At 34.8% G+C, this 983253-nt stretch overlaps 23 protein-coding genes, 3 long non-coding RNA genes and 5 other non-coding genes across 94 annotated transcripts in view; 13 read left to right on the forward strand and 18 right to left on the reverse strand.

Annotated features, from left to right (window-relative positions):
* The window catches only part of LOC126979642 (E3 ubiquitin-protein ligase RNF25), a 19219-nt gene extending 16668 nt beyond the window's left edge, over window positions 1-2551 (reverse strand). The window contains exons 1-2 of the mRNA XM_050829091.1: window positions 2361-2551; window positions 1954-2260 (exon numbers count right to left, since the gene is read on the reverse strand). Coding sequence (XP_050685048.1) covers window positions 1954-2260; window positions 2361-2386 — 333 coding nt within the window. The 5' untranslated portion in view covers window positions 2387-2551. The remainder of the gene's footprint in view (window positions 1-1953; window positions 2261-2360) is intronic.
* A 6627-nt stretch (window positions 2552-9178) lies between these two features.
* Window positions 9179-9952, reverse strand: LOC126979332 (uncharacterized). Its single transcript, XM_050828575.1, has one exon. The coding sequence runs from the start codon at window positions 9950-9952 to the stop codon at window positions 9179-9181; it is 774 nt and encodes a 257-aa protein (XP_050684532.1).
* A 14052-nt stretch (window positions 9953-24004) lies between these two features.
* On the forward strand, window positions 24005-35845 carry LOC126979630 (G-protein coupled receptor Mth2-like). The gene is made up of 8 exons (XM_050829068.1): window positions 24005-24477; window positions 26391-26571; window positions 28561-28740; window positions 29789-29867; window positions 30505-30692; window positions 31971-32121; window positions 32937-33122; window positions 35296-35845. The coding sequence occupies exons 1-8, from the start codon at window positions 24079-24081 to the stop codon at window positions 35429-35431; spliced, it is 1500 nt and encodes a 499-aa protein (XP_050685025.1). The 5' UTR covers window positions 24005-24078; the 3' UTR covers window positions 35432-35845.
* A 9074-nt stretch (window positions 35846-44919) lies between these two features.
* LOC126979626 (G-protein coupled receptor Mth2-like) lies at window positions 44920-112975 on the reverse strand. 3 transcript variants are annotated; one of them, XM_050829060.1, is made up of 9 exons: window positions 112508-112974; window positions 74363-74546; window positions 73043-73234; window positions 57814-57892; window positions 55485-55663; window positions 52800-52968; window positions 51175-51357; window positions 50633-50860; window positions 44920-48908 (listed from the first exon to the last, which is right to left on the reverse strand). In XM_050829060.1, the coding sequence occupies exons 1-8, from the start codon at window positions 112934-112936 to the stop codon at window positions 50698-50700; spliced, it is 1578 nt and encodes a 525-aa protein (XP_050685017.1). In that variant the 5' UTR covers window positions 112937-112974; the 3' UTR covers window positions 44920-48908; window positions 50633-50697. The 3 variants fall into 3 exon arrangements, with proteins under 3 accessions (XP_050685017.1, XP_050685018.1, XP_050685019.1); XM_050829061.1 differs by lacking the exon at window positions 112508-112974 and adding an exon at window positions 82888-83712; XM_050829062.1 differs by lacking the exon at window positions 50633-50860 and having other exon boundaries at window positions 112508-112975.
* Window positions 112976-120327: 7352 nt separating this feature from the next.
* LOC126979616 (irregular chiasm C-roughest protein) lies at window positions 120328-283943 on the reverse strand. 3 transcript variants are annotated; one of them, XM_050829045.1, is made up of 15 exons: window positions 283568-283943; window positions 222799-222920; window positions 140403-140552; window positions 139224-139407; window positions 134062-134256; window positions 133269-133463; window positions 132179-132250; window positions 131284-131404; window positions 130100-130240; window positions 129172-129356; window positions 127821-127976; window positions 127122-127238; window positions 126517-126550; window positions 123984-124192; window positions 120328-121428 (listed from the first exon to the last, which is right to left on the reverse strand). In XM_050829045.1, exons 1-14 carry the CDS (start codon window positions 283632-283634, stop codon window positions 124030-124032), a joined length of 1902 nt encoding a protein of 633 aa, XP_050685002.1. In that variant the 5' UTR covers window positions 283635-283943; the 3' UTR covers window positions 120328-121428; window positions 123984-124029. The 3 variants fall into 3 exon arrangements, with proteins under 3 accessions (XP_050685002.1, XP_050685003.1, XP_050685001.1); XM_050829046.1 differs by having other exon boundaries at window positions 124022-124192; window positions 127122-127220; window positions 283568-283942; XM_050829044.1 differs by having other exon boundaries at window positions 124022-124192; window positions 283568-283942.
* An 11877-nt stretch (window positions 283944-295820) lies between these two features.
* On the reverse strand, window positions 295821-314461 carry LOC126979614 (ankyrin repeat and zinc finger domain-containing protein 1-like). 5 transcript variants are annotated; one of them, XR_007732852.1, is made up of 13 exons: window positions 314150-314439; window positions 313939-314079; window positions 313530-313739; window positions 312341-312501; window positions 309662-309940; window positions 308917-309139; window positions 307909-308047; window positions 307130-307430; window positions 305043-305200; window positions 302172-302313; window positions 300209-300361; window positions 296319-299009; window positions 295821-296015 (listed from the first exon to the last, which is right to left on the reverse strand). XR_007732852.1 is itself a non-coding variant. In XM_050829041.1 (13 exons), exons 3-13 carry the CDS (start codon window positions 314060-314062, stop codon window positions 298851-298853), a joined length of 2049 nt encoding a protein of 682 aa, XP_050684998.1. In that variant the 5' UTR covers window positions 314063-314079; window positions 314150-314265; window positions 314344-314461; the 3' UTR covers window positions 295821-298850. The 5 variants fall into 5 exon arrangements, 4 of the variants coding, with proteins under 4 accessions (XP_050684998.1, XP_050684997.1, XP_050684999.1 ...); XM_050829041.1 differs by having other exon boundaries at window positions 295821-299009; window positions 314150-314265; window positions 314344-314461; XM_050829040.1 differs by having other exon boundaries at window positions 295821-299009.
* LOC126979656 (uncharacterized) lies at window positions 295821-491385 on the reverse strand. The gene is made up of 2 exons (XR_007732855.1): window positions 491312-491385; window positions 295821-296662 (listed from the first exon to the last, which is right to left on the reverse strand). It is a non-coding gene; the product is annotated as an uncharacterized LOC126979656 (long non-coding RNA).
* On the reverse strand, window positions 295988-296061 carry Trnas-gga (transfer RNA serine (anticodon GGA)). Its single transcript has one exon. It is a non-coding gene; the product is annotated as a tRNA-Ser (tRNA).
* LOC126979660 (uncharacterized) lies at window positions 412061-557627 on the forward strand. The gene is made up of 3 exons (XR_007732860.1): window positions 412061-412105; window positions 412509-412614; window positions 557487-557627. It is a non-coding gene; the product is annotated as an uncharacterized LOC126979660 (long non-coding RNA).
* On the reverse strand, window positions 501533-521794 carry LOC126979638 (uncharacterized). The gene is made up of 4 exons (XM_050829086.1): window positions 521574-521794; window positions 515928-516562; window positions 514424-514571; window positions 501533-501761 (listed from the first exon to the last, which is right to left on the reverse strand). Exons 1-4 carry the CDS (start codon window positions 521782-521784, stop codon window positions 501568-501570), a joined length of 1188 nt encoding a protein of 395 aa, XP_050685043.1. The 5' UTR covers window positions 521785-521794; the 3' UTR covers window positions 501533-501567.
* On the forward strand, window positions 530827-530900 carry Trnas-aga (transfer RNA serine (anticodon AGA)). The gene has a single exon. It is a non-coding gene; the product is annotated as a tRNA-Ser (tRNA).
* Trnap-ggg (transfer RNA proline (anticodon GGG)) lies at window positions 531129-531201 on the forward strand. The gene has a single exon. It is a non-coding gene; the product is annotated as a tRNA-Pro (tRNA).
* On the reverse strand, window positions 548717-559809 carry LOC126979658 (uncharacterized). Its single transcript, XR_007732857.1, has 4 exons — window positions 559255-559809; window positions 557407-557534; window positions 555509-555656; window positions 548717-549626 (listed from the first exon to the last, which is right to left on the reverse strand). It is a non-coding gene; the product is annotated as an uncharacterized LOC126979658 (long non-coding RNA).
* Window positions 559810-597258: 37449 nt separating this feature from the next.
* On the reverse strand, window positions 597259-606066 carry LOC126979648 (glutathione S-transferase theta-1-like). Of its 2 annotated transcripts, none has more exons than XM_050829105.1 (6): window positions 605792-606066; window positions 605507-605643; window positions 605333-605420; window positions 603542-603692; window positions 600738-600918; window positions 597259-599612 (listed from the first exon to the last, which is right to left on the reverse strand). In XM_050829105.1, exons 2-6 carry the CDS (start codon window positions 605616-605618, stop codon window positions 599467-599469), a joined length of 678 nt encoding a protein of 225 aa, XP_050685062.1. In that variant the 5' UTR covers window positions 605619-605643; window positions 605792-606066; the 3' UTR covers window positions 597259-599466. The 2 variants fall into 2 exon arrangements, with proteins under 2 accessions (XP_050685062.1, XP_050685061.1); XM_050829104.1 differs by having other exon boundaries at window positions 605507-605683; window positions 605792-606063.
* An 11574-nt stretch (window positions 606067-617640) lies between these two features.
* Window positions 617641-633534, forward strand: LOC126979628 (G-protein coupled receptor Mth2-like). The gene is made up of 8 exons (XM_050829065.1): window positions 617641-618131; window positions 622453-622633; window positions 623791-623970; window positions 625801-625879; window positions 626668-626855; window positions 630058-630229; window positions 631238-631423; window positions 633279-633534. Exons 1-8 carry the CDS (start codon window positions 617772-617774, stop codon window positions 633445-633447), a joined length of 1515 nt encoding a protein of 504 aa, XP_050685022.1. The 5' UTR covers window positions 617641-617771; the 3' UTR covers window positions 633448-633534.
* A 6766-nt stretch (window positions 633535-640300) lies between these two features.
* On the forward strand, window positions 640301-672357 carry LOC126979613 (ubiquitin carboxyl-terminal hydrolase 5). Of its 2 annotated transcripts, XM_050829038.1 has the most exons (17): window positions 640302-640541; window positions 643946-644071; window positions 644590-644775; window positions 645563-645669; window positions 647339-647504; window positions 648769-648936; window positions 652748-652909; window positions 653848-653951; window positions 654333-654516; window positions 656600-656811; window positions 658594-658716; window positions 661992-662106; window positions 663586-663699; window positions 664972-665122; window positions 665351-665557; window positions 670361-670470; window positions 671398-672357. In XM_050829038.1, exons 1-17 carry the CDS (start codon window positions 640437-640439, stop codon window positions 671458-671460), a joined length of 2403 nt encoding a protein of 800 aa, XP_050684995.1. In that variant the 5' UTR covers window positions 640302-640436; the 3' UTR covers window positions 671461-672357. The 2 variants fall into 2 exon arrangements, with proteins under 2 accessions (XP_050684996.1, XP_050684995.1); XM_050829039.1 differs by lacking the exons at window positions 658594-658716; window positions 661992-662106; window positions 663586-663699; ... (2 more) ...; window positions 670361-670470; window positions 671398-672357 and having other exon boundaries at window positions 640301-640541; window positions 656600-656815.
* Window positions 672358-672992: 635 nt separating this feature from the next.
* On the reverse strand, window positions 672993-674118 carry LOC126979650 (28S ribosomal protein S18a, mitochondrial). The gene is made up of 3 exons (XM_050829107.1): window positions 673947-674118; window positions 673586-673882; window positions 672993-673194 (listed from the first exon to the last, which is right to left on the reverse strand). Exons 1-3 carry the CDS (start codon window positions 674047-674049, stop codon window positions 673052-673054), a joined length of 543 nt encoding a protein of 180 aa, XP_050685064.1. The 5' UTR covers window positions 674050-674118; the 3' UTR covers window positions 672993-673051.
* A 4779-nt stretch (window positions 674119-678897) lies between these two features.
* LOC126979603 (perilipin-4) lies at window positions 678898-739212 on the reverse strand. 50 transcript variants are annotated; one of them, XM_050828977.1, is made up of 45 exons: window positions 738913-739209; window positions 706995-707174; window positions 699455-699589; window positions 697716-697781; window positions 697370-697456; window positions 696208-696306; window positions 696030-696116; window positions 695837-695935; window positions 695659-695745; window positions 695466-695564; window positions 695287-695373; window positions 695094-695192; window positions 694916-695002; window positions 694723-694821; window positions 694544-694630; window positions 694276-694374; window positions 694101-694199; window positions 693729-693827; window positions 693566-693652; window positions 693297-693395; window positions 693122-693220; window positions 692972-693049; window positions 692743-692841; window positions 692562-692648; window positions 692369-692455; window positions 692121-692219; window positions 691950-692036; window positions 691509-691607; window positions 691337-691435; window positions 689515-689601; window positions 689015-689113; window positions 688839-688937; window positions 688661-688747; window positions 688363-688460; window positions 688186-688285; window positions 688014-688100; window positions 687765-687863; window positions 687593-687691; window positions 687417-687503; window positions 687255-687341; window positions 687036-687134; window positions 686555-686620; window positions 684963-685103; window positions 683175-683368; window positions 678898-681218 (listed from the first exon to the last, which is right to left on the reverse strand). In XM_050828977.1, exons 1-45 carry the CDS (start codon window positions 738929-738931, stop codon window positions 681132-681134), a joined length of 4350 nt encoding a protein of 1449 aa, XP_050684934.1. In that variant the 5' UTR covers window positions 738932-739209; the 3' UTR covers window positions 678898-681131. The 50 variants fall into 50 exon arrangements, with proteins under 50 accessions (XP_050684934.1, XP_050684933.1, XP_050684941.1 ...); XM_050828976.1 differs by having other exon boundaries at window positions 686549-686620; window positions 738913-739207; XM_050828984.1 differs by lacking the exon at window positions 688014-688100 and having other exon boundaries at window positions 686549-686620; window positions 738913-739210.
* Window positions 739213-739273: 61 nt separating this feature from the next.
* LOC126979607 (centrosomal protein of 131 kDa) lies at window positions 739274-769682 on the forward strand. Its single transcript, XM_050829027.1, has 16 exons — window positions 739274-739726; window positions 740723-740831; window positions 744444-746487; window positions 746631-746720; window positions 747790-747919; window positions 749506-749613; window positions 751615-751773; window positions 756170-756214; window positions 756408-756613; window positions 758421-758557; window positions 759668-759756; window positions 761715-761926; window positions 763078-763190; window positions 765706-765764; window positions 766926-767068; window positions 767948-769682. The coding sequence occupies exons 1-16, from the start codon at window positions 739595-739597 to the stop codon at window positions 768081-768083; spliced, it is 3912 nt and encodes a 1303-aa protein (XP_050684984.1). The 5' UTR covers window positions 739274-739594; the 3' UTR covers window positions 768084-769682.
* A 5516-nt stretch (window positions 769683-775198) lies between these two features.
* LOC126979637 (hairy/enhancer-of-split related with YRPW motif protein 1-like) lies at window positions 775199-779965 on the reverse strand. The gene is made up of 3 exons (XM_050829085.1): window positions 779829-779965; window positions 777453-777548; window positions 775199-776719 (listed from the first exon to the last, which is right to left on the reverse strand). The coding sequence occupies exons 1-3, from the start codon at window positions 779907-779909 to the stop codon at window positions 775688-775690; spliced, it is 1209 nt and encodes a 402-aa protein (XP_050685042.1). The 5' UTR covers window positions 779910-779965; the 3' UTR covers window positions 775199-775687.
* A 25904-nt stretch (window positions 779966-805869) lies between these two features.
* LOC126979647 (uncharacterized) lies at window positions 805870-808220 on the forward strand. Its single transcript, XM_050829102.1, has 2 exons — window positions 805870-806101; window positions 807569-808220. Exons 1-2 carry the CDS (start codon window positions 805915-805917, stop codon window positions 808180-808182), a joined length of 801 nt encoding a protein of 266 aa, XP_050685059.1. The 5' UTR covers window positions 805870-805914; the 3' UTR covers window positions 808183-808220.
* LOC126979639 (uncharacterized) lies at window positions 806038-808867 on the reverse strand. Its single transcript, XM_050829087.1, has 2 exons — window positions 808380-808867; window positions 806038-807248 (listed from the first exon to the last, which is right to left on the reverse strand). Exons 1-2 carry the CDS (start codon window positions 808676-808678, stop codon window positions 806369-806371), a joined length of 1179 nt encoding a protein of 392 aa, XP_050685044.1. The 5' UTR covers window positions 808679-808867; the 3' UTR covers window positions 806038-806368.
* Window positions 808868-812172: 3305 nt separating this feature from the next.
* Window positions 812173-827993, reverse strand: LOC126979612 (uncharacterized). 2 transcript variants are annotated; one of them, XM_050829036.1, is made up of 11 exons: window positions 827768-827993; window positions 827566-827677; window positions 826934-827065; window positions 825507-825565; window positions 824685-824841; window positions 823760-823928; window positions 822623-822805; window positions 821666-821813; window positions 819786-821012; window positions 818250-818340; window positions 812173-815064 (listed from the first exon to the last, which is right to left on the reverse strand). In XM_050829036.1, exons 1-11 carry the CDS (start codon window positions 827796-827798, stop codon window positions 814872-814874), a joined length of 2502 nt encoding a protein of 833 aa, XP_050684993.1. In that variant the 5' UTR covers window positions 827799-827993; the 3' UTR covers window positions 812173-814871. The 2 variants fall into 2 exon arrangements, with proteins under 2 accessions (XP_050684993.1, XP_050684994.1); XM_050829037.1 differs by lacking the exon at window positions 819786-821012 and having other exon boundaries at window positions 827768-827982.
* Window positions 827994-832182: 4189 nt separating this feature from the next.
* On the reverse strand, window positions 832183-850552 carry LOC126979618 (uncharacterized). Of its 2 annotated transcripts, XM_050829049.1 has the most exons (13): window positions 850409-850552; window positions 849326-849487; window positions 848224-848339; window positions 846450-846594; window positions 843859-844068; window positions 839660-839792; window positions 837874-837986; window positions 836498-836695; window positions 835958-836144; window positions 835119-835234; window positions 834529-834705; window positions 834312-834416; window positions 832183-832742 (listed from the first exon to the last, which is right to left on the reverse strand). In XM_050829049.1, the coding sequence occupies exons 1-13, from the start codon at window positions 850499-850501 to the stop codon at window positions 832644-832646; spliced, it is 1854 nt and encodes a 617-aa protein (XP_050685006.1). In that variant the 5' UTR covers window positions 850502-850552; the 3' UTR covers window positions 832183-832643. The 2 variants fall into 2 exon arrangements, with proteins under 2 accessions (XP_050685006.1, XP_050685007.1); XM_050829050.1 differs by lacking the exons at window positions 843859-844068; window positions 846450-846594; window positions 848224-848339; window positions 849326-849487; window positions 850409-850552 and adding an exon at window positions 840739-841128.
* A 1509-nt stretch (window positions 850553-852061) lies between these two features.
* On the reverse strand, window positions 852062-859915 carry LOC126979602 (arginine-glutamic acid dipeptide repeats protein). Its single transcript, XM_050828975.1, has one exon. It carries the CDS (start codon window positions 859546-859548, stop codon window positions 854065-854067), a length of 5484 nt encoding a protein of 1827 aa, XP_050684932.1. The 5' UTR covers window positions 859549-859915; the 3' UTR covers window positions 852062-854064.
* A 4025-nt stretch (window positions 859916-863940) lies between these two features.
* On the forward strand, window positions 863941-973286 carry LOC126979610 (zinc finger protein 33A-like). Of its 2 annotated transcripts, XR_007732851.1 has the most exons (11): window positions 863941-864425; window positions 864609-865884; window positions 867496-867711; window positions 869160-869332; window positions 870362-870521; window positions 872136-872329; window positions 875407-875507; window positions 877329-877439; window positions 880178-880332; window positions 883160-883812; window positions 973216-973286. XR_007732851.1 is itself a non-coding variant. In XM_050829033.1 (10 exons), the coding sequence occupies exons 1-10, from the start codon at window positions 864076-864078 to the stop codon at window positions 883577-883579; spliced, it is 3156 nt and encodes a 1051-aa protein (XP_050684990.1). In that variant the 5' UTR covers window positions 863941-864075; the 3' UTR covers window positions 883580-885737. The 2 variants fall into 2 exon arrangements, 1 of the variants encoding a protein (XP_050684990.1); XM_050829033.1 differs by lacking the exon at window positions 973216-973286 and having other exon boundaries at window positions 883160-885737.
* LOC126979629 (von Willebrand factor A domain-containing protein 8-like) lies at window positions 891508-930554 on the forward strand. Its single transcript, XM_050829066.1, has 9 exons — window positions 891508-891873; window positions 894006-894129; window positions 895313-895448; window positions 897955-898122; window positions 899168-899332; window positions 916915-917073; window positions 925192-925531; window positions 929000-929224; window positions 930423-930554. The coding sequence occupies exons 1-9, from the start codon at window positions 891687-891689 to the stop codon at window positions 930425-930427; spliced, it is 1509 nt and encodes a 502-aa protein (XP_050685023.1). The 5' UTR covers window positions 891508-891686; the 3' UTR covers window positions 930428-930554.
* Window positions 901685-905829, reverse strand: LOC126979643 (uncharacterized). 2 transcript variants are annotated; one of them, XM_050829092.1, is made up of 2 exons: window positions 905680-905829; window positions 901685-903255 (listed from the first exon to the last, which is right to left on the reverse strand). In XM_050829092.1, exon 2 carries the CDS (start codon window positions 903160-903162, stop codon window positions 902251-902253), a length of 912 nt encoding a protein of 303 aa, XP_050685049.1. In that variant the 5' UTR covers window positions 903163-903255; window positions 905680-905829; the 3' UTR covers window positions 901685-902250. The 2 variants fall into 2 exon arrangements, with proteins under 2 accessions (XP_050685049.1, XP_050685050.1); XM_050829093.1 differs by lacking the exon at window positions 905680-905829 and adding an exon at window positions 905530-905634.
* On the forward strand, window positions 926997-927189 carry LOC126979664 (U2 spliceosomal RNA). Its single transcript, XR_007732862.1, has one exon. It is a non-coding gene; the product is annotated as a U2 spliceosomal RNA (small nuclear RNA).
* LOC126979644 (von Willebrand factor A domain-containing protein 8-like) lies at window positions 937990-947607 on the forward strand. The gene is made up of 8 exons (XM_050829094.1): window positions 937990-938441; window positions 939388-939543; window positions 940615-940723; window positions 941421-941541; window positions 943407-943587; window positions 944580-944725; window positions 945742-945843; window positions 947342-947607. The coding sequence occupies exons 2-8, from the start codon at window positions 939445-939447 to the stop codon at window positions 947448-947450; spliced, it is 867 nt and encodes a 288-aa protein (XP_050685051.1). The 5' UTR covers window positions 937990-938441; window positions 939388-939444; the 3' UTR covers window positions 947451-947607.
* Window positions 973287-980692: 7406 nt separating the features above from the next.
* Window positions 980693-980764, forward strand: Trnal-caa (transfer RNA leucine (anticodon CAA)). The gene has a single exon. It is a non-coding gene; the product is annotated as a tRNA-Leu (tRNA).
* The last annotated feature ends 2489 nt before the right edge of the window (window positions 980765-983253 follow it).

A 983253-nucleotide genomic window follows, 5' to 3' on the forward strand; every position in this document is an offset into this window, starting at 1 on the left:
CGTGTTTCGGCTTCGCAATTACAATGATTCAACCACTGGTCAAATGATCGTAAGATCATTAAGTTGACGAACTATAATTAGTTAAAATTATAAATGTTTCATCCATAATTTCAACGACTGTCTTACGAATTTTCGATCAGATCATGTGTCCTGACGCGAGTTTAACATTATACCCGTCCCAAGAAAAGTGCTCAACGCCGCTTAATAAGTTTTCACTTCAAAAACACAACAAACTGAATTCTTTGTAATAGGACAGCACTTGTCATTAATGCTGAGGTATTATAGATGACCTCCCGACTTGAACTATAAGGAACACTAATTCAAGCAATACTTTCAATAATTACCCAAATAAACAGGATTTTATGATTATTTTTAAAATCACAACAAAGGAATGTTTAATGAATGAGACGTTATTATGGAAATGATGGAGAGGGGCGTGCATCTGTATGAGACTGACAAAACTTAGCGGAATAATTTCTGAAGATTTATCATCATCATTTCAGCCGGAAGACGTCCACTGCTGAACAAAGGCCTTCCAAAGATCGGTATCCACCCAAAAATAAAGTTTAAATTGGCATTTGAATCAAACCAATCTCTCATCAATCGTATCTTCAATACTGTAATAAGATACACTTAATACTGTAATAAGCCTTTGACATAAGTCTGTGTTTAATAAAAGATTTAAATTTATTTATTGATAATTCAGATACACTTTTTGGTAATTTATTGTAAAATTTAATACTGTTGCATGCAAAAGAATTGTTTATTTTACAGAGCCTAAACTAGCTAAACGACTAGCCTAAACATTGTCAGCAACTCTAAAATAGAAATAACATTAACAAAATAGGATTAAAGATTACTTAAACTACAACACATTAGAAATAGTATGTCTCACAATTGAGACAGGTCCAAGAAACTCAGTGGGCTTCCTTTTTTGTTAATTTAGTTACAATATAGTATGTAGTATGGTACAATAAATTTCAGCCTATGGGTGTTTGTTCCATTCCCAGTGTGGTATCATTAAGAAAATCATTTATGTTATAGTAACCTTTATCACACAAATTATTTTGTATGATTTCTAGGATCATGTTGTAAAAGCATATATAGCAATTCACCCAATAAAAGACTTAATAACTTGGCTATTCAAGGAGTTATAATAAAGTAGGCATAAGAAGTTTATGTTTACTCCTCATTTTAAAATAATCAGCAGTTTCTAGAAAATTTTATAATGTTAACATCAAGAATACATTGAGATGCAACATTCAAAATGATTATTTCTTTTGAATTTTCTCTTTATGATTTTAATTGATAACATTTACTCCTTATCTTCTTAACATCACTTTGTAACATATAGAAAATAATGTACACAATTTTGTTTCTTTTTAAATTTTAATTTTTGTGGTTTTTGTATTCACATGGGGTACAATATTACGAACATTTTTCATTCTTACATCCTACTCTTAACTGTAAAAAATCAGATCTAATGATGAACCTTTTTAAGTAGGTAATTGTTAGACATTATTTTTTTTTAACAATTCACAAACATATGTACAGAAAGTATCATGGCAAAGAGGAAGTGATGAATGCCTTTAATGGCCTCTATGGAGACAACAAGATGGTGAAAGACTGTAAACAACCAAATCAAGAGATCTGATGACATACCATATCACTGATCAGATGATCAAGTGATGTAGTGTGACAAAGACATTGGAACTCATTATCCATGTATTCTAGCTGCATTTGGCCTAGTTGGAATTGCTTTAGACACCACTCGTACTATATTGATTAATCTATTGGTACTTAAGTATTTATATATTTTGTCTAAACACTATATATAGGTTTATTCTAAGTTGTGTTCTTTACAACATTCAACCCATTGTTACAAGCAAGTAGTTAAAGAAATTAAACACAAAAATAACAAATAATTTAAATAATATTAAATTTCGGACTCACCTCTATAAGTTCATAAACAATCAAATGCCCAATATTGGCATTTAGTTTTCCTTTTATATCGCGGTGGATACGTGAAATTATTCTGTCATCCAGCCCTCGAGGATTTTTCATGGTGACTTGAGGACTCTTCTCAGGATAATCCGGACACAATTTGATCTCGAGGGTGAGACGGACGTACTGTTCATCAATGTTATCGCCAGTATATGGGACAATATTCATTTTAATGGTCTTCGGGATGCCATCCTCACGATTGATCGTCAAATCTGGTGCGAATATGGCCTCAAGAGCTTGAAGCTCCTCGTACACCCTGTTTTTCGAAATTAATTAGTATATTTAAATAAATAAATTAAGCAAGACACCAAAAAATCTTGTGAAAATAAGAGATAAAAAATATTCGAATTACACACCGTTCGTCCAATGTAGCGACTGACATGGTAGGAGTGCCTTGCTAACTAGACTAGGGCGTAATATTCCGGGACCTCAGATATTATTAATTGCAATAAGTTCAAGCAGGCGCAATGCAGTCGCTGCAGCAACCAGCTGGTCTTTACAATTCGCACTTCGCTTCGCGAATCGCGACGAATCAAGCTAAAAATCAATCATGCTAACTCAGACCACAGAATACAATGCAAACATTCAGCAGATAACAAATACTGCTAAGTTAGGACAGGCAAAGAGTTCAAGCCCATACAGCCATTTCGTCGTCGTTTTTAATGCTTTTTTTTCTTTTAGTTTCTTCACAATATTATGTCAAGTCCGATCATATTTTTTAAAGGCCGTAGCCAAGTCTCTTGTTTTGAAGTTCAGAAGTATATCAGTTTCTTCGCAATATTATGTCAAGTCCGATCATATTTTTTTAAAGGCTGTAGCCAAGTCTCTTGTACTGAAATTCAGAAGTATATCAGTTTATCAGGCCGAAGCCAAGTCTCTAGTTATATTTTCCCGTCCAGGGTCTCAAATAATATAATGTCATTTCAGTGTTAATACATAACTCAAGCGAGTTTCTCTTCTGTTTCTGACTTTCACTGTCATGTTTCAAGTCAATGTCATGTCGAATGTCGATATAAAATATACGAGATATGAATATAACAAATAACAATTTATTATTTACTAAATTGCTACGATACTATTATATGCTACTAATAACTATTTAGCTATACTACTTAGTACCTAAAAATAAACTATTGTCTACTTCTTTAACTATATTTAAAAGTAATTACAATAATACTAAAATTATTTACATACGTAATGCAGGTAACACATTTACCTATAAATAATATATAATAGAGTTGAGACGTACTAGGCAAAATGCAATACTAGGTATGACGGTGACTGTGACTCAAAAGTAACAGCGACAAATACCTGTTACAAAATACTAGCTGTTATTTTAATACTATCTGTGATAATATACTAGCTACTGTAGTGAGGCGTATGTTTTTCGTTGTTTGGTGTTACTTGTTAGCGCCATCTATACGTATTACATAGTACTTTCTCTTGTGGTAACTTCGAATTTCAAAAGTTCTGTTTAGGTAAAGCTGTACAGACCTATTAATTATTTTTATAGTTTTGATATAATAAAAATAATCATTATACTTTCGTATTCATTATGTTTCAATACTACCTATGCTTAAACAGTGATCCTTACCAAGTACACAATTAAAATGTGCCCTTATCATACGAATAATTCAACAATAAAGTAGAAATAAACATCATAAAAATATATTATTCAGTAGGTACTATCAAATTACCAATATAGGTTTTATCTTTCGAAGAGGTGAGCCGTATTTTCCTGCTCGTAGGCACAATATAACTGTGAATAAATACGATTACGAAAAATGATATCAGAGACAGGGTCTTCCATTTGAAATTTACTTCAATATTTTAATTAGGTACCTACCTATCTTATCTTAACAATAGTATGTTAAATAAATGTATGAAAGTGATGTATCTATTATTTACAAATGTGTCTAAAAGAATAATATTCAGTAAACAATAAAAGTAAACAGGGTTTTTCTTATTCCACATATTTTAAAAGAATAGTTGAACCATAACTATTTTATTACCTATTGAATTAAAAATAATATAACAGACCATAATAATATAACAGAAAATAATATACAAATCCCACAATTATAGCTGTATCAAAATACTGTTAAAAAAATACCTACTAATTACTCCTAATTATTTGTTCAATAACAGGTATTACTCAAATACTAGCTGTTATTAAAAACTTGTTCAGTAACAGTTGTTACTAAAATACTAGTTGTTATCAAATACTTGTTCAATAACAGGTGTTACTCAAATAACAGTCGTTACTAAAATACTAGGTGTTATAAAATACTAGTTGTTACAAAATACTAGTTGTTACAAAATACTCCTAATACTTGTCACTGTTATTTTTGATTATATTTGATTATATTTCCTCAATATTAACATCGTTTTAGCATGGATTCCAGGTCATTCAGGCATTCTTGGTAACGAAAATGCAGATGCCTGTGCGAAGACAGCTATTGCAACAGGTTCCCTCCAATACTCAAAAATTTTCTCCCATGACTTGCGCACCATCCTGAAACCCAAGTTGCATGAGAGTTGGTCCAGCATTTGGCAAGTTTCCAAAAACTCTAAAGGCAAATTTTATGGAGATCTACAACCCGTAATTCCTCAGAAACCTTGGTTCTCGAAATTTAAAATTCCCAACAAGTCAGTGATTTCAACTATTTGTCGTTTACGTTTTAATCATGCATGTACCCCAGTATTTATGGCTAAAACAAGAATTAGGGACAATTCCTTGTGTGAATGTGGTCTTGATGAGGGAAACGTGGATCATTTATTCTTCAATTGCCCTTTAACGCAACCTTCTTTATACAATTTTATACCTCCTGAAATTCCCCGCCCAACTTCCTTTAAATGTCTCCTCTCCCTAGTTTTCACTCCATTTGTTTATATTTTGTGTAAATATATTAAAATAAATAAGATTAAGTTGTAAATAGCACTAAGTACTTATATCAAATAATTTAAGTAAATATATTTGTGTTTGTCCCTTATAGTCCTAACAGCATGTATATTTGTTTCAGGTATAAGAAAATAAAACTTGTTTCAATCTTAAGCACCGATCACTACCGTTAAAATTAGTAAAAGAATACTCTAAGCTTGGTGGTCTACCTTAACGTGACATTGGCAAACTTGTGGTATACCTTCCACAGGAGCCATAGTAGGAATAATAGAATAGAATAGAATACCTGTGACGATAAATACGTCTCACCCCTGATATATAATTATTAAAATTTACCTAAGTAGAAGTGCTAAAATATATACAAATAAAATTACAATATCAAGTATCAATAGTGAATAGACTGAACCATGTCCATAACTAGTAAATATTATACTCTAGAGTCTAGAGGCAGAAGCCTCGGACAATTCAATACATATGTTACACTTTTTACAAATCTTTCACAGGGGAAAGAATAAATTCGTAGATTGCCAGGAAGCAATCTCTATTTGATAAAAGTTGCGGAAGAGAGCGCGGGATATTATCTGATGATTTATAAATGCTAAGTAGATGATCAATTTGTACAATCCTATCAAGTATAAAACTACGGCATTCGAAGAAAATGTGGTGAAGACTTTGGGGTTCGTTGGAATTACAGAAGTTGCAATTGGGAGATGGGATAAGGTTTATCTATATATGATGAAGATGAACATTAAATAGACAATGGCCCAGACGCAAGCGACACAAAACCGTATAAAATTTTCTGTTTTGGTGTTGGTTACCTCTGCAAAACCAAGGAATACCAATTGAATTATTAATTTCAGCATACCATTTACCCTTTGTTTCAATAGTTTGATACCAATGTTGTTTAAAGTTTTCTGTAATTTCCTTCTTAATACAGATTAGAAGATCAGATTGTGGAGGCGAAATCTGTTTATTAGAAAAAGGTATAGTCGAACAGTTGTTTGTGATCGATTTGGCAAGGTAATCAGCTTTTTCGTTTCCTATAACACCAATATGTGAAGGTGTCCTAAAAGTACTATATTTTTTGAAAAGGATAATTGACAGTATTTTTAAGCCTACTACTCGGTTGGGTCGAGTTAGTAAGTCTTTTGTTGGGCGATGTATATGCTTCTACAATATGATCCCAGAAAATGTACAAAACAAATATGTTACGAAATTTTAAAGAATTGTTACAAAAGTTTATGTAGGAAAGGTTATTATAGCATAAACGATTTTCTTAATGACACCACGGACTGGGAATAAAGCGAACACCCTCAGGCTCTTTAATTATAAATGTTTATTGTACGATATTACATTGTAATCCATATTTTATATAAAAAAAAAAGCCCGCTGAGTTTCTTTCGCCCATTCTTCTCAGGTCTGAGGCAGTCTCTTTTGAATAGATGGTAGATTTTGACGTTCAATAAGTGATTTTAAATCCTATTTTGAATAAAAATATTTGAATTTGAATTTATTTCCGCTCGGTCGGTAACGTGGTGTTCGATCACTGGCCATGAGGGGTCTAATTGGGGAGATCTTTTCTGAGAGTTGGCGGTAGAGGCGGTGCATGCCGGACCAGTCGTCGCCGGCTCGCTCGATGGCGGAATGCCAGGATTCGTCTTCGTGGTCGGGCACCGCAGGTTTTGCCATTGCATTCGCAGCTTCCTCTTCTCCTCGATTATCGCTCGTATGTAGGCAGCTGGGATGTCTACGAGAAGATGCAGCGTCGAGTCTGGACTCTCGAAGCGCATTGGACATTGTTGCGTTGAGGTCCGTGGCGACTCGGGCGACGTCTGCAGGGCTCTCTACTTTAAAGGACGGCGAATGTTAGCCATGTGTTTGGAGAAGATTTGCCAGTCCTGGTGATGCTTCGAAGAAGGCAGCGATGTCGTCATCGGGGTCATCTTCAGCGTCAAGAGGACTGCTTGGTGGTCAGAGATGAGGTGGACATCCAGGACGTCTAACGACGGTTCAGCAGCTATGCCGCGCGTGACGGCTATGTCGAGGATGTCTGGCATGTGGGCTGCACAGTACGTGTAGTGCGTCGGGACCTCTGGTCCTAGCATCGTAGCTGTGGCGATCTGCGTCGTCCAGGTGGCGTCTGCCATCTGGGCTCACAATATTGGAGTTCCACGTCGTGCGATAGCGTTGAAGTTGCCCGCGACGATCGTGTGACCCGTGAAAGCAAACACACGGGTGGGCTGACGCTCGATGCAGATCTCCACGCCTAGGGCGTACGACGTCTGTAGTTAAGGTACTGGCAGCAATTGGTGGATGACGTTCCGACGGACCAAGACTGCTAATTCCCTGTAAGCAGTCCCGATCGGCAAGGTGTGGTCCTCCCGGTAGACCTAGTATCCGGCAACCTTCAACCTGTCTACTGGTCTGAGGTGAGTCTCGCTGATCAGGCCGATGTCCACTCGACGCTGAGAGTGCAAAGTCTTGAAGAGACGGGCTTTTTGTGATGAAAGCCCGTCGGCATTCCAGAACGCGATGCGGAGCTCAGCCATAAATGGTGCAGAGCTCCGTGATGCAACCCAGGATCAGCGGAATGGGGTCACGCTGCTCCTGGATGGCACACTGAATCAGGTGCTGATGACCTTGGTGAATCATGGATCCAGCGTCACTCGCTTCGCCTTCGTGCCCCCTGCGGGGGCGGCGACCACGGTACGCTTGGACTCTTTGATGCGCTGGGTAGGCTCCGATTCGGTCGGCGGTGCGCGTAGCGCAGTAGGTGGCGCAGCGCGTGATGCAATTTCGTGGCGCAGTGGGCGGTGCGGCATGTTACGCTTGGGCGCGTTTACCGCACTTGCTCCGGCGTTTCCCCGGTCGCTGTGTTTGGTTGGCTGCCGCCAATGAGCGTGCCGGGCGCATCGGCCTCCGATGCGTGGGCTGTGCTAGTGTGCGCACGCGCAGTTGATGCGGTGCGTGTGATGGTGCCAGCCCGGCGGTTTCGCGTCTCGTTGCGGAACACCGGGCAGTTGGCGTTATTTGCCGTGTGCGCACCGCTACAATTGGCGCACGTCATCAGGTCCTCCCTGGGGCGCTGGCACTCCCTGGCGGGATGATTTTCCCCACACCGCACACAGGCAATGGGCCGGTGGCAGTTGTGGGAGGAATGCCGAAACTGTTGGCAACGGTGGCACTGTGCTGCTCCCCTCCTGCCGCGCCACGCCTCGATAGTGATCCCGGGCATACAGAGGAGCTCGCGTACCTCATTTATACCCGGCATAAGACCAGATGTTCGCTGGAGTTGCGCGAACATCAGGCATCCTGGGTCTGCCCAGGCAAGCGGGGATCGCGTGCACGTGCTTCGGGACGTACCCGAGCTCGCGCAACTCTCCCTCCACTAGTGTTAGCTCTGTGTTTGCCGGCAGGTCGCGAATCGCTTCTTTAGCGCTTCTCTTAAAACTTATTGTGATTTGATCAATAGGCTCAATTTTTAAATAAATAAAATAGCTCATGCTTATTTAGAATAATTTGTAAATCATATTTGTTATTAATTATAATAATTGAATCAAGTCGAAATTCCAAATTCTGTCTCGACAATAACCTAGAAAAATTTCGAAAGCTTTCTATGAGTTCAATTTTTTTTTAAATCAACACAGAAATATTTTAATTGCTCGGAATTTTGGGGTTTTTTAAAAATCCTGAGTGGCACTGCATAGTAATGGGTAGGGCGTATCAATAACCATCAGCTGAACGTCCTGCTCGTCTCGTCCCTTATATTCATAAAGAAAAAAAAGACGTGTAATCGTAATGTAGTGTGCAAGTTCAAGTTCAAGTTCAAGTTTTTATTCGTAAATACTATTACACGTCATACATACTTAACATAATAATTCAATTATTAATTTATAAATTCATTATATGAGTAAAACGAGCGCTCAATGAGCCACCTTTTGAGTTTATATTTAAAAGTGTTACAATTTGACACGCTTGTGATATAGTCCGGGAGTTTATTATAAACCTGAGGGCTCATAGCATGTATTGTGCGGGAAGCTTTTTCCAGGCTATGTGGGACTGTATTTAGGCGATTCGCGTGTCGCAGCTGGTACTGGCTGGTGTCGCCTCTTTTTTATACTGGTGTAACTGAGCTCGGGCGTATAAGCCTACCTGTAGTATCAGGAGGCTTGGTATTGTTAATATTTTTAGAGAAACGAAGAAAGGTCTTACGCATTGGTCCGACGGTATACCAGCTAGTATGCGAACGGCTCGCCTTTGCAGGCGACAAACTCATTCAGAGTCCGCGGCGCGTCCCCAAAATTCAACTCCATATTGTACCTGTGACTGAAAGGTTGCAAAGTAACAGGTACGTAGCGCTTTCTTTGACAATGTCGAGGAAAGTCTACTTATTGCGAAACAGCTACGGGCTAATCTACCAGATAGATTTTCGATGTGGTGATCCCACGACAAAGTTTGATCTAATTGAAAACCGAGGAAGGACGCTGCTTTAACCTGTTGTAAACGAACATCATTGATATTTACAACCAGCTGCCGCCGAGTCCGACCAGAGAGATCGAAACATATAAATTGGGTCTTTGTTAGATTTAACACCAGACCGTTTCCGCGGAACCATTCAGCCAATTGATTTATTACCGAGCTGAGCTTTTGTTCGAGAGCATCTAGTCCCGGCGCAGTTATCACAGTAGCCACATCATCAGCGTACATGTATACTTCGGCGTTCTCTACGATTCTCGGTAAGTCGTTCAGCAGAATAGAGAAGGCGAGATAAGACAATGAGGAACCCTGAGGTACTCCTACAGTCGTATAAAGACCGTCTGACTTTAATTCACACCCGCTACCCGTAACGTATTGAACTCTATTGCTCATGAAATCTAACATAAGTTTTAACGTTTGGTGATCAATACCGTAGAGCTGAAACTTAGTAGCTAGTACGCAATGATCGGCTACGTCAAATGCCTTAGACAGGTCACAGAAAAGCAGTGCGACCTCTAGCCCTTTCTCGCGGGCATTTAAAATGCATTCGACTACTTTACGAGTCAACATGGTGGTTGAATGACCCGCGCGATACGCATATTGCCGATCTGAGATAGCTGCCACGCTGCTAAGATAATTTGTTATTCGAGAGGTGAGACCATTTTCGAATATTTTTGCAACAGCTGGTATTATTGAAATAGGTCTATAGCAGTTGGAATCCGTCTTTTTGCCTTTACCCTTTTAAAGAGGAACGACTCTTACTTTTTTGAAGTATTCCGGATATATTCCGTCTCTTATGCACCTATTAAACAATATAGCTAACGGAGTGCATAGTGGGTCAGCAATTGATCGCAGCAACTCTACCGATATTTCGTAAATGTCTTTTGTGGGTTTATTAGCGACTTTTTTCATAATAATATTGTACACCTCGTTAGGTGTGAACCAGGGTAATTTTATTGAACGGTCAGCAGATGGTGTAGTATGCTTAAGATAAAGAGTATACAATTGTGAGTTTGCAATCGGAGCGCCGCATTGATCCGCCGCCGTCACGAATTGTTTGTTTAAGCAATTAACCAATTCTTTTTTTGATGCAAAACAAGTACCATCAGGTTTTTGTGCTATTGCAATGTTAAATTATTCATGTTGCGTTAGTGTACCTATCATTTATAAACACCGAATTTTGTCTAGGTAACCTATCTATACTTTTAAATATCATTGGTTTTAAAAAATATAAGTAATAGAGAAATTAAATTAGTGTGCCGGTTATGATACAGGTTTCAATAATAAATAAAATAAAAATAGTTTCTTTTAAAAGACCAGTTATACTTTTACGAGTAATATTCATTTTTGAGATATTTGTGTTGGTGAAAAATTACCGTTCGACCGGCCCAAAACTAATGTTATTGTGGCAAAAGAAGTTGAAAGTGAATTTATATATATATATTCATACTTCATATTATAATTTTAATACTATCCTTTAGCTTTTCTAGAAGTACAAAAAAATTATATAATTTGAGCCTTTATACAAAAATCCTCTGTGATTTGTGTTTTAAGTTTATTTAGAAGCCATAAACATTTAAAAAAAATATTACTTTATTTAGAGTTTTCAATAATAATTAAAGGTTTAAATATCCTAAATGCATGAAAACAGGTTTGACAGTAAATGATTGCAGTATGGGTGTTTGCCGCTAGATGGCGGTAAAAATGAAAATATGTGAAATCTTAGTTTAGAATTTTAATAACAAATATTTTTTGTTTAATAAACACATGCTTAGGCTATTGAGATAAAATAAGAAAGCAGTTTAAGGTATACTTGTTCCTCGAATGACACAAACTAAAATATTAGGTTGACCATATTATTATGGTACGGAAACTACATGCGAAACACAACAACTCCAGTATGTAGATTTCAAAACCTAGTACTCTCAGACTATAGCACGCTTCTACGGCTCGTTAGATCTACAGTGCTTACTTTACTAGAAAACCAATGCACGCCACTGATCATAAGAATAACAAGATTATACTTCATCAGTACTTATAGTTTCTGTTTTTACTAATCATTCGTTTTGTATTGAAGCAGTACGGTTTATAAAATCTTGTCTTATTGGCCCCTCGGTTTATATAGAATAACGATGAATGCTTATAAAAAAAACTACTATGTTTTATGCGTGTATTGCTTCCCAGGTAAATATAAAATTGATATTATAGCTTTCCAAGACTATTCGTGTACCTACGCTGTCTTATTTCGTATTCGTACTCCATCCTTCCGTTAAATAAAACTATACCTAAGAAAAGCTATTGGCCTATTATTATTTTAGGTTGCAACGTACTTTATCGGTAATATACTGTATAAACCCTGATTACATCATTTCTAGTTTCACTAACTTATCTATATTTTTATTAATTTTAGTATAACACTAGGTATTTTGACAGAAGTCACATATATAGTTACAGAGTTCCTATTACTTCAGGTTTTCGTATTTTCCTATTTCCTATTACTTCAACTTCTGAAATTGCCATAGGTAATCACTTTAAGAAAATGAGATTAGCGTAATTGTATTAAGTTAAATTGATGTAAATAAATTTGTAGTTACGTCGTTTCGTAATTGTGAATTTAAGCCTATCATAAAGCCGGAATTAAGTGTAGATAAATGTGTGAGTTTGGCAACATCGGTTTCCATAGTAAAATGACATGATGCCACTTCTACTAGTTTTTTTCTGTTCTGTGGCCTGTGGGTGTGACTAATATATTCGTAATAGGTTGACGTCACAGGTACACGGATCGCAATTCGCACCACATATTAGGTAAGTACTATGAATATTACGGTATTATGTTATCCAAAAAAAAAGAATAATAGTAAGCGTGCTTCTGCATGTGAAACTTGCGTGTTAGTTGTTATCCATCGCTCGCGCCTCGCACTCAGCGCTACGCGAGAACGTGTGCGATAGAACATGCATTGCAACCACTTCGCACTTACTATGGAACTTTCATGACTAAGCAGAGTGACAGCAAGTAATCGACTTCGATTAAATAATAATTGTAAAAAATTTAAATTTACTAATTTATATCATATTATGGTGATCCAAATATATATTATTATGATATCCGGTAATCGTCAAATAATAGGCTATTAAAGTAACATGCTGTAATTGACTGATATGAATATTAGTATAATATCTGGTAATAGTCAAGTAATAGGCTAATAAAGTGACATGTCCTGATTATGAAAATCTTTAGATTGAAACTACTCAGTAAGTTAGCAGTACTGACATAACAAATCATATCAAATCAAAATCAGTTCATTCACGTAGGTCACGAAAATGACACTTATGAATGTCAAAAAAATTAAATATTTTTCTTATTGAATGTACCAAGCAAGAAACTCATTGCCACTCTTTTATATCAAGATGTACAGATCATTTCAATTACAATATAATATGTGAAATGATGCAACAAACACACTCAAACGTCAAATAGTCAATGTCTTACACGAGTAAGTCAAAAAAGTAAGTGTAAATTAATACAAATAATAGCTGCATCATCCACATACACCATAAATCAATATATGTATTCTGTGAGCACTTTATAAGCGATTATAAATAAATAAACATGTATATATCCATACATATATATATATATATATATATATATATAATAACTTATAAGAATCTGAAACCGAGTCCCCGGCAACAGGATCATCCCGCCACCACAAGCAGCGCCCGTTCACGAGCATGACGCATGAGCCAGCCATCGCCTCCCTCAACTATATATTTTTAGGGAAGGGGACGACCCGTCCCATGTCGCCGCCAACAAACAAATACACATGTGACCAGCACGTATTTTACGATTTTTTATTATTATTATTATTATTCATGATCAACGTATATAAACTTTGTCTTTTATGACTTGTCTATTTAAAATTGTTTTTTTTTACTTAATTATAATAACGACGGAGTTCTAAAAGTCCATGACATTATTTATAAAAATTGTTTTCCAACATCAGTTCTGTAGGTTCCACTTTATACCATCTCAATATCTTATTTTATATTGTTACAGAGAAAATGATGGACATAAAGATGCATTCATAACTGAAATGGATAACAAGGAAAGCAATTTCCAACCCATATCAGGACGGCGAATAATTGATATAAATTATTTTTTACAAGAATTTCAAGAAAAAGCACGCCACAATGATTGATGATGCGAGGGGGTCAAAATGGGGTTAAGTGAGGTTACGGGTAATCTGGTTTGGCCTGTTCACAATCAATAAACATAAAACGCCAAGTGGCTGAAGTACCTGATACTGGTCAGCCCTTCCCTTTCAAGCACTTCACTTGGCACTACGATGACGCGAAAGAAGTAGTATAAAAAACCACGTGCGACAATGATGCACGAATGCGTATCGCGGCGCGTGCGTGGTAAGCGGTGTCCACTCGAACATGACCAATCGGTAAGTATCCCGTTGTAAGCGGCCAGAGAGACGTTCAGCGCCCGATGTGAAGACCAGGGTAATGCCAATGCTCGGATTGTACATCAGCTCCCCAGGTTATATTCTATTAAATGCGAACAATAACGGCGCAAACAAAAATCTATTTGATTGTAAATCAAGCAACTTCTGCATAGTTGATTATTATTATTATTGTTATCATTGAGCCTTGTGGTTTATTTCTAGATAAAGAATACCCTTTTATTGGGGCAACGCGAGATGATTTAATTGGAGAAGATATTATAGTCGAAGTCAAGTGTACAATTACGGCACACAAAAAAGGACTTTCTAATTTTATACAATAAACCAAAATACAAATTTTCAAATACAATATAAACCCTAACGGCGTTACAAATAAACTTGGTATAAAGTTATTACTGATGATAAACAAAGAAAATGCAAAATGTTTACAATATCGTTGACAACACTGTCAATATAATGATAATTCTGAAGTTTTCCGAATGACAAGCAGCCTTGCAAACAAACGCGGGAAACGTTATACGTCCGAATACACCAATGATCGTAAGCAAAATGTCTATTTGTAAACATTTTGCATTTTCTTAGTTTATGATTAGTTATAACTTTATGCCAAGTTTATTTGTAAGGCCGTTTAACTACAACGGTGAATAAAACTCAAACTGGTACTATCAGATACAAGGCCAGCTATATGTGTCAGAACGACACAAAATTCGTAGAAAAAGATGATTTATTTTGGGAAACTAAATTGAAACCGAAATTGATAAAATTTTAAATGAAATGCTTGCTACCCGAAATCATAGACAACAGAAATGTACGTGGTATGCCCATTAGAAACTTATCCATGCGAGATAATAACGAAAACATGATGATTCACAACCGAGACAAAGCACACGCCAATTAAATGTGGACGATTTTTAAAGAATTAATGGCAATGGTATTATTGAATATAGCTTTATACATATAAAGTAAATAGCTATATTGTATTATTTTTAACGATCCCTATTATTTGGCCTGATACTCTTTAGCTTAGACTGTGACACGCGAATATTCAGGCTTTACGTAAGTGTGGATTCACGTCCGACTCGATCTTCGAGCCGGGAAGTTCGCGACAATTTTTGGGGAGTTCTTGTAGGTACGTTGAAATTATGAAAAAAATACAATGTTAGCTAGTTAATGGTTATTTGGCTTCTGTGCAGCATATTACTTTTGCTAAGATTTTTTTTTAATATAATATTTTTTTTTGGTACTATAAAATATTTCTTTTAAATTACTGAATTTACCACATTATGTTCGGAAAAAATTGAGCTCGTGAGAACATCAACGGCCAGTCTTTTTAACCGACTTCAAAAAAGGATAAGGTTTTCAATACGTCGCTATGTTTTTAAAGAGTTACTTCTTTAGAAATTTTATAGAAATTCGTCACGATTTTCGGTTACGCGCCATTTTTTTTAAACCATGATGGCCGCTCGCCAATTTATGATTTCAACAATATGGATATCGTATCCAAGGTTCTCGAGGGTGCAGAGAACGAATTTGGGATCATTTTTGAAATCCAAGATGGCCGCTGTGCGAATTTATGATTTCAACAATATTGATATCGAATCTAAGGTTCTCGAGGGTGCAGAGAACGAATTTGGCATCATATTTGAAATCCATGATGAAACCAGATTATTATTTCAACGATTTTATTTTCATGTGGCACAACAATTTCCGAAAGATGCCTATAAGTTGTTTGGCATTAAGGTTATCATTATAACCACCACGCATATGTATAGCCTCAAAAGAATTTTTCACCGCAGCCATCTTCGATTTAAAAAATGATGCTATTTTCGTTATCTGCACCCTCAAGAACCTCGATTGCGATATCCATATTGTTGAAATCATAATTTTGCGTGGCAGCCATCTTGTATTACAAAAATTATCCCAAAATCGTTCTTTGCACCCTTTACACCTTTGCACGTTCTTCTTTCTTATTACATATAATCTAGTATTTTTCACAATTTACCGATTTGGGGAAATGTCTATTCATTTGCAACATTATTTGGCTGTGTGTGTGCGTGTTAGCGAATGTAAGTACGTGACGCTTACGCACACATTAATCATAATGTTACTTCTTTAACGACAGGAACTATAAATGAAACTATCGTTCTGAGCGTTATTATTCTATGTGTAAGAGGTATAAGCATAATCTTTATCTTAATCTTAATATAAATAAATTACGCGACACGTTGTTTGTCCGCGATAGCCTGCTAAACTAATAAACGGATTTTAATGGGGATTACTTCATGGAGTGCCGTTTGGTCCAACTTGAGAGATAGGATTGTTTTTATTTCGATTTGGGACCCATAATTATTTTTATTTCTAATATTTGTTTTATATGGACATATTTTCTATGAGAGAATTTAGTGACGCACGGCTTGACAGTTCCACTGTGAAACAATTTCATTATAAGAACATCGAGCATTTTTTACGAAATAACTCTTGATGTTTTGAAATATTATTGGTAAATTCCTATAAAACACTATTTTTTTATTATCTACAGAACAACGTCTTTCGAAGCAGCTAGTATTATATAAAAATTTCGTGTTACGTTATTTGTCCGCGATGAACTCTTAAACTACTGACCGGATTTTAATCAAATTTCGTACACGGCGTGCAATTTGATCCAAATTGATAGATAGGATAGATTTTATTTCGATTCTTGTCCCTTAATATTTTTGAAGAGAAGTTCCTTATCGCGCGTTACGAAAGGGGGCTAGACGGAAAAAATTAAGACCAAAAGTTGTAACGACACTTTTTATATATTAATAATTGACAAGTAACAATTATTGACATTTGACATATTTCTGACAAATTACATTGATTGTTTATTTTATTTATTTAGAGCATTGGTAACAAGGTCAAATCAAACCAAAATACAATAAACGAATATTTAAATCATATTTAAATAGGTTTATAATTGCAAAATTACACTGACATAAAAGCAAAACATAATGACGTTTACATGGTAAAAGGTAAAGGTTTTGATGTTATTGAAGATAAACTTCTTTGACTATTATACGTTACATTCGCACAGCGACATCTAAACAATAGTTTTCAGAAATTTTCTGACGTTAAACATTAATTAAATCAACATTAATTAAATCTTTTGGTTTCTTCGTCCATTATTAGGACAGGCAAAGGGCTCAAGCCAATACAGCCGTATTCCTTAATATTCAATTATTTATTTCACGATTTTTACAATATACCTAGTTCTTTCTACAAACATAGAATAGCAAGACGAATAAATAATTTAAAGGATTTGTTTCGTTACGCCAAAGAAGTACCTATAACTTCTTGCGTGCATACATAAGTATACACACACTTTTTTTTTATTTTAGACATTGGAAGTAAGTGGAAACGCCATATATTTTTTAGAAAATCAGCACAATTAATATTTTTATAATAAGGAACTTCGTTCCTATCCGGTGTCCCACGACGCCACACGGTTTTTTAATTTAAAATTTATATCTGTATGAATAATTCGATGAGATAAAATTTTGACAATAACAGGGAAAAACTAAATTACTACTTACTGAAATGATTGAAATTATACGAAATTCTATTAATAAAAAATATTTATTAATTAAATTTTGGGTATACAATTTTGTCATTGGTTTAGTTGAAGCAAAGTATCTTAATACTACGTATTAAGAGACGGGACAGCTTAAGTAAAAATTGTAGCTTAGTTTAGTATGAAACGTGCGGTGATTTAAAATAAATTTGAAATAGTTATTACAATATTAAAGCGACGAAGTATAATCCGGCTAAGTTTGAAAGCGACCAGAAGGCCTATCATCAACTTTTAATAAGCGATGCGATTCCGATGCAGTTCGATTTAGGTACCTAAACTGAATCGCTAAAATTCGTACCATGAAGTGCCTTTTACTGAATCGCGTTTGGATCCCTTAAGAAGAATGAACGAAATAAATTTGTCTGTGGTGAGAAAGAGATGACGCTCTACAGTCGTTGCATAAGTTTGTCTCTCTTACGCGTTAAACCTAAAATGATATGATTTTAGCGGTTTTTTTGCGTAGACTGTCAATCTATCAATTACTGCAAGTTTTATACAATCGCGTTTTTCTTAGAGGGTTTCGCTTGGCTGCGAAGCGGACCGGTCACCATCTAGTAAAGTAGTAGTATGTATAAGAATAGAAGTGTAGGTATAGATAATATTATATGGAAATACCGGTTATAATAAATATATAGGTATATAATAAAACCTATGCTCACTGAGTCATAATAACTATACCTACACATTAACACAACATAAGCTTTAAGGAAAATTGTTGCAATCAAAATGCCGCATTAAGGTAAATTCTAATCCAATATAAGGATCCTCGACATTGTAAATAAGGGGACAGGACTCAAAATTGATATCCATGATTAGGTTTTTGGCTCCATATCACCATAGCAATTGAGGAAGTTGAAACTGATATTTTTTTCCTTCTTTTTATATATATATATATCTTCTCCCACATTCTTCCGGTGCGCTTGCGATTCAGTTGAGTATTAATATCTTTATATATATATTTCTTGTGTGCGTGTGTATGTCATTGAACTCCTCCTAGACGGCTGGACCGATTTGGATGAAATTTTTTGTGTGAGTTCAAGCGAATTCGAGTATGGTTTAGATTCACAATTGAACTACCTCCTAAACGGCTGGACCGATTTTGATCATATTTTTGTGTGTTCCAGTGAATTTGAGATTGGTGTGTGTCTTCAGGTGGATTCGAGAATGGTTTAGATTCACAATTAAACTACCTCCTAAACGGCTGGACCGATTTTGATGATTTTTTTGTTTGTTTCAGTGAATTTGAGATTGGTTTAGATTCTCAATTCCGTCCATATAATATAATTCTCTCCGTTCATATAAATAAGAACTCCTCTTAACGGCTGGACAGATTTTGCAAATTTAAGACGTGTGTACAGGACAACGTCTGTTGGGTCCACTAGTAATTATATATAATAATAATATTAATATAATATAATATATAATAATATTAATATAATAATAATAATAATAATATTAATTTATATAATGAAAATAAGGAACGAGGCGAGCAGGAAGTTCAGCTGATGGTAATTGATACGCTTTACCCATTACAATGCAGTGCCGCTCAGGATTCTTGAAAAACCCAAATATTCTGAGCGGCACTACAATTATTGCACTCGTCACCTTGAGACATAAGATGTTAAGTCTCATTTGCCAATAATTTCACTAGCTACGGTGCCCTTCAGACCGAAACACAATAATGTTTACACATTACTGCTTCACGGCAGAAATAGGCGTCGTTGTGGTGCCCATAATCTAGCCGGCTTCCTGTGCAAAGGAGCCTCCCACTGGTAAAAATATAAATCATCAATCAAAATAATATAAATCATGTGAATTTATAATATAAGTTTTCTATCAGGTGTCAGGTCAGCCACGTGCCAGGTGATCTAGCCGTTCACAGAGCACTGGATCCCCGACAATTCGAGCAGCTTTGCGTTGCACGCGGTCAAATAGCTCGAGCTAATACTGGGATGCGACAAACCAGAGATGAATGATCCTGTGCTTTGTAAACCGCTATAATGTTGGTCAGCTTGAAATTAAGTTTAAGTTTACTTCAATCTCTTTTAGAACCACGTATAATAATATAAATGACGATCACTTCCAAATTCTATCAATTTCAACAAATTACACATTGCGAATTCACTTCAAGGCGATGACGATTTTTGAATCTTAACGCAAATCAATAAATAACAAACAACGTCAAACATAAAAGAAGCCTTCAATATTTTAAATAACCTACGTGAAATAATCAACGGGATCATTTCAATGACGTCAAAGTGAACACGCCCGAACGAGTTGAAGTGAGTCACAGATGCAAAAAGTATAGATTGTAATATTGTATTTTAAGTGAAGAAATCAAGAAGAAATACAATCTTAAAATAATTTTCTATAAAAATCTCGGCAGTATGTAAAAGGCATAAAAGGCATTTATTTTCTCAAAATTGATTCCTTTAGAATTCATTTTGATGTCATTTCTAATAACTACTAGATACTACTACCGCTTCGGAAACAAATGGCGCTCTGAGAGAGAACAAGTGGCGCAAGAAACAAGAAAGCATTCTTTTTTTTGCGCTCTTTTCAATAAAAATATACAATATATTACAGTCATTTCTATCGCTATAAAATAATCACAATCTAATCCCAGGCCGTCCGATCATTTAGATATTCAGCAGTGGAGTAATAGGATTTACGACTGAGCCATTTTTTTTTATAAAACATTTAAATTTATTTATAGATAATGCCTGAACAGTGGCTGGGACTTTATTATAGAAGTGTATACATTTACCCTTAAAGCTATTATGTATCTTATGAAGCCTACCAGAATTAGTTACAAGCAATCCCTTATTTCTAGTGTTATAATAATGAAAATCACTATTAAGAGCAAAAAAGTGACGATTTTTGTGAACGTATATAAAATTTTCATAAATGTAGCTTTCATAAATAAGCTTATCCTACCCCTTAACCCTTTTGTGGTATTTAGTTATCTAACTTTTGTCAGATTATAGATGTGTTATATGCTAAAACTAAGTTCAGAACTATCAAAATATGTTCATGTTCAGAGCTGGGTTTCTATGAAAACCATTAACTAAATAGCTAATATTCACTATCTACCTAATGAGTAATTATCTGTGGGCAATTAACGCACTCGTTATTTTTTCTATAACGTATTTAATTAAAAGAAAAATGGGTCCTACGGGAAATTTAGTCACAAATAAAGTATTGGCCTGTCCATATTTCATAATACACACATTGTCTATGTCAGTACTGCCACCTCGTACTAATTTTTTCGAAATAATCATATTAAAAAATGCTCCATTTCCATTTTAATAAGCAAAGAGTCGTTTCACAGTCGATACTGGTATGGAATTGTTAAAGAATGTATATGAAGCCTTGGAAACTGGACCTTTGGGTCCTTTGAACTTATCCAAAGCATTTGACTATATTCAATATAAAAATATTGTAGGGAAATTATACCATTACGGTACATTATAAGCCTCTAGATCATTTAAAACCATGTTTGAATTATTATAGGATATAGAGCGTTGATGTCAATGGTGTGACATCAGCATGTTCGGTATTCGCTTAATGAGCACGCCACAGGGTCTTATTCTGAGTCCCTTTCTCTTTATTATTTAAATTTTAATGATCTCTTCTATCATATTGACAATCATGAAAATATATTGTATGTTTATAACACGTCTTCACTTTTTAACGTTAATCGCAGACGATTTCTTATTTTGCGAAAAACAGATAAATTGTACCTTTGACTTGCAACCCCCGTGGTGCGGCGACGCACTCAGGGCGCAAGGCGCTTGATATAAAAGTAAATAAACCTACTTTCCCCAATGTATAACAGTAATAATTTAAGTGAAAAACAAAATATCAAAATGCGGGTGCCACTGAAGATTACAATCAAAAACTAAGGTTCCTCGGAATACCGTCGATTCTACTATCTTCAAGTTTTTCTGTATTATTATTATTATTAATATGTAGTTTCGTTTCGAGTTTTCGTGTCACATTCCTAAAAAATATTGTTTCGTCTATCGTTATTTTGTAACACGTGGAGAAAATTTATAAACCGCCCCCAGATCGCGGCGGCCAACACTCCCGTGCAACGATGGCACAGCCAGGAGTTGTACTGTAAATAGAAAATTGTATAATTGTCAAATATGGTCTCTTTACTTTCCATTAGGTAAGCACGTGCTGGGTGATCTAGCCGTTCACAGAGAACTGTATCCCCGACAACTCGAGCAGTTTTGCGTTGCACGTGGTGAAATGGCTCGAGCTAATACGATGATGCGAGATGACAGCAACAGTCCATAATATTATGTGGACATCCCTGCACTTTTTAGAGCGCTAGAATGTAAGTTTGTTTGTTACGCTTTCACGCCTAAACCACCGTACCGGTATTGAAAAAATTTAGTATAGAGATAGACTAGAGCCATTAAAAAGAACACAGAATACCTTTTATTGCAAAAAAAGTAAATGGGGGGGGGGTGAAATAGGGGATGGAAGTGTGCATGGTGTGCAAATTCGTCATTATCGAAGATAAAACCATGAATCTTTGTATTTAGGCACTTGATATGATATAATTTATAAAAATTTGTTCGAGCATTTTTGAAAGTGACCTACTTGACCTACATGGGGATGAAATAAGAGATTAAAGTTCACAGGGAAATACTATTAAAGAGACTGTCCACAATGACAAGGGATATACGCTGTATCATAGAAGAGCGCTGCCAGCAGCGGATAGAGCACTTTATATGTGTATTATTTGAAAAGTATCCTAAAAAATAAACAAATTGCCCAAACAAATTCAACCTGGACGAAGTCGCGGGTAAAAGCTAATAATAACATAAGTGACGGTGTTTTCCAAATTCTCTTAATTTCAACACATTGCACCTTGCGATTACAGTTTAAAGTGATGACGATATCTGAATCATAACGCAAATCAATAAATAATAAACAACGTCATACATACAACTTCGAGTCAAAAGTAATTCAAGAAGTTTGCAAGATCTTGGGAATCCATAAGACCAGAACTACGCCATAACATCCACAGTCGCACGGGATGGTGTGGAGAGGTATAGTCAAAGGTTGGAGCGGCATCTGAGAAAGGTAGCGGACAGTCATCAGGATAACTGGGATGAGTACTTTCCATTGTTTCTCATATCGTTTAGAGCCGCGATACACGAGACGACTACGGTGACTCCTGCATACCCCAATTTGAAAATTTGAAAGCAATTTGGAAGGGAATTAAGATTGCCAGCTGATTTATTTTCAGATTGTCCATTAGATTCTCCGAAGAGTATAACAGAGTATGCGAATGAGTTTCGGAATAAGATGGTTGATTCTACGAGGAAATTAGAGGAACTGGGCATAAGGCAAGTGAACGGATAAAGACCCGCTGCGATCGAAGAGCTTATATTCCTATACAAATTATTTAAGTTTTTAAATAATTTGTATAGGAATATAAGAGACTCAGTCTCAATCAGTTTCGTGCCAGATTTTGGCGAGACAACACGTCCTGAGGATGCCTCGTGTAGAGGCGAAACACGTGTCGAATTGTTTTAAAAACAAATATTGGCGGAATTAACACTAAAGAAAACTTAAATAATTTGTATAATTATGGATTTCCGCAAGGTGACGCCTAATTCAATAAATTTTCTTATATTCCTAGTTATGAAGAAGGAACTCTGGTTTGGTTACACAATCCCGTAAGGCGAAAAGGGAAATCTCCGAAGCTTCCACCATGTTGGGAAGGGCCATGTAAAGTAATCACAAGGATGTGATGTGACTCTCAGGATCCAGCGTACCCCTCGAAGTCTCTCGAAAATCAACGGAAGGAACGATGATCGGGACGAACATGTCTTGGAAAGGGGGCAGTGTCGCGTACGTGACGAGAGTTGTCAAACTTCAAGGCATTGATAATTTCGATGATAAGTTCTAGTTCAGAATTGAAAGTGAAAAGGAAAAGAAGGAAGAGAAGAAGAAGCAGTGAAAAGTGTTTCAGTGAGGAGAAGACAGAAGAAACCGAGCGTTCGGTGCCGTGTGATCTGCTGAAGGCACCGCCATCTGAAGAAGAACAGCGGCTGACGGGCGAAATGCAAGTTCCACGGACGCAATGAAGGCTCGTTCCTTTAAGCTGTGTATTACCTTCCAATCTCTGACCCACTCTCGTAACAAAAGGATTTAAATCACTTAATGAACGTCAAAAAATATCAATCAACGTAATTAACTTTACGAGCCGTTTTCAAAACAGGCTTCCACTTTTAGTTAATTAGTCTGGCACATGATTTATAAATTAACTCTAAAATGATGATATTATAGAAGACAATATAATTTGTGATACGATAATATACTGTTACCGGCAGTGACAGAAACGGTCAATAAAATTAAACCAAGTTTATTTTATTTAAGAATAAGTCAGCTATGTACCCGGTTCAAAGTTATAAGTTTGTTATAAGAAGTATGTATAAATTACTTACATTTTCCTCATCGGCTATCATACTATATAATAATATACTGCGACCAGTTCTTATACGAACTGTTGAAGTGAATTCGGCTCAGTCTGCCATTGGTCTGCGACAAGACAAGGATAATGTGTTACACCTAACAAAACAAATTCTTTAAAAATGTACACGAAACTATTATTTATATTTTTTCTTATAAAAAATATCAATTCTGCCATCGTGAATAAAAATAATACATTGAATAAAAACAAATATGAATTTGAGACAAAAGCTGAGCTTCAGAATGATGTTGATTTTGAGTTGTGTGGTGATAAAAGGTGTATTTATAAGTGCTGCCCCAACAACGAAGTTCTTGATGATCAAAATATGTGCGTGGCTTATGAAGTGAATAAGGATTTTTCGAATATACCCGTATATGACTATTACATCACGAAAATACGAAAAAGGTTTTACGACGTGTTTAACACTGTACCCAATAAAATTGGAACTGATGAGAAGTTTGCAAGCGAATTATACTCAGCTGATTTTATTAATAATAATAATTCTATTTACTTGGAAGAAGTGAGTATTCAATGTATATTTTAATTTAAAAAATCAATTTTGATTAATAAAATAGGTTTTTATTATGAAAAGGATGACAAACGAGCGTATGGATCACCCGGTGTTAAGTGATCATCGCCCATATACTCTAGCAACACCAGAGGAGTCACAGGAGCGTTTACGGCCTTTAAGGAAGGTGTACCCGCTTTTTGAAGTGAAACTTCTTTGCGTGTATGTAAGTTTTTTACGTATAAAACGTAATAAAGTGACACGAAAATGTGGGACGATTTTGAAATTTGAATTTACAACTTTAGATGGCATTTCTGCCGCTTTACGACTTGTACTAGACTGAACGCAGAACTTTTTTATTGATTAACATTATCATTAGTATGTAAAGATAAACATTTGTTGATATATTTGTAAATCATCCAATTACTAAGCATTTTACATAAAACATAGATTAAGAGTTGAGGAATATTAGCAAGAATAAAATTTTGTATACATATTTGACATATTATGTTTTGAATTATTATCGTAGCTTCAGATTAATAAAATATATATTATATACAATAAAATTAAGACAATATCCAAAATATAACTGTCAAATATAATTTCTACATGTAAAACGTTTTCCTTCATTGAGAAAAGGTATCTTTTGCTCGTTTCTCGTGTCCTAAACACAATATTAACTGTTGCGTATCTATACTTTTGTAATTGTGTAGAAAACTTAGGCAAATATTAAATTTACAATATTTCATGCATCAATAAACCGTTGGGGTTTATGTGTTATTTTTTTATTTTGTATTTATATTATATATTAATGATTTGAAAAAAAACTAACATATATCCGCTTAGCGTTTTGAACAGTCGGTCTGCAATCACCTTGTATTCTCCTGTAATATATACATAGTTGTTTTAACTAATATTATAATGAGGAAAGATTTGAGTGTTTCTTTGTTTGTTTCCATTGGATAGGCTATGAAACTTCTGAACCGATTTGAGTAATTGTTTCACTGTTTATTTCTATACTCTCTCAGAGCGCCGTTTGTTTCCGAAGCGGTAGTAGTATCTAGTAGTATAAGAAATGACATCAAAAAGGATTCTAAAGGAATCAATTTTGAGAAAATAAATGCCTTTTATGCCTTTATTTATTTATTTAAAACATTCGGAAGCTGTACAATCCCCGGGTGACATAGGCATTATTGATAACGTTTTTAATGATAGAATAAAATATTGTACTACGACCAGTGATACAAAACATATGCGTTCACTGTCTACGATATTGCAGAACACACCATTATTTCCTACAATATGTCTTACCTTTTCTTTTTATTTTTAAATTTAATTGAATAGAATGTGGCTACTACGTGCTTAGTCCTGTGTGTACGAGGACGACGTACCAGGGTATCAGGGTACCAGGGTACCAGGGTATCAGGGTACCAGGGTATCAGCTAGTTGATAATTTACAAAAGCGGCCAAGTACCTTTATCACACAAACGTTTTGTAACAATTCTGTTGAATATCGTAATTGATACATTTGTTTTGAAGATTTTCTGGGTTCATGTTGTAAAAGACTTTATAATTCAATTTAGCCGAGTAGTAAGCATTATAAGTTTATTTCCTGGTGTTAACATTATGCTCATGACAGTTTCTAGCAAATTCACTTATGTGCCTATGTACATACATGACATGACACATTTAAATTTTGCTCTCAATGATTCTTTAGGACCTAGGATATAAAAGGCGTGAATAGCCCTCTTCTGCAGCACAAATATTGTATTAATATCGGCAGCGTTGCCCCATAGCAATATACCATAGGATATATACTATGGAAATAACTAAAGTATACTAGTCGCGCCGTATCTATTTCAGTATACAGTATATATACATATATAGTGACAATATTTTACTAACGAATTGTTATTCTATTTCAGAATGGAGTTCTTTACATTGAAAATCCAAATGAATGGATAAGATGGATAACAATATCGAGCGAACATTTTTGCATGGATTATTCATTGATCAATAATACACTGAGTGATGAACCGCAGTTCTGGATAGACTACAGCGCTGAAGAGCCATCTCGTGAAATACACGGAGACTTTCTTATTGTTTGTATGTTCAAATTTTCTATTTTATAGTTTACCAGTGGGAGGCTCCTTTACACAAGATACCGACTAGATTATTAATCTAAGATTCTGATACTATTATTCATATACATATATTCAAAAAAAGCGCGTACACCTTCCTTAAACGCCGGCAACGCTCTTGTGATTCCTCTAGTGTTGCATTCGCTCGTTTGTCCTCCTATTCCATTAAAAAAAATCTAATACTATATAGATAAAAATGACCATCGAAGGATGGCATGATGTTCTTGATATGCAATTCATTCATTATATAATTTAAAATTGAAACAATCAAATGATAAAATTAATAGTGAAATATATATATTGCAAGATTTTTCCAGAAAGTACTCCATAAAATATTTTTTCATATTCTGTGTTATGAAATATGAACAATTACAAATCACAATATTTACATGAATATACTCGTAATACTAGTTGCAACAGGAAAAATATAAGCAATTCCAATAATATTATGTTGTAATGCGGAATAAATCAAACTAACTATAATTCTAACCGACTTAACAGGTGACCCAAGATCTGGTACGTACCTCTGTCAAAGGATAAGTTTGGCTATACAAAGAGGTAACGTTGCCAGCTTCATGGGCACCATACCTACCGATAGCGATCTTAATGATATTTGTAATTAATTAATTTATATAAATAGCGTTATTAATTATCAAGTCATATGTAAATAATTTGAAATATGAGTAATGGTACTAATAATTAAAAAATTAAATAAAAAAAAATAAACACGAAATAAACTATAATTCTTATTACAAATATTTCAGATAAGTTAGCATTCACTACCAAGTTACGGGATTCCAATCCCTTAGAGCTTAGAATTAGATCTACAGAGCGTTCTTAGACTTTGCACAGAGTTTACTTAATTAAAACTTAGCTGAGTGTGATAAAGCGCGAACTTGACTTTTGTATTGGGCTATCTTGGCATAAGCACAGCATAATTTCAGCCGTCAAATGACTATAAAAACGATCAATCAAAGATTATGCTAAGCTTACACTCAGGTGAGTTTTACGTAAGTAAAGTCTAAGTACGATCTATAGATCTCAGAGTTTGAGTTAAAAGGATTGTCCGGGTGAAGGGTTCAGACCTTCCAGGTCAAAGAACATCAAAATGTGCGTCTGCAGCCCTGTAAAAACAAGCTTTTAAATCAACCCCTTAGATCACATCTAGTTACGTCTAGATAGACTATGGCAGCTGTGAAAACGTCGAAAAAAATTTAGTTTTGAACAATGCACGCACATTAACCCAAAGTGTCATACAAATCGCGAGCGTAAGACGTAGCTTGTCACGCACACTAGACTAAATATTCCTGGTTTGTTTTTATCGGTTGTCTAACAGCAAGAGACTTTATCTAGACGTATAAATTATCTAAGATAAACCCAATCATTAGATACGCGTCTTTTATTTTAATAAATTAAAGTAAATTTAGACTCAGACCAGAGTAATGAGTTTTAGCCAGTAAAAGATCTAAAAGTAAATAAGGAAAAACTCTTTGTTGTGATTCTACCAGTTCTTAAGGTAGGAAATGCAAGGCCTTGTATAATCATCATCATCAGCGGGAAGACTTCCACTGTTCAACTAAGGCCTCCCCTAAAAATCTCCACGACGATCGGTTCTGCGCTGCCCTCATCCAAAGTATTCCGGCGATTTTGATCAGATCGTCGGTCAATCTTGTGTGGGGTTTACCAACACTGCGTCTTCCGATACGTGGTTGCCGTTCGAGGACTTTCTTGCCCCACCGGCCATCTATTCATCGAACGATGTCCCCTACCCACTGCCACTTCAGTTTCGCAATCATTTGGGTTATGTCGATAACTTAAGCAGGCAGGCAGTCAGGCCTTGTTTGGCTTTCAATAATCACGATGTCAATCTTGTACTGGATCTTTTTTCTATATTTCTCATTGTACGCACTGAAGATTTTGCCAGGTTTGATTTATACATAAAATTTACTTTCAGCTCTGTATGTATCAGCCGTATTTCTTTTCCTGGTGTTACTTATATACGCTGCACTACCACAGCTTCAGAACTTAGTTGGGAAGATATTGATGTCCTACGTTACAAGCTACATTTGCTATTTCATTTTTATTGCCATAGTACTTGGAAATGATCACTCCGAAGAAACGTGTATCGCGTTGTGTAAGTTTCGTTACAATTTTATTTAGATATAATTTTTATTATCTACGGCTTATTAGAGATTCCTTAGATCAATAAAACTTTCAATACAACATATTGTATACAATAGATTAACCTTTAAATTATAAAATCTTTCGTAAGACATTGTTCAGTTATTTATTATACGGCTTTACTTACGATTTATCAGCGTGTGGTGAGGTACTTCATAAGGGTGAGTGCAGTGGGTTCGCGATAACGTCCCGTCTCTTACTGCGGACTTGTGCTCGTAGTGCGCGGCTGGACAGTGCAGGGGCGCCGGTTGTGATCACGAGTATGGAATCTTTGAAATTATGTCACTATTGTTGTCCACGGGTGCACAAAATACACTTACAATGCCCACTATGGGATCATCGGCACTATGGGTTTAACAACACGAGTTTCCGGTTGGTGGTCTCTATGAAAATTAGGTCGACGGTCGATTTCAATGGCTTTATCAAGCTCGCGAGTTTGTCTGCCAAGTTTTTAGCGCGAGCCAATACTTTCACCCTATCGAACCTAATATAATGTGACGTTTCGGAGTTTAGGGCATGCTCTGCCACTGCCGAGGTGTTGCTGTCCAATTTCCCTACACTGTGGATGTGCTCGGCGAGTCTTTTTTTATGTTGCGTCCCGTTTCACCAATGTAGCTTTAGCCACTATGTTCCGAAACTAGTCGGTACCCACACCGATAAATCGTAAGTAGGGCCATATAATAAATAACTTCACTCTTCGTCTCATGAAACTATTTATAATTTAAAGGTTAATATATTATATACAATATATTGAATTGAAAGATTTATTGCTCTAGGGATCAAAAACCGGATGCAATTCTCCCGAAACGATATAATTTTGGACCTACAAGCGTACAGCATTCTCCAGGAACTCGTTTAGGACCGCTAGTGTTGCGAATGTCCAAACTTATATAATTTCTGAAATATTATATCCTGAAATCTGAATCATCACCCAAGTGAATTCAATAATCTTTTTTGTTGGTGCTAAAATATAATGTTCTGATAGTATTGTTGCATTTTAGCTTTCTGCACATATTTCTCGATAATGGCGGTATGTTGTTGGATGAACGTGATGTCACTGGATATTTGGTGGACTTTTAGGTACGTTGCTTTTAATTACATACACATAATATCGTATTGTGATTGTTAGTGCTTTTGGAGTAATATATACCAAGAGATACGAATACCTTATATCTATTATTACCTTATTACTTTCTTGCTGACCCGGCAGACGCTGTTCTTTCAATAGAAAAAAATATGATGTAATTCGGGGATAATGTAGTCTAAAGCCATCGGAAATGTGTAAACAAAGTAAATAAATGAAATAAAAAAAACTACGTTTAAAAAAACCGACTTCAAAAACTGAAAAGTAGAAAGGAAAAATTACGTAAATCGGATCATAAATCTCAGAGTAATCGGTGTACATACAAAAGAAACCGCTCGAATTGATAACCCCCTGCTTTTTAAAGTCGGTAAAAAGTATGGAAAAATTTAACAAAGTATACGCTAAAACCTTCCTTGAGTTCCACTCTGTCCATTGGTGAAAATCAGTGCAGTAGTTTTTGAGTTTATTGTGAACAGACAGGCAGAGACGCGGGGGAGGACTTTGTTTTATAATAATTATGTAGTAATTATTTTGTTTATAGTGAGCCACCTTTTCTATTTTAATCCGCACTTGTCTTTGGTATTTATATTACATTAGAGTTTTTGTTACAGTTATGTTTTCTTTTTGTTACAGAGGTTATGCAAAAAATCGTCAGATTCATCGACGTGGAGAAACTAAGAAATTTATTCGGTATTGTTACTATGGATGGGGCCTACCTCTCTTTATGGCTTCATTTCTTATGATCATTAATGCAATGGATATGAGAGATGTACCCTGGTTTATAACACCACACATACCAAGTTCAGGGTGCTTCTTAAGAGGTTAAAATCTTGAGAATGTATTATCATAAATAAATAGTTAAATTGTAAATAGATAAGCCTGGTCATATTTGCTGTTTTTATATGCTTCTACACGTGTCAGCTTTGGGTCTTCTGCACTAAAAGTGCACGAAGCAGTATCAGAGTGCAGTATAATAATGCATACCGCTGTCTTATGAGACTGCAGTATATTGCAGTGCTTCGGGCATGTTTGCCGACGCCAGAGCCCCCGATTATTTCGCAATGATAAGTTCACGAGTTACGGCTTTTTGGTCTCGCGTTCACGAATCCGAAAACGAAATTCTCGGTGCTCTGAGCACCCGGAGAATCCTATACTCCATTACTGGCTTTCGGTGCATCATGACAATAACCGGAAATTGTTTTATCAGTACATTATTCTTCGTACGAACTCCCTTTGGGGCAATTTTAGTTTTAAATTATTTTATTAAGTACTGTATAATAATTTTATTTTTACGTCTTATTCTATATTATTCAATTTATTGTAATGTGTTTAAAATGCCTGAAATAAATGACATAATATTATTATATTTAAATTTTTATGTAATAGCTGTGACTTATTCAAGCCTGCCAAGTAACTGCCATAAATACTTTCAACCTCCAATTCATCAACTTACGGTTAATTTTTTAACACTAAAATCACTAGTATACCTGTATATCTAGTTTTAATCAGAAACATCCATGAAATTCTACATACTTTCCGTAGAACTGCTTATAATTTATTCCATCTTGCCTCAGGAAAATCGTTGAAACTGAACCAGTTCTTGGCATTAGGAACATTACTTGATCAATTACTGACAGTAAGGCTTTAGCATACCTTACACATAGATAAGCGGGGCTATTAAAGCAAGGGAAAAAGCGTGGCAATTAATTTGGATACAGTGAACATTTTAGATTCTCAAAATTTCTATCAAATAGCTTCCCTTATAATTTTGCCAGCGGATCACTAGCTTCCTTACGAGACGTAGCATAAAGTTCCTACTCGACGGACAGACTCGTGTGAACGCTGGTGTTGGCCAAGGCTATCTCCTACAACTCCTTTTTTTTGTCAGCCATACAGGTCACCCTTAGAATTTACCAGCTACGGAAGAAACTTAAATCTTCTATTGATACTTCTCTTAAGAAGATCGAAGAATGGGTTAGCCTTTATTTAATAGAACCTCCTAGAAGACTCAAAGTATCGCTTAATCCACTAAAACACTGTAACTTGACTAGTATATGAATACTAGCTAGATATCTATTATATGGATTCAAATTTTTCAGATATACAACAACTATTTTACATGTATATTCCGATGACGTTTTTCATTTTTATAAATTGCGTCTTCTTTGTGATGACCGCTTTGAAAATTGTGGAAGCTATGAAAGGGAGCGAAATATTGGGTAGCTCGGCAGCCCGATCACAAAAGGAAAGGTATGCTATATATATATAGAAACATTAGTACAGTTCTAGTGCTTTTACTGCTTCGCGTTTAGAAATTTTTACTAAATTTACTTCCGCGCTCATTTCATTGTCTTCTTCTTCATTTTCCAATGAAGAAGACGAGAAGGCATGAACAATGTCGTTTTCATTAAGTTCTCCTGAAACTATTAAACCGTCATCGACGTTTATAAAATCTTCGAATGTTGGTTGTTGATTATTGTCGTTGCTGATGGCTAAGTTCCAATCTTCAGGATCAGTTTCTAAATTTTCGTAATGATAACGATTGTAGCTTTCGTTTTGACATTTTTCAAATAAACATCTGTATGATAGTAAAGCGAAACTAAAACTGAAGGTAATTGAAGCTCAAAATTTGTACTTACGTACTTGGAATTACGTGTGGAATTTGTGGGTAGAATAAGAATGAGTATACAAACAATGTTATCTATGATGATAAATCGAAGGAACAAATCCCAGATATAGAGGTTTACCTCTAACAGAGGTAATTCAGTGCCAAAGTGTTGGGACCTCAGCATGAGTTCCAGTTATGGAGGTTTCTCACTTATCCAGGTCCCACTTAACCAAGTTTCACTGTATTTATAAATAATAATAATTCGTTTCATTTAAGGGGCGCCTCCAGGAACGATTACATCCCGAGGAGTCCACGCTTTTATTGTCGGGTAATCTCCACGATTATTCCATCAGCTTATCGACGCACGTTGTGCGGATGCGGATATCCTCATGGAGTGCGGTTTAGTCCCATATCATATATCACATATCTACAATATTTAATCTAAGATTTTTTTCAGATTTTTGATCTGCCTCAAACTGATTGTGATTATGGGAATTGGTTGGATTTGGGAAGTGATCAGCTTTCTAGCGCCGGCTATGGATAAGTTCGCTTTATATCTGGATATTTACAACGGACTGATTGGCATATTTATATTCTTTATATTTGTTTGCAAAAGGAGCATGTACAAGAAACTCAAAGAAAGGTATGTTTTTGTTTTTATATCGTTTTGTTTTCTTAGTTTCCTACATATTATTATGTTCTTTATGGAAGAGGAAGATAACAGAGGGAACGGGTCGCCTTATGTTAAGTGATCACTGCCACGCATATTCTCCTGTAACAGGAAACGAAAGAAATCATAGGAGCGTTGCCGGCTTTAGAAAATGTACGCCCTTTTTATTATACGCTTTATATTAGCTTCACCTGTATGTTTGTATGTTTGTTACCGACTTCCTTGGGCGCGATTTTGACCCACTTTAAACGGCTAGATTTCGTTAAACCTTTGTAGATTTATCGAGGACCGATGACATTACACTAATTTGACTAAATAATGAAAAATAAATAATAGTTAAAAGAAACTAAAAAGCACGCTTTATATCAAATTCAACTCAAAAATAGAAAATAAATTTAAATTGAAAAAAGTGTAAAAAAAAAATATTGTATTGTAAAAAAAGCGTGGGGTGCTTTTTAAGATAATATTATTAAAATAATAATTCTTCTACACCCCACACTTTTTTTTACAATAAAATATATTTTTTTACACTATTTTCAATTTAAATTTATTATTTAGTTGAATTTTACATAAAGCGTGCTTTTTATTTTTTTTAACTATTATTTTTTTGAAGGTATTACCCGTGTATTGGAAACACAGCTCAAGGAAGCTTATTCCACAGCATGGTTTTACGTGGAAGAAAGTTCCTTGACAATTACGCTGTAGAAGAACGTTGAATATCCAGATAGTTGGGATTATATTCTAATATGTAGTGTCATTAGAAAGTGGTTTTTGGCGGCGGGAATCAGGTCAAAGACCTCCGGGATGAACGCGGTAAAAACACAATAAAGACATCGTAGAGATGCAACACACGATTAAGATATAAAACATCTTATTATCGTTCATCTACTAAGGATTTCTTCAGGAGTGTTTTACTATTAAACTTGATTTAACTATTTAAAGCTGTTATACTCGCGGTTCATTTGTGTAGGTACCGACTAGTATTGGACCATTCGGAGGTCTTTCATTAGATGTCCTGTCCTGTCTTAGACTAATAATAAGTTATCGCGAACCCACTACACTCACCCTGATGAAGGACCTCCGAATGGTCCGAAACTAGACCGTACCAATAGCGATGAGCCGTGAGAAAAGCCGATTTAAAAAGATAAAGTGAATAATGTCTCACGAAAGTCTTAATAATTTAAATATTATACTTGATCTTATTTTTTCAAATCAAATTCCAATATTTTTATTCAAAATAGGATGTGATATCACTTATTGAAAGTCAAAAACTACCTCCCATTCCAAAACGAATGCCTCAGACCTGAGAAGAATGGGCGCAGCAAACTCAGCGGGCTCTTTTTTTAATCAAAAAAAAATATGTTTACAAAGTAATATTGTACAATTAAACTTATCATTTAATAGCCTGAGGGCGGTCACTCCATTCCCAATCTGTGCTATCTTTAAGTCATTTATGTTATAGTAACCTTTACCACACAAACGATTTTTAAGAATTCTTTTGAATAACGTAATACTTAAGTTTTGAACATTTTCTAGGATCTTGTTGTAAAAGCATATACTAGCCGATATATATATCGACTTAGCCGAGTAGTAGGCATTATACGTTTATGTCTGTTCCTGGTGGTAACAGTTATGGCAGATTCTAGCAAATTCAATACTTTGGTCAGGACTTCTATTTTAAGTAGAAACAATGTGGGTATCGTCAAATAGAACTCACATAATAGGTACCTTTAATTCTCATTCCTTAAATAATACCTCTTCTATTGTACTGATGTTAGTTACACTTCGAAAAGTAAAAGTAGTTTTAACAACAGCAGAATACTAGCAAACAAGTGTTCTGCTGTTTTGTTTTTCACCTTCACATAAACTATCTTACCCCAATCAAGGCATAGCCTGAACTATGGGTACAAGACAACGATATATTATATTATAATAAAACATACATAAATATATATAAACACCCATGACTTGGAAACAAACATCCATAATATTCATCATATGAATGTTTGCACCTCGGAATTCGATCCCGGGACCTCTAGCTCAGTCGGCAGGGTTACTAACTAACCACTGGGCTATTTCCGTGCTTAAATGTATGTTTACTGAGATAAATTTAAACATTTTAAATAAATTGTAATTTTTTTTTCAGATATGAAAGCATTCGTTACGGCAGATCTACTCCACAGAATAGCCAAAGCGCTGCTGCTCATAGTACAAGTCCAGCTATACCGTTGCATAGATTAGAAAAAACTTCGCAACTCAATAGATCACAGTATAATTTTTAGGTTAAATGATTAATGCCAAAGTTGTATTTTAAAACATATAGTTAATATTTTGCTTTGTTGTTGTTTTAAGTTAACTTTTAATTGAGATTTTAACATTTATCTGTAATTTACTTAAGTGCGTGCGTGCCATTATAATTTTAAAGTTCTAGTCTTCATCATAAGTATTTTAATCGTGATTGTAAACCAGAAATCGAAAACCTTAAAAAGACTTGCTGGAAGAAACCTAATTGGAATTCTAGGAGTTCTAGATAGCGAAGGCTTAGGTCATCGTTTTAGGTTTGAGTTATTTAAGAAAATGTGTTTGAATGCCATTTTTGTATGTTTACTGTTTAATTATAATATTATTTATAGATAGATATGTGGACTCAGTAATAAAATGCAGATTAAATATAATAATAATCGTTTTTCATTGAACTACTTGTTTTATTTGCTATCATTTTTGAAATGAAAACTTCTTTAACATCGTTGTGATTTGAAAGGCGATGAAACGGAAAAGCGAGACGGTAAAAAGAGACACATAAATTCATAAGATTTAACGTGGGAGAAAATGAGATAGGAAGCATTATACAGTGTTATGGTACCAGGCGATCATAGTTGAAGAAGAGATTGTCATATGTATGACGCGAGTATATCTTAATATATCCAGACGTTATGTACACGACGAAGACATAGACACTAGGAGAACATAAATATGGTAGCGGTGATAGTAATGTCTTTCATAGCGGTTGAAATCATGACGTGTCATACTAGCAAATGTACCAGGACTTCATATGCAGTTTAGAGGTTCATGCACAATGCAGGTTTCACTTTTGACATGTACTTTGTACGCAAGCAATTTTTAATGCTGTTACTAATAACAGAATATTTATCACAATTCGAGGATTTTTTACATATACCTAGAGATCACGTAGAGTTGAGCAGTTCCGAAGATATAGTATTTATCTAAACATCCCTTTATTACTTTTTTAGATAACGCGCTAAGAAGGTGAATGTAAAAAGGCATAAAAGGCATTTATTTTCCCTAAATTCCTTTTAGAATTCTTTTTGATGTCATTTCTAATATACTAGATACTACTACCGCATCGCAAACAAATGGCGCTCTGAGAGAGAAGAAGCGGCGCAAGAAACTCTCCCCAGATTCTTTTTTTGCGCTTTAATAAAAATATAAAATATTGTACTGTCATTGCTATTGCTATAAAATAATCCTAATCTAGTCCCAGGCTGTCCGATCACTTAGATATTCAGCTGTGGAGTAATAGGATTTACGACGGATCCATTCCTTAAAAAAACATTTAAATTTATTTACAGATTATGCCTGAACAGTGGCTGGGACTTTATTATAAAAGTGTATACATTTATGTATATATATTTATTTATTAGTTACAAGCAATCCCTTATTTCTAGTGTTATAATAATGAAAATCACTATTAAGAGCAAAAAGGTGACGATTTTTGTGAACGTATATTAAGTTTTCATAAATGTACTGACAATGAACAGTCATATCTAGGATTTGAGATAGAGCTGTGGCCATGTGACCTAAATGATGACTATAATCATGAGTGTGTCGTTAAATTTAATCAATGCTTTAAGTTTTACAAAAAACCATTTTACAAATACAAAAATAAATCTCCGACACCACCGATGGTAAATTTTTGCAGTTCGACCAGATCGGCACTGAGCAGAGTATGCGAAATATGAATCAATGGATATTATTAAAACTGAATGAACCACATTAATGTAGATGTGGCGATCTAGATGCTCTTGGGCGTCACAGATTATCCTGCCTAAAGCCGGCCGTATCAGTCGTCATGCCAGGATTAATGAAGACCTTCGCAGGGCATTTGCCGCTCTTAATATACCTACCAGCTGTTTTAGAGCCAAATGGCAAGCGTCCTCACGGAATGACTCTGATGGCCTGGGCACGGGGAAGGGTGCTGGTCTGGAACGCGACTTGCGTCGACACTCTGGCTCCTTCCCATGTCCAAGTTACGTCAGTTGGTGCCGGGGCTGCTGCTTCGAATGCCGAAGACAGCAAGTATCGCAAATATGTTGGTCACAGTAAGTCAGAGATCTTTGTGCCGTTTGGTATCGAGATACTTGGCCCGTGGGGCCCAGAGGCGCGGAGAATGTCCAAAGTACTATCTTCAGGCCTCAATACGGCTACCCAAGCGCTGGCAGCTATTTCGTTCAACGGATCGGACTAGCTATCCATCGTGGAAATGCTGCCAGTATACTTGGACCGCTACCCCGTAGTGATAGTTTTAAATTTAATGGCCAACACCATAGTATACGACTTAAATGTCAAAATTACCAAAATTATAATCATTTGTTAAACCCTTAGATTAAGGATTGGTCTCCGCTGCGCTCCTACTAGATACCGCAGGCGTAGTTGCATAGTGCAGCAACTCATACTACGCGCGAGTGGGCGTACTCGAGCCACTCTCGAACAATGTGTGACGTTGACGTGCCACATGTTCTGTTAAACTTTGCTAATACTTGAAACTAAAATGCCGGGTTGCGTAGTAAAACCTTGTAAAAATAATACTACAAGAAATAAGAAAGACACTGGGATCACAAAGATATCATCAGTATTTTATATTTTATCAATTTCAATGTAAAATAACATGAAGCGTATGTTACAAAATTTAAAAGATGCCATTGAGTGTCAAGATGCAAACACACACAAACATCTAATAGTTGCCGTAATAAAAAAGCTATTGTACTTAGGTAGTGCGGTGTCCAGTTGCAGTGCAGCGGAGACCAATCCTTAATCAGGTGATAACATTGAATGTATTGAAGACATTTTTAATTTGTATTTAAATATTTAATTTTACTTTATTCCTCGAGGACCTATCACTAAAGAAATCCGCAACAACGACACAAAAACTTTTCATATGATATTCAAGAATCAGGTTCCTTCAATACCAGTTTTTATTCGACCTCTAAGTTGCGTCAAGTTGTAAATTTTACGGCCAACGTCATCTCATTTAAGACGTAATGGATAGAACTTAATATATGCAACCTGCGTGGAGAGCCTGAGAGAATACCAGGAAATGATGTCACTTTATAAGTTATAATGGGCAGGTAAAATCTTGGATTTTTGTTTTTAAACAAAATCCAGATGTAACGTAGCTTTTTTATTTGCTGGTTTTCGAGTGGGATTATAAAATAACACAAAGCGTATGTTACAAAATTTAAAAGATGCTTCATAAGATGTTTGAATCATTAGCCTTAAATGCTTAATTCTTAAATTTGTTTAACGGCCGTTTTCAATAACCCATCTAACCTTAGTTTAACTTACGGATACATTGCTGTCACCGTTTAATGACAAGATCTTATCTATCCAAGTTATGTCCAATACAGTTACGGCCGTTCCCAATATACTATCTACAGATGGAGACAAATTACTACTATCTACTGTCAGTAATTAGCTGTCAATAATCTGAAGCTGTCCCAATATACCCGATAAGTTATCCTTATCGCATTATATAAGGACGCGTGAATTGCAATTTCCATACAAAAATCTATCGCTGGTAAGCTATACGTCGTCCCATTGACAGACAAGTCAACGATGGTTACGATTTTTATCTCGAGTAAGAGATAGACTGAATACGGCCGTAATACGGCCATTTTCAATAACCTATATATTACTTATATATTATTACTTTTACTTACTAGACGTAGACAAATCTATCCTTTTACGCTTACTTAAATTTCAATAACCTAATAACAGATAGCATTGGACTATAACTGTATTGGACATAACTATGGATAGATAAGATCTTGTCATTAAACGGTGACAGCAATGTATCTGTGAGTTAAACTAAGGGTAGATAGGTTATTGAAAACGGCCGTAAGTCCAATGCTATTTGTCAATGGGTTATTGAAATGTAAGTAAGCGTAAAAGGATAGATTTTTCTACGTGCATTACGTTTAACTAAGGATAGATAGTTAATTGAAAACGGCCGTAAGTTGGTCAATAGCATTAGTTACACTTATGAATGTCAAATAATTAAATTTTCTTGTGAGTAGTTGAGCTTCAAGAAGATGCAAGTTGTACGAATCTATTTGCCACCTTTTTATATTAAAAAGATTATTTTTTTATTTTTATATTTTATATGGTACCAATAAAATCTAGTTTTTTTATTGTTTTTCTTGCTATTTGATAACAGATACTTATATAATAATAATAATATTGGCACACTTTTTACACAAATTATCTTGCCCCAAGTTAAGCATATATAGCCTGTGTTATGGGTTACAAGACAACTATATATTTAATACAATATACTTACTTAAACATACATATTATACATATAAACATCCACGACTGGGAATCAAACATCTATATTCATCATATAAATGCTTGCACCTACCGGGATTTGAACCCGAGACCTAATATCTAATAATAATTATAATAACATATAATATATTTTAATACTTTTACTTATTTACAGTATATTCGATTTGTAATATCAACTGCACGCGTTAATCTTTTGAGTTTATTTTTTTGGTTAGTCACTTCATTTCTTTTTTTCAACTTTCACGAGTACAAAAAATAATGTTAAATGCTGTGTAACTGTTAATAAAGTTTTATTTATTTCATAAAATCTACAGCAAATAACATCTCTTATTAGCTAGCTTAAAAAAGTACAGATCATTGGCCAACAGTGATTTTATATTATACTAGCAAACGTTGTATTGCCGATATTAAAATCGCGATGCAAAAGTAACTGTTGATCGTAGATGGGTGAAAATTTGTATGTATTTTTTAATGCTACATTATAAAAAAATAAAAACAAAAAATTTCATCCAAAAATTAAAAAAAAAAAATTGTAAGGGTGAACAACCCTTATTACTTACGGCTATGAGAAATAGATGTTGGCCGATTCTCAGACCTATTCAATGTGCTCACAAAATTTCATGAGAATCGCTCAAGCCGTTTCGGAGGAGTACGGGAACGAACATTGTGACACGAGAATTTAATATATAAGATAGGCAAATACTAAGAAATTATCATGAATTTATAGATAATCTACTCGAGATAAAACAAATATAGCAAAATGAGCAAGGAAAAAAAAATGTACGGATAATATGATGTTTTCTGTGTGTGTGTGTAGTGTGTTGTTATTATGAGTGTTTTTTTTTAATAATGTAGGTGGTTTGACTGATGTAATCTTTGTTTAACAATATATTTTTAACATTCAAAATAAATTTATTCAAAAGATTCAAAAAGAGTGGCAATAAGAAAGAATAAAAGTCAAATGAACTTTATTCAATTATGCTTATAATAATCGCTTTGACTTATTACTATAAATATTTATTTTAAGGTCACTATTCCAAGAAATCGCAAAAATAGATTTTTTTTTAATAAACAAATATATTTAATAGTTGTTAAATAATATAATTAATAGTTAATTTAAAGCGCTTATTTGTACAAATAAAATAATTAAATGTCTACAGAATATGAGAAAAAAATCATTTTTTCTTTACATTTCTATTTTGAATAGACATTGAACTTCCCGTTACGATAGTTTTAATTTAATGTTATATCATAGTATTGTATAGTTATAAGATTTGTTTTATTTGAATAAATGATTAACTTTATTATTTTACTGTGCAACGTATACTACCAATGGTGTGGTAAAACTTCTAATATATAATATTCTCGTGTCACGGTGTGCGGGACCGAACTCCTTCGAAACGGCTTGACTTCATTCTCATTAAATTTTAAGGGAGGTCCACGTCGAAAATTCTTTTTTAATTATTTTTCTTTTTTTTTTTTTTAATTTTTGTTTTAGTTTGATTATGAATCAGCATTAAAAAATACATACAACTTCAAATTTTCACCCATCTACGATCTACAGTTACTTTTGTATCACGATTTTATTATCGGCAATACAACGTTTGCTGGGTCAGCTAGTCTCTCTATAAAATTTTGTTAAAATAGTTATTAATTTGTGCGAAAAAATTGACAATCAAGTAACGAAACGCCAACGATATAAATAAACATAACCTTGAAATAAGCGGATTTTCCTGCAAACATCTTTTTAAATGATATCACTACTGTGTAATAAAATATGTACGAAGTAAAGATTAATAACTTAAGTTATCATTCGTGACTTTGCCCGTTGAAATGGATTTTATTCATATTTATTTTAATTTAATTTTGCGGCAATTATAAATATTAAATTATTTTTATACATAACGCATGAACAGCGTCTGGGACTTTATTATAAAAGCATAAAAATACTTTTACCTACTTGATGCGAACTATGGTAAAAAATTTAAAAGAACCTTAAATCACGGACTAGTAAAAAATAAGGACTCCGTGTCACCTTACATAACAGTGTAGCAACGTAACAAGCCGATTAACGTGTAAATACATAGCCCCACGCACACACTTACACTAATACAAGCCGACAGGCGGCCATTATGAGAATTGTCATCGTCTGTGACAGATCAGTTTACGTCTCAAGAAATTATTTCAAAAATGGCGTCCCGCATTGTGAATACGTGTAAAAACAATACTACGGAACATAAAAAGTGTCAAGGAATTACATTTCACAGATAGAACAGTAGTAATCACACTTTTTTTGTTCTTTTCATAATACAAATTAATTCGATGTTTGGAACACAAAACCTCAACAACGCGTGAAAGTAACATCCAGTGTGACCGGAAATTAAACAGGGACATTACCCGAAAAATTTGGTAATCCATATTTTAATGATGTTCTTAGTAAATAATTCTTTTTTTTTTAAATAAGGGTCAAGACGAGCAGGACGTTCAGCTGATGATAATTGATACGCCCTGCCCATTAAAATGCAGCGCCGCTCAGGATTATTTAAATACCCAAAAATTCTGAGCGGCACCACAATTGCACTCGTCACCTTAATAAAAGAAATAAGATGTCAAGTCTCATTTGCCCAGTAATTTATTTTAGTCTTTATCAACAATTTTTTTAAAGTAGTGTGGAAACACTACTTCAAATCGGCCCATATTTGTGTGCTTTATAAGGTGCAATTCCGGCCACATAACGAGTATTGTTACCATCTTTGAGCAGAGCTGCTCGAATTGTCAGGGATCCAGTACTCTGTGGAAATTTCCATTACTTGCCGTTGTGGAGAGATGTGGCGTCTTAGAAGACACAAAATGACTTACTGATGGCAGACCGAATTTGTCACGGACTTAAAAGTATGAATTGTAATTTTGTCTTTCTAGGAAGATAACGCTGTACCGAGAACTGAACTTAAGACCCTTTACCCTTTATACAAGTGTTACTATATGATATGTAATTACTTAGCAACTAAATCACTATCACTATAAAGATCATGGGTAGTTGTTTGTTCCCTAAAAATCTACTTATTTGATACCACGTCAGTGGCAAAAAAAAAGGAATTTAAGAATGAATTTTGTGTAGGTATTCTTAAAAATAAGAAATGTTAGTACGTCATTTTTATAACAGTTAAAACAAAGAAACTGCAAACAAGACACTAACTAAGTGTAACTGTTTATGTTATTTATTTATTTACTTATAATATGACGAAATTTATTTTTATTTAAGAAAACAATCTGACTATCAGATCTTAAAAAATCGGAGTGACAAGTAACATGGCTATATAATACTATGACTAATAACGGGAAAAAACTTGTGTTATCTGGTATCCCCCGTAACTGCACACACACTAGCGTAATGTTGCTACACTTCGTAATATCATGGCGCGGAGTTCTTCTTTTTTTATTCGTCTGTGCCTTAAATATCGCTTATGGAGGGTAGAGGAAAGGAGAATCATCTGTGTAGATGACAAAGAGTTAATTAAATTAGGGTGGCGTTATCGACGGTAACTCACCTTATCCGTACCCGCTGTCTGTCAATGTAATTAGCTGTCTATAATCTGAAGCTCTCCAAATATACTCGATAAGTCATTCTTATCGCCTTGGGACGCGTGAATTGCAATTTCCATACAAACTTCTATCTCTGGTAAGCTATACGTCGTCCCATTGACAGACAGCGTGTACGGATAAGGTGAGTTAACGTCGATAAGTTTGTTGGGACAGAAAAGTCAACGATAGTTAAGATTTTTTATCACAAGTAGGCCACAACCGGAGATAGACTGAATGTTGGGAATGGCCGTTAAGAGCTTATGTCAAGCGTGGCGGATTGTTTACGAGTTGTCTAACAAAATCGGTACAGTAACAATATATTTGATTTCCTTTTTCATCTTGCTGTATCACCGTTAGAGGTGATCTACTCTCCCGCACGATTAATTTGTCAATGCGCTAGTATGTTCTAAGACTATATTTATAATCACCGTGGGTTGGAATGTAGACGAAACCTTTCAAACAGTGTTCATTAATGATTTTTAAATGTGTCAGCAGCTAGATAGGCGTAGTCGTAATGTGCGGCAACTAATACTACGCCCAAGTGGGCGTACTCGAGCCTGTCTCGAACCATGTGACGTTGACGTGCCACATGTTCTGTTAAACTTTGCAAATAATTGAAACTAAAATGCCGGGTTGCGTGGTAAAACTCTGAAAAATAATACTACAAGAAATAAGAAAGACACTGGGATCACATATCATCAGTAAGTATTTTGTATTTTATTACAAATCAATGTTAAATAACACGAAGTTTATATTACAAATTGAAAGTTGGCATTGAGTGTTAAGATGCCACGCACACAAGCATGTAATAGTTGCCGTAATAAAAAAGCTATTGATCTTAGGTAGAGCGGTATCTAGTTTGTTCACAGCGGAGACATTTGACTTTAGTATGTAGTAAGTACCATACTAAGGCTGAGATCAATAGAGCGTACCCTGACTTTACTTACATAAAACTAAGCTGAGTTTAAGCAATAATCTTTGATTTCGTTTTTTATTGTCATTTGACATCTGAAATATTACTGAGCTTAAGCCACTGACCTCTACTATTTACCACTGGACTGGCGGCTGTCAAAGTGCTTTTGTGCCTGTTTGATATTCGCCATTTTGGCGCTGATGACTATATAGCGAGAGTCTGTGATACTAAAACTAGTGATGACAACCTCAGCTAAACAAACATCGATAGGAAAACTATTTCCAAAAAATATTGTGTACTTTATTACGTTGATTCCTGAAGTATAAATAACACGGAAAACGAATGACATTAAATCCAAGTACAATAATACTTCAGAGCACTATACGCGTCTCTCGCAGCCATTTGTATTATACGTCAAAATTAGTTCTCTGGACGCTCGCGAGTGGCGCTTCAAATAGGCACAAAAAATTTGCTGTCAAACATTTGGAACAGCCTGTCCAGTGATATTTATACAGGTCAGTGGTTAAGGCTAAGACAACCCCATGTAAAAGTCAAGTTTGCATTTTATCACACTCAGCTAAGTTTTACTTAAGTAAAGTCTAAGTACGCTCTATAGATCTCCTATGGCGTCTTATGCCCATCTTGTCAAATGGGGATTATAGTATGTAAACTGTAGAGGAAAATAAGAAAGAAAAAACGATTATTTTTTTATTTTTTTGTACATCAAAAACTATTCAATAAGATAAAAACATAGTAAATATAAATAGACAATTTGTCTGAAATAGCGTACATAAACAAACATGCTTAAAAAGATTCATTCTTTAGACTAGATACATTTTACATTTATTTTTTCACATTAACAGTAATATATTATATGCTGTTTGTCATGACAGGCAGCTGCTCTGATATTATCAGTGAAATTATTTTATTTATTTCAACCGTAAAACTTTTAATGTCTGAAGTGAATATATTTTAATGATGCCATTTATAAGCTGTGCGACGATCCGACAATCACTAATCGCGCTTTCTGAGGGTGCTTGTACACTGAAGTGGAGAATGGTGGGGAAGAATAACACTGCTCAAATTTTACAAATAGCATTGCATAAAATCTAAAATTCACCTTAAATGGACGTGGATTTACTGAATAACAATAAAATTCATACACAGCACAGTGCAAGGAATAATAGTGGAGAAACGCTATCCATCTACTAACCCTGTAATTCTCTCTCATTTATTAAAAATAGATTTATTAATATACATTTATATTAAAAATAAATTAACGTTAATTTTCAAGTAAGATTAGCTCCGCTTTAATAGACTGTATTTCTTTTAACTCCACTTGCACGCTTCGCGTCAATGGACAGGTAGCTTTACACCATTCTTACATCGGTAGTGGGTCCATAAAGACAAAACAGTGAGTGCAAGCGAGCGCACAATATCGACAGAACTCGTCTGTCATGTTGAAGCGTACGTGCGAGGAGCACAGGCAATAACAATAGGCTTGAAAGCAGTAAATTAGATATAATTCTATGTAACACTAGTACACGAAACCCTAATTATTATTTAAAAAGTTGCTAATATTATTTATAAAGGTTTTTAACAGAGTTATTATTTAAAAAAATATATAATTTTCATTATATTATAAGACCACGAATACAATTATTTCTGTAATAATTCAATTAAAATAAAAAAAAATACATAGTTGATTGAAACAAAAATATTATGGCACTTAAAATAATTACATTTTAGGAATCAATTATAAACAGACATTGAGAAGACTGTTTTTATTAAAAAAATATACCTAATTGAAAGAATTACAAGGCTTTATTTAATATTATTATCTTCTATAACTAATAGTCGAGAATAATAGCACATCACTACATATAAACATAGATTATTTTAGTTCTATCTCACATTACCAACACACAGGTATTACGAAAAAGTTACCTTGAGTCTTCTTAAAGGCTGCCTTCCAAATTTTCACTTTTTTCACGCAGTATCTATGTTGGTTAATATGGACGTTCAATTTAACATTAATTGCGTTCAAATCGGGGCACTTGTAGCCCTCTGATGTAATAATATATAAATAAAATTTTATGAACGATGCGGGACTCAAACCCAAGACCTCCGGCGTTCCGTGCCGGTGCTCTAACCAACTGAGCTAAGCGTTCGAGTGACGTATCGTTATAAAATCTTGCATGCTTTGTTCAACTCTCAGGTTGTGGCGTCATGCTTCAGTCCCGCATCGTTCATAATTTTTTTTTTTCAAATTTTATTTGTGTATTAACCCTAGAAGCGAAGGTTATCACTTTGAAAACATAACAAATTGTTTAGTAATAGTATATTTTTATAACATCATCATAAAATGTGTATATTTTTTTATGAAAATAAGGGACGAGACGAGCAGGACGTTCAGCTAATGGTAATTGATAAGTGATGCAATAAAAATACTCAACCCCTTACTTCTCGTCCCTTATTTCCATATAAATAATTAATGGACGAGTTTTAATATAAAAGACATACATTTATATAGTATGTTATTATATAAAGGATATTTTTTATGAGATAAATATCAATAATATTCTAAACTACGTCGCACACTAGTGGCTTACAACAAACGTACGAATGCGTTAAAATTACGTTGAGGTAGACTTGTTCTTTCTTAATTAGAAATACAAATAAAATCAATTTAATAGACGCTCCTTATAAATATATAAAAAGATGACTTAATGAAATAGTAATTTCATCCCCATGTTTAGCCCCAGTAGCCACAGCGAACGTATAGTATAGTTATAGTCACGGACTAGTAAAAAAAGAAGGGCTCCGCGCCTTGATATTAGCAAATGAAGCACCTTTATGCTAGTGTGTGTGCGGTTACGGGGTATACCAGTTATACAATTTTTTCTCCCTTAGATAATCATATATCCACAAATACTTTTACATTATTGTTTTTACAATTTTTCACAACGCACAACGGCATTTTTAAAATATTTTGTCTGTGATCTGTCATAGACGATGGCAAATCTCGTAATGGCGGCCGATCGGCTTGTATTAGTGTAAGTGTATGCGTGGGGCTATGTATTTACACGTTTACCGGCTTGTTTTGGTGCTACACTGTTTTGTGAGGTGACACGGAGTCTTTACTTTTTTATTCGTCCGTGAGTTATAGTAGTATATAATAAATAAATACTTTATCAATGATGTTAGAACTCTACACCATTTTTTTTATACACACAATAAATCAGAATGGTCTTGTAACATACCACAAAATAAGCTTGTACTGCTATATCTATACATTGCCGCATTTACTCCATTTGCTTAAAGTGTTCTTGGACAATAAGCAGCAATGTAAAATATTCATTAGTTTTGAGTCGTACAGTCGTGACAGTTGACAGTCATGACTTAGGCTGAGATCTATAATAGCATGTACTTAGACTTTACTTACGTAAAACATAACCGAGTGTTTTGTTTTTTATTTTATGAAAATAAGGGACGAGACGAGCAGGACGTTAAGTTGATGGTAATTGATGCACCCTGTCCATTACATTACATGCAGTGCCGCTCAGGATTCTTGAAAAATCCATAAAATCTGTGCGGCACTACAACAGCTGCACTCGTCACCTTGAGACATAAGATGTTAAGTCTCATTTGCCCAGTAATTTCACTAGCTACGGCGCCCTTCAGACCGAAACACAGTAATGCTTACACATTACTGCTTCACGGCAGAAATAGGCGCCGTAGCTAGTGAAATTACTGGGCAAATGAGACTTAACATCTTATGTCTCAAGGTGACGAGTGCAGCTGTTGTAGTGCCGCACAGATTTTATGGATTTTTCACCCATAATCTAGCCGGCATCCTGTCTCCCACTGGTAAAAGAAACAAGTAAGTACTAGTAAAAAAGAGTGTGATAAAACGCGAACTTGACTTTTGTATTGGGCTGTCTTAGCTTATGCTAATTTCAATTGTCGAATGACTATAAAAACCAAATTAACGATTATTTAAAGCTAACACTCAGCTGAGTTTTATGTTAGTAAAGTCTCTCAGCAGAATCTCAGTCTAAGTGTGCTTACATTGTCTTTAAGCACACTTTTGCCGTTCCGCTACCTTATGTGTGGATAGTACCTCATTTTGTGTGTAATAAAAGCGTCACAAAATATACTACAACATCTGAATGCTGCGTACAAAATCAAAACATAGTTTAATACAGTTAATCGAAATAAAATCCATTTCGCAAAAGTCTGTTGTAAATTTCGCTATATCTCGTCACTCGGGTTGGATAATGTCAGTAATACGGCCGTTCCCAATATTAAGTCTATCTCTTACTTGAGATAGAAATCGTAACTATCGTTGACTTTTCTGTCCTTAAACTTATCGACGGTAGCTCACCTTATCCGTACACGCTGTCTGTCAATGGGACGACGTAGCTTACCAGCGATAGAAGTATTTATGGAAACTTCAATTCACTCGTCCCAAATTTAAGGTGATAAGAATGACTTATTTAACAGCTAATTACTGTCAGTAGAAAGTAGTAATTTATCTCTATCTGTAGATAGTATATTGGGAACGGCCGTTAGTTATTTAGTTTTTGACTGTCGTAAGAGCGATCTCATCTCTGGTTGAAATACGTGAGCTTGTTGTATGACTTCTTGACATCGCCTGGCCCCGGTTTTGTCTGTATCTGTTGAAATTTCACACATTGAAATTAGTATGACATACCTTGAAATAGACACAAAAATATAGCTGAAAAAGGCTTAGGTGGCAGTTGCAAACAGTAACCCCCTTATTCATAATGGTCCGCTAACTTTAAAAAGCCGCTTAGGAGTGTTTTTTCTCATTCTGACTTAGGTCAATAGAAGAAGACAGAGTGAGAATTAGCAATGCTTTAAGTTAGCAGACTATTATGAATATTGGGGTGAGTGGCAACGTTACGTTCTTAACATTTGTTTTAGTTGATCAATGAAATTGTTAGATTGGGATATAGATTGGTAAGATATTTTGTTGTTATTCGTACCATAAAAATTTTTAAATTTTAAAATATCACAATTATAAGCCATTTTAACTGTTGCGTTCAATTTGGTCATGCTTAAATATTAATAGAGAATTAATAGTAATATGATAAAATTAAGAGAATTAAATATATATTGAAAATTATACATTATATCATTTGAACTATTATTTAGTTCACTATATTATATATATTTCAGCGAAGGAATGTTAAGCGGAAAACCAAACCTTAGCTAAAAACTTAAATTTAAATAATTTTATCCATAAAATATTTAAGTGGTTAAATCATTTATTCAATAGATTAGACATGATATGGACAGCAGATATCGAAGAATATCTCATTGCTGTTAAGGGTATAACTCAAATAAAAAAAAAACACAAGCGTGGCCTTAACTTTGAGGTAGTCCCTTTCAGTTTAAAACAAGGTGAAATAAACTTTTTGATAATATTGAGTGAAAATGTTTCCTTCCATATTATAGTAAAATACATGACAAGTTAATTTATTGAAGTAGGCATTACTTTGCGGAAATCCATAATTACTATTTATTTATCGAGACTCGTGGCAGATTTTGGCGAGTCAACATGTCCTGAGGATGTCTCGTGTGGAAGCGAAACACGTGTCAAATTGTTTCAAAGACAAATATTGGTGGAATTAACACTAAAGAAAACACAAAATATTTGGAAAAAGTTTGCCAAAATTAACTTCATTTATTGCGTTGTTTGGTAGACAAACGGAAAAGATTGACACGTAAAAGTCTATTTTGGAGTAACTTTTTATCGTATTTTTTTTTAAAAAAGCGTAAAACTAAGCAGTTTAATTGCAAATCTCAGACTGAAGCTCTAATATTGAAAATTCATTAAAAGGGTTAGGGATACAGGTTGAACCGTCTATGACCCTAAAACTAGCCACACTTTTGTTTCACTTACATTTGACTTTCATACAAATTAAATTTGTAACCAAAATTTATAAATGATGTGGGACTCGAACTCGCGACCTCTCGGATTTCGTCCGAGCGCTCTTTCCAACGATTCTTGAAAAATCGTAAATTTTTTGTTCAACTCTCCCAGAACTGAGGAATATCACTTTAAACTAACAAATTGTTCACTTCAGTTACAGTTCAATTTATATTTTCTTTATAAATTTATTATGAATTCAATATCACCCTGTACGGTAGATGGGCTAACACCAGCAATAAGTACTACAGCTAAGAATTTCCATTTCTTTGAAAAAGCAGTAACGTGCTTTGGCGAAAGTTGTGCATAATCAAATAAATTACCACCCGAACAGTCCCAAATTAAAACCAGTCCCATTTAAGCCACCATTCTAAGCATAAAAGCTTATCTGTTAGTTATTTTAATAATCCAGTTAGTCTAAAACCGTTTTATTGAAAGTTGTACCTTGATCTTCAAACTCGAGTTAAATCGGTGGGTTTAATTTTTAACTACTAGTTAGTGTACTTGGACTATAAACCTGCTGTGACAACTTTATTTGGATCATTATCCACAGCTGTTCTTATAGTATCAACACTGGATCTCTGTTTATAGTCTCTGAAATTCCTTCTCATTCCTTCTCGCATATTTATATCTCCGAATTCAGCGTTAGCACGATGGAATCTCTCTTTAATCCTAGTTGAAATTGTACAAACAATTAAAACATTTTCTCACAATAAATTACTATTTTCATTAATATTATTTTACTTGGTCTTCATACTGAATTTGTGATGGGTGAAATTAATTTTTTTCTGACTCCAATATGTTTTCATCCTTTAATTATTAAATCTTCAGATAACGAAAGTCTCGTGTGAATGGCTGGTTGAACCGGCCCAGTTAAACAGCAAACGAATTGTCGCGTAGGAAGCGTACTTTAATGTATCACCTACATAAACAAATTCCAATCCGGCAAATTATAGTCAAAAATTAAAAAAAGCAACCTTACTAACCTCTTTTTCAGCATGCGAAGGATTTTTTTCTTGCAAACGAAGATGATAAATATGATTAAGCCAATGAGGACATTATAGGCATCAACAAACTTCAAGATTTCAAGATCCGGGTACAAGTAACTGACTATTTCCAGTATCCAGTTTATTCCCATCACGATGAATAATTTAACGTATAGGAAGAGCCTGTGAAAATAAGAAATACTATTGATTTTATTGACTGTCGCTCCTGCGTTAGTCATGGAGGAAAAAAAATAAGGTGTAAGTGTTACATTATCTTTAAGCGATGTAATAAATAATGGCCGCCATACAAATAAACAAATGTGCAACAAAATTGATTTAGATAGATGATCCATCCCTACTCTTTGATATTGTATACAACAAGTTTTGTGCTAAGCGCCATCTTGTGTCAATTACATTACATAACTACAGCACATTCGAAAAGCAACTTTAACTAATGGAAAGGCCACTGAGTTTTCCATATCTATAAGAGAATTTCACTTATATATTAACACATCACGATATCTCTGGAACCAAAAGGCGTAGAGACTTGAAATTTGGTAGGAATAGTCATTTCGCCGAGTAGAGTTCAGCTATTTATTGAATTCCATTTGCAAGAGTTTTTTTTTATAACAGAACAACGTCTGTCTGGTCCGCTAGTTTTATTAATACATCTAAGGCGGCAGGTCTGTAGGCTGCGGAAAACCTAAAGCAGTGAAAACTACGTCACTCGGTGATGGATATCACTCAATAGAAAACTCTCAGTTTTTATCGTTATGTTATGTGCAGTAGGTACTAAGTAATTATATAATAGATATTAATAATCTAGGTTAATTGAGTAGAAATTCGATTATCTGTGTAAACATGACTAATGACAAAACAAATATTAATAAATACATTAAACTTTAACGAGCTGTGATAATGATAACATAGAATAGAGAATAAGTTAACAAACGATTTTAAAGTAATTTACTTTAAGCGAACACTACCCCATTTGCTGTATCACCGCTCTTCGACAACACTTCCCTTAAAGCCTCGTCTAGTATCGGAATACTGGGTCTCGAAATCTCGAGTGATTGCCAATTCCGTAGCCATCTGGAGAGCAAAGCCAAATTGGCTTCGAAGAAGCTGGGCGTCATCAATAGAGCACGGCAATACTTCAAGCCGGCCCATATTCTAGCGCTCTACAAAGCGCAGGTCCGGCCACACATGGAGTATTGCTGTCATCTCTGGTCTGGCGCACCCCAGTATCAGTTCGACCCATTTGACCGCGTGCAACGTAGAACAGCTCGAATTGTCGGGGACCCAGTGCTCTGTGAACGGCTGGATCTCGAACTATGTGCCCTGCTCACTGCCACCTCAGTTTCCTTTGAGTTATTTCGGTGTCTTTGGTTCTCCTACGGATCTCCTCATTTCTAATTCGATCTTGCAGGGAAACTCCCGAGCCACTATGAGCTTTCTCATCAGGCCCATAGTGAGCAATCACGTCTGCGTACCGTAAATCATCACTGGCAACACACAATGGTTGAAAGAAATTGAATTATCATATGTCATACTTTTTTAACTTTGAAATTAGCTGCTCCTCATGCGTTGTTGGCAGTAAATATCAGCAAATATATCATAGTTACCTTCGTCTATCGCTACTCTGGCTGTCATGTGTGGCACTCTCCCTGGACTTGAGTACAGACGTCTCCTTCTTTATTTGCGCTATCTTCATAGCCGTGAGACAGAAGAATACGATGTTACCCACACATAATACAAGGATTGGACCGTAAAAGTACAACATCTTGCTTTTGCCTGAAAGATGAATAGGTAATTTGAAACAGAAATAAGATTACTCTCAACTATGACCGAAAACTCTTATCTTATTATTATAATCACAATAAAACATCTTAATAAACATATACAAATCATAATAACATATCTATCACTATCACACCGTATTACACCCACGAATACACACACACACACACACAAACATACACACACACATTCTTAGAAGTTATACTTTTATTTTATTTAAATTTTAATCTCAATTTTCTATTTAGACAGTATTTTTATTTTATTTTATCTGATTTTGATAATTTGATTTGACAATGTAGGTAATTGTCTGTTACCGAGAAGTCACTGACAGCTGAAACACAGTTCATACTAGTTTAGCTGTCTTTGCTCACTGTATTGTAGGTAAATAAATAATAATTTAAATTAGAAACATTTTTAACATGTAATACTATTATTAATTATTGTAATGTTTCGGAAATAAAGTTATTATTATTATTATCTTGATATTCATTCTTTTCAATTTTGGTGCGTGTGGACTTTCATACATTACCATGAAATGTATTTGTATATAATTTGGAAGGAAACAAGACTGTTGATTAATTTTATTAATAAATACCTTCATGTATAAGCACCCTATATCCCAGTGGTTAGGGACCCGGCCTATTGAGCTAGAGATACCCGGTTCGAAGACCGGTAGGTACAATCATTTATATGATGAATATGAATGTTTTTGTCTGAGTCATGCATGTTTATTTGTATTTATGTATGTTTAAGTAAGTACATTGTATTAAATATATCGTCGTCTTGCACCATAGTACAGCCAATGCCTAGTTTGGGGCAAGATAATATGTGTAAGAATGTCAATATTATTATTATTATATGCAACATTGGAAGTAGAAAAGTTATATAAATTATTTATTTCTGTTTTACGTTATAACAGACAAAGAGGTATTTGTGAAAAATATCAAATATTATTATTCTTTCCCTGTATGCACAATGCACATGGTAGGCGTAAGTAGTATTAAAAAAAAGTTGAGTTAGTAAGTCTTGCATTTGTTTTTACAACAGGTTGCCACCAAATATATTTTATTTTATTTATTAGGAAAACCTAAGCTTTAAAAACTTAAATGATACTTAAGATAATTACAGAGAGCCAAGTATAGGTTTCCATAATTAATGCTAAAATAGAAAAACGTGAGCATAAGCATTTCGAAAATTACAATTTATATTAGCATTAAATTAAAGTTAACGTAACAACTCAAGAAGATTAAATGTGTTTTATAACTTAAAAAGATATTATAAAACAGATGTGCTGAGAAATCGAAAAGAATTGTTAGCAACGTTGGTGCGCTTAATGTTTTTATCTACACCGATGCTTTAAATCCTCTATTAAATATTCTGAAACAGTTAGCTTATTGTCAACATTAAAACACCCAATGTCTTAATAACCATTACATCATCCAAAAGAGTGTTGTAATGTTGTACTGAATTTCATCCAGGCCATAAAATCCAAAAAAAAAAATACTGAATTTCATACTCGTAACAACACTCCTATTATTTTTTTCATTCCCTTCATGCTCAAAGAGTTTTAACAGACAGCCACATTCTTATTGCTCGATGCGTGGCATCTGTATGAATTTCAAAAAAAAGAACATTTTTGTTTACGCGCGTTCCACACCACCAGAACGTCGCGCTCCGTAAAAAAAAATTGGTTATACGAATCCCCGCCATTTTTCTTTCTTCGATATTTTTATTGCTTTGTTTACAAAAAATGAGCGATTAATTTCCAAAAGAACATAATATTCAAGTGAATTTTAAGTATGCACTACACAAAATGTAAATTAATACTCAGTTTATTTGTATATAATCAGTAATGGATGATATTAGGTTACTACTAGGACTGGCTGTTTTAATGTTAGCAGTAAGCTAACTGTTTCAGAATCTTTAGAAGATTCATATTTTGGGTGTACGTAAAGTCTTGTATGCAACTGTTGATAATTAGGTATTAAAACACTCATGTGATACTATTATCACACTCGGCTTCACCTCGTGTGATAAATCCACATTCGTGTTTTAATACCCCTTATTACACAACAGTTGCATAAATAACTAATAATTAGTATTAAAGTATTTTGTTATTGATAACATGCTGTGGGAATGGAGAGGTCACTAGAATAAATCTAATTATAATCCTATTTTTATTTAATTTGCCAAGAAGGCCTAAAGAGTTTCTTGCGCCCATACTTCTCGCCTTTTACAGTTATGATATTTTGAAGTTAAGAATATGTGATTTAAAAATAGTATTTGTATCAGAATACTTGAATTTGAAGACATAACTTTAGCTATATTAGAATTCGCACATGTACATGCACACAAAATTTTGGAATTTGTATCAGAACTTTCCGCGTCTTTTTAAAATATATGAAACTCACTATGACACATAATATATGGTATATTAGCGTTCAAGAAAGAAGAAGTAAATAAATGAATAGCTCACTACAAATGAATAGCTGTTAATTATATCCACATACCGTACAAGAAGCACCCCTGTTCTTTTATCAAAGGCAGGAGTGGGTGTGGTGGAAGATTAGAGAATTCCAGTGCAGCCAATAGTACGGTGAGAGCGGTCGGTACACCGAACGCGTATAGAGCATACGCGCAGAACCGGGCTCTCAAAGACATCCTCTCTATAGATATACCACGCTTTCCACTGAAAACAAAACATTAGCAAATTTTTAAATTAATGGCATTTTAAAGAGTTTAACTATAATAGAACAAGGTTCTCTTATAGTTTAATCTTAGATAATTTGTACACTCAGAAAGAGTCTCTCGCTGTTTGACGACCGATAAAAACAGGCCAGAAATATTAGTTTAGTGTGCGTGACAAGCTACGTCTTACACTCGCGATTTGTATGACACTTTGTGTTAGTGTGCGTGAATTGCTTAAAATAGAGGTTAGTTCCAAAGTCGTTTCTACAGCTGTCATAGTCTATCTAGACGTATAAATGATCTAAGAGTTTAACCATGTCCGTCCGTGTGTGTTTGCAACTTCAAGCTAGACTTCCGACCAGCGGTGCTAATCTCGTAATTTCAAAAACGTTGATATTAATTTAATTCTACCATCATTTTCCTAGAACATTAAATGAATTGGAGCGCGTCAACGACATTTGAACGGCTCTAATTTATTTCTACTACTATTTAAGGGTATCTATGCATAGTGCATAGATAATTTAATTTGTCAACTCAACCAAACGTCAAAATATTGCAGACTTCGCCTCTCCGAATAATCGACTAGAACATAGTGATTATATTCTCTTTGCAATCGGCGTCCGAAATTATTACGAGAATACGTATCATACGATTTCCCTAAATCGGAACGTAACTTCATCACAATCGGTACTGACCCATCAATTATTTGTGTTAAAAGTATACGCATCTTGACCTTGCTATTTTGTACTTTTATTGCTATTGCTATAAAATAATCAAATCCCAGGCTGTCGGATCACTTAGATATTAAGCTGTGGAGTAATAGGATTTACGACACAGCCATTTTTTAATAAAAAATTTAAACTTATTTATAGATAATGCCTGAACAGTGGCTGGAACTTTATTATAAAAGTGTATACATTTACCCTTAATGCTTTTATGTATCTTATGAAGCTTACTAATATTAGTTACAAGCAATCTCTTATTTCTAGTAATATAATAATGAAAATTAAAAAGAGCAAAAATATATTATGAGGAGACAATTTCAGCCCAGACTTTGTTCGTCCGTTTTTGTAGCTTGTCTCACTTAAATCATATAAAATTGAATGTCACATTGTCACATTGAGTTTATAAGTGTCTCAGTGTCTTATTCATCAGTAAATAAGTTAATAAGGTACCCGGCCGGTGAGAACTGTACCTACTCCATGTGAGGCAGAATTCTGAGTCTTATTGTAGTATCAAACGACTGTATAACCGAGTGGTTAGCGATCCTACATACTAAGCTAAAAGTCCCGGGATCGAATAGGTAGGTGCAAGCATTTATATGATGAATATGGATGTTTGTTTTCGATTCATGGATGTTTATATGTATTTATGTATGTTTATATGTACAAATGATTTAAGTTTTCTTTAGTGTTAACTCCACCAATATTTGTTTTTAAAACAATTCGACACGTGTTTCGCCTCTACACGAGGCATCCTCAGGACATGTGTCTCGCCAAAATCTGGCTCGAGACTGTATAAAATGAGCCGGATCTGACTTGAAAACTTAAATCATTTGTATAATTATGGATTTCCGCAAAGTAACGTCTAATTCAATAAATTTTCTATGTTTATATGTATTTATGTATGTTTAAGTAAGTATATTGTATTAAATATATCGTTGTCTAGCAACCGATAACACAGGCTATATTGTATGCCTAATTTGGGGCAAGATAATTTGTGTAAAAAGTGTGTCAATATTATTATTATATTATTATTAAAATAATAGCTGAATATTAACCTGGTAGTCACATAAACCAGAAAACATATTATTAATTTTTCTCTGTTTAAATAAGAAACAAAGAAAAACATTTATGTCTCAAAACACTCACTGGTTATACTTAATATAAAAAGATAAAAGTACAAAACAAACCAAAAAGGAACGTAATTAAATAGTAATTGATTTAAAATTAGAGAGTTCCTGTGCAGTGCAGTAAATGGGTCACCGACTCAGGATTATCTGTGACACGGCCGTGGCTATGAAACAGCACTGATTTTCAGCGGTGCCCGTTGAACTTTAGAGATACAGTTTCAATATAAAAAAGATAAATCCTCTATATAATAAATTGTAAGCAGCAAATGTAAGAGAGAAGTTATAATAAGTGTATTTACCTGAAGGTCCACCAAATATCGAAGCACATTACATTGAGCCAGAAGAATGCAGATAACAGGAAGAAGTATGAGAAGAATGCTGAAATAGAATATTTAAAATATATTACTGTGGGGACACGTTAGTGATATTTGTGCTGCAGAAAAGAGCTGTTCGAGCAATCTACAATCTGTCCAGTAGACATTCGTTGAGAGATAAATTTAAGGAGATCAACATATTAACAGTACCATGTCAATACATATTTGTAAACCTAATATTTGTGCATAAAAATATAGATCGTTTTAAAAAAACAGTGACATTCATAACTGCAACACTAGAAATAAACATAATCTTGCTCTGATTCACACAAGGCTAACGAAAATAGACAAAACATTCAGGGGACAATGTGTCCGTTTTTATAATAAAATCCCTGAAGGAAATTGCAAGTTACAATTAAAAAAGTTTAAAATATTTGTTAAACAGAAACTTTTTAAAAAAGCTTATTATACAATTAAAGATTATATAACAGATAAAAGTGCATGGGATTAAAGCAATGTAAATAATTTTAAGGTCTGCATAGTATTTTAATTTATAAGCAGTAGGACTGTATTATTCTATTATTTGTATATTTTCCTGACTTCAAAAAGTGATGCGGTTATCCTATTTTGAGAAATAAACTATTTGAATTTGAATTTGAAAAAAAGATTAAACCATTTTCGTTAGAACTTGTTTTCACAAATTAAAACCCAGTAAGAAAAGGTTCTGCTAAATGAAAAGACCTTAAGCAGGTAAACTTAAGTAGGATTTTTACGGCCATGAGAGACAAGACGAGCAGGACGCTCAGCTGATGGTAATTCCTGCCCATTACAATGCAGTGCCGCTCAGGATTTTTGAAAAATCCAAAAATTCTTTTCGCCTAGTATGTAAGTGCCTATATCACAATGTTTTGTGCTAAGCAAAGTCTTATACCAATAACATGACATTTTTTAATGAAAAAACGGGACGAGACGAGCAGGATTCTCAGCTGATGGTAATTGAGACGCCCTGCCCATTACAATGCTTACACATTACACATTACTGCTTCACGGCAGAAATAGGCGCCGTTGTGGTACCCATAATCTAGCCGGCTTCCTATGCAAAGGAGCCACTGGTAGGTACGTGTGTACACTATTACACCCACCCTTTTTTGTTATTATTATTATTAACAATTTTCTCTTATCTTAAAAGATAACCGCATGCCAGAGGAAATATTTCAATTTCAAACAGAAAGTAAACATATTTTATGAAACGTCAAAACATGATGGATGCTCGTATCTGCTAGTCTGTGGGATGTTATATTACCCACTTCTCTTTAGTATACAAGAAAGCAATTTAGTAATTTGTTATTTCCTATGATAGCTAAACACTTAACATTGCATTAGCTAATGAGATAGTATAACGAAGATAAGAGCCAAATCTTCCCGGAATGGGAAAGTGATAAGAATAGAGTAGTTACAAAGTAACTAACAGTGAAAGTAAAAAGAAAATGTTTTTCGACAAAATTGTTAAAAATAATGATCTACAACAAATTTGATGCAAAGTTTATGTCAAATTTTCATCAATTAGAAAAGATTTACTGATGAACAGATATCTCTTGAGAAACTCGTATTTAGTATAAGATCTTAAACAATTTATACTTCTATAAGATACGATAGAGCCTCTTACTGCAAGGCAACCTATAAAAACAGGCCAGGTTTATTACTTAAGTGTGCGTGACAAGCTACGTCTTACAATCGCAATTTGTATGTCAATTTTTGTTAGTTGTTAACAGTCAACGTCAAACGTTTTCACAGCTGTCATAGACGTATTAATGATCTAAGTATAAAATAATAGACAATCTAACTCGTAACTGTCTAGTTTTTTTTTTTCACCAGAACTTAAACCAAATGATGGTTTATAACCGACGAATTGAGAACCTCCTCCTTTTTTGAAGTCGGTTAAAAATAGTTTTGTAGAAATGGGTTTCTTGATCACTAGTTAGCAAACCAATTGTTAATAAAGTAACGGTTAAACCATATTTTAAACACAACTCAGAGGTTGGATTAGCCGATGGTTAACAATATAACGACATGGTTGTTGATCATGATGATGAAAGGTGATGTTTTATGTGACTTTCTGTGCAAATATTGTGATGCTAACAACAGTGCTTTATTCCGATATGATGGAAAGTTCATGTGATGATAAAATATTTCAACTAAATATTCTGATGAGAGGACCGAAGATTGTTAATAGTTAATTCGATTTCGTCATGTGTATGTAGTTAATATAAATAGTATACTTATTTGTATGTGATTCAAGCCATAACCTAACCTTTTATTAGTTTTAATAAGAATATTTGAAATATTTTTTATCGCCGCCCACATTCTCTTGCAACATCAGAGAAATCACAGGAGGGCTGCCGGCTTTTAAGGAAGGTGTACGCGCCTTTTTTTGAAGGTATCGGTCCCGGAAACACGGCGCAAGGAAGCTCATTCCACAGCTTTGTCGTACGTGGAAGAATGCCCTTGAAAACCGCAGTGTGGTAGACCGCCACACATCCAGATGGTGGGTATGATATCCTAAATGTCGTGCGAAGTTGGAATTAATATATATATTTCTTTAATTTTTTGTTTTTTCTAACGATTTTACTTGCCAACTCTATCGATATCGATTGCGGACGTTCACTGGTTTATCAGCTGGTCAATACACGCATACCTACTATTCAAATATTAATCAGAGTCAGGTTACAGATGTCATCGAAGCAGAATAAGTAGAGGTACCATAGATTGCCTTTTCTAAGCGTCTGTTAAAAACATATCTATTTTAGCCCATTCCTCTTGACGTGGTCTGCTTGCAAATTTAATGATGGTCATTTGATGTAAGTAGTCTTTGAATATATATTTCAAAGTATTACAAGCCACGGCAAGGAGAAGTTTTTTATACTGCTAAGAAACACAAAAGTGTTATATATATATATATATATAACTCATAATGTGTTCGTTTGAGAGATGTTAAAGTTCAAGGCTAGTTTGTAATTATAATAATCTTTTCAATAGTTGTATTATTCATCTGTCTCTCAGGCACTATTTATATAACATACAAAAACTAAATACGCTTTGAACGGTCCGATAATTTTAACGATTCGTAAAAACCCTTTACAAAGCGCGATGATACTCGAGACTCCACGGAATTCGTCTATTCATTGACGTCATATAAAAAGCGAACAAGTACGAGGATGTATGGAAGTAAGTTAAAAAAAATATGTGTGCATTTCACACGTAGTAGAAGTGAAACCTTCAAAAATGATGAAGAATTTTATCATAATAACCCTGTTAGATTACTGCGACAGCATGATTTACTAAGACTTCAACACACTAACTTAAACTATAAAATAAATACTTGGCGAGCAAGCAATCGCTTCAACAATCTGTCAAGTAGTGATAATAATCTAGATCTATTCTGTTCAAGCGCAGACTGTGTAAGACGTGCCTTAGCCAACAAATTCTTTACTAATAACCCTACATCTTCTTAAGTTGTTACATTAACTTTAACTTTAATGATAATGTAAATTGTAATTTTCGAATTGTATATGCTGACGTTGTCAGTTCATTTTTTCTACTCTAGCACTAATTGTGGAAACCTATAATTGGCTCTCTGTAATTATCTTAAGCATCGTTTAGTTTTTAAAGCTGTTGGTTTTCCAAATAAATAAAATAAAATAAGAATGATGAAAAATCTCAACAAACATATAATACGTACGTATACAAAACATCACGGTTGTTGTGATGCCTTTTCTCAAGATTTGTTATTTTTATAAAAAAAATGTGCATCCATGAAAAATCAAGAAGTTTGTCTCGGAGGATTTCTTAATATATTTGCATGCATGTTACATTTTACAATTGCCACCGGATAATCACGTTTCGTCCATGAGTAATGGATTTTTGCTTAGATTATTTATACCTCTATATAGACTGTGACAGCTGTGAAAACGTCAAAAAAGATGAGGTTAATCGTTAACCTCTGTTTTGAGCAGTGCAGGCACACTAACACAAAGTGACTCAAATCGCGAGTGTAAGACGTAGCTTGTCACGCACACTAAATTAATAAGCCTAGTCATAATGACAAAGTTTGTAACAAAATTAATCGTTTTGTCTACGTACTTAATAGATTAAGAAGAGTAGGTTAATATGGTTCATATATTTGGGCAGTTTTTGTTGGCCAAAAAAATAATTACGTGCAATAGCATGTGTGGGGCCGTGGCACTCTTGCAAAACTCTATTTAAAAAAAAAATCTACTAAATCAACTATATATGTACATTTTCGAGGCTTGCTTTGTACCACCGATAACTTTTCACGTCAGCTGTTGAGGTGAATGTACCTAGTAGTAACGTATACTGGTTTTGAAACATTGTCTTAAAACAATACTTTTTCTTAAAAATAGCTATAACATGTGTATAAAATTATATGACAAATTGCTATTGGTCTTGAAAATACTGTTAAATGTAATGTTTTTTTTTTATGGAATAGGAGGACAAACGAGCGTACGGGTCACCTGATGTTAAGTGATCACCGCCGCCCACATTCTATTGCAACACCAGAGGTATCACAAGAGCGTTGCCGGCCTTTAAGGAAGGTGTACGCGCTTTTTTTGAAGGTACCCATGTCGTATCGTCCCGGAAACACCGCACAAGGAAGCTCATTCCACAGCTTCGTAGTACGAGGAGAAAGCTCCTTTGGACCGCCACACATCCAGATGGTGGGGATGATATCCTAACTTGTGGCGTGTCGTGCGAAGGTGGAATCAGGTTAAACAGCTCTTCGGAACACTCCCGGTGATAAATGCTGTAGAAGAAACACAATGAAGCGACATCTCTACGCAACGCCAAGTGATCCAGCCGTTCGCAGAGCACTGGGTCCCCGACAATTCGAACTGCTCTGCGTTGCACGCGGTCAAATGGATCGAGCTGATACTGGGGTGCGCCAGACCAGAGGTTTATACCAAGACTCTTTAAATGGCTGCTTGAATATAATTTTTATATAGCATTAATGAATATTTAAATAAGTGTTAAGTTTTGCATGTTTTTAATTTAAGCTGGATAGAGGACACATTGTAATATTTTAGATGTGTATGTGTGTCTGGACACACCCTATTGCAAAGCAAAATAAATAATTTCAAACATGGCCTGTTTTCATCGGTTGTCTAGCAGCAAGAGTCTCTATCTAGACATATTTAAATTATCTAACCCTTACAATTTTTGACATTTGTGTATTTTTGTTGCGTCACTTTGCATATATTGTAATTGAAATGATTTGTAAAACAATTAAAATGTAAATCTTGACTTAAAAGAGTATCAATGAGTTTCCTGCTACTTCTTCTCATTAGCTCAACCCTTTACGAAGTAGCGGTAAATTCAATAAGAAACTATATTTTTTTTTGACATTCATAAGTGTCATTTCCGTGACCAACGTGAATAAAGTGTTTTTGAATTTGAATTTGAATAAGGATTTTTGTGTACTGTAATATTTTTAAATTTTTTTATTTTATTTAATGAACCATTGCCAGACCACCGTACATTTATTATGGGAATGGATATAAATAGCTTCCGAATGGTCTCTCCGCGACATGGCGTCTCCTAGGGTAGGTGAATGAAAAACAGATAATAAACCGCCTGATATTTGTTCCGAGAATAGACTATTATTAACCATACTGATGTTACAAAAACTATGTCCGTGTCAAGATTCGTTCCTAACTAAGCTGTGTGATTCTTATTTCACGCCCATTACTCGTCAAGATAAATTTATTATTTAAACAACATTCCTACTACATGAAAACGATTATCTGGGATATATTATACAAAATATATTCCAAAAGTTACATCTAATATATAAAATTCTCGTGTCATGGTGTTAAACTTTGAACTCCTCCGAAACGGCTTGACCGATTTTGAGTGCATATTGGGTAGGTTCAGACCTTTTGTTCAGATTTTAGAGTTAGAGTTTTTCATCACCCTAAATGTTAAGGGTGGTCCACACGAAATTTTTTGACATTTTTTTTTAAATTTGTTTGATTATGAGTCAGCATTAAAAATACATACAACTTCAAATTTTCACCGATCTACGATTAACAGTTACTTTTTTATCGCGATTTTAATATCGGCAATACAACGTTTGCTGGGTCAGCTAGTATTATATATAATATTATGTCATTCTTAGTCAAATATATCAATATTAATAAATATAATTAAATTATGCTATGGATTTATTTTAAGTTAGTCAAATCGTTTTAGTGATAGGTGTCGTAAACGTCAAAGAATTTTCACTTCAACCTATAGAGGTATTTATACTGCAGTCAGTAAGATAATATATATTATAAAGCTTAGATATAAAGTAATTTGCTAAAAAAAAGCGGGCGGTTTTTATTTTTTCTGACCCGTTATAAACTCTAATACACTACGACTAAAGGAACCAATTGACTCCATTTAGCGCTCTAGTAGACATATCTACCTCTTTTAATACTATAATATCATTGACTATATAAGTATTTGTGGCCATATTTGATTATTTAAGGGAGAAAAAAATGCGTAACTAGTATCCCCGTAACCGCACACACACTACATAACACATATAAAGCATAGATATAAAGTAATTTGCTTTTATTTTATCTAACCCTTTTTAAACTACAATACGAAAAGAGGTTTTAATCATTCGAGAATATTACAGGCACATTTATGAAGTGTAGTGGTGCATAAAAATGTTTATTCCAATTTCAAATTTAAGACATAGTCGGACTTTAACAAAAATTGCATTAAATTGCATATCGTAGTGGGAATCGTTGATAGTTCGTATTAACTCGAAATCATTTTTACATAATTATTGTCGGATTGTCCAATTTCCTTGATATTTTTAAGTCATGATACCATTATTTAAAATCTCTAATGGTTGATAGAACGAAAACAGCGAGCAAATTTATAGTGCTACTTGATGAGTCAATGTTGTATCCCAGAGGGTATATGTGAGTCGTTCGACTGCTCAGAAGACTTCGCAACGATATCAAGAGATTGGTTCCGTCAGTAGAAGGCCTGAGTCTGTAAGAAAACCATGCATAGAAGCTCGAGATGACCACTTCCTGGTGCACCAGGCATATAGATATCGCATATCTTCTTATGTCGACCTCAAAAAGACTCTAGAAGAAGTGAGAGGTGTACAAATCAGCAGTACAGACCTGACAGTAATGTCTCTCTCTAAACTACGTCAGCTATTTTCATAGTCTGATGACATACGGTATTATACTTTGGGGACATGCTGCCGATGTTAACACCATTTTCACACTGCAGAAGCGAGCTATTCGTGCCATCTACAAAATTAGGACCAAGAGTGTCACTAAGGGAAAAAATTAAGGAAATAAAAGTTTTGACTTTGACATCGCAATACATTTATGTAAAAAAAAAATTAATTCGTTTAAAAAAATTAGTGACACTCATAATGTCAACACTAGAAATAGGGATAGGCTTGCTGTTCATGTAAGTCGACTTCAAAGAGTCACAAATTCATTCAGAGGTCTGTGTATACGTTTTTATAATAAGGTCCCTATTGACATTCAGAACTTACCTTTTAAATGAATATAAATCAGTGCTCAAGAAAAAGTTGTATACAAAAGGTTACTATAAAATATCTGAATATCTGCATCTAAAGAACCCCTGGGACTGAGCTGCTGGGCTGTTACATGTCTGTCTTAGTTTGATAAATGTCATTATTGTTTTCTTATATCTTTAAATGAGCAATTCTTGTATATATATAATTGGAATCTCGTAATCGGCTCCAACGATTTTCATAAAATTTATTATATAGGGGGTTTCGGGGGCGATAAATCGATCTAGCAAGGTTTCAATTTAAAGAAAAATGTTTTATCCGTGTTTTAATGAGAAACTGCTACAATAATATTAGAATACAATGGTAAATTTCGCCACTATATACCAGACTATAATAGCTGGGCGAACCGGAAAGTAGAAGACCCCGGTTCGAGAATCAAGATATTCTATTAGTTTGTTTTTTGTTAAAATTTTGTACTTTCTTAAAAAGCCGAGCGAAGCTCAGTAGTCCAGGTACTATAACTTAAATATTAATATTGTTTCTGTTTTTAATCAATTTTAACAAGAATAATAATAATTATCATGAGATGTAATTTGAAACAAATTTGTAAGTAGAGGCATTTAGTAAGTATTGCATAATATGTAGATGAACTTGAATTGTTTTGTTATTCGGTAGATTTCTCGTGACAGGTATAGTCATGCTCGCTTAAATGCCTCTGCTTGTGGCGGCGACGTGGGGCGGGTCGTTCCCTTCCCTAAAATATGGTCGAGGGAGGCGATGGCTGGTCCATGCGTCATGCTCGTGAACGGGTGCTACTCGTGGGGGCTGGATGATCTTGTTACTGGGAGGTCTGCTTGATTTGTTTTTTTTTTTATTATTATTTCCTTTAAAGTTAAAGTTATTATATATTTTATTTTATGAAATGCTCACATAATGCCTCTATTTATTTACGGTATGTGTGGATTGATGCATCTACTATACTCAATAACTCTTGTGTTTATAAGTATTAATTTACTTTTTTTTCTTTTATTGACTTACTCATGTAAGCCTTTCAGTTTTTGACTTTTGAGTATTTTTGTTGCGTCACTTTGCATATATTGTAATTGAAATGATTTGTAAAACAACTAAAATGTAAATCTTGACTTAAAAGAGTGGCAATAAGTTTCTTGCTACTTCTTCTCATTAGCTCAACCCCTTACGAAGTAGCGGTAAATTCAATAAGAAACAATATTTTTATATTTTTTTTGACATTCATAAGTGTCATTTCTGTGACCTACATGAATAAAGTGTTTTTGAATTTGATTTTGAATTTGAATATAAGACTGTCTGGAGGTGGCTTCTCGCTGCCAATATATTTGGATGCAGTTGGCGTCCAGCCTGTGGCCCTAAATTACTCCGCGAGCACAGAGTTGCTAGACTTAATTTCGCTCGAAATTTTGCGACGTGGGCTCAAGAGGACTGGGGTAGAGTTATTTTGTTATTCTCGAATGAAGTCAGAATATCACTATATAGTGAGGACTGACGTCGGCGAGTACTGCGAAGGTAAGGGGAACGTATGGCAGAAGTTTGTTTTGAAGAAATAACCCCTTATAGTGAAGGCTCAATTATGTTTTGGGCAGCGATTAATGTATTGGACCATACAGAGTTAGTCTTCATACAAAACGGCATTTTGAATGTACACCGGTACATATAAGAAGTCCCTATTCGTGGTGCCGCTCAGGATTCTTGATAAACACCAAAAATTCTGAGCGGCACTGCATTGTAATGGGAAAGGAGTATCAATTACCATCAGCTGATCGTCCTGCTCGTCTCCAACCAGGTGCCGCAACCAGAGCCTTATTTAGTACTTTTTTTCTAATAAAAGGACGGCAATACTTCTGTGGTTTGTTCTGAACATTCAAATAATACGTTGCTATCCGAATGAACCGTACGCTGTTTTGTTTTAATCCCATTCAAAATTATGTAGACTATACAATTCATTTATCAGTAGAGATAAATGCATCGCGGTCTATTCAGCACAATATAACAAAATTTAAAGATAAATTAATGAAAACATTCGATTCTGCAGCGGTAGATATCAAGATTGTGGTTATGTTTTTTTGATTTTTATTCTTGTATTTTTATTCCTTATATACATACCTTTCTTTAGATAAATTTAAAATCTACATAACTTTATTAAACCTTTACTTATTATATGAATTTTAACTTTTTGTACGACTTGTATTTATGTACATGCTGTAACTGCCTATAAATGTAATAATATGTAACCTTAGCAGCTAAGATATGTTTATTGTTAATGTATCACAAGTAATTCTGTTGGTTGTTCATATATAAATGAATAAAATGTTATTATTATATATCACAAGATGGACCGTTAACCAACACGTTGGATGAGGGCAGCGCAGGACCGATCGTCGTGGAAATCTTTGGGGGAGGCCTTTGTCCAGCAGTTTACATCTCCCGGCTGATGATGTACCACAAATACCGAAGCAAACTTGTACAATACTTTGTTTGTAAGTAAATCTCGGCACGCCTGTTGCCTTAGCTAATAGCATATAATTAAATGATATTTGATGACTCATGCAAAGAACAATGGCACCTAAATAATATGTTAACGAGTTTGTTTTACATTACCGGTTAAATTCCTCTGTACAACGTAGTAATAAATTCTTATGTTCACTCTCAATTAGTAATATTTATTGAAATAGATATAAATATTCACCAAGTAACATAATATAATGGAATGCAAAGCACGTATGTACTAGTTGGCAGCACTTTCATTCAAATCAAAAATATTTTATTTCATAGGTAAATCATATTAAAATATGTAATTTTTTTCATGCAGCTCATTCGGAAGGCCTTAGAGAAGCACGAGCAAGAAACTCTACAATTGCTCTTTTCAAAACAGATTTGGTTTTACAAGTTCTTATTTTTATCCAATTTACAAATCATTTCATTACAATATATGCAAAGTGATTAACCTGATTCCTGCCGACGAATTCCACCTTCGCACGACACGCCACAAGTTAGGATATCATCCCCACCATCTGGATGTGTGGCGGTCCTCCACAGTGCGGTTAACAAGGAGCTTTCTTCCACGTACTACAAAGCTGTGGAAATGAACTTCCTTGTGTGGTGTTTCCGGGACAATACGACATGGGTACCTTCAAAATAAGCGCGTACTCCTTCCTTTAAGGCCGGCAACGCTCCTGTGATTCCTCTGGTGTTGCAAGAGATTGTGGGCGGCGGTGATCACTTAACAACAGGTGACCCGTACGCTCGTTTGTCCTCCTATTCCATAAAAAAAAAGTGACGCAACACAACAGCAGTATGTAAAAAAAGGAAATTAATAATTTAAAAACACAAGAGTTATTGAGTACAGTAGATAAATACTGTCACATACCGTTTAGATTGCCAGCCTTAGCTTTCGAAAATTTCTTTTTGCGTCGCTGGGTCGGAGTATATTATTGACTACAAAGGTGCAGTAAACATTAACCCCCTTATTCATAATAGTCTGCTAACTTAAAACAGACAATAAGGAGTGTTTTTTCTCATTCTGACTTAGGTCAATAGAAGAAGACAGAGTGAGAATTAGCAATGCTTTAAGTTAGCAGACTATTATGAATAAGGGCGTTACAATCTACTGTTCCTCCCAACGTTAATTTTAGCACGGAATACCAATAAAAGTGCAATTTTTTATTGACGGATAAATATTCAAAATGATAGATTTTCCAAAAAATATGAATTTTTAAGTTGATTTTATAATATTTATATCAATAAATTTATAAGACGGTTTTGCAGTGAGATCAAGAAGTACTTGTTGAAGTTGAAACAATATCTTTGGGGAAGTGATTCCACGACAAATTAAGATGTCAATACTAATAACTTCAACATAAATAAAATAAATGAAAAATTTATGTGGGTGGCTGTCAATTCTTGGTAAGACGGTTACAGAGAGCTATAGTATTTAATAGATGGAAAAGCGTTTTTACAGCATATGACTAGTTTAAGGCTAGATAATTTGTGTGAAAGTTTGCGAAGAAAAAAAACATAAAATTAGCACGAAATATTTTTTTAGTTTGTATTTTGGATATAATTAACCTATACCTAAAGGACATACTCCTGTATGTCACAAGATTTTTTATGACAATAAGGGACGAGACGAGCAGGACGTTTAGCTGATGGTAATTGAAACATGCATCACAATGTGGTGTAGCTCAGGATTCTTGAAAATCACAAAAATTCTGATGGGCACTACAATTGTGCGCTTGTCTCCTTGAGGCGTAAGATGTTAAGTCTCGTTCGCCCAGTAATTTCATTAGCTCGGCGGCCTTCAGAAGGAAACACAATAATTCTTACACATTACTGCTTCACGGCAAAAATAGGCATCCTGTGCAAAGGAGCCTCCCACACGTAACGTACAGGGTGAAGATCTAACTATTCATACATGTGACATGTCAGAACTACAGGGATCGGAAAATATCAGGATAATTCCGTAAATTATTGGTCACAGCGAGCTGTAATAATAAACTCCTTACTAGGTAAGTACCAATAACACATATTATGATTTATGACCGCCCCGAAAGTGCACTTTAACCCTCAGTTACTGAATGAGTCAACAAACTAAGGGTGCTTCTATTTGTTCAAGTAAAAATAAGCCTCGAACAGTTTAGTTAGTAGCAAAAATGAAACACGTTTTTGTAAAAAACTCTGTTTACAACAACAAGGTATGTCTAAGTCAAAGTCCAATTGCACCGGTAAGTACCCATTGGTTTCTTTAAGTCTCGCGAACTGTTTACCAGTAGGAGGCTTCTTTGCACAGGAAGCCGCCTAGACTATGGGTACCACAACGGCGCCTATTCTGCCGTGAAGCAGTAATGTGTAAACATTACTGTGTTTCGGTCTGAAGGGCGCCGTAGCTAGTGAAATTACTGGGCAAATGAGACTTTATATCTTATATCACAAGCTGACGAGCGCAATTGTAGTGCCGCTCAGGATTATTGGGTTTTTCAAGAATCTTGAGCGGCACTACATTGTAATGGGTAGGGCGTCTCAATTACCATCAGCTGAACGTCCTGCTCGTCTCGTCCCTTCTTTTCATAAAAAAAAGAACGTTCGTGGTGACTTTCGTAACAAAACATATCTAATGTAATATTATGAAGAGGAAACATTTGTATCTTTGTAATGGTTTCACACAAAAACTACTGGACCAATTTTAAAAATTCTCATTAGAAAGCTTCATCATTTGAGTGACATACATAGGCAATATAACATTTTCTAGGTTTAGTATTTTCTAATTAGGTCCCATTTTATATGGGACCTAATTCAATAATATAACTTAAGATGTGTGAAATATTGTCATAAAAATCTGTCATCGCGTGCGCTACGGAAACTATTAATGATAGAATAATAGATAATAGAAGGTATAATGATAATAGAAGGTTCTACATTATTATAGAACGTATCAATATCTACAACGTATAAAAAAGTTCATGATACCATAATAATATTTCCAAGTACTGTACTTATTTTACATTTTGAAAGTTGAAAATTATCAAACCATATTTCATACCTCTGTATTAATCATTACCCTTTTAAATATATTATATATTAGATATTTAATTAAATAACGCTTCAATACCTGAAAAATACTTTTTAAATTATTAAAATCGGACATTCCATTCAAAAGATATAGCGAATTGAAAAATGTCAACCCAAGGAAAATCATGCAATAATTAAATAATAACGAAGTAAAATAAAAATTATTTTATGTTAACAAAAATAAATCTATAGTCCGACTTAGCCACGAGATCTGTATCTAATCGGGTGAAACCGAGGGGCATTGCTAGTAACATATACAGAAGACAAGTAGATGACCTGTTATTATGTTATTTTAAAAGTTCAATGATGAAATCATTAATAATCCCTCATTATATGGGATTTGGGACATTGCCAGACAACTCATGGATAATAACGAGGTTAGTAGAAAGAATACTTTGAATATTAGGAATTAATTTTATAAAAATACGATTATAGCACACTTACAAATAAGATAATGTACAAAGTTCTGACTGCCGTAGAGCTCATCAACGTTTTGCCACCACATTGGTGAAGCTTATCATGTTTTTAATCATATTGTGATTTGTGAACGTCAGTTGGAATGTTTAAAAATCAAATAGTACAACATTGAAATCATAACTAACACCTTTTATATTGTTTAATATGTATAGGGTAGGGCGGGGCTAGTTGAGCATAGGGGCAAGTTGGGCAATCGAAATATCTCGGAAACTATACACCGCACGCAGAAACATCAAATATCGAAAGAAAGCGCCGACAGAGAAAAACTTATCGCACGACCGCCAGTGGCGATACGTCGATTGAGTAAAGTACATGACCGCATTATTTATTTTGACAACAAAGAGTGAAATAGTTGTAATCAGTAATATTTCGTCTGTAATAGTCAAATTTCATTTGTTTTCAATCATTTAAGTGTTATACTATGTTATAATTCTAACAGTTTATTCATAATCTCACCTTTGTCTTAAAATTTCGGTGTGGGGCTAGTTGAGCTATAGTTGCTCAACAAACATGGATTCAGTGTATCAGATACATGAACATGAGTTCATTATTCAAAGAATTTAGTTTTGTCGTTTTGCCCATAAAAATTATAAAAAAAAGATGATTGTCAAAAACAAATTTAATTTTGTGTTTAGTTAACATTGAATCCATCTGAGTGCTCAATTTGCCCCATATCTTTGCTCAACTTACCTCACCCATGGGGTATGTTGAGCAATCATGACTTTCTGTATTTAAACAGCTGTAGCTCTTAAACTCAACTAGCTAGAAATAATTACTATTGACAACTTTGATAAGGGATATATTAGGAATTGACCAGTATGTAGAACAAGACATTAAGTGTTATCATTGAGGAGCTATAGCCGCCCAAGTGAAAAATTGCTCAACTAGCCCCGCCCTACCCTAGTTTGTTGCACTTTTTTCACTTTCTTTTTTGTGTCTATTATTTTGTAATTTTAACCTTTCTCAATTAATGAAAGTAGAACGCAAGATTTTATGTGCGTAAAACGTTAATCGTTATTTCTAACTTTAATATAGTTTTGGCTGTTGGATGTTGAACACCTTAAGAAGTGTTGACCTGATTTATTAGTACAGATTAAAATTAATTTACATTTTCGCCATTCTCAAGACTGTCAGACTCTGTCTGTTACGATCAAAACAAGCGAACATATAAAACAGACGATTTAACCATGGTAGTACTTCAGTTTAATTTGTTTACGAAAAACAAAATGATTTAATAATAATGGCTTGTTGAGTAGGCTGGAATATTTAGCAGACGCGTAGCGTGACTTGGCTGGCCCATATACAAATTTGCTTGGGGCTCCCAAAAGATAATATTTCTCACAAAAGAAAATAAATTTTTGCATAAAATTAATTTTTTTTAAACAATTCAAATTAAATATACATTCTCCTAGCCTTGTTTTCGGCTGCTTGCCGCAAAAGTTTTTATTCATTTTTGCTTACGCACGTCGGAGCAGTATAATTGATACTGCAGGTACAGTGGTAGCTACGCCCTTGACATTCAGGGAATAATAAATGAATAAGTATAACATAATAAATCCTACTTACTGAGTACAAGGCATCCATTCTGCGTAATGTTATCCATATTGAGGAGAATCTGCATTGAAGACATGAAGACGAAGCCAACGAGAAGGCAGAGCAAGTACGCTATCAGAACTCTGCCGTGAAGATTGCGGAGTTCTGGCAGCCAACAGTAGACCGCCACTGTGGCAATGATGAAGACGCATGATATCAACATACCTGGAACAATAATTTTAGCTATTGACTAGACTGATGATATTATTGATAAATTCGATGTAAATATGTAATTATAATATAATTTTGCAACTTCAAAATTAATGAACATTTTCATTTATTATATGTGACATAATAGCACAATAACAAATAAAAAAGGCTGTCAGTCAAAGGGATTTAGTCAGGTATAAGGAAATAGAATCCATTATGCGAAAGACCCTCGAGGATTGAGATAGAGGGTTCCCGGAATTCTTTCGTATTTTAGCCACATAATGCGAAGATGTACTGTCTCAATCTGAAATCTCAAGCCGAAAATTAGCCAACTATATGACTATTTTTTTTAATCCGCAACACCAGGGGTCAAGAGATGCGTTGCCGGCCTTTAAATTATCCTTGAAAGCTACAGATAGATATCGTTTTAAAGCTTTTAAAAAAAATCACTAATTTTAATACCATCATGCTGCATGCAACATAAACTGTTGCTAGATCCAGCATCCTTGCTATAGATTTAGTCTCATCCATCCAGCTCAATAACTCTAAGAGTTATTGAGCTGGGATGAGACTAAATTCCAAAAATGTAAAAATGAGAATGTCCGAATACAGAAGAACATCGAGTCAGTGAGAACCATTAAACAGCGTAAGATCTCGTACCTTGGTCATGTACTGCTCAATGATAGGTACCGCCTGCTGCAATAATAATGCTATATTGATGGGGAAAACTGCTGGTAAAGAGGTGTTGGAAGAAAAAAGAAGTCTTGGCTCAGAAATGAAAGGGAGTGGACTAGCATAAAGATCGTCCAAGAACTATTCCGCTTTACCATGGACAAGGAAAAGTTTAAAATCGCTGACTGCTTACCTCCAGTAATGGAGAGACACGTGAAGAAGAAGAAGAAAATGAGAAACAAACAGGAGATATGGGCTTGAGTTTTGGAAAATAATTAAATCGTTTATTTCCTTTTTTGTTTTGGTTAGAAGGTTAGAAGGGATTAGAACTTCTTGTACTATTACTAGATATTATTACCCTTACCTTCTGCGTTTTTTTTAATAAGTTTAAAATGGCCCATTTTATCAATTTTACAATTTCCAAAATTAAAGGTGCATATTTATCTAGTAATATTTTTCTAATGAACTCACAAGTGCTGCTTAACATGTATCGGTCATTATCTGGTTCGTCTGCAAAACACACCAACGCATCAAGACTGGTCTTGACATTGCCTTTGTCATCTTCCACGACAAAAGTGTCGATGCAATACTTATCTGGACCACGGACAACCCACGGCGGAATTGAAGTTGGTAATTCAATATACAGCTTCCCATCCTGTAAACAATGGACAGAGTTACTATACATACATAGTTTTTTAAATCTACTAGAGCACAAGCAAGGGAACGTAATGTTGACGGAAGTCCAGCAGTGAACGGAAGACGTTCACTGCTGGACAAAGGCCTCTCCCAAAGATCTCCACGACGATCGGTCCTGCGCTGCTCTTATTCATCATATTCCAGCGATCTTGACCAGATCATTGGTGCATCTTGTGGGGGGTATACCAATTCTGAATCTTCCAGTGTGTGGTCGCCTTTACTGCTTCAAAGGCCATCTGTGCGTCGAGCAATATGCCCTGCCCACTGCCACTTCAGTTATGAAATCATATGGTATGTCGGTGAATTTGGTTCTCCTGGGGATCTCCTCATTTCAGATTCGAGAGATTCGAAGCTCTGAGCATAGCACAAACACAAACTGAAACAACAAGTCGTGTGAATAGCCCACATTCGTATTTTAATACCCCTTATTACACACCAGTTGCATAAATAACTATAACCGTGATTTAAAACACGGGCAATGAGTTAACACGCCTTTCGTCACAGCTTGCCACTTCAGAACTAAATGATGAAGTGTATAATAAGTTAGTGGTTTTTGTTTCGTCTGCAGTTTCCTATTACCATCGCTAATGATCTATTGTCGTACTAAATGAATACCTAGTACAAAGCACGGACTAGTAAAAAAATAAGGACTCCCTGTCACCTTACATAACAGTGTAGTACCAAAACACGCCGATTAACGTGTGAATACATAGCCCCACGCACACACTTACCTTAGTAAAATACCGTACGTCATGATGCTGTGAATATAACTGAAGTACACTAATCTAGCGGTCGCAACATTCGTGTACTCTGTAATCTTTCTAACTGCGTATGCCGCAGAGCTGGGTATATCTGCTAGATGGGCAATATGTGGACCCCACTGAAGCTTTTTATCCAACGTAATACCCAAGAAGACCGTAGTGTCCACAAGTTCCAATCTCTGGTCATTTATAAGTACGTTGGTTTGTACCTCCGCTGTGTCTGGTGTAATGAACCGTAAACACTTTGTTTTTTTACTGTTTAAGTGCAGATTATTCGTCTCAAACCAACGCACTATCTATGAGAGTACATTGTTTAAAATAAGTTTAAAAATAAGTGAAGTATTATCAGCAAACTATACAATCTCATGTCTATCATCTACCACAAACGGTGGATCGTTAATATATATAAGAAACAAGAAAGGTCCGAGAATAGAATCCTGTGGAACACCTATTCCCACAGGTTTTCCCCGAAGACCGTTTGCCATTTACATCGACTATCTGAACTCTTTCGCTTAAATATGATTTTAACAGATTTAGGGCTCTATTTTTCACTCCATAATTCTTTTGTTTTAGGAATAGTTTCATGGTGGACGCAGTCAAATGCTTTGGAAAAATCACAAAAAATGCCCAATGCATCCTGTGACTAATCCCAGGCGTCAAAGATGTGCTCAATGAGTCTAGTTGTAATTGTCATCGTCTGTGACAGATCAGTTTGCATCACAATAAAATATTTTAAAAATGCCGTTTTATGTATAAAAAAAGTGTTTGTTACCAAGCTCCTCCGAAACGACTGAACTGATTTGTATTAAATTTTGTGTGCATATCGGATAGGTCTGAGAATCGGCCAACATTTTATCTTATGCGACAAAAATGTTTTGTATCCAATTTTCTTAAATGATTTATGTGGCAATACATCGTTTGCGGGGTCAGCTAGTGTAATATATTATAAAACTCTCGAATAAAGGTGTTTTTTACCAAACTCCTCTGATACGGCTTAAACTCCTTTGAAACGGCTTGACCGATTCTCATGAAATTTTGAGTGCATATTGGGTAGGTCTGAGAATCGGACAACATCTATTTTTCATCCCCCTTAATGTTAAGGGCCCAAGGGGCCAAAATTTTTTATTTGAATTTTTTTGACATTTTTTTTAATTTGTTTGATTATGAGTCAACATTAATACAAACAACTACATACAACTTCAAATTTTCACCCATCTACGATCAATAGTTACTTTTGTATCGTGATTTTAATATCGGCAATACAATGTTTGCTGGGTCAGCTAGTTATAATATATAACAAGAGAAATAATTATTAGATGAAATATCTCTATAACAGCACCGTGAAACGCACCGGATAGTATTTAAATTGTTTTAAGCCACAGAGATAAAGTATTTTGGAGCTTTCAAGCCTCTAGATACTAGAAAGCTGTTAGTATTTCCCAGAGATTACTACCTAATTTGGTGCCATAAAAACCCCTAATTAAAGCAATTTATTGATTACTTTAACTTGAACCATCATGTCTACTTATTTCTTATAAAGGATAATGACCAGCATTGTATGGAGCTTGGGCAACGTATATTTTTGTGTCTCGATAAATTTGTCAATGATATGATCACATCAAGAATTATTTCGAAAGATATGCTCCCTGTTATTATAATAAAATTGCTTATCAGCAAAACTTTCAAAACGTGCGTCAATAAATTATCTCATAGAAAATATGTCCATACAAAACAAATATTGAATAGAAATAATTATGGGTCCCAAAATCGAAATAAAAACTATCCTAATCTCTCAATTTGGACTAAACTGCACTCCATGAAGTAATCCCCATTAAAATCCGTTCATCAGTTTAGGAGTTCCCTGGAAACAAACATCAGGACACTGGATTTATATTATTAAACTATTACACATTTCCGATGAAATTTAAAGGTTGTCTGTGAAGTTGAACGACTCTTATTTGGCTAGCGTGGTCCATTTAATAACAAGGGAGTGTTCCGACGAGCTGTTTGACCAGATTCCTGCCGCCGAATTCGCTCTTCGCACGACACGTCACAAATTAGGATATTATCCACACCATCTGGATGTGTGGCGGTCATCTACAGTGCGGTTTTCAAGGAACATTCTTCCATGTACAACGAAGCTGTGAATTGAGCTTCCTTGTGCGGTGTTTCCGGGACGTTACGACATGGGTACCTTCAAAAAAAGCGCGTACCTTCCTTAAAGGCCGGCAACGCTCCTGTGATTACTCTGGCGTTGCAAGAGAATGTGGGCAGCGGTGATCACAACACAGGTGACCCGTACGCTCGTTTGTCCTCCTTTTTCATAAAAAAAACATACTTTTTTCCCCAAAAATTCTTTTTAACGTCGATAACACCAAACACCGGCCTAATGGCGGTAAGGGACTACTTTCTAAAAGGCTGGTAACGTTTTTGTAATTCCTCTGGTGTTGGAAAACGATATGAGCGGCGGAGATCATTTCTCTTCCAAAAAAACCGGCCTAAGGCCGCTTTCACATAAAATGCCAAAACCTATATTTCTTGCTGTACAAAGGAAACAAAAATGTAGCTTTTTAGTGAAATTGATAACAAAGCTGTACTTCTAATATTATCTTATCAATACCCTTGTTACAGTTTTCGGCAGCAAAAAGCCTTCCTAATGGCTTCAGTTATCTTATCTTTTTTGTATATTATAAAGATATAATGTAATGCTTTTTAATTAGTTAATAGATAGATATTACTAAATTCATAATAAGATAATAATCATGAAATGTTTTTTTTGACACACCTAAAATGAAATGAAAAAACACATCTAAACTTGGTGAGAAAATAATACGCCTTCTCGGAAAGTGGATTCGTTTTCGTGTTGATGAAACAACAGGGCTGAAATTGTAATATATTATTTTGTTGTTTGTTAAAAAGTTGCAGTCAGAAAAATTGTATAACATTCCATTTCTAACGTATTCTTCTCACGTTTTTTTGTTTGGCTGTTTTATAGACTGACAGAAAACAATAGTACTATCCACTTAAATGTGACTTACTAAAAGAATAAATAATACAAGAAAATTAAAAAAACTTCAAATAGTTGTCTGAGCTCAATTAGTAAAATCTTTGTAGCAATAGCAATGACATTATGATATTGTATATTTTTATTAAAAGAATGCTGGGAGAGTTTCTTGCGCCGCTTCTTCTCTCTCAGAGTGCCATTTGCTTCCGAAGCGGTAGTAGTATCTATTAAATTAGAAATGACATCAAAAAGAGAGTTCTGTTGGAATCAATTTTGAGAAAATAAATGCCTTTTATGCCTTTGTAATTTATTTGCTAAGATTTTATCAAGTAATTTATATTATCTATATAAAATACAGTATTATTATTAATTATTTGTGGATGGATAACAATCTAATATGGATCTTACATGTGCTTTTCAAAAAGACGCACACACGTGGCAATTAATTTAATTAATTATTTTAATCAATATTTAAAATTTATATTCCAGAACTGTTATTGCAAATTATCAATATCTTTCCTACAAAATCAACAAAACCACAAAGTTTTGCTTCTGCTTTTCAAATTATCAATCATATCTTCCTTTTAATTAGATACTACCTAAAAGGGTATTCATTCATTTCATTCATTTCATCAAGAAGACGTCCATATCGCCATGATGATCGGTCCTGCGCTGCTCATCCAACCTATTCTGGCGGTCTTGACCAGATCGTCGGTCCATCTTGTGGGGCCTACCAACACTACGTCTTCCGGTACGTTGTCGCCATTTGAGTGCCCTGCCCACTGCCACTTCAGTTCCGCTACCATCTGGGCTGTGTCGGTTACTTTGGTTCTCCTGCGGAACTCCTCATTTCTAATTCGATCTTGCAGGGACGCGCCGCGCTTAAGGCGAAGAGTAAGTAGATAACATACAAACGAGGTGTTTTTAGACAAGTTTTTTGGTGAAAATATAGCATTTCGAGCTATGAACAACACTTAATCCTGCTACACAAATACTTAAGTCTTATTTGTAGGTTTCTAATGTTATAGTTTTCACTCCAGAGCCTTTTTGAACTACCACTTTTCCTTGCAGTTAAACAAGTTTTTTGGCATGGCATGACGCATTTTTTTAGTACAACTCTCAGAAAAGTTATTCATATAGCTTTACTTTTTTGTGTAGGTATATTTATTCAGATTAGTAATGAATAACGAGGATTGTAAGCATATAAACTGTTTTCCACACAAGAATTTTGAAAATATTGGCTTTGTTACATAGATGGCGAGCCGGAAGCCGTGAACTCATATCGCTCAAGGTCGCTGGCATTTAGTGTCGCCTTAAAAGGGTATTATAATTCATTAATATTACTTTTCATTCCATGTACATATACTTAAAAATATAATATTCTTATAAATTTTTGTATTATAAGCCCATTACAGTACTATAAGAAGGTATACATGTAAGATAAATATAATATGCTTCTATAAGAATTGACTAGCCGTAATTATTCTGGTCTGGTTTAACTGGTATTGCGTACTATTAAAACAGGTATATTTATCGCCTACGATTTCTATTCGAACGACAATCCCTACTAATATTATAAATATGAAAGTAAGTTTGTTTGTTACGCTTTTACGCCTAAACCAATGAACCGATTCTGATGAAATTTGGTACAGTGATAGACTAAAGCTTGGAAAGAGACATAAGCTTCCATTTTTCCTTAATTTTTTAAGAAAAGGCGCATGAACGGTTTGAAATAAGGGATAAAAGTTTGTATGGGAATTCTGCATTTTCGGAGATAAAACCATGTATCTTTGTATTTAGGGAATTGATAAGAAGTAATTTATTAACATTTAATTGATTTGATTGGGTTAAATGGAAGATTAAAATGCTCAGGGAAATACTATTGAAATTGTCAAGATTGACAGAGTAGAGTGGTGGCGCTCTCAGCGCAAAAAGACCTGTTTGTATGTGTATTCGTTGAAAAACATCAAAAAAAATAAAATAATGCTGCCCAAATTAAAGATTGGACGCGGACGAAGTTGCGGGTAAAAGATATTTATTTACTGTTGATGAAGATGATATAAAAACTTACTGTTGAAGAGATGATTTTCAAGTTTTTTGTAAGATTATTAAAATGATTATTTTACTAGTATTTTCTTTGGTTAACGCGAGTGTTACACATTTAAATAAAACACTTTTAAAGGATTAAAACACGTATTAATTGTAACTGTTTTTACATTAGATTTTTGCGCAAAAGTTACATTTTTATTTTAGTTAGCTCGACACTTAAAGACCTTTACATATCTCTCAGATCAGTACCCCTGAAAACGAGATTTTACTTACTAAAAGACCCTATCTATCCATACATTGGATGAATAAATTATTACACCTGGTAATAGCTTGTATGAGTATTTAAAGTGAAACTATTTTTACAAGTGACTTGAATAGATTGTTTAAGATAAATAAGTTGGAGAATAGATTCTTTTATGTCTTTTTTTAAAACAATAAATCTTAACAACTGTTTAAATCCAGCTACAAATACACATCTGTAACTGTTAAACCGGCTTAAGTAAAAGTATTTTTAAATAGATCAATCGGTTAAAACATGTTCATAAAACATCTTTGTTTATATTATAAAGTGTGTGTGTTATTAGCTTCGCTTGTATGTTTGTTTGTAATCGACTCATTTGGGCGCGGTTTTGACCCAATTTGAATGATCAGATTCCTTTCAAACTTTGTAGATATATCAAGGTTGGATGACTATATACTAATTTGATAAGACTATTCCATTCTTCAATTTACAAAATAAGGTATCTTAATTTATCCATTATCTATATTCCTTTGGGCGCGATTTTGACCCACTTTAAACGGTCAGATATCATTCAGACATTGTAGATTTATCGAGAACCGATGACAATACTATAATTTAATTAGATTATTCCATTATTCAATTTGCAAAATTTTTGAGGACAAACGAGCGTACGGGTCACCTGGTGTTAAGTGATCACCGCCGCCCACATTCTCTTGCAACACCAGAGGAATCACAAGAGCGTTGCCGGCCACCTTCCGGTGTACGCGCTTTTTTTGAAGGTACCCATGTCGTATCGTCCCGGAAACACCGCACAAGGAAGCTCATTCCACAGCTTTGTAGAACGTGGAAGAAAGCTCCTTGAAAACCGCACTGTGGAGGACCTTGATAAAAAAGCTTGATAAAATCAGGACTTATACGAACAGCCACTAACAAGAATAAAAAAAAGATTAACAGATTACTTACTTGCTAACTTATCTATGTACTTAATTTATTTTTTATTTTATGTATATTGTCACAGAAGATATTCGCGTTATAGTTACTATCAAATTAAAAAATATATATATTGATTAAATGCAGTGTTAGGTATATCTTGTGCAATGGTACAGAACCTGGCTGAAGTTAAACACATTGGCGAAAAGACTTAGTTCTGCAGCATACACGGTTTAAAATATTAGACAATTAACTGACATAGATACGGCGCGATTAGTATACTTTAGTTATTTTCATAGTATTATGTCCTATAGTATATTGATATGGGGCAACACAGCAGATATTAATCCAAAATTTGTGCTGCAGAAGAGGGCTTTTCGCGCTATTTATAACCTAAGTGCTAAAGAATAATTAGGAGCAAAATTTAAAGAAATAAACATCTTGACTGTTGCTTCTCAATATATTCTTGATAATTTTAAGTATGTAGGTACATAGGCACATAAGTGAATTTGCTAGACTGTCACAACCATAATGTTAACACCAGGAACAGACATAAATTTATAATGCCTACTACTCGGCTTAGTCGAGTTAGTAAGTCTTTTGTGGGTCGTTGTATATGCTTTGATAACTAGATCCCAGAAAATATTCAAAACAAATGTATTACGCAATTTAAAAGTATTGTTAAAAAACGTTTGTGTGGTTACTAAAACATAAATGACTTTCTTAATGATACCACAAAATGGGAATGGAGCGACCGCCCACAGGCAATTAAATAATAAATTTTATTCTTCGATTTTACATTATAATCATCTATTTAAAAAAAAAAGAAGCCTGCTGAGTTTGTTACGCCCGTTCTTTTCAGGTCTGAGGTCATCATACCTTTTGGAATGGATGGCAGTTTTTGACTTTTAATAAGTGATATTATAACCTATTTTGAATAAAAATATTTGAATTTGAATTGGTTGGAGTTGGCGGTCGAAGATTGAACCAGAGGCGTCGTGGGAGTACGCGCCCTTCTACCTATGGTACCATCGACGTTTTTCTTGTATCCCTTAAGATAATGCATATTATCTAAAACGGTGATAATGGCACTATTTTATTACTATTTCTATTTGTTTTACACGACCGTTCTGAATAACTTAGTTTTTATAATAAGCTAATAATATAAAAAAATATTCAAAATGTTTATCAAAACTTGTTTTCTTCAACGGAATAAACGGATACGTATTTAATTATAATTTAATGTATTTTATAGACATTAAAGCCTGTCTGTTCTAGTACATATCTGATTTCCATAACAAAGTACACCACTTACCAATCTCAAATTATGAACAGCAGTAAGTTCTCCGATCCTGATACTAACTTCATCGTTCTCGCACTTTGCTCTCCCAAAATTAAAATGGAATATATCTTTCGCTTTCTCATTTAGGATACGTTTATACGCATCAAATACTATGGGATTAAATTCATCTGTGTCAGTAACACATTGTCTCTGAATACTGTCATATTTCATACCAAATGGACAGCATTTAAATATGCATGCTGTCTTCAAGCAGATACATCCCCTTTCTGTATTCGTTTCATTATCAAAGTAATGCTCATTCTCCTCGTAATGTCTGTCTTCGAAGAATATCCCTCCATCAGTGTCCCTTACTCCTTCGCTAATATCAATACTGGTATTACACTTCTTGCACAGAACACACGAAAGTAAAGTTAAGATAATGCACAACTGTAACATGTCTCTAAAGCTAAATTTCGCAAATACGAATGGAAATAAACTAAATTTAAATTATCATGCTTGAAGTTTTATTGTGAGGGATTTCCTCTCGTTCCAAGCCGGTTTCTACGAGTCAGTATGTCCTTCGATTATTCTTAATTGTAATCAAAAATCGTAAACAGCTTGTTGATTTTTACTTATACTTGGTAAATACACCCAGTTAGTTGGGTTTTACCTGCTTATATTAAATTATACAATCTTGTCATGTAAATAGGCAAACAACTTGTTAATTTAATCAACTAAGTAGATATTATATCTATAATAGTTGTAAAAACACTTCAAACTTCACTCCGGTTTATCACTTAAAAGTTTCGTCGCATCTTGGATGTCGAATTTGTGATGCGTGTTGGTATCTCGCGATCTTCAAACAGACTGCTCGAATGTCTGAGGTGAATGCTTCAACAGACATTGCTGTTTGGCCGGTCTCTGATGGATCACTAAAGGCCGGACCGCATTACAGCGCCGCTGGGCAGCACTGCTCAGCGCGGCACAATGCATCGAAATATTATTTCAATCATTTTGTATGGTGCATGTCGCACTAGAGCGGTGATGCACTGCGCGTTGTGGCATAGTAGCCTCCGAGCACTGACCCGTATAAATACAGGACAGGCTGGTCCAAATTTTTTGTACCTATTTGAAGTGCCACTCGCGAGCGTCCAGAGAACTAATAGCTGCGAGAGAAACGTACAATACTCTGAAGTATTTTTGCATTTTGAATTAATTTCGGTCGTTTTCTTTGTTATTTATACTTCAGGAATAAACGTAATAAAGTACACATTTTTTTTGTAAATAGTTTTCCTACTGATGTTTGTTTAGCTGCAGTTGTCGTCATTAGTTTTAGATCCGCAGACTCTCGCTACATGGCCAACAGCGCCAAAATGGCGAGTATCAAACAGGCACATAAGCTTAATTGTTAAGTTTATAGAATTTTGTCTTCGACATTCTGAAGAAAGTGTCAAATCGTGCAGTTAGAAGGCGAGGAAACAAATAATGATATTGGCCTTCTTGATAGCGTGATCTTGGTATGTCAGCAATACATTTCTTCTTATTTTTTCTTCTATAATTCGTTGTTCTTCTGCAAAAAATAAAAAAAAATCCCAAATCCTCGTAACAATCGCTCACCTTGTAATATTGCTCGCACGCAAATGGTATAGATGTGACGCGAGCTGCCGCTTACTACAGTTGTAATGCGATAGTTATCATCAAGCAAACGTAAAGAGACGCGCCGCGCAGAGCCGTTCAAATGCGGTCCGACCTTAAGTGCTTCCAGTATTTGTTTAGCAACTAGATTAGCTGATGCCGTTCTGATAATACGTGTTTTGAATGATAATGAGGTACGTTGATAAGGGTAATTAATATTACTTAGGTTATTGATTTTAATTGTGCAATTTAATAATGAATATAAAAATACCTACTTTTTAAAAAGTTATTGTAAAAAAATTCGATTAAATTTATTTATGTTTGTATTTGTCATATTTTATTAGATGTTGTCTGCCGGCAGACAGCTTAAACTTTAATAGGTTTCGCCTGGTTAACCTTCAGGTACCAAGCCGTAAATAGGAACCATTATAGAGCCATAAATAATAATTAAGCCGTTAATAAGCCTTTGTTGTCTGTTTGTCAACACTTACATATTAGCCACTTAGTCGTGACCAATAAAAATCGGTCAAGTGCAAGTTGACGCACACGAAGGGTCCCGTACCATCGTACAAGATATACAGGGTGTAAGTGGCATTAAAAAGGCATAAAAGGCATTTATGTTCTCAAAATTGATTCCTTTAGAATTCTTTTTGATGTCATTTCTAATAACTACTAGATACTACTACCGCTTCGGAAACAAATGGCGCTCTGAGAGAGGAGAAGCGGCGCAAGAAACTCTCCCAGCATTCTTTTTTTGCGCTCTTTTCAATAATAATATACAATATTGTACAGTCATTTCTATCGCTATAAAATAATCATAATCTAGTCCCAGGCTGTCCGATCATTTAGATATTCAGCAGTGGAGTAATACGATTTACGACAGAGCCATTTTTTTTATAAACCATTTAAATTTATTTATAGATAATGCCTGAACAGTGGCTGGGACTTTATTATAGAAGTGCAAATACATTTACCCTTAAAGCTATTATGTATCTTATGAAGCCTACTAGAATTAGTTACAAGCAAAACCAGTAACCCGACAACTTCCAAAGAAGCAAGGGTTCCGTAGAACTCCCTATAACGGAATCGAAGCTTTATTATTTCAATTTAAATTACTTATTGAACGTAAAAAAACTACCATCCATTCGAAATATTATGCCTCAGACCTGAGAAGAACGGGCGCATGAAATTCATCGACTTTTTTTCTTAATTTAGATACTACATAGGTAATATATGCAACATCATACAATAAAACTTATTATTAAAAAGCGCGGGACGCTTTTTAATAATAAGTTTTTTTTTTGTATATTTATTTTTGTATTCGTTTGCTGCATACCCAGTCGTTGGTATCATTAAAAAATCGTTTATGTTATAGTTATAATAATAATCTTTACCACACAAACGTCTTTTAACAATTCTTTTGAACTTGGTAACACATTTGTCTTGTAGATTTTCTGGGGTCATGTTGTAAAAGCATATATACATAGCCCAATAAATTTATACTCTTAATAATGTCGCGCCGTATATACTTATTATGTCAATTAACTGTCTTTTTTATATTTTTATTTATTTATCACTACAACAGAACAGGTAAAAGGCAATTTATTGAAGTAGGCGTTACTTTGCGGAAATCCATAATTGTACAAATGATTTGAGTTTTCATTAGTGTTAATTCCGCCAATATTTGTCTTTAAACAATTCGACACGTGTTTCGCCTCTACACGAGGCATCCTCATGATGTGTTCTCTCGCCACAATCTGGCACGAGACTGACATCACTTGTTTAAAGAAAAATATTGGCGGAATTAACACTAAAGAAAACTCAAATCATTTATATAGATAAAAGGCATACAGAGTAATTGTTCTGTGATCACTACAGAGTATAAAACCAAGTCGCTTCTCGCTGTCCCTAAGTATGCTTAGATCTTTAAAACTACGCAATGGATTTTGGTGCAGTTTTTTTAAATAGATGGAGTGATTCAAAAGGAAGGTTTTTATGTATAAAACATGATAATATAGTAGAGAAACACTGATTATTTTAGAGGTGTTTAATGTGATGTCGTCCTTATTACAATTACAAATGCTGGCTGAATCCTAGGTTATATATCAGAACTAGCTGACCCGGCAAACGTTGTTTTGCCATATAAAGTATAATTCACGCGATAGTTTTATAAGTAATAAAGATTTGCCTATATTATAGTCTGTACATCATTTTGTTCTATTGTCAATAGTTTTTGCAGCGCACGCAAAAATAGGTTTTCGATTTTACACCTTGTGTTACAAAATAGCAATTTTATTACGGATCTCTAATTTTGAAAAAACATAGCCTATAGCCTTCCTCGATAAATGGACTACCCAACACTGAAAGAATCATTCAAATCGGACCAGTAGTACCAGAGATTAGCGCGTTCAAACAAACAAACAAACACTGCAGCTTTATATATTAGTATAGATAATGTACTAAAGTATTGTACCCCTTAAAAAGGTCTACAAAAATGCTGTGATAGTATATGTCTATCTCTTAAGGATAACTCACAATAACAATTTTATGTTGTACTGTTTATGAGAAATAATGGATTATTTACGTAGCTTTTTTAAGCAATATTGCAGCATTAATTCAAATTCAAATATTTTTATTCAAAATAGGATGTGACATCACTTATTGACAGTCAAATACGACCCATTCCAAAATGAAAGCCTCAGAACTGAGAAGAACGGGCGCAAAAAACTCAGCGGGCTTTTATTTCATCGAAAAAATATGTTTTCAAAGTAATATTGTACAATTAAACTTATTATTTATTAGCCTGAGGGCGGTCACTCCATTCCCAATCTGTGGTATCATTAAGAAAGTCATTTATGTTATAGTAACCTTTACAACACAAACGTTTTTTAACAATACTTTTAAATAACGTAAACTAAACTAACTAAAACTTTTGCTTTGAACATTTTCTGGGATCTTGTTGTAAAAAAAATATACATCGCCCCACAAAAGACTTACTAACTCGACTTAGCCGAGTAGTAGGCATTATAAGTTTATGTCTATTCCTGGTGTTAACATTATGGTTATGACAGTTTCTAGCAAATTCACTTATGTGCTTATGAAGAAACATTATTACATCAAGAATATATTGAGAAGCAACAGTCAAGATGTAAATTTTTTTGAATTTTGCTGTAAATGATTCTTTAGGACCTAGGTTATAAATAGCGCGAATAGCCCTCTTCTGCAGCACAAATATTGTATTAATATCGGCAGCGTTGCCCCATAGCAATATACCATAGGACATAATACTATGTAAATAATTAAAGTATGCTAGTCGCGCCGTATCTATATCAGTTAATTGTCTAATCTTTTTAACCGCGTATGCTGCAGAACTAAGTCTGTTCGCCAATCGTTCAATATGGGGGCCCCATTGTAATTTGGAATCTAGAGTTATGACAAGAAATATAGCAGATTCCACCGGTTCTATCACCTCTCCGTTATAAGATGTTAAGCCTCATTTACCCAGTAATTTCACTAGCTACGGCGCCCTTCAGATCGAAACACAGTAATGCTTACACATTACTGCTTCACGGCAGAAATAGGCGCCGTTGTGGTACCCATAATCTAGCCGGCTTCCTGTGCAAGGGATCCTCCCACTGGTAGAAAGGAGCCTCCCACTGGTTTCAATCAGGTGCCTTAAAGCTTAGCCTTAAGGTATTAATATTAGTGTCGGTAGCAGCAGTCGTCGGACGACTCACGAAAATTGTTACAGATATGATTACGCTCACGTCTGTATTCACTGAACCAAGAATACACAAAGCTACATGATGCATCCCCATCACCAACTGCTTATAATTGAAGTCGCTGGCTACTTTTTTCTTGACATAAGCATGCACGCAAGAAGAAGATATGACAGCAATACTCCATGTGTGGCCGGACCTGCGCTTTGTAGAGCGCTAGAATGAGGGCGGAGGGGGGAGCTTTTGGGCGTGGCGTTATACACGTCCATTAACCCGGCCCCTGGGAGAGTAGAGCCACCTTCTCTACTCTTCACTTGGGCAAGTCCTGTCTGGCGCGTCCATGTCGCGGGGGTGGGCATCTTACACTTCAGCAAGCCGGAGTGTGTAGATGGCGGAGTTCAGCAGGGACCCAGTACTGCGGGGTATAACGCAGAACCCGTGCCCAGGGTTACGGGTGAAGACCTCAACGGTGGTGAATGCGGAGACAACAGTTGTCGGTACGGACTAACCAGCGGAGGAGGCAAGCTACAGGGGCGTAGAACCTGGATCCTGATGGAGGGCAGCGGTAACCATCAGTACCGAAGTGAAGCGAAAGAACCATATGTTCTGAACCGGTTCACTCTTGGATTAGTAAAGCCACTGAGGCTATAGTACCGCGATGTAGAAAGTAACGGGAACCTACTACATTATTTATCCCATGAGAGTTGCAATGATGAGTATGTTTAAAGACAGAGTAAGACCGCCTGGCAACCCGCGTAGCGACCGGCGCCCTGAGTTTTCCGGGGCTGAGGGTGTGAAATGGGTTACCGGCCATCAGGATGCAGGCAACCAGGCATCCTATGGAAAAAATGCTACTGGAAGAAGAAGAAAGAATATTAATTTAAGAAACGATCTTCGCATAGGTACATGGAACGTTCGAGGGCTTCTTGAAGATGGAAAGCTTCATATTCTGGAACAAGAACTTGAGCGATGCAAACTCACTATCACGGGAATCAGTGAGACACATTGGAAAGGTAGCGGCCACTTTGACTCAGAGAAACATACCATCTATTTCTCCGGCAACGATAAAAGTAGCTTTTCGGGTGTGGCTATTGCGATCCCTAAATTATGTAAAAACTCGGTGCTTGGATATCACCCAATTAATGATAGAATTATTTCCATTAAACTTAGCGCATCACCGACCCCACTCAACATAATTCAAGTCTATGCTCCTACAAGTTCTGCCAAAGATGAAGAAGTAGAAGACTTCTATTGTCAACTTGAGTCTTCAATAGCTAAGATCCCCAAAAGAGAGCTATTAATCATCATTGGGGACTTTAACGCCAAGGTGGGAAACACCACAATGAATACGGGCATACGACATATTGTTGGGAACTATGGCCATGGTGTTCGTAACCCAAGGGGTGAACGACTCATAGAGTTTGCAGCCGATAACAACATGGCCATAGCAAACACGATGTTCAAACACCATCCTAGACGCCTATATACCTGGACCTCCCCTGATGGCAACCACCGCAATCAGATAGATTACATATTAGTGAGAACCAGATGGAAAAGTTCAATTGCCAATACACATACCCTTCCCGGTGCTGATTGTCATTCCGACCATCAACTGCTCATTGGGAACCTGCGATTGAAATTGCAAAGAGCAAGACAAATTAAAATGGCTAGAAGAATGGAGGTGAAAGATCGAAAGTCACTAACCACCTCGATACAGAACAGACATGCCGCATGGAGAGCAGGTATCGGAAACAATGACTCTAACTACTTGTGGATCTCGGCAAAAACATATATTGTGGAGGCGATTGCTGAGTCACAACCGAAAACAGTCTTACCAAAACGACAACATTGGATGACGGAAGAAACCTGGCATTTGGTTGAAGAGCGCCGAAAACTTAAAGCCAGTGGTGCTAGCATTACGAAGCTAAATGCCAAGTCAGCTATCATACAAGCTGCTTGCCGACGTGACCGCAATAACCATCTGAGTAAGATATGTCATGAACTGGAACAGCACTCCGACAAATATCAAACCAAAGATCTGCATGATAAGGTGCGATACATAACACGCCAATTTAAACCTAAGACGTGGGCTGTTGAGGACTCCGCTGGGAATACGGTTACGGAGATAAAGGATATCGTGAATGTGTGGAAGGAATATTGTCAATCATTATTTTCCAATAACTTGGTACTAAGCTTCACATGTTCTCCCCACAACATACTTGACCGTGAACCCGACATCATGCGGGATGAAGTACGAGCAGCAATTACAGACCTCAAATGCAATAAAGCCATAGGTTGTGATGAGATCCCAATAGAAGTCTTCAAAGCGATGGGAGAACCTGGAGTTGATATTTTATATACCATCTGCTGTAAAATATGGGAGACTGGAATATGGCCTGACGATTGGTCAAAATCCATTTTCATTCCACTGCACAAAAAAGGGTCCACCAAGAAATGCATCAACTACCGACTCATATCCTTGATATCTCATGCAAGTAAGGTGATGCTCCACATAATTAATACAAGGCTGTTGGCCTACCTCTCAAGGCAGATTGCACCCGAGCAAGCCGGATTTGTTAAGGGAAGAGGCACTCGGGAACAAATACTTATACTGCGTCAGATTATTGAGAAGGCCAGAGAATTCAATACAACCCTTTACATCTGCTTTGTGGACTTTCGCAAAGCATTTGACACGGTCATATGGACACACCTTTGGAAGATACTTGCGGAAATGGGTGTACCATCCCATTTAACAGTTCTATTGAGGAGGTTGTATGAGCACGGTACTGCAGCGGTACGAGTGGATGATACCCTTTCAAGCGAATTCAAGACTGAGGCCGGTGTACGACAAGGATGCATCTTATCGCCATTACTCTTTAACATCTACACAGAGTATATTATGCGCATTGTCTTGGAAGATTGGAACAAAGGAATATCTGTTGGGGGACGCGTGATAAATAACCTCAGATACGCTGATGATACTACCCTTCTCGCACAGACTAGAGAAGATATGGAAAATTTTCTAAACCGTCTAGAAAGTACCAGTCTCCAATTCGGACTTATTATTAACCGAGACAAGACGAAGGTGATGATAGTAGACCGGGCCGAACAAATTGGAACCAACGTACCCTATGTAGCCAACTGTGAAGTGGTTCAGACCTATATTTATCTTGGTTCTACTATATCAAGTACTGGAGGATGTGGCGACGAGATCAGACGACGGTGCGCCATCACCAGGTCTGCAGTGGAACAACTGGGAAAGATTTGGAGGGACAGGAGGATTACCAAGAAGACTAAAGTCAGATTGATGAAATGCCTTGTGTTTCCAATCTTTCTCTATGGAGCCGAAACTTGGTCTCTGAGACTGCAGGACCGCTGTAAAATCGATGCATTAGAGATGTGGTGCTGGAGACGCCTCCTAAAGATCCCGTGGACGGCATTTCGCACCAATGTATCCATCCTCAAAGAGCTTCGTATTAAAGACAGACTATCGTCAATTGTGCAACTAAGAATACTGAAGTTCTTTGGTCACGTCTCTAGAAATGAGAACTCGATGGAGAGACTGGTAGTTCAGGGCCAGGTGGAAGGCAAGAGAGCACGCGGTCGATCGCCAACCCGCTGGATAGACGCCATCACAAAGGCTACTGAGTCCACCATAGTCCAGTGTACTCGCAACGCCTCTAACCGTCAGAAATGGAAGCACATCGCCAGGAGATCTACCCTCAGAAAGGATGTTGACCCACCGAACACTCCACCATGTACCTCGTCAGCGCAACCACGACCACTCTGACAAGAGTGTCCGACTAAGAAGAAGAAGAATGAGGGCCGGCTTGAAGTATTGCCGTGCTCTATTAATGACGCCCAGTTTCTTCGAAGCCAATTTGGCTTTGCCCTCCAGATGGCCACGAAATTTGCAATCACTCGATATTTCGAGACCCAGTATTCCGATACTAGGCGAGGCTTTAAGGGAAGTGTTGTCGAAGAGCGGTGATACGACAAATCGGGCTTTTTTGTGGTAAACGCGCAAACTTGAGTCTTCTGGGAGTTAAATTGGACAAGTTTCAATTTATCCCATTCCGCGACCTTCTCAAGAGAGGACTCAATGGAAGACACAAGTTTCTCCCGGCACTGGTCGACGATTTCCCGAGAGAGACCTGCATGGCCCGTGTATACAACATAACCAGTGCTGTCGTCTGCATAGCAATGTATGTTGGAGTTGTCCAACATATCATTGATATGCAGAAGAAACAGCGTGGGAGATAGCACATAGCCTTGAGGCACTCCAGCATTAACGGGCTTCGGGTTCGAGCAATATCCGTCGACAACGACCTGTATGCTGCGCCCAGTGAGGAAGCTGGAGGTCCACTTGCACAAGCTCTCGGGAAGCCCAAATGATGGAAGTTTTGAGAGGAGCGCTTTGTGCCATACACGATCAACGGCCTCCCCCTTGCTTTCAATAGCCGCCACCCATCTATGTGTTAGGTATACCAGAAGATCACCTGCCGACCGACCATGGCGAAAGTCGTACTGTCGGTCATTGATCAACTAGTGACCCTCTAGATATACCAAGAGCTGGCGGTTGATTATGCTCTCCATGATTTTGGAGAACAGGGGGGTAATAGCAATAGGCCTATAGTTTGCCGGATCCGAACTGTCTCCATTTTTTGGATCGGATGAACAAGGGCTGACTACTATTAGTCAGGGACTACGCCTTTTGAATAAGAGTGCCCGAATAAACGCTGTTAAGTTATCGCATGTCATATGATTATAACTGAAAAATGAAATGATTATAACTGAAATCGTACTAATTTCGCTCATCCTGTCGGGAATTGCTAAAATGTTATTTTTATTATTAGTGTTTCCGTGTTAATTGGTTTAATAATAATACTCTTGTATGGGTCGGGTTCCACAATTGTAATGAAATGATAAGTTCAACCTTGTTTTTAATTTAAAATAGTCACTCGTCCGGACTTCGTTAATGCTGTATCTTCTGATAGTTCCCTAACAATTCAAAATAATGGGTATGTATATAGTAACAATACTGTTGCTTCTCAATATATTATTGATAATGTAATGTATGTTCATAGGCTACTATGCTAGAGGTCCCGAGTTCGAATCCCGGTAGGTGCAAGCATTTATATGATGAATATGGATGTTTGTTTCCGAGTCATGGATGTTTAAAGGTATTTATGTATGTTTATATGAATTTATGTATGTTTAAGTAAGTATATTGTATTAAATATATCATTGTCTTGTAACCCATAACACAGGCTATATATGCTTAACTTGGGGCAAGATAATTTGTGTAATAAGTGTGTCAATATTATTATTATTATTATATTATAGGCACATAAGTGAATTTGCCAGCCAACCATAATGTTAACACCAGGAACAGACATAAACTGATGATGCCTACTGCTCGGCTTAGTCGAGTTAGTAAGTCTTTTGTGGGGCGATGTATATACTTTTACAACAAGATCCCAGAAAGTGTTCAAAAAAAAGGTGTTACGTTATTCAAAAGAATTGTTAAAAAACGTTTGTGTGATAAAGGTTACTATAACATAAATGACTTTCTTAATGATACCACAGATTGGGAATGGAGCGACCGCACTCAGGCTATTAAATAATAAGTTTAATTGTACAATATTACTTTGTAAATGTTACTTTAATTGTAAAACATATTTTTGATGAAAAAAAAAGCCCGCTGAGTTTGTTGCGCCCATTCTTCTCAGGTCTGAGGCATTCACTTTGGAATGGGTGGTAGTTTTTTTTTTGACTTTCAATAAGTGATTTCACATCCTATTTTGAATAAAAATATTTGAATTTGAAAAAAAAAAAACAATAAAAGTTCTTCATTCCTTGACCGCATGCTGTGACGTACTAATAATAATTAATAACAAGTGAAGCAACTGAAATAAGTATTTTATAGAATGGTACGTTTTTTTCTGTTGGAGATTAAATAGTTTCTTTTTAAATCTCGTCAATTTAAGTTCTGTGATAGTATCTTGTTAAATATTCTCGGCGCCATTTTAAGAACACTAATAAACACATACTCTATTCGGTGTTAATTGATTCCGGCGCTTCAGTAACTGTCTACTATCCGGAGAAACTTGTTTGATATTTATATTCATTATAATATTGAGATTCAGCTTATGTTATCATTAAGACTCTAGAGGGTTTTGCATTTAATAACCAGTTTTAAAAGGTCTCGAAAAACGTCAATTTCCGGAGAATATATTATTTACAATACGTACATATACCACCTAGCAGGGTTTAGCAATGACGTAAATTCAATCTGGTTTTTCGAAACTAAAGGTTCCTGGAATGGTGTAGAATGATTATTGGAGTTTTTTGTTAAGTCCTATTGGATAGAAATCGCCTAATAATATCATCGCATCGTTAAAATATGGATATTATATCCTTGTTTTCAAGTTTGCAGAAAACGAAACTAAAATCCAAGATGGCCGCCGCGCAAAAATGTAATTCCATTATATGGATATAATTTCCAATGTTATCGGAAGTGCAGAGATCGAGTTAGAGATCAGTTTTGAAATCCAAAATGGCTGCCACACAAGACTATTAATTATTAACGTAATTGATATCGATTCCAGGTGTCAGGTCCTATTATAGCTCTCTTTTGTAGTGCAAATACTATATTAATGTCAGCAGCATGACCCCACAGCAAAATACGGTACGTCATGATACTGTGAAAATAACTGAAGTAGGTACCTGCACTAATCTGGCAGCAACATTCGTGTACTCTCTAATGTCAAGATTAGAGTCAAATTTTTCTAACGGCGCCGTACGCAGCAGAGCTGAGTCTATCTGCTAGTTGGGCAATAAGTATGTGGATCCCTAGAAGCTCGTAGTGTCCACAAGTTCCAAGATTATGTTTGAAATCCGAGATATCCGCTGCACAGAATTATCAAATTAGGATTGTAATCCACGATGGCTGCTACGCAAACTTATCATTACCACAGTGTGTTTCCAAGATTATTAAGGTCGCGGCAAGTACGGCTTTAAAATTATTAAATTATATCTTATGCATATCATATAATATCATCTCCTATCTATCTATACATATAATATAGATAGATAGAAGATAAAATGAATTGCTTTTCGATAGTCTTGCTAAAACTCGAGAACGGCTAGACCGATAGGGCTAATTTTGGTCTTGAATTATTTATGGAAGTCCAGAGAAGGTTTAAAAGATGAATAAATATAAAAATGCTCGGAATTAAATAAAAACAATAATTTTGTTTTTCCTTTGATGTGTCTCCCGTCGTTGAGAAATCAAATTTAAAAAATAGTTTAAAATCATAATAAAATGAATCTAATTGGGATTTTCATATTTTTCTAACTTTCTCAGGAGGTAAAAAATAAACATTATTTTAGATAACTATAGTTGGTAGATTAACTACAGTTGTTAACTATCTATCAGATTATTTTTATGTACATTGATAAATCTTAAGTTTAGTTATAAATTAAATTTCTGAACGTGACCCTAATATTTGACATTTATCATTTGTTTTTTTGTTTTCTTTTTAAACTTTTATTTATTTTGTTGATCTTTGGTGATAGTGAGACTCTACTACTGCTAAGTGTAGTAAAATGATGACCAGAGAGAGATAGAAGCAGAAATTAGTCGTATTGATATTATGTCAGAATTGCGTTCTTTAATGAGTAACAATGAAGTACACAGGCTTAGAATACAACGAGTTCGTGCACATCAAACAGCCATAATATTGTCATTCGAGCTGAAAAAACACCTTCCGGTGAACACACAAGCAGGTTTAATTCACCCACAATTGATGAAGTGGCTGTTGTCATTATCGGAGGAAGTTTACAATCTAAAGCAATAATTCTTATTTCCAATATTTGTTTTGTATGGACATATTTACTGTGAGAGAATTTATTGACGCACGGTTTGACAGTTCTGCTGTGAAACAATTTCATTATAACAACAGGGAGCATATTTTACGAAATAATTCTTGATGTTATGAAATATTATTGACAAATTCATAAAAAACATTATTAATAATATACAGAACCACGTCTGTCGGCTCAACTAGTATTATATATAAGTACTAGCTGACCCGACAGACGTTGTTCTGTACATAATAAGTAAATTACTATTTATTTATTAATTTGTCAATAATATTTCATAACATCAAGAATTATTTCGTAAAATATGCTCCGGCCTGTTGTTATAATGAAATTGTTTCACAGCAGAACTGTCAAACCGTGCGTCAATAAATTCTCTCAAAGAAAATATGTCCATACAAAACAAATATTGAAAATAAAAATAATTATGAGTCCCAAATCGAAATAAAAACTATCCTATCTCTCAAGTTGGAGCAAACTGCACTCCATGAAGTAATTCCCATTTAAATCCGTTCATTAGTTTAGGAGTCCATTGAGGACAAACATTGTGACACGAGATTTATATATATTAAGACTAGCTGACCCAGCAAACGTATTGCCGATATTAAAATCGCGATACAAAAGTAACTGTTAATCGCAGATGGGTGAAAATTTGAAGTTGTATGTATTTTTTAATGCTGACGCATAATCAAACAAATATAAAAAAATATGTCAAAAAAAATAAAAACAAAAAAATCGTATGGACCAACCCTTATTTTACATCCCCCTTAACATTTAGGGGGATGTAAAATAAATGTTGTCCGATTTTCAGACCTACCCAATATGCACTCAAGATTTCATGAGAATCGGTCAAGCCGTTTTGGAGGAGTTCAATGTACATCAATTTCTATCATTCCGTACGTCCTTGTGAAAAAAAACGGAATCATTATAGGAACACTCATGTTTCTTCCTATTTGTCCGGCTCTTAATAAGATAATTATACCGTTGTTTTCAATAAAAAAGTTCGAACAATAACTAACTAGTTATTGAGATATTTCACAACTTTCACACTACGTGATATCTTTTTTTAAGAGTCCCCAAGACAGGCCGCTACGCTACGATTTATTATAATATCTTACGCATCAATATAGATATTTTGAAAATAATAACGGTGCAACAGTTTGAAAGTATCACTGACAAAAATTTCGTGGGCTAAACATAAATAAGATTAAATTAATGTATGAACACAATTTAAGAAAATTATTGTTTATTTATTTAATATACCTACGTATTGTTTTTTTTTTTTTTGTCTGGCATTAATCTGTCAGTAAGCTTCATCTATACACATAAATAAAATTGGAGAGTCTGTTTGTAATATTGATATAACCGTTTTTTACTACATGTATATGAATATTGAATATATATTATACAGTACATACTCGAAAATAACATTTTTTATCATTTTTGTCTATCTGTATGTCTGTTTGTTCCGGCTAATCTCTGAAATAACTGGATCTATTTTGATGGGACTTTTATTAGCACGTAGCTGTTGTATTGAGGAATAACTTAGGCTACGTTTATTTTAGAAAAATAAAGTAATGTTGCAATGTCCAAGAAATGGTTTATATCTAAAAATAATTTATATGGCAAAACAACGTTTGCCCGGTCAGATAGTTGATAGTATAAACAGTGGTTGTCTGTTATATATGTAATAATAGGTTTGTAACTAGCTATACAAAATGGGTTTGCACGGTACCTATATCTAACAATATGATGATGCATATTATATACATATATAGGTACATAATATATAGGTACATTATTTCATACCTAAAAACGCGCCCAAATTGTTTTGTTCTTATCTTCCTTGAAGCAAATAAACGGCTGCGTTCTTTGCATTGCACAGAATATCCACGCAAAATATAAAATTAATAATATTTGATATATTATTATCAAAATGTTTTAGGCACCCAAATTTATTTATTGGTACCAAAATTATTACATTATGTAATTAGTTGGAACTATCTTTTAGGTGAACAAACCTGTGTCAGAAGATCTCATCTATATCTAAAATTATTAAGTAGGTACCTACTTAACACTAATAAGGTATGGGTGTGTGTGTTTGTGTGAGTAAGTGTGTATGTGAATGTGCATTGTGTTTGCTAATATATTTTGTAAAAAGCTTTATAAATACATTAAAAATAAAAGCATTCTTTACATTGTCTTATTACTGGTTCACACTAATTATCTTTTTTTTCGAGAGGAGGAAAATACATTTACGTATTTCGGTGCCGAAACGGGGCCCATATATCGGACTCGAGTGTCTTCTATTCTGTTAGCCCTGAAGGCTTTTACAGCGACATAGGACGTGGGCCGTGGAGGCCGCAAAGACTACGCAAAAACAGTCGCGGGGCGTCTCCTAAGGAGACTCGAACCTCGGACCGGCTGTGTGCTTGTGAGAAGGAGAGAGAATGAAAATGAAGATGAAATGAAACACAAATTACCTTTAACATATTAAACAATAACAAATTAATGAGTTATCATAATTATAAAGCCTGACCATTTTAGTCGCGCAAAGATTTCATTCGATACCTACGCACCCATCGATACTTAAGTATATATAAATCTATAGTACCTACCATATATTATTTGTTTATTACCACAAAATATAAACAACCCTTCAAAAAAACAAGAATAATATTGTGTTAATTTAATAGCATGCAATTTATTCTAAATTAATAAATTCTACATTAAAAGAGCATATTATACATAATAATTAACGCCTGAAGGTTTTAGTTGCGCAATCTAGATTTTATAAATGATAACGAACGTTTAATTTTTTATATAAATACCAAATACCAAGTTGGAGAGCTGCTTGTCAGTTAAGATTTAGCATGAAAATAACGTAACAATTAATCTTTCAATATAACAATATTTAACGTTAACATTTTAATTGCATATTATATATATATATAATAAAAATAACTGCTTATTATATTAGGTTATTTTCAAAATATTTACAAAATATTCAACGTTGTATCTAAACAAAAAATACTCGTAGAATAATGAGAGCCAGGTTTCAAGATGCTTTATTTTCTGATTCGAATGATGTAAAAAACGCATTTTCGCATTTTTCGAGATACGACAAGATCGCTTTCCGGTGTCGATAAATATATATATATATATATATATATATATATATAATAACTGGGTATTATAGGTTATTCTAGATATGTAATCCATCTTTATTATTTCAAGTTAGTTAATTAAAATCCGATCCTTATGAGCGCCGCATCTACGAATTCCACAAACAATTTAGCAATGCGTAGACGAATAAATAAAGAATTTGGGTGAAGGGCATTTAAAAGGAGAGAGATGCCAATTGCCATCGTTTTATTTCATTGACTCATAATTCGATTCTGATGATGAAGACGTCATAAAATTAGCAGGAATTAAGGAATCAATTGTATGATTTTGTTTGTTGGAATGTTGTGTTATATTGAAGGTTTCTATCTCATAAAACAGTGTGCGCTTTAGGGATGGACTTACAATAATACTTAAATAATATTGTTACAATTAAAAATAAACAAAATATTACGTTTGAATTTGGAATCTGTAAATTTGGGGTGATAAAGAGAACCGAATCGTTGTGATTGCGTTACACAAAGTAGGTATGCAGTGAAATTCAATTTTTAAAACTCTCCATACGCTTGATATTAGTAAAATGTTAGGGTATCGGGCTATTAATAGGTACAATAAGACCTCCTCTGTTTGTGTCAGAAAAAGATCTGGCCGTCCACGTACTGTTCGTACGAAAAAGGTGATCAAAGCAGTAAGGGAAAGAATTCGAAGAAGTCCTGTCCGAAAGCGAAAGATTTTATCTCGGGAGATGAAGATACCTAGAACTATGTCGCGTATTTTAAAAGACGTTCTGGTAAAATCTTAACTGATAATTTAAAAAAGAATAGGGTGGTAAAATCGAAACAACTACTAAAGCGGTACGCAAAGGGAGGTCACAGAAAAAAATTGTATACGGATGAGATTTTTTTTACAATTAAGCAACATTTTAACAAACAAACTAACCGTATTTATGCTCAAAGCTTTAAGGAATCTTCCCAATCATTCGACAGAGTGCAACGTGGGCACTATCTTACTTCAGTGATGGTTTGGTGGGGTATTAGCTATGAAGGAGTGACTGAGCCATACTTTTGTGAAAAATGTATTAAAACAGCTTCAGTGGGGTCCACATATTACCCAACTAGCAGATAGACTCAGCTCTGTGGCATATGCTGTTAGAAAGATTAGAGAGTACACAAATGTGGCGACCGCTAGATTAGTGTAGGTACTTCAGTTATTTTCACACCATCATGACGTTCGGTATTTTACTGTGGGGTCATGCTGCTGACATTGATATAGTGTTTGCTCTGCAAAAGAGAGCTGTTCGTACTGTATATCAGCTTGGTTATAGACAGTCTCTCAAAGAAAAATTTAAAGAAATAAATATTATGACTGTTCATTGTCAGTACGTTTACGAAAATTTAATATACGTTCACAAAAATCGTCACCTTTTTGCTCTTAATAGTGATTTTCATTATTATAACACTAGAAATAAGGGATTGCTTGTAACTAATTCTAGTAAGCTTCATAAGATACATAATAGCTTTAAGGGTAACACTCTTATAATTAAGTCCCAGCCACTGTTCAGGCATTATCTATAAATAAATTTAAATGTTTTATAAAATAATGGCTCTGTCGTAAATCCTATTACACCACAGCTGAGTGATCTAAGTGATCGGAAAGCCTGGGACTAGATTATGATTATTTTATAGCAATAGCAATGACAATACAATATTGTATATTTGATTAAAAAGAGCGCAAAAAAAAAAAGGCGGTGAGAGTTTCTTGCGCCGGTTCTTCTCTCTCAGAGCGCCATTTGTTTCCGAAGCAGTAGGTAGAGTCTAGTATATTAGAAATGACACCAAAAAGGCTTCATTAAGAAATACTAATCGCAGCCTGTCATAGCTTTGTTGTTGAGTAAGCCCAAAACGAAAGTCATAATAAATCATTGACCGAAAATTTTTTCGCGTTAGGTTCATTTTCACGTGTAACAAGAGTTTTAGTTTAGTGTTTTAAAAGTGGTTTAATTTGTAGTTGACGGAAGTAACGTTAGTACTTCCGGCAGAAAAAAGTCAATTGAAACAATTTTTTACCATTATAATATAACGGTTTAAAATATTGTTTCAGATTTTGTCAGTTAATGAGTTCTTGCAGTAAAGCGGCGATATGCCTTATTATATTATTATTACTATAGATTATTGTTTTTATTAAGTAATTAATCGCAGTTAATTAATTTTAATGAAGTTTCCATCTGAAGTGATTTTTGTATATCTTTTTATAAAAAAATCACGAAATAACATAAACGAGTATTGTAAAAAAGTAATTGTTCATTATTTCACTACTTTGACTTTTGCTTAAGTTCACAATGTGATTAAATGATTTTAATGGAAGCCCTTTGTAGTTGATAGTGATTTTCAACTTTATGCATATGTAATAGCTTCCAAAGTAGAACAGCTAGAAATACTTGAGTTTTTGCATTTTATAGAGCTCGTCAAGACGATGTTCGCGCAGTTATTAACTGCTAAATGATTTTTTGCCTTCTAAACATCATCCTCGTTAACAAAAATTTTCATAAAATATGTTCATAAATGGAAACTACTGGGCCGAACTATGAAAATTTCTTATGGAACCAAATGGCATCTATCCCGCATCGAATTACGTAAATCGGATCATAAATCTCAGCGCAGTTGGTGTAAACTGTACATACATAAAAAAATACCGATCGAATTGAGAACCTCGTCCTTTTTGAAGTCGGTTAAAAACACGTACTTGCAAAATCGATTGGTGAGATCCTGTACTGATAGTAATATTAATTTATTATGAAGCACAATTTAATATATTAAGATACCTGTTTCTTAAGCAACGTGACGAGACGGTGTATTTCTAAGTATTTCACTTAACATTTATAAGGTCGTGATCGTTCTATGTAAATTAATTTACTTAAATACATACAAGTTGATGTTTATTTTAAATCAATACACTTTATACGCTCCTTTGCATACCAGTGGGAGGATCCTTTGCATAGGAAGCCGGCTAGATTATGGGTACCACAACGGCGCCTATTTCTGCCGTGAAGCAGTAATGTGCAAAATTATTAGGCTTCGGTGTGAAGGGCGCCACAGCTAGTGAAATTACTGGGAAAATGAGACTTAACATCTTATGTCTCTTATGCTGTGAATTACAGCGACGTTAATCTTTTTGCAGACGACCTCAAGTTGGTCAAGACAGTGAGAAACAGCTCTTACGTGAAATGCCTTCTGAATGACATTGACAAACTCATGATTCACAAAGAACAAAATGTTTCTAAAGACCTTAAAATGTCAACATATAAAGTATGTTAGAAAGCGATGCACTTTGCAATCCGAATACTTCATTGACTGACAAAAACTACATGAAGTACCAAGTATTCGAGACCTCAGTATCCAAGTAGACAGCAAGAAGAAAAACGTATTTTCGGATCATATTGATAAAATCTCGGCTGAAGCAAATCGATCTCTGGGCTTTATTTTAAGAAGTACAAAGGGCTTCAAAAAACCAGTTAATGTAATTAAATTATATAACTGTTACGTGAGGAGCAAGCTTGAATATTGTAGTACAGCTTGGAACTCGACTTATAAGGTACATATAGATAGACTGGAAAGGTCATACGGAATCAGGTCATCTCCAGACACCTGCGCATGGAGAGCCTGGACGACTTCGTTCGTCGCCTGAGCACCTCTATGTTCGCGCGCGCCGATGGTGCGCGAACCCAGCATTTGCATGGACATAAGAGGACTACCACGTGACCTAGTCTCCTAGGACACGACTGCTTCCTCGCCGTTGGCTGATGGGCGCTCACCGGTACACTACCGGCGGGCTCGACCTCGCTGAGCGGCGGGCGCAAGCGAACCACCCTGCCGCAGTCCGCAGATTGCTCGAGACACTACGCGGGCTCGATCGGACACCACCGGACATTACACCATGAACCAACCGGTCCCACCCAGTGCCCCGCCTGTAATTGCAGGCGGCGACTATATCACTAAAAGGGGCCATCGCCCCGGACAGTTACCCCGAAGCCCGTGAGGGCCTACGCGGAAGACCCAGGTCGACTGGAAAGGGTACAAAAAAAATTAATTAGTAACTGCTGCTACTAATAGTACGATAAACTTATCGTGCCGATTCAGAACTCCAAATACAGTCAGGACATAAGCTGACAAAATGGGGCACTTTCAATTACAGCAGCTATCCTCGCGACGATCTCATCTAGACATGTTATTTCTCCATAGGTTAAGAAACGGCGGCATTTATTGTCCGGCTCTGTTAATTTAATAAATTTCCTGCCAGAATACCACGACATCTATGTGATTTGTTTGAGCCAAGTTTCGGTAAAACCAATCTAGGACGTGATTCACCTGTGGTACTCATTTCTCGTCGCTGTAATGACTATACAAAGAAAAGTCCAAATATCGCCATTAATTTTGATAGTCTTAACAACTTTAAATTAAAGCTCATAAAGTGTGACCTATCTACAGCCTCAGAATGTAATACTTAGTTAGTCTTTTATAATAAATTGGTATTAATATTGCATTCACAGATTTGTAATTAATATAAATAGCTTGTAATTTACTAATTTTATCAATATTTTTCTAGATTTCTCCTGACTAATAATTTTTGTAACACAAAGCATGCTGTGATTATTGATTTAATTGAAGGAAAAGTTAAATTTTATAATTTAATGCAATGTAACTATAGGTAGCTAAAATTAAGTTTGTTTTTTACCTCCTGAGAACGTTAGACAGATGCAATGATTCTAATTAGTTATTAATTTTAAACTATTAATTCAATTTCATTTCTGAACGACGGGGGACACATCAAAGGAAAAACAAAATAGTTGTTTTTTTTTTTAATTCCGAAAGTTTTCATATTTATTCACCTTTTAAACTTTCTCTGAACTTCCGCTAATAATTCAAGACCAAAATTAGTTCTCGAGTTTTAGCGAGACTAACGAACAGCAATTAATTTTTATATATGTAGATAATATATCTGTGGCCGATTAGTGCAACATTTCGTTGCCTGTCAGATTATTAGCTGCTGTTCGTTAGTCTCGCTAAAACTCGAGAACGGCTTGACCGATTTGGCTATTTTTGGTCTTGAATTATTTGTGGAAGTCCAGAGAAGGTTTAAAAGGTGAAAATATAGGATAATGCTGCTAAATTAAATAAAAACCACAAATTTGTTTTTCCTTTGGCGTGTCCATACATAATTTCTATGAAAGAATTTATTGACGCACGGTTTGACAGTTCTGCTGAGAAACAATTTCATTACGACAGCAGGGTGCATATTTTACGAAGTAATTGTTGATGTTATGATATCTTATTGACAAATTCATATAAAAACATTATTTTATTTATTATATCCAGAACAACGTCTGTCGGTTCAGCTAGTTAGAAATAATATTATTCAATCACTAACAGAGTTTGGCTGTTTGTAGCGTAGAGATGCCAACAAACCATCCAGTTTTCCTTAACAACACACTTAGTATAGAATTAATGTAACCATATAGGTATTCCTGGTTATGACCTAAGTCAATGTCGTCAACGTAATTAAATTTATACTGAATTTGTTATTTATACTTTGTTTTTTAACAGTTAAGAAATAACTATTTCTCTGTCTTTTTACTTGTATAATATATACTTCATCATCGGCCGGAAAACGTCCACTGCTGGACAAAGGCCTCCCCTAAAAATTTCCACCACGATCAGTCCTGCGCTGCCCTCATCCAACGTATTCCAGCGATCTTGACCAGATCTTCGGTCCATCTTGTGTGGGGCCTGCCAACAGTGCGTCTTACGTACTGGTCGTGGCTTCGTTACTGTACGTGGACGCCATTCGAGGACTTTACTGCCCCAACAGCCATCTGTCCGTCGAACTATGTGCCCTGCCCACTGCCACTTCAGTTTCGCAATCGTTTGGACTATGTCGGTTACTTTGGTTCTCCTGCGGATGTCCTCATTTCTGATTTGATCTCGCAGGGAAACTCCGAGCATAGCCCTCTCCATTGCAATCTGAGCCACCATGAGCTTTCTCATAAGGCCCATAGTTAGCGACCACGTCTGTGTACCGTAAGTCGTCACTGGCAACATACACTGGTTGAAAACCTTCGTCTTTGCAAACACTGCGGTATTTGGGACGAGAAGATTTTACGGAGCTTCCCGAACGCTGCCCATCCGAGTTGGATTTGACGAGTGACCTCCTTCTCGAAATTGGACATGCCTAACAGGATTGTTTGTTCGAGGTAGACGTACTCGTCAACAATTTCGAGAGTACAGTTCCCAATTGTTATGGGAGTAGGTGCGACATGGACATTTGACATGATCTTCGTCTTGTCCATGTTCATTTTGAGCTCTACTCCTTTGGAAGCTGTACTGAGGCCTATATATATATTATGTTAAATATGATTTTTTTACATTTTCTTGAAACGTGCGTTCGAGCGTGATATGTTTGTAATTTATTTAATAATTAAAAGAAGTGACGAAACATGCCAGGACTTGTAAGTATTAAGTCAAAACGTCCCGTACGTTACATGTACGTTAGAAACTCAGAGCGTAACTTAAGTAAAGTAACTTAAGTAAAAATTAGCTGAGGTTAAGCTAAGTGTAATCTGTGATGACGTTATTATAGTCAATTGACATCTGAAATTATGCTAAGATTAAGCTAAGGAAGCCAAATGCAAAAGCCAAGTTCGCATTTTATCATACTCAGCTAAGTTTTATATGAGTTAAGTCTGAGCGAAGTCTAAGATCACTGTATAGCTCACAGCTTTAATGTATTCTTTATGACAAAAAACGACGAGATGAGCAGGATGTTCAGCAGCCCTTCCCATCACAATGCTGTGCCGCTCTGAATTCTTGAAAATCCCAAAAATTCTGATCGGCACCACGATTGCGCTCGTCCCCATAAGACATAAGATGTTAAGTCTCATTTGCCCCGTAATTTCACTGGCTACGGCGCCCTTCAGACCGAAACACAGTAATGCTTACACATTACTGCTTCACAGCAGAAATGGGCGCCGTTGTGGTACCCATAATCTGGCCGACATCCTGTGCAAAGCAGCCGCCCATTGGTAAATCTTGTCGCTGGAGTGCCAAGTGACAAAGAATATGTACAAGTAGTAGTGATTATATTTTTCAACTACTATTTCAATCACAATAATTTCTTAATGACATGGATTTTCTAAGAATCAAAAGTAGAGTTTGCTTTCAAAAGCTTGGCGGCAGAGAAATACTGTACTGTGGACTGCAGCAACTATCTAGTCAGCACCTTGTTCCATCGAAGAAGAAGTTCCAGTTCACCTTCCATTGGTGAACTATTCCGCCTCTCGAAACAATTACACACATAATTTAATTTGTAAGGCGAAGAGTAAGCAGAAAACACTCAATATAGGTTTCTAATGCTTGCTGTTGGTTATAGTTAACACTGCTAAGCCTATTTGAACTATCACTTTTCTTTGAAGTTAAACAAGTTTTTTGGCATGGCGTGACGCATTTTTTTGGTACTTCTGTCAGAAAAGTTATTCTTATAGCTTGTACTTTTTGTGTAGGTTAATTTAATTAGATTAGTAGTGAATAACGAGGATTGTAAGCATATAAACTGTTTCCACCCAAGAATTTTGAAAATATTGGCTTTGTTACATAGATGGCGGGCCGGCAGCCGTGAACTCATATCGCTCAAGGTCGCTGGCATTTAGTGTCGCCTTAAATCCTTGATACACCAATCAACATAATATACTATTATAATATTATCTGAACAAATAGCATGCGCTCCATAATTGTATTGAGTGAACCCAAGAGAGTTCAACCGGTTTTTAGTATGATTTAAATCATGGATGAAAAACATTTGCGTTTTTAAGTCTATTCATAAATTTATCCTCGCAGTGTCTGCAGCCATTCAGAATCCTGTGAGGCATTAAAATAATGATTGTGAATTAATAATTCACTCCTTGACTTTGACTACCACTATATAAAACCATACATAAATTATACCATGGTGATATATTCTTGATAATGTTACTTATGTACATAGGCACATAATGTTAACACCATACTCGGCTAAACTGCATTAGTAAGTCTTTTGTGAGGCGATGTATATGATTTTACAACAAGATCCCAGAAAGTGTTCAAAACAAATGTATATACGTAATTAAAAAGAATTGTTAAATAACTTTTGTGTGGTAAAGGTTTCTATAACATAAATCACTTTTTAATGATACCATAGATTAGAAATGGAGCGACCGCCCTCAGGCTATTAAATAATAAGTTTTATTGTACGATATTACATTGTTACTATATTTTTATGAGAAAAAAAAAAGATGCCCGCTCGTTTTCTTGCGCCCGTTCTTCTCAGGTCTGAGGCATACTCTTACGAACGGGTGGTAGTTTTTGACTTTCAATAAGTGATATCATATACTATTTTGATTAAAAATATTTGAATTTGAACTACAAGATTTGATTCAAATACACGTTGTCTGATAGGTTGATTTTTACAGGTTTAAAACTTGAACTGGGTATTTCCAACATACATTTTTTTTGTTTAAGCTTCATACAGGCTTGATGCCGACAAAGGTCAATGCTAAACTTTTATCACAGGGTTAAGTTTCTTTCCTTCTTTTCTTTTTCTTTTATAAAAATAAGGGACGAGACGAGCAGGACGTTAAGCTGATGGTAATTGATACGCCCTGCAAATGACAATGTAGTGCCGATCAAGATTATTGAAAAACCCAAAAATTCTGAGCGGCACTACAACTGCGCTCGTCACCTTGAGACATTATATGTCGAGTCTCATTTGCCCAGTAGTTTCACTAGCTACGGCGCCCCACAGACCGAAACATAGTAATGCTTACACATTACTGCTTTATGGCAAAATAGGCGCGGTTGTTGTATCCATAATCTAGCCGGCATCCTGTGCAAAGGAGCTTCCCACTGGCATCCACGGCTATCTTTCAGAAGTATACAATTATAAATTAATTTTCACTTTCTCTAACAAGTGACAGAGCTATTTTCGTTCATCGTGTTTTAACGTTTGTAAAAAAAACTGAAGGTAATGTAATTAATCTACGAGTAATTCCATTGCAATTATAATTCATAAAACGTATTTGAATTGAGCCAATGTCAATGGCGCCCACCCACTGCTTCCGTATCCTGTGAGTTGAACTTTATTTGATAACATTAACGTTTGTTCATGGTGAATGACGTTTAAATTATCTGTCAATGTCAATTTAAATCAAATAATAATAATCGAGTAATACCTATTTCGTTTAGACCAGAAGTATCAATATATTTTTTTGAATTTTATATTAAACCAATCACCGAAAAATGGTACAAAACTTATTGCCTTAACTGTTCTTAATCAACATTTCCAGCTTCAGCAAAAAATACTCAAACGCAGGGAATAAGTAAGTTAAGAAAAGTAAATTAAAAATAATTCAACAAGCTTCTTCCATTTGACTATACAATGAAGAGTGGCTCGAATCTTCTCCGATTGACTTGACTCTTTGGCGTTGCGTAGAGATGTGAGTTCTCTCTGCATCTTCTACCGCATTTATCAAGGGGAGTGCTCAGGAGAGATGTTCTTTTTTTTATAGAAAATAAGGCATGAGACGAGCAGGTAGTTCAGCTGATGGTAATTGATACGCCCTGCCCATTACAATGCAGTGCCGCTCGGGATTCTTGAAAAACCCTCAAAAATTCTGAACGATTGTGCTCGTCACCTTGAGACATAAGTTGTTAAGTCTCATTTGCCCAGTAATTTCACTAGCTACAGCGACCTTCAAACCGACGCACAATAATTCTCACACTGCTTCACGGCAGAAATAGGCGCCGTTGTGGTACCCATAATCTAGCCGGAATCCTGTCGAAAGGAGCCTCTCACTGGTTCGAGTTAATTACACCAGCAGCTGAATTCCACCATCAGACATTAAGTCCAAATGCAAAGTTCCGCATGCATGATGTTGACGTCTGGTATTCTACAACCACGCGATTCGGAAGAAATTTCTTGCTCGCACAGCCACTTTACAGAATCAATTACCGCCTGCAGTTTTTCCGAAACGATACTACTTAGGGACATTCACGATTAGAGTATATTCCCAACTTATAGGCCGGCAAAGCATCTCTTGATCTCTGGGGTTGCGATGTCCATGGGTGGTTGTCCGTCTCATATAAAAAATAAAATAAATAGAAACTGATTGATGAAGTTTGAAATTGAGCCAGTATTCACAGTTCGGTTTCATTTACGGCGTTTGATATGCTTAATCACTTAGGAATTCTGTTCTATAGTTTATTAAGTACAGTAAATTGATGTACTTGAGCTACCCAATACATTTGTGTGTACCCAATATATTTCCTAATTAATATTCCACCAAATTTAACAACTTGAGCCCTAGTGATTAATTCCCTAGATGAATGAATTAGTTGATTGGGTCGTTCCGTGACTTATTTAACTATATACCGTTAACTAATTGAGGAAATAGTATTTTAATGAAAAAACAAAAGTAATTGATGAATGTTATTTTCGTTTGATGAATGAGGTTATGGTTAATTCAGATTAATATTATTTTTATGGAAGTGATTAATGGTTTGCCTGAAGATGGGACTCTCTTGATAAAATGACTTGATGATAGAGGATCACATTATTTCAATATATCGACCAGTCGTCTAGCTTACTCAATGTTTTATGATAAAATACAGAATCACATTTTGAAAAACTGGAATGAGACGACGATCCTATTGTGTCTATACGCCCTGCCAATAACAAGGCAGTGCCACTCATGATTCTTGATTTACTTCCTGTCTGCTCACGTTGCCATATGGCATCGGCATGAGACCACCGTTTAGTGCGATGTTATAAAGTTAGCACACATGACATAAAATATAAAATTCGGCTTCAAAATTGCACACTTCATTTTGCGACACGATAATGTTATGCCTTCCAGATAGATGAGCGCGGTATTGGCAATTGCTAGAGATTTCGAGAGCCAGTATATCGATAAGTTGAAACGGAAGATGTGAGATATGGAAAAGAGAGGACTGCGGGAAGCTATGTGAATGGAGCGCTGCATGCCTTTACGAACGACCAGACTGTACCAAAAGAGGCGCGAATTGCGGTTCATTACGGAGTGCTTGTCGTTTGGTTTGGCAGAAGAAGCTAAAGGCGAAGAGTAAACAGAAAACACCCAAATATGGTGTTTTTAGACAAGTTTTGTGGAGAAAGTATAGCATTTCGAGCTATGAACACTACTTAATCCTGTTACACATATCCTTAAGTCTTATTTATAGGTTGTTAATGCTTGTTGTTGGTTATAGTTAGCACTGCCGAGACTTTTTGAACTACCACTTTTCTTTGAAGTTAAACAAGTTTTTTGGCATGGCGTGAAGCATTTTTATGGTACTTCTCTCAGAAAAGTTATTCTTATAGCTTGTACTTTTATGTGTAGGTTATTTAATTCAGATTAGTAGTATATAACGAGGATTGTAAGCATATAAACTGTTTTCCACGCAAGAATTTTGAAAATATTGGCTTTGTTACATAGATTGCGGGCTGGCAGCCGTGAACTCATATCGCTCAAGGTCCCTGGCATTTAGTGTCGCCTTAAAAGCAGAATTAACGCAGTTGAGATGCAATCACTGCGTAGTATATGATTGATAGAATTACTGATACGGTGATACGAGCGCGCAGTGGTCTGAAAGAAAATATCGATAGAAAAATTGGGAAAGGAATGATGAAATGGTTTTTAAACGTGGACCGGATGTGTGAAGATAATATGAACAATCAAATATATAAGACAAGTGTGTGTGGGCAAGTAAGTACGACAAATTGGGGACGTTTTGAAAAAAAGGAAAGGTCCGAAGCACCTGGAACCGGCGAGCATGTATGAAAAGAGTAATGAATGCTGAGGAAGCGCGTGAGTGTGTGTGTATTTCAATACCATGCGAGGCATCAATGAAATTGTTTTCGAATAATAAATGAGGTCCATTTTACCCCATTCCGCGACCTTCTCAAGAGGGGACTCCGTAGAAGACACAAGTTTCTAACGGCACTGGTCGATGATTTCCCGAGCGAAACCTAAATGGCCCATGTGTGCTGCATCTCTAGTTTCGTCATCCGAGATCCGAGATTCCACCTTCACACGACTCGCCACAAATATGAATATCAACACCAGCATCTGATGTGTGGCGTTCCTCCACAGTGCGGTTTTCAAGAACCTTTCTTCCACGTACAAAAAAGCTGTGGAATGAGCTACCTTGTTCGGCATTTTCGGGATGATACGATATGGATACCTTCTAAAAAAGTGCGTTCACCTTCCTTAAAGGCCGGAAACGCTCCTGTGATTCCTCTGGTGTTGTAAGAAAATGTGGGCAGCGGTGATCACTTAACATTAGGTGACCCGTATGCTCGTTTGTTGCTTTTCCATATTTTTTTTTATATATATTTTCCTTACGTAATACCTGAAATGATACCGTTTAAATATTCCTCTCGAAGGTTTCAATATTATGTAGTTTTTAACTGCTTTTATTAAAGATATTTAAAAGTTACAAGGTGGCCATTGTGGATATAACCAATCAATATCAGTAATGCAGTTGCAGCTTATAAGATTTAGGCCAGTGGGAGGCTCCTTTGCACAGGAAGCCTGCTAGATTATGGGTACCACAACGGCGCCTATTTCTGCCGTGAAGTAGTTATGTGTAAACATTACTGTGTTTCGGTCTAAAGTGCGCCGTAGCTAGTGAAATTACTGGGCAAATGACTTATAATATCTATCTTATGACTCAAGGTGACGAACGCAATTGTAGTGCCGCTCAGAATTTTTGGGTTTTTCAAGAATCCTGAGCGGCACTGCATTTTAAGGGTAGGGCGTTACAATTACCATCACCTGAACGTCCTGCTCGTCTCGCCCTTATTTTCATAAAAAAAAGATACACGGTGATACATGAACGGATATTCAAGCCTTAAGTTGGTGTTATCTTAGGTTCACTACCCATCGAGTACGGAATATTGAAAAACAAAAAAAAATAATTTTATTTCGTCTAATTATTCTCAGGTAGGTAATAGATACTTGTCCTATCATAACGAGTGCAAATCGTTTTATGTTCCGTTGAAAATGTACCAATATTACAAATATAAATATGTATATTGGTTTTAAAATAGGCACATTTAAGCCTTTCTTGTATCACTTATTCAAGGTCAGAATATATTTCGCATTCTAAAATATATGCCTCAGACTTGAGAAGAATAGGCGCAGATACATCAGACTTACATTATCTTTTAAACTTATATTTATTACTCACTTCTTGTATAAACCATTCTCCGTCGTCTTCGATGTACATTTCTTCAGACGGCCTGCCAGTCAATACCGCGAACTCTTCATTATTTTCCAGATTCACCGTCCTTTTAAACGTATTCATAAAATAGAGATTGACTCCTTCTTTCTGAATTTTATCCTCGAAGGTTTTAATACAAGTTCTTTTGCTCACCACAAAACCTAGCGGGCAACACTTTCGAATGCAATTCATAAACTTACAAGGGCAACCGAAGACTTTTACCACTCCTGAAGTATTAGAATTAAAAATATATTCGGGCGGAAATCGAATTCCGTTTTTCACAATTGAACCGTCGAGAAATTTTGCAGAATCACTCAAATCAACGCTTGTGATGTTATCGCACAGCTGTCCGTATACATTTAAAAACAGCATGCTTATAAATAAAAGCACAATCATTTTTATGACAACTATTTTTAGTTCCCGCCAATTTTAATATCGAATTGTTAAAATGGCGCGCGCTCTAAGTTGATACACACACTGGACTGTAACCGGTTCGTATCTGTCATTTTATGAGACCATGTGTACGTATGTATTTATCTTTATTTCAATGAATAGCTTTAGTCACGAGTCGCAATAATTTGAGTGCTTTTTGTGTGAACTTTTCGCAGAAGCCGCAATATTGCGCGTAATTAAATGCCAGGGAATGTTAAAACTGAGATGTCTTTAACTAAGCGTTTCTTTCAATTATTCCAAAAATTACAACAATAGTTAATGAAACGAGAAAACAGTTTCAAAATGAGCTTTAATAAAACTTATTTTGTATGTACTTGTATCTTCTGAGTCTGAAATTTTATGGATATTACAAGTATATTAATAAGTTGAACATATTTATTATTTAATTCAGAAAGATCTCCATATATATTAGTAAATGTATTAGTAACAATATTTCTTATGAACTATGTTAGTATTATAAGTCAAATATATTTATAAACCTAGAGCTTACTGTATCCAGTGTTTCTGGAAGGAAGAAAAAGGAAGAAATTTCAGCTCTGGTAGCAATCATCTTTAGGATGCTGTTACTGCTTAGACGTAGACGCTGCAACATGGAGACCGCTTTTTTTGCGCATTATGGCATGGAAACCGTCCACAGCTGCATCATTAAACATTCAAGAAGCACTACAGCGCCATGGTAGCTCCAACAGCCTCCTAAACGCATTATTATATGTGACACGTAGAACGCTGTAAGCCCCGCGCTTTATATAACACTAGTAGACCCGACAGACGTTGTCCTGTACACACGTCTTAAATTTGAAAAATCAGTCCAGCCGTTAGGAGGAGTTCACTAACATACACATGTGCAGGAGAATTATATTATATGGACGGATTCACAATAGAATCTAAATCAATCTCAAATTCACTGGAACACACAAAAAATCATCAAAATCGGTCCAGCCGTTTAGGAGGTAGTTCAATTGCGAATCTAAACCATTCTCGAATCCAGATGAAGACTCACACCAATCTCAAATTCACTGGAACACACAAAAAATCATCAAAATCGGTCCAGCTGTTTAGGAGATAGTTCAATTGTGAATCTAAACCATCCTCGAATCCACCTGAAGAAACACAGAAAGTTTCATCAGAATCGGTCCAGCCGTCTAGGAGGAGTTCAGTGACATACACACGCACACAAGAAATATATATATATATATAAAGATAGATAAAATTCTCGTGTCACGGTGTGCGGGACCGAACTCCTCCAAAACGGCTCTACGGATTCTCATGAAATTTTGAGTGTATAGTGTAGGTCTGAGAATCGGACAACATCTATTTTTCTTCCCCCTAAATGTTAAGGGTTTAAGGTCCACACGAATTGTTTTTTTAATTTTTTTGACTTTTTTTTTTAAATTTGTTTGATTATGAGTCAGCATTAAAAAATACATACAACTTCAAATTTTCACCCATCTAAGACCAACAGTTACTTTTGTATCGCGATTTTAATATCTTCAATTGTATTGAAACGTTAGCTGGGTCAGCTAGTATAACATAGAATTTTAATGAGAAGATATCGTATATCATAGATAGAAGTGTTAACGTATACTTATGTTTGTAGATATAAAAATAAAATTAGTTTACGATACCCAACACAAATAAAATATTCTGAGTATAAATTGTTTGCTCTCGCTAAAACTTTCATTACTATCGTTTCAAATATATTTTAAGCTCGCTTGCAATAAAGTTTTATTCATCTTAGAACATTATTGATACATATCTATTCAGTGGATAAACTCGTTAACTTTTATGGGAACCGAAAAAATATTTGAAGAAGTGCCAGTAAATGGCTTGGTTAAAAAGATGATTTCAAATGTTAAATTATCTGTTTGTTGTTTTTAGGGCTCCGCAACCTAAGACAGAAAACTACGGCAGCAACCCTGTAACTATAATTCCAATGTCCATCTGTCCAATAGCAGGTTGTTTTTTTTATGAAAATAAGGGACGAGACGAGCAGGACGTTCAGCTGATGGTAATTGATACACCCTGCCCATTACAATGCAGTGCCGCTCAAGATTATTGAAAAAACCCAAACATTCTGAGCGGCAATACAACTGCGCTCGTCACCTTGAGACATAAGATGTCAAGTCTCATTTGCGCATTAATTTCACTAGCTACGGCTACCTTTAGATCGAAAGACAGTAATGCTTATACATTACTACTTCACGGCAGAAATAGGCGCCGTTGTGGTACCCATAATCTAGCCGGCATACTGTGCAAAGGAGCCTCCCACTGGTAAATTATAAAGGTTGTATCTTATAAGGCACAATACACAGTTGAAGTATTGTCATGATGTCTATTAGCATTGTCACTATAACAACAAGATGACCATTTCCAAAAATGGACGCAGTGCAAAAACAATATTTACTTTGACTAACGCGACTGTTACAAATTTAAATAAAACACTTTTACAGGATTAAAACGCGTGTTATTATAACTGTGTTTTCATTAGATTTTTAAACTACTCTGAAAATGTCATCGGGTTAACTCAAATAATAATAAAAATGTAACGCAAAAATCTAATGTTAAAGAAAAATTTAACTTACACGCGTTTTAATCCTTTAAAAATATTTAATTGAAAAAAAAAATATTGTACTAATAAAGTTCTGCCGAAGACTATCTCTCCCCTTCCCCCGCGCCGCCCCGCTCTCGCCTGGTCACGGTCAGTACCGTCAGAATCTTGTATCTGTATTGGATTTCGCGGCGTACTGTAGTAAAGATACCGGTTGGCATAATATTTCCGATTAAAAATTAATTTGGAACCATTATTTAGTAGAATAAATTAGATTGCGATAAAATTTTCTTCGCATTTTACATGAAAATTGAAAAATCAAGACATTCTCAAAGTTTAATTTACATTAAATTACAGTTTAAGTGTGTCTTTTTATTCGTTCTTTTAGTAACTTGATTCCGTTGCTCTGGAAACTTTGGGAGTTCAAAAAATGCGATAAGCAGTTTTGGTGGTCCTCTGAAGAGACTAAAACTGGTGGAAATCTGAAACTGCAGGGTTAGCGCTATATTGGAGATGTATTAACACCTTACAGCCAAACATTTAATTCTGCTGAGTGGTCAAATTTGTGAAAGACCACACCCTCTTTTTTGATCAATTTCGGCCGCTTTATCTCAACGTACTTTATTCTTATCAGTTATCAGCAGTAGAGATTCTAATCTTCTGCCGGTTCTTCAAAATGCACACCTTATTGCGAGCTATTCCAGGTTTTGCCACAGTCTGTGAAGTCTGACCTAGTGGCACCCAAAAATCTAGGCTTTTTCAAATGAATGTGCCAGTCAGATGTCAGAGATGTCAGAGATTCAAAGTCACATTGTGTACAAAATTCGGTAGTTAAATTTTAACCCTATTACTATGACTGTGTCGTACATCCGTCTGTGATCCCTATCTCATAAGCTGCAATTTCTAGACGGTGGAAATTTTGACAGAGGTTGTATTGCTGCTCTAATAACAAAATGTAATTAAATACAAGCAGCTGATTTATGACTGAAACTGGAATTCATACAATAGTATAAAAGCGATCAAATCGTTTCAAAGATAAACAAGAAAAAGGAAGGCAATTTCACTATTTGTACCTTTAATAACACCTAAACTACTTGAGAACTAAAAATATACCTGATCTAATGGTGCCATATTGATATATATGAAGCCAAAAAATATTACTAAGCAATAGTAAAGTCTATATCATAAAGCTTAAAAATAATCAAAATGACAGTATCTTATGAGAAGATGCGAAAGAGCTTATTAAGTGAAGAAGGAATCTACAAATTAGACAAATTTAACAACGATGAAGACGGATATATATAACATAGAAATGGTTAAAATACTCTATAAAAGTACAAACATACAAATTAGAATGATTCGATACCTAAAAAACTAATATTATACAAAACAATTGGAAAATCTACATCGGCCAAAAATGCCTACAAACAACTGACATCAAATAGTGCCGGAAGTGAGAAAAAGTTGGTTGGAGACTTAGATATTATAAACAGAGGTGAGTGGATTTCATTTGGAGAACACATTTAGCCAACAGTGGTCCATATAAAAACAAAACTAGACTTTTCACTATATGCCTTCGTAGGGTGCTGGAATTATTCGGACGTATAGCTCGTAAAGAGGGGCACAATCTTGAACAGATGGTGACAGGCAAGATAGGCGGTAGGTAAGGTGGCAAACGTCCCAGAGGACGCAGTCCCACGAGATGTTCGGGCCAAATACGATCTTCAACATCGCAGCAGATGAAGGGAAATCGTACGGGAGAAACTGATGCAGCGGCGGAGTCACGACCCTCAGTAATGAGGAAAACGACGCAAGGAGGAGGAGGAGGTCCATATTAACCGTAAATTTGAAGTGAGATAAATTTATTGTAAGTAATTTAAATGGAATTAAATAAAGCTGAATTATTATTATTTTTATAAAGGAAGTAATGTTATATTCGAACAAGATAATTGTTCGATAGTACGGAATGATTCGTATCTGATTCATACTTGAATACTTTATAATAATATAGCAGCGGAATATTCTGTGTTGCGAAACATTATTGACGCTCGTTACTTTTTAGTACGGCCCACTGACCAGCCCACTCTACGGTTTCATGAATCGATATATTCCGCACTTTATTTTAGTTCCTCTTTGATCTATACTAAAATTACAAAGAGGTTTGTTGTTTGGATATAGACGATAATCTTCATTACCTACTTCCACAGATTTTTTGCCAATATTATCCAATATTTTGGTTAGTAGATTTTCTTTATAGAGCCACGTCATTTTTTCATCATACATTTTCTCCGTAGCCTTAGTGTAGCTGATACTTATATCAATATCGATTGCAAAAGTTACATAATGTCGGAGCTAGGTATTGAATTTCCTTGCTCAGTGTTTCCAGGTTTCTTATATATTGCGTTAAGGCCAGCTAGGTTTCTGTCATTCTTCTGAAGTTGCAACAGATTGTAGGGGTGGCAATCACTTAAAGCAGGTGTATTGTGCGCTGATTAGTCCTCTTATTTTAATTAAAAAAAAAACAAATCATGGGGGATATTAAGTAAAGAAGAAAAGAGAGTAAACACTAAAAAGTGAACATAGCTAAAGCTGATAAGAAAAACTTTGCTAAACATACACCGCTAGGCGTACCATTTCTTTTACTTTTTGCTTGCTTCAAAGCTTCAATGCTTGCTTCTAATCTCATATGAAAAACAACTTTGGTCAAAAAAGGCTAATAAAAGAAATTAATAATTCAATCCATCAAGATGCGCTCCACCCCTTACCACTTGTTCTGAGAAAGGGTAAAATACAAAGGAAAGGAACAGAGAGGGGCGAGTTATTATGGGTTGAACTATCTATATAATGCCAAAAATAGTTATTCCAAACTTAATCCCCATTAGTATGAATCGATAACCAAAGATTTCACAGCTAACACGCCGATAGTATTTCGGTGTTCAAGGAATCCAGTGTTTAAGCGCTGGATCTCTGTTCATATGGACAAGAACAAAAAAATTACTGCACAAATATGTTCAATATGTGTGTGTGTGTTAGTTATTCTAATTTGACTTCTAACTTGGCACCCCTTTACATTGTCTAAATTTTTTGTAACTATGGGTTTTACTATGCCTGAAATAAATGCCTTTCATTTTTATTTCGGTTAGTTATAATAAAACATGAAAGCAAGAGCGACAGCGGAGCACAACAGATCTCTTTGCTTATCTGTCATCTTATTAGTGATTGAAATTTTGCGTTAAATAAGTAGGTATCGTACTCGGTAAGTCTTACTTGAATTTACATCTACCAATTCACCAAATTCATTATCCGTGCTTAAATATTAATGTTCAAATAGGCAAAATTCAAATTAACAAAGGGATCAGTTAACCGATATAGAAGCAGCAACAGAGTGGATAAGATAATTTTTTATCAATGTATGTGTGCTAGAGCGTCTTTTTTCATGAAAATAAGGGACGAGGCGATCTGGACGATCTGCCCATAGCAATGCAGTGCCACTCAGGATTCTTGAAAAACAGAGAAATTCTGAGCGGCACCACAATTGCGCTCGTCATCTTGAAACAAATTAAAAAAGATAAGACAAAATAGAAAAAATGAGATGTTAAGTCTCATTTGCACAGTAATTTCACTAGCTACGGCGCCCTTCAGACCGAAACACAGTAATTTTACACATTACTTCTTCACGGCAGAAATAGACATGGCCATCATCAAAGCGGCGACAGCTACATTGACATGGAAGCTAAGGAAAGGACTGCTCCATCTGGATCCTTTTAGATAACAAATAAATACTACAAGCTCTACAAAGCAACATAATCACCTGAAAGTTTTACTGTACATAATTCCTGTGTGAGAAAGACAACCCCGTAACTCTACAATGAATCAAAGCTCACAGTTACTTAAAAAAGAAAGTGTTACTTAAATGTTGCTGACTGAAAAGCCAGGAGAGACTCGGAGGTGACAGCAAATGGACCTTAACGAATAGTCCTCCTCTGAAAGGCTAGTATAAGTCATAAGGCAATACACCAAGGAACTACTTGATTAGATGCGGAGGTGATTACAACCTTATTTCATAAATAAAAAAAAATCATTTTTATTCATGAAGCTGACTGATAAAATGCAATATTAAATTTGAATAACCCTAGCTTAGATACCTATTTATACAACTTAAGAAATGTCTAAAACGAAAGAATTGGCATTGCAATTCTGAAAGTACGTATAAATTATTTGTCAATAAATAATATGAAATAGACTTGGTTGGATAAACAATATCTGCGGGATTAGCTTAAAATACATTTTCCACTTACCTCTTGCAAATACATTTTGTTTTTCTCCTTATATTTCTTTTTACACGTAAGTCCATATAATAATTTGAAAGAGTTTGCCACATTTACTTCTCTGACTCGGTGGTCATAGTAATAAACCATATTTGTTTTATTAACTAGCATATCTGTGTGTTGGTGCAAGTCTACACAAACAATACTTTTTAATACTCGTTTAGGACCCATGCCAAGTGGACAACATTTGCTAAGACATTTGAAATTGCCACAAATATTTTCACTGCGTAGTTCTATTTTCTTCATTGCAATATTGTTGCACGAAATAGGGCTAACAAATATTATTAATAATAAAAAAAAACATATTATCAACCAACGACCTTTTTAAACGCTTAAAGTTTAAACACTAAGCGTACCAATTTCAAGTATGAATATAATTTCTAAATGCAAACATAAAAGTTATAACAATATCTAGTAATTTGCATGTTCAAAACTCACAGGGGAAATTAGAAACACAATTCAATTAAAAAATTTAATACTGTTAAAATTCAACAATACGAAACGTATAAGATAAATTATATACATAGCAGCTAAACTTTGCTGGGAAATTTAGGAAATGATACATTTCAAAGTACATTAAGTATACATAAATAAGTATATTTTAAAAGCGTCGCGTTTTGTATAGGTTATGTTAAATGATTTGTCATGGTTTACTCGATAAATGCATTATCCTACACAATAATTATTTCCTAAATTTTAATTACTTGACAGAGTGGCACTTAAGAATAATCAAGTACCTAAGATAATAACAATATATTTATGCACACATACATTCATAATTTACACTGAGATCCTAAGTAGGTACATATTTTAGATCCCACACATACACTAATCTAAATTTCTACCGCATCAGGAAACACATGGTCCAAGTATTTTTGATCACAAAAACTCTGCAGAGGCTTAGGTCTATTCTTTTTCATATTCTCATCGCAGTTTTTATTACAATCACTATTTTTATCAAATCTAGATGCTATTTCTTTCACTTTTCCTGGACGAGGCAAAAATTCCTTTTCAACATTCTTGTATATATTGGAGTTGTCTTTTACGTCTTCCCAAGACCTTTCCTTTTCAGTGCTGTCCTTTATTTTTGCGCCTCTTATACGACTGTTTTCCTCATTCTTTCCAATAAAATCTCGAGTATCATATTTCTGGGTGTTAAATCTTCCTGAATTGCGTTCATATATACCATACCTTTTACTAGTTCTTATATCATTGCCTATATTTGATTGTGCGTTATCATTCAGCCTCGTCTTACCAAATAATGGATCTCTTGCATATTTAATATCTACATTACTATCACAAACAATACTACTTTTGCTTCTACCAGATTGCCTGGCTTTTGAAGGATTCTTGAAAGAAGTAAACTGTTTATTGTTATTAATTTCGTTAAAACCTTGCAGATCAAAAGCGTGCGTTCTTTGGTGAGTAAGAGGCTTGGATAGTGATAAATACGTGGGCGGTTCGCCATATTTATTTATCGATACTTCATATTGTATGTGCGGGTCTAATACCGCATATACATTTTCTTTGGCTTCTCTCTCCAATGACGTCAATGCTGCCTGCAGAATTAAAAAGAAATAACATATGTTTTATTTACATAACTGGAATGCATAATATGGAAACCGATCATTGTACATTTTGTATTGCTAAGAAGGGTGAGCGGTTGAGATTACCTACCATAGCAATAAAAAACAACATAGAAGACCAAAACCCTTGACTACTAGTAATTACTTTGTAATAAAAAAAAACCACTTAAAAGATCGAAATCCAAAACCGGCCCCATTTTTTTCATAATATTTAGCGTGTCATAAGACTAAGTGATTTACTAACGTGCACTCTAAGTAATGACTTGTCACACGAAAAGGCGACAAGTGAAAACAAATAACTCTTTGAATAATTAAAAACCGCAATTTACTAAAATGCTTTTGTATGTTAATGATGAAATTATATGAAACGTTATTTGAATATCGTAATGTTTTGAACTCGAATTAAAAATATTTCAAAACTCTCGATAATCTCCCAAAAATTATAAAATTTATTATTACTTGAATTTTTACTTCAAGAAGTCCATCCATAATTGGATGCCAAGGTCAAAACTCATTCATTGTGGAGTATGTCTCATTATTATTAAAGGTTTTTATTTATTTTATTCCACGTTCTATTTCTGGACCTACATATTCTTCAAGTCTTCAGTTCAAAGTGTTATAAATATAACTACCTATAAAATTAAGTTTATATAGGTAACCAATTTTAATTTAAGAGTACCATTGTAATTAATAGTGTTCTATTTTCGCTATAGTTTATTTATCACTCTTATACCAACTCGAAAAGTATACCAAATCTATTAGTGATTTACATTGTTCCCATAAACGGTGGCGAGACGTTATTTTGATGATTTTACAAACCCAAAATGAAAAGGAAACAAATTTCACTTAGGGTTTATATTTTGAATAATGTGTTCTACTTATAATTTGTCCTGCCACTGCTACGTTGGTAGTAATGAAAATATTTCACTTTCTTTATAGGTTTCTTTATTCCACCATTTTAGAATAAATAGACTAAATGCTAAATCTATGCTCGTCATGCTCACTAAATGGCATTGCTAAAACACAATTCCCCTAAAATTTCGTGTGGCACCTCGTCTCTTTTCCTCAAATAGTCCCCAGTGCGAAGGGCTGGTACATGCGTCAACTCGTGAACGGGTGCTGCTTTTGGTGCCAGGTCGACCTGTTTAGTTACTAAATCATTGTATTTGTTGGATGCGATTACTAATTAAGAAGGAAATCATGACCATCATGTTCACGAAGCATCCTTACACAAACATTGAATTCAAGCTCTTAATGTTAATGCATCCAATATTGGATAATTTATATATACAGTTTAGTCTTTATTACGTTTTATGAATTAATAATTGATAATTTATACGCTTTTAACTTGAAACTCGATTCATATATTGGATGCAGCACCTTACAAACTAATTTGTTATATTATAGCCATTGTAAGTTACCCTATTTGATTGAAAAGAGTGGCCGTTGAGTTTCTAATATGTTCTTCTCACGAGCTCTATATTTTTTTCAAACATTTGGTAGATTCAGTAATTTAAAAGAAATATTTAACTATGACTAAATACTACTGTAAGAGCAACTATTATCAACTATTATTAACATAAGTATACGTTTGTATTTCACTTTCGAGTTCAATTTCCTGTCGTGTTATTAGGAATTTATTTAATTATTGAATTTATAAAATGGATTTATATTCTTTCTATCTATATCTAGTGACTGTATCGTGTTCTTCCACCATTTTAGTGCCTTATACTCAACTCCAACACCATAACTACACTAAATTTTATAATTAATCTGGAGTGATTTGTTTTTTGAAAATCTTACAAACATAACTGCAATGGTGTGAGCTTTCAATCAGTCGAAGTAATGAAGAAACGAATCTAAAATGACGACTGCCCAATGATGTCTGGTAGAGTTTACAAAAAAAAAAAAAAATTTAGGTATTATTGTTTTTTATTGTTTGTTCTAGTCAATTAAAAAACACGGTAGGGACTACCACCGAAATGCTGCAATGGCTGTTTTGGCATTAGCTAAGCTAGATTATATCAACTTCAATCAAATTTGATTTTTTTTTTTGCTAACGGTACGTATATGTAATGAAGAGAGCAGCAGTATAATAACTATGATCGCATTTAGATTCGTTTCTTACTTAGATCAGATAAACGTCTAGATAGACTATGACAGCTGTAAAAACGGTGGGAGGTTTCTAAGCACAGGATGCCGGCTAGATTATGGGTACCACAACGGCATCTATTTTTGCCGTGATGCAGTAATGTGTAAGCATTACTGTGTTTCGGTCTAAAGGGCGTAGTAGCTAGTGAAATTACTGTGCAAATGAGACTTAACAGCTTATGTCTCAAGGTGACGAGCGCAGTTGTAATGCCGCTCAGAATTTATGGGTTTTTCAAGAATCCTGAGCGGCACTGCATTGTAATAATGTATCAAATACCATCAGCTGAACGTCCTGCTCGTCTCATCCTTTATTTTCATCAAAAAAAACAGCAAGAGACTCTGTCTAGACGTATAAATGATGTAAGTTTTTTACTAACACGGCTTCTATTTTAACAACTGTGAGGTGCGGTCACACCTGTGCAATCACACGGTAGTGGGTGGCTGCAAGACGACGGCGGCTCGGCGAACCTGCAGAGCGCCTGGCGAGTAGCGTGAGGTTGCCACGCCTGTGACGTCATCCATGACGCTCCCGGAGCGGGGAGGACGCGGCCCATACACCGCGTCAGATGGCAGCACTGTCTTCTCACTGTTACCAACATAGAACAAGTCTCTATAGTAACTAGACATCATTTTGGCGTGGCCAACATGAGACAGATAATATCTTATATATATAGGTACATGATATAACACAAGTGTTCTTTCACTATCACTTTTACATCGAAAAACTCAACATATTTCCTTCTATTAAAAAATTGTCACTTATATTGAATAAATAGCGGATATTTACACGTTTCACAACAATTATAGCTATTTTTATAGACGCAAATGAAAGTAAACCAAATATCTGTGCAGCGCTGTCAAGTTTGTTTAGCACACCGGGTGTGCTGACCTTGAAAAACCGGCACGCATGGCGAAACAAAAAATCTAATCACTCTATCTCATTTCTTACGTAAGAATCGCATAAGTTTTCCTTCGTGTGAGTAAGACGGATGCTATCAATTAGTCTAGTTACTATACTTGGTCTATGGATACCAACATTCAGAGTGACATTGAAATAACCTTAGGCTTCGGATTAGGATACATAATAGCTTTAAGGGTAAATGTATACACTTTTATAATAAAGCCCAAGCCAATGTTCAGGCATTATCTAGAAATAAGTTTAAATGTTTTATTAAAAAATGGATCTGTCGTAAACCCTATTTCTCGACAGCTGAACATCTAAATGATCCGGGACTAGATTATGATTATTTTATAGCAATAGCAATGACAGTACATAATATTATATATTTCATTAAAAAGAGTGTAAAAAGAATGCTGGAGAGTTTTTTTGCGCCTTTTCTTCTCTCTCAGAGCGCCATTTGTTTCCGACTTCAAAAAGAATTCTAAAGGAATCAATTTTGAGAAAATAAATGCCTTTTTTGCCTTTGCCTTTATGCCTTACCAAACAAAGTATATCGTCAAAACAGGTTCGGATGACTTTATAGAATTACTCAACTGAATGATGGATACAAAAGTTATTTTCTGTGATTAACGTTAGTATCTCACATAAGTTCAATTAAATAATTTTTAAATCGTAATAAATTATTTTTTTAAGTTATACACTTCTTTAGGCGCGTTAGGGAATAATTATAACAGTAAATTTTTACGATACGCGCGCACACCGTCACGCAAATTCGACACCGTGACGTTAGCTGGTCAACTAGACTATTTGTTTAATACTTCATCTACCAAGCCTCTTGTAGCCCATATGTCTACTAAACCACAACCAATGGACGAGGATTAAATAAATTTGAAAATATATATAAGTTGAAAAAATTCTCTCCAATTGTATAAAAATAATTTAATGATATTTATTTAAATTAATTATACTTTATTTAACTAAATTATGCGGTATAATAATATTTGCATTGAAGTTATTTACATTATTAATAACAATATTGTTTTTTCCACAAACGTAAATTAGCACGAGGAATATTTTTTAAGGATATTTCTTTTACTACCCCCAAAGAAGTAAAACCTCTAAATGATAACCCACCCCTAAAATATAATTTTTTTTTACAACTTTTTTATTATTTTTATTTTATTATGAATCAGGATTGAAATATATATACAACTTCAAATTTTCTCCCTTCTACGATTTACAACTATTTTCGTATCGAGATTTATATTGTTCCGTTCCATCCACAAATCCGCTATAGGGTTGGAAGATGGCAATCGAATACAATAATTGTAGGACGATATATTTGTTCACATACATGTTAATTTACACTACATGGTTTTGTTTCCTCCCTCCTAGTTTTTACATCACTCTCTTTAACGATAAGTTGATAAAAGTTTTAAAAGAGTCTGATACTAAATAACTTTTATCTACTTGTGTTTGTCTACGGACTTAGACCAAATACGAAGATCAACGGCCAAGGGAGTGTCTATCTTCTCTTTCACTCACCTCGCCACACCATAAATAGATAGTATCATGAATGGTAATAATAATCACAGTATTTTCTTTAATTAACACGAAAGTGACACATTTAAATAAAACGCTTTTAAAGGATTAAAACGCGTGTACTTGTAACTGTGTTTTAACATTAGATTTTTGCGTAAAAGTTACATTTTTATTATTATTATAGTGAATCCGACGTTTGAACTGGAAAGATATTGAAACGTCGGGTTAATAACTCAAACAGAAAAGAACTAAATGCTATTTTTTTTTTTCATCTTTATTTTTAAATTACAATTATGTTTTTTACGAGCTAAGACATACTTTCGATACAATTTTCTGGATGTCATTTCGATGCGAATATGCCATCGCTCAAATTTTTAATTATCAAGAACTAACACGCTTTTGAACTTGTCAATTAATCTATATCTGACTGGTCTTAATAATGTTTCACAAGTAAAAAAGTAACTCACCTATCTAATTCATCAGTCTTGTACTCGACGCTTTCTGTAACAAAATAACGTAATAATAACATTAGAAACATAAAACTCATGTAATTAATTAAGTTCCATATCGAGTTAAACTTTAAGGCGACACTAAATGCCGGCGACCTTGAGCGATATGAGTTCACGGCTCCTATGTAACAAAGCTAATATTTTAAAAATTCTTGCGTCGAACATTTAACATTTTAACAGGCGCAAACAGTTTAATTGCTTACAATCCTCATTATTAATTACTAATCTTAATAAATGTAGCAACACAAAAAAGTAAAAGCTATAAGAACAACTTTTATGAGAGCAGTATACTAAACAAATGCATCATGCCGAGAAAAAACTTGTTTAACTGCAAATGCTGGTTGCTGTTAAACAAATGCTGATTCATAATAGTTCTGGAGTGTTATGTTTAACTAACAGCAAGCATTAGCAACCTACAAGTAAGACTTAAGGGTATGTGTAACAGGATAAAGTAGTGTTCATAGCTCCAAATGCTATATTTTCACCACAAAACGTGTCTTAAAACACCTTGTTTGCGTGTTTTCTGCTTACTGTTCGCCTTAATTTTAACAAATTATTATTACCTCTTCTTCTTTTGCAGCGTAGAATGAGGCAGAGAACAATGACGAGCAACGCGGCAATCAGCAATGCAGCAACTATGAGCGGCGCCACGTGTGCAGTCTCTGTTAGCGAAAAATTATCTGTGTGAAGAAAGTTACGTTGTTTTATATTATTTGTTACGTATGCGTGCCTGTTAATGCATTGTAACATGCCTTCAGTTAATACATTAATGCTTTATCTTCGTGATAGTAACGATATAACTTGTTGATTTTGTTATTTTATCTGTGAACACAGCTCAATACGTAAGAATCCATCCCCACTCTGTGGTAATACCTGAAGAACATTTAAAAATATTTTGACTGTTTTTTTATGACAATAAGGGACGAGACGAATGGGACGTTCAGCTGATGTTAATTGATACGCCCTGCCCATTACAATGTATTGCCACTCAGGATTATTGAAAAACCTAAGAATACTGAGCGGCACTACAATTGCGGTCGTCTCCTTGAGACATAAGATGTTAAGTCTCATTTGCCCAGTTATTTCACTAGCTACGGCGCCCTTCAGACCGAACCACAAGAATGCTTACAAATTACTGCTTCACGGCAGAAATAGGCGCCGTTGTGGTACACATAAGCTATAATGTGTTAGTTTTAAGGACAATCTCCATTGACCAACTATGCAGAAAAGTACCAGGAGAATATAGCATGCAAGCAGTTTACCGTGTACAGTGAGCGAGACAGCATGCGATGAGAACCCTCTCTCATTCTCGACGTGTAGTACGTAAACTCTGGCGTCGGAAACGCTCACGCTGCTTATCACAAGCGTGTACCGATAGCACCCGTTGATGCTTGAAGCATCGATAGCCCGGTATCGGCCTGAAACAGTCAATTTGGTTGGTTAGTTGCAACTTTTAAAATACTGTCTACAAACGTAGAATAGCACGAGGAATAAATATTTTTTAGGATTTATTGTTTATGTTTATTAATATTTGTTACGCCATAGAAGTATACATAAGTACACACACGTTTTTTTATTATATCACGATTATCATGGCTACCGAAAACCAAACAAATGATTTTAGTTTTCTTTAGTGTTGATTCCGCCAATATTTGTTTTTAACCAATTCGACACGTGTTTCGTGTCTCGCGATACAACACGTCCTGAGGATGCCTCGTGTAGAGGCGAAACACGTGTCGAATTGTTTAAAAACAAATATTGGCGGAATTAACACTAAAGAAAACTTATATCATTTGTATAATTATGGATTTCCGCAAAGTAACGCCTACTTCAATATTTTTTTTTACCGAAAACCAAACAAAATACCGAAGGTCGTCAATGTCAGCAAATTTTTTGACCCAACCTCAACCTTCCACTGTTACTTTTGGTGTTACAGTGATGCGCGCGCATCTTAATAATTTCACTCTCATCATTTTATCATATCGCGCCTAAAGATGTATAACTTCAAAAGTATGATATACAATTATTCATAATATTATGTACTACACTTTGACATCAAATCAAATTTTTAAGTCGAAGATGGGAAGCTTGAGGGAAAAATGTTCTAGTTTTGTCAATTTTTTTAATGAAATTTGTTAATTAATACTTTTTATTTAATTAAACACATGTCTTGACTCTAGTAAACATTAAAAGTCACTCAAATAAATTAAAAACGGTCTGAGTGAGAATAAAGCATATTATATTATATAATTTTTTTTATGGAAAAGAAGGACAAACGAGCGTATGGGTCACTTGGTGTTAAGTGATAACTGCCTACATTCTATTGTAACACCACCTAGCCAGAGGAATCACTGGAGCTTGTAAAATTAATTATCGATAGTAAAAGTTAAATATATAAGGTTAACCTTATTTTATTTAGTTAACTAAATTGGAGTCAGAATTTGGCATAGCGGTAGCGATTCGGTTTATTTGGACCAGTTCAGTCCGCTTTCTGTTAGGAAGATGAAGGTCATCCTAATATAATATGATGTTGTCTCTCCACGCTGACTTGGAATTTGTTGAATGCTGTTTCCCATGAATAAGTTCACCAATGAAATGTGATGGCATTCTTACCAATAGCCGAAGGAACATCCAACCGCAAACTTCCCCACAACCACGCGGCTCTCCTAGGGGGAGGGTCAGCACAGACTGTGGCCTGGACCCTGGCCTCACCCCCACTCCACGCGTGAGCTGTTCCTGTCTCTGCACCCACTGGTGGGCCTAGCACATTGAGGACTATAGCCTCGGATTGGTGGGTCCTGGAAAAATATAAAATTTATTATTGTCATTTAAATAACAAACTTTTTTTTATGAAAATAAGGGACAAGACGAGCAGGACGATCAGCTATTGGTAATTGATACGCCCTGCCCATTACAATGCAGTGCCGATCAGCATTCTTGAAATACCCAAAAATTCTGAGCGGCACTATAACTGAGACATAAGATGTCTCATTTGCCCAGTAATTTCACTCACTACGGCGCCCTTCCGACCGAAACACAGTAATGTTTACACATTACTGCTTCACGGCAGAAATAGGCGCCTTTGTGGTACGTACAGCAGGCATATATTTTGCTATTGTACAATTATACCAACGTCTTCTCATTTCGCGGGTTTCCACGCCAGCTTACTTTCGTAATGATGTTGCTACTAACGGACTTTTCATACCATTTGATTTTTCTATGGATGAGGCGGATGCATATGGGTAACCCATAACCCACTGATGGTATGTGACCGCTGCCTATACTCTCTTGCAGCACCAGAGAAATCATATTATGAGTCGACCTTTCATGTGGGTGTACGCGGCTTATTGGAAGGCCTTATCGACGTGGAAATGCTGCACTCGAAGTTCACCTCATGATTTGGTGTGCGCGAAAGAAGTTTCCTTGAAAGCAGTGCTGTGGAGAAACTGTGAAAAGGAGGCTTCTAGTGCGATGGTGAAATTTGGCTGGGCGATTTTTTTATTTTATCAAACGAGTCTAAATATAATATTCATTGACTTACCTTTCTTCTAGGCCTATCTGATTGATAGCAACACATGTGTACCGGCCATGTTGGGTGTATGACACGTTGTGAAGCTGTAGTTGAGGTGTTGAGGATATTGGGTAGCCTTCATCTAGGTGGCCATTTAGAGACGGAGTTGGGCTGCAGAAAAAAGTAAAATTTAATGGGCATCTTCCACAAAATTAAATGAAGACAAGTTGGAAATTGACGCAGTTGGTACCGAAAACTTTATGTCAAGAAGAATCAGTAAATAAGCAGCAATTTAGCAAATAAATTTAAAATACTGTGTTTTAATTTTTCAGTATACCGAGATTGAATAGGTACTGTCTGTACTAACTTGACATGGGTTGAATTAAAAAATATGTATTTTTGGAAATCACACACGGTTGAAGTGAAAATTCTGAAAAGTTCCTGATTAAAAATGTCATAAATAACAAATTTGATCAATATTTTCTCAGGTTTAATAATTGCTATTTTTTCTCATTTAAATAAACATAGCTTAGAAATAAGGCAACAAGTTGCATTGTATTTTCCTGTCACTTTTGTAAATTATTTTATTTTGCAATAAGAAGTGTTGTGGGTAATGGTCTGTTAGTGTGCTAAACTTTATTAGATGGCGTTGAACCATAAACATTTAAGTTCAATTTAAAAATAAATAGTAACATATTATATATACGTCATCTAGTGCCACTTTCATTAAACTATTTCGTATTTACAAATCGAACACTGAATCTATAGAGTATAATACGACAACATATCGGTTTTCGATAGATGGCGCTGATCATGGAACACACTACAAAAATTGACCTGACAAAAATTTATAACAGAAATCACTATTAACTATGAAGTAATTTAAAGTAGTAATTTAAAAATTTTCCTACAATGCTTAATAGATAATGGGAACGCTACATCGCAACAAAGAGGAGACCGAGGACGTGTAATATATTCAATCTCATTCTCACGCCGGCTGAATCCTATACATTTACCTCTTTGTGTCTCTATCGTCTCGCTTTTTCGTTTCGTCGTAGTTCAAATCAAAACGATTCTAAAGAAATTTCACTTCAAAAATATAGAACGAATATTGACGCAAACATTATAAATATCAAACTTTTTTGAATGCTAAATGTGAGTTCTGAACATAAATTTAATTGAGCTAAGCTTAAACTTCTGTTTTGAAAACTTACTTGTGGTACCATTGGTAGCTTGGAGTAGGATTGCCTTCTGCTTTGCACTCAAGTGTCACTTGTGAGAAGAGGTTTGCCTCCACTACTGTATCCGGGCCTACCCATATAACTCGCGGTGGATCTGCGAAAGTAAAACACATTGGCGACGGTACTTTTATTGAAGAGAATAAAATATTTTATGGGAGTTACTGAAATGAGAAGGACAGGTAATTTAAGATAACAGATCTATAACATAATCAAAAAGGGTGAAGAGTAAAACAGAGATGAAAAATCTTGTAATGAAATGATTTCGCAGAGATAAAAACTTAGCCGAGGAAAACAATGGACTGGATAGAGGAACTGTTTGTGATCAACAAGAAGAAAAAGAAGATGGATGCGTAAATTGTATGAGATTTTATATGAGAAGCTGTTTAAGAATAAACTATCATTCTCTATTAAAATTTATATTTTTACGTAAATTTTTGAAGTAATACTTCTTTACGCACGGGACTTGGGGAGTAAGTTGGTGAATCCGTGTCGAAACTTTACTCGCTTTTTTATATTTCGTTCTTAAGAAATTTGGAAGAAAATAAATTAATACTTTATTTTACTTCAGTTGTTTGATTTGAAGCACACTGGTTTTTTTCTAGTTAAAGGTTTTATGTTTTAATAGAGGCTATATAAGCTTAAAAGCCTGCTGCAAATTAAAAGAAGTGGTTTAAATGTTTTGGATAAAGTTTGACGCACACAATTACTTTATGTTTAAACTCAGTAGAGCTGATATTAGGACCAGAGATGATAATATTATAAATACTTTATATGCGGCCGGGCCTGAAAAAACGCTCAATACCTGTACTTTTACGTTCAAGTTGTTAAATTAAAGTTAATAATTATAAAGATAAAAGAGAATACATACACTTCACATCGATTTCAATTTTGACAGCGTCTGATGTGCCTAATGAGTTTCTTGCTTGACATCCGTATATGCCTGAAAATTAATACAAAAGTAATTAAAAGGAGTAGTAATTTTTTAGTAGTATAAATAATTAAAAAATACCACAGGAGGAAGATATGGCTGTTCATGTGGAGGGGATTGGACAGTTGATGCACAAACTAAATATTACTAGTAAATTCCCTTGAAGGAATGAAAGCACCGATAGCAAAAAAGAAATTAAGGCTGAGTACCGAGCCAACGGCCTTGAGGAATCGAGCGCAGATTACTTTTAATCATCATCAATCCAACTGTAAAAGTTAGGGGTAGTTAGGCGATATTTTGTCGCAGTGTCTATTAAAGATAGAAATATAAAGAAAAAATGAATTTTCTTCTCATTTTCTGTAGACATATAACTATTTTTTGTAAAAATAAAAGCTTTATATAAACCGTCAAAAAATGGTTTCAATTATGCACTTTTTTGGCGATTTCTTGAGATTAAAACGAACTGTAGATGCCCTAATTATTGAATACTTAAAGTAACTATTTCGCGCGGCTTGCGCCTTTTACGAAAGAAGAGCGAAATCTTGGTAGAAATAAAATAATTGAACTAAATTTTTCCAAATTTTAATTAATTAGATTAACATTCGAACACACTTGATTGATATAGAAAGTCATTGTTTATAGGTCTAAGCATCTTCGAGGAAGCGGCAAGCCTATACTTAATATTTAAATCATTTTAAATGTGCTGCAAGCCTGCAGAGGAACCTTGCGTGCGATAATATCTGGATTTAAATAAACCTTCACGAGTAGTTGCTAACTTGCTTTAAACTATACCTCAGTTATGTTGTAATATTGTTTTGGTGAAGTCGGTCGAGCAATTTGCTACATTTGCATTGCAAAAGTCCAACATTTTACAAAAATATTGAGTCTTCGTACAAATAGAGTCTACATGCCTATTTCTCATACCGAAGCCAGAATAGGTTTTTATTTTAACCGCGCCTACAGATAGTGAGTATATTTCCCGAAATGAAATATTTCTCCTCTTTTTGAAATCAAAAAAAGTTATGCTTACCAGACTGATTTCGTGACACCGGAGCTCTGATCAACTTTGCTCCGCTAGAAGATATGACTTGGCCATCCTTAGTCCACCAAACGTATGGACTTGGATTTCCATCAGCTCTGCACTCTAAAGTGAGAGCACTGGAACCTTCTTCGAGACTGGCCAAACTGCTGGCATCAGAACCTACTATGGTAACTACAGGAACAACTGTAACAAATAAAAAATTTAAAAGAAAAATAAAATGGACGAAATATTGGACAAGATATTTCAAGAATTAACTATATTGTTAAATGCAGTTATTTACTGCTTTCACAGTCTCATGTAGTATAAATTATCTATTAATAACATCATTTCAAAGTGTCATACGGCCGTTCCCAATATACTATCTACAGATAGAGATTATAAAATATATTATTACCTTCTACTGTCAGTAATTAGATGTCAATAATCTGAAGCTGTCCCAATATAGCCGATAAGTCATTCTTATTGCATTATATTGGGATGCGTGAATTGTAATTTCCATACAGAATTCTATCGCTGGTAAGCTATACGTCATCTCATTGACCGACAGCGTGTACGGATAAGGCTAGTTACCGTGGACAAGTTTATTGGGACAGAAAAGTCAACAGCTATAGTTACTATTTTTATCTCAAGTAGGAGATAGACTGAATATTGGGAACGGCCTATAGTAAAATGTCATTGGAGATTATAGGATAGGATGTTTTAATTTAGCAACGGACCCTAGGAATTGAAGATCACTTTCATGTATATGACCTTCTGTCAACCTTTAAGTTTTCATACTTACAAGTTATATCAAGCATAGTATACGAGTCCTTGTAATACGGGGAGGGGAAGGACGGATGATGAGCTCTGCAAGCCAGCTGCCTTCCATGAGCTGAACGCGTTGCACCAAGTTCCAGCACTGATCTTGCAGCCCACACCCGGGGCCGTTCTACTTCCGAGGCGTTTGTTTGACTCCAAGCTGTCAACCGCTCTTTCTCTGTAATCAGATATTTTAAAATGAAACTTTTATTACATCATTTCAAACTTTTTCGTCTGTGTGTTGCATGTCGCGTGACGGTCGGGCGGCGCCTATAGTTCGCAGCAGCTGACCGTGTAGTGTATAGACTATTACTCATTTGTGCCAGTGCTCCACGCTATTTTTTTTTGTTTTTAATCCTTTTCAATAAATTTTTTTAACCAGGGCTTCTTAGCCCTGAGTTGCACAGAATTCAATAAAAATATATGTTGAAGACTTAGCCTACTTTTATTATTTTCCATTATCATTCCAATTTTCCAAGTATAAAATTAAGTTTGATAAAGCGATTTTTATACCCTTAATGCAATATTATTCCAAAAATTTTTAGTTAAATATCTATACTGTGAAAAAAGTTTCACTTTTACCGTGGTTTCATAAAACCACACAATCCTTTTATATTTATTAGTAAAAGAATTACTCCTTGAATTTTTGTGATTATCTTAGTATTCGTTCATATAGACTGGCTATTATAAACGCAAACTCATTTTTGAAGCACGGACGAGTAAAAAAATAAGGACTCCGTGTCACCTTACATAACAGTGAGGCACCAAAACAAGCAGGTAGACATGTAAATACATAGCCCCACGCATACACTTACACTAATACATGCCGATCGGCCGCCATTATGAGATTTGACATCGTCTGAGATAGATCAGTTTGCGTCGCAATAAAATATTTTAAAAATGCCGTCGTGCGTTGTGAAAAAGTGTAAAAACAATAATATAAAAGTATTTGTGGATACATGATTATTTAAGGGAGAAAAAAAATTATGTAACTGGTATACCCCGTAACTGCACACACACTAGCATAAAGGTGCTTCACTTGTTAATATCACCCGAGATAGAGATACCCGTGTTGGGCACTTTTAGTTAGGGAAGAATCTTATGGGTGCGCGTCACCGATATGCTCATAACCACCGCACGCGAATAATAAATAATTAAAAAAATAAATATATACCGACACCGGTATAGTTACACACTTATGGATTGGTCAAATCTCGTGAGTTCGCGTCACCGAAATGCTTATAGCAGTATATCTGTAGCTATACAGCTGACGTCTTATGCAACATAAGTGCTGTGTTTATCTTATAAGGGAAATTGAATTGATTTAATGAAATGTTCAATGTGTATATACCCTGCATTGTTGAATTTGGTTATTTTTAATTTTAATTTAGTCAGTGTTTTTATTTGATTAATATATTATTATTAACATTGCAAACAGCCAAACAAAAAATACTTATTATTTAACCAGCTGGAATCACACCCTATCATTCCAATATTTTGCGATCCTACCTACTAAGCTAGAGGTCCCGGGTTCGAATCCCGGTAGGTGCAAGCATTTATATAATGAATATGGATGTTTGTTTCCGAGTCATGGATGTTAAAATGTATTTATGTATGTTTAATGTATGTTTATATGAATTTATGTATGTTTAAGTAAGTATATTGTATTAAATATATCATTGTCTTGTAACCCATAACATAGGCTATATTATATGCTTAACTTGGGCCAAGATAATTTGTCTAAAAAGTGTGTCAATATTATATTATATATAATCCAATAATATTGGTAACCAGACACGTCTGAGCAACAAAATAAGATAAGTTAAACAAAAACCTTGTATATTACATCAGCAATAACATCGCCGTACCTTAGCCAATGAATCTATTAGTTTCGCTCCAAAAACGTTTGTAATAAAATTGTTGCAAAATTTACATGATGCTGCATTTGGTACATAATGGAGCTCAAGCCAAAATTCGAGTGCTAAGAAATATAAATTATCCGAATTTTCATATACGCGATATTCGTTGCAATTTTTGAAATGGACACAATAAATGACGTCACGTGGCTATTGCACATTTTTCCAACCAAAAGTTTTGGTAAAAGAGAATATATTTCTCCCAACACTGGTACGTGAAGCCATCGAAATTAAAAAACACCCAAATTTCAATAGAGAAGATGGTCTAAAATTATCTAACACCTGGGATCCAATAATCTCAAAATTAAAACCCATAACTACACATACCAAAAAGAAGATGACACTGTCAGTAAATTTTGCCATAACCATCTGTGTACGGCAAATACCATGTCCGAGGAAATAAATGGCGATAAACTGACTCACTTCATCTGCAGTCCCCCTGAAAACGAGATCTGGAAAGGTCTTGAAACGTCAGGTTAACTAAAATAAAATTGTAACTTTTACGCAAACATCTAATTTGTAATACTTGCTGACCAAAGGGTGCTAAACATTCATGAATGTTGTAAGAAATTGTTTAAAAAGATGTAATGATCTTTACACTCGAACTACAGTCGCGAGCAAAAGTTTGGAATCACTGACGTCGTTAGTCCTTCACTTAATCCGGGATAGCTTCTAAAATACTGGCTTGATTTTAATGAATTCAGCATCAGTTTAAAGTTAAGAGTTGAACCTTTAAAATGATGTAATTTTTATGAGAATTAAAAATTTATTAAGTAGGTTAGTAAGATCGCGCGGAATCAATTTCAAGTAAGTGATTCCAAACTTTTGCTCGCTACTGTAGCACTGCGATTGAACAACTGTTATCTTGATAGTTCATCATTCTTTAGTTAACAATGATTTGTATTATCCGCCAGAATTTCTATTCATCTCCACAAACCGGAACACACACCATGAAATAAGGAAATAACGTATATTGACTTTATGTTATGTGATTTATAAACGACCACGAAACCAAATTTTTGTGCTCTGTGTCCATATTTTATGAACGAAGAGTCATTGACACATTAAACTATATTCGCGCACATAGATCAATATCTAACGGCCGTTCCGTTCCCAATATTCAGTCTATCTCTTACTTGAGATAAAATTCATAAATATCGTTGACTTTACTGTCCCAATAAACTTATCGAAGGTAACTCACCTCATCAGTACACGCTTTCTGTCAATGAGATTGACGTACTATACTAGGTACAGCTTATCAGCGTTATAAAGTTTGTATGGAAATTATAATTTCCGCGTAGTCAACTGACAGTACAAGGTAGTAATTTATCTCTATCTGTAGATAGTAAATTGAGAACGGCCGTAAGTGACAATTTAATTATTGTATTTGACCGTAATCATTTTGCATCAATTTCACAGGTCATTAACAGGTATTATAAGTAGGCTGGCTCAATACTGATCATTGGCGACGTAATCTGTCACCAAGTTGTTTATTGCTGTGCATGAAAGAGACAAAACACTTTCGATCATGTACTACATATTGAGACGTCATCTAGAAAACGGGCCAAGTTACTCTCCTTTGGTATATTGCTTTTTTTTATGAAAATAAGAGACGAGACGAGCAGGACGTTCAGCTGATGGTAATTGATACGCCCTACCCATAACAATGCAGTGCAGCTCAGGATTCTTGATAAAAAAAATTGCGCTCGTGACCTTGAGACATAACATGTTAAGTCTCATTTGCCCAGAAATTTCACTAGCTACGGCGCCCTACACACCGAAACACATTAATGTAAGAACGCCGTTGTGTTACCCATATTCTAGCCGGCATCCTGTGCAAAGAAGGCTGGCACACATCGCTATTTGCCAATGAAAGTTCGATTGAGACAGGATAGTCTATTACGAAGATTAATCGGAACAGACAGCCTTAAATAATTCATCATTTTCTATCATGTCCTAACAGTGCATTATGCACTTAGTAAGCAGCGGTTTATTTATAAATGTTCAGATTTCATTTATAGAATAGTTCAAAAGTTTCACGATCTATTTTAATTTTTATTAAGATTGTATTCGTAGATATGTAATATACTAGCTGACCCGACAGACAAAAATACTGTTTTATACAAATTTGCTAATAATATTTAAAAAAATCGAGAATTATTTCGTAAAAAATGGCCCCTGTTGTTATAATTTAATTGTTTCACAGCATAACTGTCGAATCGTGCGTCAATAAATTCTCTCACAGAAAATATGTCCATACAAAACAAATATCGGACATAAAAATAATTATGGGTCCCAAATCGAAATAAAAACTATACTATCCCTCTAGTTGGACTAAACTGCACTCCATGAAGTAATCCCCATTTAAATCCGTTCATTAATTTAAGAGTCAATCGCGGACAAACAACGTGTCACATAATTTATATATACATATTAAGATTATAGTTCTTATTTTATGTTTTGGCTTAATTTAAATGAATAGCATGTCATTTTCGCCTATAATTGAGGCATCACTTACCATATGAATGTTACTGTTTTTATATTATACTGTGTTTATATTACTGTATACCTTGTTGGTGGAATTTAATAAATAAATAAATTTGTATTTCCGTAAAGTCAATGCATTTTAAACTACCATACTTCACTTAGGTACGTGGCCTATTTTATCCTTCACGAACCATAACGATCATAAAATAAATATGATAGAATGAAAATTGTTGTTTACATAAAGAGTCAAAGAAATTAAACATAAAGATTTTTTTATGAAAATACGGGACGAGCCGAGCAGGACGTTCAGCTGATGGTAATTAATAAGCCCTGCCCATTACAATGCAGTGCCGCTCAGGATTCTTGAAAAGCCCAAAAATTCTGAGCGTCACTACAATTGCGCTCGTCACCTACATAAGATGTTAAGTCTCATTTGCCATGTAATTTCACTAGCTACCGAAACACAGTAATGTTTACACATCATGTGAACCAGAATCCCGGCAGAAATAGGCGCCGTTGTGGTACCCATAATCTAGCCGGCATCCTGTGCAAAGGAGCCTCCCACTGGTAAAACTAAAACTTAACCGAATGCCTTGCCAATTTAAAAACTAAGCCGTCCGTCTTAAGTTCATGCACAATATCTCATCATAATGCGTACTTTATAAAAACATCATTCGTCTCATAGATTATTAATAGTATTGTGTCTTTAATAAAGTATTTGGTAACTTTATTACATACATACCTAAGTACCACTCGATATAAGCCGGTGGGTTTCCATATCTTGCTTCGCAGACGACAGTCGCTCGTGAACCCGCGGGAACTGTGATGTTCTGACCAGGAAGTACGTGAGACCCGTTGAACAAAATACGCGGAGTTTGAGGAGGAACCCGAACAGCCAGAGCTCCCGGGGGACTAGATAGAGCATCCTGGAAATTACGGAAACAACACCATTTCATAAAAAAAATTAAATCACCGGCCAATATGTTGGTCTCAGTGAGTCATACATCTTTGTGCCGTTTGGTGTCGAGACACTTGGCCCGTGGGGCCCAGAGGCGCGGGGAATGTTCAAAATACTATCTTCGCGCCTCAATAAGGCTACTGGACCCCAAGCGCTGGCAGCTATTTCGGTCAACGGATCAGCCTTGCTATCCAACGCGGTAATGCTGCCAGTATTCTTGGTACGCTTCCACGTAATGATAGTTTTATTTTTATGTAGTCGTAGTATTGTAAATATAGTTATAAGATTTGTTATCAATATAAGTTGAATTTAATCACCGGCTAACAAATTTTGCACAAATTGAAAGTATAAATATGTAAAGAGATAATTATTAAATCATGTTACAAAGTGAAGAATGTTTTAATTAGCATTTTATTTAATTTGGAAAAAAATAAAGTTCGGAATCAAAATCATAGTTCGTTCATTTTAAGTTTTCGTATTTAGCTTAGCCCTAATATTAAATAAATGGAGATATTTTAAGAATGAGAATATACAATATTAGTTTTTACACGTGTATGTTTATACATGTCCATTTTAAGTGGCTTGAAGGTAACTGAAGCGCTTTTGCGCTTTTTTGTTAAAGAATATTAAATATAGAATCTAATTATTTAAAGTTTTTTTTATGAAAATAAGGGACGAGACGAGTAGGACGTTTTGCTGATGGTTATTGATACGCCCTACCCATTACAATGCAGTTACTGCTTCACGGCAGAAATAGGCGCCGTTGCGGTACCCATAATCTAGCCAGCAAGTGTGCAGCAGCTCCTGTGCAAAGAAGCCTCCCACTGTAAAAGGTAAAAGTCAGTTCATGATGTTAAATATTAATTGTTAATATTAGATGAAGCTCTTTACCAAGTTAATCTGCTGGTTCTAAAACTTATGTCCCCATGAAGAAAAAGAAAGTTAAGTTAAAAAGTAATATACCTGCACATCATAATTGCTCGCTGTCACTTGACATTGCCATTGTCCGTCGTCTAGTTGTAAAGTAGCAGCTCGCACCCAAAGAGAACAGTCTCCACCGATAGCACTGTGTTCGTTTGCCCACTCGTACTTCCCGCGGTAAATACCGACAGGCTGGAAAGAAAATAAAATATAAGATGAGAAAAAATATATAATCAATAGTAAAATCAATGAAACAGTAATTAAAAATTAATATTGAAAATAGCAAGTTTTATGCTTAGCTGTAAGGTTTTGGTCTTTCGTAAGAATTTAATTACTGGTTGAATTGGAAATGGTTGAAATGAAATTTAATTGCAAATGGCCAAAATGAGAGTTCCATTTCAGAAGCCATAAACTGATACTGAAACAAGTTGCAGTTCACGGCTTTTGCATAAATAATTGACTCTGAAATTATAGCAACATAGCTACTGATAGTAGATTACTAATGACATAAAACTCAAAATAACAACGATAAATGAAAAATAGGACACTAGTAGCAACGAACGACAACACACGAGGCTTTTAAGAAGTTCCACGTGTTATTTGTGGGCATGTACAATGTACATGTCAATAGAAGAGATTCTAAGAGAAATGAATACTTGGCAGCTATCAATAAAATACAAACGGACAGCTGATAACATTCGGCCAAGTAATTTGTCAAAAAATATAAAAATAAATGGCAACTGGGCGGGTCGGGGCACATTGTAAGACCACAATAGCTGAAGAAGAATTCTTCAATAGAGAAATAGAGTGAACACTAGAGCCTACATTAGACCACCACAGTACTGAGTAGACGACATTTTATGAACAAGTCAACAAGTCAGAGGTTCGCCTGCAGTGGAAGAAAAGAAAAACAGTTACATTTAGACGTCGCTTTGGAGATTTTGGTTATTTAATGGCCTAAGTAATTATGAAGATGATAGTAAAGATGATCAACTAAACAAATTAACCTTCCCAAATCGGCAGTGCCCCGGGGCACAAAATTTTTCAGATACACCAAAACAGAGAGTGCCGTACGGCACACCATTTCCTCACAAATTTCTGACCCTTATTTTGTTTTAAAGATCGTTTATTTTCACATGGTTTTATAGTTTGTTTCAATAGCCTTCAGATACATTCACTCATCATCATCTTAATTATAAGCAATCTATTGCTACACATAAAATAATACGCATTGACAGAACGCTGCGTGAAACAGAGAGCGCTGATTCGCTTGCATTAGATCAAAGCAGACTATAATTAATTTACCAACAAAATCTTAGCCATGTCTTTCCGCATACAGATGTTACGACCTGTTAAAGTTCTACAATTAACCGATAGTAATGAAGTCGAACAAAAAAGTGCTAAAACAATTCGCTCAATAACAAAGGAACAAAACTTCGTGAATACATTAAACAGGAATGGCAGTACATTAGAAACAGCAGGTAAATCCTTGTACAAAGTCGGAACTTTTAATTGCTTCGATTGCGCTAGTACTTATTCCTGTTTATTTAAGACTTGCTCAAAGCTGAGCCAAGTTAAATATTCATTCATAGAGAATTTTAATTGTGTTTCGATACATCTTTAGTGGCGGCTTCTATACTATTTGACATCTGAGAATTATACTCTTGAAGATTGTGTACGGTAGGTTGTCACTTTTATAGGCAGAATTATCTGCGAACAAAGTCAAGTAATTGTTATACAAAAAGATTAATATTAGTGTTTTAATTTTACATACATTTATATTTCCCTTATTTATTAATTGTCATTCATCTAAATATTAAGCAATTTTATTCAAAATTGAAACAATATACATAAGCAATTACAGAATTCCTACAATAACTCAAATAGCAACAAGATAATAAGACGAAATTAAAATGATTATGAACTGAAATCTATAAACATCTCAAGGTTTGAAGAAATTTTAAAAGCAAATTTGCTTGCTTCATTTCATTTCAAAAAGCGCGATTTATTTGTGAGATATTTCCAAACCCTCTTTTCCGTAAGCTGTTTATAACTGTTGCAATTTTTGCAAGCGGAACTTGATCTGAAATCATGTAGATGCTATTTTATCTGTTATCTGATTCATATTTTTCGAGACTGCTGAAAAAATTTCATCAAAAATTTTTATTTGGACAAATAAAGTAAATTTATTAACAATATTAATGAACCAAACAAAAAATTACAATAAAATAAATCATCCAATTTGACAGAAATATATTTTTATCACCAGCGCATCCAATTAATCCAATAATATTAAAAAATAAAAGCGATTCCACTCCGCTACGATATCTCGATAGTTAATTACTACACGCTTCACGCTATTCCACTTTACACATGAATATCTTTTCATGTCCTAGAAATAAAAATATTGGTAGTTTATGTAATTAGTGCAATTTATCGTTGACGAGGGTAACCGGTAAAAGAGCGCTCAGGTTTTCTGATTATAACAGATCTACAAGAGTAGCTATATTAGATTTTTTGTTATTTTTATGGAAAAGGAGGACATATGTATATGTGTATGAAGGTATATGTACCCATGTCGTATCGTCCCGGAAACACCGCACAAGGAAGTTCATTCCACAGCTTCGTACTACGTGAAGAAAGCTCCTTGAAAACCGCACTGTGGAAGACCGCTACACATCCAGATGGTGGGGATGATATCCCCATAGATAGATAGATAGGTGATAACTTGCGGCGTGTCGTGCGAAGGTGGAATTCGACGACAGGAATCATGTGAAACAGCCCTTCGGAACACTCCCCGTGATAAATGCGGTATAGGACACACAATAAAGCGATGTCTCTACGCAACGCCAAGTGATCCAGCCGTTCACAGAGCACTGGGTCTTAGACAATTCGAGCTGCTCTGCATTGCACGCGGTCAAATGGATCGAGCTGATACTGAGGTGCGCCAGACAAGAGATGACAGCAATACTCCATGTGTGACCGGGCCTGCGCTTTGTACAACGCTAGAATGTGGGCCGGTATGAAGTATTGCCGTCCTCTATTCATGACGCCCAGTTTCTTCGAAGCCAATTTGGCTTTGCTCTCCAGATAGCCGCGGAATTGGCAATCGCTCGAGATTTCGAGACCCAGAATTCCGATTCTAGGCGAGGCTGAATGGGAAGTGTTGTTGACGAGCGGTGATACGACAAATGGGGATTTTTCAGTGGTAAGCGCGCAAACTTGAGTCTTCTGGGGGTTAAATTGGACAAGGTTCAATTTACCCAATTCCGCGACCTTCTCCAGAGAGGACTCGATAGAAGTCACAAGTTTCTACCGGCACTCGTCAACGATTTCCCGAGAGAGACCTGCATGGCCCGTGTTTACGGCATCGGCCGTGCTGTCGTCTGCATAGCAATGTATGTTGGACACCTCCAATCATTGATATGCAGAAGAAACAGTGCGGGAGATAGCAAATAGCCTTGGGGCACTCCAGCGTTCGCGAGCTTGGAATTCGAGCAATAAGCGTCGATAACGAACTGTATGCTGTGGCCAGTGAGGAAGCTGGAGGTCCACTTGCATAAGCTCTCGGTAAGCCCAAATGATGGAAGCACCTTGTGCCATACACTACATACATACATTTTGTTAATAGAAAGGCAATGAAGAGAATAATATTTTAACTGTTTCTTCTCCATATATTCTTGATAATGTTAAGTATGTACATAGGCTCATATTTAGCGAATTTAATATAATAGAATAGAAACTATGATAATCATAATGTTGACACCAGGAACAAATGTAAAAATGATAATATATGATTTTGTTAATTAATTATTAATAATATAATAATTACTACTTATATTGTTTATTAAATACACTATTCCTTCTACGCAGCTAAGTCGATGTAGTAGGTCTTTTGTGGGGCAATGTGCTATTACAACATTAAGGTACGATATTCAAAAGAATTGTAAAAATACGTTTATTTGGTAAAGATTACTATAACATTAATTACTTTCGTAATGATACCACAGATTAAGAATGGAGCGACCGCCGTCAGGTAATTGAAATTATAAATTTGAATGTAACGAAATTTTATAAAAAATAAAGATGCTCGCTGAGCTTCTGCGCCCGTTATTATCAGGAATGAGGCATAGATTTTCGAATAGGTGGTAGTTTTTGACACTCAATAAGTGATTATAAATCCTATTTTTAATAAAAAATAATTGAATTTGACTTTGAATTGACATTGACAATATACATTGACATCATGTCCAATAAAAGACTTACTAACCTGTAGGGTTATAACCGAGTAGTAGGCATAACAAAGATGGTACGGAACCGTTCATGTGCGTGTCGGACTAATACTTGACCGGTTTTTCCTACACCGTGACAGGTTAATGAACTTCAAAGATCAAATAAAATACGGGATAGTCCTTTACTGAACTTTTTACTATGGCGTATGAGGTAGAATATCATCTTAGATTAAGGATTGGTCTCTGCTGCGCTCCAACTAGTTACCGCACTACCTAAGAATAATAGTTATTATATTACGCCAATTATTAGATGCTTGTGGGCTTGTTGAAACTCAACGGCATCTTTCAAATTTTGTAACTTCTATTCTCTTCGATATTTATCATTGAAATTAATAAAATACAAAATACTTACTGATGATGTGTGATCCCAGTGTCTATGTTATTTTTACAAGTTTAACTACGCAACCAGGCATTTCGCGATCCGTGCGAGTGCTCTTTCCAACCGTGCCAAGCGTTCGAGTGACATATCGTCGATAAATCTTGTATGCTTTGTTCAACTCTCAGGTTGTGGCTTCATCGACAGGATATATTTAACAGTTGATCACTTTAAAACATAACGAATTGTTTAAAGTTTAACAGACCATGTGGTACGTCAACGTCACACATTATTCGAGACTGGCTCGAGTACACCCAATTGGGCGTAGTATTAGTTTGCGACTACGCCTGCGATATCTAGTTGGAGCGCAGCGGAGACCAATCCTTAATCTGAGAATGTCGTTCTAGTCAAGAGTACATTCCGATTGCTTATAGACCTGACGTATTCCGCACAGATCACTCTTGATTAAGAATATATTCCAATACATATTCTATAAATAAGTAACCAATAAGAAACCTTTTAAAAATATTTCCTTCTTTTACCTGCTCTTACCAGTGGGATGCTTCTTTGCACAGGATGCCGGCTAGATTATGGGTACCACAACGGCGCCTACTGCTGCCGTGAAGCAGTAATTTGTAAGCGTTACTGTATTTCGGCCTGAAGGAAACCGTGCTAGTGAAATTACTGGGCAAATGAGACTTAACATCTTATGTCTCAAGGTGACGAGCGCAGTTGTAGTGCCATTCAGAATTTTTGGGCTTTTTCAAGAATCCTGAGCGGCACTGCACTGTAATGGGCAGAGCGTATCAATTACCATCAGCTGAACGTCCTGATCGTCTTGTCCCTTACTTTCATAAAAAGAATCCAAGTAGAAACATTTTAAATATATTTCCTACTTTACCTGCTCTCTTTCATTGAAATAGTCCGCGATGTGATCAAATAACAGACAAATATAAACGCATCATCGCAATTATCTTTTTTCGACATAAAGGCTATTAAACGGAAAGTTTAATACAAAACTCATTAATCAGTCGGTTTTCCATGAGCGAAATGAATAAGCATTCGAAAATTTTCAATTTAATTGCAGTAAACTCATTGTTTGGCCGTTGTCAATTTTTCTGTATGAAAGCACTTTAATTGCAATGCCCGAATAATTTGTCCGTCGAATGTATTTATCGTAATGAAAAATGATGCTGTTTTAATATTTATTTGAGAGATCTAATTATTAATTTATACGAAATTATTCATTTTCATTCAGTCATGATGATTTTAATGAATTCTATTCGCAGAATAGTCTGAATTCGATAGACTAATCTACACATTATACAATTTTATAGATTTCATTCATTTTTGTAATTGTTATAAAAGATGCTGTGTTTTGATGGTGGTTTTTAAGAATGTATTTTAAAGGCGAGGTTGACGGGGATCAAGTGTATTTTCCAACTGGAATAAAAATAAAAAGTTTTTCTATAAATTGTCAACATATACATGAACTGTCAACAACTAGTATGTTAATATATATAAATTACGTGACACGTTGTTTGTCCGCGATGGACTCCAAAACTAATGAACGGATTTTAATGGGGATTGCTTCATGGAGTACAGTTTGGTCCAACTTGAGAGATAGGATACTTTTTATTTCGATTTGGGACCCATAATTATTTTTATTTCCAATATTTGTTTTGTATGGACATATTTTCTGTGAGTGAAATTATTGACGCACGGTTTGACAGTTCTGCTGTGAAACAATTTCATTATAACAACAAGGTTACGAAATAATTCTTCATGTTATGAAAAATTATTGACAAATACATAAAAAAAAACAGTATTTTATTTATTATGTACAGTACAACGTCTGTCGGGGTAGCTAGTTTATATATAATTTGAGATATTATTTCATCCTAATCTCAGTGGAACAGATGCATATTTAATACTCCACACAACGAAGCTTTGGCAGTGCTTAAGGTCTTTGGATTATACACTATTTTGAAGGTTCTGGAAATAGCGCGCATAGAAGCTCATTCCGAAGATTAGTTTAGCAATCACATAAGCGTTTCCAGCCCTTAAGGTTAGGTATCCATGTTGTAAACACCTGGAAATAGTGCGCAAAGAATTTCATACCGTAGTTCGGTTTAAAGATTTATTCTCATAAGATTTAACATAAATTCACTTACATGAGAATTTTACATAAATATACAATATAATATTACCTTAGGTTTCTATGACTAAGTTTTATGAAGTAATCAGAAAGCTATGACTGCTTTTAAGGGTGTATGTACTTTTTCAAGGTACCCATGTAATATACACCAGGAAATAGCGCGCAAACATGGTGTTTTTAGACAAGTTTTGTAGTGAAAGTATAGCATTTCGAGCTATGAACACTACTTAATCCTGTTACACAAATCCTTAGGTCTTATTTGTAGGTTGCTAATGCTTGCTGTTGGTTATAGTTAACACTGCCGAGCCTTTTTGAACTACAACTTTTCTATGAAGTTAAACAAGTTTTTTGGCATGGCGTGCCGCATTTTTTTGGTACTTCTCTCAGAAAAGTTATTCTTATAGCTTGTACTTTTTTGTGTAGGTACATTTATTCAGATTAGTAGTGAATAACGAGGATTGTAAGCATATAACCTGTTTTCCACGCCAGATTTTTGAAAATATTAGCTTTGTTACATAGAGGCGGGCCGGCAGCCGTGAACTGATATCGCTCAAGGTCGCTGGCATTTAGTGTCGCCTTAAGGTTGAAAGCGCCTTTATGCATGTGTCCTAATGTATACACCTTAATATAACGCGTAAAGATGCTTATTCTGTAGTTAGTTAGTTGTGTTGAAGTAATCACAAAGATTTGCCGGTCTTTAAGGTATCCATATCGTATATACCTGGAGATAGATAAAGAAGCTGAGCTCAATAGTGGGAGGCTGCTTTGCACCGGATGCCGGCTAGATTATGGGTACCACAACGGCGCCTATTTCTGCCATGAAGCATAATGTGTAAGCATTATTGTGTTTCGGTTTGAAGGGCGCCGTAGCTAGTGAAATTACTGGGCAAATGAGACTTAACATCTTATGTCTCAAGGTGACGTGAGCAGTTGTAGTGCCGCTCAGAATTTTGAGTTTTTCAATAATCTTGAGCGGCACTGCATTGTAATGGACGGGGCGTATCAATCACCGTCAGCTGAACGTCCTACTTCCCTCGTTTTTTAATTTTCAGTTTGGTTGTACGTAAAGATAATAAATTCAAATTCAAATTCAAATATTTTTATTCAAAATAGGATTTAAAATCACTAACTGACCGTCAAAAACTACCACCCATTCAAAAGAGACTGCCTCAGACCTGAGAAGAATGGGCGCAAGAAACTCAGCGGGCTTTTTTTTTATATAAAATATGGATTACAATGTGATATCGTACAATAAACATCTATAATTAAAGAGCCTGAGGGTGTTCGCTTTATTCCCAGTCCGTGGTGTCATTAAGAAAATCGTTTATGCTATAATAACCTTTCCCACACAAACGTTTTTTAACAATTCTTTTAAATTTCGTAACACATTTGTTTTTTACATTTTCTGGGATCATATAGTAGAAGCATATATATCGCCCAACAAAAGACTTACTAACTCGACCCAACCGAGTAGTAGGCATAACAAGTTTATGTTTGTTCCTCGTGTAATAAATAAATAAATAAGATAATAAAACAATAAATACGAAAAGAAAGGAATGCCAAAAATCCAGCTGGATAATTCACATTAACATCAAGTGGACCATCTGTTCGTTTTTTGTCATTAAATCCCATAAAATTTCCAAAGCCACTTCTCGTATTTCAAATCACTAAAGCAGCAATAATTAAACTACTTAATACAACTTAACAGCGGGTATAATAGCATAGGCCATAGTTGAATAAGTTCTCAATGAATAGCGAATAGAAAATATTATAATAATAAAAGACGGGAAGTCGACACTCGGCAGTCATAAGGAAGGGTCAGGGGTGATTTACAAACAAATCCTCGACAATACGGCACATAATGAGGTTCTAACACCAGGGCACAATGAGTATAAGGAGTCATTGTTAGGTTATAATACCTGCATTGGTATTTATGGGTCGTGACACGAAGTTGTTTTATGTTTTGCTGTTTAATTTCACGGAAAGAGTTAAATATTTGAACAATGTATTTATATTGTACAAATGATTTGAGTTTTCTTTAGTGTTAATTCTGCCAATATTTGTCTTTAAACAATTCGACACGTGTTTCGCCCCTACAAGAGGCATCCTCAGGACGTGTTGTGTCTCCAAAATTTGGCACGAGACTTTAAAGACTCTTCTTTCTATTTTTATTTATATTGTAGCTAGCTGTAATATACTGTGCCGTACGGTTTCACGCGTATATAACAATTTTTTCTAATCAAACGCCTATTAGTAAGAGGTATAATATTAGGGATTAAAGTATAAAATTGCCGATTTGTACTGAAAATTGAAATTTGTTTTTTTTTATTTGATAAAAACATATTTTTTTAATAAAAATAATTATAATCAATACATTGCTTCCATCTAATAGGAAGGTCATTTATGCCTTTGCGATAGAACTGTGGTGATCCAGATTCGACAAACTGTGTGAAAGCATTTTGTACTGACTCCTGAGAAGAAAACTTTTATCACGTAAAAAATTGTGATGCTTTGGAGCAACGTCTGACGAATACGGAGGGTGACGAATAGTTTCTAATTGCAGTTCCTGTTGAGTTAAAACGGTTTCTCGTGCTGTATAAGGTCTCGCGTTATCATGGAGCAAATATAGCAAATTCCGTTACAATGGTGAGGATCGATTCATGAGTCGGAGCTGTATTAGAAGACTTGTAAGTCAATTCAATTCAGGTGCAGTTTTTTTTCAAAATTACTTTATAAATTTCAATAGTGACGGTTGATTAACCCTTCGTGATCCGATTTCTCTAAACTTCAAGTCCATTGATTACAGAGCTATTTTGGCGCGCGAATTTTACGCGCGCGAAAGTCTATCTATGCGTATTATTTTACGTGTAGCAAAATAATGATTATAGTTGGGATAATTTCAGTAAGTATGTGAAAGCTATCAAAACAAGATATAAGACCACGCATAAATAATTCATGTTGTTTTTTATTTGTAACCGACATCAAAAAGGAGGAGGTTCTCAATCCGATCGGTATTTTTTATGTATGTACACCGATTACTCTGAGATTTATGATTAATTATGATGATTCTCTAGTTCGATGCGGAATAGACGCCATTTGGTTTTATTTTTTTTATGAAAATAAGGGACAAGACGAGCAGGACGTTCAGCTGATGGTAATTGATACGCCCTGCCCATAACAATGCAGTGCCGCTCAGGATTCTTGAAACCCCCAAAAATTCTGAGCGGCACTACAACTGCGCTCGTCACTTTGAGACAAGATGTTAAGTCTCATTTGCCCAGTAATTTCACTAGCTACGGCGCCTTTCAAACCGAAACACAGTAATACTTACACATTACTGCTTCACGGCAGAAATAGGCGCCGTTGTGGTACCCATAATCTAGCCGGCATCCTGTGCAAAGGAGCCTCCCACTGGTCCCATAAAAATTTTGCATACTTAATTTGGCCCGGTAGTTTTCATTTTATAACATTTTTTATGAAAATTTTTGTCTATGTAGATGATATAATTGTTTTTTTTTTGTGTACGGCTTTTTTAGGAGTTTTTATTCAGGATAATTATATATAATTATTAGCAACTAGCACCCAAAAGTAAAAAATAAAAAATAACTACGTTTAAGAAAACCGACTTCAAAAACTGAAAAGTATCAAATAACTTAACCAGGAAACCGATGAGTTGGGACCATCTTGTGTCGTACAGTATTTCTATTCTTCATCTTTATTTTGTTTGCTCTTTCTTCTTTTTTTTTCTTTGCATTACAAACTAACATTTTTCTTTTTTCAAATCTTTTCAAATGGGTCGTAGAATTTGACGTTTAATAAATGATTTTAGAATGAAATGATGAATGTTGTAACGTTGTATATACATTACATACGTTATTTTACATAAAATTCCTTTAAACCGTAACCGTCGCATTGTATATGAGTTTTACTTATGCATATGCCTTGATATATGCACAAATTGGTAATTAAGATAGATATTGCATTGAAGCTGGTTTGATTCAATTGATTTTGGTAATTACATTGCTATTTGGCCCGGATTAAATTAATTTGCATTCTATTATCACTGTAACAAACTACGAACTGATTCATCTAAATATCATGTTTTCTAGCAAATAATAATCATATACATACAAAGTACAACCGCCAGCAACTTTCCTCGTGTAAATTTATTTTGCGTAGACTTTAAACGGATTTTTCACAATTTTATGGGCATTTAAGGTTTGTGAGCGGAAACCTCGTTATTAACTTAAATAAAGTAGTATTAAGTAGTCTGCTATATCTTGATAAAATTAACGTACCAGTGAACGTCCCGAATAATTCGGAAAATCTTTTTTGTCTAATAAGTAACACATATACATGATGAATATGGGTGTTTATTTCCGAATCATGGATGTTTAAATGTATTTATGTATGTTTATATGTATTCATGTATGTTTTAGTAAGTATATTGTATTAAATATATCGTTGTCTTGCAACCTACAACACAGGCTATATATGCTTAATTTGGGGCAAGATAATTTCTGTAAAAAGTGTGTCAATATTATTATTATTATATTATCTATAGTAAAAAGCCGCTTGCAAAATACATCTATTGTCGTTATATTTTTATAATTATTATACGTATGTGTAGATAATTTTCTGTAGGTACTACAAAGGGTTGTATAATTGTACTACGAAGTGCTTGAAATGGATAAATCATATATTTGTGACGTCACCAGCAAAACCCTATCAATCAAAAGTACTTGCATGATGATTACTGAAAGGTTCCGTCACGTTTCGGTCTGAAGGGCGCCGTAGCTAGTGATATTACTGGGCAAATGAGACTTAACATCTTATGTCTCAAGGAGACGAGCGCAATTGTAGTGTCGCTCAAAGTTTTTGGGTTTTCCAAGAACCCTGAGCGGTACTTACTGCATTGTTATGGGCAGGGTGTATCAATTACCATCAGTTCGACATCCTGCTTGTCCCGTACACTGGCATATAAAAACGCAGGCATCAATTAAGACAAGGATCCACATCCCTGTAACAACTCGAGTGTTATATACCAGCTATTGAAATACAAATGCTCAGTAGATCCCAGTATAGATCTATCGTCTTACGTTGAAAGTTTCCAGGAATGGGCGTCTTGATATTGGATGATATTAGTAGCGATACGATATCGTAGGACTAAGAGTTTCAAGCGAAATTCCGACCCCATAATTTACATCTGGCATTCTACAAACACATGTTTTGCCAGGAACTTCTTACATCGCATACCCACTTACATAAATAAATCATAAATACTTTATTTTGCCAGAAAACATGTAAAAAAATTAAAATAATAAAAATAATAAATAAAATAATTTAAAAAAATAATTTAAAATAATTTTAAGGTATCAACGTGATCGGCCATTACTGGCAAGCAATATTATTATTAAGTTTTAATGCATTTTTCATTTCATAAAAAAAATCTGATTTAACATTAATAAACTCTATATCTTAAGCACAATTTAAATTATATGTATTATTCACGGACTAGTAAAAAAATATGAACTCAACACCAAAACAAGCCGATTAACGTGTAAATACATAGCCCCACGCACACACTTACACAACTACAGGCTGATAGAAGAATTGTCACCGTCTTTGACAGATCAGTTTGCGTCTCAATAAAATGTTTTAAAAATGCCATCGCGCGTTTTGTAAAAGTGTAAAAACGATACTATATAAGTATTTGTGGCCATACGTGATTATTTAAGGGAGAAAAAATTGTGTAACTAGTATCCCCCGTAACCACACACACACTAGCATAAAGGTGCTTCACTTGCTAATATCACGGCGCGGAGTCCTTTTTTTTACTCGTCCATGGTATTATTATAAGATGTCATTATTTATAGAATTAATATATTATAAATGTCAATTTAATCTAATGTGTCAACATTTCATTCATTGAATCTTTGTGGCAATCAATTACCTGCTGCAGGTATCCCGAACTGATACGACTCGGGGAACTTTAAAAAAAGAGCAACTCCGGCAACGCTTCTCTTAATCTCTGGTTATGCGGATGTGTATGGAGGTTGTATCATCACTTCCCATGGCGTGAGTCTCTTTCCTGTTTGTTTGTGTGTATATAAAAAAAAACCTTAGGAACGGTTGAACACTGCATTTCGAAAGCGACACCTAGCCGTTTCAATCTCGGCGAATGTCAAATGCAGTGTTCATTCGCACATCTTTGAATCATAAAACAATAATATCGCGGCAATTTATCTAATACCTAATTAAATATGCAAAAAAATTTGCGTTTGTACTTCACTACTTCTATACTGTCCTTGGAAATTACGAGACAATGTAATGATATCATCACGCGATATATTGTCGTGTCGTTACCGTCGTCGTTCAATGTAAATAAATCATGCTTTAAAGTGACATAAAGCTAATTAAACTGTTTACAAAGAAATGGAGCCCGTTAAAACCACTTAAAAGCAAATCAGTAGAGTTGCCGGATACTAATTTTCAAACACTCGAAGAATTATGATTGTGACAAAAAAATATGGGGTAATCTTAAGTAGGGTATCTTGCATATTATCTTAGTCTTATTAAATTACTATGTATTTATTTAATACTTAAGTATTAAATAAAAAACAACCACATTACACATATTATCCATACAAACTATTTATTAAAGGGTATACTTACAACAATTACGGTGTGCATAGCTTAGCTAAAATACTATGAAATAGGAATTATGTAAAAGTAAATGATTTTTTATTTTTAAACAACTAATAACAATAACATAAACTAAAATATGAAATGCTCCCAAATGTTTTTCTTTATACAACAATCTTTTAAAATATATCTGAAATATATATTATTTGAAATCTTATGACATACAAAATATACCTACTCCAAATTTCTACTTTTACACATTTAGACTGCTTATTCTTCATGACACTCTTGGCAGAGCAGTCGTGGTCATGTGATTTACCTCACGAGCATTTGCCATATTTCCCTGCTGGCTGACAGCCTGGTACGAGTGTACCAGGCTTCGAGTGTTCAATGGACCATCCACAGTAGACTTAATTTGGTCAGCCCATCGCACGGGCGATTTCCTCGTCATTTAGACACCAAAAGCGAAAAGGCTTCCTCATAGGCTTTTCGGACCGTAGTAGGGTAGCCCTCACATATTTACCAAAACTCTCCCAGATAAGCCAGTCATTAAGAATACGAAAGCTGTGAATAGCAAATGCTATATTTTGGATGACATTGTTAATATCTTTGGCCTCGGGATACAGATCAGCATTGGATCAAAGATAAGATTCCGTTGTTACAAAAGTGTGAAAGAAAAATTCCTTTGATATCTGTTATAAGTTACAATTGATTTGACGGAAATTAAGCCACATACATTTATAAGTTATTAAACAACTGCATTAATCACCTGTATTTGCACTAATCAATGTGGAAATTAGTCTTTACGAGTGCAACTAGATTTCCAAAGTAAAATCTGAAATTGAAAATAGTCTGACAAGTGTAAATTCTACGTAATGCTTTCTGTTATTTTACTTCCAACAATAGCATTCCCGGTTTAACTTTAAGTCTAATGAACTCGCTATATTTGAAGTATTCTAGTATTTATGTTTTTACGAGTATGTTTACGTTCGTCAAAGCGTACGGATTCAAACCCATATTTGTAATCCCGCGTTAGTTATATGTTTTCTTTGGCATTTTTATTGAGAATAAAAGTTGATGTATTATAAATACGGATAAAATAAACGTTTCTTTACGTTTTAAAAATAAATAAACGATTCGGTTAGAAATTTTTATGCTTGCTGTACCTAAATAGGAAGAAATGGGTATGGTGCACATAATCAAAATTTCTATTATTTTGGAAAAATATAAAAAAATTACATCGGGTATGAACCTGAACAGTGTTAAGATTTTATTAATTTCGATTTTATTTGCAATAGGTTATTTTTGCCTTAAAAAATTGGGAAGTGCCCCCGCGCCGCGGAATGCCTCAGATCGGCGTTTGTTTGGCGCTTGCGCACCGTTCTGACAATACGTATTATTTTGTGTATATTAATAGATTGCTTATAATTAGGATGATTTGAGTGAATGTATCTTAAAGCTATTGAAACAAGATATAAGGCAATGGAAAATAAACCATCTTATAAACAAAATAAGGGTTAGAACTTAGTGAGGGAATAGTGTGCCGTACGGCACTTTCGATTTTCGTGTATCTGAAAAATCTAGTGCCCTGGGGCACTTGCTGATTTCGGAAGGCTTATATAGAGGCATATTGCGCCGGTTTTGTAATCAACCCCACCCGTTCAATTAGTACTTATAATACGACGCTTTCGAGGCTTTTCACTGGGCGTAATTGGCCAAATTAACTGGCCGATCAAGTATAAGTATATAAAGAAATATATTTATTTACCATAGGAATTGACAATTACATAACATATAAGATGCATCAGTTCGTAAAGAGGCTTTGACTTGGGGAGAAGAACTGATGAGAAAATCCAAGCCCAACTTTTAAATCATTTAGCAACTTATTCTACTATTATACAATTTTAGGTGGCTTGCGCAGAACCACACAATATCCATGCATCATTATACTCTTTTTTTCCAAAGAAGCTTTAGTAATAATATTGATAATAATAATATTGACACACTTTTAACACAAATTATCTTGCCCCAGGTTAAGCTTATTATATAGCCTATGTTATGGATTACAAGACAATGATATATTTAATACAATATACTTACTTAAACATACATAAATTCATATAAGATGGAAGAGATGTAATTGATATGTTACTCCTTTATGATATATTACATAATAAATTTGACTATCCAGATATCTTAAATAAAATATCATTCCAGGTACCAACATTGCGTACTAGGTACATACTATTTTATTACATACTAATTTATTTAACATTCCCTTTGCTTCTACTAAGTATCTTAAATATTCACCTCTATTTCGAATTCCTGACATATATAATAAGAAATTTTCTTCCGTCGACATTTTCAACTAATCACGTCTGAGGTTCAAAAAACTGATATTAAACTGTTTAAATTGCAGGAGTTAATCATCAGTATATTCAGGATAAATTATTAGTTTCACATCGTAACTTAAACATTATACTCGAACACTAACATTCAGTCACACCACTCACATTCACTCACACTACTCACACCACACAACCTACTCACCGTTTCAATTACTCAATATGGATACAATTACCACCATTACCATTCTTCTTTTCTTTCTTTTTAATTTTTTCTTGTAAGTTTTTCTACTATTTTTCGTTTTTGTCTTAAACTACTTTGTCACATACTTATTGTACTGTTAATAGTATTCCTTTTAATTGGCGTATCTATTCTGTATAATTTTAATATACTCTTTTCATTTTGTTAGCTGTAAGGAATCATAAATAAAAAAATTAATATAAACATACATAAATACATTTAAACATCCATGACTCGGAAACAAACATCCATATTCATCATATAAATGCTTGCACGTACCGGGATTCGGACCCGGGACCTCTGGCTTAGTAGGTAGCGATCCTACTCGGCTATTCAGGTCCTCTCAATATAATATTTTTAATATATTTCTATAATTTGTGATCAGTGAGTCATAGTATACTGTCTGGTATTATATTGTAAAATTGAATACCAAGACTTATGAAGGAGCCCTTAACTCTTGTTATCTTATTAAATGACACGTTCAGTCTTTCTTCTTAAATTGATTGAATTCAAATCACAATTTTCTTGAATTTACTAATAGTTCTTCTAACATACATTATATTTATATATAATATGGACATACATATGGATATTACCTATGATTCTGATTTATAATATCTATATCTAAATAAAATGCCAGTGGGAGGATCCTTTGCACAGGATGCCGGCTAGATTATAGGTACCACAACGGCGCCGAATTCTGCAATAAAGCAGTAATGTGTAACCATTACTGTTTTTCGGTCTGAAGGGCGCCGTAGCTAGTGACATTAATGGGCAAATGAGACTTAACATCTTATGTCTCAAGGTGACGAGCGCAAATCTAGTGCCGCTCAGAATTTTTGGGTTTTTCAAGAATCGTGAGCGGCACTGCATTGTAAGATGTTATGGGCACGGCGTATCAATTACCATCAGCTGAACGTCCTGCTCATCTCGTCCCTTATTGTCATAAAGAAAAAACAAATAAACTTAAAACTAAATAATATGTAATACGAAAAGCATTCGTAACATTTTCTATTTTCTCAATAGATCGATTCGCACACTTTACTTTCCGACGTTTTCAAGCATGACCCTTGCTGATTTACTTATGGAAATCAATTCAACAAAAGGTATCATTTATAACCGCGCCTCTATGCGGATAGTCTCAATAAAGGCCTAAATACGTTTGTTTTGGGAAGTGTTCGAGAACAATGGTACGTCGTAATATCCGGGGAGTGTTGTGCGATATATATAGTTCTGATTTATGAACCATATGATTTCGATTTCACTTTTATACATGGCTGAGTATAAGGCTAGAATACATTTGGTACACGAAGTTTATAAGAAACTAGTTGTGTCTCGCGGTTTCAACTGCGTGTAGCTAATAAGTTTATATATAAATTCGCTCATCGTCAAGTAGTTCCTACGATGGTGAAGCCGTAGGCCTGAACATTGAAATCACACTTTCACTATACACACTTACAAGGAAATTAAAAACAAATGATTGTAATTATAGGAAATATTTTTTATTAAATTAGATTATAATATCTAATTTTATTTATATTTTCCTCGGGGGATTGTATAGTTATACATTTTATAAATTACTTTTTTTAAAGTAGAAATGTATTTAAGTCATTTAATATCATAATTTTTGTTCAACTCTTCATTTCTTTAATTTTAATTGTTCAACTTTGTTATTCTTTTCGCACTATTGTAAATGTTTTTTACACCTGTAAAGACATGTCATATTGTACTATCCCTTGTGTACTTGCTAAAATTTTAATTTTATAATAATGTGTTGTTGGTGTAACTATCTAAATAAATAAATAAATAAAAATAAAGGTGAGAATCAGGCCTAATCACTTGTATTGAGGACCAGAACGCTTCATGCCTGCAAATTACACACTCGCAGGAGTCTCTTACTTTCTCCCCTAGGTCACAGTGTAATGATTTTTGAAATGCTTAAGATACGGTAATTCTAGTATTAAATGCCCTTACTTTTTCGAACTCTATCGCATTCGAGGTCACGGGGGACTAAATCAGAAAGCGGAACAATAAAACCAACTTATTTTCACATTGAAAGTCATTTTCTAAGTTAAATGTAGTTTTTTGCAATGCAGCCAACCTGGCTTAAGTATAAGTACCAAGAATATCTCCAAGAAGTTGATTCTTGTTTGGAGTTGTGTTGCATTGCTACATGTCAGAGAGTCGGTTTCGTCGGAGTCGCATGTTGGATTCTTGCAATTTGGTTGGTACAGCAAATTCGACGCTTCGGCCTTGTATTATGAATTTGTTAAAATCATAGAATAGAATAGAGATATTTATTTATCACAGGGAGTGACAATAATGTAACATATTGCGATAACTTATTTAGAAACTCCCAGCCCATATTTTAAATAAATAGGCCATTTAAGGCGAAGAGTAAGCAGAAAACACACAAACATGGTGTTTTTAGACAAGTTTTGTGGTGAAACTATAGCATTTGAAGCTATGAACACTACTTAATCCTGTTACACATATCCTTAAGTCTTATTTGTAGGTTGCTAATGCTTGCTGTTTGTTATAGTAAACACTGCCGAGCCTTTTTGAACTACCACTTTTCTTTGCAGTTAAACAAGTTTTTTGGCATGACATGACGCATTTTTTTAGTACTACTCTCAGAAAAGTTATTCTTATAGCTTGTACTTTTTTGTGTAGGTTCATTTATTTAGATTAGTAGTGAATAACGAAGATTGTAAGCATATAAACTGTTTTCAACCCAAGAATTTTGAAAATATTGGCTTTTTTACATAGATGACGGGCCGGCAGCCGTGAACTCATATCGCTCAAGGTCGCTGGCATTTAGTGTCGCCTTAATATATTGTATTAAATAAGTTTAGGTGGCCTGCGCAGTAGTAGACAAGCACCATGCATAATTACATTATTATGCTTACTATTTAATCTACGATTATATAAGCCTACGATTATGTAAGCCTTCTTTGTCAAAAAAGCTTTAATATATTTCTTGAATTTGTGCTCAGTTTGTCCTCATAATATATAGTGATTTACGGCCGTTTTCAATAACCTATCTATCCTTAGTTTAACTTACTAGAGGTAAGACAAATCTATTCTTATACGCTTACTTACATTTCAATAACCTATCGATATGAAGCATTGGACTATAACTATAATGGACATAACTATGGATAGATAAGATCTTCTAATTAAACGGCGACAGCAATATATCCGTAACTAGAGATACTGAAATAACTAGAGATACTGAAATAACTAGAGATATTGAAAACGGCCGTTAGTGATCGCTCATTACTAACACGACTTCTCTGCTATCCATGACGCCTGGTTAAATTTTTTGAGATTTTTTTATGGCAGTAAGGGGCGAGAAGAGCAGGACGTTCATCTGATGGTAATTGATACGCCCTGCCCCTAACAATGCAGTGTCGCTCAGGATTCTTGTAAAAACCCAACAATTCTGAAGGGCACTACAATTGCGCACGTCACCCTGAGACATAAGATGTTAAGTCTCATTTGCCCAGTAATTTCACTAGCTACAAACTAGAAACACAATAATGCTTACACATTACTGCTTCACGGCAGAAATAGGCGCCGTTGTAGTACTCATAACGGCACTCTGTCCACTGGTAATAGTACTATAGTTTGTAATTCTACCGAACAAGTACACAAAAACAAAATAAAACACAACCTAAATAAGGTTCTTATTATCATTAATAACAGGCAATAAACAGAATATTCGCGACAAAACCCAACATAGACTATGTACAAAACAAAGAGGATTCATCGGGAGTAAGTTCCTGTGTGAAGTAGGTAACATATTTTAATAGAAATGTCCGCGCCTACGCTCCCGACTATAATAATTCAAATGATAGTGTCCAGGTGTGTGATACATTGCTCCATAACTAGATACACGGTTAATTTCAATCGGTAATGCAAGCGCAAGTGAAATTAACATTTATCACGTTATAAATTATCATGATATTCCCAGTATTTCAAACGTCATGGTCACGGGGAAATTTATATAAGTAGTATAAAATTATGTCTCGGACTTGAGAAGAAGAGATGTATACAAACAATCTTGTTTAATTTACCTATTTATTAACTTTTTTTAACTGTGTTTTATTTTATCTGAGCTTTATATACCACAAGTATTGCATATTTTTAAAGTGGAAACTTCTTTAAGCTTTCTGAGCACATTCCTTTTGGTTAAGAGAAATTTTTATAGAGAAATCATGGTAGGTATATATCCCTCTTATAATGTATAAAACCTTAACAGTTTTAAAATTAATATTCTTTTTTGTTGTCTGATCAGGATAACTTTATATTTTACGATACGATTTTTTTATTTCTTAAGATAGATAAATCCCATCGCGGACTTTTCTGGAGACGTATATAAGAAACACAGACCCCTTTTTCCCTCACAAACCTTATGTATTAGTTTTTAAGCATAATAAAGTTTTATCCCTCAACACGTACAAAGGGTTGTAGAAATAAGTTTTCTGAGACCTACATATATAAGGTTTAATTGTAAATTGCTTCAATAAGTAGATTATAAGTAATTATGTACATATCTTATTAACAAATATAGAAATTTGATTTTTGTTGTATCTCTAAGGGCTTACGCAGCGTTTTCGTTGAAAGCCCCCACACCTCCAACCAAATATGAAAGAAAGAAAGAAAAACATTTATTTCACAAAACACTCACAGGTTATACTTAATATAAAAAGATAAAAGTACAAAACAAACCAAAAAAGAACGTAAACTTAAATAGTAATTGATTTAAAATTAGAGAGTTACTGTGCAGTGCAGTAAATGGGTCACCGACTCAGGATTATCTGTGACACAGCCGTGGCTGATAAAACAGCACTGATTTTCAGCGGTGCCCGTTGAAATTTAAATCAATAAAAAACATAAATCTCAATATAAAAAATACACACACACACACATACTCACGCCTTGTTCCCGTCGGGGTAGGCAGAGACAATAGAATGCCATTTGCTTCTATCCTTACAAACCTCACGCGCTTCCTCTACATTCATTACTCTTTTCATACATGCTCGCCGGTTGCGGGTGCTTCGGACCTCTCCTTTTCTCAAAACGTCCCCAATTTGATCGACGAATGTTCTACGAGGTCTCCCGCGACCGGCTTGCCCACACACACTTGCCTTATATATTTGATGCGTCATTCTTTCTTCACTCATTCGCTTCACGTGTCCAAACCATTTAAGCATTCCTTTTTCAGTCCTTGTCACAACATCCTCTTTCAAACCACAGCGCGCTCGTATTACCGCATTCGGAATTCTATCAGTCAGTCTTACCCCACACATACTACGCAGTGATCGCATCTCAACTGCGTTAATTCTGCTTTTATGCTTCTTCTGCCATACCCAACTCTCACTTCCATACATTAACGTGGCGACAAGCACTCCATTATGTACAGCCATTCGCGCTTCTATTGGCACAGTCTTACCGTTTATAAAGGCATGCAGCGCTCCATTCACACAATTTCCCGCAGTCACTCTCCTTTCAATATCACCTTCATATCTTCCGTCTCTTGTAAACTATATATAAATATAAAAAATATAAATATAAATATAAAAAAGTTGATAATAATATAATTAGATGTTTTAAAATAAAAAGTATCATAAAAAGATGCGTATATCTATAATATTGGACTACACATAAATTTTCACCACCAATGCAACTAAAGCTGATCTTATTTTTGTAGTTCTAAGAATCGTGACTTACATTTCCGACGAAGTTATATCGTTAATTTATACAAATATTTAGACAAAATTATATATTACGATATTCCTCGAGAACCACGCTATCCATTGGTGAAAACAGCATGAAAATCGGTGAAAAGTACAATCAATATAATTCACGATTGAATTACCCTTCTCCTCAAATTTCCATATAAATATCTACCATTAAACCACCATTAACTTTTCATCGCTCTCTTGGTATTCAAACCAGATAGAAATGTTAACATTCGACTTACAAACGCATCAATTAATAATAATAATCTAAATATTAATGACGTATGAATCGTTAAATGCGTATATAATTGATAAGTCGTTAGGCTCACCATAATTGTTTGTAAGTGCGGATAAATCCCTTTTGTTTGGCTATAAACAATGACTCATTAAAAGCCCGCAAACCTTTGTCGGTTTAATGTGAAAATGTTGTTATGAGATTACGTTCATTATTTACAGCCTAACGATAGGGGTAAAGAAAGAATAATATGTTTTTTTTTTAATTTTTATGTGACGTAAAATATTCTGTTAATGTTCTGAGATTCCTGAAAATAATGTACACAGAATGTCTTTTGATGCTTTTTATATAATTTTAATATAATCTGGCCATAAATAATGTTACAATTAAAAATAAACAAAATATTACATTTGAATTTGGAATGTGTCTTTTATTATATGATTGTTCATTGAGTTTTCTCATTTTGGCGCCAATACATTGGATATGGAGCCAAATGCAATTTTTAAAACTGAGTTGACTTTTGTGCAAACGGCATCAAAACATCGGCACAAGTGTGTCAAGATACCATTCTAGAGAAGGTAGTGAAGCCTATTAACAACGAACTGTAGACTGGCCGTCGTCTAGCCCCAATCTTAATCCGCTGGATTATGATTTATGGTCAGTTTTAGAGAGTACGGCTTGCTCTAAGCGCCTTGATAATTTGCAGTCCTTAAAAGAGGACAGTGAAGTATTTTCCTATGGAAAGAGTGCGTGCTTCTATTGATCACTGGCCTCCACGCTTAAGGGAGACTGTATTGCAGCCAACGGATCTCACTACAAATAAGCTTTTAATATTTTTTTTATATTTATGTATTAAATACCTATTGTAGAAGTAACATACCTAATGTAGAAATGAAAAGCATGCATGGAACATACAGTGAGATAAAGCCTGGTTAAAAAAGTTAAAAAAAAATAAAATTTTGTTAAATTATATAAATATTACCTTTAATTCTTTTCCATCAAAAATCATATATTTTGAAAATAGTAACAAGAGGCTGTACTGCTCCGCTAGGCACGCAGGCCTGTGTGTTTGTATGCCAATGTTTCATTCTTAACATTCATAATATCAGAAGATAATAGTATAAACTTTTCTGTGTTTGAATAGTCAAGGTCCAACAGCCATTGTTTTAAAAACCTCATGCCTTTCGTTAGCTTAAATGATAAACGGCCGTTCCCAATATACTATCTACAGATAGATATAAATACTACCTTCTAATGTTTGTAATTAGCTGTCAATAATCTGAAGCTGTCCAAATATAACCGATAAGTCATTCTTTTTGCCAGTTCACTGTTACAATTTCCATTTAAACTTCTATCCCTGGTAAGCAATACGTCTTCCCATTGACAGACAGCGTGTATGGATTAGATAAGTTACCGTCGATTAGTTTATTGGGACAGAAAAGTCAACGATAGTTACGATTTTTATATCAAGTAGGCCACAACCGGAGATAGAGTGAATATTAGGAATGACTATTAATAGGCAGACATTACATCATATACACATTTTTTTTATTTAAATTTACAATAGAGAAAAGGCAATACAATCTAAAAATGATAATCTCAGATTTTACATTATTCTGTCAACCAAATGTCAGAGCTCGACAGAATAAAGTTGTATTTTTATTTAACACTTTATGCTTCATATATGCGTACTTTCGTTTTTCAACTAACAATACTTCTAAAAAAATCTTATCTTTTTATTAAAATTAATAGTCTTTGAATATTTTGTATTAAAATAAGTTGAAAACGACTAAAAAATTAAACAGTCACTCACTTTCATTTTAAATTCTTTTTTTTTTTTCATTTTAAATTTATTCGAAAATTTATTTAATAACGGCACAATTTCATTTTTTTTATGGAATAGGAGGACAAACGAGCGTACGGGTCACCTGGTGTTAAGTGATCACCGCCGCCCACATTCTCTTGCGTTGCCGGCCTTTAAGGAAGGTGTACGCGCTTTTTTTGAAGGTACCCATGTGGTATCATGTTTTGTACTAGTTTTATTAATATCGGATTTATAATGGTGGAACGTGTTAGCACAAAAGTATAAGCGCCTACAGAGGGGTGTATTGAAGTGTGTAAATACTCATCAAGGAGAGATTCTCGCTTCTCTAAAGCAGAATTAACTTTGGCTTGTAATATTCCGCAGATATCATCTAGTCTCGGTGAAAATTAATGTATTTTGTTGATTTCTTTGCAATTGAGAGTTTCAAAGATATCTTTTAGTAAAAGCAAATACAGCTTCGTTTTTTTTATTTTTGTTTTTTAAAATTGCAGAAAATAAGCATTGAATCATTTGCAGTTCGAAATATCATAATATGTTAACAAATATTTAATGTCAGCAATAAAATATTGAGCAAATTCGTACTGCATTGTGTATTTAACTAAGTAAGAAAATCAGATTTTTTTAAATATTTGAATAAATCCAGTTTATGTAATATATTGGCCGCTTTCTAATCGTTATAGATTGTCAACTTGAGATTTATTATTTTAACCAAATTACTGATTTTAGTATTTAATTAACTCCACGGCATTCAAAAGGAACTGTAAAATGCATTGCGGAAATAGAAACCTTATTCCATGCCTTACTATTTTTTGGTTTTCGAGGAACTTTTTTCCACTTCTAACCAAACTATATAATGCCTACGGTGCGAAGGAATTGCTTCCAGGACGACACAGGCCTTTTTTTTAAAGTGCATACAATATATTAAAGTGCAACAATCCTCTAGTTTGACTTGCAACATACGAGCGGTGATGATAACTTTGTACTATGGGGTGACCTGTACTCTCATTTGTTTTCTTCTGTTCAATAAAAAGACGAACAAAAATTACTACCACTGCTAATATTACACCTTATAATCACGGACTAGTAAAAAAAGAAGGACTCCGCGCCGTGACATTAGCAAGTGAAGCACCGTTATGCTAGTGTGTGTGTGGTTACGGGGGATCCTAGTTACATAACTTTTTCTCCCTTAAATAATCATATATGGCCACAAATACTTATATAGTATCGTTTTTATACTTTTTGACAACGTACGACGTCATTTTAAAAATATTTTATTGAGACGCAAACTGATCTGTCACAGACGATGACAATTCTCATAATGGCCGCCTATCGGCCTGTAGTAGTGTAAGTGTGTGCATTGGCTATGTATTTACATGTTAATCGACTTGTTTTGGTGCTGCACTGTTATGTAAGGTGAAGGTAACTAGTCCGTGCTTATAATAAGCAGTTACAATTCCTGTAAAAATGACCATTTTTCTTAAGAAATTAATTTGATTCAAAAGAAGCAGATATACAATGGCCTATAAATGTTGACGCACGAGAATGACGTTAATTGTAGAGTCAGTTTCTATGGTTTTATTAACCGATTTCAAAAAAAGGAGGAGGTTCTCAATTCTCCAGTATGTTCTTTTTTTATGTTTGTTACCAAAAAATAACAATAATAGTAACTAGAATTACTACGCTACTCACTAGAATACGCAATTATTTTTCTACTTTTTAGTGCATATTATATCTATTGTTTTGTAATAGTGTTTTTGAAGTCGGTTGGTTTTTAGTTTAAAATTTTTTTAGTTACTAGCCGCACTCCCTCGGTTCCTCTCAAAAATATCGGGATAAAATGTATTCTTTTCTGGACCCCTGACATCGTTACATGTATCCCTAATTTCATTGAGTACCATACACTTTCAAATTTTTAATATAAGGAACTTAGATTAAGGATTGGTCTCCGCTGCGCTACACCTAGATACCACACTACCTAAGAACAAAGATTTTTTATTGCGGCAACTATTAGATGCTTGTGTGCGTGGTATCTTGACACACAATGACATTTATTTTTGTAACATACGCTTCGTGTTATTTTACATTGAAATAAATGAAACGTTTGACAGATCGTGACATTGTGACAGGTCAACATCACAGATTGTTCACCACGAGACAACAGGACCAGGCGACTGGCTCGAGTACGCCTATGGGCGTAGTATTAGTTGCCGCACTTAACGACTATGCCTGACAGCGGAGACCAATCGTTAATCTAAGATAAGGAACGATGTTCCTCATTAAATAATTAATTCAGAACAATTTGTTATGTTTTTAAAGTGATAACCCCCCTCCCTCCATTCTGGGATTAATACACAAATAAAATTTTAAAACGCTTAGCTGAGTTGGTTAGAGCACTGGCACGGAACGCCAGAGGTCGTGGGTTCGAATATTACATAAAATTATGTTTTTAAAATTTTATTGGTTTAATTCAGTGTCAAAAATAATATAATGTTCGTTAACTAGAGTCTATAACTCCGTGAAGAGTCTGTGACAATATTATAATAAACTCACCCTGATGAAGGACCTCCGAATGTTCCGCAACTATTCCGTACCCACACCGATAAATCGTGAGTACAGGCGTATTAATAAATAAGTTTATTAAAAAACTTTAATCATGTTAAATAGTTTTAAATAATTTAAGAAAATAATCATCTCTTAAAGTGACGAGCCGCACAGAACATCTTGCCCATATCGACACTTTCCTATAAAAAGAAATACTGGACCAATATGTCCGTGATAACTCAAAATTGTGGTTAGCCTATTCGCAGCACAATAGTAAGGATCGGTCGTACGTGATAATACATAGTGAATTCACAATCGCTCCATTCATTGCCTTACGATATATTCGAAGGACGCGGGTTCTGTGTTCAGGAATGTTTGCATATTCAATTATTAGGTTAGTGTTCGCTTACAGCTTGATTTCGGCTTTTATTCATAGGGCTATAATCTCACCGAAATATTCCACGCGTTTGAGATAAGTTGGAGCGGTTTCACATGATGTTAATAACTAGCTGTGACAGTCTGGTTTACTCGGCTTTAATATTTTTTAACCGACTTCAAAAAAGGAGGAGGTTCTCAATTCGTCGGTATTTTTTTTTATGTTTGTTATGTTAGTTTTTTTATGTTCTTTAGATTTCGATGATTTTTTTATTATTGAAAAGCATATACTTCAAAGATAGTTTGTTGAGAGTTTGGTTAGGTTCTGATTACGGAATCCATGGCAAAGTAACGGAAGTCTTCAATTAAAAAGAATAGGGGAGTCCCAGGCCCATGGGTGTCGTAAGAGGCGACTAAGGGCTTTTTAGAAGTGGGAGAACCCCCCCTCCCCCCAACAAAATATGAGAGCGGTCCATAAAGAGATATTACCCCAGGAGGGTACCGGCTCTACCAGAGCCGGAGAATCCCTCCCCGAGCACTCTCGCTCGGGCTGCCCTTCGTATTCTGGGGTGGGCACAGAACCGCGCATGACCGAGGACAAACGAGGCAGAAACACCACGGCATCCCGCTCCACGCTCAACGTGGACTTTTGCAATATCAGGGGAATTCACTCCAATTTAAACGCCGTCCACCACCACCTTGAGACGGCGCAGCCGGCCTTGTGTTTCCTTACGGAGACGCAGATATCTCGACCTAGCGATACGTCATATTTAACGTACCCCGGGTACAAAATTGAGCACAATTTTTTGCCTCATGCCGGGGTATGTGTGTACGTTAGGGAGGATATCTGCTGTCGCCGTCTCGGCAATTTTGAGGGTAGGGACCTGTCTACTCTCTGGCTCCGCGTAGATTTAGAGGACCGCGTCCGTATCTATGCGTATGTCTACAGGTCCCATAGTGGTAACGCAGAAACCGATCATCTCATGGGCTGCGTTCAAGCGGCAATTGACGACGTGCTTGCACAGATCCCCTCCGCTGAAATCGTAGTCTTGGGTGATTTCAACGGGCACAATGCCGAATGGCTTGGATCACGTACCACAGACTACGCAGGGCGATCTGTGCATAATTTTGCATTGGCGTATGGTCTGTCCCAATTGGTTGAGTCGCCAACGCGGCTCCCGGATGTGGATAGCCACATACCGTCCTTATTAGATCTTCTGCTGACTACACATCCCGATGGTTACCAGGTCTTTGTCGACGCCCCTCTCGGAACGTCCGACCATTGCCTGGTCAGGAGTGTAGTGCCTATCCGACGCCAACGACGCAGAACACCAGCGACCCGCCGCGTTTGGCACTACAAGTCAGCAGATTGGGATAGGATGCGTTCCTTTTTTGCATCCTACCCTTGGGGTAAGGTTTGTTTCCCTTCGGATGATCCTAGTGCCTGCGCCGTTGCAGTAGCCGATGTGATACTGCAGGGCATGGATATTTTTATACCAAGCTCTGTAGTACCGATCGGTGGCAGATCACTGCCCTGGTTCGATGCGTCAGTTAAAGCAGCATCTGACTGCAAAAAACAGGCGTATCGAACTTGGGTTGCGGCGCTGGGCACAAAGGATCCGAACTGCAAAGTTCTTAAGAGGAAATATAACCGTGCCTCCAGATTTTTTAAGCGGCAAATCGCCCGTGCGAAGTCTAAGCACGTCGTCAAAATCGGCGAGCAGCTTTCCAGTTACCCGACCGGAACACGCAAGTTCTGATCGTTGTCGAAAGCTCTTGGTAACTTCAACCAGCCGTCCATGCCGCCGTTGCACATGAGGAATGACACCCTGGCCCATACGGCAAAAGAAAAAGCCGAGCTCCTGTGCGCTCTTTTCGCCTCCAACTCGACTCTTGACGACAACGGAAATACACCGCCGACCATCCCGCGGTGTCAGAGCTCTATGCCTGAAGTACAGTTCAGACAGAAAACTGTTAGGCGAGCTCTGTTTTCGTTGGACGTCAGGAAGTCGAGCGGGCCGGATGGCATTTCTCCAATCGTGCTTAGAACGTGTGCCCCTGAGTTGACGCCGGTGCTAACGCGTTTATTCCGGCACTCTTATTCCAAAGGCGTAGTCATCCGATCCAAAAAAAAGGAGACAGTTCGGATCCGGCGACTGCCTACACTACAGGCCTATTGCTATCACCTCCCTGCTCTCTAAAATCATGAAGAGCATAATAAGCCGCCAGCTTTTAGTATACCAAGAGGGTCACCAGTTGATCAACGACCTTTGCTTTCGCCATGGACGGTCGGCAGGTAATCATCTGGTATACCTAACACATAGATGGGCGGCGGCTACTGAAAGCAAGGGGGAAGGCCTGGCAGTTAGCCTGGCTATAGCGAAGTCCTTTGATCGTGTATGGCACAAGGCGCTCCTCTCAAAACTTCCATCATTTGGGCTTCCCGAGAGCTTGTGCAAGTGGACCTCCAGCTTCCTCACTGGGCGTAGCATACAGGTCGTTGTCGACTGATATAGCTCGAACCCGAAGCCCGTGAATGCTGGAATGCCCCAAGGCTGTGTGCTATCGCCTACGCTGTTTCTTCTGCATATAAATGATATGTTGGACACCTCCAACATACATTGCTATGCGGACGACAGCACTGGTGATGCTGTATACACGGGCCATGCAGGTCTCGCTCGGAAAATCGTCGACCAGTGCCGGGAGAAACTTGTGTCTTCTATCAAGTCCTCTCTCGAGAAGGTCGCGGAATCCAATTTAACCCCAGAAGACTCAAGTTTGCGCGTTTACCACTAAAAAAAACCCCATTTGTCGTATCACTGCTGTTCGAGAACACTTCTCTTAAAGCCGCGCCTAGTATCGGAATACTGGGTCTCGAAATCTCGAGTGATTGCCAATTCCGTGGCCATCTGGAGGGCAAAGCTGGGCGTCATCAATAGAGCACGGCAATACTTCAAGCCGGCCCACATTCTAGCGCTCTACAAAGCGCAGGTCCGTGCAACGTAGAGCAGCTCGAATTGTCGGGGACTCAGTGCTCTGTGAACAGCTGGATCTCTTGGCGTTGCGTAGAGACGTCGCTTCATTGTGTGTCTACTACCGCATTTATCACGGGGAGTGTTCCGAAGAGCTGTTTAACCTGATTCCTGCCGCCGAATTCCACCTTCGCACGACACGCCACAAGTTAGGATATCATCCCCACCATCTGGATGTGTGGCGGTCCTCCACAGTGCGGTTTTCAAGGAGCTTTCTCCCTCGTACTACAAAGCTATGGAATGAGCTTCCTTGTGCGGTGTTTCCGGGATAATACGACATGGGTAACTTCAAAAAAAGCGCGTACACCTTCCTTAAAGGCCGGCAACGCTCTTGTGATTCCTCTGGTGTTGCAAGAGAATGTGGGCGGCGGTGATCACTTAACACCAGGTGACCCGTACGCTCGATTGTCCTCCTATTCCAAAATAATAAAAAAAAAAAAATGAAGCGGTCACGTTCATTGCTGCATTAAAATTTTTTGTATATCTGCACATATTTAGACAAGTTGTTTGTTAGTGTACTTCAAATTCACTAAAAATCAAAAAATAAAAAATTTTTAACTAAAAAACAACCGACTTCAGAAACACTATTCCAAAACAATATATAAATATCTATTGTTTTGGTAAACTAACACTAATACTTGGTGCACTAAAAAGCATAAGAATAATTGCGTATTTTTATACAATCTAATTCTAGTTACGATTATTGTAATTTTTGGAGTCGGTGTCATCCAAGATAGGCTTGTAACTACATACATAGTTATAGTTGAGATGTGCTTGAATCGTGAGGAGGTGAGAGGCGAGAGTGGCTTGCGGCGGAAGGACACCGATCCCAAAAATTACAATAATCGTAGCTAGAAATAGATAGTATAAAAATACGCAATTATTTTTATACTTTTTAGTGCATATTATATCTATTGTTTTGGAATAGTGTTTTTGAAGTCGGTTGTTTTTTGTTGCTTATGCATATGTTTCTACATGATTCTATAAATTTAACTTGTACTACATAACCAAAATAAGTTATGCCACGCATACAACTTCAAGCTTCTGTTAGCCTTAAAAAAGCAATAGATGAAATTGTGAAGGTTTGATCAATACTGTCTCCGGCAACTTGTGAAATAAAAAGATACCTATCATCATGTTTGCTACCTTGTTCTGTATATACATGTTAGATTTTCGTGAACCAAATACGATGATAAATTTAAAGAAATACTTAATAAATACTAAATAATAAATACTAAATACTCTTGACTGTTGCCTCTCAATATATTCTAGATAATGTTATCTATGTACAACATAGACGCATAGTGAATTTGCTATAAACTGTCATAACCGTAATGTTAACACCAGGAACAGATATAAAATGATAATGCCTACCACTCGGCTAAGTCGAGATGGTAAGTATTTTGTGGGGCGTTTTTTAATTGATACGCCCTCCCTATTACAATGCAGTGCCGCTCAGGATTCTTGAAAAACCCCAAAAATTCTGAGTGGCACCACAAGTGCGCTCGTCACCTTGAGACATAAAATGTTAAGTCTGATTTGCCCAGTAATTTCACTAGATACAGCGCCCTACAGACCGAAACACAGTAATGCTTACACATTACTGCTTCACGGCAGCAATAGGCGCCGTTATGGTATCCATAATCTACCCGGCATCCTGTGCAAAGGAGCCTCCCACTTTTAGGTCGCCTGACCTCCCATTCAATAAAGAAAGATTGATTTTAATATTATAATAATAATATTCAGGATATCAAGACTAAAAATGTTGAATTTAACAGGTTGAAAGCATCCACCGTCCTACTATTTTCAATATATTTTGTAAAACGATTGCCAAATAAATTGTGCCCGTGCCTTTGGACGATAAACCTCGAACGGTGACGGACAGGGGATAGACAGCGCTTCCTATTTTTGTTTCCTAAAACTACGAAATTAAAACGTATCAAACGACACGCGTCTATAAAGGTACAGTATCTAGTGAAATTACTATGAAGAAAATTGTCTTCAATTTTGTCGTTCAGAAATTTTGACTTTTTCAAGAATCTTCCAGGGATTTGCTCACCATCAAATTAGTATGTACGTATTGCTCAACTCGTCAGTTTGTACCATAAAAAAACAAGTTAATCTGAAGAAAACCCAGCAAACGTTGTATTGCCAAATAAGGCAATTAAAAATATAATATATATAAAAATTTTTCGGCATAAAAATAGATGACGACCGATTCTCAGACCTACCAAATATATCGTACATAAAATTTATCGTACTACAATAATTATTATATTTGCCATCTTGCAACCCTATTGCTGATCTGTGGATGGAACAGAATAATATAAAAATCGCGATACAAAAATAGGTGTTGATCGTAGACGGGTGAAAATTTGAAGTTGTATGTATTTGCTATTGTATAATGCTGAATCATAAAAAAATTAAAATAAAAATTTTTATCAAAAAAATAAAAATAAATGTTTAGGGTGAACAACCCTTATCATTTTAAGAGGTTTGTAAATAGATAGTAGCCGATTCTCAGACCTACTGAATATGCATATAAAATTTGGTAAAAATCAGTAAAGCCGTTTCGGAGGAGTAAGTTAACTTACATTGTAATACGAGAATTTTATATATCAGATTTCAAAAAGTACACGATATTTTTTATACGTTAGCAATAATAGGTATTTTATACCTAAATTATAAATATATCACAATTGACGCACTTTTTTACTCAATCAAAATCAAAACGTTTATTGAACTCATAACATAGATTTACAATGGCTTAAGTTCAGTCATACACTAAATTTCATAATAATAAATAAATAATATCAAACAGGTAAAATTAAAATCAAATAAATCAAAAAGGTAATATAAATAACATCAAACAATTAAAATCACACTTAAGTAGAGCAATTCAATTCCAGGCTGCTTTATCATTTAAATAATTTTGGATTTTGTAATAGCCTTTGCTGCTTAATTTACTTTTTGTGAAGGCTTTGAATTTGTTTATAGACATATTTGCTATATGTTCGGGGAGTTTATTATAGAAGCGAACACACTGACACCTAAAGGAATTACTGACTTTATGGAGTCTTGTGGCAGGCATGACAAGTCTACCCCTATTTCTAGTATTAATACTATGTAAGTCACTTAGTTTTGGGAACTTATTTTTATTCTTTTGTTCTTTTAACACAAATTATCTTGCCCCAAGTTAAGCATATATAATATGTTAAGCCTGTGTTGTGCGTTACAAGACAATGATATATTTCATACAATACACTTACTTAAACATACATAAATTCATATAAACATACATTAAACATACATAAATACATTTAAACATCCATGACTCGGAAACAAACATCCATATTCATCATATAAATGCTATATCCTACCAGGATTCGAACCCAGGACCTCTAGCTTAGTACGTAGGATCGCTAATAATCGGCTATACAGGTCGTCAAGACAAAACAACAATACACTTGAGTACACAATTTATTCTACTTCGCTTCCGAATGTCCGTCATCTTAATTCACCCTTTTTCCATTCGGAAGCATATTTTAAACCAGTGTTAGACCACAGCGAACTGGGATAACTATTGAATAATTTATACCTTTGACGCACGCCTGAGTTCACATAATTTGTTTCCACGTGTTTCATCTCTCACAGACAACGGTTTAATCCGTTGAAAGAAGCCCATTCACTCGATGCACTGAATCGATTAAGATGTGTATTAAAGTCGATATAAAGGGCTTTTTATTCAGAGTGCTTTGTGAATCGAGCGTGGGGAGATGAATACAGGGGACTGTTTGATATTAACGAAACGATTATGTAATCGATCTTGCTTTGATGATTTCCGTAGGTATTCTTGTTAAGCCGGAGTTCAGTACCCTCGGCTTTAAAGAACTGAATTTTTAGTTTATTTTTCTTAATTTAGTGTAACTAAATATAAATTTATTCAAATAAAACAAATTTTATAACTATATCCTACTAATCCTACTAATATTATAAATGTGAAAGTTTGTATGTCTGGCTGGATGTATGATTGAACTTCTTTAACGCAAAATCTACTGAATAGATTTTGATGAAACTTTACAATAATATAGCTTACACACCAGAATAACAAATAGGCTGTAATTTATAAAACTATAGTGTGAATTATACAAAATAAAAAAGAAGTGTGATTGTTACTAATGAATACAACTAGCGCCATCTCTTATCAACTAGCAAGCACAAGATCAATACAATTTATATGGCAAAACAACGTTTGCCGGGTCAGCTAGTTTACAGCTGATCTGTTGAGCGAAATAGCTGCCAGCGGTTTCTAGTAGCCCTATTGAGATATGGGACCCACTATGGGACCCACGGGCCAAGTGTCTCAACACCAAACGGCATAAAGATGTAAAACTTACTGAGTGTTACATTTGCCACGTTTTTCTCTTTATTCATTTAAGTCGGCTTTACTCACGATTTATCGGTGTTGGTACCGACTAAAGACTGGACAGCCCTGGCGTCTACGAAATTCCCTATGTTAAAGTATTGGCCCACGATCAGAACTTTGTGTATCACAAGGTTTTAAAATCGACCGGCAGTCTAATTTTAATAGAGACAAGGGATGCTCATCTGATGGTAATTAATACGCTCTGCCCATTACAATACAGCGATGCCGCTCAGGATTCTTGAAAAACCCAAAAATTTAATAGCACTGCAACTGCGCTCATCACCTTGAGACATAAGATGTTAAGTCTCATTTGCCCAGTAATTTCACTATATGGCACTCTTCAGAGCAGAACGCAATAATTTTTACAGCTTTACGGCAGTAATAAGCGCCGTTGTGGTACCCATAATCGAGCCGGCTTCCTGTGCAAAGGAGCCTCCCACGGGTAATCGCATCTCAGAATAAGATCGATAGTGTCAATGATTACGTAGTGGACATTGTGAGTATATTTTGTGGACCTGTGATCGTCGATAGTGACACAATAGTTTCAATGCTTCCGTGCGCAGCTTGCGGCCCCCCCGCCCCGTCAAGGCGCGCACTACGAGCGCAAATCCGTAGTGTGAGACGGACACAAACTCACTACACTCCTCCGAACTCTCAAAAAACTAATCGGTACCAACACCGACGAACCATGAGGAAAGCATGATGTATCATGAAAGTTTTAATAATTTTTCTTTGTGGAAGGATTGCATAGGATTAGGGAGGTGGTAGTGTTTGAACTGACATCAAAAATAATTCTAAAGGAATTAATACTGAGATAAAAATAGCCTTTTTGTATAATACTGCCCGTATAAAAGATAAAACAATAAAAAAGATTATAATTTGAGACTCTTAATTAAATATAGGCCTGAGCGCTGTTGAAGTGTTACGTTATGAAAAGGACAATAAGCAGGTGGCGATTCACACACGCTTACTCAATTCTGTCACATGTAAAATTCATTCAGCGGCCTTTCCATTAATTTAGCAGCTGCTTTATGTCACATGTTTTAATTTTGGGGTTGAATAATCACTTGTAGTTCTAGATTGGTTAAATTGTTTCACGTGTGAAAATAAGTTGGTATTTCTTCTTTTATTATATTGAAATGAGTTAGATCAGGATTATGTCAGTAACATTATTATTCTGATATTATATTTGTATATATTTTTATAATTTATTTCAACTATGTTATGTATTGATGTATAAATTATGGATAGAATGGTAACTGGTTTCAGTTTTACATCTTAAATTCTTAAAATATCTGCTCTCTATGAGATCCTGAAACCAACTGTTTGCAAATTGTGTCTTAACTCTCAAGCGTATGTCGCACGTACCAATGTAATATCAAATTGTCATATGTAACTTTTAAAATTATGCTAAGAGTAAGGCAAGCACCTGCCGAAACATACGAAACGAAGTAAACACTATTCCATTCTGTCTGACATTTGTATTGCCATATGTGTCTCTATCGTCTCGCTTTTTCGTTTCATCGAGTATCAAATCACAACGATTCTACGAAACGAAGTAAACACTGTTCCATTCTGTCCGACATTTGTATTGCCATATACCCATTTGTGTCTCTATCGCCTCGCTTTTTCGTTTCATCGAGATTCAAATCACAACGATCCTACGACACGAAGTAAACACTGTTCCATTCTGTCTGCAATTTGTATTACCATATACCTGTATGTGTCTCTATCGTCTCGCTTATTCGTTTCATCGAGTATCAAATCACAACGATTCTACGAAACGAAGTAAACACTGTTCCATTCTGTCCGACATTTGTATTGCCATATACCTGTATGTGTCTCTATGGTCTCGCTTTTTCGTTTCATCGAGTATCAAATCACAACGATTCTACGAAACGAAGTAAACACTGTTCCATTCTGTCTGCAATTTGTATTACCATATACCCGTTTGTGTCTCTATCGTCTCGCTTTTTCGTTTCATCGAGATTCAAATCACAATGATTCTACGACACGAAGTAAACACTGTTCCATTCTGTCTGACATTTGTGTTGCCATATACCTGTATATGTCTCTATCGTCTCGCTTTTTCGTTTCATCGAGTTTCAAATCAAAACTATTCTCAAGAAGTTTCACTTCAAAAATTATATGAATTATAATAAAAATTCTCTCAATCTAAATCATAATATTCGTCAGAATGCACAGCTCAGTAATTGATATCTAGAATGTATCAATCATTCATGAAGATAGTTCCACAAGCAATATTAATACTTTAATCAAATCACACGGTTATAACTATAACTGAATTGAAAGGATCAAACCAGCGTGTAAGCATCTGATGGTAATGTTCAAACGACCATTGAATACATAGCGGTATTGATACAACATTGCTTGTAAATATGTACTTGCCGCAGTATTAATACGTGTTGCTATGCGACCCCGTTGATGTGTCGATATTCGAACTGTTTAGCGATTTTATATTTGAAATAGCTTTTGCGATTAGAATCCGTTGGTATAATCTGTTTTTATATTACCTTTTAGATTGAGCGTACGGATAATATTCAATGTAAATGCTTGGAAATGCGACCATGACTTGAGGTTTCAATAAACGTACGTATGAATTCGAAAACGTTGAACATATTGGTATGTGGCAATGGAGTCTAACAAGAAGATTGAATACCCATAGATTTAGAATATAATATTTATTTATTTGTTTATTTATTAAATTCCACCAACAAGGTATACAGTAATATAAACACAGTATAATATAAAAACAGTAACATTCATATGGTAAGTGATGCCTCAATTATAGGCGAAAATGACATACTATTCAATAAAATAAAATAAGAACATAATATATTATATATAAACGAATACAATCTTAATATAAATTTACACAAAATATTATCGAAAAATAACGATTGAGGTTTTGAGAGACTTTTAATACACGTATGATGTTCTGACAGCCCAATATTACGTAACCAATTTTAATTTGTCAATTTGTGCCTTAGCTAGTGATGTACGGTTTTTTTTTATATAAGAGGAGGCAAAGGCACGGGATGGGAGTAGTGAGGCAACTGCCCATGGTCATCCGCAACAACAGGTGTTAAGAGATGCGTTGCCAGCCTTTAAGGTGGGAGTATGCTCGTTTCGTAAAGGTCCCTAAGTCGTACCGGTTCGGGATAACAGCAGTCGGTAATTGATTCCACAAAGTGGTTGTGTGGGGCAAGAATTTTCTTGCAAAACGCGTGATTGTGGAATACCGGGCTGTATACTTTTTAGGACTATCGATGTTTGCAGCTTGCCGTTGAAAAAAAACTTTTACTTCCACATAGAATGTATTTATCCGTAAATTGTATTATTGCACATAAGATTTAAATATAAAGTGTAGATAAGCATGTGACATCACAACCTGGTGGGTGGATTCATGATGGTGCAACAGAATATGGGCAGCGGTGATCACTTCCTATCAGTTGACCTGCACGCTGGCTTTCCCTAGTCTTCAATAAAAAAAAGTCAGGAAAGTGCTTGAACCCTAGAAAACAGGCTCTGGCTTATTTTAGGCCGAAGTCTCACACAATTGCCTGTGTATTTCATAAGAGTGATCATATTGTACTGTACCATTGTTAAATTATGTTGAGAAAATTAAGTCTTTATTATTATTGACTAACGGGCGTTTTCAATAGTCTATCTATCTTTAGTTTAACTTCCTAGAGGTAGACAAATCTATCCTTTTACGCTTACTTACATTTCAATAACCTATCGACAGATAGCATTGGACTATAACTAATAACAAACTATATTGGACATAACTATGGATTGATAAGATCTTGTCATTAAACGGTGATAGCAATTTATCCGTAACTAGAGATACGTTGTTGAAAACAGCCGTAAACTAACACAGAAACCTAACGAGGTAGAAATCGTCAACCTTTTTTGAAAAGCTGACGCAAAAACTCCACATCAATAGAGACATTTAAATAATCGTCTTTACAACAAGGATACAAGTAAGTTTTAAAATAATTCCTTCAAAACTGGAACGATTCAAGAACATATTTTCAAAATTCTATTTGGAAAGCGAACATTGATCGCCAGAAGGCACAGATATGTGAGCAATTTCAAAAAATATTTCCTATTTCTGTTGCACAAATCCGAATTGGAAACTGTTTATTTTGCACCGAGATTGGAGCGAAAATTTACAGCAAAGATAATCATATTAACTAGAGTAGTCTCTGTCATGTTTCCATTTCGAGTCATAATCTTTTCAGTTCTGTTCTGAAAATAGTTTAAGATTAATTTTAAACTCGCCAACTTAACTAGATCTTAGTTGGCGTATTGGAACAACCAGTTAAGCTTTTCAGCATACATTTAAGTGATTAAATATGACGAGGAAAGAACCTCGGTATTGTTTTTTTTTTTAAAATGTGTCTCGAGTATTTGATCACCTTCGTATATTCCACGGGCAGCGTTACAACGTCCCAGAGAGGTCCGTACCGACAGCCCGAGCACGAATGCCTGGAGTGTCGCCAGTATGGCTGTATTTATAGGGCTCGGCGCACGTGTGTTTTCGATTTATGTTTTTTAACAATATTTTCACATAATAGTGTAATCAAATGGTGATTTGTGAACTAATTTTAACTAAAATTGTGAAACTTTTATAACTATAAGTCTCCTGTGATTTATTATTATTATTATTTTGTAGGAGAATGTGAGCGGTGGTGATCACTTAACATACGCGTACACTGTAAGGTACGACGTCCGTGTATTTAAAAAAAAAACAATTTTCAGATACAAAATTAATTTTATTTTCACAATTATTTATTAAACTCAACTATAAATAATAATTGTACATTTATTTAAACAAACTCTTATATAACTATATATTTTAATACTATGATTACATTTACATATCGTTGCGGGGAAGTATACCAAGAATATTGGCAGCATTTCCACGTTGGAAAGATAGGCTGATCCGTTGACCGAAATAGCTGCCAGCGCTTGGGTTTCCAGTAGCCTATTGAGGCGAGAAAGTAGTACTTCGTACATTCTCGACGCCTTTGAGCCCCACGGGCCAAGTGTCTCGACACCAAACGGCACAAAGTGACGCCCAAGAGCATCTACCTGAACACCAAATGAACCTTTCCGTAGATTAGGCGGTATGGCGACCATTAAGAGAGAAGCCCAGAACTAAAGAAAACAAGCCATTATTAACCATCATATTGCTCACTCCGAAGTCGGTGGAGTTTATTACCCAAATCAGGAATATTGGATTGCGTAACAGTTTGTTTGCAAAATGACCTCTCTCCTTTAAAAATAAAAGTAATTTTACATGTCGTTAATTTGTGACTGTGTAATTTGTTTTTGAAGAGATAAATAGATAATTATTAGTTTTTCTTTGTGCTTATTCTGTATGGTGATGTATTGAAAAGATATATTCGCTCTTTTCTAAAGCTTTATTTAGCCGTTGTTCGCTATATGTGGACTGGGTATTATACGTAAAAAGTAGAACAATTTGCAGTCCAAGGTATTCAGCTCTAACTAACAAACAGTAGCTTTGGAATATGCTTCAGTAGTTCGCGATTAGTGATTAGAGGAAAGGTCTACGGTAGGTAAATGTTTAAAACGTGAACTGCTTGCTCGTATAGAACAGAGCTTGCAGATAAAGGCGACTACTGAAGATCCCTTGGACGGCATTCCGTACCAACAATTGCATCTTGAAAGAACTGAAGATAACAGAAAGACTATCGAGTGTGCAACTACGAATTCTGAAGTTCTTTGGTCACATCTCCAGACATGAATGATCGATTGAGCGGTTGACAATGCAGGGATAGATGGAGGGAAAAGAGCGCGAGCACGCTCACCCACGCGATGGACGGATCTGATCAAAGTGACCCAAACAACTGTGGTGAAGTGCTCCCGCCAAAAGTGGAGAAGATTCGCGTTGGAGACAGTGCGTCCTAAAACTAAGGAGACCAACGTCGACTAATGTCGAATCATCTTAGCGGCCACGACCACTCTGACATGAGTGAACGATTGAAAAGAACATAAAGTCTTTGTATATTATCTAGTTTGTTAACCCCTTGTAAACGAATTTTAAAAATAACTAGAAAACACGATGCACCTAAAAAGGGAGCATTAAATAATGGGAAATAAATTGAGTGAATGTCAGTTTTAAACCTCCTAATCACATAGCTGTTATCATAAGTATTACTTAAGTTAAAAAGTAATAAGTTATGAGTCAACGTTTTCCCGCCTCTCTTATCTGTCAGTTAAATGATTGTTATTATAAGTAAGGCTATTGTGTGATAAAATGGTAAAAGTTCTTCGTTGAATAGTTAATAGGCGGAGACTTTTATCTGTGAATAATTTTTTATTTCTCTATGTGTGTGTATTGGTTCAGGATACAATTTAAAATTGAATACTTTAAAGGTGACAAAAATGACAAAAAAACGTAAATCCTTACAGGATCACTGCATTGTCTGTTTGTCCATCTGTCATTATAAATTTTGTGTGGCGCATTAAAATAAATGTGAAATAGTTATGTCTGTTAATTTGAGTCTTATATTTAAAAAAATCGCAGTTACAAATATTGTATTAAAATTAAATCCTAAGGTAAAGTCATTTGGTTCTTAAATAAAAAAGTTTGTGTTGAAGGCTTACGAGTTTTGAAAAGGGGTTGTTTTGAATTTTGCCACCTCGTATCGTTGTCATTTACTCCGCCATATTGAAAAATGGCGTCTAAAAACAGTTTTTTAGCAATATTTCCCTCTGCCTTCTTATGTCACGATGTTAACATTAAGGTATAAAATTAAATTGTAGAATATTTCTTACAACTTATGTAACTACATACTTTTTTGTAAAAAAAACTTTTCAGATAAAAATAAATACTTCTTGACATTGAATTCATAACCGTTGGCCATTTTTTTTTTTTGGAAGAGAGGATAAGCGTACGGGTCATCTGATATTAACTGTGCAGGGTCTCTTAACATAAATAATCAAAGTAATAGTAAAAAAAGTCTGTGTGGCAAAGATGTGTCATATGATGAGGCTGTTTCGTGAAAAAAAAAAATTATCCTGTCTTTTGAGTTGCCTAGCGCCCGTTCTTCTCAGCCCTGACGGATATCTTTTCGGTTCTAATAACTTTCAATAAGAGATACTAATATACAACATTGCATGAAAGTAATTGAATTTGCATTTATTTTATACTTTTCCCAATAAACCATTCCTCTTTCGAGAAAATCTTGTTTGGATAGAATTAATCATATTTTTATAATAATATCATGTTTGATAATTTCTTGTAAAAAATTTAACGTCACTAATGATCTCCTACGTTTTGCTAGGATGAATGATATACCTGGATGTGACAGTCAAAATATAATAATACTGTTGATGAACGAGATCACAGCATATGATGTCATCACAGATGTCAGAAAATCTTATTATATTAGTAAGTTTTTTAGATAATTTGCTTTGTCAATAGGTAGACAGGGTGACGCCACTCCACAACATCAAATACCAAGAAAGAAAGAAAATAAATGTTAATTACCATCACCATTATTATTATAATTGTTGGGAAAATGGTGTACTGCTTTTTAATTTTTCTGGTTTGGGTGTACGCACGTGGCAAATTCAGTTGATACTTCATCCTAGATCGGTTGTGTTCGATTAGTCAACAGATTAAAAGCTAATTTGATAAAGTTTAACTTGTTAACTGTAAACTGATGGTATATAAAGATAAAGATAGCCTTTATTTCTAGATATTAGTTATGTAGTTACATGTTAATTTTTTTATTTCCTCTATTTTTCACTATATATCTAGCTTGTCCACTGACATAGGCCTCTCTAGGACCTTCCAGTGCTCTCTCTCCCGCGTTTCTCTACTCCAAACTGGTCCAGCAACCTTCTTTATGCCATCTTCCCACCTTAGTATCTGTCTGCCTCTCTTTCATGATGGTATATACCTATTATTAAATAATTGATATTTTATTGCTAAACTTATCAAATTAATGTAACATATATTGAAGTTGCTAGTTCAAATTCTCATACTTCCCTACTACATTTTTAATTATTTCACAAAGTAACATCGTGACTGGATGCTCGAGGCAGACATTGCTCAATCGCTACGTGAGTGCGATTTTGTGTCTATTTGTCCTGACATTTGCGCATGTGCATGCGTGCTGTGCATTGCATACGGTGTGTGTTAATTAATTAGTAATCAGATACATTTGAAATACAGTAGTAGAGCTAAAGTTGTATCATTGTTTAAAGCTAAAGTTTGCCCTGTACTTTCCCCGGGGCATAAAAAGAATAGGGGAGTCCCAGGCCCATGGGTGTCGTAAGAGGCGACTGAGGGCTTTTTAGAAGTGGGAGAGACACGCTGCCCGCTGCCGTCTTTTGACGTCAGCACAATCGGGCCAGACTCATCCGGGTTAATTACCACACTCGCACAGAATACCGGCGTCAAGTAGTGGCCAAGTGCCGCTATTTTTCGTATAGGTTAGTGTCGAGGACCGACGGCCATTTAAAACCCCATTTGTCGTATCACCGCTCTTCGACAACACTTCCCTAAAAGCCTCGCCTAGTATCGGAATACTGAGTCTCGAAATTTCGAGCGATTGCCAATTCCGTGGCCATCTGGAGGGCAAAGCCAAATTGGCTTCAAAGAAACTGGGCGTCATTAATAGAGCACGGCAATACTTCAAGCCGGCCCACAGTCTAGCGCTGTACAAAGCGTAGGTCCGGCCACACATGGAGTATTGCTGTCATCTCTGGTCTGGCGCACCCCAGTATCAGCTCGATCCATTTGACGCAGAGCAGCTCGAATTGTCGGGGACCCAGTACTCTGTGAACGGCTGGGTCACTTGGCGTTGCGTAGAGACGTCGCTTCATTGTTTGTCTTCTACCGCATTTATCACGAGGAGTGTTCCGAAGAGCTGTTTAACCTAATTCCTGCCGCCGAATTCCACCTTCGCACGACACGCCACAAGTTAGGATATCATCCTCACCATCTGGATGTGTGGCGGTCCTCCACAGTGCGGTTTACAAGGAGCTTTCTTCCACGTTCTACAAAGCTGTGGAATGAACTTCTTTGTGCGGTGTTTCCGGGACGATACAACATGGGTACACCTTCCTTAAAGGACGGCAACACTCCTGTGATTCCTCTGGTGTTGCAAGAGAGTGTGGGCGGCGGTGATCACTTAACAACAGGTGACCCGTACGCTCGTTTGTCCCCCTATTCCATAAAAAAAAAACATTTATTTCATAAGTCAGTTTGGCCGCGTGGTGTAAATCAATTTTCCATCAAATCATTTTGGAACAACCCGTAAGAAATCTAGTAACCGCGTGCTAGCGTTGGCACTGACAACTACTTAGTGCCGTATTATGCGACCATGTAAGGGTGATTAGAATTTTGTTTCCCGAATGTATAATTTGCATGTTTAAAAATTTCAATAATTTGCTTAAAATTTTAGAATTATTTTTTTACGATTAAGTTTAGGTATCTCTACGCGTGTGTTTATTTAATGTCGTAAGTATAGCGCTGTCGTAAGTAAGCTGTATATACCGAAATACATATCTTTCCTCATTATACTAAGGATCACAGAACAGTTTCAAGATATTTTGTGTTCTGTGATTAGGATAGACGAAATATTGGCTATTCTCGTGTTAAACTACGAGAGAATGTTTAATATCCATTATGCAGAAATAGCCTCTCAAAAGTATAAGGCTTATAGCGACAGGCGATCCAAGACTAAACTTAGTTATGTGTAATTTGAGTTAAATCTGACATAATTCGTTGTAATTTCCGTTTAAAATAATTGTCAGAGTATTAAAATTTTTAAAAATAAGTCAACTTCTATACAATACTGAATATACACACCCAAAACAAAATACAATTCAAAATTAATTGTCACAAACAATTTAAATAGTTTATCACTCCTTCCGAAAACTAAACTATCCCTTTAAAAATATATTAATAAGTTCATATTAAATTGTTTTGATTTGATACAAATAAATTATTTTCTCTATTTGAAATGTATGAAAGCAAGTAATTCAACATAATATTTACTTATGTATAAAATTTTGTACAATTTCTTTCTCAGGGCATTTGCCGCTCTTAATATACCAGCTGTTTTAGAGCCAAATTGTATTACCCGCCGCCACGGCAAGCGTCCTGATGGAATGACGCTGGTGGCTTGGGCACGGGGAAGGGCGCTGGTGTGGGTCGCGACTTGCGTCGACACTCTGGCTCCTTCTCATGTCCAAGTTACGTCAGTTGGTGCTGGGGCTGCTGCTTCGACTACGCAAGACAGCAAGCTTCGCAAATATCCGACATATTTGCCACAGTGGGTCTCAGTGAGTTATCTTTGTGCCGTTTGGTGTCGAAACACTTGGCCCGAGGGGCCCAGATGCGCGGAGAATGTACAAAGTACTATCTTCGCGCCGCAATAAAGCTACTGGAAAACGGAACTGGGAACGGAATCAGCCTAGCTATCCAACGTGGCAATGCTGCCAGTATTCTTAGTACACTTCCACGTAATGGTAGTTTTAACTTTATGTAGCCATAGTATTGTAAAAATAGTTATAAGATTTATACAAAAATCGTGATAAACATTGCAGAGATAATGTTTCGGTTTAAATGAATTTTTTATAATCAAATTCAAATATACCAGAACAAACGGTGGTCTTCATATCAAATATTATTTATTTTTTCTTAATTAGCATTCTGAAGAATATTTACGTTCCAATAACGAAACATTTACATTTTCTTTGCAAAAAGGAAACGGTCGTTAAAATGAAATTTAAATACCTTGCCCATGCACTTTCAACCTTATACCATCAAGACACGGTTGATTTTGTTTATTTTATAACGTAGATTGACTTGATTTTGCTTCAGTTTTTATAAGAAGCCCTCTATCAAAAAGCTTTGCGTCATTTGGGGGTCTATTAAAGCAGGTAATTACCTAAACTTTAGGGAAGAATATTATTTATGAGGTTAGGTAATAACAATTATTGGGGAGTCTGAGAAGGTATTGCAAAATTTGCACTAGGGCTTAGCAGCCCCCGAAGGTATTACGTAGTAAAATACCATTACAATTCAGTAGGCGATTTGCAGATAATATGGGGAGCAGGGGGGAAATTTTCTAAGAGACAAATCGATTTATTTGTGAACGGAAGCGTGAGGCCTAAATTAAACTAAAGTTCATTTTAATTAAGTGGTAACATAAGCTTTTCTCGGTTTCTTTCAAGTTTACTTAAAACTTGTTAGTAACTTATACCTACTTTAAGAAAATATATGGATTTACGCTGAAAATATTTGGTGGCTGAGATGGTTTGGACGTGTACAAGAGTACCCTAAACCGGAGAGCATGTATGAAAGGAATAATGAAAGTGGACGAAGCTAAACAAGTATGTAAGGATCGTAGCAAGTGGAAAGAAGTGGTCTCTGCCTACCCCTACGGGAAAGAGGCGTGATTTTATGTATGTATATATCTTTCTTATTTAAATTAATCATCTCCACTACTAAGACAATCGATGTCGTCAACCTTTTAAATATGCATATCACTTAACAAGGCTGTGTTATACCAACTTACTTTAGAAATGCAAAAAATCTGTTGCAGCATTTGAAAATATTTTGATGACGTCATAACTTTAACTGTTATCCGTAACCGTTCAATCTTCGATGGTTAAAGCTATTGTTAATGCTAAATAGCTTAATAGCGACCTGTCAAAAGTTTTAAATAAATATTCGATATTAACTTGTTATTCAAATTTTTAACTATTACTATACGAAACGATTTGGTGTCTATTTGATGTATGTTTGCAAATTTGCATGTGTGCTGTGCATTGCATATGGTGTGTGTTAATTAATTACTAATCAGATATATCCTTTGAAATGGTTTGATTTTTTTCAGTTAGAATAACTCAAAAATTTTAAAGTCATTCCTTATTTTCTTAAACGACGTCACGTAAGAGACACTTTATAACTTTAACTATGCCAAGGCATACGATCGTGCAACACATACCGCAGTCTTACTCTTACTAAAGTCAGTGTTACTGTTAAAGTTAAACTTGATTTAAACCATAACTATAGCTACTTATATGTTGCAACCCCGCCTAAGTTACGTAGTTCGAATTCTGCAAAGAGCAGCGAAAATATTTTGCAATCAATCATTTATAAGTAACTCCAATAAGCATCTCTATCTCTCTTGTCTCTTACACATCAAATGTCGTTACTTTTCATATTTATAAACAAAAGATTCTCATAGTACCTATAATTCGGATAAATCACTTTGTATTCCATCAGTTGCTCTAAGTTTTAATTTAACAGTCCTTCTCAGACCTTCCAAAAATAATATTGTCCTGAGCAAAATTCAAAGAGGATGTCAACTACGTAATAAGAGGCGGGAAGTAAAAATTGAAATTTAGTTTAATATGAAACGTGCCGTGATTTGACATAAGTTTGAAATAGTACTAATTACAGTATGGTGATTGGCGACGAGGCATAATCCGGCTAAGTATGAAAGCGGCTGTTTGCTTAAAACGTGGTGGATTTCGGCTAACTCCATTTTTTACAAGATTATAGCCGTCATCTGTCAATCTATCAATGACTGCACGTTTCATACAATCGAGAATCGCTTTTTTCTTAGAGAGTTACGCAAGGCTGACAAAATTTTGTCGGTAAATGTTCTTCTTTCACATCTTCCATATATTTTTATATTCTTATTTCCATTACTTTGACCTTCTGTCTTTTGAAGAAAAAAAAAAGAAACTTAACTAAAAAAAATATTTGAATTTACTTAGATCATTTAAACGTCTAGATTGACTATGACAGCTGTGAAAACGTCAAAATTAATTCAGAACTAACCTCCATTTTGAGCAATTCACGCACACTAACACAAGGTGTCATACAAATCGCGAGTGTGAGACGTAGCTTGTCACGCACACTAAACTAATATTCGTGGCCTATTTTTATGGGCTGTCTAACAGCAATAGACTCTATCTAGACGTAAAAATTATCTAAGTGAACTTGTTCCCAATTTTTGACAAGTAGAAGTGTATATAAATACCCAAGTGCTGAATTAATATCATTATTTCAAACATTGAAAATCGCTTCTCTAACAATGGATTTTAAGAGGTAAATTTTCATGCAAATTCAAAGAACAATTATTTCGAACATCGAGCAAGTTCTCATGAATCCATTCAGCTATCTCAAAATGCCCTTTAGGCGCTGGTACCTCTCAAACGACCAAGTCACGATATTCAGAAACATCTCAATGTCGTTCTTATCGATTGTTGAGTCATCTCACATTATCTGTGGCATCTTTATGCAAAATGTTAAAAGCTTTTACGATTTTATCTTCTCTTAGTATTCGTCATTGAATGCCGACCTCTTTGGTCGAGTGGTTTGACTATGGTCCCGATTATCACTTCAAACATTGTATGTTTCTCTATGTCTTATTGTTTCTAGAATTAAACTATGATAACGTCGAAAAAAATGAGGTTGACTGTTAACGTCTATTTTGAGCAATGCACGTACATTTACAAGGTGACATACAAATCGCGAATGTAAGACGTAGCTTGTCACGCACACTAAAGTAATAAATCCTGGCCTGTTTTCATCGGTTTTCTAGCAGCAAAAGGCTCCATTTAGACGTATAAATTATCTAAGACTCAAGGTTAGTTACTACTATATTATATTTAAATATAATGTATATAAATAAAAGCTCTGCAGCATACGCGGTTAAGAAGATAAGAGAACTGACTGACATAGATACGGCCAGAATAGAATATTTTAGTTACTTCCACAGCATTATGAGCTATAGTATCCTTGTATGGGGTAATGCTGCTGAGATCAATACGATATTTGTGCTGCAGAAGAGAGCCGTTAGAGCCATTTATAGCATGGGATCTATAATTTCGTTAAAGAATAAATTTAAAGAAATAGGTATTATGACAGTGTCCTCACAATACATTTACGAGAATTTGATGTTTGTACAAAAGAATAAAAATAAGTTCACAAAACTAAGTGACTTACATAGTATTAATACTAGAAATAAGGGTAGACTTGCCATGGCTGCCACAAGACTCCATAAAGTCAGTAATTCTTTTAGGTGTCAGTGTGTTCGCTTCTATAATAAACTCCCCGAACATATAGTAAATATGTCTATAAACAAATTCAAAGCCTTCACAAAAAGTAAATTAAGCAGCAAAGGCTATTACAAAATCCAAAATTATTTAAATGATAAAGCAGCCTGGAATTGAATTGATCTACTTAAGTGTGATTTTAATTGTTTGATGTTATTTATATTACTTATTTGATTTATTTGATTTTAATTTTACCTGTTTGATATTATTTATTTATTATTATGAAATTTAGTGTATGACTGAACTTAAGCCATTGTAAATCTATGTTATGAGTTCAATAAACGTTTTGATTTTGAATAAATGGAAAGCCGTTATTTTCCTTCGAATATACTGCGAAATATACTGAACCTATCGGAATAATATTTAAGCCATAAGATGTAGTGTGTTTTTAATACTTATATATTTTTATATATATTATTATACGATGATTACTTCTGCTGAACATATATTTTTTGACTTAGAAATAACTCAGCAAATGACGTTTCATTACGTATGAAAATTCATACAATGAGCGAGCGCGGGGTACTTTATATGGCAAAACAACGTTTGGTGTGTCAGAAATTGTGTCTAATAAATATATTCAGGTATCGTTGAACAATGGTTTATAAAATACACAATTGAAGTGCGGATTTTGTGTTTTAGCCTTAGTTTTAAGTGAATCGTATTCTGTTCAGTCATTTTGTTGATGATTAGTATGAAAAAATAACTCTGTGATTTTTATATGTTTTTAACGATAACAATACAAACATTAACTATCAACAACATGGATGATGGATACGCGTTTTGACATAAATTGATGAAGTCTTAGATTCTAGTCAAAAATTTTAGTTAAGTGGGAGAGTCACGCTGCCGGCTTATGACGTCAGCACAATCGTCCGGGTTAGTTACTACACTCGCACAGAATACAGGCGTGAAGTAGCGGCCTAGTGCCGTTTAGATTAGTGTCGAGGACGGAGTGTACGGTTACCTGGTGTTAAGTGATCACCGACGCCCACATTCTCTTGCAACACCAGAGGACTCACAGGAGCGTTGTCAGCCTTTAAGGAAGATGTACGCGCTTTTTTTGAAGGTACCCATGTCATATCGTCCCGGAAACACCGCACAAGAAATCTCATACCACAGATTTGTAGTACGTGGAAGAAAACCTCCTTAAAAACCGCACTGTTGAGGACAGCAACGCATCCAAATGGTGGGGATGATATCCTCATTTGATGCGATGGTGATATTCGACGGCAGAAATCAGGTGAAACAGCTCTTCGGAACACTCCCCGTGATAAATGCGGTAGAAGCTGTAGTAGTATATAAAAAAACCATAATATGTAAGAGTGGTTAGGTTAACTAGCATATAGAATATATAAATAAAAAAAGAAGTCTGAAAGAAGAATCTGTATGCAATGTCAAAAAAAATCTGTCATTCTGATTGTTCCGTGACTTACGGGTGTTTTCAATAACCAATTTATCCTTAGTTTAACCTACTAGAGGTATACACATGATTTGTGTTTTCTTTAGTGTTAATTCCACCAATATTTGTCTTTATGTCTTGTACTAGATTTTGGCGAGACAACACGTCCTGAGGATGCCTCGTGTAGAGGCGAAACACGTGTCGAATTGTTTAAAGACAAATATTGGCGGAATTAACACTAAAGAAAACTCAAATCATATGTATAATTATGCATTTCCGACAAAGTAACGTCTACTTCAATAAATTTTCTTACTAGAGGTAGACAAATCTATCCTTTTACGCTTACTTACATTTCAATAACCTATATACCGCATTAGACTATAACTATGTTGGAGATAACTATGGATAGATAACATCTTGTCATTAAACAGTGACAGCAATGTATCCGTAAGTTGAACTTAGCATAGATAGGTTATTGAAAACGCCTGTTAGACAAAACCGACAGTGTGAAAGAGCTAATTTTAAAACGAGAAACTTATGACTAATTTTAGAAAATAAGGCTTAACATTTTGTAAACATTTAAAACATTTCATTTTCATCAAAATTCATATCGTCAGATGGTAACATAAACTCAATCTAGCAGGCGGAGGTGTGGAAGGCTGTAGTATATTATGTTATAAGAATTCCTGTAATCTAGAAAATACCTAAGTGTTAAATTTATAATGATAACAGATTAGGTTGCCTTTTCCTAGTAATTAATTGTTTAATATTATTTGGTTTAATTATTATGAAATAATTAACAATGGCTCTGTTGATATATTCCTCTCAACAACCACAATGAATACAAGCAAAATGTTATTGTTTTGGAATGGCTAATATAACAGTATTCCCTTTAAGGATCAGCTGTATAATTGAGTTTCTTAATGCTTTCAGTGAACTACCATTCGAATAGTACAGAAAATGAAAATATAGTGGAGCTAGCAAGAGATCTTTTTTTTATTTATTAAGCTATTGCCTAGCTTCTATCGCGGGCCTTGAGCGTGGGGAAAGAATCCAGAAATTCCGTAACGAAAATAACCTAACACTTACTTACTAGATGTATATAGATATTTCACCATGGTCATTTCAGTTGCCGTGGAACAGCGGTTATCACGTATGCTTTTTGTGCAGAAGGTCCCAGGTTCGAGCCTGGGCTACGTCTTGATTTTTATTTAATTTCTTTATTTTTTTTTCACGTTTTTATATTTTTATTATTATGACATGCATTTTTATTTAGTTTTACCTGTCCCGTTGTCTGTGTGTAATCAAATCTTGGAAGTTAAATTTTACTCACTTCCCGTTTGCTTTTTTTTTAAATTAATTTTATTAAAAAACATACTGCATAAATAAAATAAATAAATAATTATAATTGCATAAGTTGATAAAAAATGCTATGCAATAGCTTTACCGCGGCAGTCCCCGAGTGCCACACGTCTTTTTTTTTATTATTATAATATACTAGAAGATCATTAATTTGATGTGTGCATATCAAGCCTAATTACCTTTCAAGGCTTTTAAAAGAAGACTGCATCAATGGTTAATTAATAAGTACTTCTATAGTTTAAAAGATTTTTTCAATACAAAATGAATTTAATTCTTTTATTATAATATCTTTACATCTTAATTTTATAAATATTAATGATAGCATTGTGAAATCCGACATGTTTTAGTATAACAATAGTGTGTTGGTATTTAGATTCTTCTTGGGTATCACGTTAGATAAAAAGCTTCAGTGGGGTCCACATATTACCCATCTAGCAGATAGACTCAGCTCTGCGGCATATGCAGTTAGACAGATTAGAGAGTACACGAATGTTGCGACCGCTAGATTAGTGTACTTTAGTTATTTTCACAGCATCATGACGTACGGTATATTACTATGGGGTCATGCTGCTGACATTGATATACTGTTTGCACTGCAAAAGAGAGCTGTTCGTGCTATAGCACGAATATATATATATCAGCTTGGTTATAGACAGTCTCTTAAAGAAAAATTTAAAGAAATAAATATTATGGCTGTTTATTGTCAGTACATTTATGAAAATTTAATATATGTTCACAAAAATCGTCACCTTTTTGCTCTTAATAGTGATTTTCATTATTATAACACTAGAAATAAGGGATTGCTTGTAACTAATTCTAGTAGGCTTCATAAGATACATAATAGCTTTAAGGGAAAGTGTATACACTTTCAACAATAAAGTCCCAGCCACTGTTCAGGCATTATCTATAAATAAATTTAAATGTTTTATAAAAAAATGGCTCTGTCGTAAATCCTATTACTCCACTGCTGAATATCTAAATGATCGGACAGCCTGGGACTAGATTGTGATTATTTTATAGCGACTGTACAATATTGTATATTTTTATTGAAAAGAGCGCAAAAAAAAGAATGCTGGGAGAGTTTCTTGCGCCACTTCTTCTCCCTCAGAGCGCCATTTGTTTCCGAAGCGGTAGTAGTATAAGAAATGACATCAAAAAGAATTCTAAAGGAATCAATTTTGAGAAAATAAATGCCTTTTATGCCTTTTTATGCCTTAGAGAACTCTATAACAAATTTTGCATATCGATTGACGAAACATATTGGATTATCAATAATATTATGTTAACATCTTAAGTACAATGTTTCTTGCAAATAAAATTTCATTTCAATTCAAATTTCATTTCATTTCACTGCACTTTTGTTTACAATTTTGTTTTTTTTTATATGATCATCAAGTGTATTTTTAAAGCTATTTACTGGTTCTGGTAAGCTGTATCCCATGGTCACCACCCGATTTGGTAGGATGTTTTTTCTAGAGATGCTAGCAAACTGAGATGTGGTTAGCTTTGAATAATGTTGGTAAATAATGTTAATTAAAGATATTACTATGAAAACTAACAAAATTTACTATGTACCAGTTTATGATTATAGTGCGAAGTGTAAGTTATAAATGTTATGAAAAAAATCTATCGAGCTTTTTAATATATTATTTTAAATATCTTAAGCTGTTGACAATAGTAATAATGTCACAAATTGGAGACTTCCTTTTACGAACTCTATAAATGACAATTCTATACAGAAAGGTTTCCAACTAATGGTATCCATTCAGAATGATAAAACTCTAACTTAACAAACGTACAAACCTGAGCGGTATTCTTCGCGCTTTGATATAACGCCTCGTCGCTTGCCCCGTTCCGTGGCCCGAGCCCCAGATGTCGGGGCAAATTATTACCGTCGTAATGCCTTCTTTCTTATAGGACACGCGATTTAGAGCGTGCCATTATTTGGGGACATTTCCACTTGTTTATTATAACGGTGATAAGTGACAACTGAGGCGCTATTACCCCAAATTTTGACGGTCTGGTGAGTACTGGTTTGGTCTAGTTTTAAAAGACATAATAGTTCTGTTGATTGAACTTTGACATCAGTTGTTTTACGGTAGCCTTCACGAAAAGGTCCCTTGTTGCTGATGGTAGCCTATACTAGATATTGAATGAGTTTTTGGGATTCCAAAAAAACTTAATCGTATTTTAATATCCGAGTTACAAAAATGTTTTGATATGACAGACTTCGCAATGATTAATTTGTAAATTCGAACAGTGCAATGAAACCTCAATCAAAAATATAAGGGCTGTGTAGTTTGGATTGAACGTATGAGCTAAAGTTTTTAAATCTCCTCGCCTCCAGTTCTCTAAAATTAAATAAAAAAACAAACGGGTCGCACTCCGGGAGTGCCGGCAGAAGTGGAAACTTGAACATTAACGTTGTGTATTTTTTAATATTCTGGAATGGTTAGGGAATAATTTCGATTGAATTGCTATATTTATCAGGATAAAAGTATAACCATTTATGTGGTTAAATACAATATTCGTTATTGCGCTATCGTACACAAAAATGACAATTTATATTACATAACAATTTAGCACTTCAGAACTATGACAATTATTTTACATAAAAATTTTCATCTCTTAGAAAAATCAACTTTTATCCACAATTTCAACGACTGTCTTATGAGTTTTCAATCAGGGTCACGCATCCTGACGCGAGTTTAACATTTTATACCCATAGATAATTACAAAGAAGAAAGAAGTTTTCATTTAAAAAAAACCAATCGCATTATCAAAAATAGAGTAAGGCCCATTCTCGTTAATGACTCACATAAAAAATCTAAAGGCAAGGATTTAAAAAAAAATACAGAAACTAAAAATACTGCATTGTCTATTCCCTATGTAATCCCCAGATAACAAATGCAAGATAAGGCCCTCAGTTCATAAAGTATTATGCAGCTATTAAAATCGCACTAGTCGAGTTCTCACATTTCCACAGTGCATTAAAACGAGGGCACATGAAAAATAAAAGGTATAACATCGTTGTGCAGTGGGAGGTACGTGCTAGGCCCGAAATGTCAGCTCTATCGCACGTGTGGTGCAAGCTATGACAGATAAGCGGGTTGTACAATATTACTTTTTAATGATCATCTAAATGCAAATGGATGTTTAGTATTCCCTTACCTTTTATTATTTTATCATTCAAATTTGCGATCTTGTTGAACAATATATATAGCAAAATTTGTTAATATATAGTTATATTATGGATCTCAGAAATGCCTCTTATTATTTTGATAACATTTACTACACTGATTGATGATGACTAGCTGATTCCAGGTATACCTCGCTCTTACTTCGCATGAATTTTTATCTTGGTGCAAGATTAAAATAACAATAAATCAGCCCTTTAATTAGCAAAAAATGTTTCGTGGTCAAATTCTCAGAAACATAATATAAGTTAAATAAAATGAAAAAAAAAAGTTATGACAACAATCCACACAACATCCAACACAGTGAAATAACAAAAAAACAAATACTAATTAAATATTAAGCACTAGGTGGTAATGATTGTCACGAATTGGAGCTTACTCAGTGTTTGCTGTACATGTCGTAGAAAATTGTATTTTGTCTGGCAATTGAACTTCCAAACTCTTGTCCGAAAAAAAAACTGTAAGGAAAACTTTGATAATTATTAAATCGCTTATATCTTATGACTTGATTGGAAGTAAGGAGCGGAACAATGCTGGCTCAGCGTGACCACAAGGCGTGACTCCCTACGTCAGATACGAGCATGTTGTTAGTGCAATATGACGGTACATTCACTACACGAAGCTCCTCTCTCATTTTTATACATATTTAGATATAAAGAGTATGCGTTGACTTCTTAGAATCCATTTTATACTTAGGCTGAGATCTATAAAGCGTACTTAGACTTTGCTCAGACTTAACTTACGTAAAGTTTGGATGAGTGTAGGGCTAACCATAATCTTTGTTTTCGTTTTTAGAGTCATATAACAGCTGAAATTAAACTGAGCTTAAGCTACCCAATTCAAAAGTCAACTTCGCGTTTTCTCACACTTAGCTAAGTTTTACGTAATAAAGTCTGAGAAAAGTCTAAGTATAGTCCTGCAATTAAAAGATCTTAAAACAAATTAATTTAAAGATTAAAATATAAGATTCAAAATTGCGATACTACTCAATTAAATTATTTAAACAGTAGAGAGTAGAGAGTCCATAATTTTAAATTATATAACTAAATTAATTCCTATCTTATTTTAAGTAATATTACTTTTAAATGCTAAATCATAAACAATATCCAATATATCTTCCTTCCCGTTTCTGTGTCTAATTATACTACCATTTTGTTTCTTTTATGTGAATTTTCAACGCTCAAAAAATTAAAAAAATTACTTAATCACATATTTGTTACTAGAACATATTAAGACATAATCGTGTCCGTGGTAACCTAGCTTATCGCTCCTGCATCAATCAAATGATTATCAACTCAATTTATTTAATTCCACTTCAACCTGCTTTCGTCATAATGTTATTGTCTCCCTGCTTAAGGCCGCTAATTTGTAGAAATTACTGTAATTTTTGTTACACACTTAATATAATCTGTGTGTCTCTAATTCTTTTGTACATGCCAGTTATTGATATTTTTGCTGTGTGCATTTTAGTTTTAAGTCTCTTTGTTGATACTTTTACATTTGTGCATGAATATTGTTGGTTTGTCAAATCAAGTAAATGAATATATCTCTTCTGTATTTTTTTAATTTTTGCTTTAACCTGCTTGTACAAAATACTTTAACTACAAAGCTGTGGAATGAACTTTCTTGTGCGGTGTTTGCGGGACGATACGACATGGGTGCCTTCAAAAAAAAAAGCGCGTACACCTTCCTTAAAGGCCGGCAACGCTCCTGTGATTCCTCTGGTGTTGCAAGAGATTGTGGGCGGCTGTAATCACTTAACAACAGGTAACCCGTACGCTCGTTTGTGCTCCTATTCCATAAAAATAAAAATAAAAATTTTAATTTTTATTTCCTGTCCTATTCCAGTTCTGGTTCCCGTTTTCGCTCCCGTTCCCAACATATTATATGAATCTCATTTCGAGGAAGATTGCTATAGCAAGTTAAAACTATTTCGACGTGAATTTTAGTTTTACACAAATCCCGCGGGAACCATGGGTTTTCCCGGGACAAATGTAGCCTATGTCCTTTCCCAAGCTGCAGTCTATCGCTGTACCAAATTTCATCACAATCGGTTCAGTAGCTCCGGTGGTAAAATGTAACAAACAAACTTACATTACCAGTAATAATATTAGTAGGGATTATCTAACAGAAAAGATGTCACTTCTGAATGCCAAGTTAAGGTTATATAGGTACTGAAGGAAAAACAATGAATAGTAGTATTTTTAAATAAGACAAGATTGAAATAGTGTGTTTATTGAGAATATTATATTCTGCACAGCTCGAAAGCTAAACAACAATATTACTTTAATAGCATCAAATGCATTACGTACATGATGACATACTCTTAAGCACTTTAAAAAACTACGTTTCACATGAATATTGTGATTTTAGCTTTCCCTACTGCACGCTGAGAGCATAACGTATCTCTATGACCCAACTGACCCAAAAACAGTAGATTTAATTTACAAGAGTGCGAACATTTTTAGAAAATTCTACAGCTGTTGCATTTTTTAAGTACATCGCTGTGATGTCACGTAGTGTAAAAATACAAAAATAAAGTTACATTGCACCTTGATTTTCGTTTTTTATTACTTTATTACATTTTAGGTTTGGATTTTGATCTTGATTACCGAATATATACCTTCGTTTAGCATAATGACTTAAACAAGATTTTAGTATACACTGGACAGCAAATAAACTAGGACATCAACTACTTCGGTTCTTTGACTCGATTTTCTCAAAAAGTATAAGACTTACAACTGTCTTAATTATATTTACAGAAAGTACGTCTCATGATGATAAAAATGACTATAAATTTATGATAAAGTACTGACAACTCATATTGCAATCGAGCAACTAACGCGATGGTAACGATCTTCTCTGTCAAAGTCAAAACTAAAGATCACGATTAGCGTTCGTCTTACTACAATGAGGGTAGTCGGATATTTCTTATAATTTCCCTATTTAGACGTAAGAGAAGTGGGGTAATGTTCTCGTCACTAATGAGACCAGGGTGAGTCTACGTGGAAGTGACGGACGACAGTGAGTATATCGTCGACCTGGATAACGTTATTCTCAGTGTTGCATAGAGGAAACTGTTGTTTATGGAGTAGCATCTGTAATGGCCTGGGGCAGCATCTCATTAACCGCTTATACAGCGTTAGTTTTCATCGAACCGACGGCCCGTGGCCATGCACGTGGTTTTAACTTCCCATCGCTACATTACTGAAATCCTCGCAGACGTTGTGGTACCTTACGCAGGATATATCGGACAGAATATGCTGTTGATGCATGATAATGCACGGCCACATGTTGCTCACGTGGTGACCCAGTATCTACACGATGTCGGCATTCAAACAATGGATTGGCTAGCCCGAAGCCCGGACTTGAATCCGATAGAACACTTATGGGAAAAGATGAAACGTCGGCTTAGAGCTTAGGAACCTGCCCCAACAAGTCTTCCAGAGCAGCGAATAGAAATTGAAGAGGAGTGGAATACATTTCCTCAAGATTACATCGTCAGACTCGTCAGGTCGATGAATACAAGGATGCTGACAGTTATCCGCGCAAGGGGAGAGAATACTGAATACTGAAAAAATAACTCTTTTTATGTTTTTGTTTTGCTTCAGGCTTTAATTTTTCATTTTGTTTTATGATTACTAGTGATTAATACTATTGAAAAACGACCCTTTTTTGAAAAAAACCCTTAATTAACACTTAAAAAATTATTGATTAATCCCAATGAATTTTCTTTCACTATACTCATAATGAAACGCACTTTCAGTAGGTATAACTTTGATACTTGTGTGTTTTATACTTTTCGAGAAAATCAAATCAGCGTTCCAAAGTTTATTATAGTAGAGAAAACTATAATAAATTTTGTCGAAAAAATTGACTTATACTTTTTTTTTAAAGAAAATAAGAAACGAGACGAGCAGGACCTTCAGCTGATGGTAATTGATACGCCCTGCCCATTACAATGCAGTACCACTCAGGATTCTTGAAAACCCCAAAAATTCTGAGCGGCACCACAAAAGCGCTCGTTACCCTTCGGCACCCTTCAGACCGAAACACAATAATGTTTACAGATTTCTGTTTCACGGCAGAAATAGGCGCCGTTGTGGTACCTATAATCTAGCCGGCATGTGCAAAGTAGCCTCCCACTGGTATGACTTAACATTAAACAAATAAATGTGGTAAAGTCATCTCTATATTATATTACCTCGGATATTATTAACTTAAACGAATAAGACAAATCAAACGATTCCAATAGGTACCCAAACATTTGAAATGCTTAACAATAATTATTATAAGTGAAAAAGCCCGGCTATTACTGCACACCTGTATTGATAGCTTTACCCTGAGTGTGCCTTAAATAAAACTTCACTTGCTGTCACAATAGCTTGCTATATTTTTGTATGAAATCGTCAGTATTCATTCAATATTCAATTCAAAATAAACAGTCACTTTAAATATTCGAGCTTTAATCCGAGATTATTTTGAATCCAGATTCTATGTCATCTGTCATTCGATACTGGGTCTTCATTTCAATATGTCAATCTTAATTTCCAAATTTATAAAGTATATATAGAATACGCTTATACTTGTAACGCTCCTTTGCACAGGATGCCGGCTAGATTATGGGTACCACAACGGCGCCTATTTCTGCCTTGAATTATAAGTCTATAAGCATTATTTTGTTTCGGTCTGAAGGGCGCCGTAGCTAGTGAAATTACTGGGCTAATGAGACTTAACATCTTTTGTCTCAAGGTGACGAGCGCAGTTGTAATGCCGTACAAAATTTTTGGGTCTTCTGGGGTGTACGCGCGTTTTTTGAGAGTGCCCATGTCGTATCGTCCCGGAAACACCACACAAGGAAGCTCATTCCACAGCATTGTAGTACGTGGAAGAAAGCTCTTTGAAAACCGCACTGTGGAGGACACATCCAGGTGGTGGTGATGCTTGAATTCGGCGGCCGGAATCAGGTGAAACAGCTCTTCGGAACACTCCCCATGATAAATGCGGTAGAAGACACACAATGAAGCGACGTCTCTACGAAATGCCAAGTGAGACGTTCACAGAGCACTGGGTCCTCGACAATTGGAGCAGCTCTGCGTTGCACGAGCTGATACTGGGGTTCACCAGACCGAACGGTGTGGTCGGACCTGCGCTTTGTAGAGCGCTAGAATGTGGGCCGGCTTGAAGTACTACCGTGCTCTTTCCGTGCTTTGTTTTTTAATTAGTGGTTTATGAAAGCATACAAGTGGGCTGGGTTTAAAATAACGAACTCTGAACTAACTGATATACGAACTAGCGCGTCATTAGACCACCTGATTGACAAGTATATATTCTCATTGAGCCGTATGGGAAAATAATGTGTGTTCCGGCTTGCGGTTCTATTCCTCGACACAGCGACGGATGGACAATGCTAATGACACATAGCAATTACTAATGCATTTCCGATTCCGTTACACGTAACAATGATTAAGATTGATGCTTTTGTGCCTTTATAAAGAAATAAATAAAACAAATTCTTATATATTAAAGTGATAACCCTCACTTCTAGGATTAATTACACAAATTAAATTTGTATACAACATTTATGAACGATGCGTGACACGAACCCGAGTTGAACAAAACATAATATACAAGACTTATCAACGATTCGTCACTCGAACGGTTGGCTCAGTGGAATAGCGCACGCGCGGAACGCGAGAGTTCAGTTCCAGGTTCGAGTCCCCGCATCGTTCATAAATTTTGTTTTCTAATTTAATTTGTGTAATTATTATATATAATTCATCTGTCTCTTTGTTATTTCCAAATATTGTAGAAAAACCAAAGGTAAAATTGTAAATTGTACAGAGTAAAAGAAAAACCTAAAATACTGAAAACCGTGTAAATTAGAAATTAGGTAATAAAATAAGAACTTCGCAATAATATTACCAAATAATTAATACCTCCTACTACAACATCTATAGTACCTACCTACCTACAAGTCCGAGACACACTTAGTACATTATAAATTCAATTTCATATATTTTTATTCAAATAGTACATGATATCAGTTACTGAGAGTCAAAACCTACCACCCATTCTTAAAACCATGCCTCGGACCCTAGAAGTATAAAATAACTTAAAAGAGATTTAATTTAATACACCTCTTATGCAAGTCCTTATATATTAACCTTTGATTTTAATAAAATACAAATCTATATGTTATATTTTGGAGAGATAACCCTCACTTCTAGGATTAATACACAAATAATTTGAAAAACAAAATTAATCACTTTAAAAACATAACAAATTGTTTAGATTTACAAGAGCGACACCTCAAGTCAATTTCCTAATATGCAAATATTGGGGTTGAACAGGTTATCAATTGTAAAGTAGATCCTGTAGATGAAGCCACAACCTGAGAGTTAAACAAAGCATACAATATTTTATAACGATACTAGTGGACCCAACAGACGTTGTCCTGTACACATGTTTTAAATTTGAAAAATCGGTCCAGCCGTTAGGAGCAGTTCACTAACATACACATGAGCAGGAGAATTATATTATATTCGCGGAATTGAGAATCTAAACCAATCTCTAATTCACTGAAACAAACAAAAAAGTCATCAAAATCAGTCCAGCCGTTTAGGAGGTAGTTTAATTGTGAATCTAAACCATTTTCGAATCCACCTGAAGACACACACCAATCTCAAATTCACTGGAACACATAAAAATATCATCAAAATCGGTCCAGACGTTTAGGAGGTAGTTCAATTGTGAATCTAAACCATTCTCGAATCCACCTGAATACACACAGAAAGTTTCATTAGAATCGGTCCAGCCGTCTAGGAGGAGTTCAGTGACATACACACGCACACAAGAATTATATATATAAAGATGTCACTCGAACGGTTAGCTCAGTTGGTTAGAGCACCGACACTGAATTCCGGAGGTCGTGGGTTCGAGTCCCGCATCGTTAATAAAATTTTGTTTTGCAAATTTATGTATTAATAAAATACTATTATTTGTATGTGCTACCTATTGATAGGGTTAAAGTTGGTGCCTAAACTGAAGAAGAATGAGTAAAATTGGATTTTAAATCGCAGCGTTATCGGTGTACATACATAAAAAAATACCAATCGAAATTAAAGAAACAAAATAGTACAGAGTATCAGTACCGACAACAATTTTAATAGGTTATCTAGAAAATCCATCAACTAATTGTGATGAGCTAATAATCCAACTTATTTTGATCTAATTCTCCATCATAACAGAGCCTCCTCTATGGCCAGGAAATAAAATATTGAATATAATAACATACTAACATAAATACTAACTAAATAAAGATCCATCCAATTGCAAACAAACGCTGATATAATTCATTGATAAATATTTGCAGAGAGTTTCGGAATAAGAAAACTGTTATTTAGTGTTCACAAAATATCGATGTCAATATTGTTTATAAATTTAAATATCACGCACCCTGCATGTCTTTATTTAAGAATAGCTTTTACCCGCGTGGAATACTTTGGGCAGCATTTTTTTTTAGGATACATTTAAAATAATACACAAAAATAATTCTAAATGAATCAATTTTGAGAAAATAAATGCCTTTTTACAATGTTCTTTTTTCGCTGCTGGCGGTGCTCTTCCTTGTCACTATGGACAGTCTCTTTAATAGCATTTCCCTGCAATTTAATCCCCTATTTCATCCCCATGCAGGTCAAAGTTTCATAAATCGAACACTTGTTTATAAATTACTTCTTATCAAGTGCCTAAATATAAAGATTCATGGTTTTATCTCCAAAAATGCAGAATTCCCATGCAGACTTTCATACCTTATTTAATACGAATACGAAATAATGGTAGCCTTTTCCAAGCTTTAGTCTATCTCTGTACTAAATAGAAGAAGAAGAAGCGTCATCAGAAGCAGATGAAGTTCAGTGGTTTATAATATTAAGTATGTATGTATACAATGAGAGTATTAAAAAATCGAGATAATAATATATCAACTTGCAATAATTACTTGGTACGTAATGAAACAGCAGTAAACAAACCTCATAAAATCTTTTCACTTATAACGTAAGACAGATTTTATACAAAATTTCTTGTTGCTTTCAAACAATGCAAAATTGATCGTGTTAACCTATTATTTGGTTGACATATTCTCACTTCATGTTCGTAAGCCATGCGATCTAATTCATGTACTTTTTACAGACATTTTCTCTGAACATTTCGAAATATTTCCTTTACGTTGTTAACAAAAACTTAGTGAGCGTAATAAATGTACGTTGTTGACACGTTCTTTGTATCAAATATGTTTTCCGTAAATAATAAATGGACTTGACTTTAAATTAAAACTATTTCTAGAAATGTACTGTCTCGTAAAATCTTTTGAGGTCACAAAAGTGCAAAATATTTCTATACGATGTTTGGATACTTGTAATACAAATGCTTTTTGTTAAATGGTTAATATTTTTTTATAACACTAAAGGACGAGACGAGCAGTACGCTCAGCTTATGGAACTTGATACGCCCTGCCTATTACAATGCAGTGCTGCCCAGTACTATTGAAAAACCCAAAAATTCTGAGCGGCACTACAACTGCACGGCACATTGAGACATAAGATGTTGTGTCATTTGCCCAGTAATTTCACTAGCTACGGTGCCCTTCAGACCGAAACACAGTAAAGTTTACTCAATTACTTCTTCACGGCAGAAATGGGCGCCGTTGTGGTACCCATAATCTAGCCGGCATCCTGTGCAAACGAGCCTCACACTGGTTAAAGACTCATGAAGAGTGAGACCACTTTTCACTCTTATATGTATACCAACACGCTATTTTTGTAATTAATAAATATCAAATAATTTACAGTGCCTGTTTTAATAACCTAGGAAAATAAAAAACACTTCTGATTATTGGAATACACGAAAACTCTTGGGACGTTGCAATTACAGCTCTCATCGGGGAGTGGTCATTTCGTAAATGCAACGATCTCAAACAATGAATGTGACTGTTCATTACCATAATTACCAAGTCGTTTACCTCCTTGTCTAGTTCGAGTATAAAAGATAATCTCCGCGTCACTACCGTTAGAGACCTGTCCATTTTAAGTAATTAGATGGACCTGCATGTTTCAACATTACTTTTCACAACTTCACTTTTTCATTTTATTTTATCTCAACAACAGTAATGGTGGAATATTTAATTTACTACACTATACGACTTTAAAACATTGTTAATAAATGCTTTATTATGTATACGAAACATTTTTATGACTGTAAAAAAGTTGTAACAAGATGGATAATGACCAAAAACTATGAGAAGACGGAGGCCTTTTATGTATTTTAAAGTTAACAAAAAAATTTGGTCCATATCTGACTGCTCTATAATATGTATTAATTTAACACTTCATTAAATCATCCAACTCGGTAATGCTGCCAGTATTCTTGGTACGCTTCCACGTAATGATAGTTTTAATTTTATGTAGTCGTAGTATTGTAAATATTGTTATAAGATTTGTTTTGTTTGAATAATAAATATCATTAAATCTTTATTTCTTAAACCAAAAAAATAATTGACATAATCAATTCTTAATTACTTTATTCTTTATTTATTTATAAAACTTATTACACAATATACTAGCGAACACAATACACATTCACATACACACTTACTCACACAAACGCACACATACACACAAATTCAAAATCAAATTCAAATTCAAATATTTTTATTCAAAATAGGATGTGAAATCACTTATTGAAAGTCAAAATACTACCCTACCACCCATTCCAAAATGAATGCCTCAGGCCTGAGAAGAATGGGCGCAACAAACTCAACGGGCTTTTTTTTAAATCAAAAATATGTTTTACAATTAAAGTAACATTTACAAAGTAATATTGTACAATTAAACTTATTATTTAATAGCCGGGCGGTCGCTCCATTCTAAATCTGTGGTATCATTAAGAAAGTCATTTATGTTATAGTTACCTTTACCACACAAACGTTTTTTAACAATTCTTTTGAATAACGTAATACTTTTGCTTTGAACATTTTCTGGGATCCTGTTGTAAAAGCATATACATCGCCCCACAAAAGATTTGCTAACTCGACTAAGTCGAGTAGTAGGCATAAACCCACACCCACACCTTATTAGTGTTAAGTCGGTACCTACTTAATGATTATAGATATAGATATGATCTTCTGACGCAGCTTTTGTCACCTAAACGAAGGTCCCAACCAATTATATCATGAATTGAATTTGAATTTAATTTGCATTACCAAATAATGCACGAACGGTTCCGTACTATCATACAAGATTTAACATTACGTAATTGATAACATGTTCATCGCCACCACAAGTACCAGTGGGAGGCTCCTTTGTACAGGATGCCGGCTATTTTATGGGTACCACAATAGCGCCTATTTCTACCGTGAAGTAGAAATGTGTAAACATTACTGTGTATTGGTCTGAAGGGCGCCGTAGCGAGTGAAATTACTGGGCAAAGGAGACTTAAAAACAGTCTCAAGGTGACAAGCGCATTTGTAGTGCCGCTCAGAATTTTTGGGTTCTTCAAGAATCCTGTGTGGCACTGCATTGTAATGGGCAAGGCGTATCAATTTCCGTCAGCTGAACATCCTGCTCGTCTCGTCCCTTAGTTTTCACGAGCATAACGCATGCACCAGCCACGGGTGCACCCAACCATGTTTTTGGGAGTGAAACGACCCGCCCAACGACACCACCACAAGCAATGATATTAAAATGAGCATGACGAAGCTGGCCACAACTTATTTTATTGAATTAAATCATACGCGGAGGTGATCACTAACGATCAGATGATACTTATTTTCATAAAAAAAGTCTCATTTGACTTCGTGTTTTCCAGCACCTATTTAAAGTTATCAACTTTTGGCAAATTTGGACTCGAGCGAGGCGTTTAATTACGAGTTGAACCAACAAAAACTTTGTAAGCAAAACAAGTTTCTGATATAACTTCTAACAAAAGACATACATCGAAATAATTCCTTTTAAGTTAGCCACAACATAACACAAGTACATTCAAATTATTGCACTAAAGTCGTGACTAAGGCTAGTTAAGATTCATAGAGCGATGCGATTGTTCATACTAAGTACGTGCTTTGAAGATATACATAACTCCTGGTTGACGCCTTTGTCTAATGTACTCGGCCTCAACAATAAAAGCATTTATTCACATAATATGTTAGAAATATTTTATGTTTCAAAAATAGGTTTAAAAATTATAAAGAACGAAAAAATGTTTATTGACGTCATTATACATTCTGATAATAGTGCTTAAAGTTATACTAATCTAATTATGATCTAATGACGCCAATGGGCCCCCATGAAACCCCAACTCAGCATAGTTGTGGTTTCGAAAGAATCCACAACGCTGGTCTTCCGTGGAAACCCAGAGAGCGCTACTAACGCACAGTCCTGTCACACGATGGTGTACAAACTATTAATTCTCTAAGAGCACAAAGCACAAAAAATAGTGAAACTCAAAGATCTAAAATTAAAACTAACAACAAACAAAAACAATTAAACTTATCACCATACAGTTCCTAATTGTTTGTTTTACCTTTTTTTTTGAAGAGACAAAAGGAGGAACAAAGGAGCGTACGATGTTAAGTGATCACCGCCGTCCACATTCTCTTGCAACATCAGAGGAATCACAAGAGCGTTGCCGGCAAATTAAATTATTATTTATTTATATTACGTTATTTTTTTTACTTTTTATGATAAAAAACTGGTAAATTGGAGCCTAGTTTCTTCATGCTTTATATTTAATAAAAATATTAAATTGCTTTAATCGATCTCATAATCATTAAAAAAAAAATTATGAGGACATCTATAACAGTTATGTGTATCAACATTTATTTATGTAACACGATGTACCACCCAATAAATATAAAAAAAGGTTCTACTATTTGCCTATATATTCCAATAAATTTAACTTCATTCAGAAGCAAATTCATGTATATTAATAAATCCATCATATTGAAGTGAAACTTCTTTAGAATCGTTGTGATTTCAAACCAGATGCAACGGAAAAAACGACAGGTAAGAGACACAAATACAAAAATGTGTAGGATGAAGCCGGCAAAGAATGAGACAGAAATATGCAAAATATTGAAGTGAAAACTTCTTTATCATCGTGTGATTTGAAAGTCGATGAAACGAAAAAGCGACAGTAAAAAGAGCAGTCACTGATCAATTCATAATATTAACATGGGAGATAATGAGATAGGAAGCATAATACAATCTTTTGGTACCAGGCGATCATAGTTAAAAAAGAGATTGTCTTAAGTATGGCGCGACTATACCATAATATATTCTGACTCGAAGCGCACGACGTATTACAACATAGACACCAGGAGAACATATTATTATATATATTATTGGTGGTAGGAATGTCTTTCATAGCGGTTGAAATCATGTGTCATCCTACCAACACGTACCAGGAATTCATTTGCAGTTTAAAGGTTCATGCACCATGCAGGTTTCACTTCTGACATGTGTACTTTGTACGCACAAAATGTTTGTTTTTGTTTTTAACTATTCTTTTGAATTTCGTAACATATATGTTGTTTTATACATTTTGCTATCGGAGTATTTAATATCAAAATTTTGGATACTTCTCGTTTCGCTTTTATAAAGTTAATGATGTCATTTTAATGATTAGGTAACGTACTTTTGATATTAGTTTACAAGGTTTTTTGTATCTGTAATAGTTACGGAATAATTGCCTGGTCCACACTTAACAATTACATCCTGTAAATATATAGAAGAAAGAGGACGGACAAGTAACTTGAAAAAAAAAAATTGCGTGCGCACAACATGTCAGAACTGAACCTGCGTTATCCGTGAACCTCTAAACTGCTTATGAAGTCCTAGTAAATGTTCCTAGAATGACACATGATTTCAACCGCTGTGAAAGACATTACTATCACCGCTAACATATTTATATTCTCCTGGTGTATAATATATTAAGGTCACACATAAGACAATCTGTCCTTCAACTATGATCGCCTAGTACCAAAACACTGTATACTGCTTCCTATCTCATTTTCTCCCACGCTTAATCTTATGAAATTATTGTGTCTTTTTTACTGTCTCGCTTTTCGTTTCATCGACTTTCAAATCACAACGATGCTAATGAAGTTTTCACTTCAAAATAAAAAAGTCTACATATAATATAATATTAGCTATAAAGAATAATCTTCTGCACCCGTTACATAATTCGAAGTTGCAATCCACGCAGCAATTGTAAGCCACAATAGGCTTTTATGCACTTTAAAAACAAAGGAAAATGAGTGAAATGCTTGACATCTTCACCTCAACAGTGAACACTGTATATTGCATATTTAATTACTATTTAAGAGAATGGTTTTTGCTTCAGGGAGAAACTTTATAGTGGAAATATGATTAACAAAATTTAAAATAATGTTTGATTGAACATCGAACTTACCTAGTCAATGCAGGATTTTTTAAGGTATAAAGGGGTTTTCTTTTCCTCAAAATTGATTCGCTTAGAATTCTTTTTGATAACACTACCACCGCTTCGGAAACAATGGGCGCTCTGAGAGAGAAGAAGCGGCGCAAGAAACTCTCCCAGCATTCTTTATTGAGCTCTTTTTTATCTATTTGTAGGAAATAAGAGTACTAGCCTGAACTTTCTAGTTTCTGGCATGTACAATCTAATTGTACGATAATTTGACGATACGTATAAAAAACCGTACCTTTATTAAAAGAGCGCCTACCTCCCTAACAAGTTAGCAACGCTCCTGAGATTCCTCTGGTATTGCAAGAGAGTGTTAGCGGTGGAAATCATCCAACATGCTGCCCATACGCTCGTTTGTCCAACTCTTCCATAAAAATAAACCTTAACGCGGTAATTGATAATAATACAATGCTTTTGAAATTATCACCCGCAGACGTACCTATAAAAGCGTTTTATTCTGACCAAAGTCAACAGGGTAGTGAAAATTAACTGTGAAAATCGAATATTTCAATGATAAGTACCTAAGGAGCTTCAGTGCGGCCTATACTCTCTTGTATATACACTTACTATTTTTTTTTATGAAAAAAGAGACGAGACGAGCATGACGTTCAGCTGATGGAAATTGATACGCCCTGCCCATTACAATGTAGTGCCACTCAGGATTCTTGAAAAACCCAAAAATTCTGAGCGGCACAACAATTGCGCTCGTCACCTTGAGACATAAGATGTTAAGTCTCATTTGCCCAGTAATTTCACTATCTACGGCGCCCTTCAGACCGAAACACAGTAATGTTTACACATTACTGATTCACGGCAGAAATAGGTGCCGTTGTGGTACCCATAACCTAGCCGGCATCCTGTGCAAAGGAGCCTCCCACTGGTATACTATCATACTTACTGCAATGTTAAGTTATTCCAAGCTTAAAATTACTTATCCCTGTAATGTAATTAATTCTATAGTGACAAAGTTAAGATAAAGACAAAAAGTTTTAAATTAAGAATAACATTACTTCGCGTTTATTAATAAGAAAGAAGATGATTAACAAGAGAGTGTTCCAGGGGGAGGCTCCTTTACACAGGATGCCGTCTAGATTATGGGTACCACAACGGCGCCTAATAGACCGTGAAGCAGTAATGTGTAACCATTACTGTGTTTCGGTCTGCAGGGCACGTTAGCTAGTGAAATTGTTGGGCAAAAGAGACTTAACATCTTATGTCTCAAGGTGAAGAGCGCAATTGTAGTGCCGCTCAGAATTTTTGGGTTTTTCATTGATACTGAGCGGCACTGGATTGTAATGGGCAGGGCGCATCGATCACCATCAGCTGAACGTCCTGCTCGTCTCGTCCCTTATTTTCATAAAAAAATATTCTATTTGGGGATGGTAATTTAAGTGCTCTTAAAATTGAAATATCTGTGTTTTACAGTTTCCACTAATAAAAATAACTGATTCAATATAATTCGGGCACTTAGAATTCAAACTAAATAATGTCTACTCGAACTTACCACTCTGGCTTATATAAGGCACGACTGTCTACAGCGGTGATGCAACCTACTGTTAGTTGGCACTGCTGTAGTGCCAACTAACTTACTTGAATCAAGTTTACTAAAGATCTGAATATTATATATATGCTATTATATAATTTCTAATTATAGTGGTAATTATATAAAAAATGTTATTTTATACTAACACAGTAAGTAGTTAAATAGATGTAATTATTATGTAATTGGGATAGCGCTTGTTAACACAGCTTGGATTTGTTCTACGTAATGCATCTCATTTGACGAACCAAGCACTTCGTATCCTTTATATGGCGCTGGTCCGTAGTATTCTTGAGTGCAACTCAGTTGTTTGGAACCCACATGAGAGCAAATGTACTTAAATGATCGAACAAGTCCAAAAACAGTTCCTTAGATATTTGTATAAGAGGCAATATGGATACTATCCATTTATGTACCAAACACTCTTTTTACAAGGACACCTGGGATTTTATTCACTACAGTTACGTAGGTACGTAGCTCTTACTAAGTTTGTTCTCAAAATAATTCGTGGCAGAGTGGACTGCACATACTTATTACAACGTTAGCTGCGTTTTTTTGTACCGACCGTACTGTTAGCGCAGCCACCTGCACGCACTCAAGCGCAGAAGCACACGCCTGTAATTCGAGCCATCTGTCTTCTAAACTCTGTACTTGAGGTAGCACCACAGTGTGATCTATTTACCAGCTGGATGGCATGTTTGGTCAAAGAATGTAAGAAAAGATTTGAGAGTATGATGCCTGTAAGCTCTATAAAATAAGATAACTAATTTATAATTTTGATTGTTTTCTTTCTTTTGTATAATATCTTTGTAACGCTTTAGATCTAATCTGTAATGTTACATTGTATTTTTAATAAATTAATACACCACATGAAAACACATACATATTTATTAAAGTAAATCAAAGTCACGAACACATCAGGCGTCTCATTAAAAAGTTTCCTTCATATAAAATCGTAGTAGATTAGGTCTTATAAATATTTGAAATTTGACGAATAACACGGCAGACTGAATTATGAAAACGAAATTCCTTTAAGTTACAGCATCTCAAAGTACTTGGCGAATTTCGTGGAAGTTCGCCGACAATTTTCCTCGGAAGAATTTCGTTTATGTGAAATTGCGTGCAAAATTCGTAGACGTCGTGATTATAGATAAATATTTACTTATTTACCGACATTTACATCGATTTTTAGGTTAACGTACCGAAATAAATGAATACACTTTTTTCTTCTTTACTCAATGTTACAATGTGAATTTGGATATTAAGTTGTATTTTAGTGGGTTGTTCAATTAGTGAGTCACATCTTTAAAAGTTTTTGAAAGGCATAAAAAGGCATAACAATCATTTATCTTCTCAAAATTGATTCGTTTAGAATTATTTTTTAAGTCATTTCTAATATACTAGCTACTGCTACCGCTTCGGAAACAAATGGCGCTTTGAGAGAGATGAAGCGGCGCAAGAAACTCTGCCAGCATTATTTTGTTGCACTCTCTTTAATAAAATATACAATATTGTACTGTTATTGCTCTTGAAGTATTGCCGTGCTCTATTGATGACGCCCAGCTTCTTCGAAGCCAATTTGGCTTTGCCCTCCAGATGGCCACGAAATTGGCAATCGCTCGAGATTTCGAGACCCAGTATTCCGATACTAGGCGAGGCTTTAAGGGAAGTGTTGTCGAAGAGCGGTGATACGACAAATGGGGTTTTTTTAGTGGTAAACGCGCAAACGTGAGTCTTCTGGGGATTAAATTGGACAAGGTTCAATTTATCCCATTCCGCGACCTTCTCGAGAGACGACTCGATAGAAGACACAAGTTTCTCCCGGCACTGGTCGACGATTTCCCGAGAGAGACCTGCATGGCCCGTGTATACGGCATCACCAGTGCTGTCGTCTGCATAGCAATGTATGTTGGAGGTGTCCAACATATCATTGATATGCAGAAGAAACAGCGTGGGAGATAGCACACAGCCTTGGGGGACTCCAGCATTCACGGGCTTCTAGTTCGAGCGATATCCGTCGACAACGACCTGTATGTTTCGGTTCGAAGGACGACGTACCTAAGCTATTGGACTACCGGTTTTATGTCATAATATTATGACACCTATATACAACTTATTATTACTTTAAATGAAAACTTCTCTAGCGGCGTTGAGCACTTTTCTTGGGTTGGGTATAAAATGTTAAACTCGCGTCAGGACACGTGAACCTGATCGAAAATTCGTAAGACAGTCGTTGAAATAATGGTAAAAAGTTGATTTTTCTGAGATATAAAATATTATAAGTAAAATAATTGTATTAGTACTGAAGTTTTATATTTTTAATGTAAGTAATATAAATTGTCATTTTTGTGTACGATAGCGCAATAAATGAATATTGTATTTAACCACATACCTAAATGATATCAATATTTATTGATAAATAAAGCAGTTCGTGCGAAATTATTTCCTAACCATTTCAAAATATTCAAAGAGCCACAACGTTAATGTTCAAGCTTTCCCTTCTGCCGGCACTCCCGGAGTGCAACGTAATTTTTTATACTTATCCGCTGCAACCATAGCTATCGGACTTCAAACTGTTGAAATTTTTAAAAAATGACCGATGTTTATTTTGTTAATTTTAAATTCTATGATTACATAAAATTAAAACTATCTTTACGAGGAAGTGTACCAAGAACACTGACAGCATTTCCACGTTGGATAGCTAGGCTGGTCTGTAGACGGAAATAGCTGCCAGTGCTTGGGTTTCCAGTAGCCCTATTGAGGGCGCGAAGATATTACGTTGTACATTCTCCGAGCTTCTGTGCCCCACGGGCCAAGTGTCTCGACACCAAACGACACAAAGATGTAAAACTAACTGAGACCGAAATATTTACGAAGTTTACTGTCTTTAGCAGTCGAAGCAACAGCCACAGAACCAACTAAAGTATCCTACGCAATTTTCACATGAGAAGGAGCCAGAGTATCGACGCAAGTTGCGTCCCACAGCAGCGCCGTTCCCCGTGCCAAAGCCATCAATCACAATTGATTTAAATCACAACTTAAAATGATTTTAATAAGACTACTAATTATAACTTGCAGTAAGCGCGTTACAATAAACAAAGAAAGTCTTAAGGCGACACTAAATGCCGGCGACCTTGAGCGATATGAGTTCACGGCTCCTATGTAACAAAGCCAATATTTTCAAAATTCTTGCGTCGAACATTTAACATTTTAACAGCGCAAACAGTTTAATTGCTTACAATCCTCATTATTGATTACTAATCTTAATAAATGTACCAACACAAAAAAGTAAAAGCTATAAGAACAACTTTTATGAGAGCAGTATACTAAACAAATGCATCATGCCGGGAAAAAACTTGTTTAACTGGAAACAAAACTGGTAAATCATAATAGCTCTGGAGTGTTAAGTTTAACTAACAGAAAGCATTAGCAACCTACAAGTAAGACTTAAGGGTATGTGTAACAGGATAAAGTTGTGTTCATATCTCCAAATGCTATATATTCACCATAAAACTTGTCTAAAAACACCTTGTTTGCGTGTTTTCTGCTTACTCTTCGCCTTAAGTATCATAATTTTAGTATAAATAGGTAGTTGTTTCTCAACAAGCGGATACAGTGTGCTATTTTGATACAGTATCGCTGTTGTGTATAAGGTTACATTCTCAGAATCAGTTTGTTGTGGACTTAAAGGAGTCCATTGAAATGTCATGTTATTATCTTACATTTCTCATCAGCAATATACTCATCAGCAATAGCACTGGGAACTTGTCTCCTTTTGCAGATATTAATTAGCTTGTCATATTTTTTTTTTTTTATAAAAATAAGGGACGAGACGAGCAGGACATTCGGCTAATTGTAATTTATATACCCTACCCATAACAATGCAGTGCCGCTTAGGATTCTGGAAAAACTCAAAAATTCTGAGCGGCTCTACAATTGCGCTCGTCACCTTGAGACATATGATGTTAAGTCTCATTTGCCCAGTAATTTCATTAGATACGGCGCCCGTCAGACCGAAACACAGTAATATATACTCATTACTACTTCACGGCAGAAATAGGCGCCGTTGTGGTACCCATAATCTAGCCGGCTTCATGTGCAAGGGAGCCTCCCGCTGGTAGATACGCGCTGTGGTCTGAAAGAAGATGTTGTGACAAGGATTGAGAAAGGAATGCTGAAATAGTTTGGAAACGAGGGGTGAATGAGTGGAGAAAGAATGACAAATTAAATATTAAAGGCAAATGTGTGTGGGCAAATGTGTTTGGGCAACTCAGTCGCGGCAGTCCTCGTAGGGCATTCGTCGACCATATTGGCGACGTTTTGAAAAAGGAAAGGTACGAAGCACCTGGAACCAGCGAACATGTATGAAAAGAATAATGAATGTAGAAGAAGCGCGTGAGGTTTGTAAGAACAGAAGCAAGTGGTGTTCTATTGTCTCTGCCTACCCCGACGGGAAAAATAAGTGAGTGTGTGTGTTTTATATTTTTATTTAACAGTAGACACTCCTGATTTCATCCAGTCTGAATTTCATAGTATTCATATGAAGCTAAAAATTCAATGTCTTGGCTTGCTAAAAAAAGCAGTAAAGTGTCACCATTTAAGATTGGCTACGAAGTTTGTATTTTTTTTATGTAATTGTAATAGTATAATAGCAACTGTTCAAAAATTCGATTCACTATTCGAAACTACCGAGGGCGTAAATAAATAATCAATTTTATTCACAGCAAATATATATATAGTGTATATAAACACAAAAACAATAAAACCAGAAACGTACCAAACATTTATTTGGCCTACATCCCCATATTTGACATTGATATTGCGTGCCGTCTGTTCATGATTGCTAAATCGGAACTCACATAAAAACAGCAACGTTTAATCAAAAAGGATACTTACTGTATATAGTTCAATATCACATACCACGTACATAAAAAACGATTGCATTCGACATTATTTACAACGATTTGTAAATGTATGAATTTGAGATTTCTGTCGTTTTTGGACTTTTAAAACTCTTACAAAGAAAGTGCTTAGTTAAGACATTGCTTATTAAAAAATCACTGAAAAAATTATGATAGAATCTTCTAGAAACCTATATTCGATATTAGATAATATAGGTGTTTACCTGATATATTAACAAAAAAACTACGTTTAATAAAACAGACTTCATAAACTGAAAAGTATAAAATAACTTAATAAAGATTTCATTTCCTACACCTCTTATACCTTTAATATTAATAAAATACTATTAATTGTATGTGCTATCTATTGATAGGGTTTAAGTCGCTGCCTGCCCGCTTGTGTTGTTTGGTTCTACGCAAAGCTATCCCGCTTAAAGTCATGCGTGGCGGGTGTAGGTACCTGCTATCATTACATTTGGTTTGGCAAGAATCATAAATCTCAACGTAATCGGTGTTCCTACAGAATAAAAGTACTAAATGAATTGAGGCCTCCTCTTTTTCGAAGTCGGTTAACAAATTTTAACAAACAACACTTATACAATTCTTCTGAGTCTTATATGCATAAATGTATACACTTTTATAACAAAGTCCCAGCCACATCAACAACAACAGTCAACTAGACTAGATTATAATTATTTTATAGCAATAGCGATGACAATACAAAATTGTATATTTGATTAAAAAGAGCGCCGCTTCTTCTATCTCAGTGCGCCATTTGTTTCCGAAGCGGTACCTAGTAGTATCTACTATATTAGAAATGACATCAAAAAGAATTCTAAAGGATTCAATTTTGAGAAAATAAATGCCTCTTGCCTTGCCATACTTAAGCATTTAGCATCATCTAATCTAATATATATATAAAAATGAATTGCTGTTCGTTAGTCTCGCTAAAACTCGAGAACGGCTGGACCGATTTGGCTAATTTTGGTCTTGAATTATCCGAAGTGTGAAGTCCAGAGAAGGTTCAAAAGGTGAATAAATAGGAAAATGCTGCTAAATTAAATAGAAACAACAAATTTGTTTTTCCTTTGATGGGTCCATACATAAGTTCTATAAGAGAATTTATTTACGCACGGTTTGACAGTTCTGCTGTGAAACAATTTCATTACGACAGCAGGGTGCATATTTTACGAAGTAATTCTTGATGTTATGATATTAATGACAAATTCATATAAAAACATTATTTTATTTATACAGAACAACGTCTGTCGGGTCAGCTAGTAGTAGATAAATAATGAAAAATACACATCACACAACAAGCGTAGAAGACAAAAAAACGTAGTTTAAAAGCGATAAAGACCTCGTCATATTTAACTTCTGTTTAAAACCGATATAAGTGTTCTGTAAATACTCAAATCAAGGCAAGACCCGCTCAAAGGGGGTTCATTAACACCGCACGATCCTTTGACAGAAACAGATTTATTTCGTTTTTACTCGACTGAAATTCTAGCGAACTCTGAATCTGTGAAGGGTAAAGTTTTCATTTGGATGAGCGTGTAGATAGCGAAGTACACAACTTTACATTTGAAATAGGGTTTCGTAAATTTTTTTATTCGAGGAGACCGGATGAAAATTTCTGACTGCCGAATAAAACCGAATCGAATGAGCATTTCCTCATTTAAAAAATATTAATAATAATTTATTTCTCTTAAAAACATAAGTTTCAGGAACTAGTGGCTGGAATCATATTTTAGTTATATTTAATTTAAAACAGGTATTATTGTTTTAAAAGCGGATATGTGAACAGTGCTATATTAATTGACGGAACTTTATAAACTCAAAATTCCTACCCCTCTCTCACTCATTCTCACACTCTTCTGGTCGGGATTAAATCCTTTGTATCAATACGATGGATAGGGAGAAATGTTTTTTATACAGGTATAAATACGGGTTTCAAATTCTGCGGTGCTAAATGGAAAATTCTGTGTTATACCACATAGTTTCTAGATTATTACATGAAAGAGTTGTATGGCTCAGGCATAGTAAAAGACTATAAATATTTCTCATGTTTTTAAAGTGATAACCTCACCTAACCTTCTAGGATTAATACACAAACAAAATTTTATGAACGATGCGGGACTCGAACCCACGACCTCCGGCGTCCCGTGCCGGGGCTCTTGCTCTGTTCAACTCTCAAGTTGTGGCTGAGAGTTGCTGGCTGTCAGATTTTATAACGATACGTTACTCGACCGGTTGGCTCAGTTGGTTAGAGCACCGGCACCGAACGCCGGGTTCGAGTCCCGCATCGTAATCGTAAAACATTTTGTTTTTCAAATTTTGTTTGTCTCTAAAATACTTACAAAAAAATTTAATTTGAGTTAATTAACAAACGGAAATTAATTTACCTACGGAACTCGCGGTGTATGAGTTGAAATTGCGGGAAGCAGTTTTTGTTGTAGTCGTAAAAAGAGACTTGTACGGTGTGAAGTCTTTGTGTAGTAGTAAGCTAGTATCTAGAATGGTTCGTGTTGTCGCTTCACGCTTCCATCGTTAACCACATCCCTATTATGTATATCCACGAGAAAAAATGAGTATGTTTCACATTTCTAATATAGACACTGTTGTCCAAAATTAGAAGAGTCAAATGGAGATGGGCTGGGCACATGGTAAGACGACATGACAAATGGAGTAAGAAAGTGACAAAATGTTATCCCAGGGAAGGGAAAGGGAAAAGAGGTAGACCCTAGAAAAGATTTGAGGACGATATCAGGGAAGTGGCAGGAGTAACTCGGAACAGAGCGGCTCAAAAAAGACACGAATGGAAACGGTTGGAGGAGGCCTTTGCATGGCAAACAGATCCACAAAAAAAAATACAAATACTAGAATAAGTTATCTTGTTTCTAATATTTTATGTTTGCTTAAGAGTATTGTTAGTTATCTATGTTAGTTAAGATCTGAATAAAGGCTATATTATTATTATTATTATAATAATATAGACACTGTACAAATCAAATCAAATCAAAATCACTTTATTCATGTACGTGACGGAAATGACACTTATTATGAATGTCAAAAGATTACATTTCTTGTTAAATTTACCGCCACTTCGTAAAGGCTAATGAGAGGAAGTGGCAAGAAAGTCATTGTCACTCTTTTAAATCAACATTTTCAAGGTCATCGTTTTATAAATCATTTCAATTACAATATAATATGTAAAGTGAATCAACAAACATACTGCTGGGAGAGTTTCTTGCGCCGCTTCTTCTCTCTCGGAGCGCCATTTGTTTCCGAAGCGGTAGCAGTATCTAGTAGTATAAGAAATGACATCAAAAAGAATTCTAAAGGAATCAATTTTGAGAAAATAAATGCCTTTTATGCCTTTTTACTCCAACGTCAAATAGTCAATATCTAACACGTGTAAGTCAAAAAAAAATGTAAAAATAAAATCATACAAAACAGAAGTTATTGAGTACAGTAGTTGCGTTATCCACACACACCGTAAATAAATAAATGTATTTTGTGAGTGTTTTATTTGCACGAAATAATGTTACTACTAATGACCCGCTCGTCTTCTGCCATTTTTGGCACTTTCTAGTGAATAAATCTCTTTTTCAATGTACGTTTACCAGTGGGAGGCTTCTTTGCACAGAAAGCCGGCTAGATTATGGGTACCACAATGGCGCCTATTTCTGCCGTGAAGCAGTAATGTGTAAGCATTACTTTGTATCGGTCTGAAGGGCGCCGTAGTGATATTGTGCAAATGAGACTTAACATCTTATGTAACAATAATAATAATATTGACACACTTTTACACAAATTATCTTACCCCAAACTAGGCATAGCCTTGTACGATATATTTAAAACAATATACTTACTTAAACATATATAAATACATACAAACATCCATGACATGGAAACAAACATCCATATTCTGTATATAAATGATTACACCTACCGGGATTCGATCCCGGGACCTCTAGCTTAGTAGTCAGAGTCACTAACCATTCGGCTATATGGAGACGAGCGCAATTGAAGTGCCGCTCAGAATTTTTGAGGTTTTTCAAGAATCCTGAGCGACACTACATTAAAATGGGCAAGGCGTATCAATTATAATCAGTTGAACGTCCTGCCCGTCCCTTATTTTCATAAAAAAAAACATATTTTACAACACTCCTACACAATTACTATAATTATTGTATTTTGAAGAAACATAACAGTTTAAATAATTCACATTCTAATTAACACAAAATACTGTTAAGTTCTAATTTCTATTGAATAGATGAAATTATAGTATCCAATTTACCATCTTGTCAGATATTAGAAATTAGAAACTAATTTTCGTATATGTGATTGAAAGTAAATTACTTAATAACATAGCAGTACGGGTGATGTCGCGAAAATTGTTCGTAAGTGGCGTATTAGGGTGTGTTCTTATCGAGATTAAAATATTTGAACTCAGAGAGTAATTTCATATAGTTTCTAGCCCCGTTTTCTAGACAGTCAAGTTGTTGGTTAGTCAGTGAAATTAAAGTTTACGCCCCGCAGTTATTTTGTGTCATAAAAAAAAATTAAAAGAACCCTCGTTCATAATAAGCAAAACTGAACTGCTGCAAATCAGCAGTATTCATTGCTATTCAGACTAGAGCCCAGGGTATGCTTCCTACACCGGCCGTGCCAACAATCCCGGTATAGTGTCGACAAGAACCGGAACCAACTTGTGTCTGAAATTGAGACTATGCTTTGCAATGTCTCGGAATGGGGCCGATAACATTTAGTCTAATTCAACCCCAAGATGACACAAGTTTTTACGTTCACTGAAAAAAGTCTCTCTTTGTCGTATCAAAATCACCTCGATTCGATAACAATCTAACTGCCACAGCTTGGATCGATATACCGTGCGACGTTCAGCTGTGTGGTCACTTGGAAGAGAAGGCCAAACTGGCCTCTAAAAAGCTTGGTGTACTCAGTAAGGCGAGACAGTACTTTACTATAAGCCACCGCCTGCATCTATAAAAGGCGTAAATTCGCCCTCAAATGGAGTACTGTTGTCACCTCTGGGCGGGCGCTCGCCAGTGCCAGCTTTCTTCCATTTGACCGCATACAGCGAAGAGCGGCTTGAATAGCTGTGCGTTTTTAATGAAATAAAACACATAGATACAGATATATTTTATGGGTCTTGATAGGTTTGTATTGCTTTATATGGAATACTATCGGAGCAACGGTTTCGAGATTTTTTTTATTTTTATGTCGACCTAACTGATCCTGCTTAAGTGTGTTATATAAGACTCTACGCCTAGTTGAGAATTTGAAAACTTGAAAGGAACCTGAAATGGAAATTTGAGAGACGCTGAGGTATTACATCCGAATTGTGAGAACCTGCGGTCCAAATATCTGGCTTAGTTCAGGCTCACATTCATAGTATACTTCAAATGGTGTTTCAAAATAAGTTTCACGTCAAATGTGTACAAATTATAATTCATATGTCATCATTAGAAAATGTTAATAATATGAATATAAAATGTAGCAACGTTATTCATTTCAAATTAAATTAAAATTTATACAATATTGGTACAAACTGTACACTCATTAATTAAACATATATATTAAAAACTAATCAAGAGCGCTTACGAGCTATATATTATATTTTTAGGACCAATTCTTGTCATTAAGATAATCAACTACCTTATAATAACTTGCACTGTAATATACTATTATGTAATTATGTTCAGAAAATAAAATCATATTATTATTAGCAACGTCTCAATTTGTGAATTAATTAGAACATGTTTTGTAACTCTCTCTCTCTAATCTATCTCTATAAAATTTCTCCAAGCAAAACATCCATGTTTAATATTTATATTTCAATGTTCAAACAGGTAATTCGTCTCTTAATGTTATAAACAGCTCAGCGTTTCCAATTGGCAAATAGAACATGTATGTTTTAATCAGAGTGGAAACAAATTGCATAAGTTGAACTACGCAAAATATTAAAACATTAATATAACTCCAGAGCCGTACAATATGTTACTGAGAATTAGTGCAAAAATTTACGTGAAATTCTCGGGAAGAAAATGGGCATGCATTACGGTAAAACTGCGAACGTATGAATTCGAAGTTAATCCGACGGCTACATAAATTTAAGGACTCGCCGTATCTTCTGTTATTTTTTGCAAGTATTTAAATTGTAATAGAATGGAATACTGTGGCTAGCTACAATTATGTCTGGGTAGCATATAGCACCACAGCTCTTTAAACTTTAAAGGCCGGCAACTATTGTTAATTTTGTGATGGTGGCTTCGATAAACGATTGGTTCCCTGCGTTCCAACTAGAAACCGCACTACCTAAGAACAATAGCTTTTTTATTACGGCAACTATTAGATGCTTGTGTGCGTGGCATCTGACACCCAATGGCACCTTTCAAATTTTGTAACAAATGTATCGTGTTATTTTAGACTAGCTGACCCGGCAAACGTTATTTTGCCATGTCTTATATCTTTAAACGAGCAATTCTTGTATATATATAATCTGAATCTCGGAAACGGCTCCAACGATTTTCATAAAATTAAGTATGCAGGGGATTTCGGGGGTGATAAATCGATCTAGCTAGGTTTCAATTAAAAAAATAGTTTTATCCATGTTGAATGAGAAACAGCTACAATAACATTAGAATACAAAGGTAAATTTCGCCACTATATACAAGACTATTATAGCTCAGATGGGACATTGGATCCGGAAAGCAGAAGACCCCGGTTTAAATCCAGATGTCCTATTAGTTTTTTTTTTGTTCAAGTTTTGTACATTCTTAATAATCCGAGCAAGGCTCGGTCGTCCGGATATTAAAGTATAATTCACGCGATAGTTTTATAAATAATAATTAATAGCCTATGTGTTATTTTGGTGTCCAAGCTATATTATTGTAAAGTTTCATCAATATCCAATCAGTAGTTTTTGCGTTAAAGAAGTTCAAACATACATCCAGACATACAAACTTTCACATTTATAATATTAATAGGATTAATAGGATTGAAATTAAAAAAATACACAATACATACTAATCCCAGTGTCTTTCTTATTTCTTGTAGTATTATTTTTTACTAACTATAACTACGCAACCCGGCATTTTAGCTTCAACTATTAGCAAAGTTTAACAGAACTTGTGGCACGTCAACATCGTAGTACGCCCACATGTGCGTAGTATAACTTGTCGCACTTTGCGACTACGCCTGCGGTATCTAGTTGGAGCGTAGCGTATACCAAACCTTAATCAAACCTTCCCCCACCATTATCGGTGATGGGAATTATTACCTTAAATAAGTTTATTTGTTCTCTTTGCGCTGCTAACCCACTCAATTGTAATTATAATATAATAAATTTATTTATTTCAGGCAGCATTGCCCATATATTGTTAGTATTAACTTATTCTAGGATTACTAATATTACAAGGATTTACTTTTAGATTTAAGAATAATATTCCATTTTCTATTAATAAAATTATTTAATTTAAGACTCTTAATAAACTATTTTCATTTTTATTAATTCTAAACCTAATTGAAAAAATCTTTTTCCTCGGAATAGCATAAAAATCATCTATTCTGATGAAAGTCTTCTTATCAAAGTAGTTTATATCACAATGGTTTCTGTGTGATTTTTTATCGTTACTTGCCACTAGACCGTATTAGACCGTTCAACCGATCTTAAGTAAGACTTTCAAGTAATATAATATCTAAAATTATATAACAATGTAATCGAAGAAAATATTTTTGCTGTATGCATTTTAGTAGACTTTCCACAAGATGGCACTGCTACGCATAAACTTATAAATCTATAGATAGATATTTCCACCTATTATATATTGACTCATCGCTGGAATCTCTGGAACCATAAGCCGTAGAGGCTTGAAATTTGGTAGGAATATTCTCCGAGTAGACACACCCAAAAACGGATTGTAAGAAATTTCAAGTATTTATTAATCTATATATTTTAATACATACCTTATACTTTTTAGAGTATGAATATTCTAGATTACTTATATACTATATTTACATGATATAACACAAAACGAAAATAAAACTCCGTCATCCACCCTAAATATTATAAAATTTTAAGCGAATAAGTCAGGGAATTCAACAAATACTCAAAATATTCAAAGATTATAAACCGCTCTATTACACTTGAAGACTTTCGCTAGCCCTTATAATATGAGACTTACCTTATTGTCTTTTTGCCATGAGCAAACGCCCCTCTTGTCCGATATCCGACATTTCAGCAAAGCATCTTCTCCTGGATTCACCTCTGTGTATGTTGGAAGCTCTATGAAGCGCTGGACAGCATCTTTAACAAAAAAAAAACTTTATTAATAGTTTATTTTTAAGGTTCAGGAACGTCATTTGAAAGAATTATCAACATCACACCACTGATTCTTATTTAATATCTTTAGTAATATTAAGATATTAACGACATCCTAAATTATACCACTTCTCGGGAATAGAGCCACCGCCCTCAGGCTATTTAATGAAAAAAAAAATTATGTAATTTTAGTAAAAACAACAGGCCAATCTCTTCTAAGAGGTAAGAAAATTTGTGATATTTTGATCAAAAGTTTCTATTAGAGATTAAATCAATATAGACAAGAAATTAAAACAAAAAGTAAATAATTATTTATCAGAACATGATATTTTACTCAGATCATTAATACGTCTAGATAGATTGTGACGGTTGTAGAAATGTCGAAAAAAATTGAGGTCAACTGTTAATCTCTATTTTGAGTAATGCACGCACACTAACACAAAGTGATATTCAAATCGCGAGTGTAAGACGTAGCTTGTCACGCACACTACCGTAATAATCCTGGCCTGTTTTCGTCGGTTGTTTAGCAGCAAGAGGCTCTATCTAGGCGTATAATATCTAAGATATCTTCTATCTACTACATATATATATAATGAAAATTGTCTTTGTTTGAGGCTCTTTCACGCCTAAACCACTGATTGTATCGACATGAAACTACCACCATTCGATGCGAAATTTATCCTAGATCTTGGCTTATGGCTACTAATTTTTCGAATTCCAACGTTCCTTCCTTTTAAAATCCGCACAGCGAAGCGAGTGGGAACAGTTAGTTTTATTATATCTGTAAGTAGATACATCAAGTTTCAACAAAGTTAAGGCAGCAGATGTCACAAAATTGCCCCATTCTAAGCACGTAACATCGGTCGGGTTACAACTTGAGACATCACACATAAAATCCTTCAACAGCTTAATACTAAGTGAGAAATAAGTAGAAAGTATAAACTGCTCCACAATCCCGGATCTAAGTCGGATAGGAACTCCAATTTGCAGTAAGTTTCTGTTACTTTAAATTTATATTCAGGGCGCATAGTCAGGCCGTAAAACAATGCTAGTGACTAAATAACAAATGACTAATCCTTTATAGTATGTGATGACGACGAATTTTTTTTTTTATGGAATAGGAGGACAAACGAGCGTACGGGTCACCTGTTGTTAAGTGATCACCGCCGCCCACATTCTCTTGGAATCATAGGAGCGTTGCCGGCCTTTAAGGCAGGTGTACGTGTTTTTTTAAAGGTACCCATGTCGTATCGTCCCGGAAACACCGCACAAGGAAGTTCATTCCACAGCTTTGTAGTACGTGGAAGAAAGCTCCTTGAAAACCGCACTGTGGAGGACCGCCACACATCCAGATGGTGGGGATGATATCCTAACTTGTGGCGTGTCGTGCGAAGGTGGAATGGAAGTGAACTGTTCTGGTATTGTGGGGATTTACCTTTGCACTACTAGTGTGCATGAAATGTATTATCATTCATAAATATAATGATAAATATGTTTTTTTTTAATGAAAATAAGGTACGAGACGAGTAGGACGTTCAGCTGATGGTAATTGATACGCCTTACCCATTACAATGCATTGCCGCTCAGGATTCATGAAAAACCCAAAAATTCTGAGCGGCACTACAATTTCGCTCGTCACCTTGAGACATAAGGTGTTAAGTCTCATTTGCCCAGTAATTTCACTAGCTTTTTTGAAATTATACTTCTTTAGGCGCGTTATGAAAAAATTATGAGAGTGAAATTTAAAGATGCGCGCGCATCACTGTAACACAAAAGTGACAGGGTGAAGTTAGTTCCTAAAATTTTCTGACGTTTGCATCATTCGTTATTTTTTTGGTTTCTTCGTCCATTATTAGGACAGGCAAAGGTGTAAACCCATACAGCCGTATTCATTATTTAATAATTAATCGTCAAACCCATCTTTGCAAGATTTTTACAATATTGTTCTTTATAAAAACGTAGAATAGCAGGAGGAATTAATTATTTTAATGATTTTTGCTTTGTTAGGCCAAAGAAGTATAACTTCTTGCGTGCGTACATAAGTACACAAACACTTTTTTTTTAATTAAGTTATTTTTTGTATTTCCTACCTTAGAGTGTCAAAATAAATATACTAAGACTCCGCTGTTTGTCTCTCTCTCATTAGATTATATTTCATAAAAGTTTTATACTTGATATTATCACAGAGTGTGTATGTTTTTGCTATTATAAAAACAAAAAAAAAGAATGAAACAAATATCTTAATACTGATTTGGTATCCATTCTTCTGCGAGAACTATTGGAACTTAGGCGAATTTCTAATGTGATATAAGTTATATTTTTATGTACCTGCAAGTGGGGATGGGAAAGCTCATGGTCGCTCAGAGAGTCGGAATCAGGAATGAGGAGATCCGTTATAGGAAAACCAAAATCACCGACATAGCCCAATGTTTGCCAAACTATAGTGTCAGTGGGCAGGGCACATAGCTTGACAGATGGCCGCTGGGGCAGCAAAGTCCTCAAATGAGTCGATGCAGTGTTGTTAAGCCCCCCACAATATGGACCAATGATCTAGTCTGGTTGGATGAAGGCTCGAGCCACCGTCGTTGAGATCTTTGGGGAGTGGGCATCTTCTGACTGATATAATGGTGATGATCATGAAGTGGTGGTTGCTCATGTCGGCCTAATTGTATCCCAGTGATCGAATTGAAACTTAAATGGTATAATACTATTGATGCAAAAAAAAATATCAGCTACGAATAAAAGTATAGTGATAGCTGATATAAAACAAATTTAATTATCTAAAATCGTATAAATATAACTTTAGACAAAAAACATTAAGGCTTACACCTTTTTCCCAGGCTATAACTCAAATACACGTACACCGTTACAAATCGAGTGGGAACGAGAAAACGGGAGTGAGTTAGTATATTTTTTGTGTCCATTCTGTAATGTAAATATTTGAATTGGTCCACAGCGTAAAATGGATTAAACTCTTTCACCTCTCAGCTGGAATTAAATATTACATTGTACTCTTGTGTGGTTTTTGCGGCTCAAGAAACATTTAATTTTCATCGTCGGATGACTTTGTTGTGTAGAAACAAGTTACTGTGCATTTAATTAAATTTTTGTACATTCAAGAGCTTACGAATTTTTTCTGTACCTAATTAGTAGATGATAGGTAAATAAATACCTAGCTCCTACGGGTTGGAATACCGATGGAACCTTGTCGTATTAGCGTTTCCATGAGTCAGCATGCATTTTCCAGTTTGTAAACGATATTTTTCATTTGTGATTTATGAATTGGTGTCTGCCCGAGTTTTCATTGCACGAAAATATTCTCCTGTTAAATTCATGATGACATTTTCAATTTGCCGCGAAATCGTTAGAGAAAATCAATGACATTCTACAATAAGGACACATCATTGGTAGTCTGATAGCGGAACGGCAAAAGTGTGCTTAAAACAATGTAAGCACACTTTTTTCTTTTGTCGTGTGTCAACTGTCACTGTCCGTATCAAAGGTGACGGATACCCTTTCATACATAACTGGGCTTAGATGTAAAAGGATGAAATTAGTGTTAATTAATAGCCGAGGTCTGATAAAAGTATTATATTTTCCTTGGATGTAATAAGTAACTTAATTATGTTAAGTAATTAAACACTTATTTATGTATTGTCTGATAAAAACTCGATATACAAAAAATATTTATTGGTAATATGAATTGATCTACAAACAGCATACATAATATGTTTCAATTTCGTCCAAAATTCATAAAAATATAACCTAAACTCTTGAACATTTTTAACCTACTATCTATGAGGTGCATTGTTAACATTATATTCTACTAATAAGTTTAGTTTCATGAAGGCACATCATGATACAATGTGAAACCAAATCCCAAACATCGGTGGTCTATCACCTTTGAAGTGTAAAAAATGTTTTAAGAATCCTGGATTGATAACGAAAAGTTCGATGCAATAAACATCTTTCGCAATAAACATATACCTAGTATTAAATCTGGCAACTATTTGCACAAAATCTAAAAGAATGTGAAATACAGATTCATTTAAAAATACTTCAAATAATTCATTTAATATAAGTTAAGGTGACTAAACTTTGAACAGTCACTCAAATTAGCTTCGTTGCAGCAAAAAGTAATAACCCGTACATTATGTTTCTGTTTTAAATTAGGTTATATTATACAGAACACTAGCGATAAACCGTGCGGCTTGAACACGAATGCCGTTTGAGACTTTAATTGTTGAATAACATTACAAACGAACTGACTAATCACTGCCTAATAACACACGCTATTCGGACTAAAGGAAATAATTCTTGAAAATATACTTTTTTAATTCAAATATGTGTGGCATGTGGGAGGCACCTTTGCACAGGATGCCGGCTAGATGGGTACCATACCGGCGCCTATTTTTGCCGTGAAGCAGTAATGTATAAGCATTACTGTGTTTCGGTTTGAACGGCGCCGTAGCTAGTGAAATTACTGGACAAATGAGACTTATAATCTTATTTCTCATGGCGACGAGCGCAGTCGTAGTGCTGCTCAGAATTTTTGGATTTTTCAATAATCTAGATCGGCACTGCATTGTAATGGGCAGGGCGTACCAATTTCTATCAGCTGAACGTCTCGTCCATAATAATATTTTATATATTTATATTTTACAGCGTATCGCTTGTAAAATATAAATATGCCATCTAGATAGATAATTGAATATCAAACCTTTATTTAAGCAATTCTACTAATATTTCACAAACTAACTAATGTTTCAGTGCCAATTTACAAATATTAGTGATTGTTTAAATAAAAAGCATTGCTTCACATAAAACCTTCATCGAAGCTTACAAACTATCTCTTATTATATTACAATACCCTTAGAAAATTTTATCATTCTTAATTTGAAATCTTTCTTCCTTATATTTCTTTGAAACGTTTTCTTGTCGCAAACAGCCAAGAAGTAACAAGGCACAAGTAACGCCTGGCAGAATATAAAAACTATTTGCGTGCAGTCTTTGTGGTGTGATTGATGGACTCTTATTGTGGAGTTTACTTTGAAAAATGAACGCTAGGATTGCGCGCACTTGATTGCACTGTCATTTGGGTCAGACGTTTTCAACCTTTGGTGATTTTAACAGGCAATGGACAAATAGTATTTGTTTATGATTAAATGACATAAATTAATAATTACTGCAGCATTGGAACTTTTGTACTTGTGTGAAGATACTACATTGTCTTAAGGCGACACTAAATGCCAGCAACCTTGAGCGATTTGAGTTCACGGCTGCCAGCCCGCTATCTAAAATCAATATTTTCAAAATTCTTGCGTGGAAAACAGTTTATATGCTTACAATCCTCGTTATTCACTACTAATCTAAATAAATGAACCTACACAAAAAAGTACAAGCTATAAGAATAACTTTTCTGAGAGAAATACCAAAAAAATGCATCACGCCATTCCAAAAAACTTGTTTAACTTCAAAGAAAAGTGGTAGTTTAAAAAGGCTCGGCAGTGCTAACTATAACCAACAGCAAGCATTAGCAACCTACAAATAAGACTTAAGGATATGTGCAACAGGATTAAGTAGTGTTCATAGCTCGAAATGCTATACTTTCGCCACAAAACTTGTCTAAAACACCATTTTTGCGTGTTTTCTGCTTACTCTTCGCCTTAACAAAAATTTATTAAAGATGCGAGAGTCGAACCCGCGATGTTTTGGTTCATATCGGCGTTGGTTAAAAATTAGTAAGCAGAATTTCGGTTACAGATTTAATTTGTATAAGTGATGAAGTGAGGGATATGACTTTAAAATGATAAATTATTTAGATTGTAATATTGGTCAACTATTTCTGAAAAAAGCTACTCTTGAGAGCAAAAATACTTAATCTTCAAACTTTGTCAAATATATATTATTTACAAGTATCGGAATCTGGGTCTTGAAATCTTGATTACCAATGGTTATCTAGAGGCAAAGGCAAATCAATGGCAATCCAAAGGCAAAGATTGATTTTGAAGAAACAAGTCATAAATAGACCACGACATTGCTTTTCGCCGACCACTTTTTAACAAGGCAAGTTTAGTGCTCATTAAGGCTGAGGGTCGGTTGCATATGGAGTATTTTTCTCATCGCTACTCTGGTCGACCTCAGCATCAGGTCGAACCATTTGAGCGAGTTAAACACAGAGCTGCTGCTTTACGTAAATCTATTATTTACCACTGTTTTCAAATGAAGCTTTAAAAAGAACTATATATACAATTTCTTATGTTTTAAAGTGATAACCTTCACTTCTTTAAATACACAAATAAAAGCATATTAACATACAGAAACATATTCAAATTCAGATCAGGTGGATTAACCTCACGATCTGAATTGTAAGTAAGTATAAGTCTGATCAACTTTTTTTCACGTACAAGTTACAACGAAACTAAAACTGGGGGAGACTTCCTTGTGTAGTGTTACCAGGTCGATACGACATGACTACCTTTAAAGAAAACCACATACACCCACCTTAAAGACCAACCAAGCCAAGAATAATTCCTCTGGTTTTGCGAGAGAGTTTAAGCGGCGGTTATGACTTATCATCAAGTCGTGTCGTCAAGTTCCATAAAAATAAAATACGATAAGATTTTTATTAACACAAACAGGTAATCTTCTATTTATTATAGACAACACCGGTGTAAATTTCTTTTTATGACAGTAAGGAACAAGTAACGGTAATTGATACGCCCTGCCCACTACAATGCAGGTTTTTCAAGACTCAGGAGTCTTGAAAAACCCAAAAATTTCTGAGCGAAACTACAACTACTCGTCACCTTGAGACCTAAGATGTTAAGTTTCATTTGCCCAGTAATAAACACAAAAGTAAGAAACACAAAAATGCATACACATTACTGCTTCACGGTAGAAATAGGTGCCGTTGTGGTACCCATATTCTAGCCAGGATCTTATGCGAAGGAGCCTCCCACTGGTAGAATCTCCCACTAATAAAATACTAGTATACAAATTAAATGAATGAGAGCAGCGTTCTAAACATATTCCACAACCTGAATTCATAATATTCTAGATACTGTCATATTATATATTCCGTTTGCAATACCTCCACATGCCGCCCCGTGCATTTTACATGCAAATTTCATTTCTACTGATTTTCCGTTGTTTGGGCCCGATTTGTTATGCTCTTCTTCGACTAGGCCGGGAAAGTTATTTGTGTTTGTTTTCACAATTTCAGATTGTTTCGGGTAAAGTTTACAGAGGAAGAGAATTGGTATTTTTTCTTTATATTATAATTAAGTGTATGCAAAAGATTTGCGTTGATTTTATGCAGTTTTACGGTTCGAGTAACTTTTAAGTTAAGCGAAATATGTTTTGTGGTAATTAAATACAGACCAGTTTATGTTTTTGTATAATTAAAGGTTATTTCTTTGAATTAGTTTTATTTTATAAAACATTAAGTTATTATATTGACATACTTTTAGATGAATGATCTTACCCCAAACTAGGCATAGCCTACCAGTGGGCCCCTTTGCACAGGATGCCGGCTAGATTATGGGTACCACAACGGCGCCTATTTCTGCCGTGAAGGAGTAATGTATTAGCATTACTGTCTTTCGATCAGAAGGGCGCCGCAGCTAGTGAAATTACTGGGCAAATGAGACTTAACATCCTATGTCTCAAGGTGATGAGCGCAGTTGTAGTGCCGCTCAGAATTTTTGGGTATATCAAGAATCTGGAGTGGCACTGCATTGTAATGGGCAGGACATATCAATTACCATCAGCTGAATGTCCTGCTCGTCTCACCCCTTATTCACATAAAAAAAGTCTGAACAACATTATATTTAATACGATATATTATAAACTAAAACATACATAAACATCCATGGTTTGGAAAGAAACAGCCAATTTCATCAAATAAAATATTTGCTCATACCGGAATTCGAACCGGACAGCTCAGTGGACAGAGGACTAACAACTGAACCAGGTGGGCGTACGTATGTCTTATGTACTTATAATTTTATATAATAAATTCAAAACACTCACATTATTAAGAAGAGGTTAAGTTTACGAAATACCAAATGTTCCGAAGAGCTGTTTCACCTGATTCCTGCCACCGAATTTCACCATCGCACGACACGCCACAAATTAGGATATCATTCCCACCATCTGGATGTGTAGCGGTCCTCCACAGTGCGGTTTTCAAGGAGCTTTTTCCACGTACTATAAAGCTGTGGAATGAGCTTCCTTGTACAGTGTTTCCGGGACGATACGACATGGGTACCTTCAAAAATAAGCGCGTACATCTTCCTTATAGGCTGGCAACGCGCAAGAGAATGTGGGCGGCGGTGATCACTTAACACCAGGTGACACGTACTCGTTTATCCTCCTTTTTCATAAAAAAAACTATGTTCCCAAACGACTGTATCTAAGTACGCCAGAGCCTACCTTACCCGAACGAATGTAAAATAACCAAGTGTGACGGCTAGAGAAATTTTCAATTTAAATAAAATATTATGTGCGAAAATAGCCTACCGACGACGATAGTAGTAGATTTCTAGTTGTGGTTAAATGAATGTACTTGTGGACCTAAAGGTGTAATACTATCTCGTAGATTCTTCAATTTAACGGGAGCACATATTTTATTCGGAACAGCCATTCTGTGAATTGAAGTAACTAAGAGCAGATAAGCAGACATCGTAGGTTAGGTACCTCGTTACACAAATGCATCATTCGCATGCATTTTGAAATTCGATCATGTAGGGATTTCAAATGTGTGTTGTTGAGATAAAGATAACAGAAATGTGCACTACGCTCTCTCTACTGTATCATCATCATCATCATCACCAGCCGGATGACATTTACAGCTGGACAAAAGCCTCTCCCAAAGATTTCCACGACGATCGGTCCTGTGCTGCCCTCATCCAACATACTCCGGTGTAAACCGACGATCTTGTCCAGATCGTCAGTCCATCTCGTGGGGGCCCTACCAACACTACGTCTTCCGGTACGTAGTCGCAATTCGAGGAATTTACTGCCTCAACGGCCATCTGTCCGTCGAGCTATGTACCCTGCCCAATACCACTTCAGTTTCGCAAACATTTGGGCTTTATCGGTAACTTTGGTTTTCCTACGGATCTCCTCAATTCTGATTCGATCTCGCAGGGAAACTTCGAGCATAGCAATCTCCATTGCCCTCTGAGCGACCATGAGCTTTCTCATCATGCCCATCATCTCTCTAATGTATATCTATACATTATTCATGGGAGATTTTATACAATAACTTATGATCCGAGTACCCGAGAGTATTTGAATTAAATTTAAGTTAAATTCTTATTAAATCTACAAATACCCGTAATTATTCAGATACTGAGTACCATTTTTCTAAAACATCCTTTATCGATAGTAATTATAATCATAACCCAAACTTTATTATTATCCTTACTTTACCACATATTAATAATCTATACAAAAACAAGATTCCTATTTTTTTTAATCTTTATCTTAAATCTTAGCTCCTACGATTACAGTTTTAATCCTTTACAGATTGCACTCTCTATTCACAGGGTTTCTTTAAAGCGATTTTAACTAAACGTTCAAACTCTTTGAAGTTTACTTTAACTGGAGTGCAGGAGGAGTATAAATTATAAGGAAATCCTTTCAATTTGCAGCGGTTTTTAATGGAATATTTTTATAGTTAGTTTTAAAATAAGTTATTTTACTATAATATCTATCTCAAATACTCACGAGCTTTACTACTTTCGAACATATGGTGTTTAATTATGACGATTCAAAAGCGCTTAATTTAATTTGAATCAATATTTTTTTGACTTATGATGTACCTATGACTTGAATTTGTGTATTAATGATTTGTTTATAATTACATAATTTATTTATTTCAGTTGGAAGACGTCCACTGCTGCAAAGGCCTCCCCCAAAGATCTCCATGACAATCGGGCCTGCGCTGCCCTCATGCAACGTATTCCGGCGATCTTGACCAGATCGTCGGTCCATCTTGTGGAGGGCCTACCAACACTACGTCTTCCGGTACGTGGTCGCCACGGTAATTTATAACGGTGCTTCGATAGCTTTGCAGTATTATTTTAGGCAACTAGAGATGTTAGGTGGTTTGAGACCATGACAAGTGCTGAAATATCTATTACACATTGGCAATATTGACCAGTGGGAGGCTTTTAACAGTGTGCCACTTTTTCTGCCATGAAGACTTAATATGGAAGCATTATTGTTTTAGTTAGTAGGCACACATACATAACATTATCAAGCATATATTGTAGGCCACAGTTAAGATGTTTATTTAATTAAAATTTACACATAATGATTCTTTTTATTAGCACCTAGTGGCGACATTTAAATTACATTTTTAAAATAAAAGAACACTAGTACCAAAATATGCCGTAACAGCACTTATTGTAGATATTGATGTTCAAATTCAAATTCAAATATTTTTATTCAAAATAGGATTTATAATCACTTATTGAACGTCAAAATCTACCACCCATTCAAAAGAGACTGCCTCAGACCTGAGAAGAAGTTAGTGTGTGTGCAGTTACGGGGGATACCAGCTAACACAAATTATGTACCGTTATTAGTCATAGTAGCTATAGCGACATTACATTTAACTCCGATTTTTTAATTTGTGCTAGTCAGATTGTTTCGTAAATTAAAAATATTGTAGGCATAGTATGAGTATATAAATAAATTACATAAAATAAACAGGTACACCTTGAGAGTAAGGATTGCGGGTTTTATTTCTGTGTCCATGTCTTGTTTGCAGTATCTTTGTTCTAACTGATATCAAATTGACAACTAACATTTCTTATTTTTAAGAATACCTACACAATATTCATTCTTAAATTCGTTTGTTTGCCACTGACGTGGTATCAAATAACTACATTTTTAGAGAACAAATAACTATGTGCTTTATAGTGGTTTGGTTGCTAGGTAAATACACAAGCGATGTAAATTGTAAATTTTGACAGAGGACTGGATCCCCGACAGTTCGATTAGCTCTGCGTTGCACGCGATTTACCTCCTTATTCATAATAGTCTGCTAAGTTAAAGCATTGCTAATTCTCACTCTGTCTTCTTCTATTGACCTAAGTCAGAACTCAAGAAACTTAGAAATAACACTCTTTAGCAGCTGTTTTAAGTTTATTACCATTATGAATAATAATGATAATGTTTAGAACTGATACGATCTGATAAGTGTGTGCGTGGGGCTATGTATTTACACGTTAACTGGCTTGTTTTGATGCTTCACTATTGTGTAGGTGACACGGAGTCCTTATTATTTTACTCGTGCGTGATTTTAGGTAATTTTTTACACCTTGGGTTATATTATTAGAATTATATGGATCCCTATATTTTTGAAATAATAAAACAGCCTATGCCACCCGGGGATAGTGTAGCAACATAACAGTCAAAGAATTTTTCAAATCGGTTCAGTAGTTTCGAAGCCTATTCGATACAAACAAACAAACAATCAAATTTTTCATCTTTACGTACCGACCAGTCATTATCAATATAGAATAAACAGCTACATACCACGCGTCACCAAACTGTTCAATATGTATAATTGTGATAGACGATTTGATCTTTTCAGTGGTAATAAAAAAAAAATTAACAAAAAAACAACCGCCTTCAAAAACACTGTTTTAAAACAAAAGATATAATGTGCACTAAAAAGTATAAAAATAATTGCGTATTCTAATACAATCTAATTAATTAATCTAATTCTAGTTACGATTATTGTTATTTTTGGAATCTGTGTCCTTCCGCCGCAAGCCGCTCTCGCCTCCTCACGACTCAAGCACATCTCACCTATAACTATGTATGTAGTAACAAACCTATCTTGGATAACATCAACTCCAAAAATTGCGGTGAAAAGTGCATTTGCAAAGCATTATACGAAGCCTTTAGGCTAGTTTAGTGTAACTATATTTAAATCTGTGTATGTATAAGTGTTTGTATTCTAATCTATTGTTAAACTGAGCAAATTTCTTTCTATATGTGGAAACTGGTAATTGGTATTTAGAATTATGTTTACTTGACTGATTTGTAAATGTTTCTGGAAGCTCCCCACATAAAATAAAATAATATTAGTGTAGATAACAATGCTTGCGTTTTTTTGGAAGCCGGCTAGATTATGGGTACCACAACGGCGCCTATTTCTGCCGTGAAGCAGTAATGTGTAAACATTACTGTGATTCGGTCTGAAGGGTGCTGTAGCTAGTGAAATTACTGCGCAAATGAGACTTAACATCTTATGTCTCAAGGTAACGAGCGCTATTGTGGTGCCGCTCAGAATTTTGGGGTTTTTCAAAAATCCTGAGCAGCACTGCATTGTAATGGGTAAGGCGTATCAATTACCATCGTCTGAACCATATTTTCATAAAAATAAAAAAAACGTAACCTCAACGAAAATACTCCAGTGTTTGCAGTGTAATGCTTAGAGACAAAACACTTATAACGTAGTCACTGTTATGTAGTAAAGTTTAAAAGTAAGTTTATTATTATAATAACGCCGTCAGTTCACATAATGAACGCCGGCCGTGTGAAATGTGCCATATGCGATGTATTGTAATACAAAAGTTATTAGTCATTCGTGGTTTCGCTCGGCCGTGATTGATTTATGTGCTTAAGAATACTTCGTGCTAAACGTAATTAGCGATTATTAATAGTAAGAAAGAATGGTCAAACAAATATGTGGGAAGCAACCTAGTTATAAATCGGGCTTGTTTTTCCTGATTTTCAAGGAGTTTTGATAAGAGAAAATAATAAAGATCGAATATATAAAATTCTCGTGTCCCGGTGTTTGTTATAAATAAATTTAAAAAAAATAATGTTTTATTAAGAAATGGCTCTGGCGTAAATCCTATTACTCCACAGCTGAATATCTTAGTGATGGGACAGCCTGGACTAGATTATGATTATTTTATAGCGATAGAAATGACTGTACAATATTGTATATTTTTATTGATAAGAGCGCAAAAAAAATAATGCTCGGAGAGTTTCTTGCGCCGCTTCTTCTCCGTTTCCGAAGCGGTAGTAGTATCTAGTATATTAGAAGCCTTTTGCTACCAAACTCCTCCGAAACGGATGAACCATTATTGTTAGGTCACTATCTAACCATGGTCTAACCCATGTTTAAATATTTTTTTGTAATAACACCGTTTTATTTCATAGGTTTTTTTATAAAAAAAAATAAGGGACAAGACGAGCAGGACGTTCAGCTGATGGTAATTGATGCGCCCTGCCCATAACAATGCAGTGCCGATCAGGATTCTTGAAAAACCCCAAAACTTCTGAATGGCACTACAACTTCACTCGTCACCTTGAGACATAAAATGTTAAGTCTCATTTGCCCAGTAATTACACTAGCTACAGCGCCCTTCAGACCGAAACACAGTAAGGCTTACACATGACTGCTTCACGGAAGAAATAGGTGCCGTTGTGGTACCCATAATCTAGCCGGCATCCTGTGCAAAGGAGCATGTAGGATATTATATGTTAGATGCGTATAGTTATGTTAAACACGAGCTAGGGGCTACAAACTATAGAAAGACACACACATTACTAATGAATAATAAATAAGTAAGTATTACAGGTTACAAAGGGCAGCACATTATTTCCCCAGTGTGAGTTTAACCAGTAATCATACAAATATGAATACGATACACGTCGATAAAAATTGCGGGAAATGCACGAGGGATTTCATTCGCAATATTATTAAAATATCTCATAGCTGAAGCAATAATTGACAATAGGGATGGGCTACCAAGGGCTATTGTTTATAACCATACACATGAATAATACATTTTATTACAATGTTTGCGTCCAGTTGTGAATATTTTTTTCGTGTTTATCCCTAGATGTATGTAAATAGCGTATATGAACCAAACTAGGGTGGATAAATTAGTTTATTTGATTTCTATGATGATGTTATGGATTTTGTGATAATTTGTAATTTTTTTATGGAGGACAAACGAGTGTACGGTCACCTGGTGTTATGTGATCACTGCCGCCCACATTCACTTGCAACACCAGAGGAATCACATGAGCGTTGCCGGCCTTTAATGAAGGTGTACGCGCTTTTTTTTAAAGTAACCATGTCGTATCGTCGCAGAAACACCGCACAAGGAAGTTCATTCCACAGCTTTGTAATTCGTGGTAGAAAGCTCCTTGAAAACCGCACTGTAGAGGACAGCCACACCTCCAGATGGTGGGGATGATATCCTTATTTGTGGCGTGTCGTGCGAAATCGCAATGTAGTACCTATGACACCAACTCCAAAAATTACAATAATCGTAACTAGAATTAGATTAATTAATTAGATTGTATTAAAATACGCAATTATTTTTATACATTTAGGTGCATTTTATATCTATTGTTTTGGAATAGTGATTTTGAAGTCAGTTGTTTTTTTGTATTTTTTTTTTTGATTTTTAGTCAATTTGAAGTACACTAACTAACAATTTATCTAAATATGTGTAGATATACTGATTTTTTCAATGCAGCAATGAAAGTAAGCGCTTTGCAATTTGATTACAGACAATTAGAAATTCTGCCACAGATCGTACGTACCCTTACTGTAAGTCGTTAAGGAAATCATCATTACGTAGATGACTTAAATATCCGGATAGCATAAAAAGCATTCTTCCGTATATCGTTAATTTGCTCCAAAGAATTCAAGAGTTCCGTTACTTTGTAAAGGATTCCGTAATCAGAACCTAACCAAACTATCTTTGAAGTATATCCTTTCCAATTAAAAAAAAATCATCGAAATCGGTTGGCGCGATATTGAGTTATTCGTAAATTTATCATTCACATTGCTATACATATGTATAGCAAATTTAAGACTTTTATGATTTTCTCATGGACGCCATTTTTAGATCTGGACCAAATTACAATGAAACCACACGGGAAGCACCAGCTTTCAAATAAAAAAGAATTATCAAAATCGGTTCACCCAGTCAAAAGTTTTGAGGTGACAAACATAAAAAAAAACTACGAATTGAAAACCAACTCCTTTTTTGAAGTCGGTTAATAAATAACTTTTATGCCTTTTTATCAATGACTACACAATTCATACAATCCAGTGAATCGCATTTTTCTTAGAGAGCAATATTTGAGAAATGTCACTCAAAAACTTAATGTACACAATAATTTTTTTTTTTACAAAAAACTTCGAAAACACTATTCCAAAACCATACATATAATATGCACTAAAATGGATGAAAATAGTCCTCCTTTTTTGAAATCGGTTAAAAACATGTAAACAATCCGAAAAACTCCTTTGAAATTCGCCACAAGTTTATCGATAAACAAAAGTTGAGATCAAAACCACCTCCATCATAAAACAGTGCAGCGGTTCCTATCGTAATGTATTTTTAATGGCGCCCAGCGGGCAATCAATTTCGACTAGGAAACTATACATTCAGCGTGTACCTTCCTCGTTTCCTTTCGCTCCCATCTCTTTTGTATTTTTAAAAATGCATCAGAATTATGTAGCGTTCGTTATTTCTGTATTCCTTTTACTTTACGTCGATCTATTGTCTCTGGATTTCATAGTATTTCGGAAATTATGGATTGTCCTCGCGATTCTATTGTTTTCGTATTTCAGCTTAGCAATGTGTTCTAGTTTTATGAAAATAAGGGACGAGACGAGCAGGACGTACCGCTGATAGAAATTGATACACCCTGCCCAAAAATTCTGAGCAGCACTGCAATTGCGCTTGTGACCATGAGACATAAGATGTTAGGTCTCATTTGCCCGGTAATTTCACTAGCTACGGCGCCCTTCAGACCGAAACACAGTAATGTTTACACATTACTGATTCACTATAGAAATATGCGCCTTCTTATTCTAAATGTTTCTAAGTGGAAAGAATGCATGAAAAGCATTTGCTATGTTAAAATGCTGTCCAATTATTTGCAGCTGACTTTGCAAATAGACCTGATAAATATTTTTCAATTACTTACTACTCAACGGTGTATATATGAAACTGTGAATCATCATTATATAGGTGACTCCTATAGCCCAATGACGCTGCCTACTGAGCTAGAGGTCCTGGGTTCGAGTCCCGGTAGTTGCAATCATTTATATTATGAATATGAATGTTTTTTTTCCAAGTCATGGGTGTTTTTATCTATGTATAAGTAAGTATATTGTATTAAAAATATCGTTGTCTTTCAACCCATAGCACAGGCTATGCCTAGTCTGGGGCAAGATAATTTGTGTAAGAGTGTGTCAATATTATTATTATTATCATAGAAGAGAAGACTCGTCCTAAGGACTTGTTGATTGTCTTTAGACCTATATTGGGCGCACACTTTTTACCATTGAACTTCAAAAAAAAACTATGTAATGCATATTTGTATTTCTACAAAATAAAGTACCTACTTATGAACATTCACTATTGCACTTTTACCGTTAACAAACTTCACACCTAACCTAACCTAGGTTTGGTTAGGTTAGGTTGAGAACCTCTCAAAAAGGGGAACTCTCTGATTTCGAGGAGGTTTTAGTGGGTATTACCAAACTTGGCCAACTTCTATCTACGTAGAAGATGGTCTAAGTGGTTGAGTCCCACACTCCCTGTGCCACATAGTGCACAGGGGTAGTACGTAAATGTATTTCGTCCTCGTTAAAAAAAAAATGTTAAGGTTAGGTAATTCATACCAAGCAAAATATATTAAATAAGTTTGCCCGTTATAACAAGACCTTACTTTTGTAATTGTAGATCATAAGGTTTTGCCTTAATTAACATTATCTTACGCTACAGATCTCTTTCTTTTGTTTTAAGTTCTTACATGCCGTATCTATAATCGGGAATCAAGATGCCCCGGGAAGGTTAGTATGAAATTTGGTATCTAGATTAAATATGCTTGTTGAGGGTTATATTACCTATTTGAAACTAGTAACCCGCCCTGACTTGGCTTCGGTAAATTAAATAAAAAATAGCCAAATTTGAGTTTCCGCAACGCACGCCCAATAATGACGAGCTAGGCAATTTTTTTAATATTGTGAAACTCTATATGTCCAATAGACCATAAGCAAAATCTCTATTTGTAAACATTTATCATATTCTTGGTTTATTATCAGGAATAACTTAATACTAAGTTTATTTGTACGGCGTTTATGAATGACACAGTTACGGTGTTCTATAAAGAAAATAATTTAAACTAGGCTTAGACGCATGTTTTGCCAAACAGGGACTTAACTACACCAACGTCAGTGACCTAGCAATAACGACGTCTAAAATTGAGTTTATCTTATTCTTTTACAAAAGTAGTGTTTAAATTGTGTTTATTTAAAACGTCGCTAAGCACAACATAAATTAATTGTACAGGAACAGTTGTAGGAACGGAAAGCAATTTTTGTCATCTGTCAGCTGTCATCTGTCTGTCATTCATGTAATCTAAATCTTCAAACCTTAGACTTATTAAAAGATTGTTGAACGCTGAACAACAGAAAGACACAGATTTGTAATAGACCTTTTTTAAATCAAGTGTTCAACACATGTTTAACTTTTTTATATTAACACAGAGTTTTGCATAGTCATTTATAGACAAAAAAATACGTGCATGCAAAGTACACATGTCAGAAGTAAAACCTGCATTGTGCATGAACCTCTACACTGCATATGAAGTCCTGGTACATGTTGGTAGGATGACACATGATGTCAACCGCTATGAAAGACATTCACCGCTACCATATTTATGTACTCCTGCTATGTATAGTAAGGTATACTCGCGTCGCACATATGACGATCTCTTCTACAACTATGATCGCCTGGTACCAAAACTCTGTATAATGTTTCCTATTTCATTTTCACGATAAATCTCATGAATTTTTGTGTCCTGTCTCTTTTTACTGTCGCATTATTTCATATATATATATATAGAAGTTTTCACTTCAATAAATAACAGAATAATAATATTCACATTTCATTTATAAATTCATATTGAACTACCACTTCTGTAGATTGATTACTTCTATGCCAACTTAGCTCTCGTTCTTCAAATAGCCCGAGAAGTTTAAACATAGCAATCTCGACAGGTTTAATTAAAATGAACTGAAATATATCACATTTTACTCTTATAAAAACTTACTCTCTTTAATCTTTTGTAAGCCTAAATGAATAAATCAAGTTTAAAACCCATGTAGATACTATTTAGTAGAGAAACGTGATGTTCAAAAAGCATCATTTAGGCATTATTCTTGGCCGATTTAAAAAAAATAAGAAAATTATATTATTAAGTATTTACCTATAATTTGAGTGTTTGTGGAACGATTTGGATTGGGTATCGAAACGGTGCGTTTTTCTGCCGCGAAGCAGTAATGTGTTAAGCGTTATTGTGTTTCGGTATAAAGGGTGCCGTAGCTAGTGAAATTACTGGGCAAATGCGACTTAACATCTAATATCTCAAGGTGACGAGTGTGTAATGCAACTCAGAATTTTTCGGTTTTGTAAAAATCCTATGCGGCACTGCATTGTTATGGGCAGGATTACCATCAGCTCCACATCCTGCTCGTCTCGTCACTTTTGTCATTAAAAAAAAGGTTATGGGCCACGGGCAGTCACGTAAACTCACGTTCGCTACCGCGACCAGATAGGCCGAAAGCAATGAGTTTAACATAGTTATCTCGATATTGCTTAGAATGTAATAGTTTTTTGGTTCAAAACGTAATATTTGGAAGAAATTGTGTAGTACATGATTTGAATAGCAATCAGAGTACATATAGATGGAGATTTTTTTTTCGAATATACCAGAATGAGTATCGAAACCTTCGATTGTAATATTCTTGTTAATATTCAACCAGAACAAAATAAAAGTTTCACAGTTCATTTTATTCGCGGCGAAAACAACTAAAGTGGTTTAGTTTCTGTACCTACTATTCGCCGCGTCTGCCGCTCGACTTGCGCCGTACTTATTCATGCATTTAAGTCGCTACTCGCCATTTGCCGAAGTGCGTGGCTTGATCTTACATTTTAATACGTAGAATCCAGTCTCTAGAGTCTAGGCCATAGTTTCTCAACCTTATTTTGCTCACCGCCCACTTTGAGAATATGTTTTTTACTAGAATATTTTCGTGTATTTTTTTGCCTTTTTTGACTATATTTTTGAATATACCCACGCCCCATCTGCGCCATCTCAATGCCCCCTAATTTTCTCTGGGTCTTCTACTGCCCCCCGAAAGTCTCAAACGCCCACAAGAGGGCGTTATCGCCCACGTTGAGAACCTATGGTCTAGAGACTCAAGACCCTTCGCCGTTTCTACCGCGCGCATATTCGCTATGGCAACTGTCCCGTGGTCAGGCTGTAAGAGTTTAACGCGGACGAAGTTACTGGCAGAAACTATTTAATAATAAGACGATTAATATAGTGATTTATAATAATGATATTAGTAGAGTAGTAGTATTAATTAGGTCTTCAAATACCACAATAAGAACACAGATATATTTATAATATTATTGCTCTGACGTTTGTAACTTGACTCCGATCTCTCTTATCATATGACGTGATTCACGGAACTGACATAGAATCTGTGGTTTGAGATGGCTGACATAAAACTATACACTTACGGCCTTACAAATAAACTTGATATAATGTTATATCTGATGATAAGCAAAGAAAATGCAAAATGTTTACAATATCGTTGACAACACTGTCAATACAATGATAATTCTGAATGTTTTCCGAATGACAAGCTGCCTTGTAAATTAACGCGGGAAACGTTATAAATCCGAATAAACCATTCGTCAGCAAAATGTCTAATTGTAAATATTTTAAATTGTCTTTGTGTATGCTTGGTTATAACTTTATGTCAATTTTATTTGTAAGGCCGTTAGTGCTTAGAGATAAAATTAAAATGTATTATAAGCTACAAGTTCAAAAAAATCTTCTATATAAATAATGCACAGAATTTTTGAAACGATCTCTAAAAATTGCTATTTTGTACAAACGAACATTAAATCTTAATGTATATAAATTATGTGACACGTTGTTTGTCCGCGATGGACTCCTAAACTAATGAACGGATTTTAATGGGGATCACTTCATGGAGTGCAGTTTGGTCCAACTTGAGAGATAGGATAGTTTTTATTTCGATTTGAGACCCATAATTATTTTTAATTCCAATATTTGTTTTGTATGGACATATTTTCTATGTGATAATTTATTGACGCACGGTTTGACAGTTCTGCTGTGAAACAATTTCATTATAACAACAGGAAGCACATTTTACGAAATAATTCTTGATGTTTTGAAATATTATTGGCAAATTCCTATAAAACAGTATTTTTTGTATTATCTACAGAACAGAGTCTGTCGGTTAAGCTAGTCGCATATAAATTATTAAAAAATGAAATTAAAGATTGTGAAAAATTTATAACGACCTATTGTCAAGCCTTCCAAATATACATATATATACTGTCTTAATAATAAACGCAATGTAAAGTTAGATGATAGCTAGCCTTCCTTAAGGGCCGGCAGCGCTCCTGTAATTCCTCTGGTGTTGCGGGAGAGTGTGGGCGGCGGTGATCACCTTGCACCAGGTGACACGTACGCTCGTTTGTTCTCCTTTTCAGGCACCATGATATTTGTCATTCTACAGTAAATGGATCCTTGAATGAAATTTGGTTTTCATGCTTATATTGGTTACATTTTGGAAGAATTAAGTCCGCATCAATTAAGAAATTTAGAGTGCATATTGGGTAGGTCTGAGAATCGGACAACATCTATTTTTCATCCCCCTAAATGTTAAGGGTGGTCCACACGAAGTTATTTTTTATTTTTTTGACATTTTTTTTAAATTTGTTTAATTATGAGTCAGCATTAAAAATACATACAACTTCAAATTTTCACCCATCTACGATCAACAGTTACTTTTGTATCGCGATTTTAATATCGGCAATACAACGTTTGCTGGGTCAGCTAGTTAAATATAATATTCCATAGATGGAATTCTTCAATATCTATAAATCGCATTGCATTCCGTATTTCACAGGTATGTGTTGGCAAATATATCTAGATACATACGTATAGCTGTGGGAACGTAATAATGTCAATTGTTGCGATTGTGTGCAACGTATTGACACGTGAGAACAATTATTGGAAATGTTTTAATTATCTTTTATGTTGTCTGTTGGGGCGTTATGAATAATTATCAAATTACGTCACATGGGGCACACAAAAAAATTGCACCTCTAGCTAATCGGAACTATTTGAATTTCGAATGTTATAGTTATTGAAACGCTGCAACCTTCTGAGTAATAAAAAAAAGCAATTGGCGGGAAATCATTTGTCAATTGTTTTTTATCACACATCAAAGTTCTACGTACGCAACGAAAATGGAATGAAGTCGAAAAGATCTTAGAGTGATGTTTTTTTATGATTTTAAAAGTTCTCTGTCTCCGCCAGACTGTGCCGCTCGTCTTCAAAATGCTTTTGGGAGAGAAGCACTTTGCTTGAGCACCGTGAGGCGATGGTTTGCTGAATTTGAGAGAGGTCGGGTTTCTTTAAATGAAGAATTTCGTGAAGGGCGGCCATCAACTGCCGTCAACGAAAATAATGTGGCCACTGTTAAGCGGCTAATTGAAGAAAACCCGCGGATTACCTATGAGACAATTCGAGGACTATTGGGGATTGGTATGAGCCAAATTCAGAAAATTTTACACGGAGAATTGAAAGTTTGGGAACTTTGTTGTCGTTGGTTCCCTCATGAAGAGACAGTGGAGCAGAAGTGAGCTCGCGTGCAATGGTGCTCACAGATGCTAATAAGTACGACCATTCTAATGCTGTTTATGACATTGTCACAGGAGACGAAACGTGGATTTATTTTTTTGAACCCGAAAAATACCAGCAATCTTGTGAATGGGTCTTTGAAAATCAGAACAGGCCAACAAAAGGAGGCAGGCGAGGAACTTTGGTAAAAAAATATCGCATTTTTTTTCTCAGCTACGAGCCCCATCTGCACAATTTCACTTGAAGATCAAAAGAGTGTTAATGCCGAGTGGTATTCTACCATTTGTTTACATAGAGTGTACAAAGTTCGCGAAAGATGACCAAAAAGCTGCGTTCTCCTACATCATGACAACGCTTCTTCACACACGGCCAACAAAACTAAGTAATTTTTAGCTTCCGAAAAAGTACAAACCGTCACCCTACCTGCACATAGCGCCGCCCTAGCACCCTGTAATTTCTGTATTTTCCCCAAAAGCAAAAATTTTATTAGAGGTTTCACTTTTGCCAATTCCGAAGAGGCAGTGATAGCGTTCAGTCAGCACGTTGAAAACATGCCTTCAGATCCGTGGTCCTCCTGTTTTAGAAAATGGTTCGATCGCATGAAAAAATGTTTAAAATGAAAAGGAGAATATTTTGAAAATCAATAAACATAATATTTTAGTTATCACATGTCGTTTTTTTCAAGTTACGCAAAACTTTTAGTGTGACCTACGTACAATTCATATAATGCTTTACATAAGCATCAGCTAAAGACATTCATATTCCAGTCAAAGGTTTCCACGACCTTTAGATTCTGCTGTTGAGTTACAAGATTAATTAAGTGATAACCTCTGATCGTAGACATGAGCTTTATCGTACAAGTGTACGTACATTTGACCTTAAAATAATTGTGTATTTTATAGAGTTAATATTATGTAATTCTTTGTTTCTGTGCAGCTGTGAATGCGCAGTCGATTTATTTGTAAATATTTTTTTAAGGAAAAGGAGGACAAATGAGTGTACGGGTTATCTGACAGTAAGTTATCATCGCCGCCTACACTCTTTTCCAAGGAATCACAGTAGCGTGACCGGCCTTTTAGGAAGGTGTACGCGTTTTTTAATGTACACATGTCGTATTGTGCTGGAAGCACCGCACAAGCTTTGTCGTAAGTGGAAGAAAGTTCCTTAAAAACCGTAATTTGGAGCATCGCCACACGTAAAGCCTGTGGGGGTAATATCCTAATTTGTGACGTGTTGTGCGAAGGCAGGCAGGAATCATGTGAAACAGCTCTTCGGAATACCCCTCGTGATACATGCGATAGAAGACACACAATGAAGTCTACGTAACGCCAAGTGATACAGCCGTTCACAGAAATTTATATTAAAAAATAAAAACTTTATTTCCAGATAAGTGTTACCCAATAGAAACATGCGCAGGCTTGACGACTTCCAGCCTCCTGAACAAGCCGGATTCCGAAAAGGCTTTAGTACCGTAGACCACATACAATACGATGTGGCAGGTTATACAGAAGATAGAGATCTCGAAGCCTATCCGACTGCAGCGGGGAGTCAGACAAGGCGATGTCATATCGCCCAAGCTGTTCACCGCTGCGTTGGAAGATGTCTTTAAGCTTAAGGACTGAAACGGACTGGGCATCAATATCAACGGTGAATATATCCTTACCTTCGATTCGCAGACGATATCGTAATCATGGCACAGACCATGGAAGACTTAAGCCATATGCTCGATGGCCTCAATACAGCTGCCCAAGGAGTAGGTCTCAAAATGAACATGGACAAGACGAAGATGATGTCCATGTCGCACCTACTCCCATAAAAATTGGGAACTGTATTCTCAAAATTGTCGACGAGTACGTCTACCTCGGACAAACAATCCAGTTAGGCAGGTCTAATTTCGGGAAAGAGGTCACTCGTCGAATCCAACTCGGATGCGAGCTTCCCGAACGGGCAGCGTTCGGGAAGATCCGTATAATCTTCTCGTCGTAAATACCACAGTGTCGCGACTGTGACATCTTGAACATGTCGTGAGCAATCCGTTCGCGCATGAAATACTTTTTTTCTCAAAGGCATACTTACGTTGGACGAACCATAAATCGGCGATGAACCGATGCATGTTATGAAAGTTCAGAACCGAGAGTCCCTTCTAGACCAGTGCCGAAGCCGTTGAAAATGATAACAAGTGAAACAAAATAATAGTAGGATGAAACCCATTGGAAAAGGACGAGAATATAACAAAAACAGGTGTGAATTCTTTATTAAATGCCTTTTGTTGGACTTAAATTTTCCGAACATTTACAATTGTTAATTATATTTTTTTTTTACAACATCAGAAAGTAGATATTTCAGCGAATAAAAAGCCCCAAACTTTTTGAAAAAAGCTGATATTTTGACGTCAGAATTTTCGATTGAAAATTAGGGTGCTTTTTTGATATTAAGTTAAAATAAGGCGAAAAAATAAATATTTTAAAACTTTTCACCAAAGTTTTCACCAAATTTCGTAGAAAAAAATTTTTTTTGATAAAGTTTCACCTAAATTTTGAGGTTATGTGAAAAAAGTGTAATTACAAAAGTTGTACATCTCTTTATTACCTACAATTTAGTCAGTTGACTTTTTGCCATAGGACTTGTAGTTTTGCCGGAAATCGAGATAAACCGATTTTTACCCTAAAACACCCCCCCTTTTCCACTTCCCGACCTCAGATCTTTCCTCCTTTTTCCCTTAATTTTTGTTATATTCTCGTCCTTTACCAATGGGTAACATCCTACTGTATTTTTTTTTGGTTTCAAAAATTATCGATCCTGGTCTATTCGGGTAATAATTAAATTGATGACACGAAGCGGTATCAACGTATTAATATCGGTACACGTCGTGTTCACGAATAAACAAATTCTTTGAATGATACATTGGGATAACATTTAATCATACTATGAATACATCTCAGTTGATAAAAAAAACTCATTTCTATAAGTCTATTAGTTATACTTATTGATAGATATAGTAATAACCCCAATTTGCATGGCTTCTCAAGTAATACGACGCTAAACCGCAAGACAATGTTATCCATTGAATATATCGGTAAATGAGCTCACATAGCAGTATGTAGTTCCTTTATATTCGATAGATAGATTAAAAATGTTCACTTTGTCTGTGCTTGTGTTGAAATTTTTACTATCCTGTTGATTCTTGTTACGCTATAAATCCAACGTGATTATGAATTTCAAATATTTTTATTCAAAATAGGATGTGACATCACTTATTGAAAGTCAAAAATTACCACCTTTTCCAAAATGAATGCCTCAGACCTGAGAAGAACGGGCGCAACAAACTCAGCGAAAAAATATTATGTTAACAAAGTAATATTGTACAATTAAACTTATTATTTAATAGCCTGTGGGCGGTCACTCCATTCCCAATATGTGGTATCATTATATATTATTTTATTATATTTATTAATTTATTTATCTGGTGCGGCTTGTAAAGCGGCTGAAAAAGCTGAAATAAGCAAATACAGTAGACCTCTGTATTTGAAATTGATTTTGTCCCAGTGTCGAGACCCTTGGCCCGTGGGCTCCTAGCGTTTAAGTTTTTTTAAGGATATAGCAAAAAGGATAGTCGACATCACAGGAGACCAAAGAGCTGGCAGCTACCTCGGACAAAGAATTAGTGTAGCTATTCAAAGGGGGAACGTTGACAGTATCTTCGAAACCTTGCCTAAAAGAACTCCTTTTAATAATATATTTTAGTTATTTAATTATACTTTTTAATGTTTTTTTTAGGTTCATCATCAATCATCAAATTTATAAAATAAACTAAAAATTATACACTAATATAAGCACAGTACATATATCTTAGATAATTTATACGTCTAGATAGTCTCTTGTGGTTAGACAACCGATACAAACAGGCCAGGAATATTAGTTTAGTGTGCGTGAATTGCTCAAAATAGAAGTTAGTTCTAAAGTCTATTTTTTTCGACGTTTTCACAGCTGTTATAGTCTATATAGACGTATAAATGATGTAAGATATATAAAAATAAAGTTCAAATTAAAAAAAAAATAAAATTAAATAAAACTTAAAAAAGATTTTAGTTTTCTTTAGTGTTCATTCCGCCAATATTTGTTTCCAAAACAATTCAACTCGCCAAAATTGTTAAGTGATGCCTCTGTTATAGGCGAAAATTTCATGCTATTTAATTAAGCCACAAAAAATAAACATTTATATTATATATCTATCTATGAGGTCATCTCTTGAAAGAATACAAATATTTTTTGATTTGATTTAATTAATGAAATAAAACAAATCTTATAACTATATTTACGATACTATGATTACATCAAATTAAAACTATCACTACGGGGAAGCGTGCCAAGAACTATTTTTTTAAATTTAATTAATATAAATAAAATTATGTATTATATTTCTGACAAGCTCTCCATTGATTTTTTGATATCGCGACGTTTAGTTTTATGTAAGACCATACAGATACGAAGAATCAGATTATTTAGTAATTGAAACAAACATACTGTCGAGCAGTGTTCTACGGGAATTCCCCCTTGTTAAAATCGAAGTCTTAGTTATGTTCAAATTTTCAAGTAAATCGGACTTAAGACTAAGACTTAAGAGTTGAAAATATCAAGTTGAAAGTTTCTTCGTATAGATACATACATACAGGTCAAAATAAAATTTAAACTTATATTAAATCCCATTGAGAAACGTACCCAACAGGCTAATTAGGGACACATACATTATGCCACAGGGAAACGACCCGTCAAATATGTTCATAATTATTAACTTAGAACACGATATTATAGCTTTATAATAACAGTGTAACTTTAAGTTACGCCCACTTATAATTTTTTGTTTTAACGAATTGTTATTATATAATCATTGCTTTAGGCAAGCATTTATAATTATGAAGGTCGTGAAAAATAAAGCGTTAAAAAAGTGCATAAAAAGCGGTTCGGAGACCATTTCGGCCATCTTGGATTCCTTGATATGTTGACTTAGAATAAATTAGTTTAGAAACAGTCCGATGGTGTGTGACCATTTTTGCTTTGTCAATGTGTGCGCTAGCTGGTGGATTAGTAAAAAAGCTCAGTAACAGTAAAATAGATTCTCATTAGGACTATATTTCACCAGGACACCAGACACGCCAGAGTGGTGTCCGTAAGCTACCAAACTAGACACCATACAGACACCAGCAATATGACGCGTCTGAGCGGAATGGACACCAGGTGAGTAACTCACTATAGAACTGTATATAATTTGTTGGTAGCGGCGACTGGTAGCGCTACCATGGTGTCCGTAAGTTAACACACTAAATACCATATAGACACCAGAGCCATGACGCGTCCGAGCGGAACGGACACCAGGTGAGTAAGTCCCTATAGAGCTGTATATATTTTGTTAGTAGCGGCGCCTGGCTGCGCCACCGTGGTGTCCGTAAACTACCAATTTAGACACCATTCAGACACCATTCAGACACCAAAGTCATAATGCGTTCGAGCGTTACGGACACCAGGTGAGTAGCTCCCTATAGAGCTGTATATATTTTGTTGGTAGCGGCGCCTGGCTGCGCCACCGTGGTGTCCGTAAACTACCAATTTAGACACCATACAGACACCAAAGTCATGATGCGTTCGAGCGGAACGGACACCAGGTGAGTAACTCCCTATAGAGCTGTATATATTTTGTTGGTAGCGGCGAATGGTAGCGCCACCATGGTGTCCCGGTGAAATATAGCCATAACTTTTTCTATCTTGCTGTATCTCGGTTAGAGAAGTTCTTCTCTCTCGCACTCTTTCTTTCTGTGTACACTAGTGTATTGCGTAATTTATGTTTTGTAGTATAATTCTATGTTTTTTTAATGGAAAAGAACAGCGCTGCGGAAGCAAGGACGATCGTCATGGAAATCTTTGGGGGAGGCCTGTCGTCTGTTGTCCAGCTGTGGACATCTTCCGGGCGATGATGATATCTCATTTCGCAGGAAATTTGGCCGTTGAATTTTTTCTCACATTTTTTTCGGATCATAGATATACTAATAACACTGTAACCAACCTTCAATAATTCAAACATTGTTTACGCTGTTTTAAAAAATGTCTTACACGAATAAAGTTATCTCAAAAATGGTACATGACAAAATTCAGCTCTAAACGATCAGTTTTAGTTATTTTTCTCATTTCTTTAATATATTTTCAATTTTATGAATTATGCTTGATAAACGACCTATGACGTAGGAGGGAGACTTCAAGTTCTTCGGTATTTTCTAAAAAAAACATTTGTTAATTTGTTCTAAGAATTGTTGTAGGTTATTTATCATGTCACAAAAAAAACAGAACAAATATTTCAAGTTGTTTAACTACAGTACTCGAAATTCCCGCATTGTTATTGTCACGTCGTAGTTCCAAGTGCAGGCGATACAATACAAAAACTGACAACAAAAAGTACTCAATGACAGCCTCGTGCATACAACTTTCTCACGCTGCGAACAATTAATAATACTTATACTACGTAACTACAACTATATTTTGTATTAACTCCATTGCTTGCTTAGTTGCGAAAGAGATGATACGATTTAAAGAAAACCAGCAGTGATTAGGTTACAATTAAAAGTTGACAATAATTCGATACACGAAATTACATCCTAGAATCGATAGCTGACAAGACTTTTTGTTTCTGGTGAAATGTGAAGATGATTTAATATTTATGTACTACCATTGTTTTGATCAACTTATGTATGCGTAAAATACATAGAAATACTTATTTACACTGAAGGTTATATAAAAGGAAACATAATATTTAAACTATAATTATAATAATACAGAAATATTTTAAGATACCTATCCTATGCTCAAGTAAATACATGATAATCTAATTTAATTTCTAACTTAAATATCAATTTCACCATACTAACATTTAAATTCAAATAAAGTACCTATGTAATTGTAGTACCAAGAAAATTCGTAATAATTTTACTAGAAAATATTGTACAAATAATTAATAATATTTGAGTCGGTTTCACACGCATTTTAAGCGTTGGTTACATAAAGTTTTTAAACTGATTATTCTCTGAGGAGTGTTAACTCAAGACGCTTCGCTAGTTTTAAATACAAATATTATGATGGTCAATCAGCTGAAGGTAATTGATACGCTCAGCCCATTACAATGCAGTGCCGCTCAGGATTCTTGAAAAACCCAAAAATTCTGAGCGGCACTACAATTGCGCTCGTCACCTTGAGACATAAGATGTTAGGTCTCATTTGCCCAGTAATTTTACTAACTATGGCGCCCTTCTGACCGAAACATAGTAATGCTTACACATTACTGCTTCACGCAGAAATAGGCACCGTTGTGGTACTAACTACCAGGTACCCATAAACTAGCCGGCATCCTGTGCAAAGGACTGCCACTGGTTGCATTTTTTATCTGTTTCTTTGTTGTTTTTTGTCTTACATTTCAATAACCTATCGACAGATAGCGTTGGACTATAACTTATAATATACTATGGATAGATAAGATAGCAATATATCCGTAACTAGATTATGAATGTTTAAAGTTATAAAGAAACTCAATACAATGTATATATTTATCGTAAAACACATGACACAGCCGTATTTGCCGCCGTACTGGATATTTTGAAGATAGGTTTCAAATTGACGTTGCCATGATAAAGCATAATATCTATATTATACTAAAGTTAATAAATATATTTTATAAAGAAAAGATATTTATAACTAAAACTATCGAAATAATAACAAAATAGAAATTTACCATTGCACAAGTGGATACATTTTTATGATTTGGAAAATACTTATTTTATATGGAACTAGCTGAACCGACAGACGCTGTACTATCAATAGAAAAAAATGTACGAATTTGGCAATATAATATAATGAGTTAAAAATTATTTCTGAATGATTTTACCATAGTAGTAACAAAATGATAAGGATTAATATCGTATTTGGGTAAACAGCTTTTACATTACCGCTTAATAATTGCCATTTTTTTTAAATTATTGGCATATATATATAGTATGTTATCCTTATGAGATAGACACATGCCCTTTCGGAATTTTCTGTAGATCTATATAAAATACACAATTCCACCATACATTATTTTGTTATATCTCTAAGGATTTAGACAGCGTTTTAGTTGAAAGCTCCGAGACGGCTTATATTTTTTTTATAACATCTTCTTCAAATATCGTTATATTTTAGCAAATCTTTGCAAAAATGAATAAATTATACACCTAAAGCTTGCTCGAGAAATACTACACTGGTGGTAATGGTGACATCAGCATGAAAATCAGTGCAGTAGTTTATAAGTTTATCGCGAACGGACAGACAGACGTGGCGGAGGAATTTGTAGCGATTAGGAAGTAAAAGAGTTTTAGCTGTTAACTCTCTGTAAGCTCAAAAATATTATTTCTCTTTCTAGATAAACTACTCACTCGCAGTAAAAGGGGTCATCCAACCGCTAAATTTAATATAAGTTACTCTTGCATTTAGCACAAACTTAAGGTGAGCACAAAGCCAAGCTGTGAACTTCCACAGGTCTTTATGTACTTAACAATTTAAGCTGTGATCGTGAGAACAGTCTCGAGGGCGTATGATAATTGCCTACCCACACCCTTCAACATACCCTTCGGCGAATGCCTTGCATAATTATAGGACTCCGGCCGAGACCTTCGAGCCTTTGATAAACTATTCTATGTATAAAGGGAATTTGAGATGAGTTTTCTATCAGTGGAAATATTTTTATACATTCTTATGGAAACAAAGATATCTTTGTTCTGTCGCAATCATAACATTACATTTAAATTTAGGTACCTTACGATGAACAAATAAATAAATAAAATATCATAATTATTACATATATGCAGCATAATATTTGGCGATCATCAAAATAAATATTAAGTATCCATTTATTAAACTCAAAGTTAAGTCATTTAGGGCTCACTCTATTTTTTTATTTAAGAGGAGGCAAACGGGCAAGAGGCTCACGGGATGGGGAGAGGTGAGGCAACCGCCCATGGACATTCGCAACAACAGGTGTCAAGGGATGCGTTGAAGTTGAAGGTCCCTAAGTCATATCATAACAACAGCCGGTAATTGATTCCAGAAAGTGGCGGTGCGGCGAGGTAAGAGTATCTTGCTGGAATCAACCCGAACAGGTCCTCTGAGCACTCCCCGTAATAAATGCGGTAGAAGATGCAGAGAAAACCCACATCTCTCCGCTACGCCAAAAACTCAAGCCGACCGGAGATAACATGACCGTCAATGATTCGAACTCTGCTTAGTAAGATAATGAACTGTATCAACAATTGTATATCAATCACGTTGAAATAAATATATGTTTAAATTCAGGATATGATCTAGCGAATATTTTATATTTCCATATAGGTACATGATGTCCATAGACTTAAAAGAAATGCTTTGAATGTAACTTTGAAACTTTGCATAGTAGTTAAATAAAATAAATCGTAGACAAGTCTTATAAAAACGCCTTATTTTATCATAATAAAGCAAATATTGTTACAAAATCGCTTGTTTACTATGAACTCGCCTGACCTCAGCGCGCAACGTTTGGCGCGAAAATAATTCGAAGCTCGAAAATCGATGTAATGCGTGCAGATGTGTGAGGGGCATGAAGTGCAAGGACACGCGCGGGTGTATTTCTTAGTTTCGCAACGCATGGCATCAGGCGGACACACAGATTACAATTCGCGGGCGCGGAAATAAGGAGCGGGAAGGCGGACACCCGGACCTGTCGGCGCTTGCGCTTAACTCACGAAAATTTGCAGTAATACACTCTTTATTTATTTAATGGTTCAAAAATTACCTCATTTTTGTACAACGTTAAGTATCCCTTAATTTTCCTTAATCCATGTCCTATTGATAAGCTTATTATACAACCGTAATAGAGAAATACTCTCCTCATTACGGCGAGACTAAATTTAAAATGTTCATGACGTATGATAGTTTGACATATGTGTGAGTTACTGAAGTGTGTAGTATTTTGGATTTGGTCAATCCCTATGAAAAAATATATTGACAAACGGCGTCATATTCACGTGTACTTATAATGTGTGTTAATATAATCTTTAGAAAACAGTGTTTACTGCGTATATAAAATTTAATATTTAGTATTTTAATGCATATGTTCAACAAAAAGAAAACATCACGAAAGAAGTATTTAAGAAACAATTTTTACCTGTGAAATGATTCTTTCGTTGGATTGTTGCTATTTGTATCAACACAATCTAATACAGAACATGAAACCATTATATATTTAATTAATATACATTAAAACACAGAACAATAACTACAACAACACTAAAATTAAAACCCGGTCCAATTTGACAGGAGACTAATGGACACTAAATTGTTTCAAAACGGTTTCATGGTCTTCATCTATTCCGTCTCTTTCTCACACCTAGGTTTTAATATAAGGATAGTTATCTTCTACCTCTTTCACACAGGGTTCGTCTATTATGGCAGTATACTAAGTTTATGGTGTCATTAGTTGATAATAATAAAGAGTTAAGTGTATGGATAAATTCTATTGCTATACGCGTAACACTTAATGACAGTGCCGGATTAGCCATATAGGAAGACGTGTAGCAATTCCTACGGGCCCCGCGCAAAAGGGGTCCCGCATGTCCCACTCATCTTTGTCTGAGCATAATTTTTTGAGAGAAACTTATTAAGATATTGAATATCTTGATGTGGCAAAAACGTGAAACGTTACAACTTTTCATACTGCGACAACCCACGTCAGACACTCGATAACTGACTATTTCCAGTATATATACCAAGGGCTCATCGAAAGTATTTGCTACGGGCCCCGCGTAAGCTTAATCCGTTACTGTCTTACGGCTGTTTCCAATATTCTGTCTATCTCTTACTTGAGATAAAAATAGGAACTATCGTTGACTTTTTTGTCCTAATAAACTAATCGACGGTAATTCACCTTATCCGTATACGCCGTCTGTCAATGAGGACGTATAGCTTGCCAGCGATAGAATATTGTATGGAAATTGCAATTCACGCGTCCCAATACAAGGCGATAAGAATGACTTATCGGGTATATTGGGACAGCTTCAGATTATTGACAGCTAATTACTGACAGTAGAAGGTAGTAATTTATCTCTATCTGTGGATAGTATATTGGGAACGGCCGTAAATCTATTTATTTGATGCAACGACAGTATATAGAAGCAGATATCAAGCGAAGTAACTCTTGATAAATACTTTACATCGTCAACAACAACTTTACGCAAGCAATGTTCATCGTTGAGGAATTCTTCGACGTATAACCGCGACAAACAATTATCAAACTGCTGCATATTCTTCCAACTTGTGTTTTGTTCGCCGCAAAGTTTTCGCATTGCAAGTACGACCTGATAACGAATAATATATTTCTTTTTTATTTGAAACTAGAATAAGTTATAGCTTTATGTTAAAGAATATTAAAATAATATATTCTAGAACGGAGTTTTATTACAATAACGCTTTTGTTAACCATTCTCCATGGAATGTAAGGGAAATGCTAAAACTGAATGTAACAAGTTTCTTTACTTATGATAAGTGGATAAATACTTTTATTCTTAGATTAAGGATTGGTCTCCGCTGCGTTCCAACTAGATACCGCAGGCGTACGCGCAAAGTGCGGCATCTTTTACTACGCCAATGTATGACGTTCAAATGCCACATGTTCTGTTAAACTGTGCTAATATGTAATTGAATTTTAAATGCCGCCTGCGTAGTAAGATTTTGTAAAAATAATAAAATTTGAAAGATGCCATTGAGTGTCCAAGATGTCACGCACACAAGCATCTAATGTGTTAGTGCGGTATCTAGTTGGAGCGCAGCGGAGACCAATCCTTAATCTAAGACTTTTATTCTTTAAAATAATTATATAGACATAAATGTCAATTCTATTTATTCAAATTAATTTATTTAACAGGACTAGTTCAAATTATGTATTATTAATGTAATTTTTACATTAAAATTCTTTAATGCAATAAATTTCTTAAAATTTTTAAATATGCATTGATTTTAATAGATTAATAAATTTTTATACAAACTTGATAATCACGAATCATCATTACTAATACATATTATAAATGTAAATGTAAGTTTGTTTGTTACCCTTTCACGCCTAAACCACTGAACGGATTTTGATAAATTTATTACAGAGATAGACAAGAGCTTGGGAATGGACATAGGCTACCTTTTATCGCGATTTAAAAGCTTGGCGAGGTTGAAATAGGGGGTGGAAGTTTGTATGAAAGTTCGTCATTATCGAAGATAACACAATGAAACTTTTAAATATTTTTTAAATATTCTAGCGTTTATAAAATTTAGACCTGTGTGGGATGCAAAGAGAGGATGAAATTTTTATAGTTGGTAGCTTTTAACAATGTATCAACCACAGCAGTTTGTAGTGTAGTGTTTTCAAAGTGAGTGTAAATGTAAATCTTGACTTAAAAGAGTGGCAATGAGTTTCTTGCTACTTCTTCTCATTAGCTCAACAACCCTTTACGAAGTAGCGGTACATTCAATAAGAAACAATTATTTTATTGACATTCATAAGCGTCATTTCCGTGACCTACATGAATAAAGTGTTTTTGAATTTGAATTTGAATTTTAGTATATAAAATAATAAAAATAAAAAGTCGCGGGTTAAAGCTAGTATAATATAAATAAATATCCTTTCATTTCATTTCCTACTGGAGAGCTGTACAACGAAAGCCTTAAGTGAATGATAAAGCAGGTTTGTTCCCTCGCTACAATGTATATTTATTTAACATGCTGACCTTACCTTCCTCTCTGGGAATAAGGTGTGAAGATGTGTTTATTATGCATCTTGAGAAATATACTGGAGTAGCAGTGACAGAGTTCAAATAAGATGGTAAAATAAATAATATACGTTGCATAAGGCTGAGCCTTATAAGATATATATGTATAAACTAGTGGACCCAACAGACGTTGTCCTGTACACACGTGTTAAATTTGAAAAATCGGTCCTGCCGTAAGTAGGAGTTCACTAACGTACACATGAACAGCATAATTATATTATATAGACGGAATTGAGAATCTAAATCAATCTCAAATTCACTGGAACACACAAAAAAATCATCAAAATCCGTCCAGCCGTTTAGGAAGTAGTTCAATTGTGAACCTAAACCATTCTCAAATCTACCTAAAGACACACACCAATCTCAAATTCACCGGAACACACAAAAAAATCATCTAAATCGGTCCAGCCGTTTAGGAGGTAGTTCAATTGTGAATCTAAACCATTCTCGAAATCACCTGAAGACGCACAGAAAGTTTCATAAAAATCGGTCCAGCCGTTTAGGAGGAGTTCAGTGACATACACACGCACACAAGAAATATATATATAAAGAGGGACATATTAATATTTATTTATTCTTTCAGGTTATAAAGTAACATTTTTAAACAACAAATATTTTATTTTATGGCAAAGGAGGACAAACGAGCGTACAGTCACCTGGTGTTAAGTGATCACGGAATCACAGGAGCTTTGCCGGTCTTTAATGAAGGTGTACGCGTTTTATTTTAAGGTACTCATGTCGTATCGTCCTGGAAATACTGCACAAGGAAGTGTTTGTAGTACGTGGAAGAAAGCTCCTTGAAAGTCGCACTGTGGAGGACCGTTGATCGAGGCGTGTCGTGTGAAGTTGGAATTCGGCGGTAGGAATCTGAATATTGAATTTAATGCGAAAAATTGTTGTTAAATTTAGAGCTAAAACTATTCATTATCAGCCAAATATTTTGAGTTTTCTTGAGTTAATTCCGTCAATATTTGAAAACTCTGGCACGAGATGACTCTGAGGATGGTTTGGGAAGAGGCGAAACACGTGTCGAATTGTTTGAAGTCAAATGTTCAAGAAAACTCATACCATTTGGAAAATTATGGATTCCTCAAAAAAACTCCTAGTTTAATAAATTTTCTATTCTATTCATTATATATTCTATTCATTATTTTTAACAGAATATGTAACGGAAATTTTGCACATAACTTACCACGTAACAGAATCTTTCAATGTAATTTTCGACTCCTTCAAAACTTCGAATTATCGTACTACGACATTATCATCGTATTAAGGCAAAAAAAGAAAAAAATAATTAACAGTAAAAAACTAAGATAAACACTTTTAAAGAAAATCAAACTAAAAATAGACTTTTTTTAATTGCCACAAAATATTAATATGTAAAAAAAAAATTAATCGTTGAAGAGCGTGGGGTGTAATTTAATATATTATCTTCAAAATGACTGTAGATTTACCAATGTTAGTGACTAAATTTTAATAGCAAAGTGACATCAAAAAACCCTCGCTAAATGCTATGAAAAACACTTTTACATAGGTATTAATGTATAGTAACATTGATACCTATGTACGGAACGCGTAAAAAAAATATGAAATCACTCTAAAAATCTATCTGTCCGTTCATCTGTCAAGGTACATGTTATTCGAAGCTAAGTATGACAGCAAACTATTGATATATTCCCTAGCTTTGGCTTATAATAATAAAAAAAAATTGACAAAAAAACAACCGGCTTCACAAACACTATTCCAAAACATTAGTTATAATAATATACTAAAAAGGAAAATAATTGCGTATTTTAATACAATCTAAATAATTAATCTAATTCTAGTTATGATTATTGTGATTGTTGGAATCGGTGTCCTCTCGCCTCTTAACGTCGCGCGTGCGACTCAAGCACATCTCACCTATAACGATGTATGTAGTTAAATACCTATCTTGGCTGACACCGACTTCAGAAATAACGAAGTTACGGCAGGTGACTCAAATATCCGGATGGCATACGAAGGTTCGGCAGAGTATCGTTAATTTTCTCCTAAAAATTGAAGAGTAAGTAATGGAACACTGTCATGGATCCCATAATCAGAACCTAACCAAAGTCTCACCAAACTACCTTTGAAGTATAATATGTCGCACACATACTCATAGCAAAAAGACTTTTATATGTATATGTATTCTCGTGGATGCCAGTGTCAGATCTGGAACAAATTCCAATGCACCAGCTTTCAAATAAAAAAGAATTATCAAAATCGGTTCACACAGTCGAAAGTTCCGAGGTAACAGACATAAGAAAAACATGGCGACGAATTGAGATCCTCTTTTTTTGAAGTCGGTTAAAAATTTCAATATTCATTGAGATGTTTCACATCTTTCATAGGTACACAAAGTTACTTATTTTTCAAGAGACTATTCGATTTTCAAATTGTATTTTAATTTCTATCGTATATTTTGTTGGAATATTCGACCGAAGGATCGGATTACGTCCCAAATGATAAGCGGCATCATCTGATCCAATATCATAGAATCAATTTACTTTTCAATGAGTGTGTATCGATATTCCCTAATCTATGAGTAAACAATTCGACTTTCATCGTTTACCCTACTTATCGTTATCTAGTACATTTTTTGTGACAATTTGGAGGGTAGTCAACAAAAAGTAATTAGGTGTTGACCAACTGAGAATAGTTTGGTTTCCTGCGCTGGCGCATGTCCATAGTGTCGGTAAGCGATGAAGCGCGACTATGTTGTAGGTAAGTGTTTGATTGTTGACAATTATTATTCCATCCAAAGTTTCCAAATTATTCAATTATAATTTAAATATACAAATGTTTACATAGTGTTAAGTAGATACCGATATAATATTGACACACTTTAACTCAAACTATCTACCCCCAAATTATTCATAGCGTAATGGTGTGAGAGAACGGTATATTTAATATGATATATAAATACATAAACGTAAATAAGTACATAGAAATATCCATTACTCGGAAATAAATATTTATAATTATCATATTATTAATATTTTCGGCAGGAATTTGTACCAACTGTACCTTTCATGGTCATGGTCACTGCGTTGTGTGGCACGTCATTTATTTTTATTAATTCGTTCCTATATTTTTTTTCATTCTAATAAATTATTATTTTTAGTTTTTACAATATTTTAAATATTGCTCCACATATGTCCGTCGCCTAAGTGTAATCATAGCAAGCTAATTCACCAGTGGGAGGCTCCTTCGCACAGGATGCCGGCTAGATTATGGGTACCACAACGGCGCCTATTTCTGCCGTGAATCAGTAATATGTTAGCATTACTGTGTTTCGGTCTGAAAGGCGCCGTAGCTAGTGAAATTACTGGGCAAATGAGACTGCTATTTTACGTCTCATAGAGAAAAGCGCAATTGTAGTGCCACTCAGAATTTTTAAGAATGTTATGGGAAGGGCGTATCAATTATCATCAGCTGAACGTCCTGCTCGTCTCGTCCCTTACTTTCATAAATAAAATCAAGTTAAAATCACTTTCCGATGTTTTAAGTGACAAGGGGAGAAAGACGTTAACCTTATGGTAAGTGATACGCCCTGTCATGACAACGCAGTTTAGCTGAAGATTTTTGATTGAACCCAAATTCTGAGCGGCATCGCAATTGCGCTCGTAACTTTGAAACAAAATGTTTAGTCTTATTAGCTTAGTAATTTTTCTAAGTATGAATCACTTCAAACCATAACACTAAAATGTTTGTACATAGTAACATGCTTCACGGCAAAGGCATTACTGTGCTGACCTGTGCAGAAAAGATTTCCATTGGTGTTTGATTATTAAAATTAAATATAACAATAAAAATTACTTCTAGAAGAATCCTCCTAAGAAGAAGAAAATGTACTCCTAATCAGTGTATGCCTAAATAAATAAGAATTTTTTCCAACCCGTATATCCACCCGCATAATATGGGCGTTTTGTAAATAGACGCCATTAAGCTGTTTGCCTGCAACACTCTAGTCCCCTTGTGCCCGTTTAAATATTTGTTTAGTCAGTAGCGCCAAAAAAGGTTCAACTCATAAAAAAGTATTTATATCGACAAAAAAGTGTCTCGAAGATTTATTGTTGAAATCGAGAGTAAGTTTGCTTTTTGTTCAAGAGGAAGTGAGGTCGTTTGATAGTAGGGTCAGTAAATCAAAATGTGTCCAGTCGGGCATAATTCCGAGAGGAAGTAATTATTAGGCATTAAACTGAATATTTAGTTGGTAGGCACTTATTTTACGTACGGTGCATCACAATGTTCTTTTTTATATTCAAATTCAAATATTTTTATTCAAAATAGGATGTTATATCACTTATTGAAAGTCAAGAACCACCACCCATTCAAAATGAATGCCTCAGACTGAGAAGAACGGGCGCAACAAACTCAGCGGGCTTTTACTAACTCGACTTAGCCGAGTAGTAGGCATTATAAGTTTATGTCTGTTCTTATGAACATACATTACATTATGAAGAATATATTGAGAAGCAACAGTCAAGATGTTAATTTCTTTGAACTTTGCTCTCAATGATTCTTTATGACCTAGGTTATAAATAGCGCGAATAGCCCTGTAATAATTGAATGAAAATGAAAACCTGTGGTCAAGCTGGCAGGTGTTTCCATTAATTGGTTGTGCGAGACCACCAGAGAATACCAGAGTCCTGCGTAATGCGGGAATTTTCGCATTTCGACATGATATCCGATGGAATGTTGGAATAAACTGAACAACTCCTACGAATGCTGCCCAGCTTATGCTGTAGAAGAAGCATAGAGTCGCAACATCTCTAAGCCATGCCAAGCTATGAAAAATGTCTTTGAACAGGTCAGCAACTGTTGGATACTACAAAATTAAGAACCATCTCCATCACCTTCTCAATATAAAAATAGCGCATAACGCTCTATATCTTAGCGCGTACACACGTATCGTCCATGAAACACTAAAAATCTACAAGAATCACATGAAGTACATAATTTTTAATACATTTCTAAAAGAAAAATTTTTTTTAACTTGTTTGGCTGTTTAGATCCGCCATCTTGATTTTTAAAATTTGTTGGTATAGCGAGAGTTATAAAACTTTCTAAGTATTTACCATGCTCTAAGATAGTACACACTCTGTCTATGCATAAGATGTCTAACTTTTACTACGGTTTATAAGATATAACCCGCTGACCGATATATGGACAGTGAACAGACAGACATCAGAGTCTTAGTAACAGGGTTAGTAACTCCCGTTGGTAACGCTAAAATAAACCGTTTAAATCGCTTCACAATGGCGGAGAAATGAAGTGACACATATACAAAAAAGCGAACTTAGACTTTGCTTAGGCTTTACTTACGTAAAACTTAGCTCAGTGTAATAAAAAGCGAACTTGAATTTTCAATTGGGCTATCTTAGCTTAAGGCGAAGAGTAAGCAGAAAACACGCAAACAAGGTGTTTTTAGACAAGTTTTGTGGTTAAAATAAAGCATTTGGAGCTATGAACAGTACTTTATCCTGTTATACATACCCTTAAGTCTTACTTGTAGGTTGCTAATGCTTGCTGTTGGTTAAAGTTAACACTCCAGAGCTATTATGAACTACCAGTTTTGTTTGCAGTGAAACAAGTTTTTTCTCGGCATGATGCATTTATTTAGTATACTGCTCTCATAAAAGTTGTTCTTATAGCTTTTACTTTTTTGTGTTGGTACATTTATTAAGATTAATAATCAATAATGAGGATTGTAAGCAAGTAAACTGTTTGCGCCTGTTAAAATGTTAAATTTCCGACGCCAGAATTTTGAAAATATTGGCTTTGTTACATAGGAGCCGTGAACTCATATCGCTCAAGGTCGCCGGCATTTAGTGTCGCCTTAAGCACATGATAATTTCAGGTGTCAAATGACTATAAAAGAAATCGTATAAGCTTACACTAAACTAGGTTTTAAGTCAGTAAGTTCTGATCAAACTTTAAGTATGCTCTAAAGATCTCAGCCTTAGTTACACCAAGGAATATCGGGCCTTACGCTTATCAATAAGTTACTCATTTTGTCGGAGATAAAAATAAATTCTTGTAATTTCGTTCCAAAACGTCTATCTAATGCAAACGGACCGACTAGGACATCGTGTCTGTTAGTAAATACATATTTGGCTTTCATATTTGGTTCTCTTTTATTTGTATATGATAATGTATATTCATTCAACAATATGCCAATACTCGTAGAAAGAGTTGCAGTAAAGTAATTGACAAAGGGAAGGGAAGATAAAGTGGGGAATTGGAGGAAAAGACTTACAGATTGGTACCCAAGAAATGGCAAAAGAAAGCGAAGAACACAGAGGGCAGAGCACACAAGGTGGGAAGATGAAATAAAATTGAAAGCAGGACCTAACTGGAGAACAGTTGCCTAAAACAGAAAAGAGTGGACATCGTTGGAGGAGGCCTTTGCCAGTCAGTAATTTTATAGTTTATAGCTTAAGATTATTGGTTTTTCAAATTGATCGATCCGAGTTTCACTATTTTTTGTGCTTTGTGCTCATAGAGAATTAATAGTTTGTACAACTTCGTATGACAGGACTGTGCATTAAAAGCGCTCTCTGGGTTTCCACGGAACACCAGCGTTGTGGATTCTTTCGAAACCACAAGTATGCTGAGTTGGGGGCCCATTGGCGTCATTAGATCATAATTAGATTAGTATAACTTTAAGAACTATTATCAGAATGTATAATAACGTCAATAATGATTTTTTCTTTCTTTTCTTTCTTCTTTCTATCAAATGTCAATTATTTTTTAGTTCGGAATAAAATGGCTTAATTATTATTATTACAATTGACAATTAAAAATATAGCTAGAATAGTGTAACGAGAAAAACAGTTTAATTTCTGAGACACTTCCAATTGGTAAGTGTTTTGTTCAACCTGTTACAATTAAAAACTATAAAATAATAATTATTTATGTATTTTAATATAAATATCCGGACGACCGAGCCTTGCTCGGATTTTTAAGAATGTACAAAACTTGAACAAAAAAAAACTAATAGGACTTCTGGATTCGAACCGGGGTCTTCTACTTTCCTTATCACCCAATTTCCCATCTGAGCTATTAGTCTTGTGTATATTGTGTATATTGGCGAAATTTACCTTTGTATTCTAATGTTATTGCAGCTGTTTCTCATTAAAACACAGATAAAAGCACATTTTTTTAAGTTGAAACCTAGCTAGATCGATTTATCGCCCCCGAAATCCCCTGTACACAAAATTTTATAAAAATCGTTGGAGCCGTTTCGGAGATTCAGATTATATATATATATATATATACATATATTGCACGTTTTAATACACAAGATTAAATCTTATTCAATTTAATGACAACTAACCCACCACACTCACCCTGTTGAAGTCCGAAACTAGTCATTACCGACACCAACAAACGTGAGTAGAGGCGTTTTAATAGATAATTTGATGAGTGTTATGAATTTTATTTGCGCCTATAATTGAAGTAGCACTCAGCTTTTGTATGTATTAGTGTATAATTTGTTAGTGAAAAAAATAAATAGACGCTTAATATAATTATCTCTAAGGCCGGTATTGTAAGGATTCTGTTTTCAAACGAAAGCATTTACGAGTCCTCAGGTCACCTTATCTGAAAAGAATGGGCAAGCAATAGAGACTAACAATAAAAGTAAAACTATGAAATAAAAAGGTTTTATTGGATATTAAAAGTAGGTACCAGTGGAAGGCTCCTCTGCACAGGAAGCCGGCTAGATTATGGGTACCGCAACGGCGCCTATTTATGCCGTGAAGCAGTAATGTGTAAACGTTACTGTGTTTCGGTCTGAAGGGCGCCGAAGCTAGTGATATTACTGGGCAAATGAGACTTAACATCTTATGTCTCAAGGTGAAGAGCGTAATTGTAGTGCCACTCAGAATTTTTGGGTTTTTCAAGAATCCTTAGCGGCACTGCATTGTACTGGGTGGGGCGTATCAAGGGCGTACACCTTCCTTAAGCACAGGCAACGCTCCTGTTATTCCTTTGGTGTTGCAAGAGAATGTGGGTGGCGGTGATCACTTTATACCAGGTGACCCGTACGCTCGTTTATCCTACTATTCCATTAAAAAAAAATCTATAGAAAAAACATAAAATTTCCGTTAGCTTTTCGTTTGTAAAAAAGCCATCAACAAGCTTAACGATAGATTTTTCATTTTAAACAGTACAAGCTTGTCCCAGGACATATAGCAGTTGTATCAAGTAATCTAATACTCCTCATGATCAAATCTTCGTAAATAGCTTTTGATTACGTTTAAGACAATAACTTCAATATTGTCGAAAACATAACATCAATTGTTGTCAGTGTGTTAATTTAGTTTGGAATCCAGATTGAGTATGGGGAAGATAAAATTTAGATTGCATTCTGACTTCAGAAGGGGAATGAAGCTTTCCTAATACAATTCATGTCATCGCTGGATTGTCCCTTTACAAGCGAAGATTTATTGTTATAAGGGCATTGTAGAGATTATGTAACAAAAATATTTTGACAAGTCTCTGTGATATTATTCTAATTGAACTGATATCCAGGATTATTTCAAATAGGGGATTTAAAGTTTTACCTCTCCATTCACTCATCCTAAAGCAATTAACGAACTTCCCAACTTTTCGATTTATAAGAGAATTTGTTCGTAAAATTCTTTGCAATTTCGATCACCTTGGTATGTTCGAATAACGGATATAACTTGAATATTCTGCGATAGTGCTTTGAAAGATAGAAATCCTTAGGTACAAATGGACAATGTACTACAAACCTAAACTATGTTATACATATTATGTATTGCAATAAATCGGTATCCCTCATATTTTGTTCCGTAGCTGACAAATGAAAATTAAAAAACTTGTCAAAAATGTTTTTCATCTAATTGAATCTACTGCTACTTCGTAAAGGATTGAGAAAGAGAGGAGAGAGAAAGCTAATGAGATAAAGTTGCAAGAAACTCATTACCACTCTTTTAAAACATGATTTACATTTCCATCATTTTACAAATCATTTCAATTACAATATAATATAATATGTAAAGTGATACAATAAACATAATTCAAGATTCAATCCCAAACTCTCCCTCTTTGGGACAAAATTTAAAAACGATACCTATAAATGTATATTTAATTCTATATTAGTTATATTATATGAAAAAATAGGATTTCTTGTTTGATAATTATGGATATGCATATAATTGTTAGAAAGATAACTTCACTTAACTTCATTCAAGGAACCTTTTTACAAAATTCATGTTAGTACCTCGATCTGCTTATGATCTGCGTTGATGAAAAAGTTAATTAGTAATTAGGAGGAATTATTATATACCTTCCAGTTAAACACTTGAAGTCATGTATTCTAATGCCTTTCATTTTCAATAGCAGTAGAACTAACTGTATCTGTACGTCACGGGCAGTATTGCCATCACACGTATTTCTGCCACAAAACAACGGTGCAGTTGTTTTAGCCAACCATTGTGTCACTTAAATCTAAAACCATAGAGAAAACACGTACAAAAGATATAGACACCGATATTCCCTAACATTACTTAAGGGAGCACAAATAAAATATTTTCCGAAATATATAGAATTCTGAGTTTTCAAATTAAATTAAGCTGATGTGCTATGCCTTCCCTGAGCGCGGCTGTGTCGTTTGGTACAAGATATTCTTTAACGTATTTTCACTACGTACGAAGATTTATACGTTTTTTTTCTACTACATAATTATTATCTCAATGGTCTTGAAAATGGGATAGATGGTAATTGGACGATCATAAGCTCCCATACTTTTTCTCAACTATTGGGAAGGAATCCCAATAGTTTTGACTTCTGCAATTGTATCTTGGTCTGTGATCATAGTCCCTTGGAAGTAAGTGTGTGGCCAATCCAGCATATTTTCGGTGATTGGTCTGCTGTTTGATCGCTATCATATTCTTAAATGTACTCCTCAGGAGGAAAACAGCAGATGCAATTTCAATTTGAATAGATTTGAATAACCTTAAATATGAAATATAAATTTTTAAATCAATTTCCTTAGTTTTTACCTGACTATTCCTTAAAAAAAATCCAATTAAACATTTTAAAGTGTATAATATTGTGACAGGTAGTGAACCCATATACAGAAGCTGATCATTAAGTCTGTATAATATCGACAAATACATCAAACAGACGCCTATTATTCAAACTTATCGCACGAGTTACTTTTCCGCCGTAGCCGAGTGAACAATCACCTTTATTTATAATTCCACGTGTATTTCCTTTGTATTTTAAACAGAGCTCCCAAGACTTGAGAACTTGTGTTTACCTCGTCCAAAGCGCTTAAGGGTACTTCGTGTTTGTCTTCTACAGACTGGCTTCAAGAAATATTTGCTCTGATCGGAGTTAACAACAATTTCTACCTGATAATATATAAGTGTATAAAATATAGGTTAGGTATACAAACGATTCTATTGCCGGTCGATACAATCAATGTTGACTATTTGTTCTCTGTGTGTCTATGTATAGATGTATGTATAAATATTTGTCTCAATAACAATGATTGATGTGTTTTCTAAACAAAATAATAAGTGATACCGTCGTGTAGATAATTTCGTAGTGTAGATACGAGTACACGTCGATATTTTTAACATTATACTTATGTAACTTGATTGTAATATGTAATTTAGGACGACTCCTGTAGCCCAGTGGTTAGTGACCCTGCCTACTGAGATATAGGTCCGGGGTTGGAATCCCGTCAGGTGCAAACATTCATATGATGAACATGGATGTTGGTTTTCGAGCCATTGATGCTTATGTGTGTTTATGTACGTTTAAGTCAAGACAACGATATATTGTATTAAATATATCGTTGTCTTGTATCCATAGTATAAGCTATACCTAGTTTTGGACAAGATTTTTTTTTATGGAATAGGAGGACAAACGAGCGTACGGGTCACCTGTTGTTAAGTGATCACCGCCGCCCATACTCTCTTGCAACACCAGAGGAATCACAAGAGCGTTGCCGGCCTTTAAGGAAGGTGTACGCGCTTTTTTTGAAGGTACCCATGTCGTATCGTCCCGGAAACAAAGATAATCTGTGTAAAAGTGTGTCATTATTATTATTAATTTTGTAAAAAGAAAGGATGAGAAAAGCAAGACTTTCAGTTAAATGTTCCGAAGAGCTGATTCTTGCAGCGGAGTTTCGAGGCTCCTTTGCACAGGATGCCGGCTAGATTATAGGTTTACAACGACGTTTATTTCTGCCGTGAAGCAGTAATGTGTAAGGATTATTGTGTTTCAGTCTGACGGGCGCCGTAGCGCAATTGTATTGCCACAATTTTTTTGTGTTTTTTAATAATCCTAAGCGCTACTGTATTGTAATGGGCTGGACGCATCAATGACAATCAATCTAATGGTCGTCTAGTCAAAAAAATCCTCACCCGATATGTGGCGTTCCTTCGACTGTGGTCCAACCAAACTGTGGAATAAGCTTCCTTACACTATATTACCAGAATAATACGATATGAGTACTAGAAGAAAAGCTCGTACACCGTTTTAAAAGGCCGGAAACGCTCATATAACTACTTTGGTATTACAAGAGTGTTGACGGTGGTGATGACTCCTCAATAAAAAATTTATAAAAAAACCAACCGACTTCAAAAACACTAGTCCAAAACAATAGATATAATATGCACTAAAAAGTGTAAAAATAATTGCGTATTATACAATATAATTAATTAATCTAATTCTAGTTACGATTATTGTTATTTTTGGAATCGGTGTCCTTCCGCCGCGACCCGCTCTCGCCTTCTCACCACTCAAGCACATCTCACCTATAGCTATGTATGTACTTACGTATGATATGTATCTTTGATTTTTAGTGAATTTGAAGTACACTTAACAACAATTTGTCTAAATATGTGTAGATATACTAAATTTTTCAATGCAGCAATGAAAAATCTAAAAATAAATGCAAATTTATAATCCACTTATGTATAGCAAATTTGAGACATTTATGGTTTTCTCATAGATGCCACAGTCAGATCTGGACCAAATTACAATGGGACCACACGGGAAGCACCAGCTTTCAAATTAAAAAAAGAATTTACAAAATCGGTTGACTCAGTCAAAAGTTTTGAGGTAATAAACATAAAAATACCAACGAATTGAGAACTCCTCCTTTTTTGACGTCGGTTAAAAAAATTTTTCCTGTGATATTATAATACCAGAGGAGTATTGTAAGGTGGCCGTAATCATTAATCATGAAGTACCCTTAAAATATACGAATATAAAACCCAGCAGCATCAGGGTTGAAATTCTCATTAGAATTTTCAATGCGTATCCATTTATTTATGGTTCAATTGCGCCCCATCAAATGCCCCAACGGTCAATTGTCTATAAAAAAGGGTTTTTGGATCAAGTGACACTCAATGAAACATCCTACTAATATTATAAATGTGAAAGTTTGTATGTCTGGATGTATGTTTGAACCTCTTTAACGCAAAATCTACTCAATAGATTTTGATGAAACCTTACAATAAAATAGCTTACACACCAGAATAACACATAGGCTATAATTTATAAAACTATCATGTGAATTATACAAAATATAAAAGAAGTGTGATTGTTACTAATGATTACAACTAGCGCCATCTCTTATCAACTAGCAAACACAAGATCAATACAATTTATATGGCAAAACAACGTTTGCCGGGTCAGCTAGTATAAAATATTTCACAGTATCACTCGCTTTAACATTTCGTTCCATGAACTTGAGCTTAAATCAATACGGGTGCATTTGATCTGATGTACAAATATGACAACATGCTTGGTTTTTTCAACGGCAGTTCAACAACGAATGCACCGACATATAGCCAATTTGCTGGCTTCTAGTGCCCTGTACAGATATTGTGTTTTTAGCATTTGATTGGATATATTCTGACTGTACTATTGTTTGTTCCCTTGTTGAGTTATCTTCGGATGTTAATTTTTGTAATGGCCTCGCTTTTCTAGCATTAGTATGATGAAACATACGAACATAGAGGATGTATATACTACGTAATAAGAGGCGGGATTGCCTAAGTAAAAATTGAAATATAGTTTACTATTTGAGATAAGTTTGAAATAGTAATTACATTATGTCGACGAAGTATATTCCGGCTAAGTTTGAATGCGAACAGTTACTCAAAAAGTAGTGGATTGCGGCTATCACGTTTATCGCGTTTTTACAAGATTATAGCAGTCACCTGTCATTTATCAATGACTGCACGTTTCAATTTTTTTTTAATGATAATAAGGGACGAGATGAGCAGGACGTTCAGCTGATGGTAATTGATACGCCATGCCCATTACAATGCAGTGCCGCTCAGGATTCTCAAAAAACCCAAAAATTCGGAGCGGCACTACAATTGCGCTCGTCACCTTGAGACATAAGATGTTAAGCCTCATTTGGCCAGTAATTTCACTAGCTAACGCGCTCATGCAGTCAAGGACATTAAAACGTCTTAAATAAAACTAGTGTGAGATCGCGAGAAGCCATGTTATACTTACTTCCTATATTTTTGTGAACAACAGCTGACTTCCTTAGCGGCTGTCTGCAGCCGGTTATTTAGCTCATTGAATTTATCCTAACGATAATTTTTCAAACAAAAACTTAATACGTCTAGATAGACTATGACAGCTGTGAAAACGTCGAAAAAAATTTACTTTAGAACTATGCTCTATTTTGAGCAATTCACGCACACTAACACAAAGTGTCATACAAATCGCGAATGTAAGACGTAGCTTGTCACGTACACTAAACTAGTATTCCTGGCTTGTTTTTATCGGTTGTCTAATTCTAACAACAAGAGACTATCTAGACGTATAAATTATCTATGCAAAAACTTTTTTTAGCTACCCTATCAATAGTGCATATATTACATTACATAGGCTTTTTAAGAGGACGGCAAACAGATATACATATGGATCAACTGATGGTATTTGATCACCGGCTCATACTCAAGAGAGTAAGGAAATAATCTCAGGAAAATAATCTAAGTCAAATAAACGACAACATGAATTCAAAAACAGAAAATTCATTCGACGTCACGGGCAAGGATCGAACTGGGAGAAAGCCCAGTCAGTCCCAGTTAGAGTAAACGGTCACGAAACGTCAAGCGAAATTTCAATAATTTATCATACACGCATTTAAATACTTTAAAAAGTATTTAATGAAAATACCCACAACAAGTTGAACTTGGAAATCAAAGATAATAAATTCTCTGTTAATTACATTATTGATTTCCACCCTCGAGAGTTCTTGAGATTATAATTTAATGGGGAAATATTTTTTTAAAGTGAAACTTTTATTGCATCGTCTCAAACTTTTTCGTCTGTGTGTTGCATGTCGCGTGTCGGTCGGGCGGCGCCTATAGTTCGCAGCAGCTGACCGTGTAGTGTATAGACTATTACTCCACGCTATTTTGTTTGTTTTTTGTCATTGTTCAATTTAAATGTTGTTATTTACTAAACTGAAACTTTTATTTGCTTTCATATTTCTGCAAGTCTTAGTTAGTTTCACTTTTACCGTGGTTTCGTAAAACCACATAATCCTTTTTTAATGTGCCAATTAATTATAGTCATTTGTAACAATTTTTTTTAATATTTAACAATTAAGAAAATATAAATAGTGTTATAAGCGTTATTTAAATAGGTGAAGGTTCAACATTAATTTTACTTACAAACTCTCAAAACACTACCCTTACTAAACAAACGAAGCTCTGGTAATAATTAATGCGTCCACTAACAAGCCTCTTAAATATTACAACACCTTAACGCTGCGATGTTTCAACAGCTCAATTACTTGTTACCTTTAAATTATAATTGTTGGCCCTGACTTTATCATCAGAACCTTGATCTGTTGAACTCTCCCATCGTTAAAGATGGTTAAACATTTAGAAAGATAATCGTAAGTTAATTTAATAGGTCGACAAGTAAATGCGGTTTGGTTCAGGTACGATGTACTTTTGACATTTGACGTCAAGTAATCCATAAATCACTGACATTATCGGAATCTTGATGAGTTGAGCTCGGCCATTGTTGAATATGGTTAAACATAATATAGAAAGATCATAGTAACACTTAAGTTTAGCAATGGACAGCCAAATAAATGCGGTTTCAAAAATGTAGGTTATTTGACAAGTGACGTCGCGTAATCCATAATTCACGGACTTTATCGGAGTCTTGATGTGATGCGCTCGGCCATTGTTGAAAATGGTTAAACATAATATAGAAAGATCATAGTAACACTTAAGTTTTGCAATGGACAGCCAAATAAATGCGGTTTCAAAAATGTAGGTTATTTGACAAGTGACGTCGCGTAATCCATAATTCACGGACTTTATCGGAATCTTGGTGTGATACGCTTGGCCATTGTTGAAAATGGTTAAACATAATATAGAAAGATCATAGTAACACTTAAGTTTAGCAATGGACAGCCAAATAAATGCGGTTTCAAAAATGTAGGTTATTTGACAAGTGACGTCGCGTAATCCATAATTCACGGACTTTATCGGAGTCTTGATGTGATGCGCTCGGCCATTGTTGAAAATGGTTAAACATAATATAGAAAGATCATAGTAACACTTAAGTTTAGCAATAGATAGCCAAATATATGCGGTTTCAAAAATGAAGGTTATTTGACAAGTGACGTCGAGTAATCCATAATTCACTGACATTATCGGAATCTTGATGAGTTGAGCTCGGCCATTGTTGAAAATTGTTAAACATAATATTATAAAAAGATCATAGTAACACTTATGTTTAGCAGTAGATATCCAAATATATGCGGTTTCCAAAATGTAGGTTATTTGACAAGTGATGTCGGGTAATCCATAATTCACTGATATTATCGGAATCTTGGTGTGATGCGCTTGGCCATTGTTGAAAATGGTTAAACATATCGAAAGATCCTGTATAAACCAAAGTTCCAAAAGGGTTGACGAGCCCATTTCTAAATCATGCGCGCAATTCAGAAAAGGTCTATAGGCTATAAATACCATGCCTTTTCAAATGAAAAGTAAAATGAAAATAAAACGTGACATGAGAATCTCCTTTTTCCGCAGTCGGTTGTAAATATGAATTAAACTAAGTCCGAACTAGACAAATTGCTGTTGGTACACACAGAACTTTATACAATCTTCTTTTCATTTATTTGTTACAAGGTCCGTAAGTCTAAACGAGTTTGCGAAATTCCGCCGGGACCGATGAAACAAGAAAAGTTTCCGCGGAAATTTAGGGATAATTAGAATGACATTCTTACGTACAGAGGAGGCGAACTATTAGTGAACATTAAACTCTTAAGAATTTATAATGAAGAATTAAGTGAAATTCTTCGGAGTGCGCTTAGTTACACTCGCTCATGTTAAGATTCATTAGATATATTTCATTTCATTCCAAATTCAGCCTAAAGTGATTGCATTAGAAGTCACGCGGCTACTACATAGATTTCTCACAGGTTGTTCCGAAATAATCTAATATATAAAATTCTCGTATCACGGTGTACGTAATTGAACTCCTCCGAAACGGCTCGACCGATTTTCGTGAATCTTAGCGTGCATATCGGCTAGGCTGGAGAATTGGACGATATCTATTTTTCATTCCCCTATATGTTATTATATGTCCACCACTAAATTTTTATTATTTTGGACGTAATATTTTGTTTTTTTTTTATGATTAAGCATTAAAAAATATATACAACTTAAAATTTTCGCCCTTCTACGATCTACAACTATTGTATCGTGATTTTTATATTATTCTGTTCCATCCACAAATCCGCTATAAGGTTGCAAGATGGCAATCGAATGCAATAATTGTAGAACGATAAATTTGTTAGGTCTGAGAATCGGTTGCATCAATTTTTATACCCCAATTTTTTTTAATTACTTGATATGGCAATACAACGTTTGCTGGGTCAGCTAGTATTACGTAAAAATTATACTTATGTATTTTATTTTTGAATATTTTTTTTATGATAACGGTTAAGTAGTTCTTCCCTTGTGTTTATTTTTATGTTATTAAAAGATCAAGAAATATATCATTCATTCATTTTAGAAAGTAATAAATAGTGTTTAAGACGTATGAAATAACCGCTGCTGTGAATTTTACCTTTTTCCAGTCTAGTAAATTTAGAAACATAACTTTACCTGTGAAAGGAGTTCTAAATATGTACCATCTCCTTTGATAACTAAAATATATTTAAGCATGCTTACAATTTTCATTTCAAAATAAGATTATGTATGAAAAAAAATATGTATATGTTAATATATATAAATCCAGTGTCCTGATGTTTGTTCCCAGTCAATTTCTAAACTGATGAACGGATTTTAATGAGGATTACTTCATGGAGTGCAGTTTAATTCAATTTGGAACTCATAATTATTTTTATTTGTAATATTTATTTTGTATGGACATATTTTGAAGAATTTATTGACCCACGGTTTGACAGTTCTGCTGTGAAACAATTTCATTATAACAACAGGGACAATTTTTTACGAAATAATTCTTGATGTTATGAAATATTATTGACAAATTCATAGAAACTGTATTTTATTTATTACTAGCTGACCCGGTAAACGGTTGTTTTGCCATATAATATATTTTTAGAGTACTACGGTTTTTTCTCCGAGGTATATTACAAATACAAAAAATGAAAAATTATTTTCATTTTTTGGGTTAATATATAACATATGTGTGACACTCACAAAAATTTGGCTTTCTATTGGTAACAGAATTTTCAAAATCGGTTCAGTAGAACCAGAGATAAAGGCCGGCAATGCTCTTGTTGAAAGAGAATGGCCTCTGATGTTGAAAGAGAATGTGGGCGGCATCACTTACAGACCACCAGGTGGCCCGTATCCTCTTTAGTCCTTCTTTTCCATAAAAAAAGATTACCCTTTAGAAAATTGTGATAATGATTTTAAATGAAAGAAAGAATTATCTTTTTTCATAAATTTTTCAATGATTTTATATTATTCGGGACGGACGCAAATCCAACAAATTAAAAATCATAAAAATCGTTGCAGCCGTTCTCCAGATGTAAGTGTTCGAACAAGTATACTTTGTAAGCATAGATAGGTACGGATGTATGTATATGATGCAAAAGGTATAGATAGATATATACTGCAATATATGTCCTATGTCCTCCTAAATTATGATAAACGATGTTTTTCAGTCAGATTTTGCGATTTAGAAACGCGTGAGCATATCATGTAGAGTTGGCCGTAAGAAAAACATGGCATGCCCAAATGTATGCCTGCTTCTTTTAGGGTTTGACCCTACGATTTGTTGATATTCATTGAAAATGCTAATTAATTGGAACTGCAGGCGTTTAAAATTCATAACTCCACCCACAGTCCTCCGATCACCCGCATGCCCGTCCCACCGCTTGCCACTGGACCGCACTACAATATCGCGCACTCGGTTGTTTATCGTCATCGTTATAACTATTCAAATATTTGTTCAAATAATGTAGTATAGACAAAATTTATCTCCTACTAGCTGACCCAACAGACGTTGTTCTGTATATAAAATTAAGTTAATTTTTTACCTCCGGCGAAAGTTAGAAAGATATAAATTCAAATTAGATATTCATTGTAAACTATTTTTTCAATTTGATTTCTGAACAACAAGGACACTTCAAAGGAAAAACAAATTTGTTGTTTTTATTTAATTTTGCAGTATTTTCCTATTTATTCACCTTTTAAACCTTCTCTGGACTTCCACAAATAATTCAAGACCAAAAGTAGCCGTACTCGACTTTTAGCGAGACTAACGAACAGCAATTCATTTTTATATATATAGAAGATAGATAAATATCTGTTATGTAAGTTTTATTCTGATATATAAGCTATATTATTGTAAAGTTTCAATAAAATCCATTAAGTAGATTTCGCGTGAAAGGGCAACAAACATACATCCAGACGTGCATACATTCTTACAAACTTTCGTATTTATAATATTAGAAGATACTCGACTATTTGACGTTTGAGTATTTTAGTTGCATTTCTTTACATATTATAATATATTGTACATAATTGAAATTATTTGTATTTTGATGAAAATGTAAATGTTTATTTAAAAGAGTGGCAATAGGTTTCTTGTCACTTCTTCTCACTAACTCCTTGACGAAGTGGCGGTAAGTTCAATAGTGAAATTTTTTTTTTAATTTTCTACGACCTACATGAATAAAGTGATTTTGACTTGATTTGATTTGATCTGTTTCGTGCGCGCCTTCGGTTATAGATATAGGGAATAAATGTAGACTACATCCATAATGTCTTCATCAATGTATAATGGTTCCGTACCCCAAGGATAAGCAACGGGAACCCAATTATTAGGGCTCGACTATTGGCCTGTCCGTCCGTCTTTTACAAAAGTATGTAAAAAGTACATAAGTACTTAATATTATTTGAAAACTCATATAGCCTAGTGGTTAGCGACCCGTACATAATAAACTAGGGGTCCAGAGTTCGAATTCCGCTACGTACATTCGTGTGATAAATAATATGAAAGTTTAATTCCACGTCAAATGTGTTTAAGAATGTTTATTGAATTAAATATATTACAATTAGCTGTCAACCAAGGTAAATAAATTCTTGTATCATGGTACAGTACCTTCTAACTTACTGTACCTTCATAATACACTCCTGTAGACTAAATTAACAATAGACTATACGGAATTAGTAATTTCAAAAAAGTGCGCATTCCTAAAAGGCCGGCAACGCTCCTGTGATACCTTTGGTGTTGCAGGAGATAATTGGCGGTGGTGATCACTTTACATCAGGTGACCTGTACACTCGTTTGTCCTCCTATTCGATAAAAAAAGATCTTAAGTTTTTTTCAATGCTAAAAAACCATTGTTACTAAAATTGTAATTAATATAAATAAAAATAATAGTTAAAAAAAATAAAAAGCACGCTTTATATAAAATTCAACTAAAAAATAGAAAATAAATTTAAATTGAAAATAGTGTAAAAAAATATATTTTATTGTAAAAAAGCGTGGGGTGTCGAAGAATTATTATTTTAATAATATCTTAAAAAGCACCCCACGCTTTTTTTACAGTGAAATTTATTTTTTTACACTATTTTCTATTTTAATTTATTTTCAATTTTTTAGTCAAATTAGTGTAATGTCATCGGTCCTCGATAAATCTACAAAGTTTGAACGAAATCTAGCCGTTTAAAGTGGGTCAAAATCGCACCCAAAGAAGTCGGTTACAAACATACAAACATACAGGTGAAGATAATTTAAAGCGTATAAAAAGTACTGATTTGTTGTTAACCTTATACCTATTTCTATTTTTCTCGAATCAACTCCCGGGTTGGTGAATTCGGGCATAGTGAAACCTACTCCCATATTTATGGTTCGACTGTTGAGACTAATAGAGCAAGCCGCATGTTGCAAATAGCACTCGTGGGTCAGATGGGATGCTACATACAGCTTGCATTATTAAACTTTTGATATTGCACCGAGAATAGGTTACCAGGATAAGATTTTCCTTTTTTTTTGGAGAAATTACACCCGCGGCACGATAAGTGAGTCTTTAAAAACTTTATGCGAAATTCTAAACAATTTTGGCCAACATATTATTTCCCAAAATATAATACTCTATATTAAATACAAAAGTTAGGATTTCATCCCCACCATCTGGATGTGTGGCGGTCCTCTACAGTGCGGTTTTCAAGGAGCTTTCTCCCTCGTACTACAAAGCTATGGAATGAGCTTCCTTGTGCGGTGTTTCCGGGACAATACGACATGGGTACCTTCAAAAAAAGCGCGTACACCTTCCTTAAAGGCCGGCAACGCTCTTGTGATACCTCTGGTGTTGCAAGAGAATGTGGGCGGCGGTGATCACTTAACACCAGGTGACCCGTACGCTCGTTTGTCCTCCTATTCCATAAAAAAAAAAGGGATTTTTTATAATAAATTGGAAAGATTATTATTGGGTAGTTTGTTATGTTTTTAAAGTAAAAAACTGGGAGTTAAACAAAGCATACAAGATTTTATGACGATACGCCACTCGAACGGTTACCTCAGTTTGCAGAGCACTCGCACGGAACGCGAGAGGTAGTGGGTTCGAGTCCCGCACCGTTCATAATATTTTGTTTTCAAATTTTTTTATTATTGGGTTCTAAGTTAGTTGACGCGGTTAGATTGATAAATAATTTCCTTACAACTTTGACTAAAAAATGTGTATATTGGTATATTGCTGCATCTTTATGGGGATTGTGTGTTTAATAGTTTATATCAGCCTCATAAGCCTGGATAGTTATGAAAAAGAAAGAATTTGTCGATTTGACTCCTTAAGGTCCTTAGTTCGAATAGGTTTTTAAAGAAAATTTTGTCTGGAGTTTAAAGGTCTTGTAGCATTTGATTTGATTGCGATTTTACTCTCGTGGACATGTTTAATTCAAAATAGCTGTAGCAAATAATTCGTGGCTATCAAATCGCTCCAAGCCACTAACGGCCGTTCCCAACATACTATCTACAGATAGAGATAAATAACTACCTTCTACTGTCAATAATTAGCTGTCAATAATATGAAGCTGTCCCAATATACCCGATAAGTCATTCTTATCGCCTTATATTGGGACGCGTGAATTGCAATTTCCATACAAACTTCTATCGCTGGTAAGCTATACGGCTTCCCATTGACAGACAGCGTGTATGGATAAGGTGAGTTACCGTTGTTAAGTTTATTGGGACAGAAAAGCAAACGATAGTTTTTAGATTTTTATCTCAAGTAGGCCACAACCGGAGATAGACTGAATATTGGGAACGGCCGTTAACCGTACACAGAAACACAATGGATGCTTCTAGATAGCTCAAATACTTCTCCATCGCGTCATATTCATCATTGAGCATATTATGTGAACCAAATTGAAACGTTATGGGCTTAAAAGCATCCATGGCGCAATAGGTGGAAGCGTTGATTCTCACCACTGAGCCTCCGGTTCTATCTTCGACCACACAAACCAATGTATTTTAAATATTCGATTTTTTTATATAAGAGGGGGTAAACGGACAAGTATCACGGTGAGGCAACCACATATGGACATCCGCACCAATAGGTGTCAAGAAATGAGTTGCCGGCCTTTAAGGTGGAAGTATTCTCTTTTCTAGAAGGTCCCTGAGCCGTATCGGCTTGGGAAAATAGGCAGCTGGTAATTGTTTCCACAAAATGGCTGTGGGAGGCAATAAATATCAGGCAAAACGCGCGGTTGTGGAATGCCAGATGTCAACGTAATGCGGGTGGTATTTAGCATTTTGATGTAATGTCCGGTGGTGGAACACAGCCGCTGGAATCAACCCGAACAGCTCCTCTGAGAACTCTCCGTGATAAATGCGGTAGAAGATGCAGAGAGAACCCATATCTCAACGCCAAAGAATCAAACCGACCGGAGATAGCTTGATTCATTTACAGCCGTTCCCAATATTCAGTCTATCTCTTACTTGAGATAAAAATCGTAACTATCGTTGACTTTTGTGTCCCAATAAAGTTATCGACGATAACTCACCTCATCCGTACACGCTGTCTGTCAATGGGAGGACGTATAGCTTACCAGCGATAGAAGTTTGTATGGAAATTACAACTCACGCGTCCCAATATAAGGCGATAAGAATGACTTATCGGGTATATTGGGACAGCTTCAGATTATTGACAGCTAATTTCTGACAGTAGAAGGTAGTAATTTATCTCTGCCTGTAGATAGTATATTGGGAATGGTCCTATTTCCTCGCCGTCTGATGTCATGTCAAGCTTTATAAATTATTGTACTTATTCTGAGCTACTAGCAGGTGGAGAAACGAAGGGTGATGGTACGTATAAACTTTTTTTTTAAATATTTAGAGCATTGGCAACGAGGCGCAAAACAGAACATATTAAAAAACATATAAATACAGTGCCTTAAACTAATCTCAAATAACATCGTTCAATGTGCGTTGTAATTACAAGCCTTCAATATTAAAAACTAAACAAAGTACTAACATAACAAGAGACAAAAACAAAATGTTCGCCGTTGCCATAGATAACAAAAAGTATCAGGTGTTTAAAAAATATTTAAAAAAAAATAAAGTTCGCATGAGAATTGATTATAAAAACACATTATGATAATAATTAATATCCTTATAGTTTCAACATGAATGCACACAATCACATTTACATATAAGTCCGGCCTTTATTTACTATTGTTGATCCACATGGATAGAATCTCGATAAATTTGTGGTCGAAACCGCTATTAATGCGCTTGCGAAACCGTTTTCGGGCATCGTTAAAGTTACATTATTTTACCATTACAATATTTCATATTATCATCCAAGTTGCACAGAGATTTATCAGTAGATGTGTCCATAGCATAAGATAGGTTACGTAACCTATCTATATATGTATTTCTTCTGTACGTGTGTTGATATTTTGTGTGTTTCAGTGAATTTGAGATTGGTTTAGATTCTCAATTCAGTCCATATATAATTCTCCTGCCCATGTGTATGTTAGTAAACACATACTAACGACTGGAACATTTTTTTTTATGGAATTTTACAAACGAGCGTACGGGTCACCTGTTGTTAAGTCCGCCGCCCACAATCTCTTGCAACACCAGAGGAATCACAGGAGCGTTGCCGGCCTTTAAAGAAGGTGTACGCGCTTTTTTTGAAGGTACCCATGTCGTATCGTCCCGGAAACATCGCATAAGGAAGCTCATTCCACAGCTTTGTAGTACGTGGAAGAAAGCTCCTTGAAAACCGCACTGTGGAGGACCGCCACACATCCAGATGGTGATGATAATATCCTAACTTGTGGCGTGTCGTGCGAAGGTGGAAGCGACGTCTCTACGCAACGACAAGTGATCCAGCCTTTCGCAGAGCACTGGGTCCCCGACAATTCGAGCTGCTCTGCATTGCACGCGGTCAAATGGATCGAGCTGATACTGGGGTACGCCAGACCAGAGATGACAGCAATACTCCATGTGTGGCCGGACCTGCGCTTTGTAGAGCGCTAGTATGTTGGCCGGCTTGAAGTATTGCCGTGCTCTATTAATGACGCCAAGTTTCTTTGAAGCCAATTTGGCTTTGCCTTCCAGATGACCACGAAATTGGCAATCGCTCGAGATTTCGAGACCCAGTATTTTTTAAATTTAAAACGTGTGTACAGGACAACGTCTGTCGGGTCCGCTGGTATATCTATATGTTCTGTGGATTATTGGAATGTATTAAATTACATTATAAATAAGCAGAGAAAAAACAGAGAATACTCAAATTTTGTCCATACATCAACATAACAAGAGGGTTTCTGATTTAAGTCATTTTTTATGAAAAAAATAACGGCTTGCACTCCGGGAGTGCCCGCAGAAGTGAAGAACGTTGTGCATTTTTGAATATTTTGTAATGGCGAGGGAATCGTTCGTTAATACCCCGTGGTTCCCAAAAAAATATTTTGTCCAATCTAACTGATCGAACTGCTTCTGAGCTCAGTTCTTGGTTCAATTCTCACTAGGAGAAGTAGAATTAGGCCAGGTCTATAAATTATTGGCTTTGCCTTGTAATGTGTATACATTCTATTAGGTGTGTGTGCTTCCCTGATTGCGTGTTTACATGAAAATTATGCGAATTACATTCATGATTTATAATGCAGGTATTGTTTTAGACGATCGTCGGTTTGTTTAAGGTTTCAGAAACTTTATTTATCTCAAATAGAATTACAAAATTCACTTACTGTGATACTACTATTCTAGTAACAGATTAAAAAAAACATTTAAGCTAAATAAATTCATTACAAAAATAACATCTTCTAAGTAATTGAAAATACTGTGGCAAAATAACGTTTAGCAAACCTTAATACGAGACTGTGTCAACAGTTTGTATGTAACGCAAATTAAATTTGAAAACAAAATTTATGAACGATGCGGGACTCGAACCCGCGCGTATCGGGTTCAACCGTACCTACCAGTGATGCATGGATCGTAAATCTTGGTTATCTCCTCTTCAACTCTCAGGTTGTGGCTCCATCTACAGGCTCTACAATACAGTTGATAACAATTGGTTATTTTTGGTTACAAATTTAATTTGTATAACTAATCCCATATTTTTTATCTTAGTTTGAACTTTTACGTAGAGTAAGACACTAAAACATCACCGCTTTATTTTACATCCGACAAAGATATTTCCTATGTAAAATATGAAATGAGTAATTCTTTCTTTCCTTCAGTAGTTAATTTTTTTATTATATTTATAGGGAAACAAACGAGCGTACACATCACCTGATGGTCACAGTTAAGTGATCACCTCACTTGCAATGACACTGGTATCACACGCGCTTTTTTCCACCCATGCTAAGTAAGTGGATAAGGTAGTATACTAGTAATTAGTACTTATATAGTATTTTTAGTACCAAATTTACCTAGTCTAGCTACACTATATTATATATTTATATAGTTAGTGATTTTATTATTTTTTTTATATTATTGAGTAATACATACCTACATATAAAACATATTATTGAATTATTAAAAGTGAATTATTTTAAATTTCATTATTCAACTCTATTAATTTTTAAACTCTATTGCCATTACCATATTTAATTTAATTTATAGTTCACTTCAATATCAGCTCCTAAAATTTATGTTTCAATATATTTTAAATTACAGTTTTTTCAATCACAATTATTTGCAATAAAAAAATCTCAATGTAATACGGAACGAAAAATATCATTATAAAAGTACCAGTAATTTTTTTTTATAAATATATTTTTACTTATATATTATTTCATCAATATTAAATTATATAATTAATTATAATGTACTAAGTATCAGTAAAATTAATTCACATAATATTATACTTTTAATAATTAACTTAATAATAACTAATTTATTATTATTATTATTATACTAATTTAAAGGCCTTTTAGTATACAACTACAGACAGACAACTTAAAATAAGTAAATTTAAAATATTATTATAAATAAATTATGACTTACCAACTGATACAACAGCAACAAACAAAAAATAAAATCTCACACAATATTCACTGTTTATTTCAACCATTTTCGTAAACGGTGTAACTATGTTAGAAAAAACTTCACAACATTTCACAAAAAGTTATAATTATTTCTCAATGCGTGCACTGTTCATTTAATTACCCCAAAATATTGGCGTATTGGTGCTAATTCAACTTTCTTCATTGCCTACCGAAAAAAAAAAGAATAAAACAGTCTATGCGCGTAGAATTTAAAACTATTTGGCGCGTAACGATACACGCGATAACTTTTTAAAAGTGGCATAAAGGCATGAACACAACGCTCTAGTGATCGACCCTACCGGAACCACAGTCGACAGACTTGCGACTGACGACTCTATGTGCACCGTACCGAAACGTACCTCACACAAGCTACGCTTACCTCCCGTAAGGATCGCAACGGCTTTATAGTGGCGCAATAAGAATCAAAATCGCATAGCAGCCCTTAAATTTATGCTAATTTTAGAATTCGCAGTTTTGTGGAGCGTACGCGCATAGAAAACCACGTTACCTATTGTTGGTATTGTGGTGATCTGAAAAACAATGAGTTTAAAAGATAAAGACATTACGTAGTTCTTAGGAATTTAAATGTTTTGATAATAAAGTAGAGCTGTTTAAAACAATGAGTTTCGTGCTCTATGGAGCATTGAAGGATGGTTAAATTTTGTAACTGTGACGCAGATGTTTGGGTATAAGGACTACCTTTAAAACATTTTTTTATAAATGTTATTTCTCTCAAATATTACAAATAATAAATTTTAAAGATTTACCCGTTTAAGTGTTTTATTAAGTTATACTTCACGTTCACTTAATCATCTTGCCGCCAACCGTGAAATATTTATAAATGAAAAGTCCTTCTAATTAATTATACATCAGTAAATGAGATTAACCACCTTTTTTGAGGTCGTCTAAAGAGACGAATAGTACGTAATGTATAATAATAATAGGTATAAAATGTCTGATAATGTCACATAATATTATTATATCTATTCAAGCTTATATAACATTTTTTTTTTACAATTATTTTGATTTCGGGGTCAGATCAGGTACATGTGCCTTTTTCTTTGTCATATTTTTATAAGTAACTAGCTGACCCGACAGACGTTGCTCTGTAATAATAAATAAAATACTGTTTCTTTTTTATGAATTTGTCAATAATTTTTCATAACATCAATAATTATTTCGTAAAATATTCTCCCTGTTGTTATAATGAAATTGTTTCACAGCAGAACTGTCGAACCGTGCGCCAATAAATTCGCTCATAGAAAATATTATGTCCATACAAATCAAATATTGGAAATAAAAATAATTATGGGTCCCAAATCGAAATATAAACTATCCTATCTCTCAGGTTGGACTAAACTGCACTCCATGAAGTAATCCCCATTAATATCCGATCATTAATTTAGGGGTTTACTGGAAACAAATATCAGGACACTGGATTTATATATTATATTAAGATAATAATTTGTAAAGGTATTAAGGCATATATAGATGGATTTTTAATTTTATGCCTATGACTGTTATTTATTATTTTATAAATAAATGGATTTGGGTGCACAATGTAAATACCCAGTGTAATAGTTTCAGATATTCGTATGTATAGCATAAACACGATTGATTATACTTTGATCTGCTTTTAACACAGCCGCTGGGGTAAATAGGTCAATTGAAGCTTTTACAGATCATAATAATAAGGTTAACTTATAGCTCTAGCAATGCTCAATTCTGTAAACATTAATTACTAGCTGTTGCCTGTGACATCATCATCATCTTACCCAGAATACGTCCAATGCTGCTCCTCCAAAGATCTCCATGACACTCGATCCAGCGCTGCGCTCATCCAACGTATTCCGGCGATCTTGACTAAATCGTCAGCCCATCTTTAGGGGGGGATGATGGGATGGGATGCGATATATGAAATCCAACCTGATCCATCTCTTTTTAGAAATCATTAAATCTATTCAGCAGTGTTTGCATTCTTCTCAGATACATACAATCAAACACATACAAAAATTCTATTAAGTACCTACATTTTTGGATTAGGTATTATTTGTAGAACTCAGCAAGAAATATTTTGTTGCGATTTTTTATACGTAAAGATTAAATGCCCCAAAATAATCATCATTCCATTTCAGCCGGAAGACGTCCACTGTTGGACAAAGGCCCCCAAACATCACCACGACGATCGGTCCTGCGCTGCCCTAATCCATTCATATTCCGGCTATCTTGACCAGATCGTCGGTCCATCTTGTGGGGGGCCTACCAACACCGAGTCTTCCGGTACGTGGTCGCCATCCGAGGATTTTACTGCCCCAATGGCCATCTGTCCGTCGAGCTATGTGCCCTGCACACTGCCACTTCAGTTCGCAACCATCTGGTGGGCTATGTCGGTAACTTTGGTTCTCCTACGGATCTCCTCGTTTCTCATTTGATCTCGCAGGGAAACTCCGAGCATAGCCCTCTTTATTACCCTCTGAGCGATATTGAGCTTCCTCATAAGGAATATATGCCTCAAAATACTGAAACATTAAGCTTTTTGATGTAAAATTACTTTAGGTGCGCTTGAGAAATAGGAATTAAAAATCACGCTCTATAGTTTGATAAATAAAAGTAAGTTTTATTACAAGCTTCTATGCTGGGAGAGTTTTTTGCGACGTTTCTTCTCTCTCAGAGAACCATTTGTTTCCGAAGCGGTGTTAGTGTTTAAACTGACTTCAAAAAGAATTCTCAAGGATCAATTTTATAAATAGCCTCTTCTGCAGCACAAAGATGGTATTAATATCGGCTGAACTGCCCCAAAACAATATACCATAGAACATAATACTATGAAACCCTCACTTCTAGGATTAATACACAAATAAAATTTAAAAAATTTTGGGGTTGAGCAGGTACAGTTGATAAACTATAAAGTAGATCCTGTAGATGAAGCCACTACCTGAGAATTGAACAAAGCAAACAGAATTTTATAACGAGGCGGTACTCGAACGGTTAGCTCAGTTGGTTAGAGCACCGGCACGGAACGCCGGAGGTCGTGGGTTCGAATCCCGCATCGTTCATAAAATTTTGTTTTTCAAATTTAATTTGTGTACTATGAAAATAACTAAATTATACTAATCGCGCCGGATCTATGTCTGAAAGTTACTTAACTGTGTAATTTTTTTTAACCGCATATGCTTCAGAATTATGCGGATTGGCAAATATCCTTCAATATCTCCATTGAAATTTAGAATCAAGAGTAATGCCAAGAAATTTAGCAGATTCCACCGGTTTTACTACCTCTCCGTTTCATAAAATAATCGCATCCACATTTTAATTCTACGCGGCAAATATTTAGTTTTATGACTATTTAACAATAAGTTATTGGCGCTATGTCAGATAGAGCATTGTTTACTTCGTCATATAAAACTTCTTTTCACTTTGAATATGAGTGAAGTATCATCCGCAACCAACTTGTGTTTTTTTCTATTTAATTACATATTGCAACACCATAGGTATGTTATGTTTTGTTAATCCGTATGGTTAATAAATATATTTCTATTGTATTCTACCGACGGCTTTTTAGGAAGTTGGTCTTTTGAAAGTAGGTAAATGCGATAAATGCTATATGAACTCTATATAAGGTTTCACATTCTCTTCAACACCAGAGGAATCACAGGAGCATTGGCGACATTTAAGGAAGGTGTACGCGCTTTTTTGAAGGTACCCATGTCGTATCGTCCCGGAAACACCGCACAAGGAAGCTCATTCCACAGCTTTTTTGTACGTGGAAAAAAGCTCCTTGAAAACCGCAGGATGATATTCTAACTTGTGTGATACAGTCCACATCCTAAAATGATACAGTCCTCATACCGTTATATGCTAAAGATATTCACAGAATTGTCAAGCGAGTAAATTGCAGCGAAAAAGCTGGTCTTATGATGAACATCTCAAAGACGAAACACATGGTCATATATAAGAATAGCATTAACAACTTAGACATTATATTAGCAGGCAAAAACTAGAAAGAGTGCCCACATGCAAATATTTAGATACTTGGTGAAATACTGGAATAGCAACCAGGAAATTAAGACCTGAAGTGAACTTTAGACCGTCTTCTCTATTGAAATTTGGGTGTTTTTTAATTTCAATGGCTTCACATACCAGTCTTGGGAGAAATCTATTCTCTTTTACTAATAAAAGACATTTATTTTCTCAAAATTGATTCCTATATAATTCTTATTGATGTCATATCTAATATACTAGATACTACTACCGCTTCAGATCAAGAAATAAACTTTTATGCCTATTTATGCCTCTTAATACTTTTGGTTGGTCAAAGCGGATATAGTGGTTTGGAAAAATAACATTCCAAATTGATTCCAACTATCAAGTCAGGCTTTCGGTTTAACATATTATTATAAAGTACAATTATTTCTTACGTACAAAGTGCACGTTTAACAACAGCTGCACACTGGAGTGGAATTCGATATCCGTCGGGAACAAGGATCACTTTACATCTTGTTTTGTGTTGATCTTGTGAACGTATTCTATTTTTGTGTTAAATACATGGCCAATCATGCGTTTCGGCTGTCTGATATTTGACGAGCGGTTATATCGTTCGATAGATACTCGAACAATAGCGTTTTGGGCCTTTATAGGATGAATGAAGTGGACTTGTTGCAAATTTAAACTTATTGCATATATAAAACTAATCCCTCGCTTAATAGCGTAAGACGTAAGCAATCTAATACCTCTCTTTGCTACGATATTTACCTAAATCCCTACTAATATTATAAATGTGAATGTAGTTTGTTTGTTACGCTTTCACGCCTAAACCACTGAACCGATTATGATGAAATTTATTACAGAGATAGACAAGAGCTTGGGAGAGGACATAGGCTATTTTTTATCTTCTATCTTCTATATTTATAAAAATGAATTGCTGTTCGTTAGTCTCGCTAAAACTCGAGAACGGCTGGACCGATGTGGCTAATTTTGGTCTTGAATTATTTGTGGAAGTCCAGAGAAGGTTGAAAATAAATAAGATAATGTTTTTTTATGAATTTGTCAATAATATATCACAACATCAAGAATTACTTCGTAAAATATGCACCCTGCTGTCGTAATGAAATTGTTTCACAGCAGAACTGTCAAACCGTGCGTCAATAAATTATCTCATAGAAATTATGTATGGACACATCAAAGGAAAAACAAATTTGTTGTTTTTATTTAATTCCCAAAAACTTTCATATTTATTCACCTTATAAACCTTCCCTGGACTTCCACAAATAATTCAAGACCAAAATTAGCCAAACCCATCCAGCCGTTCTCGAGTTTTAGCGAGACTAACGAACAGCAATTCATTTTTATATATATAGATATTATACAGAACAACGTCTGTCGGGTCAGCTAGTCGCGAATAAAAGGCCTGGCGGGGTTGGAATAGGGGTTGGAAATTTGTAGGAAAGTTCGTGATTATTGAAGATTTTAAGAAACTTTTAAATATTTGTTCTTGCGTTTTTAAAATGTAGACCTGTGTGGGCTGTGAAAAGGGGGATAACAGTTCTAGAGTTATATCTGAGCTTATCAAAATGTATATTAGCCACAGCAGTTTTATAGTGTATTATTTGCAAAGTGAGTATATTAAAAAATAAAAAATGCTGCCCAAACTAACTGTTGCACGCGCACGAAGTCGGGGCTAAAAGCTAGTATTTTTATTGTTTATATTATAATATGCAGGATGGTTTTTTGAGAAGGGTGGTGATGGCCAAGTCGGAAACTACGAGACTTAGAGAAAAGTCGTGAAAGGAGTCATGTTCTCGATTTATAAGAAACCCACAACTGCATAATTAGTTTTTAAAAATTTCTTGAACTTATGACGGATATCGAACCGAATGATTTTTCAAAAAAAAAATACAGCCTGTATTATTGAACCAATAGACTCTGTTGTTGATAAGGATCAATATTTGCAAAGATATTATGTTATACTAAAAATGAAAGGAAATAGAAAAAAGATACAATTTTTTTTCATATCTCACTTTTACCTAAGTAATAAGTTGCTCAAAATGGTTTCCTTTGATTCCAATGCATAAGTTTATATACGTCTCTCTAATGACCTTTTGAATAGGAGGTGAGTTTTCTTAGGCGCATAAATAATAGATCAAAAAAAATGGTATTTCCTTTCATTTATATTAATACATTTCATTGCAAAGATTTATTCTTATCAGCAACAGAGTCCATTGGTGCAATACTACAGAATGTAATTTTTTGAACAAATCATTCGGGTCGATTTCCGTCACAAGTTCAAGAAATTTAAAAAAACTATATATGCAGTTACTGTTTTCCTATAAATCGAGGGCATGACTCCTTTCACGACTCTTCTCTAAGTCTTGTAATTTCCGACTTGGCCATTACCGCCCTTCTCATAAAACCAACCTGTATATTGTCACAGTGTTGATCCCCATTTTTTTTTTAATAAAATTACGCCTATGTTACTGAGTTCTAATAACATTAAATGAAACATCAGTTGGTGAAAATTTTTCTGAGATCCATCCGTATGTTTAGGAATTTATTCATCTATATCAGTAGGTACCTAAATTATTGATATTAACAAAAAACTAATAATGGTTAAACGATACTCTCAGTTAGAGCTTCAGAAGCAAAAACAACAATTTTTGTCTGTCTGTCTGTCTGTTGTTTGTACTCGTTTATGTTACATAAAAGCTACTGCATGGAAATGAATGCAGTTTTCACCGATGCAGATGTATTGATAGATGTATCACTTTATATAAAGGCACCGCAGCAAAATATACTACCGTTATTTTACTTATAATTCGCAATTGGCTCTAGAAAAATAAATAACATGATTCTAAATTTCATGCGTACAAACTAATAAAAAACATATAATAACCACAAATCTTTAAACTTTATTATAAGAGTGTACACTATAGATATAAATATAGTTGAGTAATAGTATATTGTAGTACAAAAGCAACGATTTATGTATTTTTTTTGACTCCATATTTGTTTTTAAACTTTTGTTACTTAAATTATAATTTTATTAAACTGTCAGACGCGTCAACCTCAATATAGTTTTGATATTACGAAATTTGCGTGTGCCAAGATTATTTTTTATGATAATAAGGGACGAGACGAGCAGGACGTTCAGCTGATGGTTATTAATACGCCATGCCCATTACAATGCAGTGCCGCTCAGGATTCTCAAAAAACCCAAAAATTCTGAGCGGAACTACAATTGCGCTCGTCACCTTGAGACATAAGATGTTAAGCCTCATTTGCCCAGTAATTTCACTAGCTACGGCGCCCTTCAGACCGAAACACAGTAATGCTTACACATTACTGCTTCACGGCAGAAATAGGCGCCGTTGTGGTACCCATAATCTAGCCGGCTTCCTGTGCAAAGGAGACTCCCACTGGTAATTTGCGTCCGACAAGTAAACTTTTCGCACTCAAACGACATTTCCGTGCGACAAGTAAACCTTTCGCACGCACGCACGTAATTTAAAAATAGGCAAACGGCAACCGCAACAGCGAGCGCCAAGATACCTACTACTTTTCCCGCATGAGTGATACATTTTTTGTTTTATCACTTCTATCTCGTAATAATTTGAATAACCTACCGAATTTTAGTAACTTACTTATCTTTTGTATATAATATTTATATTATGTATAATAAGAATGTAGTCGATCACATATTAAGAAAGAAAAGTATTAAAATCACGATTAATAAATATAATCTAATAACAGAGCTAGGTTATTCGATTCGCGTAGTTTTAGACGTGTTCACATCTTCTACGATCTCGCTAGGGACTTAAGGAATTCATGACGGTGCTTGCGAAATATATAAAATTATTATCTTTAAAATAAATATGTTTAGATATCATGTCTGTTAATTAATAAGTACAACGTGTTTAAAATATTTAAAAGATGTTTGCGGCTTACTAACAATTTTATTAAAATGGAAGTAGGTACCTGAGTAAATTACATATTATATTATATTTTCCAGCTCTGATGCATTACCTACTTAGTATTGTTATGGTTAATTGACATTACAATTAGTACCAACAATCGACGAAACGAGCAGGACGTTCAGCTCATGATAATTGATACGCCATGCCCATTACTATGCAGCGCTGCTCACGATTTTTGAAAAACCCAATTTTTTGAGTGGCACTACAATTGCGCTCGTCACCTTGAGATATAATATGATGTTAACAGTTTTCACTCGCTGCGGCGCCCTTCAGACCGAAACGCAATAATGCGTACACATAGTAATGTGAAGCAGTAGCTTCACGGCAGAAATAGGCGCCGTTGTGGTACCCATTATCTAGCAGGCATCCTGTGCAAAGGAGCCTCTCACTGGTACTGGTACTTTGTAGATATTAAAAAATAATTTAAATATTCAGTTATCAGTGGCCGAATGAGTCAAGTAGACTCAGGGGGGTGCAACTTCCCTACATTGGCACATGAAAAAATTTGCATTGAAAGTGCTGAAAAAAAAATCAATATGCTATCAATACGGTCTACAATAATAGTAAAATGTCGGTAGGCTACGGGCGTAATAAAAATAGCACAGTGCCATCTCTTGGCCTGGGTACACTGATTTTTACATATGAAAAATATCAGTGGCATATCTATCTCTGGTATATAGTGTATCATCTATGGGACTGATGGTATGTTCAATTGTTCACAACTACAGCTGTTATCAATGATATTATATACAATAAAGAGGTAGATATCGCACTAGCGCGCGCAAATTGTTGCAGACAAATTCAGACAATTGTCGTAGTTTCATTTAGTCGGCTAATAGCAGCGAGCTAAGCCGAACGTTTTCGTGGCAAGGTAATAATAATGCCAACCTGTGTGTTAAGAAGATGTAAAAACTATGTTTCCAATATATATAAGAGTGAAGGTATTTCATACCATACGAAAGTATCCTTAAGAACGTCGTATTTGTATTTTATCACGATTTTATTGCTTATTTACAAATAAATCTCGAATTATTAACGTGGTAGTTCGAGCGAGATAGAGAATATGATGTCAACTACAGCGCGACAAGGACAAATAGAATTTGTCATAGATTAATCAACCAGAAATGAAATCGTAGGCAAAATACATAGCGTTAGTAATCGCTTGATTGCGAAACTTGAGTTTTCTTGTTAGTTAGTGAGCGTCTTTCTAAAATAATATTATGATGATTATAATAAGCTTTCAAAGCCTTTAGTCTTTATAATAAAGGTGATATAGAATGAGATTAGTAATAGCAGGCTATTTGATATTTTATTAGTAATCAATCTTGGAATGTATGTAACGTACCAGGAGGTATACTCGCAAAATCGACAACGACACATTCGGAACGATAATACGATAATACTCCGAATATATCGCAACTACCCTGTCTGCTGCGGGATGATCGAGGTAGTATAATTTTAGGACAATTTAGGAAATGATGTAAAAAAGGCCTTGTTGCAGTGAATGTAATACGAGATATTTTAAATAAACACGTGCGTATATAGGTAGCTGAACTATCAAACTACAAAAACAAGTTTTAGGGTAGGTAGCGGACGTAGACAGTAAGTGCTATTTGCTTACGTAGGAGTTTTTTCAGAAACACTGCTTTTTCGCTATATCCCTTGCTAACTGCAGAAGAATCAATGAATCATTTTCTTTTCCTCCCATTATCTTATTGTAATAAGCCCTGAACAAAAAGACATTCATAAATAATATAATAATCCAGAAATAATAATTGTAAACATAAAACTTTTTGGGCCGCCGTTTAGCCGTCTTTAGTAAAATTTTAAAAATGGAACCCTTATTGTTAATACATTTCGGGTTTGTTTTGATATGTCTGTATGTTTTTTATTATTTTATGTACAAATAATTTACATCATCAATATATATATATCAGAATATATATTATAATCAATATTAAATTATTTTTTTTATAAAATTAATAACACTTTATTAACCTAATATCAATGTAGTTTTACTACTTTGTAACTTTTACTACATGAGCTCATGAACCTTTCCGCATCGGCCGTGCCCGCGGGCACTGGTAATTCAAAAAACAATGAGAGCGGCTGTGCCGCGGGGCACTCTTTTACCTCATCCAGTTTTCACCCTTATTAGGTGTACAAGATGGTTTATTTGCCTACGCAGTTATGAACGAGTGAATTCCCAAACACATTTCGATCCGTTACGATTCAAGGCCACCAATATTCGACGTCATAGCTTTACGGACAAAGCACTTATGTGTCCACTTGTTCCCGGCCAGCGCAGCGAGCGGTCGTTATCAAGACTTTACACAAAGATCGTTCTTTGTGGAGATTTAAGCTTAATTTTATAATTAACATATACTATTCATTACAAAAACATAAAAGGAAATAAATAAAACAAGTAATTAACAATAATAACAATATTTATTTTAAAATATACCTATTTTTACACTTTTTTTCGAATGAAAAGTCTTTGTGAAATAAAAAAGAAAGACAATATGAATAATTTATACATGGTCTTATAGCTTGTTTCAATAGCTTTCAGTGACAGTCACTCAAATCACCCTAGTTATAAGCATTTTATAACTACACGTAAAATAATGCACACGGGGAAAATGCCGCGAAAATGCCGGAAGCTTGCCGATCTACAGTGTACAGCGAGATCCGGAGCGCGCCGATGCGGAAAGGTGAATGAATCGTATTTTAGGCATAAATCACGGTGTACGGTAAAGAATGATATCTGTTGTTTTTTCTGTGTTTTTGTTACTCAAATACGAAGCAATTAGCAAATTAGACTTATCTCTTTTTCTCTTGCCATAATTGTATTTACTATCCTTCTTTGACGTGTAATCGTAATGTAGTGTGCTATTGCAATGTTAAATTATTCGTGTGTGCGTTTGTGTATCATTTTCAAAGACCGAATTTTGTCTAGGTAACCTATATATACTTTTAAATATCATTGGCTGTTATGATAATATTGACATCATAATAAATTTTACTTTTAAGCGACATCTCTTGTAATTTGTGTGCCCCGTTAGCATGAAGTGGTTCAATAGGTTTGTTCTGCATGTCAAGGTTGAGAACGGTGCACTGACCGCTCATGTCACCTACTAGTTCTATCATTTCGCCATAGATGTCTCTGTTTAAGGATTTAGCATCTCTCTGCTTTTCAGATCCTATAATATGGAAATATTAAGTTTCCAACAATTAGGTTCATTGTTAATTTTGGGTTTTCACTAATATTGGAATAATATGAATACAGGAAATGAAATAAAAATAAACAATGTGTGCGTAAGATAACACCATAGACGTGAAAACTTTTATGAGGCGAGGGTCGACGAAAGAAAACTATTTTAATATTCTATATTAATATATAAAATTACATATTATGAGAGGTAGGTACAATTATTGTGGATCGCTCTCCCTTTTAATCGACCATTTTCCCGAACTAAAGCGTTACGCAGTCGAGCGTCACACATGACAACTCAAGTCTTATTCAATACCCACAAAATAAAACGTGGCTTAGAAGTTAAGACGTTAAGTTTTTTGAAGGAACCGGTTAAGAACTGTTTTTTCAATCTATCTTCATTGCCCGAATCATTTGACATAGCAAGGTTATATTTTCGTGATATTTCTAACACTTGACGGTACGGGTATTATAGGTAGGGTTTAACATTTTTAGGTACTTACTTTCATCTCGTTTGGACTCTCGTGGAATCTAATAATGTTTAAACTGCACACGAATTAATAGATACAAATCCGTTTGAATCCCCGCTCAGAGGTGAGCAAAGTAGATACGTCATACTGGCTGTTGCAGCGAATGTAGTCTCAAATTGACGATACGGTTTGTAGGAAAATAATGTTATTGTGATCGTTTACTTCTTTGTTTCGACTTAGCTGTATTATTTTAATGAAAATAAGGGACGAGACGAGCAGGACGTTCAGCTGATGGTAATTAATACGCCCATTACAATGCAGTGCCGCTCAAGATTATTGAAAAATCCAAAAATTCTGAGCGGCAAACAAAATGAAACATTGCCATTCTGTCCGTGAGACCCATAAGTTCGAGTAAGACCTCGATATCGGCAATACTGCTTACCCCTTACTGGTGAAAGTAATTACTATGGGTAGGTACGGCCAGAATGGTTTTGACATCAGATAGTGATAAAAATATGTAGCTAAACTTTCTTCAAAAAGGGTTCAATGAAAATGCCTCAGAATTTGTAAAAGTATTGTAATATATTGGTTAGGGAAAATTATATCACATATTCCAGCAATGCTTGGCATTTATTGTAATAATGGCAACATCCAACACACATCCGCATCAACGCATAAAATAAACATAATATATTATACAGAAACAAAATTTGAAAAACAAAACTTTATGAACGATGCGGGACTCGAACCCACGACCTCCGGCTTTCCGTGCCGGTGCTCTAACCAACTGAGCTAACCGTTCGAGTGACGTATCGTCATAAAATCTTGTATGCTTTGTTCAACTCTCAGGTTGTTGCTTCATCTACAGGATCTACTTTACAGTTGATAACCTGCTCAACCCCAATATTTGCATATTAGGAAATTGACTTGAGATATCGCACTTGTAAATCTAAACAATTTGTTATATTTTTAAAGTGTAACCCTCACTTCTAGGATTAATACACAAATAAAATTTGAAAAACAAAATTTTATGAACGATGCGGGACTCGAACCCACGACCTCCGGCTTTCCGTGCCGGTGCTCTAACCAACTGAGCTAAGGGTTCAAGTGACATATCGTCATAAAATCTTATATGCTTTGTTCAACTCTCATATAATATATTATCTCATTTCCTCCGCAAGGTTTAAAAAGTATGTGTAAGTTTGTCCATTGAACTCTCACACTATTCTTTCAAATATATTTGGGGGTTTCTTGTGTAATGTTCGAAACGCTCAGTCTATTGTAAATTTGGAATTTCGGGAATCTTATGGCACTTAGATACTTTCAACTTTAAAGAATTAAAATATTTTGCTAGCCAAAGTTTTTTTTTATGGAATAGGAGGACAAACGAGCGTACGGGTCACCTGGTGTTAAGTGATCACCGCCGCCCACATTCTCTTGCAACACCAGAGGAATCACAGGAGCGTTGCCGGCCTTTAATTTGTGGAAAATATTATATATTATATATAAAGCTTTAAATAAAGCTGGCTGGCACTACATAAATCAAATTATTTTTGTCTGTATATCTGTACCTTAAAATTGCTTGACCGACCCTGATCAACATTTAAACAAAGTAAGTAATGCGAAATATCGGTGCATCAAATGGTAAATTTTTATGTGAATTTTTTAATACTAATATGTATTAAGCACAAATCTAAAGGCCGTTCCCAATATACTATCTACAGGTAGAGATAAATAACTACCTTCTACTGTCAGTAATTAGCTGTCAATAATCTGAAGCTGTCCCAAAATACCCGATAAGTAATAATTCTTATCGCCTTATATTGGGACGCGTGAATTGCAATTTCCATACAAACTTTATATCGATGGTAAGCTATACGTCGACTCATTGACAGACAGCGTGCACGGATAAGGTGAGATGACGTCGATAAGTTTATTGGGACAGAATTATCAGCGATAGTTAAGATTTATATCTGAAGTAAGAGATAGACTGAATATTGGGAACGGCCGCGGCCGTTAATGGTCTAGGTTCATGTTAGACTGGACGTATAGCTATTGAGCCACAAATATAATTCATAAATGACGTATCCTTACAGTTCGCGTTACAAAACGATCTCCGAGCAATATCTGTGAGGATATTTGCGGGTACTTAAAAACAGTCACGAACAAAATAATAAATAAGGCATAAGATAAAGTTATACATTAAAAAAAAACACTTAAGGATTAAAACGCATGTTATTGTAACTGTGTTTGTTACCAAAAAACAAGACCACACTGTCAGTAAATTTGGCTAAAAACCACCTGTCTATAGCAAATACCATTTTCGAGGCAATATATGGCGCTAAACATCATAATGACAAAATTTTTAAACCTATGAGCGGGTTCGAATTCGTTCATAAATTTTGTTTTCAAATTTTATTTGTGTATTAATCAATCTATTTAAACCCACTGTTAGGAAACATGTGATTAAGATCATACTATACCCAGATTCTAAACTCTATTAACAAAACTGGATTACCTTTAAACACTATGGCCGCGCTTTGAAAACGATACGAGCGATATATGCTTATAACTATGTATACTCCGATTTTCTAACATTTTCGAAAGAATAGTTATATAAATACCATTAAAAAGATCAATAAAATTATTTATGCATATGTTTAAGATAACTTTATATATCTGATATTTGTCTATGCTCTTTACAAATTCCTTATGAATCATTGTCTATACAATATGTTCTCTATGATTCTCTCTATACATATAGCAACTTTAAATGATAGATACTTGTCAACTTTGATTGGATTGGAAATTGACCTTGCCTCTTGGGCTCGGTAATTTTGGAAAATAAGCCCTGACATAAAATTGCAATTTGAATATCAATTGTAATAATTCATAGACCAAGTATAGTAACTAGACTAATTGATAGCTTCCGTCTCACTCACACGAGAAAAAGAAAAACTTATGCGTGTCTTATGTAAAGAAATGAGATAGAGTGATTAGATTTTTTTGTTTCGCCATGCGTGCCGGTTTTTTCAAGGTCAGCACACCTGGTGTGCTAAACAAACTTGACAGCGCTGCACAGATATTTTGTTTAGTTTTACTTGCGTCTATAAAAATAAGCTATTATCGTTGTTAAACGTGTGAAATATCCACTATTTAATCAACATCAGTGACTGTAAGTAAAATCGAAGGAAATATGATGCGATGTTTTGTTTTGCGGTGTAAAAGTGATAGTGAAAGAACACTTGTTTTATTATGTACCTATATATATGTAGGATATTATCTGTCTCATGTTGGCATGCCAAATAGATGTCTAGTTACTATACTTGGTCTATGTTGTAATTAATGTAAATTTGAAACTTCGACATTGATAAAATCAAACAAGAATTGGACATGGGACATCTGCAATATGGAGGCAGATAAGTAAAAAATAAATAAATCTAAAAGCTAGGTGCTCACCGAAGCGATTTAAATTAGATTTTACAAATCGTGGCAGGTTGGTCCGTCAGAAACTTTGGTGAGTGGATATTAATTAACCAAACCGTAAAATAGCAGTGGTAAAGCTTTAGTGGGCAAAATTTATTTACATTACTATGCGTATACCGACCAGGTAGCGCTCTTGTGTAAGGGTCTCAAGCTTCTATGGTTTTGGAGGCACTTAATAGTACAGAATTTGAACGATTCGTATTCAAATGGTTTCTTAGGTAGAAATGTACCACACAGGAAGCATCTAGGCTGATCAGCTTTCACCTGTAAGAAAAGGGTTATTTTTTTATCATAATATCAAACATGTCTACATCAATAAATTATATTTTTTGAAAGAAATAAATTTGAAAAAGCAAAAAATGCCACAAATTAGGATATCATCCCCACCATCTAGATGTATAGCGGTCCTCCACAGTGCGGTTTTCAAGGGGCTTTCTTCCACGTACTACAAAGCTGTGGAATGAGCTTCTTTATGCGGTGTTTCCGGCCGATACGACATGGGTACCTTCAAAAAAAAGAGCGTTCACCTTCCTTAAAGGCCGGCAATGCTCCTGTGATTCCTCTGGTGTTGCAAGAGAATGTGGGCTCCGGCAATCACCTAACACCAGCTGACACGTACGCTCGTTTGTCCTCCTTTTCCATAAAAAAAAGTTATCGACAGCGAATATAGTGGGGATCGTTACTAAAAATTTATATTAGAAGCGACGCACACCCCACGCCACCAGGTACGTGGGTACCTATTCTGTATCCGGCACCAGATTTGTACGCAGAGTTGTGAGACCAGAGGTGCACGTCACAGACCGATATGAATTCTGTTGAAGATAACTTGATCCTTCGTTAATATTGGCACAATTAACTAACCGCTTCTCTGCAGACTAACACACACCGCATTCGGTTGAAGCCGTGTACCGCTGGCGTTTTGAGTAAAATTCACGAGATTCACCAGTGGGAGGCTCCTTTGCACAGGAAGCCGACTAGATTATGGGTACCACAACGGCGCCTATTTCGCCGTGAAGCAGTAATGTGTAAGCATTACTGTGTTTCGGTCTGAAGGGCGCCGTAGCTAGTGAAATTACTGGGCAAATGAGGCTTAATATGTTGTGTCTCAAGGTGACGAGCGCAATTGTAGTTCCGCTCAGAATTTTTGGGTTTTTTGAGAATCCTGAGCGGCACTGCATTGTAATGGGCATGGCGTATCAATTACCATCAGCTAAACGTCCTGCTCGTCCCTTATTATCATAAAAAAATAAAAAATAAAGATTAAAATATCAATGGTGAAAGATAATGGAAGTAACTCCATCAGTTTTAATAAAGGCACAATTTTAATGTAAGACGATTTAGGAGAGATTTACTATCAAATCAGCCTAATGCTTTAAGCTTCCTCATAACTACACCATTATTATACTAAATACTTAAGAAAAATGTATTATAAATAGGTATTTAAGTATTCTGCTGGCTCTCACCTTCTCAGCATCAGGAAGTAAGAGAAACTCGTTAGTTTTATTCTTTTCCATCTGCTTCTCTTTTCCACGCTGTCGCTTCGCGCGTTTCTGTGCCGCTTTCTTCTCTTTCTCTTGTTCCAGCAGCTCGGGCGTTAGGGGCCCCGGTATTTGAGACTGAAATGAAAAATAAATAAATAATAGGATTAACAGCACAATACTCTTGTAACTAAAATATGAACTTAATACAGTCCATTCTAACTCAAATCTGACAGAATATGCTGACAGCGAAATTGGGATGGCAGATAGGTGATGTTCCACGTGCGAGTGAGAGCGAATCATGAGTGGCTGCCATTTTAAATTTATTTCTTTATTGGCACGGGTCTTATCAACAAAACACTATTGCACCTACTCTGGCCATTCATTAAAAAAATATTTATATACATGAAAACTTTAAAATAATCAAACATTTAACAGTTACAAAAACTTTTGCGTATCACATAATTCTGAGCGCGCGCTATACTTTAGAATTCTTATAGTTATGATGTCCGTCAAAACAATAGTAACACTACGGAAACAAAAGACAGCTATTTTATCCCCATATTTTGGATTAAAGGGGAATGCCCAATTGCTGCCTCGGTTTTTCTCATGCGTCAATTTCAATGCGTTAATTTCATTAATATAGTTATAATAACTAATATAATTGCTTAATTTTTGGCATCATCTGGCCATCGGAATGCATGGCAAATGGCAGTGACGGAAATAAAGCCATCAATTTCGTTGAGTGTTGCGGTTTAACAAATGATTATAATTTGGGTACTATTGACATAAATTATTGATTCGAATCGATGTTTTTGTATTTGAATCGATTCTGGCAAGATCATATACTCTGAAACCTGTATCGTAAAAGTCCTAATTTAGGTAATCGAAACTAAATAAATATCTGAATTTTATCCTTACAAGCCTGTATCCCATATCATGTGGAGCTGGCATCCCGAATGTAACTCAAATTAAAATATTATAATATAGAATTTTCATTTATGATTTTTTATTCATGACAGTAAGGGATGAGTCGAGCATGACGTTCAGCTGATGGTAATTGATACACCATGCCCATTACTACAATGCAGTGTCGCTCAGAATTCTTGTAAAACCCAAAAATTCTGAGCGGCTTTACAATTGCGCTCGTCACTTTGAGACATAAGATGTTAAGTCGCAATTGCCCAGTAATTTCACTAGCTACGGTGCCCTTCAGACCGAAACACAATAATACTAACACATTACTGCTTCATGGCAGAAAAAGGCGCCGTTGTGGTACTCATAATCTAGCCGGCATCGTGCACAAAAGACCCACGACCACTTGTAAATGACCCTAGTTATAAGGTCAATAATAATAATAATAATTCCTTTATTTCAGGCTACATGGCACATAAAATAAATACCGTATAGTCTAACATACATATGATATATAACTTAAATCTACGTCACATTTTCGCGGCGGTGTGAGGCGCGGGTTCGGTAGCTTCCGGCGGTCGGCGACGTCCGCGATACTTGCGGAACACGACCCCCTTCGGCCGCAGCTGCACGTCCAGGAAGGTTGATATATGTTCTGTCGGGACGCGAACAACAAAAGAGTTGAAGTCTAATGCGTGATGCGTTACCAACTTTTCGACCCCCAACCGGAACCTTGTCTTCTCCACCAAGTACTGAACAATGTCGGAGGCCTTGGTGGTGTGGTGAAAGCGAGAGACGTAGATATACGTCGCTGGGATTACGGGACGCAGGAGCTGGTTCTGTCCTATCGGTGCTGTGCCACATTGGTTATGACTAGGAGGTCTCCTCTTCTTCCGCTCCACCTTAACGAAGCCATCCTTGTCGGTCAGACCCTTCGACACAGCTCTACAAGTGGGTTCGTTGCGGGCGTGCCCGCTTCCACTTTCTTGCTTGCCAAAAAGTTTATTTTAATGTAGAGTTAAATGGTAAAAACCTTGTTGTAGTTATATTTTTCGGGGAACTGCGCTTGGAACATGCGGAAGGCAATACGCGTGTCGTGATGCGGTGTCGACGCGTACGGCGTCTGCAGGTGACGGTTGCGGATGCAGGGATCACCACCCGCTGACAGTATCTCACTGAAATATTAATTCATTATTGGCTTAGGCATAAAAGGCGTTTATTTTCTCAAAATTGATTCCTTTAGAATTCTTTTTGATGTCATTTCTAATATACTAGATACTACTACCGCTTCGGAGACAAATGGCGCTCTGAGAGAGAAAAAGCGGCGCAAAAAACTCTGCCAGCATTCTTTTTTTTTGCGCTCTTTTTAATAAAAATATATAATATTGTAGTCATTTCTAATCATAATCTAGTCCCAGGCTGTCCGATCATTTAGATATTCAGGTGTGGTGTAATAGGATTTACGACAGAAGATTAAATTTATTTATAGATAATGCCTGAACAGTGGCTGGGACTTTATTATAAAAGTGTATACATTTACCCTTAAAGCTATTATGCATCTTATGAACCCTACAAGAATTAGTTACATGCAATCCCTTATTTCTAGTGTAAAATGGTATTTGTCTCACCGCCGGCGATGATCGAGAGACGAGTATAGTTCCGATAGATAATTGTAACGCTGTTGTCAGTTAGTATTCTGGCAGTCAATAGTCATTTGTTCAACAAGTGAGCAAAGTTATTTTTTGCTGCGAATGCTGACTTTAAATCACGAAATGGCGAGTGATTCTAATATACTGAGGTAGTGAGTGATTTAAAGGCACGAGACAAAAAGATTTTGCTCTCGTGTGAAACATACAACTTTTCACCTCGACTAGCGAGAAAAGTGTTATAGTTTATAGTAAGAGAAACAATTAAGATAATATTTAACAATGTTTATTATAAATATCATTACTAGTATTTATTTTAATAATTAAGTCTTTAAAAAGGCAATAGTAAAATTTATAAATCTAAATGTCGATAAGTAACATATTTTTTGTTACAGTAAGATAATACGCTAGGCTAAAATGAGTTTCGGAACGCACCGGATCGCATAGTTTATTTTTTAACGCGGAGTAATTCCCGGATGTATGGTCACGTGGGGTTCGAAATTTAAATTACTATGCCTCACGCTCGTTTTCACGTAGCAATAGCGCCCTTTTCGTACTAGAGAGGCGAAAAATTATATATTACGCACTTAGGGAGAAAATTTGTAGTATTTTCACCCGCGCAATATAGACAATCGCGGGTAGCGATGTCCTACTTATCAAACGTGGTGCGTATACGATTTTTTCCCACCTGGACGAAAAGCTCGCTTTAAGTCCAGGTGGGTTAGTTTACCTACTTACATAATATGTATTTATTTATGTTTGAGTAAGCATACTGTATAAAATATATCGTTGTCTAATACCCATAGTAGAGGCTATACCTAGTTCGGGGCAAGATAATTTGTGTAAGAGTGTGTCAATCCTATTAATATTATAAATGTGAAAGTTTATGTGTCTGGATGTATGTTTGAACTTCTTTAACGCAAAAACTACTGATTGGATTTTGATGAAACTCTACAATAATATAGCTTACACACCAGAATAACACATAGGCTATTATTTATAGAACTATCGCGTGAATTATACTTTATGTGGCAAAACAACGTTTGCCGGGTCAGCTAGTATTATTATATAAGTTTCTTACATTTTGTTATTTATTTCAATTTAGTTTACAAGCTGAAATAAGTTTTTATTTTATATAAATCTATATCGAGACGTTACTAAAAGGCCCAACGGAAAACTATGGACGGTTTTTAAACCAGTAGAAATGCTGAGTTTAGACCACTTTGACATAAAATAAAAATATAGAAACAATATGTCCGGTTTTTTTAGTGTTTATTATTGCCCATCACTTCCATATAGAAAGAAAGAAAGAAAGAAAAAGTTTATTAATGACGATGGTACAATAAAACATAAAACAAAGTTGAGAAATATTATTTTCTATACGTCACAAAGTGGTCCCAACTCAGCATATTTGCTGGTTTGAAAATCAGCGCTGGTCTTCCGTTGGGCCATTTGGTGACGTCGCCTTAAAGATAATTATTACATAGTAATTATTGCGTAGACTGAGTAAACAAGTTGAGTTGTCCATTTCTGAAGTTTCTAAGTTGACAACTCTATTAAATGTCAACCTGAGTTCGAAACATTAAAATAATAACATGTGATCACAGATCAGTTTACAATTTACATTATTTATTTATTAAAGTTTGTTTTTGAGTGAAACAAAAGGAATATACATAAAAATATTAACTAATTAAAAGTAACCAACTATATATAACTAAAAACTACTAAACTACGGTACCTACTCATATAATAATTAAGTATTTCGTATTTACGTGCACTACGTTTCAAGGCAATCGTGAAAATATACTAGCGGAAGTTTCTGCAAGTTTGGTAGCGGATCAACATTGTTTTTTTTTGAAGTGTAACTTCTTTAGATTCGTTGTGATTTCAAACCGAATGCAACGGAAAAAACGACAGGTAAGAGACACAAATACAAAAATGTGTAGGATGAAGCCGGCAAAGAATGAGACAGAAATATGCATACTATTTGCCTATACTTTAATATATTCTTATGTCATACGCACGACTTATAACTGCATAGACACCAGGAGAACATAAATATGATAGCGGTGTTAGTAATGTCTTTCATAGCGGTTGAAATCATGTGTCATCCTAGCAACATGTACCAGGACTTCATATGCAGTTTAGAGGTTCATGCACAATGCAGGTTTCACTTCTGACATGTGTACTTTGTACACACGCATTTTTTTATTTCTGAAAATGTTGCTAGTTCAATAACAAAAGAAGTTTATACTCACAGCACCATATCCGGCTTAGCAGCAATGGCCGCCTTATGCAACGCGGTGTTGCCATCTACAGGGTCCTGAGTGTTGCAAGCTACTTCAATGTCCCCCTCCCACGACTCAAGAATCGTCTCCAACGAGCTCAGCTCATTGCCTGATATTGCCATCCACATCTAGAAAACATAATATTACGCTTGTCAGCTAATTTCTCCTAAGTAACTAACCTATTTATTACCTTTGTTTCGGTTTACTTTGGACCTTCCTGCCGCCGAATTCCACCTTCGCACGACACGCCACAAGTTAGGATATCATCCCCACTATCTTGATGTGTGGCGGTCCTCCACAGTGCGGTTTTCAAGGAGCTTTCTTCCACGTACTGCCAAAGCTGTGGAATGAGCTTCCTTGTGCGGTGTTTCCGGGACGATACGACATGGGTACCTTCAAAAAAAGCGCGTACACCTTCCTTAAAGGCCGGCAACGCTCTTGTGATTCCTCTGGTGTTGCAAGAGAATGTGGGCGGCGGTGATCACTTAGCACCAGGTGAACCGTATGCTCGTTTGTCCTCCTATTCCATAAAAAAAAGACCTGATAGGTAAGGCTGTGAAAAGATGCTTGGCGAATTATTCGCATTATGATTTGGCAATTTTTTTCTTACATCTATTCTAAAATTTCATAATATTATATATAACATTTACATTAGTATATTTTTCGAGATAGAGACTAATTTATAATGTTAACACAATACCATAGACTATCTTTAGGTACTTGTGATTTTTGATGTACTGATTTTTTTTTAAATTCAAATATTTTTATTCAAAATAGGATGTGAAATCATTTATTGAAAGTCAAAAAAACTACCACCCATTCCAAAATGAATGCCTCAGGCCTGAGAAGAACGGGCGCCACAAACTCAGCGGGATTTTTTTTCATCAAAAAATATGTTTACAAAGTAACATTGTACAATTAAACTTATTATTTAATAGCCTGAGGGCGGTCGCTCCATTCCCAATTTGTGGCCCGTGGTCATCCATAAGCTACTTTGGACTTGGGATGGCAAGATTAACACACTCCACCACGCAAAATAGGAGCGCTGTATTCCTCTAGTAGCGAAAAGTACCTCGTGACTTTTTACTTATTACCAGTGGGAGGCTCCTTTGCCCAAGATGCCGGCTAGATTATGGATACCACAACGGCGCCTATTTCTGTCGTGAAGCAGTAATGTGTAAGTCCTACTACTCCACAGCTGAATATCTAAAATTTAAATGATCGGACAGCCTGGGACTAGATAATGATTATTTTATAGTAATAGCAATGACAGTACAATATTGTATATTTTATTAAATAGAGCGCAAACAAATAATAATGCTGGAAGAGTTTTATGCGCCACTTATTCTCTCCCAGAGCGCCATTTGTTTCCAAAGCAGTATGCTTTTTGGAACTACGAAAATAGCTACCGAATGTGTTTTTACAAAATAATCGCCTTCCTATTAGTACTTACATGTCAGTTCCTGTCTAATGTTACTTAAAAATCATTATTTGAACAATTGAAAACAAATATATTGTCCAGTGGCCAATAATATTTTCGAGTTTTTGTCTATCTGTGTAGGTATGTCCATTAATCTCAAAAACGAATAAACCGATTTCAATATGGTTTTCAATGATGTAGTGGAGCGAAGATTCCCATGTTATTGTTTGTTTCATCTTAATCAATTCACAAACAAAAAAGTTAAGTGCTCTGTGAATGGCTGGATCCCTTGGCGTTGCGTAGAGTATATTGCATAAATTAGGATATCATCCCCAACATCTGCATGTGTGTCAGTCCTCCACTGTGCGCTTTTCAAGGAGCTTTCTTCCACGAACTACAAAGCTGTGGAATGAGCTTCCATGTGCGGTGTTTCCAGCACGATACGACGTGGGTACCTTCAAAAAAAGCGCGTACACCTTCCTTAAAGGCCGGCAGCGCTGTGTTGCAAGAGAATGTGAGCGGCGGTGATCACTTAACACCAAGTGACCCGTACGCTCGTTTGTCCTCCTTTTCCATAAAAGATACGCCCAAATCTACGACGGAATTTAACAGACTAGTACAATAATATAATACCAACCCTCTTAACATTAGTAGGAATTTTCGATATAGGATGCTTCAATGGTTTGATTTCCTCAGCCTTTTTTTTCTTTTTCTTTTTTGTCTTCTTATCAATAACATTGTCCTGTTCACTACACGAAGTATTTCCACTGGCTGAGTTGTCATTAAGGAGATCTTTTCTAGAGTTTAACACAATTCCCTTACTCTTCTGTTCTGATAGTACTTTGATCCAATCCACTGGTGTTTCAGAGTCAATGTAGCATGGGCCCTCGTCTTCGCTTGATATCATTTGCATCGGCAATTCTCTTGGTGTGCGTTCTCTGTAAAATTAATAGATTAGGAAAATAAAGCTGATATTCTTTTGTAATAGTAAAATAAAAGAATTTTATTTTCTTTATAACCTGCCACTTATTCACTTAAACCTGCCACTTATAAAATTATCCAAATTAAATTCATAGAAAATTTCCATTCGTAATGTGTCTCTTCAATTCCACTCGACATTGGCGAAATAATTTGTGCCCGACTGGTGCAGCCACACGCCATATCACAAAAATTTAATTGAATTGAAGACTAGATGCCAATACACTGCAGTAGGATCCTCAGAGGGTTCAGGCCAGGAACGTCCTCTGCTTTGAGTGAGGGTGTTTTAAGATACCCTAGCCTGATTCTGGCTTTAATCCTTTAAAAAGTGTTTTATTTAAATGTGTAACACTCGCGTTAATTAAAGAAAATACTAAATAACATACAGCTTTTTTGCGATGGAATTCATTTCTTAATTAGTATTCATTTGGTTTTTACCTCGACTTAGCCCTATCTATAGGCTTTCCAGGGCTCTTCTGTGTTTTCTTACTCCGTTCAGCATTTATGTCAGAGCCAGTTTTCGTTGTTGGCTTGGCTGATGCTGCGATCAAAGCCTTTTGGAATAGCTCCAAATTCTCTATAATTATAAAACAGTATGAGTATAGTAATTTTTCGGAGTTTCAAATGGGTGGTAGTTTTTGATGTTCAATATGCGATTTTAAATCCTATTTGAATTTGAAAAATATGAATTTGTTCGCCCTGTCATAATGGACCCGACACCAGCAGGATGACAATGGAATTGAGTTCGTCTCTGTGGAGGTGATTAGCCATATCCACTGTGTGCTTTTTCTTATTTTATCAAAGGCATGCGTCATGCGTGAGGCAAGCCTTTAACGCATGCACGATGATGGTTGAAAACAAAGCGCGCTGTGATACCGTTTTTATCGTGTCGGGGGATTTCTACTCCTCTAAGCATTCCCCTTTGGATGAAGCATTTGAGTACACCCAGGGGAATGGTTAACTCAACATTGTGGACAAGGCAGAGGTTAAGTTTGAGTTGGAAGAAAATACTACTGATTTTATTATGTATATTTTCTCCACACCTATGAATATTTGAAACTCAATCTGTGTGTACAGAGCAGTTCAATACCAATTCCATCAATGTACACCTACCCACCATGGTGGTGGGTAGGTGTACTGTATAGTGTACATATTCATTCATTCTCCTACACCATAGAAAATATAAAAATAGAATCACCAATTAAAATACAATATCTTATATTAAATTAATTAATTATATTAAAAAAGAGTGACAGTTTATCTGTTAACTGTTTTTGTTTGTCTTAATCCTTCACCACTTGTAAAATGATTTTTATTGGTACATAAACCACTGAGTAGCCTACATTATATCATTTTACTTGTGTGTGGTGTAACAGGTTCTTAATGTAATTGTACATGTCTAAAACAAAAATATTTAAGTTAATATGATCAAATCATATTAATTACCATATACTTCGATACTTGCAACTGTTTCATGAACTCGCTTGACCTCTTTATAAGTGGGTTTCCTTGTAGGGAATGGCAGAACCCTGACCCTCAAGTCATCTCGGTTCAATGGCGAGTTCTTCCCAAACAGTGCACCCTGGTTGAGAGCACCAACTGCCCTGTACAGAACTAGAGAACAACCATTTAGATCTGTTGCCCATCCAGAAATTATATCCTGTACATGCTGAAATATAATATATGTGGGTTTATATGTTTGTCATTCTGAGACACAGTGATAATATATACTAATTAGCCTCACAGAAGTTTTCAAACCAGTGGGAGACTCCTTTGCATATGATGCCGGCTAGATTATGGGTACCACAACACATCTATTCCTGCCGTGAAGCAGTAATGTGTAAACATTACTGTGTTTCGGTCTGAAGGGCACCATGGCAAAGTGTGAAATTACTATGCAAATAGGACTTAACATCTTATGTCTCAAGGTGACGAGTACAATTTTAACGTCACTGAGAATTTTTGGGTTTTTCGAGAATCCTAAGCAGCATTGCATTGTAATGGGTAGGGCGTATCAATTGCCAGCAGCTTAACGTCTTGCTCGTCTCGTCCTTTATTATCATAAATGAAAAAAAAAACTTTGCTCACATTGATTTATTACAGCTTCTATCAGTCTTCTTAGACCAAACATATAGTAATCTACTAAGGTGAGTTTATCTACAATAATGGAACCCTAAAATATACTACAAACCTTTAAAAATTGCTCTTGATTATATCTCCTCAGACTTGCACCGGCAGATCGTGGCATATGTCCATGCTGGTCTCTATTAGCCTGAGCCTGACCCTGCCCCCGTCTCGTTACATATGAATGGTGAGTTTTATGCACCACAGGAATGGCTCCAGAGAAGATAGCACCAGCAAAGTGACCCCCAGACACCATGAGAACTGCCCACCTCAGATAACCGGGGATAGTGAGATGTTGGCATCTCTCTACCCATGCATAGCCCTCACCATCTGTTGATAACTCTTCCTGTGAAATGAAATGATTTATTTGTATGAATTGTGGTAACATAGTTGTTAACAATTAGTTGGTGTACAGCACAATTCCCCAATATATTGGCATACAAATAAATATTTGACTGTCAATATTGGAATTTTTATAGTTATACGTCATTAATACACATTGCATAGCTTTATTTCAATAATATAATATAAAATAAACATTAGTTTGTAGGTACCTCTCAAAAAATTACATTTAAATGCTATTATTTTTGGCTAAAGTCTTTTAAACTATAAAAGCATTTATCTATTAGCCACAATTTTAATTTATTAATGTTTTAGGCATCTCTCTAATATTCTTATGAAGGTGGTTAAAGACCCTAATACACATAACATTTGCGTTCTATTCTATTCCTCCTACTGTGGCTTCTGTGGAAGATATACCACAGATTTGACAGAATCACGTTAGATTAGACTACCAAGCTTTGAGTATGTGTCTTCTAAGTTTAACGGTAATAATCGGTGTTCAGATTCCATAAAGTTTAATTTTCTAATAATATCTGAAACTAATAATATACATGCTTGTAAGAATATAAATGACATACACAAATAACAAGAAATACTTAAATAATTAATTAATATAAGTACTAAATAATATTTACAACTTAATCTTATTTATTTTAATATATTTACACAAAATATTTACAAAAGGAGTGTAAACTAGGGAGAGGAGACATTTAACGGAGGTTGGACGGGGGACTTCAGCGGGTATATAATTGTGCAGAGAAGATTGCATTAAGGGACAACTAAAGAATAAATGATCCATGTTTCCCTCATCAAGGCCACAATCACATAGAGAATGATCCCTAATTCTAAGTTTTGCTAGAAAGACTGGAGTGCAGGCATGGTTTAAACGTAAGCGGCATATAGTTGAGATTATTGTTTTATTATGAATCCTAAATTTTGAGAACCAAGGTTTTTGAGGAATTTCTGGTTGGAGTTCTCCATAAAATTTGCCTTTTAAAGTTTTGGAAACTTGCCAAATGTTTGACCAACTCTCATACATCTTGGGTTTTAGGGTAGAGCACAATTCATGAGTGAATATTTCTGAATACTGAAAGGAACCTGAATGAGCAGCTGATCTAGCACAGGCATCTGCATTTTCATTACCAGAGATGCCCATGTGACCTGGAATTCATTAGAGGCAACTTTTAGAGTCTGAAAGGATAATAGAATTGTTCATGTTGTGAGACTTAACAAATAGAATAGCTTCAAGAATGGCGATTGATTCCCCTGTAAACACAGAAGTGGTAGGTGGGCAGCTATAACTCAGTATAATTCTTGTTGAGGGAATCCATACTGCAGCCCCAACCGGACTCATGTCTGTTTTTGAAGCATTCATGTAGATTTTATACCAATGTCGAAAATCTGAGTCCATTATATGAGAAAAAGTTTTATTTGTTTCTATAGAAAACTTATCAACACCTAAGTCTAAAATGACTGAGGGTTGAAAAGTAAGAGCATTGAAAGGCATAGAAAATAAAGGCAATTTAGAATATTGAAAGAGAGGGTTAGAGAGCTGAGAAAATAAAAGGTAACTATTTATAACGCAAGGTCTTTTGTCTTCAGGTACAATATTATTATCATTGTATAAAACAGCTAATTGTTCTGATTTTTGGAGTAAGGGATGAGCTCGGCAGCCAGCTAGTTTAAAGAAAAATTTAATGGCAAGGAATTGTCTACGTAGTGAGAGGGGAGGATCCACACATTCTACTTGCATTGCATTAATAGGGCTGGATTTCATAGCTCCCAATACTATACATAAACATTTAGCCTGAATTCTGTCCAACTTATTTAGACCTGCTTTGTTTGCTGGGATTAAGAAAATAGTGCCATAATCTAAATGAGTGCGAATTATAGCATTGTATAGTAATTTTTGAGTGACGGGGTGGGCTCCCCACCAGACACCAGACAATGAGCGAAGAATATTAATATTTTTCTCACATTTCTGCGAGACATAATCAAAATGCTTGACGCCAGATAATTTGTGATCCAACCAAATACCCAAAAACTTAACATTATTAACAATTGGTAGATCAACATCATAAATTTTAATTTTAATAGGTGGAAGAATTCTTTTATTTGTAAATAAAACTACCTTACTTTTAGATGTTGATAGAGACAGTCCATGTTGTGTTAAATATTCAGAAAGATAATCAAGAGCATTATTTAAATGATTAGATGAATCTTGTATAGACTTGTCAGAAGAATACAGGACAATGTCATCTGCATATTGCAGTATCTGACAGAAAGGTGTAACGGTACTGTTGAGGTCATGGGTATACAGATTATAAAGAAGGGGACTAAAATATAAAATTATTGTTAAACCAAAAGTACTCAAAAATATTGAAAGTAGGGGATGGCATCGAACCTTTTTATGATGCAGTATACATCTGTATATACAGAAGACCTGCCCAGAGCTGTTTGTGAAGAATGCCTTGCAATGCCTTGTGGCAGCTGCAAATAAATCAGTTGGAAGTGAGTTCGGCCCCTCTGTTTCTGAATCACTGCCTGATACACTTGAATTGTCATCTGTAATCAAAAGTGATAAGTCAAAATAATTCATAATTGTCAAAAATGTTTATTTTAAAACAATGATAATCATTTAAGTAAAGCATGATTTTTTTTGGTGTTGGTGACATTTGGTAAGATGTTATCACTTGGGGAAACACATGAGTTTTGCCGGACTTTTTGAAAGGTGTACGTACACATTTTTTAATTTCAATTAAAAATGGACAGAAGGAACAGTTAAAATAGGGTCATATTAGTAGTAAGTTAAATTTATTAAAATTAAATCTACCAGCTTTGCAATATTTTTCTATTTTAAGGAAAATAATTGATGTTTAATGCAGGCTATAATCACTTTAAATAATTTTAAACTACGTTGTGTATTATTACAAAGGTGTCTATAATTAAATTAAGCCTGAAATATTTAGTTAATAAAACAGATTATCTGCTATAGCAAATTTGTATTTTTATTTTATTACAGAGTTTAAATTTCATGCTCATAAGATTCAATTGCAAGTTTATTTATTTACTACACATAGCAACTATCATTACAGGTATTACCTAACGTGACAGTTACAAACAAACAAGAATAGCAAACAAATAAATCTAAAACTAATCATACAATCAAACATTACATTACAAATAATATATCACACCAGAAAGTACAAAAAACTTGAACATACAACTATTTACCATAACATACTACATATAACAATACCGTTGCGACACTCACGACCTCCATGTACACTCAAAATTTCCACTTTGTTGTGGGGTTCATTTATATGGCGAAGGGCTCTAGTTAAAGGCAACACAGATCCATATTTATTTCCCTAAATTATCATATTTTAAAAAAAATCTACTAAAAAGTAAAAATTATACATCAAATAAAACACTTGCATAATTATTTAGTGTTGAAACATCTATCGCATGATTTATGCTACACAGTTTTGTTATTTAAATAGTCAGGGCTATTAGTGTATATGTTAACACACATACAATTTATGCTTACTATAAATTATTATCAAAATAATATAAAAATATAGCAAAATCACCTTGTCTATTACTAAATTGTCCTAAAGATAGGGGTGACTTCCCAAATAATTTTCTTTTTAAGTTATGTGTATGCCAATGATGTTTATAATGAGAAGTTTGTTGAGCTCTAGTTTCAAATGGTCCCACACCACAACAAGAGCAACAGTTGCCATCACTTGCGCCATTAATTGTTAAAGCATTGAGTCGCTTAAGAACACTCTGCTCATCAACTGAAATAAAAGCAAAATTTTTATTGTTCATACTAAACATAGGATAATGCATACAAAAACAATACAGCGCAATTTATAATATATAAATAATCACGTAATCACATATGTATTTTGAAATTAAACCTTCATACACAGAGATTAATTAATTTGTTCATCACAGTATATATTCTAATTATTTCATTTTCATACAGAAACTCACCAATTTGATGGGACTCTGTTATCATACAAGCTGCAACTTTTATACCGTTGATAAGTTTTTCATAATCATTTAAATCAAATAATTTCACTGTTTTAGGTTTTGTGATATCTATTTTTGAAGACATTTTGTGTGTTAGTGATACTGTAACATAGGTTTATCATTTATTAAAACTGCAAGAATTGGATTGAAAATTCATGAAGTAAGTACTAACCTATTCCTATGTGAAGTGTGAACAGCTAAGCAGAATACAATTTTGCTGTACAAACTACAAAATATTTTGTAATCACTAACCCGCGATGTACCTGTTTCAACTTTCAAATGAACCTGCTGATAATTTAATGAACTAATTAATTTGTAAACTAAAACGCTAATATGAAGCAGCTGTTTACTAAATTGTTTAACCACCTCGATAAAGTAAATACCAAATTAAATTAAATAATATATTCTCTGATGGTACTATAGAATTAGAAAAGAAACTACTCTACAGTCTACACTATACAGACTAGCGAAACTATAAGAAAAAAAGTGATTCACTCGATTGTATGAGAGAGAGTATGAGACTGCAGTCCCGCCTCTTATTACGCAGTATTTAGATCCTCTTTGATAGTGTTCTGGGCGCAGAAGTATGGCTAAGTTTGAAAATGAACAGAATCTCCGTTTTTTTGCAAGATTATAGCTGTCATCTGTCAATCTATCAATGACTGCATGTTACATACAATCGAGTGAATCGCTTTATTCTTAGAGAGTTTCACTAGGCTGAACTGGGCTGAACCCAAGCCAGCGTTAGCAACTTGAAGTGGACTGACTATCGTACCAGAGGAGTAAAAATTATCGTACATGGATCGAAATTATCGTATTTTTTAGGATAATGTCTATTATAAATAAATCATATAAATTGTAATATTGATATGCATGCAAGTACTTCTTTCTTCACTTAATTTGAATAATTCCGTTTGTCAGAGCGAATACAGACATATAATCATAATAATATAACGAAATAACTGCCAACTTTTCTACACGAACATATACGATACATATGAAGTGCGAACATAATCGAAATATCGAACTTATATTCTCTTGTTCGCATTGGTAGATGCTATACTAACCAATAAGAAAGCGTGTACAGCAGGCGCTGGATAAAGTTACAGTATCGGCAGTGGTGAAACTTAGTAGAGCGGATCGTAAGGACCAATAGGAATAGAGAACTTGTATTTCCCGGTATTTTCCCAAGATTTTATTGGACAAAATAAAATCATTACTGCGATTTAGACTATCAACGCATGAGTGAAATAATATAAATTCTCAAATTTTGCATCATGATAGAAATTATCGTACAATCTGCGTACGATAATAATATGCTATCGTACATCGTACATAGGCACAAAATGTGTACGATAATTATCGTACGGTTCCGAACGCTGACCCAAGCTGAACCTATTCCCACACTATGAACCAGTGGTGGGACCATAGATAATACACTATATTCCCTATATATTATTATACTCTTTGCTAGGAACGTAGTGTTTAAATTCTCTTTGCACACTATTACTCTCGAGTCCTAACCACAGTGTATATTTTAGATACACCTACTCAAAAGAGTAAAAAATTTATTGTTTGCTCAAATCTAACCTACACCGATTTTTTTTTTATATTTTACTCATGCTATAACCGTCCATCAAGGTCGTCCCCACAGAACAATAGAAATTGAAACAACTATCGAGAAGAATTTCAGTATTATATTATAATGTACTCTGTGGAGAAGAATGCCAGCTCCATCCAAAAAAATGTGGTCCAAAATCAGTCGAGACCAAGAACAAATAAAAAACCCGTTATTATAGAAGTGGCGTTTCTATAACAAACATCAACAATCCCGCAAAAAATGTTATTTATGTACATACTAAACATATTTTAAGCTGATTCAAATCAGTTACATTATATTGTAATACGATACTGATAGAATATGACGGCGCCCGCCGAACTACCATTCTAATTGAATCATTTAGTATGAAATACAAAACACAGATGGCGTAACTTGTTGATTTTAGCGAGTATGAATTTCATGCGTTGATAAAAGTGACTAGGATCTCGTTGAAACTAAAGTTTGAAAAAATTAAAACTACTAAAAGTGCATTAAATGCATCGAAACCTATTGTAAAGTATTATTTTAAATTTGTTACTGCATATTTTTCCTTTTTCATGTGTAAAACGTAACATAAAAATAATGTTTGTAATATTTCTGTTAGTGAAATATTTGACATATTGAACAAATATGGTAGCGAAGACGGATCAGAAGACCATAATGACAGCATTATTGCTAAAGATTTTCACCCTCTTTTTTAATTGTGAAGAAAATACTGGACAAAAACCTGAGAAATCCTTTTAAATAACTGATACGGATATCCAGCAGTTCATTGATATTATATATAATTACCAAGGGTAACCAGTCACTAGAACGCATCTATTGGTACCTACACCTATGATTCAAGAAATAATGTCAAAGCAAAAGATTAAAAAAAATAAACAGCATTCAAGACAATTATAATATATTCACGATTAAAGCGCTTAGTTTATGTCTAAATGAATAACGTTTTTTTGAGTTTGACTTTGACGTAGAGATGTCTTGCGTTTCTGTGCAAATAAGTTATGACCTAAGGCTGAGATCTATTAATAGCGGACTTAGAATTTGCTGAGTGTTAGCCATTAATAGATCTTAAAATATGGCTCTTATAAATCTTACAACTCAACATCCGAATATCTAAGTGATCCGACAGCCTGGGAGTAGATTATGATTATAGTTACTTATACCAGTGCAATTATTCCAGTACAATATTGTATAAATTGTATTTTTTCAAAAGAGCGCATAAAAGAATACATACTGGGAGTGTTTCTTCCACCGTTTCTTTTCTTTCATCCAGGCATTTGTATCGAAGCGGTGGTAGGAATTTAATTGCATGAAAGAGCATTCGAAAGGAATCAATTGTGAGACAAAGGCCTTTTGTTGGGTACTAACTGATAACAATAAAAACTAGATATTTTCGTTATAATTTAGAGCTATGGTTCTATATGTATGGTAATTATATATATTATTATCATTATTATATTCAATATATATACTCATAATATAATAATCATATATAGCGTGAACTATTAAAATGAGAATTAATTTAATTTCCTTTATTTATAGAACAAAGATCGGCAAACACAAAATGACCGATTCCCGGGTTGATAGCTCAGCTCTATCGATTTTCTGCAGTAAAACAACATTGCAGCTGGGATTTATTTCCAGGAAACTGTTGGTGTGGGGTGGGTGAGCTTAACACCCCACTGACGTCAGCGAAGGGGGCGTGGCATCAGCGGCATTAAGGCTACGCCTTCGTGACATATCGATTTATCATATTCCTTTGTTAAGTTGAATTTAAGCTGCATAATAATAATAATAATATGTCATTTATTTCAGGCATTTTAAACCCATTACAGTAAATTGAATAAGATGTACTTAAAAATAAAATTGTATACATCACAGTACTTAATAATTAAATAACTTAAAACTAAGATTGCCCCAAAGGGGGGTTCGTACAAAAAGTAATGTACTGATAATACTATTTCCGGTTAATGTCACGATGCACCGAAAGCCAGTAATGGAGTATAGGATTCTCTGGGTGCTCAGAGCATACACTGAGAATTTCGTTTTCGGATTCGCGAATGCGAGACCAAAAAGCAGCAACTCGTGATCTTATCACTGCGAAAATATAATCTTTGTATAGTTTTTGCTAAGGTTTTTGTATAGCATATCATGGACGTGGTAGTTTGGTAGCTGATCATATACCCATGATATCAATAATGCAATGCCAATATTCAAAATAAAAAATATACTTACATGAAAGTAATAGATATCCCTCCACTTAAATCATAGTTACCTGTAGGTAGCACTGTAAAAATAAATTGTATATTAATAACACAAATAAGAATTCTATTAAAATGTATTTTTGTATTCCCATTACTTTGCAATATTGTACCAAAAAAGTAAGAATTGTTTCACCACAACTGTCCATGTGTTGTAAAACAATATTTATTTATTTATTATATACAGACACTTTATCACATAATATTACATCATATTTGGTCCCTACACTAGGCGTAGCCTGTCCTGTAGGAAACCAATTTACATTCTATGGTTAACAATATGAACCGAAAGGTCAAAAAGTGCACTCTGTATGTGTGTATGTGTGTGTGTGTGTGTGTGTTTTGTGAGTGAGTGTGCGTATCTGATTAATCATGTTACAAAGTATTAACATTATATGAACGCTAAGCTATCATTTTAAGAATAGCTTCCATGTCTGCATAAGTGAGTTTGTGTAACCATCTCTGTATTTTAAATTTGACCTGATGGACCGAGCAATTTTTAATAGAACATTTTAAATTTACCTTGTTGTATATATATGTATGTAAGAATGGGCTAAATCTACTTGCGAATGTTGTATTTATTATTTATTTTGTCATCAAGCCGCTGTGTCTAGATTGTTCAACAGCCATGCTGCCTTGAATGACGTCATCAGTCGGATCTTATTAGAGACTCCGTAGCATCTATCCTAGAGTCCGAATTGACGCGACACGATGGCAAGAGACCTAATGGTACCTATTAAGTTGATTCCCTGTAGCCTGCTGGTATGGGTCGAGATTTCTGTGGACCCCTTAGCTTCTTCTAACTTTGTAAATCACGTCTCAGGGTTGAGCGGCGGTGGAAACCTTCAGAAGAATCGGGTTGGTGTTGGATCCATACTTCTACTTCTTACACTACACTCATATAACAGCTTGCAAGCTTCGAGACTTTGCACCTTAAGCGTCAAAACGTTAATATGTTACTTGTTTTTAATTCTGAAAATATTCTAACTATTTTCTTCCACAATCGCTTTGTTTTGTAGACATAGATTATGTATTTAATGAGCTAATATCATGACGGGGAAATATTTAAAAGTGGGTTGTATAGAAATATTCTAAGCTATTGGGAAAGGGTATCTAAATATTAAACAAGTATTTATATAATTTATAAAGTAATAGTTTTTAATAACTTTAATATTTCGGATTTCCCTGACCCACCAATATTACTAAAATTATTAATGTGGCATCTGAACTTAATTATTGATAGTAACAAAAAAATTTGGTATGTGAGTCATAGCTGATAGCTGTGACTCATGTTTTAAGTCATGTTTACTTGAAAACAAGAGACTTGATTAACATGAGTAGGTGTTGTCATGTATCCCAGTCTGGGATAACAAAGCGTTGCTCTATAGGAATTAACTGAAAAAGGTATAAACTGCAATTTACTAAATAAATAAAATCTTTTTTTTTTTATTGTCCGTTATTGATATTACGTTTTTGGGCATAATAACTCCTTCCATCTGAGTACCTCTACTTTATGACCCAATGCAAATTGTTAGCATAACAAATAAATTTATATGTTCGTAAAGTTTAATGCAATAAGTATTGTCACAAACAAATTGAGTGTCACTCAACTAATAATATTACTGCATAAAGATGAAAGTGAATATAGTTATAGTTTTTACTGTTTTTTATAAATATTTTAGTTTTAGTTACCTACAGAGCAAAAGGTATTATTATATTTATTTTAAGAAATAAAGCAATTCAAGTAATGCTAAACATAAAATTTAAAACTCCTGCGTAGACGTATTGAATGAAATATTTGCAGTAATATCATTATTAAATGTTACGTAGAATCAAGCTACCCCCTTTTGCCCTCCCGTTCCCCATCTCTCGTCTATAATGCATCCTCCTCTTTATCCACCCTCCACTCCGAGCCCCGGGTCACCTTCCTAGACCCTATAAATAGGAGGCGGAATACGGTGGACGCGGTATTAAGCTCACAGTTCGCCTGAGAAGACTGTATTTGTCGAGTCAGTGTTACTGGTTCAAACAGGTGAGTATTTCTTTGTAAGCCTCTTTGAGTAAGAATAATATTCATTTCTTTATAAATTTAAATCAAGAAATCATCTTCGTTTGAAGTTAATTTTTTTTAATCACTCTGAAAACGAGATCTGGAAAGATCTTGAAAGTTGAAACGTCGGGTTAACTAAAATAAAAATGTAACTTTTACGTAAAAACACTGTTTTAATCCCTTAAAAGTGTTTTAGTTAAAGGTATTTTTGTTTGTAATTTATGATGTACAACCTTTTTTTTGCGAGTTTGCCCGCGTTCAGCTGTAATAGTGGTCCCTTGTGAAAATTAAAATTGAGTATTTTTTTAATATTTTTTTTTTTTACATTTCTGTACACCTGACAACGCCTGAACAAAATTTTATGAGATTCGGTCGAGTAGTAATGGCGTGAAAGCACAATAAATTCCTACACCTTTTTATAACATTAGTAAGGATATTATAGGACTTGGCTTTTATTTAAAAAACATATTTCGATAATATAAAGGATTAATCTTAAATGAATTTTATTGGTGTGCCTTTGTCGTAGCGTAAAGACTGTGTCGCGATTAAAGCATATTATATTTATTTTCAAGGTAAGCTAACGGAAAATCTATTCTTAATTTAAAAATTAAATTTTAACAAGGCAAAAACTGTGCATTGAATATTTGTTGAAATAATACTTGCTGTGTGTTCTACAATTTTTTTTCTGTCTATTTTTTGAATGTTTGTCTGGAAAATCACATTAAAATTTTGTTACTCCTCAATATATTATCACGATATTTGGTGGCATAGTATATGTCTCTTAATAGCCTTCACGTAGAAGTAATTTCTGGTGGCAGCCAGTACATTTCCATAAAATTTCAAAGTCAAAATTTTCTTGAGATTTGAAAGTACTTCAAACGTTTTGTTGACTGTTATTTTTGTAATAAAATAATTGCTAAGATTTCAATAAAAATAAAAAATAGTTAAAAAAAAACTAAAAAGTGTTTTTTAAGAATTGTAATTCTTCTAAACCCCACGTTTTTTTTACAATAAAATATATTTGTTTACACTATTTTCAATTTAAATTTATTAAAATTCATTTTCTTTTTTTTTATTGAATTTTATATAAAGCGTGCTTTTTAGTTTTCTTAAACTATTATTTATTTTTAATTTTTTAGTTAAATTTCTTTAACATCAATTCCTGCCTTATCGACTATAGATAAAAAAGATATAAATTGACAAAACTCTTAGTATGCAAATTAAATAATGGAATAATCTTATCAAATTAGTGTAGTGTCATCGGTCCTCAATAAATCTACAAAGTTTGAATGAAATCTGGCCGTTTAAAGTGGGTCATAATCGCGTATAAAGGAGTCAGTTACAAATATTCAAGTGAAGCTAATATAAAGCGTATAAAACATAAGAAATTCGTTCAAATTTACCGACGTATTCAACTAAAAAGATTCAAAAAGAAAAATGATAAAATATTATGTTTGACGAACCCGTTGGAAGAACGGTATGGGTCGGGTTACAAAGTAAAAGATCAGCATTTAATTCCACGTCAAGTATTTTCGCGTATATTTCTGGTGGTCATCATATCACCTGGAAGACGTCCATTGCTGGACAAAGGCTTCCCGCCGCAAAGATCGCCATGGCAATCTGCGCTCCAACCTATTGCGGCGATCTTGACCAGATCGTGGGTCCATCTTGTGTGCCTTTTATATTTTAAACATACTTACTCGTATATATTTTATTCTTTGTAAATACCCTGGTTTGTTGGATCGTCAGAACTTTTTTTTACGCGCGTCTTCACCAATTCGATTAGTTTATCGGATCGTCGATACGTTTGATTTAACCGCATCAGATTACAATACACTTGGTTTTAGCAGCTGTCGATCCTTATTTTCAATTGATTTTGACTCCAAGTCCCTCAGTTTGTTAGATGGTCAATCCTTTCTTTCAACTGTTTCGTCGGTACTTTCGGTTCAACCGCATCAGACGACTATTAACTTACTTTTTGCGGCTGTCAATCCTTATTTTCAATTAATTTTGACCCAAGTCCCTCACTTTGTCGGATGGTCAAGCCTTTGCTACAACCGCTTCGGTCAACAATTCAATTAGTTTATCGGATTGTCCGTGCTTTTGATTGAATCCCATCAGATGACAATTGACTTAGTTTTTGCGGCTGTCGATCCTTATTTTCAATTGATTTTGATTCCAAGTCCCTTAGTTTGTTGGATAGTCAATCCTTTATTACAACCGCTTCAGCCAATAATTCAATTAGTTTATCGGATCGTCGATACGTTTGATTTAACCGCATCAGATTACAATACACTTGGTTTTTAGCCACAGTAGATCCTAATTTCCAATTGATTTTGACGCCAAGTTCCTCAGTTTGTCAGATGGTCAATACTTTCTTTCAACTGTTTCGGTCAATAACTCAAATAGCTTATCGGATCGTCGGTACTTTCGGTTCAACCGCATCAGACGACTATAAACTTTCTTTTTGCGGCTGTCGATCCTTATTTTCAATTAATTTTGACCCAAGTCCCTCACTTTGTAGGATGGTCAAGCCTTTGCTACAAGCGCTTCGGTCAACAATTCAATTAGTTTATCGGATTGTCCGTGCTTTTGATTCAATCGCATCAGATGACAATTGACTTAGTTTTTGCGGCTGTCGATCCTTATTTTCAATTGATTTTGAACCCAAGTACCTTAGTTTGTTGGATAGTCAATCCTTTATTACAACCGCTTCAGCCAATAATTCAATTAGTTTATCGGATCGTCGATACGTTTGAATTCACCGCATCAGATTACAATACACTTGGTTTTAGCAGCTGTCGATCCTTATTTTCAATTGATTTTGACTACAAGTCCCTCAGTTTGTTAGATGGTCAATCCTTTCTTTCAACTGTTTCGTCGGTACTTTCGGTTCAACCGCATCAGACGACTATTAACTTACTTTTTGCGGCTGTCAATCCTTATTTTCAATTAATTTTGACCCAAGTCCCTCACTTTGTCGGATGGTCAAGCCTTTGCTACAACCGCTTCGGTCAACAATTCAATTAGTTTATCGGATTGTCCGTGCTTTTGATTCAATCCCATCAGATGACAATTGACTTAGTTTTTGCGGCTGTCGATCATTATTTTCAATTGATTTTGATTCCAAGTCCCTTAGTTTGTTGGATAGTCAATCCTTTATTACAACCGCTTCAGCCAATAATTCAATTAGTTTATCGGATCGTTGATACGTTTGATTTAACCGCATCAGATTACAATACACTTGGTTTTTAGCCACAGTAGATCCTAATTTCCAATTGATTTTGACGCCAAGTTCCTCAGTTTGTCAGATGGTCAATACTTTCTTTCAACTGTTTCGGTCAATAACTCTAATAGCTTATCGGATCGTCGGTACTTTCGGTTCAACCGCATCAGACGACTATTAACTTTCTTTTTGCGGCTGTCGATCCTTATTTTCAATTAATTTTGGCCCAAGTCCCTCACTTTGTCGGATGGTCAAGCCTTTGCTACAAGCGCTTCGGTCAACAATTCAATTAGTTTATCGGATTGTCCGTGCTTTTGATTCAATCGCATCACATGACAATTGACTTAGTTTTTGCGGCTGTTGATCCTTATTTTCAATTGATTTTGACCCCAAGTCCCTTAGTTTGTTGGATAGTCAATCCTTTATTACAACCGCTTCAGCCAATAATTCAATTAGTTTATCGGATCGTCGATACGTTTGATTTAACCGCATCAGATTACAATACATTTGGTTTTAGCAGCTGTCGATCCCTATTTTCAATTTATTTTGACTCCAAGTCCCTCACTTTGTCAGATGGTCAATCCTTTCTTTCACCAGTTTCGGTCAATAACTCAAATAGCTTATCGGATCGTCTGTACTTTCGGTTCAACCACATCAGACGACTATTAACGTACTTTTTGCGGCTGTCGATCCCTATTTTCAATTAATTTTGACCCAAGTCCCTCACTTTGTCGGATGGTCAAGCATTTGCTACAACCGCTTCGGTCAACAATTCAATTAGTTTATTGGATTGTCCGTGCTTTTGATTCAATCGCATCAGATGACAATTGACTTAGTTTTTGCGGCTGTCGATCCTTATTTTCAATTGATTTTGAACCCAAGTACCTTAGTTTGTTGGATAGTCAATCCTTTATTACAACCGCTTCAGCCAATAATTCAATTAGTTTATCGGATCGTCGATACGTCTGATTTAACCGCATCAGATTACAATACACTTGGTTTTAGCAGCTGTCGATCCTTATTTTCAATTGATTTTGACTACAAGTCCCTTAGTTTGTTAGATGGTCAATCCTTTCTTTCAACAGTTTCGTCGGTACTTTCGGTTCAACCGCATCAGACGACTATTAACGTACTTTTTGCGGCTGTCGATCCCTATTTTCAATTAATTTTGACCCAAGTCCCTCACTTTGTCGGATGGTCAAGCCTTTGCTACAACCGCTTCGGTCAACAATTCAATTAGTTTATCGGATTGTCCGTGCTTTTGATTCAATCCCATCAGATGACAATTGACTTAGTTTTTGCGGCTGTCGATCCTTATTTTCAATTGATTTTGATTCCAAGTCCCTTAGTTTGTTGGATAGTCAATCCTTTATTACAACCGCTTCAGCCAATAATTCAATTAGTTTATCGGATTGTCGATACGTTTGATTTAACCGCATCAGATTACAATACACTTGGTTTTTAGCCACAGTAGATCCTAATTTCCAATTGATTTTGACGCCAAGTTCCTCAGTTTGTCAGATGGTCAATACTTTCTTTCAACTGTTTCGGTCAATAACTCAAATAGCTTATCGGATCGTCGGTACTTTCGGTTCAACCGCATCAGACGACTATAAACTTTCTTTTTGCGGCTGTCGATCCTTATTTTCAATTAATTTTGACCCAAGTCCCTCACTTTGTAGGATGGTCAAGCCTTTGCTACAAGCGCTTCGGTCAACAATTCAATTAGTTTATCGGATTGTCCGTGCTTTTGATTCAATCGCATCACATGACAATTGACTTAGTTTTTGTGGCTGTTAATCCTTATCTTCAATTGATTTTGACCCCAAGTCCCTTAGTTTGTTGGATAGTCAATCCTTTATTACAACCGCTTCGGTCAACAATTCAATTAGTTTATCGGATTGTCCGTGCTTTTGATTCAATCCCATCAGATGACAATTGACTTAGTTTTTGCGGCTGTCGATCCTTATTTTCAATTGATTTTGAACCCAAGTACCTTAGTTTGTTGGATAGTCAATCCTTTATTACAACCGCTTCAGCCAATAATTCAATTAGTTTATCGGATCGTCGATACGTTTGATTTAACCGCATCAGATTACAATACACTTGGTTTTAGCACCTGTCGATCCTTATTTTCAATTTATATTATTTCATTTTATTATAATATTTCAATTGATTTTGACTCCAAGTCCCTCACTTTGTTAGATAGTCAATCCTTTCTATCAACTGTTTCGGTCAATAACTCAAATAGCAAACGACGATTAACTTACTTTTTGCGGCTGTCGATCCGTATTTTCAATTAATTTTTACCCAAGTCCCTCACTTTGTCGGATGGTCAAGCCTTTTCTGCAACCGCTTCGGTCAACATTTCAATTAGTTTATCGGATTGTCCGTGCATTTAATTCAATGGCATCAGATGACAATTGACTTATTTTATGCGGCTGACGGTTCTGTGTTTCAATTTATTTTGACCACAAATCCTTATAAGCCTTTTATATAAAGATATAAACATCAAAAACACCACTAGAACTACAAACACTCTAGGAACGACTTCCTGGACTTCTGTTCACATGCTTAATTGACAAAAAACATATAGTTAACAGCATCAGATGAAAATTCCCTTAATTCTTGCGGTATCTTGTCGGTTCTCGGTTCTTATATTATGTAAAAATATTTTATTGTAATAATAGATGTTTTAGTTTGAAAATTGCAACAGAATATGCTTCAGCTGTATTCTTTCAATGCAAATCCTTTTCGTTGTCATATAACTATTGTCTTTTAAAAATTGAAATTCCGCGAACTACGCGACTGCAGGAAAAAAAGAAAACGAAATGTACCAATGACTTCATATACCCGATGTCCCAACAAATTCACAAAAGTTATAATGATCATTGTTTTCAGGATATCAGTGACTTTGTTGAAGACATCCTGCTCTGAATAGGACGATCCGACGGTATCTGTGTCTCGTTTTTCGCCTTAGAAGACTCACTGTGCCTGGTTCCTATGATGACCATACACGTAAGAGTGAATGGTCATACACTCTTACGTGTATGGTCATCATAGGATACGGGCAGCTATACCGAGCTGTCCTCGTTATGAGAACAATACTTCAGAGATTGCAATTGACAGAAGGTAAGATGTACAATTTTTATAGTTTTTTTTTGTTTTAGAACAGGACAGAGCAGTTGTGTCGCTAAAACATAAATGGTAACAAGGACCATTTACGGAAGTCTTAAGATACCATTATTAATTTTTTTTATGGAATAGGAGGACAAACGAGCGTACGGGTCACCTGGTGCAAAGTGATCACCGCCGCCCACATTCTCTTGCAACACCAGAGGAATCACAAGAGCGTTGCCGGCCTTTAAGGAAGATGTAAAAAAAGCGCGTACATCTTCGGCCATCTGGAGGGCAATTTGGCTTTGCCTTCCTGATGGTCACGGAATTGGCAATCGCTCGAAATTTTGAGACCCAGTATTCCGATACTAGGCGAGGCTTTAAGTGAAGTGTTGTCAAAGAGCGGTGATACGGCAAATGGGTTTTGATATTTAACTGATTTGGAAGAATCAATTCTTGATTAGGTTCTTGTGGAATCACAGATCGCACATCATATAAGGAGGGGTAGCGTGAAACGTACGGGTCAGAACTTTATCATTATCATCATCAACCGGAAGACGTCCACTGCTGGACAAAGGCCTCCCCCAAAGATCTCCACGACGATCGGTCCTGCGCTGCCCTCATCCAACGTATTTAATGACATTGTCAAAATAATTGATTGAATAAAATATTGTATTTAAGGACGTTTTGCTAAATTCATGCAATTGAGTAAATAATGTAGGCCACTCTTCAATTACTTTAAAACGATAAAATAGAAATCTCATTTCTGAAACATGGCTATTCAAATAAAATAATATTGTTATTGCGCCTTAAATATGATAGACAAATATTTATTACACATAAATTTGACAAATCATTTGGTGCGACTTTTTACTGTTTTTTTGTTATGCCCACTACTCGATTAGTTGAACTCTACGTAAGCCTTTTACTGTGCGATGTATAGGCATTTACAATATGACCCCAGAATATGTACAAAACAAAAACAAGCCCCTCACTTTGTCGGATGGTCAAGCCTTTGCTGCAACCGCTTCGGTCAACATTTCAATTAGTTTATCGGATTGTCCGTGCATTTAATTCAATCACATCAGATGACTATTGACTTAGTTTTTGCGGCTGTCGGTTCTGTGTTTCAATTTATTTTGACCACAAATCCTTTATAAGCCTTTATATAAACATCACTAACACCACTAGAATTACAAACACTCTAGGAACGACTTCCTGGACTTCTGTTCACATGCTTAATTGACAAAAAAAAATATAGTTAACCGCATCAGATGAAATTTCCCTTAATTCTTGCGGTATCTTGTTGGTTCTCGGTTCTTATATTATGTAAAAAATATTTTATTGTAATAATAAATGTTTTAGTTTGAAAATTGCAACAGAATATGCTTCAGCTGTATTCTTTCAATGCAAATCCTTTTCGTTGTCATATAACTATTGTCTTTTAAAAAGTGAAATTCCGCGAACTACGCGACTGCAGGAAATAAAGAAAACGAAATGCACCAATGACTTCATCATATACCCGATGTCCCAACAAATTCACAAAAGTTATAATGATCATTGTTTTCAGGATATCAGTAACTGTGTTGAAGACATCCTGCTCTGAATATGACGATCCGACGGTATCTGTGTCTCGTTTTTCGCCTTAGAAGACTCACTGTGCCTGGTTCCTATGATGACCATACACGTAAGAGTGAATGGTCATACACTCTTACGTGTATGGTCATCATAGGATACGGGCAGCTATACCGAGCTGTCCTCGTTATGAGAACAATACTTCAGAGATTGCAATTGACAGAAGGTAAGATGTACAATTTTTATAGTTTTTTTTTGTTTTAGAACAGGACAGAGCAGTTGTGTCGCTAAAACATAAATGGTAACAAGGACCATTTACGGAAGTCTTAAGATACCATTATTATTTTTTTTTATGGAATAGGAGGACAAACGAGTGTACGGGTCACCTGGTGTAAAGTGATCACCGCCGCCCACATTCTCTTGCAACACCAGAGGAATCACAAGAGCGTTGCCGGCCTTTAAGGAAGATGTAAAAAAAGCGCGTACATCTTCGGCCATCTGGAGGGCAATTTGGCTTTGCCTTCCAGGTGGTCACGGAATTGGCAATCGCTCGAAATTTTGAGACCCAGTATTCCGATACTAGGCGAGGCTTTAAGGGAAGTGTTGTCAAAGAGCGGTGATACGGCAAATGGGTTTTGATATTTAACTGATTTGGAAGAATCAATTCTTGATTAGGTTCTTGTGGAATCACAGATCGCACATCATATATGGAGGGGTAGCGTGAAACGTACGGGTCAGAACTTTATCATTATCATCATCAACCGGAAGACGTCCACTGCTGGACAAAGGCCTCCCCCAAAGATCTCCACGACGATCGGTCCTGCGCTGTTCTCATCCAACGTATTCCAGCGGTCTTGACCACATTGTTGGTCCATCTTGTGGGGGGCCTACTAGCACTGCGTCCTCCGGCAGGAATTCACTCTCTTGTAAAATGCTTTCGCTCACGTCAAAGATTTATTTTACTTATCTTTATATGGTGTAGTTAGATGAATTTTGTGAATTGATTTAGTATATTATTTATATTGTTGTCGTTAAGAATTATCATTACTACAGCATTATCTTTATTTTACAGGTCTTATCACAGCACATTTTATTTAAGGTCAGTTATTCTAAGTCTCCTTTAATAATAAGACTTTCATTTGATCAACTTTAAGGAAGATTGTAACATCTATTTAGTGAAGTTATGCTTTTGTGTTACTTAGTGATCCATCACTATTCTCTCATTATTTTAGGGGTTTCGTTTTGTTATACTTTAGTATATTTTGTGAACTTATAGTTTCAAAGGTAATAATATGCTCAATTCACGCGTCTAGTTCTGGCGAGAGATAATTTCATTCGGTTCAGTTATGGTTTTAAACTTAGCCATCCCACGATTATGCTTGTTTGGACATGTACACTGAGTATTAATAATAAAAATATCTTTTATTTGACACACACATGAAACAGGAAAAATAATTAGGCAAATGAGTCATAACATCTTGTCTCAAGGTGGCGAGCGCAATTGTAGTGCCGCTCAGAATTTTTGGGTTTTTCGAGAATTCTAAGCTGCACTGAATTGTAATGGGCAGGGCGTATCAATTACCATAAGCTGAACGTTCTGCTCGTCTCGTCCCTTATTATCATAAAAAAAATTACATTACTACAAAATTAAGAATAATAAAGAAAAATTATACTAAGCTAAAACTAACCTAGAACATATTTTACAAAGAATAAATAAATAACTTTCCCATGATATTATATAGCAGCTGTGTGGCAGTGCGTGTCAAAAGGTATGCTATTCAGGTTACCTGTGAGTTTTTATTACTAGTATTAATAATATCTTATAAATCAACCACTTAAATTTTAAAATTTGGACATACAATATGTTATATCATCTTGAAGACAGCGTTGATAAACATTATATATCTAGAGCAAGACACATATAACAAAATATTGTATTTTTTGTAACAATGTTATAAGTTCTTCACACATACACCCAGAGACACACACACACACACATACAGAGTGCACTTTTTGACCTTTCGGTTCATATTGTTAACCATAGAATGTAAATTGGTTGCCTACATGACAGGCTACGCCTAGTGTAGGGACCAAATATTATGTGATAAAGTTTCTGTATATAATAATAAATCCAGAGTCCTGGTATTTGTTTCCAGTGAACTCCTAAACTAATTTGGGGATTTTATATAAAAAAAAATGTAAAATGAAATTATTAATTGTGAAAAGTCTACTATCTTGACACTTTTAAGTTGAAAATGTTAGTAGTACGTTTCATGATATGCAATAAGCCTTAATATACATGACACAATGTTTCAGCATTCCAAAGACTACCTTTGAACTTCATCACCAGATAAATTTCTATGTAGTAGGTATTTTTACTAGAATAACCCCCCAAGGTTATTAGAATACCCCTTTATTTTGTTAATCATAGTTACTTAATTATCTTCTTAAATACTCATAGGGAAGCCATTTATCGATTTCTTTATCATATACCTATCTATTTAAATGCTTGACATGTTGTTGAAAGTAAAAAAAATATATAATTAAATATTGAAGAACTGAACCACCTACTACTCTTTGAAGTTGATTGAAAAGTACTATAAATTTGAGTGTGATTATTTAATAATTCATGTCAATTCCAAGAAGTAAATGCGTGGCGAATTTTGCTACGGCTTAGCGAACGTAGCACGAAATACTGTTAACAATTCGAATCATGTGTATCTTAAAGTGATATTTTTTTCTGTTTCTTTTTATGTTGCTTATATAATTAATTAATGACATATGTCAAAATAATTGATTGAATAAAATATTGTATTTAAGGACGTTTTGCTAAATTCATGCAATTGAGTAAATAATGTAGGCCACTCTTCAATTACTTTAAAACGATAAAATAGAAATCTCATTTCTGAAACATTGCTATTCAAATAAAATAATATTGTTATTGCGCCTTAAATATGATAGACAAATATTTATTACACATAAATTTGACAAATCATTTGGTGCGACTTTTTACTGTTTTTTTGTTATGCCCACTACTCGATTAGTTGAACTCGACGTAAGCCTTTTACTGTGCGATGTATAGGCATTTACAATATGACCCCAGAATATGTACAAAACAAAAACAAGCCCCTCACTTTGTCGGATAGTCAAGCCTTTGCTGCAACCGCTTCGGTCAACATTTCAATTAGTTTATCGGATTGTCCGTGCATTTAATTCAATCGCATCAGATGACAATTGACTTAGTTTTTGCGGCTGTCGGTTCTGTGTTTCAATTTATTTTGACCACAAATCCTTTATAAGCCTTTATATAAACATCACTAACACCACTAGAATTACAAACACTCTAGGAACGACTTCCTGGACTTCTGTTCACATGCTTAATTGACAAAAAAAAATATAGTTAACCGCATCAGATGAAAATTCCCTTAATTCTTGCGATATCTTGTTGGTTCTCGGTTCTTATATTATGTAAAAAATATTTTATTGTAATAATAAATGTTTTAGTTTGAAAATTGCAACAGAATATGCTTCAGCTGTATTCATTCAATGCAAATCCTTTTCGTTGTCATATAACTATTGTCTTTTAAAAAGTGGAATTCCGCGAACTTCGCGACTGCAGGAAATAAAGAAAACGAATTGCACCAATGACTTCATATACCCGATGTCCCAACAAATTTACAAAAGTTATAATGATCATTGTTTTCAGGATATCAGTGACTGTGTTGAAGACATCCTGCTCTGAATATGACGATCCGACGGTATCTGTGTCTCGTTTTTCGCCTTAGAAGACTCACTGTGCCCGGTTCCTATGATAACCATACACGTAAGAGTGTATGGTCATATATGGTCTATACCGAGCTGTCCTACTTCGCTTAGCTGTCCTCGTTATGAGAACAATACTTCAGAGATTGCAATTGACAGAAGGTAAGATGTACAATTTTATAGTTTTTTTAGAACAGGACAGAGCAGTTGTGTCGCTAAAACATAAAGGGTAACAAGGGCCATTTACGGAAGTCTTAAGATACCATTATTATTTTTTTTTTTATGGAATAGGAGGACAAACGAGCGTACGGGTCACCTGGTGTAAAGTGATCACGCCGCACACACTCTCTTGCAACACCAGAGGAATCACAAGAGCGTTGCCAGCCTTTAAGGGAGATGTATCGGCCATCTGGAGGGCAATTTGGCTTTGCCTTCCAGATGGTCACGGAATTGGCAATCGCTCAAAATTTTGAGACCCAGTATTCCGATACTAGGCGAGGCTTTAAGGGAAGTGTTGTCAAAGAGCGGTGATACGGCAAATGGGTTTTGATATTTAACTGATTTGGAAGAATCAATTCTTGATTAGGTTCTTGTGGAATCACAGATCGCACATCATATAAGGAGGGGTAGCGTGAAACGTACGGGTCAGAACTTTATCATTATCATCATCAACCGGAAGACGTCCACTGCTGGACAAAGGCCTCCCCCAAAGATCTCCACGACGATCGGTCCTGCGCTGCCCTCATCCAACGTATTGACCAGATTGTTGGTCCATCTAGTGGGGGGCCTACTAGCACTGCGTCCTCCGGTCAGAAATTCACTCTCTTGTAAAATGCTTTCGCTCACGTCAAAGATTTATTTTACTTATCTTTATATGGTGTAATGAGATGAATTTTGTGAATTGATAGTATATTATTTATATTGTTGTCGTTAAGAATTATCATTACTACAGCATTATCTTTATTTTACAGGTCTTATCACAGCACATTTTATTTAAGGTCAGTTATTCTAAGTCTCCTTTAATAATAAGACTTTCATTTGATCAACTTTAAGGAAGATTGTAACATCTATTTAGTGAAGTTATGCTTTTGTGTTACTTAGTTATCCATCACTATTCTCTCATTATTTTAGGGGTTTCGTTTTGTTATACTTTAGTATATTTTGTGAACTTATAGTTTCAAAGGTAATAATAGGCTCAATTCACGCGTCTAGTTCTGGCGAGAGACAATTTCATTCGGTTCAGTTATGGTTTTAAACTTAGCCATCCCACGATTATGCTTGTTTGGACATGTACACTGAGTATTAATAATAAAAATATCTTTTATTTGACACACACATGAAACAGGAAAAATAATTGGGCAAATGAGTCTTAACATCTTGTCTCAAGGTGACGAGAGCAATTGTAATGCCGCTCAGAATTTTTGGGTTTTTCGAGAATTCTAAGCGGCACTGAATTGTAATGGGCAGGGCGTATCAATTACCATAAGCTGAACCCAGAATATGTACAAAACAAATGTGTTACGAAATTAAGATGAATTGTTAAAAATATTTGTGTGGGAAGGGTTATTATAACATAAACGATTTTCTTAATAATACAATGATGAAAGAAATGAAGCGGACACGCTCATGCTCTTTAATTATAAATGTTTATTGTACTATATTACATTGTAATCCATATTTTTATTAAAAAAAAACCACTGAGTTTCTTGCGCCCGCTCTTCTCAGGTCTGAGGCAGTCTATTTGGAATGGGTGGTAGTTTTTCAATAAGTGATTTTGATTAAACATTTCAATTTCAATTTGCATGTCTTAGCCGACATCTATCAATGAAAAGTTGTTCACCAGTCCAAAAATACTCATAAACATTAAGACCAGTCAAGGTTGATTAACGAAATACTTACACAGAACCTACTTTGACTAAAATCATCATTATTATTAGCATTTGTTTTTGTTTGTTTCATTCCTAACTCATTTAAACATTGATTTCACATTTCCGATGGCTTTAGACTACATTATTGCAGAATGACTACATCATTATTTTTCTTTTGACAGAACAGCGTCTGTCGGGTCCGCTAGTGTATAATATATTGTGCAACGGTCCTAAATCTGACACTCTCGTGTAACGCTAAAATCTGACGCCTAGCTTGGTTAGGGAGGCCGCGAAACGCGCTTTCCGAATGTCCGTATTAAAAGTTTCGCTTTCTAAATAAAACAACAACTGAACATACAGCCTTATACTAATAAAAAGAACAAGACGCAGTTATAATATCTAGTGTGATACACCCAACACAATCAGCTCATACCATTTCATAGATATTATAGACCAGTGCTCTGTGTACGGCTACATACTTAGCGTCTCAAAGAGATGTCGCTATAATATTAGTATTTTTCAAGGGGAAAGTTTTAAATATCAGATTGAGCTGATTCATGCTGCCTACTTGGTTATCTTACCACTTGAACGAATGGAGTTCCTTTGCAGTGCGATTCAAAAAAGTTTCAAGGAGCGTTTTCCTACGTATGACTTACTTGTGCAGTGTTCCCAGGACATTATGGGTACCTTAAAAAAGCGAATATACGTGATACCCCTGTTGTAAATAAACGGAACTACACTGACTGTAATTATTTAAAATAAAATGTGGATTCAAAATTCAATCAAAGCATAGTTTAATTACTTTATTAGGTTTATTAAGAGTTTCCTTAAATATCAGTACTAAGCTAAAATAATCGCGTAGAATAAGAAAACTAAAACCTTTCTACTAATCTCATACTAAATGTATGCGAGTTTTTAGTATCAATATTTTTCACACTTGTCGTATCATTTAAAAAAAAATAATTGATGACATTTTACGAATTAGAAGGTAACGTATTTTGAATATCAGTTTCAAGTTTTTAGGGTTTCGTAGCCAAATGGCAATAAATGGAACCCTTATAGATTCGTCATATCTGTCTGTCTATCAGTCCGTATGTCACAGCCACTTTTTTTCGAAACTAAAAGAACCGCACTAAGCATTTTGCATAAAAATAAAAAACAAACAATAAATTTTGGGGTTCCCCATACTTAGAACTGAAACTCAAAAGTTTTTTTCATCAAACCCACACGTGTTGGGTATCTACGGATAGATCATCAAAAATGATATTGAGGTTTCTGACATCATTTTTTCTAAGTTGAATAGTTTGCGCGAAAGACACTTCCAACTTGGCGTCCCCCCTGTCACTTCTAAAATAAGAGAATGATGAAACTAAAAAAAATATATGATGTACATCACCATGCAAAATTGGTTTGAACGAGATCTAGTAAATAGTTTCTTTTTAATTTCAAAAAAATACACTTTTATTAAAATATCGAGCAAAGTTACATCGAACTACAAGAATTTTTATATTATGTTACTTGCTGCTACGGAACCCTTCATAGGCGAGTCCGCCTTGCACTTTTTGATACCTGCAATAGTTACGTAATCATCGCCTGGTCCCACTTAAAGATTACATCCTATATAATAATAATATTGACACACTTTTTACACAAATTATCTTGCCCCAAGTTAAGCATATATAGCCTGTGTTATGGGTTACAAGACAATGATATATTTAATACAATACACTTACTTAAACATACATAAATTCATTTAAACATCCATGACTCGGAAACAAACATCCATATTCATCATATAAATGCTTGCACCTACTGGGATTCGAACCCGGGACCTCTAGCTTTGTAGGTAGGATCGATAAGCACTCGGCTATACAGGCTATATAGTTAACGATCACTGAGCCTAAACTCTCTGCAATACTGAAGTATTAAAAAACCTTGCATGACTCTATAAGTAGTAATACTGGTACTTATTTTTACTTAGATCTTGACTAGTCAGTGTCTGTTTAGTTTGTTACGGACAAATATATCTAATACATAAATTTCTCGTTTCCCCCGGTGTTTGTTACCAAACTTCTCCGAAACAGCTGAACCGATTTGTATGAAGTTTTGTGGGCATATCGGGTAGGTCTGAGAATCGGCTGACCTTTTTTTCATACCCGTAAATAATTAGGGTGACCCCTAAATATATTTTTTTAATTTTTGACATAATTTTTTACTTTTATTCTATTATGATTCAGCACAAAAAATACATACAACTTCAAATTTTCACCCGTCCACGATCAACACCTATTTTTGTATCGTGATTTTTATATTATTCTGTTCCATCCACAGAGACGCAATAGGGTTGCAAGATGGCAATAGAATACAATAATTATTGTAGTAAGATAAATTTTATCTACGATATATTTGGGAGGTCTGAGAATCGGTCGTCATCTACTTTTTACACCCCAAATTTTTTTTTTATTATCTTCATTGGCAATACAACGATTGCTGGGTCAGCTAGTATTAATTCCGATTAAGATACATAAAAAACTAATAGTCAGAAATCATATGGATTGACACATACTGGGGAACACAAAGTCTATTCAGTTTTGTCAATAACATTTGTACGTAATCCTTCTAAACAATAGGTCAGTTTCATGTATCAAAATTAAATTATGTATATTAAGTATGTTATTTAAAGTGTTTTTACAATATGAAATACGAAACAATACTAATTTGATATAAAAACTTGAGACTAATTTATATTTTCTAAATTAAAATCATAGTTTTATTATCTGTATGTCACGTGACAGAAAACGCCGACCACCATTTTGTGACGTCACTGTAGCAGAAACAATAATTAAGTTTTAGTTACACACCAACGATCATGAAAGGTCATTTTTAATGTTAGTTTAGAAATAATAGTTCTTTGTTTATGTTATTATGACGTCACGATCATGTCGGCTCTCTTTTTGGCGCGACTATTTATCATTTAAATTCAAAACAATTAATCTTAGCAAAAAATGGAACTATTTTGAGTAAAATAAGAATACTAATTGGCAATCGATTCGATAATTTTATAATATATTTTAAAAATTGAAGAATAACCTATTCTCAATATAGAGGGGACTCATTTATATGGTTGGAGTTCATCGTATGGAGCGTGGTTGGAGCTCCTACCATATGATTTATTTTGTAGCATCAATAGCAAGGTCCGAATCTTCATATATACAAATACCTACCAAGCAAAGGCTGTGATGAAATTCAATATAATACAATGTATTATACTGATAAAATTTCACAACAATACTATTTAATATTGCATAATAACAATAATAGTTCATGGCGAAACCACCCGTTCCGTTACATTTTTAAAATATAATATGTAATACAATTAAACGTCTATACAAAATTCAACTTATGACTAGAAAAAATAGATTGAAATATGTTGAATTATTCTAATAATGCCGTTGGAATTTTAAGCAATACATGCAAGCAATTTTAATGTTTAATGTATTAATTACATTTAGCAAATAAAATACACAATTGAGTGCACAACCCGTTATTTGATTAAATTTGTTTTAACACTAAATAATTATATCCCTTCAAAATATTCCAAATAACAATTTTGCAACTCAAATATAATTAAATTAATTTTTTATGTTAAAAATATAATAAATAATAGTAATAATATATTAATAGTGTGAAAATATTCAAAAGAAAATTTATAAATAGCCTTAGTAAAACGTTTAATTTGTACACGAGTTTTAAGAGTTCAAGATTAATTGCCTGAATGTAACTTCTGTGTTTTTTCTATTTGGCCTCCTTTGAATAAGTGTTTCTAACTTGGGTTTCTTAGCAAACTATTATTGTTTGAAACATCTTTTAGACCTTACTCGAAGTACCTATTGTAGGAAAAAATATTTAGTATTATTATTTACAGTAATTGTAAATTAAAGAAAAGGAACTCATAACTGTGATATTATATCTTTTATATACATAATTCTTCTGCACGTGTGTTGCCAGTGAACTAATCTTAAACGGCTGGACTGATTTGAATGAATTTTTCTGTGTGTGTTCAAGTGGATTCGAGGATGGTTTAGATTCACAATTGAACTAACTCCTAAAGGGCTGGACCGATTTTTCAAATTTAACACGTGTGTACAGTACAACGTCTGTCAGGTGCGCTAGTAAATATATATATACGTGTAGCGTTTTCTTGCCATATTGTTGACAATAAGTTTTGTTTGATTATTTATCTTGCTGTTTACAATAATTCTTTTAAGTAGCAAAACAAAACTGTCCATCTGTGACTAACATCATATTAAGATAATTAAGCATAGCAAAATTTAAAAAAATATCTTGATTTTTTCACTTGAATGAAGGCTAATATATCTAGCCTTTTGTAAATAATAATTGTAAGCTGCAGATAACGTGATTATGACCAATCAATATATAAATGAATATTCATTAGACGGTATTAGGTACGTTGAAGTTTGATATTTAATATTAAAGTTTACTATTATTTGTATAATATTAAAGTTTAAGTGTTTTTTTAACACACAAACTTATCGTGAATTGTATTACACTGTAGCGCGTGTATGCTACGATACTACGCTAGTTTTTCCGTAGTATTTATTATTTATTTATTTATTTTTATGAAAATAAGGGACGAGACAAGCAGGACATTCAGCTGATGGTAACTAATTTGGTAACGTCTTGCCCATTACAATATGCAGCACTACAACTGCGCTCGTCACCTTAAGACAAGATGTCAAGTCTCATTTTTATTAATTTCTTAGTAGCACTTGTAGTACAACTGCATAGTACACATGTTTTGATAGAGATCGACGAATTATAAACATTATAATAACCTGTTATTTCTGGTTGTCTTGTTCTTCTAATAGTCCTGGTATCAATTCAATGGTAATAGATATAGGGCTGATTCTACAATACTCAGAAATTGGTTTACTTTTATTATTATAATTGGTTTATTTTTAGTTAGTTATCTGTTTTATTTTTATAGAGGATAATTTTTCACTTACTCAAAAAAATTATACTCGCAAGAGATAATATATAGTAAAGTTGAATGTAGAAGCTTTTAAAAAAAATATATTTAAAATCAGTTTCTTAGTCAGATCAAGACAGAACCTACAGTTGGAGCTACTGTGCGATACTCGCTTCCATCTCTTGGCTTGTATCGTCTACTCAATTAAAATAAATTTGTAACCAAGTTAGAAGTAAGGGTACAAATGGCTGTACTCACTATCGATCAGCCAACGAGGTTTTGGCCTTGCATATTTTCTTCCATTCGGGCAACTTGTCCAACCCAACGCAACAAGTATGGTCTTCGTGGCATTGGGTTTGCTATATGTAGTCGTATAGATAAAAATTTTATACTAATAAGGTTATTCTAAGTTGGCGTCAAACGTCATGTAAATATACAACTGGATAGTTCAGCGGGCGAAAAAATGTAGTGTGTATATAAACGTAGTTAAATAATGGCAATATGTTTGTGTGGACCTGTGTATATAGGAGTTCTCATTTTTTTTTAATTGTGTTTATAATATTGGCAACAAAAACCCGAAAAGCTATTAACAAGTAGATTTTGATATTGTTACGATAAGCCATTTAATTATGCCAAAAATATTTTTTATAGATCGGCGAGTGTAGTATATATTCGTTTGTAAATAATAGATTCAAAAGGAAACCGCGTCATATAAGTATAATAATGATACTATGTTTTTCAATTTTAGACCAACACTTAGACCTTAATACCTAATTGGTAGTCTAAACTTCTGGTTAACGTTTTAATCATTGAAGAAAGATATGGAAAACCAACAGTTACTTGGCAACAGTTATTTGTAACGAGATTCTTGAACGGTTTGGCTATTTTAATAGGAAGGACGATAGAAAATAAACTTAAGTCATGGAATTTTGAATAACAGTATTGAAAGAATATTGTGTACAAAATAATATCAACCATTATTATTAACTATAGAACGACTCAAGAGCTTTTATATAACAGAATAGCCAATCTGGGTAAATATTTATCTTACGTAAGGCTTAACATTTTAATTCAATCCAAGAAATACAGCAATGTGAACTAATGTACACATACTTGAATCTCCAGTTTACTGATTATGCAGCCATTAAATACCTCAATAGTTAAGACTTGGCAAAATAAATCAAATATTTTGTCTTATCATTTACTCATACTTTCAGACTTACGAAGCTGATGTAAACAAAATATATTTTACTTTCCTATTGCATTTGCATGGTTATCCATGTTTTCCGTTTGATAAAGATATGGCTATCCTTACGATTAAAATTTAAAAAGTACGAGAAGTAAACTTTTTTATTCATTACGAATAATTTCAATTGTTTAAAAATTAAGCAATTCAATTTATTAAATATTTTTCTAAAGAAATGTTGATGATTATCCTAAAAATGAAAAATACGAAAGTCTGAATACTTTTAAAATATATTCTATAGGCACTTAGATTAGGAACGAGTAACGTAGGTGGACAAAACAACGGCAACAACATTAGATTTAATATTGTAGTAGTAGGGTAAGTTTTAAATATGTTTTAAACATACGTAAAATTTATTGCCAAAAAATCTAATAAAAAAAACAACAAAATAAAAAATAATAAAAAAACATTAGCACTAGAACACGTTATTAGCACAGTATGAGTGACATTCATGTATTATTAAGTATTAAGTAGTATTATTAGAATTCATGCAAACAAACAGGATATAAACAATTGTTATAAAAAAGAAATATTTTATTCGCAGATATTGGCACTGCACATAATTTTTTGCCAATCAAAATATTCGTAAATCAAACTTATTGAAAATTGTTTTTACTATAACAATATTTTTATGTCTATTACATATCAAAATATAAATTGTAGAAAGGTTGTGTGAGCTAAGATATAAATAAGTGTGAATATAAATATCAAAAATGATTAGTATTGGACCATTACGTAGTCCCTTAGCCGGCTGTATGTCAGGCTGGTGGTCTGTCACTCTGTCAGTGTGTCAGTTTCCTATTAGATTGTGAGCGTGTGTGATTGTGACCATAATCAATATAATAGATGTTAAATATGCACAATGAAATAAGATTTTTATGAGTCTATTTCTTGCAATTCATCTAGCCTGGTTTTTAAGCACTGCTCCAAATTTCAATAAGATATCATGTAAGTCATAATTAAACTAATATTTTATATCAACATTGGAATAAAAATAAACAAACAACTTGCTAAAACTTGTTCTACTCATAAGAATAATTAGGCTCGTCTCGTGCTGCATTTAGATACAAGTTTGCGTGAGGAAGATTGATGGAATATACGTATGGTAGGTATAAAGTAATTTTATGTTAATTAGGTTAGTTCGCGTGTATATTTTAGAAGTAGGTGTTAAATTTGTAAAATGAAATAAGATTTTTATGAGTATATTTTTTGCAATTCAGCTAGCCTGGTTGTTAAGCACTGCCCCAAATATCAATAAGATATCATGTAAGTCGTGATTTAACTAATGTTTAATTTCAACATTGGAACTTGCCCATCAGAGAAGTAATCTTCTTAAAAAACTTCTTTAAATTAACTAAACATTACATGAAGTTGCCCTTAAGAAACTATGTTAGTGCCTCGTTGAGCCCCAAGGAGAACGTCTGAATTAAGCAGAGATCTCGTCGACACCTAAATACATATATGACAACTGTCTCATGATCAAGATCCCCGTGGATTTTTGTGGGCGTTTAACTCGACAATAAGTCACACAATCTTACAAGCACACGGTATAGTAATCAGCACCAAACGTGGTGTTTCCGGTATCCACGTTCTCGACTCGACGTTCTTGACTATGACATATACTACTTATATTATTTTGAGTGATAATAATAAATCCTTGAAAGCTATTTCCAACAAATTTTTATTTAAATTGTATAAACCGTCCACCAAGTCTTGGCCTGGTCGAGACATAACCATCAGTTGGTACAACTCTGCCATTATCTCTTCCATCCCGTGGTTCCAGGTGATTTGACGGTCTACTCAATACCGTTCAGCCAATGAGGTTTGGCCCTGCACTTTTTTCTTGCATCCGGCCCACTTGTCTCACCCAACGCTGGATGCGTTGTCTCAAGTATGGTCACATGAAATCGGGTTTGCTATATGTAGTCGTACACTATGGATATATTCGTAGGCTAATTAGGTTTACTAAGTTGGCGTCACACTTTAAATTGCTACTAATTAATTAGCAGGCAAAAGAATGTAGTCTGTAAATATACATATTTAAATATGATAATGTTAAGTAGTGATAAATGTAAAAATAATTGCACAATATTCGTGTACGCGTGTGTATATGCGGATTCTTCAGTTGTTTGTAATTCAAATTGGAAAACCGAAGGAAAAATTATAAAACAGGCACACTTTTGATGGTGTTACGATAATCGAATTGCTAATAGATCATGTCAATAATATATTATATAGACCAGAAAGAGTGTGTGGTAGATATTTGTATCTTATTTTATATCAATTGAAAAGTATCCAAAATGATTATATATAAAACACTCCCATACATTTTAACGTAAAATATAGTAACATTATATTCCGATCACATTTATTAATTACCATCACTATTAGGACTGTTGAGTTTAAGTTGCAATCGTAATAAAGGTAGAAATTAATGTCGCGAGAGTACGTTAATTGTTTTTAGAAGAAGACCAGTCTAACACTAAATACATATCCATTTTAATGATAAATAATTTATTCAAATTCAAATAGTTTTAATCGCGTTATTATTTCTTTAGACTATGCATTTATATTGAAAAAAAATGTCATGTATGCATTATAACTATAATGTTGTAATATAATAACTTTTTGATTAAGAACTGCATGTAGTATTTGGATGTTATGTTCAAAGAGAAAAAGAAAATAATCGTTTTTCATTATTTAATCACTTTTTTAACTTTTGTTGTAGTTTTACTTTTCTTCTTTATTATATAATATTAAGGCTATGACCATTTAAATAAAGGAAACATTCGTGATTACTGCCGATATCTACATGTAGAAAAAACACAAATTATGTTTTTCGTAACGTACAAGGCCCCAACTCCGCCCAAATTTTTATTGAATAATATTCAGCCCCCCCTTGATTTTATGTTCGTGTTAAAGTAACCAACATCTAAAAGCCTATGTACAACTTATCACTTTTAAAATAATTCTATTTTTTTATCGATATATTCTCTACATAAGATCTTATTCTACTGTTATTAATATAAGGCTATGACCATTAAAATAAAGGAAGCATTCATGATTACTTATGATATCTACATGTACAAAAAACACAAATTATGTTTTTCGTAACGTACAAGGCTCCAACCCCGCCCGTACGGTGAGCTCCATCCAAATTAATATTGAATAATATTGAGCTTTTATTTGGTTTGTTAGTAACAGAATAATGAAAAAAAGATATTCCGTGGAAGAAAGTGCCTTGACAACTCTCCCCGTGAAAAAATGGTAAGAGACACACAATGAAGGGACTTCTCCTACAACGCTGTTCACTACTGGATCTTCCTAGATCGCTGGCAATCACAGCAGATCTGCGTTGCATGCAAGAAAATTGTTCGAACTGATAGTGGGGTAATAGCATTGACGTACAATAAACAAATAGACTCACAATCACGTTTATAAAATTGTCTGAAGCATAACTCTGCCTACGCGCCTATCAGGGTTTTCGTTCAGTTGTGCTTAGACCGCGCTTTATATACAACAACACGCAATGGCAAAGTGTTCAGTATCCAGATTATAGCATATCCAAGCTTAAAAAGGATGGAGGATAACTTAACGTATTCAATCATTTAGCTAAATTATTATTATATCGGTTAATCGCGTCCGTCTCGCGCGTGACTTAATGTTATTAAGATCTAATGAGCGTATACAATAGACTTTGAACATTACTACCACGAAATACGGTAATCATTTGAATGAATGTTATCTGATTAAATTAATGTATACGAATATGATAATAAGTTTGGTATAGGAACAGACTCTAGTATTCGTTTCCAAGATGTAACTAGTTTTGAGGTTCATAAGATAGTTAAAAAATCAAATATTAATGTAGCTACTGGATTCGATAATATTAAAGTTTCAGATATTAAAATTGTAGGGAACGACGTATCTGTAGCAATAGCTCATTTAATTAATCACAACGTAAAAAAAGGACTGTATCCCGACGAATTAAAAGTTGGATGTGTCAGACCGGTTTATAAAAAGGAATCACGAAGTAACTTTTGCAATTATCGTCCAATTACACTTCTTTCTTGTATTGATAAGAATGTAGAAAAATGTATGAGAGACAAAATATAGTTTCTATAGAAAACATAACGTGATGTGCCCAAATCAGTTTGGATTTCAGGCTGGTAAAGGCACATCTGATCTTCCGTCATAATTTGCAAATGAAGTCAATGATCATCTGAATAAGAAAAAACATGTGCTGGTTTTATTTATTGATTTTTCGCGTGCTTTTGTAATTTTGAAACATAAACACCTGGAAGAGAAGCTTGCTAGTTGTGGTGTTCGTGGACCTTTATAAAAATGGTGCGAAAATTACCTCAATAATAGAACTTTTACAGTTAAGATTGATACTGCATATAGTAGGCATGTAGCATCTACAGAAGTTACAGCTCTTCATTTTCTCTCATATGTTAATGATATGCATAAATGCTTAAAGTATTCCATGTGTTATCAATTTGCAGACGATACATGCCTTCTGATCGCTGATAAAGATCAAAAATACTCGTGAGCACCTGCACTCTGATTTTAAATCGTTGAATAAGTGGTGTATCGATGCTGGTTTGGTTATTAACCCAGGTAAAACTAAACTAATAATCATAAGATCACCAAACCTTGCAAAACGTCCAATGGATGACATTCTTGCCCACGACGAAGTAGTCGACTCTCTTACATATTTAGGCCTACATATAGATAGTAAATTTAATTGGAGTAACCACATTGAATACGTCTGCAATAAGCTTAGGCAAATTTTTGCTAATCTAACGACTTTAAGAAATCGTATACCTTTTAAAGTAAAATTAATGTTATACAATTCTCTAGCTCAATTTTATATACGATATGATCTGAGTAATTACGGACGTACATATAACTCCTATTTGAATAAAATATTTAAGCTGCAAAAAAGAATATTAAAACTTTTGCCTAACAAAAAATATAGTGACTATTCCGAAACTGAACTTTTTAAACATTGCAAAATTTTACCGGTGCATTTTACTGATGAAATATTAATTTTAAAAGAAAACTTTTTCAATACTAAATACTGGGAAAAAGTACAATTTTTTTTATTTTATTTTTATTTATTTATTTACATTAAAGTTTACAAAAGAAAATACTCAAAGCTAGCATCAGCAACCCACACGGGCTTGTAATATATGCTAACAAAGAGTTAAATCTAGGTACGTTAACCACATAACATCAAATAAATTGTGTATATATATTTATTTTAAGTGACTTTAAAAGTATTATTTCAGTTTTTTGTTAATATTACGAGGATTTATACAGTTCCGTACATCAGTGGATAATTCATTAATTAGGCGAGGAACTAGGTAAGCATTCGTTCGTTCGTTCGTCTATTGAGCGTGCTTGGAGCGCATAAACGGCTCTGAGTGACAGCCCACGTGCATACAGGTCTTTATCAGCGATCAGGAGGCATGTATCATCTGCAAATTGATAACACATGGAGTACTTTTAGCATTTATGCATATCATTAACATATGAGTGAAAATGAAGAGGGCCCAGCACTGAGCCCTGCGCTGTATCTTCTGTAGATGCTACATGCCTACTTCTACTACTATACGTAAATGTTATTACCCCACAATCAGCTCGAACAATTTTCTTGCATGCAATGCAGATCTGCTGTGATTGTCAGCGAACTAGGACATTGTGAACAGCGTTGTAAGAGATGTCCTTTCATATTAACTCTCTTACCATTTTATCAGGGGGTGGGGGGGGCTAACTAATAGTTGGTAGGGGCCCACCTTGTAGAGCGGGGCTGGAGCTCTACAATTACTTACAAATTAAAAAAATACATAATGGTAAGTGATACTACATTTGTATATATAGTTAAGTTTATATTGTATGTGGAACTTATGTATAGACTATAATGTAGGTAATGGTATCCATTATTTAAATGGTCATAGCCTTCATATTATATCATTAAGAAGAAAAATAAAACCAGAAAAAAATAAAAAAAATAATTAAACAATGAAAAAAAAAATATAAAAAATTGAAAAACAAAAAAACAGTAGAATTATATCTTAAACATAATTTGTGTTTTTTTTTACTTGTAAATATCATAAGTAAACCATAAATGTTTCCTTTGTTTAAATGGTCATAGCCTTAATATTATATCATTAAGAAGAAAAGTAAAACTACAAAAAAATTTAAAATATAATTAAACAATGAAAAGAAATATAAAATTTTAAAAACAAAAAACAGTAGAATTAGATCTTCTGTAGGGAAAAATAGTATTATTTTAATAGTAATAAGTTGAACATAGGCTGTAAGGTATCGGTTGCTTTACGTTGAACATAAAATCAAGGGGGGGCTCAATATTATTCAATAAAAATTTGGATGGAGCTCACCGTACGGGCGGGGTTGGATCCTTGTACGTTACGAAAAACATAATTTGTGTTTTTTTTTACTTGTAAATATTATAAGTAAACCATAAATGTTTCCTTTGTTTAAATGATCATAGCCTTAATATTATATCATTAAGAAGAAAAGTAAAAATACCAAAAAATTAAAAAAATAATTGAACAATGAAAAAAAATATCAAATTTAAAAAACAAAAAACAGTAGAATTAGAACTTCTGAAGGGAAAAATAGTATTATTTTAATAGTAATAAGTTGTACAAAGGCTGTAAGATATCGGTTGCTTCACGATGAACATAAAATCAAGGGGGGGCTCAATATTATTCAATAAAAATTTGGATGGAGCTCACCATACGGGCGGGGTTGGAACCTTGTACATTACGAAAAACATAATTTGTGTTTTTTTACGTGTAAATATCATAAGTAAACCATAAATGTTTCCTTTATTTAAATGGTCCTAACCTTAATATTGTATCATTAAGAAGAAAAGTAAAACTACAAAAAAATTTCAAAAATAATTAAACAATGAAAAAAAAATATCAAATTTAATAAACAAAAAACAGTAGAATTAGATTTTCTGTAGGGAAAATAGAATTATTTTAATAGTAATAAGTTGTACAGAGGCTGTAAGATATCGGTTGCTTGACGATGAACATAAAATCAAGGGGGGGCTCAATATTATTCAATAAAAATTTGGATGGAGCTCACCGTACGGGCGGGGTTGGATCCTTGTACGTTACGAAAAACATAATTTGTGTTTTTTTTTTACTTGTAAATATCATAAGTAAACCATAAATGTTTCCTTTGTTTAAATGGTCATAGCCTTAATATTATATCATTAAGAAGAAAAGTAAAACTACAAAAAAATTTAAAATATAATTAAACAATGAAAAGAAATATAAAATTTTAAAAACAAAAAACAGTAGAATTAGATCTTCTGTAGGGAAAAATAGTATTATTTTAATAGTAATAAGTTGAACATAGGCTGTAAGGTATCGGTTGCTTTACGATGAAAATAAAATCAAGGGGGGGCTCAATATTATTCAATAAAAATTTGGATGGAGCTCACCGTACGGGCGGGGTTGGAGCCTTGTACGTTACGAAAAACATAATTTGTGTTTTTTTTTACTTGTAAATATCATAAGTAAACCATAATGTTTCCTTTGTTTAAATGGTCACAGCCTTAATATTATATAATTAAGAAGAAAAGTAAAACTACAAAAAAATTAAAAAAAATATTGAACAATGAAAAAAAATATAAAATTTAAAAAACTAAAAACAGTAGAATTAGATCTTCTGTAGGGAAAAATAGTATTATTTTAATAGTAATAAGTTGTACAAAGGCTGTAAGATATCGGTTGCTTTACGATGAACATAAAATCAAGGGGGGGCTCAATATAATTCAATAAAAATTTGGATGGAGCTCACCGTACGGGCGGGGTTGGTACCTTGTACGTTACGAAAAACATAATTTGTGTTTTTTTTTTACTTGTAAATATCATAAGTAAATCATAAATGTTTCCTTTATTTAAATGGTCCTATCCTTAATATTATATCATTAAGAAGAAAAGTAAAACTACAAAAAAAATTAAAATATAATTAAACAATGAAAAAAAAATATCAAATTAAAAAACAAAAAACAGTAGAATTAGATTTTCTGTAGGGAAAATAGAATTATTTTAATAGTAATAAGTTGTACAGAGGCTGTAAGATATCGGTTGCTTGACGATGAACATAAAATCAAGGGGGGGCTCAATATTATTCATTAAAAATTTGGATGGAGCTCACCGTACGGGCGGGGTTGGATCCTTGTACGTTACGAAAAACATAATTTGTGTTTTTTTTTTCTTGTAAATATCATAAGTAAACCATAAATGTTTCCTTTGCTTAAATGGTCATAGCCTTAATATTATATCATTAAGAAGAAAAGTAAAACTACAAAAAATTATAAAAATAATTGAACAATGAAAAAAAATATAAAATTTAAAAAACTAAAAACAGTAGAATTAGATCTTCTGTAGGGAAAAATAGTATTATTTTAATAGTAATAAGTTGTACAGAGGCTGTAAGATATCGGTTGCTTGACGATGAACATAAAATCAAGGGGGGGCTCAATATTATTCATTAAAAATTTGGATGGAGCTCACCGTACGGGCGGGGTTGGATCCTTGTACGTTACGAAAAACATAATTTGTGTTTTTTTTTTCTTGTAAATATCATAAGTAAACCATAAATGTTTCCTTTGTTTAAATGGTCATAGCCTTAATATCATATCATTAAGAAGAAAAGTAAAACTACAAAAAAATTTAAAAAATAATTAAACAATGAAAAAAAATATCAAATTTAAAAAACAAAAAACAGTCGAATTAGATTTTCTGTAGGGAAAATAGAATTTTTTTAAAAGTAATAAGTTGAACAGAGGCTGTAAGATATCGGTTGCTTTACGATGAACATTAAATCAATGGGGGGCTCAATATTATTCAATAAAAATTTGGATGGAGCTCACCGTACGGGCGGGGTTGGAGCCTTGTACGTTACGAAAAACATAATTTGTGTTTTTTTTTACTTGTAAATATCATAAGTAAACCATAAATGTTTCCTTTGTTTAAATGGTCATAGCCTTAATATTAAATCATTAAGAAGAAAAGTAAAACTACAAAAAAATTTAAAATATAATTAAACAATGAAAAAAAAAATATCAAATTTAAAAAACAAAAAACAGTAGAATTAGATTTTCTGTAGGGAAAATAGAATTATTTTAATAGTAATAAGTTGTACAGAGGCTGTAAGATATCGGTTGCTTTACGATGAACATAAAATCAAGGGGGGGCTCAATATTATTCAATAAAAATTTGGACGGAGCTCACCGTACGGGCGGGGTTGGATCCTTGTACGTTACGAAAAACATAATTTGTGTTTTTTTTTTACTTGTAAATATCATAAGTAAACCATAAATGTTTCCTTTGTTTAAATGGTCATAGCCTTAATATTATATCATTTAGAAGAAAAGTAAAACTACAAAAAAATTATAAAAATAATTGAACAATGAAAAATAATATAAAATTTAAAAAACTAAAAACAGTAGAATTAGATCTTCTGTAGGGAAAAATAGTATTATTTTAATAGTAATAAGTTGTACAAAGGCTGTAAGATATCGGTTGCTTTACGATGAACATAAAATCAAGGGGGGGCTCAATATTATTCAATAAAAATTTGGATGGAGCTCACCGTACGGGCGGGGTTGGATCCTTGTACGTTACGAAAAACATAATTTGTGTTTTTCTTTACTTGTAAATATCATAAGTAAACCATAAATGTTTCCTTTGTTTAAATGGCCATAGCCTTAATATTATATCATTAAGAAGAAAAGTAAAACTACAAAAAAATAAAAAAAATAATTGAACAATGAAAAAAAATATAAAATTTAAAAAACAAAAAACAGTAGAATTAGATCTTCTGTCGGGAAAAATAGTATTATTTTAATAGTAATAAGTTGTACAGAGGCTGTAAGATATCGGTTGCTTTACGATGAACTTAAAATCAAGGGGGAGCTCAATATTATTCAATAAAAATTTGGATGGAGCTCACCGTACGGGCGGGGTTGGAGCCTTGTACGTTACGAAAAACATAATTTGTGTTTTTTTTTTACTTGTAAATATCATAAGTAAACCATAAATGTTTCCTTTGTTTAAATGGTCATAGCCTTAATATTATATCATTAAGAAGAAAAGTAAAACTACAAAAAAATTTAAAATATAATTAAACAATGAAAAAAAATATCAAATTTAAAAAACAAAAAACAGTAGAATTAGATTTTCTGTAGGGAAAATAGAATTATTTTAATAGTAATAAGTTATACAGAGGCTGTAATATATCGGTTGCTTTACGATGAACATAAAATCAAGGGGGGGCTCAATATTATTCAATAAAAATTTGGATGGAGCTCACCGTAAGGGCGGGGCTGGAACCTTGTACGTTACGAAAAACATAATTTGTGTTTTTTTTTTACTTTTCAATATCATAAGTAAACCATAAATGTTTCCTTTATTTAAATGGTCCTAGCCTTAATATTATATCATTAAGAAGAAAAGTAAAAATACCAAAAAATTAAAAAAATAATTGAACAATGAACAAAAATATAAAATTTAAAAAACAAAAAACAGTAGAATTAGATCTTCTGTAGGGAGAAATAGTATTATTTTAATAGTAATAAGTTGTACAAAGGCTGTAAGATATCGGTTGCTTTACGATGAACATAAAATCAAGGGGGGGCTCAATATTATTCAATAAAAATTTGGATGGAGCTCACCGTACGGGAGGGGTTGGAACCTTGTACGTTACGAAAAACATAATTTGTGTGTTTTTTTTTGCTTTTAAATATCATGAGTAAACCATTAATGTTTCCTTTATTTAAATGGTCCTAGCCTTAATATTATATCATTAAGAGAAAAGTAAAACTACAAAAAAAATTAAAATATAATTAAACAATGAAAAAAAAAATCAAATTTAAAAAACAAAAAACAGTAGAATTAGATTTTCTGTAGGGAAAATAGTATTATTTTAATAGTAATAAGTTGTACAGAGGCTGTAAGATATCGGTTGCTTTACGATGAACATAAAATCAAGGGGGGGCTCAATATTATTCAATAAAAATTTGGATGGAGCTCACCGTACGGGCGGGGTTGGAGCCTTGTACGTTACGAAAAACATAATTTGTGTTTTTGTTTTACTTGTAAATATCATAAGTAAACCATAAATGTTTCCTTTGCTTAAATGGTCATAGCCTTAATATTATATCATTAAGAAGAAAAGTAAAACTACAAAAAATTATAAAACTAATTGAACAATGAAAAAAAATATAAAATTTAAAAACAAAAACAGTAGAATTAGATCTTCTGTAGGGAAAAATAGTATTATTTTAATAGTAATAAGTTGTACAGAGGCTGTAAGATATCGGTTGCTTTACGATGAACATAAAATCAAGGGGGGGCTCAATATTATTCAATAAAAATTTGGATGGAGCTCACCGTACGGGCGGGGTTGGCGCCTTGTACGTTACGAAAAACATAATTTGTGTTTTTTTTTACCTGTTAATATCATAAGTAAACCATAAATGTTTCCTTTGTTTAAATGGTCATAGCCTTAATATTATATCATTAAGAAGAAAAGTAAAACTACAAAAAAATTATAAAAATAATTGAACAATGAAAAAAAATATAAAATTTAAAAAACTAAAAACAGTAGAATTAGATCTTCTGTAGGGAAAAATAGTATTATTTTAATAGTAATAAGTTGTACAAAGGCTGTAAGATATCGGTTGCTTTACGATGAACATAAAATCAAGGGGGGGCTCAATATTATTCAATAAAAATTTGGATGGAGCTCACCGTACGGGAGGGGTTGGAACCTTGTACGTTACGAAAAACATAATTTGTGTGTTTTTTTTTTTACTTTTAAATATCATGAGTAAACCATTAATGTTTCCTTTATTTAAATGGTCCTAGCCTTAATATTATATCATTAAGAAGAAAAGTAAAACTACAAAAAAAATTAAAATATAATTAAACAATGAAAAAAAAAAATCAAATTTAAAAAACAAAAAACAGTAGAATTAGATTTTCTGTAGGGAAAATAGTATTATTTTAATAGTAATAAGTTGTACAGAGGCTGTAAGATATCGGTTGCTTTACGATGAACATAAAATCAAGGGGGGGCTCAATATTATTCAATAAAAATTTGGATGGAGCTCACCGTACGGGCGGGGTTGGATCCTTGTACGTTACGAAAATCATAATTTGTGTTTTTTTTTACTTGTAAATATCATAAGTAAACCATAAATGTTTCCTTTGCTTAAATGGTCATAGCCTTAATATTATATCATTAAGAAGAAAAGTAAAACTACAAAAAATTATAAAAATAATTGAACAATGAAAAAAAATATAAAATTTAAAAAACTAAAAACAGTAGAATTAGATCTTCTGTAGGGAAAAATAGTATTATTTTAATAGTAATAAGTTGTACAAAGGCTGTAAGATATCGGTTGCTTTACGATGAACTTAAAATCAAGGGGGGGCTCAATATTATTCAATAAAAATTTGGATGGAGCTCACCGTACGGGCGGGGTTGGATCCTTGTACGTTACGAAAAACATAATTTGTGTTTTTTTTTACTTGTAAATATCATAAGTAAACCATAAATGTTTCCTTTGTTTAAATGGTCATAGCCTTAATATTATATCATTAAGAAGAAAAGTAAAATTACAAAAAAATTATAAAAATAATTGAACAATGAAAAAAAATATAAAATTTAAAAAACTAAAAACAGTAGAATTAGATCTTCTGTAGGGAAAAATAGTATTATTTTAATAGTAATAAGTTGTACAAAGTCTGTAAGATATCGGTTGCTTTACGATGAACTTAAAATCAAGGGGGGGGCTCAATATTATTCAATAAAAATTTGGATGGAGCTCACCGTACCGGCGGGGTTGGAGCCTTGTACGTTACGAAAAACATAATTTGTGTTTTTTTTTACTCGTAAATATCATAAGTAAACCATAAATGTTTCCTTTGTTTAAATGGTCATAGCCTTAATATTATATCATTAAGAAGAAAAGTAAAACTACAAAAAAAAATTTAAAAATAATTAAACAAAGAAAAAAAAAATATCAAATTTAAAAAGCAAAAAACAGTAGAATTAGATTTTCTGTAGGGAAAATAGAATTATTTTAATAGTAATAAGTTGTACAGAGGCTGTAAGATATCGGTTGTTTTACGATGAACATAAAATCAAGGGGGGCTCAATATCATTCAATAAAAATTTGGATGGAGCTCACCGTACGGGCGGGGTTGGAGCCTTGTACGTTACGAAAAACATAATTTGTGTTTTTGTTTTACTTGTAAATATCATAAGTAAACCATAAATGTTTCCTTTGTTTAAATGGTCATAGCCTTAATATTATATAATTAAGAAGAAAAGTAAAACTACAAAAAAAAAAATAAAAAAAATTAAACAATGAAAAAAAAAATATTTTAAATTTAAAACCATAAAACAGTAGAATTGGATTTTCTCTAGAGAATATATTAAAAATTACAAAAATATTATTATTAAAAAAATATAATTATTTTAATAGTAGTATGTTGTACATAGGCTTTTAGATATCGGTTGCTTTACGATGAACATAAAATCAAGGGGGAGGTCAATATTATTCAATAAAAATTTGGATGGAGCCTTGTACGTTCCGAAAAAGATAATTTATTGACATTTATAGATAGATACGATATGCTTCCAAATAAAACACACAGTAAAATTGAATTTATATATGAATATAATATGGACGCGCGTGTTGAGTCCAACGATTGTGACATATACCCTTCCATCACACTCATGCGCATTTGGCAATTCGGACGCATCCAACTCGTCTGGACTGAGTTCAAACTCTCAACTCGATTCTCGCCTTATAACCATAAAGAACTCTAAAAAGCTGGAAATGCCCGGGTAATTCATCTGGGTATTCCAAAAATGTTTCGATGATCACTTATAAACATGTTACTTTGTTAAAATTTATTCAACTGTCAATAAATCATTTTTTTTTTATGAAAATAAGGGACGAGACGAGCTGGACGTATAGCTGATGGCAATGGATACGTAAACCCCAAAAATTCTGAGCAGCACTACTACTGCGCTCGCCACCTTGAGACATAAGATGTTAGGTCTCATTCGCCCAGTAATTTCACTAGCTACGGCGCCCTTCACACCCAAACACAGTAATGCTAACACATTACTACTTCACGGCAGAAATTGCCGTCGTTGTGGTATCCCTAATCTAGCCGGCATCCTGTGCAAAGGAGCCGGTAGTGCAACTGGTAAAATCATTTATTTAATATTCAAGTTTTCCGGTGATTCTCACTGTGCAGTTATTTCGTAATCCAAACATCATTTATCTATATGTATCGTCTGAAAAATTCAATCAAATATTCTAAAAAGCTAATTAGAAACACAGTGGAGTTTGTTTTTGGAGTTACCATTGAATCAGAATGTACATAAATCGTAGCAAGGAACTTAACAATTGCTCTTTTAAATGCTTAGTTATACCATGTAAATATATATAATAAAGTATATTAGTTAGTACAACGCTAGACAAATGCATATTGATAGAATTGCTAATGAATATCTGCTAACTTGATAGACAACCACATTACAGAAATAAAGTATATTAGTGACACTTTTTTTGGAATATTGTACTAAACGATTCAAATGCAAAAAGCACTGTTAAAGACTAAAGCAATGGAAGGTGATCGTATTTAGCGTTGTAACATACAATTTATTAATATATAAGATAAGTTGTCCTTATATGGGGCATCCAAATTATTCATATATTTGTACATATACTTAGGAACACATTAAGTTAAGTTGTCCTCAGATATGGTTTCCGAATGTTTCATTCATTTGTATATATAGTTAAGTTAACAATAACTTCAGTTATCCTGAGCGTAATATATTCATTCATATCGAAAATTACATAATATTAGTAAGGTTTAACTGTTTATAGCTTGAACTTGTATATAGGTATAGAACAGATATAAAACGCAAAAAAATATAAAAAATTATAAAACACAAAAACAGTAGAAGTAGATTCTTGTTAGTACCAAAAAACCACAAAAAATTTGAAAAAGATTTTAACTACTATACAGGCTAAATATGATTGCGATAACAATAGCTTGTTTGCGATATGTGAAGGGGGCTCAATTTATAACAAACATGGTTTGAGCCTTGTATATATAAAAAATGTACTATTTCCACGATACGATAAGCTTTCAATATAACACAGAGTAACACGCGTTTGATTTAAGCGATTGTGAGATATTATAGGCTTCTATCACAACTCGACAGACATAGTTCAATCGCTAGACTCTACTCGCGTGTTCGTGTCATGAACATAATAAGCGTTTAAAAGGTATAAAAAAGCATTTATTTTCTCAAAATTTATACCCTTAGAATTCTATTTGATGTCATTTCTAATATACTAGATACTACTACCGCTTCGGAAACAAATAGCGCTCTGAGAGAGAAGAAGCGGCGCAAGAAACTCTCCCAGCATTCTTGTTTTGCGCTCTTTTCAATAAAAATATTGTGCAGTCATTTCTATCGCTATAAGATAATCATAATCTAGTTCCAGGCTGTCCGATCACTTAGATATTCAGCTATGGAATAATAGGATTTACGACAGAGCCATTTTTTTATAAAACAAACAACAAAAAAAGATAATGCCTGAACAGTGGCTGGGACTTTATTATAAAAGTGTATACATTTACCCTTAATGCTATTATGTCTCTTATGACGCCTACTAGAATTAGTTACAAGCAATCCCTTATTTCTAGTGTTATAATAATGAAAATCACTATTAAGAGCAAAAAGGTGACGATTTTTGTGAATGTATATTAAATTTTCATAAATGTACCGACAATGAACAATCATAATATTAGTTTCATTAAATTTTTCTAAGAAACTATTTATAACCAAGCTGATTCAAAGCACGAACAGCTCTCTTTTGCAGAGCAAACACTATAATATCAATGACAGCAGCATGACCCCACAGTTTAAGGCCGCTATCCCAAGAAAACGCCAATGTAGCGGCATAATTGAAACCACTTGACTGTTTATAAGGCTTATATTTTTACGATAACTAATAATGTATCTACAGAGTATGATAACAAAATTCATTTTTTCTTTACATTTCTATTTTTTGTAATGGACAGTGCACAAAAAAATCATCAAACTAACCCTAATTTTTATAGTTGGATTTACATGCTAATTATTCAATCTAGATAAAAATTGATTTTAATTGTACCCTAATACTATTCAACATGATATAGTTTAGTTAGATTTGTAAACAAAATTGTATTTTGTTTGTTATAAATTAAAAATGCTTCTAAATCTGAATTAAATCTATGACGATCTTGTGCGAGAGAGGTTACCTAGCTCCGCTCGATTCCTCAAGGCCATTTGCTCGGTCCCCAGCCTTAAGCGCTGGCAGAGTTCCTTACAACAAGGGTGAAGCACACTTTATTACTGATCCGAGGAGGTAGTCAAGAAGTCGACTAGTTAATCGCAGCACTATGGTTTCAATTTAAATTCAAATCGATATTTAAAAGACTATTTTTTCAATTGTTGTTTTCACTTCAATAGAAAGTTTATATGCATTTCAACGATTTATTTATGGTAGGCGGATGGAAGGGTAGGGGGGGGGGGGCGTTAATTGTTGGCTGGGCCTCACCATGTAGAGCGTGGTCGGAGCTCTACAATTCAGTTTCACAACTATTAAATTGGCAAGAAATGCAACAATTTCTCTTTTAAAAATCATAGTCATAATATATATTTAAAGAACTTCTATTTTAAATAACGCTAGTATTAAATGAAGCTTTCAAAATAATTAACAATTCTTGAATTAGGTATTACTTTGATGAAATTCATAATTATACAAATGTAACGAGTTTTCTTAACTGTTAATTCCGCTAAGATTTGACTTGGAGCTCTTCGACACAATGTTTCACCTCTATGTTGACTCACCAAACTGTGGAACGAAAGTATTATCTATGTGAGGGTTAGGTTAGGTGGTTAGAGCCTTGTACGTAAAAATAATTGTACTATTTCCAAGGCCATACGATTTGCTTAATTTGATTTTATGTTCATCGTAAAGCAACCGATATCTTACAGCCTATGTACAACTAATTACTATTAAATAATACTATTTTTCCCTACAGAAGATCTGATTCTACTGTTTTTTGTTTATTAAATTTTATATTTTTTTTCATTGTTCAATTATTTTTTAAATATTTTTGTAGTTTCACTTTTCTTCTTAATGATATAATATTAAGGCTATGAACATTTAAATAAAGGAAACATTTATGGTTTACTTATGATATTTACAAGTAAAAAAAAAACACAAATTATGTTTTTCGTAACGTGCAAGGCTCCAACCCCGCCCGTACGGTGAGCTCAATCCAAATTTTTATTGAATAATATTGAGCCCCCCCTTGATTTTATGTTCATCGTAAAGCAACCGATATCTTACAGCCTCTGTACAACTTATTACTATTAAAATAATTCTATTTTCCCTACAGAAAATCTAATTCTACTGTTTTTTGTTTTTTAAATTTTATATTTTTTTTTCATTGTTTAATTATTTTTTAAATTTTTTTGTAGTATTACTTTTCTTCTTAATGATATAATATTAAGGCTATGACCATTTAAATAAAGGAAACATTTATGGTTTACTTATGATATTTACAAGTGAAAAAAAAACACAAATTATGTTTTTCGTAACGTATAAGGCTCCAACCCCGCCCGTACGGTGAGCTCCATCCAAATTTTTAATGAATAATATTGAGCCCCCCCTTGATTTTATGTTCATCGTAAAGCAACCGATATCTTACAGCCTCTGTACAACTTATTACTATTAAAATGATTCTATTTTCCCCACAGAAAATCTAATTCTACTGTTTTTTGTTTTTTAAATTTTATATTTTTTTTTCATTGTTTAATTATTTTTTAAATTTTTTTGTAGTTTTACTTTTCTTCTTAATGATATAATATTAAGGCTATGACCATTTAAATAAAGGAAACATTTATGGTTTACTTATGATATTTACAAGTAAAAAAAAAACACAAATTATGTTTTTCGTAACGTACAAGGCTCCAACCCCGCCCGTACGGTGAGCTCCACCCAAATTTTTATTGAACAATATTGAGCCCCCCCTTTATTTTATGTTCATCGTAAAGCAACCGATATCTTACAGCCTATGTACAACTTATTACTATTAAAATAATACTATTTTTCCCTACAGAAGATCTAATTCTACTGTTTTTTGTTTTTTAAATTTTTTATTTTTTTTCATTGTTCAATTATTTTTTTAATTTTTTGGTATTTTTACTTTTCTTCTTAATTATATAATATTAAGGCTAGGACCATATAAACAAAGGAAACATTTATGGTTTACTTATGATATTTACAAGTAAAAAAAACACAAATTATGTTTTTCGTAACGTACAAGGCTCAAACTCCGCCCGTACGGTGAGCTCCATCCAATTTTTTAATGAATAATATTGAGCCCCCCCTTGATTTTATGTTCATCGTAAAGCAACCGATATCTTACAGCCTATGTACAACTTATTACTATTAAAATAATACTATTTTTCCCTACAGAAGATCTAATTCTACTGTTTTTTGTTTTTTAAATTTTTTATTTTTTTTCATTGTTCAATTATTTTTTTAATTTTTTGGTATTTTTACTTTTCTTCTTAATGATATAATATTAAGGCTATGACCATTTAAATAAAGGAAACATTTATGGTTTACTTATGATATTTACAAGTAAAAAAAAAAACACAAATTATGTTTTTCGTAACGTATAAGGCTCCAACCCCGCCCGTACGGTGAGCTCCATCCAAATTTTTAATGAATAATATTGAGCCCCCCCTTGATTTTATGTTCATCGTAAAGCAACCGATATCTTACAGCCTCTGTACAACTTATTACTATTAAAATGATTCTATTTTCCCTACAGAAAATCTAATTCTACTGTTTTTTGTTTTTTAAATTTTATATTTTTTTTTCATTGTTTAATTATTTTTTAAAATTTTTTGTAGTTTTACTTTTCTTCTTAATGATATAATATTAAGGCTATGACCATATAAACAAAGGAAACATTTATGGTTTACTTATGATATTTACAAGTAAAAAAAAAACACAAATTATGTTTTTCGTAACGTACAAGGCTCCAACCCCGCCCGTACGGTGAGCTCCATCCAAATTTTTATTGAATAATATTGAGCCCCCCCTTGATTTTATGTTCATCGTAAAGCAACCGATATCTTACAGCCTCTGTACAACTTATTACTATTAAAATAATACTATTTTGCCCTACAGAAGATCTGATTCTACTGTTTTTTGTTTTTTAAATTTTATATTTTTTTTTATTGTTCAATTATTTTTGAAATTTTTTTGTAGTTTTACTTTTCTTCTTAATGATATAATATTAAGGCTATGACCATTTAAGCAAAGGAAACATTTATGGTTTACTTATGATATTTACAAATATAAAAAAAACACAAATTATGTTTTTCGTAACGTACAAGGCTCCAACCCCGCCCGTACGGTGAGCTCCATCCAAATTTTTATTGAATAATATTGAGCCCCCCCTTTATTTTATGTTCATCGTAAAGCAACCGATATCTTACAGCCTCTGTACAACTTATTACTATTAAAATAATACTATTTTTCCCTACAGAAGATCTAATTCTACTGTTTTTTGTTTTTAAATTTTATATTTTTTTTCATTGTTCAATTATGTTTTAAATTTTTTTGTAGTTTTACTTTTCTTCTTAATGATATAATATTAAGGCTATGGCCATTTAAACAAAGGAAACATTTATGGTTTACTTATGATATTTACGAGTAAAAAAAAACACAAATTATGTTTTTCGTAACGTACAAGGCTCCAACCCCGCCGGTACGGTGAGCTCCATCCAAATTTTTATTGAATAATATTGAGCCCCCCCATGATTTTATGTTCATCAAAAAGCAACCGATATCTTACAGCCTTTGTACAACTTATTACTATTAAAATAATACTATTTTTCCCTACAGAAGATCTAATTCTACTGTTTTTTGTTTTTTAAATTTTTTATTTTTTTTCATTGTTCAATTATTTTTTTAATTTTTTGGTATTTTTACTTTTCCTCTCAATGATATAATATTAAGGCTAGGACCATTTAAATAAAGGAAACATTTATGGTTTACTTATGATATTGACAAGTAAAAAAAAACACAAATTATGTTTTTCGTAACGTACAAGGCTCCAACCCCGCCCGTACGGTGAGCTCCATCCAAATTTTTAATGAATAATATTGAGCCCCCCCTTGATTTTATGTTCATCGTAAAGCAACCGATATCTTACAGCCTATGTACAACTAATTACTATTAAATAATACTATTTTTCCCTACAGAAGATGTGATTCTACTGTTTTTTGTTTTTTAAATTTTATATTTTTTTTCGTTGTTCAATTATTTTTTAAATTTTTTTGTAGTTTTACTTTTCTTCTTAATGATATAATATTAAGGCTATGACCATATAAACAAAGGAAACATTTATGGTTTACTTATGATATTTACAAGTAAAAAAAAAACACAAATTATGTTTTTCGTAACGTACAAGGCTTCAACCCCGCCCGTACGGTGAGCTCCATCCAAATTTTTAATGAATAATATTGAGCCCCCCCTTGATTTTATGTTCATCGTAAAGCAACCGATATCTTACAGACTCTGTCCAACTTATTACCATTAAATAATACTATTTTTCCCTACAGAAGATCTGATTCTACTGTTTTTTGTTTTTTAAATTTTATATTTTTTTTCATTCTTCAATTATTTTTTAAATTTTTTTGTAGTTTCACTTTTCTTCTTAATGATATAATATTAAGGCTATGACCATTTAAGCAAAGGAAACATTTATGGTTTACTTATGATATTTACAAATAAAAAAAAAACACAAATTATGTTTTTCGTAACGTACAAGGCTCCAACCCCGCCCGTACGGTGAGCTCCATCCAAATTTTTATTGAATAATATTGAGCCCCCCCTTTATTTTATGTTCATCGTAAAGCAACCGATATCTTACAGCCTCTGTACAACTTATTACTATTAAAATAATACTATTTTTCCCTACAGAAGATCTAATTCTACTGTTTTTTGTTTTTAAATTTTATATTTTTTTTCATTGTTCAATTATGTTTTAAATTTTTTTGTAGTTTTACTTTTCTTCTTAATGATATAATATTAAGGCTATGGCCATTTAAACAAAGGAAACATTTATGGTTTACTTATGATATTTACGAGTAAAAAAAAACACAAATTATGTTTTTCGTAACGTACAAGGATCCAACCCCGCCCGTACGGTGAGCTCCATCCAAATTTTTATTGAATAATATTGAGCCCCCCCTTGATTTTATGTTCATCGTCAAGCAACCGATATCTTACAGCCTCTGTACAACTTATTACTATTAAAATAATTCTATTTTCCCTACAGAAAATCTAATTCTACTGTTTTTTGTTTATTAAATTTGATATTTTTTTTTCATTGTTTAATTATTTTTGAAATTTTTTTGTAGTTTTACTTTTCTTCTTAATGATACAATATTAAGGTTAGGACCATTTAAATAAAGGAAACATTTATGGTTTACTTATGATATTTACACGTAAAAAAACACAAATTATGTTTTTCGTAATGTACAAGGTTCCAACCCCGCCCGTATGGTGAGCTCCATCCAAATTTTTATTGAATAATATTGAGCCCCCCCTTGATTTTATGTTCATCGTGAAGCAACCGATATCTTACAGCCTTTGTACAACTTATTACTATTAAAATAATACTATTTTTCCCTTCAGAAGTTCTAATTCTACTGTTTTTTGTTTTTTAAATTTGATATTTTTTTTCATTGTTCAATTATTTTTTTAATTTTTTGGTATTTTTACTTTTCTTCTTAATGATATAATATTAAGGCTATGACCATTTAAACAAAGGAAACATTTATGGTTTACTTATGATATTTACAAGTAAAAAAAACACAAATTATGTTTTTCGTAACGTACAAGGCGCCAACCACGCTCGTACGGTGAGCTCCATCCAAATTTTTATTGAATAATATTGAGCCCCCCCTTGATTTTATGTTCATCGTAAAGCAACCGATATCTTACAGCCTCTGTACAACTTATTACTATTAAAATAATACTATTTTTCCCTACAGAAGATCTAATTCTACTGTTTTTTGTTTTTTAAATTTTATATTTTTGTTCATTGTTCAATTATTTTTTAAATTTTTTTGTAGTATTACTTTTCTTCTTAATGATATAATATTAAGGCTATGACCATTTAAATAAAGGAAACATTTATGGTTTACTTATGATATTTACAAGTGAAAAAAAACACAAATTATGTTTTTCGTAACGTATAAGGCTCCAACCCCGCCCGTACGGTGAGCTCCATCCAAATTTTTAATGAATAATATTGAACCCCCCCCATGATTTTATGTTCATCGTAAAGCAACCGATATCTTACAGCCTCTGTACAACTTATTACTATTAAAATGATTCTATTTTCCCCACAGAAAATCTAATTCTACTGTTTTTTGTTTTTTAAATTTTATATTTTTTTTTCATTGTTTAATTATTTTTTAAATTTTTTTGTAGTTTTACTTTTCTTCTTAATGATATAATATTAAGGCTATGACCATTTAAATAAAGGAAACATTTATGGTTTACTTATGATATTTACAAGTAAAAAAAAAAACACAAATTATGTTTTTCGTAACGTACAAGGCTCCAACCCCGCCCGTACGGTGAGCTCCATCCAAATTTTTATTGAATAATATTGAGCCCCCCCTTTATTTTATGTTCATCGTAAAGCAACCGATATCTTACAGCCTATGTACAACTTATTACTATTAAAATAAAACTATTTTTCCCTACAGAAGATCTAATTCTACTGTTTTTTGTTTTTTAAATTTTTTATTTTTTTTCATTGTTCAATTATTTTTTTAATTTTTTGGTATTTTTACTTTTCTTCTTAAGGATATAATATTAAGGCTAGGACCATATAAACAAAGGAAACATTTATGGTTTACTTATGATATTTACAAGTAAAAAAAACACAAATTATGTTTTTCGTAACGTACAAGGCTCCAACTCCGCCCGTACGGTGATCTCCATCCAATTTTTTGATGAATAATATTGAGCCCCCCCTTGATTTTATGTTCATCGTAAAGCAACCGATATCTTACAGTCTATGTACAACTTATTACTATTAAAATAATACTATTGTTCCCTACAGAAGATATAATTCTACTGTTTTTTGTTTTTTAAATTTTATATTTTTGTTCATTGTTCAATTATTTTTTAAATTTTTTGTAGTTTTACTTTTCTTCTTAATGATATAATATTAAGGCTATGACCATTTAAACAAAGGAAACATTTATGGTTTACTTATGATATTTACAAGTAAAAAAAAACACAAATTATGTTTTTCGTAACGTACAAGGCTTCAACCCCGCCCGTACGGTGAGCTCCATCCAAATTTTTAATGAATAATATTGAGCCCCCCCTTGATTTTATGTTCATCGTAAAGCAACCGATATCTTACAGACTCTGTCCAACTTATTACCATTAAATAATACTATTTTTCCCTACAGAAGATCTGATTCTACTGTTTTTTGTTTTTTAAATTTTATATTTTTTTTCATTCTTCAATTATTTTTTAAATTTTTTTGTAGTTTCACTTTTCTTCTTAATGATATAATATTAAGGCTATGACCATTTAAACAAAGGAAACATTTATGGTTTACTTATGATATTTACAAGTAAAAAAAACACAAATTATGTTTTTCGTAACGTACAAGGCGCCAACCCCGCCCGTACGGTGAGCTCCATCCAAATTTTTATTGAATAATATTGAGCCCCCCCCTTGATTTTATGTTCATCGTAAAGCAACCGATATCTTACAGCCTCTGTACAACTTATTACTATTAAAATAATACTATTTTTCCCTACAGAAGATCTAATTCTACTGTTTTTTGTTTTTTAAATTTTATATTTTTGTTCATTGTTCAATTATTTTTTAAATTTTTTTGTAGTATTACTTTTCTTCTTAATGATATAATATTAAGGCTATGACCATTTAAATAAAGGAAACATTTATGGTTTACTTATGATATTTACAAGTGAAAAAAAAACACAAATTATGTTTTTCGTAACGTATAAGGCTCCAACCCCGCCCGTACGGTGAGCTCCATCCAAATTTTTAATGAATAATATTGAGCCCCCCCTTGATTTTATGTTCATCGTAAAGCAACCGATATCTTACAGCCTCTGTACAACTTATTACTATTAAAATGATTCTATTTTCCCCACAGAAAATCTAATTCTACTGTTTTTTGTTTTTTAAATTTTATATTTTATTTCATTGTTCAATTATTTTTTAAATTTTTTTGTAGTTTTACTTTTCTTCTTAATGATATAATATTAAGGCTATGACCATTTAAATAAAGGAAACATTTATGGTTTACTTATGATATTTACAAGTAAAAAAAAAAACACAGATTATGTTTTTCGTAACGTACAAGGCTCCAACCCGGCCCGTACGGTGAGCTCCATCCAAATTTTTATTGAATAATATTGAGCCCCCCCTTTATTTTATGTTCATCGTAAAGCAACCGATATCTTACAGCCTATGTACAACTTATTACTATTAAAATAATACTATTTTTCCCTACAGAAGATCTTATTCTACTGTTTTTTGTTTTTTAAATTTTTTATTTTTTTTCATTGTTCAATTATTTTTTTAATTTTTTGGTATTTTTACTTTTCTTCTTAATGATATAATATTAAGGCTAGGACCATATAAACAAAGGAAACATTTATGGTTTACTTATGATATTTACAAGTAAAAAAAACACAAATTATGTTTTTCGTAACGTACAAGGCTCCAACTCCGCCCGTACGGTGAGCTCCATCCAATTTTTTAATGAATAATATTGAGCCCGCCCCCTTGATTTTATGTTCATCGTAAAGCAACCGATATCTTACAGCCTATGTACAACTTATTACTATTAAAATAATACTATTTTTCACTACAGAAGATCTAATTCTACTGTTTTTTGTTTTTTAAATTTTTTATTTTTTTTCATTGTTCAATTATTTTTTTTAATTTTTTGGTATTTTTACTTTTCTTCTTAATGATATAATATTAAGGCTATGACCATTTAAATAAAGGAAACATTTATGGTTTACTTATGATATTTACAAGTAAAAAAAAAACACAAATTATGTTTTTCGTAACGTATAAGGCTCCAACCCCGCCCGTACGGTGAGCTCCATCCAAATTTTTAATGAATAATATTGAGCCCCCCCTTGATTTTATGTTCATCGTAAAGCAACCGATATCTTACAGCCTCTGTACAACTTATTACTATTAAAATGATTCTTTTTTCCCTACAGCAAATCTAATTCTACTGTTTTTTGTTTTTTAAATTTTATATTTTATATTTTATATATTTTTTTCATTGTTTAATTATTTTTTAAATTTTTTTGTAGTTTTACTTTTCTTCTTAATGATATAATATTAAGGCTATGACCATTTAAATAAAGGAAACATTTATGGTTTACTTATGATATTTACAAGTAAAAAAAAAAACACAAATTATGTTTTTCGTAACGTACAAGGCGCCAACCCCGCCCGTACGGTGAGCTCCATCCAAATTTTTATTGAATAATATTGAGCCCCCCCTTGATTTTATGTTCATCGTAAAGCAACCGATATCTTACAGCCTATGTACAACTTATTACTATTAAAATAATACTATTTTTCCCTACAGAAGATCTAATTCTACTGTTTTTTGTTTTTTAAATTTTTTATTTTTTTTCATTGTTCAATTATTTTTTTAATTTTTTGGTATTTTTACTTTTCTTCTTAATGATATAATATTAAGGCTAAGACCATATAAACAAAGGAAACATTTATGGTTTACTTATGATATTTACAAGTAAAAAAAACACAAATTATGTTTTTCGTAACGTACAAGGCTCCAACTCCGCCCGTACGGTGAGCTCCATCCAAATTTTTATTGAATAATATTGAGCCCCCACTTGATTTTATGTTCATCGTAAAGCAACCGATATCTTACAGCCTCTGTACAACTTATTACTATTAAATAATACTATTTTTCCCTACAGAAGATCTGATTCTACTGTTTTTTGTTTTTTACATGTTATATTTTTTTTCATTCTTCAATTATTTTTTAAATTTTTTTGTAGTTTCACTTTTCTTCTTAATGATATAATATTAAGGCTATGACCATTTAAATAAAGGAAACATTTATGGTTTACTTATGATATTTACAAGTAAAAAAAAACACAAATTATGTTTTTCGTAACGTACAAGGCTCCAACCCCTCCCGTACGGTGAGCTCCATCCAAATTTTTATTGAATAATATTGAGCCCCTCCTTTATTTTATGTTCATCGTAAAGCAACCGATATCTAACAGCCTATGTACAACTTATTACTATTAAAATAATACTATTTTTCCCTACAGAAGATCTAATTCTACTGTTTTTTGTTTTTTAAATTTTATATTTTTGTTCATTGTTCAATTATTTTTTAAATTTTTTTGTAGTTTTACTTTTCTTCTTAATGATATAATATTAAGGCTATGACCATATAAACAAAGGAAACATTTATGGTTTACTTATGATATTTACAAGTAAAAAAAAAACACAAATTATGTTTTTCGTAACGTATAAGGCTCCAACCCCGCCCGTACGGTGAGCTCCATCCAAATTTTTAATGAATAATATTGAGCCCCCCCTTGATTTTATGTTCATCGTAAAGCAACCGATATCTTACAGCCTCTGTACAACTTATTACTATTAAAATGATTCTATTTTCCCCACAGAAAATCTAATTCTACTGTTTTTTGTTTTTTAAATTTTATATTTTTTTTTCATTGTTTAATTATTTTTTAAATTTTTTTGTAGTTTTACTTTTCTTCTTAATGATATAATATTAAGGCTATGACCATTTAAATAAAGGAAACATTTATGGTTTACTTATGATATTTACAAGTAAAAAAAAAAACACAAATTATGTTTTTCGTAACGTACAAGGCTCCAACCCCGCCCGTACGGTGAGCTCCATCCAAATTTTTATTGAATAATATTGAGCCCCCCCTTTATTTTATGTTCATCGTAAAGCAACCGATATCATACAGCCTATGTACAACTTATTACTATTAAAATAATACTATTTTTCCCTACAGAAGATCTAATTCTACTGTTTTTTGTTTTTTAAATTTTTTATTTTTTTCATTGTTCAATTATTTTTTTAATTTTTTGGTATTTTTACTTTTCTTCTTAATGATATAATATTAAGGCTAGGACCATATAAACAAAGGAAACATTTATGGTTTACTTATGTTATTTACAAGTAAAAAAAACACAAATTATGTTTTTCGTAACGTACAAGGCTCCAACTCCGCCCGTACGGTGAGCTCCATCCAATTTTTTAATGAATAATATTGAGCCCCCCCCTTGATTTTATGTTCATCGTAAAGCAACCGATATCTTACAGCCTATGTACAACTTATTACTATTAAAATAATACTATTTTTCCCTACAGAAGATCTAATTCTACTGTTTTTTGTTTTTTAAATTTTTTATTTTTTTTCATTGTTCAATTATTTTTTTTAATTTTTTGGTATTTTTACTTTTCTTCTTAATGATATAATATTAAGGCTATGACCATTTAAATAAAGGAAACATTTATGGTTTACTTATGATATTTACAAGTAAAAAAAAAACACAAATTATGTTTTTCGTAACGTATAAGGCTCCAACCCCGCCCGTACGGTGAGCTCCATCCAAATTTTTAATGAATAATATTGAGCCCCCCCTTGATTTTATGTTCATCGTAAAGCAACCGATATCTTACAGCCTCTGTACAACTTATTACTATTAAAATGATTCTATTTTCCCTACAGAAAATCTAATTCTACTGTTTTTTGTTTTTTAAATTTTATATTTTTTTTTCATTGTTTAATTATTTTTTAAATTTTTTTGTAGTTTTACTTTTCTTCTTAATGATATAATATTAAGGCTATGACCATTTAAATAAAGGAAACATTTATGGTTTACTTATGATATTTACAAGTAAAAAAAAAAACACAAATTATGTTTTTCGTAACGTACAAGGCGCCAACCCCGCCCGTACGGTGAGCTCCATCCAAATTTTTATTGAATAATATTGAGCCCCCCCTTGATTTTATGTTCATCGTAAAGCAACCGATATCTTACAGCCTATGTACAACTTATTACTATTAAAATAATACTATTTTTCCCTACAGAAGATCTAATTCTACTGTTTTTTGTTTTTTAAATTTTTTATTTTTTTTCATTGTTCAATTATTTTTTAAATTTTTTTGTAGTTTTACTTTTCTTCTTAATGATATAATATTAAGGCTAAGACCATATAAACAAAGGAAACATTTATGGTTTACTTATGATATTTACAAGTAAAAAAAACACAAATTATGTTTTTCGTAGCGTACAAGGCTCCAACTCCGCCCGTACGGTGAGCTCCATCCAAATTTTTATTGAATAATATTGAGCCCCCCCTTGATTTTATGTTCATCGTAAAGCAACCGATATCTTACAGCCTCTGTACAACTTATTACTATTAAATAATACTATTTTTCCCTACAGAAGATCTGATTCTACTGTTTTTTGTTTTTTAAATGTTATATTTTTTTTCATTCTTCAATTATTTTTTAAATTTTTTTGTAGTTTCACTTTTCTTCTTAATGATATAATATTAAGGCTATGACCATTTAAATAAAGGAAACATTTATGGTTTACTTATGATATTTACAATTAAAAAAAAACACAAATTATGTTTTTCGTAACGTACAAGGCTTCAACCCCGCCCGTACGGTGAGCTCCATCCAAATTTTTAATGAATAATATTGAGCCCCCCCTTGATTTTATGTTCATCGTAAAGCAACCGATATCTTACAGACTCTGTCCAACTTATTACCATTAAATAATACTATTTTTCCCTACAGAAGATCTGATTCTACTGTTTTTTGTTTTTTAAATTTTATATTTTTTTTCATTCTTCAATTATTTTTTAAATTTTTTTGTAGTTTTACTTTTCTTCTTAATGATATAATATTAAGGCTATGACCATTTAAACAAAGGAAACATTTATGGTTTACTTATGATATTTACAAGTAAAAAAAAACACAAATTATGTTTTTCGTAACGTACAAGGCGCCAACCCCGCCCGTACGGTGAGCTCCATCCAAATTTTTATTGAATAATATTGAGCCCCCCCTTGATTTTATGTTCATCGTAAAGCAACCGATATCTTACAGCCTCTGTACAACTTATTACTATTAAAATAATACTATTTTTCCCTACAGAAGATCTAATTCTACTGTTTTTTGTTTTTTAAATTTTATATTTTTGTTCATTGTTCAATTATTTTTTAAATGTTTTTGTAGTTTTTCTTTTCTTCTTAATTATATAATATTAAGGCTATGACCATATATACAAAGGAAACATTTATGGTTTACTTATGATATTTACAAGTAAAAAAAAACATAAATTATGTTTTTCGTTACGTACAAGGCTCCAACCCCGCCCGTACGGTGAGCTCCATCCAAATTTTTATTGAATAATATTGAGCTCCCCCTTGATTTTAAGTTCATCGTAAAGCAACCGATATCTTACAGCCTCTGTACAACTTATTACTATTAAAATAATACTATTTTTCCCGACAGAAGATCTAATTCTACTGTTTTTTGTTTTTTAAATTTTATATTTTTTTTCATTGTTCAATTATTTTTTTTATTTTTTTCTAGTTTCACTTTTCTTCTTAATGATATAATATTAAGGCTATGACCATTTAAATAAAGGAAACATTTATGGTTTACTAATGATATTTACAAGTAAAAAAAAAACACAAATTATGTTTTCGTAACGTACAAGGCTCCAAGCCCGCCCGTACGGTGAGCTCAATCCAAATTTTTATTGAATAATATTGAGCCCCCCCTTGATTTTATCTTCATCGTAAAGCAACCGATATCTTACAGCCTATGTACAACTTATTACTATTAAAATAATACTACTTTTCCCTACAGAAGATCTGATTCTACTGTTTTTTGTTTTTTAAATTTTATATTTTTTTTCATTGTTCAATTATTTTTGAAATTTTTTTGTAGTTTTACTTTTCTTCTTAATGATATAATATTAAGGCTATGACCATTTAAGCAAAGGAAACATTTATGGTTTACTTATGATATTTACAAATAAAAAAAAAACACAAATTATGTTTTTCGTAACGTACAAGGCTCCAACCCCGCCCGTACGGTGAGCTCCATCCAAATTTTTATTGAATAATATTGAGCCCCCCCTTTATTTTATGTTCATCGTAAAGCAACCGATATCTTACAGCCTCTGTACAACTTATTACTATTAAAATAATACTATTTTTCCCTACAGAAGATCTAATTCTACTGTTTTTTGTTTTTAAATTTTATATTTTTGTTCATTGTTCAATTATGTTTTAAATTTTTTTGTAGTTTTACTTTTCTTCTTAATGATATAATATTAAGGCTATGACCATTTAAACAAAGGAAACATTTATGGTTTACTTATGATATTTACGAGTAAAAAAAAACACAAATTATGTTTTTCGTAACGTACAAGGCTCCAACCCCGCCGGTACGGTGAGCTCCATCCAAATTTTTATTGAATAATATTGAGCCCCCCCATGATTTTATGTTCATCGTAAAGCAACCGATATCTTACAGCCTTTGTACAACTTATTACTATTAAAATAATACTATTTTTCCCTACAGAAGATCTAATTCTACTGTTTTTTGTTTTTTAAATTTTTTATTTTTTTTCATTGTTCAATTATTTTTTTAATTTTTTGGTATTTTTACTTTTCCTCTCAATGATATAATATTAAGGCTAGGACCATTTAAATAAAGGAAACATTTATGGTTTACTTATGATATTGACAAGTAAAAAAAAACACAAATTATGTTTTTCGTAACGTACAAGGCTCCAACCCCGCCCGTACGGTGAGCTCCATCCAAATTTTTAATGAATAATATTGAGCCCCCCCCTTGATTTTATGTTCATCGTAAAGCAACCGATATCTTACAGACTCTGTCCAACTTATTACCATTAAATAATACTATTTTTCCCTACAGAAGATCTGATTCTACTGTTTTTTGTTTTTTAAATTTTATATTTTTTTTCATTCTTCAATTATTTTTTAAATTTTTTTGTAGTTTCACTTTTCTTCTTAATGATATAATATTAAGGCTATGACCATTTAAATAAAGGAAACATTTATGGTTTACTTATGATATTTACAAGTAAAAAAAAACATAAATTATGTTTTTCGTAACGTACAAGGCTCCAACCCCTCCCGTACGGTGAGCTCCATCCAAATTTTTATTGAATAATATTGAGCCCCTCCTTTATTTTATGTTCATCGTAAAGCAACCGATATCTAACAGCCTATGTACAATTTATTACTATTAAAATAATACTAGTTTTCCCTACAGAAGATCTAATTCTACTGTTTTTTGTTTTTTAAATTTTATATTTTTGTTCATTGTTCAATTATTTTTTAAATTTTTTTGTAGTTTTACTTTTCTTCTTAATGATATAATATTAAGGCTATGACCATTTAAACAAAGGAAACATTTATGGTTTACTTATGATATTTACAAGTAAAAAAAACACAAATTATGTTTTTCGTAACGTACAAGGCGCCAACCCCGCCCGTACGGTGAGCTCCATCCAAATTTTTATTGAATAATATTGAGCCCCCCCTTGATTTTATGTTCATCGTAAAGCAACCGATATCTTACAGCCTCTGTACAACTTATTACTATTAAAATAATACTATTTTTCCCTACAGAAGATCTAATTCTACTGTTTTCTGTTTTTTAAATTTTATATTTTTGTTCATTGTTCAATTATTTTTTAAATTTTTTTGTAGTTTTACTTTTCTTCTTAATGATATAATATTAAGGCTATGACCATTTAAACAAAGGAAACATTTATGTTTTACTTATGATATTAACAAGTAAAAAAAAAACACAAATTATGTTTTTCGTAACGTACAAGGCGCCAACCCCGCCCGTACGGTGAGCTCCATCCAAATTTTTATTGAATAATATTGAGCCCCCCCTTAATTTTATGTTCATCGTAAAGCAACCGATATCTTACAGCCTATGTACAACTAATTACTATTAAATAATACTATTTTTCCCTACAGAAGATCTGATTCTTCTGTTTTTTGTTTTTAAAATTTTATATTTTTTTTTCATTGTTCAATTATTTTTTAAATTTTTTTGTAGTTTTACTTTTCTTCTTAATGATATAATATTAAGGCTATGACCATTTAAACAAAGGAAACATTTATGTTTTACTTATGATATTAACAAGTAAAAAAAAAACACAAATTATGTTTTTCGTAACGTACAAGGCTCCAACCCCGCCCGTACGGTGAGCTCCATCCAAATTTTTAATGAATAATATTGAGCCCCCCCTTGATTTTATGTTCATCGTAAAGCAACCGATATCTTACAGCCTATGTACAACTAATTACTATTAAATAACACTATTTTTCCCTACAGAAGATGTGATTCTACTGTTTTTTGTTTTTTAAATTTTATATTTTTTTTTCGTTGTTCAATTATTTTTTAAATTTTTTTGTAGTTTTACTTTTCTTCTTAATGATATAATATTAAGGCTATGACCATATAAACAAAGGAAACATTTATGGTTTACTTATGATATTTACAAGTAAAAAAAAAACACAAATTATGTTTTTCGTAACGTACAAGGCTTCAACCCCGCCCGTACGGTGAGCTCCATCCAAATTTTTAATGAATAATATTGAGCCCCCCCTTGATTTTATGTTCATCGTAAAGCAACCGATATCTTACAGACTCTGTCCAACTTATTACCATTAAATAATACTATTTTTCCCTACAGAAGATCTGATTCTACTGTTTTTTGTTTTTTAAATTTTATATTTTTTTTCATTCTTCAATTATTTTTTAAATTTTTTTGTAGTTTCACTTTTCTTCTTAATGATATAATATTATGGCTATGACCATTTAAATAAAGGAAACATTTATGGTTTACTTATGATATTTACAAGTAAAAAAAAACACAAATTATGTTTTTCGTAACGTACAAGGCTCCAACCCCTCCCGTACGGTGAGCTCCATCCAAATTTTTATTGAATAATATTGAGCCCCTCCTTTATTTTATGTTCATCGTAAAGCAACCGATATCTAACAGCCTATGTACAATTTATTACTATTAAAATAATACTAGTTTTCCCTACAGAAGATCTAATTCTACTGTTTTTTGTTTTTTAAATTTTATATTTTTGTTCATTGTTCAATTATTTTTTAAATTTTTTTGTAGTTTTACTTTTCTTCTTAATGATATAATATTAAGGCTATGACCATTTAAACAAAGGAAACATTTATGGTTTACTTATGATATTTACAAGTAAAAAAAACACAAATTATGTTTTTCGTAACGTACAAGGCGCCAACCCCGCCCGTACGGTGAGCTCCATCCAAATTTTTATTGAATAATATTGAGCCCCCCCTTGATTTTATGTTCATCGTAAAGCAACCGATATCTTACAGCCTCTGTACAACTTATTACTATTAAAATAATACTATTTTTCCCTACAGAAGATCTAATTCTACTGTTTTTTGTTTTTTAAATTTTATATTTTTGTTCATTGTTCAATTATTTTTTAAATTTTTTTGTAGTTTTACTTTTCTTCTTAATGATATAATATTAAGGCTATGACCATTTAAACAAAGGAAACATTTATGTTTTACTTATGATATTAACAAGTAAAAAAAAAACACAAATTATGTTTTTCGTAACGTACAAGGCGCCAACCCCGCCCGTACGGTGAGCTCCATCTAAATTTTTATTGAATAATATTGAGCCCCCCCTTAATTTTATGTTCATCGTAAAGCAACCGATATCTTACAGCCTATGTACAACTAATTACTATTAAATAATACTATTTTTCCCTACAGAAGATCTGATTCTTCTGTTTTTTGTTTTTAAAATTTTATATTTTTTTTCATTGTTCAATTATTTTTTAAATTTTTGTAGTTTCACTTTTCTTCTTAATGATATAATATTAAGGCTATGACCATTTAAATAAAGGAAACATTTATGGTTTACTTATGATATTTACAAGTAAAAAAAACACAAATTATGTTTTTCGTAACGTACAAGGCTCCAACCCCTCCCGTACGGTGAGCTCCATCCAAATTTTTATTGAATAATATTGAGCCCCTCCTTTATTTTATGTTCATCGTAAAGCAACCGATATCTTACAGCCTATGTACAACTTATTACTATTAAAATAATACTATTTTTCCCTACAGAAGATCTAATTCTACTGTTTTTTGTTTTTTAAATTTTATATTTTTGTTCATTGTTCAATTATTTTTTAAATTTTTTTGTAGTTTTACTTTTCTTCTTAATGATATAATATTAAGGCTATGACCATTTAAACAAAGGAAACATTTATGTTTTACTTATGATATTAACAAGTAAAAAAAAAACACAAATTATGTTTTTCGTAACGTACAAGGCGCCAACCCCGCCCGTACGGTGAGCTCCATCCAAATTTTTATTGAATAATATTGAGCCCCCCCTTGATTTTATGTTCATCGTAAAGCAACCGATATCTTACAGCCTCTGTACAACTTATAACTATTAAAATAATTCTATTTTCCCTACAGAAAATCTAATTCTACTGTTTTTTTGTTTTTTAAATTTGATATTTCTTTTTCATTGTTTAATTATTTTTTAAAATTTTTGTAGTTTTACTTTTCTTCTTAATGATATAATATTAAGGCTAGGACCATATAAACAAAGGAAACATTTATGGTTTACTTATGATATTTACAAGTAAAAAAAAAACACAAATTATGTTTTTCGTAACGTACAAGGCTCCAACCCCGCCCGTACGGTGAGCTCCATCCAAATTTTTAATGAATAATATTGAGCCCCCCCTTGATTTTATGTTCATCGTAAAGCAACCGATATCTTACAGCCTATGTACAACTAATTACTATTAAATAATACTATTTTTCCCTACAGAAGATCTGATTCTACTGTTTTTTGTTTTTTAAATTTTATATTTTTTTTCATTGTTCAATTATTTTTTAAATTTTTTTGTAGTTTTACTTTTCTTCTTAATGATATGATATTAAGACTATGACCATTTAAACAAAGGAAACATTTATGGTTTACTTATGATATTTACAAGAAAAAAAAAACACAAATTATGTTTTTCGTAACGTACAAGGATCCAACCCCGCCCGTACGGTGAGCTCCATCCAAATTTTTAATGAATAATATTGAGCCCCCCCTTGATTTTATGTTCATCGTCAAGCAACCGATATCTTACAGCCTCTGTACAACTTATTACTATTAAAATAATACTATTTTTCCCTACAGAAGATCTAATTCTACTGTTTTTAGTTTTTTAAATTTTATATTTTTTTTCATTGTTCAATTATTTTTATAATTTTTTGTAGTTTTACTTTTCTTCTTAATGATATAATATTAAGGCTATGCCCATTTAAACAAAGGAAACATTTATGGTTTACTTATGATATTTACAAGTAAAAAAAAAACACAAATTATGTTTTTCGTAACGTATAAGGCTCCAACCCCGCCCGTACGGTGAGCTCCATCCAAATTTTTAATGAATAATATTGAGCCCCCCCTTGATTTTATGTTCATCGTAAAGCAACCGATATCTTACAGCCTCTGTACAACTTATTACTATTAAAATGATTCTATTTTCCCTACAGAAAATCTAATTCTACTGTTTTTTGTTTTTTAAATTTTATATTTTTTTTTCATTGTTTAATTATTTTTTAAATTTTTTTGTAGTTTTACTTTTCTTCTTAATGATATAATATTAAGGCTATGACCATTTAAATAAAGGAAACATTTATGGTTTACTTATGATATTTACAAGTAAAAAAAAAACACAAATTATGTTTTTCGTAACGTACAAGGCTCCAACCCCGCCCGTACGGTGAGCTCAATCCAAATTTTTATTGAATAATATTGAGCCCCCCCTTGATTTTATGTTCATCGTAAAGCAACCGATATCTTACAGCCTCTGTACAACTTATTACTATTAAAATAATACTATTTTTCCCTACAGAAGATCTGATTCTACTGTTTTTTGTTTTTTAAATTTTATATTTTTTTTCATTGTTCAATTATTTTTTTAATTTTTTTGTATTTTTACTTTTCTTCTTAATGATATAATATTAAGGCTAAGACCATATAAACAAAGGAAACATTTATGGTTTACTTATGATATTTACAAGTAAAAAAAACACAAATTATGTTTTTCGTAACGTACAAGGCTCCAACTCCGCCCGTACGGTGAGCTCCATCCAAATTTTTATTGAATAATATTGAGCCCCCCCTTGATTTTATGTTCATCGTAAAGCAACCGATATCTTACAGCCTCTGTACAACTTATTTCTATTAAATAATACTATTTTTCCCTACAGAAGATCTGATTCTACTGTTTTTTGTTTTTTAAATTTTATATTTTTTTTCATTCTTCAATTATTTTTTAAATTTTTTTGTAGTTTCACATTTCTTCTTAATGATATAATATTAAGGCTATGACCATTTAAATAAAGGAAACATTTATGGTTTACTTATGATATTTACAAGTAAAAAAAAACACAAATTATGTTTTTCGTAACGTACAAGGCTCCAACCCCTCCCGTACGGTGAGCTCCATCCAAATTTTTATTGCATAATATTGAGCCCCTCCTTTATTTTATGTTCATCGTAAAGCAACCGATATCTAACAGCCTATGTACAACTTATTACTATTAAAATAATACTATTTTTCCCTACAGAAGATCTAATTCTACTGTTTTTTGTTTTTTAAATTTTATATTTTTGTTCATTGTTCAATTATTTTTTAAATTTTTTGTAGTTTTACTTTTCTTCTTAATGATATAATATTAAGGCTATGACCATTTAAACAAAGGAAACATTTATGGTTTACTTATGATATTTACAAGTAAAAAAAAACACAAATTATGTTTTTCGTAACGTACAAGGCGCCAACCCCGCCCGTACGGTGAGCTCCATCCAAATTTTTATTGAATAATATTGAGCCCCCCCTTGATTTTATGTTCATCGTAAAGCAACCGATATCTTACAGCCTCTGTACAACTTATTACTATTAAATAATACTATTTTTCCCAACAGAAGATCTGATTCTTCTGTTTTTTGTTTTTTAAATTTTATATTTTTTTTCATTGTTCAATTATTTTTTAAATTTTTTTGTAGTTTTACTTTTCTTCTTAATGATATAATATTAAGGCTATGACCATATATACAAAGGAAACATTTATGGTTTACTTATGATATTTACAAGTAAAAAAAAACATAAATTATGTTTTTCGTAACGTACAAGGCTCCAACCCCGCCCGTACGGTGAGCTCCATCCAAATTTTTAATGAATAATATTGAGCCCCCCCTTGATTTTATGTTCATCGTAAAGCAACCGATATCTTACAGCCTATGTACAACTAATTACTATTAAATAATACTATTTTTCCCTACAGAAGATCTGATTCTTCTGTTTTTTGTTTTTTAAATTTTATATTTTTTTTCATTGTTCAATTATTTTTTAAATTTTTTTGTAGTTTTACTTTTCTTCTTAATGATATAATATTAAGGCTATGACCATATAAACAAAGGAAACATTTATGGTTTACTTATGATATTTACAAGTAAAAAAAAACACAAATTATGTTTTTCTTAACGTACAAGGCTTCAACCCCGCCCGTACGGTGAGCTCCATCCAAATTTTTAATGAATAATATTGAGCCCCCCCTTTATTTTATGTTCATCGTAAAGCAACCGATATCTTACAGCCTCTGTACAACTTTTTACTATTAAAATAATACTATTTTTCCCTACAGAAGATCTAATTCTACTGTTTTTTGTTTTTAAATTTTATATTTTTTTTCATTGTTCAATTATGTTTTAAATTTTTTTGTAGTTTTACTTTTCTTCTTAATGATATATTATTAAGGCTATGACCATTTAAACAAAGGAAACATTTATGGTTTACTTATGATATTTACGAGTAAAAAAAAACACAAATTATGTTTTTCGTAACGTACAAGGCTCCAACCCCGCCGGTACGGTGAGCTCCATCCAAATTTTTATTGAATAATATTGAGCCCCCCCATGATTTTATGTTCATCGTAAAGCAACCGATATCTTACAGCCTTTGTACAACTTATTACTATTAAAATAATACTATTTTTCCCTACAGAAGATCTAATTCTACTGTTTTTTGTTTTTTAAATTTTTTATTTTTTTTCATTGTTCAATTATTTTTTTAATTTTTTGGTATTTTTACTTTTCCTCTCAATGATATAATATTAAGGCTAGGACCATTTAAATAAAGGAAACATTTATGGTTTACTTATGACATTGACAAGTAAAAACAACACAAATTATGTTTTTCGTAACGTACAAGGCTCCAACCCCGCCCGTACGGTGAGCTCCATCCAAATTTTTAATGAATAATATTGAGCCCCCCCTTGATTTTATGTTCATCGTAAAGCAACCGATATCTTACAGACTCTGTCCAACTTATTACCATTAAATAATACTATTTTTCCCTACAGAAGATCTGATTCTACTGTTTTTTGTTTTTTAAATTTTATATTTTTTTTCGTTGTTCAATTATTTTTTAAATTTTTTTGTAGTTTTACTTTTCTTCTTAATGATATAATATTAAGGCTATGACCATATAAACAAAGGAAACATTTATGGTTTACTTATGATATTTACAAGTAAAAAAAAAACACAAATTATGTTTTTCGTAACGTACAAGGCTTCAACCCCGCCCGTACGGTGAGCTCCATCCAAATTTTTAATGAATAATATTGAGCCCCCCCTTGATTTTATGTTCATCGTAAAGCAACCGATATCTTACAGACTCTGTCCAACTTATTACCATTAAATAATACTATTTTTCCCTACAGAAGATCTGATTCTACTGTTTTTTGTTTTTTAAATTTTATATTTTTTTTCATTCTTCAATTATTTTTTAAATTTTTTTGTAGTTTCACTTTTCTTCTTAATGATATAATATTAAGGCTATGACCATTTAAATAAAGGAAACATTTATGGTTTACTTATGATATTTACAAGTAAAAAAAAACACAAATTATGTTTTTCGTAACGTACAAGGCTCCAACCCCTCCCGTACGGTGAGCTCCATCCAAATTTTTATTGAATAATATTGAGCCCCTCCTTTATTTTATGTTCATCGTAAAGCAACCGATATCTAACAGCCTATGTACAATTTATTACTATTAAAATAATACTAGTTTTCCCTACAGAAGATCTAATTCTACTGTTTTTTGTTTTTTAAATTTTATATTTTTGTTCATTGTTCAATTATTTTTTAAATTTTTTTGTAGTTTTACTTTTCTTCTTAATGATATAATATTAAGGCTATGACCATTTAAACAAAGGAAACATTTATGAGTTACTTATGATATTTACAAGTAAAAAAAACACAAATTATGTTTTTCGTAACGTACAAGGCGCCAACCCCGCCCGTACGGTGAGCTCCATCCAAATTTTTATTGAATAATATTGAGCCCCTCCTTTATTTTATGTTCATCGTAAAGCAACCGATATCTTACAGTCTATGTACAACTTATTACTATTAAAATAATACTATTGTTCCCTACAGAAGATCTAATTCTACTGTTTTTTGTTTTTTAAATTTTATATTTTTGTTCATTGTTCAATTATTTTTTAAATTTTTTTGTAGTTTTACTTTTCTTCTTAATGATATAATATTAAGGCTATGACCATTTAAACAAAGGAAACATTTATGTTTTACTTATGATATTAACAAGTAAAAAAAAAACACAAATTATGTTTTTCGTAACGTACAAGGCGCCAATCCCGCCCGTACGGTGAGCTCCATCCAAATTTTTATTGAATAATATTGAGCCCCCCCTTAATTTTATGTTCATCGTAAAGCAACCGATATCTTACAGCCTATGTACAACTAATTACTATTAAATAATACTATTTTTCCCTACAGAAGATCTGATTCTTCTGTTTTTTGTTTTTTAAATTTTATATTTTTTTTCATTGTTCAATTATTTTTTAAATTTTTGTAGTTTCACTTTTCTTCTTAATGATATAATATTAAGGCTATGACCATTTAAATAAAGGAAACATTTATGATTTACTTATGATATTTACAAGTAAAAAAAAACACAAATTATGTTTTTCGTAACGTACAAGGCTCCAACCCCTCCCGTACGGTGAGCTCCATCCAAATTTTTATTGAATAATATTGAGCCCCTCCTTTATTTTATGTTCATCGTAAAGCAACCGATATCTTACAGCCTATGTACAACTTATTACTATTAAAATAATACTATTTTTCCCTACAGAAGATCTAATTCTACTGTTTTTTGTTTTTTAAATTTTATATTTTTGTTCATTGTTCAATTATTTTTTAAATTTTTTTGTAGTTTTACTTTTCTTCTTAATGATATAATATTAAGGCTATGACCATTTAAACAAAGGAAACATTTATGTTTTACTTATGATATTAACAAGTAAAAAAAAAAACACAAATTATGTTTTTCGTAACGTACAAGGCGCCAACCCCGCCCGTACGGTGAGCTCCATCCAAATTTTTATTGAATAATATTGAGCCCCCCCTTGATTTTATGTTCATCGTAAAGCAACCGATATCTTACAGCCTCTGTACAACTTATTACTATTAAAATAATTCTATTTTCCCTACAGAAAATCTAATTCTACTGTTTTTTTGTTTTTTAAATTTGATATTTCTTTTTCATTGTTTAATTATTTTTTAAATTTTTTGTAGTTTTACTTTTCTTCTTAATGATATAATATTAAGGCTAGGACCATATAAACAAAGGAAACATTTATGGTTTACTTATGATATTTACAAGTAAAAAAAAAACACAAATTATGTTTTTCGTAACGTACAAGGCTCCAACCCCGCCCGTACGGTGAGCTCCATCCAAATTTTTAATGAATTATATTGAGCCCCCCCTTGATTTTATGTTCATCGTAAAGCAACCGATATCTTACAGCCTATGTACAACTAATTACTATTAAATAATACTATTTTTCCCTACAGAAGATCTGATTCTACTGTTTTTTGTTTTTTAAATTTTATATTTTTTTTCATTGTTCAATTATTTTTTAAATTTTTTTGTAGTTTCACTTTTCTTCTTAATGATATAATATTAAGGCTATGACCATTTAAATAAAGGAAACATTTATGGTTTACTTATGATATTTACAAGTAAAAAAAAACACAAATTATGTTTTTCGTAACGTACAAGGCTCCAACCCCGCCCGTACGGTGGGCCCAATCCAAATTTTTATTGAATAATATTGAGCCCCCCCCTTGATTTTATGTTCATCGTAAAGCAACCGATATCTTACAGCCTCTGTACAACTTATTACTATTAAAATGATTCTATTTTCCCTACAGAAAATCTAATTCTACTGTTTTTTGTTTTTTAAATTTTATATTTTTTTTTCATTGTTTAATTATTTTTTAAATTTTTTTGTAGTTTTACTTTTCTTCTTAATGATATAATATTAAGGCTATGACCATTTAAATAATGGAAACATTTATGGTTTACTTATGATATTTACAAGTAAAAAAAAAAACACAAATTATGTTTTTCGTAACGTACAAGGCGCCAACCCCGCCCGTACGGTGAGCTCCATCCAAATTTTTATTGAATAATATTGAGCCCCCCCTTGATTTTATGTTCATCGTAAAGCAACCGATATCTTACAGCCTATGTACAACTAATTACTATTAAAATAATACTATTTTTCCCTACAGAAGATCTGATTCTACTGTTTTTTGTTTTTTAAATTTTATATTTTTTTTCATTGTTCAATTATTTTTTTAATTTTTTTGTATTTTTACTTTTCTTCTTAATGATATAATATTAAGGCTAAGACCATATAAACAAAGGAAACATTTATGGTTTACTTATGATATTTACAAGTAAAAAAAACACAAATTATGTTTTTCGTAACGTACAAGGCTCCAACTCCGCCCGTACGGTGAGCTCCATCCAAATTTTTATTGAATAATATTGAGCCCCCCCTTGATTTTATGTTCATCGTAAAGCAACCGATATCTTACAGCCTCTGTACAACTTATTACTATTAAATAATACTATTTTTCCCTACAGAAGATCTGATTCTACTGTTTTTTGTTTTTTAAATTTTATATTTTTTTTCATTCTTCAATTATTTTTTAAATTTTTTTGTAGTTTCACTTTTCTTCTTAATGATATAATATTAAGGCTATGACCATTTAAATAAAGGAAACATTTATGGTTTACTTATGATATTTACAAGTAAAAAAAAACACAAATTATGTTTTTCGTAACGTACAAGGCTCCAACCCCTCCCGTACGGTGAGCTCCATCCAAATTTTTATTGAATAATATTGAGCCCCTCCTTTATTTTATGTTCATCGTAAAGCAACCGATATCTAACAGCCTATGTACAACTTATTACTATTAAAATAATACTATTTTTCCCTACAGAAGATCTAATTCTACTGTTTTTTGTTTTTTAAATTTTATATTTTTGTTCATTGTTCAATTATTTTTTAAATTTTTTGTAGTTTTACTTTTCTTCTTAATGATATAATATTAAGGCTTTGACCATTTAAACAAAGGAAACATTTATGGTTTACTTATGATATTTACAAGTAAAAAAAAACACAAATTATGTTTTTCGTAACGTACAAGGCGCCAACCCCGCCCGTACGGTGAGCTCCATCCAAATTTTTATTGAATAATATTGAGCCCCCCCTTGATTTTATGTTCATCGTAAAGCAACCGATATCTTACAGCCTCTGTACAATTTATTATTATTAAAATAATACTATTTTTCCCTACAGAAGATCTAATTCTACTGTTTTTTGTTTTTTAAATTTTATATTTTTGTTCATTGTTCAATTATTTTTTAAATGTTTTTGTAGTTTTTCTTTTCTTCTTAATGATATAATATTAAGGCTATGACCATATATACAAAGGAAACATTTATGGTTTACTTATGATATTTACAAGTAAAAAAAAAAACATAAATTATGTTTTTCGTAACGTACAAGGCTCCAACCCCGCCCGTACGGTGAGCTCCATCCAAATTTTTAATGAATAATATTGAGCCCCCCCTTGATTTTATGTTCATCGTAAAGCAACCGATATCTTACAGCCTATGTACAACTAATTACTATATAATAATACTATTTTTCCCTACAGAAGATCTGATTCTTCTGTTTTTTGTTTTTTAAATTTTATATTTTTTTTCATTGTTCAATTATTTTTTAAATTTTTTTGTAGTTTTACTTTTCTTCTTAATGATATAATATTAAGGCTTTGACCATATAAACAAAGGAAACATTTATGGTTTACTTATGATATTTACAAGTAAAAAAAAACACAAATTATGTTTTTCGTAACGTACAAGGCGCCAACCCCGCCCGTACGGTGAGCTCCATCCAAATTTTTATTGAATAATATTGAGCCCCCCCTTGATTTTATGTTCATCGTAAAGCAACCGATATCTTACAGCCTCTGTACAACTTATTACTATTAAAATAATACTATTTTTCCCTACAGAAGATCTAATTCTACTATTTTTTGTTTTTTAAATTTTATATTTTTGTTCATTGTTCAATTATTTTTTAAATGTTTTTGTAGTTTTTCTTTTCTTCTTAATGATAAAATATTAAGGCTATGACCATATATACAAAGGAAACATTTATGGTTTACTTATGATATTTACAAGTAAAAAAAAAACACAAATTATGTTTTTCGTAACGTACAAGGCTCCAACCCCGCCCGTACGGTGAGCTCCATCCAAATTTTTAATGAATAATATTGAGCCCCCCCTTAATTTTATGTTCTTCGTAAAGCAACCGATATCTTACAGCCTATGTACAACTAATTACTATTAAATAATACTATTTTTCCCTACAGAAGATCTGATTCTTCTGTTTTTTGTTTTTTAAATTTTATATTTTTTTTCATTGTTCAATTATTTTTTAAATTTTTTTGTAGTTTCACTTTTCTTCTTAATGATATAATATTAAGGCTATGACCATTTAAATAAAGGAAACATTTATGGTTTACTTATGATATTTACAAGTAAAAAAAAACACAAATTATGTTTTTCGTAACGTACAAGGCTCCAACCCCTCCCGTACGGTGAGCTCCATCCAAATTTTTATTGAATAATATTGAGCCCCTCCTTTATTTTATGTTCATCGTAAAGCAACCGATATCTTACAGTCTATGTACAACTTATTACTATTAAAATAATACTATTGTTCCCTACAGAAGATCTAATTCTACTGTTTTTTGTTTTTTAAATTTTATATTTTTGTTCATTGTTCAATTATTTTTTAAATTTTTTTGTAGTTTCACTTTTCTTCTTAATGATATAATATTAAGGCTATGACCATTTAAATAAAGGAAACATTTATGGTTTACTTATGATATTTACAAGTAAAAAAAAACACAAATTATGTTTTTCGTAACGTACAAGGCTCCAACCCCGCCCGTACGGTGGGCCCAATCCAAATTTTTATTGAATAATATTGAGCCCCCCCCTTGATTTTATGTTCATCGTAAAGCAACCGATATCTTACAGCCTCTGTACAACTTATTACTATTAAAATGATTCTATTTTCCCTACAGAAAATCTAATTCTACTGTTTTTTGTTTTTTAAATTTTATATTTTTTTTTCATTGTTTAATTATTTTTTAAATTTTTTTGTAGTTTTACTTTTCTTCTTAATGATATAATATTAAGGCTATGACCATTTAAATAATGGAAACATTTATGGTTTACTTATGATATTTACAAGTAAAAAAAAAAACACAAATTATGTTTTTCGTAACGTACAAGGCGCCAACCCCGCCCGTACGGTGAGCTCCATCCAAATTTTTATTGAATAATATTGAGCCCCCCCTTGATTTTATGTTCATCGTAAAGCAACCGATATCTTACAGCCTATGTACAACTAATTACTATTAAAATAATACTATTTTTCCCTACAGAAGATCTGATTCTACTGTTTTTTGTTTTTTAAATTTTATATTTTTTTTCATTGTTCAATTATTTTTTTAATTTTTTTGTATTTTTACTTTTCTTCTTAATGATATAATATTAAGGCTAAGACCATATAAACAAAGGAAACATTTATGGTTTACTTATGATATTTACAAGTAAAAAAAACACAAATTATGTTTTTCGTAACGTACAAGGCTCCAACTCCGCCCGTACGGTGAGCTCCATCCAAATTTTTATTGAATAATATTGAGCCCCCCCTTGATTTTATGTTCATCGTAAAGCAGCCGATATCTTACAGCCTCTGTACAACTTATTACTATTAAATAATACTATTTTTCCCTACAGAAGATCTGATTCTACTGTTTTTTGTTTTTTAAATTTTATATTTTTTTTCATTCTTCAATTATTTTTTAAATTTTTTTGTAGTTTCACTTTTCTTCTTAATGATATAATATTAAGGCTATGACCATTTAAATAAAGGAAACATTTATGGTTTACTTATGATATTTACAAGTAAAAAAAAACACAAATTATGTTTTTCGTAACGTACAAGGCTCCAACCCCTCCCGTACGGTGAGCTCCATCCAAATTTTTATTGAATAATATTGAGCCCCTCCTTTATTTTATGTTCATCGTAAAGCAACCGATATCTAACAGCCTATGTACAACTTATTACTATTAAAATAATACTATTTTTCCCTACAGAAGATCTAATTCTACTGTTTTTTGTTTTTTAAATTTTATATTTTTGTTCATTGTTCAATTATTTTTTAAATTTTTTGTAGTTTTACTTTTCTTCTTAATGATATAATATTAAGGCTTTGACCATTTAAACAAAGGAAACATTTATGGTTTACTTATGATATTTACAAGTAAAAAAAAACACAAATTATGTTTTTCGTAACGTACAAGGCGCCAACCCCGCCCGTACGGTGAGCTCCATCCAAATTTTTATTGAATAATATTGAGCCCCCCCTTGATTTTATGTTCATCGTAAAGCAACCGATATCTTACAGCCTCTGTACAATTTATTATTATTAAAATAATACTATTTTTCCCTACAGAAGATCTAATTCTACTGTTTTTTGTTTTTTAAATTTTATATTTTTGTTCATTGTTCAATTATTTTTTAAATGTTTTTGTAGTTTTTCTTTTCTTCTTAATGATATAATATTAAGGCTATGACCATATATACAAAGGAAACATTTATGGTTTACTTATGATATTTACAAGTAAAAAAAAAAACATAAATTATGTTTTTCGTAACGTACAAGGCTCCAACCCCGCCCGTACGGTGAGCTCCATCCAAATTTTTAATGAATAATATTGAGCCCCCCCTTGATTTTATGTTCATCGTAAAGCAACCGATATCTTACAGCCTATGTACAACTAATTACTATATAATAATACTATTTTTCCCTACAGAAGATCTGATTCTTCTGTTTTTTGTTTTTTAAATTTTATATTTTTTTTCATTGTTCAATTATTTTTTAAATTTTTTTGTAGTTTTACTTTTCTTCTTAATGATATAATATTAAGGCTATGACCATATAAACAAAGGAAACATTTATGGTTTACTTATGATATTTACAAGTAAAAAAAAACACAAATTATGTTTTTCGTAACGTACAAGGCGCCAACCCCGCCCGTACGGTGAGCTCCATCCAAATTTTTATTGAATAATATTGAGCCCCCCCTTGATTTTATGTTCATCGTAAAGCAACCGATATCTTACAGCCTCTGTACAACTTATTACTATTAAAATAATACTATTTTTCCCTACAGAAGATCTAATTCTACTATTTTTTGTTTTTTAAATTTTATATTTTTGTTCATTCTTCAATTATTTTTTAAATGTTTTTGTAGTTTTTCTTTTCTTCTTAATGATAAAATATTAAGGCTATGACCATATATACAAAGGAAACATTTATGGTTTACTTATGATATTTACAAGTAAAAAAAAAACACAAATTATGTTTTTCGTAACGTACAAGGCTCCAACCCCGCCCGTACGGTGAGCTCCATCCAAATTTTTAATGAATAATATTGAGCCCCCCCTTAATTTTATGTTCATCGTAAAGCAACCGATATCTTACAGCCTATGTACAACTAATTACTATTAAATAATACTATTTTTCCCTACAGAAGATCTGATTCTTCTGTTTTTTGTTTTTTAAATTTTATATTTTTTTTCATTGTTCAATTATTTTTTAAATTTTTTTGTAGTTTCACTTTTCTTCTTAATGATATAATATTAAGGCTATGACCATTTAAATAAAGGAAACATTTATGGTTTACTTATGATATTTACAAGTAAAAAAAAACACAAATTATGTTTTTCGTAACGTACAAGGCTCCAACCCCTCCCGTACGGTGAGCTCCATCCAAATTTTTATTGAATAATATTGAGCCCCTCCTTTATTTTATGTTCATCGTAAAGCAACCGATATCTTACAGTCTATGTACAACTTATTACTATTAAAATAATACTATTGTTCCCTACAGAAGATCTAATTCTACTGTTTTTTGTTTTTTAAATTTTATATTTTTGTTCATTGTTCAATTATTTTTTAAATTTTTTTGTAGTTTTACTTTTCTTCTTAATGATATAATATTAAGGCTATGACCATTTAAACAAAGGAAACATTTATGTTTTACTTATGATATTAACAAGTAAAAAAAAAACTCAAATTATGTTTTTCGTAACGTACAAGGCGCCAACCCCGCCCGTACGGTGAGCTCCATCCAAATTTTTATTGAATAATATTGAGCCCCCCCTTGATTTTATGTTCATCGTAAAGCAACCGATATCTTACAGCCTCTGTACAACTTATTACTATTAAAATAATTCTATTTTCCCTACAGAAAATCTAATTCTACTGTTTTTTGTTTTTTAAATTTGATATTTCTTTTTCATTGTTTAATTATTTTTTAAATTTTTTGTAGTTTTACTTTTCTTCTTAATGATATAATATTAAGGCTAGGACCATATAAACAAAGGAAACATGTATGGTTTACTTATGATATTTACAAGTAAAAAAAAAACACAAATTATATTTTTCGTAACGTACAAGGCTCCAACCCCGCCCGTACGGTGAGCTCCATCCAAATTTTTAATGAATAATATTGAGCCCCCCCTTGATTTTATGTTCATCGTAAAGCAACCGATATCTTACAGCCTATGTACAACTAATTACTATTAAATAATACTATTTTTCCCTACTGAAGATCTAATTCTACTGTTTTTTGTTTTTTAAATTTTATATTTTTTTTCATTGGTCAATTATTTTTTAAATTTTTTTGTAGTTTCACTTTTCTTCTTAATGATATAATATTAAGGCTATGACCATTTAAATAAAGGAAGCATTTATGGTTTACTTATGATATTTACAAATAAAAAAAAAAAAACAAATTATGTTTTTCGTAACGTACAAGGCTCCAACCCCGCCCGTACGGTGAGCTCAATCCAAATTTTTATTGAATAATATTGAGCCCCTCCTTTATTTTATGTTCATCGTAAAGCAACCGATATCTTACAGTCTATGTACAACTTATTACTATTAAAATAATACTATTGTTCCCTACAGAAGATCTAATTCTACTGTTTTTTGTTTTTTAAATTTTATATTTTTGTTCATTGTTCAATTATTTTTTAAATTTTTTTGTAGTTTTACTTTTCTTCTTAATGATATAATATTAAGGCTATGACCATTTAAACAAAGGAAACATTTATGGTTTACTTATGATATTTACAAGTAAAAAAAAATACAAATTATGTTTTTCGTAATGTACAAGGCTCCAACCCTGCCCGTACGGTGAGCTCCATCCAAATTTATAATGAATAATATTGAGCCCCCCCTTGATTTTATGTTCATCGTAAAGCAACCGATATCTTACAGCCTACGTACAACTAATTACTATTAAAATAATACTATTTTTCCCTACAGAAGATCTGATTCTACTGTTTTTTGTTTTTTAAATTTTATATTTTTTTTCATTGTTCAATTATTTTTGAAATTTTTTTGTAGTTTTACTTTTCTTCTTAATGATATAATATTAAGGCTAGGACCATTTAAACAAAGGAAACATTTATGTTTTACTTATGATATTTACAAGTAAAAAAAAACACAAATTATGTTTTTCGTAACGTACAAGGCTCCAACCCCGCCCGTACGGTGAGCTCCATCCAAATTTTTAATGAATAATATTGAGCCCCCCCCTTGATTTTATGTTCATCGTAAAGCAACTGATATCTTACAGCCTATGTACAACTAATTACTATTAAATAATACTATTTTTCCCTACAGAAGATCTGATTCTACTGTTTTTTGTTTTTTAAATTTTATATTTTTGTTCATTGTTCAATTATTTTTTAAATTTTTTGTAGTTTCACTTTTCTTCTTAATGATATAATATTAAGGCTATGACCATTTAAATAAAGGAAACATTTATGGTTTACTTATGATATTTACAAGTAAAAAAAAAAAAAACAAATTATGTTTTTCGTAACGTACAAGGCTCCAACCCCGCCCGTACGGTGAGCTCAATCCAAATTTTTATTGAATAATATTGAGCCCCTCCTTTATTTTATGTTCATCGTAAAGCAACCGATATCTTACAGTCTATGTACAACTTATTACTATTAAAATAATACTATTGTTCCCTACAGAAGATCTAATTCTACTGTTTTTTGTTTTTTAAATTTTATATTTTTGTTCATTGTTCAATTATTTTTTAAATTTTTTTGTAGTTTTACTTTTCTTCTTAATGATATAATATTAAGGCTATGACCATTTAAACAAAGGAAACATTTATGGTTTACTTATGATATTTACAAGTAAAAAAAAACACAAATTATGTTTTTCGTAACGTACAAGGCTCCAACCCTGCCCGTACGGTGAGCTCCATCCAAATTTATAATGAATAATATTGAGCCCCCCCTTGATTTTATGTTCATCGTAAAGCAACCGATATCTTACAGCCTATGTACAACTTATTACTATTAAAATAATTTTTTTTTTATTTTTTTATTTATTTGTTTTCAACACTTACATCTAGCTTTACAGGATTATTCCTAATGCGCTAGTGTAACATTCATATTATAAAATTAAATTAACATTTAAAATGAGCATAAACTAAAAATAACATACGACACCTTATCTAAATATATACACTTAATCTTATATTATAAAATTAATACTAAAGAACCTTATCTAATAATTATTATGCATAACTATCATAACATATAGCCCACATTGCATTCCTTGTGAATTCACTGAGAGTACAACAAAACAGGTCAATCCGCTCGGACACAATGTTGAGAGTTCCAAGTGCGCGCGCCAGCGGCGCCTTCTCGACCAGGTTGGTGCGCCCGCGTGGCAACGCCAGCAGTGACGGCCTGCGCCTGCGCCACACGTACCGGTCCGGCACTCGAAGATAAACCTGCCCTAATACGTCCGCATTAAATAACTTGCCTCTTATAATTTTAAAAATATATAGAACAAGCGCTAATTCCCTTCTAGACCTTATCTCATTGTATCCGACCATACCCAAAACAAATAGTGTAGGGTACATTAATGGGTAAAATGGGTAAACCCCATAAAGCCTCATGTACAGGAATCTAACAAATTTGTTTTGCACCCGCTCCAACATAAGACTGTATTTAGCCTCATGTGGAGCCCAAATGACTGCGTTACTTTCTAGTTGACTCCTTACCAACGCGTTGTATAATGCTGTAATAGCACTTATGTTAGTGAAACCACTAACGGTACGAAGCAAGAAACCCAAATTTCTGTAAGCTTTCTTACAACAATGTATAATATGATCACGAAACGAAAGCTCAGTGTTAACCCTGACTCCTAAGTCTCTGACTTCTAAAACTCTCGACATTGGTATCCCCTCCATATTATAATTATAATAAATAGGGGCCCGTAATTTAGAGAAAGTGATGACTGAACATTTTGAGCTATTAAACTGTAATAGGTTGTCCTGGCTCCATGTCACTACTCTATCTATATCCTCTTGCAGCTTCACGCAGTCATTTTCGGCATTCACAGTCAAAGAGAGCTTAAGGTCGTCCGCAAATAACAAGCATTTAGCATCCTGGACCACCTGCGGTAGATCGTTTATCATTAAAATAAACTGCAAGGGCCCTAGGTTGCTGCCCTGACTGACACCTGACCTTGTGAAATATGGTTCGGACTTTCGGCCTTTATATTCCACATATTGCTGCCTATCTCTCATATAACTCGCAAAAAAGTTAAGTAAATGTGGAGTGAACCCGACTGATGCTAACTTTTTGAGCAATACATCGTTATCGACTAAATCAAAGGCTTTTCGAAAATCAAAGTATGCTACATCAGCCTGTCCCCCACCGTCCACTGCTGGAACTATATGAGACATATATCCGAGAAGATTGCTGGTAGTGCTTCTCGAAGGCCTAAAGCCATGCTGAGACTCTGATAGTTGCGCACTAACTTGAGTATAAATACTACTATGAATGGCGGATTCTAATACTTTCGCTGCAGTTGACAACACTGCAACTGGCCTGTACCCCTCAACCTGTGTTCCACCCCCACCTTTCGGCACTGGGACGACTCGGGTCACTTTCCACTTCTCGGGAAACACAGCTGCCTTCAGGCACAGATTGTATATATGAAGTAACGGCTCGGCCAGGACAGACCCGCAGTCTTTAAATACATAAGGTGGTATACCATCCGGCCCCGCAGACTTCTTCGGCTTAAGTTTTTTAAGTGCCTGTCTTACCTCGTCTAAGGTCAAGTGGTCTATGTGCACCCGCGCCGCTCCGTTCACTCCACCCGCTGCCGCTACTGCTGCGCTAACATTCAGTTCAGCTCGTTGTGAACTGTAGACTGAATGGAAATACTTGCCTAATAATACTATTTTTCCCTACAGAAGATCTAATTCTACTGTTTTTTGTTTTTTAAATTTTATATTTTTGTTCATTGTTCAATTATTTTTTAAATTTTTTTGTAGTTTTACTTTTCTTCTTAATGATATAATATTAAGGCTATGACCATATAAACAAAGGAAACATTTATGGTTTACTTATGATATTTACAAGTAAAAAAAAACACAAATTATGTTTTTCGTAACGTACAAGGCTCCAACCCCGCCCGTACGGTGAGCTCCATCCAAATTTTTATTGAATAATATTGAGCCCCCCCTTGATTTTATGTTCATCGTAACGCAACCGATATCTTACAGCCTCTGTACAACTTATTACTATTAAAATAATACTATTTTTCCCTACAGAAGATCTGATTCTACTGTTTTTTGTTTTTTAAATTTTATATTTTTTTCATTGTTCAATTACTTTTTAATTTTTTTTTAGTTTTACTTTTCTTCTTAATGATATAATATTAAGGCATGACCATTTAAACAAAGGAAACATTTATGATTTACTTATGATATTTACAAGTAAAAAAAAACACAAATTATGTTTTTCGTAACGTACAAGGCTCCAACCCTGCCCGTACGGTGAGCTCCATCCAAATTTATAATGAATAATATTGAGCCCCCCCTTGATTTTATGTTCATCGTAAAGCAACCGATATCTTACAGCCTATGTACAACTAATTACTATTAAAATAATACTATTTTTCCCTACAGAAGATCTGATTCTACTGTTTTTTGTTTTTTAAATTTTATATTTTTTTTCATTGTTCAATTATTTTTTAAATTTTTTTTGTAGTTTCACTTTTCTTCTTAATGATATAATATTAAGGCTAGGACCATTTAAATAAAGGAAACATTGATGGTTTACTTGGAGCTGTATGTCCCCCGTTATTGCTTCTTCCTTATTTACCTCTGTTGCTGCCTCTGACACCTTAGCATTCCTGAGCTCTTCTTCGCTCTCTTTAACCAGTCGGTATAGTCTCTTCACGGCAGCTGTGACGCCGACCTTGATATCCGACTTTATATTTCTCGATTCGCCCAGGTGTGCCATCGCTTTTGAGAGACAGTTTTTAGCCTCTTTTTCTCTTGGCTCCTTGTTTCCTGCTGGTGTAGAAGTTGAAGGTGAAGCCTTCGCTTTTGCGGTGTCTTGGCTTGTAGCCTGTTCCCAATCATTTATGCTGCGTCTGACACCCGCTATCGTTTTTGAGTCGTCAGTTTTGGAGGCCTTAACTGGCGTCCTGATGCCAAACATTATTATAAATAAAATAAATATCAATTTTTCAGTACAGTCAGGTAGGTCGAGTGTCGTCAAGTCGGTCTTATCGTCTACCGGTCTAGGGTGATAGTCGCGTCAAACAATAATTGAATACTTAAATGAAATGTGGCCAATAAGCCTTAACCTATTGTTATGACTAAGTGCTCAACACCCAATAAGATGTGAGCTGTGGGTTACAGATTGAAGTATTTAAAATGAGGTCTATCAGCGATAGGGCGATAGCCACGTCAAGAAGCTATAATTAAAACAAGTACTCAATAATCCTTACAATATTTTTATAACTAAGTGCTCAGCACCCAATAAGGTGTGAGCTGTCGATATCAAGTAAAATATTTAAAATGAGGTCTATCCCCAATAGGGCGATAGCCACGTCAAGAACTATAAGGCAGGTACTCAATAAGTCTTACAATATTTTTAGAAATTAGTGATCAATCTTTGCAAAGATATGTTATAATAAAAATGAACGGAAATAAAAAAAAATAAAATTTTTTTCATACCTCACTTTTACCTAACTAATAAGTTGCTCAAAATGGTTTCCTTTGACTCCAATCCTTAGTTTGAATAAGAGGTGAGTTTTCTTCCGTGTAAAAATAATATAAAACAAAAATTTTTGGTACTTCTTTTCATTTTTAGTAATGCATTTCATTGTAGGGATTGATCCTTTCAGCAACAGAGTCCATTGATCCAATAATACAGAATGTAATTTTTTTTGGAAAATCATTCGGGTCGATTTTCGTCAAAAGTTCAAGAAATTTTGAAAAACTAAATATGCAGTTATTGGTTTTTTATAGATCGAGGGCATGATGCGTTTCATGACTTTTCTCTAAGTCCCATAATTTCCAACTTGGCCATCACCGCCCTTCTCATAAAACCAACCTGTATAATAAACGCTTTGAATGATTTTAACAGTGTCTTGTATATTTGGGATTTCAAGTCAAATTATATAAAAGATCTCAATTATATTACCCAATCAATATTGAACTGATGTTTTTTTAGTTCTATCTGCTTACATTACACTTAATTATGCATAAATTATTCAGTGATTTAAATTTCTAATAGTTGTCTCTCGCCATGACAAGGCGTCGTGCAGACGGTGGGCAATGAATCGACAATAATAAACGCAATATATTGAAGCATATTCAATACATTCTAGAAATTTATAGATACGTTGCGAACAAGGTTATTTTCCTTATGAGCAGGTTAATACTTCGCATAAACCCTTTATTATTATTTATTACAGCAAGTCGCTGATTATATTACTCTTGGGATCGTATTGTATCGTAAAACTATGTATTGTAAAAATATCCGAACCGAAGAACTCTCGCTAAGCGCGGTGTGCTTATTACATTCCAGTCTCAGAATTTGTTCAATTATTGTGATCATCTCAGTCATCTCATTTAATATCAGTCATCAATAGATGAGCATGGTGCTCAATGAATAGTAGGTGATCACCGAAATCCATTGGATTCATTGAGTTTTTATATAAGCCACTAGTTTTTAAATAAAAATGTCAATTTTTTCTGTACTAGATCAGATGTAACAGATCAGACCACTGACCTCCGCTATATACCACTGGACTAGCGACTGTCAAAATGCTTTTGTGCCTGTTTGATATTCGCCATTTTAGGGCTGTTGGCCATGTAGCGAGAGTCTGCGGTAGTAAAACTAATAATGACAGCCTCAGCAAACATCAATAGATGGTGGGGAACTATTTACAAAAAAGATGTGTACTTTGTTACGTTGATTCTTGAAGTATAAGGAACACGGAAAACGAACAAAATTAAATAAAAAAAATAATTAATTTTTAAAAATACTTCAGAGTATGTACGTTCCTTCGCAGCCATTTGTATTATGCGACTAAATTAGTTCTCTGGACGCTCGCGAGTGGCGCTTCAAATAGCCACAAAAAATTTGCTGTCAAACATATGGAACAGCCTATCCAGTGGCTTACATGGCTACATGGCTTAGACTTAACCTTAGATAATTTATACGTCTAGATAGAGCTATCTTGCGGCTAGATAACCGATGAATTCAGGCCAAGTTTAATAGTTTAGTGTGCGTGACAAGCTACGTCTTACACTCGCGATTTGTGTGGCTGTTTGTGTTAGTGTGCGTGCTTTGCTTCAGCTGTTTACCTTTATTTTGAAATAGAGGTTAACAGCTGTCGTAACTGTTTTTTCGACATAATCACAGCTGTCACAGTTTATCTAGATGAGTATAAATGATCTAAGATTATTACATACACTTTTAAGTGTATTAATGTTGGAAACCCACTCATGCCAATTATTTTATATAAATTATTTATGTGTTATTGTAAATTGAACAAAATTATCATTGGATGATTTTTTAACATTGAATTTTGTTAGAATTAAAAATTATATTTTTATAAGAGCTCGGTATTTTGTAGTGCAATATAAATAGTGCCAAAATAAATATTTTAATAACATTTCTTGTAAAACGAACCCCTGTTTATTCTATTTCTATTGTTCGCGATGACATTACTGTTTTTGTGTGCAACAAAAATAATATTTTAATAATGCACTATTAATAAAACTGTATGCAAATAGTTTCATGATTGTTAAAATCACGGACTAGTAAATAAAGAAGGACTCCGCGCCGTGATATTAGCAAGTGAAGCACCTTTATGCTAGTGTTTGTGCGGTTAGGGGGTATACCAGATACACAATCTTTTCATTTATTGATTTTACACTTTTTCACAACGCACGACGGCATTTTTAAAATATTTTATTGCGACGCAAACTGATCTGTCACAGACGATGGCAAATCTCATTTATGGCTCTCTCATGGTTATAATGTAATATATTTATATCTATATATAATATATCTAAGGACTTCCTTGTATTCTTAAGATTCCATAATATTAGCGAATATTATTAAGTGTAGTCAAATAAAAGGGATTTAGATATGAATTTGTCGTAAAAAATACTGAACAGTTTAAAAGACGATACATTCTCTTTTGGGAGGGCGTTGAAATACTTCGCAAATTATGTTCTTATTTATTTAAATACTAAGACTGAATGCATATTATATTTTATCGTTTTTTATTCAAAACAAGCAGATTTAAAAGCATTTTAAGATCATACATTAAAAGACATTTTACGAATCTAGTCATTCAGGTTTTGTCTTTCAAAAGCTGAAAATAAATTTTGATTTGATTTGATTTTGATTTGAGTTAACAAATCACTCATATTGAATTACTTTGTATTAAAATTTATTTCAGTATGACATCTTCATACTTAAATCTCTTCTTATTTATACGGCGACAAAGAATTAGTCCCTTGGTCAATTATAGTTCGGAAAATTGTTTAAATAGACAATACAATGAATGTAAGTACACTAGTATTATTATAAATTGTAGTGGAAAATTAAATATAAAAAATTATATGTTGATTAAGAATGACATCATTAAATATATATACATATTTTTAATATTATTAGATTGATATTATATAATATATATAAACACTGTTGAAATTTCTTTTTGTTATTGAAGTCTGTATATTTTTGAGGCGAAAGCAAATTAAAAGATCTTGCGTTAATTAAATTTTTATGTAATTAATATTTGGTAATATTAGTACGAGACTTTTGAAGTTAATTCAGGATCAAATTATCATCATTTATGGCTATTATTCATATCTAGATGACCCGTGCAAATACTAAGCATGCAATAAACGGCCACATCGCAAGATCAAAAGCTGTAGTGTAGTATTGCGCGTCCTAAACTCGTTTTTGCGAGTTAATATTATAATTAACAATACCATAAATTAGTTCATAAAGCTGTCTTGTTGACAGCTTGCAATTGCACTTAATTTTTTTTTGTAATTTCTATACAATACTGCAGCAAATTTAAGTCTTCATGTGGGGTATGTTCCGATATGCACTGCGAGCACTGCACGGTGCTATCTATCACTGTATAAAAATTCGTTCCGTTATGGACTGCCAGTATACTGCCGCAGTACCCTAGGGAAATATGTGACGTCATAAATCGCCGCCATATTCTACTGTGAGCACTGGCGTTTTCGAGGTATGGTAAAGGTAGGTACTCGCAGTCCTTTGATCACGTGAACAGTCAAAACCACTCGAGTGCCTAACGTTTTATAAACAATAGCTACAGTCTTATCCCAAATATTTTTAATTTGACAGTACTCCAACAACAGTTATTTTTTAGTAAACTAGAAAACTTTAATACACTCATTTGAATGCTGCGTCAAAAAATGCGGCTGACAGTACCTTTACGGGATTGCGTTCCGTTTTAAATAGTAGCCAATATAACTGGCTATAAAGAAACGGCTTAAACAGTATACTAAGTTGACGTCACACTGTACAGTGGTCTCAGTGCATATACATACCCATGGTATTTGAATATTTTTAAAGTTTTGTGACAGCGTTCCCATAAACATCATTGTGAAATTATAAATATAACATCCAGCTTGAGAGTTTTAATATACTGTACAGAAAGTGGGTCAGTTTATTACTATTAAAATTTTTTGAGTAATCCTTTCAAAATGAAAACAAAATAAAATTCAACTTCATTAAAATTTTTGTTGATTGAAATACAAACCAAAAATGAGAAATTAGTAGACAATAACTCAAATTTTAACAACTTAGAAACATTTGGTTTTGTATTGCATTTCTTGTGCATAAATACATTGCTCCATTTACCATATTCAAATAAAAATATGCCTCTAAACGCTGAAGATTGTACCAGAATACCAACACTACTGGAAGATGTTCATAGTCAGCAGTATACAGCGAGAACTGCAAATGTGTCGCTCGCAATAGTTCAAACAGTGCACTGGCGATTTGAAGAAACTTGGTCGAATATTCATAGACCAGGAACAAGTTCCACGACGACGCGGGAGGATCGATATATCATGACAATTTTGACAAATCGATTTCAAGGGGCTGTTGAAGTCAAAAACCACATTCAAACGTGCTGGAGGGAGTAACCCGTGTACAGTGTGATGGCGCCTGCATTAAACAAATTTGAAAAAAAATGCATTTAGACCAGCATATGATCCAAAACTGAAAAAGAAAGGCACCAAAATTCAAGGCTGAGTTACTCTCGAACACATGAATGATAATATACACGCACAATCGGAGGCAGAGTGTCTGTAGAAGACAGAAGAAGACCAGGAGAGTGCTATAACCAAGTCTGCATTGAAGCGAAAGTGCCCTATGGTTGATGCTCTAAACACATGTGTGCTGGAATTTCTTCCAAAAGTCGCACCGAACATTTACGTAAATGAGTACCTAAGAAAATTCTTAGTCAATATGGGCGAGAATGCCATCGATAACGAAGCTAAGCAAGAAAATTCTCGTCCACACTCAACTCGGAGAGTGTTTGTTGTTGAATACCTTAAAGATATCGCTATCAGAAAAAAGGAGTGATCATCACGCAGCCCAAACATGAACTTGATCGAGCATGTCTGTAATGAACTAGGACGTCGTGTACTGCAGCAAAATTTCCCCAAAATCAAACTATGTCAACTGAAAGACTATGCACCAATAAAAGGATGGGAGAATATTCTTCTGCGTCGGCTCAGAAAACTGGTGGGAAGTATGCCAGTCCCTATAACAGCTCTATTAACAGTTCGTCGTGGCACTACACGAGCATATTTTGCAAAATCTAGTGAAAATTTTTCATTCTTACATATTTTACCTTTGTTCAGAATAAACTTCACAACCTTGAAATTTTATAAGACTAGCATCAATATTTAAGAAGTTATTGAGGTTTTTGGTACAGACCCGCTTTCTTTTCGGCCTATTGTACATAAAATAAAAGTATCTAAAATATCCTAGTTTTAACGATCTTCAGCATAAAGTTAAATGAAACAAATAGAAAAAAGTAATTTAGTGGATATTTACTTAATTGTTGTTAATTGATGTTGTTAGTAGAATTATCATCTTTATCTATGTAAAATACATAATATATAATATGTTGTAGAGCAAATATATGTGTTATAGAGTAAAATCTGTTTTATTTACAATCATATCACCAGTGTTGCTATAGAAGAATATTTGAAAAAATAGGCTGCAATCAACACATTGGGAAGACCCTCTCAAAAACCTCAAGATAGTAAATGATACAAAAACTGCAGACTAAGTAAACACCTCTCAATCCTAGGACTCAGAGATTGCAGAGCTGCTTGTAGATTGTATTGACGACCCAACCAACCCAGTGGTTAGTGACCCTGCCTACTGAGCTTGAGGTCCCGGGTTCGAATCCCGGTAGGTGCAAACATTTATATTATGATGAATATGGATGTTTGATTCGGAGTCATTAATGTTTATATGACTTTATGTATGTTTAATTTTTTAAAATATATCGTATTAAATATATCATTGTCTTGTACTCACGGTACAGGCTTTGCCTAGTTTTGGGCAAGATAATTTGTGTAAAAGAGTGTCAATATTATATATTTGAGAGAAAAAAATATTAATTGGGAAATCTTATGGCGCTCCATGACGTTCATCAAGCTCACATTGCTGACATAAGTATTATATTGTAATACTGCAGATGAAATCACGTTTTACGGTCATTTTAGAACAATTCTTCAACCACTTGAGATAAATCAACTAACTGCAAAAAATATGTTGTAGTCAAAAATGTCGAGCCACGAGCGATAGCATTTCCGAAGTCGTCTGGGCTCGAGACCATGTGAATTGCCTTACTACGTTAGATATAATAAGATTCATAAAAAGAATCAATCTTAACAGTACCACAATAGATCACATTGATCGCAGTGAAACGGGGTTGCCCTGAACTGTATTAAAGCCGCTTAAAAAGTCAAAAGGGGGGGGGGGGTGCCCAGGGGGGACTCATTAGATGGTTGGAGTCCACCGTAGGGAGCGGGGATGGAGCTCCCTACAGAAAAAAAACAGCTAAAAAATTGTGGCCACCAAACAAAGGTGAAGTTAAGTGTCTATAAAATAATACCTACATAATTATCTAGTCTTGCCATAAATACAATACAAAAACAATTTTCTATTGCAAATAACATTAATTATAACATTCACAATGAGTGTTATTTCAGCCTTGAGCATAAACACGGTCATATTGTTAGTTAAAATTCTCATCCGTAAACATAATTTTTCCGTGGCCTCGCTTTGCGTAATGCTTCAGTAGATGTTTCGAATTTACTAACGTTTTTTTTAACCTTTCAATTAAGAAATTACCAGTACGTCTCTTATAGGCTGCAAGTCCTAGGTCATCTCTTAAGATACGAGATGAAATCTTTTGCTTCCGGCAGGATTTCTTCGAATTCTTTCCCTTACTGCTTTGACCACCTTTTTCTTACGAACACTGCGTGGACGGCCAGATATTTTCTGTCACACACAGAGGAGGTCTCATTGTATCTATTAATGGCCCAGTACACAAACATTTTACTAATACCAAGCGTATGGAGAGCTTTATATCTACTTTGTGTAATGCAATCAAAGTGATTCGGTTCTCTGTATCACCGCACTCCATTTTAATATCGCAAAATATTGTTGCGTAGCAACGCTTCGAAGTATATAACGAGAGTTGTCAAACTTCAAGACATTGTTAATTTCAACAGCTCCGTCAGCAATATTCGTAGCTCAGCGGAAAAGTGTTTACTTTGGACGCTGTAGACCCGGGTTCGATACACCTACCAGTGTATGGAATTTTTTTTGGTTTTGTAAGGTTAATGGAAATTTATAGTAAGTTCAGGATCAAATCGAACAGAAAAAAAGGGATGGAAATTGTGTAAGCAAGATACAAATAGTTAAAAGAATTTTCTAGTACAATTTAAATTTAAAGATGGAATGGGGGAATCATTTTGAAAATGGAACAGATCCGGGGGTATATAAGCCGTACTAAGCGTGGCCTACGGCAGTTCTAGTTCTGAATCGAAAGTGTAAAGAAGAAGAAGAAGAAGAAAAGAAGAAGTAGTGAAAAGTGGAAGTGTTCCAAGAAGAAGAAGATAGAAGGAGACCTAGTCTTCGGTGCAGTGTGACGCGTTGAAGGTACTGCCGCCCACAAGAGGAACAGCGGCAGACCGGCAAGTGCAAGTTCAGAAAAAGTGAACGCAAATAAAGACTCGTTCCTATAAGCGGAGTATTATTTCCAGCACCGCAGACACCTGCCGTAGACATCAGCGCGCTCATGCAGCAGATGACCGCCATGATGCAAGAGCAAGCGCGCCGACAGGAGGAGCAAGCGCGCCGACAGGAGGAGCAAACACGCCGACAGGAGGAGCAGCTGCGGGGCTTGCAAGATGAACAAGCGCGCCTACAAGAGGAGCAAGTGCGCCGACAGGAGGAGCAAGTGCGCTGACAGGAAGAGCAAGCACGTCGACAAGAGGAGCAGCTGCGAGGTCTGCATGAAGGCCTCTCCAAGGAAATTTTATCCGTGGTGCAGAAAAACTCCGCCCGGATTGACGCTGTGGAAAAGGTGATCGCCCGTATTGACACTGTAGAAAAGGAGATCGTCCGGATTGACACTGTGGAATGGAAGATGGGGGAGATGGAAGCAACCATTCATCAGCTCAATAGGAATGTCGTGTGTGGGGGTCCTTCAGCCTGCGGAATTACGTCGACCAGAAGTTTGAAAGTACCCCCTTACGACGGCAAGTCTTCCTGGGCCGCCTTCAAGCTACAATTAGAGACGGTCAGAAGGGCAAGTGGTTGGAGTGACCAAGAAGCACACTCTGCCCTCACACTAGCACTCCGTGAAGAAGCACTTTCCGTATTGGAAGCACTCGGCGCTGGGAAGGAGGAAGTAACCTACACGGACCTTCTTGACGCGTTGGAGGCACGTTATGGCGATAAACACCTTGAGCATCTGTATCGGGCGCAGCTTAAGGACCGCAGTCAAAGGGCCAACGAAACTCTGCAGCAGTGGTCCGTGGAAGCTGAGAAGCTAGTGCGTAAAGCATATCAGTCGTCGCCAGCTGCAATAGAAGAAATGTTGCTCCAAGTGTTCATCCATGGAATACGGGACGCCGAAGTAAGAGCAGCCGTACGACTGAGTCATCATACTAGCTTGAAGGAAGCGGTGGCACATGCGTTGGAAGTGGAAGTGGTTCGCTACGATTCTCGGGCGTTGAGACTCCGCAAAATTGTACCAGCAGATTCCAGCCGAAGGCAAGCATATAGCCCAGTATGCTATGGGTGTGGGGAGCGAGGACACATTAGGAGCACTTGCCCCAGGCGTGAGAGCATAAGGTAGGAAGGATGCGGCGGTCTCAACATCACCGCTGGAGCAGCAGGGAAAACTAGAAAAGGCCAGGGCAGTGGGGTGGGCGCTGGCTGGTAGAAGCAAAGCCCCAAGGACCTTCGTTAAGCAGACATGTGACGGAAACACTTTAGTTATAGAGGGAATTATAAATGGAAAATCTTGCCATTTCACTTTGGATACGGGAGCCTCACGTACAGTCGTTAGCCAAAGAAGACTAGAGAGCATCGGAAGACGATATATGCGAGAAAATGCAAACTTAACACTCACAACAGCTACCGGCCAGCGCATACCAGTCCAGGGAAAGAAGATCGGTAATACGTTGTACTGGCAAAAAGTGGTAATCGCGGATATCACAGATGACTGCATCATTTGGTTGGATTTTCTTCGAAATCATCAGTGTACGATTAACATGAAACATGGTGTATTGAAGCATGGAGGTGAAGAAATTCCAATAAAAGGCGGAACTTTTGGGAAAGTGTTGTGCTTACGAGACACTACTTTAAATCCGAGATCGCAGACCCTTGTCCCGGTAGTCCTGCCAAGGGATGACAGAGGAAGACAAAGTAACACACACAATAATAGAAAGAGAGACATCGGAGACGACATGGATCCCAGCCAGGACTGTTGTGGGAAACTCCCAAATTGCGATGGTTCCCGTGTTTAATCCTCATAAGGACGAGCAAATCATTAGGAAAGGAACAGTGATAGGAGCTTGTGAGGAGATAGCTTGGTTAAGAAAGTGTGAAGAAGGGAGGAAAACCGTAGCTGCAAGCCAGGATGTGAACATACAGAAACTTCTGGATGGCTGTAAGGATAATCTTACCAAGCTACAGTTAATCAAAGCGAGAAATTTCCTACTACGCTACGCCGGGATGTTCTCGAAGAACGACGGGGACATCGGAAGAACTGGTTTAGTGAAACACAAGATCGACACAGGAGACACTGTTCCGATACGGCAAAGACCAAGACGTATTCCGTTTGCACGTGAGCAAGAAGTGGAAGACATGATTCGGGATATGAAAGAAAATGGTGTGATAGAACCGTCATCGAGTCGATGGTGTTCTCCAGTGGTTCTGGTGAAGAAGAAGGATGGATCAACTAGATTTTGTGTGGACTATCGGCGTTTGAACGATGCAACTAAGAAAGACAGTTATCCGTTGCCAAGAATCGATGACACATTAGATTCACTTTGTGGCATGATGTGGTTCTCTACTCTTGATTTGAAAAGTGGCTACTGGCAAGTCAATCTGGACCCTAAAGACAAGGAGAAGACGGCTTTTTCAACCGGAAAAGGGTTATGGCAGTTCAAAACAATGCCCTTCGGATTATGCAACGCCCCAGCTACTTTCGAAAGGTTGATGGAGCATGTGCTGGCAAACTCCGCCTCCATATCCTTCCCTATATCAAAGGGTTGGTATGGTGCCGGTCCCAAGCCCGGATAAAGGAGGAGGGAATCCAAGCCAAGTTGTGAGACGTACCGTGACGAGGGCTGCGTGTCTGGGGGAGAGCTCAGACTTTAACGGTGTACCTCCGATACCTGGGCACCTCGGAGTGTTATTTTATGCCCTTCGGCCAGTAAGCAGGGCTCTGCTGGTTCGTGACCTTTATTTCCCTAGCTTCTCGTGGGAACAAAGTGGAGGAAAATAATATATTAAATTCTATTTTGTCTACCATAGGTGCAAACCTATATATCTCGGAACCCGAGGGTGAGCGGCTAGACGCCCCCAAGGGAACCGAAAACTTACCTCAGGCCGAGAGCCTAATCCCAGGCGAGCTGGCAACCGTTAAGGAAACCACAACGCCTACGGAAACAGACTCGAAACTGAGAAAAATAAAGACGAAGCCAAAGAAGCTGTCCGGTGCAGCCCGGAAAAGATTCAGAAAGCTTCTCCAAACGGATATGCCTGTAGAGGAAGCCAAGGCGTTAGCCAAAATGCCTTGGAATGACCTACAGAAAGCAGGTCACAACCCTCCACCACCTGAAGCGAAAGCTGAAAAACGTGGCAGGTCAGAGGAGATTTCTCCGAAAACCCAGCCGAAGAAGGTACCCAGGCTAGATGACACTCAGTCAACCTCGGGAAGACCTAGCTTCAAGGAGGTAACCGGGTCCTCACGTGTGGGCATTCGACATACCCATACTATGAGCGAGGACGAAATGCGGAAAGTGCGCCGCGCAATTCTTGCTTTGATCACCGGGGCTGAACAAGGTACCGGGCCGACATTTTTGGGCTTTGCCCACAAGCCTGGTTGGATTCTGGTGACTTGCGAAAATGATTTCAGCCGAGAGTGGCTTGTGGACAAAGTCAAGGATCTGAAGCCGTGGCCGGAGGCAGAGCTCTCATGCATGTCGGAGGAACAACTGCCCAAACCCTCCATAGCCACGACTTTTCTGCCGAACACTGAGGTTGACACAGTCGAAGAGGCACTGAAGCTGATCCGAGCGCAAAATGCGGGACTGAACACCGAACACTGGAAGGTGCTCCACGCGAGGGAGGACAAGGGAGGCCAAGTGGTCACTTTTTCCTTGGACGATCCCTCCGCGGAGACTCTGAAAGAGTCCGAGTGCAGAGCTGCCCTTGGTTTTAGAAAGATCAATTTTAAGATCAAGGGCGTCTCTGAGGGTTCCGCAGCAGCGAGTGGACAGCAACCCACCCAGACCAGCGGGCCTGTGCGACCGGGAACATCCGGGATCTCAAGGACTCCGCAACGGCCGGCTGCCCCCACAACTACGTTCCGGGGCAAAGGACCGATGTCGAGGAACGTCTCAGGTCCCCTCAGGGGAGGGAAGGATCAGAGTCGGGCTAATTCTGGCCGCGGGCGGAAACACCCATACCAGAAGACAGACCGACCTAAGCCTTCCACCTCCGGTGGGATCCAATGACGCACCGCAGAAATAGGGCGAGGATACTCCAGGCAAACCTCCACCACGCCAAAGCTGCTACTGCAGTAATGGAGAAATGCCTTGCGAGTAGTGAAATCCTCTTTGCCCTACTACAAGAGCCGTGGGTTAACACCGGCAAAATACTGGGACTGAACACCGCTGGTAAGTTAATCTACAATATCAGCGGATCAAAACCCAGAGCTTGCATAGTCTTCAACAAAAACACTAATTTCTTACCTGTTACAGAGGTCTGCACCGACGACCTTGTTGCGGCGTATATCTGTTTCGAAGGTTGGGAAGGCACCAAGGTGATCGTTTGCTCGGCGTACCTCCCATATGAAGAAAGAGACCCGACAACAGAATTGGCGAGAGTGGTCGAGTATGCACGACGCAACAACGCCGAACTGATTGTCGGGGCCGACGTCAATGCGCACCACACAACTTGGGGAAGCAGCGACGTCAACCACAGAGGTGAGCAACTTCTTAATTTCTTAGACACTAACGGCCTACAGGTACTAAACAGAGGTAATAAGCCAACCTTCGTTACCTCAAACAGGCAGGAAGTTCTAGATATTACTTTCGCTACCGACAACATTGCCAGGCGAATATCAAACTGGCGAGTCAGTGATGAAATTTCGCTATCGGATCACCGACACATAGCATTTGACATCTTGACTTGCCTCGAAAAACAAACATATTCGTTTAGGGATCCAAAGAAAACAAACTGGACTGTCTATAAAGAGAAACTCAGGAGTAATTTGGAGAATATCCCTAAGCGCATCAGAACCCTGGATGAGCTGGAGTTGGCAGTGAAAGTAACCACGGATGGCATCACTGACGCCTACGAGGCTAGCTGCCCTCTCTCTTTACAACACTCAAACAGGAAAGTGTCTTGGTGGAATTCAAACTTGAACAAACTAAGGAAGAAATCCAGAAGGCTGTTTAACAGGGCTAAAAAGACCCAAGAATGGGAACCCTACAAAGAAGCCCTAACAGATTACAACAGAGAAGGCCAAACGAGCATCTTGGAAGAGGTTCTGCGAGTATTTATCTAAAACTCCCCAAGGATCCCGAGTACACAAACTGCTCGCCAAGGACAAACCTAGCCAAATCGGCCTGCTGAAGAGACCAGATGGATCTTTTACAGCCGATGAGGTAGAAAACGTAAGAGTACTGATGGCCCACCACTTTCCGGGGGCTACCCATCTAAGCTTTGCCTGGGGCTATCTTCCAGAACAATGGACTAGGGCTAAAGTACTATTTATACCTAAGGCAGGCAGAAAGGACAACTCCCTGCCAAGCTCCTTCAGACCCATAAGCCTTACCTCCTTTCTCCTGAAGGTTATTGAGAAAGTCTTGGACAGACACATAAGAGAGCATGCTCTAAGCCTAAAGCCCATTCATAGTTCTCAACACGCCTACTGTAGAGGCAGGTCTACAGAAACGGCCCTTCTACAACTTGTGGATAGAGTCGAGAAGGCGTTACAAGACAAACAGATTGCACTCTGTGCGTTTCTAGACATTGAGGGCGCCTTTGACAATACCCCGACAGACACGCTAGTGAAGGGACTAATTAAAAAAATGTAGACTCCACCACTGTCAAATGGGTAAGGTCAATGCTCTCAAATCGCAAAGCTCTAATCTCCCTCCATGGGACATCACTGGAGCTATACACTACGCGAGGTTGCCCACAAGGTGGCGTTCTTTCGCTACTTCTATGGACACTAGCAGTAGACGAACTACTTAGTAAGCTGGCAGAACTCAGAATTGATGCACTAGGGTACGCAGACGACCTAGTTATTATCGTCAGAGGTTTCTGCCAAAGCTTACTAAGCTCTATATTGCAAAAGGCGCTAAACACCATCTCACAGTGGTGTACAGCCAACAAACTGTCAGTCAACGCAGGAAAGACTGTTATTGTGCCATTCACGAGGAAACGGACACTTAACAAACTGAAGTCTCCCACCTTGAACGGCTCTACTTTGGAATTCTCAGCTGAGGTTAAGTATCTGGGAGTCACATTCGACGAGAAACTCACATGGAATTCTCACATCGACAAAGCCGTGAAAAAGGCTAAAACAACCTTGGGTGTATGTCGACGTCTGGTAGGGAGACATTGGGGAATGCGCCCCAAGATCCTCCTATGGCTATTCAAAGCAATTGTGAGACCAACAATCACATACGCCTCCATTGTGTGGTGGAACAAAGCCAACCAGAAAACAACTGCAGACAGACTAAATAGCCAGCAGAGACTTGCCTGTATGTTGGTAACCGGAGCCATGACGTCTACTCCTGGTGCCGCCATTTAAGCAATGCTAAACCTACCGCCTCTTCCACTGTTCATACAGCAAGAGGCGAATGCAAGCATGCTGAGGGCAATCGCCCAGGGGGGTTCATGTAACTGGATGTCGCAAACGCTTAGGACCTTAGAGGACTCAGTTCTGCGAGACCACATATTAGGCATGTTACCTGATCAGATGATTCCACAATTAATCTCTGTTAAACACTATATCGTGGAACTACCTTCCAGGGACGACTGGATGAACAACAAAGTCACGTGGAAGGACGGGAGCCTCATGTGGTTCACCGATGGGTCCAAAATGAAAAATGAAGTCGGCTGTGGGGTCTGTGGAGAACGCCCCAGGTTTAAATCCAGCACAAACCTGGGAAGCTTAACCTCCATATTTCAAGCAGAGGTGTACGCCATCCTGGAATGCGCGGAAACCAATATCCAAAAAGGCTACTTCAATCATAACATATACATTCACTTTGATAGTCAGGCAGCATTGTTGGCTTTAGACGCTGACTTGACGTCGTCTAAGTTAGTCAATAATTGCGTTGAATGCCTGAATTCATTAGGCATGAAAAACAGAGTGATTCTCAGATGGGTCCCAGGGCATGCCGGAATCATAGGCAATGAAATGGCCGATGAGCTCGCAAGAGCTGGGGCTAAAGCAGTCCGATATGGTCCGGAACCCATTTGTGGACTGCCCAAGAGCGCCATCCGACACACCCTGAGTAACCAATGTAAACAAGAAGCACTTAAACGCTGGAACAACTCTTCAGGTTTAAACCACTCTGCTCTGATAAGGGCATTCAACAGTAGCTATGCGAATGAAGCCCTATCATTGAACAGGAAAAATCTATGCATACTCACTAGGATGCTAACCGGGCACTGTCGCCTAAACAAGCACCTCAGTGTGGTCGGCATCAGAAGCGACAAAGCTTGCAGGTTCTGCCTTGAGGATGATGAAACACCTATTCATCTACTCTGCGACTGCGGCCCACTAATGCATAAGCGTAACACAATCTTTGGTAACTACTTCGTACCACCAGATAGTGTTTGCAACACTCGCGTCAAGGAACTACTGCGGTTCGTAAAGGCGGCAGGGCTTGATGATGATTGAGTGGCGAACACAATAGTCCAATTCTGGACGCGGTGTTATTAGGAACCTTTTAGGACCAGGAAATAGCCACCCTCTTCAAATAATAATAATGTGCTGGCAGGTATGTTGGGAGAAACCTGCCTTGTCTACTTGGATGACATAATCATTATGGGACGAAGTTTTGAAGATCATCTTAAGAAGCTCGAAAACGTCTTCGCAAAACTGCAGGGTGCCAACTTGAAGTTGAGTCCAAAGAAATGTTCCTTCTTTCAACGTCAGGTTGTTTCTTGGGGCACGTTATCTCGGAGCAAGGCGTTGCGACGGATCCTGCCAAGATAAGTGCTGTCAAGGACTGGCCGACGTCGACAGAAAAGACACATGTGAGAGCATTTCTAGGACTACTTACAACTTCAAGAGTATGACTTTGAAATCGAGCATCGAGGAGGAAAAAGTCATGGAAATGCAGATGCGTTATCTAGAAGACCTTGTCCGATGGAATGCAAACATTGCATTCGTCAGGAGGAGAAAGAGAATTTTATAATCCGGCTGATCAGAACAGATTCGATCGACGAGAACTGGAGAAACGATGCAATGAGGAGAGCTCAGGAAAATGATAAGGATCTTCAACCACTTTTACATTGGCTTGCAAGTGGATCACTTAAACCAAAATGGTCTGAAGTGGCTAGACACAGTACGGCTACTAAGAGTCTCTGGGCACAATGGAACAGTTTGGTGATGCATGACGGGCTGCTCTGCTGGAAATGGGAAACCCCGCAAGGAAAGGATTGCCATCTGCAATTGGTCGTTCCCAGGGAGAAGGTGAACGAGATCCTGAGAGCTTATCACGATGGTTCTTCAGGTGGACATTTGGGAATAAGAAGAACTCTCATAAAAATTAAAGAACGATTTTACTGGTTGCATTGCCGTGATGATGTGGAAGACTGGTGCCGTAAATGCAAGAGTTGTGCAGCTGTCAAAGGACCTCAGAAATTGTATAATGTTGGGGCTCCGTGGGAGAGAGTAGCTCTGGATATAGCCGGACCGTTTCCAGTCACCAAAGCTGGAAACCGTTACATAATGGTGGATTAATCACGAAGTGGCCGGAAGCATTTGCTCTACCGAATCAAGAAGCAGTTACCGTTGCGACGAAGCTGGTGAATGAAGTTTTCTGCAGATTCGGTGTGCCTTTGGAGATGCACAGTGACCAAGGGCGGAACTTCGAGTCACAAGTATTTCAAGAAGTTTGCAAGATCTTGGGAATCCATAAGACCAGAATTACGCCATATCATCCACAATCGGACGGGATGGTGGAGAGGTTTAACCAAACATTGGAGCGACATCTGGCAAAAGTAGTGGACAGTCATCAGGATAACTGGGATGAGTACATTCCACTGTTTCTTATGTCGTATAGAAGCGCAATAAACGAGACGACAACGGTGACTCCTGCCTACGCCAATTTTGGAAGGGAATTGAAATTGCTAGCTGATTTACTCTCAGGCTGTCCACCGGATACTCCGAAAAGTATAACAGAATATGTGGATGAGCATCTACGAGGAAATTAGAACAACTGGGCTTAAGGCAAGTGAACGGATGAAGACCCGCTACGATCGAAGAGCTAATATTCCTAGTTTTGAAGAGGGAACCCTGATTTGGTTACACAGTCCTGTAAAGTCTCCGAAGCTCCAACCAAGTTGGGAGGGACCATACAAAATAATCACAAGGATAAATGATGTGACTCTCAGGATCCAGCGTACCCCTCGAAGTCCCCCGAAAATCGTACATGTCGATCGGGTGGCTAAGTACTATGGAAGCAACGATGATCGGGACGATCATGTCTTGGGAGAGGGCAGTGTTGCGTAGCAACGCTTCAAAGTATATGACGAGAGTTGTCAAACTTCAAGACATTGTTAATTTCAACAGCTCCGTCAGCAATATTCGTAGCTCAGCGGAAAAGTGTTTACTTTAGACGCTGTAGACCCGGGTTCGAAACACCTACCAGTGTTTGGAATTTTTTGGGTTTTGTAAAGTTAATGGAAATTTCTAGTAAGTTCAGGATCAAATCGAACAGAAAAAAAGGGATGGAAAATGTGTAAGTTCAGAAAAAGTGAACGCAAATAAAGACTCGTTCCTATAAGCGGAGTATTATTTCCAATCCCTGACCCACTCCCGTGTCAATATCATACAATGTATTGGCGCCAAAATGAGAAAACTCATATATATAAAAACGATAGAATCTAAATTCAAATGTAATATTTTGTTTATTTTTAACTGTAACAGTAGGTATTTATGGCCAAACTAGTACAGTCTATTATCATCCTTAAAAAATAAGTTATATATTTAAAAGTCCTCCTTTAATTAAGCTGAATTAAAGAAGGTAATTTGTTGCAGCAATCATACATACACCTTATGGCAAGAAAGTGGTAAATATATACAGTGAGACTATTTTTTGAAATACGAATATGTATGGAATAGGATTTACATCTAACTAGAAATACCAAGCCCAATATTTCTGGGCAATTATTTTTGCTAGCAGGGAATCGGTGTAATTAAAAGTAAAAGTGATTTCTTAATTCATATAATAAAAAGCAATTCCAATATTTATACTTAAATGCTACGCCCATAAATTGAAGATATGTAATGTACCCCCATCTCTTGGCGCCTCACAAACAAGTATATAGTGTCCTTCGTGAATACCTGTAAATATACCAAAGTAGTGTTGTTGACTAACATAAATTATTGTGAATAACAACCCTAGTTTGTTGCGATTTCTTGACTTTTTTCAGATATCTTGTGTTATTTTTAAGTTTTAGCACTAAGAGGTGACCGAAAGGTAAGAAGGTGCATTCTTCATGACTTGAAGAAATATAGCTCGCCAGTACATCATTGACCTACCTCACTACACTCACTAACACACGGACTGACTGACGGACTGACATACACCACTTACACAACCACAAACACACTCCACAAACAGACACAAACACAAACATACATGCACACTAACATTTACACTACTTACACACATACAAACATACATACATACAATCATAAACACATACACACACACTTACATACATTACACTAAACATCACCACACTCGCCGGCGAGTGTGTTCTTCTCATCTTTTCATCTTCATTTTCATTTTCATTCTCTCTCCTTCCCACAAGCACACAGCCGGTCTGAGGTTCGAGTCTCCTTAGGAGACGCCCCGCGACTGTTGTTGCGTAGTCTTTGCGGCCTCCACGGCCCACGTCCTACTTCGCTGTGAAAGCCAGGGCTGCTAACAGCACAGAGGAGGTTTTAGTCGGTATGGGGCGTCCGCTTACGCGGACACTCGAGTCCGACATATTAAGCCCCGTTCCGGGGCGTAAATACGTAACAGTATTTCCTCCTCTCAAAAAAAAAAAAAAAATCATTGACCTAGGACAAATATAGGTTCAACTTCTGACAGCGATGGTAAGCAATCTTAATCCAATCATTAAGTAAGTTAATACTTGTTTTCTTAATTAATTAAATAGTTATAATAGGTTGCTAATGCTTGCTGTTGGTTATACTTAACACTCCAGAACTATTTTATACTACCACTTTTCTTTGCAGGTAAACTTTTTTCTCGGCATTTGTTTAGTACGACTCTCAGAAAAGTTAGCTCTTATAGATTGTACTTTTTTATGTAGTTACATTTATTCAGATTAGTAATAAATAATGACTATTGTAAGCCTATATTCGTAAACTGCTTTCATGTAATTTTGAAAATATTGGCTTTATTACATAGATGGCGGGCCGACAGACTCATATCGCTCAAGGTCGCGGGTTTAGTGTCGCCTTAAGGTCATGTTTACAAATGTTCAAATTCTTTCAGGTCTAAAACATCATAAGAATGGACTACACGCTATGGATGTTTTATAGACTGTGAAATTTAGCTCCATCTGGCTCAGAAGTATCTTGCACCTGGCAAACAATGTGGGGTAAGTTAAATGATATCTAACGCATCGCGAATCTTCTAGACTTAATTTCTTCATAAGTAAAATGTTGCACATGCATTATGTTGAATTATGTTTTTTATATAAGATGGGCAAACGGGCAAAAGGCTCATGTTATGGCACTCGGTGACACCCCTTGGTGCTGCACCCTTGTCGAGAGATGCAAAACCGGCCTTTAAGTCTGGAGTACACTCTAGGCTATAAGGTTTCTTAGTCATCTCGGTTTAAATAACAATTTTGTACTTCAATGGGGTGTTCAGTCATCGCTTAAAGAATATTTAAACCCAATCCAATCCCAACCCAAATTACTGTGTTTCGGTCTGTAGGGCGCCGTAGCTAGTGAAATTATTGGGCAAATGAGACTTAACATCTTATGTCCCAAGGTGACGAGCACATTGGTAGTGCCACTCAGAATTCCACTCCAAATCACAAGCGGCACTGCATTGTAATAGGTAGGCCGTATCAATTAGCAACGCTCAACGTCCTGCTTGTGCCATTATTTTTATTAAAAAAAAAACAATTGCAGATACATCGATAGACGTGGTCGTCTCTTCATTATTTGTATAAAAGAGCTAAGTAACTTTACATTTTGCCTGCGAATTCAACAAAGCAAGCGGGGCGATTTCCTTTTTTTTCTGTTTCATTATTAAATTATCAATTTCATAATTATTATTTATGTCTGAGAATAAGAATATAAAAATATGGCCTGTATGATTATATTCTATTCTTTGTATCGTGGCTGAACTGATGGCGAACCTCATCTGTCGAAGACAGTTTGCAGCTGTCACTGTCATATTATGTGTTAGTGACACTGACCTGTATAAATACCACTGGACAGGCTATTCCATATGTTCGACAGAAAATTTTTTGTGCCTATTTGAAGCGCTACTCGCGAGCGTCCAGAGAACAAATTTTGACATATAATACAAATGGCTGCAAAGGAACGTACAATACTCTAAAGTATTTTTGCATTTTAGATTAATTTCGTTCGTTTTCCGTGTTAGTTATACTTCAAGAATCAACGTAATAAAGTATACATTTTTTTGTAAATAGTTTTCCACCATCAATCGATGTTTGCTAAGGTTGTCATCACTAGTTTTAGTACCGCTGACTCTCGCTACATGGCCAACAGCGCCAAAATGGCGAAAATCAAACAGGCACAAAAGTACTTTAACAGCCGCCAGCCCATTGTTATATAGTAGAGGTAAGTGGTTAGTGATGCTCGTGCGGACGTCAATGTCTGTAACATGATTGAAGTTAATTATTATTGTCCATCAGTAGAGCGCTTATTTTGAAGCCGCATTACAAGAGTATGTAAATACTACGCAATAAGCGGTGGAACTTCCAAAGTAAAAATTTAATTTAGTTTGGTATGAAACGTGCAGTCATTCGACATAAATTTGAAATAATAGCAATTACAATATGGCGATTGGTCACGAACTATAATCCGACTAAGTTTGAAAGCGAACAGTTGCTTAGAACTTTTATTGCTTTAGTCTTTTACAAGATTATAGCCATCATCTGTCAATCTATCAATGACTGCATGTTTGATACAATCGAGCGAATCACTTTTTTCTTAGAGTTTCGCTAGGCTGGCATTCGTCTTCAAGCTAGCGCCTGCGCAGGTCGTACGCACTGATCGACTTATAACAACATGGCGGATACCATCAACGTGACGCCCGACCTTAATCCAAATGAATTTGCGACATTTATATTCATAAATAAACACTTTTCTTAAACATTCACTCTCACATATATTTTTTATCTTTTTACGCAATACAGTAATATTTTTAACATTGTTTTAATTAAGATTAACTAATTATTTTAAAAATCAATTTTAGTTAAGATTAACCTTGTTATTCCAACCAATTATCAAACTCGCCACGGCCCCACCATCTGGATATCTGACGTTCCAGATACAGTTCCAACTTACAACCAATCTATGGAATGAGCTATCTTGTGCAGTTTTTCCAGGATGACATGGGTACTCAAGTTTATAAAAGAGGGATTATAGGAGGAAGGAAGAAATAGTCGCTGTGATTTTAAAAGAGTGGGAATGAGTTTCTTTAGCAATTTCATCGCTTTTCTTTGCATCAAAAATAAATTTGAATAATGAAAGTATACATTAGTTAGTACAGTTTTAAAATTGTGGCAAATACTTTCTTGATACTATATCTTATTGCGCCGTTTCTTCTCTCTCAGAGTGCCAATTGTTTCTGAAGCGGTGGAAGTGTTTGAACTGACAAAAGAATTCATAAGGAATCAAATTTGACAAATAAACGCCTTTTATGCCTTTTATTTAAACTCTATATTTTTCTATACGTTGTGATAAACTGTAAAATGTATATATTTTTTTTATGGAAAGGAAGGACAAACGAGCGTATGGGTTACCTGGTGTTAAATGATCATCGCTGCCCACACTCTCTTGCAACACCAGAGGTATTACAGGAACATTGCTGGCCTTTGAAGAAGGTGTACAGGTTTTTTTAAGGTACCCATGTCGTATCGGCCGTAAACACCGCGAATCATCATCATCGTCGTAATTTTCAGCCGGAAGACGTCCACAGCTAGACAAAGGCCTCCCAAAAGATCGCCACGATGATCAGTCCAGCGCTGCCCTCATCAACCTATTCTGGCGATCTTGACCAGATCGTCGGTCCATCTTGTGGGTGGCCTACCAACACTACGTCTTCCGGTACGTGTTCGCCATTCGAAGAATTTACTGCCCAAACGGCCATGTGTGTGCCCTGCCTACTGCCACTTCAGTTACGCAACCACCTGGGCTATTTCGGTGACTTTGGTTCTCCTACGGATCCCTCATTTCTGATTCTATTTCGCAGGGAAACTCCGAGCATAGACCTCTCCGTTGCCCGCTGACTGACAGTAAGCTTCCTCATCAGGCCCATAGTTAGCGACCACGTTCCGTAAGTCATCACTGGCAACACACATTGGTTAAATAATTTCGTCTTCAGACACTGTGGTAGTTTGGACGAGAAGATTTTACGGTGCTTCCCGAACGCTGCCCATCCGAGTTGGATTCGACGAGTGACCCCTTTCCCGAATTTGGACCTGCCCAACTGGATTATTTGTCCAAGGTAGACGTACTCGACAACGATTTCGAAAGTACAGTTCCTAACTGTTACGGGAGTAGGTGCGACATGGGCATTAGACATGATCTAAGTACTTTCCAGGTTCATTTTGAGACAAACTCCTTGAGATGCTGTATCCATATTGATACCCAGCCCCGTACCAGTCCAGAAGCTTAAAGACATCTTCCAATGCAGCGGTGAACAGCTTCAGTGACATGGGCATTAGACATGATCTAAGTACTTTCCAGGTTCATTTTGAGACAAACTTGACGATGATATTGATTGACGGGCTGGGTAGCCCGTACCAGTCCAGAAGCTTAAAGACATCTTGCAATACAGCGGTGAGTCAGACAAGGCGATGTCATATCGCCGAAGCTGTTGTCGGATAGGCTTCGAGAACTGATCCTGGAGACGGACTGACATGGTGGCGTTATCATACAAACACTTCAACGCTTCGATATATAGATAATCAATGTGGCACCTCTGAATAGACTGAAGCACCGCCCAGATCTCGATCAAATCAAAGGCTTTCTCATAGTCCAAGAACGCCAAGTAAAGTGGCTGGTTATACTCCTCCGTCTTCTGTATAACCTGCCGCAGCGTATGTATGTGGTCTATGGTACTAAAGCCTTTTCGGAATCCGGCTTGTTGGGGAGGCTGGAAGTCGTTGAACCTACGCTCAAGACGAATCGTTAACCCTAGAAAAGATGAAGTTATATGGGCCTATAGTTCTTCAAGAGCGCGTCAATCGCCTGTTTGAAGAATAATGCCACTGTACCTCTGTGCCATGCTTGCAGTGATTTGCCCTCGAGGATGACGGAATCGAATGGCTTCTGGAGGATCTTAAGCACAGGACCAGTCATACCAGCTCTCAGAAGCTCGGCTGTAATTCCATCATCACACGGCACCTTGTTTTTTTTAAGCTGACCTAGGGCCATCCTAACCTCGTGCAGCCTGACGTCTGGGATATCTTCGGTATAGTATCGTAGTAGTTCGGTATAGGGTAAGTTTGGCTGTTGGGTTGGAAACACCGGACAAGGAAGCTCATTCCACAGCTTTGTACTACGTGAAATAAAGTTCCTTGAAAAACGTGCTGTGGAGGACCGCAATGCATACAGACGGTGGGGATGATATTATTTTGACATTCATTAGTACAATTATTTGGCCTAGATAAATTAATTAGTTTTTTTTAGGATAAGAAGACTATTATAAAACGATATGGACATACTTTTCACATTACTAATTGTGCCAGGCGTGTGGTGTTACTTTTAGATAGAGAATATACTATTTCTTTTTTGAAGTAATACCAAAGTACCTGCACAAATTATTTCTGCAGTTGGATGAATTTTTATAAATTGTGAATCTGTAAAGCAACTCTCGCCGCCGGGGACTGGAACTGCAACCTCCCTGCCGGGAGTCCCTGAATGGCCAACACCGCGGGAATAACACTTTTTAACGATTCGATACAACACGGATACGAGGTCCACGGCCCGGAGGTTCCCACCCACTTGATGCCCCCTCACCACTGATACTACTGTCATTACAAGGTGATAGACCGTTCCTGAGAAAAATTGTAGTATGAACTTACGCTAAACTATGACAATTTTATGCGTTGGGAAGGTAACCCCTCCTTCCTAACTTGTAAATGGGGAGGAAATAAAGGGAAAGGAGGGAAACTCCTACGATTCGGTTTTGGTACTCGCCGGCCGCTGCCGCGGCACGCTGCGTTCGGCTCGTGCGTTGTGGTAACTGTTCTTAGATAACCTAATCTAACCAATTTTTATACTTATCCAATTGCCGTCTTCTTTTTATTTACGTTTCATTTCACTGTTTTTCATTACATTTGACAGCTTTGATCATGTAGCGTTTTATCCGTTTGAGGTTAGGTTATTTTCTTGAAAACTGTGGATTATCTTGTTATAAGAATAGTAGCACTATAATCGTGGACCAAAACTCTAACAACTTTAACTATTTTTTACCTCCAAATTCGTGCTAAGATATATCAGGTCCAACCCGATATTCTAATAAGCTTGTTACATTTAAATTATATAAAGAGCTAATATGATTATTGTTGTTATTTGTATATATATATATATATATATAAACATAACGTAATCGAGTTAAGACCTATGTCATAAGTCTTCAGAGATATGTAATCCTTGAAGCTTTATCCTGAGAAGATATTTTGAAGATAATTGAATGTTTCGAGGCGATAGAAGTGTCGCTATAGGACACTTAACTGGAATTGTTATATTTTTAAAACATCAAACACAGATTTCGTCCTATGGAGTACATAATTACGAGAAGAGATAATACTTATATATCATTGTGTGTAGAATGAATATAAGTATTATTCTTTTTTTGTATATATATGTGTTCATCGCATGGATGCATCGTAATAAAATATCTATCGAGGAGGAAAGGAATAACTGTGTTTCAAAATATTTTGTCTATAACTTAAATTCTTCACAATGTCCCACTGCTGCTATCCAAATTTTTGTCGTAGTAATTTAAATAAATAATCTTTTATTTCTCCACAGATTTCTTCACAGAAATATGAAGATAAGATAGAATCAGATATCAGAATTAAATCCCAAAGGTCTCCCAACTACTTAATATTGGTGTGTTTCCAAGTAATATAACTTGAAAACACACCAATATTAATTAGTTACAAAGTAATTATGATAAGAAATCTAATCAAAGTTTTTTTTAGAATGTTTTAGTAATTTATAAAATTGTACATTAATCTTTTATTTCTCCACTGATTTCATCAAAGAAATATGAAGTTCAGATAAAATCAGACATTAGAATTAAAACACAATGGACTCCGAACTAATACTGGTGTGTTTTTAAGGTATATTGAAAGTATAATAATGTCCAAGTAATTTATAAAATTTTACATCAATCTTTTATTTCTCCGCAGATTTCACCAAAGAAATATGAAGTAAAGAAAGAAAGAGACATCATAATGAAAACCCGATGGACTCTTCCATATCGAAAGTACAATGTGATAATAAACGCACTGTCGAAGACTCGTTAACAGTTAATTTATGGTTACACAGAGCATGCTATACCTATTATACAGCTGAAAATAAAGTATGGACAACTTTGATCCATACGATTAACTGCCGTTCCCAATATTCAGTCTATCTCCGGTTGTGGCCTACTTGAGATAAAAATCGTAACTATTGTTGACTTTTCGTATCGCTGTCTGTCAATAGGACGACGTATAGCTTACCAGCGATAGAAGTTTGCATGGAAATTGCAATTCATGCGTTCCAATATAAGGTGACAAGAATGACCTATCGTGTATATTGGTAATTTTACGGTAGAAGGTAGTAATTTATCTGTAGACAGTATATTGAGAGCAGCCGTTGGTCGCGGTTATAGCGTCTGCTTGGAGATATTTTGACACGTGCGGAAGGCACGAATTACAAAAGAATTATCGGCCCGCACGCAAACATTTCGTTTTCTTTTGTTCTTTTAACGTTTTCATTACACTTATAAAATAAATATTTTACTTACTATGCTCAATAGTTTAACGAATAAAAGAGAACGATTGCTATCGGGCGCACAAAATTTTGTTAAATTTTAATGAACTTTGACATTGTTTTATATCGAAAAAATATTTATGAACCATGTTTTAGGCCTTGACAAAGGGTAAAATATATACTGATAATTCTTAACGACATAGATTTTAATGATAAAAATGTGATTTTTATTAAATAAGAAACTTTTAAAGTGATGGCTAATTGTCAGATTGTACGCTCATGTCACCTTAAAATTTTTAAGATACTTTTACCCTAATTCTCACTAGAATCATGTTTAAAGGTTTCATTCAAATTTGTATCAAGATACGTTTAAAATAAGAGTTGTATTTCAGTACACATCACAATTTGCTTGTACGGAAGATCTTATTTAAGGTTTGGTCCTTTAGAATGTCTACAAGAGTCTGTGATGACATATATTTAAAAGTTTATTTCCCGTTTTATTAACTTATATTATGTGTGGCTATAATATTATATTAATACATATTATTGTAAGCATTTAATTGATCTTTGTAATTAAAATATTATGTTTAATTATTATTTGGTTAACATTTTTAAAATAAAGTATTACAATTGAGAAAACTTCAACATGCGGTAGGACACAATTAAAAGATGTTATCACTTCATTGTAGTTTTATTAATTCGATCTCTTACGACTGTTTTCAATTACGTATCTCTAGTTACGGATTTATTGCTATCACCGTTTAATACAAGATCTTATGTATCCATAGTTATGTCCAATATAGTAACAGTCCAATGCTATCGGTAGGTTATTGAAATGTGGGTAAGCGTCAAATGATAGATTTGTCTACCTCTAGTAAGTTAAACTAAGTATAGATAGGTTACTGAAAACGGCCGTTGATCAAGACAATATAATAGCGTATAGACTATATACAAATAAAGGTTGCGAGAAAGAAGAACATGTCAAATGCAGATACTGCAAAAGAATGGAAGCAAATATATTGTGACAGCAACTGATTTCGATTGACAAGTCATAAACAGTCAGCCACGCCTAGCATTATCTCAATATTCTATTTGTTTTTTTTTATGATATTATGGGACGGGACGAGCAGGACGTTCAGCTGATGATAATTGATACGCCCAGCCCATTGCAATGCAGTGCCACACAGGATTCTTGCAAAACCTATAATTTCTGGGCGGCACTATAATTGCGCTAGTCACCTTGAGACATAAGATGTTAAGTCTCATTTGCCCAGTAATTTCACTAGCTATGGCGCCCTTCAGACCGAAACACAATAATGCTTACACATTACTGCTTCATAGCAGAAAAAGGCACCGTTGTGGTACCCATAATCTAACCGGCATCCTGTGCTAAGGAGCCTCCCACTGGTGGTTGTGTACATTAGTAGCAAGGTTTTAGTTTCCTTATTTTAAAAGGTTATTTTAGCTTAGTACTGATACTAAACGAAATTGTTGATTAACTTAACAAATTAATAAAACTATCTTTTAATTGATGAATATTTATTTCTTAGTTAGTAAAAAATGCTAACTATGGGCCTTATGAGAAAGCTCATGGTCGCTCAGGGGGCAATGGAGAGGGCTATGCTCGGAGTTTCCCTGCGATATCGAATCAGCAGTAATGTATAAGCATTGATGTGTTTCGGTCTGAAGGGCGCGGTAGCTAGTGAAATTACTGGGCAAATGAGACTTAATATCTTATGTGTCAAGGTGACGAGCGCAAGAGTAGTGCCACTCAGAATTTTTGGGTTTTTCAAGAATCCTCAGCGGCACTGCTTTGTAATAGGCAGGGCGTATCAATTACCATCAGCTGAATATCCTGTTCGTTTTGTCTCTTACTTTCGTAAAATGTTGGAACACTAACTCTGTCTGGATAGAGCGTACCTACCTTAACCCATGTTGGCTTTCGCAGATTTCGCCTTCAAGATGACTCGTGATTATTGGACAGACAAGAGACTCAAGCAGCTTAGAAATACGTGACAGTATAGATATAGGGCGGTAGTTTTTTACGTCATTGTTATCACCTTTTTTGTACACTGGCACGATTTTTACCCATTTACTCAGTTCAGGGCCAATTCCAGCAACGAACAACTTGTTAAAAATTATTGATAATGGTCGCGCAAAGACAGGACCACAACGTTTTATTATATAAATCGGAGGGATTTCATCTGGCCCACAGCCCTTGAAGAGTTCTTTTTTTATGCCAATGGAGCCGTGCGTAATGCCGTGGCGAGCAGGACGTTCAGCTGATGGTAATTGATACGCCCTGTCCATTACAATGTAGCGCCGCTCAAGACTATTGAAAAACCCAAAAATTTTTTTGAGCGGCACTACAACTGCGCTCGTCACCTTGAGACAATCACTCTGATAAAGGATTTCCGAATGGTCCGAAACTAGTCAGTACCGACACCGACAAAAACGTGAGTAAAGCCGTATTAATAAATAATTTAATAATGATTCACGAAAGTTTTAATAATTTTAAAAAGAGATAATTACAATAACCTTCTAATAAATAATATTTGATTGACACATTAGTACCCTTATCCTTTTTAAGCGACTTCCTAAAGTGACAAATTACTAGTAAGTGTAGTTCAGATTCACAAAAAACCTAAAAATAAAAAATAAATTAACAATAAGACTTCAAAAACACTATTCCAAAAGAATAGATTTAATATGCGCTAAAAAGTATAAAAATAATTGCGAATTATTAAACAATCTAATTCTAGTAACGATTATTGTTATTTTCGGAGCCAGTGTCAGCCAAGTTAGGTTTTTAACTGAATACATAGTTAGAAGCGAGATGTGCTTGAGTCGCACGCGCGACGTGAGCAGGCGAGAGGCGAGAGTGGGGCAGCGGCGGTATTTTTTGCTATATTAGCTAAGCTTCTATCAATAATGGATACACAAATTCCTCTGCATTTAAATTTGATAGAGAAATTATTCATATTATCTTTGTCCATTAGTCAAATTACACTTTCATCGCTGTATCGCGTCCCATATTCCCAAGGTTATTTCACGCATAAGTGACAATTCTGAACTGTATATATCTTTGTATAGTGTGTCTCACCCCGCATATATAAATGTGATATTAGAATAAACCTTGTATAACCAATTTATTATTTTCTAAATGTTATCCCTCACATCTTGGATTAAATAATTAATTAGGAAGTTCATAATATCAGTGTTAGGAAAATACGTCCTAACGTTTGCTGAGAACTTTCCTTTTTGCGAATCGCGCTGCTTTTTTTTTTATGGAATAGGAGGACAAACGAGCGTACGGGTCACCTGGTGTTAAGTGATCACCGCCGCCCACACTCTCCTGCAACACCAGAGGAATCACAAGAGCGTTGCCGGCCTTTAAGGAAGGTGTACGCGCTTTTCTTGAAGGTACCCATGTCGTATCGTCCCGGAAACACCGCACAAGCAAGCTCATTCCTGCTGCTGCCTCGTTTTCTAGTTATTATATAATCCTTACATGTTTTAAAGCATTAATATCTTTGTCTTTATTGTTTCTTAACATTTGTATTGTTATTTTTTCTTTTCTTTATATAATGTTAATTGTTCATATCTATTTTAATTGTAAAACATTTGGTGGCAGTTTTTCGCAAATAAAAAAATATTATTATTAAATATTATACAAGTTTAATTTGTACCAAAACTTTATGAATGATGTGGGACTCGAACCAGCACCGCTCGGGTAAACTCCGAGGGCTTTTAACAACTGAACCAACCTTCCTAGTGTTGTTGTCCGAGTTGGAAATAGAGCACGGAAAGGCGCGGCTTCCTGTCCCGCATCGTTCAAAAATATTTGGTACAAAATTCAATTAATATATAAAACTCGTATATTTAAAATGTTCTAAATGATGATTTAACTGTTAACCCCGATTAGTTTCATTAAAACAACGAGAGTCACTCTCGTCCCAGGGTTTGGCGAGTCAACGGCTCCTGAAGATTCCTCGTGTAGAGGCGGAGCACGTGATTTTTTGTATCTTAGCGGAAGTAACACTTAAGAACACCATTTTTATACTATCAAAACCCATTTACATTAGAATCATAAATTGGTAGTATTTGGCTAAGCTTCTTTTATTTCATTTAAAGTATTAAAATCTTAGATTAATGAGCGGTCTCCACTGCACTTCACCTAGATACTTCAGGCGTAGTCGCAAAGTGCGGCAACTAGTACGCCCAAGTGGGCGTACTCGAGCCAGTCTCGAAATATGTGTGATGTTGACTTGCCACAAGTTCTGTTAAATTTTACTAATAATTGAAACTAAAATGCCGGGTTGCGTAGTAAAAATAATACTACAAGAAATAAGAAAGACACTGGGATCACATATCATATACGACGACCTGTATAGCCGAGTGGTTAACGATCCTACCTACTAAGCTAGAGGTCCCGGGTTCGAATCCCGGTAGGTGCAAGCATTTATATGATGAATGTGGATGTTTGTTTCCGAGTCATGGATGTTTAAATGTATTTATGTATGTTTAAGTAAGTATATTGTATTAAATATATCTTTATCTTGTAACCCATAACACAGGCTATATATGCTTAACTTGGGACAAGATAATTTGTGTGAAAAGTGTGTCAATATTATCATCAGTATTTTTATATTTTATTAATTTCAATGTTAAATAACACGAAGCTTGTGTGACAATATTTGAAATATGCCATTGAGTGTCAAGATGCCACGCACACAAGCATCTAATAGTCGCCGTTATGAAAAACTATTGTTCTTAGGTAGTAAGGTTGCAGCGCAGCGGAGACCAATCCTGAATCTAAGTATTAAAGGTATTTATTTATTTATTTATTGGTTCCCATACAACATATATGTATTAATAATTACAAAATAACGCTAGTTTAAGTAAACCATGATTATCATATACGTCAATTAAATGGAAACACTTATGATGGCGTGTTGTTTAACTTAAATAAATGTAGAGTTATACAATAAAATAAATAATTTTATGTTACTATCACAACTTAGGCAAATACATATAAACTTTTAACTTTTAACACTAATAAAAAAAAGCATAAATTTAAAACACCCAACCTAAAATTATATCCCTAAATATTATGAGTATAACATACAATAAGGCAAAACTGATACAAATTTCAAAAAACATAATATAAATGACGCATCGTTTTGAGACTTGATACACCTAAATCTGAATCATTAATATTAATACCTAGTACATAACACAAATACAAACATATAGCAACGTGAACATTAATTAATGAAACTTTCGTATTTGAAATCAATACCTCAAAACTAAATTGTCATTACACACTCAATCCTATTAAATGCGCTTTGAATTTGATACACAAAGGAAGTTACAGTTTCAATTATTAATATCACTGACGCGACTGCGGGCTGCGATCGATAACTCATACAAATTTATATTTTGCTGGGGTGCAGGTATGTAGAAATATGACAACAATCTACTAGTACTTCTTTGTGCGGTGTTTCCGGGACGATACGACATGAGTACCTTCAAAAAAAGCGCGTACACCTTCCTTAAAGGCCGGCAACGCTTCTGTGATTCCTCTGGTGTTGCTAGAGATTGTGGGCGGCGGCGATCACTTAACCACAGGTGACCCGTACGCTCGTTTGTCCTCCTAACTCCTAAGATTCCCTGTGTCTAGGATATTAGTACTCCCCGTGTATCGGTCGGTTATTCCATAGTTCAAGAATGTGTATGTCTGACTATTATAATGCACAATATAATAATAATATTGACACATTCTTACACAAATTATCTTGCCCAGAACTAGGCATAGCCTGTACTATGGGTATGACAAGTATGTATGGGCAAGACAACGATATATTTAATACAATATACATATTTAAACATACATAAATACATATTATAATATAAGTAGTAGTTTAGTTAAAACATTAACTTTAAAGATGCTTTCTGCAACTAGCGGTTAGCGTGTCTGTTACAAATCTTTTATAAATATATAATAGGCTTTTCGCATTTTTTGAAGTAAAACTTCGTTAGGCGTGACTTGGGGGTAACTCAGAATATTTTTCTAACGAAAGAAACGTTAGTAATTCCGGCAGAAAATAGTCAATTGAAACAATTTTTATGAAAATAAGGGACGAGACGAGCAGGACGTTCAGCTGATTGATACGCCATGCACATTACAATGCAGCTCTGCTCAAGATTATTGAAAAACCCAAAATATTTTGATCGGCACTACGACTGCGATCGTTACCTTGAGACATAAGATGTTAAGTCTCATTTGCCCAGTAATTTCACTAGCTACGGCGCCCTTCAGACCGAAACACAGAACATATTACTGCTTTACGGCAGAAATAGGCGCCGTTCTGGTACCCATAATCTAGCCGGCATCCGGTGAAAAGGAGCCTCCCACTGGTAATGTAAAAGTAAGGTAAAGTGTGTGTGTAACAAGTCTTTTATAATTTTGCTTTTAGCATTAATGTATATTTCGTTACGTTAATTATTGTATAATGAAACCATCCTTTGGACAGCGTAATCCAGCGTTAAATATGTCTGACTCATTGTAATTGAAAATAATTTCAGCGGACGAGACTGCCTCGTTTGTGGCCTGTTTAGTACTTTAAGGCGAAGGTAAACAGAAAACATGCAAACAATGTGTTTTTAGACAAGTTTTGTGGTGAAAATATAGGATTTGGAGCTATGAACACTACTTTATTCTGTTACACATACCCTTAAGTCTTATTTGTAGGTTGCTAATGCTTATTGTTGGTAGTTAGCACTCCAGAGCAATTATGAACTACCAGTTTTCGTTGCAGTTAAACAAGTTTTTTCTCGGCATCATGCATTTGTTTAGTATATTACTATCATTAAAGTTGTTCTAATAGATTTTACTTTTTTATGTAGGTACATTTATTTAGATTAGTAATCAATAATGAGGATTGTAAGCAATTTAGCAGTGCGCCAGTTAAAACGTTACATTTTCAACCCAAGAGTTTTGAAAATATTGGCTTTGTTACATAGGAGCCGTGAACTCATATCGCTCAAGGGCGCCGGCATTTAGTGTCGCCTTAAAACACAATTTATATTTACAAGATCTATGCTGCAATCATATTTATTGTGTCTTAAATAATTAAATTCAAAACATATAAAACATCACTTATAAAACAAACAAGCAGCTAGAACTGCATGCGACTGGATTTTAAGTCAAGAAGCTTATATTCAATAATCAGATTTTGTAACCCTTGCTTACAATATTTATAATGTAATTAATTTAAGATATTTATCTACAGTCTTCACCCATGCTTTAAATCCTCTATTAAAGAGTCTAAAACAGTTAGCGTATTGCCAACATTAAAACACCCTATGTCCCAATAATCGAATGAATAAAAGATCTACACTGGCCTTCAAAAGAAAGTATCACACTTTTAAAATTGGGATAACGTTTTAAGTTCACAAGATATAGTTTCGAAATAAAAAGGACTCCAAAGAGAATTTAATTTTGTACATAAAAACTTTATAGTCGATAACCTTCTTTTTAGAATTGGCTGAAAATAAACTTCAAAAACAAAACCATTCCTTTTTCAAAGTGGACGTTTCCGAATTACAATTTTACCATTCACATTATCAAAAAAATTTTCACAAACCGGCTCCAAGCTGTAATCAGAGCTCGAGGAGGCAATACCAGTTATTAAAAATTAAATAACATGTAATACATTTTAGTTGAATTTTTTTAAACTTATCTTTTTTAAGTTAAAAATGTTACTAATGTATAATTTTAGTTTCTAAGAATTAAAGCCTATAAAATTTGCAACAAAACGTTTTTAATCTTAAATCTCTACCTTCTATAGTTAAGAAAAAAAATTAATTTGAAAAGTGTGATACTTACTTTTGCAGGCCAGTGTAGTACAAATGGCCACTGATTTCTACAAACACCTATACAGACAAAAACAAGAAACAAACGAAAGAATAATTATTACAGGATATAAAAAACGTCAAAACTGATAACGAGAAATTACAATATTTTACTGGAAAAGAAATACAGTTATCTATTAGAGATCTAAAAAATAACAAAAGCCCCGGACCCGACTTTATTGCAAACGAAGCGTTAAAATTAGGATAAGAACAAATATTAGGACAAATAAATAGATTATTTAATAAAATACTAAGAGAGGAGACGGTTCCAGCTCAATGGAGTGAATCGAAAATAATTCTACTCTACAAGAAAAGAGAACCTTCTTGTGTATCAAACTATAGACCAATAAGCTCAATGTCGAATCTCTACAAACTATTTTCGTAATGTCTCCTGAAATAGATCGGTCCCAAATTGACGTCAAACAACCAATAGAGCAGGCTGGCTTCAGACCAGCATTCTCCACCATTGATCACATCCATGTGCTATGCCAGGTAGTAGAGAAATACAAAGAATTCAATATGCCTCTATACCTGGCCTTCATTGATTATAAAAAAGCTTTCGACTCGATCTCCCACAGCGCTATAGTTAAGGCACTTAAGTATCATGAAATCGACGACACATACATCAATATAATAATGAATATTTATAGTAAGTGCAGAAGTAGAATAAGATTAGACAGAAAGGGCCCACTGTTCGCAATTCAAAGAGGAACCAGACAAGGAGACCCACTGTCGCCAAAAATATTCATTGCAGTACTTGAGTTTATAATACACGATATAAACTGGAAAAGGGGAGGCATCAATATCAGAAATAAAAGGCTAACCCATATAAGATTCGCAGACGACCTGGTTCTTCTAAGTTATACCGCTAGAGACCTACAAGACATGCTGACAGCAGTAGATCAACACAGCGAGAAGGTCGGACTCGAAATAAATTCTGACAAGACCAAAATCATTACAAACCATACTAAACCTACTCTCAGCATCGAAGGCGAATTAATAAAGTATGTTGAAGAGTACATATATTTAGGCAAACTGGTTTCGCTCAGAGAGATTGACTCGGAGGAAATAGATAGACGAATGGCGCTGGCATGGTAACGATAGTGGTCCCTGAAAAATCTTCTTAAATCTAAGCTGCCTATTGTTCACAAACGGAGACTCATGGACTCTATTATTCTACCTACACTAACCTATGGCAGCCAGACCTGGTCTTTAACAGAAGCTAACGCAAATAGACTGTCGGTATGCCAAAGAGCGATGGAGAGAAATCTCCTAAGGATAAAACTTAAAGACTCAGAGATCAGAAGACTAAAATGGAAGTGGGCCGGTCATGTAGCGAGACTTGAGGATGGGCTTTGGACGAAAGTGGTCACAGAGTGGAAAGGACCAGGAAGTGGAAAGCGCAAATAAGGTCGTCCGTTCAAACGCTGGTCAGATGACATACGCGAGACCGCAGGCAAACAATGGCTCGGATTGGCACAAGATAGGGATAAATGGCACAACCTGGAGGAGGCCTTCACCCGCACAGGGGTTCCTATGGAAGAAATCAAATAAATATTTAACTAATAATACTAACAAAAATTACTTTATTTTATTATAATTACTAATCCACTAAGCAAAATGTTCCTCAGTTCATAGGAGCAAATAAAAAGGCTTTTATTTTATTTTATGTCTCATAAACATTATATTATCCAAACGAGTGTTTAATGATTCATTAATCATTACATTATATGAAATATTCATTACAACATTAGATCATCCGTTTTCATTACAACACTCCTTTGGATGATATTATGGTTACTAGGACTGGCTTTTTTAATGTTAGCAGTAAGCAAACTGTTTCAGAATCTTTTAAAGAGGATTCATATTATGGGTGTAGTAGATAAAGTCTTTTTTTTATGGAATAGCAGGACAAACGACCTGGTCACCTGGTGTTAGGTGATCACCACCGCCCACATTCTTTTGCAACACCAGAGGAATCACAAGAGCGTAGCCGGCCTTTAAGGAAGGTGTACGCGCTTTTTTTGAAGGTACCCATGTCGTATCGTCCCGGAAACACCACACATTCCACAGCTTTGTAGTACGAGGAAGAAAGCTCCTTGAACACCGCACTGTGGAGGACCGCCACACATCCAGATGGTGGGGATGATATCCTAACTTGTGGCGTGTCGTGCGAAGGTGGAAGTCTTGTATGTATCTGTTGATAATTAGGTATTAAAACACTCATGTGACACTATTATCACACTCGACTAGGCTTCATGTGATAAACTGTTCTGTTGAACTAATTCCAATTTAATATCTATAATATGACCATCTCTATTCTTACGTCTTAAGTAATAAAGTTTGAAAATACAAAGATCACGTCATGTATTATTATTGTACTTTAAAATTGTATTTAGTTGTAAACAGTTATTTAGGAACTGGAAATTAGTCAAACTGAAGCAGGATTGTTAGTGTTAGTTAGTGGCTTAGTGTAAGCTTCACTTTGTGCCATCAAATATTCAGTAAGTTTGTTAACTGAGTAATTCAGTTTGTTATTATGTAGCACTGTCTTCATAACTTGTTCTAATCAAATAAATTGGTTTATTATTTAAATCATTAAAATTTATTTCTTTTTAAAACTGTCTTTCACAACTGCAACATTATTTTTTCAGCCAATTTACCAGTTATAGGTATCATGCCATACTCAGCCTCCTGACAATCTATACACGTCTCATTTATTGAATGTATTTCGTCGGGCATTCGTTCGCCAGTATTTGAAAGAAGTTTGGGTGTTGTTATTAATACATCTGTCATTGAAGTTAATTTATCTGTCATTGATGTTGTTTGCTCTGTTTTCGTACTGCTGTCTGTGCTAAGTTTTGTCTGTTCTTGTTGAATAAAGATTGGATACGGGTACGGCATGATAATAACACTAACAACTGGCCGACAGTTCGTACAAGTGTTTGGACAACAAGACTGGATCTTATCACAATTTTCGCAGGAACAGTAGCATTCCGTTGTTTCGTCATAATCATTTTGTTTATATTCCGGATCAGGATCTGGCCAGTTATACAATTGATGGTATGAGTTTTGATATTGAGACGTTGCTGATCTTACAAGAATGCTTATTGCATAATACATCTGCAAAAAATAAAAATAATTATGGTGCAGAAATGAGGTGACAAATATGTATGTTTAATAAAATTTAAAATATACAGCCAAATCGAATACTCCTTCATTTTGAAGTTGGTTTGGTCGCTATTTTTTATTTTCTTACCTATACACACTCTGTCTTCGTAAATTGTTTAAGTGAATATTTTTGTTTATTCTTTAGATCATGAAAATTTATTTCTGTTTAATACTGTCGTACGCAACTTTAACATTAATTTTTCAGCCAAATTACCAGTAAGTCGGCAGAATCACTCGTTTTATATCTCAAAATTTAGTGCTGATAACAGATATTTGGTGTTGTGATAGGGGGACTAAAAATGAGAACACTGCTAACTTTTCATTAAGCTAGCAGTGTACCATCGTGACTATAAAGGTCAAGTCGGTAGAATCTCTCGTTTTATATCTTAAAATTTAGTGCTCATTTAGTGCTGATTTAGTGCTGATAACAGATATTTGGTGCTGTGATAGGGGTCTAAAAATGAGAACACTGCTAACTTTTCATTAAGCTAGCAGTGTACCATTCGTGACCAGAAAGGTCAAGTCGGCAGAATCACTCGTTTTATATCTCAAAATTTAGTGCTCATTTAGTGCTGATAACAGATATTTGGTGCTGTGATTAGGGGGACTAAAAATGAGAACACTGCTATTTTTTCATTAAGCTAGCAGTGTACCATTCGTGACCGCGTTATGATACAGTTGGAGCGAGAGGCACATCAGCTAATAATTTAGTGTTCAATTAGTGCTGCCTGTACAAGCAAACAGATTTTTCAAAAAAAAAATTAATCAGTTTTTAGGTATAGATAACTGCTGACATAACGATACGAGCAATCATAGAGCTGAAAGATGACTTTAAAATCGGTATTGGTGAAATTTACAAGAGTTACAAATTAGTGCTCAATTAATGCTACCGAAAAATCATTTTTCAACTGCCCGCTAAAAAAATCGAAGGTTTTCAACAATCGAAAAGTTATGGGTATTATTCTGTATTGCAAATATCGAGTTTTCATCCAAATTCCAAATTCCAAATTCAAATTCAAATATTTTTATTCAAAATAGGATGTGACATCACTTATTGAAAGTCAAAAACTACCACCCATTCTAAAATAAATGCCTCAGACCTGAGAAGAATGGGCGCAACAAACTCAGCGGGCTTTTTTTTTCATCGAATAAATATGTTTACAAAGTAATATTGTACAATTAAACTTATTATTTAATAGCCTGAGGGCGGTCACTCCATTCCCAATCTGTGGTATCATTAAGAAAGTCATTTATATTATAGTAACCTTTACCACACAAACGTTTTTTAACAATTCTTTTGAATAATGTAATACTTTTGTTTTGAACATTTTCTGGGATCTTGTTGTGAAAGCATATACATCGCCCCACAAAAGACTTACTAACTCGACTTAGCCGAGTAGTAGGCATCATAAGTTTATGTCTGTTCCTGGTGTTAACATTATGGTTATGACAGTTTCTGGCAAATTCACTTATGTGCCTATGAACATAGATTACATTATCAAGAATATATTGAGAAGCAACAGTCAAGATGTAATCATCATCAGATCTCAACGTTATAAGGTCACAGAAAACTACCCTGACTCCCCTCGCGATGTAGCCGCTATAGATGTATGTGTGTGTGTTAAAAAAAAATTTTTTTCAAAGCAACTACTGCTAATATATCGACGCCAGCAGTCATAAGAGTTAGAAGAAAACTATAGAACGGAAACTAATGGAATTAAAAGACGTCACCATTTAGTGCTCAATTAGTGCTACAAGTTTAGCAAAGGATTTCTGAAAATATATATTTTTTTTCAAATCAACTACTGCTAGTATAACGACGCTAGCAGCCTTGAGAGCTAGAGAGAGACTTTAAAACGGAAACTAATGGAAATGAAAGACGTCACTTTTTAATGCTGAATTAGTGCTGTCGTTGTAGTAAAGTAGTTTTTAACAATTTTTTTTTATTTTTTTTTTCAAAGCAATTACTGCTAGTATAAAGACTCCAGCAGTCTCAAGAGCAAGAAAAAGACTCGAAAACGGAAACTTATGGAATTAAATGACGTCACCATTTAGTGCTCAATTAGTGCTGCCAGTAGAGCAAAATATTTTTAAAAAATATATTTTTTTTTGTTTTATTTCAAATCAAGTACTGCTAATATTACGACGCCAGCAGTCTTGAGAGCTAGAAGAAGACTCGAAAACGGAAACTAATGGAATTGTAGTTTTAGCGATTCCGTTTAGGTACCTAAACTGAACTCCATTGGAATCGCATCGCTTATTAAAAGTTGATGGTAGGTATCAAAACTCTCTAGAAAAAAGCGATTCACTCGATTGTATGAAACGTGCAGTCATTGATAGAAAGACAGAAGACGGCTATAATCTTGTAAAAAAACTGAGATAGCCGAAATGTACTACGTTTAAAGCGACAATTCGCTTTCTAAAATAGCCGGGTTATACTTCTTCGTCAATCGCCATACTGTAAATTACTACTGTTTCAAACTTATGTCAAATTACTGCACGTTTACTAAATTAACTAAATTTAAATTTTTAATTAGGCAGTCCCGCCTCTGATTACGTAGTATTTAGATCCTCTTTGATGGTCAAAGTCTCTGAAAGTACGCCTTGCAAGATTGGGTATTGTTGACAATAAAATTTGCCCACATTGCAATTCAAATGAAGGAACTACGGACCACCTTATTTTCGACTGCCAAACGTTTCTGATTGACAGACTTGTGCTGGCTAGTGAAATCAGTGACTCCAAAATTTTATGTGATTCTTCATCCTGCCCGCCTCCACTTGATCAGTTATTAAGAGACAAAAGAAGTTATAAACCATTATATAAATATATCAAGAATACAATTCTAGCAATATAAAATAAATTGAAGTGATAAGTGAACTGTGAAATGAAAAGTATACATATTTAGATAATAAAAAAAGACTTAACTTAAAGGTCTTAGTTACCAGGTCATAAAATCCCAAAAAAAAAAAATTAAAGTACGCCATGTTTAACAACCATATGACATACGCAATAATGATATTTGTGTGAGACATATTTATTTATTAGATATTCTTTAACTCTAGCACTAGCCAACACACAATAACGAAAATAATCAACATTTGCGATTTGTAATTCAAATTATAGTGGTACAGTAAGCGTAAAAAGTAATACTAATTTCGCCTGTTCCGCCGTTCAATTAATCCCAATATTTTGCATCAGTAATTTAGTACGTCCTCCGCTCTCCTTCATACTCCGTCGGAGCTCTGTCTAGTATCCCAGTTGAGTGACTATTTATTTTTCTAACATGTAAAAATACGGCAATAGAGTGTAAGTTGCAAATTGGTAATGATAAGCGTCCTATATTTAAATTCAAATTCAAATATTTTTATTCAAAATAGGATTTAAAATCACTTATTGAACGTCAAAAACTACCACCCACTCAAAAGAGACTGCCTCAGACCTGAGAAGAATGGGCGCAAGAAACTCAGCGGGGTCATTGACTCTAATATCTTAGCTTCTAATATCTTTTAAGTTCAAATAAACACATCTTTATTTTCATTTTATATATATCTTTAAGTGACAAATACAATGACAATATTTAAATACTAGACTAAGGTCCAGAACTTACGTTGGATTTGAAATTATTTTATCATTATTAAGAATTGATATCCATTGTAAACTTGTCTATATATATATTTATATATAATGAAAATGGTATTTGAGGCTCTTTCATACCTAAACCACTGGTCGTATCGACATGAAACTACCACCATTCGATGCGAAATTTATCTATTATATTATTTTTCGAATTCCAACGATCCTTCATTAATTTATTACCTTTTAAAATTCGCCCAAAGCAGCGTGCGGGAGCGGCCCGTTTTAAATATAAGAATAAAGATTGGGAAGACAATGATTATTAATAGTTATAATCGGTGTACCTGTATTTAGTTATTGTACTCACAAGTCTGTCCATAGTTCAATTTTTATTCTGGCTTAGTTCTATAATTCTCTAAACAGCGTACGTTCATTAACACTTGCAGACAAATGATTTATAAAGAATGGGTTGTTTTCGAAGCTATTGTTTTGCTAAGCTAACCGACGTATTCAATTGATAAGAAAATTTTTACGCGAATTCTCTCTCCTTTGAATCTTGTTGTTTTATTTATATGTTTGGTGTTTCATAATTATACCTTACGGTGAAAATAACTTTGAAAATTAGTCCAAGTTATAGTTTATCAAACCAGTGGGAGGCTCCTTTGCACAGGATTCCGGATAGATTATGGATACCACAACGGCGCCTATTTCTGCCGTGAAGCATGTGTAAACATTATTGTGTTTCGGTTTTTGAAGTCGGTTTTTTTAAAGGTAGTTTATTTTTTATTTTTTACGTTTTAGTATCAGTTAATAATAATATATAATCAACCTGAATGAAAACACCAAAAAAAATCCGTACGTAGAAAACAATTATGTCATCCAGATAGACGAAAATTTTCATATAAATGTTCATAAAATGAAAACTATTTGGCCAATATATGTAAAATTTTTATGGGACCAAATGGCATGTATTTCGCATCAAACAAAAGAAGAATTACGTAAATCAGATCATAAATCTCAGAGTAATCAGTGTACATACATAAACAAAATACCGATCGAATTGATAACGTCCTCCTCAAGTCGGTTAAAAAATAAAGTATCTTTCTATACGTCGTGTCTCCTAACCACAAAAAACCCTTTGAACTAGTACAATACATACCATACATAAATTCGCATTAAGGACACAACCTTTAACGCTGTCTGCCCGGCGCCCGCTTTCGACAATATTTACATGCTCTTGCATCATGCGTTCGGGTCGCGCACTCAGTTATGAGCGACCCCTTCCCTCACCCCGCCTGCAGTCGTCCGACCGCCCTCGCGCCCGTGCCATTAGAACACAGCCCCAGAACACTACATATCTAATATCAGCAAAACTATTCAAATATTTGTCAAAATAATGAATTGTAAAAGACAAAAATCATCTACTTGAAATACCAGATGCGATAAAAGCACTTACTATCAAATTTGCGGTAGAAATAAATTAATAATTTTTATTCTATTTATTGTTCACTTTTTTGTAGGATTATTTAAGATAAACATTTTCATTAAACATTATAATGTATATTTGTAAATCCTGCGATTTTTGCGGATCCAGCATGAATAGCTTGCAGATTGCAGATTACTTTCTACTTACTTCACACTTCTTTTATATTTTGGATGAAACACACAATATTTTTATAAATTATAGCCTATATGTTATTCTGGTGTGTAAGCTATATTATTGTAAAAATCCATTCAGTAGTTTTTGCGTTAAAGAAGTACAAACATACACCCAGACATACAAACCGATTTGGATTTACCGTACCAAATGTCAAAAATGTTGATGCAAGTGTTTTGTTAAGCGGAGAGGTGATAAAACCGGTGGAATCTACTATATTTCTTGGCATAACTCTGGATTCCAAATTACAATGGGGCCCCCATATTGAAAGATTGGCGAACAAACTTAGTTCTGCAGCATGCGCAGTTAACGGCCATTCCCAATATACTATCTACAGATACAGATAAATTACTACCTTCTGTCAGTAATTAGCTGTCAATAATAGCCCTTATCGTGTTAGAGTGGGTGACACGTTCAGCGAGGAGGCCAAGGTGGGATGTGGAGTACCACAAGGGTCTGGATGTGGGCCCATCTGCTACCTAATGCAAGTTAATAGCTTATGTGAAGTAATTCGGCACTGTTCAGCTTACATGTTTGCCGATGATTTATGTACATTGCTAGCCGGCACCAACCTCGCTGAAACGTGTAGCTTAGTACAGTTAGACATAGATAACGTAGTTAAATGGTCTCACGATAATGGTACAGTTCTGAATTTGAAAAAAATTAAACTAGTTATTATTCACTCGCCATATTTACACCTCACAGATTCACCCCCGAATATGTATATACATAGTCTACTGTGCCTTCATAATAATTTTACAAACTGTAAGTGTAAGCCAATTGAAAGAGTTAATTGTATAACTTATTTTGGTGTTAAAATAGATTCAAACTTTTCATAGATTTTATTTATAATAAGTTAAGGATACTTTTAGATAAATTCTAATTTATAACTTATATTTATTTTATGTAACTATTTCACACAATATAATTTAGCATGCGGTATTCACCTTAAAAGGTAATGCATTTAGTAATAAGACCCTTGTAAATTAGCATAATAATAATAATTATAAATGTATTATTGTAATTACCACTGGTGAATCTAAATAAATAAATAAATAAATAAAAAATCACTTTAGTTTTAAAGTTCCCTTAGCTACATTAAAATGTTTGTATTATATATTAGTAGTTTCAATTATGAGATATGCTCTTGATAGTTTTGGTCTTACATTTAAAACATATTATATTGATAAAATCGAAGCATTGCAAAAAAGGTTTTTAAAATTACTTGTTAACAAAAAAACAAAACCTAAATGTAAAGACAATTGCTCAAAGTTATTATAATTTGTAATATACTCCCAATAAGTAAAAGCACAAATACCTATTAGCATTAAATAACCATGACTCTCAAGATCATAGCCCATCCTTAATTAGTCATAATCATGGCACCCGTTCGATGACATCAGGTAAACTTGAAGTACGTAGAGTAAACAATTACTTTGGCGATAGAACTTTAAAGAAAAGAATACCATATCTGCTTAATAGTTGTTGTTGCAGTAACATTTGTAAAATAGACTTTAAGATTTATTTTATGAGACTCGCTCGATCCTGTAGACAAAATGTGTAAACGGTTTTACAGGACTTTGCATTATTTTAAGAAGAAACTGTATATTTATAAATAAATAAATAAAATAAAATAAAAAAGAATCTGAAGCTATTCCAATATACCCGATAAGTCATTCTTATCGTCTTATATTGGGACGCGTAAATTGCAATTTCCATACAAACTTCTATCGCCTGGTAAGCTATACGTCCTCCCATTGACAGACAGCGTGCACGGATAAGGTGAGTTAACGTCGATAAGTTTATTGGGACAGAAAAGTCAAAGATAGTTACGATTTTTATCTCAAGTAAGAGATTGACTGAATATTGGGAACGGCCGTAAAAAGATTAGACAATTAACTGATATAGATACGGCGCCACTAGTATACTTTAGTTATTTCCATAGTATTATGTCCTATGGTATATTGATATGGGGCAACGCTGCCGTTATTAATACAAAATTTGTGCTACAGAAGAGAGCTTTTCGCGCTATTTATAACCTAGGTCCTAAAGAATCATTGAGAGCAAAGTTTAAAGCAATAAAAATCTTGACTGTTGCTTCTCAATATATTCTTGATAATGTAATGTATGTTCATAGGCACATAAGTGAATTTGCTAGAAACTGTCACAACCATAAAGTTATCACCAGGAACAGACATAAGCTTATAATGCTTACTACTCGGCTAAGTCGAGTTAGTAAGTCTTTTGTGAGGCGATGTATATGCTTATACAACAAGATCTCAGAAAATGTTCAAAACAAAAGTATTACGTTATTCAAAAGAATTGTTAATAAACGTTTGTGTGGAAAAGGTTACTATAACATAAATGACTTTCTTAATGATAGCACAGATTGGGAATGGAGCGACCGCCCACAAGCTATTAAATAATAAGTTTAATTGTACAATATTACTTTGTAAACATATTTTTTGATGAAAAAAAGCCCGCCGAGTTTGTTGCGCCCGTTCTTCTCAGGCCTGAGGAATTCATTTTGGAATGAGTGGTAGTTTTTTTTTTTGATTTCAATAAGTGATGTCACATCCTATTTTGAATAAAAATATTTGAATTTGAATTAATATGTTTTACAATATGCACGACATATTTTTTTATTAATGTTTGTTTATTTTTCTATTCTAAACTCATTAATTCGTTCTGGTTTGCTTTGATTTAAATCCTTAAAACATTTAATATTACAACAGTCCTACTTATAAGATAATTGAACCCCTGTACCTACTTGCAGGCTAGACGGGATGGTACCTCATCTTAACCGCTCATTTGTTATTCTCTTTGGATGTAGATTAAATTGAAAATTATTGTTTTAGTTCCGTTTAATTGTTTTTTTTATAGATTTGCTTCAAAATTATAAAAGAAAAGAGGATTTGTGGTTTTATGAAACCACGGTAAAAGTGAAACTTCTTTTCACATTATAGACATAATATACAAAATAGCGTGGAGCACTGGCACGCGACATGCAACACACAGACGAAAAAGTTTGAGACGACGTAATAAAAGTTTCACTGTAAAAACTATAAATGAAATTAGCCATTCAAGAAGTTTTGGATTGTAAAAATGGTAATAAATCGGCCAGCAAGGCTCAATGTCCCTAAATCCCTGTGTCATGTGTGTGTGTTCCATACACGAGCGTAAAGCTAACTAAGCGAGAAGAAGAGAGAATAGTGTGTCAAGGTTCCCGTGGGTCTAATTACAACAGTGTTTTCCGAAGAATATGAACAAATATTTGTTACTTTTACTTTACCAGTAGGAGGCTCCTTTGCACAGGATGCCGGCTACTTTATGGGTACCACAACAGCGCCTATTTCTACCGTGAAGCAGTAATGTGTAAACATTACTGTTTCGTTCTGAAGGGCGCCGTGAAATTACTGGGCAAATGAGACTTAACATCGTTTGTCTCAAGAAGACGAGCGCAATTGTAGTGCTGCTCAGAATGTTCGGGGTTTTCAAGTCAGCTGAACGTTCTTCTCGTCTCGTCCCTTATATTCATAAAAAAATTGTAATAAATATAATAATAATTATTATTGGCATCTGTAAAATACAGATATTTAAATTTTAAGTGCGTTTAAATGACCAACCCCTTCTGCACTACTCACATACTACAGCCAGCATACTTTCGTTTTATGCCGCCTGTATATTCTATAATCAAGCTCTAACAGCATTGTTAAGATCTAATCCTGGGAAAATAAATTAACAATTTCAAGTGTCTGAACTCTTCGGGCAGCAACAATGTCGACTGCAATTAATTCATTTAAAGCATATGGGATCTCGTCTTATAATGAGCAGATTACGACTTACATTTATAATTACTAATATAAACACAGTATTATATAGACGGCCCATATAGCCGAATGGTTAGTGACCCTGACTACTAAGCTAGAGGTCCCGGGTTCGAATCCCGGTAGGTGCAATCATTTATATGATGAATATGAATGTGTGTTTCTGAGTCATGGATGTTTATATGTATTTATGTATGTTTAAGTAAGTTTATTGTATTAAATATGTCGTTGTGTATACCCATAGCACAGGCTATGCCTAGTTTGGGCCAAGATAATTTGTATAAAAGTGTGTCAATATTAAAAAAAATATAAAGATTTCTAATTATAATAAATTAATTTATAAGTTCCAAAATATTGTGGTACTCTTAGCACACTTTAAGGGTTCCTTTACCTACGGTTTGTGATCACCAACACTGATGACCCCTAATCTAGCCAGGATGCCGGCTAGATTAGGGGTCAACGGCGCCTATTTCTGCCGTGAAGCAGTAATGTGTTAACTTTACTGTGTTTCGGTCTGAAGGGCGCCGTAGCTAGTGAAATTACTGGGCAAATGCGACATCTTATATCTCAAGGTGACGAGCGTAATTGTAGTGCCGCTCAAAATTTTTGGGCTTTTCAAGAATCCTGAACGGCACTGCATTGTAATGGGCACGGCGTATCAATTACCATCAGCTGAACGTCCTGCTCGTCTCGTCCAGCATTTTCATAAAAAAAATTTGTTAATGTGTGCGTTAACTAGTGGTTTAATTTTCTTACCTTTCTTTATCCGCGCAGATTTCGACGTTTTATTGTTCCATTTTTGTATTTTTATTGTTCTTGATACAATTAAAATAAACAAGAAATGTTAAGCAAATACAGTCAAAACTGCATTAAAATTGGTTTAGCTCTCTCTAAGACATCCGCGCTCAATCAGAATGACATAAAATTGATTTTTTTGACCACAAGTACGTGAGTATAACATATATAAATTGTTTTTTGAACTAAAATTCAATGTACAGTTATGATGTGTATGTAATCATAGTTAAGTAACCATAACAATATAAACTGTTTATAAGAGAAAGAATGTGGATGCAATAAACTTCCACAAACAAACACTGACAACTCCACCAATCAATAGTTAATTAATTAGATAACCTTTTGTAAGTCGCTCCCAGAATGGTAAAAAAAAGTAAGCTTACTTAGCGTAAAGGTGTCTCCAGCTAAATGACCTTAAGAACAATTTGGTGAAAACGGGCATAGCTAATATCCATGGGCGCCTCTCTCACATACCAACCTGATGAGACTCTTAAGAGATAAGTAACTTGATTTAATGGGAATAGTAGTAGGTACAGATATTTTAAATGCATGTGCAGGGTAAAAAAAATTAACCCATTAGGAGGAAATTATCAGAAAATATATTAATTATTAAGTCAGTTTCAATAATAGTTCTCTATAGGAGCCTCAACATTATTAACGTAACATAAGCAACTCGGAACGGAATTTCGGAATATTTATTCCTTAATAAGTCATAGTAAATTAATTAGTCTCCCGGTACAGATTCATAATTATTTAGATTTAAGTATAAATCATAAGCGGACCAAAACTTAAATATTAACTCTTTTAAAAAATAAAATTAAGGAATTTTTAATGACGACGAAATATTATTCATTTAAAGAGTATTTAACAGACATGAATCTATAGTTATTACAATAAGTTATTAACAATATGTTATTTTTCACATTTTAGTAATATTAAGATGGATAGTAAACCAACACTTTTATGGATAAAATTGTTTTTATGTTGTATGATTTCAATGTTAACTTAGAGTAAGAATTATTGTAAAATTTTATTTTTGTATGCCTACCCGGCAGATTGTTAGCACCTATGATTATAATGTAACACCAATGTACCCACTCAATCTATGCAAATAAATGCTTGATTTGATTTGATTTGAAAAAAAAATAGTCAAAGGCCAAAATAACAGTGTAATGTTTGTACATTCAAATTCGTTAATTCAAATCTGAACCCTAGGAATGGTGCTTTCATCGTTTGAGGCTACAAACTTAGCTTCAAACAAAAATACAGTATCCCTATACATACTATCATACCATATTTTACCCACAGGTTAATATTAAGGAAACCCTGGACATTGGTGTTATTTATTGTTGTTAATCAATAGCCATAAATATTAATGAAACGAAGATGGACAGGTCACACATCAAGGGGCCGAGAAATGGAGTGAAAGGTCGGAGCGTAGACTTCATCAGTCGAGACCGCTCCGGTTTTGGATTGATATTCAATGTGCCTTTTACTATGCGGTGATCACTCCCAGTTTTCACTGAGTTGATTACGGAGACTCACAGGATATATTATGTCTTTTGGTCGACATAATGAGGTCAATCTCATTTTTGTTGGCACCATCGGGTTTGATGAAAGTCCATTTGCGTTATTCTGGCTTCATGAAGAGCTTATTATATAGATATCTTCTTCCTTCTCCATGAAGTCAGCCAGCCATCCAGTCCATCTGGCCTCGAGCGATCCGATTTACATAACCAAATTGCCACACTCTCGACTCATCGCCGCTACGTTTGCCCAGTTTTACGTTGAAGTCTCCAATGACAACGTCAAAGTGGGTCTTAGGACTGCAAATGGCTGTTAATTCGTCACCTCGTCTGAGTGTGACGAAGTCGGAGCGTTCGAATCCGTTCAGTTATTCTGTGTTAGGTACGCTACCCTAGTCAACACACTGTTACGTTACTGACAAGTGACTTGTGAACAATGAACCCGACACCACCTTGGGACAGGTGGTCGCCCTACCGGAAGTAGAGCAGGTGTCAGATATTTATGATTATTGAGTCCTTGCCTTGTCGTTGGACCTCAAATAATCTCACGACATCCCATTGTAGTCTGCTCAAAGCTTCCTCCAGTTCCTCCAACTTTTAGTCGCAGTGTCATGATATTATAATATGTTGCTATTTTATAATGGAAACTTTCTTGGAGACACCGTGGTGAGATGGGGTGGTGCTATTCTGGTGCGACACCACACTCACCTTCTAAAGTTATCCCGAAGAAATAAAATGTAAAATAATTGAGTTTTATTGAAAGTGTAGATCGGGTAGAGAGCCCGCGAAGCGAGCTGCCCAAACGTCCATATAAAAGCTTCGGTTCAAAAATTGTAATTGTAGAATCAAGACATAAATAATTACGAGAGTAGCAAGGTAAAGAATATACTAGAAAAAGCTGGAAGATGCTTTAGTCTGTTCAGGACAAACTAGCATTTAGATATAAAGTTATAATGTAATTTAAATAAGACCTTGGTAAATCTGTTATCATACTGAATAAAGGCAATTTTATTATTATAAGAACTATTATACTATAACAGTTCAAACGTGTTTTCAATTTTTTTTACTACTAGCATTTAAGTTGGCTAAGGAGTATTGGTGTCTCGAAATAAAGGTGTCTTCAAAAAGGACAATTTCTTATTTAGTTGTTACAAACAAAATTAATATACATATTTTATACAAAAATGAGTTTTACAATTCGAGGGTTCTTTGAAAGATATTTCATTAGTTTTATATCTGACATACATATTTTATTTCATGGAGATATTTTTTTTTAATTTCTCTAATTAAATGGTGCAGAAATGAGGTTACAAATATGTATGTTAAATAAAATTTAAAATATACGGCAAAATACTTCCTTTATTTCGAAATCGGTTTGGTCGCTATTTTTAATTTTCTTATCTATACACACTCTCTTCAAATTCTTCAAATTGTTGTAAGCGAATATTTTGGTTTAATCTTTAGATCATGAAAATTTATTTCTCTTTAATACTGTCTTACGCAACTTTAACATTAATTTTTCAGCAAAATTACCAGTAATAGGTATCTTGCAAAACGAGTACATGGGCGCAATACAATCACTATCCGATTTTCCCTCGTCATCAACAGTTGGAATGTTTACTTCTTCGTAACTCTCAGAATAGTTTATAGGCGTTGTTATTGGTTGATCTGTCGTTGAAGTTGAATGCTCTGTGGTTGAAGTTGGTTTCTCTGTCGTTGAAGTTGGTTTCTCTGTCGTTGAAGTTGGTTTATCAGTCTTTGAAGTTGGTATATCTGTCATTGAAGTTAGTATATCTGTTTCTGAAGTTGGTTGACCTTTCGTAATAGTGTTCTCTGTTGTTGGTTGATCTGTTGTAGAACTGCTGTCTGTGCTTGGTTTTTTCTGTTCTTGTTGAATAAAGATTGGGTACGGGTACGGCATGATAATAACACTAGCAGCTGGCTGACAGTTCGTACAAGTGTTTTGACAACAAGACTTGATATTATCACAATTCTCGCAGGAACAGTAGCATTCCGTTGTTTCGTCGTTATCATTTTGTTTATATTCCGGATCAGGATCTGGCCAGTTATACAATTGATGGTATGAGTTTTGATATTGAGACGTTGCCGATCTTACAAGAATACTTATCGCATAATATATCTGCAAAAAATAAAAATAATTATGGTGCAGAAATGAGGGGACAAATATGTATGTTTAATAAAATTTAAAATATTCAGCCAAATCGAATACTCCTTCATTTTGAAGTCGGTTTGGTCGCTATTTTTTATTTTCTTTCCTATACACACTCTGTCTTCGTAAATTGTTTAAGTGAATATTTTTGTTTATTCTTTAGATCATGAAAGTTTTTTCTGTTTAATACTGTCGTACGCAACTTTAACATTAATTTTTCAGCCAAATTACCAGTAATAGGTATCTTGCAAAACGAGTACATGGGCTTAATACAATCACTACCCGATTTTCCCTCGTGATCAACAGATGGAATGTATATTACTAATTATTTGTTCCACCACAAAATGTGTAAAAATTAGCAAAATCTATTCGCTAAGAATATGCAAGTGTTATCGTTAAAAAACCTCACTATGTTGTCGCTCAATTATAAACAGCGCACGAAGTAAGCATATTTAAACTAAAAAAGAACTAATTTGATAAAATAAAACTCTATGAGTAGTCAAATGGTTTACTGCCATGAGAACTCTTAACACGTGGAACCAAATTTTTTGCATTTAATGAAGTAGGCGTTTGCGGAAATTTATAATTATCCAAATGTTTTGAGTTTTCTTGAGTGATAATTCCGCCAATACTGGCTCGCCGCCTTAAACAATTCGACACGAGACCACGTCTCAGAAAAATTTAATTTATTTTCATTTTTTTTGTTACAAATACAATGATAATATTTAAATACTAAACTTAGGACCAGAACTTACGTTGGATTTAAAATTATACAATCATTCTTTAGGATTGATATTCACTTTAAATAATAAATAATTATGAATAAATATTGGGAAGACAATGGTTATTAATAGTTATAAACTGTGTACCTGTATTTAGTTATTGTACTCACAAGTCTGTCCATAGTTCAATTTTAATTCTGGCTTAGTTCTATAATTCTCTAAACAGCGTAGGCACCTTCATTAACACTTGTAGACAAATGATTGATAAAGAATGGTTTGTTTTCGAAGCTATTGTTTTGCTAAGCTAACCGACGTATTCAATTGATAAGAAAATTTCTATGCGAATCATTTCTCCTTGGAATTTTCTTGTTTTATATGTTTGGTGTTTCATGGTTACACCTGTTACGGCGAAAGAATAACTCTATTTGGGATAAATTAATTCAGTGTATAATATTATCTCCAACAATGATTGACTACAGTGTAATATGTGAGTCTTCTACCACATTTCCATGGGACACTAATTTTTTTTGTACTTTATTCGAAAATTGGAGACTAAACCCTGTAGCGGCGTGGTAAATTATTTCAGCACTTGGTGGCATTGTCCTTGAAACTTACCTGAAAGCCGCAGTGTGATGCTTGGGAGGACAGGGGAGCACAGAACCGAGCCTGTGCAATGTTCTTTGTAATAAAATTCAACACCCTGCCCTCATATGCCCATAACAGTTCCAATTGGCTTCTCTTAAATATATATAAAATGGTTTCTGTATGTAATACTCCAATAAAACCGGGCACAGGGGTTTTGCACTCGATGTAGCTATACGGGAAACTCTTAATTAACCTACTTTTTTGCAGCGCTAACTTTTGGTGCAGGCTCGTAGTCTAGGACCATGCGTAGTGTCATTATAATTAAATTTAGAGAGTACCAAAGCATCACACAACCTAACACGAAGACTTATATTCAAATAGTTCCTAATAAATATAAAAAATAAAAAAAATGTTCCTAATGCGATAGAGTACCTTTAAACGATAAAAACAGTTCGCAACAGTAGAGATTATACTATGTTTTTGGAATCTAAGAGTCTCTTCAAATATTATATTATGACATTACGTTAGGTATATCCTACTCATGTGTTTTAAGCAGAAAAAAAAGAAAAGAAGCTGTGACGTGATATATCCATGGTACGGAACATCCAACGGTCATAAATGCGGAGGACGACAACGGTCTACCAAGCCAATTGGTCTAGCTATGTACAGATCAAATTATAGTTCAGACTGAATTTAATAAATAATACTTCAGATTCATAGAAAGTTAATACATAATTCATTTGCCAACATACTAGATTCTTTAATTATGTGCAAGCAAAGATTTCTCAATTAAAATGAACGGAAATTACCGAGACGCTATCAAGTTTTCTTAAAGGTACTTCATCAAAGCGTGCAACTGTCGTGAACTACGTTTAGATGGCCTCAAAGCCCTTTGTAAAACATTGGATAGCATGAAGTTTGTTAACAAGGAGTTTTTAATACATCTTGCTTGTTGTATGTTTTTCGTTGTTGTAATTTCCTTTTTACAAATTAATTAATAATTGATCTATTTATAAGTACAGACAAAGTGTGAGATATATAATACTTAAAACTTGAAGCTATGAGTTTTCTATTTCTTCCCGTTCAATAAAATATCAGCCAATAACAGAGATGATAGAAAACACGGTCGCTTTGTGTTTGTGGTTTCAAGTTTAAATATTTTACTTTGTCTATATATCTAACATATAAAATTCTCGTGTCATGGTGTTAAACTTTGAACTCCTCCGAAACGGCTTCACCGATTCTCATGAAATTTTCAGTGCATATTGGGTCTGAGAATCGGACAACATCTATTTTTCATCCCCCTAAATGTTAAGGGTGGTCCACACAAAATATATTTTTTTTAATTTTTTCATATTTTTGTTTAAATTTGTTTGATTATGAGTCAGCATTAAAAATACATACAACATCAAATTTTAACCCATATACGATAAACAGTTACTTTTGTATCGTGATTTTAATATCGGCAATACAACGTTTGCTGGGTTAGCTAGTTTTAACTATATAGATCTCGATAATAGCGTAGCTGTGTTTTCTGGAAAGTTAACAACCAATCATAATTTAGAATTCTCATTAAAAATGGAAACAGTATTGCAATGATTTATTTGAATTTAAGTTGCAAATGAATAAATATATAATATATAAAACAATTTATATTTATTTCACATCCTATTCATTATGGCTCACCATAGCAATTACTGATTAATAACAATATCCGGACGACCGAGCCTTGCTCGGATTTTTAAGAATGTACAAAACTTGACCAAAAAAAATCTAATTGGACATCTGGATTCGAACCGGGGTCTTCCGCTTTCGGGATCACCCAATGTCCCATCTGAGCTATTATTTTGTACATTGAGAGCTAGCTAGATCGATTTATCGCCCCCAAAATCCCTTGTATACTAAACTTTATGAAAATCGTTGGAGCCGCCTCCGAGATTCAGAATATATCTTAATATATATAAATTACGTGACACGTTGTTTGTCTGCGATGGACTCCTAAACTAATGAACGGATTTTAATGGGGATTACTTCATAGAGTGCAGTTTGGTCCAACTTGAGAGATAGGATAGTTTTTATATCGATTTGAGACCCATAATTATTTTTAATTCAAATATTTGTTTTGTATGGACATATTTTCTGTGAGAGAATTTATTGACGCACGGTTTGACAATTCTGCTGTGAAACAACTTCATTATAACAACAAGGAGCATACGTTATGAAATTATTCCTTATGTTATGAAAAATTATTGACAAATACATAAAAAACAGTATTTTATTTATTACTAGCTGACCCGACAGACGTTGTTCTGTATATAATAAATAAAATAATGTTTTTTTATTAATTTGCCAATAATATATCATAACATCAAGAATTATTTCGTAAAATATTCTCCCTGTTGTTGTAATGAAGTTGTTTCACAGCAGAACTGTCAAACCGTGCGTCAATAAATTCTCTCATAGAGAACATGTCCATACATAACAAATATCGGACGACGGGGGACACATCAAAGGAAAAGTTTTTAATTAATTCCGAACACTTTCATATTTATTCACCTTTTAAACCTTCCATGGACTTCCACAAATAACTCAAGACCAAAATTAGCCAAATCAGTCCAGCCGTTCTCGAGTTTTAGCGAGACTAACGAACAGCAATTCATTTTTATATATATAGACTAGTGGACCCAACAGACGTTGTCCTGTACACATGCCTTAAATTTGTAAAATCGGTCCAGCCGTTAGGAGCAGTTCACTAAGATACACATGAGCAGGAGAATTATATTATATGGGCGGAATTGAGAATCTAAACCAATCACAAATTCACTGAAACAAACAAAAAAATCATCAAAATCGGTCCAGCCGTTTAGGAGGTAGTTTAATTGTGAATCTAAACCATTCTCGAATCCACCTGAAGACACACACCAATCTCAAATTCACTGGAACACACAAAAATATCATCAAAATCGGTCCAGCCGTTTAGGAGGTAGTTCAATTGTAAATCTAAACCATCCTCGATTCCCCTTAAACTCACAAAAAAATTTCATCAAAATCGGTTCAGACGTCTAGGAGGAGTTAAGTGACATACACACGCACACAAGAATTATATATATAAAGATGTACAGTACAACGTCTGTCGGGTCAACTAATATATATAAATAATTGCTCGCTTAAAGATATGAGATAAGCAACTCGAGGTATTGCCATTTTTCTCTATGCTTACTTCCTTCAATTATTATAAATGATATTTCTTAGTCTTTTATAATAATATTTTAATACTAAATCATTTAACCATTATTACTTGTTAGCATATAAGTTTTTTTTTCTCTTAAACTAATATTTACTTTGGGATAATTATATATTTAGTCTGTATTTTTATTTTTATAACGTGTCAATGTAAGAAAATGTGGGTATTTCTAAATAAATAAATAATATTTGCTAATATTTTGTTTCTATAGTATCTACTTAATGGAAATTTCATTCGAGGATTTGAAAACGTGTCCGCGTTCTGTAATTTTCCGTTCGGCTCCAAATTTGTAAAAAAGACTTTTACTGTACATTGAAATTTGCAATCACAAAGGATTTTCGGAACACTAGAGCCAGTTCGGCTGACATAATAAGGGAATGTAGGGGGCTGTACGAGCTAGCCCTAACGCAACTTTATTGGTCCTTGATTTGAATCGAAATTAAAACACGAGAAGGGTTACATTTTATTAAAGACTATCTGACCCGGCAAACGTTGTTTTGCTATATAAATTATGTTTAGATTTAGACCGTTTCTTGAACATTGCGGTCCAAGAAACGGTCTAACTCTTTATTTTTCTAAAATAAAATAGTTTTCCCAAAATAAACGTAGCCTAAGTTACTCCTTATTACATCAGCTACCTGCAAATAAAAGTCCCTTCAAACCGGTCCAGCCATTTCAGAGATTAGCCGGAACAAACAGACAGACAGACAGACAAAAATTGTAAAAAAAAAATGTTATTTTCGTGTATGTACCGTATATATATTCATATACATTATACATGTAGTAAAAAACGGTTATTTCAATATTACAAACAGACACTCCAATTTTATTTATATGTTTAGATAAAATTCGCATAGCTGAGTAATTAAGTGTGGTCAATGTGTTATGAATTTTATTATCTAACTAGCTTTTACCCGCGAATTTGTCCACGTGAAATAGTTACTAATGTATATATATATATATATATATATATATATATGTAATAATAAGGGCAGAATTTTATTATTTTTTAGGATACTTTTCAAATAATACACATATAAACCTGCTCTTACCGCTGCTGACAGCGCACTTCTACTACACAGCGAATATCGTGCATTATAATATACAATTGTCATTGTGGACAGTCTCTTTAATAGTATCTCCTTGTGAACTTTAATCTCCTATTTCATCCCCATGTAGGTCATAGTTTCAAAAACGATCGAACAAATTCTTATAAATTATTTCTTATCAAATGCCTAAATATAAAGTTGTATGATGTCAATTTCGATAATAACGAACTTCCATACAAATTTCCATTCTTTATCTAAGCCCCTCCATTTATTTTTTCGCAATAAAAAGTCATTCTAAATTCTGTACTAAATTTCATCAAAATCCGCTCAGTGGTTTAGGCGTGAAAGCGTAACAAAAAAACTCACATTCACATTTATTATATTAGTAGGGATTACATTGACTGGTATGGGCGTTACGAATAATAGAATATGTGTAATATATTTATATGAAAAGGTTACTTTTTTGTTCGCAAACCGGTTGGAATAAATTAAACGTTAAATGTTAATTCAAAATCAAATATTTTTTTTCAAAATAGCATGTAATATAGCTTATTGAAAGTCAAAAAACTACCACCCATTCCAAAATGAATGCCTCAGACCTGAGAAGAACGGGCGCAACAAAATTTGAGGCATTTTTTTTTTCATCAAAAAATATGTTTACAAAGTAACATTGTACAATTAAACTTATTATTTAATAGCCAGAGCGCGGTCGCTCCATTCCCAATTTGTGGTATCATTAAGAAAGTCATTCAAACAACGTAATACTTTTGTTTTGAATATTTTCTGGGATCTTATTGTAAAGGCATATATATCACAAAATATATTATTGAAAATCGTATACAAATCGGCTTATCTTCTTTGAGATTAGCATGTACAAAGAAACATGCAGAAAATATATATAATTTTTTTTGACATAATATTTAATTTTTGAGCATGCTTATAGGTACCAGTGGGAGGCTCCTTTGCAAAGTATGCCGGCTAGATTATGGGTACCACAACGGTGCCTATTTCTGCCGTGAATCAGTAGTGTGTAAGCATTACTGTGTTTCGGTCTGAAGGGCCCCGTAGCTAGTGAAATTACTGGGCAAATGAGACTTAACATCTTATGTCACAAGGTGACGAGCGCAGTTGTAGTGCCATTCAGAGTATAGCCCTTATTTTCATTAAAAAAAAAGGTATTATATATATGATATATTTAAGGACATGTGTAACACAAAATTCAGTTGAATAGACTGATTGTAACAATAACGCAATCTACTCTGCGATGTCCTATTGTTTCGATCTCCGCTGGAACAAGCTTTGCATATTTGTTCCACGTCGAGTATGAGATGTTTATTAAATAGTGGCTGACCCGACAGACGCGGGCTCTGTCAATAGAAAAATATTAAAATGCATATAGTATATATATATGAATATGGATGTTTGTTTCCGAGTCATGGATGTTTAAATGTATTTATGTATGTTTAAGTAAGTATATTGTATTAAATATATCATTGTCTTGTAACCCATAACACAGGCTATATATGCTTAATTTGGGGCAAGATAATTTGTGTAAAAGGTGTGTCAATATTATTATATTATTATATTTTATAGTATGTTATCCTTTATAGATAGATCATAGACCATAGCTAACTTTTCTGTAGAACAATATCAGATACACAATTCCACTATACATTATTTTGTTATATCTCAAAGGCAGTTATTCGTGTAGACAGTGTTTTCGTTGAACCTCCCAGGCGGAAATATTTTTTCCGACACCTCCAACATATACCGTTCATATATACAAAATCTAAACAAATCATATACTAAAAATTTTCCTCGAAATCCACGCTTTTCAAAGTTTTTCAGTTTATCGCGAACAGACAAAAAGACAGACGCGGCGGCGGACTTTGTTTTATAATATATAGTGATATTCGTGCTTTTAGACCTTCTTAGGATAGATCAGTCATTATAAGTCATATTATGGAAACGGTACTTTTGTTTGGTAATTTTTCAAGTATCTGTCTAAGGAGATAGTCGCGCTTTAATATCAAGCAGTAAAGATAGTGTCATTAGGCGAACAATTATTAGTGATAAGTTATTGCAACGAAAGTTTAACGAGTACGATTGGACGCTACTGTATGTATTAGAATGTCCACTAATATTATTTCAATTATTGTGTAGTATTTTTAATAATTTTTATAAGGCCTGTGAAGTTACTGTAACTGAACAGAATAAAAGATTAAGACAACCATGGATGGATCACAACTTGTATTCGATGTTAATGCGTAGAAACTACTTATTTAGAATTTGGAAAGCGGAACCAAAAAACATGAATAAGCCTTTAGAATACACACGGTAAAGAAATAAAGTTTTATTAATTTTTGAGGCAAAGAATATATCGACAATGGGAAATATTAAAATGTAATGGGGATTTTAGAAAAATATGGAAAAATTTAAATGAATAGTTGGGTCGGCATAAAACTAGTTTAGATAGTGTTATTATGAAACATTTAGGGAAAGTACAAAACATTGAAAATATTTGTAATAATTTTACACAGACATTTACAAAAGAAATAAATGATATTAAACATATATGTAAAACAAAATTTTTAGATAGACAGGAGTACGTATGTCAAAGTAGTGTAAGTTTCAGGTTTATGAAGGTATTGCCGTCAGATGAAGAAAAAATTATAATTTCATTATCAAGTAGAAAATCACCAGGCTTAGATGGAATAAGAGTACAAGATATTAAATATTTGAGAAAACAAATAATTCCCATATTAGCTAATTTTATTAATATGTGTTTAATGAAAGGCGTATATCCTGACCAGCTTAAAAGTGCTATTATTCGCCCTATATACAAGTCCGGAAGCCACGCAGAATACGCCAACTATAGGCCTATAGCAATATTATCAGTAATTGATAAAATCGTGGAAAAAATAATAGTGAGACAAGTAAGTAAATTCTTGAAAACACATAATATACTCTCTGACTCGCAACACGGGTTCAGTAAACGAAGGAGCACTGCCACTGCCTTTACCAGCTTTGCCGAGTATGTAAATGAAGCATTAGACTCAGGTGAACAGCTGATAGCGCTCTCTATTGATTACAAAAAGGCTTTCGACACTCTGGACCATAATATACTACTACAGGCCATGCATGAATGCAGGATACGTGGTCCCACTAATAGTTGGTTTAGAAGCTATTTGGCTCATAGGAAAATACGTACTATGATAAATGGAGTCGCTGCAGCTGGGGAGGACGCAGTAGTGAGTTTAGGTGTCCCGATCGGATCAGTATTTGCGCCAGTAGGGTATGTAATGCATTTCAATAGTGTGGCAAACGTAAAACCTGTCAAGTATTTATGTATGCGGATGATATGTGTGTAATATACCGGTCAAAAGATATCTCTATTGTACAAAAAAACGTGCAGATCTACTTTGAAAATATCACAAAGTGGGCTCATGACAACGGTATTATTCTTAATTTCAATAAAACAAAATGCATGCATATACATTCACCACATAATATAAACGCAAAACATATTAACCGAGAGCATCTTACCATAATAGGACACACATATGATTGTTTACATAGGAATAAACACAATTGTAATTGTAGGATGCTGAAATATGTAACAAATTTCAAATATTTCGGTCTCAACATTGAAAAACACTTTAACTGGGCAATGCATGTATCCAATGTTTGTAATAAATTGAGATCTGTACTAGGAAAATTTTATCACTTAAGAAAAATATTAAATTTAGGCACATTAAAAGTCGTATACTACGCGCTTGCAGACTCATTGATAAATTATGGTTTGGTAGTGTATGGGCGAACATTTATATCTTACATTAGAGACATTAAGAATCTACAAATTCGGTTGAGTAAATATTTAGTAAGTAATAAAGTAAAAATAGCGTGCAAAAAAGAGTACAATAAGTTATTTTATATATGTGAAATACTACCAATTGAACAGAGAGTCGAATATTTAATAGGCGTGGAATACTACTATAGTGATAGGTATAAAGATACATCTGCATAATAAAATAGCAAATTATTACGGTAAACGTACAGATAGATATATGGTACCCTATGTATTTAATAATATAGATATATTAAGACAGACCCCAAGAAAAAAATTGGATTACTTAAGAAAAAGCTTAAGAATGTATTATTAGACAATATTAGGTAATAAGTATAGAAACATAATATATTATAATAATAAAGTTAGTCTCAGCTTGCATAGTTATACTTTAATTTTAGAACCATTTTATGTTATATTTTTATATGATTAGATTATTAGTAGGTTATGTATAAAATTAATGAGCGAATCTCGCCGATAAACATAACGTTTGGCGAGTAAATAAATGTAATTTAAATGTAAGTTGATATGTTATAAATAAATAAAAAATGTGAATTATATTATGCGGTGTTTCCGGGACGATACGACATGGGTACCTTCAAGAAAAGCGCGTACACCTTCCTTAAAGGCCGGCAACGCTCTTGTGATTCCTCTGGTGTTGCAGGAGAGTGTGGGCGGCGGTGATCACTTAACACCAGGTGACCCGTACGCTCGTTTGTCCTCCTATTACATAAAAAAAAAAAGAAAGAATTGCCTTACTGTGATGTACGCGTCAAATTCTATATCAATGGGAAGTATGTGTTTTGATTGTAATATTTAGTGTTTTAAAATATTAGACTTGAGAAAATTTATTGAAGTAGGCGTTACTTTACGGAAATCCATAATTATACTAATGATTTAAGTTTTCTTATCTAATATAATAATAATAATAATATTAATCTGGCACGAGATTCAACGTGAGTTTTTACTATTTTGGCGAGACAACACGTCCTGAGGATGCCTCGTCTAGAGGCGAAACACGTGTCGAATTGTTTAAAAACAAATATTGGCGGAATTAAGACTAAAGAAAAACTTAAATCATTAGTATATTAGACTTGAATTATTTATTATCTATTTTATTTAAACTGAAAACAAAATTTTATGAACGATTCGGGACTCCAACCCGAGACCTCTCGCGTTCCATGCGAGAGCTCTTTCCGACTTACCAATCGTTCGAGTGATGTATCGTTTATAAAATCTTGTATACTTTGTTCAACGCTCAGGTTGTGGCTTCATCTACAGGATCTACTTTACAGTTGATAACCTGGTAAACCTCAATATTTGTATTTCATTAGTAAATTGACTTGAGATGTCGCTCTTGCAAATCTAAACAATTTGTTATGTTTTTTTAAAGTGATAACCCACACTTCTGGGATTAATTACAGGAATAAAACTGAAAACAACATTTTATGAACGGTGCGAGTTCTGGAAGTTTCTACATCAAAATAATAAAAAACAATATAATTTAATTATTTCAATAATAATGTCTGAATTTGTTTACCAATTATTCTCATTGAAAAATATTCCTATTCACTACAAATGCATAAACACGAATACAAATTAATCTACCCTTGAAGGGAGATCGTCATAACATTTATCTCTGTATAACTATCGGGTAAAAAATAACCTTATGCTTTCGGCATAAAGTTGTGAATAGCATTTCATTCTCAGCTCGTAATCATGCCGGAGGCGGGAATTCTGTGTTCGTAGAACCTTGAAACGTAAATAAAGCCAAAATCAATATAGCATTCACTCCAGCCCGGGCATATTGAGCTAAGTTCCAACTTTGGACTTGCAAATAATATTTAGTGCGCACTACATAAGAACAATGGCTTTCTTATTACCCCAACTATTAGCTGCTTGTGTGCGTGACATCTTGACACTCAATGGCATCTTTTAAATTTTATAACATACGCGTCGTGTTATTTTACATTGAAATTAATAAAATACAAAATACTTACTGATGATATGTGATCCCAGTGTCTTTCTTATTTCTTGTAGTATTATTTTTACGAAGTTTTACGACGAATCCCGGCATTTTTTTAGCAAAGTTTAACAGAACAAGGGCACGTCAGCGTCATACATTGTTCGAGACTGGCTCGAGTACGCCCATTTGGGCGTAGTAAGTTGCCGCACTTTATCACTTCGCCTGCGGTATCCAGTCGGAGCGCAGCGGAGACCAATCCCTATATGACTATAGACCATGGTTGTAAGCGTGCTATTTATAATTTGAATTGATTGGATTTGGTTAAATTATGATGTATTGACACGAAAGATTTAATGGCTTATTAAGTCAGAAAATAAAGTCTCTTCGTATTTTTGTTAATATGTCACTATAAGAGATATGTCCCTCTTTAAATAACTGCCATCAAAAATATAACTTAAAGAAAAAAAAACAAGTCACGCAACTCTTTTTTTTCTGATCCATGTAATACCAAGTCGGTTAATTTATTTAGTCAGTACTTTAATCCTTCTGTCTTAAATTATTACGTTATTAGCTAAGCCAACAACATCTTACAGTGACCATAAAATATTTTAAATGTTTCATGTTTAAAATAAATCGATTAACTTGGCCATTGCATGAAAACACAGGGTAGGATCTTTTTTGAAACAAAGTGTATCTCATAACTAATACATATTATGTTAAATTAGATTGTTTAAGGCGACACTAAACGCCAGCGACCTTGAGCGATATGAGTTTACGGCTTCCGGCCCGCCATCTATGCAACAAAGTCAATATTTTCAAAATTCTTGTGTGGAAAACAGTTTTTATGCTTACAATCCTCGTTATTCATTACTAATCTGAATAAATATACCTACACAAAAAAGTAAAGCTATAAGAATAACTTTTCTGAGAGTTGTACTAAAAAAGTGCGTCATGCCATGCCAAAAAACTTGTTTAACTGCAAGGAAAAGTGGTAGTTCAAAAAGGCTCTGGAGTGAAAACTATAACCAACAGCAAGCATTAGAAACCTACAAATAAGACTTAAGTATATGTGTAACAGGATTAAGTAGTGTTCATAGCTCGAAATGCTATATTTTCACCAAAAAACTTGTCTAAAACCACCTTGTTTGCATGTTTTCTGCTTACTCTTCGCCTTAATGCGATGGACAGATTCTAGATCTGATGATGGAATTTATGAGCAAAGAGGGCCTCATAGCCCAATGGTAAGCACATTGCTTTGTAAGCTAAGAGTCTCGAGTTCCACTTAAGGTGTGAATATTAATTCATCATACAAGTTTGTAGCTTAAACATACATTTATATATTTATGTTTGTAATTTGTCCAATATTTGTCAATAAATTGTATGTATACTCAAGAGTAGAAAGTGTACATTTAAATTCATTTTTTTATTCAGTTTACATCTTCCGGTATTTGAACCCGGTATCCTCGACCTAAAGTTGGGACCATTACCAAAATTACTCTTAATGATCGTTAATAATACTGTTACAAATAAATAATTTATTACATATATCTGATAAGATAAGCTTTACCTAAATGCAAATCTCCAATTGAGTGGAGTTATCCCTGTTATCTGTGTACTACAGTTTTCGGTTGGAGGCACACAGAGCACAATAATCGATTATTCCATTTTTTTATTTCTATTGTAATTTAAGTGTCTCGGAATCTCTATCATTTGTCGGCCTTAGCTTTCGCTAGAAACACACCACTGCTTATAATACACCTAGTATTTGCAATACCTATTATTCATCTTTAAGTAATCAAGTTACAATTAAAATGAATGATAATTAAATGTTTAAGAATTAAATGTAAAAATTATGATTTTTTTACTTAACATGAAAGATCATGTTAAGTCTTCTCGAGTCAACTGAATGACCTGGATGAGTCAGAGCCAAGTTTACCAGAGTATTTATTGATATTTTTAAATTTTTTTATTATTAAACTTGCATTTATACATTTTTCACTTCTATGCCGTAGTCTTTAACACCCACCGTTTTTTTTATTATAACATGATGTGGGCTCTTGACGAGTCTGGTTTTTTGATATATTATTCATTACTTATATTGAAAGTATTACTTAAGTCGAAACGTGATCAAAATATATCTTCTTGGGAGAATAAAAGCGCGATATTACAGTTGAAATTAAACTTAACTAACTTAATAAATCGCTTCTAAAAACAAACACTTTGTGTTTCTTCTTTTTAAACATTTTGTGTACCATCTTTTTATTCAGTTTCTTTGTCTGCACCCGGTCTGTCCTCAACTTTGGAGTTGTAGCTTTGAACTGGATATTGATAACGCAACAGGTATGTTAGCTCTTGGCTCTTTGTTCTCCCTTGTTTGTTAATCCTTCGACAAATTATCATCAGATTTACTATTTATAATTATAATAATAAGTATTCTTTGTATTTTTATGTACTTATTTTTCTTATTATGAACTATTTAACACATGAATAATAATTACTCTTAATGTTTGTGGTGGCTTCGTGGGCCAGGTCCTCTCCTTCCTTAAATATAGCAAATATATGTAGTATGGATTCTGTGGGATAGGTTACCAATATTTATTATCATGTTATACTTAAGGAATCACGTGTTTATTTAAGTAAAATTACAGAGTTAAAGGACTGAGTTCTGTCGTACATCGAAGGTAGTTAGAGACTGCCTGCTCGAGTACCATACAATAAGCTCGTGCATACTACCTGGGTTTCTCACCCCCGCATCTGTCTTAACTAATCATCTGTTATTTTAGGAATCTTACTTAATCACTTTATTAACAACCTTTTCGAAAAAATACTAACTGCTAAGTACAACGTTGTAAAAAATTGAAACCTAAAAATGACTATTCCACATATATACAAAGCGAACGATGGCTAGTCCATGCGTCAACTGGTGGATGGGTTTATGCTTACGGTTCCAGGTCGTACTTTTCTACGAGTAGTTAACAAATCATTGTCAAAGTGAAAGTCAAATAAACTTTATTCAATTAGGCCTAAACAAAGCGCTTTTAAATCGCCACAATAAATATCTCTTTTAAATATCTGAATTTACAATATGTTCGGAAAAAGTAGAGCTCGTAAGACGAATATACAAGAAACTCAACGGCCACTCTTTTCAATCAATATTAATAATTATGTACTTGTTTAATGCGATTTGTAATAAAATTATGACATTAATCACGACCGACATGTTCACGAAGCGTACTCAAACATTGAATTCAAGCTATAAAGGTTGTTGTAGTATACGATAATTTATAATTAATTATACAGTTTATAACTTTCTATGAAATATTTGAAATTTAAAACGCTTTTAACGTTGATATTTAAATAACTAATTTAGTACTAGCTGATACCTGCGACTTTGTCCGCGTGCACACATGATTAAATGAAGATATCACCATATTTTATCAATTTATATAAAAATAATCTTATAATATATATAGTTAACAGCTGTCGTTAACCTACCTATTCAGTTACCTAAAATTAAGTTTATTATTTACCTCCTGAGAAAGTTAGAAAGATTTAAAAATTCTAATTAGTTATTCATTTTAAACTATTATTTTAATTTGATTTCTGAACGATGCGGACGGGGGCCACATCAAAGAAAAATCAAAATCGTTGTTTTTATTTAACTCCGAGCATTTTCATATTTATTCATCTTTTAAACCTACTCTGGACTTTCACAAATAATTCAAGACCAAAATTAGCCAAATCGATCCAGCCGTTCTCGAGTTTTAGCAAGACTAACATTTCATTCATTCGATTCATTTATATATATATATATAGATGTACAGAACAACGTCTGTCGTTTCAGCTAGTACTTTACTAAATAATAATAATTAATAGTCTCATCGACACAATGGCTAGTGCTGTTGCCTGTAATCCGGGAAGCACTTGTTGAATCTCAGTTTTCATTTATATATTATATAAATATAGATATTCTAATAATTAAAATATTCTATTCGATTCAAAAGCGCTTAATTTAAGCCTAATTGAATAAAGTTTATTTGACTTTGACTTTGAATGTATCAATTCACCGATTCTTTTTTTTTTGTTATGGTATAGGAGGACATACGAGCGTACGGGTCACCTGGTGTTAAGTGATCACCGCCGCCCACATTCTCTTGCAACACCAGGGGAATCAAGAGCGTTGCCGGCCTTTAAGGAAGGTGTATGCGCTTTTTTTGAAGGTACCCATGTCATATCGTCCCGGAAACACCGCACAAGGAAGCTCATTCCACAGCTTAGTAGTACGAGGAAGAAAGCTCCTTGAAAACCGCACTGTGTGACTGCCGTACATCCAGATGGTGGGGATGATATCTTAACTTGTGGCGTGTCGTGCCAAAGTGGAATTCGGCGGCAGAAATCAGGTTAATCAGCTCTTCGGAACACTCCCCGTGATAAATGCGGTAGAAGACACCAAATTCCTTATTCTTTCTGTTTAATTTTATGTCACCCATAAACTGACAAATACCAAATTCGGGCACATTTCAATACCAAATCCAGTGAGTTTAGTGATTCCAGTGAACAAACAAAAAATAACCATCCAATTGAATAATATTAGTGGACTGTATCCAATATACTTGGCACGATGAATAATCTATATAAACATTTTCATACAAAATTAATTTACACCGTAATCAAGTAATATTCCCGTACAATTCAATTTAATCAAAACGCTACAACACACATAAACGTAAACACACACAAATAAACCGAAGACACTGTACAATATTGCAATACAATTTCCAGGCGAGAAATGTGTGACGAATAACATGACTTATTGCGATCGTCGTAGAGTTGACTTTACGATGAATGTGTTAATGCTATTGAATTTTATACCTCCATATCTAGGGTTCCTGGGATTGAGCTTTGAGGAGTTGCTATGGCAACGACTAGGATGAGTGGCTCCCCCATTGCAGCAACCCTTACCTACTCTCACCTGTCTGTGATGTTATACAACATAGCTAACAGATAATTGATATTACATTTTGTGTTGAGTCTTTGTGCTCTGCACTCAGAGACTTATATTTTTTTTGTGACCGGTCTGGTTATACCGGCCTATCGTTGCTCAATGTGCCTGATTATCAAACAACGATTTTTGGGTTCGATTTCCGCTGGGAATTTTGCATGTTTTAATTATTAGGTATTCCGAGGGTTAGGAATTCATAAAAAATATGTCCGTGAATTTTGGACGTAGTGACGCTATTTCGCCACTATTGTTCCATATACCACTATTTCGTTCTTATTTTGTAAATTTCACTTTAGTTTGTAAGGATACAATTATTAAATCGATTGGCAGCATATAGTTAGAATGTAGGTGAACAAAATCATCAACCTTAGCTCGGTCTCTGATGACTAACAGAAAAAAGGCAAGATAAGCTTTAATCTATATATATAAAAATGAATTGCTGTTCGTTAGTCTTGCCAAAACTCCAGCACGGACCAATTTGGCTAATTTTGGTCTTGAATTATTTGTGGAAGTCCAAAGAAGGTTTAAAAGGTGAATAAATATGAAAATTCTCGGAATTAAATAAAAATAACAATTTTGTTTTTCCAGTTCAGAAACCAAATTGAAAGAATAGTTTAAAATGAATAACTAATTAGAATACATATAATCATATACTTGGTAGATTAACTACAGTTGTTAACTATGATGGCAATACAACGTTTGCTGGGTTAGCTAGTTTAAGAATATAAAGAAAAAAATTTCTTATTATTTTTTTAAAGTGAAACTTTTATTTCATCGTCTCAAACTTTTTCGTCTCTGTGTTGCATGTCGCGTGACGGTGGGGCGGCGCCTATAGTTCGGAGCAGCTGGCCATGTAGTGTATATGTGGCCACTATTACTCATTTGTGCCAGTGCTCCACGCTATTTTGTTTGTTTTTGTCAGTGTTTAGTGTAAATGTTGTTTGTCAGTGTTTAATGTTATCCTTTTAAATCAATATTTTTAACCAGGGCTAAGACACACAGTTCAATAAAAATATTAGTTGGAGACTTAGCCTACTTTTATTATTTCCCATTATCATTCCAATTTTCCAAGCATAAAATTAAGATTGATAAAGCGATTTTTATACCCTTAATGGAATATTATTCCAAAAATTATTAGTTAAATGTCTATAATGTGAAAAAAAGTTTCACTTTTACCGTGGTTTCATAAAACCACACAATCTTTTTTTTTATTCAATCTTTACTTACTTCTAAACGTCTTTTTATAATCAAAAATAGATATGTTAATGAACAAGCTTCTTGTAAACTATACAGTAATTGTAAAGTTTCATGACCGTATTTGAAAAATAGTGAAGCAGAAGCGGTCAGTTGTCAGTCTAGTTTTTAATAAACATCTCGTGCTGTAATCGAAAAATAACGTGATCGCCTAATAGGCGAGTGTCGTTAATTAAAAAAAAAATATATATTTCAATTCAAATAAATTACAGTGTATTTAGGACGTAAAAAGCTAAGTTTTCACCAATTTATCGTGAAAAGATTTTTTTTTGAAAACCAAAAAATAATCGGTTTTTTTTTAATTTTGCACATAAATTTTGAGGTTATGTGAAAACAAAGGTTGTTCTAGATCTTTATACTACCTTAAACTTTGCCATTTAACTTATTTTTCATAGGACTAGTTGTAGTTTTGCCGGAAATTGAGATAAACCGTTTTTTACCGTAAAACATCCCTTTTATACTTCCCGACCTCAGAGCGCCCGTTACATATTTTTCCTTTCATTTTTGTTATATTCTCCTCCTTTTCCAAAGGTTTCATCCTATTATGATATTTTCACTTTTTATTATTATTACTATATTTAAAATATATATTAATAAAAATTAAATAAATTAAAAGCACTGGTCTAAAAATAATTTATATGATTATTAGAGTCTCTTTCTGTTAGGCAAAGCATGACAGCTACATACGCAATACGCTGGTCGCTGTAAGTGTGCGTGTGTTGCTGAAAAAAGAGGCTAACAGTTCACCGCTATTTTTTTGACATGTTCACAGCTGTCACCTTCTATCTAGACGTATAAATTTACTCAACATACACGTAGACGTGAAATTTGAAACTGTTGAAAAGTACCCTCATGATGCGACAATCTATCATCATCTAATTATTTCTAGTGTGATTTCATTAAAAATAATATGAAATAGGTATAGGTGGTTGAAAAATTTTTTTCAAAATGGACAACTTACTAACGTAGGAATATTGACGGCTAACTAAAAACTTGTATAAAGGAGAATGACCAATACAGTATCTCGATAAATCTTAGCTTAAAATAAAGCTTGAATATTCTATAAAATATACAAAAAAAAATTCTGGTTGGAATACCAGATTCAGAGAAAAACAATTCTAAAGACTGTTAGGTATTGTTGGTAAGAAGTTAGCTCTCCTTTGCATGAACATAACTGCCTATGGTAGTTATATACCATACATACCTTATCGTTATTTTGAACCATAATGTCCAATAACAACAAAATGTCATGTGCAACATCATGACGATATCATAATCTAACACAATAAGTACAATATAGTGAAAAATATATTATGCTCTAACAAAACCTTGTGTACAGCGAGTACATTATGTAAAGATTTACTCTCGTGTCTGATCTTAATAAATGAAAAATAGCAACTCTGTAATTTAATACTGCAGAGCTTTCACGGTGTACTACGACATAATAGAGGTCCTATAAGTGCTTTTCTTATCTGAGCTATGAAGGTAATACAAACTCAACGATATTAAATTCCATTTGCTATATCAAAACGTGCATGAAAGAAAAATACGGCAGCATCCGTCACAGAAAGGTTAAATAAAATTAAAGGAGATATAAAATATGAATGTATGAATAAATAATCTCTAGCATAGGACGTGTTGATAATTGAATTAATCTATACATATAAATAAAATTGAAGTGTCTCGTTGTAATATAGAAATAACCGTTTTTTACTACATGTAAATGAATATACGGTATATATACCAGGTCTGTTTGTTCCGGCTAATCTCTGAAATGGCTGGACTTTGACAGGACTTTTATTGGCAGGTAGGTGATGTAATAAAGAGTAACTTAGGCTACATTCATTTTGGAAAAATTCGATAATTTTAGCAAAATTAAGTAATGTTGCAATGTCCAAGAAACGGTTTAACTCTAAAACTAATTTATATGGCAAAACAACGTTTGCCGGGTCAGCTAGTTTTAAATAAAGAGTTCCTGTTTTGGCTAGATCTTAGATAGTGGACCTGTATTCCTTCAGACTGGGGTTCAATTGCGATAATAGAGCTTTTTATAGGTTTTCTAGAGCAGATTAGCATCTTTATTTATTTATCAAACGGGATATTTTCAAAGTTTTGCTAGTTTGAATAATGAGTAATATCAACCCCTTTTTTGCTGTAAATATGGTACATCTCAACCGATTTAATTGTAACAGTAAGAATTTATATAAGTGAATTTGCTAGAAACTGTCATAACCATAATGTTAGCACCACGAACAGACATAGACTTATAATGCCTACTACTCGGCTAAGTCAAGTTAGTAAGTCTTTTGTGGGGACAAAAAAAAAGTAATACGATATTCAATAGAATTGTTCAAAAACGTTTGTGTGGTAAAGGTTACTATAACATAAATGACTTTCTTAATGATACCACAGTTCGGGAATGGAGTGACCGCCCTCAGGCTATTAAATAATAAATTTAATTGTACATTATTACTTTGTAAACATATTTTTTCGATGAAAAAAAACCCCCTGAGTTTGTTGCGCCCGTTCTTCTCAAGTCTGAGGCATACGTTTTGGAATGGGTGGTAGTTATTGACTTTCAATAAGTGATGTCACATCCTATTTTGAACAAAAATATTGAAAATTTAATAAAAATATTATTGTTCAAATAAAAGATGTAATTTTTATCTACAGAGACCTTAAGAATCACTTGACTTTATCGGCCTTTTTGTTAAGTTGCTTAAAAATTAAAACTAACTACATATTTTTCAACAATATTATAACACAACATAATACTTAACTAAAACATACATACAATTACATTGGACTATTCAATCCATCAAATTAATAACGAGATGCAATATAATATAGGATCAAATCCGGCCGACCGCGCGTGTCCGCTACGTCACATCCTATCAAAGTGCTATTAATTAAACCTGCAGACTGCAACGCCCTTTGTATATTGAATTCAAAGGGCACTAAATAGGATAGGGCTACGCTTTAGCTTATTGTTCAGTGTTCATTAGTATCTCTGAACCAGAAGGCATTTTGTTTCAATGAAATCTTACAATCATATCTGGACGTAGTTCCAGAAAAACGTTCCAAACCGCAATCACGTAGAAGTTAGGAACAAAAAACTGGTCACGTGATTCATATTAACAGACTGACAAAAAATGGCAGCCCTACTGTCACTCTTTAAATCACATCATGACTTAGTACCTCATGTATGGCATACACTAATATTTATTAAACTTTAGACACGAATTTCTTAAGATGTGATGTTTGTGGCTTGGAACGTTTTACAGGAACAGCGACCGTTTTATGCATTAAAATTTTGAAATAAAAAATGAAAATGTTTATTGACAAAAATTGGATACATGAAAATACAAAATTTGCAGCGCTTTCGGCACTAGGCATGCCTGTATCACGGAAAACATGTGAACATACAAATACAATTAAGTTACAAAATAGGTTCATGTGTGAGCTTCAAATTAAAATTTTAATGAGTTCTGAAAATATTTGATGGAAGTAAAGTAAAGTAAGGAGTGTTAGTAGTAGAAGTATAGTATTCTTTATTTTATACTTTGAGCTCAATCCGTGAAAATGTCGAAGCTGTCATTTTCGTGTGTGACTTTTGGACTGTAAAATTGCACATATTATCCTTAATCTTAACATTCCAGTAATCATTACATTAGATAACTTTTTACCAGTGGGAGGCTCCTTTGCACAGGATGCCAGCTAGATTATGGGTACCACAACGGCGTCTATTTCTTCCGTGAATCAGTATTGTGTTTTACATTACTATGTTTCGGTCTAAAGGGCGCCGTATCTTATGTCTCAAGGTGACGAGGGCAATTGTAGTGCCGCTCAGAATTTTTGGGTTTTTGAAGAATCCTGAGCAGCACTGCATTGTGATGGGCAAGGCATATCAATTACCATCAGCTGAACGTCCAGCTCCTCTCATCCCTTACTATCATTAAAAAATGAAGATAAGACTTATGAACAGCGCCGTCGCATTGCCACCCGTATTTTACTATAAAGTATTTATTTGGCATGATTTGATTTCTTTGGCAATCATTTTACAAATGTTATTGGTCGTAAGAGTTCTTGCTTTAGAAAGAAAGACAGAGTTAATGGGGCCTTTGAAATTGTTGGTAGTTGCCAAAGAAGTTTGATAATGGACGAACATACCTCTCCTGGAGATCATTACATACACGAATCTATGTAGAAATGCAACTCTATCTTTAAACACGATTTTCAATTTACTTGAAAATTTGCACTCGCTTATATATATCGCTCAAAGCAAAAAAATACAATTATATTTTTAGTTTTTGGTCATTAATCCTTACTATATAATAGAATGTGTGTATATATGTTATGGAATGATAAATAATACTTAAAATTTATACAATAAAATATAAGGTAGGGCAACCCTACCGGCAACTCTTATGTCAGGCAAAGTTTTATGTGGGTATGTACATTAATATTGTAATTAGTGTAGTAATTTCATATCAAAACATCTCATAAATTGAATTCGCATAATTACAACGAAATATTGGATCAAAATCGGCCGTCACTCAACTACATCATATCCGATAAAATTGCTCATTGATCTTACAACTAACTTAGTACACTAAATTCAGATCGCATTAAATATAGCTACATTGATTTTAGAATTACAAATCATCGCGTTGCCTTTAATTATTAGCAATATGTTTGTGTGGAAACCTACCTTCATTGTAGATTTCAATATCAAGACATAGTTTCGTCTCAATAGACACGTAGGCTGCCCGGTACAAGAATATTGATAGTGTTCTTGTAGATAAAAAAAAACCAACATAAATTTACACTATTAGAAATATAATATTGTGTACACTCGTAGTAAATAGTATAAATTGCGGCAGTTGTGACATGTTGCGAAACAGATTGTATGTTGTAAGCAAACGCGCAGCCTTTCGGCTTGGGAGCATCTGGCGAACTGCTGAGTCAGAGAGCGCATGAGTTGAGAGGGGAGCGTGTAGACACTAGACGCCTTCCCACAATAAGACACTGTACCACTGTGTTTCCCAGTGGGAGGCTCCTTTGCACAGGAAGCCGGCTAGATTATGGGTACCACAACGGCGCCTATTTCTCCCGTGAAGCAGTAATGTGTAAACATTACTGTGTTTTGGTCTGAAGGGCAATTGAGACTTAACATAATATGTCTCAAGAAACGAGCGCAATTTTTGGGTTTTTCAAGAATGTTGAACGGCACTGCATTGTAATGGGCAAGGCGTATTAATTACAATCAGCTGAACGTCCTGCTCGTCTCGTTCCTAAATTCATAAAAAAAAAACTGGTATAAATAAAAAGTATATAATACCATACATTAAGCTTCCATCAGGAGACGGGGGAAAAAGCTACCGGATAATTAACACCACCCAAACAAGGAGAGTTGCGTGCCTTTTAGGTAGGGTTACTATATTATATTTAATTGAAAAGTCCTTACAAAACGCCTGACGTTTCTATATAATTCCAGACAATTTAGTTGATGTCATTCAGATATCGTGTGGATAAAGAACTTACATAATATTAATATATAAATAATGTAGTTTTATTGCTAAATATTCCATCTAAGTAAAAATACAATCCGGTCACGTTTTTCATTTTATCAGGAAAATCAAAGAACCACAACTTATAGAGTAGGTAAATTTCATATAAGAATCATAAAATTGTAGTCAGATATGCTACCCACATCTTACTATGTAAAACTTAGAACTATAGAATGCTAGATACATAGAAAAAGTGTTTATGCAATACTAATTGAAATTAAAGAGAAATAAATAATGTTCTAAATTATGGCTACACGGAGTAGATTAAATTTACAACAATTAATAAAACGAAAAAAAGAAAACAAAAAAAATAATTATCGACACAAATGTACACTAAATTATGACTATATTTAAAATTATATTAACCTTAAGTACTTAAGGTGTTTAGTAGCGTTAGGAATCCAGATTCCGGACATGTCTAGATTAATCCGGTCGGATGGTATTTCCTTTATGTAAGTATACGCGTTTTTTTTAAACCTTTTTTACCGTCCTGGAAACACGGCGCAAAGAGATTAAGGAGATATTTTTAGATGATATTAAGGTTTGATTCGTGTGGTGCGATATTGAAATTCGGAGGCAGGAAACAAACTGTTAGGCTCCTTTGCCGGCTAGATAATGGGTACTACCACAACGGTGCCTTGAATGAGTTCCGCCGTGAAGTAGTAAGTAGCATTACTGTGTTTCAGTCTGAAGGGCGCCGTAGCTAGTGAAATTACTGGGAAAATGAGACTTATCATCTTATGTAACGAGCACACTTGTAGTGCCGCTCAGAATTTTTGGGTTTGGCAGATAAGCGTCCTGGCCGTCTCGTTCCTTATTGTCATAAAAATAATAATATTATATCATAAAGCGTCGTTAGAAAGAATAATGAATCGTTATTTTAAAATATTCATTAACTTATTCGAATTGTAATGTTTAAATAAAATTAAAAATAAAATAGTTTCCTATCATTTGCCAAAACTAAAAAATATTCATAACAATGTCCATTACATTATTATCAATCAGGAATTTGTTAGTCCAGACGCTTCAAACGAGTTTGAGCTACATGATAATGTAACAACGGATGATTGATAAAGTTTTCGTGTAGCGTCCAATATACCTCGTATCCAGTGTTATTGATCGACGCATATTTTGTGCTGTAACCTTGCACTTCATTATCTCTAGGCACGTGTTTGTTAAACTAAAGAGGTTTCTTTCTCTGACAACGAGGGTCCCATTGTCTTTATATTTATATATAACTAGCTGTCGAGTCAGCACTCGACAGATGCTTTTCTGTTAATAGAAAAAAAAAAGATGTACCAAAGTATTCGGGAATAATATAGTCTAAAGCTATCGGAAATTAATGATTTTATAATATGTATTTATAAACTGATAAGGATTAATATCGTTTATTTTGTGTGGCTTTTACATTACCGCTTTATAATTGCCAATTTTCAAGTATTAAAATGGATATAGTGTCTTATTCTTATGAGATAGATATATTATATCGCGGACTTTTCTTTAGGACTATATAAGATACACAATTCCACCATACATTAATTTGTTATATGTAAATTGGCATAGGCAGCGTTTTCGTTGAAAGCTTTTTTCCGACACCAACAAATATCGTTAATATATATATTATTTAGTTATACTAGCTGACCCAGCAAACGTTGTATTGCCATATAAAATAATTTAAAAAAATTTGGGGTGTAAAAAGTAAATGCAACCGATTCTCAGGCCTACCAAATTTGTACATACTACCTACTGCCTACAATTCTTGTAAGTATTGATCCATTGCCATCTTGCAACCCTATAGCGGATTTGAGCTTGGAACAGAATAATATAAAAATCGCGATACAATTAGGGGATTTAGGGGGATGAAAAATAGATATCGTCTGATTCTCCACCCTAGCCGATATGCACGCTAAGATTCACGAAAATTGGTCGAGCCGTTACGGAGGAGTACAATTACGTACACCGTAACACAAGAATTTTATATATTAGATAATAAATTATATACTAATACCTTCCTCAAGAAGCAAGCTATCCATTGGTGAAAACAGCATAACAATCAATACAGTAGTTTTTAGTTTATCGCATACAGACAGACAGACGTGGCTTTCACGTGACGTCCTCCACAGTGCGGTTTTCAAGGAGCTTTCTTCCACGTACTACAAAGCTGTGGAATGAGCTTCCTTGAGCGGTGTTTCCGGGACGATACGACATGGGTACCTTCAAAAAAAGCGCGTACACCTTCCTTAAAGGCCGGCAACGCTCTTGTGATTCCTCTGGTGTTGCAAGAGAATGTGGGCGGCGGTGATCACTTAACACCAGGTGACCCGTACGCCCGTTTGTCCTCCTATTCTATAAAAAAAATGTTTACTGGTTGTTTGCTTTAGGTGTAATTTAGGTATAACTTTAAATAAGTGATGGCTGTAAGAGGGCTGTAGTAGTCAAAATGGCTGTTGAAAATTAATCTATAATCAATATAAATTTACAATTTACATTTTGTCGATCAGTAATATTAGTGAAATTTAATAACTATTTAAAAAAAATACAATAGGTAAGTTAATAACGCATAGATAATATACAGAAATAATATTTTGTATGTAGTGTTAGATTCTTGCTATAACGTACCGAATAAATAGAATAATAATAATATAATAATATTGACACACTTTTTACACAAATTATCCCCAAATTAAGGATATATAGCCTGTGTTGTAGGTTGCAAGACAACGATATATTTAATACAATATACTTACTTAAACATACATAAATACATTTAAACATCCATGACTCGGAAACAAACATCCATATTCATATATATATACTATATGCATTTTAATATATTGACAGAGCCCGCGTCTGTCGGGTCAGCCACTGTTTAATAAACATCTCATACTCGACGTGGAACAAATATCCAAAGCTTGTTCCAGCGGAGATCTAAACAATAGGACATCGCAGAGTAGATTGCGTTATTGTTACAATCAGCTTAGTAGGTGGGATCGCTAAACACTCGGCTATACAGGTCGTCAAATATATGAAAAATATGAAAATAAATATCTTTTACATCCTATTGAAATAGTCTTTATGAATGACATAATCCGTATATTATATTTTGAGTCTGAGTAAGCTCCGCTTAAGCCGTCTCATCGTATTAAAACTTTTATAACGTATTTATTTATATTATAATATTTTATACATAGGTAGGTACATCAAAGTCGCGGCTTACAAATAATTTTTCTATTGGGTATTATATTCTGTTGCTTGAAATCGTATCAAGAAATTGGGTCTACTTTATTTTTATTTTTTTTTACTCCATAATATCTTATATATAAAATTCTCGTGTCACAATGTTCGTTCCCGTACTCCTCCGAAACGTGACCGATTCTCATGAAATTTTGTGAGCATATTGAGTAGGTCAGAGAATCGGCTAACATCTATTTTTCATACCCCTAAATGTTAAGGGTGGTCCACACGATTTTTTCTTTTTAAATATTTTTGACATTTTTTTTAAATTTGTATGATTATGAGTCAGCATTAAAAAATACATACAACTTCAAATTTTCACCCATCTACGATCAACAGTTACTTTTGTATCGCGATTTTAATATCGGCAATACAACTTTTGCTGGGTCAGCTAGTCTAATATATAAAATTCTCATGTCGCGGTGTTTGTAGTAAAACTCCTTCGAAACGGCTTGACCGATTCTCATGCAATTTCGAGTGCATATTGGGTAGGTCTGAGAATCGGACAACGTCTATTTTTCATCTCCCTAAGTGTTAAGGGTGGTCCACGCCAAATTTTTTATTTATTTATTTTGACATTTTTTTTTAATTTATTTGATTATGAGTCAGCACTAAAAATTACACACAACTTCAAATTTTCTCGCATTAGATTTATTAGATCAACAGTTACTTTTGTATCGCGATTTTGATATCGGCAATACAACGTTTGCTGGGTCAGCTAGTATCTAATATATATTTCTTTTGTGCGTCTATTGGAACTGAACTCCTCCTAAACGGCTGGACTGATTGTGTGGACCCTGACTACCAAGCTAGAGGTCCCGGGTTCGAATCCCAGTATGTGCAATCATTTATATGATGAATATGGATGTTTGTTTACGAGTCATGTATGTTTATATGTATTTATGTATGTTTAAGTAAGTATATTGTATTAAATATATCGTTTTCTTGAACCCATAGCACAGGCTATGCCCAGTTTGGGCCAAGATAATTTGTGTAAAAAAAATATTCAAAAATAATCAACCTCAAACGTATAAAATGTGCTTAAAAGTGTATTTTATTTAAATCTTAATTAATTAATTTTATACATTTTAATTTTTTTAAGTCGGTTATATTAAACGTAGTTTTTTTTTATTATTTTTACTTTTCAGTGTCATTATTCAGGAAAACTATAACATTTCGTTGCTTTTTATTGTCATATATTAAATAGTATTTTTTTTAAGTAGCTATGGTCTACGAAAGGTTCCGCGTGCCTTAAACAATATAGATCCCCTATTTCATGTTCTTGTGAGAGACTGAAATATCGTGAAGAATATTTGTTAGCTATGAATGACAGGGAGCCTAAGACCCACTTATCGATAAACGGGTAAAAAATAAAGTCAAAGTGAAAAATATTTTATTGACATAAAGTCAAAAGATTGCTCGTCAACGTCAAACACTAAAAATACAATTCAGACACATGTTAATTACACAAAAGTTTAAACATATACATTTTTTACCAGTGGGAGGCTCCTTTGCACAGGATGCCGGCTAGATTATACGTACCACAACTGCGCCTATTTCTGCCGCGAAGCAGTAATATGTAATCATTACTGTGCTTCGGTCTGAAGGGCGCCGTAGCTAGTCAAATAACTGGGCAAATGAGACTTAATATCTTATGTCTCAAGGTGGCGAGCGCAGTTGTAGTGCCGCTCAGAATTATTGAGGTTTTTCAAGAATCCTGAGCGGCCCTGCATTGTAATGGGCAGGGCGTATTAATTACCATCAGCTGAACGCCCTGCTCGTCTCGTCACTTATTTTCATTAAAAAAAAAACATATTTTTATAATAATGCAATCCTGTAAAACAATACAAGGCTGAACCATAAAATCCATAAAAAACATCAACTATAATACTATTCAATTCCATATGGTAATATCGTTTACATAATCTTCAGTACTGTAATAAGCCTTCGACATAAGTCTGCGTTCAATAAAAAAAAAAATTTATTGATATCAGATATTGATTGAAAAAAGAATTGTTTATTTTACACAGCCTAGTAGGAGGCACTATAATCTTGTAGTTATTTCTAGTGTTAAAATAACGATTGTCGCTTAGTTTGCGAGTTAAATTAAAAATATCCAGACGACCGAGCCTTGCTCGGATTTTTAAGAATGTACAAAACTTGAACAAAAAAAAACTAATAGGACATCTGGATTCGAACCGGGGTCTTCTGCTTTCCGGATCACCCAATGTCCCATCTGAGCTATAATAGTCTTGTATATAGTGGCGAAATTTACCTTTGTATTCTCATGTTATTGTAGCTGATTCTCATTCAAACATGGATAAAACCATTTTTTTAAATTGAAACCTAGCTAGATCGATTTATCACCCCGAAATCCCCTGCATACTTAATTTTATGAAAATCGTTGGAGCCGTTTCGGAGATTCAGATTATATAGATATATATATATATATATATATATACAAGAATTGCTCGTTTAAAGATAATGTTTAACGGCAAGCGTCGCAAATATGTTGGTCTCAGTGAGTCATACATCTTTGTGCCGTTTGGTGTCGAGACACTTGGCCCGTGGGGCCCAGAGGGGCGGAGAATGTTCAAAATACTATCTTCGCGCCTCAATAAGGCTACTGGAAACCCAAGCGCTGGCAGCTATTTCGGTCAACGGATCAGCCTTGCTATCCAACGCGGTAATGCTGCCAGTATTCTTGGTACGCTTCCACGTAATGATAGTTTTAATTTTATGTAGTCGTAGTATTGTAAATATTGTTATAAGATTTGTTTTGATTAAATATATATTTTCCAAGTTAGCTCCAAAAAAAAAAAAAGGTTTATGCACGTGCCGGAGATTGCTATAAAAAAATTGGCCGTACATGCTTGTAATATGAATATCTTTGAATTTTTCCCTTAGAGAATCTCGTGGGCATTTGGTACAGCTATTTTTTGAAGTATGAAGATATTATTTACTTCCGCTGCACTACCCCATTATATAAAACCATACGACATAAAGCTATGAAAATAGCTAAAATAGACAATTCTTGTTATATAATAACTAATAAAACTTTTATAATAACTAGCTGCCCCGACAGACGTTATTCTGCAGATAGTAAAAAAAAAACTGTTCTATAGGAATTTGCCAATAATATTTCAAAACATCAAGACTTATTACGTAAAAAATGCTCCCTGTTGTTATAATGAAATTGTTTCACAGCAGAACTGTCAAACCGTGCGTCACTAAATTCTCGCATAGAAAATGTGTCCATACAAAACAAATATGGAACATTAAAATAATTATGGGTCCCAAATCGAAATATAAACTATCCTATCTTTCAAGTTGGACCAAACTGCACTGCATGAAGTAATCCCCATTAAAATCCGTTCATTAGGAGTCCATCGCGGACAAACAACGTGTCATGTATATATTAAGATAATATATAATCAATCTAAATGAAAAGTCCTAAAGAAACAGTACACAAACTATAATAACATCATTCACGTAAACAAATATATTCATAAAAAATGTTCATAAAATGAAAACTACTGGGCCAAACTATATCAAATTTATATGGGACTATTATATTATCAAACTATCCACATCATACTTAAGAAGAAACACGAAAACCGGATCATAAATCTTAGCGTAATCGGTGTTCATACCATATCAGGAATATAAATATAAAATAGAGTACCGTCGGTGAAGGTTCGCGACAATTGCGCCGGTTGTTAGGGCGACAGACTGAGGTTACTGAGGTCCCCCAACAGCTGCTTTCTGTATGTGACCCTTAATCCGGTTATTTAACGAGAACCGCTAGAGATAATAGTCGAGGGCTTTTGCTATAATAATATTATATAATATTGATACACTCTTACACAAATTATCTTGCTCGAAACTGTGCATAGCCGGTTCTATGGGTACAAGACAACGATATATTTAATACAATATACTTAATTACATATCAATATCCATGACTCGAAAACAAACATCCATATTCGTCATATAAATTATTGCACCTACCGGGGTTCGAACCCAGGACCTAGATCAGTAGTCACTAACCGCTGGGATAGGGGTCGTCTATGTTATTATATAAATATATAAAACGAGTGCTTCATTTATTTACTTTTAAATTTAGAACATCACTATAATATTTTTTTTAAAGTTCTTTATTTAAGTAAAAGCCGTTTTCAATAACCTATCTATCCTTAGTTTAACTAACTAAAGGTAGACAAATATATCCTTTTACGCTTACTTACATTTCAATAACCTATTGACAGATAACGTTGGATATTGGATAGATAAGAACTTGTCATTAAACGGTGACAGCAATGTATCCGTATGTAACTAGAGATACGTTATTGAAAACGGCCGATAGAAAGTACATTACTTGACACAGTCAAAGATAGAGAATCTTAAATTTAATTCATTTCAACGACGACATTGGTTTATAGAAAAAATGTGATCAATGATTATGTATTAGCATCGGAGATTTATAAAACTTAATAACAGATGGTGATTAATATGTACCTTTGGGGGGTAAGTACCACTTGTTGAGTAAAGTATTCAAAACAGTGGCGGATTTACAGATTTGCCGCCCGCAGGCTATTCAATTTTTGCCGCCTCAAAATTTTGATATCTTAGTCCCCAAAATCATATCAATAAATTCCCAACTTTATGATTTGTGCTCCATCATCCTCGATACATTAACATTTCCCGTATGGTTAGTATCATTGAAAACTAATGGTACCGTGTTAGATCATTAATTTTTAGAATAACGCAATAGCGATTCGATATTATTTCAGGGCTAACACATTTTTCGTTGTCACAGATACACTCATATCGGATTTAACAAGAAATTGTAATTTTATTAATTTTTATTTATTTTTTATTTATTCAATGAACAAAATTATCTTAATATATCTATACTAATATTATAAAGCTGCAGTGTTTGTTTGTTTGTTTGTTTGAACGCGCTAATCTCTGGTACTACTGGTCCGATTTGAATGATTCTTTCAGTGTTGGGTAGTCCATTTATCGAGGAAGGCTATAGGCTTATGTTTTTTTTTTTCAAAATTAGGGATCCGTAATAAAATTGCTATTTTGTAACACAAGGTGTAAAATCGAAAACTTGCGTGCACTGCAAAAACTATTAACAATAGAACAAAATGATGTACAGGCTATAATATAGGCAATATTTTATTACTTATAAAACTATCGCGTGAATTATACTTTATATGGCAAAACAACGTTTGCCGGGTCAGCTAGTATAATAATAAAGACATACTCGCAAAACCTCTAAGGTTTATGTGCGAGCGGTAAGTTCGCATTACAATAATTGTTTTAATTACTTAAGACTTAATATAACATATAGTAGTATTATTAAAAATTTACATCATAGGTATTCCAGGTTATTAGCTTCTAGATAGTATTTTTTTTGCTTTACTTTGAAATTTTTCTATTGCAGATATATATCTATTAGATCATTAGGTAATATATTTAATATCCTAGGTAATACATAGTTACAGGTTCTTTTAGCATATACATTGTTATATTTAGGTAGATAAAACTTATAAACTTACTTATATACTTATAACTTATATACTTATAAAGCGTTTAGCAATTGTTTATGTAGAGATATTTATTATTTAGCATTGTTTATTCCTATAAGTTAATTCCTATAATATGTTAGCAGTAAGCTAACTGTTTCAGATTTTTGGGAAATATTTTTACAATTTGTAAATCGAAATAAAAAAATTATGAACTAAATTTGCCGCTCCTTAAAATTTGCCGCCCTATGCTCCAGCCTATTCAGCCTGCTGGTAAATCCGCCACTGATTCAAAATGCTTAGCTTGCTTTAAGCATAATAATATTATATATCTGATGGCAAAAGTAATATAAGTTAACCCTAATAATAATTATTGAAGGTAGGTTGAAAATAAACTATAATATTATGAATCTAGATTTTGCTTCTCTTATTTTTTGTGGTATTTCTTTTATATAGCGTTTTATTATTTTTCTCTAAGCTCAGTAACTCTTTTTAACCGACTTCAAAAAAGTTGGAGGTTCTTAAGTCGTCGGTTTTTTTTTATGTTTGTTACGTCGAAACTTTCGACTGGATGAACCGATTTTGATAATTCCGACTCCAAAAATTACAATAATCGTAACTAGAATTAGATTAATTAATAAGATTGTATAAAAATACGCAATTATTTTTATACGTTTCAGCCCATATTATATCTATTGTTTTGAAGTAGTGTTTTTGAAGTCGTATGTTTTTTTGTAAATTTTTTTTACTTGTATAATTCTGTGCGGTTTGTTTCTGTTATTAAAATTGTAGCAAGAAAACTAAGAGCGCTGATAATATAGAAAAAATGGTCATCCTCCCTTCTCGTATAAATAGAAGCAAAAAACTGTTTTAATGGGAAGAGGTTATTATAATTTTACAGAATATATTGAGAATAAAGAAGTTTGGTGGTCGGTACTTTGCATATCGCGAGTCTCTGTAACCCTGTAGCATCCATTAACATATTTTTAATTACTTATGTTATATACTTTATCTACACCCATGCTTTAAATCCTCTATTAAAGATTCTGAAACAGTTAGCTTATTGCCAACATTAAAACACCCAATGTCCTAATAACCATTAAATCATCCAAATGAGTGTTGTAATGTTGTACTGAATTTCATAACAACACTCCTATGTTTTTTTTATCCCTTCATGCGCAAAGAGTTTCAACAGACAGCCACATTCTTATTGCTCGATGCGTGGTATCTGTATGAATTTCAAAAAAAGTACATTTTCGTTTACGCGCGTTCCACACTACGAGAACGTCGCGCGCCGTAAAAAAAAATAGGTTCGAGTCCCCGCCATTTTACTTCGATATTTGATTTAAATTTTGAGAGCCAGGTATTTTTAACGCTGCAAAAGAACATAATATTCAAGTGAATTTTAATAATTGCACTATACAAAATGTAAATTAGTAATAAAATAAATAATTCTTTCATTAATAGATACTTAGTTTATTTGTATATAATTAGTAATGGATGATATTAGGTTACTACTAGGACTGGCTGTTTTAATGTTAGCAGTAAGCTAACTGTTTCAGAATCTTTTAGAGGATTCAAATTCTGGGTGTACATAAAGTCTTGTATGCAACTGTTGATAATTAGGTATTAAAACACTCATGTGATACTATTATCACACCCACATTCGTATTTTAATACCCCTTATTACACAACAGTTGCATAAATAACAATTTTGACGCAGTTGCGCACTTATGAACATTTTATGACAAATGCTTTTATAAGTTTTTTCATTTCATTTCATAATTTTCATTAGATTTAATTGGACCGATTACATCCGATATGGTCTAGTGGCTAGGATACCTCTCTCACCCAGGAGGCTCGGGTTCGATTCCCGGTATCGGATTTTTTTTTTTCTTACTTTAATATTTTTTAAACTAAAAAAAAAAATAAAACCCACCTTTTAGCATTTCATATAATTATTGAGAACATAAATTAGTTATAACTCATGGTATTCAAACCCACACGTTGGATAATTTGCATATAATGCTCTTTAGGGTGCTACCGGAAGCCAACCAATCAATGGGAATTCATTATTCAGAATAAATGTGTATATGAGATCCCAGTAATGGGGAAAATCACTTAAAAATATCAAATTATTTGAATAATCATAAAAAAAAACTATCATTGTATTAATAAAATTAAATATCTTAGGCGAAATGCAATTCGTAACTAAAATATTACAACATATTAAGTTCCTCACAGCATTTGCAAAATAATGAAGTACAATATAATATAATAATAATAATAATGACACACTTTTTACACAAATTATAATTTGGGGCAAGATAATTATCTTGCCCCAAGTTAAGTATATAGCCTGTGTTATGGGTTACAAGACAATGATATATTTAATACAATATACTTACTTAAACATACATAAATTCATATAAACATACATAAATGCATTTAAACATCCATGACTCGGAAACAAACATCCATATTCATCATATAAATGCTTGCATCTACCGGGATTCGAACCCGGGACCTCTAGCTAAGTAGGTAGGATCGCTAACCACTCGGCTATACAGGTCGTCAATATAGATGTAAACAAAAAAATATACAATAAAATTACTCCTATGTTATTCCTACAACACAAAAACACTTTTGTAAGCAAAAGTTGACTTGAAAACCTGAATGCTAGAAACAACGTCAGTAAATTTATTAAACAAAGAAAAACAAATAAAACGTTACAAATAAAATACACAAATGCTGTGCACATAAATAGAATTTATTACGTTCCACTGACCCACAGGAATCTTAGTATCAATGCAGCTTATTTTCTTCACAGAGAATCGCACAAAGAATTTCCAATTTCATAAAATATTTTCTGCACGGAAAATTACAGAAAGAATTTTTCATTTTTAATTGCAGCTACATGAATGGTTCGTATTAATATAAGGGGTTTCAGATTTGGATTTAAAATGAATTTAAAAATAGCCAAGCGTGTTACGAAATTACATTTCTCGGGCTTTATACAGTATGTATTTTACATTTATGAATTAAATGTAACCACATACTTGTTATAGCATTTGCTTACGATATACAAATCATGAACGAAATCGGTGCACTAAATAGGTCAAAATGTAGACTTTTAATTTTGTGCGAATATTAACATGCTGTACATTGTACAATCGGGTCACGGGGTTACTGGGTCAACACTCAATGATTCAATGAACTTTAATCTTTGCACATCAAAATGCCATGTTGCCATTCCGTGCTCTTCAAGTTCAAAGACACTAGTCGTTTGTCGGATAGAACACAAGCGATGTTGCCTGTTCGCTCCTCGCGGTGACTTCAAACGCGTCGGAGCGTCCTACAGCAAAAGAACGCGAACGGGCTTAGGGTAGGGCACAATTTATCGACAATCTTCTTTTAAAGGAAATAATACCCGATTCAAAAAGCTATTAAAATTTAAATACTTAGCGCACAGTGTTTCTAGAAATATCATAAAAAACCTTAAAACACTACGCTTACTAAAATACTTAGTGTATTTAATGAAATGAAATTTTTATTAAATAATTTTTCAAATTCTTTTTTACAATATTGGTCTTTCTACAAACGTAGAATATCACGAGAAATAAAAAGACGTGTGGCACCCGGGGACTGTTGCGGTAAAGCTATTGCATAGCATTTTTTATCAACTTATGCAATTATAAATTATTATTTATTTATTTTATTTATGCAGTATTTTTTTTTTTTGATAAAATTAATTTAAAAAAAGCAAACGGGAAGTGAGTAAAATTTTACTTGCAAGATTTGATTACAGACAGACAACGGGACAGGTGAAATTAAATAAAAATGTTTGTCATAATAATAAAAATTAAAAAAACGTGATAAAAAAATAAAAAAATCATTATGTACCCCAGGCTCGAACCTGGGACCTTCTGCACAAAAAGCATACGTGATAACCGCTGTTCCACGGCAACTGTAATGACCGTGCCGAAATATCTTTATACATCTAGTAAGTGTTAGGTTATTTTCGTTACGGAACTTCTGGATTCGGTCTCCACGCTCAAGGCCCGCGATAGAAGCTATGCAATAGCTTAAAATATTTGACGATTTTTATTTTGTTACACCAAGCAATTAGTATAACTTCGTACGTGCGTACACACACTCACTTTTTTTAGTATTAATTCGTAGAATCTAATGAAAGCGCACGAAATGAATGGCGTATGTTGTCTCAGTTTGTCTCATTCTGCAGAACGAAGTGTGGTACTTTTTATTATATAGCTTTGTCAAATGAACCATGGATTGAGGCCTCGGTAAATTTGCATTAAAAGATCTGCAATAAATCGCTACGGACAGATTTCAATTTATATTTATAACGTTGTTTAATTACCATGCTTTGGCAAGTACTCTGATTAGAAAAAAGTAATAAAAAAAATTTGCTGAAAATGTATGTCCTTGTTCTTTTACCATATTTTAAATACCTTTACAAATAAATATGTGAGAAGCTGGTGTATAATTATGTTATTAGATATATGAATTGCATTTACAATTTGTTATAATAACTAATTAGTTCATTTTCAAGTTATATTTGACAGAATCCTTATTGCTATCGATGGCCATGTTGCCAAATGCAAACTAAATCGGGTAAGTCATTAAGAGTGTTATAGTGTGTCCTAATAAAATGTGAAAATCGGTGAAATATTGAATTAGTGTCAGCCGAGCTCGCGTCATGGCCGAGCGCCGAATAATTACATTAACTGGGAACGGATCACACTTAACTGGATTAACAGCGACACACGCAAATACACGACTACCGTCATTTAATGCACGTCATGTATCAAAATTGAAACATTCAGTGAAGTCAGTCAATTTCTGATGTATAACGTTCTAACTGTACATCGTATTTTGGACTGATCCATCAAGTTTCATTAAAAACGGCATGTTCATGAGACCACGCACAGACATGCGTGCTCAAGATATGCATGTGTGTGCCAACTAGAGCACTGGATGTCCGCAATGTAATCTTCAAGCATTGCACGTACTCCAAGCAAGAACTCTTTTGTACCATTTCAATAGTAAATTTAATTCCACCACCCTTTAGTTTTTCAGAACTACGAGATTCATATCTCAACCCAATTTGGTGAAACCCGTTCAGCCACAATGAAAAGTAAATGAAGCTCATTTTATGCAATTAGTAATGTCTAAACATACACGCACTGTAAATATTTAAAATAATGTTATTTATATTTCTGTACCGAATCCTCTATAAAAGACATAAAAGGCGTTTATTTTCTCAAAATTAATGACTTTAGATTTAATTCTATTTGATGTCATTTCTAATATACTAGATAGTACTACCGCTTCAGAATCAAACGCTCTTTTTAAATAAATGTTATACAATATTGTACTGTCATTGCTATTGGTATAGAATAATCATAATCTAGTCCCAGGCTGTCCGATCACTGAGATATTCAGCTGTGAAGTAGTAGGATTTACGACAGAGCCATTTTTTAATAAATAATTTAAATTTATTTATGGATAATGCCTGAACAGTGGCTGGGACTTTATTGTAAAAGTGTATACATTTACCCTTTAAGCTATTATGTATTTTATGAAGCCTACTAGAATTAGTTACAAGCAATCCCTTATTTCTAGCGTCATAATAATGAAAATAAGTTTTAAGACGATTTTTGTGAACGTATATTAAATTTAAATGAATGAACGGTCATAATTTTTATTTCTATTAATTTTACTTTGATAGACTGTCTATAGCCAAGCTGTTATGTATGTAACACGGTCATTTGGCATTGCAAAGAAATGTGGAGTTCTTCATAGAAACACTTTGTGGAAAATCTGCAGTATTCCCGGACGACATGGCTTCGGCACCATCATGCGTTGAGCCTTGTATTGCATAGTCCATGGCAGTTAGTTGTGAGTACCTATCAAGTTAGACAGCGTAGCTCTCACAATATATTCTAATCATAGGAAAATCACATAAACTCAATAGCAAATAGAAAACGCAATTAGAGAATATACAGGTTTCAGCTTGTTCACTATATAGGTAATTTTAAATTACACGAAACCAATATGAATCGTATCAAAGCATCCTTTGATGCTGTAAAATAAACACGGCGCATTGAAAATACTGCAAGAACATTTAATTGAATACGCGCTATGTGAAGTCTGTGTGCGCCATCAAAGCTTACGGTTCCATAGATTAGTAATCCGGACTGATATTTCATTTCGAAAAACTTTATTGGTTAAAGTTTTATTTTCTTATTTTTTGTGTCTGAAACTGAGTCATATTATATGTATTTTGATATGTTTTCTATGAACACGCAGTGTCGGTAGCACAAGATCGCTGGAATAGGTTTGATGAGGGCAGTGCAGGACCCATCGTGGTGGAGATCTTTGGAGGAGGCCTTTATTCAGCAGTTGTAGTCTTCTGGCTTAATTAATAATGATGGTCGTGATGATGAAGACATAGTAAATAGACATTTCCTGACTGCGCTACGAAATTCGAAATTGTATATACAAGACTATAATAGCTCAGATGGGACATTGGGTGATCCGGAAAGAAGCATGTCGCATGGCATACCGCCCGGCTACCAGAGCCATTATAGTTATTACTCTCACCTCAAACTTTATAATTGTAAGTATTACAGTATTTTAAAGAGTGATCACGTACCATGGTTTGTGGTAAACTACTTACAGTTTAACGTATTTACTTACGAAAGGACTTATTTGCATACTTTAGGAATAGGATAAGACTTTTTAATTTTATTTAGTTTGTGTGGTTTTGTAACACTGACTGTATATATATATATATATTATATGATATGATATGTAGATTAGTATATGATAATATAGAATGCTCAGCGTTAAGAACGTTCGCACGGAACGCGAGAGGTCGCGGGTTCAAGTTCCGCATCATCCATAAAAAATTTTTCAGATTTAATTTGTGTTATTAATCCCAGAAGTCTTAGGCGCCAAATTGACTCAACATATAACAGGTTTTGGCGCGCGGGACGTGAGCAAACAGGAGGTTAATCCCAGAAGTGAGGTTAGTCACTTTAAAAAAATAATAAATTGTAAGTCGATTGTTAGTCTGGTGTTACCACGGCAACTATTTCTACCACAAACGACGACTTGCATGTTGCGGGTCGATTTGAAGGCTGTGAACTCCGCTGTAGTTATAGGGACATGAGATATTCCATTATATATAATAGTTAGAACGTATTGACAAAGAGCCCACTCTTTGTCAAGTCAGGTCAGGGATTGAAATAATAACTCCATTTAAAGTAACGAGTCTTTATTTGCGTTCACTTTTAAAACTTGCACTGCGCCGGTCTGCCGCTGTTCCTCTTGTCGATAGCGGTGCCTTTAGCAGATCACACCTCACCGAACACTAGTACACTTTTATCTTCTGCTTCTTCTTTCTTCGTAATCACTTTCCACTTTTTACTACTTCTTCTTCTCTTCCTTCTTTTCCCATTTCACTTTTGAGTCTGAATTAGAACCAAAGAGAATTTAACCACTACGTTCAAGAGACGGGAGTGCCATAGAAAATATTGAGTAATGTCGCTTGTATTGTATTGTACTAAATCTTGATACCAACATAATCAACTAATGACGTTGTAACAAGAATGCCAATATGATAAATATATAGGGTTGGACTCAATCCATAATTTTTATCGATAATCAACTATACTATACAAATATGTATATTCTTATATCGACATTTACATTAACATAAATGTCATTTAATTTTAAGGTTTCCTTTGTTAATTTTAAGATAGACCTAAGCCAAGTCTAACTAGTTTAAACAAGGAATACGTTTTAGTTATCTCAAAAAAAAAAACAGTTTACAAAATCAATATTTTTTTAGTAACAAAAAAAAAACAAAATTTTGCCTTGTGTAGTAGTTTTGGTTTAGACAGTCTTTGGTATTCGTTTTTCAGATGCTGGAATAAATGGATTTGAAGTCGTAGGCGTGGGTCCTGAATATGAAATTATAACAGAATAGATATTAACAGAAATTAGTTAACCCTAATTATTAGGCTTCAAATATTTTTTGCACATCATGTACAATATAATATAATAAAAAGTATTTTAAAGGTTAATAAACTTATAAACTATTTAAAGATCAATAAACTTATTAAACAAAAATATAGTTACAATAAAAATTTATTAAATGAAAATAAATTTAATAAAACCATCGATATATAAGTGACAAACACTACAGATAGATTATAACATTATAATTTTTACTCTAGATGAATTAAATCAATACTCTATCACTTTTAATCACTGTAAGCATTCTTTATTAGCTTATTATTTTAAACCACATATTTTATAACCTTTTTTATTACATTGTATAGCATAGAAATGTACTTACGCTTTATTCTTTATATTATTAAGCTAATTACCCTGAATAATACACGAATAAAGTAGTATCTTCTGAATGACAATATGTCACATGACACTCAAACCAAAAGAAAGAGTCGAATATATGTTAGAGCGAGCCGCGTTTGCCGCCATTATTTTAGTACAATTTCATACATTTTCAAGTTTATTAGAGAGTTGCGCCAGGCTGATTAGCGGCCGGTTTCAATAACGTGTCTCTAGTTACACCTATATTGCTATCACCATTTAATGATAAGATGTTATCTATCTATAGTTATGTCCAATAAAGATGTATTATTAGTTATAGTCCAATGCTATCTGTCGATAGTCTATTGAAATGTATGTAAGCGTAAAAGGATAGATTTCTACCTCTAGTAAGTTAAATTAAGGATAGGTTATTGAAAACGGCCGTAGAACTGCCGTAGGCCACGGTTAGTACGGCTTATATTTTCGGATCTGTTCTATTTTCAAAATGAGTCTCTCATTCCATCTTTGTATTTAAATTGTACTAGAAAATTATTTTAACTATTTTTATCCTGCTTACACAATTTCCATCCTTTTTTCTCTGTTCGATTTGATACTGAACTTACTAGAAATTTCCATTAACTTTCCAAAACCCAAAAAAAATCCATACAGGTAGGTGAATCGAACCCGGGTCTACATCGTCTAAAGTAAACACTCTTCCACTGAGCTACGAGTATTGCTGACGGAGCTGTCGAAATTATCAATGTTTTGAAGTTTGACAACTCTCGTCATGGACGTCCAAGCGTTGCTACGCAACAGTAATGTAATTTCGATTTTCGACTATATTATAATCACGGACTAGTAAAAAAATAAGGACTCCGTGTCACCTTACATAACAGTGTAGCATCAAAGCAAGCCGATTAACGTGTAACATAGCCCCAAGCACACACTTACACTAGTACAGGCCGATAGGCGGCCATTATGGGAATTGTCATCGTCTGTGACAGATCAGATTGCGTCTCAATACAATATTTTAAAAATGCCGTCGTGCGTTGTAAAAAAGTGTAAAAACGATACTATATAAGTATTTGTTGCCATATATGATTATTTAATGGAAAAAAATGTGTAATCTAGTGTCCTCCATAACCACACACACACTAGCATAACGGTGCTTCACTTGCTAATATCACAGCGAGGAGTCCTTCTTTTTTAGTCGTCCATGATTATAATATTAAGTTTACTCAACACTTAATGAGGTCGGCAATGCTCTTTTGTTATTCTTCTTTCGGTGTTACAAGGGACTATTGGCCGCGGTGATCACTTAAATCAGGTGACCCTTTTGTCCTCTTCCATTAAAAATAAAGAGTGTTCTTATACTGACTAGAATACAATAATCACTTACTAAAACATATAACAAAAGTAATGCCGTATCGACAACATATATACAGGGTGTCCCAAAACTCAACGATAACCTGATACCGGGCGAGAGGCCAAGGTATACCAGTTATGAAAAAAATAAGAAAAAAAATATATGTCACTTAGTCAAGCGATGATAGACACTTTTCGAAAATGTTAAAAATTTGACACCTTTGTCGCATTTTTAGGTACTGTGATCGCAATTTTCACAATTTTACAGAGGTTTTTTTAAAAATGTTATCTCAAATAACAGTGCTATTAATGGTAACCACAAATGAAAGTGTGAACAACATGCCGCATTTGTACACACCGCAAGAATATGCAAATATGCATCTTATCTACGGTGAGTGCCATTGTAATGCCTCTGCGGCAGCTCGACTGTATCGGGAGAGGTACCCGAATGTGGAGCGGCACCCAGATTATCGTGTCTTCCAAAATGTGCACGCATCATACTCGGAAGGACGATTACCCAGTGCTCGTACATCTGGTGGGAGACCTCAAGGAAACTACGACGCTGAAGTTTTGAATGAAGTTGAAAATGACCCCAGTACCTCAGTACGTGCGATTGAAATTGCAACGGGTGTGGCGAAGAGTACCGCACATCGAATTTTAAAACGATACGATTTTCATCCTTTCCATGTACAACGTGTGCAGAGCTTGTTACCACGTGATCACGCACCCAGAGTTGATTTCTGCAGAACCATGTTAGCGAAAATTCGTGAAGATCCGGATTTTCTAAATAAAGTTTTGTGGACTGACGAATCGACATTTAAAAGAGATGGTTATTTAAACTTACATAACCTTCATAGTTGGCATACGGAAAACCCGCATTTGATGCGTGAGGATCGATCCCAATACCAATTTAAAGTCAACATGTGGACAGGAATATTAAATGGTCAAATAATTGGACCATTTGAATTCACTGAAAATTTAGATGGCGCCACCTACTTGCATTTTCTTCAAAATGATTTGCCGACATTGCTAGAAGATGAACCACTCAACATCTACAGAGAAATGTGGTATCAACTAGATGGCTGCCCAGCACATTATGCCCGGCCTGTAAGAGAATATTTAAACGAATTATATCCCGGTAAATGGATCGGACGCCTTGGACCAATTTCATGGCCCCCTCGGTCCCCAGACCTGAATCCAGTAGATTTTTTTTACTGGGGATGCATAAAAGAAAAGGTCTACTCAAAACCAATTCAAAATGTAACAGAATTGCGCCAAAAAATTGATGCAGCATCAGAAGAAATCAATGCGAGGAGATTTGCAATACTGGTGAACAGGTCATTTCTGAGGCGATGCAGAGCTTGTATTCGTGCTGGAGGGAAACAATTTGAGCATCTGCTTTAATTTTAGGAGGATAATAAAGTTTTACGATAATTTACCGTTTTATTTTGATTAAATTTTCCATGAGTTCCTTTCGCAAAAAATACGAAATAGCAATTTTATTGGCAAGAAAAGTGGCAAGTATTGAACTATTTTGAAATCTAGACTAAATGGGCCATCTTTTAAAAAAAACTTGCCATAGGTAGTGTAGTACATTTTTTTTCCAACGTAGAGTGTCAAAGTTGACTGACATAAATTTTATAAACAATAACTCGTCAAAATTTAATTTATTTTACTTAGTTAACAATGATTATTACTTTCATTTGTGGTTACCATTAATAGCACTGTTATTTGAGATAACATTATTAAAAAAATCACTGTAAAATTGTGAAAATTGCGATCACAGTACCTAAAAATGCGACAAAGGGTGTCAAATTTTTAACATTTTCGAAAAATGTCTGTCATCGCTTGACTAAGTGACATAGATTTTTTTCTTATTTTTTTCATAACTGGTATACCTTGGCCTCTCGCCCGGTACCAGGTTATCGTTGAGTTTTGGGACACCCTGTATATTTTAATTATAAACATAGCTGAAGTGGAATATTTTAAAGTAGTTTTTGAGTTGCAGTTTTAATCGACAGTAATAGAGCATGAGAATCCATCACTTAAGCCCCAATATGTCGGCACAAAAATAGAAAATGTGTCGAGCACGCTAAAAGCTTTTCCATCATTTTAATGGAAAAATGAAGGTTTTTAATTGGTATACGAAAAATAGATATATATAGACTTTCAACATACACATTACAATAGTAATGATTCACCAGTGGGAGGCTCCTTAGCACAGGAATCCAGCTAGATTATGTGTACCACAACGGCACCTATTTCTGACACGAAACAGAAATGTGTAAGCATTACTGTCTTTCGGTCTGAAGAGCTAGCTAGTGAAATTACTGGGCAAATGAGACTTAACATCTTACGTCTCAAAGTGACGACCGGAGTTATAGTGCCGCTCAGAATTTTTGGGGTTTTTCAAGAATCCTGAGCGGCATTGCATTGTAATGGGCAGGGCGTATCAATTACCATCAGCTGAGCATCCTGCTCGTCTCATCCCTTATTTTCATAAAAAAATACATATTACAATGGTAATGATTTTATAATTATACTTTAAGATATATTCTTTTTCTAGGGAATACAAACGCGAGTCCGGTGACCTGATTTTAGTTGATCACCCTCACCCACTTTCTTCTGTAACACTAGAGGACTCTCAGGAGCGTTGCCGGCCTTTTAGAAATATCATCCTGAATCGTCACGTTGAAAATTGCAGTATAGAGGAATACTAGACATCTTAATATCTATAAAAATTAATTGTTGCGTTAGTCTCGCTAAAACTCAAGAACGCCTCGACCAATTTGGCTAATTTTGGTCTTGAATTATTTGTGGAAGTCCAGAGAAGGTTTAAAAGGTTGAATAAATAAAGTATTCAGAATTAAATAAAAACAACAAAATTGATTTTCCATTGATATGTCCCCCGTGGTCCAGTATAATATAATACAGTTAATCAGAAGGTTTTTAATTGTTTAACAGTATGTATCATAACTGTGTGTGTCTGTCAATATCAAATGAAACCTTATAAATAGCCAGTAATTCAGGAAAACTCTGTTTTGTAAGTGAGCAACATAATGTGTAATTAATCGAAAATCATAATGAAATTTCATTAATACCAAGCATTTCTTTGCATTTGTTTAAAAAAAAAGATTTCTTTTGTTTGTTTTAAGTTTATTTTATACACTTTTAGGTCTTTTATTGAGGCAGTACGAAGTCTGCCGGGTCAGCTAGTATTATATAAATCCAGTGTCCTGATGTTTGTTTCAAGTGAACTCCTAAACTAATGAAAGGATTTAAATGGAGATTATTACTTCATGGAGTGCATGCAGTTTAGTCCAACTTGAGAGATAGGATAGTTATTATTTCGATAATTATTTTTATTTCCAATATTTGTTTTGGCTGGACATATATTCTATGAGAGAATTTACTGACGTATGGTTTGACAACAGGCATATTTTACGAAATAATTCTCGATATTATGAAATATTATAGACAAATTCATAAAAAAACAGTAGAACTATTAAATGCGTGCTCGTCATCAACGGCGCACCCCGCGCCCCCCGTACCCCCTGCCCTGTCCAGTCGCGCACTACGAGCCCAAGTCCGCAGTAAGAGGTGGGACGTTATCGCGAACCCACCACACTCAACCTGATGAAGGACTTCCGAATGGTCCAAAACTAGTCGGTACCGACACCGACAATAACGTGAGTAAAGCCGTATTATAAATAATAAAAAAAAAACAGTATTCTATTTATTATGTACATACAGAACGTCTGTCGGTTCGGCTAGTACTTTACTAAATAATAATAATTAACAGTCTCATCGACACAATGGCTAGTGCTGTTGCCTGTAATCCGGGAAGCACTTGTTGGATCTCAGTTTTCGGGACGATACGACATGGCTACCTTCAAAAAAGTACACCTTCCTTAAAGGTCTGCAACGCTCATATGATTCCTCTGGCGTTGCACGACAATGTGGGCGGCGGTGATAACTTAACACCAGGTGACCCGTTCGCTCGTTTCTCCACCTTTTCCATAAGAAAAAAGATCATGTGGCACGTCAACGTCACACATTATTCGAGACTGGCTCGGGTACGCCCACTTGGGCGTAGACTTAGTTGCTCCACTTGCGACTACGCCTGCGGTAGCTAGAGATAAATTACTACCTTCTACGGTCAGTAAGTAGCTGTCAATAATCTGAAGCTGTCCCAATATACCCGATAAGTCATTCTTATCGCCTCACTGGGACGCGTTAATTGCAATTTCCATACAAACTTCTATCGCTGATAAGCTATACGTCGTCCCATTGACAGACAGCTACGGATAAGGCAAGCTACGGTTGCGGTCGATAAGTTTATTGGGACAGAAAAGTCAACGATAGTTACGATTTTTATCTCAAGGAAGAGATAGACTGCATATTCGGAACGGCCGTTAGAGACCAATCCTTAATCTTAGATCAATAGTTAACTGTCGCTAAACCAGTATTCGATGTCAGATAAAACATTGTTTACTTCGTCATATAAACTTGGTTTCTTTTCACATTGAATACGAGTGAAATGTCATCCGTAAAAGATACTTACCTTGTGCTTATCTCTACGGTGTTACGTAGATTTTGTTTCTGTTGTAATTAGATTCTCTTGCTGTGAGACAACCGATAAAAACAGGCCAAGAATATTAGTCCGGTCAATTTAGACCAAAAAATGAGAGTGAAGTTACATAAAGTCCCAACAAGCTGAAAATCAGTGAAATTGTTCAAAACATAATTATAAACAATGTTTAAAAGTTCCCCATCATTCCCGTGTATGGAGAAAAATTTATTCAAATTCAAAGGTCAAAAAAATGAGTTTTTCGCGATTTTCAGCAAAACGGTAAGTTTTATCATAGGTATATCAGAGTTATACCTCGGACAAAAATTGTAGGTCATAAAATTATCTATAAAAATGTATCAATACTTTTTTCTTACTTTTTATAACTTCGGTTGTTTTGCTTACGTTAAAGTTTAGATAATTTATATGTCTAGATAGAGTCTCTTGCTGTTAGAGAACCGATAAAAACATGCCAGGAATGTTAGTTTTGTGTGCGTGATAAGCTATGTTTTACACTCACGTTTTGAATGGCACTTTGTGTTAGTGTTTGCATTCATAAAAATAGAGCTTAACTGTTAACCTAAATTATTTTTCGACCTTTTCACATAGCTGTGAAATATGATCGTCAATAGACGTGTTACGTAGATTTTGTTTATTTTTGTTTTGAAATATCTAAACACACGTACATTAATGAACGTTGCAAAAATATAGGTAAATGGGTCATGGGTAAGTACGATAGCCTTGAACGGATTCGAGGGGTAATCGTGAACTTCGGCGCTTGTTGTGTTTTTAGACGTGTTTACATTTTGGGATATCTGTTGTACTTAAATTCAGTTATGTTTAGAATAGAATAGACTTGAAACACTTTATTAACAGTAAAAACACACATCTTCAATTTATAGTATAAATCTTAAAGTAATAAATTAAATGTATCAAAAAATATTAAAATATAAACAAAAAAAAATATTAAATAACTCTGCGATTTACGTTAAAGTTTAGATAATTTATACGTCTAGATAGTCTCTTGCTGTGAGACAACCGATAAAAACAGACCAGGAATATTAGTTTAGTGTGCGAGACAAGCTACGTTTTACACTCGCGTTTTGAATGACACTTTTTTTTATGGGATAGGAGGACAAACGAGCGTACGGGTCACATGGTGTTAAGTGATCAGCGCCGCTCACATTCTCTTGCAACACCAGAGGAATCACAAGAGCGTTGCCGGCCTTTGTGTTAGTGTGCGTGAATTGCTCGAAATAGAGGTTAAATTAAATTTTTCGACGTTTTGACAGCTGTCATAGTCTATCTAGACGATAAAGGTTCATGTTATATAGATATATAAATATCAAGCTATAAACAAAGCCTTACATTTTTTTTTTATGAAAATAAGGGACGAGACGAGGAGGACGTTCAGCTGATGGTAATTGATACTCCCTACCCATTACAATGCAGTGCCGCTCAGGATTCTTGATAAACCCAAAAAATTCTAAACGGCACTACCTTTGCGCTCGTCACCTTGAGACTAAAGGTGTTAAGTCTCATTTACCCAGTAATTTCACTAGCTATGGCACCCTTCAGACCGAAACAGTAATGTTTACACATTACTGCTTCACGGTAGAAATAGGCGCCGTTGTGATATCCATAATCTAGCCGGCTTCCTGTGCAAACGAGCCTCCCACTTAGATCATATTTTATACGTCTATCGACGATCATATTTCACAGCTATGTGTAAAAGTCGAAAAATTGAGGTTATCTGTTAACCTATATTTTTATGAATGCAAACACTAACACAAAGTGACATACAAATCGCGAGTGTATGACTCTACCTAGACGTATAAAATAATCTAAGTGCAAAGTTTTTTAAAATTATATTTAATAAATTTCTTATTAATAAATAGAATTATATATAAATAAAAATCTTTAATATATATGAATCTATACTAATATTATAAAGCTGCAGTGTTTGTTTGTTTGTTTGTTTGAACGCGCTAATCTCTGGTACTACTGGTCCGATTTGAATGATTCTTTTAGTGTTGGGTAGTCCATTTATCGAGGAAGGCTATAGGCTATGTATTTTTTTTTCAAGATTAGGGATCCGTAATAAAATTGCTATTTTGTAACACAAGGTGTAAAATCGAAAACCTATTTTTGCGTGCGCTGCAAAAACTATTGACAATAGAACAAAATGATGTACAGGCTATAATATAGGCAATATTTTATTACTTATAAAACTATCGCGTGAATTATACTTTATATGGCAAAACAACGTTTGCCGGGTCAGCTAGTCATACTATAATTCTTAATTAAATTGGATTTATTTTTTTATAGTTTATAAAAAAAGAATCATATTTATAGACATATTGTCAAAAAATAATATACATATTTGAAATTATATTTATAAGACATAATATTGTAATCATTTTAAATGGTTTATGTATAGCTTAATATTTTTCGTTTTTATGTTTATGTTATATTCAGATACTAAAATTATGTTACCTTTGTAAAAAGCATGCTGTGCACGCTATTAGTGAACCACAATACAGACATGTAAATACATATATATATTTTGTATACAATATTATTTAATACAAAATTTATTGTAGTTTGTTTGTGTGCCTAAATAAATAAATAAATAAATGACATAATGATAAGTCAACCAATGAAAGTAATTAATTAGCATCCGTTCCATAGAACGGGGCTTATTTTTAACAAGAATGTTATGACTGCGCAGTTTCAATAAAGTATCAATCGAAATCATATTTGCGGAACGAACTCAAATTAATTTTCGTTTCAAAGGTCGGCTCGCTTTATTAACAACGATTTCAAAGGGAAAATTCCCGGTAATTCATGCCAGTGAAATATTCGACTAATATGGTCGAATGATTTTAAAGCATCATTAAAACTGAGGTATCTTTTAATTAGTTTGTTGCGTATTCAATATACGTTTATATTATGTTTTCATATTTGGAAAACTATATCAATTTATTGGTAAGCTTTGGTGTTGCGGATTTTTGTGGACTGTATGCGCTGGTTCAAATTAAGAAGGTAGGAAATAAGTATATACTTAAATTAGGATTATATTGTAATGTGGCGGAAGTAAGGCAACGTATCCACCTTGTTTGATGAGCTCGTTCTGTCTCCAGCTGATCTCCGAGTAGTTAACACTATGACTAAAACTTGACGCATACACAGGTATTTAATTATTTTATAAAGTTAGTGCGGTGATTGCGCGAATCTCAATATAATGCGTGCGGCGGCGAGGCGGTGTCACTCAGCGGCACTTCGTAGGCAATAATGATCGTCCTTCGATTCACCTCGCGTAATTAGCGTATTCGAAGGCTTTTGCGAACGACTAGCGCCCTCTCTGTGGCCTTGTACGCTGCCATTAGGAAATGGAATATAAGAGCGGTACAGCGGATACTGAAGGAGGAGTAGGAAAATAGGAAATAAATATATATAATATAAAAACATATATTGTATACGGGCTTGAAGCCTTGCCTTCAAAAAACTATTATGCGAAAAAAAAGTAATCGAAATCTTAACCTAATCCTAATTCCTAATTGAAATAATGTCAGATTTTAATCACGTCATAGACATTACATTACGTCATTAGACTAGAGTCACTTATTTATACTGAGAGTGCGTACTCGTACTATCTATATACTTACGGGAATTCTGTATATTGAGGAATTTTCTAGAAACTATGACATTTATAATGTTAACACGAGAAACAAAGATAAACTTGCTATGCCTAGTACTCGGTTGGGTCGAGTTAGTAAGTCTTTTGTTGGGCGATGTATATGCTTCTACAATATGATCCCAGAAAATTTACAAAACAAATGTGTTACGAAATTTAAAAGGATTGTTAAAAAACGTGTGTGTGGGAAAGGTTACTATAACACCACAGACTGGAAAAAAAGCTTGCTGAGTGTCTTGCGTCCGTTCTGAGGCAGACAGGTCTGAGGCATTCTATTTTGAATGAGTGGTAGTTTTTGACGTTCAATAAGTGATTTTGAATCCTATGTTGAATAAAAATATTTGAATTTGAATTTGAGTATGAAATAAGGTAGGATAGTACAAAAGCAAAAACAAATGCAATTAATAATTAAAAATATTATTGGACAATATGCAGCAATGTAAACATTTTATTCAATTTAAGCTGTGTATGTTGAATTTAGAACCCAATTTGGACAGTGACGTTAGTGGAGTAGCAGATAGGTATTTTTTTTTAAAAAGAAGGTTGTTATAAGTTTTACGTTTGTCAGTCTGTCCGTATTTTCTGTTCAAGATCTGTTTAGTCGAGGGTTTTTTACGTTTTGAATAAAAAATCACACTCATAATGTAAAGGCGAAACTTTGTATGTTTATTTATGGGTTTGTTTGTATATTTGTTACTCCTTAACGCTCTCAATGGATTTGGATCTAATAAGTTAAGGTATATACTTAGTCTGGCACGAAATACTGTTACGATTAAAAATAAACAAAATATAACATTAAAATTTTATTAACGTTATTAATTGAATAGCCTTACGGCGGTCGCCCCATTCCCGAGGCGTGGTATCACTGAGAAAGTTTATTAATGTTATACTAACCTTTATCACAAAAACGTTTATAACTATTCTATTAAATTTCGTAACACATTTTTTTGTACATTTTCTGGGGCATCATGTTGTAAAAGCATAAAAACAGCCCAGCAACTGTAAAAATGTTAATTTTTTATATATTATATTATAATAATTTTTCAATATGTGCTACAGCTGAATTGGAAGAAACGTGCGGAAAAGTCAGTCACACCCTGCGCTGGATTAAATGGTTCACACCAAAAATATTACCTCTTCTATATCACACGAAAAGAGTACCGCTTTGTTACGTATGAGAAATGCATCATAAAGGCTTTTTACTACAATAGATCCAGAGACAATGGGCAATAAACATGAGTTCTCTCATTCCAAAATTGTTTATGGTTAAAGTCACAGGAAACAAGCTAGTCAAATAATCCCTTTGACGCGAAGTTGGGTTGGAATGTTTTACACCGTGCTTCCTAGTTCAACTTGGGGTATTGTACTCTGCAAAGCATTCGAATCAGCGGATTTAAAACTCGCATATTGTCAAACGAATGAACTTTCCTATTATGTTTGTAAGGCTCATGTTTAGTGCTTGTTCTAACGCAGTTTAAATACAAATATATTTATTTTATTTTATATTAACTCAATTAATTATTACTTCTACAAATATTCGAAGTCGTACGCAAAACGAATGAGTTTACCATAATATCATGTGTCACTAATGTAAACATATATTTCAGAATTATAATTAAAAAACAATTCAGTGTTTGTTGTATAAATTAATATTTTTACTTTACAAATAAATATAAATTTTAATTTTTCACAACGATGGTCCCAAATTTTGAACACCCATAGACACAAATTTTGTCATATTAAGATTAAGAAGTCGACGAGAACAAAACAGAACAGTTATAGTTATTATTTACAGTTGCTATTTTAAACAGTTATTTATTTTTAACAATTATTCATTTTTAATAGTTATTTTGTATAACAACCTAAAATCCTTTTGGCCGCTTTCTGTATCAATGCAGATGCAAACATTAAAAAAATTAATTTGAAATTTCTTACCAAAAACTTGATTGATGGTTCTACTATACTCAATAACTTCTGTGGCTTTATTAAATCAATTTACATAATTTTTGAAGTGAAACTTTAGATTCGTTGTGAAATGAAACGCAATGAAACGAAAAAGCGAGACGATTGAGGTGCCGTTGTCAGCTATTATTTATAAAACTATTATTTTGACCGCCACGCTAAATTATCATTTCAACAAAATAGATATCGTATCCGAGGTTCTCAAGGGTGCAGAGAACGAATTTGGGATAATTTTTTTTAAATTCAAGATGTAACTAAAATCGTTGAAATTGGGAAACTGTGTGCTAACGAACACGAGCACAAAACACTAGAAAACGTAAGTACTTTGATGTGTTCTTCTTCACTGCACAATATTAATACAACTACTCCATCTTCACGGACTGATGATGAAAATGAGAATGAAAGTTACGCTTATATTATAGATAAATTGGAAGAAAATGAAGGCATACTGTCTCGTTAACTAGATCATAACCAAGATTGTAAATATATATAGCAAATAGCTGGATATATAGCTTGTTTTGTGGTGAGATCTCTGTCACCATTTAAAGTTCATGGGTTGCATTGACTTGTTAACTGTGAATAGTAAGTTTGAGTACCACAAATAAGTAAGCTCACGAGATGGACTTGGAATAATATATGCCGCAAGCGACGTATGTAAGGTTTGTAAAGCTGCAAAATTATTAGTATATGGAATTTACATTTAAATATTAAATAATTTTAAGCTTGGTGAAAAATAGTAAACCTTGCATTTATCCCGATACTCTATATCCATCTCAAGCTTTCGTAGCCTTCCCCTGATCAAACATAGATAGTAATTAACATAATTAGTGGCACGAGGTACTTGCTACTTCTTCTCATAAAAGTTGTGAAGTGGTTTCACACCATATCAACATAATTAAAACATCGTGTAACAAAAACCCTGTTTTTCCTTTTTTAATTTTTTTATTTTATGGAATAGGAGGACAAACGAGCGTACGGATCACCTGTTGTTAAGTGATCACCGCCGCCCACACTCTCTTGCAACACCAGAGGAATCACAGGAGCGTTGCCGGCCTTTAAGGAAGGTGTACGCGCTTTTTTTGAAGGTACCCATGTCGTATCGTCCCGGAAACACCGCATACCTTATAGGTACGTATTAACGATTTCGGCTTACCATTAATGAAAAACTGATTTAAAGAATATCAGTAAAACTAGTACTGGTTAGATATTATTGTTTATACTTAAAATAGCTAATTTAATGGACAAATTAAATAAAAATTAGGAAAACGATTGATCCTAAAGGCCATCCCTGCAACTTACCGCTAATTCCATACCTAAACGCTTCAAATTGTACATTTGACGATTTTGAGCTATTCGAGCTCAAAAATATAATTTCTGTTATTTTGAACTCTTCGAGCTCAAAGAGTTATTAGTTATTTGTTCTATGTTTTCTCTTAACTCTTAACTCGTTAGCTCTTTATAAAAGAACTCAAAACATGCATTTGATCAGATATTAAATATCGTAGTATTTTGAAAATGTAATGAAAATCATGTCTGACAAAAGTTTAATAAAACACTATTTTTTGAATTTTCAAACGGCAATAACTTTTGAATGAATGAACCGATTTTTAATTATAAAACAGTCAGCTGGTTTAACCTTGATTTTACTCTGGGGCCACGTGGGCTGGCGGGGGTAAGGACCGACGCTCTCGTTTCATTACAATATATTAAGTGTTATTATCAACTCATACATAATTCCACTGTGATTATTCATGTATCTATCGAGTTTATTTAGTTTAATCAATTCAGATAGAGGTTAGTCTAACTTGACATTTATAGTTTAATAAACCAGTAAAATAATTATAAAACATGATGACAGGCGAGTGAAGACTCTATTCATATATAAATCAGGACTATTTTCGGAAAGATGTGGAATTTATAGACTACACATAAAATAATAATAATAATGACACACTTTTTACACAAATTATTTTGCCCCAAGTTAAGCATATAGCCTGTGTTATGGGTTACACAAGACAATGATATATTTAATACAATATACTTACTTAAACATGCATAAATTCATTTAAACATACATAGTGCTTTTGAAAATTTATCGATAATCGATATAAATTTACAATCCACACGGCTTAGTAATACACAACAGTAATTTGTCGATCAGTAATATTAGTGAAATTTAATAACTGTTTAAGAAAAATACAATAGGTAAGTTAATAACGCATAGATAATATACAGGAATAATATTTTGTATGTAGTGTTAGATTCTTGCTATAACGTACCGAATAAATATAATAATAATAATATAATAATATTGACACACTTTTTACACAAATTATCTTGCCCCAAATTAAGCATATATAGCCTGTGTTAAGGGTTGCAAGACAACGATATATTTAGTACAATATACTTACTTAAACATATATAAATACATATAAACATACACACTAACATACATAAATACATATAAACATCTATGACTCGGAAACAAACATCCATATTCATCATATAAATGCTTGCACCTTGCACCGGGATTCGGGACCTCTTGCTTAGTAGGTAGGATCGCTAACCACTCGGCTATACAGGTTGTCATATATGTACTACCTTATGGCGTGAAGCATCCTAAAGCTACTAAAGCAAGTTTCGTACGGTCACCGACACTCCCCTACGGCTGCATTATTTGTATAATAATTATTATCCATGTTGTTTTAATTTAACCTTTAAGTTACTCGTTGTTAACGCTTAAAACTACGGTGTGTTGGGCCCTAAACCACACCGGATTTTGATACCAATTTCAAAAAAGTTGTGTTTATTATTTAAATTGATTTACAACGAATTACTGTACAATATTTTTTAGTACGTCTTACTCAAAATATGTCAAAGTATTTAATAAGCTGTTTAAATGTTTTCGTATGTCAGCTAACTCTCAATCATCTAACAAAAAATAAAATGCCTTCTAAAAATCTAAGCCTTCAAAAGTCAAATATTTACTTACGAAAAATTTTCACGAAACTCTTATTTTTACGTTACATCTGTATTTTGAGGTCACAAAAAAAAGTATTTGAGCTACTAAATTAGAGTGGCTAGACGTAGAAAAAATATTCTAAGCGCTGAACCAAGAGTTATATTCGTTAACTCGATATATTTTCCGTGAAAAGTGCCTGGAGTCAATCCACGAGTTGATCAACTTAACATCCAACCTTTGAGTTTTTCCGCAGGTTTGTTTTCCTCTGTGTGTCTTCACCGTAAAAGTGTAGAAAATGAAAATATCAATTTAAAGATCAAAAAGCATTGATAGCTTTTTTGCCACCGATACTCTAAAAATGACACCTATTTCTGCCGCGAAGCAGTAATGTGTAAGCATTGTTGTGTTTCGGTCTAAAAAGAGAGAAATCACTGGGCAAATGAGAGAACATCTTAGGTCTCAAGGTGACGAGCGCAGTTGTAGTTCCGCTCAGAATTTTTGGGCTTTTCAGAAATCCTGAGCGGCACGTCCTGCTGGTTGCGTCCCTTATTTTTTTTCTCCCTTTTATAAGACAATAATCATAAAAAAACCAGTTGGTTTATTTGGATACAGTTAAGAATAGGGCTAAATAACGCGACTTTGTCGCAAACTTTTACGCAAATACTGCGGCTTCCACGTTTTCTGAGCACGTGTAAGCCCTCGCAATGGATCACAATAATAGAAATTTTCCACTTAGAACCAATTAGCCCGGTAATAAGGATAAATATCGTTACAAGAGTCGTAGTGCCCGTGGGTGTGCCTTCGGTATTTGAAAATATATCTAATTGGCAGTCCCAAGGTAAGTCAGCTTATTTATTTCCCTGAGTCGAGGATGCCAGGGATTAAACTAATGAGCAATTATTTTTGTTTTTCTTCTTGAGAAAGCACTTATATAATTAAGAGGATAATAAACAAGATTGAGAAATTGAAAGATAATTCGCTAACTAGATTTTACAAATAATAGAATTATATATTTTTTTTTGGCAATACATTGCCATTTTAGATTTTATAAATGATTTTAGTGTTAATTCTACGAAGTGTCACAAAATCACTTCAATACGGATATAAATTATTAAAATCTAAGGCATGGGAATCGAAAAATATTTGAAACCGCTAATAAATGCCTAAATACAAGTTGGTTCTACGTTTGCCAATATCTTACGGTTTTAGTAATTTAAGTTACGTGATACAGGGTTGGTTCCATTATACAGTTTAGAACGGTTTTTTTTAGACGGAACCGATTTAATTGATTAGTAAGGCTTAAATAGGTCTCGTAATGTTTACACTTCAAACGATTATTATATTATTTATAACAATATATGATTTTAGCCATTAGATTTTAAGCCGGTTCAAGCTCTATTTGATCCATATGAAGAGCTTTTGATTTTGCTGCTGAATGTAAGCTGCTATAAAATTTGATGCAGTATTTAAGGGCTTTTGAGTTTGATGCTGAATTGAAACTGCTATAAAGTTTGATGCAGTATTCAAGAGCTTTTCGGTTTCAAGCTGAATGTAAGCTGCTATAAAATTTGATGCAGTATTTAAGGGCTTTTGAGTTTGATGCTGAATGTAAACTGCTATAAAGTTTGATACAGTATTCAAGAGCTTTTCGGTTTCAAGCTGAATGTAAGCTGCTATAAAATTTAATGCAGTATTTAAGGGCTTTTGAGTTTGATGCTGAATGTAAACTGCTATAAAGTTTGATACAGTATTCAAGAGCTTTTCGGTTTCAAGCTGAATGTAAGCTGCTATAAAATTTGATGCAGTATTTAAGGGCTTTTGAGTTTGATGCTGAATGTAAACTGCTATAAAGTTTGATACAGTATTCAAGAGCTTTTCGGTTTCAAGCTGAATGTAAGCTGCTATAAAATTTGATGCAGTATTTAAGGGCTTTTGAGTTTGATGCTGAATGTAAACTGCTATAAAGTTTGATACAGTATTCAAGAGCTTTTCGGTTTCAAGCTGAATGTAAGCTGCTATAAAATTTGATGCAGTATTTAAGGGCTTTTGAGTTTGATGCTGAATGTAAACTGCTATAAAGTTTGATACAGTATTCAAGAGCTTTTCGGTTTCAAGCTGAATGTAAGCTGCTATAAAATTTGATGCAGTATTTAAGGGCTTTTGAGTTTGATGCTGAATGTAAACTGCTATAAAGTTTGATACAGTATTCAAGAGCTTTTCGGTTTCAAGCTGAATGTAAGCTGCTATAAAATTTGATGCAGTATTTAAGGGCTTATGAATTTGATGCTGAATGTAAACTGCTATAAAGTTGGATACGGTATTTAAGAGCTTTTCAGTTTCAAGCTTAATGTAAGCTGCTATTAAGTTTCATGCGGTATTTAAGACCTTTTTAGTTAGCTACTAAAGTTAATGCTGGATATAACGGCTATTGAGATTGATACTGATTATTATAAAGGGCTTTTGCGTTGATGCTTTAAATAAATGGCTCATGATCAGATTTTTTGTGTAAAACAATGAAAATGATGAAGGTTCAATCAAACCTTTGTTTCTCTGTCTCTTTTACTAAATATGATTGAAAAGAGATACCTTGAAGAATATATAAAATATATAGTGTATAAGAAATATCACATTACTGGTAATAAAGCATTTTATGAAAAGCTTCTTTGATGCATTGAATATATTTTCAACAATTTCTCGTTCTATACCATAAGATATGTAAAGATGAATCATTAACAAAAATTAAGTAAAAGAAAAACTTATAAGAACATATTTTAATCAGACAATAATTCAATCAGCCCATAAACTTGGGTCGTCCTGCACCAAAGCCATGGTTACTAAAGAATCGGAAGTTGTTTATCTTCGCATGAAACACACCCTTCTTCTTCAGCCGACCCATTCTCTGCAGCGTCCGTATGGCTGGTAGAAACCGGAACATGGCATTCATAGCGTCTCCCAAGCAGAAGAGAAAGGATGACTCTATGTACGCTGAAATATTTTGAATAGATAACATGTAAATTAATTGTAAAGTATAAGAACTAAATTGTTTATAGATTATAAAATACTAAGAAAACACGCTGCTACCAGTGGGAGGCTCTTTTGCACAGGATGCCGGCTAGATTATGGGTACCACAACGGCGCCTATTTGTGCCGTGAAGTAGTAATGTGTAAACATTACTGTGTTTTAGTCTGAAGGGTGCCGAGCTAGTGAAATTACTGGACAAATGAGACTTAACATCTTATGTCTGAATGAGACGAGCGCAATTGAAGTGCCGCTCAGAATTTTCGGGTATTTAGTATTAATTCCGCTAAGATACACAAAAATAACTTCGAAACGCGTTTCGTCTCAACACGAGGCATTATAATAATAATAATAAATCATTTATTTCAGGCATTTTACCCATTAATCTACAAACAATCTTAACTTAAATTGTTATTGTGCTTAGTTACAATTAAAATAGAAAAGACAAAAAAAAACATCATAATAAATATTATTGTTTATAACATAGGTATCGGTTAGAAGCTTTCATTTACTATATCTATTTAAATTAAATTATACTCTAACATAAAGTTGAATAACTAATTTAAACTTTTCAATCTTACTAAGTGGTTATCTTTTAATCATACTACTTATTTATTTTTAAAACATCAATAACTTCTACTCCAAAAGAGTAAGCACGATTACTGAAAATATCTATGTGTGTAAAGTACTCATTATAATTTTTAAGGAGTCTAAATAACGGTGCATGGAAACCAGAGTTTGTGGAGCATCTATTATTTGCAAATAAGTATTTCTTTCTTATAGCACGCACATGTGTGCGAACCGGCACTAAATAGCGTATTTTATTAATAAGATCTGATCTGATTTTCCTGGTAAAGACAATATGATGACATTTGTTTATACTGAGTTCAAGTTTATTCAATTCACAAAAGATAGAGAGACGATCAAGATCTTCTTGTAAACGTAGGTGATCTTCAAAACTGTCAATAATTTGGTATATTTTGAGGTCGTCCGCGTACAAAAGAAATTTAGTGAACTTAAAACACGTGTGAATGTCATTAATAAACAGGATAAACAGAAGTGGGCCTAGAATTGAGCCCTGGGGTACACCAGATGTAACATTAATAGAATTAGACTCGAAGCCATGTAAAACTACCTTATGTGTTCTGTTAGTAATGTAAGACTTGAACCAAAGATTACCGCGGATTCCATTAAATGCAAGTTTTTCTAACAGTTTTTTATGGTCCACTCTGTCAAATGCTTTTCTAAAGTCCGTGTATATACTATGTGTTTCTTTGTTAGCATCCATATTTTCAAAAAGATCAGTCACATATAAAATTAAATTACTTACTGTAGAGCGTCTTTTGACAAAACCATGCTGTTGGGGTATGATGATTGGGTGCAAAAATGGGTAAATTGAGTAATATACTAGTCTCTCAAAAAGCTTAGACAAAGTGGAAAGAATTGAAATAGGACGATAATTTTCAACGTCTTTTTTAGAGCCCCCTTTGTGTACAGGAACTATGCGTGCATTTTTCCAGATATTGGGGAAAACAGATATTATATATACACTCAAACATTTATTTTAAACAAGTGCTTGATGTTGATACTTGTTCAAATTTGAAAGTAATCCAATTTTAGGGTTCCGTAACCAAATGGCGAAAAATGGAACCCATAAGGATTCATCATGTCTATCTGTCTGTCCGTATGTCCGTCCGTACTCCGTATGTCACAGCCACTTTTATCCGAAATTATAAGAACGATACTGTTGAAATTTGGTAAGTATAACAATAAATTTGGGGGTTCCCCATAGTACGAACTGAATTTTTTTTTATCAAAGAGCCATACGTGTATATATGGATAGGTCTTCAAAGATAATATTGAGGTTTTGAATAGTTTGCGCGAGATATACTTCCAAAGTGGTAAAATGTGTCCCCCCCTGTAACATAAGAGAATGATAGAACTAAAAAAAATATATGATGTACATTACTATGCAAACTTCCACCGAAAACCTACCTAGTTTGAACGAGAACTAGTAAGTAGTTTTATTTTTAATACGTCATAAATCGTAAATCGCAATTTACCTTTCATTCAATGTTACTTCTTGCTACGGAACCCTTCATGGGTGAGTACGACTCGCACTTGTCCGCTTTTTTCCTTCATGACCGAAATCTACCAGTGGGAGACTCCTTTGCACAGGATGCCGGCTAGACTATGGGTACCACAACGGCGCCTATTTCTGCCGTGAAGCAGTAATGTGTAAACATTACTGTGCTTCGGCCGTAGCTAGTGAAATTACTGGGCAAATGAGACTTAACATCTTATGTTTCAAGGTGACGAGCGCAATTGTAGTACCGCTCAGAATTTTTGGGCTTTTCAAGAATCCTGAACGGCACTGCATTGTAATGGGTAGGGCGTATCAATTATCATCAGCTGAATGTCCTGCTCATCTCGTCCCTTATTTTCATAAAAAAAAACCCTATTGACTAATAACCACTTTTTTTAATCTAACATATAATTTTATATAAACTACGCGAGAAATGTTCAACGCAATTCTGTTTGAAGTTACACAAAGACAATAAACATGGCGAATGTATTTCATTGACTCTTAGTTCTCATAAAGCCAACAATAATTGCTTTTAGTTACTATACGGCTACATCAAAGTGTACAAACAGGGCTATTCGGTGTTTGACAGCACATCAAATTGCACCCTACCGCCGCAGGGCTATTTGTGTACGCCGCTCAATCAGGTTGGTAACGCATCCGGTAGTGACGTACTCAAAGTGACCAGTGTAAACCAGATATTGTTGCGAAATTAAATCCTGTCCGATAATGATGTGGTCCTAGTAAATGACATGTATTGTCACTGGAGACCGCCTGGAGACAGACATAATTACTGTGTGGTAGATTAAAACAGACTTTATAATCAAATATTTGTCGTTTACGCTACCAAACAGTTATAATTATTGTATTGTATATAGAACTAGCAGTCTACTACGATTTGACGCTTGTGCGGATTTTTTAATGCCTGTTTATTTGATGGTAATGTATGGTATATACTTACTCTTGCCATAAATACTGTTACAATTAAAAATAAACAAAATCTTACATTTGAATTTGGAATGTGTCATTTTTATATGATTGTTCATTGAGTTCTCTCATTTTAGAGCCAATACATTGTATAATATTTTGCGATATTAACATTGAGTGGGGTGATATAGAAAAAAGAGAGCCAAATGGTACTATTATAGATTGTCTTCTAACTGTTAAACCTAACTATAACTCTTTATAACTAGTGTATAAAGATAAATATTAAAAACTCAACAAATGCTATGTTTTTGTATCCTGTATATTATTATTATCGTAACCAGTACGATTTCATTTATTTTTTTATAATAATTATTTTGGTACAGCAACTTAAAATTTGGCCCGGTATACCAACAATCCTGTATACCTACTAGCTACCTATAACAACATATTAAAAACCAATTATATCATGCGTTTTATAGAGATAATTAGTACACAATCAAAATTAAACACAAAAAAATTGCTTTGCAGCCTGCTCACTGAAAGATGAGTTGACAAACAGACGGATAGCACAATCTATGCTAATCCTAAACTTCGTCAACCTTGGCGGTCCTATAAATGTTGATCTGGAAAGACAACGAAACGTTGGATTGATTAAATAATGTTTATTTTAACCAAAATATCAGTGTTATATAAGTTTTTAAGTATTTATTTTAATGTTTTTAGGCTAATCATGGTTAGGGCTGCAATTATAAATATATCTATTATTATAGATATTCTACGGTAATAACGTACAATACTAACTAGAAACTTTTGTCAAACTTGAGTTTTAATTTAACGTAAATATAATAGTTTGTTCACATAAATTGCACTATATAAAAATATGTACTAAATATTAGGGGTTACAGTATGAAATTGCCGATTTGTACTGAAAAATTAAAATTGTTTTTTTTTTAATTTGATCAAAATAATGACAATTATTATCTATACATTGCTGCCATCTAACAGGAAGGTAATTTATGCCATTGCGATAGAACTGTGGTGATCTAGATTCGACAAACTGTGTGACAGTATTTTGTACTGCCTCCTGAGAGGAATACTTTTTATATATGTAGAAAATTGTCCAAATCACGAAAAAAACATTTTCAAATCTATCTATCGGTTTTTCGTGCTGTATGAGTATTTGTATGACGCGTTTCATGGAGCAATAATGGTGAATATCGATTCATGAGTCGGGGCTGTTTCACTGCTAGGTTTGCTATCATTGTTCGGAGTCGGCACAGTAGACATCTGCCGTTATTGCTTGACCAGATCGGAGAAAGCTATAGTGAATAACACCATGCCGAGATCACCAAACAGTTACCATTACCTTTTTATTGGTAAGCTTTGCCTTAGGACACTGTTGTGGCGTTTGCCCTGGGGTCAGCCATTGCATTTTTCGCTTACGGTTATCATAAAAACTCCAATTTTCATCGCATGTCACAGTTCGATCGAATATTATTATCTATATAACTATCACTACATCGATACAATAAGCAAAACAAGTTTCAACACGCGTTTCTTTCTGCAGGTCAGTCAAATCATGAGGCACCCATTTTTCATTTTTTTTATTTTATTAATTTGACTCAAATGAGTCTATGTTGTTGGTAAGGTAACTTTAAGCGATGCCGTTAATTTCTGGGTAGTTTGGCTCGGATCTGCTTCCACTATCTCCTTCAATTTATTGTTATTCATCTGTGTAGGCGGTCTTCTACGTGGTTCGTTTTTTAAATCAAAGCTTCCATTACGAAAGTGTTTAAGCCAAAATCGCACGGTGCGTTCATTAGCAGTCCCCTCGCAACATTGATTTTGCGAGCTGTTTCTGCCGCGTTAGTTCCGCGTCGCAACTCGCATTAAAAAATCACTCGAATTTTCGAAGTATCCATCTTTCTTCTCTAAGCTGAATAAAAAAAACAACCGACAGTCGTTACTCGAATGTTGCACATTTTTTTTAAATAAAAACTACATAGGTACCATGTGAAAAATGTTTCCCTCAAAAATGATTGAATGTTCTATGTAAATTCGAATACTACACTACGACTACAATAAAATGGCATTTTCATACTATAACCCCTATTATATAAAATTCTCGTGATACTCCTCGAAATGGCTGGATTGATTTTAATGAAATTCTATATTTTACAATGAAAAAAAAGACTCCCAAAGTCTAATCATCGGTCATAATCTATTTTTATACCCAATATTTTTCTTGCATTTTTTTCTATTAATTTTCATGGCTATACGTCATTTGCTGGATCAACTAGTATTAAATGTTAAAAATAAAAGTTTATTGAATTAGGCGTTACTTTGCGGAAATCCATACTATATCCAGACTATAGTCTAGAGTCTCGCGACAGATTTTGGCGAGGCAACACGTCCTGAGGATGCCTCGTGTAGAGGCGAAACACGTTTCGATTTGTTTTAAAAACAAATATTGGCGGAATTAACACTAAAGAAGACTTAAATCATTTGTATAAAAATAAAAGTGTTTATTAAAATATGATTCCCTACATATTTTATTTTAATTCAAGTCGGAAAGTGATTCACAGATCTTTTCTAGAATATGAATTGCTTAGATTCTCGCAGTCAAAGGAAATGTAATCGGAATTCGAAGCGAGCGCTGTTGCAAGAGTCAAATGAAAGGATTTGAAAGGTTAGGTGCGCTTCATGCAGAAATGAGTAGTGTCACAGAACCTTTCCCCGAATTCTTCATAAAATAAGTAATATCACAAAAGTGAAGAAGAAAATTGCGAACCTTAGTAACATCGTTTTTAGGGTTCCGTAGCCAAATGGCAAAAAACGGAAACCTTATAGATTTGTCATGTCGATTTTATTCCGAAACTATAAGTCCTATGCTGTTGCAACTTGGTTATTAGATGTATTTTGTAAACCGGATTAAGATTTTTACACAAAAATATAAAAAAAAAAAACGATAAATTTTGCGTGTTCTCCATACTTAGAACAGAAACAAATTTTTTTTTTCATCAAACTCATACGTGTGGGGTATTTATGGATCGGTCCTTAAAAATGATATTGAGGTTTTTAATTTCATTTTTTTCCTTACCCGAATAGTTTGCGCGAGAGACACTTCCAAAGTGGTATAATGTGTGTGCCCTGTAACTTCTAAAATAAGAGAATGATAAAGTTAAATATATTATATGATGTACATTACCATACAAACTTCCACCTAAAATTGATTTGATCGAGATCTACTAAGTAGTTTTTTTAATACGTACTAAATTTTATTATTTATTACACAGTTCATACTAGTTTAGCTGTCTTTGCTCCCTGTATTGTATGTGAATAATTAAAAATATAGTTTAGAAACATATTTTTAACTTGTAATACATACATATAATTATATTAATGTTTGGGAAATAAAGTTATTATTATTGTTATTTAAAAAAAATCACTACTATGAAAACATCGATCAAAGTTACAACGATCTACAGGAATATGTTACTTGCTGCTACGGAACCCTTCATGGGGGAGTCCGACTCGTATTTGGCCACTTTTTTCTAATTAATATAACCCTGATTTGTTTTATGACACTACAAACCCTCTAATATACTCATACACTACATTACAAATATCGATACATATCAATATTTGTAATATTGTAGAGAAAGTTAATAAATTACCACATAATTTGGTTCCTTCTAGAATCTTTATATAACCAGAACGGTGCCTATTTCTGCCGTGAAGCAGTAATGTGTAAGCATTATCGTGTTTCGGTCTGAAGAGCTCCGTCGCTAGTGAAATTACTGGGCAAATGAGACTTAACATCTTATGTCTCAAAGTGAGGAACGCAATTAGAGTGCCGAATTTTTGTGTTTTTCAAGAATCCTGAGTGGATTTTGTAATGGGCATGCCTATTAATTACCATCAGCTCGTCTCATCCCTTATTATCATACAAAAAATATTAAGTTTGCCTTTTTATCCACGCCTAAGCTGTATCAAATTCGAAGGGATTTTACGTAAGTAAATTTTGTCATAGCAACTAATCCCAAGCCGGAGGGCGAATTGCACGTTTCACCCTGAGTTTGTAGCCAGTCCTTGTATTTAGATAAATATACAGTTCGCGGTGTATTATTAATAATGTAATAAACGAGGATTTTCATTTAGTATTTTCCTTCATTAACGCGAGTGTTACACATTTAAATAAAACACTTTTGATGGATTAAAACGCGTGTAATTGTAACTGTTAACTGCAACATCTGCAGTCCTCCTGAAAACGAGATCTGGAAATATCTTGAAAAGTCGGGTTAGCTAAAATAAAAATGTTACTTTCACGCAAAAATCTAATGTAGAAACAGTTAAAGTTACACGGGTTTTAATCATTTAGATTTGTTTTATTTATCGGCGTATATTTAGGACCTTAAACGACAAAAGTGATAACTTTAACTAGGTGAGCCTAATATTTTTTTGTATGACAATAAGGGATGAGACGGGTTCATGGTAATTAATATGGCATGCCAATTAAAAAATGCAGTGCCGCCGAGGATTCTTGAAAAACGCAAAAATTCTGTGTGGCACTACAATAGCGCTCCTCACCTTGAGACATAAGATGTTAAGTCTCATTTGCCCAGTAATTTCACTAGCTACGGTGCTCTTCAGACCGAAACACGATAATTCTTACACATTACTGCTTCACAGCAGCAATAGGCGCCGTAGTGGTTCTGGTGGTGGCTCATTTGCCCAGTAATTTCACTAGCTACGGCGCCCTTCAGACCGAAACACGATAATGCTTACGTGCAAAGGAGCCTCCCACTGGTAGAATAACACTTTTCATACTAATATAATTATAGTCATCTAATTTATAATAAGTTTTTGTACCATGCGCCATCTTGTATCAATAACATGACATAACTACGTTATATTAGACACGACTGTAGGAACTAAGTGAAAAATATTTGTTTTACTTCCTAGTGCTCACCCCTGTTGCTCCTCTTGTGTGACTTACGGTTTCATTGGTAAAATATAAGAGATTTCCACATATATAGTCACTCATCACGATATCTTGGGAACCATTAGGCGTAGAGACTTCAAATTTGGTAGGAATATTCCTTTCGCCGAGTAGAAGTCAGCTAAGAACGGATTTTACGAAATTTCATCCGCAATAGCTTTTTTTAATATGAACAGAACAACGTCTGTCGGGGCAGCTAGTTCGTAATATAAAAACTGTATCTGTCGCAGGGATATGATAAAAACAGAGATTTGGTCAATTCCCTAAGTGATTTGATCAAATCACGGAAAATGTTAAATAACAACAGGATGTTATCATTTCTCGAAACAAATGTAGTGATAAATCACTAAATATAGTGACAAATACCAGAATTGGTTCCGTGAAATGACTCTGTGTGTCTCCGTGAAATCCCTGCGACATATCTATGTTTATACGTACCTATCTATCCATACTCTTTGATAATACGAAATCCACCATTTTGTGCAATATATAAATTTATTATTGATATAGAGTCTTAACAAGATGCCGATAAAGTAAAGTGCTCAAGTTAAGTAAGTTTGATTACAGACAGTTAGAAATTATGCCAAAGATCGCAAAGCCTTACTGTATGGTTATGGTTTGTAAAATGGCTTTGATCCAGTTCATTTCAGCCCTGTTACACTGCGACCAATGTGATCTATTGTGATAGCCACTGTTAAACTATAGCTCACTGCAAACATTGATTCTTTTCATGAATCTTATCATGTCTTTTGCAGTGAGCTGACGTATCTCAAATGGTTGAAGAATTGGACCCAAAGAGATGCTACGTTTACGCATTAAAGGACCACATTCAGAGAGAATGTGTAGCGGGGTTTCATCTGAACTATTACAGAATCTACTCGCTCTGCAATCTCTGAGACCTAAGATTGAGAGGTGTTTGTTTAATCTGCAGTGCCCCGTTAATGTCCTGGTTAATATGCGTAAGTTTTCTCTACTTAGCCCTAGTGCCTCATTCGCAGCCTTTTTGTTGCAGGTTTGGATTAGGGTTTTGGACTGGGTTAAGCCCGGAGTGTTGCTCCAGAGTTTAATGCACTCTTGTGAACATGATGGATCAAGAGTTGATTTAACAAGACTCCTTGGGACACCACAGAAGGGTTCAGGGCCAAATTGATTGCTTTTAGCGCCAATTCTTGCAAGTTCGTCGGCGTATTTATTGCCTTCGATCCCTACATGTCCTGCAACCCATCGAAGTGTAACTCTGTTCATTCCTTCCAGAGTATTCAGTATAGTCCGGCAGTTGTCTACAAGCTTTGAGACTGATCTGTTGGAGTCTATAGCGGACAGAGCCGCCTGACTATCTGTGTGGATATAAATACACTTGCCGACGTAGCCTTTATTTAGGATGGTGTCCGCACATTCTATTATGGCGTATACCTCTGACTGGAAAACGGAGGCAAGATTTCCCAAGTTGACAGATTTGCCAAATTTGGGGCACTCTCCGAAGATTCCACAGCCAACGTCAGAACCCGACTTGGATCCATCGGTATACCATTTAAGGCTCCCTTTTTTCCAAGTAATTCGATTGTTTAACCAGTCCTCTCTTGTGGGTAATTCAATACTAAAGTTGCTGATGAAGTCAAATTTCGGCAGCATGGCGTCACTCACCATGTCTACATACAGGACTTCTCAGTAAGGATTGCTCAAATAGCCGCAGCGAGTTTGAGAGCCAGTTAGTCCGCATATGGGTCATTACTCTATGCATGCTGGCCCTCGCCTCCTTTTGTAGATATAGGTTTAGGGGCGGCAGATTTAGAAGTGCATTTAGGGCTGCTCCCGTCGTGGACGTCATGGCTCCTGTTGTTTTCGCGCATGTAGTTCTTTGAAGGTTTCCTAATTTGGCAATAACGGTCTTTTGGGCAATTTTTCTGCACCAGACCACAGAGCCATATGATATAAGTGGTCTTACAATGGCTGTGTACAGCCAAAGTGCCATGTTGGGCTTTAGACCCCATTTTTGGCCGTCAAGACGACTACAACTACTTAAGGCAAATTTTGCCTTTTGCACAATACCGTCCACTTGACTATTCCAGGTAAGTTTCTGGTCTAAAGTAAGTCCCAGATATTTTACCTTGTCGGAAAACGGTATAGATCTATTATTCAGTCGCGGAGATATGAGGCCTTCCAACTTCCGCTTCCTTGTGAAAGGAACCAGGACAGTTTTGTCAGCATTAACCGCCAGTTCATTTTCTTGGCACCATTTGTATATTATGTTAAGCGCTTTCTGTATAAGGTACGAGATGGTACTTTGGCCGTCACCACGAATCGTTATCACTAGGTCATCAGCATAACCTTGAGTGTCAATTCGAAGTTCATCCTTCTTATAGAGAAGCCCATCAATGACAAGGGTCCATAGTAGAGGCGAAATGACGCCTTCTTGTGGACATCCTTTTTTGGTCATTACATCAAGAGAGACACCATGTAGCCTCAATCTAACAATCCTACTTGAGAGCATCGACTCAACCCATTTGACCGTGGTAGAGTCGGCCATTTTATCGGCTAAAGCCTTAACTGAGACCTTTATGGGTGTTTTATCAAAAGCTCCTTCAATGTCTAGGAAGGCGCAAAGCGCAATTTGTTTGTCCTCAAGTGCCCTTTCTACCCTGTCTATCACCTTCTCCATACCTTTCAATAAGGATGAGGTAAGGCTGATTGGTCGGAAGGATTTTGGAATTGAGTAGTCCTTTCTGCCAGGAAACTTTGGAATAAACAGTACCTTGACCTTAGTCCACTGTTCTGGGATGTGTCCACATGCAAAACTCGCTCTGTAGATCCTGAGTAAATGTGGAAGGAGAATGTCAATTCCTTTCTGCAGCAAGATAGGAAGGATGCCATCCTCCCAACTTGCTTTATAGGGTTGGAACGATTTAATTGCCCATTTCACCTGTGCCGGTCTTATTACTTTAGCGGACATACACCAGTCCTCCCTACGAGAACTCCTACGAAGAATCCTCGCCGGTTGACCCTTGGGTGCCATTTTTAGGTTTTGTCTTTTGCAGGTCAAATCATCCTTTTGTGCGGTTTTTCACCGTGAGGACATCCGGCCTGCGATTTGCCCTTAGTTGGACCTTAAGTTATAGGTCCAGCTTGGACAGAGGAAACCGAGGCTCCAATTCCAGCTGTACTTGGAGCCTCTGTCAGTGCTGGAATAGATATAGTTGTGGTACCAACTCTGGAGGTGCCCGGAGCGTTCTGTACCTGGGCCAGAGCCGACCCTTGTGGGACTGTTGGGTCCGTAGAGGTTGCAAGAGTGTTGGTAGTTCCACTCTTGAATTTGAAGCTGACCCTCTTGAATCCAATGATCGCCTTGGACTCCACAGCTTTCAGGGCTTCAGAAGACGGGTCGTCAACGTTGAAGGTCGTAACTCGGGGAACTTCTCCCACTAGCCAGTCTTGACTTTTTTGAGTAGCGCACGTGATCAAAATCCAGCCTGGCCTGTGTGAGAAGCCCAGAAACTTAGGTCCCATGCCCTTTGTGGTCATTTTAGAAATGGCCAGGATTAGGGCTCGGTGGACAAGTTTCATCTGTTCCTCACTCATAGCGTCCGAATTACGGATCCTTAATCGTGTGGAACCTACTGTGTCCTTATAGCTGGGTTTAATGACACCAGCTTGCTCCGTCTGAGGAATCAACCTACTCGTTTTGCGAGGTTGCAACTTGGGAGAGTCTTCTTCAGAGCGAGCGCGCTTTAGCGCTTTCAGCTCAGGGGTAGGCCTCTCCTTTAGGATTTGGTCCCAAGGCTTCCTGCATAGGGCGAGGGTCTCTTCGGCTCCTACCCCAGCGATCAGCTTCTTGTACCTCTTCCTAGCGGCACCTCCCAAGCGGTGTTGAACCCTCTTAGGAGCCTCATCAGTCTGGGCCGTCGGTTGGGGCAATTCGGAAGCGCTTGATGCACTTTCTTCTACCACCTGTCTCGGCTCCTCGACATTCGATTGTGACGCGGGTGGAGAGGACAGCGACGCCCTCTCCAAAGCGTCCACTATTCCATCCTGGGAATATTCTTCCCAGGAGGAGACTAATGGATTTAAGTTTTTTTGTTTGTTTTGGTCCATATAAGTCCCACGAGTAGCTAGGGAAAGGAAAGTCACGGACAGCAGAGCCCCGCATGCCGCCCGAAGGGGTGGGTACTACTCCGATTCGCCCCGGTTTCGGAGAGACACCGTTTAAGACTGAGCAACCCCTCAGCCATGCATCCATCGGCACGGTATGTATGACACCTTGGATTGGGTATTTGAGAGATTCTTAGCCATCAGCCAGCGACAGACCATATTTCTACAGAAAGTCACTAACAGATACCCAAGATGCACCGGCCAGTAGTCTTCATTCCGGGGGAATAGAACATTCCACCTCGGACTGAAGGCCCTTTAGCACACGTGGAGGTAATCTCTCGTAGCACCCCAAAAGCCTTACTGTAAGTCGTTAAGGAGTTTGAGACCGTATGGTTTTCAGATCCAGTCGAAAGTTCTGAGGTAGCAACATAAAAAAACACACCGACCAATGACAACATTCCTCCTTTTTTGAAGTCGGTTAAAAATATCAATAATGCTTAAGATATTTTCTATTAGTAAAATATACTCACATGAACTGTGTGAAGTGCTGCTCTTATCCTCCCAGAACATCTTACATTGCGCGACATCCATGAAGCAATGGTTTTGAAACATAAGTGATGGCTCTCTGGCCACAATTCCGGGCACGCCACAAACAGGAGCATATGTATCAGGGCATTTCTGATGAAGAATAACATGCATAATTATAGCTAACTCCTATCAAATTCAAATACAAATATTTTTATTCAAAATAGGATGTGAAATCACTTATTAAAATTCAAAAACATAATTCCAAAAAGAATATCTCAGACCTGAGAAGAATGGGCGCAACAAACTCTGCGGGCTTTTTTTTCATAAATAAATATATAAGCTTACAAAGTTTAATAGCCTGAAGACGGTCAATCCGTGGTATCTTAAATTCCATTCTCTTCATTCGTGCTCCTCAACAGTGGTTTGTAACAATAAATAACACCCGAATTGATTTCCTAGGGTCTTTATTAATTATTGGCCAGTAACATTAGACAGGACATCTTTATGGCTCAGCACGAGAGAGGGAAAAGGAAATAAAGTGTGAGCGAGACATACAATATGTTGACTGCGTTCTGGTATACATAAATGTTAGCTGAATTTTTTTTTTTAACACTAAAACATATATTAGTCATAATATTATTGGTACAGCACCACAGAAAAGTATTGTTCTGACTATTTCAATATAATTTATAAAAAATCTTATTTTCACCTCTCCAGCACGAAAAGGGCGCTATTGCTATGTGAAAACTCGCAGCAAAAACGCTCTTTGATGCGAGCGTGAGGCAAAGTGATTTAAATATCGAACCCCACGTGACCATACATCCGGGAATTACTCCGCGTTAAAAAATAAACAATGCGATCCGGTGCGTCCCGAAACTCATTATAGCCTAGCTATCATTGTCAAAAAAATTTAGGTATATGTTACTTATCGAAATTAAGATTTATAAATTTTACTATTGCCAAAGACTTAATATTTAAAATAAATACTAGTAATGATATTTATAATAAACATTGTTAAATATTATCTTAATTGTTTCTCTTACCTATAACACTTTTATCGGTAGTCGAGGTGAAAAGTTGTATGTTTCACACGAGAGCAATTTTTATTCTCTTGTACCTTTAAATTACTCACTACCTCAGTAGTCTATATTATGCAATTATATTATTATGCAAAATAATTCCGCGTCGAAATATTAACTAACACAGGAAAGAAAAGAGAAGGTACCTATTTGTTGGTACCTCGGAAACTGAATACTACAATTGCTCTCGTCATGTTAAGACATAAGATGTTAAGTCTCATTTGCCCAGTAATTTCACTAGCTACAGCGCCCTTCAGACCGAAACATAGTAATGCTTACACATTACTGCTTCACGGCAGAAATAGGCGCCGTTGTGGTACCAATAATATAGCCGGCATCCTGTGCAAAGGAACCTCCCAATGGTGTATTCTATTTTTATATTTCTAGACAATTCAAATTAAGTTAAAATCTTAATAATTCAACTTACAAACGGACATTTGTGGTAGCAAGTAGATAGTGTAGGTCGATGAATTGTATCATTATATTTCTTTTTCGGTATTTCAATCCAAGGCTTAAACACGTGGATCGGCCCGGCATGTTTTATGAGCATGCGTCTTTCTGGAGCATTCACCTCTTCAACGGGCAAATCGAAAACGTGTGTAGCAGCAAAAAAGTTATCAATTGTATCATTTACATTGTTATTGCCATTTAAAAAACCACTTTTCACGACGACTAAATTCTTAAATTTTGCAAGCTGTTGTACTAAATCGTCATCATAGCCATCTATTATTTCGTTATATTTCTTGGTGCTATCATTTAAATTATTTGTATGATTAGTTGGGCTACATATAAAATGGTCTGTTTGTGTAAAAAAATTAATATTATTGCAATTATATTTATCCAGTTCGCATTTGTTGTAGAATAATCGAACTCTATAACCTTCTCCATCTTCTGTTATACCACAAACTTCATTATTTTCATTATTATTACAATTTTCTTCACAATTGTTGTATACATTATAGACATTACTGCGAATATTAAGTTTATTTATGTTGAATTCGTCACCGTCTGTAATATTATCTGCATTTTGTAAACAATGCTTCATACTGATCAGTCCAAATGCTGTAAGTGGTTATAAAGTTGTACCATTACTATATCATAATAAAATTATTATGATTCTAACCTAGAGTACAGGTAAGCTAAAGCACAACCTATAAGTAAGTCGCTGAGAACTTATAAACAATTACTTATGCCATTTGAACAGTGCTCATCTGTGGATAGCTAAACTACGCAAGGACATAACTAAAGTATCTACCTTAGATTAAGGATTGGTCTCCGCTTTGCTCCAACTAGATACCACAGGCGTAGTCGCAAAGTGCGGCAACTAATACAACGCCCAAGCTGGCGTACTCGAGCCAGTCTCGAACAATGTGTGACGTTGACGTGCCGCATGTTCTGTTAAACTTTGCTAATAATACAAAAATATCGGTTTGCGTAGTAAGACTTTGTTAAAATAATACTACTACTAGAAATAATAAAGACACTGGGGTCACATATTATCAGTAAGTATTTTGTATTTTATTAATTTCAATATAAAATAATACGAAGCGTATATAAGTTACAAAATATGAAAGATGCCTAATAATGCCTAGTAATAAGAAAGCCATTCTTATGTAGTGCGCACTAAATATTATTTGCAAGTCAAAGTTGGAACTTAGCTCAATATGCCCGGGCTGGAGTGAATGCAATATTGATTTTGGCTTTATTTACGCTTCTACGTTCCGGGAATACAGAAACAACAAGCACCTTTACAAATAGTCAATATATACTACAATATAATGTTACCGTAATATAAAAGCTTTTGTTCTTTAGTACTACGGTATCTAGTTGAAGCGCAGCGGAGAGCAATCTTTCATCTAAGTTTGGTACATTGCACGAGGGTTACAGTTTTATATCACAAGTACACATTAATTTACATGATCAAAATCTAACTTTTTCAGCAAAACAACGCTTTTATGATTGAAATAAATATTCTTATGTAATAAAAAGAACTTTTACGCCCAATTATATCAGTTTTAACTGCATATTTAATATTAAATTTATTAAAGTAAAACTTTTATTACATCGTCTCAAACTTTTTCGTCTGTGTGTTGCATGTCGCGTGACGATCGGGCGGCGCCTATAGTTCGCAGCAGCTGATGTGTAGTGTATAGACTATTACTCATTTGTGCCACTATTTTGTTTGTTTTTGTCAGTGTTTAATGTAAATGTTGTTATTTATTAAAGTGAAACTTTTATTCAATATTTTTAACCAGGGCTAAGACACAGAGTTCAATAAAAATATTAGTTGGAGACTTAGTCTACTTTTATTATTTTCTATTATCATTCCAATTTTCCAAGTATAAAATTAAGACTGGTAAAACGATTTTTATACACTTAATGGAATATTATTTCAAAAAATTTTAGTCAAATGTCTATAATGTGAAAAAAAGTTTCAATTTTATCGTGGTTTCATAAAACCACACAATCCTTTTTTTAGTTGAGAAAAGTTTAGGTTATTACTTAAATTTTATGTATATTAATATGATAATGAAAGGAAAGGTGATTTATTAATAAAATCGTTATTGATTATAAAATATATTTTATTCTTATTCGAAATTCTTAAATATTTACACTAGAATTTTTTGTATGTACATTATTAGTATCATTATTAAATCCTATAACAGTTGGCTTGTGGTAGCTATATTAAGCAACGACGTTTTTGCATTGTACGTCATTGAATATTAACGAATGGGGCTGTATGGGAAGGAACCCTTTGCCTGTCCAAATAATGGACGTATAAACGAAAAAGATTTAACAAATGTCGCAAACGTCAGAAAATTTCTGATAACTTTTATATAGGTATTTTTACAAGTAGTAATTAATAAACAAAATATACTTGGAGAGTTTCAATAAAATGTTACTAAGCAATTTGAAACATTTTTAAAACCATTTAAAAGTCATTAAAACAGTTAAAAATTGTTTCATTTGTTATATGACGGAAGTAATGTCGCAAACATGAGAAAATTTCTGAAAATTTATATTTATTATTTTTAAATTTCTAAAACCATTAAATAATAACGGTAAAAAAAAAGGTTCAACTGATTTTTTTCTAACGAAAGTACTGAGTTACGTAAGGAAGCGGTTCACCCTCCCATAAGAAGTTATTACTTCAATAATACGTCGAAATAAAAATTATAAATTTAAGTATTACATCACGGACTAGTAAAAAAATAAGGACTCCGTGTCACCTTTCATAACAGTATAGCACCAAAACAAGCCGATTAACGTGTAAATACATAGCCCCACGCACACACGTACACTACTACAGGCCGATAGGCGGCCATTATGAGAATTGTCATCGTGTGTGACAGATCAGTTTGCGTCTTAAAAATGCCGTCGTGCGTTGTGAAAAAGTGTAAAAACGATACTGTATAAGTATTTGTGGCCATATATGATTATTTAAGGGAGAAAAAATTGTGTAACTAGTATCCCCCGTAACCGCACACACACTAGCATAATGGTGCTTCACTTGCTAATATCACGGCGCGGAGTCCTTCTTTTTTTACCCGTCCGTGTAGTCCATATCAAAAGTTGTCCTAACAAACAAACGTGTCCAATAGCTGATTGGGGCTCTCGTTCCATCTGTTATTTTTATTCAAATCCGAGAATTTTTCGTGTTCTTGCATATTCATTTAGTGCATATGCAATTTAAATTGCACTAAAAGGTGCATCTGATTTACTAACGATTAATCAATGGCGGGTCACAAGTTCCCAAGCTTTGTTATGTTAAGGATTTGATTTGATTAATTCTGGTGAACCACCGAGGTCATATAGAAAATAAATGTTAATTCTTTCCCTCCCTTAAGCTAACCTAATAATAATTAGAATTTCTTGTTGAACAAAAACAAATGACAAATGAATGTAATATACTACATAAGTTACCAAAGAGTTCTAAAATTGAAATTCAAAAAAAGTTTTCATTAGCAATGTTTCTAACCGGCCAGTTCTAAACATTTTCAGTGTTACCCACGTATATCAACATTTCACTAATAAGAGTCCTTAGTAATGTTAAATAATATTGTGTAAAAAAATTCCACATCCACGTTTATATAAAACTCCATAACTTTACATCTATTTAAGTTACTAAATGTTATAATTAAGATTGCGCTGATCCCACAAACAAACCATCAAGATGTAATAAATAAATAAATAAATAAAAATAACTTACTAAAAGCCTATATTTTGAAAAGGTACGTTTAGTAGTTTTTTTTTTATTTATTGGCCTTTTTATAAAATTTTGTGCGCACTGGCTTCTCACTATTCTTTCTAGCATGTATCACTTTCGCACATGATGTTGGATGAGATCAACAACTAGTTAGATTCGTCGTCTAGTGTACCCTTAAGATAAACTCCTTTTGACGTATTCTCATTTTCCACTAAACGCTACCCAGTCAAGACTGAAGGATACTCCAATTAGCAATAGTACTGCAAAGTGTACCCTTCTTCCCTGTACTAAGAACTTTCGATAAAATGAAAGGCAACTTGTTGCGCCGGTAAGCCTCTTGAGACATCGTAAGCGGATAAAGACCACTCCAAACTGCTACAAATACATTCGCTGTTCCTCTGTAAATTGCTAAATCCGAATTAATTCCAGCTTTTCTCTATTTCACTGTTCGATATTACTCATATGAGTTGGTTGTTGTAATAATAAGGATTTTCTTATTAATACAAATTAGAATTGATATATTCATAATAGGATTTGAAGTCTTATTAAAAGTCAAAAACTTTTTTTTTATAAAAATAAGGGTTGAGACGAGTAGGACGTTCATCTGATGGTAATTGATACGCCCTACCCATTCTAATAAAGGCATAAAAGGCATTTATTTTCTCAAAATTTATTCCTTTAGATTTCTTTTTGATGTAATTTCTAATATACTAGATACTACTGCCGCTTCGGAAACAAATGGCGCTCTGAGAGAGAAGAAGCGGCGCAAGAAACTCTCCCAGCATTCTTTTTCTGCGCTCTTTTTAATAATAATATTGTACTGTCATTGCTATTGCTATAAAAATTATTTTAACAAAAAAAAACCGACTTCAAAAATACTATTTCAAAACAATAGATATAATATGCACTAAAAAGTATAAAAATAATTGCGTATTTTTATACAATGTTATTAATAAATCTAATTCTAATTACGATTATTGTCATTTTTGGAATCGGTGTCCTTCCGCCGCGACCCGCTCTCGCCTCTCGCCTCCCACAACTCAAGCACATCTCACCTATAACTATCTATGTAGTTACAAACCTATCTTGGATAACACCGACTCCAAAAATTACAATAATCGTAAACGATGCGGGATTCGAACCCACGACCTCCGGCGTTCCGTGCCGGTGCTCTAACTAACTGAGCTAACCGTTCGAGTACCACCTGGTTATAAAATTCTGTTTGCTTTCTTCAGCTCCTCTACAGCTAATGTTACAATTAATTATTAGTATTATTAATATAGATTAAACATTCATATCTTCTTTTCAATTTTTCTTAATTTTAAAAAACAAATTTATATTGTTCTCAAAAATTTGGAGATTTTAGATTTTTAAAATTTCACATGTATTTCGTATAGTAATGTTGTGCCTACCTTTAATTTAAGTACCTACATTAAAACTATTTTATTATATTTGTTCAATTCTCAGTGCAAAAGTTAATAAATTGTATTTAGTTGGTAATCCTTTTTGAATAAATAAATAAAATAAATATAGAAAAACATGGCTACGTTAAGTTGGTAAATAAATGTATCCAGTCAGTACATTCTCGGTTTGTTGGTGCCCCTCAAGGCTTGAAGCCTTAAACAGCTTACAAACAAACTCACATTTGTGTTTGTAATATAAGAATGTCGCCATTTTCTTTTAAGTACTAATTTTATTGAAGTTAAGTAAATCAATTTATAAATGATGCCGGACTCGAAGCCGCGACCTCTCGCGTTCCGTGCGAGCTATCTTCCGCTGAGCCAACCGTTCGAGTGACGTAACGTTCATAAATCTTGATTTATTAAAGTTTTTTAGATGTAACTTGTAAATAAAACAGAGCATTACCATCGCTTTCATCAACGCTGCATCCATACTTCAACAATTCGCATTCATTCTTGAATATCTTTAACCGAACACCTCTTTCGTCCTCTCTTACCCCGCAAACTTTTCCAGAACCATATTCAGTGCACGACAGATCGGCACAGTATTTTATTTTCTCCAAATCATCAGATATTACACGGGTCACGATTGGAAATAAGATTAAATACAATTTCATGCTATGAAGACAATTTACTGCTTGACTAAGCGTAATTTTAAAGCATCTACTCGTGTTAGCAACTCAATGGTAACTTGAAAAATATGAAATGTAATATTTTGTTTTGATATCAAATAGCCGTTTAGTTGTGATAAAGATTTCATATATCTACAGCTTACGAATCAAATCAAATCAAAATAACTTTATACAAATGATTTAAGTTTTCAATATTTGTTTTTAAGCAATTCGACACATGTTTAGCCTCTACACTATTATGGATTTCCGCAAAGTAACGCCTACTTCAATTAATTTTCCAAAATAACTTTATTCATGTAGGTTAAGGAAATGACACCTATGAATACCAAAAAAATTTTTTTTCTTATTGAATTTACCGCTACTTCGTAAAGGTTTGAGCTAATGAGAAGAAGTAGCAAGAAACTCATTGCCACTCTTTTATATCAAGATTTACATTTCCACCGATTTACAAATCATTTCAATTACAATATAATATATAAAATGATGCAACAAACATACTTAAATTGGATTATCGGTCATACCATGAATACGATTTATTTTTACCATGGTTACCATAAGATATAAGGTTTAACATTGAAAATCAAGAGTTTATTCAAAATGTGTACAAAATTTATTTATTATATTTATAGCTGACCCGACAGACGTTGTTATATACATAAAAAATAAAATACTGTTTTATTATGAATGTGCCAGTAATACTTCAAAACATAAAGAATTATTTCTTACTAGCTAACCCGGCAGACTTCATACTGCCTCAATCGATAAATAAAATACCTAAACTTTAGTATAAAATAAACTTACCTTAATCCTTTTTTATAAAAAGAAATAAAAACAATGCTCGGTACGAATGAAACTTTATTATTATTTTCGATTTACACACGATATTACTTACTTACAAAACAGAGTTTTCCTAAAATACTTGCCATTTATAAGGTTTCTATTTGATATTGTAGAAACACACAGTTAGGATACAGTCAGTGTTAATCAATTCAGAGCTTTCTGATAAACTTTTTGTTTTGTTTTGTTGGTGCGGTTAGGTTCAGAAATACCAGGACAAAACTTAAGATTATGAATCTTCATAAAAATTATCTGATATATTGTTAACAACCTTATTTAATCTACCTACTACAGTTACCTAAAATTAAGTTTATTTTTTTTTCTCCTGAGAAATGTAGAAAGATTTAAAAATTCTAATTAGTTATTCATTTTAAACTATTATTTTAATTTGATTTCTGAACGACGGGGGACACATCAAAGAAAAATTAAAATCGTTTGTTTTATATAATACCGAGAATTTTCATATTAAACCTTCTCTGGACTTCCACAAATAATTCAAGACCAAAATTAGCCAAATCGGTCCAGCCGTTCTCGAGTTTTAGCGAGACGAACGAACAGCAATTCATGTTTATATATATAGAAAGATAGATATTATTTATGAAAATGTTTCACAGCTAAGCTGTCAAAACCGTGCGTCAATTAATTCTCTCATAGAATATTTTCTATGACCATACAAAACTATGTCCACAAAAAACCATACAAAACAAATATTGGAAACAAAAATAATTATGGTCGTCAGTCAAAACGAAATCAAAACTATCCTGTCTCTCAATTGGACTAAACTGCGCTCCGTGAAGTAATCCCCATTAAAATCCGTTCATTAGTTTACGAGTTTACTAGAAATACACACGTGTTAAATTCGAGAAATTGGTCCAGACTTACATACATAGGAGAATTATATGTCGACTGTACTGAGAATCTAAAAAAATCTCAAATTCACTGGAACACTAAAAAAAATCATCAAAATCGGTCCAACCATTAAGGAGGTCGTTCAATTATTGTGAATCTAAACCATCCTCGAATCCACTTGAACACACACAGAAAATTTCATTTAAATCGGTTCAGCCGTTTAGAATAAGATCACTAATATATGTAAGAGAATTATATGTGGACTGTATTGAGAATCTAAACCAATCTCAAATTCACTGGAACACTCGAAAAAAATCTTCGAAATTGGTCCAGCCATTTAGGAGGTAGTTCAATTGTAAATCTAAGCCATCCTCGAATCCACTTGAACACACACAGAAACTTTCATTCAAATCGGTCCAGCTGTTTAGGATGAGATCACTAATATACGTAAGAGAATCATATGTCGACTGTATTGAGAATCTAAACCAATCTCAAATTCACTGGAACACTCTAAAAAAATCATCAAAATTAGTCCAGCCATTTAGGAGGTAGTTCAATTGTGAATCTAAACCATCCGCGAATCCACACAGAAATTTTCATTCAAATCGGTCCAGCTGTTTAGGAGGAGTTGACTGTCAACACACGTACGAAAGAATTATATATATATAAAGATAGTAAATCCTAATAATTTCAAGCTTCAAGTAAAAAAATTAAAAGGATTTTTTAATTAACCTATGTACCTAAATTTATTGAAGTAGGCGTTACTTTGCGGAAATCCATAATTATATAAATCTGGAAGATAAACATTTTGGCGAGACAACACGTCCTGAGGATGTCTCGTGTTGAGGCGAAACACGTGTCGAATTGTTTAAAGACAAATATTGGCAGAATTAACACTAAAGAAAACTCAAATCATTTATATATCTATGTACCTATTATTTAATTCCAATTAGTATGTTTTGTAAATATTGTCATTATTATAAGAAATGGTCTGTTTACCTTATCTTTCAAAACATTTGTAAACATTGAAGCCCGAACGCTATATAACCCATTAGAGTAATGGGTCCTAATAGACGACGTAGGCTTTAGCTTTAAGATAATAGCGACGCTTTTTTATTTACAAAACAACTCATTTAAACAACAATATTTACGGATAATGTTATTACCATAGAATAATAACGCTTAGAACGTGAGTAGGCCCAAGCGAAATGCTGCAAGATGGAAATATAATATAATAGATAATTTTGCACGGCGGCCATCTTGGATTTCAAAAATGATCTCATATTCGTTCTCTGCACCTTCGCGAATTTCGAATAAAGCTGGGAAAGGCGCCTCTATCGTCTCGTTTTTTCGTTTCATCGAGTTTAAAAAACAACGATTCTAACGAACTCCTTTACTTGCACTTCAAAAATTGTTCCAACAATAATTAAATACGTGCTGTTTTTATTAAATTCTAAATTTATATTTAATTCTTCTTTCTTATTATATATAACCTAGTATTTCTTACAATTTACTGATTTAGGGAAATGTCTATTCACTAGCAACATTATTTGGCTGTGTGTGTGCGTGTTGGCGAATGTAAGCACGTGACGCTCACGCACACATTAATAATTATAATTGAACCTCTATATTGACAGAAACAATCAATGAAACTATCGTTCTAAGCGTTAATATTCTATAGTTATTACTATAATATTAGTGGTGGCTTATCCGGCTGAGTGGATACGGGCGGAGAGAGGTTTCTGCCGTGAAGTAGTGATGTCTTTTTTTTTATGACAATAAGGTACGAGGCGATTAGGACGTTCAGCTGATGGTAATTGATACGTCCTGCCCATTAAAATGCAGTGCCACTCAGGATTCTTGAAAAACCCCAAACATTCTGAGCGGTACTACAATTGCGCTCGTCGCCTTTATACATAAGATGTTAAGTCTCATTTTCCCAGTAATTTCACTAGCTACGGCACCCTTCAGACAGAAACAAATAAATGCTTACACATTACTACTTCACGGCAGAAATAGGCGCCGTTGTGGTGCTCGTGATCTAGCCGGCATCCTGTGCAAAGGAGCCTCCCACTGGTGAACACGCTGATGGGCAAACACTATTGTTTTTTCGTTTTAGTTGCACCGTAGCTATTAAAGATTAGGAGTTAATGAGACTCAACTTACGTCTCAAAGTGACGTGCTCAGAGTACTGAGTTCAATTAAGAATCCATCTGAGCGCACTGCATTGTAATGGGCAGGGCGTATCCGTTGGCATGAGGTGAATGTCAATGTCCTGCTTCTCTCGTCACATTTTCTCAAGACATAGTTATGTAGTTGATGTCCTCTACTGGAACCTTGTCAAAATATAATCGTCTGCATGATAATAGCATTTATACGATACTTTTGGTTTTGGTTTTGTCTACGTGGACATGACGTCATTAACAATAATATTATATAAATATATAATATTGACAAACTGTTACACAAATTATCTTTTTTTTTAAAGGAATAGGAGGACAAATGAGCGTACGGGTCACCTGGTGTTAAGTGATCACCGCCGCCTACATTCTCTTGCAACACCAGAGGAATTACAAGAGCGTTGCCGACCTTTAAGGAAGGTGTACGCGCTTTTTTTGAAGGTACCCATGTCGTATTGTCCCGGAAACACCGCACAAGGAAGCTCATTCCATAGCTTTGTAGTACGAGGGAGAAAGCTCCTTGAAAACCGCACTGTGGAGGACCGCCACACATCCAGATGGTGGGGATGATATCCTAACTTGTAGCTTGTCGTGCGAAGGTGGAATTCGGCGGCAGGAATCAGGTTAAACAGCTCTTCGGAACACTCCCCGTGATAAATGCGGTAGAAGACACACAATGAAGCGACGTCTCTACGCAACGCCAAGAGATCCAGCCGTTCACAAAGCACTGAGTCCCCGACAATTCGAGCTGCTCTACGTTGCACGCGGTCAAATGGATTGAGCAGATACTGGGGTGCGCCAGACCAGAGATGACAGCAATACTCCATGTGTGGCCGGACCTGCGCTTTGTAGAGCGCTAGAATGTGGGCGGGCTTGAAGTATTGCCGTGCTCTATTGATGACGCCCAGCTTCTTCGAAGCCAATTTGGCTTTGCCCTCCAGATGGCCACGGAATTGGCAATCGCTCGAGATTTCGAGACCCAGTATTCCGATACTAGGCGCGGCTTTAAGAGAAGTGTTCTCGAAGAGCGGTGATACGACAAATGGGGTTTTTTTAGTGGTAAACGCGAAAACTTGAGTCTTCTGGGGGTTAAATTGGACAAGGTTCAATTTACCCCATTCCGCGACCTTCTCGAGAGAGGACTCGATAGAAGACACAAGTTTCTCCCGGCACTGGTCGACGATTTCCCGAGAGAGACCTGCATGGCCCGTGTATACGGCATCACCAGTGCTGTCGTCCGCATAGCAATGTATGTTGGAGGTGTCCAACATATCATTGATATGCAGAAGAAACAGCGTAGGAGATAGCACACAGCCTTGGGGCACTCCAGCATTCATGGGCTTCGGGTTCCAGCAATATCCGTCGACAACGACCTGTATGCTTTGCCCAGTGAAGAAGCTGGAGGTCCCCTTGCACAAGCTCTCGGGAAGCCCAAATGATGGAAGTTTTGAGAGGAGCGCCTTGTGCCATACACGATCAGGCTAACTGCCAGGCCTTCCCCCTTGCTTTCAATAGCCGCCGCCCATCTATGTGTTAGGTATACCAGAAGGTCACCTGCCGACCGTCCATGGCGAAAGCCGTACTGTCGGTCGTTTATCAACTGGTGACCCTCTAGGTATACTAAAAGCTGGCGGCTAATTATGCTCTCCATGATTTTATAGAGCACGGAGGTGATAACAATAGGCCTGTAGTTCGCCGGATCCGAACTGTCTCCTTTTTTTGGATCGGATGGACAAGGGCTGACTTCTATGAGTCAGGGACTATGCCTTTGGAATAAGAGTGCCAAAATAAACGCGTTAGCACCGGCGTCAACTCAGGGGCACACGTTCTTAGCACGATTAGAGAAATGCCATCCGGCCCGCTCGAATTCCTGACGTCCAACGAAAACAGAACTCGCCTAACAGTTTTCTGTCTGAACTGTACTTCAGGCATAGAGCTCTGACACCGCGGGATGGTCGGCGGTGTTTTTCCGTTGTCGTCAAGAGTCGAGTTGGAGGCGAAAAGAGCGCACAGGAGCTCGGCTTTCTCTTTTGCCGTATGGGCCAGGGTGTCATTCCTCATGTACAACGGCGGCATGGACGGCTGGTTGAAGTTACCAAGAGCAGCTTTCGACAACAACCAGAACTTGCGTGTTCCGGTTGGGTAACTGGAAAGCTGCTCGCCGATTTTGACGACGTGCTCAGACTTCGCACGGGTGATTCGCCGCATAAAAAATCTGGAGGCACGGTTATATTTCCTCTTAAGAAATTTCCAGTTCGGATCCCAAGTTCAATACGCCTGTTTTTTGCAGTCAGATGCTGCTTTAACTGACGCATCGAACCAGGGCTTTGATCTGCCACCGATCGGTACTACAGAGCTTGGTATAAAAATATCCATGCCCTGCAGTATCACATCGGCTACTGCAACGGCGCAGGCACTAGGATCATTCGAAGGGAAACAAACCTTGCCCCAAGGGTAGGATGCAAAAAAGGAACGCATCCTATCCCAATCTGCTGACTTGTAGTGCCAAACGCGGCGGGTCGCTGGTGGTCTGCGACGTTGGCGTCGGATAGGCACTACACTCCTGACCAGGCAATGGTCAGACGTTCCGAGAGGGGCGTCGACAAAGACCTGGTAACCATCGGGATGTGTAGTCAGCAGAAGATCTAATAAGGACGGCATGTGGCTATCCACATCCGGGAGCTGCGTTGGCGACTCAACCAATTGGGACAGACCATACGCCAATGCAAAATTATGCACAGATCGCCCTGCGTAGTCTGTGGTACGTGATCCAAGCCATTCGGCATTGTGCCCGTTGAAATCACCCAAGACTACGATTTCAGCGGAGGGGATCTGTGCAAGCTCGTCGTCAACTGCCGCTTGAACGCAGCCCATGAGATGATCGGTTTCTGCGTTACCACTATGGGACCTGTAGACACACGCATAGATACGGACGCGGTCCTCTAAATCTACGCGGAGCCAGAGAGTAGACAGATCCCTACCCTAAAAATTGCCGAGATGGCGACAGCTGTCTTAAGGGATGGCCTCCGGTCCTCGACACTAACCTATGCGAAACATAGCGGCACTAGGCCGCTACTTTACGCCGGTATTCTGTGCGAGTGTGGTAATTAACCCGGACAGTCTGGCCCGATTGTGCTGACGTCATAAGACGGCAGCGTGACTCTCCCACTTCTAAAAAGCCCTTAGTCGCCTCTTACGACACCCATGGGCCTGGCAATGGCTATCTTGCCCCAAACAAGGCAAAGCCTGTACTATGGGTACATCATGATAACGATGTATTACAATATACTTAGTTATACATACATAAATACATTTAAACATCCATGACTCGGAAACAAACATCCATATTCATCATATAAATAATTGCACCTACCGGGATTCGAACCCGGGACCTCTAGCTTAGTAGTCAGGGTCGCTAACCATTCGGCTAAATGTTCGTCATACTAGTTAATAATAGTAACAGATTAATTAATAATAATATTAATATTGCTACAATAACAATAACAATATTGAATATGTATCAAAATTTATGGATGACTTGAACAGTTTGTTATTTGTGATATTCTCACATAAACAAATAAAATTTGTATATTGTGTACTATCTTAAACATTTATAAATACCTATAAACATCCATGGCTCAGAAATACGTCCTATTCATCTAATGAATGTTTACACCTACCTGGATTCGAACCTGGGAGCTCTGCTTGAGTAGGCAGGTTCACCAACCACTGGGCTACATGTCAGCTAAGATGTACCCATTATCAACGCGCTGATTGATAAATAAACTTATCACAGAATTATGTAAGATACTAGCTGACCCGGCAAACCTTGTTTTGCCACATAAATTATTTTTGAAGTTAGACCGTTTCTTGGACATTGCAATATTACTTTATTTTTCTTAAATAAACGTAGTTTAAGTTATTCCTTATTATATCAGCTACCTGCCAATAAAAGTCCCGTCAGAATCGGTCCAGCCATTTCAGAAATAAGCCGGAACAAACAGACGGACAAAAATAATTGTAACAAAATATATTATTTTGATATATGTACCGTATATATTATATTCATATACATGTAGTAAAAAAACGGTTATTTCAACATTACAAACAGACACTTTAATTTTATTTATATGTATAGTCTATAAGGGTATTGTAATACTGGAGGGAGAGACTCAATTACTTTGCGTTTGAGTAGTCACTGAGTGTTTTGTCTACTGCAGTCTAGTCATAACAAGATTTAATAAATGATAATCGCTCGCTTGTTTGTCTGAGGTATTCAAATAAGCAAAGTAATATTTTAGCTGCGAGGGACGTTGCTCCATATCACATTTATATAACTAATAATTATTGTCACTAAAACTAAATACCTACTTAAATTATAGTGAGAATTGAGACACTTGATAAGTTGTACCAGTGGGAGGCTTCTTTGCACAGCCGGCTAGATTATGGGTACCACAACGGCGCCTATTTCTTCCGTCAAGCAGTTATCTGTAAAAATTACTGTGTTTCGGTCTGAATTGCGCTGTAGCTAGTGAAATTGCTGGGCAAATGAGACTTAACATCTTATGACTCAAGGTGACGAGCGTAATTGTAGTGCCACTCAGAATTTTTGGGTTTTTCAAGAATCCTGAGCGGTACCGCAATGTTATTGGTAAAGTGTATCAATTACCATCAGCTGAACTGCTCATCTCGTCCCTTATTTTCATTAAATAAAATATTGCAAATATTTGTTCATGATATAACTTTATCTCATACAATTCATAAACAAAATTCAAATAATATTCTTCAACATTAAATGAAGGAAAACTATTGAGATATTCTCAAGTTATTTTAATTAGAATTCCAATATCCCATAGTGTTTATTACGTTTGTGTGTCCAAGAAGCCCTTTGGAGCTATCTGATTCGTTGAAGTTTTTTAATAAAGAGACTTTTAGACGTTAGTAAATAGAATTTTACAAAGTTAAGTTCAAGTAAACAAATAAAAGTTGAAAACAAGATTACAAGATCTTAGATTATAACAAGAGCAACATCTCATGTCAATTTCCTAATATGCAAATATTGATGTTGAGCAGATTATCAATTGTAAAGTGGATTCTGTAGATGAAGCCACAACCTGAGAGTCGAACAAAGCATTCAAGATTTTATGACGATACGTCACTCGAACGGTTAGCTCAGTTAGTTAGAGCACTGGCACAGAACGCCAGAGGTCGTGGGTTCGAGTCCCACATCGTTCATAAAATTTTGTTTTTAAATTTTATTTGTGTATTAATCCTAGAAGTGAGGGTTATCACTCTAAAACATAACAAATTGTTTAGATTTACAAAAGCGATATCTCATGTCAATTTCCTAATATGCAAATATTGAGGTTGAGCAGATTATCAACTGTAAAGTCGATTCTGTAGATGAAGCCACAACCTGAGAGTTGAACAAAGCATACAAGATTTTATGATGATACGTCACTGGAACGGTTGGCTCAGTTGGCAGAGCACTGGCACGGGACGCCAGAGGTCGCGGGTTCGAGTCCCGCATCGTTCATAAAATTTTGTTTTCAAATTTTATTTATGTATTAATCCTAGACTTTAAAAACATATCAAATTGTTTTAAGGTAGACATACCTACATTTAATGCAAATAATCTGATGATAATTTGTCGAAGGATTAACAAACAAGGGAGAACAAAGAGCCAAGAGCTAACATACCTGTTGCGTTATTAATTCCCAGTTCAACTCAAAGCTACAACTCATAGGCTGAGGACGGACCGAGTGCAAACATTAAAAATGAATGAATTAATGAATTAAAAAGTATAATGCATAAAATTCAAAATACAAAAAGCACTGTGCCATTTTGTTATTAAAATTTTTTTCGTCTGAAAGTGCACATGTTAATAATTTGTCTTTTTAATAAGAGCTATCTAAGCCCATTTATATTTTGTGTAAAGTTAGTCGAGAGTATAAAAGTGTTTTAAATAGCTTTCAACACGTACATCCTAAAAGATTCATTCTTTCGAAATGTAAAAGCTACTAATGGCGTAAAGCATGTTTGAGCTTCAGTCATTAATATACTTAATATTATAAAAGAATTACATTATAAGTTAAAAAAAATGTAAGAATTCATAACTTATAACAAAAATAAAAACTTGATTCAAAAATCACTATATCGATGTACAGAACAAAAAGAGTTTTTAACTATATTACAAGCTTAAAGATAATATCCATTTTGTACAACTATACAAAATTAACAACTTAAGTATTCAAATTTAATTTTTATGCGAATATACTTGATAAGTTCTGGAGAAGGATGTTGGGCGTACCTTGGACAGCACAACGAACTAATGTGTCGATCCTGAAACGGCTGGGCATTGTGCTCTCTACCATCTGCTTGCGTAGGGTCCTAGAATACTTCGGCCACATCGCCAGAAGGGAGGAAGACAACTTGGAGAAACTGATGGTTACAGGGAAGGTGGAGGGAAGAAGACCAAGAGGAAGGAGCCCCATGCGATGGACCGATCAGATTCGCACTGCCCTTGCAACCACTGTCCAAGACGCTCTACACTCTGCTACCGATAGGGGCAGATGGTGCCAAATAATACGCAACAAAGTACTCTGTTGAGATGATCACGACCCTCAGCACTGAGGAAACCAACGCGAGGAGGAGAATAAATAAATATATTGTAACTGCAAGTAGTGGTATTTTGAGCGTCAATCAAACAAAACAAGTATACCGAATCTGGTTTTCTAATTCTATGTTGATTTTATTGGTTTTCACAATTAATAAAACAGATTGCATTACGCTTATTAATTTAAAATTGGCATAAACAATAAAATTATTGTTCCCCGGTGTGCTCCCAACCGAAAGCTGTAGTACACGGATAATAGGGATACACGTTATTGGAGATTTGCATTTAGAGTTTATCCGATCTCATATTAATATGTACGTATTTGAATCATGTTACGAACTTTTGTGTTTGTGGATTTATTTTTATTAAAGCTAATATATAACATAATGAAATGTGATAGAATTAGTAACAAAAATATCAGAAAGCAAATGAAAGTAGAAGAACACAGGCAAGAAAACTAATACAAATAGGAAGGACAGGCGGTTCAATAAGAGGCATTGCAAAGTCCATCTAAAATGGTATAATATCATAATATTAAGTAGTATAAGCAACATTGTTATTTCTATAACAGATGTACAATTAAAAAGTTTTCTCTTTGTTAAAACATCGGCTACAAAACCACACTAACACATATGTAACATACCGTCATTCCCTTAATAGAGATTATTGAGTTCTCGCGACAAAACATACCAGCGAAAACATTCAGTTCAAATTATTACTAATACTATGCTCAAAACTCACATTACCATAATGATATGCGGACGTTTAATTACTCACTAAATAACATGAATATTTGCGAATAATAAGTTTGAAGCGATGGAAGTTAGCTCCATATTCCCGGGCAATGTATCTGCATTATTGATTTTGGCTTTATTTACGTTTCGAGGGAGCGAGTCTGGATATTTCCCGGGAATTCTAGAGCTCAACTAATGGGACCTGAGAATTAAATGCTATTTACAACTCTATAACATTATACTGATATGAGAACGATTATATTTTATATAATAAACTTGTTTGTTGTATCGTTCAGTGGCTTAAGATAAAATCCGCAGAATTCTAGATAGGTGTAAGTTAAGATAGCTCAATCGTTAATTATATATTTTAGTAGGTGAGTCGGCCATCCCATGCTCTATGGTTATGAGAAAATTATAAGAAATACAATATCAATGCCTTTGGATGGAAATGCCTTTCAAGGAAACCTTTAAGTAACTGATATTTAACAAGTTGCATAAAATAATTACGTAATCTTTAACTAATATTGTTATATAAAATGGATAAGTATTAATATTTATATGTGTATGATTATATGTATATTTATAAAAATATATTATAATAATAATAATAATAATAATAATAATAATAATAATAATAATAATAATAATAATAATAATAATAATAATAATAATAATAATAATAATAATAATAATAATAATAATAATAATAATAATAATAATAATAATAATAATAATAATAATAATAATAATAATAATAATAATAATAATAATAATAATAATAATAAACGTAGTTGATTATACATTTATTTATGTTATAAGATTTGTAATTATTAAGTAAGATGTCATGTTTAAAAATGTAAAATAAAAATAAAAGAAGCCCTTTGTTAAACATTAGATAGCGGGAAATTAGTTTTACATCTTGCTTGCAGAATTTCCTATGATTTCCTATTTCATCATTGTGGAGTGGTCACCAGTGGGACGCTCCTTTGCACAGGATGCCAGCTAGATTATGGGTACCACAACGGCGCCTATTTCTGCCGTGAAGCAGTAATGAGTAAGCATTACTGTGTTTCAGTCTGAAGGGCGCCGTAGCTGGTGTAATTATTGGGCAAATGAGACTAAACAGCTTATGTCTCAATTTGACGAGCGCAATTGCAGTGCCGCTCCGAGTTTTTGGGTTTTTCAAGAATCCTGAAAGGCACTGCAATATAATGGGCAGGGCGTATCAATTACCATCAGTTGAACGTCCTGCTAGTCTCATCCCGTATTAACATAAAAAAATTGTAATAAATCTCTTCTCTCATTATAAATAATATGATCTTGGAGCTATTAGTTGTACCTTTTCTTTAGAATCAATCTATTAACGTATTTTCAATGTCTTGTATGCTACAGAACTTGTCTAGTCTAATCCCTTTCTCTGTTTTAATGATTAATTTCGTAGAAAACATTTTGAAACACAATAAGTGCCTTCTCGATGAAGATTATTTTTGGAGCATTTGAAATTGTTTCGCCGTTTTACATTTCAGCTTGCGTCTAAATTTGTCAGAAGTACTTTTATGTTTTACTCAACATTCAATGGAAACTGAGCATTACAAAGGCTTTTCGGAACATTAAGGGTAGCTCAGCGGACATCATGAATGAATTTAGGGGTGAAACAAGGTAGCCCCAACTCTACTTTATTAGTTCATGATTAAAAATGAAATGGACCGGTCGATGAAGTAATATCTTTTTATTACAGATTAATTTTGTTTCAGGTGAGTAATTAAACATTAATATGAATGTTAATAACTTTTATTGTTGACCCTTATGAGTACGGCTGTCATAATGTTTTTTTTACTACTGGAGGCTCTTTTGCATAAGATGCCGGTTAGATTATGGGTCCCACAACGGTGCCTATTCCTGACGTGAAGCAGTAATGTTAAACATTTGTATGTTGAACATTTTTGTTTTTTGGTCTGAAGGGCGCCATAGCTAGTGAAATTAGTGGGTAAATGAGGCTTAACGTCTTATATCTCAAGATGACGAGCCCAATTATTGTAGTACTGCTCAGAATTTTTGGGTTTTTCAAGAATCCTGAGTGACATGGGCAGGGCGTATCAATTTCCATCAGCTGAACGTGCTACACGTGAATTTTTTTAAATTACAATAAGGGCTCGTCCCTTCCAGTTCATGCTTTTTTTATTTTCTTGTGATCAAAGTTTATATAATATTCTAAGCTTAAAACTTTTTTTTTGGATATTTTTGTTCGTAAAACTTTTAATAGCTTATGATGAGGTATTGCTAGTACTTAATTGATACTGGCTTTTGTAAATATTATATAACTTTGATTATAAAGATAATCACAATTAAAAAGAATGTTGCGCTAAATGAAGAACTGTTTTTGCCAATATTCAAACTAATTATCAGATTCACGGTTGCCAGAGTGAACGAGCTATTCACATAACATAAAAGTCTATGAAATGAACTATTCTATACAGTCTATCATCCAAAACGCGGTAAACATATTATAAAAGATAATGGATACTTTTCTGGAACGAGATAAAATGTTTCGCTATCCAGTTCAAAATTCAGATTGCCAGGTATTCCACCGCACATTATGATGTGAAATAAAAACTTTTTAATGATACGTGGATGTAAGAATGAATGCGCAATGTGAATGTGCAATGCCTTGACCAAGACCTTGCAACTGTTGAAATATCCTGATTTGATAATGTCCTGATTCCTCGAATTAGTAAGGACGTACCCTCCGATACAATTACATGTAGAATTAATTCTCCTGAAGAACTTAGAGGCGAAAAGAAATAGAAAACAGAGACACAATTTCAAATGGTCGAAGAAAATCTTCTGTCTGCACCAAGGAAAAAATCAGTCGGAACGAATTGATAATTATTTTGTTTGAAAAATTTGTCGATGTAGTTAATCCCGAGAACAGATGAAGCGCGTGTTCAAATCTATCTCTCTCTGGTAGTTCTGTAACATCCATAGACAAAAAGAATATGTTATACAATTTTATGTTCGGTACTTGGATGATGGTACTTTGGGTGGTGAAGTGGACCCTGTTTTAGATTTTTTTATGAAAATAAGGGACGAGACGAGCAGGGCGTTTAGCTGATGGCAATTGATACGCCCTGCCTATTGCAATGCAGTGCCGCTCAAGATTATTGAAAAATCCAAAAATTCAGAGCGGCACTACAAGGGCGCTCGTCACCTTGAGACAAGATGTCAAGTCTCATTTGCCCAGTAATTTTACTAGTTACGGCCCTCTTCAGACCGACACAGTAATGCTAACACATTACTGCTTCACGGCAGAAATAGGCGCCGTTGTGCTAACCATAATCTAGCCGGCATCCGGTGCAAAGTAACCTCCCACTGGTAATAAAGATGAAAGAAAAATGATTTGAAAGTTTTAAAATTAAGTTTCCAATTTTCAGACCGGGTTGATATTACCATAAAATTTAATATTCTGGCCCTATAATTATATTGGATTATTGATAATATTATGTTAACATCTTAAATACAATGTTTTTTGCAAAAAAAATAATTTCATTTCATGTCATTTCCTTTTTTTATTGAATAGGAGCACAAACGGGCGTACGGGTCACCTGTTTTTAAGTGATCACCGCCGCCCACAATCTCTTGCATCACCAGAGGAATCACAGGAGCGTTGCCGGCCTTTAAGGAAGGTGTACGCGCTTTTTTTGAAGGTACCCAAGTCGTATCGTCCCGGAAACACCGCACAAGGAAGATATTCCACAGCTTTGTGGTACGCGGAAAAAAAACTCCTTTAAAACCGCACTGTGGAGGACCGCCACACATCCAGTTGGTGGGGATGATATCCTAACTTGTGGCGTGTCGTGCGAAGGTGGAATTCAGCGGCAGGAATCAGGTTAAACAGCTCTTCGGAACACTCCCCGTGATAAATGAGGTAGAAGACACACAATGAAGCGACATCTCTACGCAACGCCAAGTGATCCAGCCGTTCACAGAGCACTGGGTCCCCGACAATTCGAGCTGCGCAACGTTGCACGCGGTCAAATGGATCGAGCTGATACTGGGGTGCGCCAGACCAGAGATGACAGTTATACTCCATGTGTGGCCGGACCTGCGCTTTGTAGAGCGCTAGAATGTGGGCCGGCTTGAAATATTGCTGTGCTCTATTAATTACGCCCAGTTTCTTCGAAGACATTGGATATGTTTCATTACTAACAGTCTAAGACAATCATTTAAAAAAAACGTTACGAATAGATTATTTAAGGTTAATTCTCATAAAGCCTTAACTATTATTCGGTCTTGTTTATTTATTACTAAAATGAACGCACCTCTTAAGATCTAGCCCATTATGGAACGAATCAGCCTAGCTATCCAACGCGGAAATGCTGCCAGTATTCTTGGTACGCTTTCCCGTTATGGTAGTTTTATTTTAATCTGATCATTGTATTGTAAATATCCTATCTATCTATATATATAAAAGAGATGAGAAGATGTTTGCATGTTCCCTAATAACTCCTAAAGTACTCGACCGATCTCAATGAAATCTTTTGTAATAGATTCGTTGAAGCTCAAGGAGGATTTACATATATAGTTTGTCGTGTCATGATCCCACCTACGCATTTACCATATCTCTGGAACCGTTGAATGACAGAACAACGTCTGTCAGGTCAGCTAGTTTTGAATAAAATTAGATGTTATACAATTGCTTTGGAAGAAAATGAAACAACTCTTAAACATTTTGTTGCTAGCATATAAATTAAACAACAATGGTCTGAATAAGAAACCACGGGAAATTCTACAAGCAAGATGTAAAACTTTTGCTTCACAAAGTTCTCGCTATCTAATTTTTAACAAAAGGCTTCTTAGAGTTCATTTCCAATCATTGACAAGGTATTTCAATTGGGAAAACTTAAGAATATCTCCTTACTTTCTGTACGGAAACTTTACTTGCAATATTTGAACTAGTAAAAAAAACTATTAAAAAGAAACTGTTTAATCTCCTACTGATAAAATCGTACTATTCCATAAAATACTTCTTTTCAGATACAACACTCAATTAACATTTTTTTTAATTTTACTTAATATAATTACTTTTTACCTATTTCAATTATTATATGTTATTTCAATATATTCAATTATTGATATGTACATCAATTAACTGTCATTGTATATATATATATATATATATTTGTTTGACTTGTTAGTAATTACTATTTGTACGCCACAGCATGCGGGCAAGGAATGGAGATCTTTTAATGTGATTTGTAACATCTATGTATACCCATCACTACAAATAAAGATCTTATCTTATCTTAGTAATATTATGTAAAAATATTAATATTTTGCATTACCTGAATCGTAATACTATGTTATCATCCTTGATTTTATTATTATTTATTGATTTATTTTGGTTTTCTCATGGTCATTTGAATGTCAATTAAAAATTGGAGGACTTGAAGTAAGTTTCAGACAAGCACTTAATGTTCTGTTGGATGGTGGGAAGCTCTAAGTCCCGGTTAAAGTCTGCGTTCCTGACGCACCAGTGAGCGTTAAAAGCCTTACGTTATATATATCCAAACGGTCCAAAACATATTCGTATATATATATATATACGAATATGATTTGGACCGTTTGGAGTTTCTCAATAATGTTTAGTTACGCATGAGCAAAGACTGGAGCGGCGTAGGTCATTTACCGGTCGAATGCGAACATTGAAGTGAGTTCGCTTGTTTCTAAAAGACATTTAACTGCGCCTACCTAACTTACTGCTAAGGTGGCTCAGGAAGAAGCGGAAGGCGATACCGGTCACCCTCTTGACCTGAGGCCTGAAGGTAAATTAATCCTTTTTAACAATAATTACACATCACAATGTAATCAAATGATGATTTATGAACTAATTGGAGTTTTTTATTAATTAATTAAACTTAATTATTCTTGTTCTTATCATGAGTCTGTTGTAGTATTTACGCGAATATTATATATTTCGTTGTCTGGCACTCATAGTACAGACTATGCCTAGTTAGGGGCTAAGTTTTTCATCTTGCTTGTAGAAACCTGTGATTTCTTATTCAAATTTTTGCTGTTTAATTTCATCACCATCATCATCAGCTGAAAGACGTCCACTGCTGGACAAAGGCATCCCTCAAAGATTTCCACGTCGATCGGTCCTGCGCTGCCCTCATCCAACGTATTCCGGCGATCTTGACCAATTAATCTGTTCAATTTAAATACCTGCAAATAATGTCTGTATGCGACATAACTAGTAAAGAGAGATAGATTTGACCACACTGTCGTATTGTCTGTTCTTGGATTTTCATGGACAAAGTTTTGAAATAAAATGAGAATCAATACGTTCCTGTCTCTGCTCGATAAAAACAAAAGATTTTTTCGAGCATTTAATATTGTGTCGCCTTTTTTTGTCTGTTCGCCTCTAAATTCGTCAAAAGGACTTTTACCTTTGCTCTACATGAAATTGAAATTGAGAGTTACAAAGGCTTTTACTGTTTCAGAACACTAGGGGAGCTACAAGCTAGCCCTAACGCGACTTTATTGGTCCTTGATTTAGAATGAAGTGAAACGATCGAGTAATATCTTTTTAGATCTGATTCAATTTGTTCGGCTGAGTAATTAGACTTTACTTTTATGTATAATATATCTTTTTACATTCATCCAATCTTTTATTCATTTATGTATTTATTATACATGATATAGGCGATATGAATTATGTAAGAGGCGACTAAGGACAAATTGAGCGTTATTGCACACCGTTTCAGTATGTTGCCTGAAGTTTATGTTGCTGTTGAACTTGACTCGTAGATATATATTGTTTCACTCACGGCACCGCTAATACTTAGTTGTTCACTACCTAGTGAATATACCTACCGCACTGCGAGTGAATACGTCGCGATAATTCGACATTACAGTGTGTGCCATGCTCCAACAGTACATACTCATACAGTCCACAACAATACCACTTGCAAGAAGAGAACAAAGGAATACCAGGAAGGTCGTTCCTTACATTTGCCTGTCTAATCTAACTTCTAACTAATCAGTAATTATAATTTATAAGAGCTTTCGGCGTATTCTGTTCCAGCACAGGTGGAAACGTTCCAAAGTCGTGGCATTTTGCAACTACTGCTATACAGTGGTCTTCAATGTAACTAATGGAGGCGAAGACAGTTTAACAATTGTGTTGTTTTGCAGAGGAGGAATTACATATTGGTGACCCCGAAACCCATACGTCGGACTCGGGTGTCACTCCCTACCATCTAAAGACCTCCTCTGTGCTGTCAAGTGTCAACCCTAAGAGCTTTCAAGCGACATAGGACGTGGAGGCCGCAAATACTACGCAACAAAAGTCGCAGGGCGTCTCTTAAGAACACTCGAACCTCGGACCGGCTGTGTGCTTGTGGTTAGGAGATGGTGATGTATTGTGTGTATGTATGTGAAGGTGGTATATGTCAGTCTGTCGGCCTGTCCGTGTTTTTTTTTTATGAAAATAAGGGACGAGACGAGCAGGACGTTCAGCTGATGGTAATTGATACGCCCTACCCATTACAATGCAGTGCCGCTCAGGATTCTTGAAAAACCCAAAAAATCTGAGCGGCACTACAATTGCGCTCGTCACCTTGAGACATAAGATGTAAAGTTTCGTTTTGCCCAGTAAATTCACTAGCTACGGCACCCTTCAGACCGAAACATAGAGTAATGTTTACGTATTACTGCTTCACGGCAGGGTGTGTGGAGTGTAGCGATGGGCGTTGAATGAACGGATCAGTTCAATCAACCAGTCGGTTCGACGGTTCACGTATTTCAAATGGAATAGTTCAATTCATAGACTATGACAGACGTAAACAAGAAGTTCATTCGTCGTCCGTTCAAAATAGAATGTCAAATTATGAAATAATTTTCACCACTAAGTATATGTTATACATTATATTTTAATATATATTATATAACTTGCAAAGAATTACAGCTATTGTAAGCGAGTGTAACAATTCCGGGTACTTATATCTGTTGTATTATGTCTCGCAAAGGTTACTTTGAATATGAGTTGAATATAAAAATTAGTTCGATATGCTACGTATGCAATGATTATCTGTGTATGCGGTGGATCTAGGTTAAAATTTGAATTAGGAAGCCGGTGTAAGGAATGAAGAGAGAGGACTTACCAGAGCAGCAGCGATTCTTCCACCACGTGCCGGGTCGCGAATTTCCCTCTATAGTTTATAGGCGTTTTCTTTGACTGGCCACCCTTTCTTTCCGAATTTAATAATAATATAACTAGGGATCACAAGACACTTGATCACGGGATTACACGTAAGGAGTTGAATTAATGAGTTATCACGGCGTTGACAAGTTCAATACTAATTACTCCCCGCGGAACGTAACGATCAGCTGCGCTCGCGCTACTCCGTAAGTGGGAGGGAGAGGGTGCAGGTAGGAAAGAGAAGGAATTACTGCAACTCTTTGTGCACCCAAAATATTAGTTTATTAATAAATTAGTTCATTAATTCGGTGACTGTTTCACTATTTATAAATACCCTTTAGCATATTTGACGACCTGTATAGCCGAGTGGTTAGCGATCCTACCTACTAAGCTAGAGGTCCTGGGTTCCAATCCCGGTGGGTGCAAGCATTTACATGATGAATATGGATGTTTGTTTCCGAGTCATGGATGTTTAAATGTATTTATGTATGTTTATATGAATTTATGTATGTTTAAGTAAGTATATTGTATTAAATATATCATTGTCTTGTAACCCATAACACAGGCTATAGATGCGTAACTTGGGGCAAGATAATTTGTGTTTAAAGTGTGTCAATATTATTATTATATTATATTTGGCCTAAACAATCTGTATTCAACGTTATCCCTATGTCGCGATCGTATTTTACGACTAAGCACCTCATGTGCTAACAGCATGCAAATTAAATTCTGCAAAACCCCATAGAAAGCAAATCCTCCATTTGTAAAATGAAGCCCCGAAGCTTTAATAACCCACGTTCATAATATGACTTCGCTGTAATAAAGATTCTTGTTCCCGTTTTTAATTTATTAAATTATAAGCCCCTTTTTGATGTTACCCCTTTGTGCGTCAATACCTAGGCTACCTGGGGACTGTCTGATAAATATAATACTCGTTCAATGCATCACATTATTAGCTGTCCTTTTACCCGTGACCTGTGCTGCAATATTTTCCTTTGATGCGAATTTTAATCGAGGAAATGGAATTTAATATCTTGGACATTCAATTACCTTCGTATCTCAGATAAGAAAATTGCTGATAAAATTTCTTATTATAAAAAATCACTGTTAAAGATTTGTGATGTTAAATTAAACAATTAAGCATCATTGAGAGAAAACTTTATAGAAATAAACATTTTGACTTTTGCTACTCAATATATTCTTAATGTTCTATATGTTTATAAGCACATTGAGGAATTAGCTAAAAACTGTGACAATCATAATGTTAACACAAGGAACAAACATAAACTTGTTATGCCTACTACTCGGTTAAGTCGAGTTAGTAAGTCTTTTATTGGGCGATGTATATGCTTTTACAATATTATGATCCCCGAAGATGTACAAAGCAAATGTGTTAAATGTGTGAAATTTAAAAGAATTGTTAAAAAACTTTGTGTGGGAAAGGTTACTATAGCATGAAGGGTTTTCTTAATGATACCACATACTGGGAATGAAGCGAACACCCTCAGGCTCTTTAATTATAAATGTTTATTTAAAAAAAAAACCGCTGAGTTTCTAGCCCTTTTTCTCAGGTCTGAGGCATTCTATTTTAAATGGGTGGTAGTTTTTGGCGTTCAATAAGTGATTTTGAATCCTATTTTGAATAAAAATATTTGAAATTGAACTTTTATCTTATACTTGTTTAAGTAGGTAGTTATTATATTAGACATAGGTACGTACCCTACTTACTATTGGCAGACTAAACTTGTTGATTTTTTTAAGATCTCAAGCATAATTTTGAAATAAAAAGAGATAATATCAAAAGACTTCTAATAGGAGATTTACAATTCAACTCTATGTTTTTTGAAATGATAACTTGATAGGCACGTTTTTTACGTTTGTAAAATACACTAAATGCTAAGCTACTTTTTTCGCTAAGGAGATTAAAGTATATAATATATGACACAGAGTGAACAACACGAAAAGTTTTTTGTGTAGAAAGATTGCCACTAGCAGCTCTATAGATATAAATATCTTTTCAGTCACTCATTTGATTCCTTTTCCTATTTTCAATAAATGAATTTGAATCCCATAAACAACTTATTTGCATGACATCCATGCCGAAGCTCTCAAACGTTATTATAGTTGCAAAAAGAGTTTCTATATGACTATGTTATAATGCAACAATTAATTACAAATATTGATTATTTAGTGCTTTAACCAGTTCATCGACTACGACATACAATAGACAATCAAAATGGCCGCCAGTGCGTCATGCCACGTCCTATTAAAGTGCTATTAATTGAACTCTCAACGCCCTTTGTATTTTGAATTCGAAGCGTATCAAATAGGATGAAGCTATATTTTAGCTGCTTAGTGATTTAAGGGTTGATGTATAAGAGATTTTAAATAGCAGGATATCTCGTTATGGGCTCTAGGTATTCAATACCAAATAGTCTCTGAACAAATTCAAGAAATATATATTATAAGTTTTATTTGACAAAGAAGACTTCCTATACTATATTAGAATATTTACAAGTTGATAAGTGTTCTTATCGACATATCGACATCGGTAATCGATAACTTGTCGCACTAGTTGCGCATACTAATTTCTATTACTCATGCGGGAAAAGCAGTATCTAAGTGCTCGCTGTTGAGGTTGAAAAAGAGCCCATTTTAAAATTACGAGTGATTTTTTTCGTAAATGAAGTGAGTCCGAAAATTTACTTCACTCAAGCAAAAGAAAATAAAGTTGCTAAAATAAATAAAATAAAAAGAAAAACACAATCGAAATATGAAAACTGAATTGAGGTTGGCGCGTCTGATAGTTTAATTTAAAAAATAAAATTATAATTTATGTATTTTTATTGTAAATTTATTATTAAATTATTAAATTATTGTAAATTTATATATTTATAAAAGTTTAAAAACTAATATGGAGTCAAAAAAATGCATAAATTTTTTGTAATACAAAATATTATACCGCCACTTTATTTTTAATTTTGACAGTCAAAGATAGCATGTGATTAACGGCCGTTTTCAATAACCTATCTATCCTTAGTTTAACTTCCTAGAGGTAGACAAATCTATCCTTTTGCGCTTACTTACATTTCAATAACCTATCGACATAAAGCATTGGACTATCGGCCGTTCCCAATATACTATCTACAGATAGAGATAAATTACTACCTTCTACTGTCAGAAATTATCTGTCAATAATCTGAAGCTGTCCCAGTATACCCGATAAGTCATTCTTATCGCCTTATATTGGGACGCGTGAATTGCAATTTCCATACAAACTTCTATCGCTGGTAAGCTTCACGACAGATAGCGTGTACGGATAAGGTGAGTTACCGTCAATAAGTTTATTGGGACAGAAAAGTCAACGATGGTTGAGCTTATGATCTTAATCTTGTGATAATGATGATCTTAATTTATATAAATTACGTGACACGTTGTTTGTCCGCGATGGATTCCTAAACTAATGTACGGATTTAAATGGGGATTACTTAATTATTTAAATTAATGAAATGACTGTAAGTAATGAGTGAAATTAAAATTAGTGAAATTACTGTAAGATACGGCGCCCTTCAGATCGAAGCACAGTAATGTTTACACATATCTGTTTCACGGCAGAAATAGGCGCCGTCGTGGTACCCATAAACTAGCCGGCTTCCTGTGCAAATGAGTCTCCCACTGGTGGTTTTCTGCTATCGGAGATCGGCAGAGTTTAATAAGACAGTTTAAGAATATATTCTTCATTATCATTAGCAATATTTATGAGCAAGCTTTAGCTCCCAAGCGACAGAAACACTAGTTTATAATATTACGACTCCGCTACAACAAAGATGTTTTGTTGCTGTTTTCAATTTATTACATTATAAACCTCCTTTATAACGTTACCTCTTTGTGTGCCAGCTAGGTAGTCTACCTGGCGATTCGATATTAAATATAAAAGTTCAATGCATCATATTATTAGCTGCTCCTCTAACCGTGACCTATGATATGATATTTCATTTGAAGTGCATTTTAATATTGGAAATGGAATTGAATATTCTTGCGTCAGTATTGTTGTCGTCAGTACCTTTCTTCAAGTCAGATAATAAGCTCTTATAGGAGTTCTTATTAGATACAAGAAATTCAATCTCGAAGATTTATGTTGTTTTATTTTTGAAAAAATGTGAGCAAAGGGCAAAAACTTTCGCTTGGTCATAATTGATAACTGGTCCATTTCAATGCAGGTTAGAATTTTGGAAATATCCAAAACTTTTTTTTATGAAGATAAGAGACGAGACGAGCAGGAAGTTCAGCTGATGGTAATTGATACGCCTTGCCCATTACAATGCAATGGCGCTTAGGATTCTTGAATAACCCAAAAATTCTCAGCGGCACTAATATTGCGCTCGCCACCTTGAGACATAAGATGTTAAGTGTCATTTGCCCAGTAATTTGACTAGCTACGGCGCGCTTCACACCGAAACACAGTAATGTTTATACATTACTGCTTCGCGGCAGAAATAGGCGTCGTTGTGGTACCCATAAACTAGCCGGCACCATGTCCAGAGGAAGTAAAACTGTGAGCGGCATTTCAATTGCGCTCATTACGTTAAAACATGTTAACAGTTTGTTATTTTTAATTGTATCTCACTTCTAAGATTAAATATAAAATTAAATTCATGAACGATGCGTGATTAGAACCCGCACCTCTCTGGTTCCGTCCGAGCGCTCTTACGAACTGAGCCAACCGGCCGAGTGACGCATCGAACGTCTATCCTGGTATAATATTGTTCAACTCTCAGGTTGTGACACCATCTACAGGATCTACTTTACAGTTGATAACCTGCTCAAATTGCATGTCAGGAAATTGACTTGAGTTGTAGCTCTTTCAAATATAAACAGTTGGTTATTTTTAAGTGCTATCCGTCACATGTGATGTAATATCATTAACCCAGTAACTTCGCCAGTTACAGACACCTACATCTACTAACACTTCACAGCCCTTCAAACAGTATCGAATATAAATATTAATCAAATCTAATAATTTATTAATAACACCATTGTTACAAGTCAAAAAATAAGTAAATTAAAAATTCAATATTACAATTTTATGTAATTGTTGTTATGTTTTATAAAAATAAAAATAAAGATTTTTACGTATTGTAAAATAAGTGTACCCATTTAAGTATTACTTAGTCAAATAACTGGCATCTTGTAAAACTCCTCCACTGAGTAAAACGTTTGTTTGAGAAGCCACTTTTGAAGTTTTATCTTAAACAATTAGTTTAACATATAACTCAAACTTCTTGAATTTATCGAACAAATTAAATTACAACAAATAACAACGAATGAAAATATATTCTGTCTATACACAAAAGCTTTTATAAGCTTAAAGAAAAAAAATTAGAAACATTAGATCAGAATGTATCTTACATATAACACGTAACAATAGTAAATTGTTACACAACACGAAAGTAACCTATTTAGCCACGAATACGGGAAGGTGTCAATAGTTCGAGTGTCTCAAGAGGTCATTCAACCGAGATTGTGTACCTCGGGTGAAAGACCTTTCATTTAAGACGAAAGAGAAATATAAACTTTATAAGTTAAATAAGCAATCTTTACTAAATTATAAAACTTTATTTATAAAACTCGGCTTGACTTACGGTTCATCAGTGTTGGTGACGACTAGTTTAGGACGTAGTACGTCCTTACGTAGACATCGTAATTTTTTACCTATTCCCACCAAAATTTTACTCGCTCAATCTCTTCTGCTCCTTATTCCTGACTATACAGATACTAGCTATATAAATCTTACTCTTCTACTCCTTATTCTTGACTATACCGATACTAGCTATATAAATCTTACTCTTCTACTCCTTATTCTTGACTATACAGAAGCTAGCTATCTAAATCTTACTCTTCTACTCCTTATTCTTGACTATACAGATACAAGCTAACTTAATCTTACTTACGTGCAACTGAATTTCGGACAAGGCTCAAGTGGCTCCCGATTCGATTTCACTGGAACACTCATATTCTTTCTCTTCTGTATTGTATTCTATCCGACCCAAAAACTCGCTAATATTTAAAGAAAATGTTTGTTTATTTGGATGATTCTCAAGAGCTCATGCTGCGGTCTGAAGCTGATCGAATTTGATGTTTTGCTTTTTACACTATCACCTTTTTTTCATATTCATTTGTAGTAGAGGCTATCAGACTGTGAAACGCTCTACATAATCATATAAGAAAAGCTCAGGCGCTCAATGTATTCAAAAATTTAGTAAGAAACTATTTCTTAGAACAAGTCGTCTAGTGTGTCTATAGAATTATTTATTATAAACGGTGTCACACCACAGTGGCTTTTTTTTGTCTGGAGCCATCCTCGCCCGACTTAAACCGGTAACTGATTCAGTAACTAAATTTAGGACAGTGTGATCAGAAGCTTCTAATTTGTAAGTTGCTTCTGAATTTAGACGACTAAATACAGTAAAGTGTAATAAGCGCTATATAACTTGCAATGTACTACCTAAAATTTCTGTGATCCTACCATAGTCCAAACCTTATCCAGATTTAGTTGTCTGTGGCACCATAAAACTATGCCTTTTTGATGACATTAAAATACGACAAAGAATACTTTTTAGGCTATAGAGTCTGAGACCTGAAATCGATGCATCATTTTACATTTTACATATTATATTGTAATTTGAAATGATTTGTAAATCGATGTACTTAAATGTAAATCTTGATATAAAAGAGTGGCAATGAGTTTCTTGCTACTTCTTCTCATTAGCTCAACCCTTTACGAAGTAGCGGTAGATTCAATAAGAAAAAAATTTTTTTTGACATTCATAAGTGTCATTTCCGTGACCTACGTGAATAAACTGATTTTGATTTGATTTTATGACGTCACAACAACGCTTTGTTACGGTGCGAAAAACAAGCATCACTAGGATATTATTATTACGAAGAAATAAACAAAAGAGATTTATTTTGTCAGTATTATAGATTGGTGTGAAGGTGTTCTGTTGTGATGCTGATTATTATTTTAATGATGAAAAATCATTGAAATAATCTGGGTTAAGTAAAAAAAAAAGATTTTATTTTTCTGGTAGAACGTAGGTGTTATAGCGACACAGAACAACAGAAACTGTGAATGAAAGTGTGTGAATGAAAACTTCAAAAACAAGGCAGTCATACCAGGAAAATAACACGACACAAATGTCACTAACGATAGTGAAACTGCAAACCGTACTGACGCAACAGGTTGAGTCTGACGGGGTGGAAGGGGAACGGGGGCTTCACGTTCCAATGAGGTTCATAGATACTGTTGCCATTTAGTATTTATATTAGAGATCGTGGCTATATAATTGACAGATAAAAGTAAAGGAGTAGAAAAAATAATACAAATGTTTATATTTTAATTCTTTTATTACTTATAAATACTTGGAAAGTTTCCATATAACTATTTATATAAATACAATATATAAGTTTCCATACAAAAACAAAAATTTTAAATCGCCAATTTGATTTTTTGTATTCCCAATTCAATAATAAAATTTATGTTTTATAGGTTTAGTCTCGTTGGCACAATAAGTAAAATCGTTGACTCGCACCGCTTTTTAGGTCGGCTCTTGTGATACTATTTTAAAAGCTTATATTTCCAGCTTTCAACAGGTGGTTTATTATAACACAAGTGTGGACTTGGAAAACGTATTGCCATATAAATTAAGTACTCCGCGCCCGCTCATTGTATGAATTATCATATTATGTAATGAACGTCATTGTCTGAAGTATTTGTATTGAAAATATATATGTATTAGCCGCCGGAATTCGAAAAAAAAGTATAGGCTATTTAACCCATAAACCATCTAGGATACATTTTGCATTGAATGGTGGTAGTTTCATGTCGATATGATCAGTGGTTTAAGCGTGATCGAGCCTCAAACAAAGATCATTTTCATTAAATATATATAGAAAATTAGATGAATAGATTTCTAAGTCAATAAAATATGAGTTCCGGATAAGAAGGTTTTAAGGTTTGAAGGAAATTACAAACGTATACTAAAATATTCTTCGAAATAGGCTGCATCTTATGATATAAATTTTATTCCAATCGGTTTAGCAGTTTTCGCAGTATAACCGATGGAAAAATGTAGAGCGCATTTATTAGTTTAGATTTTAGTTCTTTTTAAATATAAAATTCTCGGTTCACAATGTTAGTTGCCATATTCCTCCGAAACCGCTAGATAGATTTTTATGATATTTTATATGTAAATTTGGTAGCTCTGAGAATCGGTCATAATCTATGTTTTACCACAAAAAAAAACTTTTTTTTAATGTTTTATATGACAATACAGCGTTCCCGGTTTGTATTCCTCTAGTGTCGATTTTCGGGTATGGTTCCATCCATCTGAACTTCAAATGTAGGAAATCTGTGGAGAAATAGAATATTTTCGTAAGATGTTTTTAAATTATTGAGACATTTTAAATTTTTTATATGGCAATACAACGTTCCCGGTCTGTATTCCTCTAGTGTCGATTTTGGGGTCTACTTCCATCTTAACTTCAAATGTAGGAAATCTGTGGAGAAATAGAATATTTACATAAGATTTTTTTTAAATTATTAAAAAAATCTAAAAAGCTTGCATAAGAGTAGCGAGAGATCGTGATGAGTGAGAAGAGGGTGGACTCTGTTTTATTGATTTTTTGGTTTATAACATACAAACATGGGGCACACTAAAAGTTTTGCACTTCTAGCTAATCTGGAAGTATTTGAATTTCGGATGTTATATTTTTGAAACGTTGCAACCTTCTTAGTAATAAAAAAACAATCACTTCTCAATTGTATTTTATCACACATCTTAGTTCTACGTACGCAAAGAAAATGGAATCAAGTCAAAAAGATTTTAGAGCGATGATATTTTATGATTTTAAAAGTTCTTTCTCTCCGTAAGACTGTGCCGCTCGTCTTTAAAATGCTTTTGGGAGATAAGCACCTTGCTTGAGCACCGTGAGGCAATGGTTTGCTGAATTTGAGAGAGGTTGGGTTTCTTTACACGACGAATTTCGTGAAAGAGCGGCCATCAACTGCCGTCAACGAAAATAATGTGGCTATTGTTAAGCGGCTAATTGAAGAAAACCCGCGCATTACCTATGACACAATTTGAGGACTATTGGGGATTGGTATGAGCCAAATTCAGAAAATTAACACGAAGAATTGAAAGTTCGGAAGCTTTGTTTTCGTTGGGTTCTTCATAAACTGACAGTGGAGCAGAAGCGGACTCGCGTGGAATGGTGCTCACAGATGCTAATGAAGTACGACCACGGACATTCTAATGCTGCTTATGACATTGTCACAGGAGACGAAATGTGGATTTATAGTTTTAAACCCTAAAAAAACAGCAATCTTACAAATGGGTGTTTGAAATGAGAACAGGCCAACAGAAATGAAGCAGAGGAGAAACATTGGTAAAAAAAATACCGCATTTTTTTCTCAGCTACAAGTCCCATCTGCACAATTCCACCTGAAGATCAAAAGAGTGTTAATGCCGAGTAGTATTGTACCATTTGTTTGCCCAGAATGTTAAGAAAAATCTGCAAAATACGACCAAAGCCGCGTTCTCATACATCATGACAACGCTTCTTGACAAACATCAACAAAACTAAGTCATTTTTAGCTTCCGAAAGGGTACAACTCGTCACCCATCCTACACAATGCCCCGATCTAGCACCCTGTGATTTCTGTATTTTACCCAAAATCAAAGATTTGATGAGACTTTTCACTTTTACCAATTCGCAGAGGCAGTGATAGCGTTCAATTAGCACGTAGAAAACATGCCTTCAGATCTGTGGTCCTTCAGAGCATTTTGAAAAGCAATAAATATAATATTTTGGTTATAGCATGTTGTTTTTTTAAGTTACGCAAAACTTTTAGTGTGACCTATGTATATGTATTGATCTTGAGAAAATAAAGCTAGTTTAAGTAAATCATCATTAACATATACGTCAGTTAAATGGAAACACTAATGGAAAGATATTTAACTAAAATAAATGTAGAATTATATTATAATACACTAGGTTATTTTATGTTAATATCAAGACTAAGGCAAATACATGTAAACCTGATACCTTATAGAAAAAATATACATTAATTTAAAACATATAAGAAATAAAGTAATATATATTCACATAAAATTAAAAGCACGTAAAGATAAGCTAAATCTTTAACTGGCGCACACATACACGCTTGTATATAACTGGCGCAGTGTCTGAAACTGGCGCAGTGTGTCTAAAACTGGCGCAGAGTGTCTAAAACTGGCTCAGTGTGTCTAAAACTGGCGCAGTATGTCTAAAACATTAAGATTTATAATTTGATTGATTTTTTGTAACATTATGATATTCAATTCCTCTTCTGTTTTCATTTTGTTGCAATGTATCCATGCGATGAACACACTTATATACAAAAATAAATATTGCAAATATTCATTGTACATACAATGCTATATTCACATTATTTATTCTCGTAATTATGTGCTGTGACTTGTAGTTTCTCTCTGGCGTATCTTCACTCCAACCTGTTTGTGATCTGCAGCTCATGTTATCTATGGCAATATATTTAAACTATCTTAGTACCTTTACAAATAATCTTGCCTTAATACAATATTTAGGTCGAAAACGTTTTAGCATCAATATTATTATTACTAACTAATACTTTACCCTGTTTTAATACGCTTTTGTGTGGCCTCATATTTAATACACCGTTGTTATAAAATAAGCAAAAACAGAAGTTAATACTTCTTTAGCGTAAAATAAAAATACTTAAAAATGTTTTGCATTTGTAGAAATGACAATAGTGTTATAAATATGGTATTTAATACAACAAATGAGAATATTATTATACTACCGCATAATTTAATAGTCTAGTATTAGATCAAGGATTGGTTAACGCTGCACTTCAACTAGATACAGCAGGCTAAGTCGCAAAGTGCAGCAGTTAATACAACGCCCAAGTGGACGTACTCGGGCCAGTCACGTTTCCTGTTAATCTTTGGTGATAATTGAAACTAAAATGCCGGGTTGCGTAGTAAAACTTTGTAAAAATAATACTACATCAAAAAAAGAAAGACACTGGGATCCCATATTATTATTATCATCAGTAAGTATCACACAATATTTTATTTATTTCAATCTAAAAAAACACGAAGAAAATTTGAAAGATGCTATTGAGTGTCAAGATGTCACGCACACAAGCATCTAATAGTTGCCGTAATAAAAAAGCTATTGTTGCTAGCTAGTGCGGTATCTAGTTGGAGCGCAGCGGAGACCAATCCTTGATCTAAGAGGCTAGTATACAAGTTGTCTAGTTAACTAACTGTCGTCAGGGTGCGCACATCTTAAAGGTTCACTCTGATATTTATTATTTATATTCCCTAACGTGCCAGAAATAGTAGAACTTCAAAAAAATATGTACAATCCCATGAACTTGAAATTTCATAATATTTAAAAACAGTTATATTTATTTTTAAAACTTAATTTCTATATTATTTTAAATAAAATGAAAAATCCAATGAAAATAGGAAATCATTGTCCATTTTAATACAATTCACATTCTTATTAATACATCGCATGGCAAACTTGAATTCGCAAACCTTTGCTGGTTACTAGCCCCGCGCCTTCCCACCACCGGTAAGCTTCTTTAATTGACACAATATTTCCCATTAGATCATTTGTCTAGATAGACTGTGACAGGTGTGAAAACGTCGGAAAAACATGAGGTTGACAGTTAACCTCTATTTAACTAACACAAAGTGAAATACAAATCGCGTGTGTTGGACGTAGCTTGTCATGCATACTAAAGTAATAAACTTGGTCTGTTTTCATCGGTTGGTAACAGCAAGAGTGTCTATCTAGACGTATAAATTACCTAAAAATATTCCTATACACTTATATCTAGGTAGGTAAGTATTATTTAGGTAACCCCATTAATTCACACTCAATAAACAATCACACTGAAATAATATAATGGAGTGATAATAGATGGCGTATCATAAACCCTCTGACGCGTATAGTTTTTAAACACACATTTTTACACAAATTATCATTTCCCCAAACTCTTACTTAAGCATATCCAACACTCAAAACTCGTAAACTAACATCAATTTCCATTATATAAATCTTAGCGCTGGAATTCATATCCGGGTTTTAAAAATTTCTTCATTATACAAAATAGCTGACAATTTTTTTATATTCTTGTGGAAAATATGTAAATTTAAAACATTTTGCATCAATAGCAACAAACGTTTTAAAATGGTGTTCCGAAAAAAAAACTGTATTTGAGAAATACGTGGGTAACTCTGAAAATGTTTAGAACTGGCCAATTAGAAACATTGCTAATGAAAACTTTTTTTTATTATTTCAATTTTAGAACTCTTTGGTAACCTAATGTAGTATATTGCATTCATTTGTCATTTGTTTTTGTGAATTGGCTGCAAATTTAATTCTTGTTACACGTGAAAATGAACGTATTGCGAGAAAATTTTCGGTCAATGCTTTATTATGAATTTCGTTGTGGGCTTACTCAACAACAAAGCTATGATAGGCTGCGATTAGTATTTCTTAATGAAGCCCCATCTCGTGCCACTATTTACAATTGGTTTAACGAGTTTAAGCGTGGACGTAGCAATCTCAATGATGATCCGCTTGAGGGACGTCGTTTAACAGCGACTACTGAAGATAACATCAGTGCTGTGCGACGCATGATAGAGGAAGATAGAGTGTCACCTATCAACAGATACGGGCAAGCCTAGGCATTGGTATGAGTCAAGTTCAAAAAATATTCCAGGAACATTTAGGCGTCAGGAAGCTTTGTACGAGATGGATTCTCCATACTTTAACCGACAACCAGAAACACCTTCGCATGGACTGGTGTCGCCAAATGTTAGATAAGTTCAACGGCGGTGACTCAAATGCTATATTTGACATCGTCACAGGTGATGGAATCTGGATTTATTGCTACAAACCCGAAACCAAAAGACAATCAGCTCAGTGGGTGTTTCGAAGATCGGCCAACTAAGGTAAAGGAAAAAAGATGATTGCCTCATGCTTTGGTCGGAAAGATCATTTCGCGACAGTTGTGCTAGAAGATGGAAGTACAGTTACTGCAGTATGTTAAGCGCTGTTTGCCTGTTGTCTTGGGAAAAATTCGACAGCAGCGCCCTCGTAGCAGGATCCTCCTTCACTACAAAAATGCTTCAGCGCACTCCTCAAACCGACTGTTGAATATTTGATTATGGCAGGTGTCGAGATAATTAATCATCCGCCATACATACTTTTATTTATTCCCAAGAACTAAAGATAAAATTCGAGGTATTCGCTTTACGAGCCCTGAAGATGCTGTGAAAGCGTACGAAAATGCCATAGAAGAGACCCCTAAGGAAGCATGGGCCCATTGATTTTCTCAGTGGTTCCATCGAATGCGACGATGTGTAAAGAGGAACGGAGATTACTTCGAAAAACAATAAAAATATTGGCAACTTTCTACATTTAGCCGTCTTTCATTTTCTAAACATTTTAAATGTTACCTAGGTATTGTCTTCTAGTTGTTCTTCCTCGTGACACTCTTGGCAGAGCGGTCGTGGTCATCATGAAGTGACATCTTTTGGGGCAGATATGATTCGCCTCAAGGGCATTCGCAACTTTTTGTTGCTAGCTGATAGACTGGTACATTCTTTCAATGGACCGCCCACAGCAGACTTAATTTTGTCGGTACATCGCGACCTTCCTCGCCCTCTGGTGCCCTCCACTTTGCCCTGCACAACAAGGCGCTCAATGGACTCTCTCTCGCGCCGGGAGACGCCGAAGAACTTAAGAGTGCGACTCTGTACTAACACCGAAAGGCGTTGTTTTATGTCAAGTTCTTAGAAAATGGAGACGTTGGTGCGAAACTTGGTCTATGAAACTCCCAGCATTCTCCTCCAGCAAAGGCTAGTAGAGCAGCATATATTTTGATCCATTTCAAATGCTTGCAAAACGATATCTTCCAATTGATAATTCACATAAAGGTAATGAAGGATCATTTGAACATCATAACGTATGACTCTTCATTATAACGTATAAATAATCCTTCATCACACAATGAGTGATTCCACCAGTATGCTTCTATTTTGCAAGCAACTGCAAAAATAAGCGTCTTGAATCTACATCTGTAAATTACTAAGATCTACCACCTGAATATGTTTTCCAAAAATAATTGATTTCCGACAGCATAATTACAACCAGTCGCCGCTACCAACAAAACATATACAGCTCTACTCACCTGGTGTCCGTTTGGTTGACATTCAATGTGGTGGTGTGACCAGCTTGAACGCGTCATGACTCTGGTGTCGATATGGTGCCTTGTTTGGTAGCTTTCGGTCTGCGTAGCGATTGGTAGCGCTACCGTGGTGTCTCGGTGAAATATGGCCCTAAAAGTCATTATATCTTAACTGGGTTTCACTTCAAAATTAATTAGCAACCGAGCTAATAATGTAAACTATTATAACTTTCAGTGTAAGAGATATAGAAACTTCAGCTCTTAGCAATATACTTTGATCTGGTGGCGTCTTGTTTCCAAGTTGGGTATGGTTATTTGAAGTCGTGATTTATTCGAGAAGATAACTTTATTTATAGGTATATATAATATTAATTAATATCATTAATGTATAATATGAATGGACAAATGGCGGGTGGGGCAGTAAAGTCCTCGAATGGCGACCACGTACCACGGAACACTGCCTGAAAACATTGGATGAGGGAAGCGCAGGATCGATCGTCATGGATATCTTTGGGGGAGGCCTTTGTCCAGGCAGTGGACGTATTCCGACTGATGATGATTATATGAAATGAGATAATTTTTTTGTGGGAGAGTCAGCCTGCCGTCGTAGCAGGATCTCACAAAAAACCATCATAAAGTCGCCTTACGCAGGTATCGACTTATTTCTTAATATATATATATTTGGCTTTAGTGATAAGAACCGGTGTCTAGTACCCTTCTTCCTCAAGCACAACAAGATAGGAAAGTACCGTCTAGACGAGTCAGAAAGTACCTCCCTCAGCAGAGTTAAAAAAAATAGTAAATTTTCTCTGTATTTTTCGATACACCAATCAACTATTTTAAACATATGTGCAACCAATTATATTAACCATTCAAACCAGTTGTAAACCAGATAAACCACGAATAAGGACGTTCATTCAATAGTTTAGGCGTAACGTTTGTATGGAATTTCTGGTAAGACGGTAGAAACTTCAGTGGGGTGAAATGATTGTGTTTACATGTACTACACAGCAGAAATGGTAATTCGTGGTCTCAATATTTCATAATGAAACATTGTACTTCGTGAAAATACTCCAATCAAATGAAATTTCTTTATGAATGTGTTCTTTTTGAAAATCTAAATAGTTGTAGAAGGTTCAATAATATTTACCAGTGGGAGGCTCCTTTGCAGAGGAAGCCGGCTAGATTATGGGTACCACAACGGTGCCTATTTCTGCCGTGAAGCAGTTACTGTCCAAAGATTACTGTTTCGGTCTGAAGGGCGCCGTAGATAGTGAAATTACTAGGCAAATGAGACTTAACATCTTATGTCTCAAGGTGACGAGCACAATTGTAGTGCCGCTCAGAACTTTTGGATTTTTCAAGAATCCTGAGCGGCACTGCATTGTAATGGATAGGGCGTATCAATAAACATTAGCTAAACGTCCTGATCGTGTCGTCCCTTATTTTCATAAAAAAAAATTAAGCTGATTCGCAACAGACCAGATAGTAGTACTTCTTAAATGTGTTCTTATTATAAAAATAATAAAAGTTTAAAAGAAGGCCTAAGTTCTGTATCAGGTGTGTTATGATATATAAATTATGCGGTGAATATAATAAATAAATAGAATAAAATAAAATCACATTTATTGTTTTCAAAGAAAAAAAAATACAGAATAACTTACATGCTACAGATTACAAATTAAAATGAAAACAAAAGGTAGCGGCTCAGCTTCTGCTGCTCGGCGTACATTACTCTGAGGTGTTATTAGGGAACTATTAGAGTCCACGTCCACCAGATATAAATCACCAAAAAAATTTAAAATAAACTTTCAAATGTTGTAATTATATATATATGCAATATTCAATTAAGTAAATAAATCCTATATAATTGGCGACGCGCTAAATCTTACTTCACTCACCTCATGTTAATTGCCGGCTGAATAATGCTTCTAAACCAGATATTGACCAAATTCACCTTATTTTTCATTTTTGACTGCAGAAATATTTGAAGGGAACCCTCATCATCAGAAGCATAAAAGATCCCGATCTGAAAGACTTTGAACATATTATAACATGAAATAATACTAAATAATGCCTCAGTACGACACAAAATAAAAGGATTGGAAATATATTATTATTTTATTTACTTATTTATTTATGATTCCTCACAGCTAAAAAATTAAGAAAGTATTATAAAAATAAAACAGAATAGATACGCCAATTAAAAGGAATACTAATAATAGTTCAATATTATGCGGGAAATTTTTTAGTTTAAAAAAAATGAAAAAAACTATATAATAATTAAGAAAAACATATATGTTACATTTCATGAAAATATTAATATTTAAAATATTTTTTATACCTACTTAAGTAATAGCAACAGTTATTCGATGTGTGAGGAAATAGCAAATTAAAAAATTCAAAGATGTGGAAATACCAGTGAAAATCCTAAGATATTATTTTAGTTTAAGCTTATCTTTTGTTGAAAAAATTAATAACATTCATTATCAGCGGACTATCCCATTAATCATCAATAGTATAAGGTATTTAAAAAAAAATCAGATCTCTTGCAATTTGCTGGTCAATATGTCTTTAAATTGTCTAACAAAACTCTTCTCTGGTGTTTCGATGGAGTATTAAAGTAACTCCTGAGTCTGTGTATTACTTCTAAGTTGACGCATGTGAATATTGGTGTAGCGATGTCAATACTTCATACTTTAAGCATTAACCTATAAAGTTTTTATTATTGTAACATAATTCAATATTTTGTGTAAGAACAAGTCATTATTTTGAGTAATAACAAGTCAATATTTTTTGTAATAATAAGTCAATATTTTATGTAATAACAAGTCAATATTTTGTGTTATAACAAGCCAATATTTTATATAATAACAAGTCAATATTTTGTGTAAGAACAAGTCAATATTTTATGCAATTAAAAGTCGGTATTTTGTGTAATATGAAGTCAATATTTTGTGTCATAACAAGTCAATATTTTATATTATAACGAGTCAATAATATTCCTATTTACACATCACTTCTAATTTTTACAATTAAAGTGTAGAGTCTATAGTTTAATTTATAATACAAATCGAAAGTATCCGATCTATTATCTATCTATCCGGCTGCAATTAATCACTTTCAAATATATTATATACTCTGAAGTTTCTTTGCTTCGAAGTGTAACATAAATCGATATTTAGTTGATCAAATGTAGAAATACTTTTCAGTTATTGTCTCTTCTAGAATAGCCAAGCCGCGTCAAATAAATGATTTTTTATTATACTTAATATATTCCAAAAGTTTACGCCTACTTCATGTAAACTACTTCATATAACTTACTTAATACTTCGATTATGATGGTTTACTGTCCCTCTCAGAGGTGTTTTAGGCTCACTCTCTCCTGTTTTCCTTTCAAATTCAAATTCAAATTCAAATATTTCTATTCAAAATAGGATGTGACATCACTTATTGAAAGTCAAAAAACTACAACCCATTCCAAAATGAATGCCTCGGGCCTGAGTAGGATGGGCGCAACAAACTCAGCGGGCTCTTTTTTTTCACCAAAAATATGTTTTACAATTAAAGTAACATTTACAAAGTAACATTGTACAATTAAACTTATTATTTAATAGCCTGAGGGCGGTCGCTCCATTCCCAATCTGTGGTATCATTAAGAAAGTCATTTATGTTATAGGAACCTTTACCACACAAACGTTTTTTAAACCTTGAAGATTGATTCTTCATACTATAAGTACCGTACTTACTTGAGTATGGACTAGTTTCAGCGATCATCTTGTGGGGATCAGCCTACCAACACCGCGTCTTCCGTTTCATGGTCGTTAACTGCCCCAGTCTCTGTCGAATGAGCCTGTCCTGCCCACCTTTACTTCTTTCATGAGCATAAGGCAACCACGTTTGAGTACCGTAAGTCATCACTGGCAACACACACTGGTGTCCCCGTGTAAAACCATTCATCTGAAGACACTATGGCATTTGGGACGAGAGGATTTTACGGAGTTTCCCGCGCATCCTACTCCTCTTTTGCGAAAGTGAACCGACATCACTGGCTTGTTTGTCCAAGGTAGACATACTCGTCAACAATTTTGAGAGTAGAATTCCCAATTGTTACGGGAATAATCAATCAATATTTTTATAAATATATAATTACTTATTTATTTTATACTACACTCAATAGCACAACATCTGTAAAAGATTCTTTGGTGGCCTTAAAAATTAATCTTATCCATTCGTAATCTTTTAGATATTTTACTGCTGTAGGGAGCTCCATCCACGCTCCCTACGGTGGACTCCAACCATAGAATGAGTCCCCCCTAGGCTGTTAATACATGAACCCTACCGTTGATTCTACTTTTTTATAATAATAATAAAAAAACTTTGTAGCAAAATAATTACACTATTAAACAGATAATTATTTATAAGATTAAAAGGAACCTTTAACAAAATAAGTACCTTCAACATAATAATATGTAACAATAGTTAAGAAAAATAAAAATTAATAAAACACACACAGTGAAAATTAAAAAGATAACAATAATATTGGGGAGCAGTGCAATCACCTCAGTGTTGCCAATCGGAGATTTTATATTCTTTAAAGATTTCCACTTTTAATTGGATTTATTAAGATGATTTCAATTATATTCTGTTCTAGAAGCACTGGTGATGAATATAATAAATAAGACAATTTTTTATGTTCATTACGTTTATTTCAACTAAGAAGAAAACATTGAGATGAGTAAATATGACTTGAACATCGTTTAATATAGAGTAACTCGACAACATCAATTGACACCAATCAATAATAATTAATTATCCAGCAATTTGTTTTTTTCTTTCATCACATAAATTTTTCCGTAAAATTAAACGGGACTATGATGTTTACAATAATTAAATTATAGAACAGTCCTTCAGAACAGGGTTTAATTATTAGTTATAATAAGTCATAATAATTTTATTTTGACAAAATATTACGTAAATTATTTCTAATTTAATCAGAATCAATATTCATAGGTTACCATAGTAATTCACAATTGGCTTTTTAAATTTTACCTCAAAAATATTTAGAAATCATAATCAATTATTACAATAAACCTTCAAAAGATACTGACAAACACAATTTTGGTAGATTATTAAAAGGTATGAAAGATACCATTTTAAGATAAACATTTGCAATGGACACTTCGACCACATACATTTTAATTTAACTTATGTAATAAAATTTAATTGTTTAACCTTGTTAATGCTAGAACTAATTAATATTATAATTGACTGAGGGGTCTGACTATTTGTGGCCGAAAAAGTATTAGAGATTTAAGTATGAAAATGTCATTTAAAAAAATTGTTTATGGTAAGAGCATCAATAGACTTGAATCTTACAATGACAGTTTTCACTTCTGAGTGAATTCAGCATCAAAGGAATGTAATTTTCAACCTATTACCGTTGTTAGATCAAAAGAAAATCATACGCTGAACTTCCAGATGGTAAAAGAAATAAATTTAAATAAATTTTCCGACGAAAAATTATTAAACCGTGCATCAAATTCTCTTGTATTTTGGAACGACAAGTTCATAGTTAAATCCCCTTTACTTTGCTACGTTTTGTATTAATTACGAGAGAAATAAATAGAAAAATACACGAAAGTCTTACAATTATAACTACTATGTTACTACGAAAATATATTTGAAGAAATATATACATACAGCTAAAACAAAATATTATTTCTGGGAACTAGATCTTTTATATTTTGTTGTACACAATAAAACGAAACATAAGATCGAATAAGAGGTACAGAAAAATACGTATTAAAATAATAAATTTCGTTAAAATATTTCACAAAATTTATATTGCACTGGCGTTCTTTATACAACATAAACAGTGCAATGGTAAATGTAAACTATTATTCGAACATGAAAAACTTACTATAAACAAAGAACTATTTACGACATAAATAGAATTCATGGTTGATCAATTACAATAATTGTGAGAACATAATATTTAAAATGTTGTACTGATGACATGCATTTTATATTTTAATATATATAAATCTGTTGTTTTATGTATTTATTGTACATATTGTACTATCCATAATTAACACACGGTTGGCTTATACAGTGCTTACTTCTTGCACGGTGTGTTATTATGGTGAGAGACACAATAATTTGACACGTAACACATTAATGGCTTATTGTTTTTACATACAATACAACTGTGCTGTAAAACACGTTAGTCGTGTTTAAAAGAGTTTTGGCCTGTAGGGTGAAAATCTTATTAATGTTTTAAGATGCAAAAAAATAAAACTTGACTAAAACACTCTTATCGAGACCTTTAATATAATTTGAATAAATATCCCAAATGTACAAAATGATGTTGTAAACATTTAATGCATTTATTATTAAAATTTAATCTAATTTCCATTTTCCCCATTTTTGTTGGTTGGTTGGCCTGGTTTTTTTTTCTTTTTAGGGCATAGGTTCATTATTGATGGAAACAGTATAATCGGTATTGCGGTGGAATTGCTCTACACACAATTTAAGATAAAATTTTAAAATTAAAAATAATATTGAATTAAAGAAATCATTTACTGTTCGGATATAATAACATGTTCAGCTCTGCCGGAAATTCAACAAGTGCTTATCAAGTGCTTATTATTTTTATCTTGTTTCAAGTTATTACCTAAGATCATTAATACGTCTAGATCTGTGTCTTATGATGAAGTCTGACTTTAGAACTAGCCTCTATTTTGAGCAATTCTCGCACACTAACACAAAGTGTCATACAAATCGCGAGTGTAAGACGTAGCTTGTCGCATACTAATCTAATATTCCTGGCCTGTTTTCATCGGTTATCTAACAACAAGAGACTCTATTTAGACGTATAAATTAACTAAGGGCAATATAGCAATATACTTGAGGAGGTTAAAAGTTATCGCTTTTTGAAAGTTGACTCTTACAGGTTTCAGAAAATGAGATATATTATTAAAATTGTTTTAATATTAATCGAGAGTGCGACTCTCGTTGCCAGACAAACCTCTACAATAGGGCAAATGTCATGACTAGAATTAATACGGTACTTGGTAACAGCACAAACAAACGTCGATCAATATCACTTGCTATGAGAGATATGCCGGACACGTTACGAAAACTTAATCAAGCCCCGCATCCGTTGTAACTTAATTATGTACGGACTCGCTTGCATCCCGCTCTCAAACAAATTGCAATATAATTTAAATGTTGGTGAAGTAAAAAAACAGAAATAAATTTAAATTAGTTTTTTTTTTCAGTTAAATAATAATCTATTATAAAGGGTGTTATTTTAGAGGTATAGAACTTTAAATTGTAATAAAACAACGATGGATTATTCGATTGACATGAATTTTATTTATCCGAAAGATAATCTTGTGGCATTACATTTTAAATATGATTTCTGGCATATGACCGCCACGGCTGGCTCGGATGTAGTCCAATCTGGACGTCCAATTTTCGATGACGTTTTCCAACATTTGTGGCCGTAAATCGGCAATAGCACGGCGAATGTTGTCTTCCAAATGGTCAAGCGTTTGTGGCTTATCCGCATAGACTAATGACTTTACATAGCCCCACAGAAAGAAGTCTAGCGGTGTTAAATCACAAGATGGGTGTAACAGATAGCCCCTAGTGCAGAGGATGCATGGAGGCAGAGGAAACGGCAGAACACGTGCTTATGGAGTGCAGCAGTGTGGCCGAACAACGGACACAAATACTCCAATCACCAGCATCACTTCCGGATGCCTGCAGAAACTTAAAAAGACTGCTAGACTTCTGGAATGATCTGGGCTGGTTGGGGTAAGAAGACAGTTTTTAAAAACGCACAATGGCCTAATCAAGAGGCTAAGTGTGTAATCAGCCCAGCTAAACTAACTGAACAATTAGAAACTAAGTAAGTATTGCGTATTTCATTGTATCAAATTATGGATCATTATATTGTCATCCGAAATAATTTCTTACGATTAATTTATATCATGAGAATTAAAATTTTCTGCAGAATGGAAGGAGAAGGTCGGAAAAATATTTAGTTCTATTATTTTGTAGTCATTGCCTTTTCCATCGTGAAGTTAAAAAAGTAATGGGCAACAATATTTCACTAATTATTACTCAGTTGCATCTTAAAAAACCGTAATTTAGGTACAAGACGTAGACAGACAGATCCTTAGTGAAGAAACGCATAAAAGTACGTTTTATATTTTTAATGAATAGTAATTGACATTTTTCAGACCAATTATTAATTAATAATTGGAGATATTGATAAAATTCTACATAGATGTTGTCACCAAAGAGGTTGTCACAGCAATAAATACCCAGCCTACCCTCTACTGAAATTCTACTTCTACTTTTTTGTCCGTTTTTATTTTTAATTGTTTTTGATATCTTTTTTTGCTATGATATTTATTTTATTTTTTTTAAGTTTTTGATATATTTTTTGATATGATTTTCCATTTTTTATTTTTTTTTTCTGTTCTTAAATAATGAATAATTGTTACATTATCTTGATTAAACTAAATTATATGTTTAGGTAGGTATATTTACAGTTCTTAAAATTATTTAATATTAGCTCAACTTTATTGTAGAGCTCCAACCCCGCTCTACAAGGTGGCCCCCAACCAACGAATGGGCCCCCCTAAAACTTACAGTTTTTTATTTGTTTTTGCGCCCAATATGATTTATTTTTATTTTTATTTACATTTGTTTTAATTCCTTATATTGTTCTTTAATTTTAATATGATGACTATACGCTGCTCGCAACTTCGTCCGCAAAATTCAAATTCTGTAAAAAACACCCCTTACTATCATAGGTTGTTTTTATCTATTATATTAGAAACTTGACCAGAACAGAGTCACTCTGCAATGGATTAAAGAACACAGCAACACACTGGGCAATGATGCCGCAGATGAACTAGCCAAAAGGGGATCCGAAGCCGTAGCATATGGACCGGCCGGTCCACTGCTACCCATACCTCAGGCCCAAATCAAAAAATAGCTGCTAGAAAAAACGGAACCATCCCTAACTTAACAGAATGGAGAAACAGCAAAGGTTGCAGGCAATCAAAGAATGCGGTTCAGGTGCCCACAAAAGGGTTCGCCCGCAACCTGATGAGACTAAACAGGGACAATATAGGTGTAGTCACCAGTCACTGTCCCTTGAACAAGCATCTGTGTATCATGGGTGTAACAGATAGCCCCTAGTGCAGAGCACATGTCTGCGCCCCTACTGTCTACTGAAATTCTACTTCTAATTTTTTGTCCGTTTCTATTTTTAATTGTTTTTGATATCTTTTTTTGCTATGATATTTATTTTATTTTTTTTCTGATTTTAAATAATAAATAATTGCTGCTTTATCTTAATAAAGCTTAATTACATGATTATACAGGTATATTAACAATTCTTAAAATTATTTATTAATTATTAATTATTTAGCTATCCTACCTACTAAGCTAGAGGTCCCGGCCGAATCCAGGTCACCTACCTGGATTCGGCCAAGCATTTTTATGATGAATATTGTTATACGTTTTGTTGCCGAGACTATATTATTATTACTTAATATGAGCAATCAATATTACTATTATTATTTAATATGAGCCTACTCTACTGAAATTATACCTCTACTGTTTTTGTCTTTTTTAATTTTTTATATTTTTTTTTAGTTTTAATTGTTTTTGATATCTTTTTTTGCTGTGATATTTATTTTATTTTTTTCTGATTTTAAATAATGAATAATTGCTGCATTATCTTAATAAAGCTTATTACATGATTATTTAGGTATATTAACAATTCTTAAAATTATTTATTAATTACTAATTATTTAGCTATCCTACGTACTAAGCTAGAGGTCCCGGCCGAATCCAGGTCACCTACCTGGATTCGGCCAAGCATTTTTATGGTGAATATTGTTATACGTTTTGTTTCCGAGACTAAATTATTATTACTTAATATGAGCAATCAATATTATTATTATTATTTAATATGAGCCTACTCTACTGAAATTATACCTCTACTGTTTTTGTCTTTTTTAATTTTTTATATTTTTTTTTATTTTTAATTGTTTTTGATATATTTTTTTTGATATGATTTTCCATTTTTTATTTTTTTTTCTGTTCTTAAATAATGAATAATTGTTACATTATCTTGATTAAACTAAATTATATGTTTAGGTAGGTATATTTACAGTTCTTAAAATTATTTAATATTAGCTCAACTTTATTGTAGAGCTCCAACCCCGCTCTACAAGGTGGGCCCCAACCAACGAATGGGCCCCCCCAAAACTTACAATTTTTTATTTGCTTTGCCCCCGAATATGATTTATTTTTATTTTTATTTACATTTGTTTTTAATTCCTTATATTGTTCTTTAATTTTAATATGATGACTATACGCTGCTCGCAACTTCGTCCGCAAAATTCAAATTCAATTTGGTGAAAAAATTAAATCATATTATATACCTATTAGTTTATGATCTGAAATAAGATTATTTTGTTACATGGAAGTACAACTTTTCAAGCGCAAATTTCTGAAGTAACAAACATAAAAATACTCTTGACTTGATGACTTGACTCAAAGCCAGTTAAAAGCAATACTGGCATACATAAATGATAACAAAAACAGGCGAACTCTCACAAACACAAACATGCAAATTATGTCATTATCTTAACGTTTATCAATACTTAATATTATCACATTTAACTACAATTATTTACACATTACGTTCTGAATTTGCTACCAGTATAATTGCATATGCCGTTACGTATATTTACACGACGTGTGACGCCGGCTTTGTGTTATATCCTAATATTATCGACTAGATAATTGAGCAAAACATGTAGTTAAAAATAACAGTTAAAAATTTTATTCGCTGCTACAGTCCGACAACTTTGTGCGCGACCGTCACACGGGATGACAGACGGTGGCGGGGACGAGGTATAAAGATGTCAGCGGGTAGCGGGTGCTGTTGCGGGGAAGGGCAACGCGTCTGTCACCCCATGGGACGGTAACATGCACGAAGTTGTCGGTCTAAAGCTACTGGAAATTTATATAAGATCTATTTTAATTCTATGTGGTATCTAAAAGTGTAATAAGGTCCATGATAGAATCCGGTTAAAATATATTTACTCTTGAGGTAAACCAAACTTGCTTTTTTAATGTTTACTATCCAGTTGCACTATCCTGCCGCGCACTACGAGCACAAGTCCGCAGTATGAGACGGGGCGTTATCGTAAACCCACTATAATCACCCTGATGAAACACCTCCGAATGGTCCGAAACTATTCGGTACCCACACCGATAAAACGTAAATAAAGCCGTATTAATAAATAAGGTTTTTATTCGTATTATTTTTAATTAAATATGATTTTTCTGAATGAGAACGACTTGAAACTTGCTTCATTTTTCAAAATCAACTGATAAATAATTAAATTTGAAAAGTAATTCTGAACTACTGCTCAGGGTTCGAAGGTTTAATTTTTCACATGGATGAAAGCATCCTGGCAAATATTTTTTTTAAATACTTAGTTTACTCAAACTGACTTAAAGTTTATTATTTGCGTTATAAACAGAAAAGTCACCCAGAGTTTGTTATGCTGTGTTTTTCTTATATTATTGATAATATGTATATCAGAACTTACTTCCACTGAAGAATAACTATAAATATTACACATTGAACAGCAAATTTTTTTTGAAAGCGTTATTTATATACAGATAATAAACAAGCATGCTGACAGTCTTATAATCCAAGCAATATAACAAATGATAGAAAATCAGCATCAAACACGGAGCAATTTTAATATTAATTAGTACTTAATATAATGCTTTTAACTACAAATATTTACAGTCTACATTCTTTTACCCGTGGAAGTTTGCAGCTTTATATTACTAAGACGTTTAACGCCAACTTAGTATAATTTAATTAACTAAAACTATACTACTAATGTATATACCTACTACTAAATGTGTCGAAATATCATGAAAACATTGATGAAATGTGGTATAATATTAAATATCACCTTATTTCGAGCATAAAAGATCATGAGAAGTGTTTTATTTAAGAATAGAAGTGTTTTATATAAGAATAGTCTCAAAAAAAGTCGTTAGCTATGTGTTATTTTGTACATAATGGAAAAGTGATGATGGAAAATTTTGTTTATCAAAATCTGCCTATTGAACAGGCAGGGTTCCCACCGCAATAAGTAAATGCTTATTATTATATATTATTAAAACAATTATATAATATCAAACTGACATGTCTGATATAAGGGAAGTTGTAAAGCCAGAAATATTATATCTCAGTTGTAGATGTTTATGATTCATCAAACTCCATATAGTACCGTGAATGACTAGCTAACATAGTATCGTAGCATGCTAACTCTACGGTGCTACAGTTCCACAGTGAATTTTTAAATTTATTTGCTACGGCCTAGCGATCGTCTACACTAATCAGATGTTTTTAGTCGTTCCGAAGCTACGAACTACTGTTAACTGAGAGTCCCTATCAGATTTATTTAAATAGTGCTTAAATTTATACATTATATGATTTAGTTGTCTACAAAAATCATCACAAAAAACAAATTCATTTTATATATAAACAAAAATCGGTGTCGAATGCAAATGTAGAAACCTCGAGACTTATTCACTTTTATTAGAAATGCAAGTCACTCTTCCTTAACTCTACAGTTGAAGGCACTTTTAACATGGCGCTGTAACATTAGCTCTGCTTCAATAGGATTTCCTCATTTGGGGTTTTTTCGCACTGAGAAACTCCGAAATAAAAATATATTAATTTTTAATGAAATCAACACAGACGAATTCAGAAACCAATAATTAGCAGTAGTGTCAATTATTAAATCTTAAATCATATTTATTGCATCAATGAAGCCTCTTTCCTAGCAGAACTATTACGATACGGGTTTGACTTTAATTAAGGTATTAAATCTATGTTATATAACTATTAAATCTAAGATTTACATTGAACAATCTGTAACTCTTATCTTATCTTAACTAATAGTACATACACCAACTACCCCAATTTTGAAAATTACTAGTTTATGTAACCGTTTCATTTATGATTCAGTTATACGTATAATTGTTTTAATAATTTTTTAATAGTAATACAAATATTCAATATCACAAATTCAAATGAATATAATTATTACAAAAGAGCAATTGTTGTGTTTCTTTCCAATGTTGTGGTGTTTTTCGTTTTTTTCCAAGCATTTCTGTGTTTCGGTCTGAAGGGCGCTGTAGCTAGTGAAATTACTGGGCAAATGAGACTTAACATGTGACGTCTCAAGGTGATGAGCACAATTGTAGTGCCTCCAGAATTTTTGGGATTTTCAAGAATCCTGAGCGGCACTGCATTGTAATGGGCAGGGCGTATCAACTACCATCAGCTGAACGTCCTGCTCGTCTCGTCCCTTTTTGTCATAAAATAAATACAACATAAGCAGCTTTACTAATCGGTGGTAGTCTGAATGACATAATTGACGATTCAAAATTGTTTTTAAAAACATACTTGAATAAAAAATAAGATTTAATTTTATTCTAGTACTAATATTTTTTTCCTGACAAAATAAATTATAATAATTAATAATAATTGTACAAATGTTTCATAACTTAGAAAAATATTTAAATATAGGAATTATTGTAAGTGCTACGCCATGACTCCATATTTACTTATCTAACTTTCTCATTACTTAGATTAATTAATAGTTCTACGAAATATCCCGAACTTAGTTCTACTTTTTTGTACATATGAATCATCCCGTCAATATGGCTGTGAAATTGTACATAATGTGAACGGTCAAGTTGACATTGCACCCTAAGATAGAAGCCTAGTTATTTATAAAATTACTTATAAAACTTAATATTTGTATGCTTACAAAATTATGGTGAAAGTATTTCTTAAATTTCCAAAAAATAATAATTAAAATAATACATGCATTTTCAAACACATTATCTAGCCCCAAACTGGACGTATATATAACTTAAATATACATTATATTGAACATATAAACATACTGGGATTCGAACACATAACTTAGTGGTGCGCGTTACCAATCACTAGATGAGATATGAGGTTATGTATAGGTGAAATATATGCCATACATAGTAAATTTCCTACAAACATGGTACAAGGAAGAAGAAGTAACAGTGTAACAGTGGATAACGACCTGCACCCAGTGCCAGTACTCTCGGGAAGCCCAAATGATGGATGTTTCGCAACAAGTGCCTTGTGTCATATACGATCAAAAGCCTTTGCTATCCAGGCTAACTTCCAGATATTCCCCCTTGCTGTCGATAGCTGCCAACCATCTTAGGGATTTATTATTTATTATTATTAGTGATACTAGAAGATCGCCTGCCGACCAACCATGATGAAAGCCATACTATCAGTCGTTGATCAACTAGTGACCTTCTAGGTATAAGACCTGGCGGTTCATTAAGCTCTCTATGATTTTGGAGAGCAGTGAGGGACTTTCTTGTTTTCGGGTTTTCTCATTTCCAAATTATACATCAAGCAGTCAGGTTTTTTAGTTTTTTTAATTACCGTTTTTTACGATATCATCTTGGGTCAAATGGCGATTTGTTTGAACGGGAATAAGAAAAGTAAAATCTGTACGCTGAATATTTTCTTAGCAATAGATCCTATGTCAAACAAATATCACAAAAAACTTGCCTAAAACGTAGTCAATAATGTTTGTAAATAAAAATCTAAGCATTTATTGATTAATATAAAGGATGCTCATTTATATCACTGGAGAAAACTTTAATTTTAACTTAAGTCGAATTGCAAATGAAATATACGTTTAATTAGTTTAACAAAATTTAACCACTCGAATTTTTTTTAAAAGCCTACTGGTAATTTGGCTTTCGAATTGTGATTTTATTGCATTGAATGAAGATCAAGTAAAATAATAAGTATAAAATAAAGTACAAAATTATTGTACACACAAATTTTGACCAAAACTATCTAAAAACAAACTACAAACTAACTAAACTAAACTTGATAAATGATAACATCCTGTCCATTACATTGCAGAACCACTCATAATTCTTGATTGAACCTAAAATTCTTTGCAGAATCTAAATAATGCTCGAAACTTTGAGACAAGCATAGTTTAAAACGACCTAAAGGCATAAGCAATACTCAGGAATAACGTTATTTGGTAGGCATTTATATTTAAGGTAATTTAAATAAAAGGGAACTCGGTATACTGATACGTATATATACGTTTAGCAATTAGGGCAAGAAGTATGACTAATGCATCAATGTTTTCTTAAATACCACGCAATGTGGTGCGATACGTCATTTATTTTTACAATATTATAGAAAGTAGGTCTTGCTTGATTTTTTTTAGAATTAAAGTAAAGTTAAAGTAGATTATTTTGTGTTTACATTTGATAAAATTTCTCGACAGTAAAACACTTTTTTTTGCTCTCATACTAAATATCTGCATATATAATCAATTCATAGTAAATCAGAATATAAATTGACGTAAGTTTGTATGAATTAAGGTAGAATTAAGTGTAAATACAAATACATCAAAAGAATGCTTGAAATTGGAACATTATGTAGGTATCTCATGTATTCTCCCAAATATTACCGCATTTTATTCAAATCGCATAGACTATTATTACCGTTTTTTTGAAGTGATTTTTTGAAATAGTTATTATAATAGTTGATAGAAGCAGTCATACAACCTTTTTTTGTCAATACTTTTCCCAGTCTTTCTAGTTTTATTCCCCACAATCCAGGTACAGGTGATATTAATGTAGCATTAACTAATGTTGTCGTTTATACAAGAAAACGTATTTACAGTTTAGAATTCACTAGCATATGCTGTTAATAAAGATAAAATTAATACAATTTCTACAGAAGTAAAGTAAAATTAAATTGATAATTAAAAACCGTAAATTACAATAGTGATCAATTTTTCAAACAAAATAAATTTCTATAAATAAAATTTTTAGTAAATGATAAACAGTCTGTTTCAATAACGTAGCCTGGAAGAGCGAGCGACAGAGATTCACGAGGTTTAGTTTTAGGCAATCAGTAGAGTAGATAACCAGACTTGCGAAAGCTGTGCCATATAACTTAAGGAGATTTCATTGTTTTGAAGTATTTTGAAAATGATTTAAAGATTCTTGATGAACCTTCTTCAATGAATCATTGACCTATTAAGTCTTGCATTACGGTTGCACGGATCGAATTGCCTCCGCGATACTCTGTTATCTTCCTTTTGGGAGATGTGACCTACTAATTCAACTCTACGGAGCGTTTGCTAAAAATTATTAATAAAGCCTACTTTTTGACTTAATTTACACATCGATTTCATATATTTTTTGTGAATCGTCAGCAAAAAAATTGACAAGTATGTAGCTAAATTTATTGCATAAAAGTAGATACTTACTGTATATATTTATATAGTTGATTATACTTTTTAAATTTTAACATATATGGTCAATTGTTAAATAATGCTTTTCTGGTGGGTTCAATTATCAGTTTTTGATTTACAAAATAACACATAGCTAACGACTTTTGTTTTGTCATTCAAAAAAAAATTGCTGTTCAATGCGTACACAATTTGTCACATAATTATGCCATCACATTTTTTGCAAATATTTAAAGCTATTCTTCAGTGGAAGTAATTTCTGATATACATATTATCAATCATATAAGAAAAATACAGCACAACAAACTCTGGGTGACTTTTCTGTTTATAACGCAAATAATAAACTTTAAGTCAGTTTGAGTAAACTAAGTATTTAAAAAAAATATTTTACAGGATGCTTTCATCCATCTGAAAAATTAAACCTTTGAACCCTGAAGAAAAATCTTTATTATTTTTGTTGTTAAATAAAATCACGCTGTCATAAACATAAATAATTGATTCAGAAAAATAAAATCCGTACAAAAACATTAAAAAAGCAAGTTTGGTTTACCTCAAGAGTAAATATATTTTAACCGAATTCTATCATGGACCTTATTACACTTTTAGATACCACATAGAATTAAAATAGATCTTATATAAATTTCCAGTAGCTTTAGACCGACAACTTCGTGCATGTTACCGTCCCACGGGGTGACAGACGCGTTGCCCTTCCCCGCAACAGCACCCGCTACCCGCTGACATCTTTATACCTCGTCCGCGCCACCGTCTGTCATCCCGTGTGACGGTAGCGAATAAAATTTTTAACTGTTATTTTTAACTAAATGTTTGCTCAATATCTAGTCGATAATATTAGGATATAACACAAAGTCGGCGTCACACGTCGTGCAAATATACGCAACGGCATATGCAATTATACTGGTACCAAATTCAGAACGTAGTGTGTAAATAATTGTAGTTAAATGTGATAATATTAAGTATTGATAAACGTTAAGATAATGACATAATGTGCATGTTTGTGTTTGTTATCATTTATGTATGCCAGTATTGCTTTTAACTGGCTTTGAGTCAAGTCATCAAGTCAAGAGTATTTTTATGTTGTTATGCCCCCGCACTATCCAGCCGCGCACTACGAGCACAAGTCCGCAGTAGGAGACGGGGTGTTATCGTAAACCCACTATAATCACCCTGATGAAACACCTCCGAATGGTCCTAAACTATTCGGTACCCACACCGATAAAACGTGAATAAAGCCGTATTAATAAATAAGGTTTATATTCGTATTATTTTTAATTAAATATGATTTTTCTGAATGAGAACGACTTGAAACTTGCTTCATTTTTTAAAATCAACTGATAAATAATTAAATTTGAAAAGTAATTCTGCACTACTCCTCAAGGTTCGAAGGTTTAATTTTTCACATACTGAAAGCATCCTGGCAAATATTTTTTTTAAATACTTAGTTTACTCAAACTGAAGTGTATTATTTGCGTTATAAACAGAAAAGTCACCCAGAGTTTGTTATGCTGTGTTTTTCTTATATTATTGATAATATGTATATCAGTAATTACTTCCACTGAAGAATAACTATAAATATTTGCAAAAATTGTGATGGCATTCTTATGTGACAAATTGTGTACACATTGCGCAGCAATTTTTTTTTGAAAGTGTTATTTATATACAGATAATAAACAAGCATACTGACATTTTTTTAATTCAAACGTTATAACAAATGATAGAAAATCAGCAGCAAAAACGGAGCAATTTTAATGTTAATTAGTACTTAATATAATGCTTTTAACTACAAATATTTACAGTCTACATTCTTTTAGCCGTGGAAGTTTGCTGATTTATATTACTAAGACGTTTTACGCCAACCAAGTATAATTTAATTAACTAAACTATACTACTAATGTATATACCTACTACTAAATGTGGCGAAATATCATGAAAACATTGATGAAATGTGGTATAATATTAAATATCACCTTATTTCGAGCATAAAAGGTCATGAGAAGTGTTTTATTTAAGAAAAAAAGTGTTTTATATAAGAATAGTCTCAAAGAAAAGTCGTTAGCTATGTTTTATTTTGTACATAATGGAAAAGTGATGATGGAAAATTTTTTTCATCAAAATCTGCCAATTGAACAGGCAGGGTTCCCACCGCAATAAGTAAATGCTTATTATTATATAATATTAAAACAATTAAATAATATAAAACTGACAGGTCTCATAGAAGGATAGTTGTAAAGCCAGAAATATTATATCTCAGTTGTAGATGTTTATGATTCATCAAACTCCATATAGTACCGTGAATGACTAGCTAACATAGAATCGTAGCATGCTAACGCTACGGTGCTACGGTACCACAGTGTAGTCAAGTTCGTAGTAAGTTAGAGATGTTTTCGATTATAATCTCTGACATCTAGATCGAATTTAATTTTATATAAAATATTAAATATCTCCTTATTTCGGGCATAAATGGATATGAGAAGTGATTTGTTTAAGAATTGGAGTCTCAAAATAAAAGTCGTTATCTATGTGTTATTTTGTACATAAATATTGTTTATCAATTATGGCTTTCCACCGCATTATTTAATAATTGACCACAAACTGAAAGCCTGAAAAGTTTATAGAACTTTGTTATTTATTTGAGAGAATTGTCAATGGGACCAACAACTAAAACCATAAAACAAGAATAGAAGAATCTTTAAATCATTTCAAAATACTTTAATCAATGAAATCTCCTTTAGGTATATGAAAAAAATTTCGTAAGACTGGGTGTCTACTCTACTGATTGATTCAAATTAACCCTCGTGAGTCTCTGTCACTCGCTCTTCCAGGATACTTATTGGAACAGACTGTTATCATTTACCTAACAACTTCTTCCATAAAAATAAAAATACACATAAACTTGGAAGTGCTACTTGATAAAGGTACAAGGCTCCTACCCCGCCCGTACTGTGGGCTCCAGCCACAATAATATTATTTAATAATATTGAGCCCCCCTTAATATTATTCTACATAGATATTCTACATAGTTGTCACAGCTATAAATACCCAGCCCTACACTCTACTGAAATTATACCTCTACTGTTTTTCCCTTTTTTAATTTTTGATATCTTTTTTTGATATGATTTTAATTTTTTTAATTTGTTTTTCTGTTTTTAAATAATGAATAATTGTTACATTATCTTGATTAAACTAAATTATATGTTTAGGTAGGTATATTAACAGTTCTTAAAATTATTTAATATTAGCTAAATTTACATTTTTTGATTTGATTTTGCGCCGAATATGATTTTTATTTAATTTTATTTATATTTGTTTTTTATTCCGTTTATAGTTCTCTAATTCTTTTGATTTTATTTATTTTCTTTTGTTCTAGAAATATCAACGATATAAATCTTTCTCTTTACTTACATTTATTTTTAATTCCGCTTATTACACCAATTCCAGAATTTTCGAAATTTTGTCTGCCTGTCTATCTGTCTGTATGTATGTCTTTTAACTCAAGAATGGCTTGCACTTAATGAGAATATTGATACGTATTAATAGCATGTGATTGGCTAATGAATAACCAATCACATGCTATTAATACGTATGCCACCTGTATAATGACAAAACAAAAGTCGTTAGCTATGTGTTATTTTGTAAATCAAAAACTGATAATTGAACAGACCAGTAACGCATTATTTAACAATTGACCATATGTGTTAAAATTTAAAAAGTATAATCAACTATATAAATATATACAGTAAGTATCTACTTTTATGCAATAAATTTAGCTACATACTTGTCAATTTTTTTGCTGACGATTCACAAAAAATATATGAAATCGATGTGTAAAATAAGTCAAAAAGTAGGCTTTATTAATAATTTTTAGCAAACGCTCCGTAGAGTTGAATTAGTAGGTCACATCTCCCAAAAGGAAGATAACAGAGTACCACGGAGGCAATTCGATCCGTGCAACCGTAATGCAAGACTTAATAGGTCAATGATTCATTGAAGAAGGTTCATCAAGAATCTTTAAATCATTTTCAAAATACTTCAAAACAATGAAATCTCCTTAAGTTATATGGCACAGCTTTCGCAAGTCTGGTTATCTACTCTACTGATTGCCTAAAACTAAACCTCGTGAATCTCTGTCGCTCGCTCTTCCAGGCTACGTTATTGAAACAGACTGTTTATCATTTACTAAAAATTTTATTTATAGAAATTTATTTTGTTTGAAAAATTGATCACTATTGTAATTTACGGTTTTTAATTATCAATTTAATTTTACTTTACTTCTGTAGAAATTGTATTAATTTTATCTTTATTAACAGCATATGCTAGTGAATTCTAAACTGTAAATACGTTTTTTTGTATAAACGACAACATTAGTTAATGCTACATTAATATCACCTGTACCTGGATTGTGGGGAATAAAACTAGAAAGACTGGGAAAAGTATTGACAAAAAAAGGTTGTATGACTGCTTCTATCAACTATTATAATAACTATTTCAAAAAATCACTTCAAAAAAACGGTAATAATAGTCTATGCGATTTGAATAAAATGCGGTAATATTTGGGAGAATACATGAGATACCTACATAATGTTCCAATTTCAAGCATTCTTTTGATGTATTTGTATTTACACTTAATTCTACCTTAATTCATACAAACTTACGTCAATTTATATTCTGATTTACTATGAATTGATTATATATGCAGATATTTAGTATGAGAGCAAAAAAAAGTGTTTTACTGTCGAGAAATTTTATCAAATGTAAACACAAAATAATCTACTTTAACTTTACTTTAATTCTAAAAAAAATCAAGCAAGACCTACTTTCTATAATATTGTAAAAATAAATGACGTATCGCACCACATTGCGTGGTATTTAAGAAAACATTGATGCATTAGTCATACTTCTTGCCCTAATTGCTAAACGTATATATACGTATCAGTATACCGAGTTCCCTTTTATTTAAATTACCTTAAATATAAATGCCTACCAAATAACGTTATTCCTGAGTATTGCTTATGCCTTTAGGTCGTTTTAAACTATGCTTGTCTCAAAGTTTCGAGCATTATTTAGATTCTGCAAAGAATTTTAGGTTCAATCAAGAATTATGAGTGGTTCTGCAATGTAATGGACAGGATGTTATCATTTATCAAGTTTAGTTTAGTTAGTTTGTAGTTTGTTTTTAGATAGTTTTGGTCAAAATTTGTGTGTACAATAATTTTGTACTTTATTTTATACTTATTATTTTACTTGATCTTCATTCAATGCAATAAAATCACAATTCGAAAGCCAAATTACCAGTAGGCTTTTAAAAAAAATTCGAGTGGTTAAATTTTGTTAAACTAATTAAACGTATATTTCATTTGCAATTCGACTTAAGTTAAAATTAAAGTTTTCTCCAGTGATATAAATGAGCATCCTTTATATTAATCAATAAATGCTTAGATTTTTATTTACAAACATTATTGACTACGTTTTAGGCAAGTTTTTTGTGATATTTGTTTGACATAGGATCTATTGCTAAGAAAATATTCAGCGTACAGATTTTACTTTTCTTATTCCCGTTCAAACAAATCGCCATTTGACCCAAGATGATATCGTAAAAAACGGTAATTAAAAAAACTAAAAAACCTGACTGCTTGATGTATAATTTGGAAATGAGAAAACCCGAAAACAAGAAAGTCCCTCACTGCTCTCCAAAATCATAGAGAGCTTAATGAACCGCCAGGTCTTATACCTAGAAGGTCACTAGTTGATCAACGACTGATAGTATGGCTTTCATCATGGTTGGTCGGCAGGCGATCTTCTAGTATCACTAATAATAATAAATAATAAATCCCTAAGATGGTTGGCAGCTATCGACAGCAAGGGGGAATATCTGGAAGTTAGCCTGGATAGCAAAGGCTTTTGATCGTATATGACACAAGGCACTTGTTGCGAAACATCCATCATTTGGGCTTCCCGAGAGTACTGGCACTGGGTGCAGGTCGTTATCCACTGTTACACTGTTACTTCTTCTTCCTTGTACCATGTTTGTAGGAAATTTACTATGTATGGCATATATTTCACCTATACATAACCTCATATCTCATCTAGTGATTGGTAACGCGCACCACTAAGTTATGTGTTCGAATCCCAGTATGTTTATATGTTCAATATAATGTATATTTAAGTTATATATACGTCCAGTTTGGGGCTAGATAATGTGTTTGAAAATGCATGTATTATTTTAATTATTATTTTTTGGAAATTTAAGAAATACTTTCACCATAATTTTGTAAGCATACAAATATTAAGTTTTATAAGTAATTTTATAAATAACTAGGCTTCTATCTTAGGGTGCAATGTCAACTTGACCGTTCACATTATGTACAATTTCACAGCCATATTGACGGGATGATTCATATGTACAAAAAAGTAGAACTAAGTTCGGGATATTTCGTAGAACTATTAATTAATCTAAGTAATGAGAAAGTTAGATAAGTAAATATGGAGTCATGGCGTAGCACTTACAATAATTCCTATATTTAAATATTTTTCTAAGTTATGAAACATTTGTACAATTATTATTAATTATTATAATTTATTTTGTCAGGAAAAAAATATTAGTACTAGAATAAAATTAAATCTTATTTTTTATTCAAGTATGTTTTTAAAAACAATTTTGAATCGTCAATTATGTCATTCAGACTACCACCGATTAGTAAAGCTGCTTATGTTGTATTTATTTTATGACAAAAAGGGACGAGACGAGCAGGACGTTCAGCTGATGGTAGTTGATACGCCCTGCCCATTACAATGCAGTGCCGCTCAGGATTCTTGAAAATCCCAAAAATTCTGGAGGCACTACAATTGTGCTCATCACCTTGAGACGTCACATGTTAAGTCTCATTTGCCCAGTAATTTCACTAGCTACAGCGCCCTTCAGACCGAAACACAGAAATGCTTGGAAAAAAACGAAAAACACCACAACATTGGAAAGAAACACAACAATTGCTCTTTTGTAATAATTATATTCATTTGAATTTGTGATATTGAATATTTGTATTACTATTAAAAAATTATTAAAACAATTATACGTATAACTGAATCATAAATGAAACGGTTACATAAACAAGTAATTTTCAAAATTGGGGTAGTTGGTGTATGTACTATTAGTTAAGATAAGATAAGAGTTACAAATTGTTCAATGTAAATCTTAGATTTAATAGTTATATAACATAGATTTAATACCTTAATTAAAGTCGAACCCGTATCGTAATAGTTCTGCCAGGAAAGAGGCTTCATTGATGCAATAAATATGATTTAAGATTTAATAATTGACACTACTGCTAATTATTGGTTTCTGAATTCGTCTGTGTTGATTTCATTAAAAATTAACATATTTTTATTTCGGAGTTTCTCTGTGTGAAAAAACCCCAAATGAGGAAATCCTATTGAAGCAGAGCTAATGTTACAGCGCCATGTTAAAAGTGCCTTCAACTGTAGGGTTAAGGAAGAGTGACTTGCATTTCTAATAAAAGTGAATAAGTCTCGAGGTTTCTACATTTGCATTCGACACCGATTTTTGTTTATATATAAAATGAATTTGTTTTTTGTGATGATTTTTGTAGACAACTAAATCATATAATGTATAAATTTAAGCACTATTTAAATAAATCTGATAGAGACTCTCAGTTAACAGTAGTTCGTAGCTTCGGAACGAGCAAAAACATCTGATTAGTGTAGACGATCACTACGCCGTAGCAATTAAATTTAAAAATTCACTGTGGAACTCTAGCACCGTAGCGTTAGCATGCTGCGATTCTATGTTAGCTAGTCATTCACGGTACTATATGGAGTTTGATGAATCATAAACATCTACAACTGAGATATAATATTTCTGGCTTTACAACTTCCCTTATATCAGACATGTCAGTTTGATATTATATAATTGTTTTAATAATATATAATAACTTTTTTTGAGACTATTCTTATATAAAACACTTCTATTCTTAAATAAAACACTTCTCATGATCTTTTATGCTCGAAATAAGGTGATATTTAATATTATACCACATTTCATCAATGTTTTCATGATATTTCGCCACATTTAGTAGTAGGTATATACATTAGTAGTATAGTTTTAGTTAATTAAATTATACTAAGTTGGCGTTAAACGTCTTAGTAATATAAAGCAGCAAACTTCCACGGGTAAAAGAATGTAGACTGTAAATATTTGTAGTTAAAAGCATTATATTAAGTACTAATTAATATTAAAATTGCTCCGTGTTTGATGCTGATTTTCTATCATTTGTTATATTGCTTGGATTATAAGACTGTCAGCATGCTTGTTTATTATCTGTATATAAATAACGCTTTCAAAAAAAATTTGCTGTTCAATGTGTACACAATTTGTCACATAATAATGCCATCACATTTTTTGCAAATATTTATAGTTATTCTTCAGTGGAAGTAAGTTCTGATATACATATTATCAATAATATAAGAAAAACACAGCATAACAAACTCTGGGTAACTTTTCTGTTTATAACGCAAATAATAAACTTTAAGTCAGTTTGAGTAAACTAAGTATTTAAAACAAATATTTGCCAGGATGCTTTCATCCATGTGAAAAATTAAACTTTCGAACCCTGAGCAGTAGTTCAGAATTACTTTTCAAATTTTATTATTTATCAGTTGATTTTAAAAAATGAAGCAAGTTTCAAGTGGCTCTCATTCAGAAAAATCATATTTAATTAAAAATAACACGAATAAAAACCTTATTTATTAATACGGCTTTATTCACGTTTTATCGGTGTGGGTACCGAATAGTTTAGGACCATTCGGAGGTGTTTCATCAGGGTGATTATAGTGGGTTTACGATAACGCCCCGTCTCATACTGCGGACTTGTGCTCGTAGTGCGCGGCTGGATAGTGCGGGGGCGCGGGGGGCGCCGGTGGTAATAACGAGCACGGTATCACTGACACTATATCACTATTGGTTTCGACGGGTGCACAGAATGTACTCACAATGTCCATTACGTCATCTTCGACACTATGGGTCTTATTGCGAGATGCGTTTAATAACACGGGTTTCCTAGTAGGTGGTAGAGCCTAACCCTGGTCTCTATTAAAATTAGGTCGACGGTCGATTTCTATAGCTTCCAGCAGCTTGCGAGACAGAAAGTTTTTATTGTGAGCCAATACTTTAACCCTATCGAACCTGATATAATGTGTTGCTTTCCAACTTTTAAAAAGTTACCCACTCCCAACTTTATTGGCAGTTGTATGGATATTTTTATTTTTGTTTCAACAAAAAATGACTTACTAGTACTACTACAATAGTAGAGAAAGTGTAATTGGATGAAGAAGGCGACAAATCACCAACTGAACTATTTAATCTTAAATAATGTCATTATTTAATTAGATAGAGCCTCTTGCTGCTAGACAACCAATGAAAACAGGCCACGTTTATTACTTTAGTGTTCGTGACAAGCTATGTCTTACACTCGCGATTTGTTTGTCACATACGGCACTTCAAATATAGTGTCTACAGATAGAGATAAATTACTGCCTTCTACTGTCAGTAATTAGCTGTCAATAATCTGAAGCTGTCCCAAAGTCATTTTTATCGCCTTATATTGGGACGCGTGAATTGCAATTTCCATACAAACTTCTATCGCTAGTAAGCTATACGTCGCGTCGTCCCGTGACAGACAGTCTGTACGGATCAGTTACCGTCGATAAGTTTATTGGGACAGAAGAGTCAGCGATAGTAACGATTTTTATCTCAAGTAAGAGATAGACTGAATATTGGGAACGGCCGTTAGTGTTCTCATATTTTTTTGACTTTTTCACACTCACATTCTATCTAGACGTATAAATGATCCAGGTATTCAGTATATATTTCACGGGTGGTGACCATATATTTAAGCGACTCTAACCAACTTAATTAAAGGTTCGAATGAAAATAGTACCATTGACCTGATCTAGTACATGAGTAAGATAATCATCAGAGTTTCTTGTTAAAACAATGAATCCTGTACATTTGCGCGTATTGCCACGAAAAAGTACTAAATTAAAAAAAAACATAAAACAACAAAGAATTTCAAAATAAAATAGTTAAACATTCAACAGTTTTATTATGTGAGGTTGAGGTACTATTTTGTTCAGCAACCTTAACCTCATGATAATGTTAAAACAATAAACTCTAAAGTGAATGTCTATGTGTTTTTTATAAAACTTAATCTAAGTATCATAAAAAACTAAATAGTGAATTAGTTTATTAAAATATTATAACCTAGTTTACCAAAAATTGTGTCTCCCACCGAATAATAATAAAAAACTTTAATATACATCTAATTTTCAATTTTACTTTTCCTCAAAACTTACAAACTCAGAATAAAACATATCCCGGCACAAACAGAGTAAGTAAGAAAACATGAAATTTCTTCTAAATTGTAACAATGTCTACAACTGCATTATGTAACATTTATTTATTAACTAACCAGTTACAGTCTGCAACTAAGTGTAATTTAAGTGTAAATTTAAAATATTAAGTGTACTTAGTGAAACTGTTTAAGGAGACATCCTTGTGTCCATATTTCAATTTTTACTTTATCCACTTTATGTTTAAGTATCTGTATTTGTTTCCAAATAAACAAATAAAAAAGATATAATTCTAACAGAATTTAAAATGGAGACGCCATTTTATTCGAAAAATATGTTACATGTTACATGTTAAAAGAAAACCAATCATTATTAGACCCCTCAGACGCAAGATGGATGCATTTTTGACATAAGTTTTTTTTTACTATAAATTTACACTGATCAAAAAAACAATTACAAAACCATTGCTAGAAAGCAACATTTATTCACGAAGCACCCATGAACTTACCTTAGTTCAATATTTCAGGTGTACCTGTAATATAAATATATCTGTACATTATTTATAATTAAAACCGGCATTAATAAAGGAGTTTAAGGGTAATAAATATATGCACATGTATATGAAAAAGAGAGAAATAAATGTATACGAATAAAAAAAAATTACAAGAGAGTAGTAGTTCTTCTTAGTGTCCCAAGAAGTAACTATGCTAGTACGAGAATTTGGATAGAGGTTAGTTTACTAGTGAGGCTCCTTAGCACAGAATGCCGGCAAAATTATGGGTACCACAACGGGGCCTATTCCTGCCGTGAAGCAGTAATGTGTAAGCATTACTGTGTTTCGGTCTGAAGGGCGCCTTAGCTAGTGAAATTGAGACAAATGAGACTTAACATCTTATGTCTCAAGATGACGAGCGCAGTTGTAGTGCCGCTAGGAATTTGTGGATATTTCAGCATCAATTACCATCAGCTGAACGTCCTACTCGTATCGTCCCTTTTTGTCATTAAAAAAGAATTGTGGTTGAAATGGTTTTATGAAACCACGGTAAAAGTGAAACTTTCTTTCACATTATAGACATTTAACTAAAAATTTTTGGAATAATATTCCAGTAAGGGTATAAAAATTGATTTATCAATCATAATTTTATACTTTGAAAATTGGAATGATAATAGAAAACTATAAAAGTAGACTTAGTATCCAACTAATGTTTTTATTAAACTCTGTGTAAAAATATTAAATAAAGTTTTACTTTAATAAACAACAACATTTAGATTAAACACTGACAAAACAAACAAAATAGCGTGGAGCAAACAAATGAGTAACAGTCTATACACGGTCAGCTGCTGCGAACTATAGGCGCCGCCCGTCCGTCACGCGACATGCAACACACAGGCGAAAAAGTTTGAGACGATGTAATAAAAGTTTCAGTTTAAAAAAAAATAAGAGATTTTCTTCAAAATAAAATGCGAATATCAAAAGCTGATTAATGACCTATTTTCACCTCTTTAATCGCAAAAATTTCCATCGAATTAATGTGATATCATCTCTACAATATAGATTTGGAAATTAAGATTAACATACTGAAAATCAGGCTCGATTGACAAACGACACAAACTGCGGATTCTAAAAATAATATACTAGAGATCCAACATTGATAGTCGTTAGTTGATGTTAAAAAAGGACAGATAGATTCCTCCGCATATGTTTTATTTAAATTTAAGCTTTGTTATCATTTAGATATTATAAAAGTTTTGTAAGATTTGTGATAGAAACTTGTTAGAACTGGATGCGTGAGTGTGGATGTTCACATATAACAGTTGTCTATTAAAATTTCATACACCTTCAGTAAAAGCCAGTATCTTTGTTATTTCTTTAATGTGTATAATCTATTGAATTTCAAAAAAAAATGCTGGAAGATTTCGCAAATAAAGACTATTATTATTATTATTAAAATTTATTAATGCTATTATTTCATTTTAAAACTTACCATCTATTGGCTGTAGTCTGGAGAGGAGTTTCCTTAGCATGATAATGGCAATTTGTATTGCATCATTTTTGTATTCGAGGCTATCTTTCATCTTAATAACACACAAAAAGGAGTTGTCGTCGCATTTTCTGCACGAGAATGAGAACTGCAGCAACTGTCGGGACTGCATTTTCACTGCAGGTTGTCTGCGCAACGATCACTGCCTGATAATATCCTGAAAAAGAATAATGATTAGATCCAAAGCACTATTTCTCCTCCCGCATGATTTCTGCTGCCGAATTCCACCTTCGCACGACACGCCACAAGTTAGGATGTCATCCCCACCATCTGGATGTGTGGCGGTCCTCCACAGTGCGGTTTTCAAGGAGCTTTCTTCCACGTACTACAAAGCTATAGAATGAACTTCCTTGTGCGGTGTTTCCGAGAGGATACGACATGGATACCTTCAAATAAAGCGCGTAGCCCTTCCTTAAAGGCCGGCAATGCTCCTGTGATTCCTCTGGTGTAGCAAGAGAATGTGGGCGGCGGTGATCACTTAATACCAGTTGACCCGTACGCTCGTTTGTCCTCCTTTTCCATAAATAAAAACTATATATAGTTATAGTATAGTAATATAATTAGTAATAAAATATAGTAGATATATATATCTATCATAGTTTTATCCTTGTTTGGTCTGAAAAAATTCGTACTAATTTCAGCTCTTATCTCCAAGCTATTATTATTACAATATCTAGCATATAATATAATTGTTTCATTTAATTGGACGTAGTTCCTGTAAAATTTTTCAAGCCACAAACATCACATTTTAATAAAACAGTATCTTAAATCTTGCCCGTCATGAATAATTATTCAATCTTTCAAATCAACAGTAAAACGATCCGATAAACTAAGATACGATCCGATAAACTAATTTAACAAAGACTGATGTGGTGAACAAAGCTTGAACATCGGACAAACACAGAGAATATTAATACTCAGCGAAAAAAAAAATATCAAGATCCGTTAAACTAAGTTATATTTAAATCTACGCTTTATGATCCGACGAACTGAGCGAATGATTATCAAAAGCAGTTGAAATTAAGAACCGGAGATACAACAAATACTGTTGTAATAAATCTGGACTGTCATGAATTTTTCAATCTTGTTGTTTGTTAAACTAATTGAACGTGGACCAAAGTGGAAAAATAAAAGCTTGAACATTTGACAAACTCAGTGAATAAAAAAGACCACGATCTGTTAAAATAAGGTATAAGTGGACCAATATATTTGAAATCTAGGCTTTACGATCCGACAAACAGAGCAAATCATTATCAAAAGCGGTTGAAACTAAGAACCGGAGATACAAATTTAAAATAAATCTGGACCGTCATGAATTATTCAATCTTATTAGATATGAAATTACACTATCCGTTACGATCCGATAAACTAATTAAACGTGGACCAAAGTGGTAAAAATAAAGGCTTGAACATCTGATAAACTCAGTGAATATTGATACTCGATGTATGAAAAAGATCGCGATCCGTTAAACTTAGTTATGAGTGAACCAATATAATTGGAATCTAGGCTTTACGATCCGACGAATTGAGTGAATGATTATCAAAAGCGGTTTAAGAACCGGAGATACGACATTATAAATTAATCCTAGGCCGTCATGAATTATTCAATCTTATTAAATCAAAAGTAACACGGTCCGATAAAATAAGTGACGATCCGATAAACCAATTAAAAATGGACCAAAGTGGTGAAAATAAAGGCTTGAACATCTGACAAACTCAGTGAATATTTTTCAATAGCGATTGAAACAAAAATCCGATAAGGTAAGGTAATTGTGAACGAATACGTTTGAAATAACCTGACAAACTGAGAGGGAACAAAGTGATTGAAACACAGAACTGATCCGAAAAAATAAGGGAATTGTAGACTAAAAGAAATAAGGCTTGACCATGTTACAAACTGAGTGACTATTAGTCAATAGCGTTTGATATAAAGAACTGCCGATACCACAGACAATGTGAATTTTTGACGGACATGATTGACAATCCGATAAACTAAGTTAATTGAGGTTCAATGGCGTTGGAAAAAAATTAAAGGATCCGAAAAACTGAGTGAATAGTAAACAAAAGCGATTGAAACAAGGAACCGACGATTCGATAAAATAAGTGAATTGTTGACCGACGCGATTGAAATGAAGGCTGACGATCTGAATAATTTCTGACATACCAACGATTAACGGCTAAACGATTCGTTATAATAAGTGGATCGTGGACCGATGCGATTTTTTAAGCTTTGTTCACACAAGCCATCAACGGATGAACATAAGTCTCACTCGATGGTAGTTAGGTATTTTTAAATTAACTTTGTAACAAACATTTTTGAACGATGCAGGAATCGAACCTGCGACCTCGAGGGTTCTGTAAAATAACAAATTGTTTGGATTCTAATTCAAATATTTTTATTCAAAATAGGATTTAAAATCACTTATTGAACGTCAAAATCTACCACCCATTCAAAAGAGACTGCCTCAGACCTGAGAGGAATGGGCGCAAGAAACTCAGCGGGCTTTTTTTTTAATATAAAATATGGATTACAATGTAATATCGTACAATAAACATTTATAATTAAAGAGCCTGAGGGTGTTCGCTTTATTCCCAGTCCGTGGTGTCATTAAGAAAATCGTTTATGCTATAATAACCTTTCCCACACAAACGTTTTTTAACAATTATTTTAAATTTCGTAACACATTTGTTTTGAACATTTTCTGGGATCATATTGTAGAAGCATATACATCGCCCAACAAAAGACTTACTAACTCGACCCAACCGAGTAGTAGGCATAACAAGTTAATGTTTGTTCCTCGTGTTAACATTATGAATGTCAGTTTCTAGAAAATTCCTCAATGTGCTTATGAACATATAGAACATTATCGAAAATGTATTGAGAAGCAACAGTCAAAATGTTTATTTCTTTAAATTTTTCTCTTAATGATTCTTTAGGACCTAGGTTATAAATAGTGTGAATAGCCCTCTTCTGCAGCACAAAGATAGTATTAATATCGGCCGCACTGCCCATTTCTCAAGTCGATATGTCAAGTCAATTTCCTAATATGCAATTATTGGGGTTGAGCAGGTTATCAACTGTAAAGTACATCCTGTAGATGGCTCCATTACATGAGAGTTGAACAAGACATACCAAGATTTAGGAATCATACGTCACTCAAACGGTTGGCTTAGTTGAAAGAGCGCTCGGACGGAACCCGAGTGGTTGCGGGTTCGTGTCCCGCATCGTTCATAAATTTTGGTTACAAATTTAATTTAATTAATCCCAGTAGTAAGGGATATCACTTGAAAAATAAGAATGTGTTTTTTTTTATTTGCCATCAAGTGAGCCACTTGCTCGTTTACTCCTTCTCAAACAAAAAACAACCTTGAGTGCTCTAGAGGTTCACAAAGTAAGACAGAAATGTACAATTCTTACTCCATGGCCCTTACATTTGTTAACTGTTTTTCTTTGCGTAATCCATAATTTATTTATTATTCATATCATTTCAGACGTGAAAATGCAAAGCTGCTTGCGGGGATCGAACCCGCGACTTGGTACCCAGACTTATACCACTCGACCAACGTACTCAACAGATACACACAAATATTGTGTGTATATAAATAAATAATTAAAACTAAGTGCCATATGAAAAAAAACCTTTACAATCACACTTTAAGAAAAAATAATTTTAAAAATTATAAGTTATCTAATAAAGACGGTTGCTTAAAAAAATGAAAACAATATTTGCTAAAAATAGGAAAAAACTTTGCAACAAAATAAAACTCGCGATCAATCATTTATAATAACCGGATGCTTTTATAATCAGTGTCATGATCATCAATAACTCAACTAAAGATAAATAATTTATTCAAAAATTATAAATAAATTGTACAAAAAAGAAAAAAATTAAAAATAACGGTATATTTTATACCGATATTTTTAAGAGCTCTCGTATACAGCTCCGTAGACGAAGACGTGAAGCTTGAATGTGTATCTTCAAATATGATAATTTTTGGAACACTACTCATTAATTTATTTGTAATGTAAACCCGAAGAAAATATACAAAGAAATTAATTAGAAAAAAAAAAGGTTCTTTAATGATTACTCACCTGATTGATATCGCCTATATTGCACTTACACTTTTTTTTAATAATATATTTTAATGATATATTTCACTTTAATTCAATGTTCTCGGGCTAAGAACTGGGAGTCTAATAAAACGTACTGCGTTGTCCCACCTATTTATAGGGTCTAGGAAGGTGACCCGGGGCTCGGAGTATACTGGGGTGGTGGGTGGACAAAGGGGAGGATGCATTATTTCGATGAAATGGGTATAGCTTCCCATTCCCCTTGCAAAAGCCGGTATAAAGATTCTACGAAAAGTAAAGGTTCACGAATTAATTTTACAACGAATATTTCATGGAAATTAAATATTGAAATTATAATTTCAAAAAAAATAAGAAAGCTGCGTTTGAAGATAGGTATATATACTCGTCATATAATTATGTTACAGATATATACATATTAAATTGTCAGAGTATCTTTGTAAATGGGTTACTAATGATATTTAGAGAAAATATATTTTCGTAGTCGAGTACCATTTTGAAGTCTTACGAAATATTGCTGAGAAACACATAAAGATTTCGTCGAATTCTTAAACTAGAATATTTGTGTTATTTTATGAAGTTAATTAAATAACTTTTACTTTTACGAGTTTTATTTAGAATTTATTAAAATTTCGGTTATTTGTATTGAATGACATTTCATTTTACCTATAATACTTACTGTCATTTGTCAAAGCCAATATTCATAGTAGATATGATTACGTATTTGAAAAAAGAAACTTTTAAAACATTATTTTTATAAGTCTAAACGTTTTAGGATATTGTTTTGACTGTCTTATTAGCGAATTTTCTAGAAACTGTGATAATCATATTACGCGGTCCTTCCGGGTCGGCGGTCGTTGACCCGCAGCGCTCGGTTCGTTCTCAGCCATGCCCGTGTCCATGCGTACCTACCGAATCTTACGTTCGACCGATTTTTACCTAAAGTGTCGGGAAAACCTCGCCTTAATCCAAGAATTAATTTTTAATTATATATTAAAAGTTTTATTATTAACGGTATATTGCTATTCTACAACAATGAAGGCAAATTTAAAATAGCTTTTTTCAAGTTTTAGTAAATTGCAAAATCATGTAATTTCTATTGAGTATGAATAACGGTTTTATATCTTCCAGACGTGAGGTGGATTTGTCGCCCACGGCTCTCTCGTCGTTCGCCAGACAGAATCACAACAACCTACGCATTGTTAAAATAATCAATATATGAGTCTTTAGAATTCAAGTAAACAAGACTTAAAGTATGAGTTATAGCTATTGTTATCTAGCTAAAGAGAAAAACAAAATTATAATTAAAATTACAAGCTAAAGGAATTATTTATGTTCAAGTAAGTGACTTTAGTAATTATAGTCCAACTAAATTGTAATATTTTGTTTACCTTTATACAAATTATTATGATTAAGGTAATTAAAATCTACTCTCACTGGTGTTCAAGCTTATGTTGGTACTATCTTGTAAATGGGGCACCGGAGGACCCCATAACATGAAATATATCAACACTACCAAAGAGAGAAATACTGTTGTAAAGTTAGATTTTCTTTTTTTAGTGTCTACTATATTAGGAATGACATCAAAAAGAGTTCTAAAGGAATCAATTTTGAGAAAATAAATGCCTTTTATGAGACGAATGGGTTCTTCTCAGTTCTAGGGCATTAATTTAAACATTTGGTAGGCACCTAATGTTTACCAGTGGGAGGCTCCTTTGCACAGGATGCCGGCTAGATTATGAGTACTCAACTGCGCCTTTTTTTGCCGTGAATCGGTAAGTATTACTGTGTTTCGGTCTGAAGGGCGACGTAGCAAGTGAAATTACTGAGCAAATGAGACTTAATATGTTATGTGACGAGCGCAGTTGTAGTGCCGCTCAGAATTTTTGGGGTTTTTCAAGAATCCTGAGCGGCACTGCATTTTAATAGGCAGGGCGTAGCAATTACCATCAGTTGAACGTCTTGTTAAAAAGAAAAAGCTTATAAATAGCAGAACACTATGTATTATTTATGACCGTATTGGGATTACCTTCATCTTTTTTATAACAACAGAAATATCATGACGACCAGTATAGCCGAGTGGTTAGCGATCCTACCTACTAAGCTAGAGGTCCCGGGTTCGAATCCCGGTAGGTGCAAGCATTTATATGATGAATATAGACGTTTGTTTCCGAGTCATGGATGTTTAAATCTATTTATGTATGTTTTAGTAAGTATATTGTATTAAATATATCATTGTCTTGTAACCCATAACACAGGCTATATATGCTTAATTTGGGGCAAAGATAATTTGTATAAAAGTGTGTCAATATTATTATTATATTATTATAATAGCCATAAGTAACCTTTCGAGTGCAAATTCAAATATTGTAAGTTTCGTTGGTTATTTTAATTATCTTTTTAAGCATTATCTACTCATAAGAAGTAAAGCAATCAGGTCAGAACTAATGTCCATATTTCTCTTTAAAGAAAATTGTAGTATCGTATTCTATGTTAAAAATCTTTTAATACAATTTTAGTTAATACAATTATTACATTATAAAGAACATGCAATTCTTTTCTCAGGTGTAGAACTTCCTCGAGTCGTGACTTTGCAAAGAACATTAAGCCACTTGAGGTAAATCTTATACAGCTTCCTTCAGAAAAGGTAACTTCTGAAAGAAATTGGGAAGCCATACTCGACCGAACTAACGGAAAACTCGAACAGTCTGAGCTGTAAAAGGTTCTTGCGTCATCTCAACTTTAATTTAATTGAATTGTTAACGAAAAAAATACATTTTTAGAAGTTATTAACTGTTTATATTAGTATTAACTGTAACACTAAGGTTCTGACGTTTGCGTCATATTTGCGTTTTATTTTTTCGTTTTTTGGGTACCACAATGGCGCCTCTTTCTGCCGTGAAGCAGTAATGTGTAAACATTACTGTGTTTCGGTGTGATGGGCGCCGTAGCTAGTGAAATTAATGGGCAAATGAGACTTAACATCTGAAGATGAAATGAGACTTTACCGTCTGAAGGTGACGAGCGCAATTGTAGTGCCACTCTGATTTTTTGGGTTTTTCAAGAATTCGAGCGGCACTGCATTGTAATGAGTAGGTCGTACCAATTACCTCCTCCGTCCTACTCGTCTCCTCCCTTATTTTCATGAAAAAAGCTCCGGTTTAGGTTTTCAACAGCTTTCACCGCCATACCTGCTCTCTTAGACGTATATATCTATATTATAAGGTAATAATAGGGAGGCAAAGTTTTGTCCCACACCAGCGACCCCGTACGAGTCCGGGTAATAAAAGTCATTTCTTCAGACCTCGCATAAAATACTAATCGGATATCCGGTAGATGGACTGCAGTGAAAATTCGAAGGACGGCGCCGTCGGCCGCGCTAAGGAGAAAGGAATACACAGACCAAATAAATATTGTGGTGGAATATACAACGTTATAACGGCGATATTAAATAAACACACGGGTAAAGCTATCGAAACTTAATCTTAAAAATAATTCTAATATTTATATGTAAATAATTATAATGTTAAAATTTTCAAACAAACAAATTATATAATATTTAGGACACAAATTTTTAATCACCCTTACGCATTCGCATATGACGGCATGAAGTAGTTGTCAGTGCTTGGGCTAGCCCGCGGCTACTAGATTCCTCACATGTTGGTCCGAAATGATATTATGCAAAATTTGTATCTTTAGGTGAATTATGTATTTTATTTTTGAATATTTTCTTATAATTACGGCTTAGTAGTTTTAACGTGAAACTTTCATTACGTCGTCTCAAACTTTTTCGTCTGTGTGTTGCATGTCGCGTGACGGTCTATAGCTCGCAGCAGCTGACCGTGTAATGTATAGACTATTACTCATTTGTGCCAGTGCTCCACGCTATTTTGTTTGTTTTAAAGTATAAAATTAAGATTGATAAAGCGATTTTTATACCCCTAATGAAATATTATTCCAAAAATTTTTAGTTTTTTTTTTATTTATTTATTTATTAGGAAACAAATACAGATACATCCTTAAACATAAATGTAGATAAAGTAAAAATAGAAATATGGACACAAGGATGTCTCCTTAAACAGTTTCACTAAGTACACTTAATATTTAAATTTACACTTACATTACACTTAGTTGTAGACAACCAGTTAATAAATAAATCTAACATAATGCAGTTGTAGACATTGTTACAATTTAGATGAAATTACGTAATTTCTAACTTACTCTGTTTGTGCCACGATTTGTTTTATTCTGAGTTTGTAAGTTTTAGAGGAACACGAAAACATATCTACATCATTAAATCTAGAGTTATGGAGAGCAAACATTCTGTGCAGTGGCGTACGTATACCAGTATTTGTCCTGGTGTTTGAGCGATGAAATAAATTATTAGAGCGTGTAGCACGGGCTGGTATATGAAAATCGATTAACTGAAGCAATTCTGAGGATATGATTTCACTCGTACATATTTTTCTCAGAGTGACTAATTCAATTAAACTCCGTCGCTGGCTTAATGAAAGAATATTAAATTGTTTTAAGAGATTCTTGTAGTGGTTACGACGTCCACCCAAGCGAAAGTTTAGGATACGCAAGAATTTCTTTTGTATCATCTCGACCTGATGGTCATATACCTTATACAGCGGATTCCATATTGGGGTGACATATTCAAGCTGCGACAGCACAAGTGTTCGATAAAGACACATATATGTATCTTTATCTTTAAATGCCTTAGAGACGCGTGTAATAAAGCCTAACATACGATATGCATTATTCGCTATGTGATAAATGTGGTCATTAAGTGTCAACTTGGCATCAAGGTAAACCCCAAGATCACGAATACAGGTAACTGTTTCAAGTTCTTGATCGCCTAGTGTAAATCTCGTTCCAATTTTATTTTTGTTTTTCGTAAAAGAGATATGCTTATATTTAGTGTAACTTAAAAATAGTTTGTTACTTTTGCAATAGACATCTAACCTATTCAAGTCTTCCTGCATAAGCAGGACATCATTGAAGTCAACAATATGGGAATACAATTTTAAATCATCTGCATATAATAAAAACTTACAAGACTTAAAGCAATCAGAGATGTCATTAATAAAAAGTGTGAAAAGCAATGGACCGAGTATAGAGCCTTGAGGTACGCCTGACATTACGTTAACTGTAGGGGAGATGAAACCATTAATAACTACTGATTGTACTCGGGCACATAGGTAAGCAGCAAACCAACGCAAGAGGTTACCTTTTATACCGTTGTATGATAATTTTTTTAATAACAGTAGGTGGTCCACCTTGTCAAATGCCTTTTGGAAATCTGTGTAGACTGTTTCAATTTGGTTTTTATTATCAAGGCCTTTAAATAAATAATCAGTAAAAACAAGAAGATTTGACAAAGTAGATCTGCCAGCCACGAAACCGTGTTGCTGTTCTATGATTGTGTGTTTTAGCTTTGTGTATACGACTTGGTGTACCAATTTCTCAAATTTTTTTGGAATAGATGTAAGTATAGAGATCGGACGATAATTTGCGACTTGATTTTTTGCTCCTGCTTTAGTTAAATGTCTATAATGTGAAAAAATGTTTCACTTTAACCGTGGTTTCATAAAACCACACAATCCTTTTTTTTTAACAGGAAGTTCTTGTTTGTAATTACTAATTAGTGTTTAGAGTGGTTAAATGATAATATAAAACGAGGTTTCATGTAAACGGCAGTGCATTTGCCTTACATTTTATATTATAATATAGTATATTCACTTCAGATCTTAGGAATTCGCATTGCCATAACATCATAAGACATATTATATTGCGAGTCCTTTGATGGCAGTACATTATTGACTTCTGATCAGCTCTCGAGTGCCAGCTATGAAAAACAAAAACCGTAGGATACATTTTACAAATTTTAATAAATAAAGGAATAAAAAATATATTCGAGTCAATAAGGAGGGGTCTAAACACCCACAATGATGCCACGCCCATTTCGCTGACGTCAATGGGGTGTTCAACAAGCCCACCTCTAGTCACCAACTTCCCGGAAATGTATTTCAACCCGTATACTGCAGGAAATCGATAGAGCTACACAATCATCCCGGGACGCGAACATTTTGTATTCGCCTTTCTTTGTTTTACAAACAAAGGAATGAATGATATTTAATTTGTAGGTACTTTAACCAAACAATAATTTGTACCTAATGTATAATGTGTGGTACAATGGTAAGTCTATCTAAAGTAGCTTATGATCATGTAGGCTGTTCTTGAACTATTCTGAAGCGCACCCCAGTATCATCTCGATCCATTTGACCGGGTGCAACGCAGAGCAGCTCGAATTGTCGGGGACCCTGTAATCTGTGAACAGCTGGATCACTTGGCGTTACGTAGAGACGTTGCTTCATTGTATCTACCGCATGTATCACGGGGAGTGTTCCGAAGAGCTGTTTCACCGGATCCCTGCCGCCGGATTCCACCTTCGAACGACACGCCACAAGTTAGGATATCATCCCCACCATCAGATCCTCCACAGTGCGGTTTTCAAGGAGCTTTCTTCCACGTACTGCAAAGTTGTGGAATGAGCCTCCTTGTGCGGTGTTTCCGGGATGATACGACATGGGTACCTTCAAAAAAAGCGCGTACACCTTCCTTAAAGGCCGGCAACGCTCCTGTGATTCCTCTGGTGAGAAAAGGTAGGCACATAGTTTGGTTTCTCACCCCACATCGGGTCCTTGAGTATGACTGGACATTAGCATCTCACAGTATTTATAAGTAGCCTCTCCCTGAATGTTAACACTATTTTTATGAAAATAGACGAAACAGAATTTCAAACACCTAACGCCATCTATTGAATTTGCAAAATTATGGCGAGTTCTTCACTTTTTCGCTTCACATTTCGCTTCTTCGCTATAGGGTGAGTGATGGTTCTGATCTTAATTATTACAAAATGTAGCATAATTCCGCTAGATGGCGTTGCAATAAGTTCTGAGATCCGAATACGATTGTTTTGAAATTATCGTCTTTTTTTATTTACTTTGAGAGAATTTTACTTGTGCCAAGAACTGTCTCACTCCCCGTGTAAGTATCGATATAAACTTTATTCAAATACGCTTAAATTAAGCGCTTTTGAACCGTCACTATAAATATTTCTTTTAAATCTACCTTATGTTCGGAAAAAGTTGGGCTCTTTCAATCAAATAGAGTATTTTACAATAATAATATTATAATATTAACACACTTTTACATAAATTATCTTGCCCCAAATATTTAATACAATATACTTACTTAAACATACATATAAACATCCATGACTCGGAAACAAACATCAATATTCATCATATAAATGCTTACACCTACCGGGATTCGAACCCGGGACCTCTAGCTTAGTAGATAGGATCGCTAATCACTCGGCTATACAGGTCGTCAATACAATGGCTGTAACATACATAACAAATTAGTTTGTAAGGTGCTGCATGCAACATATGAATCGTGTTTAAACTTTTAATACTATAAATTACTTCATTAAAACTAATAAATAATAAACTGTATTAATATACATTATCGTAGGCATATTGGTTGCATCAACCTTTAGAGTTCGAATTCATTATTAGCATTTATATGATGAATATAGATGTTTGTTTCCGAGTCGTGGATGTTTAAATGTATTTATGTATGTTTATATGAATATATGTACGTTTAATTAAGTATATTGTATTAAATATAGTAAATATATCACTGTCTTGTAACCCATAACACAGGCTATTATGCTTAACTTGGGGCAAAGAAAATTTGTGTAAAAAGTGTGTCAATATTATTTGTGTAAGGATGCTTCGTGAACATGACGGTCGTGATTACTGTCATAATTTGCAATTGCATCCAACAAATACAATAATTTATTAACTATAACAGGTCGGCCCGGCACCACACCACAGTACCCGTTCACGAGTTGACGCATGGACCAGCAGTCCTTCCCATTGTGGTAACCATAATCTAGCCGGCATCCTACAGCAAAGGAGCCTTCCACATCCACGAAAAACAGAGCTAACCAAACAGTTTCTTGTTTGAACTGTAGCCAGCGTTTAAAAATTTATGTTAATTGAAATCACATTAGAAACCCCTAAAATAGTGTTTTTGTACAATGTACAATTTGTTACGTTTTAAAGTGATAACCCTCACTTCTGGTATTAATTTCACAAATAAAATTTGAAAACAAAATTTTAAGAACGATGCGGGACTCGAACCCGCGACCATTCGCGTTCCGTGCGAGTGCTCTTTCAATTATCTCTCCTTTCTGAGCCAACCGCTTGAGTGACGTATCGTTGATAAAATATTGTACGCTTTGTTCAACTCTCAGGTTATGGCTTCATCTACAGGATCGACTTGTACAGTTGATAAACTGCACAACTCTATTTGCATGTTAGGAAATTGACTTGAGATGTCGCTTTTGTAAATCTAAACAATTTGTTATGTTTTTAAAATGATAACCCTCACTTCTGGGATTAAATACAGAAATAAAATTTGAAAAACAAAATTATGAACGATGCGAGACTCGTACCCGCGACCTCTCGCGTTCCGTGCGAGTGCTCTTCCTACTGAGCCAACCGTTCGAGTGACGTATCGATGATGAAATCTTGTATGCTTTGTTAAACACTCAGGTTAAATTATGCATGTATTATACATATAAACCTTCCTCTTGAATCACTATCTATTAGAAAAAACCGCATCAAAATCAATTGCGTGATTATAAAGATTTAAGCATATTTCTGTCGTGAAGCAGTAATGTGTAAGCCACCAAGGCACCAAAAATATGCTAACTGCGGGCAACGGTAGTAATAAAAACAAACAAAGTATTCCCATAAAAACGTTTTATTCAACAATACCAAAAACATCATTACTATAAAAATAACTTTATTAAAAATCGGATCTCAAAATATATTTACTTAATATTATTATTATAGGTATAAAAATATGCTTTTCTAATCTCTTTCTGTCAAAAACAGAATTAACAAATATAATATAATTATTACAATATATCTGTGCTTTAACATTTACATTTTACAACTCCGTATACAGAGAATGACACATTAGTAAATAAATATATATAATTCTACATCGTCTATTCCCCCTTTTTCTTAAATTAAAGTACCTATATTGCACGAATTCAGATTCTTTCACAAAATTTTATATTTTTGGTAGGTGCAGAAAAGCTATAAGTTCCATGGACTTAGAATATACAAGTGACCAATTATATTTGACAATGTCTGGATTAAGCTAGCAAGCATGGCTAACAGTTTACGACTTGTCAATCAAAAACGGTAACAGTCACTGAAGTTTCGCAGAGGTGCAGCCTGCTGTTGTCAATACTATGTCATCACCCTAACAGTTGGTAGACATAACATGCATTTAAGTGCTGGGTTTTGTTTGAAATATGCCTTTGTGTGTGTTTAGTTACTGATTTCATCAACCAGAGAAACACTAAGCCTGTATTTAGTGCTCGACCGACGGTCAGCCCTGACGTCGGTCGAGTGTAGCTATATCTATGAAAATACATGAACGCGTTCAGTACAGCGCTGATGAATTGCTACGCGCGTAGAGCTACGTCGCGCTGACGAGAACCGTCGGTCGAGCTCGTCGGTCCGACGTACGTCTATGTACGTACGTAGCGAGTTCAGTGCCGCGCTGACCGAGCGATCGACCCTATCGTCATCAAAGATATCATGTTCTGGCAATTTCGAATAATATACTATATAAATATTTTCTTCAATTTGACGATCTATAATAATTGGGTAAACATGATATCTTCTCCGTCATTCATTCCTTAATCGTTTGCGTTAAGTATTATGCACATATTAAAAAGGTTAAAAATTACGCGCAATCAAGTTTGCTGTCAGCTGAGCACTAAACGCAACATGGTTAGCGCGTATGGAACTCTCGATGACCGACGGTCACTAGATGCAGCCTTAAAAGTTAAGAAGTTAGCTTTCACCACAAAGCTCAATATATTACCTAACTTTAAAACACAACCGACAATTACCAGTATTTTATTGTCAATTCTGTAGGAGAAATTTAAATTTGTTATACCATATACGATTTGGCCTATGGAGTTACGTCCCATAAATATTAATTTAAATATTAATAAATTTTAACTATTTTAACTTTATCTCGTTTCGTTGGCTTTACTTTTGATGATTAATTGCGTTTTAACGAACCCAAGATACACAGCCATCTCCATATTAGTAATTATACCACTTATATCCCAAAAAAATCTAAATACCTACCTAAAATTTAATTTAAAGTCTTATTTAGTTGCCTTACCTTTTAATGGAATGATTCACCATTAGTAATAGATTAATTATCTAAAAATATATATAGCAAAATATTTTATAAGTAAAAAAAATACCTATTCAAATTCATTGATTAATTATTAATCTTGCTAATTTAAAAAACACTATATATCCAAAGCACACTGGAATACGATAATATGTCTTAAAGAAAAAAAACTCTTATTTTAGACAAACTGAAGAGTTGGTCTTTCTAAAAATTGGATTCGTCTACATCATCTTTTTTTCGGAACAAGCATAGCATGTGCATGGTGTTTACTAATTTGGTGCTTTGGTGAAAATAATGAAACACCAGGTCACATTGTAAGCTAGGTGCCAGGATCAAGGAAGAAAGAACTCCCAAAACCTCCTCCATAGTCGGTCTAAAGTGAAGTATACACCGACGGGTTTGGTTCGCGCCCGGTGATCAGTAACAGAATTAACTTGTACTGAATTGATTTCATACCTGAAGTAACTTTTGTAATGTCAGATACATAAACAAAAAGAATAATCGAAGAAATTCACAAGCACCATTCACTTGACAAATTACTGTCTTAACACAATTCTGACTTTTAAAATCAAAGCAAACCGATTAAATTCCTCCTCTTCTGCAATGGCAGTAACAACTAATTTCCAGTAAAAATACAGACATTGGTCGCTTTACCAAGAGTTAAAGAGCTAGAAGGCGATTGAAAATTTTGTGTGGATATTGTTCAGTCTAGACTAAAGCTAGTATCTACAACTTGGCAGCATTATTCTTTTGCACAATCTTATTGAGAATAATGTGGGCCTCTTCATAATATGGACTGAAATGTTGTCTCACTTTTATCCACCAGGCTGCTATATTTTTGTATTTTAATGCCGGATCAAAGCCTGACATCCCTGTAAAACAAAAATTTTATATTAAGTAATCTGTCTAACTATTAATAATCTCATTGTTAGAATTTTCTTGTATAAAAGTAATGTGTCAACAAACCAATAAATATAGATATTATTTAAATACTACACAATCACATAATGGTGGCCCTAACTGTCATGGTCCTTATAATAAACTTCTATTTAACTGACCCTGTGCAGGGCCTGCATGGTGGCAGAGGAAACTGCTGTACATGTACTTCTGCATTGTCCAGGTGTAACAACTTACCAGGCTCAACATTATGGTACCCCCTTTCTGGAGGAACTGGGGTGGCAGGGATAACAAATATTATCCCACAAAATAGGCGCACAGTCGTCTACTTGCGGAAATTAGTCTGATTATAAAAATACCATAGGACCGAAGAGGATGGGAGGACAAACTTAAAATTACCCTAGGTCCTCTTTGGCTGAGTGATTGTAGATAGGAAGTAGTGGAAGAAGGAGCCCTATACCATGGGGGATTATCAGTGGGAGGTTCCTTTGCACAGGATGCCGGCTAGATTATGGGTACCACAACTTCGCGTATTTCTGCCGTGAAGCAGTAATGTGTAAGGAAACATTATTGTGTTTCAGTCGGGTGTTAAGGGTACCGTATCTAGTGAAATTATTGGGCAAATGAGATTTAACCACTTATCTCTCAAGAAGACGAGCACAACTGTAGTGCCAATCAGAATTTTTTGGATTATTCAAGAATCCTGAGCGGCACTGTATTGTAATGGGCAGAGCGTATGAATTACCATCAGCGGAACATCCTGCTCGTTTTTTCCCTTATTGTCATAAAAAATAAGACACACCGAACAAAAAGACTTATAAAATGGAAGGCCTCCTCGTAAAGATCTCCACAGGGATGTTGCCTGAGCTGCCCTCATCCAATGCATTCCAGCGATCTTAATAAGATCGTCGGTCCATCTTGTGGGTGGCCTACTACTATAATCCGCTAGAACTCAAAGGAATCCTCTATTGATGTCGCATTAAGCTATTTTATAAGCAAAATATGCCTTATTTATTCATTCAGCCTTATTGTATGATATAATATGCCAGAGAATTTAGTTTAAATTAGAAAGTTCAAATATTTGTTGCGAAAAGCCTTACTTGGCTGCTCCAGCTCACATGCAGCTAACAGGTCTGCAACGGTAATTCTGTCACCGGCAACAAAGTCACTATGCCCTAGCCATTTAGTATCAAACTCCTCAAGAGCAGAAATCATGTTCCGCTCATATCTTTGCAGTCTTTTTGGATCAGTAGGCTGTCCGGTCATTAATGGTTCCAAATTCTGTAACAAAAAGAGATATTGCAGACAGACATAGAATATACTAGCTTATAGTCAACCTTACAGCCTGATAATGTGACCAACTTTGATTATCCGTGTGTGTTAGCTAGTGGTTTTATAGCTCTTTACTAGTGGGAGGCTCATTTGCATAGGATGCCGGCTAGACTATGAGTATTGATTGATCTCCGCTGCACTTCAACTAGATACTGCAGGAATAGTCGCAAAGTGCGGCAACTTATACTATGATCTAGAACAATGTGTGAATGAAATATGAAATGAAAAAATTATTGATGGTTGACTAATTATTATCTTCAGGAATAATGTAATTGTTTTAAATTTAATTAGGTGATTGTTAGTGTTTTATTGTTGAAATATATCGAAATTACTTTAAGACGCCATCTTGGCAAGAGTCTGGGTTAGGTTAGGTTTGAACATAAATATTTATGTGCCCCATATGATAAATGTAATAAAATATGTATAAAAAGTGGATTAAAAGAGTATACTAGGGGGTCAGGGGATACCCCCCCCCCCCCCCTTCCCCAATTCAGGGTGCATGGATAATTTTTTTTACCACATATTATCAAAACAAGATTATTAAGAAAGCCAACAGCTAGTTGTACATACATTAAAATAATTAACAAACATAATTTATTTGAGCTAATAATAGGCTTCATTACAACATTATAGGCTATTGTTAGTGTATTTCACTGGGCCCACCCAATGTTATAGTAGTTAGTCCTTAAGGCGACACTAAATGCCTGCGACCTTGAGCGATATGAGTTCACGGCTGCCGGCCCGCCATCTATGTAACAAAGCCAATATTTTCAAAATTCTTGGGTGGAAAACAGTTTATATGCTTACAATCCTCGTTATTCACTACTAATCTGAATAAATAAACCTACACAAAAAAGTACAAGCTATAAGAATAACTTTTCTGAGAGAAGTACCAAAAAAATGTGTCACGCCATGCCAAAAAACTTGTTTAACTTCAAAGAATTACATATAAGACTTAAGAATATGTGTAACAGGATTAAGTAGTGTTCATAGCTCGAAATGCTATACTTTCACCACAAAACTTGTCTAAAAACACCATTTTGCGTGTTTTCTGCTTACTCTTCGCCTTAATCAGCCATGCTGACATATACATGTATAATTAAAGGTTGTATGTAAGTTTCCTCATGTATCATGTGTTTTTCTTCACTGCTTTAAAACATTACACATTATGAATTTGAAAATTTTGTTTATGTAATGTGGGACTGAACCGGTGCCTTCCCAATGAAAGGCAATTCAAGAATCAAATTTTATATTTTAATAACTTCCATCTATATATATAAAAATGAAATGCTGTTCGTTAGTCTTGCTAAAACTCGAGAACCGCTGGACCGATTTGGCTTTTGATGTTGAATTTTTTGTGGAAGTCCAGGGAAGGTTTAAAAGGTGAATAAATATGAAAGTGTTCGGAATTAAATAGAAACAACAATTTTGTTTTTCCTTTGATGTGTCCCCCGTCGTTCAGAAATCAGAAATAGTTTAAAATGAATAATTAATTAAAAATTTTATATATTTCCAACGCGGATTTATGCGGAGGAACCGCAAGTAAAATATAAACTTAATTTTAGCTCAAATAAATTTTGAAAACAAAATTTTTATGAACGATAAATCTTAAGTTTTGTTATAAGAAATAAAGATTTTTATAAGTACTACGTGCTTAGCCATGTGTGTACGTGGACAATGTCGCGAGTATCAGCTAGTCTAAAATAATAATAATAAATAAAAATATAAATATATGAATATATATAATATAATATAATAATATATATGGAAAGAGCTCAAAGATCACTTCTCAAGGTCATGTACTTCAAACCTTTAAGATTTCCAACTGATTCACTCTATTTGACTTGTAATCTTTTGACAATTAGGAAACTTTATGTTCTTAACATCATTTCAGCCGTCCACAAGTCACTTCCGCTAGATCACGCCAAATTGATCAGTAGAAGAAATGATAAAGTAGCAGATACCATTTCTGTTCGCACTACTTTTGCTGAACGACAGTTTAGCTATCAATCAGTGTTCTTATATAATAAAATAAATCGTGTCATAAATATATATCCTATGACATTACATCTATACAGAAAAGCTTTAAATAATTGGCTAACTTGTCTTGCTTATGATGAAGTGGAAAATCTTCTGATTAGACTGACATGATAAACACACGCATTGCATAGATGGACCCAATCAAAGGTCCAATTCAAACCCATATCCACACACTCACTCACTCACTCACACACACATCCACACACACACACACACACACACACACACACACACACACACACACACACACACACACACACACACACACACACACACACACACACACAATTAATTGTAAATTGTAAAATTTGGTTTCTCATCATTTCTGTTTATTTTTATATTGTTTACTAAATAAAAAGGTAGCTGCTAAGGAAGTTGCGAGATATTCCCAATACAAGTGTCCTAAGACAACTTACTGGGAAGTCTATAATATAAATAAACGAAATTTATTATATTATTATTTAATTAACGAGAATAGTAATGATACCTTAAAAGGGATAAATTAAATGCAAGACAGCCATCAGCTAATTACCTTGACTCTAAAAAACATACTTGTATGCAATCTTAGTCCAATATGTTGCCAAGCCATAAACTCATCTAGTCGGGCTTGAGCTTTGCTCTCTTTTGGACTTATTGTCTCTGGTATCAGATTTTCTCTTGCCAGATACTTTACAATGGCAACACTGAAAATAGAAAATTGTTATTATCTGTATATTTTTATAATTAAATTAAATAAGTTCACCAATATATTTATATTTCATTTATAGTACCTAATGCCACCTTTATTAAATTATATACAGTTACGTACAGATTATACTATGATTTAATATTTATTATTATTACAATTATTTATTTATTTTATTACACTACTTACTTTGATACCTACGCAAATTAATTTGCAATGGGAAGACTAAAAGAACTTTCTACATCAAATGTCATGAGGGGCTGCTGAAAACCAGTGTTGTGTTAGTGTCTTCTGCAGTGACACAACAATATACAGAGTCAGCTCCTTTTAGCAGGGAATCACGCTCACACTGTTATTTTTATTTATTAAAATTATTTATTTTTTTATTATATTTGTCACGTTATTTTATTTAGTATTTTAAGATTTAATTAATATTGTAAATTATTGCTTTTTGTGTGAGGGTTTTTTATTGCTAATAAAGTGTGTTTCTGTTCTATTCTTATTGTGAAAAAATTATATTCCTAACATAACACGTTTTTAAGATTATAATTATAAACCGTAGATTCATAAACATTCGTCTCACAGAACGTGCAAAACACAAATTTGTTTCTCCTGTTTCGAGTGAAAGAGATGAGCTGAGCTCTTAAGTACCTTCCTAGAACGTTTGACTGTTAGTGTAATGAGTGACCTTGACTCGCAGTGACATCTAATTTGCAAGTTATAGACCTTTGACTTTCATTTCATCTTCCAATTCAGAAAATGAAGAAACACCAGGTACATCTTTCCATTCTATGTTATCTTGCTTTCTACCACTCATAGGGACGGTACTGGTGCTGCTTCTGGTAAGCCAGACATTATCAAGTTTTACAATTCAACTAAAGGTGTATAGATATGTTTGACCAAATGTGTGGAAGTATGTCTTGTAGCAGAAAAATGCAAAGATGGCCATTATGTTACTTTTACGGCATACTCAATATGGCAATAATAAACTCATGTCATTTACGTACAATAGTGTAAAACAAGGGCGAAATCCAACAAGCTGACGAGGTTTTGTAAAGAATATTTCAGGAAAGATGACCGAAATGTTACAGAAAACGCATGAAATGCCAACTTTGAAGAGATGCCTAAAAAGGAAATTTGCCGATGTTTTAGGTGAAACGCAATAAACCTGTCATTTAAATATAGTCATCTGTGAGACTAATGTTTATAATTAATGTAACTCTTAGATATGATTATGAATCAAGGTGCATCTAGACTACTGGAGGTTTGCTGTCATCTCAGCAAACTTCACCCGTTCTTGTGCCAATCAAAACAAGTTTTATGCTTTGTTAATACTGGTCCAAACCTGAATACTGCAGAGCCATAACTTTATTCTATGTTCAATTATTGTTGAAGGCAAATCCTTATACTCTTCCAAAATCTATTAATATAGAAATTACTCATTATTATTATACAAATTGTTTATTTCACTATTCTATCCTCTCTGATTAACTACAGCCCCACATTCAAAGTATTTATTTCATAATACTAGATTATAAGCACTGTCTCATTTTAATTATTTGGGAATATTATAATTTAGGAAGTTTGTAATAACAAAGTAAAAATCATACAAAAACAAAGTAATGGATGCTGGTTTACCTTTCAGTTAGAGTGAAATCATTGTGGACAATTACTGGCACCTTTTTCAGTCTATTTACGGCTGCATACTCATCAGTAAAATGCTCACCTGCAATATATTAATCAATATGATAATACAAATCACAATAACCGTTATAATTTATTATATGAAATAAAACCATATTTACTAAGTACCTTTTCGTAAATCTACTAGCTTAGGTTCGAAATCAATTTTTGCATATTTTAACAAAATATACAAAGCTCTGGAAGGCTGAGACATCAGGTCAAAGTACAATTTTAAAGTCATATTGCTGATTGCTGTGTAGTGTAAACTGTGAAGAGTGATCAAGGCTATAGAAGTATAGAACAAACCTATAGAACATAAGAATAGAAAGTATTAGGTAAATTATCATATTACAATTCAATATTATGTAAATAATATCAGATACAACTATTATAATTAAAGGGTCAGTAACTAACCTTTACAAAAACAAAAAGTTTTCTTTGATGGATAAAATTATTGTATTAATAGAGATTTAATATTTTGCGTTACACTTATGCCAAATCAAAACAAAGATTTATTATTACTAAAATAATTTGTTTCGTATCTATTAAAAATTAATATTCATTAAAAAAATAGTCGAGTTCGGACTTCGGATAGGTACTGAGTACTGTTATGTGATAACTGACTAATGGTAATGACGTCTCTCTTATCTCTAGTATATAAATTACAAATATAGTGTATTATCTATGCTGATTGCTTACATCTGACCATAGAACACTTTTACTCTAACGAGTCTGACGAGTGACTACTGATAACCAGCCTAGTCGGACTACTGAATACCAGCCTAGTCGCTACAGCCAACAGCCTAATTAATGCCTATAGAAATCTTAGGAAAAAAGGGATTCACTCGATTGTCATCTATTGACAGATGACGGATAGTAACTGAACGTAGTGTTTAAATTCTCTTTGCTAGTATCTTTTATCTTCTAGCGGATTGTTCTCGAGGACTGGGATAAAGGCATATATTCTGTCGGAGGGCGCAAAATTTGTAATCTCAGATATGCGGACGACACTACACTACTTGCCCAATCAAAGGAGGATATTGAAGAACTACTAACACGTTTGGAAATAACCAGCTTTGAATTCGGACTGACCATCAACAGAGTTAAAACCAAGATGATGATAGTAGACCGCGTAAATAACAACAGGGTAGAATTTCAACACATTGCCAACTGTGAGGTGGTACCAACCTACACCTATCTTGGTTCTACTATCTCCAATACCGAAGGTTGCGAGCTGGAAATCCGAAGGCGATGTGCTATAACCAGATCCGCGGTAGAGAAGCTCAATAAGATCTGGAAGGACAGAAGGATCACCAAAACCACCAAGGTTCGACTTATGAGGTGTCTTGTGTTTCCAATCTTCCTCTACGGGGCTGAAACCTGCTCCCCTAGACTTCAAGACCGCCGCAAAATTGATGCTACATGACTATGTAGGGATCCCTATATAGTCATATAGCATCAATTTTGCGGCTATTCCAATGGGGATAGGCTATGACTATATAGGGATTTACGTCGTGGGCACCTTTTGGATTGTGTAGGTTAGATGATATAAAGGGTGGAGCGTGTCCAACAATGTAAAAGAGTAGTCACAAATAAATACTCAAGCCCTTCAAATATTAATATGGTATGCGCCCCACTAATAACGGGAAAATATTAATCTGCTCAACGAAGGGGTAGAAAATAGGAAAAAAATCTTTTACATTTCTCACACTCGGAAAGTAATTTTGTTTTGATCTGACTATTCAAATCAAAATCAGTTTATTCACGTAGTCACGGAGATGACACTTATGAATGTCAAAAAAAAATAAAATATTTTTCTTATTGAATCTACCGCTTCTTCCTAAAGGGTTGAGCTAATGAGAAGAAGTAGCAAGAAACTCATTGCCACTCTTTTATATCAAGATTTTTTTGTAAAATGTAAAGTGATGCAACAAACACACTCAAACGTCAAATAGTCAATGTCAATATTGGGTGGAAAATGCTGCTTCCCTCCATATAGAGGGAAAAACTCATACAAATTACTTCCCACCAAGGGCCGGAATGAACTTTAAAAATAGAACTGCTGTCAGCTGTGAAGAGTTTTATGTAAAAAAAAAAACTAATTACAAAATGCTGCGGCCATGTGACTTTCTAAACAGCCAGTTTGAACTTAGCGCAAACTTCTTTGAGCGGAAAAAGCCGCAACAATTACGCGGTGAGTGCGGTGAGTTCCATATTTAAAATTTTAAAATTCGACATAAATTGTCCTAATTTGACAATTAATTTTAAATAGTACTAATAATATTATATATTATCAATAAATAGTTTAGATAAACAACTACTTTTATTTTCCTCATATTCGAAATAAAATAACACGGGTAAAAGAATCAATTTCTACTCGGACTATAACCGCCCTTGCTGCGCTCGGGCGTCTAAATACCTCGGGGATTGATTCTTTCGACCCTCGGTTAACAATCTACTATTACACCGCTCCTGGCCAAAAGGCTGACGATTTGGACGTGACCAATAGTTATGACCAATTTACGAAAATGCGAGAAAAATCGTGACCATGAAATACTCAAGCGCGTCAGATTATTCATACAGACGGTTCATCATGTCATCAGTGTCATCAGTAATTGTCATGCTGACACATAATGAATGCTCTAGAAGTCCTGTAATTATTTTGACAGTTGACAGTGTCATCTGTCAGACAGTCTAGACAGTTAGTTGACGCTTGAGGACGCTTGAAGACCACAGAGCAAGCAACCATCGGTTCGATACTGGTTACACCGAGAAAGTCGCAAATGAAAACGTATAATTCACAAAAAATTAAAAATTATAAAAATCATAGCGTACATTCGTATTGGGACAGCTTCAAGGTCACAGAATGGCTCAAGCGGAAGATCGGTGCCGGACATACATGATGTGTGTCAGCATATGCAGAGCTTGTGCCTATTTGCAGCTGATGTTTGAGCTTCTTTTATTTCTATTATGTTTAAGTCTCATTTTAATTTTAAGCTGTAATATATTTTGTTTTGGTAAGTTTACTTTTGTTAATTACACATTTTTTAGCTGCAAATTAAATATTTTATTATTATTATTATTATAATATGACAATTGTGTGGACCTTAACTTGATAGTTTGAAACTTTGTGACTTACTGATTTGCTTACATAAGCAATGCTCAAATTGTTAGGTTATTGAAATACACACTTTACTGCATATAATGAACTTACCTTACCTCAATTTGACGCGCTCAAGTTGTTCAAAGGATCGATTTTTTTACTAGATCGGCTGCTCTAGACGTTGGACCCTATATACAGGACTCAGGTATGTTGGGAGTACTTCACAAGGTGCTGGTTTGTCCCTCTTATGTTATACGCACTCGAATAAATCCCAAAATCCCCGCTCGGGCTCCTCTACTATAATGCTTGGCACATGGTTTGTTTATGTTATAACTTATTAACAATTAAGAAAGGCTAATGACAATTGATTACTTGACGTTCTCAAATTTCGTTACGTTAACGGAATACAATTGGATCCCTATATAATCACGTTGGAGACGACTCCTGAAGATCCCTTGGACGGCTTTCCGAACCAACAATTCCATCTTAAAAGAACTGAAGATAAAAGAAAGGCTATCGTCAACTGTGCAACTACGAATTCTGAAGTTCTTTGGTCACATCTCCAAAAATGAAGGATCGATTGAGCGGTTGATAGTGCAGGGGAAGGTGGAGGGGAAAAGAGCGAGAGGACGCTCACCCACACGATGGACGGACCTTATCAAAACAGTGACCCAGACACCTATTGTGGAGTGCTCCCGCAATGCTGCAAACCGTCAAAAGTGGAGGAGCATCGCGAGGGAGGCAGTGCGACCCATAACTGTGGAGACCAACGGCGACTAATGTTGCGTCATCTTGGCAACCACGACCACTCTGACAACAGTGAACGATTGAGAAGAAGTATCTTTTAAAAAACGGAGATAGTTCAAATCCACTACGTTTTATGCAACTGTTCGCTTTCAAACTTAGCCGTATTATCCTTCGTCGCCAATCGCCAGACTGCTAAAGTGTTAACTATTTCAAACTTTTGTCAAATTACGGCACGTTCCATACTAAACAAAGAAGATGTAAATACTGCGTATAAGAGGCGCGACTGCCTTAGTAAAAATTTAAATTTACTTTAGTACTGCTGTGCTCACAGAACAGAAAAAACTAGTAGAAGTGGCATCATGTCATTTTACTACGGAAACCTATGTCGCCAAACTCACACATTAATCTATTAAATATGTAATACACACACTTTATTCCGGCTTTATGATAGGTCTAAATTCAAAATTACGAAAAGACATAACTACAAATTTATTCACGTCAAATTCGAACTTAATACAATTCCGCTAATCTCAGATATCTTAGAGTGAATGTGCCTCAGAACGTTTTCTTAAATTGAGAAAAATAACATATAAAAACTTGAAGTAATAGGAACTCTATAACCATAGATTTGACTTCTGTCAAAATACCTGGTGTTGTACAAAAATGAATACAATTATTGAAGAATACATTTTTTTTTTTGTAAACATATAGATAGGTTATTGAAAACTAGAAAAGATTTAATCAGGGTAGATAAAGTATATTACCGATAAAGTACGTCGTAGGCTAAAATAATGATAGGCCAATATTTTTTCTTAGGTATAGTTTTATTTAAAAGGATGGACTATATAGCTCAATTAAAAACCAACCAAAAACCAAGACAGCATACACGAAGTCTTAGAAAGTTACACAATCAATATTATATTTACCTGGGAAGCAATTCATGCAAAATAAATAGTTTTTTTTATAAGTATTCATCGTTATTCTGTATAAACCCAAGGGGCCAATAAGACATGAGATTTTATAAACCATACTGCTTCCATACAAAAAGAAAGAAAATTTCCAAAACAAGCAGTAACGATTGATTAATAAAAGGAGTATTAATAATATTGTTAGTCTTATGATATATGATATTTTATAATATGATGTAAATTTATGCTACAATGATGGCAAACATTCCCAGAATTCATGGTTTTCAATCTATGTTTTACAATTCTATCACGTATTTCCTCTACTCTATGATGTGATGCATTTACTAGTGGGAGGCTCCTTTGCACCGGATGCCGGCTAGATTATGCGTACCACAACGGCGGCTATTTCTGCCGTGAAGCTCGAAACACAGTAATGTGTAAACATTACTGTGTTTCGACCTGAAGGGCGCCGTAGCTAGTGAAGTTACTGGGCAAATGAGACTTGACATCTTATGTCTCAAGGTGACGAGCGCATTTGTAGTGCCGCTTAGAATTTTTGGGTTTTTCAACAATCAGTACAAGTAATGTGCAGGGCATATCAATTACCATCAGCTGAACGTCCTGCTCGTCTCGTCCTTTATATTAATTAAATAAAATGTGATGAGGTTTTTCTTCTATGCCAAATATTAAAATTTAAAATAAAAAAATTGTTTGTCTATATTTAAAGATTAACGCTTATTTAGTTAACTGGAATTTTACACATATTTGTTAAATAATTATAGGTGTACCTAAGAGACAATTGAAACTATTAATTTGAATTCATCGTAGTCTCTCTTGTACACAATTACCACAACCATATGCTTACTTACACCCTTATCGCATGATGCATGGAAAAGAGCAAACCTTGAATACAATTTATAAAGATGAAATTTATTTCGATAAAATTTTATCGATATGTACATGCATGCACTTGTTGAGTAGCAAGATATTTTAATTGTTTACATTCATTATTCTAACTTAAGTTACATCTGTAGCTGTACCTACAACGAATAACATCAATTAATACAAATGTCTAATAACTTGTAACGTAATACCTTCGTAGCATTATAGATCGTAGAAATATTAATCGTGCATATTAACTGTAATAAGCGTATGCCGAAAGATTCGTTCTTAAAAGAACATTTTATTTTATATACCGTAATATTATCTCTTATAAGAACCATTTCATAATACTGTACATGAAGTCATAGAATCATGCAGATCACCAGTAGTCATCTCATCGAAGTACAAGCATCGTCACGTTCTCTCGAAGACCGCAGATATACTCACGTGATCAGCTCCGCGTTACACAACCTCACAGCAAGGCCGAGCGTACTCTACTAAGGCGTCGCAGGGTCGATCACTATTCATTCAGTTTTAATCAATGAGCGACAGAGTGGGTGCTCAATGCACATTGACGTCGGATGATCGAGGATCGACGCGAGCTTACACAAGCGTGCGCTCGCTGGCCGGTTTACTGAGATAGCATTAGTTTTAGAGCGAGATAGAACACATAATTAATTATAGAATTCTCAATTCTTATTGAATGAAACGTTTAACTATTGGTCAAAATGTAAGCTTTAGTATTGGTGTGTATTTTCTAAACTTGTTAATATTTTTAAGTAACAATTGTAATTGGTTAACTAGTTTTAAGGATTTTGTACATATATCATGTAACTGAAGTAAAATATATCTTCCAATTATTTCTCACAGTCTTCATACTACTCAAGCAGTTGTTTTATTTAATCTCCAAACGCTCAGTCTCTAAACATCGGTAAATGAATCATACGTCGTAATGTTATAGTTCAATTTTAATTGTATATTTTTCACAACTCATAGAATTATTAATTGAAAATAAATCGGAAAATTATAATTACCGATGATAGGAAATCCCTTTCTTGGACATATTTTTAATGCGGCTATGATTTTTACAGTCATAAATGGCACGATAATTATTGACGATATGATTTTTTCAAAAGATAATTATGCTTCACTTGACATTAAACGACTGGTCTCACTTGAGCCTCGAGTAGGTACATTTGTACACAATAGTGGCGACAGGGTAACGCCCACATGCCACTTCGACTAGTTTTTTCTGTTTTGTGGCTGTGCTGACTACTTTGAAAATGAAAATGAATGACTATTGACAATGAATATTTTTACTCCACTCGACTCTCACAGACAAAATATGACATATCACAGACAAAGACATTAGCAGAAGCTTAACCGTTGCACTAAATATTGGTAATAGTCAGAAGAGATCAAAAGAACAGCTATTCTTTTTATTATTCATTATTTCGAGTACGGATAAGGTGAGCTACCTTCGATAAGTTTATCGGGACAGAAAAGTCAACGATAGTTACAATTTTTATCTCAAGTAAGAGATAGACTGAATATTGGGAACGGCCGTAAGTTAGTACTAGTAGTAGTTACCTTCTCGAACTGATCGTGAACTGACAAAGGATATTTACAGAACTAAAAAACTGAACAGATCATGACGCCAACCTTCATCGTTGCAGCTATTGATCCCGACCACAAATTGCTATTCCTGTATAATTTATTCCACTTTTTTTTTCTTACGAATTTGCTATTAATATTTAAAATGAAAATATTTTTAATCAGCATTATTACATATTAAAAACTCCTAATCGCAGGGTATAAATGTTCCGTTCTACGTACTTATGCCACGAATACAGAAACCATGAATATGGAATGGTTTTTCATACGACTGACGATTGACGTTCCTAGGTGACAAAATAAAGAACTGTTTTTGAAGGCCTAGTGAACAATAATAAGCATTATTGTATTTTGTGTAATGTGAACGGCTTACAAGAATGTGAACACTTAGGTACATACTAGTGCTATTTACACATTATCACGGAAGTATCGTTACGTAGTGATAATTGATACTTATTTACATCGCAAATATGTAAAAGCTAATATTTTTCAGCTTTCCCGTACACGAGATAATGAAAGAGAATTGGCACAATTGGTAGCAAGAGAGAGATTTGTAGAAATTTAGAAACCAAACAAGCATATTTATATTTAAGCAGTAAAGGATTTTTTTTTTTGATTTAACCATCTTAAAATTTGACAAAACTGCTGTCTGCTTACACTACATATACCAAAAAGATACCCTGGAAAAGATATCTAAGTCCAAAAGACAAATAATAAATTTGAGTATTAGTTTCCCCCATTAAAGGATACCTCAACTTATTAAGCCCAAATCCCTTAAGAAAGTAAAGAAGTAACAAATACAAACACATGCTAATAAATAATCATAACTTTCCCCTTTATAATATGAGTGTGATTTTTGATTAAAAACGTAAAAAAACCGCTGACTGAAGAGGTCTTGATCGGAAAATAGGGACAGACTGACGAACGAAAAATTTATAGCAACCCTCTTTTCGTATGTTCTTAAAAAAATACCTAACTGCTACTACACTGATGTCATGATTAATACAAAATACGCAGCTGAAGCTAAAATAGGGTTTACATTGCTGCCTATTGACATTTGTGCCATGTGCCATATTTAGGCTTTGATTTTGTATGAGGTGCGTTGTCTATCCCCCTTATTCATAATGGTCCGCTTACTTACTCCGCTTAGGAGTGTTTTTTCTCATTCTGACTTAGGTCAATAGAAGACAGAGTGAGAATTAGCAATGCTTTAAGTTAGCAGACTATTATGAATAAGGGGGTATATGTATAGAACGTCATTGTTTGAACCCGAAATAAAACAGCAACGTGAATGGGTGTTTGAAAATGAGAACAGGCCAATAAATGTTAGGCAGGCGAGAAACGTTGGTAAAATAATGATCGCATTATTTTTCTCAGCTACGGGTCCCATCTGCACAATTCTACTTGAAGATGAAAAGAGTGTTAATGCCGAGTGGTATTTAAAAGTTCGCGAAAGCCGACCAAAAAGTCGCGTTCTCCTACATCATAACATGGCAACTTCACACACGGCCAACAAAACTAAGTCATTTATAACTTCGAAAAAGTACAACTCGTCACCCATCCTGCACATAGCCCCGACCTAGCACCCTGTGATTTCTGTATTTTCCCCAAAATCAAAAATTTGGTTAACGTAAGCCAACTAATCTAGGATATTTTTTATCGCCGTAATTCCTTCTTCGTCCGTACAAGTTTCAAAAATGAACTTGTAAATACTTACCCCGAAATTGACACGTTTTTAACTAAACCTAGTGCAATTCGGCAACTGTTGATGACTTGGTTATACTCATGCTTTCTCCACAAAGTATCGAAGTATTGTATCAATGAAATAATATAAACTTTAATTATATTATTATTATCAATAAATATGTGAATGCTAATAAATGGTTTTTTGTTACAAAAATAGATGACAACATAGTTATAAATAGCTGTAAGTTTTCTTAGTAAATAAATAAATAGTTTTTGTAAGTTTTGAATACTTAGTCCTACATATATTTTTGTAAAGCCTTTTTCCTTTGTTGTTAATATCGTTTCCAGAAAAATGTTTTAGTGTAAAATATTTAGGTAACAATAGCTATTTCTTAGATACTTATGTCTAACTTTATCTGTTATTATTCCTCTTCTTTTTTCTCCATTAAATAAAAAATCAAAGAAATAGCTAATTCAGTCGCTGGCTAATAAGCTCACAGTTGCGGTGTACTTATAACTCATTAAAAATTAATTTACTATTATCTACCCGTACTACTAATGAGTTTTTTTTTAATTTGAAGAAAGCCAACAATTAATTATTGTGCTTACATACATATGATAAACAAAAACAGAAATCGTGCCACATGCACATACAAAAATACGTACTTATAAGATAAAAAACAAAGAAATGGAAAATTAATATTAACTAAAACTTCTTGCACTTCTATCGCCAGTTCCATGCTACAAAGGAGTCACTCCAAGGACAGTTTAACGCGATTTGACATGTCCTATGTAAATGACAGTGTTAATAACTTCTAAATTGTTTGAATTTATATCGGAGGAAGTGATCCATTTTAAGAACGCATCTATCACAGGGAGTTTTCAGCAAACATTCTATAATGGCTAAGATTGACTTGTTACGTAAATTAAGGTCTGTTTTGACTGTTGCTTCTCAATACATTTTTGATAATGTTCTGTATGTACATAAGCACATTGAGGAATTTTCTAGAAACTGTGACATTCATAATGTTAACACGAGAAACGAACATAAACTTGTTATGCCTACTACTGGGTTGGGTCGAGTTAGTAAGTCTTTTGTTGGGCGATGTATATGCTTCTACAATATGATCCTAGAAAATGTACAAAACAAATGTGTTATAAAATTTAAAAGAATTGTTAAAAACGTTTGTGTGGGAAAGGTAACTATAGCATAAATGATTTTCTTAATGACACCACGGACTGGGGATAAAGCGAACACCCTCAGGCTCTTTAATTAAAAATGTTTATTGTACGATATCACATTGTAATCCATATTTTTAAATAAAAAAATTGGCCCGCTGAGTTTCTTGCGCCTATTAATCTCCAGTCTGAGGCAGTCTCTATTGAATGGGTGGTAATTTTTGACGTTAAATAAGTGATTTTGAATCCTATTTTGAATTAAAATATTTGAATTTGAATTCAATTTTTCATATTATTTGGTTCAGCCCAGTTAGAAATAATAAATTGTTGCTATACTATAAACCAATCCCAAACTTTTTGAATTTTTTTTTTAAAGCAATCCTTTCTACAAAGACAATTATGATATCCATATTTTTATTACAATTATTTATTTTGAATACATTGCCCTATACATAACACTTTAAGTATATAGTGGATAGCATTAGGTACCGTATCTTTAACTAACCAATTGAATTTTTGTTAACTGTAGTTTTACACAACTAGCAATTATACACTGGCCTTCAAAAGTAAGTATCACACTTTTCAAATTGGGATAACGTTTTAAGTTCACAAGATATAGTTTCGAAATAAAAAGGACTCCAAAGAGAATTTAATTTTGTACATAAAAACTTTATAGTCGGTAACCTTCTTTTAAGAATTGGCTGAAAAAAAACTTCAAAAACAAAACCATTCCTCTTTCAAAGTAGACGTTTCCGAATTACAATTTTACCATTCACATTTTTATTTCTGTTTTAAATTTTTTTCAAGATACATAACATTTATTTATCATGCCTCTTTCAGTTGAAGAATGTGCTAGGATCATGGCTTTTCTGGAACTAGGCATCAGTATGCGTCGCACTGCAAGAATGGTGGGTGTGACGGTACGAACGGTCCAGAAGGTAAAGCGAAGGTACGAAGAGACTGGACATCATCTGAGAAAACCTTGTAATGGCAGTCCCAGGTGTACCAGTGTCCGAGAAGACCGTTATATTATTTCCACTGTGTTAAGAAATCGCCACCAAAATGCAGTTGAAGTCCAGCAACAGCTACTTCAGACCCGGAGGGACTACATTAGTGACAGTACAGTGAGAAGAAGACTTGCTGAAGCAAATTTGAAACCCCGAAGACCAGCGAGTGGCCCAAAACTCGAGAGACAGCATCGAGTGGCGAAACTGCGATACGCCCGTGAACACATGCAGTGGGATGATTCTTCATCCCATGGTCAAGAATTTTGTTTGCAGATGTGTCTCGATTCTCCCTTTACACTTCTGATGGAAGGCGAAGTGTTTACAGGCGATCTGGTGAGCGATACCTTCAAGCCTGCATCTCAGAAAGAGTCCAATACGGTGGAGGCAGTGTACATGTATGGGCTGGCATATCTTCAGAAGGTCACACAGAGCTAGTAGCCATAGAAAATGACACCCTCACTGGGCAAAGATATGCTCAAGAGATTCTCAATGAGTATGCAGGGCCGTATTTAGCAAATATGGGTGATGGATCGATGCTGATGCATGATAATGCCCGGCCACACACGGCTCATATCGTACAAACTCTTGTACGAGAATATACTCATATTCAGGAGGTCGGTATCAGCGTGATGGCTTGGCCATCAAGAAGTCCTGATCTCAACCCGATTGAACACGCCTGGGATGAGCTTGGGAGGCTAGTCAGAAATCGCAGACCACCACCTACTACCCTCAGGGCACTAAAGCAGGTCCTGGTAGAAGAATGGGAGAATATTCCCCAACATCGGCTCCGAAACGTAGTGTTCAGTATGCCAAACCGGCTCGAAGCTGTAATCAGAGCTCGAGGAGGCAATATTAGTTATTAAAAATTAAATAACATGTAATACATTTCAGTTGAATTTTATTACACTAAATTAAAAATGTCTATTTTCATTGTTTTATCTTTTTTAAGTTAAAAATATTACTAATGTATAATTTTAGTTTCTAAGAATTAAAGCCTATAAAATTTGCAACAAAACGTTTTTAATCTTAAATCTCTACCTTCTATAGTTAAGAAAAAAATTTAATTTGAAAAGTGTGATACTTACTTTTGCAGGCCAGTGTAATTTAGTTACTCCAATAGGATTTACCTTATTAAACAGTTTCGAAACATAAGCCGTTATTGATATCACAGGAAACCACAGATAAATATATTTATAGCAATGATTAATTGTTATTGTGGAACACCATTATATTTTACGAAATGTGAGGATTAGCACGTCATTACCAATATGTTGTTGCTAATATTATTATACTTATCTACTGTGCGGATTTATTGTTTTGCGTCCGAAAAAGATATAGTGGTTAATGACCATGATAACACGACATGTTCTTACAAAAAATGTATAAATAAGTGCTGCCCTAAGAACCAATATGCGATTGTTGGTGAGAACAACTTTATCTGCACCGATATAGATTTCAAGACGAACTACTCAACTGTCTATCTCTACGACAGGCACGAACATGATCAGCTAACGAATAAAACCTTGGGCGATCTGTTCATGTTACTACCAGGAAAATTTTTGAATGATACATTTTACGAATCACAAACTTTTTATGACAGTTTTGGATTACCTACTTATTTAAACGAGGTAAGATTTATAATATTCGTACTTTCGAGGGTTTAATAGTTTATTGGGATTTATTAAGTAATTCCTTACTAGGTCGTTTTATTTTATGGAAACGACAATGGACAATGGAATGGACAAACGAGCGTACCTGGTGTTAAGTGATGACCGCCGCCCACGTTCTCTTGCAACACCAGAGGAATCACAGCAGCGTTGCCGGCCCTCAAAGGAAGGTGTACTCGCTTCTTTTGAAGGTACTCATGTCGTATCGTACCGGAAACACCGCACAAGGAAGCTCATTCCACAGCTTTCTAGTACGTGGAAGAAAGTCCCTTGAAAATAAATCCCGAATAAACTATATTCGGGATTAATTTTTTGTATTTCCTTATCAGGTCAATAATGTAATGTAAAGGTAAATAATGGTTATATTTGTATATGTCTATACATAACAGATTAGTTTGTAGTTCTAAGGCATCCAATATATGACTCGTTTTAAATATATATATTTTTTTTAAATCATGTTGGATGGGAAGGATGCATCCACCTTTAGAGTTTGAATTCATTGTTTGTGTAAGGATGCTTCGTAAACATGATAGTCGTGATTATTAGAGTTTTGCTGGAAGTTGCTAAATTGTTGGAACAAATACAATGATTTATGGTATACAGGTCGACTTGGCACTACAAGCAGCACCCGTTCACGAGTTTAGGCATGGACCAGCCAACGGTCCTGCACGTATTTAAGGATGGAGACGATCCGGGCACACGAAGCCACAGACATGCCCACAAACAAAATTAAACTAGAAAAAATTTAATATTTCACTCATATAATATATGGAATAAAAAAAACGATTATACGAGGGCGGCACTGAAAATTTCGGGAATCAAGGAAGTGAAACAACATTACTATTTAAAAATGTATTTATTGCTTTTCGAAGTATTCTCCGCAAAATTTGACACATTTTTCCATACGATGGAACCAATCATTGAAGCAACCATTCCATTCGGAAGTTGGGGTCTCCAAAATGGCCGTTTTGTAGGCGTCCACAGCAGGTGATGAAAATCTCTGACCACGCAATTTATTCTTTATTTCAGGGAAAGTATAGAAATCATTAGGGCTTAGGTCGGGGCTGTACGGTCTAATACGGTACGGATGGTCTAATAATTCTATGTTTTCTTGCTCTAAAAACTCTTTTGTTCTGTGCGCGGTGTGAGAACTCGCATTGTCGTGATGGAGGATGATGCGGCGGTTGCAGTTCTTTTTACGGAGTTCAGAAACGACCTGTGGCAAACAAATGCTAGCACACCATTCCGCATTAACCGTTCTTTGTCCCTCAAGAGGAATAGTCGCAACATGGCCGGTTTTGGAGACAAACGTGGCCACCATTTTTTTTGCAACACTCCGTGAATGAACAATTTTTGTTGGCTTTAACTCATTTTCTAACACCCAAACTCGTGACTGGTGTTTTGTTTCGGGTTCGTACGCGTATATCCAGGATTCGTCACCTGATACGATGTTGTATACAGCATTTGAGGATCCTGCGTGGAATCTTTCGAGGATTCTGACGCACCAAGAACCTCTTCACAGAGTAAATGCAGTATCCATCGGGAAAACCACTTTTTTACACCTAATTGTTCATGCAAGATTATTTGTATTTGACTCATGCCAATGTCTAAAGTTGCCTGAATTTCGCGGTATGTTACATGTCGATCTTCCTCAATCAGCTTACGCACAGCATCAACGTTTTCTTTGGTGACTGCAGTTTTTGGACGACCTTGACGGGGATCATCACTGAGCTTGACACGTCCACCTTGAAATCCAGCAAACCAGCGATAAATTGTGGTTTTGGATGGGGCTTCATCACCAAATGCAGAAATCATCCGGTCAACACACTGTTTTTGTGTTAAGCCACTTCGAAAGTCATAATAAATCATGGCTCTAGAATTTTCTCGAGTCAATTCCATTTTCTCAACGACTAAACAAGTTTGACAAGACCTTGTGACAAGACCGAGAATCTTTTTTTAAACAAATAAATGATATTCGACTTTTAAAACCAAGGAGTTTTCCATTAAAAAGATTTTAATATGACAGGAACAGTGGAAATATTCCATTCCCGATACTTTTAGTGCAGCCTATGTATTATAGGCGCCTTATTAATTTAGATTATTTACATAATATTAAAACCTTATATTTGCCAGAATAAATAAATGGTTATATTTGCTTCTTGTATTGGTGTGTGGTGACTGAACATGATTCATTTACTTTTGTTAAATGATAACGGATTATTAATAATGTATTGTACGTCATTATCGTAATAAATTTATCCTAATACGCAATTTACAAGCTTAATGAACGGTGTGACTTACTCAGGATTACAAGAATGAATAGCAATGTAAAATAATAAAACATACAAATTAAACATGCCTAATATTATTAGTCTTCAATATAATATTATGTCTGCAACTTGAACTAATTAAGATTGCAAACCTATTAATTAAAAAAGGCATACTTTTCTAGCGTTTGATATAAAGGATAATCCTGTATCCTATTTAGTGAATCTCCCATTTTTTTTTAAATTTTAACCTCAATATATATTTATAGGAATGTTTCCTCGACGTATACTGTGAAGCCATTATTTTAACCTGACTCTGAGCAAACAATGGGAAATCCTACATTATAATACGAAAAACACATTCAAACATGTAATTGCGGTTAACATTAATTATTTAGCTTGATACATCATGACTAACTAGTTAATAATATTTATAGAAGCTTGTACTGAGAGGATGAAACTATTCTGCACGGCTTGATGCCTTGTTGTACGCATTCCGATTAAAAATCCTACTAATATTATAGTTTGTAAGAATTTATGGATGTATGTTTGTTACTCTTTCACGAAAAAACAACTCAATGGTTTTTTTTATGGAATAGGAGAACAAACGAGCGTACGGGTCACCTGGTGTTAAGTGATCACCGCCGCCCACATTCTCTTGCAACACCAGAGGAATCACAAGAGCGTTGTCGGCCTTTAAGGAAGGTGAACGCGCTTTTTTTGAAGGTACCCATGTGGTATCGTCCCGGAAACACCGCACAAGGAAGCTCATTCCACAGCTTTGTAGTATGTGGAAGAAAGTTGCTTGAAAACCGCACTGTGGAGGACCGCCACACATCCAGATGGTGGGGATGATATCCTAATTTGTGGCGTATCGTGCGAAGGTGGATTTTGATGAATCTTTACAATAATAATATAGCTTACCCATCTGTAACACATATTATTATTAAATGTATTATTATAAAAATTATATATAAAGCTATAGTGTGAATTATCCAAAATATAACGATAAGTGCCAAGTAAGGATAAAAATCCCGAAAATTAAAAAGACTTTTTCTTGGTAGTCGGATTTGCAAGGTAGTCAGAGATAAACGGTTGTAGGAAAACGTATTTTACGAACGCATTGGAACACAAACTAATATACTAGTAAATGTGGACTACACTCTTTACAGTGTTATACACTGGTAGACGAAATAGCGAGCAGATAGTAGGTATTAGTAACGATAATGTGGTATACGTAAATGATATTGTAAGTGTGGAACGATCAGCCAGACTGTAATGGGATATATTTGTTTCGAGCAATTATTATTAAAAAATAATTACAACTGAATTTATGCTTTCTTATTTTTTTTTTTCAAATCTGCGGTATTTCTATTACAAATATGTGTTAAATTTAATAACTTTTAGGGGCTGTTTCACAATGTTCAAATAAAGAAGAAGATTCTCATAGGCTCGATAAATTCATGGCTACATAAAAGGTCCCAACAAAATTTGAGAATATCAACTAATCAAGTGTCATGAGCCTTTCGCCTTTCATAATATTGTTCATAAATCACGATCCAATAGGTGTTTACGCTAGAGTTAATCTCTTTTTAGTCTCTTGGGCTCCCCTACCATGATATAAATTGACATTATTTTGCCAAATGCTTCTCACTCTGTCAGTCTATCCAGCAGATAACTATGATATTGCTATGAGATCCATCCTATAATTTAAATGGCGCTTATTTGATAGATAACACTATTTATACATTATTTGGGAGATTAGGGAGAGTTTCTTGCGCCGCTCCTTCAATCGATTTGTGTCCAAAACGGTTGTAGTATTAGAAATGATATCAAAAATAATTCTAAAGGAATCAATTTTGAGAAAATAAACGCCTTTATGCATACTTTAACTGTGAAACGCAATTGATATCTGTTCCATAGATAAGTAGCATATAGACTATTCGTAACTTTACTTGTGCATTGTGAAATAGCCCCTAAGTATATGTTAGCTATATTCATATGTTTTAATTTAGGAAGGATTGGTATACACAGAAGTACCTAATACGTACAACCGATGGCAAATAATACCAAACACAGATTTCTGCATAGACTATTTTGATGATCGTGAATTTGCCCAATCAGTTAAACTACGACTGAGCATTGTAGAGCTGACTGATGATGATGAGGATACAGAGGGAGACTATTTAACATATGGTAAGTATAACGTCGGATCTAAGTCCTTATAGCAGTTGAGGTATGAGTCAAAAGCTTTATCAGATTCTTGCATCTTTGTGTCCCTACCTATAGGGAGACTTAATAACAACAAAATTTCTTAAAATGAACTTAATCGGAGTGTTGCTGATCTAATAGACGGATCTCCTGCTCAAGTGATCACCTCCTTTTATTACAAAAAAAACTATTGAGACACGTCCTTACTTAATAAGTATTGGGGTTTTACTCTTTGAGAAAGATCAATAGTAGTAGGTAATATCTCTAGGATCTGATTGTATTTGCAATTATTTGTGTTAAATATAGCTCTGACACCGATTCTACTATTTTTTTTAAATTTTTGTTTCACGTTTTGTGTGTGTTTGTGTTTCCTTTATGTATAACTCGAGAAATATGGGTGTATATTCAGGTTATATGATCGGCTATATTCTAATCGCGTATCTTCTAGAAATCAAATTGTGTACTCTATGTCCTTATATCTTTCCAAGCTGAGCGTAAAATTTCATGATTGGGTGTGTAGTTAATGCACGAAACTGAAAACAAATAAACAAACCAGTGGGAGCCTCCTCTGCACAGGATGCCGGTTAATTATGGGACAACAACGGCGCCTATTTCTGCCGTGAAATAGTAACGTGTTATCAATATTATGTGTCGGTCTGAAGGGCGTAGTAGCTAGTGAAATTACTGGGCAAATGAGACTTAACATCTTATGTCTCAAGGAGACAAGCGTAATTGCAGTGTCGCTCAGAATTTTTGGGTTTTTCAACAGTCCTGAATGCGCATTGTAATGGGCAGGGTGTTTCAAATAGCATTAGCTGAACGTCTTGCTCGTCCCGTCCCTCATTTCCATTAAAAACAAAACCATTCAATACCATGTCATATTAAATATTTTGAGTTTAGTGTTGCACTGTTATAATAATTGTAAACATAGAACCATCAACATAGGCTCAATAGCGAAATTGATAGATTTAATGCAAGCTAACAAGGTATCAGACAAAGCATTGAATATGTAATATAAAGACCTATATAGAATATGCTGACTATTATTTTTTAATTTGGGTGATCTAATCCCTTCACAATATTAGTGTGATTAGCACTCATAAATATAATAGATTTCAGACTCATCATTCCAATATTTCCAGCTCTCATCGTGTCTGCAGTATTCCTCGGATTGATTCTGCTCGTGTACTTCTTATTACCAGAATTGCAGAGTCTTGGTGGTAAAATATTGATGTCATGCGTGTGCAGCATGATGGTCGCGTTTGTTCTGCTGGCGATAGTAAAAAGTGGACCATACTCGGCAGAGATATGTATAAATCTCAGTAAGTTCATCATCAAATTGATTTAGTACACAATTTCTTATGTTTTTAAAGTGATAACCCTAACTTCTAGTATTAAATTAAATTTGAAAACAAAAATTATGAACGATGCGGGACTCGAACCCACGGACTCGCGTTCCGTGCCAGTGCTCTTCCAACTGAGCAAACAGTTCGAGTGACGCATCGTCATAAAATCTTGTATGCTTTGTTGAGACGAGCCTGAGAGATGTTGTGGCTTCATCTACAGGATTTACTTTATAAGATTCAAATTTTATTTTAGTACACAATCTTAAATTCCTGGTCCCAACTCCCAACAGTTGTATGTCAGCGCAGTGTATGAAAGCGTCCCTATTTTGTAGATTGAGCATAAATAATGTCATTTAGTTTATTAAAATGTTACTCAATTGTAAAAAATTTCTTATCCCTAAACATAAATTTTCTGTGAGCTCCCTTTGCGTACCGCTTCGGTAGTTGTTTCGATTTTACCACCCTATTCTTTTTTAAATTATCAGTTAAGAAATGACCAGTACGTCTCTTATAGGCTGCAAGTCCTAAGTAATCTTTAAAAATACGCGACATGGTTCTAGGTGCTATCTTCATCTGCTGAGAATAAAATCTATTGCTTTCGGGCAGGATTTCTTCAAATTCAAATTCAAATATTTTTATTCAAAATAGGATTTAAAAACACTTATTGAACGTCAAAATCTACCACCCATTCAAAAGAGACTGCCTCAGACCTGAGAAGAATGGGCGCAAGAAACTCAGCGGGCTTTTTTTTTATATAAAATATGGATTACAATGTAATATCGTACAATAAACATTTATAATTAAAGAGCCTGAGAGTGTTCGCTTTAATCCCAGTCCGTGGTGTCATTAAAAAAATCGTTTATGCTATAATAACCTTTCCCACACAAACGTTTTTTAACAATTCTTTTAAATTTCGTAACACATTTGTTTTGTACATTTTCTGGGATCATATTGTAGAAGCATATACATCGCCCAACAAAAGACTTACTAACTTGACCCAACCGAGTAGTAGGCATAACAAGTTTATGTTTGTTCCTCGTGTTAACATTATGAATGTCACAGTTTCTAGAAAATTCCTCAATGTGCTTATGAACATACAAAACATTATCAAAAATGTATTGAGAAGCTTCGAATTCCTTCCCTTACTGCTTTGACCACCTTTTTTGTGCGAACACTACGTGGACGGCCAGATCTTTTTCTGTCACAAACAGAGGAGGTCTCATTGTACCTATTAATAGCCCTATACACAAACATGTTACTAATACCAAACGTATGGAAACTTTTAAATTTTCATTTAGCTCCATACCTACTTTGTGTAATGCAATCACAGCGGTTCTCTTTGTCACCCGACTCCACTTTAATATCACAAAATATTGTACAATGTATTGGCGCCAAAATAAGAAAACTCTATGAACAATCATATAAAAATGACAGATTCCAAATTCAAATGTAATATTTTGTTTATTTTTAATTGTAACAGTATTTATGGCCAGAGTAAGTATATATATCTAATCTCATAATAGCCATTGTAAGGAACAAATGTTTGTAATATTCTCTTAATTACTACGTAAGTAGAGTCTTCTTTTCTTTCTTGTAATTTAACACTTATGTGTTAACCAGTGCACATTGTCTTAGGTTATACATTTAGTACTACTTATGATATTTCTCTCTCTAATTCAGTACAGTTCAGTCTCATATCACCATTTAGTATTATTATGAATATATTATTTAGCACTAGAACTTAGAGCAACGATAGAGTTAGCTGACTTAAATATGACGTGTAAAACTGTGCGTCTTTTGTTTCAGCATGTGCTACATATTATTTTTTCATGGCTGCGTTTTGTTGGATGAATGTCATGTCCTACGACATATGGTGGACGTTTCGGTAAGAAGCAACGTATTATATCCGATTTAATTATAAGCTTATTAATTTATGACTTAAGCATTGTTTTGCGTAAATTACGTACCGTGCGCCTCACCTCACCTCAGTTGCTTAACTGAATTATTTGTATTGCGAACGTAAAGGTATATTTAAGCAAAAAAAAATATAAGTTACTACTCCAAATCACGCTTCATGTTATGGTATAAGTATTATTCCGATCGGTTCAGTTGTTGTCGCAATATTAACGAACACAAAACGGGCTCTCCGTTTATAGATATGGAAGAGGCAAAATGAACCACGATTCGTCACCGTCCACCACCATCTTGAGGCTTAGCAGTCGGCCTTTTTTATGATAGAAAGTGACGACACGAGCAATATGTTCACCTGATGGTGGTAAGTGATACGTCCTATAAAATACAGTGCAGTGCCGCTCAGAATTCTTGATTAAACTCAAAATATTTAACTGCGCTCGTCACTTAGATGTTAAGTCTCATTAGCCTAGTAATTTCACAAGCTACGACGCCCTCCAACAGAAAAAGGCAGAAAATTACCCAACTAGCCGGCTTACTGTGCAAAGAAGCCTCCCGCTGGAAAAACTTGAAATTCAACTTGAAGATATCTCAACTGAGGGTAGAAGCAAAACTAAACTTTAAAAAACTAAATACCTAACTAACTATACTATACTAAACGTACCTTTTCTAACATAAGTAGTAGGGATTCGCCATCCCTACTACTAACATAATATTGCGATAATCATAATAATTTTGCTAATATGTATGTTTTTTTTTCAGAGGTTACGCCAAAGCAAGGCAAATTCACCGTCGTGGTGAAATGTTTAAATTTCTAATGTATAGTCTATACGCTTGGGGAGTGCCGTTACTTATGACGCTAATACTTTATTTTATGAATGCTGCGGATCTTAGCCACGTTCCGTGGATTATTCAGCCATCGGTCCCACTTTTGGGTTGCTTTTTGACAGGTAGGTAATATATATATATACTCTATACCATTTACCTATAGCAATAATTATAATGATTCATTTATACATATATGTTGAATATAAGTTGAGCTGCAGTTTTTATATTGGCTTAATAAGCCATGATTTAAATCTGTAATCCTACTCTTTACTGTGCAATATGAAGATAAACACCTATAATATTGGCCCTGTGCTTCCCCGGGGCCTAAATGAATAGACACGTCCTAGCTAACTTAGAGATGTGGACGTATCGTAGAATGTTCCGCATAAGTTCGACGGCTAAAGTGTCTAACGTAGAGATCCTTGTCCGAATGCAGAAGAACATCGATTTAGTGAGAACATCAAACAGCGTAGGATCTCGTACCTCGGTCATATACTGCTCGACGATAGGTACCGTCTGCTGCAAACTATTTTGATGGGGAAAATTGCTGGGACAAGAGGTGTTGGAAGAATAAAGAAGTCTTGGCTCAGAAATATTGGCGAGTGGACCGGCATCAAGACAGTACAAGAATTATTCCGCTTAGCCATGGACAAGGAAAAGTTTAAAAAACTGACTGCTGACCTCCAGTAATGCAGAGGCACTTGAAGAAGAAGAAAAGCTCACTAAGGCACGGCTAAGGGCTTTTCAACGAGGGAGAGTCAGATGCTGAATTATAGACTCGCATAAAAAACCGGCGTGAAGTAGCGGCTTAGTGCCGGTTTTGTACAGGTTAGAGTCCAGAACTGGAGCTCATATCCCTAACTCCCCATGATTTGAAAACGGGCCTCAAAAGCACGAAATTAAGTAGATATCTCATGTAGCCACCCCTTGTAATGTGGTCTATCAACTATAACCGGTCTGCTCACGAAAAAAAAAACAAGGAAAAGCATAATTAACCGCCAATATTTTGTATACTTAGAGGGTCACTCGTTGATCAAAGACCATCAGCATGGGTGAGCTATCAGAGTTGAACGGCTTGCTATTTTCTCATATACCTAACACATCAAAGCATCCATAATTTGGGCTTTACGAGCAGTTTTACGAGAGTATTTTCAGTTGGATTACCACCTTCTTTACTGGGCGCAACATAAGACATGGATATTATGGATAGATATAAGGCGGATATTGCTCGATACTAAAGCCTTCAATTAAAGATCCTCAAAGCTGTGTGCTTTCTCCTACACAGCTTCTTCTGCATATCAATGATATGTTGGATGCCTCCAATATGTAGATGACAATGTCAGAGATGCCGTAAATATTAGCGATGTGGGTCTCTTGGAAAATCGTCGAGCAGGGCCGGAGGGCAGTTATACCAAAGTCAAAGTCAAATAAACTTTATTCAAATAGGCTTAAATTAAGCACTTTGGAACTGTCATATAAATATTTAATTTAAATTACTATTCTATCATACAGTCCGAAAAAAGTAGAGCTTGTTCGAAGAACATACAAGAAACTCAGCGGCCACTCTTTTATATCAATGATTATTTTAGAATAGTGGTAAAATACATACAATTTAGCATGCAAAGTGCTGTATTCAACATATGAATCATGTTCAAAGTTACAAAGTGCTTTAAATATTTCGTAAAAAGTAAACTTTATAAAAATAAATTATCGTATATTATCTTTTATTCGTATAATATAATTATTTTTAGTCCAGTCAAACTTGACAATGGGGTAAAATTTAAACTTAGAGTAAAATTAACTGTTCAATTTAACCTCAACGAAATCCAAGTTTTTTCTGTAGCCACAACAAGAAAAACCATTTGTCGTATCATCGGCCTTTGATGCTATTCCCCATAATGCCTCACGTAGGATCGGAGTTCTGGGTTTTGAAATGAGCTATTGAGAACTGAGCGATCATGTGGAACGCAAAGCCAAATTGGCTTCGAAGAAACTGGGGCGTCATCAATTTCAAATTCAAATATTTTTATTTAAAAAAAAAGATGTAACATCACTTGAAAGTCAAAAACTACCGCCCATTCCAAAAAGAATGCCTCAGACCTGAATCCCTTTGTCCACTAAGATCCATTGAAAAACTCCATTGGGCGCAACAAAATCAGCGGTTTTTTTTTTTCAAAAATATGTTTACATAGTGATAATGTACAATTAAACATATTATTTAAAAGCCTGAGGGCGGTCGCTCCATTCCCAGTCTGTGGAATCATTAAGAAAGTCACTTATGTTATATAATAGAGTGGGACACTGCTCCACGTGACCCGTCAATCCACATATTATAAACGATTTATTAGGCGCAGGTCCGGACACGTGGAGTATCGTTTACATCCATGGTCTAGTGTACTCAGTATAAACTCAAGCTGTGGAATGAATTTCCTTGTGCTGTGTTTCAATTACAATATGACAAGGATACCTTCATAGCAAGCGTAGGTGTACACCAAGGGCATGCATATCAATGAACCTAAATAAATATAGCACTAGTTTTATGGTTAAAATACTACCTACAGTCTACAGATTGCATATACGAAGCAAGCAGCGTTTCATACAACTTATATTGTACTGTTGGAATAAATAATAATAATAATAATATATCTTTATTAAATTGTATGCACTCGGTTAAAATTACAATAATATATGTATAAAGTTAAATAATATAATACAATTAAATTTAAAATTAAATAATTAAAATACAATTCTGTATTCATGTCTATTTATTTCCTATTAGCCTCCTGGTGCACTGAACGCCAATGCTTCTTAATTGAGCAATCCAGACACCCGGCCAGCGTTCTCAGGATCTCATTCTTGGATTCTCGCAATCGGCTCCAGAATGTTGCGATATGAAATCTCATGATCGCCAAGAAATCCGGTACTCTGGCCTCGGCGAACATGGCCGACGCGCTACAGTACCGAGGCAACTTCATCAGGATACGATACGCATCATTGTATTGCACCCTGATGTTGTTGACGGCACGGCTGGTGTACTTCGCCCAAAGTTGTCATGTATAGAAGCTTAGACAGTAAGCTCTAAAACAGCGTCAAAGCGCAATAACGACTATTTAGATCTACAGTGCCTACCTTGCTACAAAAACAATGGACGCCCCTGGTGTACACCTACCGTAAAACGTCAAAAAGTTTCCCGTGATTACTGTTCGGCAGGTGTTGCTTGTATGGGTGGCCGGCAGTGATCACAAAACATTAGATGACCCGTACTTATGATTATCCTTCTCATCCAAAAAATACTGCTGTTATTACTATTGTATTTGTTTTCAGGTGGGCAGCAGCTAGTGTATATGTACGACCCTATGTTGACAATGCTCTGCGGCAATTACCTGTTCTACTTTCTTACGGCATTCAATATTTATCGACTGAGTCGGTCTAATAATTTAGTTTTCAAGTCTGCTGCCGCCGGCTCACCGGCTGCTCATCGAGCTCAAAAGCAAAGGTATATCGCTGGAGATTGCGATTCAATCAGCTTTTCCTTGGAAACAATTCTATTTATACTTCAGTCACTATTGTATCACGAGAAACAAAAACTAACGATTGTATGTCAAGCAATCAACAGTGTTACTTGGCTCTCATTGTCTCTTATAGTTTATTCGCACCGGGACAGGACTTCATAATATACTTAATTTCCTGTCACCTACAATCACGTTCGTTAACTGGTTTTCTAACAAACAAGTACAAACAAAAAAAGGATTGTGTGGTTTTATGAAACCACGGTAAAAGTGCAACTTTCTTTCACATTATAGACATTTAACTAAAAATTTTTGGAATAATATTCCATTAAGGGTATAAAAATCGCTTTATCAATCTTAATTTTATGCTTGGAAAATTGGAATGATAATGGGAAATAATAAAAGTAACAACATTTACATTGAACACTGACAAAATCAAACAAAATAGCGTGGAGCACTGGCACATATGAGTACAGAGTAATAGTCTATACACTACACGGTCAGCTGCTGCGAGCTATAGGCGCCGCCCGACCGACACGCGACTTGCAACACACAGACGAAAAAGTTTGAGGCAATTTAATAAAGTTTCACTTTAATAAAACTTATTAATAATACATTACGACGGCTGATTTTTCAAAGTTATTAATAAAATGATATATTATGTATAATAATTTATGAACGTATCGTTGCGGATCGTTGGGCGAAATGATAAAGTAATTTCGACATATCGCCTAAAGATGATCATTGGTCACTCTAACACAATGCTAGTGGAATATTTCTACAACTCAGTTAAATACGATTTTAAACTTAATTTCAGAAAAAAAAAAAACAAAAAAACAACCGACTTCAAAAACACTATTCCAAAACAATAGATATAATATGCACTAAAAAGTATAAAAATAATTGCGTATTTTTATACAGTCTAATTAATTAATCTACTTTAATTTAATTTTTTGACGTCGGTTCAAAATATTATAGTTTATGTTTGCTTCCAGGTTAATGCTGTACTTGAAATTGTCTACCATAATGGGCCTAAACTGGGTTCTTGAATACATAAGCGCCAGATATCCAAAAATACAAAATATCTGGTACGTGACGGACACGTACAACATGCTTATAGGAATATCCCTATTCCTTATTTTCATATGTAAGAAGAAAATTTATGTGAAACTTTTACGAAGGTACGTGTTTAAAATTACTGTCCCTAACCGTCAAACACTATCGTCACTACGGATATTTGAGACCAATGCTACCAACATACAACTGGCTATTATGGCAATAATTTGTAAATTGGTAAATTGGCTTCATACAAATTCCGGGTAGTCCCATTGCGAATAAAAATTTACTGTAATGGCTACTATATACTCAAAGCAAAAATTGATTTCTTTAAAGAACCATACTTCGCACAGAGCTGACGTATCTAAGACTGTTGAAGAATTATTCTTTCATATTTAGGACCCCAATTGCATAGAATCTATGGATTATAATAATTTAATTTGACACAAATTATGAAGCCCCCAAACTAAGCATATAAGTCTGTACCATGGATGGTAGACATCGATATATTTAATATAATGTACATACTTAAATATAAATACTTACCCCCTTATTCATAATAGTCTGCTAACTTAAAGGATTGTTAATTCTCACTTTGTCTTCTTCTATTGACCTAAGTCAGAATGAGAAAAAACTCTCCTAAGCGGCTGTTTAAAGTTAGCGAGCCATTATGAATAAGGGGGCTAGAATCCAATCGAAAAAAAACAGTCATATTGATGGCTCAACTATGATAGTTCTATATCAAAGCTGGTTAGCACACTTATGAACCGAGAACTCCCTATCGCACGCATGGTTGCATATACACCCCCTCTCTCTCTCTCTCTCTTTCACACACTCACACACACACATTTACTTCTATCCTTTGATTTTTAGAGCTTTTAGTCATTGTGTAAATTTAGAATCCTGGTGACCAGTATCAAAGGTATTTTATTACCTACCACAGGCACTAGCGATCCACGACCTGTACCCTGTAGCTTTCGTTGTATTGTAATTTTGGTTGTTGGTGATAAAATAAAGTTATTATTATTATAAATCATCTTGAGAGGGCGCTAGTGAGCCACAACAAATATCGACTTCGTATTTATTGATAGACTAAAATTAAAATTAAGTTCCATTATACATTGGATTGGATTTAGAGCAGTGATAACACTAAGAAAGGAAAAACAACATATTATATTTGGACAAAGCTCAAGATCAGTGATGAAATATCAGTTTTACTAAACCTATGGTATACTTAACTACCGAATCAAGTTGTTACCAACATATTTTAAATGAGACAAGACAACGTAGGTACATAAATGTTAAGTTAGTCAAAATAAATAAGCATCAATAATGCCATCGTATCCGGTAGGATATCAGCGCATACCTTCATCATAATCATAATCAACGTATCAGCTGGAAGACGGCCACTGATGGACAAAGGCATCTCCCAAAGAAACCCACGAAGATTGATCCAGCACTGCCCTCATCTAACCTATTCCGGTAATCTACACCAAATCATAGGTCCATCTTGTGGGGGACCTTCCAACAAAAAATATTAGATTCATAAGAGTTATTGCCCTCATGAATAATGTGATTCTGATTTGATTTCATTTGATTTAATGTTTGAGATTTGTTAAGTAGAATATTAATATTACTCTTTACCAGTAGGAGGCTCCTTTGAACCGGATACTGGCTAGATTATGGATACCACAACGGCGCCTATTTCTACCGCGAAGCAGTAATGTGTAAGCATTCCTGTGTTTCGGTCTGAAGGGTGCCGTAGCTAGTGAAATTACTGGGCAATTGAGACTTGACAACTTATGTCTCAAGGTGAAGAGCCCAGTTCTAGTGCCGCTCAGAATTTTTCAGTTTTTCATATAATCCTGAGCGGCACTGCATTGTAATGGGCAGGGGTGTATCAATTACCATCAGCTGAACGTCCTGCTCATCTCGTCCCTTATTTTCATTAGAAAAAACTCTATTTATCAATTATTTCAGATTCCAGGGTATGATGAGGAAAAACTATGCATTACCGAGGCAAATACCAAAAAGAAGTCACACGAGTTCTACATTAGAATCAGATATAAGTCAAGAAATACCTCTCAACGGAATAAGCTCTCATCCTAATGGAAGTAACTTCAACTCAACGAAGACTTTCAAAATATAATCGTAGAATGAAGTTGAATAGTATGGATATGCCGTACATTAAATATATTTTTGTGATAATATAATACAGTTTTTTAAGTTAAAGGCATACCTTTTTTTTATGGAATAGGAGGACAAACGAGCGTACGGGTCACCTGTTGTTAACTGATCACCGCCGCAAGGCCTTTAAGGAAGGTGTACGCGCTTTTTTTGAAGCAACATCATGTTGTATTGAATTTGATCACACTCACTACAGACTATTGTTAGTCGACATTTATAATATTATATTGATAGTTACAGTATTGGAATAAGTTTTGCAAGTTATACAAATTCAAACTTTGACATGAGAATTAACAACGCTTGTCACATAGATTAGATAGTTAGTCTGTGGCATATTATAACTATTGTGAAAAAAAAACACAATTATTACTAACAAACTAACACTGATTTTAAGTATATATATAGATTGTCTATACTATAATATTTAATTATGCTTAGCATATCCATATATATCTATATATAATGAAAATGGTCTTTGTTTGAGGCTCAATCACGCCTAAACCACTGATCGTATCGACATGAAACTACCACCATTCGATGCGAAATTTAGAGCTTATTTTTTTAATTACAACGTTCCTTCATTAATTTATTTCCTTTTAATATTCGCACAGCGAAGCGGGCGGGAACGGCTAGTTTAGTTTATGTGCTTGATATTTACGTTTTTTGAAATTTGTCAGTTTTGCCTTATTGTATATTATACTTATAATATTTGAATATAATTTTAGTTTGTGTGTTTTAAATTTATGTATATTTTTAAGTAAGTGTTTCCATTTAATTGACGTATATGTTAATGATGGTTTACTTAAACTAGCGTTATTTTGTAATTATTGATACATGTATGTTGTTTGGGAACCAATAAATAAATAAATCAGTGAATGTAAGTTTGTTTGTTACTCTTTCACGTCCAAACCACTGAAACGATTTTGATAAAATTTTAGATAGACTAGGAAAAGGACATAAGCTACCCTTTATCGTGACTAAGGCTTGGAGGGGTTGAAATAAAGGGTGGAGGTATAAATGGAAGTTCGTCATTAGCAAAGTTGACAAAATGAAACTTTTGTATGTAGTCACTTCATAAGAAATAAATAAATATTTGTTGTAGCGGTTTTGAAATTACGATGTGTGTGGAGATGAAAAAGGGGGCGAAAGAATCCATGTTTTAAATTATTTGGTACAAAAATAGATTAGACCAACTTGCAAAACGACATAAGCGTAAAATATTTATGTTTTAGCAAAGGATGTGAAAACAATAAAAGTAATTTGTAAAAAACTATTAACCACACTATTTTGTATGTTTGTATTATTTGCAAAGTATCTTAAATATAAAAAAATGCTGCTAAAGTAACTATTCCATGCGGAGAAAGTCGCGGTATGCGTAAAGCTGGTATATTTATAATTATATCATTAAAAAATTGTACAGAACCCTTGGTGGGCGATCAGATTCCCACTCTCTATGTATGACTCACTGAGATCAACATATTTGCGACGCTTGCCGTCTTTGGCAGTCGAAACAGCAGCAACTGACGTAACTTGGACATGAGAAGGAGCCAGAGTGTCGACGCAAGTCGCGTCCCACACCTAAATTATCATCATTAATCTACAGTTTAAGTTCTGTCTAATACTATACTTCTATAATATGGCAAAGACGTCTGACCAATGTTTCGTGTTCAACACAATCGAAAGCCTTGCATAAATCACAAGAGATGCCAAGCGCATCTCGAGTGTTGTTTTATAGTTGCCGAACCAAGGCAGAGGCCAAAATTACATTATAGGATGTCTCTCTCTCTCTTCTAAGTCGTTCCATCACTGCTGAGGATCGTGCCTCACAGTCAATTGGTCAACGAGCTGTCTCCATCTGTTTCGCTCAGTCGCCTGGTGGAGCGCTTATTGGGATCTTCGGATTTTCGGCGATTTGATTCGACCACCGTTAAGGATTACGGCCTCTAGGTCTTCCTTCTATATTCCCCGTCACCATCAAATGTTCAAGGTTGTCGGCTCCTCTGCGTGGAACATGACCACTATGCGCTGTAAGCAAAATTTACTAGTGGGAGGCTCTTTTGCACAGGATGTCCGCTATATTATGAGTACCACAACGGTGCCTTTTTCTGCCATAAAGCAATAATGTATAATAATTATTGTATTTAAATCTGAAGAGTGCCGTAGCTAGTGAAATTACTGGGCAAATGAGACGACGGACAGATGAGCATCTTATGTCTCAAGGTGACGCAGTTGTAATGTTGCTCTGAATTTTTGGGTTTTTCAAGAATCCTGAGTGATTGAGCTGATTGTCCTGCTCGTCTCGTTCCCCTATCTTGAGCTGCTTTAAGATGTTTGTTCGACGGGCCGTCCATGGTATTCGAAGCATACGACACCAACACCAAATTTCAAAGGCGTTGATTCTCTGTCTATCTCTGTGGCTCAGTTGAGTCATTGCCGTTTTTGCCATACCTATTCGTCTACGTATTTCTGGCTCGCATTTGCCGATGTTATTTATTACTAATTATTTGTTCTATAGATCATTTTAAGGATTATTATTATTATTTGAAGAGGGTGGCTATTTCCTAGTCCTAAAGATTCCTAGTAACACCGCGTCCAAAATTGAACTATTGTGTTCGCCACTCATGCTAAAGCTCGTCGTCAAGCCCTGCCGCCTTTACGAACCGCAGTAATTCCTTGGCGCGAGTGTTGCAAACACTATCTGGTGGCACGAAGTAGTGGCCAAAAATTGTGTTATGCTTATGCAGTGGGCCGCAGTCCCAGAGTAGATAAATAGGCGTTTCATCATCCTCAAGGCAGAATCTGCAAGTTTTGTCGCTTTTGATGCCGACCACACTGAGGTGCTTGTTTAGGCGACAGTGCCCGGTTAGCATCCTAGTGAGTATGCATAGATTTTTCCTGTTCAAAGATAGGGCTTCATTCGCATAGCTGGTGTTGAATGCCCTTATCAGTGCTTTAGAGTGGTTTAAACCTGAAGAGTTGATCCAGCGTTTAAGTGCTTCTTGTTTGCATTGGTTACTCAGGGTGTGTCGGATGGCGCTCTTCGGCAGTCCACAAATGGGTTCTGGACCATATTGGACTGCTTTAGCCCCAGCTCTTGCGAGCTCATCGGCCATTTCATTGCCTATGATTCCGGCATGCCCTGGGACTCATCTGGGAATCACTCTGTTTTTCATGCCTAATGAATTCAGGCATTCAACGCAATTATTGACTAACTTAGACGTCGTCAAGTCAGCGTCTAAAGCCAACTATGCTGCCTGACTATCAGAGTAAATGTATATGTTATGATTGAAGTAGCCTTTTTGGATATTGGTTTCCACGCATTCCAAGATGGCGTACACCTCTGCTTGAAATATGGAGATAAAGCTCCCCAGATTTGTGCTGGATTTAAACCTGGGGCGTTCTCCATAGACCCCACAGCCAACTTCATTATCCATTTTGGACCCATCGGTGAACCAAATGAGGCTCCCGTCCTTCCACGAGACTTTGTTGTTCATCCAGTCGTCCCTGGAAGGTAGTTCTACGATATAGTGTTAAACAGAGATTAATTGTGGAATCAAATGATCAGGTAACATGCCTAATATGTGGTCTCGCAGAACTGAGTCTTCTAAAGTCCTAAGCGTTTACGACATCCAGTTACATGAACCCCCCTGGGCGATTGCCCTCAGCATGCTTGCCTTCGCATCTTGCTGTATGAACAGTAGAAGAGGCGGTAGGTTTAGCATTGCTTCAATGGCCGCACCAGGAGTCATGGCCCCGGTTACCAACATACAGGCAAGTCTCTGCAGGCTATTTAGTCTGTCTGCAGTTGTTTTCTGGCTGGCTTTGTTCCACCACACAATGGAGGCGTATGTGATTGTTGGTCTCACAATTGCTGTGAATAGCCATAGGAGGATCTTTGGGCGCATTCCCCAATGTCTCCCTACCAAACGTCGACATACACCAAAGGTTGTTTTGGCCTTTTTTACGGCTTTGTCGATGTGAGAATTCCATGTAAGTTTCTGGTCGAATGTGACTCTCAGATACTTAACCTCAGCTGAGAATTCTAAAGTAGAGCCGTTCAAGGTTCTTCAAAACTTCAGTCTGTTATGTGTTCGTGTTATTGTGCCATCACGAGGAATCGTGAATGGCACAATAACAGTCTTTCCTGCGTTGACTGACAGTTTGTTGGCTGTACACCACTGTGAGATGGTGTTTAGCGCCTTTGTCAATATAGAGCTTAGTAGGCTTTGGCAGAAACCTCTGACGATAATAACTAGGTCGTCTGCGTACCCTAGTGCATCAATTCTGAGTTCTGCCAGCTTACTGAGTAGTTCGTCTACTGCTAGTGTCCATAGAAGTGGCGAAAGAACGCCACCTTGTGGGCAACCTCGAGTAGTGTATAGCTCCAGTGATGTCCCATGGAGGGAGATTAGAGCTTTGCGATTTGAGAGCATTGACCTTACCCATTTGACAGTGGTGGAGTCTACGTTTTTGTTAATTAGTCCCTTTACTAGCGTGTCTATCGGGGTATTGTTAAAGGCGCCCTCAATGTCTAGAAACGCACAGAGTGCAATTTGTTTGTCTTGTAACGCCTTCTCGACTCTATCCACAAGTTGTAGCAAGGGCCGTTTCTGTAGACCTGCCTCTACAGTAGGCGTGTTGAGAACTATGAATGGGCTTTAGGCTTAGAACATCCTCTCTTATGTCCAATACTTTCTCCATAACCTTCAGGAGAAAGGAGGTAAGGCTTATGGGCCTGAAGGAGCTTGGCAGGGAGTTGTCCTTTCTGCCTGCCTTAGGTATAAATAGTACTTTAGCCTTAGTCCATTGTTCTGGAAGATAGCCCCAGGCAAAGCTTACCTGGTATATCTTGACTAGTAGCGGTACTAGGATATCCAAGCCTTTTTGAAGAAGCGCTGGAAAAATGTTGTCTAGACCGCTTGACTTATAGGGTTTCAGAGTTTTGATGGCGCACCTTATATCCCGGGGTCTGATTATCTTTGCCGCTCTACGCCAGTCCTCGTTAAGAGGCCGTTGTGTAGGCGTTGCTACAGCTGGTTGATGGGTAGCCCCCGGAAAGTGGTGGGCCATCAGTACTCTTACGTTTTCTACCTCGTCAGCTGTAAAAGATCCATCTGGTCTATTAAGCAGGCCGATTTGGCTAGGTTTGTCCTTGGCGAGCAGTTTGTGTACTCGGGCTCCTTGGGGAGTTTTAGATAAATCCTCGCAGAACCTCTTCCAAGATGCTCGTTTGTCCTTCCTAACTTCTCTGTTGTATTCTGTTAGGGCTTCTTTGTAGGGTTCCCATTCTTGGGCCTTTTTAGCCCTGTTAAACAGCCTTGTTAAACAGGTTGGCTTGTTACCTCTATTTAGTACCGGTAGGCCGTTAGTGTCTAAGAAATTAAGAAGTTGCTCACCTCTATGGTTGACGTCGCTGCTTCCCCAAGTTGTGTGGTGCGCATTGACGTCGGTGCCGACAATCAGTTCGGCGTTGTTGCGTCGTACATACTCGACCACTCTCGCCAATTCTGTTGTCGTGTCTCTTTCTTCATATGGAAGGTACGCCAAGCAAACGATCACCTTGGTGCCTTCCCAACCCTTGAAATAAATGTACGCCGCAACAAGGTTGTCGGTGCAGACCTCTGTAACAGGTAAGAAATTAGTGTTCTTGTTGAAGACTATGCAAGCTCTGGGTTTTGATCCGCTGGTATTGTAGATTAACTTACCAGCGGCGTTCAGTCCCAATATTTTGCCGGTGTTGGCCCACGGTTCTTGTAGTAGGGCAAAGAGGATCTCTCTAATCGCGAGGCATTTCTCCATTACTGCAGTAGCAGCTTTGGCGTGGTGGAGGTTTGCCTGAAGTTTCCTCGCCCTATCACTGCGGTGCGTCTTTGGATCCCACCGGAGGTGGAAGGCTTAGGTCAGTCTGTCTTCTGGTATGGGTGTTTCCGCCCGCGGCCAGAGTTAGCCCGACTCTGATCCTTCCCTCCCCTGAGGGGACCTGAGACGTGTTCACCTTCCAGTGTTCGGTGTTCAGTCCCGCATTTTGCGCTCGGATCAGCTTAAGTGCCTCTTCTACTGTGTCGACCTCAGTGTTCGGCAGAAAAGTCGTGGCTATGGAGGGTTTGGGCAGTTGTTCCTCCGACATGCATGAGAGCTCTGCCTACAGCCACGGCTTCAGATCCTGGACTTTGTCCACAAGCCACTCTCAGCTGAAATCATTTTCGCAAGTCACTAATATCCAGCCAGGCTTGTGGGCAAAGCCCTCGTTTTACCACAATAAACAGAACTTTTGAAATTCGGGTTATAATAAGGACAAATTTTAATAATGTATGTACTAGGTTAGAATCACTGTTTCAGCATTTACTTAACAAATGAATGTATAATAAATATTAGTATTATATTGTTAAAATAATTATGTAAGTTCTGTTTTACCACAATTAACAGAAAAGTATTACATTGTTAAAATAATTATGTAAGTTCTGTTTTACACAATCAGGTTTACCCTCCGCCTATAGATGTTTCACATTAAAATACGATTTTGATGATACTACAACTTACGTGGAAGGAATCGTAGCCAAGTAGGTTAAAAATTCAACTTATTTCTTAAATTGTTGATGACTTGATCTCTAAGAAACTGATAAAGAATGTAGAACCGGTCGAGTAGGATAGTATTTTATGTAAAAACAATCTGTGACAATATATTTACAATTGATGGAGGTTGTATTATGTTTGCCTAGCTCGGCTGGGACAAATAAAAAAACTGATAGAAATAATATTCTGTTACGTCAATGTCAAACTCAAAAGTCAAAACAGAATTACGCACGAATTACAAAATAAAGTAAATGATATAAATGGCTGCCGCCTGCCGGTATTTTCTGCTGTTTCCCGATAACCGAGCTTTTTCATGATTTATTGAATTATTGTTCTTGAAATTAAAGTATTAGTAAAGTATATAGATATTAACTGAAAATGGCATCTTTGGATCTTTTAACGCCTCATTTATCAAAAATAAATATTCCCTCATCTCAGCAACTGGTATATAAGGATGAATGTGTATATTCCTTTGACAATCCGGTGAGTTGCAATTTGTTTCTAACCTTAAAATCTGTTATAATTTTATAAAACATACGAAGAGTTCGTTCATAGAAGAACGCACTTAAATTTTCGAATTGCAATGTCTATAGACTAGGACAAAATCTCATAAAATATGCAATGGCAACATAGGAAGAATATACCTCTAACCGCACAGTGGCTACTAGTATTATTCATTCTATATCTAAACATTTTTATTTGAATGGGACATTTATAGTACAAAGTACAAACACACATTTACAACTAATGAGAATTCAAAAAATTCCCAATTATTCGAAAATAATGCTCACCATTTTGACACAACATGATTGTGTTTAATAAGATAATCTAGAAAGTATTCCATTTTTTAAAAGAATGATTCAACATTTTAACCTACTTACTTTATTGGGATGGTATCTTGCTGCAGCTCCCCCCAATAATTTCTGGGCTTAACTAGTGAACAGGTGCTAATTCATCTTTGAAATTCGCTGGCTACAGGCACAGTATAATCTGCTTCAATACACATGATTATGCAAAATGTGAGGTGTTCACATCAGCTTCAAGTGACCTCTTGTATAATTTCAGTCACAAATAATTTGTCAAACAAAATATTAGTTAATCAAGGTACAATTTTCCCTTTGTACAGGATGGCAACTAGACTATGGGTACCACAATGGCACCTATTTCTGCCATGAAGCAGTAATGTGCAAATATCACTGTGTTTCAGTCTGAAGGGCGCAGTAGCTAGTGAAATTACTGGGGAAATGAGAGTTAACATTTTATATCACAAGGTGACGAGCGTAATTATTAAACCTGAGCGGCACAGCATTGTAATGGGCAGGGTGTATCAATTACCATCAGCTGAACATCCTGCTTGTCTCGTCCCTTATTGTCATTAAAAAAAAGTTGTTAAGTTTTTTCTGACATTTTCACTGTTGTCTAAATGTGTTTAAATTAAATTTTGATGGATTGAAGTGTTTTAATAGTTTTCTTATATTACTATATACTACTAATACACTATATAACATATATAAATATATATATATATATATATATAAATATATATATATATATATGTATAGTTATTCAACAGTGTCAATGCCATATATATAATGCCATACATTTGTAATATAGCATTCTTTTTAATTTTTCTTGTTGTAGAAAGGTATTTATTTTTTATATGTTAGACATAAAGTTCATAATAAAGATTAACATTATATCTAATTCCACTTTAAAAATTAAACTCATTAAAAAAAGTAAACACAGAAAACTTATTTTTATTTTTGTTCATTAACAGCTCATGGTTTTTGATGAATTCAAAATTGGTCAGTGTCATAGAGTGAAGAATAAATATTTGACGGTTTATTTTGCTGATAATGATTTTAATAATATTCTGTATATTTTAAAGTGGAGCCACAGTATTGTCCTTAAAGTATTTTGTGTTCATGAAGTTTTTTATGCTTTGATATATATTTGCTACAACATTAAATATGGACGTTTTTGTACTGTTCATTGAGAAGGCACACATAACGGTTGATAAGAATGTGTCGAACATAACAGGTGTCCAAAATAATATGTTGTACAACAATTCTCTTGTAACATAAGTCTTTGTGTTCCCTTTAATTTTCATTAAGTATATCTTTGTCAGAATGATTGTTGATATAGTTATTGGAACAAAGTAACTCACACAAGCAAGGATAAACATGTATAAAATAATGCTTCTGTTGTCTGTTTTACAAATTGTAATGCAATTGTCCACATATTTTGGTAGCCTTGATGATTTGGATATGTTGACATATGAAAAATCAGTATTATTATTGAAGTTATTTATAACATCATATACCCTTGTTAGAATTGAATCTATTTCCTTTGTGCCATTCAAATACGGTTCTTGTTCATAAGCAGGTATGTAAGTAATTGGGCTGGATATGTATTTATGTAGCTCTGTTGTATAATTTGCAGTACATTTCGCAATCTTTGAGTCTATCATAGAGATGCAGTTTCCATGTAAACTTCTCATATCATTCATAGTTACTTCTTGAACAGCCATGGGGTACATAAATAATGTCATTATAATTGGAATAACCCATTGTAAAACAATTGCAAAAAATGAAAAGTTATTTTTTACAAACTCTATAATTTTGTTATAGTTTGACGTGTGTTCCTTTTCTAAAGGTTCATGTAAATTTCGAACGGTGTTTTCAGCTTCCTTTTCATCAGCTTTTTTGATTATTATATAGTGCATGTAATTATCTATGACAAGGCTCACAAAACTATTTACCAAAGACACAACAAATGGTCCATATCCAAGTATAAGAGTGGCACTGCTGCATGTTGTTTTGTTTTCATATGATCGTATATTGGACATTCCTTGTTCAATATCTTCCATATTTAAATTATTAGTATCCAACTTGTACACGGCACGGCCCACATAAGCAACACCAACACAGATCAGTATTAAATTTTCGGACAGTAAAACATGTGAGAATTTAGTTTTACCTTTTAAAATGTGCCTTAAATTTTGTAGACTAATCACAAAACCGGTTAGTATAAGGAAAAGTCCTAGATATAAATCCACTGTTTCAAACATGTTGTCTAGGGGCTAGTTGTTTGCTATATGACATAGTCTGCCCCTATTGCCAAGTTCTGTATTCAGTGATAATTCTTATCTGAATGCAAATTATATGGGTGCTTTTAAGGATGAAAATGAACTTTCAAATTGTTTAAAGTGGAAATAATGTTCTGTTGGCATTTTGTTAGTGTGAATGAATTGATTTGTTTGTGTGTGTCCCTATGACCCGCATATTTTTGCCAATACATTGACTTTAGTTGTTAGAGCATTGAACTGGAAATATAGGTAAATTTTAATAATTTACTGACTGTTTGAATCATCTGAAAGTCACAAGTCAATCACATTATTATTATGGGCTAATAATAATAAAACACTTTTTTACTCTCTAAATTAAGAATTGTCATAAATTGGCTGGGCTATTTAGCATTGTCTTTCTTATAATCCTACCGCAACTAGCACAGTTAGCAGCGTTTTCAGACTGCTGGAGATCAGAGGATATTTGCCCATTGGTCAGCACTCCATGCTTCTTCTGTATATAGGGCTGTATGTCACATTTATGGTTAATAGCTGCTTGTTTAAGTGATAGTGGCTGGTCAATACCTACAATGGTCCCACCTTTAACCAGTTCATCTGCTTTATGATTGTCTAGTAATTTGCTGTTGATTTTGAGTCTAGTTTTATTCAATGCCCCATGTTTATGAAATTGTTTTTTGTTTAAGAAGATTCTTTGTGTACTATCATGTGAGAAGTACATGCGGCTGTTCTATGCAAAAGATGGTATGTCCCACATTTGCAATTCATTAAAATTTGTCATAATATGAACAATAAATTTCAGGAATCAGAAACTGGTCTCTATGTGTCCCTGACATCATTCTTAGGCTTTGGCAGAAACTATGTTGAACAATACTACCAGAAAACTGGAAATGCAGTATTTTTGCATATTGCAAGGGAAAAGCAGCCGGTGAGTACATTAATATTCCTCTAAACTGCATTAGGAACAAAATGTTTAAGGGGATTGATCGTCATATACATGGAATATAAACAATATGTTATGTTTTTAAAGTGATAACCCTCACTTCTAGGATTAATACACAAATAAAATTTGAAAAACAAAATTTTATGAACGATGCGGGATTCGAACCCACGACCTCCGGCGTTCCGTGCCGGTGCTCTAACCAATTGAGCCAACCGTTCGAGTACCGCCTCGTTATAAAATTCTGTTTGCTTTGTTCAACTCTCAGGTTGTGGCTTCATCTTGGTGGAATATTCTTGTTCTTGAACAACAGGTGATGCTAAGTTCCCAAAGAATAATACCTACCAAGGTATAATAATGGGATTGTCAGAAACTCCTAGAATAATTAGATAAAGTCTTGATTCTCACGGAACTAACTTACTTAGTAGAATATTTTTATCATGGTCTTCAAATACAATATTATTACTACAAAATAATTACCTTGTGATAATAGATTAAATTTCCAGATACCCGAACAAGAGCAAACAGGCGATGGTCCTGAAAAAAAGATTACCCGCTTGGCGATTGGTGTGGAGGGAGGTTTTGATCCGGATTCTGGCAAACCTAAATTCACATACACAGATCATTATAATGTTGTTGTGTTGCCTGGCTTTCACACATTTCCCTGGCCTAATGACGCTTTGCCTGAAGTTGTAAGTTTTAGGTTATAAGCTAACTTTCAATATAGTCTAGGAAATAAGATGAAAAGAAGTTTTTTATAACAAATTTTAATACCACCTACCCTCAAGTGGCCGGTCATCTGTCACCTTGAAACGAGAGGCCCCACCAGGTGGCAATAGTTGGATTGATTTTCAAATATTTCATTATTATGAAGGAAAGTCCAAGATTATTTAATGAAATATGGTTTCTAGATTAAATTAACTTGAAATTGGTATACTAAAAGTAGTATTGACGGTAAAAATAATTTTTCTATTCTCCTACTTTAGGTAGGATCTACTGTAGGTACTCAATAACTCTTCTTTTTAATTATTAATTTACCTTTTTTTTGCCTTACTCGTGTAAACCATTTAGTTTTTGAGTATTTTTGTTGCATCACTTTGCATATATTGTAATTGTAAAATATATGTATTTTGTAAACGGCGCCTATTTCTGCCGTGAAGCAGTAATATGTACCTAAACATTACTGTGTTTCGGTCTGAAGGGCGCCGGCTAGTGATATTACTGGGCAAATAAGACTTAACATCTTATGTCTCAAGGTGACGAGCGCAATTGCAGTGCCGCTCAGAATTTTTGGGTGTTTCAAGAATCCTGAGCGGTACTGCATTGTAATGGGTACGCGTATCAATTTCCATTAGCTGAACGTCCTGCTCATCTCGACCCTTATTTTCATTAAAAGTTTATAACATCTATATTCATAACTATATTATTCTTCCAACTATTCTTTTTATGTTTCTAAAATTCACCATTTGTACTTTTCAGGTAAAAAAGTCTGTCCGAGGTGTGTTGGATGCCGAGTCACCGTTCAAAAAGGCTGAAATGGCAGCATTACAGGGTACATGGGATGGCGAGAAACGAGAAGTTTCAGTGTAAGTATTCCGTTACCGCCCGCTTCGCTGGGCGAATTTTATAAGGAAGGAACGTTGTAATTCGAAAAATGAGTAGCTATAAACCATCAAGGATAAATTTTGCATCGAATGGTGGTAGTTTCATGTCGATACGATCAGTGGTTTAGGCGTGGATTGAGCCTCAAACAAAGACCATTTTCATTATATATATATAGACAGCCATTCCAACCCCTAGCCGGTGGTCCAGATCTGACAATGGCAAACATGAGAAAACTATAAATGTCTTAAATTTGCTCTACGTAAATGCAAATCAAATTTACGAATAACTCAATATCACGACAGGCGATTTAGATAATTCTTTTTTATTTGAAAGGATATACTTCAAAAGTAGTTTGGTTAGGTTCTGCTTATGGAATCCATAATAATGTAACGGAAGTCGTCAATTCTTAGGAATCCAAATCCCTTTAGAACATAATGAAGTAACAAATATAAACCCAAGCCAATAAATAAACATACAAACTTTAACTTTTATAATATGAGTGTCATTTTTGCTTAAAAACGAAAAAACCGCTGACTGAACAGATCTTGATCGGAAAATAGGGATAAACTGACGAACGTAAAACTTGTAGCAACCCTCTTTTTCATCTGGGTTTAAAAAAATACCTAACTGCTACTCCACTGATGTCACTGTCCAAATCGGGTTTTAAATTCAAAATACGCAGCTGAAACTGAAAAAGTGTTTACATTGCTGACTATTGACCAATAATATTTTAAACGACTGTAGTAAACGCAGAAATTTATAAATAATAAAAAATAAATAAAAAAGAAAAAACCCATTTATCACGGGGAGTGTTCAGAAGAGCTGTTTAACCTGATTCCTGCCGCCCAATTCCACCTTCGCACGACACGCCACAAGTTAGGATATCATCCCCACCATCTGGATGTGTGGCGGTCCTCCACAGTGCGGTTTTCAAGGAGCTTTCTTCCACGTACTACAAAGCTGTGGAATGAGCTTCCTTGTGCGGTGTTTCCGGGACGATACGGCATGGGTACCTTCAAAAAAAGCGCGTACACCTTCCTTAAAGGCCGGCAACGCTCTTGTAATTCCTCTAGTGTTGCAAGAGAATATGGGTGGCACCACACCAGGTGACCTTATTAGTGGCATGTGCCATATTTCTTTGATTTTGTATGAGGTGCATTGTCTATATGTATAGAACGTCATTGCAGATAGCACGTCAATAAATTAGAGGTTACACCTCTAATGGACATTCCCAACATGCGAACACAATATAATAAAATAAAAATATTTTGGCTGCCGAAATATCTATACATTTGATACAGTCCATATATCCAAATGTTATGAGTTTTCTTTAGTGTTAATTCCGCCAATATTTGTCTTTAAACAATTCGACACGTGTTTCGCCTCTACACGAGGCATTCTCAGGAGATATTGACTCGCCAAACTCTGGCACGAGACTGTCTGACTGACAAAACTCGAAAACATTTGAATAATTATGGATGTCCGCAAAGTAACGCCTACTTCAATATTTTTTTTTACAGTCCATATAATTTATTTTTAATTTGTCTGGTCGGGTAACGGACTGGAGAACCCATTCCCACCATTATCCCCATACTTTACGTAATCAGGAATGGCAAATTGAAGAAACTATACCATTTTGTATGTTTTCAGGCATGCATTTAATTTGACTCAGCTGGACAATGGTGTGAAGATACCACCGACCGGGTGGAAGTGTGCCAAGTGTGATCTCTCCAACAACCTGTGGCTCAACCTCACGGACGGGTCCATACTCTGCGGGCGGAAGTTCTTCGATGGATCTGGAGGGAATGACCACGCTGTAAGTTCATCACTCGTATTGCGCTACCTTGGAATATAAAGAATATGTAGTCTATGTTCATCTTATTACCTGATTGTATACCTACAAATGCCTTTTCATAATTGATTCGGGGATGGAATCTTGTCATATTAACATATGCGTGACGGCAGAAGTACGGTCAGCATCAGAAATAGAAAAACAATAGAAAACACTTTATTAGCAATAAAAAACGCACACCATCAATCTACAGTATTAATAACAATCTTAAAATAGTATTTTAAGATCCATTTCGTTGCGTACGTAGATTGATTTGATGTGTGATTGAAAACAATTGACGAATGATTTCCCGCAATTGTTTTTATTTATTACTAAGATGGTGGCAACGTTTCATAAATGTAACATTCGAAATTCAAATAGTTCTGATTAGCTAGAAGTGCAAAACTTTTGCCCCATATATAAAAACGAAATCAGAGATTATGCTAAGCTTACACTTAGCTAAGTTTTACGTCAGTAAAGTCTGAGCCAAATCTAATTCCGCTCTATAAATCTCAGCCTTAGCCTCACACAGCTCCTTTGAGGAAGAAAAACATCTGTCCCGTGCTGACTTTCCGAACCCATACGACTTAGGTACTGGTACATTGAACTTTATAGAATTCTCTCATCTAAATTATTTTCGACGCATCTCTTGACCTCTGGTATTGCAATTGTCTATGGGCGGCTGTTTCTTTCCACCTGGTGAGTCCCATGCCCGTCTGCCCCCTCTAATATAAAGTTACAATATAATTTTTGTTGTATCTTAAGTACTAACCTATATTTTCAGAGTGGTTAATTTTTTTTTTTTAATTTTTAATACCAATGTGGCAACAACAACAAAATATATATAAATTCTGAGTCTCGCTAGGCTGATATGCTCACATAATGCCTCTATTTATGTACGGTATATGTGATTGATGCATCTAATATACTCAATAACTCTTGTGTATATAAGTATTAATTTACTTTTTTTGACTTACTCGTGTAAGCCTTTCAGTTTTTGACATTTGAGTATTTTTGTTGCGTCACTTTGCATATATTGTAATTGAACTGATATTTTGTAAAACAATTAAAATGTACATCTTGATATAAAAGAGTGGCAATGAGTTTCTTGCTACTTCTTCTCAACCGTTTACGAAGTAGCGGTAAATTCAATAAGTTTTTTTTTTTTGACATTCATTAGTGTCATTTCCGTGACCTACATGAATAAACTGCTTTTGAATTTGATAATAATATTGTTTTATTATGTTAGGTGGAACATTTCCGCGCTACGGGGTATCCGTTAGCGGTGAAGCTCGGTACGATCACTGCGGACGGTAAGGGAGACGTGTTCTCGTACGACGAAGATGATATGGTCGAGGACCCGCACCTCGCCGAGCATCTCAAACACTTCGGAATCAACGTGCAGCAATTGCAGAAGGTCAGTCGATACTGTTGAATTATGTGTTTAATGGTATAAAAGGCATTTATTTTCTCAAAATTGATTCCTTTATAATTCTTTTTGATGTCATTTCTAATATACTAGATACTACTACCGCTTTGGAAACAAACGGCGCAAGAAACTCTCTCAGCATTCTGTTTGTGCGCTCATTTCAATAAAAATATACAATATTGTACAGTCATTTCTATCGCTATAAAATAATCACAATGGGTATAGTAAACTAAAATAGCCTTTATTGCTGCTTTTCCTTACAATTAGTATAAACGTACATACCTACTAACTAAACACTTAATCGATTTAATCTATTCTATTATTTGATCTATCGGCAACTGGATGTTTGTGTGGGACAGCTTGTCTGTAGACAAAGATTTACACGTATTCCTGTCTCTTGTTAAATGGGTCCACACCGGACCAGCCACTTTCTTGAGGTCTTCTTCCCATATGTATTTAGTGGGTATATTCAAATTCAAATATTTTTATTCAAAACTAGCTGACCCAGCAAACGTTGTATTGCCATCATAGTTAACATCTGTAGTTATTCTACCAACTATAGCTAAAATTAAGTTTTACCTCCTGAGAAAGTCAGAACGATACAAATATTTATTCATTTTAAACTGTTCTATCCATTTGATTTCTGAGTGACCGGGAAGGAAAAACCAATTCACCTTTTAAACCTTCTCTGGAATTCCACAAATAATTCAAGACCAAAATTAGCCAAATCGGTCCAGCTGTTGTCGAGTTTTAGCGAGACTAACGAACAGCAATTCATTTTTATATATATAGAATAGGATATGAAATTACATATTGAAAGTTAAAGATTACGACCCATTCGGAAATTTATTTTTTCGAATCAGCGGGCTTCTTATTTTTTTCTTAAATTTCGTTACAAACAAATCTGTGGTATCATTAAAACAGTAATTTTTGTTGTAGTAACATTTACCTCTTTTGAAAAAAAAATTATTGAAGTAGGCGTTACTTTGCGGAATTCCATAATTACAAATAATAAAAATGTTTTGAGTTTTCTTTAGTGTTAATTCCGCTAATATTTGTCTTCAAACAATTCGACACGTGTTTCACCTCTACACGAGGCATGTGATGTTGACTCGCCAAACTCTGGCACGAAACGTAATGTCTCGTAATTCTTGTGAATTCATCATACATTTGTTTTGAATATTTTTTCAGATCATGGTGTAAAAGCTTATACATTGCTGCACAAAAGGTTTACTAACTTACGGCCGTTCTCAATATCCTATCTACAGATAGAGCTAAATTACTACCTTCTACTGTCAAGTAATTATCTGTCAATAATCTGAAGCTTTCCCAATATACCCGATAAGTCATTCTCATCGCCTTATATTGGGACGCGTGAAATGCAATTTCCATACAAAATTCTATCGCTGGTAAGCTATACGTCCCATTGACAGACGGCGTGTACGGATAAGGTGAGTTACCGTCGATAAGTTTATTGGGACAGAAAAGTCAACGATAGTTACGACTTTTATCTCAAGTAAGAGATAGATAACTAGGTATGTAAAAAAAGCGATTTTAGCGATGTCGGCTCCGTAGATTTATGTGATCTATGTAGGTACGTTTCGCCTTCTGATTGTGGAGTGTATAGGTCGACCTCTCCAAACAATTTGACCATAGAAAATTTATTAAATTAGGCGTATTATAATTATTTTGAAGAAATCCATAACTATCCAAGTTTTATAAGTTTTATCTCATGCCAGAGTCAACATCTCCTGACGTGCAACACGTTTCGAATTGGTTAAAGACAAAGCGGAGTTAACACTCAAGAAAACTCTTACGAAGGTTAATTATTCACATCCGCTATAAAGTTGTACAGCTTTTTGAAGCTAGCTAGTTGTGTTAGCTAAATTCGTCCAGCCTGACCGTTTTTTATGTTAGAGTGGACAAACGGTCAAGTGGTATGGCCATGGGCATCTGCTTGCTGTTCTAGCAGTGAAGACAAAAATTTTACCATCTTAATATTCTAATACGAGGGCTGCACTAAAAGTATCGGGAATCAAGGAAGTGACAGAACATTACTATTTAAAAATATATTTATTGCTTTTCGAAGTATTCTCCGCGAAATTTGACACATTTTTCCATACGATGGAACCAATCATTGAAGCAACAATTCCATTCGGAAGTTGGGGTGGAGACCCCAACTTCAACAAAATGGCCGTTTTGTAGGCGTCCACAGCTTCTTCAGGTGCTGAAAATCTCTGACCACGCAATTTATTCTTTTTATAAGAGAAAGTATAGAAATCATTAGGGCTTAGGTCGGGGCTGTACGGCGGATGGTCTAATAATTCTATGTTTTCTTGCTCTAAAAACTCTTTTGATCTGTGCGCTGTGTGAGAACTCGCATTGTCGTGATGGAGGATGATGCGGCGGTTGCAGTTCCTTTACGGAGTTCAGAAATGACCCGTGACAAACAAATGCTAGCATACCATTCTGCATTAACCGTTCTTTGTCCTTCAAGACGAATAGTCGCAACATGGCCGGTTTTGGAGACAAACGTGGCCACCATTTTTTTGCAACACTCCGTGAACGAACAATTTTTGTTGGTTTTTACTCATTTTCGAACACCCAAACTCGTGACTGGTTTTTTGTTTCGAGTTCGTACGCGCATATCCAGGATTCGTCACCTGATACGATGTTGTATACAGCATTTGAGGACCCTGCGTGGAATCTTTCGAGAGTTCTGACGCACCAAGTAATGCGAGCCGCTTTTTGCTCTTCACAGAGCAAATGCGGTATCCATCGGGAAAACAACTTTTTTACACCTAATTGTTAATGCAAGATTATTTGTATTTGACTAATGCCAATGTCTAAAGTTGCCTAAATTTCGCGGTATGTCACATGTCGATCTTCCTCAATCAGCTTACGCACAGCATCAACGTTTTCTTTGGTGACTGTAGTTTTTGGACGAACTTGACGGGGATCATCACTGAGCTTGACACGTCCACGTTAAAATTCAGCAAACCAGCGATAAATTGTGGTTTTGGATGGGGCTTCATCACCAAATGCAGAAATCATCCGGTCAACACACTGTTTTTGTGTTAAACCACTTCGAAAGTCATAATAAATCATCGCACTAGAATTTTCTCGAGTCATTTCCATTTTCTCAACGACTAAACAAGTTTGACAAGACCGAGAATCTTTTTTTAAATTAATAAATGGTATTTGATTTTTAAAACCAACGAGTTTTCAATTAAAAAGATTTTAATATGACAGGAACTGTGGAAATATTCCACTCCCGATACTTTTAGTGCAGCCCTCGTACTATATACAATGCTTATGTTCGCACGTATGTGCACGGTTTTCTCTATCATCTGCAGCTTCGATCAAATTCCTGTTGGAATGGCAAATACCCCTCGGCCCCTGGTGTGCATGAGGGAGTTAGGTCGGGATGGGTGGAAGTGGGTGGTTGTGGGTGGCAAAAATGTGAAATTATATACATCTGTCCTTCTCTAACGAATGTTAATGTTCTCTAAATTCTGAAAATCTCGGGAATGATCTAGAAAGTTCCAGAATGTGTGCAACTGACGTAATCAATCTAGAAAGTTCTAAGGCTTTCCGGAATAATCTCCGGGATCGCCTAAACCACTAATCGTATCGACATGAATTTACAGCTAGCGGTGCGAAATTTATCCTAGATGGTTTATGGCTACTTATTTTTTTATTGTATTCGTAATAAGATGAATAAAATTTAAAATTATTTCCTTTTAAAATTCGCCCAACGAAGCGAGCGGGAACGGCTAGTATTTATATAATGTTGCAGACAGAGAAATCGATGGTGGAGCTAGAGCTGGAGTTGAACCGACGCAACGGAGAGTGGAACACGCTGCAGGAGAGCAGCAGCGAACTGAGGCCGCTGCACGGGCCAGCACTCACGGGACTCAACAACCTGGGCAACTCTTGCTACATGAACAGTGTTCTGCAGGTATTTATTCGACAACCCCTATAGCCCAGTGGTTACTGACCCTGCCTACTGAGCTAGCGGTCCCGGGTTCGAATCCCGGTAGGTGCAGATATTTATATGATGGATATGAATGTTGGTTTCCGAGTCATGGATGTTTATTTGTATTTATGTATATTTAAGTAAGTATATAGTATTAAATATGTCGTTATCTTGCACCTATATATAGTACAGGATATGCCTAGTTTGGAGCAAGAAAATTTGTGTAAAAGTGTGTCAATATTATTATTATTAAAAAAACATATATTTATGTACTTATTGAACATCAATAAGCTACCACCCATTCGAAATAGTATGCCAGACCTGATAAGAACGGGCAAGATAAGGGACAAGAAAGGCAGAACGTTCAGCTGATGGAAGTTGTAACGCCCTGCCCATTACAATGCAGTGCCGCTCAGGATTCTTGAAAAACCCAAAAATTCTGAGGGGCACTACAACTGCGCTTGTCGCGTTGAGACATAAGTTGTCAAGTCTCATTTGCCCAGTAATTTCACTAGCTACGGCGCCCTTCAGACCGAAATACAGTAATGCTCACACGTTACTACTTCACGGGTGAAATAGGCGCCGCTTTAGCTTCAATATATTATTATGTACTTAGATAATTTATACGTCTACTAGCTGACCCAGCAAACGTTGTATTGCCGATATTAAAATCGCGATACAAAAGTAACTGTTGATCGTAGATGGGTGAAAATTTAAAGATCGACATCTCAAGTAAGAGTTACGTCGTCATAAGACAATTAGCTTAACGGGACACCCGTTGGATTAAGGGGGCCAGTTATCCTGGAGGCTCACTTTCGTCTTCCGGAATGTGCATTAATTTGTACTTAACTGCTGATTTTTTTTTGACTAGTGAATTTTTGCGTTGATTTATTATCTTTTGATCTACTCTTTGTTTTTAGGTTATATTTCGCATGCCAGAGTTCGTGAGGCGCTTCGTCGACGGAGCGTCTGAAATATTCGCAACATTTCCGGCAGACCCCGTAAATGACTTCAATGTGCAAACGTACGTATACTCCCACACTGACTGGAATATGGCTGTGAAATGCAAAATATTTATTGATATTTTTTGAATATGAAAAAAATGTTAAATTTATCAATCGACTCGAACACTTAAAAAACACCCGCTTTTTGGGGCGTATAGTATGGTAATATTATCATTATTAATAGTTATTTGACATTTTACATTGCACAACTGGGAAGAGACTGACCCCCATGTCACGGGCTGCCCTGGTTTGGGGGTCGAGGGTAATTTTAAGCAAAATTGTATTTTTTTTTGCAACAAATAAAGATTTATTATTATTATTATATTATTAACTTCATGGAAATGTCTAGTCTAGAAGATCTTCTGTTAGGCAAAGTTTTTATTTGTGTGTTTATGTTTCAGAGCGAAAGTTGGTGTTGGCTTGCTATCGGGACGGTATTCATTCCCAGATGAAGCAGAGGGTGGCCAGAGGGGCATATCACCTCACATGTACAGGCAGCTCATTGGGAAGGGCCACCCTGAGTTTATGACAAAAAGACAACAGGATGCTCATGAGTTTTTTCTGCACTTTCTTATGTTGCTGGAGGTAAGTGATGAATACATTCTAGCTAATGTCAAAGCATATGTAATAGTACAACAATAAGGTGCATTTTAAATCGCACAGCGCTATTAACCTACATTTTTACTCACTTAGAAGTTGCCTCTCTTTCTAACGCGTGACTCTTATCTCTTCTGACAACGTAAGGGTTGACTCCTCTGCCGAAAACTGATCCTACCTAGTATAAGGTACTCTTATAAAAATAGCCCAGTGTTTTCCTATAACTTATATAAATAGGTATGTATTTGTAAAATTAAATCAATATTCTTTTGTTGTCAAAACTACATTCGTTGTAGATAGATAGACTTGCACACATACTCTTAGGTATACCTATTATAATTTATATTAACAATAGCAAACAACTTTTTTGCGGTCGGCTATGGGCCTAAGCACGAAAAACACAACCAACCATTGAACTTACTTAGTATCGGTAATAAATAGGTAGCTATAATGTATGGTAATTTCATTATAATAATAATAATCACTTTAAATAAGATTGTTTTAGCGACTTTCGGAAGCTTTAAAAAAATTATTTGGATCGCAATGGCCTTGAATATGCTTTGCTTTTTTATTTTTCTACATTAAAAGATCGGTCGGATCGGTGAAGAAAGTCACAAATAAAACTCGCGCGTGAGCACTCGTTAGTTCCTACTACGTTGGTGTGACTGCCGCGCTTACTTTCAATTTCGATGCCTACACGGAGAGTGAGACAAGCCTGCTAATGTATCTATCTATACACTACCTCCTTTCGCACTTAATATTTGAACATAATGACGAAAATATGAGTTTTATTGTAATAGTGGTGTTGGCATAGTTTTTTATGTGAAACATCTATAGGCGGAGGGTAAACCTGATTGGTGGCGTGGCGATACAGGCCGTGGCGACGTTTCGCCACGCTATATTGTTGTTACTGCCATCTATACGTATTACGTAGTACTTTCTCTTGTGGTAACTTCGAATTTCAAAAGTCCTGTTTATTGTGGTAAAACAGAACTTACATAATTATTTTAACAATGTAATACTAATAATTATTATACTTTCATTTGTTGAGTAAATGCTTAAACAGTGATTCTAACCTAGCACCTACATTATTAAAATTTGTCCTTATTATAACCCGAATTTCAAAAGTGCTGTTTATTGTGGTAAAACAGAACTTACATAATTATTTTAACAATTATATAAGTATTACATAATTTTCTGGAAAAAATTCGTAAATTGTATTTATTTATCATGCCATATTTAGTTCCTGTCATAATCTGTACTTTTGTGTCTATTACTTGTACAAAATAATTTCGATGTTTCACATATGCCAGGCATCCCGTGACGGCTCACAATTTCTTTGTGCTGGTATGGATTTTTTAATTCAGGATATTGCTCAAAGACAGCAATACTTGCTTAAATTAATTCGATGGTAGACGATTAAATTCGTGGGGAGTCATAGTGGTAGTCTAATTTGGATCACTCATGAACATTGACCGACTCATATGTTTTGATGCTTCTGCCTGTGAATATTTCTTTTAACAGTTATGTTGTTCTATTTTATTATCTGTGTATGATATGAAGTGACGAGATAAGCAAGACGTTCACCCGATACGAACTGCCCATTACAATTCGATGCCTGTCATCACCTTGAGACATAAATTATTAAGATAATCTACTGTCCATTTTATTAACAGTTCTTTGACAGCTCACGCCCATGAAGTTTCGTATTCGTTCGACGGGTACCGCCCCCTTAGTGATGTGCCACACATAACGATTACTACGATTGTGCCACAGATTACAAATCATCGGTAGCAATAAATGCTAATATTTTCATATTAATAAATATTATATTGTATTTTTTACAAAAGAAAAAGCGTTATCGATTGTTACGTCCTTTAGGGCATCACTATTACTTGTCAGTCGTCGAGCTGTCAAAACTATTGAACTATTAAAATAATGGACGAAAAATCGGCGGATCAATGCTAAAGACATTTATAATATTTGAGAGCAGAATGCATGAAAGTGCCGACATCTGCGAACACTGTGGTGGCCAGGTAGTGGAGTGATGAAATAAATGTTCTAATTTCAGCGCAACAGCCGTAACAAACCTAACCCGGCGGAGTGCCTCAAGTTGTTGGTAGAGGAGCGCATAGAGTGCAGCGAGTCTCATAACGTGGTGTACAACTCGCGAGCAGAGTGTCACCTGCCGCTGCCCGTGCCGCTCGCGGCCGCTACCAACGTGCCGCAGGTGCGCGACTACGAGGCCAGGCGGGCGCAGGCTGAGGCGAGCGGCCAGAGACTGTGAGCGAACACACTGTGTCTATATGCTATGGTCATTGACCTTATGCCCCATAGAGTATACACTCTGTAAAAATAAATTACTCTCCCAACACATCTCGTACCGGTTCCGTACCTCGTTCATTTTACGTAAACTCGTTATTTTTAATAGAAATATCTGTGTTGGGCGTGCCGAAGGGCAAGCAGAGAAAGTATCTTATACCGCCGTCATCGGCACGACCATTGTATTATGCTTTCACCTGACTCCAATGACCTTAACAGGAAAATGATTTAAATTAATATACTAACTAAACTTACCTTACGGATCATTGCAGACGTATTCCAAATTTAACATAACCTTTACTAAAATAATAAATAGCTTTTTGTTTGGTTGTTCGTATTTTTACTTGAACGCGCTATTCTCTAAACATATGAGTCAGGTTTGAATAATTATTATTGTATATGAAAGTCTTCATGAGAAATAATAAAATATGGGATTGAATCTTTATATATATAATTCTTGTGTGCGTGTGTATGTCACTGAACTCCTCCTAGACGGCTGGACCGATTCTAATGAAACTTTCTGTGTGTATTCACTGTGGTTTAGATTCACAAGTAAACTACCTCCTAAACGGCTGGACCGATTTTGATGATTTTTTTGTTTGTTTCAGTGAATTTGAGATTGGTTTAGATTCTCGATTTCTTCCATATAATATAACTCTCCTGCTTATGTGTATGTTAGTGAACTCCTCCTAACGGCTGGACAGATTTTGCAAATTTAAGACGTGTGTACAGGACAACGTCTGTTGGGTCCACTAGTAAATATATATACTAGCTAACCCAGCAGACGTTGTATTGGCGATATAAAAATCGCGATGCAAAAGTAACTGTGGATCGTAGATGGTTGAAAATTTGGAGTTGAATGTATTTTTTAATGCTGACTCATAGTCAAATAAATTAAAAAACAAAATTGGCGTGGACCCTTAACATTTAGGGGGATGAAAAATATATATTGTCCGATTCTCAGACCTACCCAATATGCACTCAAAATATTATGAGAATCGGTCAAGCCGTTTCGAAGGAGTTTAACTACAAACACCGCGCCATGAGAATTGTATATATTAGATATACTAACTGACCCGGCAAAAGTTGTTTTGCCATATAAATTATTTTTAGAGTCAAACAGTTTCTTGGACATTGAAACATTACTTTATTTTTCTAAAATAAACGTAGCTTAAATTACTCCTTATTACATAAGCTATCTGCCAATAGAAGTCCCGTCAAAATCGGTCCAGCCATTTCATAGATTAGCCGGATCAAACAGACAGACAAACAAAAAATTGTAAAAAAATGTTATTTTGGTATATGTACCGTATATATATATTCATTAACATGTAGTAAAAAACGGTTATTTCAATATTACAAACAGACACTCCAATTTTATTTATATGTATATATATTTTTCAAATTTAACATGAGTGTACAGGACAACGTCTGTCGGGTCTGCTAGTATATATATACATATATCGTTATTTTTTCATTAAATTCCGAGCATTACATTATACACCTATTAAACATTCTCTGGACTTCCACAAATATTTAAAGACCAAAATTACCAGCCACGAAGCCGTTCTCGAGTTTTAGCGAGACTAACGAACAGCAATTCAGTATATATATATATATATATATATATATATATAGATATTTATATATATGTATGTATATCTCTTTCTGGACAAATCCAAAACTGAACTCGCTCTTCACAATGAATGCAACTGCCTCGCTTAATATCTTTAATATTTCCAGTGATCCTTCGCAAGTCATAAGGCCTCACATACCATTCACCTCTTGCCTGGAAAGCTTCATGAAGGAGGAGTCTGTGGAGATGTTCTTCAGTGCGGCACTCAACAAAAAAGTCACAGCGCACAAGTTGGTATTACACAAGATTTCGCAAGCTGATCTATATTTTTAAGAACTTACGCGCTTCGGCATCTTTAAATCTGCTAAAACCATTTATTTTGCAATCGGTCAATCTGTATTATCTTATTTTATCACCGTATGGGGAGGGGCGGCTACTTCACACATGATACTCTTAGAAAGAGCACAGAGAGCTGTCCTTAAAGTGATTTTTAAAAAACCTATTAGATACCCAACACATAAACTATATAAAGACTTAGAACTTCTTTCTGTCCGAGGTATATTTATCTTGCGTGTTATGACAAGCATGCATAAGGAGTTCTTGAATTTGCCTAATTATAAAAACCTACAAGATAGCCGTTCGTACAAGATTCCAACACCAATAATAAATACAACATTTGCAAGTAGATTTAGCCCATTCTTACATACATATATATACAACAAGGTAAATTTAAAATGAACTATTAAAAATTGCTCGGTCCATCAGGTCAAATTTAAAATACAGAGATGGTTACACACACTCACTTATGCAGACATGGAAGCTATTCTTAAAGTGATAGCTTAGCGTTCATGTAATGTTTTTCAAACTTTGTAACATGATTAATCAGATACTCACACCCATCCACACCCACACACACACATACACACACACCCAGAGACACACACATATACAGAGTGCACTTTTTGACCTTTCGGTTCATATTGTTAACCTTAGGATGGTTGTTGCAGGACAGGCTACGCCTAGTGTAGGGACCAAATATTATGTAATATTATGTGATAAAGTGTCTGTATATAATAAATAAATAAAATAAAAATAAATTTACTTAATCTAATTAATTAACAGTGTAGATGCACACGAACTCTTTATTTTACAGAAAAAATGTATTCGTGTGCTTGCAAATATTAAACAAAGAGAAAGCTGCAAACCTCATTTTCAAAAACTAAATATTCTTACATTACCGTGCACATATATATTCGAAATATGTAAGTTTGTAAGAAAACACCCAAATCTATACACTAAAATCATAGACGTGCCCCGGCACAACACACCTCCTTATAAAAATAATCTTATGCAAACTAACTCTAAATTAACATTACACAGTTCAGGTCCCTACCCAAAGTCAGTTAAAATTTATAATAAGTTACCAGAACACTTAAAAGCCGAAAACAATATTAAAAAATTCATAACCTCTTTGAAAATGTTACTTTTGGAAAAATGTTACTATTCCATTAATGAATACCTAGAGGAAAAATATATTTGAATGTCTGCCCCTCTGTCGTTCATTGCTATGCCTTATTACGAGGTGCATTTGATAATTATTTAGTACTACAATTTTGTTTAGTAACTAATTCGCATGTAACGCAATTTAATTAAATAAATAAATAAATAAATCTTAACAACTTCGATCAAATAACGGCAAGATAACCTTGGATACAAATAAATAAATAAAATTTACCAGTGTGAGGCTCCTTTGCACAGGATGCCGGCTAGATTGTGGGTACCACAACGGCACCTATTTCTGCCGTGAAGCAGTAATATGTAAGCATTATTGTGTTTCGGTCTGAAGGGCGCCGTAGTTAGTGAAATCACTGGGCAAACTGAGACTTCACATCTTATGTCTCAAGGCGACGAGCGCAGTTGTAGTGCCGCTCAGAATTATTGGGTTTTTCAAAAATCCTGAGCGGCACTGCATTGTGATGGGCAAGGCGTATCGATTACCATCAGCTGAACGTCCTGCTCGTCTCGTCCCTTATTTTCATTAAAAAAAACGTGCGGGCGCAAGCGCACCATTAAATATAAAATTGACTGCGGTTGTGTGGTTTGAAAATACTATATTATATTATAAATATTAATGTTGCTGTTTAAAGGTAAAGGCTTCGTTTTGATAATGAATTGAAGTTATTACTGATGATACTATCTTAATATATATAAATCTCGCGTCACAATGTTTGTCCTCAATGGACTCCTAAACTAATGAACGGATTTTAATGGTGATTACTTCATGGAGTGCAGTTTTGTCCAACTTGAGAGATAGGGTAGTTTTATTTCGATTTGGGACCCATAAATATTTTTATTTTCAATATTTGTTTTGTATGGACATATTTTCTATGAGAGAATTTAGTGACGCACGGTTTGACAGTTCCGCTGTGAAACAATTTCATTCTAACAACAGGGAGCATATTTACGAAATAATTTTTGATGTTTTGAAATATAAAACAGTTGTTTTTTTACTATCTACAGAACAACGTCTGTCGGGGCAGCTAGTGTTATATATATAAAGCCGATATTTCGATACGATTGTATGAATCGTGGCCACAACCACAGGCTTAGAACATACTAGCGTATAGACTAGTTAACCGTGCGAGAAGAAGAAGAAAATCTCTAACGGAGATACAGCAAGTTAAAAAAGTGTGTGTATGTGTACCTATGTATGCACACAAGAAATTATACTTCTTTGGCCTGACAACCTTAAAATTATTTATTCCTCGTGCTATTTTACCTTTGTAGAAAGAACAATATTGTAAAAATCTTGCAACGATGTCTTTGACAATTTTATTATTAAATAACGAATACGGCTGTACGGGCCCTATCCTAATAATGGACGAAGAAACCAAAAAAAAAACGAATGTCGCAAACGTCAGAAAATTTTAGGAACCAACGTGAAACTGATACCGAATTATATTAAACAAATCGTAAACAGAAATCCACGCTTCGCATTAGCTCCTTAGGATTTTGAATACTAAACTGTCACATCCGTCGCTAGATCTGCATAATATTCATTGTCTCAATTTTAAATAAATTCTAAAGCGGCGAGACATTAACGTACATTACGACGATTTTATTGCAACGTTTTACAACGAGGCCTAATAACAAGAGCGTATCAATAATAATAAATCTTAATATATATTAATTACGTAACACGTTGTTTGTCCGCGATGGACTCCTAAAGTAATGAACGGATTTCGATGGGGATTACTTCATGGAGTGCAGTTTGGTCCAACTTGAGAGGTAGGATAGTTTTTATTTCGATTTGGGACCCATAATTATTTTTATTTTCAATATTTGTTTTGTATGGACATATTTTCTATGAGAGAAATTTAGTGACGCACGGTTTGACAGTTCCGCTGTGAAACAATTTCATTATAACAACAGGGGGCATTGTTTACGAAATAATTCTTGATGTTTTGAAATAATATTGGCAAAGTCCTATAAAACAGTATTTTTTTATTATCTACAGAACAACGTCCGTCGGGGCAGCTAGTTATAATATAATTCATTTTCACAGAACTACGCGCTTGGCAACGTTTCCGGACTATTTGCTGATACAACTGAAGAAATTCACTATAAAGGAGGACTGGACACCCGCTAAGTTAGATGTGGCTGTTGAAATGCCGTGGGAGGTGTGTAGTAACTTATGGCTTATATGATTTACATATTTAAATTCAAAAGTACTTCAACAGTTTTTGATTAACTTATAGAATAGAAATAATATTGCACTAACCCCTCTTGGGAATCAGGACTAGGCGACTTCATGTTGAAGTGTCCATTTCTTATGGGTTTCGCATCTTGTTTGGTCTGCCTCTCTGTAATATGAATCTATAGAGCTGATAATTATATCAGCAGTCCAAAAGGGCTGTTTGTCAAATCACTTGAAAGTTCATGAACATATAGTTTATATGACTGGAAATACACAAGGGGCCTGCTCTCGCCATAATAATAAATGAGTGTTAACTAATGACGTCACACATATGTTTTAAACGTTACACAAATGCGCATATGTTCACAAATCCATATGTCGGTAACTAATTGAAGTATCAAAACAATTTTTCGGTTTAAAGACATTTATTCTCATAAGATTTAACATAAAATGACTCACATGAGAATTTTACATAAAATTACAATATAATATTACTTTAGCTTTCTATGACTAAGAATGCAAAACAAACAAAGTGAACAATTACAAAAAATGAAGGTACTTAAAAATTGCTCAACAAAACAACATCAATATATTTTATATTTATACGGAATAAGAAGGACTGGATGTGGCTAACGACTTATAAAGATAACAGTTGAAGTAAACTAAAATAATGCCTATGGTTTAAACAATAGTACAAATAAGAAAACTTATAACAAATATGTCTATACTAGTAAAAAAAGGAGGACTCCGCGCCGTGATATTAGCAAGTGAAGCACCTTTATGCTATGTGTGTGTGTGGTTACGGGGTGTACCAGATACACAATTTTTTCTCCCTTAAATAATCATATATCCACAAATACTTTATTAGTATCGTTTTTACACTTTTTCACAACGCACGACGGCATTTTTAAAATATTATAACAATTTTATTGCGACGCAAACTGATCTGTCACAGACGATGGCAAATCTTCCTTGTGCGGTGATTTAGGGACGATACGACATGGGTACCTTCAAAAAAAGCGCGTACACCTTAAAGGCCGGCAACGCTCCTGTGATTCCTCTGGTGTTGCAAGAGATTGTGAGCGGCGGTGATCACTTAACAACAGGTGACCCGTACGCGCGTTTGTCCTCCTATTCCATAAAAAAAAAATATATCTCATAATGGCGGCCGATCGGCTTGTATTAGTGTAAGTGTATGCATGGGGCTGTGTATTTACACGTTTACCGGCTTGTTTTGGTGCCTCACTCTTATGTAAGGTGACACGGAGTCCTTACTTGCTCGTCCGTGATGTCTATATGAGTGATTGTGCATTCGAGCATTTTTTTAAACCATATTATTTATTATTATTTTTACACACAAGTATCTTAAAATGAAACAAAGACCAGTGTATTTATATACATACAGACTTTATTGTGATAAATTTCAAGCGACAAACATACCCATTAACATTCTTAATTGCAGGTTGACTTATCTTGTCTGCGAGGCATGGGGCTGCAAGACGGGGAGACATTGATGCCCAGTGCGGCGCCCGACGCTCCCGCAATACAACTGGATGAAAATCTGCTGACACAACTGGTGAGTGAAGAGTCAGTACTGATCAATAAAAGCAAAAAAAGTTGCCAATACTTCTATTGTTTTTCGAAGTAATCTCCGTTCCTCTATAAACATCGTCGCATTCGATGGAACCACTGAGAAAAGCAGTAGGCCCATTCTTCCTTAGTTCCTCTTCTATCGCATTTTCGTACGCTATCACCTCATCTTCACGGCTCGTAAACCGAATACCTCGAATTGTATCTTTAGTTCTTGGGAATAAATAAAAGTCGCAGGGCGCCAGGTCAGGACTGTATGGCGGATGACTCATTATCTCGACACCTGCCATAGTCAAATATTCAACAGTCCGTTTTGCGGAGTGTGTTGAAGCATTGTCGGGGTGAAGTAGGATCCTGCTTCGAGGGCGCTGCTGTCGAATTTTTTCCAAGACAACAGGCAAACAGCGATTGACAATGACCAATCTGCAGTAACTATCCTTCCATCTTCTAGCACAACTGTCGCGAAATGGCCTTTCCGACCAAAGAATGAGGCAATCATCTTTTTTCCTTGACTTCTTCCTTTCTTCGCCTTAGTTTGCCGATCCTCGAAAGGCCATCCTTCGTTTTTAGGGTTTCTTACCCCAAGATCAACAATTTATTTATTAAGATTTATATACCACATTTATAAAATCAATTGTGATTAATTATGTAGTTTTTTATGTCGTCCTCATAGGATAAAAGCATCCTCCGATTTTTTCTCATCTGTAGCAATAGTCATTCGTTCTCTTCCTGTTATCTCCACAATGTGCCTGTCCATCTTCTGTTTTCACATGAGCCCTGATCATTTTGTTATAAACAAAATCCATCTCTTATTGTTATTACTGCCCATTTACATTTCAGCCTTGTTGTGGTTGTTGTTCGAGAAAGACAACTAACAGGTATCCTACTATTAAGACGCTGTCCGTTTATCTCTCTGTATGTCTCTCAGTGGGCGGTATCTCACATATGTTTATATGAAATGTTGTCAAGAGCGTGTACTATGTACGCTCTAATGACGTATAATTAAATGGCCGCCACTATTATGCTACTTTTATATTAAAAAATGCATAGTGTTACCAACAAAAAATTATAGGGCAATTGTGGAGGGATAGTTTTGGGAAAGAACGATCTAGGTGGACACGGCACAAGAGAGTGTGAAAGGTTTTGATAAAACTAGAAGATGCCAGGGCAGTATAGTTAGGTCCATTATGGAGAGCCATAATGTCTGCCACCCCTCTTGGAGACAGTTGTGATGAGGGCAAACTTTTTATTTTTACAGTTAGACATGGGATTCCCGGTGGAGGCCTGCAAAAAGTCCCTCTACTACACCAACAACTCGGGGATGGAGGCCGCCTCCAACTGGCTTATGGAGCACATGAATGACTGGGACTTTGCGAACAAGTTTGATCCCCCCGGCTCTAAGAGTACTGGTATGTTTCTATGTTATTTTATTGCAGCAAATACATTTTATGCAGACAATTGTTGTTTCGTTGACAACCTGAGAGTTGAACAAAGCATACAAGATTTTATGACGATACTTCACTCGAACGGTTAGCTCAATTGGAAGAGCACTCGCACGGAACGAGAGTCCCGCATCGTTCATAAACTTTTGTTTTCAAATTTTATTTGTGTAATAAAGATAAATTTGAATTGAATAGACGCTGGAGTCAGTATACCGGTGGATCCGGACAGCGTGGAACAGATAACGGGTATGGGGTTCACGGCGGCACAGGCGGCTCAAGCTCTGCGGGCGACCGGCGGAGACGTGGCCCGCGCACTCGACTGGATCTTCAGCCACGTGGACCAGATGGAGGAGCAGCCGCCTGCCAGCGACCGCAAGCAGGGCTGCAGGGACGGCGCCGAGAGTAAGTCTGTTAGTCTAAGATCCCGGTATAGAACGACCTTCACCGACCTGGCCACTGGATGAAACATATTTTTTTATTAAATTTTGAAAAATGTTTAAGTAGGGATAACAGAGAGAGTTGTCATGTTGAAACATCCAGGGCAAGCCTGTCTGCCATTAAGTTGGCATAGCGACATCCCCTTCTGCACGCTGTAGACAGTCGAAGGAGGCGATACCTGCACTGTCGCCCAAACTGACACGTAGATTTATCAGCCTCAACAGACATGACATCCGTATAATGGTGGGCACCCTAACGGGTCACACATCACTAAACAAACACCTTTTCACAATCGGCGTAACGGACAGTTCTAAGTGCAGACGCTGTCTGGCCGAAGACGAAACGGTCGCTCACGTAATCCTGGAATGTGCGGGGGTGGCCAACCAACGGGCAAAAACCTTAACCAATACGAGGTCGCTCCAGGAAGTCTGCGAACACCCCAGGAATGTTCTGAACTTCTGGAAGGAGCTGGGCTGGTTGGAGTAACTGGCCATTACTGCACGCAAAATGGACCAATGCAAGTGGTTTACAGGAAACAGGAGCCCCTATACCATACCATACCCCTGTTGCATGGACGCACGCCAAGAAAGGGAAGATATTAGTAGGAAGAGACTAAGGCCAATTGCTCACACGGTATTTTGCGGTGAAAATCTTCGTTCAATTCGCCGTGGATAGGCTTGGTCGTCAGTGTTGTATGGCCCACTGTGGAAGCTTGTTGACATACACAACGGCAGCCGCGTGCCTCTAAATGTCTTGTATCGCGGTCTATGTACATAACAACAGTGACTTAACATTAACGAAGTCTAAAATGGAGTTTTTAACTAAAACGCCGTTAATCAAGACATAAACTGAAGGGTACAGGAACAATTAATTTAACGGAATGCAATAATAGTTGTCAGCTGTCATTCATATAATCTAAATCTTCTTTATAAATATAATGTATCCATTAGAGACACCATAGACAACCTTCAACTCATTTTTAAATAATATAAGCAATGTCTAAAGATTGTTGCACGTTAAACATTATTTAGAGAAAATTCCATATTCCCTGACATACTTAAAATTCGAAGAATGGTCCAAGCAAATTACCCTTTGGTATGGTAAGCGTAAACGAGGACGACCCACAACACGGTGGGAAGACGAGCTATACTCTTGGTACATACTGGACTAGGATTGGAGAGAATTAGAGGAGGTCTTTGCCAATAGGCACTCCGAAATTAGGGATATAACTTAGATTGCATTTTTGTAAATTTTCGGAGAAATAAAGGCTAATTTTATTTTATTTAAACAACAGAAAGACACATATTTGTAATAGAACTTTTTTAAAACAAGTGTTCAACACATGTTTTTTTTTTGTAATAACACAGAAATAGCCTTGACATATAGGGATTTCGTCATGAAAACTGTGGTAAATTTGCCATGTGACATAGACATGGTCTTCAGGATGGATCGTTGTGGAATCTTGTTGAGTCAGGGAGTACATGTCGTATAGGCAATAAGGGAGTTCCTACATCATTTAAAACCTAAATATACCACCATTTTATTGATTAAACAGCCAAGAAGTAAGTTTTTACTTATACCTAAGGTTGGCCTACCTTAGGTATCTTGCTAGATTTATTCTAATGCAGTCTATGGAGACTCGTGCACTCTTCACACCGTTTTCTGCTAGAATAATGATTACGTGATTCAAATTCAAATATTTTTATTCAAAATAGGATATGACATCACTTATTGAAAGTCAAAAACTACCAACCACGTCATAACACAAAGTGAATCTAAGGTATCTTTCTTAGTCCACACAAAATCTAGTTGATCCTTCCTTCTTCTTCACCAGAACCACAGGAGAACATCATGGACTTGATGACGGTTCTATCACACCATTTTCTTTCATATCCCGAATCATGTCTTCCACTTCTTGTTCGCGTGCAAACGAAATACGTCTTGGTCTTTGCCGTATCGGAACAGTGTCTCCTGTGTCGATCTTGTGTTTCACCACACCAGTTCTTTCGATGTCCCCGTCGTTCTTCGAGAACATCCCGGAGTAGCGTAGCAGGAAATTTCTCGCTTTTATTAACTGTAGCTTGGTAAGATTGTCCTTACAGCCATCCAGAAGTTTTTGTATGTTCACATCCTGGCTTGCAGCTACGGTCTTCCTCCCTTCTTCACACTTTCTTAACCAAGCTATCTCCTCACAAGCTCCGATCACTGTTCCCCTCCTAATGATTTGCTTGTGCTCATGAGGATTAAACACGGGAACCATCGCAATTTGGGAGTTTCCCACAACAGTCCTGGCTGGGATCCATGTCGTGTCCGATGTCTCTCTTTCTATTATTGCGCATTTACAAGGTCTTCCTCTGTCATCCCTTGGCAGGACTACCGAGACTAGGGTCTGCGATCTCGGATTTAAAGTAGTGTCTCTTAAGCACAACACTTTCCCAAAGGTTCCACCTTTCCAAAAAGAATGCCTCAGATCTGAGAAGAATGGGCGCAACAAACTCAGCGGGCTTTTTTAAAAAAAAGTAATATTGTACAATTATAAATATTGTACTTATTATTTAACACCCTGAGGGCGGTCGTTCGATTCCCAATCTGTGGAATCATTAAGAAAGTCATTTATGTTATAGTAACCTTTACCACACAAACGTTTTTTAACAGTTATTTGAATATCGTAATACTTTTGTTAGCAATAGCAACATTAGCATTCAAATATGTAGTTTAGCCACAGCCAAACTGCATATTTGAAACAAGCAGCGTTGAATACAACATGCTTAGAAAAAATACTGATCAAAGGACCAAAATAAAAGGTGTACTATGTGTTAGAGTAATGTCCCTGTAACATGACCTTTGCAAGTAAACAGGCAGCCTACTTCCCGAACGAATGTTGTATTGTATATTCAAGATATACCGTTGGATCTCATACAGAAACTGACCTACCTCAACTAGACTAGATTCAACCGAGCTTGGTGAACCCAGGGCGTTATCAGGAAAATAGGCTTACAGTAAACGCCCGATCATCATGAGGTCTTTCCAATAGTTACGGCTTCTTGGGTTTGTTCCACAAATGAAAAGGGGTACTCAGGTGAACAGAACAGGAATCATTGAAGTAAAGGGAATAGCCGGTACTCACCTCTTCTGCAAGATCCTGGGTTTTTCTATATTCGCCTGATTGTGCTGGCGAACCACAATGCACTGCATCGCGGGACACTTAACGAAGAAATCACTACGATCTCACGGCGGCAAATCAACAGGAAAACAAGGATTTCCTGGATTTATACTTAAATGTTGCGGGAGCTCAACCTTCGCGTGCGGTTACTTGTCGGAACCAGTGGGAGGCTCCATTGCACAGGAAGCCGCCTAGATTATGGGTACCACAACGGCGCCAATTTCTGCCGTGAAGCAGTAATGTGTAAATATTACTGTGTTTCGGTTTGAAGGGCGCCGTAGCTAGTGAAATTACTAGGCAAATGAGACTTAACATCTTATGATTATATTAGTATGATAGCCATGAGATTGTATTGTTTGCTGATGATACTTCACTTATTTTAGAAGTGAAACGAAATGCAGATATTGATGACGAGGTAAACAATGCACTCTCAAAGATAGTGCGTTGGTTTGAGACGAATAATCTGCACTTAAACAGTAAAAAAACCAAGTGTTTACGGATCATTACACCAAACACGGCGGAGGTACAAACCTACGTACTTATAAATGACCAGAAATTGGAACTTGTGGACACTACGGTCTTTTTGGGTATCACGTTAGATAAAAAGCTTCAGTGGGGTTCACATTTGCCCAACTAGCAGATCGACTCAGTTCTGTGGCATATGCTGTTAGAAAGATTAGAGAGTACACTAAAGTTGCGACCGCTAGATTGGTGTACTTCAGTTATTTTCACAGCATCATGACGTACGGTATTTTACTGTGGGGTCATGCTGCTGACATTGACATAGTGTTTGCTCTACAAAAGAGAGCTGTTCGTGCTATATATCAGCTTGGTTATAGACAGTCTCTCAAAGAAAAATTTAAAGAAATAAATATTTTTGCTGTTCATTGTCAGTACATTTATGAAAACTTAATATACGTTCACAAAAATCGTCACCTTTTTGCTCTTAATAGTGATTATAACACTAGAAATAAGGGATTGCTTGTAACTATTTCTAGTAGGCTTCACAAGATACATAATAGCCTTAAGAGTAAATGTATACACTTTTATAATAAAATCCCAGCCACTATTCAGGCATTATATATACATAAATTTAAATGCTTTATTAAAAAATGGCTCCGTCATAAATCATATTACTCTACAGCTGAATATCTAAGAGATCGGACAGCCTGGAACTAGATTATGATTATTTTATAGCGGTAGCAATGAAGGTACAATATTGTTTTTTTTTTTTTTTATTAAAAAGAGCGCATAAAAAAAATGTTAGGAAAGTTTCTTGCGCCGCTTCTTCTCTCTCAGAGCGCCATTTCTTTCCGAAGCGGTATTATTATCTTGTATATTAGAAATGACATCAAAAAGAATTCTAAAGGAATCAATTTTGAGAAAATAAATGCCTTTTATGTCTCTAGGTGAAGAGCGCAATTGTAGTGTCGCTCAGAATTTTTGGGTTTTTCAAGAATCCTGAGTGGCACTGCATTGTAATGGGTTGGGCGTATCAATTACCATAAGCTGAACTTCCTGCTCGTCTCATCCCTTATTTTCATAAAAAAATAAATAGTTATACAACAATAAATAATGTTAAGCGATGCTTTCGTTTGTTGCAGAGTACAGACTGGTGGCGTTCATATCTCACATGGGAACCTCAACGATGGTAGGACACTATGTATGCCACATCCTGCACGAAGGACGCTGGGTCATATTTAATGACAATAAGGTTTGTTTGTTTTTACATCATATGTATATACATTCTGTACTTTTTGGTACCCCGAACCCTCTAACAGGAACTTTACTAAACTGCTGTCCATATGTCTTTCTATCACAGCAAGCTGCATGCAATCATTTAACAGTTGAAATTTTGGCTCTATCAGACCCATCTACTGTTAGTTACAATTTTGGCTCTATCAGACCTATCTACTGTTAGTTTCAAATATAAATAGCAAATAAACACTGTACATGGATTGTCTGCAATCATTTATAGAGCTAACGAACATGAAAGTGCTTTGGCCTAAGAAGGCGGACATTCCACATTTAGGCTGGGAATATACTAAGACATGGCAAGATGAAGGACCAAATAAAATTGCTCAAATCCTTGTCCCATTTAACTTAATAACAAATCTATTAAAGGGTGAACAATGTCAGATACCATTTCAGGAACTCAAATCTTAAATTAATTCACATAGCCAGTAGCTATTGTTTACAATATGTGTTATTATTACTTGTCCAATGACAATATGTGGCGATCATTACCTTACCAATCAAAATACAGTACCCCCCGTGTGCTCACCTCAGTTGGTTGACTGAATTGTTTGCATTGTGAATATTTAAATATTAGGAGTTTAGGCTATACACTCAATGCCTTGTCCACATATAAAAGCCAGTGCACTTGTTGTTGGTAAACCGTTTAAACACAAGTGTTTCAGCATTAGCTTTCATTCTCCGATGTTCATTATATGTAAGACAATATAGGGGATAGACTATGTAGGGGTTAGGCGAGTGGAAAAATCTAGGAATGATTGTCAGTGTGAGAAAAGTTAATCCCTAATCACTCTACTACTTCTTTGGGAATACAATTGTGATTGTATATGACTAACATAATAATAATATTATTAAAGATATGTAATTCCATTCTTTCTCACTGCAGGTTGCTCTCTCGGAAAACCCTCCCAAGGATCTCGGGTATTTGTACTTATATGAAAGACTGTGATGATGTGCTGATACCAAATAATATTATCCAACTATTCTGTTGACAATTAATATGTTTTTAAGGAAGCTTACCAAGAATTACTCAAAAAAAGGCAGGCTTTATATTTATATTTTAAAGAAAATCTCACTTCAAGCTTGTTTTTTTTACATAATTTCATTGATGTCTCGCTAATGATTTTTTCCTTATTGTATAAATAATTATTGTAAATGTTCTGTTTAGGGAAGTGTAAGAGGTATAACATTCTTTTCAGTGAAGATGTTTCAATATTTATAACTTCATAAATAAAATTGAATAAACAATTTGTCTTAAGCTTTTAAATCTTGACATAACTAAGGTTTGACGCTATGATGGCCGGTTTGACATATTATATTTTTAATATTTTTTACAAAGGAAGATTTAGCGCATGATCCTAACCAGGGAATAAGTTTTTGACTCACCCTTTTAGTGGTTAAATTTTATTAAATGCCCTAGGAGCAGATAGCCTATAATATAATATTGCATGCTTCTTAGATTGAAAGGACTTCAACCATTTCCTCTCATTTTATCCTTTGAGAGGAAGTTTCTTTTGGTGAAATTTCCAAATATCTCTTTGTTTAACATTTATATTTATTCTCTGCTTTGATGAGTCATTCAGGTCAAGTTTAATTATCTGTGTCGATATAATATGGTATGATGTAAAATCCAAAATCAACAACTTCCTTATTTATTAACATTAAAGAAACATGAGCAATTTTGAGACTGCTATCATAGGGTGCATATTAGAAAGGTATCAATAATTTCTGTTGGTTTAATGAGTTAGCTACCAATATTGTTCCAAGTTATGTATTGGAATCCAAGGCAAAATAACGACAACATTTGTATACATTATATACAACGAAATAAATTATTATTTTAAAATGTTGTTTTTCTTCAGTCATATAATATATTATGTATGTATATATTATTTAAAAATAAGAATGAAATAAGTATACTTTTAGGACCAATTATTAGTTCTTTAGAATTATGCCTATTTCAATGAATTGAATTATTTTTTAAAGCTACAAAGATCTTTTAAATTAACACCAGAGCAAATTTGATGTAAAAATGTGGCAACTAAATATATATCAATTTTCAATGAACCTTCCGATTCATGTTTGTTATTAACTATAATTGTACATGGGTGCCATAATAACAGGAGTCCAGACTGGACAGTTCAGTGTCTGTGGCTATATTTAAAAAAAAAAAAATACTGAGTTTTTTTTCCACATATGAATATTTTCTTATTTATTATTTAAATTAGTAAGTATCCAATACAAATATTTTAAAACATGTAGGTGTAAAGGTAATTTTCAAAGTAGGACATTACTTTTATCACATCAATCATACAGCTGGGTAATAAATAAAACAACAGGCTATTAGTAAAATAGCCTAATAAGGAACTTTAGTGTGTGAGGCAAGCTGTCTTACACTCGGGATACATATTATATTTGTTTTAGTGTGTGAGAGTTGCTAAAAAACGGAGGTTTTCAGGTAAAATTATTATTAGACTAAAATAGTCAAATTTATTTTATTTAAAACTAAACCATTTCACAAGACTACTAGTGCACATTGATTAGCGTTTAAATTTGTCCCTTTGATCAGGTATTTTCTTCATGAAGATAGTGGCCTCATCAAAGTATGTGTTGAACTTTTTGTAACCATATCTCTGCTTAGGATCCTTTTTACAACGAGAAGGTGTTAAATTGATCATCAGTCCTGGAACATTATCATTTTTTTATTTCATGGAATGACAAATACTCTTATAAACTTCTTCTGGCAAATAATAGACATTTTTATTATTACAATTTCGAAACAATGCATATATTTGATTGTAATGTGATCTATTGAATAATATGTTGTTGTAGGTTGTAACCTAGTCCTGCCATATTTATTTTTACAAGAAATGTTTTTGTTCAATCAATTAATAATTAAATATACAGTGAGGATTGAACAAGATTTATGAACCACATTGTCACTCAAACAGTTGGAATAGTGCTTGGATGGAACCTCAGAGGTTCAATTCCCGCCACATTCATAAATTTTGGTTACATCATAAGTATTGATATAATAAATATCAGAACGAAAGAAATGATAATTTAACACCTACCTGCTTTCTGTGCCATTGAAACCATTGTCCCAACTTTTTTCTGTTGCCGACTACAAAGTCCTGTTATTCTTCGTGGCAACATGCAACCATCAGACCTTACAAACTGGCTTAGGATCAATACATCCGTGTGTTTTATATCTAAACCTAATTTGCACAAGTAACATACGGGTTTCTCTGCGTCAATTACGGCTGGAGTAAGATCTTGTATTTTATCTGCTCTCACTAATAAATCCGTTCTCGTCGAGGGAACCGAGACGGCCTCTATAATTAACTTATTCCCATTTCTCGATTCTTGGACTAAAACAAAACAATGGAATTGAGGTTATGTTGTTTTGTGAAATTCAAAGACATTTTAACTTACATTCTTTTAAGTTCAGTTGTTTTGTTATTGAAAACACTCGTAATGAACTTGAGAATATGGGTTGTTTTAAAAATGAAAAGACACTTTTTATTAAAAGAGCCATTTTATATAACCTTGGTTGGTAATTGGTGGGTACTAGTTACCCCCTTTTTTTTTTGGATTTTATGGCCTGGTAACGAAACCTTTAAGCCATAGTTACCCCCCCCTTAATATACGGTATACTAGGGATGTTCAAAAATAATAGATTTTTATTTAAATCGATTATTAGTTTCTTGAAATCCATTTTAATAGTATAATATAATCGATTATATAAATTACGTGTCTCAAATGTAAAATAAAACTGAACATTTGTGACAATAATTATAATTTTATTGTTTAAACTTGAAGATTAACGAAAGATTTGTATTTAAGTTTACTTTTTGAGACTAGGATATTTTATTTTAAAACTAGTCAAATTTAAAATAGGACTGGACATTTCTGGCATTTTTTTCTTTGATTTATGTTTTAGTTTTTAAGACAATAAGTTTGTAATTTTTGTTGGGATGCTCATTATTTCATTTTTATTTTAGTAAATAAAACGTTTAAGACTACTAAAGTATGCATGTAACTTATATTTAGTTGAAATATTATTTTTTATAATCTTTATTATTATTTATTTTATGTTAAATATTTATTTATTTTTTAATTTGTGATGAATAGTAAATATTAAATATACAAAAGTGCAATAAATACGTGCGAAATATAAAACATCGAAACGCAAACGTAGGTTGAAGCGTAGTGTGATGTCAAAGTCGAGATAAACATAAGCAATGGTATTTATTTATTTATTTGAATCAGCAACATTACATATATTTTTGAACCCAGATTTTATTTCTTCTGAATTTAAAAGAGTGAAAGTTGCAACTAATTATATGATATTAATTTAATTGAATAAGAATGTTTTTATCTATAATTCTAAGTGTTTGATAATTTTTAGGATGTAAAAAATAAAATTTAAGTATTTTTAAAATTCATGCATATACTTACCCTACTTGTATCAATAATGCTATTTGGTTTCCGAATTCCTTACCTTGAAATTGTAAGGGAACATTGCCTTTGATTTTTAATTTTGAATTGGTTATTTTTTTTATTCATATAATTTTAATTTATTTTTAGTCCGACAAATTGTTAATATGAATCTCTTAGGATTATTATTTCAATATGAAAAGCATGTACTTTTAAGTAATACAAAAAAATAATCGATTTTTTTCGCAGACATCGATTATTTATTGTTATTAAAATCGACTTTTGACAAGTTGATTAATTTCTAAAACACATCCCTACGGTATACCTATTTGCAATATTAAGTCCTGAGCCTTTTTTTTTATTCTTTTGGCAATAGCGTAGTCCTGAGACTTTGAAAGGTGACATTTGTCAATTATGTGACAGTGACATGTGTGATATTTTAGTTCACCATTGAATTTGACAATTTGTTTTTCAACTTTTAAGCCGCATCCACACTATGTGAAAAATACTTCCGTTGACTTCCACGAAGTCACCGCTGAAGTTGATAGATTCCGCAAGGAGTACCAAAAGAATTCACTACAAATTTTTATATTATTTGATTCCGCAACATTATTGTTTTACTTGTATTTTTGTACTAAAAAGCTATGCCTAGTTTGCAGCATAGTGTCATCGTAAATCTTTCGGAAATGAATGATTACCATTATTATTGCAGCCGATCGTTATACAACGCGACATTTTTTTGTAAAAAAGCAAAATAAAAAAATGTAAACAACGTTTAATAGGTAATTTCACAGTTTATATTAATTTTCCTGGGTCAAGCGTTCGAAGCGACACCCGTGGCAAAAAGTGTCAGATTTCTTCCTCATTATGTGTGAAAGTGCATAGGTAGTGAAACAGTATTGTTTTAGGTACTTAATTAGGCTGACCTTCGAGATAAATTATTTATTCTGACAAGAATAAGACTACAATAGTTTTCTATTACAATAATTAAATCACTATAGAAAAGGTATGCACAACATTGCCTATAATATGATATACAAATGTATGGTCTGGGTGCGGTTTTATCTTATACCTTCCTCCACACCGAAATAGAAGTTGGCTGTAGTAAATTGTAGACGGATAAAGTGCAGACGGATACAAAACGATTTCAGAAAGTTGTTGGCGAATATGATAAATTACAATTCATCTTGAGATGAGATTACTTACTCAGACATTATAAACTAAGCTAACTGATCTACATAATTACAAGTTTGGACTATGATTGATGTAATAATGACTATGGTTGATGTAACTACGTTAAGTACCTATATTGTCGTAATAATTTGATTGACTTTTAGGTAGTCTAATATTTTTCACTTCAGTTCATCTCTAGCCTGGCGCACCCCAATATCAGCTCAAACCATTTGACCGCGTGCTACTCAGAGTTGTTTCAATTATCGCACGGGAAATTGTTAGCGTTGCGTAGAGACATAGTTTCATTGTATGTCCTTCACACGACGCGCCACAAATTAGGATATTATCGCCACCATCCGGATGTGTGGCGGTCCTCCACAGTGCGGTTTTCAAGGAACTTTCTTCCACATACAATAAAGATATAGAATGAGCTTACTTGTGCGGTGTTTCCGAGACGATCGACATGCGTACTTTAAAAAAAGCGCAGTCACTTTTCTGAAAGGCCGGCACCGTTCAAGTGATTCCTCTGGTGTCGCAAGAGAGTGTGGGCGGCGTTGATCACTCAACATGAGGAGATCCATACGCTCGTTTGTTCTCCTCTTCCATAAAAAAAGTTTTAGAACGCGTTATGATAACCTTTAAACCTAATAAATAATTATAGGCGTTGTGCCCATAAACTACTTGCTCATTCAGATATTCTAAAACTAGGAACCAAGTTTTTAAGATGAAGCGACCTCACTGCTAGCCCAGGTTTCAACAGAGAATCTTTTAAGGCCTTAATATTATTATCTGAGTATTTGTCACCAAATCAATAATAAGGGAATACTGAATGATCTACAGAAATGTTTTTTGGGTATAATATAACATCAAAACACTCTTTATGCTTGTATTTTTTATTGTATAGCACTTTTCGACAAGTTTTTTTTTTTTCTAAAAGAGCTACCTAGTTTTCGAAAAGTATTGAAAAAAACTATATCTTTAAATCGTGTTTTCGAAAGAAACCAGTATTGAATAATTATTTTTTTTAAATTCTCAATGACAGAATATTTCGTATGAGTACCTAGTTTTAGTATCTCGACATAATGGCATAGAAGTAGTCACAGTATTACTTACGAAAAAGTTGCCATATTTCAAAAAATATTAATACACATTCTTCATAACAATATAATGTATATACCATATGCAAAGCATAATAAAAATAATTTTTAAAAATTTTGCCTGTTTCTTTGTGCACGTTAATTTTACAAAACTTAAATGATTTAAAAGAAGAACAACGAAAATATTATAATTTAATCAGATTTTTACTTATGTATTGACAAGCTAAACCTAACGTTTAGGATTTGTTAAATAAATTATATTATTTATATAAACAAACGGGTACAGTTTACGTACCGAATAGAATAGATTGTTGTAGAAGTTAATTTTAATACAGAGGTTGTAAGATTTTCAATTTGAGGTCGAATTTAAGTTATAATATTAGTAAACAAACGACAGCAACTATATAAGCGCGCACAAAAGTAAATAAACCCATTTTTTCAGCTTTCTCTCGACATGACTACCAGCATGAGAAGTAAAATAAGTTTTCAATACACTTGTTAAACATGGTTTCCCCAAAGAGATTACTTGCTTCTAAGTTCTACTACTATAATTATTGTAGCCACTGATGCAGGCGTTACCCGTAAACAGTACGACAAAAGCGTTCAAGTAGCACCTGGATCTTCCATTCGATAAAGAAATCATGAGTGCGAATACTTACCCTGTACGACGGGTACGAATATACTATATAATATCAGGTTTCGACAGTTACATTTATATAAGGGGAGCGGAGAAATTCTAGTAGGTATCTTCCTACTGCCACGATTTCTTAATTTAGGTATTACCACCATCTTTACATGGAAATAATATTAAGTAGGTAACTATATGAGTTTTGTTATTAACTAAATAATTTTTTAAGAAAGTGACCGTGATTGATAAGTTAGAAAATTATGATACATTCAAATCATATTTTTAATGTTAATTGTTATTTATTTATTAATTTAACAATAATAGTGTCATACCCATAGATCCAAAATGTATCATTTATTAATTAGGTACTTTTTCGTAGTAAGGCAAAGAAAATGAGCCATACCTACAGCCAAACACAAAAAAAAAGTTTGGAGATAGAATTAGTTATTTTATAATATTTACTTTAATTTATTTGCCTCATGTGTTTTTTAAGACATAAAAGGTATAAAAATTAAAATACGGTAGGTTATTTAATTAATTAAAAAAAAAATATTACAAAATTAATTTAATAGTAGGCTGTATAGGTCTAGAGCCCAAGCCTAATATCAATGTCGTAAGATTAAAAAAAAAAGCGGCGGGACAACAAAAGGTGTTGTCTTTTCGTGCGTTTATTAATATCTTCAAATTTGCTAAAATTGTTAAGAATGTCCATGTTATACTACTGTTTTATTTCCTCGTAATCGAAATGAAAAGCAGAGTTAATAACTCGTCCACAAAACCATTTTATCCTCGAAATTACTATAAGCCCTCGCCTTCGGCTCGTGCTGCTAACAGTCTCGGATAAAAATGGTTCGTTTTGTGCACTCGTTCTAAAATCTACTATTTGTAATAACACCGTAGGTAGGTAGTAGGATAGGATGTTTCCTTATGACACAAATGGATTATAGGTACTGTTTACGTTCCTAGTCGTCCGCTAAGTTTGGCAAGGGGTACATACCTTTCTACGACTGAGCCTCTGTCGCTTTTATCAGACGTAAAAATAAAAGTGTGTCTTGCGATGCATTTATTGAATAAACAATAAACATTATACAATTTATCATATACTTGCTAATGATAAAATAAAATTATAATATATATGTCCGACACAAACATATAAAACATAATAATATAATTATTACAATAGGTTACAGGTACCTACAAATATAACGTACATACCTAAATACTCAAATTAGTCATTATTAGGTAAATATGCAAACAAATCTTTGTACCATTCTGATGATATATAATGATATAAATATAAAATAAGATTTATTTTTTTTTAATTTAAAAACATTTTTAACCCTTTTTCTTTAAACTTAAAATTTTCATACCTGGTCAATATTAAATAAAGGCAGAAGTTGGACGGCAGTTTTATAGCCAAGCATGAATTTTATAGGTCATTGTAAATTTCAAAATGCACAAAATACAAAATGTATTAGCACAATATTAACAGTTGGGGGGCGTCCATAAATTACGTGAGGTGTTTTTTTTTTAATTTACCGTATCTCCCTCCCTCCCCCTGGTGAGATGTTATTCAACCCCTACCCCATTCCCCAATCTTATGTGAGATTTTTTTTAAAGTGGGTTTCTTACGAAGCGCGTAGGTTTGTTATTGTAATAAGAAAAAAAAATACTTCATGCTTTTATTTACGACTAGTTAAGATAGTAAGCAATATTGCTGAGAGTTATAAGTGTAATAAAAATTTAACAACAGAATACTTAAATCGTAACTACTGTGATTAAAACAATATTATATATATTATATTATATATGTCTACTCTAATTCAGTCCATGGAGAATCATGCGCGGTCTCTTTCGAACGAATAAGTAAATGATCTTAATCGTATTACGATTACACTTAAGATTACTTCACTAGATTAAACTGCCTTATTCATAATAAAAAGCTTTTTGAAGGTATAAAGCTATATTAGTTAAACGTGTTTTAAGCCTATCGAACGTTCGATAAAATTCCTTATTCATAGTCGTTAGATAAATCTCCCACAACTAATACCTACGTCTCTATAGAAAGCAATGTTGCCATTTCGTACAAAAAAAACATGATTTTAGCTAATTTAATGAGGAATTGTCAATGGAAACAGACATCCTTAATTTCAAACTTCAAAAATCAATGTTTTGAAGTCTGTCGGCTGTCAATCTATGATGGATATCCAAAAACTTTGAGTGGAAAGCTATTGGACGCGTTTACGAATCAAACGAACAGCTGATCGATGCCGGCCATGTTTTTTTGCGTTCGAGTGCATATAATAGGTTTATAGAAGGGAGCTAGGAAGCTACTGTAAGTCACGTGAGCTTTATCGAAGAGATAATGAGCGTTTTAGCTCTAATATACGATTATGAATACCATTTTTAACAAGCGTATTTTAGCGATGTTTTAAATCTCCGCTAAGTCATTATGAATAAGACAGTAAATCTTAAGCATGTACAATCTGGATTAAATGGACCGAAAAGTTTTTTTTTGTTTCAATCAGAAAAAAAAATTGCGTGATATTTGCCGAGAACCCCCCTCTCTCCCACCCTTATCTCACATCTCACGTAGTTTATTCACGCCCCCTTGGTACTTATTTATACAAATTAATTTGAGAGATATATGCATAACTTAATTTTTATTGAGATTTTTTTACATTATATTAAGCCTTAAGTTTAATCATGGTTACAGGTACCAGTTAAGTATAAGTTTATATTCAAAGCCCATTCAAAAAGCTGTACTTAGCTCTTGTTTTTATACAATTTAAATTTTCCAAAAACATAACACAAATAGAGAAATAAACCTTCGAAATATTTTATTTGTAATTGCTCAGAATTGCGGAATACACTCAGTTTAATTGAATAATAGTGTTATTTTATAATAGATTTTAACATTTCCAAAAATGAGTAAACTTTGGAAATAATCTTAAGCTTTAATGTATATGTGTGTTTATTAAAGCATTATTATATAAGTGCTAACATAATAAGGCATGAACGAACAACATCAATATTTAATCTAAATATAAAATTCAGTAAGTAGGGACACATAGTTTGTGAGCTAACATTAAAATTATAATATTTTAACATCCCATTGTCAGCAGTGGGTAATTGTAGCAAAATAGTTTTAATTTGGGTATGAAAATACATATTTTTATATCAATTTCAGAGGAACTGTTGTTTTGTGCTTATTGTTTCTATAGATAAATCTTGTTTCCCGGATGACCAGTACGGAAGAAATATAAAACAATGATGAGATTTCTACTTGAAAGTGCTCAGCCCCTTGCTCAGAAGACTAGCCGCTCCATCAGCACCGTCTTGTGCCTTAGACGATAAGTTTCCCACAAGCTGTAATAACAAAGAATAATAAGTATATAGAAAACCAGTCAAATCTGACTCAAGAACAAACTCGAAAGGTTCTTTTCATCTATCAAATAACACTTTGTATTTTTTTAATACTTTAAAAAACATGTTTTTTTTTACATGGTGGCCATTTTGGAATTCGCCATCTTGGTTTACTTGTGCTCATAAACATTTTCGGTTTCAACCATTCTTACACTTTATTCATTTTATTAATAGTTTTTTGACAGGTCACGCCATGAAATTTTCACATTGTTTATGTTAAAATTTCATATAAATAATATTGTACTTCATGGACGGGTACCGCTCCGTTAGTGATGTGGCACACATAACGATTACTTACTACTATTGTGCCACAGATTACAAATAATCGATACAAATAAATGCTAATATGTAAACAAGGTGTAATATGTTATTTAATCAGGAAGAAAACAAAATTTTAAGGTTGAATCCAATAAATTAAAATACATAAAGTTTACTATATTTTTAGTATATGGCATAAAAATAGAACAGCAAAAATAGTTTAATTCCTTTTATTAACATGAGTCGTCAGAATAATCATTTATACTGGATTCGTCCGATGAGGAGTCCTCAGTAATATTAATGATTATATTTATGATTAGTTATTGCGTGCATAAATTATTAAATGCTATGTCACGGTCCCAATCTGACATTATGACTCTTAGTTCTCTCTACCATACTTGCCCAGTTCTCAGCTGTCACGTGGGAGCGTTTTTTAGTAATTGCAACATTTTATTCACTGTAAATGGGGGGCTTGTATTGTTCAATTGATAAGCAGTTATATGGAGGAATCCTAAGGACGATAGAATCATATTCTGCTGCCATTTCATCGATCCCAACGCGGCCTTAACACTGTTTGGCACTTGCGCGATAGGTGTAAGCAGACCGTCATTTTGATTTTCTTGTTCAAAGTAATCATGAAATTGTAGCACTAATTGTCCCTATTGTCCTTTCAACACACGTCCTATCAGAATTTTCACGATCAATATACTCAGCCCAATCTAAGCACTCCCAAAAGGAAGGAATAAAACTATTCAACTCGAGGTATAACAAATGCGAGAGAACACTCAGCGAATGTAAATGCATGTTACTATCACGGGCGTTTATTCCGTGTGAAATGGCGGCTGGACGGACGGTCGTTCGATGTTGTCAGTTAACGTATAGGTATATCAATTTTACCGTTTTAAATTTTTACAAAAAAACATAAGTGGTATCGATACCTACGTCCTTTAGGACATCTAAATCAACTATTAATAAAACGGACAAATTATAGGAATAAAATTTAAAACTTTGATGTTAAAACTGTGAACATTCTGAATCATAAAAGCCCATTTCATAGCTTTTAAATTCATGTACACATCACCACAAATCAATAGGGTGTATGAGTGTTACAGATATTTAGTTCAATTATTTTTTTTAATCTTTATTATTATGATTATACTATAAATAGATTTTTCTTATTAAATGTTTGCTGAATAAATATTACTCTAAATACGCGCGAAATATAAAATATCGAATCGCAATACTATTGATTGAAGCGCACTGTGACGTCATAATCCATGTAAACACAACTGTTAACATAATCCCTGGTATGATTGCTAGATATTATTTTCAGCGATTACAGATGTACTAAATTATATTATTAACAACCCAAGAAAAAACCGGGTCTCCATTAACAAGTATAACATAGATTGTTGATAAAGACTATGACGTCACAGAAACCCCCGCAAAATGGCGCGTTTGAATAGGCGACATATATTACCCGAAAAGAATATTTATTTTTTAATTCATTAAGAATGTTCTTATTTATTTGATGCGTTTGATAACTTTTAGGTTGTAAAAATCAAAAACATCTACGTATTTTTAAAAAGTATGCATACATGTACCCTATTATCGAAGTAAGATTACAAATGATTTACTAACATTTTCCCGTTTCTCATTAAGATATCTATCAGCGTCTTTGATCTTCGAGTCGACAACGTGGCCCGCGTTCTTGATTCCCTCGTCGGCGGCGTTCTCCACTCTCTTGAGGGTATTGTCAACTGTGCTGCTGACTGCATTCGAAGCGTCTGCCGCCGCCTTCTCTGCTGCCTTCTTGGATTCTTCTACAGCAGCATCTGGAACGAGATGTTTGCTATACATTAAAAAAAGAACAATTGTAACTGGAAATAACTATAGATTTGTTTTAGCAAGATGCTGACGTGATGGGGAGAGGTATGGCAACCGCTCATGAACATCTAGAACACGAGGAGCCAAGAGATGCGTTGCCGGCCTTTAATGGTGCGTACAGATTGGTGAAATGTAACATGAAATGTATCATGCAATGAAAGAATCTCATACTTTGGACGTCTTGCTACGAGCATTACAAGCTGCGCGCGGAGCGACCCGTGATTTATCGGTTTTTTGAACGAACACAAAGGGACACGCTCGCGCACGATATTGTGATCATTAAGGCCGCCAAAATAGCGGATAATTAATAAAAAATAATTACATGTCTACAGAGTATGAGAAGTAAATCATTTTCCCCCTTATTCATAATAGTCTGCTAACTTAAAGCATTGCTAATTCTCACTCTGTCTTCTTCTATTGACCTAAGTCAGAATGAGAAAAAACATTCCTTAGCGGCTGTTTTAAGTTAGCGGTCCATTATGAATAAGGGGGTTGATCTTTGCATTTCTATTTATAATAGACATTGCGAAAATAAATCACCATAGTACCCCCTAACTTTTACATTTTGCCATGCTTATCATTCATTCAATCTAGATAAAAATTGTATGAAAAACTATTAACTATTAACTTACCAATGCTATTTAACATGACATAGTTTTGTAAAGAAAATTGCATAAGGTTTGTAATAAATTAAAAATGCTTCTAATTCTGAATTAAAACTATGGCGATCCTGTGCGAAAGAGGCAACCTAGCTCCGCTCGATTGCTCAAGGCCGTTGACTCGGAGCTCAGCCTTAAATCTCAGGGAACGGGCGCTGTACCGCTTTACGTTGTGACCACAGGCAAACCGTTCACATCGTACTGAGCCCCATCAATGAAATATATATACATAATAATATGTTACTCAAAGCGCAATAGTAACGCAACACATATAATGCGTAAAAGATTTATCCATAGTAAGAGTCGGAGCACTGCAATAATAAATAGTTTTAATAAGGAGTTCCAATACCTATTGCTTGGCTTCAACTTCAGATCAGTTGCTGCTACCATTTCGTCAAAAAACAAGTTAGGTTTAATTATCTTATCGAGTTAAGAATTAGTCTCGTCATCGCTTTGGTAGGTCGTTTTGTAATTCGTTACGACTTCAGCCGTTCTCAATATTCAGTCTATCTCCGGTTGTAGCCTACTTGAGATATAAATCGTAACTATCGTTGACTTTTCTGTCCCAATAAACTTATCGACGGTAACTCTTCTTATCCGTACACGATGTCTGTCAATGGGAAGACGTATAGCTTACCAGCGATAAAAGTTTGTATGGAAATTGCAATTCACGTGACCCAATATAAGTCGATAAGAATGACTTATCGTGTATAATTGGGACAGCTTCAGATTATTGACAGCTAAGTACTGACAGTAGAAGATAGTAATTTATCTCTATCTGTAGATAGTATATTGGGAATGCCGAATACTGTACTATGGGCTGTCAGCTATACCTGTCAACATTTACTCGCTGCGTATCTAAATCCCATAAAATGTAACTTACTAGCTACTCGCTTGGCCTCTTCTGCGGCAGCCTCTGCAGCCTTCGTAGCCTCTTGTTTAGCAGCCTCTGCAGCTCTTCTGGCTTTCTCCTTAGCGTCGTCAGCAGCCTTCTTAGTGCTGTCTACAGTCGTGTTGATGGTGTCTATAAAAATGTTATCAGTAAGTAATAAATAATAACTTAAAGTATTCGTAAAAGTTGTTAGTAACAATTATGTACAATACTTTATACACCGTTAGTTAAAAAAAATACCAACATAATCTAGTAAGTATATTAGTTTACGATTACTGAACTAATTATTTATAAGTGTTATGGAGGATTTTCGGAAAGTTTCACACTGAATGATTCTATTTCCAATACACGGAAAACTGACTGCATATTTACGATCTCTTAATTATTTCAACGTACCCCGACCTTTTCTTGTAGAAACAAGTGAAATATAGGTTTACATTCCAATTAAGTCAGTCTACAGATCTTTATAGGTTAAAATTTTTATTTAAATAATAAGTAAATATACCTACTTATAGGGATCCTTTTAATTAAAGTATACAGTAGTGAATAATATCGCTTCAAGTAGGACTTTTTTGTCCTTTGTACTTTTCTATCAGCTTTAATAACTACTTATAACCCAAAAACATAAAAAAAAATGGTATGCCGCGAATACAAAACCCGTGAACATGGAATGGTCACTTATATGGGATTATAGGGGGGATACGTTCCCAGGTGACAAAATATAGAACAAATACATAAGAATCAATACAATTGAAGTTTTTACCACAGTTTTTGCAACTGTATTTGTATATGCGGCTTTGTGTTACAGCAACTAAAATCCATATGTTACCGACCAAACCGTATTTTAGGACTAAGTTTTCATAGGCCAAATCAGTTCATCTTTTAGGCGATAGGATAAATCTGATTTTTGACGAGGCAGAACTAGTATAGACTAGGCGTAACCAGTTTTTCCTGAGGTGGAGTTATTTTTGTTAGGCTCGACAGCCTAGGGTTTGTTCAAAGGCGGAAAGGTGAAGCTAGTTTAACCTCGTCGGAAGGTACCAGTTTATCGTTTCGCCTAGATGAACTTATTTGGCCTAGGAAAAACTAGTTTGCCCTAAAATCGAGATTGTCAAGTAACATTTAAATTAGAATTAGTTAGAAAGCACATTCATAAAACGAAAAACTTGTTAATTTAGGTACCATTACATAGAAACGTTTGGTTGTAAAGTATAACAGTCTCAAAGTAAACCTTATTATTTATTCCCATTAAGGTGTACATATCCAATATATTGATCCCATAAATAGAGTTCACTATTGTCATGGAAGACTAACAAACTTATATTGCAGATATACAAGGGCCAACACTTACAGTTCTATTTTAAAACCACATTTCTACGGAACTAATTAATCTTATTTTTTAATGAATTAAAGATTGTTGCGATTCTTTTGGTACCTACGAAGATATTATTGGACAATATGTTCTAAATTTTGATTTTGTTAAATAAAAGTCGTACAATTTCTCGAAAAATATTTTTTTTTAAAACTGCGTTTAATCACGTTAGTAAAGCAAACGAAAATAATGTATATATTAGTACCTTTACCACTTTCAAGAATGCTATTAGCCTTAGAATCTTCTGAGTCGTCCGTCACCGAGCTTGTAACTAAGTCTATAAACAGAAATTAGCCACAGATACCATGCAGAAATAAATAAGAAAAGGAATAAGTAAAGCAAGAAAAAAATTGACATAAACTATAGGAAAAAATAAACAATAACTAAATTGTTCTAGCGAACGTGGAAGTTATACTGGCGTTCTTTTATAAGAATAGGCATCAGGAAAAACGAGCATGCAGAATCATCTGAAGATAAATGGTAAACGCAAACCATGTTCTCTATGAACATGTAGACAAGAATAAAACATCATAGTTAGTCTAACTTGCTCGTTTAAGTATTTAGTGAAACTGTATACAATTATCTTAGTATAATCGTAAAAAAGTTCAGCTAATCTTGAATAATATTATGGTGCCTATTGTGATTAACTTATTTATTAACTATTATTTTCGAATTATTATGATATACTCTACCTTTAGCTCCAGTAACTAGATTTGCGCTTTTATCATAAACAGCACTTGCTACGTTCTTTGTTGTATCAACTGTACCTTGTACTGTGCTTGCTATCGTATCTAAAAAGCAAATGCTAAGTGAACAATCAAGCATTCTACGAATAGTGGTAATTTTTAAATTCAGAGCTATATGAATTTTTATATTAATAAATGCAAGACTACTAAAGGACCATAACGAACCTTTCGCACTGCCAACTAATGATAGTCCCTTATCAAACGCTATAGCTGCTGCTGTTTTTGTGGCATCTACTGTACTTGCTACAGAATCTACAATAATAAATAATGTAAAACGAAAACCAAAGCGAAATAAACACAAATTTTGGCATACAAGTGTCATTATACCTTTTGCACTACTTGCTAGTGCAGTAGTTTTTTCTAATGCAGATGAAGCTGCATTATTTGTAGTGTCAATGCTGCTTGCTACAGTGTCTACAAGTATTAAAACAATAATAACATAAATAAAGAAAATGATTATAATTAAATAAAAAAACTATACTGCTACTGATATTAATGAATACCTTTTGCTGCTCCTACAAGAGACGAACTCTTATCGTATACAGATGAAGCAAGATTTTTAGTAGTATCAACGGTACCGTGCACAGTGTTCGATATAGAATCTATAATTTAAAAATAAAACCTTAAAAACGAATCTAATGAAAATAAAGCAATCTCAAAATAAAAGTAATGTACCTTTAGCGGCTCCTAATACATTAGCACTTTTATCATAAGCTGTAGCTGTTACGTTTTTCGTAGTGTCAACTGTAGACTGGACAGTATTTGCAACAGTATCTGTTTGAATATGTTTTAAATTTGAAAGAATTAATACTTTATATCATTTAAGAGAAAGCAAAAGATACGTAAAGCAAAAACAAATTTAAGTAAATAACGCAAAAAATTATTATTAATGATAATAATTGAATTTATTATAATCATTATTACCTCTTGCACTATTCGCTAATGAAGAAGTTTTGTCTACTGCAGATGCAGCTACATTTTTTGTAGTTTCAATGCCGCTTGCTACAGTGTCTACAAGTAATAAAAAAGGAAGAGAGTAAATGAAGTGAATTGAGTATTGTTTAAAGATATATATAGAGAGGAAGGTATAAATTACCTTGTGCTGTTCCTACAAGAGACGAACTCTTTTCATAAACGGATGAAGCAAGATTTTTAGTGGTATCTACAGTGCCGTATACAGTGTTCGATACGGAATCTATAATAATAAAAAAATAATTAAAAAACGAAACAAATATAAAAATAAAACAAAACTTAAAAGGAAAAATTGTGTATATTTAGCGGCTCCTAATAAATTAGCACTTTTATCGTAAGCTGATGCTGTTGCGTTTTTCGTAGTGTCAACTGTAGTCTGAACAGTATTTGCCACAGTATCTATTGAAATATTATTTAAACGATGAATTTTTAGTATTAACTTAGTGAGTATTTATTTGTATTCAAAAGAATGATTTCATACTTTAATTAAATTTAAATAAAAGAAAACATTAAAAGTTACGCATAAAAAATTGAACAGAATAAATTACATACAAATTATATTTGAATAACTACAAATGTTTTTATAAAACCATTAATACCCCTTGCACTATTCGCTATCGAAGAAGTTTTGTCTACTGCAGATGCAGCTACATTTTTTGTAACATCAACACCGCTCGCTACTGTGTCTTAAAGTAGCAAAATAGTAACGGAGTAATTTAAGAGAATAAATTAGTGTTTAAAGATATTTATATACTCAAATAGATATAAATGCTGTACCTTTTGCTGTTCCTACAAGAGTTGAACTCTTATCATAAACGGATGAAGCAAGATTTTTAGTGGTATCTACAGTGCCGTATACAGTGTCCGATACAGAATCTATAATAATAAAAAAATAATTAAAAAACGAAACAAATATAAAAATAAAACAAAACTTAAAAGGAGAAATTGTGTACCTTTAGCGGCTCCTAGTAAATTAGCACTTTTATCATAAGCTGTAGCTGTTACGTTTTTCGTAGTGTCAACTGTAGTCTGAACAGTATTTGCAACAGTATCTGTTGAATATTTTTTAAACGATGAATATTTTGTATTTTATTATAATCTAAGTGAGTATGTCTTTGTGAAATTTGAAAGAAATTATACTTAATTTAAAGTATCTTTAACGGCTCCTAAAAAATTAGCACTTTTATGGTAGCTGTTACGTTTTTCGTAATATCAACTGTTGTTTGAACAGTATTTGACACAGTATCTGTTTGAATATAATTTAAACGATGACTTTTTTTGGTATAAACTTAGTGAGTATTTTTTATTTATTATTCAAAATAATGATTTAATACTTTAATTAAATATAAATAAAAAGAAAATATTAAAAGTTACGCATAAAAAATTGAATAGAATAAATTACATACAAATTGTATTTAAATGACTACAAATTCTAGTAGAAAACCGTTAATACCTCTTGCACTATTCGCTACCGAAGAAGTTTTGTCTACTGCAGATGCAGCTACATTTTTTGTAACATCAACACCGCTCGCTACTGTGTCTAAAAGGAGTAAAATAGTAACGGAGTAACTTAAGAGAAGAAATGAGTATTTAAAGATATATATACTAGTCAAAACAAAATAAGGGCCACTTGATTTAATTGATCTCTTTAGCGATGATTTATTGTGTATGCATTCGCAAGTAGCTGATTATTAAAATTATTGACTGAGTTGAAATTATTAAATTATGCTAAGTGTTCCTGAGAACACTGTAAATTTTGTTTAATTAGTGGCTGCATTAACATTTAAAAAAAGTCATGCCGAGTATTCGACGTCGTATGGACTTGCTAACCGTAACTAGAAAAGTAACATTGCGTCAAGAAGGCCATTCGCAGCGTTCTGTAGCGTTGCAGCTGGGTTTTTCCCGGCGAGCGATCCACAATGCTTGGAATCGTTTTCAAGAAACTGGGAGCCTAACCAGGAGACGGGGATCTGGCAGAGTTCGAGCAACTATCACACAGGAGGACCACTACGTGCGCTTGACTGCGCACAGAGAACGCTGCATAACAGCCCGTTCCTTACAAAACCGTTTGCAGCAGGCGACCGGTACACGTTTTAGTGATCAAACCATTAGAAATCGTTTACACAAAGACCAGCAGTTCTCCAGGAGACGCGTAGTGCGGATAACATTAACAATTGCTTATGGTGCAAACCGATTATCATTCGCAAGGCAGCATCTAGCATGGATATGAATGATTGGAGGACAGTATTGTTTACGGATGAGTGCAAAGTAAAATTTTTTAGTGATAAACGTCGCATTAGGGACTGGAGGCGTGAAGGTGAGCGATTTTGGGATGCTTGCATCCATGAAAGTGACTGATTTGGGGGTCCCAATGGTAGGGTATGGGGAGAGAGAGAATCTGTATGTCAGGCAGAACCGAGCTGGTAATTCTAAGCGAAGTCTAGTCGAAGAAGAACGAGTCTCGAGCCAGATTTTGGCGAGTCAACACGTCCTGGGGATGCCTCGAGTAGGGGCGAAACACGTGTCGAATTGTTTAAAGACAAATATAGGCGGAATTAACACTAAAGAAAATTCAAATCATTTGGATATCTAAACGAAAGCACAATAACAGCTCAACGTTACATCAAGCAGCTCATAAGACCTCATATGGTCTCATATACACAGAGAATGGACGCAAGATTCCATCTGATGCACTATAATGCTCGCGCTCATACAGCTAGGGCCACCAGAGAAGCCCTAGAGGAGGCTGGTATACAGGTGTTGCCCTGGTCTGCAAACAGTCCGGATCACAATCCCATTGAACACATGTGGGATTAACTGAAACGCATTGCTTGAAGCACAAACCAACCCGTGCACAATGAAAGACAGCTAATAAACGTTCTGAAATCAAGCTGGGAACAAATTCCTCAAGAAACAGTGGTACACCTGGTGGAGTGTACCTTCTAGGCTTCAAGTGTGCATAAGAGAACGAGGAGGGCTTGATATTGAGGAAGTCACAAATCAACCAACATTTTACGTTTTTTTTGTAGAAATTTTTTCCTCATTAATTATATCTTTGCAAAAATGTAAATTTTTAGAAAACGTAGAGAAATTTTCTTTCTTTACATCATTATTTTATGCTGTCTACAATAAAAATCAATCAATTTATCCAATCGAATCCTTGATCAACCTATAAACCTCAAGAATTAATGAGAATACTGTAAAAACGTGGTGGCCCTTATTTTGTTTTGACTAGATATATATAATATATATTCAAATAGAAATAAATTTTGTACCTTTTGCTGTTCCTACAAGAGATGAACTCTTATCATAAACGGATGAAGCAAGATTTTTAGTGGTATCTACAGTGCCGTATACAGTGTTCGATACAGAATCTATAATAATAAAATTAAATTAAAAAACGAAACAAATATAATAAATCAAAACATAAAAGGAGAAATTGTGTACCTTTAGCGGCTCCTAGTAAATTAGCACTTTTATCATAAGCTGTAGCTGTTACGTTTTTCGTAGTGTCAACTGTAGTCTGAACAGTATTTGCAACAGTATCTGTTGAATATTTTTTAAACGATGAATATTTTGTATTTTATTAGAATCTTAGTGAGTATGTCTTTGTTAAATTTGAAAGAAATTATACTTAATTTAAAGAATCTTTAGCGGCTCCTTAAAAATTAGCACTTTTATGGTAAGCTGTAGCTGTTAAGTTTTTCGTAATATCAACTGTTGTTTGAACAGTGTTTGACACTGTATCAGTTGAATATTTTTTAAACGATGAATATTTTGTATAAACTTAGTATGTCTTTGTTCAAATTTAAAGAATTAATACTTAATTTAAATTTAAGAACAAACAAATCTTTTAAAAGTGTGAGTGATACTAAATTCCATTCATACCACTTGCACTATTCGCTAACGAAGAAGTTTTGTCTACTGCAGATGCAGCTACATTTTTTGTAGTTTCAACGCCGCTTGCTACAGTGTCTACAAGTAGTGAAAAAGAACGGAGTAAATGCCAATGAAATCCGAAAACATAAACAAAGTCATTTTCAAGCACATAAAGCCTACCTTTTGCGGCTCCTACAAGTGATGTCCCTTTCTCTACAGCTGCGGAAGCTACATTCTTACTTGCTTCTAAAGTGTCATGTACTGTATTAGCTACAGTGTCTAAAATGTGATAAACAATGTTATATTTATACAAATGAGATGAAAAAAGAAACTAAATTTAATAGCATAAAATATTTTGAATAAGCCTGTTTTAACAGAACAAAAGTACGTTATTTCACTAGCAAGTTATATTCGATGTCTTTTTATACCTTTGGCAGCCCCTACATACGATATTCCTATGTCGACTGCAGACGTTGCGGCATTTTTACCAGTTTCAATACTACTAGTCACAGTATCTGTGCGAAAACCAAAAGTAAATAAACAAAAAAGTAAACAAGTGTTGAACATATTATAGTTATTGTTGTCAATCTTCAAAATAAATCCATGATAACTCAGAATTACCTTTTGCTAAATCTACATATGACTTTCCAGTTTCTACTGTATTTTGCCCAACTTTTTTTGTACTATCAACAGTGCTTGCTACCATATCTACAAAACGAAAAAAAATCGATGTAAAAATAATAGGTACGAAATTACAACAAATTCAAATCGAATAAGCAATGAATTATAAAATGAAAAATACCTTTAGCATCATTGAGATACGCTATGCCTATTTCAAAAGCAGAAAACGCATAGCTCTTTGACGCATCTACAGCGCTTTGCATAGAGTTTTGTGCAGTACCTAAATGTTATGTTAGCAACAATAATAAATTAATTACAAACACAAAACAAAAATAGCGTAAAACACAGAAAATTAGAAGAGCGTTATTGATGTAAAACAAACACAAATCATTTCAGATAATCCTAAGTACCTTTCGCTACATCAAAATGACTCTGGCTACCCGTAGTACATTCGTCTGTGTTTCCTTCTATTGTATCTGATACCGTATCTTTAAAATCATTTAATAACTATTATAAATTATTGCCATTGAATTGAAGAACAAGTAAATTGTTATCATTACCTGTTGCACTGCTAACATAGGATTTGCCTGTTTCAACAACAGTGTGAGCTACCTTTTGTGTACAATCTATTGTATTGTGCACTGTACTTTGAACATTATCTAAAAGTTATAAGAAAATCAATAACTTCTGGATTTCGCCCAAAATATAAGAGCCTAAATAACTTTTAAGTTTTACCTTTGGTACTAGAAACATAGTGTTTTGTAGTATCATAAGCTGACTCAGCGGTTTGTTTCGAAGTGTCTACTGCGCTTTGAATTGCATGTGTTACTGAATCTACAATAAGAACAATAATAAAAAGTCTATACTGTTCTGAAAATCATACATTTAATCGTTTATCCTTACCGATAATAACTGATATGCATGTCTGGGGAGGATTGAATATCATTTTTTATTATAATTTGACAGGTAATTGAATAAATTATTTTAATATTTCGGTTATTTACCTTTAGCAGAAATTAAATAGCTTTGACCGGTTTCTGCCGCTTTTTGTGAATGTTCTACAGAGCTACTAAATGCACCGGTTACAGTATCTACAAGAAATATGTTTACTATAATAACAACAATTATATTTAATAAAAGAACATGGGTATAATTTATTTGTAATACCTTTGGCACTAGTTGCGTAGCCTATAGCGGCATCAAAGCCGGATGTGGCCGATTGCTTAGTCGCATCTACAGCATAATTCACAGTTTTGGTCGCGGTGTCTAAAATTTTGATATCATTAAATTCCTGTTTGCGATTTCGAGTTTTGGCAAAAAACATACAATATTAGATAACTATTATTAATGGAAAACAAACACGAAATATTTTAGATAATCCTAAGTAACTTTCGCTAAATTAAATTAACACTGGGTACCCGTAGAAGATTCGTCTGTGTTTCCTTCTATTGTATCTGATACCGTATTTTTAAAATCATTTAATAATTATTATAAACTAGTGCCAATAGAACAGAAGAACAAGTAAATTGTTACCATTACCTGTTGCACTGCTAACATAGTATTTGCCTGTTTCAACAACATTGTGAGCTGCCTTTTGTGTAGAATCTATTGTATTGTGTACTGTGGTTTGTACATTATCTAAAAGTTATAATATAATCAATATTTTTTGATTTTCGACCAAAATATAAGAGCCTAAATAACTTTTAAGTATTACCTTTGGCACTAGAAACATAGTATTTTGTAGTATCATAAGCTGACTCAACGGTTTGTTTCGAAGTGTCTACTGCGCTTTGAATTGCATTTGTTACTGAATCTACAATGAGAACAATAATATAAGATCTATACTGTTCTGATAATCATATATTTAATCGTTTATCCTTACCGATACTAACTGATATGCATGGGGAGGATTGAATATTATTTTTTATTATAATTTGACAGGTAATTGAATAGATTAATCTTAATAATATTTAGGTATATACCTTTAGCAGAAGTTAAATAGCTTTGACCGGTTTCTGCCGCTTTTTGCGAATGTTCTACAGAGCTACTAAATGAACCAGTTACAGTATCTACACGAAATATTTATTCACTTTAATAACAACAATTATATTTTAAATTTTAGCTGTAGTAAATAAAATGGATATTTTATGATTCATAATACCTTTGGCATTGGTTGCGAAGCCTAAAGCGGCGTCAAAGCCGGATGTGGCTGATTGCTTAGTCGCATCTACAGCATAATTCACACTTTTGGTGACGGTGTCTAAAATTTTGATACCATTAAGTTACTGTCTACGATTTCAATTTGTGAAATTTAATACGTTCAAATAATTATTTTTAGTAAATCGATAATTTACCTTGAGCAGAAGTTAAATAACTTTGACCAGTCTCTGCCGCTTTTTGTGAATGTTCTACAGAACTATTAAATGCATCGGTTACACTATCTACAAGAAATATTTTTATTTTATATAATAACAAAGATTAAAATGCATTTTATAACTGTACAGAATATGGATCAATAAATATTAATAATACCTTTGGCAGTAGTTGCGAAGCCTAAAGCGGCGTCAAAGCCGGATGTGGCTGAGTGCTTAGTCGCATCTACAGCATAATTCACACTTTTGGTCACGGTGTCTAAAATTTTGATATCATTAAGTTACTGTTTGCGCTTTCAATTTGTGAAATTTAATACGTTCAAATAATTCTTTTTAGTAAATTGATAATTTACCTTGAGCAGAAGTTAAATAACTTTGACCAGTCTCTGCCGCTTTTTGTGAATGTTCTACAGAACTATTAAATGCATCGGTTACACTATCTACAAGAAATATTTATTCACTTTAATAACAACAATTATATTTTATATTTTAGCTGTAGTAAATAAAATGGATATTTGATGATTCATAATACCTTTGGCATTGGTTGCGAAGCCTAAAGCGGCGTCAAAGCCGGATGTGGCTGAGTGCTTAGTCGTATCTACAGCATAATTCACACTTTTGGTCACGGTGTCTAAAATTTTGATACCATTAAGTTACTGTCTACGATTTCAATTTGTGAAATTTAATACGTTCAAATAATTATTTTTAGTAAATCGATAATTTACCTTGAGCAGAAGTTAAATAACTTTGACCAGTCTCTGCCGCTTTTTGTGAATGTTCTACAGAACTATTAAATGCATCGGTTACACTATCTACAAGAAATATTTTTATTTTATATAATAACAAAGATTAAAATTCATTTTATAACTGTACAGAATATGGATCAATAAATATTAATAATACCTTTGGCAGTAGTTGCGTAGCCTAAAGCGGCGTCAAAGCCGGATGTGGCTGAGTGCTTAGTCGTATCTACAGCATAATTCACACTTTTGGTCACGGTGTCTAAAATTTTGATACCATTAAGTTACTGTCTACGATTTCAATTTGTGAAATTTAATACGTTCAAATAATTATTTTTAGTAAATCGATAATTTACCTTGAGCAGAAGTTAAATAACTTTGACCAGTCTCTGCCGCTTTTTGTGAATGTTCTACAGAACTATTAAATGCATCGGTTACACTATCTACAAGAAATATTTTAATTTAATATAATAACAAAAATTATATTGATTTTTATAACTGTACAGAATATGGATCAATAAATATAAATAATACCTTTGGCACTAGTTGCGTAGCCTATAGCGGCATCAAAGCCGGATGTGGCTGATTGCTTAGTCGCATCTACAGCATAATCCACACTTTTGGTCACGGTGTCTAAAATTTTGCTACCATTTAGTTACTGTTTGCGGTTTTAATTGGTGAAATTAAATTTGATAAATTGGTAAAAAAAAGTTGAAAATAGCATTTATAAGATGATATAATTTATCGTGATTATGAAGTGTAAATACTTTTACCACTGTAGGTATGTTTGTATTATTCAAAACAACTGACTTTCAAGTCTTCTTGAGACAGTAACAGAATGAGATATAGTTTTTGGCCTTATTTTCATATATTTGTCCAAAATCGTTAGGAAATTTGTAATGGAAGTGCGTTTTTTGCCTCATAAAGGCGTTGCAAACACGGCTAGCATGATACAAGGTAGCACAATCTTCTTTTAGCACTATTTGTTTTGTTTAACTTAGTTTGATTTGTTTTGTTTTGTGTAAATTAATCAAAATCATGTCAATAAAAGCAACAATAATAAGAAGAATCTTGAGCAGAACTAAAATAGGATTTAATTGTTTTTATTTTGCGAATTATCCATGACACCATGAAATACACCCGTTGTACTGTCTATACGAATAATACACATCTAATGCGAAACCGTTATATCTTTTTAACTATTATCCGTCCAAACGTCCCAATTTTTAACTTTTGCGCTAGTAGCGTATCCTATTGTTGTGTCAAACTCCGATTCTGCTGAATGCTTTGTCGTACCACACTATTCGCCCTATGTGTTACTGAGTCTAAGATATAACATATTATTATCATTCAAGTTTTGGGATAATCTAATTGTTGGGCAATTGAAAGTTATAATTGAAATTTTACCTTTCGTAAAATGTTAAAACGTAAGTAAAATTTGCACGTTTCTAATGATATATCAGCTTTCTCTAAACTTTCTACATTACTTCCACTATCTACCAGAAATATCCATGAAACCGCAACATGTCAATGTTAAAATGTTATTATTACACAGGAAGAAAAAGAATAGAGCATGCGGTTGATATTTAAAGAGATATCATGCAATAAGACAACATCGAATTAATTTACCATGCCAAATTAAATAATCTCAATAAATATCAAGCTTTAAAGAAAGATTTGGTTAAATTAAGCTTACCTTTAGCACCCGTTGCATAACCTTTACCCGTTTCCATAGCGGATTTAGCCGCAGTCTTAGTGCCTTCAACTGTGTTACTAACAGAATCTACAAAACATGCATTAGTGTAGTGATAAAGATTCATATGTCCATACTGGAATACTAAGAGAAGCGAATTAAATTTAACAATTCATTTTAATTTAAAATAAGTATAAATTGAAACTTTATATGGAAATTAATCAATTGTAGATACGTTTCTAAATAAAAATGAATTTAATAAAAAATGTATTTTGTCAAAGATGTAACATTGAAATGACTTGATAAATTATACCGCTTCCGAGTATTATAGATATTTAAAATGACATACCTTTAGCTGTGTTCATTGCTGATTCAGCTGCTTTCTTTGTGTTATCTACAGTGGTTGCGAGTGTGTCTAAAAACAAGCAAATTCTACATTGGCGACATAAAACAAAAATAAAAATTTTCGTATTTGCTAAGATACGAATTATAAAAGATAAAGCTCCAGTATAGAAACAAAGAACTACAAAAAATGTTTACACTACAAAATACAACAAAACAAACAAATTCACAATAATATTATTCAATTTTTAAAAGATACGTACCTTTAATGGTAATTTTAGTAATTTTTCTTTTAGACATGAAGAAACTGACTCAAAAGAAGTTATACGACTTTGTAAGAGAACTCAGATACTTATTTGAAAATATTGATTGTTATCCCACCAACAAGGCCCACAGATGACAATACAATACTACAGGCTTATCAAGTGTCCCGTTTATATACCAGTTGAAGCGAAACAATCATTAAATATTGTAAATAACAGCTCACAATCAAAGTTAATAAGGCGATTGATATTCAGACAATGTAAACAAAGTTAAATGAAGACGTAAACAAATTATTTATCAAATCAATTAGCTACTCTTACAATAGAATGTTTTTTTTTAAATTGAATACTAAGATTAGCTGTTGTTTACTCACTATTAGATTTGGACGTCTAAATTTGTTTATATTTATCCAAAATTATGTGACTCAGCGTAATATTGGCGCAGCCTCAACAAACATGTTTATTTTAATTTAATTTAATGAAATACATTTTCGCATTTCTACTTTATTGTGTCAGATTTATTATTTTTCGAGCGTGCACTACGTGTCTCTTGAAAACAACATCCTTAACGATGTATTATTTTATTTTTAGTTCTAGTTTAACAATTTAAAGACTTGAATGGTAGATTTATATATTTTTATCGAATTTCGTAGAGTAAAGGGAAGGAGAAGTGGAACAAAATGGTCACAGAATGGTACCCTAACAATGGCATAAGAAACAGAAACACTGCCAAATTTCGCAAGAGTGACCTGGGTTGCCAAGGATGGAAATTTATTATTTTTATTAAAGAAGTTCGTATTCGCATAATATTGATCGAAGTATATTCTTGAAAGGGATAAGAAAGAAAAAATCGTGGTGAGATGACCCCACGCGACAAAGCGAAACAAATTTTGAGTTTCTGAGGCTCGAATTCAAAGAACACTCGTATTTTAAATTTTGTAATTTGATGAATCTGTAATGCTGATATAGATTTAAAAAAGTAGCAATGATTTTCAAGCGACTCCTTCTCATTAAAGCTCAACTTTTTCTAAGTTTTACCAGTGGGAGGCGCCTTTGTACAGAATACCGGCTATATTATGGGTACCACAACGGCGCCTATTTCTGCTGTGAAGCAGTAATGTGTAAGCATTATTGTGTTACGGCCTGAAGGGCGCCGTAGCTAGTGAAATTACTAGACAAATGAGACTTAACATCTTATGTCTCGAGGTGACGAGCGCTATTGTAATGCCGCTCAGAAATTTTGGCAGGGCGCATCAAATTCCATCATTTGAACGTCCTGCTCGTCTCGTCCTTTATTTTCATAAAATAAAGTTGTGGTAAACGTTAAAATGCCCTTGAGTTAAGATGCTTGAGTGTTTTGTGACTCAATTGAATAATAATTTGAGTAGCTTTTGGTGTGAAGGTACTATAATATATTCTTTGGTGAAGGTTGAATGTTGCTCCATTTTACGCAGGGTCATAATTATATTCTACGTAACAGTACCTTTAGTGGTGTCGATGACCTTCTTTCCATCAGCTACAGCTTTAGCTGCTGCGTCCTTTGCTTCACCAGCTGCTATGGAGACCTTTGCCATCTCCTTGTCCAGCGCATCGATGGCGGAATGCTTGGCATCCGCGGCTGTTAGTAAAATAATAGATAAATAATGGCTTTAAGATTTCTGGTTTTGCTGAGAAGCTAGGGACAAGAACTACTTAATAATTTTAACAGTATTATTGAAGGAGTCTATCAATCTGGATTTGTTAAGACTAATTCGTATTAATACTCTGCAATGAATTAGAGAGGTATCCTGACGTCATTCGTATTCTTATGATGCGTGAGAAAATTTTGCCTTCAACCATAACTGTTTTAAGATGCATTTTAGCTTCAAGTCAGTCTATCACACAAACTTTTCACGCGGTAATCTTTTCGGTTTTTTTTTTAATATGTAAATTGTATTAATAAATACATTGTGCAGCTTAATTAGAGAAAATTTATTGAAGTAGGCGTTACTTTGCGGAAATCCATAATTATACAAATGATTTGAGTTTTCTTAGTGTTAATTCCGCCAATATTTGTCTTTAAACAATTCGACACTAAGTAACTCTATATGAAAAAAAAATAAGACAAAATAAGTAATTCATATCAAAGAATATTTTGATAACTTTCAGAATACTTGAAATCTTAAAGATTTTTTTTCGCTCTATTTTCTAATTCATATTCGTATCTATTTGTAAATACATATTAAACGTAGAATTATATTGTTTACTAGGCTTATAAACTATTTTTGAAGGCATACCTAAGTGACTAAGTAATATCCTATATGAATTAATAATTTCGACCTTAATTTATTGTATGATGCCTGGTGTTGATTGCTCCATTTGAAACGTGATCAACAGACATTTACATGACGAGTGACCCTGCCTACTGAGTTAGAGGTCCCGAGTTCGAACCCCGGTATTTGCAAACATTTATATGATGAGTGTTTGTTTCCGAGTCATGGATGTTTATATGTATTTATGAATCGTTGTCTTGTGCCCATAGTACAGGCTATGCCTAGTTTGTGGCAAGATAATTTGTGTAAAAGTGTGTCAATATAAATCTTAATATATATTTGTCCGCGATGGACTCCTAAACTAATGAACGAATTTTAATGGGGATTACTTCATGAAGTGCAGTTTGGTCCCACTTGAGAGATAGGATAGTTTTTATTTCGATTTGGGACCTATAATTAATTTTATTTTCAATATTTGTTTTCTATGGATATATTTTATATGAGAGAATTTAGTGACGCACGGTTTGACAGTTCCGCTGTGAAACAATTTCATTATAACAACAGGGAGCATTTTTTACGAAATAATTCTTGATGTTTTGAAATATTATTGGCAAATTCCTATAAAACAGTTTTTTTTTACTATCTACAGAACAACATCTGTCGGGTCAGCTAGTATATTATATATATATATAGATATGAAACAAGGATATTCATATCTTTTATTGTCATGATGCCACCGCGTGAAAAGCACTTCCAATGTGATGTCTGCCAGTGAAATATGGCTGACAGTTATAACAAGAACAATAAGCAGTCTTATCATGACATTAATGGTCTTAATATGTCATACAGATTTTATCATTTTGTCCCTAATGAGTACAGAGTTCATATTGTCGTGGACAATGTCACGTAGGAGGAATATTATTACAGTAGCAACTGCTACCTACACAAAATATACAGTCGCACTTCCCCAGTGCAATAAATTACATTTTTCTGTTTCGGATTGGTTGTAATTTGTAATGTGGCGGACATTACAAATTACGATGGGCTAAAGGTGGGCGTGAACCTCAATTGATAAATCATTAGTGCGCCATTGAAATTATTAAGTTTCTTTAACTGTGATTGGATTTGCAGAAATGCTCCGTAACTTTTAAATTAGATTCAATTTGAGGTTATATTTGTTTTGGCGCGTAATGGAAAATTGGCCGAGTTAATTTATAAAGCTACGCGCGCACCCAAATTCGACACCTTGACGTTAGTTGGTCAACTCGAGCATTTGTATCAGACTTCAGACTAAATTAACTAAATGCGGGTACACACACTATTTTTTATTAGGGTTCCATAACCAAATGGCAAAAAAGGAATCCTAAAAGATTCGTAATGTGTGTCTGTCTGTCCGTCCGTATGTTACAGCCACTTTTTTCTGTAACTATAAGAACTATACTGTTGAAACTTTGGTAAGTAGATGTATTCTGTGAACCGTATTAAGATTTTCACACAAAAATAGAAAAAAACAATAAATTTTGGGGGTTATAATAATAGGACTTTAATACTTAATACTGAAACTCATTTTTTTTTCTACAAACCCAAGTATTTGTTACAACGAACTACAAGAATTTTTATTATTTATTCTGTTACTTGCTGCTATGGAACACTTGGCCGTTTTTATATACAATTAGATACCTATTATGTCAGCAATGTATTTTGTTGCCTGTAATTTTTTTTAATAGCAGAAGAACGAGTGACAAAGGTCCGTGATCCTAAGTGATCACTGCCATCCATACTCTGTTGAAAGATCCCATAGTTTGGGTGGTAGAAAATTCGTCGAAAACCATGCTATCTACGTAGTGAGAAAGATATTTAAATATTTTCCGTTTATTGCGTTTTTTAAGACATTTTCATTTGTGCGTTGATTAGTAATCAGTAAGAACAAAGTATTTCATAATTCACTATGAGATTACGGACCGACAATTGCAAACGAATAAGACATATGTTGAACGGGCGCAGTTGGTGAAATTTTGGGGTTATTTATGTTCTGATAAGCGTTTAAGGAAAAAATTCATCATCATCATCCACTGGAAGAAGTCCACTGCTGGACAAAGGCAAAGACCTCCACGACGAACGGTCCTACAGTGCCCTTATCCAACGTATTCTGGTGATCTTGACCAGATCGTCGGTCCATCTTGTACCATCACTGCGTCTTCCGGTACGTGGTCGCCATTCGAGGATTTTACTGTCCTAATTTATCTGTCCGTCGAACTATGTGCCCTGCCCACTGCTACTTAAGTTTCGCAATCATTTGGGCTATGTTAGTGAGTTTGGTTCTATTGGTTGATCTCGCAGGGAAACTCCAAGCAAAGGCTTCTCCATTGCCCTCTGAGCGACAATGAGCTTTCTCATCAGGCCGATAAAAAAAATACTACATCTCAATTGCATTGCGATAAAATCTCCTTCACTGCAGGGCAATACTCAAACCTACACATAAAATGTCATGAACATTATGGGCATTCCGAAGGTCTCCTATTATAAGCCTACAGAAAAAAGGAATACAAAAGCATTACCAGTTTCCATTTACACGGTTCCGATATTGAAAGATGCAACTCATTAAATACAAAATGAGTGAATCGTTATGACCTAGAAGTTGCTAGAGACGTTTCTAGAATTCTTAATTTGGCAACATTTTGCTATTAACTTCGGTTGCGACGCAATAGAGTTAAAGTAATAATTCATTAACAGAATTGTAATGTCCTATAGCAATATATTTAAAATAGCAGAATTGGACATATTTTGGAACGCCGCATCGATTTTCAAGCGCAAAATTAAGGCGCTATAGTCCTAAAAGCTAACATTTTTGAAATTCTACGTAAAATACTTCTACAAATACTACGGTTCCAATTTTTTGACATGTTTATCTTCATTTCTTTATCTAAATTATGGCAGTTTCAAAAACACGATTACGAAAAATAAACTCGATAGATGAATTTTTTGAAAAATAGGCTTTTTCATTTGAATTGTTTTACATTATCATAAAACTATTATAGCTATAAACACAAAACTTATTTTATTCGATAGTTTATTAGTATTTATAATGTTTGTTAAGTTACTTACGTTTTATCAATAAATAATTTAATTAAATAATATCATTCGTTTTTTTGGTATTTAATAATAATTGCTGTATTTTAAATTTAGTTTTTTTTGTTTATTTGTAGTTATAAGTTTTTTGTGTTTTTGTGTATGTGTGTGTAACTACTTTATAGTAATTTAGATAGTAAGTAAACAAGGAAATTGTCTTAAGTTAATAATGTTATTAAGTACTTGTAATTTAATTAAATTATTGCATGTCGAGTTAGCCCGTAAATGGGGTATACGATGTTAAATAATATAAGAAATTAATGTATAAATATACCATTAGGCAACACATTGTATACAACGTGAGCTTTCTATTAAAAAAATAAAAAATTAAAAAAGTAATTTTCTTACCTTGGATGGATTTTAAAAAATTTAGTGAAATCCGTAATTATTTGAGTAAACTTTAATCTTATTTATGCAACTAATATTGCATTATATACTAAATACATGCCTATGTCTTCATCTGCGTAGATTTAAATATAATTTACTTAGATAATATGTCTAGATAGAGTCTCTTGCTGTTAGACAACCGATATAAACCGGCCAGGAATATTAGTTTAGTGTACGTGACAAGCTACGTCTTACATTCGCGATTTGTATGACACTTTGTGTTAGTGTGCGTGAATTGCTCAAAATAGAGGTTAGTTCTAAATTCATTTTTTTTCGAAGTTTTCATAATCTATCTAGAAGTATAAAAATTTAAGATTATTTGTCATTTCTTTAGAATATGAGGACAAATGAGTCATTACCAGCGGGAGGCTCCTTTGCACAGGAGGCTAGATTATGGGTACCACATTACGCCTATTTCTGTCATGAAGCTGTAATGTGTAAGTATTACTGTGTATCAGTCTGAAGGTCGCCGAAGCTAGTGAAATTACTGGGCAAATGAGACTTGACAATTTATGCCTCAAGGTGACGAGCGCAGTTGTAGTGCCGCCCAGAATTTTTGGCGTTTTCAATCATCCTGAACGGAACTGCATTGTAATGAGCAGGGCGTATTAATTACCAACAGCTGAACTGCCTGCTCGTATCGTCCCTTATTTCCATAAAAAAATAAAATAAATATAAACGGGTCATCCACAGATAATCTAAACTAAAGGATTTCTATGGGGTGACCTGTTAATGTGATCACCGCGGCCTATACTCTCTTGTAACACCAGAGGAATTACAAAATTAACGTGGCCAACCTTATAAAGATTCCAATAAACGTACTTTTGAATTGGAAAACCTAAAACTGGTGCGTGGCGATCGAGGGGGCTCCGTGGTGAGACCGTGAGATATGAATGAGTATACACCTATAGCGGCACCAAAGATCTTAAACAATTATTATGTAATATCGATTGTAATGTACGACACGCCACAATTAAGGATATCATTCCCACCATCTGAATGTGTGGCGGTCCTCCACAGTGCGGTTTTCAAGGAGCTTTCTGCCACGTACTACAAAACTGCGGAATGAGCATCCTTCTGCGGTGTTTCCGGGAAGATACGACATGGTTACCTTCAAAAAAAACGCCTTCCATAAAGGCCGGCAAGGCAATGCTTCTGTGATTCCTCTGGTGTTGCAAATAAAATGTGGGCGGCGGTGATCACTTAACACCATACCCATACGCTAGTTTTTTTTCCTTAAAAAAAAACAAAAAAGTCAGCTCAAACTAACTACAATAATGAAAATACACAAACGAACGAAAACAATTAAAAAAATTATTTTTTGGTTGTCTATAAATAATAGGTTATCTCAAGTATGTATGTTTAAATACATACAGATATCGATATTAAGATTTTATATAAAATATATGTAGGTACATATACATATATTTATATATACTTGGGCACGGGCGCTGGTGTGGGACGCGACTTGCATCGATACTGGCTCCTTCTCATGTCCAAGTTATGTCAGTTGATGCTGGGGCTGCTGCTTCGACTGCCGAAGACAGCAAGCGTCGCAAATATGTCGGTCTCAGTGAGTCGTCACATCTTTGTGCTGTTTGGTGTCGAGAGACTACACCTGTAGGGCCCAGAGGCGAGGAGAATATACAAAGTACTATCATCTCGCCTCAATAGGACTACTGGCAGCTATTTCGGTCAACGGATCAGCCTTGCTATCCAACGCGGATATGCTGCCAGTATTCTTGGTACACTTAATGTAACCAATAGTATTGTAATTTATATAGTTGTAAGATTTGTTTTGTTTTTATAAATCTATATCTATGTATTAGTAAATTATTTTCATAACAGATCATTACAAATCAGGAAACCGTTCATTTAAGATATAGAGTTCTGTATCACCTGACAATTTTGGGTAGATATACCTATTGCTACTACTCTACCGCTGAATATCTAGGCGATCGGACAAACTGGGACTAGATTAATATTATTTTATACCAATAACAATGACAGTACGTATTATAATATTGTATATTTTACTAAAAAGAGCGCAAAAAAGAATGCTGGCAGAGTTTCTTTTCTCTCAGAGCGTCATTTGTTAAGAGCGGTGGTAGTGTTTGAAATGACGTCAAAAAGAATTCTAAAAGAATCAATTTTGAGAAAATAAATGCATTTATGCCTTATATTACGTAGTAGTTTATAGAAGAACGATAAGAATAACACGAGTAACCAGCATTTAAGGGGTTCAAAACTGTATTTTCTCTGAAATGGCTTTGAATTATTTGAAATCCAAGCACTGGAAATTAATAGGTTCAAACCTTTACAGATAATATACTGATAATCAGAAAAGTTTAAAGCTAAGAAAGTTTAACCAGAACTAAATTATCTCCCCACAATTTGGGTAATCGATACTTACATATCAATCCAAGACACACAATTCAATCCAAAATTTACACTTAATACTGGCTTAAATTTTTTGTTACTATAAAAACATCTATTAATGCATATTAAAACCTTATTCAATGGACAAAAGTTATAAAATTAAAATATATTACACGTCTCATTGAATACGCACTCTTCATACAAATTAATACAACAAAAATATTAGTTACCGAAATTAAGAAATTTCGATCTTTTGGTCTTTGTTAAGCTCTACAATGGTAATTTCTTTATGGAATAGGAGAACAAACAAGAAAAGGGTCACCAGGTGTTAAGTGATTACCGCCGCTAACATTCTATTGCAACACCAGAGAAATCACAGGAGCGTTGCCGGGTTTTTAAAAGGTGTACGCGCTGTATTTTTAGCATATTTAACGACGAATTGAGAACCTCCTCCTTTTTTGATGTCGGTTAAAAATTGGATATGTTCGGTTATGTTAGAACATCTAAAACCACGCCAGAAACGAATTGTAGGCGTTTCTCTTTCTTTTCTCTCCATAAAAATGTCTCAAACCTTAAAAATGTCATAATTTTTGAGGTTAAGTTATAATGCTTTTTTTCTCTGGAACGGTGCATTACCTTGTAATAAAAGTGGTAGCATTATACTCGTGGACTAAAACTCTATCAATTAAAATATTTTTACCTTAACATTCGTGCTACGGGATACTAAGTTTACACATCTAGTTCAATTTTATTGGAGGCTTTAGGTAGAAAATTCAAGCAGCATATAAGGAAAAGGATTTCCTTGGACATATTGTAACGTCTCGGTAGATCATAATATAGTCAGCAGGAAGAAAATAAATCTAGACCAGAACTTACCCGAGCTAGCGGCTTCGTTGGCAGTCTTCTCAGCGCCGCTCACCAGCTCACCAGCCTTCTTAACCTGGTCTTCCACGACGTGAGCGGCTTCTGCAGCCTTCTCCTGGGCAAGTTGCTCTGCATCTTTCTTCTTGCGTTCAAAGAGAGATGCAGTCTTCTCGCCGATACTTCGGAACGCGCCTAGAATTGAGTGTGTATTTAGGCGAAGATAATATTGTCTTTTGTTCTTTACCTACCTAGGTAACTACGTTAAAATGTTTACAACGGTAAAATAATCGTAAAACGAATAAAGTGTTATTATATGTTGGAGTAGAAGCAGAAATAGACAACGTAGGTAAAGTATATTATTACAAAAAAATATTGTAGACACACCGGTTAGGTTATTAAACTAAATGACAATTAACATTTAAAACTAATTAAGTCAGTTTAAATAAATAGGTATCTGCTTATATTGTGGACTCAGTAATTGACCTTAATAAGGTTAAGATAACGCTTAGTAACTTGCGATCGACAAACACTAAACGGCTTTAATAATAATCGTATGAATTAATTCCAAAATATAGATTGAGTTGGTATCTATTAATATCTCAAATATTATAAATATGAAAACAACGGTTTTAACTACTTTTTCACGGCAAAACTATCTACCTACCTACCTAGTTGATTTTAAGTTTTTATGGACAGTCTGATACGTAGGTATATATATTTTATGTATAGAGGATGAACAAAGACTACAATGTATCCCGAAGCTGTGAAGGTATTATTATAATCAAATTCTGTGTTTGTGGAGTTTATAATATAAGGTAAGTAACCTATAATGTTATAGAATTTCACTACCTAAAAATCTTTTAAGATTCCAACAAAAGTCAAACGTAGGTACATAGTAGGTTGGTAGGTACCTACTAGATAAGTCTATACTATGTAAAAAGCCAATACTATTTGCAAAACTCAGCCTACTATTCGTATAGGTAGATATGTATACTTACCTACCTTTATTATCTACTTACCTACGTGGTATTAATAGGTTTGTTTTTTCTTCTATATTAGAGAATTAATTCTTATAATTCTTCTCATGAGTCTCAATGATATAACTGTTTTAAATAAAACCTACCTATTCTAAATTTTATAGCAAATACCTATACGATCAAGTCAGTGAACGCATATAAAACATAATATAATAAATACCTACCTACTTTACTTACAAAAGAAAAAGTAGGTAGGTAGTTAACTTAATTACGAAATTAATTACGAATTTACCTTAAAAATTTAACTAGATACCAATTTTAAACACCACAACCAAAGAGTGTTTCAATTTGTAAATTGGGCCAAAAATAGGTATTTATATTTGCTTGTATTCAAATAATAATTAGTAAGCACGAATGTGTAAAAAAAGAAGGACTCCGTGTCACCTTACAAAATAGTGAAGCACCAAAACAAGCCTACAAAGTACAAATCCCCACGCACACACTTACACTAATACAAGCAATAATACAACGCGATTGCGGATCGGCCGCTATCATGAGATTTGCCAAATTGCCTGTAGGTGTGTCTTTTACCTGTTCTGTGTCTGTGAAAGATCAGTTTGCGTCGAAATAAAATATTTTAAATATGCCGTCGTACGTTGTGAAAAACTGTTAAACATTATATTATAAGAAGTTAAAAAATTGGAGTTAAAAGTATTTGTGGCCATATATGACTAATTATGGGAGAAAAATTGTGTCAATGGTATCACCCATCACCGCACACACACTAGCATAAAAGTGCTTCACTTGCTAATATCAAGGAGCGGAGTCCTTTTTTTATTACTAGTCCATTAGTTTGGCTTATTAGTAAGTAGCTAGCTATTCTTCGCTTACATTATTAGGGAATGTCATGTTATTGCAAAGAAGTTCAAAAAAATTGAATATTTATTTCAGCCAAAACAATTCCTAACTGTTCTAAATTGAGTTTTAAATTAGTAACAACGCCAACAGTTCCGCAGTGTTCTAGAAATACATAACTGTGCCTAGGTGCCGAGTTCACGTCAATACTGCATGAGTCATAAACTAGAACACTGCTCTCTACTCTGTGCTAGTAGGTAGGTATATTTGAATTCAAGTTGCAACCGGCTGGATCGGTGTGTTATCGATCTCCAAGGTCAAGGAGGGTCAAGGTGAGTAGATAGGGAGCTCTCCGTCGTAAAAGGAAAATTTTGAAGCAAACGCTATTAATAGAACATTATCGGTCTAGATAGTAGTTTATCTACGCTTATATAGATTTAGCTTGAAGATTTATTAATTAGTTTCTGGCAGTTAGGGTTGCCACATTTCTTATGTAAAGATGTTGTTGATGATTTGAGAAATCACAAACGAAATAGAATTTCGAATGCTAAACTAAAATAATCTTTCCAAATTCCAAATGGCTTAGATGGATTTATTTACCTTGAAGATTTATTAATTAGCTTCTGACAGTTAGGGCTGCCACATTTGTTATGTAAAGAAATTGTTGTTGATTTGAGAAATCACAATGAAATAGAATTTCGAATGCAAAATCAAAATATTCTTTCCAAATGGCTTACATAGATTTATTTATCTTGAAGATTTATTCATTAGTTTCTGGCAGTTAGGGTTGCCACATTTCTCATGTAAAGAAGTTGTTGTTGATTTAAGAAATAACAAGAGAAATAGAATTTCGTAAGCAAAACCAACATAATCTATATATAATAGATTAGTATAACTTTATGAACTATTATCAGAATGTATAATGACGTCAATAAACATTTTTTCTTTCTTTCTTTCTGAATACGACTTTCATATTTACCATATCACCAAAACAGTAACATTAAGGTCAGCGCTACTCTTAAATAATTGAGCTAAGCTGAGCAGAGCTCCCACCGGGTGACTCCAATTGATTTCTGTGTTAAATTGTTTCTCGGCCATTTCTAGACCGATTATAAACTCATAGAAAACTTTCGAAATTTTCTAGGTCATTGTCGAGACAGAACTTTGAATTTCGGCTTGATTCAATTATTATAATTAAAAACAAACAAGATTTACAAATTATTCTAAATTAGCACGCGCTATTTATATTTATATAAAAATTGAGCCGATTGATCAAATCTTGATAGATTATTATTTTTTTGTTTCTGTACACATACTTACTTAGTTTACCTCGCTTCGCTCTAATATACGCGGTACGACGAGCGACTGCGGCATCCTAGTTAATTATATTCATGATAGAAATATTAATACAATAAGAATTTGACTCACCAAGGTTCTTATCTAAGGAAGGCATGGAAATAGTTACATATTATTAATATATTAATAGACAAGAATATACTACTGTTCCATGCGATTTTAATCATGCTATCTAATCACTGACCTGTATAAATATCACTGGACAGGCTATACCATATGTTTGACAGCAAATTTTCACGCCAAAAGCGCCACTCGCGAGCGCCCAGAGAACTAATTTTGACGTATAATACAAATGGCTGCGAAGGAACCAACAATAGTCTGAAGTATTTTTGCATACTTCAAGAATCAACTTAATAAAGTACACATTTTTTTTTGTAAATAGTTTCCCACCATCTATCGATGTTTGCTGAGGTTGTCATCACTAGTTTTAGTGCTGCATACTCTCGCTACATGGCCAACAGCGCCAAAATGGCGAATATCAAACAGGCACAAAAGTACTTTGACAGCCGCACGTCCAGTGATATATAGTAGAGGTCAGTGTATCTAACTACATACAAAGTTACCCTGGTTTATGTATGGTGATTAATGATATTACGGTCTATGTGATTCTCTACATAAACATACCAATAATTATTAGGTTATGATTTATCCAATGAAAACATTCTTATTCTATGAAAATATATGCGTCTAAGTGTAATTACAAAAAGATTCTTGTACAGTCGACTACAAAATGAATGATAAGAACAAAATGTGGTATTATTATTAACGACCTCAGAAACTATTGGTAAATAATATTATTAAGTAGCCTTAGATTTAGGATTGGTCTCCGCTGCTCTCCAACTAGATACTGCAGGCGTAGTCGCAAAGTGCCCAAGTGGGCGTACTCGAGCCAGTCTCGAGCAATGTGTGACGTTGACGTGGCTCACGTTCTGTCAAACACTGCTAATCATTGAAACTAAATACTGGTTTGCGTAGTAATTCTTTATAAAAATAATTCAACAAGAATTAAGAAAGACACTGGGATCACATATCATCAGATGGCTTTAATAGTTGCCGTAATAAAAAAGCTATTGGTCTTAGTCGGTATCTAGTTGGAGAGTAGCATAGACCAGTCCTTAATCTAAGTATGTAGCTGATATTGTTGCTAAATTAAGATAGTAAAAGGTAAAGGTATAGAGTATCGCATTTATATAAAGACGCATTTGGCATGACCCACATATATCTCTGAACAAATATGTCGTGTCACTTATTACAAAGAAAATAGTGCGTTGTTCCAGATTTTATATTTAGAAGCTGTTAAACAACAAAGACTTTGTTGAACTTTAAACACAGTACAAAACAGTAGCTACCAGGAAATTCAATAAATAACAAAGCGAAAGAACCCTTATCATTATGTTATTTGTAAAATTAATTTTAAATATTTTATTATAATCCCACAAATCCTCATCTTTCAGAACTATTCAATTATGTTAATATTATGTGGAGGAATTTTTTTATACGCGCATTATGGTATTTATAAACTTTTGATAAAATCTTTTTGGCTGTAAGTACTAACTGGCGGATTTTTGATGACATTTTTTAATGTTATGTTACATTATTGTAACATCTTAAAAAGGAAAGAAATAAGTAAAATGCGGTTTCCTGCTATTTTTGACTTGTTTTCCTTTCTGTCAAAATCTAATAAATAAATTCTATATTTGTTAATTTTTTTTAACAAAAAAGGAAAAATTCAACGAAATGCGCGAATATATTTCTGAAGTTTATGTACTTTATACAGTTTCGGTAAGAGTAGGATGAAGTTGGCTTAATCGTGTTCAATCCGGGAATTTTGATGTGAAAGACTCACTTCAATCTAGCACAGGGATAAAATTTACGCAATTTTCTAAGCAATGGAGTAAGAGCTGCATCTCAGTAGTTACAACATCATTGAACCACTGGGAATTAACCACAAAACAGTTTTGACCCACTTCAAGAAAACTAGGTAGACAAAACAGATATTGGTGATGAAAAGTGGATCATGTACAGCAAGAACGACCGATAAATATCGTAGTCAAAGGTGGGTTGATATTCACAGACTGTGGCAAATCTCGGGCTGAATCACAATAAGGTAATGATGTGTGTACGGTGGCATTGCAAGGGCATGGTTCATTATGAGCTTTTAACACCAGGCAGAACCATCGACCCTACCCAGACCCTTATCTAAACATATACCCCCTTATTCATAATGGTCCGCTAACTTTAAACAGCCACTTAGGAGTGTTTTTTCTCATTCTGACTTAGATCAATAGAAGAAGACATAGTGAGAATTAGCAATGCTTTAAGTTAGCAGAATATTATGAATAAGGGGGATAATACACAGCCCCACCATTCCTCAGAGTAACATCCATAACTTTATAATATGTCCAACGGTAGGAAATAATATTACAAACAAGAAAACAGGTTAATTACAAGCGTAAATATTTATCTGAATCTTCTTGTACGTACGTGAACATTATAAAGAAATATTATATTATGTTATTTGCTCATGTTTCTATGTTAATATATTCTGTAACTCGAAGAAATGTTATGATCATTTAAGCCCAAAAACCTTAATTGCTCAAAATCTGAGTCACTATTAAGGTCAATGTCAATTTTTTCCCACAAGCGGTTTCGGTACAAGTTTTTGCATAACTCGAATAATTTAATGATTTCAGATCTCTAACTCAAACTTCGGTATTTAATATTAACACCTGCAAGTCCCAATATTTACTTACAAACCTGCCGAACTTGAAACTCTTTATAAATTGGAAAGTAGAATGGTTTCAATTCGAATATTAATGTTGATTGTTCGAATTGTTCCCTTTAAGGTCCAGCACACATACAGTGGTTTTCCTTTTTGAGTAAGTTTAAAATTAAAAACATGACACGTGAACAAGGTGAGCTCGATTTTATGTCCTTTGTATAACAGAAGGTGTCTCAATACGAAATCGGTAATCAAGTACCTCTTTTATGAATAGTTATGAAGACAATAACAAAACATATTCGGGTTCGAATCCCGGTAGGTGCAAGCATTTATATGATGAATATGGATGTTTGTTTCCGAGTCATGGATGTTTAAATGTATTTATGTATGATTATATGTATGTTATATGAATTTATGTATGTTTAAGTAAGTATATTGTATTAAATATATCATTGTCTTGTAACCCATAACACAGGCTATATAATATGCTTATTTCTGTAAAAAGTGTGTCAATATTATTATTATATTATAAAACTATAACTCACATCAGAAAAAAAAATTATTATATTTAATAATATTATGATTTATCCGATATCTGTTTTAAGTAAATAAAAATAACCTTAACGCGATAAAACCTATATCAGACATAACTAACCATGTATAAGGATAAAACTAGTTAGTTTAGTTATCAATCACAATAGAGTCAATACTATATCCGAGTTATTGATTCGGAAAACATTGTATGGCAAAATAAATCCACACCAATCGAAGTCATTGGGCAAATGTTAGCCAAAGTATGTCACGCGTGATAATTTTATCACATTCATGATCAATTACACCCATGACAATATCACATAAATTCTACACTCAAGGCTATCAGAAAATTTCCTGTTCTTTCGAGATATTGACACAGACATGCACATAATATCAAGTAAAAATTTTTACCGACTTCAAAAAAGGGGTTATTAAAAGGGGTATGTTTTCTCTCAGAACTTTCGACTAGGTCAACCTATTTATATGATATTTTTTTTGTTTGAAAGCTTATGCTTTCCATTGAAATTGGTCCAGATTTGACAATGGCACCCATTAGAAAACCATTAAACCAACCGTTACGACGTTATGGTCTATTATTTGTCGTAGTCGAATATGATGCTCAATTGGACTCCTTAACGACTTAACGTAAGGGTGCGATCTGTGGCAGAATTTCAAACTGTCTCTAATTAAATTAAAATATGTATTGCAATTTTATTACATACAGTTTAAAATGCAATGTTCAAGATTGATGATTGTTGCAAAATTTAGTAGGCCTATACATATTCAGACAAATTTGTTGGTGTAGGTACTCAGATTCACTAAAAAGTAAAAATATGTTTTACAATCTAAATAATTAATCTAATTCTAGATGAAAATAAGGGACAAGACGAGCGGCACGTTCAGCTGATGGTATTTGATACGCCCTGCCTATTACAATGCAGTGCCGCTCAGGATTCTTGAATCCCCAAAAATTCTGAGCGGCACTACAACTGCGCTCGTCACCTTGAGACAAGATGTTAAGTCTCATTTGCCTAGTAATTTCACTAGTTACGGCGCCCTTCAGACCTAAACACAGTAATGCTTACACATTACTGCTTCACGGCAGAAATAGGCGCCGTTGTGGTACCCATAATCTAGCCGGCATCCTGTGCAAAGGAGCCTCCCACTGGTAGTTACGATTATTGTAATTTTTTTAGTCGGTGTTAGCCAAGGTAGGTTTGTAACTACATACATAGCTGTAGATATTGATTGATAGGTGAGATGTGCTTGTATCGCACGTGCACCGATTTCAAAAATAACAATAATCGGAACTAGAATCGATGAATGAATGAATCACGTCTTTTACCTAAGGAGGAATTTTGGCTATTTTCAAAAATATTTCTTATGATAATTAGTATTGTTTCTTGCCTATTAAAAAAATGAAAAAGTAATCACAAATCAATATCTATATTTACATGTCTACTATATCTATACTAAAACTCTTTATTTGTTATTATTTTTAGGTGAATTCTTTATAATTCATAAAATTATTTCCTGCTTATTTAATATATTGACAATTTCAATGCAATTTGATCTAGAAATACTAAAAGAGATATAAATGATACTTTAAGTATGTAGGTACATATCATATAGGTCGCTTGTATCCATTAACCTACAAAACAATATAATTTCCCCGAAGCCATTATGTCGACGACTGTACGTCTGGGTCACATAATAAAATATTGATCTGTGGGGTCACTTACGTAATTCAGTTGTAGTTGCACTCCTTTATGTGTATTGCCTGACGACCTGTATAGCCGAGTGGTTAGCGATCCTACCTACTAAGCTAGAGGTCCCGGGTTCGAATCCCGGTAGGTGCAAGCATTTATATGATGAATATGGATGTTTGTTTCCGAGTCAAGGATGTTTAAATGTATTTATGTATGTTTATATGAATTTATGTATGTTTAAGTAAGTATAATGTATTAAATATATCATTGTCTTGTAACCCATAACACAGACTATATATGCTTAGCTTGGGGCAAGATAATTTGTGTAAAAAGAGTGTCAATTTTATTATAATTATTATGTGTCAGTATCGACCAATCACATTACACCTTTTCATGTCACATTACGTCATAGTAAAAATGATTTTTTTGCTTGAAATCTCTTTTTTTTTATTCTGTTATTAATTTTTCCTCCTCAAATCAAATCATAGTTTCTTTTTATTGAAAATGAAATGAAGTTATTATAAGAATAATGAATTATAATAGTTTTTTATGTGATAATGTGAGAAAAGTGACAAAAAGAGCAGATAGATACCTGTTGGTAATCGGGATCATGTGTTTTTATATGACAAAGGGACGAGATGAGCAGGACTTCAGCTAATGGTAATTGATACGCCCTGCCTATTACAATGTAGTGCCACTCAGGATTCTTGAAAAACCCAACATTTGTAATTGGCACCACAATTGCGCTCGTCTCCTTCAGACATAAGATGTTAAGTCTCGTTTGCCCAGTAATTGCACTAGCTATGGCGCCCTTCAGCGCGAATCAAAATAATGCTTACACATTACTGCTTCACGGCAGAAATAGGCGCTGTTGTGTTACCCATAATCTAGCCGGCATCCTGTGCAAAAGAACCACCCATTGTCTCCAACAGTTTCAATATGATATGAGTCATAAGACAATTCAAAATGGCCTCGGGAAATGTGATATAACCCTGATCGTGTTAAACTGTCAAGTGTCACCCTGAGACTTGAGATGGAAAGATCTCATGTGTCTGTAATTACGCCGCGCTGTTTGGTCACAAAAATAGGTGTAGTAGCAGGGTTGCTCTAGATAAAACTGTAGATACAGCTTACAGTTTACAGCTATTGCTAACAACGATCTGAATAATACGTAAAGTTGTAAAAAAAAATATATTTGAAGTAAACCGCTTCGTAACGTAACGCGTTACGGCGCCCGTCTGTCTGGCTTCCCTTTCTCTCACGCATACGACAGCGGTAGACAGGCTCCCCCTCTCTCACCCTAAGCAATAGTCACTTTTATAGGATAAAATAAAAATACTTATAATGTACAAATACAAAATTCTAAAGAACATATTCAAGGATCGTTACTAAGAATAAAATATATTTTATAATCAATAAAAGATGTTATAAATAACCTTTCCTCACATTATCATATTAATATATATACAATTTAAGTAATGTACGTAGTACAAAGTAACCTAGGTTAGATTTACTGAATATAAACAATTTCAATATTAAAATAGGTAGTTAAAATTAGATTCTTTTATGTTATTACTTCTGTGGGGGGGGTGGTCCCAGCGATGAACGGACGTGAACTACAAGTCCAGGATTTGTACAAGTCCATCGACTAGTCGAAGAAAGCAAATGAACGGAGTTGCGTTCACACTAAATACCTGTGTAGTGTTAAGCCGTAAGTCCTTAAGGCGACACTAAATGCCAGCGACCTTGAGCGATATGAGTTCACGGCTGCCGGCCCGCCATCTATGTAACAAAGCCAATATTTTCAAAATTCTTGGGTGGAAAACAGTTTATATGCTTACAATCCTTGTTATTCACTGCTAATCTGAATAAATGAACCTACACAAAAAATTACAAGCTATAAGAATAACTTTTCTGAGAGAAGTACCAAAAAAATGCGTCACGTCATGCCAAAAAACTTGTTTAGCTTCAAAGAAAAGTGGTAGTTCAAAAAGGCTCGGCAGTGTTAGCTATAACCAACAGCAAGCATTAGCAACCTACAAATAAGACTTAAGGATATGTGGAACAGGATTAAATAGTGTTCATAGCTCGAAATGCTATTCTTTCACCACAAAACTTGTCTTAAAACACCATGTTTGCGTGTTTTTTGCTTACTCTTCGCCTTAACACTACACACAAATAGTCACACACTTACATACATTCACACATATTTACGAACACACATACATATATCACCACTTCCAACTAGAGTCCATTGGACTAACAGATATTATATTAGATCGGTAGTTATCTTCTCTCCAACCAGCCTAGTGGGTAGTCGATCCGAGGTTCGAGTCTCCTTCCGAGACCCGGCTTCGCTGTAAAAGCCTTTAAAGCTATCAGCACAGAGGAAGTTTTTAGTCAGTAGAGGGGTGTTTACACCCGAGCCCGACTTATGAGCCCCGTTACAGGGTCTTCAATATTTAAATGTATTTTCCTCCTCTCGAAAAAGAAAACATTAACGTCCACGACCCATCGCTCAGGGCTTCCCAAGACGCACATGATTTTTTGGTAGGTATCCTAAAGGCTCATAAACTATGTTTACCAGTTAACAATGGAAGACTGGCGAACAATGAGAGAATCGCGAACAATTGTTATTTAATTATGTTGACAAATTTTGTTTCGTCTGCCTGTGAAAAACGCATAAGTGCATAGTTTAAATAATTTTTTGTGTCTTCCAGTGTAATAATGTAAGTTAATAATTAATAATAGTAAATGATTTACTTCGTTGAGGTCACTTGAGCTTAACGGACTTACAATACATGAAATAAACTTATTGCACTACTTATATCTCAGTAAAAAAATCATATTAAGTTGGTGCTGATTAAGGCTCACACGGTCGTAAAGATTAATTGTTTAAATTCATTCAAATACATACATTATTATTCAAATGATGATTTAAAAAAATAATACATTCGAAAATGTATGCCTGAAAAGAACGTGCGCAAGAATGTCTGTTCTAAAAATCTCATTTATTCAATTTTTCGTGGACTGAAAGATAAGCTTATTGGGACAGAAGAGTCAACGATAGTTACGATTTTTTAAGTCAAGTAGGCCATAACCGGGGAGAGTATATATAATAGAGGGAATGGCCGTTAGTTAGTTAGCTAGCTCATTCTAGGTCAGCTTATATACATAATAATATGATACCAAAGATAACTGCTTCCACATACAAAAGTATCAAAAATGTCTGGCACTTTTTGCAAACTATTAGAAATTGCAATGCTATGTCCAAATACTACTTGTCTTTGCTTTATTCGTAATAAAATTGCTATTACTCAATTACAGATCCATTGTTAATATTCTAAGATTAAACTTAATTTAATTGAAATGAAATTTTATTTGGAAGAAACATTGTATCTACTTAAGAATAATATTATTGTTAATCCAATATTTCGTCAATTGACATGCAAAATATGTTATAAAATTGTCTAAATACCCACACACTATTGTTATACTGAAACATGTCGGTTTTTACAGTGCTATCATTAATATTTATAAAATTAAAATTTTATGATATTATAATATAAGATGTAAGTAATTTAATAATCCATCCACCTATGTATAATGTTAACAAATTCAATGTCATAAAAGGAAATAATTTACATATATTATTATCAAATAGACTAATTCATAATACTTAATAATTCATTTTGTATTGAAAAATTCATTTAAACTATAGAAGCCCTTATTTATTAACCATCGATGTAGTCTTCTTTTAAAAACTTTGAAAGTTAAATCTTTAAATTCAGCAATTTATTATATTGTCAAACCTAAGTGTCAAAGTGAGAGTGAATACAGATATTGAGAATTATTACGATAATAGAATGTCTTCTTTGAAAGTTGACAAATTAAAGAAGTAGGTCCCGGATTAAAAAAATAAGGACTCTAACAGTGTGGCACCAAAACAAGCCGGTAAACGTGTGAATACATAGTCCCACGCATACACTTACACTAATACAAGCCGATCGGCCGCCATTATGAGATTTGCGATCGTCTGTGACAGATCAGTTTGCGTCGCAATAAAATATTTTAAAAATGCCGTTATGCGTTGTGAAAAAGTGTAAAAACAATAATATAAAAGTAATTGTGGATATATGATTATGTAAGGGCGAAAAAATTGTGTAACTGGTATACCCCGTAACCGCACACACACTAGTATAAAGGTGCTTCACTTGCTAATATCACGGCGCGGAGTCCTTCTTTTTTTTCTAGTCCGTGGGCATCATGTGGTATTTTGTAACAATTATTTCGACATTTTCATTTAAGGCGCGGACTGACTTGGATTGTAAACGCTACAACCTATAGTACAATATTTGAGTTGATCATGTGGCTAAACTGCAAATGGGCATTTATTTTACTGGTTTTCTTTTGTTTATTCAAAATATACATATTAAATTGAATAATTGTTCGGTTTAAGTTTTAGAAAAATACTAATTCTATCAAATTCTTTAAAAAAAGAATGTTGTTATCGCTGAAAATTCAGAGATTTTAAACTCCAAAGTATATTTCTGGGAAGCAACTTCCAAATTTTTTATTTGGATATTTCAAATTATATGTTAATATTCTATACGGTTCAAATTTTTCTTTAAGTCCTTCTTTTTCTAATGTATTTTTTGCGTAGGAATATTTTCATTGCGTTATGTTGTAATCGACTCTCTAAGAATCCAATTTTTGTAAATATTGAGGAATGACCGCGCCTTAATTGGATTTAAGCATAATGATACTGTATTTACGCTTTATTATTTGAGAAAATGATAATCTTATTATTGCAGTATTGTTTTTATCTGCCTAATTATTATTAAAATAATCACGACTTAATACAATACTATGTATTGTTAATAATAATTAAAATATTTTGTAATTGTTTATGTGATTGGATATATTTAAAAGAAATATTCAATTATTGTTGCAAAATAACTTACTTTCAATATTATCCATGATACAACAGCTATTGTTGAAAGATGAGGCTGTACTAACTGATAAACAATGATAAAGCACACAAAATGTTACATAACCTTGATTACCTAAATGTCCCTTACGGCCAATGTTTGCACATTTTATTAAAATGACATGCAAATTGTTTATATGAGTAACGCACGCTGATTCAAAATAACAATCACAATAGTAATATTGCGTCCTTAGATTAAGGATTGGTCTCCGCTGCGCTCCTATTAGATACCGCAGGAGTAGTCGCAAAGTGTTAATACTACGCCCAAGTGTGCGTACCAGTCGGTCCAGTCTCAAACAATGTGTGACGTTGATGTGCCACAGCTCTGTTAAACTGTGCTAATAATTGTAAGTAAAATGCGGGGTTGAATAGTAAAAATGTGTAAAAACAATATTACAAGAAATAAGAAAGACACTGGGATCACATATCATCAGTAAGTATTTTGTATTTTATAAATTTCAATGTAATATAACACGAATAAAACGTATGTTACAAAATTTAAAAGATGCCATTGAGTGTCAAGATGCCACGCACACAAGCATCTAAAAGTTGCCGTAATAAAAAAGCTTTTGTTCGAAGATAGTGCGGTATCTAGTTGGAGCGCAGCGGAAACCAATCCTTAAGAGAAGATTGACGTCTCTATGCACCTTCTACCGCGTTCTGTACACCTCGATAAATCACGTCGTCATTTAAAAACAAAGCCGAAATATGGAACATGCCACATTTACACCATAATGACCTTCGACTGCTATATCGATACATTGCCGCATTTACTTAAGTTGTTTAAAATATTCTTGGTCAATAATCAGCAATGTAACACATATATTCAGTTCAGATTTGATTCAGACAGTGACAGTTGACACACGACTAAGGAGAAAAGTGTGCTTACATTGTCTTTAAGCAACGCTAAAGACATTATGTCCTCATTTGTACTTATATAAAAGGTCATTGGACTATATGCTCAATGGAGTTATTCATGTTGATAACAACCTCCGAATTCCACCACCAGACATTACGTCAAAATGCAAAATTCCACTCGCATAATATTGACATTCTACAACCTTATGGTTTGAGAGCAAATCACTGACCTGTATAAATACCCCTGGACAGGCTCTTCCATATTTTTTGTGACAGCAAATTTTTGTGCCTATTTGAAGCGCCACTCGCGAGCGTCCAGAGAACTAAATTTGACGTATAATACAAATGCCAATAATTTACATATATTATTATTATCAAATAGACTAATTCATAATACTTAATAATTCATTTTGTATTGAATAAATCATTTAAACTATAGAAGCACTTATTTATTAACCACCGATGCAGTCTTCTTTTAAAAACTTTGAAAGTTAAATCTTTAAAACTCCGTGTCACCTTATATAATAGTGAAGAACCAAGACAAGCCGGCAACGGGCAAACGTGTAAATACATAGTCCCACGCATACACTTACACTAATACAAGGAACGTATAATACTCTGAAGAATTATGCATTTTGAATTAATTTCGTTAGTTTTCCGTGTTATTTATACTTAAAAAATCAACGTAATAAAGTACACAATTTTCGTTAGTTTCCCACCATCTATCGATGTTTGCTAAGGTTGTCATCACTAGTTTTAGTACCGCATACTCTCGCTATATGTCCCACAGCGCCAAAATGGCGTATATTAACAGGCACAAAAGCATTTTGACAGCCGCCAGTCCAGTGGTATATAGTAGAGGTCAGTGGATCAAATTCTTGCCTCGCACAGTCACTTTGTGGATTTAATAACCGGCTGCAGTATTCGTAACCGATATGATTTAGGGAGCATAAAGAGGGGACGGGAAGGGGGAAGGATACAAACTCTTGCAACACCAGAAGAATCAAGAGCGTTGCCGATCTTATAAAGCGTTGAATATACAGTACGTTACTTGGTGACACTAGTATGAATTTTAATATCGAAAACGGTATTGGTACTTGACAGGAGAGGATCGAACCGGCACCGATCGGTTGCACTTATTGCCCAACCGATGCTTAAAACTAATTAACAGATTCTGAACTTTCTTATAAACTTTAATCATACATTGGATCTGTTTTTACCCCACATTTTGGTTACCTCAGCGTACACGACGAACTTTGCAAACCGATTACAATCCCCAAAATGGTATAGCGTAGTTTATATATTATTAGCAGTGGGAGGCTAGATTATGGGTACCACAACGGTACCTATTTCTACCGAAAAAGCAGTAATGTGTAAGTATTATTGTGTTTTGGTCTGATGGGCGCCGCAGCTAGTGAAATTACTGGACAAATGAGACTTAACATCTTATGTCTCAAGGTGACGAGCGCAATGTAGTGCCGCTCAGAATTTTTGGGTTTTTCAAGAATCCTGAACGGCTCTTCATTGCAGGGCGTATCAATTACCATCAGCTGAATGTCAAGCTGGTCTCGTGCCTTATTCTTATAAAAAAATATACCATTCGAAGACATGCCAATGAATGTATTGAATAGTGGAAGTCAAGGGAAATACCTAGATGATGCCTTAATTTCATTCATGGTTAATCATTTAAAGTGGGATACATAAAGGGTTTTAAGTTGCTTCCAGAAATCTATATTCGTTATGAATATTAAGATTGTATATAAAATATGAATACCTTCTGTTGAATCAGAACATTCCTTCGAAGTTGTGAAATCATCAAGGTCGACTACTCGGAGTTAGATCTGCTTGCCTCTTCTCTCATATTCAAAATACGTAAACGCGCGATAGAGACGAATAGATGCACGTAATACGCATATTCCCTATGTTTATGTTTGCGTGAGCATTTATTTAAATATACAAAGAAAGAATGTTCAATGTTGTTTTCCCATAAGGTTAGCGAAGGGCAGAGCGTATAGCGCAGCGTAGTATATACATTAAATACTAGTTGACCCGACAGACGTTGTTCTGTATATATAATAAATAAAATAATGCTTTTTATTAATTTGTCAAAAATATATCATAACATCAAGAATTATTTCGTAAAATATGCTCCCTGTTGTTGTAATGAAATTGTTTTACAGCAGAACTGTCAAACCGTGCGTCAATAAATTCTCTCATAGAAAATATGTCCATACAAAACAAATATCGGACGACGGGGGACACGTCAAGGGGAAGAACAAAATTTTTGATTATGTTTATTTTTTTCCGAGAATTTTCATATTTATTCACCTTTTAAAGCTTCCCTGGACTTCCACGAATAATTCAAGACCAAAATTAGCCAAAACGGTCCGGCCGTTTTCGAGTTTTAGCGAGACTAACGTACAGCAATTCCTTTTTATATTTGTAGATTATACCAGTAGGAGACTCCTTTGCACAGGATGCCGGCTAGATTATGGGTACCACAACGGCGCCTATTTCTGCCGTGAAGCAATAATGCATAATCATTACTGTGTTTCGTACAGAAGGGCGCCGTAGCTAGTGAAATTACTGGGCAAATAAGACTTAAGACCTTAAGAATGGTTTAGATCCAGAATTAAACTACCTCCTAAACGGCTGGACCTATTTTGATGTTTTTTTGTGTGTCCAGGTGAATTTGAGGTTAGTGTGTGTCTTCAGGTGGATTCGAGAATGGTTTAGATTCACAATTGAACTACTTCATAAACGGCTGGACCAATTTTGATGATTTTTTTGTGTGTTCCAGTGAGATTATATAATTCTCCTGCTCATGTGCATGTTAGTGAACTCTTCCTAACTGCTAGACCGATTTTTCAAATGTAAGACGTCTGTCGGGTTCACTAGTATAAATATATTTATATATCAAGCAGTAAACGACAATATGCCGTCTGCTCGCTTAGTACAAGGTAGAGCTACGATTGAGTCGCCCATTAAAGTATTGAGTCAATTAGTTTGTAATTTGGCTGGAATGCATGTGATAAAGATTTAATGGCTCAGTAACAAAACAAGGACACATTTGTACACACCTTAGAATGATGAAATAATTACGAGGAGGTCTTAGTTCAGCAACTATAATAAATTTTAAGGCGAAGAGTAAGCAGAAAACACGCAAACATGGTGTTTTTAGACAAGTTTTGTGGTGAAAGTATAGCATTTCGAGCTATGAACACTACTTAATCCTGTTACACATATCCTTAAGTCTTATTTGTAGGTTGCTAATGCTTGCTGTTGGTTATAGTTAACACTGCCGAGCCTTTTTGAACTACCACTTTTCTTTGAAGTTAAACAAGTTTTTTGGCATGGCGTGACGCATTTTTTTTTTGGTACTTCTTTCGGAAAAGTTATTCTTATAGCTTGTACTTTTTTGTGCAGGTTTATTTATTCAGATTAATAGTGAATAACGAGGATTGTAAGCATTTAAACTGATTTCCACCCAAGAATTTTGAAAATATTGGCTTTGTTACATAGATGGCGGGCCGGAGGCCGTGAACTCATATCGCTCAAGGTCGCTGGCATTTAGTGTCGCCTTAAGTAGAAGTGGAATTCTGTGCGTATTGCATACTATGTAGATGAAGATAATTTTGGGTATTTGGTTGAGTTCTTTGTTTTTTTTTTGGTTGAGTTGTGGCGGTGACGTGCGGCGGGTCGTTCCCTTTTCTATAATATGGTCAAAGGGGGGTTGGCTGGTCCATTCGTTATGCTTGGGCGCTACTTTTGGTGGATAGTGGCCGTTTTAAATAACCTATCTATCCTTAGTTTACTAGAGGTAGACAAATCTATCCTTTTACGCTTACTTACATTTCAATAACCTATCGACATAAAGCATTGGATTATAACTATGGATAGATGAGATCTTGTCACTAAACGGTGACAGCAATGTATCCGTAACTAGAGATACGTTATCGAAAACGGCCGTGGATAATTGTGTTACCAGAAGTACTGCTTCTTGTTTTTAAAATTAAAGATATTATATTTTTTATAACCGCTATTAAAATTCTCGCATTATATCTTTATTTATTTACTGTGTGTGTGGATTGATGCATCTACTGTACTCAATAACTCTTGTGTTAAACTTATTAATTAACATTTAAGTACCTACTTTTGTTTGACTTACTTAAGGCATTGAGTATCTATTTGACGTTTACGTTATTTTTCTGCATCACCTTACATAATACATTTTAAACTAACTGACCCGACAGACGTTGTTCTGTATATGTTTTTATTAATTTTAATTTGTGACAAAACTTAAGATTAATCAATCTACATAAAAATATAATGTGAAAGATAGTTAACAATTGTAGTAAATCTACCAACTATAGTTAGATAAAATTAAGTTTATTTTTTTCCTCCTGAGAAAGTTTGAAAAATATGAAAATTATAATTAGTTGTTCATTATAAACAGCTATTCTTTCAATTTGATTTCTCAACGACGAAAGGAAAAACAAAATAGTTGTGTTTATATTTAATTCCGAGCATTTTCATATTTATTCACTTTTTAAACCTTCCCTGGACTTCCAGAAATAATTCAAGGCCAAAATTAGCGAAATTGGTCCAGTCGTTCTCGAGTTTTAGCGAGACTAACGAACAGCAATTCATCATCAATCATTATATATATAGATTTAAAAAGGAAAAAAAATAATGAAGGAAAGTTGGAATTCGATAAATAGTACGTAGCCATAAACCATCTAGGATAAATTTCGCATCGATTGGTGGTAGTTTCATGTCGATACGATCAGTGGTTTAGGCGTGAAAAAGCCTCAAACAAAGATTAGATAGAAGATTGAAATGATTTGAAACGATGAAACTGTTATTATTTAAAAGGGTGGCAATGAGTTTCTTGCCACTTCTTCTCATTAAAGTTCAACCTTTTTCGAAGTGGTGGTAAATGTAAAAAGAAATGAAAACTTCTGGCATTCATTAGTGTGTTTTCCTTGACCTACATGAATAAAGTTATTTTGATTTGATTTATAACCTATATTTTCTTTAAGGACAAATAATATAAACCTTGAAGTAATCCGATTTTATGCGAATCCAGTTTAATTAGCTAATATGGTCCTTTATATTTGGTAAGTTGATTTTTTTCTGATTTTTCCATGATGTTTACCATCTAGCCTACGTTTAATTGAGACACCCTATAAACGAGATTTAAAAATTAGTTTGCCAACACGGACGAGTACAAAAACAAGGACTCCGTGTCACTTTACATAACTGTGAAGCACCAAAACAAGCCAGTAAACGAGTAATTAATACATAGCCCCACGCACACACTTACACTAATACAAGCCGATCGGCCGCCATTATGAGATTTGCCATCGTCTGTGACAGATCAGTTTGCGTCGCAATAAAATATTTTAAAAATGACGTCGTGCGTTGTGAAAAAGCGTAAAAACTAAACAATAAAAGTATTCGTGACCATATATGATTATTAAATGGAAAAAAATAATATAATAACTAGTATCCCCCGTAACCGCACACACACTAGCATAACGGTGCTTCACTTGCTAATATCACGGCGCGGAGTCCTTATTTTTTTACTCGTCCGTGTTTGCCAAAGCACTTTCTTGTTTGGTTTATGACTCATAACATTATTTTTAATTAAAGCCGTTTAACCAACTTAACCATCGTATTGCTGGAGAGCTAGGATTATTTATATTTTGGGTATTGTATGGGAATTTGTTATAGAATCCCCACCACAATTAAGTTACTCAATTTATGGTTGCTATACATTAATTAGACCTGCAGTTTACCTTGATTCACGCGATGGTTATAAAAACACTATGAAGGTCAAACAGGCTATAACGTAGTACCTACAGATGTGTCATGTGCTACAGATCAATTATAACGTATTACCTGTGTGTGTGTGTCTGTGTGTGTGTCTGTGTGCGTGTATGTGTGTCACTTATAGTATTGTTTGATTTCTTTCTGCATTGTGTAATTAATACTATGTATTAAAATGTATCCAATAGGTATGTCAAATCAAATCAAAATCAATTTATTCACGTAGGTCACGGAAATGACACTTATGAAAGTCAAAAAAAAAATATGTACACAATAATCCCCACCACCAGGATGTGTGACTATCCTCCACAGTGCGGTTTTCAAGGAATTTCTTTCCATTTTTTTTTATGGAATAGGAGGACAAACGAGCGTACGGGTCACCTGTTGTTAAGTGATCACCGCCGCCCACAATCTCTTGCAACACCAGAGGAATCACAGGAGCGTTGCCGGCTTTTAAGGAAGGTGTACGCGCTTTTTTTTGAAGGTATCGTATCGTCCCTGAAACACCGCACAAGGAAGCTCATTCCACAGCTTTGTAGTACGTGGAAGAAAGCTCCATGAAAACCGCACTGTGGAGGACCGCCACACATCCAGATGGTGAGGATGATATCCTAACTTGTGGCGTGTCGTGCGAAGGTGGAATTCGGCGGCAGGAATCAGGTTAAACAGCTCTTCGGAACACTCCCAGTGATAAATGCGGTAGAAGACACACAATGAAGCGACGTCTCTACGCAACGCCAAGTGATCCAGCCATTCACAGAGCACTGGGTCCCCGCCAATTTGAGCTGCTCTGTGTTGCACGCGGTCAAATGGATCGAGCTGATACTGGGGTGCGCCAGACCAGAGATGACAGCAATACTCCATCTGTGGCCGGACCTGCGCTTTGTAGAGCGCTAGAATGTGGGCCGGCTTGAAGTATTGCCGTGCTGTATTAATGACGCCCAGTTTCATTGAAGCCAATTTGGCTTTGCCTTCCAGATGACCATGAAAATGGCAATCGCTCGAGATTTCGAGACCCAGTATTCCGATACTAGGCGAGGCTTTGAGGGAAGTGTTGTCGAAGAGCGGTGATACGACAAATGGGGTCTTTTTAGTGGTAAACGCGCAAACCTGAGTCTTCTGGGGGTAAAATTGGAAAAGGTTCAATTTTCCCCATTCCGCGACCTTCTCAAGAGAGGACTCAATAGAAGACACAAGTTTCTCCCGGCACTGGTCGACGATTTCCCGAGAGAGACCTGCATGGCCCGTGTATACGGCATCACCAGTGCTGTCGTCTTCATAGCAATGAATGTTGGAGGTGTCCAACATATCATTGATATGCAGAAGAAACAGCGTGGGAGACAGCACACAGCCTTGGGGCACTCCAGCATTCACGGGCTTTGGGTTCGAGCAATATCCGTCGACAACGACCTGTATGCTGCGCCCAGTGAGGAAGCTAGAGGTCCACTTGCACAAGCTCTCGGGAAGCCCAAATGATGGAAGTTTGGAGAGGAGCGCCTTGTGCCATACACGATCAAAGGCCTTCGCTATATCCAGGCTAACTGCCAGGCCTTCCCCCTTGCTTTCAATAGCCGCAGCCCATCTATGTGTTAGGTATACCAGAAGATCACCTGCCGATCGACCATGGCGATACCCGTATTCTCGGTCGTTGATCAACTAGTGACCCTCTAGGTATACCAAGAGCTGACGGCTAATTATGCCCTCCATGATTTACAACCAAGATGTGGAATTAGCTTTCTTGTGCGCTTCCAGGAAGATACGACATGGAAACCTTAAAAAGAGCGACTGGTGTAGTCGCTCTTTTTAAGTTTTCTTAGAGGCCTTGTGATTCCTCTGGTGTTTCAAGAGCCGTACAATAGTTTGTCCTACTCTTCAAGAAAAAATAAGTACTATTTAGAATTCATCAATCATATGTTTATGACCTGCGCATCTCATATTTATAATTAGATATTACATGATTAGTGCCCGCGACTATATATAAAGTCGCATAATAATAATCGTCTGCGTTATAAAGCAATAATATGCCTGAAAGTAGGGTGATATTAATATACTTAGTCTGACCATAAATGCTGTTACAATTAAAAATAAACAAAATATTACATTTGAATTTGGAATCTGTCATTTTTAAATGATTGTTCATTGAGTTTTCTCATTTTGGTGTCAATATATTGTAGAATATTTTGCGATATTAAAATGGAGTGGAGTGATAAAGAGAACCGAATCGCTGTGATTGCAGTACATAAAGTAGGGTTGGAGCCAAGTGCAATTTTTAAAACTCTCTATACGCTTGGTATTAGTAAAATGTTTGTGTACCGGGCTATTAATAGGCACAATGAGACCTCCTTTGTTTGTGACAGAAATAGTAGTGGCCGTCTACGTAGTGTTCGTTCGAAAAAGGTGGTCAAAGCAGTAAGGGAAAGAATTCGAAGATCATCTGTCCAAAAGCAAACGATTTTATCTCGGGCGAACAAAATAGCAGCACCTAGACCCATGTCGCGTATTTTAAAAGATGGCTTAGGACTTGCTGCCTATAAGAGACGTACTGGTCATTTCTGAACTGATAATTGAAAAAAGAATACGGTGGTAACATCGAAACAACTATACCGAAGCGGTACGTAAAGGGAGGTCACAGAAAAAAATTGTTTATGGATAATAATTTTTTTACAATTGAGCAACATTTTAACAAACAAAACGACCGTATTTATGCTCAAAGCTCTAAGGAAGCTTCCCAATTAGTCGACAGAGTGCAACGTGGACACTATCCGACTTCAGTGATGGTTTGGTTGGGTATTAGCTATGTAGGAGTGACTGAGGCATACTTTTGTGAAATAGGTATCAAAACATCGGCACTTGTGTATCAAGATACCATTCTTGAGAAGGTAGTGAACCCCCTTAAAAACACCATGTTCAATAACCAAGAATAGTCCTTCCAGCTAGACTCGGCGCCGGGTCATAAAGCTCCGCTCTACGCAGTTTTTTTTTTTGTTTCAATATTTATGGCAAGACTAGGTATAGTCTATATTATATAAGTTGACTCACCTCTTGTATATTGTTATTGTGTTGTATATCATGTATTTTATCATATTACTGTAATTTTTTTATTATGTAATGCTATTTATTGTGTTTGCCCGGACATACATACAGACAAACAGATAAAGCTTACGAGATCTGATACTTATTATAATATTAGAAAATATCAAAAACCTATTGCATTTAAACACGTTGAACGCATACCTATATAAAATAATTCGTTAACTGAAACAACGGTGCTAAAAACACAGACCGAACCGCTGAAGACCAGTTTTTAAAAATAATTCCATGACCAGTGCCAAGGCCCAAGAGTACTTAAGATTAATCTATTACAGTGTGTGGACTGCGTTCACTATGACTCACCTTATGTTTACATTTCCTTGTGTGACGTTTGTAAGACGTCATACTCAAATTATTTCTAGACAAAAACGGCCTTACAAATGAACTTGGTATAAAGTTATACCTGCTAATAAACCAAAAACATGCAAAAAGTTGACTTTACCGCTGACAACACTGTCAATACAGTGATAATCCTGAAGTTTTCCAAATATCAAGCAGCCTTGCAAAAAAACGCGGGAAACGTTATACGTCCGAATAAACCAATCGCAAGCAAAATGTCTAATTGTAAACATTTTGCATATTCTTGGTTTATTCTCAGGTATAACTTTACACCTTGTTTATTTGTAAGGCCATTAGAGTTAGACAGTGAACGCATGTTTTATATGCGTTCACTGGAGTTAGACTACTGAAAATTGATAGATGAATGAAAATTAAGGTCAAACTCATCTAACCTACATTACGAATTTTATTTGCCGATAAAACTAACGGGGATTTTTCGAATTCGAATCGAGTATATTGAGAAATGATTTAAATATTCTTCTTTATTTAGGTTTCACCTAATGGTCTCGTTACCAATATTAGAAATACATATAATTATAATAAAATCTGGATCATTAGAAATGCCAAATACCCACAGCAAAAACCAATGTACATACAAGACCTATACGATATATTAGTAATGTAACATGCACGCACACTATCACAAAGTGTCGTACAAATCGCGAGTGTAAGACGGAGCACGCACACTAAAGTAATAAACCTGTTTTCATCAGTTGTCTAGCAGCAGCAAGAGGCTCTATCTAGACGTATAAATTATCTAAGGGCTGCTCCTATCTGAATGACTCGCATAAAATTCATCTTTTACATATTTCTGTCTTTTTTAAAGACAGCATTATACACATAATAAAGACAATATTACATAGCTTTACTTCGAATTCTAGAATGAGATTACTATCTGCTAGCCACGGGCTTATTTTATTTCTAGTCTGCTCGTATTACAGTTGGATAATCTATGCTCAATCCTTGTCAGGCTAATACGGGTTCTTGTTAATGGAATGCCTTTCATTTCAGCCAGCCAACGACCTATATCAGTGTTTACTCACATAACTTTATAGACCGCGAGGGCTAATTAGCCTGCCTACCACCTCATAACCACTGACAAGTGACAAATACTTGGACATTGCAATTGTTTTTTCGGACTCTACTTATATTTTGGAAAACATACTTCTAGTAAAACTGTTAAGACAATTCAAAAGTTAGTTAGTTAGCCTAGTATTTTTTTTTCTTTCCTTTAGGGAACATAATATAGAAGTTGTTTATAATGTTGCCCCACTTGCATTACAATCTAGCCTTAACTTAGACTAAAAAGTAATTCTACTTTACTTAAACTGCTAGATAGATTAAACTAGGAATTTGTGCGTTAATACATTTCTTAATATCTCTATTAAGAGGAAGTCACTTTGTTCATGTGTCTTTTATAATATCACTATTTTTATTTTGTATAACACTAATTCACTAGCACTACACTAACTCAAAAGGTTTTTGTTCTTTTAAGTTTTTTTACTATATCACTGTTGTAAAGGAGCTGGATTGCCTCGATGTTCACGTGATGGTGAAGTCTATGTTGGTGAACTTCAGCGTATTTTTTGATAACTTAAGGTCCCCATGGAGATCGCTGCTTCGAATATACCAAGGTGCCTAGTTAGATTAATAAACCTCAGAAAACGACGTTCTCCCCGAGATAAACTTGGCTCGATTTTTCATTTAGAAAAACCAGATGGCGGTAAACAAATTATTTTAGTGTAAAATCGCATTTATAGATATTTATTCTACCCATTCAGCTTTCTTCCACGTACTACAAAGCTGTGGAATGAGTTTCCTTGTGCGGAGTTTCCGGGACGATACGACAGGGTACCTTCAAAGAAAGCGCCTATACCTTCCTTAAAGGCCGGCAACGCCAGAGGAATCACAGGATGATTCCTCTGGTGTTGCAAGAGAATGTGGGCGGCGGTGATCACTTAACAACAGGTGACCCGTACGCTCGTTTGTCCTCCTATTCCATAAAAAAAAATCTATACCCAATAAGACTCTAATATATTTTTTTATATATTGAAGTCTTATTTAATTATTATTTAAAAAAGATACCATAATATGTAAAACATTATTGATTTTCAATTGAAATACAATCTTATAATCCGTGGTAACAGATAATACCACAATCTCGCCGACCCAACACTCGTGTCCTGAATATTGGAAAGTTACTGTTATTGATAACATAACGGCATGCGACATAACTAAGTTTCTTGTGTTACCTTGGGTTACATTTAATGACCACCGGACGTTTTGAATTTTTTTCAATAAAAAAAATTACAATACCACTGATCCGTAAAGCTAATAATTATGTTGAGAAGAATAATAATTAGAAATTTAATTTAATAATATAAATGGAAGAAGAATTATAATAATTATTAAAGATAACATTTAATGAATGATTTGTAACCCTATAAGTTATCTGTAGTACTTTTGGATTCCGTATCTAACTCAAAAGGAAAAAACCCTTAAAAGATCACTTTGTTGTCTATCCGTCCATCAATAATGTGTCTGTCAAGACCGTTAATCTCGGGAACTCGTTGAGGTATCAAGTTGAAAAAAAAAACAATATACTCAAGCCTAAAGTTTCTTGAAGCTGTGAAAAAATCAAACCTTAAAGTTAACGTTTAAATAAGATACGGCTGTTTATGTCGCGAAAACGTATTTTTCGACCACCACATAATATACACATATTATGGAGTTTTCTCTTTTCAAAGCTTTTACTTTTTACGTGGGTATCTTTTATACGATATACAATTCATTGGCATAAGCTTTAACAGATTTAAAAATATTTTTATTATAGAAGTACATATATAAGTATATATATATATATATATATATATACGAGGAAGAAAGAAAAAAACCTTTTCCCTTAAGTACCTACCTATAATAATAATATTTATGTGCGGAACCCTCAGTGGGAAAGTCCTTTTGCACTTGTCCGTTTTATTTTTTAACTTACACGATTAAGTCAAAAAGTTTGAGTAATTTTGTTGTAGGTACCTATCAGTTACATACATTTTATATATTAATTATAAAAATAATGCTGAAACTATAAAGTTTGATTAAAAAGAGTGGCAATGAGTTACTTGCCATTTCTTCTCTTTAAAAGCTCAATATCCGGACGACCGAGCCTTGCTCGGATTTTTAAGAATGTACAAAACTTGAACAAAAAAAAAACTAATAGGACTTCTGGATTCGAACCGGGGTCTTCTGCTTTCCGGATCACCCAATGTCCCATCTGAGCTATAATAGTCTTGTATATAGTGGCGAAATTTACCTTTGTATTCTAATGTTATTGTAGCTGTTTCTCATTCAAACATGGATGAAACCATTTTTTTTAAATTGAAACCTAGCTAGATCGATTTATCACCCCCGAAATCCCCTGCATACTTAATTTTATGAAAATCGTTGGAGCCGTTTCCGAGATTCAGATTATATATACAAGAATTGCTCGTTTAAAGATATAAGATAATTTAAACATTCATAAGTGTCACTTTGACCTAATTAAGTAAATGATTTTTCTTTCAATTTTTATTGAGGTTTCTATTAGCTGCATATATTAATTCTTACATAGGTAGTTACTTATACCTAAAAACTTAACAAATATTTTTATACAAAATAGGACTTAAAATCACTTTCGAAAATTGATGCCTCAAACCTGAGAAGTACTTACACAAGAAACTCCAAAACATTCGGGATTTACTAGCATAAATGAATTAGGTTTCCGTAGAGAAACAATGAAATCCGTGAGATTGTGAACAAAATCGAAAGCTTTTTTTATGGAATAGGAAGACAAACGAGCGTACGGGTCACCTGGTATTAAGTGATCACCGCCGCCCACATTCTCTTGCAACACCAGAGGAATAACAGGAGAGTTGCCGCCCTTTAAGGAAGGTGTACGCGCTTTCTGTCGTATCGTCCCGGAAACTCCGCACAAGGAAGCACATTCCACAGCTTTGTAGTACGAGAAATAAAGCTCCTTAAAACCGCACTGTGGAGGACCGCCACAAATCCAGCATTAATCTACGCAGGCCGACAAGTCGTTTAAAATAAATAATAAAATAAAAACACATTAAGTAGCAATGGTAACTCTAATAGCTGTTCTGTTTATAAACAGCGTGGTCAAAACATCGCTATTATCAGTACACCTAATTGTAAATAGCATGATTCATTCGGTTTAGATAAGAACATTTATAGATCCGTTTTATTATTTACAGAATTCATTTAAATGTAAACAATAATTCTTATCTACATTGTTGGAAAGTTCTGTTTATAATTGCAACTTCTTATCTTGAAATTTATATACAGACTATAAATTAAGATGATATAGGTTTAATTATGACTACTTGAAAGAAAGGATCGATAAAAGTAATCTGTATTTTTTTAGGACGTGGACAAGTTTATTTTACTTACGGCCGTTCCCAATATTCAGTCTATCTCTTACTTGAGATAAAAATCGTAACTATCGTTGACTTTTCCGCCCCAATAAACTCACCTTATCCGTACACGCTGTCTGTCAATGGGACGACGTATAGCTTACCAGCGACAGAAGTTTGTATAGAAATTGCAATTCACGCGTCCCAATATAAGGCGATAAAAATGACTTATCGGGTACATTGGGACAGGTTCAGATTATTGACAGCAAATTACTGACAGTAGAAGGTCGTAATTTATCTCTATCTGTAGACAGTATATTGGGAACGGCCGTTAGATTATATATATACGTCAAGATAGAGTCTCTTGCTGTTGGACAACAGATAAAAATAGGTCAGGAATACTAGTTTAGTGTGCGTGAATTGTATGACACTTTGTGTTAGTGTGCGTGAATTGCTCCAAATAGAGGTGAGTTCTAAAGTCTATTTTTTTCGACCTTTTCACAGCTGTCATAGTCTATCTAGACGTATTAATGATCTAAGATATTTTTAAATACCTACTTTCAATAAATTATTTTGATTTTATTTGATTTTGACTGTCTGCACAAATTAGGCATATGATCGTAGCTGTAAAGCCATGATTCATCAGTTGATTTTTTTTTATAGAAGAGGAGGCAAACGTGCAAGAGGCGTGATGGATATTGGCAGTACCAAAGACAAGAGATTCTTTGCTGTATTAAGATGGGAGTTTACTCTAAGCTTGGAGAACGCTGAGTTTTGGTTTAGCAATACTCCAGTCTGTATATCATTCCAAGAGTGTCTGAGCACCGGAGAATGTTTCTTGCAAAATAAGTGAATTTGGGATACCAGACATCAAAGTGATAGAGATGGAGTTGTTGTAAGGATTTAGAAGGAGGTTGGACGTTTTGTAAAGTTCCTTCGAATTTTTCTAATATTGCACCGACTCAACGAGATTTTTTCTCTTCTGTGAGAGACACAGTAACAGCGAGAGCGTAGACACGTCTATTCCAACTCAAAGACACTTTAACTCAACTATTTCATGGTTAACTGTAGTCTGGTAACTGGTTTAACAATTTATGGATGTATTTCGTGCCTGAATAACTGACACTGACAAGTTTGACGAACAAATACCACTAACTATAACACGGCGCCTATTTCTGCCGTGAAGCAGTACGTAAGCTATAACATTACTGTAGGGCGTAGGAAGTAGCTAGTGAAATTACTGGGCCAATCAGACTTAACATCTTATCTCTCAAGGTGACGAGCGCAATTGTAGTGCCGCTCAGAATTTTTAGGTTTTTCAAGAATCCTGAGCGGCACTGAATTATAATGCAGGGCGTATCAATTACTATCAGCTTAACGTCCTGATCGTCTCGTCCCTTATTTTCATAAAAAAAACGTAACGCTGCATTTTGAGTATCGCGCGTTTGCCGAAAAAATATATATTCGTGATATATTATTACACCCCCCCCCCCCCCTCCCGCCTTGTGATATTTCGTGATTTTTTTATAGACCCTCCCCCCTACCTTTCGGGCCTCACGTGATTCATGGACAACCCCTTAAGTAAGTGTTGCTTACGCAGTAGTAGAAATGTCTAATGCCTCTTGTCATTTTTTTAATTATTTGTATTCCTTCAAGCACAAAAAGCTTCCCACGAGAGCTCAATTATTGAAAACAAAAGAAGATTGACTGTGAACTTAAAAAAATTAAAAAAAAAATACACATAGGTGGCCAATGATTTTCATCAAGTGTATGAAAATAGTTCCGGGAAAAAAAGATTCAGTCTTATTATTTCGTAACTGACACGTTTTGGAACAACCCATTAAGGTTGTAGTATATAAATAACGTGCAGAAACATCTATGAATTGCAAAAACAATACTCTTATACATCATACAAACGTATGTATCTTTTCGAGATTGAACTCTTGATCCCCAGCTTTGTAGGGCCTCTGTCCAAAGTCGCCAAGAAATAGAACATTCTCCAAGCGGATAGTGTTAGCTTCCTGTCGAGATTGCAATTCGTAGGCACCAATCGAAGTCGAGTACTTCAACACATCCGAGTAATGGAATCACAATGCCCCCCAATAAATGAGGAAAATACAAATTATTTTAATTTCAGGAAATAAATTGCAAACGTATCATTAGGTATGACATGACGGCGTGAAATAAATATTTTTGATATACTACTAGTTTGTATGTAATTCTAATTTAAATTTACCAGTACCTATCGTAAGCCGTTCCAATATTGGTGGTAATGGTGGTAAATGTAAAAGGAAAACTTTTGACATTTATAAGTGTCATTTCCTTAAACTACGTGGATAAAGAGAGTTTGATTTGATTTGATTAAGTAATTGAAATATTTAATAGACAAAGGAAAAAAAACAAATGAAGATCGCGTTAGAAATGGATCTGATGTAACTTTTCCGCCTGCTGAGCTAGGCTGATATAGTAGATTGTTAACCGAGGGTCGAAAGAATCAATTCCCGAGGTATTTAGACGCCCAAGCGCAGCGAGGTCGGCTATAGTCCGAGTAGGAATTGAAACTTTTAATTGAGTTAAACACTCTACTTTTCATTTTGAATATGAGGAAAATAAAACTAGTTGTTTATCTAAGCACAGATTAGTATCCCGCCAATTTATGTCGACTTTTTAAATTTCAAATATGGAACTTACCGCGTAATTGTTGCGGCTTATTCCGCTCAAAGAAGTTTGCGCTAAGTTCACACTGGCTGTTTAGAAAGTCACATGGCCGCATTTTTTTTATTAGTTGTTTTTTACATAAAACTCTTCACAGCTGAAAGCAGTTCTATTTTTGAAGTTCATTCCGGCCCTTAGGTGGGAAGTAATTTGTATGAGTTATTCCCTCTCTGTGGAGGGAAGCAGCATTTTTTACCCAATAATCAGATCAAAACATAAATACTTTCCGAGTATGAGAATAGAAAAAAAGATTTTCATACATCTTATGCGCCCGCGTATTACGTAGGTACGTATTAAATGACGTACTTCCGGCCCAGTTGTCAGGCACATGACGAGGACGTATGGTAAGAATATTTATTTTATTTGTTTTTGATAGGCTTTAAAATTACTAGGTTTGTTTATAATAATTTCATCAATAGAAAGTAATTAATTTTGTTTAATTTTAAAAAGCATCCTTATTCTGTTTTAAAAAATAAAAACCGCCACGATGTGATATGGTCTAAAATCCTACCTATATTTTGTTGTGAGAAAATAGGTAATTAGGTATGTCCTGATGTACAATACTGCATTCCATTGACGCGTAGGTAACTGCGTGATAACTGATATATGTCAATCCATGACTAATAGGTACGAACTTACTAGCGATGCTTGATACTTGAAAGATCTACTAGCATGCAAAATCTAAGTAGGTAGTACTAGAACAGCAAGACATCTACTTCATTGAGGTGTGCGTAGACAAAGAATAATCGATATAAGTGGTATTCATAAAATAAAATTATCAGTAACATACAGTCAATAAAAGAATGAGATTTTATATATTATTAGTAAATATTAAACTTAGTGTAGGTATATAAGTTGAGTTTTTAAATGAACAACATAAAAACAGTTTTTATAGATAATTTGACTTTTAAATTTTAATTTATACTAATGATATATTTGATGATGCCTGCCGATCATTGTTATTCTACCAACAACACAATAGCTAATGACAACAAAGCTGTGGAATGAGGTTCATGTGCGGTGTTTCCGGGCGATAAAATATGGATTCCTTCAAAAAATACGCGTTCACCTTAAGGGCCAGCAACGCTCCTGTGATTCCCTTGGCGTTTCAAGAAAATCTGGGCGGTGATAATTAACACTGGGTGACCCATACGCTCGTTTGTCATTCTTTTCCATAAAAAAATAGGCCGTCATACTGCATCAATGTTTTTCCGAAATTAATAAGTATGTACTAAGCTATTTGTATCTGCAGAGCTTTATAAAATGTGTTTTAATTAAGTCGTAATAGGTGTAAAGATCAGTTAGGTGTGATATTCCATCATTATGTCACAACTGTAAACTATAAAAACTATTAAACTACTTGTGTTATTCATTATTTGCATTCCATTTACAATAATCTACATTTATTTCTACTTTACTGATGTATAAACAGAACCTTTAGGGTGAATATTCGGCTCACACTTGGCCAGTTCTTACTTAATGATATGGTCGACTAATGGTAAATTAACGACAGTCCAAAATATTACTGTGATCAAATCTCTTACCTGCAATTCCACTGAACATTTTTTCTGTTTTTAAAACCGCACAATATAACTCAATAATAATAGTACGAAAATATACAATGAATCACAATGATCAAACCAGTGTTAATAATTTCCGAGTGCGCTAAAACGCAATTAAACAGTTCCAGAGAAATATAGCCGTAAGTCGTAACCTTCACACGAATGAAATTCGACTCTCTCGCTTCTCGAGTATAGACTGAATCGCATCCGAATGCCGAGTCGAGTTTGAAGTTGAACGAGCGACGATCAAAATGATCAATTCCTGCTATTTTTATCTCTGACGTAACAAAGATGTTATTAGTAACCTACTGCGCGACTGCCCACTGCGCATAATAAATGCGGTACCAGTCCTTGTTAGTAATTTACTTTATGACAAGATTTTGATCAATTCATAATGATAAGAATTTTACAGAATAATGTTATTTTGTATGCCCTTTTTGTTACCGAATCTAAGAGACTTATAATCTAATGTCTTATAGATTGTAAAGATTTATTTGTAGAATGGCTACCTTAGTGTCAATATTCTAAAATGGCTACACTAAATAAATTATTATTTAGCATTTGACAGTAACGTTTTTGACAGATGTCAAAGCATTTGTTGCCTAGCAACGGCGGTCGATATTACTATAACTTCTTAAAAAGTACGTAATGCAAAAATACAGTGATGTCTAAGGAAAACAATAATTTGCGTTTGCTTGGTTCACCTGTAAATCTGTCTTACAGGAACAAGAAACGAGAAGATCGAAAAAACAACAGAAACAGGCCTCGCTCAGCTTTACAAAGCTCCTGTACACCGGTAAATTAGAATATTTCTGCTTTTTCACCCCCTAAAAGTATCACTCAATCTTCCTGATGAATTACTAGTCGATTACATTTTAAACATCGCAAAATATACTTAAACATTACCACAACCACTTTTGTTTAGAATTATTAGGCACCACTATTTGCCATGATTATATCATTTTTAAACACCATTTAAAAATGTAATTGAATTATAATTAATCTATCTATATTGTATATTTGATTTAATTAGTTTAATTGTAATATTACTGAGATGTTAATAGCACCACAACTTGTACGAATTTCTAAAATTTTATTGTAATAAAACAGTCTAAAAAGAAAATGTTCGTGTTTTTGGTGCACATTATAGTCAGGCCTGATCATCCCATATATTCTGTTTTCCGAACCTATGATAGATTCTGCCTTATACTATTAAAATCACTTATGTGATTGAAATATCTAATGTAGAATAAAAGTGTTTAAATATTAACTAAAAAGAGAAATTAGATCTCATTTGATTTGTTATAACAAGTTTGCTAGAAATTAGTTTAATTTTAAATGTTATTGTATAGTTTTTGTATAGCAATACCCCATAGTTACAAGTATGTAGTAATACACCCTACATGACTGGTAATGATTAATGCATATTATTAAAATTACCATCATTGTTGGGTGACCACCCAATATTTCAAGTTTTGTTGAGACTGTAATGTGTTTGTACAGATTAAAATCAGTTCTATTCAGTCACACTGTACTAGAAGGTAATTTACATTTGGACATAATTTCTGAAAAACATTCCAAGCCGCAAAAATCACATTCTATGGAGTTTGTGTTTAAAGTTTAATAAATATTAGTGTATTCCATATATGTGGGGTGGGCTACTAAGTCATGATGTCATATAAAGAGTGACAGTAGGGTTGCCATTTTTTGTCAGTCCGTTTATATGGAACTCAATTTCGACATGATTGTGGTTTGGAATTACGTCCATTTATGACAAGCATTTAAATTTCAGGACTTTCAAGAAAGATATAAAAGACCATTCTCTGCTGATAGTAAGGAAAGACCTTCAGCGAAAGCATATTATGAGAGTTTCAGTTCTGAATTACTGCAATCATACAACAGTAAGAATTATATACCATTACTGCTTTTGGATGTATATTTTTGTATGCCAAATGTAATTTACAAATACAATATGTATATGTTAATAGCTGGTGCCCACAACATGGTCTAAGTAGATGCTGTTAGAAGTAAAAAATCTATGTCTACATCTAACATGATATAATAATATTATATAGCCTGTATGTTGTCCCTGCCTCTTGTCAATGTCATGTGTCATACAAAATTTGAATTTAATCTCAAAACCAACACCGACCGTTTTCCTGCCGCCAAATTCCACCTTCGCACGACATGCCACAAGTTAGGATATCATCCCCACCATCTGGATGTGTGGTGGTCCACAGTGCGGTTTTCAAGGAGTTTTCTCCCTCGTACTACAAAGCTGTGGAATGAGCTTCCTTGTGCGGTGTTTCCGGGACGATACGACATGGGTACCTTCAAAAAAAGCGCGTACACCTTCCTTAAAGGCCGGCAACGCTCTTGTGATTCCTCTGGTGTTGCAAGAGAATGTGGGTGGCGAAAATCTCAAAACCAACAGACTAAAAATCTGTTAAGAACTTTATTGGATTAAGTTTTGTTTGTAGAACCCACAGCAAGTATTCTTTTAATAATATTCAATGTACAGTTTTTACTTCGTTATGATTTCATTTTAATATTCTAGCTAACATTTTAGTAAATAACTACAACTAAATAAAAAACTGTAACAAAACTAAAACCAATATGCTAAGCTCCTAAGAATAATGACAACAGTTGAAGCAGAAGAGAGCCGCCGCCATTGAGATATCGCATTTTCCTCCACTCTTCCCCTTTCATCTTCAAGAGTATAATTAATGCCCCTCATACCCCCTTTTGGCTGAAATTTTGTATTAATCCATTCTCTCTCTACTCAATGAAAGCAATATTCCTATGAAACTTCAAGTCTCTGGGCCTTATGGTTTGGCCTGATATAATATCATGATGTGTACATAGGTGGAAATCTCTTATATATAAGATTTTATCTCATAATAATAATAATATTTAAACACTCTCACATAAATTATCTTGTCCTAAATTAGGCATATAGCCTGTGTTATGAGTTACAAGACAACAACATATTTAATACAATATACTTACTTAACATACATAAATTCATATAAACATACATAAATACATATAAACAAACACAAATACATTTAAACATCCATGACTCGGAAACAAACATCCATATTCATCATATAAATGCTTGCACCTACCGGGATTCAAACCCCGGACCTCTAGCTTAGTAGGTAGGATCACTAACCACTCGGCTATACAAGTTGTTCTCATATATATAAGATTGATTTTCTACATGCTATACAGGTTGGTTTTTTGAGAAGGGCGGTGATGGCGAAGTCTGAAACTACGAGACTTAGAGAAAAGTCGTGAAAGGAGTCATGCCCTCGATTTATAAGAAACCAATAACTGCATATTTAGTTTTTTTTATTTCTTGAACTTTTGATGGAAATAGATCCGAATGATTTCAAAAAAAAATTACATCCTGTGGACCAATGGACTCTGTTGAGGATAAGGATCAATCTTTGCAAAGAAATGTATTACTAAAAATAAAAGGAAATACCAAATTTATTATTTTTACACGGAATAAACTTTTTGCTAATCTTTTTTTTTTTGATATTCTATCGACGATAAATCCTGTCATGCTATCAAATGCAATAAAGTCATTAGAGAGACGTACAAACTTATGCATTGGAGTAATCGGAAACCATTTTGAGCAACTTATTAGTAAGGTATATATATATTTATAAGGTAAGGTAGATATGAAAAGCAATTTCTAAAATATTTCTATTTGCTTTCATTTTTAGCAACACGTATCTTTTCAATGTTTTTTATCCTTATCAGCAACAGAGTCCATTAGTTCAAGAATACAGGTTGTATTTTTTTTTAAATTTAATTGGGTTTATTTCCGTCTAAAGCTTTCTTGAGAAATTACAAAAATATATGCAGTTATTGGTTTCTTATAAATCGAGGGCATGACTCCTTTCACGACTTTCCTCTAAGTCTCGTAGTTTCCGACTTGGCCATCACCGCCCTTCTCAAAAAACCACCCTGTGTATAGCGGTTTGCATATTTTTCTATACTTTATCAGATGTGTTTTTATGGAATAGGTGGACAAACGAGCGTACGGGTCACCTGTTGTTAAGTGATCACCGCCGCCCACAATCCTTTTGCAACACCAGAGGAATCACAGGAGCGTAGCCGGCCTTTAAGGAAGGTGTACGCGCTTTTTTTGAAGGTACCCATGTCGTATCGTCCCGGAAACACCACACAAGGAAGTTGTTAATTGCCTTATGCTATACTAGACCAGTGCCGAAGCCTTTGAAAATGATAAAAAGTGAAACAAAATAATAGTAGGATGAAACCCATTGGAAAAGGACGAGAATATAACAAAAATTAAGGGAAAAATAAATTACGGGCGATCTGAGGTCGGGAAGTGGAAAAGGGGGGGGTGTTTTAGGGTAAAAAACGGTTTATCTCGATTTCCGGCAAAACTACAAGTCCTATGGCAAAAAGTTTATTGGCAAAGTTGTAGGTAATAAAGAGATCTACAACTTTTGTAATTAAAATGTAAAATATCTACTTTCTGATGGTGTAAAAAAAATATAAATTACAATTGTAAATGTTCGGAAAATTTAAGTCCAACAAAAGGCATTTCATAAAGAATTCATACCTGTTGTTTCGTAGCAGCAAAAATATGGATTACGATTAATCAAATCTATTTATAAATGTAAAACGGATAATGATTCAGTGTTAAATTAACCTTTTTTTTTCAATTTTATTGATTTTCTAATCCATATTTTTGCTGCTACTTAATAACAGGTGTGAATTCTTTATGAAATGCCTTTTGTTGGACTTAAATTTTCTGAACATTTACAATTGTAATTTATATTTTTTTACACCATCAGAAGGTAGATATTTCAACGAACAAAAACCCCCCAAACTTTTTGAAAAAAGCTGATTTTTGACGTCAGAATTTTCGATTGTAATTAGGGTGCTTTTTTGATATTAAGTTAAAATAAGGCGAAAAAATAAATATTTTAAATCAAATAAATTACAGTGTATTTGGGACATGTATATGTGTGTCTGAGTAGATGTTACGCCACAATAGATCTATGGATTAAAAGTGTTAGAACCCCGAACATACTGAAAAAAGTATTGCTCAGCCTACAACACTCTGTGATTTATTTGATATGTGAGTCAGCTGGTGATCACTTACCACCAGGTGATTTGCAGGTTTTTTTCTCCAGGAATTATGATGGGCAAGTTCCTTACTTACAAATTCAAATATTTTTATTCAAAATAGTATTATAAAATCACTAATTGAACGTCAAAACCCAATCGAAATAATATGCCTCAGACCTGAGAAGAACAAGCGCGAAAACTCAGCGGGCTTTTTTTTTGATAAATATATAGAACATTATCAAGAATATATTGAGATGCAACAGTCAAATTGTTTATTTCTCTCTCTTTATGATTCTACTCATGAATGATGTCTAAAAGAGGTTATTAACTTCTTGTCTTCGGTCGTCGTTATGTATTTATTTTAAAACAACATGATTCTTATAAGTATTTAATTATTTTAGATTCTCCACTTACTGTGAAAGTATTTCCTCCTACTGAAAAACTTTTGGGCACTTCGAAAACTTATGTTAAGCAGACAAACAATAAGATAAATAATGAAGTATGCAGTAATGCATCTGAGTACGGCTCTGAAGATACATTTATAAGCTTAGGCACAAAGATAAAGGCCAAAGCCCAATCTGGACCAAGAAATAGAATAATAAATAACAAAAATGTTAAGAATCGTAACGTACCAAAGAAAAATAGAAGAGTGATGGACTCCTTTAATGATAAAACTGAAGAAAATGGCTACGGTATGGAAATAACTATATCGGAAAGACCAAGGTCTACTTCACCAAATAGATTCAAAGACATGTTGCAACATCGAGCCTTATCACCTACATTTAGAAATCAATCCTATGATTCCTACTTTCTCTCCCTTGATGATCAATCTGAAGGAGAAAATTATCCTTTAAATTCAAGTATGGATGAAGGGAATACATTAGATGCATTGAAACGACGTATTAATATGCAAACAAAGCAACAACTATCGTTAGTTGAAGAAGAATCCATTCAGGATTTAGAGAGTATACCCTCCCAAAATATTATAAGCGTACCACCAGCTGAATATACTGCAAAAATAAGCAACAAATGTACTAATATTATAGCTAGTAGTAATAATTTATCAAATAGTTTCACCAACCCAAATTTTATAAAGCCAAATGGGAATCTAAATTGTGAGTCTCAAACTTATGTTAATTTTTTCAATGACTTTCACACTGATATGATAGATAGAACTAAAATGACAAGTACTGTAATGCATGCTGACACATCATCTAAAGATTCGGGGTATCCTGAGAGTGGTACCAAAGAAGATAAAATATATTCGCAAAATTTTTTGCTACCCTCAACATCATGCAAAAATAATTCTTGTGATAGTGTAAAAGAGCAACCAAACAGTCTTGAAAGTACGGTGTCTTCAAAGGAATCAAATGATAAAAATAAATCTGGTAATACATGGACTGAGCCTTTGAATCATAGTCGCTTATTGTATAAAGACTTTTTTCTTCAAAAAGAAGGTCATCTGGCGGTACCTCCACAAAATACACCGAAAAAAAATGATGCAACTATGTTAAGTGATTGTTCTGATATCAAAGAAGAAGAAATTAAATATAAAGATTATCCAACATATCTCTTAAATAGTTCTACAAAAGCATATACGTCCAAAGTCATTGAAGATTATAAAAAAGAGATTGCTGCCATAAATACGTTGCACAAACTAACTTTAAAAGACATTAAAACGGATGCTATCAGTCCTACTCCGCTCAATTTAAACGAAATGTTTGAAATGTCATCTGAAAACTCTTCAGATAGTAAATTGGGTGAGAGACTTGTATCTCCTAATAGTGGTGCTAATAATAAACTTGAACATAGATGTAATTCTGCCTTAAATGATAATAAACAAGATATAAACAGTGTTCCCACCAAAGAGTTGATAGAAAATTACTTTAAAGTCAAAGGTGAGAATGTGTCAAAAAATGTGAAAAAGTACGTTAAAAAGTTGAATAACGCTCAGCCTAAAATTGATGAAAATTCAAGCTATAAGAAATTTTGGAACAATAAGAATGCAGCAACGAGTAAAAATAGTGATGCAAGCAGTAAGAATCCAACGCAAAGAAATTTGTTCACAATGCGTGTGCCATTAAGTGCTAGATTAGAGAGTGTGCAGACAGATAAGGACATAGAATCTTGGATGTCGCTTTCTGCTCCGTCACCTGATAAAACTCTTGAAACCGATACTGTACAGTCTGCTACTGATGAAGAAAAACAGAAAACACCAAAAAATGATGAAAATGGTCATGTATATAATCCTGCACCCGAACCACAGACTATATCAAAATCAAAGGAGTTAGACCCAAAGTCAACAGTACTAGATATTTACTCAATGCTTAAAGAAATTGAAAGTTACGGTGAAAACCCTGTCAGTTCTGCATCAAATGTAGGTGCAACGAACGTAGCTCAAAGCAAAGAAGACGAGAGAAGTCCGACTCCAAAGGATAACTTTACGTGAGTTTTTACAAATCACAAAAATGAAATTATTATATTTTGTTACTTACAATTTTCACGGCTGTTTTCATAGTTTTAATTAATTATATCTATCTATTTAAAAAAAAGTATCAACGCTCAAGGACACTTTTTTTTATTTTCAGGGAGATATTTGAATTTTTAGAGAAGGTGGAACAAAGTGCAAACGAGGCTCTTTCTGTAGTCTCAAACACAGCTCCACAAACTATGCCCAAGTGAGTATATTGTGCCAAATATTTCGACATACACAGGCCAGGCCTTTTAGATAATAGTGTTACTTTCCTGGCAACTTTAATTTAATTCATTTGTTTTAATTTTTTATGTTATTAATTTAACTATTAGTGAAAATTTGTTATTCAGTTCTTAATTATATACCTACTTGTTAATAACCTAGCTGTAAGTTTTCCGAATAGAATTAAAATAACATAAAATAGTCCGACACTTTAATATATAAAAATGTCATAACCTTTTTGCATATTCTTACTCCTCGCGACGTATTGCTGGGGGTCGTGATTTCACTGAGGATTCAACTTTTTAACAATAGTTAGCCATTTGTGTCTTAAGCTACATGAAGTGCGTCATGAAGTCCGGTATCCAGAGATGTGCGGATTTGGTCAGACCATCTTATAGGGCTGCGACTTCTTGGGCGTCGACCGTCTACCTTCCCAGTAACAATCAGTTGTTCGAGGTTGTGGCCATCTTTTCTGGCGATATGTCCAATGGACTCTAAGATTCTACGGAGGCAGATGGATGAGAGTCTGGCTTTTGCATGTTAAGTTGATGCTTTTAACTTACGACCATTCGTTACTTAGTTGGTCAACCAGACAATTTGTATCCATACTTCAGATCAAATTAACTAAATTATCCGGTGTAATAATATTTCATTGGTTGTATTTAATAACTTTATTACAATATTTCTTTCTACAAACGTATAATAGGACGAGGACTATTTTTTAAGGATTTTTATTTTGTTACGCCCTTTGTCTCTTTAGATATAATTTTTTGCGTGCGTAGATACATAAGTATTAAAATAACAACCTGCAAACTGCATACTAAGTAATTGGCATCTAGAGGCTAACACTCTCTTAGTATTAGCTCCTTCGTATTTTGAATATTAAACCATCAGCTATCGCACACATTTTTCAGTTGTTTTATATTCTTAGTCTATGCTCTCTCATTTTTGTGGTTCGTCTATAAGACAACTCTTGTATTAATTACGCTTCGCTGGCTCTTTGACCCTCCTCTTCCAAAAAATATAAAACTACAATTATAAACCGTTGTCAGAATGGAATTACTTCTCAAACTGCCTCAAACGGAGCTGGCTCAACGCTTAGTGACTGCGTCGCTACAGTTGGAGGAAAGGTCGTGCTGCATTGCCTTGCTGCAAGAGAGTCTGGCCAATCATAAAGAACAGGTATGTTTTATATTATTAGGGTCCCTTGTTTTAATTATATTACTATCAGTCAGTCTATCTAGACGTATAATATGTGTAATAAATACTACATTAATTAAAAATATTCTAGAATACACTCGAAAAAAAAAATTTCTTAATTTCAATTAAAAAATAAAAAGCCATTTCCAATCATCATACAATGTAGCATAGCACATATGAGCAGTTTCTTGTTCTGCGGGCCTACCATGAACTCTTGTTCCGATTCAAATTCAAATATTTTTATTCAAAATAGGATGTGAAATCACTTATTGAAAGTCAAAAAAACTACCACCCATTCCAAAATGAACGCCTCAGGCCTGAGAAGAATGGGCGCAACAAACTCAGCGGGCTTTTTTTTTTCATCAAAAAATATGTTTTACAATTAAAGTAACATTGTACAACTAAACTTATTATTTAATAGCCTTAGGGCGGTCGCTCCATTCCCAATTTGTGGTATCACTAAGAAAGTCATTTATGTTATAGTAACCTTTACCACACAAACGTTTTTTAACAATTCTTTTGAATAACGTAATACTTTTGTTTTGAATTGATTCAATTGACAACCTAAAATGGAACTGCTTTGCTATTTCGTACTACGACGTGATTAGAGCTATCTAATTTAGGTTGACGTCAAATCAACTGATTAAATCGCAATGATGTCAATTGAATGTCAAAAATGATGTCAATTGAATCGCAAACTGATTTAGTTCGTTCATTCATTAGTATCGTGAGGTAATATTTCAACCTAAACTGGATAGCTTATGTGTCAAAGTGAGCGATTCGAAAAAAGTTGCTACTTCCTTAGAGGAATGTGGATCGTGTTGTTAATAACTTTTAAACAATAGTGAAAACATACAGAAATAGAAAATTTTATTGATGGAAGATGAGATGAAAATACTTTATTGGACTTTTCTGTAAATCAATATATTGAAAATAAATACCGAAAATGAAATTACTAAAGATGAGGCAGTAACGGCCTGAGCTTGCCTGTTCGCAAGAACGAATTAAAAAAAATGTACACTGTGCTCCTGTCAAATCAAACATCAATGGAGGTGCGTTCATAACTCGTTATTTTTACGAAAACACAGCAAACATTTAATTTGTAATTCAAAGAACTATATTTATTTATATTATTTAATAAGTACAAAAAAGGGAATAATGGTTTATAATTTGACGCTATAAAGCGCAATTTTAAAATGTATATTTAGTATATTCTATGAAAAAACCGCTAAAATCATCGAAACGCAACGCATATCGTTCGAGTAAGAGAGACAAACTTATGCAACGATTGTAGAGCGTCATCTCTTTGTCACACCGCGAACCACAGACAAATTTATTTCGTTCATTCTTCATAAGCGATCTTAACGCCATTCAGTAAAAGACACTTCATGGTGCGAATTTTAGCGATTCAGTTTAGGTACCTAAACTGAACTGCATCGGAATCGCATGGTTTATCAAAAGTTGATGGTAGGCCCTCTGGTAACAAAATTGAATAAAGTTGCCACACTCCCAGCTCAATTGTTCAACATTAGTTACTTACCGAACTTAATGAATTCTGGCTTTCACAGATGATCAGTAAAGTTGGTAACTTGGAGAAGCAATCCCATCGCAACATTGCGAAGGTGAAACAGGAGTGCGAGGAAGCTATCAAGAGGCATCAGAGTTTCATAGATCAGGTACTTGTGTCATATTTTGTCAAATGTAGCTATTGAAATATCATCGGTACTTTCTTTTTGAAAACAAAATGGCCGGCAGAAGTGCAGAGTCAACCGATACATTATTTAAATTAGCTTCTATTTGGTTACATCGCGCCACGTCGGGAATCATTTCAAATTTCGAAAACAATTTTTTGTCTATGTGAATCCTGTTCTGTAACTCTGATAAGATTTCACGTGCAAAATTTCGCTATAATCGGTTTATTTATTTAATAGGTAGATACACAGAACAGAATTACAACAAATACATAATTAAATAGGAATCAGCTAAATACAAGATAGGCTGCAACTCCACGAGGGTGTGTACACAGCATGTTTATCTGAAATGAATAACTCTTAAAATACAATACAAATAGCGATTATAAAATAAGTTCTAGGTAATGTAGTATTAAAGAAAAAGACAGAAAATATATATTTGGACAAATAGACGTGAATAATTATGCTAAGGGTATATTAAGATTTTTTTCTATTAATTTAAACTAAATATGGAATTTATACTAACATTTCCATTTACAAACAGATGAACTTAAATGTTGAATACTTAAAAGCCTTGAAAGCACTTTAAAGGAAATTAAACAAAAAAATACTTTTATTAGTACTTAAATAATATGAAAAATCTATAGAATCTTCTAATTACTGAAGCAGGATTTTTAGATTTAGATTATTTTTCATTTAAAAAAAAACCTGAAATTTACTCTAATTTAGTTTTTAAAGCGACATAGCTCCATACCGGAAAATTATGTTGGAATAAAATTTACGTCATTGTATAGGGAATTTGATTTTCTACACCCTAAGACCGCTTTCGCACCTGTGAAAATTCGGTTTGGTGTTGTCGTATAACTATTTAATTTATACTAACGGTTGACAGAAAGAAATCGGATGATGGAAGCCGGATCTAGTGCGTAAACCATCATAAAAATAGTACCTACTACGACTATTTCGGACCGTGTTTTCACGGGTACGGATCGGACGAAGTGCGAAAGCGCTCTAGAGCTGTATTATTAAAAAAAAACATTCTAATGATATTTAAACTAGAAAAAACCACTAAAATCATGTCTTCCATATAACTGCGCTCGATTGTTCAGTGCCGCGCGATATCTATATGAAATGAAATTGCGTCTTTGTTTTGCAATATAAATCCTCTTTAAATAAACTCACATTTGCAAATTGCCTGAATTTTTATATTCTCCGTGAATATACCTACCCTGAGAAGTTAAATATTTTTTTTAAATTTCTCTTTAAAGAGCGAATCTAAATAGTACGTCAAAAGTCAATTTATTTAAATTCAAATATTTTTATTCAAAATAGGATTTGAAATCACTTATTGAAAGTCACAAAAACTACCACCCATTCCAAAATGAATGCCTCAGGCCTGAGAAGATTGGGCGCAAAAAACTCAGCGGGCTTTCTTTTTTCATCAAAAATATGTTTTACAATTAAAGTAACATTGTACAATTAAACTTATTATTTAATAGCCTGAGGGCGGTCGCTCCATTATGTCATTTATGTTATAGTAACCTTTTCCACACAAACGTTTTTTAACAATTCTTTTGAATAACGTAATACTTTTGCTTTGAACATTTTCTGGGATCCTGTTGTAAAAGCATATACATCGCCTCACAAAAGACTTGCTAACTCGACTTAGCTTGTTAACACTATGGTTATGACAGTTTCAGGCAAATTCACTTATGTGCCTATGAACACACTTTACATTATCAAGAATAAATATATTGACGTGCAAAAACTACTATAGAAAAAGGTTCACAATCTCCCACCAATTTGGAAAGTGGACACCATACCAACAAAGACGAAATGGCATGAAAAACCAGTTATTGCCTAAAATGTAATTATATATGCCTGATGAATCAAAAAAAAATAAATCTATGTTAGAATCAAGAATTACATCAGTAAGTCTTAAAAAAGTGAAAACCCCATTTAATGGTCATTTTTCTTATATTACAGTTGATTAACGATAAAAAGACGTTAAACCGTCGTATTGAAGAGCTGGTGGAGGAACGGAGATCTCTCGAGGATCGGTGGAAGAGGTCAGCTCAGGCGTTGGAAGAACGATACAAGCTCGAACTTAGAAACCAACATGACAAGATGGCGGCCGCGCAACAGGTAAAAAATATAAGCAGGCCGCGTCAGCTGTACATTAAATATTTTTTCAAAAAGCAATAAAATTGTAAGTACTTAAGAGTTTCAGTTTATAAGATGTTTAGTTATGCACATTTCTATGCGGTTCATTTTGGGAATCTCCCCATAACATTTACTATTTGTTTCTTTGTGTGCGTGACCGTACGTATGCGCAAACACACCCCCACCCCGTCCCGTCGCGCTGATGTTTTATATGGGGGAACCTGTTATACGTAGGACAGTTTTTTTAGATATCTATTTTTATTTTTATTTGACGAATTGTACTCAAACCATTTTTGCATATTGTGAAAGGTAGTATATTTCTTTCTTACATGTGTTTTAATAATTAAAACGAAAAAAGGGATTTATGGCCAAGGTACAACATACCTTATTTACCTAGGTCAGTACTATGGTGTACCTGGGACACATTGAGGAATTGGGGGTAATTTATGGAAAATATAACTATTCTTAAATAAAACCGTTATATTCGTTTTAATAACATATTTAACAAAAATATCTCGAATTCTGAACAAAATCAAATCAAATATTCATGGATTCTAATGAGACAAAGTTTTTATTAGGAATGTTATATCGTGAATGTGAAATAATTTAAGAAAATATTTTCCTGGCCAAAGAACAACATCTAAATGTACCTTGGCCTCTCACCAAGGTAGAATCGAATGACAGTGACCGAGTTACAACACTAATCCAACTTCAACAAAACAGGGGATTTAAAAAAAAATTGGGTTACTTATCTCGTAACTTCGTGATTGTTTTAATACTAACTAAAGAAAAGAATCAATGGCATATAAAAGTTAAGTGATTATAATAAAACGTTTAAAACTATCAAACTTTAAAGCATATTAAAAATACTTACGTTTTACCGCAAAAAACTTTTGAACGTTGATAACACCAAACACCGGCTTAATGGCGGTAAGTAAATTGAATAGTCAGTAGTGACGTACAGAATACACTAGTGACTAGACAATAGAATTTAACATCGCGGGAATTTTCGAAACCAGCCTAATGGCTTATACACATAGTGCCAAGGTTCAACAGGTTGCCCTACTTATTGAAAATTCTCAAATCCGCGATGTTAAAAGCTTAAAATCATTTTGATCAATGTGGGATAAAGGAAATATTTTGTACTATAAATTATTATTTTAGAATTATGCGTATACGTCAATATTTTTGGAGATAATTTTATTAAGGAGTTGCAAAATGTGTTAAGAGACTGTCTTAGATTGTGTGATAGTGTGATCTTAGCAATATGCTGTTTAAAAATGTACCTTGAACTTACCAGAAAGACATGGTCACAAGACACGAATTATGTACAAACATTCCAGACTTTATAAGAGCTGAAGACAAGCCTCTTCTGTTTTAGCCTTTTCTCTTCGTCTGTTCTAAATGACACGCCGACATCGAGTCTCTTACGAAATCTCCAGAACAAGTTGTGGCTAAACTTATTATTAATTGTTATGGCTTCATTAAATAATTAATTACAAGCTTTATTAATCTTTATATATATAATTCTTGTGTGCGTGTGTATGTCACTGAACTCCTCCTAGACGGCTGGACCGATTTTGATGATATTTTTGTGTGTTCCAGTGAATTTGAGATTGGTGTGTGTCTTCAGGTGGATTCGAAAATGGTTTAGATTCACAATTAAACTACCTCCTAAACGGCTGGACTGATTTTGATGAATTTTTTGTTTGTTTCAGTGAATTTGAGATTGGTTTAGATTCTCAATTCCGCCCATATAATATAATTCTCCTGCCCATGTGTATGTTAGTGAACTGCTCCTAACGGCTGGACCGATTTTTCAAATTTAAAACATGTGTACAGGACAACGTCTGTTGGGTCCACTAGTCTATATATATAAAAATGAATTGCTGTTCGTTAGTCTCGCTAAAACTCGAGAACGGCTGTATCGATTTCGCTTATTTTGGTGTTGAATTATTTGTGGTAAGTCTAGGGAAGGTTTAAAAGGTGAATAAATATGAAAATTCTTGGAAAAAAATTTATATAAACAAAAATTATGTTTTTCCTTTGATGTGTCCCCCGTCGTTCAGAAATCAAATTGAAAGAATAATTTAAAATAAATAACTAATTAGATTTTATATATCTTTCTTCCTAAATGATACTAAGCACTTCTTGGCCAACCTTCAGAAATATAACAGCTGTTTCCCGATGACATCTATTTTGCACACCCGTAAATGATTAGCCTAGATAATTATAAAATAACTATATAACCTAAATATTATATAGTCTGAGAATCGGTCGTCATCTATTTTTTATACCCCAATAATTTTATTTATTAATTTTCTTATTTCTTTATATGCCAATACAACGTTTGCTGAGTCGACTAGTAAAAAATGCATTTGTATTTACGACAGAACTTTTCTTGACGCTTGCAACGCTTCGGATATGGGCGTACCTGTGCCGCAATGATATGAAAATACGGGAATAGTGAAAAATTAAGGCTTTATGTTAATAAAAACAGCTTAGTTAAAAAGGCTTACCGAAATTTAGTATTTTGATTGGGATAATAGTTGTTGCAGGTTTTGGAAGATTATCCGCAGAAATAATAATACTGAAATATAGCAAAATATCCGTCGTTCCAATTAATACTTAATCACTACTTACTCGCGGGTCTGTGAGGGGACATGCTCAACGCGCCGGCTATGTCACTTCTAGTACTTTCTATTTAGGATCTATGTATTTTATCTGCTAATATAAATGTTGGGGACATGCTCAACGCGCCGGCTATGTCACTTCTAGTACTTTCTATTTAGGATCCATGTATTTTATCTGCTAATATGAATGTTGGGGACATGCTCAACGCGCCGGCTATGTCACTTCTAGTACTTTCTATTTAGGATCCATGTATTTTATCTGCTAATATGAATGTTAGGGACATGCTCAACGCGCCGGCTATGTCACTTCTAGTACTTTCTATTTAGGATCCATGTATTTTATCTGCTAATATGAATGTTGGGGACATGCTCAACGCGCCGGCTATGTCACTTCTAGTACTTTCTATTTAGGATCCATGTATTTTATCTGCTAATATGAATGTTGGGGACATGCTCAACGCGCCGGCTATGTCACTTCTAGTACTTTCTATTTAGGATCCATCTATTTTATCTGCTAATATGAATGTTGGGGACATGCTCAACGCGCCGGCTATGTCACTTCTAGTACTTTCTATTTAGGATCCATGTATTTTATCTGCTAATATGAATGTTGGGGACATGCTCAACGCGCCGGCTATGTCACTTCTAGTACTTTCTATTTAGGATCCATGTATTTTATCTGCTAATATGAATGTTGGAGACATGCTCAACGCGCCGGCTATGTCACTTCTAGTACTTTCTATTTAGGATCCATGTATTTTATCTGCTAATATGAATGTTGGGGACATGCTCAACGCGCCGGCTATGTCACTTCTAGTACTTTCTATTTAGGATCCATGTATTTTATCTGCTAATATGAATGTTGGGGACATGCTCAACGCGCCGGCTATGTCACTTATAGTACTTTCTATTTATGATCCATGTATTTTATCTGCTAATATGAATGTTTGACTACTTGTTTCACTACTTTTAAGTACCATAATATATAATAACTAGCTTTTTCCCGCGACTTCGTGCGCGTGCAATAGTAACTTTGGGCAGTATTTTTTATTTTTTAATATACTCACTTTGAAAATAATACACTACAAACTGCTGTGGTTAATAAATTTTTTATTAGCTACCAACTATAGAACTTTCATACCCTTTTTCACCCCACACATGTCTCCATTTTATAAACGCTAGAACACATATTTATTTATTTCTTACCAAGTGCCTAAATACAAATTTTCATGGTGTTATCTTCGATTTTCAACTTTCATACAAATTTCCAACCCCTTTTTCAAGCTCGGCAAGCCTTTTATTCGCGATATTTTAAGGTATCTCCTTTCCCAAGGTCTTGTCTATCTCTGTACTAAATTTCATGAAAATCGGTTTAGTGGCTTAGGCCTGAAAGCGTAACAAACAAAATTATAGTCACATTTATAATATTAGCAGGGATATTCTGACATATAATAATATGATTACCCGTGGGAGGCTCCTTTGCACAGGAAGCCGACTAGATTATGGGTACCACAACGGCGTCTATTTCTGCCGTCAAGCAGTAATGTGTCAACTTGAAATTACTGGGCAAATGAGACTTAACAGCTCAGAATTTTTGTGTTTTTCAAGAATCCTAAGCGGCACTGCATTGTAATTGGTTGAGCGTATCAATTACCATCAGCTGTACGTCCTGCTCGTCTCGACCCTTAATTCATTAAAAAAAATTCTAACACTTCAAATAAAATTAGCACTTGAATAACTTTCAGGTCGCTAGACAGCGCTGGGTGAGACAAAAGGCCGAAAAAATTAAAGTAAGTTTTTTTTTAATATCTAACATGGCCACGATGCTCTTCATCATGACATCTTCACCCTTTCCTTCTGTCACTTTATATATACAGACCAATAACGAACAGAAACACTTATTCTATATTAGACATTAATATTATGTTTTTCTATCACTAAAGCTTTATTTGTATTGTACTTTAGCTTTCTATATTTTATCAGGAATTAACAGTAAAAGGTCTAGAAGGTGAGCTTCGAGAGATGGCGGAACGACAGCAGAAGGAAGTTTCTGATCTGAAAATGTTCCACGCGGAACAAATCGGCAAATTGAACGCTAAAAACAACAACGAGCTGGAAGAGCTCAGGCGGAGCTTGGAACAGGAGAAGCAGGACGCGCTTGTGAAAGAGAGACAGCTTGCTAGCTCTAGGTGAGTGTGAAGAAGTCATATTTTTTATCAACACCCATGCTTTAAATCCTCTATTAAAGATTCTGAAACAGTTAGCTTATTGCCAACATTAAAACACCCAATGTTCTAATAACCATTACATCATCCAAACGTGTGTTGTAATGTTGTACTGAATTTCATAACAACACTCCTATGTTTTTTTTTTCGATCCCTTCATGAGCAAAGAGTTTCAACAGATAGCCACATTCTTATCGCTCTATTCGTGGTACCACGCATACAGATGTATGAATTTCAAAAAAAGAACATTTTCGTTTACGCGCGTTCCACACTACCAGAACGTTGCGCGCCAAAAAAAAGTAGGTTATTCGAATCCCCGCCATGTTGCTTCGATATTTTTATTGTTTTGTTTACGAAAAATGAGCGATTCATTTTAAACGCTGCAATAGGACATTATATTCGAGTGAATTTTAATTATTGCACTATACAATATGTAAATTACTACTAAAATAAATTTCAATACTTAGTTTATATGTATATAATCAGTAATGAATGATATTAGGTTACTACTAGGACTGGTGTTTTAGTGTTAGCTGTGAGCTAACTGTTTCAGAATCTATTAGAGGATTCATATTCTGGGTGTGGATAAAGTCTTGTATGCAACTGTTGATAATTATATTATAAATCCACATTCGTGTTTTAAAACCCCTTCTTACACAACAGTTGCATAAATAACTAATATCATAATCTATCATGGCGGCTTGTAATTGCGGTACGGATAGCAAAAAAGCGTATCAATATCTTTCACCTTCTATTGAAATATTTTTATTCAAAATAGGACGTGTTGAATTAAAAACACTTATTGAAAGTCAAAACTAAACCACACATTAGAAAAGGTATGCCTCAGACCTGAGAAGAACGGCCGCAACAAACTCAGCGGCCTTCTTTTTTATCGAAGAGAACAAACGATATTTTAGTACTTATCAAAAGGTATAGCATATAAGTTAGTGACAGTAAGAATAACCCGAGTTCGATACGAAGCTTAGCAAAATGTGACAGTACCAGTTGTCATTACATCAGGAGATTATACAGTACTGCCCCGGACATAGAAACCAAAATAGGAAGTTAATAGAAGTCGTCTATACATACATACATAGCATTGCTACGTACGCTTGCAACGTTCCGGATATTGCACAAGTGTGCAGCAATAGTATGCAAAATGGCGGCTATACGAATAAATTAAGAATCTCGCGGTGAAAAATGATCGCCATTTTTTTTTAAACAGCAGTTTTTTCGAATAACGACTTACCGATGAAATAAATGTAATATTTTGATTGGTCCAAACAAAATGTTTGCAGGTTGTGGAAAAATTTCCGCATTTAGATATATTTAAATACAGGTTGGGTTCCACGACCGCCGTTCTGATTAATACTGTATCGGTATTTACTTGCTGGTGGTCTATTAACCTTTCTATCCTTAGTTTAACTAACTAGAGGTAGACAAATCTATCCTTTTACGCTTACTTATATTTCAATAACTTGGCAGATAGCAATGGACTATAACTAAGTATATTGGACATAACTATGGATAGATAAGATCTTGTCATTAAACGGTGATAGCAATATATTATTTACTTGAGATACGTTATTGAAAACGGCCGTAAGTCAGGTGACGCACACAGGTGTGGGCGACAGCTTAGCGTGCCCCATCCGCTTCTCATTTGGTCTCGGACGAACACTGCACATAATTTGTTTTTTGAACTATTATATTAATTGCTTGTAACGATGCTTTGATGTTTTTTTTTTTTACTTTTAAATCAATGATATTTTAGAATGGAGAAGCAGATATTAGAGTTGGAAGCAACGTATCAAGAGCAACGCACACGATTAGTCGCCGAGATGAGAGCGGAGAATGAGAGAGTCGCGCATCAGTTAAGTGAGAAAGAGATGGCGCAGAGGGAAGAGTTTGGTGAGACAACTTTAAATTATATTATCTTAGTTTTCCTGGCTGTAAATGTATTGTATTGTCTTGTGGTGTTATAAGACGTTTGTGTGGTAGCTGTTATAGATGACAGATTGGGAATAGAGCGACTGTCGTCAGACTATTTAATTGTAAATTATATTGCACAAATATCGTGTAAATAAGTTTGTATCGTGGCGAAATTTTATTAAAAAAACAAGCCCGCTGAGTTTCTTGCAACTGTTCATCTTGACTCTGAGATATACATTTTCGAATGGGTGGTAGTTTTGCACGTTCATTAAGTGATTTTAAGTCCTATTCTGAATAAAGTTATTTGAATTAGAACTTCTTTTACTATATTAAAAACCAAACTATCATGGTAATAAGCTTCGTAGAAACTGGTGGTCATAGATGGACCGAAACAAGGAGGCCCACAAGCTAGTATTCTGTTAGGCGCCGTGTAATGTCTTGGCATCATCTAGTCTGTTTTTTTTTTTATGACAATAAGGGACGAGCAGGACGTTCAGCTGATGGTAATTGGTACGCCCTGCCCATTACAATGTCACACGTATAATGTCACTGTCGATGTTATGACAGTGACAATGATTGTTAATGCATATTTACCAGTGGGAGGCTTCTTTGCATAGGATGCCGGCTAGATTATAGGTACCACAACGGCGCCTATTTTTGCCGTGGAGCAGTAATGTGTAAGCATTATTGGGTTTCGGTCTGAAGGTCGCCGTAGCTAGTGAAATTAATGGTCAAATGAGACTTAACATCTCATGTCTCTAGGTGACGAGCGCAATTGTAGTGTCGCTCAGAATTTTTGGTTTTTCAAGAATCCTGAGCGGCACTGCATTGTAATGGGCAGGGCGTATCAATTACCATCAGCTGAACGTCCTGCTCGTCTCGTCCCTTATTATCAATAAAAAAAGTTCTTTCCATAGTCTTATCTTTTCAGTGTTTTTTACGAATCCTAAAAAAACTGCATCAAAAATGCATCCCTTTAAAGCGTGTTTAGAAGCATACATTATAAAAATACATCATATATTATAAATCAATCGACCTGTATCAATAAATAATATTTATAATGTGTCTATAAACGTAATATTGTTTCAGAAAAATGGCGAAAAGAGCAAGAAAATCTACTAGAGGTAAAGAAGCGAGATGTTCAGTTGGAGATCGATAAAGAAAAGATGAAGCTGCAGGTAATAACTCTAACATACATATGTACACTATTGGGAGAATGTTAGAGATTACTACGAGGGTGTATTTTGTTTACACGAGGCGAAGGCGAGACCTTGCTAGAATGGTTTAAGTCATACCTAGCAAAAAGACTTCAGTTTGTGGTGCTAAACGGTCATATATCACATGAGTATGTTGCGTGTTCAGGAGTACCACAAGGATCCCACCTGGGCCCTGTTCTCTTCTCGGTGTTTATAAATGACATTATCTCTTCTATACATCACTGTAAATACTCACTTTTTGCCGATGACTTAAAAATATTCAAAACTGTTAGTTCGAATAGTGATGTGGAGCTCATCCAAGCTGATCTTGATGCAATAAATAAGTGGTGTAAATTAAATGGTATGGTTATTAACACAAAGAAATCTTATCACATTAAGTACACAAAGAAAAAAATACAATTTCCATCATCGTATAACTTACAGTCCGATAAGTTACAAGAGGTAACTGAGATTCGAGATTTGGGCGTGACAATGGACTCACAATTGAAATTCAAAGTACACATGGACACGACAGTAAAACAAGCAGCCAGGATGTTAGGTTTCCTTAAAAGAAACACAAAAGGATTTGTTTCTCCTCAAATCAAAATAATTCTTTATAACTAACTAAATAACACTGGTTCGCAGCAAACTAGAATTTGCATCAGTTGTGTGGAGTCCCCAATACGCAGCACCTTCTCAACGTTTAGAGACTACAAAGATCCTTTACTAGATACTTGGCATATCATAGTTCCGGCATCTTTCATAAGGCCACCTACGACCAGCGGCTGAAACACTTAAAATGTTGTCACTCTACAATCGCCGCATAATACTGGATCTAACATTCCTCAAAAAGCTGTTATCAGGACAGACAGCGTGCAGTGAGTTGCTGGATAAAATAAATTTCAAAATCCCGCACAGATATCCACGAAATCCGATGACTAACATACTTGTGGAACCAGTAAGTAGGACAAATGCCCTTAAACATTCTCCATTCTCAAGGATGTGTTCTGAGTACAATCGATTTTCCGCGTCCATAAAAGATTTTGATATTTTTCATGACACAGTGACAAGCCTGAAAAAAAAACTAACCGCACATTTCTGTTTGTAAATAATACTATTATGTTAGTTGATATTCATACAAACTATTTCTTCGTTATATTGTATCTATTATTGTTAGTAATTTGCTTAAAATCCTTGTTAAATTTGTAGTTCGAACTGAATTTTGTATTTAAATTAATGTCTTGCAATGAGAATGGTGTATGCACCAGTAACTGGCATTCATACCAGATTATAAACCTATAAGACCATAATTATTTTTAATGTTTTGTATGTAATGATGTTGGTGTGTCAATAAATAAATAAATATTTTCGGGGTCACTGACAAATTTCTTTTATGAAAATAAGGGACGAAACGAGCAGGACGTTCAGCTGATGGAAATTGATACGCCTTGCCTATTACATTGCAGTATCGCTCAGGATTCTTGAAAAACCCCAAAAATTTTAAGCGGCACTACAATTGCGCTCGTCACCTTGAGACATAAGATATGAAGTCTCATTTGCCCAGTAATTTCACTAGCTACGGCGTCCTTCAGTATCAGTCCTAGTAACCATTACATCATCCAAACGAGTGTTGTAATGAAATTCAGTACAACATTAAAACACTCGTTTGGATGATGTAATGGTTACTAGGACATTGGGAGTTTTAGACTTAACTGTTTTAGAATCTTTAATAGAGGATTTAAAGCATGGATGTCGATAAAATGATATTGACACCTTCTATTTTTCTTAAGAATAAAATAAAGCCAAGCATATTAGAATATTTTTTTATATTAAGATATATATTTAATACTATCGCCTACTTTTCTCTTTGTTATCCTTCTCCTGTGATCCCCGTTTAACTCTTCTTTTTTTCTTCTCTTTAACTCTTCTTATTAATCTAGGAAGAACTAGAGGAGAAACGTAAGCAACTCGAGAACGAGTTTGAGCAATACAAGCGTGACGTCGAAGCCGAACACCAGGTGCTGCTCAAGAAGAAGGTGACGGACATAGTCGCACAGCACAAGTTGGAGAGGGACAGAGAGATAGAGAAGGCTATAGAGAGTATGGAGGCGGAAGCACAGGCAGGAAGGAAGGAACTGCAGGATGCTCTGAGGTAAACATTATCTGTGTTATAACAAAAAAGGTTAAACATGTGTTGAAGATTTGTTTCAAAAAAGTTTTATTACATACGTTATATAAGTGTCTTTCTGTTGTTTAGCGTTTCAAAAATCTTTAGACATTGCTTAGGTATTAAGATTTAAACACGAGTCGAAGCTTGTCTATGGTGTGTCTAACGGAAAAAAATAATCATAAATCATTTTCATATACAGCCGTTTTCAATAACGTATCTCTAGTTACGGATACATTGTTATCACCGTTTAATGACAAGATCTTATCTATCCATAGTTATGTCCAATATTATTAGTTATAGTCCAATGCTATATGTCGGTAGGTTATTGAAATGTAAGTAAGCGTAAAAGGATAAATTTGTCTACCTCTAGTATGTTAAACTAAGGATAGATAGATTATTGAAAACGGCCGATAGAAGATTTAGATTATATGAATGCCAAATAGATGACAGCTGACAAAAATTACGATCCGTTCCTTGAATTGTTCCTGTACACTTCAGTTTATTTGCTTAACGACGTTTAAGTTAAATACAGCTTTGTACAAGAAAAAGATAAACTCCATTTTTGACGTCGTTATTGTTAGCTCACTGACGTTGTTGTAGTTAGCTCAAACAAAACACGTGTCTGTGCCATGTTTAATTTATTTTTTTGTAATAACACCGTATTTGATTATATCCAAAATCTTCAATAATCATATCTTGAAGAAGACGACCCGGCACACGATGCCGCCGCATGCTATGCCATGTAGTGAGCATGACGAACGTTCGTTATAGCTTTTCTATCTGTCCACATTCAAACGATACTAAATAAAACAAAATGCAAACGCTTCACCACGCTTTCTGTTTCTTTAAGATGTGTTCAAACGAATACGTCGAAAAGATTTCAATCAAATCAAAGTCTTTACACTGAATGAGATTTATAGATCATTACATCATGAAACTCGTCAAATCTTTCACTTGTTTTTCGTTTTGTAACGCTCTGTATCAAAGAAAGATGGCCGACTGCATGAGTATTATATATCAAAATAAAATCTCTTGTGTATGGATTTGGGGTTCACACAATTTTTTTATCTTAATTCTATTTTATATTTTAAGAGGATAGTAGCAAATTTGCAAGTTGTGCGTAATTGTTTTAGAAGAAACAAAGAACATTACGAGACGGAGTTGAAGGAACTCGGAGAGACAGAGCAGGCCACACTGAAGCGATACCAGGACGCCCAGCAAAGGATAAGGCAACAGGAGGAGAAGTGTATGTCCATGATAATGTTACGAAATGAAAGTCAAACGAAGAGCTCGAATTATCGACGATCAAGTCATCTCCGATCGGCTTGATTCTTTGGCGTTGGAGTTGTGGGTTCTCTCTACATCTTCTACCGCATTTATCACGGGGAATGCTCGTAGGAGCTGTTCGGGTTGTTTGCAGCGGAATTCCCTACGGGTGCGACTACCCGCATCACGTCGACGTCTGGCATTCCCCAACCGCGGGTTTTGCAAGAAATTTCTTGCCTCGTGCAGCCACTTTGTGGAATCAAGTACCAGCTGTTTTCCCGAACCGATACGACTTAGCGGATCTTCAGGAAAAGTGCATTCTCCCACCTTAAAGTCAACGCATCCCTTGACACCTGATGTTGCGGATGTCCATGGGCTGTTGCCTCCCCACTCTCCATCCCGTGAGCCTCTTGCCCATTTGCATTTGCCCCCTCTTATACAGGGTGTCCCAAAGTTATGGGACATGAAGGGAAAGTACCTTAAATATCAAAGATAGGCTATTTTACTGAAAGAAGACTTTATGTTATTTTTAAAAGTTAGTACTTCTGCATTCAAAGGTTTTCTAAAAATTACTTGCCTCGTCTGGGAATCGAAGCGACTGAAATGTAAAAAAAAAATCACCCCTACATTTATGATGCCAATCGAAAGAATGGCCAAAAACTAATAACTCTTCTTAAGAAACATAGTATTTTAAAAGAAAGGAACAACGTAAAATGAATGTTTTCCTACTTGGATTGGTACGAATGGACCAATTAGATGGCCGGCCAGATCCCCGGACCTTACACCATTAGATTTCTTCTTTTGGGGATACGTGAAAGATATGCTATACAAAAAGCGATACGAGAACGTGGGCGAGTTACAAACAGAATTGTGCCATATCATATCGAGTATTCACCATAAAATGATAAGAAAATCAACAGGCAGCGGACTCATTAAAAGATTGGCGATTTGCGTAAGACAAGAGGGATCACATTTTGAGCATTTAATTAATTAATTAATTTACAAAAAAATACCCACCCAGAAGAGTTATTAGTTTTTGGCCATTCTTTCGATTGGCATCATAAGAGTAGGGGTGTTTTTTTTTAAATTTAAGTCGGTTCGATTCCCAGACGAGGCAAGTATTTTTACAAAATCTTTGAATGCAGAATTAAGAACTTTTAAAAATAACATAAAGTCTTCTTTCAGTAAAATAGCCTATCTTAGATATTTAAGGTACTTTCCCTTCATCTCCCATAACTTTGGGACATCCTGTATATAAAAAAAACTATCATAACATAAACATATCAAATTAACATTGCATAACAACTGTCTTGTGACATTTTAATCTTTATACCTTATCTGGTTATAATTTGTTTAAGGGTAGAGGAGGACAAACGAGCGGACGGGTCACCTTGTGCTAAGTGATCACCGCCGCCAACTTTCTCTTGCAACACCAGAGAAATCACAGGAGTGTCGCCGGCCTTTTAGAAAGGTGTAAGTACGCGTTTTATTTGAAGGTATTCACGTCATATCGTCCTGGAAACATCGCACAAGGAAGGTCATTCCACAGCAAAAAAAAACATATTTTGTCCCATCACGCTGGCCCACGTCTGGGTCAGATTTGGTTAAGGTGATGGCCAGTCTTCTACTTTTTTAAATCCCGGACATTGGCCTGAAGCCAGGATTTCGGAGACGATTTCTTGATACTATGATAATCAAATTCAAGTTTCCTTATCACTTAAATAATCCTTTTTATTACAATAGGTAAGGGATAGGTCATTAGGGGCGTGCTTATCATATAGGCATTTAGGCAGTGCCTACCTCGTTATGAACATAAATAAATATAGCAAGAGTGCTAAAGTTTTAATTCAATTTGGTTCCGTTTTTGTATAACCAAACTTTTATTGAGGACCTACTCATTAAATTTTACCTTACTCTAGATACTAACTACCTACCGTAGGCAGTCTCCATATTGCGTTGTTCGATATACAACTTCAATATTTAAACCTCAAAACTTCGTACTGTCGGACTAAAGCTCAACTACGACTAGTTAGATCTACAGTGCCTACCTTGCTAGAAAACCAATGCACGCCCCTATAGGTCATAATTCTATTAATTAGTTTATCTACACCCATGCTTTAAATCTTCTATTAAAGATTCTAAAAGAGTTAGGTTATTGCCAACATTTGAACACCCAATGCCCTAATAACCATTACATCATCCAAACGAGTGTTGTAATGAAATTCAGTACAACATTATATCATACGTTTTCATTACAACACTCGTTTGGGTGATATTATGGTTAATAGGACTGGCTTTTTTAATGATAGCAGTAAACTAACTGTTTCAGAATATTTTTTAGAGGATTCATATTATGGGTGTAGATAATGTCTTGTATGCAACTGTTTATAATTAGGTATTAAAACACTCATGTGATACTATTATCACATTCGTGTTTTAATACCCCTTATTACACAACAGTTGCAGAAATAACTATGAATGTTATGTCATTGCAGGTGCACAGCTTGAAGTCACAATAAACCAGCTAGAAACGAGGAACCGTGTTTTGACTGAGGTGTGTTGACGTAGTCATTGTTTGTTTTACAATAAATAAATCAAATCAAATCAAAATCAGTTTATATATGTAGGAAATGACACTTATGAATGTCAAAAAAATAAAATATTATTCTTATTGAATCCACCGCTACTTCGTAAAGGGTTGAGCTAATGAGAAGAAGTAGCAAGAAACTCATTGCCACTCTTTTATATCAAGATTTACATTTACATCGATTTACAAATCATTTCAATTACAATATAATAATATGTAAAATGATGCAACAAACACACTCAAACGTCAAATAGTCAATGTCTTACACGCGTAAGTCAAAAAAGTAAATGTAAATTAATACAAAAGTTATTGAGTACAGTAGCTGCATCATCCACATACACCATAAATCAATAAAGGTATAATAGTGGTTTGTTCACGAATAATTTATAGGTAACAATAATTCTCATAATTTGAGGTTACGTTTACGTTAATTACGCAGTTAAAATTGCGACAGTTTGGGCAACTTTGTTATATTTTATAGTATAATGCTATACTTTTAAATATTACATACTATAACATTGATAAATTTTAATATACGTAACAGAATTATCTTTATTTTCATAATAGATGGCGAGCCTTGTTGAAAATATACAAACAAATTTTCACACAGTTTTTTTTTTTATCAATTTTTAAATAGTTTTCGACGAAACAAAACAGTGTTGGTTACGCCACTTGCAGTAGTTCGGTATCTCAAATAGGTATTCGCAAACATGATTGACTTAATCTGTAATGTTAGTTGTAACGGAAAATCTCCTGTGTTAATAATCATAATCTTGTACACAACGAAACGTCGCGTAATCTAAAATAATAATAATAAAAATGCAACTTTTACTCAAAAATGTAATGTAATAAGACAGTTACAATTACTTGCGTTTTAATCAAATCAAATCAAAATCACTTTATTCATGTAGGTCACGAAAATGACACTTACGAATGTCAAAAAAAATATTTTTTCTTATTGAATCTATCACTACTTCGTAAAGGGTTGAGCTAATGCTCATATAATATTCTGCGAGCATTTTATAAGGGATTATATATATCCTATAATCCTTTAACAAGTGTCTGATTTAAATGTGTTACACTCGCGTTAATCGAACAAAATACTCTAATGTGGTTACCATTCCCCAGAAAAATATACAACTGGAAGCGCATGCTGATGAGGTGAAGATGAGCTGTGAGATGACGTGGCGCGCAAAGATAGACCAGATGTTGCAGGATATGGAAACGATGAAGAAAACCCACGAGGAGCAGATGCACCAACTCTACGCCAAGTATGATTAACCTTAGGCATTACTTACATTTAGTGCTCGACGGACGGTCAGCGCTGACATCGGTCGATCGTAGCGCCTACCTTACGCGCTGACCATGTTTCGTTTAGTGCTCACAGCAAACTTGATTGCGCGTTAATATGTGCGTACTACTTACGATACTTATTCGAATATACAAAAACAAAAATTTCGGTTTACGATTTTTGATCGCTCAGTCAGTGTGGCACTGAACGCACTAATTTATCGCCATAGCGCGTCACGTACGTACATAGCCGTACGTCGGACCGACGAGCTCGACCGACGGTTCTCGTCAGCGCGACGTAGCTCTACGCGCGTAGCAATTCATCAGCGCTCGACTGAACACGTTCATATTATTATAGTTTTCATAGTTATAGCTACGCTCGACCGACGTCAGCACTGACCGACGGACCCTTTTCAGACGTTCTTACCGAACGTGATCCATTTTTCATCACCTCTTTAGCTATCAAAATGAGTTCGGTTTCATTACCTCTCAATCGTGTGGCTGCCAAAGATCTATTATAGTGATCTATTTTTGTGAACCTAGATTTTTTTCAAATTGGTGGTTTTGTGAATATTTTTGTGATCAATTCCCAGTTCTTCAGCTATGTCGGAATTACTGATATTTCGATCCTGCTTAACGCACAAATACTGAATTAAGAGGCTAAGTGCGTAGGTAAATAGCCCAGCTGAATTAACTAACTATGCCGATCCTGTTCCAGAGTGACAAAAAATAATTTCAAAGATGGCAAAAAAATTAATGCACCTAATCCTTATTAATCCAAAATGTGTGTCCGTTCATGGAATAACGGAAGTAAATTCTATTTATTTATATATTTATCTATGTATTTATTTATATTTCAGAGTGAAAGTAGCAGTGGCCCGAAAAGATTCTGCTATATCTGCCATGACCCGGGAGAACGCCAAGTATCAGGAGAAAATTACACTTTTGGAACAGAAACTGCAGCAACAGAGGAAAGATTTTCTCAAATCTAAATAAAGCATGTAATAAAGTCTGGCAAATGTATTTATGTCGGCCAAAGGGCCGCCCACTCACAGAACTTTAATTTTGTTTTTAATACTTTTAGTACGTAACGTTTGTGCTAGAGCGGATCTACTTGCGTAATGAGTGTACGTTTATAACGGTATGCAATATAGTGCTAACGTTTGGCACGCGTGCTTCGCCTACTTAGCATTTCTATCTCGTTTTATTTCTGTGTGGCCGTTTATTAGACGATATCTTATGCTATATAAAAGTGTTTTTTATTCAGTATGTTGTGAAATTACGTTACTTTTCATCAACTTATCCTGATGGCTCGCGTTTCGAACCGTTACTAAATTAGCTTCTAAACGTTGAAGTTTAACAATCTAGTCAAATCTAATCTAACAAGACAGTATGGTGATTAAATAGAATGGTATTTATAGAAAACATTTTTTCTGTAAAATTCTGGTGGACTCATATTTTTCTATGATTTATTTATTTGGAAACAAATACAGATACATCCTTAAACATAAAATAGATATAGTGAAAATAGAAATATGGATATAAGGATGTCTCCTTAAACAGTTTCACCAAGTACACTTCATATTTAAATTTACCTACACGTAAATTACACTTAGTCGCAAACAACCAGTTCACAAAATTGGAGACCTTAAAATTACAATAAATAATAAATAGACTTAACACAGTGCAATTGTAGGCGTTGTTACAATTACAAATTTTGTGACTTGTAACTTAATCTGTTTGTAAATTTATTGAATTAGGCGTTCATTTGCGGAAATCCATAATTATACAAATGATTTAAGTTTTCTTTAGTGTTAATTCCGCCAATTTAGTCCCATCACCTTTGTTACGTGTCTCTTCCGGGGGTAATACGTCACAACAGCCGACCAATCACAGCGCGTCATTTCATGGGACGAGGGGATAAAAGAGCGGCTTCCGGCTCATATGATCCAGTCTCGTGCCAGGTTTTGGCGAGACAACACGTCCTGAGGATGCCTCATGTAGAGGCGAAACACGTGTAGAATTGTTTTAAAAACAAATATTGGCGGAATTAACACTAAAGAAAACTTAAATTATTTGTATAATCTGTTTGTGTCAAGATTTGATATTAATAAATTAAAAGAATGTTTTACTTGCAGTTTGATTACGCGGCATTTTTTTGAAATTTCAAAAACTTATTGAAGTAGGCATTACTTTGCGGAAATCCATAATTATACAAATGATTTGAGTTTTCTTTAGTGTTATTTCCGCCAATATTTTATCTTTAAACAATTCAACACGTGTTTCGCCAGTCACGAGACAGTCTCGTGCCAGATTTTGGCGAGACAACACGTACTGAGGATGCCTCGTGTCCTGAGGACAGAGAGACAAATATTGGCGGAATTAACACTAAAGAAAACTCAAATCATTGATTGTAAATTTCAAAAACTGGTATAATTGCTTGGGCATTCCACTCATTTCATATTTGATATTAATAAATCGTGCCGATAGCTAATAATTAACATAATACTTGTGATAAAAATACTATATTAGGTATGTTTAATTTATAGTTTACTAATAGTGTTTGTGTAGAGTGAAATAAACGTGTTTGTTGTACATTGTTTTTATTTGACCTACCTTAAATCGATAGCTATTTATCGTATTATATATATATTTATGAAACACCAAAATGGACTAGATCAATAACTGAATGGTACCCCAGAGGAGATAAGAGGAATAGAGGAAGACAGTTCATACGATGGGAGAATGAACTGAAACAGATAGGAGGACCACTATGGGATAGAATAACAAGGAACCGGAAAGAATGGAAGACCTTGGAGGAGGCCTTTGTCGAAGGACAAACAGTTAACAGAAAGAGGACACAGACTGTTTAAAAGTTACTGCTAATAATTAGGTTAATAATATAGTTATGTAAGATAAATTAATTAATTAAAATGTTTTATAGTATGTCTATTAGCTAGTAGGTAAATTTTTGTTTTGTTAACTGTAATAAAGGCTTTATTATGTATGTACATAAATCAATATTCATGATTGGAGCCTCCTTTTAAGCACTATAGCGCCTGTGTTAGAAGACTCCGCTCTTCCATAGCGTATTAATACTTATTACATTATTTACAGACAATCAAACTCTAATTACTAAGAAGTATATCTAAAAAGTATGTATAGTAAGAAATAAGGTGTGTGCATTGGGTGTGTTGTGAGTGATAAGTAAGGTGTGAGAGGTATTATGAAGTGTGTGTGAGTCAGTGTGTATTTGTGATCAAATGAATGAATCTTGTATAAGTATGTCTATAATTAAATGTTTGTGTTACTGTTAAATTAATATGATTGTGTTAAAGGTTTTTTTTTATGGAATAGGAGGACAAACGAGCGTACGGGTCATCTGGTGTTAAGTGATCACCGCCGCCCACATTCTCTTGCAACACCAGAGGAATCACAAGAGCGTTGCCGGCCTTTAAGGAAGGTGTACGCGCTTTTTTTGAAGGTACCCATGTCGTATCTGTATATCCAGTTCTTCAGTTTCTGTATAAGTGAGTGAATGGATCCAACTTACTAGCATATATTTCCTTGTTTACCCTATTATAAAGCATGGCTGAGAGTTTGCTGTACTGGCGATTTGCAAATCCGGTTTTTGTTGTAAGAATTTATAATAGAAAATATTACTTAAAGATATTGAAATGATTTATTTTTTTAATATATAGGTACTTCTTGTTGACGTTATTTTTATAATAGGAACCTACCTACACTATGAAGTAAGTCTTTAACTCTTCCATTTGTATGTGAAGAAGTATCTATAGGCCGACCGTTTATCTGAGTCCTCGCCTGCGGGGTACAGGGGCGCGGGGGTATGACGACAAAGGGGACTGAGACAGGTGCGGGCGGCGGGGGCGCTTAGTGAAATGAGCGATTACAAAAATTCGCCCGCCGCCCGCACCTGTCTCAGTGCCCTTTGTCGTCATACCCCCGCGCCCCTGTACCCCGCAGGCGAGGACTCAGATAAACGGTCGGCCTATAAAGATATTTGTAGGTTTACCTATGTGTTTCTAAGTACACTACTATCAACGAATACCGATAAAAATTAAAATTGTATCTAATTAATTTTTATTTTATAGCCTTTTCTGAAGAAGTAAGCACGCAGTGAACATTTTTTATTTTATCGTCAATTAGTAATTTCACTCGTTAAGGGGCCCTCATAGCGAAACAGTACTTGCACAGTTCTGCTTGAAAGCATCCTGCGCTTATAAAACATCATTCCTTCCACTTCTAGAATCTAGATTTCAATTTAGCGTTTTCATCCATTAGTCTTCATTACAACCTATCTCTCTTTATAAATAAAAATCAATGTTTGTATGAGTGTTCTCAGAGGAGAGGGTCATTGATGACGGTTTTAGGCCCAAAAATCTATAGGTAGGTATATAAAAATATAATGAAATTTTTTCTTTATATTTAACGATTCTTGAGGAACCTGGTACGTACTAAACAAACTAAGTATAACACATTTAAATGAAATACTTTTTAAAGGATTAAAACGCGTTTTATTTTAACTGTAAATTTTCATAAGGTTTTTGCGTAAAAGTTACATTTTTATTATTATTTTATTCAACTTTCTTAATCCTTAAAAAAATAGTTTTATTTAAGTTAATAAAACACTCGCTTTAGTAAAAAAGTTACTAAGTATAAAAAATTAAAATTTGTAAATGAAGAAATCTAGACTTGCTATGTAAGTAAATCTGGTTTTCGAATAAAAGTCGGTTTTGAAATACATTTTTTTTAATAAAAATAAAATAAGAATACCAACAAGGTAAATTCTACGGCGTATCACATTATATCTACTAAAAACATTTAGGGTATCACACAGTACATAGGCACGGACTAGTAAAAAAATAAGGACTCCGTGTCACCTTACATAACAGTGTTGCACCAAAACAAGCCGATTAACGTGTAAATACATAATCCCACGCACACACTTACACTACTACAGCCCGATAGGCGGCCATTATGAGAATTGTCATCGTCTGTGACAGATCAGTTTGCGTCTCAATAAAATATTTTAAAAATGCCGTCGTGCGTTGTGAAAAATTGTAAAAACGATACTATATAAGTATTTGTGGCCATATATGATTATTTATGGGAAAAAAAATAGTGTAACTAGTATTTCCGTAACCGCACACACACTAGCATAACGGTGCTTCACTTGCTTATATCACAGCGCGGAGTCCTTCTTTTTTTACTCGTCCGTGTACATAGTATGTTAAATGATTATCAGAAAACAGAAGTAGGTACAAGAAGTTCATGTTGGTTATTATTTTAATAAAATACTTGTGTATTAGCGGAGTCTGATAAAACGAACTTGACTTTTTCATTGGGTTGTCTTAGCTTAAGTTCGCCATTATTTAAGCTGTCAAATGACTATAAAAACGAAATTAAAGATTATGCTAAGCTTTATAAGTAAAGTCTAACCCCCTTATTCATAATGGTCCGCTAACTTTAAACAGCCGCTTAGGAGTGTTTCTTCTCATTCTGACTTAGGTCAATAGAAGAAGACAGAGTTAGAATTAGCAATGCTTTAAGTTAGCAGACTATTATGAATAACCCCCTTATTCGCTCCCCTTAAGTACGCTCTATAGATCTCAGCCTTTCAGTTCTGAAGAGCCAGATATACACTACAATCCACATATGGGTAAAGAATGACGCCGAAAGAAGCAATGGAAAGAGAGAAAGAGCATGTGAAGTGGTAACAGGAGGGTGACCTTTGGCTGGCTTTTGTTCATAGTAACCTATTTTCTTTGAATAACGCGAGTGTTTCACATTTAAATCCCCGTTTGTGACCATCCTTCTGATGTCACCAGTCCCAATTACATAGCACCTTCTGTGCCCATATATCCCAGCGGATACTCCTAAGGAAGTTCCGCTTGCGCCTCTCCTCAAGAGAGGTCGCCTTCGATGAAGGCTTTGAGGGTATTTGTCCAAAGCCAACGTCAGGCGGAATTAAGTCGGTAGGCACGTAAGTTCGTGTGAACATTTATATAAAAAACCTTTTAAAGGATTAAAACCCGTGTAATTGTTAATAAAAATGTAAATTTTACGCAAAAACCTTGTGTAAAAAACACAAATTTAAATTATATGCGTTTTAATGTTTTAAAAAGTATTTTATTTAATCGGGTATTGTTCGTCGTCATTCTTGTGTATTTGATCAAGCACAACAATATGCAATGTAATAATTTTATTAAAACTCATATTGACAGGGCCGAGTCGACCAATATCGCTATGGAAGTTACAATATTTATGATTGAATACAATACTTCTGTGTAAATTTTTTAGTGTCCAATATTTATAAGGTAACTATATTATAATCTATTCCTTTATCAATTAATATTCACATTAAAATATAAAATACTCTTAGATTAAGGATTGGTCTCCGGTGCGCTAGAACTAGATACCTCAGAACCTACCTAAAAACAATAGCTTTTTTATTACGGCAACTACCTATTAGATGCTTGTATGCGTGGTATCTTGAAACTTGATTTCAAAATTTGTAACATACGCTTCGCGTGTTATTTTATATTGAAATTAATAATTTTTTTTTATATGATTTGGGGGCAAACTGGCAAGAGGCTCACGGGATGGGGAGAGGTGATGCAACCGCCCATGGACATCTGCAACAATAGGTGTATCAAGAAATGCATTGCCGGATGCTTTTTTCTTGAAGGTCCCTAAGTCGTATCTGTTCTGGAAGACCGCTGCCGGTAGTTGATTCCACAAAGTGGCTGTGCGAGGCAAGAAATTTCGGACAAAACGCGCGGTTGTGGAATTCCAGACGTCTACGTGATGCGGATGGTACTTTGCACGTAATGTCCGGTGGTGGAATTCGGCCGCTGGAATCAACCCGGACAGCTCCTCTGAGCACTCCCCGTGATAAATGCGGTAGAAGATGCAGAGAGAACCCACATCTCTACGCAATGCTAGAGAATCAAGCCGATCTGAGATGACTTGATCGTCGATCGTAATAAAATACAAAATAATTACTGATGATATCTGACCCCAGTGTCTTTCTAATTTCTTGTAGTATTATTGTTACAAAGTTTTACTACGCAACCTGGCGTTTTAGTTTCAATAATTATTAGCAAAGTTTAACAGTACATGTGGCACATCAACGTCACACATTTGGGTTAGTAAAAGTTGCCGCACTTTGCGACTGCGGTATCTAGTTGGAGCGCAGCGGAGACCAATCCTTAATCTAAGTAAAAACTTATATTTATTTCGCGTAACAACATGCTAGCACCGATGTCAAATTTAAAACTGTATTTATAATTATACAGAGTACGCTAAACAGTTTTGTTTTAAATTGTGTTAACAGTGTAAATACAAGATGGTAACGTGGAATGCTACTATAATTAGTATCACCCATCATAAAATAATAAAATTATTAAACATTTCACAACATACAAACTTAAGTATATATTTACATATTTAACAATTTCACGGACGCAATAAGAACACGAATAGGTACGTAATGTTTAGAAGAGCGGCGGGATACGGTCTAGCAAACTATTTATGGAATTTATTGTTTTTACTGTTATCCTTTCTAAACAATTGGTTTACGGCCAGTTTCAATATCCCATCTCAAATTTCAAAATACATAGGCTGGTTTATTTTTTAATGAAAATAAGGGGCGAGACGAGCAGGACGTTCAGCTGGTGGTTATTGATACGCCATTACAATGCAGTGCCGCTCAGGATTCTTGAAAAACCCAATAATTCTGAACGGCACCACAATTGCGCTCGTCACCTTGACACGTAAGATGTTAAGTCTCATTTGCCCAGTAATTTCACTAGCTACGGCGCCCTTCAGACCGAAACACAGTAATGTTTACACATTACTGCTTTACGGCAGAAATAATTGCACCAACAAACTTTAGCTGAGCAATAACAAACATGTTAAAGTACGGGTTAAGCAAAAAATGTGTTGCACCGTTTGACAATTTTTTGATGACGTCATTACATTTTACTGTTAACGGTAACTGTCCAATCTGGTTCTTTAACTTTATATTAACTTTATAATAGCTTTCTATTGTCAAAACTCATACTCAGTTTCAAATGAATAATCGATATTGACTCAAGTCAATAATTTTAGTATTTCTCTTTTTAACTTTAGCTATGCCAAGGAATACCTACGACTATGCAACATATTCCACAGTCATTGTAACGTCACCGTTTCTGTTAACGTAAAATTTGACTATAACAGCTAATAAGTTTTATGCCACCCAGCCTTAGAATCTTTAGAATCCAGATTTTGCGTGTCACTTGTCAATCTTTAATTTCCAAATGAAAATAACGTAGAGTAGGTACGCTTACCTGTCACATTCATACAAATACCAATCTAAAAATAAGCAAACAAAGAGGATTACATTTTGAATTGCCAATTTGCAATCGAATATAGAAATCGGCCATTAATCCAAATTGAAATAACAGTCAACCCCTTTCCATACTCATTGTTTCTGTCACTCACCTAAACGTGATATACAAAGAGTTTTAATCAAACAACAATATTTTAAAAAGCCTTTCTTATAGCCGCATTTCAGATGCGTAAATAATCTGGTATCACCATGGCCGCCACATTTCGGAGCTTGTACTCTGTTGAGGTGACTTAGACCTTGCATCAGCTTTGTCTTCACTCTTTGCTGTAGCTGTGCTCGACTGGGCTAAAGATTCCGCAGTATGGCTTATCACAGACCGAGGTACCCTCTCCACTGTTGGAACTTCAACGGGAGTTGGTATACTGGGTGGTAAAAATAGCTTGTGTTCGGGATGAACTCTTTCTGGTATTCTTCTGAATGCGGATAATTTTTCATTTGTTCTACTATCTCTTTCAGGAACAAACAATTGTCGCTCAGGGATAGTTACAGTTTTCTCAGCATCTAAGCGAATAACTTTAGGAGTACTGACAATAGTTTCCGCATGGCGCTTCAATTTATTTCGTATTGAATAGTCCACGGCACGCTTCGGAGAGGCATCAATACCTATTTTGTAATTCTCAACATCGATTACTATTGATAAAGGTTCCATCAATTTCTTAGTCTTCATCGGTTCCGTTTTTAAGTTTTCTGGAGATATTGTCGTCGATGAGACTGTTGGTTTTTGTTCAGGACTTGTGTCGAGGTCAGAGGCTGAGTTACTCGGTGGTGTTGGAAAAGGATATTTTTGCACTGGACGAGGCGGTGTCTCCAGTTCTGTAGAAGAATCACAGGCGGAATCACAAGATAGTGGACTTAAAGGTGGGCTGTTCGGCCTCGTTGATCTGACGAAATGAAAAGCGCTGGGTCGCTCGTCGTCTAATCTCAGAGGATCAGGTACTAGAGGTGGATATTCTGAAGGATGAAGATGTTCTATACCGGATATGCAGGTATTAAGGTGGTTTCCGAGTCGGTATCTGAGTCCAGTAGGTACGTTGGCGAGTCGGGAGAGGTATTTCCTGACTTCGACAGCGCAGTCACCGAAACCTGACTTGAACCTGTGCAAAACGGCTGGGTCTGCTGCAATTGCAGCGGCTAGCTGCTGTCGTTGTAAAGTCTGCAGATGCTTCACTGTCAGTTCCAGAATATCCGCCTTCTCTAGTTTGGAATGTCGTGCGGGCTGTAAAACAAAAAAGGGATAATTATAACAAGGACGTCACTAATAGAAGCAAATAATCTGGAGAGGATATGAACCCCCAACGAAATTTATTAAAACCTTCTTCCCTATGGATATTATTAGGTTTATGAAAGCAGTTGGAGGGGTTACAGTTTTCACCATTATTTTGTCTTATTATATATACCACCACTTTGGAAAAGGTTGAGCTTGAATGAGAAGAAGTGACAATAAACTCATTGCCACTCATTTTAAATCAACTTTTAGGTACTTACACCTTTATCGTTTTAATTACAATATATTACGCAAAGTGAAGTAACTCTAAAAAGAAATTAATTAATAAATAAAAACAGGATCATCTAGCCCTCTCATGTATCACCCGCTTACGAGCTCACGCATGGACCAGCCATCGCCTCCCTCAACCATATTTTAGGGATAAGAACGACCGACTCGAGGCCTTCACAGCACTGGCATCTATGCGAGCGTGGCGAACCCTTCAAAGGACTATCATGTTTGATGTTAAATTACTTATTTCGACATAGCCCCGGTAGGAAGACGTTGTGTTGGTATTCCCCCCACAAGATGGACAGACGATCTGGTCAAGATCGCCAGAGTAGATGAGGGCAACGCGTGACCGACCGTCATGGCGATCTTTAGGGAAGGCCTTTGCCCAACATTAGACGTCTTCCGGCTGAAAGGATGATGATGATTCTAATTAGTTAAGTGATGTCTTACTTACATCTTTGTCCATGGAGTCCATGAGCAGATCCTTGAGCTCGTTGAGGCAGTTGTTGATCCGAGCGCGACGTTTCTTCTCCATTATAGGTTTGTTCGTCTGTAATCAAATTTTACAAAAAATTTCAATTTCATAATAAACTCTAAAAAATAAGTTAGTGAGTTTATTTTTATTTTATTTAAACCTTTTTTGGCAACTTATGGGTCATTAGTCATATTTGAATGTAGGTACGGAGATTCGGACGATATTGTTTCTCACATAGGCCGAATTTTACATAACAGTAATATAAATTTTAATAGGCAAACCGCAAACGGCTGGACCATTTTGATGAAATTTTCAGACAATCTTCAGTTTAACCTAGCGACAGTTTCGTGTATTATATCGTGTAGGTACACTAGTTGTACTTTAATTTACAAACATTGAGATTTCCTGTATAATAATAGGTATATATAATTGATTAATATTATTATTAGCAAATTATACAACAACACAAGCAAGTCAACAAGAAAATTGAGAAAAGATGTTGTATTGTCTTGGACTGAGGGTGGATGAAAATAAAATGGACTTATTAGACTAATATAAGGCACAAACAGTGCGTGGAAGTGTTGGGAAACTTCAAACTAGACGAACCTCATCTGGCAACATGATCCCATAAAATGTACGAGTAGATACAAAACAAATGTCTTAAGTACCAAATTCAAAAGAATGAAAGAAACAGTACACTGTCAGTACATATACGATAACATCCTATACGCTCATAAAAATATTAGCCAATTTAAAAAGAATAGCGATGTACATAGTGTCCAATACTCGAAACAAACATAAACTAGCAATTCCATCTACTAGGCTCCGTAAAATTGTTAAATCTTTTAAAGTGGATTGTGTTATATTTTATAATAAACTCCCAAATGAAATTAAAATATGAAATGAATGTATCGTAAAAAATAAATTAACATCTAAGGCCTATTATAATGTGAAAGATTATTTGAATGATAATATAAATAAGATAGTTGGAATTAATGTTCTAAATTTTGTTAATTAATATTGTTATACTCATTTGAATGCTATTGTAACTTTTGTACTTCATCCTGACATGCAGTAAATAACTTATAAAGTTTTACATTGAATAAAGATTTTTTGACTTTGACTTTGAATTTATAACATAAATGACTTTCTTAATGATAACACAGATTGGGAATGGAGCAAACGCTCTCAGGTTATCACTACATAGTATAAAACAAAGTCGCTTTCTCTGTCCCTATATCCCTATGTATCTATGCTTAAATCTTTAAAACTACGCAACGGATGTTGATGCGGTTTTTTTAATAGATAGAGTGGTTGAAGAGGAAGGTTTATATGTATAATAGCATCCATTAAATAGTGGAGAAATACTGTTATTTTTGTTTCTAATGTAATGTCGTATATAATTACATATTTTCCGCTTACATTGCAAACGCAGGCTGAACCCTAAAGGATTTATCAAAATAATGTACTAAGTATTGTACAGATTGAAAAGGTCTACAAAAAACTCCGCTATGGTATATGTCTATCTCTTATAGATATCCCACAATAATATTTTCTAGTTCAATTATAAATTTAAGTTAACGATACTACAAATTATATCGTAACAAAATCAACAAAAAGAAAAGCCCGCTGAATTTCTCGCGCCCGTTCTTCTCAGGTCTCAGTCGTACTATTTCGAATAGGTGGTACTTTTTTGACGTTCAATAAGTGATTTTAAATCCTATGTTGAATAAAAATATGTGAGTTTATGTGAGAGTAGATTATGATTTACGATTAATTTAATGTACAAGTTACAAGACTATGATAAAAAAGAGCCCAAAAAAGAATGCTGTGAGAGCTGTTTCTCTCTCAGATCGCAATTTGGGCAATTTGTTTCCAAAGCGGTCATGGTTGACATCAAAAGTCATTTTCTAGGAACCCATGATCATATTGGGGACGGCGATCTGCAGAAAAGGGTATAGGGGAAGAGAGAGAAGTCGTAAACATAATACGGAAAGCGAAATATTTGTACCCCTTTTTTAAAAATTGCACGAACGGATTAACGTAAAGTGTAACAAACACAGTTAAAGTTTATAATATCAAGAAGTGTATAAAGGTATTTTTCTTACATAAAATGTCTTACAAATACCTACATTAAATTAATTAAAATAAATTTTACACACACTACTGCTTGAATAACACACGCATAGATACATTATAGAGGTATGGTCTTTGTTAGATCCTTATTATGTTAAAATTTAAAAATTAATTGAATTATGGTCAAATTTCGACCTCTGGGTGACCACTAGTAGTAATAAAACAGACATGTCAGTTTCGTGATCTAGGCAGGCGTATTATGTAGAGCAATATACCTACCTTTCTCAACTCAGCTTTAGACAGACCATGGGGGGTTTCCGATGAATAACTTTGGGTATCATCGTCTTCACTGCAAGGCATTGTCACCCACTCACTAAAACTTTACAAACTTTTAAAACACGTCTGGTCCAATCGACAGACAAACACGTTATGTCAAGGAATCGTATCCCATTCAGGAGCTAAACTCAATTATCGCGTATCCTGGTTAGAAGGCGTACCGACTAATATATACCCGTCTCTTTTTGTCGCGTAGACTTTAACGATGGGAAGTGTATCGGAATGTTTTGTTTTCGTGCCGTCTCTCTCTATGGGGAAACCTGTTGAATGGTTTTTAAGGGCGACTGTAGCGAGTACAATTACGATGCTATAATATAACTAAATAGTCAAAATGTTTATGTAGTCTAATTATCTAATCTAATTAATAATGGGTGATTTTAAAAAAACAGGACAAGAGTAAGGTATTCTGGAATTTATGGATAACTTTTCATTTCAATATCAAACAAATTATCACACTTCAGTAAAAACATCGAGATCATAAATGAAATAGAATAAACAAGGAAATATTATATAAATTGTGTACTATGATTACATACAATTTAAGCTAATTTCGTCAAATTTATACTTTACTATAAGTATATACCTACACATATATATTTATTATAAATAATAAAATTTATTCTAAGTTTTAATGAAATCTTAAATACATAAGTTATAAGTAGGATTACATAAAATTGAGGTAGAGTCGAAGAAATACAAAATTAATTCGTATTAAAAAATAAAAGTAATTTAAACAAACAATGACATTAGCGTACAATTATAATTTTATGTCCCCTATGAGTATGTGGCACGGCAACCATAAAGCACCACAATACTTATCTTTAAAACAAACACAAAAAAAAAACCTGTACTTCATAGTGCGACTTTTCAAGTCAAAGGAAATTGTACCGTAAAATAAGTCAGTAAGATATATTTCTAGCCTTTTTGCATAAATGGCAGCGCCAATGTAACTTTAGACGGAGTGTCGCGTCCTGGCAACATTTATCACCTATGAATAAGAAAATTATTTTATATGAAAACATCCCCTATAATATATATATATTTTACATAAAACATATAAAACGAAATAATGTGTGATTCCGTGGCGGCAAGTAATGAGTAAGGAGCACTTAAGTTACTATAATTAATTTTTACAAATCCATATATTTACGAGACAAATTAATTATAATAAAACAATTATTTATTATTATAAAACAATTGAATTTGTAAAAAATTCATATAACAATAAATAATATTATCTTTGTGTACTGTAAGTATGTATTTTTTCCGATTCAGATAAATTTATTTTTAAAACTTATTTTCAATAATATATTAATCAAACAAAGACTCTACTTGAACAATGCACAATATATACACAATGAAATTTTCACTAAATCCATTAAATGTCACTCATAAGATATATAACACTACCTAATGTTGCACAATACGTCAGCTGTATAGCGACCGATATACTGCTATAAGTATTTTGGTGACGCGAACTCACGAGAATTCCAATGCGCCAGTCATGATCATGTCGGTGACGCGAACCCATAACATTTTCCCCTACTAAAAAGTGCCCAAAGCTGCTTAAGAAGTTTCACTTCAAATATTTTTCTTTATTCGCATAACGGCGGTTTTTTTTTTCTTGTCATAGCAGCATTATTAAAGCTTCAGCTGTATGTCTGCCAGCGGTTGCATTTCATGAGCCACAATAACTATACATACAACCCGCTGGCAGGCAGACAGTGGTGTCTTAGTAAGTGTGTTACCATCTATCGCCTATTCGTAAAGCTACTTAAATTGAAAATAATCAGAAAGAAACAAACTCTTACAAGCACACAGCCGGTCCGAGGTTCGAGTCTCCTTAGGAGGCGCCCCGCGACTGTTGTTGCGTAGTCTTTGCGGCCTCCACGTCCTATGTCGCTGTAAAAACCTTCAGGACTGACAGCATAGAGGAGGTTTTTAAATTTTAGTCGGTGTAGGCGAGTCCGAAATATGGGCCCCGTTTCGGGGTCTTCAATACGTAAATGTATTTTCTTCCTTTCAAAAAAAAAAGAAACAAGACAATAACTTTCTTTTAAATCATTTAAATATAATACTATAAGTTGTAATTTATCAATAACATAAAACAATAAACAAAGAGATATTCCGTCAATCGATTTAATCTATTTTAAGTAAATCGTCAATTTAAATCCAATACTTTATACACACAGGTCCATCTATATGTTTCAAGCTCTACAATTCACCAAAGCGTGAAAGGCATCGTTTTTTACGTAATGGTAGGTTTAGGGGGTATATTCTCACGGTGTGTGGGAATTTCGAAAGGTGTAAGGGTTGATATTTTGCATTACATACTTACATTAATAGTACTTACTCCCTGTTCGTACTATCATTTGTGGACATTGGCTATTAAAATGTTGTTAAGTCATTGTATTTTTTTAACAATCTGATGTATTTACGTAAAACTATTATATATTGTGTTTGAATAAAAAAAAATTAAATATATCTATTAGGATTTATAATAGGCAAAGGTTAAGTAAAGCTCTCGTAACATTTAAAACCCTCCACAGATAATAGAAAAGAAGTTCTAGATTTATAGTTGTCTATGGAATCATGAAGCATGTTGTTTGTGAACTCATCTGTGACCTGACAGTTTGTAGCCTAATTTTAATTTATTGTTAATTAAAATCAATTCAATACTAATTCAAACATTTAAGTATATACAGATGATCTAAATTTAAATAAATATAAACATTCTACGTGGAAAACCAGAATATTCAATTAACGTATAATAAAATATTCATTACTCCATAATTCACATCGACGAGGGTCAAGCACTCGGAGGGCCGACCCTCCCAGGTGTGACCTCCCGTTTCCATCCCGAGCATTCCCTAACACAAACTGGACTTATTAATATTCAATTATATTAAATTCTCCCACGGTGTATTGGTAAAGGCCAATATCGACCACGGATACAAAATGAACCTTAAATGAGTGCATTAAAATCTAATTTTAATTACAACAGTAATGTCACAGTGTACCGAAATTTTGTACCTGTGAAATAAGACAATTGATTTTCAATCTAATTGTAAGTCATTAAAGTTGTGTTTCGACTGGATCGCAGTATTCTGAAGCTCATTGAGGTAAAGCGAAGGTACACGCAATCGCGTGATGGGAGTACGAAAGGTGAACGCACTGTCACATGTCGCTGACGTGTTAAAGAGATGGGAACGTATGGATGTGTTCCCATAGGAGATATTATGTTTTTAATTAACTATGCCACCAATTACTGTATTTCGTTAATTTCTGAAAATTTTTACATTTGACTGTTATAAATTTTATAACTGCATAACATATTATATTAGGCATATTATTTTATTACATTATATGAGTATGAAATACATATTTCTTTATCTATATATATAAAAATGAATTGCTGTTCGTTAGTCTCGCTAAAACTCGAGAACGGCTGGACTGATTTGGCAAATTTAGGTCTTGAATTATTTGTGGAAGTCCAGAGAAGGTTTAAAAGGTGAATAAATATGAAAGTGTTCGGAATTAAATAAAAACAACAAATTTGTTTTTCCTTTGATGTGTCCAAACATAATTTCTATTTTATTGACGCACGGTTTGACAGTTCTGCTGTGAAACAATTTCATTACGACAGCAGGGTGCATATTTTACAAATTAATTCTTGATGTTTTGATATATTATTGACAAATTAATAAAAAACATTATTTCATTTATTATATAGACAGAACAACGTCTGCCGGGTCAGCTAGTTGTTAATAAATTCTAGAGCAATTAGTAATCTATGTCTAGACTAGTCACCAAAACGTAATAATAAATGGAGAGATTTTTTGTTCGGTTATACCACGTAAACTGCTGAACCGATCAGTGTAATACTTATACCGTACCGATGTACCGTGTTTCGGAAAAGGTTTTAGCTTATATTTCTTATATTTCTTGTGTGCGTGTGTATGTCACTGAGCTCCTCCTAGACGGCTGGACCGATTTTGATGAAACTTTCTGTGTGTCTTCAGGTGGATTCGAGGATGGTTTAGATTCACAATTGAACTACCTCCTAAACGGCTGGACCTATTTTGATGATATTTTTGTGTGTTCCAGTGAATTTGAGATTGGTGTGTGTCTTCAGGTGGATTCGAGAATGGTTTAGATTCACAATTAAACTACCTGCTAGACGGCTGGACCGATTTTTATGATTTTTGTTTGTTTCAGTGAATTTGAGATTGGTTTAGATTCTCAATTCCGTCCATATTATATAATTCTCCTGCTCATGTGTATGTTAGTGAACTCCTCCTAACGGCTGGACCGATTTTTCAAATTTAAGACATGTGTAAAGGACAACGTCTGTCGGGTCCACTATAAAATTCTCGTGTCACGATGTTAGTTACCGTACCCCTCCGAAACGGCTTTACTGATTTTTACCAAATTTTATATGCATATTCAGTAGGTCTGAGAATCGGCTACTATCCATTTTTCATCTCCCTAAGTGTTAAGGATAGTCCACCCCAATTTTTTTTTTGACATATATTTTTATTTTATTATAATTCAGCATTGAAAAATACATACAAATTTAAATTTTCGCGATTCTACGATCTACAACTTTGTATCACGATTTTTATATTATTCTGTTCCATCTACCAAACCGATATAGGGTTGCAAGATGGCAATCAAATACAATAATTGTAGTACGATATATTTGATAGGTCTGAGAATCGGGTGCATCAAAATTTAAATAATTGTTTTTTTTTAATATGTTTTATGGCAATACGACGTTTGCTGGGTCAGCTAGTATATATATATATATATATATATATATATATATATATATATATATATATATATAATGAAAATAGTCTTTGTTTGACGCTCTTTCACGCCTAAACCATTGATCGTATCGACATGAAACTACCACCATTCGATGCAAAATTTATCCTAGATGGTTTATGGCTACTTATTTTTTATCGTGTAATTTATTTCCCTTTAAAATTCGCCCAGCGAAACGGGCGCCAACGGCTAGTAACTTGTAATGCTAAAATAAAATTCAATATTTTTTTCCTGTATGTCTGTTCCGAATAATCTGAAATGGCTGGACCGGTAATGACGGGCTTTCCACTGTAGATAAATAAAAACAAAGTTCTTAGGCTGAGATCTATAGACCGTACTAAGATTTTACTTTGCTCAGACTTTACTTAAGTAAAATTCAGCTGAGTGTAAGGTTAGCATTATCTTTAATTTTGTTCTTAAAGTCATTTGACAGTTGAAATTATACTGAGGTTAAGATAAGACAGCGTAATGCAAGAGTCAAGTTCGCGTTTTATCACACTCAGATAAGTTTAACGTAAGTAAAGTCTGAGCAAAGTCTTAGTACGCTCAATAAATATCAGCCTTAGCGATAACCCAGGATACTTTTATTTTAAAACTTATGAATCAAGTAAAACCCAGAATAACTAGTCAAAAATGTCATCTAGTCAGTGCTGAAAAGGCTGCTAGAATTAAATATTTAAAATAACTTGCAGTAGGAAATACTCCACAATTAAATACATAAAAAATAAAGAATAACAGAAAAACGCTGTTGACCATATTACAAACACATTCAAAACGGACATTCGCTACGACAAAATAATATAAAAGATCAAAACACGCTCGACATCGTCAAAACTATCTCAAGACACCAACATATATAAAAACTGTCCAAATAAATCTATTGGATAACAAAAACACATCCTTCTCACAACATAACAGGGTAAGGGTCGTGTGAACCGGACATAAACTAATCACGCCCTTTTTTCTTCCGGACCACTAGTGTGACTATGATTTGAACCCCTACATCTACAGTGTCATTGAAATGAAGGACTCTGTAGTCAAATATCATTTCCAAAAATCTCTTGGCACGTTATTTACATCAAGTTACACGTTATTTACTTTAAATAATGTACATAACTAACTAAATATTATGTTCTCAAATGACAAAGTTATCGATATTTTCGAAATTTTAATATTTTTAATGGAGGCGTGGTTTTGAGCGTGGAGACCTAATCATTGTCAAAGATCAATTCAATCGGTTCATAACTCTCTGGAGAAAACGGATAACAGAAACAAAAAGAAAAATTACAAAATAATTTAATAACTTCATTTTTAAAGTCGTTTAGCATTCAGGACGTTAATAATTCTTCTTAACTATTAGGTATCTTGTTGCTTTCAGAGTTGCTAGAACACAGAAAATATTATGTAGTATTCAATATGTGTATCACTGCTGAAAGGCGCGTAAGTGACATACAGTCCAAGCATACAGTCAGTATTGCTCGCGCGTGTTCTTGTGCTGTTTACTTATTTATTAGAATATACGCAACTAAATACTTACCTGCACATTTATTTCACTTACCATTCAAGTATATTGGCAGTTCTCTGTTACATTTATTGCAGAGTTTAGAACGTGATGAAAATCAGACCTAATAATCTTTTTTCTAATTAATTTTAATTTAAATATCTTGACAACGCCGGCGGCCCTTCAAATAAAACTCGTTCGATTTGTTTATTCAATTGAAATCCTAAATTGGCGATCCAAATAAGATTAATTTACAGCTTTTTCATAACCGATCTATATGGAACGTTTGTAATGATGATGTGATCTCTTTTTAAGAAAATTTATTGAATTAGGCGTTACTTGCGGAAATCCATAATTATTCAAATGATTCAAGTTTTCTTTAGTGTTAATTCCGCCAATTTTTGTTTCTAAAACGATTCGACACGTGTTTCGCCTCTACTCGAGGCATCCTCAGGACGTGTTGTCTCGCCAAAATCAGGCACGAGACTGGCAGCCAGTCTCGGAATTAACACTAAAGAAAACTTAAATCATTTGTATGATCAATTTTTTTCAATCCATCATAGTATTACCTATCAGAAAATATCATAGTATGACGAATTGTTTTTATCCTGTATATTATTTAGATAGTAAATTGACACATATACGATTTCTATATATTTTGTACACTTAATGTATACATATTGGTTATTATTATGTAGGGAGCTTCTTAAAAAACACTTCATCTATCTATCAACAGACTATTATTACAATATTATTTTTTTAGTTATTTATAATAGTTATCCAACGGGCAAAACAGCATGAGCCAGTAATCAGGATAGATTGACAGATGACATAAAATCTTGATTAAGTATAAATATTCTTAGTTTACAGATCGAATATTGAAAGCTACCGCCAAATGCACATTGTTCGTGAAAATATTGAAGATAATAAACTTACTTACTTACTAAACTTGTAAAAGCATTTGTAAATAGTCATAAAATCAAGTGTACAAAAGCGTCAAAAAGTAAATAATGTAAGTTATTAAAAATACGTTAGTAGTGAATGCTACGGGGTCGTAGAGGTTCGTAAAGAACTGCACGTCAAATTTCTTAAACCATATTTTACTCTTTAATAATATAATAACCTCTTGTCCTTAATGATGGTATAACATATAAGCATGAAAAATAAAAATAAAACAACGATATTTATATAAATCTGATAATAAGTATTTATTATCATTTATTAATAATAATATTATTAATATACATATTCTATTATAAATTAATATTCAATTTCTGTCCTGAAATTTCTTCGATCATGTTCACCCTACATTAAAACGATAACTTTCAGATTTATTGTCATCTGGAATTAAATCACATGAAGCTGCACGTTCGAAATTCGAATACTTTCAACAGTTTTAAATTAACATAAATCTTTAACAATTATCGTCAATAATCTTTAGTATCGAAGTAATTTTTATCATTGGTATGATGTTTGAGAACGGTATGGAATGTTGTTGCATGCTTTTTATCTATCTAAACTGCTAAGAGTTAAGACTCATGGGTTTAATAACAATTTACTACAGAATATGTGAATATACGAGTATTACTAAAATGGTTACGGTGTATCGTAATGAATTATGTAAATATGTAGTTCAGTTAAATGCTTTTATCTACACCCATGCTTTAAATCCTCTATTAGATTCTGAAACAGTTAGCTTATTGCCCACATTAAAACACCCAATGTTTGAATTTCATAACAACACTCCTATTTTTTTTTCATTCCCTTCATGCTCAAAGAGTTTTAACAGACAGCCACATTCTTATTGCTCGATGCGTGGCATCTGTATGAATTTCAAAAAAAGAACATTTTGGTTTACGCGCGTTCCACACCGCCAGAACGTCGCGCGCCTTAAAAAAAAGTAGGTTATTCGAATCCCCGCCATTTTTTTTTACGATATTTTTATTGTTTTGTTTATAAAAAATGAGCGATTAATTTCCAAAAGAACATAATATTCAAGTGAATTTTTAATTATTGCACACTAAAAAATGTAAATTACTACTAAAATAAATAATTCTTTAATTAATACTTAGTTTATTTACATATAATCAGTAATGGATCATAATATTATGTTACTACTAGGACTGGCTGTTTTAATGTTAGCAGTAAGCTAACTGTTTCAGAATCTTTTAAATGATTCATATTCTGGGTGTAGATAAAGTCATGTGATACTATTATCACACTCGGCTTCGCCTCGTGAGATAAATCCACATTCGTGTTTTAATACCCCTTATTACACAACAGTTGCATAAATAACTATTAAAGTATTCATTAACGCTATACGTCATTATATTATAAGTACTTAGTCTGGCCATAAATACTGTTACAATTCAAAATAAACAAAATATTACATTTGAATTTGGAATCTGGCATTTTTATATGATTGTTTATTGAGTTTTCTCATTATGGCGCCAATACATTGTACAGTATTTTGCGATATTAAAATGGAGTCGGGTGATAAAGAGACCCGAATCATACATATACTATAATGCAATTTTTAAAAGTCTCCATACGCTTGGTATTAGTAAAATGTTTGTGTACCGTGTAATTAATAGGTATAATGAGACCTCCTTTGTTTGTGACAGAAAATGTTCTGGCCCTCCACGTAGTATTCGTACGAAAAAGGTTTTATCTCGGGAGATGAAGGTGGCACATAGAGCCGTGTCGCGTATTTTAAAGATGACCTAGGACTTGCAGCCTATAAGAGACGAGTCTGATGAAGAAATGACCAATAAGGTCATTTATTAACTGATAATTTAAAAAAGAATAGGATGGTACCTAAAATCGAAACAACTCGAATAAGCTTTTTATATTTTAAATTGTTTTATATTTATGTGTTAGACTAACACACTGTAAAAGTAATAAATTATATTTGCAATAGAATTCTTTTTTTTTTTGTTTCAGTATTTATGGCAAGACTATATAGCATGATAGTACTGTTTTTAAGAAAATATGGACAAAGTGTGCTTGATTTGAACATATTAATATATAATGGTAATAAATATAATATTTAAAAAACACTACCTTATTTTAGACATAAACGGCCTTACAAATAAACTTGGTATAAAGTTATAGTTAAGCATAAACAAAGAATATGTAAATGTGTACATGTGTATGTAATATGTATAAAAATGTTTACAATATCGTTGACAACACTGTCAATAAAATCATAATTCTGAAGTTTTCCGAATGACAAGCTGCCTTGCAAATAAACGCGGGAAACGTTGTACGTCCGAACAAATCATTCGTAGCAAAATATCTATTTGTAAACATTTTGCATTTTCTTGATTTATGACTAGTTATAATTTTATGCCAATTTCATTTGTAAGGCGCCACAATATAAAAATACATAAATGACAGCATAATATAAAAATATTATGGTCTGTGAGTCGCTCAATATTGATAAATATCTAAACTATATTTGATTATATTGTGTGGTTATTAAATACTTAGTTGGAGTATCGCGACCCGGAAATCCAAAGGATTCCGGATGCGTTTTTATATGAAGTTGATAGGCAAAGGGCGCTAGTAATAGACACCTGTTTCCATGGGAACTCTTTTGTGCTCTGTGGGAAACGAAAAAATGGTCCAGATCTAACAAAACAATATTTTTTTGATTAAGTACAAACTTGTTATTTTTTTTAACTATATAAAAAGTATACTGTGCTGTGTTATTGGTTTTACCATGTAGGTAGGTAGTACGTATAACGTTAGATACGTTATATGTATATAGAAACGATATTATAAATTATTGTTTATGAACCTGAATTTTATTAGTTCATAATTTCAATAATTAGTTCATCAGTTAAAATGTTTTATATTTTTAACGATTTTTGAATATATACGGTCTATGGTCAACTATCAAGTTTCCCAAGATTAAAAAAAAATGCTGTATCAAGCCAAAACCGGATTTAACCCTGGCTGTAACTTACAATTTTTAAGTAGAGGTTACCTACCTACCTACATATATTTTTTATAATCTAATTAATCTGTTACAATTAAAAAAATACCTAGTCACATCAAACTCATAAAAGACCAAGGGTAAATATTCAAATTCAATTGTATTCATAATTTGTCATTTGATGGTGTCTGTTGGACAGGGATTTCTTGCACAGGACCTGTTCTAGACCACAACAGCGTTTTTTGTGCCGTGGAGCATTTTTGTGTTTCGCGTTGAGTTTTTAATTGAGCCATGAGCTCATTAAAAAGAAAAAAGCCTCTACTCTCATTAGAATAACGGCTTTTTTATTATTTCAGTCTCAAAGTGACGAGCGCAATTTGTCAAGTCCTGTTCATCTCGTCACTTTTCTAAAAATAATAGATTCAACTTAAAAAAAATGTTTGAAACGAACTTTTTTTAGGTGCGAAAATTTGTGATTTTAGGTCGATGGGCCGTCAATATATTATTGGATTGGTAGGTACTTACCTACACAATAAATAACCGCTAATCACAAGAATTAATATCTTGTTGGCATGTTTTACGGTTTCTAGTGATTGTTTTGTATTTACCTACATGATGGCTCCATGCTCTTCAGAGAAAATGAAAGTATTTTATGTACTTATTCGAATCGTCAAGGTCAATGGCATAGACACCATGGAAAAGAACCAGGGCAGAATCTCGAACTAATTTCTGCTGTCAAAGTTACAAGCAATCCCTTATTTCTAGTGTTATAATAATGAAAATCACCATTAAGAGCAAAAAGGTAACGATTTTTGTGAACGTATATTTTCTTAAGTATTATTTTTCTAACTTATTTTTTAAGGTTTTTATTGTTTAAGGTTCCGTTAAGTTTGATCGCCAACTATGAATGGAGTATACATATATTACATCAAACAGCTCCTTCCTCTAACAACCCTTGATTCTCACGCTCGGCGCTCGGTCGACAGGTGGGCTTCGAGGACCCACCGCCCACTTACACGATAATATCACATATATTTTTAACAATAAGATTGATATTGCTTTAGCAAACTCATGTGAAGGAATGAACAATTATTTCTGCATATTTAAATGCCCTTTATTACATGAATAGAAATTGGTGATAACACATAAATTTTAGTAATAGCCAATGGTTACTTTCGTTGGTCGAATACAATTATTATGGGTTTTTACTTACAATATTTTATGACAGATTTAATTAACTCATAACATGAATTAATTAATAAGACGATATATTATATTAATAAGACGTACCAATTCATATATAATATTTAGTAGACCCAGCCACTGTTCAGGCATTATCTATAAATAAATTTAAATGTTTTATTAAAAAAATGGCTCTGTCGTAAATCCTACTACTCCACAGCTGAATATCTAAGTGATCCGCCAGGGACTAGATTATGATTATTTTATAGTAAAAGCAATACAAAACATTAAAAAGAGTGCAAAAAAAGAATGCTGGGAGAGTTTCTTGCGCCGCTTTTTCTCTCTCAGAGCGCCGTTTGTTTCCGAGGTTGTAGAAGTATCTAGTATATTAGAAATGACATCAAAAAGAATTCTAATGGAATCAATTTTAAGAAAATAAATGCCTTTTATGCCTTTTAGAATTTGAATTTGAATATTAGGTGGGTAGGTAATTAATAGGTGTACCTATTAAAATGTAGGTACCTTTGAAATTTTGAAGAACAGCAGTGGATTTTTTAAATGTACCTCTAATTTTATGGACTTTTGAGATCTACAATTTTTATTTGAAAGTTTTTTTTGATATCTTTATGTGTTTTAGATATTTTCAAAAAAGTGGTTATGGTTTTAATTTTTTTTCTACCCTCTTAACAGAAATTACTTTTTTAACTATGGATTCTTTATATCTATATTTAAATAAATTTACTTGCTATACGCGCGGTTAATTAAAAAATTAAACAGTGGGTGGGTTTCACAGGATGCCTTGATTATGGGTACCACAACAGCGCCTATTTCTGCCGTGAAGCAGCAATGTGTAAACAATGCTGTGTTTCGGTCTGAAGGGCGCCGTAGCTAGTGAAATTACTGGGCAAATGTGTATTGTTTTTCAAGAATCCTGTGCGCCACTAGATTGTAATACGCAGGGCGTATCGATCATCAGCTGAACGTCCTGCTCATCTAGTCCCTCATTTCCTAAAAAAAACTGGACTACTAGTTTAGTTTTTTTCGATATGCTGCTAACGTCCTAATAGAACCTACTACGGTTATTGCCTCAGAATATTTTGAATGAAAATTATATATAAAAAGGCGTGTTTAAAGAAAATTATTGAAGATTATATTATGTAATTGGATTATGAAATAGTGATAGAGTTAATATTCTATAAAAGAATATGTTAAATTATTGCACCCTTTCTGACCAAATTGTCTGATTTTGAAAATTTTGTTACCAATAGAAAGAGACAATAGAAAAAGACTTTTTCGTGGTAGTCGGATTTGCAAAGAAAGTTGGAGAAATAACTGTCGATCGAAGATGTTACTTACGAACGCTGCTTTAAGTTAGTTATAATATGATTTTTTTCTATTTATAAATTAAAATTCAAAAACACTTTATTCATGTCGGTCCCGGAAATGACACTTATGAATGTCAAAAAATAAAAATATTTTTTCTTATTGAATTTACCGCTACTTCGTAAAGGGTTGAACTAAATGAGAAGAAGTAGCAAGAAACTCATTGCCACTCTTTTAAGTCAAGATTTACATTTTAATTGTTTTACAAATCATTTCAATTACAATATATGCAAAGTGACGCAACAAAAATATTCAAATGTCAAAAACTGAAAGGCTTACACGAGTAAGTCAATAAAAGAAAAAAAAAGAAAATTAATATTTATAAACACAAGAGTTATTGAGTATAGTAGATGCATCAATCCACACATACCGTAAATAAATAAATAGAGGCATTATGTGAGCATTCCATAAAATAAAATATATAATAACTTTAATTTTAAAGGAAATAATAATAAAAAAAACACATCAAGCAGACCTCCCGATAACAAGATCATCTAGCCACTACGAGTAGAATATAATTTATAAGTCTAGAATTCATTAGGTAGGGTCATGTTATCATCAAAAACAAAGAGGACTGTCAAAGTAATTGTCCTGTAATTTTTATCAGAAGTCCCAAAAATGTCTACAATAAAGGAATCATGCTGTTACCTACAAGATGGCAAAAGGTCATCCAACAAAATGGCACATAATATAATCTAATATATGAAATTTTCATGTCGCGGTGTTTGTAGTTAAACTACCTCGCTTGCTGACCGATTCTCATGATATTTTAAGTGCATATTGGGTAGGTCTGAGAATCGGACAACATCTATATTTATTTTTTTGACATTTTTTAAATTTGTTTGATTATGTATAACTTCAAATTTTCACCCATCTACGATCAACAGTTACTTTTGTATCACGATTTTAATATCGGCAATACAACGTTTGCTGGGTCAGCTGCTAGTATCTTATATAATTTATAAGTTTAGATAGAGCCGTTTGCTGCTAGACAACCAATCAAAACAGGCCAAGCATTATTATTTTAGTGTGCGTGACAAGCCACGTCGTACGCTCGCGATTTGTCATTTTGTGTTAGTGTGCATGCATTGCTCAAAATAGAAGGTAAACATTCATCCTCAACTTTTTTGACGTTTTCACAGCTGTCACAGTATATCTAGACGTAGATATATATGATGTAAGGTTTTGTATATATGCATGTGGCAGACTTACAACACTAACTAATATGGTTACACTTGTAAATACTTTAGTTATTTCCATAGTATTATGTCCTATGTATATTGCTATGTGGCAACGCTGCCGATATATTTGAGCTGCAGAAGAGGGCTTTTCGCGCTATTTATAACGTAGGTCCTAAAGAATCATTGAGAGCAAAAAAGGTTACTATAACATATAACTTTCTCAATGATACCACAGATTGGAAATGGAGCGATCGCCCTCAGGCTATTAAATAATAAGTTTAATCATTGTACAATTTTACTTTGTACCTAAACATAATTTCTTGATGAAAAAAAGCCCGCTGAGTTTGTTGCGCCCATTCTTCTCAGGTCTGAGGCATTCATTTTGGAATAGGTGGTAGTTTTCACATTCTAGTTTGAATCAAAATATTTGAATTTGAAATGCGGGCGAAGTCGCAAGTAACAGTTAGTTAAAAATAAAATTGCACTTAGGCACATCATTAAAGAATTATAATAATATACTTAATTAAATATATTAATGTAATGTCTTCTCTAAGCAAATATTATTTTATACATCGTGAGTAAATACTCACTTTGTGATATGTGGCATACAAGTGATTGATTTGAGAAAATGAAAATTCAATTTGTCCACTATTAAAAAAAATCTTGTGGGAAGACTTCGGTAAGTCATTTCTCAGTCAAGTCCGAGAGCCCTTTGTAATTCGCACCTTGAGCGAATCTTTTGTGTGCACCCTTCTCAATGGAAGTTTGTGGGTCCCTTAGTAAGTCGATACTGGGTTAATTTAGTTTTTTAGGTCAACCGGAGCGCATAGAATAGTTTTGCCAAAACATTGAAGTATTTCAAATACAGTAAGAAGAACCTTTTAGAAAAAAAGATAAAGAATTACATACTTAGTATGGGTGACAGTCTATATTATTTGACGACCTGTATAGCCGAGTGGTTAGCGATCCTACCTACTAAGCTAGAGGTCCCGGGTTCGAATCCCGGTAGGTGCACGCATTTATATGATGAATATGGATGTTTGTTTCCGAGTCATGGATGTTAAAATGTATTTATATGAATGTTTATATGAATTTATGTATGTTTAAGTAAGTATATTGTATTAAATATATCGTTGTCTTGTAACCCATAATACAGGCTATATATGCTTAACTTGGGGCAAGATAATTTGTGTAAAAAGTGTGTCAATATTATTATTATATTATTATAATTATACAATAAAGAAGAATGTTGAGTTTTTTTTAGACAAGAGTTTATTTATTATCTTAGGTAAGTATAGGTAAATTGTTCTAATTACGAACAGATTAAGGTATTGATATAAACATGCTCACAATATATTTTTTAGTTAAGATCTTACTATTGATCGATCATATTATATTCCGTAAAATTAATGCATTCCTTTTACCTCTTGCCATAAATACTGAACAAGATGTTATGTTTTTAAAGTGATACCCCTCACTTCTAGGATTAATACACAAATAAAATTTGAAAAACAAAACTTTATGAACGATGCGGGATTCGAACCCACGATCTCCGGCGTTCCGTGCGGGTGCTCTAACCAGCTGAGCTAACCGTTCGAGTACCGCCTCGTTATAAAATTCTGTTTGCTTTGTTCAACTCTCAGGTTGTTAGAGCACCGGCACGGAACGCCGGAGGTCGTGGGTTCGAATCCCGCATCGTTCATAAATTTTCGTTTTTCCAATTTTATTTGTGTATAAATACTGAAATAAATAAATAAATTTCTATTCCAAATAACATTTATTACTTTTATAGTGTGTTAGCTTAATATACAAATAAAAAACAATTTAAAATAAGTATAAAAAACTTATTCGAAGTGGTCTCCATTGGCTGCAATACAGTCCTTTACACGTTGAGGCCAGTTATCAATAAAAGCACGGACTCTTTCCATGGGAAAATTCTTCACTACCAATCTTAAGGATGGTTTAGGTCTTCAAATTATCATGGCGTTTAGAGCAAGCAGTACTCTCTAAAACTGGCCATAAATCATAATCGATCGGGACTAAACGACGGCCAGTCTTCAGCTCTGATGAATTCCGAAACGTTGGTTTCCAACCAAGACTGAGTAGATCGAGTTTTATGACTCGGCGCCGAGTCTCGCTGGAAGGACGATTCTTGGTTATTGAACAAGGTGTTGTTAAGGGGGCTACCTTCTCAAGAATGGTATCTTAATACACTTGTGCCGATGTTTTGATACCTTTGTCACAAAAGTATTGCTCAGTGACTCCTTCATTGCTAATGCCCCACCAAACCATCACTGAAGTCGGATAGTGCTATCGTTGCACTCTGTCGTCTAATTGGGAAGCTTCCTAAGAGCTTTGAGCATAAATACGGCCCTGTGCTTCCCCGGGGTGTAAAAAGAATAGGGTAGTCCCAGGCCCAAGGGTGTCGTAAGAGGCGACTACGGGTTTTTTGAAAGTGGAAGAGTCACGCTGCCGTCTTATGACATCAGCACAATCGGGCCAGACTCGTCCGGGTTACTTACCACACTCGCACAGAATACCGGCGTGAAGTTGCAGCCTAGTGCCGCTATGTTTCGCATAGGTTAGTGGAAGAGGAGCGGAGGCCATCCAGCTCTACCAGAGCCATCCCAGAGAACCCCTCCCCGAGCATTCGCGCTCAGGCTGCCCCTCGTATTCTGGGGATGGCACAGTACCGCGCATGTCACAGGACAAACAGGGCAGCAACACCACGGCACCCCGCTCCACGCTTAATGCGCAGCCGGCCTTGTGTTTCCTTACGGAGACGCAGATATCTCGACCTAGCGATACGTCATATTTAACGTACCCCGGGTACAAATTTGAGCATAATTTTTTGCCTCATGCCGGAGTATGTGTGTACGTTAGGGAGGATAGCTGCTGTCGCCGTCTCGGCAATTTTGAGGGTAGGGACCTTCTACTCTCTGGCTCCGCGTAGATTTAGAGGACCGCTTCCGGATCTATGCGCGTGTCTACAGGTCCCATAGTGGTTACGCAGAAACGGATCACCTCATAGGCTGCGTTCAAGCGGCATTTGATGACGTGCTTTCACAGATTCCCTCCGCTGAAATAGTAGTCTTGGGTGATTTCAATGGGCACAATGCCGATGGCTTGGATCACGTACCACAGACTACGCAGGGCGATCTGTGCATAATTTTGCATGGGCGTATGGTCTGTCCCAATTGATTGAGTAGCCAACGTGGCGTCCTTACTAGATCTTCTGCTGACTACATATCGTACACACGCACACGTCGACGCTCCTCTCGGAACTTCCGACCATTACCTGGTCAGGAGTGTAGTGCCTATCCGACGCCAACGTCGCAGACCACCAGCGACCCGCCGCGTTTGGCACTACAAGTCAGCAGATTGGGATAGGATGCGTTCCTTTTTTGCATCCTACCCTTGGGGCAAGGTTTGTTTCCCTTCGGATGATCCAATTGTCTGCGCCGTTGCAGTAGCCGATGTGATACTGCAGGGCATGGATATTTTTATACCAAGCTCTGTAGTACCGATCGGTGGCAGATCACAGCCCTGGTTCGATGCGTGAGTTAAAGCAGCATCTGACTGCAAAAAACAGCAAAGCTGTGGAATGAGCTTCCTTGTGCGGTATTTCCAGGACGATACGACATGGGTATCTTCAAAAACAGCGCGTACACCTTCCTTAAAAGCCGGCGACGCTCTTGTGATTCCTCTGGTGTTGCAAGAGAATGTGGGTGGCGGTGATCACTTTACACCAGGTGACCCGTTCGCTCGTTTGTCCTCCTATTCCATAAAAAAATATGGTCATTTTGTTTGTTAAAATGTTAGTCAATTCTAAAAAAAATCTCATTCGTAAAGAAAAATTTTCTGTGAACTTCCTTTGCGTACCGCTTCAGTAGTTGTTCGATTTTACCACCCTATTCTTTTTTAAATTATCAGTCATGAAATGACCAGTACGTCTCTTATAGGCTGCAAATCCTAAGTCATCTTTTAAAATACGCGACATGGTTCGATATCTTCATCTCCCGAGATAAGATCTTTAGCTTTCGGACAGGATTTTTTTGAATTCTTTACCTTACTGCTTTGACCACTGTTTTCATAAGAACACTACGTGGACGGCCAGATCTTTTTTTGTCACAAACAGAGGAGGTCTCATTGTACCAATTAATAGCCCAATACACAAGCATTTTAAACGTATGGAGAGTTTTAAAAATTGAATTTGGCTCCATACCTACTTTGTGTAATGCAATCACAGCGATTCGTTCTCTTTATCACCCCACTCCATTTTAATATCACAAAATATTGCACAATGTATTGGCGCCAAAATGAGAAAACTCAATGAAGAATCATATAAATATATGACAGATTCCAAATTCAAAATTATGTTTTTTTTTTAAATTCTAACAGTATTTATGGCCAGACTGAGTATATGTATAGGTACGGCACTTCATATTTTTTTTATGGAATTGGAGGACAAACGAGCGTACGGGTCACCTGTTGTTAAGTGATCACCGCCGCCCACAATCTCTTGCAACACCAGAGGAATCACAGGAGCGTTGCCGGCCTTTAAGGAAGGTGTACGCGCTTTTTTTGAAGGTACCCATGTCGTATCGTCCCTGAAACACCGCACAAGGAAGCTCATTCATTAGAGCGATTTGATTGGAAGAAAACCAAAATACGTTGATTAAGAAAAAAAACTACTTTAGACGTGACTTGGAGGTAACTCAAAATGTTTTTCTGACGAAAGTAAGGTTATTACTTACGGCAGAAAAAAGTCAATTAAAACAATTTTTAACCATTATAATTTAATAGTTTAAAAAATTGTTTCAAATTGCTCAGTAATATTTTCGGAAAATCTGCAAGTGTATTTGTTTATTTATGACTACTTTGTAATAAATAATAAATAAAAGTTCTCAGTCTGACGTTTGCGATTCGTTAATTTTTCTTCGTCCATCGGACAGGCAAAAGGTCCGAGCCCATAGAGCAATATTCGTTAATATTCAATAACAACGTTATATTAATATGACGTGATAATATGTATATATCACGTGATCAGTCAAAACAACTCGAGTGCCTAACGTTTTATAAACAATACTACAGTTTAATCCCAAAGTTATAAAGATCTGTAATTGGTTTGGATATCGGAAGATACCCTTAATCTTGACTTTTGAAAATTTAGAACAACGCAGTTTGATTTGTCAAAACGTGTTATTCTCCTTTGGAAAAATTAAAAACATCAATATCACTTTGACAGTAAACAAAGTGGCGTGTCTTTCTTTATGTGAGCCAACATGGGCTCAGTGTCAAACTGTACAGGAGTAAGGCCGGAAAAAATTGTACATTTGGGAAACAATATGCCTCCTTCTCATATACTGTACTTATTAGATATAAATAACAAATTTTATTGTGAGGTATCTGATTCTAGTTTTATTCAGGTGATTGATTTAAATTAAATTTTGTTTCATGTTACGAGTGTAATTTTGTTTTTTCATGAGAAGGTAATTTTTGTTCCTATACAAATATCGTGTGTCCTACTAACACAATATCTCGTACTTCAACGTCGCATAATATTTATGCACAACTTTTTGTGACCTGTGAACGTTTGGCATTTCTGAATAATTATGTTAATTTGCTACGTTTGAATGTACTATTTTAATAAAATGTAATCCAAAAAATAACACAAAACTAATTTGAAACATGCGTCTCACTTTTTTTCCCGAATGTTACCTCACGTAAGTTAAGTACCACAAATAATGACGAAAAAGGCTAAATGTAGGTACAGCAAGTACAATATTATTATTTTGTTCATGGCAACACCAACCCCATGTTGGCTAACATACCAAAAGGAAGAAACGCCACATTGTTTAGTGTCAAAGTGATCCTGTAGGTAGTCAGCACTTTTGTCTCGGGGCAGCCTGGACAAACACCATCCATTTCCTACTACATGCACTGCTCAGTCGCATCCGATAAATGATATGAGAGAAACGTCTCTTTAGAAATATGCCGTAGCGTTGTGCCACCTCACCAGTTAGGATTCCGTTCATCATATTCTACAATAGAACAGGTCTAACGTGTCTACCATACCGCTCGACAAAATCTTGAACGTAAGAATCACTGGCCTGATGCTTTTCTCGACATCCAACAAGCGTTTGGACGTGTTTGGCATAAGAAGCTAATAGTCAAAGTAAAGAATAAACTGCCAGACTCATTATTCCTTCTTTTATCTTCGTACCTTACAGAACGCCTGTTCCAGGTCAAACAATGTAATGCAAGATCAGAGGTATACAAAATTGAAGTCGGAGTAGCCCAAGGCTCGGTTCTGGGACCGGTGCTATATAATATTTTCATCTGTGGCTTACCCGTAGCCGTTGAAATTGCAATAGCAACATACGCTGACGACAGCATCATTTAGATGAACCTTACAATCGGCTCTGCAAATGGCGACTGCGTACAAGTGATGCCAAGTCTCGACATATAACGTTTGCTCTGAGAATGGGCAACTGGCCGTGCGTTAAACGTACGATAACGCTGCCATCTTACCACAAATAGAGTATATCTAGGAATTTATCTAGACAGGCGCCTGACCTGGAAACATCATATATAAAAAAAGAAATGATATGAACTTTAAATACCGAAATATGCAATGGCTCATGGGACGAAACACAGTATTGTTAGTTGATAACAAATTATTATTATCGATATAATTCAATATTAAAACCGATATGGACTTATGGCATTCAACTTTGGAGTGTATCCAGCAACATACTCTGTTTTCAACGAGTTCAAAACGGGATACTGAGAGCAATATAGTCAATGCACCATAGTTTCCAAAATCAACAGAAATCCACGAATACCTAAATATAAAAAAAACCTTTTATTTCTTACAGAAATGCTATTTACAAAGTCGACTAGTTTTATTAGTATCAACAAGAAAAATATTAAGCAGTTAGTTAATTAAATTATTATGTTAGTTTTATAAAAAGGAATTAATTTTGATGCATTTAATTTTGCAAGAACCTCTCTGCAGGTAAAGGCCTCCTCCAAATTGAGCCAGTTTTCTCTGGATTGCGCTATTTGTATCCGGTTTGGACCCGCTGTGTGTTTCATCCTCCCACCTGTTGCAAGGTCTCCCTTTTTTTCTTTTGCCCGATGGCCCCCTCCATTCTGTCACTCTTTTTGTGCTGCCCACTTCCATTTTAATGCACGAGGTTGTGCTACACCATCGATTGCTTTTATGGTGTTTCGTATTTTTGTATGCCTTATTTTGTTTATTCTTTTTATGTTTAACATACTCCGCTCCATTCCCCATTGGCACGTTGTAATTTTATTTATGACATTTTGTTAAATTTCCGTGTCTGGCAAGTATAAGTCAGACAAGGAATAAGGCAAGAAGTCATAACCTTAGTTTTTAGTTTGATTGGCATGTTGGTCTTAAATATTTCCTTTAAGCTCCAGCATTTGTTCCATGTTAACTGAGCCCTGCGCTCAATCTCCTGGTAGTTGTTTGATCTGTCGAAGCTTATTTGCTTGCCTAGGTAAATGTATTTCTAGGTATAATGGAGAGGCTCGATATCGACGTATATTTGTACCTTGGTGCTGTTGACATTACCATAGTTTTAGAGAGGTTTATTTCTAGTCTAGTAGAGTTTGCTAGCTTGGTTTAGTGACTCTACCATCATGTATGACACCGAATCGAATGCTTGCCTAATATATAGTCGGTATATATAGAAATACCTAAATATACCGACTGTGATAACTATTCCTAAATATATCGTGTCGTATAGAAGCAATGGGGAAGACGAGTGTATGAAGTAGAATCATTGTCTGCATATAAGAGACAAAATAAATTTTATCATGGAGTACTTACGTATGTGGCGCGTTATGGAATAGTTACGGACTGTAGGTAGGTCTCGCAACATAATTTATGTGTAAGGTCCAATAAATATATGCTTTTTAACACGAACGTGATTAAGCCTGGGTTTTATTTAGTTTCCGGGTCATCTTATGTTAGGTATGCGATCACCCCAGGCCGATTTCTTGCAACAACAAAATCACAGGAGCGTTGTCAGTCTTCGAGGTATTTATTTCGAAGGTAACCATTACCGCAAAGTATAAGCAGTAAACACTGCACAATGCAGTTAATTCTACAGATGGTCGTGAAAGAAATTTCCTCGCATCATGAAGGAACGCCACACAGGTGGTGATGATGATATATGTGACATTATTTTTTATTTACAATAAAAATTTATAATAGAAGTGAACACTAAGGACAGGGATTAGATTAGTAGTTAGGGATTTAGTTTATTGGCCAATACAGAACAAATACATACATTTTTATGAAATAAGTACCACGAAAACCTCACGGGTTTAACTGGTTACCTAGAGCCATTCAATTCTTTTTTCAGGAAGTCTCTTTTAAAGCGTGTTTTGATTTTCGTGGTATTTATGTACATTTCTGGCAGCTCTTTGGGCAGTTCGTTAATGAAATCTGGTATTACGTAATTGACCGTTCTCTTCCCATATTTATTGTTAATTTTTGGTAAAATGTATTTGTGATTTATATCAAGTTGTCGTAAACCAAAGGGTCTATTTTTTTCGATTAACAGGGTGGGATTACTAATTTCGGTTAAAATAGAAAATTTTGCTTTATCATAAACATTAATGACAACATTGTCCAAAGAGCTAATCATAATTTTCGTTATTTTTATTTAGTACATGTTTTGGTACAATTGTTTTGAGTAATCTTAACTGCAGGTTATAAATATCTTTCAGATTTGTTTTGCAGGACCTACCATAACTACTAATACCATAAGCGATGACAGAGTCAGCTAGGGCCATGTACAGGAGTCATAATGTCTCATTTCGTAATTCATTTCAAGGAGGGCGGAGAATTTTTAGAGGCATAAAATTGTATTGACTTACTTTAATCTATACATCTATATAAATGTGTGAGTTTGGCGACATTGGTTTCCATAGTAAAATGATGCCACTTCTACTAGTTTTTCCTGTTCTGTGTTACAGGCGAATGCTCGACAGTCAGGGAGACAGTATTGTTTCGTGATGATTCTTAAATATTATATTATAGGCGATTAAGAAAAAAGCAATAATTTCATATATTTTATTTCAATTGCTTATAACAATAATGAATTAGTGTACATTGGGAAATAAGCGACACAAAATAATTAAAATTAATATAAAGTTTCATATTGTATTTTTATGCATATAAATTTTAGGATTTAAACTGATTATTTTTTTTGCGAAGCGTCTTAATTTTATTTTCTATTGTAATCAATTACTAAGCTTCTTTGAATAATAGGGTTATTATTATGCTTAGATAATTAATTATACGTCTAAATAGTCTCCTGCTGTTAGATAAAAACAAGCCACGTTTAATACTTTAGTGTGCGTTACAAGCTACGTCTTACACTCTTACAATTGCTCAAAATAGAGGTTAACTCTTAAACTGAGTTTAATAATCTTTATATATATTGAGTATTGCTTATTTAATTGAAGACAAATAATAGTGAAAACAAGACAGTTCGTCAAATCGCGAAGGAAGCGTATAGCACAAACACGTGATACGATAATATTGCTCATGCGCGAACAATTGACATATTCGAGTATGGTGACGTCACATCCGCACAATAGCTATGCTAGAAAACAAGTTAAGTGCGTACTTGAAAGCAATTTGAATTTATGAAAGCGTTTTCATGGCCAAAAATGGCGGCTGTCTTGTAATTTAAGACAGAGTGCTCCATGAAATTTAAATTAAATTAAACTTATTACATTGCCAGATAGTCTTGAAAGTATAAAGTACCAATAATTAAAGGTGAAATATAAAGTGACGAAATAGTGCAAAGTGTCTATCTATCAATCAAGAAAGTAAAAAGTGAAAAATAATTAACAAACAAGAAAGCAGAAGTAAAAAATAATTTACAAAACTACGTACTGTGCAAAGCTCATTGGAATAGATGTTTTCTTTTGTTGTTTCTAAATCTTAACTTTCAATTAAAAAAAAAATCGAAGCACTGTAGTGATCATTTGTAGAAATAGGAGTGGAGAAGTGAGTTTTACAAAATACAGTAAGTGGTCATAAAAAGTGTGAGGGTAGATATAAATTCATATTTTGTGATAAAGTAGATGTACTTACCTACACAATCCTTTCTTAAATTATTATTTTGCAACTTTAACTTTACTACAGTAAATTCAACGTATTCAATGAATCTTTGGTCAAGTGGTTATATAGTCAGAACTTGTACATGAAAGCGTCAGGGGCGACAGTTCAAATCTCGGCCGGGAATATAAAAAATTATTTTCATATTTATTTTTTATAAGATAAATTAATATTAAATTTAAAATTGGCCTAGCAGTGAACAAATAAAATAATAAAAACTCGACCTCGCAAAATTGAGATTTACTATAATACGAGTACAAGACAGTCTGAAGAAGACCTGGCCTGAAGATCGACGGACCCGAATTCGATTCGTGAGAAGTTTTGTTATATATGGCTTCAAATAATAATAATTATTGTAAAGGATGTGACCGACATTCGTGAATCTATGAAATGCTTGATATGTCACAAGTATAACGACTTGGATTGTGCCTCAATTTCTATAAAACGATTCTATCTAATGACCTTGGTGAATAAGCAAAACTGGAAATGTAAAAAATGCATAGAATCAAACTCATCGAATATAGAAAATTATAATAATATACCCAATAGTGTACCTGCCAGGCAATCAAAAAGTTTTGAAATATCAACGCCAACAAGTAATCCCTATAAGAACGTAACAATAAGAAGAAAAGTACCAGTAATCACCAATGAAATATTACCAGATTTAGACAATTCTTTTCTATCTTTAGAATCCGAACCTACAACCAGTTTAATCGATTGTTCAACAGTGCAAATCAGTGAATTTAACGAACTTAAACAACTATTTTTTGAGATGAAAGCGAAACTCGAATTAGCACTGACAGAAATAAAAGAGCTTAAAATGGAAATAGAAAAAGATAATTATAAACAGCCTGCTACTATCTCAATTATACCCACAAATAATGACACGATTACCCCTATAACTACAGAATACTATGAATCAGTTCCAAACACGTCAAACATAAATTCTCAGTCCTGCACATGTAAAACTTACCTACAAACAAACAGTGACGGATCAAAAGAAAATACATATATTAGGAACGCAGCGATGTATTGGAATAGGCTCTCAGCTTACACACGGGTTGTCTACATCTCTCAATTATTCCATATCAGCTAATATCAAGTCTCATGCTCTGAGTGATGAAGTATTAAAACATTGCTACAAGCTTAATACAAACTCCTCGGATATCGTTATAATTTGCGTTGGAGAAAATGACCACTGTCCGACACAAACTTTGTCAGAACTTAATACTACTACAAATAGAATAAGTGCGCGGAGTGCCTGTAGTGTTATAGTAGTAGGTGCATCGCATAATAAATATCTATATTATAATCTTAATACAGAGATTAACCACTTGTGTTCTCGCTTTAATAATTGTACCTTTATAAAATATAACAAAGGTAGTTACAGTACACTGTGTGATAAATTACTGCATTGTATAAATTATGAGCGGACATTTCTTAATTGTAAAAAATTAAAAAAACATATAAATAGGTGCAGCAGGGTTAACAAAAATGTACAAAGCACAATTTTATGAGTAGTTTACCCGTGAGTAATTTGAGTAAGAGCCAGTCCACACGGCGCGTTGCGTCAGCGTTGCGTCGACGCAGCGCTACCACTGCGTTGTTTTACATACAAATAACCAAGGTGTTCACACGGCGCGCTGCGTCGTCGCAACGCACACATGACGGACAGCAGCCCCCGAGACGAAGCGGGAGGGGGTGTACTCGTGCGACGTCGGAGCGTCAGCGCTCAGTTGCTTGTGCGTTGACAGAGAGGATACACGGAAGCTCATTTCGTTTTACGTTTACATTTTTGTATTTAGTTTTATTTGCAGGGTAATTAGTTTTATTTGCAGGGTAAAATGAATACCATTGAAGAAATTGACATAGATTACTTGATTACATTGATACAGGAAAGGGAAATTATATGGGACAAGTCAAACGTAGATTTTAAAAATAAAAATTTAAAAACAAAAGCCTGGGAAGACATATCAAAAGTTTTATTTCCTGATTACGAGAATTTCACAGCTGAACGAAAAAATAAAGTTGGTGAGTTCACAGTACAGATATTTATTTTTTTTTTTATTTAAGAGGGCTTTCAAGATTTTCTTGCACCGCCAATTCCGCGATCAGTACAAAATTAATATCTCGACACTCTAAAATTTTAAAACTTAGGGAATTTAGATTAGCGTGAGTACTATTTTATTACTTAGCTCAAAACTAACCTAGACTACGCTGAGTAGGTATAAAATATTATTTTTTTACTGATCGCGGAATTGGCGGTGCAAGAAAATCTTGAAAACCCTCATAATACAATTATACCTTATTTAGCTGCCAAGGCAGAGTTCCTCTAGTCATAAAATAGGTCGCATATTGCTGTCTTATGACATTCGGTGCTGTCTGTTCTTCATGTACGGGTTGTATTGGGAGAAATTCATCAACACTTATAGCAAATTTATCTCTTTGTCTAAAACCATCTCGATCAGCGACAAAATTGTGTAATACACAACATGCTTTTATAATGTCAGTAGCGAAGTCATAGGACACGTCTATCGGTCTGTGAAAAATGCGCCATTTGTTAGCCATAATCCCAAAAGCGCATTCGACATATCTTCTGGCTCTGCTTAGACGGTAATTGAAAACCTTTTGTTGTAAGTCGAGATTTTGACCGCCATATGGACGCATAATATGTTTGCTCAGTCCAAAAGCTTCGTCACCCACAAATACATACGGGGTTGGTATATTGCTACCAGAGAGTGGCTGGGGTTGAGGTAGTGGTAAGTTGTTGTTAATCATTAGCTCGTACAGTTTAGAATTTTGTAATATGGTTGAATCGCATTCTTTTCCGTATGCACCGATGTCGACAAATACGAATTTGTAATTTGAATCCACAATAGCTAGCAACACAATCGAAAAAAAGGCTTTATAATTAAAAAAAAGTGAGCCACTATTTGCAGGATTACACACGCGGATATGTTTGCCGTCGATGGCACCAACACATTGAGGAAAATTTGCCTTTACATCAAAACCCCTCGCTATTGTTTGGAAACTTTCAGTTGTCAGTTCAGGGATGTTGTCTCGAAGAAGATTGGTCCATATAGCACGACAAACTCTTTGTATTATATATGCAATAGTAGATTTTCCCCGTTTGAATTTGAAATGTAAATCAGTTATTGAATTTCCACTTCCTAGGTATCTGAAAAGAAAATAATTATTATAATATGCATTTATGAGATAGATAGATACCCGAAAAAAAATACTGACATATTCAGACATCGATAGCAAATAACTTTCTCTATGTAACCAATTAATTCTAGAATCGCGAAAAAAATAGCAGCTGTTGCATACATTTTGATTCAGTAGGTATTGCTTTTTGTATGTAACAGCTGTTATATTTTCACGATTCCAGAGTCGGTCACATAGTGTTTGTTAACGATATCTGAATATGTCATTAAATTTTATCGAGAAATTCACTATGTATAAATTATTAAATCATGTTTACTATTGGTTTTGCAGGTAATGATTTAATAAAAAAATGGAGAAGTGTAAAAGATAATTACTTCAGATATTCAAAAAAATTAAAAGAAGCATCAAAATCGGGCTCGGGCGCTACGAAACTGAAGAAGTATCATTTATACAATCAACTCCTTTTTTTGAGAAAAGTGGAACAAAATGCCACCGAATCTAGCTTAGACTCGCCTAGAGAAATCAACAATGAATCTACGTCTACAAATGATGACATTACCACAGACAACACTCCGCGCTATGTTCCAGTCGCGCGCAAAAGGGCAATGCAAATGGATGAGTTTGAAAGAGAAGGACTAAAACTTCTCAAGGAGCCGGAAAATCGCCATATGTCCTTTTTCAGAGCTATATTGCCATCTATTCAAGAATTTTCCGACCGAGAAACTCTCCGTTTCCAAAGTAAAGTTATACAAATTATAGATGAAATGCGGTATGGACAAACATCATCATATGTGAGTGGCCCATCAACGTCTCACCAACCACCATATGGGTATCAAACAGCAAATTTTCAAAGTACATACATTTCTGATTTTAATAATTCAATTACATCTCCAGAAACATCTCAAGCAAGTGAAGAAACTGAATACGATTTTTCTAATTTGTAATTACTGGATGATATCTCTCTTAAATGTCTAAATTTAAAATTATGACAATTGCTGATTATTTGTGAGTTGATTACTCTCTTAAATAATGTCTAAATTTAAAATTATGACAATTGCTGATTATTTGTGAGTTGATTACTAATTAAACAAACCAAAAAAACTGTTATATTTTTATTACTTAAATATATTTATATAGTTACCTTAAAGTGATTCCCAGCATTTCTACTGGTTCCACTGGATTCCTCATATTAGTATAGTTTTTTCGTATGTGTGGTTCTAAGGACTTCAATAAACATTCGAAGCTGGATACACTCATTCTAAAAAAATTATAAAACTTCTTTTCGTCTAATAGCAACTCCCGATATTCTAAAAAAAAAAACTGTCCATCACGATTTCTTAATGAAATGAAAGGACTGATCCAGTACCGTCTTGTGATCTTGCGTCGATTTCGGCGGTGACGTAGTAATAGGAGCAATGCTAGACGTCTTTTCCGATCCATGATTTGCTATAGACTGACTGCGAATTTTTTTCAAAATACTTGCCGCAACTGTGCGTCGCCGCTGCGCCGACGGAACGTTGACTGCGTCATAGTAACGCTGCAGCGCCCGTGTGGCCGGCTATGCGTCAAAATATTTGCGTTGCGACGACGCAACGCAACGCAACGCGCCGTGTGGACACGCTCTAACGCTAGCAACGACCGTATTGTAGACCGAATTCCGCCGCAAACGCAAACAAGACCGAATTTAAATTGTTTTCGTTCCTAACAAGAAAAAAAAACTAAATTCATTTTCCGTATTTCATCAAAATATAGCAAGTATATTAAGTAAAATAGAAATTTTTGAAATAACGTTGGAAGAATTGTGTAAAGCGCAGATTTATCCCAAAGTAATATGTTTGCCAGAAACATTTTTAATTAAGGGTCAGGAACATCACCTTAATTTAAAAAAACTGTTATTTAGCATCGAGTTTTAGTAGAAATAAACCAAGGGTGGGCGTGTGTATACTTCTTAAAAATGATTTATTGTTTAAAAACATAGCTCTCACCGATTACACATTAGAAAAAAGTTTGAATGCTGTGGAGTAGAAGAAGTAGGATACGATTTTATAGTAATTTGTATTTATCGGACTCCTGACTCTGATGTGAACTTTTTCCTTACCCAATTAAATTTATTGTTACATAAAATCTGTGAAAAATATTATAAGAAAAATATTATAGTAACAGGTGACTTTAATATAGATCTATTGAAACAAAGTAAAGATTCGAATGAGTTTAGAGATTTAGCAAAAACGTATAATCTTACATTTCACATAGATGGTCCAACACGAGCGCAGTCCTGTTTAGTTCAAATATTGAGTAATATAAATAGAGTAAAAGCGCAGTTGCTACCTTTACACCTCTCAGACAATTTATTCGTTTCAAAATATCTGACACAAAACGAAAATCGAATAAAAATGCTATTACGGGGCTAATATACAAAAGAGACTACAGTGAAGAATATATTTTCAAATTTAAAAATTATCTCCAAAATTTAACATTTTTTGACATATTTCAGGAACGTAATTTAAATCTGGCATTTAAAAATTTTTATTATACTTTCTGTCTTTTCTATAAGCTATGCTTTCCACTAATTAAAATTAAATTGAGAAATAACAGCAATAAGTGGATAACAAAGGGATTAAGAGTAAGTTGCAGTACTAAGCGAAATTTACGATACCGTTATTACCAAATGAAATCGGATATAAATAAATCTAATTATTTAAAATACTCCAAAATTTTGCGTAATTGTATACACAAGGCACAGAAAAATTGCAATATTCATTATTCGAATAAAAGTAAAAATAAATGTAAATCAACTTGGAAAATTATAAAAAACCAGTTAAATTCTCAGAGTAGACGTACCGAAATAGTAGTAGTAGACGTATACTCAATGCAAATCAAAATCAATGCTGTCAAAATCCATTCAACATTAGTCAGAATGAGGGATTCTGATATATTCTATGTACCTGAGACCCATGTCTGAACCGGAAGTATATACACAAATTATGTCTCTAAATAATACCACTGCAGAAGGATATGACGAGATATGTACAAAAGTAATAAAACAATGTCAAGCAGAACTGGTACCCGTGCTGACACATTTAATTAACATATCCTTATCTTGTGGTTCTTTTCCTGAAGAACTTAAAATATCCATAATTAGCCCCCTATTCAAGAACAATAAAAATAACATTGAAAATTACAGACCCATTACTCTCATACCTATCATATCAAAAATCTTTGAGAAATGTATGTGTTTACGGTTAAAGGAGTTCAGTAATAAATTTCATTTAATTAAAGATGAACAATTTGCCTTTCAGAAAAATAGATCTACTAATGATGCAATCTATTCTTTATCACACTCAATTGCTCAAAATATTGACACAAAAACATTGACTACAGTATTGTACTTTGACATGTCAAAAGCTTTTGAGAGTGTCCCATGACTTATTATTAAAAAAATTAGAGGCATATGGAATACGGGGACTTGTGTTAGATTGGTTCCGATCATATTTAAAAAATAGGAAACAAAGTGTAATTATTACTCGGACTAATAAAATTAGTGAGAAAGAAACATACAAATCTGAATATACATTTAACCAGTGTGGTGTACCTCAAGGAAGTGTCCTGGGGCCAATTCTATTTTTGTTTTACATAAATGACATTATAGACGTTACAAATAATAAAATATTTCTATACGCGGATGATATTTCGATAATTTTTGAATCTGACATTAAACACTTTGATATTATGAAATTTAACAATGACATTATAAATAATATGGACAAAATGATTAAATGGCTTGGTATGAATAATCTTAAAATAAATCTAACTAAATCGAACTACATGACATTTTCAAATGTTCTACGTAATAATTTAAAAATAGAATATAATGACGTCATTATGGATGAAAAAAAGAAAACTTCATTTTCAAGGAAACAATGAACTTAAATGGACATCACACATAAATGAGGTCTGTGGTAGAGTAAATAAATTTGTTTATGCCCTGAGGCGCCTACGAAAAATTACAGATTTAGGTACCACACTGTCAGCTTACCATGCTCATATTGCATCTATCTTGAGATACGGTCTTATAATTTGGGGTAATGGCGTAAACATCCAAAAAGCATTTATTGCACAAAAAAAATGTATCCGTGCGATTTGTGGGGTAGGTCCGTACGAATCGTGTAGACCGCTGTTTATTAAACTGAAATTGTTAACCTTGCCGTGCCTATACATTTACGAAATAAGCATTTTTGTAAAGAGGCATATCTTTTCACCACTGCCAAGGAAATGTATGACCGCGACCAACGATATCCAAAAAGACTTGTTTACAAAAAAGCACCCAGGACTACTTTGTTTACTAAAAATTGTCATGCCATGTGTATTCAAATATTTAATAAACTTCCCAATACTATTAAAATGTTGAATATCGGTCCTTTTAAAACTCAATTATATCAATGGCTAATTAATTAGTTACAATTTTTATGCTGTATCCGACTTTTTAAATTTGTGATTTTCTTTTTTTTTTTTATAATCTTGTGTTTAACTTTGACTACATAATATGTATATGAAATGTATATTTTGTGTAGATGCTAATATAATGTAACAATGAAATATTATGTGCTGTAATCTTAGAATTTTATTATTATATAATGACATGGAGGTAATGTAATTTGCATACCCTTTTTGGCTAATGTCAACACATTAGCCTAAAAGGGTATTCGTATAGAATTATTTTGTTAACTTGTATACACACATTATGCAAATAAAGAATTATTATTATTATTATTCAAATAGATATTAAGGGTATCGCGAATCTAACTAACAGGAATGAAATTTAATGAAATATAAAATTTAAATGGGATTTTGTTTAAATAATTATTAGCAAAATTCACATAGCCCATATCATTCATTGGTGTGGTTGTGAAGCGTTGAAAATTAAGATGCAGAAATATAAACTTATAATTTATTTTAATCATGCTACAATTACGATGTTGGCTGTACATTAAAATTATAATATTATTTTACACGTTTATCAAATTATACTTGCAAAAGCTATATAAGTATCTAGGTTAATAAATGCACCAACAAATGCTTTAGTTACAATATAAAAATTTAAAACTCACTCGTTCGAAACTTAAACAAATTTTTGGTATAAAATATTTAATATAAATATTTGGTTAAAAATATAGTCTAAATTTTATTTTCGATTTTGATCTAAACGCTAAAATGCATTTTGAAACCGTCTACTTATTAAAATGTATTTAATTTGGTGGTTTAGTATTAAAACACAACGTATGTGTTTTTTCGTCCCCAGTGCACAATTAAAATAGTGTGTTAAAGAGGTCTAAACGCCTATATAGTGATTCACACGGCTAAACTATATTATCGTAACTTGTTATATTTTAAGATCAAATTTAAGTAGATAATATTGGAGTGATGCCATTATAAAATAACCTATTTTGTATACGATTTTATAATAAATATAGAGTAACTAGTAGCCATAACGGTTTTCCAAAAATAATATTCTAGACACAAAAAAAATAATACAAATAGCAAAGCAAACAATAAAATAAGAATATTCAATCACAACTCAAAAATCACAATTCCGATACTATTAAATTCGCAAATAATTTCTGGTGCTCCGATTACTATTAACTGTGAATTATTATCAAACATAAAATATTACTTATTTTAATTTATAATCATCAATATAAAATTCAATTGAGTCTTAAAAATTGTATACATAAGTCTCTATAAGTCTCACAAGAAAGTTTTTTTAATATACCCTTTTTCTGCACAAAGATAATTATTGTAGTTGTCATATTGAAGATTTAGGTATTTATTCGGTTTTCACTTTTGTTTATTATTAATTGGTACAACAGTATATTGCTGTCATGCATTGTAGTAAAATATAACATTTTTATTTTATTTTATTAAGGTGCGTACAGATTGGTGAAACGTAACATGAAATGCACGAATCGTTCCAAACCACAATCATGTCGAAATTGAGTTAAGAACACAAAACTGGACGCGTGATTCATATTAACGGACTGACAAAAAATGGCACCCACATGTATGGAAAACACTAATATTTATTAAACTTTAAACACGAATTCCTTAAAATGTGATGTTTGTGGCTTAGAACGTTTTTCAGGAACTTCGTCCAAATATATCATGAAATGAAAGAATTCGCCGTAAACAACGCTGCAATGTATCATGAAAGGTATCACTTTGTAACAATTTCTGACAGTTTGGACGTCTTGTGTACGCAAAACTAGCATTTTACACGCACGCTACGAGCATTGTTGAATATCGGTCCTTTTAAAACGCAATTATATCAATGGCTATTTTAGTTACAATTTTTATGCTGTATCCGACTTTTTAAATTTGTGATTTTCTTTTTTTATAATCTTGTGTCTCACTTTGACTACATAATATGTATATGACATGTATATTTTGTGTAGATGCTAATATAATGTAACAATGAAATATTATGTGCTGTAATCTTAGAATTTTATTATTATATAATGACATGGAGGTAATGTAATTTGCATGCCCTTTTTGGCTAATGTTTTGATTCGTATAGAATTATTTTGTTAACTTGTATACACACATTATGCAAATAAAGAATTATTATTATTAAAAGCCGCGCGCGGAGCGACCCGTGATTTGTTGGTTTTTCGAACGAACACAAAGGGGCGCGCTCGCGGACGCGGGAGGTTCGTAGTTACGTTTCACCAGTGTGTACGCACCTTTATATTATAAAAAATGATATCTCTTTGTGTATAACAGGGTATTGCTGTGATGTATTACAGTAAAATATATTTAAAAATTAACTATCTTAAGCTAACTTAAAAATTAACACTGGCACTGGATATCACAATATTTTTATTAAATACACTTAATTTTATTGCTCCTAACGTAAATAGATGAGAGAAGACTATAATTATATTAACAAACATATCGATTTTATTTTTATATAAATTTCGTATTATACCTTTCCCACTTTTTTTCAAATTCGCTATCAACTAGAAGAATAATAGTACTGTATATGAGAAAACACAAAAGTAACATTTGCCAATTCAATCAAGTTATGGATAATTTTTAGGAATTTAAAAGAAACCTCTTTAATAACTTGACAAAAACATAACCGACTAAAGCAGGTAAAAAGATGTAGATAAGAAATGAACTGAAAATAAAGTATATCTCGAAATATTTTTAATGACTACAAAATAATATTGGCATAAAGCTCTTAAAACACATATTCGGATAAAAGCAAAACATGCAGGCTAACTAACATAACATATTGGTTCTCCGAAATGTTTCCACTCAGCTAGTTCTACTGTTCCTGTGTGTGATTTTTTTTATGAAAATAAGGGACGAGACGAGCAGGACGTTCAGCTGTTGGTTATTGAAACGCCCTGCCCATTAAAATACAGTACCACTCAGGATTCTTGAAAAACCCAAAAATTCTGAGCGGCACTACAATTCCGCTCGTCACCTTGAGGCACAAGATGTTAAGTCTCATTTGCCCAGACCGGAACACAGTAATGCTTACACATCACTGCTTCACGACAGAAATAAGCGCCGTTAAGCACCCACAATCTCGCATCCTGTGCAAAGGATCCATCTTTTCACTTAATAAATTCTACATGGGCGCCGAATCGGAGAGGTGCTCGATGTGGAACAGCAGGTCGATGAAGTCCTGCGGCTGGAGCCATCCCCAGGGAACAGTGGGTCCACAGCGCGCGTGCCAGCGACGTGTTACCCCGTACAGTACACTAACGGCGAATATGAAGCAGATCACCGCAAACAGCTGGAAAAGACACTTCAGCGGCTCCCTGAAAATATTTAATGTTATTAATCAACAGTGTTAACGCCATATATCTATCCTTGTCTTTTCCTATTCCTGTTATAACCTCTCTTTCCCCCCTTCACCGCGACACCTCGCGCTATTTGGAAACGACAGCAGCGCGCGAGCCAGGGGGCCTACTCCTGAAATCGATATTCGATAAATCGTGGCATTAGTCGTATCGAATCCAACTCTTAGTTACATCGTAATCAATGTCGAAACGATGATTGAACGAACGAAACATTATTCGATATAATCGGTCCTAACCCTACTCTTAGTTGAAAATGTCAGAGGCGAATATTCGAATTTCACAAATAATCAAACGTCACATTTACGATAATCTCAACGACACGTTCTAGGCTGTCGATGCTACTATCGTTTCAAGTTGTATAGATATATTTGCCATACAATATACATACTTAATAAATATTATTGAAATAATTATATGTGATTTACTATTCAACAGCATTTTTTAATACTAAGTCATTTAAGTCATTTTGTTGATCGTTTATGCGTAGAAATAATGCAAATGGCCGCCTGAGAATTATATTCATTACATATTTTTTTAAATTTACATTATGTGTAAGCGATACCAAATTGGTGGTGCAGAGTCTGGCATGGTCCTTAGCGCCTAAACTATGTTTTGACTTTTGACACATAACAGCGACATAGCACATATAATGTTTAGGTTTGAACATATTTCATTCACACTAACATCGTTAAAAATCAAAATATTAGTCTATGGTAACGATAAACGATAAGGAATTCGAAATTTGTTAGAGTAGGATAGTTGCGATATATTCGGAGTATTATCGTATCGTTCCGAATGTATCGTTGTCGATTTTGCGAGTAGACCTCCAGCTAGCAGTCAGTCTTCGCACGCATTTTGAAACCAAGTAATCCACCCGCTTCGTTCGCAACTCGCAAATTAACGTGCTGCGAAACGAATTGTGAAGAGGAGGAAATCTGCCAGAACCAATGGGACGAACGAAAATCAAGGATCGGATTTAGTGTCGCCAGCAGTGCAAGCTTCATAAGGTCAGTTCCTAGTTCTCTTCCATACAGTCCACTATTCGACTGACCTACGACTGTATTCCTCGGCCGACAGTGGTCTTTACAAACAGTTTCAAATTCAAATACAGTTTATTCATGTAGGTCACAGAAATGACACTTATGAATGTCAAAAAAAAAATATATAAATATTATTTCTTATTGAATTTACCGCTACTTCGTAAAGGGTTGAGCTAATGAGAAGAAGTAACAAGAAACTTATTGCCACTCTTTTAAGACAAGATTTACATTTTAGTTGTTTTACAAATCATTTCAATTACAATACATGCAAAGTGACGCAACAAAAATACTCAAATGTCAAAAAGTGAAAGGCTTACATGAGTAAGTCAAAAAAAGAAAAAAAAAAGTAAATTAATACTTATAAACACAAGAGTTATTGAGTATAGTAGATGCATCAATCCACACATACCGTAAATAAATAGAGGGATTATGTGAGCATTTCATAAAATAAAATATATAATAACTTTAACTTTAAAGGAAATAATAATAATAAAAAAACACATCAAGCAGACCTCCCGGTAACAAGATCATCCAGCCCCCACGAGTAGCACCCGTTCACGAGCATGACGCATGGACCAGCCATCGCCTCCCTCGACCATATTTTAGGGAAGGGAACGACCCGCCCCACGTCGCCGCCACAAGTAGAGGCATTTAAGCGAGCGTTTGCTTCGGGAGTAGTTAGATATCATTCACAAATCAAAAATATTTTTATTCAATGTTGAGAATATATAACCCATTCGAAAATACAGTATGGATTTTGCATATAGGAATTAAATGTACATACTTTTTATCGCATTTGCTGACCATACACAAAAAAGAAATCGGTGCACTAATTTGGTCAAAGTTTAGACTTTTAATTTTGAGCAATTATGAACGCATTTTAGAATCGGGTCACTAGGGGTCAATGATTCAATGAACTTGAATCTTTGAACATCAAAAACCGATGTTGCCGTCCCGCGCGCTACATTTTCAAATCAGCTGGTCGTTCTTCAGACAGATTTAATGCGACGTTGCCGCTCCTCGCTCCTTGCCACATCTTGCGGTGACTTCAAAAGCCGAAATCGTGTATCGCTCCAGAGGTCAATGTACGTTGTCAGTACAGTTTTTTTTTTTGAAAATTACACTTTTTCAATTTAAAGTTTTTAATTAAATAAATATTTTTGTGTTACTTCTGCTTTACTACGTTAATTACATGTACTAGTATTACTTATATTTTTATTTATGTCATAGATATGCAATCCATACTGTATATGCCCCAGGCCTTCATTCATTACATAAAAAACTTATTTAAAATTCCATTTAAACTTGTGTTCTAAACTTCCAAACTTACTAACACATAATATACCACTCCAGGTCAAACAAAGCAAATGTTAAAGATAGAAGCAGTTTCCATTTAACTACCTCGACTTATGATGCTGACTGTACTCAACTTCATCTCAAACGAGTGATAAAATGTCTCAGGCCGGGTCTACATACGAAAAGAAGTAAGGCTTTTTGACAAAGCCTCATTTGCCTGTAATTATTCCTGATTCACTTAAGAAATAGGTAAGCTGATCTTAATTTATGTCCTTCCAAAATCTAGCCCTTTCTTCAATAATTATTGAGTGTACTACAGTCCCTGAAGATTTACAAGGAGGATTTTCATTATCTTGATGACAGAATCTGACATCTAAGAGACTCATCGAGTCCTAATATTCCGGGAAAAATAAAGCGATATTCGTCTTGCATACTCACATATGCATGATATATAAACTACAGGTACACATTCAAACATATATATACACAGACAGTCAGGTCGAGTCGTCACTCATTCTCAAATATGTGGGACTGTGTATCGGTCCTGTTGCTTTTACACACTATTACATACTCTAACACAAACATTTATACACAAACACACATACATACATGCGTAGGTTACAGATATCTTATTACTTTTTCAATAAACTATGCCCCATTCGATCAAGTACACAGCCGGTCCCGAGTTGGACATAGGGGCCCTGTTTCGGGGTCTAAATAAGTAAAACTATTAAAAAAAATTCCTCTCTAAAAAAAATAGTGCTACAGTACAGTTAGTACAATATTAGTGTTGATGTGGATACTCACCAAAGCAAACGCTTAAGTCTTGGAAGGGGCTTGCTACGTTTCACACATTCAGAACAACCAAAATCTGTTTGAGACGATACAGATACTTGTTCTGAAATAAAAAAGATTTGGAGGTTTATTATCAGTTATAGATAAATAAAAATACTTTAAATATTAGAAATAAGTAATTTTCAAACTAGCCATACAGCAGTTAATTTATTAATCAACGAATTTCTAATCAGTATTGTATTCGTGCTAACTAATTAAAAAGTACTTAAAATTATTTTTTAAACAATTATAAACTAAAAAAAAATATACCAAGTAAAACTATATAAAAAAGGACACAGATCAATTAATAAAAGCTGGCATTAAAACCACATATATAAATATAGCTTGTTTAGTGTCTATGAATAACTGGACACATTAAACATGGACTCCATACACATCACGAAGAACTTATCTGTCTCTCTCGCTTGTTAGTTGCTTGCTATTATTTTGTTTATCACTATAAAGAAATAATATAGTGAATTTTCTATTTAACTGCATTGGTGATTGTAAGTTTGAATAAACCATCTTTTGTTAATTGACCCGTGTCTATCTAGCCGACATCCCGTGTTTAGGAGTTTTTTCCACAAGCAAGAAAACAAAACTACACAATAAAAACTATCATATACTTCTAACTACAAACAATATAATACTTATCGTCAACGCTCGTATCTCGTAGGTCATAAATGCAAACATACCCAAGGCCCCAAGGCTTAAGTACTTACGGTATGAAGCCAAATCGACATAACTATTTCCCCATTTTAGAGAAGCACTGGTCTCGAGTTTTGACGATAAACTACTTTGCAACATTACAAAACAGTAGAAAAAAAGTTAGTTAAACACAAATATGTAGTGATTGGTTTAATGTGTGTAAAATAAAATGAATAAATGTATATATGTGTGTAATGTTAACCTTGAACATTATTTTAAGCTTAAACACAAATTTGGAAAAAAGAATTTTAATACTATAGACGACATAGAAATAAGATAATTGATTACGCAACAATAATACCCTTTTCTTTTATAAAACCAAAAAAAAAGTTTAACAACTTTAAATATTTTTTTTAATTATAGGTTATATTTTATGCTTTATGTAATGTCGCTGATCAGTCCTTTCACCTACATACAAAAGAAATTTATTTCGTTTAAAAAATATAAGTAGACATGGATCTATAAATAATTATTTAGTCAAAACCCAAATACAATTCTGTATGATAAATAAAAATAGATTTTGTAGAACTCATATTCTTAAATATTGCAGAAATGTTGATTGTTGGTTGTATATGTCAGATGGAACAAATTTGGGTGCACTATTGTTAAGCAAGGTTTGGCAAATTCTCATAATGTTATAGTGACAATTCTGTAAGGTGTTAAATTATTAGTTTTCACTCACACCACACCTGCACATCTATGAGTCAGAGATGTGTTATCATCTCAACACAATCTTAACTACAAAACAAAGTCTAACTACAAAACTAAACACATAACTACAAAGTACGACACATAGATTACCACAAACTGTTTGCACTTCAACGCAACACTTTTCACAGTATACTCTATTTATAATCTCTTCTTGAATAAGACACGACTTTTCCAATGACTCTAACTTCGATTTTAAATATTCGACGATTTGTTTTAAGATTGCGTTTTGCTCGTTTTCTTCGTAGACGGTATTTTTTAATATATCCAAATTTTTTTCGTACTTCTCCAAATCAAAACTCGTGTTGCGTGAAGTTTGTAAGTCACTTTTCGATTTAGTTACATATTCATTAGGCTTCTCACACTCGAAACACTTCGTACATTCTTTGCAAGTTTCATCATTATTATTATTGATCTTGAGTTCAATATTGTCTGTTTGCAGGCAAACATGCTCCGTGATTTCATTGAGATCAAAATCATCTGTTTGCATAAAAGAATCTACCGTGTTTTTAGTATTGGTATTAAGTTCAAAATCGTCTGTTTGCATACTAAAATGAACCGTATTTTTAATATTAGTCCTAAGTTCGAAATCCTCTGTTTGCAGACAAGAATCCGCCGTGTTTTTATTATTGGTCTTAAGTACAAAATCGTCTGTTTGCATACAAGAATCCATCGTATTTTTAATATTGATCTTAAGTAGAAAATCGTCTTTTTGCATACAAGAATCCACAGTATTTTTAATATTGGTCTTAAGTAGAAAATCGTCTTTTTGCATACAAGAATCCACAGTATTTTTAATATTGGTCTTAAGTTCGCATTCGTCTGCTTGCATGCAAGAATGCATGGTGTTTTTATTATTGGTCTTAAATTCATAACAATCTGTTTGCATACAGGAATGGACCATGGTTTCATTATTGTACTTGGGTTCAAGTTCGTCTGTTTGCATATTAGAATGCATCGTGTTTTTGTTCTTCATAAATCTGGGTTTGCCAACACGAGCCATGTTTCTTTTCACTAGTGGCAAGTTTTTGACTGTGCCAATAGTTTGAGTCCATTTTGCCTCAACACATATCCTGTCAGTTTGTGAATCAACACTAACATTATCAACCTTATAATCATTTAAATAGACATCACTTTCGGATGTTTGAGTTGCAATATGAACGAAAGAACTTTCTAACAGCGGATTCATATCGTGGATACTAAATCTTGACATATTAGAGAAGCTATGTCGAATTTCATCCAAAAGGGAAATATTATTTGTACGACCATGTTCTTCTCTTAAGGCATTTACGAATGACTCTTCGTTTAATATACGGTTATCTACAGACAGGAAAAGCGTTATTAGCGAAAATGATGAAGCTATCAAGCAAAGTTAGTAGAAGTAACTTAAATATAAAAAGCGTTAAGCGCGCGTCGGACAGGAATTTTCCTAAACCTTTTAACTTCTATACAGTAAGAAATAAAAGAGAACGCTTAAAACATACGTTAAAAATTTAAAATAAGGAAGTCGCCATGATCGTTTCTAATAATCGTTGTAATAGAAATAATACTAAATGGGGCCCTGTAAGCAATATTATAAGGAAAAAACGGAACCGACTGATCACTTTTTTGTCCGTCCGTGTATCTGTCTGTCTAGAATTTTTATCTCGGGAACGCGTGGACATATTGAGTTGAAATTAAAACGATATACTCAAGTCTACAGCCTCTTGACGCTGTGAAAAAATAAAAAAAGATACGACCGTTTTTGCAGCAAAAAACGTTTATTTCGATACTCTCATGGGAATCAAAATTTATGTATTTTTCTTTGACATAAAACTGTGAAATTTGGCAAGTATTTACGTCTTATACTACAAGTATGTAGAAAAGTGTGACAACTATAAATTTTTGATTAAATCATAATTTTTTCTCCGACTGGCACTTGTCATGTTTTCTTTATTTATTACAAGAAATGTATATATCATAAATATACTTACCAGTACAAAACTTGGTCTCTGAGTTGAGACTGTCGAGCGCTGCCAACATCTGTTCTTCCGTGTAACTAACATCTATGGAATTGTCCAATCTGAACGGATTCTGGTTGGATTTGTTCATAAGATTTTTTAGTTCCATCTCCAGACTTTTCTGCAATTAATTCAACATCCGTTTTATAAATAATTCTTTGTTAAGCATTTTCAATGCCTACTTTTGCATGAAATTTCAGTGATAAGCTTTCTCATCATTTATACAGTGACAGCAAAGAATTTTTATAAAACCTATTCTATCAGAGGACAAACCGTCACCTGAGGATAAGTGGTCACCAACGCCCATGCAACACCATGTAGGTTCAACAGGTGCGAATGTGCTTGACTACGATAATTTAACATACAATTTGTGATATAGTTATACTTACTTAAATATATAATTAACTAGCTCTTACCCACAACTTCGTCTGTGTTGAATAGTTACTTTGTGCAATTTATTTTTATCGTTTAGGATACTTTTCAAATAATACACATACAAACTGCTCTTTTCACTCTTCTATGATACAGCGTATATCCCTTGTCATTGTGGACAGTCTCTTTAATAGTATTTCCCAGTGAACTTTAATCTGCTATTTCAACCCCATGTAGGTCCGTTGCAAAAATTCTCGAACAAATGTTCATAAATTACTTCTAATCAAGTGCCAAAATACAAAGTTTCATGGTTTTATCATCGATAATAACGAATTTCCATGCAACCTGCCATCCCCTATTTCAACCCCTCTCTCTCTCTCTCTAAATATGCCTCTTTAAATATTCATATTTACATATATTTAAATTAATATGTTAAATACAAGAATAACAATATTTACAATGGCTAAGGAATGGTGCTTAAAAAGTATTTTTTTAACTTAGTTTTAAACCTAGATTTATTTGGCTCGATGTGGATGTCCATTGTCAAAGAGTACGTACCTTTTCTTTGTATATTTGTTCCATACACTCCTCTTGGTCCTGAAGTCTGGACACAAGCAGGGCGTTCTCTGTGCGGAAGGTCTCATTCTCCTCTAGCAACACCGACTGCCGGCCCGCGTACATCTCGTTGATGCGATGGCATTCCTCTTTAGATTTCGACAGGAGATCTTGCAGCGTCAATTTCTGTCATACAATGCATTAAAAGAATTTTATTTTGTTATTGTTGTCAGAGAAACTTTTTAACATCACAAGCATTCTAGATTTTAAATATGTACAACATTGCATTGTTTGAATTTCATTTGTTATTGAATGAAAAATGGAGGTTTCACCTAAATTATTAACAATTTTATGTCGACATTTATGAACACAACGAAAAAAGATTTATTCATAGTTATATAATATAAATATAATATTGACACACTTTTTACACAAATTATCTTGCCCCAAGTTAAGCATATATAGCCTGTGTTATGGGTTACAAGACAATGATATATTTAATACAATATACTTACTTAAACATACATAAATTCTTATAAACATACATAAATACATTTAAACATCCATGACTCGGAAACAAACATCCATATTCATCATATAAATGCTAGCACCTACCGGGATTCGAACCCGGGACCTCTAGCTTAGTAGGTAGGATCGCTAACCACTCTGCTATACAGGTCGCTATATATAAAAACTAGCTGACCCCACAGACACTGGTCTGTCAATAGAAAAAAATAATAATGTAAGCATTCGGGAATAATGTAGTTTAAAAGCCATCGGAAATGTGTAATCAAAGTTATGAAGTTAGAAATGAAACAAAAACGTATTTCTGAATGATTTTATAATATGTAGTTTTCCATTACCACTTTAAAATTGCCAATTTTTTACAGCTTGTCTGTAGATTAATGTATATCTATATATATATTTTCTCAATAACTTTCTGGTGTAAGTAAGTCATGACATTTGAATATTTATGTCAGGTATATGGCTTAAAATATAATGTAATCAAAACAATTTGTAAATGATGAAGCTGTAAATATTGATTTAAGATTAGTGGCAACGAATTTCTTACCACTTCTTCTCATGAAAGCTCAACCTTTTCTAAAGTATTGGTAAATAGTAAAAAAAATGAAGTGTTACCTCAGTCTCGAGCATCGTGACCTGTTCCTTGAGAATCTTGTTCTGTTTCCTTTGTACATCCAGATCCCGCCTGGATTCTCCCAGAGCACCCTCAATGCTGCACAGCCGCTCGCAAGCTTCTTCATAGTCACCGCGTGCATGGCTCAGTGTTACGTTTTCCTCACGAAGCCTAAGATTTAAAAAAAATATTAGGCTTATAGCAATGTAGGCTTAAGAGTGAAGCAGAATGAGGTTGTAAATCTTTGTATGTAGAACACGAGCAGGACGTTCAGCTGATGGAATTGATACATCCCACTCATTACAATGCAGTGCCGCTCAAGATTCTTGAAAAGCCCAAAAATTATGTTATGTCTCATTTGCCCAATATTTTCACTAGCTACGGCGCCCTTCAGACCGCAACACAATAATGCTTACACATTACTGCTTTACGGCAAAAATAGGCGTTGTTGGATACCTGCTAGATTATGGGTTGCAATCCTATGCAAAGGAGCCTCACACTGGTTTTCCCTATTATTTGCAGAGTACATTATACCGGAGCCATGTGCAGCAAAAGGTGAATGATTCTCTCTTCTCTTTATGAAAAATAATTCTCTAGAATGTAGTTAATAAATAAATAAGAGCTTTATTTACTAAGATTACCATACAATTCTTAAATCCAATAATTTAGTTATTATATAAGGTTTTATCTTATCCCATGGAATCCTAGAATCTCACTGGGTGAAAGTCTCTTCCACTTCAGTCCATTTCTCTCTGTTGTCTGTTACCCCAAGCCAGTTTTTTGCAGCAACAGCCATGATATCTTTCTATTGCCTGTTGGGTTTACCCTGGCACCTTTTGCCAACAGGTCCAACAGTGCCACTTTCTTGCCCTAATTGACCACCTGTATCATATGCATAACATGAAATGTAGGTTGTAAATTGCTCACATATTAAGATGTAACCGTAATGAATCCCTCTCGGCTGTTATACCAGCAAGAGCTTCTTCATGCTGCCTGTCTGTAAACTCCAGCTGACTCCGGAGTTGGTTTGCCAAGTGACACTTCTCTCTCAACTCACACTGTAACTCTTCCACTAGTTGGAAACCTGAAAGTTTGACAGAATTGCTAGTATTCATAATTCAACAAATATTTGATTGATTTATACAACAATTCAACCTAAATAATATTCATTTTGTCAACTCATTCTTGGCCATCTTGAAATAACAAATAAAGTAATCTACATACAATGTATAAATTTCAAAAATATATATAATAGAATATATAGATCTAAAAAGTACCATAGTGCTACTGTATAAATCTGTAGGCTGTGTATTGTTATATATTTGTTTTAAGACTCAAAATTTTTTGAAATTACTGTCCATGTGTCTATATGTCTTTTTCTAATTCAAAAAATGCGTAACCACATTTGATAAAAATTAGTGTGTACTGGTAATATTTCATATAGCTAGATAATTTGTTTACCACCAACCCAACTTACACTTCTAATTTCTTGTCTATAAATTGAAAGTTTTAAACTGGAAAAAAATGTTTGACCCTTTAACCCTTCAAGCCACAAAACTTCAATCACAGTCCACACAGTAGAAAAGTGAAAGAAATCAGTGATTAATAACGTAAGCATTAGTTACATAATATTTTCCTGTGAGAATTTGATTACTTCAAATAGAAAAATTTTATATTTTCTTTCAATATGCTTGTAGCTTTAAATTTGTGTTAGTTGAAAACTCTTTATGAATAGGGGTTGCTACTCACCATCAGTAGAAATACCAGAGTCAAAGTCATTTGGAACTAGTCCACCCTTCAAATTAAAACTGAAATCAAATGAAATGTCAGTGAAAAAATGCTTTTAATTTATTAATTATAAAAAAAAATATTTTAACTTATACTCTTTAACTAATACTTTTAAATGAAATATTTCTTTAAAAGACTTAACTCACAGAAATAATAAAGAAAAGTTGAAGTGTCCTCAAGCTTCCTCAGTATGGGAATCAATGTCGCCATATCTCACATGTATTTGTAATAATAATACAAAAACAGTGATACAATTGACCACAAATTATTATGCAACTTTGGTGAAGATCTTCAATTAGTGTGGTTCAAAATTAAACCTTATAAAAACTATACAAATGATTTGAGTTTTCTTTAGTGTTAATTCTGCCAATATTTGTCTTTAAACAATTCAACACTGAATATGAGACTAAAGTCAGTCTCATGCCAGATTTTGGCGAGACAACACGTCCTGAGGATGCCTCGTGTAGAGGCGAAACACGTGTCAAATTGTTTAAAGACAAATATTGGCGGAATTAACACTAAAGAAAACTCAAATCATTTGTATAATTATGGATTTCCGCAAAGTAGCACCTACTTCAATAAATTTTATTATAAAAATATCATGCCATCATGAATGATGGCTATTATTTTGAATGACAAAATCAATTGAAATATTTTTCAATCTAAATATCACTGTTACCAAATACTACTTTTTTTTTTTTTATGGAATAGGAGGACAAACGAGCGTACGGGTCACCTGGTGTTAAGTGATCACCGCCGCCCACACTCTCCTGCAACACCAGAGGAATCACAAGTGTTGCCGGCCTTTAAGGAAGGTGTACGCTTTTCTTGAAGGTACCCATGTCGTATCGTCCTGGAAACACTGCACAAGGAAGCTCATTCCACAGCTTCGTGGTACGAGGAAGAAAGCTCCTTGAAAACCGCACTGTGGAGGACCGCCACACATCCAGATGGTATTAGTTCTAGTATTTAGTAGTGACAGCTTTGAAATAGCTATTACTTTTGTATGCAACTGTCTTGCACAGTGTTTCAGTCACACTCCAATCTAGCATGTTATATTAGCATGAAACTGTTCATCTGTTTCTTTTTTAAATAATAATAATGGTTGTAATATTATTGGCATGACAATTTATTGTCTCAATACATTATGTAAAAGGCATAAAAGGCATTTATTTTCTCATAATTGATTCCTTTAGAATTCTTTTTGATGTCATTTCTAATAACTACTAGATACTACTACCGCTTGGGAGCAAATGGCACTCTGAGAGCGAAGAAGCAGCGCAAGAAACTCTCCCAGCATTCTTTTTTTGCGCTCTTTTCAATATATTATGTATAATCACAACTGCATCAGTTCTGCCAACATTCAGCAAAAGAAAATATGTACTCACCTTTCATCTAAGTTCACTCTAAACTTTTGATCCTCACTATATTTACTTAATGTTTCTGCCAATATTGAAACAGTTATGTCAGGATTATTTTGCTTTGGATCCAGGAGCGACTTCAGATGGGTATATTCAACACTAAAAATTTAACACATAGTTAGTTCCTGCCACGAATGTTTAATGTAAGCTTGTTACTTTAGTTTATAATGTGATTTAAAAAAAAAAATATCTAAATACGTAATATAATAGTGGTTTGACATGTTAATATTCTTGTCATAATTTACATTTTAAATATTTACTTCTTTTTTTTAAGCAAAGTAGTCAATCTGATCTTTTAAATTTAAGCTCTATTTAAAACTATTTAATTAATAAATGTGATCTTTTGAGCTAATGTCAAAAGTTAATCAGGCTTATTAAAAAAAAGTATAATATTAACGCTAATTATTGCATACTTAAACACATAGGTATTATAATTGTGATACTTTTAAGTTCGTAAAACATTGGCTGTACATGTATAAAAATTTAACTTACCTTTTTTTAATTATTTAATTTAACTTTAATCACTAAACAATCTAATGGTGGAGATTACACCAATAACTCATTCAAAGCTTGATGGTATTTTATTATGGTATACTTACTTGTTACACTGTACGAAAGGTGCGAACTTTTCCATCAAAACATCAACTTTTAGGGTGCTGGAAGCATCAACTCCGCAATAATCAAATATATGTAGAGCAGTAACGTTGTAATCTGAAAACACAAATAGACAAAATAGCATATTTTAGTATGAGGAAGTAAACCAACGCGTTGGTTTATTTATAAATCGCATATTCTACTCACCGTTCGTGTTTACATCTCCCGCAGTGTCCATTTTTAGATTAAAATTAAAACATAGATTAACCCTTAAAACGTCTAGATACTAAATTTTTGTTTCAAAATTATTTATAGTTACTTTGTTTTTACAAAATATTTCGAAACATTATTCAAATAATTACTACCGGTACAGTTTACACTCCACACCCAACACCACTCTCGAACTCCTCACAAAATTTTAATTAGCTAATACAAAATTTAGAATTTACAACGGTTCCAGCCGCCAAAGAGAATTTAAACAGTATGCCAGCCGCCAATTGTCATATTTCAAATTGACAAGCGCAGGTGGCATTTGGCAGGCAAGCTGTCAAGTGAGTACTGACTGCAGCATAGAGTACTTTTAGTTATACTAGTAGAACATAGGTACTATCATATTCTACTTTCATTGTTGATAAATAGTAGGCTATATCTATAGCCAGGTCCGATGCATTTAATTGAACATTTTCTAAGTAGTCTCTTTCGTGAAACATTCATTGGTGAAACGGGACGCAACATAAAAACCAGCATCACCGACCACAACCGCAGTGTCCGCAAATTGGACAGCAAGACCTTTTTTTACGATAATAAGGGACGAGACGAGCAGGACGTTCAGCTGAAGATAATAGATACGCCCTGCCCATTACAATGCAGTGCCGCTCAGGATTCTTGAAAAACCCAAAAATTCTGCGCGGCACTACAAATTACGCTCATCACCTTGAAACATAAGATGTTAAGCCTCATTTGCCCAGTAATTTCACTAGCTATAGCGCCCTTCAGACTGAAACACAGTAATGTTTACAAATCACTGCTTCACGGCAGAAATAGGTGACTTTGTGGTACCTATAATCTAGCCGGCATCCTGTGCAACGGAGCCTCCCCCTGGTAAAAGTAACCTTACCACAATTCCGACACCTCACATTCTATTAGGTTCGATAAGGTGAAAGATTGGCCCACGATAAGCTTGTGCTTGAAAGCTTCTTAAAACCATAGAAATCGACCGGCGACCTAATTTTAATAGAGACAAGGGCTGGGCTCTGACACCTACTTGGAAACCCGTGTTGTTATACAAGAACAAGAGCAAAAGTTCCAATGATTAACATAGTGGAGACATTGTGAGTACATTTTGTGCACACGTGAACACCAATAGTGACACAATAGTTTCAGTTCTACCATACCTACTCGTCATCACCACCGGTGCACCACGCACCCCTCGCAGACGGGTCGCAAATCCACTCCAATCACCCCGATGAAGGACATCCAAATTGTCCGAAACTAGTCGGTACCCACACCGATAAACCGTGAGTAAAGCCGTGATAATAAATAAAATACAAAATTCTTTAATTTTGAGTAGGTTAGGTTTAAATAACTTTATTCTCATTAAGGACGCGTTCTCAAAATAGAGAGGTATCGAATCGCACCACTACACTGACACCGGTCAAACACATACACGTACTTAAAGTTAATTGCGAGAATCAAATGAATTTGATACTATAGCAAGTTTGAATTTTGTTTTTTTTTAATACCTATGTATTTTTGATACTTTTTTTTTTTTTTTTTATGGAATAGGAGGACAAACGAGCGTACGGGTCACCTGGTGTTAAGTGATCACCGCCGCCCACACTCATACTTGGTTGATGTATTCGTTTAGTAGTTAAATATTAGCCCCCTTATTCATAATGGTCCGCTAACTTTAAACAACCGCTTAGGAGTGTTTTTTCTCATTCTGACTTAGGTCAATAGAAGAAATAGATGATAAGAAATAGCAATGCTTTAAGTTAGCAGACTATTATGAAATAGGGGGTAGAACTTTAGATGGCAATTCTGTCGCATAACGTCGTGTGCAGTAAACGCAGTTTTTTTTAAATCCAAGATGGCCGCCGCAAAAAATTATGATTTCAGCAATATGGGTATCGTATCCGAGGTTATCGAGGGTGCAGAGAACGATTTTGGGATCATTTTTGAAATCCTTGGTCGCCGCGAAATTTATGACTTCAGCAATATGGGTATCGTATCCGAGGTTATCGACGGTGCAGAGAACGATTTTGGGATCATTTTTGAAATCAAAGATGGCCGCCGCGCAAAATTATGTTATCAACAATATGGGTATCGGATCCGAGATAATTGAGGGTGCAGAGAACGATTTTGGGATCTTTTTTGAAATCCAAGATGGCCGCCGCGCAAAAATTATGATTTCAACAATATGGGTATCGTATTAGAGGTTCTCGAGGGTGCAGAGAACGATTTTGGGATCATTTTTGAAATCCAAGATGGCTGCCGCGCAAAATTACGCTTTCAACAATATGGGTATCATATCCGAGGTTCTTGAGGGTGCAGAGAACGATTTTGGGATCATTTTTGATATCCAAGATGACTGCCGCGCAAAATTACGCTTTCAACAATATGGATACCGAATCCGAGAAATGAAGGACGTTTTTATCCAAGAAGAAAGGAGGGAGATTGAGTCTGATTGAGAAAATGCGAATATAGCATGAAGTAGACGGTACCGCTTTCAAGTAAAACAACTTAACTAATAGCGTTGTATCATGCAGGTTTAGCGCGCGACCGTGAGTAAGTAGAACATCTTCCCTACTAGCATACCTACTAATATATACCTACGAATGAAGAATTAATTTAGCATGTGGGATATTGTAAAACAGGCCTTTTATAATATAATTTAAGTTTATGAATGAATTCTAATTTTGACGATGTAAATGACACCCATGAAGAAAATTTTGTAGATTTCATAGGCACCATCTTGGATTTGGATTTGGACCCGATATTCATTATTGTTGACCCTGAAAACCATGAAAATGACACCCATGAAGAGAAGTTGGTAAATTTCATAGGCGCCATCTTGGATTTCGATTTTGAACTGATATTCGTTATTGTGTATCCCGAAAACCATGAAAATGACACCCATGAAGAGAAGTTGATAAATTTCATAGGCGCCATCTTGGATCCGGTTTTGACCCGATATTCGTTATTGTTGACCCTGAAAACCATGAAAATGACACCCATGAAGAGAAGTTGGTAAATTTCATAGGCGCCATCTTGGATTTCGATTTTGAACTGATATTCGTTATTGTGTATCCCGAAAACCATGAAAATGACACCCATGAAGAGAAGTTGATAAATTTCATAGGCGCCATCTTGGATCCGGTTTTGACCCGATATTCGTTATTGTTGACCCAGAAAACCATGAAAATGACACCCATGAAGAGAAGTTGGTAAAATTCATAGGCGCCATCTTGGATTTCGATTTTGACCCGATATTCGTTATTGTGGACCCCGAAAACCATGAAAATGAGACCCATGAAGAGAAGTTGGTAAAATTTATAGGCGCCATCTTGGATGTCGATTTAATATATACCCTATATTTAGAGATGAACTTATAAATCACTAATTCTTCAAAAAAATACAGAAACATAATTTTTTGAAAATCTGACGGCGTACAAAATATGTAAAGTATCAAAGACAGTATTGTAGAGCTTATAAAAAATATTCATGTTCGTACAGCGATCTTTCCGAGTACGAGCTGCTGCTTACAACCGACACAGTATCTACCCACGATGGCGGCCGAGCGCGGACGTGGCGTGGACTGACGTTGTTTCGATAGATCTTTCTGTGCAATGCGTACGGAGTTACAAAATAAAATAACCCTTAATACCACACTTTAAAGTTCAGCTTTTCCGAAAAATATATGAATTTTAGACGATTCATTTTTATTTTTTGTCCGATTCGTAAACGCGTCCTTAAGACCTATCGTCACTTACATGTGAAATTAACATTTTAACAATTAAAGTAGGTATTTCTTATTTCTGAGGGCATGTTGTTATGTATCTGAACTCCCTCAAAGGTTATTATTGTCTGTTTTCCATAATTACTTCTCACCATTGCCAGCTCAATCTGAGTAGCTCTTCGTGTAATAATTCTGGTTAGCCTTCTGTATTAGCTAGCAGGTACTCTATTGTCTTATGAGAGCATATTATATTATATTGTGCATTTCTCAAAAAAAAAATGAAAAAATTTGAATACTTATGTAACTTTTCTTACAACTTACTTCCTTAGGAACCTATCGATGAAGAACATGAATAAATAGAATCTATTAAAACCATAGATAGACCTAGAGTCCCAAGCTGAAGACAATTTCTTATTTTGTTTCTTCAGTAGTTTACGTCTATGTTGAAACGAAATTCTTGCAAGAAGTTTTATTAAAATAAGTAAGTGGTTTAGTAAAACAATTTCAAACAGAAATCCAGTCTAAATTAATAAAATCTTAAATTGCAGGATGTAATCTTTCCTTTTCCGTTACTTTTCAGCTTTAGTTTAACTTAACGCTTTTTTATTTAGTACATAATTCATTATTTAAAATGATATACTCAAGCTTAGGCAAGAAAAACAAATGAATATTATAATGCTTTATAAAAAATCATAATATAACATGAATCTCAATAATAATCTTTAATTACAAAAAAAAAGTATTAACCGCTTTTAAAACTATGTAAAAATCGAGAACTCGGATGGTATATTTAAACGAGTTAAACGGGAAATCTTTACACTTCGTTACAGCTGTTTATACCTGTTGATATTTTGAATTAGGCGTTGGTGTACAGAAAATAAATTAGAAAACTTGGTTGATTGAAAATTCCCACTGATTTAGCTAAGGTAGGTATACGAAAACGTAAACTCAACTTCAGCCTTGTAGATAGTTCGCATCGCAAGCGAGTGTAGGAGCACTGAGTGCACTCCCCCACATCTTTCTTCTTTCTGATTTGGTCGATAAATGGTTACTGCGCAGATACGTCTCCAGCCCTTTTTAGCGTTTAGCTTTATGTACACTTGCCCTAAAACCTTCTCATGCCACTCAGCGCGACCGAATTGTATTTAATATTTCGAGTAATCCACGATGAACGTTCAAGGCGGATAATTTTGTTTCTATCATTGTAAAGTCGCTGAGCTCGATCTGAAAACAAAATTAAAACAGGTAAGTACATAATAATATTATATCAATCAACTTTAAGTAGGAGGAAATGTTAGAACTAATCTATTTTTCATTTTAAAACTTACCAGCTTCACTAAAGTTTGGTTAATTAATAAAATATTCATCAGGCATTCATGATCATATGCGGCGATGATCACTTTTATTTTCAAGTGACCCGCAGCTCTTTTTTGTCATCAAATTTAATGAGAGACATATAACAGACGTTGCGATAATTTTCACTATAATGATAGAAAGAGTGGGAGGCTCCTTTGTACAGGATGCCGGCTAGATTATGAGTACCACAACGGCGCCTATTTCTGCCGTGAAGCAGTAATCTGTAAACATTATTGTATTCCAGTCTGAAGGGCGCCGTAGTTAGTGAAGTTATTGGGCAAATGATACCTAACATCTTATGTCTCAAGGTGAGGAGCGGAATTGTAGTGCCGCTCAGAAATCTTGTGTTTTTCAAGAATCCTGAGCGGCAGTGCATTGTAATGAGCAGGGCGTATCAATTACTATCAGCTGAAGCTCGTCACGTCCCTTATTTTTATTTAAAAAACAGAATGAAGCGTTATGAAGTAAAAATGTCTTTCCGCTCGTTAAATACAGTGACAGGCGATCAGGCTTCTTACATGCCGTCAGATTTTACTGCTATATACTACATACGAAACTAACAATATATCGTATTATTAGTCTCGTAGGTAGTATATAACAATGGACACATTCATAACAGTGGAAGGACAATATCACCCGGCTGGTAAGCGTAAGCGTCTTGACATTGCCTGTACGCCGATGGCAGGTGCTAAGATAGATTGTGATATTAAACAATCTACCAGACATGAGACATCCTCATTTGGATAATCGTTGCAGAACGGGTTTGCATATGCGGGCAGTGTGTGTGCTAATGGTTTTAAACACAATTATTTTTTTATAATTGGCCTAAAAGGGCCATCCTCGGGGTAGCCTGATACCCTAGACCATGCCTGGGTGCTCGATGGAGGATAAATCTCCCTATAGGAGGGAAATAAAATACCTCTCGGGGCCGACAAGGCCGGAGATCGATACTCCATATCAAATCCCGCACGGAGGCTTCTTCGACTTATTCGGAGTAGAGGCTGCGTGCGTGCTGGGTGCTCAGTAGGATGGTAGTAAAGCTTGGGCAACCAAAAAGATACAAAAAGCTACACACCACCAAAATGCGTCTGCTGAGATGGGCGGGAGGAGTAACACTCAAAGACAAAATACTTAATGAATATATAAGAAGAAGCTTTAAAGTTGCACTCATAACCGACAAAATATCAGAATCAAGGCTCAAATGGTACGGACAAATAGATGAAAAATGACATGAAACGCCTTGGTCTCAGTGAAGAAAGGCGCGAAAACGCGACTTAATTGGCGCCGCATGATAAGAAAAGCCGACCCCGCGTAACGGTAATAATACTGTAATTCTTCTATGATTTGATCCCGACGCTGTCACGGAGACGACATAATTTGTGTAAAATTGCATAATTATTAAAATTAATTCTAGAAATGTAAAAAATATAAATATACCCCTTCAGGTGGATCCTTGTCTCTGGGTGGGAACCGACCGTACATGCGTTCACAAATGGCGCACAAGCCACACCATGTTCTATACTTTATAGTGTTGATAACTGACTGAAATATTTGGAAAAAATTAAACACTACGGGATTTATAAAAAAAAATGAATGTACATGTCAAAAATGGTACTTTACTCTTTGTTTCAAAGTAAAGATAAAGGCAATGTACCTCGCCAGTATCACCTTCGGCGTTTTGCTTACGATATGTGTCAAGCATATGCAATTTTATTTCATCCGAGAAATCTTCGTCTAGGTAGTGTTGCCACTCCATGATACTTTCATACTGTGTTGCCTGCTCATGTGTCATTATGCCGCCCATCATTAGAATGAGACCTTCTTGTATGTCCTAGAAAATACGAAATTTTTGTGAGAGATTTCTTCATAAATAATATCATATCTCGATTTAATGTAAATATAATACAGGTTAGACCTACTACAAAGTTCAACACGAATTATGTTTTCCTAAAAAACTTAGAGTAAATCTTAATATCACAGATAATTTATACGTCTAGACTCTAGATAGAGCCTCTTGCTGTTGGAAAACCGATGAAAACAAGCCAGTTTTACTACATTAGTGTGCGTGACTATGTCTAACGCGATTTGTATGTCAATTTGTGTTAGTTTGCGTGCATTGCTAAAAATAGAGGTTAACTGTCAACTTAAATTTTTATCGACGTTTACACAGCATTCACACTCTATCTAGACGTATAAATGAGCTAAGATTAATATCTATTAGTTGTAATTAAATTATATAGCTACCTTTTTTGGCATCCTATACGAATTGGGCCTGAACTTCCTAAGTACTGTCAAATATAGCAATTGTTTCGACTTCTTTAACGTGACGAATCTTGAGGCGTACTGCATCGCTGTCAGTTCTGTTAACGTAATTTTAGTGTCACTTAAATGAGCGATTGACCCTGCAGAGCTCGCAAAACAAGAGTTTAAGTTCAAAAACAATTTATTGCAGGACGCAATAGGTAATATACTTTTTACTAGGCACTGATAACGCGTTACACACTATTATTGATGACTAATAGCACACTGGAATTGTCTCGCTTGATATACTAGCGTAAATATACTAGGGCTTCCAATCCCGCTGCCTGTATTCAATCTTGGCATTTGCGGGATTACGATATTCAATCCCGCGGGATCTCGGTATTTGCGAGATCCCGCATATTGAAAATGTGCACATTTTAAAACAATTAATTTATCAACTCCACATATTACAATTAAAATGAGATAAATCAAATTATACTGCTTTTTTCACAAAAAAAACAATAACAATTTCTGAATAAAAAGCAAATGAAAACAAAACAAATCGTTTTCAAAAAATAAACACAGCAAATTAAAAATACCGAGATCTCGGTATTGCAAGCCCTAAAATATACCTCTTAGGACTATTCTAAAAGGTTCTCGATCAGTATTGTAATAAGCAACAAACAAAAAAGAAAAAAAAGTGTTTACAGAATAGCTATGTAGGTATGTCAATCTCGTTTAATGTCTTAGCAATGCGTTGGTCATAAGGTCGCGATTATTTGACGCCGATAGGTAGGTAGGTATCTATCGAATTGCTTGCTGATATAAAAACTTAAACATACTTTCCAGGTCATTGGAGTCAGTCGGCAGTCCGAATTGCGAGTTTTTTCTGGAGAAGACGCGAGGTACGTGTAGCCAGTCTCCAAGGCAGACAGCAGGGGACCGTAACTCGCGGAGCAGAGCATGCATCTCCTGGCTGAGCGCACGATCCGGACGAGTTCGAAGGGCCTCCTCTAATACGTATCGACGCTGAACATATCCAAAAATTTTACCATTAAAACCAAGAATCAAAAAGGGATAAAGATAAACACTTATGTCAATTTATAGCATGGTACTGGGCAGCGAATATTAGACATTAGTATAAAAACTAATATAACCCATAAGTAGGTAATGTGTGATGGCTGTTCTAGGGAAGACTATCCCCCTTATTCATAATGGTCCGCTAACTTAAAACAGCCGCTAAGGAGTGTTTTTTCTCATTCTGACTTAGGTCAATAGAAGAAGACAGAGTGAGAATTAGCAATGCTTTAAGTTAGCAGACTATTATGAATAAGGGGGTATATCTCTCGGACACTCATTCTCACTTAAAACAAAACATGTACCTTAACATCAAACTCTGTTTCAATAGCCTCTTCGTCCACTTCTCTATGCAAGAACTTGAGTATGTCATCATCGAGAAAGGAGTCAGTTTTCTTGGAAAAGGCGGTCTTGACTAGTGGTAGTACAATGACGTCATCGCTTGGCGCCGCTAGCGACGGACGGGAGCTGGAGTTGTGCGAATCTGTGCCAATACCTGCGACCTGCGATTACACATGAGTCAATAAATGCAAGGTAAACCGATACTATTATTATTCCAAAAGCATACCTTTAAATAAACTGTAGCATAACTGCGTAAAAAGGAAAAAACAGCTACACTGACTTCGGTTAATATAGGGATTACAAGTACGTATGAGGAAGTTAACTACGTAGTGGCATTTGCGTAGGTATAGTGAGTGTGAGTGTATATTTGTTTTTATGTCTGGTTTATTGAGACGCGAATTAAAATTAGGTACTTATAAATTTTAAATAAAAATGGGATTTTTATTATGCTAATTGTTATTTGATCACCGCCGCCCACAATCTCTTGTAACACCAGAGGAAACACAGGAGCGTTGCCGGCCTTTAAGGAAGGAGTACGCGCTTTTTTGAAGGTACCCATGTCGTACCGTCCCGGAAACACCGCACAAGGAAGCTCATTCCACAGCTTTGTAATTAAAATACTAGTAAAATATTAGGGCACTAGTATTTACTTCCCTAATTTTCTATGAGACCTAAATTCCTGAAAATACATATTCAAAATCTTAATGTACCCTTTTAAACTAAAACTTTAGATATAACCTCTTTACGCCGATATATTGAAAACCCTCCACAGCTCGTTAAAATGTTTTGTTACCTTCTCGAAGCCTTCTATTAGTCAAAGCCTTAGAAAACTCGAAGAAATCAGTGATTCTTGAAAAGCCATTAAGTATATATTTAATCTGCATAAGTGAAAAGATTTCAACACATTTCACCTAACTAAAACTAAAGTACTGTCAATCAACACCTCTGCAAGTCGAATACAAACTTACTAAACTGTCTAACTCAAAACATACATGAATGAATGAGTGAAAACTACAGAATACTACAAGTAAAAAAGACTTACAGAGGTAAAAAAAAATATTAAGAACTAATAACATAAAAAAACACTAATGGTAGAGAAAAACAAATATTTGTATTATATTATAATGATTGTCTTAATTTAAAAGTATTTAGTAGAAGCAGTTATTGTTGTCAAAAGGATCTGACTCAGTGGCATGCTGCGTTGGTGACCCATTGAGTAACTACTATTGTTTAATAATATTTTTGTTTTATTAAGGGTTTATGTTTAAATTTTTTTTTGATATTTGGTACATTCAGTAGAGCCTTCCTCGAGGTTTGACTTTAAGAGGTTTTAGTGTACCTGTGTTTCAGGATCTTGTTGTGCCTGCGCTGCAAGCCCCGCAGACGTCAGTCGATCACTGCCACCTCCGCGACCCTTCCGCCGGCGCTTTCCACGTCTTCGGATTTCACCACCTAGTAGCCAAAAGTAGTAATATGGTGGAAGTAGTTTTGGACTGCTGGCTATTTTGACATATGATATTTTGAAAAAGATTTGTTGTTATGACAATTAGGGACGAGACGACCAGGACACTCAGCTAAAGGTAATTACAATACAGTGCTGCCAAAGGATTCTTTAAAAAACCCGATAATTCTGAGCAGCACTACAATTGCGCTTGAGACATAAGATGTCTCATTTGCCCAATAATTTCGCTAGCCACGGCTACCTTCAGACCGAAACTTAAAAATTTTTACACATTACTGCTTCACGGCAGAAATAGGCGCCGTTGTGGTACCCACAACCTAGCCGGCATCAATTTTAAACGCTTCAAACGATGAGACCGCCCATTGCATACCTAAGTTTGTAATCAGCTTAAGATTTTTTTTATAAATCTTTATTTATTTCCTGTCTGTTTGGTCTGCAATAAAGTCTCAATCGCACCGGTGCTAACGCGTTTATTACTCAAACTCGAAAGGCGTAGTCACGGACTCATGGAAGACACCACTCGTCTATCCAATCTCAAAAAAAGTGACAGCTCGGATCCGAATACCGATTCGAACTCCAGGCCTTTTTGCTATTACCTTCCTGCTTTTCAAAATCATGGAGAGCATTATTATTTGCCAGCTCTCGGTATACGTATAGGGTTACCTGTTTATCAAAAACCGACAGAGCGGCTTTCGCTATGGTTGATCGGCTGGCGACCTTCTGGTATACGTGGCGTTCATGTTTAGTGCAGTTTTTAGGGATATTTCACCTACATACAATCATACTATGGAATGCGATACTAGCGGAGTGTTTCCAGGAAGATACAAAATGGGCGCCTTCAAAAAAACACGTAGACTTTCCTTCTAGGCCAGCAAACGCAAAAAATTAATCTCTCACGACAAGAATCACTTACTCGTCTCGTACTTAGGGCCACGGACTTTCCTATTCTATTACGCCCAGATTGTTCACAGAGCAAAATATATTATATTAGCTAAAATCAATACAGAAGCTACGATTTTCTAGGTACCTCAGCAATTCAAATTCAAATAGTCTTATTCAAAATAGGATTTAAAATCACTTATTGAACGTCAAAAAATACCACCCATTCAAAACAGACTGCCTCAGACCTGAGAATAATGGGCGCAAGAAACTCAGCGGGCTTTTTTTTAATATAAAATATGGATTACAATGTGATATCGTACAATAAACATTTATAATTAAAGAGCCTGAGGGTGTTCGCTTTATTCCCAGTCCGTGGTGTCATTAAGAAAATCGTTCATGCTATAGTAACCTTTCCCACACAAACGTTTTTTAACAATTCTTTTGAATTTCGTAACACATTTGTTTTGTACATTTTCTGGGATCATATTGTAGAAGCATATACATCGCCCAACAAAAGACTTACTAACTCGACCAACCGAGTAGTAGGCATAACAAGTTTATGTTTGTGCCTCGCGTTAACATTATGAATGTCACAGTTTCTAGAAAATTCCTCAATGTGCTTATGAACATACAGAAGATTATCAAAAATGTATTGAAAAGCAACAGTCAAAATGTTTATATAAAAAAAAAATCTTTTGGTTTTTTTTTTGTTTTCAATATTTTGGTTACTAATATCATCTGGCTAATTAAGACAGTAAATAGCAAATGAATAAATACTGACCTTCATCGTCTATAGGTGCTATACTGTCTGCTTTATCATTGGTCTCTTTGTCATTCTTCGATCGCTGAGAAGTGGGTATGTCAGACTTTTTAATTTTAAGTGTTTTTCCAATATTAAGCGCCTTGAGTTGATTCTGAATTACAAATTATTATTATGATTAGGTTAACTATATAATATTACTAGCTGACCCGACAGACGTTGTTCTGTACATAAAAATATAAAATACTGGTTTTTATGAATTTGTCAATAATATTTCATAACATCAAGAATTATTTTGTAAAATAGGCTCCCTGTTGTTATAATGAAATTGTTTCACAGCAGAACTGCCAAACTGTGCGTCAATAAATTCTCTCATAGAACATATTATGTCAATACAAAATATTAGAAACTAGCTGACCCGGCAAACGTTGTTTTGCCATATAAAGTATAATTCACATGATAGTTTTATAAGTAGTAAAATATTGCTTATATTATAGCCTGTACATCATTTTGTTCTATTGTCAATAGTTTTTGCAGCGCACGCAAAAATAGGTTTTCGATTTTACACCTTGTGTTACAAAATAGCAATTTTATTACGGATCCCTAATTTTGAAAAAAAACATAGCCTATAGCCTTCCTCGATAAATGGACTACCCAACACTGAAAGAATCATTCAAATCGGACCAGTAGTACCAGAGATTAGCGCGTTCAAACAAACAAACACTGCAGCTTTATAATATTAGTATAGATAAATAATAATTTGGGTCCCAAATTGAAATAAAAACTATCCTATCTCTCAAGTTGGACTAAACTGCACTCCATGAAGTAATCCCCATTTAAATCCGTTCATTAGTTTAGGAATCCATCGCGGACAAACAACGTGTCACGTAATTTATATATATTAAGATTAGTTTAGATATAACTTCTCAGATAATTTTAGGTTTCTATCACATTATAATATCAATTGGATCAAAATTTTAGGTTACAATAGTTTCTTAATGGCCAATATGCTCCCTATGATAATGGGTATTATACCCGTAGACCCACGTTACCTCTCTCTAGATCTTCGAAATGCATTAAGTTTAAGTCACATTATTCACCTCTAACTTTAAAAAGAATTCATCATTCTCGTAATTTCGAGAATCCTTCGCCAATTTATTTTTCTTAGGTTTCTTTGAGGGCAGTTTTAAGTTTGGCAACTTTATCCTCTTCTTCTGGCCGTTTTCCTCCCACGTCATAGATAAAACAATATTTGAAACACCCCTCTTTCTACTCTTTGGTGCATAGTTCACAACTATATGTGTAACATGCTTTAAAGAACACTCACAAGATGTTGAGAATGGTGGTAGAATCTTTAGTGGCTTTCTATTTCTACATTTCGCTGGATCATGCAGTACGATACTTGGTTCTATCTTATTCTTATGATTAGTCTTGTCTTGCCTTTTTTTGATTTGCAGTAATTTCGTAGTAGATATTACAAAAGGCAACATATTTTAACAGGTCCAAACATTTGCTCCCCGTAAATGAGAATGGCGTTATCTAACTTGGTGATAATGCGTATGATTAAAACTTATCTAGATTGGGATGTCACGGTCTAGTAATAATTTAAGATATATTGATAGTTCTAATTAACAAATCCGACCATAAATAATTGCTAGAACTTATCTCGGGAACGCGTGGAGGTATCGAGTTGAAGTATAATGATAATAACTATATAGATACTCAAATCTACAGTCTCTTGAAGTCGTGATACAATGAAACTTCTAAGTTAACATAAAAAAGATTCGAACACTTCTTCAAGGGATAATCGTGAAACTATGAAATAAAAAAATAAAAAAAATAATAGGGGAACTATGAAATATGAACTATGATCACTATACATTTGTAATTGAATCACAAAAAACAGGATCTTTATGAACAGCAATCCAAATTTCGAAACAAGTCGGATGAAAGGTCTTTATCGGCACAAGCTTAAACGAAGATTTTGATTATTTTTATGTCTAATCTTAGATTTATGACGGTGAATGAGAAAAATCTTTTCTCTTTCTTTCTTTAAGTAAAGCTTGTTAACAATAATATGTACCTAAGGAACCCTCGGTGGGCGAGTCCGGTTTTTTTAAATTTACTGATGAGACTTCAATAAATAAATATATACATTTCAGTTTTATTGCGATTACATTATGCCATAAAAAATGCATTTTTAATTTTTATTTTTATAAGAACTTACGGCCATATTTAGATGTGAGTTTGTTCAAGGCTGAGGTAGGTTTTATTGTCCAAAATATTTTTCTTGTTTTAAGGTCGCAAATCGCCATAGTGAGACAATAATTCTTCTTCATACCCAAGCACTGATACCCCATTTACCTAATTTTTAGATCGTTACATGTGTTAACAAGAAGTAGTTTTTTATTTAAGGCGACACTAAATGCCAGCGACCTTGAGCGATATGAGTTCATGGCTGCCGGCCCGCCATCTATGTAACAAAGCCAATATTTTCAAAATTCTTACGTGGAAAACAGTTTATATGCTTACAATCCTCGTTATTCACTAGTAATCTGAATAAATGAACCAACACAAAAAAGGAAAAGCTATAAGAATAACTATTCTGAGAGAAGTAACAAAAAAGTGCGTCACGCCATGCCAAAAAACTTGTTTAACTTCAAAGAAAAGTGGTCGTTCAAAAAGGCTCGGCAGTGTTAACTATATATACCAACAGCAAGCATTTGCAACCTACAAATAAGACTTAAGGATATGTGTAACAGGATTAAGTAGTGTTCATAGCTCGAAATGCTATACTTTCACCACAAAACTTGTCTAAAAGCACCATGTTTGCGTGTTTTCTGCTTACTCTTCGCCTTAATGAAAAGCTCAGGATCAGTAGGTATCGGGAACAACCCACGTGTCTACATGCTCATCGTACTCTTTGGCAACATTTGTTTATATATAAATAATTTATTGAACCTTTCATTTTAACCCTACTCAAAAACATACCAAATAGTCGTGTACCTAATAAAAACCAGACCTAAATGGTGAAAAACCTCTACGCGGTCCTTAGATAAGAAGTCGTGATAGAACTACAGTGAAATATTCATAATGGGTTCCTTATTTGACTTAAAAGAGAAAAAAAAAAAATATAGTTATTTACTATAGAGTGTGGCAATAGCATTGCAACAACACTTACCCCCTTATTCATAATGGTCCGCTAACTTTAAACAGCCGCTTAGGAGTGTTTTTTCTCATTCTGACTTAGGTCAATAGAAGAAGACAGTGAGAATTAGCAATGCTTTAAGTTAGCAGACTATTATGAATAAGAGGGTTAGCAAACGCCATGAAGCTACATCAAAGAGTATAATAATATTTAGGGAAAAGTGAGCCCTCTCTACACATTATGAGCTGTCTATTTGAAAGCTGGCGCCATCTGGAGATTGGCCCCGAAAATAACTATATATAAGATCGAAATTATAAAATTCATTTTTAATGTTCTGACGCAATTAAATAACTAACTCTACTTTTTAATGTAGGTATTGCAATTTTTACCATGTTGAAATTGCGCGTAGAGTTATCTAATTTTGTCACAACATAGAACATAAAGGATAGATTTAGTAGTGTAAATATGCAAAATGCAACACGAGAGCTACATACATGTGCAAACGCTAGGCGTAGCAGCCATTTTATGACCAGTGGGCAGTAACACAAATAAGAAAAGTTAAAAGGTTTCAAAGCGAGTGACAGCTGCCAAAGCTTTCATTTTCGGGCCAACTAACAGATGGCACTACAGTCTTCTGAAAATGTCACTTTAAGGCGTCTGTCCCACCCCTGAGCTACATCAGTTCGTGAAGGGGTTTTTACATGCAAGTACAACTTTTGCAATTGAGGTAAGTATCTCCCAGACCATCTATTAGATCATATAACTTACTTAGCAACTTAATAATATAATAGTTTACAACTTTCGCTGGTGTCAATCAAGACTAGTTCATCTATAAATTAGGAAATTTTATTTGAGATAAGTAGGAAAAGAAAGAAAAGCAAAAAAGAATGCTGGGTGAGTTTGTTGCATAGCTTCTTCTCTCACAGAGCGCCATTTGTTTCCGAAGCGGTAGTAGTATCTAGTATATTAGAAATCACATCAAAAATAATGCTAAAGGAATCAATTTTGAGAAAATGAATCCTTTTATGACTTTTTAATTTAGCTAATAAATACTTATTACGTATACACCTACCTTTTTCCTTTCCATGGGTTCTCTAGTAGTTCTTTTTGTCAGAACCAGCGGAGAAGCAAGCGGTGGCAGCTGTTCGCATTCACCTTTGACAAGCCTGGTGTGTGTAGCTTCGGAGAGGTTCAGAGATGGTAAGGTGGATCTGTCAATCGTAGTACTTGTGTTGCATGGTATCGCTTCAGATGTTGTGTAGCCGTGGTAATAGAGAGTCTCCTGAAAACACAATTATTACCTATTATTACCATTTTTCAAATTATTTCATTTACTTCTGCATCTACATTCTGCATCAACCAGAAAACGTCCGCTGCTGGACAAAGGCCTTTTTATGAACTTATTCGTTCCCCGTCGAAATGCAGCATAAACATTATATTATGATATTCAATATCTGTAGATATGGCGTTAATTTCTCATCAGAATATTTCTTCTAAGTAAATTATAGCTTGTCTATAAATGAACTTTTTTGCTAGATGTGTGTCGATACGACATAGGTTTTTTTTATGGAATAGGAGGACAAACGAGCGTACGGGTCACCTGTTGTTAAGTGATCACCGCCGCCCACATTCTCTTGCAACGCCAGAGGAATCACTGGAGCGTTGCCGGCCTTTAAGGAAGGTGTACGCGCTTTTTTTGAAGGTACCCATGTCGTATCGTCCCGGAAATACCGCACAAGGAAGCTCATTCCACAGCTTTGTAGTACGTGGAAGAAAGCTTCTTGAAAACCGCACTGTGGAGGACCGCCACACATCTAGATGGTGAGGATGATATCCTAACTTGTGGCGTGTCGTGCGAAGGTGGAATTTGATGGCAGGAATCAGGTTAAATAGCTCTTTGGAACACTCCCCGTGATAAATGCGGTAGAAGACACACAATGAATCGACTTCTCTACGCAACGCCAAGTGATCCAGCCGTTCACAGAGCACTTTGTCCCCTACAATTCGAGCTGCTCTACGTTGCACGCGGTCAAGTGGATCGAGCTGATACTTTTGTGGCCGGACCTGCGCTTTGTAGAGCGCTAGTATGTGGGCCGGCTTGAAGTATTGCCGTGCTCTATTAATGACGCCCAGTTTCCTTGAAGCCAATTTGGCTTTGCCCTCCGGATGACCACGAAATTGGCAATCGCTCGAGATTTCGAGACCCAGTATTCCGACACTAGGCGAGGCTTTAAGGGAAGTGTTGTCGAAGAGCGGTGATACGACAAATGGTTTTTTTTTGTGGTAAACGCGCAAACTTGAGTCTTCTGGGGGTTAAATTGGACAAGGTTCAATTTACCCCATTCCGCGACCTTCTCAAGAGAGGACTCGATAGAAGACACAAGTTTCTCCCGGCACTGGTTGACGATTTCCCAAGAGAGATGCTCTCCATGATTTTGGAGAGCAGCGAGGTTATAGCAATAGGCCTGTAGTTTGCGGGATCCGAACTGTCTCCTTTTTTTTTAGATCGGATGGACAAGGGCTGACTTCCATGAGTCAGGGACTACGCCTTTAGAATAAGAGTGCCGGAATAAACGCGTTAACACCGGCGTCAACTCAGGGGCACACGTTCTGAGCACGATTGGAGAAATACCATCCGGCCCGCTAGACTTCCTGACGTCCAACGAAAACAGAGCTCGCCTAACAGTTTTCTGACTGAACTGTACTTCAGGCATAGAGCTCTGACACCGCGGGATGGTCGGCGGTGTTTTTCCGTTGTCGTCAAGAGTCTAGTTGGAGGCGAAAAGAGCGCACAAGAGATCGGCTTTCTCTTTTGCCGTATGGGCCAGGGTGTCATTCCTCATGTGCAACGGCGGCATGGACGGCTGGCTGAAGTTTCCAAGAGCAGCTTTCGACAACGACCAGAACTTGCGTGTTCCGGTCGGGTAACTGAAAAGCTGCTCGCCGATTATGACGACGTGTTTTGACTTTGCACGGGCGATTTGCCGCTTAAAAAATCTGGAGGCACGGTTGTATTTAAAATGAAAACGCGTACAACGAACTAAAAGACCAACAACGTTCGTGTGAGTCCTAAATAAATGTTGAAAGAGGGCAATGGCTCTCTTAGTAATCACCCATAAATCTATTAGTTAACTATTGTCACGGAATAGTAAAAAAATTACCAACATTAAAGTACAAAATATTTTAAAAATTATTAACAATACATAGTATTCTATTAAGTCTTGATTATTTTAATAATAATAAGCTTATCATTTTCTCAAATAATAAAGCGTACAGTATTATAATGCTTAAATCAAATTAAAATGACAATGTCGAAATTATTGTTACAAGATACCACATGATGCCCACGGACTAGTAAAAAAAGAAGGACTCCGCGCCGTGATATTAGCAATTAAAGCAGCTTCATGCTAGTGTGTGTGCGGTTACGGGGTATACCAGTTACACAATTTTTTCTCCCTTAAATTATTGCGACGCAAACTGATCTGTCACAGACGATGGCAAATCTCATAATAGCGGCCGATCGGCTTGCATTAGTGTAAGTATATGCGTGGGGTTATGTATTAATACGTTTACCGGCTTGTTTTGGTGCCTGTTATGCAAGGTGACACGGAGTCCTTATTTTTTTCCTCATCCGTGACTACTCTAAGTGTATTTCATGTTTACTTGGCTGTGACTCCTCCGTAGGTCTACCACAATAGTTGTCTTTGGATGCGGCTGGTCAGGCGTGAGACATCTTCGAGAGCCGCGGGACTTGCCGCTAGCGAGAGTGGGTGCCGGAGTATGTGGTCGGGAATCTGTCTCCGTGTATCTAAACAAATAATATGTTTATATATTATTTAATGTAATAACATTAGAGTTCTAAAAATCTGTACGTGATTTTCATAAGAAGGATGGCGACAGGAGTTTGCGACGGTTTCAGTAAAAGTGAAAAGATTGCAGTGGAGATGGGCTGGACAAACCATAAGGGGAGTTGATGTGAAGTGAAGCATAAGGGTAACAAACTGGCATCAAAAATCGGAAAAAGAAAGAGATGAAGGCAAAGAACAGAGTACTTTGGAAGAAGTTGGAGGAGGTCTATGCCAAAGGGCACACAGACTTTAAAGAAATAGTAGTTTATTAGGAGATAGCTATTAGTTATAAATAGTTTAAGTTTGAATGATATAAGCTTATTAATAGTCTGAATGAAAGGCTTATTTATTATTATTATTATGTAATAGGACCTCGTAGGAGTCCTTGCTGCGACCGATTTTGGACCTAGGAATTTTTCTTTAAGTATTCAAAAAGTCTTGTGGCCTACCAACACTGCGTCTTCCGATATTAGTCACCATTCGAGGACTTTACTGCCCCAACGGCCACTTCAGTTTAACAATCATTTGGGCTATGTCGGTTACTTTGGTTCTCCTACGGATCTCCTCATTTCTGATTCGTTCTCGCAGAGAAACTCCGAGCACAGCCCTCTCCATTGCCCTCTGAGCGACCATGAGCTTTCTCATAAGGCCCGTACCGTAAGTCATCGCTAGCAACACACAAGATGGACCGACGATCTGGTCGAGATCGCCGGAATACGTTGGATGAAGGCAGCGCAAGACTGATCATCATGGAAATATTTGGGGGAAGCTTTTGTCCAGCAGTGGACGTCTTCCGGCTGATGATGATACAAAAAATATAAATTATCATCTATCATTGGACTATTCATAAATGCCTAGCAGACTACATATGACTACACAACCGGGGGATCAAACCCAACACCTCAAGCATAGGTATAACACTCGGTCACATTTCCTAGCGCTCCGTCACGTCACCAAGACAACCTCATTTTGTTTTATTATTATATTTTATGAGAAAGCAACCTTCTGCCTGGAAGTCTGTTCTCCTACTGTATCCTGCTATGAAAATATAGATAAGTAGGTCAAATAAGTAAGCATTTTTATTAACTTGATGATATAAGTACTAACATATGTTATTTTCATTGATTAACGCGAGTGTTACACATTTAGAATAGAATAGAAAGACTTCATTAACAATAAAAACACACGCCTTGAATTTACAGCATAAATTAAATTAATTGTAACAAAAATTATGAAAAAATAAAGAAACAAAAAAAAAGCGGCGTTATTCCCTGCTACAAGGAGTTGACTCAGTATATTGTTGGTCAGTGCAGAAGACACCAACACAACACTGGTTTTCAGCAGTTTTTGAGTAATTTAGTAATTGAGTGTCAAGATAGCACGCACACAAGCATCTAATAGTTGCCGTAATAAAAAAGCTATTGTTCTTAAGTAGTCCGGTATGTAGTTTGAGCGCAGCACAGACCAATCATTAATTTAAGTATCAAACATTGTACCTTCGTAATAAATCTTGTATGCATGTATTTAAATCAGTTATTTCAATAATATATTATTAATAATGCCTATTATAAGCTTGATAACGAACATACCGCCGAAACATATCTTCGGTGACAATATCATGCGGCGTCCTGTTTTTATCCTTGTCTGATTGGTCTTGAAACTTCGACAGGTCTTCGTGAAAGCAATGAGTCCTCCCATCGTGTGCCTATAACGAGTCCTTGAAGTTACAAATTGGCCAAGATTGATAATAAGTGATAAATTCAAAACTAGGAGATAGTTTTGAATTTGAATTTTTATGATCAACCAAGGGAGCGTTCATGAAATATGTAGTAGAAGTGCTCCTACTACCGTCTATCTTTGAAAATACTCAAGTAAATTCTTATTAGCTTGATATAAGATGCCAAACAATCTGCCATCCATCCCGACAATACTCAAAATGTTTCTTCTAAAACCCACAATATTTCAAATCAAACTAATTAGTTCGATCAAATTTAGTAAATGTCGCTATTGTCCCAGACAAAATCCTTATCAGCACAGGTTTGAATTTGAAATTGGGTCACAATGATATCTACATATATATATACATATTACATATTGAGGAAGTAGCACACCTCATGGAACAGGAAAACACCTACACCTGCCGCCTATGGTCATCAACCAGATACCTATGGTCATACCAGAGACAAGAGATGCGTAGCTAAAATTTGTGGTGGCAGGATGCTGTATATATATATTTAATAAAATGTTTACAGCTCTATAGAGTTCCTCACCCGGTGTCCGTTTGATTGAGCAACCAATTTGGTGTTTTTTTTAATGAAAATAAGGGACGAGACGAGTAGTACGCTCAGCTGATGGTAAGTAATTGATACTCCCTACCCATTACAATGCAGTGCCGCTCAGGATTATTGACAAAACCCAAAAATTCTGAGCGGCACTACAACTGCGCTTGTCACCTTGAGACATAAGATGTCAAGTATCATTTGCCCAGTACTAATGTTAAGTCTCATTTGCACAGACGTGGATTTGTGAGGCAAAGCTTAGTGCGTAATGCACATTATTATTATATCAACTTATCACAGGTATTTAGATTAGGTAGCTAATACTTTTCTGTTACAAAGACTTGGCTGAATAATCGCATCCTGTAGTAATTTTTGTCGATGTTTGTTATCCAATTCAATTATTAACACTTACCCAAGCATCTTTCACCCGTTTAACATATTCTTTGGCGTTGGCATCGGCTGGATGGTTGCAGAGAACCGAGCATCCGTGTGAGAATGGGTTGTACAGACCGGCGTAGGGTCTCAGAATGTACGGCGCTGGTGTTACTTCGCATCTCAACTCTATATTGTTGCTCTGAAAAATATTTAAGCATTATTGGGTAGTCGTTCCTACTAGAAACTTGCATGGGTAGAATAGGAGCCTAAGATTGGGATGTACATAAAGGTTTATAAAATTATCACCAGAACAGAGAGGAATTGCTGTTTGCTTGTTAGAATATTTTAAAGTTTATTCTTGTTTGTACTTCCTTAAGTAGGGATCTACTAATAACCAGGGTTATTAGTAGATATATATAGTATTTAAATTACAAAATACGTAATTAAAATGCAAATACGTATTAAGTATTTGTAATTCAATTACTTCTTAAAAATGTAATTTCTAATACCTAACGCTGATGGACTTTGTAGTTAGTATTTCAAATACTTGTGGCTTCAAATAACATTTAGCGATCCTATTAATGAGTGCGTTCTGCAGAAAAGAGCGCTTTTTACGTTTTTTACTGATTAATAAGCTGGACTATATAAGTTCTATTTTATTTAACAGAAGACTGTATTTTATAATTTGTATTTCAAATAAAAATAGTTTAAATAAGTACTGTATTTTGTATTTTAAATACACGGCTTAAAAATATTTTGTATTTCGTATTTTCAATACATGCGAGATAGTATTTCGTAATTTGTATTTTAATTAAAGCAAAGCAAGTATTTTGCCCAACCATGCTGCTATCGAAAGTGTGATGAAAGAATTGAACAACATTTTCTGTATAATATATAAATGTCTGTTTTATTTTAAAAACGCGTCCGCTACTTATGGCATTCGTGTGTGGCGTTACTTGTTGGTCACACTGGTAGATCAGCACTGGTTGCTATACTAATCAGCATTTGCGACAAACACTCTAAAGAATAATTTGTTTATGTTTGTGTTTTTTCTGTATCATTGTGTAAATATTGTGTTTGTAGCAAATAAATATGTTTATAATTCTATTTCAAAACTCACCTTTTCCTTAACACAAACTGATCTTTGAGGCAAGCTTGATAATAAACCCGTGTTGCTGGTCAACCCCATTCTTAAACTAGAATTGAAATTCATAAGGTTTGTTGTTATTGATCAATCAATTCTCTTAGAAACACTCTTTAAAATGCATACAAAGTTTACTAAATGTTAACATGACGAATGATAGAAGAATCTGTCATTTCTATTATTTATGAAAGAGGCATGGTTGCTTTCTATAAATACTATTTAGTATAGACTAGCGGACGCCCCCTAATTTTCCCGTATTGAATTTATCGTACTATTTCAATAAGTAACGTTACTTTTTTTGGGAAACGATTGTAATGGAACAAAAGCTAAAAGCCAGTGAGCTCGCCATAAACCTCAAGCGAAAACCGCTTTCAAATCGATTGAGCCGTCTCACACACATAAACAGGCAAAACAATTTAAAAGTTATCAATTAGGTATACCATGCAGTAGTGGTATCTATAAATTTGTTTGAAACATTATTTGCCTATTTGTAAGGTATTAAATACCTAATATAGGTACACGCTTACAATGTAATAATTATAATTAGGTCTTAGAGTAGGTAGGTACTTAATAAAAGAGATAATCGTACTGAGGGTAAAGATCTGTGTACTTCATGCGTATAATCTATACGAGGTAAAAATACGTATACTTACTTCTTTAATATTTTATATATACCACCATATTTGTTATTTTAACCAATATAAAGTTCAATTGAAATATACATTTGTAAGCATAATATGAACTTCATGCGTTTCACTTCATAAAAGGCAATCATTTTCTTAAATTTGAATCATTTAGAATTATTTTTGATGTTATTTCTAATACTACCACCACTTCGGAAACAAATGGCGGTCTGACAGAGAAGAAGCGGCGCAAGAAACTCTCCCAGCAACTTTTCTTTCAACCTCTCTTTTAAATAAAATATACAATATTGTACTGTCATTGTTACTGCTATAAAATAATTATAATCTAGTCCCAGGCTGTAAATCACATAGTTATGCAGCTGTGGAGTAGTAGGATTTACGACGGAGCCATTTTTTATAAAACATTTAAATTTATTTATAGATGATGCCTGAACAGTGACTGTACTTTTACCCTTAAAGCTATTATGTGTCTTATAAAGCCTACTAGAATAAGTTACCCATCTTATATTTCTAGTGTTATATTAATGAAATAACTATTTAGTGGAAAATGTTTACGATTTTTATGAACGTATGTTAAATTTTCATAAATGTACCTACTGACTAAAACCTGTGGGATGCTCCTTTGCACAGGATCGTGGCTAGATTATGGTAACCACAACGGCGCCTATTTCTGCCGTGAAACAGTAATGTGTAAGCGTTACTGTTTCGGTCTGAAATGAGACTTAACATCGTATGCCTTGAGGTGACGAGCGAAATTGTAGTGCCGCTAAGAATTGTTGGAAGTTTGGTTGAAGAATGTTTGGTTTTTCAAGAAACCTGAGTGGCACTGCATTATAATGGAAAGGGCGTATCAATTACCATCAGCTGAACGTCCTACTCGTCTCGTCCCGTATTGTCATAAAAAAAACCATTACGGACTCTTTAACAAATAAACTTTTAAAAATTACCATTAATTTTGTTAAATACACCAAAACAAAAACACATGAATTTTTCCACATATATTATTCAAAAAAATTTACACAAGCACTAATACATCCAATAAACCTTATTGTCTAAATAAATGACGTTTAAATCGACACGCAACTTCTTAATGATAATAATTTGTATCTAAAAATAATACTCAATACTCTCTTTAAACACCATAAAATAACTATGGCTCCATGAACATAAAATCATCTACAAAGCGAAACTTTAATTTATCAACTATCCATGATTACTTTTATCGACTATTTGTTACAATGACTTTATATTACAACAGTGCAGAATTATTATTACTCCGTGTGTATAACAACTGTTTAGAAATTGATATTTTACAAAATTTATAAACACTTTAATAGATGTTGAACAACATATTCCTAATAACCACAAGGTATTCTTTATCTTGTCCCAAATGCACTTTTCTGCTCAAAACCAGATCATGAAAGTCAAATAATAGTTAAACTGATGTTCTGAGAATTAATAAAACAAATTAGTAAGCCTATTCCAGATACCTATTAGAATTACAACCCTATTTATAATATCCCCTGCTTGTATTTGAAATCTCTTGTTTGACATACTACCATTAGTATATATTTATGTGTCAAATAATTATTACATTCTGATTATGTGGAATTTGTTGTTTGCTTAGATAAACATCATTCATTTGGGAATAAATAAATATCTAAAAAAATAATATTGTACATGTTATATTTAGGGATTGTACAAAATCTACAATAATTGTATATATTTTAATATTGAAAATTAAAGTACATTTTCTGAACTATGATTGCCAATATGGCCGTTTTCAATAACATATCTCTAGATATGGATATATTGCTATCACCGTTTTATGACAAGATCTTATTTATCCATAGTTATGTCCAATATAAGTTATATTGGTATTAGTTATACTCCAACTTTATCTGTCTATTGAAATGTAAGTAAGCATAAAAGGATAGATTTGTCTACCTCTAGTAAGTTAAACTAAGGATAGATAAGTTATTGAAAACAGCTGTTAGTCACATACAAATATAATTATATAAAGTACCTTTTTGTTTTATAATTGTTACAATATTACATAGATACAATTGTATACATCTCAATGATCGTTGTACAATTTAATTTTATGTTCAAGCATTTCAAAAGATCATAGGTACTCTTAAATGAATTTGTGCAATATACTTAACATAAATTACTTTTAATTTAACACATATACTCCCTATGTATAGACTCATAACATAATTGGCAATCCTAGAAACAACTCAATTTAATGTGATAATAAATAATCTCAAATCTCCAATTAGTTTAAAGTACCCTTAATTAACATTAAAAATCAACATTTTCTCACAATAATTATATTACCAATTCATGGTTATAATTGAATAGAAAAAAAACAACTCTTTTTATGCTTAACATAATCACTGAATAAAAACTGCACTATTTTAATTACTGATATGTAAATATAAATATTTATCAAACAGTACTAAAGTAACAAGCCATGGTGAAGGAAACACTAAAACTGATTATGACACTGAATCAGTACAGTTGTTCCTGATGTCCTAAATACCACTTAAATTATTATTATGTCATGAACATAAAAAAGTTTGAGACTATTCAATGATAGCTGTAACCATGTGCCTCACATGGATGTCTCGCCAGCACCCTTACCGTCATCAAGCATATAAAACAATAATTGAAACTAACAGCACTCCATTATTACTATGCTTTTCTACAAATAAATTTTAGTTATGACTAGTAATAAAATAAACTTTTGAGCATGGAGACTAAGCGTATTACACGACCATGCCATTATAAAAATATTATGAAACTTAAATAGTTATAAATATAAATTACAGGTATCGTCACTTGTTAAAATAAAGTTGGGTCCTTCTCTTCGCTTCACAATCGCGTGAACACTTTAAAATCTATGATTAAATAGTACAAGGCATACGTTTACGTCCTTCACTCGATCAACACTACGTCGTTGTCGGGCTTAGGGCGTGCGGAATACTACGGCCGTGACGCTCGAGCGGCCTCCTCCAGCGCACGGACCTTGAGCTCGCGCTCACGTTGCTGCCGCAGGAAGTCTTCGTGGTGCGCGGGATGCAAGAAGCCTCGCTCGCGTTCTAGCAACAGCTGTCGTTGTAGTTGCTCGTGAGCGGCCGCCTGTTGCGCCAACTGCTCGGCGTAGGGCCGGCCTAGGAGGTCGGGATGAGGCAGCGGCCTGTAGGGCGCGCCCGCACCGAGACCTAGACTCAACGCATCCTGCTGCGCCTGCGCGGCTTGCTGGCCGGGGTGTAGGTGTAGGTGTGTATGAGAGTGTGCGTGCGTATGGGCGTGAGTATGCGCGTGGTACTCGGGATTAATGCCAGCCATTTGCAGTCGGACCATAGGGTCAGCGGCGAGCGCTAACCTCTCGGCTGCTTCCAGTTGTGCTGCAGCCACACCTGGATGCGGATGGTGTGGATGATGTGGAGGTGCCCCTGACACGGGCACCGACTGCGGGGGCCCGCCGGCACCCCCCGGTGGAATGCCCAGCCTCTCCAATCGCTCTCGCTCCAACTGAGACAGCGCAGCAGGTCCGTGGCCAGGCGGATACAATCCGAACTGAACAGGGATCGCACCTTGCGGCGGCGGTGGCGGCATTCCATATCTCCTATGCATCTCCAGCCAATGTGGATCCAAACCACGAGTACCCACATTATTTTTAAGTATTTCTTCCTTCAATCTATCGTTTAATTCCCGCTCCCTCAACTCTCTTATCTCTCTATCTCTTTTTTCTCGCTCAAGATGTTCTAACTCGAGCCTCTCCCTCGCGCCAGCAGCACCATACATAGAACTCAATTGGTATTGCAGCATGGGATCCATGCAATGTCTTGGTAGATTTCCAGGACTGAAGCCGGCATGAGGTCTAGCATAATCAGAAAGCTGTCGCAATGAAGGAGAATCTGGATAGCCAGGAGGTCGAGGGAATCTGTCATATGGAGAAGTGATAGTTTCAATTGCACCTCTTGATGGTGGTTTTGTATCTGGTTTTTCTGGAGTGGCTATTTTCCTATGTGCTTGTTGAGCAATTTTCTCCCTTTCCTCTCTATCTCTCTCTGCTTGCTTTCGTAAACGCTCTTCTCGTTTACGTGCAAGCTTTGATTCCGGAACTGGTTTAAAAATAAGGTCAGTGCGTGTACAGGAATTATAATCACCGCGATTCCAATGTCGTAGAAATATTGCTGATTGTGATCGATGACATTCTGTATCTTCAATTTTGGGCTCAGGGCTAGGTCCATGGGGAATGTGAGCTGGACTCGGTATTTCCTCTTCTTCAGGCTGTGATTGAGTTTCTAATTTTAAATCTGAATTGTCTTCCGGAATATGCCGCGGTGGTCCCCGTAAATGAGGATGCCCATGACCAAGTTGATGAGGGGATCCTGATCGATTGTGCGCTGATTGAAGACTAGCTGCAGCCTGAGCATGTAACCTTAAGCTTTCTATTGAACTGGGTCCTGGACCGGGTGCCATTCCTAGACCCATAGGATGTCCCATTGAAGGCGGTTGTATCATAAGATGATTAGGATTTCCTGGGAGCATCTTTGGATGATGACGTAGTAGCATTGAGTCCGCCGGTGACAAACGCTCAGGGTGATGAGCCAAATGATGCGAATGATGATGAGTGTGATTGTTTGTTACATTCACACTAGATGATGAACTTGTTGACTGTGACACACTACCTGATAAATGATGTGGTGAACTTGAGTGGGAACTGCTCTTCTGTTGTGTATTTATTTTATGTTGTATGGATTGAGAAGAACTGCTTGATGTTGAATGTGAAATGGAGAGAGTGTGATTAGTGCCTCCTCCATGATTGGGTTGTTTTTCAGAACTTGTATGCACAGAACTATGATGACTCGTTGAGTGATGATGAGTCAAAGTAGTCTCATGTAGTTGATGTCTTTCTGTTGTGGCATTTGGATGTCTTGGATCATCAGTTGTCTCTGATATTTCACGCAATGATCTTGTTGTGACTGAAGAACTCGTACTATGATGAGCACTTAACATAGTTGTAGACTCAATTGTAGCTGGTTTCACTGGTTCATGACGTCCAGGAGTGCTAACTGAGGGGTGCATGGGAGGTATAGGGTGTGGTTGAGGTAATGGGCCATATGGATATGGATATGGCATTGAGTAGCCAGGGTGAGGGTGAGAATAGTATGGATGCATAGCATGAGCAGCAGCTGCAGCTGAAAGTTGAAATATTGATGAAGGATGAAGTAATGGGTGGTGAGGATGGTGAAGTGGAGATGCAAATGGATGTGGATGGGGATGTCCTGGTTGTTGGCTTGAATGCATAACTGGGCCTGGTATTGTTGCAGGAATTGAGAGAGGACTTGGATTCATTAAATTTAAAGCAGAGTGTGAAACTGGAGTATTTGGCTGTACTGGTGATGCAGATATTTGCCTTGCTTGAGAAGGACTGGTCAAATGCCTTGAAAATGGTGATGTTGTTGTAGAAGGATGTGGATGTCCATGGCTTGGTTGACTCTTTATTGGAGTAGGAGTATGAGGGCTCTTAACAGGTGGTGCAGTATGAGAAGAATCTGATCCTAAGCTTTGACTATTGGATACAGGGGTAATATGTGGTTGATGAAGAAAATCTGGTTCCTTTTTAATGCTGTCTATTCTTGGTCCAAGGTATCCACTTGTCAAGTTTGAAGAATCATTTGCTGGTTGGCTTGGAGGCCGACTACTATTTTCAACACTTGATATAGATTCCCTATCTCTTTCTGAGCTCAAATGCTGCGCTATAGCACTTCCTATTGGATAACCAGGTACTTTGACCTCTTTCAAAGACTGTAATGGATCTGACATGCTCTGAGTTGATAGATTGGCTGGAACATTATCTGGTATTTCTTGTTTGATTTTCAGATCTTGTGGCATAGATGGATCATTTTGATTTGACTGTGGAATCATATTAGCTCCAAGATGGGATGATGGTATTTGGTGAATTAATGGTGGCATTGTATTTGGTTTTTCAAGTCCGGGATGTGGGTACAAAGAAGCTGGGATAAAACCATATGGTCCCACATTTGATCCTGCACTTCCTACAGATATAATAGGTCCAGGGGGAAGTAGTCCAGATATTGTTGGTTGACTCAGAGCAGATGGTGGCATACTTTGTGCTGATACAGGTATAACAGATGCTTCTGATGGTCTAACATTGAGACTATCTGGTCGAATAGTAGATGGATAACCAGGTGGACGAAAACTGCTATTTTGATTTTCTGATTTTTGCATTGGCTGCGTTTTCAAATCTGTAGGTTGTTGTTTATCATCAATCTCAGTTTCCTGTGACTTCATTTCTTGTGTATTAGCAGGGGAAATTGGTTCGGTATTATTTACTGAAGGATGCTCCATATGTGGTGGTGATGAACCTCGTAAATTTGTTGGAGATGGACTAATTCTTTGCAAAGCTTCCAGTCTTGGCGTATTTGGAGAATCAACTTTGTTTGCAGATATTGTTGCGGTAAAAATCTCAGGTGTATTCTGGTTCTTTATTTCACCTGTTTCTTCTCTAGGTTCCAATTTAATAACTGTTTTAAGTGGATTTATTAAACCACCATGTTTATTGGGGTCACCAGCATAATTAATATTCGATGGATAAGAAAATGGAGGCATGCCCCCTGTAAAATCCTTTGCACTTCGAATAATTGAATTACTCTCCTTTCCAATATTTACAGGATTAAATAGTGAATTGGGAACTCCCTCTATTTTTATACTGTGGCTCAACTTTTGATTATATATATGACTATCTTTAACAAAGAAATTTGTATTCTCCAAATTTAATGGTTTACTAGGAGGCCCAACTGAATGCCCGGAGTAGCCATGTGAAAGTGGATCTTTTATGAATTCATCCTTTTGAAGATTTAAACCATGTTCTTCTGTATCTATTTCTTCTTTAATTTTAATTTTTTCCATTACTTCAACAGACATCGGAGTTACCTTTGGTATAATAAGTTCTGTTTTAGAGAAAACTGTTGCTGGCCTGAGTTCAAGATTATCTTGAGATTTTAACACATTTGAATCTGTTTTCAGATCTAAAGCAGATCTATCATCTATATCTTGTGCAATTTTAAATATGGGTGGCAAAGGATCCTTTTCCATTTTTATAATAGTTTCGGCAATTGGTTCCACTTTTATTTGTACTTCTGTTGATTTTATAAGTTCTGGCTCAGGTTCTTTATTCTGTTCAATATTCTCTTTATCATTCTTTGAAAAGCTATAATCACATGCTTCTGGTTCTGTCTCTACAGGTTCTGTCTCATCCATTGCAGGGAAGCTATCATTTGTCAGACTCTCTGAAGGACTTTCTGGCGGCTCAGCAGCCTTCTTTTTCTTCATTTGAACATCACCATCCATAATTCCATCAGGTTTAGTGTCATCTGGTAGACGCTTCTTAACTTTCGAAACGTCTACTTTGCCATTTGTTGCTACAGCTACTTTCTTTTTAACATCCTTGAAAACAGGAGAAGTTGGAACTTTAGTTGTTGTTTCATTACTAGCTGTATTTACAATTGTTGGGGGTGTTACTTTAGGGACTTTCTTTGATTTTGAATCATTGTCACTCTCATCTTGAGCCTTTTTACCATTTGGTGTATTTTGCTCCTTAGATTTATTCCGAGTTCGCATTCTACTGGGTGAATCCTCAGGATTATCACTGCTACGGCCATTTTCAATCTTTGCAAGGTCTGCAGCTTCTCTGGAATCACTATCATCCTCAGAGTTTTCATCTTCTGTAACTGAACTCATTTCACCAGCCTCTTTTGGGTTTGATGAAGGCCTAGAACCATTTGTTTCTGGTGTTGGAGGTGCCACCTCGGGAGTTTGTTCCTTAGGGGTTCCTGCTCTAGAATTTCGAGTATTACGAACCCTCCTTAATGCCTGTCGTCGTCTTCTGTGAGGTCTATTACTACTAGCACCAGGTGTCTTTTTCCAAAGATAATAAAATTCAACTAGTTCTGATGTATCCTTATGAGGTAATAAATCTTTTTTAATCTTGAAAAAATTCTTACCAAACTGCCTGATTCCTTTGACAAACCTTTTACTTTCTTCCTCAGTCCACTTCTTTTCAATTCCTTTTGGGACAGGACATTTGACCAATGCTTGTAAAGCTCGACCAGGATCATAACCAGAGTCATGAAGAACATCCAGAGCATTAATAGTAGTGTCATCCCTACTGGCTGCAACACATCCATCATCCGGGGAGCCTCCGTCACACATACCAGCGAATGCCGCCATAGATCGAGCTGCTCTTAAATACATAACCAAGTCCCTGTCTGTAGCCTGAGCAGGCAACCATCGCAACTCTTCCCCACCAGGGCACGCTTCATCAGGTCCAAGCGGACCATTTGTACGAATATCAGGAAGGCACGCATATATGTCTTTATCCTTATTTACGGGTTGATTCGGTGTCACTTGAATCTCCCCTTGATTCTGGGCCATCGTATGGCCGATTATTTACACTAGAATTTGCACACACTCACACTACAATGTACCACTCAATTTACATATTGCGCCGAGTAAGATGTTTATATACACTACACACACTATTAATGTTTTCTATTAGGTACTTGATAACTTTTGTGACAATATCCATTATAATTATTGCTCATGATGGCCACCATTACACGATGCATTGTACTTAGTATTTAGTAGTTTGAATGGAACCAAGTATACTGTAGCACTATGGTACACCTAATTATAAACTTTCATTATAAACAATTATATAGCATTTATTTATAATTCACGCATAATTCTGTGAATGTTTTACTTTCATCTATCCTTTTGTTTAGCTTCACCTTTCTTTAGATTTTGCCATAGACAAACGCATATCTATAAAATGGCTTCCATAACCGGATATTTTTGCAAATTGTTTCATTTTACGTAAGTATAGAAATGTACTAAAAAATAGTTTTACCGATTACACCATAATAAATTTATTTCAAAAATATTATAATAAATTTATATTTAATTAATTACACGTTGGCCCCGTTCATAAACACAATACTATATAATTTTGTATACATACTACTAACCGATAATGAGTGTTACCTATTGTTTACTATTGTGACATTCTTTGGCTTTGGTCAACTGGAACTTTATTCCATAGAGAACTAAACTCCCTCGATCGAATGTCTAGGCATAATAGGATTTCTAAGTTTCAAGGCGATGTGGTTATGTCCTCCAAAGGGTGTGCGTATACCCAATTCTATTTTCTGTGACACGATAACTTATTGGTCTTATTGTCATGTCGTTATTGTATTAGGTTTGCGGCTTGATGCCTCCACGAGCAATGCCATTTAAAATGTATATAGTTAATACGCATGCAAGGTAAAATATACTGCCACGGGAACACAACTAGATATCAAAACAGATGTGTAATAAATTATATACTTACGAAATACCTCCAAAGAAGTATTAATTTATTAATTTTCCCCATGTGCTTATCCGGGGTGAAAAAAGAATAGGAAAGTCCAAAGCCCATAGGTGCTTGCTTGCTCAGAGGAGCTGTTCGGGTTGATACCAGCAGCCGAAAACCAACACCAGACATAACGTAAAAGTACTAAACACAACCCGTATGACGTTGGTGTCTGTCATTCTAGAACCGCGAATTATGCAACTTTACGTTTACCGTTTTACCGGTTGCTGTATACTGTTTGCTGAACTGATACGACCTTCAAAAATAGTGCATACGAATGTCCATGGGTGGTTGCCTCACGACTGCCCATCACGTGAGCCTCCCGCCCTTTTGCTCATCATAAAAAAGCCATGGCATTAGCTCCTCAGTAGTTTGTATATTAGACCACTACCGGACCGCTAAGGCACATATTAAAATTTTTCGCGCATGTTTATCTGTTAGGTCCTTTATAGAATATTCTATGTCTATTGTCAAAACTATACGTCGTTCTATTACACTCACATACAATACGAAATAAACCTAATCAGGGGATTGTCTTGTAATCGAGTAAATCAAAAAATATTTTTCATATTTTTAGTCTATTGTAGTTTAGATTGTGCTGATTGTTGAATTGCTAATGCTGTAAATAAATAGAATCACAATGACAATAAAAAATATCTCAATAGCTTAGAATATAGTCTTCAATTTTTCTCTCTCTCTCGTCATTCTCATCCATTCTGGGCCAGCCACTCTCTTAAGGTCATCCTCCCATCGTTTTATTTGCCGCCATTTGCTTCTTTTGCGTTCTCGTGATATCCACACCGTTATGATTTTTGTTCATTTTTCGCTTCTGTCGTTTAGCATATAACCCGCCCATTTCCATTTTAATGTTTTGCACACAGCTTTGACATCTTTGAATTTAGTTGTACTCTTAATTTTTATTAGTTATATTTTATTTTATCTCTTCTTTTAATTCCAATAACACTTCTTTCGATTCTGTTTTCGCAGATTTCAATTTTTTCAACAACTTTTCTGATAATGTTTTGCAACCATATGTTAGACATGGGAATATGCAGGTATTACATACTTTTCTTTTTTCTTTGATTGGTATATCTGCATTTTTTATAATCTCGCTAAGGGACCACAATCTTTTCCAGGTCTTAGTTATCCTTCTGTCAATTTCTTTAGGCATGGTGTTAGTTCAAAAAGCTGACCTAGATAAATATACTCAATTACATATTCTATTTTTTCCATATTCTATGTGATGTTATAGGTCTGCGAACCAGTGGTCAAATTTTTTGTTTTAGTGGTATTCATCGAAAGTCCTGCTATGGCATTTTGATTTGACAGTTGTTGTAACATTTGCTCAATTTTTTTCTCATAAGTAACTTCATATTAAGCAATTTGGCTTTACGAGGGGACGTTCAAGAACGGATGCAGGTGTTGAGCTAGTAAAAAATATTTTTGATGCTTAGGAGGAATCGCAGAACGGACTTGGCATCTTCTGTGATTATCTAAGGTTTTTGATTTTGTTCCATATTCAACGCTGGCATAAAAGGAACTGCGCTAAATCTCCTGATTTCATATCTAAGGTCTAATCTAATCAGAAGGTGGATGTGAATTGCGGGAGATCTCCTGGGACTCCTCTCAGTATGGGAGTACCACAAGGGTCTTATCTTGGACCGTTCCTCTTCCTTATCTATATAAATGATCTTCCTAATCTTATAGAAAACAAACTTAAGGTAGTATTGTTTGCGGACGAGACTTAACTGATATTCAAAGAAAAAATAGAAACCAAGTTATGTATGATGAAGTAAACGATTTTCTATCTGACATCGTGTACTGGATTAGCGTTAATAACCTATTGTAAAATAGCAAGAAAACAAATTGTATAAAATTTACCGTACCAAATGTCAAAAATGTAAATGCAAGTGTTTTGTTAAACGGAGAGGTGATAAAATCGGTGGAATCTGCTGTATTTCTTGATATTACTCTGGATTCCAAATTACAATGGGGCCCCATATTGAAGAATTATAATAATAACAGAATTGGGGAACAGACTTAGTTCAGCAGCATATGCGGTTAAAAAGATTAGACAATTAACTGACTTATATATGGCGCGACTAGTTTACTTTCGTTTTTTCCACAGTATGTCTTATATTCACATTCAAATATTTTTATTCAACTACCACCCATTCAAAAGAGACTGCCTCAGATCTGAGAAGAATGGGCGAAAGAAACTCAGCGGGTTTTTATTTTAAATATAAAATATGGATTACAATGTGATATCGTACAATAAACATTTATAATTTAAGAGCCTGAGGGTTTTTGCTTTATTCCCAGTCCGTGGTGTCATTAAGAAAATCATTTATGGCTATAGTAACCTTTCCCACACAAACGTTTTTTAACAATTCTTTTAAATTTCGTAACACATTTGTTTTGTATATTTTCTGGGATCATATACACAAAAGACTTACTAACTCGACCCAACCGAGTAGTAGGCATATAATATAGTATATTGCTATGGGGCAACGCTGTCAATATTAATACAATATTTATGCTGCAGAAGAAGATTATTCGCATTATTTATAGCTTAGGTCCAAAAAATCATTGAGAGCAAAATTTTAAGAAATTAACATCTTGACTGTTGCTTCTCAATATATTTTTGATGATGTAATGTATGTGCATAGGCACATGTGTGAATTTGCTAGAAATAGTCATAATCATAATGTTAACACTAGAATCAGACATAAACTTATAATGCCTTCTACTCGGCTAAGTCAAATTAGTAAGACATATTTTGTGTAAGATTCCAGAAAATGCTCGAAATGAAAGAATTACGATATTGAAAAGAATTGTTAAAACGTTTGTGTGGTTAAGGTTACTATAACATAAATGACTTTCTTAATGATACCACTGATTGGGAATGGAACGACCGCCCTCAGGCTATTAAATAATAAGTTTAATTATACAAAATTACTTTGTAAACATATTTTTTGATAAAAAAAGCTCGCTGATTTTGTTGCGCCCAGTCTTCCCAGGTCTAAGGCATTCTTTTTGGAATGAGTGGTAGTTTTTGACTTTCAATAAGTGATGTAACATCCTATTTTGAGTAAAAATATTTGATTTGAATTGGAATTTAAGCCAAATAGTCTTTACTCTGTTAATTCTTTTGCACCTAAGTTAGCACAGTTTGTGCACAATTTATATTTACATTACAGCTGATACAAATCCTATACTCTTTATCCACTATAAATATTTTAAATTTTCTACCACAGAGTATAAATATGGATAAATATTTTAAATGTTCCTTGACAAATATATTCGGCGTACACTGAGTATTATTGAGTTTACTCAGTCTACGATATTCGGAATTCGAGTAGAGGTCATAGAGGTTTATGTTTACTTTTTAAAATCATGCTCAGAAGAATATACTACTCTCTTGAAATCATATTTTCACTTTTCATAATTTCTACAAACATAAATACAAAAATAATTTGTTATAATTTCAGAAATCAGAATTGAGAAGAGCTTTATTGCCTATAAAATACCATTATTTGCTTTTAACAACAATGACGTCTGATGAATCCGATGATGAGCCGCTATCTTCCTTAGCGGAAGCAAAGAGAGCGAACCCCAAATTATATGTTGTTCAAAAAAAAAAGAAGACTAAGAAGATACTATCGAAAAAATTAATAATTCCTACTTTGAAACCACAGCTTACTATTACATTGAAAAGTGTTCCAAAACCTTTAGTTCAAACAGTAGTGAAACGACCAGGCGATGTATGGTTGTATTTAAAGGATTTAAATGGTTCTGGCCCTTACAGTTGCTTGTTATGTCCAGATTGGTTTACTAATAGACCAAAAATAATTATTCATTACGTATTAAATCATAAAAAGGACTTTTGTGGGATTTGCAGGTAATAACTACTTGAACTATAAATATTTTGGTAGCTGTAAGTTCTGTAGGAATTGTATCTTGTAATTAAAACAGTATTTATATTTTCTGGGCTTGTTTCTTTGAAAAGTTCTTTGAGGACCATACTGTGTAGATAAAAGTTACTTAAAGCAAATCATTAAATCTGTGATTTTGAACATTTTAGGTATTTTGTACCTGACAGAGATGCATGGATTGATCATATTAAGTTCCACACTCCCTGGCCCTGTTCACAATGTGTAGAAACATTCCCAACAGAGGAGCTATCAAGAAATCATTTGAGAAATGTACATAACCTTGTGCACTGCCGTCTGTGTCACTTCAGATTATCAACCAGTGAAAATTATGACAGCCACCTTTACCAAAAACACAATGTAACTAATGTTGCATGCATATATGGAGATCTTTGGGATACAAGTGTCTACAATAAGTTTCTATGCCTTCTATGCATGAAACCAGATAATATCTCAACTACACTTGTCAGTCACTTTATGGGCTATCATCATCTTACATTGAAATGCTTGGCAAATCTTGTATCAGGTAAAGACCCACCATTTACTGTAAAAGGTGTTGATGTAAGCCTTCAATTTATTGAAACAGAATTGAAAGGACAAACAAAATGGGGTTATGTTGATATTGATAACCCAGTGATAAATGCACCAGACAATAATTTTGCAGACTATGTCCTTGGTAGCCAGCAAAACCAGGCAACTGTAGAGGTAAAACAGGAAGTTTTAAGTGATAGTGAAGAAGGAAAATTAGATAGTGAAACTAATGCAATAAATGCTGCGGCTAAGTCTGATAATGAGGATGTTAACCAGAATGATAGAGTGAATGATGAAAGAATTGATTACGCCGGCATTGAAGACTTTGATATTACTTTAACAGAAATCATTCTGCTTGAAGAGTGCTTCTATGACTACATTGATCAAACATTGAATAATCTAAATAATGAAGTTATTCCAGATCACTCTTTCATTAATTACCAAATGCTACAGACAAATTTTGCCGAAGTATGTTCTTTATGTCCAGCAAGGTTTGAGGATGGTCCATCATTTGCAATACATATGAATAAAGCACATTCTGTGAAGCTACTTTCGTCATTTTCATGCAGAGTTTGTTCAACAAATTTTGACTCTCCAAATGAATTAGTAAATCATATAAATGAAGAGTTGGGTGACTTTGAAGACCTATGGATATGTCAGTTTTGTGATAAAGAATTTGATAATAGAGAGAAAACTCGGAACCATCTTACTGAGCATTGGAATGACTTGGAACTTGGAAACTGTTTTAGTCCACATTTGGGATTCAAATGTAAATTCTGTCCGATGCTGTTTTGGAATGAACCTGATAGAGAATTACATCAGTTAGATTTACATTTTCCTGTATTCAAAGACCAGTTTTATAGATGTATAGAATGTGAACAAACATTTGGAGATAAGGTATGTGCTTTGAATGTCAACAGTCTTAGGTCAAGTGTGTTTAGAGCCCTCTCAAACTCTCTCGGTAAATCGACCAGTGCTGGTAGAAGCTTGTGTCTTCTATCAAATCCTCTCTTGAGAACAACACAACTTCACTTCAACAACACTTCCCTTTCTTGAGCGCTTGCAATTTCTGTGTTCGTCTGGAAAGCAAAGCCAAATTGGCTTGGAAGAAGCTAAGCATTATTAATAAAGCAGGGCAATACTACAAGCGGGCCCACATTCTAGCTCTGTACAAAGAGCAGGTACGCACCTCAGTATCAATCAGCTGGAACGTTCATCACAGGGAGTGTTCCCGAGAGCTCTTTGATCTGATTCCTGCCGCCAAATTCCACCTTTGCATGACACACCATAAATTAAGATATCATCCCCACTATCTGGAAGTGTGTCATTCCTCCACAGTGTGTGAATTCTATATTCATCTGAAAGGCTAATCCAAATTAGCTTCGGTTATCTGGATCATGTGGTGTTCCGCTTCAAGGAATTTCTTCAACATACAACAAAGCTGTGAAATGAACTTCCTTGTGTGGTCCTACACAATGCGGTTTTCAAGGTTATTTTGTCTACGTACAATCAACCTGTGGAATGTGCTTCCTTTTGCGGTGTTTCCAGAATGACACAACATGGGTACCTTCTAAAACGCGCGTAAGTACAACATTCTAAAAGGCCGGCAACGCTCCTGTTATTTCTCTGGTGTTGCATGAGAATGTGGGCGGTTGGTCCTCCTCTTCAATAAAAAAATATTACTTATGAGTGGGCACCCACAAACTGATTTGAGTAAAACAAACAATAAAAGTCTTCATGGTACAGAAACCTTGCTGCAATACTTCAGTTAGAACCTCATTCAAATTAGTTTAACTATTTCTGAGATACGCATGCAAAAACAAACTGACAAACCACAAAGACAAAAATCGAAAATCAATATAATATTATTAAAACAATCTGGAAAACAATAATAAATAAAATTTAGACTATTTTTAATAAGGAAATATATTTGTCTAAAAATTATTCAAACTTTCGAGAGACATTATCAAGTGCATATAATAAAAACAGTTTTATGGCTTTGTGCACTCATGAACACCAATATTGATATAAACACATTGTGGACATGGAACTGCGTCAGGTTCGCCAGTCACCCTGTCAAGCATGCTGCAAGATGAAACATCTTTTAGAATGCGAACTCATCACACTCACTCAACACTTGTTGGTACCTACACAGATTGAATATGAGTGAATAACACACATTAAATTTGTAACCAAAATTTATGAAGGATACTCGATCCCGCGACCTCTCGGAGACTGTCCCAGTCTTACCAACTGAGTGAACCGTTCAAGTGACACATGATTCGTAAATACTGGTATATTTTGTTCAACTCTCAGGTTGTAACTCAGTTGGTAAGAGCGCTCCGACAGAACCCGAGAGCAGGTTTGAGTCCAGCATCATTCATAAAATTTGGTAACAAATTTTATTTGTATTATTAATCCCAGAAGTGAGAGATATCACTTTAATAATAATAAATTGTTTAAATGTGGGTGAAGTAATTTAGAAATATATATTTGTCTATGTTCCAGATTTGGTTTGTGCATCACTTTATACAGAAGCACAATCAAATATCAACACCATATCTCCTCAAATGCTGTATATGTTGCAATGTGCTCACAAACATGGACGACATGCGAAAACATTTCTCAGAGCACCATCCGGAAGCCAGAAAGTTATTCTGTTCACTTGAAACTTGTGTGTACAAGCCGTTGAGTAGCCGGAAATCCTTTAAGATTCATCTTAAGGTAAACTGGTTATACACTATATTACAATAAAATTACTGTCCATCACTTTGACACATCTAATTATGTGTATTTTACTTTGTTCAATAAATCAATGAACAATTATTATAAATATATTGATTCTGAGATGTTATTTCTATAACATAGCAGACTCCTAATATATATTTAACTTAGATAGTTTATAAGTCTAGGTACTGTGACAGCTGTAAAAATATCGAAAAAAATAGCGGTGAACTATTAGCCTCTATTTTCAGCAAACGCACGCACACCAGTTCTGTTGTATTGCAAGTGTAAGACGGAGCTGTCATGCACACTAAACTATAAACCTGGCCTGTTATGCATTGCCTAACAGAAATAGGGCTTATAATAAAAAAAAAATCAGTCCACCAACTGATGTATAGGGATACATGTTACTGTATGCTCAATGGATAGGTAATATCCACCATATCCCTAATAGGACTCCATATCCATAAAAGATGGTCCATAAAATCTATTTTCCTTATGTGGTATCATTATTTGGATTCATAATATGGTGCATAAAGGCCATAATTGTAAGCATTATCCTTCCGAAATCGACAATGCCCCAGGGCATTGATTAATTAGATAGATTTTTTTCAGTTATACCAAAATCGAGAGTGCCGTACGGCACACTATTCTATCACCAAGTTCTGATCCTTATTTTGATGATAAGATGGTTTATTTGGCATGGTCTTATAGCTTGTGTCTATAGCTTTCTGAAACATTCATTCAAATCATCATAATTATAAGCAATCTATTGATACACGTATAATAATACTACACATTGACAGAACGCAGTGCGATAGTCAAACTCACTCAGATTTTCCCGGACCGGAAAGGATATGGATCACAGAATTTATTCGAATATTAATTTTCATTCGACAAATTATGATAAGCATTGAATAAATAAATACAGGATCAATATTAATAGGTTCAGCATTGTCTGCTATGGCAAAGGACAAAAATGATTTTGCAAAAATATTATTGATCTGGCCTCAACCACGCCTCAGAACAATATGTTTTAAAGTGATAACCCTCACTTATAACATATTATATAAATATAACTGAAAACAACAATAACTTTAAAATATAACATATTGTTTAGATTTACAAGAGCGACATCTCAAGTCAATTTCCTAATATGCAAATATTGTTAAGTAGATCATGTAGATGAAGCCAGAACTGGAGAGTTGAACAAAGCATACAAGATTTTATAAACGATACGTCACTCGAACGGCTGGCTCAGTTGGAAAGAGCGCTCGCACGGAACGGTTCGAGTCCCGCATCGTTCATAAAATTTTGTTTTCAGTTTTATGTTTGGACTCTTCAGAACCTTTTATGAAGCTTCTAATCCAATTGCCTTCCATATACTTCCACTTATTTTATCTCATCAGCTCGAATTATAATGATCTTCTTTTCTCATTTTTTTTCAGGCCATACATGGCCCAACCGCTCGGAAGGGTGGCATACCAGAGAAGTGCCATCTATGTGGCCGAATGTTTGCGACAGCTAGAGCTTGCAGCACTCATATTACCCAACAGCATGGCACTACAGGCAAATTCAAGTGCAAACTGTGTAATGAATTATTACAGACTATGGATGAACGGTTAGTATGTATATATTTTTAATGACAATAAGGGACAAGACGAGCAGGACGTTCAGCTGATGGTAATTGATACGCTCTGCCCATAAAAATGCAGTGCCGCTCATGATTCTTGAAAAACCCAAAAATTCTAAGTGTTCACTACAATTGCGCTAGTCTTCTTGAGACATAAGACGTGAAGTCTCATTTGCCCAGTAATTTCACTAGCTACGCGGCGGCACCCTTCAGTTAGAAAGACAATAATGCTTACACATTACTGCTTCACGGCAGAAAAAGGCGCCGTTGTGGTACCCATAATCTAGCCCGCATCCTACGCAAAGGAGCTTCCCACTGGTAAGTTACCTACCGGTAATACCTAATAGTAATTTAAAAAAATATTAGTCAAAAGGCTTTTTCTATCTTTCTTTCTAGAATAATAGTGAGGGTTTTACTTATATAGTTAAAATGTATAAACCAACAGTCAAGACGTGAAGGCCTACAATTATTATTGTAGAGCAAGTCCTGATTCTTCGGCGGTTATAAATACGACATGAACTGACTATAATAATAACTACTTACATTTATAAAAAAAAAAACAATTATTAAGGTAACAGTTATATTTGTGGGGTTTTTGTAGACCACTTAGTATAAGTTTGCAGCACAGGTTACAGTAAAAATAGTATATTAAAACACCCATTACATCATCTAAACGAGTGTTGTAATGAAATTCAGTACAACAATACAACACTCGATTGGATGATGTAATAGTTACTAGGACTGGCTTTTTTATTGTTAGCAGTAAGCTAACTGTTTCAGAATCTTTTATAGAGGATTCATATTATGGTTGTAGATAGTCTGGTATGCAACTTTTGATAATTAAATTCATTTGATACTATTATCACACATATTCGTGTTTTAATACCCCATCTCACAACAGTTGAGTCTTGTATGCAACTGTTGATAATTAATTCATGTGATACTATTATCACCCATATTCGTGTTTTAATACCCCATCACACAACAGTTGAATAAATAACTAGTAAAACATTTCAGTAAGCTCCATTACCTCCTGCGACACCCCGGCCGGCATCCGTTCGAGTGCACCGAGTGCGGAAAGTCGTTCCAGTACAAGTCCTCCCTCTACATGCACAAGCAGAACCACCAGCCCAACAAACAAGGCTTCACCTGCAGCTACTGCGGGAAAGTGTTCACGGTAACATCTTAAGACCATCTAGAAACTCCAATAATCGATAGAAAGTGTGTTTGTTTAGCTCCGACGCACGACTGGAGTTTACTCTTCAAGAACGATTGTGTTTGAACAGGTACTTAACAAAATCAAGTCCAATGGAGTCGGTTACAAACAGACATACAGCAGAAGCTAATAAAAGCGTATTAATTAAAAAAAAATTAGATTTTCAAACTTACAACAACTTATAAGTTGTAATGGTAACTTTTAACGTCCGTGGTAGTGGTGGGTCCTAAAAGTTATAACAATTAGTAATAACTATTAACCAGAAAATAACATTAACAATGCTATTAATAAATGATCTAAGTGACTATATTTAACTTCATAGTTAAATAGTGATTTTTCTTATGGTCAGGTACCTAATTATTAAAATCTGCGATCAGCGCCATCTATCGAATACCGTTATGTTGTCGTATTACTCGATATATTTGACAGTGTTCGATTTGGAAATACGCTTTAGCTTATGAAAGTGACACTAGATGACGTTTAATCTAGTATTATTTATTTTTAATTTGAACTTTGATGGTGTGTCTGTGGGTCAACGCCATCTAATAACTATTTAGGAAACTAACGTACATTAGCCACAACACTTCTTATTGCAAAATAAACTAATTTCCAAAAGTAACGCTAGGTGGCCAATAGGAAAATACAATGGTAATTGTTTCCTTATTTGTAAGCAGACAAAGTCTGTTTTTAGTTAAATGAGAAAAACTGTAGCATCCCATTTGATTAGTATGTTCATTATTCTAATGGGTTTAAACTAAACGCTTTTATATTACTAATGTACCATGTGTTCGGAAAAAGTAGAAATCGTGAGAAGAAACATTTAAGAGACTCAACAGGTACTCTTTACACAAAAATGTCTTAAACAATTCCATATAATGTCCTCAATTTTTTTTATAATTACAAATAGATATAATTACTATGCTGCATGACTGGAGAGATATTAAAGATATGTAAAATTAATCAAGAGTAAAGTTATGCCATGCGGATTAAGTGCGAACCGCGGAGCGCGGATGTGGAAAGCGGTTAGGCGGACATACGGACCTGTTGGTGATTGCGCTTAACTAACGGAAAAGTGCGGTGATGTATCGACACTTTATTTATTTATAGGGAAATTTGTTAACAAATCAATTATGTGGGTACCTAATTTTATCACATAATTAGAACGAGAATCTAGTACTCTTTTTTTTATATCATTTGTGTCTCACAGTCTCGAAGAATTCGCGCTCTTCATTGCGGATTACATAACACAAAAAATTAATCCAAAAATTTCTAAACTAAATATTCACATTTATATTATAGGGACAAAAAATATTTATTATTTAATGCATAATATAAGAAACTCCTACTTCTTTTGCGTCATAGAAGTGTGGTTTTTTTTAAAAGATCAGGGAGGGGAGGAGGATAGAGTAGCGCATTTACCTTTTGGTTGTGGTGCGTTTTAACATTTTGCGATACATAAGTCGTTTGTGGTGCGTCTTTAGCACCACACGGAATGCATGTGTGGCGTGTTCTTTATAATAAGTTGGAGATTATTACGAGCATGTGTAACATTGCTTCCACTTTTGTTGGTTTCAGAAAAAAGACTCATACCGCGAGCATATCCAGATCCACGAAGGGCCACGCCATGCATGTTCGTACTGCCCCATGCGGTTCGTGCAGCGCTCCAACATGCTGCGACACGAGCGCCGCCACACGGGCGAACGGCCTTACCAGTGTCCGCACTGCGAGAAGACCTTCGCGGACAAGGGAGCGTGTACAGCGCACACTAGGTAACTTCTCCGTGAAATCACATTGACGACCCATATAGCCCAGTGGTTAGTGACCCTGCCCACTGAGCTAGAGTTCCCGGGTTTGAATTCCGGTAGGTGCAAACATTTATATAATGAGTATAGATGTTTGTTTCCAAGTCATGGATGTTTATAAGTATTTATGTATGTTTTCCTATTATCGTGCGCAAAGTTCGTTTTTGCGCATGCATTTGCGTTCGCAAAGTACCATTTTTCCACATGTTGACAAGAGCGTGCGAGAATGTAGCTTAGCGTTCGGGAATGTATAGAGTATACGAGCGATTCCAAGATGCATACGCACGCGCCATCTCTGGCACTCTCTTCGCATTAACACGTTCGAGCGACACTGTCTCCCCGAGCCCGAGCGCATTTGCTCGCGCCGGTTTGTTTACATCTGTCGTCTGGAATGGACCTGTCAAAAGTTCGTTCTGTGTCATCATAATTGTAGTGGTCGAACTTTGCGCAACTTAATAGGCAAAATAGAATACGATACTCATGCGCACGTAGGTCAACGACTTACTTTGCGCACTCGTATCGTAATGTACTATGTACATTTGTAGGTACAGGCATGCCTAGTTTGGCGCAAGATAATTAATAATAATAATACTTTATTTGCATAATGTGTATACAAGTTAAGAAAATAATTCTATACGAATCAACACATTAGCCAAAAAGAGCATGCAAATTACATTACCTCCATGTCATTATATAATAATAAAATTCTAATATTACAGCACATAATATTTTATTGTTACATTATATTAGCATCTACACAAAATATACATTTCATATACATATTATGTAGTCAAAGTTAAACACAAGATTATAAAAAAAAGAAAATCACACATTTAAAATTTGTGTACAAGAGAGTAAAAATAAAATTAGTATCCCATCGAATCTTTGGACTAACCACGCATTTCGCAAGAGTTTTTTTTGCCCCGCACAGTATTTTTGTGAGATCATATGCCGTCTGTAGTAGGTATTCCCGGACTGATACGACTTAGGTATCTGTAAGCTTAGAGCATACTCTCATTTTAAAGACCGCCAACGTATTTAGGCCTCTGATTCTTTTGACCTTGACTCCTAATTCCAACAGGTTAGATACTTGCACGTTCGCCGATTCTAATAAAAAAAAAGAAAAAGTAAATGGCATAGATATATATCCTGGTTTGTGGCTCAACTTATATATTTTTTTTATATGGAATAAGAGGCCCATGCTATATGTAAGACCAGATAATTCTGAAGATGTTACTACCCTTTTTGGTAGTAGTTTAAGACGAATTGTTCCTTCTCAAAATACAACTGGCTCCCTTACAGATAATGCTCGAGGAGAGATTATCGTCATCATGATCACATCATCATCAGTATGCACTTTAATGGAGTATTTTTCTAGCAATAAATGTCATAAATGAGATTCTTTTTTTTTAGTTAAATTCCCTTTTATCATTTTTTAAGAAAAAAATCTAAAAAAAATATTATCTTAATATATATAAATTACGTGACACGTTGTTTGTCCGCGATGGACTCCTAAACTAAAGTACGGATTTTAATGGGGATTACTTCCTCAAGTGCAGTTTAGTCCAACTTGAGAGATAGGATAGTTTTTATTTCGATTTGGGACCCATAATTATTTTTATTTCCAATATTTGTTTTGTATGGACATATTTTCTATGAGAGAATTTAGGGACGCACGGTTTGACAGTTCCGCTTTGAAACAATTTCATAATAACAACAGGGAGCATTTTTTACGGAATAATTCTTGATGTTTTGAAATATTATTGGCAAATTCCAATAAAATAGGATTTTTTTATTATCAACAGAACAACGTCGGTCGGGCCAGCTAGTATTTATATATGAAATAATGGAAAATATAAGACAACAAGTTAAAAAAGATGTTAATTCTTGATGAAGTTTCTTGACATGAAGATGAAAGATGAGCGACACCTCATTTGACCGAGTCAAATGAGGTGTCGCTCATCAGATCACGTCTGGAAATATGTATCTCGATGATATATTAGCCAGATAAAAACTGTAATTTTTATTTAAAAACTAGCTGACCCGACAGACGTTGTTCTGTATATATAATAAATAAAATAATGTTTTTATATGAATTTGTCAATAATATATCATAACATCAAAAATTACTTCGTAAAATATGCACCCTGCTGTCGTAATGAAATTGTTTAACAGCAGAACTGTCAAACCGTGCGTCAATAAATTCTCTCATAGAAATTATGTATAGACACATCAAAGGAAAAACAAATTTGTTGTTTTTATTTAATTTAGCAGCATTTTCCTATTAATTCACCTTTTAAACCTTCCCTGGACTTCCACAAATAATTCAAGATCTAAATTGGCCAAATCGGTCCAGCCGTTCTCGAGTTTTAGCGAGACTAACGAACAGCAAATCATTTATCTTTAAATATATAAAATTCTCGTGTCACAATGTTCGTTCCCGTACTCCTCCGAACCGGCTTGACCGATTCGCATGAAATTTTGTGAGCATATTGAGTAGGTCTGAGAATCGGCCAACATCTATTTTTCATACCCCTAAATGTTAAGGGTGGTCCACACGATTTTTTTTTTAATTTTTTTTTGACATCTTTTTTTAAAATTTGTTTGATTATGCTGACTGCATTAAAAATACATACAACTTTAAATTTTCACCCATCTACGATCAACAGTTACTTTTGTATCACGATTTTAATATCGGCAATACAACGTTTGCTGGGTCAGTATATATATAGATTTAAGATGCAATAAAAATGAGGATGAAGAAGAAAGCTTTTTGTGAATAATTTAAAAACTAGAAGATAAAAGAAAGTTTGAGATCCGTAGAGAGGAGGAAATTTCCAATAAAAATGTCCCGTTTCTCGGAACTGTACCTCTTTTTTACCACCAAAATACAGGTCTCTGCGCGGATATTACTGTATGGGCGCACAGACAGTCTACCATATGAACTAATTTTTATATTTAGATTATCGTTCATATTTTAATCACCATTATAAAGAATTAATATGTTTTTGAACATGAAAAGTAGCCCAAACAATATGTTTCAGAACCCACTCGAGGGACACGTCGTTCGCGTGTATTTACTGCGGTCAAACGTTCGTGCAGAAATCAAAACTCACTTACCATATACGAAAGCATACTGGGGAAAGTAAGTTTACCAAAAAATAAGTATTATTATTTTACTTTATATTGTTTCTGGTATTATTATGTGTTATTACGTGTTCATAATAAATTGAGACGGATTAAATAATTTTTAAAAAATGTTTGTGTGTGGTAAATATAATATAAATTGCTTAATACTTAATTAAATACGTGAGGCATTTTACCGAATATTTGCGAACGTTCAACTCATAAAAAATTCCTATTTATTTTTGGATAACATATGGCTTATGGAAGAGGAGGAGGAAGGCAAAGTGATCACATTCTCCTGCAACACCAGATGTCTCACCGGCCTTTTTAAAAGGTGTACGCGCTTTTTTGAAGATAATCATGTCGTATAATCCTGGAAACACCGCACAAGGAATTTCATTTCATAGTTTGGTTGTAGGTCGAAGAAAGTTCCTTGAATACCTCACTATAGAGGAACGCCAGATGATCCAGATGGGTGGGATGATGTGGAATTGGCAATCGTATGAGTTTTCGAGACCCAGTTTTCAGATACTAGGCGAGGCATTAAGGATGTGTTGTTGAAGAGCGCTGAATCCGTTTTTACCTTTCTCAACTTTTATAATTATTAATCTGTGGCTAAAGGTGCTGGTGGCACATTAAGTATTACCTTATAATGTACTTTAGTTAGTAAGATCTAATGTTTCATTGTTTGTTTGCCCCAATAAATAAAATTAGTGAGTTTGTTAATCATATCATAAGCTTTCGGAAGGACCTATCCTCTGTATCTCAGGGTATCCTACCGCAGGGAGTAGGGCCAATGACGGATTAAGACTACTTGATGCCCTAAGCAATCCATGCCTGTGGGCCTTCCTATCCGTATGTCAACTAGAATCGGTCTTTAAGCCTTTACCGCCTCAAACATTAGCTTTTTGTAAAATAAGATGATGAGACAATAAAAACGACAGCATAATATATTTATTGGAACGAAGTTCCTTACGGCAGGCTTGGAGGAGATAGGGATTTTGCTGCGGGACCGAACTGAAAAAAAATGTGATAGTAAAACCGTAAGAAAAAGTCCGTGGAATAAAACCGTTAAATGAAACGTGCGCAGGCGCAACAGTCGTATATACAAGCGAGTAGTGTATAATTTTGTAATTATTTCTATTTCTATGTAATTTTATGTTGTCAAACAAAAATAAAGAGACATATTTTGTTATTTTAATAGATAATTTGGATAACGATTTTTTTATTTTACGTAATTTATTATTTCCTTAAATACTGAATTTCCTAAATACGTTCCTGTACTTAAATAAAAACTAATCTGCAAAATTTAAGAGAAAAATCAATAAAACCTACATAAAATTGAACACGATTTTTTTTTACAATTTGTGTCGATTCTACATTAGCCGAAGGAACTTCGTTCCTACCTGGTGTCCCACGACACCACATCTTTATTTATGTCTTATTTATGTATAGTCTAACGTCTAACGTAACATATCTGACTCTTATGAGTCAGATATGTTAAAAACGTTGTTGTGTACATAAGTACAATATCGATAAATTATCCTTTTTTCATTTTTAAATATTTTTAATTTTGAACGTTCCGCTGAGCAATTTGTCAATCATAAGCGTTAAAAATATGTTGATTGTATAAGGCTGTTTCCACATTAGGGTCCACATTATTTTTTGGTGTGGTTTTTGATGACGTGAGAGTGAGAAGTGCCCTAAGGACGGATTTTTTTTGTGCTTCTTCGGGTGCCCCTTCAGACGTGATGCCCTAGGCAATTGTTTAATTTGATTAAGGGTTAATCCGTCACTAGGTAGAGCACAAAACGTTCTGATTATTATTATAATATTTCAGATCTGGAAACGTGTACGATCTGCTCCAAGCTGTTCACGAGTGCGTGCTCCTTGAGGGAGCACATGAAGACACACGTGGCCAAGGAGGAGAATGTCAAGTGTCCACTCTGTGGTGAGGCAGACATACTACTAGATGTCCCATTTCTAATTTTAATTTATGCTTTATATTAACTTGCTCACTAACGAAATGTTTTAACCAGGGACGTGCAGAAAAGCTTTAAATTATTGGCTAACGTGTCTTGCTTATAATGAAGTGGAATATCTTCTGATCAGACTGACATGACAAACACATGCATTCTATAGATGGACCCAATTAAAGGTCCAAACTCAAACCCACATATACACACTCACACACACACACAGTTTTCAGACTTGTTTTCATTTTGCGATAATTGTAAAATTAAATTTTTAATCATTTTTGTCTATTTCTATATTGTTTATTAAATAATATGTATCTGCTAAGGAAGTTGCGAGATATTCCCAATACAAGTGTCCTAAGACTACTTAATGGGAAGTCTAAATATTACATAGGCAATTAGGCAGTGCCTACCTCGCTATGAACCTAAATTAATATAACACTAGTGTTAAAATCGTTTTAGTTTAATTTGGTTCCGTTAAAGATAACCAAACTTCTATTAATTCAAGTATTGAACACCCACTCTTTAAACTTTTCCTTACGCTACATACTAAATACTTAAAAGTTAAGTTAAGTCAGACTAAAGGCCATCTATGACAAGTTAGATCTACAGTGCGAGTGCCTACCTTGCTAGAAAACAAAATGCAGGCTCCTGGTTTTGACGTAATTTTCACCATTTGAAAATCTGCATACGTGAAATTACCGACACACATACCTACTCGTATTGAAGAGTTCTCTGCCCTGTGTTTCCCCGGGTCATAGAAAGAATAGGGTAGTCCAGGCCCAAGGGTGTGGTAAGAGGCGATTGAGGGCATTTACGAGTGGGAGGCTCATTTGGACAGGATGCCGGATTGATTGTGGGTACCCCAACGGCGCCTTTTTCTGCCGTGAAGCAGTAATGTGTTGGCATTATTGTGTTTCGGTCTGAAGGGCTAGTGAAATTACTGGGCAAATGAGACTTAACATCTTATGTCTCAAGGTGACTCAGCTGTAGTGCCACTCAGAATTTTTGAGTTTTTCAAGAATTCTAAACGGCACTGCAGTTAATGGGCAGGGCATATATCAATTACTATCAGCTTAACGTCCTGCTCGTTTCGTCCCTTATTATCATAAAAAAATAGTTTTTTAATTATACTGCTTTGAGACTGAAAGGGAAATTCAATTAGTTGAATAAAATAGGTGCATGCTATAACGACCGTACTAAAAGATAATAATAAAAAATTTAACAATTTATTCTGACATTCAATCATATAACTTGAGACACTAAATTAAAATTACTTTCAAAATCATTTGCAAAATTATACAGTTACAATCTCCTATCTTAGACTGAGATCTATTGAGCCTACTTAGATCTTGCTCAGACTTTACTTACCCAAAACTTAGCTAAGTGTGATTAAACACAAACTTGACTTTTACATTGTCTTAGTTTTATTTCAGCATAATTTAAGCTGTCAAATGACTATAAAAACGATATCAAAGATAATGCTGAGCTTCATCATCATCATCAGCCGGAAGACGTCCACTGCTGGACAAAGGCCTCCCCCAAAAATTTCCACGACGATCGGTTCTGCGCTGCCCTCATCCAACGTATTCCAGCGATCTTGACCAGATCGTCGGTCCATCTTGTGGGGGGCCTACCAACACTGCGTCTTCCGGTACGTGGTTGCCATTCGAGGACTTTACTGCCCCAACGGCCATCTGTCCGTCGAACTATGTGCCCTGGCCACTGCCACTTCAGTTTTGCAATCGTTTGGACTATGTCAGTTACTTTGGTTCTCCTATGGATCTCCTCATTTCTGATTCGATCTCGCAGGGAAACTCCGAGCATAGCCCTCTCCATTGCCCTCTGAGCGACCATGAGCTTTCTCATAAGGCCCAAAGTTAGCGACCACGTCTGTGTACCGTAAGTCATCACTGGCAACGCACACTGGTTGAAATACCTTCGTCTTTAGAGTATGCTGAGCTTACACTCAACTAACTTTTACGTAAGCAAAGTCTAAGTATGCTGTATAGGTGCTGTGGTCGTCTGGTATATTAATTTACAAATAGACATTTTGCTTACGATTTATCCATCGGACATACAACGTTTCCCACGTTTATTTGCAAGGCTGCTTGACATTCGGAAAACTTTAAAATAATCACTGTATTGACAGTGTTGTCAGTAATATAGTCTACATTTTGAATATTCTGTGTTTATTCTCATGTATAAATTTTGTGCCTAGTTTATTTGTAAGGCCGATTAGAAATAGTAAAAGATTGTTTGAAAACATGTGATGTCACAAACTGTGGGTCCCTCCCTGCCCCTGTCATACAATGTCACACTATTCTATTCAATTCGTCCTACTGTGGCTTCTGTGGAAGACACACCATAGATTTGCCAGTATCACGTTAAAGTTGACTACCAAGCTTTGAGTATGTGCCTCATAAGTTTAACGGTAATGATCGGTGTTAAGATTACATAAAGTTTTATTTTCTTATAATATCTGAAACAAATAATATACATGCTATTACACTATAAAGGACATACACAGATAGAATTACTTAAATTATTAATTAATATAAGTACTAAATGATATTTACAACTTAATCTTATTTATTTTAATATATTTACAAAAGGAGTGTAAACTAGGGAGAGGAGACAGACAGTATATAATTAATAGATTAATTTATAGATGGCCCCATAGAGTTAAAATATATTTTTTTTTAATTTCCAGATAAAAAATATCCCGACGAGCGATACATGCTGCGTCACCTGCGCGTGTCTCACACCAACACTCAGTACACGTGCCCGATCTGCAAGAAGGTGATCTCCTCCACCAGCGGGCTGCGACACCATGTAATGACGCACAGCGATACTGGCATGTTCCAGGTATGCTTCTCAACCCTTAGGCTGCGTCCTGAGTGGTAGCGGAATGAACGGATCATTAAACATATTATGTTTGACATGTTGCACAATTCACCATAGATAATACACTATATACCAGAGATAGATGTGCCAGGCTAAGAGATGCCGCTGCGTTATCTTTAGAAAAATATTTCACGCCCGTAGTGTACCGACTACCGTCGCTGATGGCGCTCGTTATGCTTAACTTTACCTATTGTTGTGGAATATATTGATACTGATTGCATATTATATTTGTGGATGGAATTTCTTAATCACTTTTAAATTTGTTTTAATAAGTAACTTAATTAAGTTTTGTACTATCACTAACTCCATCTAACATTATCGCCATCGTGATGAATTTGCAGCGTACCTAATAGAATAGATGGTAGCACTTTCAATGCAAATTTGTTTTTTTTTTCGAGAGGAGTAAAATACATTTACGTATTGAAGACCCCGAAACGGGGCACATATACGGGCTCGGGTGTAAACACCCCCTACCGACTAAAAACCTCCTCTGTGCTGATAGCCCTGAAGGCTTTTACAGCGAAGCCGGGCGGGGGCCTTGGAGGCCGAAAATGTAGCTCAAAGGCGCGGGGCGTCTCGGAAGGAGACTCGAACCTTGGACCGCCTGCTCACTAGGCTGGAGAGAAGATCACTAACGATCTAATATATCTGTTAGTTGCAAATTTGTATCATGTGCCCAAGTAGGGAAGTTTTTTGATTTTTAACACTACCTTACATGTTATGTTAAGATGTAATATTTTTGTATTAAAATATTTCCATATTATTTTCTATACGCTAATAATAAAGTTATCTTAAAGTGAGGAACAAATTTTCAGAAGGACTTATTAATTCCCTGTGAAATTTTGTTTCAGCTCTTGTACCAATTCTTTTAATTTATTTAGTCACATGTGTTGGTAGTCACTCGAGTACCTATATTGGAAACAATTTTTCGGTATAGACTTAATTCTTCATATAGTCTAACGTATTCACAACTTCTGTTTTCTGTAATCTATATAATTTCGTGCTTTCTTTATATTCACAAAAAATATATCTTCGGTAAATGACTGCTGCTTTCTAAATATTATATATTATATATAAAATAAACGATTAAGTTTCGATATCGACATTAAACTAAAGTATGTAAATTGCAAATAAACGCAACACTAACAGGCTTTTCCGCATGCATTTAGGACAGGTCTTGACTTGTTAATCCGCTCTTCAATCCGCCATACGGAGTACTAATAGATAATAATAAAAGAATTTATTCTGACATTCAATCATATAACTTGAGACACTAAATTACAATTACTTTCAAAATCATATTTGCAAAATTATACAGTTACAATCTCCTATCTTAGACTGAGATCTATTAAGCCTACTTAGACCTTACTCAGAATTTACTTACCCAAAACTTAGCTAAGTGTGATTAAACACAAACTTGATTTTTGCATTGTCTTAGCTTTATTTCAGCATAATTTAAGCTGTCAAATGACTATAAAATCGATATCAAAGATAACGCTGAGCTTACACCTGTTTTTTGACAACCTGTATAGCCGAGTGGTTAGCGATCCTACCTACTAAGCTAGAGGTCCCGGGTTCGAATCCCGGTAGGTGCAAGCATTTTATATGATGAATATAGATGTTTGTTTCCGAGTCATGGATGTTTAAATGTATTTATGTATGTTTATATGAATATATGTATGTTTAAGTAAGTATATTGTATTAAATATATCATTGTCTTGTAACCCATAACACAGGCTATTATATGCTTAACTTGGGGCAAGATAATTTGTGTAAAAAGTGTGTCAATATGTGTCAATATATTACACTCAACTTCTATCCGCCATACGCGGTGCGCCGTGACTCAGGACACACAATTAACCTAAGCGTATGCTGAGATGCAGACGACGCATTTCCACGTAGCACAGGGCAGAGCAGATTTTGTAATATATGTACGTACTAAGAGCTGCGTACGCTGATTTTTATTGTTGCAATAAGAGATCATTTAATTGAATTAGTGTGTTGTGAACTTGTTTATATGATACTTACCATTCAGACTATTAAAAAAATACATTAAAAGAGTTATAGATAATGGACAATTATTGCCGAGAAATTAAATGGTTTTCATAATTATAATGCATGTTGGAAAATATCTAGAAGTAACCTCTCGCAAACGCCTCAGTTTGCAACAAACTGCGCCTTGTGTATTAAAATAATTTTTAAAAGTGTCCCGTACTACAAAACACAAAAAGAGTTTTTATTTAAATGTGTAACACTCGCGTTTATAAATGAAAATACTGTATTAGCATACATTTTATTAATATACATAATAAATTACCAACATCTGAGTGTCAAAAGAAGTCCGACATACGTCGATTCTCCCCGTCCCCATCTGCCCTACATCTCTAGTGCTCTTCTATAATAATATTATAAAGCTGCAGTGTTTGTTTGTTTGAACGCGCTAATCTCTGGTACTACTGGTCCGATTTGAATTATTCTTTCAGTGTTGGGTAGTCCATTTATCGAGGAAGGCTATAGGCTATGTTTTATTTTCAAAATTAGGGATCCGTAATAAATTTGCTATTTTGTAACACAAGGTGTAAAATCTAAAACCTATTTTTGCGTGCGCTGCAAAAACTATTGACAATAGAACAAAATGATGTACAGGCTATAATATAGGCAATATTTTATTACTTATTTTATTACTTACTATCGCGTGAATTATACTTTATATGGCAAAACAACGTTTGCCGGGTCAGCTAGTATTGTATATACCAAGAATAACCCATAATATTTAAATTTATTTCAGTGTAAATGCTGTCCAAAATCGTACGCTGTCAGAAGGACCATGCTGAGACACTTACGGAAGCGACACAACTTGACCCATGAGGGTATCAAACTGAAGGATTACTACAAGCGACTCGACCCTCGTGAGTGCAACCTCAACTTAGATGAAGAAACGATGAACAGCATATTTGGTCCACCGAAGAGACAGGCCACAGAGGTGCTCGTTGGTGATTTTGTCACTTTCACCAAGTCACTCAAGTTTGCTGAAAATCTGCAGACCGAAGACACGGATGATGATGATGAAGAAGAAGAAGGTTCTGATGCGGAAACGAATGAGCAGGCTATAGAGGAGCCGGAACAGAATGAGTATGAGTTGGAGCCCACGGATTTTGTCAGTATCAAGATTGAAACAGTGGAAGAGGAAAATTTTGAGTCGCAGTGAATCTTTGACATAAGAATAGAGTAAAATAAGCGATTAGTGAAATATTATTTTAAGAAAATTTATTAATTTAAATATTCTATGATGATGTCTACATAATTAATTTTAGTTTTAGCATTAAGTCAAACAATTTCTGGAAAATTGAAATATTTGAAAATAGTTGTGGTATATTTGTCGAAGTGAACGATTGCTGGTCCATGCATCAACTTGTGAATGGGTGCTGCTTGTGGTGCCAGGTCGACCTGTTATAGTTAATAAATCGTTGTATTTGGTGGATGCAATTACTAATTGTGACAGTAATCACGACTATCATGTTCGCAAAGAATCCTTACACAAACAATGAATTCAAGCTCTAAATGTTGATGCATCCAATAAACGATAATCTATATTTATACAGTTGATTACTTTTTATGAAATAATTTATATTATTTATACACGATTCATATATTGCATGCAGCACCTTACTACAGCCATTGTAAAATACCCTATTTGATTGAAAAGAGTGACTGTATATTTATTTATTTATTAAATTCCGCCAACAAGGTATACACTTATACAAACACAGAATAATACAAAAACATAACATTGATATGGTAAGTGATGCCTCAATTATAGGCGAAAATGACATGCTATTCAATTAAATTAAGCCACAAAATAAAATAAGAACTATAATATATATCTACGAATATGTCTTAATATAAATTTACACAAAATATTATCGAAAAATACCGATTGAGGTCATCCCTCCCTTGAAAGAACCGTTTTATTATATTTTTTAAATTTATGTAAGTTGTGATCAAATATGTCGACTGTTGAGTTTCTTGTACGTTCTTCTCACGAGCTCAACTTCTTCCGAACATATGGTGAGTTCAGTAATTTGCAAAAAGTATTTGTAGTGACGAATTAAAAGCGCTCTGTTTAAGCCTACTTGAATTAAGTTTATTTGACTTTGACTTTTCGAACCAAAAGGATGTTGATAAATGTGAGTTTTCAGTCGAGTCTTTTCTGCTTGCTTGCTGCTGTTATGAACTATGACGTCATTGTACTCATAGAAAGTTTTTTATACCACATCATGGAGGAACTTCGAGACAAAAAATTCTGTTAAAACTTAATCTTTTTTACTCTCTAATTACTTTTGCTTATTTCAAGATTAGGTAAGATTTTTGCTGATAATAAATGCTCGAATATTCTACTAATGTTGTGTTTATTAGTAATATTGATATAAATATAATATTTAATTGTAGTAGATATACTAAGTCTCTTATAATGTTATAAATTAGTCAGAATATTATGACACAGCATGATATCAAATATATATATGTCGGAGGAAGCTTTGATTCGGGTTGATTGTTGTTTCCATGGAAACAGGAAAATTAGGAATATTGTAATTTGCGTAACGACCAATCAGAGCAGAGCACGAGCCTCGAGCGGGGTCAAGGCGCCATCTTGACTTGGGCGAGGCCGACATTTTGAGGAGACATTCAAGTAATAGCGACTGATCGAGTTGGATCGTTGAAAGTGTATTAGTCGGTTAAAGTAAGAAGGGTGCCCTGAATACGCTGCTCGGTCTGTTAATTATTGTGAAGTGACAATATATTGTTTAAATTTAAATGAAAATAGTGTAAAACTATGATCATCGTGTTTTGTGCTTGCATTTTACGCCCACTAAGTCCGCAACCATTAATGACGGTGTCAACGAGAACAATGCTTCTCCGGCATATATATGTCGGAGAAGTATTGTTCCCGTTCTCTGTTTCCATGGAAACAACAATCAACCCGACTCATAGCTTCCTCCGACATATATATGATTCTTCTTCTTCTTCGTCGGATTACTCTTGACAGAGCAGTCGTGGTCACGTCGAACGACGAACGATTCTACGCCAGTTATCCCTAGTTGTTGCTTCTCTGGCACATGTGTTGAGGGGAGTATTGGTTAAGGCTTTGATCTGGTCTGTCCAGCGCATAGGGAGCGTCCTCTTGACCTACTGCCGTTGACCCTTCCCTTTGATATATATGATGCATCCTTACAAAATACCCCACTATGTAAGGATATATCATGCATGGAAATTAATTGAAATATCGGCTGACATATATCCCTAAATACAATACATGTAAGAATCGTGTTATTTACTTTTAAATTGCAATATAACTTTAAAATGATTTTGAATGAATTTTATTATATTACTAGCTGACCCAGCAAACATTGTATTGCCATATAAAGTAATAAAAAAATTTTTGGGGTTAAGGGTAACCTAACAAATAGATGACGACCGAATCTCAGAACTATTTATTTATTTAATTAAACTACCAAGTACATCGTACAGAAAATTTATCATACTACACTAATTAACTATTGCGTATCTGTGGATGGAATAGAGTAATATTAAAATCTCCATACAAAGATAGATGTTGATCGTAGACTGGTGAAAATTTAGGGTTGTTTGTATTTTTTAATTTTGTATTATAAAAAAAATTACAATTTATCTTAAAAATTAAAAAAAAATAGGGGTGGACTACCCTTAACATTTAGGGGGATGAAAAATAGATGTTGTTTGATTCTCAGACCTATCCAATATGCACACAAAATTTCATGAGAATCGGTCTAGCCGTTTCGGAGGAGTTTAGCTGCAAACACCGCGACACGAGAATTATATATTAGATAAATAATGACATATAGCCGAAATTTGGAACATGCCACAAATTTTCACCATAATAAACTTCAACTGGTCTATTATCTATTGCAGCATTAACTCTAATTGTTTAAAATATTGTTGGTCAATAAGAAAACATTTATTACTTAATTTTTCGTTTAAAGGTTTGATTCGAACAGTGACAGTTGACACATGACTAAGGAGAAAAGTGTGCTTACATTGTCTTTATGCACACTTTTGCTGTTCCGCTATCAGACTGCGAATGATATGTCTTCATATAAATAAATTTCGTTTATTTCAAAGATTACATATACATTTTTTAGTGGTTGAGACTTCCCAGTAAGTTGTCTTAGGACACTTGTATTGGGAATATCTTGCAACTTCCTTAGCAGATAATTTTTTATTTAGTAAACAATATAGAAATAAACAGAAATGATTAAAAACCACATTTTACAATTTACATTTAATTGTGTGTGTGTGTGAGTGTGGGTGTGGGCATGTGGGTTTGAATTGGACCTTTAATTGGGTCCATCTATACAATGCGTGTGTTTGTCATGTCAGTCTGATCAGAATATATTCCACTTCATCATAAGCAAGACAAGTTAGTCAATTATTTAAAGATTTATATATATGTATATATATATATATATATATAGAACGTCATTGATTTTAGTGTACATTTGCAAACGAATGTTAATTAATGTATTAGAAAAGTACTACACACTCAAATTATGTCTCAATACCTAGCTATGTATGTATGGAAAGATAATTTAAATTCAAGAATTTTTAGTACTTTATAAAATGAAATGTATATGAAAAATGGTGTACTTTCATATTTTTTTCTAGTTTTCTGTCCCAATTGAGCTAACCGTACGAGTGACGTATCGTCATAAAATCTTGTATGCTTTGTTCAACTCTCAGGTTGTGGCTTCATCTACAGGATTTACTTTACAGTTGATATCCTGCTCAACCCCAATATTTGCATATTACTAAATTGACTTGAGATGTCGCTCTTGTCGCTTTTAGATTAGCTAAACAATTTGTTATGTTTTTAATGTGATAACCTTGACTTATGGGATTAATACACAAATAAAATTTGAAAACAAAGTTTTATGAACGATGCGGACGGATGAAGAACAACCTGAGAGTTGAACAAAACATACAAGATTTTATGACGATATTTAACTCGAACGGTTAGCACAGTTGGAAGAGCACTCGCACGGAACGCGAGAGGTTGCGAGTTCGTGTCCCGCATCGCTCATAAAATTTTGTTTTCCAATTTTATTTGTGTATTAATCCCAGAAGTGAGGGTTATCATATTAAAAACATGACAAAAATTTTATCATTTTTTTTTACAATAATACATTTGTATCGTAATATTTTAAATCAATAATGATAATACGAAAACATTAGATCATTTATACGTCTAGATAGACTGTGACAGCTGTGAAAACGACGAAACAAATTGGCGTTGACAGTTAGCATTTATTTTGAGCAATGCACACAAACTAACACAAAGGCTTAGCACGCACTGCGATTAAAGACGAGCGGTTTGGAAATAGCTTCAAACGCCAAACCGCATACAACCTCGCACTGCGGTTGTCTTTTTTGCTTAATTTTATCCCAGTATCACCATAGATTTCTGGCGAGCAGCATGTGTTGCGGCTTTGATTTTCAAAATAAAAAAAAAATACGAAAACAGCGTCGCCATAGGGTGCACCCATTAACAGATCAAAGACATTTGAAAGGATATTTTTGCAAATTATATGACGTGCGACAGCATCCCGATAAGTTAATTAATTACTACATAATGTCCATACTATACTATAGTGCTGTATATAGTATCTATCTAGACATATAATTGATCTAAGACGGATTATTGAAAACGACTTGTAGAATAAAAGGTGTAAAAAGATAGGAAACCAGAGAACAGCTATGTCCTATATTATGTATATGTAAAAACTTTATAGTTAATTTAGATTAGTATGGTACATGGGTACCTTCAAAAAAAGCGCGTACACCTTCCTTAAAGGCCGTCAACGCTCTTGTGATTCCTCTGGTGTTGCAAGATAATGTGGGCGGCGGTGATCACTTAACACCAGGTGACCCGTACGCTCGTTTGTCCTCCTATTCCATAAAAAAAATATTAGTTTGTTTTTTTAGCTTTGTTAATTATGTACTGAATATACACCTGATGTTGCTGACAGTGCAAAACTTCATACAACATTGTTAATCTTAGAAAATGGTTACAAATAAATATCATTTACATAATATTATATATTAATTTTATTAAAATGTGTTGTGAATTATTGTAAAGCTTAAATAAATGTATTATTAGCCTAACAAAACTTTATTTTATGAAGAATACAAAAGGAATAAAATCTAAAGTAAAGGCACAAATCGAATGAAAAATCTGTCAATCATAAGACGTTAGAATTGATAAGATAAACCAATCAACAATTTAGCTAAAATTTTCAAATTCCTATTAGATAAGTGTTAAAAGTGTGACTGGAAAGATTGTAGAGATTTAAGTGCACAGAGTGGTTATTACATGACTGTATGTACTTGTATATAGATGGTCCCATTTGAATACTTAAAAGGTACCCATTCCAATAATCAAAAGTACGCATTCCAATACTCAAAAGATACACATGACAATACCCAAAAGTCCCAAAAACACTGCAAGGAAGTTTGGTACTTGGTTCACAAAAACTTTTTGAACTGCACAGAATGACTGGTATGGTATTCTAGTTCGTGTCAAACGATGCCAGAGCCTGGAAACTTCAAGCATAAGGTAAAATTCCTCTCTGCAGCAATTCCCGTGTTAATGCACAATGTGTACCAACAGAGAAGCTATGTTGGAGCCAAGAACCGTTCACTGTGTCCTTTGTAGCGTAGTGTTGCATGCACTTAATAGGGTATGATTTTGCATACAATTCAAATTCACATATTTTTATTCAAAATATGATTTAAAATCACTTATTGAACATCAAAAAAATACCACACATTTTAAAAAGTATGTCTCAGACCTAAGAAGAACGAGCGCAAGAAACGCAGTGGACATTTTTTTTTAAATAAATATTGTTATAATTTAATATCATACAATAAAATGTTTAAACTAATGGCTCCATTCCAAATCTATGGTATAATTAAGAAAATCTTTTATGTTATAGTAACCTTTACCGCACAAACGTTTTTTTAATAAAATATCATGGAGAGCATAATTAGCCGCCAGCTTTTAGTATACCTAGAGGGTCACCAGTTGATCAACGACCGACAATACGGCAGGTGATCTTCTGGTATACCTAACACATAGATGGGCGGCGGCTATTGAAAGCAAGGGTGAAGGCGTGGCAGTTAGCCTGGATATAGCGAAGGCCTTTGAACGTGTATGGCACAAGGCGCTCCTCTCAAAACTTCCATCATTTGGGCTTCCCGAGAGCTTATGCAAATGGACCTCCAGCTTCCTCACTGGGCGCAGCATACAAGTCGTCGACGGTTTTTGCTCGAATCCCAAGCCCGTGAACGCTTGAGTGCCCCAAGGCTGTGTGCTATCTCCCACGCTGTTTCTTCTGCATATCAATGATATGTTGGACACCTCCAACATACATTGCTATGCAGACGACAGCACTGGTGATGCCGTATACACGGGCCATGCAGGTTTCTCTCGGGAAAAGTCGACCAGTGTCTCTCGAGAAGGTCGCGGAATGGGGTCCATTGAACCTTGTCCAATTCAACCCCCAGAAGACTCAAGTTTGCGCGTTTACCACTAAAAAGAACCCATTTGCCGTATCACCGCTCTTCGACAACACTTCTCTTCATCTCGAGCGATTGCCAATCCCGTGGCAATCTGGAGGGCAAAGCCAAATTGGCTTCGAAGAAGATGGGCGTCATCAATAGAGAACGGCAATACTTCAAGCCGGCCCACATTCTAGCGCTCTACAAAGCGCAGGTCCGGCCACACATGGAGTATTGCTGTCATCTCTGGTCTGGCGCACGTCACCCCAGTATCAGCTCGATCCATTTGACCGCGTGCAACGCAGAGCAGCTCGAATTGTCCGGGACTCAGTACTCTGTGAACGGCTGGATCACTTGGCGTTGCATAGAGACGTCGCTTCATTGTGTGTCTTCTGCCGCATTTATCACGGGGAGTGTTCCGAAGAGCTGTTTAACCTGATTCCTGCCGCCAAATTCCACCTTCGCACGCAACAAGTTAGGATATCATCCCCACCATCTGGATGTGTGGCGGTCCTCCACAGTGCGGTTTTCAAGGAGCTTTCTTCCACGTAGTACAAAGCTGTGGAATGAGCTTCCTTGTGTGGTGTTTCCGGGACGCTCTTGTGATTCCTCTGGTGTTGCAAGAGAATGTGGGCGGCGGTGATCACTTAACACCAGGTGACCCGTACGCTCGTTTGTCCTCCCATTCCATAAAAAAAAATATCTGTTTTCTAATACATTTCTGGGATGTTTTAAAACATATAACTATATAACCCAATAAAAGACTAAGGTGGTAACTAGAGTTAACCGAATAGTAGTCATAACAAGTTTATATTTATTCCTAGTGTTAACATTTGTAGTCAAATATATTTTTACTAATCTGTATTAGTTATAATGCCCACGTGAATATTTTAAAGGTTTTAGCAGATGAAAGCATAAGAATTAGAGTTGAAAATAGCGCACAGCCCTGAGATAACTAAGCAGCGTTCATTAGCTGCGGGTCTGAGTAACAACCTTTGATCCTCTAGTATGTTAGTAGATCGCCACTGAGGCACTTGATTATAGGTGTGTTAAAGGTGAAGTCAAGGCAAAAAAGTGCCAATGATCGGATGTCAAATGAATTGTTTGGGTCAGATTTATGGAACGTCATTACATAGAGGGTATGATTGGCTTGGAGAACTTATCAAGATCAACTTCGGAGAGTTAAAATATTAAAGCGTGGTACAGAATTTATTCAGATATTAACGCACTATTTAAATATTTTTGAATGTAACAATGAAGAATTTGTTTTGCGTTAATAATATTTTGATATCAATATACTTGACATACGTAGACTTACTGTGAAAAAGAAAAATGCCAGAGACTTGAACCTTTTACTTGTTCTAGGTATGAATAATAAACAAAAATATTGAATCTGTATGGCTCTAAGCCATACAGATTACATTTTTTTTCAACTTATCAGGCAAAGGTCATATCAAGGTCACCTTTGCCTGATAAGTTGAAAATAAAATCCACGTTTGAAACATTTTGTCAAAATCAGCTGTTTACAGTTTACATCCTATCTGTAGTTCTGTTAATGCTCTGCCTATCTTGACAATTACACAATAATTACAAACGTGGTATTATTTACTTTGGAGTTTGGACTTTTGGTTATGTTTTATGAATAAGACGTGTTTTTAGTAATATTGATAAGATGTTCGAATGAAATAAATTGTATATCATTTTTAAAATATCATATAAAAATGGTATTCAATCCAGCTATAACAGTTAGAAGAATTGATGTATTAATACGTATTTTAAATGGACGTCAAAGTATTTTGGCTCAAAATCCTGTAAGAGCCTACTCCAGCAATGATAAAGTTACAATTGGTGATGTAGCTAAGGACATAAAACCCCCCAAAAGAATAGAATATGTACCGAGAAACTATTGTGAGTATTTCTACAGAACTATTGTATTCTACAAATTGTAAACATTGCCGAGTTTGAGTTTTAACTCCTTATAATTCTAGTTGATTGCATGCTGAATTAGATTGTTTACATAATAAAATTTACATTAGTTTGAAGTAGGCACCTAGAAGTTTTAAGCTAATTTTAAAACTATATTATATTAAAAATCCAAAATATCAAAGAATTAATATGTCTCGTATGTTATCTACACCAATAAGAAAGAATCCTTATTTGTGAGCTAACTCTGCCACAATACAGTTCTTAAAACTAGTAGTAGGCTTAGCAACTCATAGGTTTTAAGTTAAATAGCTTAAGTTTAAACTGTATAATTTGGAAGTAGTAAATAAATATTAATTATCTACTGCATAAATATCTACTGCAACAAATAAACAGAAATATGTTGTACACTAGCTAATAGGATTATTCGGGTGCTAAATTTTTGCTTTCAGTTTTGATTTGTTTTAATTAATTAGGTAATTGAGTCAATTTATTATTTATCCACTAGTCTCATAAGGTCTGCAACTCTCTTGTTATTCTTCTGGTATAACAAGAGATTTCCTTGCAAGATCAAATCAGAAATGAGGAGAGCCAAAGTCACTAACACAGCCCAAATGATTGCGAAATTAAAGTGGCAGTGGGCAGGGCACATAGTTCCACATACAGATGCCTGGTGGGGCAGAAAAGCCCTCAAATGTTGGTAGGCCCCCCACAAGATGGACCTACAATCTGGTCAAGATTGCTGTAATATGTTGGATGAGAGCAGTACTGGACTGATTGTAATGGAGATCTTTGGGGGAGGCCTTTGTGTCCACCAGTGGATGTCATCCTGCTGATGATGATGATATGTGTACTTGTTTGTCCTCCCTTTGTTACTGTTAAAAGATATCATCCCCTTGTCATATCTCCTTGATTTGAGAACAGTCCCCCATTTGCCACAGTCTGTATTGGCATCAATAAATCAAATGGCATACAATTACAAGAGATGGCTTAACTGGCGATCAGTACTACAAACAATGGTTTCCAGTATGATTCCAGGTAATGACCTGGAATCATACTCAACTGGAGGCAACCTCACATGACCACCTGCAACAAAGACATGCTCAAATAATATTTTGTAATCATTGATGATCGGGTCATCTCTAATTAGCTTCATTCTTTGGTGTTGTGTTGATGAGAGATGTTGGGTTTCTTTGCAACTTCTACTAATTATTATACGAGGAGTGCTCAGAAGAGCTGTTGAGGTTTATACCAGCTGCATTCTGCTTGATGTTTGCATTAGATTTTCCATATAAAAAGTTTTTGAGAATGATGTGTTGGTCGCAAAAGTAAGATGGTAATTAATTTGTAAGTTTCCCGTTAGAAACAGAAATAGTTAAAGGCGAAGGGTAATATTGACACATTTATTGAATTAGGCGTTACTTTGCGGAAATCCATAATTATACAAATGATTTAAATTTCTTTAGTGTTAATTCCGCCAATATTTGTTTTTAAAACAATTCGACACGTGTTTCGCATCTATACGTGGCATCCTCAGGACGCGATGTCTCGCCAAAATCTGGCACGAGACAACGAAAACTTAAATCATTTGTATAATATCGACACACTTTAACACAAATTATCTTGCCCCAAACTAGGCATAGCCTGTTCTATGGGTACAATACAACTATATATTTAATATAATATACTTACTTAAACAATTATTAATACATATAAACATCCATGACTCGGAAACAAACATCCACATTCATCATATAAATGATTGCACTTACTGGGATTCGAACGCGGGACCTCTAGCTTAGTAGTCAGGGTCACCAAGCATTCGGCTATATGGGTCGTCACGCCAAACAGGCACGTATTTTTAGACAAGTTTTATAGTGAAAATGTAGCATTTGGAGCTATGAACACTACTTAATCCTGTTTCACATACTCTTAAGTCTTATTTGAAGGTTACCAATGATTGCTGTAGGTTATAGTTAAAACACTTGAAATTTACGAAATTTTTTACATCCTGTCGTCGAATCAACATAGACGGTCGATTGACAGAAGTGGCACATTTACCTCTAGCCGTAATGACTAGATATTCAATATAGAGAACGAATGTGTTTTTGTCTCAGTGACAATAGAAAGCAGTGAGTTGAAACATCTATCACAGAGCACTCTTCGAAATTTGAGATGGATGATGCAGAAGGATATACTAGGTCAAGACATGTTTTTACTCGGTCGCCCAGGACCAAGCAGGTATGTTACTTTGTTATTATTTTTACCATATATTTAGATGGATAAAAATAGAACAGCCAAAGAAGAGGCAATTTGTAAAACTAACATAAGTGATGTTTGCTTATGAAGGACACGAATAAAAAGCATCTGCTACTTTTCAAAATAAAATGTAATTCATGGAAATAATAATTACAAAAAGTAGCAGTTTTGCAATTCTCTTCTAACATTCTTTTATTATTAATAATAATTGTAAAATTAACACTTCCTGCCTTCATGAAACAATGAAAATTTTAAATATTTTTTCTTTCTATGCTAAGGAAAGTAAATCGTGTAAAAATCGTATGGGACTATGCATCAAAACGCGCTAAAATAAGTGAGCGCACGAAACAATATTCAGCTAACCGACCAATATCAAAGAACACTATGACTCTAAAGAGGCGCCCTTGAAAAGTTTTAAAGAGATTTAGTAAAGCGTTTTTGTAAAGTTTTGGAGAGATATCCACGTGGACTTTACACATCTCCAAAACTTTACTTTTTGTGCACTGCCAAGCGAATGAAGTACTTGCGATGTTTTGTCCTTATTTATGGACAATCACGTAGCGATAATCGTTCTGGCTTGCGGCCATTTGTTAACTGGCAACCATGGCTTATCGTAACTACAAAATATAAAACTTCAATTTTGTATTCAAATTCAAAAAATCGGATGACTATAACCAATACTATACCCGTTTACACCTCAAACCTAACGTTGCGGCAGACTCAGAGATGGCAACCACTTTTTTTCAATTCTTCACATAATTTTCTTTGAAATGACGTGAAATTTATTAAAAATTATATATAGCAATAGCAATTTATATCAGAGAATATTATACTAAAATGAAAAAATACCAAGAGGCCGGAGCCCACGACGCTGGTCTGACCAAATATCCGAGTAGACTAAACAACCCATCAGCATCGCACTCCACCATGCGACAGACCGAAACAGATGGAGGAAAGCTGTTGACGAACTTAAGCGGAGTCACGATCCTCAGCAATGCGGGAACGACTGTGAAGAAGAATTATACTAAAATTAATTACAAAATCGAGCAGTGGGATTTAGGTTATCACTGCATTTATTATGCGAAGGTCTCTTCGCAGGCTCTTATATAAGAATTTAAATTACAATCTTCATTAAAGAATTAAATTATATCATTATTTTATTTAGACGAAAAGTAGCACTACAGTATTTAGAGCTCACGCAGAGGGAACTGGAGTATGTGGCACTCTCAAGAGATACAACAGAGGCTGATTTGAAGCAAAGGAGGGAAATTCAGAGTTCCACTGCTAAATATTTCGATCAGGTATATAACTAGGGAATCATATCCAAATGGTACGATTTCTTTTAAGCATTGACGTACCTACAATAAATAACTCTCACAATCACGGACATAAATTGTCTGAAGAAAACTCGACAGAGTTATCGTTCAGTTGTGTTTTGACCGCGCTTTGAATAAAACGCCACGCAATGACACAGTGTTCAGTAGAAAACTGTCCAAATAACAACATTACATACTTAAAAAGGATGGATTCTCGTATTTTAGGTAAGTAATTTAAATTAACAAAAATTTTAACAAAATAATAACCGACTTCATAATCACTATTCCAAAACAATAGATATAATATGCACTAAAAAGTATAAGAATAAATGCGAGTTTTATACAATCTAATCAATTAAGGTAATTCTAGTTAAGATTATTGTTATTTTTGGAATCGGTGGCTGGAACAAGGGAGGCAACAGCTTACACAAAAAAAAATAAGAATGATTAAAATCGGTTCACCCAGTAGAAAGTTCTGAGGTAACAAACATAAAAAAATCTACCAACGAATTGAGAACCTCCTCCTTTTTTGAAGTCGGTTAAAAAACTATGTGATTAGCATGACGTTTTTAATCATGTTGCTAAGTAATTACGATTTGGTCCACACAATGATCAGAATCAATGAGATTCTTATACTTTGAACATTACTGCCACGAAATAAGGTGTTAATTTGAATGAATGTTTTAATACGTATGCAAACAAATAGTTGTTTACAGTAGATCAATGCTTTGAAGCATTTTTATGTAGAGACCAGCTTGCGCCCGCGACTGATTGAACCAAACACTAAATGTTAGGAGCATGGCAAAATACATCAGTGGACATGTACTCAAATTAGTTTTTCCGTTTCTGACATAAGCGTCCACTTACATGCAGACATAACAGTTTCTTGATTGTAAGTGATTTCCGTCATATATGTACTTCAATTATTCAATTGTAGCTACACGCTATAAAGATTCAACCTCAGATCATTTATAAGTCTAGATAGATTATGACAGCTGTGAAAACGTCGAACAAATACACGCACACTAACACAGTGTTTAAGACGTAGCTTGTCACGCACAGTTTTTATCGGTTGTCTAACAGCAAGAGACGATCGATATATATTTTGACGTATTAATTATCTAAGGATTAAACTTTAATACGTAAAATATACTTCAATTATACATGGTTAGAATCAATGACCTTCTATATACATACAGACAAATCGCGTCGTATAAATACAAAGCCGAACTCACGGACGAGTAAAAAAAGAAGGACTCCGCGCCGTGATATTAGCAAGTGAAGCACCTTTATGCTAGTGTGTGTGCGGTTACGACGGATACCATTTACACAATATTTTCTCCCTTTAAAAGTCATATATGGCCACAAATACTTATATGTATAGTATCGTTTTGACACTTATTCACAACGCACGACGGAATTTTAAAATATTTTATTGCGACGCAAACAGATCTGTCAGCCGATGGCAAATCTAAAATTTATAATCACATACCAAACGAAATTAAAAATAAAGAGAAGCCTCCTCTATTTAAAAGACGTCTTAAAAATTTTTTAGTTTCAAAATGCTTCTACGATTTACCCGAATATTTTAATTACAAGTGTGAGAATTAGTTACAACATAGTATAAGAATGTATAAAATGTATAAGACTTATTTATTTTATGTGTAACGTTGCTGTGACCTTGCAGGGCGTCACATATTGTCTACCCATTAATGTACCAACCATCCTACTGTAAAATGTGACTTGCAATAAAATATTTTGATTTGATTTGATTTGAATCTCATAATGGCGGCCGATCGGCTTGTATTAGTGTTAGGGTGTGCGTGGGGCTGTGTATTTAATCGTTTACCGGCTTGTTTTAGTGCTTCACTGTTATGTAAGATGACACAGAGTCCTTCTTTTTTTACTCGTCCGTGGCCGAACTATGGAACATGCCACAAATTACACCAGAATAAACTTCTACTGCTAAATCTATAATACATTGCCGTATTTACTCCAGTTGTTTAAAATATTTTTGATCAATAAGCAGCAATGTAAAGCATTTATTCAGTTCAGATTACGAATGTTGAATTTAGAACCCGATACGCACAGTGACAGTTGACAATTGACACACGACTAAGGAGAAAAGTGTGCTTACATTGTCTCTAAGTACACTTCTGCCGTTCCGCTATCAGACTGTGAATGATATGTCCTTATATGCTAGGTATGTGTATAGAATGTCATTGATTAAAGTACATAATGTGTACAGAGGCACATGTCATATTAACGCCTGCGTGACGTCAGTAGATTGTAAGTTTGCAACCAGTACTTTTTTTTTTGGTAATTTTTGAGGTGTATGCCTGATGTCTCTAAGATGTTAATCTGTACCCATCTCAACACTCCGGGCAAATGCATTTTTTTCTATTTTTGCCATGTTGCGTGGGAAAGTGTCGTATTCCATACAGCCTCATTTGTTTTTTTTATACAAAAAATATTAATGCTTCGATCACAGAGTGCTGTTCGCGCGGCTGTTGAAGGTCGTGTTCTTGTCATAGAGGGCATAGAAAAGGCGGAGCGGAATGTACTCCCGGTTCTTAATAATCTTCTGGAAAATAGGGAGATGCACCTTGAAGATGGGAGATTTTTGATACCTTCATCTAGATATGATAAATTGTTAGAGGTAAGTTACTGCTATACTATCTAATTAATTGGATTTACCAGTGGGAGGCTCCTTTGCACCGGTTGCCGGTTATATTATGGGTCAGCGCAACGGCGCCTGTTTCTGCCGTGAAGTAGCAATGTGTAAGCATTACTGTGTTTCGGTCTGAAGGGCGTCGTAGCTAGTGAAATGTCTGGGCATGTGGCTTAACATCTTATGTCTCAAGGTCACGAGCGCAGTTGTAGTGCCGTTCAGAATTTTTGGAGTTTTAAAAGAATCCTGAGCGGCACTGCATTGTAATGGGCAGGGCGTATCAATTACCATCAGCTGAACGTCCTGCTCGTCTTGTCCCTTATTTTAATAAAAACAAAATTTTGTTTCTTTGCCATTGCTATTCAAATTTAAATTTGTACCAAAATTAATGAAGAGTAACGTGCCAGTGATCTTACCAACTAAACCAACAAATGCTTAACCCCAGAAGTGAGCGATATCACTTTAAAAATAACAAACTGTTTAAATTTAAACAATTTGTTATGTTTTGAGGGTTATCACTTTAAAAAATCACTACAAATTGTTTAGATTTACAAGAGCGACATCTCAAGTCAATTTCCTAATATTCAAATATTGGGGTTGAGCAGGTTATCAACTGTAAAGTAGATCCTGTAGAAAATGTGAGAGAGAGAGCTTCCTTGTGCGGTGTTTCCGGGACGATACGACATGGGTACCTTCAAAAAAAGCGCGTACACCTTCCTTAAAGGCCGGCAACGCTCTTGTGATTCCTCTGCTGTTGCAAGAGAATGTGGGTGGCGGTGATCACTTAACACCAAGTTATCAGATCACTTAACGCTCGTTTGTCCTCCTATTCCATAAAAAAAATAGTGTAGATGAAGCCACAACCTGAGAGTTGAACAAAGCATACAAGATTTTATGACGATACGTCACTCGAACGGTTAGCTCAGTCGGTTAGAGCACTGGCACGGAACGCCAGAGGTCTTGGGTTCGAGTCCCGCATCGTTTATAAATAGTTGTTTTTCAAATTTTATTTGTGTTTAAATTTATATCCTAGCAACACGGTTCAGAGGAGATATCAAAATGGCGGTTAGTGCGTGTTGACGAGAACTTCCGAGTGATCGCGTTGGGGCTGCCAGTGCCCAGGTATGCTGGGCAGCCACTCGACCCCCCGCTTCGGTCCAGGTTTCAGGCGAGAGATGTCGCCACTGTTGGCTTTGGGGTAAGTAACAATAAAACAATTTTTTTACGCAGGACGTACAGCTGATGGTAATTGATAAGCCCTGCTCAATACAATACAGTGCCGCTTAGGATTCTTGAAAAACCCAAAAATTCTGAGCTGCAATATTTTATAGAATTTATTAATTTATAGAATATTTTTATAGTTTTATAGAACATACAACTTAATTATAATTGCGTAATTAATTATAACGAAAAGTCTGGTTATAATTTATAGTGTTACATATAATAATTTGAACTATTTGCAACAAACAAGGTAGGTATATAATATAACTAGGTGTGTACATAATATATTAATAAAGCATCACTATCTCATTAATTGAATATCTGTACATTAATTATTAAAGTAATAAAATGTATCAACATTATTTCGGTTAGCTTGACGAGTGGAAATCTGACATTGTACACTCGCCTGCAAAAGTAAGTATCACACTTTTCAAAAAAAATTTTTTTTCTTAACTATAGAAGGTAGAGATTTAAGATTAAAAACGTTTTGTTGCAAATTTTATAGGCTTTAATTATTAGAAACTAAAATTATACATTAGTAACATTTTTAACTTAAAAAAGATAAAACAATGAAAATAGACATTTTTAGTGTAGTGTATAAAAATTGCCCTGCATACTCATTGAGAATCTCTTGAGCATATCTTTGCCCAGTGAGGGTGCCATTTTCTATGGCTACTAGCTCTGTGCGACCTTCTGAAGATATGCCAGCCCATACATGTACACTGCCTCCACCGTATTGGACTCTTTCTGAGATGCCGGCTTGAAGGTATCGCTCACCAGGTCGCCTGTAAACACTTCGCCTTCCATCAGAAGTGTAAAGGGAGAATTGAGACTCATCTGCAAACAAAATTCTTGACTATTCTTCTTCATCCCACTGCATGTGTTCACGGGCGTATCGCAGTCTCGCTACTCGATGCTGTCTCTCGAGTTTTGGGCCACTCGCTGGTCTTCGGGGTTTCAAATTTGCTTCAGCAAGTCTTCTTCTCACTGTACTGTCACTAATGTAGTCCCTCCGGGTCTGAAGTAGCTGTTGCTGGGGTTCAACTGCATTTTGGTGGCGATTTCTTAACACAGTGGAAATAATATAACGATCTTCTCGGGCACTGGTACACCTGGGTCTGCCATTACAAGGTCTCCTCAGATAGTGTCAAGTCTTTTCGTACCTTCGCTTTACCTTCTGGACCGTTTGTCCCGTCACACCCACCATTCTTGCAGTGCGACGCATACTGATGCCTAGTTCCAGAAAAGCCATGATCCTAGCACATTCTTCAACTGAAAGAGGTATGATAAATAAATGTTATGTGCTTTTTAGCATAAATTTTTAAAACAAGACCCATCGATCTTGAAAAAAATTTAAAACAGAAAGAAAAATGTGAATGGTAAAATTGTAATTCGGAAACGTCCACTTTGAAAAAGGAATGGTTTTGTTTTTGAAGTTTTTTTTCAGCCAATTCTTAAAAGAAGGTTACCGACTATAAAGTTTTTATGTACAAAATTAAATTCTCTTTGGAGTCCTTTTTATTTCGAAAGTATATCTTGTGAACTTAAAACGTTATCCCAATTTTAAAAGTGTGATACTTACTTTTGAAGTCCCGTGTATATTGGTTGTAGATGGGACATACGCCGTAGGCAGTAATTCAGTTTGGTGAACGATCTCGTAGAGAGCAGGCGTTTTTTTCTGGAAGAATTTACGCCGAATTTCACCTTCGCCCGACACGCCACGAATTAGGATATCATCCCCGCCATCTGGATGTGTGGCGTTCCTCCGCAGTGCGGTTTTCATGGAACTTTCCTCCACGTAAAACTAAGCTGTGGAATAAGCTTCCTTGTACGGTGTTTCCAGGACAATACGACATGGGTACCTTAAAAAAAAGCGCGTATACTTTCTAAAAGGTCGGCGACGCTCCTGTAATTCCTCTGGTGTTGCAAGAGAAAGTGGGCGGCGGTGATCACTTAACACCAGGAAGCCCGTACGCTCGGTTCTCCTCTTCCATAAGAAACACCCGGCATGCGTTGCATTGCTACATAAAGTATAAAGAAATAAAGAGTTGAAAAAAAAACTATTTAAATATTTTTGGACCAGGAGTCTTCGCGGGCGTCCCTAGAACACTTTAATCAATATTAGTGTAGGTCAAGGAAATGGCACTTACGAACGTCCAAACTTTTCTTTTAATTTCATTTACCACCACTTCAGAAAAGGTTGAAAAGAAGAAAGAAGCTTTTATGAGAAGAAGTAGCAAGAAACTCATTGCCCCTCTTTTGAATTAACATTTACAGCTTAACTAAATTAACTTACAATTACAGGACAATAGGCACTGAAAGAATATTTTATATACACAATAACTTTTTCTAGGAATTAAATGTATTCTAATATTAATTTATGACAACAGAATATAAAAATTATTTCTACCTCTTACTTTCTTTTCTCTTACCTTCTATCCAGTAACATGGGTTGTAGTTGCAATAAAGCAAATGAACGTCCTGCTCGTCTTGTCCCTTAATTTCATAAAAAAATGCAAATTCAATTTGTTTGCATGACATTATTGGGTTTGATAACTAATAATAAAACATTGATTTATTTGGCTGTTTTAATAAAAAATAGTTCTTACTATAGCAAATTTAATAATTTTAAGGATATTCTATTAAGTAATTAATTAAAATTGTTAATTTTACGTTAAAAATTTGCTATGCGTGCTAGTCCGAAAACTAAATACTCTATTTGCGTAATAATTTATAAGAAAATTTTACAAAACTTATTATAAGTAGGAATGACTTCATTCTGTTTTGTCTTTATTTTCGTAAATGTTCATTCTGATCTGTGATAGTCTATACAAGTATTAATAATCTGTTAAAATTATCTTATGCCAAGGTGTATTTTTTATTAAACTTAATGTCTTACTTCTGTGACATCAAGCTCTGCGTTCTACTGCTCGTAGTAGAGGCGGCCTTAGTCAACGATTCCGGCATAAAAATATGAACTTGTTTTTTCACTTTACCCACATCTGGTATCAACTTCATACTGACCATATCGTTGTACTGTTTGTGGACTGCATTTCTCTCGGTCGCAACCTTGTGGCGTGTCTCCGCAATCTGCTTCATGTTTTTGTTATCCTTTTTCGTGTCATGTCGTGGAGCGCTCCTTGCGTGCCGCGACAGTCTTGCATAGGTTTCGATCGTGTTCGCCGATGTTGGAACATAAATTTCATTGCGATCGATAGGCGTATTTGTTTTCCAATCCGGCTTCACCTCTTTCGCTCTCAAATCCGCGGACGTTTTCGACTTGATTAAGTTACGACGCTGTATCTCTGGCCAACTGTGCCTCGGTTGGGCTATCCTTTCCACATCCGGCTTCAGCAAATCCACTTTACCGGCCAAATCCAGCCATTGGATTACTCTGTCCGACAGTTCTGTGTTTTCTTTAACATCCGGCATACGATTTGTTTTCGGTTTGTAACTCATTTCTAATTTTGTCTCGGTCTTCGGCGACGATGGTTCTGATTCCGTCTCCGATTGGCCTACGTCTGTGAGGTTAAGTTTCTCCACTTGTATTTCTCGATTAATTGGCTTTTCTATAACGAGATGTGATCTACTCAGGCAGGACTCTAGGTCGTTCTCTCGGTAGCTGAATCGGTTGTTTCGTATTTTCGTCGTGAGCTTCTGGTGGCTGGCTGATGAATGGGGTCTCCGTTTGGCGCTGAGCTTCAAATAGCAGGGGTCGTCGTGTGTAAGTATCGCGTGCCGAAAGCCGTCGACCCAGACTGTTCTGACGTACATGGGGCGCTGAGACGACTGCCAGAGCGCTGGCATATTATACTCGGCCGAACTTTACCGGAATCAGACACGCGACTCAATGAATGACTTTCCATAGCTGATGCGCTGTGACGTCATAGGGTTGCTCCTCTGAAATAAAAGTGGGATGGTTATTACTTTTAAAGGTTAGGGCATAGTTGCTAAATTTGCATTTACTTTGTACTTACGCGTGAGAGCGTAACATTAAACATTCGTATTTATAATATTAATTGACGAATGAATTTAACTAGATACTCTATCGGAAATGGACACAATTGAAACGCATAATATAATTTCTATACATATGGAACATCTTTTAATTAATTTGTAGTGTGAGTGACAACCCTAATCTAAGCTCTTTGCTGCTCGCAATTGTAAGCCCTAACAATGCGGTTGTAATTAATTGATCGCGCTTGTTGCATTTCAATTTCGTTCAACCCTCGCTCACTCATTTTGTTAATTGGTATAGACGCGTGATTTACATTTCGACTTGGATTTTGGATATATTATATAATTATATTGCTTAGAAAATTAACCTACCTATGAAACAGTCCCTTCTAATATTATAAATGTGAATGTAATTGATTTTGATAAAATTTAGTATAGAGATAGACTAGAGCTTGAAAAAGCGAAAGAGCTTTTATTGCAAAAAAAAAATTTTCTACAGTGGGAGGCTCCTTTGCACAGGAAGCCGGCTAGATTATAGGTACCACAACGGCGCCTATTTTTACCGTAAAGGAGTAATGTGTAACATTACTGTGTTCCGGTCTGAAGGGCGCCGTAGCTAGTGAAATTACTGGGCAAATGAGACTGAACACCTTGTTTCAATGTGACGAGCGCAATTGTAGTGCCGCTCTGAATTTTTGGGTTTTTCGATATCAAGAATCCTGGGCGGCACTGCATTGTAATGGGTAGGGCGTATCAATTACCATCAGCTGAACGTCGTGCTCGTCTCGTCCCATATTTTCATAAAAAAAAAATGGAGAGGTTGAAATAGAGGATGGCATTATGTATGGAAATTCGTCATAACCAAAGATAAAATCATGAAACTTTGTATTTAGACACTTAATAAGAAATAATTGTTGGAGCATTTTTGAAACTTTGACCTACATGGGGATGAAATAGGATATTAAAGTTTACAGGGAAATACTATTAAAGAGACTGTCCACAATGACAAGAGATATACGGTGTATCATAGAAGAGCGTTGCCAGCAGCGGAATGTGCAGCTTGTGTGTGTATTATTTGAAAAGTATACTAAAAGATAAAAAAAAAAATGCATAAAGTAACTATTCAACGCGGACGCAGTCGCGGGTAAAAGCTAGTACAATATAAATATATCGATGAAAGTATATTATAAATAAATAGTATGATAAAGAATAAACTACGTTTAAAAAAACTTGGCTTGGCACCGACTTCAAAGCTATTAATATGTAGCACGTACAAATAATAGTATTTTATTAATATTAAAGGTAAAGGTTTGCATAAGAGGTGTATTAAATTAAATTTTTAGTTATTTGATACTTTTCAGTTTTTGAAATCGGTTTTTTTAAGTACTTTATTATTTATTTTGTAAGTTTTAGTGTCAGTTAATAATAATATATAATGAACCTGAATGAAAACTCCAAAAAAAAAAAACCGTACACAGAAAACTATTATGTCATCAGGTAGACGAAAATTTTCATATAAATGTTCATAAAATGAAAACTACTGGGCTAACCTATGTAAAATTATTATGGGACCAAATGGCATCTATTTCGCATCAAACAAAAGAAGAATTACGTAAATCGGGTCATAAATCTCAGAGTAATCGGTGTACGTACATAAAAAAAATACCGATCGAATTGATAACCTCCTCCTTTTTGAAGTCGGTTAAAAATAGTTTCTTGTTCTGTATAAAATGTAGCATATGTTTTATTATTTTTGATATAACCGGTCAAATCCGGATCAAACTAGAGCGATGCTGTGGGTTCATACGGTTCTTAAAATTTCCTTCAGTTAAATTCAATTATTTTACAGTATGACTACTTTGAAGTTATGATTACACATGTTTTGCCGATAGTATATCATATTTAAAAATAATGTTCAAATGTACTGGAATAGTAACACACTTTTTACACAAATTATCTTGCCCCAAATTAAGCATATATAGTGTTATGGGTTACAAGACAATGATATATTTAATACAATATACTCACTTAAACATATATAAATTCATATAAACATACATAAATACATTTAAACATCCATGACTCGGAAACAAACATCCATATTCATCATATAAATGCTTGCACCTACCGAGATTCGAACCCGGGACCTCTAGCTTAGTAGGTAGGGTCGCTAACCACTCGGCTATACAGGTTGTCAAAATAGAGACGAATACGTACCTTGAAGTCACCAAGTTACTTTTCAAACATTTTATAACTTCACAAACTGATCCCAAATTATTATTGCTATCATTGACAAACAAACAAAGTTTTTTCCTTTATTCCTTTCTACCTATCAATTGGGCGAGCCAACGTTTTTAGAATACTTACTCGTAATATTTGAGAAACTTTTGGTATAAACGATGTTGTATTTATTAAAATAACGTCTTCACTGTTCTCCTGTCGTTGTGTCACTGCTGACTGCTGAGTGGTTAGGGCTGCCAGCTGGTATTGCGCGACGAATGTCGTAAATTTGGCTGTTTAGGGCCGATTCACTATGCCGATAAATAAGCTACCACTATTTGAATTTGTTATTTCCTTTTGGGAACATGTGAGTGAACATATTAAGTACTCGCGAAATAGGTGCAAGGTGGAAATTTTCCAGACAATCTTGGAGATTAGATAGTAATAAAGTGTTATAAGTAGTCACATAATGATTCTTCAGCGTTCTTGAAATGTGTTGCCATATCATATTACTAGCTGACCCGACAGACGTTGTTCTGTGCATAATATATAAAATACTGTTTTTTTATGAATATTTTGTAAAATAAGCAGCAATTTCACAGCAGAACTGTCAAACCGTTCGTTAATAAACTCTCTCATAGAAAATATGTCCATACAAAACAAATATTGGAAATAAAAGTAATTATGGATCTCAAATCGAAATAAAAACTATCCTATCTCTCTAGGACAAAACTGCGCTCATTGAAGTAATCCCCATTAAAATCTGTTCATTAGTTTAGGAGTCCATTGAGGACAAACATTTTGACACGAGATTTATATATATTAAGATGATGGTATAAAATTTCTGGAGCACTTAATTTTTTTTATGGATCAGATGACAAACGGTGGTGACCTTATGGTTGGTTAGTAATCACACTTGTGAATTGCCATTTAAGTGGTTTTTTTGAAGCTACCCTACACGATACCTCTTCCTTTACATTAATTCTGATCTTGGAGGATTTGGATTTTGATAATTTCCGATGAAAATTGCTTTCCTTGATCCTGACTGCTTTTGGTATTAGCAAATGCTCTGTATGACGGTCACCCATTGAGCTGTAAGTGAAAATAAACAAGCAAGTAAAGAAGTGATTATTAGCCGTTTGTTTTATTAAACTATAAAAATAGTTAAATAAACCAAACGGCTACAAAACTAACTCTCTATGGGTATAAATTTAAATAGTAAGCTATAATAAAAATTGGTACATACTTGGCAGTTTAAAATTACAAGCATTCAATATACCAGCCTTACAAAAATAATAATAATCATTTATTCAAGTCTTATAAAATATGCTACAGAATGTTTTGTCCCCTACCCTCTGTGGTAGGATACCCTGAGTTGCAGAGGCTAGGTCCTTCCGAAAGCCTATACGAGCAAACTCACTAAAAAGAGGTTTCTGTGTGTGTGTGTTGCGTGTGTGTACAGTATGTGAGTGTTGCCTGTGTGTGTGTGTGTTAGCGTGTGTATATGTGGTTTTTTATTAAGTCTATGTTAGTATGTCAAAATATGCACAAGATAAAATAAGTGTTAGTAATTGAGGCTTATGTTTTAATTTTGACAGTGGCAAGGTTATTCTGTTGTCTGTTTGACGAGAGATATTTTGCATGGGTGGCGGTATTCATTAAAAAAAATCTTATTGTTTATAGACCAAAAATAAAATTAGATCCGTTTCCTAACAATTTCCAGGTACTATTTTTCAGTGGTAAGTCGTGGTAAACAGTAATTGTCCACTATTTTTTTTATTGAAGAAAAAGACAAACAGGAAATCCCTTTGGCAAAACAAGAAACCTGCTGGCAATGTCGGAAAAAATAAACTGTCTGGGAGCTTTAAACAAAATTAGGCATAGCCTGTGCTATGGGTTGCAAGACAACGATATATTAAATACGATATACTTACTTAAACATACATAAATACATATACGTGGGTAACACTGAAAATGTTTATAACTGGCCAGTTAGAAACTTTGCTAATGAATTTTTTTTGAATTTCAATTTAAGAACTCTTTGGTAACCTAATGTAGTAGTATATTGCATTTATTTGTCATTTGTTTTTGTGAATTGGCGGCAAATCTAAAACTCTTCTTACACGTGAAAATGGACCTAACGCGAGAAAATTGACTTATAATGACTTTCGTTGTGGGCTGACTCAACAACAAAGCTATGATAGGCTGCGAGTAGCATTTCTTAATGAAGCCCCATCTCGTGCCACAATTTACAATAGGTCTCACGAGTTTAAGCGTGGACGTAGCAATCTTAATGATGATCCGCGTGAGGGACGTCCTTTAACAGCGACTACTGAAGATAACATCAGTGCTGTGCGACGCATGATAGAGGAAGATAAGAGAGTGACCTATCAGCAGATACGGGCAAGCCTAGGCATTGGTATGAGTCAAGTTCAAAAAAATATTACATGAACATTTAGGCGTCAGGAAGCTTTGTACCAGATGGAGTCCCCATACTTTAACCGACGACCAGAAACACCTTCGCATGGACTGGTGTCGCCAAATGTTAGATAAGTTCAACGGCGGTGACTCTAATGCTGTATGTGACATCGTCACAGGTGGTGAAAGCTGGATATATGGCTACGAACCCGAAACCAAAAGACAATTGGGTGTTTCCTTTCGAGGATCGGCCAACTAAGGTAAAGAAAGGAAGAAGTCAAGGATAAAAGAATATTGACTCATTCTTTGGTCGGAAAGGTCATTTCACGACAGTTATGCTAGAAGATGGAAGAACAGTTACTGCAGACTGGAATGTCAATCGCTGTTTGCCTGTTGTCGTGGCAGCGCCCTCGAAGCAGGATCCTCCTTCACCACGACAATGCTTCAGCGCACTCCGGCAAACGGACTGTTGAATATTTGACTATGGCAGGTGTCGAGATAATGAGTCATCCGCCATACAGTCCTGACGTGGCGCCCTGCTACTTTTATTTATTCCCAAGAACTAAAGATAAAATTCGAGGTATTCGCTTTACGAGCCCTGAAGATGCGGTGAAAGCGTAAGAAAATGTAAAAGTCGTTTGCACAAATCTATATATATATATATAAATGAATTGCTGTTCGTTAGTCTCGCTAAAACTCGAGAACGGCTGGAGCGATTTGGCCAATTTTGGTCTTGAATTATTTGTGGAAGTCCAGGGAAGGTTTAAAAGGTGAATAAATATGAAAGTGTTCGGAATTAAATAAAAACAACAAATTTGTTTTTCCTTTGATGTGCCCCCGTCGTCCGATATTTGTTTTGTATGGACATATTTTCTATGAGAGAATTTATTGAAGCACGGTTTGACAGTTCTGCTGTAAAACGATTTCATTACAACAACAGGGAGCATATTTTACGAAATAATTCTTGATGTTATGATATATTATTGACAAATTCACAAAAAACAGTATTTTATTTATTATATACAGAACAACGTCTGTCGGGTCAACAAGTACTATATAAATTTCTAATGGCAGAACAGCGTCAGTCGGGTCAGCTGGTAGATTTATATAAGACACAACTGTTGATTATAACTTTTGAATATTGAATCTGATTCCTATTTAAATTTAAAATTCAACTATTTCACATGCATTAGCTCGCCGCCTTACACTTCCCTCGGCGTTAATGTATGGATACCATTTCAAAGTTTCACGAAGCTACGCTCTGTGTCACGCGAGGCGTTCTATGCAATAAACAGATATAGAAGACTAGTCGTTCCCGCCCGCTTCGCTGTGCGAATTTTTAAAAGGAAATAATCTTATTATTAATACAACAACAAAATAAGTAGCTGTAAACCATCAAGGATAAATTCCGCATCGAATGGTGGTAGTTTCACGTCGATACGATCAGTGGTTTAGGCGTGAAAGAGTCTCAAACAAAGACCATTTTCATTATATATATATATATAGATTACAACATAGAACTGGTGATAGCCGGTTAAATGCGAAATATTGTGGTATTTGACAAACAAAAGTGTGGAAAAGACTTTTGTTTGGCTTATGATAAAATTCTAACGGTGTATCAATTATATTATTACAAAAACAAACTTATAGACTTACTAAACTTAAATTAACACTTTAAAATTGAACATTTTAAAAATAAATATGCATTTCCGCGAAATATCTTTTCAGGATTCTTGAAAAACCCAAAACTTCTGAGCGGCACTACAATTGCGCTCAAGATGACGAAAAAAAGGAACACTCGGCTACAAACATCAATATTCATCATAGAAATGTTTGCACCTACCTGAATTCGACTCCGGGACCTCTAGTTTAATGGGCAGCTAACCACTGGGCCATATGGGTCGTCAGTATATTTCCAATTATAGAATAGAGCTGCTCAATATTCCAATTTCTTGCATAATGTAAACAGTTAGTTCTCACGATACTTTAGCTTTTATCGACTCAAATGAATGGGTACCAACATTAGATGGTTTAATGTGCCTCGTAAATGTGGGGTGAGCTTGAGGCAACTCGAAAGCGAAGAAAGAGCGAAAGTGAGTAGAAAATAAATAATATCCCTACTAATATAGTAAATGTGAATGTAAGTTTGTTTGTTACGCTTTCACGCCTAAACCACAGAACCGGTTTTGATTAAATTTAATACAGATAGACTAGAGCTTGGAAAAGGACATAGGCAACTAGAGGGGTTGAAATAAGGGATGGAAGATTGTATGGGAATTCGTCATTTTCGGAGAAAACATTAACTTTGTATTTAGGCATTTGATAAGTAGTAATTTATAAACATTTGTTCGAGCATTTTTGAAACTTTGACCCTACATGAAATAGGATATTAAAGTTCGTAGGAAAATACTATTTAAGAGACTGTCGATAATGACAAGGGATATCCGCTGTATCATCGAAGGAGCAGTTTGTATGTGTATTATTTGCAAAGTTTCCTAAAAATGAAAATGCTGCCTAAAGTAGCTTTTCCATACGGACGAAGTCGCGAATTAAAGCTAGTATAAAATAAAAAGAACAAGATAAAATTGGAATTATTACATATTTGCTTAGACAATTTAAATACGTCTAGATAGAGTCTTTTGCTGTTAAACAAACGATAAAAACAGGCCAGGTTTGATACTTTAGTTCGTGACAAGCTACATCTTACACTCGCGATCTGTATGACACTGTGTTAGTGTCCGTGAATTACTCAAAATAGAGGTTATTTTTAAACTCATTTTTCTCGACGTTTTCACAGCTGTCGTAGTGTATCTAGAAGGATTAATGATCTAAGCATATTTGTATTATTTTTTATCAACAAGTCGCCCAGAGATCGTAACTAATAAATAATCGTTACCTTAAATACTATATGATCAGTCACGGACGAGCATAAAAAGAAGGATTCCGTGTCACCTTACATAACGGTGAGGCAAAAAAAAAGCCGGTGAACGTGTAAATACATAGCCCCACGCATACAGTTACACTAATACAAGCCGATCGGCCGCCATTATGAGATTTGCCATCGTCTGTGACAGATCAGTTTGCGTTGCAATACAATATTTTAAAAATGCCGTCCTGCATTGTGGAAAAGTGTGAAAACAATACTATGAGAGTATTTGTGGATATATGATTATTTAAGGAAGAAAAAATTGTGTAACTAGTATCCCCCGTAACCGCACACACACTAGCATAAAGGTGCTTCACTTGCTAATATCACAGCGCGGAGTCCTTCTTTTTTTACTAGTCCGTGATGATCAGTTATAAATTTATTCAATATTTTGTACCTCCAAAAAAAAATGGGTAACCTGGGATCACTTTGTGGTCCTTCTATATAATTTTTCTTTGGATCGCGTGAGAATAAAGTTGAAATAAATATCAAAAAACATATATGTGAATATTTTTTTAATTTACAAATATTATCTGATTGCGCTTTAACAAATGAACTTTCAGTCATTAATAATAATAATTATACAGATCATTGAATAATAAAGTACCGACATAAAATTAAACGTATCGCTAACCACCAAAAATAATATCTAGGAAACATACCATTGCTTATGTTTATCTAGACTTTGACGTCACACCGAGCTCTCAACCAAATAGCATTGCGTTTCGATGTTTTATATTTCGCGCGTATTTATTGCACTTTTGTTTATTTAATGTTTATTAATCAGCAAAAATCTAACATGAAAAATCTATTTAAATAAACTCAATAATAATAAATGTAAGTTACATGTTACCCTATTTAAGCCAAATACTTCTACGGCCTTACAAATAAACTTGGTATAAAGTTATACCTGATGATAAACAAGGAATATGCAAATTGTTTACAATATCGTTGAAAACACTGTCAATACAATGATAATTCCGAAGTTTACCGAATGACAAGCAGCCTTGCAAATAAACGCGGGAAACGTTGTATGTCCGAATAAACCAATCGTTAGCAAAGAGTCTATTTTGTAAACATTTTGCATTTTCTTGGTTTAAGCTTGGTTATGACTTTATGCCAAGGCCATTAAACTTTACACGTATCACAGATATTCTTAAATTCCTTGGGCAAATGATCGTGTTGATCTAGTTCAGATTCAGATGTTCACTACAGCCTTGTTCAATTTACGGTTTGTTTGGAGGCATCTATTTTATCTCGACCTGGTCGACATCTTTAAAGGAGTTCCGTTATAGTTAAAATAGCTTAAAATGATACTAAAATTTTTGTTGCTAAATTTACCTTATTATTCGATAGTAATTTACTACAAATTTAATTTCGAAACTCCTACGATGCTTCGGGGTTTGGCAATCATGAATCAGGTCTGACAAGAAGTCATAGACCAGTGCAATAGTTTCAGCCTTTGACTAACTAACTATAATCCTGGGTGAGCCAGATTTAGACAGTCAAACGAAACATAATACTATCAAATCGAAATATTTGCCAATCATACGGGCGGATTTTGGATTATTAAAAATCTGCACTGACCGAAATTGGACTTTACTTTGGGATTTGCCAAAAGGCTTTCGTGTTATCTAGGATAAACTAGTCATTCCATGTGGAAGCGAAATATTTTTAATTTTTTATTCTGTATTTTTGACACGATTATTTACGGCAACTTTTTTAAGCCAACAAAAGTCTACATATCGATAATTGTCCATGACATAATCTATATTTCCACGTAGGCACTATTTCTTTGTTTTATTATTTTTCCTACGGTACCGAAGGCGCCCATATATAGGGTAGTCTATCGCAGAATAGTTTATATTTCGCGACTCGCTTGCTATTCAAGTGAGATCGTTATCTTCATCGGAGTTCTCGAAGCCTTTAGTTTATGCCCGTAGTTTATGAGTTTGTTCTATATCTATGCTTATTAAATCTTTTGTCAGCTACCATCGCAAATCAAGGTGTATTTTGTAACGCAAGCAAGTTTATTTATTTATGTTCGAATATTTTTGTCCAACAGGACCTCTCTTTTTTTTAAAGGTAATCAGGAACGAGATGAGCAGGACGTTCAGCTGATAGTAATTGATACGCTATGCCCACTACAACCTGAGCGGCACTACAATTGCACTCGTCATCTTGAGCCGTAAGATGTCAAGTGTCATTTGCCCAGTAATTTCACTAGCTACGGCGCCCTACAGACTTAAGCACAATACCGGAATCCTGTGCCCTGTCCGCTGCTACTTCAGTTTCACAAATATTTGGGTTATATCAGTGACTTTTTTTCTCCTACGGATCTCCTCAATTCTGATTCAATCTCGCGGGGAAACTCCGAGCGGAGTAAGCGACCACGTCTGTATACCGTAAGACATCACTGGCAACACATACACGCAGAGTGGACACATCCGTCAGCAATCCAGATGTTGATTGTTAGTTAAATCTGAAACGCACATTCCATCAAATAAATTTAGATTTTTAATGAAAAGATCGCTAACACAACATTTTATAGACTGTGGACACTAAATGCCAGCGACGTTGAGCGATATGAGTTCACAGTAAAACAGTTTATATGCTTACAATTCTCGTTATTCACTACTAATCTGAATAAATGAACCTACACAAAAAAGTACAAGCTATAAGAATAACTTTTCTAAGAGAAGTACCAAAAAAATGCGTCACGCTATGCCAAAAAACTTGTTTAACTTCAAAGAAATGTGGTAGTTCAAAAAGGCTCGGCAGTGTTAACTATAACCAACAGCAAGCATTAGCAACCTACAAATAAGACTTAGGGATATGTGTAACAGGATTAAGTAAGTGTTCATAGCTCGAAATGCTATACTTTCACTACAAAACTTGTCTAAAATCGCTGTTTGCGTGTTTTCTGTTTACTCTTCGCCTTAAGAATAATTACAATGTAGGGTATGTGTAATAGTTTACTAGCCACTCCACTATCAAGGGCCGCGCGGTCGCTCGTTAAGATGTGTCAATAATGTGTTTGTATTTTTTTGGTTATATGTGGCTCTTTCTGTTTTTTATATATTGTGTCATCTTTTACTAAACCACATTAAAAAAAAATCTGAAACATTACGTAATGAGTTGATAGGTTGTTTGTTTTAATTACTAAGCTAGTTCGTTGCGGAGAGATTGTTTCCGCGCGGTAAATGGTAATGGTCGCGTGTTGGGTTGGCTGTTACGAATTCGCTGCGGCTGAACTGTGTGTTTATGATTGAAAAGTTTCAGTATAACTTTATTTAGCCAGCTAATAATAATTAAGCTTAGGCAGCACTACGGTTGTGTAAAGACACGGTCAAAAACCGCTGTGGTTTAACCGTAGTACGGCCTAAGTTCTATGAATTACAAATTATGCGGCGGTTTTTTTTCGCGACAATTTTGCTACATTTCACGGTTTTAAAAGCAGTCGAGGGAAACAACCGTGTGTGCGGCCGCTTGTATTCTTTTTCTTGTTTGACAAATTCATAAGGTCTAAAACCGCTGCGGTTTAACCGTAGGGCGGCCTAGGCCTTAGTTACACCAAATCTATGTTGTATTCTACTGATTAACATCATAATGTCATCTACCTTAATCAAATACATTAGCGTGCCTGTGATTGCTGAACATTTAACGACTATAATTAAATAGGAACTATTGCGGAGGCAAGCCGGCGGTGTTCGCGTGACGAAGGAAACTTAATTTCGGTAAACACAGCGGTAACTTCTGAAATTAATTTTGATCATAGACGTTGCTTAATTTATCACGGGGAGTTTAATGGATACCATTTATTTGGTGGTGTGGGGCTTATAAGTCTTCTGGAATTGTATTTTTAATTTCTACATCTTATGGCGCGTTTCTTCGTTGTGAATGAATTTATTACGATGTGCCTGCACAGTGACATCATCTAGTTAGTCAATAATTCTTACATTAGTATAGTGTATAGTACTTATATTCAAGATATTTATTAACCAAGTGAAAATCAAAGAGGATGTAAATACTACGTAATAAGACGCGGGAATGCCTAAGTGTAAATTGAAATTTAGTTTAGTATGAAACGTGCAGTCATTTGACATAATTTTGAAATAGTAGTAATTACAGTATGGCGATTGGTGACGAAGTATATTCAAATTCAAATTTTTATGCAAAATAGGATGTGACATCACTTATTGAAAGTCAAAAACTACCACCCATTCCAAAATGAATGGCCTCAGACCTGAGAAAAACGGGCGCAACAAACTCAGCGGGCTTTTTTTTTCCATCGAAAAAATATGTTTACAAAGTAATATTGTACAATTAAACTTATTATTTTATAGCCTGAGGGCGTTCACTCCATTCCCAATCTGTGGTATCATTAAGAAAGTCATTTATGTTATAGTAACCTTTACCACACAAACGTTTTTGAACAATTCTTTTGAATTACGTAATACTTTTGTTTTGAACATTTTCTGGGATCTTGTTGTATAAGCATATAAATCGCCCCACAAAAGACTTACTAACTCGACTTAGCCGAGTAGTAGACATTATCCCCCTTATTCATAATGGTCCGCTAAGTTTAAACAGCCGCTAAGGAGTGTTTTTTCTCATTCTGACTTAGGTCAATAGAAGAAGACAGAGTGAGAATTAGCAATGCTTGAAGTTAGCAGACTATTATGAATAAGGGGGTAAAAGTTTACGTCTGTTCCTGGTGTTAACACTATGGTAATGACAGTTTCTAGCAAATTCACTTATGTGCCTATGGACATACATTACATAATCCGGCTAAGTTTGAAAGCGAACAGTTGCTTAAAACGTAGTGGATTTCGGCTATCTCCATCTTTTGCAAGATTATAGCCGTCACCTATCAATCTATTAACTGCACTGCACGTTTCATACAATGGAGTGAATCACTTTTGTCTAAGAGTTTCGGTAGGCTGGTTTTAACTTCTTATGCTGCGACTAAATTCGTATACGTCTGGACAACCAATTCGTCACATTTCATTCTTGTTCTGGAGTTAAAATGTTTGGCTATGATCAAGTATAACACTTTTCGTGCGTATGTAAAAAGAACACAGATACTTTTTTTTTCATAAAATTATTGCTTTAGCTTACCATTTGATGGATATCGTACAGGACGCGCGCAGGTTAGATTGGCACCACAGCGATACTATATTTTGCCGGCAAGCAGTTGTGTGCAAGCACTATAGATTAACTGCCTTATTCATAATAAAACTCTTTTCGAAGGTATAAAGCTATATAAGATAAAACGTGTTTTAAGCCTATCGAAGGTTCGATAAAATTCCTTATTCATATTCGTTAGATAAATCTCCCATAACTAATACGTCTCTATAGTACGCAATGTTGCCATTTCGTACAATAAAACATGATTTTAACTAATTTAATGAGGAACTGTCAATGAAAACAGACATCTTTTCAATGTCAATGGTTGTCAGTTGTCAAAAGTCGATGTTAATATAATTTCAAACTTCAAAAATCAAGGTTTTGAAGTCTGTCGGTTGTCAATCTATGACGGATATCCAACAACTTTGAGCGGGAAGCTATTTATCACATTATTTAACGAACAGCTGATCGATGTCGGCCATGTTTTTTTGCGTTCGAGTGCTTAAAATAGGTTTATAGAAGGGTCTAAGCTACCATAAGTCACGACAGCTTTATCAAAGTGATAATGAGCGTTTTAGCTCTAATATGCGATTATGAATACCATTTTTTTACAAGCGTATATTAGCAATGTTTTAAATCTCCGCTAAGTCATTATGAATAAGATAGTTAATTACTGGGAATTAGAACACTAATACCTCTAGATAACGATGGCTGCCGAATAGAGGCTGCTCAGAATGCTTGATTCTTAAGAATTCGGACAGGCACTGCTGTATAGTGGTCAAGGTAAAACGTAACCTTTGGGTGAAGTCTTACTTCTATCGCTAATATTTCTAAAAAAATAAACCAATCTAAGAAACAATTTTGACATCAGTCTGATAAATCTTGACTATGACCTCTTCTCTTTCCAGGAACACCTAAACGAACTGATGTCGGAAATGCCGTCTGTAGACTCCGCAAAGTTGGAGCAGTTGATGTCTGCAGCATATGCTCTGATCAGCACCGAGCTGCAGCAAGTCAGCCTACCTGACTTCCCCATTGACAACATCCATACAGCCGCCACGGTTTTGGTGAGTCACTTCTTATTATCTATATAATATTAAAGTGTTTTTTATATAAGAGTGGCAAACGGGCAAGAGGGTCACGGAATGGGTAGCGTTAGGCAAACGCCCATTAACATCCGCAACAACAGGTGTCAAGAGATACGTTGCCGGCCTTTAAGGTGGGAGTATGCTCTTTTCTTGAAGGTCCCTAAGTTGTATCAGTGCGGGAAAACAGCAGCCGCTAATTGATTGTACAAAGTGGCTGTGCGAGGCAAGAAATTTCTTGCAAAACGCGCGGTTGTGGAATGCCAAATTTTAGCTATTTAGTATTTGACGTAATGTACTGGACAATTCGTGGAATTCGGCCGCTGGAATCAAGCCGAACAGCTCCTCTGAGCACTCCCCGTCATAAATGCGGTAGAAGACGCAGCGAGAACCCACATTTTGATCTTGATCGTCGAATGATTCGAGCCGCTCTTCGTTGTATGCGGTCAAATGGAAGAAGTTGGTACTGGAGAGCGCCTCGGTATTTTTGTTAATCGGTAGCTGAGAAAATAACCTCTTTAATCTGCAATGTCCCTTTAATCTTCGTATCGAATTGTGTCGTCCGCTGTTTGTCTGATATTTTGACTCTTGTAAAAACGAGTTCTAGTTTTTCGTTTAAGCTTTCTGCACATCTTCTTTATGTACACTAACCCGTGTCTAACAGTGTTCTTAGAAAAGGATCTAACATAAATAAGTATAGCACTAGTGTTAAAGTTAATTTTCTACCTAGGGCAGGCAGTCTACAGATTGCATATACGAAGCAAGCAGCGTTTCATACAACTTATGTCGTACTGTCGGACTAAAGCGCAACTACGACTCCTTAGATCTACAGTGCCTAACTTGCTAGATAACCAATGCACGACCCTGCTACAGTAAATACTCTCTCCAGACTAATTAAAATTAGCGCTAAGCTAGCAACATTAATTTGGACTACAACATTGTTAAAACATGCATATTTCAGACATTGGCTTAAATAAATCATTTCAAAATCGAGTGATTATACTCGCTTTAGTTCTTAAACAAAATATGTTTTTTTTTTTTTTATGAAAATAAGAGACGAGACGAGCAGGACGTTCAGCTGATGGTATTTGATGCGCCCTGCCCATTACAATGCAGTGCCGCTCAGGGTTCTTGAAAAACCCCAAAAATTTTGAGCAGCGCTACGATTGCGCTCGTCAACTTAAGACATAAGATGTTAAGTCTCATTTGCCCAGTAATTTCACTAGCTACGGCGCCCTGCAGAGCGAAACGCAAAAAAAATGTTATTTACTGTCTATTGTTGGGAAGGGTCTATAAATTTATTGCATTCCTTCAGATTATGTGGCGTGATTGTATGATATTTATCCGTTTTTTCGTTGTTACTTCGACTATAAACAATGGAAATCATTTCATTCTAATGACAGACCTACGATAGAAAACCATTTAATTAGTGGCAGGCTTCTTTGCAACACCACAACGTCGCCTATGAACCCTGCCGTGTAGCAGTAATGTGTAAGCATTATTGTGTTTCGGTCTGAAGGGCCCCGTAGCTAGTGAAATTACTGGGCAAATGAGACTTAACATCTTATGTCTCAAGGTGACGTGCGTAATTATTGTAGTGCCGCTCAGATTTTGTGGGTTTTTCAAGAATCCTGACCGGCACTGCATTTTAAAGGGCAAGGCGTATCAATTGCCATCAGATGAACGACTTGCTCGTCTCGTCCCTAATTGTCATAAAAAACGAACTTAAATAAAATAATCTATATATATATAAAAATGAATTGCTGTTCGTTAGTCTCGCTAAAACTCGAGAACGGCTGGACCGATTTGGCTAATTTTGGTCTTGAATTATTTGTGGAAGTCCAGAGAAGGTTTAAAAGGTGAATAAATAGGAAAATGCTGCTAAATTAAATAAAAACAACAAATCTGTTTTTCCTTTGATGTGTCCATACATAATTTCTATGAGAGAATTTATTGACGCACGGTCTGACAGTTCTGCTGTGAAACAATTTCATTACGACAGCAGGGTGCATATTTTACGATGTAATTTTTGATGTTATGATATATTATTGACAAATTCATATATAAACATTATTTTATTTATTATATACAGAACATGGTCTGTCGGGTCAGCTAGTTATAAATATTAATTGTTGTAGATTTTTTTTTTGAGAATATTTAAACCGTTAATATACTAGATACATACACTTCAATCACTTTGTATTGTTATAAAGCTATAGACACTATTAACGTGAATAAAAGGCGCGAGTAAGTCACACGATACATTGCTATAATAAATATCATTTTATTGCCCTCGAAGTAGACAAAATCTACTTTCATGCCTATTTTTTATCGACATGAAATGAATATTTGTAGTGACAATACATAACCGTTTACGCTGAATTATATACCCCTGAATTCTGTTTCGATAAAAATGATGTCTAATGTTGGCGTAAATATAGAATTTGAATACTATAGGTTTAGAAATTCTCAAAGGATAATATTACTATTAGTATGGTTATTTAAACACTAATGTGTTATTAAAAACAAGTTGAACATGTGTTGAATACTTGTTTAAAAAAAAACTACGCTAAAACAACCGACTTTAAAAACTGAAAAGTATAAAATAACTTAAAATTTAGTTTAATGCACCTCTTATGCAAACCTTTACCTTTAATATTAATAGAATTCTATTATTTACATGTTCTTCCTATTGATAGGTTTTAAGTAGGTGCAAAGCCTTAAAAAAAATAAAAATGAATACTGTAATTATTCAGGATGTCTGGCCGCGCGTATCTGTCTGCGTGGGTGGTTTTGTTCTAGACGAAGCTGTCCTGCTCAAAGTCACGCGTGGCGAGTGTAGGCACCTACTATAACATTTGGCTTAGCACCGACTCCAAAGCTTCAGTATGTAGCACATACAAATAATAGTATTTTATTAATATTGAAGGTAAAGGTTTGCATAAGAGGTGTATTAAATTAATTTTTTAGTTATTTTATACTTTTCAGCATTTGAAGCCGGTTTTTTTAAACGTAGTTTTGTTTTTATTTTTTACTTTTAAGTGTCATTTAATAATAATTATAATATATAATCTATCAGAACGAAAACTCCTAAAAAGGCCGTACACAAAAAACAATTATATCATCCACATAGACAAAAAAAATCATAAAAAATGTTTATAAAATGAAAACTACTGGACCAAACTATGTAAAATTCCTATTCCTCATCGACCTAAAGAAGAATTACGTAAATCGGATCATGAATCTCAGCGTAATCGGTGTACATACATAAACAATACCGATCGAATCGAGAGCCTCCTCCTTTTTGAAGTCGGTTATAAAAGTTCTATTACAAATCTGTGTCTTTCTGTTGTTTAGTTTTCTACAATCTTTACACATTGCATAGGTCTTAGATTAATAAAAGTATATATTGTTTGACATTATTTATATTGAGTCGAAACTTCTGCTTATTTTTTCTTAAGCTAAGTAAGGTGTGTCTAACGGTTTGATCACATTCATATTTTTAAGCTATTGCATAGCTTTTATCGCGGACCTTGAGCGTGGAGACCGAATCCAGAAATTCCGTAACGAAAATAACCTAACACTTACTTACTAGATCTATATAGATATTTCTGTTTTTTGTGCAGAAGGTCTCAGGTTCGAGCCTGGGGTACGTCTTGATTTTTTTTAATTTCTTTATTTTTTTTATCACGTTTTTTAATTTTTAATATTATCACAACCATTTTTATTTAATTTCACCTGTCCCGTTGTCGGTCTGTAATGAAATCTTACAAGATAAATTTTACTCACTTCCCGTTTGCTTTTTTTTAAATTAATTTTATCAAAAACAAATACTGAATAAATAAACTAAATAAATAATTATAATTGCATAAGTTGATAAAAATGCTATGCAATAGTTTTACCGCGGCAGTCCCCGAGTGCCACACGTCTTTTTTTTTAACTTTCACTCTATTTTCTGGAGATTTTGGCTCAGTTTTCATTCATTGATTGACATTGGAAGTTTTCTTGCATGTTCTATTTCGAAGTGTTTTTATTTATTCCAAAATATTCATATAGAAGTTTTAGATGCTAGTTTTCTAGAAACCAGTGGGAGGCTCCTTTGCACAGGAAGCCAGCTAGATTATGGGTACCTCAACGGCGCCTATTTCTGCCGTGAAGCAGTAACGTGTAAACATTACTGTGTTTCGGTCTGAAGGGCGCCGTAGCCAGTGAAATTTCTGGGCAAATGAAACTGAACAATTTCTGTCTCAAGGTGACGAGCGCAATTGGAGTGCCGCTCAGAATTTTTGGGTTTTTCAAGAATCCTGAGCGGCACTACGTTGTAATGGGTAGGGCGTATCGATTACCATCAGCTGAACGTCCTGCGCGTCTCGTCCCTTATTTTCATAAAAAAAGCATGTCTGGTGGTTTATTGAGGTCGGATCCTACGCTTTCCTTACGTGTTAGACCGCAGCATAGTATGTTTGAAGTTTGAGAAGTGTAATAAATCAAATCAATCGAAACAATATCACGTTAAGGACGCGTTCTCAAAACAGAGAGGTATCGAATCGCACCACTACACTGACACCGCTCAAACACATACACGTACTTAAAGTTAATAGTGGGAATCAAATGAATTTGATACTTTAGCAAGTTTGAATTTTGTTGTTTTTTTTAATACATATGTATTTTTGATAATTGGTTGGTGTATTCATTTAGTAGTTAAATATTGAAACTTTAGATGGCAGTTCCGTCGCATAACGTCGTGTGCAGTAAACGCAGTTTTTTTTAAATCCAAGATGGCCGCCATGAAATATATGATTTCAGCAATATGGGTATCGTATCCAAGGTTATCGAGGGTGCAGAGAACGATTTTGGGATCATTTTTGAAATCCAAGATGGCCGCCACGCAAAATTATGATTTCAACAAAATGGGTATCGGATCCGAGGTTATCGAGGGTGCAGAGAACGATTTTGGGATCATTTTTGAAATCCAAGATGGCCGCCGCGAAAAATTATGATTTCAGCAATATGGTTATCGTATCCGAGGTTATCGAGGGTGCAGATAACGATTTTGGGGTCACTTTTGAAATACAAGATGGCCGCCGCGCAAAATTATGTTTTCAACAATATGGATATCGTATTCGAGGTTCTCGAGGGTGCAGAGAACGAATTTGGGATCATTTTTGAAGTGAAACTTCTGTGAGAGTAAAATTTTTACGGATGAAACGGAATAATGTATCACGAAAATGAAGGACGTTTTTATCCAAGAAGAGGGGAGGGAGATTGAGTCTGATTGAGATAGAGTGAGAAAATGCGAATGTAGTATGAAGCAGATGTTACCGCTATGAAGTAAAACAAATTCACTACTAGCATTGTATCATGTAGGTTTAGCGCGCGGCCGCGAGTAAGTAGAACATCTTCCCTACTAGCTTTGTATTGTGCAGGTTTCATGAGTAATAATAATTAGTAAAACATCTAATAATTTCTAATATTGAGAAAAATCAATTGGTTTAGAGAACAGATTACGATATTTATTAATATAAACGAGATTTAAAAATTGGTTTTCACAAATAAGTTTCAATTCTGACATGTGTACTTTGTACGCACGCCATTTCTTGTGTTGTCTGGTGCTTCCTCCCTAAGGACACCTCCCCTACAAGTGGAGTTGAAAAAAATACTGGAGACTAACCTTATGGGGTATCGTTGGATAGGTCTTTGAAAGTTAGATTCAGGTTTGATACATGACATTTCCTTTGGTCTTTTGAAAATAATGCGGGATTAAGGAAGATATACGTTACATTTATGTAATAGCTTATACCTTATGATTACAATATCTATTGAAATAACTCTTCTTGACATAATATGGTGGTAATAATTGATAAGAAGGGTAGAGCTTCTTGTGGTTAAAAAGAGGATGAAAATTTTTTGCATGTAGGGTATCATTAGATAGGTCTTCCAAAATAAAATTTTGAGATTTTTTAATTAGATTGGTAACGGAATGTGTTTTGTAAATATTGTGGGTGAAAAGTCGAAACGTAAATATTTATATATTTCAGGAATGAACAATTAATTTAGCATGTGGGATATTGATAGACAGGCCTTTTAAAATAAAATTTAAGTTCATGAATGAATTCTAATTTGGACGATGTAAATGATACCAATGAAGAATATTTTGTAGATTTCATAGGCGCCATCATGGATTTGGATTTTGACCCGATATTCGTTATTGTTGACCCCGAAAACCATGAAAACGACACCCATGAAGAGAAGTTAGTAAATTTTGTAGGCGCCATCTTGGATTTCGATTTTGACCCGATATTCGTTATGCTTGACCCCGAAAACAATGAAAATGACACCCATGAAGAGAAATTGGTAAATTTCATAGGCGCCATCTTGGATTTCGATTTTGACCCGATATTCGTTATTGTTGACTCCGAAAACCATGAAAATGACACCTATGAAGAGAAGTTAGGAAATTTCATAGGCGCCATCTTGGATTTCGATTTTGACCCGATATTCGTTATTGTTGACCCTGAAAACCATGAAAATGACACCCATGAAGAGAAGTTAGGAAATTTCATAGGCGCCATCTTGGATTTCGATTTTGATCCGATATTCGTTATTGTTGACCCCGAAAACCATGAAAATGACACCCATGAAGAGAAGTTGGTAAATTTCATAGGCGCCATCTTGGATTTCGATTTTAATCCGATGTCGATTTAATATAGACCTTATATTTAGGGATGAACTTAAAAATCACTAATTCTACAAAAAAATAAGAAACATAATTTTTAGAAAATCTGACTCCTTACAAAATATGTAAAGTATCAAAGACAGTATTGTATAGCTTATACAAAATATTCATGTTCCTACAGCGATCTTTTCGAGTACGAGCTACTGCTTACAACTGACACAGTGTCTACCCACGACGGCGGCCTAGCGCGGACTGACGTTGTTTCGATAGATCTTTCTGTGCAATGCGTACGGAGTGTCAAAATAAAATAACCCTTAATACCACACTTTAACGCTCATGCTTTTCAGAAAACTATATGAATTTTAGACGATTCATTTATATTTTTTTGTGAGATTATTTTATAACATATTCATTAATTTCTTTCCGTGTTTTTGAAAATATTATATCTGCATTCCTTACATAATTTTTAAGAGACAAAATTATGTAAGTAGTAGCAGAAAACTGATCCTGAATGAAGCCCCATTTCGTCAATTTTGTGTGAAGAGGTAACGGATAATCGTTTTTACGACATAAAATATCAAAATTTCAAAGCAAAAATTTCCCGCTAATTGGATATAAAGAAGTAATCTATTTATGGCAATTTTTAGTTTTGTTAGAATTAGTTTCATTTCATCACAAACTCTACCGAAAATTATCTTATTTTTGTCGGATTCGTAAACGCGTCCTTAAACTCGCGATTGTCGCGAGTGGTCGCGGGTTCGAGTCCCGCATCGTTCATAAGTTTTGTTTTCGAATTTAATTTGTGTAATTAACCCCAGAAGTGAGGGTTATCACATTAAAAAAATTAACAAAATGTTTAGATTTGAAAGAGCGACATCTTAAGTCAATTTCCTAATATGGAAATATTGGGGTTGAGCAGCTTATCAACTGTAAAGTAGATCTTGTAGATGAAGCCACAACCTGATAGTTGAACAAGAAATACTAGATTTATCAGCGATACGTCACTCGAACGGTTGGCTAAGTAGAAGAGCGCTCGCACGGAATGTTTAGTGACGTCATGCGGACGACCTATTACTGTATAATCATGGTAGGAGAGGCCAGGAGAACATAAATATGCGCATAGATGCACATAAATAGCGGTGATAGTAATGTCTTTCATAGCGGTTGAAATCATGTGTTTCAGTTTAGAGGTTCATGCACAATGCAGATTTCACTCCTGACAGGTGTACTTTGTACGCACTAATTTTTTTTTGTTTTGTACACTTAGCTTGACTTTTTCCGTTTTATTTATTCAAGACACGTTAATACAAAACTTATTAACATCTGTAGGTACATTGGATAGTAGGTGACACAGCAAACTAAATTTTACGACTAATACTTAATTTCAATAATTTTAAACATTGTTTTTTTTTTTTTTTTTACAGGCGAAAATCCCTAACATTCCAGTGCACAAACTTCTGTACCTCCTGTACCCTTACAAAACGTTCCTATCCAAAGATCACATTAGAAATGTTGAATCTGTCTTACAAAATCTCAAAATAGACCTGAAACCTACCTGTCACATCAATCTACACGGCGTCCAGCTGAAGGAAAACGAAGCGACGTTTGATATAGAAGTTAATAGCAATAAGGCGCAGTTTCCCGTGCCGTGTGGGGGCCGTAGAGTGAGAAGGAATGCGAAGGCTTTCGTAGAAACACAGTATCAGACCCAATTGTTAAATGAGCTTCTGTTGAGCCATAGTGTTGCTGACTTTTGTGTTATTGGTAAGTTCGTTGTATTTTTTTTTGCAAGCATTTTTTTTTGCGGCCAGACAAACGGAAAGGGTTACCCTCCGGCATAACGACGGGAGGGAGTTGGTTAATGTTCATGCATACCAACGCAGCCTGTGTCTGCATTGGCTATGCGGGGCTTACATAAAAAGTGCCTAAGTGCCTACCCACTAAACACCACCTGAGGTTGGCTTTGGGTAAGTGCCCTATAAGCCTTCATCGAAGGCGACCTTCTCTGGGGGAGAGAGAGGCGTAATGTGGTTTGTATGTGTAATGTGGTGTGCGTAAATGTAGTTGTTTTCTTAGCAATCAGCTATCTTTCAATTATGTGTCCAGAAATAACTATTCATAGCATTCGTTTTTATTACTCGTGGCTTTTTAAAGATAATTATATCTGAAGAAATTTACAGTAGCCAGTAGTTACATTTCGAGTAGAAATAAATGAAGTAACAGATAAATTTGATGTTAAGTGGCCTCATCTGTCCGGAATAGTGACAATATCAGCGATAAGGCATTGTGAAATGGGATAATGTCATAATGTGTTACATTATGACATATTCCCACTATATTTCAAACTGTAAGTCAACTCCGCGATTGGACGAAGAAACGATAGGGTGTGGTGTGAAAGGGAGTAACGTCCCCCTCCTACCCGCGACATCCTCGGTCGATCAATTCTCTATTTTGCGTTCCGGACGTAGCGTATATTATGTCTTTCCGCTACCATCTCGCCCCGGCGAAGTGCGTTTTCTGAGCGAAAACGTCTGAAAACCCATATTCATCTGGTCGCTCGAAGGACGTGCTAGATACGGCTTTTCAGCTACTTCAAACCGTCACGACTCGAGTAACCCGTCTCCATTTCGGGACCTTTTAGTAGACCAGTTCAATACGGTTTTATACCAACACACTTCTAATATTGTATTATAAAACCGTATTTACTACGTCTCTGACGCAGCGACAGTGAATTTAATCACAATATACTTGCAACGTGTTAAACTATTCAGCTCTTGCCTTCCTAATTAGTACTACTTCTAAATAATATATTTTGAAAACATACAATAAATAAATTGTACAAATATAATAATGATTACCTTACTTTATTAATCTTTCATGATATGTTGTAAACATTTCATTAGAACGATAAACCTGTTATTGTTCGCAAATAACCAAATTTGTAATAAAGAAATGGTTACTGTGTGTAAAAGAGAGAGATATGTTAATGTAGGCTTTGTTTTAGGATTTTATACAAACTATAAGTCTTTATCTTTACTATCTTAGTTTTGATTTTATTTAAAGTTCAACGAGTGTAGAGCTTGGTAGTTGATGAACATTTATGATAAAGCTTCTCGTTAGTTTATATGAACGTCCACAGATGGCGGTATTACATTGTTAGCGTAATCTACGACGCGCTATTAGAATTTATTGCATAACAGTCACTCTCTACATTCACGTTAGTTCGGGTATCGCTTCTCGGCCTTTTGGCTAAGATCAAAGTGTAGTATCTGTTCTTTTCAGCTTAATATCTGAAAGTTCCCGCATAGCGGGACCAGTATATTAAACTGATTTTTGTAAAATGACGGGGTGTTAGGAGCTCGCTCCACTCCTGTCACGGGTCGGCCCGGCATTGCAGTGCCGCCGGGATTGGCCCACATAATTTAATAAATATTATTTAATATGTACTTTAATTAGGTACCCCAGTTTGATCAGACTGCTTGTTTCATGCTTGTGTAGTATCACTATTATTTATTATTATAGCGTCAATCAGGCTTCAGTCCAAACAAAAGGACACATCGTTAACTTAACGTAAATTGTGAAACAAGCCCAATATATTGCAACCAAATAAATAAACTTACATGGCCGACGTAGGCTCAACCTCTGAGATACACCACAATGATTTAATAAAGATTTATAGTTATATTTATAGTTATAGTATATAAAATCCTAAAACAAAGTCCACAATAACATATCTCTCTCTTTTACACACAGTAACCATTTCTTTATTATAAATTTGGTTATTTGCGAACAATAACAGGTATATCATTCTAATGAAATTTTTAAAAGATATCATGAAAGATTAATAAAGTAAGGTAATAGTTACTATATTTCTACAATTTATTTATTGTATGTTTTCAAAATATATTATTTAGAAGTAGTACTAATTAGGAAGACAAGAGCTGAATAGTTTAACACGTAGTTATATATCCTATCACATAGTGCAACAGAGCCTTAAGCTCTCACGCTGCGGTAGAGCCTCACGCAGCACTTCTCTTATCGGTCGGCCCTTCCGGGCGACTTGTTATTGTAACAGTAGTTGGTAAGATAGTCTTAAGTTACATTCTGCATTTATATTTTAGTTATTAAGATCATTCTTGCATCAAACTCTGTAAGCTCGGGTCGTAAATAATAAACTCTTATTTCGATTCTATAATATTAATTTTAATTTCTATTTTTAAAATCCCAATCGCTCGCTCCCGAAATCTAACTACGTTGCAAGTATATTGTGATTAAATTCACTGTCGCTGCGTCAGAGACGTAGTAAATACGGTTTTATAATACAATATTAGAAGTGTGTTGGTAATAAAACCGTATTGAACTTGGTAAAAGATCCCGAAATTGAGACGGGTTACTCGAGTCGTGACGGTTTGAAGTAGCTGAAAAGAAGTATCTAGCACGTGCCCGTGAGCGAACAGATGAATACGGGTTTCCTGACGTTTTTGCTCAGAAAAGGCGTATCGACGTCGTCGCACTTCGAGGGGACGAGATGATAGCAGAAAGCCATATTATTGGCGTACCGGTACTCATATTTAGCCATATTACGTTCACGAAATGAGGTGCTCCCGTTTTTGTGTTCTCATAGCGCAACACGGTTTAGCTACTGAGTGTAATTTTTAATAAAATTAGAATATTTTTAATATGTTGACCACCTGTGCTATAAATGCCTCAACATCTTATAGAGAGTTTCTGAGAACATATGCATATTTTTACACGTCATTAGCGGCAGAACAGAGTTGACACACTGTTAGTATTTTTACCCATATGGCATCGCAAAACTCCGATGAGATCATATCAGTTCCTGAGACTTGAAAATGAGGTAATCTTTTACATTTTACATCGCAAAATACAATGGTACCCATTGTACTGCTATTTAGCGGCACATAGATGTGGCGGTACTGTATGTAGTGATGTAAGAACACTGCAACACAGCTAGTGAATTTATCTTGAAATTTTTTCTGCTTTAGCCATATCTTAAGAAGAATTTTGTAATGAATACCTATTAAATTGTTAATATCTCACATATCATATATTCTTGATTCTACTCTATATTTTCATATTTTATCTATTAAAAAATCAAATATAAATTCCAAAATAGATAATCAATTGTTATTTACAAGGTATAGCATGTTTTGTAACTTCTAATGTGCCCATACGTACTTGTACTACAAAGTTTTGACACAAATTTTTCAGGACCAAAGGGTTGCGGAAAGAGCCTCGTAGTTAGTCAATTAGCATCCTTATTAGGCTACACGATAGAGCCTATAGTTCTGTACCAGGACATGACCGCTAGAGACCTTGTTCAACAGCGGACTACGCTCGCTAACGGCGACACCGTGTGGAGGAATTCTCCGCTTGTCGAAGCAGCAGTGAAAGGGCACATGGCTGTTCTGGACGGCTTGCATAGGATACATGCCAGTACGTTAGCTGTATTGCATAGGTTTGTAGATACTTATAGACGAATTAAGCTTTCGCTTGTACGTAGAACTCTTGGGCTTAAACTATTCAGTATCATACGAGTAACTGTTTCCAGGAGCCCTAAGCAAAGATCGATTATCTTCACTTGCCTCGGTTCTACCATCGTTCCCTGACTTCTTCTTTGGTACCTGGTCTCTTTTTCGGATTAGATTGCGAAATGTCCTCGATAGCAATAAGCAAATCTACATAAGCAACCTGTCTGATTGCAATAATGCCTCGACCTAAATACCTCAAACTGTGCATGTATATTTACCCACAAATTTAGTTAACACTGAAGACGATGGATATGATGATAGAAGTAATGGTATATTTCAACATAATATGAACGTCCCTAATCTTGATGCGTTTTTTACATGTAATGCTATATACTATTCTTCATGTATTTTACTATTGTAATAGTTATTTATGCAACTGTTGTGTAATAAGCCGAGTGTGATAAAAGTATCACATGAGTGTCTTAATACCTATTATCAACAGTTGCATACAAGCCTTAATCTACACCCTATAATATGTATCCTCTGTAAAAGATTCTGAAACAGTTAGCTTACTGCTAACATTAAAAAAGCCAGTGCTAGTAACCATTACATCATCCAAACGAGTGTTGTACTGAATTTCATTACAACACTCGTTTCGATGATGTAATGATTATTAGGACATTGGTTGTTTTAATGTTGGCAATACGGTAACTGTTTTAGAATCTTTAATAGAGGATTTAAAGCATGGGTGTAGATAAATTAATTTACCAGTGGAAGACTCGTTGCACAGGTTGCCGTTTAGATTATGGGTACCACAATGGCGTCTATTGCCGCCGTGAAGCAGTAATGTGTAAGCATTATTGTGTTTCGGTCAGAAGGGCGCCGTTGCTAGGAAAATTACTGGGCAAACGAGACATAACATCTTATGTCTGAAGGAGACCAGCGCAAATGTAGTGCCGCTCAGAATTTTTGGGTTTTTGCAGAATCCTGAACGGTACTGCATTGTTATGGGTATTACGGGTGTTGGGTGTATTACCATCAGCTGAACGTCCTGCTCGTCTAGTCCCTTATTGTAATCATAAAAAAAAGTACGTGTTTTTTATATGTATAGAACGTTATTGAATCAAATAAATAAAATCAATATTGATTGATAAAACACCCAGGTTGATACACGACCGGGAGCTGCAACTCCACGACGGCACCAGACTACTGCGTCATGACAGATACGACGAGCTCGTCGCGTCCGGCCTCACCCCCCATGATTTGGAACAGAGTGGCGTTAGAAGGATACACCCGGCGTTTAGGTCAGACATTTTTAACTACTTTAGTAAATTTAAAAAAATATAAGTAAAATAAACAAATACACTTTATCAAAATCTTTTATATCATGGCTAGTAGTAGTAGTATTAAAATACGAAGATACAGGAAACGTTCTTAAAATTAATACAAAAGCATCAATACTCACACTTATTTTATCTTGTACCCAGTTTGACATACACATACACAGACACACACACACGCTAACACACACAAACACACACACGCAACACACGATGTGGAAATAGCAGAGGTTAGTCCTCCTCCTTAAATAAAAAAAACCTCTGGAAGAACCAACATCCTATCGTCCGCTCTGTATGTTGGATACAGTTACAAAATAGTCGAACGCATAATACACAGCAGGATCGAAGCAGCAGTCGAACCGCTTCTTGCCAGCAACCAATACGGCTTTCTGAAAGGACGCTCTACCTTTGATGCAATTAGCGTTGTTGTCAAGACAGTTAAGGACGCAATCGCCGAAACTAGATGGAAGGGAGGTACGAAGAAGTACTGTCTGGTATCAACGTTAGACATAAAAAATGCCTTCAATTCCGCCAAATGGGATTTCATTCTTAAAGCTCTCTACGAAATGAAGGTACGAGGATACTTATACTAAGATGGTTGCATGCTACTTTTCTAACAGGTTCTAAAATATGACACAAAGACTGGTCCAAAAACCCAGGGCCCCCGGGCTCAGTACTAGGCCCACTTTTGTGTACAATATCACGTACGACGGATTATTAAAACTAGAACTTCCAAAAGATGTCAAGCTCGTGGCATATGCTGATGATGTGGCCATGGTGGTCGTTGCAAAGCATCTCGATTACGACGAAGCAAATTACCTTCGCATTTGAAACTACCATCGTAAAGATTAGCCACTGGATGAACACTGTTGGACTGCAGTTGGCAGAGCACAAGACTGAGGCAGTACTCACTACTACATAACAGAAGGAAGCGGTTGGAAACCATCACACTGCAAGTCGGAGCACATAAAATCATATCCCAGCCGTCTCTTCGGTATTTGGGCGTTATGATTGATGCCCGACTCAACTTCAAGCAGCAGGCACGGCATGTGGCCAAAGCGTCCGTGGTCAGAGTGAATTTATCAAGGCTGATGCCCAACACAGGAGGACCGAAGAAAGAGGGCGTTACTGACATCAGTAGTAACATCCGTACTCACCTACGGAATCCCTATCTGGGCCGATGCGGTTAAAATTCAGGAAGCACGAAGGAAATCGGACCAGTATATCGGTTGAGTGCTTTAGGCTTTGCCAGTGCTTTTCACACAGTGTCTGATGATGCTGTGAACGTTATTGCCGGGTGCTGCCAATTGAAGTACTAGCGGAAGAACGGAAAACCACCGTAATGTAACGACCACATTAAGCCCTGGAGTACTTGTCAAGGAGGAACGGCTAAATAGTATACGACGTTGGCAATCGAAGTGGGATACCGTGCAAAAGGCATACTGTCTGATTCCACAAGTTGATGTCTGGTTAAACCGAAATCATGGTGAGGTCAATTACTTCCTGACACAAATGATCTCAGGACATGGCTACCTCTATAAATATAAGCATGTGCCCGTCCTGTCCAGGAGTTAGTGAAGATGCAGAGCACGTGTTCTTTACGTGTCCTCGTTTCGATCTATCACGCAGTACCTGGGCAGAGACCCTAACGATGAAAATTCAGGCAGAGTCTTTGATAGAAGCTATGCTTTCACCGGAGGCAGCATGGCAGGCGACAAGCGCTTTTGTGACGGAAGTTCTACAGGAACTCCGTCGGTTGGAAAGAAAGCGGTCGGAAAACAAACCCCGTGACATTAGCAGTAGCTAGAGCCTCCCTCCACAAAGTAATGCCTAGTGGCGGTTCCGTGGGGGAAGAAGAGGTTTTTTAGTCGGTATGGGTGTAGTCACAACATCGAGTCCGACATACCCAGGCTAGGCCCTGATGATTCATAAGAGTATTCTTAGTCCATACCTCTGGAAAAAAAAACACACGCAACACACACACACACACAAAGTCTTTTTAGTGAGTTTGTTCATTATGTATAATATTCGGACGGACCTAGCCTCTGCAACTCAGGGTATCCTCCCGCAGTGGGTAGGGCACAAAACATTCTGTACCATATATTATTAGACTTGAATAAATTATTATTATTGTTATTTATGTAAACTATACCTTCTCGTAAAGTGATCGACCGGATCAGATCAATATTTTTATTCCAGGATTGTAGCGCTTGCCGAACCGCCGGTCATAGGCCGCGGTCAGCACTGGTTGTCCCCGGAAATTCTCAGCCTGTTCATCTTCCACGAGATGAGGAACTTGAGCAAAGACGAGGAACTCTCTATCATGAAAACTCTAGTAAGTATCACATTTGAAAAAATACTAAAACACTTTAATAACTAAAATATTCACTATTTAAAAAATATCAAACTTTTTAAATTTCAGAACTAGACTTTTCGGATAAATCTCATTGAAATTTCTTCGTGTCTTTCAAACAAGCTTATTGCCGATGTTTTATTGTTCACAGAAATCGTATAAAAATCCAATAGTATACGATCTTTCTGTCAAAATTGCAACCGTAACCATATCTGAAAAAATGCAAAATTAAAGTCTTAGCTTGTGTTTGATACCTCATATTTTAACGAATAAATTGGAGTAATTATTGTAAATTGTCTTTGCAGAATGGCGAAATATCGTCGCCGCTACATTCCATAATAAACTTAGCAGATCAACTTCGTAATTCAGAAGACAACACTCTCAGGAACCTATCATCATCTTTATCCACGCGGCAACTCCTCAGAATCGCGAATAGAATGTCAAAATACCCAACGGACTCCGCTTACGAGACAGTTCAACAAACATTCCTAGCAAAATTTTTACCGAACTTAGCCCGACGAGCTTTGGATGGTGCAAGTCAAAAGATCGGTATAGAACCTCCATCGCGCTTCGGTCTCTTTGGACAAGATAAAAAAGTAAATTGTTCAATTCAAAATGGCGTTCTCACCATTGGAAACACCAGTACAAAAATACACAAAACAGAAGCACTAACTAAAGTGCCAGAAATATTATTCTATGACGTTCCACAGCATGTAAGGTTATTGGAATGGCTTCTCCAAGATTTTTTGCTCGGAAACCATCTATTATTAGTGGGTAATCAGGGTGTAGGAAAGAATAAAATAGCTGACCGCTTACTGCAACTATTAAACAGACCAAGAGAATACATACAATTACACAGAGACACTACAGTTCAATCGTTGACAGTTCAGCCTACTGTCCAAGATGGCGTAGTCGTGTACGAAGATTCCCCGCTAGTTAAGGCGGTCAAATACGGGCATGTTCTAGTCGTGGATGAAGCCGATAAAGCGCCTACACACGTGACATGCATTCTGAAGACATTAGTGGAAAACGGGGAGATGATTTTGAGTGATGGCAGGCGAATAGTCCCCAAGGATTTGATTCTAGAATCTGCAGGGGAAGTAAGCAGCTTCATACCAGTGCATGACGATTTTAGGATGATTGTGTTGGCAAACAGGCCTGGATTTCCATTTTTAGGGAACGACTTCTTCGCTTCATTGGGTATGTATTTAAAATAACAATTACTGTACTTAATGTTTTAACTGATATAGACTATGACATTATTCCACGTTTTTTTTTATGACAATAAGGGACGAGGCGAGCAGGACGTCCAGCTGATGGTAATTGATACGCCCTGCCCATTGCACACAATGCAATGCCCTACAACTGCGACACCTTGAGACAATAGATGTTGTCTCATTTTCCCAGTAATTTTACTAGCTACGGCACCCTTCAGACCGAAACACAATAATGTTTACACATTACTGCTTTACGGCAGAAATAGGCGCCGTTGTGGTACTCATAATCTAGCCGGCATCCTGTGCAAAGGAGCCTCCCATTAGTGAAACGTACAACCAAACTATGAAATAAAATTCCTTGCACGATGTTTTGATGAAGAAATATCAAAGAATGAAATAAAATATATCATGTTATTTTTCACACCTTTTTTTCCGCAGTTTAATTTGTCTATATTTCTTTGTGCAAAAGTCTACGTGATTTAAATATTATCCAAGATTTTCTTCGTTCTAGGCGACCTATTCTCTTGCCACGCTGTTGACAACCCTTCGATAGACTCTGAGTTGGAGTTACTCAGGTCGTACGGTCCAGACGTCCCCGAGGACACGATGAGGAAGCTGGTAAATGCATTCGCGCTGCTGCGGAACATGGCTGACCAGGGGCAACTCACGTATCCCTACTCTACTCGGGAGCTGGTCAATATTGTTAAGCATTTACAGGTTTGTGGATGTAATTACCATTAAATCCTTTCAGGAGCTCCAAACACATAACTGCGTTATTTTTGTCGGGTAACCTTTTCTTGAAAGGTTCATTTGGTTAATTTGAATAACACAAAAGAGGAAATTGTAATTCTTTTATTTTCCCATGAACGCAATAGCCTAAAATTATATTGAAAAAAATAATAGGGACAAAATGTCGTTTTTGACAAATATATTCGACTCTATCAACTATTTATCTTTTTAGACATTCGCTGGACACACAAAAATTGCCCCCAGATCGCGGACTTTACTGACAAAGGGTCCAAGTCAAGAAAAAGTGATAAGTAACCAACGATAAGGCACTTGTCCGACTGCCAGCTAGAAAGTGACTAAATAACAGATATTTTCTCGCTCTAGAAACGTACAACAGATATAGATAACGTGTGAATGAATGAGATACCCACATATTAAAAGTAAATCGCTGCCTGCGAAGTCAATCTCCACTAGTTTGTTGCAATGATAAGAGCTGTCAAATATAATACTCGCTGAGGTTGGCGGTCAGAAAACCTCGCCGAGTTTTTCTACAACAGTCGCTCTCAAACGCTCGCCAGGGCCCAGCGATATAACTATAAAGGCATTTATTTTCTCAATATTGATTCCTTTAGAATTCTTTTTGATGTCATTTCTAATAACTACTAGATACTACTACCACTTCGGAAACAAATGGCGCTCTGAGAGAGAAGAAGCGGCGCAAGAAACCCTCCCAGCATTCTTTTTTGCGCTCTTTTAAATAAAAATATACAATATTGTACAGTCATTTCTATCGCTATAAAATAATCACAATGTAGTCCCAGGCTGTCCGATCAGAGATTTAGATATTTAGCAGTGGAGTAATAGTATTTACGACTGAGCCTTTTTTTTATAAAACATTTAAATTTATTTATAGATAATGCCTGAACAGTGGCTGGGACTTTATTATAGAATTGTATACATTTACCCTTAAAGCTATTATGTATCTTATGAAGCCTACTAGAATTAGTTACAAGCAATCCCTTATTTCTACTGTTATAATAATGAAAATCACTATTAAGAGCAAAAAAAGCCGAAGGTTCAAGCAAGTTTATATTAAAATCTCCACACATTATAATTGACTTGCTGGTTTTGTTAAATTTTGATAGTACCTCCTCCATTCTATGTTGGAACTGTTCATATGATGCAATGGGGGGCGGTATACACTCACAATAATAAATTGCTCTAGTTCTATACAAGCTATCTCAATTAGTTGTTCTATAGAGAGATTAACAATATCTCTTCTATTTTTACATTTTAATCTATTATTAATAATAATATATGATCTACACTCGCGTCAAACTAGTTTTAGTTTCTAGGTTTATTCTCTTCTCGTATTCTAATCGCTGGTGGTAGGGCAAATTAGAGCATGTAGGATGTGACAAATGAAACCTGTAATATCAGATAGAGCATTGTTTACTTCGTTATATAAAACTTGACTTCTTTTCACTTTGAATATGAGTCTGTAATATGAGTGTCATCCACAAAAAATACCACCTTATGTTTTTTTTCTACAAGATAAGTAGATCATTTATATAAATTAGGAAGAGGAATAATCCAAGAAAAGAATAGACTTTTGTGGTACCCCTATACCTAGAGGAATTTTTTTACAGAAATACCCATCTGAAGATCTGGCGACAGCTATAGGCAACGTATTCGACTTCGACCGCTACAGCAAGGATATGGCAGACACGCTCTTGGAAGTTTTGCACACTAGCGGGCTGCCTACGCGGGGAGTGCTAGAGGGGCGGGCCTCTGAAGCATTGAAAAAGATACAGATGACTATTGAGAGGAATAGCGGGTAAATTTGTACCGTTACAATTTTTCGCTATACAAATGCCAGACAGACTATACAAAAGTTACACTCTCAATGGTTGCCAACTGCTTATATATTGTAGAAAGTTCGAGAACGAGAGGGTGTAGATATCTATAGAATCGATATGTGTGAATTTCTCAAAATAAAGGTTTTAACTAATCTAAAATGAAGCTCATAAATTCTGTAACATCTTTCCATCTTTCGGTCTTTTTTTAATGTTCTTTTTCAGTAATATTTAGTTAATTAAACTGTACTTATCACAAAAGTCTTAGTGAGAAAGTTTTAAGGAACAATTATTGTTTTAGTATTATATGTTATAAGCCACTTATTTGTACCTAGATTTTAGATAATTGTTCTGTTATTTTCTCCAAATAAATAAATAAAATAAAAATAAAACTCTAAACTCAAGTGTAAGGAAAAAGATATTTTATGCTACCAGACGCTACGTCTCAAATTGACAATTATTGTAATTTACTAAAAAAGCGAATCATGAACAAATCCAGTTTTTCATTGTATCTATTGATATTTCAGTAAGGACGTGTCGTCACCGAAGCATGGTAAAGAGGATCCAGATAATAAACCTCACGTTGGGGGCAACACGTGGGCGGGTGGGACAGGTGGAAGGGACACGGCCGGTCTGGGGGGCAAGGGGGGGCCCTACAGGCTCGATAAGGGACACGATGTGCATCAGGTGCCACACATAATACATTCATAGAAAAAAAAACTTGATAGAAGTGAACTAGATTATGGGCATTAAGTAGTAATGTGTAAACTTTACTGCGTTTCTGTCTGAAGGGCGCCGTAGCTAGTGGAATTACTGGGCAAGTGAGACTTAACATCTTATGTCTCCAGGTGACAAGCGCAATTGTAGTGCCACTCAGAATTTTTGGGCTTTTTAATAATCCCGAGCGGCACTGCATTGTAATGGGCTGGGCGTATCAATTATTTTCATTAAAAAAGCATTAACTGGATTCTGCATCCGAAAGGTAACGGAAGCCCTATTACTATGGCTCCCAAGTTCGTCCAATCGTGAACTGTACCCTATAAACTGCAATTACAATTTTTTTTTTATCTCCCACCGATAAAACCCTATTTGTTCCCATATAGACATGTCCATATATTCCCATATGAACATATATTGACGTTGTGTGGCTTCTACCCTTTATTCCCTGTCCGTTTTTTTTTGCAATCTAGTCTAGTTCTCTTAAATTAAACACTTTTAAAAGATTAACGCGTGGGTTTTAATTAAGACATTATTTATTATTTTCTCTTAATTAAAACACACAACTACACATACCAAAAAAGAAGAGGACACTGTCAGTAAATTATGCCAAAAACCATCTCTCTATAGCAAATACCACCTCCGAGGCTATAAATGGCGCTAAACTTCATCATGACAACTATGACAAACACTACTCTTTGACTCACTTCATCTGCAGTCCCCCTGAAAACGAGATCTGGAAAGGTCTTGAAACGTCGGATTTACTAAAATAAAATAAAAATGTAACTCTTACGCAAAAGTCTAATGTTAAATCAGTTACAATTACACGCGTTTTAATCCTTTAAAAGTGTTTTATTTAAATGTGTAACACTCGCATTAATCAAAGAATTTACTACAGTCTAGTTCTTATAGATCTCCCTAGGAACAACTTGGCAGGATACTCTCCTTGGACTGTATTTGCGGTACAAATGTAATTAATTGCTTATGCAAGTACGTGTTGTTATATTAAATTAAATTAAATTTCGTTTATTTCAAAGATTGCAACTTCCTTAGCAGATACATTTTATTTAATTAACAATATAGAAATAAACAGAAATGATTAAAAACCAAATTATACAATTATCGCACAATGAAAACAAGTCTGAAAACTGTGTGTGTGTGTTGTGTGTGTGAGTGAGTTTGTGCATGTGGGTTTGAGTTTGGACCTTTAATTGGGTCCATCTATGGAATGCTTGTGCATACTATATATTTATACACAAATAAAATTTGAAAAACAAAATTTTATGAACGGTGCGGGACTCAAACCCACGACCTCCGGCGTTCCGTGGCGATGATCTAACCAACTGAGCTAATCGTTCGAGTGACGTATCGTTATAAAATCTTGTATGCTTTGTTCAATTCTCAGCACAACCTGTGTTGTTTTTCAAATTTTATTTGTGTATTAATCCTAGAAGTGAGGGTTATCACTTTATAAACATAACAAATCTATACTAATATTATAAAGCTGCAGTGTTTGTTTGTTTGTTTGTTTGAACGCGCTAATCTCTGTTACTACTGGTCCGATTTGAATGATTATTTCAGTGTTGGGTAGTCCATTTATCGAGGAAGGCTATAGGCTATGTTTTTTTTTTCAAAATTAGGGATCCATAATAAAATTGCTATTTTGTAACACAAGGTGTAAAGTCGAAAACCTATTTTTGCGTGCGCTGCAAAAACTATTGACAATAGAACAAAATGATGTACAGGCTATTATATAGGCAATATTTTATTACTTATAAAACTATCGCGTGAATTATACTTTATATGGAAAACAACGTTTGCCGGGTCAGCTAGTTGTTTATATATTTATAATTAGTACGCGGATAATAAATCGCAATAGAATTTTGCTTTCACGAATGATGTTTTATGTTGATCAGCTGAGTCAGGCGGAGATAGACGATGTGCCGGAACACGTAAAGAAGGCAGCGCGGGAGATGAACAGGAAAGTGTTCGAGGAACGGCTGCAGGAGATCAGGATGAGCGAGTTTGACGCGGGCCTGTACCAACAGTTCTACAGAGCGGTGCAGCCTCAGGTGTGACACCTCTTACTACATACATACATATAATCACGCCTCTTTCCCGTAGGGGTAGGCAGAGACCACTTCTTTCCACTTGCTGCGATCCTTACATACTTGTTTCGCTTCGTCCACTTTCATTATTCCTTTCATACATGCTCTTCGGTTTAGGGCTCTCTTGACCTGGCCTTTTTTCAAGAAGTCTTTCAAGTGATCTTACTGCTACCAAAATAAGCATTACCTATATATTTGATCTGAAAGAATAAAAGATAGACAGAGCTACTTTTACATTTATAATATTGGTGTGAGATTGCAGACAATTTTGTAGTTATTAGTAATTAAATTATTATTATTATTGATTAATTAAATTAATTCGTTTATTTAATTAATCCCAGCAGTGAGGGATATCATTTTAAAAGTAACAAATTGTTATATTTGATAGAGGGACATATCAAGTCAATTTACTTATATGCAACTACTAGCCGATCCCGCGCGCTTCGCTGGGCGAATTTTAAAAGGATATAGGATAAATTAATGAAGGATCGTTGGAATACGAAAAATAAGCCATAAAACATCTAGGATAAATTTCGCATCGACTGGTGGTAGTTTCATGTCGATACCATCAGTGGTTTAGGCGTGATGGAGCCTCATACAAAGACCAGTTTCATTAGATAGATATATATAGATAGAAATTGGCGTTGAGCAGGTTTTCAACTGTAAAGTAGATCTGAACTACTTGTATAGCCGAGTGGTTAGCGATCCTACCTTGGTTGAGGTGAGGTTTAGCGAGGTCCCGGGTTCGAATCCCGGAATATGGATGTTTGTTTCCGAGTCATGGATGTTTAAATGTATTAATGTATGGTTATATGTATGTTTAAGTAAGTATATTGTATTAAATATATCATTGTCTTGTAACCCATAACATAGGCTATATATGCTTAACTTGGGGCAAGATAATTTGTGTAAAAAGTTTGTCAATATTATAGATCCTGTAGATGAAGCCACAACCTGAGAGTTGAACAAGATTTATAAACCTCACCTGCATCGTTCATACATTTTGGTTAGATATTTAATTTAATGAAATTATAGATCAGTGCGTTACGTGGAGTACTCGCAGAGTTGCAGGCGAAGAAGAAGGAGAGGCAGTGGAGCAGACACCAGACTAGCGGGGAGTTGGACGACGGGAAGATTATTGAAGGTAAGACTTGGAGAGGGTAAATGTATATGCATCGCTACATTACTGCGTAGTATACATAGTATATTACCGCAAAGGCCGGGAAAAAGACAATTCTAGGTCGAGTATGAGTCACTAAACACGATACAGGCAATTGCCATTTCCCGCCGAGGCCGATATATAGCGCTTTTCTCAAAAGAATGCGGGGAAATAAAACACACTTTTTATATTATACATTAAATCATATTTACCTTTGTCGCTTCTTCTTCTATGTGTCGTTTGTTTTAAAATAGAAAAATTAACAAAATTTATAACGCACACCCGAATGCGCTTCATTCAACACAATACTCAACGAATCATATTGGCATACATATAAAGGATCATTTTGCCGTTTGAGGTCACAATGTAAATATGTGTAATCGATTTTCTATGACTTATCCTAATAAAGTATTGGCGAGAGACCAAAATGTTTCGATCCGATTGTTAACAATATTTCCAGGTATATTCGCACGGTTAATCTGATAATTGGCTAAAATTTGAACTAAATCAGTCCAGCCATTAGAAAAAATCATACATTGATTTTTATGTAATATATAGATTAAATTCTATTGTTGTAGGATTTACAAACAAAATGTATAAATCGAGTCTAAAGGCTTTACAAATTGACCTGACCCACATTAGACCTTTCGAATATTTACAAAAATGGCTTAATGTTTCTCAGGTATAACAGGCGAGAGATCAATATACCGCCGTCGAACAGAACAGGAGCCACCGCCCGGTGCGCCGCCGGACAAACCCAAGAGACTGAGGCTAGTGCTCGACGTGTCCGGTAGTATGTACAGGTGAGATAATAGAATCTTTAATAAATTTCATAATTTAGGATAAAAGCATAATTTTTAATTGGTTTCTTATTTCTTTTTAGCAAACCCTTTCTTTAGATACCAATATACCTAGTCTTGCCATAAATACTGAAACAAAGTAAAAGGCCAGGAGGAGGCCAGTTATCAATAGAAACACACACTTTTTCCATGGGAAAATTCGTCACTGCCAATCGTACGGATTGTTTTAGGTGCTCCAAATTATCATGGCGTTTAGAGAAAGTCGTACTCTCTAAAACTGACCATAAATCATAATCCAGCGGATTTAAATCGGGACTAGACGACGGCCAGTCTTCAGTTCTGATGAAGTCCGAAACTTTCGTTTCCAACCAAGAGTGCGTAGACCGAGCTTTATGACTCGGCGCCGAGTCTTGTTGGAAGGACCATTTTTACTTCTGAATTTTCTGTGTACCGCGTCAGTAGTTGTTTCGATTTAACCACCCTATTCTTTTTTAAATTATCAGTTATGATTAGTCGGGGTGTTCAATTACCAGTACGTCTCTTATAGGATGCATGTCCTAGGTCATCTTTTAAAATACGCGACATGGTTCTAGGTGATATCTTCATCTCCCGAGATAAAATCTTTTGCTTTTGGACAGGAATTCTTCGAATTCTTTGCCTTACTGCTTTGACCACCTTTTTCGCACGGACACTTCGTGGAAGGCCAGATCTTTTTCTGTCACAAACAGAGGAGGTCTCATTGTGCCTATTAATAGCCCGGTACACCGGCTCCATACATTCTTTTATTTTTATATCGCTAAATATTATACAGTGTAGTGGCGCCAAAATGAGAAAACTCAACGAACAATCATAAAAAATGATAGATTCCAAATGCAAATGTAATATTTTGTTTATTTTTAATTGTAACTGTATTTGTGACAGACTAAGTAATGAGGGTTCACTTAAGCAGTATATGTTAACAGTAGCTAGCTCAACGAGGAAACTCCTCAACTGAATGAGAAAAAAGAGAAGTATTCTCGTTAGGAGCTAATCTTAAGCGCATGGCTGCTATAGGGAAAAGTAATACTGCCTTCCATAGTTAAATACGTTTAAAAAGTTTCAAAAAGCTATGCTATTGAACGATGAAGAATTTCTACATATGGTAGGTCCATATCCTGGATGTCAATCCTGGATTAGTCATCAGAACTAAATGTTTTTTTTTTAAATGAAAATAAGGGACAAGACCAGCTGACGGTAATTGATACGCCCTGCCCATTACAATGCAGTGCCGCTCAGGATTCTTGAAGGATCCAAAAATTCTGAGCGGCACTACAACTGCGCTCGTAACCTTAAGACATAAGATGTTAATTCTCATTTGCCTAGTAATTTCACTAGCTACGGCACTGGTAAAATAAAAATATGTTTAATTCAGCTGAATCGGCTGATGATAACAGAATCGAAATTCAGTTGCAAGATTTAGAACATAAATACAAACATTGACACACCCGACTTTTCCACGATTAGGTCAGGAATGTAAGCCACACTATACGACCCACTTTGCCTTTGAGCCTCTGGCGCTTCGTAATCGACAAGAGTACCAATGATTATAATATTATGTTTGGAAATAGGTGTTCAGACAAGCAGTGCGATTTTCAAGGAATTTTCTTCCACGTACTACAAAGCTGTGGCATGAGCTTCCTTGTACGGTGTTTCCGGGTAGATACGACATGGGTACCTTTAAAAAAAAGCGCGTACACCTTCCTTAAAGGCCGGAAATCCTGTAATTCCTCTAGTGTTGCAAAAGTGGCGGTGATCACTTAACACCAGGTGACCCGTACGCTCGTTTGTCCTCCTTTTCCATAAAAAAGACTTCTACTGTTGGTTTTTAGATTCAATTCATACGATGGTCGTTTAGAACGATCGATGGAAGCAGTAGTTCTATTGACGGAGGCGCTAAAAGGCTACGAGTCCAGGATACGATACGATATGTACGCGCACTCAGGAGAGGAGCACGCGCTAGAACTGGTGCGAGTCGATCGCCCTCCCGACAACGAGAAGGAGAGGTTACAGGTTGGTCCTTCGAGACGGATGCTTAGAGCAAATATTTGAATAAAGTCCAGTATTTTATTAATCCCGTTTTTTATTATATAATTCATGGATTACTTTTTAAAATTCTTATTCAGAATGTAATCTTTAACACGGATGGCGAGGTTGATAATTTGTAGTTTTAAGCGTGTGATGAGATGGTGGAAGTCGAATGTTTCGATCAGTTCAAGCAATTCCAGCCACCTTCCGGGATAAATGCATTCTTTTTTGTTTTCTCTTATAGTGATAATTAATTTTAAAACGCCATAGTTAAGTCCAAAATTATATCTTATTTGTGATTATGTCGAATAAAGAATTAAACCACGTTTTTGTGCAACGCAAATCAATCGTTTAGGCATTCATTTCCATAATAAAGGTAGTCATAAAATCACTTTATTCATGTATGTAACGGAAATTACACTTACGGATACAAATGATTTAAGTTTTCTTTAGTTTTAATTCCGCCAATATTTGTTTTTAAACAATTCGACACGTGTTTCGCCTCTACACGAGGCATCCTCAGGACGTGTTGTCTCGCCAAAATCTAGCACGAGACATTAATTAACGGACACGGAATTAACACTAAAGAAAACTTAAATCATTTGTATAATTAAAGATTTCCGTAAAGTAACGTCTACTTCAATAGACACTTACGGATACCAAAAAATTTCTTTTCTTATTAAATTTACCGCCACTTCGTAAAGGGTTCAGCTGAATGAGAAGAAGTAAGCAAGAAACTCATTGCCACTATTTTAAATGAACATTTACATTTTTATCGTTTTACATTTCAATTACAATATAAGTAAAGTGATGCAACAAAAATATTCAAAACGTCTAATAGTCAATGCCTTACACGAGTAAGTCAAAAAAGTAAATGTACATTAATACAAAACAAAAGTTATTGAGTACACCACACCGTACATAAATAAAAAAATATAATAATTTTAATTTTAGGAAGTAAAATGTTGTGTTTACAGATAATCCGCACCATGCACGCGCACGCGCAGTTCTGCTGGTCGGGTGACAACACCCTGCCTGCTATGCGACATGCCATCACCACTCTGGCGGGGAAGGATGCTGACGAGGCCATCCTCGTGGTGTTATCTGACGCCAATTTGCGCCGGTAAGATTACACACTATAGGCACCCACACAGGGATGGTTGATTTGACAATAACTCTATAATGATGTCTTAGTATGCCCATCTAGGTTTTTTATGACAGTAAGGGACGAGACGAACAGGACGTTCAGCTGATGGTAATTGATACGCCCTGCTCATGACATTGCACTGCCGCTCAGGATTCTTGAAAAACCCAATAATTCTGACTGGCACTTTCGTCACGACACGAAACACAGTAGTGTTTACACATTACTGTTTGACGGTAGAAATAGGCGCCGTTGTGGTACCCATAATCTAGCTGGCATTCTGTGCAAAGGAGCCCCCCGCTGATACACTAGCTACGGCGCCCTTCAGATCGAAACACAGTAATGTTTACACAGTAATAAAAATATGTATGTTCCCTCTGGATCCTAAAACGGCTATTTTTTATGAATCAACCCTGTGATTACGATTGGATATATATAAATATGTCTCCTTCGTTTATCCGTGATTCCCATTCTTGCGTGCTTTCTTCTATTAGCATCATTCTTTTCTTACATGCTTTTCTACATCTCGAAACTCGCATTAAAATGTGTCACATTGTCTTTTTTATGACAATAAGGACGAGACGAGCAGGACGTTCAGCTGATGGTAATTGATGCGCCCTGCCCATTACAATGCAGTGCCGTTCAGGATTCTTGAAATACCCAAAAATTCTGAGCGGCACTACAACTGCGCTCGCCACCCTGAGACATAAGTTGTTAAGTCTCATTTGCCCAGGAATTTCACTAGCTACGGCATCCTTCAGACCGAAACACAGTAATGCTTACACATTACTGCTTCACGGCAGAAATAGGCGCCGTTGTGGTACCCATAATCTAGCCGGCATTCTGTGCAAAGGTGCCTCCCACTGGTCTCTTTAAAGTTAAAGTTACTCTTTAATAACTAAGTGAAACTTGTCTGTGTAAGTTATGTGTTGTTCTATTTTAACCGTATATGCGACATTGCAAGGGCCGAGTGTTATATTTCTTAAACTTTCTAGGTACGGTATATCGCCACAAGAGCTGGGCAGTATCCTGATGTCGGACCCTCGAGTGCAAGCGCATGTTGTGTTCATTGGAAGTTTGGGTGACGAAGCCAACACGTAAGTAACACTAAGACACCAAGGAAAGACCACTTTATGGTGGTGAATTTTGGTGCTGCCTGGTGGTACCGGACTGGTCAAGATTAACTTTTTTTTATCACTCTTTTTTTTATTTTTCACAGTAACGGACGGGTCGAGCAGGATGTTCAGCTGATGGTAATTGATGCGCCCTGCCCATTACAATGCAGTGCCGTTTAAGATTTTTGAAAAGCCCAAAAATTCTGAAAGACTTAAAATGTTAAGTCTCATTTGCACAGTAATTTCACTAGCTACGGCGCCCTTCAGTCCGATGCACAATTATGCGTACACATCACTGCTTCACGGTAGAAATAGGCGCCGTTGTGTTATCCATAATCTAGCCCGCAAAACTGTAAAACTTTCAAGACTAGTTTGGCTGAAACTAAACTTTTCCTTAGGTCCCGCAAATTTAATAAATATAAACAATGAGTTTTATAATATAATATAGTTTATCTAAACAGATGCTTTAAATCCTTTTTTAATGATTCTAAAATACACAATGTTCTAATAAATTGTACTGAATTTCATTACAACACTCGTTTGGATGATGTAATGGTTACTAGGACTGGCTTTTTTAATGTTAGCAGTAAGCCAACTGTTTCAGAATCTTATATAGAGTATTTATATTATGGGTGTAGATAAAGTCTTGTATGCAACTGTTGATAATTAGGTATTCAAACACTCATGTCTCACTATTATCACAAACCCACATTCTTGTTTTAATACCCCTTATTACACAACAGTTGCATAATAGTTATTCATAATAGTATCACATGTGTGTTTTAATACCTAATCATCAACAGTTGCATGCAAGATTTATCTACACCCAGAATATGAATCCTCTAAAAGATTCTCGAAAAGTTAGCTTACTGCTAACATTAAAACACCAGTCCTAGTAGAAACCTAATATCATTCATTACTGATTATATACAAATAAACTAAGTATTAATGAAACAATTATTTATTTAGTAGTAATTTACATTTTGTATAGTGCAATAATTAATTCACTCGAATATGTTCTTTTGCAGCGTTAAAATGAATTGCTCATTTTTTGTAAACAAAACAATAAAAATATCGGTGAAAAATGGCGGGGATTCGAATAACCTACTTTTTCTTTACAGCGCGCGACGTTTTGGTAGTGTGGAACGCGCGTAAACGAAAATGTTCATTTTTTGAAATTCATATAGATACCACGCATCGAGCAATAAGAATGTGGCTGTCTGTTGAAACTCTTTGCGCATGGGATCGAAAAAAACATAGGAGCGTTGTTATGAAATTCAGTACAACATTACAACACTCGTTTGTATGATGTAATGGTTATTAGAACATAGGGTGTTTTAATGTTGGCTATAAGCTAACTGTTTCAGAATCTTTAATAGAGGATTGAAAGCATGGGTGTAGATGAATAACCATTATACTTCATATAATATATCTCCGCACCATTTACCTTCTAACTTTATTGCGCCCTATTTGTATTCAGGTTGCTACGCGCCTTGCCAGTTGGCCACGCCCACGTGTGCATGGAAGTGTCGTCACTGCCGCATATCATGCAGCAGATATTCGCCTCCTCGCTGTTGCAGAACTCCTAGTACCAACAATCAATCAGCACGCACAATATTAGCGCATCGGACATGAAAACTATGATGAAAAATTTTAAAGACTTTATTCGACTTTCTTTTTAGCTATACTTTTAGCAAATTAAATATGTAGTTTTTTTTATAATTAAATGGTCGCAGGCGGCTCGGTGACTGGCCTTTCCATTCCTTTGATTTTAGTGGGGCTACGTAAAAAATGGCGTTATGGGACCAACTGTTATTCATAATATTATAATAATTTTGATGATATTATGATGCTAGGGAAAACATTTGTTTTCCACACCTCCGCGGATGGTTCATGCAAGCGTCGAAGAATTCGCAGGGTCGGAAAGTGCAACTATCCTCCCGGAAAATGGGGTGAAAAAGCGAACTTTCCGTTACAGATGAAGTAAAAAATCATGTACGCAACAAGGAAGGGAAAAAAGCCTCGAACTGCGTGCTTGCCACGGTATTGCACGCTGTTTGAAATGGCCTGCTTCCTTCCCTAGTTGCGTATTATGCTACTGTTAGTTCCATTTACATACGAAATAATACTTCAAGGGAAACATGTAATTTTTTGTTACATATTGTTGTTTTTAATTTACACGACTCTACTGTCCATTCGTCCTCTGAGTTGCTTTTATGACGTTCTAGTATATTTGAAACGACTTTTGAGAACCCGATAAGTGTAGCTAAAAACTATAAAAACTAAAAAGGTATATACCAAAGAGTATATTATGTTGTTACATATTGAAATTATACTTCTTTAGGCGCGTTATGAAAAAATTTGATGATTTAGATTATTTATGAGAGTGAAATTTTAAGATGCGCGCGCATCACTGTAACAAAAGTAACAGGGTGAAGTTGGTTCCTAAAATTTTCTGAAGTTTGCGACATTCGCTATTTTTTTTTTGTTTCTTCGTCCATTATTGATAGGCAAATGGTTCAAGCCCGTACAGCCGTATTCGTTATTTAATAATTAATTGTCAAAGCCATCGTTGCAAGATTTTTACAATATTGTTGTTTCTACAAACGTACAATAGCACGATCGATTTTGGAAGAAGTATAACTTTTTACGTGCATACATAAGTACACACGCACTTTTTCTATTATATAAGGGTTTCGAGCGAATTTCGAATAAAGTCGAATATTATGTATAACTATAAGGAGTTGTAATAATATTATAAGAATTTATAATTGTTGATTATTTATATATTAAGTGGATTAGTGTAACGGTTGCAGATATTTTTTACAATTTTATAATATAATAAACAACGTACCTAATAGTGCAATAATAATTAAAAGAAGTAACTAATATATTTTTTGCAGTCCTGTTTTTGGATTAAACATTATTATAATATTTAGTTTGTTTTATTAGACACCGAATTCCATAAAATATAGCTTTGATTCAACCTACTACAGTTGTTTGAATCAGACATGAAATACATAATGATATATTGACATGTTTATGACGAAAAGATTCACGCGTGAAACCTGATTTTCTTCTCCAAACTTTAAGGCTGTGTGAAATCATGCTTCATCGTGTTCATATGCCCAGAACAATGATGAAGAGAGTATCTCGGCCCCGTGCTCCAATACCTTTAAGTTGCTCAGCTCATGATGGGCAAGGAGGAGGGAGAGACGCCCTGGCCGATGGAGAAAATCCTAGCTACGAAATAACGGAGGTGGACTGCTACTACCACCACATGAGTAACTTAATTATGTGTTACCACCGACAAACAACTGTTTACTCTCTCGGCTCGGTTATTTAACCGTCTAGCAACTTCATGACTAGAGAGATATTTAAGGCAGAAGAAGAATACACGATAGAAACAAACTCTTTTAATTCAATGTTAACTAAATTCCGACACAAAAGTTTCAATGCTACCATCCTCGTCATCACCGCGTTTCAAGCCGCGAACTACGAACGCAAATCCGCAGTATGAGATGAGACGTTGTGACGAACTCTCCCTCCAAAGAGAATGTAAATACTACGTAATAAGAGGCGGGATTGCTAAATTAAAAATTTTAATTTAGTTTACTATGAAACGTGCAGTGATTTGACATAAGTTTGAAATAGTAGTAATTACATTATGGCGATTAGCGATGAAGTATAATGCGGCTAAGTTTGAAAGCGAACAGCTGCTTAAAACGTAGTGGATTTCGGCTATCTCCGTTTTTTACAAGATTATCTATATCCGTCATCTGCCAATCTATCAATGATTTTATACAATCGAGTGAATCGCTTTCTTCTTAGAAAAATTCGCTAGGCTGTCTCCCACTACACTGATAAAGACCTCCGAATTGTCCCAAACAAATATGATGGAAGTCTTAGATTAAGGATTCCAGGTTCCAGGAGGACAGGTGTAGTCACAAAGCGCGGCAACTAATACTACGCCGAAGAGGGCGTACTCGAGCCAGTCTCGAACAATGTGTGACGTTGACGTGCCACATGTTCTGTTAATCTTTGCTAATAATTGAAACTAAAATGCCGGGTTGCGTAGTAAAACTTTGTAAAAATAATACTACAAGAAATAAGAAAGACAAAATCACATATCATCAGTAAGTATTTTGTATGTTATTCATTTCAATGTAAAATAACACGAATCGTATCTTACAAAATTTGAAAGACGCCATTGAGTGTGAAGATGTCGCACACAAGCATCTAATAGTTGTCGTAATAAAAAAGCTATTGGTCTTATGTAGTGCGGTATCTAGTTGGAGCGCAGCGGAGACTAATCTTAATCTAAGAAATATTCGGAATAAGTCTAAACCCATCGGAAATGAGTCATCTTATTTGATAAGTTCAAAATGAAACAAAAACGTATTTCTGAACGATCATACCCTTCAACTACCGTTCGTTGTTTGTATTAGGTAAGACGGAGCAGCGGAAGGGTCGTATAGCATTAAGTAAAAGATGATGTAAAAGATCTAACTTATGTTAAATGATAATTCACCTGGATGAAAAGTCGTCTTGCCGGGAGAGAATCGGCCACTTGTCCCTCATACCAGGGCTAAAAGACAGAAAAAAATCGTCAACGCCACACGTGAGATAAGTAGGACATTGGTACCCGCGATCGTTTATTTTCCTCCCTAGGTGCGTTATTACATTACCGCTATATAATTGCAAGATTTTTAAAATATTAAAATGAATACAGTATTTTTCCTTAAAAAATAGACAAATGCCATCATGGACTTTTCTGTAGACCTAGATAATATACACAATTCCACGTTTCATAATTTTGTTACATCTCAAAGGGTTTAGGAAGGGTTTTCGTTGAAAGCTCCCAGACGGCTTATGTTTTTTCCAACAAATATCGTTAATGTATGCAAAAATGTTTACAATAACTTAACAAGATATATACTAAAATCTTCCTCGTTAACCACGCGAACCATTGGTCAAAACAGCTTGAAAATCGTTGCAGCCGTTTTTGTGTTTATCGCGAACAGACAGACAGACGCGGCGGAGGACTTTGTTTTATAATAATGTGTAGTGATTACATGATGATAACTTTTAAACAAAATGCCAGAGCGTTTTTTTTTTATGATAATAAGGGACGAGACGAGCAGGACGTTCAGCTGATGGTAATTGATACGCCCTGCCCATTACAATGCAGTGCCGCTCAGGATTCTTGAAAAACTCAAAAATTCTGAGCGGCACCACAATTGCGCTCGTCACCTTGAGACTAAGATGTTAAGTCTCATTTACCCAGTAATTTCACTAGCTACGGCGCCCTTCAGACCGAAACACAGTAATGCTTACACATTACTGCTTCACGGCAGAAATAGGCGCCATTGTGGTACCCATAATCTAGCCGGCATCCGGTGCAAAGGAGCCTCCCACTGGCGGTCTTTTTGCCTCAGTATAATAATAATAAATCATTTTATTTCAGCCTTCAAGGCCCATAAATAAAATACCTTATAATCTAACATACATATTTATATAACTTAAATCTTCGTCACAGTTTCGCGGCGATGTGAGGCGCGGGTTCGGTAGCTTCCGGCGGTCGGCCACGGCCGCGATACTTGCGGAACACGACCCCCTTCGGCCACAGCTTCACGTCCAGGAAGGTCGATATATGCTGTGTTGGGACGCGAACAACAAAAGAGTTAAAGTCTACTGCGTGACGCGTCACCCACTTTTCAACCCCCAACCGGAACCGTATCTTCTCCACCAAGTACTGAACAATGTCGGAGGCCTTGGTGGTGTGGTGAAAGCGATACACGTAGATATACGTCGCTGGGATTACGGGACGCAGGAGCTGGTTCTGTCCTATCGGTGCTGTGCCACATTTATTACGACTAGGAGGCCTCCTCTTCCCCCGCTCAATATCGTAACTAAACAATCATCTGTACAAAATTAAGTCTTAATTGTTAGCTGGGTTATAGAGTATTTAATCAACCGGAAACGCTATTTATTTTTTGTATAGGTAAATTGTTTATTTGATGAGTCCGCTGGCCGAACTGCGTGTAATTCTACTTATAACATTAGTCGCGGTCCCATAATGTAACGAATGCGGCGAAAAAAATACTAAGCAAAATATATTTCATTTGCCATTGTTTGTTTTATGTAGACAAGGCTAGGTGACGAATAAGACGCATAGATGGCTTGAAATATAATGTAATACGTAATACCAATATGATTATTTTTCGAAAGACTGGGAATGCAATAGGGAATCGAATTATCCTAGTCGTCGACCTAAAATTGTAAGTCTTTCTAATACAAAAAACTTATAGAGCGGCTTATACTTGACATAATAGGTGTAGATATATAATAACTGCCTTATTCATAATAAAACGCTTTTCGAAGGTATAAAGCTATATTAGTTAAGTGATTTAAGCCTATCGAACGTTCGGTAAATTCATATTCATATTCGTTAGATAAATCTTCCAAAACTAATACGTCTCTATAGTACGCAATGTTGCCATTTCGTACAAAAAGAAACATGATTTTAACTAATTTAATGAGGAACTGTCAATGGAAACAGACATTTTTCAATGTCAATGGTTTGTCAGTTGTCAAAAGTCGATGTCAAAATTATTTCAAACTTCGAAAATCAAAGTTTTGAAGGTTTTCGGTTGTCAATCTATGACGGATATCCAACAACTTTGAGCGGGAAGCTATATATCACATTATTTAAGGAAAAGTTGAAATAATTAAATAGGTTTATAGAAGGGTCCTAGCTACTATAAGTCTTTTAGCTCTAATACGCGATTATGAATACCATTTCTTAACAAGCGTATATCATGTTTCAATCATATTTTAAATTTCCGCTTAGTCATTATGAATAAGACAGTAACTCTTTAGTCTCTGTTTGTATTATTTTGTCTAATCCTGGTCATTGCTAAAAAATACAAAATAAACAGTCTTATCTATATATATAAAAATGAATTGTTATTCGTTAGTCTCGCTAAAACTCGAGAATGGTTGGACCGATTTGGCTAATTTTGGTCTTGAATTATTTGTAGAAGACGTCCAGAGAAAGTTTAAAATGAAAGTTGAATAAATATGTAAAAATTCGGAATTAAATAAAAACAACAACTTTGATTTTCCTTTGATGTGTCCCCCGTCGTTCGTAAATCAAATAAAAATAATAGTTTAAAATGAATAACTAATTAGAATTTTTAAATCAGGAGGTAAAAAATAAACCTAATTTTAGGTAAGTGTAGTAGGTAGATTAACTACAGTTGTTAACTATATATCAGATTATTTTTATGTAGATTGATAAATCTTAACTTTGTCCAAAAATAAAATTTCTGCACCTAACCGCACCAACAAAACAAAACAGAAAGTTTATCAGAAAGCTTTGAAGTGATTAACACTAATTGTATAATAACTGTGTGTCTGTCAATATCAAATTGAAACCTTATAAATAGCCAGTATTTCAGGAAAACTCTGTTTTGTAAGTAAGGAATATCGTGTGTAAATCGAAAATAATAATAAAGTTTCATTCGTACCGAGCATTGTTTTTATTTGTTTTAATATAAAAAGGTTTCCAATTGTTTGTTTTAAGTTTATTTTATACAAAAGTTTAGGTATTTTATTTATCGTTTGAGGCAGTACGAAGTCTGCCGGGTCAGCTAGTATATATATTTATATAAAAATGATTGCTGTTCTCTCGTCTCTGGTCTCGGTCTCGCTAAAACTCGAGAACGGCTGGACAGATTTGGCTAATTTTGGTCTTGAACTTTTTGTGGAAGTCCAGAGAAGGTTTAAAAGGTTGAACAAATATGAAAATACTCGGAATTAAATAAAAACAACAATTTTGATTATCCTTTGTGAATTTTAGCTGCCATGGATGAATAGAAGTAGTTGGAATGTACCTAATGCAATTCTTAAAAATATATTGGCTAATACTAAACAGTTACATAGTTAAATTTAGGTTACTCAGCGAATGGTTGTTATAATAGAAAACGAACTTTACTGTTCCGTATTTAAGTTCGAATACTATCTCCGTTGTGTTTAATATTCCAGACTAAAGTACTTATAACACATAGTCCGTGGCCGCGTTACGTTAAAAAAAAATTAAATTCAAAATTTCTATATTTAGTATTAAAATATATATACAAAATTACTTAAATCTACTTATTAAAGCAATTTACAACTAAGCCTTATATATGTAGGTATCAGAAAACTTATTTCTACAACCCTATCTACGTATTAAGGGATAAAACTTTATCATGCTTAAAAACTAATACATGAGGTTTGTGGGGGGGAAATCCAGGAAACTGGGAAAACCTGGCTATTTGCTATTGATATAACGTAATATTAATTGTAACCAACCCTCGTTACGTTTACGAAGCCAATTCACTTTATAGCCCGCTTCCAGTCCCGAGCAGAGAATAAACAATTTCAGCTAAAAGCATTCAAGTGTACATACAATGTAAACTTGGGACAAAGGTGAGAGTATTCCGGTAACACACAGTTAAATAGTTTTTTAACCTTATAATTCAAATGAAAGACACTTAAAGAGTTTAAGTGCTAAAACGATTTACTTATATTGTATATATAAAAGATTTGTGTTCACTGCGATGCCTAATTTTAATTACTATTTCAATCTATATTCCTATGGTATATTGTTATGGGGCAGTGAGCTGAAATTAATACAATCTTTGTGCTGCAGAAGAGGGCTATTCGCACTATTTACAACCTAGGAACAATTTAGAGAAATAAACATTTTGACTGTTGCTTCTCAATATATTCTTGATAATGTTCTATATGGTCATAAGCACATTGAGAAATTTTCTAGAAACTGTGACAATCATAATATTAACACGAGGAACAAACATAAACTTGTCATGCCTACTACTTAGCTAGTCGAGCTGGTAAGTCTTTTGTGGGGCGATGTATATGCTTTTACAATAAGATTTTAGTATTACGATTTCAAAAGAATTTTTAAAAAAACGTTTGTGTGGTAAAGGTTACTATAACATGATGACTCTCTTAATGATTCCACAGATTGCGAATGGAGAGACCGCCCTCAGGCTATTAAATAATATGTTAAATTGTACAATATTACTTTGTAAACATATTTTTTGATGGAAAAAAGGCCGCTGAGTTTGTTGCACCTATTCTTCTCAGGTCTGAGGCATTCTTTTTGGAATGGCTGGTAGTTTTTGACTTTTAATAAGTGATGTGACATCCTATTTTGAATAAAAATATTTGAATTTGAATTTCAAATATCATTCTTGTCTTACAAAGATTAAGGTAGTGATTACGGGACTCCATTTCCAACAATCGTAACCTACTTCCCTGGTTATATCTTCTTAAGTCCGTTTTCCACAAGGTGTCAGCATACTTTATCTGTGATCATGTGTATTGATACCACGGTTTGAATTACTATCCATAAGAATTTGCATTCTATCCATCATTATTAACTCCCAAAGAGGAAGGTAATGATTATAGGAATCCATTTGTTGTCAATGTTCTGATGTACGTTGCTGTAGGTAAGTGTACCTAAATAAATAAATTGGTGTGGGGTTCGAACGATCACTTTCAGAAACCGGAGATTAAATATAGCAACCTTTGACTACTCGGTCAACCTGTACATCTCAGTCAAATCAATATAGGTCCTGGATAGGTAATAACCATTAATTATACTCTAAAGCCATCTCTGAAACACGCTGCATCTTTTGGTATAAGTATTATTAGGATATGTTCAATAGTTTTCGCAGTATAACAGAAGGGAGAGGGAGGCTCCTTTGCCCAGGATGCCGGCAATATTATGGGTACCACAACGGCGCCTATTTCTGCCATGAAGCAGTAATGTGTAAACATTACTGTGTTTCGGTCTGAAGGGTGCCGTAGCTAGTGAAATTACTGGGCAAATGAGACTTAATATCTTATGTCACAAGGTGACGAGCGCAATTGTAGTGCCGTTGAGAATCTTTTGATTTTTCAAGAATCCGGAGCGGCACTGCATTGTAATGGGCAGGTCGTATCAATCACCTTCAGCTGAACGTCCTACTCGTCTCGTCCCGTATTTTCAAAACCCTCTCTATCTTCTTTACGTGACCATATAACCCCAACATTTTCTTCGAACTTCCTCTCAATTTCTCCCACTAACTTGAGATTTTCATAATAAATCATCTTGCTTCATTAACAGCGTGACGCCATAATAGCGACATTAACGACTGTTTTCAATAACCTATCTATACTTAGCGTAACTTACTAGAGGTAGACAAAAATATCCCTTTTAAGCTTACTTACATTTCAATAACCTATCGACAGATAGTATTAGACTATAACTATATTGGACATAACTATTTTATATTATTTGGATAGATAAGATCTTGCTATTAAACGGTGATAGCAGTATATCCGATACTAGAGATACGTTATTGAGAACGGCCGATGAACACACGGGTAGAGCTATCTAATCTTAATCGTAAAAAAATAATTCTAAATTTTAAGTAAATAATAGAAATTTTCAAAATAAACAAATTAAATATTTAGTAAACAAAATTTTAATCACCCTTACTTTCGAACCAGGGTCTTCTGCTTTCCGGATCACCCAATGTCCCATCTGAGCTATTATAGTCTTGTATATAATGGCGAAATACCTTTATATTCTAATGTTATTGTAGCTGTTTCTCATTAAAACATGGATAAAACTACATTCTTAAAATTGAAATGTAGGTAGATCAATTTATCGCCCCCGAAATCCCCTGTAAACAAAATTTTATGAAAATCGTTGGAGCCGTTCCCGAGATTCAAATTATATATATTGAAAAATTGCTCATTTAAAGATATATGGTAAATACATATAAACATCCATGAGTCAGAAACAATCACCCAAATTCATCATATAAATTATTGCACCTACCGGGATTCGAACCCGGTACCTTTAGCTTAGTAGTCAGGGTCACTAACCAATCGGCTATATGGGTCGTCAATTTAATGTCGCCATACTAGCGCCACTCTGTATAATATTGTGAAAGAATCCGACACACTCTCCCGGCCTTTATAAATTTACCGGGTAGGCGTGTCTTAGGATATTTTGCCGGAATACGTGACTGAGCTTAAATATCAGGCATTACGTAATACGTTTGTCGGCAAAATACTTTATTTGTTGAGCCGTATTGAAAAAAGGATAACGCTGTCAATTGGCTGTGGTCTTATAATATAATAACTTGGTCTTATATACACAGTATTCGATTAGATTCAAATCAATGTTGATCAATTTGTGTATAATTTTTATGTTTGACCAGTAGGAGGCTCCTTTACACAGGATGCCGGCTGGATTATGGGTACAACAACGGCGCCTATTTCTGCCGTGAAGCAGTAATGTGTAAACATTATTGTATTTCAGTCTGAAGGGCGCCGTAGCTAGTGAAATTACTGGGAAAAATGAGTCACACATGAACATCTTGTCTTAAGGTGACGAGCGCATTTGTAGTGCCGCTCAGAATTTTTGGGGTTTTCAAGAATCCTGAATAGCACTACATTGTAATGGGCATCTAGGTATCAGTTACCATCAACTGTATTTCCTGCTCGTCTCGTCCCTTATTTTCATAAAAAAAGATAAAAACATGGTTTTGTATAAAAACTATTCGATGAGATTCAAATTAATGTTGGGGGTAGAATACATAGCTTTTTTAAAGGATGAAAGATTGCGGTAGAATAATTGTTTCTTACCCACAAATTAACTGTACAACCAACTGTTGCTAAGTCAAGACAAAAATATTTTTTCATTATGTTTCAAAAACTTTAATATATCGAAAAGAGTTAACCTTAAATGCTCCTTTGTTAAATCGACCAAACAAAACAGAAATATCTTTAGTTTTGAATACAATATGGAGCTTTCTTCCTCGTACCACGAAGCTGTGGAATGAGCTTCCTTGTGCGGTGTTTCCGGGACGATACGACATGGGTACCTTCAAGAAAAGCGCGTACACCTTCCTTAAAGGCCGGCAACGCTCTTGTGATTCCTCTGGTGTTGCAGGAGAGTGTGGGCGGCGGTGATCACTTAACACCAGGTGACCCGTACGCTCGTTTGTCCTCCTATTCCATAAAAAAAAATATACTAAAACTTGTTAGGGATATATTCTAAGATATTGTAAGATATACTTGTAACCCTGTATTCTAAGTTATGACAGCTTCACAAGACCCGCAACTCGATCTGTTACAATTTACACTACATTATGTTCTCGTATTCCATAAATAATGTCGATCATTTTCTACTTTAATACCCTTAAAAGAGGTCCTGAACGTGAATTGTTTTCTGATCGATAGAATTATGAGTTGAAACGCTTCTGTAACACGTACCTACTCAATCTCAGCGAGCTTCCTGCGCGAAACTATAATGAAACTTTTCATACAGTAAGCCTTTCCTGATAGAAGTCTTATTATAAATGTATATACCTTGAAGCATTCCATTAGGTATGCTTAAGCTAAGCAGCTTAACTGTGGTTAAAGAACTTTAACTGTAGTTTCAAATGTATGAGACGTAATCTTTCAATGTTATCTAAACTAATATTATAAAGAGGAAACATTTGTGTTTTTCTATGTATGTTCGTACCGTTTTCACACAAAAACTACTGGAACAATTTAAAAAAATATTTCAACATTAGAAAGCTGCATCTTCACTGAGTGACATGGACTATATTACATTAAAAAAAAATAGGGATCTCTTATAAAAATGCAATAAAATAATCCAAGGTGTGAGAATTAGTCACAAAAATTTGTCATCGCGTGCGCTGCGGAAACTATTGACGATAGAACAAAAAATATTCAACAGTATTATAAAGCGTATATCTACAAAAAAGTCCGCGATACCATAAGTCTAACTACTGTAGTTATGCCACTATAACTACCTTTTAAAAGTTGATATAATTGCCGACTATAATCAAACCATATTATTCATACCTGCGTATAATCCTTATCCCATAATAAGATATTTTATTAAAGACCATTTCAAGTAAGATACTTTTGAAACAATTAAAATCGGACATTCCATTACATTCCATTCCATTCCATGAAATGAAATGAAATGAAATGAAATGAAATGAAATGAAATGAAATGAAATGAAATGAAATGAAATGAAATGAAATGAAATGAAATGAAATGAAATGAAATGAAATGAAATGAAATGAAATGAAATGAAATGAAATGAAATGAAAAGAAATGAAATGAAATGAAATGAAAAAATATATAGTCCGAATTAGTAGACTTTCCACTACGACGAGATCGGTATCTATGAGAGTGAAACCGCGGGGCATTGCTAGTGTAAGGTGCAAGGTAGGTCACATGATCAGGATCTTCGTGGTTATTCATATTTTTGTGGGCGTTGAACACAACAGCAAATAAAAGACAGTCTTATAAACGTTACACTCGTAGGTAGGTACAGTTCACAAGCCTGATATAAAGTTATAAGAACGTGGCGTTCCCGGCATGCGCATGCGTCACAACCGCCTCGCTCAATAGTTGTTCCCTGACTGCCTGCACGACGCTCGCCCGGCGCCTGATCTCGACCGCCTTTGCACCGCACGCCGGTTACACCCGACCCAAGATGAGTACCGAAATATCTTCGTACCCGCTTATGTAGCATTTCGTAGAAGGGGTTTTTTATGGAAGAGGAGGACAAATGAGCGTACATGTGACCTGATGTTAAGTGATCACCGCCGCTCACATTCTCTTGCAACACCAGAGCGTTTCTGCCTTTTTAGTATGAAGTACGCGCCATTGTACATTTCCTGACGGGTCCATCATGTCAAAGCTTTATATACCTACATAATATATTTGTCAGTATCGGAACAGATAGCATAAGACGCGAATACATAAATTTTCTTCCATGAAATATTTAAGAAATTTGGAGTTAACATCTTTGTCCTGCGGTTGATAGTATAATATATTATAGTTCTTCTCTGGAAGTCGTGTGGGCTGAAAAGTAGCACTATAGGTATATTTGCACCTCGCCTGTGCAGCTAGGCAGTTAATACTGAGCGAGCTTCATTTGGTGACAATCACTGCCACACAGTACTGTCAGCGTCAAAAAGATAGCGTCACTCATTGTATTCAAAAACATAGCAACACCCATCGTTACAATATACATTGATTCACATAACGTGACCAAACAGTTACTGTCATCTAAAGTCAAATATATCGGGACACCATAAACGTCATCAACAGCTACAGTCAAAGCACTAGATGCATTGCTACAAACAAAATAGCCAAAATATAGATCGACCCAAAGTGTTCAGAAATATGGATACCTACATTTGTGGAACAAAACCTATTTTTTATAAAAAGTAATTTAGAACCTTAGATACGCACAATTAACCAAAACGGGTTCATCTGAACCCGGCATTTGGAATTTGCCAATAATATTTCTCAGCTTGATTTGTTAACAAGCGCCACCACCGTCATGAACTCCCATAAGATATCCCAATTAATAATTACATTTATTAACCTACTGTGAATATATAAATACTATTTAATAATAAAGTTAGTTGGCACTACAGCAGTGCCAACTAACAGTTGGTAGCATCATCACGGTAGACGGTCGTGCCCTATATAAGCCAGACCGTTAAGTTCGAGAATGCGGTATCTCAGCGGATACTCCATAGGGAGTGCCGCTTGCACCTCTCTCTCCCCAAGAGAAGGTCGCCTTCGATGAAGGCTTAGAGGGCACCTGCCCAAAGCCAACTGCAGGTGGTGTTTATTGGGTAGGCACCTAGGTTTTCACGTGAGTCCCACATAACCAAAGCAGACTTAGGCTGCGTTGGTATGAATGAGCATTCACCACCTCCCTCCCGTCATTATCCCGGAGGGTAGCCCTTTCCCTTTGTTTGGGCGAAAAAAAAAATTCGAGAATGCATTACCTATTGTGAATTCTAAGGGATAACGCTGCCCAAATTGTTTATATTAATGGACACTGTAAAGTACAGATATTTTCATTTTATTATGTGCGTTTAAATTACTGACCCCTTCTACATATTGTAAATTATAACTCCTTTATTTACCAAGCGCACAATTATAAACATTACTCACAGTTAAGTCGCAACAAACTTGAAAACTTGAAAGGACTTGTTTACATCGCGTTTCACTTTATAGTGTAATTACCAAGTTGTTTAGTGAATGTGGAGACAGTAAATAGCGTCCTGGGACAAGCGCCTGTGGCTCGAAGGTGGGGCAGTAGACTTTGGCCCAATAAATTCACGCACTGTGGTGAATTGTTATTGTTGCTTCAAGGAAATGTTTTCGAGTTGTTTCAGCGTTCTTGTCGCATCTTAATTTAGCTGTATTTATTGTTGGTGAACGATCAATGCTGTATCTACAATGAGTGAATAAGTTGTAAAAAAAAGGTGAACAGTTTGACAGTTACGGGGAGTAGAACGGTTTCATATTATCATGATAGGTGCCATCAATTTTAAATATCTATTATTACGTTATTTATTTATTCGTTAACCCAACAATCGGACACTAATACATAAATTACATACAAAAAATAAAAAAAATATAATATCTAATATCTATGTCACGGTCTAGTATAAAAATAAGGTGACACCTTACATAACAGTGTAGCACCAAAACAAACCGATTGACGTGTAAATACTAGCTATACAAATAATAGCACCACGCACACACTTGCACTACTACAGGCCGATAGGCGGCCATTTTGAGAATTGTTATCGTCTGTGACAGATCAGTTTGCGTCTCAATAAAATATTTCAAATTACCTTCGTGCGTTGTGAAAAAGTATAAAAGCGATACTATAGAAGTATTTGTGGTCATATATGATTATTTAAGGGAGAAAAAAATATGTAACTAGTATCCCCCGTAACCGCACACACACTAGCATAACGGTGCTTCACCTGCTAGTCCGTGATCTAAGTATACAGACAACTTACAGGGTTACACATAATTCAACAGCTGTTACCATCATTACCATAATATACTTATTGAGAGAGACGATTATTTAAAAACAATAACATTTGAAAACAACGAAAAACGATATCACAAACAAAATTATTTCCTAAAACGTCACGTCATTGAATAATAAATCGCCTAGATTTGGTTCAAATTAACTGATAAAATCCTTTTACTCGGAATACCAACTTCTATCGACTATCGTAGAATACATAGCTTTTTTAAAGGATGAAAGATTGCGGTAGAATAATTGTTTCTTACCCACAAATTAACTGTACAACCAACTGTTGCTAAGTCAAGACAAAAATATTTTTTCATTATGTTTCAAAAACTTTAATATATCGAAAAGAGTTAACCTTAAATGCTCCTTTGTTAAATCGACCAAACAAAACAGAAATATCTTTAGTTTTGAATACAATATGGAGCTTTCTTCCTCGTACCACGAAGCTGTGGAATGAGCTTCCTTGTGCGGTGTTTCCGGGACGATACGACATGGGTACCTTCAAGAAAAGCGCGTACACCTTCCTTAAAGGCCGGCAACGCTCTTGTGATTCCTCTGGTGTTGCAGGAGAGTGTGGGCGGCGGTGATCACTTAACACCAGGTGACCCGTACGCTCGTTTGTCCTCCTATTCCATAAAAAAAAAATATACTAAAACTTGTTAGGGATATATTCTAAGATATTGTAAGATATACTTGTAACCCTGTATTCTAAGTTATGACAGCTTCACAAGACCCGCAACTCGATCTGTTACAATTTACACTACATTATGTTCTCGTATTCCATAAATAATGTCGATCATTTTCTACTTTAATACCCTTAAAAGAGGTCCTGAACGTGAATTGTTTTCTGATCGATAGAATTATGAGTTGAAACGCTTCTGAAACACGTACCTACTCAATCTCAGCGAGCTTCCTGCGCGAAACTATAATGAAACTTTTCATACAGTAAGCCTTTCCTGATAGAAGTCTTATTATAAATGTATATACCTTGAAGCATTCCATTAGGTATGCTTAAGCTAAGCAGCTTAACTGTGGTTAAAGAACTTTAACTGTAGTTTCAAATGTATGAGACGTAATCTTTCAATGTTATCTAAAATTATAAAGAGGAAACATTTGTGTTTTTCTATGTATGTTCGTACCGTTTTCACACAAAAACTACCGGAACAATTTAAAAAAATATTTCAACATTAGAAAGCTGCATCTTCACTGAGTGAGGTGGACTATATTACATTAAAAAAAAATAGGGATCTCTTATAAAAATGCAATAAAATAATCCAAGGTGTGAGAATTAGTCACAAAAATTTGTCATCGCGTGCGCTGCGGAAACTATTGACGATAGAACAAAAAATATTCAACAGTATTATAAAGCGTATATCTACAAAAAAGTCCGCGATACCATAAGTCTAACTACTGTAGTTATGCCACTATAACTACCTTTTAAAAGTTGATATAATTGCCGACTATAATCAAACCATATTATTCATACCTGCGTATAATCCTTATCCCATTATAAGATATTTTATTAAAGACCATTTCAAGTAAGATACTTTTGAAACAATTAAAATCGGACATTCCATTCAAAAGATATAACGAACCTAAAAATGAAATGAAATGAAGTGAAATGAAGTGAAATGAAGTGAAATGAAGTGAAATGAAGTGAAATGAAGTGAAATGAAGTGAAATGAAGTGAAGTGAAGTGAAGTGAAGTGAAATGAAATGAAGTGAAGTGAAATGAAATGAAATGAAATGAAATGAAATGAAATGAAATGAAATGAAATGAAATGAAATGAAATGAAATGAAATGAAATGAAATGAAATGAAATAAAATAAAATAAAAAAATATATAGTCCGAATTAGTAGACTTTCCACTACGACGAGATCGGTATCTATGAGAGTGAAACCGCGGGGCATTGCTAGTGTAAGGTGCAAGGTAGGTCACATGATCAGGATCTTCGTGGTTATTCATATTTTTGTGGGCGTTGAACACAACAGCAAATAAAAGACAGTCTTATAAACGTTACACTCGTAGGTAGGTACAGTTCACAAGCCTGATATAAAGTTATAAGAACGTGGCGTTCCCGGCATGCGCATGCGTCACAACCGCCTCGCTCAATAGTTGTTCCCTGACTGCCTGCACGACGCTCGCCCGGCGCCTGATCTCGACCGCCTTTGCACCGCACGCCGGTTACACCCGACCCAAGATGAGTACCGAAATATCTTCGTACCCGCTTATGTAGCATTTCGTAGAAGGGGTTTTTTATGGAAGAGGAGGACAAATGAGCGTACATGTGACCTGATGTTAAGTGATCACCGCCGCTCACATTCTCTTGCAACACCAGAGCGTTTCTGCCTTTTTAGTATGAAGTACGCGCCATTGTACATTTCCTGACGGGTCCATCATGTCAAAGCTTTATATACCTACATAATATATTTGTCAGTATCGGAACAGATAGCATAAGACGCGAATACATAAATTTTCTTCCATGAAATATTTAAGAAATTTGGAGTTAACATCTTTGTCCTGCGGTTGATAGTATAATATATTATAGTTCTTCTCTGGAAGTCGTGTGGGCTGAAAAGTAGCACTATAGGTATATTTGCACCTCGCCTGTGCAGCTAGGCAGTTAATACTGAGCGAGCTTCATTTGGTGACAATCACTGCCACACAGTACTGTCAGCGTCAAAAAGATAGCGTCACTCATTGTATTCAAAAACATAGCAACACCCATCGTTACAATATACATTGATTCACATAACGTGACCAAACAGTTACTGTCATCTAAAGTCAAATATATCGGGACACCATAAACGTCATCAACAGCTACAGTCAAAGCACTAGATGCATTGCTACAAACAAAATAGCCAAAATATAGATCGACCCAAAGTGTTCAGAAATATGGATACCTACATTTGTGGAACAAAACCTATTTTTTATAAAAAGTAATTTAGAACCTTAGATACGCACAATTAACCAAAACGGGTTCATCTGAACCCGGCATTTGGAATTTGCCAATAATATTTCTCAGCTTGATTTGTTAACAAGCGCCACCACCGTCATGAACTCCCATAAGATATCCCAATTAATAATTACATTTATTAACCTACTGTGAATATATAAATACTATTTAATAATAAAGTTAGTTGGCACTACAGCAGTGCCAACTAACAGTTGGTAGCATCATCACGGTAGACGGTAGTGCCCTATATAAGCCAGACTGTTAAGTTCGAGAATGCGGTATCTCAGCGGATACTCCATAGGGAGTGCCGCTTGCACCTCTCTCTCCCCAAGAGAAGGTCGCCTTCGATGAAGGCTTAGAGGGCACCTGCCCAAAGCCAACTGAAGGTGGTGTTTATTGGGTAGGTACCTAGGTTTTCACGTGAGTCCCACATAACCAAAGCAGACTTAGGCTGCGTTTGTATGAATGCTAGCATTCACCACCTCCCTCCCGTCATTATCCCGGAGGGTAGCCCTTTCCCTTTGTTTGGGCGAAAAAAAATTCGAGAATGCATTACCTATTGTGAATTCTAAGGGATAACGCTGCCCAAATTGTTTATATTAATGGACACTGTAAAGTACAGATATTTTCATTTTATTATGTGCGTTTAAATTACTGACCCCTTCTACATATTGTAAATTATAATTCCTTTATTTACCAAGCGCACAATTATAAACATTACTTACAGTTAAGTCGCAACAAACTTGAAAACTTGAAAGGACTTGTTTACATCGCGTTTCACTTTATAGTGTTACCAAGTTGTTTAGTGAATGTGGAGACAGTAAATAGCGTCCTGGGACAAGCGCCTGTGGCTCGAAGGTGGGGCAGTAGACTTTGGCCCAATAAATTCACGCACTGTGGTGAATTGTTATTGTTGCTTCAAGGAAATGTTTTCGAGTTGTTTCAGCGTTCTTGTCGCATCTTAATTTAGCTGTATTTATTGTTGGTGAACGATCAATGAGTGAATAAGTTGTAAAAAAAAAGGTGAACAGTTTGACAGTTACGGGGAGTAGAACGGTTTCATATTATCATGATAGGTGCCATCAATTTTAAATATCTATTATTACGTTATTTATTTATTCGTTAACCCAACAATCGGACACTAATACATAAATTACATACAAAAAATAAAAAAAATATAATATCTAATATCTATGTCACGGTCTAGTATAAAAATAAGGACTCCGTGTCACCTTACATAACAGTGTAGCACCAAAACAAACCGATTGACGTGTAAATACTAGCTATACAAATAATAGCACCACGCACACACTTGCACTACTACAGGCCGATAGGCGGCCATTTTGAGAATTGTTATCGTCTGTGACAGATCAGTTTGCGTCTCAATAAAATATTTCAAATTACCTTCGTGCGTTGTGAAAAAGTATAAAAGCGATACTATAGAAGTATTTGTGGTCATATATGATTATTTAAGGGAGAAAAAAATATGTAACTAGTATCCCCCGTAACCGCACACACACTAGCATAACGGTGCTTCACTTGCTAGTCCGTGATCTAAGTATACAGACAACTTACAGGGTTACACATAATTCAACAGCTGTTACCATCATTACCATAATATACTTATTGAGAGAGACGATTATTTAAAAACAATAACATTTGAAAACAACGAAAAACGATATCACAAACAAAATTATTTCCTAAAACGTCACGTCATTGAATAATAAATCGCCTAGATTTGGTTCAAATTAACTGATAAAATCCTTTTACTCGGAATACCAACTTCTATCGACGCAGTTTGAATTAATTGCTTATTTATTTTATCAGTCTTCGTTTGATTGATTAATGTGGTATGGCAGTTTATTTTGTAGTATTGGAACCATAGAAATCTAAAAAATAAGGTGATAGAAATGTTATTTGGTGCTAATCCCGTGTTAGACGAATAACGCCTAAATATATTCATAATTCTAAGTGGCTGTTTTACAATGTCCATGTAAAGTAGTAGATTGTCAAAGGCTAGATAAATTAATCATCATCATCTGCCAGAAAACGTTCATTGCTGGAAAAAGGCCTCCCCCAAAGATTTCCACGACGATCGGTCCTGCGCTGCCCTCATCCAACGTACTCCAGCGATCTTGACCAGATCGTCGGTCCATCTTGTGGGGGGCCTACCAACACTGCGTCTTCCGGTACGTGGATGCCATTTGAGGACTTTACTGCCCAGAAATCAAGATAAATTAATGGCTACGTAAAATTTCCAGAAATAACAGACTGCGTTTCACAATAATTTTTTTAATATCTAGATGACTTATCTGCCAGTTCGGTCCGGTAACCTTGCACTCAATACTTACGTTTGAGGAAATGAAAATATTTAAAAAAAACTGCTTCATATACGAAATAACTTAACACAAGCTAAACCGCTGTTAATAAAAAAAAAATTTTTTTTACAGGTTACTTTCACTTCTACTACTTTTCACAATAAAATGAATCAACACATAATTGTATTTCGCTTCGGTGTAACAAAATTTGAGAATATCAATTAAGGCGAAGAGTAAGCAGAAAACACGCAAACGTGGTGTTTTTAGACAAGTTTTGTGGTGAAAGTATATCAATTCGAGCTATGAACACTACTTAATCGTGTTACACATATCCTTAAGTCTTATATGTAGGTTGCTAATGCTTGCTGTTGGTTATAGTTAACACTGCCGAGCCTTTTTGAACTACAACTTTTCTTTGAAGTTAAATAAGTTTTTTGGCATGGCGTGACGCATTTTTTGGTACTTTTCTCAGAAAAGTTATTCTTATAGCTTGTACTTTTTTGTGTAGGTTGATTTATTCAGATTAGTAGTGAATAAATAAACTGTTTTCCACCCAAGAATTTTGAAAATATTAGCTTTGTTACATAGATGGCGGGCCTGCAGCCGTGAACTCATATCGCTCAAGATCGCTGGCATTTATTGTCGCCTTAATCAGTTGTCATTAGCCTTTCATAATTGTCAATAAGTCATAACATAAACAAACCATGTGCCAAACATTATAGTAGGGGAGCCCAAGCGGAGATTTTGGGATTTATTCGAGTGCGGCAGAATAACATAAGAGGGACAAACTTACATCTTTTGAAGTACTCCCAATATACCTGAGCCCTGTATAGGGTCGAACGTCTAGAGCAGCCGATCAGGTAAAAAAAATCGATCCTTGGAACAACTCGAGCGCATCATATTGAGGTTAGGATTAACGGACAATAAAATGACGCTGAAATACAATGAAAAGGATTTTTTTTAAATACTAGTAGGTGTAAATTCGACATAAATAAAATTTTGTTTAATATTTTTAATTATCTAAATCTAGAGTGAAGAATGGCCACATCAATTCGTTTTGTGTATAATTTTGCTATCTTAGATTAAGGATTGGTCTTCGCTGCGCGGCGCTTCCACTACCTACCTACTAACTAGTCTCGAACAATGTTGACGTACCACATGTTCTGTTAAACTTTGCTAATGATTGAAACTAAAATGCCGGGTTCCGTAGTAAAACTTTGTAAAAATAATACTACAAGAAATAAGAAAGACACTGGGATCACATATCATCAGTGCGAATTCTGTATTTTGTTAATTTCAAAGTAAAATAACACGAAGCATATGTAACAAAATTTGTAAGATGCCATTGAGTGTCAAGATGGCACGCACATAAGCATCTAATAGTTGCCGTGATAAAAAACTATTGTTCTTAGGTAGTGCGGTATCTAGTTGCAGCGCAGCGGAGACCAATCCTTACATTACATATTATTTTATTTTATTCAATAATTTTGTTTCACGCACTTCTTGTTTTCTTCTCTAAGTACGTTGTAAGAATTTTGCACCACTAAACTAATTTAATAAAATAGTGTTAATTGGATAGCATATTTCAAGAATTATTATTGAATTACTTCTGAATATAAATAACTCAAAGGTGACTGACTGACATAGTGATCTATCAACGCACAGCCCAAACCACTGGACACTGGGCTGAAATTTGGCATGCAGGTAGATGTTATGACGTAGGCATCCGCTAAGGATTTTGATTAATTCTACCCCCAAGGAGATAAAATAGGGGATGAAAGTTTGTGTGAAACTTTGTCAATTTTAAGCCGATCTGGCTGAGACTTTGCATGCATAAACCTACTATGTCGTAGGCATCCCCTATGAAAGGATGCAGGTTATATAAGATTAGTTATTTTAACTTTTCAGTTTAAAATATACGAATTTCTGTATGCTAGCGCCATCTACATTGCCATTAATTTGCGCTTTTACGATTATATTTATTTCCATTAGCATAATATAGAACATATCGACGCCGGAAAGCGATCTTGTCGTATCTCGAAAAATGCGAAAATGCGTTTCTAACATCATTCGAATCAAAAAAAAAAATACTGCATCGATTGACCTGGGTCTCATTATTCTACGAGTATTTCTCTCTTTTTTTATTAAATATAAAATTCATTAATTTTCAGCTTTCCACACATCTCCTCCAAGTATGTAAACTTGCCAAAATTGGCACCACTAAGGATATTTAGGTATACGATGTGAATTGGTTAGCAAATTGCAAGAAAAATATTCTTAAACTCAATTTGGCGAAATAATAGCTATCACAACAGTTTATAGGAGTATCTACAATTGAAAACAAGACCATAAAAGCAATTGTTATAAGTAATTTACGTGTCGTATTCGAGTATTTGTTACAAACTATAGCAGTGGAATGAAATCACGACCGACAAATCAAAAAGAGTGCTTAATAAAGAGAGGAATTAATCTGATTGTTTCATTTTGTTTGCCTCATTTCAATTTCAATTCCTACGCAAACCAAGTGGGATATATATTATCAGTGGGATGCTCCTTTGCACAGGAAGCCGGCTAGATTGTGGGTACCACAGCGGCGCCTATTTCTGCCGTGAAGCAGTACAGTGTAAGCATTACTGTGTTTCGGTCTGAAGGGCATCGTAGCTAGTGAAATTACTGGGCAAATGAGGCTTAACATCTTGTCTCGAGCGCAATTGTAGTGCCGCTCAGAATTTTTGGGTTATTTGAGAATCCTGAGCGGCACTGCATTGTAATGGGCATGGCGTTTCAATTACCATCAGCTGAACGTCCTGCTCGTCTCGTCCCTTATTATCTTAAAAAAAAAGTTTATTCTTTTTATATATACACTAAAGAAAGAAAGAAATAAATAAAAACTAATATACACTACGGACCTTGCAGTAAACATACATTTAATAATAGTTTTTTTTATAAAGAGAAGGAACGATACGAGCAGGACGTTCAGTTGATGGTAATTGATATGCCCTGCCCATTACAATGCAGTACCGCTCAGGATTGTTGAAAAACCCAAAAATTCTGAGGGGTAGTGCCGCTGCGCTCGTCACCTTGAGGCATAAGATGTCAAGTCTCATTTGACCAGTAATTTCACTCGTTACGGCGCGCTTCAGACCGAAACACAGTAATGTTTACACAGTGCTACTTCACGGTAGAAATAGGCACCGTTGTGGTACCCATCGTCTAGCCGGCATCCAGTGCAAAGGAGCCTGCCACTGGAGTTTAAGTGGGACTTATATTTTTTACCATCAAATCAAATCACTTTATTCATGTAGGTCACGCAAATGACACTTGAAAATGAATATCCAAAAAATACTTTTCTTATTGATTTTACCGCGATTTCGTAAGGGTTGATCTGATGAGAAGAAGTAGCAAGAAACATATTGCCACTCTTTTAAATGAACATTTACATTTTCATTGTTTTACAAATATATGAAAAGTGATGCAACAACACGTACTCAAACGTCAAATAGTCAATGTCTATACGAGTCAAAAAATTCACTGGAACACACAAAAAATCATCAAAATCGGTTAAGCCATTTAGGAGGTAGTTCAATTGTGAATCTAAACCATTCTCGAATCCACCTGAAGACACACAGAAAGTTTCATTAAAATCGGTCCAGCCGTTTAGGAGGAGATCAGTTACAACAGACGCACAAAAGAAATATATGTATTACTAGCTGACCCAGCAAACGTTGTATTGCCATACCAACCGATTCTCAGACCTACCAAATATATCGTACTACAATTATTGTATTCGATTGCCATCTTGCAACCCTATTCCGGATCTGTGGATGGATTAGAATAATACAAAAATCGTGATACAAAAATAGGTGTTGATCGTAGATCGCCGTGATGTACTTTTTTATGTTGTATCATAAAAAAATAAAAACATAAATTTTGTCCAAAAAAAAAATTATTGTGGACCACCCTTAACATTTAGGGGGATGAAAAATAGATGTTGTCCGATTCTCCATCCTAGCCGATATGCACACTAAGATTCACGAAAATCAGTCGAGCCGTTTCGGAGGAGTTCAATTACGTACACCGTGACACGAGAATTTTATGTATTAGAAGATTTGTTCACATATTATAAAGTTGGAGTTGTCGGCAGAAAATAAGCCGTCATAGAGCTTTCAACGAAAACGTTGTCTAAAACCTTTGTGATATAAAAAAATAATGTATGGTGGAAATACAGGAAATAAAGGACTACAGAAAAGTCCATATAAAGTATGGCATATGTCTGTCTCCTAAGGATAACTTACTTTATCTATTTTAATATTTTAAAATGATGGAGAGTATAAAGCTATATTGTAAAAGCTGTTTATACAAATACGATATTAATCTATATATAATTTTATTACTACATAATAAACACAAATAAAATTTTATGAACGATGCGGGACTCGAACCCACGACCTCTCGCGTGTAATTCATATTCAAATTCAAATTCAAGTATTTTTATTCAAAATAGGATGTGACATCACTTATTGAAAGTAAAATAACTACCACCCATTCCAAAATGAATGCCTCAGGCCTGAGAAGAATGGGCGCAACAAACTCAGCGGGCTCTTTTTTTTCATCAAATATATATTTTACAATTAAAGTAACATTTTATAATAAAACTTATTATTTAATAGCCTGAGGGCAGTCGCTCCATTCCCAATCTGTGGTATCATTACGAAAGTCATTTATGTTATAGTAACCTTTACCACACAAACGTTTTTTAACAATTATTTTGAATAACGAAATACTTTTGTTTTGAACATTTTCTGGGATCCTGTTGTAAAAGCATATACATCGCCCCACAAAACACTTGCTAACTCGACTTAGCCGAGTAGTAGGCATTATAAGCTTATGTCTGTTTCTGGTGTTGACATTATGGTTATGACAGTTTCTCGCAAATTCACTTATGTGCCTATGAACATACATTACATTATCAAGAATATATTGGGAAGCAACAGTCAAGATCTTAATTTCTTTGAATTTTGCTCTCAATGATTCCTTAGGGCCTAGGTTATAAATAACGCGAATAGCCCTCTTCTGCAGCACAAATATTGTATAAATATCGGCAGCTCTGCCCTACAGCAATATACCATAGGACATAATACTATGGAAATAACTAAAGTCACGCCGTATCTATGTCAGTTAATTCTCTAATCTTTTTAACCGCGTATGCTGCAGAACTAAGTCTGTTCGCCAATCCTTCAATATGCAGACCCCATTGTAATTTGGAATCCAGAGTAATGCCAAGGATTTAAGCAGATTCCACCGGTTTTATCACTTCCCCGTTTAACAAAACACTTGCATCAACATTTTTGACATTTGGTACGGTAAATTTAATATATTTAGTTTCCTTGCTATTTAACAATAGGTTATTAGCGCTAAACCAGTACACGATGTCAGTTAGAATATCGTTCACTTCGACATACATGGCTTATACTACTGTTAAAATTAAAGTTACAATGTCAACCTTATTTGGCTATTGTAAAATAATACGACATATTAAAGTAAAAATAATAATCTACTTGATTAAATCTACTTCAACAGAGACAGTTAATGTTTCGTAACAATGTGTTTAAGATGATTTCTAGTGGAAAAATCTTTTAAAAAATCCTGTAGAGGATCATTTTTCCCTAAAAGTTTTCAATTTTGGGGATAACTTATTTGTCTTTCTTCGTATGTATGTATGTATGTTTAGTTTCTATTTTGTAATCATTGTCTTGATGGTCTTCAGTCATTATTTAACTTTTTTTTTCAATCGATAGAATTTTGCATATTTGGTATAACTTTTAATAATTTTCTTGACGCAAATTTTTCGTATTCATCACAACAAGAAGTTTTAGAATTCTAGTTTGTTATCTTTTAATTTTGTTTAGATGTGAGGACTCTATGCAATATTCGTGCCAAAATAAATGCAAAGCTGAAAATATTATTCACAAACATAATATTATTTAAAAAATAGATTATTTACTATGAGTGGCCACCTGTGACTTATTTGCGTGTATTACTGACCATAAAATACATCTGTAACCCATTATTACCTCCGAGTATTGCTGGTCCATGCGCTAACTCGTAAACGGGTGCTGCTTGTGGTGCCAGGTCGACCTGTTATAGTTAATAAATCATTGTATTTGTTGGATGCAATTACTAATTGTGACAGTAATCACGACCATCATGTTCACGAAGCATCTCCTTACACAAACAATGAATCCGATGTATCCAATATACGATAATTTATATTTATACAGTTAATTATTTATTACTTTTTATGATATACACTGGCCTGCAAAAGTAAGTATCACACTTTTCAAATTAATTTTTATTCTTAACTATAGAAGGTAGAGATTTAAGATTAAAAACGTTTTGTTGCAAATTTTATAGGCTTTAATTCTTAGAAACTAAAATTATACATTAGTAACATTTTTAATTTAAAAAAGATAAAACAATGAAAACAGACATTTTTAGTTTAGTGTAAAAAAATTCAACTAAAATGTATTACATGTTATTTAATTTTTAATAACTGGTATTGCCTCCTCGAGCTCTGATTACAGCTTCGAGCCGGTTTGGCATATTGAACACTAGGTTTCGGAGCCGATGTTGGGGAATATTCTCCCATTCTTCTACCAGGGCCTGCTTTAGTGCCCTGAGGGTAGTAGGTGGTGGTCTGCGATTTCTGACTAGCCTCCCAAGCTCATCCCAGGCGTGTTCAATCGGGTTGAGATCAGGACTTCTTGATGGCCAAGCCATCACGCTGATACCAACCTCCTGAATATACTCTTGTACGATATGAGCCGTGTGTGGTCGGGCATTATCATGCATCAGCATCGATCCATAACCCATATTTGCTAAATAAGGCCCTGCATACTCATTGAGAATCTCTTGAGCATATCTTTGCCCAGTGAGGGAGCCATTTTCTATGGCTACTAGTCTGTGCGACCTTCTGAAGATATGCCAGCCCATACATGTACACTGCCTCCACCGTATTGGACTCTTTCTGAGATGCAGGCTTGAAGGTCGCCTGTAAACACTTCGCCTTCCATCAGAAGTGTAAAGGGAGAATCGAGACTCATCTGCAAACAAAATTCTTGACCATTCTTCTTCATCCCACTGCATGTGTTCACGGGCGTATCGCAGTCTCGCTACTCGATGCTGTCTCTCGAGTTTTGGGCCACTCGCTGGTCTTCGGGGTTTCAAATTTGCTTCAGCAAGTCTTCTTCTCACTGTACTGTCACTAATGTAGTCCCTCCGGGTCTGAAGTAGCTGTTGCTGGGGTTCAACTGCATTTTGGTGGCGATTTCTTAACACAGTGGAAATAATATAACGATCTTCTCGGGCACTGGTACACCTGGGTCTGCCATTACAAGGTCTCCTCAGATGGTGTCCAGTCTCTTTGCTTTACCTTCTGGACCGTTCGTACCGTCACACCCACCATTCTTGCAGTGCGACGCATACTGATGCCTAGTTCCAGAAAAGCCATGATCCTAGCACATTCTTCAACTGAAAGAGGCATGATAAATAAATATTATGTGCTTTTTAGCATAAATTTTTAAAACAAGACCCATCGATCTTGAAAAAAATTTAAAACAGAAAGAAAAATGTGAATGGTAAAATTGTAATTCGGAAACGTCCACTTTGAAAAAGGAATGGTTTTGTTTTTGAAGTTTTTTTTCAGCCAATTCTTAAAAGAAGGTAAAGAAGGAAAGACTATAAAGTTGTTATGTACAAAATTAAATTTTCTTTGGAGTCCTTTTTATTTCGAAAGTATATCTTGTGAACTTAAAAAGTTATCCCAATTTTAAAAGTGTGATACTTACTTTTGAAGGCCAGTGTAATTTAGATTACTTAAACACGACTCATATATTGGATGCAGCACCTTACAAACTAATTTGTTATGTATGTTAAAGCCATTGTAAAATACCCTATTTGATTGAAAAGAGTGGCCGTGGTCTAATATGTTTTTTTCACGAGCTCAACGTTTTACGAACATATGTTAAATTCAGTAATTTAAAAGAAACTTGTAGTTGACAAAAAAAAATATTTATCGCAACGTGAATATAATTTAAAGTGTTTGTCTGTAAAGTTTACAGCATTCCTTTTTCTTTAACACTGTATCAAAAGCAACACTAAAGTTTTAGTTTCTCTCGAACCTTCTTTTACGTTTGAATAAAAATATATTCGATACGAGATTCAGTGATGGATGAAACTTGAATAGGATTTCTTGCAACTTTGTTTGAGAAAAATAGTGTTAATATTTTTGAAACTCGATTGATAGTGTGTGATAACTTCAGTAATACGATGATATATTGTCGAATCCGTGATATTACAATTTCATTATCACAATAAAACGGTAGATTGTCAATCTACTTCATTTCTTACAATTTAACGGCCTGGTTACACGGACGAGTAAAAAAAGAAGGACTCCACGCCGTGATATTGGCAAGTGAAGCACTGTTATGCTAGTGTGTGTGCGGTTACGGGGGATACTAGTTATACAATTTTTTCTCCCTTAAATAATCATATATACTAATACTTTTATAGTATCGTTTTTACACTTTTTCACAATGCGCGACGGCATTTTTAAAATATTTTATTGAGACGCAAACTGATCTGTCACAGACGATGATAATTCTCATAATGGCCGCCTATCGGCTTGTAGTAGTGTAAGTGTGTGCGTGGGGCTATGTATTTACACGTTAATCGGCTTGCTTTGGTGCTACACTGTTATGTAAGTTGACACGGAATCCTTATTTTTTTACTAGTCCGTGCCTGGTTATCCACGGGTTCACTATAGTGATCCTATAATAAATCTAGGTATATTACAAATGATGTCAGCAGTATTATGAAAGTTCTGATTGGTCAATTTTATTCATACGTAATTTGCAAAACAATAGTAAACAATAAGAGGGTGTATGCAATTTCCCAACTAAAATTATTGTTGAAATAGTAGTTAACAAGGGCTGATTTGGTTTCGCTTAGATAACAATTAGTTGATTTCTAGTTGTTATTTCTAGTTGAATACTAAAACAGACCAATTAGAGACCGCCTCATAAACTAATGACCAGTAAAAATGTCATAATATAATTGCCTTACAATATAACTATAGTGTACCCGTAACATTACAATTTCACTACAACCAGTCCGTTAAATTGTCTTGTCAATCTAACGGTAAATTATAATATCACAAGTGAAATTGTAATAACACGGCTTTGACAATATACCTGCGACATATACAGGTTGTCCCAAAGTTATGGGACATGAAGGGAAAGTACCTTAAATATCGAAGATAGGCTATTTTTTACCTTTATTGAAGTAGGCGTTACTTTGTGGAAATCCATAATTATATAAATGATTTGAGTTTTCTTTACTTCTTTGCTGCCGCCGAATTCAACCTTCGCAAAATACGCCACATAATACGATATCTTCCCCACAATCTGGATGTGTGGCAGTGCACAGTGCGGTTTTCAAAGAACTTTTATCCACGTACTAAAAAGCTGTGGAATAAGCTTACTTGTGCGGTGTTTCTGGGACAAGACGACAAGGTCGGAGACGCTCCTGTGATACCTCTGGTGTTGCAAGGGAATGTGGGTGACGGTGATCACTTAACATCAGGTAAGCTCGTTTCTCTCTTTCATAAAAAAGTATATAAAAATATTTACATTACCAGGGGGACAGAACTTTCAACAGCCTCGCCCTTCGATACGTGATTAATTTTTTGATTGCGTGACAATTTTCTCACATTGTCATTGCCATCGTCTGACAAGTTAATTATCAAGTGCGCCCTTAATGCCAGATGGGCACTCCCACCTCACATTGAGTTATGTTTAATTACAATCATAGAGATTAACGAACTATGGAAAATTTTAATAAAGGTGCTTTGCTAATATTTTATTTATACTAATAGGCGTAAAATCTTCTCGATTTAAATACTACAGTGTCTGAAGGCGAAGGTTTTCAACCAGTGTGTTGCCAGTGATGACTTACGGTATGCAGACGTGGTCGCTAACTATGGGGCTGATAAGAAATCATCATGCAGCTCATGGTCGCTCAGAGGGCAATGAAGAGGGCTTTCCCTGCGAGATAGAATCAGAAATGAGGAGATCCATAGGAGAAATAGTCACTGTCATAGTCCAAACGATTGCAAAACTGAAGTGGCTTTGGGCAGGGCACTTAGTTCGACAGACAGATGGCCGTTACAATGGCGACCACGTACCGGAAGACGCAGTGTTGGTAGCCCCCCCACAAGATGGGCCGACAATCTGGTCAAGATTGCCGGAATACGTAGGTTGAAGGCAGCGCTGGACCGATGGTCGTGAAAATCTTTGGGGGAGGCCTTTGTCCAGCATTGGACGTCTTCCGGCTGATGATGATGATGAATAAGCGTAATATGAGACATTTCATTTTAATATTTCAGAGTGATGTATCGCGGTATGCTACGCTATAGATTATCATCTAAAGGTCTCCTGTATGTTAAGTCCATTTACAATAAAATAATAATTAAAAGCTATATTTTTTTGCAGATTGGAACCACAGGTTGAAACCGCAAAATTGTGTTATATGATGGTTACGATTGATACTCGCAGGTAGCGTAGGCTTGGAAATACGTTCCCTCCCGATCGTGCTGCCACCTTGTCGTGGAGGGGGGGCTTGCGTGTCCCAAGGATCTCCTAGGCTGTGCCATACAGGGCTAACCGCAACGGACAGGCTTGGAGAGAAGGGCCAGACTAAGAGCGGCACAGGGATGGTGTCTCTCCTCGTGTCCCTCTGATTTAGCAGAGGGCACTGTGGATGTGACCAGGGTGAGGAGAAAAAAGCGGAGCGGGCAAAGCGGTTGAGGAGGACCCTCTGTCGAACCCAATCCGACGAAAGAGAGCAGGACGGAGGCGAGAGGACACGAGCCCCTCCTTCCCCCTTAATGTGGGATGTACCGGGGGGTACCATCGCCCAGTTGGAGGAGACCACCGAGACGGCTGGTGTGTCCCGTGTGGCACGCCAGGTTGAATGCCACAGGTGGGCGCCCCACTTGATGGGTCCGAGTCGGACAACAGACGGTGAGGAGAAACACCGCTGGTTTTCGCCGGCAAGAGTCTGGCATAACCCGGCAGCACCCCCCCGCACCTGACGGGTATCCATGGGGATTTTCCAGCGTCAAAAAAATGGTTGGAAATACGTTTACCTATAACTGTAGTTGCACATGTAAATGTGTGACGTCAAAATTGCATGGTGCCCGCAACGCAATTAAACGTAGAAGTTGGAGCCTTCATAATAAGTTACCGAGTAGCATTAAAAATTTAAATTCTAGATTATATAAGAATAAACTATATAATTGGCTAAATACTTATAATTTCTATAGTCTCAAGGAATTTATGGACAAGAAATGCTATTGCTAGGTATAGTGCTAGCAAAACATTTAAGCTTAAATATATTATTATTGTTACTAGCTGAGCCGACACACGTTGTTATGTATATAATAAATAAAATAATATTTCTAATGAATTTGTCAATAATATATCATAACATCAAGAATTATTTCGTAAAATATGGCACCCTGTTGTTGTAATGAAATTGTTTCTGCTATCAAACCGAGAATATAATTAGAATAATTTCCAATCCCAGAAACAAAAGAGCGTAAAAGGATCTTGTTGTTGGAACCAATTGTGGCAATTTTACTTTGCCACAACATAATCCAGTGGATTCATTACTGTATTTCAACACTTCACAATATATTTTATAAATTATTGTCATCTCCCCAATTGTTACCGATTTTTCGGCACAATAATAAACTTAAGATTTATCAATCTACATAAGTAATCTAATAGATTATTAAAAACTGTAGTTAATCTACCAACTATAGTTAGCCAAAATTCAGTTTATTTTTTACCTCCTGAGGAAGTTGGAAAGATATAAACATTTTAAACTTTTATCATCGCGAAACTGTAACATTGTAATTATTATGACGGGTACTCACATGCCGATATTTCGATCTAACCGTGACCAAGATTCATGCAATTGGATCGAAATATTGGCATCAAATATATAAAATATATATCATAAGTTGTTGTTATTATTTAATTCCGAGCATTTTCATATTTATTCAACTTTAAAACCTTCTCTGGACTTCCACAAATTATTCAAGACCAAAATTAGCCAAAACGGTCCAGCCGTTCCCGAGTTTTAGCGAGACTAACGAACAGCAATTCATTTTTATATATATACTAGCTGACCCGGCAAACGTTGTTTTGCCATATAAAGTATAATTCATGCGATAGTTTCATAAGTAATAAAATATTGCCTATATTATAGCCTGTACATCATTTTGTTCTATTGTCAATAGTTTTTGCAGCGCACGCAAAAATAGGTTTTCGATTTTACACCTTGTGTTACAAAATAGCAATTTTATTACGGATCCCTAATTTTGAAAATAAAAAACATAGCCTATAGCCTTCCTCGATAAATGGACTACCCAACACTGAAATAATCATTCAAATCGGACCAGTAGTACCAGAGATTAGCGCGTTCAAACAAATAACAAACAAACAAACACTGCAGCTTTATAATATTATAGTATAGATATAGATAAGATTCGGTAATTGAAAATGTATATGCGGAAATCCTAACTCACATTATGAATGCGAATGGGAGTTTCCTTGTGTATAATATTTGTTTGTGACTTTAACTCATTAACTACTGAACCGGTCATTATAAGGTTTAGCACACACGATGTCAGTGTTACAGAAAAGGATATAGGGTACATTTTATCATGAAATTAATAGTTTTCCAGGATATAAGTTTTAGTTCGGATCCACATGTAATAAATAACGTCACAATATGAAAGCTATCTGTCAAAGCATATCCAATCCTAGGCCAGTCAAAACAGAGAGATATTGATATTTTTAATTGTTTTACTCTTAGTGGAAGAGAGGGACATATTGATATGACGGTAACCATATCATATAATCCTGGAAACAACGCACTGTGGAAGAACGCCACACATCCAGATCGTAGGGATGATATCCTAATTTGTTGCGGGTCGTGCGAAGGTGGGATTCCGCGGCAGGAATAAGGTTAAACAGCTTTTCTGAATACTCCCTATGATAGATGCTGTAGAAGACACAAAATGAAGCGACGTCTCTACGCAACGTCAAATGATCTGTCCGTGCACAGAGCACTGGATCCCCGGCAATTCGAGCTGTTCTGCGTTGCACGCGGTCAAATCTTTCAAGCCGATACTGGGGTGCGCCAGAACAGAGATGACAGTACCACTCCATATGTGGCCGGACCTGCGTTTTGTAGAGCGCTAGAATGTTGAAGGCTTGAAGTTACGCAGGACTTAAACTCGAGTCTTCTGGAGGGGAAATTGGACAAGGTTCATATTTATTCCAAGACCTTCTCAAGAGAGTACTCGATAGAAGACACAAGTTTCTTACGGCACTGGTCGACGATTGTCCGATAGAGACCTGCAGCGCCCGTCTAATCGCATAGCAATAACACTATCTATCGTATTTACCTGGTTATAGAGCATCAATTTACACTCTAAGTATGAATACCTATGAAGGTATTTTTTGTTTTACAGTCACTCGAACGGTTGGCTCAGTGAAAGAGTGCTCGTACCAAACGCGAGAGGTCGCGGGTTCGAATCCCGCATCGTTCATAAAATCTAAAACCCACGGAAGTACGGCATGTTTAGTAAAATACTATTGTCGAGGTAAGCCTCGATTTAAGAATTTAACTTATTACCCCCTTATTCATAATAGTCTGCTAACTTAAGCATTGCTAATTCTCACTCTGTCTTCTTCTATTGACCTAAGTCAGAATGAGAAAAAACACTCCTAAGCGGCTGTTTAAGGTAAGCGGACCATTATGAATTTATTTTATTTATTTATTCAATGAACAAAATTATCTTTATATATATAATAATAATAAAGACATACTCGCAAAACCTCTAAGGTTTATGTACGAGCGGTAAGTTCGCATTAGAATAATTGTTTTAATTACTTAAGACTTAATATAACATATAGTAGTATTATTAAAAATATACATCAAAGGTATTCCAGGTTAGTAGCTTCTAGATAGTATTTTTTTAGCTTTGCTTTGAAATTTTTCTTTTGCAGATCGACACGACATTACAATAGGAAAATATATAGTTCTTTTTGGTTATTAGTAAATTTATATTTAACATGGTTAGATACAATGGTTTTAAGTAATCTTATTTGTAAGTTATGAATTTTTTCTAAATATATTTTATACGTTCTGCCATAACAGCACAACCCGTATCTAACAACAGAGTCAGCCAGGGCAAGATATAATAGTCTCAAGATTTTGTAGTTAATTTTGTATTTAAGTATTGATAATCTAGAAAGTATTGACCTTAGTTTATTACATACAAATTCTATATGAGGAACCCACGTAAAGTTATATAAGGGGGTTAATGTTTAATATGTACAATGGGAAATAATTACGGAGCAACAGGTAGATAATAACAGATTGTTTTACAAGTGAGTCGCATGGCCACCGCTTCGCAATCAAGTTATGAGAAACAGTCTGTTTGGATATATTAATTGATACACAATACTCAACTTTATAACGATCAATTAAAAGTTCTCAATTGCGGATGGTACGACATGCTACGCACCAATCATGGTCTCAACAACGGAAATATCTAGTTATTCAATATTCAATTGCGCGAATATTTTGGTGTTTGGAGGCTCCCTTGCACAGGATGCCGGCTATATTATGGGTACCACAACGGCACTTATTTCTGCCATGAAGCAGTAATGTCTACACATTATTGTGTATCGATCTGAAAGGTGCCGTAGCTAGTAAAATTTCTGGGCAAATGAGATTTAACGTCTCATATCTCAAGGTGCCGAGCGCAATAATTGTAGTGCCGCTCAGAATTTTTGGGGTTTTTCAAGAATCCTGAGCGGCACTGCATTATAATGAGTTATGAGCAAGGCGTATCAATTACCATCAGCTGAACGTCCTGCTCGTATCATCCGTTATTTTTAACCAACTTCAAACACGGCCGAGGTTCTCAAGTCGTCGGAATTTTTTTTGCTTTTTTTTTTAATGTTTGTTACCTCAAACTTCGACTGGGTGAACCGATTTTTACAATTTTTTTTATTTGAATGCTGGTGTTTCCCAAGTGGTCCCATTGTAATTTGGTCCAGATCTGACAAGGGAATCCATGAGAAAACCATAAAAGTCTTAAATTTTGCTATACATACGTAAAGCAAAGGGGATGATAAATTTACGAATAACTCAATATCACGCCAATCGATTTCGATTATTCATTTTTTATTGGAAAGCATATACTTCAAAGATAGTTTAGTGAGAGTAGTAAAGTAACGGAACACTGTCTGTAATCAAATTGCAAAGTACTGACGTTCATTGCTGCATTGAAAAATTTAGTATATTCACACAAATTTAGACAAATTGTTAGTTAGTGTACTACAAATTCACTAAAAATAATAAAATAAAAAAAAAAATTAACAAAAAAACAACCGCCTTCCAAAACACTATTCCAAAACAATAGATATAATGTGCACTAAAAAGTATAAAAATAATTGCGTATTTTTATTATACAATCTAATTAATTAATCTTATTCTAGTTACGATTATTGTAATTTTTGGAGTCGGTGTCATCCAAGATAGGTTTGTTACTACATACTTAGTTATAGGTGAGATGTGCTTGAGTCGTGAGGAGGCGAGAGGCGAGAGCGGGTCGCGGCGTAAGGACACCGATTCCAAAAATAACAATAATCGTAGCTAGAATTCGATTGTATAAAAATACGCAATTATTTTTATACTTTTAAGTGCACATTATATCTATTGTTTTGGAATAGTGTTTTTGAAGGCGGTTGTATTTTTGTTAAACAAATTTTTTCTTCATAAAAAAAAATTCAAGTTATTGATTGACGTTCTTTAAACAAATAGATTTCCGATTATCTAGTAAAATGTCCGAGCAGCGTTGATATTAACTTATACAGGTAACACAACATTCGTTCAAATTAACACCTTATTTCGTGGCAGTAATGTTCATAGTCTATAAACGAAAACTCTGCCTAATAGACGCTTGGGCAGTTTTTCTTCGAACAATTTTTGAGCGTGATATTTGTTTATTGTTCGAATATTTGAAGT

Source organism: Leptidea sinapis, chromosome 3, assembly GCF_905404315.1.
Source record: "Leptidea sinapis chromosome 3, ilLepSina1.1, whole genome shotgun sequence".
NCBI classification, from domain to species: Eukaryota; Metazoa; Arthropoda; class Insecta; order Lepidoptera; family Pieridae; genus Leptidea; species Leptidea sinapis.

Bases quoted from the DNA above. Each gene is read 5' to 3' on its own strand.
- LOC126979639 (XM_050829087.1), bottom strand. From the start codon at position 808,678: ATGGATCGGAAAAGACGTCTAGCATTGCTCCTATTACTACGTCACCGC. The intron at 807,249-808,379 runs GTAACTATATAA...TTTTCTTTTCAG, and splicing joins ATGCTGGGAATCACTTTAAG to ATACCTAGGAAGTGGAAATT.
- LOC126979644 (XM_050829094.1), top strand. From the start codon at position 939,445: ATGAACAGGAAAGTGTTCGAGGAACGGCTGCAGGAGATCAGGATGAGC. The intron at 940,724-941,420 runs GTAAGACTTGGA...AATGTTTCTCAG, and splicing joins CGACGGGAAGATTATTGAAG to GTATAACAGGCGAGAGATCA. The intron at 943,588-944,579 runs GTTGGTCCTTCG...TTGTGTTTACAG, and splicing joins ACGAGAAGGAGAGGTTACAG to ATAATCCGCACCATGCACGC.
- LOC126979638 (XM_050829086.1), bottom strand. From the start codon at position 521,784: ATGAAATTGTATTTAATCTTATTTCCAATCGTGACCCGTGTAATATCT. The intron at 516,563-521,573 runs GTAATGCTCTGT...AACCACTTACAG, and splicing joins CAGCGTTGATGAAAGCGATG to CATTTGGACTGATCAGTATG. The intron at 501,762-514,423 runs GTGAGTATATTT...AAAATATTTCAG, and splicing joins CAGCACTTCACACAGTTCAT to CGTACATAGAGTCATCCTTT.
- LOC126979332 (XM_050828575.1), bottom strand. From the start codon at position 9,952: ATGTTGACTCGTAAAGTAGTCGAATGCATTTTAAATGCCCGCGAGAAA.
- LOC126979628 (XM_050829065.1), top strand. From the start codon at position 617,772: ATGTTGTTGCTAATATTATTATACTTATCTACTGTGCGGATTTATTGT. The intron at 622,634-623,790 runs GTAAGTATAACG...CAATATTTCCAG, and splicing joins GGGAGACTATTTAACATATG to CTCTCATCGTGTCTGCAGTA. The intron at 630,230-631,237 runs GTATATCGCTGG...GTTTGCTTCCAG, and splicing joins CATCGAGCTCAAAAGCAAAG to GTTAATGCTGTACTTGAAAT.
- LOC126979637 (XM_050829085.1), bottom strand. From the start codon at position 779,909: ATGCCTTGCAGTGAAGACGATGATACCCAAAGTTATTCATCGGAAACC. The intron at 777,549-779,828 runs GTAGGTATATTG...ATTTGATTACAG, and splicing joins CTAAAGCTGAGTTGAGAAAG to ACGAACAAACCTATAATGGA. The intron at 776,720-777,452 runs GTAAGTAAGACA...TTTGTTTTACAG, and splicing joins TGGACTCCATGGACAAAGAT to CCCGCACGACATTCCAAACT.
- LOC126979612 (XM_050829036.1), bottom strand. From the start codon at position 827,798: ATGGACACTGCGGGAGATGTAAACACGAACG. The intron at 825,566-826,933 runs GTGAGTACATAT...ATTTGATTTCAG, and splicing joins AGAGTGAACTTAGATGAAAG to TTTTAATTTGAAGGGTGGAC. The intron at 824,842-825,506 runs GTGAGTAGCAAC...TCAAACTTTCAG, and splicing joins CTCTGGTATTTCTACTGATG to GTTTCCAACTAGTGGAAGAG.
- LOC126979614 (XM_050829041.1), bottom strand. From the start codon at position 314,062: ATGTCTTCAAAAATAGATATCACAAAACCTAAAACAGTGAAATTATTT. The intron at 309,140-309,661 runs GTTTGTAGTATA...ATTATATTTCAG, and splicing joins ATCAAGAGCAATTTTTAAAG to CATGTACAGGATATAATTTC. The intron at 307,431-307,908 runs GTAAAAACCAAA...TTAATTTTACAG, and splicing joins ATAGATAGGGCTAAGTCGAG to AGAACGCACACCAAGAGAAT.
- LOC126979629 (XM_050829066.1), top strand. From the start codon at position 891,687: ATGGTATTCAATCCAGCTATAACAGTTAGAAGAATTGATGTATTAATA. The intron at 891,874-894,005 runs GTGAGTATTTCT...TTTTTGTCTCAG, and splicing joins ATATGTACCGAGAAACTATT to TGACAATAGAAAGCAGTGAG. The intron at 925,532-928,999 runs GTAAGTTCGTTG...CAAATTTTTCAG, and splicing joins TGCTGACTTTTGTGTTATTG to GACCAAAGGGTTGCGGAAAG.
- LOC126979648 (XM_050829105.1), bottom strand. From the start codon at position 605,618: ATGACTTTAAAATTGTACTTTGACCTGATGTCTCAGCCTTCCAGAGCT. The intron at 600,919-603,541 runs GTAATTAGCTGA...TTTTTGTTACAG, and splicing joins GTATGTTTTTTAGAGTCAAG to AATTTGGAACCATTAATGAC. The intron at 599,613-600,737 runs GTAAGGCTTTTC...TTTGTTTTACAG, and splicing joins ATGTGAGCTGGAGCAGCCAA to GGATGTCAGGCTTTGATCCG.
- LOC126979630 (XM_050829068.1), top strand. From the start codon at position 24,079: ATGTACACGAAACTATTATTTATATTTTTTCTTATAAAAAATATCAAT. The intron at 24,478-26,390 runs GTGAGTATTCAA...ATTCTATTTCAG, and splicing joins ATTCTATTTACTTGGAAGAA to AATGGAGTTCTTTACATTGA. The intron at 28,741-29,788 runs GTAAGTTTCGTT...GTTGCATTTTAG, and splicing joins AGAAACGTGTATCGCGTTGT to CTTTCTGCACATATTTCTCG.
- LOC126979613 (XM_050829038.1), top strand. From the start codon at position 640,437: ATGGCATCTTTGGATCTTTTAACGCCTCATTTATCAAAAATAAATATT. The intron at 644,072-644,589 runs GTGAGTACATTA...TTAAATTTCCAG, and splicing joins TTGCAAGGGAAAAGCAGCCG to ATACCCGAACAAGAGCAAAC. The intron at 653,952-654,332 runs GTACGTATACTC...TTTATGTTTCAG, and splicing joins AATGACTTCAATGTGCAAAC to AGCGAAAGTTGGTGTTGGCT.
- LOC126979618 (XM_050829049.1), bottom strand. From the start codon at position 850,501: ATGAATTTCAATTCTAGTTTAAGAATGGGGTTGACCAGCAACACGGGT. The intron at 846,595-848,223 runs GTATGTTCGTTA...TTATTTGTTTAG, and splicing joins ACCGAAGATATGTTTCGGCG to ATACACGGAGACAGATTCCC. The intron at 836,145-836,497 runs GTACATGTTTTG...GGATATGTTCAG, and splicing joins AAACAGAGTTTGATGTTAAG to CGTCGATACGTATTAGAGGA.
- LOC126979603 (XM_050828976.1), bottom strand. The intron at 693,653-693,728 runs GTATTACAAATA...TATTTCTTGTAG, and splicing joins CTACGCAACTAGTGCCAAAG to ATACTGTAACCGGTGCATTT. The intron at 692,037-692,120 runs GTAGGCTTTATG...CACTACTTGTAG, and splicing joins ACTTGTAGGAGCCGCAAAAG to ACACTGTAGCAAGCGGCGTT.
- LOC126979650 (XM_050829107.1), bottom strand. From the start codon at position 674,049: ATGGCTCTTTTAATAAAAAGTGTCTTTTCATTTTTAAAACAACCCATA. The intron at 673,883-673,946 runs GTAAGTTAAAAT...GTTTTGTTTTAG, and splicing joins ACAACTGAACTTAAAAGAAT to TCCAAGAATCGAGAAATGGG. The intron at 673,195-673,585 runs GTAGGTGTTAAA...ATAATGTTCCAG, and splicing joins TTCAATGGCACAGAAAGCAG to GACTGATGATCAATTTAACA.
- LOC126979626 (XM_050829060.1), bottom strand. From the start codon at position 112,936: ATGATTGTGCTTTTATTTATAAGCATGCTGTTTTTAAATGTATACGGA. The intron at 55,664-57,813 runs GTAAATACACTT...TTTTGTTTTCAG, and splicing joins GATATTTGGTGGACCTTCAG to TGGAAAGCGTGGTATATCTA. The intron at 52,969-55,484 runs GTATGTGGATAT...TTCATCTTTCAG, and splicing joins ACAGGGGTGCTTCTTGTACG to GCAAAAGCAAGATGTTGTAC.
- LOC126979643 (XM_050829092.1), bottom strand. From the start codon at position 903,162: ATGCCAGCGCTCTGGCAGTCGTCTCAGCGCCCCATGTACGTCAGAACA.
- LOC126979647 (XM_050829102.1), top strand. From the start codon at position 805,915: ATGAATACCATTGAAGAAATTGACATAGATTACTTGATTACATTGATA. The intron at 806,102-807,568 runs GTGAGTTCACAG...TTGGTTTTGCAG, and splicing joins TGAACGAAAAAATAAAGTTG to GTAATGATTTAATAAAAAAA.
- LOC126979607 (XM_050829027.1), top strand. From the start codon at position 739,595: ATGTCTAAGGAAAACAATAATTTGCGTTTGCTTGGTTCACCTGTAAAT. The intron at 740,832-744,443 runs GTAAGAATTATA...TAATTATTTTAG, and splicing joins ATTACTGCAATCATACAACA to ATTCTCCACTTACTGTGAAA. The intron at 756,614-758,420 runs GTGAGTGTGAAG...ATGATATTTTAG, and splicing joins AGACAGCTTGCTAGCTCTAG to AATGGAGAAGCAGATATTAG.
- LOC126979610 (XM_050829033.1), top strand. From the start codon at position 864,076: ATGACGTCTGATGAATCCGATGATGAGCCGCTATCTTCCTTAGCGGAA. The intron at 864,426-864,608 runs GTAATAACTACT...TGAACATTTTAG, and splicing joins GACTTTTGTGGGATTTGCAG to GTATTTTGTACCTGACAGAG. The intron at 870,522-872,135 runs GTAACATCTTAA...TGTTGGTTTCAG, and splicing joins ACTGCGGGAAAGTGTTCACG to AAAAAAGACTCATACCGCGA.
- LOC126979616 (XM_050829045.1), bottom strand. From the start codon at position 283,634: ATGGTTGAAATAAACAGTGAATATTGTGTGAGATTTTATTTTTTGTTT. The intron at 134,257-139,223 runs GTATGTATGTAA...ATCTGATTACAG, and splicing joins TTATATCGAGTGGTACTTAG to AGAAAGAGCGGTTGACAGCT. The intron at 131,405-132,178 runs GTATGTATTCTC...TTACTTTCGCAG, and splicing joins AATTGAAATCGATGTGAAGT to ATCCACCGCGAGTTATATGG.
- LOC126979602 (XM_050828975.1), bottom strand. From the start codon at position 859,548: ATGGCCCAGAATCAAGGGGAGATTCAAGTGACACCGAATCAACCCGTA.